Source organism: Syngnathus floridae, chromosome 15 (assembly GCF_059516105.1).
Source record: "Syngnathus floridae isolate MCC-2025c chromosome 15, RoL_Sflo_1.0, whole genome shotgun sequence".
Taxonomy (NCBI): Eukaryota; Metazoa; Chordata; class Actinopteri; order Syngnathiformes; family Syngnathidae; genus Syngnathus; species Syngnathus floridae.
In genome coordinates this window covers 5,425,742-6,283,302 of record NC_142427.1, presented here as the reverse complement: position 1 = coordinate 6,283,302, position 857,561 = coordinate 5,425,742, and the positions used below count along the sequence as shown (strand labels likewise).

General features: G+C 41.8%; 66 protein-coding genes, 12 long non-coding RNA genes and 2 pseudogenes across 164 annotated transcripts; 40 read left to right on the top strand and 40 right to left on the bottom strand.

Moving 5' to 3' along the window:
- Positions 1 to 1,094: 1,094 nt before the first annotated feature.
- Positions 1,095 to 103,948, bottom strand: LOC148386105 (neurexin-2-like). Of its 4 annotated transcripts, XM_088397665.1 has the most exons (28): positions 103,797 to 103,948; positions 96,983 to 97,079; positions 96,567 to 96,723; positions 96,176 to 96,358; positions 93,977 to 94,037; positions 92,694 to 93,198; positions 86,204 to 86,301; positions 73,242 to 74,284; positions 72,653 to 72,676; positions 66,331 to 66,360; positions 66,055 to 66,066; positions 61,931 to 62,232; positions 57,298 to 57,459; positions 53,686 to 54,115; positions 52,338 to 52,721; positions 50,808 to 51,011; positions 48,839 to 48,865; positions 45,603 to 45,722; positions 45,159 to 45,540; positions 44,632 to 44,822; positions 44,381 to 44,554; positions 44,143 to 44,262; positions 16,943 to 17,124; positions 11,320 to 11,491; positions 9,446 to 9,535; positions 7,471 to 7,799; positions 5,868 to 5,952; positions 1,095 to 4,132 (listed from the first exon to the last, which is right to left on the bottom strand). In XM_088397665.1, the coding sequence occupies exons 8-28, from the start codon at positions 73,942 to 73,944 to the stop codon at positions 3,324 to 3,326; spliced, it is 4,932 nt and encodes a 1,643-aa protein (XP_088253791.1). In that variant the 5' UTR covers positions 73,945 to 74,284; positions 86,204 to 86,301; positions 92,694 to 93,198; positions 93,977 to 94,037; positions 96,176 to 96,358; positions 96,567 to 96,723; positions 96,983 to 97,079; positions 103,797 to 103,948; the 3' UTR covers positions 1,095 to 3,323. The 4 variants fall into 4 exon arrangements, with proteins under 4 accessions (XP_088253791.1, XP_088253789.1, XP_088253788.1 ...); XM_088397663.1 differs by lacking the exons at positions 66,055 to 66,066; positions 66,331 to 66,360; positions 86,204 to 86,301; XM_088397662.1 differs by lacking the exons at positions 66,055 to 66,066; positions 66,331 to 66,360; positions 103,797 to 103,948 and having other exon boundaries at positions 96,567 to 96,995.
- LOC148386107 (uncharacterized) lies at positions 32,209 to 35,317 on the top strand. The gene is made up of 4 exons (XR_015862897.1): positions 32,209 to 32,392; positions 32,566 to 32,623; positions 33,563 to 33,665; positions 33,743 to 35,317. It is a non-coding gene; the product is annotated as an uncharacterized LOC148386107 (long non-coding RNA).
- LOC148386106 (uncharacterized) lies at positions 91,224 to 97,077 on the top strand. The gene is made up of 4 exons (XR_015862898.1): positions 91,224 to 91,407; positions 93,512 to 93,591; positions 93,928 to 94,051; positions 96,964 to 97,077. It is a non-coding gene; the product is annotated as an uncharacterized LOC148386106 (long non-coding RNA).
- Positions 99,309 to 108,105, top strand: pygma (phosphorylase, glycogen, muscle A). Its single transcript, XM_088397666.1, has 20 exons — positions 99,309 to 99,656; positions 101,381 to 101,482; positions 101,577 to 101,655; positions 102,149 to 102,252; positions 102,488 to 102,619; positions 102,721 to 102,832; positions 102,915 to 102,997; positions 103,817 to 103,960; positions 104,145 to 104,237; positions 104,327 to 104,473; positions 105,264 to 105,427; positions 105,520 to 105,634; positions 105,726 to 105,827; positions 105,999 to 106,146; positions 106,230 to 106,288; positions 106,499 to 106,640; positions 106,883 to 107,090; positions 107,159 to 107,293; positions 107,414 to 107,480; positions 107,591 to 108,105. Exons 1-20 carry the CDS (start codon positions 99,414 to 99,416, stop codon positions 107,738 to 107,740), a joined length of 2,529 nt encoding a protein of 842 aa, XP_088253792.1. The 5' UTR covers positions 99,309 to 99,413; the 3' UTR covers positions 107,741 to 108,105.
- Positions 108,106 to 110,252: 2,147 nt separating this feature from the next.
- Positions 110,253 to 114,466, top strand: slc22a6l (solute carrier family 22 member 6, like). Its single transcript, XM_088399667.1, has 11 exons — positions 110,253 to 110,523; positions 110,839 to 111,361; positions 111,438 to 111,541; positions 111,640 to 111,794; positions 111,887 to 112,055; positions 112,240 to 112,363; positions 112,446 to 112,561; positions 112,625 to 112,839; positions 113,050 to 113,158; positions 113,827 to 114,030; positions 114,119 to 114,466. Exons 2-11 carry the CDS (start codon positions 110,972 to 110,974, stop codon positions 114,204 to 114,206), a joined length of 1,674 nt encoding a protein of 557 aa, XP_088255793.1. The 5' UTR covers positions 110,253 to 110,523; positions 110,839 to 110,971; the 3' UTR covers positions 114,207 to 114,466.
- Positions 114,467 to 115,650: 1,184 nt separating this feature from the next.
- nrg2a (neuregulin 2a) lies at positions 115,651 to 176,458 on the bottom strand. Of its 3 annotated transcripts, none has more exons than XM_088399664.1 (11): positions 175,457 to 176,458; positions 147,506 to 147,671; positions 146,878 to 146,996; positions 128,985 to 129,105; positions 125,128 to 125,186; positions 122,691 to 122,714; positions 120,765 to 120,867; positions 120,555 to 120,678; positions 119,996 to 120,123; positions 119,705 to 119,926; positions 115,651 to 118,625 (listed from the first exon to the last, which is right to left on the bottom strand). In XM_088399664.1, exons 1-11 carry the CDS (start codon positions 175,878 to 175,880, stop codon positions 117,971 to 117,973), a joined length of 2,145 nt encoding a protein of 714 aa, XP_088255790.1. In that variant the 5' UTR covers positions 175,881 to 176,458; the 3' UTR covers positions 115,651 to 117,970. The 3 variants fall into 3 exon arrangements, with proteins under 3 accessions (XP_088255790.1, XP_088255792.1, XP_088255791.1); XM_088399666.1 differs by lacking the exon at positions 175,457 to 176,458 and adding an exon at positions 155,795 to 156,052; XM_088399665.1 differs by lacking the exon at positions 122,691 to 122,714.
- Positions 176,459 to 177,297: 839 nt separating this feature from the next.
- Positions 177,298 to 185,401, top strand: puraa (purine-rich element binding protein Aa). Of its 6 annotated transcripts, none has more exons than XM_088399671.1 (2): positions 177,298 to 177,489; positions 181,339 to 185,401. In XM_088399671.1, the coding sequence occupies exon 2, from the start codon at positions 181,422 to 181,424 to the stop codon at positions 182,277 to 182,279; it is 858 nt and encodes a 285-aa protein (XP_088255797.1). In that variant the 5' UTR covers positions 177,298 to 177,489; positions 181,339 to 181,421; the 3' UTR covers positions 182,280 to 185,401. The 6 variants fall into 6 exon arrangements, with proteins under 6 accessions (XP_088255797.1, XP_088255802.1, XP_088255799.1 ...); XM_088399676.1 differs by lacking the exon at positions 177,298 to 177,489 and adding an exon at positions 178,745 to 179,011; XM_088399673.1 differs by lacking the exon at positions 177,298 to 177,489 and adding an exon at positions 179,020 to 179,052.
- On the bottom strand, positions 179,407 to 182,401 carry LOC148386101 (uncharacterized). Its single transcript, XR_015863274.1, has 2 exons — positions 180,622 to 182,401; positions 179,407 to 180,215 (listed from the first exon to the last, which is right to left on the bottom strand). It is a non-coding gene; the product is annotated as an uncharacterized LOC148386101 (long non-coding RNA).
- A 472-nt stretch (positions 185,402 to 185,873) lies between the features above and the next one.
- On the top strand, positions 185,874 to 199,474 carry LOC148386099 (uncharacterized). Of its 2 annotated transcripts, none has more exons than XM_088399669.1 (8): positions 185,874 to 186,037; positions 187,587 to 188,046; positions 191,208 to 191,352; positions 191,443 to 191,542; positions 192,738 to 192,776; positions 192,870 to 192,920; positions 194,208 to 194,391; positions 198,656 to 199,474. In XM_088399669.1, the coding sequence occupies exons 2-8, from the start codon at positions 187,875 to 187,877 to the stop codon at positions 198,880 to 198,882; spliced, it is 918 nt and encodes a 305-aa protein (XP_088255795.1). In that variant the 5' UTR covers positions 185,874 to 186,037; positions 187,587 to 187,874; the 3' UTR covers positions 198,883 to 199,474. The 2 variants fall into 2 exon arrangements, with proteins under 2 accessions (XP_088255795.1, XP_088255794.1); XM_088399668.1 differs by lacking the exon at positions 185,874 to 186,037 and adding an exon at positions 186,920 to 187,071.
- Positions 199,475 to 222,508: 23,034 nt separating this feature from the next.
- On the bottom strand, positions 222,509 to 236,578 carry cxxc5a (CXXC finger protein 5a). Of its 3 annotated transcripts, none has more exons than XM_088398706.1 (3): positions 236,235 to 236,578; positions 229,758 to 230,762; positions 222,509 to 223,472 (listed from the first exon to the last, which is right to left on the bottom strand). In XM_088398706.1, the coding sequence occupies exons 2-3, from the start codon at positions 230,550 to 230,552 to the stop codon at positions 223,428 to 223,430; spliced, it is 840 nt and encodes a 279-aa protein (XP_088254832.1). In that variant the 5' UTR covers positions 230,553 to 230,762; positions 236,235 to 236,578; the 3' UTR covers positions 222,509 to 223,427. The 3 variants fall into 3 exon arrangements, with proteins under 3 accessions (XP_088254832.1, XP_088254834.1, XP_088254833.1); XM_088398708.1 differs by having other exon boundaries at positions 222,509 to 223,469; XM_088398707.1 differs by having other exon boundaries at positions 236,448 to 236,578.
- A 4,520-nt stretch (positions 236,579 to 241,098) lies between these two features.
- LOC148386097 (protein phosphatase 3 catalytic subunit alpha-like) lies at positions 241,099 to 259,457 on the top strand. 2 transcript variants are annotated; one of them, XM_088398704.1, is made up of 14 exons: positions 241,103 to 241,635; positions 246,647 to 246,847; positions 248,439 to 248,563; positions 248,652 to 248,763; positions 249,137 to 249,282; positions 249,358 to 249,497; positions 253,505 to 253,582; positions 253,682 to 253,776; positions 254,567 to 254,692; positions 254,815 to 254,892; positions 255,070 to 255,154; positions 255,639 to 255,736; positions 256,729 to 256,779; positions 256,978 to 259,457. In XM_088398704.1, exons 1-14 carry the CDS (start codon positions 241,581 to 241,583, stop codon positions 257,154 to 257,156), a joined length of 1,569 nt encoding a protein of 522 aa, XP_088254830.1. In that variant the 5' UTR covers positions 241,103 to 241,580; the 3' UTR covers positions 257,157 to 259,457. The 2 variants fall into 2 exon arrangements, with proteins under 2 accessions (XP_088254831.1, XP_088254830.1); XM_088398705.1 differs by lacking the exon at positions 256,729 to 256,779 and having other exon boundaries at positions 241,099 to 241,635.
- Positions 259,458 to 259,803: 346 nt separating this feature from the next.
- On the top strand, positions 259,804 to 263,549 carry dnajc18 (DnaJ (Hsp40) homolog, subfamily C, member 18). 2 transcript variants are annotated; one of them, XM_088398717.1, is made up of 8 exons: positions 259,804 to 260,236; positions 260,898 to 261,066; positions 261,145 to 261,290; positions 261,454 to 261,654; positions 261,742 to 261,854; positions 261,958 to 262,067; positions 262,144 to 262,316; positions 262,399 to 263,549. In XM_088398717.1, the coding sequence occupies exons 1-8, from the start codon at positions 260,110 to 260,112 to the stop codon at positions 262,521 to 262,523; spliced, it is 1,164 nt and encodes a 387-aa protein (XP_088254843.1). In that variant the 5' UTR covers positions 259,804 to 260,109; the 3' UTR covers positions 262,524 to 263,549. The 2 variants fall into 2 exon arrangements, with proteins under 2 accessions (XP_088254843.1, XP_088254844.1); XM_088398718.1 differs by lacking the exon at positions 259,804 to 260,236 and adding an exon at positions 260,266 to 260,669.
- On the bottom strand, positions 263,545 to 269,744 carry brd8a (bromodomain containing 8a). 2 transcript variants are annotated; one of them, XM_088398715.1, is made up of 21 exons: positions 269,418 to 269,744; positions 269,288 to 269,335; positions 268,851 to 268,947; positions 268,552 to 268,621; positions 268,425 to 268,474; positions 268,203 to 268,325; positions 268,010 to 268,090; positions 267,830 to 267,894; positions 267,594 to 267,736; positions 267,340 to 267,522; positions 267,161 to 267,242; positions 266,873 to 267,007; positions 266,529 to 266,689; positions 266,015 to 266,438; positions 265,884 to 265,921; positions 265,536 to 265,816; positions 265,340 to 265,432; positions 265,174 to 265,242; positions 264,706 to 264,988; positions 264,493 to 264,537; positions 263,545 to 264,274 (listed from the first exon to the last, which is right to left on the bottom strand). In XM_088398715.1, the coding sequence occupies exons 2-21, from the start codon at positions 269,304 to 269,306 to the stop codon at positions 264,215 to 264,217; spliced, it is 2,502 nt and encodes an 833-aa protein (XP_088254841.1). In that variant the 5' UTR covers positions 269,307 to 269,335; positions 269,418 to 269,744; the 3' UTR covers positions 263,545 to 264,214. The 2 variants fall into 2 exon arrangements, with proteins under 2 accessions (XP_088254841.1, XP_088254842.1); XM_088398716.1 differs by lacking the exons at positions 268,425 to 268,474; positions 268,552 to 268,621; positions 268,851 to 268,947; positions 269,288 to 269,335; positions 269,418 to 269,744 and having other exon boundaries at positions 267,594 to 267,732.
- On the top strand, positions 265,527 to 272,245 carry gng8 (guanine nucleotide binding protein (G protein), gamma 8). Of its 4 annotated transcripts, XM_088398720.1 has the most exons (6): positions 265,527 to 266,451; positions 266,571 to 266,765; positions 266,838 to 267,018; positions 268,525 to 271,137; positions 271,738 to 271,837; positions 271,966 to 272,245. In XM_088398720.1, exons 5-6 carry the CDS (start codon positions 271,754 to 271,756, stop codon positions 272,092 to 272,094), a joined length of 213 nt encoding a protein of 70 aa, XP_088254846.1. In that variant the 5' UTR covers positions 265,527 to 266,451; positions 266,571 to 266,765; positions 266,838 to 267,018; positions 268,525 to 271,137; positions 271,738 to 271,753; the 3' UTR covers positions 272,095 to 272,245. The 4 variants fall into 4 exon arrangements, with proteins under 4 accessions (XP_088254846.1, XP_088254847.1, XP_088254848.1 ...); XM_088398721.1 differs by lacking the exon at positions 265,527 to 266,451 and having other exon boundaries at positions 266,550 to 266,765; XM_088398722.1 differs by lacking the exons at positions 265,527 to 266,451; positions 266,571 to 266,765; positions 266,838 to 267,018 and adding an exon at positions 268,341 to 268,363.
- A 636-nt stretch (positions 272,246 to 272,881) lies between these two features.
- On the top strand, positions 272,882 to 275,408 carry tmem45b (transmembrane protein 45B). Of its 2 annotated transcripts, none has more exons than XM_088397597.1 (6): positions 272,882 to 273,034; positions 273,655 to 273,852; positions 273,922 to 274,134; positions 274,226 to 274,410; positions 274,554 to 274,696; positions 274,912 to 275,408. In XM_088397597.1, the coding sequence occupies exons 2-6, from the start codon at positions 273,663 to 273,665 to the stop codon at positions 275,021 to 275,023; spliced, it is 843 nt and encodes a 280-aa protein (XP_088253723.1). In that variant the 5' UTR covers positions 272,882 to 273,034; positions 273,655 to 273,662; the 3' UTR covers positions 275,024 to 275,408. The 2 variants fall into 2 exon arrangements, with proteins under 2 accessions (XP_088253723.1, XP_088253722.1); XM_088397596.1 differs by lacking the exon at positions 272,882 to 273,034 and adding an exon at positions 273,061 to 273,321.
- On the bottom strand, positions 275,391 to 282,187 carry nfrkb (nuclear factor related to kappaB binding protein). Of its 3 annotated transcripts, none has more exons than XM_088397594.1 (25): positions 282,092 to 282,187; positions 281,650 to 281,804; positions 281,374 to 281,575; positions 280,929 to 281,294; positions 280,707 to 280,811; positions 280,565 to 280,638; positions 280,405 to 280,486; positions 280,147 to 280,339; positions 279,958 to 280,069; positions 279,763 to 279,889; positions 279,586 to 279,663; positions 279,425 to 279,501; positions 279,309 to 279,355; positions 279,172 to 279,232; positions 278,915 to 279,089; positions 278,734 to 278,840; positions 278,531 to 278,654; positions 278,255 to 278,334; positions 277,958 to 278,148; positions 277,616 to 277,886; positions 277,363 to 277,542; positions 276,445 to 277,146; positions 276,098 to 276,204; positions 275,875 to 276,010; positions 275,391 to 275,765 (listed from the first exon to the last, which is right to left on the bottom strand). In XM_088397594.1, exons 2-25 carry the CDS (start codon positions 281,773 to 281,775, stop codon positions 275,625 to 275,627), a joined length of 3,864 nt encoding a protein of 1,287 aa, XP_088253720.1. In that variant the 5' UTR covers positions 281,776 to 281,804; positions 282,092 to 282,187; the 3' UTR covers positions 275,391 to 275,624. The 3 variants fall into 3 exon arrangements, with proteins under 3 accessions (XP_088253720.1, XP_088253721.1, XP_088253719.1); XM_088397595.1 differs by lacking the exon at positions 282,092 to 282,187 and having other exon boundaries at positions 280,929 to 281,100; positions 281,167 to 281,294; positions 281,650 to 281,821; XM_088397593.1 differs by lacking the exon at positions 282,092 to 282,187 and having other exon boundaries at positions 281,650 to 281,822.
- A 382-nt stretch (positions 282,188 to 282,569) lies between these two features.
- LOC148386091 (ryanodine receptor 1-like) lies at positions 282,570 to 315,837 on the top strand. Of its 6 annotated transcripts, XM_088397586.1 has the most exons (107): positions 282,570 to 282,750; positions 284,573 to 284,692; positions 284,769 to 284,867; positions 284,956 to 284,976; positions 285,048 to 285,122; positions 285,226 to 285,304; positions 285,365 to 285,477; positions 285,544 to 285,643; positions 285,726 to 285,822; positions 285,898 to 285,972; positions 286,052 to 286,208; positions 286,272 to 286,436; positions 286,511 to 286,632; positions 286,713 to 286,899; positions 286,970 to 287,105; positions 287,191 to 287,286; positions 287,467 to 287,585; positions 287,699 to 287,832; positions 287,914 to 288,155; positions 288,228 to 288,420; positions 288,495 to 288,711; positions 288,815 to 288,919; positions 289,014 to 289,117; positions 289,188 to 289,271; positions 289,355 to 289,514; positions 289,612 to 289,759; positions 289,845 to 290,050; positions 290,118 to 290,292; positions 290,402 to 290,610; positions 290,683 to 291,041; positions 291,123 to 291,252; positions 291,334 to 291,494; positions 291,559 to 291,721; positions 291,791 to 291,877; positions 291,943 to 292,169; positions 292,248 to 293,274; positions 293,352 to 293,552; positions 293,629 to 293,740; positions 293,810 to 293,953; positions 294,060 to 294,333; positions 294,408 to 294,522; positions 294,594 to 294,726; positions 294,797 to 294,891; positions 294,959 to 295,094; positions 295,163 to 295,349; positions 295,429 to 295,540; positions 295,618 to 295,738; positions 295,801 to 295,970; positions 296,046 to 296,266; positions 296,349 to 296,439; positions 296,568 to 296,708; positions 296,774 to 296,937; positions 297,041 to 297,119; positions 297,192 to 297,281; positions 297,347 to 297,487; positions 297,557 to 297,634; positions 297,705 to 297,780; positions 297,872 to 297,995; positions 298,165 to 298,280; positions 298,340 to 298,407; positions 298,479 to 298,600; positions 298,720 to 298,769; positions 298,843 to 298,903; positions 298,981 to 299,107; positions 299,193 to 299,304; positions 299,399 to 299,480; positions 299,554 to 299,684; positions 299,772 to 300,092; positions 300,198 to 300,438; positions 300,539 to 300,626; positions 300,705 to 300,797; positions 300,988 to 301,002; positions 303,120 to 303,290; positions 303,359 to 303,418; positions 303,491 to 303,625; positions 303,703 to 303,815; positions 303,890 to 303,986; positions 304,059 to 304,168; positions 304,248 to 304,299; positions 304,372 to 304,464; positions 305,862 to 305,961; positions 306,036 to 306,115; positions 306,190 to 306,266; positions 306,334 to 306,407; positions 307,437 to 307,454; positions 307,938 to 308,018; positions 308,097 to 308,185; positions 308,281 to 308,409; positions 308,494 to 308,598; positions 310,110 to 310,142; positions 310,653 to 310,734; positions 310,806 to 312,124; positions 312,198 to 312,280; positions 312,474 to 312,630; positions 312,759 to 312,845; positions 312,928 to 313,197; positions 313,276 to 313,406; positions 313,480 to 313,522; positions 313,593 to 313,726; positions 313,806 to 313,866; positions 314,037 to 314,183; positions 314,286 to 314,420; positions 314,494 to 314,650; positions 314,938 to 315,002; positions 315,087 to 315,187; positions 315,267 to 315,318; positions 315,435 to 315,837. In XM_088397586.1, exons 1-107 carry the CDS (start codon positions 282,703 to 282,705, stop codon positions 315,528 to 315,530), a joined length of 15,309 nt encoding a protein of 5,102 aa, XP_088253712.1. In that variant the 5' UTR covers positions 282,570 to 282,702; the 3' UTR covers positions 315,531 to 315,837. The 6 variants fall into 6 exon arrangements, with proteins under 6 accessions (XP_088253712.1, XP_088253718.1, XP_088253713.1 ...); XM_088397592.1 differs by lacking the exon at positions 300,988 to 301,002; XM_088397587.1 differs by lacking the exon at positions 310,110 to 310,142.
- Positions 315,838 to 316,152: 315 nt separating this feature from the next.
- On the top strand, positions 316,153 to 318,977 carry LOC148386090 (uncharacterized). Of its 2 annotated transcripts, none has more exons than XM_088398733.1 (5): positions 316,153 to 316,416; positions 317,114 to 317,372; positions 317,603 to 317,636; positions 317,912 to 317,999; positions 318,100 to 318,977. In XM_088398733.1, the coding sequence occupies exons 1-5, from the start codon at positions 316,374 to 316,376 to the stop codon at positions 318,444 to 318,446; spliced, it is 771 nt and encodes a 256-aa protein (XP_088254859.1). In that variant the 5' UTR covers positions 316,153 to 316,373; the 3' UTR covers positions 318,447 to 318,977. The 2 variants fall into 2 exon arrangements, with proteins under 2 accessions (XP_088254859.1, XP_088254858.1); XM_088398732.1 differs by having other exon boundaries at positions 316,155 to 316,416; positions 317,828 to 317,999.
- Positions 318,978 to 319,329: 352 nt separating this feature from the next.
- Positions 319,330 to 323,812, top strand: sms (spermine synthase). Its single transcript, XM_088399417.1, has 11 exons — positions 319,330 to 319,517; positions 320,346 to 320,466; positions 320,545 to 320,632; positions 320,806 to 320,870; positions 320,943 to 321,118; positions 321,208 to 321,364; positions 321,471 to 321,558; positions 321,714 to 321,828; positions 321,895 to 321,974; positions 322,533 to 322,648; positions 322,808 to 323,812. Exons 1-11 carry the CDS (start codon positions 319,472 to 319,474, stop codon positions 322,836 to 322,838), a joined length of 1,083 nt encoding a protein of 360 aa, XP_088255543.1. The 5' UTR covers positions 319,330 to 319,471; the 3' UTR covers positions 322,839 to 323,812.
- Positions 323,813 to 324,196: 384 nt separating this feature from the next.
- LOC148386088 (adhesion G protein-coupled receptor G2) lies at positions 324,197 to 333,509 on the bottom strand. Its single transcript, XM_088399113.1, has 29 exons — positions 333,220 to 333,509; positions 332,861 to 332,919; positions 332,324 to 332,386; positions 332,172 to 332,242; positions 331,667 to 332,106; positions 331,539 to 331,560; positions 331,422 to 331,459; positions 331,032 to 331,162; positions 329,030 to 329,111; positions 328,880 to 328,917; positions 328,672 to 328,716; positions 328,526 to 328,593; positions 328,408 to 328,445; positions 328,284 to 328,323; positions 328,172 to 328,206; positions 327,969 to 328,096; positions 327,755 to 327,887; positions 327,351 to 327,683; positions 327,025 to 327,181; positions 326,737 to 326,901; positions 326,521 to 326,643; positions 326,397 to 326,442; positions 326,210 to 326,313; positions 325,987 to 326,111; positions 325,538 to 325,909; positions 325,179 to 325,462; positions 324,899 to 325,000; positions 324,695 to 324,820; positions 324,197 to 324,566 (listed from the first exon to the last, which is right to left on the bottom strand). Exons 1-29 carry the CDS (start codon positions 333,270 to 333,272, stop codon positions 324,496 to 324,498), a joined length of 3,492 nt encoding a protein of 1,163 aa, XP_088255239.1. The 5' UTR covers positions 333,273 to 333,509; the 3' UTR covers positions 324,197 to 324,495.
- Positions 333,510 to 334,177: 668 nt separating this feature from the next.
- Positions 334,178 to 343,112, bottom strand: LOC148386087 (gamma-aminobutyric acid receptor subunit rho-3-like). 2 transcript variants are annotated; one of them, XM_088399345.1, is made up of 11 exons: positions 343,082 to 343,112; positions 339,918 to 340,045; positions 339,312 to 339,391; positions 338,403 to 338,515; positions 337,243 to 337,310; positions 336,945 to 337,168; positions 335,990 to 336,072; positions 335,387 to 335,524; positions 335,143 to 335,295; positions 334,848 to 335,041; positions 334,178 to 334,720 (listed from the first exon to the last, which is right to left on the bottom strand). In XM_088399345.1, exons 2-11 carry the CDS (start codon positions 339,999 to 340,001, stop codon positions 334,418 to 334,420), a joined length of 1,440 nt encoding a protein of 479 aa, XP_088255471.1. In that variant the 5' UTR covers positions 340,002 to 340,045; positions 343,082 to 343,112; the 3' UTR covers positions 334,178 to 334,417. The 2 variants fall into 2 exon arrangements, with proteins under 2 accessions (XP_088255471.1, XP_088255470.1); XM_088399344.1 differs by lacking the exon at positions 343,082 to 343,112 and adding an exon at positions 341,388 to 343,060 and having other exon boundaries at positions 339,918 to 340,052.
- Positions 343,113 to 344,581: 1,469 nt separating this feature from the next.
- phldb2a (pleckstrin homology-like domain, family B, member 2a) lies at positions 344,582 to 353,511 on the top strand. Of its 4 annotated transcripts, none has more exons than XM_088399342.1 (17): positions 344,582 to 344,750; positions 345,649 to 345,742; positions 346,103 to 347,052; positions 347,131 to 347,352; positions 349,312 to 349,446; positions 349,617 to 349,754; positions 349,955 to 350,098; positions 350,451 to 350,561; positions 350,640 to 350,729; positions 350,834 to 350,971; positions 351,206 to 351,305; positions 351,406 to 351,604; positions 351,681 to 351,771; positions 351,902 to 352,048; positions 352,117 to 352,339; positions 352,420 to 352,505; positions 352,601 to 353,511. In XM_088399342.1, exons 2-17 carry the CDS (start codon positions 345,688 to 345,690, stop codon positions 352,739 to 352,741), a joined length of 2,970 nt encoding a protein of 989 aa, XP_088255468.1. In that variant the 5' UTR covers positions 344,582 to 344,750; positions 345,649 to 345,687; the 3' UTR covers positions 352,742 to 353,511. The 4 variants fall into 4 exon arrangements, with proteins under 4 accessions (XP_088255468.1, XP_088255469.1, XP_088255466.1 ...); XM_088399340.1 differs by having other exon boundaries at positions 344,586 to 344,750; positions 347,131 to 347,451; XM_088399341.1 differs by having other exon boundaries at positions 344,595 to 344,750; positions 347,131 to 347,451; positions 352,120 to 352,339.
- A 1,334-nt stretch (positions 353,512 to 354,845) lies between these two features.
- On the bottom strand, positions 354,846 to 358,257 carry LOC148386085 (uncharacterized). The gene has a single exon (XM_088398459.1). It carries the CDS (start codon positions 358,064 to 358,066, stop codon positions 355,583 to 355,585), a length of 2,484 nt encoding a protein of 827 aa, XP_088254585.1. The 5' UTR covers positions 358,067 to 358,257; the 3' UTR covers positions 354,846 to 355,582.
- Positions 358,258 to 359,226: 969 nt separating this feature from the next.
- Positions 359,227 to 362,435, bottom strand: LOC148386084 (organic solute transporter subunit alpha-like). Of its 2 annotated transcripts, XM_088398465.1 has the most exons (8): positions 361,889 to 362,435; positions 361,477 to 361,628; positions 361,333 to 361,406; positions 360,796 to 360,954; positions 360,624 to 360,735; positions 360,411 to 360,557; positions 360,220 to 360,325; positions 359,227 to 360,134 (listed from the first exon to the last, which is right to left on the bottom strand). In XM_088398465.1, the coding sequence occupies exons 1-8, from the start codon at positions 361,962 to 361,964 to the stop codon at positions 359,977 to 359,979; spliced, it is 984 nt and encodes a 327-aa protein (XP_088254591.1). In that variant the 5' UTR covers positions 361,965 to 362,435; the 3' UTR covers positions 359,227 to 359,976. The 2 variants fall into 2 exon arrangements, with proteins under 2 accessions (XP_088254591.1, XP_088254590.1); XM_088398464.1 differs by lacking the exon at positions 361,889 to 362,435 and having other exon boundaries at positions 361,477 to 361,863.
- Positions 362,436 to 362,626: 191 nt separating this feature from the next.
- On the bottom strand, positions 362,627 to 366,992 carry LOC148386083 (palmitoyltransferase ZDHHC20-B-like). The gene is made up of 13 exons (XM_088398461.1): positions 366,716 to 366,992; positions 365,755 to 365,781; positions 365,579 to 365,673; positions 365,359 to 365,479; positions 364,677 to 364,746; positions 364,535 to 364,567; positions 364,319 to 364,439; positions 364,078 to 364,210; positions 363,854 to 363,980; positions 363,693 to 363,779; positions 363,521 to 363,600; positions 363,398 to 363,444; positions 362,627 to 363,300 (listed from the first exon to the last, which is right to left on the bottom strand). Exons 1-12 carry the CDS (start codon positions 366,831 to 366,833, stop codon positions 363,401 to 363,403), a joined length of 1,056 nt encoding a protein of 351 aa, XP_088254587.1. The 5' UTR covers positions 366,834 to 366,992; the 3' UTR covers positions 362,627 to 363,300; positions 363,398 to 363,400.
- Positions 366,993 to 367,094: 102 nt separating this feature from the next.
- Positions 367,095 to 370,494, bottom strand: LOC148386082 (choline-phosphate cytidylyltransferase B-like). Its single transcript, XM_088398462.1, has 8 exons — positions 370,116 to 370,494; positions 369,330 to 369,429; positions 368,647 to 368,763; positions 368,416 to 368,567; positions 368,263 to 368,341; positions 367,978 to 368,120; positions 367,710 to 367,898; positions 367,095 to 367,614 (listed from the first exon to the last, which is right to left on the bottom strand). The coding sequence occupies exons 1-8, from the start codon at positions 370,191 to 370,193 to the stop codon at positions 367,426 to 367,428; spliced, it is 1,047 nt and encodes a 348-aa protein (XP_088254588.1). The 5' UTR covers positions 370,194 to 370,494; the 3' UTR covers positions 367,095 to 367,425.
- Positions 370,495 to 371,159: 665 nt separating this feature from the next.
- lipia (lipase, member Ia) lies at positions 371,160 to 376,526 on the top strand. Its single transcript, XM_088398460.1, has 11 exons — positions 371,160 to 371,312; positions 371,778 to 371,863; positions 373,685 to 374,055; positions 374,155 to 374,263; positions 374,375 to 374,476; positions 374,547 to 374,636; positions 374,716 to 374,883; positions 375,075 to 375,164; positions 375,326 to 375,434; positions 375,844 to 376,014; positions 376,103 to 376,526. The coding sequence occupies exons 2-11, from the start codon at positions 371,788 to 371,790 to the stop codon at positions 376,185 to 376,187; spliced, it is 1,371 nt and encodes a 456-aa protein (XP_088254586.1). The 5' UTR covers positions 371,160 to 371,312; positions 371,778 to 371,787; the 3' UTR covers positions 376,188 to 376,526.
- Positions 376,514 to 378,547, bottom strand: LOC148386080 (SH3 domain-containing kinase-binding protein 1). Of its 2 annotated transcripts, none has more exons than XM_088398466.1 (5): positions 378,219 to 378,547; positions 377,742 to 377,839; positions 377,436 to 377,674; positions 377,300 to 377,363; positions 376,514 to 377,215 (listed from the first exon to the last, which is right to left on the bottom strand). In XM_088398466.1, exons 1-5 carry the CDS (start codon positions 378,364 to 378,366, stop codon positions 377,177 to 377,179), a joined length of 588 nt encoding a protein of 195 aa, XP_088254592.1. In that variant the 5' UTR covers positions 378,367 to 378,547; the 3' UTR covers positions 376,514 to 377,176. The 2 variants fall into 2 exon arrangements, with proteins under 2 accessions (XP_088254592.1, XP_088254593.1); XM_088398467.1 differs by having other exon boundaries at positions 377,742 to 377,876; positions 378,219 to 378,284.
- A 27-nt stretch (positions 378,548 to 378,574) lies between these two features.
- Positions 378,575 to 384,287, bottom strand: LOC148386079 (uncharacterized). 5 transcript variants are annotated; one of them, XM_088399201.1, is made up of 9 exons: positions 384,140 to 384,287; positions 383,287 to 383,348; positions 382,487 to 383,176; positions 381,533 to 382,165; positions 379,826 to 379,938; positions 379,650 to 379,740; positions 379,521 to 379,572; positions 379,334 to 379,402; positions 378,575 to 379,247 (listed from the first exon to the last, which is right to left on the bottom strand). In XM_088399201.1, the coding sequence occupies exons 2-9, from the start codon at positions 383,325 to 383,327 to the stop codon at positions 379,107 to 379,109; spliced, it is 1,830 nt and encodes a 609-aa protein (XP_088255327.1). In that variant the 5' UTR covers positions 383,328 to 383,348; positions 384,140 to 384,287; the 3' UTR covers positions 378,575 to 379,106. The 5 variants fall into 5 exon arrangements, with proteins under 5 accessions (XP_088255327.1, XP_088255331.1, XP_088255329.1 ...); XM_088399205.1 differs by having other exon boundaries at positions 378,575 to 379,244; XM_088399203.1 differs by having other exon boundaries at positions 382,487 to 383,173.
- Positions 384,288 to 384,869: 582 nt separating this feature from the next.
- map7d2a (MAP7 domain containing 2a) lies at positions 384,870 to 393,810 on the bottom strand. 2 transcript variants are annotated; one of them, XM_088398287.1, is made up of 17 exons: positions 393,532 to 393,810; positions 392,147 to 392,239; positions 391,968 to 392,063; positions 391,814 to 391,891; positions 391,294 to 391,457; positions 391,152 to 391,233; positions 390,445 to 390,534; positions 389,346 to 389,452; positions 389,155 to 389,270; positions 388,810 to 389,042; positions 388,618 to 388,741; positions 388,409 to 388,544; positions 387,865 to 387,969; positions 387,750 to 387,800; positions 387,521 to 387,551; positions 386,195 to 386,696; positions 384,870 to 386,105 (listed from the first exon to the last, which is right to left on the bottom strand). In XM_088398287.1, exons 1-17 carry the CDS (start codon positions 393,569 to 393,571, stop codon positions 385,844 to 385,846), a joined length of 2,310 nt encoding a protein of 769 aa, XP_088254413.1. In that variant the 5' UTR covers positions 393,572 to 393,810; the 3' UTR covers positions 384,870 to 385,843. The 2 variants fall into 2 exon arrangements, with proteins under 2 accessions (XP_088254413.1, XP_088254414.1); XM_088398288.1 differs by lacking the exon at positions 393,532 to 393,810 and adding an exon at positions 393,069 to 393,424.
- A 598-nt stretch (positions 393,811 to 394,408) lies between these two features.
- On the top strand, positions 394,409 to 397,882 carry pdha1a (pyruvate dehydrogenase E1 subunit alpha 1a). Its single transcript, XM_088398289.1, has 11 exons — positions 394,409 to 394,566; positions 395,279 to 395,347; positions 395,427 to 395,600; positions 395,701 to 395,827; positions 395,904 to 395,995; positions 396,073 to 396,165; positions 396,272 to 396,427; positions 396,642 to 396,713; positions 396,799 to 396,866; positions 396,989 to 397,097; positions 397,186 to 397,882. Exons 1-11 carry the CDS (start codon positions 394,519 to 394,521, stop codon positions 397,348 to 397,350), a joined length of 1,173 nt encoding a protein of 390 aa, XP_088254415.1. The 5' UTR covers positions 394,409 to 394,518; the 3' UTR covers positions 397,351 to 397,882.
- Positions 397,883 to 398,340: 458 nt separating this feature from the next.
- Positions 398,341 to 400,510, top strand: LOC148386076 (peroxiredoxin-4-like). Of its 2 annotated transcripts, XM_088398291.1 has the most exons (8): positions 398,512 to 398,659; positions 398,873 to 398,952; positions 399,194 to 399,311; positions 399,409 to 399,525; positions 399,710 to 399,832; positions 399,918 to 400,048; positions 400,197 to 400,231; positions 400,419 to 400,510. In XM_088398291.1, the coding sequence occupies exons 2-8, from the start codon at positions 398,889 to 398,891 to the stop codon at positions 400,467 to 400,469; spliced, it is 639 nt and encodes a 212-aa protein (XP_088254417.1). In that variant the 5' UTR covers positions 398,512 to 398,659; positions 398,873 to 398,888; the 3' UTR covers positions 400,470 to 400,510. The 2 variants fall into 2 exon arrangements, with proteins under 2 accessions (XP_088254416.1, XP_088254417.1); XM_088398290.1 differs by lacking the exon at positions 398,873 to 398,952 and having other exon boundaries at positions 398,341 to 398,659.
- Positions 400,511 to 401,005: 495 nt separating this feature from the next.
- On the bottom strand, positions 401,006 to 404,982 carry LOC148386074 (uncharacterized). Its single transcript, XR_015863232.1, has 2 exons — positions 403,964 to 404,982; positions 401,006 to 403,784 (listed from the first exon to the last, which is right to left on the bottom strand). It is a non-coding gene; the product is annotated as an uncharacterized LOC148386074 (long non-coding RNA).
- LOC148386075 (diamine acetyltransferase 1-like) lies at positions 401,625 to 402,936 on the top strand. The gene is made up of 6 exons (XM_088399387.1): positions 401,625 to 401,860; positions 401,930 to 401,981; positions 402,063 to 402,146; positions 402,210 to 402,311; positions 402,418 to 402,458; positions 402,543 to 402,936. Exons 1-6 carry the CDS (start codon positions 401,795 to 401,797, stop codon positions 402,708 to 402,710), a joined length of 513 nt encoding a protein of 170 aa, XP_088255513.1. The 5' UTR covers positions 401,625 to 401,794; the 3' UTR covers positions 402,711 to 402,936.
- Positions 404,983 to 405,235: 253 nt separating the features above from the next.
- Positions 405,236 to 408,958, top strand: LOC148386073 (uncharacterized; annotated as a pseudogene). Its single transcript, XR_015863224.1, has 3 exons — positions 405,236 to 405,512; positions 405,929 to 406,056; positions 406,376 to 408,958. The product of XR_015863224.1 is annotated as an uncharacterized LOC148386073 (transcript).
- A 2,847-nt stretch (positions 408,959 to 411,805) lies between these two features.
- On the top strand, positions 411,806 to 429,184 carry LOC148386072 (secretory phospholipase A2 receptor-like). Its single transcript, XM_088399354.1, has 50 exons — positions 411,806 to 411,973; positions 414,531 to 414,739; positions 414,809 to 414,918; positions 415,186 to 415,307; positions 415,373 to 415,429; positions 415,509 to 415,664; positions 415,755 to 415,837; positions 416,122 to 416,242; positions 416,309 to 416,359; positions 416,430 to 416,597; positions 416,719 to 416,835; positions 416,899 to 417,015; positions 417,867 to 418,078; positions 418,152 to 418,261; positions 418,468 to 418,583; positions 418,649 to 418,705; positions 418,785 to 418,940; positions 419,016 to 419,104; positions 419,522 to 419,645; positions 419,724 to 419,774; positions 419,854 to 420,021; positions 420,156 to 420,272; positions 420,352 to 420,471; positions 420,704 to 420,912; positions 420,986 to 421,095; positions 421,271 to 421,392; positions 421,461 to 421,517; positions 421,597 to 421,752; positions 421,843 to 421,934; positions 422,309 to 422,429; positions 422,510 to 422,551; positions 422,631 to 422,798; positions 423,784 to 423,906; positions 423,991 to 424,113; positions 424,173 to 424,202; positions 424,282 to 424,425; positions 424,515 to 424,664; positions 424,913 to 425,032; positions 425,102 to 425,262; positions 425,340 to 425,463; positions 425,537 to 425,591; positions 425,667 to 425,733; positions 425,918 to 426,051; positions 426,122 to 426,165; positions 426,238 to 426,411; positions 426,488 to 426,633; positions 426,705 to 426,863; positions 427,057 to 427,142; positions 427,212 to 427,395; positions 427,887 to 429,184. Exons 1-50 carry the CDS (start codon positions 411,907 to 411,909, stop codon positions 428,040 to 428,042), a joined length of 5,955 nt encoding a protein of 1,984 aa, XP_088255480.1. The 5' UTR covers positions 411,806 to 411,906; the 3' UTR covers positions 428,043 to 429,184.
- Positions 429,185 to 430,817: 1,633 nt separating this feature from the next.
- LOC148386071 (uncharacterized) lies at positions 430,818 to 436,970 on the top strand. 3 transcript variants are annotated; one of them, XM_088399373.1, is made up of 3 exons: positions 430,818 to 430,954; positions 434,068 to 434,195; positions 434,365 to 436,970. In XM_088399373.1, the coding sequence occupies exons 2-3, from the start codon at positions 434,093 to 434,095 to the stop codon at positions 436,053 to 436,055; spliced, it is 1,794 nt and encodes a 597-aa protein (XP_088255499.1). In that variant the 5' UTR covers positions 430,818 to 430,954; positions 434,068 to 434,092; the 3' UTR covers positions 436,056 to 436,970. The 3 variants fall into 3 exon arrangements, with proteins under 3 accessions (XP_088255499.1, XP_088255498.1, XP_088255497.1); XM_088399372.1 differs by lacking the exon at positions 430,818 to 430,954 and adding an exon at positions 430,966 to 431,148; XM_088399371.1 differs by lacking the exon at positions 430,818 to 430,954 and adding an exon at positions 432,745 to 433,995.
- Positions 436,971 to 437,113: 143 nt separating this feature from the next.
- On the top strand, positions 437,114 to 441,614 carry LOC148386069 (uncharacterized). Its single transcript, XM_088399369.1, has 3 exons — positions 437,114 to 438,264; positions 438,808 to 438,933; positions 439,104 to 441,614. Exons 2-3 carry the CDS (start codon positions 438,831 to 438,833, stop codon positions 440,885 to 440,887), a joined length of 1,887 nt encoding a protein of 628 aa, XP_088255495.1. The 5' UTR covers positions 437,114 to 438,264; positions 438,808 to 438,830; the 3' UTR covers positions 440,888 to 441,614.
- LOC148386070 (uncharacterized) lies at positions 437,243 to 438,571 on the bottom strand. The gene is made up of 2 exons (XR_015863231.1): positions 438,304 to 438,571; positions 437,243 to 437,583 (listed from the first exon to the last, which is right to left on the bottom strand). It is a non-coding gene; the product is annotated as an uncharacterized LOC148386070 (long non-coding RNA).
- A 1,446-nt stretch (positions 441,615 to 443,060) lies between the features above and the next one.
- Positions 443,061 to 446,031, top strand: LOC148386068 (uncharacterized; annotated as a pseudogene). The gene is made up of 3 exons (XR_015863226.1): positions 443,061 to 443,257; positions 443,801 to 443,928; positions 444,096 to 446,031. The product of XR_015863226.1 is annotated as an uncharacterized LOC148386068 (transcript).
- A 1,306-nt stretch (positions 446,032 to 447,337) lies between these two features.
- Positions 447,338 to 453,398, top strand: LOC148386067 (zinc finger Y-chromosomal protein). 9 transcript variants are annotated; one of them, XM_088399362.1, is made up of 8 exons: positions 447,339 to 447,640; positions 448,699 to 448,795; positions 449,023 to 449,116; positions 449,191 to 449,337; positions 449,498 to 449,647; positions 449,740 to 449,862; positions 450,130 to 450,273; positions 450,556 to 453,398. In XM_088399362.1, the coding sequence occupies exons 3-8, from the start codon at positions 449,023 to 449,025 to the stop codon at positions 451,869 to 451,871; spliced, it is 1,974 nt and encodes a 657-aa protein (XP_088255488.1). In that variant the 5' UTR covers positions 447,339 to 447,640; positions 448,699 to 448,795; the 3' UTR covers positions 451,872 to 453,398. The 9 variants fall into 9 exon arrangements, with proteins under 9 accessions (XP_088255486.1, XP_088255488.1, XP_088255489.1 ...); XM_088399363.1 differs by having other exon boundaries at positions 447,339 to 447,661; XM_088399365.1 differs by having other exon boundaries at positions 447,340 to 447,640; positions 449,209 to 449,337.
- LOC148386066 (lipocalin-like) lies at positions 453,397 to 454,575 on the bottom strand. Its single transcript, XM_088399386.1, has 6 exons — positions 454,414 to 454,575; positions 454,196 to 454,335; positions 454,042 to 454,115; positions 453,738 to 453,851; positions 453,554 to 453,655; positions 453,397 to 453,483 (listed from the first exon to the last, which is right to left on the bottom strand). The coding sequence occupies exons 1-6, from the start codon at positions 454,498 to 454,500 to the stop codon at positions 453,464 to 453,466; spliced, it is 537 nt and encodes a 178-aa protein (XP_088255512.1). The 5' UTR covers positions 454,501 to 454,575; the 3' UTR covers positions 453,397 to 453,463.
- Positions 454,576 to 455,461: 886 nt separating this feature from the next.
- On the bottom strand, positions 455,462 to 458,545 carry zdhhc23a (zDHHC palmitoyltransferase 23a). 4 transcript variants are annotated; one of them, XM_088399381.1, is made up of 6 exons: positions 458,087 to 458,544; positions 457,425 to 457,576; positions 457,044 to 457,350; positions 456,754 to 456,971; positions 456,500 to 456,667; positions 455,462 to 455,908 (listed from the first exon to the last, which is right to left on the bottom strand). In XM_088399381.1, exons 2-6 carry the CDS (start codon positions 457,541 to 457,543, stop codon positions 455,635 to 455,637), a joined length of 1,086 nt encoding a protein of 361 aa, XP_088255507.1. In that variant the 5' UTR covers positions 457,544 to 457,576; positions 458,087 to 458,544; the 3' UTR covers positions 455,462 to 455,634. The 4 variants fall into 4 exon arrangements, with proteins under 4 accessions (XP_088255507.1, XP_088255506.1, XP_088255505.1 ...); XM_088399380.1 differs by having other exon boundaries at positions 456,754 to 457,350; positions 458,087 to 458,150; positions 458,367 to 458,544; XM_088399379.1 differs by having other exon boundaries at positions 456,754 to 457,350; positions 457,425 to 457,559; positions 458,087 to 458,545.
- A 1,300-nt stretch (positions 458,546 to 459,845) lies between these two features.
- On the bottom strand, positions 459,846 to 463,982 carry LOC148386064 (V-type proton ATPase catalytic subunit A-like). The gene is made up of 15 exons (XM_088399370.1): positions 463,823 to 463,982; positions 463,320 to 463,417; positions 462,965 to 463,093; positions 462,619 to 462,833; positions 462,379 to 462,516; positions 462,148 to 462,299; positions 461,906 to 462,068; positions 461,708 to 461,816; positions 461,515 to 461,637; positions 461,327 to 461,441; positions 461,187 to 461,250; positions 460,901 to 461,104; positions 460,726 to 460,820; positions 460,494 to 460,665; positions 459,846 to 460,394 (listed from the first exon to the last, which is right to left on the bottom strand). Exons 2-15 carry the CDS (start codon positions 463,399 to 463,401, stop codon positions 460,302 to 460,304), a joined length of 1,854 nt encoding a protein of 617 aa, XP_088255496.1. The 5' UTR covers positions 463,402 to 463,417; positions 463,823 to 463,982; the 3' UTR covers positions 459,846 to 460,301.
- Positions 463,983 to 464,450: 468 nt separating this feature from the next.
- Positions 464,451 to 468,171, bottom strand: wasf3a (WASP family member 3a). Of its 2 annotated transcripts, none has more exons than XM_088399376.1 (9): positions 467,942 to 468,171; positions 467,140 to 467,304; positions 466,510 to 466,644; positions 466,277 to 466,430; positions 466,070 to 466,187; positions 465,751 to 465,935; positions 465,412 to 465,612; positions 465,058 to 465,317; positions 464,451 to 464,980 (listed from the first exon to the last, which is right to left on the bottom strand). In XM_088399376.1, exons 2-9 carry the CDS (start codon positions 467,270 to 467,272, stop codon positions 464,823 to 464,825), a joined length of 1,344 nt encoding a protein of 447 aa, XP_088255502.1. In that variant the 5' UTR covers positions 467,273 to 467,304; positions 467,942 to 468,171; the 3' UTR covers positions 464,451 to 464,822. The 2 variants fall into 2 exon arrangements, with proteins under 2 accessions (XP_088255502.1, XP_088255503.1); XM_088399377.1 differs by lacking the exon at positions 467,942 to 468,171 and adding an exon at positions 467,390 to 467,702.
- Positions 467,743 to 517,476, top strand: LOC148386058 (cationic amino acid transporter 2). The gene is given in 16 exon segments (XM_088399466.1): positions 467,743 to 467,834; positions 468,237 to 468,307; positions 475,142 to 475,234; positions 498,500 to 498,636; positions 506,750 to 510,334; positions 513,088 to 513,469; positions 513,848 to 514,003; positions 514,075 to 514,231; positions 514,453 to 514,583; positions 514,656 to 514,878; positions 515,416 to 515,552; positions 515,640 to 515,742; positions 515,955 to 516,079; positions 516,209 to 516,375; positions 517,036 to 517,144; positions 517,340 to 517,476. Coding segments are annotated over 12 exon segments (1,926 nt in total). The 5' UTR covers positions 467,743 to 467,834; positions 468,237 to 468,307; positions 475,142 to 475,234; positions 498,500 to 498,636; positions 506,750 to 510,235.
- Positions 483,873 to 486,023, top strand: gsx1 (GS homeobox 1). The gene is made up of 2 exons (XM_088399385.1): positions 483,873 to 485,255; positions 485,351 to 486,023. The coding sequence occupies exons 1-2, from the start codon at positions 484,640 to 484,642 to the stop codon at positions 485,704 to 485,706; spliced, it is 972 nt and encodes a 323-aa protein (XP_088255511.1). The 5' UTR covers positions 483,873 to 484,639; the 3' UTR covers positions 485,707 to 486,023.
- arhgap31 (Rho GTPase activating protein 31) lies at positions 489,912 to 499,219 on the bottom strand. Its single transcript, XM_088399356.1, has 11 exons — positions 498,786 to 499,219; positions 496,826 to 496,928; positions 496,502 to 496,646; positions 495,233 to 495,315; positions 495,052 to 495,159; positions 494,829 to 494,971; positions 494,557 to 494,761; positions 494,354 to 494,475; positions 493,798 to 493,854; positions 492,951 to 493,708; positions 489,912 to 492,877 (listed from the first exon to the last, which is right to left on the bottom strand). Exons 1-11 carry the CDS (start codon positions 498,883 to 498,885, stop codon positions 490,970 to 490,972), a joined length of 3,732 nt encoding a protein of 1,243 aa, XP_088255482.1. The 5' UTR covers positions 498,886 to 499,219; the 3' UTR covers positions 489,912 to 490,969.
- Positions 501,133 to 505,484, bottom strand: b4galt4 (beta-1,4-galactosyltransferase 4). 2 transcript variants are annotated; one of them, XM_088399384.1, is made up of 8 exons: positions 505,265 to 505,484; positions 504,999 to 505,105; positions 503,513 to 503,958; positions 503,060 to 503,292; positions 502,781 to 502,968; positions 502,517 to 502,639; positions 502,330 to 502,434; positions 501,133 to 502,252 (listed from the first exon to the last, which is right to left on the bottom strand). In XM_088399384.1, the coding sequence occupies exons 3-8, from the start codon at positions 503,775 to 503,777 to the stop codon at positions 502,123 to 502,125; spliced, it is 1,044 nt and encodes a 347-aa protein (XP_088255510.1). In that variant the 5' UTR covers positions 503,778 to 503,958; positions 504,999 to 505,105; positions 505,265 to 505,484; the 3' UTR covers positions 501,133 to 502,122. The 2 variants fall into 2 exon arrangements, with proteins under 2 accessions (XP_088255510.1, XP_088255508.1); XM_088399382.1 differs by having other exon boundaries at positions 504,999 to 505,484.
- Positions 506,658 to 510,118, bottom strand: casr (calcium-sensing receptor). The gene is made up of 6 exons (XM_088399388.1): positions 509,880 to 510,118; positions 509,409 to 509,715; positions 508,446 to 509,285; positions 508,145 to 508,375; positions 507,855 to 507,978; positions 506,658 to 507,793 (listed from the first exon to the last, which is right to left on the bottom strand). The coding sequence occupies exons 1-6, from the start codon at positions 510,062 to 510,064 to the stop codon at positions 506,658 to 506,660; spliced, it is 2,823 nt and encodes a 940-aa protein (XP_088255514.1). The 5' UTR covers positions 510,065 to 510,118.
- Positions 517,477 to 518,072: 596 nt separating the features above from the next.
- On the top strand, positions 518,073 to 524,572 carry kif20a (kinesin family member 20A). 2 transcript variants are annotated; one of them, XM_088399357.1, is made up of 19 exons: positions 518,073 to 518,326; positions 518,873 to 519,017; positions 519,193 to 519,318; positions 519,389 to 519,508; positions 519,625 to 519,763; positions 519,880 to 520,055; positions 520,141 to 520,240; positions 520,322 to 520,534; positions 520,697 to 520,808; positions 520,885 to 520,959; positions 521,082 to 521,225; positions 521,363 to 521,531; positions 521,624 to 521,755; positions 522,062 to 522,156; positions 522,238 to 522,340; positions 522,426 to 522,621; positions 522,903 to 522,988; positions 523,066 to 523,203; positions 523,952 to 524,572. In XM_088399357.1, exons 2-19 carry the CDS (start codon positions 518,877 to 518,879, stop codon positions 524,339 to 524,341), a joined length of 2,655 nt encoding a protein of 884 aa, XP_088255483.1. In that variant the 5' UTR covers positions 518,073 to 518,326; positions 518,873 to 518,876; the 3' UTR covers positions 524,342 to 524,572. The 2 variants fall into 2 exon arrangements, with proteins under 2 accessions (XP_088255483.1, XP_088255484.1); XM_088399358.1 differs by lacking the exon at positions 523,952 to 524,572 and adding an exon at positions 523,810 to 523,947.
- Positions 524,378 to 528,431, bottom strand: cdc23 (CDC23 (cell division cycle 23, yeast, homolog)). Its single transcript, XM_088399374.1, has 16 exons — positions 528,264 to 528,431; positions 527,847 to 527,919; positions 527,610 to 527,747; positions 527,490 to 527,532; positions 527,325 to 527,430; positions 527,009 to 527,141; positions 526,747 to 526,924; positions 526,470 to 526,567; positions 526,307 to 526,388; positions 526,071 to 526,224; positions 525,884 to 526,003; positions 525,724 to 525,799; positions 525,584 to 525,645; positions 525,227 to 525,305; positions 524,964 to 525,083; positions 524,378 to 524,875 (listed from the first exon to the last, which is right to left on the bottom strand). Exons 1-16 carry the CDS (start codon positions 528,407 to 528,409, stop codon positions 524,723 to 524,725), a joined length of 1,761 nt encoding a protein of 586 aa, XP_088255500.1. The 5' UTR covers positions 528,410 to 528,431; the 3' UTR covers positions 524,378 to 524,722.
- Positions 528,424 to 568,733, top strand: LOC148386054 (uncharacterized). 4 transcript variants are annotated; one of them, XR_015863227.1, is made up of 5 exons: positions 528,424 to 528,612; positions 528,971 to 529,087; positions 538,508 to 538,633; positions 568,118 to 568,334; positions 568,546 to 568,733. It is a non-coding gene; the product is annotated as an uncharacterized LOC148386054 (long non-coding RNA). The 4 variants fall into 4 exon arrangements; XR_015863228.1 differs by lacking the exons at positions 568,118 to 568,334; positions 568,546 to 568,733 and adding an exon at positions 563,715 to 564,101; XR_015863229.1 differs by lacking the exons at positions 568,118 to 568,334; positions 568,546 to 568,733 and adding an exon at positions 544,545 to 545,364.
- On the bottom strand, positions 550,894 to 568,606 carry gfra3 (GDNF family receptor alpha 3). Its single transcript, XM_088399375.1, has 8 exons — positions 568,143 to 568,606; positions 559,283 to 559,549; positions 558,872 to 558,964; positions 558,431 to 558,800; positions 557,971 to 558,080; positions 557,273 to 557,407; positions 556,575 to 556,708; positions 550,894 to 555,146 (listed from the first exon to the last, which is right to left on the bottom strand). The coding sequence occupies exons 1-8, from the start codon at positions 568,255 to 568,257 to the stop codon at positions 554,946 to 554,948; spliced, it is 1,425 nt and encodes a 474-aa protein (XP_088255501.1). The 5' UTR covers positions 568,258 to 568,606; the 3' UTR covers positions 550,894 to 554,945.
- Positions 568,734 to 570,075: 1,342 nt separating the features above from the next.
- Positions 570,076 to 572,239, bottom strand: LOC148386053 (uncharacterized). Its single transcript, XR_015863151.1, has 2 exons — positions 572,087 to 572,239; positions 570,076 to 571,144 (listed from the first exon to the last, which is right to left on the bottom strand). It is a non-coding gene; the product is annotated as an uncharacterized LOC148386053 (long non-coding RNA).
- A 142-nt stretch (positions 572,240 to 572,381) lies between these two features.
- LOC148386052 (ADP/ATP translocase 2) lies at positions 572,382 to 574,972 on the top strand. Its single transcript, XM_088399033.1, has 4 exons — positions 572,382 to 572,596; positions 573,374 to 573,860; positions 573,946 to 574,086; positions 574,165 to 574,972. The coding sequence occupies exons 1-4, from the start codon at positions 572,486 to 572,488 to the stop codon at positions 574,320 to 574,322; spliced, it is 897 nt and encodes a 298-aa protein (XP_088255159.1). The 5' UTR covers positions 572,382 to 572,485; the 3' UTR covers positions 574,323 to 574,972.
- Positions 574,973 to 580,127: 5,155 nt separating this feature from the next.
- zbtb20 (zinc finger and BTB domain containing 20) lies at positions 580,128 to 610,141 on the bottom strand. Its single transcript, XM_088398589.1, has 4 exons — positions 609,929 to 610,141; positions 594,787 to 594,911; positions 591,665 to 593,188; positions 580,128 to 590,944 (listed from the first exon to the last, which is right to left on the bottom strand). Exons 3-4 carry the CDS (start codon positions 593,166 to 593,168, stop codon positions 590,397 to 590,399), a joined length of 2,052 nt encoding a protein of 683 aa, XP_088254715.1. The 5' UTR covers positions 593,169 to 593,188; positions 594,787 to 594,911; positions 609,929 to 610,141; the 3' UTR covers positions 580,128 to 590,396.
- Positions 610,142 to 619,298: 9,157 nt separating this feature from the next.
- Positions 619,299 to 651,635, bottom strand: LOC148386050 (uncharacterized). The gene is made up of 5 exons (XR_015863113.1): positions 651,426 to 651,635; positions 645,044 to 645,118; positions 640,722 to 640,853; positions 630,822 to 630,879; positions 619,299 to 620,347 (listed from the first exon to the last, which is right to left on the bottom strand). It is a non-coding gene; the product is annotated as an uncharacterized LOC148386050 (long non-coding RNA).
- Positions 629,034 to 660,119, top strand: LOC148386049 (disks large homolog 4-like). 2 transcript variants are annotated; one of them, XM_088398927.1, is made up of 22 exons: positions 629,034 to 629,090; positions 641,377 to 641,538; positions 645,655 to 645,711; positions 650,336 to 650,389; positions 651,112 to 651,162; positions 652,069 to 652,193; positions 652,705 to 652,874; positions 652,985 to 653,121; positions 653,405 to 653,549; positions 653,729 to 653,864; positions 653,932 to 654,088; positions 654,351 to 654,453; positions 654,537 to 654,651; positions 654,725 to 654,901; positions 655,115 to 655,157; positions 655,236 to 655,263; positions 655,653 to 655,700; positions 655,803 to 655,904; positions 656,043 to 656,215; positions 656,395 to 656,507; positions 656,590 to 656,681; positions 657,542 to 660,119. In XM_088398927.1, the coding sequence occupies exons 1-22, from the start codon at positions 629,049 to 629,051 to the stop codon at positions 657,646 to 657,648; spliced, it is 2,337 nt and encodes a 778-aa protein (XP_088255053.1). In that variant the 5' UTR covers positions 629,034 to 629,048; the 3' UTR covers positions 657,649 to 660,119. The 2 variants fall into 2 exon arrangements, with proteins under 2 accessions (XP_088255053.1, XP_088255052.1); XM_088398926.1 differs by lacking the exon at positions 629,034 to 629,090 and adding an exon at positions 636,166 to 636,334.
- Positions 660,120 to 665,620: 5,501 nt separating this feature from the next.
- Positions 665,621 to 693,283, top strand: ephb4a (eph receptor B4a). Its single transcript, XM_088398645.1, has 18 exons — positions 665,621 to 665,782; positions 666,199 to 666,387; positions 679,988 to 680,058; positions 681,326 to 681,607; positions 681,991 to 682,381; positions 683,614 to 683,766; positions 685,986 to 686,321; positions 686,391 to 686,515; positions 687,168 to 687,333; positions 687,848 to 687,947; positions 688,836 to 688,900; positions 689,028 to 689,141; positions 689,508 to 689,755; positions 689,835 to 690,050; positions 690,205 to 690,354; positions 690,556 to 690,749; positions 691,133 to 691,291; positions 691,406 to 693,283. Exons 2-18 carry the CDS (start codon positions 666,309 to 666,311, stop codon positions 691,512 to 691,514), a joined length of 2,958 nt encoding a protein of 985 aa, XP_088254771.1. The 5' UTR covers positions 665,621 to 665,782; positions 666,199 to 666,308; the 3' UTR covers positions 691,515 to 693,283.
- Positions 693,284 to 700,331: 7,048 nt separating this feature from the next.
- Positions 700,332 to 714,776, top strand: LOC148386047 (voltage-gated potassium channel subunit beta-2). 2 transcript variants are annotated; one of them, XM_088399063.1, is made up of 15 exons: positions 700,332 to 700,447; positions 700,689 to 700,997; positions 710,183 to 710,226; positions 710,313 to 710,350; positions 710,487 to 710,566; positions 710,710 to 710,754; positions 710,961 to 711,005; positions 711,130 to 711,173; positions 712,345 to 712,431; positions 712,506 to 712,591; positions 712,675 to 712,795; positions 712,885 to 712,979; positions 713,148 to 713,268; positions 713,384 to 713,472; positions 713,543 to 714,776. In XM_088399063.1, the coding sequence occupies exons 1-15, from the start codon at positions 700,362 to 700,364 to the stop codon at positions 713,630 to 713,632; spliced, it is 1,380 nt and encodes a 459-aa protein (XP_088255189.1). In that variant the 5' UTR covers positions 700,332 to 700,361; the 3' UTR covers positions 713,633 to 714,776. The 2 variants fall into 2 exon arrangements, with proteins under 2 accessions (XP_088255189.1, XP_088255190.1); XM_088399064.1 differs by lacking the exons at positions 700,332 to 700,447; positions 700,689 to 700,997 and adding an exon at positions 702,293 to 703,869.
- Positions 714,777 to 716,074: 1,298 nt separating this feature from the next.
- On the top strand, positions 716,075 to 717,424 carry LOC148386046 (uncharacterized). The gene is made up of 2 exons (XR_015863138.1): positions 716,075 to 716,154; positions 716,485 to 717,424. It is a non-coding gene; the product is annotated as an uncharacterized LOC148386046 (long non-coding RNA).
- Positions 717,183 to 720,185, bottom strand: LOC148386045 (sialidase-3-like). Of its 2 annotated transcripts, none has more exons than XM_088398974.1 (3): positions 720,039 to 720,185; positions 719,670 to 719,904; positions 717,183 to 719,221 (listed from the first exon to the last, which is right to left on the bottom strand). In XM_088398974.1, exons 2-3 carry the CDS (start codon positions 719,892 to 719,894, stop codon positions 718,226 to 718,228), a joined length of 1,221 nt encoding a protein of 406 aa, XP_088255100.1. In that variant the 5' UTR covers positions 719,895 to 719,904; positions 720,039 to 720,185; the 3' UTR covers positions 717,183 to 718,225. The 2 variants fall into 2 exon arrangements, with proteins under 2 accessions (XP_088255100.1, XP_088255102.1); XM_088398976.1 differs by having other exon boundaries at positions 719,670 to 719,901; positions 720,039 to 720,175.
- chrdl2 (chordin-like 2) lies at positions 720,057 to 727,718 on the bottom strand. Of its 5 annotated transcripts, none has more exons than XR_015863136.1 (12): positions 727,542 to 727,718; positions 727,258 to 727,370; positions 727,086 to 727,179; positions 726,711 to 726,853; positions 726,388 to 726,481; positions 726,162 to 726,223; positions 725,864 to 726,017; positions 725,309 to 725,497; positions 725,064 to 725,237; positions 724,898 to 724,990; positions 724,588 to 724,820; positions 720,057 to 720,136 (listed from the first exon to the last, which is right to left on the bottom strand). XR_015863136.1 is itself a non-coding variant. In XM_088398973.1 (11 exons), the coding sequence occupies exons 1-11, from the start codon at positions 727,606 to 727,608 to the stop codon at positions 724,693 to 724,695; spliced, it is 1,311 nt and encodes a 436-aa protein (XP_088255099.1). In that variant the 5' UTR covers positions 727,609 to 727,718; the 3' UTR covers positions 724,396 to 724,692. The 5 variants fall into 5 exon arrangements, 1 of the variants encoding a protein (XP_088255099.1); XR_015863134.1 differs by lacking the exon at positions 720,057 to 720,136 and adding an exon at positions 724,396 to 724,518; XR_015863137.1 differs by lacking the exon at positions 720,057 to 720,136 and adding an exon at positions 724,396 to 724,505.
- On the top strand, positions 720,540 to 723,057 carry LOC148386044 (uncharacterized). Its single transcript, XR_015863139.1, has 2 exons — positions 720,540 to 720,959; positions 722,874 to 723,057. It is a non-coding gene; the product is annotated as an uncharacterized LOC148386044 (long non-coding RNA).
- A 145-nt stretch (positions 727,719 to 727,863) lies between the features above and the next one.
- spag7 (sperm associated antigen 7) lies at positions 727,864 to 730,005 on the bottom strand. Its single transcript, XM_088398977.1, has 7 exons — positions 729,846 to 730,005; positions 729,440 to 729,507; positions 729,270 to 729,358; positions 729,097 to 729,181; positions 728,930 to 729,019; positions 728,672 to 728,828; positions 727,864 to 728,593 (listed from the first exon to the last, which is right to left on the bottom strand). Exons 1-7 carry the CDS (start codon positions 729,928 to 729,930, stop codon positions 728,478 to 728,480), a joined length of 690 nt encoding a protein of 229 aa, XP_088255103.1. The 5' UTR covers positions 729,931 to 730,005; the 3' UTR covers positions 727,864 to 728,477.
- Positions 730,006 to 730,467: 462 nt separating this feature from the next.
- On the top strand, positions 730,468 to 731,357 carry LOC148386041 (uncharacterized). The gene is made up of 3 exons (XR_015863065.1): positions 730,468 to 730,788; positions 730,867 to 730,978; positions 731,115 to 731,357. It is a non-coding gene; the product is annotated as an uncharacterized LOC148386041 (long non-coding RNA).
- Positions 731,358 to 732,942: 1,585 nt separating this feature from the next.
- On the bottom strand, positions 732,943 to 737,535 carry mepcea (methylphosphate capping enzyme a). Of its 2 annotated transcripts, XM_088397637.1 has the most exons (6): positions 737,154 to 737,535; positions 734,920 to 736,470; positions 734,740 to 734,829; positions 734,418 to 734,636; positions 734,215 to 734,338; positions 732,943 to 734,119 (listed from the first exon to the last, which is right to left on the bottom strand). In XM_088397637.1, the coding sequence occupies exons 2-6, from the start codon at positions 736,420 to 736,422 to the stop codon at positions 734,085 to 734,087; spliced, it is 1,971 nt and encodes a 656-aa protein (XP_088253763.1). In that variant the 5' UTR covers positions 736,423 to 736,470; positions 737,154 to 737,535; the 3' UTR covers positions 732,943 to 734,084. The 2 variants fall into 2 exon arrangements, with proteins under 2 accessions (XP_088253763.1, XP_088253762.1); XM_088397636.1 differs by having other exon boundaries at positions 734,740 to 736,470.
- An 8,906-nt stretch (positions 737,536 to 746,441) lies between these two features.
- On the top strand, positions 746,442 to 757,270 carry LOC148386039 (serine/threonine-protein kinase PAK 3). Of its 5 annotated transcripts, none has more exons than XM_088397643.1 (17): positions 746,442 to 746,635; positions 747,140 to 747,240; positions 748,683 to 748,876; positions 748,948 to 749,048; positions 749,153 to 749,306; positions 749,391 to 749,428; positions 750,389 to 750,451; positions 751,432 to 751,590; positions 751,667 to 751,841; positions 752,075 to 752,144; positions 752,489 to 752,537; positions 752,626 to 752,738; positions 752,893 to 753,010; positions 753,305 to 753,404; positions 753,486 to 753,682; positions 753,761 to 753,898; positions 754,033 to 757,270. In XM_088397643.1, the coding sequence occupies exons 3-17, from the start codon at positions 748,705 to 748,707 to the stop codon at positions 754,120 to 754,122; spliced, it is 1,737 nt and encodes a 578-aa protein (XP_088253769.1). In that variant the 5' UTR covers positions 746,442 to 746,635; positions 747,140 to 747,240; positions 748,683 to 748,704; the 3' UTR covers positions 754,123 to 757,270. The 5 variants fall into 5 exon arrangements, with proteins under 5 accessions (XP_088253769.1, XP_088253768.1, XP_088253771.1 ...); XM_088397642.1 differs by having other exon boundaries at positions 746,443 to 746,635; positions 751,429 to 751,590; XM_088397644.1 differs by having other exon boundaries at positions 746,449 to 746,635; positions 751,429 to 751,590; positions 752,081 to 752,144.
- A 103-nt stretch (positions 757,271 to 757,373) lies between these two features.
- Positions 757,374 to 766,971, bottom strand: LOC148386038 (calpain-5-like). 4 transcript variants are annotated; one of them, XM_088397638.1, is made up of 13 exons: positions 766,819 to 766,971; positions 762,510 to 762,698; positions 762,132 to 762,263; positions 761,715 to 761,923; positions 761,312 to 761,504; positions 761,044 to 761,234; positions 760,869 to 760,946; positions 760,600 to 760,795; positions 760,380 to 760,502; positions 759,124 to 759,326; positions 758,898 to 759,019; positions 758,679 to 758,815; positions 757,374 to 757,979 (listed from the first exon to the last, which is right to left on the bottom strand). In XM_088397638.1, the coding sequence occupies exons 2-13, from the start codon at positions 762,672 to 762,674 to the stop codon at positions 757,797 to 757,799; spliced, it is 1,932 nt and encodes a 643-aa protein (XP_088253764.1). In that variant the 5' UTR covers positions 762,675 to 762,698; positions 766,819 to 766,971; the 3' UTR covers positions 757,374 to 757,796. The 4 variants fall into 4 exon arrangements, with proteins under 4 accessions (XP_088253764.1, XP_088253767.1, XP_088253766.1 ...); XM_088397641.1 differs by having other exon boundaries at positions 766,782 to 766,932; XM_088397640.1 differs by lacking the exon at positions 766,819 to 766,971 and adding an exon at positions 764,081 to 764,778.
- A 470-nt stretch (positions 766,972 to 767,441) lies between these two features.
- Positions 767,442 to 778,874, bottom strand: LOC148386037 (neuronal migration protein doublecortin-like). The gene is made up of 7 exons (XM_088397647.1): positions 778,717 to 778,874; positions 776,866 to 777,291; positions 776,190 to 776,533; positions 771,742 to 771,844; positions 770,539 to 770,628; positions 769,330 to 769,427; positions 767,442 to 769,245 (listed from the first exon to the last, which is right to left on the bottom strand). Exons 2-7 carry the CDS (start codon positions 777,227 to 777,229, stop codon positions 769,189 to 769,191), a joined length of 1,056 nt encoding a protein of 351 aa, XP_088253773.1. The 5' UTR covers positions 777,230 to 777,291; positions 778,717 to 778,874; the 3' UTR covers positions 767,442 to 769,188.
- Positions 778,875 to 783,595: 4,721 nt separating this feature from the next.
- LOC148386036 (transmembrane protein 47-like) lies at positions 783,596 to 788,673 on the top strand. Its single transcript, XM_088399430.1, has 3 exons — positions 783,596 to 783,959; positions 785,880 to 786,020; positions 788,022 to 788,673. The coding sequence occupies exons 1-3, from the start codon at positions 783,743 to 783,745 to the stop codon at positions 788,201 to 788,203; spliced, it is 540 nt and encodes a 179-aa protein (XP_088255556.1). The 5' UTR covers positions 783,596 to 783,742; the 3' UTR covers positions 788,204 to 788,673.
- Positions 788,674 to 789,204: 531 nt separating this feature from the next.
- LOC148386035 (uncharacterized) lies at positions 789,205 to 790,396 on the bottom strand. The gene is made up of 2 exons (XR_015863238.1): positions 790,329 to 790,396; positions 789,205 to 790,234 (listed from the first exon to the last, which is right to left on the bottom strand). It is a non-coding gene; the product is annotated as an uncharacterized LOC148386035 (long non-coding RNA).
- Positions 790,397 to 790,783: 387 nt separating this feature from the next.
- Positions 790,784 to 793,816, bottom strand: il13ra2 (interleukin 13 receptor, alpha 2). Its single transcript, XM_088398695.1, has 8 exons — positions 793,693 to 793,816; positions 793,416 to 793,522; positions 793,126 to 793,277; positions 792,875 to 793,031; positions 792,685 to 792,799; positions 791,795 to 791,979; positions 791,502 to 791,659; positions 790,784 to 791,387 (listed from the first exon to the last, which is right to left on the bottom strand). The coding sequence occupies exons 2-8, from the start codon at positions 793,501 to 793,503 to the stop codon at positions 791,247 to 791,249; spliced, it is 996 nt and encodes a 331-aa protein (XP_088254821.1). The 5' UTR covers positions 793,504 to 793,522; positions 793,693 to 793,816; the 3' UTR covers positions 790,784 to 791,246.
- Positions 793,817 to 794,274: 458 nt separating this feature from the next.
- lrch2 (leucine-rich repeats and calponin homology (CH) domain containing 2) lies at positions 794,275 to 807,312 on the bottom strand. 3 transcript variants are annotated; one of them, XM_088398105.1, is made up of 21 exons: positions 806,889 to 807,312; positions 802,860 to 803,004; positions 802,578 to 802,704; positions 802,388 to 802,493; positions 802,019 to 802,155; positions 801,804 to 801,934; positions 801,633 to 801,720; positions 801,428 to 801,524; positions 801,201 to 801,298; positions 801,059 to 801,126; positions 800,514 to 800,618; positions 800,268 to 800,336; positions 799,789 to 799,848; positions 799,587 to 799,635; positions 799,363 to 799,503; positions 799,126 to 799,176; positions 798,886 to 798,949; positions 798,286 to 798,398; positions 797,897 to 798,034; positions 797,737 to 797,814; positions 794,275 to 797,227 (listed from the first exon to the last, which is right to left on the bottom strand). In XM_088398105.1, exons 1-21 carry the CDS (start codon positions 807,172 to 807,174, stop codon positions 797,108 to 797,110), a joined length of 2,271 nt encoding a protein of 756 aa, XP_088254231.1. In that variant the 5' UTR covers positions 807,175 to 807,312; the 3' UTR covers positions 794,275 to 797,107. The 3 variants fall into 3 exon arrangements, with proteins under 3 accessions (XP_088254231.1, XP_088254232.1, XP_088254233.1); XM_088398106.1 differs by having other exon boundaries at positions 801,201 to 801,274; XM_088398107.1 differs by lacking the exon at positions 800,268 to 800,336 and having other exon boundaries at positions 794,276 to 797,227; positions 806,889 to 807,311.
- Positions 807,313 to 807,957: 645 nt separating this feature from the next.
- LOC148386032 (U2 snRNP-associated SURP motif-containing protein) lies at positions 807,958 to 815,777 on the top strand. Its single transcript, XM_088398104.1, has 24 exons — positions 807,958 to 808,145; positions 809,344 to 809,428; positions 809,504 to 809,615; positions 809,693 to 809,799; positions 809,888 to 809,955; positions 810,034 to 810,134; positions 810,231 to 810,295; positions 810,375 to 810,540; positions 810,621 to 810,820; positions 811,409 to 811,452; positions 812,429 to 812,533; positions 812,607 to 812,673; positions 812,834 to 813,003; positions 813,081 to 813,243; positions 813,433 to 813,512; positions 813,607 to 813,694; positions 813,781 to 813,909; positions 813,983 to 814,172; positions 814,257 to 814,337; positions 814,403 to 814,460; positions 814,549 to 814,696; positions 814,808 to 814,918; positions 815,186 to 815,358; positions 815,441 to 815,777. The coding sequence occupies exons 2-24, from the start codon at positions 809,351 to 809,353 to the stop codon at positions 815,559 to 815,561; spliced, it is 2,625 nt and encodes an 874-aa protein (XP_088254230.1). The 5' UTR covers positions 807,958 to 808,145; positions 809,344 to 809,350; the 3' UTR covers positions 815,562 to 815,777.
- A 60-nt stretch (positions 815,778 to 815,837) lies between these two features.
- Positions 815,838 to 822,925, bottom strand: wdr44 (WD repeat domain 44). 2 transcript variants are annotated; one of them, XM_088398102.1, is made up of 21 exons: positions 822,779 to 822,925; positions 822,343 to 822,478; positions 822,077 to 822,110; positions 821,829 to 821,903; positions 820,973 to 821,582; positions 819,864 to 820,012; positions 819,680 to 819,775; positions 819,414 to 819,550; positions 819,218 to 819,301; positions 819,015 to 819,121; positions 818,806 to 818,957; positions 818,586 to 818,724; positions 818,442 to 818,506; positions 818,259 to 818,375; positions 818,054 to 818,176; positions 817,779 to 817,970; positions 817,343 to 817,444; positions 817,128 to 817,243; positions 816,789 to 816,916; positions 816,587 to 816,721; positions 815,838 to 816,515 (listed from the first exon to the last, which is right to left on the bottom strand). In XM_088398102.1, exons 2-21 carry the CDS (start codon positions 822,441 to 822,443, stop codon positions 816,427 to 816,429), a joined length of 2,751 nt encoding a protein of 916 aa, XP_088254228.1. In that variant the 5' UTR covers positions 822,444 to 822,478; positions 822,779 to 822,925; the 3' UTR covers positions 815,838 to 816,426. The 2 variants fall into 2 exon arrangements, with proteins under 2 accessions (XP_088254228.1, XP_088254229.1); XM_088398103.1 differs by lacking the exon at positions 822,779 to 822,925 and adding an exon at positions 822,557 to 822,772.
- A 514-nt stretch (positions 822,926 to 823,439) lies between these two features.
- Positions 823,440 to 841,140, top strand: klhl13 (kelch-like family member 13). Of its 7 annotated transcripts, none has more exons than XM_088397858.1 (10): positions 823,440 to 823,588; positions 824,693 to 824,767; positions 830,158 to 830,229; positions 833,081 to 833,222; positions 833,400 to 833,532; positions 833,971 to 834,167; positions 834,338 to 835,133; positions 836,086 to 836,199; positions 839,646 to 840,571; positions 840,656 to 841,093. In XM_088397858.1, the coding sequence occupies exons 2-9, from the start codon at positions 824,715 to 824,717 to the stop codon at positions 840,131 to 840,133; spliced, it is 1,995 nt and encodes a 664-aa protein (XP_088253984.1). In that variant the 5' UTR covers positions 823,440 to 823,588; positions 824,693 to 824,714; the 3' UTR covers positions 840,134 to 840,571; positions 840,656 to 841,093. The 7 variants fall into 7 exon arrangements, with proteins under 7 accessions (XP_088253984.1, XP_088253987.1, XP_088253985.1 ...); XM_088397859.1 differs by lacking the exon at positions 830,158 to 830,229 and adding an exon at positions 824,875 to 825,009 and having other exon boundaries at positions 823,535 to 823,588; positions 840,656 to 841,075; XM_088397861.1 differs by lacking the exon at positions 830,158 to 830,229 and having other exon boundaries at positions 823,442 to 823,588; positions 840,656 to 841,063.
- Positions 841,141 to 848,853: 7,713 nt separating this feature from the next.
- Positions 848,854 to 851,363, bottom strand: LOC148386029 (LRRN4 C-terminal-like protein). Its single transcript, XM_088397865.1, has 2 exons — positions 851,209 to 851,363; positions 848,854 to 850,530 (listed from the first exon to the last, which is right to left on the bottom strand). Exons 1-2 carry the CDS (start codon positions 851,210 to 851,212, stop codon positions 849,800 to 849,802), a joined length of 735 nt encoding a protein of 244 aa, XP_088253991.1. The 5' UTR covers positions 851,213 to 851,363; the 3' UTR covers positions 848,854 to 849,799.
- A 2,162-nt stretch (positions 851,364 to 853,525) lies between these two features.
- Positions 853,526 to 856,471, top strand: LOC148386028 (uncharacterized). 2 transcript variants are annotated; one of them, XM_088397864.1, is made up of 3 exons: positions 853,526 to 853,629; positions 854,005 to 854,573; positions 854,703 to 856,471. In XM_088397864.1, the coding sequence occupies exons 2-3, from the start codon at positions 854,111 to 854,113 to the stop codon at positions 855,650 to 855,652; spliced, it is 1,413 nt and encodes a 470-aa protein (XP_088253990.1). In that variant the 5' UTR covers positions 853,526 to 853,629; positions 854,005 to 854,110; the 3' UTR covers positions 855,653 to 856,471. The 2 variants fall into 2 exon arrangements, with proteins under 2 accessions (XP_088253990.1, XP_088253989.1); XM_088397863.1 differs by having other exon boundaries at positions 853,536 to 854,573.
- The last annotated feature ends 1,090 nt before the right edge of the window (positions 856,472 to 857,561 follow it).

The window sequence follows — 857,561 nt, the reverse complement described above, 5'->3', positions numbered from 1 at the left end:
ACCAGGTCCTTGCGTCTTCCAAATAGTCTCCCGGATGTACAACGAGCTTCAGAAAGAGGGGGGGGGGGGGGGGGGGGGGGGGGGGGGGAAATGCCACAGCGCCGAGTCGTATGAGTAAGAAGGTCGCTCCTGTAAAGTGATGCTCTTCTTGGCCAGGAACTGTCAGATGCAGACATGTTGTTATGAAGGTTACAGCATACCTTTTCCCTTGGAAAAATCTTCAACGCTTCTTTGCTGGTAGTAGCTGTCTTCATTCTACAATTCTTTGTCTTTTCAGCAGGGGGTAGTCAAACATCATCGAACCCATCACTGCATCCGAGGACAGAGTTTACCCTCACAATCATTAAACCTGTTGAAATCTGTGCATGTGAGAAAACAGGACTGATAAATTATTACAATGTTGGAAACATTGTGCATCTTCTCATGCTACTACTTTGTATAAAAATATTTTGGTATTTTGGTTCAACTCTGTTCCTTCTTGTAGTTTTTCCTCAACCCTCCATGGTAAATTCACATTCGCATTGCAAAATACACTCTCCACGCCAGCCCCAACTCTGATCTGTATTTTCATTCGGAAATAAAAAACAACACAAACCCAAACACTTCAATTGATTCTAAGTGTTGAACATCAGCGCCCCACCAAGCCCGGCTGACATGTCGCCTGAGGAGAAGTGAAGAGAGAAGCAAGAAGAGAGAGAAGCCATGATGATGAAACTCAAGTGCAAGAGACATTTGTAAACCAATATCATGATCTACTACTACTACTTGTACGAAAGACTGTTCATCCGTGTAAAAACACCATCACCTTGTCTTTCGTGTGTAAAACGACACCAGTGTAAATTTATTGAATGTATTTATTCTCGGTAAGAGTAGTGCAACCATTGAGTAAAGTTAAAATTCATTAGCATGTATTGTGAGAATCAGCAGTGTTTACACGATAAATGCATTGATTAAAATTATTAGCTTGATTTAATTCAATCGTAAATCACATTTGACCTGATCCTAAAATTATGCTGAGCTAAAAATTCTATATTTTAGTCCAACGCATCCCTCAATAAAATGTTGTCCAAGAAGCAGCACACAACACAAGTGTGTACAAATTATATCATCAAGTGTATTTTTTTTTTTTTTGTATCTTTATGCACGTTCTGTACACATATAGAGATCCATTTCACATGAACACTATACAATAGCAATGAGTGAGGGATGGAATATTTTACGAGCACAGAGCTGCTCATGTCGAATGGCACTTTTCATACAAAAAAAAGTAACAAGGGATCACAGAGCATGAATAATAAGTCAATGTAGACAGAACCCAACAGAGGAAATGGCTTTATATTATTCGATCCATTGAGTAACAGATTCAGCACATATAAAATGCACAATGCAATAAAACAAAAAATCATCAGTTTGTTCCATCCTGGTGTTTTCTCTGCTTAATCGGAGCCTTGAATAATGCAGGAAAACAAGATGGTTTGCAGCTATCAGAGGAGACTGTGTGCTTTTTGTCGGAGTCAAAGGCAATCTAAAATGGAACGTGTTAGGAGGAGCGGTGACAAGTTACATCGAAATATCAGAGAAATATCAATACAATTCACACATCATCAATTATTCATCTCATGGAGTAATCTTGAAGTCACTCATAGAAAAAAAAACAATACATGTTTGTCTGCTTTACAAGGAATATCTATGTCTCCACGATATGTTTACATTTCCTGTGTGCTTTTGGATCATCCCTTAGCAGTTCCTTTTTTTTTTTTTTTTGTCATGGAGGGTACATGATGGTCAGTGAGCTGGCTTCAAAGTCTCTTTCCAAGAAGCATAATGGGAAAATGTTTTGCAGCCCCAAAGTTGGGCGACAACGTTTTTTGGGTCATCATTGTGAAAGCTGTGAGGGAGGTGGGAGAGGGACGAGCATCTCGGACGCCGATTCTTCTCCGTAACTTTACATCCGTAATGCCTCTTGAGTGTGCTAGCCTCTATATATACATACAAGCAATGTTTACAGATATACCTTCACTTGATGTAGACGGAACTTTTCACACAAACCCTTATTTTGAATTCAAAGTTACACGGACCACACAGAAATAAAGGACTCTCGTCCGTCCTCCTTCAGGTTTGTTGAGTGAGACCCCTTTTTAAACATCTTGCATTTTTCATGTTTATCATCTCTTGTTGACAGAGGCAGGGCAAACTAGGGGGGGGGGCTTCAAACCTTCATTATGTAACATGACTGAGGAGATGTCTTACAGAAATAAAAGGCTTTGTTTAGTTTTGTTCGCGTACCACAAAAAATCAATTGTCTACATTACGAACAGTGGCTGTAGAAAGTGTGAACACACCCTTGTTATAAATATCTGGGGAAAAAGGGCCCTTCTTGGAAAAAAAAGCCATTTTTTTGGTAATTGGTATTGGCAAACAAGATGAATAGTAGTAGAAGAAGAAAGAGTAGAAGCTAGGTTAAATGTTAGCTACACTGTGGTTAGATAGTCTTCCCTTTTTCAGTTTTATTGTGTTGAATGACTTATTTTACATACAGCAAAAAAAAAAAAAAAAAGGTCTTCTATTTGTGTCCAGCAAGCATGCTAATTGGCTATTGCTTCATCATCACAATCACAGAGAATGTGGATTGGCTGAACTCGAGGTTAACTGCTCGCAATGGGAAATACTGAACAAGTTTGCAAATGTTGGATGTGACGATTTTCCGAGCAGTTTGAGGAGGGGATGTGGTGAATAGCAAATGGTTTGGTGTGCATCTGTGATTGAGCATAATAAGCAAGTATTGCACACAAACATCCCACAAAGAGCCAATGACAGATCTGTCAGGGAAAAATAAGCGCTGCTATACGCACCCTGAAATTAATAATATGTTGAGACACATTTTGATTTATTCCATTTGGGGTTGTTTTTCTTCAGCAAGAAATTGATGTTATCAAGGTTGAGGACCTTGCTATGTCAACAGGGTTGTGTTCATGCTCTCTAGCCATTCTGCCATAATGGACATTTGAGACAGAGTTTACAAAGAAGAAAACACTGAGGCTCAACTCAAGGCCGGTTCCTTTAACTGCAACATATCCGTGCTTCACATAAAGCAACAGCGGATATGAAGTTGTTTGCACTTACAACATGTACATGATGGATGAGAGACTTGTAGTAGCTGAGAAACTGTGAGGGAAATGTGAGCATTAACCACAGTCTGCGTTTAACAGTTGGCTTTCGTAACCTTTGAAATGTCTGACGTCCAACTGGAATAAAAATAAAAAAAATGAGCGGTGATTTGAAAGTGGAGCACCCTCACATCCTCTCAGTCCTCGCCCCGCTGCTCATACGTAATATTCTTTGTCCTTGTTCTTTTTGCCCTTGGTGATTGCCTTGGCCGCCGAGGCCGTCGCTGTGCTTTTGTCTTTGACCACCGCTCCGTTGCCTTCGGTCGCAAAATTGTTGGCAAAATTGTGGCCCTGGTCTGTCTGGTAGGAGCCTTCGTCCCGGTTGCGGTACTTGTACATGGCATAGAGGAGGATTAGAATGCAGAGAGCAGCAGCAGCCACGATACCAACCACCATCCCCGTGGTGCTACTGGACTCCCTGATCACCTCCACGGCGCCCGGTTGGATCTTTTCGTCGGAGGCTGTGGGGTCGGCTGTGGGCACATGGGGAAAATTGGGGGGGTAAGTTAGTCCCGGTGTGTTTCGGGAGGATGGGGGAGCAGGGGGCAGAAGCACCTGGTCTCGGGTGTTCATTTTGCCTGCGGGGATGTGGAGCTGGTCGGGGTTGGTGGTGGGAACATAGGGGGGTAAGGGGCGGGGTTTCGGAGCTCCGCCCTCACCAGCGGCGGGAGGTGGCGGAGGAAGGACTGTCCTGTCAGTGACCAACGGGGAGTTGTTATTATTGTAAAAGTCCTCGTCATCGGATTCCGTCATCTCCCCGGAGCCGAAGGCCGAAACCTCCACGGTGTCACCACAGTCCTCCTGGTCTGGGGGGCAGGAAGGGTGAGGAGGGACTATCACAGACTCTTTGGTGGTTTCGAGGGGGGACAGGAGGGTAGGGGGAGGGGGGAGAACGGGATAACGGGTGGCGATGGATGGGGGCTCAAGGGAATCCACTGTTATAATAGGCAAGACTAATTCACCTCCTAAAAAGGAAACAGAAAAGGTAGGGGAGGATCCTAAATTAGAACAGCATTCAAATTCTAACACAACACTTGCGCTCATTACCAAAGAGGCTAGACGATCAGTAAAGAATAAATTGCCATCAACTAGCACATCAGCAATTTTTTTTTCTCCTTAATGATTATTTTATGCAACGAGACTATTCAACCGCATTAGACCCTACACAAGTGAAAGCGTGTGGGTGTGTCGCGTAGAATACTGCAAGAGGCACAAATATATAAGATGACTCCTGCAACCAAACAACACACAATAAACATTTAAATTACATTCCTTATGCATGTGCGTAGGCGGCGTTACAGCAGGCAAAAATAAAAAAAATTCAATATGCTCCATACTGTTTGGGGACATCACTGAATCCAAGAACTGTATGTAAATATGTATCGCATCATACACAAAGGTCATATCATGCCATTTTCATTTTCTTTCTATTCATCAGTGTAGTGGCATTTCCACCTGGGTGGTATTTGTGGCTGCATTATTATCTCCGTTGCAATCTGAATCCCGTTTATGTTAACAACAACAAAAAAAAGCGAAGGTCACGCTAATTATTGCGGGTGCTTCAATATCTTTAAACGGCACCACTTGCGGAGCCATAAAGTCATGCTCGAGTCGTTATCGTTTACTCTTAACGACTCCATAAGCTTGTTCTCTGGAGAATTTAGTAGGATTCTAGACAAAAAGTAATGCAGGTAATTAGAAGATATTAGATTTTTTATGATACAAGGAGACATGATAAAAAAAAGAAAGAAAAGAAAATAGTGTATTGCTAATTTCAAAGAACACTTATGCAGATGCTGACCACTATTTTTCTTTAATTAATGACTTATGTCCTCTGGGTTTGAAAGGATTACAATAATATTTGTAGATTATAATCTGTCCCTATATTTGCATAATTTTTCACAAAAATGTCTTTGAATAGTATTTATTTGAATTTAGTGCGCATCAGCTATTCATTTGAAGTAGTTGTAGCATTTGCACAAATGCTTGGGAGGAGAATGACCTGCTGAAAATTTGAGTTGAAATATGTACACGTGGCTATTTCATTGGAATAAGCAAGTGCTCCACATTAGTAGTGTCTCCTCGTGTGACCTTCTATTCTTGATTGTTTTATAAATACCGGTGCAGTGCGGTGCAAAACCTTCCGCTTGTGTCCTCGCTGTCACTTATGATCGATGAGCCAGACTGAACGGTGCGGCCAAAGTCGAGAGTAAGACGAGACAAGATTCAGCCCTCCGAAGTAGTTAGCAACACTCGAGGGTACGTTTGAGGCACTTACATAAGGTAAACCATAAGCATGGCATCGATCAAGATGAAAGCTGGACAAGTCTATTCAGGCCGTCTGCTTTTGCTACACAGCAGCAAGAGCATGCTCATTTTTTTTCATTTATTTTGATGATGATGATGAATTATGAGGACCTCCAGGTTTGAGTGTGCCCGGGTGGTACACAATAGAAGGAAAAGAAAAAAAAAATGATGTCATGCTGCTATAATGTCATACAATTTGTAGAGCTGTTTTTTTGTCAGGAGCAATTTATTTGGCAGTAAGGTGTTGATTTGCTAAGTGGACAATACCCAGTGTCTAATTGAGCATTGATTACAGCTCTTTGCAGTAAAAACACTCATTTGTGCCGAGCGTTTTGTACTCCCGGCGATGTAACTACATATCTTTTTTTTTTTTTTTTGCCATAGAAAACCCACCTGTTCCCGGTTCACACTCTTCTAGGTCTTCATCATCACTTGGGCACTCGGCTGACGCCACCAGAATATCATCAGAGTTCTGCGGCTGTGTGAGGGGGAAAGAAAAAAGAAAAAAAAATTAACAAACAGATGGTCCCGCTGCTCAGTGCCCTATGAGCTTGTTTGCTGTGTGCTTTATGAAGAAGAAATGCTGCAATGTGTTTCAAAGTGCCACTTCAGTGTTTGGAGCTTGGAGCAATGCGAGTGAAAGAACAAACAGAAAAATGTGCTCATATTTTGCTGCTTTTCATTCGTTGCCCCCACGGCAGACTATTCCATGTTTATGTTGAAAAGGAAATTCCCACCCGGCCGGCGCTCGATTGTGTGTAAGCTGCATCTTGCAATAACAAATTTCTCATACTAAATCAATGCTCTTCTTTTTTTCTTTTTTTCTATTTTGAAGAAAAAGGAGGCTTAGGTCACACAATGACCTCAGTATAAACCTGAACAGAATGCTGAATGGTTGGTCCACTTGGATGAATTGAAAATACATGAAAGGCAAACGGAAGCTTGGCGGCAAGATAAATGCAAATCAATCTGAAAGCAAGCCAGCATTGCAGCTTTGAAAAATCCTTCCACCAGTTTTCTATAATGTTTGTCCTCATTAGGGCCGCAGGTAATTTGAGGATTATCCCATCTGATTTAGGACGAGAGATGTACGCCCTGATCAGTCGCAGGGCAGATGATGGAACTATAATCTTGACAAATGTGCATCAAAAGAAGCCAAGAAGTTTGAGGCTAATTTTAAGTTTGAACAGTACCTTTGGCCTTTAGTTCCAACAAAACACTGCAAGCGCTCATGTTTCGTTGAATCCAAACAAAAGACATGTAATCCTCCTGTGAGCGCAAGACCATGAAATTTTAATTATAAGATTCAAGTCTCACAATGAAAAGGAAATATTTTCAATTTGGCTTTCCCCTCTGCATAGTTTCCTCATTGTACGGTGTTGTTTCCACATGTCACACAATCTGCTTGATTATGATTATTTTTTTGGGAATTTCACCGAGCACACAAATGAGCCTCCAAGTACGAAACATCAAAAAAGGACATTGAGATATTATGGCATAGGATTCAAGTACAGCTTGATATCTGACTATTTGAGAACTCGCTAGCATAGCAAATGGAGCCTGTTCTTAATAGCTAGCTCTCCAAAACATGGCTGTCAGCTCTCCCTGTTCATTACCTGATGAGTTGTGGCACTCTCTGCTCACAGCAAAAGCGGAACAACAGAGTATGCTCACAATTTATTTTTGTCATTTTTAGTCCTCGTATCCACAAATGAAATAGTGAGCATGAATCGGCCACCTCCATACTCAGAAATAAAATCTCTTTGTCACGTCATTATATAAATATTGATTCCGAATCGCTCCAGACGATGCACGTGGCGCAATTTCAGGCTGTTATTGTGTGTTTTTTTTGGGGGGGGAGTATTGATGGTTTTTATAATTGCAATGTGACCGTGATAGTATCAAGAGATGGATTAAGACCACACTGAAGGCCAAAGTATGAAAAGTAGTGGAGATGAGTGTGTGTACTGGATTATAAGTGGTTTTATTTTCTGACCTTGGAGATGCTGTCTCTCAAGCTGGGTGAGCGTTGTCGGCGGGTGGTGGTGGTCGCCATGGTGGTGGTGGTCTCCATGATGGTGGTGGACATGTCGGACACAGCTAGCAGCGTTGCTGAGGTGGTGTCGGTGGTCAGCACGGAGAGGGCGTCGCCCACCAGACGGAGGTTGCCCTCCACCTGCACGCTGGGGTCGTTCTCCGCCGCCAGTTTAAGCACCTGCAGTCCGTTGTAGTAGAGGCCGGAAATCTGACCCTGGAAGGGTCGACCCTTGTCCTGGCCGCCGATTTTAATGGCGGCTTGGCTGTTAAAGATGGTCAACTGTCTCCCTACAAGCCAGGCAGAGAGAAGGTGGCAGAAGAAAGGTGAAGCAGACATGTGGCTGGCACAGGAATACAACTTGAACCATGTTAGTCATAAAAAAAAAAAAAAAAAATCATTTAGATGTTAAACAGGGGGGATAGATACACTTTAATCATGCAGGTTGCAATAAGAATAGGCGCTGCTTATATTTAGGTCCCTATTTACGCATTTCGAGATCATAAAATTTGATTTCTCACTGTATGCCATTGGAAAAGGGACGGTTTTTGCTCTGGTTCTTTTTTGTCTTTCTCTCTTTATCAGACATGATTAGAATTGAAGTTACTGGCTTCAGTGCAGTGGGGAAGAAAAAAAATCCCCCCAAAATGGAGCCTAAACTCCACTGACTAGTGAATTCCGCAGCCATTAAAACTCAGAGTTCTCCTCCAGTCCAATTGTCTCAACTCTTGCGAGGGACAAAGTCTTGTAAGAAAGTCACTGACAGCAGCTATGCTGGCTGATAAGCTACATCAGCCAGAGCACGGCTGTAATGGGCCTCTTTCAGGAGAATACTTATTAGCAAAGTTGGTGGCTGCAAACTGTGATCCATTTCAGCAGCCTGTCAGGCCTCTTTTGTCTTTCGGCGTGACATGGTCACTGTACTGCACACAGGAAGCCAGCAACACAGGGCAGCTGAGAACAAAAGGGGAGGGGGAGCGCTTCACTTAGGGCGATCACATCGAAAGGTTTAGCTTAACGTCGGGTTAAGGGGGGGGGGGTGTTTAGTTCACATTTTACTGGCACGAGTCAAACTGCAGCACACTTTAAAGATTAAAAAACAAATTCTTACACACATTTACACATCTAGTTAAGACGAAGGAATGCTAGAGCCACATTGGAAAGAAAAATGAGAATAAAGTTGTAATATTACAAGAAAATCATTTTATGTTCACTAAAAAGTCATACAGTACTAAGATATTATGAGAATAAAGTCAGAGTACTTACTGAAAACTGTATTCTGGTAAAATAATGACATTCTTCCTGTTCCATTGTAACTTTACATGTATAGTGCAGAATTGCAACTTTATTCTCATAATTTGTTTTTATTTAATATACTCTGTTATAAAATAGTGATACTATCACATTATTAAAAAGATAAAAAAAAATAAGACTTTACTTTTTTGTTCTGCTACAATTCCATTGATCCTCAACAAAAACTTTAAAATTCAAAATGTGTATCTGTAATGTTTATTCTCGTGATTCTACAACTTCCTCCTCATATACTATCATTGTTTTTTTTTTTTTCTTTTCAGTGTGGCCTTAATACTCCCTCGCAAGTTAATGGCAGTGGTTAAGGGGGACGATGGAGGGCTGGGTATGGGTTATGTGTTTTTTAGTTCATTGGTTTAAAATCAGTTTAAGGGTGCAGCCGGTCCACAAGTTGCAAGGGTGACAAGGAAAGAAACATGTAAACGCCTGGTTGACAACATTCCATTAATGTTGAGTTTGTCTTCTTTGTATTTGGGAGCGCCAATTAAAATGTGGACTGTTACACATTTGGATAACTTGATCCTTGTCACAATTGTCTTGTGGTGCTGCGCCTCTCTTGAGGGGGAAAAGGTTAATCACTAGTTAGTTCAAGGATTAATTAACCAATCCATTCTGTTTTTTTTACCTTTATCGAGTAGCCACTCGTCAACTACCCGACCGAGTCTGTATGGGATTCTTTGCCTAGCAATAGCCAGTCGTTCATTATCATAGTGTCCTTCAGAGAATTTGGAGAGACAGGTTAAAGGTTAACGTCTGCAAGCTGAAAGATCACATGGTTAGAAACAGAGTTATGATGGCTAACAACCTTTAACAAGCTGGTTAAGCATCTGTCAGTTATCTTTACTTGGAGGTATTGGAATTTTGAAGAGCAACAGTTAGAGAAGTCACGTTTAGGCTGTTTGGAGCTACACTAGTTAGTATCGTTGAGCTATTTTAAACACAGAAAAAAAGGTTTATATACTTTGAATCAAAACATGGTTAATTCAGTTAGCAGCATGAAAAGTCAGACATTTAGAAAGAAAAGTCACATTTCGACAGTCAGACGTCATAGAATCAAAAACATCATTGGTGAGACTTGATTGTGGTGAATTTAGTAGGAAATTCAGCGAGATGCATTTTGCAATCAAATTGGAATACTTTCCAGTAATTTGGTGTCAAAATTTGAATATTTTCATAATCAGAGATATAATTGAGTTATTGTATAAAATCCTACTAAATTCTTAGGAAAAGAAATCATGTAAATAGAGAAAGGCTAGTATATAATGACTATCATCATGAAAAGTCAAACAGCTGATTCATTACTGTCCAATAAAAAAAAAAAACATAAATACATGTTGTCTATGTTATGAAGCAAAGACAAATTACTTTGTTTTTTTAATAAAAAATGCTTCTTATTTTTCTTATTCTTTTTTTGTTGGACAGCAACATTGTACATACATGTGATTTATTCTGGGCATATCAGCAAAGTTGTGAGGCTCTTTTTTTTTTTTTTTTTTAATAAATATTAATTATATAAAGATGCCAAGAATTATAAACCCACGCATGAATGAATACATGCATGAATAAACATACAATCAATAATACATATAGAGGCCAAAGTCAGCTAATGTTGTGAATAGTGGGCTGCTAATGAATCCATAAACAAGATTATGGTGTAACATGAAAGAGGAGTTGAAAACAACTGCGTTCAAGCTTTAGCCACCTCAAATTGTTTCTACTGAAAAAACAACAACATCCTAATTTCAATCATATCATGAAATCATTGATTGCTCAAGTGGTGATCAACAGATGCACGAGTGATGTTTGCTTTTAGTGCGTGCTTTCACCAGCAGCTGGAGGCACAGAGGGAACTTGTTCCTCCTGCCGCACCTGCTCCCAAGAAGGTCCGTTGGGTTCCGAGCAGGTTAAAGAGCATCCAGCCGTGATTACATCAAAGCAGTTTGCGTTTCCCTTTTCAATCTGCATGCAAATCAGGCGTGCAAGTACACAGGCGGACGAGTCTTAATCCCTTTTGGGTTTAAAAATGAGTTTTCGATGAATATATTAACTGCAGGTTTGTTTCTTGCCAATGCGTGCATGTAGCTGCAGAGATGAGTCAATAACAACGTCGCGCCACACCTAACGATATATATCCACGGAATTCTTTTGTAACGACGTGAAGATGTTTGCGGGACCTCATTAGATGGTTACGTCGCTAAGTGCACAACCATGAGCTGTTTTTAGAAACATCTTTGAATATATTGAGATGTTTGCTTATCTGTTTGAGGTGGGAAAACGATTGCGGGGAATGACAGCTGCTGATGAAAGGTAGATAGATATACTTAGCGAGACAGCTTTAAGCGGGGTGTATCAGTGTCAGATCTTGAGATCGTTTATACAGCTACAGATATGTGGGTGGCTGTCAACTTAGGAGCTGAATTCCAACCTTCAATCATTCTGCCGATTGATCTTGAGCCAAGCATGCAATTGGACTGGCCTTCTTTTAGTTATTAGTCTTACCTGGAGGGTAGCGCTCAATGACCGGGTAGTTGTCCACCTGGAGCGTGGCATTGCCACCGCTGCGTGTGAAGCGTACAACGTGGTACTTGCCGTCATTTACCATGACAGCAGGCTCGTCGATGCCAATGTCATCGGTCCCCACGTTGAAGATGACGCTGATTTTGCCTTGATCCTGCCGAGGAGAAAGTATCAATAAACAACACTGCAGTCGAGGATGTTAAAAACACTTTACAATAAAATAGTTACTATTAGCGCAGCATCACTTCTTATATTTCAAAATGATATATTCAAATGAGCTTAGCCAGTGGTCTAAATTCAATTTCCCTTCACAATTGCTTTGAGGAGCCGAAGAGCAAAATCCACAATTGCATCCAATTGTTGCTTTGAGCGATGATGCATTACACAAAATGTAATTGAAATCGCTCTAGTGATTTTGGCATGAGAAAAAAAAAAGTGTGTAATATTGTCTATTTCCTCAAAAACATGTGACGTGGGGAAATGCTCTCCTCTGCTTATCATTTGTGACACGGCCAATATGTTGAGCTCTTCCTTCAAGGTTCAGCTTGGTTTCCCCGTCAGCTCAGCTTGCCTGATGTGGATCACTCTTGAGTTCTGTCACAATCCTGCTCTTCCTCCTTTGCTTGACCAACTACCTCCCCCTTGTTTTCCCGCTTCTGTCTGCTACCGACAACCTTCGGCAAAGGTCAAAGCTGCTTCCCAAGATAGCCTTTGGGGGGCACTGGTAGCAAACAGTCTGTGCCTTTGTCTTGCGCACCCCCTCGACTGCTATGCAAGGTCAAACTAGTGATGACAGTGCGATAAACTGCACACTAAAACGCAGATGAGGAAAAATACATCCTCATTAGTCATACAATAGCTAAAAATAAAAACCCAGCTTTCACCAATATGGTCATTTTTAGTTTAGATTGGTATTCAATTAAAAAAAAAAAAAAGTAGGTTATTGCAGCAGTAGCTGTAGAAAATATAAGTCTGGCACATAACACTTTACCACTGGGATGTTTACATCAACGTCTCTCATTAAAGCATGTAGGTGTATCTAAAATTGTGTCCAATGGATGTATTTTGTTGCACATGAAACAACCGAGTGGTATGCTAACGATTCATTAGAGAGAATGGTTGACAGGCGCTGACGTGACTCTAATAAGAATGTCAGCTGTGCACAGTTCTATGCCGTGCACACCATTAATAATCATTATAATAAGGACGTTTCAGCCCGCATATGTCTTTTGTCTCTCTAGCGGGTGGAATAAGATATGCAGAGGCTGCGGGGCTTTTTTTTTTCCCTTTTCCCAACTCCAGCTGCAGTACGGCACCTTTGACAAGACAGAGGGAGTGCAGGGAAATTGGGTGGGTGTAATGTTTTGTTCAAATGTAAACGCACTCCGAGACTACAATATTTACTGGCAAGGTGTACATATGTTTAATGTTGCATCCTGCTTTATATTTGGCAGTTCGCAGCTTTGCTGTCACATCCATGTCGTTCCTCACGAGCTTATTTCGGGATTTGTGCCATATTAGATCATTCCGGGTAAATTGAATGACTTGAGAATATGGAGACAAAAATATGTATGCCTATTTTTTTGCCTCCAAGGTGCTTGTGCTTCTGCTGGGGCGGTGGTATGATGTAAAAGCTTTGCTCGCCTTCTAATCAGATGTCAAATCCTGCCACAATCCTTTTCGTAATGGAAAAAATTATTTACGCTGATGTGGTTGCGGTGACAAAGCAGAGTGTTATGGATATTTTAAGCTTGAACCGTTAAGACCGTTAAGAAGGAGTCTTAACAATGCAAGGCAGGGAGAGCTATGCAGCATAAGAGGCTGCTATTTTAAAATCCAACTATGTGACATTAATATTGTCTGGGTACATCTAGGAGAACATTAAATCAAGTCATATGTGTTTGAACCCTTTTGTGCAAAATCATGATGTTATCCTTCCGTGTTTTTTTTTTTTTTTTTGCTTCTTCTCTGACATTTTGAAGCAACACCCAAAAACAAAGCACTGCCATGTACAATATCTTGCAAGAAGTCAGTTTGGAGAGCATGAAAGAATTACTTCAGTGCTTGTTCTGCTTTGCTTTGGCTTTAATCATAACTGTTGAGAATTTTTTTCCCATTCCTATGCAACAGCTAACAATGTGGAAATGTTTCCTAAAACATAGCCAGTGCAGTTAGTTATTATAATAGCAAGGGAGATGTTAAAGGTCCAATTTAAACACTCACTTAGGCTAGCAAGGATGGTTTAACAAAGCACTGCACATTTGCAATTAAGTATGAACTGGTCCAATGTGCATCGAATCGAGTCCGTAATTTTGTGTTTGAGTCAATTTAAAACCTGCACTTTGCCATGGTTGAGGAAGAAGAACCTACTACATTATTATATTATATTCAGAAAATATAAAAAGTAATACTGGAAAAAAAATGCATTGTTCCGCATCTGTTAGTAAGTTCGCAAATCCATGAAATGATTATAAAGTTGCCATCACAACCAACGATTGTTACACAATTCTAACATCTCACCCTGTCTGACTGTGTGGAAATAAAACCTAGAATTCTTCACTTAATGACCCGGAATAGTTGACAGCTGATCTTACTTTAGCTGAAACAGCATTGATTTTCCTTGTGTTAGCCTTAAGGCTAAATAGTGGCAGTGGGCTGCTATTAGCGCCGCGCAAATGGGGTTATTCCCGAGACAGATCTCTTCTATAAAATAAGTGTGGTTTCAAAAAAAAAAATCTATGTAACATGGACGTGGTTATCTGGCTGATTTGTGAAAGCAAGAATTTATTTTCGAATTTTGTTCCTTGAGTCTGCTTCCAAATTGGCACAGGTAATTGCTGAAACGATGCTTTGTCCTGAGCTCCCACTTGTATTGTTGAAGGTAAACACTGTATGGTAATTCATCTTTTTTTTTTTTTTTTTTTTTTTAAGATGGCGCACAATTATTTTTTTAATTTAAATCTTCAATAAACACTGTAAAATGATCACTTTTTCACATGTGTACAAAAGTATGTACACAGGGCGAATCCACAACGTTAAAAAGCCAGCAAAATAAAAATTCATGTCCTGTTGCTCATGCTCAAATCCAGCCATCTACTAGGTTGGATGGAGTAGCTTGCCAAAGGCATTTTGTCTTCTTTTTTTTTCGCTTGACTCAGTGAGATTACAAAACAAGTCCCAAAGGACCTTTCAAGTGCTGGCAAAGCAAAACTACCACACTCTAGTCCAAGCGACCCCAAAGAGCGGCTTTCTGCTATGACATTCATTTGCTCCCCTTTCTTTTGAAGAATCTACTTGAATCGGCATATAGGAGGTGTGAGACGAGAAGCCGCATGATGTCTGCGGCCTCGGCTCTCGTGGCTAAGCACTCTCCTTGCATTTGCGCATCATCTTGCCTGCAGCAAGCATATTGAGTTGCTGTTTCTATGACCATACTTCAAACTACAGCACCTTTGAAATACTGCAAAGGCTTATAAGGCTTGGCTTTCTTTCTTGGTTCATATTCCAAGTCACCAAATACAAATCTGCATCAGTGGGTACCACTCATACCACTCGCTTTTATCTCTTGTAATCCCAACGGAACACTGAAATACATCTTCATATCCAACACGCGCTAATACGGGGGACCCGCTAAATAAATCAGCTTCTTTTAATCCCAACTGTGACCAAGCAAAACGCATTTCTTTCCCGGGGATGAAAGAAATTGGATACTCCAAATTTTCTCCCGAATTGAGTCGCTTTGACTAAAATGACTGGAGCTCTGACTGCTATCAGTTGTATCTGAGTGCTTCGCTCGACAAACCTCACACTCGGTGAACTCCTTTGCTGTCTGAGCATTTAATAATGTGTCAATGTGTCAAAGTGGTTGAGTACAGCAAGTTGGCAGACATGAGAGAAAAAATAAAAAGACACAAGCTCGAAGTGTCTAGGAAGAGAGATTTGATCTCGGGGCGGGACAAAAAGAAAATAATGTCATGTTTGCAAAAGGAGAACCGCAGTTACATATTAACGTCAAATCCAATACTGTTTCAGAGCATTAGAAAATAGTTTTTCTAAAGGATTGCGGACCACAAACTGGTGGTATAAAACAGCAACCGTGAAAGTGTGAACTGGATAGGCAATAACAGCATCCAATATTAAAATATGCACTGGACTGGAAGCCACATTAAGCAGCTGTGATTTTAATTATTACACCACTCGCAGACGTTTGACAGCTCTTTCCTCTGGTTTTCATCACGCCACATCTGTCCTGGGGCTACGTACTAAAAAGGCTGATCTCCCTCCAGAACAGACACATTTGATGACAGCTGCTGAGGTGTTACTTGTTTCGCCAATAAATGATGGAGTTTATTATCAGACAAACCTTGTTTATTTGAGAGTGGCAATATTCATATTGGAGTATTGACTCAATATTTGTATGACTTCCTTTGTAAGCCCACTGATGAAGCGGTTCCGTTTACCAAGGCCGTTGAATTGTTATTTTTTCATTTCTCTATTGAAGGCTTCCTTCACTATGATTTCTAGAAGCCCTCTGGGAAATTGCTGGCCGCCTCGCAGATAACCGACACGTGGTGCAAATTGGCACATTTCTTGACCCGATGAAAAATAAATAAACTTACAAATGGTTGAGCGATTGATGTCGGACTAATGTGGGGGAGGGAGCCTCTCGTGCGCTGGTAGGAGGGCGAGAAGAAGGGTGTCTCTCTTTGCTGTCTCCAAACATGGAGACATTTTCTTCACGGCGCTCGCCAAACAAAGTTAGCGTCTCTTTTTCTGAGGCCAGACTGAGTCATGTTGTACAAATTTGCTATATTTGTTTCGACACAAACTGATTTTCTAATGATGGCAGCCTTCCGTTTTCCACTGAGATTGCGCTCCTCAGCACTGTCATCACTTGCCTTATGCTCGCTATTAGCCGTGACGGATGGGCTAATTTGATGGCAAAACACAAAACAATAATAGGAACAGAAAAGTAAAAGCGGGTTACCTGTGGGGATGGCACAGCTTGGATTTGTCGGAGATTGTGGAAAAATGTCATACTACACTGAAGGCAAAAACTAGCTTAGCACAGGTAAACATTAATATTCAATTTTGTTTTCACTTTTAGCTGGTACAAATATTATATCAGTACTTTATTTGCTATATAAGAAATAATTATAAGAAAAAATGATACACTATCTGGCATTATTATTTTCATCTTGACATTTGACATTCAAGGCCAAAGATGAGCAATTCTAATGCTTTACAATTTTATTAAGTATTTAACATTGTCAGCTTTGAATCTATTAATTCAATCCATGATGCCTTGTTTGTAGAAGGTGATAAATCCTTTTTATGGTGGTTTCAGATGAGACACAACACTGAATTATTAAAGAGCCAGGCTTAAGAAGCAAGCTTGGTTTGCTTGCTTCATTTTGAGCCACTCACAAATGCGTTCAAAGAGAATCTAAGAGATACTTTAAAAATAAAACTGTAAGTCTAACGACGAATCTTTTTATAATATTCACAATGAGTGTTTTTCCTCACAACTGTAAAATACTATTCGTCGAGAATGCTGATGAATAAAGACGACCTTGTGGGGAAAGAATCTTTTTGAAGTACTTACTATGTGCAGCTGGAGATAGTCACCGAGCCCGTGGGTGCTCTCCACGCGTACCAAGATGGCGTCCTTCTGCAAGCTGCTGAAACCCACGGCCAGCCGGTCGGCCCGGGTGCTCGGCCGCTCGTTGGGCGCCCAGGTAAACGTGATGAGCGCGCCTCCTTTCCCGAATATGTATGTTGTTCCAGCTGCGGGTGGAAAGAGACGTGTAAACAAAACCATTTTTTTTTCTACAACCCTTCTTCCTTCGGTTAGTTTGTTTCTTTCAGTCTGACAAACTTTTCAATTTCTTTTTAGGTGAGCTCCAGCAAGTGCTTTCACAAATTCACCAGCCACAACATTAGATACAATAAACTGAGATTATTCATAAGTCATATCAATATTTAGTTTTGCTGTTCTTTCACCTTGGTGTTATTTTTCGCCTACTTACAGGTGATGCACAGTTGGCTTTCTTTTATCTTTACATATGGCAATTATAATTGTTTTTGACACAATTTCGTTGAGCTGAGAATGAAATATGGTGTTGAAACAATTTTTTTTAAATTATGTGGCAACGATAATGGATTTTCTTCACTTGTAAATTTCCCTGCGTCCTATTGCCTCAAGCTGTCTTGTTTTAATTATCTTTAGTTCACAGCAGCTAATTTCACATCGCAAAGCAATTCTTATATTTTCTAATTTGTGTCATATATTTGAAGGTTTAATTACTGCTTTGTTGATGTTAAATTCTTCACACTTTTGTGGCTCTTTTACGATTCTTTAGCTTTTATATATGCTCAGACAGTAGGGCAGAAATGCTCGTTATTATGTTGTAGCGCTTAAACAAGCGTTTGAGTCTGACAGATGGATATTTTTCAAAAAGTGAATCAATAAAGCGAGGCGGGAAGTAACACTTGAGAACTAATTGAAGCTTCAATTCAAAGCATGAAGATTTAAGTAGCCTTCAGCACGGTGTAATGGCCAGTTGCCACAAAGGTTCCTTATTGATAGCGGCTAACTGCTGCCTGATACTCAAAGACCTCCAAAGGCTTGAAAATTACTTTGTACTGACTTTGAATTTAATTAGAGGGCAGGTTCTCACACTGTGTGGTTTTCTTTTTTTTTTTCCCTTACATGCTAATCTTAATTAATATCGCGGATTTGCAGTCAAATGTGAGTCTGCGACATGATGGAGTCACAGTAAGTGAGCTTTATTGCTTTCTTTCTTGGAGTGAATGTAATCTGCATCTGGCCTCACTATGCCCTCCTTTTGATTCAGTGAAATCACTATTCACTTTTTTTTTTCTCCACTTCAGACTGCTTTGAATTATTCACACAATCTTACATTCCTGCTGGGGCATGTACGTAATTACTATAGCGTGGATGAAATGCTTGAGTTTCACGTCATGTTCAATTCGTAGCAGCAATATAGTCATCTCAATGTAATATCTTACTGACAAGACATGGATTCATTAAATGAATAAAATGCACATATTGTTTATTAATTTCCTCATTTTTTATTTATTATTATTATCTTTTTTACCTTTTACACATTTTTGTTTTACTAATTAAATTACTATTATCATTAATTTCTTTACTCACTTTTACGGTGACAGACATAAATATTAAACTGTTTTCTAGAGGTGACAGGCACAGAAAATGGAAATCACAACACCACTCTTCAATTGACATTGGAATGTTTTTTTTTGGTTTTTTTTAAGACGAAAGTCATCCCTAATGGTTTTTCTGTTTACTCCTCTGAAATTAGCAACCCCAATGACCAAAACCCCAAATCCTCTCAGTCATGTTAAAGTGACCGTCAGTTATAATTTCTCCATTTTTTCAAGCCTTTACTTCAAAGCATCTGTGTTTGACTTGATGCGCCAAAGACACACATTTACACTTTTGCTTATTGAAGTACTAAATCCAGTGAGACGGCGAGTCGCTTGCATCGAATGCTTAGCGGCTCATATCAATCTTACATTTCAAAAACACATCCCGGCAAACTTATTGCTTAGAGTCACAACAGCTCCACGGGTAAATGACTACCAATTCCCGAGATACATTGGAACAAATACAAATGTATGCACAGGCTAAGTGGTATTGAGAAAGGATGGATGGCTATAACAATTGCAGAGGAGAATTTTATAGACTTGAAATTGATGGCACAATGCGATTGTACATCCAAAATTCTTGGTTACATTCATCTTAAATATGATAAATCAAGTAGGACACAGTAAATTCCAAATTCACATGCAAATTTCATGCATGATAAATGCAAATTTCATGTATGATCAAATTGACATGTCCCATTATAACGCAACAAACAAACAGCATTGAAAAAAAAACAGCACTTGCCTTCAGGCTTGGAGGAGGTAAATACCGTATATAATGGAACAAATGTGTACACTAAAGCGGGCTCCTACACATATAAAGCATCACCAATCTAATCCCAAGTGTGAGCTCATGCTTGGTAACATACGTCACATGCACGTCGTAAGACTAATCAAGTGATGGATCCATCTGCATTTTACAGGAGCCGTCATGCTCTAAATAATTTGCTCCAACCACCCTCAATTGCTATGTCTGTAACATTATGGATGTGTTTCTGCGCCACGTTGCATTGACTACCCACTCAAAAATGTTCCGTCTTTCGTGCTAGTGAGTGCACAACAGGCGAGGCAATGAGCGATAGGCTACGCGCGCTGGTGGTAATTTGCATCACGCCTCACTGTTTGATGTGAAGACAGGAAAATAAAAAATAAACAGAGCTTCCTGACAAAAACAACCAGATGATTCCAGCATCTCAAATGAGCGACTGCTGGCTTGTGCAGATGTTTTATGTATGGGATAAAGTTAATAATGAATCATTCAAAATAAAAATGGCATGAAAACAAACCACCAAGACTTTTGGCCATTTTATCCAGTCCTTGAGACTTGATTAGATCAGTGATTCCGCACTGCTGTGCTGTGTAATTTCACTTAATTGGTCTAAAAATAATTTTTCTTTCCATTTGCCATCAGTGCTCTACTAAAAATGATACCACAGTACTAAAGATTTCCAAACGTCACATGATCAAATCCAAGAAATTGGTGAGCAGTAAAATGGTTGCACCCTGGGTTCGATATAAATAATTCAAAGTCCACAAAATATTAATCTGAATGCCGTTTCTAGGCACATCAAATATATTATCCTCAAGAGAATCTATGACTTGATTAAGATTGGGAAACACCAAATTTCAAAAGTTTACAAATACCAGCTCTAAAATAACAAGACTCAATTTCGATGGCCACTGTCAGGGAGGTATAAATTGAACACTGTGTATAGTAAATATTTGATGATAGTGCTTGCAGCAGTGTGGAACTGCACTGCTACACACTTGAGTTTTTAAAATAGTCTTTGTATTAGATGCTAGAGTATATTCACATATATGAGTGCACTAGGGTTTAAAAAGAAATTATTCTTACAAGTCGATAAACTTCCCCTAATGACCTGTCAGTCCCCAGCAGGGTTAGAATGATAAAATAATCTACAGTACACTGTGAAATCATTATGCAGAAAACAGAGCAACACAGAATTTAATAGGAGGTAAAAAAAAAAAAAAAGCTGATCGATTAGAAATGTAAACTCACATTAAACTCCAAAACTGTGAGTTAATTCTTGTGATTTATGGAGAGATATTAAGTCCGAATTTGTCGTCTGAGTTATGACATTTGAAGCCCACGTCTTTCACGCTCTATTAAATTTGGCTCAGTGAAATGATGAAAATGAATAGTTCAGCCTGAAGCCTGACAGAGAGGACATATGCTAGTCACTGGAAACGACGGAGTAAGAAAGTGGCCTCAGTGAAGCACATCGAGGTCTTCAATTAAGGGCTCCACGGAAGATCTGATAAGATGATGTGGCTGGTCCACAAACCTTGGCTGCGTAATGGCAGAATGATTGTTTGGGGGCATATCTGTTAGGCGCAAACACTCAAAGGATGCGCTTTTATAATCATGTTAACATACTCCTAAACTTCCCTTGTAGCCTGTAAAAATGAAAACCCGAGATGCTGCATTGCAATTGATATGGGATTTAATATTTCCTTTTATTAGAACGCACGAGTCTCCCCTTATCTCACATAATTTTTCACCCCCTCTATTTTATTATTGTTTTTATGAGATTTTTTTTTACTATAAATGCGGCTGGCGTAGCATAGCCAATTGTCTGCAAAGGAAATAGCAATAAAATAAAATTACCTCTAACTAGCATACAAAAATGGTAAATTTAATTTGGACAGAATTCTCTGTGCTTTTACACTGTCTGCTTGTTCACCAACTGATGACGCAGCATCAAGGGCCACTAGGAGGTTTTGTCAAAATGGTTTAAAAATGTTGCCTTTGGTGAGAAAGGACTACCTATATTCTCTTTGTGCCTTCGACAGTACATCTTGCCGACTTGAAGGGAAAAAAATATCTTGCACTGCTCTCCCTTTCAGCCAAAGCAAACATAATCCTACTCCTCTTTTATTGTAATGGCCCAGCCTCTTAATCGTCCTCACTAATGCAAATGCCAGACCTCAGTAGACATTTCAGATACAAGACATTTCTCTGGAGTGCATCAGAATAAATATATATATATATTTTTTTAATGACACACCTGATACGCCCATGTTTTAAATGCTGGAAGCCATGTTTAGTTTATGATCTTGCCGTATTGCATCATGGCAGAACCAATTCAGTCTTCTCCACCTATAAACATGCAAATCCTGATTTTTGAATCTTTAATTTCTCAACAAATTTAGCATAAAATGACTAGATTCAGGCTTCAGAGCGGTTGATATCTACAAATGAGTACTGTTTGGGGAAGATCTCTACTGAGTCCCCTTTTCTAGGGCAAGGATAGTTTGGCAGATGGTGAACAGTTCTTCTAGCTGTTTATTGCCACTCCCATCTGAAGTTTACTGTCAGACTAAACATAAAACAAAAAGAGTTGCATTTTTAAAACAACATCATAACTGCTTTAGAAAAGGCTGTTGGGTTGATACTTGAACACAAAAGGTGCAGCTGCACATATAGACAGACACCGTAACAATATTCACTGGCGTATATTCTTTGTCCTCTGCAAAATTAAAGACCAATATCACTGCAGCTTATGGAGACACTTAGATGTGATTTAAAATTATGTTCTTGTCTCTCCAACTCAGCTGCAAACAGCATAATGTGCTTGAATATAAAACACATGCAACCTTTCCCAAACGCCTTTAAATAGACCACCACTCATGCATCACACCTCAAGTCAATTTGATGTGTTCATGCCTGTGGTGGAATATATTCATGCTTGGAGTCATCCCCCACACATCTGTTGAGATGCTGATGCCTTAACTAAAAGAAGCGAGCTCGTCTGCATTTTAAGAGAAAACCAACAAAACACCATCCTCACAATTAAAAGCACACGATAATGTGATGACCTTGTCGAGAATTTTCTATCCAATTTGCAAAAGCGCTCTCCTCAACGGATTGTTGATATCATTCATATTCCTTTGGTGAAACTCATTTCAGAGTCATTGCAGTGCCGCAGCAATTCACCAACATAAAAAGCTTGTTGTTTATATGTGATGTGTTTTTTTTTTTTTTAAATGTAGCTCTTACATTCATTACAATTTCTTTTCCATAATAGCAAATGTGCCATTTTATTTCGGTCAAATGTCTCTTTTATTTTACTCTTATATTTACTTGCCAGGCAGTTGGCTAAAGTAATTCCGATAATGAGATATAATAAAAAGGCACAACAAGCCGAGTTTTTTTTTTCAAACTTGTTTTCCCTGTCTGCTGCATATCACACCGTGTTGTGTTATTTTTTTTCCTACTTATCCTCTCTGATAAAAAAGAAGACTTCGTAATATAGCACAATTCTTTTTTTTTTAACATGTTATTTTGTTTGGAGTTTTTCTTTTTTAAATTGCTGCCTGGGGAAACGTACAATATGACCTGGAATAAATAGTGCCTTTTTGTACCTTTTATCTTCCGTGTCCACATTTGATATATTTTTTTTCTTTCTTACAGCTCCGGCAGAAAGAAAATAAATGGAAGATGACATGCTTTCTGTTCAATTCGTTTTGTGCTTACCCTGAAAGGCTCCCCAAAAGCCATTTCCCCCAAGTTACTCAACTGTCTGCTTGTAGCAGTCTGCTCCAAGAATGTGTGGAATAATTCCACCGAGTGTCAGCATGTAGGGGGGTGTTGGAAGCACGAAGATGAGGTCACCTACAGGCCAATCCATGCTGAGTTCCAGTGGAGTGCATATGTGGTCCACCACACAGGGAGTCATAGCATGGTCAAGTCTTTTACAGTCCAAGTGGGAAGAAGTTAGCTCAGCAAAATACTGCGTAATGACAGCCGTGAAGCAACACTGATGTCAAGAGGCCCCAACTACTTGAGGGTGATAACGCACCACTGCAATGACCTCAGGAATTTGGATCAGCAATAAAAAGTAGGCACTAATACGTGACAACGTTAGAGGGAATCCAGAGAGGGAGAAACATGTGGAATATTTGAGAATGTGAACATTTAGAGGTCACACAACTTCAACGTGTAGGTGTTACCTCAATGTCCTCAAATGATGTTGAGTCTCCTCACCGATTTTGTCTGTCACATTTGTATCGGGAGTTATTTCAGATTTGGGTTGGCACAAACCCCGTTGCTATTTGGCTGATTTGAGATATTCTCCCGTTATCATGGTAACCTTCTCAATAGATGGACATTTTATTATCTAGTGCACTCAGGTAGTGTCATTTTTGGACAAATGGAAAGTATATTTCCATTACTAGCCAGATATGGACTTTTAACCTTTATAGACCGACATTAAGTGAAGGCTGGCAGCAGGTTGTAATGGTCAGTGCACAGTGGAATCATTTTGTGCTTTATGTGTGATTTTTTTTTTTTTGTTCAGCGACACTGAAAGTGAATTTTAAAGTAATTGCCTCATTGCATAATCTTTTAGTGCAGCTATGCGTCTATCAACCTGTCAGTCAGTGGAAAATGTTAACTCTGGTGTTCCATTCAGAGAATAAAATGTTTTCAAACAAAGGGTTGCAACGACTGGCAGGAATGTACTCTTCGCTTAAGGAGGCTTTTTAATGCTAATTCACCAAGTTTGACACTTAGATGTAAAAATGACAAATCTTTTTCAAATTCCAAACATTACGATGAGCTGGGAATTCTAAAGCAAAGCATTTGTGTTGCACTCAAGCAAAGTCGTTGCTGTGAAGCATGCAGAGTCCTTCAGAGGAAGCAGCAGCAAGCCTGCAATAAGCGTAATTGAAAATTTATCAGTGAGTTTTTTGAAGTGTTTTTTTTTTCAGGTCGGCTTGATCATGAGCTTTCCCTGGCCTTTAAAATCCTCGTGTATAACCATTTAGCTGTGATAATAGCGCTGATGTAATTTATCACATTTTGAGCCCCCCCCCCTTTTTTTTTTTTTTTTTTTTTAATAAATGCTGACAAATTTGTTCCGTTGAAAAAGACGACAAATCCACTGGGGGTTTTTACTTTACAGGACATAAAAGCGAGCGTTTCAAAGTGCAATCTGAAAAGGGGCTCTGCTAGTGTCGGCGCTTTGAGTCGAGCGATTTTGAGAAGCCCCGTCAGATTGATGTTAATTGTAGAGGATAGGTCATTTCTTAACAGCCTTCAGCTGCACAAAGAGCATACTTTGCCGTAATTGAGTTCCTCGAACAAAAAAAAACGCTTCATCTGTGATGTGACAACACAAACAGGCCACAATTGATTCTGCTCGGCGGCAGGGTTGGCGAAAGGCGACATTGGGGAAGCGCGACTGATGTGATGTTGATGTGCTTACAGAGTGTTTAATCATGCACGAGCTGCAGCACATGCAGCATATAATTATCCAGTATGAAAGAGCTCAGCATTTTTTTCTTTTTTGCGGCCAAAAATGCTGCATAAATGACATGTCTTACCATGGCCCCCTCTGGTGAGAAAGGGCATCCTGTTGATGGCAATGGGAACAGTGCCATGCTTGTTGTGGAAATGGTGGACGTGGTGCGTGGTGCTGAGACTAGAAGACACACGTGCCGTTCCGGTTTGGATGGGCAGCACGATAATCAAGGCCAACCAGAGGGCCAGCCTGGAACAGTAACTTAGGCCCATGCTAAGGCTCCAGCCTGAACAGGTCCTCCCAAGGGGGGGTGCCAAGAGTCTACCCATCACTTCCGCATGGGCCCAAGACCCGCCACTTGACCAAGTTTTGGTCTTTTGGAGTCCCACTAGAAGACCACAGGGCATCTCAGAGAATCGAGGACATTGCGTTTTATAATCCCTTTGCAGGCTCGGGGACTTGGCAGCAGATAATAAAAAGAAAAATCCCCTTCAACGTGTGATAAAAGTAACCTAAATATGAATTGCATCAAAGCACATCCAACTGCCTGCTTTTCTGCAAACTTATCCTAACATTCTCCCACAGCAAGGTGTCTTCTGCGCAGCATTAAAAAGCATCCAGCGGCATCGTTTTGACAGCGGGATATCCAAGGCGTCGGGGAAAGCGCACATCCAAACCAAAAGAAGGATCCAACTAAAGAGGCATGCCGCCTAAGAAAAGGAAACATCTAGGCATGAGAGGTGGTAGCAGGACCGAGCTGGATGCGATAAGAATCGCCATGAAAGTCTCCATCGCCCACAGGTAGAGCTGGAGGGCAGCTGAGCCTGCCCACTAAGACGAGCGCCACTCCACCGCAGACATCACACGCGTCCGTGGGAAAACGGATCATTTCACTAAGCCAAATGGACCGCTGGATAAAAATAAGAGCATGAGTAAAGATGCTGACGACTAGAGACGATGCGGGAACCAGCACATTGCCTCCCCTTCAGCCGCTGATGCACAGCAAAGGAGGAAAGGAGGGAGGAGGCTAGGATGGAGGAGGAGGAGGGGATGGGATGAGGGCGCTAGATGAGCTATAGATGGAGCAAGAGAGCGAGCGACATCTGCAGCGGCGCAGTAAAGGGAGGAAAATCCAGAAAAATAAATAAATGAGTCGCTATCTCCCTCCCTCAGCGGCTCCCTCGGAGGATGCGGCGAAATTCCCAGCGAGTGAGTGAGACGCGCCGGGATGCTGCCGTGCCTTCCTCCTCTGGTGCTCCACCTGCTCAGTCTCATGCAGCAAAGATTACTGCTGCATTCTCCTCATGCTGCTGCTGCTGCTCCGCTTCCCTCTCCAGTTACCTCATCTATGGCAGGTCTGCGCTGCTGCCTCGTTTTTAACCTGCGTGGATTGAGCTTCTACAACACGAGATGAATGAGCTCAGGATGCTGCGTTGCACAAAAAAAAAAAAAAAAAAAGGCTGCTGATTAAAAACAAAACAAAAAAACACTAATTTATCACCAGGAGTCCGAGATGAGCAAACTCCAGGACAGCCTGAAGCCTTGTGAAAAAACAAAAACAGTTTGGAGTTCTAATAATAACTCCACACAAGAGCATCTTCTTGAGGCGTACTGTTGTTAGGGTGTGTGTTTGTGTGTGTCTGAAAAGCGAGTCTGAGCGGAGGAGGGAGGGGCCCCCAGGGGGGGTGGGGGCCAAGGATGAGCGGGAGGGAGAGGCAGGAAAAGAAGGGGGTGGCCACAACACACGGCATTGAGAGTGGGGGGCGTTGGTGAAGTGTGTGTGTGTGTGTGTGTGTGTGGGGGGGGGGGCAGATAGTGAAGCAAGGAAATGGGTTGTGTGAATAAATACACAGCTCGCAGGTCCTGGCAGTAACACGCAGGAATCATACTGCAGAGGAGGAGCCTGATTTAGGTGAGCTGTCAGAGCTGTTACAGAAGCCAACACGGGGCCGCTGATATGGACACGCTGTTAACACCCAGAGCTACAACAGGCCTGCGTGATGGACACGGAAATTCTTGACAATTTCATACCACGCAGCTCATAATACAATCCGAGTGCAGTATACATCTGGAGTGAGAAAAAGATACATGATCCGAGCTTCAGGGCTACAGCGGTTTGTCAATGCAGTGGTTCCTTCAATATTACTACAACTCGGGAAAAGTATTGGGAAACGCCTCGTCCAATTCATTAGTCAGGATTGGGCTTGTTCCCTGGAGCGGCGAAGTCGGCAAGACACCAAGAAAGTGAGAACGCTTGCTGTCTGATGCGCATTGCTACGTTTAATATATCACCCGCAACATTGCACAGACAACAAATAGTGTGATTCATTAGAAAACTTCACAACTGCAATAAAGTTTTTGCTATCTCGCAGGCGCGGCAACATCCATCAAAAGTATTGCTTGGATTACTATTTCGGCTCGTGGCATATATTCACGGGGCCGTTTGGAATTTGGAGGGCACAATCCACGGTGCCCCTTGGAAAATACAACAGCATTCAGCAGTTCAAATTTCGTCAGGCGGGTTAAGGACACAAAGAATTACCGTATTTTATGCACTATAAGGCGCACCGGATGATAAGGCGCATAGAATAAATAACAACGTTGCTCAAACGTAAATGCAATCACAATATAGTAACACTCGAAATAGTGAAAACAATAACAATATATCAATAACGCAACGTTGCTCAAACGTTAATATCACACAACACACAAAATAAACACGTAAAGCTTACTTTAATACATTAGTCCTCATCCACGAATCCATATTGGTCCGTATATAAGGCGCACTGGATTATAAGGCGCACTGTCGGCTTTTGAGAAAATTGGAGGTTTTTAGGTGCGCCTTATAGTGCGGAAAATACAGAAGTCCATCATTGGAAAGAAAATGTTGGGGTCAACAGAATTTTGTCGTAAGTCGAGGAAGCAAATGCTTATCACCGAGCAAAACAAAACAAGCGCTTCTTGCCTCAGTGCTGTGTGCTGTCTTACCAAGGGCCATTTTATATTTCCAATTTCTTTTCTTCAAGGTCTATAAAGTCACGCCGGTTTGACTTTGCTAAGAAAACAACTCGAGAGCCCCGACCTCAACTACCTTCTAGGTGAAGTCCAACTGCTCCCAGTGACCTCATGACAAATAAATTCCCACAGACACACTCCAAAACAATTCTTATACAGACACCTCATCTGGCTATTTGCCCCAATTTTATCATTCCTATAGTGTCGTGTTCACAAAAAAATATATAGTACACCTCCCATTGCGGCCTCATTTGTGACTGTAATTATTTCACAAAATGATGTTCGCTGCTTGAGCTGGCCTAATCAATTAGCCGCAATGTTTTTCCGACATGTTCACCTCCTATCTGTACACAAGTCAGGCCTTGGAAAAAACAGCTCTGCAGCTCTCGTGTCGCTCAGCCATGCAGGACTTATTCTTAGCAATGACTGATACCGGTTCAGACAAATCCAGACAGTTTCTAGGAACCCATTTTGTTTCTTTCGACGTTGGAGGTGGGGAAGGAGATGATAGGGTGAATTGGAATACACCGACACTTGAGAGATGAACACATTATCGACAATAGAAGTGGATTGGGAGGGAGATGGAAGATTGAGGCAGAAGGGAGAAGCGGAAGAGGGACTGCAGCTGTATCAGCTAAATCACGGTCGATATAGATATCAGCTTGGGATTGCCGAGCCGCTTGAAAGGACACGCGTGGAAACAGGAGGACAGAGGCGAGCCATGCGGCACCACCTCACATGGTGACAAGAAGTCGACGCAGGCTATTACTCATGCTGGGGGGGAGGTGGGGCACTGTGGGCCAGAGACGCTGATTGCACAAAAAGAACAGAGGAAGGTTCCGGCTTCACATTCTACAATGACAAAAGCCTGCACCAAATTTATCAGCGTGCATAATTAAAATACATCACTCGGATTGATGGCAAATTGAAACACATTTGTCTGTTTTTGATCGTTGTTTGTTCGCAAGATTTAGTGTAAACTAAATTAACGAGGCAGTTTTATGGGCAAAAGAGCCCATGAAAATCCAGATGAAACCGACATGTGACTTGAAATGATTGTGTCTTGATTCACACAGTGGAGCTGGCAATTTCAACTTTGAGAAAACTGCCAATATATTTTCCCCTAGACGGAGGTCATCAGAGTAACTGACAGCTATCATACAGATTTGACATTTTCCCTCTTCACTATTGTTTCATAATTCAACCTTGGCAGACGTTTGACGTTTCCTAATTTGAGGTGTTCCCCAAATAACAGCACCAGAGGTCTTTCTATAAAAGAAAACAATTATTGTTTTTTTATACTAATAAATTTATGCACACCAAAAATAAGTCAGAAAATTGGGTGTAAAGGGAAAACCACCAAAACAGCAAAAAAATAAATAAACAAATGGATGGATGGATATAAACATACAAAGTGCATTTTAAATCCGTTGACAAAACGGAATCGCAATGCCATAGCATATTTAGCAAGTGTTGGTTTGGAGAACTTTTCCTGCTCTCTTTTTTCTAACTTTTAATTGAACACCGTTCTCATTTTGTCTGCACTTCTTTAAATGTTAATACAGGGTTGCAGTGACTTTTCAGTGTGAAAATGAAATGATACAAGCACAGAAAATAATCCTCTAATGACGTCAATGGAAAAGTCAGTGTCAATTACGGCTGAAGCGCCAACCGATGTTAATTCTAGACGGTTATAAAATAGCCTAAGCTGAACTGAACAGAAAACAAGGATCCACCAGAGCTGTGTTGCACAAGTTGAGGATGATGATTTATAGACCAAAACTCCGACAGTCAGCTTCTCAAAGCTCGTGAGCATCAGCGATGACATCTTGGTGAGAGCTGTCGAGCACGAGTGGTTTGCATTCATCACTTGACGGCTCTGTGCAAAGATGCGGCGGCGAGTATAACCTTGGCTCATCATCGGCTATTTGACAAGTCACAGCACAGCCAATCAACAAACTCCTCATTCGATTATTTTTTTTTTCCAAAGAATTCAAATTATTCAAGGCATTTATCATGTGATTCTTCAGAATCTGTCGTCATTGCAGTTCTAGACAATAAAATCATCAGAGTATGATTTAGCCTGAAGGCAGATATGAATGGAATTTCAATTTATAAAGGAGCTTGGCAGTTCGGTGCTCATTTACATAATCAAATTATTTGCACATATAGCGTACGTATGCGCACACATTCAAGTCGCCAATTTGAGTGTCGGAAATATTAAATTAACATGATTTTATAAAGCGACACTGCATTTTGTACTTTTGTCTTTGGCTCTTGAGGCAAATTATTTGCTTAGTCCTATCATTTTATTGTGTTTAGTAACAACAAGCTATAATCATAAATGCCATGTATTTGCAAATTCTGTGCTAAAAACTAGTCCTGTTACAGGTCCTGTTACTCAAATAAGAAGTTTCAGTCTAAATAAATAAATAAATAAATAAATAGATAGATAAATAAATAAATAAAATAAATTTGCTTTAGAGTTACATGAAGCAAATGGCACCAATTGGCTGGAATGACCTTCTTACCTTGCACCAAACGTTCAAAATGATACAATGTGAGAAGACATGCAGCGCTGCCTTCAGAAATCTAAATTGCCCTGTTTGTTCTCAGGAGGATCTGTTAGATGAGATTTTTTCAGCGACATCCAGTCTCACCCGAGGCGGTAAAGTAGCAAGATTAATCATAGCACTTTCAGATTAATTACTCATAATGCCAGCACGCTCTGAAAGGCATAGCCCGCAGTTGTGATGTTTGCTTGATTTCATTAGGCTCAAAGCGACAACACCTAAAATAAGTCTGCTTGAGATAGGCATGGGGGGGAAGGGGTTGTGAAAGTGCTAAGAAGCAAAAGACATGCAGCAATCTTATAGCATCAGGTTGCACACGACTGTACAAACACAAACAGTCGCATGGCGTCAACCTCAAATAATAAGACAACGGGGAGAATCTATTGAGCAGTTACAACTACTAAGAGAAAAATATTTGCCGGAGATGTGCGACGAGCTTTCCTCGCCACCTCAATTAAAATGATATTTGGCCTCTCCCCCCCTCCACACACGCCACCACTGCATGGCCCACATTTCCTCCTAAAAAGGCACCGCCTGTGACAGCACTCTGCATTGTTGGCTGCACATGGCGCTGGCATGAATAGACCCCATTTGCTTGTTAAGTTGAGCTGACTAGCCTCAGCACGTCTGGAAGAAAAGAAGAACGGCACCATTGCCCCCATTTCTGAGAATCCACTTCTTTCCACCTGACAAAAGGAATTATCGGACAATTTCGCCAAGCACAAAAGCAAGACGGTAGATTTGGGGAGAAAGACGTTCAATCTCTTGAGAACGATTCTATTATTCCTTAAATTGTTTCACTAAAAAACCCCAATGTGTTCCTCTTCCACAGAAGAACATAACGCTAGACAAAATTATTCATGCCAACAAGAATATCAACAAAGGACACAAGATTCCTTACTTTGAGACTCTACCATAGGAGACAAACCTTCACTAGAAAAAATAACATGATCTACCCAAGAAGACGATGCCATGGAATAAGATCCACGAAAGAAAAGACACAGCCTCCACTATGGAGGATGGCACAGCCTCCAGCAAAGCGACTCATGATTGAGCAAGTGGTGTGTTGGTGTATACGTGGACTACCTACACATGGTCACCTCCCAATCAATCCTTGGGGATTGTTCTAGAAGAAGTTCAGTGTGAATAAGAGCTCATGGTTTCAGTTGCAAAATCAACAAACAATGTGGAGAGGAAAATTAGCATCAAGGTGGTTCTTTTGGCCAGATGTTCAAACAACAATTGAATACAAACTGATGCACAACAGCCTGGCTGGAAAAAAAAAAATGCAAATTCACAATTGAAAGCGTTTTGTTGAATGTACCCTAAATAAAGCATGCTATCTTTACTGTTTGTTAACCCAGCTGCCTTTGGAGGATGCGGCGTTAAGTCGAGTGGCGCTCCTCAATCAACAACAGCCCTCGTTGTGTTCGAGAACAGCCAAGTGATTAAAGCTGACGGAAAAGAAACACCATCAGCAATTTTGAATCCAGAAAAAAATAAAACGTATAGATAGGTGTGCCATACTGCAATTCACACGAGAAGCTTACCAATCTTTTTATTATTCACTGAATGTAGCTGAACGTGAGTGAACACTGGATCAAAAAGAAATGAGAGCAAAGAAAAAAATGTGCAGGTTTTTCTTTTCTTTCTTTTTTTTTTTTTCCTAAGCTTGGCTTTGCTCTGCTGAGTATTTGTTTCACGGTGACCAGGGAGGGAGCCAGAAACATGAAGAAGGAGCTGACAAATAGAGAGGAGATATGAAGCAATGAAAGGAGAGTCGCCGGAGAAAAACAGGAAGCCGTCACAAGGCTTTTTTTTTTTTTCCAACGGTACTATATATTATTATTATACCCTAACCCAGCTTACTTGCCCTGAGTGACGAATCACAGAGTACACCGAGTCTATTTTTTTTGTGGTGACTGTACCATCTAAAGTCATTTCAATTCAATTTCAACGCATCAATGTGAAGCTCTTTGGATTTATTATTGTACAAAACCAACAGCCGAGGTAATCTCAGTTCATTTCATAGACTCGGGTTACTCCGGGTCACTTGCTGGAGTGATCTGGTTGGCTCGAGTCACTTTTGTTGCTGTTGTTTTTATTTGTATTTGACATTTCAGCTCAGCGACAGCATGTCTCAGCATTCACAGGCTTTTTTTCCCCCCCCCGCTTCTTATTAGAAATTTCCAGCCTAAGGGCTCAGCTTGCGAACGTCCCATGACCAAACCCAGAAAACAGGTGAGCTGTGACCATTGTTGCCTGTGTCCTAAGGCACTGTGATGTTATTTTTAACAGCAAGTAGTAAAATGGCCGTCCTCCTGAGCTGGATGGGTGGGTTTTTTTTTCTGCTTCGTTTTATTCCACAAATTCAATATTAATCAGAAATGCGTTTCGACTAGTGATGGATTGTAAAGAACATTTGTGACCTCCAGTTTGAAGCTTTATATGGTATGAATTTTGTGTTATATTTGTATGGATTTAATATAAGCTTAAGTAGCCATCTAGAAACTAAACAGTTGTGACCTAATTAAGAGAAAATAAACCTTTGCATGGATAGCAAGAAGGCCTTTTTTTGGACACCATTAGTTTATAAAGCACTACAGAATGCTACAGCCTACATCTGTGCCACTAAATATAAAATCTTAATATCGTGGATGAATGTTTTATAGCTTCACCAAGGACGTTACCTTTTCATCCTCGCAGGTTCACAAGAGCGGTCACGGACACTCCATTTGTTCAAAAATAACAGTTTCTGGATTCAGGCAGTGGTAGACCAGAGAAATAAGCTCCAAAAGAGGAATTTTAGCAAGCAAAGATACATGCTATGCTAATGCTAGAGTCCTTGTACAGGAACATGTTTGATTTGCAGTAATGCATTGTAATCCACTGTTTGGAAGGTTAACGCTGCACAGTTAGGGTTGCCATGGCAATAAGAGAGAAACTAGGTTGCCTTGGCAGAGGCATGCACTTTCATTGTGGTGTCTGGGTTTCTTTCATTCAAAACGCCACAGATTGCGTTCTATACAAGAAATATAAAATCAGCTGCTATTAATGAATAGACTGAGGCTAAATGAGATGATACTTTGGTTTGCCACAGTATAAGCCACTGTCCTGACAAAGCACCAAATGCTTAATTTCTATAATTTGCTCATCAAAATCGGTGTGAGAGTTTTGCAGATGCCGAAGAAACAGCGGCTAAATGATGCATAACAAGCACGTGCAGGGCGGTGCGACTTTTGGGTACGAAGGAAGACGAGCGGGCAGATGCGGAGCTCGCAATGTGAGGGCCTCTTTGTGCGCACACTGTCTGCTCTTTATGATGTAAACTGAATGTAACCTTTCTCCCCTTCCGCACAGCCCCTGCAGGAGCCACCGGGAAGCCCTGGACCCCCTGGGGGCGGGGTGCGAGCGCTTTGGCACAGACCACCATTTATCCGAGGTTCAGCTGCTGCGTGTTGTGGGTGTTAAGTAAAACGCGCCATGTTCCCACTGAAAGCGAGGCACAGAGGGAGAAGTCAGAGCAGGGCGGAGGGCGTTCACCTGCTCGGCTCGCTTGTATCAACTGCAGCGCGCTCTTTATAGGCAATTATTTGGGGGGTCTTATTTGGAGGAGAAAGTGAGGCGATTACTGCCTACAGCCGCACACCCTGTTTGTATTTGGTTTATTTTGCATTTTTGAACACCCACGGCCCTCACTGAGCCTCTTGGTGAAGCTTGACCCCGCTTGTACACTGTTGATGCGATGGTGTGAATGCTGAGAGACGCTTCCACGCGAAGGCCATGTTGTGTTAGTTGGATTTAATGGCTGAACGTGAGAGACGTGCGTCACCTCAAGGCGAATGTTATGTGATAGCTATTGGAAAATATCACTTATATGCATTCACACGTAACGATTGGCGTGCTAATCCTGAGAGACAACTATTCACACTATTGTCAGTATTGAACGTCGCTTGGAAGATGCTATACAAAGCTAAGCTAATATTATCATTATTGTGCATTGAAATATTTATTGTTGTTGTGAGACTCTTGACCGCTGAGGCACTGACTGAAAAAAAATATATATCGTATATATACCCCCAAAAGAGATTAGCCTGTACACTGTTTTGATTTTGACCTCATTTTTTTTAGTGTATGATTCACCACAAAACTAGTGACATTTACAAATGAAATGTTTTGCAATGGTGAAGTATAAGTAAATGTATCAAAAGGTCTGAGAAAACATGACTAATTCTCACAAGCACATCTTTCAATTCCTACAATTTTTTTTCAATCACCAAGGACCACGGGCATCTCCCAGTCAGTAGAAAAAAAATTGGCCCAGAAAAATACTGTTGCTTGCATTGCTACAAAATGTCAAACAATTTAGTGGGATTAAGTGGCATTTTCTTTTTTTACATTTTCTATTCACTGTAGTCCCATGTTGTTGCATTCCTATGCGTTTGTGCACAATATCACAAAAAAAAGATGGAACTTGAATAAGAGAAGAGAGCACTTTCTGTGAAGAAAAGAAAACGTCATCAGTCCTCATTGTTGGATTTCAATGGCATGCCACTGCCTTGTGTTTGCAGCTTGAGCAGACCACGCCGCATGCTTTTTAATGGCTTCTCCATCAATTATTCACTCGACACATTCATAAAGAAATGACGATGCCAGTTATATTTCTAGGAAAAACAATGCAATGAAGATGTATTCATTCAATTCAAGAAAATATTTTCACATTTGCCAATGTTATGACTGCAATCTTATTGTGCTTTTACTGTAGCTTTTCGGCAAACCACCAAAAAGAAGAACACTGTCACGCCAAGCCCCTTTTTCCGAGGGGCTTGCAGACACAACCTGCCAGAGAATCACAAGCACTATCACAAGACACATTTTTAGCCTGAAGAACCACCCATGTTGACAGTTAGACGTCAAGTTGATAGTCACATTTAACAAATGGAACATTTTGAGCATTTCGCCTGATGGGTGACTATAACGCTTCGATCGCAGGCATGAAATAAATTAAAAAAAACAACTGAGTCTTTAATTAGTGCTCTCAATAGGACTCTTTATCAAGGCAAAAATTGTTCTCACACATCTCTGCTGGATTGAGAAGTTATTTTTCAACTCTTCACACTTCCCAAGGCAACATGACAGTGGCAATTACTGTTTATGTTACACCGATACAAATTAAATCCACCTCAGTGTTCCTTGAAAAGGATTTTGATAGCAATGTATCCGACCCGAGGCGGAAAAGCAGTCCCAATCCCCCTAAACCATAGTTGGATGAGGTTTTGATTATTTTTTTCCCCTCCACACAAGACCTTTGTAGCACTCATTGCAAACAAACTAGTTTGCCAATAGTGCATCCCAACAGAGATGTTAGAAAAATTAAATTCAGAGTGCCAGCGATTTCCACGTGTTTCAAAAGATTTGTCTTCATCTCATTGAGCATTCTGCGCGGTGCTCCTGCAGTCATCTTGAGAGGATGCGGTACTAAAATCTTTCCAGTTATGGACAATCTGCCTTACTATGGACAGATGAACATGAAAGCTTTACAGATTCCTTGTAGGTATTCTGAATTCTCTTTTATCCGAGGTGTGGTTCAAAATGGGCAAATACGTCCAATGAGTCTTGGGCACATGTCAAACTCAAGGCCCGGGGGCCAGATACGGCCCACCACATCATTTTATGTGGTCCACAAAGATAAATTTTGCATCGACTTTGTGTCATGACTGAAATTACAAATTGTCTTCACTTTTTAAAAACTAGAGATATTGCTAGCAATTTTTATTACCATTCATTTTTTTAAACTATTTGATCAGTTTTTACTAGTCTCTGATTTCAAAACTAGTTATCAATCTGTTGTGTAGCCTATTACTGTATGTATATAGAAGACATTGACAGTCATAATGGCCCCCCCGAGGCAAACTATGACTACAATACGGCTCGTGACAAAAATGAGTTTGACGCCTCTGATCTAGTATGAGGCGATATGACGACCATGCAAACATGAATGCTGATTGTCGTAATTTTTCTTCAAACACTTTATAAAGACCGAACTCCCACTCTAGATGGTGAATCATGCAACCGTGTGACTAATTGTCAACATTCTCATAGCCAAACACAACTGGTGCTCTGGTTTGTGTTTACGTATCTTCATCTATTGAACAACAGTGTCTGCGTCAGTTTGCGTACTAATGAGCTATCAGTCTATCAGTCTCTGGCAATCAGGGACACAGTGTCCAAAGGTTGCAGGGAAATAATGAGTTAATTCGATTTTAAATAAAGACTTACTGATGATGACAATTCATGAGCCGTGATCGGAATAACGAGCCGTTTCCCTTAACTGTGATTGGCTGTCGGCCAGTCGAAGGTGTAGCACGCCTCTTGCCAAAAGATTGCTGGGATTGGCTCCAGCTCACCCTAATCACAAGTGCTCGAGAAAATGGATGAGTGGATGGATTTTGTCATTAGGAGCCACTTCACAAATAGTGCATAAAAGCCGTAACAGATCTTATCCCCTCATATTTAGGCCTTTTGGTTTAAACAAACAAATATGGCTTCCATTGAGTTAATTCCGAACAACAACAGTATTAAGTGGCTCATACGGGAGAGTTACATTTTAATTCTGTTACATTGGCTTCTGATGGATGACACAACCTTGTTATCTTTGGTATTTAGGGTTTCACTTTATGACAAAAGTGAAGAATGTGCTGTTATTTCCATCAAGCACACATGCCAGTGAATTGGATAATTAGGTTTGAGTAAATTGTGGGGACTGAGCCTTTTTCATTAATCCCTTCCTCTATTATAGCAGCCTCCCACTGCTACTTATCAAACATATAACAGGGCCACGTGAACCAAAATCCAATCCTCTCTACCCAAATTTGTATCGGCACACTAGAACTACACAGAATTTTTTTTTTTCCCTCGCACACGCATGCAGCCTATTCCTTACAGCCTCAAAAAGTGCACCACATCATCATATCACACTTTTTAATGTGAGAAGCAAGGACAAGGCGGCAAGAGTAAACCAAAGAGACATGAATTGCCTCAGGTACTTCTTCGCTTTTCACATCTATGTAAATGTCAGAACTATTACTCTCAGGCCTAAAAGGCTGAGAAGCCGAAAAAGTGCTGTGAGATGATGTCCTGTGGAGGATTTGCTGTTATTGTTTGGTTTTACTGGAGGACAAGTTAACGTGATCTTCATTCTACCTTGGAAATGGAGCTGCGAAAGGATATTTAGGCCCTTCGCTCGGAAAGACAACCAAAGATGGCAAAGCTACTCAAGGAGAAATATATATATATATATATATATATATATATATATATATATATATATATATATATATATATATATATATATATATATATATATATATATATATATACACATATATACATACATATATAAGGGATGAATAAAGATTGGTACAGAACAAGGAACTTTGCCGTAAAACTGATATACCGACATTTAGATCCATCAAAAATAAAATACCACTAAAATTGGATGGATTATTTTTCCGACAGGCCCTTTATAAAATCTTTTGGCTCAAAATCAGATTTGTGACTACTGCAGTAGCTTGTCTCAAATCGACAAATTATGCCCTGCCGGGTTGTTACGAGGAGCATTGAGCTACTGATTTAATCTTTCATATTATAACTACCTCATACATAGTGCTTTGGTTATCTTAAAAACAATGAACGCTTAGTTTTATTGAAGAAATTTGAGTCTTGATGGAATTATGTACAACAGCGTGCTCACAGACATCCTAAATTTTCAAGTACTGTGAGGAATCACCGATCAAGTGATTTCATTTGTGACTACTGTTCATAAAGTGTAGATTGAGATACAATATCATCTAAATATGAATTAACAGGCTTCATGTCAAATGTTGACCTCCTGATAAATTTGAGGTTGGATCTATTTTAAAATCCACATATATATAAACAAACTATATTAAAACCAACCGGGTGGCTGACAGATGCCATTCTTCCACTATTCAAATACAAACAACAGTAAATGAAATTCAGGAATTCATAATGCATTATTGTATAGTAGCATAGTTTGCTCCCGTCTGTATGCTTCCGTTCCCTCGAGCAAGCAGTGCACGAAAGAATGCCAGCAAGGATGAATGAGAGTTACGTTGTATTCTGGACCAGTGCCAAATAAATGCGGAGCTTTTAATTAACTTTAGAGTCGATTACCGTAACGCGCCGCGAGCAAATCCTCAACTGGGTGGTTGGTTCTTACTTGAGTGAAAAGTAAACAGCACTGATTGAAGTATCGTTCAAAATGACCTTTCACAAGAAATAAACTAAAAGCAGGAATAGTTGCAAAATACACATTTGATTTGTATTCTTATTGGAGGCCAAAGTGAATATTTCTCATGCGACTCGTAGATGCTTAGTCTTGTCATTCTGTCATATTAAGCATGCAGGAAAAAGCATACTTTCTAGGACATGTTAGTGATGCAGCATTATGTCAACTTATGTCCATCCTGGTTTTTGAAAAGCTCAATTAATACAGCACTTGATGCTGGGAGTTGCTCGGATGGTGAAATGATACATCTGAGAAAGCCAGACTCGCTCTGTCACACACAATATGCTGCCTTTAACGGTAATCACCCTCCATCATGTTAAATACCTTCTAAGTCGCAAAGCGCATATGTTGAGTGCTCAATTTATGAGTGTAAGGGACAAGTAAAACACGAGGCCATAATGCTCAACCTTTCGACATACATTTGACACAACCATGGTTTAGACCTAATACGCACTTTATTTTTTTTCCCTTCAATTTAGATTCCGGTTGCCTTTGCCATGGTAACGGTAATCAATCAGATAGGGAAGGTAAGGGGACCTTCAGATTTAATCAAGCCAAAAGAAAAGGAGACTAGTGGATTGAAATTAGATGAAATTTGCATGGTCTGATCCCAGCACACAATTTTCTATTCAGTTTTGACCTCCTTGACTTGGATCTGTGATATGCGTTACCATTTCATATCATTAAGATCGTCGCGAAACATATTTTTGAGCCTCAGTCTTAGAAGCACAAAGATTAAGGCTCAAATTCTATCCTGGATTATCCATGTGGCCTGTACGACCTGCAAGTCTACCTCTAAAAGAGAAGTTAAAGCATAAAAATGGGATTTGTTTGAGCACTCCGACAGGGAGCATTCCCATGGATAAACTACGCCATTGTAGCTTTGACATAAATGAAAGCGAGATAAAAGAGCACACTAACTGGCATGTGAAATAGGGAAGGAAGACAGCGGCAGTCACGCCGCTCTCATGTTGCTCGGCTTCATGCCTTCGGGCCAAGAGTACCATTTACCGTCTGTCTTTGCTTCCATGGGAATCAAACAATCACAAGGAAATGCGGACTTATAAATGAGCAGCAAAGGTTGGCTTCATTGTTCAGGTGGCAGATCGTTTGAGTTACATTAAAGCTATTTCAGGTGCAATTTCATATCTGTGGGGAGAGGACACCAAATATTGACTGATTTACAACAGTCAATATATATACACCTGCACATTCTAATGCAATCCAGCAAAAAAAAAAAAAAAAAAGGATGAAAACATGTTCCGAGACTAATGGAAGGACGTCAATACACAGACACCACCTGCGTACGCCTCATTGGAAGGAAAGTGAAATCATGGATTTGTTTTAGAATACATTGCAGTGTACACGTTTGAAGATAAATGTTAAAAATGGCATGTGACACATTTGGTCATCTGGTCGAATGTCCCCAATTATTTACATCAGGGGTGTCAACTAAATTTTTTCACAGGCCGCATTGTAGTCATAGCTTCTTTCGGAGGGCCATATGACTGTCAACCCAAATAAATGTATGAGCACCTCATATTATATACAGTACAAGCTACAAAACAAACTGACAAATAACTCGTTTTCAAATCAGACGAGTTAAATATTAAAAAAAAAAGATATTATTAAAAGTGAAAACAATTTGCAATTCTAGTAATGAAACACGAATTTGATGCACAATTTGTCTTCACGGGCCACATCCAATGATGTGGCGGGCCGTATCTGGCCACCGGGCCTTGAGTTTGACACCTGTGATTTACATCAATGGTTACAATTGTGGCGAATTACTATTATTAAGTTATCACATTTGAGCTAGCTAACAAAGTCTACAACACAAAAATATCTTGCAGACCTGCTCGTTGTAATTATTTAAAGTGACCTAGAAGATAATTGGTGGCAGCGACGACCTGGTGGGATCTTTTACTATCGTGATTGGCTAGCGAACAGTCCCAAATTGGACTCTGCCTCTTGTCCAAAACTCAGGTTTCAAAATAATTTTATATGTTGAAAATTATAGCTGTGCTACATTTTGGTTTGACAAAAACATTTTGTATTCAAAGCATATTTGAATAGGCTTGGCCAATAATTACGCATGCTTTTGGTTTTTTTATGGAAAATAAATGACGATAACATAATGTGGAAAACGTAGCTTTGTGCTAGGTAATTACCACCTGACAGGTTAGCAGAAACATTGTTGTCAGACCCAGTAAATTGTTTTTGATGAAAATCATCCTAATGCTCTTTTCATGTTTTCGATAAAACATTATTATTGGTCTTCTCCGACTGACAGGTCTAAATATTTTCTGCAAATTTGACCCTTTTCAGTATGCTGCTGATGAAATAATGGTTGAGTGAAAAACAGAATGGCACTCTTTTGGAATTCCACCGATGTATTACTGACCTTTCATTAGCTAGCCGTGTCAATTATCACGAGCAAGATTGAGTGCAAGATAGAAACATGTGCTGACTCAAGTCGTGCATACGGGACAAGAAAGCACCAAATTATAAACTGAAAGCAGTAAAGAATCTTGATCAAATTGCTACCAATCGGATTTTGTATCTCGATATATACAAAGCTTGAATTGACGCGTTTCTGCAGGAAATAGAATAGAACATCAAGACAGAACGATATCTACCATTGGCAACAAAAAAATCGTTCTAAAATGTGATATTTAAAAGTGAAAACGACCAAACACTGTTGCACGTCATTGAAATTGACGAGACAGTATGTGGTTGACAGCCTTCAAGGCAAGCCAGTCCAATATTCATGTAAATACAGTCATGTTTATAGGACCTGCTAGGGCGACTGCTCTGATGCTTTCCCCTCAGGCAGCCATTTCAAATTCCAGCTTCGATGGTGTGTGTGTCAGTGCGTCTGTGCCACAGTTACGGCAATTACAGATAATCAGATGTTGGGAAGACTTTAAATGGTATGTCCTTTGAACCTCCGATTGGCTAGGAACTAGTGCCGAGCAACGTATAATCACTCTCAGTGGGAATCCAATTGAATAAAAACCAACATGCATTTTTAATTGCTTTGCGTCTCTTCAATTATCTGCCCACTTTTGTATCTATATATGGGAATCAATACAAAATATGACAAAAGAAATAAAAGATGTCTTGTAAGGTTTTTGGTGTTTCTTGTCATCCACACTAAACGTTGCATCATACTAAATGTTGCAGGCTGTCCCACGGAGCAACGAGAACTGAGCTATAGAAAGCAATTGCACAATGAAAGAGCGATGCCAAGAAGCAGCATGACGTGCTCGCTCCACCGCCCTCCTGCTCGGGGCAGGTCACAGGCAGAGCGAAGGTGCTGACTTCACAAATGTGGAGGCCAACTAATTGAAAATGAATAGCAGCTCCGTGAGGTATAAATACATCAAAGGGTTGCTTTTCCTCCATTTGCTCTCACTCATTACCGAGGGCTATCAAGAGCCATGATTCCTTATGATAGATTTTTTTTTTTTACGTTTGTAACTAGAGTGTCAACCTCCTTTTTTATGTTTCAATTTTTATTTCTATAGTTTTTTTTATTTTATTTTTTTTTACAATTTTCTGCCAAGTCCAAATGTAAAGGCATGTTTTACTTATTTTAATGGTTCTTTTATCACAAACAAGATATTTAGGTTGAATTACCTGACATGTTTCGCACACTCTGATGAAGGCGGAAGTACAAGCCGAAACATGTCAGGTAATTCAACCTAAATATCTCGTTTGTGATAAAAGAACCAGTAAAATAATTGACAAGCGAAAACAAAATGAACATAGTACAAGCATGTTTTACTTATTTAGCCTTTTTCAGAAGTAAAAACTTCATATATTGTCTATAATTAATTTTCATAACTACCATTAGTTTTCATGTACAATAATAGAATGTCCTTGGGGGCGTTTAAATTTAAAGGTTCCATTAGACTACATTCGAGGCTGGTTGAAAAAAAAAAATCAGTCTTTCTTTTTTAAATGGCTGAGTAGGCAACACTGCTCCTGCTTAGTCCAGCATTATGCAGGAAAAGAAGAATGCAGAGCCAGGTGCACAGTTTGGGGGCAGCATAGGGAAGTGGTTAATTAACACATGGATTAAAAAAAAAAAAAAAAACGAAAGATTGATTTTCAGTTAGGATCAATAGAGCAGAGTGAGCCAAAAAACAAACAAAAAGAAAGAGTGCAAGCTGTTTAAAGGACAAATTGAGTGGAAAGTGCTTGCCTAGACTCTTAGTCAATTGCTATCTTATTTAGGACAAACTGAGTAGGATTTGGTGAGGAACACAAGACATTTTCCAAAAGGAATGCGGTTGAAGTCACTTCCACATTAGTTGAAAAAAAACCCCACTTTTTTTGGTAATTTTTCTTAAAATAAACAAAACTTAAAACCAAACAAAAACAAAAAAGATTATTTTTTTATCTTTGTTTTGGATTCACTGGAAAGAATACTTGTGAGAGGTGAGTTCACTTTGTTCCTAAAATATCCTTTTTCTTTTTTGATATATACAAAGGCTGCAATCTTCCCTACTTTGACTTGCCTCACGAGCAATTTAACCAGCAATTTTTTTCCCATTCTCCGGCATGCATTAGCAGCACTTTTCCTATTGTACCTAAAAGACTTTGACCTCAAACTATTCAAAATGACCTCGTCGTTTGTCCAGCTGCTTTGGGTTCTCTGTGGTTTACGCTACATTACCTTTTGTAAATGCGATTTCAGGCATGCAAAAAAACACAAAAGATGGCATTGAATGACTATTTACAAATCAAGTCAAAAATTGTTTGCATATTTTTTCACATAATATAGTTTGCCCCAGATTTAAATCGATCAAATAAAGCTATATTGGATGGTACTGTTCAAATAAGTGCTGATTAAATCATTCTAACACATTTTGTGTGAATACGTATACATACGATGGGTAAACAGCCAACAGCAGCAACTGCCCATTGAATAAAAACATCATTTTCAAACCCACCAAGCTGCACAAAAATGTTTAAAAAGATGAGATTCATTCTTGAGGGAAATGTCGATTTATCTTAAAAAATTGAATACATCACTTACCAAAACAATTTGTCAGATAATTAGCTTTAATTAATTTGCTCATAAATTTAGGGGTGAGCCAGAATCCAATTAATTATATAAAACAACCAAGACAAACCCACAATATGGCTCTTTTATCTCCTTATATAATTCATTGACAATTCAACAAAAAAAACCCACATTTCCTCAAACCACAGTCACCATAAAGACTACACGAGCATTTTAGCACTAGGCGGCCATGACACCCGCTGTGGGCTCTGTGAGGGGGAACATCTTGGGTAATCTATGCAGACATCTGTGGTGACTCATTGTGAAATCATTTAAATGCGCTTAAAAAGAAAACTCTCTCTTGAGTGTCTTGCAAAGCCAACCGGTGGTGACAAATTGGACTTCCAGAAGGAGGACAAAAAAAAGCCTACTTACGGTCACTGCAGAAGGGCCCACCGAAGGTTGTCATGGTGCAGTCGCAGGAGAAGCCCTCCCAGAGCTGCAGACACACACCCTGATGGTGGCACGAGTCCTCTGTGCAGGTGGTGCTGGGACCTACACGGTGGTGACACACACTTGAGATTCATTTCATCTTGACAGCATCATTATCTGTAAGACTTGGATTGTATCTAATGGGACGTTGAGCCCAGTTGTTTTTTTTGTCAAGCCTCACCTCCGCAGCCGTGCTCCACCTGGCCTACTTTCTGAAGGGCGTCTGCCAGCAAATCGGGGAGTCTTCCGTTCAAGTCCACCGATGCCAGGCAGCCCTTGTAGCCTTCGCGGGATGCTATTAGTCGAGGCAGGCTGGTGTACATGCTCTTCCCGACGCCTCCGATGTACAGCTCGCCTGGAACACAAGACAGCGTGTTATCGAGAGTCAAAATGTTTGGATGACAATTTTGACTTAATGGTTAAACAATTCACCTTTCAAATCCAGGTTGCGAGCTCCGTTGGCGTGCTGGGTGACAGTGCGGACATCGATCTTGAGCGTGTGGACATTGTTGTTGTCACGGGAGATGACCACGTTATGCCACTGGTTGTCATTGAGCGGCTTGTCCGAGTTTCCCTTCATCAGTGACGGGCCATTTCCCAAGTCAAAGACGTAATGTATGAACCTGTAGGACATCATATGAATTTGTTATGTCTTGGGAGTATGTAGTGAGCATTTGATGTCAGTGATTTACAAAGAGCAGTGGCCACATTACAGAGAGGAAGCTCCGGCGCCAAGCGGGACTTGACACGGACTAATTGCTTCATGGAGAATGTTTATGTGATGTATGCCAGTGGGAAACTAGAAAACAGATCCGTGAAAAATAGAAAACAGTGCCTTTTTGTTTATGATTACTTTTGCCTTTTTGAGGTGGAACGATTCCATTCGGGTCAATTTGACCCTTCAACCAGTTTTCTCGATTGAAATGGATTCTCATTTTAGGTTTGCACTTTAAGCTCACCCTTTGACCAGCTCCACCACAATGAAATCACTCCCGTCGCCAGAGTTGTAGAGTATCAGGCCATCGGGACTTGTGGTCTTAAACTGGAAGAAGAGGTGCATTGAGGCGTAGGCTTGCAAGGTGGAGAAAGCCAAGTAGCTAGCTTGAGTCAGGAAGGAGACAGGATTGGCCACAATGTGCCTCATGCCGAAGCGTGCGTTTAGCTCGCAGTAGGAAATGTCTCCGTTCTTGCACTGGTCCAGGTAGAGCATCCCGTTGAAGGATAGGGCCTGCAGGTGGCCGATGAAGTTGGAAGGGATCACCGAGGTGAACCGGCGCTCCGTCATGATGCCCGTTTCGATGTTGTTCAACTCCAAGCGGGTGTGAGCGCCGCTCATGAAGCCTGGAGAAGATAATGAGGTGGATTAAATGTCACATGTTTTTCTTTCCATGACCTGAAATTACCTTCTGCTGTGACATTGTCCACAGATAACTGCAAATGTTTCCCTCGACGCGCCACCTTTACCGCGTGCCACTCATTGTCATTCAGCTTGTCGCCCAGCAGGAGTACCTCGGGTCCTTTGCCTATGAGGTGGAGAGCGTCAAGTGACAATTACGCCGAATGCGTCCCCTCTCATCAGACGACACTCTTCAAGCAAACTGAACAATGCCACTCAGGTGGCGTGCATTTGTTCACATAACAATTTCACAACCAATCATTTGTACTCAACTTACATTGAAAGGTGTGAAAGGAAAATGGGAACAAACTTATTCTGAGTGCAAATACGACAGGTGTTATTTTGATTGTTTATTTGTCAGTATGATTTTTACTTAGCTGTATGGAGAGTTTTTTTTCTTGTTTTTTCTCTTTCTCTCTATGAATACAAAAGGTCACACGTGTGATGAGGAAGAAAATCGCTGTTTTGAGTCACGTTCCTGTCACACTAAACCTGTTATATGTGATAATTGAGTTTGCAAAGGGCCTTCCATTATAAAAAAGAAAATCTTGAAAATACACTCACTCTAAATCCAAAGCCAACATACAGATAACGTTTACAATCAAAAAATCTTGCACAGCCAAGGATAGCCAATAAATGAACATGGAGCGACGATCTGTAAGCAACGGCGAGGCTTTTGTGTGGCGTTCTCGCCGCTTTCAAAATAGGTCACGGCGCAGAAGCTTGCCACTGCAGCACCGTCATCCTGAATCAGTGCCTGCGCAACAGGCCGACATGCCAGTTCAAAGGAGTTCTGACATCGCTTGGGAAACTAATTGGCCATGCCTAAGCTTGACTGCGCCTTGAGGGGTTTGTCTCTCTAATTGAGCTCTGGGTGCACAATTACCGGGGACGCAGAGGACAATAAATGGGAAAACATCAAGTGGTTTCCGTACACCTTGCCCGTTCATCCCTAAGGAGGCAAAAAGCGTGACCGGGGAGATTTCAGGCCGTTGCTACACGCAGTGCGTATCGTTTTATCTTTACAACACTCGGCATGCATCGCACCCCCTCCCACCCGAACAGCATCGACCGTGCACGGGTCGATGGCATTAAAGCCTGCTCTCGCTGTAGTTGATGGATTGTCTCCAATGTTTGAAAGCCAAGCACAGGGCGGAAAATCATGTGCAACTCAAATACTAAAACATTCACGGTGTATATTTCCGTCATCTATTAAGAAGGATTTATTCGAGGAAGGGAGTATCGAACGGTGCCAAATCGGGAGCATTTGGATTTCTCAGTGTGAGGGTCGCAGTGAGATGATGACATTTCTTGCATTTTGAGTTTTTTAAAGGGTGTAGTCAACAATAAATAGCCTTTCCTTTATTAGTGGCACCTTTCTGACTATTTCTGTGCTTCACACAAGTACACCAGTGCAGTGAAGTGAAAACTGCATCTGTTTTGATCTCCACTTACATCCAAATTGGATTAAAAAAAGGGAAAGATAACTCCCAAGATAGACTGCATTTTTTTTTTTTAGGTCAACTATAAGAAGGCGCAGAGACTTTAAAAGCGGTAAGCATGTAAGAATCAAAGGATGCAGATTATGTCATTTTGTACAAGCAAACCCTCCGATTGTGATCTCCTAATAGTGATTGGCTTACAAAGATGAGACAGATGGGCTGTGTCCTCAAAACCCCCTTGAAAAAAAAAAAAAAAAAACAGACTCGACCCTACTTAAATAATGTGAAGTCTTCATTCTGTAATCAAGTTGGTGTAAACTTTAATTCCCCCTAAACGATATGAGCTAAATAATTTAAGCAGCTAATTGCACAATTTAAATTTTGTCCCCTCATCAAATTCTTTCATCCATCAATACATCTGGAGCGTTAATAAACTCATTTGGTGATAAATTGCAGTGGCAATAGAAAATCTGATAAGTTCATGTCGACACAGTGCCACCTGCTGGAGCAGAGGAGCACATATTTGGTTGAGCCTAAAGAAGAAAAATTACTCCCTCCCTCCCTCCCTCCCTAAAACACACTAGACTTTTCTCATTCACCTCCAGACATGCACACACAAACATCTGAAAATGCAGACACAACTTACCTGCGTATGATTAAAAAAAACAAAACAAACATTGGACTCCAACAAGGCATTGTTTGGAACCTTAATCTATCAGTTCAATATGCTTCAGAGCAGATCAATAGCTCAGCGTGAGACAGAATTGAAATGCTCAAGAAGACTTAAAATGCCCATGCAGGCAAGAGTTTAATCCTAAAATGGATTTTTAGAATTGCAAAATCTTGTTTTTCAACTGTAGTCTAGACAATCAAATTAAAGTATGTCTGTCTCATTTCACATATTAACACTGTCTGTAATATTTGCACAGCAAGACCACTTTCATTAAAGCAGTTATTTTTTCCAGACAAACTATGATGAATGGAATTATTTTTGTCCTTATCTTCTCTTAATTTGAACAAATTCTGTAGTTTCTATTTCCCTCTGCACATCACATTGTCTTTAACAATTTATACTTGTGATGAAACAGGCAAGAGTTTCTGACATCACTGCGCATTAAAACCGGATAATGAGTTTCTGGTGGTGCTGGATGACTGCTTAGATTCAAACTCTGATTCATTTGGATTTGCATAATAGTATTCAATGACATATCATGATTTAAGCAGCTATAAATAGATTATCCCCCCCCCCTCCTAAAAAACAGTCACTGTGAATTAGCAGCCTATCTTCTTTCTAGATGGCCCTGATAATTTTGCCTCATTCATCGATCGAATATCATAACCAAAATAATCTCCGCTTAACTGCAAAAGTGAGATTAGTGACATGGCTGCATGTCTAAACCGCTGATGAGTCAGGCTGTTTATTTTTTCCACCAAACATAAATGCTCTGTACTGCAGCTATTATCAGCAGGCATCAGAAATGGAGGACCAATTAGTCACAGGACTGCGTCAAGTGCCAAACGTTAGATGGCAGCGCTTCAAATGTGCCGTTAAGACTGCAATGAGGACCTAAATGAGTAATTTACAGTGCTAAGGAAAAAATATTTCAAAGTCCCCTTTTTTTTTTCCATAGCTTGAATGTTTAAGATCATCAAACAAATGTGAATATCAAAGATCCCTCAAGTAAAATGCCACAATTATGTTCGCATTAAATGACAGCAGTATGAATACATCAAAGTGCATGTTCTTTTTTTTTTTTTTTTGTCAATCACAATACAGCAGATAATGGTAGGAGACACTTACTGAGATTACAGTCTATCCTGATACAATCTGGTGAGAGAGAGAGTGAGATGGTGAGATTAAAAGAAGAAGGGGGGAAAAAAGAGGGGAGAGAATATTTCACATCCTTCAAAGGTACATTCTGCAGACACGTCAGTGCTTCTCAGAGCCCACCATCCGGGGACAACCTCGAGAGTCTAAAGCGCCACTTTCCTCCCCGCTGTGCAAATGGCATTCAGAGAAGGAACAGTGAGTGAATGGAAACATCTCAGCGTGTGCTGGCCATAGAATAGAGTCAATCAATGAGCTCTTTAGTCGGTGTGGAATAAAAAAAACAGAAGTTGCGTCCAGTTTGATTGGTTGGCTTAGATTCGGCGCTGGCGAGTGAATTGCAGTTACCATGACGATGCTTGCTTGAGTTGTGATGCAGTGGATTGAGTGTGTGCCTTAAGGGGCAGGTAATAAGAACTTAAATTGGAACTAGATAAAAATCGGTTGCCACCTCCTGTTAACAGGGAAGGTAGCTATAGAGATGACCTGTCCTTCAGAATGACTTATGGGACACTTAATTAGGTACACTTGCACAGTACAATGAGAGCCAAAACAAGAGCTGTATCACTCAATCAATCAGGAAAGATCTTGTTTTTAGATCTTATTAAATTGTGCAGATGTAACTAATATTTATGGCCCGGAATAGAAAGGAGGGAGAATACACAACTATTTTTTATTTTTTTTAATAAAGCAGACTGAGCTCCTCCTTGATGCACTTCACTTATTACTGAGATGTCTCCTGCTTATTGTGAGGGCCTGCATGGTGGAGATGCATTTTGCACATTAAATGCAGAGGAAAGAGGCGATTTGCACAACCTACAGCCACGATGAACTTGTTTTCAAAAAAACAACAACACACACAAGTCAGATTTCATTTGCCCAAGCCTAGAAGCACTTAATCCCTTTCTAAATACGATATATAATTCCAGCGTTGGGCTGAAAATAGAGCCAGTCGCTAATTTCTGCATGGTGTGAATAATTAAGCCAATGCATGACTTATGTTCCATCACGTGGCTGAGGAGTGCTCTCGAACTGTCAACCATCACAGAGCAGTGGATGCAGAAAGCCGGAGACCACAGTGTATCATTTTGTGTGTTTGTGTGTGTTCATCTGTGCCACCCCGAGCGCTAAACTAGACGGGCTGCGTTGTGAAATGGCCTCGTGAGGTTTCAAGTGTTATGTGTGAGCGTTGTGATGAATGTGGTCTCTGACTGCCTTCTCCTTGAACTGCAGACAAGCCATTGAAGGGCTGAAAAGAGCCGAGAGACAGCTGGTCAGGCGGGACCTGACCACTGCGTGAACTTGAAAGAAAGAGAGACAGACAGACAGACAGACAGACAGAAAGACTATAGTTGCTTCAAAAAAACCATCAATCCCTTGTGTTAAACAATTAACTAGAATCCCATCCTTACTCACGACATCATAAGTGTTTTATTGCCAACATGTTCCCAGAGTTGATATGTTATATTATTTATATTGACACTGTGGGAAAGGCTCATACATTATATATGTCAGAAAAGTTCCAGGACTGGAGTCACACAAGGTGCATATCAAATTGAAGCTGCAAGCTACAGGTTTTCCCCTGCCAACTAGCATCTAGCATCTCGCCAGCCATACTTAAGCTACTAAATGCAAACAACTAAGATTAAGTAGCGTTTAGCTGCGAGCGTTCTCGGTAAACATACGCAAGTTATAAAAATAGCATAACGATCTCTCGCAATTCGACCCTAAGAAATCTGACCCATTTATCTGAAATAAATATAAAGCAAGAGACTCAAGGGACGTGTATCTCTTTGAAAGCAACTATAGTTGTATAGTACCAGGATGGTATGGGAGAGAGTGACGGCAGACTAATATCAAGAGATCACTGGCTCAGTGACTCTTCCTGCAAAAAGGTCAGGCGAGATATTATCTGCCGGCGTATCTGCTGATGCGGCATTACCCAAGTTGACCGTCAGCTTGACTCGGCCCGCGTCCAGCTCCACGCGCAGGGTGTCCGCTGACTGCTGAGACGTGGTGGCCACCAGTAGGCCAAAGGCCCTCTGGGACATAAAACGCAGGGACACGTCCTCGGCCTCCGTGTGCAGCGTCCTCTGAAGCATCACCTTCAGGTACATGCTGCCGTCGTAGCTCACCACCGTAGCGTCTGGGCGGCGGAGAACACAAGTCGTTAACCACTAGGCTGCCCCAAAACAAAATATTTCCTATACATAATATTTAATTCAAGAGTACTTCACTGATTGGCTGGGAGAGATCGTTCAGATGGTTCTTTTTCTACAGGGAAAGCATTTTGTTTGCACTTTCCATACAACATGAATTTATAATCTCCCTATTTCTAGCACTCGTATGAACCCGGCATTTTAAAAGCTTAACCGTGTTAGGCCATGATTTAAATTGACATTGCAGTTTTCATCTTTTGCAGCAGATGGCAGAAAAAGCCTGGAGCATTCAGTGGGAGCAAAAGCAGCAGCATTCACATTTATGACAGATGCAGACATTGAGAAGCAAGGTGACGAGGTGAGTGCGAGAGATTTTCCATACATCCCACATTCTACTTCACTGTGATTTGACCTGCATGAATACTTGCTAGTAAAGCAACGCTGCTTCCCTAGAATAAAGCTTACAGGCCCAGCGACATCATAATGCTGATCATTTGTTACCAAACTGGCACTTCGCTGCAATTTGCTTGTATAGAAAATGGCTTTGATAAGCATAATCTGTCTCTGTCTGTGCCGCCTGTGCATGTAGATTTACCAATATAGTATAATGGAGTATATGGATTAGGGAGGTGCACTGTGGATTGTGTTGGAGAGGCATTCCATTTATAACATTCTTGACTGATTGCGGGGTAGTTCAGATTCGGGTGATACAAGGAAACGATTACAAATGAAAAAGCTGATGTACAGTGTCCCAACTTTAAATTCAAAACAAACACGGTGAAGCGGCATTTTGCTGTTATGCAGCATGCAAATGAGATAAACTGTCAATAAAAGTGGAATCATCCCTGAGTGGGAATACTAATACAAACAATTCCAATAAACACAATGAGAGATAATTGTGATATTTTTTTTTTTTTTCTGACATGCTAGATGATTCATGATGTGTTTAACTGCCAAAGTGTGGCGCCAACTACTGGCAAGGACGACTGTAGGCTCAGAAGTGTGAGGCAAATGTTCTAACCACTTGGCCACCATGCTCACCTTCCACATGATCAGAAATCAATCAAGTGAGTGATGGTGCTCATTACGGGAGGCCCCGTATAGATTATCGGATTTTACCGCTGGTAGAAATGTATTACTATTTGGGGGGACTGCATGGGTTTAAGCGATGCTCTTTTTTCTGTACATCTTTATTTCATGTCACTTTCCAAGCTGGGTGCTGAATAAAATACAGTTCAAAGTGTGCTAAAAGCTTTGCAGCGGTATTTTGTGCTCACTTATTCATCCATCCATTCGCTGCCTGAGGCTCCTACCTTTCTCACAGTTGGGCCCCAGGTAGCCGGTGCCATTACAGTCGCAAATGTGTCGGTTCCAGCCTTCCTTGCAATGACCACCGTTGGCACACGTGTCTCGGCCGCACCTGGCATGAGTCTCCCTCGTGCACAGGCTGCTGACCCCTGCGGCGCCCTGAACCTCGCTCAGCCTCCACAGGTTGCGACTCTGGCCGTCAATGAAAAGGTCCCGCACGCAGCCCACGTAGCCCAGGCCCAGGGAGGCGGTCCACACCTCTGGAGGAAGCATGAGACCTTGGCGGTCGTCAGGAAGACCCCCCAGGTACATGTCCCCGTCCAGGTCGAGGATCTCGCTGCCCTCATTGGCTGAAAACGGGATGCTCTTGCTGTTCACCGAAATAAAGCCTGCAGGGACGGAACCACAGCCAGTGAGTCAATTTAGGCTTATGCAAGATTTTACGACAGGTGTGTGTGTGTGTGTGGGCTGCACCAAGAAAAGAAGAAACGTGGGAATGAGGAAGTGGGCACTTGTCTTTGTGCTTTTTTCTCAAGTGTAAATAAAGAAACAGTTCAGCCAGATCTCAAGAGGATGCACATTGAATTTTGCTTTGGATGAGAAAGATTTGTAATCATACGACTCAATTGGAAATGGCAAGCAATAAAGCAACCATATGAAATAAAATAAAAAACTAAGACAGGCATTCACAGTAATATAACCTGTATTACTATTTAATGTTAGCCAACCCTTATTGAGCGTTTTGCTCTGCCTCCACAAAGATAATGCTCACTTGGGATTGAATGAATCGATACCTCTCAGTGACAAAGTTGAGCATTATTGTCTTGAATTTTTGCTGTCATGTTGCGACTCAATTTTTACAGGTTGCATTATCACTCCTGCCAAGAAGAGAATATTCTCGTCATAAGTCATTCAAGAATATTGACTGAGCCCCTTTACCCACCCATTTTAGCCATTTTGGATTATCCTAACGTTCTACTGTATATGAGAGTTCATTTTGGTGATGTAATAATGGAACATCACAATCCCATTCAATAAGTGCAACTGTTAAATTGGTGTTATAATTGAACACAAACGTAATGCATAGATTATGATGGCTAAAAATATCCCCGTAATTAAAAAAGCCCATTGCATATGCATGCATGTTTGGCTGCAGTGGGAGAAAAAAAAATGGCAAGGGCACGACGCAGTGACTGTATTCGAGCTGGCATATGGTGACTTCACAGCTTGGAAATCTTTCTATGCGGCCGCTAAGAGCAGTGAAACACAGTAACAGAAGCAGACAGAGAGTCTCCCCTGCCTCCTCACATACACATTACTATTATTATTCTTTTTTTTTTTTTTTTCCCTTACCATTACGGCCTTTTCTCTGAAAGTCCACATGGCACCACTGGCCATCATCAAGCCGCTTGCTGCTGGCTTTCATTTTGATGCTGCCAGAGCCCATATCCATAACCAGGTAGAGGAAACCATCTAGTAGCTCGATGGCAAAGAAGTCGGCCCGGGGCTTGCTCTCAGGCGCCGTCCCCAGCAGCCTTCCGTGGCTGAACAGCAGCAGACCGCTGGGCTCGGTGGTGCGAAAGTCCAGCGATATGGTGCCTGTCTTTTTTGTGTTCCACCTGGGCAATGTCAGGTAGGCAGACGGTGTGTCAAAGGTGACCGGCTCCAGGGCTTCCACGCTCTCGCAGCTGAACGTCAAGTCGCCATGGATGCTTATTTTTGGGTCCCGCTGCTCAGCCAGCCGTGACAGCTCCAGTCGGAATTCATTATTCTTGTAGACCACCTGATAAATGAAAGAGATGCCGCCGCAGTGAGGTGACAGCTGTGCAAGGCAATTCCAAATGTCAGGATATTTCTCATCAATAAATAAAGCAATCAACACAACACAAGCTTATATAATTGTGAGGATCACATGACATTTTTTTTACCTTGATTAAAAATAACCATAAGATAATTCAAATTCCGAAAAGGCAATAGTTGCCAACCTTTATTGAGCCAAAGCACATTTTTATTCCAGGAACATTCTACAACAGTGAGTGTTGCCTTACCTGACCTCTAATTCATTTGTAAACATGTTTTTTTTTTCCTTTTTCTTTTACAAGGCAGACATAAAATTTGGATTTTCAAGGTCATCACAATTCATTCACTGAAGCATTTAAAAGCATGGCACAAGGTGGCTAATGTACTCGGCTGTGTCATTATTTTTCCTTTTCTTTATAACAAGTACTGACAGCAAACCGACATATCTTCAAAAAAAAAATAGTGTGACTGTGTAAAATTCAATTTGATATTTCCTTTCCCGTGATTATTTCAGCAGCATTCGTATGACTCCCCCTTGTTGATGTTATTGTACTGTGGTTTGGCCTCATCAATATGCACAGCGGGACACAAAAAAATAAAGCTCATCTCATTTCACCCGCAGCCCGATGTGTTATCTGCCACATCACCATGCCACCAGTCAGTGCCGGAGGTGACACACCACGCTGCACACAGGACTTACAGGCCGGCTCAAAAGGGGATATGAGCCAATATCACACGTCGCACTGCCTCACTGTGACTAATTAAGCACTGAAATGGGTTGGTGAAGCTGACTAGGTGAAAATGACGTACAAGTTTCTTTTAAATTTAATAGGAACACATTAGTGATTTATTAGCAGAGATAAAAAAAGAAATATCCACTCGGTGTGAACGGTTGTAACATACAATCTCCCGAATAGCAAATTGTGCTTGCTGTATCATTATCGAAATAAACTAGCGATGAATGCAGGATATCGGTGAGTTTAAATGCAATAGTGTGAGGCAGAGAAAATAATGCGCTCGAGCAACCAGTGGGTGTAAAGTGGAAACGATTCCATTAACAAGCGACCGAATCAAATGTGTCACTCCATGACAAAAAAATGTATTCAAGGATACAATTAATTCAATTATTCATCGTGAGTAGGAAAGAAAGTCGGATTCTGTGGTCTGCAAGGCAAGAAAATGGCTTCTGAGATGAATGGAGGACAATGACGCAATGTTGGATCTCCTGGTGTAATGTTGAGCTCTCAGATGGTGACCCCCGTAGATAAATGTGTCTCCACTTTCTCGGAAGCTGCGCTTGAAGCGTTTGTCTCAAAGCGGCTTTTATTTTCCCTTTTAGTAGATGAACCCGATGGCCTCTATTATCATCTCGAAACAGATCCATCATGGGACAATGACCTAAGATATTTAACAAAATATCGTCCGTGGCTTGAAACAGCATCTGTGCTTGGTTTTAGTTCCCACCGGGATTAAGAAGAATGTAAACGTGTCAATTCTCACATTTCATCACGCAGGCCCTATCGGTGTGGTTGCAAAAGCTCCAGGCTGGACTGACCCGTCTCTGAACCTCGCTTCAGCATTTCCTGGCAGGCTGATCCTATTTGATCAGCTTTGCCTCTGCACCACTCGCCCTCATTAGTGGGGCTACCCCCCCCCATTCTCGTTTGTCATCCCGTCTTCACGGCCATGGTGCACATGGCATCCTTCAAAACGTTTTAGCAGCGCAAGCCCCAAATGCCACCACCACCACCACCACCACCAGCCGTGCCGCCCACAGAGCGGAGGTTGCAGTAATGCCGGGACAATAACCTGCCCATAAATAACATCTCATCTTCATTTCAGCGCCTTCACGCTGCAGAGTAAATACGGAGAGCAAATCATCCAGCGCCTGCACTTGAAAATGATACGTTATACCCTCATTTGAAACCGACGCCAACATTTAAATTGGAGCAAATCGGAGTTACGCTCTTGAATGAGAAAATGCATTTATTGCCATTAGGGAGAAATTCATAGAAAGATGATTTATGGGACATTTCATTAGGCACACCTGCACAGTATCAACAACAGCCTATGTTAAAATAACACTTTGTTTTGAACGTGTTAACTTTTCTTGGTGATCTAATTGAACTGATTGAAATGCAAAGAAAGATTCGTTTGCAGGAATAAATGTTATTCGAGCAAGCTTAGTTGGCAGTGTGACACAGCAGAATGCAGACTCAGTAGGAGTTGAATCACTAAACATTATTTTTTTGCGACAACGTGAGTTCTGAAATCGACTCGTCCACAGTCGTTCCAGTTGATGAAAGTTCGTAAGCTATTTTTGCAAGGTGTTGGGATTGTTAGCTGGCATAATGGCTTGCAAATGAAGTGAGTTGCCAATGTTTGGCCAGGGGAATAAAGTGGCACCAAGCGATGCTGCGTTTTGTTCTATTTTTTTGAATAGAAAAATTTACACAATAAGAGTCAAATCTCACACAGCTACGAAGCTTTACGCTAGCTTTGGCACAGTTCCGCAAATAAGCCCCCAGTCTGATTTTTGCAAAACAATGTGAAATTCTCTGTATCTGCCAAGCTTTCAGTCACATATGCTGTTTGTTGCTTTAGTCTCTCCACCTTATTCGCTTGGTGAATTCTGTGCAGCCTATAATTCGGATTAGCTGCTTGTTTGATGCAGAGTGCTTTGCTGGGGGAAGCCAGGATGGGGACAAACACAAACTTTATTGCTACGTATGCAAAAAAAGGGTCATGTGAATCGAATGTAAACTCATTGATTTGAATTAGAAAGTGGCTGTAATATCACTTGACGGTTCTCACTGGATTTTTACGCGACTGCGCTTCCTATTAAAAAGTTACACGACACAGCGGAAATTGGGCATGAACAGATCATGTGGCGCTTTACACCTGACATAATTCTAATGCACAAGTACACCATGTTAATGTGCTCCGTGGAGATAATCAAAGTGACAGGTGCAGACCGCGGCTTTATGGAAAGATTAAAAATGAGTACGAGCCTAGAGAGGAGATCCAAGAGTGAAAAGAAAAAGATGAATATATTACTTATGTATATTGCATATGGTGCCACTTTCTGTCCCACTTCCCATAGGGAGCTATAAAGTCACAAGTGTGACTTTCAGGATAAGATTTTAATGGTGGAGCGAGACTCACGTCTTTAAGGCAGCCCATGAAGTTGTTGCTGACCGGCGAGCCTGGCAGGTCAGCTGTGTCAATGCTGCCCCCGATGTAAAAAAGGTCGTCAGAGCCCAGCATGGTGTAGTCCTCTTGGGTGTAGCCCGTGGTGGTCAGTATCCCGTCCACCAAGATTGTCACCTGTAAGCGGAATAAAATGATTTTATGCTTCAATTGTTTCAAGTCCTATTTCACTTTGTATTGATATAGAAAGACTTTTTTTTTTTTTTAATTGGCGTAGTCTGATTTTCTAATACTTAAAACATTTAATCAAACCCAGCGTTGTTTTCTTATCTTCCTAATTGTGTCATGCATTTTGATGTTTTTCCTCACTGGCTGCAAGAATTCACATTCACATGGTTCTTTGCCTGATAATGGCTTACTCTCAGATCTGGAAAGCCATTACAGAAACACAGCATTGATAGCGTCACTAATCTCTGCCCATTCCCGTTTGTGATTGCAGTAAAGTCAGCACACCGCAAAGGTTTCTTCAAATCACATTTTGGCACCGAAAGCAATGCGGATGCTGCTCAAGTTGGAAAACTCAATTAATTTGGGTTTAAAAATACAAAAATGGTGAGCTTAATTACTGTGTTTGCCCACTGGCAGAGACAAAAGAAAAAAAATGGTATCAGTCACATCACAAGAGACAGAGTAGATGAATTGTAAAACAGTGCAGTCAAGTGAAATGCTTGTTGCCATGACAATAAGCCCACTGGTAACATGAACTTCTTAACAGATGGAACACATGACCCCAACACATGACACGAAATTAAAACAATTATAACTCCAAAAGTTGATAGGAAGTACCGATGCAGCTTATGAAAGGTCAAATTTAAAAAGACGCTAGAAGCATAATGATTTTTTTTTAAAACGCAGACCATGAATTGATAAAGTATTGCAGCCTTTATGGGAAGCAGCTTCTGCGGCTATATGAATTAAAAGTGTCTGGCAGTGTTCAGGTTTAATGATCTACAGCGACTGATTTACAATTCTTCATGGATAATTATCATTTTGATTAGGTGACGCCGCAGTGATAAAGTGCCTCTTTAAAAACAGGGCACCACAATTTTGCTTCTTTGACTTAATGAGAAAGATTTTTCATTTTATTCTCCTTTTTTGAAGGAAAATAATTTCCCAAAGTTGATTTCAAAGAATAACAACATTCAACAGTTGGCGATCGTCTTCGTCACAATTTTACACAGGATTTCTTTCCAAAGATATCCTTTTGCGTTGAAAGCTAGAGGATAAAAGTCAAGGTAGTGATGGGACAAGCTGTCGCCCATTCTCTTGTCGTGACATATATTGATTTTTTTCTGTCCATCTTGTGGTAAAACCTCTTTAGCTTTGACTCTTTGAAAATGAGTCGGCTTGGCTTTGGCTTGATGGATGGCGCACATCAAATAAAAGGCTTTTATGTCTCGAAATTGATAAATGCGGCTCTCCCGTTTATACTTGGCAACATCTAAAGCGTCTTTACGCACCTTAGACAACTGACTTTAAATGACTTTTTAATATGAAATAAAAGGCTACACAAAACAAATAGCATCTGTTTTCATGACTGTATCCATTTTGAAAGTAGCAAAAATCCAAGCAAGCCATAGTAGAAATACGTAACAATAATCACCAGTTATTTTCTTTGGGGGGGCTGGAGCTGATCTCAGGTGACTAGCTGGATTGGAGTGCACACTCAGAGAACCCATTCACATTCATCTGCACACTCTCAGAATCTAAAGAGTGTGACTTCTGACTCATTTTGCTATGCCGGGTCACGTATGTACTGTTATTTTTTTTGTTGAAGTTACTGAGCGGATAAAAAGCAAACGCAAAACAACAAATGATATTGTGTACAATCACACAATGTCAATATGCAGCAGCATCATTAATAAGGGTGAGAAAAGAAAATCATTTTGTCCGCCTCGCTAACAGAAGAGACAAGAAAGGGCAGGGGGTGGTAATTGGAGGAATTCTTGCCTGAAATGCAACAGCGAATCTAATAAAATGTTTCCACCAGCATTCTCTGGAGAGTTAAAGTTCTCCATATCTACATGTCAGGGAGGTAACTTATCTGAGGCGAAGGCAATTTACACAGGGATCAAATGGATGGCTGAAAGCAGAAGTGACATCCCGAGCATTGAACCTCCTCTCGAGCGGCATGGAGGAGAAAGCAAGTTTACGCTGTGATTCATGTGGCCGGACTCATAATATACTGCTGATGTTGAATTAGATACACCGGGATTCCTTCTTTGGCCCGCCAGCATTGAAATGCACCGCACGTCACAAGAGCAAGATTAGTAAAATTATGCTGCAGGTGAACGCTGCTCACTTTATTTTGCCGAGCGTATTTCTTCCTCCCCTGAATGTCTCCCTTGGATTGAATAAAGTGTTATCAGCGATGCGCAATTCCATAAAGTTTCAATGTGGAAGAAATGATCACAGGGAGACTGCAGTCAGACTTTTTTCGTTGCAGATGTTTTAAAAGCACATCTGAGGTAAAAAATATTGCTCGGCAGCTCAGCCCAAAGGAGTTCTGCATGAATTGACACAATTTATGTGCCTGAACGTGTTGAGCACACTCCCCCACTATGTGAGCCCACAGCATTGGCACAAAAAAAAAAGCACAAGTCATTCAAGGAAACTTGCCGCCGCAGCGTGTTGACGCCACAAATAAAGTCGCTAAGAACAGCTAAGACGTCGTAACACTGGCCGGGACCCAAATGTCATTTTTTAATGTCTTGTCAGAACATACATGATCTTAATAGTTCTGAGATAGCTGACAACAACAATAAAAAGGAATGGAAAGAATTATGCGTTCATTCATCCCAAACTTTATTCGTGAGGTTAAAAGTCATTGATGCTGGACTTGGGACCTGAAAAATGAGTCTGGTTTTAACATTAGGAAGTCATACATCTATCACTGACACATTCACCTAAAATGAGTTTGAATATTATTCAAGCATATAGTATATAGTTGTCACCACTGTCAAGAAAAAGAAAAGTAATGACTATTCTCAGGATCCGTGACTGACGGACAGGGGCCGTAGAAAACAATATTTTCAATTTGAGGCATTGAAGTGGAAGGGCACATGGAGATATTTGATTTTCCCCGTCGCTGGTTCCCATGTCGATTGATCATATTGAATTTGAATCTCGGTACCAGTACAATGCAGTATTTTTAAGTATGGATCACTTTCATGTAAATTAATCATGGTAGAGATACAACACACTGATCACAAATTACTTTTTAGAATTCAATTATTTTGACCCACCCTCCGGCTGTTATCATAATCAACAACTGGTGGGAGGAATGATTGCATTGATTATACATGCATGATTTGAAAACACATACATGACTAAAACATGATGCCCAAGCCTACCTCTCCAAACATGCCTGAGCACAGCATGTAGCGCACACATACTAGTCAAACAATTTCGACTTGATGGGTCCTATTTCCATGCCCAGCGTAAGTCTAGCGTAAAGCGCGGTCAAATCGTATGCATGGGTAGAGTTTTCTTGGTTTTGGAATTTGCATTGACAGGCGCAAGTAGAAAGGGGAGTTTGCGCCATTGTGGGAGGGGACACAAACGAATTGTTTTTCTGATTTTGTGTTAAATGTGATTGTTTACCGAGGCGGTGGGGTGGATGGTGTAGGATATAGAATAGACCGACCAGTTCAAAAGTAGAAAAGGGGTCCCATCTACTGTAAACAAAAAAAACACATCCTGACAATTAGAGGATTCAGCATTGTGCCTTGTCCTCTGGACAGCACAAATGAATATGAAACCTTAGGGCTGAGTTGTACTTGGCATGCATTGCCTGCATTCATTATACAAGTCCTGCTGTTGCTTGCATGACCTCTCTGAAACTGCTGCAATGTTGCATCATCCACCACAGAGACAAAAATTCATTTCGAGAGTGGGTGTTAGCATGTGCGATGAATATTTTTCTAAAGGTAACATAGGTTATGAGAAACTGCAAGTGAATATGATGAATATTGTCGTGTTTACAAATAGGGATGTAATACAAAAAATCTCTTGCGGTGCATAAAAAACAAGATGGTGATTATTTCAACCAAAGCAATCTGTTTCACGGGAGAGGGCAACGACCTAGTATGAGCCGGTAATCTCGACCCAAGCATGGGAACACGGGGAGCGGGACTCCTGCAGAGCACACATATTTAACATTCATTAGAGGCAGCACTTGTTTGCTCCAGTCTTCACTGATGGAGAACTGTATTACCTTAAAAGATTTCCTGAAGGTAGAAAAATTACCTGGATCTCTTAAGAATGCGACTCAAGTGTTACAGACCCAAATTAAGTGTGCATGATTGACCTGAATGTCGGTGTGACTAGCATATCGTATTTTTCCTGTTGGCCTTAAGGGTTCAAATGATTTCACTCCATGAAATGTTGCCTAGCAACAAGGCGCCATACACGAGAGATGTCTTTCTCCCAGGCCTATGTGTCAATACCAAGAGTGGGCAATTTATGGCTCACTTGTTGCCCAGTCCCTTTTTATCAGGCATTTTTTTTTATACAATTTAATGAGAGCGAGATCCTATCTCAGGTAAAAAGCAGATTTCAATTGACACATAGGTGAAGGCGTACCCACCTGGCGCAGGTTGCGTGTGACTCGAACATCGTGCCAGATGTCGTCATTGAACTTTCCGCTGGTTGGTTCCACCAGGGCCTCGAAGGCACCGGAGCCCAAGTTGATGACCAGCCACAGAGCTCCATCCCTCAGGGACAGGTTGACATAATCTCCAGACTTCCCCGTGTGAAGCAGTAGGCCGTTCCTTTGCAACGTGCGGAAGGACAATGTGATCTCATCCAAGCTGCTCTGAATGGGCGTCTGAGATAGGTTGTAGCTGAAGTACTCGTTGCCTTTAAAGGTGGCCATGGACTCCCCCTGGCCTACGAACGGAAGAATAGAAACGTGTCAAGAAATCTTGCAGTCATGGAGCCCACGCTAAATCTGCTCAGCTTCTGCAGAGTCAGAACGCCACGGTGTATAAAGAGCACAATGATAAATCAAACCTGCAAACAAGTATGGTGTTTGCAGCCAGAACTTAATATCATTCTAGCATTCTCAGAACACCATTGCAATGCTATAACTAAAAAAAGAAACCCCAAGGTTACGTTGAAAGATTTATGTGCCACTGTGAGAAATGTGTTGTAGTAGTGAGCGCTATGGACAAGACAAGGCAGGCAAAAAAATATGTATATTTCCCCCCCCCCCCATACAATTTGTTGACAATAATAATAAGAGATAATTACGCCTCTGCTTTTATTCATCGGTGACATTTTTAAAATGTCAATACGGGTGTGTAAGTCTAACCAAACTTCCACTTTGAAAAAAAAGTCAAAGGAACAGAGACATTTTTCACATCTGACATTTTGTAAAACTCCATATAAGAACATAAGATAACAACCAACTTTTGGTGTCAAAATGAATCAAACTTATATAGGAGAAATAGATACACAGATGGCATATAATTATGCATGTATGATTTGGTATGCTGACAAATTAAGATTCAGAGAAAATGAGTCTTGGCTGACTTCATAATAAGAACTAGGCCGCAATACACATACAAATAGCAATGGGCCATCAGATCCAAAATGTATTTTTTATTTCATACAGAGTCAAATATATAATTATGATGTCTTAATAAACATCTTATAATGATTCTTAAGATGTTATTAGAGAAATTTTCTTTGTGTCTGACTTTCCATTCCTGTCAACTTGTTTACGATGTTGTGCATTGGTGCTGTACAAAAAAAAATATTTGATGTGACTCGTCTCGGGGCAGAGCTTTTCTTTTGATTTAGTTAGCCGGGGAAGGATTTTTCCAAATTGAAGACCAAGTCAAATTGACTACAAGAAAAAAAGAAAATTTACTGCCACGACTGCCTGCATTGTGTTGTTCAGCTACTTTACTAGCCATATCAGACAGTTATCTAGCAAGCAAGATCAATAGCTCAATAGATAAAGATATTTGTGGGTAAGATCCTTCTTGTTTAGGATTTGCTTCATTGTTTGCAGCTAAAGTATTGACGAGGCACCGAGGAGGCCAGTAACTGCTGTGTTTGCCCTGACACCACTCAGACTTTGGCACTAACTCAGAAGCAAAGGCTGCTCAAGGCTGCAGTCAAACGGCTGATGCTGATGGGGCAATTCAGCACCTTGTAACTGCTGCCACCGTGGGCAAATCCATCACCGTTTACCTTGGCGGCAGCTATTAGAGCATTGTGGAGGACTGCCGACGAAAATGAAGCTCAGCACAATATACTAGCATGAATGGCAAGCTCTATGCCGCTCTTCTCATATCCTTTTCTCGCTGTCTGACAAACAACATCAGGCAATCTCCTGTCTCCTGACACTACAGAGGTGGGAATGGGTTCTCGCTAACTCAAGGGTGGGGAAACATTTTCCTGTCAATGAGATTTCAGTCATCCAAATCTACCGACGGGTATACAAAATAAATGAATAAATACAATGTAGCAAATAAACCAATATGTATTCAAGTCATAAATCAAAGCAATCAAAAACAAGGGCGATAACTCAGCATGCCTTCTTCATGTGCCAGGTGTCAAGATATAATGTAATAATATATATAATACGATAAAATCAGTTCAATGATATGAATTTATTTTTTGTATTCAAGTTCCCAAGGTCGACTGTACCTGTACCGGTAGAAAATCAATGTGCCCCTTGTGACTAAACAGGTGAAGTACACAGAGCTCCTTTTGAGTCTTTAAAATGACAAATGTTGTCCCTATGCTCATAAACTGTACATTAGTAGCTAGTTTAAATTAGTACAGTAATAACAATTGTCACGGCATGAAGCACATTAAACACCGACGGGAAAGAAGGCGATACCACCAGGCGGGCATCATCACGAGTTCATTCGTCTTAAGGGCCCACCTGCCACCATGCAGCCACACAAAATGATACTATGAGGATTGGCTATTATGACAAGACGTCACAATTTACTAATTCATTTAATTAATTAATTATGGGGGGGCTGTCAGTTTGTCAACCTAAGTCAGGTGGCATCGACATATGGGCAACTACTGACCACTAAGTCCATTGGGTAATGCATAAGCAAGTAGGCTGTGTGTGCATAGTATTCAAATGTTTGTGAATTCAAAAGCATCTAAGCATAAAAAATAAGCACCGTCTGAATTCATTTCTAGACTGGGCGAATAAACCCACGGGGGAGCAACTACATTGTTTATTTGATTTGCGCTAATTTAGTGCCAAATAAAAAACAAAGCAGCTCAAACTAAAAAACATGCGCATAAGCCTCAGGCTAGCTGCTTGACAACTGCCAATGTTAAAAAAGAAAAAAAAAATTGATATCAGACTTAACACCGTGGTCAAACTTTTCCGTCTCACAGCAGTTAGATGTACAGTGCTTTGCTACAAATTGAAAAGCGTGCTAGTATTGCCTGGGGGGTGATTATCTCCACAATGTCTTCTTATTGATGCATGAAATGGAGCAATTACTTTCAGGCTTCATTTCAGGACAAATCGCAGTATGGTTGACCTTTAGCACCCTGGACTCATTGTATGACTCAGGAAATATTTGATACTGAAATACTATTAGAATGCAGGTGATCATGTTGTATCGGTGGTATTAAGCGTAGCATGATCTTAAAGTAAACATCACCTTCTGATCCTATAATGCTATCCATGATGTAGGAAGTGTGACAAAGAGGGAATTACTGCAGAATAACAAGTCATCAATGGCCTAAAGAGAATATTTTGTAAAGGGTTGGGAAAAAAAAAAACTCTCTCCCATCTACTGTAACTGCCTTGGACAAGATGTTTATGCAATCATATTTTTACCCTAGAAAATGCACAAGAGATCATCCGGCTGGATAATTCCAGACTATTCATTGGTGATTCATAGATACAGAAATAATTCACAGAAGACATAAAACGTTACACTCGTCTAATCATATCGTCAATCATATCAATCTTTTTTTTTTTTTTCTTAGAACCCACACTGTATTATCGGTTGCATATTTCATAGTTTAGACACTGTATATTTTAAAAGTCGCATATGTTAAAAGTAAGACTACTAATAAAGTGCGCTGCGATTGACGAACCAGTTAAAAAAAAGAGAAGCTGTAGAATTTTTCAAGTTTGCCAGTTTTATCTGCAGTGACATTTTGCAAATGAGAAAAATCAAGGGCAGGGTCTGTGTATATTATTGCTCGTGTAGGTCATCAAAGTCAGGTCTCTGTGTTTCGCGAAAAAGCGATTGCCATGGAGACGCTTATCAGAATCCCTACATACACTGTCGGGAAAAAACAACTCACAAAAGCATAAATAAATAGGTCAGAGGTTCTAATGAGTCTGAATGCACAAAGTTGTCTTATTTCTTATTCCAATTTAAAGTGCAGGCCAAAATGATTAGAAATGCATTAGAGTATATGAATATCTGTTTGTACCTTCCTATTAAACATATTTTGTACAATTACCCCATGTGAAATAGAATATTATTCTCAACCCAGCTATGATCCAAAGTAACACCATTTAAGCTCATTACTGTATTTGAATAGCAAATTATGTGAAAACAGTAAATGATTGTCTTAATATATTCATGTATTCTTCTCATTAACTTCCCAGGAAGAGAGTCAGTGAGTTCTTCTGACCCGAGACACTTTTTTGTCTTTGAAAATACCTTCAGCAAATCGAAGGGGACGCCATGAGCGTCGGTGCATTACCTTGGCTTAAGACTGCGGCGGTCAAAGTTGATGTTCCAGTAGCGCGGTCAGTAGTCAGGATAAAGGTTTTGATGGACAAGAAGTGAGTGAGTCGTGAGCATAACATGAAAAGGGAGCAAATATGAGCAAGTATAGGGACATATGGAAGAAAAAAAAAGAGGAGAGGATATATTAGTGCAGCACAGTTAATTGAAATGGTATCTACGGGGTGGGGGGGTGGGGGGGGAGTTGTGATTAGGTGGCTAGGAGGGAAAAGCAAACCAATAGACCCCATACCTTGGCGGTTTAACATCAGGTGAGCCAGACCTTGAGGGAAAGAACAGAAAAAGGATACGAAAACAGGAAGTTCATAAAAAGGATCGGGAAAACAAAAAAGCATTGTCACAATGTTGGACTGCAGTTTGTGACAGACATCCTGGGATAGGCACGGATGTCAGAGTTCAAAAGGTGAGAGGGGAAGGGAATCAAAGCAAAAAAGAGACAGACATCTCGAAGAGAGGAGGGGGGAGGAAAGAAAAAAAAACATCTCGATAGGCGCAACCATCGGCGTAGTTGCTCTCAAAGATGCTTTTTTTTTCTAAAATGGAACACATCGTATGTTAAGACAGTGTTTGAGATGTACCAATTAGCAGGCTCGACATGAATATTTTGATTTCTAAATGCTCAGCCACATCGCTAAACAGGACGCTGTCAAAAGTCAGCGTTGACATCACATCTGAGTGACGAGGTCAGAATCATACATTATGCCAAGCGCCGTTATACCATTATAGGTTTTAGTACAAACCAGCAAGTCAATATCCCTCCTGCTGCAACACTCATACAATGACATCACACCCCAATCATCATGTAACACATCAGCTCAAGAAGAAGAAAAAAAAAAAGCAGAAAGGAGCAGCAGGCGCCTAGTTGTTCACTCCTACATCTATTTCCTGAGTGCACACGCACACATACACACGCTGATCAATATGCAGCCTGGCAGGGAGTATATGTGGCAAACTTTTGTGCCAAAAAGGAGACGGGGGTGATAAAACACAACACTTCTGCTGAGCACATGAGCCCCACTGAGCCAGTCAACACACAAACAGCGCCCGCTCATTGCATCGGCACTCTTCAACGCTTGCTTTGTCACTCCTAAGACCCACTGGCATCAACAATCACGTTTTTCAATACCGGACGCCATTTGCATTGTCATAAGTCGGGAGGCGTAGCATCCTTTTGTTAAGCGCGGTGTTTCCCAACCTTTACCGAGCCAAGGAATCCATTTTAAATGGCGGAAATGTCACAAAAGATATGAATAGTGAAATAATGATGATGTTGTCTCAATTGACTCACAAATGGGCTAACTCAGTGGGAAATCTGAACCTGTTTAATTGCACACAAAGCTGATGCACTCACGGGAAGCCATGGCTTATTCAGTTGTATGATTGCCAACAGGTGCATAAAAAGGTTTATTGTGCCTTCTGACATCAAATGGAAGCAATTATTCTGCCTGTCACTATACGTCGCTGGCACAGATAGATAAAGATACAATTGTAGGTAATCAATATTTTTCAGGCAATAATTACTTAAGGCACAGGTGTCAAACTCAAGGCCCGGGGGCCAGGTATGGCCCGCCACATCATTTTATGTGGCCCGCGTACACAAATTGTGCATCATATTCGTGTGTCATTACTAGAATTGCAAATTGTGTTTACTTTTAATAATATCTTTTTCTTTTAAATATTTGACCAGTTTTTACTCGTCTGATTTCAAAACGAGTTATTTGTCAGTTTGTTTTGTAGCTTTTACTGTATATAATATGAAGTGCTCATACATTTATTTGGGTTGACAGTCATAATGGCCCTCCGAAAGAAGCTATGACTACAATGCGGCTCGCGAAAAAAATGAGTTTGACACCCCTGACTTAAGGTATTTGATCGAGGGTGCTTTGTGTGCTTGTTTCTTCTTGCAAGCACCGGCGGTGCTAGCAGGGGGCCACGGGGGGCACTGGGTCCTCCTGAAAAATGCATGGAGGTACCAAGTCAGATATTTGCCTTTTCCGTATTTTGTGTTTCTTTTTCCAAATTTTCCACAATTTTCTGTAGACAACATATAATGAAGGTTTTTCTGCAATTTCTGAATAATGTTTGGGCTTTGTAAACACTTTTTCTTCCCCCCACAGGAAGAAAATCAACCTCTCCCATTTGGCATATTAAATCAATTATCCAGATCTCCAAGATAGTAATTTATGTAACATTGGCTTCAACAGAGACAATGGACACCCTTTCATTTGAGCATCAAACAGAACAATAGTAATCAATTGTGTGACAAGTGGCAAACCAAATAATCACTCTGCTGTACCACTTTTTTACACACTTTCTCTGCTAAATGCATTATTACGGTATCTAAAAAGATCCAGTTTTATATATGAGCTTTTTTTTTTTCTTCTTTTCTTTTTGCTTTGAATGGTACCCCATACCACATCACATTTCTACCGAGACTAATATGGTACCTCAAAGGGTTGACTTCGTGTTGGAAGCTTAAAGCAATGTGTCGCTTTTCTATGCTTTCAAGAGCGTACCAAATTGGGTATTGCAGAACTTAAATGGATTTGGGTCACTTTTATAGCTTAGTATTATTTGGCATTATCTGTAAGACACTTGAGTTAGAAGTGGTTCTGTACCTTAACAGATAGATGTATCAAAAGTTGTAAAGAGTACCAAATTAATTTATTCACTACATAACAGTTTTTGACACTGTCCGGCGGTAATGGAAATACCTACGCTGTTGTTAATTTACGTAATTATCGCCATCCCACCTACAAATGATCAGTGTTAATTTCAACCTGTGTGGCAGGTAAACTGAAGGAAAATGTACCACTTTGGAAAAAAAATGGCTAAAGGTCCATTTTATTTACTACTAGGGAAGATGCAGGTCGAACATCATCACCCAAGGGAGCCGGTATGCACTACATACACACACTCACACACTTGATGATATTTTGCTTGAACAAGCCTGTAAACAAAAAGCGCAGCTATATGCACTCCCAGCGGGGATTGGTTCGTGGACAACACACCAATATGTCGGTCTCGACATACAGTACAAACACGAGCACCTCTTCCTCCTCTGCTCACCCCTCAGGCCATCTCATTCTCACCAGTCGTATTTGAGATTGAACTGGACAGGAAAGCAAGAAACATCACCACCTTAAGGTGTCTGTCATCCTTCAGCTATACTGGATTGGGTGTGGGGGGGTTATATGTGTGTGTGTGTGTGTTTGCTTTAGCGCTCACTCATCACAACTGTTGGCAAAGCAGAGACGTAGACACACCCAGCAGCAGCAGCAGCAAGCTGCAAAACATCTTTCAATGAGGGAGCAGAAATATATCACGACTGCAAGGCGACCAACCTTTCTGGAGTCTGCTCGAGTAAGATTTTGCGCAAAATGGGATTTACTTGGAAAAAGCATATTGCTGTTGTTATACAGGATATTTGTCGAGGGAATTGTGGGGCAGACGTATATACCTCTACTCCACCGCGCTGCCCTATTATGTCAATAGAATTAGACAAAGATGATAAAAATAGAGCTGGGCATGATTTGCTTAGTATATGAATTTCCCCATTTTCTGCTCTTATTTTATAACATGGCAGAAATACACACAATGAATGCCCTCAATGTTTTTTAACTACTTCTTGGTTACTCTCTGCAGATGTCATTCGACTTAAAATACAACACAGTGCTTGAATTTCTGCACAATTTCTTCCCCTTGCATGTCAGGACAACACACAGCAAAGTAGGTGAGCCATGAAGGTCGAAGCATCACAAGCAAAATGTGATACCCGGGACCAAGCGGGTTAATTTTGGGCAACTATAGAAAGGAAAGGGGATGAGATCTGTCGTCCCTGCCCCAGTCAAATTTCACATGGAGGCAGTCACCACACTGAAATATTCTTATCCTACTTCCCTGAGCCTTGCAGCCAAATCTCAGCGTGGCAATGCAGAGATAGAGTCCCAGGAGCATATATGAACATAAACCGCCTTTGCCTCTCTTCCTGTACTATTTAGTTTGCTATTTTTAAACGTGGAAGGGAAACTAAAACAGCAGGCAATGGAAGCCACTGTGATTTAGACGTTGGCATTTTAAGCTGTTTGATTTAGCTTGCAGCAAACTGGTGAAGTCTGAGGAAGTCTGACATGAAGTCTTACATAAAAGCCAAAACATTGGCAAGTGTCACTTGTATACAACTGTTGGAAGTAATAATAATAATCGGAAAATATCGGCCATTTAGACGATGATTTCGGCTGATGTTTGAATCAGCCAATGAATGGCTTAGGCCCTAATGAAAATATATAGCAGGGGTGTCAAACTCATTTTTTTCGCGGGCAGCATTGTAGTCATAGCTTTTTTCGGAGGGACATATGACTGTCAACCCAAATAAATGTATGAGCACCTCATATTATATACAGTAAAAGCTACAAAACAAACTGACAAATAACTCGTTTTCAAATCAGACGAGTAAAAACTGGTTTAAAAAAAAGACATTATTAAAAGTGAAGACAATTCGTAATTCTACTAATGGCACACAAATTTGTTGCACAATTTGTCTTCGCGGGTCACATAAAATGATGTGGCGGGCCGTATCCGGCCCCCGGGCCTTGAGTTTGACACCTGTGATATATAGGTTGTTCTATTTAAGGTGAGAATTTTGGCAATGTCGCTTGGTTTGGTTTCCATTCTTTAAGATTTGCTGGAAATGTTCAAAACTATCCAATCGGATCCTGACAACAACATTTTGTCGGGACATAATTAGTGACTAACTTGGAAGAAAGAGCCACTGCATTTGGATTAGCCAAATTTGTTTTCCATAAAAAGTCTTGTGTTCTAATGAGGGATTAGACCAAGGTCATCGCGACTGGAAGATGCGAGCCGACTAACAGCAGCTGCGTCTCTTTTCTAAGTATGCCTGTGCATGCTTTGTCATTCGCTATAGTTCCTACAGTCCAATTATTGTGCGCTTGTGCATCCAATTCTGAAAGTAAACAAAGCGGCCAAACATCAAGCACGCGGACAAAACAACGACAATACGTTTGCAGTCGGACTTTGTGTGTTTGTGCACGGTTGTCCCGTGACGTTTGAGAGAATCCTCTACAGTCGGCTTGTGCGACGTGAGGTGGCTGCGCTTATCTCTCGTTCGCAGACCTGCTTTTCCGCTCTCAAAACATCAGAGGATGCTTTTGGCATCAGAGCGTGCCCCGGCGTGGCCTTTGTCCACACAGATCAACGGGATCCCACATACTGTCGATGACTGCGAACTGGCAAGAGCCACCTGCTGTGCCAAACTGTTTTCGTTCCCCCTAAGCGTTTCCGCTGGCAAATGGGGATTATTCCCAGCGCACTTCAAACCCGCAGTGAAGATCGAATAAAGCATATGGGCGGCCATCTTTGCTGTCTACGGTGAGGGAAGGGAAGGGGGGGGGGATTGGTGGAAGAACAACAGACTTGCTGCCGCATCGCACATGAGGTTGCACGGGGGCAAAAACAAATCTTGGGCTGAGTGCTATTTTGTTGTCAGTGTTGTTTTCATGCTTTCTGCGCAGGGGATTGTCTCCATGTCAAGCTTTAATCCAATAAACATTCTGACGCGCTCTCCTTGCAGTATGTCATCTAATAATGGCTGCATTTTTACTGCAAGAGCAGACACACGCCACCTTTGTGCCAGTATGTGGCGATTATAGCTTATTTGTAAAGGCTGCGATATGCACGCTCGCACTCACAAGCTTATGACAATCCTCTATTGTGTTTCATCATAGACGTTATTCGATACTAGTTGCATTTATTCCAACGCACCATACAGGAAGATATTCAAGCGTATTCATGGATTTTGGCGAGCAGGTGTGCATCGTTTGCTGCATAAGAGTGATTGATAACGTGCCGCGGTTCAGTGCGCCTCCCCAGAGTCTGTTGGCCGCCACTTCGCCACGATGGCCACTTTGCTGACGTGATATATAAGCCTCACCAGCCACCAAATAAATCTTCCTCTAGCGCTTTATGGTAACATTCTGTTTGTTCATCATATTTGGAAAATGGGCCCGTTTGCTTGCACTGTTCAAAAGTTAATAATGAGTCACTAATGACACAGTGGCTTTCCTTTTTATAAAAACTCAATGTCTTGCTGTGCAAAACAACAGAACAAATTGATGAATGTCCCCGGAAATCAGTCAGTGGATTTCTGCAGTCATGTTTGTCAAGCTGCGAGCTTAAATATCATTTAAGTCTAGCAAACAAATAGTCGGCAAAAGGTGTGATGCATACGAGAGGGCAAAATGTGTTTTTCTGTGGCGCAGTATGCAAAGCATCCGCGTGTTGTTGTGACGCCCACATCATCCACGGACCTAACAATTCACCTTGACTGTTCTGATTACATATGCAACGGGTGCATGAAGAACTTCTCACTAAACGTACAAAAATGCAGCCTAATGTGTCGGATGTCAGAACTGCAGTCCAAACTGACAATAACATCCTGATTACAGCAAACACACTGAGGCTGCACTAAAAGCCTTTGCAAAGACGACACATGGTTACCATTACGCTAAGTAGTAGTAAATAAAAAGGCTTACCTTCTACTTCTTTCTGGACACCTGCTGTAAAAGGAAAAAAAAATAGACATATTGATTTTGTCGGCGCCAAGAGAGGAAAGACAGAAGAAGTAAAAAGAATCAAATTAAAAAACAAATATATAGTTTGAAGGATTTGTATTCTTTAGAAAAAATCATTTACATTTGAATGCATTAAAACAAGGAGCCATATCGACAATTTTGCTGAAAGGAAAAAAAAAAGGGTACTTCATTTGAACAACCTCATCATCACCAATTCAATTCCCAATTGATGCTCTTTTGTTTTGTTTTACTTTTCTTTTTATTATTTGGGGCTGAATATATGAAATACAAATATTTACTTGACTTCTTTTGCACATTTTTTGTTGTGGAATTCAAATATGTGCTTTCAAATAGTTTTCTTTGCAGATGCTTTGTGGTTTTTCCAGGGTAAACAAATGATTTGAAATTGCTGTCACATGAGCAAGTTATTCTGCAGAGACCTGTCGACGGCACTCCAACCACTCTCGTATATTTGACTTCAATCATCTCCGGTGTGCTTTTGTTGAAAATTGTGTTATTGCTGTGAAAATAAATGTGTGAATTGACTCACCTTCGTGACAGTAGCTTCCCACGTAGCTGGTGTTGATGCAGTCGCAAAGTACCTCCCCCTGACTGACGGAGCACACGCCTCCGTTATTGCAGGGCGAGTGCACATCACAGATGTAGTCCATGTCGCTGTGCACCGATTGGCCGTCCAAGAGCACGGGCAGAGCTTCCCCCACTTTCAGATTGGCGATCAGGCCTTGGAACGGCGGCTCGTACTTGACGGTGCTGGACGTCAGGGCGGAGAGGCGAACGTCGGGCGAGATCCCGCCCACGTAGAGGTCACTGGCCACCACCATCTCTTTCCTTTTGGACTTGACTTGAGCTGCTTTCTCTTCATTGTCCACCAGCAGCTTGGTCTCTCTGTAGTTCCGCCAGAGGAGAACCCGGTGCCAGCGCAGGTCGTCGACACGCGTCTCCGTGTGCAGGGAGGCCGGCTCGGCGCAGTGGATGGCGAAGCGCAGCTGCAGTCTCCCGTCCGATATGAGCAGCTCCAGGAAGTCACAGTCGCCGCCGTCGTCCAGGTAGAGAACCAGAGCTTTGCTGATGTTTGTCTTCAGGATGAAGCTGAGTTCCGCAGTGCTCTTGGCGTCCCATTGTCCGTAGCGTGTCCACTGACCCGGAATGCCCTCGTATTCCAAAGCTCTTCCTGTTAGCACCAAATGAACTAAAAACAACAACCAGGGGGCTTTGTTGTGACACCTGGCCATGATGCTTAGCGTCTACAAGCTAATGCATATGTGTCCACCACAAGAAGAAGAAGAAAAGCTTAGTGTCTACTGAAGTTTGACAATCTCCCCAAAACAAGAAGGCAGTTTATGCATGCAGTGTTGCTTTAACCTTGACTATCTATCCGGATTCTTTTTGCCATCGTTCCACACATGCCAGAAAGAAAACAAACATCACAAGTGAGCCACAAGACTGTGAGCTTCCTCGTCTTCGCCATCCAGTGTCTTGGCCTCCATCCAGCACGGCTCCGGTCAATTCTCCATGTGGCAACTCGGCACAGAGCCTAGGCGGTGCGGTCAGCCTTCTCAGCCACACAACATTCTAGGACAAAGGACAAAAAGAGAAAATGAAATCATTCATCAGAATAGCTGCAAATCGTAAAACATTCACTTTGAAATCAATCGTTTGCATTCATCGATTGATTATGTTAATCTGGTCATTGGTTAATCATGTGCAATGTTTGGCTAGCATAAGTGCACTGCAAAATCTGAAATAAATAAATAAATAAATAAATAAATAAGATATATTTTTCTCACTTATGTGCCAAGAGAACATAAAAATGTGACTGATGATTTCTTAATGCCAGCTGGCCTAAAAAACTTTTGCTTTGATTAATGAAGTGTCGTCCCTCATTCAGATACTGCTCAGACTTAAAGACTTGCCACAAAGGAAATTAGTAAATGAAGCGCTAAGCTGGAGGACAGCTAAAATAACCATTCACGCAGATGTAGCATTTCAATGTAATAGGATCATACATATCCAAGCACAACAACCTGATCCGATGAGCGGCATAAGCTTCGAAACACATTTGGTATCATTCTCCACAATGCATTAGAAATTCTGCCAATTTCCATCCGCATCACATCTCCACCGTTTGACATAACAGTTTCTAACCAACCAAGCAAGAAAATTTCATTTAAATGTGGGTGAGTTTGCTAATTATAAGTGATTGTTTTTCCAGTTTAAATCAGTCATGAAATTCAAATTGACATGTCAAAGACTGTGGCTAGGAAGTGGCATGCCAACAAACAAATGGTCACACAGGCTGATGAAAATTGAATTTAAATTATCCCTTTTTTTTTACTTTTTGAGAGTCATAGCTTGTTAGTAGCTTAATCTCCCTTTTGTAGTGCCATCCGAGTTTTCCTATCCTGTGTGTAAGGCACCATTGCAGAAAAATTAATTTGCAAATTTGGTGCCTTCCGACGCGTCAACACATATTTGCGTTAAGGGATAGCGAGAAGCTGCGACCAGTGAGTCAAATTTAACACCCTCGTCACACATCTAGTCATTAGCTGACCGGCCGCAATGGCTTCTCCGGGTTGTGTTTGAAATGCATAGGTGAAAGAATTCTGGCTCGACTCTAACGTCTCTGTTGTGTCAATTTGTCGGAGAGGCAGTGAGACAGAGGCTTGTGACTCTGAAGAGTCAAAGCATCCCTTTCTATTAAAGCTTCAGTGCGCCACTTTGCATGTGCTTCCGTGAAGAAGTTTTTAAAACGGCAGATGTGCTAGCGTGCAGGCATTTTCTCAGGTGTGGATTTGTTACAAGCTTGCCATTTCATTTTCACATTTAATTCCAGAAAAACTGTATTTATATGACCACAACGTCCGTCCGCTCTGATAATCATGAAACCAGTTGATGACAATCAATGGAGACTACAATGAAGCCACACCCAAACAACAAAAATGGCCACGGCTGTCTTGCTAAGAGAGAGTTACTGTCTGGTTCAAAGGGAACATCATCCCACATCAACAAGCCTAACTCTATGCTATAAATCACTGGCTGACTGAGGAGGATAGAAGATGACAAGACAGCAGCATGGGCGCAGCTCATTTTAATGCAAATACTGAAGGGAGAAAAGATATTCCGTTGTCTATATCACTTTGGTGATATGCATCAAAAGTCCCCGCAAAGTAAAAATAAATGTCTTGACAGAAACAAATGATGGAAAAAAAAATCTTCCATTTTACTCTTGCAGCTATTAAACTTTCAAAAGATACTGATTGTCCCTGTCAATTTTTTGACCTGCCTCAATCATATGCACTTGGCAAACTAAAATGAAATGTGCTCTTCTTACGAGGCTGGCAGTTTGCATAAACAACAGGATTTATTTTAAGTAAGGGATATTTTTTTGTGGTATGTTAAACTGTGATTTTTCTCTCAACAGGGCGCATTAGTAAAGGCACCTCCTGCAGGGATGGCCCATTTTCATCTCTGCGCAGAGAGAAATATATGATACGTTTGAGTCAGCGGGGAATTACGACCGCCTCTATTGGGGCGCCGTCGATGAGGAACTGCCACATTTGGCTTTGCTCACATTTGGCGGCGTTGCAAGAAAAAGCATATCACAGGAGGCAAATCAAAGTTGCTGGAGGCAGGGAGAAAAGCCTTCAGCGGAGATGGCTTCATCATGGGAATAGATGCATCCTGGAAGGTCAGACAAACTGACTGATGAATTGCAATTTGCCAAGGTCACTTATGGAGTATGAAATGAGAGTCTGTCCCAGTTGCATCTACCTGGTCGCACTTCACCTTCTTTTCATTTCAACACATTTGTGCGCTCAGATTTTGGGTTTCACAATAACTTCATCGGGGAGGCAAAACATCCCGAGCGATGCATCACCGTGTGCATCATAATGCGGGTCGAGACGATCTCAAGCAGGTTCTAACGATGCAAAATAAACAAGGGCGAGGTGTATTTCACAACTGGAAAGAGACTGTCCCTGTTGTAGAAGGTGTAAATATTTTCTTAATTGGTGCTACACGACGAGAGAGAATAGTGAAAATGGGTTATTCTCTTTTGCCTAACAAATATGCAACATCCTTTCTGGGTGGGATTTTTTTTTCCAGAAGAAAACAAAACAGCATAAAACCAGAACGGTACTCGGTGGACTGCAAAAATACGACATAGGTAGAAAAAAAAAAATCAAAATTTCTATTTGTCTGTCTTTATCTTAGCTACCAAGTTTTGGCTGGTGGAGAATGGGAGCAAAAATGATCCATCCACATTTTAGTCTAAATTTGCTGCAAAATTGACAAGCTTCTTCATCATATGTGGTACACTTCGTTTCATTATTAATCATAATTAAAAAAAAAAATCACAAACATTTTCAGCCATCACCAAACCAATACCTCTTGCGTCTGCGCTTTTGTGCTTGACAGCAAACGTAAGTAGCAATTTAATTTAAAAACAGATGGATTTAATAGAGACTGTCATATTTATAAAAAAAAAAGTGGTCCCAAAACACCATCATATGAACCAGAAAATGGGAAATAAACAAAGCAAAGCTGGGAAGCTGTGTTATTTCAGCCATCGAGGCACTTTGAAGATTTCATTCCGCCAACATTTACACAGCCGCAGATGATTTCAAGAGATTTCAACAAAAAACACCCACGCAATTATTATTTGCAGAAGTATGCCCTAGGCTGATACTGAATCTGTCAATTTCATTTTTTGTAAACACTGTCATATACAAACAAATGCTTGGACATCACTTTTTCTATATTTAACACCCTAACAAGTGACAATTGCATAATAACACAGCTCGGAAATTTACCATAACAATTTTGCTAAATCATTTAAGACATATGGCTTAACTTAATTCCATAGCACAGTATCACATCATGTAGCATTTTTAATCGAGAGACTTCAATTGACCTAACATGCACATTTTTAGAATGTAAGAGAATAACTGGGGGAGAAAACACACACACGCACACACACAAATACACAAACACTGCTTCCCTCAGCTTTTTTTTTTTTTGCACACACTGATATTGCAATAAGGCAATTTAGTCATTTTGGCTCTCGAGCTTTTGCTAATCCAGGGCCTAACAAATCAATATACACAACACTTGGATTGCAGAACTTGACGATCTTCGGTCAGTCGAAGTGGCCAGAGATCCAATAGTCAGTGATTGTGCATACACAGATATTACCCAGCGCCGCTCTAAAGAAGCGAAGCACAAAGCTGCGGGAAAATCGACTGCATGAATCCAAGCAGGTGGCTTGCATTGTAAGAGTTTTTTGTAACATTTCAACAAACACAATGATGATCTAACAACACCACTTGGTAGAATCAATAGAATTGAAGAAGAAAACCAAAAAAAGGACTGTTTAGTGCAAACCCTAATGAGCAGGCCATCTATGATGGCAGTGGGACTTGGCAAACGACAAAAAGAATTTTTTTTCTCTCAATCGACACACAGTTGGAGCAACTTTCACAACACAAACAGAATCCAATACACGAGGAGTATCCAAATTATGCTTTTAGAAAATCAAATATGACTAAGAGCTCTCAGTATGATGCAGCGCAAATGAAAAGCACAGTGTTAAATGAATACTTTTCCAACAACGGCAATCACCGCTGAGCAGCTGGCTTTTTAAAAGCAAAAAAATTCCCCCTCTTGGATCTCATTAGCTTGAGCTGCTGTCTTTTCATGAATTGGTCATTGAGTGCATATGAATACATATGACTGCATGTGGGTTGTTGTGTCACAAGCTCAAAAGGATCAATTGAGTTTCGATGACAACCGCACAGGCGTGTTTTTTTTTTTTTTTTTGTGAAAACCGTTGTTGAAGAAGCTTCTGAACTGTGAACGCTTTGTTTTGTAATTTGCAGCTAGCCGTGCAATATTTCAAAAGACTGCATCATTTGCTCCGCACGGTTATTGGCCCCAAACAGTTTAACTCAACTCTTTTTACTCATCAATTTTCCCATGGAAGAGCGGCGGAGGTTGATTACGCCGGCGTCCTTTAAATGGAGTCTACAAGACTATGAAAGCAATTACAATCCGCCTATAAGGTGAGCGAGCGCTTGGTAATGACACCGAGGCGAAGTGAAAGTTTGAACCCGTTAAGTGAGCGTGACCTCACCACCAATTGTGATACAGCCAACAAGACAATGCAGATGACTGAAAAATGTCAAACAAGAAAGGAACAGACAAAATTCCCCACGATGAATAAATAATGTAAACGGCAACATGCAAAAACGATACATACATTTAATCATCCATATTAACTCTGTTGTAGTCTGATCTAGAACAAAGAGAGATGACCTACATATTTACTTTGAATTCAAAATATCATACACATTTTTTTTCCTGTCGCGGGAATCACTCTTTGAATTACATTTTCTTCTCCGTAATTTGCTGCTCACCCTTGTTTCAGCTCCCAATTTCATTAAAGCGACATCGTTTTGCTTTGATTGCTGTCTCGCGCCGAATCATTTACAAGGCGTTCTAATTGTTTAAGTAATTCGGCGCAACTGGGAATTGATCGCTTCGTCCGAGTTTAAGAGAAGATCTGTCCATTTTGTGGGCTATTCAAATATGCATCTGCCTTCAGGTCCGCAGCACAGACTATATTTACTCGCTCATATTTAATCAGGCTTCCCTGCGAGACGGTGCGCACGCAGAAAACTTGCTCTCCCAAGAGGTCTACAATAGCTGCTTACACAAAGTTATCAGATGGACGCAAAGTGCGAGCGTGTGCATTAATGGTTATTTTTAAACATGGTCCTGATGCTACTTTTTAACCAAGTTGCTAATCTCTAATTAGTATGGATGTTTGCATAGGGTGAAGACAAAGCATGAGCACAAAGCTTCAAAGTCCAAACGTTGTCAGGATTTTGCCTTTTGAGAGCAATATCCTTGAAGATAGTTGAGAAGCATGCAGTCAAGCGTATCAGGAACAGCGAACATCTATCAAAGCACTTTTCAAAGCCAAAGTGTTTTTCATCAGGCAGCCTTGTAATAAACAAAGATAACTCTAAAGATACGAAGTAGTGGGTACCATGGGTACTTCTGTTTACTAATCCCTTCCTAGTTGTTCCCGCTTCTTGATGGAGCCTGTTATTATGAGACTATAGAAACATTTGCAATATTATTTAGGTCACTTGAGGAAGAATTTTTGAATGTCTGCCATGTGTGTTTTGACAGAAATGTCACTGTGGTGGTTCCATGTCCATGTGTTATATCGTCTGCATAATAGAACAAGCTCTAAGTGCAATGCTATTAAATAAAACACAATCATAAACACAGACACTAAAAATACTCACCATTATTACTACTTTTGTATAGAGGTGAATTTACAATGAATTTGGGTGCTTATTTTCATTCATCTTTAAATGAATTCCAAATAAATTCTTGTGAGAACATTATTAGGTCTCATTAACTCTAAAATGACAACTGCTATCGCAAAGAAATGACATATATTTTTAAATAAATATAAATACAAATATAAAGAGCTTCTCAACCACTAAGAAAAAGAAAGTTGTTCTGCATATATAAATAGGACACACTTGAAAACATAAGCAGGCGGAAGGCAGCAGGGGGTTGTCACTCAGGCCATGCTCATGCCCAGCGGAACAGCAGCTCCGCTCCAAGGACAACACCCGCCGCCCTCCACCCTGCAGCACACGGGATGAAGCCACAGAAGGGTGCTCAGCTGTGCGCCATTGCTCCAACAAGCTGCTAACTCGCCTGAGCTCAGCTGAAGCTTCTCACCGTGGAAAGCCAGAGCTTAGAAACACACCACAGTGAGCTATTATTCTTCTAGGTTGGATCAAATTTGGCCAGTGTTCCTTTGAGGTAAAAGTGTGAAACACCTAAGCCTTAGGTCCTAAGGCTTTGCCTTTGACATTTTAAATGCATCAGAAAGCTTGAAAATGACTGATCAATTAGAAAATGAATGACTCTGTTCCCAGTACTGTATATATATACATAAACCTTGGAGACGTAATGAGAGCATGTACTTCCAAATGCATGTCATGTTGCAAAGAACATTCCCCCGTCTCCTTACCAGCTTTATGAATCTTACATGTTCTCCCCTTTATGGCTTCTGCAGTCCTCGTTTTTTTTCCTTCAAGGTGTGGCGAAGCAAACACATCCCTACAGCTCAATCTTTTATGATGGGGCATTTTTGCAGTATGGCTTCAATTACTTGAAGGTGTTTTGGGGGAGGGGGGTGGGTGGGCGGGGAGGCGCGGGAACAGAAGTGCCTGCCTTGTTGTTGTTCTTTCCAAGATGACAGATGGGTTATTTTGGTTATGACTACTATTGCTGTGTCAAGAGTAGCGCTTGGAGATGCATCATCTTATTTATTTTTTTTTATCGCTATGTCAATCAAAAGGTAGGATCAATATTACTCAGACTACAATGACAAGCATAATATATCTCACATTGGAATATTGCTTGCTTCGAAGATGTGTAACCAATGAAAATTAGTTTTGCTGAATCAACAATGGGAGTTAATGAAATCAGTAATTGCTAATTATGTTTTAAAACAGGTGTATCATGCTTGCAAGTGCTTCAAAACCGAGAAGAAATTATTCGGATAAATATATGGATATTTTCTAATTGGTGTGTCTGTTAACTGGAAGTTGAAGCGATACAATTAGCATTCAGCTGCATCGCAGGCAGCCTTCATCATTCGCCATTATTCTCCTCCTCATCATCATCATCCACTTGACCATTAAATTCACTTCTCTAGATCTGCTATTCTGCTGTTTTACAAGATGATTTAATGCGATCCAACACAAGGGCAGTAAAAATATGCCTGAACAAAAGATAATAATGACGTATTAACCTGCGATTATACTGAAAGCTGTTTAACATTTTTCTTTGCATGGAGTCTATTTCACCATGTGCTCTGGAGATGGAGATGTTCTTATGAGTGACGATATTGGTTATCGGTGTAAAGGTCTACTTTTCATTTATAAAATGGAAAAGAGTTACACAAAGTACAAATATGTCCAATTCGATTTCAATACAATAAGAAAGTATTTGCACTCTAGACTACAAGACGTGTCACCTTGTTGCTATTTTATGAATTTCTAGCAGTATGCGATTGTTTACTATCGTATTTTCCAGCGCACCGGACTATAAGGCGCACCTTCAATAAATGGCCCATTTTAAAACTTTGTCCATATATAAGGCGCACCGGACTATAAGGCGCACCATTAATACATTAATTTTCTGAGACAGTCCTGTATAGGGGCCAACCATTCGCATCGACATTCCACGAACCATTACCATTGTGAATGAACTAGTAAATATGTAACTATATCCTTTTCTATATCCTTTGCAGATAGGTTGATATTGCAAATGAGAATCTGATGTCAATTGCACTACCAGAAAAGTTAAAGATTAAAATAAAAACAAATGAACAATTTTATGAAAGTTGAATGAATTTTTTATTAGATGTATTTTCGTATGTTTGTTTTATTTTTGTTATTGTTGTATGAATAAGAAGGGTGATATTGGTGTTTGTGATTGCAGTAAACAGGCCAGGTTGCATCAAGTCAGATTTTTAATCCAAATCAAATCATTCTCCATTTCATCTTTTTTATTTCAACTTCAGACACAACAAATTACTTTAGAATCACAAAATAAAGATCGATAGTCTTTTTGATTCATGATTCATAGTCTTCAGCGGGCCACTTATGATTGATTTTATGACACAATGCGTCGGGCCAGTTTAAATTTAAACGCGGGCCGGAATTTGGTCCATATATAAGGCGCACCAGACTATAAGGCGCATTGAGGTTTTTAGGTGCGCCTTATAGTCCGGAAAATATGGTAAAATACACAAAGAAAATGAATCCATCTGTTACAGTCCCATAAAAGTATTTTTTTCTTACACACACACCAAAGAACAGAAGGACGGGCAAGGATACCAATCCCTTTAAAGACTATCAAAGTATACTGGAAGTACTGTATATGTAGGCCATATAGCGAATGTGTGTATGTGTGCGCGCTTAAGTGTGTGTGCCAGCATTCCAAGAGGCGTAGGGCATTGGAACAGCTGACATTTTCACAAACCAGTAAGCCAGGTAATTGAGTAGCTAAGTGCACAACACTTGCTACAAGCATAAACAGACTTCTGCGCACACTCCCTCATTAAGTAAATGCAAATGTTCTGTAGGTATACTACAGGACAAACTGCAAGATGCATCTGCTCACAATTGCAGCATACACCAGAGATGCACAAAATATATATGACGACAAGGACAGAAAGCATCATCGAGTATTTGCACGGGTTATCAATGCCTCAGCATCCCAGCTTTTATCAGCAAAGATTGTCACTATGTGTTTGAGCTACAAGGCCTCGGTTAAGTGGATCTCGGCCCAGACAGATCCATCACCAGCCCTTCATTCCTCCTCTGTGTCAGATGTATTTGTCTTGAGTACGTAATGAAAAGAGCGCCCTACTCAGTTTGAGCATGCTATGATGCTAATAATGGAAAGCAGGGTGGTGGTGAGGTGCCACACTTAAGGCTCCAACTGCGAAGCTAAAAAAGGGTGAAAAACAGTTTTTGTCATTAAGAGAACACATTTTTTTGGAAGTTGCAAACGAAGGCTTGCCGATCCTTCAGAATCGCAAATTTCTATTCTATGCAGCATATCTGCTCTGGTATGACTCACTAGGAGGAAGAAATAGATAGATGGACTACTCTCCTCACGAGCAGTAGGGCAAAAAGAAAAACATAAAAGCTTGGCCCGAGGTGGCACTAGAGGACAGGTTGTGTCAAACTAGTTTACCCTCTGCGCAGCTGCCACAGTCCCGCATCTCAGAGTCGCCACGACATCGCCCCCCCCGCTCGGCTGCATGATGGATGCGCTGAAATTTCATTGCTATTGTGTGTCGCTAGTTTGGGTGACAAGAGCTCACAATTATAAAGAAGGAAACATTTATGGATTCTGTTCATCAAGGTAACATTTAAAAGGCCGTCTCAATAGTTTTAAAGTGTACACTTAAGGTTGCTGTGAAGACACAATTCAACAAAAGACAAAAAAAACAGGACAGCTGCTCATCCATTTTCTGTCCTGCTTAACTCCAGAAGGGTAAGGGTCTAACGAACATGTTTTTAGAATGAGGGAGGAAAGCGATGAGCTGGAGAAAGAACATGTAAACCCAACATGGGGAGGCTACAGCCCGTAATCAAAGTCAGAACTGGGAGGCAGAGGTGCTAACCGCCTCACCAGTTAGGTCATGTGTATTTAAATTCATTCACAATCAAAGACATATAATTACGTCGGATTCCTACTAATTACGATGCATAACTGCTTGCAAGATTCTCGTGAGAACAATCTCATTAGAGCCATTGAGCAACAGCTCACACAGGTTCAATATGGGTAAACATCCCGACACACCACAACCACCACCGGCAAAAACTGGAAGATCTCACTTTAAACCTGGAGGGAGTATTAGGGGAATAGAAATTTCCTATGATACTGAATTAAAACTAAGAGCAGATACTTATCATTTTAATGAGCAAAAACACAGTTGGAGAGTTAACATTTACAAGAGATCAACATCGACTTCTTTCAAAGAGCCTCTTTGGAATTAGCAACACGCAAATGGTGTAAAAATGTACCCACCGCGAACGCATGCCCATGTGACTTTGACTACATGTGACAGTTGCTTCCCACTCAATTCAGGAGGAGGACCAAAAGCTGCTGAGACGTCATCATCCACAAGAACAATCTAAATCAATCCACGCTCCATGAATTAAGATTCTCGTCAAGAAACTTTTGAAAATGTGGGCCTGGAAAAATCCGATGAGACAAGCGGTTCCTCCTGCACTCGGACGGGATCCATCATTGGCTGGCTGGCTCAGGCTGGCTCAGGCTTTTCTCCCTTTCATGCAGTACACTGCTAATGATGGGAATGTTTGCCCTTGAAATCTCAGTTAATAAGCAGCTATGCTATGACATCCGCGATTAGATCATCCGGCGCTGTCACATCTCATCCCGAGGAGAATGCCACCAGACAAAATTGAGGGTGGGCGCCAGCGAGCGTCCTTTCTGCCTCTGCCTTCCTTCCTTCTTTCACACATGTACACACAAGCACTTCAGAAGGCATCTTTGGTTCCTTCCCCAGAACCTGCAACACGTGCAGACCCAGCGAGAGCTGACACAGAGGCTGACGTGCAGCCCCCTGACGCAGGTAAGATGCTCTCGACAAACGCCTTTATAGACAAAGCAGCCGTAGGCAAGGATAAGATTGAGTTTGCTTCGATGAGACTCCTGATGCATATACAACAATGAATTAGCATGAATGTGTTCCCCATGAGTGATGCCTGCAGACGGAGGGAGGGTTGGAAATAAATGGCTGCTGCACTATTTACCACACATCTCCTGCGTCTCCGTCACTTGGCCATCTATGTGTGACAAGCCCGCATCGAGCACAGTGGAGATCAGTGTGACGGATGGATGGCCAGGCAGCTGTTAAAATCTCTTGATTCCAAGTCCAGACTGCTGTGCCACTCCATGAGCAATTGCATCCGCTTGAAAATGCCATCCACCTTAAAGTGACAGGGGGAGGGGGGGGTTCTCAGGGCCCAACATTAAGCCATTTTGGGTGATGGCCCGAAACGTGTGCACTAGTCCTATATAGTCATAATATACGTTTCAATGATTAGTTCATACTTATATGTACCGTATTTTCCGGACGATGAGGCACACCTAAAAACCTCCAATTTTCTCAAAAGCCGACAGTGCGCCTTATAATACGATGCACCTTATATATGGACCAATATGGATTCATGAATGAGGACTAATTTATTAAAGTAAGCTTTACGTGTTTATTTTGTGTGTTGTGTGATATTAACGTTTGAGCAACATTGAGTTATTGATATATTGTTATTGTTTTCACTATTTCGAGTGTTACTATATTGTGATTGCATTAACGTTTGAGCGACGATGAGTTATTTATTCTATGCGCCTTATAATTCCGTGCGCTTTATATATGGACAAAGTTTTAAAATGGGCCATTCATTGAAGGTGCGTGCGCCTTATAATCCGGTGGGCCTTATAGTGCGGAAATACGGTATTATTTAAGGCCTTTAAAATAAAGGTAATTTTTTTTAAAAACATTATTTTGCTTGACAAGAGTGCAAAAGATATTGAATATGAAATATTAAAAAAAAAAAAAAAAATGCTAGGGCAACTCTCCCTTCCCGAGGACGAATGGTACTACTCTGGGCAATTTGTCAGCAAAGTATACATTTTCTGGCCTGTCACTGGGACTAGTGGAGGTGCATCATGCGTCAAAAAATCTGGGAAGCCAAGCAGCAATATGGCGAGCATGTGTTTATGTATTATATTTGGCAACTACGGGTCAGGCACGCAAGTGAATATGTCCATTTACAGTATTCTTTTTAGAACAGGACGTACTGTATCGCAGCAAATGATTTTTGCTCTACGTAATACATTGTTGTCGTGGAAACGTACCTAGACATAGTTGTATACTACACAGCTCTCATTCCTCCCCAGGGAGAGATGTGTGGATATTAGCGAGAGATGAATGCCTGCACCAGTGAAGAAGGTGTCTGGAATAAAAGAGAAAGATTCATTGAGATATCTGCAACACAGATAACAGGTGACCTCAGGAGCACGGCAGATTTGATGCGGGTTCAATTCAAAAAGTACTTTGAGCGAGAGCCCAACCTGCAGTCAAGATATTTCTTTCGTTCTTTAAATTCCAAAGTTACTTGTCACTCGGCACTGTGTTTTGTCTCATGTGACACAGATAAAGTGTTTTATCTAAATGACAGACTGCCAAGGTGCATTTGCTTGTTTTCGTGTTTCAGCTCGAGACACTGACCGGTGATTATTCGTTGTGAACAAAGGTAGTTAGAAAGATAAGAAAATGATACCATAACTCGGCTATACACATTTGCGAGCGCATCTATTTCTTGTTGTAGATTGGAGACTTGTTTCTTACCGGTCTTCGGAGGCCCGTAACTGCATAATGTATACGGTAGGCAGGTAATATTGTGTTTTATGTCTCTACGGGCACTGATAATGCTGCCTGAGCACATTTTGGTCCGTGGAGCAATTTTCGACTTCCTTTCCTCAAGCTGTCATACAGTAACAACGATGGATGAGCTGTAATGTTTGCAACGTGACACGGCTCCCGCAGTGGTGCAATCTGAATGAGGCTAAGTGCGTTAAAACTTTAACCATTAACTGCACACACACATATGTACCTTTAATATGGCAAGCTAGTTTTATATAGCTTGGTTTTAAATAGTTCCTCAAGGGGATTTATTTTACGCATTATTCTGGACATTGTTTTGGTTTAGCTTGAACGGAAAAGTGCAATTTAGAGTGGTGCATACCGAGTAAATTATATCTGTGAAGGTTTAGTTTGCCCTACATGTTTTAATTGGTCTTTTGGAGCCCAAAAAAACAAGTACAATTGTCCTGCAAGTGACTGAATGTAAAATAGAATTTATTTTGGGCAAATGTCCCAGGGGTAAACCACACTTTGAAAGTGTGCAAAAAAAATTTGTGTCAGCTCGATTTATTTTCTGTATCTTGATTAAGAACTGGTCCATAACATGAGGATCTGAATATGACTAAGTACTGTCCAAAATTCATGGGCAGCCATTTCTGGCTGGTAGCTAGTAAGGGGATCTCAAGAGGCAGCAGCTAGTGGTTCGTATCAATAACACAACTGGAACCAGCTCAGTATTGGGAAGTCTTCTTAATTGGCGGCCCCCCTACGAGCAGGCTTGTTGGAATACACCAATAAATTGGCATACGAAAACAAAACAACAGCATATGTGCTAAGTTGGAATGTTAATGGGAAAGTAAGGTTTGAAATTTGTCCAAAAAAATTATGCACATTATTATCTAACATTAGTTAAACAACAGACCAGCTCACAAACTAACCTAGCAAGATCTATTTGAATTTGTTCAATCAAAACAGTTCATTAACTATGTTGCAGTCCACAATGGTACTAACTTGTGTTTGTTCTTTTACACCATATGTTTCCTTTAATTTTCTGCTATAGACCTAATGTGGTATTAAACAATACAAGTAATAAATGTAATGTATATATTGTAATAAATGGACTGATTATTCCAGATGGGCCCGCCGAGCCTACTTACATGTCTGTGCAATTTAGAGTCTTCAATTAACATAATAAACATGTTTTGGAACGTGGGTGGAAACCTGATTGCATAGAGAAAATGCCATGCAACCTCACATTCAAATTTAAATCTCCTGATTGCGAGGCGGACAGGCTCGCCATAATACCACCGTGCCAGCGCAACTTCAATTGTAAAATATCAGGTGTTCAAGTCTATACACGTATTTATTTCTGATCTTGAGTGTAAGGTTGAAATTAGGAAAACACCATTGCAAAGATTGTTATTTTATTCAATGAATACCTGAAATGCAAAAGTAGTACTGCGCCACATTCTTTGGTTAGTTTGCCGCTAGTCTTTTTAATTCTACTTCCCCTGAGAAAGAGTCACACTGCTTAAAAGTCCCTGGATATTTACTGTAAGTACGTTAATAGTCTCGCCGACTTTCTAATGTGAAGCGAAAGTACAGTGTTACAGCGAGTATGAAAATGGCAGCTTTATCAGGAAGGCGACACTTTTAGTCGACAGAATGTCACTGTACACTCTTGTGACATTCTGCGAATACATTAACACTTGTTGGCGTGTCTAGAGATTAGGGAATCTAGATACATTCTCGGCAATGAAGTAACTGGATTCTGCTTTGTGTCATGAGGAGAAAACGCGGAGATTAATTTTCCTGCAATGGGTATTTAAAAGGCAGGGAATTCGTTTCATCTCATTATTATATGCAAATGTGAAAGCAGGACATCTAGACCTGACAATCTAGTGGTCGCCCAAACTAGAAAGTATTATTGGCTCAATGCTCGATAAAGTGAACTAATACACTGTATTGTCGCGGCGATGATTTATGAAAAATACACAATATTCCAAATGTACCCTTTAGAGACCTGCTGTGACAACAAGCAATTATAAACCATTTAATGCACTCCTTAGTTTAAAAAACGATGCTGAATAACTCATAAATAAATCATATGATATAAATCTTTTTTGTTGTCAGTACAAAGTGTTTGCGATCAGGAATGTGAGAAGTAGCAAAGGAAAAGCATGGCTAATTTAAATCATCATAATGATTGCCAGACAATGGCGCTGCAAATAAGAACGCACTCACAATGCCATCGACCACACGTTGTTCGAGGACCGGCACTCCTGCGGTTACATTGATGCTTGCAAGTACGCAAACGGGATCTATGGAGGCACTGGAGTAAAAAGGCAGGTGCCAGAAAAAGGCAAATAAATCAGTCAACAAAGTGGCAAGGACACCCTGGTGCCAGGTGTTAAACGTGGCCCCAGAGCTACATCTGCTCCTGGTAGGAGACTACATGTGTTTCCGCTGTAGCCAATCAGCTTGCACTTCAGCAGTCACCCTAACTACCCCACGTCGGATGCTGCAGCTTCCTGAACGGCAGGACGATGAATCGTCAGTAATTACATGGGAGATGAAACCAGACGATGATAGAAAAAGGTTCAAGTTACCCTCCTTCTTCAATCTACTTCCTGGGCTGTCAAATCCACTAAAATAACCCCGCATACTCTTACTTAAACAGATTCCTACTACTGAATAAATAATTAGCGTGCCCAAAAAAAAATGCATATCCATTTCAATCTCTTGGCACAAATGTTTTTCCTAATACCCCGCATTGTATGCAGTCAGAATCTGATTGGGGATATGCTTGCCAAGTCCAAAATCAGTGACTCATGCTGGAATTGTTCTTCAACGACATTGCTGCCATCATTTCTCCTCATATGACAGGCCGAGATGTGCCAAGTTGAGCTGAATCCCGAGTAGGAGTGAGCTAACAGAAAATTACAGGCTGGGCGTGCTCCATTCCACCTACTAGAACACCTGTCTGGAAATGGCAGGCAATTTCCCAGATACTAAATGATGGTATCATCTGAGCATTGTAGAAATCTGGCAAAACAATATACGAATGCACACTGTATAGCCAACATTCAATCCACATTGGTTGCTTGAAAAGCTTGGAGCTAATCTGGAAAACAAGTGGCATAATGACCCAGATTGCAAGGCAACCTACAGTGCACGCTGCGGGTGTCGCGGTTCTGACTTCAGGGCTCCTGGCTACATCGTGTGGATAAGACTATTTCATTTGAGCCCAAATAAAGCGCAAATCCTACACTCGCCCAAGGTGTAGCTAGACAAAGATCTGGACAGTGACCTTTTTTTTGTGTGTGTGTGCGTGTGTGTCTTCACCATCCAGGGACATAATCCCTGTTTGGCCGTGCAGCTGGCATGCAATTGAGTCACGCGTCAGCCCTGATTAGAAGCAGCAGTGGTCCGCGGGCCCCATTCCTCTGCCAGAGCCAGGAGAGGGAAAGGCCAGGGCCACCGCATCCAGTCTGCGGATGTGACCTTGATGGGCTATGATAGAGAGGAAGCGACACAATTCGCAATGCCACACAATATCTGTAACCTTCTACTGCCTGCGCGAGCCACTGAACAATGCCAGACACACACACACACACAGACACACACATTATGTCAACTCTGCCCCGCGATTAATTCTCGGAGTCTCCTCCTTCGTGCCATCCAATCATCCATCTCTCTTTGCATATTGGCTGCTGCCTTTGTGTGAGGTATCTTCATTTCAAATATGATTTCCTTTTCATGCTCAGCAGCTGCTCTGCTAATTTAAAAGCCATCGTGGCTTAAAGGAAGTCTACATACTATTCGTTCAAATTCTATCATCCATCCATCCATCCATCCATCCATCCATCCATCCATCCATCCATCCATCCATCCATCCATCCATCCATCCATCCATCCATCCATCCATCCATCCATCCATCCATCCATCCATCCATCCATCCATCCATCCATCCATCCATCCATCCATCCATCCATCCATCCATCCACACTGTTAGAATTTTGACAGATGTTATTGTTGAAGAGTCAGAACAGAGCAGTCTAGTGTTAAAAACTCTTCCACAAGAGCAGAATATTTACTGAGTGGTCAGTGGTGCAATATTGTGTTGTGTCATATTAGAGCTGATATGGACAAAAAAAGCAAACAAATGTGTTCTGAGCTGAAATAGACACTGTGCAGGGAGCATGACTGTTGGGAAAGCAAGTTCAACAAACACAAAAGCCAGCTGTTATTGGACAGCAAACTAAATATATCAAAATACTCCAAGCTCAACTTTTTTCTTACCATACGACCGCTCTCATTTAGGAGAGTGCACTTAAAAGGAGATTTGCTTTTAAATAAGTGCGTTACTGAACCCAGAAGAGAACGAGCAGTGTAGCCAAGCAGAATAAATGTGTTCTACAACAGAACTGCCATGCAAAACAGATTCACTGAAGACACGAGAGGGGAGGAGGAGGGGTTGGTGCTGGATTACCCAATTCAGGTGGACAGGAAATCAGCTCTGCCCTGTGAGAAATCCTCCTCACTCTGGTGAAACGCAATGTGCTGTCGTTGGAGTCAAATTTGCATAGCAAATATGGGAGAAGCAGGAAGGAACAGGAGGATGCATGGAAGAATTATGTGTGGCGTTACAGGCTCTTTGACAGATCAGGATAATGACTTTATATGCCCACAGAGGTAGGAAATAGTGCACTTTCTCCCATGATTTTTACTTGAGTATTTTATCTTCTGTTTGTTACTTTAAAAAAAAAAAAAAATCTATTGTTGTATAGCAGTGTAATGAATCTGAAATCCTGGGAGTATTTGTGCCACAGCGCCTTTAAGAGGCGTGGCCTAGTGAGTGAAAGATCTCAGCTGAGATTTGCCATCCGACGTGCTTAGATCGGTGTGAGCAATCTTCTCAATGCTCATTTCACCATTTTATATTTGACTGTTTGTCCTGTTTAATAAATAAGTGGACGTACAGTTGCACGCATAATTTAAAAATAATCATTAGCTGGTCAAAAACCTCAGAAGTTAAGATCCTGCCATATAATAGTTAGACAACTCTTTTGTAAAAAATGTGCTATTAACTTAAGTTTCTTTATAATAATAAAAAACGATCTCACATTTACTGACACCCGCCCACGTTAGTGTTTCCAATTTTTTATATATACAAAAAGAAACCAATTGGATGTTGAAACTCCACTGCACGCCTCGCGCGTGGCCTCACCCTGCTAAACTGACACCACATGGAGGCAGGCAGCAGCTGCTGCTGCTTCCTATGGAGGCGTACATGCTAGGATGGAGCTTTTAAATCCTTATCAGAGCCCAGGTTTTGCCAATTTTGCAAGGAGAAAAAACATGAGTGGTACTTTCTCCAACCTCTATCTTGGCAGCTAGTCTGTTCCCCACAGAACACCCCTCCCCTCAATAATAAATAGGCTACCAGCAGCATCTGAGGCAGCCTGCATGCAGCACCTTCACCTCACTTTTAGGCCAAATGAAGACAAGCCATGAACATGTGCATCATGAACACAATGGGAGCCCTTGGCTCTCGTTCACGCTGGTGGCTGAAGCCTTGATGCAAACCATCACACAGCTCTATCGTGCCACTGCATGTCTCCACTCTCCAGGCATGCAATTAATACGCGACCTCAACCTGCTTATTTTAGGGCGCACGCTCTTCCCCAACATTGATTTAAAATAAACAAAAAAACCCACCTGACTTAGAATTGGATCACGTCTGCCTTTTTTTTTTTTAACCCGAGTTCTCAAGCATGGGTATTAATGTATGAAGAAGGGGGGGAAAAAAGTGTAAATAATTGGTCGAATTAAAATAGCCCGCAGCAATAACAACTCCATACAAAGCTGACATTGAAAAGACATGCAAACCAAAAACCCGAGTGCGTTTTTGCTGCGTTCAAGCTCATTAAGAAGCTTCATTTTGCGGCTTGAGTGTGGGAGGTGCGCGATGTCGTTACCTGTGCCTCAGCCGGCGATCCCACACACAAGCGAAGGGTTGCTTTTTTTGTATTCCGGCCGGTCAAAGACAGCGGTGGAGTGGAGGTGGGGAGGGGGAAAAAATCCCGTATCAAGGTGAGATAAAAGCAGCTGGAGGAAAAGAAGCGTTATTAATCTTCAGAGTGGTGCTGGGTCGTTCTTATCGGCTGTATGCGCGGAGAAAAGCGAGAGCAAGGGAAGCCCCGTGCCGCTCCGTGCAGACAAAGATTCTTCCTCGCCACCGCAGCATCCTCCTCCTCATCATCCTCAGCATTGGGGGCCGCCTCTCCCTTGACACTTGATGCTAACAGTTGGCGAGGTAGCTCGGCCGAGTTGAGGGCGCGGTCAGCCGTCGTGGACCAATGGAGCTGATCCCAACCACATCAACAAGCAGTGGCGTTGCCATGGAGTATTTGGATGGAGCGTTCAAGCACTGGCTGTGCAGAGTGCGCGTTTGTCCTCCATTCTAACACAAGTTGGGGTCGTCTGATAAGAAAAATAAATTATTGAAGGGAGCTCCAAACCCATTACCTGAAAACTAGGTACTGCTGAAGTATCAGTTTTGGATTACACTATATGCTACATTAAGTCCACGTCTTGCCAGAAATAACGAAAAACCACCACTCAACATCTCCTTAAAAAAAAAAAAAAGAACAACCTATATGATTAACGCAATTTAAATTTACATTCTAAATAAAATGGCGTCACTATGGAAAAACATAAGTACATGAACACACTTTAAAGAATTCTGTAACCTCCACCAACAACCCATGAGAAATCCAATTCCTCCTCTTGACAGCAATTACTTTGCAGCCGGAGTTTGGCGCCATCTTGTGGCAGCTTAGTGTGCCATCAACAGACAACAAAAACTGCCAATAGGTGAGTTTTCACAGAAAATATTTACACCTAATTTAGAGACTTCAATAAAGTTAACATGCACGTTTCGGGCTAAGATGGGAGGAAGAGTTAGTATCTGGAGAATGCAAACTCCAAATGCTGAAAGTAAATCAATGTCATTTAAGAAGTAATTTGGCCAGGGAAAAAGCTGATAATATCTGCTACAAGAGTAGAAAAAAATGCAATTTCTGTATAAACGTTCCTCTAAAATGAAAAGAAGAAAGCAGCTCCATTCAGCAAGAAATATTGAGTAGATCGGGACAAACACAGCAGGCTGGATCGAGCTTGTGGGCTTTTTGTTTCACACTTGTGATTTAGCTTTCAATCAACATGCATGATTGTGGAATGTGGGAGGAAGCCAAAGTACCTGGAGAAAACCCACGCAACCCTGGGGAGAAGATGCAACCGCCAGACGCTGAGATTCAAACCTGGAATCGAAAATGTGAGTCAGGCGTGCTAACAAGTAACCCATTGCCCTATGGGGATATTCATTTAACAATATTTATTATTGCGGTTGTAGTGGTTTAAAAGTGCCCTGCAGCATACTGAGAGCTCTTTTTCAGATTGTTTATATCGCTTGCGCACAATGATCCAATACGATTCCAACTCCAAACACAATAACAAACATGTTGTTAAATGCATACCTCTCGGAAAGTGACAAAAAAGAAATGCCTTGAGCTTCCATTTATGTAGGTTTGTTTACGTTTTTATGCAGTATCTTGAATTCAGGTCCCATTTTTTATTTTGGTATTTTTGAGAATAAACTAATATAATAAATAATAATAATAATAAATAATAATAATAATAATAATAATAATAATAATAATTATAAAGAGTAAAGGTAAAATGTTGGAGGCCACCAATGGCACTCTTTGAGGGCTGTTTTTTCATTTTTATAAAAGCAGGACTTTGAATCCTGCTCTAGCATTGAGTCATAACAAATGAGATGTCTTGTGAGTTTATATGAAGATGCCACAAGGTTGCACATATTAACGTGTACTTGGAAGGAAGCCACTTGAAAAGTAATAATGAAGTCTGCGACTGGAAATGCTCTATTAAATCCTATCCATCCCCATCAGGGATAAGTAATACACATTTTGTGACTTGAGAAAGCTGCATGCAGTCATACCGCATCAGATTTAGATATAATGTCCAATGAAAACTCTGAATAGAACACGATAAGATGAAGGATTGGAAATGACGCAAGCCAGGAACAAACAATAATAAATAAATAAAAAACTCCCAATGTTAGTGTCCCACAGATTAAGATATTTTTGTGAGAGAATATTTTCCCTTTTAAGTGACAGCACAAGGCCCTAAAGCACGCCGAGGTGTGCTTTTAAGGACCGAGCCGAGAGATGAAGTCAAAGCTATCTCACATTTGAGGATGACGTATGAATTATGAATGTGCTCAAATGTATCTTTTTTTTCTTGAAAAACAATTCAGCCTGAGTGCGTAAATGGGGAGAACATTTTTGCTGTCAGATCGTAAAATGACGACTTAAAGGAATATATTTTGTGATACTTAATAATATAGAGACCTTTTATTGTGCAATTAAATGCTTATGGTTAGACTAATTAGACTTTGTGCAGTTCTCTTTATTTCCTTTCAGAAATTCTAAGAAATTATGGAAAATGATCCCAACCTCTCAAGCTTCAAAACGAATTATACAGACAAAGAACTATTTTTTTTTATGTGCTAGATTAGAATCATCACATCACAAACGCATGGTAGGTTGAAAAGTTCAAAAGCATTAAGCGCGCAGATGCCATCCCATGTTTATGAGGATATATTTCACTGGTACTTACGGCTTAGCAAGTGTTACTCCTTTTACTGTGCTCCAAAAAAAAATCCCACCATCACTCTAATATGGTTGCCAAGTAATAATATTTGTATCAGTCTGATGGATTCCCAATTGATGAATACATAAAAAAAAAAGGTTAACATGAGTTTCCTTTTTATGGCAGCTAACCACCGCAAACATCCCAAAGGTCATCGTCAAAGTCATAATGAACGCGAGCATTATTTCAATCAAAGCTCCACCTTGCCCAACACCGCATCCTTTCACAACATCAGATAAATTTGAAATGAAACCGGCCAGGCAGAACTATCGTACCCTCAGCAAAAAAAATAAAAAAGTACAACTAATACAAGACTGTGTTTTACTTTTGCGCACATAATTATGATTGTGCTCAGTCAATCAGCAGTTTGCGTCCCTTTGGGATGGCATCTTCCGAGAAACTCTCCTTCCCTCTCTGCCTCTTAGCATTGTGCTGATAAAGAAAAGAAACAAAAAGCTGCGGGTGCATGCGCATTTGTTGATTTTTGGAATTTCATTTAGTCGTACTGGTAGTTGCGACAAGCCAGAGAGGCGCAATGGATTTTAGTCCCTGAAGCAATTAATACAGTCGGGTTCTTAGAAAAGTGGAAATTACTGCAGTGGGCATGTTTTAAAAATCAAACCATGAAGCTCTTCACAACTTTTTTTTTCTCTTCAAATTTAGCATATTACTCTTACTATTGTCTAGGGAAAATATTATACAAGATACAAGAGTTAATGGTCACCTTTAAACAAACGAGCGCAAAAACACTGGAGGTCCACCAAAGCCAAGGTAGTCGAGCACTCCGTGTTCCTTTACATCCAAACAAAAATCTGGCCAGCGTGTAGTTCAAACAGCAGAAACCAGCCTTGTTACTTCATCTCCACTGGCGGTTACTTCCAAGCTTTTGCTCTTACAAACAAACATCCTGTAGCCAAAAACACACAGTTAGAATTTGAACATAATGAGCAGAAGCACAGAAGGGGACAGTAAAAAATAAAGAATTGCCGGCAGAGTGACTGTGGACAAATTGTTTGGTGGTGGTGGATTCAGAATTGTGATTCAAAACTGTCCAGGCTGTGACCTGATTTGATGAGGAACTTGTAAAAAGTGAAGCTCAAAGTGGGTCCATTTACCTGGCGTGTCGGTGCATATGTCAACTTCTCGTATTTGTGTCCTTGCTGCAGGATTTACCAGCAGGTGACAGTATTTCTTTCGTGCTGATCAGAGGACCCGACGCAATTAAGTCACTTGACATCCCATAACCGCAACATTCTTTGTCATAAAATTTGGCTTGGAAAAAAAAAAAAAGGAATGTGATGGTTAGTATTCTTTGCTCACAACAGCGAGACTGTAATTCAATGAGATGACATTGTAAGAATATTCATTTAAAAAGGAAAAAATAGTATTTAAATGAGTTTTGAAAGAAAAAAATTACAATAGAGAAAGTGAATAATTAAGTTTAGAATTATTGCTTCTGAAACATTTTGTGCTAATTTGAACTGTTCATAATTTTCAATTTTTTGAACCCAGAAAAAAAACTGTGCCTCACCTGCTGGAATATCCAAGAACAATTTGTAACAAGACGGCAACAAGAAGCCAGATTCTTCTCGTGAAGTAACCGTTTGCGACGTAGGCCGAGCACGCCCCTGCAGATGTCATTGTGCCAGACAGCTTTCAAGTACATTTATGATACGTGGGTGCAGAAAGCTTTTCACGGAATCTGCTCCAGAAAGCAGGGTTTGGTTGAACCCACTGGATTTCGACTCCTACATTAGCATTACCTCTCGATAAATTTCAGGGCTGTAATTAAAGAGAGTGTCAAGATGGGAAAATTGGGTAGTTTTTTTTTTTTTTTTTGTGGAGTAAGGTCAGTAATGCATTCATTTTGCAATTAATTTGTCAGAACACAAAAAAGGCAACAATTCAAATATGTTTCATTAAAAGGTCAAGTATCCCTTGTGAGCAATACGACATTGATCATTTCCACCCAAAACATTTAATTATCAAAGCAGATATGGTAATTAGCTTTTTTTTTTTTTTTTATCCGAGCAAAACATGGTGGCTATTGTAACGCACTGGAGAATATCAGCGTCCCGGTTGAGCTAATAACTGTGATTAACGTTCCGTTAATCACAACCTTTATGAAACAACTAAGGCCGATGGTTTCGTAATGGACAAAGTCAAAATGTCACGGACGGACTGACATATTGTTGTTGCCATCCTTATTCCGTGGCTTCCTTTAACCAATTTATATAGCAAAAAAGGTTGTGCTTTATAAATACCCACTCTGTGTCCATCAGGCCGGAAACAAGTGTGTGGTCTACAACTGCTTGATGCACTATTTGACAGAACAGCCAGTAGACATGTAGGAACATAATTTGCTCATCATAATGGACAAATCAGGGACACGCCAGCTTCAATCTCTGTCATCTGTTATGTGATGGTTCCTCCGTTGAAGGGGTCATTGGCTATGCAGGGGCGTTAATGGAACAGCGTGAAGGGGACTATTAAACCACATGAAATATCTTGACAGACGTTGCCATTAGGAAACATTTGTGATTTAATTCACACAGTCGTTCAATTGTACTGCTGCGCTCGGGAACCGCATCTCTCTTTGTCACTCTGACGTCTTGTCCAGTGTGCAAATGCTTGGAAAGACGTGTTAATTTTACCCCCTGTATTTTTTCTGTCAACTTGTAATGAACGCCGCGCTGAAATCCATTCCGTGTTGACACTAAAAACAACCCAAACCAATTTCAAAGAGGACTTGGTCGCTCTGTGACAACGGCGCGGAAAAATACACGGCTGTTGTTTGCTGGCTCGAGCTGACATTAACGAGATATGCCTTTCAAATATCATGGCCTTTGGGACTGGGTCAGAGTTACTATTTATAGAAGGTCAAGACTTTACGATAGTTTGGCTTGCGAGTGCGATAACTCAAAATAGAGTGGCTCGGCTGCAGATGATTGGGAGTCTGATGTGACTGCGGGCTGTTGAATAAATGCGATCTAAAGGCTGAATCACCGCTACGCGAGGACTTGTCGTGACGCTAGCAAGACAATGTGGAACGTTTATCTGCAATGCAGATGGCTCCCATACCATCTAGAAATGTGTACATGTAGCATCACCTATCAATGGGATAATTGGCGGGCATTTGCGGTGTTTGGCTTCAGCAAAAAAAAAATTAAAAATACGTTGGTTGGGATTTAATATACCATCTGCTAAGTTGGCCATTGCTGCCAATGATGAGAGGGAAAACGAGTTAGCCACTATAGCTGCCAGACAGGCTCATCATCAGCATGTTTCTCCGCTGGAACAACTTTTGAAAAGTGCACCCAAGGTAACAATGCGGCTAATGACAAGCAGAAATGTAAAAAAAAAAAAGAAATTAATTGTCATTATTACCGATGTCGCAATCATTTGAAGGTGAGCGCTACTGCATTTTTATTTTGCTTGCAAAAATATTTTTGGGACCATTTATTTTGGCTTCCTAGTTACTCAACTCTGGATGATCCAAATTTCTGCCTTTTTAATTGCATGCCTTGCAGATTTTACAGCCACTTATTTCACACCTTGTGCAATATTTATGTTTATGCACTGGCCTATGTAAGAATTTGTGTCAGAGAATTTTTTTCTTTTCAACGTGTAGCAGTCTACTCGTTCTTTTTATATCTTCAATGTTCTCGGTTATGTGAAAAAGCACAATCGTGATGACTGAAGATAAAACCTAATGTCATCATCATCCTTGAGAACCACTGTTAATGGGGCCTACCGTTTTAAAGTTACACAGAACATGCTCCACCCTTTACCAAAACGGCAAACTAGCCCCGCCCTCTTTGTAATATTTATAGTAGCGCCTTTAAAAAGCTGATCCCAAGACCGCACTGTGCTGCCTCTCTATCTGTGTGTCTGGGCCTGGTGGCGCTTGCTTAACGTAAACAATTCTCCCAGAGGTCTCAGCTAGCAAATCCTGAGCCACCATGTCCAAACCCTTGTCCGACCATGACAGGAAGAAGCAGATCTCTGTGCGAGGCCTGGCCGGCCCCGATAATGTCTCCGAGCTGAAGCTGAATTTCAACAGGCACCTCCACTTCACGCTGGCCAAAGACAGAAATGTGGCAACCAGAAGGGATTACTACTTTGCTCTTGCCCACACCGTGCGGGACCACTTGATCGGCAGGTGGATCAGAACCCAGCAGCACTACTATGAGAAAGATCCCAAAGTAAGTTCAAGTCATAACAGGAGCAGATACTCAACATCCAAAGTCACGTGACCTAACCGAACGCACCCGATTGGTAGTGGCTAAAATATAATTTTCTTGGTCAAGCTTAAATCCGCCTGCTGTTAAATACGGGCCAGGTTTCATTGCATTGAAGCAGAAGCTTCTCATTCCTCAGCTGTACTGGAGCAGCCTGAGTCCAATCTAATGCCAGGGCATGACATTTAAACTCCACAAGGGCTTCTTAGCAGTCTGCTGCTAAGCTTCCATTCTTACACTGCGCTGAAACATTAAACCTCTCCGTGACCTTCTGCTCCGCCTCACCATAAAGCATACAGCCTCTGCTTGTCGCACATGAGCACATGCCTCCAAGGGCGGCGGGATTCATATCTACACCTCCGTGCAGGTGCGTGCCATGCACCTTTAGAAGAAGCGAACCCACACTTACAATAGTCAGCTGTCACAAATAGGAGCTTGGCAGCCGAGTGAAACCAATAGCAATTATATTTACATGAAAGGAAAATTGCTCTTTGCAATTTAATATATCACTCTGAAAAATAAAGGGAATTTTTTTTTTTCCCTTTTGTGACATCCAAAAGAGTCATTGTTCTGTCACTTAAGTGCCTTTTGTGTTCACCCAAGCAGGGTGACATTTACTTGAAGAGTGGAATACATTTTTAGAACAGGTTTAATCCAGCGCCGGTGGGATGCAACCTCACACTGAACCGCCCGACCCTCCCGACTGTATCGACCTTGTTCGCTGCAGCAGACTGAAAGGTCAAAGGTGAATTCCTTGAAAAGAAACCTTGAACAGAGCGGTGGGCTCATGTACTGCAAAGCGACTGTGCCAGATTTATTGATGATATTTATAAGTATCAGTTACAAAGGTAACTAGGACAACGAGACGAATCGACAAAAATCAAAGTCGGTTAAGATGCGTGACAAATCCGATCAAATGACTGAACTGTGGTTGTCACGAGGCTTTGTCGTGAGTATTTATCATTATCATTTATTTATTTTACTCAACAAGCACTTGTATCACTCCAGAGTTGAACTCCACAAGGAAAGACTATCACTCTCAGGCTGACCTTTACAACGACCTCCACGGGAGCTATTTTTGCCAAAGCAAAATGTTGCCCTTATGTAATACAGAATGCAATTTGTCCCTTCGTCCCTTCCCTTCGAGCCTCTGCTTTTGCTCTTCAGTGCGCATCCGCCTTCTCAATTTCAGAAGAGGTGAAAAAAACAAAACTACCTAAATGGCAAAGGCTAAAACACTAACCAGGCCCAGGTCGAAGATTACTGATACATGCAATGTGATCGCAAGGAATATTTTGAGGGGGGGGGATACTATACGTCAAATATCAGAGGAGAATGTATTTTTGGTTTTAGTCATATACAGTATTCACACCTATTTGGGAGTCCCCCCCCCCCCTAACATATTCACACGAACCTTAATGTGTGTGCACGGAAATAAAATCACATCTTTAACTGTAAATAAAATGTTTGAGATTTTTTTTAGGTATTCACCTGCGATACAGTGGCTAAAATGTACTTTATCATTCTGGTTTTTAATGAACACTTAGGCCCTACTGTTCACTTAACTTAAATCATGACAGTGGTACTTGGAAAGTTTTTTAATTGGTACTTGGTGTAAAAAGTTCCATAACCGGCGACATATATATCTATATCTATATCTATATATACGATTTTGTTTTTCAACACAGCGTGTTTACTACATTTCGCTGGAGTTCTACATGGGCCGCACCCTCCAGAACACCATGGTGAACCTCGCACTGGAAAACGCCTGTGATGAAGCCACATACCAGGTGAAAGGAAGAAGTTTCATCTTTTTTAAGCCAGCTTTCAAAATTGAAATCAATTTATTAATGTCAGCCTATGTGTGCGCTCTGGACTTTTTAGTTGGGTCTGGACATGGAGGAACTGGAGGAAATGGAAGAAGACGCCGGTTTGGGAAATGGTGGACTTGGTCGACTAGCCGGTGTGTGTTTTTAAATTACCTTTACAAGTTTGAATGTTTCAAATTTTGATTGCAGTACCGTATTTTCTGGACTATAAGACGCACCGGACTATAAGGCGCACCTTCAATGAATGGCCCATTTTAAAACTTTGTCCTTATATAAGGCGCACCAATAATGCATCATGTCAGATATTTAATCCAAATCAAACCATTCTCCATTTTATCTTTTTTATTTCAACTTCAGATGCAACAAATTACTTTATAATCACAAAATAATGATCCATAGTCTTTTTGATTCATGATTCATAGTCTTCAGCGGGCCACTTATGATTGATTTCATGACACAATGCTTCGGGCCAGTTTAAATTTAGGAATTTGGTCCATATATAAGGCGCACCAGACTATAAGGCGTACTGTCGGCTTTTGAGAAAATTTTAGGTTTTTAGGTGCGCCTTATAGTCCGGAAAATACGGTACTTGAATTTGGAAGAGTGATCATTTTTTTGGGCTTTCAGCTTGTTTCCTGGACTCTATGGCGTCCCTCGGCCTGGCTGCCTATGGTTACGGTATCCGCTATGAATTCGGCATCTTCAATCAGAAAATAGTGAACGGCTGGCAGGTTAGGAACACCGGCAATCTCCCTCTTTTCTTTGCAAAAACATGTACGGTATATTCCTAGGTGTTATTTCAGGACAGATGTGGGCTTAGCCAACCTAATGGCATAAAGTGAATAATATCCATAATTATGTGTTATCATTATCTCGTCTTGATTGTCCTTGTCATTTTCTGGGTCTGACTCAGCTCGGAACGTACTCACCTAATGAGTGTTTTTCGCTGGCAATGTCATTACCAAGGTTGAAGAGGCTGATGATTGGCTGCGCTATGGCAACGCCTGGGAGAAAGCACGTCCGGAGTATATGCGCCCCGTGCACTTCTACGGCAAGACCGAGCATCACCCCGATGGAGTCAAATGGGTTGACACACAGGTAGAAAAAAACAACAACTATATATATACAGAGAGTGAGAGCTATCAGGAGTCAAATCTAAGAATCTAAATGGCCTCTCTCTTCCTGTAATGTGTTGGCAGGTAGTTTTGGCTCTGCCATATGACACCCCAGTCCCTGGCTACAGAAACAACGTCGTCAACACCATGAGGCTGTGGTCTGCAAAGGCGCCATGTGAATTTAATCTTAAAGACTGTAAGCGTCTTGTGGACACTTTAGAGTCTTGCAACATAAAAAGGTTAAACTAATTTTTGTGCGCATTTTTTCTTTTTTATAGTCAATGTCGGTGGTTACATTCAAGCTGTGTTGGACCGTAACCTGGCTGAGAACATCTCTCGCGTGCTGTATCCCAATGACAACGTAAGAAAGGACTATTTGGATGTGTGAAATTATACAACTGTCATGCGACATTACTCCTATTCAGTAATCTTAAAATGTAGATTTGCATAATCTGGGACCCGAGGACCTCAGGGTCTTTGTCTTCAGCTACCTTTGAAATCTGACATAAGAGCTGACCACCATATGCCTACCTCCCTACGGGCTCCAGATGGAGGATTTGCTTGAGAACCCTAAAGCTTTAGCTATACCCAAGTCATGGTAATTTATGCCTGAGAAAGTGGTTGACCTAATATTTAGGTGCCATTTGAATTTAATTTTAGCCAGTCTGCACTGTTTATGGTGTCTATTTTTATCTCCAAGAATGTCGTGATGAAGCTCAATTGAGATAAATTCAGCTTTTATCTCATTTTTTATTAAATGTGGACACGATCCTAATTTTTTTTGTCAAATGCGAAGCTGTGCACTTTTGGATCGTCATTTATTTATAAATGTCATGTTTAAGTTCACTCAAAAATATTATTGCCAACCGGTTTCACGCAAGGGTATTGTTATCCAACGCTAAAATATTAGTTTGACATTTACTCAAGATTTGGTGTGTTGAAACAAAAGTCAGCATAAGAAGAGTAACTAAAATCTGTTAACCTTTCAGTCGTCATGCCGATTTCACAATTTAATAATTACATAAATATATATCTGCAATTTATGTTATCCCGAAATTTGTAAATGGAACATAGTGAAGGCAACGATATACTAAGGGGACTTGAGATTTTTCTAGTTGTCTGTGTGAAACAATAACGATGTTCAATGGACAAATACATACCCAAGTGTGTGTTTTCTCAGTTTTTTGAGGGCAAGGAGCTGCGTCTGAAGCAGGAATACTTTGTGGTGTCTGCCACCCTGCAAGACATCATTCGCCGTTTCAAGGTCTCCAAGTTTGGCTCCAGGGAGATTGCTCGCACAGATTTCAGCAAACTGCCTGACAAGGTAAAAAAAAAAAATAAAAAAATAAACTAGTTTCTGTCAAATTGAAACAACCCACTCCAGAGTAAAAATTGCCTCTGTCAGTGTGTTTAATGCATTGTAGCAGGCTGATTAACGTATCAGAAGAGTGGGTTGAGTGTTTTCTAAAACTGACTCATGACATTATTTTTTTTTTTTCTTTTTTCAGGTTGCCATCCAGCTGAATGACACTCACCCAGCTATGGCTATTCCTGAGCTGATGAGGGTTCTGGTTGATGAAGAGAAACTTACATGGGATAAGGTTAAGCAAAGTTCTTCAATATGCACACCAGAGGAATCAACTCATATAGAATGATCTTCTACATCTAAAAATAATTTCCTTCTGGATAGGCCTGGGACGTGTGTGTGCGTACGTGTGCCTACACCAATCACACAGTCCTCCCAGAAGCTCTGGAGCGATGGCCAGTGGACCTGTTTGCCCATCTGTTGCCCCGTCACTTGGAAATTATCTTTGAGATCAATCGTCGCCACCTGGAGGTTAGTACTGTGTATTGCTACATGTCTCTTTATTACCCCTGCTGAGGAATAATACATTTCAGCTGATTGGCCTGTTCATCGGTTAAGTAAGGGGCAGGTTTTTATTAATATTCATTATTTTTAATAAAACAGTGCACACCTGATTGGAAATGATTCCAACTGAATAATAGCAATTACAGTTGTACATTGTAATTCTGTTGAACTAAATAATACAAGGGGTTTTATTTGATTCACAAGTAAATTATGCAGGCCTGGGGATCTACTGTACGCTTTTAGAATGCAAACTTAAGAATCATTTTCTGTCTGTTTCACATGGCTTGATTCCCCAGTTCAGCCCTTTAGGGGACTAACGACGGGTCCTGGGTTTTTCTACACTCCGGTGAATGAAGTGAATGCGACTGATTCTTTTGGCACCCCGAAGCTAACAAACTAAACACTGCATCCAATTTCCATCAGCCGCAAATATTCCAAAGATCATGGCTTTAAGACAGCATTTTTCAGACACACAATTTCAGGAGGAAATAACGAGGTTTGAGACCTGCCTCCGTCTCCGGCGCATATCGGTCCTCTCTGTCAGTGCTGTTTCACTGCTGAGCCGCTGACAGTCGCTTGGGGACTTATGTGCCAAACCGTGAATTAAAGGTGAAAACTAAAATGACATTTGCTTTCATTCATCTGTGCGACTTTGACAGCATTTCTAAGTAAAGTTAGGGGATGGGCAGGAGATGTTTACTAACAAGAGCAAAAAATGAGTTATTAAATTGATTGATGTCCAATGTCCTTTTGTCAGAACGTTGCTGCAAAGTTCCCCGGCGATAATGAGCGTCTGGCCCGTATGTCCCTGGTTGAAGAAGGTGGACAGAAGAGGATCAACATGGCCCATTTGTGCATCGTCGGCTCACACGCGGTCAACGGCGTGGCCCAGATCCACTCAGACATCCTCAAAGCCACTGTGTACGTACACGACGCCGGTCGCGGCGGTCTGCGCACCTTCGACCGTGAGCCGTTTTATTATTTGCGTGTCCTGATTTATGTCCGCCCTGCAGCTTCAAGGACTTCTACGAAATGGAGCCACATAAGTTCCAGAACAAGACGAACGGCATCACCCCTCGCCGCTGGCTGGTGATGTGCAACCCCGGCCTAGCTGAGGTCATCGCCGAGGTTAGCGGTGGATTAAACACGCCGATATCCCTCTTAGTGAGTAAAAAGACGCAGGAGGTTAACGCTTGCTTTCTATTCGTGACTAATTAAGAGAATCGGCGAGGACTTCATCCGTGACCTCGACCAGCTGCAGCGCCTGCGCAAGCTTGTGAACGACGAAGCTTTCATCCGCGATGTTGCCAAAGTGAAGCAGGTGAAGTCAAGTTCATCTTTTTGATCGTTGTTTGGTCCTCTGGGCTTAATCTGCAACTTCTTCAACTATTCTTATACTTTTGTTACAGAATTGTTTTGCTCAATATAAAGCACATGCAGCAACTATCACAACATCTACAACTGTCAAAGAATCAATCTTGTTATTTTTCAGGAAAATAAACTCAAGTTTGCCGTGCATTTGGAGGATCACTATAAGGTTAAGATCAATCCGAGCTCCATGTTTGACGTCCAAGTCAAGAGAATCCACGAATATAAGAGGCAGCTGCTCAACTGTCTGCACATCATCACCTATTATAACCGTAAGCATCCATTTTAATTTACATCACAAATAATAAACTAACAAGGAAAAGTCAGTGTTTAAGTTTCTTCATATCCCTGCCAGGAATCAAGAAAGAGCCCAACAAGCAGTGGACACCAAGAACCGTTATGATTGGCGGAAAGGTATGCGCCTTAAAACTGACCAAATTAACTATTGTGGAAAATGTTGGCGTTACGCAAAATGGAGTGCACGATTCGCTTCCAAAGCTGTCAAAAAATCAACAAGCATCCTGGAATGAAAAAGATCATGCTCGACTTTGAGGCCCCATTGTCAGCTGGATTTGTTTGCAGCTGTTAAAAACGTCTCGCGTGACATGTCTTTTTTTTTTGCAGGCCGCTCCTGGCTACCACACTGCCAAGATGATTATTCGTATGATCACAGCTATCGGCGAAGTGGTCAACAATGATCCCGTGGTGGGAGACCGCCTCAAAGTTATCTTTTTGGAGAACTACAGAGTCACACTTGCTGAGAAAGGTATTTCACGCCCCCTTTGCCCTCATCTGCTTTTGTTTTGTTGTTCTTTTGGCCATCAGCAGGTGGTGAAAAATCCTGGTCACAGTTGGTATCAAAAATATGGCTGGCGGGCCAGAACTGGTCCGCTAGGAGCCTCAATCTGGCCCGTCATTTAAAATCGACAATTTTACTGTTAAATCCCACTTGCCACTTGAATTACAATGCTCAAGAGTCATCGGCCGCTTACCTCTGTCATCTTTCAGCCATCCCAGCTGCTGACCTCTCCGAGCAGATCTCCACGGCAGGCACAGAGGCCTCCGGCACCGGCAACATGAAGTTCATGCTGAACGGCGCTCTGACCATCGGAACCATGGATGGAGCCAACGTGGAGATGGCTGAGGAAGCTGGCGATGGCAATCTCTTCATCTTTGGCATGAGAGTGGATGACGTTGATGAAATGGACAGGAAAGGGTAAGGCGTTGACTTTCATCTGGCCAAATCCTAAAGTCAGAAATGAACAGTAGGTGATCTGCCTGTAGATACAATGCTCAAGAGTACTACAATCGCCTGCCTGAGCTGAAACAAGCCATTGACCAGATCGCTGGAGGCTTCTTCAGCCCAAAGCAGCCCGACTTGTTCAAAGAAATTGTCAACATGCTGATGCATCACGACAGGTAAAGGCTTTCAAAATAACAGCAAGTATATTTTACATGTTGGTAGAATTACCACAGAGACTAATCATGTATACCTGCTGATTTTTCATCATCCCGTTAATTGTGTTATTCCCTGCACAGATTTAAGGTCTTCGCTGATTATGAAGACTACATTAAATGCCAGGAGAAAGTCAATGCGCTTTATAAGGTATGCGTAAGGAATTACGCCTTGATTGTAATCACGTAATTGTATTCAATTCAAATCATCCCTAATGCGTATCGTCATTTTACTCATCACTGATCATTTAATCAATCCAGAACCCCAAGGAATGGACCAAGAAGGTGATCCACAACATTGCTGGATGTGGAAAGTTCTCCAGTGACCGTACCATCGCCCAGTACGCTCGTGAGATCTGGGGAATGGAGCCCACACTGGAGAAACTCCCCGACCCTGATAACCTACACTAAACTGTCCACATGGCGGCATTGTCAACATGATGATAAACATGAACTTGTCTTAACTTCCATGACAGAGGCAGTGTCAGGCAGTTGGAGTCCATCCAAAAAAACTTCAGCCGCAGTTTCAAATTAAATCCTACTTGCATCAATTCATAGTCCCACAAACAAAAGGCATAGCTACATTTTTCAGCTCATTTGCATGTATACACAAAACCACAGCTTGCAGCAACATTCAAGGGCTGTAGAGATTGCAATTTAGCTGCTGTGAACTTGATCAAGGAGCTTTGTGAACTGACGGGTGATTTTTTTTTTATGCAAAAATCCCAACGGCACTCACAAGCAAACTCATTCTGAATAAAATGTCAAAAATGCCATTACAGCCTGGGTGACTACTTTTATTTTTTTCTCCATTTGCTGTTGTTTGTGGATGCAGCAATGTTTTGTACTGGCTGAAAAGGACACTGATAACCTTATTAGGGATAATATTGACCATCAGACGGGGTTATAAGGCCGTCAACCTGGATTTCACAGTAACAGAGTAACAGGAATTTCAAATGCAGAATTGCAATGAGGAAATCCACAAGATGGCCTATGTGCCTTTGTTTATATGATAATCAACCTTGCAGACAGCTGCTATCTTAGGAACGGTGCATTCAGGTGACGCAATCTGAAAAAAAGCAGATCTATTCTTGGTGCTGATAAATGCATATGTGTTTGTTTGTTTATGCCCTACATTAGGCAGATATGATCAGTCTGTAGTGTTTGTTTTGGGGGGGAAGGGAGGGCTGTAGTGGTTGTTTTTAGTAGGACACAATAAGGATTTTTATTCAGGTTTTTTTTTTTCATTGTTATTAAATAATTACATTTAAAGGGCAATTTCAAACTATTTACTCGATGTATGCTCTCACTAAAGAGTTTAGATCGATAAAGATAGTTTGAAGTTTGAAACAAAAACTTTTTTTATGATCTGGTCTGGGTCAGTGTAGTATGTTGTGGGATTTTCGCAATTTATATGTGAATGTAGTCACACCCGTGAACTTTACACCATAAGAATGATTCACAAGGAGCAGGAGATCCTCTTGAAAACAGTGTCAATAAATCTGAATTGAATTGATTCTTTAGATTGGCCTTATCTGCTCGCAAGAGTGGGATGGACTTGAAGTGTCTTTCAAGTGGATCTTTTAGAATAGAGCAGAAACATACCAACAAAAATACTCTCAACTTGACTGATATAAAATGAGGTAAACTATGTTTTATTGTCGCAGATGTTTGGAGTCAAAAGAAAGGATGATCACGGCTGAAAAAAGTCATTTTGAGTGAAAGGTCACAGCTCAAAAAAGTATGCATATTATTCTTTTCAGCCACATGCAACAGGCAGTTCTTAGAATGTTTTGACTCACTTTGGACAGACTGCACAGAAAAAAATGCTTGCCAGCAAAACCACTCTGAGCATGTGCGCTAACTGCACGTGTTTTTTTTCTTTTTTTTTAAAAGACAACTATGTGAAGAGCCACCCTGTAACTCATTGGTTCTATAAACTGAATAGGAAAACATGCTCAAATTATTTAATTCTTTAGAATACAACGTGCTTCTATTTTGCAGAAAACAGCATGTTAGTGATTGTTTTTTTTTTAAAATCATTTTAAAGGACACTTGTCATGTTTACATACGGTAGTACAAATTATGATCTTGTTTACATAGTTCAGACTTGTGGACGGACGGTCAACGCTTCATTAAAAATTGCTTGTATTATTTTGGGTTTTGGTTACAGAAGTTATACGAGCTTACTTGTGTATTTGTAGCCATGAACAGAGGGAAAAGTGCAAAGCAATGAGAAAATCAGTAATGTGCTCCTGTCAGTCACGTTTCACCACCGCAATAAACATAACGCATGTCTTCTTTGGGAGGCGTTTTTGATTCTACAAGTTGAAAGTCCAAATTCAAAAGGTATTTATGAATGCTAAAAGTGACATAAAATGAATCTGGGCAGTTTGAAGGCAATATTAAAACGACTAGTCACTTTCTTTGGATTCAAATGGTACCCAAAAGGACTTCAAGAACAACTCAGTGACTCTCACAGCTGAATCAACCTGTTTTTTTTTGTTTTTTTTGTTTTGCTTTGGTGCACCTGCAGCTTCATTCGGTCTGACACCTCATGCTGATTATTAAACAAGTGCATGCAATCCTCAAAACTATTCAGCAGGATAAAAAGGCGAAGGTTTGGAGTTGTTGCTTCAACAATAGCAAGATGACACTTAGTATAATTTGCAAAGGCACTTGATGTACTGTACACATACTCTTTGTTTGATGATCAGTACTTTTTTTACCCCCAATTGGCCTCTTTCTTAATGTTATGGCTTATTTTGGTGACAGTAATTTGGCTCTGCACATTTTGGGGAATGCTTTTTTTGTTCCACTGGTGGGAGTTAACAATACAAGTGAGGCACTTCAAGACTTTGACACATGAAATAACTACTGAGGAGAGGGGAGTGGAAAATGAGTGGAACATAGGTATCTGCCCCCTTTTGCTCCCTTGCTCGATCAGACTTTGATCCTATTCAGCAAAGACCCTGCATTCAAGCTCTGCGTTTAGCGAGCGGGTTTGCCAATACCTCGTGTGGCCCGGCTCAATAGCGCTTCCAATAATCCAAAGTGCAGACACAGGACTGGTATTTGAGAGCAGATTAATTGCATTAACATGCGAGCACAATTTGATTTACTGCCTTTTCATTTTTTGCTCTTTTTTCAACTATTTGATTTGAGTTGATGTGCTGACAAGTATCATTCTGCAGGTAAGTCTTTCCCATATACAGTGGAAACTCAAAAGTTGATTATTTATCACAGTCTTGATTTTCATGTACGACAAAAACATGGTATTTAAATAAGGGTGTGTAGACTTTTGATATCCACTGCAAAGTAGTACAATGTTGTACTTTCACTCATTTGAATTATTGATTCTTTGCCAGTAAAAAAAACAAAAATACAAAAGACAACTGGTTATTTTGTTTTTGTTGTAAGACAAAAACGATTTTTGTGATTCATTGATCTAACTACTTTGTAGTTCTAAAATGATGAATGCACCAGAATGAGCTTCCATTGTTTTACAGGTGCTGAAGAAAATACTGATCATGACCAGAACATACTGAGAAATGTTTTTGGAACTTGACAACTAGGCCTGTTGGTGCTGTTAACCATCCGGTGGAAATTTAAAAAAACAAAACTCACACACAAATCTTGAAAATGGCATTTGGTGACCTCCTGGAGCAGGTGGGCAGCACGGGCCGCTTCCAGATTCTGCATGTAACCCTGCTGAGTATTCCAGTGCTGCTAATGGCCAGTCACAACCTGCTGCAAAATTTCGTGGCGGCCGTGCCTCCCCACTACTGCAGTGCACATGCGAACATCTCTCAGCGACAGCTCAGCCCGCAAGAAATCTTAACAGTCACTGTGCCTTTGGACCAAACGGGCAAGCATCAGAGCTGCCGGCGCTACGTTGCGCCACAGTGGCACCTCCTGGACACGAATGCAACTTTGAAATACCAGGAAGAATTGGACGATATTAGCCTCCAGGAATGCACTGATGGTTGGTCTTACAATATGACTGGCATGACCTCCTCAATAATAGCGGAGGTAAGGCTGGCTTTCTTTCCCTGGTTGAATTTCTTGTCTGTCTGGATGTTTCAAATTCGCTCAATTGTGTGTTCAGTGGGATTTGGTGTGTGATCTGCGCTCTTTGAAGCAAATGGGCCAAACCGTCTACATGGGAGGTGTTCTTGTGGGATCCATTGTCTTGGGAAGTCTTGCTGACAAGTAAAAATCCATTTCAGCTACCAATTTGTTTGATGACTAAAACTCAAATGTGGAGCTTGTTTAAGGTGAGCTACGGTGACGCTGCTGTATGCGCTCAGGTTCGGACGACGCATCCTATTGATCATTTCCCACCTGCTGATGGCAGTGGCCGGGACGGGTGCTGCTTTCTCCACATCCTTCCCCATCTTCTGCCTGTGCCGCTTCGGTTGCGGAATGGCTCTGTCCGGCATAGGCCTCAACACCTTCTCGCTCAGTAAGCAATTCAGTTTGACTAAGGAGGAAAATAAGAGCCAAATGAGCATGCTGCATGTTAAACAGATGAATTCATTTTTCTTTGAAAAAAAGTCGTGGAGTGGATCCCGACCCGTGTTCGGACCGGAGTGGGCACCATCACAGGTTACTGTTACACGGTGGGACAGTTACTCCAGGCGGCTATCGCTTACTTCATTCGGGATTGGAGGTGGTTGACCTTGACGGTGTCTTCACCTTTCTACATCTTCTTCATCTACTCATGGTGAGATGTTCAAAGTTGAGTTGATGAACTCCCTGCAAAGATTAAGAATAGCATCAGGCACAAAAGAAAATAAACTTTCTGTGAGCATGTCAATCAAAACAGAAGAGGTATTTTTGTGAAGGCAGAATTGTTAACATGGCTTCTCTGTTTGCTTAAAATCGTTGTTGGACTGTAAACAATGCAGGTGGTTTCATGAATCTTCAAGATGGTTGGTCCTGAGCCATAACTACGACAAAGCCATCAAGAACCTTAAAAGCGTCTCTAAAATTAACGGACGTCATAAGGAGGGCGACAAAATTGACATTAACGTAGGTGACAATTATTAATGCTCCCAACATAACCGTTTTGAAATTGAAATCAAGCGAGGATAACTTTTTCTTTTGCGTGAAGATGGTGCAAGAGTCTATGAAGAAAGAGATGTCATGCTCCCAAGGCTCCTACACTGTCATAGATCTGTTCCGTACTCCCACCATGCGCTCGATGACAATCTGCCTCGGTGCTGTCTGGTAAGCAAACCATTCATTCTAAGCACTTTCTGATACATTCAAATGTTATTTGTTCTTCTGCAGGCTATCAACAAGCTTTGCCTACTATGGGCTAGCCATGGACCTCCAGAAGTTTGGGGTGGACTTCTACTTAATCCAAGTCATCTTTGGGGCTGTGGACATCCCCGCTAAAGTGGTCATATCTCTGACCATGAGTTTTATCGGACGCCGTCCATCCCAAAGTGGCGCGCTTATCATTGCTGGAATCACAGTATTGATCAACCTCATGGTACCTCAAGGTATGACAAAACACTTTGACAAGTTGTCTGGAAATAAAACTTTACCATGAAGGACGAACCTTAGATTCAAACATCATGATACCTTCCAACTAAAATGATTCTCTTTCAGGTTTGGCCGACGTTTTAAGTGTGCCCTCTGCTGGTTGCTGAGGAGAATGCTAAATTATGACCTCACAAGCAGATGATGCCTTTTATTGCACTCATCCACAGAGCATCAGATGCTGCGCACCTCTCTGGCGGTTATGGGGAAAGGCTGTCTCGCTGCCTCCTTCAATTGCTGTTACCTTTACTCTGGAGAGCTCTTCCCCACCATTATTCGGTGAGTCAAAAGCTAGTTTGCTGAAATAATAATGACATTTATGTTGTTGAACATGTACGCAGGAACATAAGCTCATTAAGGCAATCAGAACCTCGGCTGAGCTCTTTTCTCCTTGACTATTTGAGCGGCATAATCAGACTGACAAGCCACTCTAAATGATTACATAATGCCTCAAAAGACATTATGTCCTATCCTGAAAGTAAAAGAGCTGCGAATTGACTTTGCAAGTTCTTCTGCGGGTACACACAAACACACAAAAAACACTTGCTAGGTTCATTGAAGCCTTGCAATTAACCGAAGGCGTTATGAGGAGCGTCAAATGTTTTTTTTTGTCTTTAGCGCATGTGCTGGAAACTGACGAGACTAAAAAAAATAGGCCTTCTTAGAAAAAGGAAATAATTGGCAATCTCCAGCGACAGACATTGCACTCGTTATGTGTGTGTCCATAACTAAAGGTTAGAGGTCAAGTGATATTAAAGATTAACCGCAGTCTGTGACACAGATCTTGATAAAAAAAATAGGTCATGTAGAGCCACCAAAGTTAATCGGTGTTGTACTGACAAATTCAGTGCCAGATGTGTTTGCACGATAACTATATTTTTTAAAAAATTGTCTAAATTATACTATCCATCCAAGCACTTTATATAGATGTTAACTTTGCATCTCAGTCAGAATGGAATGGGCTGGGTTTCGATGACGGCTCGCGTGGGAGCCATGGTGGCCCCCATGGTGCTCCTGAGCGGTGACTACATACCTTGGCTGCCGGGTTTGATCTACGGAGGAGCTCCCATCATCAGTGGAGTGGCTGCCATGTTCCTCCCGGAAACACTCGGGTCGCCACTTCCTGACACGATACAAGATGTGGAAGACAGGTAAACTGTCAAGTCCTGTTAAGCAAAATAAATTAGAGATGCAGAATGAATTAAAAAAAAAAAAAACATTTGTCTGATCTCAACACAGGGGCTCTGGGAGAGTGTCCAAAACGCGACCAAAGCAAGCAGCCGCTATGCAAGACACGGAGGCCAATCTCCTGAAGCAGGTCGTCTGAATGCATCAAAAACTGATATGAAAATTCAGTGTGTACTGCCGTTTTTGTTGTGATTTTACTTTATTCTCCTCATTGCCTGTATGACTGCTGAGATTTATGCTAGATATAGACAGGTCAATTGTGGAAAAAAAAAAAAATCACATGGTTGTGCTGTAGCATTAAGGAATTCAGTGGTGCTGGGGACTCATAGTGCTTTGTATTAAAAAAAAAAATCACATTAAGGAAGTTCTTTATATAATAAAATTGCATTTATGTTTGTAGTTTGCTTTCTTTTGAAATACAGTACATACTCTGCAGTGAACATACTAACTCATTGTGTTAGACTTACTTTGGTCACTTTCAAACTACCACTACAGCATGTCAGGTGTCCAATAATACAAAAAAAAATAAAAAATCATGGCAACAAATATGTAAAAATTAATATAACATTTAAAGCTTAAGGTTAATTCAAGTTCTTGTTCCACCATGAATTAATTACAAAAAGTTTTAGGATGAACCGAAACCATAAAAAATATAAAGCGTTGTCAATTTTACCTGCATAGTCCTCTTGAATTTTGGCGTTCAGCTCCTGCAGGTTGTGCAAAACGCATTGAAAAATTGTGCAATATTGGACATGAGCATTCAAAGGTTTTGGACAGTTGGACATGAACTTTCGCCCTTATTAGGTAGCCCCAATGCCTGACCAGAATGTTGGCGTGAGTCTCAAGAGCAAACGCGAATTGATTAACGCTAATCAGATATGCTTGCAGGTGAACGCGCTGCATATTCTTCCTTCCTGTCCACATTTTAGTTACGTTTTAAGAACTTGTTTGAGTTAGTAAAAATGCAACCAAGGTAAATAGTAACCAAAACGATTCTAAACCCTTACTTGTGGTCGGAAATGATTACACACATCAGAAGATGTTTCGTGGATTTAAACTTGTCCGCTCTGCTCCGACAGCAGATTTAAATAGTACTGCTGTACAACAGCGACACCAAGCGTATGCATGCGATATTGCAGCAACAAGTGGCACTGCACTTACTCTTTCCACCTGCCTCCACTTAGTCTGTAAATATCTTTAGAAGTCCTTCGTGTGCCCCCACCAAACTCTCTTAGGGCGTGTTACACATTTACAGTACATTATTTGACGTTTTGTTCCAGTTACATTTTTACTGAACTTCCCATTTAACTAGACTGGCCTTTTGCTTATTATGAACTTTGTGAAAGATTGTACATTTGGTGCATCAAACTGCAAGAAGGACTCACTTCCCTTGTGCAATATTAAAAGAAAAGTACAATAACAGCACATAGGAGTGCTATGCAAGTATCAATATCTTTTCATGAATCACCATATGCTTCCACAATGCAATTTTGTGCACATTCATATGATTATGTGCATTCAAACAAGGAAATAAATCGAGACGCAGAGCAAACACTTCTGCAGAAATGAGTACGTCATAAAAATGATATGAATAAAGATTTATTTTCCTCATATGAACAGGTGGAATCATTTTTCATTTTATTTTACAATCTATGACAATCTCGCATTGTTTCTTTTATTTCTAGCATATTCCAGGAATGACATATGTAGGGGTGGGGTTGAGGGGGGGGTCAAGGGTTGGGGTCTGTATTTTTATTGCTGAATGTTAAATGAAATACACTTTCACTGACTGGAATAGATTTGTCCGCTGCTTTTCTTTTTTTCTCCTTTTTTTAAAACCATGCACCCATCTAACCTTGACCACAAGGACATGCAGAGGAAAAGAGTTTCAAGCCTGGGGGTGGGGGTGAGGGGGGGGGACGGTGCGAGGTCAGGTGGAAGTGGGTCTTAAAATGAAAAGAGAGGAGACTGGAGCAGGGCATGCCAGGTAGGACCTCAACATGGTGAGTTTTGCCAAAGTGAGGGGAATCACAGAATTTACGTTAGAGGAGGCTTCAGGAGGCAGGAAAAGTGAAATTACCTGCAAGTGACATGTGACCAAAGATCATTCCCAATAATAAAAAAAGAGACCACTGTGCAATTACCACTTACTATCCATTCGAAGTGCAGATCAATTGTACGCATCTCTTTTGAATGCTAAATAGCAACATTCCAACAATGACAAAACATTTCAGAATTTTTCTGGGGGCTTGAATGTATATCCTTGCATCAGGCTGACTTTGATATGACTAAATCTGTCAATAAGACAAAGCGGTAGGTGCACAGTACTATCGGAGACACTATTTGAATGCTACTTGACCTTACTGGAAATGTGCATGTAAAAGTGAAGCGCTCTAAATTGAGTGATAAAATAAGTATGCGCACAAGAAACTCGCTAGATGGCTTTTTTTTTTTACACAAAAAAAATAACTGTGTTAAATATGCATTGACTGGATATCATGTTGTTTCATTCTACACTACAGGCATCACGCACACATCGCACGGTCACCTCTTAGAAAATGATGTCATCAAACAGCAAAATAGAAAGTTTGCATATTTTTGCATTGTTATGATCCCTTTCACAGCTATTCCACTTGTGTTGTCTTGTTTGTTTTCCTCTTACTTGACTTGATGTTTAGGATACGAGTGCATGATGGCGTGGAAGGGGAGTGTGTGTGGAAATCCTGAGACACTGTGTGGCCTCTAACAGAGACCACAAAAACCAGAATGGACACAGAAGGATGATGAAGTATGGGATTTTAAGGAAGGGGGGGGGGGTGTTGAGTGAAAACAGATGCAATCTTTTTGTTTTACCCACCACCTCTGATGGCAGGGGTCACCCTGTGCCAAGCGGCTCAGTATTTGTGAGGCTCGTAAAAGGCTAAAATGAGGGGAGCCTGCAGAAAAAGGTGGGTGGGGTGGGGTGAGGGGGGGCTTAGTGGGACAGACTGGGCAAGGGGTGTAAAGAATATCTGTAAACACATCAAGCAATGACCTGCATAACCTGCATAACCTATCGCAGCTTCACCTGCGCCTACTCAGTGGTGCTAGGGGGCGGGGCCAGGGAAGGGGAGGGGCATAGTCGTAATATAGCGATGGTTCTGTGTAGTTCCGAAACGCACCGGCAAACCCTCAGGGTCGATGCCGCAGTACTAACAACCATTCCAAATCTATCGATACATGCAAGCAGGGTGACATGCGCACACACACTCACTACACGCACACACACACACACACACACACACACACACACACACACACACACACACACACACGCACACACACACACACACACAAACACACAAACCAGATGGCAAAAAATTCTACGTGGTATTCACGAACCAGGCATTCGATTTGATCCCAAATAAAAACAAAAACCTACAGGTGATGTAAACATACACTTGAAAGTGGTTTATATTGCGTGATATGGAAGGACGTTCCAGTGGGGTGCGACTCCTCAAAGGATGCGACTTGGAAATAAATTTTATCCAGAGAAAGAAAAGAAATGAAAAGATTAATGTGTATAAAAAATGAGGCGTCCGTATAAGAAAGGCTACAAAAACCTCCACTGGCCCTCTGGCATCGGCAAACAGCAAAAGGCACCACAATATTACTCTATTTTTTTTTTCTTTTTGACGTTGTGAAAAAACTGGCACATCTTTTTATGCTGTAAATCAAAATGTACATATAAATAGAGTTTTCCCTATAAAAAAGTCTTTGCTGTTAACTAGTAGACAACTTTTGCTAAAATGAAAATAAATATTTCATTTGTTTAGAATATCTGTCAGTTATATAAAATAAAAATATTTCTTATAGATGCAGGTCTATACTATATTGACTTTTTTGTTGGTTCATGGTCACTCTCTAATGGGGTGTCGTGTCCGGTTTGGAGCGGGAGTGCGTAAGTCTCGTTTGCATGTTGCCATGCCCACTGTGCCGCCCCGACGACTGAGGAGTCCGACTGTCCACCGGCCTGTAGATGGTGGAGGGCTCAGCGTTCATGTTCTGCATACTTAGGAATGGCGTGCTTTCGCCGTCCTCCTCCGACTCGCTTCCTGTTAGACAGCTCCGGGAGCCGTAGTCCCGGGAGGCCTCGTATCCACGCGGGGCCACGTGGCCGTTCAGTCTGGATCTCCGCCAGCGCCGGCTATCGGGTGCGCCCGACCCGCTTCTCTTTGGTTGCTCCCTCGAGGAGAGATACTCCTGGGTGGTCTCATAGTCTTCGTCGTCCGCCAGCCGGTAGGGGCTGGAGGGCAGGCTGCCCCTGCTGTCGTTGGGATAGGTGCGCCGCTGCTGCCGGTAGGCCTCCTGGCACTGGGCGTCGTGGAGGGGCACTTGGTAGCGGCGCAGCAGAGGCTGGTTGTCTTCCAGAGGGTACGGGTTGTGGACAGCGGGAGGGAGGGACATGGCGTGGCTGGCGTTGGGCGAAGTGATCTGGAAGGTAGGCACCTGCGGGGGCAATGAGTAATGGAAATCCACTGGCGAGAGGCGGGCTGGTGTCGTTAGGGCTGACACATATCTGTTGAGAGGGAAGAAGAAAAAGCAACTTCATCTTTGCATGAGAGTGGAAGGCCCTGCAATGAATTGAATTTGCCCTCGAGGGGAATTACAGTCAGTATAATGAATTCAAAACAATTGAAGACTATATCACTCATTCGGGGTAAATGTTTTTTCTCTCTGTGTTTGTCAGGTACTCAATCCGACGTGTACAGTCTTTCACCCAAAGTCAGCTCGCAGAAAAAAAACCCAGCATGGTTTCTCTGCGAATGCTCTCGCAGACAAAATGTGTCGTTGGCTGATTGAGAGCTCTTTGAGTTGCATAACACAGCTGCGATCCAGCTGTGTTAACATCATGATCATCATCATCCTCGGGTGTTCCCCAAGGGTCCATTAAAAGCCCACTTCTTTTTTTCATCAAGTCTTTCAATATATATTTTGAGTGATGCTGATGGATTGCAGATGGATTTAGTTTTTTGATATTGGTACACTTCTTTGTGGAAAGTGTGAGTAAGGTATATAATATATCTCCAGTTCTTCCATTGGATCTTGACAGATGCAGGTCTACCTAATCTTATGCTCCACCAATACGCCCACACGACACATTTGAAAGACAACTTGGCAGAAGTTGCATTTCGCTGATGGCGCATCGCTGTGGATCTTTGAAGCGTGACGAGCCTTTAGGAAGCTTTATACACTAAGGCCAAGTGAGCCTGAGAGATTTTCACAGTAGTGCTGATTTTGCTGATGCAGAAGCTGTTGCCATAACGGACGAGGCCCATGTTATTTGTTACTGGACTCTAAGGGGATGTCGGTTATGTAACTGGGCTGCGCATAGCTATCCGAGGCCCGATTCATGCACACATACTTGATGTAGGCTGGTTCCGTTGACAAACACACAAAATGCAAGACATAACTTGTCAGGGTAGATGACAACAATTTATAAGGGCACTTGTTTTTGTGCTGTGATTTCTATGCTTGCTGTGTTTGTTTGAGCGATGTTTCGTAACCCAGAAGGAAAAGTCACACTTTTGAAATGACTGAGCACATATTTTTCGCTTTTCACTTCCAAAAACAAGCCCCGGGGGGTGTCAGTCCCACCTGTCGCTATGTGGAGAGTCTCCCAAGGAGTCAAAGGAGTCCCCATATTGGAGGGCCGGCCGATGCGGGTCATTATAAGCGCAGTGTGCAGCCCGCCGGGCCCGTGCCTCCATGCATGCGGGGCTGCTGCATTTACTGGTCCCCACTGATGATGACATCATCCCTGGTGAGTCAGAGAGGACACTGTCCGAATGTTCCAGGCTCCACGTCCGTTCCTCGGGTCTGAAAGAACGCAAATGGTGTCAGCGTCAAGAGCCCTTTTGCGATTGTTACACATGATGACAGGCTCACCTGTGAGTTGATGAATGGGCGCGTGTGGAAGAATTGTGAGATCTGGAAGAGGTGTGGCTGGCGGGGAAGGATCCTTCTGTGGCAGGCCGTATGACTCGTTCAGTTGCTGGGACGTTCTTTGATATGTACTGGGTCAAAATAAAGTCGAATTAAGTGATTGTAACATGCACTTTATATATTCACTTGCATTCTAAAAAGGAGCTGCAGAGGAAAACCAAATGGGCTTCTAATGAGATTACAGTGTTTTATTTGGAACACCCTAGAAGCAGATGTCTAAATTCACATTTGCAAATGCTATATTTTTATCATTTTACATTATTTAATTTATTTTTACTTATTTCTATTTCATTTACTATTTTATTTATTATTGTATGTATTATTTTATATTATTATTTATATTGTATTATTTTATATTTATATTTTCATCAAATTCAGCATAAATTTCAAATAAAATGTTCATTGGAATCAAAAGTTTAAAACAGTTGAGATCCAAATATCCTTCCTTGCCTGATATAGAGATGAAACATAAAAGTGAAGAGACATTTCTCCAGAAACTCACATCTACCATGGGGATTTCCTCTGGTCCTGGTCCTGGGTGATTGGGTCCATTAGCGAGGTTCCGATTGGGGTGTTCTGGACACATGTTCTGTCTCATATGATTGTGCATCTTCTTTCTTTGTTTCCTGTTGTGAAAGTCTTGGTCACTTATCTCACTATATGCGAAAGTTGAGACTTTTTAGTTTGTGGTGCATTTGGGAGGATAACTTACTTGGTTTTACAGTAGGCAACCACACAAACTATGCCCACCACCAACAGAGCCACACAAATGCCCGTGATTGTCAGGACTCTTTTCTGGTAGAGTTCTTCTGCCTCTGTAACACAGCACGCAATCAAAACACACAGATCAGAGCGGTAGAAGACACTCAGCACCTTTTTTACACCGCATATCTACAGTATGAACTATAGAATACTTCTTACTGACCCTATTGACGTGTTACATCATCACAAAGACAACATTAAAACTTGGGAGCTTTTCCAGAGAAGCGTTTGCGTGAGTTTAAGGGTTAGACTTCACTCCCTCCTCTTGGGGAGGGATAAATAATGTAATAAACATGTTACATTTGTGCAATTCCTATAGATGTTTTCAAGCCAATTGACGTCATAAGGCCAATTTATGTTTTGGACATTAGCATGTTTGTTTATAACTATGTGAAGCACTTTTGAGTCCTCTCTGTGAAAAGAGAGTCTGAGAGTTACTCAGTCACTCATTCAGTCACTCACTCGCTCTCTCATGCTCTCTCACACTATCTCACACTCACTCACTCACTCACTCACTCACTCACTCACTCACTCACTCACTCACTCACTCACTCACTCACTCACTCACTCACTCACTCACTCACTCACTCACTCACTCACTCACTCACTCACTCACTCACTCATACTCTCTCATACTCTAACTCTCTCTTGGACTCTCATTCTCTCACTCATTGTCTCACTCATTCTCTCACTCACTCACTCACTCACTCACTCACTCACTCACTCACTCACTCACTCACTCACTCACTCACTCACTCACTCACTCACTCACTCACTCACTCACTCACTCACTCACTCACTCACTCACTCACTCATTCTCTCACTCATTCTCTCACTCACTCACTCACTCACTCACTCACTCACTCACTCACTCACTCACTCACTCACTCACTCACTCACTCACTCACTCACTCACTCACTCACTCATACTCTCATACGCTCTCCTTCTCACTCACTCACTCACTCACTCACTCACTCACTCACTCACTCACTCACTCACTCACTCACTCACTCACTCACTCACTCACTCACTCACTCACTCACTCACTCACTCACTCACTATTTTCACAGTGTCAATAGCAATTAGCGCTGATGACGCTTATATTGTTGCAACTAGCCCAGTTTAAATGTGATACAATTTTTGTATGTGTCATTTCCTGCTCAATTCCCATGAGAACACAGCCTCACACTTTGTAAATTCACTCACTAGTGTTCATTTCACCCTCAAACCACTGAAGTACTTTTCTGGAAAAGCTTGATGAAAATGAGAGCTGTCAAACGGAGGACGGAAATAGCAGCAAACAGAAGCAAATCATGACCGTAGGCTCTAAATATAGCGCTGCATGCTCATATCAACAACCACTCCTTGAAAGATAAATCAAACAGGACAGACTTCCTATACTTCATAAGCAAATTTCAGCTCTACTTATGACTGAGTGAGGCAAGACTGAGGTACTAAATCTCAAGAAGTAATAAAAGAGGAAGGCATATGCAAAGAGAATGCAGGCTAGAGCTGGAAGGCATCTGGCAGCTACAAACATGATGTATCATGCTTGTTAACGATGGAATGAGGAAACAAAAGAAGGAATAGGCGCCGATATGAGTCAGACGGTCGACTCGATGCACATGTACGAGAGGTGCAGGTGATGACATCCATGTTAATCATGTTTGATGGAGAATCATTTGCAGGGTTTTTACACTCTTAACGGTGACAGTACGTGTCACTGAGGAGAGGGGGGGCGGGTCGATTGGTTAATCGAGGGGACGGTATGATTCAAAGGTCACGCCAAAGATGGAACGGATGCATGTCAAAATGATTTTTGTTTTGTTTTTAGTATCTATGCAGGACTGAGAATCAAAATGGATTGTTCCATACCCATAAATTCAATCCCAAGATGATCTGCCGTGGCAGAAAGTTGACAGTTGGAAGAAAAACAACAAACAAACAAAAAAAGAGAAACAAAAGAGCAGATTATGAAAGAGTCACCTCCTTACATATAGTGGGGCAAACAGACACAATCAAGTGAACACTTATTTGATTTAGTAACCGTCAGACATTGTTAGCAACATGAAACGATGGGGCATTGCGCAGACAGCATGCAACACACAAACACAAATAAGATCGGATCATTTGGAATCTTTACAATCTAACTGTTATGTAACAAATGTTGACTTTTCCCTAAAAAATTACTCGCCGGCGCCGCCATTTTTCAACATAGTCAAAAGCACAACACGTTTTTAGGTTTCCCAATACGAGGCAGGTTGAAACTAGTTTAGTCGCATAATTGAAACAATCACCATCAATAAGAATAATTACACTTGCACCAACCAACTGAGTTCATATCTCTGGCAGCTCACTCGCTTAATTTTGTGTTAGAGCAGGTCCCAGTTGTTCTTAGAACAACACGCTCTTGTTAAGCCAAGAGGAGCAGAAGCCATCCTCCTGCTCTACTAAGAGCTAACACCATCTCCTAGGGATGGGTGGCGCCTCTGCAGGAAGCAGGTCTTTAAATGTCGAATGAATGTGCCTGTTGGCTGGCTGCACACTCGCCGAGAGAAAACGTGATTTATTGTCATAATTGAGAGTGGAAAATGCGGGATATCAACAGTGTCTTAAAGTTCACTTGGAAGGCTAATCGCTACATCCATCATGTTTGAATGTGACTTTCCAAGAACTGGATTTTTAGTGTGCATCAGCATGTTTGAAGAACCACAGGTTAATAGTCATCTTTCAAATATATTGATTGTGCTTGACTATATTTTTCTTTCACGATATTAAAACTTGATTATATAAAATTTTCAAAAAGGGGTCTCTAGCTGGAAAAAAGTTGCTCAAGCCTGGAATGCGCTCATGCAGCTGGATAAGAACCAGAGATAAATTCTGTCCTTGATACCGTCGCACAGCTGCAGCAAAGTTAAATTGAATGCAGAGCCGCATTCTCCCACACACCACGTTTTCTTCTGCACGTCAAGCAGAGCACGTAACATTTAGCATAGGATGAGAACGAACGCGGGGAAGAACAACTATGAGCCAACATGAGGTCAAGAATGCACAAGTAAGCCAAAACGAATGGTCGCTTTTGAGCAACAGCAAACTGGGATGATGACTTTGACGGATAGGCAGGTCCACCTTGGACAGTCACATCATGCCTAAGCTAAATATTTTACAAAATGTGGAGGAGCCATGACAGAATCAGTCTTGATAGAAATCACCAAAATGCCTTGCAACCACCTCTACAAACTTTCCTGGAAATTGGTTGTCCTACAATTTATTGTACATGTTCAAATGACTTTATAATGACTGTATTGAGTACAACGGGGGGACGCTAGATTGCCTTTTGATTCCTCACAAGAGTTTTGTGTTTTTAAAGCTCAGTAGGTCAGCCTAACCTGACTTTCCATTTTATCAGCTGTAAAATATATTAAAAAAAAATATCGACAAAACACATTTCTAACCAAGCAGTACAGTTCAGTCAAGTTCAGGAAGAACGGTTCATTCAAGTTTGTATTTCCAGTTGCCAGTGACTGTTTTTTTGAGTCCATCACTGTGATATACGGTATGAAATATGGCGGTATGAACACTGGCGGAGCTAAGGGGGGCCACAGGGGCATTGACACCCCAAGTTAAATATGCTTGGACCCCCCCACCCCAGTGGGAGGCCAAATAATTTTCAAATTTTCCTGGGAACCTTTTTTCCACATTTCCAGCATCCCCCTGTAGGAAACATGCAATGGACCATCGTCAGCATTTTTTAAAGATTTGGGGGTTTCGTCAAATTTTTGTTTTGATTTGCGGACCCCCTGAGATATTCTTGCCTCCTCTCCCAGAGTCCCCCCAAAGGAAAAAAAATCCTAGCTCCGCCAGTGGTGAAGGAAGAAGATATGATGTTGTGACTTTCCAATTCATTTCTGTTCTTGTAACAATTTTTTTTTACACATAGCAGTAAGTCTAACAAATGAGCCCAACGGAGAAACACCAACTGAACCAACTGAACTGAACTGCTTGGTGGAAACGGGGGATAAACATGCATTGCCACTTTAGGACTGCAAGCATTATTAGTAGCTGGACCAAAAGCATATTATTTTCGTTATGTAGCTGACTTTTCACGACAGCCTCTGCCTACACATCGCCAACCAACAAACATACAGCGATGGTGCTTATTCTAAAACACACATGCAGGACACGACATGCGCAACACACAATATGAGGGCCTGCTTATCTATGGGTCTGGACGGACGTTGGAGACTAATGTCTAGTCTACACATGCACATGTGACTCGAGGGGAGTCTGACAGAAGAGGAAGTTGACATACGGTAGAAACGTGCCATAACGTAGGTTTGACACCGATCACCAGTAAAGTCATTTGGACACCTGAAAGCCACAAAAAGAGGGAGGAAGAGGAGGAGGAAGGGTGGTGGATGAGCGAGAGTGCGCAAGAAGAAGGGTGTGGAAGGGGGAGAGGGGGGGGGGGAGAGAAAAGCAGAAAATTAGACCAACAGCTCAACTAATGGACAACAGAGCCCGAGCGTTCCCATGGGTGACACCACTGTGCGCGGCCCAGTGCGCGTTGACCTGAGAGGAAGGGGAGGGGGAGAGGAGACAGAAGAAGAGAGGACTGGGGTGTTGGTGGGTGCGCGGAGCAGTAGCGAGGGTGTTTCGGCGGGAGTCCACAGAGGTAATCCAGTGACAACTGTGTCTCTGTTCTCAGCTGCTCATATCAAGTGAACATACTTTTGAAAGGATTGGGCATTTGCAACCGCAGAGGTTCAGTCTTTGAGCATCGCGGGCCAAAGTATCCTTCAGGACATCTGGGAAGGAGCACACAAGTGTTACGGACAGGAAAAGGCAGCGAGGACGAACTTCAATGGAAAAAGACATTTATTCATTGAATACATACTGTGCAACCATATTATTGAAAACAAATGAGTAATGTAATGTTATTGGGTCTTGTCAAGTAAATGTAAAATCCTGAGTTAACATTTAAATGGAAGCTATCTTGAAAATGTAACAATATTAATCCAACTGTATATGATGCACAAAGAGGAAGTTGTGTTAAATTAACCAATGATTTCTCTCAACAAATTGCAAAAGTGGCCGTATAAATGGAATTAAACAGACAAAATGCCAAAGTTGAAACATTTGACATCTGTGAACTCAGTGAGTGAGCAAATGTGCTATTAACATTTGGTTCCCTTGGATCGAGAAGGAAATCTGGACCTGGATGAAACTTGACCTCCTTTTAGCTTACAGTACATAAGCATATTAAAGCGATGTGATTTTCCAGGTTAGCTGCCAAATTCATATAAGCTCTCCTTACTTTCACAAAAATGCCATTCAAAATAGAAAACATGGGACCATTTTAGAAATTGGCATCATAGTATAGTATATCACATTATTTTTTTTTTTCACAATTTGATAAAAACTGTAAATAAATAAACGTGTACATCAGTGGAAGAATCTAAGCAGCTTATTGGCAGATGTAAAAAGTCAATATTATAGACAAAAGCTCAGTTTCTTTGCGGCCTAAAATTTCTTTGCGGCCAAAAGGGCACAGAGAGCCAAAAGGGCTCATTGCGCTGCTTTGGAGCTAATCAATACATCAATTGAAAACCTGTGCAGCAAAAAAGTCATGAGGCTATTACTCTCTGGATATCTGTTCACGGCTTAAAGGTGATAAATTCCATACGTCGTCATATTTCAAGCTCAAGAAAAATATTGAATTGTGGAAGCGATCCCAAAGGAAATTCAAAAGCGTTTAACACTGTTTGCATGCAAGTTAGGTGAATTTTTTTTTTTTTTGGACATTCAGATATATGTTATAAGACCTCAACATTTCATCACCACCGCCACCGCCACGTGCGTTCGGCCCGAGCCATCTTTCCTCATTAAAGTCCCGTTAGGATGAGCAGTTGCTCTTTTAGGAGCACCAACATTCCGCTTGGATTCACAACGAGAGCGGCAGTCCAACAAAAGGTCACGGAGAGCGATTTACTGGTTTCACACAACGCCTCCCGGGAGAAACATAATGTTCAACAATTAATTATTCACCCTGACTGATGAGATGACGGCAAGTTGGCGTAAAAATGGTAGAACTGGAACTACATAATATAATAAATATCGGTGTTCAGTGCAGCTGTGTACTCTATTATCACACTTTTATTGTAACAGCTAACACATTGTCTTAACCAAAAGCATAAATCTGATTCATTGTGTTTAGCAAAAAGTGACGGGCCCAAACCCTAAAATATCAAGACAGAAATTAGAACCTATAAATTCCCATTATTATTATTATTATTATTATTATTATTATTATTATTATTATTATTATTATTATTATTTTATTAGTTTATTCTCAATAATAACTAAATATAAAATGGGAATATTATTATTATTATTATTATTATTATTATTATTATTATTATTATTATTATTTTATTAGTTTATTCTCAATAATAACTAAATATAAAATGGGAATATTATTATTATTATTATTATTATTATTATTATTATTATTATTATTATTATTATTATTATTATTATTATTATATAGATTAGCCTCATAATAACCCTGTATTTTATTTCTTCTATAATACAACATTCAGGGGTTCCTCGTGAAGCATCCATTGAGTGTCCATCGTTTAATGCTGTGCTAAAGGAGGTTGAACTCCGAATGTACTCCATTTGTAAGGTGAAAACAACTAACACAGTGGTTGCAAATGGATCAAGTCTTAACCTTTGCGCCCCTTTAAAAAAGTTTGTCCACAAGAGTGAATGAGTCGGGCATAAACGCAGGCTGAGCTGTCTGCACCACTTGTTTAGCCAGTGAGTAATACCCACTGATGCCTGGCCTATATTGAATGAGATGGCTGTGGGGGCAACAAATCCCCCGCGGGCCTTCACTGCATTATCCAACTCTTCTGGAGCCATGCCCCGCGGCCGTGAGTGAATTAGCTACAGCAATTGAGTTATTGCTGCCTCCAATTTGTGCATAGCGTATTGAACGGCTGTTGCGTCCATATCCGCATTGCTGGTCGAGCGCTCTCCCTCGCAGGGGCCAACTGGGCGCTGAAGCTGCGCCAGCGTTGCTGCTCCTGCATCACACCAGCCTAAGTAGTCGTGATATAGTGACATATGGTCCAATGGAGCGTGCAACCCGATATTTAACAGCCATGACAAGAGGGAGTGCATAGTTTGTGTTGCAAGTACAAGAATGGATTTTATTAGCTGGAACGGATCACTACAGTGGTTGGATGGGATATTGGATGGACTAAGCAAAAAAAGGGGGAAAACCAGCAGGTTACAATGGAAGCCTTACAGAAGTCTTTCCCAACCTTTATTGAGCCAAGGCATCACTTTGGGAAAAACTCACAGTACATCAACCAGAATGTCACAAATGTTTGCTTGTTTTCAAGGTGAATAGGCCAATTTGTTTTTTCTTTGGCTTTAGAGTGATATGCAGGAGAATCATAGTACCTCAATAACATTAAAAAATTGAGGTTAATCTCTGGAAAAAAATTACAAAATTAATTCTTGCACTTTTATTTATTTACGGTAATTTTAATGTACAAATCCAAATTACGGCTTGTGTTCCACCTCAAAGCTTCCACTGTATTTCTGAGTAACGACTTTCAGTTATGACGCTAATGCAAACTAAAATCTCAATGTTAGATGAAAAAACAAGTTGTTTTTATGATCATGTCAACCGAATCCTTTCCGACAAGCACAATTTAACCGCGGTGTCATGATCCCCTTTGCCAAGGACCTTCAATGTAAGCAACGACTCTATTTACCTCATTGGGGGCCCCTAATAGGCATAAATATTTGCTCCCTAGTAGAACGGTGACTCATGACGTTTTGAAAAGGGCTTTTAACGCGCAGCCTTCCTGTTGTACACTAAACGGGACTTTTAGTGCACGACTACGCTAAAAGGATGACCACACTGACGCCGCGCTCCATTACGAGCGCTGCAATACACAACAGGTGGGCATTTTCCTTCTGATGGGCTGCTGCTGCAAGAAAGAACAACAGGAATCAAGTGCTCTCAACAAAACAGAAACAGTGGGGAAAGGCACATTTTTGCTGCGATGAAGAATATTAGAAATCCAGTCACAAAACGACATCGGTCTTTGCAAGTGGTGGAGAAGATAAAAAATAAAAGAGATAACTTACGTGCAGGACAGCCGGTTTATACCATGGATGACATAACAGTCGCCGCCATTCACACAGAAGGACTTCTCTGTTTCGTTGCATCTTCTGCCGTGGCCTGAGCCTGGAGATCGCGTTGTGGTTACTGAGGAGAAGAGAGACAAAGACTATTACCGTATTTTCCAGACTATAAGGCGCACCTTCAATGAATGGCCCATTTTAAAACTTTGTCCATATATAAGGCGCACCGGACTATAAGGCGCCCCATTAATGCATCATGTCAGATTTTTAATCCAAATCAAATCATTCTCCATTTTATCTTTTTTATTTCAACTTCAGACGCAACAATTTACTTTATAATCACAAAAGAATGATCCATAGTCTTTGTGATTCATGATTCATAGTCTTCAGCGGGCCACTTATGATTAATTTCATGACAATGCTTCAGGCCAGTTTAAATTTAGGAATTTGGTCCATATATAAGGCGCACCGGACTATAAGGCGCACTGTCGGCTTTTGAGAAAATTTTAGGTCTTTAGGTGCGCCTTATAGTCCGGAAAATACGGTACTATTCATTCATTAGTATGATTCATATTTTTTTTGCATAAATTTGTCACAAAAGTTTGCCACATGCATCACGTGTATTTCACCACTCTTCTTTCCTCACAGGATACTCCAGTGTTTTCACCAGTGTTCTCTTACTCTCGTTTCCCCCGTCCACGAGTATAATTGTGTCTCTCAGCAGTGTTGACACTATCTCCAGAAGTTGTACGAGCAAAGATAAATATTTCCCTGACATAGCGTAGGAGTTGTTTATGCGCTGACTCAGATCCTTGGAATGGCCCGAAATGTCATGTATCTGCACTTAATCCCCCCTGGCTGAACAGACAGAATATGTTGGAGGTGAAGGCTGCTAATCAGGACGAGAGCCGTGCCGTGCCGTATGAAGGCAAAAGGGAGTGCTGAGAGGAAGAGGAGGAAGCGGTGAAGGCCGGCAGGACGGGGCATGAGAAAGGCGCGCGGCAGTATGACACGTGACGGCAGATGTTTACCTGCTCTCAGGTGCTGTTAGCACCTAAGCAGATTGTGTCAGTTTGCTGGTGGGATGCGGAGAATTTCCGACCGCCGGTTCTGTGCGAGTACAATAAATCAAATTGAACAGCTGGAAAGCGCGTTTGGAGTGGATTCAGTTGGACCTGCGATGTGTTCTCGTTGCCATCGGGATGAGATGTCACAAGATCGCATTTGTTACATGCGGAAAGTCACATCAGCTCTTTTTTGCTGCTTGCACAAGAGCCGATGCACAACTATTAGTGGGATTTTGCACAAAAAAAGTCATCGGTGAATTATCACAGCCAATCAACAAAGACAGCTAATAATAATGAAAACATTAATAATAGTTTGAGAGGTTTTGTTTTGAATCCGATAGATATAGCGCAAACAAAGCATTAGTTTATGATTAACAATTATATTTTCAATGGTTTTCCAAATGTGCCGGTTTTTGTGTCACTTTAACAAGGACACAACACATGTTCCATTTTTCAAGTAGGTAGAAACAAATATTACTATGCTCAGGGGGGAGAAAAAAAAAAAACGTAGTCGAGCAGCTAATGGCAACTACCTCATCGTCGCTCACACCTGACCTCTGACTGCAGCACTGGCTTGTAAAACGCCTCATAAAAAGATCAGTCAGGAACATGAAAACATTGTAAAAACAACCACAATGTTTACCAATTGAACAAAAGATGCAACCAATTAAAGATATATTTAAAAAGAAAATATGTCATGTGACGTCCCATAGGCCCCCTCTAGCTGTGCCCGTGTGGGAGGCGGGGCATTATGGATGGAGACATAATTACCAATCCACCTGGCTTAAAAAAACAAAAAAAAAACTATGACCCGGAAAAAAACCCCACTCAGGGAGACGGAGAGCGTGTAAACTTCACACAGAAAGGATCAAGGCTCGGCTTTGAACCCTGGTCATGTTCTTCTGTCAAAGTTTATTTGGCCTCATGTCAAACGAGGCCGACTTCACTGCATGTCCCAAGTTGCCCCCCACCTCCATCAATTTCTGCACTCTGTTTTTAAAATTAACAAACCATTCGCAAATGGACAGCACCACATGTGATAATTTTCAGTATTTTTTTTCTTCGTCAACACATCACCTCATTGAACTTCCCCTGGGTGATTTGGCTGTTACACAATCTAAAATTAAAAATTAAGAACAAAAGAAACATTTGCCAGGCTAATGCGTCACACTGAACAGCAATCATTGCAGTGTTCTGAACCGACTATCTCATTCCTACATATGACAAGTGATGACACAGTATGAATTATGGGTAATATTCATCATGAATGAACGCATCACTCAATGGCCGCCCCCTCTGCCTCTTACCTCGGGCACATTGCTATGAGGGCAAATTTATCGCATTCCGCTCGCTGGCTCTGAAAAAATGACTTCCTGCCATATTTGGATGATGACATGTTGCCATGCACATCAATAGACACTAATAAAACTTGTGTACAGTCTTGCAAAAAGCTGAGAGCGACAATTGCATTTTTATTGTTTTGGAAGGGAGGGGTAATATATATATATATATCAGGGTCGTCTTATATTCGGGCCGATACGGTATATATATATATATATATATATATATATATATATATATATATATATATATATATATATATATATATATATATATATATATATATATATATATATATATATATATATATATATATATATACATATATATACCGTATCGGCCCGAATATAAGACGACCCTGATTATAAGACGACCCCCACTTTTTCAAGATTCAAGTTTGAAAAAAGACTTTTCGAACACCAAATTTTATTTTTATACAGAAAACAATTACAGTACATCTGAAACAAATGATTATAACAATATATTTGAATTTTTTTATGTATTTTTTTAATGTATTAATTTATCTATTTTTTTGAGTTAGCTTAAGTCCACGTTCCTTAAAGATTGTATATATGGATATCAGAAAACCAAATGTAGCCCCACGTGAGCAAGGTCTTGGCAAGGAAAAACTCCCTCTAAGCAAGAAACCTTGAACAGAACCCAAGCTTTGTGGGGTGACAGTCTGCTTCGGCTAGCTTTAGAAATGAGCTACAGGCTACTCATGTGGTCCTCCACCTTCATAGGGGGATTTTATCTTGACTCATGCTTGAGCTTGCTATCAAAGATTCCTACATTTAAATCAACCTCACTGTTTTGAAATTTTGTTATGTCACGAACATCGCGGTTACACCATCCATTCTTTTTTTTTTTTTACTGCTTGTCCTCATTTGGGCCACAAATGAGCTGGAGCCAATTCAAACCGACTTTGGGTGGGATCCAAATTATATCCTGGGCTGCTCTCAACTAATGGCAAACAATATGGATGAAATGTTTAGGTGACCTTCAATGTCCTGTTATATATTTGACATTCAAGCACCACATCACAATCCAAGCATGTAATTTGATTACATGACAATGAGTGTCCTTGGCTACAGAGTAGAAACATATGAAACATAATTTTTTTCAAGACGAAGCGATTGTTTCATAGCATAATATAAAGCAACATTAAACCTTTGTCTTTAAGCAAATCACTTCCAACTTTAACTCATTCTTTGTGCAAGTATTGAGAATTCATACCAACATGGTGTCATAAATAAAGTCTAAAAAAAAACAATGCTAAAAACAGTAGATGTCCCGAAACAAACTAACTTCATGGAAAACATCTCTTGGCCCTGCATCACCAAATGTTACAAATCCCACAGCATAGTCAAGGTCCAAATTTTGATCCCTATTGTTTGACATGTTTTGTGTCTTCTGATTACTATTCCAACAACATCACTTTGGAGGGATGATGACATGAAACACTCCAACCCCCCCCCCCCCACCCATCTGTTGTACAAATTCATACCGAGTCAAGGTTTGAGCTATGGGAAACGGAAAACATACTTTGCATTGGCTGACTCCAGCATTGTGTTTCACTAGCTTTGCTGCTTCAGCATTTTTATTTTCTATCCATCAATCCATTTTCTGAACTGCTTATCTTCATTAGTGTCGCGAGTGAGCTGGAGCCTTTCCCAGCTGACTTTGAGAGAAAAGCGGGATACGCCCTGTGTTGGTAACCAGCCAATCTCCGTTTATTTTATATACTGGAAATAAAGGAAATAGAATTACAAATGTCAATATTGGCTGAAGTTTGGGGGAATTTGGAAACTAACGGATTTTTATAACAGCAGCACATTACATAACACAGAGGTCAACGTTTTTCACCCTCATGACAAGTTAAAATCTAAAATACAGCACCAAAAATATTTTTGTCTGCAAATAGCAGCATCTTTCAACAGTGGATTAGTTTGTTAGCAATAAATTAGTATCATTACATATTAAGATTTGTTTTTGTTTGTGCTACATCATTGTGCAAAGTGATGTATAGTGAAGCTTCAGTGGCCAGATGGAGATGCTAGTATAGAAGTTCAGCAGCTGTTTGGCTCTTTTTTTATTTATTATTTTGCACGTGTCCGAGAAATTGTACATTGTAATTGTCGTGGAATTGCAGAGCATGCAGAAAGCCAACAAATCTGAATCGTGAAGTATTTATCTCCCGAGGCGAGCAAAAACGGTGTCACTTTGGACTTTCTCCCCGTTAGCGCTGTCAATCGCAGCACTGTTCGCTTTCCTGTTCCGAGTGCTAATTATGGAAAGCACAACAATGGGTGACACTGTGAACAAGAATAGCGCTGTCATAGTTTGAAATGAAGCGCTTTGTTCTAACAGTCGTCCTGTGTGTGGTTTGCTTGGGTCGTTACACTCTTTTCGGAGACGCCACTGTCATGTCGTCTTTGATTCATCCCCAAGAGGGACACAATCAAAAAATTGTTGAATGTGTTCCTTCCTGAACAGAAAATTCTCTAACCCGGTGAGATGATCAGGTGCCTTGCTAAAACAGAGTAAAGGAGGTAGAGCTTGTTTATCCGCACTTATGATTTCACCAAGTTTGATTGGTTTTGAAGCTCAGGTTTCAACTTTCACCGGGCCTTGTAGCCCAGGGGCCGAATCGGAGTTGGAGCTGCGGCGAGGTCTCCTCTGGGTTCTAAAGAGCCACAGTGTTTAGCCATCAGCTCTTACCACTGACTTTGATTAATCCTTCATGGCCCGAGAACTGAAAAGAAAAGCTGGGGGTGCAAGCAGGACCATCTGGAAACCTTCATAAACATGCCTGTCTTTCCACGCTCTCCTAAGGATTCTAGGAAAATCGTAAAAATGAAAAGAGGGGTTCCCATTGCAACGTTTTTTTTTTTTCCCTCTCTCTTGTGTGCATATATGCAACAAACGCCACAATGATTCCGAACCCTGTGCTACACCTCACAGGCCAGCTTGAAACATTTTTGATTGGGCTCTTTATAGTACAGAATACATTAATTTATGAAAAATAATCATAATTGACCACATCTTGGATTAAGACCGATTGCACTGCAATCCCTAAAACAGAAGACAGAGTTCGAGTCGGCTTCTGGTGTAAGTCAAAGAAGCTCCGCTGATATCTGGACTTTGTTAGAATTTGATGTTTTTACTCACGAAAAAGCACCGTTATCAGCATAAAAAGTCTAAATCATGTGCCACAAACGGGAGGAGGAGGAGGCAAGCGCTGGAGAACCGTTGGCAGACCGCATTGCTTTCTGACAGCTACATCTCGGCAGAACAGATCCAAGAACTACAATTCTAAAATTCTTATAAATGTCTTTCTCAAACCTCAGGGTCATGCAAAACTGCCAAACCTCCCTATAAATGAAGTAACATGAAGGAACAGGTAGCACACGGTAGCTACAACTAATAAAAGCAACAATAAATCCTTTTTACTCGGCCACGAAATACCTGATGGGAAAGAGATAAATGTCAGACCACGTAGCAGGGTGGTCAGTCACACTAACCTACTTTTTACAAATCACAGTAACGACAGATCTTTCCTGTTGGCGATCCCCTTAGAAAAATATTTCAAATGGAATGTGTGTATATATGCATTCACCGGATAACCACTTAGGGATTTGGTTCGCCCGTACAGGGCAAGGAGTTTGGTGCAATGGAGTGCTACTGATGGCTGGGTTGGATGCGGTGAAAGAGATGCGGGAGGGGAAAAGAGCAATCAGTGGAGCAGCCAAAAAATGGACTCAAGTAGGAATATTGAGATATTGCCCAAAAATATCACTTTAAGTGTTATATCGTATTTTCCGCACTATAAGGCGCACCTAAAAACCTCTAATTTTCTCAAAATGCGCCTTATAATCCAGTGCGCTTTATATATGGACCAATATGGATTCGTGGATGAGGATTAATTTATTAAAGTAAGCTTTACGTGTTTATTTTGTGTGCTGTGTGATATTAACGTTTGAGCAACGTTGAGTTATTGATATATTGTTATTGTTTTCACTATTTCGAGTGTTACTATATTGTGATTGCATTAAAGTTTGAGCAACGTTGAGTTATTTATCCTATGCGCTTTATAATCCGGTGCGCTTTATATATGGACAAAGTTTTAAAATGGGCCATGCATTGAAGGCTTTATAATCCGGTGTGCCTTATAGTGCGGAAAATACGGTAAGTAATTTTTTTTAATATTAGAGCAAATCTTGTCGTGAAAACTGGCTTAAATTTACCCATTAACACTAAAGTATGCTAATGGTGGTTTTGCACAGTCATGTGCACTGCTCAGCTCTGTTTGATTGGTTTGTTTGATGGCCACTAGTTGTTAGTTTGGTGAAAAACAATTCTGTGACAGCATTCAAGGTAAATTTGACAAAGAAAAACACAGATCAAAGTGGTGAATAACAAATAAGCTTGGATACAGGATTTTGAAAAATTTACCATATTGAGATGATTCTGTTTTTTTCTTGACACAAACATTGGTTATTAAGGCATCACTTTATAAAAGGTGACACACAATAGTGCTTTTTATCTTTTGACAAGCAATTAAGCCTCGAGCAGCAAACAAAATAGAAACAGAAGAGATGACGAAGACTGCGTTTTTTTTTCCATTTTAAAGTCGGAAAATATTACACCCTGTGAGATCAAATACAAACAAACACCCACTTTAAAACACAACATTGGCACGCCCAATCGACACTAATAGCCTCTTTTCGTTTAGGTTGCACTGATTCAAAATAACCAAAAAGGAATTAGATGACTATTTACTGTAGGTTGGACACATGTAAGGGACCATTATCTGAGCTTGCCCACAATGGAAAACTTGATCCTCAATTCAAAATGTCTTTGGAGATGAAGTGGAGCCTACCAGCGACATTAATCTAACCCCCCCCTTCCATGGCGGGACTGCTGTTGCTACGACTGTGTCCTCTTTCATACTCCTGACTCCTGTTGTCTCATTCACATAGCTGATATGCCTGGTCTTGCCTGCCTCAATCATCCCGCCGCTCAAGTCAAATCAAAGAGCGGCAGCACAGAGCGCGATTGCTCAACAGCTGTCGCAAACTGCAATCGAGCCGTACGGTGTACTCAAACTGGGCACCCGAGTGGCGGAAGCCTACGGCAGGGCTGCCGGGGAGGCCGCCAGCATGCAGCACTTGGGGACCGTGTTGGAGTTTTGGTTTTAGACCACAAAATAGTGGAGATAAAATCATCTAGCTTGTTATGAATGTGATTGATTAAAAATCAATCTCACACAATGCTCAAAAATCTTAAACTCATAATTCCGAGACGGGGGATTTCCCTTAAATCTCAGAAGTGGATACGATGATCCAGTCACCCCCTTGCCATCCTGTGTCTAAACTCGCCTGACAGACAGCAGCAGCGGCGGCGGGAGTGGATAGTAATACGCTTGTATTCATCCAGCACTTCCTGCAGCGGTGCCAGTTTCAGACAGATGCGAGGAGGCCGTGCCTCAATCGAGGCAGCTCAGTGTCAAGAAAAGGTGCTGTCTGAGAAGATCCATTTGTGTGTCATTGAGGATTTTCACTCTAGTCAAACATTTGTGACACCAAAAAGATTCAATACTAGAGCTGGATTTAAAAAAAAAATATCACTTTTGCAGTGTTGGACATTGCTGATTTTGGTGACCTAATTAAAATATATGAAATCACTTCAATACAGTTTTACATCTAAAAATGATATTTTGTATTATATTAAGTATGATTCAAATGTTGTGGCTGGTAATTATTCCCCAAAGTTAAACCCTCACAATCTGTTATCATAGGCATCAAGGTGTCATTACAGATCATTCCCTCCATTTTCTTCACGCTAACTGGAAACATACACGTGCAAACCCACACAAAGCTTGAAAGGCAGCGTGTGAAATTTAAATTAGTAGCTCTGATGGCCTGAAATCCATCGCACACCTCCAAGGGACAGGTTCTTAGACCAGATGTTGGAACATGTGTTCTCACTTTAGCAAATTATTTTTTATGGATTGCTATGTTTTTGCAGCCATTAGAAGAAAACAAAACGGACAAAAAAACTCACAGGTACTTAAAGTGTCGTAAAAATAGCCATTTTGCGACGAGATGTCGGTGTTATGATAACACTAAGGTGCTATAAAGTGTAGCTCTTCGCTTGGGAGGTATCATGTCTTCATCGGCCGTCATCTTCAACAGCTGGATTTCATTTCGGAGTAAGGACAGACTTTGCAGCCTTGTACCAGAAACACAAGACATATACCACAGCTCCATATTTGGGCCTTGCACTTGCAGACCAGCTGTGAGGACGAGAGGTTTTCCCCTACGCTATTCCCTGAAAACTTTGACACACACACCTCCACTTGCTCCACATCCCCCGCCATTCTATTTGCTGTATAGTGAAGGATCACTGCTGTGCGTGAATCAGTGAACACTGTGACGTCTATTCCAGTCACACTCACACCTGCGCACTTTGGAAATATCATCATTGCCGATCGCGACACAATGACGACTTGGATGCAAAAATAGGGCCGACAAGAAGGGAGGTAGTGTGAGGGACTAATGGGAGGTTTCGGATATGAGACAGCTGTATGCGACATCGCTGTGTGTCTATGAGCTTGAAGCAAAGGAATGGTAAGTATATGTTTCATAAAGATACACTGGAAAGAGTAAAAACATCTTAAAAAGCCCCATTCTGAAAAATGTCCTCCTTCATAAAAACGAAGCACCTCACTAACTTTTGTCATCAATAGTCTTCATCGGTGGTTGTAATGAAGCATCGATATTCTGTTACTGTGCTTAAATAGTTAAATATACTGTACGCCTGTTCTTAATTTGTCAAAACGGGCGTTCTGCTATTTTTCAAGAATCTGTTGATGACATGATATAATAGAAAATATGTAAATAAAAACTATTTGAATAATTTTGCAGACACGTTGGTATATTGAAATAAAAGGGTGATTTGCGTCGCTGTGGGTGAGAACAACCTTTAACAACCATGTCATGTTAACAAAGGTAGGGATAATAGATTTTGTAGCCAGTAATTTGTCATTGTTGACTTTTACGCCAAATTTTAGCTGATGGCAATATTATATTATGTCATTCATTAAAATGCAAAATTTAGCATTATACTGTTATGGCAGTAGCAGAAAAAAAAACTCACTTCCTTTCAGGCTCATTTTCAATGCTCTAACTCAGTACAGACAAGTCTTTATGATGCAACCAATCATTTTAATGTTTGAAAGCATTAACAAAACATGATGGTGCTTGTTAGTTACTGGGCAAATCCCAAAGAAGAATCCAGCAGCCTTAGTTGAGGTCCCACTCGGAGGGGATGAAGACCACCAGGACAGCTGGGAGGCCTGAAGTGGGAATTCTTTTATCATGCTATCAAATGAAGTCATAGATCAGTTTTGTGTCGGACCCAGGAAGAGTTAACACAAAGCACAACCTCGTGTCACCTCCTGCTCACATCACTCAGCTTCTCCAGTGGAACAGCTGCTTCCTCCTTACACACACACACACACGCACACAGCAGTATCCTCACTCATTTACGCTGCGGCTTAACTGTCCTGCATGACACGGCCTATAGCTTACTGGATCTCCTCCAAGGAAAGTTGTGTTGTGATATTTCAATAACTTAGTTGCCTTTTTTCCGCACAGGTTTCACTGCAACTCGTCTCTTATCACACGGCGGCCTCGACGGGATTACAGGGAATTAAGCGAACAAGCAAAACAAGCTCCCGCCCGAAGATATGTTTTTCAACTCAGACCATTATTGCAGCTCAAGAGGTTAGGTTGTTTGAATGGCAGGATTACACCCAAAAATTCCTCGAGTGATTTCCGTTGAACTTTGCGGAGGGGTGCAGCGTTCATGACAGTCGAGGAAGATGTGCGATTTGGGCCTTGGCGGAGGTCTGCGTCGTTCTCAGTGCCGTTCTCTATTGTTTCATCCTCAACCCTCAGATGATAACATTCGACAGCTGCCTCTTCTTCAGAGATTTTGGCACATGGAAGGGGAACACTGAACGCTCCATACCATACCATACCCCCCCATCCCACCCTGAACTGACACATTAGGAAACTGATTTATGCCTCTACCATTTCTTGGGCTTCCCCCATATGAACTGCAATTGGGGGGAAAAAAAATAAAGCCCTAGCTCCAAAATATTATACACCCTCATATACGTTTCGGCAATATATAGCTTCTCAGGTCATATTCAGCGACATCAAATAAAACGATTGCATGCGTATTTCAAGCACATGCCCAGACTATTCCTTGAGAAAGTATGTACGTCTTTGCCAAAATATGGAAGGCATTCAAAGAAGCAATTCATTTTCATGTTTTTCAGACTCTCCTGACAGACTTTTGGATCTTATCTCCAACGCGGACATTGTAAATGAAGACTCGCTGCAAAAAAAAAGGTCCTCTAGTTTCCCGGAACTCCGGATGTGCAACATAAAGAGCCGGAACAATAAACACAAAGAAAAGTAAGGACATTGTGTGTGGGCGAAGTGGCAATTGTGTTAATGTTTCAAGAACTAAACATGGTTGTGAGTGCACTTCAAAACAAAAAAAGTGACACACTGCAGCTGCCATGAAGACAGATTTTGGGTTCCATCTTCTATAAAGTACTGGGAATAAATTGTATTTTTCTTTAAATTTGGTCTTGTTTTGCTTTACTAGACAGTTCACAACTCTGCCAAAGGCTACAACCTCTGTCGTGGTGTAGAACTGCACTGTTTCACGCACGACGGCTGTTTCTGATATTTGATTATTATTTCTCCTCACTCGCTGGAGCGGCGAGTGATGAACTAAAACAACACTTTGTAGCTGAAATCACTGCGGAAAAAAAGCCACGTGGTAATCATACAAGTTGTTCATCAGTTTTTGCTACCATCAACACCTGAGTGGACACAAACAAACATTTCCGCTAAATTACTAGCTGCACACAAACACACATAAACACAACTGGCAATGATGTGTGTTGTCAACGAGAGGACATGTTTTCTCAAATTATAACAATAACATCGCTAAGCATGAGCGGCACTTGGGCTTTTATAGTTATTACCTCACTGAGGAGACTAGAAACTACATTAGTCATTTGTGAATATCAATCAACATACAAAAAATAAGAAAATGTGTAAACCAAACTGGCAACATAAGTTAACATGTTCTATGCATGTTAACATGAGCTCCCTCCTGCACATTACAATCTGAAAACAGTTCATGGTATGTCCTTCCTCTCAGCTCCAGAAAAAAAAAAAAGGCAATCACAGTGATGTCACACAAGTGAAGACAAGCAAAGAATTCTTACATGCATATTTGGCAAGAATATTTCATTCTGCGGGTAAAATTTCAAACAGGTAACTAAAAATCTATTCTTAGCAGTTATCTGGCCTGGGACAAACGCATTAGATATACGACGCCAAAAGATTACATTTAGCTAAAAAAAAAAAAAAGACATTTGAGTGGCAAGTCATCATTGGTCCATATTAAGGAGCAAGTCGCAGGCCTTTGGAATGAAAGCATTGGAATGATTGGTGGTGCACCTGGTATGGGCGATTCCCGAGAAGCGTGTAACAACGCTAACGCCGACTGCCGCCACAGGCCTCGCGTAGCGTCGCGTAGCGTAGCGGGCATGATTGATAGCGCCGTAGCTAAATCCATACAAGCTGCCAAGCAGTTCTCCAGTGGCCTGTAAATACTCAAAACTTGGCAAATGTAAAGTCTCTTTCTGACACAACTGTAGCTTACCCACAAAAAAAATGGTTACACATCTACAATCTACTTCTTTCAGCATCACTACAGAAAATGTTTATCTTTTCTCTTACATCTTCAGCGTAAGTTGTGTTTTTGCCAGAGTTTTAGACATGGAAAGAGCGAGGGAAATTGTTGTTTATGTTCTTCGAAGAAGCACTTAGCGTAATGTTTCATTTACGTAGGAGCGCATTAGTCAGTGGGAGGAAAAGCTGAATCTTCCATCTGTGCTTTACGTTGATTAGGACTGATGCTCTCTGTCCTTTGCGCAAACCTTAAACATACTAAAAAGCGTGGTGGTGACTCACATTGTCAAAGTGTAATAAAGATTTGGGTTGTGAGGACGATATTTACTTACTCACAGCCAATGGCAATTATATAATAGTATCAATCTTTTTAATGAACTGAATAAAAATATTTTCTTAAAGAGGAAAATAAATCATCTGATTTTCGGCCAATACCGCCCCCTGCTGTTAACTAAAATTGACATCACAAATGCCGCATTAGGAATCATCTGCTTAATTCTTATTCCATGAATGAAATATTAATTAGAATACAGAATTTTTGTGTTGAGTCGTCACCAGTGTTTTTTCTAGTTGGACCACCCACAAAAAGAAAACAAAAAAACAGAAGTACGGATGTAACCGATTAAGGTGTTTGCGGCGATGCTGAGTTTGTTTGCATGTATATCAGCATCAGGGTCATGGTGGTTGGCCTCAGGATGAGAAGTGAAAACGTGAAGTTATGCATGTATGTAGGTGCGTGCGTGCGCGTGTGTGTGGGCCTGCCTGCGTGCGTGCGTGCATGCGTGAAATTGTTGCTGGTGGGCCCCAGCATGACTGCTAAGGTTGGAGCAATCATATGTTCAGCTGTGATTTCCATCAACACATTCCTGGACGCTCACACACTCTCTCGGCGGAGCTGCGCACAGCACCCCCCGAGGATGTGACCTACAGCCCGTGGACACATGGCCGCCTCACGAGCGCTTATCACAACATGGCAGCCTGTAGGATAATGGGGAGGCCCTTCATCTGAAGCCACGTGGAGCCCCGCGAACCTGACCGCAGTCGCTTCTAGAAAACAGTGGATGATATACGACACTTTTTGCAGCGGGCCACCAGGTCTCACTGTGCTAGACTGATTACAGGCTAGAGGTCAGACCACATGGACAACAAATGGCCCACTGGTCCTACTTTGGGGGCTGGGAATAGAGATGAGAACACCAGTCAGGGAAAGGACTTGTCATATCGAGACCACCGGGAGACACTGTGGGGGGGGTCATGATAGGAGGCGACCCCCTGGGACACGTCGCGATGAGACATTAAAGGACTCAAAACCATCTCTTCAGATTAAAGTCAAAATTACACAACATACTGAAACACCCTCCCGAAACTGATAGAGAAGCTTCTAGACAATTGGCACTCACAATCACACCCAAGGACAATTTCGAGACTTGTTTTAAGGAGGCGAGAACAAAGCTGACTCGAGAATCAGCATCTCGGTCAGCCAACGTTTCAGTTCAATTCATTGAGAAGGAGGAGTTGTAAAAGGAGGATTGAAGCAGAACTTCAAGTGTGTTAAATTGTGACACATCATTTAGTTAACAGTGGAAGCGTCATGCCTAAACTCCCCACACAGGTGCAATTTGTCAATGTTGGAGGGCAAACTGCATGGCTGGCATGGCGCCACCATGCCCTGAACGCTTGCTAATGTAAAAGGGGTTCACTTAAGGTTCGGCTTCTTCCCACATAAACGCGCTGGTTAGTTTTTCCACACCCGAGGGAAGTGGTGTACTAGGTTTCCTTTCCCTCGCTGTGAAATTATAAATAGGTGCTGGCAGAGCCGGAGTAATGATCAAATGTTATGTGTATTATTAATAGGGGTTAATATATCTTGCCCCTTTTTTTATGGCACGCAGCAGTGATCCTTCCCATCTTTCTTTATACGTGGAAGTAAAATTGGTATCTGGGGAACAGTCAGGTAATTCAAATTTAACAACACCTCTGGGCAAAATGTCAGATGAATCTGGCACGGCTTGAGAAATTGACGCTATGCGTATCAATTTAAATGACCTATATTTAAGCTCACAGATAGTGTGCTTTATGGCTTTGAAAAACACATCTTGGGATCTTATTTTCAAATGAGGGGGAAACCCCCGCTAAGCTTCAGCGTGCGCTGCGGTGTCCTTGAATCACCATGTGGTGGAGCTGAGTGATGGGAGGCCTCAGGTCGGTCCCCAGCACATAACAGACAGCGGGAGGCTGCGTCACATGGTGTGTGAGCAGGATGCTGCCGCTTGACGTCATTTTGGTCATTTCATTTGTGATCAGTGGTACACTAAGCCTTTAACTATATAGAGAGACAACACCATAGATTAAAAAACAAATAAAATCAATATCCAGGTTATCACTCTTTGACTAAAAATATTAGAATACAAACTGTGGAGCAACCCATATAGACAGACAATATTATTAACAATTCTCAAAGGCATATATTCTTTATCCTCTGTTCAAAAAAACAACAACTAATATTTCAGCATTTCAGTGAGGTGCGTGCTATGGCCGATTAAAAATACACTACACTTTTATAAACTTCACATTGAGTTTTGGACTCAGCTGTTTCCTAGAAAGAGTCAAACGCTCTCATGCAGCACATCAGGCTTTTGCTTACTATGTGTCTCTTCTATATACTGTATATTCGCCCCCCTCTCCTTTGATTGTATAATGTCTCAGTCTGCTTTCTGTCATGCATTCCCTTATATTGACCCCACCATCCCTCCCTCGTCTTCCACACTCCCTTCATTCTCTCTCTCTCCAAGTCTCACTGTGTCCATCTCTATCTCCACCCCTCCCCTCCCCTCCCCTCGGCTTAAACTGATCATACTGCAGCGACATGCTGCTTCGGCAACATACTGCAGCGGGCCACTGCAGCCCTTTAACGGCATTTTGCCTGCGACCTTTGGAGGGGGTAAAGAATCTGAGATTTGTCATCTCCTTAGCAAAAACACAAAACTTGCAAGCGTGACGGTCCAACACAGGTTTTGGACTGTAACAGTTCCAAATAAAAGTCCAGTTTTGCTCAGAATATTTATTTTATCAGTGGTTTGGATCATAACAGAGTGTTGTTTACTTCTTTTATTGGAGGATATGGTTTCAGCAAATACACCCCCCCACACACACACTCTCACGTATGGACATACCACCCCTGATTCGCCCCGTCTTGCCTTCTTTCCTGAAGCATGACGGAACAAGACGTGCCGCTGTAACACAATGGAACTTGCAAACAAACACGCACACACATAGACAGGCAGACACCCTGGGGTCACTCCACAAGATGGGCCATACAGTGATGCCATTGTTTGGAAAAACCTGGAGCCATTTAATGAAACGCTGACAGACATTCTGGTTCAGTATAAAGTTGCATTGATACTTAAAAGTGTGCAAACTTTTTGGTGTCAATGCGAAAAGCAAAAGATGTGAGCTTGCTGACAGGGTGAACAATGGTAGTGAGGACATTTTCGGCAAATTGTTGCATGGTGGAGTTTTACTCAGCAACTCTTAGTAGGCTGACTGTCTACAGCAGGGGTGTCAAACTTGTTTTTGTCGTGGGCTGCATCATAGTCACGGTTTCCTTCGAAGGGCCATTGAAATTGCCAACCCAAATAAATGTCTGAATGTCTCAAATTATATATAGTGTACAGTCCTCAACAAACTAGTGAATAGATGAAAAACTAGTTTTCAAAACAGAGACTAAGAAAAACTGTTAACATATTTTAAAAATATGAATGGTAATAAAAATAGCTAGTAATAGAGCTACTTTTTTAAAGGTGAAAACAATTTATAATTTCAATATTGACATATGAGTTTGATGCACAATTTGTCTTCACGGGCCACATTAAATGATGTGGCGGGCCGTATCTGGCCCCCGGGCCTAGAGTTTGACACATGTGGTCTACAGCTTAAGAAATGTAGTTTGAATTTCTGCAAGGTTTTTATAGCAATTGATATTTCCCGATGACAGAGTGGACACGTTGAGCTTGACAACACAACAACTACTCACATAATATGATGGAAATTCAAACACGAGTGTAAATTTGTAAAATTTTTCAAACTACACTCTGAGGAAGAATTTATCCCATAATAGAGTGGTCAGCAATTTCAGATCACATGCAAAATCATCAATAAGATTCAAAACTAGAATAGATTGAAACGACATGTTTGATGCATTGTAACAATCTGGTGTGTTCCAGCCAGCTTGCTTTGTAACAAAATATTTGCAGATCTTTGTAAGGAATTTCACTGTTGCATGTTGCTAAGCCTTCACAAAAAAAAAAAAAGTCAATTTCGGGAAACAGGTGCTGCCACAAGGGATTCCCCTGACCTCTGCAGGATATACAACAGCATTCCACATATCTTAGATGATTACAATTAAACAGCACAGTTTGCACCAAACATCTTTCAATAGTGTGGACAAAAAGGCTATATAACATTTCCATGTCAGCACAAGGCACATAATCTGGATGTGAATCTCAACTGGATGTGGTTGGCTTCTTATCTGTGTGCTGGCAATTGGACCAGCATGTTGGTTTTGCTAGCACAAAGGGCCTTTTTATTATTTGCAGAGATCTGCTACTCCAGTGGCGCTGCCTGACTATAAACAATAACAGCTCATAGTGACGGATGTAAAAAGGGAAGGCTGAGTGAGTGCTGTGCCTCAACGAGCATACAAGGGCACTGAGTGACGGCTGGACTACATGCGCCTCTTCTTTCACTCAGTTTGCCTCTCAAGTCGAAGCGGGATGCGCCTCTTGCCAAGGTCAGCATATGAGAATGACGATATCTCCAACTTGGTTGCGGCGGAAAGAGCACCTCCGCCCTCCCTCAAAGAAATGTACAAAATGATCCAAATGTTTCACCAGCGGTAGCATGGCTATGTCATCATGCATGCTCAATTGAAAAAATAAAAAAAAAGCAAAAGATACTCTGCACGCTGCTTAACGTCATGGCCTCTTTTCTGCACAGCATCAAAGTCCCCGAGACATTTTTACGGCCAGGTGAACTCGGTCATACCAGCAGGAATTTACATTCCTTGCAAGACATCAAGCACAAGCCATCTCCACGCTTTTTTTCGAAATGTATTTTTTCTGCTCTTTGCTCCATGTATGAACGACCACTAAAGCCATAAAGGGGAAGTTAACAGATATAATAAAATAGCGACAGTCTGCACTTCAGACATGCTGCGGATTTTTTTTGCCACTCAGACAAGATAACGACACATCCTTGCTTGGATAGAAGCAAAAGCACATGACTCGTATCCGCTTTTCTTTTTAATACCGTCTGCAAGCCAGTGCACTACCCACACACGCTTAGAACCAACATTGACTCACCACCCCACCAAATGGAAGCAGCTGTTATCAAAAGTCTTTCACCGGCTACAGTACCTTCCAAAATGCAGTACGAGCACGTATTTCCTACGATCAAAAAGTCAAACTTTTTACAGCTCTCAGGTTGGCTGAGTTTTGGATTCTGTTCTGTATTATGTTCTCGTGTCGCAAGCCAAATGCACATTGCTGAATAGGAACCATATTAAAAAAATCCGGAAAGTCCAAGTGGACAGTTGTTCTTCATGCATGTTACCCACTTTTACATGCCCACTTTGGATCTTTCATTTGGCCGGAGAACAGTCGTAAGCAAGGAATAACAAAGCCAGTGCTTTCAAATTGTACTCACTGCTTTGGACGTTTATAGTGCCAGAGGACTTGTCCTTTCCCAGCAGGTTCTCCGCCTCACAAGTATAATTCCCAGAATCCTCCAGTTTCGCTTTGCTGATCTGGAGTCTGGAGTTTTTCCTGTGGGAGACAACAGTCGCACAGCTGAGTCAGGGGAACCCGGCTCGGGAGGAAGCAACATCGAGTGGAAACATGGGGGACAGCCAGGCAGACAACAGGACAAGCGGGCCGCATGACAACAGGCCTCTGCTTTGATAGGGTGCTGATTAGAGAGTGAAAAAGTGTCTGGAATAATAAAACCACTTGGGATATTGTACAGAGTTCATTGTCTAATCTCTCATAGTGATCTTAATAAAGTTGCTTTTTAATTTGGCAAAAAAAAAAAAAAGCCAGAGTGTCTACAAGGGGCCCTTAAATGCGTCGACGTATTTAAAAATTCTGTCTTCTTCTAGCATATTACTCAAGTGCTCCTCTGGAGCCAGCAATTTTGATTCAATGACGGGGACAGCGTGGAAAAAGAGCATGAATTATTTAAAATTACAGGGCGCACTGCTGCCTTTCTTGATGGGTGGCCAAGTGTGGTACTGCAACCAAAAGAATATGAAACAAAACAAACTTTGTGTACTTACTGGCTGTTCTTTATTCGAATTTTTTTGCTTTTCTTCAGCTCGTTGCCATCTTTGAACCATTTGTAGGTCGGCAGAGGGTTCCCCGTGGCCTCACACTTGACTGTGATCTTGCTTCCCTCACCCACTATTGATGGATACCTCAATGGTTTTAACTTTGGAGCCGAAGCTAGAAAGAAGAGAGAGGGGGAAAAAAGTTATTCTGGGTACTCAATGGAAGAAAAAAAGTTTAGTTTGCACAAATGATGCTCCATTGTGTATTTTGAGATTGAGCAGAAAAAAAAAGAGAACATGGTTGCAGTACGGAGCCAATTGTCCCTCAGTGGACTGAGCTAACAAGTCTCTCATGTGACAAAGCAGATGTTGTCACCAGAGGCATCATCAAGTTGACGTCAGACCAACAAACAGGTGCAATTTCAATCTGCTTCGCTTGCTAAACAATTAGCTGTTATCAGATAATATAGTATAGAAAACATCCACAATCAATTATCACTGAGAAATTAACCCCGTGAATGCACATGGAAGCTTTTCAGCTGCTGCACTTGTGTGTCTAAGTGTAAGACTCCAAATATTGTGTCATTTCTATTAATGTCATGCATTGGATTATGAAAAATGATCTTTGACACACACACACACATGCACACACATTTGTACAGTACATGAAGAACACGGCAACGCAAGCACTTGCCACCTGACAGCTGCAAACATGTTTTAGGGGAACACTCACTCAGGGTGGGGAAAGTGAGTTGGGGTGAATGAGGGTCAATCAGGGGATGGCCAAGATGCCCCCCCACTCCCTCCTCCTGCTCTACACACAAAAATTGCTCCATTCACAATATCATGTGAAGGCTTCGCTGAGTAAGGTTTCCTATTCCAGCTATTTTCAACACCATTAAGGATTGAAACAAACTTGCAGTTGTGATGCACAAGTTGTTCTTCTACCACCCACCCATGTCCTCTTTCTGGAGAATTTGTCCTACTTCCCTGACCTGATAAAGTTGTCATAACCGCAAGGAGAGGAGAAGCCTCAATGATGCTGCATTTTTTTATTATTATTATGAATATGGGGCACTGTTCACTTATGCACATGAAAGTTGTCACAAATACACTGTGTCCATGTACAATACAAATTTAATCATTCAAAAAATGTTTTGCGATTGTACAAAACAATGTAGACATTTGTTACAGCTATTTTTAAACACAAATCATTGCTTTCTTTTACAACAGTAAGTTGGAACTTATTTATTCCAAATTCTTCACTGGTTGTGAGATGTACAGCTCAGATCTGCTGATGATGAAGTGAAATTAAAAATAGCTCAAATACACATCAATGTCAAAGAGTATTTTTAGATCAACTGCTTCTATTTGTGTTTCTATGTGTCTGTGTGGGCCACTTGGTATTTATGGCAATTGGGGAGATGGAGTGCCAAAATAAAAAAGATGAATCTTTGTTGGACTTATAAATGTGGATACAAGAGCTGGAGGATCTCATGTAATGAATTTGAGATTTAAGATATCTCCCTAAAGAAGTCATCGTGACATACTGTATGTGTGTTCCAAATGATTATGCAGATAGAAATAAATATTTCATGTCCTAGATGATAATCATACATACAAAATAATCAAACTGACAGGATTTTTTTTTTTTTGTCTGTCTGTCTGAGAATCTGCCTCGTATTCAGAGAACAGCTGGTAAGTTACTGATGAGCAGCAAGCAGGTATTTAAAACTGCTGAGGTCCGGTCCCAGGAGTCCCAAGAACCTTTTGATGCAAGATCCCCAAAGGCTTGCAGTCAAGCATGAAGTTGTATCTCGGCCACCCCTCACGTTCTCAAAAGGCTGCAACTTGGCTAAGGAGTGGCAGATTGATGCTTTGGGCCACAATGATGGCAAGTGAAACAGAAGGCTCAATTACTATGCCTGAAGGTGTCAAAATGAACTTTGACCCACGGCTTCCGCACTCAAATCATTTTCATGCAAGACAACCCACAATTACATGCTCTGAAGAGAAAAAAAAAACGCTTAGGAAAAAAAATGTTAGCGTGACCACCATAATGCCCGACCTTAACCCTATTAAGAACCTAACTAAACAGCAATTTTGGGAGCTAATTATTGAAGCCTCGAATTAAATGGAGGCGGAAAGCCTCCACACTGAAAAAAAAAAAAAAAAACGGAAAAAATTTTCAGCAATAAAACATTAGGTTGGAACAACTATAAAATACAAATTCTTGACATTTATTGACATTTAAATAAACTTTTATTTCTCCTGAAAGTGCAAGAAAGCCAATTTTTACATAAGCACAACTTAAAATGTTTTGTTGACTTGCCCAAATTGAAATTGTATCCAAGTTCGTTGCCTAAAATTGGAAACCTCTCTATTTTTTTAAACAGTGCCTTATTCACTTTCTAAGAATTCATGCCAGATTGAGGTGTTATCAAAGATGGACTCTGAGAATAACGAAACATTTGTTGCATAAATATGCTTAATATGCAACATATGCTTATCGGAACACGGTACATACTGAAGTGTCAGGTGCTTTGAGTTCATCAAGCAGAACCACATGCAGAACTTTAAGATTCCATCTGTTTCCCATTAAACCTATTTTCCTGCATTTTCACAGCTGTAATAAGCTGTATGCGATGCGATATACAAAAAGAACCGACATTCATGAATACTCAAACATGCGCCATGTTTGACAAGAGACTTCAGCGCACATTTTCATCAACCGGCCGTCACTCCTGAAGGTAATTTGGCAAGAAACCTTTGAATAGAACCCAAATCTCTGTGACTATTTCGCTGACTTTGTCCGATATCTTAGCCGCCTATACGGAATAGACGATGTAAACAATGTCGGCGTGATATGGCTTTTCATTTTTGCCAGACTTGGAAAGCCTGTCACCCTGTCATCAGTCGAGAGAACAGCAGGAATGAAGTTCTTCCATAAAAAAAAAAAAAAAAAATGTTTCGTACTTTACCTCAACACAGGTTGCCAAGTAAATTAAACAAGTTTTCTCTTGGCCTAGAAGAAACACTTATGGGTAAGCCAGATGTGTAAGAAGGAGCACAAACGTAATGAAGACGCAGGGCGCCGTCATTTTGCTCTACCTTCCCCTCGCAGATGTTTGACGGTACTCCGAGGAGATTCATAATCACGTCTATCTTCAAGGCTCTTTCATCTACGCAACATGACATCCATGAACCCTCTGGCAGCGCTCACGCAGCGTGATATACAGTGGACGCTGGCTCCTCTGTGGGTCGCCTGATGAGGAAACCATCATACAGGAGATGTTTGCTGGACACACATGAAGTAGAGCGCAAGTCAACCGCGCTCACATAAAGTCCTTTTTTCTAGCCCCGAGACGTGATTTGTCTCGTTTTTGTGTGACACCTGTGGAAAAAAGCGTCAGGCAGCAATGATAAACTCGGGGCCTCTTGCAAGCGCCTGATTGTCTGCTTTTGAAGTGGAAGGGCAGCTGCAGACGTGGACAATAAAAGGCAAAAAATCGAGAGCCCGGGCCTGTGTGGCATGTCAGCCGCTTGCTCTCGTGGGGGGCAACAGTTGGAAAAGTCGGCACGACAAGCGCCCACTACAAGAAAAAAGGCGCTTGATGAATTAACAATTGCTCATATGATTGAGTCAACATTTCTCATTTATGTCCAGGAGCTTAAGGGAAGAATCTGAAGCATGCATTTGTAACCCCCTCCCTCCCTCCCCCTTGACTTCTGCACAAAGTATCCCAGATTATTCCGGTGTTATGTCACTTCACTACACATTGTCCAGAGACAAATTGCTCAATGAGACAGTTCCAGAAACACCATTTGCATTGGGCCGATGGTGAACACCAGTCTGTGTACTCTTACATCTGTTCAAAAAGATCATTTCTCAAACACGAGCAAGGAAACCGCTTTCACCAGATAATTAGCTGGTGCATCGTTTCGATATGACTCAAAGCCTCAGCGATAAAGCCACTTTGTACAATAACAGCACATGGTTTCTTTCTCCCGCTGACTGTTCATTATTCATCATCACAGTGCCTTTTCCAGTGCTAACTTGTTTTAGTAGAATTTCTAGCATTGCGCTAAGTTACAACTGGACTATTTTCAAGCAAAACAAACATACCACAAAAACATTATACTCTCACTATTGGATAAATGGGGACATTATATTATATTATATTATATTATATTATATTATATTATATTATATTATATGTTATATTACTATATTATATATTATATTATATTATATTACTATATTATATTATATTATATTATATTATATTATATTATATTATATTATATTATATTATATTATATTATATTATATTATATTATATTATATTATATTATATTATAATCAGATACAAATATGTTGGGGTATTACACGACAATAATAATAAGATAAGAATAAATATAATATAATATATATAATAATAATATAATAATAATATAAATATAAGAAATAAAAATAATACTAAAAAACAATGTTTATTATTTGCACGTGTTATTTTTATCCCCTTGGGGTTGCCGTCCTCAAATTCTACACTGTAGTATTTGTGACCATGAATGTGTGTAGCAGGCATGACGTAGCTGGCCTGGTGAGTGCCGTGTGTGTCGGGGAATAAGAGTTGTTGATTGCACCAGTCTGCCTTTTAAAAACAAACAATTATGGCAATTTTCTATCAATTACAGCGCATCCTCGATTCTTCTGTCAACAGGTTCCTGCACAGAAATGATTCCTAATCCCTCCTTTTATCCATTCATCTACTTTGTATGCTGTTTATCCTGTTGAGTGTGGCTGTCATCGGACTATATTGTTGAACTGGAAGTTGGCCATGACTGTAGTGTAGTTTCTTGTGACAAACACGGTTCAGTTCAGTTCAATACGCATTTTTATATTGCAAAGCATCCCGGAATATTCTTGGGTACAAATAATAGAGGGTGGCGCTCAATACTTGATGTCACTCCACTTTCAGAATATTACTGCCTGCCAGGCCAGATTGATCCAATCTGTCAGTTTTGACCTGGTAGAATCATTGCTACTAATTCCAAAGAGCTTGTGATGTCAATGAAATAGAAAAATACATTTAGCGGGATGTTTTGGACTGACAGTAAGGGTCGCTTTGTACTGTCGGTCATGTTAATGACTTGTCTTCAGGAAGTGCACGTCCTATTTTGGAACACAGCTAAGTTGAATGCACCAATTGTGCCACAAAAAGAGCTACCAAAAAAAAAAAGAAATGAATAAGGATGATTATTCTCCTGACATTGGCTAACGCTTGAAGATCAGCGAAGGAACCGAATGCTTTGCCTTGGTAACATCCTTCTCGATGCACCAAATAGCTAAAAAAAAAAAAGATAATAGAACATATGGAGCCAAGTTGCACCAAATATTGTTTCTAGTAATTTTCAATTGTGCTACCGTATGTGTACACATGTTTTGAGAGCTTCCCTTTTACAAAATAAACATTCTTCACTCAACATGCATTAGTGTGTTTTTTCGACACATAAGTGCTGTAATTGCAGCTTAGAGATGAATAAAGTCGCTGTAAGGTGTTTTTGTTATCAGATTTCCGTTTTGTACGTGCACATTGCCAAATTGTTTGATGTGTCGCAAGCTCCTTTGATTGGGGGCACATTTTGTTTCTGACTAAGAGCTGTAGCTTCCATTAAAACTGCAAAATGCCAGGTAGGTGTTTGAACATGATAAGAAAGATCTGGCACACAATGAAGGAGGCTCTTTACCTCCTCAACCAATTATTAGCAGCCCCATGTGTGCACGCACACAAAAGAGGTAGCGCAGCACCGAACGCAAACATGTGTTTTGTCTTGACGCAAGATAGATGGTCAGAACAATTACAATATTTATTTAGGCCTAGCGCAAGCTGACAATTGCCCCTGTCTTTTCGACACATTGATGTCAAAGTTGATGAAGGGGCTTGCGGCCTCCGATTCAGCGAAAGAATGAGAACAAAGATGCCCAGTTTTACGCCCCCTCAGGTGTCTTTTCTTCATCAATATGAATTTTGGCAGCTTTGTTAGCATTCTCATGAGAGTGTCAGCTATCAGCCGCTATACACGCACATATTCCATCTTGAAAGAAAATCTCCATGTTATATTACTGCTGCAAAATGTCCTAGATCATGCTCAACCTCTCTTAAGTCTGCTAAATACTTTTAATATTAGAAGCAGATAAAGTCATTCAAATTACATATTGGTTTGATATTAGGGTTGGATATTAATTTTTTTTTTTTGCTTTTCACTGTGTCCAGAGTGCTCCTTGGTGCACAAAAACACCTGCTGGGAAAATGACATCCTTTCAAAAACGTGTGAATTTAAGAGGACAGATGAAGGCTGTTATATTGTTGGCTGACAGGCCACTCATTGGTCAGATTACATACAATTACATTTGACACTTCTTAGACACACACTGACGTGTGCATGTGCAAGTACATGCTGGACAAGGCGCCATTATTTAGAAATAATGCGGCATATTGTGAGGATGGGAGAGGATTGAACTGTTTTTGGATGCTATTCTTAATTGAGACAATTGGTGCAAGTCATTTGGCTGTTTTTGTTTTTGCTTTGAGCAAAGGATATTTGAACACAAACGGTGGGGCATCACATGTAGACTGCTTTTTTTTCGGGTAGCTGAAACAGATGAATGGGATGATTTGAGATGCAGGCATGGCACTACTGCACTGGAAGGAAGTGATCTGTGACTTTCATTCAATATTTTATATGAGGCTTGCCTTAAAATAACAATAACATACTGACATCACATCATCGCTTTTTTTTTTTTTTCTTTACTACATCGCCTCTTTCGAACGTGTTTTATTGCTCTCAGCAGAGTGACGTTTACTCATGAATAATTACAAGAGGCAACTTACTTATTACAGATCGTTAGCAGACTCGCAATCGCATGACGCATTTCACAGCCTCACTCAACTTGATGCCATGTGCACTGTGAAGATAAACACTATATAAGCAGAAGTTGAATTATTTTAACATTATTTTCCGTGAAAATTTACTGTCATTTTCCAATATAGATGAAAATTTTAAATTAAAAAAAAGAACATTTATATTTACTAATTACGACTATAACCTTGTTCACCTATAAATGCCAGTGGCATATAGTGACTGGCAGAACAATTAAATTAAATTAAATTAAATTAAATTAACAGTTAACCTTCAACTACCTGATGCCATTCATAAAATAGAGTAAGTCATGACTTCCTGCGAGTATATCAGAGTTGGGTGACACAACCCCAGATTTCAAACTGAGCATGTAAAAGTGAGACAAAATCACAATTATTTGAAAATTAATACTTTGGGGGATACTTTTACCTTCCGATTTTCCTCATCTAAATTTGTGCCTTCGCTTGAAAGTTAGTAAACGCTGCTCTTGAACATGCAAACTAGTATTTGTCATATAGATGTCATTTGATTAGATCTACTGCAGCGCTGGCTGATGAATGAAGATGTTGCCCCAAAATATTTGCTAAGCACGCAAGGATTTCGAGATTACTATCACAGTGTGGAATGTCATTAAAACTGATTTTATAACTGTGGCTAGTAAAAAAAAAAAAAAAAAAGGAACATGTTTCAAATGATGACGGGAAAAGATGAACGTCATGGCACACAGAGTCCTATTGAAAGCAATTTTAGTCAAACAGGGGATGGGCTTCCCCATGACCTGAGGTCAATCTACAGTGACATGCTGCAGCTTGCATGCAACCACCAGTGAGCAAGCACATTTGCTACACTTGTGACTAGGAAGCTTCTCTAGTAATACTCTGACATGGAAGTGAAAAAAAACAAAAAAATCAAGACACACTACCTTGTCATCACTGACATCTACAAAGAAGTTGATCATTTATTAAACCTGTCCAAAAGTGCACGAAGCTACAGCGCTACATTGCGTTCCATAAATACTTCCAGAGTGAAAATGTCAAGCAGACAACCCGATCATGTTTGATCTGCGGGAACGATGATGAATCATCATCATTTACATTTACTTAAATCACAAATGAACTTTTTGATCATATCCGTAAGCCCGAGACGAAACGATAAGTACACCAATCACGCCGTTCGACTTCCCTACAATTCCAGCTTGCCGCCGAAGCAGATGTGTCTCTACACGCTGTCCACATTAGGAGACACATCCATGTGACAACCTGGCTGCAAGCTTTGACAAGCTGAGAGAGATACTTCAGCAACTTCCGTTTTATTCCTTCACCTCACATTCCATGCAAATATGAAGATGAGTGTGCACCTTGAATTTCTTCTTACCTTGAGTGGGATCACCTTCCTCTTTTTGCCCTTTCTTACCACCCTTCCTTCTCCCTTTCTTTTCTTTCTTCTTAGTCTCCGTCATGCTGTCACAATGAAGTAAATCCTCTTGGTTAAAGAGCCCCAAAATAAAAGAAGAATCTTGAGGAAAAAAAAAAAAGTAGATAGTCCTGTGGGGGGGAGACGTGTAGCAAGAGGGCACCCGCAGACTATGAGCCCAGTAAGAGCGGCTCTCCTCCTATATAGACTCACACCAATCAAGTACAGCAAGGAACCACCTACTCCTCACAGAAGGGTGAGCAAGAGAGAGAGAGAGAGGGGTGGGGGGGCAGAGCGGGAGTGAGGAAGGAGGGAAGAGGGAGGAAAAGTAGGGATAGAAAAGGTGGGGACGGCTTGAGAGAAGTGAGAGACTACGGAAGGAGGGAGGAGGTAGCGGAAGGCATTTCCCATCACTTTGAGGTAATTGACTCTTCCCTGACTGGATCTTAAATCGTGATTCATCCAGGCCCAAATGAGCAACAAGGAGACCCCGACGCCCCCTCTGGAAAAAAACCAACATAGACCACACAAAAAGAATTTCCTCGACGAGCATCTTCTCTCTTTAGTAATGACCAAAGTGTGACCAAGTTTCTTGGTGGGGGTCTGTGGGTCACAAGCCACTTCACATCTGGGTCCGATTTGACGCGCTTAGATTCAGAGATACGTGTGAAGGGGAGAGACAATTGGTGGCGGGGGGGATGAGGTGCCAAAAGTCAGATCCCAATCAGCGACAGACTGCTTCTTACAAAATTACACAAAATCATCTTTCGCTTCCTCTCGTCTGTCAGAAACTACCTCCCCCCCCCCCATCCCTACACACGCATATGCGCTCACGCTTCCCAACTCCACCCCCCACTCCCACTCGACTCCAAGCGAGTCGCAACACGCCCGTGGATGCACATCTCCCTTGCAGTCCACGTTACAGCCAGGTGTCACCGATACCCATGCGCAGGAAAGAATCCAGATTCATTCAACAAGATCGTATCTTCGAAACTCCGAGTAATATTAGACAAGACCCTTCTGCAAAAACGTTTTCGGCCCGTGAGGTCTCGTTCATGTATAGGCGGGAAATGTTGGGACTGGAAAGCAAGAACTTGACTGAGGTGAAGGCCAGCAAGAGAGCAAGGAGGTGTTTAGGTAATAGTTGAAATAACACAGGTATTTTTTTTTCTGTACACTTTGGCCTTCAATGCACATGCAAACTGCATTTAAAATCATTTCTGTTTTCCGAATGGTACATTCCTGTCATCTTATGTTATCATTTGCAAAACAGGAACTGTCCAGCATAAATCAATTTTGTTACAGGTTAAATCTTAGCTGAGGTCTGTTCTCGATTGAGTGCCACACGCCACAGTTAGTTCACTTGTAAGAATATAAAAAAAAAAAAAAGAACTGATAAGGGACAAGGGGTAACTTGATAAATGTTGGAGTGTATCTGAGCAGCCCCATAAATTTAGCATTAGTTTTCATATTCGGAACATTTTAAGCTACTAAGAAGGGTCAGAGGTTATCTAAGGCCGTGACTGAGCGAAGGGAAGACTCATGCAACTCTCAATGAAACCTGGCCATTCAAAGTCAAAACAAAAAAAGGTGTGCATGAGTCATCTGCTGGGCTCTCCCTGGTTTTGTTTGAGTGCAACCCTGGGAGATTTCTTGACATGTCTCGGGAGGAGGCGGCGGCGGCGTGGTGGTGCTTTGTAAGGGGCAGCTCAGGGGTCATGTCTTAACAGGTCAATGCACTCGGCAATGCACGCCTCATCTGCGACGCAAGAAGAGTAGGAAAGGTCAGCGTACGTGTGGCCAAGTTCTGACACGCTAGTTTGGTCCGACGTGGTGCTTCACTAAACCTAATTGCTCTTTCCTCTCTACTCTCTCCTCCTTGTGGCTGTTGCAGATGATCTAATCTGTCAGCAGAGGTAACCGAGTCCTTGCAGGGGGGCTTACAGTGTGGAGAGATCCGCCACCCTACCACACTATCCCCCACCCACCACATATCAACACGCACTTCCCCCCACATTGTTAAGAACGGGACCCTCGCTGGGTCTGTGTGCACGTGGGTGGGCATGTGCTTTATGAATGTGTCAGAAATGCGAGTATTAGTGACGTCAGCGCAAAGAGGAAATGAGGAAATCAAGATGATGGCGCTTCGTAACACAGACAACCCCAAAACATGCAAGCTTGTGAAATGTGAAATTTGTCGACAGCCGTTCCGAATGTGTCCGTAGAAGCAATGTCAGAAGATATGAACCTCTGGAATGGTGTGTATTTCAAAACTGAGGCTTTCCGCCAAACTATTTGCAAAACCTTCTGGGCTGCTGCTCAACTGGAAACAAACTATTTTGTAGCTTTTAAGAATACAAACGCATATGTGTGTGACATTTATTGCGTGCTACTTGGCAGTATTACAAAAAAATGGAGAGAAAAAAAAGATGCGCCGTTAAATTGAGGGGGAAAAGACCAAAAGGTCGGATAATAGCTTGTGCAGGCATTATTGAGCATGAGAAACGCAGACTAAGCTTGCTAAAGAAGCACCGATACTCAGTGTACTCCGATACCATCACATCGATACCACTATATTACTTTTAGTTTTTACTGCTGTTTTGTGGTACACATTATGACTACATTCTTCTTCTTTTATCTTCTCTATGTATTCCTTTTCCACAGTGCCCTCTAGTGTTCAGGCTGATAACGGCCGTATAACTCAATTGCCTTGTGCACCACGCTGCCTATTTCATCCTATTAAAAATACTGTAACACAACACCATTACACAAATAAACTCTAGTGACGTTCTAGAGCATCTGCTGTTTTTCAACAGATGTGGGCCGTCCTTGGCTCGGGGTCAGTGGGCCAGCGTGGGAGTGGCATGACTCGTAGAGAGCACAAAAAAGACCCGAGCCCTATATGCTCTGACACGGATCCTTTGTACGTATGTCCTAGTTCATACAGCTTTGCAGGCCTCCTAATCCCTCCCAGAAAAGGAGAGACAGCTCTCCAGTGTGATGGAGCTGAGCAGCGGAATACCTGCACATCATCACCGTGATGCTGCGCAACAACACTCCTGGCCTTTCGCAATCATACAAGTTTATCTTTGCCGACATAATGACTTTAAACAGCCATTAGCCTATGTTGTTTAGGTCTGTCTGCTTCTTGCCAATAAAGTGCGGATGGGTATCAGGGCGATGTAAAGTTCAGTGTGTAGTGCCTGCTTTTAGCGCACATCATGTTGTCTCAACTCTTAGCTCCTGACAAATGAAGTCAGGGGTGTTGGGGGCGGTTTTAAGTGAAACAGGAATAAACAAGGATTAACAAAGAGGAGAGAGGAGGTGACCTTTTAGCGGCGGCCTGTATTCATGTTCAAAAGGAGGCATGCAAGCAAATGTGAAACATTTCTTATAGCGCTCAGGGTTATAAAGGGGCTGGAAGTGATTTAGTGTGAAAGGTGGATTACGCGGCAGCACGGTGGACGAATGTATTGCGCAACTTGACATTACCATTTTTCAACAAGCATACGGTTGTTGCTCAAATCTATTTCTTATTTAGCCAATACAGATTTGTAAGAAATTCTGGGAGGAAATAAATCCCAAATTCTGGGACTGTGTAGCGTGACGAGCTGTTTCAGGATGTGATCGCATTTGGCTGTATAATGGGAAAGGTTCCGGCCAGCACTGTATCATGTCAGCTATTATCAATGACCTCTTTTTCAATTAATTTTCAGTGTGGAGTCATAAAATTTGACTTTGTGAAGAACTAATTGGAGCCTACCAGAGGTGATGCAGGGGAAAAAGGCAGCCATGATAGCAACATATTGTAAGTGAAACACTATACTACCTATCTTGAGCTGACCATGCAGTTGTGTGAACATGCATATGCAGGTTGTCTGATTACAAGATTTGAAAACCTGCTAGTCCAGCTGCTCTACCAGTGCTAAGAGCAGCCCAAGGGGGGTTATAAAACATCAATCTTTCAGCATATATGCCGGCAGGGTCGTTGCTTTCCACGTGTTACTATAAACGTCTCCTCGGCATGAATGACAAAAAGATGCGAGGCATTGAGGAATGAAATCAAATCAAATGAATGCTAGTGACAGGTTGAGGCCCTCAGGAGGGGCTCATTTGTCAAGGTCAGCGGTGCCAAGGTCAGCTGGGTATCCAAATGTGAGCGAGCGCTGCTTGGCAACAGCTGAGATCAGGGACACAGACAAAACAACAACAAATCGAAGAAAAAAAAAAGAAGAGAAAGATGACGGCTCGAAACGAGTAGGTGGATGAATGGATGAATCCAAAACAACTATGGCTGGAATGCAATTGTTAAAAAAAAAAAAAAAAAAAAAAAAAAAAACAAGGAAGTCATCCTGGGTGGATTGGGGCGCTTTGACGTTTGCGCAGCACATTGCTGTCACCATGGCAACCGCAGTCTTAAGGGTAGCAACGGGAGCGCGTGAGATGTGGATGAGGGAGGAGCCAAAATGAGGGAGACGCAGGGGGGGGGAGTGAGAGTGAGACAAGATGGGAATGAGAAAGTGCGGCGAAAACGTGAGAGGAGGAGGGCAAAGTGAGAAAGGATGGACAAGAAAAGGTTGACACAGCACAGAGAAGGTAGAGCTCCGTGTCGCTCCTGTTAAGAGTCTCTTGTGCCAAGCCTTCTGGGAAACACTGCGGCAGCATCCCACATGGGGGGCGGGCGGGGGGCGGAAGTTGCAGGGACACACCAGTGTCAGCACTGAGCATGCTCCGCTTTCCAGGCCTCGGAGAAAATGACAGCGGAGCTCGAGCCACTCACTTTGGCAAATTCTCCCGCTGTATTCCAGCCACTATCCCGCCTCGCTGTGAGAGCATTACCGTTTTCCCCACACACACTCACCGGATGAGTTGGAACCGGTGCGCCTGACTGCTGATGCTGACTCATATCGTGATGGCTTTGATTGGGGCTGAGAGGAGCAAGAGAGGAGCATAGCAACTCATCAGCCAATAGGGCATGGGAGGGAATTACGTGTTCCTAGACAGTCCGCAAGTGCCAGATGTGATCCAGCAAACTCTTCCCCATCATCATCTACATTGTGAATGAAAGCTGCAGACAAATGTGTGAATCGGGGGGCACGTTGATATTCTATCTGCGTTTTTTGGTCGGTATGCGTGTTCAGGCAGATACGGAATCTAATTGCCTAAATACCAAATTTATAGCTTTGCTTCTTTTTATGACCACCAGGTTGTCAGATGAAGATTTTTGTCATGCAAGAAGCGGCATGTGAGTGCAAACGTTTGCAGCAATTCTGCAGAGTGAGGCAATTTCCTCCTGACTTCCTCTTTGTACAATTCATTTCCCATTTATTGACCCAAATTATTAGGTACACCAGAAATCCAATACGAGGTATCTAAAAGTGGGCCATAATAAGGCCCACTTTTGTTTAAAAGTGTCACTATTCAAGAAATATGATACACCAGTTGCTATAGTCAGGGGTCATCGCCCCTCAAGGACCACTGGAGTAAGACCACAAACTTGTTCTAAAAATAGCTCGATTGATGAGGCATTGTGATTTCCTTGTAGAAGTGATCATTTAAAAATGTAAGCACTCACAGGAATTGATGGAAATAAAGTATCTTACATTGTTTTTCCTAACACTGGAGAAAATTTCTATCAGAGATGGCTTTTTGTGAACCTAAACATATTTTTGAGGCTGATTTTTTTTTTTTTTAAACATATATTTTTTTTAGATATTTGCATACCTACCTAATAAAGTGACTGGTGAAAACACACTTACTGTACTGTAACTGCACAAATATTAAGCGCTGTCTGGCCACGACTTTGATGACTTTTGGTGATCCTCTTAGAGAGAAAAATCCGTTCTATCTTCCTAAGGCTGCCGGAATGAATCCCTCTCCATTTTCCCGCTGTGTTTTTCCACTTATGACATTCTTTTTTTTTTTTTTGTACCACGTCTCTCTCTCTCTCTCTCTCTCTCTCTCTCTCTCTTGCCGTCTCTTTGCTCGTCTCCCTCCCTTCTGTCTAAGGGAGCGATAAAGAGGTTTGTGTGACTGTGAGCAGATTGACTTGAAGATACAGGTTGGAAGCAGATCCCATCCACCTCCTCATTCTGCTCTTTCTCTCCCGCTCTCACCCCGACTGAAGAGACAAACAGTCTCCCACATGCTCTCACAGTTTATCAAACACACACCCACATGGAAGCAGGTCTTCACGCAAACACATATGCGTGCTCTCATCACAGAGAACAACACACACTCAATCTGAGTGTCCCCGGGTCGGCAAAGTATACACTGTCATAGTCAAACGCAAACATACGCCTTCAGACACGCACATCCACGCGGGCGTACAAACACACAGGTGCATCCACATGTAAATAGAAGAAGCACATGGGCCATTGATGTGTTGGACGTAGGCCTGTTTTCCACTCCGAGTGTGGCTCAACCGAAGCGAAAAGAAGAATTTTTAGGGACGGTGCATCTGTATCACAGCGGTGTTTTTCCCATTACACTCACAAACACGCCCACACACACACGTCTGTTGCAAAAGCAAAGGAGCTAATTTGTGCTAAATGCCAGCAGTGGTTTGAAAGGGTTTGTTTGTTAACAAGATTGCATAAAAGATAGCAGCAAAATATTGTGGAAACACTGAAGGCAGAAGGTCACTGGGGTCTTTGTATTTGAAAAAAGAAAAAAAATAGCAAAAATAAACTGACATCACTGAGGCTTGAGGAGCAATTTACTTATTCTGACTGAATGACACCACTGAGATTTTCACACGATTTAATCTGTCACTAAAATTATGAATGAGCATTTAAACAGTAGCTATTAAGAATGTCAACAAAAAAGTATATGTATATATTTTTTATATATATATTTTATATGCATACATATATATATTTTATATATTTTTATATTTTTTTATATATATTTGTTTTTTGTATATTTATATATAAATACACACATATAGATAGATAGATAGATAGATAGATAGATAGATAGATAGATAGATAGATAGATAGATAGATAGATAGATAGATAGATAGATAGATAGATAGATAGATAGATAGATAGATAGATAGATAGATAGATAGATAGATAGATAGATAGATAGATAGATAGATAGATAGATAGATAGATAGATAGATAGATAGATAGATAGATAGATAGATAGATAGATAGATAGATAGATAGATAGATAGATAGATAGATAGATAGATAGATAGATAGATAGATAGATAGATAGATAGATAGATATAAATACACATTATAGAGAGAGAGATTATATATATATATATATTTTATATATATATATATATATATATATATATATATATATATATATATATATATATACACATATATATAAATATAAATACACATATATATATATATAAATACAAATACACACATATGTTAGGGTTTTACAGAGTATCCTTATCATAGGATTATGTTGGGATGCAACAAATCTCTAACAACATATATATAAATTTAAATACACACACATATATATATACAAAAATCTATTGTTTTAAGACGAATGGTCAAAATGATTGCCCTGTGAAATGATATAAAATTGCTTGGGAATTGTGAATCCATCACGTGACGTGAAAAGTCATTTTCCTAACAATTTTGTCATGCATGATTAGAATCAACTGTGAGCTGCTAAAATGTACAGAAAGTACACAAAGGCCTTATCAGTGAGCAGCTTGAAAAACAGACGTGCGTCCGCTTTCTGGTTTGCATTCTTCACATGGAATCAAATTCCTTTTGCACCCTTGCACTTGTCCTTTATCTCCAGAATGTGCTTTTAGAGCAGCACAAACATGTCACAGTAAGGAAGGACATTGGGAGGTTCACACAGAGTGAAAGCAGTTCCTCGGTCAGAATCATTTGCATTTTTCTTATTTCGCCTCCTAATGGCTGAGCGTGAGTTTATCAAGAACTTGGCTTATCTGCTTGTTTGTTTTTCATCAGTGGAAGGCTTTTCCTGGAAAACAGGCCGCTACGCATGTACGTACGCTGAGATCATACTTTTGACGACACGGGCCCGGAGGCGGTCTCGAAAAGACTGAGATTGATAAGTCGACCGCGCTGCCATTGGGCAAGCTGGACGAGGGTAACAGGAAGCGAAGAGCGGAGTTGGGTCATCAAGCTAGTACCGAGAGTTCCAGCAAGCATTAAAGTTATCTCAACATGGAACACTTTGGAAAAAGTCTATTTGAGTCCGCCTTCAGTTTCCATGGTTGGGTGTGTCGGAAAGATGGTGATACTTTAACGGCGTCAGACATGTAAATAAACATTGTTGGCGTCACACCATTGCAAAATGGCTAAACGGAAACTACATAAGGTCACAAATACAGAGGAATCAAGGCATGAATTACTCTGGAAAGCTGCTAAACTAAGAATCTTGAATAAATTTTGGAATGGTCACTCTTGGTCCGGGCAACTCAGAAACTCAACCTCTTCAACAAAGGCCCAGACAGTCTTGGGAATTTGACAAAAGCTTTGCCTGAAAAGTCACATAAAACCTGGATGATGTCACCAGACGTCAGTGTACAGCACGACTTCACTGGAGCAGGTGTCAAAGCATCAACTCCAGACATATGTTTTGTATTTGCCCACTCAGTCGCGACACTTGTTCACATGGTTTAGGTAGAGTGTTTTTTTTGCTTTTTTTTCCCCATGTTTTTAACATTACACCCTTAAAAATGCTGGGTTAAAAAAAATTGACCCAACTTTCTGGGTTGTTTTGCACAAAAACATTTTTTTTTTCCCTTGTGTTGGCCATATTGATCAAAGTTCATCCAATTTTTAACCCCGCAGTTTTAAAGGTGTACATTTTCTACAATTAGCGTTGTTGCTTAGCTAGCGCTTATCCCAATTGACTTTGACTGAGCAGCATTGAATGTCTGATTGTGAATAACGAATATCTGCAAACAATTGACGCTCCCCTAAAAGTGATTATGATTGCCGATATTAATCATTCAAAGCATAAATACTTCGCAAACTACAATATCATATGTCAAAAAACATTTGTGCCTGTACCCTTAAAACTACAGTGCAGCAACAGGTGAATTTATAAATTCCGAACCACGAATATGAATATACTCAACCAAATTATCATCACAATTGAGGGGTTAGCAATCAGCTCCCTGACAGTATTTATGCGAAAGGCGTTGTTGAATTTTGACAGGGCCACGAGGAGAGATTGTGCTAATTTGCAAGGTATGCTTTGTGTTGTTTGCAAACTGGCTCGCTTTCCTGGCCCATCGCCACTCGCAGTATGATAACTGCCGACTTGTGAGCCTAATGTCATGGAGACAACAAGGGGAATGAAAAGAAACATGCCTAGACAATGCCAAGCAAAAGTACACATCCCAACAGATGTGATGGGATGGGATGTGATGTGGGGGTTGTAGGCGGCAGCGGAAATGGGGCTACGGAGGTGACACATGAGTGACTTGGTGTAATTCTGATCTTACTTGCTCTTACATCCGACCTCTGTTTGCATTTAGGGTCAAATCCCCCCGCTGTTAAGCGTATCAATATCAAGGGCGATATAGTCCTCACTTTTTCCTGCATTTGCTGCAGTGAGGTGATGGCGAGCTCGCTTGTGTCCGAGCCAGCTGGGGCCACATCTCGGTTGAGCCGTGCGTCGGCGCGCACGCGCACTTGTCCATAGTGAAGCTTTCTCTTCGCTGCTCACTATCTTTCAACAACAAGCTGAGCAGGGAGCAGACGGAAAGAGGTCCTATTTGTGCAGGAAGATAAATACACTCCTGCAGCCCATGCTGTCCCCTCCAGATTAGAGCAAGACAATAATGAGCACCGGTGGAAGGGCACAAGACATCGGCTAGAGGACGGGGTAACAGCCGACTTGCAAAACACACTCAAATGGACGCATGCAGTCCTAGCAGGGGGGCGCTATGAATGCTACATAGACATAAATATCGGAAAGAAATATGTCTTTTTTACTTGTGCACCTGTGCTGTGTTTGGCTGCACAGAGCTGAATGTGTAAGCTACTCATTCAGCAATATGATGATGTCACAGTTTTCGCCTGATATACACACAACAGGTGTCCATTTAGTCAAGCAAAAATACTCACAAATCTAACAAAACGAGCGTGTCAAGTTGTTTACGGATATTTGCCGATGAGTCAGCGTGATTGTCTCCTCCTTCCTATTAAAGTGGTGAGCGCATGTGTCATTTCAACTCTTCTGGAGAAGAAGGGCACCCCCCCTTTCAGGAAAAAAGGGGAAACATGGCCGCCTCTTGGTCAGACTCCAAGCACAGCTAACAAGCCATTCCATTCGGTTTAAAATCTTTTCATGTTAAGACACACATCAATCCACACCTACAGCATACCTGAGGAAACAAACCTCTCAGAATATGTACTGTGTGCACGCGTGTGTGTGCGTGGTTGTGTGGGATGAACATGGCCGGACACGTCCCTTCAACACACCGGGAGGCGCCCATAGCAGGAGTGCCGGCAGCCCCTCTTTTCAACACTTCGTCACGCTGCACACAAACACAGTTGCCCTTCCCATGCTCCTTTTGTTCCCAAGTGTTTTGCTGAAGTTCCTATCGCCTTTCTCGACACTTTTACAGCTGATACTTGTGTTTCATTTAGGTGTAACAAAACTCGGTTTGTGTCTGATATTTTGCCAGGGCCACAAGGAATCGCTTCCTCAAGCGTTTGAAAACAAGCATACGCTTGCCAAACTCTGACTGATGGCATATTTACAAAACTAATAGCTGAATGAAAGAAAAAAAAAAAATCACACCCAATCACTAGCAAACGTCTAAACAGATCTGGAAAGATGAAGTTCTCAAATTACTGACATGCCTTATAAAGCTCTTCTAGCCAATTTGTATCATTATTATTATTTTATTTTTATTACTATCATTATTATTATTTGGGGGTAGAGAGGCCTTGCGTTGTAATGTGCATTATAGCATACAAGTCAAAGCCACCATGACATTCACTGTGGCCACCACTTGACCTGATGATGAAAGCAGTTTGATTTAGGCCAAATCGTAAGCATCTCCAAACTGAAACTGGCGCCAGATGAAACTAGAGGATGACGCAAGTAGCCTGGAGCAACATGTACACAAGGTTACCTAATGCACCATTGGTTCGTGCACCTAAACAATAACAAGCTGATGGGACACCTACATCCTCACAATCATTCATTTGTCCAGATTCCAGTGAATGAATAAATAAAAAACTTACTTTTATCATAAATACATGAATGGAAATACGAGCACAGCAACACTACACAGAGATCAGAAAAGCAGAGGATCAAGAAAGTCCACTTAGCTTAATGCTAACACACAATGCTAAACACCATAGATAAGCTAACAGTGTTTTAACCCTTTAATACTTGAACACAAAAAGTGGAGCAACACTTGTAGACAGAATAAAAACACAACTCACAGGAATATCATTTTTCCTAAGCAGATGTGCGACAATAATACTATTTTAAATATGGACATGCATGATGTGCTCTTTTTAATAATACAGGTTGACGATATCTGCAAATCTTTTGTTTCAGCAGTATCTGTTTGCTTTCATTATCCCAACACAAGCTGCTAGACTGTGTCACAACCTGCAGATATATTATTTTTAGGCAGCGGTTTCAGTTTGGCGGACAGTCTCAATGGCTTTTGTGGTGAATTAATGTCGGTGAGGTAGTGTGCAGTGAAAGGTTATCTCCCGAAGCGTCCTTCACACTCACACAACCACCTGCTATTGGACCACTGACCACGCAAAAAGAGCAAAGATTTGTAAATCACATCCCACGCACTCAATTACAACAACACAAAAGCGTATACAGCATCCGGCTCATTTGAAATGTTGGCAGCTATCAAGGTAAACCCGATCCATAACGATCTTTCCTCCTACTGGCAAAAAGAGGATTTCAGACATAGACAAGACCTAAATTCAAAAACTAGTGATGTAAGTCTTCTACTATTTGCCACATGAACATTGTTTAGTAGCACAATGTTGGTGAGTAAGAATGCTCCGGGGAAAATATTTTTCTGACTTCACTAAAAGGTTTCACATGAACATCTGAGTCATTATAAAATCGTATCAACAAGGTATATTTGACGTGCACTTTAAATTTAAACTCTAACGGAACAACAACACTGTTTATATAAGCATACGGATTCCCTGGAAGAGCACTCCGCCACCCACCATAAAACCATTGACGTAATGATGAGTAAAAAAGGTTTTCCCGGCGTCATAACCCGCCCTCTCGAGACTGAGCAACCTTCGTGTAATTTTACACGATGAAACAATCACACAGACACACCTGGCAACAGCATTGGTGCTATGGACACATCAAACGACAAAGTCAAATATGTGTCAAATTATAACCAAGCAACTTCAAATGTTTTTTTTTTATATCATTTCAAAATTAAGCTTTACGGTGATGCTGTGCTTCGATCCAGAGATAGATTGCCAAAAGATAATGTATAGGGGTCATAATGAAGTTGTCGATATTTGTGAACAAATCTGAATACACTAAAACCATACTGAATAAATTATTGGCAGATTTTGTCTCAGGTTTTTGCCAGTAGTCTGGTTGTCAGTACATATATTAGTAAGAAACAGAAACTACCTTTTATTCCAACAAGTTTTATTATTATTCTTGAAATTTAAAAGGCTTCATTTTAATCAAACCACCTCTTGAGCTGTGCACAGAAAGGGGGAAAAAATGCTTTCAATATTTAATTACATGCACTAGCTGCAGTCTGTGAAGAAAGAGTATTGCAGCCCAAGATAGCTGCAAATTACTAAATGATTCAAAAGGCGGGGTAAACATAACTGCTTTCACAAAGCAGGAAGACACCATTTGTAAAGATACAAACTACTTGCACACACAAATAGAGGAGAGTAGAGGGCCATTCTGTGCGCATGGATGATATGTAGTGGATTTGTATTTGGAACATATGTGCATTTTTGAAAATTTAAACAACCACAAGCTGTTATCTGCTTCTATTTGATGTAAGTTGCTGAATATACGCTACAGTAGATTGATCTTATTCTCTTGCCTCTTTGAGATTTGCTAGCTGCTATTTTTATAGCACTCCAATTAATAGCACTGTATTTAAAAGTTACATCAGTCTTGTATTCTGCAGAAATGCAGATGTGAGGCAAGCCATTGACATTTATATCCAACTCTCAAACTTAACGACTTGGATCCTTTTGGCGACAGCCCAAAAGTGTCCGGGGGTTGCTCGTCCCTGAGGGACGCCATTACTGTTAGTTGAATCAGAGGAGCATTTCTGTTTATAGCTGACTGCGATACTAACAGGCTTAACAGCAAGGGGTCCCAAAAAATGGAAATATGGCTTTCTTTGTTGAGGAAAGAAGCGTCCAAATGGCACATGTCCTGGACTGTGCCACGACTGTGGCCACTTCAGTGTGGCTCAGCGAGTCAAACAACTGCTGACGTTCCAAACGGGCCCCTTCCTTTGCAACTTTTTAGTGCGCCCTGATCCTGATCATATACTGCCTCATGGTGGTGAAGGCAACATTCTTCAGTGGGTTCAACTCATATTTTAATTTTTTTTCCTCATAAAAAAGAATGTTATCTTAAGTTACATATTTACTTCATCTTCTTGGAGCCATTTTTATTTGTAATTCTTACAAGGCTATAATTAAATTGAAGTGTAGTGATAAATATGTAGTCATAAAATGAAGATGATGCGGGTTTGTATTATTTATGCAGCAGACCTTTGACCTTACATTAAAAATGTTAGACATGCAGAAATAAGTGCAGTAATATTGTAGTAGTGTGTGCTCACTGTGCACATTATTGTACGATCTAATTCGATATTAAAAAAGATAATTTAAAAAAAAAAGACCTTTATATTTCTAACTAAGCATTTTTTTTTTATTTCCACTATCTTAGTCATTATAATTATTTATTAGTGTGTTTGTAGTTTGTACTGGTGAAGTAAAACTACGACTTCCGTAAAATGAAAATGCACACAAAAGGCAACACGAGACAGTTTTGCTATCACCAAAGCAGCTTTCATGCTTTCTATTAATTCAATATAGAGATTAGGAGGAGATTATAAATCAGGGGCATTATGCACTAATTGTAACACTAATCTGCCTTCACACTGCATATCACAATCCTTTTGTGTCCAATGGATGATTCCGCCAGCTGTTTACCAAGTGCAGAGTCGCTTCATCACTAGCAGGACATGTGCAAAGGATTTTAGGAAGAATAAATATTGCACACAAAACACATTTACAAGAATATTTTGAAAACACTTTGAGAAGGTTTACCATGCAACAGAATTGTCATGCAGACTTCACAAATATCTCTTTCTTTAGAAATGTCACTCAAATGTTTTACAGTTATGCGTCACACTCCCTACGATTAATTTAGTAATAAATTGCAGCTTTTAAAGTGCTCGGCATTTCAAACGTGCTCTCGTAGTTCTTATCCGGCTGATCCTCGAGTAAGCCCATTATTTCGTGCAAGCCCAGACATTATGTCTGCATTATAGCATGGAAATGTATAATCATCCAAAGCATTGCTTTGCTTCGTGTGAAATCAAAGGGCATGTTAACAGACATTCAAGCTGGAGGAAAAATATCCACACAAGACTTGTTAAATCACCCATGTAGAACTAAAGTGCAGGTACTTAGGGCCCGTGCGTGGCATGGTGGTGACTAAGATCCATTTTGGAGAGTGATAACTTGAGTTTTGTGATGTCTGGAGCTTTTATCACGTGCCTAATTGCTATGTGCTAAACCATAGCTAAAGGGAAGCGATATTTTTGCAAGTCTTTGGAAATGGATTTTCATCACAAATGAGCAAAGTTGCTTGGTTTTGCAGTTTTGAAATATAAAAACATTCCCAAATGATAATAGGTTATCTGAAAGTTGCAATAATTATAGGGGCTGACATAAACCACGTGACCTATAACCTTAGCCAGTCCAAACATCTTGGATTAGATGTCCTCAGGTTGACAAAGCAAAATAAATCCCCTCTAAAAGTTTGACAAAGACAAGTTGAAAATTGAGCCTGCCTGAGAAGGAACACGCAAGTGACCTGTGCTACTCCTTAAAACACAGTTGGGCTATTTTTGGATGTTTTGACATAGTGCAACTCCACAGGAGTGGCTGTGGACATGCCTTGTACTAATCCTTTTCACAAATAGTAATTCCTGCATAAGCCACGACAAAAAAAAAAAAAAACAAGCAGTGGCTTGTGGCAAAAATACGTTTTCAATTCTTTTTTTTATCTTCGTCTAAAATCATAACAACAAATGTTTTGCACCACTTGCTCACGTTGATTCTATGAATCCGATGAAGGAAAAATCTAAAAGTCAGAAGCAACCTTGTATTCTCAGCACACATTTCCTTTTTGTCCGCTATCACTGATTTACCTCAAAATGTTCATCCTAGACACTAAAACCATTCACTATATATTAATAGTGGCTTTTTAAATTCCCCTTTTTGTAAATGGGCCCTAAAGTGAACGAGACAAAAAAAAAATGAGGGGGGCAGTTATTCGGAATGGCCTGGATCTTTTATTCCCATTCATCAAGTTATCTTGCAATAGCAGAGAAGCAAAGATGAAGAGGACAGAGATTCGGCGTGAATGAACATAAACAACCGACACAAAGCTATAGTATCAACCTAAATGGAGAAAGATCTGCACTCCCAGCTGGTCACTCCCATTAGCCTCAATCTCTGGCCTGGACAAGAGGCACTGCAGCACTGGCAGTCATAAACATTTCAATCATTCTTATCTCAGCAAACATCCTGTGCTGGGCCACAATCTCCGAGGTGAAATCCACTAAATGAGCACCTTTGTCACCATCAACCACTGTTGGCTAAATTGCCCTTCAGTGTAATATTTACAGGATAATGGGCAATCTGTAGACGCGTGTTGATTCATACTGCTTGCCAGATAACCTTGCGGGTTTGTAGGAGAGCCCACAGCGTCGCTCATCTTCAGCGTCGAACTTAACCAATGAATGCTCGCCGTTCGGAAAAGGACAAACGGCTCCGGGGCCAACGTCTGCTCGTCTACCACCTCGCTCGGCTCGGCAGCTGCGACCGTGGATAGATTTGTGTTGCAACAACACTTTTCAACTCATCTACTACTCCCTATAAAAAAGTAGCCTTCATGAGCAACGGAATAAATCAGAATGATTTGCGCATTTGTTAATTATCGCTATGAATGCTGCTGAAGTGGATGCTAAGTGCTATTTTTTTTTTTTTTTTTTTTAGAAATGTAAGTCACGCTCCCACCTGTCTACACACACAGAGCAAAAAGTAGGCTACAATATGTTTCCCCTTCAGCGTCTACAAAGACAAAAATGTGGGTTGTAACCACATGTGTGTCATTATCCAGACTTTGGGCCTTTAGGGAATATACTAGACTAAATAGTATTTTACAGTATTTTGACTATGTTGTCATACATATCATTTATACTTTGTAACTGTAGTATCAGATATAACTGATGAGATCTAATTTAAAAAATCTATATATAAATAATGTCAATTTTGACTGAACTTGTCAAACATACCTTTTGGAATTATGTCTAAAATGTTGAAAAATTGTTTCAATGGATCAAGAGAAAATATGCAAGTCCATGTGTCATTGGTTAATTCTGAACACACAATTAAAGGGGGTGCACACTTGTGCAATAAAATACTATGCGATAAAATATGATGACATCCACCACACACGCTCATAATCTCTGCCTGCAGCTCAATCAAATCTACCAAAATGGCATTACAATACGTATAATATAATATAAGCCAGTGAGTAGAAAAGGCGGCTAAATTAGATTTTTGTTTTCTACTGAATTTGTTGCATGGATGTTTTTCAAATAGCGCAAGGAGATCACCTTTATCTCAACAGCCCTTAGGAGCCAGACAACAACAAGGAGAACAATACAGTACGTACAGTCCCATGATTAACACACTAGGGAGCATTTGCAACTCTGCACAAGAGGGCGTATACAAGCTTTAAGTAGAGCTTGGACTCGTTGGTGGCGTCTGGGTCAAGTGTAAAATCAAGTTTTGCTGCTCTTTGGGAAAAGAGACATGATCTCAGATATGATGAATCCAAATTTTTGATGGGAGAAGGTTGGAAGGGAATAGAGACCATAGCATCTGGGGATAGACTGTTTGTCTAGCTTTGGGATTGGCTTTGTCATGAATTGTCCTGACAAGGGAAAAGAGAATGTTCAGCATGGGGAGTGAAGGGATGATTTACACAACAGATAAACTCATCAATGACATACGGTCCAGGCTCTATTGGGCACTAATAAGGGTAAAGAAGATATGCGTGTGAGGAATAATACATTACCTGTCTACTTTTTGTACTCAGATATCAATTGCTTTAAGACATAGGTCTCAAACTCAAGGCCCAAGGGCCAGATACGGCCCGCCACGTCATGTCATGTGGCCCGCAAAGACAAATTGACTTCATGCGTCGATACTAAAATTACAAATTTTCTTCACTTTTAAAAAATAGTGATATTGCTAGCAATTTTTATTTCCATTCAGTTTTTTAAAATAATTAAACACTTTTTTCTCGTCTCTGATTTCAAAACTCGTTATGCATCAGTTTGTTTTGTAGCCTGTACTACAAGAAGTTGACAGTCATGAAGGACACGTGCGGCCCGTGACAAAAATGAGTTTGACTGCTTTAAGAGTTATAACATTATGACACAGATGCTATTCGTTAGCTTGTCTTTGGTGTTTTGCATTTTCCATTAGTAAACAGACTTTTAGGTCACAAAAAAACACAATATGATGGAATACGGTAATGAGGTGACTTTTTGAACACATAACTGACAACCTTTTGCTGATTTTAGTCAGCAATAGGGTCCATTTAGTGTTACCTCTCCAATCGGGACATGAGTTAAAAAGCCAGGGCATTGGAGTGAGTGTGACAAAAAGGGAAGCATCTATGTCTCGTGGGGACAAGCTAAGAGGATTTAAGAATTGAAGAAGGCAGCAGGATAGAGCACATTATGTTCTTAAGTAAAAATGACTATGCAGGATGATGTCCGGATGTGACTTTTTTTTTTTCTTTTCAAGAACGTGCGTATCAAAATTGCCCAGTACCATGAAGGAATACAAGAAGAGCTGCTTCCCCTTCTCCCATTCTCCTGCCTTGTTACAGGCCTTTGCAGATGTCACTCTGACAAGTACTAGGAACTGTTTGAGATCCAGTTACAGGACCTGTCGCTATCATTTGAGGACTAAAGTCTTGTTTTACGCTGCTGAGGAGTGTGGCGCACACTGTGTGTATAATTGGAGACATCACTAAGGGCTTACTACACACTCTGGGGCAGAACACTTGAATTGTGATAGTGACCCCCTCAAAAAAAATGTGTGCATATGCTACATGCACACTTTCTAAATGAACCTACTTATGTGCTTCCTCCTGCAATCAACAGCAGTGTGTTGTGTTTAATCAATAGGCCGCTTAACCTAGCAAAATCACTCAGCTTTGATTTTCTCTTGTTACGACAAGCCAAGCGGCACTGAAACGATACACACTCAAATTACATCAGTGACCACATGAGCAAATTTACAGAAGAACATCTGACCATCTGACCACTTTCTACACCACTTGGAGAAGATTTCATCATGGGGCAGCCCAAAAAGCAAAATTGGGTCAAGTATTTGATCCAACATTGGGTACAAACTACCCAGAATGTTGAGTTGCCATGTTACCAGAATAGATGTGTTTAAAAGAAAAATGCTGATTTTATTATCAACATGAAACTTTCCCCAACAAATCTAAAATGGCCACCAGCTTCTGCTCTTCAGCCAGCCCAAACCAATCTTTAACCCAATCTGCTGGGTAATAAAATAAGTAACCCAATCTGTTCAAACTCCATAGCAAGTGACTGGGCTAGTAAAACAACCCAGCTTTTTTTTTTTTTTTGGTGGTTGTGAAAAATTCATACTCATTCACACGTCATCAAGAAAACCAAAGTACAGCAATACACTGTACAAGTACACCTCTCTGCTTTCCCAATCGAACAACAGGCTGTGAAAACAAACAACAGGCTGTGACAAAGCTGAGCTATGCCAAAGTGAATGCTGTTACAGCATTAAAGCGGGTGTGAACCTAAATATAGCCAAGGAAGCTATTTGCCAGGAGCAACGTGATGGTGTGCCACCGGTCGCTGTCCGTGGTACTGAAACAGGGGCCAAGCCCAATTAGGATAGCAAGGTGTCCCTGCAAGGTTAGAGAGCAGCGAGGACATTTGGGGGTATTAAAACTATGCAGTGGATGCTCCACGGTGGAGGGGGGTAGGATGCAGGATGCAGATAGTTGGATCTGCACAAAGTGCAATTGCACACAAGCAACAGTGCGAGGCGCATGTGTGATGCAGCTGAGCAGAGAGAAAGAGAGTTTGATTGATCATGTGGGCTATGAGAGCCTGCGAGAGTTGTCGAAAATTGCTGCATAGACGCCTCGAAGGCACATAGGTGCTACCCACTGAATGTGAACCATACATCGGCAACAAGGGGGCTAATATCCAAAAGTATACACCTAGATGTTGGCCACGAAGCTGCGCTAGTATGCTTTTCTTCCGGGTTCGCCGGTAATCCACAATACATGGTCTCACTTACCGCAGTCCTCACACAAAATCTTGCTAACATCCTTCTTGAGACTCTTGCCGCTTGTGTCCAGGGGCGCGAATGAAGCCTTGTAGACCAGTGGCGCCTCCGTGGGCTCCATGAAAAAGATATACTTGTGGTTCTTTTGCACGTCGGCGCACGGAGCCTCCGACCCGAACTCCCCCAGCACGGTGACGAGCTGTTGAGGCTCCAGCCCCCCGCTGTGGAGGGGCCACACGTCCAACACTTGGACGTGCACGCCGGGCTGCGGCGGAGGCTCGGCGGAGGCGTTCCCCGGCGTGGACTGCACCTTGCCCTCGATCACCACGGCCGACCTGTACGCCCGGTCCTGCAGGGAATCCGAAGTCGGGGGGTAGCAGGCGAATGAGACCCCGATGAGCAGCATGGATAGAGGTGCGAGCGACTCAAGCCTCATGCCGCCTGCTGTGGCTCGTGAGTGGCTGCTGGCGGTGCGGCGGCGGCGGCGGGGCTCTCGGGGCTGCGGGGCGATGGCGACAGTGCTGGGCTGGCTGAGGAGGAGGAGACGGCGAGGGGGCTCCAGTGGCTCGGCAGCGCGGCGGACCTCGCACAAGTGTCCATGCCATCGGGATCCGCTGCTTGATCCCCGCTTAATTCCAACGGGTCGGCGTGCGGCGGTGCGACATACAAGGATGCTGACTCCCAAATCCGCTCGTATAGGAACAATAAGGCATCATAGACAGGAGGAGCGAGAAATTGGCTGAGGATGCCCCCTCCTATGCTGCCATGGCAGCCTTGACTCTCTTATCTTTGCCCAAATATTGCAGTAAGGGGGGTGGGGGTAGAGCCGCGGATTCTCAAGCAAGAAAAGACGCCAAAATGCTGCAGTGGGCCCACAAGTTTTGCTCGTTCGAGTCTCAGAAGCATGGGAAAAAGCACAGGTATGATTCCGAGGATTAAAACATGATTGTGGTCCTGCACGCCGCCTTCCACCGCGGCTCTCTCCGCCTCCCCCCGTTCTCCACAGACCCACAGAAAATGGACCAGATTGCCAAAAGGAGGAGGAGGAGGAGGAGAAAGAGGAGGGGGGTCGTCACACAATGCAGGATGGAAGAAGGTGTGCATGCAGCCGAAAGACCACAGGTTCCAACTTCTCACTCGCCCCTAGCCCAGATCTCGTAAGGGTGGTCACCTCATGGTGTAGTTTGATAAACAAGTGATTCACAGAAGCTGTATGCGCTGCCATGACTTTTTCTATGAGACCTTGCTGAAAAACTACATCAGCTGGAAATTACTTTTAACAATGTTCAGCAAGAAATTCAAATTCGTATATAGTAAGAGCATTTGGGGACAAATTGCAGTAATTTCAATATTTGGAGGCTAACAAGGCAACGTCTCGGTTGCAAATGCGGAGTTGTACTATAAAGATCCTGAAAGAGTGACATCTTCTGGTCAGAGTTTGCACGACATGCCGAATGCGGAGCAAGTGTTGAAATTACAACACTAACAGGTGGGCAGCATCTCAGTCCTAACTTAATTTCGTTAATTTTGAAAATGATACAAAACTCTCATGATCATTTTTTATAGATTTTTTCTTTGCTATATATTGACCTGGGTTAGGCTGACATAGAATTCAAACAGACTTTTAATTCAATTTAGAACGTGTAATTGGATCTGCATACATGTGTGAATGCCAGATGAATAAAGCTTGACTTGGCATTCATACAATAATTACATAATTACCCCAAATCCCTTCCATTTTTGTGTCCATACCTGTAAATTAAAGGATGTGCTGAAATTCCTCTGCATGACCAAGAGAGGTCGCCACACCCAGAGTTGGCAGGCAGCGCCTGATGACGTCACGGGAAGGAGCGTACGGCGCCTGCCTTCTGGTGCGTGCGTCGCTCTCTGATGCCACAACTCGCAGTTTCTGGTCCATCTTGGGAGGTGTGCTCCAGCAGACTGACACATCCGAACAACTGATCCGCTTGAAGAAACCTTCATGTGCGGCTTGTCCCGTCAGCTCGTCCGCCGCACGCCTTCCAATCTTTGAGTGGTGCAAACTGGTAAGGAGCGTTCGCCTGCAAGTAAATGCGCTTTGTTAAAGAACCAATGCCATTTAACTGCGACGTGGCCTTTCATAACAATAATAATTATAACAATAAAATAATAATCATAATAATAAATCATAATATACGATAGCGCGTTAGGCTTTGCAGAGTAAACCCATGTACATATAACCTACATACACATATATACTAATCAAAGCACGGCCGACCGTCACGCCTGAACGTGCACGCGCAACATTCCAGCGTGATAATTATGGTAAACGTTGCTGCTGCCATGCGTAAAAGTAGTCATGGAAGTGACATAAGTGACGTTGCTGTGCGTGTAAAATAGCACTAAAATATTTGGTGTCCAATGAGCACAGAGGTGAACATTCAAAACCAAATACTCATTTAAAGATCCTGGAGAAAATGCAAAATAATATTTTTTTTTAAAGCACTTTTAAAAAAGTAAAATGTCAACATGTTTAGATTTCACTGTATGACTGAAAGGTTGTCATTGATTACCCAGTTTGGATTCGTTTACAGAATCATTTTTTTAACTTGTCGAATATCGTATATACAAACCTTTTGTGACGTTAGTTAAGTTGATCAACCTGCAACAAAGAGACGTCAACTGTCTAATTCACTTACACAAGTTTGCGTGGATTGTAATTACATACTGGGAAATAATACATTAAATTACAATATCTGGTAAAGGCCTTAGACAAACGAATGCAATAAAATACTATAAATAAATAAATAAATAAATAAAATGTTCATGCATATTTTAGGGTTTTTATTATGGTAACTGATAGTCCTACTAAACCTTTATTATTGTTATCCCCACCAACGCTTGAGATGGTCTTTAAAAACCATAAAATATTTTTGTCCAATCTTTTTTTTTTTTTTAAATCACGTAATTACAATGAGCAGGCCTGCAAGACAATCTGGAAACGATCGAATTTGTCCCGTGAAATTATATATTATTATAATTAAAAAATATATACATGATTGCCAAACCCTACATTTTCCACCAAATTATTTTTTAAAGCGAGTATAAAAAAAAATCTGCAAGCGTCCATGATAGGGTTAAATGTATATTACGGCCTGTAGATGCTGCTATGGGCGGGCCGCTATTTCAAAATATTAGACAAATAAATTCCCAGTTACGTAAATGCTGTCATAACGGATGGAAAAAAAGAGAACATTTTATAACGAAAAAAAAAGCTCTTTTTCTGTCAAATACTCCAAATGTCCTTATAATAGGCCTGCCGACAATTTCCTTTTGGGACCACCACTTACCGTAAAAAGCGGGTGGTAATTTGAAAGAGTACGCCCACTCCAAATAATTTGTGATGAATTAAAACATTTTTAAATGTATATAGAAATGATAGATTATCACTGTAAAGTGTTTTGCGTGAGTTTACCGGCTGTCTGTTCAGATCTTTGTTTCTTTTTTGATACTCTGCTCTGCATTCCGTGCTGCGGTGAATTTTTTTGCTCATTCCGTTTTCTTCCTGGAATCCTTAACTACATGCAGGTGAGTATGTGCACACGCTCCGTTTTCCTTGATTCAGGCAGGTGAGTAACGTGCAGGCGCTCAGTCGCGACAATCACTGTAACTAAGTTTAGGACATTAGCCCAATAAAGTAAGTAAAGTAGTAATATTATGAATGTGGACAAAAGTGTAGTATTTATATACCTTAAGAGTTGACACGGTGCATATCATCCGTCATTATCTTCGGGGTCCAGGTTTTTTTTTTTTTTTTTTTGGTGCTGCATGTGAGGACTATTAACTTTATTCGGTTGAATTCGTACATAGTTATTGTAGTTGATTTTTTTTTTTTTTTTTGCAGTAGTGTGTTTAAAAAAAAGTCTTTGAATTTGGTTGGAATCGTATGATTTCGTAAGTGAATTTATACTCGTGAACAGTGGTTATTGTGGTTATGATTTTATTCGCAGTACACTGTTACAAGTTTCACAAGTCAATAAGTATATTTTGCGTGATAGCAAAATTGCTCAAATTTAGTTTAATAGGGCTGTCACAATAAAAAATAAAGGGAAAAGGTACATTCTCAGGATTGTGCATTTTCTTTTTCTGTCCTACCAATGCCTAGAGCGCTTGCGCACGCATGCTCACAACGTCCACTCAGAACGTCCTACCTGCTTATACTAATGAAAAAATAGTATGAATTTGTAATTTAAAATGTCAAAACTTTCTGTTAACTTATATGTATGCGTAAGTATACTCTAAGGATATTATTTAAATTTCCTGCACGTCCTATACTTGCTTAACTGCGTCGACGTGTAAATATTTTCTCGAGGAATTTTTTTTCTTTTTGTTTTCTTTTTTAAATAATGTTCTACCTGCAAGCGTCTAAACAAAACATTCTGAAAGCGCACGGACCCGGTAGTACTTCGACTGTCAAATCGGTAGGACGTTTTGCACGGGTAGGATAGAACAATCACAAAAGCTGAATCTAGTTTAATTTTTGCCCCCCCCCTTTTTTTTCCCCCACCCCAAAAATATGTAATAATGACACGCCATTTTGCTTGCAACGTTGCATTTTAGGGACAGAATACACAACTTAATTCTCAATGCGGGATGGGAAAAAACAGCTGACAAGAAATGTGGCAAAACACTGCATGACTTGCGGGGCGAGGCTTTTCTCTTTTCTTTTTTGAAGAGGCCAGGGGCGCGTGAGGTGCAAGAGTTCCTGTGATTCCACGTCTCGCTCTTCACACTAAAAGAAAAAACACGTAGAGCTAACGTCACATACACAAGACACTTATGCAAGAGTGCATCGTCTCTAAGATGAAAAGTGGCGTGTATTCGCTACGGAATCACTCGCAGCTACAGACGGTCAATGCGCCTTGTTGGGAATATTTACCTGCTAAGTACCAAATTAAGTGACGTATGTATACCCTTATTTCTTGTCACCTCGTTTTACTTAACTAATGTCGCTTCATGTGATTATTGTGCAATCAGCTGCGTTCAAACATAGCAGAGAAAGCTACGTTGCTTGCATTTGTTTAACAGGCTTTATAGCTACTTTGTGATTAACGCGTCTTCGTCGCAGAACCGTGGGTATAATTCGACAGCAACCTCAAGATAACGTTCATTATAAGCGAGTTCAGTTTGACACTTACTGTTATCGCGTCGTAGCCATATTTAAAGTGCAAGATCCTCCGGAGTATGGCAGATGACATTTCAGTAGCTAACGCTAACATAGAGCTAAGGTCTAAGTAGATATCACCTTAGCGCGTAGTCGTACGCAAACGTTGCCACCATGTTGAATGTGTCATTTTTTGGACTGCTTATAAATATACAAATTGTTTAAGGGTCAAATTTGACCATTATTTGCAAGTTAATAGTTTAAATGTTTCTCAAGGTGTGGTACAAGCATCACTTCCCAATCTCCCAATTGTGAAAGAATCACAATTCCTTAAACTGTGCAGAATTTTACAGTGATTTACAGGGAATTTTACTGCCTTAGTGAATTATGTAAAGGCTTTTATTAATTTACGGGCTGCAGCACAATGGACGAGTGTTATAAATCCGGGCTATGGAGTTTTTATGGTCTTTCTGTGCTTGCATGGGTTTTCTTCAGGTACTCTTGAGTTCCTCCCACACTCTATCTAATGTGCTGGAGGTTCATTGAATCGTCCTCAATGTGGCCGCCTTATGCTCAAAATTCACTTCAAACATGTCCTCAGTGAGGGTAGAAGAGAACTTGCCACATTCAATATGGCCGACGGCTTTGTGTATCCAAGCAACGGACCAAACAGCCAACCGTGGTTTCTATGTACAGTTCGACGTCTCTGAATGCTAATCTCTCCTCGTTTTTTGTGTGTACTTCCCGGCAGATCTCGCGAGAGCTGTGTCGCTGACTGTGACTGGTCGAGTCTTTTGCGGTTTAGGCTGAGGGAGAAGGCAGGCAGGCAGCATCATGGCGGACAGAGACAGTGGAAGTGAGCAGGGAGGAGCAGCCACGGGCCCAGGCTTTGGTTCCATGCACTCGGCGGCGGGAGGGGCGGGCTCGGCTTCCGGCCTCCAGCACGAGACTCAGGAGCTGGCGTCCAAGCGGGTTGACATCCAAAACAAACGCTTCTATTTGGACGTAAAGCAGAACGCCAAAGGCCGCTTCTTGAAGATAGCCGAAGTCGGGGCCGGTGGCAACAAGAGCCGCCTCACTCTTTCCATGTCCGTGGCAGTCGAGTTCCGCGACTACTTGGGGGACTTCATCGAGCACTACGCCCAGCTCGGTCCCAGCAACCCGGGCATGGTGCAGGACGAGCCGCGGCGAGCGCTCAAGAGCGAGTTCCTGGTGCGGGAGAATCGGAAGTACTACATGGATCTAAAGGAGAACCAGAGGGGACGGTTCCTGAGGGTCCGGCAGACCGTCAGCCGGGGGGCCGGCTTGGGGTCCACGCAGGGCCAGACCATCGCGCTCCCGGCCCAAGGACTTATCGAGTTTCGTGACGCTTTGGCCAAACTTATTGACGATTACGGCGTGGAGGAGGAGCCCGCGGAGCTGCCCGAAGGCTCGTCATTGACTGTGGACAACAAGCGCTTCTTCTTCGACGTGGGCTCCAACAAGTACGGCGTGTTCATGCGGGTAAGCGAGGTGAAGCCGACGTACCGCAACTCGATCACGGTGCCCTACAAAGTGTGGTCCAAGTTCGGGAATACATTCTCTAAATACGCCGACGAGATGAAGAAGCAGCGGGAGAAGCGAGCGTGCGAGCTGGAGGAGGAGGAAGAAGATGAGGAGGAGGTGCAGGCGGACGACGGAGACGAGGATTGAGACAGAGTCGTGAAAATAACAAGAAATCTAACCATAAACTCTACTGTATAAAAGAAATCTAATTGAAACGGTTTAACTCCAAGGGAGCATCACCCACAATATAAGAATTCACCACAACCTGACAGTTCTGACATCATGTCACTCATCGCTGGATGTTAGCCCACTTATACACCATTAATACAGTAACTGGCTGCTAAACAAAGTAATAACATGTTTGAACATTGTTTCCTACTTGACAAACAATATGGAGTCTTTATTTCCCTTATTAACAGAGTAAAACAAACTTTTGTACCACTTTAAGCTAAAAACAACCAATGTTTGCAATGTTGGGATCTGAGAGTAAGCATTTCCTTTCCATGTAAGCTAATACCTTCAGCACAAATTAGATATTTTATGTGGGGTTTTTTTTTTGTTTGTTTTGTTTTTTTCCAAAACCAAATTTGAGAAAGTTTGTAAAACAAAAATATGGTCACACATATTCGCCATCTTGTGTACCTGTGACCATTAATGTGTTTACACACATCAAATGAGGGCTAGGCCTGCTTTGGAAACTGGTTAGCTGTCATGTAGTTTTTCAAAAGTGTTCTCTCTATCTTGTGCAATATGCATTGCATCAAAATCAAATCAATATTGCTCAGTAGTTCTTGACGTGTTGACCGAAGCATTCAAAGAAGTCACTCTTAAATCAGTTGAAATTGTTGCAGTGCAAATGGATATATTAGACTGCCGTTGTGTGTTGTCGTTGATGCGATGTGTTGGGTTCAAAGGTACTAAATGCATAGTAACGAAATAACATGTAGCAAATACAGAGAAATGAACAATTGGCCGGAGCATTAAATACGTCAAAATGGTGCCAATTAAAGCGTGCATGTTTATCTGCACTTAAGTCGATTGTTGGTTTCCCAAAAATGTGTCTCGAGGACCCTTCCATATTTTGCCTGTATTGCACGAACGCTCGACTCCTTGAGTACTGAGCGAAGCCCACCCAAAGGCTGCTGCTACTGTAGTGGAAATCAAAAGATCTCTAACACATTAACAGGGGAGCATTTAGGCACACTTGGTTGGAGGGTCCAATTTTGTGACCACGTGCCCTTCCTGATGGGCTTTCAGTTCTTCTGTCAAGTTTATCGGCGATGGCTAATATGGACACGCAATCCCCTTTGACACCACCTGTAAAAGCTGGTATTTTTCTGCCTTTGTTTCGTGTCAAAATTGTAACATGAGACGATGCCTGTGTGAAAGGAAATGCCCATAACATAAGTGCAGAAACTTTGGAAAGTTCGGAACTGCCTATGTAGAACGAATATTTTCAAATATGAAAACAAAAATGTTTATTCCAGTCAAACACTTTCGTATATAAGTTACTGTTGGGACGCTACTAAGGCAGATAAATGTCAGATCTTTGGTTAAGATTTTTTTTTTTTTTTGCGGTATTTGTGTGTTTAAAAAAAAAATCTAATGTTTCTCTTTAGTTGGCCCACATTTTCCTGGGGAGGTGATGATATACTTGGGCTGCCACACGTAAAACGACTGGCTCTCTTCGTCCAGTTCTGTCGCATCTCATAGATGTGTGATAGCAGTTTTATAAACTCTTGCCAGTCACCTTAAGAATAACTGGCAACAATCAGATCTATTTACCTCAGCAGTGAGTTCAGTGTTTGCTTCCGTGATGTTTAGATTTGACTGGAAACCAGCAAACTAGACCGTCCTTGACCACCAAGATAGGGTAAAAGCTTACTGGGAGCATCCTCTTCAGCATATAAAACAACCTGGTGCCTTACACACTCCGCATGCTTACACGCTGGCCTGGTGCTTTGGATCGCAAGTTTGGCTTCTTTTCGACTAGTTTTCTTCCATTTTTTTTTTTTTTGTGTCTCGGCCCAGACTCGTGGTGCTAAAACAAGGCATTGTCCTTCCTTCCCAGTACCTTCATCGCCACTTAATATGATCCCCCAGCCATCCAGGTATCGGCCTACATGTAAACATGGAAGGGGAGGGGGGGTCACCTCGATGCAAGATGATGCAAGGAGTTAGCACCAAGCACATAGTAGGAAGAGCAGTGAGTGGAAATGATTGGAAATAGTTATCGACAAGCCTCCATCGCCGCCCCTCCCCCTTTACCCACATCTCCATATGCTCTGGCTTTTAGGTAGTCATGTATGTTGCCGGTCGCTCAATTAAGGGGGAGTAGCACGCATGTCTTTTTGTTTCTCTTTAGGTTTTACCTTCTCAGCGTTATTTCACTTTATTTGTGACTTTTGGAATGTTTTCGGCCACAAAAAATAGCTCTATTTTTTATGTGCAACATTTCATGACTGTGCAATATCGTATGTGCCAATTGTGGCAATATATGTATATCAATTAAAATATGATTACTATTTGAAAAGATGTGGCTGAATTCCATGTTTATTTCTAGTGAAGGAGTTCTTAGCCGCTATTTGCACTCAAAAATAAAAATATACTGGAGGGGAATTGAGGTCAAATGAAGGTCAGAACAGCCACTACAGTTCACGATAACTAAGGTCGCTTGCCAAAATGGCAGCAAGAGTTGAAGGAACATTAAATAAAAAATAAAAATAAAAACTTTTGAATGAAAAACAATTGTAAACTGAAATCTCCATTTTAGCTTTAAGCTAAAGGTGCTTGAGTCCAGTATTCATTTCCAGTTTGGTGAACTGTCTAGTGGTTGTTGTGTGTAGCACTTTGCTTTGCAATGCAGGTTGTAAAACACCAATACTTTATCTCGAGAATGTCATTATCTTTGTTTTGATACATGAAATATAGCGTATGTATATTTGACAAAATCTGAGTTTAATTTTGCCCGATAAAGATGAATCTATATTCAAAATATATGTATTTTCATGTTTCTTGTTGAACGAAAAATACCAAAATGTCACCTATTTACTGATTGGGGAAAGGATGTTTGATTTTGATGTAGTATTTGTCCACACTGTCTGCCATTTGCATCAATACTAATGACTAAAGCTTAATTTTACAGCCTTAAAAATGCGAAATTGGTGACAAAACACCTGACAATTACCTGTGTTGTTGTCTTATAGATAATTCTAGTACTGTATGTGTCATAACAGGCTGTAAAATAAAGCATTGATCTCTGATCCTCATGATGTTGCTACGTTCATTCTTATGCAAAACATTTGGAGACCCAACGGAGCATGCAGCATTGTAAATTGTAAACTAGCACAAAGAATTTTACGGTCCAATTAAAACTGGAGTTGCACACACCACTCAAATATCATTTACATTTCCCTTCAAGGAAGTTAATAGTGGCATGAAGAAGTAAAAGTATTGCACTAATATAAGATGCTCTTGAGGTGATCTCAGTTATGCTAAATTTCAAATACCAACTTTGCCCCTGAGCTAGAAGATTAATTCGACAAAAATATTGTGAGCCAACTGATTTTCCATTGGCATGAGCGAATCATTTTTACAATAACATTCGAATGAAAGAAACCGCTCTATTAAAATTCTCCAGGTCTTTGCTCCTGCATCTGTTCAGCAGCATGCTTTGTCTTTTAAGGTGACGTAATCCAAATCGACTTTCCTCACGTTGGCCGCTAGGGCGCGCTGTTTGTTTATAAATGACGGACAAGAAATGTTGAGCGATAAAGAAGCGACCCAATCAAGTAACGTGATTGGAAGTACTGTTTTGCACAGCATCGCCTAATATTGTGCTGTAGAACATCTCGATCACACGCAAATATTGCATTCACCAAGATGTTGGTGAGATACTCTTCGAGGTGAGTTTAATCACGAATTCGTCGACTGCCATTTTGATTTGCACAAGCAAGGTGGTCGAATTGTTTGCTCAATTTGCCCGCAGTTTAGTGGGTTGGACGCTCAGAATTTTGGCTTTGATATCTCTAATGGAGTTTGTAAGTCTTTCACGTGCTTGTGCGGTTTCCATGGCTTTCTTCTCCGTTCCAAAAGTTTGCACATTCGATTAATTGGGTATTGTTACATAGGTGTTGCGTGTGAATGGTTGGTTGTGTGTGATATTTAAGTGACATGTGAATGGCTGGTGACTAGTCCAGGGTGTATCCCACCTCTCGCTTAAAGTCATCTGAGAAAAGCTCCAGCTCACCCGTGATATCCTAACAATAAACAGTAAATAAAATGCCAACTTGTCAAATTTGTTGCCCCTTTTGCCTCTTTAGGGCCACCGTTATTTCACTCGTTTACGCCGATGCGGAAGTAAGTCAAAACAATCCCATGCCGGATTGCCTATGTTTATTCAATTATTAATTTGATCCATATTACATTTGTTTGGGCCGTCGTGCACAAATGTCTACACACTCGTATACATAAAAACATGAAAGTCAGTCAGAGGGGGAACAAAATTGCTGTTTCCGGACATTCGAGACCGCATAGCGGACCGCAGCCCTGACGTGAGAGCGCTTTAAAGAGGGCATCGATCTGAAACTCCTCGTTTTCAGCTTTTGCATTATTATAATACATTTTAAAGTCATGGTTAATACTAATATCCATTGCATTAAGGTTTGGTGTTTTCCATAATTGCATGGGTTTTAATTTAATAACGTGACGTCAATGACTGATGTGCCAATGAGCAATTAAGACAACTGAGAGAGACAGACTGAGAAAAATAAGACAGTTGAGCGAGAGAGAGAGAGGCGGTTACAAGGAAAGAGGGAGGGAGGGACATCATGGAATGCTGTGATGTCATCAGCCAGTCATACACAAAGACAAGGAGGCTCTCTTGACTCTCAGCTTACTTAGCATACTCTTACTGTGGAGCAGCTGTCTACATCCTACTGTGAGTACCTCAACAAACTCTATCTGAGCTCCTCTTTTTGTCTGTTCCTTCCTGCTTTCTTGTTCTCCTTTCCTGGGTTTGCATGTGTGCACACAAACCTGATTTACTCGACACCATCTGGGCTCCACCGGTTCTCTGTCTTCAGACAGGCTTCCTTTCCCACAAAGTGTGTTGTTGCTGGGGTGGTAGCCATTGTTTGCTCCCTTGCCGTTGCTGTGATTTTGGGGGGGTGGACCAATCCCATTCAATGCCTTTGCAAGGAGTAAATGACTTGCTCCTTCCACTTTTTTCAAGCCGAAACTTGATTCGAAAAAGTAGTTTCTTGCGGAACCTTCGGTGCGAATGGAGCCTGGTTAAGGGAAGGGGAAGAAGGGAGTTTTTTTGTTGATGACAGAAGCAGTTCCATTCCTAAAGAGTCTCCTCCCATTCTGGGCTGAGTCTGTCAGTTTGGATTTAAACTCCAGTTAGTGACAGGAATTTGACGTCAAGAAGTCTTGTCTGTTTTTTTTTTACAGATGTTCCGATGATGACAGAAAATTGACGTCTCATCGTGTGGAAGAAACTATCCACAAATAAGAGCAAGCTTATGCTGTCTTCTTTAAATGACAAAGTGAGGATGATCGCTTGCCTTGAGTAAAGTTCATCCAGATGACCATTCCTCAGGATTTTGGCACATCAAGATATTTTAAGAGCATGAAACTATAAAGGCACCTCTGGAAGGAGAAACTACCTCCCTGCACCTCCTAAACCAGGTGCAACTCCAACGTTGACCCTCTGTCGAAGCTGCCAACGCTACCGCCACAATGCTACAGCAGATTCTAAAAGACATGTACATCGACCCCGATGTACTGGAGGCGCTCAACGAGGACCAGAAAAAGACGCTGTTCCTGAAGATGCGCGAGGAGCAGGTGCGGCGATGGAAAGAGCGTGAGGAGAAACTGGAGCGAGAAGGCGAGAGGACAAAGCCCAAAAAAGGTCAGAAAAACTCTAGAATTGAGCCAATGCAGATATAACGCATTCAAAAACAGTATTCGTTTAAAGCCCACTGAAAGCTCAACGCACCATCTTTTTGTTGTTTACAATCCAAAACAGTTTTCAGCCAACTACTCGAGTAGTCCGAGACCTGCGCTACACAACCTATGCATTGGCCATGACACGTTGCATGCATTGAGCTCATGTTCGCTCGCTGTCACCTCAACAGCTGTTTGCCAACTCAGGCACGCTGTTTATCCCGATTCCATTCGGCCAGTTTAAAGTTTCTCCCCCAGACAAACTTAACTCGGGCTTGACAAACTCCAGCTGCTTCGTATTAAACGTTCGTGAGCCCTGTCAGACATGTAGGAAAGTTGACTCATTGGCTAGAAGACCCCGTTTATGCTCGTTTATACTTTGCAGTACCGTTAAGTGGGTTAAGGCTTAATACTTACTGGAGCTTCAACATTATTCACTGTCAAGACAGACTCTTTTCCATTACTAATCAGCTCAAAATATTTCATCCATTAGCCAAGGATGCCAACCAAGCACAGGATTTCTTTTCTTCTCTTTTGATCATCTTTTCTGTTCTTCAAAACAAAGAAAAAGGCGGAATGTGGTTTGAAGGACAGAAATGGCTACATTGCTAGAAACATGGCAATAAATTGGTTTTATTTGTTGTTTGGCTATGCAGGATCTACACAAAATCGCCAACTGTTCGGTCCTAAATAGAAATAATAAATGATAATGTTATGTCACATCAAGCAAAACTTCCCAACAACATTGGCTTTGTTTTTTGTAGTGTGTTCCTTTTATGTGAATTCCTTTTATTCTATGATGATCAAAACAGTCCTTTTCAGGATTTACGCGATTATTTTTATTCATTGATTGGCAAAAAGAAATCACACAATCCTGCTGCCTTTTGTCAAATTGTAATATTATCTGGGAAAATGCGAAATATTTGGTACACCTCTTGTTTTATTTCCCATTGGGATTTGTAACATGAATGTGTTGTTTGAAATGAGTCTCTGTGGATTCTGTTTACAAGAAAATTCGATGTGACGGGCTTTTTTTTCTTTCAACAGTAGTTCTGTTGTACCGAGCGGCACATTGAGAAATCATATGTGATGGAAAATGATGACAGGAAAAAAAAGAGCAAAAACCCCCACAAGCATTGCAGATGAAGTCACTTGCAATTGTTTTCTATACGTGAATGCAATGTGGAGGAAGCAGGGGAAAACTCACGAAGCTCCTTGACTTGCTCTCAAACTGGTTTGACACACTGCAAAATCTCACCTGTCTGCATTTTTTTTTTATGCTGAGGAAAAAAACATGTAGTGGGATGACGCTTGGTCATGACCAACAATGTAGTAGAGCTTGCATTTAGATCAAATGTTAAACGGGTGCATAAACTGTAATGTGAGCTGTCTCTTTGGGGCTTATAACAAAGCACTTCCTATTTATCAGCCTGGGTGCAGTGAGGAAGCGGACAGCGCTTTCTTTCTGTCTGTCTTTAATGAGCAATATTGCTCTCAGCACACTGGATGAAGACTCTGAGCTGGTATCAAGTCCTACTCTACTTTTAATGGTGAAAATGGTGGATGGTTCATCTCTCGCGGGTAACGCAGGAAGTGAGCCAATCCTTGAAACAATCAGCAGGGGGGCAAAACAGGAAGTAGACAGGAAAAGTATGTGATTAAAACACAAAAGACCGAATTCTGCTTAGACTTGCGAGGGAAGCTCAGTTTCATTTACATGTGCATTGGGAAGCAAAAGTTTCATGCTGCCTTTCGGCTATTCTGGTCATGGGACTTGTGAACTACAGTGAGACAAGCAGGCCATGTTTCCCTTTTTGTGTGCTTGCGACACGATACACAATCACATTTAAAAAAGAAAAGATCGTACTTTGTCTTACTATGTGATCAAATTTTTTTTTTTACTTTCAATTTCTCATGCAACAGTAATTTACTTAACCGCACAGTCAGCAGATAGTCATGTGCATAGTGTGTGGATTTCTTGTCTTGCACTTTGGCGTTGCCACTTGGTGCTCAGCATTCTTCAAGTCACTTGGCAACTTGCTGCAGGGAGCTCAGAAGGAACCCATTTCAAAACAGACAAATTAGGATTATGTGTGGATTGCAAGGTGGCCAGTATAGAGATACAGTGATCCCTCGCTACTTAGCGTTTCGTTTATCGCGACTTCACTACATCGCAGATTTTTTTTCCCAAATTAAATAAACATTTAAAAGTCAAAATAAAACTTCTTAATTGAGGAAACATGTGTCTAACCTTTAGGACAATGTAGTATTGCTCCAAATGTTTGTTTACATTCCTTTAGAAGTCCGTTTTCACGTGTTAGCACGGTCGCAAATTAGCATCTTTCCGCTAAGTCGTTAGCCTGTCCAGTACTTCTTTTTGGTGACCGCACTTAGGGGATTTCACTTATTGCGGGTGGTTTTTGGAACCAATTATCTGCAATAAACGAGGGATTACTGTAATCTCTAAGCAACCACATTTTGATACTGAACATTAAAGGGATGAGTACAGATGCCTGTGGGACTCCGCAAGTAATTTACCATAATCAGAACAGGTCGCATTGCCACAAAGTGTGTCTTCTCTGAAAGACCGAAGTCAAAAACAAAATGCTAAGCGTTCATAACCAAGGCAGTCATTTTTGTCATTTCCAGCAAGGGCTCAAATTTCCCATGAAGCTTCTATGAATAAGGTGCATTGCAGCTGTCAGTCGAGTATGTGTCTCGTTTGTCAAGCTCTGTTCTGACGACCGTGTTTTCATAGTGCTACCCCGTATGACCAGCTGGAATGTGTTCCACGGGGTAGGCTGGCAAAACAAGTTCACCATGACAGAGTAATTTGAAGCCAGCCAACACTTACGCTGTCATACCTGCGTCAAACGCTTCACCGCTCACGTTGCTGAGGGCGCTTACGTCAGCACCCAACCGCACGATTGTTTGGCAGCTAAAAGGAAGTGCACCTCTTAATCTCTATTGAAGTTTGGAAATCAAAATGAGTGGGAGTCAGGAATGAGTGATGTTTTAATTCCATCATGAAAGATTCCATTATTTCCGTACCGTGCATGACAGTTCTTGCCGTTTTGTGCGAGGGGCTTTGTGTGTTTACTCAAATGTTGTCTTATTTCCTCATAGCCAACAGCAAGAATGTCAGCTGGCTGCTGGGTCGCGACGGAGATGTGGCCGTCATCGTGATCGGGGAAATGGACGAGTTGAGTTCCAAATTCATCTGCTCAGGATTGGGAGAAAAGAAGGCCCCCTGTCCACAGAACAATACAGTGTAAGATACTTACATACAATGTCTAGAGGGGATATTTATATTTGCCTCTAGGCAAGATTTAAGATCAGTTGTCAAATGTATCTGTTACAGCAATCAAAGCATGTTAAAGACCAGAATAAATGCAGACATCACAGCTGAGAGAGAAAACCTTCCTTCTCGGACACAACCTGGAATTTCCTTGAATTTGAAGGTATGTAAAGGTTTAAGTAATTGTGGCTGTGAGAGAAGCAAAAAAAAAAAAAAAAAAAAAAAAGTCTTCTTGGGTGTTCTCACCCTGAAAACAAATTCCGTCTAAATCAAACTGAAAATAAACACAAATATGTTCCGTCGTCACTGCTCAGAACATAATGTTGACATTGAAAAATGAAAAATCACATCAGCTCCAATCAGATTCGCTTTTCAAAACTAACATCCCCCACTGCAAAAAGTCCCGCATGCCATTTTTATCTCTGTGACATAATGGGCTCTTGTGAAGCAGCAATTTAGCCTGGCCGCAAATACATAGTAAAAAAAGACGGTTCATGGCCCGGTGAAAATTTAGTTTGTGCTTTTTGTTAAGCTGTCGATTTTGGAGTTGTTGGTTGAATTTGTGCTGGTATGGGTTCTCTTTTCACCTTAACTGGCAAAAAAAAAAAAAAAGTGTCCCATTACATGTTCATTTATCTTGGGCATGCAGTCAAGGCCTTCGAGACCTTTTCTGCTGGCCTAATCAGAATAGAATTGTATTGATTTATGTCCTAAAGTCTGTTATATACATTTTAGTGTGGACCTTAGCCTTTACGGGCTATTTCTTTTCCAACCAAATTTCAGCTGGTTTTTGTTAAATGTAATTTGTCCAAAACCCTCAAACACCTTTAAAATAGCAGTTTTTGTTTTCAACGCTTTTTGCCTTCACAAAGGCGTCAAGGTGAACTTTTCAAGAAAAACTGGACATTGTGAGGACAGGCCAGCTGGCTGTCTTATTGCAACTCGTAAAAGATTTTATTTGTCACTCCCAGAGCAGCTTTTTGACTAGCTCTTTGACAACCCAACACAGCTAACAAAAGAGGATGGATTTTGTCTTATAAATAATAAGCATCTCTGGTGAGTATGATGCATTTTATTTGACATTTTTAGTAACATTATAACATAATGCTTATTGTAAACTGCGATAGTGGCGTATAGCATTTTAGAGTTAATGCGAGAAAATTTTTCCTGCTTTAGTAATTAATTGTATTCCTCAAATATGCGAATTGCCTCTGTTTGTCCTTTATGCAATATGTAGTTATAATGTTTTTATATTGTTTATATTGTAATTATTATTTTGTGACATGATAGTGGTGGATTTAAGAGGTCATTTGAAGTGCCCACATCTAAATGGAGTTTTTTTTTCTTCCTCCTATTAGGCCAAATGTGAGGAGACGAGCACTTTACACCCCCTGGCGGTGAGTTGGCGAATTGACCTGATGTCATTGTGAGTCCAGTGCTTGGATTGCGTCATTGCCAACCCTCGTGTAATGTCTTTGTTGCACCCACAGGTGTCAGTGAGTGAGCATTCATCAGCGTCAGCGTCCACAACTGCACACAAGGTACTTGGTGATAAACGCACACAGTTTAAAGCTCTTAAGATCTAAATGTTTATGACCATTTGTTAGCTATGCAGGGAATTGATCTTAAAAAGACTTTATTGGGATCTTATCGTATCATTTTGGCTTCCTTGTGAGTAACGGGAAACTGTGGTTAAGCCAGTTTGCATATCACCTTTCCCACAGCATTCCTCTTTTCATGCATTGAGCTCTAACAAGAGCCCTTCATAGCTTTCTGCATTTGGAGGAGTTGAACTCAACTGCAAGGCCAAGCTTGGGGAGCTTGACTTTTACCCTACCTCACTCTTTAATGTTGCATGCAAATGTGTGCAGGTGACACACACATCGATACATACATGGACACACACACACAGGCAGGAGAAGCTGAAGGAGAAGTGGCGAGACGGGATATTTGGGCCGCCCAAGAACAGATGGTTGATGAACTTGATCAGGGAATTAGAGGGACGCGTCACTCGCAGATGGATGGGATTGCGGAAACATCCCCAGAGGTTTTTGGGGCGAGTCGGAACAGGAGTTTTTTCTTTTTCTAACCACAGAAGCAAACTCTCTCATTTGTTCCTCAACCCGTGCTGATGCATTTATTATGGACACTGAAGGAGACAAGAGTTTGGCAAACCTCAAATTCATAGTTCAACATACTTTTTTTTCCTTATCCCAAATAACAAAACTTTGTCCTCATATGACCTCGGTGAATTATAAAGGAGATATTTAAGTAACATTTTAACAGGCTTTCAAATATTTAGTAAACCTACTTGCTCTTTTGGAGGCTTCCGGAAAGAAAATTGATCGCTTAAATATCGCCCAAGTGTAAAATTTGGTTTACTGCCGCTGCGCTGTAAAGCTTAAAAAAAACAAAAAACGATGAGTTGTGTAAGCACCTTTTAATTTTGATGACGCATGAAGTGCAGCAGTTCTTATTTTGTTATAATTGTCAACTCATTTAGCATGCATTAAAACCAAAAGTGGGTTTACTGCTGCAGTTGCAGTGGCAAGGGAGCAAAATTGTTGATTAAACTGCCGCAAGATGATCGAATGATGAGCGCGCCCGCTTGATATCCAAGTCGGCTCACAATTTTCTTCCCACACATAATTAAAGCCTTAATCAGTGGTCATCCAACTGTTTGTGTCCTTACCGTCCGTGTGCGCTCATTATTGGAGAGAAGGGTAATTTGATGAGTCATCACAGTGACAGTGATTCAACTGCACGTGAATTAGCTGTCAGCACTTGTCATCCTCCAACTTTTTGTCTGATCTTTTTCCCCTCTGCAGGAAGAGAAGCCCAGGCTTCCCAGGAGAACCAACGCAGTCATTGTGAGGCCGGCCAACGCGAACGTGGCGCCGGGACCCGTCAACGCCAGACCCGAGATCGCAAATCTGAGGCAAGCCAGCGCGGCGCCATCCGAGATGACGGCGGCTTCACGGGACTTGATTCAGGAGTCACGGCAAGTCAAAGGTGAGTGAGCATTGCATCATGGGAAAGGGCACCCGGGGTCAAGATTGTAAGCACTGGAGGGGTTCTCAAGACCTTGCAATGAACCGCGACCTGTCAGATGTTTAATCATAATATTAGGTGGGCAGAGTCCAGTTGCATCTCAAATAATCTTTCCCCACTGAAAAGACTGAAAATGTACTTTATGTAAACTCATACTAATTGACTACAATAATTAAATAGAATGTAAACGGTTTATACAGTCAAGCAGACGCGAAGACGAATTTCACCACTACCGTATGTGATAGTAGTATTGGTCATTTTTTTAAAGAGGATAAAGAATATATGCCTGTCAGTATTGTTAGGTTTCTGCTCAAATATCCAATGCTTTGCAATTATGTAAAGAAAAATGGTGACTCATGGATTAATAAATGCGTATTTTAATAAATTTAAATTATAACAAATGTTATTTTTTATATTTAGCTAACATGTAGTTCTTAAATTAATTAAATTTTGAATATTTATGATGACAAAAATACGTGAAAATATAATATACACATTTATCATCATGTCCGCCACAGTGGCGTTTTAATCCACTTCTAATCGATCAAGCGGATGAAAAGTTAGCTTGCATTCACAACGTAACACCGCAACAACACCATGGTTCCGACCGGAGGTGTAGAGCGAGAGCCGCCTGCGCAAAGGTTTGCCGTAATGCAGCTAGAGAAGGATTTATTTCCTATTTTTTCCCAGCTAATGTGCCGGCCAAATAGTACCTCAGCCTCCCGGAATCTTTATGGAGTGGCAAGTCAATCCGGACCCGCCTGGAGGGAGAAAAAGCGAATAGGACTTGTGATTTGTGATATTTCCGAGCACGCTTTTTTCGGGGTGGGTGTTGTCATGGCTGTGCACGTTTAGATTCACTACGAGAAATTGTAATTGCGGTGGGATTTGTGTGTGAATGTTGAGAGATGGCACTCAACTGAACAAAGTGAATTGAGGAGCCACGCATAATAGCGGTCCTTCGATCCCATGCATGTATTCCCCCCCAGTGGCTGTTAGGAGAAATGACGTCCTTGCATTTGTCCCATTGCCCCAATAAAAACAAGAATTCATAAATCGCGTGATGAAAGGCTATTAATTGTCCATAAATAAGTTTGACGTCTAGTTGTAACCTGTGATCAGCAGGCAATTAATTCAAGGTAGACCGATAGCTCCTTTTCACATACTTTATCTATGAACAGCAGTAAAAAGGCAAACAATTTGAAAACAATTCTGACGGTCAGTTTGAAATTAGCACCATCCAGTGGAAGATAATGATACTGTAGCTAAAAAAGTCCAGTTTGTGTTTCTATTACTAGATCCCTCTGCTGGAGGAATACTCAACCTGCATCACATTCATGTTATTTTTTTTCCCCTAAACTTCTCTGGACAGCAGACACAGTGGAATAGCTGAAAGGCTCAGACAGCGATGTCTGCTATTCATTGGCTTTTCAAGTGTTCAAATAATTCCTGGGAAAATGATATTTACAAAAAAAAAATACGTATTTATGAAATGGAGTCTACAAATATTTACAGAACTAAAAACAACACCTGACTTAAAAAGAGTCATGATAGTCCAAAAAAATTGTCTGGACGCGTATTTAGAGGAGCTTAGAAGAACAGCTGCCGACTGGAGGTGGTAGACACGCGTCCGACACAGAGCCGGATGAATGTCTCCACTCCGGACAGGGAATACTGAACGAGAAGCCTGTCCTTGACAATGACAGGAAGCTCGTTCCAAGGGGAAGAGGTGGCCGACAACGCTCAATGCCTCAGCTGTTTGTGTTTGCATGCGGGTCGTGACAACCGTTCCTGTTTCCTCCGAGCAGGAAGTGTGACCTGTCACGTGAGCCACGAGTGTCAAAAGACGCCGGGGACAAACAAATAACACTTGTACCGACCACAGGGACAGAATAAACTCGATGACACAATTTTAGTTTTTTTGCTGCAAAAGTATTTCAACACTTGCCTTTATTTGACACCAAAAGATGTGATTTGAATCCACTCACATGAGTATTGGGACATGTGTTTTGTTGCCCAGTTGAGTTGATTCTCGGATTAGTCAACATCACTGACTGTTTTCTCAGTTTTTTGGTTCCCCGCAACCACAATATGAAGTTTTAACACCCAGAATCCTGAGTGTTTGTGCTTTCGCGTGGAAAGCAATTATCACTGTCGCACTGATGTCTCCACACCGTGTTATGTTCAACAATTAGCCATGTGTTAGTGTTTGCCTAAAATAATCCATTTTGACGATGCAGAGCATCTGTAGCAGCTAATCTTTGTATCGTACATGTATGTGCGTGCGTGTGCATTGGTGTTTATACCCCCCCCCCCCTTCAGTCGCTCTCTATCAGCGGGGTCGGCTTTCCTCTCTTCTCTCCTCACCTTCAGAGGGAAGGACGCACATTCCTGCGCCGCTTCCCGACTCTAGCCCTGGGCGACGCTCAGCCCCGTGCTGATAAGTGACAGGGGCCCCAGTGGCGTGCACACACATACACACTCACACACACACACCCTGCCCTTCTGTCCACAGACGTGCTGCTCGGGAATTCTGCCCTCTGCCCCACTTCTGCCTCCCCCCACCTCCTTCCTCTCTGCCTCGCTCCCGCTCGCTCTCTTGACGAGGGGTCTTTAAAGAGATAGATTGGTCTTTAATTTCAGCGCCAGTCTGGTCAGTGGCGCTGTAGCCCAACGCCTCCAGCACGCACGCCCACCCTCACCCACTCACCGCCGTCCCCTTGTCCCCGGCGTACAAAGGAGTGAGAGATCTAATTTGGAGATTTAGTGATCAATCTTCACTGGTTTGAAACAGATACTTGGGTTCGTTTAAGAGTTGTTCTTAAAGATTTCAACGTTGCTTGTGTTATTTGTTGACTGCATTCAAGAATGGTGCATACTGGGTGTGATTTAATTATTTTGTCACCTTACTTGACGCTAAAAAACACAAACTCCCTCTTGCTGTCTGCCTCGGTGTTTATTAAGTATTCCACTCAGACCTGCGCCAAGGCTCCGAGCACAGAAAACACACTCTGACCGGCACTCAGTGTGTGTGTGTGTACGTGCATATCCGCGTGTGCGTCCGCCTTGTGCGCTCGGTGCGTGCCTGAATGTGTGTCAGCCTCAATTGCTGGAGCCTGCCCAAGGTTTCCGTGGTGACTGCACAACACAACGAGACAATCAGGGGCAGGCCCACGCGGCGCGGCGAGAGGACATTAACACAGGAACTGGGGGGTGGGGTCAGAGGTCAGCGGGGAGGGTGGATGAGGGGGGGGCACGCAAAGCAACGAAGGTGAAGCGTGAACAACAAACAATAACGCAACCTACTTTCATGTGTTCATTTTTCAAAGCACAGGCCTGAGGAACGCGGTTTTGGCGTGTGTGCGCGTGGAGATCGGTGGCACGCCTGAGCGAATTGACGGGCGGGGGTGGGGGGGGTGCGCCCGCCCGCCCGCCTGCGTGAGGCTCGACTCGGCTTGGCTCGCCGTTGTTGTTGTGGCGTGAGAATGTGTCTCTTCAAATCCCCTACCGAAGGAGACGCTTGCTTGTCGCTCTATTTTGTGTGCGTGGAGGCTGCTCGTGCACGCACGCTCGCTCGCTCGCTCGCTCTCTCACATATCTTCGTCCCCCGGGGATGACGCTAAAAATATGTGGCTCCTCGAGCCTTCTGGTGTCTGAGCAGCGTCTGTCTGCTCTCCATTGCCTCCCTCCTCCCCTCTCTTTCGCCTGTTCCTTCCATTCCTCCCTCAATTACACCCTCTCGCCAACACACTACCTCAACGAGCACACGCACGCACGCACACAAACTACGGCCAGCTGTGTCCCCGCTGCACTTTTATGGAGGATGACCTCTGCTCAGCCAGAGTGGGATAAAGGGAGGCGGAAAGGAAAAAAGAAAACAAAAAAACAAGAGTGGAGTGAAGAAAGATGCATGCGTGCAGTATTAGGAAAGAGGAAATGATAGAAAAGAGTTGGCGAAAGAATTCGAGCTTTAATAACAATCGTGTGCCGTCTGAGTTTTTGTCTGCTTTTCCTTAAACATATTATTTCAACTTCTTTTCACCTTGTTTTGGCGCCATCGTACTCCCGGAGGTGCTCTGGGCTGCAGAAAGTGTGGGAAAAGAGCATTAGCATGTCTCCAAAGAATTTAAAGCCAAAAGTTATTCTTGCGATATACAGTCTCGGTATTGGTGGTTGTAATACAAATATTCTTTATTCTTTGAAAACAAAATGTCTTGTTTTTCAGGTGCCACTGCATCGGAAGCACATAGCAGGGCATCCTCAGTGAAAGTGATCTCCTCATCAGGGAGCACCACACCCAGCGGTGGGCGGGGCCGGGTGGCGCAATTGATGAAAACCTTCAGCGTGGATAGCGGTTCCACCTCCCCGCAGGCCGCCCCCCGCACCATCAAGCCCCCTCTTCCGACCAAGCCCAGCCACTTGTGCGTAGCCACCTCTTCTTCTGTCAGGTAATCCCGATGCTGACCCAAAGAATCTCAAGATAAGCCACACTGGACAGGATGAGAGCATGTGGAGTAGTCAGTGGAAGGACATCTCAACCAATGGAGACCTTTGTTACTTTGCCAGCACAACCAAAGCACAAAAAAATGGAAATGCTTGAAGGTGCGCTCGAGTCACATTGTGTTGTGATACACTTTTCATGTGTGCTATTCTTTTTCTTCTGCGAGGTGGAATAAGGTACAGAGGGATCCTTGCTTTAATGGAGTCACCTTACTGAAAGTTATTACGGCGTGTCACATGACTCCCTGCCTCAGTGAAGCCTGTTGAGGACCAATGACAGTGCCAAAAATTCTTAATACCTTCTTATTGGATCAAACCCTGGCAGGTTTGATGGTCATTGCCAAATGATCCAACTCTGCTCAGTGTTATGTCCCAGTACTATAATTAACATTTGTACAGGGTCTTTTTTTAGTTTTTTTTTTTTTTTTATATATATTGTTTATAGGGATATCTAATGGACTTTTTTTGTTAACACGAGACATATTGGATGTCAAGCTTCTGTGGTTGACTCTGTGGCAATAAAAAGATGTATATAAAATTTAAACTATCTTTATCAATTATTTTTATATAATAATTATATAATGTATAGTTTAGCTACATATTTAGTCATATTTATGAATTTTTAAAACACCAATGCTATAAATTTGAACACATGCTAAAATTTGTATTGCGCAAGCTTAAAGGTCAAACTAATAAAACAAAAAATGACTATCGCAAATATCACAAAATTTAGGAACGACAAGTCTTTCATTTGAGCTAAATGAGTTTAAAAAAATCCCATGTGACTTGAAAAATTACTCCATATGGATATTTTCAGGATTTTAATACATTGTGTGTGTGTGTATTAACACACACACAATGTATTAAAATGTATTAAAATGTGTGCACGATAGTTAGCAGTTCACATCTGCATTCTAATTGTCGAGAGGTTCAAGATTTCCTGTTTGGAGTTTGCATATTCTCCCCATGCTTGCGTGGGTTTTCTCCAGGAACTTTGGATCCCTCCCACATTCCAAAAACAAAACTCACTAAATTCATCACAGGTGTAAATATGAGTGTGAATATTTAATTGTGATTGACTTGCAACTAAACATCCATTCTGATTTCTCTGATGTCATACCTTCCTCCTCGAAACCAATTGAAGCCATGACATCTGGGCATTATTAATTTATGCGTGTATGTGTGAATATTATGTCATAGCACAACGCTTCTCTGAACTCATACGCAATGACCTGGATGCTTGTACAGGCCCAGTGTAAAATGTAATTGGATTTACACATTCATGCCTTCATGCTTTGTTAAAGCTGTGCTCTTACTTGGAAATGTGTGCTAATCATCCTACCTACTAATGTTAGCAAATTGATGCCCCCGCCCATGACGTAAGTACCCGTGCCTGCAGTTGAATTGAGTGGCCTTGACTTCATATGAATCTTGCAAAATGCATCAACCTTTGCATCCCGAATGGTGGAAATCACATTGAAGAGGTTATTCATTAACGTGAAAATGTTTTTCTGGGGGGCTAAAACTCATTTGGGAATCTAGCATGAGTCACGCGTTGTTTGCATTAGCTGTATTTTTGTGAATTTATAATGTACAGTTGCCACTCTAGAGCGCCTCGTTGTCAGCTGCGAGCGTGTGCATATAAGTGAGAGAGTGAGATTAAAAAATATTCCAACATGATGCATGTTGATGTGGCCTCTTTAGAGTGCCTCATTGCTGCAACATGGAAAAGCCCGGCAATAAACCTAATTGGACATATTCCAATCACTAAAGACTTCAAGATGATATTTTCTTTGCAGCTCAAACATTTGTGTGGGCATAAGAACATTTTTGTGGGATTTGATTGACAGTTGACAGCTGAGCGTGGCGTGGTTTCAGTGCAATCTGTGGGTGCACCCAAAATCCAGAATGGAGAGAACTGCTTGATTTTTCTCAATTTAGAGAGAATAACCCTACACAGCATGGTCAAAGCCGAGATTCAACTCAGCACCTTGCAACTGTAAGACCAATGTGCTAACCACTTACTCACCATGTCGCCCCGTTAAATTTTGAACAATTGATTTATTGAGCTTTCATATTCCCCATTAAGGAAACGTAGTCAAATGTCCATCCCTAATTGACATTGAGTAATAGTACGCCTCATTTTCTAGCAGCACACGTCATGTTCCTCCACAGTCAGGCAGCACTATTGGAAAAATACTCAAGTAACCGAGCCACCACGTCTGTCGCCCCGAAAAAAGCCAAACAATGGCCGTGGCTGTTCTCTGATGTGCGGAGACGTCGTGGACTTGTTTCCAGGAGATATCTGTGGCCCGTCCCTCAGCAGCCCTCCCCTCCACCCCGACACACTAGCCCTCTTCATCGCACACCGAGCCAGGCCGTTGCTGTCGTCAGGGCCCTCCGGAGGGAGATTAAAAAAAAAAAAAGAGACGCTGTTGTTGTCTCCTTGCACAGGAGTCGAACGTCTGCTTCTCCATTTTTTTCCCTTCACGCTCACAGATGGGCGAATGAAGGGAAGAGAAGAAAGCAAGGGATGAGAGCGGGGATAAAAAAAAAAGCAAGCGTGGTGAAAAGAAATAAAAGCCTCGCTGCTTGCTGTGGCGTTCCAGCACACCGTCAATAACCCCCCCACACCCTACCCCCGCCCCCTCCGCCCCGCCCCTGGGGGCAAGGGCCATGTGATACGGAGAGCATGCGGGCACAGCTTCACCCCGAGGCGGAACGAACGGGGGCCCTGCTGTGTCTCTCCTGCATGATTAATCTGGCTGAGGGGCAGGAGGACTGCCACAGCCCCGCCCGCATTAACTCCATGCTCACCAGGGCCGCGTCAACGCACACATTCGCAGTGCGCCCACGCTTGCACATACTAATGCAAGACGTACCGCCCTGACTTTCCTACGAGGCTCCATCCGCATCCTGGCCCCATTAACTTTAACTGTATTTGTCTTTTGCCAAGGGCGGCATCTTACATTTACGCAGCATCGTGACTCTAATCCTCGAGAATGTCGCCCGAGCGCAAGGCGCCCCGACGCCAGGGTCGGTCCTCTCATGTGACTTCCGTCTCCCTGGCAACGTTATGAAATCTTCCCGGGTGCCAGGGTGTCGTGTCGCTCATAGAGAAAATGTGGCTTAGGCCTCAGTCTGGCATGTGACGGCCGCATTTTCAAATCACGCTGACAGCTACGCTGGCTGGGACAGCGGCCTTGTCACATTGTGGAACTCGGCAAAGGTAGATGCCCTAACATTCAAAAAATTAGGCACACCTGGAAACTGTATGTAAATCACATGCAAATAATGTCATTTAAGTTCACGCAGGGGCAGAGCTTCGTAGTGACAATTTTGCCATGTCAATCTAAAGGCCCATGGCCTTCACAAGCACTAGTGCTAATTGGACCGTTTCTTTAAACAATCAGATTCCAAATTATGCAACATCAGCGTTATTCCATCCTCTGATTGGTTGGTCAGTGCAAAACCTGTTGAAGCCAAATTCAACTGGCAAAACGCCTTTCTGGAATCGATCCAAACGCATTAATATATTTCTGAATCAGCATCTCTCGTCAGTATAAAATGTTTGTTTATTGTTTTTGTCGTGTAATTAGATAAATATTGATTTTGAACTGTTCCAGATGATATATGTGGCACAGTTGTGTGCTGTTATGTATAGAATGGATTGTTTTTATAATTGCAACATGCTAGTGGTAGTATTAAGAGGTGAATTAAGCCGGATAAGTCTGGGCCCGTAATTGAATCATTCTGATTTCAAACACAGTCCCATCCAAAAGTATTGGAATGGCAAAGTCAATTCCTTCAGAGGCGGACTGTATGTTCTTTGGCTTAATAGAGGTTGTAAAATACCCCGTTTGAATAATTGTACAAGCGGATTCAGGGTCAAAACGGATCAGCTCGTTGGCCAGTTAGAGTTGCTTGGGATTGCTATGATAGGCCAGCATCAACTCGGTGACCGCCTCATTTTTTTTTTTTTGCGACCACGCTGTCTTCTTCTACAGTGAACAGCTGGAAAAGCAGGAAGTGGTGCGAGCAGCGGGTGCGGCCCATCAAAAGGCAGGCGGAGGGTTAACATCCTGCACTCGGCTCCGCATTAACTGGAAAGGAATGAAGTGTCAAGCATGTTTGCGCGGCAGCGAGACGGTCAAACCTCCCAACACCCTTCAAAGCTTCCCCCCCCACATACACGCCTCCTGCTCCCATCAACCTCCCACGGCCATGACCAAATTATTTCCCCTGCTGCCACTTGTATTAGCATGAAGCTAGCGGCAGCCTTTTTAAGGCAAAGTTGTTTTATTTTGTTTTATGTTTAGTTTGACAATCACCTTCAACTTGGCCCCCCCCCTTTTTTTTTTTTTAAGAAACTGCTGTTTATTGTAAACTGAGTTGAGTTCCCTGCAGAGTTTAATTACGCTCACAAGTCGGAGCAAAAAAATCTGCCAAACGACAACCCGTCAGGTCACTCGTATTAAGTGCTAAACGGTTAGGCCTGCAGGGTACGCATATGGAGTCAGCAGGCAGGTGTTATTGTTTGAGATGCTGAGTTGAAGCCTTGAATGGACGTAGATAAGGAGGCGGGGACAGGAAAGACACAGTGATGCAGAGTACAAGTGAAAGGAAGTGTAGAATGAGAATGGAGCGATAGGGAACAAGAGAGCGGCAGAGAAAGCGAGGGAGAGAGAAAATAAACCCCACCAGCGTGCAGGCCACGCAGCCCTGCCAAACTGCTTGAAAAAAAGCCCCTCTGTTTTATTTATAGTGCGCTGTATCCATGGCAACCAGAGAGGTCAGGCAAGCTGGGCCCGCGCTTCACCCTGCTCTGGGGATTAGGATTTCACAGAGGTTCTCAGATGTGAGGAAGGTGGGCTAAAGCAGCTTGCCGCTCGCCAACGCAGCCTTTTGGTGAAGTCTGGGCCCTGAGGGGGGGAAGGCGGGCGGGCGGGGGGGGTGCGGCGAAGAGTCATGGGAATACTGTGAGAACAGGCGTTCGCGGGCGAGGAAAGCGGACAAGGAACAAACACGCAGTTGCACGCAGAGGCGATGGCAATGACGTACTGCTCTCGCACAAAGGCTCGTTAAAGGTTTCTTATTGGTGGGGGGGTGCGCTCTGACTTCTGAGCTTGACATTTTTAAAAAGGTCACTTGAGTTCATGGTGAATTTCCTCCGTGACGCCGGAAAACACATCGAATGTTAAAAATCAAACTTCCACTGCCACGTCCACCATTGCTTTCCTTTCTAAGAATGGCGTTCACTTTTTCCTCAGCCCCCCCTCGCCCCCCCCCCCCCCCCCACTTCCCCCTCGCCACACACGCATACTTCACTTTTGTTAAAAATTTGCACACGTTCGTAAAGGTTCCTTCCCCAAAACAGCTAAGCCAGCTGGAATGTAGCTGAGGTAGAGCGCCGGCGTCGAGAGAGATGTGGGGGGGGCTGATTTCCCTCCAGGAAATGCATGGTGTGACTACAGCAGAGACCACCGAATTCCTCCTGGGGCAGAGGACGTGCGTTGCTAGGCGATGGGCCGGTGTTGCCATGCGTGGTGGATGCGGTTGCCTGCCATGCTCTGATGTGCACGAGGGACAATTCAATACTCTTCCAGGAAGCAAAAGAACCCAAAGAAACATGTGTGTGTAGGGGGGGGTGTCCATCATCATCGTCATCATCATGTGGGACCAGTAATGACTTCCCTTGTCTCCAGGGGGCACCCTCAGCACCTGAGTCACAGGACATGCAGAGCCCCCTCTACCACACGCACACACATACACACACACGCTGAAGTGTGACCAATCAAACATGTGAGGTTGCCAGGAATAGACGACAAAGGCGCATGACTGTCGAGGCTGCCTGGGAGGTGCTGGCCAAGTGTGCTTCATCACGGGTGGGAGGAGGCCGCCTCGGAAGGAGGCGAGAGAGAAGACGAGATGCGTTCAAGTCACTATAAATTGCCTTGATGGGCTCGGCCGCTAAGGAGAGACGCATACAAAAGCCATTCACAGAAACACGACGTCAACACACAGAGTCCACTACGCAGACAAATTATAATTGTTGTTGTCTTGTATAGACATCAAACATTTGAATATCCAACAACAGAAGCAGTCGGCTGAGTTAAGGCCTTGAGGTGGAATTGTAAACTCCCACTGGAATGACCTTTCATTTTGAATACTACATATTTTTTATTGAACTTTGACACTTTTTATCAATTATTTAGTTCATTGTTTGGATTCAATCAACATTTTTTTTTTTAATGAACTTTTATGTCTTTCTCGTCCGGCTCTCATGCTACAACACATTAAAAAAAAAAAAAAATTCACATTGCTAGCGTCATTCCAAACCCCAATCACAATTAAGTGAGTCACAATTAAGTAAATTTCATATTTCACCAAAATTATCACCAAAATATATTTAATGGTCAGTACTCACATGGTTGTTGGTATTATTATCATTATTATTTTATTATTATTATTATTTTGTTTTACAAATTATTTACCAATCTAAAGTGTTGAAAATGTCTTCCTCTCATTCCTTCTCTGTCATTTATTTTCACTTAAAGTTGACTTTCATCTAGACAATTTGGCCTTTTAACTTTTTCATTCTACAATCACATTATTGCATTTTAAATCATAACACTAGCAATTTGTGCTAGCCAACCAAATGCTCATCAAGCTGACACTACTTGAAAGCGGGTGGACATTTATGAAATGAAAAAGCCCAAATTGGATCTCTAGTGCAACATGGGAGTGATGAATATTTAAACACGTATTTTCAGCTGGGGAATCATCAGTGATGGCATACCTACTATTTTAACCTATATTGGGAACCCTGTGCCCAATTACTCCAGTGCCCTTTATACTGACACAAACACTTAGAGTCACAGGCACTTCATTCGCTGCAAAATAAACACACTGTTAAACAATTACATTCCTCACACTGTCAATCACAACTCAACATTATATTTGCAGAGGCAGGAATCACTTCTGGTTGTATTTTTTTTAATACCCGTTATCACAAATACTTTGCAGGGAAGTCAGAACAGATGACATATTTTTTTGTAAGTGAGTCATTATTTCCTTACATCACCTTTACGCAGCCAGCAGTGTAATTTGTATTACTGAGAACAATCCCCCCTGCACGCAAGAACTTAAAGTCTCATCACAGCTCACAGTCAGTTTAATAAGAGTTCACCATCAATAAAAAAGGTTAACAAGAGTAGCATTGATTTTTGCTATAAAATCATGCTAGGCGTTCACTCTCAATGCTATCAGTAGCAGGAACCATTGGATGCATTTCAGACAAATAAAATGGTAGTGTCCAAATGGTCTTGTGTATTTTTGCTGATGTTTACACGATATAAGTTGGTTCCTTGGCTTGAGTCATTGCATGATCATGCACGCTCATACCTTGAACCCGTTAAGTCAAAATATTTGCTGTAGTGCAAAGGAGGTTCTTAGGGCAACCCCGGCTTGACGCATTTTTAAAGCCTGCATGCTAGCTTCATTGTAATTGTCCTTAGCTGTAAATGGAAGTGAACGGCCATCTGTCTAGACGTGCCCAAAGTTTTGAATGCTTCCCATTCCGTTCGTGTTGTCAGAAAGTGACCATACTCTGTAGGCAACATATTTAGCTCCACCCTTTTGGATGCTACTGTGGCTTTTGGCAGGGACGTATTTAGTCACGGAGGGCCCAAGGCAAACTCAGTCATGGGGCCGTCCACATGCGCAAAGATTTGGAAAAGTCATCTTGTCATCAACTACAAAGTGCGAATTTGAAAAATGATCCTGAGCTGGATAAAGGACTTAAAATCCGTCTTGAGGATTATTATCTACTTTCTCTGATGAGAACCTTAATCAGTTTTAAGGCAGCATTTAGGGCGCTTAGAAATCTGGGATCCCAGGAAATAGTCTGTCCATGTACCAGGAAGTGATCCAGTATGACTTGATGGAGTTATTTTTCAAAGGAAGCAATGCATAGCATTGTAAACTGAAATGTTTTCTGGAAGAGGGATGTGTGGTTGATCGTCTTTCACACTTCTCTTTGTTGTGTTGTCCATGCTTCTCCCTGCCTAGCCATGTTGTTGATGTTTTGTTCTGTTGCATTCGTTTTGTCTTTTTCCATTCCCGGCTCGGGGTGTGGGGTGTCACTGGGGACTTTTCAGCGGCGGCGGCGGCGGCCAGCTCAACTCGGTTCTATTGCTCCGTTTCTGACGTTGGCCGCCCAGCAGGCCCCCGAAGCTCAGGCCCGACTCCAGGACGGGCGGTCGTGGAACGGACAAAGGAGTACATTCTCCAAAGGGGAGGGATGAAGGGGGCGTGAGGAGATGAGGAAAGTGAGCGAACAGGGCGGGGGGGTGCTGGCGAACCCGACGCACGGGGTCTTATCCTTGCGGCTCAAACACATGCCACCAGCTGCTTCCCCCCTTCCTGTGCTTTCATTAAAAAGCTTCACTGTTCTCCGTTGGATAAGCCACACGCTTTGCAGATTGGGCCAGCGACAAACACTTTTAACATCTCTATCCTGACTATTTAGGGGGGGGGGGGTTGACCACGCCATTGTGGGTGTGTTACCTGCACCATTTGGTCTCTCAGTGTTTCCAGCTCTCAGAGACGAGCCAACGCGTTGCCAGAGGGAGCGCCTGCAATGTAGGGCGCCCAGCACGCTGGACGCAGGCTGAATATCAACGCCACACGGCAGACACTCCTCCCCGCAGCCCACCTGCTGACTTGCGTGATCCAAACGCGAGCGGGAGGGGGGGGGGTTGTAGGGGAGATATGTGTGTGTGTGTAGGAGGTGGGGGGCTACTGCAGGAAATTGCCAGGTAGTTTCCAGACCCTTTTCCCAGTGTTGCGCCCAATTAATCAGGGCTACATCTGCGCTGGATGGACCGCTACCCAACGGGGAGCTGGGGGTGTTTTTGTCAGCATTTACACATGTTTTAGGTTTTTGTGCATGTGAGTGGGCATGCGCAGCCTCGCTGGTACAGTGCAAATTAGTTTGCTGGTTAGCATTTGGATTCAGTATTTATGCAACAACGATACGGTTAAAAATGGAATGTTTTTCCCGGCAGTATTATCGAAAGGAGAGTGCTACAGTATGGATGCTTAGCCAGTAGTTGGCAATGTAATTTCTGACAGCAGCCATTAAGGAAAAAACAAAATAGTCTTCAACCTGTTTAATGCCACTCCCAGTTGAAGCAAGTTTTTAGTTGTGAATTGAAAGTGTAATGCATGTAGCTCCGCCCATTGCTATGGACAAGGAAGTATTACCACTCAATCGCCACAGTGCTGTATTGGAAAAAAAAATCACAGCTGTCAGTGTCTTCTTGAATAAATTCTCAACAGCAACATGCTGAGGATACACAGGAGACTCTTGTTCTACTCCATTGTTGTTGTTTGTCAGAATGCGTCGTTCCAACAGATGCGTTCGTTGGAGTACGGTTTTTGCAGAACTAGTTTGAAGTGCAAAACAGACTGCCGAGTCTGTGCGGTTGGAAAGCGGAATTTGTTGGAAAATGTTATGAGCAGAAACACATCTTTGTTTATTGTTGATATGACTGTGACATAAACACGCATGCCCAGCCTGAACATGAACTAAGCGTATTTACTCGTATACTCACAAATGGTAATTTTTATTGTTTAGGCGGAAATGATAAAGGCTTTATTTGTGGACGTAGTACAAACAAATGGCCAAAATGTCACCGCTTGTTGTGTATTTTCTCATCTCAGAATGACGACAAATGCACGCACACACACGCAGCCATGCCTGCTTTGCTGGACCTGGCTAGGAAAAAAAAGATCATTTTTCAGCACCTGTGTCGCTCAAAGCCTTTTATGTTTAGTTCCTGAAGCTCCAGGCACACCTGGACCCGAACCATCCCTCCCTCTTTTCCACTATGCTTGCCAATCTCATTTATAGGAATAACTCTTGAACTAGTGTAACATGAGGCTAATGAGTATGCGAGACGCTTTCTGTTGTTTTAACGGCATTTTATTTTTAAACACTGCTTATCAGCTGTATAGTATTTAAAGGAGACGTATTTGTTTTCCTCACAAACAATTGCCAGATGTTTTAATAACATCTCAAAATACTCCACGGATTAAGTACACATTGTACACAGCATGTGTTACTGTGCTGAAATCAGCCAATTGAAGCAGCAATTTTAAAGTTCATTGAGCCGTCTCAGCTCCTCTCTTAGCTTATCACTACGGCACTGATACTAGTCATTCTTTGCCATAGGTGTCAAACTCAAGGCCTGGGGGTCAGATACGGCCCGCCACATCATTTTACGTGGCCGACAAAGACAGATTGTCCAATAAATTCATGTGACAATGGTAAAATTACTGTTTTAGAGACATATTATAGAGATATTGCTAGCATTTATTGCCATTCATCTTTTTGAAATATTTGAACAGTTTTTACTAGTCTCTGATTTCAAAAGTAGTTATTCATTAAATGTATAGCCCAGTCATAATGGCCCTCTGAAGTAAACTATGACTACGATGCAGCCCACGACATAAATGAGTTTGACACCACTGATATCTATGCAGAGGATAAAGAGTTCAGTAAAACCCCCTCTATCTCATGTTCTGTTTTTAGAAGTCTTAATTTTGTATCTTCGCTGTTTGCCACCCCACCAAGTCATGAGACACTGCAGGTGTACCTAATGTTGTGGCCGGTGAGTGTATATTACGCACATAATCTATTTAATTAAAGAGCCACACAAAAGTGTATTACACACTTGAAAGGAAATCCCCATAGCGTGCCACGGAGAGACCAAGTTTGTCCTTTTCACTGACTCTAAAAAAAAAAAAAAAACACGTGACCTTCACGCGATAGAAGTCAATCATTGCGCTAGCGTCGTGGAGGGTGTGCGTCGCTCAAGATCCTGTTTGGAGGCCCGGCGTAATGTGGTGCAGTGCAGAGCTGGAGAGGAGAGACAGCTGCCCTGACAGATGCTGGGAGGCAGGACCCCACTGGGGAGCAGAGGGAGGGAGCTGGCAGCGTCTCACCCCAGCGGAAACACCACAGGCTGCAGAGGAAGTGGGCAGGGGGACAAACCGGGGACTCGGCGTAGGGGGTGGTGGAGGCGTAGGGGGTTTGCGTGCGTGCGGTCGTGCGTGTCTTGGATATACTTTCAGAGGACGTTGGCTGACGGTCATGTATGTATGTATTTACATGATAAACACATACAGTACATGCTGGTAAGCCCAAGATACTGTAAAACTACACCCGTTGCATAAGCCAACCAAATTTTGAAGTTGTCTCAGCCGGCTTGTGATGACATCAGCATTTTTGTGAGCTTTTGATTGGTTGGTCAAAGTCAACTTAGTATAAAGTATAGAATAGTATCATAGTGTTCATAGTGTTATGGCATATAATGCATTCAATATACTTATTTGATTTAAAATAAATAATACATGGAAGGATGACCTTGAAAGACGAATCACAGCATTGAGAGGTGAAAAATAAAGTCCTTTTAGATTATTTTCGAGAACTAAATCTCTGGCTGCTGTACTGTAAAATACACAACTTATATTTTTGGGCCTTATGAAGTAATTTAAGTCAGGGAAATAAAAACACTGACATTTATGACATTAGCAAGCTACCTGTTTTACTAATATCTTTAAGTTGGGTTTCAAAATGAGGACAGCCTTTCTGTAAACTGTTATTACCTGCCTGATTCTAACCAACTAACCTGATGACTAACCAACAAACGTACAATGTGTGGTCACAATAATATACCTCGCCCAGAATCCTTATAAAATTAGCCAGCATGACAAAAATGGACATCATGATTAACATCGACTTGATATTCTATCTCAGCACATTTTATATGTTGTTAGGCCGTTGTGGTCATCGAGCTGATTCAATCTCGGGCTTTACATAGAAAGAGATCAAGCGTAGCCACTGCGTCGCAATTAGCTTTGCATGCTAATGACCAGGACCAGTTCATTGGCAGATGTGGTCAGATTTAGCTTGGTCTTAAAGGCACACTTCCTTAATTAATCGTTATAATTATTATTATTGCATGCCTGGCTTGATTACAAAAAAATAGAAGCCCACACATTTTTGTAACAAAGCCTGCAACAATAAACAATACAGCACTTTTCTCTTTTCACAGTTTCCTCCTAAAATGTTGTTATTCCACATTGACGCCGGTGTTTCGGTGGCCGAGCTCCGTGGGGAGGCGCCTGCATCTTTGCATCCATTTAGCCGCGACACATAAAAGCAATTGAATCTCTCAAGTGATGCAAAGTGCCTCTGCGACTGGCTCGCACCCAACGTGGAAGTTCTCTCGTGCGTAAAGGTCAAGACGGCTTATGGCCGGGCGCCGTCGGCAAAACGCGGTATGAGCAGGTAATGGCGGAAGGCGGCCCGCTGCGGATGAGGCTCAGTGGGTCGCACTCTGCGTGTAAAAGCGATATAACGATTGGTTGATTTTTAGAAGATAGACAGAGGTGTCACATGCCCTGGTGTTTGTAGCACATGAGGGAAATCTCATTAAAATATTCATATGATCTAACATTTATGAATATCTATGTTCGCCATTGACGTTTGCTTGATGACATCATTCACATTTGATGTTTTGTGTACATCTTGAAAACGCCCATTTATTCTGCATTTTTTTTAATATTTGGCATAATTGGAGTAGTCTGTTTATTTCTTGCTTCCCCTAATGGCGAGTTCTTTTTATATATTTTTTAAGGAAATTGTAACCCTTCCTCATTACAGACAAAATCATAATGTTTGGCTTTTATGAAGAAAAGCGCTTTGCTCGTGTGGAGGCCTCTGTTTGGAAGCTGTGCTTGTGGAGATGTGTTGCCAGACTTCTGTAGGAGTGGACAGACTGCGGCAAAAGTATCGTGGCGACGCACGCTTTGCACGCACGCACGAGCACACACACACACACCGACACACACACACATCTCCTCTGCACTCCTGGGGGAGGATCCATTCCGTCCCAAACACACACCATCGCCCGAGGGGCAGAGTGACCGCTCAAGCAGCGCCTCACACACACACACACACACACACACACACACACACACACACACGCACGCACACACACACAGCCAATTGATTAGAGAATACCAAATGGACTGGCCGCCTCGTGATTAGTAGCAAAGCCACACGGCTCCCCAAACAAAGAGCCAAGCGGCAGTAAACGTTCACTCGAAACATTTTTCAATTGGAATCAAACAGCCTTATTCAAAGTCACGCCACATGTTCCCGCCGTCTCTATTTGTTCGCTGCCTCGTTTGCCTTGCACATCTGCTCCAAGATGCAACATATGCACAGGCGCCTTCGTGGCATGGCCGTCTTTCACCATCCTGCTGGTTATGTCTTTGTCGCACTTTTTATCGCCGCTCACTACTCTCGCCGAGCCTCCCTCGCCGCCTCGTTGCGGGCCTCCTTGCACCTGACGCCTTTGCAAGCCTCTGACATGCTTGGCTTCATGTTATGAGCAATCACATGCCACCTCGACGGGCGTGCTTGTGCGTGCGTGCGTGTGTGAGTGTTTTGCACAGGAGGGTAAGTGTGAAGAATGAAGAGGGCGCAAGCAAGCAGGGAGAGTTTACGCATTTAGCCAGACTTTGTTAATAATTTATGTGTCACAGGTTTGCAAAATTGCCTCACGCTCCCTCTTCCTCTCTCCCTCTGGCTTTCCTCTCCTCCACCCCCCTCCCCCCCCCCCTCCCTCCGTCACTACCACCATCATCATCATCGTCACCTCCCCCTGGTGTGGGCTACTTCTACGTCTCAATCTTTCCCCAACGCTTTCTGCCGTCGTGTGCTTTGAGGGAAGCGAAAAGCTACGACACATAGCCAGCCTCAGTGCCCCGCATGCCTGCATCTTCATGACCACCGGCGTTGGCAGGCCTCGTGACAGCGCCTTGCAATAACAGCAGGAGGGCGTCACGCTCGTGGCAAAATCTGACGCCGTCGTCAGAAAAGCGCTCGCGCAGAGAGCTGCGTTGTGAACTGATGCTGTAAAAAAATGGGAAGAGATGCTAAAAAGGCGCCATTAAAGCCGTACTGTGTTCTGCACTTGGCTCCCTCTCACCGCAGTGCCCGTCACGATGCCAGACGTGGAACGCTTCAGGGTGCTGGACTGCGCAGGCGGCAGGTGACACGGATTTCAATAAAAGGGATTATAGATGTGGCGGCGGCACGGCAGCGAGGAGGCACAACACATTGGGGGCAAAACAGAAAAACTGTGCCTGACTACATGTGATATAGTTCTAAATAGTAGCAATAGTAGAAGACTGCGACAGTTTCATGATTATCGGTCTATTCAACTACATTAGCTGTGCAACGATTAATCGGCAACTAATCGATTAATAGGCGAATCGATAATTATTTTCAATAATCACTTAGAGACCTTTAGAGAATGTTTTCTACTTTGCTGGATTTTCCATTAATAGATCAACATTTTGATTCATTTATGAAAACCGCACTTGTTAGACCATCCTGCTGTTTCGTGTTTGTCAATATTGTTGTCAGCACTTCATGTCTTTTGGTTGCAAAAAGTTGCTGGAACAAGGTCGCTCTGCATGACAAGATTCATCATAGTCCCCAAAGTGTCCGCCAATGACAAATTATGTGGTTGATGCGCTGCTACTTCCTTCGGGGGGGGGAGCTTTGCTGTATAAGACAATAAACGTGCTTGATGGCGTTGGCAGGAGCAAACAAGGGAGAACCCTTGAATCTTTTTTCCTTTGAGTGAGTCAGTGTTGGCAAGTGGACTTTGCGGCCTTGTTGAGCCGACTTTTGGCTGGCTTGGGGGAATTACTTTTTATGTCCCCTCCTAAATGCGTGCTTGATGATATCCATGAGGTTGAGTGGCTTGCTTCCATTCTATGACACAACCGTGCTGAAATATGCTGTTTTTGTATTTCTGGCCTTTTTTCTCTTGATCGCTCGTCAAAGTCTGCTGAACTTTGGATCCCACTATCCTTCAAGAAGCAGGCGACATCCTTGTACCGTCTCTTGTCACCTGCCCTGAATCCTTCCAAATTCCAAGTGATGGATGTCTTTGCACAAACCATCGAGTTAACTTTTAACATCATTTGTCACAGGACCCTGAGGAACAAACTCAGATTCAAACCCGGTCGAAGGGGTTGTAAGACATCTACACTGACCACAATATGAAAGATTCCATCTCTTTGGAATGGAATCCGGATCACGTGCACAACTGGAGTGACAGCATGCTCTGGTCTGCTGCACTATTCCAAATTCCCAAGTGTCACCTGGGGGCTACTGCATAGGGGTTACATTTTCCTACTGGACATGATGGCCTTGTAGGTAATCATCCCACTACTCATAAATCTGAAGCGTCAAACTGTATTTAAACATGGTTGTCGTTTTTTTTTTTTTTTGAACAAACTAGTATAGTACTCTATTCATGGTCTTGTGAGTTTTTCATTCCAAAATCTGGTCGAGACCAACGCTGAGTCTGTAGGACATTTTCCCATTTTGGGAGGTATTGGTGATGAGGGCAATGACCAGAGAAGTTGGATTTAGCTTAGCTGGGAGAGCAAAGCAGAGCGTTAGAGTGCGAGCTGAATGCAGCATTGCCTGGAGGTAGCTGTGCGTGTGTGTGCGTGCGTGTGTGTGTGTGTGTGTGTGTGTGTGTGTGTGTGTGTGTGTGTGTGTGTGTGTGTGTGTGTGTGTGTGCGTGTTGATGGGGGGTGGGGTAGTTGTGGGGGGGTGACTGCACCGAGCTTTACAATCCATTACGAGCGACCACAGGCAGCCAATGGACGGACGCTGTGTCGTCAGGCTGCTTCGTGAAACGTAGCTGCGGCTTTGTGGCTCATCAATGTGTGCGCTGCCTCGACATGTCACGCATTTATCACCTTTTCCATAAAATGCACTCAGTGAGCCTTTGTTTTAAATTGTTTTATCCCTCTACTAGACCTGCACTTAAAAAAAATGAAGGTTAAAAAAAAAATCCATCATTTATTTCCATGTCTTTTTCCATGCAACCCTAATAAAAAACTCCAGGTCCTTATTCCAGGTCAAAAATGTAATTTGGTCCAATAGGCCTTTGAGGAAGAAAAAATATATATGTTACATGTAATTTTATTAAATTTGAGGAGCCTTTGAGGAGCAAAAAAATATATAAAATGTTACATGTAGTTTTATTAAATTTGAGAATGAAATTACAACTCCTTTTCAGTCAAATATTTTTACACAGTTGTGGTGTGACTGTTTGCCGTAGTACGAGAAATGTTATGACGCAAGATCGTTAAGTGAAACAAGCGTCATGATGTTGGCTGCTTCGTAACGTGTTATGAATAAAGTTCTTGTTGCCACATAGTTATTCCCACCCATCATTGGACATAACATTTTGGCCACTAACACAGAGCTTCAATTCACTGCCCTCGTTCCTCACCGCCAGTCCCGTGGTCCCGTTGGTATGAATATTTTAAGACTAACGGCGATCGGAATAGCCAAAGCTAGCGAGGATAACCACTACGTGCATCCAGTACCATCTTTTTTTTTTTTTGCTCCCGGGTGCGCAGATATGTGAAGACTGTGTCGCTGTGTTGGCCTGGCCGAACTGCTTCACAGAGTAGCAGCAGGCGGGCGAATCAAAAGTTCTCCAAAAATCTGGCATATCAAAAGTCGAGAGGCAAAAACTTGAATCTATGGATTGATTACTTCTCATAAACCACCAACATAACAGCTGATGCAGTCATGTAAATAAATACTACATATAAGCTAAGATGCCCAAAAGATAATTTAAAATGCTTGACCTGCATTTTTTCCCGTGTCTTTCGCGACTTCCTCCATGCAATTTTCTCCAAGGCAGCTTACAGCTTTGCCGCCATGCTAGAGCAAAATGATTCTTTCGCCGTGGTAATAAGAGAGCTAAAAGGTGGAACAGAGGAAGCGCGGCAGAGATGTGTGGCGATGGGAGCGTGGGGGTTGGGGGGCGTGAGGCTGCGTCAAAGCTCTGATTAGCGCCGACCACGCTCCGCTCTTATTGATTGGCAGAGTGGAGACACTGGGCTGCCTTCCACCATGCTCTAATGAGAATCCCTGACCTCTACGAGTCAGCAAGGTCACCAAAGCCTACTGTAATTGCACTTTCCCTAATGGCGTCAGTCACGCAACACACTCCAACCCTAGTAATGACAATTACCATAATGTCGGTGGACGCCGCGGGTGCCTTCCAATCATCCGTCACATCTACACGCAAGATGTTTGTCAACCGTTATTGTCGGTTCAAAGGGTGCAATAGCCACGTTACTGTCAAATTCAAGACAGCAGTGTTTCGATTTCTTGGTCAAAAGTAGTTGCCGGATGTGATGAAAATACTCAGCCTCGAGAGTTTGTGTGGTGTGCTCATGAGAAAGTTGGTCTAATTGCTCTATGTTTAACACTAATCTTTGATGCGCAACGCATATGAGAACGAAATTGCACATTCCGTTCAACTGCACACTCCAATGAGAGCTGTGTTGAAAATCTCGCCTTGACAAACGGAAACTGGGTGCGCTGCGCCAAATGTCTTTGTGCGGTCATGTGACCTCGTGGAACAGTCATTTGACACAAGTTTCTATGAGAAAGAAAATAGATTGAAGCAAGAATAAATACATACTCATATAAGTAGCTCATGTTGACAGAATCAACATCCACATTTGGAGGAGGCCTGATTCCATGTTTGTTATTTGAACTATGCAGAGAAAATCCAACCCAAGAGAGCACATTGTAACTCAAACAAGCTTTGGCTGAGATTGCGAATGTGTTTTGGGCTTCCCTCCACACGCAAACAGTGTTTTGCATCCTCGAAAACAACAGGGAGGCGTCTTTCCAAAATGTTTTCGGCCAAATGTCAATGGGAAATCTTTTTAACCACCGCTTAGGCCTCCCTGCATATTCCATGTTTTCCATTGACTGTTGTTTTAAATTCATTCACTTTCCTATTAGGCCTGTTCCATTTAATATGCATGCATGTGTTCTTGCTGAGCTGAGTCAGTCTGGAAGATCGGCGTCCTAACGAAGCGCTAAGCCGAGAGCGTCTTTGTGCATTAAAGACGGAATCGATGCAAGAGAAGCACGCACGCTCGACGCTGTGAGCCGCTTCGGCTTCAGGCTGCAGATCTGCTGTCGGACTTCTTGTCATTTGCATGTTCACGCAGGTCACCTGATAGCACGCATGACTGAGTGTGTGCAGACACTCTTATATCACAGGTTGGATCTTTTAGACTTAATCTAGCCCCATCTACAGGGGGATTGGGTATTCACCTGTGGATTTGGGGGTGCTTTTTTTTTTAACGCCAACAGAGGCTGCATTTTCAATCGTGTGTGTTTTTTCGCTACCACATGAAGCTATTGAACATGCGTGGCAACGTATCCGAGGATAAAAGTCAACATGTCAGCAAAAAAAAAAAAACTTTCCCAACGGGGTGCTTTACTTTATGCCCTTCTGATTTACCGTCGTGTCTTTAATTTCAGCAGGTCGCTGTATTTAAGTGAGAGCTCGGGTCATAAAAAAACGGTGAGCGAGAAAAGAAAAGGTTAAAAAAAAAAGGATGGTCTGGGTAGGTGGTAGCTAAATCAGTGAGCGCACAAAGAAGCAGGCGTCTGAGAGGTATTGACCCTACATTGATCGCGAGAAGCTGCGTGGCCATATTGACCAGATAGAGGAGAGACCCGGGGAGGCGGCACACGGCTCGGCTCGGCTGGGCGAGGGAAGGGGAAAAAAAAAAAAAAACAACGGAGAAAAACAACCTTATATGCTGACCTTGTGGGCCATCGTTGTCCTCCAGCCCACACTGCTCTACCCCCACCTCACATGGCACATGGACCTATGTGTGCGTATGCACGCATGTGTGTGCGTGCCCGCGAGTGAGAGAGAGAGAACCCTGCAGAGAAGCACGCAGAAAGCGGGTTTTATCTCATCGAGGCCATTTCCTATCGTGGCTTCAATGTCGCGCCAGTAAACACAGCAGTGAACTGCCCGAGAGGGCCTTAGAGATTTTCTAGTACACAAACAGTCAAAGTAGCACATACTCAACCTCTTAAGTGTGGCATTATTTGTTTGCTTCTATTCAGTAGAAGTCACAATTGAATTTACAATCGTGTTTATTTCGACTGCCACCTGTCTTGCTGCGTGTGTGCACTTTGTGACTGAAATGAACCCCAGTTGAGTAGAGAACATTTTTTCAATCAAAAATACTAAGTAGTTCATTATCCAGTACATGTGCATAGCTGACATGACTAGCGCTCTTGCTAGTAGCATTAGCACTGCTGTCAGTGTCAATTGACAAGGTTGCATTACATGCATAAATATGAGAATATTACATTTCTTGCAATGGTCAATTATATTAGATATTTGATGTTCTTATAAATTACAGTTAAAGTATGATTTTCTTTTGTGACGCTATTTGTGTGCCTAACACAAGCTTTATTTTGGGGGGGCCGATTTAGAAAAAAGATGCAGCGACAGCCGATTGTCCCGCAACCCCAAGAGAATATTTGTGGGGGGTCATTAAAGGGGAAACCATGACCACGGGTCACATGGGAGCTAGCGTTTCAACTCATTCTCCTTGTAGAAAGTCAGTTCCAATAGAAGGATTGAACCTCTCTGCCGCTTCCTGTCCATCTTGCGCTATCCCTCACAGCGAGGCAATTAATTTGGATGGCGCGTGCCAAGAGTGCAGAGATAAAGCAAGCGGGGATGCGTACACGCCACAGGCCAGTTTCCGATCTCAGCAGAACAAACACGCAGACTTTGGGCATCGCGAGCAAACTCCATCTCCTCGTCTCCACCTTGACTTATTTCAGGCCTGACGCAAAGTCCAACACCTCCTTGTTGCCGGAGTAACCACAGCCCCAACATTTCTAAACCTCTGGATGGTTTAGTGTTAACAGAAAAATGATTGCCAATAACGACGCTGAGGGTGACAGAGTTATGACGGAACTGAGGCTCTTAAATTTTGAATGGCTATTTAAAAACAGCATGACAATTCAATAATGACATCATGCTACCTGGATGATTTGCACTGTCTCGCTTTTTCAATAACACGTTTTTCGAAAGTGTGAGGAAGACAAAAAGTTTCAAGATAGCTTATACTTGGTAAAATTAAGATTTAAAATTGTGATTCCAAATAACAGCTCTCGACAAGCCCTGAAGTGATAAATTAATGAAGTGAGCATTTTTCCCTCATAGATACATTTCCAAAAAATGAGTAGGGTTACATGCCGGACATGCAACGATTGGGAAAAGGCGCTCGAGAGTGTGAGTCATGTCCTGCTATACAAAGCACGCAGCATGCAAAGTGCACAAGGGAATGTAGCTCAGGGCCAGGGAAGCCATCGATACCCGGGAAATTGATGTCATCAACCAAGTTACAGAGACTGAGCAGGGATTGGCCGCCCTCCTCTGCCCTCCCCCTTCTTTTCCCTTCCGCCATATTACGCCATCGTTTCTGACTCAGGTGCCCAAATCCAAACAAACCATATTATGTTACAAACCACGGGGAGGTGACATCTGTCCTAGAAACCTAAAAAGTAAGCTCACATCCTTGAAGGTGTCCCGTTCTTCACTGCAGCTTGACTGCATCATCACACGTGAAGACGTACCTGGCAGCGAGGCAGCACCGTGAAAAACGTCAGCCCAATTATAGCACAACACCTAGCCGTATGGTTTCCATGGCTGCATGGTGCGTTTTCCCGTGGGACGCGGCGTGGAAAAAACGAGCGTCTTATCAAGCATCACCCTGGTAATAACACTCCCTCAAGCCTTTGCCGCATGTGTCAGACCTTAACGAGAACCCCGGGTGAAATCTCTCTCCCCCGTCCAGCCACAACGATTGATTTGGACTTAATCTCTTCCTGCGTGTGTGGATGGGTGCCCTTTCACTGTTTTTACAACATGATTTGTAAGATGGAGAAAAATAACGACCAAAATGTCACCTTCATCGGGACATACGCTAGCTACTAAGTCATGATTAGCCATGGATGTATAGCAATGATACTATCTTAATAGTATCAAATTTTTGATTGACTTTGGGGCAGAATGTTGTGCTGGACCGTTCCGGTGTTCTAGGGTGTTATATTTTCGACGGCTATAGTTGTCAATGGGAGTGAATGAGTTAAGTTTTTTTTTTTCAAGAACTGCATCTATACTTATAGCTGTTATTTTTATAGTTGATTTAAGGTTTTCCTCCCTAGATTTGAAAACATATTTTCTATTTCTTACTAAGTCATAGTTGTTATTTTTTTCAACATGCACAAGTGAGGAAAGTTGATTGATTGAGATCTTGCTCTGCAAAGGTGAGGGAAAGAAACAAGGACATGGCGGATTGTGAAAATGGAAGCATTGATGACCATAGCAACAGAAACAAAATAGTCTTCAACACTGGCTTTTTTTTTTAAAAGGAATTGTTGTGAATTTTAAGAGAGATGTTGTCAGCTACAAAAATGATTTGTGGCAAGGCCGTATCTTGAGCCAGCTTAAAACACATGTTAACTTTCTGGTGTTCAAAAATTGTCCATCTTTTCTGAAGATCTATTTTGACCGTTAGCTAATTTAGCATTTTTTTTGTTTCTCAGTTCACAACAGTAGCAAAGCTATGTGAGCATGTTTGTTTTTCACAACAGTATACATCTCTCGACACTAGTAGTCAGAGGAGGGGCCCTCACCATTCTTTCAAAAAGTTCCTTTCTCAACTAAGTTTGAACGCTTCCGTTCCTGTCAAAGTCCCGTTTTACAAGCCACATTCCTCCCTCCAACAACAATTGGACCGCGTCGGTTCTTGCTATCTTCCCGTGCGACCGGGCTGGTGAACGCGACGAGCTGGGGCCGGCCCGCGTAGTGGGGGCCTTTGGGTGGGGGGAAGGGCACGTCTGCTGGCGGTGAGGGTGAGTAGATCAGCGCGGCTCAGTGTCTGCGAGGCGCTGATAAGATTCCAGGATTTTCCCGGTGTGACAGGCTTGCTCACCGAGCCGAACGCCCCCTTTGCATGGAGGCAGCCGCCACCGCCTGACCTAGCCACTTATCCCCCCACACACACACACACACACCCAAATCCGCCCAACACACACACAGACCCTGCTCCACCTCAGCGGGCAGGTGCAGCCACACCTAAAATCCTCCTCCAACTTTAATTATTAATCTAATTTGCATCTCCTGTCTTTCTGTCTACGCTGTTCAGGTAAAACTAATTTCTTCTTTAAAGTTGGAGGCTTTGCTCCATGCACGCTGCTTTTTTCTCGCCGACTCCTCTCGTTCTTTATCTCAGTCCCCCCCCCCCCCCCCCCTCCTCCTAACCCAACCTCCCCCACTCCCATCTCCCTTGGATGGCAGGTCAGGCAGTGAGCTGTGCGGGCTCAGAGGAGGTAAGGACGCCGCGGTGCACATTAATAATGAAAGGCCTCAGCCACCCCCCTAGATACACACACACACACGCACACACACGCACTCACGCATGCACTCCCCCCATCGCCATGGCGATGGCAGTAGCCCAGCACTGTCATCAGTGGAGGTGTGGGGAGGGGGGGTGGAGAAAGGGAGGCGGGGGGATACAGCCACTCTCTCCAACTCTGCTCGCCAAGCTGATCACGAGCTCGTACGCCATACTGGGCCTTCCGCCGTGGATGTGCGCTAATTAAAAACACTCAGCACCACGGCTGCAGCGGAGCTCTGCATCACTACCTGGACGTGTGAGAGAGACAGAAAGAGAGAGAGAGACAGAGAGAGAGACAGAGAGAGAGAGAGACTACAGAACTGTGGAAAAAAGCAAAAGAAGAAAAAATACAAAAGAAAAACATCAGCTAGAATAATCACTTTGCAGGAAATGGAAATTTACTCCAGCGTCACAGACCTGAGTCATTAGAATTAGTAATTACACTAAGACCCGTGTGAGATTGGCCACATGTTGAAGCTTTTCACTTGTCCTGAGCCCAACTTTACTTCTTTGACTCCGTTAATGCGTCGCATGTGTAGAAGGAAACAGACAACATTCTATTTAGGCTTCTTTAGCAGCGTCAGTGCTAACTCTAAAGTCAGACAAGCCCGAGGTCGTGCAATTTGTTAATCAACATGGTTTTCAGGAAAAAAGTGGTCGTCTATACGTAAACTCGCCAAAATATGTTTTGTATTTTCTTCGGATTTTTGTAACATTTCTCATCATGAGAATATGACAAGAAGATGAAGAAGTTATGCCAAACTGTCTTTTTTTTAGACTCCAGTCTACATATGTACAGTGTATCTTGACAGAAATTACATTTCAGCTTTCACATCTGTCAGTCAAGATTTAGTGTTGTGATGTTCGGCGGGGTGGCCGCCGCATGATGCGATTGCGGTTAGCATATCAGCCTTACGGTTCAAGGTTCGAATCTCAGCTCTGGCCTTCCTGCGCGGCGTTTACGTGTTCTCCCCTTGAAAATATGTTACTTGGAACTCCACTTGTACACTTAACGAAGGTGTTGCGATGCTAACAGTGATGACATTTTTTTTCCGATTGCATTCTCTGGAATGGAAAATCTTTTTTTTTTTATCCGATGAGTTGGTCTTTAAAAAGACAAAGTTAACAAACATTCCAATTGTACATTCGACATGAATACATGCATTCCTCTTTATTCACAAAAACCAGTCCAATTTTCTAAACAAATACAAAGATTGGTTATTCTTAAGAGCTGCAGCTACCCGGCAACGTAACAAAAATCATGAAAATAGAACAAATAAACAAATACAAAAAAAAAAAAAAAAAAATTGTTTCAGTGCGTTCAGTAGGGTAGACTTAGAGCAAGTGCTGTCTCTTAGTGCTATCGGCCGGATAGCATGCTATGGGGCATGCTCAGTAGGGGCCAACGTAGTTTGGAAATGCAGACGAGGGCTGATGATGACGGACGACGTTACGGCGGAGTCTCCGCTTCAGTTTCCGGTTTGGATATGAAATTTTACAGCATCCGAATGTGAAAATCTGTCGTTTAACCATTTTGTTGTTTATCAATGGTCAAATGGTTTAACCATTGTTTCAGTAACATAATGGTAAAGAATTACAAGAATGTTTGCCATTAGCCACTAGTTTTAAAATATGTAGCTGTAAAAGTACATTCTCTACACAAGTACTGTATCTTTCCACACATGAACAACATTAACACCAAACACAGAAATTAGTTGATTGTCCACACTGGGGCCCATCATTTCTGCTTCTGGCAATAAACAGTTCAGTGTTCAGGCGACATGGAAAAAAAGCTGCTGGAAAAAGGACAAAAGGTACCAAAATGGAAACATAGAAAAGGGAATTAAAGTTTCCGTAGATGCTTTTCTTCACGCTTCATTTTTGGTTCAAGGAATAAGTCGGCGCATCCATTAGCCGGTTTTTCTGCTTTGTTTTTGTTTGTTTTTACCGTTTAAGTATTTTTTTTTTCCTTTTTGTCATGTATTTATTAGCCAGTGTCTGTTTTGCGGAGACAATCCAAGAGTTGGCATTGCACTTGATGGCAGAGCTTTGGGTACGGGAGTGGAGGAGAAGTCCTACTGGAACCACCGGAACGCCGCTCCTGTAGGAAGCATCACCTTCTTGGAAAAACAGAAGAGGAGAAGGGGAGGGGCGGGGCGGGGGACGGGAGAGAACAGGAAAGAGAAGTTGCAAATTACTTGTGAAAAAAGGTGCACTTTAGAGCATATATTATATATTGCAGCATATATTTTGGGACTAGTCCAACATTGGTCCCATTGGGCCATGGAAAATCATTAAAAAAAAAAAAAAAAGATATACGGCTATGATCACATAACTGGTGGGGAAAAAATGGAAGTTATTTATTTTGGGCTCGTAATATTACAGAATCCTTACAATTGAACAGGGGTGTGTAGACTTTTTCTATTCACTTGTTTAGTATTATGTCCTTACTTTGCTTGTTCTCTTACTGTAGCCTAGACTCTATGGCACAGGTGTCAAGGCCCGGGGGCCAGATACGGCCCGCCACATCATTTTATGTGGCCCGTGAAGACAAATTGTGCATCAAATTCGTGTCATGACTAGAATTGCAAATTGTCTTAAATAATATCTTTTTTTTTTTTATTTGACCAGTTTTTACTCGTCTGATTTGAAAATGAGTTATTTGTCAGTTTGTTTTGTAGCTTTTACTGTATACTATAATATGAGGTGCTCATACATTTATTTGGGTTGACAGTCATAACGGCCCTCCGAAAGAAGCTATGACTACAATGCGGCCCACGAAAAAAATTAGTTTGACACCCCTGCTCTATGGGGAAGGTGGTACAATGTTCTTTTCAACACATTTATTTAACATGTTGAATGACTTTAATGTTGTTTTTATTGCTTTGACTGCTCTCAGATTTCCAAATTTAGGGAGTGAAACTGGCTTGTTGGCTATTTTGGTTCATAAATGACATGCCACTCTCAGGGTTGAGTGTATGAGCCATTAGACGCCGGGAAAAGCTTCACACAAAAAACGATAGGCCACATTTATTATTTAGCCACCACACGGGTGGCTCTCCCACGCCATCATTAACGACGATGCCACTCTCCGGCGCCGCCGCAACCTCCTTCGCTGTGGCTATCTGCACGACAGGAACGGCACACATGCACACTGTTTGCTGCAAAAGTGTACTGAGTTCTACCAATCAGTACGGACAAAGACACGATCAGCATGGCGAGCATCCTGAAAAGTCGAAGTCACTCATGCACCCACACACACTCTCACACCAAAGCCAAAATGTACTTGAGTACAGTCACACACCTCCACACGCGCTGGCATGATAATACACTCCTGAAGTCACACCACACAGTGAGAAATTCTCATGCGTGATGCATTCAAGTTCACGTTTTTTTTTATCGCACCTGACAGTGGACGTTTTAAGGATTCGGGCATGGGAATAAAAGGATGCGTGGCTTGCAAACCTGCCCCGGAAGGCCATTTAAACCCTACATACGCAATTTGCTATACATATTATTTGCGCTGACAAGATATTTATCCATCCACCCATTCTCTTGACAGGGCAAATACTGCTGATGTTCAAAAAGCACTTTTTTTTTAAGGCTGAGTATCCAAGAAGGTGTATATTTTCGAAAACATCACTTCACAAGGAGAATACATTTCTTGGAAAATTGTGTTGCTTCAGTGTTACCCCTAAAAATCACAACAGTCCTTTGAACATGATAAATATATAATCAAAACACCAACGTGTCATAATATCTGCACGGACCACTGAATTTAGTCTTAAATCATTTGGCCAGAAAAATGGTTGAAATCATTTGCCAATCAGGCACATACAAAGGCAGCCTTTCCCATTTGCTCGGGTCCTTTGTCCAACTAAGGAGTCAGCAGGTGAGAACTCTTAGAACAACCATAGAAAGCACACATTTGCACCACTTAAAAATGTTTGAGAATCACTTTTCTAAATGAGCAAAAGTGCAACCATGCATGATTTTAAATATTTTGTTTATAATTGTAAATAGTCAAATCAACTGTCAAAGTACATGGCTTTGCTTGTGTAGCTTTAGTCTGTTGTTTAAGGGACATAGCAGCCCTCACTGGAGTCCCCCCCCCACACACACACACACATGTGGGGCACGATGATCTTCAAAATATTTGCAGCTTAGAAGCACATACCGCAGGTCAAATGTTTGCAACATGGATAATGAACTGTATTTTAAAAAAAAAAAAAAATTATTAATCAGCATCATGACTTTGGCAATGTGATTGACTGATTGACTTCCACTGGGTATGAAAAAGTTGATAAAAACGTAGGTCTTATTTTAAAACAATACCAGCAAATTATAAATATCAACCGTAATGTAAGACTCACAGGCAGCATATTGCTAGAATCATTTTATGGTCTGTGTTGTTAACCCCTCATGTGTCTCTGTGACGACCTTTCTAGAGAAGCACTTAGCCGGTGAGACAGCCAGGAGGACAGCAGCAACATCTGGCGCCGCCACAGATGTCAAAAAGCCGGTAAGGTCTGGATTTAGTATGTCGTAATACGTGGCGAGAAAAGCACATTCATCAGATGAACTTTAACTGCTGTATTTCCTCATTAACTGCGTGCAATCAATGGTAAATGGCAGTAAATACGGGCGGGTAAAAAAAAATGTTTTTCCCGCTATCGCTGATTGTGCCAGTTCAAGTAGATGCGATCTGAGGGGGTTAACGTAGCCAGTCACTACAATCGATGTTTTTTCCCCCAAACAAGATGAGCACATTTGTCTTCTCATAGCACAACAATTTGTCTACCATATCTCACGGAAGTGGGTATTACTTTGTAGTCTGTTCTCTAATTGCTTCTACAGTGAGCTAATTTCAACTTGTAATGACATTTCAGAGTAAAGTGCATGTTGTTACGCATAGAAATTCCTTTCAGCCAATTAAAGCCGCCGTGAATCTGACTTTTAGCTCAGACTATTTTTTTTTCTTATTCCAGACGCCGCCTTTAGTAAATCTTGTTCTTCCTCACAGCCATCTTTCTCCTTGATTCTTCTTGTAACTTATCGCTCAGTCTGCTTAGCAGCTTGCCCAACATGTTCACATGTCCCACATGTGTCTTGATGCCAGTCGGCATGACTGTCACTTTGCATGAGCCTCTGCTGCCCAATGTTTTGGATGCAGGAAAGAAAGTTCATGAGGCTATAATCATTCAGAGAACTGTCATCCCAATGCATTTAACAGATGAATAAAGTGACACCACGTTCACATACGCAACACAAGCCAAACAGCTATGCCTTCCCACATGTCTCCATCAAACGTTGCATTCTCAGAATAAATCCAGACGTTCTGCGCCAGCGAGCGGCGAGGTGGCAAAGGCCTCTGCATGCAAACTCCCCCTCACTTGCTGATTTTACGCTCCTCTTTGAGCCGCCGTCAACACCCTGAAATTAAGCATCTCGCCGGACTGAGCTTGTGTATCGACGCGGATGTCTAGAGGGATTCTGAAGGCATGCGCGACAACCTTTTCATGCAAATGCAGTAAAATGACGTTTCGCATGTAAATCAAAACAATGAACTCACCATAATGTTAACTTTGCGGTAGCTTCTATTTTGATTATTTGAGGTAAAGTCACACACATCGCCGAGCCTCGTGCTTTATTATAGAATCAGTCTCATATACAAATGGAAACATTTTTATGAACTATATCTCTCAGTTATGGCTTGGTCTTGACCTTTTAGTTCCCCTTGAATTTTAAAGAGGACATATTATAGAAATGTGACTTTTAATTGCTTTTTTTATGAATATATGGGGCTCTGATGCGCCTGCCCACCCACCAAGTGTAAAATTACACAACCAAGTACTTATTCTAACTTCCCATGTATGAAAATTAGTCTAAAAGATAACCGTTGTGAATTTTCTGCTAAAACACTTTGGCTATTTTTTTTTTTTTAATAGCTCCCAGCTCAGTTGTCTTAAAGCATTATCGGATATTCGGTCAAGTGATATTACGCAGGATATTTTTTGTCAAATGTATCACTGTATGCGCCACGTGTGCAAATCGGCCACACTTGTGATTCTCAAACCTTGTACACTTATTACATATTTTAGCAATACCTCTTATTATTTAGCTAGTAAGCTAGCAAGGTAAGCAGCTTTCGCCTCCTGTGGTGTCTAGTTTCTCTGGCCTGAACACGTTGACGGGAAGCAGTAAGAAAAACAGACTATTCTTCTCAAATGCAGAAACCGGTCATGCGTCTGGTCATTTGACATTTGGCGTGCGCTGATGACGTCTCTGTGCAGGGCAGGCTGTGTTTTGTGATCCAAACACCTGCAGGACAAGAGCTGTTGACTTAATAACAAAGCCTGCTAAGACAAGACGTAGTTTTGCCGGCGGGAAGTTGTGTTTCTGTGAAACCGCTGCTGCAACATTTTTTTAAACACAGTGGTGAGAGATTTTGCTTTATCGTCATTACAGAGATACTGAGGTGTCCCTGTTATATTGATATACAGTCATGATTTATTTTCATATTTACGTGCGGCACAACAAGTGGACCCCTTGATGCTTTCTGTGTGTGTAGATGTGATGTAATCACATGGCTTCATCTTCGTTTTTCTCTTTCCCTCAACCGCTTTCCCCTCTTGACCCTCATTTGTCATCTTGGGTGACACCGGTGTCTCTTTAGTCTAACTCACTGCTCAATTACTTTACAACATGTGTACATTATTTTACAACATCGGGGCCTATGGTGTTTTTGTCCCCCCCCCTGTCATTAGGAGAGGATTATAACATAACCTAATCCTTTAATAACATTCATTAGAGTTTTGTTATGCTGAATTTATCTAATTAAATAAAAATGCAACATAAAGAGGAACATATGCTTCACGGGTATACTTGAATGTGATGACAAATGACATTTGGATGAATATAGATTTCTGTAATTAATGAATAAGCACTCCTACTTGTGCCAGTTAGGCAACTATTAAACCCTGCAGGTTTATGATATCATTAAAGTCTATTTCATATAATTGAAGCGCCGTTGGACTGTGACGTTGCGAGCTACGTGATGACCCGTATCGGCATCAGCGTTCATGAATATTCAAGCTTCCCTTTGTTGCTCCGGCATCACTGGTGTGAACATCAGGTTAATTACCATGACCCCGTCGCTTGCAAATCATCAATTAAGACCACATCCCCTCTAGTTACACTAAAATAGTCCCAAAGTAGACGGAAATAATCAGTCAGTGATGTCTTTCAAACTTGCCAGCAACCCTTTTTTAAGGGCATATGACTCATTACATACGATTTAAACAAAAGGTAAAAAAAAATTCCATGTTCTCCGTTGTAGTGGGAAGAGTTTGCAGAAGGCCAGTTTCTGTGTCGCAGTGCTCAAAGTCCATAAATGCATAGTTGGGTGAGTTTGCTGTGGAAGAACTTGAGGGCACAACCCCATAAAACAGTTTTAGGATGAACGACGACAAAGATGCTATAGATCGACTCTCCAGGTGTCCCAATACATTTGACCATATAATCCATATTTAGACTCATTAAGTCACCAATAACAAGCACTACTCCCTTCACAAAGGAACAAAGCGGTCTTTGTTTTATAACAAAGTAAGTGATTCTCTCATCAACTGATAAGCAGCGTTCATTTTCTTTTTCGATGAGAACATCTGCCAAAATTAATTTCACGATCGGTCATTCTGTCACCGCAGCCATGCTTGGTTAAGCCACCGAGAGCGACGGAGGTAAAGGGCAGTATGATTTTTTTCCAAGGCCATTTAGATGAGCGGGAGTGTCACCGGAGAGAAGGACAGGGGCAGCAAAAGAGGGGAGGGGAGGAGGGGGGCACGTGTGCCATGCTGACACCTGGTGCTCCAGATGACGGCTCCAAGGCCAGATGGACCACATTACATGCACACGCACGTCCTTACGCACACCTACACACAAACACATACTGTACACAATTACCATCACTTTGCCAACTAACGCTACATTTTTTCCGCCCGCTTTGGCCAAAATATTAACATGCATGTGTAAGCAGGACGTGAGCAAACTGAAAATTCCCAAATGGAAGTTTTTCGACCTTAACCAACTCCCGCGGTGGGTGATGGGTGAGGTTATGATTATGGTACACAGACCTCACACCACCTGTCACAACTTCTTTCCCCAACCTCAGATGCCGCTCACCTAAACCCCATCCGACACCATTAACAGATGAATCCAATGGCCGGTCGCTGTTTTAGGTGCTTGTATAAATAAACTTATTTATTTATTTATTTAAAATTTATTTATTTTATTATTTCATTTTTCATTTCAGTACATATACACTTTTTTTTATTTTATTTATTTTATTTATTTTTTTTATTGACATCATCGAAGCAATTCCTCATTTATGGCCCACACCTTCTTACCTCCAAAGCAGCAGAGGGCTTCTTCTTCAGTTCCTCACATTTTCGAAACTTGCAGATCTGATGGCCCGTCTTGCGATTCCGGCAGCTGCTACACTGCTCACAGTTAATCCGCCGCCGGCAAGGTGGGCACATGCCACAACGTTTTCGCTTCTTTTTCCCGGAGTTGATAGCGGAGGCCAGCTCGTTCTGCGCCGGGTACTCGGTCAGGCCGGCCATGTGCAGCGCGCTGTCCGCGAGAAACACTCCAGCCGGCGTCATGATGAAAAGGCCCGGGTTGAAGGGGAAGCCGCCCCCTACTCCATATGGGAAGTCAACAGGACCACCTACGGCATCCGTGACAGACGTACCCTCCAAATCGCTAGCCCCCGAGCCCGCGTCTCCTCCGCCAACTCCCACTCCCATGCCCCCAGGCAGAAGCATGTGCTCCATACCGGCCCGCTTTAATAACGCGGCTGCCTGGGCAAAGTGCAGCAAGCCATTCTGTCCCTCCAGAACCTGTTCCAAGGTCCGGTCCAACTTGGCCGCCGCCAGTGCCGAGACGGTGGGCTGGGGTGGTGGAGGTGCTTGAGGCTTGGCCGTGTGGCTCTTTGTCTCACGGTTGTCTTTGTGTCCATTGGTGGTGGCGGAGGAGACCGCCGTGTACTGCGAAAGGGTGCGGGAGTTCTTAAGGCTCCTGTTTAAAGGGGCACTGATGATGCCACTGCGGTTCCTGCGTTCTATAACAGGAGAGTCCTGTTTGCAGCTACCCCGCTCCAGGTCCTCAGTCCGGCCCCCCTGGGACAGCCTGCTCGACATGGTCCGGAGCGTATGCGCCGCCTGGGTTGGGGGTGAGGGTGGAAAGGGGGCAGGGACGAGCGAGGGGAACCTTTTCTTGGTCCGTTCTGTGCCCCCGGTGAGAGCGCCGCCACTCCTTGATGGACTAATCAGCCAACCGACAACAGACAGGCCTTCTGCCTGCTCGACAACTAAGCCCTCATCCACGTTCTTCCATGGGCCATCTGGAACCTTAACACATGGAGAGAAGAGAGCGGTGTGCTAATTAATCAAAATCCGCTTCGGTTCATCAAATTACAACAATATCAACACATTCTTAAATGCATCTATTTGAAGTAATGTGACAGCAGTAGCTGAACTAGCAAAACTAACAGCTATTAAAAAAAAGAGAAACATTTGTAATAGTAAGGGTGTAAAAACAGTATAATGGCTTTCTCGTTGTTATTTTACTGTATGAATGAATTTGTCAGTAGCTTACTAAAACTGTGGCATTTTTGTTCAAACGTAAATCTCTCCAGTAAAAGATCGGGTACGTAGCTCGGTATATTTTAAAGAGGAACAATTCGATTTGGTTTGATTCAATGAGCTCACATCGTATGAATCGATCTTTTTTATCACACCCCTTCAGTTGAATTGTTTGAGATGATTCAACAATCATTACGTGCTCAATGACGTGTTCAACCTGACCAGCCAGAATAGATTCAACTAAAATATTTGGGTTTTAGTGAAACAATTGTGAGAGAGAAGACAATTTGTCAAGCAGGTAGGGCGAGACTCCCCACTGGACACAGACGCATTCATCCACTTGGCCTGAGATTCCTGTGGCTGCTCATCTATGAAAAGGCAAACTATGCTCGTATTCTCCTGACCTGTCCGTGTTCACAAACAAGCACGCCACCTCCCACAGAAAAGCTGAGGAAATGGCCGGGCCATTCCTTATAAGGCAAACAAAGGGAAAAGGAGGGGGAGAGGACGGCGGGCAGAGGAGGGTGGGGTGAGCTATGGGGGGGGGGGGGTGTCTGTGCAGTGTGTGGAAATTGGAAGGCCAGAATTAGTGGGAGGTAAAGCTTCAAAGGCAAGAGCACAGCCCCCACATTCTCACCAGCTCAGGGGGATGTGGCGCCAGCGAACCAGAGCCAGCTCCACAGCCCCTCGGCCCCATAGTTTCAGTTTCTCCCACTACGCCACTGACCAGGGTCCGGTTTCCCCGAAGCATCTCGACGCTAATTGCATCTCCGCGCTGTTGCGGGTGAAAGCATAAAAGCGCTGCGAGTCATCACACAACGATACGTGCGGGTTTTATATAACAGGAGACAAGAAGACTTACACGTTTAGTGCTCATTCCCCAATACTTTCATGTAGTTAAAAGCAGCTAAGTGGTTATTGATAGACATTTGAATTTCACGCACTCCGAGTTGGGATCTGGCAGCTGCGCGTCTGTACAAGTAAATCGGGCGAGCTTGGGCACTTGCCCAGCACTATTTCTTGATTAATCAAGGCCTGGGAGAATATCCAGCTCTGATCCAGCCGCTTCATCAATGTTCTAAATACATTAAACGTGTTAAAAGCCTTGAGTGTTGCATGAGATTAATGAATTGGCATATAATCAATCACTAGAATAAATGAGTTCTCAAGTCATCTCCAAAGTGACAAAACTGGCAGTGAGGACCCATGAAAATACTTTGAAGAAAATCTCTGATCTAGTGTAATGGTTCAATTCCGACCGGTCAGCTGGCCAGCTGGCCGTCTATTCTTACCGAGCCGACCGCGTGATGACGCCATACTTGGTCTTCAAATGACACGTATTGTCACTGCGGTTGTTTGAGCCTTTTAATTGATAGTGTGGATATGACGCAGCACTTTAGATACTGCTGACTTGCTCTGCGACAGTCCGGGCAACACCTTCCGACTGACAACAACGCAGCGACACGTTGGCTCGAAAGATCATCAGTAATTTCACAAATTGCTCAAATATTTGGAAGGTTGGACATTCATTGACTAATGTGGCGGGTCTGAATAATCATGCGCATTTCACATGTGCCTTAGGTATTCATTATATTTAATGACCAGATATTTACTACCACATTCTAATTATCTTAAAGACTTTATGACCTCAAGTGCTCTCTTTAAGTCCTTTTCAATACACAAGCATGCTCCCGTTGTAAATTATGGTCTCATTCACTTTACAGAAGACAATTTAGAAGATCATCTTTGATTTGTGGCTTTCCTGAGCTTGCTAGCTACTAAAGGGTCCCGTCAGTTAACATGGCAACGGTAATTTGTATCGGCCTAAAAATGATCATCTCTCAAGTGTGACTTTTAAAGTGTTAAGTTGTGTGGCACAATTAAATTTTTTTTAGTCTTTGGATCCATTTAAAGATGATAATCTATTATTTTATTATCATTATTATTATTATTATTTACGACTCTTATTATCACAGTTTAGAGACATCCCCAACTAACCATGTTAACAACTCTATCATGTCTGTCTGGACAAAAATTATCTCGTATATAACTCGTTACACTGCCCCCTACTGGCTTGGCATGCATACTACAGCATTATCACCTTTGTGAAGTTGTTATACAAGTCGACAAAGAAAAAAGTTATAAAAATCCATGCTAAGATGTTCATTCTGAATGATTACACACTTGCATTCTGCGTTGCAGTCAAGTTGGAGCGAAAGAGCAGCACAGCGCATTGGTAGTGTTGAAATATTTGTGTATTTTATAAACACTACTTTTACACTTTGTGAGTGGTCACACGATTCTATCAGTCACAATCTTGGCACCATCAACCTTGAACGCAGGACGCAGTCTCGAACTAAACAACCTAGCGTCATTGCTTTTTCGATACTCTAGCCGCATCACTAGCTGAAAGTGTTGCTGTCCTGACGTGAACTATCCCTTAAACCACAAACGTCACTCCCACCCTTCTAAATGCCAGATGAAACCAGATAATTTAGTGGCGTTTTGTACTTGAGGCCTTTTAACTCAATTTCCTGTATCACAGACTTGCTACCGTGCTTCATGTTCAAATTTACACCTCTGGTTGCTCCAAGTTGACAGCGGTGTAATTATTAGTCACATATAAAGCCCTCAAACTCTTGCGTGCTGCCTCAGCATTAAACAAAAGCATATTTGCTGTTTATGATAGTTTTCTAAAACTGAATTGTCAATATCTGATGAGTGTCAGTACAGGATTAGCAACAAGGCATACAGACCTAGATATAAATAGTAGAACTAGACACATTCAATATGGGTCAATGACTACCCCCGTGACTCGACAAATGTGCAGATGGGTGTGGTCTAAAAGGTATGACGTGATCCGGGGATCAAAGCATCGCCGCACGTGGCACTCCTAGTCAATTCAGGGACGCCACAGTTTATTTGTGTGAGTTCTGGTCATGTCTGTGGATCAAACGGAATTAAGCAGATAAACTTTCATTAATTATATTGCCGAGGTATTTGAGTTCAACTGAAGTCAATTTGGTGTCTCGTTTTCCGAGTCTCTGTTTTTCTTTCTTAATTCTCCAAATCTTACATCTCCCAAATGGTGTTTCCTTGCTTTTTGATATATTTCTCTATTAGCTTGTTAGCTAAGTTAGCCTTAGATCTTCAAACAACATATGTGGCTCTATCCGAGAGTAGCGACTCCACCCACCACTACTCTAATTAACAACTCGTGTGTCAATTATTCCAAAACGTCAATTTGTTGTTTACGACATTTTCCTGCCAAACCGTTTCAGTTGCCAGGCAACCGGTGACGGCTCCAGGAAGTTACTGGTGGGCCAAGAAATACTCAGGTACATAACCCTTTGTGAAATAACTGCCAGCTTCTGGCAATGTCATCATACTCGTCACTTCCAAGTAGTATTCACACAAATAACAAGATTGTATATGGCATAAACTGTATATTCGGGATAAAAACAATGTCAAAAATACAAAATTAACGGTTATTCTCCTGAAATGGTTTGTGGCAACCTTAATAAATGTTCTCATCAAAACATTAGACTTTTATAAGATTCGGTCTGACCATCCACGCATCGGTCCAATCCTCCCCATAATGACACTGCAGCCGTTGTGGGCGTTCAGTTAATGACATGCTTGACTGATCAATAAGTGATGGACAAAAGCGTACCAGGGAGTGCTTGTGTTTACATATTCCTCTATCGCCTTAGATCACCTTTTAATAATCGCATCTTGGTTCAGGACTATTGATTATTTAGCATGATAAAACTGTTATATTGAACTAACAGATTTTCAGTTTGAACTGGGAATCGAACCCACATCCTTGAGCAAGGTTAAGCGACAACCATTTCAATTAAGACTTCTTGACATTCTGATTGGACAATAAATAATGGTTAAAGTGTTCCTGCTGCACGATGGCATCATTCATTTCTAATGAAGTTTTGTTTTGCTTATTACATCTCTGCATATCATAACAATCCCTGATACTATGAAACGTGCCCCCTAGTGGTTAAGAAAAGCACTTAAAGGATGTCATCAGAGCAATCAAAATTGTCTCCATGGTGTCTCTTTTAAGTTTCTTGGAGAAATAAGTAACGCAAGTCAAACTGTATAAATATGGTGTGAAAGGATAAAATAGCAAGACGGCATTAGTTTGGATCGATGACTTTCTCAGTATTCACCCAGCCAGACAATTAACCTCCTCCGTGGCCACAATCTCTCGAGCATTTAGCAGTAAATGGAGGAACTGACGTCACTGCGGGCGCAGGTGGCGACTTATCGCAGTCAGCATTTCAAAACAAACAGCAGCGTTTTTCCCCCTTGCTACTCGACGCTGGTTCAGTCCGCCACGAACTCTTGTGCAAGTGATTCAACTTGTGGAGACGCGGGAATACTTTATGCATGAGCGCGTGCGATGCACATAATGCGACCCCCCCCCCGACACACGCACGCACGCACGCACGCACACACTCCGTAGACGCGCTGTCGACGACGAGCGCGTCACATTTTCAATTCCTCCCACCTCCTGCACAAACACACAGGCAGAGGAAGTTAAAAAGCATGGCGACAACGATTATACTACGCGCACAGGCTCTATCCGGTAATGCGCCTCCTTCTGCATTTACGCACACAAAGTTGGAGACGCACAACCCAGAGCTTGCATAATTATACTGCACCTGGTGGTGCGTTGAAGGACACCTGAGAACTTGCTCACGCTCGGACAAAAGCTCACCGATCCGTAGCCAAGAGAGAAGGTGCCATCTGGAATGCGAAGATACTGACTTCCTGGCTGTTTTTACGCACCATTAATGTTGGTTGGTTGTGTTTGAGGGGTTGACAAAACTCAACGTTTCCACACAGAGAATGGTTTAAGTTTTCAGTAGGTCCCCATCACGCTGCGCGCATCCGTGCCACCGCCGCCGCCACATGGAAATAAAGGCGAGATTGTTCGTGACAAAGTGGGAGCAGCTCGTCAGCGGCGCCCTGACAACGCACCGCGCGAGTCGCTGGGAAATGAGCGCGCTTTTGTCTGGAGCACGGAAAGCGCATCTGCGGCACCGGCTCCTGCAGTGCCAGCTTGATCCAACATTTTTGGGGCTTTGCGGGGGAGATGACAGCCAACTTTTGGGACTTTAACAAAAGTCCGCCCCTCCGCCTCCAAACATCCATCCCACCCCTGCTGCACTTCCCATTCAATGTTATTTGTAAACACAAACCCGTATTATTGGCACCTACCAGAGCCGCTCCGATCAGAGGAGGGGTGAGGGGGGCTCCCACAGTCCGAGCGTTTCGTCTCTCAGCCTTGTCGTGCGCAATGGTGACAAAAAAACACCCAAAAGCAGCAAGGAACGACAAGCGTCTCCCCCTCCTCCTCCTTCCACAAGTAGCCTACAGCAGCGTGTCCGTGTGATCGGAACAAACGACGAGAGAAATAAAACCAACATTCACCGTCAGTTGTTTGGCAAAGGCGGACTTTCCGTGGGGCTCGGACGCATGGGTTCCCCCCCAGCCAGCCAGCCTTCTCCGGTCCTCGCGATCCCACCTCTACAACCCCACTCGCCGAGAGGAACATGCAAACACGTTTCATAGATTTTTGGAGGTCGGAAGAAATCCCGAAGTGGACTTTTAGTGCCGCGCGACACAGGACACCGACTGCGTGTCATTGTTGCAGCAGCTTTGAAAATGGCCACTTCATTAAAAATATTTGGAACACAAGTTCCAAACCAATATGGATATGTTCCCAAGAATAAGCGCTGTGAAGAAGCAGCATACAAATGGATCATATGTACCAATGTCAAAATAAATTATTTAAAAGTAGATTTAAATTGCAAAATACATTAATAAGCAATCGTTTGCAACTCATAAACACTGAATTGAAACAGATTTTTGAAATAAATAGCAGACATGCAGTATATGCTAAACTGAGATGCGCGTCATTTCCCTAAAACCGTGAACGAGTGAACTCACTTGAGCCGAATGTGATCCACTCCCCCGCCCAGACCTTCCTTTTTCTCTCCCAGCCTCTCGCCGATGAGTCCAGTCCGCCTCTTTGGACTGTCCCGAATGCTTGGCAGGCGTTCAGCCCAAGTGTGTGGACATGACACCGCCAGGGCGGCAGAGATTTTCCTTCGTTTCTCTCCTTCCCGATCGCAGACTGGCTGACATTGGCTAGAAAGTGGAGCAGCTCGTCAGGGACAATCAATGAGAATCGATCGAGCCGCGCGATGGAGGCTCCAGTGCTGGAACATAGCAGCTGAGGGGGAGAGAGAGGCGCGGGAGGGGGTGTGTAGTGGACGTGTGAGAGGAGGGGGGGGGTACCAACCGTGACAGTGGCCAACCACCCTCCCTGCAAACAAATATTCTCTGTGGCTCGTAAACATGACACTCACTTGGCAAATACTAAAGTCAAAGGCCACCGAGTGCGTAATTACGCGCCGGCGTCGCTATTTCCAAACGCACACACAACAAATGCTGTCTCACCGACTCATTCAAATGTGTTAGTAAGTGTAAAGTGATTAATATAATTCATGTAGATTCTCAGTTCCAATTTCAGACAATTGAGCTCTTTCACAATTTGCCAACTTATTTCCCATAAAATAAGTACATTGCCAGTAGTTAACAATAAACAACAACTATAAAATGCTCTTCCGCTCGAGGACAGAAGGTACAGGATAAACCAGTGTATTGACTTTTTGTGACATTTTTGTTTGAATATGTAGCGTTTTTTGTAGGGGGGGGACATGGAAACTGCACATTGACCTGTTACAAATTAAGCCGTGTACAAATGATGGGTCACCCAAGCAAGAAACGTAAAAGGACTGTAAAACTCAAACACCACAAATTTAAATTTAATGTCAAACGACATGGACAAAATATACAAGACAGTTAGTTGCAATCCGTTGCATTTTCACAACAACATTTTTCTGTTTTGGCTAAATGATCATAAGCAGCCAATCAGATTGCTCTAAATTAATCACTTACACAGCTGACAGCCACTAGGGGACATATTTACATGATGTCCTTGCATCACATTTTTTTAAACTGAAAAACAGACTTAAGTCTAAAATATTTACAGATTTTAGAAAATAAAACATTTTGAGAAGCTGTAGTATTAACTGGAGGTATCATCTCAATTGCTTTCCTTTGTTGACTTTCAGCTCAGCATCAGCACCTTGCAGCATCCATGTGCAATTTGTCCTTCATTTTGACTTTCCCAAGTCCTTTATCCCAGCTAAGGAAAAGAGGGATATGACATTATTCAGGCAAAAAGAAGGCGGCGAGTCATGCGTGGACGGGTAAGAGCAGCTAGCTGTGACGCTTGGACGTGTTGTGGTGGGTGCAGTGAACCCCGCAGGCTGCAGCCACACTCGGCTCTTTGTTGTTTTGGTTGTGCGCAGCGAGGCACGGTACTTTCCTGAGCTGGGGAAGCAAGATCACTGTTGCGTGGCCTCCATCCCCAGCTGCACACATGACCGGCGCCGTAGGAAAACCCCTGACTGCGGCCCAAAACGACGTGTATAAGGGACGGCGGAAGCAAAGAATGTTGTAGACCGCGTTAACTGGATGTGAACATTTGACAGAAACTAGCTTCATGTTTTGTTGTTTGGCTCGAACAACATCTCTCAGCTTACCGTTGTTGCGACGTAAAACGGTTCCTTTCATTTCTTAACCTCTAGCCTTTAACATTCATAACCTCTGACCTACCGACATTCCTGTGCCTTTGACCCTCAGGGCCTTCTAAATCATACAGCACAGCAGGATCCCGTTTAACGTATGGATATGACATATTGAACCTAAAATCCAAGCAGTAGAATTAGAGATTTAGGATACAATAACAGAGGTGAATAGTTTGTATGTGAACAATTTTCTGCAGCTAAAGGATCACATCACCTTGCCAAAAATGGGTGAAAACACCCTGTAATGTGCATGCCAGGCCAGTAGTTGGCGACAACACTTGTACTTGTCCAAAACTTTGAAAAACATATCTAGAATGTGCTGTTTATTTTAAAACCAATCATCCCCATATATAAATAATGATCTAAAAGATAAATTAATGTTCTCAATTGTTAACTTTGAGCTCATCCGGTGTTCATGCATTTTTATAAGCCTCTCAATCGGTGTGTGCAACATTTATTTAAATGCAATTATGACGTGAGTTACTCATATGGCAACACTGGTAGCCTTCATCATATGATGTTGGAAGTGACTCAGTGCACCATTAACTCCAACCACTTTGCCAGTTGCACCATGCCAGTAACAACAGCAACAACTGTACTGCCAGTAAAACATTCCACTTTTAGACTCATTTTGGGTTAATAGCACTTACCAGTCTCTCATTAGTGACATTTTTTATTGTAATGAAAATTGTGACGGATGCACTCACAATGCTAGAGCAACTTGGACATAAGGATGAGGTCGTTATCTGTCTTGGTCACACACTGCTTTCATCAGTAGCTTCGGGTTTATCGGCCCAAGATTATATTGGCATCCTCAAGGACGCACTACCACCCAGGATGCAATATTGGACACTGCTGTCAGCAAAGTCCCATAAGCAACAGCATGGATCGTGTGCTTTGGTTTTTTTTTCGTCCCTTGTAAAACCTCGGGTGCATCTCTGAGCTCCAAACTGCGGAAACCGTTTGTCTGATGAGCAACTCTGCCTCCATTTCTAGAGATTTGTTACTCATCCTCGCGCTCATCACATGCTCAGCCTACTCACTCAAGTTGTCCCATTGTGGGACCAGAATGAAGGAGGGCCCAAAAATATGATTTGATGTCATCAAAACGTCTGAAGAATGCATTGTTAATTTTAAAAAAAAAAGAGGCAATTGTTGTCTGTAATGATGAATTTAAGGGAGCAAACTCTGCCTGTCATGGCAAGGCAGCAGTTGAGGCGCTAATGTGCTCAAAATGAGAGAAAAAGAGCGTCGGCGCCATCTAGTGGTAACAGTCATTTACAATTTGGGCTGACTTGACCCTAAATTTCCAGACTGCAAAAGAATGAAGAATTCTTTCATAATCTTCTCACTTCTGTTTTAAAGACAGGCATTTTTTTTCTCTTTTGTGTCTCTGACACTTCCACAGAGACAGCCAGAGTTTAAAATAAATCTGCTGAGCGTCTCACTTCAATTTCCTGGAGCGGTGCTTCTTGTTTTGTTTTGGGGAAATAATTTAGTGCTGTGTATTTTATGTTTTTAACCCTAACGTCATTGTGAGGTTTGTTTTAAAAAAAAAAAACTCAAATTACACTGTAAAGGTTGAGTGTCATTTGCATTTGTGAAACTCTTTAATTGAAGGAATCAATTGCCACAAAACGGGTCTTGTGTTTTTAAGTAAACGATAACACCATTCTTGACTGCTTTTGAAATAATGACAAAAGTAATAACAATAGTTTGGGTAACATAAAAAATGTTTTGTTTTGTTTTTTGTTATCGTTGAGAGCTTTGGGGAAAAAACACACTCAAAAGTTCATGAGTTGAATATATATAGTGCCATTTTCATTGATTATAATATTTTTCTACTTTTAAAACAATGACAACACAAACTAACATAAAATAAGGGGTGACATAAAATAACATGGTAATTGTTCGCTTATAGATTTTTCACGATTTATTTTATTTTGCATTTACCAAGCAATGTCGAGAACTGCAGTTAGTACACGCATTTTACTACCTGAAAAAAATATGTTCCACCTTAACCGACTGTTGAATTTGATTGAATTCAGATCATCATATCAATTCGTATACGGGAGCCCCGAGTGGTGGCATGTCGGAATTGCAACAGGGGTGCAGGAAATTGCGTTTAAAGATCTAGGCTCATGCACTATCGACACATTTTAAAGCCATCGTTAATTTTGGACCATTAGAATACGGGGAAAATGGCTGTCAAGACTCGCTTACCTTGCAGTTCACATGATAATTATCAACTCACTGCGCTTTTATAAACAAAGTCACGTGACGCTCACTCGTATATCAAGAGCATCTCGTGCTATGTTTTGAACACTTTGAATGTTTATAAAATGTCTATTTTAGCACTTGTTGCCACTTTAATGTTTGAACAGTATGTGCGTGTTGGTATTTTCATGCGCACCGTGGAGCTATATGCAAAATATTAGCGGGCTGCGCGGTGTGTCGTGTGTGCTCGAGCGTGGGGGCAGCCCCTTCAGAAGGCAGCACCAGGCAGGCGGTCTAGTGAAATATTTGCGTGGGAGTTCCCTTCAAAGCCCCCTCCCTCTTCATCACTCGCTTTCTCTCCCTCCCTCCCTTTCCCGTGCATCCTCCCCCACAGCAACAGCAGCAGCAGCTTAGCCCCGCATCCAGCTTTCTCCGGCATCCACCATCCACCCGAGCCTGGGAAGGAAGCAGCATCAAGTCCTACCCGGGCCCAGACGCTCCGACCTACGGAGGAGGAAGAGAAGAGAATAAAAGAAAGGGAGAGGAGGGGGGGACGCATCCTCAGCATCCGAGTGATGCCACAGTACCAACTGCATTTGGAGCAGCAGCGCTGAGAGTTGATCTTGTATTTTAGCGGGTTTGAGAGAGAGGAAGCGTTTCCAGACTCGAAGACAGCCGCAAACTGCCCATGAAGATGTCCAACGCTGACATCGTCCTAAATGCCGCCGATCGGGTGGTGAAATGTGAGTAGGACCTCAAAAAAACAGCCTTCATTTTGCCTCCAAGTATTACATAACATCTTGGCTTTTCGCTTCTTGTGCCATGGCGTGAACGTGGCCTTTATTTTTTTTCTCTCCCTATGCACGTAGTCGTGCATCGGTGGTGCATTCGCGGCCGTCAAGTTGCCTGTTTTTTTTTTTTTAATGTTGACAAACAATGCTATTTTCTAGGCAGCCCACACGAACTCCAACGAGCACGACTGCATAGGGAGAGATGGTGGTATAAATTTTAAAAACGTCATCATGTATTTTTTATGTTTGTTCTCAGCTGTCATCATTTGAATGTGTCTTAGCTCTGTGGCTGAGGGGGGTGGGAGGGGGGGGGGGGGGGCAGCTGAATGCTGAGCTCCTGCTCGAAGATGGGGCAGTGATGCAGCAGGATTTTGACATGGGGAAGCACAAGAAGCTTGGCATGCAGTTATAAATTAACATTAAATATCTCATATCTTGTATGCTAATACAAAGAGTGCTAAAAGATCCACAAGCGGGTGATGGCTCAGGGCATTACCGTGGATGCAAAGTATGATCAGCGGAGGATGATGAAGCGCTCACAGTTGTGCCATAACTCATTTAGCCCAGGCTCATTTTGTCCACGAACCAGCTCAGTGTACACCGATGTATTCACCAGCATTATTAGTGCGATGGCTGTGCAGCTCAGTCAGCATCAGCAACTTTTGCACTTGAGGCGACAACGAGTCTGGTACAGAGACTAATATGAAATTTGGATGGCAGCACTGTGGATGTTTTAATAACCTCGGTGGTTCTCCATCTTTTTGCATGTACTGCCTGCAAAATACTTGGCTCTCCAAGTGACCTAACAATGCAAGTACAGTAATGTAGTAGGCCTAACTGTTCATCAAAACGAGGTAGAGGTTTTATTCATAAAAAAGTATTTAATATGTCGTCATTGAAAAGAGGAGATATCCTTTGTCTAAATTTAATCAATTTAATATTTTTCCCCACGGATCGATACTATTGGCCAATCCTTACAAGAGTATTTTAAGCGAAAAGTGATAGATTTGGAGAGGCAACTATTTTGCCTGACAATGTACAAAAACTGGGCCTAAATATTAGTTCAATTAAAATTTATTGCACAAAATAATAAAAAAATTACTTAAATGTATTTTACAGTTAAATACAACTGAACTCTATTTTTGTAAAAGTTGTGTATTTAATAATTAAAAATATGTACTCTGCGTAAAAATTAAAATTTAAAAAACCTGTATTCATTGATATGAGCTCCATAATATATGTTCCTATTCATAACATGATTATTTAAATAATGTTTTAAAATAATTTAAATTAAATTATCTTATTTGTCATCCCTTCTTTGGATTTTGAGGATGACTCTTTGCCTTTAAGAAATGGTATTGTGTTCCTAAATGACGAAAAAAATACCACCACTTTTCATGCAAATCATTTCTCATTTATTATTATTCTTGTAAGGGGAACAATCACTGCTCATTGGAAACAGACAAATTTGCAATGCCTCCGCCTAAAAAAAAAGAAAAATCAAATTGCCCGTGATTATTTGGATGAATGACTACCGTTGTTTATACGATACCATCAAATGGCCTACCCTGCATTTTAACTTGTACACTTCATCACACAATTGCTGACACATCGGTATATTTGTGCTCCAGGCGCATGATTCATCTGTGTAAAATCCCTTCAATTTGACGTTTTGCAGAAGCATGTCTCATTACATCTTCTGTTGCATCAAACGTGCAATCTGTTGAGTCCGTAAAGGCGTTCCGATCGACAAGCTCTGTCAAAAATTGCGCCTTCGCATGAATGATGTTCAGTTTTGATTGACACTATCAGAGAGGTATTTATTTCGCAATGTTTATTGCATTGTCGAAAACTGCCAGACCACATAAAGGGAGCTATTTACAGTTTATTCATATTTTCCGCCTTTCCAGTTGCTATGTAAATAACTCTCTCTACCATGTCATTATTTTAGTAAGGGCATTTTTTGATACTGTATTATATTAGATTTAGATTTTGGGGTACGTAATGAAGTTAATAGCCTCATTGCATGGTGACGTTTGAATTTGGTCAATTTCCTAGCATGCACTAATTTGACCAAGTTGGTAATGTATGTGAAAAATAATATAGACGTTTATGCTTTTAGAATAATATTCTGTCTGATTTTATCATTTTCCTCTCACCGATCCAAACAAAATAGAAGTGTATTAGACTATAACGTCTTTTTACATTTTCAGTCCGTCCTTCCATTTTCATTTCAAAAAGGTGTCTCTCATCTAGTTCGTTCTAAAAAAACTAAAGGAAGCTACAAAAAGCACCATTGTGTCACTTGGGTGATAAAAGCAGATGATTTTGATGAGTCGAGACAGTTGCTGTTTGTGGCCCGTGTACCTAACTACTGAGGACAAGTGAGTTATTTTTATCCCTGCAAGTGAGACTACTACAAGTTCATAGCATCTCATATTCCTCGTCCACATCCTAATGTGACAGAAGAAACCGAATGTGAATGCATTATCTGCTGCTTTGTGCATTTTGTTTTGGAAGGGGACAATCACTACTTGTGTTCTGGCGAATGGAGAGTCGTATTTGAGGCAGTTGCTCCGGAAGGCATTTGAATCTGAACTAGTTTATAATCAAGCAATATAAAAGTATTAAGGAAAATGTGTCTCATTGAAGTCAATGTAGAAAGTGTCTTTCCATTTATAGTTCTGGGGCCATCCAGTGGCGGCGCTATCTGGATTAACTCCCCGTGCATGCCCCCCCCACCCACCCCCGCGCTCAAGGTTTGTTTTTTATATATTTGAGTTTTGAAATGGCATCATCTCTAAAGAGAGCAGCTCAACATTTACAGAAATTCAGTAATGCTCAGATTTCACAATACATGTTTTGTTGGTCCAACACATCACCTGTCAAGACGTTCACGTCGGCCTTCGTTAATTATGTCTCTCGAAAATGCATACTGGCTCGTTAAACGTATAGCCAAGAAGCCATTCAGCTTTTTCCTGACTGAACTCAAGGTTGCTCATTAGTAACGCACGACTAGCTTATGGCGTCTTTAACGTACGCATTTTGAAAAGATGTCACTTGAGAGCGGCGTTGGTTGAAACTCCTTGCGATGGCCTCGGATTCAGGAGCTGATGTGCTTTTTCCAGCAACGTTTATGCGAATGCCAAATGTAGTTTTCTGCGTCGGCACTGGCTCGACTCCAACAGTCAGCTGCTGCTTGCTTGCTGTTGCTGCAGCCGCTGCTGCTGCTGTTGCCCGGCAACATACAGTATTTCATAGTTTGACTCTGCCGCTTGGGCGCCGAGCTGGAGTCAGCTTCTTTCATCTCTCTCACTGTACATGGATGTTTGTATGCATTAAGCATCATACGATGGATGCATCTGGGTTATTTTTCCATATGAAAGCTTCTTGAATATATGAGATTCTGCATTTAGCATGTAGCTTGCAAAATGCCTATAGCGGTGCTGCTATTGAGTTTGACCTATTCAGTCACTTGATACACTGCAGGTCACGCAAGATTGCGCCGTTATCCAAAAACTCTCAATTCAATGATGACATCAACTCAACATCCAACACTCTTGTGTGTGTTGACAGTGCAGAATGTGTGCCGCTAATGTGTCAACGTGCACGTCGCCATCACAGATACACACTGCACACTGTGAAAATCCCCCCCCCCCCTTCTCCTTCCTCCTCCAATTAAAAACACTTGCTGCCGCTTGCCTCATTATCCCGGGAGCAGCGACTTTGAGAGTTCTCTAGCCAAGCATTCATTATTTAACAGCATGTTGATCATGTTCACTTTAAGCTTTGAGACACGTTCCTTTTTCTTGCCTTCACTTGGCACTGCCGAGGGCCCATGCTCGCCTATGCGAGGCTCAAATCTGGCAGCCAAACTACTGCTGACTTGGTAAATGCGCACTGGCGCGTGAAGCATTATCAGTGAATGTATTTGCAACTTCACGATCATCTGTCTTATTTTTCCCCGTTAATCTGAATTATTTACAGCCGCCTCGTGTAGAAAAAGTCTCTCCGTTAAGCCTGATGATCTATAGATTAACGTCAACACACGCGACCTGAAAGCTTGTCATCACAGCACTCTGGGATCAACCCCACATCTAATAAATAACCTTTCCAAACACAAAATAATGATCTCTTTTTTTCACACTTTGGAAGCCAGTTTGTTGGCTAGGTGACTGGTACATTTTAATGACCACAGGCTTCTGCATTCCAAAAAGCGTATTGGATAAATTGAAGACATGTTAGCTGAGATTTTTCCTGAGCTCCTCAAATTCCTTAAAGGCACAAGTTTAAGTTTATATTATGATATTGTGTTTTTTGTTTCATAGAAATTCAGCATTATGGTACTCATAACGGTCATTATTGATTGCCCATAATAATGGCAGGGCTCGCTGGATTGGCCATATGGCATACAGGGCAGATGCCCGGTGGGCTGGCATGGCATCATGCGGTGCTCTTTAATTAGTGAAACTGGTCCACAATTTAGATGGACCAGCCGTTTATATAGACCACAAACTAAACCAATCCAATATTTTCACACCACAGCAAACAAACGACATTGCTGAAGAGTCATTGTTTATCTTGCATGGGTAGCTAAGAAAATATATCCAGCAGTCTATTTCCATGTCTGTCACCATTTGAAAAACAAATCTCGACTTACTACATATTCTAGAAGAATTATTGAGTCAGCCATAGTTTTGAATAATTTACTGTTTGAGTCTGTAAATGGATTTATTGTCCTTGTGCATTTTAAATAAGCCATATTTTTAGAATCGATTGCACATACTGTGTATAACAAATGTATGTAGCGGCTGCGTTTTGCCTTTGGCTAAACATCCGTGAGATTTTCTCATGGTTATCCGTCACGCTCTCTCTAGACTGGAGTTTGCTCCGAGTCTGACTTTTCTCACATTCAAAGCGTGTCCATACTCATTTGATATTCTTTGTGTCTGTTTGTCCTCAGCTGTCCCCTTCCCCCTAAGCCACCGCCTTACCATGAAAGAAGTCTTTGACTGTGAAGGGAAACCTCGAGTGGATCTCCTCAAGGCCCACCTTACCAAGGAGGGCCGCGTGGAGGAAGCCGTGGCATTGCGAATCGTCAACGAAGGAGCGGCGATCCTGCGCCAGGAGAAAACTATTCTGGACATTGAGGCACCAGTCACAGGTTGGTTTGATATAAAGAAACAGCACAATATTGAGTTGGACACAAAACATCCAGAAGGCGTCTGTTGCAACTTCCCAGCGTCATCACGTTAAAATGCCTTCGCTAAAATTGCGACATATCCAAATGTTGGCAGCGTCGAAACCTGCCACTGTCTCCCTCTGATCAACTTAAGTTGTGGCCTAGTTTTATTCCAAGCGGAACATGCCAAAAAGACATTTTTATTCTGGGCATACAGTCATCAAGGGATATATTTTCTCAAGCTGAGAAGTTTTGCAGCTTCAAAGTCTGACCAATATATTTAACCAGTCACGGTGTTGATTAAAACAAAATTGAATTTCACAAAGGATAGATTGTATCAGCTGTCAGTGCTTTGGGATTCCAAGTAAAGCTGCGTAAAAGATTCAGATTTCAATTCCACAAAACAATAATTTTATTGACATGCTATGAACTTTTTAGAGTCGTAGCTACCAAAATCATTGATGCTAGCAATGCTAATTGTTATTCTCATCCACTTGCATCACAAATGTATGAAGACTTGTTAGCCAAACACAGATTTTTTTTAACAAATTTTGCTCGAATCATGCTGAGGTTTTTCATGATTAAGACAAATGAAAAAAAACTGCAACCTCACCTTTTAAGTTGACTCACCAACAAAATTTAATTTTGACGAGATCTTTGCACGCTCACAAAAATCTCAACTTGCACGGGGGACATGCCACGCTGATGATTGTGTACATGCATGCGCATACGTGGTCGTATGTGCATGTGTGTGTGTTTGTGTGTATTTGATTGCTTTAGTCACACAAGCAGTCTCCCACGCACATCGCTCCGAGCTTTGAGTGGGCGAAGGCCACTGTGGAGCTGATAGGGGAGACAGGAAAAAAAGATGGGAGTGAGCAGGAGAGAGGAGGACGGAGATGATAATGAAAAATTGAAGGCCACAAGGAAATGAGATGTTGGTTTGCAATGTAGAGTTGTTCAGTGTTTAAAAAAAAAAAAAAAAAGCATGCGTCTCCCTCACGAAAAGTGTCTCGCTCTTTGGTGTACCAAAACCATAAACATCTCTTTTTTTGTGACCCTGAAGAGAAAACAAATTCATATAACTTTCTTTTGCCTGTTTCAGAGATGCTCTTGTTTGTTTTCCATGCTGAAACGCAATTGTGTTTAACCAATCAAAGGGAAAATGTCAACCGCTCGGATCATTTCTCAAAATGATCACATTCCGCATAACAGTACAGTAATATAATTTATGAAAGGGATGAGAAAGCAAGCTGGAGTCTGGAAAGAAATGTGCAGCAGCGAATGGTGACTAAGCAGCTTCTAGTATAACTAACATTCAGTATAAAATAGCATTCAGCTCAGCTATTCATTACTCTAGTCAGACTTTTTTTTTTTTAAACAAGATGGAAATTTTCTTACAAAATTGCTGTCATTGGTAGTTTTTTTGCATCCTTGAAATACGGTATGAAATGTTATATTGGAACATTGGATGTCAAACACGATTTGTTGTGATTTATTTCAAAACTATCTTTACCGATTTACTAAATGCTGATGGGAAGCGTAATTTGTTTTAACCTTCTTTGTTTTCCAGTTTGTGGAGACATCCATGGGCAGTTCTTTGACCTGATGAAGCTTTTTGAAGTGGGAGGATCGCCAGCCACGACACGCTACCTGTTCCTGGGGGACTACGTCGACCGTGGCTACTTCAGTATTGAGGTGAAGCAAACCAATTTGGGATATGACAAATTTTTTATAAGCTGGTTACTTACTCAACAATTTATTTGCATTTTTTTTGTCTCGACAGTGTGTTTTATACCTTTGGTCACTGAAAATCCTCTATCCAAAGACACTATTTTTACTACGAGGAAATCATGAATGTAGACATTTGACAGAATATTTCACCTTCAAACAAGAATGTGAGTATCCCGCCATTTCATCATGCAGTTTTTTTTCTCAGACTGTTATCTGGGGATGTTGCGTAAAATAGCCTTGACAACATAATGAAAGATTCCAATTCATCCAACCATTTCCATTATGAACTAATGCTTTTAGTTTTTCAAACCTGACGTCCAGAAGAGCAAAGACTTCTTCTCCAAGCAGTAATAAGAGCAAGGCCAGAATCTGCTGCCTGCTCCAATAGATTTCATTTAGATAATATTTTTAAAAAATAGATTTTTATGTTTTGTATGTAATGTTGATTATATTGCATGCAGTCTGCCATTTTTCTTTTAGTACTTTTACTGTATCACAGACATCACATATAGGGATAATTTTCCTTTTGTTTGGCAGGTAAAATCAAATATTCGGAGCAAGTGTACGACTCATGCATGGACGCATTTGACTGCCTTCCTCTGGCTGCGCTGATGAACCAACAGTTTCTGTGTGTCCATGGCGGACTCTCACCTGAAATACACACCTTAGATGATATTAAAAAGGTAAAACCACAATCTCAGCGCTGGCTGGATTTTGTCTTATGAATTGAGTGTCTCTGTCTGCTCCGTGGTGTTAAGTTGGATCGGTTCAAGGAGCCGCCGGCTTTTGGGCCCATGTGTGACCTGCTGTGGTCGGATCCTCTGGAGGACTTTGGCAATGAGAAAACCCAGGAATATTTCAGCCACAACACAGTGCGAGGTTGCTCCTACTTTTACAGGTGAGCTCAGCCGTACAATCACCAATGAGGATTCAATCAGACGTCATTTCTGTTCAATCCACATTAAGGCTCATCATTAAATTTCTATTAACCATTTCCATCTTATACCCAGGAGCTACTCAATTTATTTTTTTCCCAATGAACTAAAATGATCATGGGAATCCAGCGATTGAATGATTAAAAAAAAGAAATCAGGAAATGAGTTGATTATGCTGCTTGCTATTAAGCAGAGCATTGTTCAAAAGAAAGTGAGAGTTGATCCTCTATTGTTGTGAGATGTAAGAGAGCCTTGGAAGTGGGTGGTGATGAGATTTGGTGGCAGTGGGGGTGAAAGGGAGCTTCATAGCACTTTTGCTCCTATCACACAAGGGTCCGGATGTACTGAATGATTTCAAATTCATATATTCATATCTTCTATGCGTCTGTAAGAATATGAGTCATCTGATGAAATAGTGGAACAGAAGGCTTAAGTGCCGATTTCACTTTGTGCCATGGAGAGCTTATGGTTTTATTTGACGTCAACCTGCCCCGAGAATTTAGTATAAAATCAACCCATTTTTATCCATTAACACTGAACTATTTTTTTAACATGACCTACAGTACACTCTGCATATTACATACAAACCTTTATTTGGACATTGTCTCGGTGAGAGGACCTTTGTGAAGATTATTATGTATGCTGCAGAGGATGCTTCAATGTAATTGTCATTTATCCCTTTGTGACCTTTTACTACTTTTACTATCTCGCCACCATTAGGAATGGAAAAGCATCGTCTCCTGAGCTCGATGGCAACATAATCGCTTTCTTAAATACAAGAAGCCCTTAATGAGTAGTGGGAGAATTATGTGAAAAGTCGATCAATAATACATATTCTAAAATGATACAATATTGATCTCACTTTAGTTCACATCGTGGGCGCACATGACCGTGACACTCCAACCAGCACTGTTTGCAATATTAGACGACTTGCAAAAATCAATACACATAATATCGATTTGAAATCGCCGAACCATATAACCACGCTACGTTTTTAAATGTCACATGTCTGAGTTAGCTTTCGCTTTGACTGTGTACTTTCTATTGCAAATAAAAATTTGCTTTTTTTTTTGTCCATTTTTTGCAGTGGATCTAATTAAATACAGTCTATGTATAACTAAAGAAAATAACTGCTGTTATATATCGCGGATTTTTGAAAAGTGAGACGAAAATACTACTCTGACATTTACATGACAATGTTACATTTTTACCACGATGAGGAGTTCAGGCTAGGTCGTTGCAAGTTGTACATCGAGACAAACGAAGGCAATGACCGGCGGCCTAAGCGATCAATTTTATGAGGGTGTTTGCGGGACAGAACTTCCATCTCTGTCTCTCTCGCTCATTCTCACTTGTCAGATTTCTCACTTGCGCTCTCTCTCTCTCACTCGCAAGCTAACCGACACATAATTTCACAAAGGAGGGAAGAAATGTGAGCCGCAGGCAGGCAATGTGTGTGTGTTTTCTCTGACTAATCAATAGAAACTGTTGGAGTGAACAGAAAATAGTCGAGGACATGTTGTACTTTTGGATGTTTATTTCCTGTTTTAATGAAGACCAAAAGGCTGAGAAAAACATGGTCTCTGATAAATGCAATGGCCTTGTTTCTAACTTGCCCTTTTTTGAACACTTGTTGAGTCCAGAATTTCGGAGTGTCTCATCAGTGCTCACTGTGCGTAGCCATGTGAGCGCAGCTATTTCTGTCATTTATATATGGGCCACCTTGGGAACGTTCTCCATGTGACCTACATAAAAGAGGGATGGCACAGTTTCGCCAGGTGCTATGGGCACAGCGGCCTCCTTGTTTCCTTTCCAGAGCAAACCTTGGAACGTTTAAATATTTCAAACACTTGTGAAAGTTTGATGGGTAGGCAGCAAGGAATGCTGTGCTAGATTAGACTGGACTTTAACAATTGATGATGATCAGTGTAAAGTCAATTAGTCACTTGAGTCATTTAGAAGGAAACATTCATCCAATTCCATTTCAAAACAGACAAGACTGGTTGTACAGTGATCCCTCGCTACTTCGCGTTTCGTTTATCGCGGCTTCACTACATCGCGGTTTTTTTTTCCCCAAATTAAAAAAACATTTAAAAGTCAAAATAAAACTTCTAAATTGAGGAAACATGTGTCTAACCTTTAGGGCAATGTAGTTTTGCTCCAAATGTTCATTTACATTCCTTTAGAAGTCCGTTTTCACGTGTTAGCACGATCGCGAATTAGTATCGTTCCGCTAACTCGTTATCCTGCCCAGTACTTCGTGGATTTCACTTATCGTGGGTGGTTTTTGGAACCAATTATCCGCGATAAACGAGGGATTACTGTATTGCTAAACTGCCAAATTGTTCTAATTTCCAATGAATATTCACTTCCCACATATTTAGTGAATACAAATATTTTGTCCAAAACTCTCACTGTCAAAACATTGATTAGCTCTAGTTACGCAAGTTTAGAAAATGTGTTAACCACTAACTAATACAACTTGATAAAACTAAAATAAAGTAAAAACTACTCACCAGACAGAAGACAGAAACTTAACAGAGTGGAAAACAGACTGTGTTTTTAGTTCATGAAACCTTGTTGATTATCTGTTGGCAGGCAACAAAAGTACCCAGTTTGTGCTTTGTGCTTACTTCAGTATGCCCTGAAATTGATACTCAACATTATTGGTTGTAAATAGCAAATTGGTATTTATAGTTCCATCTGTTTGGTTAAAATAATTTGTGTATTTAATTGTGGATTGCTCATATTGTACTAAGCAAAACACCTTTGTGAAATGAATTTTACAGATTATACACGTTTGAGGTTCCACTAATTATCTACATAGATATACAAACAATATTTCCATTTCATTATGTATGCCGGGAGAACACATGGCTGCTTTTAATGAAGTGTATAGGAATCACAAATTGACTATATTAGTGTGCCAAGCAACAAAAGCTCTGTGGAGTCACAGACGTGTCATGTTGCCACCACCACTCTTTTGGCTGATGGCTTCATCCGGAACGTGGTTATTAAATGTTAGATGGGTTTGCTTATCCATCCTATCTGATACTGGAAGATATTATACAAGACCAACTACAATAATTTCTCATTAGGATGATATTCATCCAATAGATCATATTTGTTTCTTTAAATTGAATCATACAGTGCAATTAAAAGGACAACAACACAGAAACAAAAGCCATTATTCATCAATATATAATATTTCTTTCAAAGCCAAGGGCTTGAAGATGTTTCTAAATGACATAACATCTTTCACGGTGTTGCATAACAGCTGTGTTGAGAGCTTCTACATGGTGCATCATATTCATAATGCAGCATGGAAGCGTCTCAATTATCAGACCTTCCTCTTGTCTTGTAGGAATCTGAACCCCACTCTGTAAATCCTAAATTCCTACATGAGATTTGCACATGATAATACCATATTTGAAAAAAAGAAACGAACATTTGTTTTCATCTAATACCTCACTACCAATCTGAACTGTGATGAATATATATTTACTGCTGAAAGCTATTTGGAGTGTGATGTGTGTGATTGGAGCGCCTCATTTTCTCACAGGTTAGAGCTGGAGTGCAGGTAGCCGTGACTGCTGCTTGCTGAGCTATTTAGTATTGTTTGAGTAGCTGTTGGATTTTTTTTTTCCCACATGCTTGCATCATCCTCGGCAGGTCTTTCATTAATATATTCATGAGTGATACATTTTCTTTTATCCACTTCTGAGTTGATGTATAATCACTAACTTGACATTATGTCGTGTGATGGAAGAAAACAAATCATTTTCATGTCATCTGAGAGTTGCGTGCCTGATTGACTCATTTATTATGGAACAACAGAGGATTTGGAGAACATAGCTGAATTGGCTGGTGGAGTTTGGATATAACGTGCGGTGTCCCCCAGGGGTCAATGTTGGGACCAATACATTTTCACCTGTACATAAATTGACATTTATGATGTCTTTCTTTTCAGTTATCCAGCTGTTTGTGAATTCCTACAGAGCAATAACCTATTATCAATCATCCGAGCGCATGAGGCACAAGATGCAGGGTAAGTTCTGACAATGACATACGGATACAAATTAAAAGAACAAAATGTGCATTTAAAGAAGACATTCTGTTTGTTGTTGTTATTGTGTTTCACTACCAGTTACCGGATGTATCGTAAAAGTCAGACCACGGGATTCCCATCCCTCATCACCATCTTCTCTGCTCCAAATTACTTGGATGTTTACAACAACAAAGGTGAGGAAATGTGGTCTTTGTTTTTGCCTTTTTGGGTTTGATGTGACAGATGCAGGATAAGATCTTATTAGATTGTGACGATGTACCTAATGTTGTGTCCTTTGAGCATATGCAGCAATATAATGGCTTACAGTTTGTGAACAAGACATAGGAATACATCAGGAAGCCCCCCGTGTGTTGGTGCTCTCAGATCTTGTGTCTTGCTTGCCATTGGCTGTGGGATATGGGGAGCGTGGGAGGGACTGTAGGCAGGCTGTATCTCCATGTGGCTTTGTGCCTCTTGATGTATCAGTGTCAGCAGTGCCTGGCCTCAGTTATGCCATCTACTGGCTGACTCGTTTCCTGCTCTCATGACTACAGGAGAGTTTTGCTTGACCATCATCGACAGAATAGTTTCGAAATTGCGGTCATATGTCTCCTGAGTGTGCTATTTACAACCATTAAATTCAAAGTCAAGTCATCACATTACCTGACCACTGTGAGTTATCAAATGTCACTTAATGGGTCAGAGTATTATTATTTATTAATTACAAACAATGTATCTTTGTTGATATTTTTCCTAGCGAGGTAAGGTGATGGATAGAACAATTAAATGCTTTATGGTAGAAATAACCTGTGTAGCCACTTGGTGCAATTCATGCAAAAAAATAATAGCCTTGTTCAATGAAATTGGTGAAGGTTATTTCTTTGCCCTATGAGCCTAAAAGGTGTATTATGAGCATCGTTTGGTAGAGCAGTGAACTCTCTTTATTATCTCCTTATTACGAACATGCGGCTGCATTTCTTCCAGCTGCTGTGCTCAAATACGAAAACAACGTCATGAACATCCGGCAGTTCAACTGCTCGCCTCATCCCTACTGGCTGCCCAACTTCATGGACGTCTTCACTTGGTCGCTGCCATTCGTTGGAGAGAAAGGTATGGAGTGTGCCTACTTTCTGCTTTGCTGCTTTTACTTGTGCTTATGTAATATTCTGCTACCTCCATGGATCATTGCTCGGTTACCAACGCTCTTACCTACGCTCTGCTTCCTCCTCTAGTCACAGAGATGCTGGTGAATGTGTTGAGTATATGCTCTGACGACGAGCTAATGAATGATGAAGATGAGATATTTGACGGTAAATATCAAATTTCTCATTGTTGGAAATATAAAATGCCGAAAATTACATTTAGGTGCAACATTGCACGGTAATTTTACTGAGATTTTTTTTTTTGCCTCTCTTGCCATGACACTCACAGCAGACAATAAGGCACTCAAATCATCCGCAAGCTAGCTCACATATCTTTCTTTACAGCCAATGCAGCTGCAGCACGCAAGGAGGTGATCCGAAACAAGATCCGTGCTATTGGGAAAATGGCCAAAATGTTCTCAGTCCTCAGGTATAGCATATCATTCATCCATCATTTGTAAAAAAACAAGAGCTGTATCAAATACTGTGTTTATAACCATAATAACGCTCAGTTTTGATTCAAGTCAAGTCAAGTCAAGTCAAGTTTATTTGTATAGCCCTAAATCACAACCAGTCTCAAAGGGCTTCACATAGACAAAAATTGACAATTATTCTCAAAGCATCCCCTGATCTTAAGCTCCCAAAAGGGCAAAGAAAAACTCAAAAAAAACCTGCCACACTGTCAGAGAGGTTATCATTCAATAAATATGTTTATTATTGTGTTAAGCACATGCATGGTAGGTTAATTGAAGGCATTTTTTTCATACACTTGTTCGCCATGCTTCTCATTCCATTGTGCAAATGTACATAATAAAGAGGCGGCATATGTGTTAACAGTCGCAGGAAGGGCAATATTTTCACCTCTTTCAATGTAGTTGAGATTATCTGATCTGTCTGATCTGTGATACCTGCAGAGAGGAGAGTGAAAATGTGTTGACGCTCAAGGGCCTGACGCCCACCGGCATGCTGCCGAGCGGGGTTCTCTCTGGGGGCAAACAGACGCTGCAGAGTGGTAAGTACAAGGCCGGAGATAAGATTCCTGTACGTACATTTTTGTAAAGCGTTTGGTGATTATTTCCCCGCTTTACCCTTTGAAGGGGTTTAAAATCTCTTCAAAGACATCCGTCCCCAAGATATTTTGCTTAACTTATATTTTTTACAAAGCTAGGAAGGAGTTTCCATGTTCTTCTCGTGCTTACGTGTGTACTCCGATACCGAGAACTGATACATGATAATTCCGTTATGTCTATGCAATTGTGATCAAAATCTGTTTTTATTTAGATCAAATGGTACACTCAAACACTCATCTTTATTTCTTGAGCAATAATCAAAATAATGCATAGAGCATGATGTCACTCACATCTGCTCTGCTATGATGGGAAATTGAATGTAAACAAACAACCGCAGTTTTCTAACAGTAAATATCATTGACACACAAAGAGAAAAGCAGGTTCAATTCTTCTGTCCTATTTAGTCCTCTCATTCACTTTACTATCTTACTTTAATTTAATGCTGGCTCTCATCCCTCTTTGAATCTCCTCTGGGATGCATTCTGTGCCAAATGGATGCTAGCCAGTTTCTTGTCGGGGTGAAGCTCCTCACGGTTGAGCGTTGTAGACAAATGTTGAAAGCACAATTGTACCCATGTTTTCTGCTCAGTAAAATACCTCACCCTGAATTCTGTGATAGTCTAGAATGGACTGAAGCTAGGATTGGTTTGGAAACTAGTTGCAAGTATTTAGCCCATGATGTTCCATATTGGTGTGTTCCTGCCATGCTCTCTCTTTTTGTTTGCTACTCTCCACGTTTTGATGGTTTGACTTGAAGTTGACACTGATTCTCTCCAATCCACAACAATGCATGGCGTCCCACCAAGTTTGGCTCCATTGCTACCGAACATGTGACTTGCATCCAACCTAACATTGAGCCGCCTTTTCGAGCGGGGCTGCCTTTTTGACATTTGCATGGCTTTATCCGGAGTAACCTGCTCCCCTCCTCCCCCAGCCACCATTGAAGCCATTGAAGCCATCGAGACGACTGATGAGGACGGAGAAGGTAAACATGCGTGAGCCCCTCCCCTTGCCTTCCTCCTCCCCAAATCCTCCCAGCATATTGGGTTTCCCCCTTCCATCTTCCTGGTCCACCTCTCACTGACATGAGCGGCATTTCACACACATTATTAATTAAGACATTGCATACACAAATGTGAGTCTGATCCCTTCCGTTTGTGTGACATGTTCCTCTCCTCGTCAGCCATCCGTGGCTTTTCCCCCCAGCACAAGATCACCAGTTTCGAGGAAGCCAAGGGCCTGGACCGCATCAACGAGCGCATGCCCCCTCGCAGGGATGGCGTCAACCACGTGGGGCACTCCATGGGAAAGATGAATATGTCCGAGGCGAACGGCACGGATGACAACAGCAACATCCAGTGAGCCTCGGTCGGTGATGGTGGTGGTTGCGGTGGAGATAGCATGGGGGGGCGTGGGGGGCTGCGACTTTGCAGATATTTCCCCGTGCAGTGAGACATTGCCAAATCGAAATTCAGGCCTCAGAACATACACAAATGGGCCCACAGCAGACAGATGAGCAAAAAGGTCATTTATTTGGTGACAGAATGTGAAGGTTGAGGGGGGGCTGGGGGCCGCAGTGTGGTAAAAACTTATCTCCCTGTCGTTCCCTCCCTCTGCTCAATTATAGACTGAACTCAGTCGGACATTGTGTTGGTGACACGCGACCGACAAAAGGCATAATTTCAATGTCCATGCCATGCAAATGATTTTATTCTTTATTTTTCTTTATATCAAGACACTCGCAAATTCACAGCTTGAGGATATCGATCTTGTTTTGAGAGTATGACATCATTACACCTTGAAAAAAGATTTGGAGGGTCCAATTCTGTTTCACAAGGAACCATATTTGGCTACTTCATTATACAACCAAGTCACTATGAGGCGGTAAATATTCATAGTCTGCAAAGAAAAATAATGTTAAGGAAAGACAGATCATTATAATGAACAATATTGCCACAACAATGGAGTCTAGTCATGAACCTTTTGAAAAAGTTAGAAATGTATCAAATTCCCAAGTAAGTGAATCTGTCAAGGTGTAATGGTAGATTATTTTATTTATTTATCTTGTATTGATATTTTCTTGAAAGATGAGCATTAAAAAGTCACTGCAGTGTGAGATTAAACCTCCACATGACTCGCCGCCAGTCATCTCCTAGCAACTCGGAGGAGTTGAGGGCAGAAAAGGGGGGGATGGGAGACTTAATCTCCTCGGTATATCTACAGTATCTATTAAGAGAATGTGAAAAGGGTTGCATTTTTATTTTGATCAAAGAGACATTTCTGCCTCTCTGCATTGTTTGTGCTCACGTTGGCAACGCATGGCATTACCTCGCACATCCTCACTTTCTGTAAAAAAAATGAATAAAAAATAAAAAAATCACTTGAGCATCCTCCTCCACCGAAGCTTCAGCAATCACGCCTGCGTTGCTATAGGACCGGATAACAGAGGCGAAGAGGAAAAGAGACTTGGGCATTTTATTATATATCCTGCTTGTCCAGCGCTGCCCAAGATGTGTGCTGTCACTCAGGTGTGCATTAGCGCCCCATTGTTTTTGTTTCCCTCTGCATTTGAGTTTGAAATGTGTAATAGCAAAACAAAGTATCAGTACTACAAATTTAAAGATGCATACTTGTATAGTATTATCTTAAATTATAAGAGGTGGGCTTCATTTATTGTTTATGGCGAATCTGACAGTGGAACTTCACTAAGGTGTCCACACTGTGATAAAACAAAAGTTATTTTGTTTTTTGTTTTTCAATCTAATAGTTATAAAAGAAATTACAGCTTGTTTTCTATAGATTTTGGAAAGTCACTAAAGTAGGAAGCTCAGACTTTAAGTAACATGTTTCCTTTCACGCATTTTAAAATATATTTTACTCCATTATTAAAGGTACAGTTTGTGACTCCAGGATGGACAAAACAGTGATTTTCAACACAGCATCTATGGTACGGAACGCATCAATGCATGCAGTTAAGTTCCTAATTGTAATGTGAGATTATAATTGTGATACTGTAGTCGTGATTCAAATAGTAAGCTTGAATTATTTTATGATTAAATTCAATTTGTTGTTTCATTTGTCTTGTTTTATAAATTTTATAAATAGGCTTCCTTATTGTTTTTGACCATTTTTTTATTTGTTATTTATTACCACTGCTTTTAATTTTATATTGAGTCATTGTATGCAGGGATGCCCTTCACAGGTGTGAAGCCTTGTTTACATTTCTGTTGTAATGATATACGGAACATGTTTAATCGTGTGAATGAATATAATCTCAGTGAAAAGATACTTTCAGGCTGCCAAAGCATGATAGCATGGTTTTCAGATGTAAATTAATTGGACACCTAAAAAAAGAAAAAAATCACGTGTCACACTTGCGTTGAACAAGAAACTGTACTGGTTCTATTTATTGCTGATATTACCATTATTGTTACAACTTATTCTTATGGTTCTTTTCCTTCCTCTTGTTCTGGTTCTTGTATGGTCTACATGCATATTTCGAGAAATATAATGGATTTTATCTTGCAACATTTTTTTTTTAATATCTCGAGAGATATGTTTTGGCATTTGACTTCCTAAATGATACACACATTGTAAGCATGCCCTATGGGACAAATCGCTTTTTTTTTTACTCTTGAATAAAATATGCATGAACAAAATCAAGTTTCATCGTTTCATTCACTGAATCATAACCGTTTATCATTTTGCTTCAGGGCAAAAATCAACATTTACCTCACACAGTTTTAATAAAGTGCTTTATTTGAAATTCAATCCAGACTAATCTAAAATCTATCTATCTATCTATCTATCTATCTATCTATCTATCTATCTATCTATCTATCTATCTATCTATCTATCTATCTATCTATCTATCTATCTATCTATCTATCTATCTATCTATCTATCTATCTATCTATCTATCTATCTATCTATCTATCTATCTATCACAGGAAGTGACGTCACAAATCCCTTGCAACTCACACGATCACTCCAAGTTTAGCAGGTGCAAACTGACAATAATCAACTTCTTCAGATTATGGGTGTTATTGTTTAATTTTTCAAAAAAAAAAATGTCATGCGTCTTTGAGGTTTTTGCAGGCTGTCAACAAACGCCGTTGCCAGTCGGTCGGTTAGCGTCAAGTCCGTGCCAGCTTGAAGCTAACTAGTTAGCTTGCTAGTTAGCTAACTACCCTTCAAGCTAACGTCACGCAGCTGTCAGTTAGCGAAGCGAAGTGGCTAGCAAGGTGCAGTGCCACCGGCTTGTACAGCGTGTGACGCTTTTCGGACATTAGAAGCTGCAAAAAAACTGCAACTAATGGACAAAGACGAAGCGGACCGGTTGATAGAGAACGCGAAGCTATTGTTACGGGCAGGACGGAGGGACCGAGCGCTGCAGCTGCTATATGAAGCCCAGAATATCTACCCCAGCACCCGGGCTAGAGGTAACATTAGCAGCCGTGCATGTAACAAGCCAAGACTCATGCTGGACCATTATACTCATGTAATGTTACCTCATTACAATGTTTTATTTTTGGCTGACGTGCATCTCTGGCTGCTTTATTTAGTAGGAGACATGACTAAGCTGTTTAACTTTTGTGCTGTGTGGACCACCCGCTTCTGGAGTTGATATTACAAATATTAAAATATTCCCTCTCTCATACTAGCTACATGAAGGTAACCAAAGGTGGGCAGAGTAGCCAAATACTGTGCTAAAGTACTGTTACTTCACAATATGATGTAGTTAAATATCTATATACTATATTCTTTCTCATAGGCTTTAAGTGAAATGTGAGGCCAGGAGGAAGGACTGAATATTATTTGTCTACTTCAAATAACGCATTTGGGAGACAATGCTGCTGGTGTTCTTATGGTGTGGTTGGTGTGTTTTTATTTTAGTCACTGGCATACATTCAACTAGTAGAAGACTGTGCAAAATGTTGATTTGTGTTTTTCATTTTTTGTTCATTTTGTTAATCTTGTCAATCAAAAAGAATCAAGTTGCCATGATTCAATTTGATTACCTTGATTTGGATGACAGAAGTTGAACCCACACAGACTTCACTCTTAATGTTTTCTTTCTCCTCTGAACACTTCTCTCTGTAGTGCTGATTGACGCCCTGATCAAAAATGGAAGCAACGCTGCTCCGGGAGCGAACTACGTGCCCCCGCCCAAAGGCTGGAGAGATGAGGACTGTGGAAGTGCAGCGAGAAGTCAGGTGAACAGCGATGACAAGAAGAGCTACACAGAAGAGCAGCGCCAGGGTGTTCACAGGTACACAGCCATGACCTCATGATATGAAATGTCCTCACAATAGGATTTTGTATCTGAACATCCGCAATGTCACTGCAGAATTAAGAATTGCAGAGACTTCTATGAGATTCTTGGTGTTCCCAAGGATTCCAGTGATGACGATTTGAAAAAGGCGTACAGAAAGCTGGCCCTAAAGTTTCACCCTGACAAGAACTTTGCTCCTGGAGCCACAGATGCTTTCAAAGGTAGAGCAGTTTGACGTTACAAATATGTCCAATGAACTGTTGATCAATGTTTAAGCCTTGGTGGAGCTTTGTGCTCTTGTTTGTAGTCTCCAATTCAGTTATCTTTATCTAAGTCAAGTAAGCTTCCTTTGAAGTGTCTTCAACATTGGTGTCCTTCCGTTAGCAATAGGCAACGCGTACGCCGTACTGAGCAATCCAGATAAGAGGCAACAGTACGATCAATACGGCGATCAATCGACAGCGGAGAGCGCACCCCAACACACCACCCACCATCGCCACCACCGAAACTTCCACAGAGACTTTGAGGCCGACATTTCCCCTGAGGAGCTCTTCAACATTTTCTTTGGAGGACGTTTCCCTACAGGTGAGGGGGGGATGTGCCAGGCTGTCCTGTCTTTTTCGCTAAGATTCACAAGTGGTTGTTTTAGACGAGTGCCGTTGTCGCCCTCAGGCAATATTCACGTGTACACCAACCAGGGAGCCTCATACTCTGAGTTCTACAAGCCTCGCCGCCGACGAACTTATGAGCGACGCGAGGATGTGGCGGAGGACAACCCAAGTCAGGTGACTCGCTCAGGGCCAGGAGGGATTAGATATGTTTAGAAAGCGTTGCGCTGCATAGTGCAGCACGAGCACACCTACTCACAGTGTTGTGATGTACACTCAGAACACCTTCACAGCTCTGCTGCAGCTCCTCCCTGTCCTGGTGTTGATCCTCATCTCGGTGTTCACTCAGATGATGGCCACCAACCCACCTTACAGCCTCTTCTATAAACCGTGAGTGTGCCGAAGAGCCGTTGCTCACGTTTGACAGTGGGCCGTTGCTGACCACGCGCGGGCTGTGTGCTTTTAGGAGCATGGGCCTGGTGGTTTCCCGGGAAACGCAGCACATGGGCGTGCCGTACTATGTGGATAAAGGTTTTGAGAAGGAATACCACGGCGGCACCCTGGACGAGCTGGAGAAGACGATCGAGAGCGACTACGTCGAACACTTGCAAAGCAGCTGTTGGAAGGAGAAACAACAGAGTAAGACTGCTGACATTTACTGCTGGTGATCTGTTTCTACACCGAAATATTTGTTTGACGCGTGAAACCCTTTCGCTCTCAGAGTCGGACTTGATGAACCTCGGGCAGCTGTATCGAGATGAGCGTCTAAAGCAGAAGGCGGAATCCATGAGGCTGGACAACTGTGACAAGCTGCATAGATTGGCCGGACGTCAGCGAGGCAATTGAAGGACGGTTTGTTTAATGAGGAACGCCACTCTGCTACATTATTATTATTTGTACGATTACTGAGTTTATTTATCCACTTGGGCCATGATGGCAAGAATCATGCAGCAGAGGTGGGAAAGAAATGTGCCTTCTCTCCTCCGAGATGGTCGGAAATACGTGTCAGTTTGCGTGTCAGCTGCTTTGGTGGCCACAGCACTGAGGCTCTGCCCTCTTTGAACTTTTTCATTTTAGATATGTTCCCTGCCTGAGTTCATTGTGCTAAGATATATGTATGTCCGTGCGCTTTGATTTGAATATTATGCTGACTGTTCAGTGCCCTTGCCAAAATAATCAATTAATCAGCATATTCCCTAGTGACTTGAATAAGTCATCCTTTGGACAAAACGCACTGTTATACTGTGAAGTTATGGACTTTGTTTTTATTTATTATTTATTTATTTAGTTGAAATCAAAACAAATCAGACAAATGAAGTGATCGCCTTTTTTTTTTTTTTTTTACTCCGCGCTTTATCAGTCAATATTGAGCTTTCCCCAAGATTGTTCTTTTCAAAACCAAAACAGACATTTGAAATGGAAAAATATGGACATGACATTACATATAAGAATTTACATTGCCGTTACGGTGCCATACGCCGTTAGTTTCTTGTGACATGTTCAGGCTCATTTCAAGCACTTTTATTATTTAATACTTCTATGTTGCATGTACCCTAGTGAAAGATTGTTTTCGTACGTATTGCCTTTAGCAACACATTTTCAATCAATATTGACTCACCACATTGATTCAATGGCATTGACGGCACGTTTACTTAAATACCCTTGTTGGCTTTTTCAAACAGAACTATACCAGAAAATTCTAAGTAAAATGGACTGTTTTGTGACTCATGTCTTGTTTGTGTTTCTGTGGTTTTGATTCTGGATGCATCGTAAATTGATCATGCTGAAAGTATGTCGGCGATCTTGAACATGCCATTATTCCACTTGAATCAGCAAGAGCGGGAAATAAAGCAGTTCACAAGAAGTATACAAGCCAAACTTGAATTTATTGTTTAAAAGTAGTGTTATTATTATTACATCCACAAAACACAGTGAGATTACCACAGTACTGCTTCACTCAAAATATAGGTAGGTATGCGCAAAACAACCACAAAATATACATTTAAAATTATTTAAAGGTTGTTAAAATGAGGAAAAAATAAGGTTTCTTTTTCCCCCCTTAATGCCTTAATAAGGTAACACCACCTAAAAAAAGTCAAGCAAACCAAAGTCTTTGGCCTCTGTTTTCACACAGTGTCTTTACGTTTACTGTAGTGCATTTATCACCGTTCAGTCCACCGCACTAATGTGGACCAGATGCAGCCCGCCTGTAGGATTAGTTGATTTTGAGGTTTTATAGACACTTATACAACCTGATGTTCTTGCCTGTGAGCAGGCCATGAGTGATGTGGAGCTATCACAGGCTTTGACCCACTCTTTCGGAATCCCCTTTTGTAATCTGGGATTACACGTAATCCATTTCTGCAAGATAGGAGCTTCCCCACATCCAGTCTGCAGCTCATTGGAAAACGGAGAGCAAGTTGGGGATTACACATGACGCAGATTGGGAAGGGGAGGGATTCTTTATCATTTAAATCTTGGAAGTATTAACACGTTTCACTTACAGTGTCAGATTTAAGTTATTCTGCCTGTTTTGTTCATTTCTTCATTTTCAGGTCAGCTTCAATGGCACAGCGGCGCCCTCTGGTGCCTCCATCCTACATGGACAGAAGAAATTGTGCATTGTATGATTCAACTGCTTCAATAGAAACAGTTCAGCTCTTTTTTACACGACAGACTCATTTGAACTAATAGGTATTATTTTTATTATCTTAGTATATATTTTCAGGAACTGAATTCATCCATCCTCCCATATAGCAATGCTTACTGTTTCAACTGAATCTTTGTGTGTGTGCTTGTGAGCGTGTATACTTACAAAAAGAGACAGCAGAAAAGCAGGAGAGGACATGGAGAAGGCGTCCTGTGAAAACAAAAGCACATCAGAACTAGGACTCAAATATGTAATGATGCAATTGAAACATTTTGAAGACGTTTTTGTTTCAACATACATGACTAACAATTGTATTCCCATTTTTGGGATGATTAGTCACTTCTTTTAACCTCTTAATTTGTCTCATCTACGATGCACCTTGTCTGTGGAGTCCTGCCGTCGCAACCCCTCACGGCCCCTCAGGCCTTTGGCGCCAATACCGGACTCGGAGGTCTCCATGATGAGCTGGGTGGCTAGAAACTGCTGGATCTGCTCCAGGACGTCACGCTGCATCTCCACGGCCATGTGGTACACGTCGTGATCCAGGCTGTTGTACATGACGGCGTTCTGAAACATCAGCATGATGTCCCGCTGGAACTCGGCCGTGGTTCGCATGGAACCACTTTCGATGTTCTTTTTAATGGTTGCCAGGTCCATGGGCCTGCAAAAGGACAGAACGTGGGAGCTGAGAGATTTCACCGTCATAGACGCCATCTGCACAAATCAGTCCAGGTCAGTATATCCAGTTTTAACAAGATCAATTATTTATATAGTTGATGAGTCCCACATAAACAAGCCAGTGAGTTGAACTCAAGTGCATTGGTGCTCCAGTAAGTTCACGCTTACCTGTGCACAATGCTATGATATCCTGGTGCAATTTCATCTGTCACCGGTTGCAGGAAGACATTTGCATACCTACAAGCAGTCCCATAAAAGCAATGTGGCAAGTGTGAAATATCAAAGAATCACACTTTTAAAAAGGTCTGCTGGAGGGTAATAGATGAAGCTTTACCTGTGATTGGCAGCCGCACGCCAAACCAACATAATGGCCTTCTTCCAGATCTTGTGAGCTTGCAGAGCCTCCAGGTCCTCGCTGCACAAAGAGCTACACAAGAATGTTATGTCAGAATAAGTTATCAAAATCCTGACTCAACTGACCTTTCGCATGACACAATGCAACTCTAGACAAACGAAAAAAAAAACCTTACAACTGTGACGACGCGGGGCTGCTGGGGATGGAGTCGGCCGTGGTGTGGAGCTGCAATGATGACGAAGCTGTGTGGAGGCTGCACGCGTCCTCGCTCTCGCTGGCCGCGCGCTCCATCTCCATCTCTCCGTCAGGCTCTGACGAAAACCCCTCGACGCCATCCCCATCTTCCTCCTCCTCGTCATCCTCATCGTCTTCTGGTCCGTTGACCTCATTGTCTAAATTTGTCCCTGAGGCATTGTCTTTACTATCGACACATACGTCACTCTCCTCCTTTATCTCCTGCAAAGATGGAGGGTGCAAGATTATACAGCGGAGGTACTATGACAACTCTGACGCGGTGGTGTACCTGTCTTTCTGTCACTAGCGAATCTTCTAATACTGTTTCTGCATCAAAGTAAAACACTCCATTAGATTTGCCTGCACAAGCTAATGAGATCAAACCACACGATGTACATGTTTATACATGCGTGCGCTCACCCTGACTGGTGGTTTCAGATCTTTCCTGTGCCCATCTCTCTTCCAAAGGCATGTGGCTTTTATGGTGCACCGCATCTCTCATGCCCTCGAGCTGTGCAGGTGCTCCGCTGAGGCGCTGCACAAAACTCCTGACATCGCATGAGGAGGTTGGTGGAAGGCCACTCTGTCCCACTGGGCTCTCCACATCACAGTTTTCTTGACTGCTGCACGCAGAGGAGAGCTCGTCTGAAGTTTTGCCCTGAATGTCTAACTCGTCTGCTTGATTCCTTGTTGGGCTTCGGATGAGAGATGAAGACTGAGGAACCCCCGGGGGGTCTTGGGTATGGAACGGCTCGGCCTGCCAGGAGCCGGGAAGAGTGTGGCCGTTCTCTTCGCACAGGAAGAGAGCAGCTTCGACTGCAGCCGCATCCAAAGCATCTGCAGCCTGGAGGAAAAAGGTAGACGAGACGTGACTCGTTCATTCGTACACGACAGTTCTTCTTCCTCAATGTCTTTACGTGGAATTGCAATATACCTTGTCCTCAATGATTGCGATGATTTCCCCGACTGTCTTCAGATCCAGTTCATCTGCCATATAGGAAACTGTCACATCCTCCTCACTCGGCTCGGACACTTTCACACCTACGGGGGGAGGCTGGCACCCAAAGGACGCAGATGGTGCGATCACATCCACCTCTGCAAATGAATGACGCATCAAATAGCTGGTCTCAAATTGTAAGGCATCACACTGGGCTCAGTTTTGAACATTTTGGTGGGTGTACTAATTTCAGATTTTTAAATCACACCACTGCAGTTACAAATATGTACATCTTGGATAATTTAGGATCATGTGACAACGGGCAAATGTGAGTTTGAGACCTGAACATGCTGAGGCAGCAGATTTCACTGGCGCAGGGGTGGTGCTGGAGCTGGAGTCTGTGCTGACCATGAATCCTAACTGTGCTGAGAACTGGGAGGGTCCCGCCTCCAGGAGTCGAGACAACATTGGAGCACCTTTCATGGAGGTAACAGCAACACAATAGTGACACTGGCCTTTTTTTTTTTTTTTGTAACTACACAGGAGGGGTTAGTTGTAGTTAAACAAAACTGCAAGTATGCAGTAAATTGCAAGTGTACCTATTCAAATGTCCAGAGAATATATTTTACCTGATGCTGGAGAAAAGGGCAGCGTCAACTGCAAGTCATGTGCTACAGTCATATTACCAGCGGATATGTCGCGCTCTCCAGTCTGACACATACACAGGACACCAAAATACATACGTTTGCTTTCAGTACAAATGATGAAATAATTTTTCATTGTCTTGGTTTAAACATGTTCAACCTACCAATCTGGATGTTGTGGCCAAAATGTTGCCTTTCTTTAGCAGCTCAGAGAGGAGTGGAGACGGGGATGGTGTACCTCTCTGGGCCAGGACTTTCTTCTGGGTGGGGTCATCACCAAGTAGCGGGTTCTCGCTACCCGAGCCGGAAGAGTCAGCAAATGACATTGATCTGACAGGACCTGAAGCCTAAAGACAGATAGAAAGAATCCAAAATGTTAGATAGGTCATGTTAGGAATATAAAAACCCTTGGACTTACATCTTTTGTGGATGAAAAATCGGGATGAGAGCTCGGGAGAGGGTCAACAGAGGGAAACTCCAGGCTGGTTGAGTTACAACCCGTAGGTGAATGCATGGCGGTGCCTGCCACACGCCGAGGTGTGTTCTTTGCTACCTGTCTGGCTGAAAGCGAGAGGAAGAGCATTAGGATTTGTTTCTCATTAGCACCGCCGTCACAAATCCTAGATAACGACATGTACAAAATCAAGGCGATACCCTGATAGGCAGCGTCTGTGACTTTTCTTTTCAACTCTGCTTCTTCCTCTTCTAGTTTCTGTTTCCTACACAATACATTTCAATGCATCAGCGTTGTCATATTAAACATACACAAAAAAAAACAATATTATAAATAATAATATTTATCTTTGGGTGAACTGTAAATTAGCTGCATTTTACCGCTGAATTTCCTTCCATAATTCTTCAAGTTTGGAGTCTAGATGGCCAGCTTGAATAAGTTCCGACTCTCTCTTCAGTGTCCTGTAGGTTAGGAACAGGGTTTACTTAAATACTGTATGTGTCCTAATATTTTGTGGTTTATGATAGAAAATTGCTCTTAAAAAAAATCACCATCCATGGTGTATTTGAGTACCTGTGCTCCTCTTGCGTTTGCTTGATTAACTTTTTTAATTCCTCAATCCTCTGAGTTGTCAGCCTGCGCACTATCACATCCCCCACCGTCTCTACCACCTCCCCTTTCTCGCCTCGCTTCCTCCTGCAATCACACAATGACAGTGAAAAGCAGTCACTCAGGTTGTATATTGTTTGTATATTATTTTTGCCGGCAATACTGTCCATGCTTTCAATCACTCACTTTGGGGCGTCAGTGTTTTCTAAGAGCTCAGAATACTTGGAGGCACAGTGCTGTGAACAGAAGTGTGTGAATAGTGTGTAAATTCATTTCTTCTCTACAGTGAAGGACATTGAGGACAACATCATGCCTTTTGAGAGAACCAGTCAGGTGGCCGTCCGGGTTCTGCAAATGGTTTGATGGCTCGACTGACAGAGACCCTGCAAAATGGAAGATGAAACATGAGATTTCCTTCAAGGTCAGATTCTGCCACTTCAATAACTACATAATCACCCCATCATATTACATAGTTGCCGCTGCATTTGGTTGTCATTTTTGTAGTTTTGAGAAATTGTGGACAGCGAAAAGCGGAGTCCAGTAAAATCACATGCAACTCTGGGTCTTCAGTCTAACACCTGTAGGTTGAAGTTAAGGTTGAAAATTAAGTACCAGTTCTGATCTCCACTCCTCATAACCGATGTGGCCAAACACAGCTTCTCCCTGAGTGACCATGCTTCTGTTGGGCCGATCACAAGCAGCTTGTGTTCTGCAGATGACCAAAAAAAAAAAAGTTGTCACAGTTTATGAAAATCCTGAAGATTCATTCTAAAAAGAGGAAAGTGCTTCCATTCCCCGGCCTATCTTGCTAACTCAAGCTGCAATCCAAATCCTTTGTACTCAATGCATTGCTGAGTAGCAGCACACGCACGCATGCTCATGCAGCGTCCAGCTGACGTGTGTGTCAACAGAGGTGTCAGCTGGAGAGACCTGCAGGTTGAGCGGCGGTGCAGCCGAACTTTGTGGTGCAAAAAAAAGGCGAAAGCACTCACATTCGGCTAGCACATAGCAAGTCACAGCAACATCACCCGTTCGCCGACATTACTCACTTCCAACGCCGTTTGCCATCTTCCTGTCATCCCCGCATGCCGCGCATCCTGCCACAGCAAACCCCGGCAGTTAATACCACTTGTGTTATCACGACATGACGCGTGAGCGCGTAAACAAAACACCGGTTACCTTACAAAAATATGTGAACGCTCCCCGGGGGTTTTCGCCGTTGACGTTAGCGCGCGCACCCCATCCTCGTATTGTGCGTCTTAGCTAGCGTTAACTTCAATATCAAGTCGCCCAGTCAGAATGCAGCATTCGCTTCAGTCCACCAGGCGTCCCGCCTTGATTCGAACTCGGTCAACGTTAGAGATCGAGCGGACAAACAAGAGGAAAAAAATAGAGCTAAGTGCTCGTACGACCACCGTCGTCATTTATCATTTAAAAGTAGCTAGCTACATGCTGTGTGCAGTGTGCACGCCCACCAACACGATCACTCAATGATGGTGGCGCGCACATGCACGCGCGCACCCATACATGCACATGAACGCGCACACAAAGCTGTATCTGCTGCTGCGCTAGCCCACTCTAAAAGATGAATTAGAACGACCATTGTTTCTGCACAAACTGTGACAAAATGACTAAATGGAAATGCAACCGATTTTGTGTAAATGTACATAATCACTGAATTGGAATACTTAATAACCATGTAATAAATTTTGAGAGTTATTGGTGGGTCAGTAGCCTGCCAGTATAAAGCAACATTCACACACAAAATACCATGAAGTCTCTTAAAATGGTTCATACATTTCCCCCAATGGGCAGATGTGATTTATGCATATCCCATTTATACACTGTATTTACAGACAGTATGTATTATAACCATTCATTTTGATCAAGTATAGGATACAGTAACCTTTTCATTATTAGGCTAGAATAAACATTTTACACGTGTCCCTAAAATGCTGTCCAGCCTATCAATACAGTAAATAGTAAAAACACCCCACACAAAATTAATTGAGCCACAACATGATTATTACACTGTATTTAAGGCCCTTGTTGTGACACTTAAACATTGACAGTTCTGTCTTTAGCTCATCCTCATAGAGAGCCAATTGATTCGTGAGAAATGGTAATGAGCCACCTGACATTTAACAGCACAACGCAGCCACTTTACCCCCTGGTGCTTTGTGTAATAACTTATCACTACGGCAAACATTGCAGCAAAATCATCGGGTGCATTCAGAAAATCATGCAGCTTTTATTCAGATTGTACTTTCTTAGTTAGAATTGATCATTCCCAAACAAGTTTTGTATTATATCATGAAATTGCGCAGGTGTACCTAATGTTGTGGCCGACACGTGGAGCTAAAAGCCCTAATGTGTGGCAATTGAATATATAATGCATATTCTCGTAAGGAGACTTCCTTCCGATCAGGCTGCGTAGGTTAATTTCCCACTCAGTGTGAATGGTTGCCTGTCACTATTCAGTGCTGTCCTTGAGTGGCTGTGACTTTAAATATATTATGAAAAGACACCTGAATACATTCAGAATCCAATGATTGTTGTATTAATGTAAACATTGCATCCAAATGGGAAATATCTTCTAATGTTGCTTGATTGAGCTTCCTTTTAGCGTAAAACTCCACTTTTCATTAGACCACACCATCAGGTTTGGTTCATCCAATGCTGCAATGTCCTAATGTCATACGTCAGTAGGTTCAGCACGGCATGCTGTCTTGCACCTCTGCTCCGAGCTCACGCTGGGGGCAGAACCAGCACTAATTAATTGAAGGAGGGAACCTGTTGAGGCTTCCCTCCCCATCTTTGCCATTAATCACACTTCATTTGATGCTGCAAGTTGCCGCTCAGGACTCAAGAGCACTTCTCAGCAAAGAAGCATCTTACGGTGAGTGATGTTTGCGATGAATTTTAATTCTAAGGAGAAATCTCGAAATTTTGTATATGAGATAGGGTTATTTTTAACGTCTTTAAGAAATGCAGCACCTGTGTATTAGTGTGCTGGTTGAACATTTGCTGAAGTATTTCTAAGTTATTCTTTGATTTTGATTTTTTTTTTGCATTTTGCTTTCACTGACTGCAAATAAATATAAAACAATAGTTAGTCCAGTGTGGAGGGAAAAGATCCTTAATAGTATTTAAGTCTGAACCACATAAATAATACATATATGTATTTAATATACATATATAATTGAAAAACAACAGCTCTGTTTTGTACAGCGTAAACATGTTAAGCTTTATTTACAGTCTCATCTCGCGCCCATCAGGGGAGCAGCACTGCCCTCCCTTGTCCTCCTCCTCTGAGACCCTCGCTGTGACACGTGCAGCTGAGACTCAGGGAAGAATTAATGAGCAAATTGAAACAGACTCAATACTCACGGCCCAGTTACCTTCAATTATCAGTCGCTGAAACACACACACACACAGTTCTTGTGGTTTTCACTGTATAAAATTGCCACACTAAATTTTTCATGCATGTTCACTGCAGGCAAATTAACGGCAGGATGTCCAACAACATGGCCAAGATTGCGGATGCAAGAAAGACGGTTGAGCAGTTGAAGCTGGAGGTCAACATTGAGAGGATGATGGTATGTGTATATTTTATGTTGATAAAAAGCAAAAAAAAAAATCTGTCAATTTGACAAATTTGGTGATTACATCAAATGTCTTCCTCTTGTAGTACATAACGGATAATTCCATGCTTATGTTTTCCCAGGTATCCAAAGCAGCAGCTGATCTAATGGCCTATTGTGAAACTCATGCCAAAGATGACCCTCTGGTGACCCCAGTACCTTCCTCAGAGAACCCCTTTAGAGAGAAGAAAATATTCTGTGAAATACTGTAAGACCATTGTGGACATTGATATTTTTAACATTTGTTTTAATATGAATGTCTTTATTTTTACAACTACCTTGTTGTGCTATATGGCACGTAACGGAATGAATGTCCATGTTTGAAACTGATAAAGATGGCAATAAAGACTTTCTGCAAAATGAGTGCAAAGTTCAGTTAAATGAGGTCACCCCCCCCCCAAGCGATTCTTCCATCAGGAACGATGATGATAAAGCACATTTTCTTATCTTTCATGCAAGCCACAATGTTTGTATAGTATGGTGGCAAGTGTTCTGCAGTTACTTTAACCTACTGCCGCTAGGGGGCGTGTTTGCTTGGTATAGGGGATGATTTTCGTTTTCTGGCAATGCCTCACGATCACGGTTCTGAGGTTTTAGGTGCGGATGCTTCCTTATTTTTACTGCACGATGTTTTTCGTTCTTACATCTCAGCTGCTTCAAAAAAATCAAAGAACTTTATTACTTTTCCACTTTATTTACTCATTTTAAAGTGTTATTTCCATAAATCTCCCAAATAACTTACACTTTTCTTGTAACACAATTCTAAATATTACACAAAAATGCTCAGTTGTGATGTCTTGGGTCATATCTGGGGGTGACCTCTGTTGACATTTTGGTTATACATTAGCAAAGTGATTTGCAGTTTTTAGTCTTATGCCACCCACTGAATTTATGTTCATTCTCCTTAAAAAATATTTTATTCGAATTGGAGAGGCAAGGATTAGTTGATTATCTTTACAAAGTTATCCCTCACCCTTTATGCGACTCTCAGGAAGAAATGTTCTCGTAGGAGGAAGGGGTGAAGGGGAAATTGGGTGGGGCCGTGGGATGCAAACACGCACTGGCTTTTTCCACAGCGTGACAGGTGGCAACGATCGTACTCTTACAAGCAATCTCCTGTCTTTTCCTCGGAAATTGGTGGTGAAAGTTGAGGTATCGTAACGACCTTTTTGATCGTCAGTTCTGACATTTGGGACAGTTGGCACATTCAACCTGGAAAACTCGTTTGACCCGTTCGAAACTGTCGTGCTGTCTACAAACACTGCCAGAGGAAATCGAGCTCCAGATGAATCGTTATCGCATGTAGTTATTTAGATTTGCTACAGATTTACAAAATAGTAAATTATAGTGTTGAACCGTATTCGTTTGCGGAAGCAATTGGAAAGTTTATATTGCGGAACTGGTTGACTTCTCAAACGGGATATCCTGGACCTGCTAAGGTGAATCTGATTTATTTTCCGATTAAATGGTTGATGGTGAGAAAAAAAAAACTTGCCAATTTGTGAAATAAGTTGTATGCTGGTGGATATTTCGTATATTTCTTTCTAGATAATGTGCAAACACTTGCCCACAAGCTTGGGTTCATATATGCTAAACGTATTGACGTGATTAAAATATATTTTTATGTACAATATACGTATATTATTTCTTTTCAGGAGTTATGACAATTTGACAAAGTATCAGAATATCATTGAAATGTTTAAAGTTTAAACAAAATAGAAATCTTAAAGTGGCTCCCAAATCGATTGATTCCTGTTTCATTTTCTTTTCAGGCCTCACCATGGCCAACTTTGGGGGGCACGCCATACCTGGTTCCTTCTTCTTGCTCTTTGGATTATGGCTGACAGTTAAACACACACTCCAGCACTACTGGAGGAAAAAACAGCCCAAAGGCAGAGTTGTTTTGCCTCCTTTCTTTAAACGAATGGACTACATCGAGGCAGGGTTGCAAATCTTTGCCTCATTTGTCGGTCAGTATTCCATCTTGACACATTTTTGAACCACTCCAAATTTGCTCTAATCTATGTGGTCCGTCTCAGGCATCATGGTGGAACAGTTTGTTGTGGACGGGCCGCATGCTCACCTCTATGACGCGCATAACCATTCGTGGGTCAAGCTGATGAACTGGCAGCACAGCACCATGTACCTCTTTTTCGGCATCTCGGGAATAGCTTTGGTGCTGAGCACCTTGTGCAAACTGGTGCCACTTGGCGTGGACCGTCTTACTCTCTCCTTAGCTCTTTTTGTGGAAGGTGAGATGAAGAAGTTTAGAGAAGTTTTAGTTCAACACAAAGCTTATGATTTATGCATTTTGTGAGCTACAATTTGTTTTTTGTGACCCAGGTTTTCTGTTCTACTACCACGTGCACAGTCGCCCCCCTCTGGACGCCCACATCCACTCCCTGCTCCTGGTGGCCGTGTTCAGTGGGTCGGCCAGCACCATGATGGAAGTGTTCATGAGAGACAACATTATTTTGGAGATGCTGAAAGCGTGTTTCTTCATTCTGCAGGGCTCGTGGTTCTACCAGGTAGTACTAACAAGTGTTGAGATGGACTACAAGAACTGCATCAAAATTGGCTGGGTTTTTTTGGAGGGGGGGCTCAACTGTTGTTCAATGACACCTTTCCTAAAGTGCTTATTGTTGACAGCAGCGTTTGAATCTCATTCTAGATCGGTTTTGTTCTTTACCCACTGAGCGGGCCGCAGTGGGATTTGACTTTGCACAGCAACATCATGTTTGTCACTATGTGCTTCTGCTGGCATTTGGCGATAGCTTTGTTTGTTGTCTCCAGCACCTCGGCTGCCGTTTGGATGTGAGTATTATGTCTTTTTACTAGCGACACAATTCAACTTTCTGGAGATTAATAATTTTTTATTGTAGTTGTAAGAACTAAAATATATATTATTTTTTGTATTAAAAACTAGACCGTAATCAAATTGCACTCTATAAAGTCTTTGCAATTACTATTCGATCAACGCGACAAAATTTTTCTTTTAAACTGCCCTTTTTTTTGTTTATCCCCCAAAGCACCATAAAGAGATTCTCCCGAAGAGCGCAAGACATCGAGATGGTGATGCGAAATAAACTGTCCTCTGCAAACTCCGAAAAAGCTTTGCTCGAAGAATCAGAAGAGGAGTAACGGCTTAAAAATATTCCTACTTGTTTTGTTGAAAATTAGTATTTGAACTGGACTAGTCTGTCTAGTCTTACTTTTCTTCTTTCAAATCAGTTATTCTATTCTTTTCATTCATCAGTCACACTCCTGTGGACAATTGAGTCTTGGATGAACCCCCCCCCAAAGCCTATTTTTAGAATATGTGAGGAACCTACTGAAAACGAACGCACTTATTTGGAGATCATGCAGGAATGTCAAACTTCAGAACTATTCAAACCACAAGGCTGCCTTACATTTTAAGATGTGAATAGACTGAATACCACTCCTGAAATTTAGAAGTTGATGTTTGAATTCTTTTTCTTGTCAATCATTACAATAAATGCAAACAACGGAAAGTTATGAGATTTAATCAATGATGTAAATACTTGTAATTTAACATCTCAGTTTTATCATTAAAGGGAATGAAATAGATGAAATGTAGTTAAGGTTATTTAAAAAGAAGAATAACTGTCTAACAGAGAACAATGAACGTGCTTGCCAATTACACAGAAAATATTACACACTGATAGCCAAAATTACAAAAAACACACCAAAAAAAAACAGGACGCAAGATGGCAAGTACAGATCACTGAGGAGGCGCAGGTGGGAGATCGGGTGGACATTTCGGTGAAGGCGCAGTGGTGACGACGACGGTGGAGACGGATTTGGCGGAAGCTGCCGCCATGTGCTGCTGGAGCTGCTGTGCCTGGACTGTCTGGATTCGCACCTACACGAACAAAAGGTGAGCATTAACAGCAACCCATTACTGCTGTACAGCATGACTCAAGGCTGTTATTGCTGGCAAATGTGAAAAAGAGATGTGCTTCCTCGCAAACCTGTGTGGCCTGTCCTTGCTGCTGGAGCTGCTGGAACTGTTGCGCTGTGACGAAGCTGACCGGTTTGTTCCCAGCAATCAGCTTGGTACCCGCAGGCATGGTGGTCAGGATGATGTTCCTACCCAAGCTGCTGATACTGCACAGCGACAGGAGGAAGGGGACAACCAACATCACACAAGGCCATCAGGTTAATCTTAAATCCAGTGCATATTTTGAGACTTACTTTGTGTTGAGACTCCCCTTCACAATTGGTGTCGTCACCACACTTTTACTTTTCAGTGGTTGGTTGAGGACTGATAAAGGAACTGTGATGCGGGCAGGTAACTTGCCCTATGACCAAATGAGAAGAATGCCATTGTCACTGTGTGTTTCGGCAACGGTAATAGATAAAGATCAACATAAACATTCATCCAAGTGTTCTACTGTGAATGCAAACGTCAGTGGAGAAAGGTGCTTTTGTTACACCAAAAATAGAAGGAACCAATAAAAGTTGAAGCAGTCAAGCCGATAAGTTTAAGTATTAAATACTAGCAGAACCAGTCTGATAACATGATGTCTTAACTCTCTTACCGTCTGTGTGTTGACAACCGGAGCAGGCACCTGGCGCATGGTTGCTGTGTTTGCACCCAGCTTCAGAGAAGTCGAGGCTCCCGAGGCCACCGTGATGCTCTTGGCGCCAGCCATGACATTTCCGCTGGCGGATACCGTCAGGGGCTTGCTGCAGCCGGCAGTTGTCATGGTGATGGTCTGACCTTGCTTCTGCGGGATTACCCCGAGGCCCGGCATGATCCGGATGGTGGTGCCGCTCTTGTCCGGAGAGCTGACGGTGGAGAAGGTGCGAGATTTCTGGTCGGCCACGGTAACGCCTAAAGTGGGCATCAGGCGTATGGCTGTGTCGCCTGCGGCTTTCAGCAGGGTGGAAGAGATAGGCGCTGTTTTGGCGGCATGTACTTCCCCTGTGCAGGATGCAGAGGCGGACACAGTGGTGTGCGGGGGCGTGACGTGGAGCGTGGCCGATATGCTCTTGCTACAGCCGCCGGTGGTCGTGCCCAGGAAGTCAGGAGTGAGTTTGACTGTCGCCACGGGTGATTTGGTGAGCGTGGCCATCATGTCCGGCGTGATCCGCAGTACGGTCTGGCCTTTGGCATCCATGGTGATGGAGGAGGGCGGAAGGCGCAAGACATCTTTACCCTGGATGCGGACGTTTGTGGTGGTAAGCGGAATTCCGGCTGCTCCTGAGGCTTTCGCACCTAACTGGCCTGTGATGGACACCTTTGAAATAAAAAAATACAAACCATTAAGCAGGTCAAAGTTCCACCTGCAGGTCACATATAGCCCACTTTTTGTTTGTTGTAATCTGATCCAGAGTATTTACAATCGAGCCATGTAATATTTGTTGCATTGATTTAGCATTTTTTTCATTTCATTAATATATATTTAATTATTTCTTTAATTAATTAATTAATTCATGATTATTATCTGATTTACTTGTTTGATGGTTTGGCTGGCGACTCCTTGCAGCACAGCCGACGACGATGTGGGGATGTTGGCTGGGGTGCCAGGTGACACAGTCTGAGCTTTGGCCACCATTGCCGTGGAAACCGTCAAAGTGTTGGGCACCTGTACAGGACTAGCAGACTGGCTCCTCAAAGGCACAGACACAACTGCCTGTTTTTGACAATACATGAAGGTAGTTAGAACACAAGACCTCTTATCTCCACTTCGGCATTTAGCCTTTTACCTGTGAGATGCCCTTGGTTGCCACAGACACTGGCATCCTGATCTGATGAGGGTTCTGGTGAACCAAAGCAGCTTGCTGACTTCCTGACAGAGAACCCAGTCCGGGCTGAGTGGAGACGACCCGAACCTGAGGGAGTGAGCCTGCCTGCAGGTGGCTCACTATTCGGGCCGCGTGTTGGGAAGGAAGAGACTGAGATGTGACTGGGCTGGCCTGACTGGTGGGTAAGATTGAGCCCAGCTGAGGCAAGGAAGGTGGAGACACTAGGAGAACGCTGCAACAAGAGACACAGGTGAGTTCACGCAAAGGGTAGTTCTTATACAACAGCGAGAAAAACAAACGCACCCTGGGTTGGATTTGATTGCATCAGGGACTGTAGTCTTAATTGGTGTCGTGACCGTGCAGGGCAAGGGTGACTTTGGGGTGCCAGAAGTGTTTTGGGTTGGAGTAGACGCTGTCGGCGACATGGGACCTATATCATGTCCTGCTTCCAAAGATCCCGTTGTTTTACCTCCTGCATCTTTACTGCTTGATTTCTAAGGATATAAAATAGAACGTTTTCCACTCAAAACCGAGAACTAACAGTGTACTAGTATAATAGCATCGTAAAAATGTATATAATAAACAGGCTGGTTGTCTCACAGGCTTGGACGCAGGTTTTGGCTTCTGCTGCAGTGCTTTTCTTGCTTTTGCGGCAGCCGCTTGAGCCTGGTGGATCCTCTCTGGATGGGAGGGAAGAAACCATTTAATAGCCCATTTCTTATTTATAGATTGATAATTATTTTGTGAATGCAATATTCAAAATACTGGAGATGGTGAAGTTTTGATTTTTGTAAGCTAAAATGAAAAATACATCTTGTCCTGCTAGCAAATACATTGCAAGCGGTAAGCTGCTGCCACCTCCTCATTGGTGCTCACCAAACTCTTCTTGACTTCGGTTGCGGTGCAGGTAAATCCACAGTTTGCGACCAATGTCGTACTTCACACAGGGGTCCTTCTCATAGTGCAATCTATCCAGAGCACCGCTGACAACTGTGTTCACCTAGATGGCACAAGAACGGTTTAATAACGGAGAGCTTATCAAACCTAAAAGTAGTTTCAGAGAAAAAAAGTGCCTCTACCTGTGCACTTGTGACGTCAGGGGCAAGAAACTGTGAGTCCTTGAGAAGTTCACAGATTTCTGCCCGAGTTCCTTCTCCATTGGGAAGCCTGGCTGCTGCGTCACGAACTATTCGGAAGAAATGAAAGTTCAAAGCTTCTGTTTGCTTTCACACACACACAACAACGGGGCGACGCTCTAACCCAGAGAGAGGATGGTGACATAAGGCGGGCGATTGGAGCGCAACAGCGTATGCTCCCGAGCTTTATTGAGAGACATTTCCTTATCAAACACTCCCTTGACGGGCCCCACTACCGATTCAAAACCATGCATGCGGAACGTGAAAGCTTTGTGGGGTTGGCTGTATCTCTGCTGTTCCTAATCAACATAAGAAAAACAACATGATTAGCATGTACACGACAAAAAGAAAAAGAACAGCAAAACAATTGAGAGAAGAAACCTGAATTTGGAAGAGTTGTCTTTCATCTCCCGTGCTGGGTCTCACCACGTAATCAGTCGAACTGTTAAAGATATTTAAGCAGCTAAAAAAAATCACAAATATTAATTTTAATTAAATTTGCATAGATTGATCCTTACACTCGTGGCATGGGGGGTGTTAACTCTGATAGCTCTTCACTTTCAGTCTGTGGATGACAAAGTCAATTAGAAACAAATCATATGCATTTTTATTGATATTTGTATTTTTCTAATACCTTAACCACAAAATCTTTAGAATCCAACCACAGTTGACAAAGTGCAATTAAGTCCTTTTCTGCATCCTGGATGGGGCCTAAAATGAAGCAAAGAGACATTCATCTTAACAAAGACTCAAAAGAAATCAATTAGGACCGTCAATCACAGCTCCATCGCTAACCGATCCACTTCCACTGCTGTGTTTCATCGACAAATTCCACAAATGGCAGGAAGCCGCTGGGGAGCGCCATGACACCTTCTGTAAGACGACACAAAACAAAAGTATTCAATATCCCCGATTTAAAATCACTAGTAGAAAAAAAATATATCAAGTTAATGCTCAAATGTCTTTCCATGCCTTTACTCTCTCCAGCGAGAAACTGCAAGGCGTGGAGGACCAAGTCAGACCAGCAGGAAGCAGATGAAAACCAGGCGTTGAGTGAGCTCGCAGGAGACATCTGCCACATTTGGACTTTCTCCTCCAGCTGGAGCACATCAGCAAGAAGCCGTTACAATCCAAGAAGGCCTTTCAACTCATAGGTTGTGAATCTACCACTGAAGTGCTGGCCAGGTGCTCCGTCCTCAATATGCTCTCCAACAGGCTGAAGAAGCTGACGGCTAGTTCTTCCACGACCACCGGGCTGCACGGAGGCTCCTCCAGGATTCTGCAAAGATAAAGATGACGCTAAGATGTTACGAAGGTGTTTCTCGATGCTTTTTCTTAGCTCTGTGCCAAACGTACTCCTCCTTGATGTTGGCCAGCGGGGTCAACGGCGTGTCTGGCATGGAGTTAATGATGTTCGCCAGAGGGGCAGCTGGGACGTCTGAAGTAAGAGCATCACAGGGATCCTCCGATTCCACTTTGACTGTTCTCATTTTCTTCTTCTTTCTCTCTTCTTTGATTTTTTTCTTCGGCAGAGACAGCTCAAAAAGCGCTGGAAGAGAAATAAAGACGGTATTGGTAACAGAAGAGATAGTTTGGTGGAGTGGATTCACTTACGTAAGGCTGATTTGCGACCAATATTTGCCCTGGAGAGTATGTCACTGAGGTGAATGTCAGAGGTCATCAAGTCTGGATGATCCTGACAAGAAGAGTCGTCTGTGATACACTGTACAAATTAACACCACATCAATTTGAATCCTATGGAAACATTATTTACTGGTTGTCGCTTCCTCTTCTCCCGATGGTTTTGTAGCATGGCTTTCAATTCCTGCTCTCCAAGTTGGGTTTTTTCTAAAGGAGATCACACTTCGATGCTGATGATGATAAACACGGGGATCACTTACAAAGTTAGTACTCACCAGTGGTCCTCATATCTTGGGTAGAGAGGCTGGGCACAACTCTGAGGGAGACGGTGGGTGACGGCGAGGACGGTGACTGTGGTGCTGGTGTCCACAACGTTAGATCTATTTGCATGTGCAATAAAGCACCGATGCAGGTAAATGAATTTAATAACCTAAGCCACCTTATCTTTTGCAATAGACACGAAAAAAAAATTGTGAGAAATGAAGAAAAATACTGACCGTCATCATCAGATGAAGCATTACTGTCTCCACATTCAGTTTTCACCTCCTTTAAAATGCGTCTCAGTCTTCTTCTAACCTTTTGTTCTCGTATTTCTGCGTGACTCCTCGTCTGTACCTTTCTCTTAGGTGGAAAGTCCAGACCATTGTGAACGGCAAAATCTAATAACTCCTGAAACAAGAACAAATATTGAGACTTCTGGGTATTGTTGTACTTTCGATATTTTGCTGAACACACCTTTCGGGAGACGAGGATTTGTTTCAGCAGCCTGTGGTAATATTGCTGAAGTGAGTACAACTGTCGTCTTTGCTGAGACTTGGCACACAACTGCCTGTACTTGACAACTTCAGGGTTGAAGTAACCATCTGTGTTTGGATCATGAACACCATCTCTGAGCAAAGTTACGTTTTTGAAAGTAGATTAATCACCGAGTGTGTAAATTACCTCTGAATAATTTTTGTGCAAGATGAAGAGGATTTCCAAAATGAAAATTTCTGTTGTTGAACAGGTCATCGACGACGTTGCCCTGCTCTGCTTTGTTATTGTCGGGGAATTGTGGCAGAAACTGACTGAGGTGTTGCCGCTGGGAATCCGAGAGCACTTCAGTCCATGTGCTTTCACTCATCACAGAGAAGAAGATTTCGGGCTGATGACAAAACAGTGACCAAAGTGATCAATAATCCACACTGTCAAAGCAATGTTCAGCCGCACATCACTTACATCTTCAAGTAGTTCCTCAGGCAGGCTGACCCTGCAGTCTCCTAGCATGCATTCCTCGGTGATCTGTCCACCCTCTTCCTCTTTGGGCTCGAGGGGGTCTGTAAGTATGTGAGTCAGGACATCCATCCTGCTCCTCCGCTGCCCCCTCACTGGGACTGAAATACCACAACATAATTTCATATGATACGTGTGAATACTATTTATGTCATTATTGCACGGTTAGCTTTTTTAAATGCACTCTAACGGACGACTTGCTTTCTGTGATACTAAACAAGGAGGTGTGTTGTAGCATGACAGCAGCTTATCGTAAGTAGCGGAGACGGAATTTATTCAAGCAAGCCTTCCAACGCATATACCGAAGATGCACTGCATGCTGCGATATTTTTTTGTCTCGACAGAAGCGATCCAACACTTTTCAAATACATTAAAGGTTGTTTCTTACCTTAGCCCACCCTATGTTTTGATATCGCAGACGGGGAGGTCTTCTTCTGGTACAAAAATGACGTCGTCGAATGGCACGCTCGGATCACTGTGTTCCTCTAGAGGCAAAAAGACGAACTACACTAGGTATGACTTTTTTTTTTTGTAACAAATTGAAACTGAAAGCCAAGTTCAAATTGAACGCAACTAATTCATGGTCAAACGGATCGATAAAGTTACATCATGTTCTTCTACCAATTCTTCAAGCTGTTCAAATATAAACTTTCAATAGTCAACTTTTGTAAGTTTATGTTAAAAATCCTCTCCTTTAAACACTTACTCCACCTAATTATAGTACTTCAAACCTGTGAGAATAATTGGAAAACCAACTTAAAATGGAGGAACTAACTTTTGAAGTACTGCCTTGTCCAGTTGCTCCTCCTCTCCATGATGCAATAATGAATGAGCAGTCAATCCCTCGGCTGTCATATAACTGTCCGAGAGAGAGAGAGGGGGGGTCCAGGACCCCCATCGCCCTTCAGAAACCTTTCAGGAACATTTCCCCAGGAAGTCACCAGGAGAACCGTGAAGCCTGATTCTCTGTCAGGGTGGTGCTCTTAATGCCTCCGCAGAATGGCCGAAGGTGCAGATGGAGAGGAAGAGATTCAGTTCTTGCGGACAGTAAGCGATGCTGTTTGCTTTTTCTTCGTTAAAGACTTTAAAAAAAAAAAAAGTTAGTCTTTCTGACAGCCATTCATAGATTATAGATTTGTTGGGTGCTGTTGAATGCCTACACAAGATTCAGATTGGCAACAACAGTTGGCTTTGTTTACAGGCATTGTTATCTATTTATATCCATTTGGATATGTGATATTGCACTGGTTTAAGACTGAGAAGAAACCATTATCACACAAACAAAGTGTGTAAAATAATAGGCTGAGGCTTGTTTTTTCAGTTCATCGGATGGTTTTATGTATGTTGGCCTTGTATAGCCCACGGCCCTTAGGTTTCCCACCATTGATTTTATAGAAACAATTATTTGAATCACACCCATAATTTATTATGGAATAAATTAACCGGATTTACATTATACCCAGTTATACATAGGTGTATTTTTTACACAGTAGTCTTATCATGTCAAAAGGTGCCGACTATTTTATTCAAAGAATAAATTGAAATAACGTTCCAGTTGCTATTGTTATGCATGACTGAGGTGAAGTATGCTAACAATGCTTCATAAAGTTTGCGTCAGTTGCTGCCCGGGTTCTATATATACTGTGTGAGGATTAGCAGCTTCAAAGTCAGCACCTGCTTACTTCAGTCCTTGTGAGAATTGGGCTGCTGAGGTTATTAGAGCCATGTTCACTATGACACGCTTGTTGCATATAATACTTACTCTATGTTTTACAGCTGATTTTCAGTCCTGAGGTGTCGTATTATGCATAAATGCATAAACAGCCGTCTTTCTGTCTGAAGGTCAGACTATCTGGCATCCTTCAGCGACATATTTTTACACACATTAATTTTGAGATACGTCATAGAAATTTGACACGTCCATCTGTTATTTACTATGTCAGCGCGACAGAACTGTTTGTAGACTGTTGTGCCAGCACTGTAGACCTGTTAGTTTCATTGATAGTTATTGTAAATCTAATAATTAGCATATTTTTCTAAATTTACCTGCTTAATCTTAAAGGTAGAAATTTACTCAGCCTCTTGTTGCCAGGATGATTGCACTCCTTGATAATCAGTTGGGATGCACCAAGACCACATTTTTTTTCAAATAAAGTCAAATCAAGTTTATTTGTATAGCAGCTAGCCCTTAATCACATAAAGAGTCTCAAAGAGTTTCCACTCTTGACAAATATCAACAGCGTCCCCTGATCTAAACCCGGCAACAAGGAAGGGCGAAGAAAAACTTAAAAGACCCATTTAAGTAAAAAAAAAAAAAAAAAGAAAAGAAACGTTTAGAAGAGACCGCAGATGCAGGAATGGAAAATCTACCTTCGCTCTTTACTTCAAGTCCGCCTTCAATACAAAACCAAATGAAATATATTAGATAATGATTTAACCGAGTAAACACTAGACCTGTCTGTGCGAATCTTGTTACCAAAATGATATTTGCAGCACTTCTCCCTGGCGTGCATCCTAGCTAAAGAAATTCATAGTGCAAATTCCGTCATGTGAGGAAGCCAAACTAATTGGATTATTTGGAGCGGGGCAATGTGGGACACTCTTTCCAGTCAAATCTGAAATATCTGGTGCTTTCCAAAAGCAGACGCGTGAACAGCAGGTGCAGCGGCTTGAAATAGAGGGCTTACATGAGAGGGGGAGCGACCAAATTCATGGAGCCAGTGATCTGAGGCCAATGCTGTAACAATAAAATCTGTCATGCGTTTTAACAGAAGCTAAAATGAAATGATGACCGGAAGAATATCTTCAAAACGGTCTTGTCTGACACCCAGCCCAAAAGCAATTTATTTACTTGACATCATCTTTGTAGGATGATCATGTGGTTCTGCAAAGCACAGCCTCCATCCTGAAAGAGCAGATCAAGCTCTGCCTTTCATGCGAAGGATTTGGGAATCGTCTGTGTTTCCTGGAGACTACGTCCAACGCTCAGGTTGTGTGCAGCTGACTTTTTACCCCAAAGTATTTCTTTGTTTGTATAGTTAAAGAGATGGTTTGTTGTGTTTCAGAATGTACCACCCGACTTGGCCATCTGCTGCTTCATACTGGAGCAGTCATTATCTGTGCGAGCGCTGCAGGAGATGCTGTCCAACACCTCTGTGGATGAGGTCTCCATTCTTTTCCATGTTCTTAATAAGAATTACTGACACACAGGATCTAACTTTTTCATTTCATTTTGTATTTCCCCACCCATAGGCTGTTGATTTGGATAAATGGGTAAGTTTAGTTACAATTTTCCTCTCATCCTCTCTGCTTCGGTTCAAGAGGTTGCAATTTTTTTTCCCAAGTCGTCACAAGGTGGAGGTCATCGAACTCTGCTGTACGGACATGCCATTCTCTTGAAGCACACTCACTCCAACATGGTGAGCACATCTTGACTAATGCTTCAAAATTAGCATGTTGCCTTTTCTCACTTTCTGTCTGCCAATCTCCATTTTTAATTCACCTCTCCTTCTTTTTTGAAAGTACTTGAGCTGCTTGACGACGTCACGCTCTCTCACAGACAAGCTGGCTTTTGATGTGGGCTTGCAGGAGGACTCCACAGGTGGGTGTAGTCTTCATTTTAGGTCTTGAAGCAACCTATCTATTTATTGTGATGTGACAGGAGAGGCCTGCTGGTGGACCATCCATCCGGCCTCCAAGCAAAGATCAGAAGGCGAGAAGGTCCGAGTGGGAGATGACCTCATTCTTGTCAGTGTTTCTTCAGAGCGTTATCTGGTAAATACAAATTACATCTACTTGCTCTGTTGCTTTGTCGAATTCCTAACTGACATCTCTTTGCAGCATCTGTCCTATGCCAGCGGTGACTTGATGGTCGATGCTTCCTTCATGCAAACCTTGTGGACTATGACACCTGTGATGTCGGGTTGCGAACTCGCTGAAGGTCCACTTACCTATAGTTATTTATTTTTTTAATCTTAAAAACCTACTTGCTCTCCTCCAGCTGCGTGACTCTTCTTCTGCAGGTTTTCTGACCGGAGGATACGTGCTCAGGCTTTTCCACGGTCACATGGATGAGTGTTTGGCAATCCCAGCGGCTGACCAAGGGGATGACCAGCGCAGGTGAGCAAAAACTCTTAAATTGAATTTCTATCTGGACATAAAATGCCTGATATGGTTTTGTTTGTCTTTTTTAAGAGTTGCTCACTATGAAGGAGGAGCTGTATGCAGTCATGCTCGTTCTTTGTGGCGACTCGAGCCACTTCGTATCGCGTGAGTCTCCTGAAAATTGCAAACTTGCACATTGAATGACTTTACAGTTTGTCTTTTCATGTGCTTTTTGGAACTTTAGATGGAGTGGCGGTCATATTAAATGGGGCCAGTCATTCAGAATTCGTCACATCACAACAGGAAGGTACCTTCTCCTGGATGAGGAAAAGGGCCTTCTATTGGTAGACCCTGAGAAGGCCAATTCAAAAATGGCAGCCTTCTGCTTCAGAATTTCCAAAGTAAGTGAAAAAGTGAATTCCTTGTGACTTTGATGAGGAGATCACTCTATATGTGAACCACAGGAAAAAATCGAAGTGGCACAGAAGCGGGATGTGGAAGGAATGGGCATTCCAGAGATTAAGTATGGAGAGTCCATGTGCTTTGTGCAACATGCCTCTTCTGGTCTCTGGCTCACATACGCAGCTGTTGATGCTAAATCTGCCCGTTTAGGTCCCCTGAAGAGAAAGGTATTCCACATTGCACAATACGTCTGTTTGAATACATATCATTCCAAGATTGCATTTTATTTTTCAATTGATAGGCCATCCTCCATAAAGAAGGTCACATGGATGACGCCCTGACAGTTGCACGCTCTCAAACCGAAGAGTCTCAAGCTGCTCGAATGATTTACAGCACCACAGGCCTCTTCAATCAATTCATCAAGTAATATTTCACACACCCTTCTCTAAGATGTCCGTCTTTTGGTTCTGTGTAACCTCTCTCTGTTCTCCATATAACTCCAGAGGTCTCGATGCATTGAATGGGAAAAATAAATCAGCAAACCCGCCTCATCTGCCAATGGACACGGTGGTGCTTTCACTTCAAGACTTGATCTTTTACTTCCGCCCACCGGAAGAAGAGCTGGAGCATGAGGATAAACAGTTCAAGCTTCGTTCCCTCAAGAACAGACAAAACCTATTTCAAGAGGAGGTTTGTCTTCTTCCTCTTTGACTGTTTAAGGCAAGACCTCTTCTAATTTAGTCCTTGTTATTCTTGACAGGGGATGATCACGCTCGTTCTGGACTGCGTTGATAGGTTGAATGTTTACAACACAGCTGCTCACTTCTCAGAATATGCTGGAGAAGAAGCTGCAGAGTCATGGAAGGAGATAGTAAATTTACTGTACGAGTTGCTAGGTATGACCTCCTGGGGAGTTGTCCTGCCTTTGTACATCCTCTGTTTACCTTTATGGTACATTAGCAATGTTTTTTCTTTCCAAAGCATCTCTCATCCGAGGTAATCGTTCAAACTGTGCGCTGTTCTGCGATAACCTCGACTGGCTGGTCAGTAAATTGGATCGTTTGGAGGCTTCTTCAGGTACTTGAAAAACATTTCAATGTATTTTTGTTTTTGTTTTTAGTTTTTCTTTTCATTTTTATTCATTTATTTATCTATTTTTTTATTATTTTTTAAAAAAATGTTATTTATTTATTTTATTTTTAGTATTAGTCTTAAACATTGCCTATAGTGTCATTGTTAAAACTTTTTTTATTATAGGAATCCTGGAGGTGTTGTATTGTGTTCTAATTGAGAGCCCGGAGGTGTTGAACATAATCCAGGAAAATCACATCAAGTCCATCATCTCTTTGCTGGACAAGCACGGACGCAATCACAAGGTCTGTAGCATGTAAGGGTATGTTTTAAGCGTGTTGGAAAAAAACGTGCTGTATAGGTGGTATCAAGATGCAAGGCGGCACCAGAACGTTCTTCTTGTCTTTCCGTTATCAAGGTCTTGGATGTGCTCTGCTCTCTATGTGTGTGCAACGGTGTGGCCGTGAGGTCAAACCAGAACTTGATAACAGAGAATCTGCTCCCCGGTCGTGACCTTTTACTTCAAACCAACATTATTAATTATGTCACCAGGTAGGTCATTTTATAAGCCCAGTTGTCAGTAAAATGAATGTGAAGATTAAATCTGTAACTTGTTTTGTGACCTTCTTCCAGCATGAGACCTAATATTTTCCTTGGAACATGCGAAGGGTCCACACAGTATAAAAAGTGGTACTTTGAGGTGATGGTGGACCATGTGGAACCCTTCCTCACAGCTCAGCCGTATCACCTTCGTGTGGGATGGGCACTGACCGAGGGGTTTAGTCCCTACCCTGGTGGAGGGGAGGGCTGGGGGGCCAACGGTGTTGGGGATGATCTCTACTCATATGGTTTTGATGGACTTCATCTTTGGTCAGGTAGAGTAAATATAGTATTGTCACTTGAGCAGTGTGAGTTTGCACACTTTTAAAGCCTTTTTTTGTTGTCAGGACGTGTTCCACGTCATGTTGCCACACCCAATCAGCACATTCTAGCTGCAGAAGATGTAATCAGCTGCTGTTTGGACCTGACCGTACCCAGTATTTCCTTCCGAATCAATGGTCATCCTGTCCAGGGCATGTTTGAGAACTTCAATCTGGACGGCCTCTTCTTCCCTGTTGTCAGCTTCTCTGCAGGCGTGAAGTACTGGACACTATTAATTCTGACAAGTTGACTGTTGATCTTACAGGACTAACATTTTCCTCCTAAATTGCAAGGTTCCGATTTCTTCTTGGAGGGCGTCATGGTGATTTTAAGTTCCTCCCACCACCGGGCTATGCTCCTTGTTACGAGGCCGTGCTGCCCAGGGATCGTTTGCGGATTGAGCACATTAAGGAGTACAAGCACGATTTTGATGGTGTGCGTAACCTGTTGGGTCCAACACAGTCGCTGTCCCACACAGCTTTCACTCCTTGTCCTGTGGACACTATACAGGTAAAGGCTGTTTTTATTCATCTTCATCTTCTGCCACGCTCCTGAAGCAAACATGAAAACTTGATGAGAATTTCACTTGCATGTGTTTTGCAAATCTTTCCAGATTGTACTCCCTCCCCATTTGGAACGTATTCGTGAGAAGCTAGCAGAGAACAGTCACGAGTTGTGGGCTGTAACTCGCATTGAGCAAGGGTGGACCTATGGATCAGTGAGTTCCTGTACTTAAAGTCATATGAAAATGTTTGTTTAAGGAACACCTCCTCAAATGACCCTTCTGCTACCATTTCAATGGATCAATCAAGTTTCGCGATGACAACAAGAAGCTCCACCCATGCCTGGTTGATTTCCAGAGTCTTCCCGAACCGGAGAAAAATTACAATTTAGCAATGTCAGGAGAGACTCTAAAGTAAGTCAGGGATTTAGTTGAGTAATAATCATAAAAAAATCTCTAACTTCCCATACAATTCTTTTCAAAGGACTTTGCTGGCATTGGGGTGTCATGTAGGAATGGGAGATGAGAAAGCAGAGGAAAATCTGAAAAGGACCAAGCTTCCAAAGACGTAAGCCGGTCTTTGTTTGTGATTCTAGTTCTCCCAAATAAGCTTTTCATGACTGTCTTTAAATGACAACATTTTTTCCTTAGTTACATGCAGAGCAATGGATATAAACCGGCTCCTCTGGACCTCAACCATGTCAAGCTGACTCCTAATCAGAACACACTGGTGGAGAGACTGGCAGAAAACGGACACAACGTGTGGGCCAGAGACCGCGTTCGCCAAGGGTGGACTTATAGTATTGTGCAGGTAATTTTCAGCAGCCAGAACATAGTTTTTATATGACATATATTTTTAGAATGTAAACAGAAAACAACTTTGTGACTCCAATTGTTTTCCTGAACAGGATATCATGAACAAACGCAATCCTCGTCTGGTCCCTTACAATTTATTGGATGAAAAGACCAAAAAGACCAACCGAGATACGGTTTGCGCTGCAGTTCGAACCCTAATCGGATACGGATACAACATTGAACCACCTGACCAAGAGTGCAGTATGTTTGTATAATAAGTCTGAAAGAAGATGATTTCCACCAGGATTAGGTTTTGTTGAAAAATTCTTGAATTGTGTTCATGCAGGTGGACCTGGGGCAGGCAGCACTCGTGGAGATAAGATCAGAGTGTTCAGAGCAGAGAAGTCTTATGGGGTTACACAGGGCAAGTGGTATTTTGAATTTGAGGCTGTGACGGTCGGAGAGATGAGGGTGGGCTGGGCCCGACCCAGCGTTCGAGCAGACACTGAACTTGGAGCAGATGAATTGGCTTACGTCTTCAATGGCTTCAAGGTGGGAGCGAGGAATTCTTCCCAAGCGGTAGTGAGTGAATAGCCACATAAACTGTTTTCATTTTCAGGCCCAACGATGGCACGTGGGAAATGAATCATTTGGCCGACAGTGGCAGTCTGGCGACGTGGTGGGTTGCATGATTGATCTCACCGAGATGAACATCATGTTCACACTCAATGGAGAGATGTTGATCAGCGACTCGGGCTCAGAGATGGCCTTTAAGGATATTGATATCGGAGAAGGTAAGCAGATTAACAAATCACTCCGACAAACCAAACATACTATCGCACTCATTCCTCACTATACCTTACCTTCCATTTAATTGACATATTTTCTGTGGAAAATCCATAGGCTTCATACCTGTATGCAGTCTTGGCTTGTCCCAGGTGGGCCGGATCAACTTGGGTCAGAACGTCAGCAGCCTCCGCTACTTTACCATCTGCGGACTGCAGGAGGGATTCGAACCTTTTGCTATCAACATGAAAAGAGACATCACCATGTGGTTTAGCAAGAGCCTCCCTCAGTACATTCCTGTCCCAACTGATCATCCTCACATTGAGGTCTTTTCTCAGCCTTCGTTTTCCTATCATAAATGTTCGCATGGTTATTTATTGTCGTTGTCTGCATTCTAGGTGTCTCGTGGTGATGGCACCGTAGAAACTGCTCCTTGTCTCAAGGTGACCCACAAGACATTTGGATCCCAGAACGCCAACACAGATTTGCTGTTCTTAAGGCTCAGCATGCCTGTGGAATTCCACGAGACTTTCAAAGTCCCTGCAGGGACCACCCTCCTCACTCGCACCCTCACAATCCCTGAAGACGAGGTGGTAGAGGTGGACCCGGATTCTGACTTTGAAATACTCAAGAAGTCAGCCAGCCGTAAAGAGCAGGAGGAAGAGAAGAAAGAACCCTCAGTGCCTAAGGAGATACCTGGCATCAAAAATGGCGAGAATGAGAAGGACGCCTCAACTGAGAAGAGCAAGAAAAAGGGGTTTGTGTTGGCGTATGGCTGTTTTTTTTAGGGATGTTCCAACTTGTCCTCTATAGTAATCACACTTGTTATTTCTGACAGATTCCTTTTCAAGGCCAAGAAGGCTGCATTAATAACCCCACCACCTGTTGTTCCCGCCATGCCCCGCTTAGTAGAAGACGTAGTGCCAGATGACAGGGATGACATGGACATCATCCTCAACACCACCACAGTATGAAATCCTTTCCACAATCCATTGCCAGTTTTCAAGAGATCCTGCCAATAATTGACTTGAAACTCCTCTCTTCATTAGTACTACTATTCCGTGCGAGTGTTTGCGGGCCAGGAACCAAGTTGTGTGTGGGTGGGTTGGATCACGCCTGACTATCACCAATATGATCCTCATTTTGATCTCAACAAAGTCAGGAACGTAACAGTCACTGTGGGTGACGATAAAGGCAACATCCATGATAGGTATGTCACAAGCATGACAACGTTCGCTTGCCAGTCTTGATTTCTTTCGATGTTCTCACCATAGTATCAAACGAAGTAACTGCTACATGGTGTGGGGAGGCGAGTTCAGCAGCTCCCAGCAAACCCGAGTCAGCCAGGAAGACTTTGTGATTGGCTGCCTGATTGATTTGGATACGGGACTCATGACCTTTACTGCTAATGGGAAAGAGATCAACACCTTCTACCAGGTTCAGGAACATTCAGTCAATTGTGCTTTTCTGTGGAAAGCATTATTTTAACAGTGTCATGTGTTTCAGGTGGAACCCAACACGAAACTATTCCCAGCAGTCTTTGTCTCACCTTCTAGTCAGAATATGATTCAAATTGAGCTTGGAAAACTTAAGGTAAGCTTTAAAGTCATAAAACTACCCTCATTGTTTTTTTCTCTAATGCATTATTTTTTCAACAGAACATTATGCCCATCTCGGCCGCCATGTTCCGGAGTGAACGCAAGAACCCGGTGCCCCAGTGCCCGCCCAGACTGGATGTCCAAATGCTCACCCCAGTCATCTGGAGCCGCATGCCCAACCACTTCCTGTCTCCAGAGACAGGACGCATTAGCGAGAGACTGGGCTGGCTTGTTCAGTGTCAGGAGCCACTCACCATGATGGCCCTCCATATTCCAGAAGAAAACAGGTCAGTGTCATTTTGCTCCATGTAGAGGAAATTTAAATATAACTGCGCAAAATTAGTTTCTAGTAAATTATTCTCTAGGTGCATTGACATCCTGGAGCTGTCGGAACGCATGGACCTTCTCAAGTTCCACTACCACACTCTGAAGTTGTACGGCTCAGTGTGTGCCCTCGGGAACAACCGCGTGGCTCATGCTCTGTGCAGCCATGTGGATGAATCCCAACTCTTCTATGCCATAGAGAACACTTACCTACCTGGACCAATGAGAAGCGGCTTCTATGACCTTCTCATTAGCATGCACCTCGAGTCTGCAAAGAGGAACCGGCTGGGAACCAACAAGGAATTCATAGTTCCCATGTCAGATGAAACACGCAGTATCACCTTGTACTCTGACAAGTCACACGCTTTACCCGGCGTTGGATTGACCACATGCCTGCGGCCCAAACTCCATTTTTCCTCTACTGGGTTTGTTGGAACGGATCCAGACATCTACACGCTGAGTCCAGCAGTTCCCTTGCAGGTGCTTAAGACCAAAGCACTAACCATGCTCATTGAGGCTGTGCAAGACGGAGGGCAAGCTATGAGAGACCCCGTAGGGGGCAGTGTTGAGTTCCACTTTGTTCCAATCCTGAAGCTCATCAGTACCCTTCTCATCATGGGCGTGTTTGACGATGAAGACGTCACCCATATCCTGAAGATGATCGAGCCAACGGTCTTCAGTGGCAAGAAGCCGGAGGAACCTGTTGAGGAACTTGTTAAAGTGAAGGAAGAGAAGGAACCTAAAGCACAGAAAGTTCAAGTGGAGAAAGATGAGGAGCAGCAAGATGTCATGGAAGAAGAAGAGGTTGAGGAGGAGGAAGAGGAGGAGGAGGAGGAGTTTGATGATGACGGCCTTGGAGAAGAAGAGGAGGAAGAAGAACTGGAGCTGGTAGAATCCATCATGCCACATGAAGAAATAGCTGATGAGACTGAGCCAGTAAATGGAGAGAAAGGAGCAGAAGAAACAGAGAAAGAGATCAAGTCTTGTGAAGCCGGCGGTGAGGCTAAAGCGGAGCATTTAGAGCAAGGGCTGTTCCAGATGAAGCTACCAGAATCTGTCAAATTACAGGTAGCTTTTATATCCTCAAAATGAATGCGATACACCAACTTCTTTTAAAAATTACTCCCAATTTCTCCCTTCTTCAGATGTGCACTCTTCTGCAATATTTCTGCGATTGCGAACTTCGACACAGGGTAGAAGCCATCATTGCATTTTCAGACAAGCTTGTGAGCCAGATCCAGTCCAACCAGAGGCAGCGGTACAATGAACTCATGTTGGCTTTCACCATGAGTGCAGCCGAGACGGCACGCAAGACCCGTGAATTCCGCTCGCCACCACAAGAGCAGGTACTCTGAGTATTCTGGAGTTTGGCTCTTCACATACATGACATCATTTCGTATGTCTTCGCTATGCACCTTCTAGGTCAACATGCTCATGAACTTCAAGAATTGTGCTGAAGATGAAGATTGCCCAGTTCCAGATGAAGTCCGCGAGGCTTTGCAAGCATTTCACAATGTTTTGTTGGGACATTGCGGTTAGTTCAGCACTATCCAGCACACCCACAGACTCTCAACCATCTAAGTTGCGTATGTTTCTACATCAGGTGTTCATATTGAGGAAGAGGAACAAGAAGAAGTCGTGGATTATTCAGTGCGTGGACGACTGCTTCGTTTATTGGAAAGGGTAAAGAAGATACGCCAGAAGAAGGTAGAAGAAGAGCCAGAGCCAGAGGAAGATAAAAAACCAAGTGAGCCTCCTCAGAAGTTTCCCACACAAAAATAACAATGACAACAATAGCCATTATTAGCGATATTATGATTGTTGAAAATAAGAATATACTGTGTCGATCCTAGGCACGCTCCAAGAACTCATTTCACATTCCACGATCCACTGGGCCCAAGAGTCCTTTATCCAGAACCCGGAGCTTGTTCGTATGATGTTCAGCCTCCTCCACAGACAGTATGACGGATTGGGGGAGCTCGTGCGTGCCCTTCCCAAGGCCTACACCATCAATGCAGTTTCCATTCAGGACACTATGGATCTGCTCGAGTGCTTAGGGCAGATACGTTCGCTGCTTATTGTCCAGATGGGTCCAGAAGAGGAAAGACTCATGATTCAAAGTATTGGGTATGTTTTTATCCCTCACACCTTACCATACCCAATGCTCATTTCTTGATTCACATATGAATTTTCCTCCATAGGAATATTATGAGCAACAAAGTTTTCTATCAGCATCCAAACTTGATGAGAGCTCTGGGTATGCATGAAACGGTCATGGAAGTCATGGTTAATGTACTGGGCGGCGGAGACTCTAAGGTACTTTTTAAAATATACTCCAACCAATCACAGGCTTGAATATGCACCTAAATTGTTTCCCATGTCCGCAGGAGATCAGATTCCCTCGAGTGGTGACAAACTGCTGTCGCTTTCTGTGCTATTTCTGTCGCATCAGTCGTCAGAACCAGCGCTCTATGTTTGATCATCTCAGCTATCTGCTGCAGAACAGCGGCATTGGCCTCGGTGATTGAATTTGTGTGTGATTTGTGTGTGTCATGTGTTATGAAGCCGTGTCTCATATGTTGTTGTGTAGGAATGCGTGGCTCCACCCCCTTGGATGTAGCGGCAGCTTCTTGTATTGACAACAATGAGCTGGCATTGGCCCTGCAGGAACAAGACCTCGAGATGGTGAAAGGCAACACGCTTTCAAAAAATATACAAGAAGTAGTACTTGAGTGGAGTGATGTCTTTCCAGGTGGTAAAGTATCTGGCTGGATGTGGGCTACAGAGCTGTCCAATACTCCTCTCCAAGGGATACCCTGACATTGGCTGGAATCCATGTGGTGGAGAGAAATACCTTGATTTTCTTCGTTTTGCCGTATTTGTAAATGGTCTGTTTTGTATTTTTGCCTTAGTTCGTTTACAGTATGTGATGTTTTCAACTATTTGGTTTCCCCAGGAGAGAGTGTGGAGGAAAATGCCAACGTCGTGGTGCGCCTGCTCATCCGTAGACCTGAATGCTTTGGTCCAGCCCTCAGAGGGGAGGGTGGGAATGGACTCCTGTCTGCCATTGAAGAGGCCATCAAAATATCAGAGGATCCTGCAAGAGATGGACCCAGTGTTAAGAAAGACAGACGCTTTCCCATGTAAGATACTAAGCACCACTGGTGGTAATGAACGAAGAAAATAAAATGTGCACGTGACCTCTAATGTAAACCATTGTAGGTTTGGTGGTGAGGAGCAGCATGAAGAAAATAAGGTGCACCTGGGAAACGCTGTCATGTCATTCTACTCGGCACTTATTGACTTGCTGGGTCGGTGTGCCCCTGAAATGCATGTAAGCTCTTTACTTGACTTATCAAACAAGTTGTAAGGAAAACTTTTTGCGAAGAAGCCAATTTTTGTCTGCTGCAGCTGATCCAGGCTGGAAAGGGTGAGGCTCTGAGGATCCGAGCCATACTTAGGTCTCTGGTCCCGCTTGAGGATTTGGTTGGAGTTATCAGCCTTCCGGTTCAGATTCCCTCTTTTGGCAAAGGTAACAAATTATTTTTTGTTTTGCCAGCTATGTCCCTGTAATGCATCGTTTCTCTTGTTTAGACAACAGCATCGTTGAACCAAAGATGTCAGCCAGTTTTGTGCCAGATCATAAAGCTCCCATGGTTCTGTTCCTGGACAGAGTGTACGGTATTGATAATCAGGATTTCTTGCTCCACGTGTTGGAGGTGGGCTTCTTGCCTGACATGAGGGCCGCCGCTTCTCTCGACACGGTGATGTTTAAGGACACGGTGCTGCTTGGCCTTTTGATAAGCATGTCATTTATTGTTGGCTTATATTTCCTCTAGGCTGCCTTCAGTACTACTGAGATGGCATTAGCTTTGAATCGCTACCTGTGCTCTGCTGTGCTGCCACTCATCACCAAATGCGCCCCGCTATTTGCTGGCAGCGATCACCGAGCCATTATGATTGATTCCATGTTGCACACAATCTACCGTCTGTCTCGCGGACGAGCCTTCACAAAGGCCCAACGAGATATTATTGAGGAATGCCTTATGGCTTTGTGCAAGTATGAAGACTCTCCTAACAAAATTTGTATTTTTTTTTTTTTAGTTTGATCATTGAGCTTTTTGTCTGGTCCTTGACTGCAGGCATCTCCGGCCATCCATGCTTCAGCATCTGCTACGACGGCTGGTTTTTGATGTTCCCATTTTAAATGAGTATGCCAAAATGCCACTCAAAGTAAGTGGACATTTTAAGGGTTTTAGAAAAATAATTCAACGCATCATATTGACATGCTTTTGATTTTTTTGTGATTGCTGAGAATGAATTAGTCAGAAATCTGAATTTTTTTTCATCTCTGTGTGCAGTTGTTGACTAACCACTATGAGCGTTGCTGGAAGTATTACTGTCTCCCTAATGGCTGGGCCAACTTTGGAGTTGCATCAGAGGAAGAGCTGCACCTGACCCGCAAGCTTTTTTGGGGCATATTTGAGTCCCTTGCACACAAGGTACCACTTTGATAAATATAAACCAAATGTGCTTAAGAACACTAACGACTTGTCGTCATGAACAGAAATTTGATGCAGAGATTTTCAAAATCTCAATGCCGTGCATCTGTGCCATCGCTGGTGCCATTCCTCCAGACTACGTAGACGCTAGCTATTCTTCTAAGACTGAAAAGAAGGCTTCAGTGGATGCAGAGGGAAACTTTGATCCAAAACCAGTGGAGACTACAAAGTGAGCTGATTGTTGTTTATTTTTCCTATTTTCCTCCATTATGCCTTTTAAATAATCACTTTAAAATTGAGCTAAACCTCAATTTATCATCTATTTTAAACAGCACAATCATCCCCGAAAGATTGGACGCCTTTATCAACAGATATGCTGAATATACCCATGATAAATGGGCCTTTGAAAAGGTAGGGTATTTTTTTTTCCCTCTCTCTAATAACGAGCAATCTATTGATTCACAATTTGCCTCTGTGTTCTAGATCCAAAATAATTGGTCTTACGGTGAGGTCATGGATGAAAACGCAAAATCTCACCCAATGCTTAGACCATATAAGACCTTCTCAGAAAAAGTAAGTGTGTAAAATGTGAAATGTATTTGACATGTTTCTGACAATGATGACCCTCCGGTTTGCAGGATAAGGAGATCTACCGCTGGCCCATCAAAGAGTCAGTCAAAGCAATGCTCGCTTGGGAGTGGACCATAGACAAAGCCAGAGAGGAGGAGGAGACTGAGAAGAAGAAAGCAGCATCACGGAAAATTTCCCAAACGGCTCAGGTACGTAGTAGCACAATGCTGCTTGTCGCACCTATTTTTTAGAATATGTGACAATTATGCCCTCTCAAGGCAACCTACGACCCAAGTCATGGTTACAGTCCACAACCCATCGACATCACTCACATGGCTCTCTCAAGAGACCTCCAGGTATGGACTAAAATCATCTTAACTTTAAAGCAATCATGAAGTTTTAATTAAAAAAAAAAAATCTGTTTAGTCTATGGCTGAGCAGTTGGCGGAAAATTACCATAACACTTGGGGCAGGAAGAAAAAGATGGAGCTTCAAGCTAAAGGTAAGACACAGTGAGAGGATGCTTTTTATTTTTTTTTTGGTTTTCTTTAAGGGACTGAGTTCTTTTTTTTTTTTTTTTTTTTTTTTGGCAGGCGGTGGAACACATCCTCTTCTGGTGCCATATGATACCCTGACGGCAAAAGAGAAGGCGAGAGATCGAGAGAAAGCTTATGAGCTACTTAAGTTCCTACAGTTGAATGGATATGCTGTCACAAGGTACATGCAGATTTGATTTATGTATTATTAAAAATATTTGGTCTTGCCCTGGCAGAACATATTCAAACAAGGCAACCATGACTAGAATCCAATATTTTTCATAGAACAATGAAAACAAAGCATTTTTTTTTTTTTTTTTTTTTGCTGATGCCAATTTATTTCTCTTCAGGGGCCTGAAGGATATGGAATCTGACATTTCATCCATCGAGAAAAGATTTGCTTACGGCTTCCTGCAAAAACTGTTGAAGTGGATGGAAATCGCCCAGGAGTTTATTGCTCACCTCGGTAACTTGAAAATCATTAAGAAAATATTCTCTAACCTAATAATTCAATGTGCTTTACAGAGGCGGTAGTGAGCAGTGGACGAGTGGAAAAGTCCCCCCATGAACAGGAAATTAAATTCTTTGCAAAGGTGTGAACAATTGGCATCTAGGGTCGACAATATTTTCAACTTGTCTTAATAGCCTTGCGTCACTATTTCAGATCCTGATGCCTCTGATCAACCAGTATTTCAAAAACCACTGCCTCTACTTTTTATCCACACCTGCTAAAGTCCTGGGTAGTGGTGGCCATTCATCCAACAAGGAGAAGGAGATGATTGCAAGGTGACGTGTCTCCTCCACGCCTTCTATTCATTTCCACGCTTTCCCTGTTTTTGCATTGTTCTTTCTTTTTCTTCTTCCCTTTCATTCGTATCCTACCTTGCTTTCCTCCTCCTCCTCAGTATCTTCTGTAAAATGTCTGCTCTGGTGAGACACAGAGTTTCTCTTTTTGGTAAGCTGAGAGTTTGCCCCCAGAAAACTTGATATCGTGATGCAAAAGTCAATTTATTTCTACTTGTGTGCAGGAACGGACGCATCGGCCATTGTTAACTGTCTTCACATTCTGGCCCGGTCATTGGATGCGAGGTTAAGTGGATTTATAAACATGCACTCAGTAGATATTATTTATTGTTCTTCTCGTTAACAATTTTTGTTTGATTTAGGACTGTCATGAAGTCCGGCCCTGAGATTGTGAAAGCGGGGTTGCGGTCATTTTTTGAGAGCGCTGCTGATGATATTGAGAAGATGGTGGAAAACCTTAAACTGGGGAAAGTATCAAAAGGCAATCAGGTAATGAACCCATGCACCAAACCAAACAAAATATTGGATGTCAGATTATAGCTTTTCCGTCTACTCTGGTGTGTTTTCTTTTTAGCAAGTGAAAGGCGTGTCCCAGAACATTAACTACACAACCATTGCCCTGCTTCCAGTCCTCACTTCCCTGTTTGATCACATCGCCCAGCATCTCTTTGGAGATGATGTCATGTGTGAGTTATTTTCTATCTTTCACATTTTATTTTTCATTTTATTTTCTTCCTACACTTTTATTGTTACATCATTGCCATCTGTTTTGACACACAGTGGATGACCTGCAGATGTCATGCTACCGCATCATGTGTAGCATCTACTCCCTCGGGACGGTCAAGAATCCGCACGTTGAGAGGTAACGGTAGAACTCCACAAAGTACGATTGGACCTCGGCGGACTTTACAGAAGCTAGTCGTTTATATTTACAGACAGAGGCCAGCTCTTGGAGAATGTTTGGCTCACTTGGCAGCAGCTATGCCGGTGGCCTACTTGGAGCCGCATCTAAATGAGTTCAACGCTTTCTCTGTGTACACCACAAAAACCCCCAGAGAAAGAGCCAGTGAGTTTGCTCAACTGGATATGTTTCATCATCCAAAATAACAAATTGACATATTTTTTTTGAATCCTTCTCCCATGAATTCAAAAGTTTTGGGCCTCCCTAATGAAGTCCAGGAGCTTTGTCCAGATATCCCAGAGCTAGATTCTCTTCTGAAGGAGATCGGGGACTTGGCGGAGTCGGGCGCTCGGTATACGGAGATGCCTCACGTGATTGAAATCACCTTACCCATGCTGTGCAACTACCTGCCTCGTTGGTGGGAACGAGGGCTGGAGAACTTCCCTGAGATGGAGGCCCAGCTCTGCACCGCAGTTACCTCAGAACACCTCAATCAGTTGCTGGGCAGCATCATGAAAATCGTGGTCAACAATCTGGGGATTGATGAAGCCTCCTGGATGAAGAGGTTGGCTGGTGAGTCACTTTTTTAAATTCTACTGATTGGCAACATAAACAATCATGTGGAATTTAATTATTCGATGAGTGTATACTCATTTCTTGAGGTGACACCCTTTCCAGTGTTTTCACAGCCCATCGTGAGTCGGGCCAAACCAGAGATGCTCAAATCCCATTTCATCCCGACCATGGAGAAGCTAAAAAAACGCACGTCCAAGGTGGTGGCCGAGGAAGACCATCTGCGAATGGAGGGCAAATCAGAAGGTGACGAGGAAGATGGCACCATACGGGACGAGTTTGCCGTCCTCTGCCGAGATCTTTACGCCCTGTACCCGCTCCTCATCCGCTATGTGGACAACAACAGGTACGTGGTTAGCAAGTGTCGATCCAGATCAGAACCAAGTCTTATTGGGATTTTCGGCTCACTTTTGAAGAGAGGCTTGAAGTATTTTCTTCTGTCGCAGAGCAAGATGGCTTACCTGCCCGGACCCAGATGCCGAGGAACTCTTCCGCATGGTCGGAGAGGTCTTCATATTCTGGTCGAAATCTCACGTGGGTGCAGTACACACTTTTTGACTTCAAAAGCCGTTTGTATCAATGTGTTATTGAAATTCTCGAATGCTGCTGCAGAACTTCAAGCGGGAAGAGCAGAACTTTGTGGTGATGAATGAGATCAATAACATGTCATTCCTCACCGCTGACAGCAAGAGCAAAATGAGTAAGGTGAGTTGATGCAGAGCAACTTTTTGTCAGTGCAAGTGAGACAGATCCAGTTGTGCAATTTTTTTTTTTTTTACCTCTAAAGGTTTGATTTCAAATAGCTATTTGGCAGCAAAAGCAGTTATGTTAACAATATTCTCTCTTTGGTTGTCCCTTTTGTCCTCATCTGTTGGGTTGCGGCTGGGTTTTCCAGGGCGGGGACTCAGAGGTTAGACCTTGTTCCTGCACGACCGCTGTGCTGACCGCATGGCACCTCACTTTGGGGGCGCTTTTCATCAACCTCCCCAGCACACTGGCACATTGGATCCACACAGAGTTATAACAAATACACTCTCCTGCACATTGATATGAATTAGAGTATTGATACACACACACTTAGCAGTGGTTTGATGAAATCCCTTAGTTTACTCTCTTCAAACATAATGGCACCATAATGTGTTCCAATACTTTTGTTAATATAGTGTAGAAGTATATATATGTATGTGCACATATAGAGTAACATCGACATTTCATAGGACAAGGCCTGACATGTTGTGGCCCCTTTTTTCAGCACAGGCAGCTGTGTCCACTTTGTCAGCTGAGATTTTGTCATTGCTATAAATACAGATTTGATTTTATTATTACACATGCAGCGGAACATCCTTCGCAAGGCTAGCTCAGGTTTGGTTTCATTTAAAACCATCTCCATCTTGCCAAGGTAAACAAAACACACTATCCATTCCGTTTTCTCAACTCGTAAGACACGAAGGATCACACCGGACATCAGGGCAGAGCCTTGCCCAGTCCTGCCAGTGTGCGAGGGGGGGGAGTCCGGGGGCGCTTGATGAAAGTACTCAGCTGTAGACTTGGGCTCATGGCACTGAACTTTGCACTAAGCCCACGCTGGCAGTGAGAGCACAGTGCCATCATGCTGTCAGTTTGCTCTCTGTTAATCATAGTCCACTTGGAATCTTGTAGAATGTCTCGTTTCCTTTCCTAGCTGGCAGGTTGACCTGTAGCTTGTGTACTGCTGCTTTCTACCACTAGAAGATGATAGTAGACTTGTCTTGGAGGGGTTGTCAAGGACATACAAAAAAAAAATGAATTGGGTTTGTAACTGAACAGCATTTCAATTGTGTGTGTGAACTAATCTTGAATTCTGTCCTTGACGGCCCTTCTTACTTCTCTGTGCTCTTTCTTCTCTCCTACCTGGAAAAGCCATGGAGCCTCATGGTTTATTTTCCTTCAAAATACTCAAGTATGTAAAACCCACTAACACATCTGAGGCTTAACATGACCTATCAGTAGCTAAAGCTTTGGGGTTGCCATGTTAGAATGTGCTCCAAATGGCCATGATTTTAACCAATACATTAATTCACACTTAATGTCTAAATTTTTTTACCCGGAACGCTTTGCAACCTGTTCCCATAACATATGACAACTTAATCATTCATATAAATATGTCAAGCCCTGTCAAAAATTCTGCCTTTACAAGAATAGTTTAGTTTTGGTTTGATTGACACTCTCAAGAATTGTATTGTTTCCAAAAGTGCACTGTTCCTCCTTAGGTACAAAAGTAACGAAAGCCTTCTCATAAAACAATTTCTTAATATAGTTTGAAACAAAGACGATGGTAGAGGCACCGTAGTTTTAAACTCAATTATAATTGGGCACCACTAAAGCTTTAGAATTCAAATTCCAAAATGTTTCTTTACACATTAGCAAATATTTATTTACTCATTGTTATTTAGCTCCAGCATGACTAAAATAAATCAATAAAATTGCTGTTCATGCTAGTTAACGTCCAATACATAACCCAATAAAATCATATTTACTCCCCCTCTCATGAATGAAGAGCATTCATCTAAAGGACTGAACATGACAACAGGAAAGGAGTGCAGGAGGCAAGCACGGGGACCAGCTCTGTCCTATTAACAGTCTGCAACTAATTCATTAATTTCATTGTGTTTTGATCTGAAGCGGCTAACGTTTAATAGCTTCACTTTCTTCCATACGAATCATCTTGCTCAAGATTTGAAGAATGGTTTTCACTGCACGCTTTCTCAACCCATTTGTATAAAACTCATTTAACGCGCACACCAGCGAGACCCTCACGTTGCCCTCCATGCACACTTCCACCACACCCTCTACTTACCAGCTCAGAGAATTTTTTTTCTACACATTTCCACCTTCATAGCTATTTCCAGGGTTCAAGATAAAGAAGATGCTGATCTTTGAACGCTATTCAGCAGGAGCGTGATTATCGCTCGGTCTTTGGTCAACTCTAGAGTTTTGGTTGTGGCACGTTATGAGATGCTGTGAATACTTGCTTGTGCTTTGTGTCAGGGCGGAGGCTCGGATGCCGAGCGTACCAAGAAGAAAAAACGTGGGGACCGCTACTCGGTGCAGACTTCGCTCATTGTGGCCGCTTTAAAGAAGATGCTCCCCATCGGTCTCAACATGTGCTCTCCTGCCGACCAGGAGCTCATCAGCTTGGCCAAGATTCGATATTCTTTGGTACTACAATGAGATATGATCACACAACCAGCTTTGAATAAAAACAAAGTGTTTTTTTTATCACACAGAGAGATACTGATGAAGAAGTTCGAGAGTTCCTGCAGAATAATCTCCACCTGCAGGGGAAGGTCTCATCCCACGCATGTTTTAATGTTCAACACTCAAGGAGGTTTTCTAAATAGTGATGTCGTTGCGTGTAGGTGGACAATCCATCCATGCGCTGGCAGATGGCGCTTTATAAAGAAATGGCGGGAAAAGCAGAGGATGCTGATGCGGCAGAGAAAGTGGTCAAGAGGGTACAGGAGGTCTCCGCCGTCCTCTACCACCTCGAAGTGGTGAGCAATTTTTTCCTGGCGCTAATTTCCGTGAGAACATCTGATTTGCTTCATGTCCACGTTTGTTTCTTCTATAGACGGAGCATCCATTTAAATCCAAGAAGATGGTGTGGCATAAATTGTTGTCCAAGCAGAGACGCCGGGCTGTTGTAGCTTGCTTCAGGATGACGCCGTTATACAACATCCCAAGGTCTTCAAGTTTTGCTACCTCTGTGCAATCTAATGTGATTCAATCGCCACACCTCACGTGTTTTGTCATCGCAGGCACAGAGCTTCTAACATGTTCCTTGAAGGTTACAAGCGCAACTGGCTTCACACCGAGGGTTACGCATTTGAAGACAGAATGATAGATGACTTGTCTGTGAGTGCCAGCTCATTTTGACAGGAATTTTTTTTTTTGTCCCTTTACTCAGCTGTCATCTCTGCGTTTCAGAAAGCAATGGAGCAAGAAGAAGGAGATGAAGAAGAGGAGAAAGAAACCAAGCCGGATCCCCTCCACCAACTTATTCTGCATTTCAGTCGCACGGCTCTCACCGAAAAGAGGTTTCAGCAGTGAAATGTGGTTCAAACATATCAAAACATGCCAACACTTATTTTCTTCTGGTGTCTTCTCTTCTTTCAGTAAATTAGACACAGATCATCTTTATATGGCATATGCAGATATTATGGCAAAAGTGAGTCCTTAGAGAAGGTGATTTAAATAGCGTCGAATCCAACTGACTTTTTTTCCCTCCCTCTTTTTGTAGAGTTGCCATATTGATGAGGAAGAAGAAGGAGGAGAGGAAATGGTGGAAGAATTTGAGGATGAGATGTCCTTTGAGGTGCGACAGTCAGAACTGGTAATGGGCGGCGAGGGGCTGGGGACCAGGAACACAACCGAGCGGTAGCTCTCGACGCATCGAGTGCTCTCATCTTCACGACGTCATTTCACCACCACCACCGTCCCTCTGCTCTCGCTCTCTTTCTCTCTCTCTCCCTCCCTCGTTTGTTTGTTGTACTTCATTCATTTTCATCTGCTTTTGTAGGAAATAATGACAAATCCACCAAGCCAGATGTTTGCACCTCAATTTAGTTTTCTTAGAATAACTCAGCAAAGCAAGACATTTTTTTATGAGCTATTCAATCTGGTTTGGGTCTAATTAGATATAATCCAATTGAATGTCAATTTAACACCAATCTAACGATACTTATGAAAATGATCTCATCTAAATGACACAATGTCAAATCAGCACTAGGAAGCAAAGTTTTTTGCTGGCTCATTCTTCTCTCTGTCGCTCTTGTCTTTTCCCCATGACTTCATGTAATGACCTCCACCTTCCTAACCTCCATCTTTGCTAACCGAATGCTGCTGATCAGCGTCTCCCCCCCTTCCCCACTTACATAGCCTACTGACAGACTACAGTGCAGAAGCATTTGAAGAGCTAAAACATTCACGCACATAGCCAAGACGGGCGAGATCGTCGTCAGGTACGCGACGGATGGACGGAGGCGAAAAGCGAGTACAGCGTGACACATAGCGGGTAAAGCGCGATTAGGCATACGTGGGTGGCGGGAGGTTGGGTTGGTTGCCGTGCCATGCGGGGGAGCTTTAGGATGCTCCACCTTGATTTGTGATGTGGCTGAAGAGAGGAATGTCTCTTCTGATTCAGAGATATTCATTCAATGGCCATTTTTGATATTTCAATGACATTCTTCAGAATGCAAGTGGACCAAACCATTTTTTTTTTAATTCTATTCCTCCACCCACCCAAAAAAAATAATTCGAGCTTACCTGATTATTCCAAACAAAGGCACATCACTAAAAGCCAAGGAAATATCTCCGACACAGAGGGATTGCAGCTCTTGTCGATGCTGTTGGGATAAAAAAGCTGCAAGCTTTGTGGCTGCCATTGCTGCCTGTAGTCTAACGCTTGCTCCAGCCAGCAAACGTGAACAAGTAGTGTTGTGACTCCACCACTAATCAAGTGAGTTGAGAGGTTGTGTGTGAAAGAATCAGAACTATATCTTGAACAGCCATTCTAATTTCTTTTCACTTAAATTTAGATCGCATAGGGGCTTGAATGAAAGAATGTGAGTTGTTGCAAGAATCTAAATGGATAGAATGAATTTTAACTCCGTGAATGATTATATGGAAATTTGAAGGCCCCGCTCTGAACAATAAACTATTTCTATCCATTTACATTCCAAATGTGCAATTCTTCCAAGTGGCACATATTCATCATGTTGTCGGCTACAGGAGAAAGAAATGGAGAAACAAAGACTGCTTTACCAGCAGTCCAGGCTTCACAATCGTGGAGCCGCAGAGATGGTCCTGCAGATGATCAGCGCCTGCAAAGGTGGACCACCTCTGCCCGTCCCTTTCTTACCGAATGTTGATTCACAATGCTAAGCTCATGATTTGCTCATGTAGGCGAGACAGGCCCGATGGTGTCTACAACCCTCAAATTGGGTATCTCCATTCTTAATGGTGGAAATAGTGAGGTTCAACGGGTAAGCTCTTCTTTACATTCAACATCACCTCATTGAATTCATTCAAATCTGCACTTTTTGTTGCTCGTTCTCAGAAAATGCTGGAGTACCTGAGGGATAAAAAAGACGTTGGCTTCTTTTTAAGTGTCCAAGCCTTGATGCAAACATGCAGGTTTGAATGCAAATCATTTTTCATCAGTGTTCAGATTGTAGGCATACTTTTCTCATATTGTCCACAGTGTCCTGGATCTGAATGCTTTTGAGAGGCAGAACAAAGCTGAGGGCCTGGGCATGGTCTCAGAGGAGGGCAGCAGTAAGTCTCCTTCTCCTCCTAATTGCATTTTTGTCAAGGAGGCAAATCTCCATGAAGAATATACTGTCTAAAAAATTGACAGCAGAATTATGCACCGTAGTGTTGTGTGGAGGGATGGAAACAAATGTAGTACATGCCCATGGCATGAGTCATGAAGAACAACTGGACTTTCTAATGACATCTGATACAGCATGTTTTTTAAAAAAAATATTTAAAAAAAAAAGAAGGAAAATCTGCCTTTGTAAAGCTAATATTCACTTTTTGGTTGTAAGTGCCAGAGAATTATTTTTTTTTTTTGCACAAAGGAAAAGTGTTTCTCTCCCTAATGGTACGCCCATTTGATCATCTTTGGATGCCAAATTGAATTTGAAATTTATCTGCAAAACTTCAAATCCATAAGAAATTAAAGAAAAAAAAACATGACTAAAATGGCCAATAATCAAACACTGCTAGTTAGATATTCAATTTACTCATGGAATTTCCCAATGAGGCTGAATTCTGACTTACATAACATGCTTAGTCGCATAAAAAAAAAAAAATAATAAAAAATATCCAGCAAGCATCTCAGTCGAAGCTCCATTCAAATGATGCACAAGTTTACACCGCAGGTTAAGCCCGTAATCATCTTACATCAATGCCGTGCACATGATTATTTTTTTTTCATATAAGGACATTGCAAAATCTGTGCAACTCCATCAAACCATATTAAAAAACCAACACACATGGACATCATGTGGCATTCAATTTACCGAATCTTCGTTAATTGAATGATTTTTTACCTAACCTAAAAGAAAATATCATTAACACTTGAATAAGTGTTAATGAATTCAATATTTTTGGGGTTGTTTTGTCATAGTTTTTCTGCTAGTCCTCACCTGCAGTTGACTTCTCATCAAATCGTGGGATTTGATTTCAAAATGTCGTGGGATTGTTGTTGATCTCCCTCCTCCTCATCTCCACATTGATCCTCTCTCCCTATCCCCACCATCACTGCCGCCTCTCCCCTGTCCGTCCTTTCATGGTCCTCAGAGTTGAGCGCAGATCGGGGTAAATCATCGTTTCTCCATCGACCCCACCCCCCTCCCCCTTCTCCCTCACACTGCATTCGAGATGATTGAATGGATGTCGCTCATGTTTACAGCTTGCACCCTTCTGTGTTCATGCTAACATCTGGTTGAGTTTGTGTAGCATTTGTTCTGCGGGTGACACCTAACTACTTCCTGGTACGGGTTCTCATGACAGGTTCATAGGATTTTGAGCAGAACCAAAACGGGCTTTTAAAGCTGGTGTACAAATGATCCAATATTGCGATACAGTTTCTAAATGATGACAACATTTCTTACAATTCAATGATTTCAATGAAAATTCAATGACAATTTCCTACCAAGTGAGAACTCGTTGCATCACGAGTAGCAATGTCGTTGACTTCACGTACACATTGTCAATCACTTTTTTGGTTCAAACCGCATTCTTAGCTTGCCGTACATTCCAGGAAAAGCTCAACTTCAAAATATCCTTTCTCTGATTTAGATGAGAAGGTCATGGCAGATGACGAGTTCACCTGTGACCTCTTCCGCTTCTTGCAGCTGCTCTGCGAAGGTCACAATAACGGTGAGCGTGGGAAATGTTCCTTTGTTATTATTACAGCATTGTGAGGTGTTATTAAAATATCCCGCATCCTGTTTGCAGACTTTCAGAATTACTTAAGGACACAAATAGGAAGCACAACAACTATTAACATCATCATCTGTACAGTCGATTACCTGCTCAGACTCCAGGTTTCAAAATATAAAATACGTTTGACTTTTTATTTTTAAATCAAGAAATTTCATGAGATGTCATTGTTATGTATTTTTCTTCTCTCTCTGTGAAGGAATCAATTAGTGACTTCTATTGGTACTACTCTGGCAAGGATATCATTGATGAGCCAGGAAAGAAGAATTTCTCCAAAGCAATGACAGTCGCCAAACAGATTTTTAACAGTCTAACTGAATATATTCAGGTTAAACCAAAAAAAAAAAAAACTCATTCGCAACCTTTTTTTTTTTGCGCCTCCTTTGTGTAAAGTGAAGCTTTCTCTCGTCAGGGCCCGTGCACTGGTAACCAGCAGTCCCTGGCCCACAGCAGGCTGTGGGACGCCATCGTAGGCTTCCTCCACGTCTTTGCTCACATGATGATGAAATTGGCTCAGGTATGCTCTTGTCACTCTTTCGCTGTTATGAAATACTTGCTCTTCGTAGAAATGAAGGTTGCTCACTTTTTTTCTGACCAATGCCAGTATGAGTACCCAAGATGCATCTTGAAATTCTGCCTGTAATGTTTATGATATAATGTTTCTCATGCTTCCAAAATGGTCTCCTTTTCGTAAATCCAGTATTTTTGATCTAGCTCTTGGATAATATCTCATTATTTTTGTCAAGTGTACTTAATATTGTGCCCACAAGTACCTCGATCATATGGCAGGATGGTGTGTCACGTGTTCTGTGTGCTGCTAGTGGTTGTTTGCTAGGCTAGAGCTTTCAAAGTACGACAAACCCAAGCTCGGCAGATGTCTGTATGACTAAACGTAGATTAAAATGATTAGTTAGTACTTGCTCAAGAATAAATAATAAAATCAATGATGGCTGTATATATTGCATTTAACTGCTTAAGTGTCAGCATCTTGTTGTGCATGCAGCTCACTGTCACACTCTCATGGCTGTCAAAGGGTCACTTGAATACAACCATTGCAGCCATTGTTGATGTTATTAATTAAACAAACAGGATTTTAGCTTATTTTAATCTAGCGTATTTACATATTTTAAGATTCAAACCTAAAATAGCATTTTCCATCATGTTCCTGTGTTTCTTTTTTTTGCAACTGCAAATAAGGACTTCATGAAAATTTTCGCTTATTTTTAAAAATAATCCAATTTTCAAAAGAGATGCAATTTTTTCATGATTTTTTCATTTCAATAGTTTCTTGACTCATTCTGAATTTTTTTACATGACTTCAAGAACAAGATGACTCTGCACTCCTGTGTTTTGCAGTCCATTATTTGATGTGCTGAAATTTTTTAACATACATACGTACTTTGTAACCTTTAAATTCAACCAGTAATTCAAGTAGCAGCAATGATGTTAGGAATTAAACTGTACATTGTGGCGATTATTGTTCCATTCTATAATTCAAAATATATACTATATATATATTATATTTATATAAATATATACATATATATTTATTTTTTCCATATATATATATACACATATATATATATATATATTTTTTTTTTACTTTTTTTCTATGCACTAGAATGTTTTACTTTCTGAAAAACTGAATATATTTATTGGTTATTTAGATCGTCTTCTACATGTAAAGTATGTATTCACTTTTTATATCATGTGTTGTTTTATTCTGCCGCATCAGTTTCACTTCTCAGACTGTTTTTTTTTTATACACCTGCTTTATAAAAAGGGATCTTTGTGGAATTTTAAGCTTTTAATACAATTAAGCACCATTTATTAGAACTATCGCTTTTCCCTCCAATTATAAATGTATCACCTGCAGAACGCATGTTGCACTGCAGATCATAAAGTCTTGAGTGGTGGTTGACGGACATTCCTCAAAGGTTTTCAAGAACCATCACACAAGACTAAATCAAGTCCCACTGACGCACTTTTCTAGACAAATGTGGCATTCACCAACGTATGTTTTCTTAGGAACACAACAGAGAATACGTAACATACACTGAGGTTTGTCATGATTGTAAACAAATAATTGCTTGTTGCATTTTCTGTGATTCGTATAACAATTTAGGAGAACAAAGCAGGCAACTACAAACCTCCCCGAGAAAATGACTGACTTTTAACCACCACTCTTCCAGTCTACGTTTTTAATACATTTTATTTTTCTACTGTTGGAAGACACATTTTAATGAAATATTCGCTCGGTGTGTGTTCCCAATTTAACAAGCTTTGCATTTATGTCATCATTGGACGTGTCTATATTAACCTGCTGGACAATGCTTTTTATTTGTGCTGTGATGTTGTGGCGTCTTCTTTGACCTTAACTCCACTTGAGTGCGGCAAATATTTTTACTCCTTCAGCAATGGGGCACTTTTATCGTCAGATAATTCTTCATAATAACTGTGGAGGATTTCTACCTTTTGTTTTTGCTTCTCCCTTCCCAGTGGCTGCATCTCCTTCCATAATTCTCATTTATGTGTTAGAAAAAGATGTAGCCTATTTTTGTATGATTGCAGGATTCGAGCCAGATTGGTCTGCTAAAGGAGCTTCTGGACCTGCAGAAAGACATGGTGGTCATGTTGCTTTCGCTCTTGGAGGGTAAATAGTACTTTTTCTTTTTTCAGTTTAGTCATGCATTTGTCAAATCTTTGTTCTGTTGGGTCACTCAGGGAACGTGGTGAATGGCACCATTGCCCGTCAGATGGTGGACATGCTTGTGGAGTCATCCAGCAACGTGGAGATGATCTTAAAGTTCTTCGACATGTTCCTCAAACTGAAAGACATTGTGGCTTCCGACGCCTTCCAAGATTACATCACGGACCCTCGGGGGCTTATCTCCAAGAAGGACTTTCAGAAGGCCATGGACAGCCAGAAGCAGTACACACCTTCTGAGATCCAATTCCTTCTGTCTTGCTCGGAGGCAGATGAAAACGATATGATCAACTACGAGGAATATGCCAGTCGCTTCCAGGAGCCCGCCAAAGACATTGGGTTCAACATCGCCGTGCTCCTCACCAACCTGTCTGAGCACGTTCCCCATGACACCCGGCTGCAGAACTTCCTGGAACAAGCCGAGAGCGTGCTGAATTACTTCCGCCCCTTCCTGGGCCGGATCGAGATCATGGGCGCCAGTCGCAAGATTGAGCGCATCTACTTTGAGATCAGCGAGGTCAACCGCAGACAGTGGGAGATGCCTCAGGTCCGAGAGTCCAAGCGGCAGTTCATCTTTGACGTCGTCAACGAGGGCGGAGAGTCAGAGAAGATGGAGATGTTTGTCAACTTCTGCGAGGACACCATCTTTGAGATGAATATCGCCTCGCAGATTTCTGAGCAGGAGGAAGAGGAGAAAGGCGAGGAGGAGGAGGAGGGAGAGGAACAAGCAGGGGAGGGAGGGACAGGAGCAGCTGTTGGAGCGGGAGAAGAGGAGGCTAATGGCGAGGAAGCACCGCCGGAGTCCAGCTCGGCCTTTGTGGACTTCATCAACAGCGTGTTGAGTTTCTTCAGCATTTTCACCTTCCGTAATCTCCGCCGGCAATATCGCCGAGTGAGGAAGATGACCTTGAAAGAAATTGTGGTGGGCTTATCCACCTTCTTCTGGACCATCCTCATGAGCATCCTGCACTTCATCTACAACGTGTGCAAAGGTTTCTTTATGATCATCTGGCACGCCCTGTTCGGAGGCGGTTTAGTGGAGGGAGCTAAAAATATCACGGTGACAGAGATTTTGGCCAGCATGCCGGATCCGACGCAGGATGACGTGCACGGCGATGGACCGGGGGAACCCGGAGTAGGGGAGGAGCAAGACACGGGCGGGGTTACTGACACTGGAGAAACCGGTAGTGGGGAAGAGGAAGAGGAGGATACCCAGGAGAAGGAAGGAGGAAGGATTCCTGGTATCGATGCCCCTGGCGGTCTTGGTGACATGGGGGTCGAGGCCCCGGTTGAGCCGCCAACCCCTGAAGGAACGCCCATAACAAAGAGGAAAATGGTTGGTTGGTGCTTTTATCAATGAATGTTAAAGCCCTGGAAAGATTTCTGACTAGTCTTGTCTTCTATCACAGCAGCCAGAAGAAGCCGATGGCAGCCAGAAGCCTCCAGAACCGGCGCCTGTTGAGGAAGCCCCCCCAGAACCAGAGAAGGCCGAGTATAGTGTTACATTTCATTGTCTCCACACTTCCATGAAAATCAATCACTCTAATTAAATTGGACCCCATTTTATATCCATTTGTGTTTGTATCACACTACACAACAAGGAAATGCTAACAAATTTAAAGAAATGGATGATGGAAATTATAAAAAAATGGATGATGGAAATAATCACAGTTCTGTGTTTTTAGTGTTGAAAATGGAGAGAAAGCAGAGAAAGAACCTGAGAGTCGTGGCAAAGAAGATGATGAACCCAAGAAATCTGCTGTGAAAAAGGAGAAGAAGCCCAAGAAAGGAGGGGGATTCCAAATCTGGACCGAGCTGGAAACACAGAGGAATAAATTCATGGTGATTTTTTAATTTTTTATCATTGATAGGCGCATCTTCATTATTTAATCATATTGATTGATATATTGTTCTGTTTTGGCGCGGAAAATGGATGGATGGCTAATTCAACTTTTCTCTCCCCTTCATAGAACTACCTTTCCAGAAACTTCTACAACCTGCGATTTCTGGCTCTCTTCCTCGCTTTTGCATTGAACTTCATTCTGCTCTTCTACAAGGTGAGTTCATTGAGTTTTTGTAACGATTCAGATGATTTTCTTAAAAAGCTGTAAATATAAAAACATTGTTTGCCCGGCGCAGGTGTCTGAAAGCCCGCCCGAGGACGAAGACATGGAGGGATCGGGTCTGGCGGAGGGAAGTGGGTTCTTCGAAGGCTCTGGTCTATTTGAGGGTTCTGGAGATGAAGGCGACGGATCTGGAATGAGCGATGGGGAAGAGGATGAGGAAGACGTGCCACTGTATTACTATTTAGAGGAGAGCACCGGCTACATGCAGCCTACATTGTCCTTCCTCGCCATTCTGCACACCGTCATCTCCTTCATCTGCATTATTGGCTACAACTGCCTCAAAGTAGGCGCAACTCAGCTGCTGTCTTCGATTTGATGCCACGGAATGATTCCATTTTTGCTTTTTTTCTTTCTATTTCAGATTCCACTGGTGATCTTTAAACGGGAAAAGGAACTTGCAAGGAAGCTAGAGTTTGACGGGCTCTACATTACTGAGCAGCCCGAAGATGAAGACATCAAGGGCCAGTGGGATCGATTGGTTCTAAATACGCCGTATGCTGGAAAGCACAAATATAGATTCATATCTTAAATGATCAATCACTCATTTTTTTTGCTCTTCTTACAGCTCTTTCCCAAACAACTATTGGGATAAGTTTGTCAAACGAAAGGTGAGTTGATTTGCTTTGCTGATAAAATCCACAAGTGAACCTGTTGCGAGACTTTAATGTGTGTCTGCAGGTTTTGGATAAATACGGAGACATTTATGGACGGGAAAGAATCGCTGAACTTCTTGGTGTCGACTTAGCATCATTAGATGTGAGTCAGCAGCACGAAAAGAAACAAGAGGGATCGGACAACTCAACATTTGCATGGTGGGCAAATGAGATAAGATATTTCTGTTGGGACAAGTAATAATGACGATGTGCTTTAATTGTGTGTTTGTCTTTTCAGGGCAACTGCCGTTGATGCCAAGTACCAAATTTGGAAATTTGGTGTTGTGTTCACAGACGGTGTAAGCACAATGTTTTTTTTTACTTTCAGGTCATACTTTATATCTGTGCTTTATTTTTTTTCAGTTGAGCAAACTCAATAACTTTATTTCATTGCTTTTATTGAAGATGCCCAAGCATCAAAATTTCACGTTGAAATCCATCTGGGTAACCCAAAGCTCTTTTTTCCCAGACCTTCCTTTACTTGTGTTGGTACCTGATTATGTCCCTGCTTGGCCATTACAACAACTTCTTCTTCGCTTGCCATCTGCTGGACATCGCCATGGGTGTCAAGACGCTCCGCACCATTCTTTCTTCAGTGACACATAATGGAAAACAGGCGAGTGCCAATAAAATTATTTTCTCCACTCTGTTTACCAGTCGTTTGTTTGAAGCCATCTGCAGTATTTTGGAGCTAACTGGGCTCCTTATGTTCTTCTAGCTGATGATGACAGTGGGCCTGTTGGCGGTGGTGGTGTACCTCTACACGGTAGTGGCCTTCAACTTCTTCCGCAAATTTTACAACAAGAGCGAAGATGAGGACGAACCTGATATGAAATGTGACGACATGATGACCGTGAGTTTCTCGTGGAGCTACAACCAACAGTGCTCCTCAGACATGTGTAAATATTTGGGTTTTTTTCCTACAGTGCTACCTGTTCCACATGTATGTGGGCGTACGTGCTGGTGGAGGCATCGGAGATGAGATTGAGGATCCCGCCGGAGACGAATATGAGTTATACCGAGTGGTCTTTGACATCACTTTCTTCTTCTTTGTCATCGTCATCCTGTTGGCTATCATCCAGGGTAAGAAAAAGTACTGCTTAACTTACCGGACAACACATTAGGTACACTTTGAAAGAACTCAAACCAAACTTTTAACTTAATAAACACATCGTTCAGCAAATACGTAGCTGATAGTGTCACTCAAACGTTTTATTTATTTATTTATTTATTTATTTATTTATTTATTTATTTATTTATTTATTTATTCATTCATGTATTTATTTATTTATTATTTTTTATGATTTTTTTTAATCTATTTAATATTTTGTACATATAATGACAAATATTTGTGTGCGCATTTGCTGCAGGTTTGATTATTGATGCATTCGGAGAGCTCAGAGATCAACAAGAGCAGGTTAAAGAAGACATGGAAGTATGTTCATGAACTATTATGACTCCTTTGTGGTAGTTATTGGTACCATATGTAGCTTAACTACTTTTTTTTGTTGATGTACAGACTAAATGCTTCATATGTGGCATTGGAAGTGATTACTTTGATACAACACCACATGGATTTGAGACTCACACACTGGATGAGCACAACCTGGCCAATTACATGTGAGTGTCGGGTGCGTGGAGTGTGCTGTGTGTGAATATTTACATACGTGCAATGAAGAAGCATTTAAATCCCTTCCAGGTTCTTCTTAATGTATCTTATCAACAAAGATGAGACCGAGCACACTGGACAGGTGAGCACTATATCTTTTTTTTATTCTTATGATATTGTTCTGTTTTTAGCCTATTTGGCGACCGGCATCAACTTTGCCTTATATTCTAATCCTCAACTCTTTCTTTATTATGTTAGGAGTCTTATGTGTGGAAAATGTACCAAGAGCGATGCTGGGACTTCTTCCCTGCCGGAGACTGTTTCCGAAAGCAATATGAAGATCAGCTGTCTTAGTCTTGAAGTACAAAACCTCTTATTTTTGTGGATTATTCTGACTTAAAAATGTCACACCATTCATTAGAACCCCAAAAATGACGTGTGTGAAATTACTATTTATTTTTTAAAACCACACATCACGTTCAGATATTATTTATTGGCTTGAATATGCATTTGTTTTCTTTGTAGATGTAGAATATTGAATTTTTCTCAAATGGTGATCAATGAATTGTTGTGAACAGTTGTTGAAATGCAGCTTGATGTATCTGCATCTCATCTGCACTAGCACAGTCACATCAGAATAAAAATAGCACTTTTTCATGTGTTTCTTTTCATCATCATTACGAGTTATGTCAATGCCTCAGCAGCGGGTGGCTTTGGATGAGAAACCAGCTGAAGGGGCTTTATGTTTTGAGCCTCTCTAGCCTAAAACGGAACTGTAATTACATCATCAAAACACTGTACAGAAGCACGCTCACCGGCCGCATGGTCAGCTAAAATTTACTGAGATCCAATGCAAGAGCTCCATTGAGGACTGATGTTGGGCTTGAGAGTGTGTCTGAAAGGCTTGAGGTCTGGGCTTTGATTCTGCCATATCAGACTCATCCAAGAAAAACTTTAAAGACCTTGATATGTGTGTGCTAGGTCACGGTTATGCTGCTATTGAACAATATCTTTTAGCTTGATCTGAAATACTCTGATACTCTTTGCGTGCCGAGCCGACCTCTTCTGATGCGAAAGCGGCGCAACGTCCCATCTGAATGAGGATTAAGGCATTAAACCTCACATTGAGCCTCATGTGCTTTTTACCCGTCCCATCCTGTCCTATCATTCAGTCGGTTGTATTCGGCTGCTGTCAACATGAGCGTCTCCGGGATCCATCAAGGAACACTCAGGATGTACAGTGAGTCCAAGTATTGATTTGTACATTTTTGGGTCATTGTGGCTCATTCAAGTGACAGTTTTACAGATTCTTGATGATGTTGTGTTCATGTGTAAATACTGTACACTGCATATTGTATGCTTGTATTTTTCTGATTCTTCTAATCAAGAAAATGAGTCGCAACTTGTCATTTGTGCTTACAAATAGAATGCGTGCTTAAATGCCACATTTATGTTTTGGCGTAACGGACATGTTTAGATTACTCTGTGTGTTTTAATCAGCCACTTTCTTTTATTTAATTAAGCACATGTTTTTTCCTGTATGTTTGGTGCATAGCCAGATGTTAGGGTGTGATTTTGATGGAAGCACGCTCTTATTTTTATGGTCTGATTGGTGCAGTGAGTTGATCCGCCAAACATCTGACTGCCTCTAATCTGTTGACAGTGTGTTCACGCTGTAATCCAGTCTCCTCCTCATGTTCCCATCATCAATGCCAGCAAGATTTACTGAGCCCGGGCACATATTTTATATTTAATCAATTTTTTTTACGACACCATGTCACAAATAGTATAGAGCAGAAATAGTGATGATCTGGTCTTGCATAAACATTTGCTGACTCAGCAGTTAAAAACAAAGCGATTCTGTTTCATGAATGGTAATCACAGATACATGATGTGGAGAAACCGTGATCTGACTTTTTTTTTTTAACCTCTCCAAGGTGGATTTCTTTTCAAACAATGGAAGAAGAGGTTCCTGCTCCTGACAGCTGAAGGCAGCCTCCTCGTGTGTCACCATGCTTCAGCACCACCTGACCAGTCGGTCCTCCTGCAAAGCAGCTGCGAGGCCATCGTGGAGGGCAAGGAGATCCTCGACCTCCCAAAGCTGCCTGCCGGAGGGAGCCGAGATTGCTGCTTCGCTCTCATTTTGACCCAAAATAAATACCTGCTGCTTTTGACCGACACTCCTGCTGACTGCAGGTCTGATGCCCCTCCTCTCACTGCTACTTTAATGTTTTTATTAATGATGAAACATCTAAGTAATTGACATCTTTAAAGAACTGCAATTCTTACTTTGTAAGGCAAACAAACATTTACGAAGAGAATGTAGATGGTGACATCACATATATGCTCTCATTTTACTCACTCCCAATTTTGACATCACCATGACTTGAGATGTAAGAAGATAACTAGCTCGTTTTGTTTTGCAGTCAATGGTTAAATGTGCTGAAAAAGGTGAAACAGGTGAGTCAAATTTTTACAGTAAGAGTCACAATACTATTTTACCATGTTATTTTATTTAAATAGATCCATCTATTTATGTCAAAGCACTTTATACATTGAGCAGGTCAAGAAACGCTCTCTCATATAACGATACAGAACTAGACTGTTGTACCAAATTTGGAAATTTAAACCCTTTGTTTCTTTTCCCGCAGAGTGTCTCGTCACCTCTCAGTCTTTGCAAGAGACATCAGGTGCCGCCTCTCTGCATTGCTCTAAAAGACTTTGTCCCGGAGCAGATCCAGGAGAAAGATCCACCGACTCCGCCAGTCAGCAATGGAGAGGCTCTTTCCCCAGGGCCTCTGAGCGGCTCCCCAAAAGATAAAGGTCAGTTTGACCACTCCTCTCTATGGAATTGTATTTATTTTCACTTCACAAGGACGTTAAGAGTACATGCCTATATATGTTTTGCTGCTTTTGCAAACAGGCAGAAGCTCTCCACGTACAAAGTATTACAAAGGAGGGGCCCACTCGGTGAGCTGTCTGCGTCATGGCACCATCAACAATGCCCAGGCCATGAGGGCCGTGTACCTGCTGATGGGAGGGGCAGCCGCTTCCTCTGCTATGGGCTATTTAGGCGCCTGCTCGCCCTCCAGCTTGGACGCCAAAGGAGCCGACCTGTCCATCAACTCAGACTTCTCAGATATCGGGGGACCGGCAGGGGTGTACCACACAGACAGCCCCGCCATCACCTCCCCTCACTTCAACAGCTTTGACTTTGAAATGGCAGACGCTGACTTTAATGCTTTTGACTGTGGCGGTTTTACGTTTTGACAAGCTCCTGCTTGCTGTTGAATGATGCTGGGTGAAGGACGTGGCAGAGTAGAAATAAACCAGAAATAAGAGAAAGAATAAAAAAGGACAAATATGTGAAAAGTCCTCTTGAATATAATATAGTATTCCGTACTCTGTTACATAGAATGTTACAGCATCATGTACTCGTCATTATAATATTTGATGCGGTAACATCGAGTTCTAGCAGCACATAGAGGTGCACAATTCTGCCTCAGTAGTTACTGCTGCAAAAGGATTTTAACTTTACCATGCACACAATGACAACCTGTGCTGTAAAAAAATGAGCTTTGTGCATAACCTTGTGTTATATAATAGTATCAAAGGTCACGAATTTTAAATGGTATTAGTTGGAACTGTCATCTCCCATGCCTATGGATTGCTTACACTGTTGTAGCCTTGTTGTCGTCATCTATTTTGTGTATTCACACCATTTGTACATTAGGTTCAATGAAATCCTATTTTATGTATCCATACAAATTTTAAATTAAACTGATTAAAGGAAATATGTTACTTGTGTCAGTTGGAAGCAAAAGGCCACATCATGCCATAATAGACAACTCTTGCGCCATGCAATAGTTATTGCCAAATCTGTAGAAAATCTTGGGATGAAAAAATAATGTCTCAGTGGCACTTAAGTTCATTTACCCGAATATTACTAAGTGTTTAAGTATTCTCCCCCTGTTTAAGTATTCTCGAATATTACTAAGTGTTTGTTTAAGTATTCTCCCCCTGTTTAAGTATTCCCCCCCATGAAATACTAAAACCCAAAATACGACAAATCTAGCTACAAACGAAGAGCGTACGACCGACTCGAGGAGGGGAATAATTATCTTGCATCATGTCAACACTCTTTGGTCTGGGCGAATCGGAGCTGCACTCGGCTGCCTTCGTTCGGCCGATGTTGCAGAGCCCGGCCCTCCCCTCTCCTCCACTCCGGCTCGGAACTTAAACGGACACACACCGCGTCTGCCCGCGCCAGGAATGGATAACGGCTGCCTCCAAACATGGCACTGCGACATTATACTCTCGACTTCAACCTCTCGACTGCAGGTAAGAAGGTCCTGGCCACCGCACTGTGGTGGCGGTGGGCTGCATGCTAAGCTAGCTAGCTAGCTTCCATAGACGTTAACCTGCTGCGATGTCACTGCCCTTCAAAATGTTAAATCGATTTTGAATGAAACGCCGTTGACAAAATGCACGTGGCTGTGAAATTCGCTAATACTCGGCATTGGGTTGTAATGTCTGGTAGAAGACTTTCAAAGACATTTTCTTTTTTGTTTCTGCGTCATTTTTGGAGGGTCAGGTTTGTTAAACGCTATCCATGGATTATTTCAGCATTCTATCAATGAATACGATGTCATCGCCATCTTGCGGTCATGTGGAAGAATGCGCAGTGATGCCGGAAGAGAGTGGAAATTAGTCATTGTCGTGTGCTAATTTGATCCGATATAAATAGCAGTTAAACCTATAATGTAACGATGGCATTGACACATTATTCTTTTTGGAATAACCCTTTGAGTTTTAACAGGATAAGTAATAGCCCAAGTCCCTTTTCAACTACTACTCACTAAAACTGTCTGTCATGTAATCTGAAAGGTTCACTCAAGACTTGAAGGAATGGAACGTGTGTGTCTGTGCGTGTTTATGCAAGTGTTTAACCGCATGCTTAGAGCGTTGGAACAGCTCAAACATGCAATATTTGTCGCCAGTCTCTATGACTGAACAGGATGGACCGGTACCCTTGTTGGCTGCAGTTATATTTGTGAATGGAATGGCACATATTTTTTCTTGATTGTACACAAATATTATATGATTGACAGATGATGCAAAGGACGGACAAGATCTTTTTCAACACTGCACTCTCTTTCTCGTTCCCAGTTGACTCTGCATCAACAGTCCCAGGTCTCCTGTCCATATTCCACGAGCAGGAAATGACAGAGACCGTACACGAGACAGACGGACGTGGATACCTAGCCACCTTTGTCGGAAAGAACGGCAGGTCAGTAGATTCCATTTAGCAAAACAAATGCCATTTTATTGATTTCTGTCCATTTATTTTCACCTCTTTACTCCACAGGCTTGTTATTCTGCGGGTGCACGCCCATGGATTGCTCACTATTGACCTGCAGTGTTATGAAGGCGATAACATTGCTCAACTAGACAATGTAGGTGTTAAAAACATACACATACAAAAGCAGTACGACCGATCAGACCAAGGAAATTGTTTTAAATTCTGCATTTAATATATTTCTGGTAAAAAAAAATAGATACTATACAGATAATAGGTCACATGCAGAAAAAAGGTTTTGTTCACTTTATTCAATTTGTATTTCTTCAGCTTTTAAATACACTGGAGAAGAAACTCAAGGTTCTCTTGAATGGCAAGATAACACGAATTAAAAGGTAAGCCAAATCTGCCACATCGTCTTGAGGCCGATTGCCGCATATTTGATGTTTCCGTGTTACCCTTAACAGGCTCCCGCCTCTCATCCGAGGAGCCAAAGTGGATCGGTACTGGCCCACCACCGACGGAAGGCTGGTCGAGTACGACATAGATCGCGTGTTGTACGACGAAGACTCGGAATACCAAAATATTAAAATATTGCACTCACAGCAGTTTGGCAACATGCTTGTCCTCAACGAAGATGTCAGTAAGTGTGTATAGTCAGTCAGTCCCCTGACGGAATTGGACATTGTGCGCGTTGTACTGCAGCGTTTTGATCATGACTTTGCCGTGCAGACCTGGCGGAGAGCGACTTGCCCTACACCGAAGCCATCATGGGCAGCGGAAATGAGGACTACGCCGGCAAGGAGGTGCTGATTTTAGGAGGAGGCGATGGAGGCATCCTGGCTCAGGCTGTCAAACAGAAGCCAAAGATGATCACCATGGTGGAGATATCCGCAACTGCTGCATAATCTTTGTTCATTTTTGCTTATTTTGGGACTATTTTTGAATGTTTCCAGTGTGGTTAACGTTTGTTCCTTGACAAAGCTCGATTACATTGATCAGAAGGTGATTGACGGGTGCAAAAAGTACATGAGGAAGACGTGTGGCAATGTGCTGGATAACTTGAAGGGGGACTGTTACCAAGTGAGTACTATTCAAGTGAAAACACATTTTCATTTTAATAGTGCACACATATCTATCTTTGTACACATAGCTTTGTTGAGCAAATGACACCACTGTTGCTCTAATCCGAAGCACCAATATTGATATCACAGAATCTTGTCTGTCGTTTTTTCCAGATTCTCGTGGAAGACTGTGTGCCTGTGCTCAAGAAGTACGTCCGAGAGGGGAGAACGTTCGACTACATCATTAACGATCTCACCGCGGTTCCGATATCCACACAGCCAGAAGAAGGTTTGCCACTTAGGATCATAAATGTTGCCCGTTCATCCAATGTGAAAAGTGATGTTATCGTTGCAGACTCAACATGGGAGTTCCTTCGTCTCATTTTGGATCTGTCCATCAAAATCCTGCACCACAAGGGGAAATATTTTACCCAGGTGAACATCACGTTGTTCGTATTGTCTACTGCATCATGAAAGGCCCACTTGGAATTGCTTTTTGTTGTTGTTGTTACCACATATAATTTGTCTTATTGAGATAATATAAAAATAGTCTCGAGTTTCTGCCATACTAACCAATCGATTACATAGAGGTCAAATTTTACAACATTTCCGAGCCTAGTCATCGCAGCTTGAATCAGTTTTCGGATGTTTTGCTTCACCCAATGCTTATCGTACATCAATAGAAGGATAGATCAAATGCAGAGCCTTAAAAAGTTCTACATTTGGATTTTCCAAGACGACTTTAATGGGCCTTAAAATCACGGTTGATTCCGCTTTTCAAGGAAACGCTATCTTTGTAAAGTCTTTCTAATTCAATTTTGGAATAACTGAGATCGGAAGAAGCGAAAGTCAACATCAGTCTCTGCTCAGCTGTGCTCGGGGACACAATATTCAAAATGTTCTTGTGTGAATGAGACTTCTTCAAGTGGATGGAAGTGGCCTTAAAATAGTTACTGGAATTGCATTTCTGTGACAATCCGTCTCTGTGAACAGGGCAACAGTGCAAATCAGACAGAGGCTTTGAGTCAGTATGAGGAGCAGCTGGGAAGACTCTCCTGTCCTGTGGACTTTTCCAAAAAAGTGGTTTGCGTGCCCTCTTACATGGAACTGTATCCTTCCACAACAGTATGCAAGTGCTTATGAGACCAAACAAGTGTGTTGTTCTAATCAGATGTCTGCACAATAAGTAGATTCTACGAACCAAATCGTAATGATTTTACTGTTTGTTTTATTGAGCTCAAAGTAGTTCTTCCTTACCTGCGTATCAGTTGGGTTTTCTACACCGTGTGGAAGAAGTGACCCCGCCCCCCTCCAACTGCTGGACCATCAACAGGCTTTTGTCTCTGCTGTATTGCTTGCTGGGTAGTATTCAGAGTGAGCATGAACACTCTTAGTGTCAGAGATGGACTATTACGCAACACCCACAATGAAAAGTAATCTTCAACACATGTGGTGATTGTGCCCACAAACACTCCAGTGGTCTGCTGACTCTGAACACATCTTGGGGCTTTGTGTTGTTGGTGGTTTTTTTTTTTGGTTAGGGTTTTATTTTGTGGGTTAAGAATAAGTATATTGCACTCTTCTGAAGGTTCTTTAGAGATTTGAACTGTCAGCCGATACACTGATGTTACTGATAGAGAACAATTGCTCTCGTTTGTTGTTGTGTGCCCTTAAGAAGTGACAAGATCAGCTACTCAATTGCTTTTAAGCTGTTTCTTGTTACAATGATTGTCTTTTTTTTTTTTCCCAGGCTGATTACAATGTCCAAAGGGGGGGGAGGGTCCATCACTTCCATTTTTGTGCTGTTTTATGTTAAGTAGTGTTTTGTTTAGGGTTTTTTTCCCCTCAATATTGGTTTCTTCTGATAAAACAAAGTGTGTAGCGCTGACACGGACCAGCCACAACAGTAAGACTACTTGGACTTTAAGTTTGCAATGGTGTAGAACTGGACTGCACCATAGTGGAAGATGTTTGGAATTATTTGTATCCATTATGTAACTTAACAACATACTCAGAATATCAGGTTTCAGTATTCTGCTGCAAAGAAACAAATTGTATTGGATCTCAATAGATTATGCAGGTGGGCATAGTGTTGTGGTCAGTCGGTATATCTGATATGCGGTGAATGTAGCTTGCGCAGCACGTTTACAAGCGACCCTGTGGGACACGGTGGCATATATTTATTCCCTCGCTCCCATAAATAAGATTGTTACACAATGTTTTTTTATTTTGATTTGTGACCTTTAGAAATAAAGTGGTTTTGGTTGATGGACCATTTTTCTCCCAGAACCATTTTTCTGTGTGAAATAGAATGAAAGAAGCCCTTTGTATTTTAAAAGCACGTGAAGCTTACGTCTTACCGTATAGTCATTTTCGAAGTAATTTTTTTTTTTTTTTTTTTAAATATGCCTAAAAGCCATGGGTGGCTGTGGCCATGTGTTGTTGGGCAAGACATTTCCTCAGGCACTACAGATGAAAAATAGCCCCTTGGCTAATTCTGGTGCATCCACAGAAATGTTCATCGATGTACACTGTCCCTAACAAATGAAATATAACTGTGAAGCCCATTTGCCTTCACACAATAATAAAGTAAATCAATAATGTGTAAAGGCCTTGGAATAATGTGTGAAGTGTTACAAACTAGCAAAAAAAGCTACTGTAAAAATAATCAAATTATTTATTATTTAAAACAGACATCTCCAAAGTCCTGCACAACATGAGAAAAACATGGACACAAAAGGACTAAATCATTAAAATTAAGAGTAAATAAATAAGTAAAACCATTACAAAACAAAGATCAATAAATTAAGACACAAGTACCACACAACCCACGCGGTGTTAAAAGCCAGGGAATAAAAGTGGGCTGTAAGGCGTAACTTAAAGCAATCCACACTGGGGGTAGTTCAGTATAAATAAGGCAAAGAAGATGAATGCAATGGTTTCTGTGCTACCTATTTCATTCGTTAAGGATAACGTCCATACTAGGTTCCTCGTCAATGGTGATGATTCTGTCATCCAAGGGATTTCCTGAAACAAAACATCTCTGTCATTACATTACATAACTCTTAACCCGAACACTTAACTCCAACCCTAAACCTTGGCTTAACAAATAAATCCATTTCCACTAAGAGGGAGAGACTGTTATATTTGCTGACCTATGCCATGAATCTGCTCTGAGTTACGACTGAGGAAAGACGTCGAGCTGGACGAGGTGTTGGACCGCGATGGTCTGGTTACTGAAGCTCTCTTCATTATCTTCTGGGTTGCTGTGTGACTCCTTTCTGTAAAAGGGGCAAAACCCGGCGATCTTATGAGCTTCTCATCTCATTACCAACCTAAAATTCGGCGAAAAAAATTACCTGAGTTCTCAACCATCCTCATTTTTCCGAAACAAAGGTATGTCTGCCACTGTCTCCTGACCGTTTCCTTCACCGCACAATGGAACACAAATATGTATAAACCTGCAAACAAGGATGCATGTCAGGCTATTGTAAAATTTTTTTTTTAGTTTAACTGTAAAAACACAATTTTTAATAACAAAAAAAAACTTCGTTAAATCCGTTTTTAATTCAAACACCAGTCTTGTTATCTTAACTAAATGGAGAGTCTTAATTTTGAGGGCGAAGATCCGAGTCTCACCTTGAAAGGCATTACAGATGGCAAAGAGGTACATGAACGGCAGGTTGACGGGCCCCCAGGCGAAAAAGGCGAAGCCCCAGCTGAGGCCGAGCAGGATGGTTAAGCCCACCACACTGCGCACGTCCTGTCCCGTGGTGCGGTGCTGCGAGTTGTGCGGGTTCTGCTTCTTTATCTTTTGCAGCTGGACCAGCACCACCACCAAAATGATGAAGTTGAACAAGAAGATGACGCAGAAGTAGGCCACCACCGCCACGTAGAAGGCAATGTCGTTTTTTATCCAGCAGCTGCGGGAGACATTAGAAGTGTTTTTTTGCGAGTGATGCATTGTGGGATATATCATACACGTGTAAAAGACTTACAAGTCATCACTTGTGCCATCAGAAAACCTCCCATAGGACACCAGTCCGTAGTTGTCCTTGTCGACGGCTATGACAATAATGACCACAATGACGGGAGCGCCCCAGCCCGCCAGCGAGAACCAGAGGATGTAGCGCGGGACGTGCATGTTGAAAACCTTGACGAGGGCTAGGTACAGGTGCACCCCCTCCAGGCCCATCCAGGTGAAGGCTGCCAGCAGGAAGTAGTGGAGGAACCAGGCGGTGGAGATGCAGAGGCCCGTGGCATCTGGGTAGAGGGCCAGCCAAGCATCCACCAGGAAGACCAGGTTGAGCAACAGCAGAGCCACACACAGCTGGATCAGGATTTTGGAGGGGATGTCCTTGCGTAGTTTGCTGCAATGGTTTCCACACAACACTGATCGACCAGTCGCCTATTTGACTTGAGCCGCACCTTCCAGCCCATTACTCACTCGAAGGCCAAGTATGTGAGGAGCGTCAAGGACAGGAAAATGGCAGAGATCCCACAGCCAATATATGTGATGAAGCTCAAAATGGTGGCGTTTACTCGACTGGTTAGAGGCTGCCTGGCGAGGTCCTGTACGTGGAAAGTATGTCCCCCATGGGACATAAAATTAGGTACACACTCAATGAAGTGGATGAGTAAAATTCACTCAAAGTCCAACTAAAGCTTACCAGCAGGATCGAGAAACTGGTGAGATGGTTGCAGCCGCAAACTGTCACATCGTCTGTGCTGTTGTGGACAGAACAGCCGTTTGTGTTCCAGCCACCGGATTGGTCTGCCAGAAAAAAAAAAAAAATTGTACATTTATTCATTCATTCAATCTAATTGTTCTAATGGATTTTTGAAAAGAAAACTTACCATTTAATGCAAAGTCCCAAAAGACGCATGCAGCCACATAATTAGCCTGTAGGGCAAAATATGAAATTTAACCAGGTCATCTGTTAAGAGTGAGCACTACAAAATAAAAAACAATAAGACTCACAGGAATGGACTCCAGGTTCCTGAGACTAATCACAATTTCCTCCTTGAGTTCGGTGACTGTCAAGTTTGCCAAACTCGCTCCCAGAATCCCACTGTTAAGTCGTCGTGTTCCTAAAGAACTGTCCTGCATGGACAATTCGCGACAGTCAATATAAACGTCACTTAAATTAATTTTGAGGTTTCCTTGCACTCCTATCAATGTACTTGTGTGTGTGACCTGAAATAGGGTGCTTTTCTGGTAAAAGTTGAAGTGGACTCTGGAGGCCATCTGCTGCTCCTCCGAGGTGAGGTTCTGTGTGAGTGAGGGAGGCAGCGTGATGGAGCCTTGAGGGATGGACGAGTTGTTCCTCACACTCCTTTGAAACCTGCGATCCACTCTGACCTTAAATAAAACATCTAGTAAATAGGCTTTATATGTACAGCAATTCTTCTTCTGGTATAAAATGTGTTGGACATTCTCTAATTTTGTCTCATAGCTCTTCCGAAAGCTAGTACACTGCCATACCTGTGCGTCGTTCGGATCAGAGATGGAGAAGAGCACTTGTTGAAAATCATTTCCATCCACCGCTTTGACAGACAGAGCTAAAGCTGGCGACAAGAGAGTCTCCGTTGCTTCTTCAAGCACCAATTTGAGGCCCACTGTATCAACGAGCCCTATAATTCTGATGAAGACAAAAATAGTTTAGATTTGGTAAACAGAATACAAACAGATGTTCAGCCAAGATTGAAGCCCCCCTCTGGTGGACGCAATGTGTAACTACATAGACAAAATACAACAATGACATAAAACAATGAAAAAGCTTTATAAATTATTAAGATAATATGAGCAACCTGGAAGAGGACTTGGCCAGTGTTTCAGCGGAGGCGTCCAGCAGGTTACTGACGATGTAGATGGTTGTGTTAGCCAGAGCCACGCTGATATTAGGGCCCGACAACAGATCCTCCAACTGGGACACAAGCTGCTCCACCTGACTGGAGTTAAGTCTGGACACATTGGCGGTCAGCTCAAGAAGAGCGTTGGCTCGGCTCTCATTAGATGAGACGGTGGTGACATCCGGGGATGATGCCGTATTACTGGAGACGGTCACATTGGGGCCAGCTGTGCTCGACACAATTGGAACACACTGCTCCTTTAACGGCACCACCATGTTTTTTCCTGGTTGACTTGACCAAAACAAAAACAGACAGATTTAGATAATGAACATTTGACAAGCTTAATAAAGCGGTTAACAGACCAGTTCTGAGTGGTGAGTAGAAATGGAGAGGCTTCCTCTGTCGGACAAACGTCTGCATGCTGATAGGTGGTGTTCATCCATGTGAGCTGAGAATCCAACAAATTATCACTAAATTTTGGATGGCCACAGATAGCTGGAAGAGTCAAAGAGATTTTTGTGGATTACAGTCTTCGAAATCATGCTGACATTGTTTACGTAGTTCCACACTGCTGACCTGCTCTGGTCGTTCGTCCGTCAAACGTTATATTTTTCTCAGACTGAAACACAGTCGTGATGGCTGCGGACACGTTACAGACGGGAACCGCTTCGGCCAGGTGCAAAATCACATTGCAACTTTGAGAGCTAAAGGTCACAAAGGTCATATGTAAAAGTCAATCTCTTTTGGCAGAGTTGATGTGACGGTTTCACGAGACTCACTTTGTTCCAGCTAGACTACATTCCACAGTGGCATTCTGAGTGAGGAAAAAATAGCTTAGTTATTCTCCAGAATATAAAAAAAAAAATGTATTTATATAAAATGACAGCTTACCTTGTATTCAGACGCAATTGTGGGAAAAGAGCATGACTCACTACCAAAAAAAAAAAAGTCCAAAGATTATGCGGTACTCAAAATGAACAACAACAGCAGATTTATTACATTTTGAAATTTTTACTTTGTTGTGGGAGAGCAACTCTGGTTCAGCTGTGTCATCTGTTCAAAGAAAAAGTTTATAGTCTCAAAAACAACCAAAATAAATGCTTTCCTCATGTACACAAATTTTAGGAGCTTACCAGTAACAGAACATAGGAGCCGTTCATCTCAGGGTCTTGTATTGAAATTTCAAAAGTGTAATATGCATCTGAAAAAGAAAACCAGAACTGAGCTGAAAAGTTTTGAATAATCATCTGGTAGTTAGCTGATAAAATTGAAAACATACCAGTTGCATTGCAGAAAGCTGCGCAGCTGCAGTTTTTATTCTTTTCTGCAAAGGTCAAAGCAGGTTGATGTGACAACAATGATAACACTTTTAACGTCTTTACCAATCGTTTGGATAACGTTTGTTTTTTAATAGTGCGCTTTTTTAGCAATCAGAAGTCTTGAAATGTGGACCAACAAATTTTTATCATCAACACATTGGTGCTCACCTGGACCACATGGCGCTGCGCCAAACGCTGAATCATCACTGTCAAATCAAATTGACAAGATTCATGTTTCATGTGCACAAATGAATAGTGCTCTTATAAACCAAGAGGAGAAAAAAGAGCAAATCCTAGGGCTTAAAATGAGCATTTTACCATTTGGAATTGTTTGATTGTTTTTCATAAATACAGATATTTTCATCCATGTGATCACTGTTGCAGTTCTCATTTGGGGGACCTAATAAAGAGAACACGCAAAGGTTAGGTAAAGCGAGAGTTATGGTTTCAAAGTAGGGTTTAAAGCGAGGGTTATGGTTTCAAAGTAGGGTTTAAAGCTAGGGTTATGGTTTCAAAGTAGGGTTCAAACTAGAGTTAGGGTTTCCAACTAAGGTTTAAAGCGAGGGTTAGGGTTTCAAAGTAGGGTTTAAAGCTAGGGTCAGAGTTTCAAACTAGGGTTTCAAGCTAGGGTTAGGGTTTCAAAGTAGGGTTTAAAGCTAGGGTTATGGTTTCAAAGTAGGGTTTAAAGCTAGGGTCAGAGTTTCAAACTAGGGTTTAAAGCTAGGGTTATGGTTTCAAAGTAGGGTTCAAACTAGAGTTAGGGTTTCCAACTAAGGTTTAAAGCGAGGGTTAGGGTTTCAAAGTAGGGTTTAAAGCTAGGGTCAGAGTTTCAAACTAGGGTTTCAAGCTAGGGTTAGGGTTTCAAAGTAGGGTTTAAAGCTAGGGTTATGGTTTCAAAGTAGGGTTTAAAGCTAGGGTCAGAGTTTCAAACTAGGGTTTCAAGCTAGGGTTAGGGTTTCAAAGTAGGGTTTAAAGCTAGGGTTATGGTTTCAAAGTAGGGTTTAAAGCTAGGGTTATGTTTCAAAGTAGGGTTCATACTAGAGTTAGGGTTTCAAACTAAGGTTTAAAGCGAGGGTTAGGGTTTCAAAGTAGGGCTTAAAGCTAGGGTCAGAGTTTCAAACTAGGGTTCCAAGCTAGGGTTTCAAAGTAGGGTTTAAAGCTAGGGTTATGGTTTCAAAGTAGGGTTTAAAGCTAGGGTCAGAGTTTCAAACTAGGGTTTCAAGCTAGGGTTAGGGTTTCAAAGTAGGGTTTAAAGCTAGGGTTATGGTTTCAAAGTAGGGTTTAAAGCTAGGCTCAGAGTTTCAAACTAGGGTTTCAAGCTAGGATTAGGGTTTCAAAGTAGGGTTTAAAGCTAGGGTTATGGTTTCAAAGTAGGGTTTAAAGCTAGGGTTATGGTTTCAAAGTAGGGTTCATACTAGAGTTAGGGTTTCAACCTAAGGTTTAAAGCGAGGGTTAGGGTTTCAAAGTAGGGCTTAAAGCTAGGGTCAGAGTTTCAAACTAGGGTTTCAAGCTAGGGTTAGGGTTTCAAAGTAGGGTTTAAAGCTAGGGTTATGGTTTCAAAGTAGGGTTTAAAGCTAGGGTCAGAGTTTCAAACTAGGGTTTCAAGCTAGGATTAGGGTTTCAAAGTAGGGTTTAAAGCTAGGGTTATGGTTTCAAAGTAGGGTTTAAAGCTAGGATTATGGTTTCAAAGTAGGGTTCATACTAGAGTTAGGGTTTCAAACTAAGGTTTAAAGCGAGGGTTAGGGTTTCAAAGTAGGGCTTAAAGCTAGGGTCAGAGTTTCAAACTAGGGTTTCAAGCTAGGGTTAGGGTTTCAAAGTAGGGTTTAAAGCTAGGGTTAGGGTTTCTTAGTAGGGTTTCATACCTTACCCTTGCTTGAAACCCTAGTTTGAAACCCTAACCCTAGCTTTAAACACATGTTTGAAACCCTAACCCTAGCTTTAAACCCTACTTTGAAACCCTAACTCTACTATGAAACCCTACTTTGAAACCCTAACCCTAGATTTAAACTAGGAGTGTCAAACTAATTTTTTTTGCAGGCTGCATTGTAGTCATAGCTTCTTTCGGAGGGCCATTATGACTGTCAACCCATATTATATACAGTAAAAGTTACAAAACAAACTGGTCTACTGGTCAAATATTTTTCAAAAAAGATATTACTAAAAGTGAAGACAATTTGCAATTCTAGTAATGACACAAATTTGATGCACAATTTGTCTTCGCAGCCACATAAAATGATGTGGCGAGCCGTATCTGGCCCCCGAGCCTTGAGTTTGACGCCTGTGGGTTAAAACAACAACAACGACATATCGTAGCACTCACTCTGACGATTGGCTCTTTTTCCCGTTGCGTGGATTTGGGAGGAATTTTGATTGGCTGCGCAGATTGTTTTTAGGATGCAACACGGCGACACATTCTGCCTCAGCGCCAGAATCACCAAGCAGTTGGTCTTTCTGATCAATACAAAGATATTTCATTGGGGTTCTCTTGTACTCGCTGGACACTTCATTAAGAACACTAACAATAGAAAAATCTAAGAAGATCCGGTACAAGAGCTCTGAAAGGGAAGAATTTTGAATACCAGTCTTTGTAACTTAGCTCATTCAGTGCCATTGATGGTTATAGACGTCAAAGATATTAACTGGGTCGGCAGTGAATGAGTTCATTTTTCATTATCTCTCCGGTGTATATTTTTGTGCAGCTCATCCACACCTTATTTTGGTCTTCTCTGCACACGAAACTTCAAGTCCCTGTTTGAAATCAATCAATGTGACACATTAATGACATGATGGATAAAATGACGATACATTAGAGAGTGATCTTACATACCTGAAATATGCCACTTGATTTGCTGGAAAAGAATAATAAATATGATGAGCAAATTTATTTTTGTTTTCTTGCACGCGAAAGACAAATATCAATGAAATAAAAAATAAATAAAGAAAACGATGACATACCTGCTAAGGTCGGCTGTTCGAATAAAACGTGCATTTTTTGAGTTGGGAATTGTTTTTTCCACCTTTTTGCCTGCATTGTTGGTTGCGTTCTTCTTAGCTGCAGCGTTATTGGGAAGTTCTACAGTATTATTAGCTCCAGTCTTGTTGGGGTTTTGTAAGATAATAGTTGTAGTCGTGCCAAATGTTTGTAGTGCTGTTGCTGTTTGAGAGTTTTGAAATGTAGTCGTTGCAGTATTTGTGTTTTGAAATGACAGCGTCGTGTTGTCACTTGGTAACGTGCTCGCTGTGATTGTAATGTTGCTTTGAGTCCCATTTGTCGTAGTTGTTGTCCCGAGTGAAGAGTTTGCAGATGTCTGTTGCACCAGAGGTGGGAAAGTTGTCGTGTATTCAGCGTGCGAAGACACACAGCTCCCCAAAGTGTTTTGGAACACCTCCTGGAACTGAGAAGCAAAAAGTAAAAAGTCATGTTCACATTTGATTTCTTTGTGAGACATTCTAAACCTACCCAGGACGTAATTTCTGATTCATTCTTTGCAGGCCCCGTCACCTCAATAGCGATATCCACTAAGTAGTACACTGCAGTGAGAGAAGACAAATTTGTGTTTCTTTTTTTTTTTTTTTTTTAATTCAGGTCATTTGTTTTTACAGGTTTGTTACCTGAGGTCTGAGCGCTTGTCACATGAGGCGCTGATGTGGAAGTCTCATTACAGGAAGAAAGACCTAATGAGGAAACACAAACTCATTATTTGTCAAGCATTAAATGTGACTTTAATTTAGGAGGTTCCACCAAAACATACTTCTTATTCTTATTCCTATCGTCTAATTTCCCACGTTTGTATGACGGAAGTGTTATTGCAAAATCGCACAGACAGTATTCTGACTGGAAAAACGAGATTCCTAAAAAATATTAGAACGGAATGTTTGAATGTGTGTAGAACATGACAAGTGATGAATGATGTCCATTCAGGTATGTGGCCCGCTGCTTAAAAATAGAATTGCAGGACTACAAAGGAGCATTCAGCCATGATACATTACAATGAGAACACAATATACATGTTATTTCTGGAATATTATATTTTAGTTTTGTTACATAATCATGTATTCATCAGTGTGGCTCTAAAAGACATTTTTATCATTTTGACTAAACTTGTTATTCAACATAGAGATATTTATTTTAGGTAATAGTATTTTTACCTGTGAATAGAAGGAGCAGGTGGACGACCTTTGTAAAATGTGAACTTGGCTTTTTCACTCTGTAACAAATACAATATTTTATACATTAAAAAAAATGGAATATCCTGCTCAACAACCAAGAACACACGCAATAGAGAATTGTCATCATTCTATTTGAGTTAATGAAAATTTGGAGGATTCTTTTTTTTTTTTCACTCTGACAATCAGCCAGACACATGACCAGCGACTCATTTTGTTAGACCATGACCACCACAAATTCAGCTAAAATATCTCCGTGCAATTTCTTAATGTGTAAGAGAAATTTTTGACTGCGAAATTGGAGATATAAGCGCGAGTCTTTAAAAAATAAAGCATATTACCTGATGAAGTTTATATCTTCATTTATCCTAAAAGATCCTGTGGAAGATTTCATGATGTTATCCACTTTTTGAAGATCATAGCTCCCTTAAGGACATTGCTGAACCTGTGGGGAAAAAAAATTCTCAAGTCACTTTATTATAATGCCAAGGGCTTTTGTCGTTAGCAGGTTCACGTCAAGTCTGTAACACTGGCTGTCAGTGACACGCCCCCGCCGACTGTTGACTTTACAAACATGGCAGCAACACTGATGTGTTTTTATTCCACACCCAGGAAAAGAAAGTTCAATTGACTTGAGGTGTAAGATCATTTAAAAAAAATAAATCACTTTATGCCACATTTTTCTCAATTGTTTGAGTTTCCGTATTGTTTGAGTTTCCGGGCGTGTCCTGGCTGAGTAGCCCTGCCAGTATATTTTAAAAGGAAGATGTGACACGAGCTCATTTCCAGGGCAACAAAACATAAATAAAACAGAGGCATGAGATGTCTTGCGTCAGAAGTGTAGTTTGTGCGCCTGTTTTTCATGACTGTCAACAGCAAACAACACCTATCTACCTTGAGTAACATATTAAAAATTGTCATTTAATAAGATAGGCGAATCTAAAAAAAAAAAAAACATTTAATCAAACCAAGTTTTGGTGAAAATTATAAATTAAAGCAATAAATGTGTGTGAATTAAAGAATGATTCCTGTTTTCTTATAACACATTAAAAAACACGCACGTGCAATTAACGTGCATTGACCTTAGTCACTGTAGATGAATGTTCCAAATGCTTAAAAAATCCAGTATTTTAATTTAATTTGAAAAATCGAAGACTTGAACGTCACCTACCACAAATCAGCTTTCATGCATATATGACAATCCCTGCTCATCAATCTAGATTGAAGTAAATGGTGACCTTCGAATCCAAAGGACGAACAACAACATATAATAAACAGATTTTACAATACTACAAAAGACACATTGACAACACTACATGTTTATTTATTTTTTAACAGATATTAGACAATAAATATGCCTTTTACTCCGTAGCAATACAATACAATCCCAAGTGTGACATAATCATCTGATACAAAGGCTCTGTAAAGCAAGAAAAGACAATTTTACAACAGACAGAGTCACTGTATTTAAATCTTTTTGGAATGTGTGCTGAGAATCTTAAAAAAAATAGTTTCATATTTTTCTGCAAGGAAAGTATGCTATGCATACAAACTCCAGTAAATGACATTGAAGAGCAGGTAGGCCAGAGGGAATAAAACTCTGGAGTAGGAGTCAATCATGTAGCTGTTGCTCATTATGAAACTGAGATTGTGTTTTAAAGGGTTCCTGCGGCGTAGCCTGGTGCCCTCTGTGGGAGCCGACACGGTGGAGTTTCGTGACTGTGTGTTCCTCTCCGTGTTTGGTGTGCTGGAAGCCTCGGGGAAAGAGGTCAGGTCAATATCGTTGTCATGGAAACAGCCGTCAAAAGCCATTGCCTGTGTGGCGTCGTAGGACGCTGGGATCTGTATGGACATGATGAAGAAAGGCAGGGTTAAGTTTCTAGATCATGTTATTCATCCAGATGGTGCAATAATGATGTCAAACAAGTTGCACGAGACTCGTGAAAATATAGGCAGGAGCGTTGTTGACCTGTGCCCTCTTCAGCTTCTTCATCTCCTCAACTGTGGTGAAATAGTTGACGGCCGCGTACTCGATGACAGAGAGAAAGACAAAGAGGAAGCTGGCCCACAAGTAGATGTCCACTGCTTTCACGTAAGACACCTGAGGCATTGAGGAGGACACTCCGGTGATGATGGTGGACATGGTCAACACGGTGGTGATGCCTGCATGCAAGGAGCATAGCACCACACAACAAACCTTAAAACCTGGAGGAAAAAAAAACCACTATTATATCAAAGCCAGAAATTATTTTCATTTGTCGTACCCAAGGAGACACGGGCGGGCACGGCCCTCCTGTCAATCCAAAAAGACACCCAGGACAACATCACCATCAGCATGGTGGGAAAATACGTCTGCAGCATGAAGAAGAAGATGTGCCGCCTGAGAATGAAATTAATGTAGAGACGATTGTACCAACCTGAAACAAACACAAAAACGGACACAGAATGTGACAGTTTAAACTGATTCGCTATCTTGAACTATTTTTTTTTTAATTTAATTACACATACCAGTACTGCTGTAGAAGGCAAGCCCAAAGGAAGGCTGGAAGTCTTCAACAAAAAACTGAGAGAGCACAATCTCATCAGTCCTTAATGAATCGTTCCCATTTTTCCAATAGAGCATGAGGTCGTTCTCATTGTAAGCATCTTCAAGAAATGTGAGAAAGAAAAAAAAAGCTGGAGGATGAACTGAACACATTGCCTCGCTTGGATTCCATTCTCAAAGGAAAGGAAAATAGTGGATGCAAATGGTTGAGATAAGGAGACATGTTTTATTCATGCATTGACAATTGACAAAGATTAGCAAGATTTTCTAAAAAAGCAGATAGATGAATAAATGTGTTCTGTATTTTATAGATGTAGGGAAATCCCTGCTCTGTCTGCACTTAGATCAAGTGCAACAACAAAGAATACAAGGGAAATATAATCCTCTGTAAACCAGTCATTAATGGAAAACTATCAAATGGACGGTGGCTGACCTGATTTAAAAGCGAACAAAGCAAGAACAAAAATAAAGGCTCTAGCGAAACAAAACAAGACTAGAGTAATAATAACAACCGAATGCAAGATCATGCAAAAGATTATTAGAGCTTGGCAATGTTTGATACTCACAGCTTTCCAGCTCTAGAGAGCAGTTTTGCGTGTCCAGAGGGAAGCTGCTGAAGTCCATTGAGCAAAGTGCCGTCACAGTTATCCTAAAACAAAGCTCACAGTTAAAAAAAAAAAAAAGAAACATACACATGAACATCACCATCACAACTGGGTTGGAAAATAAACCAGAATGTACTGCGATGGACTGCACTGTAATAAACACCAGCAACTCCAAAGAGTTGCCTTTCTAGTTTATTCCCATCAAGCAAAAGTATAAACTGAATAGAATAGAAACGTATGGAATGACGCATACTTTTGTTTTGAATTTATGCTAATTATGACCACTTCTAAAACAGCAGCTGTCCCGCATCCAGTAAACTGAGCCAAGTCGTGACCACAAACACACCATTGTTGAGTTATTTGGAATAAGACTTCCGAGAATAACCTTGGCTAATGAGCCACTTGCTGCTTCACAATGTCTAAAGACAAAGACATGACTGTTGAGGACACGTAGCAGCATGTTCTGTTTTTTTGTTTTTTCAAATTTTCTACTGTCTTACAGCAAGGCCATATTAAATATCAGAAAGCTTTAACAGGCAACCAAAAAAAAAGAATCCAAACAACCAACAGCTGCTTTACATTCGATTCCTAAATACGTATTGCTATTCACAGCACACAATCTGCTGGGGCAGTCTGTGGTGCCATATTGCCAACATGAGCCACTGAAATGGATATGATGAATGCGCAAAGCTGGTTGACAGACAATATTACACTCCTGTTAATTGCTTCTATATTTAGTTTGACCATTTTGATAGTACTCTATTGCAATTATTGATTATGATTGTCATTATTATTATTGTTGTTATTTTATTATTTTATTATTTTATATTATATATTCATTTATTTTTTTATTTTTTATTCTTTTTACTTTATTATTGTGTGTGTGCAATTATTATTATTTTTTTTTTTTTTTTACCGGACACTGTAGAGGATGTTGCCATCAGGAAAAACCCTCAGCATGATATTCTCCATGGTTGTGTCATGGATGAAAGAGCGCTTGGAGTGGACGAAGAATACGTCAGGTACCCAGATCTTCTTCACGAGACGCGCGTCGAAGGTTCGACTCTTGTTGTTGCTGGAGGGGAAGGCCAGTCGGTCATCCTGCCAGTAATGCCTCAGGTACAGAGTCATGGTGAAGTCCTGAGCACAGTCCCAGTCGAAAGAAGACATTTATTGAAATGCATCAGGGACAGTTGGCAAAGCTTCATACATACCATGTTTACTTCACTTATGCTGTCAACGCTCTCGACTTGGACGTCAATGCCGACGGGGATGGCGGAACCTGGCACAAAGGGTCAAAAGTCAACATACATCAGCGTGCAGCAGCAGCTGGATAACACGTTGTAATGATGAGGTCATCCTCCATGTTTTGGCCATCTGTACATCCACCACAGATTACGTATTTATATGTCACCATGGGCCTGGTAGAGAAGGTGTAATCCACACTATAGCGACATAGAGGCTAGAGACGACATGTTAGATAATCGGGGCTCAGAAGCTCAGAGGGGTTATATCAGCGCTTGTCACACTGTAAAGACGGTAGGACAGTCTTGACTGACGCATGCTGATCAAATGATCAATTTAAAAAAAAAAACAGGTCTAGAAAATATAACGTTTACTGTATCAAATAAACATATTCACCGTACTTACATAAGGCAAGCTACATATATCATCGTTGAGTCATTTCAAACTGACAAGCAGCTATGTTGTACTATTACATAAATACAAGACCTTAACCTTACCTCATTGTTTCATAACCCAAAGATGAAAATGTATGAGGTGAACTATAAAAATCCTGTCCTATCACTACCATTACCTAATGACGATAAGCATGCAAAAGCATCACTCCTCAATTACAAAAGTGAAAAGAGGGATTATGACAGGCCAACTGTATGCTTGGTTTTCCACATAATTATCATAAAATGACTAAAAAGTCAAGTGTATGACATCATGAGTGAAAACAGCAACTAGACTGAAGATAAACTGAAGAAACTAGACAACCCAAATAGCCCTTGTATTCATAGAAAATCCAGAAAAAAATATTATTATTGACATGTATTTTGCGACACGTGTTCCATTTTGGGGCCATTTGACACAAATGTATTCTGCACACATTGTACACTGTTGTTACAGCTGTTATTTGAGATTTGATCTCCTCGTAACATCAGGCCTCCCCCCAATGAGGTGCGCGTTTGAGATTATTTTATCTGTACTACTGTCTGTAGCCGTTATTTCACACAGATTATCTAGGTCATCAAAGGCTTTTGGAGGGGGCGTAATAGCAAAGACAGCACAGTAACCTACATCGGTCTTTTACCGGGTTGCCCAGGGGAAATGCAAAGGTAGATATAGAGTGACAGTATGCGGGCCTTACCTCCGAAGCCCGGCCGCATTGCAAAGTCATGGTCCTCGATTCGAAGCAGCTGTTCCGATTTAATTAGCAAAGACTTTGTGCTGTCGAGCTTTTTCATCTTGAGATCCACTCGTCTAAGATGCAAAAGAGGACAAACAACAGCTGAGGTCAACAGAAAAGATCAAATTGTCTTTATCTTTCATTGAACTGACATCTGGTGGAGTGTTCATTCATCACTGCTTGGAGTTGAGCTGTGTGTGATTAAACGAGAGCTTTTGATCTAATAGCAACAGTTCCTAGTTTACTGGAAGTTCTTCAAACGTGTTTTCGACAGGCTCGTCTTGCTTCTCGTGTTAGAGGGAATCAAACAAACTACATTGGCAACAAGACACAAAGATGTCAAGCTAGATTGTGAATTGACTGGGGTCCAAATTAACGCTAAATTCATGGTAGAACATGACTGGAATGTTAACTTTCATGAGTAATATTTTATTTCTGTTTTGCCATGTGGGGTCATTTTACCTGATGATTTGCACTACTCACATTAAGAAACAAAATGTGACCATATTCCATACACACTATAGACAATCAACTATATATCAAATGTATCTATGAAGGAAATATAGTATTTAAGTAAGCAAAGTAACACATGCAGTGATTATTAATTTAAAGTAATAAAAAAGGTACAAAAAATCAATTAATCCACAACTAATTGTTTAATTTAAAATTGGCCAAATCCTCTCAATAATAGTAACAGAATTAGTCATTTGTAAATAATTTTCAATAAAGGGAATAAAATTAAAAACAGATTTTTTTTATCTGATTCATTAATTAAGCTAAAAAGGTAACGATAATTGAAGCTCGTAAACATCTAAAAAACAGACAGAGGTCATCAAGGTGTATAAAGCACAAGAAGACACTTTGGCTCACCCGCCATGTTTTTGTTTGTTGACGTCTCCGAGTTCGAGCTCCTTGTATCTCCTCTTGCTGGAGAAGTGGTTGCTGTTGAGCTGCGTGACAGGCCACAAGCAGGCAAAGCACATGAGTCGTAAGGCCAGGAGAACCACTCTCATGGTGAAACCGGTGCTGGATCCCGCCAGCGTCCTCCCCCGCCCACCGACGGACGCCTCAGTCCCCGTCCCCTACTGGCACGTCCATGTCCTGGCAGCACTCATTTCGCTGGAGCTCGCACATGCCCAGTAGTCGGTGCACTCTCATCTGCTGCAAAGGCGGTGGTGTGCATGAAACCGAATAGTCCCCTGATTGAGCTTGCTGGTCAAATGTGCCATCTTTTGACAGAACATGCTTGCCGTTGACCCCAAACAGTCTCCACCCTCTAAAAGCAAATATCAATTTATTCCAATCATGACAAAGGAATACCATTAATTCCTCCCTAATCTTCTTATCTGTGGTTGGTGAAATCTTTCGGTAACCTACAAACTGGAGGCAGCCGAGGGCGGGGAGGGCGCGGGGATAATACAACCGGCGGTTTCATCATCATTCTGAAGAGATAAAAATAAAAAACATTTAGCCTACTTTTACACACAACGGGATCTTCCCTCTGTCGGTCGGGGTGGTTGGCAATGAATGATCCCACGCAGAGAGGGCACATGTCAGCATATGGTTAGTCCACCTCTGCAAACCTCGCACTTGCGTGACTCAGCCTGAATTCTCCCAAAAAAAAAAAAAGAAAATCCTACTCTAACATTTGGAGTTCATTTAGGGTTTATCAAAGGCACTTTAAATGGTGGCAGGTGTATACTGACCCGCTCCCACATGAGTTTGAATGTGAGTGGTCAATTCGGATCACAGGGTGTGCACACTTGTGCAACCACATTATTGTCGTTTTAAATGTGTCCCCTCTCAAAAAAATATTAAAATTGTTTTACAGAGGAAAGGTCACATTATTATGTTCTGAAATGATTCCATGAGGTCTCATTATTGTAGTCGCAAAAACATTTGAACAAGGGTGTGTAGACTTTTGGGATTAACTGCAGAGTTCATTTTAAATACTTTATGTATTTCTTGTGATGTTTTATTATATCATAAATTGACTTGATTTGTTTGGTTTGAATTCACTGAACTTGAATTCACGTTCAAAGTTGCTGATATGATCTCGCATTACACTGTGCAAATATGTAAATTAATCGGAACCCATTTGGAAGGCAGAGGTGTTGCGTGATGGAGCATTCACATAGTTAAACATTAACCTGCTTAGTTAATTAGTCTGTGTTTCATTCGTGTTGCCGAGGATGTAAAGTAGAATCGTGTTGATGCGACTCAATGCACACCAGCCAGCGATTGTTCTCACACAACCGTCCAGATCACTTCAAGATATGGCAGGGACAGGACCTATATTGCTGATGCTCATTCTCATGGGAGGGTTCTTCATGAAAATCTCAGAAGGTAATGTAAATGGCTATGCAATAACTCAGATTGATAATGAACAAAAATATTTTCGATCGATGTCCAATGTCCATTTGTCCAATGATTCAGACTGAATCCATTTCTGATTCCAGTGCTGTAATTCTGTAAATCACACTCATGTACTTCCAGAGACCAACGTCTACTGCATCATCCAAGAAGACTGCCTCTTGCCCTGCAACTTTCGACCCCCAGGCACTGTGGTGATCCACTGGTACAAGCAGCAAATTCCAGTACACAGTTACTACTACAACAAGGACCAGTTTGGACTTCAAAACAAACACTTCAGCGGGAGGACATGTCTATTCAATGCTCACATTCCGAATGGGAATGCGTCTCTCCTCCTAAGAAGGGTCAAAGTTCAGGACAGAGGCCGGTACAAGTGTTACACGAGCACAAGGAAGGGGAACCAAGAAGTCTTTGTAAACCTGGAAGTGAAGGGTCAGTAAAGCTTTGTATTCCTTCATTCTGTCTAGCATCTAATGGAAGAGCATTTCATTAGACTGCCTGTCACTATACATCACTTGTATTGATTGCTCAATTCGGAGAGAAGAAAAAAAACAGATTGTGGATTGGATTTACCGAGGTACTAGTGTAGTGTAAAGTGAATAGCTCCCTCTGCTGGAGATTTGCTTTACCGCTGGAAAAAAAAAAGGCCCAGCGTCAAATCCTTTCTGGAAATAGATAAAAATATAAAGTTAAGAACAATCATCCAATAAAAAATGTGTTTTGTTTAAATTAGGGCTGCCTTTATGGACCTTTTGTTGGCACTGATACAGAAAAATGCCTTCCTCAACTATCATATCAAATCATATATTTGTCCAAAATGTCTATAAATCGCAAACTTAAATACTCCTCCTCTTCTCCTGAAGCACCCATCCATTCAGTCGTCATGGAGTTAAGAACCGAGATGGTCACGTGCTCTTCCAACAACATCTACCCCATCCCCCAGGTGATGTGGGCTACAGATCCCCCCTCAGCAGAAGAAGCGTTGGAAAATGTCACCACTAAAACCACAGAGCACAAGGGACTCTTCAACGTGCAAAGTACGCTCATGATTCCGGGGAACGTCTCGGATTACATCTTCTTCTGTTCATTTGTATCGGCAGACAAGAGCCAAGTGTGGACCGCCTCGAGGAAGAATCAAGGTGGGTCGCTGGATGACAATGACAACAAACGGCAATGTGACGTCTAATGTCTTCCAGTGATGACGCAGGAAGAAGGGCACACACTGTGCATCCCCTGCGTTGTGCAACACAGTCTTCAAAACTTCTCCCTCATCTGGAGCTTCATCTCCTTCGGCGACCCCGTCGTGATCCTGCGCTACGACAGCAGACACGACCACACCTTCAACTTATGGGAAGGCCGAGCCCAACTGGACCAGGAGCGGCTTCCGCTGGGAAACGGATCCCTTCTGCTTGGCAAGCCCGACAGCGACGAGCACTCCGGGACGTACACGTGCACCATCACGGGCCCGCAGAGTCGATTCATTGTTCTAACCAAAGTCAATATTACTGTTGCGGCAATAAGTGAGTGTTAACGGCTTTAATTGAACCCAGAAAGACAAAACAAATATTACAAAACAAAGTTGCTCAACAGGTTCGAATGAGCAGACTATGCCGAGGTCAAGATGGAGCACGGCGGCGTCTGCAGCTTTTGTCTTGTTTACCGTCATTTTAGCTATCCCACGGTGCCTAAGGCACAGAGGTACGTGACAAATCACAAATTATACATCAAAGATCTGTAATGGGACACGTGATCAATACACCCACTAGAAATGACACTGCCTATTTATCCAGAAGAAAACTTCAGTCCTTCATTTTGCCTCATAATCTGTTTTTTATGTTTGATGTGGTTGAAGTCAAACGCCCAAAACGTGTCAAATTCAATTTTCTGGGATGGAAGCAATCTGGAACAGAAAACTTACCGAAACTCTTCCCACAAATTTGGAAACATGAAATTGTTCCAAAATGTCTTGCCAACATGAAGAAGCAAAATAAGTGCCTTGCCCAATGCCAGTAAAGACTGTTGCTATGGTAACAAGCGTTACATCACAGAAAACCGTCCATCCATTCATTTTCAGAATTCAGAATCAATATCCGGGCAGTGGTCAATACCTGTCTGTGTTAACTGGCTCATATTTCTCCCAACAGGTGCACAGTCAACATCACACAGACACAACGGTGGAGGACTCATTGAGTTCGGGCTGCATAAATCTCCAAACATCACAGCTTTACAAATACTAAAGCAGCATGGCATTGACTGCAACATATTACCAGTACAACCCGGAAGGCTGAACGGATTTCCAGGCATAAACGCAGCGCAGAATCACAGAGGCGGCGGTGGTTCAGTAGGCGACAAGCCTGAAGACGACAAAGAAAAAACAGACAATGGAGAAAATGATCATCTGCAGTCCAGCAATCAAGACCTGGTCAAGTTTGAGCCTGAGAACTTTAAAGCAGAACTAAATGTGGCAAACCTGGAATGAATATTTCTACCAATCAATTATTATAGAGGCAGTGTAGGTGTGTCAGAAAAGTTCCAGGACTAAACCAAACAACAGAGTTTGAACATGCATTCAATCAAATGTGTGTGGAGATATTCAATGCTATTAACAGGACTTTTTTTTCCTTCTCCACTAGACTTACTTTTTTTTTCTTTGTTGGCGTCTGCCCAGAATTTTAAATGACTGCGCATATGGTTAGATTTAAATCTTTCCCCGAGACTGTCTGGAGGTGTAACATTCCGATGATTGGTGGAAAACACATCTGTGCAAGCAAGAGAGTGACATTTTTAAATGAGAGTTATTTTATTGCCCTGGAATAAAAAACAAAACAAAAGACGGAAAGAATGCGTCTTTGTGTGTGTGTGCGTGTTTTCATTTAAAACAATTTTTACTATGAATTCACACCTAATCAAGAGAATCTAAAATTAGACAAAAGGTCTAAACCACGACAATAGTTTTAAAACGGAATTTCAATGAGTGCCACATACAGTGGACACAAATGTGGAGCATTGTGTCATGAAAATGGCATCAAGTCCCACTTATGGGGTCAATGACCCTGTCATGGCCAGGAGGCCTTAAAACCTGCAGAGGATGCAGCTGGGTACTTACAAAAAAAAAAAAAAAAATCAAAGTTGTGCAAGTTCACAATGTTTTCTGAAAATTAGTATCTCCCTCCCGGAATGCGTCACCAGCAACTCACCAATTTATGTGTATGCGAATTTACGACAGATCCAAGGTCTGTCTGGAAGCAATCATCTTGTCCAGGCTCTCTAAAAGCCCCCCTCCCCATGATGTCATCAAAGCTGTAGTTCCGGGAGAATTGGGGGATTTTTCTTATGTAAGGTTTTCTCAAACTGGATCTTTTTCCTTGACAGTTAGAAAAAGAATTGTTGCTAAGAAGTATTTTTTTGTGTCTTACAGATAACAGCAAATGTGTTTATTTTCTCCACGTTGCAATACACAAGTATATTTTATAATTGGACGAGTGGGTGGGGGGGCGAGTTTTTCTGGGCAGCCCCTGCCTCCACATACCAGGAAAAAAAACAACAATCCAACATATTTTGATATCCAAATACGTACTCTGGCTTGGGCTTGTTTGCGGAGAGTATTTCCCACCTCTTGCAACTACGGTACAGAAGAAGAAAAAAAAGTAACCTACTGAATTGATTTCAGCAATTCTCTCATAGCTGATGTCCTCTGCAATAACTTGAGCCACCTTAGAGGGCGGCAGCAACAGCATTGCCAGATGCCGCAAAGTAACATTGAGGCTACAACTCTCCTCCTCTCCCCCTCCCCTCTCTGGGGAGGTGGGAAGGGTCTCCTGTCTGATCCTTTGTCACGGGAAGACTTTGGGGTTTTACTCTGCTGCTGCCTCCGTGCAGGGACGAGAGGATTTCACCTAGCTCCATCCAACAGGGAGAGCAACTATGTCTTCAAAGGTAAGAGGAGGGACTTTTCTTGTGAAAGATGCTCACAGATAGATGCATGCCGAGATTAGATCAAATATTGCTGCTATTTAAATTCTAAAAAAGCATTTGGAAATTGTACTTAACTTCTGTTGCACAAGTGTTATGGCTTTCAAGTTAAATTGTTCTCACATGTTGTTTATCTGAATTGCCTTGACACTGTTGAGAAGAAACATTTGATTTAAAAAAAAAAAAAAGAAAGTGGGGGCAGCATCAAAATCTTGCATATGGTTTGATCATCATGGTTTGATTCCTTCTCGGTAGCTCAACTTATTCCATCTGCTTCAGCATTTTGAATCGACTGTTCAGACATTGCATAGCTCAAAAAGTTTTGTCTCTTTTCCTTATTTGTGTTTTAATCCTCCTGCAATGACTCTTTGTTGAATGAAATACTTCCATCCCGTATAGTGTTTACATTTGCGTGTGTGTTAACTCTACGCATTAGCCAGCCAGCCTGTAGTCTGGGTGATGCCGTAAAACCTCTCACTGCTGACATGAGGCCCACCTCTTTTTTTCAGCGGGAGGGGTCCTAAGAATGAACTCACGCTGATTGATTGTGTGAGTGTGTAAAAGGATACCCTACTTCCTGTAGGCCAGGGCTCCAGACAGCAGGACCACAAAGTCTCACATCAACCATCTCTGCTCTTACTATGCATGTGGGTTCAGCCTCATGACAGAAATCCTTCTTACGTCTGCACTGTTATAGATGATTCAAAGAATTAGATCTTTCTTCTCTTTAAATTTGCATGAAATAAAAGGCAGTCTTTATATTCTCGACAAATTTCGAGAAATGTTCAAAATGCGCCAAAGCTTCTTACGCAATCCCGCCTCAAGTCTGCATGTTGACTTTTGTTTTTTCCCTTTCTGGCAGCAAAGCACAGTTGAATCTTGAAGGACGGAGGTCAGCCAGATGAGCAGGATGCTTCCTCAAAGGGCGGCTGTGAGCACGCTCGGCTACAGCTCAGGTAAACTTTAACCTACAGGCTAACTTGCAAAATAAAATGACATTTCATACAAACCGGTCTGAGCATGTTGTAACTTCCGGGCCAGGTGTCAGTGTGCCCTTAAAGTGCGCTTAAGCATGTGTTCATAGGTGTTCTCACAGATGAACCCGTGACGCATGCTGGCTTCTTCCATTTTTAGAAGACACTTGGCAACCGAGAGAGCCAGTGTTTGTGTTGGGCTTGGAGGCATAAGAGCGCACATTCTTTGCTGGTTTTCCCCCTCTTACTCAGCACGTCAGCTTCTTAAATGGGCCTCACTTTATGACATGACCCCAAAAAGTGTCCGGATTACATGCTCTGTTAATTTGCTCCCATTTCCAGACTGTGTGAAGATGGAGCCGAGCGGCAGCAGCCCGGTTGGTGGACCCTTCCTCAGGGGCTCCCGCTCTAAGGCGGAGCTGCAGGAATTGATGGAGACGCTGCAGCGCAGGAAGAGTGCCCTGGAGGCCAGTCTGAGGGCGGCTGAGTGCAACCGCAAGTATTTCAATACGCCTTCCCCCGGCGGACCCCAGTCCAAACGACCACTCTCCATCCTCGGAACCAGCGAGCATCAGCAGTCTTCCTCGAGAAACTTCTCTTACGTGAGCAGCAGCAGCATGCCGCCTTCCCCTCGCCAGGGTGAGCGCCAATTTAGCCCCAACGGCTTGCTCCGTCACCCAAACGCTCGGCACCAATCGCAAGACAGTCTCTTCCACCCTACGGATGGAAGTTCTTTCATCTCCTCTTATGGAGAACCCATACCTCGCTCTCCTAGGGTTAAGAGCGGCACAGCTAGCGTGCCCTCAAGCCCTCGACTGGGCCGTAGACTCTACTCACACGGCAAAGCCGTAAGTGACTCCAGGCAGAGGAAATATTCCACAGGTTCCCTCAACAGTCTGGGCATGCACAGCCGCTCGCTACCCCGCCTTCACAATCCAGCCGATCCTCCCATTTTATCTCTGCCGCCTCATCTACATCGAGCAGGGCGCTCGGCTGTGGCTCGGCGCAGTCTCTCCTCCCTTGAACAACCACCTGATGTGACAGTACCAGCCAGTATGCCAAATACACCCAGGAGGGCCAGCATGGCCTCCCTGAGCTCTCTGGGTGTTGAGATAGATGGGCCGAACTTGGATGCAGGCTTTGGAGAGCGGAGGTTATCTTTTGGGAAAGGCGGGCTGAGTCCAGGTCAAAGGGTGGGTAGCATCACTTCTTTGAACGGCAAAGAGGAGTTGAGAGACTACCACCAGCACCAGAGAGACGAGAGACTCAGGGAGCAGAAAGTGCACAAGTTGGTGAGTTTAGCATTGAGTCTTATGGATTTTGTCATTTGCAGAATACAAATGAGTGAGAGTGTATATGTTGGTCTACAGGAAAGTCAGCGGCTGGAGACCATTATGACCCTGTGTACGGAGTTTGCTCAGGTGGAGCCTGCAGGTTCAGCAGTTTCCGACCTGCAGAAGATCAATAAGGAGTTGGAGAAGCTGCAGGTGTCGGACGACGAGTCCGTTTTCTCCGACTCTCCCGGCGGCACGGCGCCGGAAGGCGGTTTTGGCACCAGAGGACGGGATTTGCTTCTCAGTGACGAGCAGCAGGTCAGCACTCGTCAGCAAAACGGTTACAGAGAAGTTGGCTCGCCGGCGCTTAGCCTTGGCGGCGGTGCACCCTCACCATCCAGCAACCACAGAGTTAAGGTCATTGTAAAGTCCATTTCATTTTTTCCTACTCGGCTCTATTTGCTTTCCAATGCAGCATCAATGATTCAGCCAATGTCGTTAGCGCTCCTTAACAATCTCATCCTAGTTTGGCGATGTGCCTTTTGCTTACCAATATTTGCTTCTTGGCTATCTCCATTGACTTACATAATTGCCTTGTTAACAGTGGTGATCAAAATGTGAGGTGATGATGTCACCGCATCTCAGCAGATTAATGCTCTTATTGCGCTCTTAAGCATTTTAACCTTTGACCCTCATTGAAGAAGAAGTTTAAAGTCTCCATTAAGGCAGACTAACACAACAATGTGCATCAGTTCTAGATTTTTTACGACATTTAATTGGTAATCAAATCGTAGACCCCTGACTCATAATTTATTTGAGCTGCCTGGCAAAAGTTTCCCACCCCAACTCACGACACTCGTGTTTGTTTAAGGCATTGATATTGGGTTACCATGGTTGGCTCACGCATTCACATGAAGGAATTAAAAGCAACGGCAGTTTGCGGTTCTGACTCCTTCTGAAATCTGTCTCTGTTTTGTGCATGACACACCCTTGCTCTTCAGCATTTTCTTTTTCGCCACTTGTGAAAAGGAGCACGAAAAGCACTTACAGTAAACGGAATGCACTTTATCAGACTGCCGAGAGCTTGTTTATCTTTTTTTGTTTACCTTTTGTGGACTCACTGCAGATGATTAGCATTCTCGTGTTCTCCCTTTTTCCACATCGCTGTGTGCAGATCACCTTTCAGGCGCAACCATTCAGGCTGAAGACTTTTTAATGGACATTTTACAGTAAATATTTAGTTCCAACTAGATTTGAGTCGAAGTAAAGTGGAAACATGTGCAGTGGCAATCTCTCGCATATGCTCCTCTCATTTTGTATAGAAAGCTCCTTTATCAGTTGCTGTTTAAGGGGGTTGTTTTAAGTGACATGTTACATGTTATGGGACTCCATCACAACTTTGATATTGCAATCATCATATTTGTGGTCATTGATGATCTCTAAGTAAACGTATCAAATTGTGTAATTTCAGCTGCCAGGTCGGCTTCTCCTCCGTAGTCTCAGTGGTCTCGTTTTTGTAAAAGTGAAGCCTTTTTCCACGCTAAAACAGTTACAAGCCGGCACTGTGTCTGGTTTTAATGAAGAAGACCTAAGTTGTGCTTCAACATTCAACTCCAAAAGAAAGGGAGAGAGGGGGGCAACAGGAAATGACTCTATCCCACTGAGAATTATTATGTGTGCGTGTTTGAATGGAAGAATTCTAGTGTATACACATGGCAAAGCCGTTTTTCCAGATGTTAGGAACTTTGAATTGAAAAAAAAAACGAGACTATTGATTACACATAACCACAACCTTTAAAAAAATATTGTTCTGTAAAACATGCCTGAGATTTGCTTGTCATATAATTATGTAGATATGTTATGATCCCTTACAGTACTTTACTAGCATAATTACCAATAATGATCAATTTATAAGTGTATCTTAATGGGAGGTTCTGGATACTTTGGCAAGACTAGCAACAAAATGCTCCAATTTCCATTAGGCTAAGTCCAAAAAGAATCCTGTTGTTGTTGTCATTCATCCAACAGTTACCAAGTTAAAACATCTGCCGCTGTTACTCTGAAAGGCGCTGGAATATCTGCTGCTCGTCTACGTGTTTAACATCACACCTAATGCAAGAAGCTAGTTTTATTTTCATTTGTCGTAAAAACGCCATGAAAGGTTAGGATGGAGATATTTATGTTCAGCTAGGATTATAAATGTCCATATAAGACGTATGCTGTGTGTGAGTGACAGAGAGAGAAGATCTAAACCAACCTCCCTTATATGGCATCCAGGTGTTGGAGAGTGCGCAGCTGAAGCAGGAAGTAACACACATTGAAGAGGAGAGGATCCAAGTTGTCAACAACATTGAGGAGCTGGAGCAGAAGATTAAAGACCTGGACAACCAGATGGAAGAGTCAGTGAGAGAGGTAATGCATGCCCACACAATGTTTTGCTTTCAAAAACTGTTGAGTCATTACTCCTCCAACACAGCTGATGAGCAATGAAATAATATTAAAATCTGAAGTGTGTTTTTTTTTTCTTTTCTGAGTTCATCAACAAATTATTTCATTCCTTTCTTTTTAAATATTTCCTGCAGATGGAGGTAGAGTGCGCTTTGCTGGAAGGGGAGCAAGAATCAGAGATGGCTCAGATGCAAAAAGAAAAGGAGCTTCTGGACCAGCTTAAGGAAAATATTCATAGTTCTGAAAAGATTAGTCACACTGAGAAAGCACAGGTAAAAAAAAAACCAGTTTGTATTATTGTGCCCTTACAATGACCAATAAGAGAATGGCACGTCAATTACGGTGACACATTTGAGTAGCTCAGAAAAGGAAGTGTTGACAAACCCATCTGATCCGGACCATCAAATTTGCCTCCTCATAGATTCATTTAAATGGTGCGTGAATGAATATATATATGTCCTGTCTGTCGTAGGAAGCAGAGGAGCAAGCAAATAGCTTGGAGGAATTGGAGTTTCAAAAATTGGAGAGAGAGATTCATCAAGATGAGGAAAAGGAAAATCAGAGTCAGTTACTGAGAGAAGTTGCTGACTGTCAGCGTCTCGCTATCACGCGCAAGGTACATATCGTATGTACGGTTCAATATACAGAACATACAGAGCTGAAACTGCTGAGCCAATCGGGAGTCTGGCTTTGGTTACCATAACAACCAGGGGGGCAACAACCCTGATGTTACGGTGGTGTCACATCCATTTGAGATGTAGCTTTTTTTTTTTAATGATAGTTCCTCCACATTACGGTGACAGTGAAGTTGCTTGAAAGTGACTCTGGATCTTCTCCAGACTTTCTGATCAGGTTATGGGTGGGGATGTATGTAAATTAAATGTAAAGTTTCCAATATGAAAACTGTTTTCACTCCCAAATTAAAAAAATGTGCTGCCGATTTCCTTTTTTTTTCTTCCTTCTCGCAGGAGAGACTTGCGACTCTGAAGAAACAGTCCTCCCAGATTACTTTACAGTCCCAGCAGGAGAGAGAAGACTTCCAGAGGGAAAAAAGCAATCTGCTCATCATGCTGCAGAAGGTAAGCCATTCAGCAAAAATCTGGCTGAGTTCGACAAATGCGTTGCCATCACTGAAGATGTCATCATGACGACCGCAGGAGAGAGACAAGCTGGCGTCTTTGGAAGGAAAGTATGCAGAGCTGTCTGAGAAGCAGAACTTGGCCAATAGCAACGGGGCCGTCAAAGAGGTGGGTGTTCGAATAATACAATTTGTGGACAAAAGTTTTGAAAGAAGTTGGCAAATTGTTTCCGCCCACGATTGAGAAGCTTTCAAGCTGCCTTTCTGCTGTAGCATTTGCACTCGGCAAAGGAAAGAAGAAGAAGCGGGAAGGAAAACTCGGCCCATCTGAGCGACAACACGACGCTGAAGAGGAGCCAGCAGATTGTCACTCCCTACGGACGATCTCTGGGACGCACCCTTCCGCCCAAGGTCATTATTTATTCATCAATACAATCTTCCAGGAAATTGCCCCATAAAATGCAGACTTTTAGATTCCATTTGTTATTCATAATAATTAAGCTACAGAGGAGGGTGGGATTTAAAAAAAAAAATTGTGCCAAATAGCAATCCACCACTAGACAGACTTGCACTTGTGCGAATGCCGCGGTGCCTTGCCGTGACCAGCAATCTGCATTTTTCTTTTTTTCCCTCCCCTGTCTACAGGCCCATCTGCCTCTGTCACAAAGCTCCAGCTGTGGCAGCGTCATCCCGCAAGGGCTCAGCTTTGCCCCCCGAGACCTAAATGCTCGCCGCCAGCCAAAAAGTGAGTCATCGTCGCACTGTTGCGTCCAATAAACAACAACTGCTGGAATAGTGTCAGTTCTTTCATAATTTGATATCATTTCATTCCGTTCTGCCGGCAGGCCACACACATATGAATGACGGCGTACACAGCCGACAAAGAAAAAGTGATTTTGGTAGTCGGATGCTCTCTGAGGCCAACGTTTACCTGGACTCTTTGTCCTACCCGGATAACAGCCAGGCCTCCGACACCGTTAGTGTGGACAGTTCTGACAGCATGGAGACCAGCTTCTCCGCATGCTCTCCAGATAACATCTCCAGGTTGAACATCATCAGTCATGTTGATGGTGATGATGTGGCCCAAAATAATTGTATTGTCTTCTCTCTTTCCTGCCAGTGCCAGTATGACTAACATGGCCAAGCTCGAGGAGATGGAGCGTTTACTCCGAGAGGCCCAGGTGGAAAAGCTAAGGCTGCTTGAGCACAGGGTAACTGACTATATAATAAAATCTAAATTAACAGTATTAAAACTCACCCCCCCCCCCCTTTTTAAAAAACAAAAACAAAGTGAGCATACCTTCTGTTTCTGTCTGTTTGTATCCGATGTGGCACGCTTAGGAACGTGAGATGGAGATACGCCGGCAAGCTTTGGAGGAAGAGCGAAGACGGAGGGAGGAACTGGAGAAACGCCTGCAGGAGGAGACCAACCGGAGACAGAAACTTGTGGAGAGGGAAGTGAAGCTCAGGGAGAAACAGAGATCGCAGGTACGTTAACATAACACACCTCCAATAAGATGAGACGCACAAAATGCCGACGTCATCCATTTGGTCAGCAGTCCCGACTTCTGTCACGCTACTTACCCATGAGGAAAGACGACTTTGACCTTCATTGCCATATTGAGGCAGCGGGCCACAATCCAGACGCCTGCTTCCACCTGGCCATCACGGACAAAACATGCAGAGGCTTCCTTGTAAAAATGGGAGGGAAAATAAAAACCTGGAAGAAGCGCTGGTTCGTTTTTGACCAGAATCGCAGGACGCTCACTTACTATGCGGGTGAGGAACTCTTCTTTCAATTTGACACAATATTCCGGGATACCTTGAAGGCTAGATTGCTTTTTCCCTTCTCACGACAGATAAGCATGAGACCAAAATGAAAGGAGTCATTTATTTCCAGGCAATAGAGGAGGTGTACTATGATCATTTGAAGAATGCACACAAAGTAAGATGATTCTATGCTCAACTTTTTTTTTTTTAATCTTTTGTTCACAGTTGTGATTTTAACTCACTCTCTCTCCTTTCAATTGTGCACCCAAGAGTCCCAACCCCTCGTTGACCTTTAGTGTGAAGACTCATGACCGGGTCTACTACATGGTGGCCCCGTCTCCCGAGGCCATGCGTATCTGGATGGATGTTATTGTGACAGGAGCAGAGGGACACATGCACTTCATGGTGTAGCAGATCCTTAAAGGTCTTTTTTTTAGGGGGGATATTTGCACGATTCCAATTCAGTGTGTTTGAATGTGTACTGTATTATCTATGTGATGTCTTAGAGACAACTCATTCGCTATCTTGTAATCAAATATAAAGATTCTATACCAGTCTTATAATTAAGCTATTTAGTTGATTATGTACTTGAGCAACATTCATCGGTGACAGAACTAAAATGGCCAACAGTAGAGCGCAGAAACACAGTGCACCAAATTGTTCCAAATCCTTTTTGCACAAACAAATGAATGCATATAGTAATCTACTTAATTGAGCTACATGTCTGTTTTGAAGTCCGTGCAAGTCCATATTAAATGGATTTATGTTGCTAATTTTCAGTGTTATATTACCTCCAGTATTTGTGATGCCAGCAAGTCATTTTTGAAGTAAAAAAATAATGTGGCGTCCTCTAGCGGCAAAAGAAGCTGATGACAATTTGTGATAAGGTCATTTATACTTTGAGCTTAATATTTCAGTGTTCTTTTTCCACCAGCAGAGGCCCTCAGTGAGAGATATTTTGCAAAAGCATGACGTAATGCTTTTATTGTTCTGCTTGATAGCAGTTCAAATTTGATCAACGTGCTCTTGTATGACTTGTATATCACATTTATATATTTTTATATTTCAATATACATTTTTATATTTTCAATATGAATGGTTTTGTTAGACAACACGTTTTCTTGTTGCAATAATAGGATTGAACAAAAAAAATAAAAATGACTTTTTTTATGAATGTTAAATGTATGTCTCTTCTCTGTAAGCCTTTATATTGCTAATGTCAGACCAGTATGAAAGTTCCCATCGCATGAGAAGGCAAACAAGATGCCCCAAATAGTCATCATCTCAGGCATTAAAGCTAAATTAATATGCGCATGAGTTCCTTAATTTACCAGCATGATGTGACATGTTACTTGCTCCAGGCAAATGAATAATGATTAGCATTAATTAAACCTTGATACACACAAACAATCAGGTCAAATTTACAGCTGAGTTTTTATTCAATTGCTGTATTCCAATAATGCAAATGAATGAGTTTTCTTTTTAGTGAGTAAGCAAAGCACTCATGTTTTCAAACTCCTCCCATTAAAGCCTGCGGCCTTCTATTGGTTGACCTAGTGGAGTTGGCATGGAAACACAGAATGAAGCATGCTAAATTAGGCTCGTAAGGGGCACATCTCTCTCCGGAGGCAGATGTAGACTCAAACACGAGATGCACCGGGGTGGCCGCCCCACTGCATTATGGTCGATGGAATTGGTGTACCACACCGAGGGTGCACACAAACACTTGATTGTCTCTAAAAGCTTATGCAATGAGTCTCAAAAAGTCAAGGCCAGTGTGTTCTGTAGCTCGACTAGCATAAATACTGCTCTAGTCTTTATCTACGAGTGTGAAAGAGACATCATGTGAATGGTTATTGACAAAGGGACATTCATTAAGTTCTCCTGAAGCAGCAACCTAATGCAAACCGCAGCGAGAATCATACCATCCGTTTCCCAAGTGCATAATGTGATTAGAATATCGACTCCGAGAGATATTACTTCTACTTGCTCTTAAAGTGTAAATATTTAATAGCCATGATCACTTGTTGCTCTATGCTGTGTGGGAAATTCATCTCCTCCAATATCTTTTAGCAATGTTGTTCTCACTTTTATTTACTCTGTTGTACACTTCCCATTTATTCTCATTTTACTCTTTCCCCGCAGAATATTTGTTTAAAAGGGATCCCCAAAGATCACACGCCATGAATAGCAATGCGTTAATGAGTTGCGTGAGTTTCCTTGCAGCGGATTGGCCAGGTTGTAGTTGACATTAATGTGCTTTCTATTCAGGTCAGTGAACTCGCAGTGCGGATGCTGTCACAATCGCGTTCTGGGAGGAGGTCACAGTGTAACCAAGCTGAAAATCTTTATATGCTCTTATCTTTTTCGGAATGACGACACGGTTATGTCATTTCCTTCCATATCAAATTAGCATAAAAGATAATCCGCCGCACTTCATAAATCCTTTTTTATGAGCTGCTTTAAAAATGTCACACTGACCCGCAGCTTAAATAGAACAAATCCACTTGCAGAGTACACTCATATAATTTTATTGATTAAATAGGAAACTACATGACTATGCACACAGATTGAGCATAAGCAGGATGAGGATATGTGTCAATATACACACTGCAAAACACATCTCTGCATCCTCTCAAACGTCCACGGAGTCAGCCGTAGCGGCTGCCGAGTCATTTCCATTCCTGTTTCAAAGTCCCAGTCTCTCCCTTTGTTCACCATGTGATCAACCCATGTTGTATAGGAGCAGGCAAACACAAAAGGGAATGTACATTGGACGAGTGCAAATATAAAACGGCACATTTGCTGCTACATAGGTACAGTAGATCCCGAGCTAGGTGTGGAATGTATATTAGGAGCTGCAATTTCTGGATCGAAACCAGTAACAGAGTGGTCCCGGAAAGAAAGACGAAAAGACGACCTCTACAAAACGTCGACGTAACAAAAGTTTAAAATACTGTAGAAAAGATCGACTTGAAATCTGTAGGAAAAGCAACCTTTAAAAAAAGGCACCAGTCCAAGATGTGTGAGACATTCCAAGAGAACTTTTTATCTTGCCGAAGAGGGATTGTTGCTGTGTTGACATTTGACCCTGAACCTTGTGTGAATTTGCGTGGACATGTTTGTGCTTCAGTTCAGTTCCTGTTTGTGATCTTGTGACATCAGCGGGTGACAATGAGCATCAAAGTTAAAGGGGGAATATGGTTGCAGTCATAACTTTGGAGAAACAGCATGGCGTGTCATAGTACCTTATTATTTTCTCACGGCACCAGCAGTTGCGGGCTTATTGCCCACCCTGCGGACCGGGACTCTGGAGACGGGTATCTTAGTACGAGGGGTTTCTTTAGCTTGTGGTATTTGCGATGCGGTTGGAGACTGTGCTCCGTGCTTGACGGGGATCTTGGAGTCACGCGGAACACCGGCGGGGGTTTTGGACTGCTGAATCTGCTGACTCTCCTCCTGGCTGTGTTTGAAGGTGGCCACATGGACCTCGACACTGCCACGTTTGTCTCTGCTCCCAGTGTTGTCCAAAAAACGCTTGTCCTCTTGGATGGGGGTGGGCGGGTCTCTGCTTGAATCGTCATCAGTATGTTGGCTGTCCCGCACTGGTAGCTTTCCAGCTCGGGCTCCTCCAACCACGGGTATTTTGCTAATTGTCTTTACTTGTGTCCTCCTTTCTTTGGGGACGTCGGCGCGTGACCCATTATGCTGCTCCTCCAGTTTCTGTTCATCTGCACTACTCGGCCGAGACAACTGTCCGTTTGTTGATGGCTCATTGGCGCTTGTCTTGTCAAATGCTGCAGTTGGACTTGGCAAAGGCACGGGGGTAGTGGCAGGGGGAGCGGGGGATTTTGGTTGAGTGACGGGGATCTGTATTGGAGCAGGAGGACTTTTCAGTACAGAAACTGATATATGGGCCGACGCAGGAGGCTCAGGAGATGTTGGCAGAGAAACAGGAGGATCTTTAGTCACAGACACTAAAGATGCAGGAACAGGACGGTCTTTAAATAGAGTCGCAGGGGGCGGAGGGGAGACTGGACTCTTACTTGTGGCAGGGGTCGATGGGAGTTCTTTAGAAACTGTAAGAATAGTGCTATCTAAAGATATGGGAGATTTTTTAGCTGTAGAGGAACTTGTGTGGTTAGGCTCGGGTTGGGGAAAATGTGGCGCAACCCATTGGTTGGACATTTGTACAGGTTTAGAAATGGTTGGCATTGTTGTGGTTATTGTGGCGTGGGAAATTGAAGATGGACGAGTTTTGACTGGACTCGGAGCAGTTTCCACCTTTGCAGCTACATTTTGAGGTTTGGGGGATGTGGAAATTTCAGAATTGCTATCGGGTTGAGTGAAAGTAGCAGGGGATGACAGACTATGGGTTGCAGGTTTATGGGATGCAAGAATTGTCGTAGCTACTGGAGGAGGTTTACTTACTGAGGCGATGGTTGGAGAAGCGAGAGAAAGAGCCACTGGGTCTGGTGATGCTACTTTTCCAAAAGTGGAGTTACAAGTGGTGACTTGAGTCTTGTCCAGAGAAGACTGGTTAGTGGCAGTAGTGCTCGGTATGGTTTTCAGTGTTATCGAAGGGGTGGACATTATGGGAGGGCTTGATGAAAGTTTCACGTTTGTGGTTGTCGAAGGTGATTTTATTGTAATCCCAACAGAAGGTTGCCCAGAGGCTGGAGAAGAGTCCAAACTTGGTTTGACTGACTCGTTCGTCAGAGTCAAGGGTTTGGTCGAATTGGTCACGACTGGCGTAGCTACAGAAGACGAGGTTGGGGTTGTCACACAAGTAATAGAAGGACCGCCGACAGCTACAGGTGAGGAAGAGGTGGTCACAGAAGTGGAGGTTAGAGGAGAAGTGCTGGCAGGTCTGGTGGAAGGAGAAGTGGCCGATGCTGAGACCTTAGGTGATTCCGGGCTGGAGGCGCGTCTGCTTTTTCCCCAATCAGCTTTCACGTCAGCCATGATATTGCCTCCTGAGATGGACTCGAAGGTGAGGAGTGAGGAGATGTCTTCCAGCAAGGAGCCCAGGCTGCTCTCAGCTGGCACCACTGGAGCTTCTGTAGCAGGCACAGGTGCCGCATCCTTCTCAGTTCCGCTCGCATCGCTAGCTGGTATCGGGGAGCTCTCACGGGTCACTTTCTCATGGCTCTCCGGAGAGCGAGGACAAGATTTGGGGGTGAGGCCAATGTCCTCTTTGATGATTTCCACACTGTTGGAGCGGGAGGACATAAGGAGTGGGCTCGGGGGAGCGTCCACCTTGTCCTCCTTGTCTTTCGTGCGTAACTTCATGCTGCCAAAGAGGCCTTTCAACCCTTGCCGTTGTCTTGTCGTTGGCTGGCAGACGGTGTGGACTCTGCGCTCCCCCCCTCCTCTCCGGGTTCCCCTCAGCCGTGAGAAAAAACTGATGGACCTGGTCGATCCGATTGAAGAGATGGAGTTGCGAGCGGCAGCCAGGACGCCATCTTCGCCCGTCGGCTCTTCCTCTGTGTGCTCGCCGTCTCCTTGACTCACCTCCCGCGCCTTCTCCTTATCCGCCTCCAGCTCGGCATCAAGCGCGGCGCCTTCGGGTAATCCATCGAGGGTTTGGCTCCTGCTGACAGGTGACTTGTTGTTTTTAAGAGAAAAGATGTTACCGGGCTTGCGTTTGCCAAACAGCTTGAATCCTTTTCGTATTTTTCCACTTGGTTGGGATTCACAAGATGGGGGGTCCACGTTCTCCGTCTGGACATCCATCTTTTCTCTGCGCCAGTCCTCGTCTCCTCCCCTCTTTTGATGCGGTTATTATTCGCGACGCGCTGGATGGAGCATTTACATTGGAGTTTATCTTTGTCTCCCTCGGATGAACGTCTTCACCTGCGTTGCTCTCCTCGCGTTTACTATGTTATCGTCTGTCTGCAGTCCCCTCCCTCTGTCCCTCCAATGCTTTCTCCTCTCGTTCGCCCTCAAAAGCCCCTCCCCTTTGCCTTGCTTTTGCCTGGCTCCTCTCTCCAGTTACCATGGCAACTGAGGGGGTAAGCTGCTTTCGTCAGCAATGCAGACCCAAGGGCTGTCATCAACATGTTCTTTCTTTCTTTATCCATACGCCTGATGACTGTTTATATAAACGGCAGAGACAATTAGTCTAGTAATAAAAATTCAGATGTGCCAAGAGTTACGACATGTTTAAATATCTCAATTCATTTTGTTCACTGCATCCCTACATGCATGACCATCATCATTTGAATAAAGCTTAACTGCAAATAAAATTGCCCTCGTCTTATTATTAATTGTGACCATATAAGATAGACAGTAAAGTCTATTCACCCGTTCAAATGCCACGTTTAAGTCCTATAAAAATGAAACCAAGGTAAATAATTTTAAAATCTTTCCACCATTATGACCTTTGACCATTAAAACATAATTCTTGTCTAATTATTTTATTTATAATATAGTAATATTACATCATAAATATATACATCTCTTCGTAATATAGTAATATTACATCATTATAAATATATACGATATAATATACATATAAATTATATGATGTATAATGTATGAGGTATGATAGAATATCGACTGGTATGTTTGCTTGGGTGTTAATGTTGTCATTGTAATTTTTAAAACCAATGAATCAAATTTAAAGCGGAAGAAGACCAAGCCTTTGAATTAGAACTGAACACAACAAAGTCATGAGAACGATTGCATAACTGCAGAGGAGTAGTTACGTGAAAACAACAAAGTATCTGTTTTTGAAGTTCAAGTCAATAGAAACCTTTGGTATAATTCTAGTAGCATATCGTTAAGAATGCAACATCATACTCAGAAATGAGAGCATCTTTATCTTTTTTGTTTGCATGCATAATAAAAGTACATAGTACAGTATTTTGATGCAACATGTCAACTTTGCTGCTTTTTATAAATGAGGCGGGGTGGGGGGTTGGGGGGTCCTTGAGGATTTCAAGTGGAACACGCCCTCTTTTGGCCATTAGAGGAACAGCAGATAAAGCCGCCACTTCATCCAAGTATTTTCCGCTTTGTACTAAGTGGGTCAGCAGTCTTTAAATAAACCATTTTTGTTTTGTTCACAGACAACAAAGGTTTTGGTGGGAGCGCTACGTAGATAATGCAGATACACATCACACATAAAAACCCTTAAATACCTGATTCCATTGAGCCATGAAATAACATTCAATTATGACAACCTTCATGTAAACACTGCTTAATTGCGCATACATTAAACAATGAGAAAAATAATATTGTGTCAGGGATTATAGGTATAATCAGAGGCCTTTATAAAATCACTATTAAAAATTCAGTCTTTAAAAATATAATAGTGTTACTAATAGAACAATAAGTTAATACGTAAAGATGAGTAAGTATTAAGAAAAAAAAAGTAGGCCTGAAATAGCCAAAACAAAATGATATGGCTCCTTTTAAGTGGGATCATGATATTAATTATTCAAAGGTTAATTTGTGTGAACTAAGAACTAACCTAAAAGAATTTAGTCAAATTAGTAAATACAGTCCTGCAGAAATACTTTGTCATATGTTTTCTTCCACTTGAGTGACGGATGAGGTAGTTTCGCCTCAGCAAACAACATGAAAATTGACCATTTGAGCAATGGTACCTCAGATAAAGCGCATCTTTCAGCTCCCCTCGTTCAGACGTCGTGCTCTATGTGGGCGGCCTGCAGGGAGGCTCCGTCCTTGTGCTCGTCACACGCGGGTGAGGTAAGCGTTTCATATGTACGACGATAAAAGAAGCGAGTAACCAGGGTGATGATGAACATCTCCATAATCATCATCTGCTGACTTAGCACTGTGGGAAACAGACAGAAAAGAGATCGAATTCAGGTCAGGCCAAAATGAGAGAATAAATATTGGGACATGGAAATTATTCTCACTGGAGCCACGGGCCTGCGAAGAAAAGGGAGGGGCGCAGGCGATGGTTCCATCCAGAGCCAGAATGTTGATGATGGACGTCTGCAGTTGACTTAGTACGAGTATTAGCTAAGGATTAAAAACAAGCACTTAGTTAATGGGATGCATTATATAACACGTTTTGTTTTACAGCAAACGGCTCATGTCAACTCACTTGGTACATGGCGTACTTTGGTACGATATTGAGTTGGCGTAAAAGGTGGTTGGTGTTCATGAACACGATGGCCACGGGCCACAGGGAGGTGATGGTGAGAACGCCAATGAACGGGTTGATCCAAATTGCAGTGCCGGTGATCTCGAGCTGGAAAAGAACGGTTCATTTGTAATCGTTTGCAGTTCCGGGGATGCAGCAAGAAAGGAAACTTACATCTGAAAGGTCAAAGTTGCCGTTTGTCCACAGTATTATGGAGAGGATGCTCAGCACCGTTTTGAGGATGGCGTACTGCAGTGCACCCAACTTCAGCAGGAACAGCATGCCCCTAAAAAGGATTTGCTTTTAATTCCACTGATGTAGGATGGAAAAAATTAAAAGTCCGTACCGTGACATGGGCACACGAGGTAAACAGAGGCAGCAGCAGCAGCATGGCCCCGTGGTGATCTTGAAGGGTTTCCCAGAAAAGCGCTTCAGAAATTCATCGCTGCCACCCAACTCCTCAATTAGCAGAACCAACACTTTGTACACCACCACTGCAAAATAACTGCAGAAATGGAACCGCCTTTCAATAACAATTCAAGTATTTGTGGGCAAATTGAATGAATATGAAACATGCAAACTAGTGTGACCTGTGATCTTTTCCCGTGTAATGATTCATCGAGCGGTTTAAACCACACTCAGACTTTACACGCAAGGTTTCACTCCGAGTTAATGACGCGTGCTGACGTGACAGTTGAGTAACTTGCTCAAGGGCATATTTCCAACGAGAGTGGTTCATTTTTACATTTTGTCTAAAGCAAAAAACATGCTTAAGGACATATTTCCAATGAAAGTAGTTGTAATTAATTTTTACATTTTGTCTAAAGCAAAAAAACATAAGGGAAAAATTAATTTTTATAACCCGAAAGCTGAAAACACGCACCAATTTGACGTCATATCGGTGACCATAACAGCCCTGGGGATCCACATGCCAAAACACGACATGGTGGCGATGACCTGAAATACATAAATGGTGAGTCCATTCATAAAATGGCAGACATATTTAGGAGGGCAACGGGAAGCTTACAGGTGCGGCTCCATTGACCCAAATGATGGTTGTCTTCTTCGGGTAGGGCAGTTTTTTATAAATATAAACACATTGCTCCAAATAGAGAATCAGGGATGTGCAGGACATGAAGGTGAGCATGGCGTACAGACCCATTCCGAACGTATCTAGCTCTGATTGGAACACACAAAAAGGAAAATTATAGTCGTGCAACAAAGAGAAAATATGAACATGGCTAGAGCATCCTCTGATTACATAAAAGTTATTTCTGTTCTTAGAACTAGAAGGGATTCTGAGTATTCGGCACAACATTGAATCGGCTTTTATTATCCTATTTTTGGCTTAAAGCTATTTTGATGTGTACGAAATGCAGAATCTGAAGACTTCAGATGCTTTGTCATTCGCTTGACCTGCTGGATAAGGAAAGACTTACGCTTTATCACATCCAAAGCCAGAGGGGGTTCCTGCAAACAGGCGGGATCAATGCTGCTGTTGTTGATGTCCTCCATAGCTCCTGATGTTCTTCTTGCCTAAAATTCCCCCCTATAAATCCTCTTATTCGAATTTCATGAGCTCTGATCAAACCAAGTTTCTACAGAGAAAGTGACAGGGGGTAAAAAAGTAGTCCTCCCTCACATGGCCGTGTGGGCAATGGGTTCAAGTCAAGTGTACTTTAACCTTATGCTACTTTTAAGGAGCCATAGCTTGATGACATGTTAAGAAATCACAGTTTTATGAGAATCCCTACAGAAGTAACGGTCGCTCATTCATTCACAGGCAGTCGCAGTCATTAAGATGACAGTAAATGAATGTATCATCACACGTGAACTTTGGCTGGGCGTAGAGGGTGAATATAAAAAAGGTGTAAAACAGATAAAGGCCATTTGGAAGGCAGACTGCTTGCGATGTATTTTATGATTTCTATATTATTTAGAAAATAAGAAAATTTAATTTGAAGAAGGGAGGTATACATTGCCTCTAAGTTATGGTTTGATAGTCATAATGCAAAACATTAACTAGAATTTAATTAACATTTTAGAAAAGTTCAATCCAACCAAATACCTCAACTATTTTGTATAATGTGTGTGGTGGAAGAAAAACGTATCAAATCCGGAAATTAAATCATCACTGTGCTTTTTTTTTTTTATATTTATATTTAAGATTTGTTCTGTTACAGCGACAGCTGTTGTAAAAGCGCTATACAAATAAAGAGGTAAGGTTATAAACTTACAAACAGTATAAGGAAGTAATTTACAAATATTGATAGTGCTGTTCAAGTTGCTAGTACATACATGTTAAAAGTCTCTGAAATGACACTTAAGGTATCAAGTTAAACTTGATTTAGTTCTCACACCTAAAGCTGAAATGATAAATATTACTTAATAAATGTGATAAAATACAAAGTTAAATGCTGTAAACAAAAAGAAATCCTTTCACATTAACTGAACCCAGTTAAATAAAAAAAAGTGATTCATTGTGCTGAATCTTCTTGGACATATTGCACATATGGTTGGCAGCATTCATCTCTCCTGACCCATTCAGTGTGTACTGAAGCTTCACAAACATGAGCGCTATTCAATGATGCTAGTATAATACTGAATAGTATGGAAATTTGTTAGTGAAGTAAAATATGCACACTGGCTCAGAGGGTAAAGCCCCACCAGTTTGTTGTTAATGTTTTTGGACCACAACTAATGCAAACCTCTGGATCAGACTGCTGCAGTCTAAAAAAAGCCCTTGGAGTACCAAGTAGCAAAACAAATATTGGGAGTGTCGAAGTCTAGCTGAGGACAGAGGATGGCTCCTGTGGACATTGCTGATGGTCAAGGCAGCGAGTGAGGTCAGCTGAATGAGCAAATAAAACAATATATTATAAAAAAAAAAAAAAAAAACAGGAGAAAAGACAAAAAAATAATAATAATAATTCTCCAATTTGATTTACCTTCTATGGCTCACTTTCCATGGCCACCGACACTATTTGGATTCCACCTAAAAGAGAAACGCAGAATCCAAAATACAGATGCTGCTTTTATGGAATGACATGAAACTTTTTTCAATAGCATACCATTCTCCTCCTTGTTGTCATTCACTTTGTGTTGTGTATCGTGGGCCAGTCCATTAGGGCTTAGTTCCTCATTAGAAAGACTGCAATTGAACCCACATTGATGATTAAAGGCAAGGCGGGGAAAAAAAACAGACAACAAACAAAATGCTGGAAAAAAAGTAATTCAAATAACCTTTTGCCATTTTGTTGCAAGACGCTGTTTGCCTGTTCAGGATCTATGTGCACCAGTCTGGTTACAAATGAATGCCCGTCGCCCAGACTGACAAAACAGAGATCTATTAAACATCTTGTATTGATAGTATGTGCTCTTTAAATTTAGAACTGACATTTTACCTGGTAAAAACAGGGAATATAAAGCGCTTGGCTTCGTCCCCAAACACCTCGGCAACATTTCGCTTGAAGCCGAGAGAAAATCCATTTTTGTCTGGACCTTTCACAAACACCGGGGCCCTAAAAGCCTCTGTTGGGGGTGGATGAGGGGGGGGGAACGTTATCATGTGCAAGCGTGACATCAGCAGTGACTGTCCCACTCAATAATGCAAAAGCTCCAAATGTACCTATGGTGGTCCTGTTCCTGCCTACAAGCCAGAGATGGTAGCTGAAGAGTGATAGGATGCTGATGAAAAACAGCGCTGCCACAAAGAAAAGGAACAATATGTGGAATTTGGCGTGCGTGTTGGGAAGATGTTTCTATGGAGAAGAACACAAGGACAATTACTGACCCTCAAATTAAATGATACAAATTTGTGAGACACACCATCATCAATTTATTTGGAAAAAAGAAGTGTCTGTACTTACAGTCCAGAATTTGATGAAGTACTGGACGACGGTAGCGCATATGACCCCGCAGTAAAGCGAGGCATATGCCAAAAACAAGACAAAAAACTTGTAGTTTGAGAAGCCAACACAATTATTCACCCTGAAAAGAAATTGGGAGTGGAAAAATCACATTTTAGCTTAAAACCTGACAATGACTGATTTATTTATTTAGGTAATTAAATGGAATTACTGTACCAGGGACAGTGATGGTCCATTTTAAGCACACACCTTATCCAATAGAAAGCACAGGAGATGCATAATTAAGCAAAGCGTCATATGAAAATATAATTTTAACAGTACTTTGGTTCAGTCAACCACTCCTAAATGAAGTACTCACATCTCACAGGTAGAGCAATGGTGGCAGCGGTCAGGTTTGATTACCTGGCAGAGGCCGCAGTATCGGATCGCTGTAGGGAATTGAGAAGATTAACATGACTTTTTTTTTTTTTTTTTAGATATTACAAAAATTTAATTGATCGTTAACACAAAGGACTATATTTTCTAAACCACAGCAGGACCCACAAATTCCAAATCCTAGTTTCTAAAACATGAGTTACTTCCACCATTAATTACTCCCTACTATATTGTCTAAAAATAAGACAGAATTCTACATGTTGTTGTTGAATGGAACAGCCTACGTGTGCCCAAAGAGGAAAAACAAGCACACGTGAGTCCAATTAGCCCGTCTGTTAAATGTTACTCTGGCTACACATGAACCTGTTGCACCTGAGCAGGAAAACACTCCAAGGCTCTAGATATTTTTCAAGGAAATAAATTTGTCACTGGATTCCCGATAAATGTAATTTGCTTATCATTTTTTGCCAACTTCCTTTTGTGATTGCAGCAAGTGTGTACAGATGTTAGTGAGGGATGAGATGACTAATGACAAATGGTGTGTATATGTGTGTGCGTGCGTGCGTGCGTGCGTGCGCACTTCCGTTGTTGCACATTCCCTGGTGGTCTATTGTTAAACAGCCCACAATGCAGTCAGTATTTCCAAGTGCAGTTAAAAGCCTCACCTCCTCCTGCTGTGCGCGTGTAGACGGGTAAATTCCTTGCCACTTTCTTCAGAATTTCCTGTTGCATCTCCGCTTGTTCTTCTCTTTCAAACATTTCTTTCTCTGCTCTCGGCAAGGTGAACTGACAATACAAGACAAGGGCCGTATTTCACAAACTGTACCTCAGAAATGTGAGGCAGACATACTTCTAGTGAGGTGTGACGATTAAAACAACTTTTACCACTTTTGATGGTTGGGCAGGTCTGGTGCAGATGGTCTTCCAGTACGACCATATAAACATGAAGAAGAAAATGTGGAAGATGACCAGGTAGCTGACTGATAAGAGGAAGCAAAGATGAAGCAACACTAATGTAATATTTTCTCATAAGTTAAAAAGGAACATGTATGGTCACTTACTTCGCTCTGCATTGTTTGTGATTGTATCTACAACACACGCACAAAGGAAGGAGACAAAGTATTAGTGAGTGCTCATCAAGAATGCATAAATTCACATCTGCCATGACACGACACCCCGTCCTGGCACCATGTGGCAAGGGCCTGGCACCGCTTGCAGTGACCCCCCCTTACAATAAGACAATGAGAAGGACCTTTGTTGAGAAAGCAGAGACGCCCCTCGCCTGACTAAAATTCATCGAGAGCAGATAATGGTATCATCAGTTCTAAGCTGTCAGTTAGAAAGAAGCCATCTGCAATGGACACTGAATGCTTTTTAGTCATGTCTCCTTGTTTAATCCTGTCTGCTTGGTTGAAAAACAAATCTAATCTATCTTACTTATTAATCAGTTACCTTAATGACTATTTTATGGTTGCAATAAAACACAGAGAGAGAAAAAAACTCTAAAAAAAAAAAAAAAGTCAAGTACAACACAAGAACACGGGCATATATTTAAATTCACTTCATCATATTTAAGTCGATGGAAAACCTATTAAATATGCATTTTTACTGGAGTATATTTCAGTCGAACTGATTTGTTGGAAGGAAAAGAACATTCGAATAAAATGTACGCTTTCAAAATTGATCTGAACGTGTACCACACAACAACTTATTTTATATTCTATAGCTAGGAAAATAATATTGACGAGAAGGAGGCATAGACTTCTTGCAAAAGCAACATTTGTCTAATTACAAGAGCCTTTGCATTAATATTTTTAGTAAGTGAAAGAACAATGGAAGAATAAAATAATAAAGTAAGCATGACTTGATTTAAAATGACTGTAAACATACTTCTTCAAATGACAGCTGATAAATTGGCAACCGAGAAATTGTCAACACAAGCGCACATTCACCCCCACGACAAATAAATGTGCACGCAAATTTAAAAAAAAGCAAACTAAATAAATGACAAAGTATACTTACACACACAAAGCTCCACAACATAAGCGTAGTAAGACCAGCCAACGACCAGGTTAATAAACAGGACAGGTATCCAGTTAAGAGCCCGTTTGCAGCACCTCAGCGTATGAGAGGGCGCCATCTTTAATCTGTATTGGTCCGTTTGTGGCAGCGAGTGGAGTCATGACGTCACGGCCATGCGAGGCGAGCACTGAAAAACTACAAATCCCAGACACCACAACGCTTCTCGCGTTCCTGTAACTAAACTTTTTTTCACCAATACGTTAAAAAAAAACATATTGACTGCATTATGTGCCTACAATTAAAAACATAAATTATAGGTACCCATACAAGGAAATTACTGTACACTACAGTAGATGTGAAAGTAAACTGCATTGAATAGTAATGTTTAATCATTTCATTTAATAATTTTAATTTCTTTCAATTCATAAGCAAAATTGCAAATTATCTTCACTTTTAATAACTTGATATTTTTCAACAAATTGTATTTCAAAATAAAATTATCCCTTTTACTTTATGAAGAAAATAACAACTATGAATGTCGTGCACTTGTATTTAAATAAACCAACAATAAATTATTTTGATGACACGATTGAATTAAGTCAATTTGAACACCTCAACCATATTTAGAATCATATTTAAAGAAAGACCCAACATTGGGAAATTATTTTCCAAATATGTGGAGGTAGCCTTGACTAAGAAGTGTTCCCATTTCAGGTGCGGCGGCGAGTGGACGGAGAGGCAGTAGGTGATGTGGAGGCAGGAGAAGTTCTAGACGAGGATGGGGAGGAGTCAGGAGAGCGTGAACGCATTCTGGTAGGACTGCTGCTGGGGGAGCCACGAGGGGACGAGTAAGGCGACAAGGCCTGGAGCATTCGTCCGCTGTGCTCCTGAATTGCATGCTGCACAAGGACACAAACAACAAAAAGATGGAAATTGTTATAATGCTTCAACAGTAGGTTTATCTTATGTGGATTAAATGTCAACGTAAACATACCCAAGCGCCATCTGGTCCAAAAAGCTCCAGAAAGTTGCCAATGAATTCCCGTGACTTCTCTTCCCACTTATGGATGAGGTCGTGGCTCTTCTCTTCCACTCGGTACACAAAATGTTTGGACTTCTCCTCAACTGTACGGACGGTCTCTTTCATCTTGTCCACCTGGTTCTGAAGGCGATATTTCTTCTCCTGTCATGGACACAAAGGTGATTGATTTCTGTTCAGGTGGCAATAAAGTAAAATAATCAGTCACGTATTTCGGCCTTACGTTAATGAATCCAACGTTGAGCTCTCGGGCCGTATAGCCTCTCTGCAGGTTACGTCGTACGTAGATGTCGTAGTCACGCACAATGCGAGTGATCAGGTCGGACGTTGAGATGCCCTCTGTCCTCTGGGTGGCCACAAACATTCCTGCCACAATGACACATGAGCCATCCAACCCTCATTTTTAACAGTAAAGTCACAGTTGAGCTGAAGCCCAAAACCTGTTCGTGCTGCTCAACCATACATAACATGAGAAAATGAATAACACTGCAATATTTTCAATCCTCACCTGCAGCCTTGATGTGCTTATAAACGTCCTCTGATCCAGCCGAGGTGTAAGGGATGTCATCATGGGCCACAAAATCGATCTGTAAGTGCCACACAATAATCTGAAAAACGCCCAGCGATAAGCGGCTTGTTTTCCAACTGCACGACCTTTGACCTTGTGTTTCGTCAGGAACTCCGTGCTGAGGGTCCAGGGAGCATCTCGCACCACTTCATCGACATAGCGACAGTGCGTTAATGCGTCATAACGCTCGTCTTCGGTCATCACCGTGTAGCCCTTAAATTTGTGTGTCAGCTCATCACTGCACACTTCATACAAGTAAACACATTCAATGGAATTCTGTTCTCTGTTGATTAGCTGAAGGATTTAGAAAAGAAGCAAGCTTACCTCCCACAATCAGGTGTGTGTTGGGAAACACATTTTTGGCCTGCATTAGCGCACGGGCGTGTCCAGAATGGAAAAGATCAAATATACCATCAGCGTACACCCGTACGGGCCTATTAGCTACAAGACAAGAAATGTGAAAGGAAGAAATACATTTTTGGTAATAATACCTGATGGTGCCAAAAACAATACAGGCTATCTAGAAATTCACAGCTTGGTGTAAAATGATAAATATGATGATAGATAGTACACTAAGTCAACTTGTATAGTAAGTCAACAGGAAAAGTAACTCAAACAATATAGAAATAAAATCATACTGCATATGCAATGTATAATTCATTTTGAAAAATTTTATTGAAACTTCTGACTCATCCTTTCATCAAAATTCTCCATTATGTAAGGATTGTTTGTTTTTCAACTGAACTGTTTGTGTGTAGGTGGGTGTGAGTCACTGATGGTGTAGTGGTTCACTCAGTGACAGTGGGAATGCTAGTATAAATACAAAGTTGAAAATGGATGGGCAGATGTGTGTGTTTTCAGTTCTTTATTTTAATGTGGAATTTTGAATGATCCATTAAAATAGAATTTTTGAGTTTGAACTTTGTGTAATAGCTGCTGTAAATAAAAATTTGTGATCAAACCAAACGCGACAGAGAATATTTTGTAAAATAGATATCAATGGCAACCTGGTGTGCCCCTCTTCGCCTGAGCAATGGTCAACTTTTCATGGGGGACGTCTGAGTCGTAACCAGTCGACTTGGCAAACGCAGCCGGCTCCCGTAGAGCCTGGAAAGTCAATAAAAACAGTGAGATCGTAGTACTGCCACAGAAAATTATGCAATTTTACTTCTTTGACCAAAAAATATTTATTACAAATATATCTTCAGAATTAGCCAGAGCTTCCTGTGAGTGTATCAGCTAATACGTGTTCATTTAAAGAGGCCCAATTTCATGCTAATTTCAAGTAGGTATTAGTAATATAGGCCATTATTTCGTATTTTTATACTTCTTGAAGTTGTAACTTTTGTTTAAGGTTGGGAAACGCTGCTTTAAAGAGCCACCCGTGGGGCAGAGTGTGGACGTGTGTGGACAAGCAGTCGGGAAACCCGAGAGAAACCGGTCGAGCTTTTAAAAGGTTGCCAAGATGCATTCAACGCAAATGTCTGACTCGCTTAGTAAACAAAAATGTGTCACGAGGAAAAACTCGTTTATATTTTTTAGACCATCATGAATAATGCAAGCAATCGTTGAGGCTCAATACATGGACTTTGTTTTGTCTACATGTAATCTCACACATCTTTATCTGCTGTGTCGCTTGTTTGTTTTTTAATTCTTATTTCACACTACTGCTTGTGTTCTGTTAAACAAATAAGACGACTTTTGGTCATATTTTCATCACCAGTTTTTTTTTCCTCATAGCAAACGAACAAAATATGCATTGAAATCAAGAGCCACGGGAAGATGCCTTTTACCCGGCCTGAGGCTCCTCTTCGTCTCTGCGGGGCCTGTTGCTGGTTGTTGCTTCCTCTGTTACGTCTCCTTCCTGCCATCTTGTCAAATAGTCTTGTGACAATCCTGCACCTATGTAGTAGCTTTTCTAAAGCACAGCAGATATGTGGAAACCTCTATCTGGCTCCAAGTATGCATACCGTTCCCTGGCCCCAGCCGGACCCTGATGACGATACAATGTAGTGAGCAAAGTTCAAGCCGGTGTTCATGTCATTACTGACGTCCGGTCGACTCCCCATATCTCCATGCAGACAGCACAAGACTGTAATAAAGAATTACAAATAAAAAATATCAATCTTGTGAGCAATTCATCAGAATGTATTTCACATTTTGATGTGTGACAGAGCAAGAAAAATGCAAACTGTGAGCAGCTGCATAGTCTTTGGAACTAAACACACGTCATGCATTGTTATGTAATTACTCTTTGGAATACAGTAGAGTTGGATATCGTTGGAATGGTTTATAGTTTTTAAAGGGTAGTTTTGATTTTATTGCTTGTAAATGTTTGACAGTGCAAAACTTGTCACGTATGCATTGTCAATCCCTGACAAAAAAGAAGTAAAGTTTCCTAAACTATTTATAGGTCATACAATACATGTTTTTGTGTGTGTGTTTTTTTTAACTTGTTGAGCAGTGCACACATATAGTACCTCTCGGAATTTTGGCCAAAAAGTTCATCTCATCATACCAAACTCTCCCAAACCCATCTGAGATTTTTTTTTTTTCTTTTTCTTTTCAGAATTAAAAGTATGACTCTTTATATGCAGTGGTGTATGCAGGTGCATTTCAATAAAAAACTGATTTTTGCAAATCAGTTCATAGAGTTAAACTCATCCATCATATAGATTATATTATGTCATGAGAATGAATTTGCAACGAGAGACCATATTATTAGAATAATATGGTCTAAGTGAAACTTAGCATGTAAATGAATGTACAGAAATAGTGCACATACCAGGACTAGGTTGACAAGAATGCTTCACCTGCGAGCACAATGACCTGGAGCAAGGGGTGTGGCCCTCCTGGTGAGAACTGGCGGGCGGGACTAGTATCTCTCTCTCCAGTAACTTCCTGAAGTGAACAGTGCCACAACATGTAGGGATACAAACACAGGATATCCTTCTAGATTTGAAACCTTGGACTTCTTCCCTACAACTAAGGTAAGACTAATGAAGTTGATTCTGAGGGCTTGACACTCAATTCCAGTCTTTGATTGTAACTAGGAATGCCTAACAGTTTACATATGTAAAGAAGCAAGTCAGAGATTGATTTCTACTCATCTCCATTTAATTAATGTCACACAAGATCACTGCTTCAAAAGAAGGACCGGCCGGCTCTGTGACGCTGACAAAAGTTGGTCATGCATATCCTGTGTGCCAACATAGGAGGGTCAGTAGATGAGTAACTAAGCTGGTCTTGCCTGCTGCCGGAGAAGAAATGTTTACAACTTTGAAACTGCTCTCTTATGGGACAGAAAAAGAAAAAAAAAGAATAGCAGTTGGGGGAAAAAAAACTAACCTCAGAGTTCTGATGTGAAGTGAGGTTTCAGGACGTGTTAAGCATGTACTTTATTTGTGATGTTATTTGCAATGAGAGACTCCAAATCTCTGTATTTTAAAATCCAGATTAATTTACATGTGGCTGACCTCAATCATGTCCCCGTGGCCATTCGTGACACTTCTCTTGGCAATAACTGCAGATATATGCAAAGGTAAGGCTCGGTGAGTGCATTCTTAAATATTGTTATTATATCTGTGACTACACGTTTGACAGGGGAAGTATGACTGTACTGCAATTGGGAAAGGGGTTCAGAGAAGATACGAGGAAGTGAAAGTTTCACTAAGACACTTAAAGATGCTTAGTGGGAAAACAATTGTCACTCATTTGTCCCCTCTTCAGATGAGTTCAAATTTTCGACAACATTGTCAACACAACAAGTAGTTTTGCGAGTATTGTGTGCCGCCAAGTCACACCGGTATTTTTAGAAGTATCATCAAACGGGACCATTTTAACTCTGCAGCACAACCGAACGACTCCAATTCTGTCATGTTTTCATATTATAGTAGCTTTTTTTATCTAACTGTCTTTTTTTTTTTTGCCATGACTGATGATTATATTTACTGACTTTCTATTATTTTCATTAGACATATAGCTGCATAACATGAGGTCAATATTTTTTATTTATTTTGATTTCACACTATACATCTGGATTTATACTTTAAAAAAATGCTCCAATACTAAGACACGATACCACCATCATGGATGTCTCCAATTGGGCGGGCTATCCTGGAATTTCAAAATATAATGGCACTATCACGTATCGATTCTTTGTATCGGCAAGGGCATCATTACTTAATAAACAGGATGGGTCTATATGATCTCTATTGTATTGTTTTTCATCAGACTTCAGTCACTACTGCAATTTTCCCTTAGGGAATGGCAAACAATGACGTATAATCAAGCCTCCACTTTACAGTTTCTGAAAGGGACAATGGTTTCTTTTGTAACTCATCTGGCCCCTGAAGGCCTCATCTTGGTCTTGAACACAAGTTGTAATACAATAACTTTTCAGAGCGTGAGTCGGGTTCAGCTTCAGCTGCGCAATAAATACAACACAAAGTTTCAACATGTTTTGAAAAAGAAAAAAAAGGATGGAAATCAAAACCTGCTTTGTATCCAGAAATTTACAACTCATTTGAATTACTCACTTGGTTTCGTTTTCCACACGTCAGTCTATTCCAAACAATGACATCAAACTAATGCATCAAGTATTGGTGGAATGAACACGCAACTGTGCAAAGGAATTCCAGAGCAGCTGTACAATACATTACAAAAGCGTACCCGATCATTTGTGCTTTAATTCCGGAAATGCTATGTATCGTTTTCAATTCTTTTATAAGTAGTGACCAATTATAGTAATATTTAATGCTATCTCGGTGTGCTCCGTCATTTCTATCGAAAACGTCAATCAAAACAAAAGATGTATGGTTCTTATGATAGACAACTGATCAGATATGAAAAAAATACCAACACTAAGTATAATGCCTTCATCTTTTATTTGAAAACATGATGTGTCTTGCATAAGTCTGTATATTGTTGTTCCAAATTTGTGGTTACTATCAACTTGACATTATACGCCATACAGTCACTTGTCCTCATGATGATTCTCACCTGATTCATCCGTGGTTGCTTGTGTTGACCACTACGTATACAAATTCCCGTGATCCCACAGAGTGTGTGTTTTGTTTTTTAAATTGGTCAATAGTGCATTGAATAAATAGACAAACTTGACATTATGCGCCATATAGTCAATTGCCCTCATGATGATTCTCATCTGATTCATCCGTGGTTGCTTGTGTTGACCACTACATATACAAATTCCCATGATCATCCCACACTGTGTTTTTTTTTTTTTTTTTTTAATCGGTCAATAGTGCTTTGAACAAATAGACGAATATATATGTTGAAAAGGGAATTAAATCTGTTCTCTTGAATTACACTGCAATGGCTGATGTCTTTGTTTCTCCTCCAGCTAAAGGATGTGCCGACTTAACAGATTTAGATCTGGCTCACGCGATCATCGGGACCAGCCTCAAGATAAGATTGCTGCTTTTCACCAGGGACACAATACACTGCGGCTCGCTTCTGTCTCACACCAACTTCTCGGCCGAGCCTAACTTCAACCTTTCTCGACCCACGACCTTTGTCATCCACGGGTTTCGGCCCACGGGCTCGCCCCCCGTGTGGGCTCACAAAATGACAGAACTGCTTCTGGCCAGAAATGACATCAACGTCATAATGGTGGACTGGAATAACGGAGCTGCTAACTTGAATTATTTCAAAGCGGTGGAGAACACACATAAGGCTGGAGAAAACCTCACTGCCTTTCTTAAACTGATGAAGGTACCATGTGGATTTCTTTTCACACGACACTCATCATCATACAAAGTGTCGTCTGACTTGTGAAGGCAAACAAAGATTTTTTGATGCGTCATTTTACAGGAGCACGGTGCCTCTCCAAGTGATATCCATATGATTGGAATAAGTCTTGGCGCTCACATATCTGGTTTTGTGGGCGCTAACATGAACGGCACAATTGGAAGGATTACAGGTGAAGCATTTTCACTCCATCCAATGGTCTGGGCATATTGGGGCTACTTTGCTGCCTCGGGGCACGAATCATACGAGTCATGGTTTCTAACACTTAACTGCATTTGGACAGCTCTGGATCCTGCAGGGCCCTTGTTCACCGGAACTTCCCTAGAGGACCGTCTGGATCCTACAGACGCCCAGTTTGTCGATGCTCTGCACACGGACATCGATGGTAAAACAAAAAGAATTCATTTGGAGAAGATATCGTGTAATGTTGCTTTAACATGCTTGTGTTATTCCAGCCTTTGGTTACAGAGAACCTATTGGTCACATTGATTTTTACGCCAATGAAGGAACAGATCAACCTGGCTGCCCTAAAACCATCTTCTCAGGTAACCTCAATTCAGTTATTTCAAATTCCTTGAAAATGTGTTGACAACACTCCACGCTCTACTTTTTTTTTTTATGTAGGAACAGACTACTTTAAATGTGACCATCAGAGATCAGTGTATCTCTACCTTGAGTCTTTGAATCAAACTTGCAGCAGCAGGGCCTTCCCATGCACCTCGTTCAAGGATTTCAAGGATGGCAAGTGTACAAGCTGCACGCAATTTGGGGATGCTGGATGCCCTGTTTTTGGTAAATACGTACGTTATTGTGCCTATTAGTTACACCCTAATCAACTTCATGAGATCCATTTGTAATACTATACTGCTTTATGGAAATAGGGGAAATCGAAAAGTCAAAATAAGACATTTGACAAAGTAGATTTTGTGTTGTCTTTTATATTCTTAGATTGTATTGCATTGATGTTTTTCTCTCCAATCCAGGTTACAACATCAACAAGTGGAGACACATTTTGTTGAAACTGGGCCAAACCAAAACTTACTTCACCACAAATGACAAGGCTCCATTCTGCAGTAAGTATGATGAGAATGTTTAAGAAAAGATAACGGGATGGGATGTTTTGACATAAACACGGCGACATGTTTACATTTCCACAAAAGTCATAATACGTAGTAATATGAATCTGAGTGTTTGTCTTTGCGGAAGTGTCATTTGATGGAATGTTGTCTGCTAGTGGCCAATTACAGACTGGATGTGGTGGTATGGAATGAGGCGGAACACTGGGGTTATATCACTGCTAAACTTCACGGCAACGGTCCAGATGCCGTGGCATACATTGACCGGTAAGTCTACAAATGAATACTCCTAAGATCAGGGGTGTCAAACTCATTTTTTTCACAGGCCGCATTGTAGTCATAGCTTCTTTCCGAGGGCCATTATGACTGTCAACCCAAATAAATGTACGAGCACCTCATATTATATACAGTATAAGCTACAAAACAAACTGACAAATAACTCGTTTTTAAATCAGACGAGTAAAAACTGGTCAAATATTTAAAAAAAAAGATATTATTAAAAGTGACGACAATTTGCAATTCTAGTAATGACACACGAATTTGATGCACAATTTGTCTTCGCGGGCCACATAAAATGATGTGGCGGGCCGTATCTGGCCCCTGGGCTTTGAGTTTGACACCTGTGGCTTAACTGATTATGAATTATTGGCACAACATTCCTGTATGTTTTCAACAGAGCAGCCAAGTTCAAGAAGTTCACAGAGACAAAGTTGTTCGCACAGTTTGACAGCGACCTACCGTCAGTGACCAAGATGTCCCTCATGTTCTCCACTGGGAATATTTTCAAACCCAAATATAAACTGCGCATTCTTTGGATACGTCTCACACATCTGGAACGACACGACAGGTATATTCGTGGGATATTGATCTGTTTGCAACCTCGCTGTTGTTACAGTGGCTTAGTTGACACTTGTTTGTTCACCTGTGCACCTCAGGCCTCTGTGTCGCTACGACCTGGTTCTGGAGGAGGGCAAAGAGGTCTCCTTCACCCCACTTCCCTGCCAGGAGTCCAATTTCTGAGGCCACACACAATGTGCCGCATCAAATGTACTGTCTGTCTGTCTTTTTCCAGAGATTTGGTTTGATTATCTGATGCCACTGAAAAGTTTAATTCTCAATCAGATAAAATCCCATACAGATATTATCTCACATAACAGTATTGTTTTTGTAACGTGAAAGTAAACATAATCACTGCCTCATCTGCAACATTTTGACGTTTTAGTGCCGTTTCACAAGATATGTATTTTTAACTGACCAGCTAAATATACATAAAATATATATGTATATATATATGTATATTATTTATTTGTGTGGATGAGATTGTACTAGAATAATAATAAAAAATATTTCGTTTTACAATATTTTGTCTTTAATGGATGACAAGCAACTCATTTCACAGCATTGTTTGCTCACATTTGAAACAAAATATATACAGTATCATACACTCAAGAGCAGTATAATATATATATACACAATAGTATATATTTTCTAAATGACTTATCTGAGCATATTTACTACTTGCTCTTCTTGTTTCAAATCAGTACACAATAAGACATTTCATGTGGATAATAAATTTCTTGAAAAACAAAAACAGGATAAAAACACTCAACATAAAATAAAGTGACATTGGCTCATTTACGTATCCTTGGAAACTATTACTAATAATAATGATATTTTATATATTTTAAAACATATGTTAAATGTTTTCTACTAAATGTAATTTCACAAACGTACAGATATTAGGTACATCTTCACAATCCAATACAAAATTATAATCAAAATGTTGCCTCCATGGTAATTGATTAGCATTATCATGAAGGTATACATATATATTTTTTTTTAAGTAGTTTGCAGTATTGTTGTACTGTAATAAACCATGCTGACAGCTGTTCTTGGTATTTTAGTTATTTATAGCAATTTATACATGAATGCCCAACAGCTTTCAGCATGGTGCAGTTTAGTTACACACTACAACAAACTACAAGCAAATAATTGTTTTAGAATTATTGTCATTTTGACATGTGCTTCTTCATACGTTGTAGCTCCATCTAAAAAAATGGAAAATATAAAACCATGGATGGCATTGCATGGATAATCAAAGTAGTAAGTGAATTGATGCTTTTGTTTCTTACCTGTAAGGTCAAACGAATTCTCTTCTCTTCATCCAGCTCACTCATCAGAAGTTTAATTTCTTTGCTGGAACACAAGATAATGAGCGCTGTAAAACAAGCTTGTAGGAAAATTGTGTCAATGAGTGCAAATGCCTACTTGTGTTGAGTCTTCATCTGTTCAAATTGCTCCCTCAATTCTCCCAGCTCCGACTGCAGCTGCTCCAGTTTGGGTGACGAGTGTTCTGCCGGGCCTCTGATGGGTCCAGGCTCGGACTCGAGGTTCAGGCGGGGGAGAACGTGGACTTGCCTGGCGTGCAGGACAGCGGAGAGAGCTTTGGGAAGCAGCGGCGAGAGGGATGCAGATGACTGCGTGCGAACATGTCTGGGTTTATCTCCCTGTGAAGAATAGAAGACCCAAAGTAAAACAATTTCATCTGATTTTTTTTCTCCCCCTAATACTTACAGTACGGGAAGCTCCATTCTGGTTTGCTTCATGGGAGTTTTGTTGTGGCATTGGAGAAGTCACACGTAAATTCCTTTTATTTTCCATCAAGTTTACACCTGATGGCAATGCAGGGTTTTGAAATAAACACTTGACCTATACTGCATTGAAATTAAATATCAAATACTGCACATACATTTATTACTGGAATAAGATCAAACATACCATACTGTATTTAAAACATTATTAAGGACAATGTTTTGTCTTGTGACTTTTAAGTAATGTTTAAAGAGACATGGTAGGTACTGTAGTTATTTGCCATTTGTGTGTTGTCACCCGAGGCCACGCACATGCATTCCTTATTAGCACATACACGTCAATAAATAGGTCTTTCAAACCTTTCCAAATATCAATATGCACAGCGATGCTTAGTATTGTGGTTGTAGCATTGGACTATCGGAGTTTAGCGTACAGAGTTAAGTATACACACACACTTACCGTGTTTAGCAATCCTCCCCAGTGAGATACAGCAGCATCTGTGGTAACTCAACACCAGCCATTGTGGCCTGCTCAATGTTTTGATGAGGGGTGCAGCATTGAGGGCTAAGTTTAGCACGGGGGGCGCCACCCAGCACACGAATATCATGAGGACACGGTATGAAGGGTATCTCCAAGTGAAGGGCAAGCAAGTGGTTTTAGGAAGGGCTTACACAAAAGTAAAAGGAGATAGATCAAGATTTATGGTGTTGGTCAACATTTTGAACTGGTAGTCCGCTGCAGAAAACCATCATTCTTGTTAGAAACCTCAAAGTTTGGATAACTGTCCAAAAAGAATAAAACATCTGACAAAAATATCTGATTTTGTGCATGGCCAGATTTTATTTCAAAATCTCAAAAAGGATGAATGTAAGGAGAGGGCTGTGGTTCTTTTGCAAATTACACTAATCATACAGAATACGGATTGCCACAGAAAATATTGAAGACAAATAGACTTCATTTATGATAAACACTATATCTACACAAGGATGCCAAGTCACTTGAAAAGCCGTAGTTCCTTGGGAAACGCACTCAAAGGTTCTTAAACGGTACTTAGTCTTACAAAATACAAAACAAATAAAAAAGCATAATACAGTCCTGAACATCTGACAGCAGATTTTTGTATATGTATATTAACAGTTTTGTGATGACTTAAAATGTTAACGAGGAAAAAACAACTAATTGTACAAGGCTTTGTTAAATAAGTAGTGTATCGCCGATACAACTTGATTGGTGACTTTTTTTTTTTTTAACTAGTGTCTCCAGTATCGGCACTTGCTTCAAGTCTTTCATTCACTGCAATCTTCTGCTGATTACCTCAAAGTGACTGCTTGTGCCTGACTGAGGTGGTCACCAGCGCTGTTGTGGGGGTCCTCGGTTGAACGGAGCACGCTGTCGCATCACTCTCATGTTGCGGTACTTGGACATGATACTGTAACTTTTTCGGAACACTGGCTTTTGGTTTGGGAAGGGGCGTGGCACCAAGTTCTCCTTGGCAAATGAAGGTTAATACTTGTTAGCAAGGCAACAAAAAAAAAAAAAAGAATGATTTGATCTGGTCTGAATATTCCACGTACCATGAGTGGTCGTCGAAAATTCTCAGACGGCTCGGGGCCAGGCCTTCTCGGTCCGAGAAACTTTGGTCTCTGTCAAATGTCACAAGAAAATCAATCCGTTATCTTTTCACAAGTAAAAGACAACAATGAGCAGATAAAAACAGCTAAAGGTTTTGAACAGGTAATTTCAATGAATGCCTTCACTCACTTGCATGGGTCCAGGTCGTCTGAAGGGCCTGTCAGCTATTATATTAACTGGCCTGGGGGAAAAAATTATTCTCAATATCGGGATGCCAATCATGCCATGTTTGTTTTGTAAAATTATCAGAATAAGTACCTGAAGGTTCTTCTCTCCAGATATCCTCGTTTTCTTTCTGGCGATTGTGATCTTGAGTCAGCTTTTGTTGGTGGGTTGCTCAGCGACGTGTCTAAGAGGATTGACAAAAGAAGAATTAATTGATTGACAAAAAGCACGTACCACAAGGTGACAATCAGGAAATGACTGGAAGTTACCAGTTTTGGACTTTGGGCTTCGGTCTTTCGCAGGAGAGTCTTCCTTGGATGTGCTTGGGCCGGCCGCCCAGTGAGAGACGACGACAAGGTCTCGTTTCTCGACAGGGGAAGATCTGAAGAGAGATGAATGGTTGAGTAACGCCCAAAGAAAAAAGGACCTGTCAAATTGTGACAAATCAGTAATGAACAGCACAGCTTTGCAGGAAGAAAATAAGCATGTAAAGCCAGATGTCACACGGTGGTACTTACAAAACCATGGATCGGCCATGCTGCTTTACTCCTATATTCGCAATCAACCTGAGCTCTCTTCAGTTACCCAGTAAAAGCGGCCGGTCGGGTGGGTATCGTAAAATATTGCATCAACAACTCTTCAATCCGCCTCCTATGCGCGTTTTATTTGGTCCACAAAGATGATTTACTGATGCGGCGGGGGCTATTTTATCAGCTGAATGGAAACGCTGACAAGTCGTGAAGGTTTCTTTACGTTTCGAGGCAGGGATCCAAATTCCAGCTGCGCTGGGGGTTTAAAGAGGTAACCCACCACTGCGAGAAACCTCAGGTCATCATAGAAACGGGACTTGGGGGTTTGAGGCGGTGAAAAGGGCAAGCAGACTCCTCTTCCTTTAGACAAGTGCAAGGGCAATGGCTGACATCTTTGCGGCTTGCCTTCTTGGCTTGTTTATGCATAGAAGCATGGACAAGTTGGGATATATTTATGGTTGTAAGCATTGGAGTGAGTATTCACAGACCCAGATATTGCAGGTGGCATCATGACTGCCAACAGTTGCAAACAGTTGGCGACACGTCAGTCTTCAGTTATGCAGGGTTGGTTTGGTTTGGTGAGGCGAGGCGGGATGAATCCTTTTAGTACTGCTGTCAATTAACATTTGACTCATCATGGTGACAGCAGCTTGAACTTCAAGTATTATAGTCATTGTTGATCTGGGGGGGAGGCGTGATGTACAAAATGCTCTTCCAAGAAGAAAAGCAAACCTCTTCAGTGCTTCAGGGTGATCTAACTTTATTCCGTCTTCCATTTCTTCTTCAGATTAGGTGTCCTGTCAAATATGGACTCATTCTGTAGACAGAATGCAGTTTTCCTCTTCCACTTGCTATGTAGCCAAGTGTGACTTCTATTTGGCTACGAATACATTTCAATTGATGCAGAGAAATGTAAAAATTATTTTGCCACCATGAGTAAAGAATGAAGCAGCAAATCCATCCTTTAGTTACCAACTCCTCTTCTCTGGAAAGCATTCCCCAGTCGAGTCTTCCATCTCAGTGTAAAACAAAGCACCGATGCTCACGCTAGCAAGTATTTGTGGATAATTCTTAAGAATGCCTTGTGTTCGAGGTCTCTCTTTCAACAGTCTGCGTGATTCAAGAGGCCAAAGAACTTTTTTACAATATGAGGGCAAATCCTTTCAATCTCAAGACAACCGACAGAACTGGGCAGGGCTTCAGGATCACTGAAACATTTTGTGGCAGACTTTGAGGGCTGTTTGCTTTCACGGCGCGGGAGAATAAACATCTCTTTATGGATTATGCAGAACGTAGATAGCGAGGGCATGGGAGGGGCGGAGTCTGAGTCGTAGTATTTTGTGAATCATCTTCTCCGTTTTTCATGATCAAAACATTCTTTCTTGACCTCCCAATCATCATCATCATCAAGCCCCTGCGAAGAGTGCAAAAAGGAAAATACCGTACCTGTGCGTATTCAAGGAGCGACGAGACTCCACCTGTTCTTTTCTGGTATTAGTCTCACGCAGGGACCTGCCGGCTTGGTCTTCATCTCTGTCGGGGGACTGTTGAGCTCTTGGTTGCAGCCTTTTCAAGGGAACAGGATCAGACTGGAAGCGCTTCTTTCTGATAGCAAGAATAGAGCTGGGAGGTCCCCGAGGGGGCATGTCACCCAGATGCGGCCTGGGTCTGAAAGGTGGAGGAATTCTTAGTCTCATGGGGGGCTCAAATCGCATTTGTCTGCCTTTAAATATGAAACTTTTATCCCTAAGTGATAAAGGTCTACCACCAAATGGTCTGGGAATACTGAGGAGTGGAATTCTCTCTCTTCTGGGGTATTTAGGGCCACTGTGATCCTGTGGCGGGATGGATGAGGACATGCTGACTTCTGATAGTCTCCTCTTGCGGGGGGGACCCATCAGTTGCCTGTCCGGAGGGCTCCTGTGGAAGGACGAAGATGGCGGCGGGCCTCCTTTCCAAGGTGGGGGTCTGAAAAGGGGGAGCCGAGGGAGATCTTTTGCACTCTCCATGCTGTGGGGTCTGCCGCCCTGCCTCTCCATGGGACCACGTTGCCTTCTGGAGTCTTGCTCAGATGACCACCTGCATACCCATCAGACAGAAGACATCATTACAATAACAGATCCTCCTGCCATGTTAAGCGGGTGGTGGAGCTTTCTATATTAAGCAGCCCCAAAATGAAACTGGCGGAAGGTGGCATCAAAGATAAATAACAGACCAATTACAGAAATTCTTCTCAAAGGCAGGTGATAGCACATTTACGTCAGATCTTATCAACACCCATTAATTATTTAAAGGGGGCTGGGTATGCGGCATTATGAGCCATGTAACTGAGGTCTGCATCAGGGTCAGCCTTCTTTTTAACCAGTTTAACCAGCTGGAAGAGCTGTTTCCATCCTGTACCTCTCTGGACACGAGCCTCTCCCATGCATCTCTCTTGGGCTCCGCTGAGGCACCGGAGGCCCGTGTTGGCCATTATGCGGATGAGAGAATGCTCCGGCGTCGTTCCATCGCTTCTTGCCGTGACCAGAGTCCACAAAGGGCCTCTCTCTTGGACTGACATCCCCACGGGGGCCTCGATGCCTCGGCTCCTGTTGGGGGAAACCAGGCTCTCTTTTGGGGTCTCTGAAGGAGCCCTGAAAGGCTGGTGGGGGGCCAGGCCTCTTGTCACCGGGATGGCCTCGAACACGTCTCGGGGAGGGTGATCTGTGAGATGAGGAGTGGCCATGGGGAGGAGGACCCCTATGACCTGGGGGCCCTCGTGGAGGACTGCGGGTTGATGATTGATGCGGGGCATGCGGGGAACGGTTTGGTCTGGATGAAGGCGGTCTCCTCTGGCTGTGATGTGGTTCCATTTTAGGAGGATATGATTGATAGGAATCCTGATTGTGCGACCTCCAGTTATTGAAACGTGGCTCTCGTTGGTCTTCCATCAGTGGAGCTCTTCTGTCGGGTGGGGGTCGACCTCGACCCCTCGACTCGCTCCAGTTTGCATGGGGCTTTCCTGGGTGGCCGTGGGGGTCTCTTCTTGTTTTTGAGTTTGGGGAATAATTACCTTCTCTGTGCCCACTGCCATGACCATCATAGGATCTGCTGAATGTAAACAAGCAGAAGAGTAAATCGTTTCAATTTATGCACCTGAGATAAATAGCAAAAGACTTCAACACTTGGTGACTGGGTTTGACTTAATCAATGTATGATACCTGGGCTTTACGCGTGGAGGTCCAAAATGTGGTCGGACCATTTTCTGTAATCAATCTGAATGCTAGAAAGGAATAAAAAAAAAAGTCAAATTTCAAGCTTTTGCTGATCCAATACTGTACAGCCAAAGTAAGCCCTCAGAATGAAAGTGAAAAAACTCAACCCTGACCTACTGTGAGTAAGGCATTACCACCAAAACTTAATTTAAATCACTATCCCAGACGTGAGGCAATATGTATGGCTAAATTTAATCAAATAAGCAATTAATCAAGCAAAGATTCAATTGCAATGTATTAATTTTAGCGTAAGGGAACAGAGATAATGGTTGAAATCGTTGAAAGTAGTGTAATAACTACCTTCAATTGGACATTTGACGGATTGATACAACGCTACAAACTCAACACTCGGTATAACGATAGCCTTGATGGCCCAAAAAAATAATCCTCAGACACGCGTACCGAAACTTTTTTTTCAAGATATTATTAGTAGTAGTAGTAGTAGTAGTATTACCAAGCGAAAACATGAACTCGGTATGTGCAATGGTGGCCCATTTCAGTCATTGGCCTGCAACAATTAAACGTCAAATCACAGTTTGTGCTAAAAAATACGTCTATCACAAAATGAGTCCGTTAAATACTAATTGAATATTTAATGTTGTTAGTCTGTTTTTTGCTGGAAAATGCAGAAAGGCCCCTTACCTTGATGCTAAGCTAAGCAAAAACCACGCGCAGTTGCCACAAAATGGCATCCACCGTGCTAGACTATGGACGCTTACAGAACTCCACGGCTATCTTGCTTTTGTTCTACTAAATTCTGATCACGTAAGAATATCGCGAGGAACTTCGGCCTGCTTACTAAACTGCAATCGTCGAACACTAAGCTTATCAGATTGCTAGGAACTCAGCAGCTCCCTTTCGTCGTCAGCCATGTAATTATTGAAAGATGATCGCCGCTTTGGCTATGACGTAGACCTGACGCGACCTGTCGAGTTACTCCGCGAGTCACGTGATTTTCTCTGAGCCAATGACGTTCGTTGAAGTACCAACATCTTTTCGGATGAATTCTTTTAACAAGGGGTGCATGAATCACAACATGCTGCACACTATTGGGTAATAAAAAAATATTACTCAAATCGTACATTGTTGGTGGTTTGAAAAAGAGAGATCAAAAACCTTAACCTGTTCTACCCGTCTGTCTTTTGCAGCAATTATGATTTAGCAATGACGTAGAAAGAACAATAAGGCGTTACCCCATCATTAACTATTATATACGTAGTGTTCTGAATAAACGAGCTTGTACACTGGTGGTACCCAATCAGTCGCGAAATCTATTTATCCCAGTTGCCTTTGAGCGACTGGCCGCGGTACACCCTGGATTGGTCACCGACTAATTCCAGAGCAGATATAGACAACAACCACTCACACCCATATTCAGACCTATGGACAATTTAGACTTCAGTTAACCTAATATGCATGTGTTGGGAGTGGAAGAGGAAGATAGAGTGAAGAACATGCAAACTCCTCCAAATATTCCATCTTTGTTCCAAGCCTCCAATGCATATGCCTTAGAGCCACAGTGCCATAAATGTTGATCACTTAGAATTTTATTGTTTCTAATCATCTTTACCATGATAACATGCACAACTCAACAGTGACAATTTTGAATTCAATTATTTTGAAATATAAGATGATTTAATTCTATTTCAGCTAAATTGTGTGTGCAATTCAAATAGTTTTCTTTCAATTCAAATAGTTGCAATTGCTCTGTTTGTCAAATCAAATTACTTGATGAGCTACAGTATATGACCATTTTAAAAGCCCTTGCTGGGGATAATGGAAAGTTGATGGAAACATACATATGCAAGAAAGTTGCTGTTAAGCTATGTTACTTGGACATGTTATAGGTCACACACATAATGATCACAGCATAGATGGATATACAAGACTAAGTAGCAGCACAGAATTGCCATATCAAAGCTCTTCTATTTCGATTTGTACATAAACCTCTAAGTGGTTGTGCAAGCAAAACATATGATATTGTCTTGATACTATGGCATTCAAGACAGTTCATAAAAGTCCATAAACGTTGACATACTTAACTCATTGGGATGAAAATTGACTAATTTAACATTAACACTTGGATGGAAATTGCACTTGGAATTAATTGTTGATTACTTTTACTTGGAAAAAAACTGAAGCTAAATGACTGGCCCTACTACTACTTTGTTACTGGAAGCAGTTGATTTAGCTTGTACAACATGACTAATGGAAGTGACATTATTTTGACAAACATACACGAAAACAAACAGCGTTGTGTTCAATATTGACACTAGCTTGTAAATGAGAGGGATTATTACACCTTTGACTGGTTGCCAATTAGTAACAGTTCCACTTTTAGTCACTCACTATCATCTAAATCTGCTATTTTGATTAGTAGATTACAATAATGCAAGATGTCATTTTAGTTACTGTCAGTTTCTATGGCTCTTTTCCATAAATGCAAAAGTTTATTTTCTAAATGACAGGTCTAGTGTGCGTAAGGGAGGAAACGACATTTGCGCTAATTGATATTAAGTTGAGTTGAGGAGGGAAGCGACATCCCAACAATCTTAGAGTCCGACGTGGGGGTGACGACCCCCTGGATGAGATTTTTGTTGTAGTCCCCGCCCACATTGTCTTCAGAGGTTTTTTTGGGGCATGTGACGCTGCCGGTCAGGTCCATCAGGTCCTGAAGGGCCCGGGTGTTACTTAAGCCACATTGCTCGGTTTCATTCACTGGCGAGAATTCTGGGATGGAAATCAATTCCTCCTTTGAAGATGGGCTGTAAAATAATCAAAAAAATTATCAGGTTTGAATCTCAGGGCGTCGGGTCGATTCAATGATTTCATTTAGAAGGCCAGTGTGGCTCACCTGACATCCATTGACTGCACCTCGTCACGAGACTGTTTCACCTTAAGGGGCTTCAGATGAATGGCAGGTGGTGGTTGAGGTCTTCCTCCTTCATGTCCCGATGCTGAGGATGCCGCTTTCTGTTTGCTTACCTCAGCTTTTACTTGACCTCTCATGGGAACACTTTCTCTCCACTTGACTGCTCCATTCATCTCATTTTGTTTAACTGCCTCATTGTTTGGTTCTTTTGCAAATGGGTCTATAAAATTGATTCTCGGTTGCTTGTTTACATTCACTTGCACTTGTTGGAGAACGTCCACACCTTCCTTGATTAATTCATCTGCAACAATCATTTTTCTGCTGTCCATTCTCTTGTCAGGAACACTGTGAGCGTTGTTTTCAACATGCTTCTGATGGTCCATCTGTCCTGCTGCTGCTTTTTCCCCCTCCCTGTTGCTTGCGACCTGCTCTTTAGACCATATAAAGTCTTCCTGAGCTTTACTTTGAATTGGCTCTACCTCCCCTGTGGAGAATAACAAACATCACAGTGGGCTTCACTTCATCTGATTCAGGTCACGTGGATATGGTTGAGTACGCTACTTTGATTCACCTAGTGCCGGAGGGTGTATGAATGGCAGCACATCAGGCCAAATTCGAGAACACTAGATCCTTGTCTACCTACATTTGTTTCATAGATGAACTAACGCTGGGAGGTGGGATTTTAAAAAGTTGGACTTACTATAGAAACTGAAAACTGATTGAATACTCAGCAGTATAACTGATGTGTCTTTAAAGAGCTGTGTCAGAACTTTGTCGATAATGTCAAGGGCGCATTCATTTTAAGCCAGCTCCCACGGTGCTCCACTCCATTAAATGACATTTTAGGATATATAGGTCAATTGCCCCTCCCTGCAAATTGATTTAAACGGGTGGGAGCTAACATTAGCAAAATGACACAGGTCATGACGTACACGAGAATCAGCCAGTCAATCTTAGCCAAAGCACGCATTTGACAGGGACAGAGAAAGATTGCAAATGCAGAATGGCATTCATTGGAGTCCAAATTATTTTTGGGGTCAAGATTCAACATGCATCATTCACTTATAAATGAAAATGTAAAAACATTGCAGTTGTTTTAATACCTTTTTTTTCTAAGACCATGCATCACCCCATCAGTTGCATGTTCCTGCTAATTAACAAGCAAAAAACAAAAACCTCATTTGAAAAAGTAAATTGCGTTTTAAAACAGCTCGAAACTGCCATGCACGCATCTGCAAGGCGTACAAAACAGGAGACATAAGCAGAAGAAGCAGCAAAAGTTGGCATGGTAACTAAATCAATACTAACCTGGTGGTGATCTGCTCTCAACCTGTTCGTCCTTCAGATTTAATGCAGAAAAATGACCATGAAATCAACATTTGCGGCAAATAGGACGCAAAACCAAAGTACCATCATAGAATTTAATAAATACACAATCAAGAGAAAACAAAAATAAATTAAAATAGAAAAAATTCTGACATCAGCAGGTGTTTGAAGGCAGCAGGGGGACTGTATGAGAGGAAGTCTCGTTCAGTACCTTCACGTCAGCTTCTCCTTTCCTCGTTCTCCTCATGATCTGCTCGATTCTCTGCAAAAAGGTGCCAACGTGTAAATTCAAGTTAAGTGCGGTGAACAAAAATATTTGATAGAACCTTTTTTCTCAGCTGCCTCTCCTCCTCGTCCTGTTGCGACTGTTGTTCTCGGTCTTGACGCTGACGCTGCGCTTCTTCTTCTGCTTGGATTTTAGCCTTTTCTTTCTGAAGGTATTGAGCAAAAAATTGAAGACAGAGCTAGTCACAATGGGCCTACAAACAGATGTTTCTTGAAATACTGTATTTCATTTTTGGCCGCACTAGTATTAAACACGGCATTCTGATTAATGTTGCGTTTGTTAAATAAGAGGCAAATCCACTTGTTTTTGTCCAATACAGGAGGCGGCCATTTTGACACTTGCGGTGGACTGAAATGACTGAGCCCTGAGCAACTGTGATGTCATTTTGCTGTTTAATTCGTGCATTAAGAATTTTGTCTTTAGACTAGTGGGGCTACACCATAATATGGCAAAAAAAAAAAAAAATCCCATTAAATAGCAACAATGCATAGATGTGAGCTATAATGCACATACACTTACATACGTATATATAAATGTATTTTGAAAGCAAGAGCCATCCAATATGATGGAAAACAATTTCTTACCTCTGTGCTGATTAGCTCTTTCTCCTGTTTCTCTTGTGTTGCCTTATAAGAAACTGTGACATTTTCCCCCGACTCCTTGGCCATGTGCTGCCATTGTTCTTGTGCATCTTCTTTGGTCTGCTGCTTTTCATAGAGCCTGACAGCAGGGCACATCATTTGCGCTTATAAATTCAATCCATTTTGCTTTTCATGAAACAATTGTCCCCCACCTGTCGTCACACGCTTGTTCTCGTTTTTTGTCGTCCAGTTCTTTTTGTGCCCGAGCCTGGCGTCGATGCTCTGCTAGCAGCTTGCTAGCCTCCTCTGCGTTGGTTATCCCGTTTGTTGGCTTCCCTGCAGCCGTGCATGGTTATTACATATATATATATATATGTTTGTTAACAATATTATCAGACACCTACCTCTTTTCTTTTCTCTATTTTGAACAACATGCTCAGATTTCTTCTCATAAAGGTCCTCTTTTTTCTCAGGTGCATCACCTTTGACGACTTCAAATGATTTGACTTGGGGGTTATTTTTCCCCGCCCCTTCACCCTTTTGTGCTTTATGATTATTCAAATATCGAGGTTTGTTGGGAGAGTGCTGGTACTCAGGAACATTGCTGGGAGACTGCATGTGTGTCTTAGAAGCCAGCCTGTGGTCATACGTTGGACAAAATTATTTATATAAAATTTAATTTTGCAAAAAAAAAAAAAAACATTAGGCTTTTTATGGCTCACATTTGAACACGAGGAAAAGGATCTCACCTGGAAGTAGTCGGAGATGTCATCTGTCTGGTGATATTAATAGGCGACTCGGATCTTCTCTTTGAATATGGACCACCTGGGGATCCAGTTCTCCTCTCCTTTCGCAGACGTTCTTTCTGAGAGCAACAGAGAGCGAACGTTTCACTTTGTTGTTCTAACAGAGGTGACGAGTGGAGGTCAGCAGGTCTAACCTTGGGGGTGTTGGGAGTGGACTGAGAACCTTCCAGTAGTCCACTTCTGTGGGAATCAGCAGGGCTCCGTGAGCTGTACAAAGGTGATCTGCGAGGGCTGCAGGGCGCTGCGTGACAACAAGTAGGATGCTTGTGAAATCAAACGACAGCAGATGGCTATCAGCGTAGCAGCAAAGAGGGGGTGCCGACTTGACCGGAAAATTGTATGAAGCTTACGGAGTCTTGTTCACAGCCACTTGCAGAAGCTAAGCCATCACTGTGCTAATTAATTAGCATCCGTGTTAAATTTGACTGATTTTACAAGTCTGGCAGGTCAATCCTGTTGTTAAACAGCGGGAGTGGAAAGTGCCAATGCAGCACATGAATGCATTGTACAGTCACTGACACGCCATAACATTCATCACAAGGCTACAAACTGTTTTCTTGCTATCCCACATGTCCTCCGGTTCCATCTGTCACCATCTGTGGAGTGTAATCTCTAAAAAGTGAAGTCATATCTATTTTGATAAGTACATTTATGTAGTGGATCACGTGAAATTAATCTGCTCATCAAAGGTCATTTAGACGGTTTTAGCAAAATGTAGCACACCAGAAATGGCGGTCACAACAATTTTCATGTGGTCTGCTGTGCTTGTAAAGATGCTAATATTTCAGTTGTCACTATTCGAAAGGGGGATTATTTAGTGAAATCCAGCTTTCCAAATTTTAACCAATATTAGAAGAGCAAATAAGAAATATTTTGGTACAATGATTTTTGACCTACTTTCTCATCTAATCTAAGAAACATACAGCACAGGAAAAAACAACATTTGTCTCAATATTACAGTTCTCAACAAACCCAATACAAGAAATGTATTAAACAAAAAACATTTTGCATTATAGCTCTGAGTATATAGATCTGAAAGTATATTTTTTAAATCCAGAATGATTAGTCTTTCAACATTAAAAATGAGCACACACAACATGCAGGCATAACAGTAGTTTGTCTTTGTTCGTGGTGCATTCATGTCCCACCAAAAGGCAAACAAATGCAGGTATAAAATTATAGGGGATATACAAATGGGAGTGGAGGTGGCTGCTGGGGAGAGGTAAACATTACCAGATTCGCTGACAGCAGGAAGAGGGGAGGCAAGGCCATGGGAAAGGGCGGAGGCAGCAGAGAAAGAGAGCGGTGCATTCTCACTGTCACCTAAAGTCACCGGGTGGAGCAGAGCAGAGCATTACGACCATTTTCTTTGAGGCTCATCAGGCCTTTGAGACCAAGATGTAAGTTTAGATACCTGTAAGGACATTTTTAGTACATAACACACTTTAATTTGTAGCCATCTTGGGTTGTGTGCACTCAAACACAGTGGCACAGTTTTGTATGAACAAAATGTTGGCGCCTCACAGAAGCCAGTGCAGAAATGTCACACCATGCTGTCTTCTACTCATGCATTTTTATGTTGACAAGCCAAGCTGTCAGCACTCATTGGGCCAAGAGGAAAGCTCTCACTAAAAAGCATTAGATCCAATACAAGAGCTGTATGAAAAATTATGCCTTTACAAATAATGAGCTTTTTTTTTTTAAAACAACTTTTGGATGTGCTTTGGTAAGATCCCCTGACTCTCTCTGGAGCTGGCAGTCAGTAAAACAATTGGTTTCTATGTTTACATATTTGTGCTCTTGTATTGGCTCGGATTAGATTGTGTGTGTGGCATACAGAAAATAAATGCATATAAGATAGAGTCGGCGGCTGTTTCAAATGACAAAATATTCTCCTGTTTAAGCTTAATGTTACTCCCACAACCTGGAGGTTCTCCCACCTGCTCTGCTCCAACGTTTGTGTCTGTTCTCCAGGGTCAGGCTGCGCTCCAGAGAGCGTTTCATCAGGGCCTCCAACCGCTCCTAAACGCATCATGGGTCAATTTACATGTATTCATGTAGGGTGATCTGGATTCAGCTGACCCTCTCCTCCTCTAGTTGCAGTCTTCGCTTCTCCTCCACCGCAGCTCGGCGCAGTTCCTCCTTGTTCCTCTGCTCCTCCATCCGCTTCCAGCGCTCCTCAACCGTGCGCTCGTACTGCAGCTGAGCTCGACGCTCCTTCTCCCTGATCAGCTGCTCTCGTGCCGCTGAAAGAGATGAAACGCAAACGTTATAGTTCTTAATTAACGTCTTAGTCATATCAGGTCAGCATTCGCACACGATTACTGAGCGAATCGACTGTCGTCATGAGGCTCGAGCTGCAGCGCTATCTGTAAGGAGACCCATTTTTGCAGGCTACTCTATATGCGCAGGTCAACATTCTCTGCTCTGACACAGCTCATCAAGTCAGCGAGCTCAGAGTGAATTTTCTACTGGCAAAGCAATTAGGCAGTGGGGTGGAAAACGTCACAATAGGAAACCTAAAGCCATTTCAGAGAGACTGAAAAATACAGAAAAGGTCCAACGGTGCGACTTTTATGCTTGGAAACAAGAGCTCCCTTACCAAGGCTTCTGTCCCTCTCCTCCCGTCTCTCTTTGGCCAAACGCATCCTGTCGTCTGTCTTCAAAAAACCCTCCACAACTGAAGGGTAGATGTTGAAGGAAATCAATACAGGCTAATTAAAGATGAAAGAATGTGACACTAGAGTGACACTTACTTGGTTTGTTGGCAGGGTTGGTGCTGATGTTTGCAACCAAATGTGAAGGTGATGCATGGCCATTCAAAAGAGGCTTCTTGTCTGTGTTAGTTGCAGCTTTATGTGATCACCAACGTGGAAGGAGAGATGGGACATTTGGTTTTGTCTCAACATTTCCAGTGTTGATTTGGATAACTCACTTGTTTTTTTAGTTCTGCCTGGGGAGCTGTGAATGTTTGTTCCATTTCTCTTGTCAGGAAGTAGCGGGACAGTTGGAGGTGGCATCTTTTCGACTGTAGTGCAGAAACCAAATATGTTGAGGCAAACTCACACAAGACATGAATGCACATTTTTGCTTTTACTGCACAATTTAATTTAACACAGTTGTTGTGGTTGTAGTTTGTCATGGTGTCAAACTACATTGCATCATATTGAGGTTGTAATAATGCAAATAAAAGATCATTTGTTTTAGTTTAGTACAATTTCACACCACTATGACCCATAATAAAAAAATTGGCTTGCAAATAAACTATTTTACCTTTAAGTCTGGCATGGCTATTAACCTGCTCACTATTACAATGCATCCATAAAGGTCTTCCCACAAATGACTCAATACAGCTCTGTGCTACACTGAGTGAGCAATTTTTACTTCTTTTTTTTTTTACTAAGCTATAATAAACTGTCCAATCAATAATTTGGAGAGAACAAAAGAAAACACTGAGCTGGTTGTCTGTTTTGTGGCAAAAATGTGTCTTCTGTGAAGCAATTTTTGAATTTCAAACAAGGCTACAACGGTAGCAGATGTAATAGCTGGATTTTTTTTTATCTTTTCCCTTCTTTATTTTATCAGAAGAATTTTCTAATATAATATTTAGTATTTTGAATAAATAAAAATACAGAGAAATATGTTTTTTATTTTGCCATAATATTGTTTCAGTATCTGTATACTTTACAAGTATCATACCTAAATCCCAATTTTGCTATTGTGACAACACGACTAAGAGCTTTGATTTTAGCCAATTTCTCTGCAATGTGCAGTGAACCTCACTCAGTGTGACATGGAGCTGTTCTCTGCATGGGGATAGTCATTGACATCATTACAGGAAATATGATTATACTGACCTGATGATGTTTCTCTTCTTTCAGGATGTGGAGGGCCTAAAAATGACTTTTACCATCATCATCTTCATCACTAGCGTGGGGAGGATGCTTGTAAAATAATAGTCTAATCTCTAGGGGGCCATGTCAATGCACTCAAGACCCTTTAAAGCTCTTCGACGACACAGTGACGTCATTACAATAACAACGTAAAATAGACGTCGCGCCTTTAAATATCCAACAAGCCTACCCTATCCACATGCACAATTAAAAAACAGGAACAACGATGACGTCAGTTTTAATGAATGTAAATTTTGATATCTTTCCAAGAATATGAAGCATGGCTAGGCTGCATCATCATGAACACATTTGGCTATTGTTTGCATCGAGCACAGCGCGCAGTTAAAACATGACGCTATTCATGAGCCTACTATGGAGCCTAATGAAAACATCATATTAAAGAATAAATAATGATGTAAATATTTACCCGCTGGCACTGTGTCGGTCGGTGCTAGTATGCTGGCCATGGTCGCATATACAAAATAAAAGCCGCAGTGACGCCGCTATGCAGCTCAGGTGTCCGCTTTCAGCAGCAAACCTCCAGAGAATAAAACAACCTCAGCATGAAGCTAAACAGTGCCGATGAAGGTCATGGCGAGGGCTTGGAATGAGGAGTCTGGCGCGGATGATGCTGAGGTAACATTTGCTATCCAGTGAACACAACGGAACCATGCACTGGCTGCATGACGCACTACACAGCCAATGGGGGGAGTGTCTCTTGGAAAGCATTAACAGAACGATTTTTGTATTTACATTGAAATGACATACATCTAAAAAAGAAAGAAAAAAAAGAAAAATGAAATAGATGGCTATATAAATTAAATATAGTAGCTCTGTTATGTTTTGCAAACCTGTATTAAAGTGCAGTACTGGTAAACCACTGTCGTGTTGAAATTTCCCTTAAGGAATGGTCATGAGTATAATACCATCCATCTATTCATTATCCGAATCACTTTATCCTCACAAGACATAAAAATAGATCCTATCCGCATGTCGATAAATCTCAGTAATATTGAGTATTGTAGAGACGGGGATTTATCCCAATAATTAAATTTAAAAAGTGAAACTGCGCATAAATGTGACAATATTTACTACATACAGTTATGTCTTGGGACACTTACATTTGGTGATTTAGACGGCAATGTTACTAAAAACCAGAATGTAACTTTAAGTTAGTCTAGACCTCCATCAAGGGTGAAATACAGCATTAAGACATCTGCAAACAGTTCATAAAATAACTTTGCATTTGGGTTTGTTTATCCTCTTGTCTTGTCTCATACGCACCGCTAGAACGGCGGTGGCAGAAACGCTTCCATGGCAACAGTTTACGCGTAGAAGAAGAAATTAAGCGGAAGTACATCGGCTACCCGAAGGACGTAGCATTGTGGGGTGGTAGCAAACTAACCCAGGAAAGATGCTGTCTGTTTTCTCCAATGTGGTTAGGACTTGTGCTCAAAGAAATGTAAGTCCACTGTTTTTGTATCGCGGAGGCTTACGTACAATAACATTTTGCAACCACCTCCATCCTGGATATGCAGACCCAAAATGAAACTGCGATCTGTTGACCTTGTTAGGCCGAATAGTAGCTCACAGCTGGCTAAATTCTTTTCGTTGACCAATGCTTTCCACATGACAGGCTTCCTGTGTAAACTTGCATACATTGGTCATTTTTAGTATGATTACGTGATTTACGCTTTCACACTGCTACGATAGTTTAATATCAAATGTACATCTAAGTGAATAATGACTCCCCGATACTCTGTTCTGATTCATATTCGCTGCCATTGACAAATGTAATCACACATTGGCACTTAATAGTAGTGGCGACTGATGCATTCAAGGTGGGTCAAAAGTAAACAGACCCTTTTTAAATATAACTTGAGAGAGGGAGTGGTTCATTGCCAACACAAATAAATCCACCCCCTCTGGAAACCCTGATTTGAAATCTTAAAACCTTAATCCTGGCTCCGGATTGTAACCATAAAAATTTAAATCGAAACCCCAAACTTGCCTTAAACCATGCTTTGATGCATTATAGCTTAATCTGTTTGATTATAACATAAAAGAGTGCAACCTCGGAAATTCTCATTTAAAATGATGCAGATTGGAATTAGTGTATGTTTGATTTGAACAGATTTTCTTAAAAACGCATGTTGAACATTGTCTGTTCTCAGGGTGCTGCAGTGGTTGTGTCAGCAAGGACGTACGCCGACTTCACAACTCAGGCTACCTTTGAAATAAAGGTTGGCTTTCAAACAACAGAACTGGTCAAAGCCAATAACATTTTGAGATTATAATTGACCCATTGTTGTTTCTCCGTAGAAATGCGACCTCCATAAACTGGACGAAGGCCCGGCCACTCAGGTAGTGATGACTCGCGATGAGGGTCTGCAGTACTACCGCACCATGCAGACAATGAGACGGATGGAGCTGAAGGCTGATCAGTTGTACAAGCAGAAGATCATCAGAGGCTTCTGTCACTTGTATGATGGCCAGGTAATCGGGAACTTAAACTTTTCCGCCTTGTGTTTTTGTTGTGTTTGTTTTTTTATTTACCACCTCCAGTTTGACTTCAGCTTTGTATTTCGTTTTACAGGAAGCCTGTGCCGTCGGTATTGAGGCAGCGATTAATTTATCGGACCACCTGATCACAGCTTACCGCGCTCACGGCTACACTTTAACAAGGGGAGGCACTGTGAAGGAAATTATGGCAGAGCTCACTGGTGAGTCCCTTGGTCACAAAATATTTTCAACATTGAAATGCTGATGATTCTGTATTTTGGTTATTTTTTTGCATAGGGCGAAGAGGCGGCATTGCAAAGGGCAAGGGAGGTTCTATGCATATGTACTGTAAACATTTCTATGGTGGAAATGGGATTGTTGGAGCACAGGTATGTGTGCCAAATGGGTACTCCGTGGTCAAAAAATATATTTCTTAAGGTTTGAACTTGTGTGTCTGACTTGTCAGGTTCCATTGGGAGCTGGCATAGCTCTGGCCTGCAACTATCTTGGCAATCAACAGTTATGTGTCTGTCTCTATGGTGACGGCGCTGCCAACCAGGTGAGTCGTATTTTCTTTATTATTATTATTATTATTATTATTATTATTATTATACACACACTACAAGACATGGATTTTTTCCTCAAGGAAATTGTGTGCTCCACAGGGTCAAATCTTTGAGACGTACAACATGGCTGCACTTTGGAAGCTGCCCGTCATCTTTATTTGTGAGAATAACAGGTATGGCATGGGCACGTCCGTAGAGCGAGCAGCAGCCAGCACCGACTACTACAAGAGAGGAGACTACATCCCGGGTCTCAGGGTACAACTCTTCCACCACAAATCTATTCACATTATAGATCTCAGAAAGTGATTGAACAACTGCAAATGTCCTTAGACTGTCAGTTGGAGATTGCCCTATTCCTTTTTTGCCCAGCAGGTAGCAGTGTTCCCTTAACAGCTTTGTGGTCATGGACACGTTTTTTTCCCCAGCAACCTTAAATGCATTCATTAAATCTACATTTTTTTAATTACAGGTAGATGGGATGGATATCCTCTGCGTTCGAGAGGCAACTCGGTTTGCTGCCGATATGTGCCGAGCTGGGAAAGTAGGTTAAATGTATTTAATATGATACAGATGTTTCTTTTTTTTGTTGTTCTCACAACTTAGTCACCCTTTTTTTTTTTTCCCAGGGTCCTGTTCTTATGGAACTTCAAACATACCGGTATCATGGTCACAGTATGAGTGATCCTGGTGTCAGGTAATAAAGAGTCTTGATATCACGGGTCACCAGAGGGCTGAACTGATTAAAAAAAAAAACGTTGTAAACGACTGTTGTAGTGTATCTTCACAACAACCCTGCACCAATCTTTGCCTTCACAGCTACCGCACACGCGAGGAGATCCAGGAAGTGCGCAGTAAGAGTGACCCCATCTCCTTGCTGAAGGACCGAATGCTCAGCAACAACATGGCCAGCGTGGAAGAGCTCAAGGTAGCAACTACCACCACTCAGCAAAAAAAGATTTTCACGTCAACTTTTAGCTTTAACGATTGAGTAAACTCACACGTTGTGTGTGTAGGAAATTGACGTCGAGGTGAGGAAAGAAATCGAAGACGCCGCCCAGTTTGCCACAACGGATCCCGAGCCGCCACTGGAAGAACTGTGCAACCACATCTTTCACAACGATGCGCCGCTGGAGGTGCGCGGCACCAACCCATGGACCAAGCTGAAGTCTGTCAGTTAAAGAATTTATTTTTTTCCACCCACTTCACTTCAATGTAAAACAACCCCCGGTGCCCCACAGTGAAAGTCACACTTTAGACCCACAGCCTGAAGTCTCAGCAACTTGCTCAATGTCAACGGTGTGTATTTTGCAGGTCTTACTTAAAATACATTCTACATTCATCACTATTTATTTGGCAATCTTGTTTAGAACGATCAGTAGACAGTCACAAACAAGCAGTAAATCTCCTTTCAAGAGGATTATTCGGGTCATGTGGCATGATGACTTCTACACAAATGATCAGCATCCATTGCCTGTTTTTCAAAAATTATTTTCTTTAAGTGTCACACTCCATACCAGGCAAAGTATACGTCGAGCTTTTGTTTGACTTTTCTCTATAAAGTGGGAGTTAGCCTATTTTGCCAACCAAAAACATTGGGTATGTCTAAACCTGTTTGGATGCAACTTGCTCTGACAATTAAAACTGTTACATTGAGAGGAGGATGAGAGCATCATGTAATAAACTGATCTGGGAAAAAACAAAAAATTGAAATACTGTGTTTTTCTTTTATTACTGCTGCTGTGTTAAATTGAGACCATAATTATGTGATGTTAAGTCAGTTAAAAGAGAACTGCTTGGATAACTGCACGTTAGTAGCAATACATTGAATACTGTATATTACATTGTATAATCTGCCTGAATACATTAAGAGGATTGGTTGAATACTAAAAAAGATAAAAACTCAGGAAAACAGAATTGTGTATCATACTTTTCAGCATTTCCGTGTCTTACTGATTATATACACATTTTATTTAGTCATAATGGTCACTCAACTTGCTACGTACCTTTGGTGCGAGGGTTCGCATAATTCATCCCCAGAAGGGGGCAGTAATGAAGTGGAATGAACGCTAAACTGCCGTAATACGTACAGACGAAGAGCTACTACCTTTGGTGCGAGGTATCGCATAAGTCATCCCCAGAAGGGGGCAGTAATGAGGTAGAATGAACGCTAAACTGCCGTAATACGTACAGACGAAGAGCTACTGCAACTAAGGCAAAAGCTTTCCCAATCACAACACGATCGCACCTTCGCGCCATTGTCTACGTGCACTCATCGGAACTACGTGATGGAGACCTTAGTTCACGTCAACATGCCAAAGGAACTGTTTTGTGTCGCTTTGCTGTTCTTCTTCACATTCTCGTCCGCGCAAGAAAACTCGCAAGTGAAGAACGCTCAGTGTCACAACTACGCGGGAGGACACGTCTATCCTGGGGAGGCTTCCCGTGTGCCCGTTTCAGATCATTCCCTGCACCTCAGCAAGGCCAAAAGTGAGTCAATTAAGATACGTGCGAGCTGTTTGCCTTTTCTCAAATCGTGCATTTGCAACGCTTCATCGCAATGCCACCTTGCTGTTGTCAGGACAACAGAAATGCTAACATGCTGCATCCTTCTTTACTATTACTCAGTTTTTTTTAAGATTATAGTGGTAAATTGCACGTAGACATTAATGCCGGCTATGAAATGCTATGTGCTTTTTTTAGGACACGTCATTCTTAGATGTTATGTTCCTCATGCGTCCCCGCCCCCCGCACGACGGAGCCTGGCAAAGGAACGCAAAGGGGTTGGACTAAACTCGAGCATCTGAAACGTGTCCTTTTTTAAACCCAACTTGCAGGTCATGTCTTCGCGGAAGGGTTGGGCAATACTGATTTAAAAAAAAAAAAAAAAATTCAGGAGACAAATAACAACATCCTCGTATAATTTTTTATAATTACTTTGCCCACACGTAATTAAAGACAACCTGTCTAATCTGGACTTGTTAAAGTGTCTTTAACAAAAAGGTTATTACTATGATCTTTCAGTTTCAAAGCCTGCACCACACTGGGAAGGAACAGCAGTCATCAATGGTGAATTCAAGGAGCTGAAGCTGTCACACTACAGAGGCAAATACCTCGTATTTTTCTTCTATCCCTTGGACTTGTGAGTGATTGCAATCAAATGTCACGTTTTAATTATTTCACGGCTATAGCTGGAAAGCGACATAGCTCTACATTTGTCTTTTTCCCCTCCCCACCAGTACATTTGTCTGCCCAACCGAGATCATTGCCTTCAGTGATCGCGTGCATGAGTTTCAGGCCATCAACACAGAGGTGGTTGCCTGCTCGGTGGACTCCCAGTTCACCCACCTTGCTTGGTAAACCTACATAAAATCATTATACCCACAATAGATTACTGGAATAGAATGATAGCAGTATGGTCTAGCATTCATAAGCCATAGCTCATGCTGTGAAGTTGTTTTATCTTGAGGGAGAATGAAGTACACTATTTGTTTGGTGCTACTGTTCAAGTATAGAGAATAATTGTGCTCCATTTGTCAGGATCAATACTGCCAGAAAGCAGGGAGGACTTGGACCAATGAAAATCCCTCTTTTGTCTGACCTTACACACCAGATTGCCAAAGACTACGGAGTCTACCTGGAGGATCAGGGCCACACGCTGAGGTACGATCGTAAAACCAGTCTCCATGTTTCTACCAGTCACGCTACGCTGCTGTCATATCTCATTTGAAAGATGATGTGTTCAAAGGGGGCTCTTTATCATTGACGACAAAGGCGTCCTGAGGCAGATCACCATGAATGACCTTCCAGTTGGACGATCCGTGGATGAGACGCTTCGGCTGGTTCAAGCGTTCCAGTACACCGACAAACACGGAGAAGGTACTTAGGATTTCACTGAACCTACGAATGGAAAGACAACACGTGGAGCTTTAGTATTGAACATGCAGACATTGAAATTTTAGCTGATCAGGAGATTCTTGCAGATTTTATCATCCAAGCCCTAACTGGAATGAAATTACTTTTTCAGTTTGTCCAGTAGGATGGAAACCAGGCAGTGACACAGTGAGTATGATGAGCATGCACGCTTGGGGTTGTGCCCAAGTTTAAACTTTCTTGGCTCATGCCCCACACCACCATTTTAGAGATTTTTTTTTTCATATAACATACCCACCTGACATGCTTAAAATATTTCAATATCTTAAACCCAAATAATTTACTGTACCCTAATTTGACTTGTTCCTCTCTGCAGATCATTCCCGACCCTTCAGGCAAGCTGAAGTATTTTGATAAACTGAACTGATGGAATTCATTTGAAATTTCAAATAAAATGTGTTTTGGTAAGACTGCTGTTTGGTAAACTCTTTGTAAAACTACAAATCTACACGTGTTACCACTTTTAAACACTAGATGGCGCCCACTAACTGAGTGACGAATGCACAGACATGCATGACTGTACCACACAATTGTCAACAGTTTCACCCGAAGCTTGAAGAACACGTTGTTTTTAAATATCAGAGTACCTGGACGAAACCCATATATGCAAAATTAAAAAAAAAAAAAAAAAATTAATCTTCACACAGCAGCAGGGCTTGAGTAAAGATTCAAACCTGGAACCTCTTGACTGTGGCGGAAATGCTCACCTTGGCCACACCATGGACATATCAACTTATGACAAAACTTTAAAGGCTGAAATTAAAATATTTACTGCATATGACTGCAGTATAAATAGTCGATATAAAAGTCTACACACATCTGTTTAAATCCTATGCTAATAAAAAAAATCTGGCCAATATAAGTCTGAGCAAAAAAAAAAAAAAATCACAAAAAGCCATCAAGAGCATTTGAAAAATATTGTTTTGTATTAATGACAAACAGTGTAAATGGAGTCAAGTGTGTGCTGACTCCCATTAAACATGACTGAATGTGATGGGTTAATCTTGAACATAACCACGCCCAAGTTAGGGGGTAATTCAGACATATCTCAGACACATTAACACAGTTGTTTTTTTTCCCACCAATTTGTACAGTTATGTTGATAGTGGAAGAAAAGATTTTGAATGTTTTAGTCTTTCTTTAATCACAACAACCTGCCATTTGAACTCAAAAGCATTTGAATATCCACTCTAGTATAGTAAGGAGTGTTGTTCATTTAGCAATCAATAAAATATAATGAAATACAACAGATTTTGGGATGTTAAAGATATTTACAATAGCCGTAGCAAACAAAATATTAAAAATAAACCCTTTAACTTTTGTGGAATATATATAGTAGAATCTTGACTGTCAACTGTCAAATGGCTTGGAAATTTTCCAGGTCTGATTAATGTTTACCTTCAGGGACGTTATGGTGTGATATAGTCATCACTCCAAAGATAAAGCTCATCCACAACAGGATGTCACGAGCACCTTGTCCATATATGGACTGTTGTTTTTTTCTATTCCAGAGCCTACATATAGAGCAGGTGGAGTATGCGAAGAAAACACAGCCAAAAGCCATTCAGTCTATGCAGCTTGGTCTAATTCATCGGGGGGGTCAACTCCTGAGGAGCGGATGAAGAAACAAATTTTGCTTATATTCACATTCAGAGGGATAGTGAGCAAAGGCAAAAAGGGGAAAAAAAGAAAATGGCCAACTTCATATTAAGGACGGCCCAACCAAAGGATGTATGTGATATCTTGCGACTCATAAAGGTAAGCTAATTATCGCGCTTGAGAGTGGTGGCAGTTCAAACATTAGCATTTATTCTATTTGTCCTGTAGGAACTTGCAAAATTTGAGGAGATGGAGGAACAGGTCATCCTAACCGAGAAAGGTCATTATCTGAATGTGTTAATATCAGTAATTATATTTAATTCATACAAATGACACAATAAAGTCAGCATTCGTCTTGTAGAGCTACTTGAAGATGGTTTTGGAGATCATCCCTTCTACCACTGCTTGGTGGCTGAGGTGCCAACAGAAAAGAAAACAGCGGAAGGTATGAGCAATAAACTGATTTAATGAGATGGACTGAAATAATATATTTTCGATCATCCACTAGGGTACACTGTAATCGCCTTCGCCATGTACTACTTCACCTACGACCCTTGGATTGGAAAACTGCTGTACCTGGAGGACTTTTATGTCATGCCAGAGTTTCGGGGTAAACATTGTAAATTAAGGGTGTTAATCATGTACAGGATAGATTGCATAATGTGTAAATCCTCACTGTCTGTTTATGACATGTCACGATTTCAATCTTTGGCCAGGGTTTGGCATCGGCTCACAGATTCTGAAGGTCTTGAGTGAGGTAAAGTCAAAGCTACTGTCAACAAATGTCTTCAATATCTTGCGTGGCCTCTTTTTGTCTTCATGTCATATGCTCTCGTCACAGACGGCAGTGAGGACTCGATGCAGCAGCATGCACTTCATTGTAGCAGAAAACAACACCAAATCTATTGAATTCTACAAAAGAAGGGGGGCGGCTGACCTTTCATCCGAGGAAGGCTGGCGCCTGTTTGCCATTGACAAGGAGGAGCTGTTGAAAATGAATACAAAATAAAACAGTTAATCCACCACAGTTTTCTATGAGCAGACTTGATAACTACATGTACCATGTTAGGCCTGCTATTACGTTTATTTTTTTGGAACATCAAAGTAAATGACAAAACAAATACAAATAAGACCAGCAGAGGAAATTGAATCCATTGTATTTAATTGAAAGTTTACATTAAACTGTATTATAAAATTGTCACAGTAATTCAACAAATAAAATGTAAATCTTGTGACGCACTGAGGGTTTCATTCAAACGTGTTCCTAGATTCGATTTCGAGCCACATTTCTGATAGACTGCACTATTACATTGGAGTAATTAAAAAAAAAATATATATATATATATATATACTATTAAAATAAAATATTTGACAAGAATTTCAATTAATGTGTGTTTGTTTTATGTGAAACATCCACTATACTAATTCTAATATTTATCCCAAAGTGAGGTGGACCCAAAATGCATGATTTTATAATATTGTCTGAAAGGAATCACCATTTAGTTGTGTTATTATAAATGTTCGTGTTGTTAGAAAGGCAACAATTGTTGAAAACAGAGGTACAGTGTGCACCTGTTGCCCTTCATGCAATAAATTAGTTATGGTTTAAGTAAATGTGTGCTTCAATTTATACAAGATTAAGACTTTATATCATATTTGAGATTCTTTCGAAGACAGTAGTAATTTCTACTTGCAGTTTGTTTACGATTAGTGTGGGCGTCCTCCAGTGGTACATGACAGAATAACAGCCTTGTTTCGAGGGGGAACACTTGGGTCTGCTAGTAGCAGACACGCCTGACCATTAGGTATCGTGTTGGTATTGTCAGAGAGTTTTTGGCCACAAAATGAGCATGAAAAAGGTTTCTCGCCAGTGTGGGTTCTTGTGTGCGTTTTTAAAATATGAAAGCATGTGGAATGCCTTGGATTCATGAAATAAAATGAGTGAATTATACGGAATGACATTGAACAATGTGGAACCATGTGGAGAAGTATTGAATGATATGGAATTATGTAAAATGATATGAAACGATGACACACACCTTTAGAAATGGAGATCCATGAGATGTGAGTAATTCCCAACATTCTACGACACAAGTAAGGTTAGTAATGTTGGATTTTGGTCCACAATTTGGGAAGCGCGCTATCCGCGTCTCACGGCAAAAGCCATAGCCAATCACCTGTTATCCAATTTACTCCGCATGCTCGTTTTATTTCTTCAGTTTTAGGAAAAGACTAAGACACCAAAACAAAATTTAGACTTACACAGGTTGGTTGAGTTCAATCACAATTCTTGTTAAGAAAGCTCTGTTTTCAGGAAAGCACAATACAGCGCTGGGCCTTTCGTGCGACCATGCTCAAGAGCAGAACGTCTCCATTCAGAAAAGGCAACGTTCAAGGTTCTTTGCTCAGCTTATATTCAGTTGCACATGCCAGTGTGGGCCGAGTTTGATGGTTGATGAGTCAGGGGGTGTGGCAAGTTCGCAGGAGAGTTTGATTCCATGGGAGTGGGTGCTGGTTCGGTGAGAGCTGGTTCCGTGCGGGTGGGTGCTGATTATGGACGATTCGGTGTGTGTGGGGGCTGTTGTTTTGCATCCCGTCTTTTGGCCTTGGCGATCACCTTTGGTCGGGTTCTTGGTTGTTTTCTCCAAGTGTCCTTCCTGTAAACCATTCTTGCACATACATCCACTTCGGCCACTGTCGCACACCGCCCATTCATCATTCTTTCAATTTTGTCATTTTGTACGGAATTATGTGAGCTTTTGGCTGTGACATCATCAATTTATTAATGTTCCCTGACTATGCAAAGTTTGTACTCACCACTTACCATGTTTTTGTTTGTTTGTTCTTTTGATACTCCATGTACTTGCCTACGTCATCATATTCTTAGTTTAATCGTGCTTCCAACCATAGATTTTCTTTGTGAGGCAAAATATTTCCCTCTGTCCAGAACGTTCAGTCGTAATCGAAAACTGGCGTCTAGCATTAGTCAAAACATAAGATATAATCAAGTACTGAACATTTTTAGACGACTTTGGCAGTGTCCGTGATTTGGAAAAATCATCAGGCATGCATTAAACAGTTCCTTAAGGGTCAATAAGCTATTCAGGCAATATATCAGAAAACATTTGTTGTTTCAAAGTGCTCAGAAATACATATCAGATCATAAAGTTATAAAAACCTTTGTCATTACCATCTATCAAAAATGTCTAGTTATGTCTTCTTTATTGATTTGGTGTGGAGGTATACTTATATGCTTAAAATGTTTCTTTTATTGATTTAATATGTCAATACACTTGTCTGCTTATGTATTTTATTCAATGAGTTTTGAGCATATCTGTTTTTGTAGCTAGGCAGGACTTTTTGTATTTCGACCCCATTCCTTCAGTATCTTAAACAGCGTATCAAGGCATTAACCTCAAAGTAATCAAACAGATCAGAGCACAAAAAACGGACCTAATTTTGACAATAAAGGCTTTGGCCGCTAGTGCGTATGAAACCTCACACTTTTTTTTTTTGCACGCAATAATGGTTTGTTTGCTGGGCAACAAAAACATTAAACGTCCCACGGTCCTTCGCTAGGGGGCGTCCGGGACCTCTCTCAAATGACGTCAACATTACGCGCAGGGAGTAAAGCGACGACAAAAAAAACGGAAGCTTTTTAAAGTTGAAGTTAAAGTCCCATTGATCGTCACACCCGCGCTCGGGAATCATCTGGTGATTTTTGCCTTCTATTTGCCTGCATCAAATAAACACGCAACTTATGTGGTGAATCAGTAACATTAGCTACACTACAACTGTAACAACGAAATTGGTAAGTTACGCCTGTGGACCTAAGTTATTGTGTTGGTACCATTATTCCTTATTGGTTGCAGTACAGAAGTGTGGCCCGCTTTCATTAGCATGGTAGCTACCACAGTGCTAACTTTATGATATTTAGCTTGATTATTGGCATTATCGAATGAATTACAACTGTCTGAGCAGCGTCCTCGGCGAATGTTGGATCTCAAATGACCCATCATTACATGCTGGTTCTTGTCTGTACCTAGTTCTTGCCTGTACCGAGAGTAATAATAGACTGTGGAAATACTGCAGAAAGAAAAAGAGCTCAGAAGTGATGGAGAATGTAACTGAAAACGCTGTCTGTTAGTTCTCCTCGCGAGTAAAACAAATACTGGTTGTCTTCTCGTCTTTGTTTTAGTGTGTGAATTAATGTCTGTTCCTGCTTAGACTTCACAGTGGTTGCAGTGTGAAAATGTCTGCAAGGACCACAGCAAAGTACGTGGAGGTAAAGGACTGTAGTCGTCGACAACTGGAAGATCTTTGGCTGCAGCCGTATGTTGTGTTGCGCAGAGCAGGTTAGGACACGTCTATTTTCTATTATGAATCCTCTGCCAGTGTTTCTTTTTAGTAGAATTCTATCAGAATCGACACTTTTGCTAGAAAGAGACACTTCAGTTCAGACATCGGTTGAGTAAAATCTTTTCCCAATCAGCCGTGTGTCACCGAAGTTTCCTTCCCCGAGCCAACCACTTTTCCACCACCAGCTTTTGAAGACCAGCTGACCACTGAAGAAAATACACCACAATAGGCAGATTGAAAAAGATCTTGTATAGGTTTTGCCAGTTTCTCTTCAACTGTAACTTTCATTGTTAATGTGTTTGTCTTATTTTGCAGACATCAATGAAGTTATTCATCCTAAGCAGCAGGAGCCAGATCGCACTCACATTAAAGAGGAAGATGTGGGCAAAGAGGTCCATCACTTCAATGAAAAAATGGAGCAGAAGTTTCTTTGCACCATAAAAGAGAAGGAAGAGCCAGAACAGCCTTGGAATAAAGAGAAGGGAGAAGACTCCTGCGACATTAAAAAGGATGAGAGGGAGGAGGATACCTGCAAGATGCCATTGACTGGTGTTCCTGTGAAGAGTTTAGATGAGGGTCAACATGACGTGAGCAAAGGGGCAGAGCCTCCAAGCTGCAGCTCAAGTCAAGGTGATGGAGACCACTATGGAGGATCACAAGCAGCTCCACCATCAAATAGTGATGACGTGTCGTCACATGTTGCTGCTGCTGCTGCTGCTGCTGCTGATGATGATGATGATGATGATGATGATGATGATGATGATGATGAGTCTCGAAACAACATGAAAATGCACACAAGAAAGAAAAACTTTTCCTGTTCATATTGTGGCCAAATATTCTCTTGGAAGAATCATTTAAAAAGGCACACAAGAATCCACACTGGCGAGAAACCTTTTTCATGCTCAGTTTGTGGCCAAAAATTCACTGACAAGGGAAACTTAAAAATTCATACAAGAATCCACACTGGCGAGAAACCTTTTTCATGCTCAGATTGTGGGCGAAAATTCTCTCAGAGGCCAAATTTAAAAAAGCACACAAGAATCCACACTGGTGAAAAACCTTTTTCGTGCTCAGTCTGTGGCCGTAAATTCTCTGACAAGGGAAGCTTAAACAGACATACAAGAATCCACACTGGTGAGAAACCTTTTTCATGCTCAGTTTGTGGCCAGAAATTCTCTGACAAGGGAAACTTAAAAAAGCACTCTAGAATCCACACTGATGAGAAACCCCTTTCATACTCAGTTTGTGCCCAAAACTTCATAAGAAAGGGAGCCTTAAAAGATCATACAAGAACCCACACTGGTGAGAAACCTTTTTCATGCTCAGTTTGTGGCCGAAAATTCTCTCGAAAGGACCATTTAAAAAGGCACACAAGAATCCACACTGGCGAGAAACCTTCAACTTCAAGAAAGGGAGCCTTAAAAGATCATACAAGAACCCACACTGGTGAGAAACCTTTTTCATGCTCAGTTTGTGGCCGAAAATTCTCTCGAAAGGACCATTTAAAAAGGCACACAACAATTCACACTAGCGAGAAACCTTTTTCATGCTCAGTTTGTGGCCAAAAATTCTCTGACAAGGGAAATTTAAAAAAGCACTCTAGAATCCACACTGACGAGAAACCCCTTTCATGCTCAGTTTGTGCCCAAAACTTCATAAGAAAGGGAGCCTTAAAAGATCATACAAGAACCCACACTGGTGAGAAACCTTTTTCATGCTCAGTTTGTGGCCGAAAATTCTCTCGAAAGGACAATTTAAAAAGGCACACAAGAATCCACACTGGCGAGAAACCTTTTTCATGCTCAGTTTGTGGCCAAAGATTTTCATTAAAGGGAACCTTAAAAAGTCATACAAGAATCCACACTGGCGAGAACCCTGTTGCCAAAGAGTCTCTATTGAGAATTCCGAGTGTGTTGGGGAGATGAGCAATGACCTGAGACGTTTTCACCTTCTATTTGAGCAGACTTCATGAGCTTTTGTATCGATGATAATACAGTGATCCCTCGCTACTTCGCGTTTTGTTTATCGTGGCTCAATACATCGGAGATTTTTTTCCAAATTAAAGAAACAGTTAAAAGTCCAAATAAAACTTCGAAATTAAGGAAACATGTCTAACCTTTAGGACAATGTAGTATTGCTCCAAATGTTCATTTACATTCCTTTAGAAGGCTTTTTTCGTGTGTTAGCATGATCGCGAGTTAGTATCTTTCCGCTAACTTGTTACCCTGCCCAGTACTTCTTGTTGGTGACCGTACTTCGCAGATTTCACTTATCGCGTTTTTTTTTTTTTTTAAACCGAATATCCGCGACAAACGAGGGATTACTGTGGAGTCAACTGGCCTTGGGATGATAATAGTTTTGTAGTTTTCATTATACTTTGTTTATTTTGTTTTTAGTTGTGGATTTTAGCTGTAATTAGTTTTAATTCATATTTAGGGCAATTTGCTTAGTTTCTATTAATGTTTAAGGTTTAGTTTTGTTCAGCTTTTAATGTTTATGTTCAGGTTTTTGCCCCCCATATTTGTCAAATCAGAGGTGAAAAGACACTTCCCCACCAGCCCTGCTCTCTGCAACGGAAAAAGCTAACCAATCAAAGAGGGGCCTCACACAATATCTGAAGCGAAATGAGACAACTACAGGGAAGAATAGAAAGTTGAGCTGCACAATATTTAAACTCTCCTCCAAAAGTGAGGCCAATTCTTTTCATTTTGCAGAGAAAGTAGATGAATCAATTTTTGTAGAAAAGCTGAATGACAAAATAAGAAAGCATGTGGAATGCCTTGTAATCATTAAATAAAATGAGAGTGAATTGTACAGAATGACATTGAACAATGTGAAATCATGTGAAATATCGAATCATATGGAATTGTGTAGATATTAAAAATTGACGAATGATGACACGTGTCATGTGATACACTTTAAAAAATGGAAGTCCATGAGATGTGAGTAATTCCCAACATTTTACGACACAAGTAAGGTGAAAGAATGGGGTCGAAATACAAAAAGTTCTCCCTTGCTACAAAAACAGATATGCTCAAACCTCATTAAATAAAGTACACAAGCAGACAAGTATATTCACATATTAAATTAATAAAAGAAACATTTCAAGCATATAATTATACCTAAACACCAAATCAATAAAGAAGACATAACTAGACATTTTTGATAGGGGATAATGACAAAGGTTTTTATAACTTTATGATCAGATATGTATTTCTGAGCACTTTGAAATAAGAAATGTTTTTTGATATATTGCCTGAATAGCTTAAACTACCCTTAAGGAACTGTTTAATGCATGCCCGAAGATTTTCTAAATCACGGACACTGCCAAAGTCATCTAAAAATGTTCAGTACTTGATTATATCTTATATTTTGACTAATGCTAGACGCCAGTTTTTGATTACTTCTGGACGTTCTGGACAGAGGGAAATATTTTGCCTAACAAAGAAAAGATATGATTGGAAGCATGATTAAACTAAGAATAGGATGACGTATGCAAGTACATGGAGTACCAAAAGAACAAACAAACAAAAACATGGTAAGTGGTGAGTACAAACTTTGCATAGTCAGGGAACATTAATAAATTGATGATGTCACAGCCAAAAGCTCACATAATTCCGTACAAAATGACAAAATTGAAAGAATGATGAATGGGTGGTGTGCGACAGTGGGCGAAGTGGATATGTGTGCAAGAATGGTTTACAGGAAGGTCACGTGGAGATCAAAGCACCAGGTACCAGAGGGAGACAGCCAAGAACCCGGCCAAAGATGATCGCCAAGGCCGAAAGACGGAATGGAAGACAGCAGCCCCCACACACACCGAATCGCCCATAATCAGCACCCACCCCCACGGAACCAGCTCTCACCGAACCAGCACCCACTCCCATGGAATCAAAATCTCCTGCGAACTTGCCACACCCCCTGACTCATCACGCATCAAACTCGGCCCACACTGGCATGTGCAACTGAATATAAGCTGACCAAAGAACCTTGAACGTTGCCTTTTCTGAATGGAGACGTTCTGCTCTTGAGCATGGTCGCACGAAAGGCCCAGCGCTGTATTGTGCTTTCCTGAAAACAGAGCTTTCTTAACAAGAATTGTGATTGAACTCAACCAACCTGTGTAAGTCTAATTTCTGCTTCAGTGTCTTAGCATTTCCCTAAATTTGAAGAAATCAAACGAGCACGCACTGAGTAAATTGGATAACAGGTGATTGGCAATGGCTTTTGCCGTGAGGTGCAGATAGCGCACTCCCTAAATTGTGGACAAAATCCAACAACATGTACATCTAAAGTCAGTCCCAGCTTTGTGGTACACAGATGGTGTCCTTCCTCGGATACTAACCTCTGAAGTCAGGTTCCAAAACTGCCAATTTTACCAGCAGCTAGCGTGGAAAGGCCTTTGTTAAAAGTCACATTTCTGCCTTTGGACATTACATCGGTAGAACAGTAGAATATCCAATGGTACACGCTTTGCGGCCATCACATTTTGGTTGCATTTTATGCAAAGGATCAACGTTGGGAAAAAAAAAAAAAGTTGTCTTTCAGTGGGACCATTGTCACGTTTTCCCCACTTTGTCTTGGTTAACTAACTTGTTTTCCTCTGCTTCTTTGCTTTCTTTGTTTTTTTCCCCCCCTGACCCGGTGTCCTCTGCTTCCTGCTCCACGCTATCACCTCTTCCTTCCCTCTATGACCGCTTCCTATAGAACTCCAAGTCTCGCGACATGGAGCTGATGGAGAAGAGCAAACGGAGCGCCGCTCATCTGCAAACACTCGGACATGACGCCTTCGGAGCGTCGGAGTTAAAACACAAACGCGCACGCTCGCCCTACAGAAAGAAGATGTCGTCATAACTTGTGCATGGCTGGGGCCTCACGTCCTCTATTATGGCCTGCAACCAAGTGTGTGTGCAAGCCTCCTTTTTTTCCCCCTTTGTTTTTGTCACGTTTGTGAGCTCCTCAGCAAGTTTTTGTCCGCTTCTGAGTGGAGGACAGCAACACAATTGGAGCAAAACTCTCCTGCTTTTTTTATGCAGTCCACCATCTCAAAATGTATATTTGCAATGGAAAATGAAAGTGGTCTCTCAAAATTCAAGCACGTGTGGTTCATTTGCAAAACAAGTTAGAAAGGAATGGGTGGATTTCGATTTCAAGTGTGGAGTCGAGCCCATAGGTTTTTGGTAGTGAATGGAAATTTTGCATTTGACTAACTTTGCTGCTTCAGCCTCTTTCTTTTTCTATTCTAAATTCTAGAGCCTAAAAGATGAATTGTCCAGGCACATTAGACAGGATTCCGTTTTGTCGATCATGGTAGTGTTTTCCATGAAGACGGTGACCAGGTTTCCAATGAGCGCCAATGCTTTTCTATTTCTGAGTGGCCCTGTGATGAATATAATTGTGTTTAAACACAACTGTAGATTGATGCTGAAACGAAAAGTTTATTTTTGGTTTGAACAGGTATTCCATTGAGCAATTATTGTGTTTTTATCCTCGGTGATCCCTTACACAGTCATTTCTAAAGTGCCGCTGCCATATGCGTTTACACAAAACATGGCGTTACTTTGGCTCTGATCCAAACCCAACTCGAAGGTTTGTAAGTGACAAAACTCGTCACTTGCGTTCTTTTTTATTGCGAGTGAAAGGCGTCTACGATGTCACGTCCACTCTCGCCTGGTCAAAGGCGTGCAAACGTGTTAGGAGCTTTTGTGACGTCACGTGCTGGCCGACGTCCTGGTGATATCAAACAACGCAAGCGTTTTGTGACTGGTATAGTCCGTCCATCAATTGCTTTGGAGTCGAATTGTTGACTGCAAACTATTTGCGTGGAATCTCCTCTCCCGTGAGCGATGACAAACCCACTGGCCGCGCGCCTTGTGCGTATTCTTGCGTTGAGCGCCGCGTGGACTTCGTCAAGTGAGTAATTTGCGATCTCGGAGTTGGATTGGTACGGATGAGGATTAAGGCCGGTGAAGGGAAAAAAGGGGGTGGCAGGATTCTGACTTTAAAGTGAGAATTCTTCGACTTTTGACTTTAAAAAGTATGCCTCTCATCAGTCCTGGATGCAAAGGATCTAAAGCAGGGGTGTCAAACTCATTTTTCCCGGGCGCCGCACTGTATTCATAGTTTCTTTCGGAGGGCCATTATGACTGTCAACCCAAATAAATGTATGAGCAACTCATATACGCTAAGAGCTACGAAAGAAACGGACAAATAGCTCGTTTTCAAATCAGACGAGTAAAAACTGGTCAAATATTAAAAAAAGAAAGATATTGAAAGTAAAGACAATTTGCAATTCCAGTAATGACACAAATTTGATGCACAATTTGTCTTTGCGGGCCACATAAAATGATAAAGGTACAACCTTTAGATCCTTTGCATTCAGGAATGATGAATAAACTGTAATAGAATAAAAATTAAGTGACCAATGACTAACTTAAAGGTCTTCTGGATGATTTTGAATTTATTTCTTGTTTAACGAGCAAACGACGTCACCGGCCAATCCATTATGACAAACTAAAAACTACGTCACCACTTTGGCTTCGATCTAACTCGCAGGTTTGGGCCCGGATCGAAGCCCAAAATGATGACATATCTTTATTTCGAACAGATTTAAAACATAAAAAGAGAAAAATAAAACTAATGACACTTTAAAGTGCCAAATTTAAGTCCATGAAACAAAACAATAACAAAGCAAAACAATAAAGATTGCTCGAAAAAGAGTCGGAGGAAGCATTGCTCGACCCGCTCTACTGCCTGAGTCACGGCCACAAAACCACATCTATCACGTATCTTGTGAAAGTAAACCGGGGATCGGCAACCCGCGGCTCCAGAGCCACATGCGGCTCTTTAGCATCTTCTAGCGGCTCCCTGGAGCTTTTGCAAAAGTGCATGAAAATGGAAAAATGGTTATTTTAAATATGTTTTTTAAATGGTAATCATGACACATTGCCATGCTGTAAAAATGGATGTAGTTGTAAATATATTAAAAATACCAAATTTCAGAATGGCGCAAAAATGCGGAGGTGAGTTGTAAATAAACAGGTACGTGAGTGTCGGGCCATGGATTCAAAAGGCAAAAAGAGTAGAACTGCTGATGAGAACAGAGGCTTTAAGAAAGAATGGACTGAATTATTTGCTTTCATTGCCAATGCTGAAGCATTTGCCTGCGTGTTTGATATGCAACGAGACGTTGTCAAATAACAAGAGGAGGAATTTGGAGTGACAATTTCAGCTAAAGCATGCTAAATTTGCCGCCGATCACCCAGTTGGAACTGTGAGGAAAGGTGCAATTGCAGTGACGGTGGAGAGATTTGAGGACCGAAAAACCAGTTTCAAGAAGTGGATTGCATCTCCAAACTACTGCTGCAAGTTTTGTTGCAGCCCAGGAGATAATAAAGCGCGGAAAACCGATAGCGAGCACGTGAAGGATTCATTCATTAAAATATCAAGAGTGCCTATTTTCGGACCGTAAGGGAAAGGTACATTAAAATGGCAAACAATATCACCGATCGGCAAATCAAGGATATTAATTCAGCTCCAGCTTTCTCAATTGCCTGTGAAGAGTCGTGTGACGTGACAGATATCGAACAGACAGCTCTCCAATGCAGGTACGTGAACTCGTACATCAATAGTTCCCTGGTGCCTAATTATCTCCAGGATGCGCTGCAGTGAAAACAGACATGAAATCAGGAATGTTCATTTTGTATTTGTAGTATACTTAATTATTTTAATGGTAGGCATACAGCTTATTTATTGACAGTCTATGTTGCCTTCTAAAAGGCTTTTATTTAAATTTGTGCGATTCCGGATAGTTATGGTTTTTTTTTTGGGGGGGGGGGATATGGCTCTTTGAACATTTTGGGTTGCCGACCCCTGAGGTAAAGGAATAAAAAAAGTGACTTGCAAGAAAACCAAGTTTGGTTACTCCACAAGGGGATCTTTTCAAGAACAACTTGATAGCACGTTCTCCCATTTTATTGCTGTCGCTAACAAAGGAGCCACATCAGGTTCTCAGCGAGCAGTACAGAAATCCTCCACACGAGGGCGTATTTGCTAATGTCTTTTGTGGGCTAAGTGTACAATTTAGTGCCATTGTGAGTGGTGAGCTCATAGTCGCAAGCTGCCTGCCACATTGTCGATGCAAGCAAAACTCCACCACAAACGACTTAATTTCAAGCTTCTTTTCTCTATTTTAACGTTATCCTTTTGAGAGCTGATCCATTTTCATTTTCGTCCAATAGTCACTGACAGTGAGGTGTGTTAAGTGTGTTGTTTGCTTTTGAATGTCATTTAGGACTTTAATACAAATCTGAAAAAATAACACAGGATGTCATCTTAAGTGCAAATGGAGAAACATGCACTGGAATGAATGCTGCATTGAAGCATTTGGTGAAACAAATCCCGATACAAATGCCATGACAAGACAGTTATGCCAGTACGTCCATCATACAAGTCTCAAATGTGTCCTCAGCTGATCCGGGCTTAGCGTGTGAGAAAGACTGGCTCCCTTTCGGCTCCTGTTGCTACAAGAAGATGGAGACCCCCAACGGTTGGCTGGGGGCTCGGCACGACTGCGTCTGGGAGGGCGGCGACCTGGTCTCCATCGCCTCGTCGGACGAGGAAGCCTTTGTGAAGAAGGAAATGGGAGAGAACCCCTTCTGGATCGGACTCTCCAATCTGGTGAGACGGAAGCGGCAGCAGCTGATTCTCTACTGGTACGCGATTGACAAGCGGGATTGGTCTCTGCAGAATTGCAACGAGGCTTGGTGTCAGTATGACAAGGAGCAAAAGGAGCTGACTTGGTCCGATGTCCGCGTGACGGCGAGCTACTCCAACTGGGACAACCGTCAGGTTGGAAGGTAAGAAGGTCATGTGTTGAATGTTAGGCAAGGATTTGGGGCCCCTTTCCAAAATGGATGGCCGTGTGACGGTGACCTACTCCAACTGGACTGAAGGTCTGAACGGAAAGTAAGGAGGTTACGTTTTTGCGCCATTTTACTGTCAAAATGTCGCTTTTCCAAAATGGAAAAGAGCACCGTGATGAGGGGGAAATCAAAGCTTTTGTCAATTTTTCATCAGAAAGCAAGAAAAATTACTGAGATGCTTTTCACAACTTTTCATGACAGCTCCGACGTCGAGTCCTGCGCGTTCGTCAACCAAGGCCAGATCATCGACCTTCAGCTAGGGAAGTGGCGACACGGCTCGTGCGGATCCTCGTTGCCATACATGTGCGAGCGCTCGCCGGACGGTAAGCCCGCATGAATTGTCATATTATGGCAAAAGGAACATTTCAACTGTGTGGTCTTTCTGCAGACTGCCCGGAGGGCCGACAGTGTTCCTTAAAAGACTTTGGTTACGATCGAGTGGAGAGTGAGTGGCTGCCACGCTTGTTTTTACTCCTGAACCATCCTGCAGTGCTTTTCTAATCCAAGTTTGTTTGTGGCTTCAGCTTCCTCCTGCGACCCCGGCGAATACCTGTTCAACGTTTCTTGCTATAATTTCACTTTGTATCGTTACTATTGGAATGAAGCTGAGAACTTCTGCAAGACACGCAAAAGTCATCTGCCCAGTGTCCACTCAGAGGACGAAATCAAATTCTTGTCAAGTGAGCGCCAAGACAAACCGACGATTTCATGATCATCCCGCATTGCTCACCAGCATCTTTGTAACTTGCGCTTGTTCTGCTTTTCTCAAGGTCACATAAGAGACAATTACTGTTCTTGGGTGGGACTCAGGAACAAGTCAAAAAATTTTAAGTTCACTGACGGAACATCTACCGTAAGTGAAATGTTGAGTCACCTAAAACGTTGTCATTTGTCCAGAATGACATAAAAGTGAGATACAAAGTGTCATTTAAGCAGGAAATGAACATTTTCTTGAACAAAAACAAAAAAAGTCCAACTTTATCCGGAATGGCCGCAATGTTACGAGAAGAGCTGCAAAGAAATGTTTTCCAGAAAATCAGCTGGAACAAGTTCGATGGCAATTAGAATTGGAATTGAAAGAGCAAAAAAAAAAAAGGAAAAGCTTTCATGCACTCCAAACCTCTGTCATGTGTGCAGGCCGACGCCCCAGGATTGCAATTACAAGGAAATTTAAGCTGCATTGGTGTTGTTTACAGTGATGCACTTCTTCATTCATACAGCTGCACCGCTAACAGATTTCAAACCATCTGCCAAAAAGGTCTGAAAGCCACGACGGCTCTCTTTGCCCTTTCACGCACACACTCATACTTGATCCCTCTTGCAGCCAAGGTTCGAGAGGCTGTTACCGCTCATTCGTCGTCAATATTCAGGCCAGGTGGGCGTCACATCCGCGGTCGCGCTCTTGTCGCCAGTTGGCCCTCAAGTGACACGGCTCTCGCTTGCAGGCTGGAGCAAAAAGTGCGGCTGGTGGATGGACAACCCATCCAACGACTTCTGCTACCTGATGAGCCGCAACCATGCCGCGACCTGGCAGAAGGCGCGAGACAAATGCGTCGACCACGGAGGCGACCTGCTCAGCATTGCCGACGACACTGAACAGAACTTCATACGAGGTAAGGACACGACGGAGGCTCGAACAGTTCATGCTGCATGAACTCCAGAATGAACAACGCCGCTACACACGCACCTGTACAATGTTCGAACTCTTGATCGTTGTTTAACTTTGATCCAAAGGTCTGTACGCCCGTCCTCTGAGCAGTCCCACGCTGTGGTTGGGCGCCAATGCCAATATCACTGAAGGCAGCAAGTGGACTGATGGATCCCCGTTGACTTACAAAAACCTGACAGCAGGTCGGTCTATAATCCGTCTAATGTTTGTTGGTTTAGCGCTTAGCATCTGTCGTCTCCTTCCAGATAATGCCTTTGACGCCGCTGGCGGACGCTGCCTTTACTTTGTCACCCACAACGGTGGCTGGAAATTTCACCATTGCCAACAAAACAGCAGCTACATCTGCAAGAGAAGAGGAAGAGGTAACGTGACGCTTGGCCGATTCGCACTGATGTTGTCAAACGCTAAGATTTGAGAAGGCTTCTGAAGTCCTCTCGATGAAATGTACCAGCGTGCTTCTCTTTGTGAGCGTGTCAATTGTCAAGTCATGGAGCTAACGCAATCGGCAAAACTGGAATGAAGACTGCAGCTGGTCTGAATTTCTTGTTTTCCACGACAATCTGTAGCAAAAAAAACCTGATAAATTGTATTCGCCGGTCAGCGTGTCTTTGTGTTTTTTACATTGAGTCGCTACCCTAAACGGTCACAATCCAAACCACTCATTGTTAAAAGTCTGATCCCAGACAGCCGATATATAATTTCTTTCCCCGAGATGGTCACAAACAAGACTGCTTGATGGTTAAATTTGGATGGGACCCAGCAGACCCGATTCTATTTTCTACCCACGTCCAGAGGCCCAAACAGATAAGTGCTATTTTAAAAAAAAAAAAAAAGGAGGTGGCTCTGTGGCGCACTGGTTAGCACGTCTGCCTCACAGTTAGGAGGGTGCCAGTTCAATTCCACATCCGATTTCTCCCCGAGCCCGCTTGGGTTTCCTCTGGGCACTTTGGTTTCCTCCCATTTTCCAAAAACATGCTTGACGGGCCGATTGAGTAGTCTAAATTGCCCGTAGTGCGAGTGCAGATGGTTGTCTCTGTGATTGGCTGGCAACCGGTTCAGGGTGTCCCCCGCCTACTGCCCGATGACCGCTGGGACAGGCTCCAGCACACCCGCGACCCCCGTGGGGACAAAGCGGTACAGAAAATGGATGGATGGATGGATGGATATTATTATATAATAAAAATATTCTACAATTCCCCAAATGTTTCCTCAGTCGATCAGAAGTCATGTGATATGGCCGACGGCTGGCTCCCTTTCGGCTTCAGTTGCTACAAGAAGATGGCGACCCCCAACGGTTGGCTGGGGGCTCGGCAAGACTGCGTCTGGGAGGGCGGCGACCTGGTCTCCATCGCCTCGTCGGACGAGGAAGCCTTCGTAAAGGAGAAAATGGGCATCGACCCCTTCTGGATCGGACTCTCCAATCTGGTGAGACGGAAGCGCAAGCAGTTGATTCTCTACTGGTACGCACGCGATTGACAAGCGGGATTGGTTTCTGCAGAATTGCGACGAGCCTTGGTGTCGGTATGACAAGGAGCAAAAGATGATGACTTGGTCCAATGTCCGCGTGATGGCGACCTACTCCAACTGGGACTCGCGTCAGGTTGGAAGGTAAAAAAGTCACGTCTTGATGTCCTTTCACTGTCTGGCGAGGTTTTGGGGCCCCTTTCCAAATTGGGAAAGAGCACCGTGATGAGGGGGAAAAAAAGGCCTTTAGTCAATTTTTCATCAGATAGCAAGAAAAAATACAGATGCTTTTCACGACTTCTGATAGCAAGAAAAAATACTCAGATGCTTTTCACGACTTCTCCCGACAGCTCCGACGTAGAGTCCTGCGCATACGTCAACCAAGGCGCGTGGACTGAGCCAGGAAAGTGGCGACACGGCTCGTGCAGATCCTCGTTGCCGTTCATGTGCGAGCGCTCCTTGCTCGGTAAGCCTGCTCAGGAGTTGTCATGTCGATAGGGACGTATCTATTGTGGTGTGGTCTTTCTGCAGAATGCCCGGAGGGCCGGCCGTGTTCCTTGAAAGACTTTGGTTACCTTCGAGTGGAGAGTGAGTGGCTGCCACGCTTGTTTTTACTCTTGCACCATTCCGCCGTGCTTTTCTAATCCAAGCTTGTTTGTGGCTTCAGCTTCCTCCTGCGACCCTGGCGAATTCCTGTTTGACGATTCTTGCTATCGTTTTGAGGAGACGAAGAAGGTGCAGAGGGCCGCCGAGAGGTTTTGCAAAGGACACAAAGGTCACCTGGCCAGCGTCCTCTCAACGGAGGAAGGCAATTTCTTGGCAGGTCAGCAACTGCCAAGAAACATCCGACAAGCGGTTGCTCTTTTTGTACTGAAGCGCTTGATCTGCTTTCCTCAAGCTCACATGCGAGATGCAGGAAGATCTCAGCCTTTTGTGGGACTGAAGAAGAAGAAAAACAACGTTGAGTGGATTGACGGAGAATCTTCAGTAAGTAAAAAATTCACTGCGCTCTAAAAAAGTTGGCATTTGCCTCTACCCGAAGGCAAAAGATTGGAATTGAATAGATAAATGCTTTATATGTATGTAAGCTGGAACGTTTGAGGAGCAAACTTGCCATTTCTCCTTTCGAATGATATTAAAATGAACAAGAAAACTTGAATGAGATTTAAAAAAAAAAAAAAAGGAATCTGTCTTGTCGGATAAAGTGCAGAATTTGACGGCAATCCGGAGAATTAAACAGGATGACATGACGAAACTGGTTCGGGTTTGCGGTTTTCACCGAAAAGCTCAAAGTTGTGATTTCACCAAAAGAAAGTTGAAATGCTAAAACACGGGATGGAAAAACTCATTCAACCAAGCGCAACACAAAACGGGCTCAAGTGGCGTCCGCCGTATCGTCCGCAGGACTACGTCACAAAGTTGGTGGGAAAAAAGTCTACAGGACTCAAAGAGTGCTTTGCTCTGTCAGCTTCTGGACAATTTGATGAGTGGTCCTGCGCTGAAAAGCTGCCATCTATCTGCAAAAAAGGTCCGCAAGTCACCACAGCTCAATTTGCCCTTTCACCTGGCATTGCTCTCATATATGATCCCCCTTGCGTTCTTGCAGCCAAGGTCCAAGGGGCTCTACCTGTTTTGCCGTCATCAACATGGGGACCAGGTGGGCGCCCCACCCTGCAGCCGACACGTGGTCGGTCGGTCGCCACTTTGCCCTCAAGTGACACGGCTCTCGCTTGCAGGCTGGAGCAAAAAGTGCGGCTGGTGGATGGACAACCCGTCCGACGACTTCTGCTACCTGATCAACCACAACCGTGCCAAGACCTGGCAGGAGGCGCGAGATGACTGCGTCGGCCTCGGAGGCGACCTGCTCAGCATCACCCACTCTCATGAGCAGACCTTCATACAAGGTAAACTGCCCGGAGGACACGATAGCGGCTCGCACAGTTTATGCCCCGTGGACTCCAGAAGGAACGATGCTGCTGCTACACACGCACCTGTACGATGTTCAAACTCTTGGTCGTTGTTTAACTTTGATCCAAAGGTCTGTACGCCCGTCCTCTGAGCAGTCCCACGCTGTGGTTGGGCGCCAATGCCAATATCACTCACGGCATCGAGTGGATTGACGGATCCATGTCCACTTACAAAAACCTGAACACAGGTCGGCCTATAACTTGGGGAAAGTTTGTCGGTGACAAAACGGACGAGTCGAGTGCTTAGCATTTGTCGTCTCCTTCCAGGCATCGCCGGAGAAAGCCCCGGTGGAAACTGCCTTTCCTTGCTCACTGCCGACGGCCGCTGGGCAAGAGCCGACTGTGAGGAGAAGCGCAGCAGCTACATCTGCAAGAGAAGAGGAAGAGGCATGATTTGACCTTGGTCTTATGCTTAGAGTTGCGTCATCGGATACAAAGTATTATTAAGGAAGGTCTTTTCCAAAGTCCTTTGATTCTCGGTGCCGCAGTTGACACGATTGGTAAACAACTCACTGGAGTTTAGTTTCCCCAACATGCTGACAAGACAGTCATGCCATTACGTGCGGATAATTCTATATTTCTGCCATTCTAAATAACGGCATAATAATGGTGTCCTCAGCCATTCCTAAATCAGCGTGTGAGAAGGGGTGGAGTCTTCACCAGTCCAGTTGCTACAAGAAGATGGAGACCCCCAACGGTTGGCTGGGGGCTCGGCACAACTGCTTCTGGGAGGGCGGCGACTTGGTCTCCATCACCTCGTCGGACGAGGAAGCCTTTGTGAAGAAGGAAATGGGCAAGAACCCCTTCTGGATCGGACTCTCCAATCTGGTGAGACGGACGCGTAAGCAGTTGATTCTCTACTGGTACGCACGCGACTGACAAGCGGGATCGGTCTCCGCAGAATTGCGACGAGGCTTGGTGTCGGTATGACAAGGAGCAAATGGAGCTGACTTGGTCAGATGTCCGCGTGATGGCGGGCTACTCCAACTGGGACTCGCGTCAGGTTAGAAGGTAAGAAGGTCGTGTCTTGAATGTTAGGCAAGGTTTTGGGCCCGCTTTCCAAAATGAGAAAGAGCACACGTGACGAGGGTGGGAGAAAAAAAAAAGGCTTTTGTTGAAAGAGAGCAAGAAAAGAACCTCCCGTTCATCCTGTTTGTAAGATGCTTTTCATGACTTCTCCCGACAGCTCCGACGTAGAGTCCTGCGTGTACGTCAACCAAGGCTCGTGGACCGAGAGTCAGCCAGGAAAGTGGCGACAAGCCTCGTGCGGATCCTCCTTGGCCTTCATGTGCGAGCGCCCGCTGGACGGTAAGCCTGCTCAGGAGTTGTCACGGTGATGTGCAAAAGGACATTTTAATGGTGTGGTCTTTCTGCAGACTGCCCGAAGGGCCGGCAGTGTTCCTTGAAAGACTTTGGTTACCATCGAGTGGAGAGTGAGTGGCTGTCATTCTTGTTTTTACTCCTGCATCGTCCCGCCGTGCTTTTCCAATCCAAGTTTGTTCGTGGCTTCAGCTTCCTCCTGCGACCCTGGCGACTTCCTGTTCGACGATTCCTGTTATCGTTTTGAGAGGATACGTAAGAATTGGGACTCGGCTGAGACATTTTGCACAGAACAGAAAGGTCACTTGGCCAGCATCCACTCAGAGGACGAAATCAAATTCTTGGCTGGTGAGTGCCCAGACAAACCGACAATTCCATGATCATCCCGCAATGCTTCTCAGCGTCTTTGCAACTAGCGCTTGTTCTGCTTTCTTCAAGCTCACGTGCGAGATGATAAAGGATATTGGCTTTTCATGGGACTCAAGAAGAACAAAGACAAGAAATTTTCCTGGAACGACGCAACATCTGTAGTAAGCAAAACGTCTACAGCTGTCTAAAACGTTTGTAGAATGTGATATGAGAAAGCCAAAGTTGGGTTGGTCACAATGTTGCAAGAGCAGAAAAAAATAGTTGTAAAGTTTCAAAGGGACTGGGCCACAAACACAGATTAACTTGCAGTTGTTTTAAGACAAATAAAATTGACAAGTTTGAATAAAATAAGTTATACAGATTTTTTTGTCTGGTCATGTAAAAGTGCAGAATTTTACAGATGGACAGTCTAAGAACCAAATGGGAACGTTGTAGTTGTTGATGCTAAAAATGGAGTACAGTAATGAGAAAAGAAAAAAAAAATTGAGTTGCAATACCAAACGCACTCAAGTGGTATCCATCCTGTCATCCGCAGGACTACGTCACGCTGAGGGGAGAACCGTCTACAGGACGCGGTGACTGCTTTGCTCTGTCAGCTTCTGGACAATTTCATCAGTGGCCCTGCACTGAAGAGCAGCCATCTGTCTGCAAAAAAGGTCCAAAAGTCACCACAGCTCCCTTTGCCCTTTGACCTCTCACTGCTCTCTCATGTTTGATCCCCTTTGCGTTCTTGCAGCCAAAATCCGAGAGGCTCGCCATGATCCGCCGACATTAAAAGGTGGGCGTCCCACCCTGCGGCTGACACGTGATTGGTCGTTGGCTAGTTGGCCCTCAAGTGACACGAGTCTTGCTTGCAGGCTGGAGCGAAAAATGCGGCTCGTGGGTGAAGAACCCCTTTAAGGACATCTGCTACCTGGTCAACCGCAACCATGCCAAGACCTGGCAGGAGGCGCGAGACGACTGCGTCCGCCTCGGAGGCGACCTGCTCAGCATCACCGACAACATGGAGCAGACTGTCATACAAGGTAGGCTTATGGGCTTGACTGTTGGTTGAGAATCTTGTGATATTTGTAGAGGCTGGCGTATATGGTAAAGTAAAGTGACATTTTGAAAGAACTTGTTTGCCAGTTGTCTTTCATTGCTCAAGACAAAGAAAACGTTGTTTGTGACGCCACCTGCAGTTGGTTACCAGACCGCAAGTGGTTGTCTCTCTTGACATTTTTTGTATCTGACCGGAAAAGGACAGCTGTAGGGATTGACAAATCCTTTCAAAAGGCCGCCATACAAAAAACTCGACAGTATACAAAAGAAACTCGTCATTATTGACAAGGATTTGCCGAAAAACTTTGATTCATTGAAGTTTCTGTTCCTTCAATCTATGGAAACGACAGACACAGTAAAGCGCTAAGCTTGAGATGACACAAAAATAATAAACTGTATTTAACTTGCGTATTGCGTGTCTTGGATGCCCTCATTGTCGTAGCATTAGCATCGGTCTTTCTGCCGATTTTAGCGCTCTGCCCTCTGTTGTCACTTCTTGTGGATATATTTTGAGTAGTCATGTTTTATTCTTGGGGAACGCAAGATTTGTAAGCTTCTCGTTAATGCTAGTATTAGCTTACTGCTTATCTTCACCACGTTCATAAATATTGGGAGGGGATTTATTCTGTTACGTGTGATGTATGTTTGACAAGTCTTCTGCTGTTGACATCTTTAATTCGAGCTAAAGGTTTGCGGCGCAAGGAAACGTCTGGCCTGGCGGCGGCGTGGTTTGAGATATCTCATTTGCATTTAAAGAGGCCGCACCAAAACGGCTTGCTCTGAGACGCTATTCGGAACAGGGGTAAAAATGAGCTTGTGACGCTATGACGACGAGGAATTCAGACAAAAGATATGCTGTTCCACTTTATATTGACCACAATGAGTAAAACGTCAAATGGATTTATAAGCGTGATACGTATAAGCTTAAAGGCATTTACTGATGTCATCTTATTCATGTTTGATCCAAAGTTCTGTCCATTGGACTACAACACATTTCTTCTCTGTGGTTGGCCACCAACACCACGATCACGCAAGAGGGCTTCAAGTGGACTGACGGGTCTCCCTTTCGTTACACCCACTGGGTCCAAGTTGGTGGGTCCAAACGCCGTCCAATATTTGTTGCAGACGGTCTGGAGCAATGGAGAGGAGCGCTTAGCATCTGCCGTCTCCTTACAGATAGCCCTAGTAAATCCTCTGGTGAAAACTGCCTTTTTTATAACGTTGAAAGTGAACTGGGAAAATGGGAATTTGACAACTGCCAGATGAGGAGAAACTACATGTGCAAGAAAAGAGCCAAAGGTAAGATGTGACTCATGGCCAATTCATGTTGATGCCCATCTTTGGCTTTTGCCTCGCAGGACATAAACCGGAACCTCCACGCCATGACGGTAAGTCAGTCTCCCCGAATCCTGAAGGTTGACGTCAAAAGATGCGAGACGGAAAAAAGACACCACGGTGCGCTCGCAGGTTTTCGGAAGATCCTTGTGTGCAACCAGCAGAAGCACGTCGACCTCTTTTGTCAGAGTGAGAGTCAAAGCGTCATCCGCATCCAGTCGGCCTTCTACGGACGGAGGAGCGGCAGCCTTTGTCCAACTCAGAACGCAACCAAGGGTAAGACAGGACATAAGCGACGTCGTCCGTGGTCCGACGATACGACCGTTGCAGCCAAATAAGCTTCCACTCGGCCTTGTGACTTGCAGAGACTTGCGTGGTGCGAGGAGCCCTCCCTCACTACAGGCAGAAATGTGACAACCGTCAATATTGTCTTGCTGACCCTTTTGAGGGCGTCCGGGAGACCTGCCCTGCAGTCTCCAAGTACCTGCACTTGGTCTACAGCTGCGAACGGAAAGGTGGGCTTCACGTCTCTGTTGTCTAATGCGGTATCTCCCGACCAGAGTTGGGGTATGATGGCACATTGAATGGTCCGTCTGCTACGGACGTTGATGCGATGACTGAAAGGTTCAGGGGACCACTCGCCATACAAGCTTGGCGACCATTGGCCTAGTGAATCGACGGCGCCTAACAATGCCTGAAACTATACAATACAAGGATTCCGTTATCAGAGATCGGTTGCAACATGATTCTGGGTTGTCCTCAGTGTGTCTTGACAATTTGGTCGAGGCGGACTCAGCGTTTGAAGCCTCCTCCTCGATGAGCGACGCCAGCCCCGAGAAAGCTCAATTGAGCAAGAATTCCTGCTGGAGACCGTCACAAGATCGTACGTAGACAACCGAAAGCTACTTCGGCGCTGGCAATTTGGTGTCCTGAGCGAACTTGTGTCCTGCAGCCTCCACCAGCTGGATCCAGGTGAACCTGGGTCACGTGAGAAAGGTGACCGGGATCATCACCCAGGGCTGTCCTCACACTGACCAAAGGTCCTGGGTCATCGACTTTGAGATGAAGACGAGTGTTGACGGCAAAAGCTGGACTGATCACCCGGACGAAAAGGTGAGCGGCCAGCCAGTCGACCTGACGCCGACCGGGCTGCCCAAACCTGCCATTACAAACGAGAGTGCTATTGCTAGTTTACCGGAGGGGGGGAGCACCGGTTTGGCTCTGCGTTTTCCGCTCAGCACGTCCGCATCCAGCCGCTGGAGGACAGCGTTGACTTCGGCCTCAGCTTTGACCTCTTGGGATGCGCACGTGACGGTAAGCGAGTCTCTCCCTCCGCTGCCGGGAAAAACATACAACCCGTCTTTTGATATCACCTTTTGTCTGACAGATACGATGACCTGTGACAACACGTTCAACAGCCTCCACTTGACCAAGGCAATGACGTGAGTCGCACTTGCCCCGGTGTTTCCACGACGGTGGGCGCCTGTCGTCAATTTGCTTGTCCTTGCCTTCTGCAGCTTCCACTGCCCGCCCAAGTGCGCCAACTCCAAACACAATGTCACCGGAACCTTGGTCTACAATAAGGTACGTACGTGATTGCTGACCCTTGGACTGGAGAGGCACTGGCTCTTGGCAGAACCTACATTTCAATTGGGATTTTCAAATGAGTTCCATTTGAAAGATGATTTCATTTCCACACACCAATCAGAAAGTCAAATCCTCCCTATCGTGACCCGCCAGTTGAGTTCTTGACTTGATGTGAGTGCAGGACTCAAGCGTCTGCAAGGCCGCTATTCACGCCGGCGTCATTCGTGACGACATCGGAGGAGACTGTATTGTGATGAAAGCCGTGGCAAAGAAGGGCTTTGCTGGCTCCGGCCAGAACGGGATCACCTCCCTCAAGTGAGTGGCCAACGTTTATGGCAAAGCACCAATAAGAGGCCCAGCTCATTGTCACATGTGCGACCTGCAGGAATGCCGACTCGACGGATCAGGCCTTCACATTTGCGGACGGAGGTGAGTTCACGGAGCATTTTTTCATGTCAAGTGCTCAACTACTGCTAACCCCGCACGGGATCTCACCTGCAGAGCCGAGATGCTTGGGAGAGTCCTGGGAGGAGTTTGCGGGCTTCTGCTACAAAGCTTTTGAGGACAAGAAGGAGTGGGCCGCTGCTCAAGCTGACTGTAAGAAATTGGGTGCCAATCTGGTGTCCATCCTTTCCGAGGTGGAGCAGACGTGGGTGAAAAATGCTTCCGCCCTCGGTGCGTACAGCGTCTTCGTAGAACGGCTATCCCCTGAACGCTGGGTGAGAGATCTTCTCGCCTTTGTCCTCTGCAGACACCAGCGACATGTGGACCGGACTGAATGATCAGAGTGTCCTCGGCATGTTTGAGTGGTCGGACCGCCACGAGGTGACCTTCACCGACTGGGCCCCGGAAGAGCCCAAACACCTGAAAAAGGACTGTGTGGCGATGTCGCAAAAGGTGCGTGTCCAATTGACCGCTTGCGAGAGCATCTGCGCGATCCGCTGAAATCCATCATGCTCATCCTTCAGGCTGGAAAATGGAAGCAGATGAGCTGCAAGATACCCAACAGCTTCATGTGCAAGATGCCCAAAGCGCATTATGCAATCACCTCAGAGAAGGCAGAGGAGAGCCATTCTGGTGACAGCGTACTCTTGCACAGAAGCAAGCTCGCCAAGTCAGCGAATGCAGTGAGTTGATTTTACACACACTCTCTCTCTCTCTCTCTCTCTCTCTCTCTCTGCGTCCTACGTTTCTGGACAGGTTCAAAAGACAGTTGTAATGATTTCCACACAATCTTGTTTCAGTGTCAGATCTTAGCATTCGCATTCGATTTCTACTCAAGATGTTTTGGCCCGTTATGTTTTGATTACATGTTTGCAGCTTGGATCAATTATCAAACTGAAGGGAGGTCTCCGTGTGACCAACGCCATCACCATCACAGGACGAGCAAATAAACTGGCAGATTGGTACGAGGACCCCACAAGCCCCCTGCACCCACTCCCACACGAACACACAGTTGTATATCTGCGTTGCAGGTTTAAAGTCGGCCTGTTTGTGCCTGACGACAACGACAACGACAACGACGACAAGGCGGTCGCGCTGCTCCTCAAGTTGAACTTTGTAACCAAGAAGATTTGGCTGAACTCCAGAGTGAACACAACTTGGAACAAAAAAGAGGAGCATCCCACACAAAGCTCTGGACCCGGACAAGAAGTCAAGGTGACGTGAATCGCACCGTATTTCTGAACACACCCGCCTTACAGTTTCGTGGTTTCCAAACCTTCGTGCGGAATTTTCCTTACCTTTGATTGGTGCCGGAAAGTTAATTGTATCCAATTGTCGCTCCGTTCTTTGTTCGTATGTGCAAGGCGTATTCATACAACTGTGGCTGTCAAAACCTATTCCGTCTTGTAGAACCTCCCTAAACATACTTCAATCTTAAACAACACTTGAGTGTTTCCTATGGGAAGCGGCCATTTACTGGTTGAAGAGCACCTAGCCGCTAGCGAGTAAAGGTTGGAGTGATTTACTTTCCCAAACTACAAAAAGTATGGAATGGAAATGTCACATTCAAAAGGAAGTGCAGGAACCATCCGACCACTCGAGATGCTGCTCAGAAATGTCCGCAAGAGCATGAATTGTCTTCGGAAGACTGGCAACGTGAACGTCACATGACTGGATTTTTTTCATGGTGTCCTGTTGTCGCTCAGGTTGTCATCAAGTGCGCCGACGATCACTTCCAGATCACAATCAACGGCGTCGACAAGGTGACGTACAAATACCGAGAGGCCGATCTACAAAGCATCACGCAGATGAACGTGTGGGGTCTCGTGTCCATCAAGGAGATCAAGCAAAGCTCCGCTTAGACCAGCCTGCGCTAAAATGTGAGGACTGGCACAGCCTTTTCCACGAGCCTTAGATGGTTTGTGGAATAATTGTACAAAAGTAACCACTTTATAGTTTAATATATAAGTCTAATTGGCTATGAGAATAAGCCAAACTTGCATGCTTTTATTTTCTCTTTTTGATTGCCTTTGTGCATCCTGGCTTCGTGTTTATTGCATTGAAATGCGCAGTATTTGTAGTTAAGATAGTTTTCCTGGCCCGATCAAGAGATCATTTTGACTGATTGGATGATGAGTAATGATAAGAGAATGTAGTGTCTTGAGAAACTGCGTGTGAAGGCAAAGAAGCTGGATGAAAACTTGGGAATGGGGGAATGCTAGCGAATGATGTGAAAAGGCGAGAAATAATGACAAGCGAGAAAAACGGTAAGCGATAAAAAAATGGTGTGCGAGAATGGTCAAAAAACAAAGCAGGAAAATACTAAGCGAAAATGTAAGTGATAAAAACGGTAAGTGAACGGTAAGCGAGGGGAAAATGGTAGGCGAGAAAAAACGCTAAGCGAGGAAAAACGGTCAGCGAAAATTTGAAAAAACGGTACGCGAGAAAAACGTAAGCAAGGTTGAACATTTTTGCTAAGTGGGAAGTTTTGGAATAGGTAGGAATAAGATGAGCAGTTGAATTCTGTCCTAAAAAGAGAAGAATTGATTTGTGCAAAATTTAGCACGCATTTTAAACGTGACATTTGAAAGTCCATGATGACGTGAATGTCAAACTAGAACGATATCAACGTGAAATGCTGAATGTGCCATTCGAAATGAGGGGAAAATTTGGCTAGAAATTTGTGAATTTTGCAAAAACATTTTTGGAATGAAAAAAATGGAAGTACCCATGACATGAATATTTGAAATATGTTGAAATTGGAATGGGGTGGATCGGATGAATTATCTGGTAGTACGTCAAAAAAATGAGAGGAATAAAACGAAGAAGCGGAATAATACAGTTAATGGTGTATGTGTGAAGGCAGATTTGTTATTGGCAGTGATGCTTGGAGAACGAGTTGAGAGTCCTGTAATTTATTTTTCTTGTATTGATAACAAAAGCCAGTGTAGTGATTTTGTCTTGTCAACATATTCAATAAAAAATGTGCATGCGAAAAAGACAATTAAGTGCCTCGATGTGCCGTGTCCTTTGGTGTTATTTTAAAAAGGAGGTATTTTTCCACTCTAGTGACATCTACTGGCTCAGGTTGGACACTGAAAATCAAATCAATGTTGATTTGCCAAGTTTGAGCATGCCAAACAAGGAATTTGACTCCGGTACATCTCGTTCTCTGTACAACATTTAGGTAGCTAACCACATTCAGGACAACATGTGCAAAAATTGACAATTATTCTCAAACATCCCCTGATCTGAAACCTCCCAGGAGGAGGAGGGCAAGTTTTAACTCAAAACTCCTACTAGGGGAAATGAGAAACCTGAGACCACAGATGGGAGGGAAGATCGCCTCTTCCAGAACGACCAGGCTGCAATGGATGCAGAGAGGACACATGGTACAAATTCAAAGATGAAGCGTCGAGATCAGGATGTTATTGCACAGCAATGTCTCAGAGAGGTGTGAGTTCATCAAAGCGACAGCCTGGAGGAAGAAGCTGTCTCTTCGGTCTGCTGCTTTTGGGGTACAGCGCTCTGTAACGCCGTCCGGAGGGGAGTACTTCCAACAGACTGCAACCTGAGTGTGAAGGGTCTGTAGAGATGTCACTTGCACGTTTCCTGGTCCTGCCGGATAGATGGGAGGTTGGTCCCGATGATCTTTTCTGCAGTCCTGATTGTCCGTTGCAGTCTGTGCTTGTCTTCTTTGGTGGTTGATCCAAACCAGACAGTGATGGAGGTGCAGAGGATGGACTGGATGATGGTCTTCAGCAGCTCCTGTGGCAGGTTGAACTTCCTGAGCTGTCTCAGAAAGTACAGCCTCTGCTGTGCCTTCTTCCGGACAGATTCTATGTGGCTGGTCCATTTCAGGTCCCGAAAGATTGTGGATCCCAGGTACTTGAAGGTGTCTGTGGAGAGAATGGTATTACCGTGAGGGGTGAAAGTGGTGAAGGGTCTCGCCTGAAGTCCACTGTCATCTCCACGGTCTTGAGCGGCCTCAGGTCCAGGTGGTTTTGGCTGCACCAGTTGAGCAGCCGCTGCACCTCTTGTCTGTACGTAGTCTCGTCACCGTCCTGGATCAGTCCGATAAGAGTGGCGTCGTCCGCATACTTCAGGAGCTTCACAGTAGCGTCGCCTGAGGAACAATCGTGAGTGCAGAGATAGAAGAGCAGTGGGGAGAGGACACACCCCTGGGGGGCGCCAGTATTGGTGGTCCGGGTGTCGGATGTGATTGCCCCCAGCCTCACACGCTGTCGCCCCCTGTTGGCCAGGGAGCTGGTGATCAACTGACAGACGTCTATTAGACGTCAAAATGCTCGCAGGGTATTGTCGCCCTCCTGTGGTTGAATCACACCCTGCACGTTTTAAAGAAACAGTTTCTGGTCAAGTTATTCCTATTTAACGGGCAGTCATTCGATGAATAAAAATACTAAATTACAGAATAGGTTCCGAGGCAACGCAATGCAATGCAATTCACGAATATGGATTCGGAAAGCAACATGACACTTGCGGTATTCGTCTTTTCCAAATGTTTTGTTGTTCTTGTTTTCTTATTTTGTAACGGAGACGTATGTATCTTTAACGGGGGGGGGAGGGGGGGGGATAAGGGAAACTTCATGATGGCTTGACGCTTTTGACTGGTTTGTGGTCTTGGGGGTTCTCACCGGTCACGTGATCACCTTTTGACCATCTGAGCTGCACTACACCACCTCTAGTGCGCAAAGCACATCGGCGGAAATCTCCTTCTCGGGGCGTCCAAAAATAAAAGATATTTGCGTTGCGGGTACGTTAAAATTTTTTGTTTTGCCATACTTAAACGGAACTTTATTTCGACCCTAATTCTACTCATGATTAGTGTGTGGTTGTGAAGTATTTCTTGCTGTTGTTTCATCCGTGAGAAAATGTTAACCACTATTTGGCGTCGCTGGTGTTGAGGATGTTGGTGCAAGTTACTTCATTCGGCCGGTGACTCAAACGGTAAAGCCATTGAATTGCAACTTTTTCTTTCTCCAAACTAACTTTCGCCACAGCAGTCATAGACTGACACTCGTGATAAGCGATAAAGTGTGATTCTGCATGTAGTGATCGCCAGTGTTGGTGGCCGGAGTTAGATGATATAATTCTGGCGTTTGTAGGTTGATTGCAAGTACAAAATATTTATTGTCAGGGCGAGCAAGAGGACTTGTAACGAGCAGCACGTTGATCCGCACTGGAATTCATTCTGCCTAAGCAGCTTGCAACATAATTGGGGGGAAACACTCATTTTCGTAACTGATTTCTGCTTTTCCCCAGTCGCTGCATAAGTTCAGCTATTGCATGTCAATGAAATGATGACGTATGATCACAAGTGGACTTTTTTTTTTAAAAACGGTGTCACTGCAACAGTTTATGCAGTACATTTTTGAATTTATTGAAATGTATTCAAAAGCTTGTTCACTCTGTTGTGTGTGTATACATAAAGAGGTCAAAAGTTGACAAAGAAGAAAAAGAAAGACAAATATACTTGGGGCTTTGGTAAAACGTTTATTTGGTGGTTTCTAACTTGAATGTATTGATTCTTATCTAGGGTTTGCTGCGTTAAGCAGTTAAAAGTGTGAATTGTTACAATCAATCAATCAATCAATCAATCAATCAATCAATCAATCAAATAAATAAATAAATAAATAAATAAATAAAGTTAAGTAAGTAAATTAAACAGCACAACACACATTGCACTTATTATCTCTTAAGATTAAAAAAAAATGTTAAAAATTCCAAAGTATTCACTGTTTTCCCCTCTATTCCATTGCCGTCACATCCACCACTCATTGGATTACTCAGGATTGAGTCAGTCAATGAAACATTGAGAGGGGACATTTGTTGTTGCGGGAATCGAGGGGTAGGTCAAGCAGAATGTACATCTATGCAGGTTAAATAAAGAAAATGTTGGATACATAGGACGTGACTAATTGAGCTGAATTCAATATTTAAAAATAAATAAATAAAAGATCTACACTAGGCAAGATAATATGTGGCTCATGAGAAAGGCCTGGAGACTTGTTTTTGTAGTTTTTGCATTGACATTACCCTGATTTTGTTACTTGCTTGATAGATAGATGAGCCTTCTGCGACGTGGCATATATCCCTGGTTGCTAGGATATATTGTCAAGACGGTGGGGTGTATACAGTTTGTGTGCATGTGCCAAATAGACACAGTGTCGTGTATGAAGTGCTGCCTCTATTAGGGAAAATGCTTTGCGATCTTCATAGACGTACAACGTGCTATTGTGGGGAAAAATATGTAGTCAGTCAGTAGCCATTAACACAACGACTTGGCCCCTTATGCATGTTTGTGTTGTTTTTAGCTTTTTTCTAATGAGCATTTCTGTTGCCGTGATTGGTCAGAACAAAAGTTTGGTGGGCTGCACAAGTTGCTACATTGTCCAATCAGCTGAAAGCAGTGGTTCTTAACCTGGGTTCGATCGAACCCTAGGGTTTCGGTGAGTCGGTCTCAGGGGTTCGACAGAGCCTCCCCTGAGGAGGTCCGAACAAACCTGATTTATTGTGTAAATTCTGATTTACCAGTATGTAATTTGTTGTGAGTTCATGTGCAACTGAATATAAGCTGACCAAAGAACCTTGAACGTTCCCTTTTTATGAATGGAGACTTTCTTCTCTTGAGCATGGTCACACGAAAGGCCCAGCGCTGTATTGTACTTTCCTGAAAACAGAGCTTTCTTAACAAGAATTGTGATTGAACTTAACCAACCTGTGTAAGTCTAAATTTTGTTTCGGTGTCTTAGCCTTTTCCTAAAACCGAAGAAATAAAATGAGCACGCGGTGAGTAAATTGGATAACAGGTGATTGGCTATGGCTTTTGCTGTGAGGCGCGGATAGCGCGCTTCCCAAATTGTGGACCAAAAATCCAACAAAGGTAATTATCATAAACAGCATATCATTAGTTCATTTGATACAGCGGCATTAACCTCAAAATAATGAAACAGATCAAATACCACACCTAATTTTGACAATGAAGGCTTTGGCCATCAGTGTGCGTATGAAACCTTAACTTAACTTTTTTGTGAAGCACGCGGATGGAAAGCTTCAAGGCCTCATCTGGCATCAATGACGCACAAGCTGCTGAAAGCTTTCTGGCTAGTTAACACGAGTGTTAGACAACACACACGACAAACACACGCTAGTATGCTATTTTTTTTTTTTTTTTTAAACGTGCACAAGATGTTTTTTTTTGCACGCAATGTCAGTTTGTTTGCTGGACAACAACATAAAAACGTCCCACGGTATTCCGCTAGAGGGCGCACCAGACCTCACTCAAATTACGTCATCATTTCATACCGGGAAGTAAAGCGACAACAACAAAACCGCGCTAGGTCCAAGCACTCAAACAGAAGCGTACCGCCTTCCATTCGGCTGGATCGGATAAACACGCAACTTACAGTAACATTACGGCGATTAACCTAAGTTATCATGTTAGCACCTTTATTTGTAGTACTGCCTGGTCACAGTACACAGTACGGCCCGCTGCTTTTAGCATGGTAGCTACCACAGTGCTAACTTTATGATATTTAACTGGATTATTGGCATTATTGTTGATTTACAACTGTCTATTGTCGAGGAGCTGGAAAGGCTACTCTGAGCAGCGTCCTCGACGAATGTTGGATCTCAAATGAGCCATCATTACATGCTGGTTCTTGTCTGGACCATGCGTAATACTGATTAGCAGTGATGGTGGCAGGCAGGCAGGCATGCCACCGATTTTTAAATCTCAATGCCTTCATACACTCTATCAAATGATAACGCGTAATCACGTTTGCAAAAACACTGGTGAGTAAAACAAATACTGGTTGTCTTCTCCCCTTTGTTTCAGTGTGTGAATTAATGTCTGTTCCTACTTAGACCTGACAGTGGCTGCAGTGTGAAAATGTCTGCAAGGACCACAGCAAAGTACGTGGAGGAAAACGACTGTAGTCGTCGACGACTGGAAGATCTTTGGCTGCAGCCTTATGTTGTGTTGCGCAGAGCAGGTGAGAACATGTCTATTTTCTAATATGAATCCTCTTCCAGTGTTTCTTTTCATTAAAATTCTATCAAAATCATGCGTGACAGGCAGATTGAGGAAGTCCTTGTGTAAGTTTTGCCAGTTCCTCATCAATTGTAACTTTCATTCTTTCATGTGTTTGTCTTGTATTGCAGACATCAATGAAGCTATTCGTCCTAAGCAGCAGGAGCCAGATCACACTTACATTAAAGAGGAAAATGTGGACAAAGAGGTCTATCACTTCAATGAAAAAATGGAGCAGAAGTTTTTTTGCACCATAAAAGAAGAGGAAGAACTGGAGCGGCCTTGGAATAAAGAGGAGGGAGAAGACTCATGCAACATTAAAAAGGAGGAGGAGGAGGATACCTGCAAGATGCCATGGACTGGTATTCCTGTGAAGAGTTTAGATGAGGGTCAACATGAGGTGAGCAAAAGGGCAGGGCCTCCAAGCTGCAGCTCAAGTCAAGGTGATGGAGACCACTGTGGAGGATCACAAGCAGCTCCACCATCAGATAGTGATTACGTGTCGTCACATGTTCCTGCTGCTGCTGCTGCTGCTGCTGCTGCTGCTGCTGATGATGATGATGATGATGATGATGATGAGTCTCAAAATAACATGAGAATGCACACAAGAAAGAAAAACTTTTCCTGCTCAGATTGTGGCCAAAAATTCTCTTGGAGGAAACATTTAAAAAGGCACACAAGAATCCACACTGGCGAGAAACCTTTTTCATGCTCAGTTTGTGGCCAAAAATTCTCTATGAAGGGAAACTTAAAAATGCACACAAGAATCCACACTGGCGAGAAACCTTTTTCATGCGCAGTTTGTGGCCAAAGGTTTACAGTGAAGGGAACTCTAACAAAACATACAAGAATCCACACTGCTGAGAAACCTTTTTCTTGCTCAGTTTGTGGCCAAAGATTTTCAGTGAAGGAAATTCTAACAGTTCATACAAGAATCCACACTGGCGAGAAACCTTTTTCATGCTCAGATTGTGGCCAAAAATTCTCTCACAGGGCAACTTTAAGAAAGCACACAAGAATCCACACTGGCGAAAAACCTTTTTCATGTTCAGTCTGTGGCCAAAAATTCTCTCAGAAGGGAAGTTTAACAATGCACACAAGAATCCACACTGGCGAGAAACGGTTTTCATGCTCAGTTTGTGGCCAAAAATTCTCGCAGAAGGGAAGTTTAACAATGCACACAAGAATCCACACCGGCGAGAAACCGTTTTCATGCTCAGTTTGTGGCAAAACATTCTCTTTCAGGGAAAATTTAAAAACGCACATAAGAATCCACACTGGTGAGAAACCTTTTTCATGCTCAGTTTGTGGCCATAAATTCTCCGACAAGGGAACCTTAAATAGACATACAAGAATCCACACTGGTGAGAAACCTTTTTCATGCTCAGTTTGTGGCCAAAAATTCTCTGACAAGGGAAACTTAAAAAAGCACTCAAGAATCCACACTGACGAGAAACCCCTTTCATGCTCAGTTTGTACCCAAAACTTCTCTGAGAAGGGAGCCTTAAAAGGTCATAAAAGAACCCACACTGGTGAGAAACCTTTTTCATGCTCAGTTTGTGGCCGAAAATTCACTCGGAAGGACCATTTAAAAAGGCACACAAGAATCCACACTGGCGAGAAACCTTTTTCATGCTCAGTTTGTGGCCAAAGATTTTTATTAAAGGAAACCTTAAAAAGTCATACAAGAATCCACACTGGCGAGAACCCTGTTGCCTGCTCAGTCACTTGCCAAAGAGTCTCTATTGAGAATTCCGAGTGTGTTGGGGAGATGACCAATGACCCGGGACGTTTTCACCTTCTATTTGAGCAGACCTCATGAGTTTTTGCATCGATGATAATAGAGTGAACCCTCGCTACTTCGCGTTTCATTTATCGTGGCTTCACGACATTGCAGATTTTTTTCCAAATTAAAAAAACAGTTAAAAGTCCAAATAAAACTGAAATTCAGGAAACATGTCTAACCTTTAGGACAATGTAGTATTGCTCCAAATGTTCGTTTACATTCCTTTAGAAGTCTTTTTTCGTGCGTTAGCACGATCGCGAGTTAGTACTTCTTGTTGGTGACCGTACTTCGCGGATTTCACTTATCGCGGGTGTTTTTTTTTTTAACCAATTATCCGCGATAAACGAGGGATTACTGTATAGTCAACTGGCCTTGGGATGATAATAGTTTTGAAGTTTTCATTATAGTTTATGTTTATTTTGTTTTTAGTTGTGGATTTTAGCTGTAATATGTTTTAATTCATATTTTGGGAAATGTGCTTAGTTTCCATTAATGTTTACGGTTTAGTTTTGGTCAGCTTTTAATGTTTATGTTAAGGTTTTTGCCCCCCATATTTGTCAAATCAGAGGTCAAAAGAAACTCCCCCCCCCCCCCCCCCCCTTGTGCTTGTGTGGCGATTAAGCCCTGCTCTCTGCAACGGAAAAAGCTAACCAATCAAGGAGGAGCCTGACACCATATCTGAAGCAAAATGAGACAACTACAGGGAAGAATAGAAAGTTGAGCTGCACAATATTTAAACTCTCCTCAAAAGTGAGGCCAATTCTTTTCTTTATGCAAAGAAAATAGATGAAGCAATTTATGTAGAAAAGCTGAATGACAAAATAAGAAAGCATGTGGAATGCCTTGTAATCATGAAACAAAATGAGAGTGAATTGTACAGAATGACATTGAACAATGTGAAATATTGAATCATATAGAATTGTGTAGATATTAAAAATTGACGAATGATGACACGCGTCATGTGATACACTTTAAGAAATGGAAGTCCATGAGATGTGAGTAATTCCCAACATTTTACGACACAAATAAGGTAATTATCATAAACAGCATATCATTGCTTTATTTGATACCACGTGTTAGGTTACGGATTTTAGTTATTGATCTGACTCCAAATTGCGATCAACACTTAACACATGAGTTGTTATGTCCCAATCCACACACTGGCGCACCTAACAATTTTGCGAGTTCGTTCTGTCAAAGAGAAGACCAGTAGATCAATCAGACCAAATTTACCAATTGTTTATTCCTGACAAAGCGCACTAATACAGGCCTGGGTCCCGGGTCCCTCACACTAAAACTCGTGCGTTTTTGTGACCACCAAAAGACGACACATTCTTCCGGGTTGCCCAGTTTTGAAGAAACACAATATGAATATTAAAGCATGCAAAATATTGTGAGATGATTGGTCGATGGCCATCTCCTCCCCATGTCGGTGTTATCGCTTAGGTCAGGTGGTTGGATTTCCCCGCGAAGCCGGGCCACATAGACGTGCTGTTGTTCTCGTTCCTCAACGACCTTGAGATGTTCTCGTCCGGTACTCCCTGTCTGGGCCTATTCCACAACACTTCGAAGAAAACAAGTTCATGCAGTTTGCCTGCACATTCTTCGCCACCCACCAATCCACACGAGCACTCCAATACTAGATATTAATGTGATTATAAGTTTAACACAACCTTAAAAAATATGTTTGCAAACTGCCGAAAGCACATTTCCCTTTACACGGCATTAACCTCAAAATAATGAAACAGATCAAATACCAGACCTAATTTTGACAATGAAGGCTTTGGCCACCAATGTGCGTATGAAACCTCATAAGCTCAACTTTTTTGTGAAGCTCGTGGATGGAAAGCTTCAAGGCTTCATTCTGGCATCAATGGCAAGCAATCAAGCTGCTGAAAGCTTTCTGGCTAGTTAACATGAGTGTTAGACAACACGCACGACAAACGCACGCTAGTATGCTATTTTTTTATTTTTTGAAACGTGCACAAGATGTTTTTTTTTGCACGCAGTTGGTTGGTTTGCTAGACAACAACAACAACATAAAAACGTCCCACGGTATTCCGCTAGAGGACGCCCGAGACCTCACTCAAAAGTAAGTGAAGTAAAGCGACGACAACAAAACCGCGCTTGGTTTAAGCACTCAAACAGAAGCGTATCGCCTTCCATTCGACTGCATCGGTTAAACACGCAACGTACGTGGTGAATCAGTAACATTCGCTATACTACAACTGCAACGACGAAAGAGGTAAGTTACGACGATGGACCTAAGTTATCATGTTCGCACCTTTATTTGTTGTACTGCCTGGTCACAGTTCAGAAGTGCGTCCCGCTGCTTGAAGCATGGTAGCTACCACAGTTCTAACTTTATGATATTTAGCTGGATTATTGTTGATTTACAACTGTCTATTGTCGAGGAGCTGGAAAGGCTACTCTGAGCAGCGTCCTCGACGAATGTTGGATCTCAAATGAGCCATCATTACATGCTGGTTCTTGTCTGGACCATGCGTAATACTGATTAGCAGTGATGGTTGCAGGCAAGCAGGCATGCCGCCGATTTTAAATCTCAATGCCTTAATGCACTCTATCAAATGATAACGCGTAATCACGTTTGCAAAAACAGGACCGATCCACATGAAATGTCGTTTAGTGTATTGGGTCGCTTTAAGTTCACGTTGTAAACAACACGAGTTGAAATTGATATTCAACCATTTTACTAGCGAGTAAAACAAATACTGGTCGTCTTCTCCTCTTTGTGTCAGTGTGTGAATTAATGTCTGTTCCTACTTAGACCTGACTGGCTGCAGTGTGAAAATGTCTGCAAGGACCACAGCAAAGTACGTGGAGGAAAAGGACTGTAGTCGTCGACGACTGGAAGATCTTTGGCTGCAGCCTTATGTTGTGTTGCGCAGAGCAGGTTAGAACATGTCTATTTTCTATTATGAATCCTCTTCCAGTGTTTCTTTTCAGTAAAATTCTATCAATATCATATGTGACAGGCAGATTGAGGAAGTCCTTGTGTAAGTTTTGCCATTTTCTCTTCAACTGTAACTTACATTCTCAGTCTGTGTCTGTCTCGTTTTGCAGACATCAATGAAGCTATTCGTCCTAAGCAGCAGGAGCCAGATCGCACTCACATTAAAGAGGAAGATGTGGGCAAAGAGGTCCATCACTTCAATGAAAAAATGGAGCAGAAGTTTCTTTGCACCATAAAAGAGGAGGAAGTACCGGAGTGGCCTTGGAATAAAGAGGAGGGAGAAGACTCCTGCGACATTAAAAAGGAGGAGGAGGAGGATACCTGCAAGATGCCATGGACTGGTGTTCCTGTGAAGAGTTTAGATGAGAGTCAACATGAGGTGAGCAAAGGGGCAGGGCCTCCAAGCTCAAGTCAATGTGATGGAGACCACTGTGGAGGATCACAAGCAGCTCCACCATCAGAGAGTGATGATGTGTCGTCACATGTTCCTGCTGCTGCTGCTGCTGCTGCTGCTGCTGCTGCTGATGATGATGATGATGATGATGATGATGATGATGATGATGATGAGTCTCAAAATAACATAAGAATGCACATAAGAAAGAAAAACTTTTCCTGCTCAGATTGTGGCCAAAAATTTTCTTGGAGGAAACGTTTAAAAAGGCACACGAAAATCCACACTGGCGAGAAACCTTTTTCATGCTCAGTTTGTGACCAAAAATTCTCTGACAAGACAAATTTAAAAAGGCACACAAGAATCCACACTGGTGAGAAACCTTTTTCTTGCTCAGTTTGTGGCCAAAGATTTTCAGTGAAGGGAAATCTAACAGTTCATACAAGAATCCACACTGGCGAGAAACCTTTTTCATGCTCTGTTTGTGGCCATAAATTCTCTGACAAGGGAACCTTAAAAAGACATACAAGAGTCCACACTGGTGAGAAACCTTTTTCATGCTCAGTTTGTGGCCAAACATTCTCTCGGAAGACAAGTTTAAAAATCCACACAAGAACCCACACTGGCGAGAAACCTTTTTCATGCTCAGATTGTGGCCAAAAATTCTCTCAGAGGGCAATTTTAAAAAAGCACACAAGAACCCACACTGGTGAGAAACCTTTTTCATGCTCTGTTTGTGGCCATAAATTCTCTGACAAGGGAACCTTAAAAAGACATACAAGAGTCCACACTGGTGAGGAACCTTTTTCATGCTCAGTTTGTGGCCATAAATTCTCCAACAAGGGAACCTTAAATATACATACAAGAATCCACACTGGTGAGAAACCTTTTTCTTGCTCAGTTTGTGGCCAAAGATTTTCAGTGAAGGGACATCTCACAGTTCATACAAGAATCCACACTGGCGAGAAACCTTTTTCATGCTCTGTTTGTGGCCATAAATTCTCTGACAAGGGAACCTTAAAAAGACATACAAGAGTCCACACTGGTGAGGAACCTTTTTCATGCTCAGTTTGTGGCCATAAATTCTCCAACAAGGGAACCTTAAATATACATACAAGAATCCACACTGGTGAGAAACCTTTTTCTTGCTCAGTTTGTGGCCAAAGATTTTCAGTGAAGGGAAATCTAACAGTTCATACAAGAATCCACACTGGTGAGAACCCTTTTTCATGCTCAGTTTGTGGCCAAAAATTCTCTCGGAGGGCAAGTTTAAAAATCCACACAAGAACCCACACTGGCGAGAAACCTTTTTCATGCTCAGTTTGTGGCCAAAGATTTTTATTAAAGGAAACCTTAAAACGTCATACAAGAATCCACACTGGCGAGAACCCTGTTGCCTGCTCAGTCACTTGCCAAAGAGTCTCTATTGAGAATTCCGAGTGTGTTGGGGAGATGAGCAATGACCTGGGACGTTTTCACCTTCTATTTGAGCACACTTCATGAGTTTTTGCATCGATGATGTTAGAATAATTGTTTTTGCAGAAGCGCTGGTCGGCCTGAACCGGAGGTCTCATGTCTTCGCTCAAGCCAACATATCTGTCTAGCTTTAAGGAGTTCTTATACTCCCTTCCTTTTCTTATCTGTGAGAGGCCCTCACTAGTTATGAACAGAACACCTTTGTTCTTTGTTTTGTTCAAGAGAAATTTTCTCTCTTTTATACTTTGTAGCTTCTATTCATAAATTGTTGTTGACTGGGACAGTTTTTAAGTTATCCCATATTTACTCAATGTTTGGTTAAGTAGACTTCATGCAAGCTATCTCACATCTACTTAACGTTTGTTGGAGTGTATGCACGAGAGGTATCTGATTATTTACTCATCATTATTATTGTGTGAAATGTAGCAAGAAAGTCTAGAGCATTGTTTTACAGGGACACGGCATCCAGGTTTGGAGATCGCAGCTGAGAACGAGGCTGCCAACCACCTAAGAACAGATTTTGCATTCCTGGGGTAACGAATCGGCCAAGGCCATGTGGCCTTGCACCATACAACATTGTTAGCTAGTTAATCAGCGTTGCTACAGCCACAATCTCCCCTCCCTTTAGTGTAGCAACGCCTCTTGTAACCAGGGCAACCCAAAATAAAAAGAGGAGATGGCGGAAGAGGAGCTCAGAATTGGTGGAGGACTGTAACTGGGCCTTCTACGCAATTCTCCTCGCGAGCAAAAGGAATACTGGTTGTCTTCTCCTCTTTGTTTCCAGCGTGTGGATTAATGTCTGATGGTGTTTAGACCTGCCAGATGATAATACGTTTCGTTTATCGTGGCTTCACGACATTGCAGATTTTTTTCCAAATTAAAAAAACAGTTAAAAGTCCAAATAAAACTGTGAAATTACGGAAACATGTCTAACCTTTAGGACAATGTAGTATTGCTCCAAATGTTCATTTACATTCCTTTAGAAGTCTTTTTTCGTGCGTTTGCACGATCGTGAGTTAGTATCTTTCCGCTAACTTGTTAGTCTGCCCAGTACTTCTTGTTGGTGACCGTACTTCGCGGATTTCACTTATCGCAGGTGTTTTTTTAACCAATTATCCGCGATAAACGAGGGATTACTGTATAGTCAACTGGCCTTGGGATGATAATAGTTTTGTAGTTTTCATTATAGTTTATGTTTATTTTGTTTTTATTTGTGAATTTTAGCTGTAATTAGTTTTAATTCATATTCAGGGAAATGTGCTTAGTTTCTATTAATGTTTAAGGTTTAGTTTTGTTCATCTTTTAATGTTTATGTTAAGGTTTTTAACCCCCATATTTGTCAAATCAGACGTCAAAAGAAACTTTTCCCCCCCTTGCGCTTGTGTGGCGATTCAGCCCTTCTCTTTGCAATGGAAAAAGCTAACCAATCAAGGAGGAGCCTGACACCATATCTGAAGCAAAATGAGACAACTACAGGGAGGGATAGAAAGTTGAGCTGCACAATATTTACACTCTCCTCAAAAGTGAAGCCAATTCTTTTCTTTTTGCAGAGAAAATAGGTGAAGCAATTTATGTAGAAAAGCTGAATGACAAAATATGAAAGCATGTGGAATGCCTTGTAATCATAAAATAAAATGAGAGTAAATTGTACAGAATGACATTGAACAATGTGAAATCATGTAAAATATTAAATCATGGAATTGTGTAGAATGATATTAAACTTTGACGAATGATGACACGCGTCATGTGATACACTTTAAGAAATTGAAGTCCATGAGATGAGTAATTCCCAAGATTTTACGACACAAGTGAGGTAATTATCATAAACAGCATATCATTACTTTATTTGATACATTAACCTCAAAATAATGAAACAGATCAAATACCATACCTGATTTTGACAATAAAGGCTTTGGCAACCAGTGTGCGTATGAAACCTTAACTTTGAGAAGCACGTGGATGGAAAGCTTCAAGGCTTCATCTGGCATCAATGACGCACAAGCTGCTGAAAGCTTTCTGGCTAGTTAACACGAGTGTTAGACAACACGCACGACAAACGCACGCTAGTATGCTCTTAAAATCTATTCGAATTTTTTTTTTTTTTTTTTTTTTTTGAAAACGTGCACAAGATGGGTTTTTTTTGCACGCAGTTAGTTTGTTTGCTGGCCAACTACAACATAAGAACGTTCCACAGTATTCCACTAGAAGGCGCCCGAGACCTCACTCAAATTACGTCATCAATACGTACCAAGAAGTAAAGCGACGACAACAAAACCGCGCTAGTTTCAAGTACTCAGACAGAAGCGTGTCGTCTTCCATTCGACGGCATCGATTAACCACCAACTTACGAGGTGAATCAGTAACATTCGCTATACTACAACTGCAACGACGAAAGAGGTAAGTTACAGCGATGGACCTAAGTTATCATGTTAGCACCTTTATTTGGAGTACTGCCTGGTCACAGTACAGAAGTGCGGCCCGCTGCTTTTAGCATGGTAGCTACCACAGTGCTAACTTTGTGATATTTAGTTGGATTATTGTTGATTTACAACTGTCTATTGTCGAGGAACTGGAAAGGCTACTCTGAGCAGCGTCCTCGACGAATGTTGGATCTCAAATGAGCCATCATTACATGCTGGTTCTTGTCTGGACCATGCGTAATACTGATTAGCAGTGATGGTTGCAGGCAAGCAGGCATGCCACCGATTTTAAATCTCAATGCCTTCATGCACTCTATCAAATGATAACGCGTAATCATGTTTGGAAAAACATGACCAATCCACATGAAATGTCGTTTAGTGCATTGGGTCGCTTGAAATTCACGTTGTAAACAACACGAGTTGAAATTGATATTCAACCATTTTACTTGCGAGTAAAACAAATACTGGTTGTCTTCCCCTCTTTATGTCAATGTGTGAATTAATGTCTGTTCCTACTTAGACCTGACAGTGGTTGCAGTGTGAAAATGTCTGCAAGGTACACAGCAAAGTACGTGGAGGAAAAGGACTGTAGTCGTCGACGACTGGAAGATCTTCCGCTGCAGCTATATGTTGTGTTGCGCAGAGCAGGTTAGGACACGTTTATTTTCTATTATGAATCCCCATCCAGTGTTTCTTTTTAGTAAAATTCTGTCAAAATGTGTGACAGGCAGATTGAAAAAGATCTTGGGTAAGTTTTGCCAGTTTCTCTTCACCTGTAACTTTCATTCTTAATATGTGTTTGTATTTTTTTGCAGACATCAATGAAGCTATTCGTCCTAAGCAGCAGGAGCCAGAGCACACTCAGATTAAAGAGGAAGATGTGGGCAAAGAAGTCCATCACTTCAATGAAACAACGGAGCAGAAGTTTCTTTGTACCATAAAAGAGGAGGAAGAGCCGGAACGGCATTGGAACAGAGAGGAGGGAGAAGACTCCTGCGACATTAAAAAGGAGGAGGAGGAGGAGGATACCTGCAAGATGCCATTGACTGGTGTTCCTGTGAAGAGTTTAGATGAGGGTCATCATGAGGTGAGCAAAGGGGGAGAGCCTCCAAGCTGCAGCTCAAGTCAAGGTGATGGAGACCACTGTGGAGGATCACAAGCAGCACCACCATCAGATCGTGATGGTGTGTCGTCACATGTTACTGCTGCTCCTGCTGCTGCTGATGATGATGATTATGATGATGATGATGATAATGACTCTCAAAACAACATGAAAATGCACACAAGAAAGAAAAACTTTTCCTGCTCAGATTGTGGCCGAATATTCTCTTGGAGGAAACATTTAAAAAGGCACACAAGAATCCACACTGGCGAGAAACCTTTTTCATGCTCAGTTTGTGGCCAAAGATTCTTTGAGAGGGGAACCTTAAACGGTCATACAAGAACACACACTGGTGAGAAACCCTTTTCATGCTCAGTTTGTGGCAAAAAATTCTCTGACGGGGGATGTTTAAAAAGGCACACAAGAATCCACACTGGCGAGAAACCTTTTTCATGCTCAGTTTGTGGCCAAAAATTCTCTGGCAAGGGAAACTTAAAAATTCATACAAGAATCCACACTGGCGAGAAACCTTTTTCATGCTCAGTTTGTGGCCAAAGGTTTTCAGTGAAGATAACTCTAACAAAACATACAAGAATCCACACTGGCGAGAAACCTTTTTCTTGTTCAGTTTGTGGCCTCATATTCTCTGAGAGGGGAACCTTAAAAGGTCATACAAGAACCCACACTGGTGAGAAACCTTTTTCATGCTCAATTTATGGCCAAAAATTCTCTAACAAGGGAACCTCAAAAGGACATACAGGAACCCACACTGGTGAGAAACCTTTTTCATGCTCAATTTGTGGCCAAAAATTCTCTAACAAGGGAGCCTCAAAAAGACATACAAGAATCCACTCTGGTGAGAAACCTTTTTCATGCTCAGTTTGTGGCCAAACATTTTCTCGAAGGGAGCATTTAAATACGCATACAAGAATCCACACTGGTGAGAAACCTTTTTCATGCTCAGTTTGTGGCCAAAGATTTTCATTAAAGGGAGCCTTAAAAAGGCATACAAGAATCCACACTGGCGAGAACCCTTTTTCATGCTCAGTTTGTGGCCATAAATTTTCTCGGAGGGAGCATTTAAATAGGCACACAAGAATCCACACTGGTGAGAAACCTTTTTTATGCTCAGTTTGTGGCCAAACATTTTCATTAAAGGGAACCTTAAAAAGGCATACAAGAATCCACACTGGCGAGAACCCTGTTGCCTGCTCAGTCACTTGCCAAAGAGTCTTTATTGAGAATTCCAAGTGAATTGAGGAGATGAGCAACGGTCCATGAAGTTCTCACCTTCTATTTGAGCAGACTTTGAGTTTATGCATCAATGATAATTCTATTCTAGTATGTACGTACCTTTTGATTGAAATGCCGTACTCCTTTCCTTTACTACAGTGAGTAGTTCACATTTTAGTTTTAGTAATAAATTAGAATTAGTTAACCGGTGTTGGGATGTTAATAGTTCTGTATATTTCCTTATACGCACCTGATGTTTGTTTTGGTTTTAGTTGTGGTCTTTCACTGCAATTAGTTTTAGTCCATATTCAGGGCAAGTTGCTTAGTTTTTATTAGTGTTTAGGGTTTTGTTTTGTTCAGCTTTTCATGTTCATGTGGCTCAATTAAATGAAAAATAAAGTGTTGGATACCCCCCACTTTTTCTTGAACAGTGTTTTTTTCCATTGCCTTGCTACTAACGATGTACTTGAGCTGCATTAAGACATTTCATTAAAAAGTTCTTTACTTCACCGTACTCATTAAATTAAATGATTTTCAAATAGGATCCTAATTAAGACTATTAATCTTCTGTCATTTGTTGTTTGTCTCAGTTTCTGTTCTTGCAATGTGATGTCCAGAGCTCTGAGCTGCTTGAGGAAACCGTGGTTGAGCAGGACGCAACGGCATTGTTTCTCAGGTCCTTTCAATGGAAAAACAATTATCCAATGAACATTTGCTGGATGACTTAGTTTCACGAGTGTGCAATGTTGTTACGTAACATGTCCCTCTGGCGTTAAACAACGCACGCTAGTATGCTCGTAACATCTATTTGAGTCATTTTATTTTTTATATTTTGAAAACGTGCACAAAATGTTTTTTTACACGTAATCTCGGTTTGCTCCACCGCGCTGGTGGCGCTCTAATAATAACACTTAATTTACTTAACAGGAAGCAGTGAGTAGTGACGTGCATTCCAGTTCTTTAAATGAACTGAATCTTTGGAATCAGTTCACTCAAAAGAATCGTTCACCAAATCGTTCGCCCCCAAACACACACTGATCCGTTGTTGAATGGGAAAGGCAAAGCAACAGTCAGTCACTCACTCGGTCGTGAGCGGGAAATTGACTCGTTCGTGAACAGGAAGTTATGTCATTTTCCTCTTTGTTTTGTTTTGCGGCGAGGTGGCACCAACTTCAATGCGCATTACCGACACTTACTGTGTGGGATAAGTTACGTTATATCATGTTGGTTGAAGTCATATGAACTGAAAAAAGAACTTCAGGAAGTGATACGTTCACTAAAAAGAGTCGTTCTTTTGAACGAATTGTTCACTCGCGAGCCAACACTATCTGCCACTCTACTGTATTTTAATGGTGGTCATTAGTACTTAGTACTAATGTTTTTTTAAGTGTTACTTGGTGCAAAAGCTTTGAAAACCAATGTTCCAAATCAAAATGTGTGTGAAAACTAGTACATAGATGTTAGTGTTTTGATGGAAACTAGTCCAGCTTGTATTTGTTTATTTTTGTTGTTTTCGCTTTAATGCCCAAAGTGGGACCGTAGTGTGACTCTATTTTGAAAAACTACTCGCCTGCAGCCCTTAATCCTACGGCTAAGTGTACAACAAAGAGCCCCAAGTGTCACTCTCCCCAGTGGTCTTTGCAAATTAATATAACAGAAACAAATGAGGGGTCGTCTCGGGTTTATGGCCTGTTTTCGTTTGCTACTTATCCGCGTGCTTTCCACCACAAACCCTTCCGCATTTTCCTGCAGCTCTCGGGCTGTGACGTGTCGCGCTGACGGCGGCCTCGGAGCTTGGAGGAGCGGGGGGCTACTAGCATGACAAGATCAGGCTCCAGACGCTCTGCCTTGCTTTGAGTGGAGCTCCAGATACATCCCCCGACCCCTCCTTCTCGACTCCTCTGCGGCCCGCCCAAATAACGCCAAATACCCGATTGAATCGAGCCCGAGTCTGGGGTAGTGGGGGGGTGACCAAGCGGCCCTGGTAAGCCGAGGAGCGGACGGAGGCCATCCCTGCTGCATCTGGTACGGGGCTCCTTGTTGCTCGTAAGGCGGCCACTTGCAATGCTAAATGTGCACTTGCTCGTGTGTGTTGTGTATTTTTTATTAGGCTTATTCTTCTTCTGCATGCATGAGACATTTTAATTTATTCATTAATTTCCACCGAGAGGCCGCAAAAAGAAGCGGTGTGGCCTTTTCTTCTTAGGCCCAGGCCCAAAGAAAGGCCACAATTTGTAACGGGAATTTAGGCCTATCGTTTTAGCTAGCGTGCTAACTAGCTAGCTCAAAAAAGGAGCGGATTTATTTTGCATTATGATCACTTCCGCCACGCGTGTATTGTGTCAACTCTTTCAACGCGCGACAATTCTCAACAGCAGCCCAGTTAAAATTATTTTCTTTGCTTTGATTATTCTACATACGGGAGTGAAATTAGCATTCGTTTGTACACGAAGCTAACAAAATGGCGGATGCTACTGGTGTGATCAAACTGTGGCAGAGGTGTGTTCGGCTCACGACATATAGACCGAGCTTCTTCTTTGTTACATAACCTACTCTTTTATTGTGTAACTGTTTTGCTTAAATCCATTTAGAGTCTGTCTCACATGTGAAAATGTGATCTTCGTCGGTGGCCAGTGCAACACTGCAGTTATTAATTTTTACTTGGCTGATCGTATCGTCTCGTCTCTTTGGTTGATTCGGTTTGCTGGTGTATGTTTACAGGATAATTAGCGGCTCGCTGTTGCACATCATCTTTAACCCCATATTTGTCTCTTTCCCTGAATTTCGGGGCATGGTACCCCAGCATCCTTCAGCATCCCTTTCTGTGGAAGGGGGGGGTGCAAAAAATATGTACAGTGTAACACAGGAAGGTGGTGCTCGTTCGCTTGTATAGAGTTTTGACGGGCTAAAAGAACTCTGAAATTGTGTGTGTTAAGTCATGCTGTTTTAGCTCCCAACTTTGAAAAAGGGACATCAAAGAACAATGCATATTACATTCTTTATTGCTAACTTATTAAAATCTGAAAGAAAAAATGCTATTACTCATAGTGTGGAAGACCTAAGTGTTTTTTATTTGTTTTCAGCTCTCCAGTAACAAATGCAGTGCAAGGACAATGGACGAGGAGGTCACCAGACTTTCAATATCTTCTGAAGAGCCTAAAATAATATTACACGGATCGGGTAATGAGCCATTCATGTCTATATCGTACAAAAAGTTTAAGCTAGTAAGAAGAAGACACTTTTGGGGTTATTTGAAGAAGCAGGATTCTTAGTTTAGCCAGATAAGTTTGACCCAAGATGATGACGCATGCATGACAATGAGCCATTCAATCCTATGGATCTTTATTTTGAATAAGCAAATGGTCTGCATGCTTATCTGGCTAACTGGGTAATCCTGCCTCTTCCAGATGAGGGTGGTGCCGGCGGGCAGGAGTTTGTTGTGGAGCTTCAAGAGACTTTGTTGGTGTCAGAGGGCGAGGGTGAAGGCATGGCGGTGCACAGGTTTGCCCCAGACGAGCTAGTCATCCAGGATGCTGTTGAGGATGTGGTATCTGAGTATGTGCACTGCGATGAAGATGAAGATGTCGCTGTAGAAACCTGCGTGATGGCCTTGGATGGTGAGGAGGAAGGCGTCGCTATGGGTGACATCCCCGAAGATGGCCTCGACCCCGAGCAGCAGGATGATGACCAAGATAGTTGTGGCGATTATCTAATGATATCATGTGAGTTACCTTATTTGTGCTGTACTGATGATCACCACTTGACTGTGCTGCTATTTTTTTTATTTTCCAAAATTTCAACTGTATTGGAGCAGTAAGAGTAAATGTCACCACCTCCTGTGATTGATTGTGAAGATAAGTCCTTTTTGTCACCCTTCACTAGTGGACGAAGCTGGCAAAATGGTGTCAGAGGATGGGACAGAGGTAACGGTTCAGGGAGCAGTGGAGGACCAAGAAGTGGAGAAGGATGAAGATGGACAGGAGGTGATAAAGGTCTACATCTTCAAAGCTGACTCTGGGGAGGATGACATGGGTAAGAAGCATTTTCAACTGAAGCATTCAAAATATCAGAAACAAACAAGAGGCTTTACATGCTTTATATTTGTCTCAAAAATTGTTCTTCAGGAGAATCAGTGGACATCAGCGATGGGGACATGGATAATGTGGCACTGACTGATTCGGGCCAAACACTTCGAGAGAAAATGGTTTACATGTCTGTTGACGATTCTCATCACCAAGCAAACCATGGTGAGTGAGTTAAAGCAATTGAATTGCAAACTTTGCAGGCCTGAGCAACTTCACTTACAGTCATGAATACTATTTTTGACATGTCAATATTTTTTTGTGTGTGTGACGGAAGTTGTTTGAAGTGATGAACTTGCCTTTATGCTTTTGTGAAAGAAATGTGTGACATTTAGATGGGTGACAGCTTGGGGTTTCTCAGGTTTTATAATTGGTTGAATCATACTGGAAGTCAGATTTAATCTTATTGAAGTAATTCCTTTGTCCTCACAGTTGTGGAGGATAGTGAGAGCTGTGAAAACCGCAACGGAGCCGCAAGCGCACTCCTGCACATCGACGAATCGGACGGTGTTGATGAAATAGGCCGACAGCGCAACAAGACCAAGCGGCGATCCGAACCACGACAAGTCCAAACAGGTACAAATGGTCACACACTGAAAATCGAATTTTAAAACTTCTGTGTGGGTAGATTTTTCTTTCACTTTATTGTATACATTCTTTTCATGTAGAGGCCCATTCAAATGTATTTTCCATAGCCATCAAGGTATTTTTCACACGTGTGGTCTACTCTAGATAATGGGACACTTAGTAGATTAACCTAGACTGCTAGCCTTGGTAAAATTTCAGTCAATTATGTTTTGTTGTTGTCACTGGAGAAAACTATCAATGGATGATGTTGCTCTTATTTCTCCCTCCCAGCCATCATCATCGGTCCCTATGGTCAACCTCTGACGGTGTATCCCTGCATGCTTTGTGGCAAAAAGTTCAAATCGCGTGGCTTCCTAAAGCGGCACACTAAGAATCACCACCAGGAGGTTCTGACCCGAAAAAAATACCAGTGCACAGACTGTGACTTCACCACCAACAAGAAAGCCAGCTTGCATAACCACATGGAGGTGCATGCCCTGAGCACCAAGGCTCCTTTTGAGTGCGAAGCGTGTGGCAAGGAGTTCCACCAGCAGGCAGCGCTGTTCTCCCACAGACTGCAGCACCACCATCGGGAAGCCAAGAGTCAGCAGCCGGCGCCCCCGCCGCCAGCCGCCAAGACGCACAAATGCAAGTTCTGTGAGTATGAAACAGCTGAGCAAGGACTGCTCAACCGACACTTGTTGGCCGTTCACAGTAAAAGCTTCCCGCACATTTGCGTGGAATGTGGGAAAGGTTTCCGTCACCCCTCCGAGTTGAAGAAACACATGCGCACGCATACAGGCGAGAAGCCTTACTCCTGCATATATTGCGATTACAAGTCAGCTGACTCGTCCAACCTCAAGACTCACATCAAGACGAAGCATAGCAAGGAGATGCCGTACAAGTGCGAGCGCTGTTTCCAGACCTTTGCGGAGGAGGAGGAGTTAAACCAGCACGGACTTACGCATGAGGAAAATAAGACCCACCATTGTGCCCACTGTGACCACAAAAGTTCCAATTCCAGCGACCTGAAACGGCACATCATATCCGTGCACACCAAGGACTACCCGCATAAATGCGCCGTTTGCGGCAAAGGCTTCCACCGGCCGTCCGAACTCAAGAAGCACTCTGTGGCCCACCGCACTAAGAAAGTCCACCAGTGCCGACACTGCAACTTCAAAAACGCCGACCCTTTTGTCCTCAGTCGCCACATCTTGTCTGTCCACACCAAGGAACAGCAACAGGCCTCCCCTGAAAAGAGCGAGGCCAAGAGGACAGAGACAGACTCTCCCGCTGCGTCCCCTAAAAAGTCAGCCCCTAGCGCCTCCGCAGCCGCTTCCGGCCCGCCCGCTAGAGTGAGCGCAGCCAGCCTAGCGAGCAGCGTGACCGTGGTTATTGGCAAAGGACAGAAAGAGCGCCGAATTTACCAGTGCCAGTACTGCGACTACAGCACGGGTGACGCGTCGGGATTCAAGCGGCACGTGATTTCCATCCACACCAAGGACTACCCGCACCGCTGCGAGATTTGTTCGAAAGGCTTCCGACGACCGTCGGAGAAGAACCAGCACATCTTGCGCCACCACAAAGATGTGGTCCAGGCAGAGTAATAGGACGGCCCATCATACCCTCAGCACTGCACCACTCACGTGAAACTATGTGGAGTGTTTGCTGCACTTAGCCTGTCCTCTTGTTTACAGTGAACCCCCGTTTATCATGGATATGTTCCAAGAGGTGAAACTTTTACCCCTTCCTTATATATATTTTTAAGGTCCTGTTTTAACCAACACATTACTGTCATGAAATCAGAAACGACTTTCTTGCGTGGTTCTCCAAATAAGGCAAAGCATGTGTGTTTCGAGATGTATTTGGTACATCACATTAGAAGTTTACTGCAAAACACAGACAATTAAAAAAATATATTTTTAATTTAAACACCAAAGCAGTCAATCACGTCTGGATTTCCACTATCTTGTTCCTAGCATGAGCCAAACAGGTGTTAGCATAGATGTTACAGAAATTGCAAACAATCGGTGCTTCTGCACACAAAGCACCAACACATGAAATAGTTACAGCAATTGCAAACAACCAGTGCTTATGCACACAAAGCACCAACACATCAAATAATATTTGGCTTTGGTATAAAAGTCACAAAGGATGGCTTTAAAATTGTCTTACTGTGTCGCGGGGGTTCACTGTAGTAATCTTTTACACTGTCAACCTCCTGTCTCTTGGCTTGTATACACATGTACATAACACTGATGATGTCGGTGAGCAGCAGAACTCTGTAGACTTGCACTTTTTACTGCATGATGGGGGGGGGTTGCATGGCGGATAGTGCAAATGTCTCTTTTTGATACCCTTTTTCATTTTGCAGACTGCAATTGTAACTGTCCTCATTTTATTTCCCCAAACCCGTGTGTAAGGTGCGTCTCTGAGTCCCAGTGTACTTAGAGCAGTCTGGATTAGGAGCATATTTGCTGTAGCGCTTGACACTTGGGTAAAGGTAAAGGCTTTTATCAAAAAGTATGTGCCAATTATGTATGACTGACTTAAAGCATTTGTGTTTCCCGATGCTGGAACGGTGGCTTGCATTTTGTGACCAATAGCCAACGCTCCTTGGCTCATAAATGAGAAACAATCAATCATTCGGAGATTAGTATTCAAAGTCGGACGATCAGTGAAAATTCGACAAATAGTGGATCAGTGAGTGATGAAATCAGACAATATTTAGCCAATACAAAACATGCCTAAATAGTGACTCGTATCTGTAGTGGAGGGGCAACTATGAGGTGCTGCAAGCTGTAAATGGACTGTCTATTTTTTTCCAACAACACACAATGCTCTTACCAGAAGGGAAAAAAAATGTAAATGTTTGTAGAAGCAACTTCAGAAGACAGGTTCTTGTGGTGTACTTTTTACATTTACCCCCTCACTCTTGTGGTTTGTTTTTTATATTTATTTCATTTACAAGTTGTTGTATAGTTATGTGTAACTAGACTTCTATGGGACGTAAATTATTGTTTTGTATACAAATCTGTATAAAGCGTGTAGATGTTAAAACACTTGATGAAAGTGGGCTGTGTCATTCTGGATGTCGTATTTGTTAAAAAAAGGAAATAAAACAAAACAAAGTATTTTAGCTCTTCGAATTTTATTAGCATAAAATGTCTTGATGGGTTAAGATGAGGCTGGCAGGGAGCTAGGCAGCAGTGCACTCACCTAAACGAGGCAAAACACTCATGTCCTTCAAAAATGTTGAAACAAAATGAAATGTTTGTCTTTATCGTACCATTTTGGGGGAGGATTGCAATGTTATCAGCTAGGATTCCACTTTCCAGGGAGAACTGCCTGAACCTGTCTTGCAGATCTTGGCTCAGATCGACTCCGCGGCCTGTGGAACCACCAGGTTAATCTCCCACTCTTGACCAACGGAATATTTTAAATCCGACCAAGTGTAAAATCAAGATTATTACCATACAGCTTGTTTACAACGGTGGGATGATCTCCAGCTGCCTTAACAGTTTGAGTCAGGGCGTACTGGTCATACTTGACATCCACCACGCGCATGTCATTCTCATTGCCCCAACCTGATAAGACACAAGTGGGCAAATCTCAAGAAGGCAGAACTGCTTGAATGGAAAAGATATGATAACTGGCAGAGTAACTGCTTGGAATGTGGATTCACATAAGCAGGCCTGTCCTTGAAATTTTGAGGATTACTGCTTAAAAAGTAAATACTTGAGAATAGTAAATTTTGTCAATATAGTGTACACTCACTCGTGTATGTGAACTTTCCAGGCATGTCGGTCTTCTTGGCTAGGTTGTTCATTCTCCAACATGTTCCATCAGGTCTGCACAAGAGCAACTGATACATGGTAAGCAGCGTCACCCTTTCGCACTTCAAAAATCCACATTAGTCTGTCTTTCTCACTTTAGACTGGCATATGAAATATCCAGGTCACCGTCTGCAGTTGGGTTGAGCATGGCCGTGCCCATTTTCATGCCGGCGCGGTGTTGGACGAACCACTGGCCGTTAGTGGCGAAACCGATCAGGTACCACTTACCTGCCATCTGCGGAGACATGCAAAATATCCTAGACGCTGCAAAACTGACATAAAATCATCTTTCCACCCAGTCGATATGTCTTACCCCTTGGACGTTGAAGTCAGCTGGGGGTATGACTTCGGCCCTGATGGAGGTCAGCACGACCGCCAAGACGGTCACCAATAAGACCATAGCAGCCGGAAAGCAACGGACGACAAAGAGGAGAACGTCCAACGGTAAAAGCTCTGCCTGCCTGACATCTCTTTATATAGCGGAGGACTCTCTTTCTCTCCCCTGCAAGCACACTCACTCCTACCAAAAACGAGAGCTGGGATGAGTCCAAACATGTTTCCGCAGCCACCCTTTAGACCCTATCATGCTTAGGATTCAATGTCCTTGAGAGTGTCACATTGCATATTTCATAATCCCCTTAGTTGGACTCAAAATGGAGAACAAAAGAGTGGGTCCTCTCTGGTGTATTCCACGGCAGAGGGCACAGAATGAAATTCAGCTGTCAGCAGTTACAACACAAACAACTTGACACATGAGAAACCAAATGCCAATGTGGTGGATCGGATCATCTACTGTATTCACTTGTCCTGCTCTGTCAGGATTTATTGAGTAGGATTGTAAAAATGAGCGTTGATAGTGATTTATAGGATATCGTTCAATTAAAAAGCAACATAAGGCAAAAATGCGCTTTCCCCATCCCAGGGAGATATTTGCATTAAATCCTCACATACCTTGCCAGTTTAAACAGGTAAATCATCAGCCCTGAGGAAGAACGTAATCAATGTAACGTCACTTATTGCCAGATTATTTAACAAGAACGCTTCAGTTTTATTTCGAGTGAGTTCAGGAAACCAACTTGGAATTTCTTATGCAGCCATTGCAATAATTTAACTCAAGAAGCCCACATTTATTCACATGGTGATAAAAGGGGATGCATTGACGGGGAAACCAGAAAAACGCTGAGTCCATCGACTTGAACATTACATGAAGACGATGTATTGATTTAAACAACTTGCTCCACCCACCGTATGCATTATGAAAAGGAGAAAGAACACATAAAATATCATACCCACAATGGACAGGCCTTCATTACCATATTAATAATTAAAAGTATGTATTTACCACAAAACTGCACAAACAGTCACAAGTGAGCTTTTTATTTTGCACATGTAAGTTTAATTTTCCACTCATGATGCATGTAATATCCATGTTTTGTTTCCATATAGATGTTCAATATTCATAAAAAACAAAACAAAAGCACCGTTTCCTGTTTGAAAAACACAAGCTTCACTACGTGAATGTTGAGTTGTGAAACTAGACCAAGTCAGGGGGGCCGGATCGAGGACACGTGGAGGCGTCGGCCATAATGAGAAAATCAACCCAGTTCTGGTAGAAGCCTCGTGAATATGTTCCCGTAGCGACGGCGAGCCCCCAAAGGCGACTTTGGCCCGTTTTGTTCCTCAGGGCCAGCTGGGCCTCCCGCTCGGTCACATTGAAGCTGATATTCACGACCTGTGCCACCAGTAGGTACAGCAGCCCGCCTGTGACTATCACGCTGTACCAGGCACAGGTGAAGCAGAGCGCCGAGCTACACACACCGACAAAGAGGGACATAAAAATGTGCAGCTGTTAAAAATTAGGAAAAAAAATAGATGAGTATAAATTAATAAATTTTTATACCCCACAATCAGTTAACCTAAATCCTGCACAACAAAAACAAAGAAGGGACTTTAACAAAAAATTAAAAAACCCGACATAACATAGTTGCACAAATGCACACACCCTCTTATAAATAGGCGTGAGGCTGTGTTCAGAATTAAGCAATCACATTCAAACTCAGCACACACCCAGCTAGCATTTAAAGTGCCTTTGATTAACCATCAATAAATTAAGGTGCAACCATATGCCCCTCAAATGTCGACACACCTTGGGTTGAACTGATGTTAGAGAGGGGATTTTTTTTTAAAATATGTGACTGAATAAAAAAAAAGCTGCACTAAACTGGCCCTCATCAGATACTTTAGCACCACTTAGATTCTGTTTGAATGTGCCTGTTCATTTTAGAGCTCGGAAATGACATGAATTCCTTTTTAAATAAAAATTGATTTATTTATATTATATTTAATTTACCAATTATTCTATAAAAAATACTCGGAAAAAAAAATCTCGTGGTTCATACCTGGCCTGAGAGTAGACACCCGGGCAGTAGAAGAGCGCGCTGACTAGATATTGTTGAGGACACAGGCTGTGCAGCACCAAACTGATCCCATACAAAGATGTAAGCAGGAACACACACAGGGTCAACAGGAAGCTGCGGTGGTTACTCTGACCCACACAACTGTTTATCCTACAACAAAGTAAAAATCTTGGATTCATCGTATTCTACAAAAATAAGTCAGTTTTCCGTTGTAAATAAACTATCAAGTCACACACCAGACACAATGGTGGTCCAGACGTTGAACACAAACTCCACATGTTCTACAATGTCCTGCCCGAGGAGGTCGTGTTATCTTGCACATGGGACACCTGCTCCACTTTTCACTTGGTTTTGAGAAAGAAACGGATGCCTCTGTCAGGACAGCCCCAGTGAGATGTACTGACCCCTTATCGTCCTCCTCTTGTGGTGTAGCACTAACAAATCCCGGACTTCTCTTGGTCCGAACCAGAGAGACAAGAGTCAAAATCATCCCGGCGGTCACGGTACACAGCTGCGTCTGACTCACGTCTCCGCGAGGTATAATCTCAGTGACGAAGAGGTAGTACGCGTAGGCCAGAGAATAGAGCGCCAGGGTGAGGAAGAAGAGCGTGCGTCTCTTCCTCTTGTGGGTGGCGTAGTAGAGCCACAACACCAGGCCGGGCAGAGCGCTTAAGATGATGATACCAAGAAGGTAGTGCAGTGCTGCCACACGCATCAGGAGAGGCAGCAGAACCAGTGCAGGAACCAGGGAGATCTCCAAGTTGTCAATCAAGGCCTCCAGTAGAAATGAATGACAACCACTACCACTTTTTGGTGCCTTGGCTCTCAGCCATCTTCAAAATCAGTGAAGGGACAGACAAAGGTTTCATTGTGACGTTTAGGTACACAAATGTATCTCCATCCATACCTGTTGAAGGTCTCGTCCAGATCTTCACAGTCACAGCAACATCCGTACTGGAATACGTCACATTCGCAGCAACACATTGGATCATCAGGTTCTGGTGGTTTCAACTTATCCCATTTCATGGTGGCTTGCTTTGACCTATACACAAAACAACCCTGACATGAGGAGAAAAAAAAATGTTACCAAAGTCTTGCAAGTAAAATTATATTTACAGTAATACGTAGTTATGAGAAGCTAATTATCTGGATCCTGTGGGATGTCTAAAAAATTATTAATTTCTATAATCAGCCTTTGGTGCTTTCAATGTAATTTGTTGAAACAAGGCCATTATGTCCATAGAGACAAACTATCTGGGCCAATCAAGTACTCAATATTGCACTTTATTGCAACTATTGTACGTTAGTATTGCATATTTCAACATGAACGATGAATATTATCAGCTTCAAAGTGTTAATCAAAATTAGCATTCTTACGTTAGTATTGGTAGAATTTTTGATACTTTTTTTTATATCTAGAGTGTGCAGGTGCTGGACACTGAATGTATTCCTTAGCAAATCAAACTATAATTATAATTAATATTATTAGTTGTAGTTGTATCTTTACAGACTTATAAAAAATTTTCCAACTTTACAAAGACAAAAATATATCTTCAATTCTTAACTTACCTTTTATTCCCAAACCCTTCTGAGCAAGAATGAGTGAAAACGTCTCTCGGCTATTGCTCCGGCTCTTGTGTGAGGGAATGAAGAAGAAAAAAATATACCAGTTGTATGTGTTAAAGACAAAGAAAAGTTGTTACGGCTCAACGGTGGTGCCTCCGTGCGATGGTCGCCCTCTTTAGCATTTCCACGGTGCGAGCATCTCATCAAGTCTTACTCTTGCTTCTTCACATCGGCAACAAAAAGATCTTCTTCAGCAAATGTAAGCTAATTTTGCTGCAGTTACCTTTTCCGGAAGGAAAAACTTTGATATGCTGAGGGAGCTTTGTTTCTGAGATGGTCAGCAGCCCCGATGGCTCCACACTGGCCTGGCTGCAGGACAAGGCTGCATAATATAATATTAGCCACACGACAGGCAGTGTAGTAGATGGACGTGGAGTGAAGTGGAGTGGAGTGATGTGATGATCCACAGGGCAGCTCCACCCTCTGGGATCACATTTCCTCCCCAACACAAGCAACCTGACCTTGCCGCTTGCTCACAGAAAACTCTGGAAGACTTTGTGACCGGTCCACTTGTTGTTTGGATATTTGTGTCTTTGCATTCCACTTGCTATAAGATTATCTGCAAGCGTTGTAATGGCCATAGAAAAAAAAAAAGTCTTCATTAGACTATTGTAGTGTGACCCTCATCACTCACTTTAAGATATAAAACACTTTGTGATTATTTTCACTGGACCACAACGCCCATTCAAGATGAGTCTGAATGTGATTACTTCCGAATACAGCCACGTCACAGTCTAAATAGGGTGTGCACACTTGTGCAACCACATCTGCACAGCCTTGTCACAGTTCTGAGGTCAGGGGTCAATAGGCTTCCACTCACCTTTGACCCTTGAGCCTTATAGAAGCGCTATACGTAGATGGCAATCGACTATAATAATTTGCGACTCAAGAAAATGAGAAGACCAGATTTGCAGTGGTGCTTTTATTTTTATGAGCACTCTGCGATGGACTGTAAGTTGCCCTTAGGTGATGTCAGGACAGCAGCTGTGAACCCGCCCTCATTTTTCTATCAATTTATCACTGAATATCAGATCATCTAAAAGGGCCACGTGCATTACAAGCTAAAGGCCCGTGCCTTATGAGGTCACTTAAACCTTTTTAATGTGTATGAGTGTGAGTCTGGATGAACTCAATCAATGCAGTGCAAAAGCTGCTGCTCTTGCTCCTGTGGCTTTGTGCTTCCATTAGTCTTGATGGAAGCCGGAACTGGAGATACCCAGGCCGCCTCTAATCTATTTTGGAGGAATTACTGCCGCAATTTGAACGAGCCAGTGTGTGACGAGTGCACAGGCGCACCACAAGATGTCATGAGTATGTTTGTGTGTGTGGGAGGGGATGCACAGGAGAACTATGACCTCATCATTCATGATAATTTCTTTGTCTTCACTAGGTTTAAATTGGGTCTTCATATAGGGTCATGAAGTTCCGCTATTTGTGGGGGATAAAAAGCAATGTAACAAATTTACAAATTGGAATATTTCAATTTCTATGTACCACTGAAGTCACCAACTATGTTGGTGTTCAATTGCCTGACAGTTTGTGTGCCATCTACCGTCTCATTGCACTTGAGCAGATTCTTCCCCACTTCCACATTTAGAAGCGTAAAAGGGCAAAGTGTCATACAAATGAAATGACCACTCTCTACTCTTCTTGCATCTCCTGCTTTTGCAGGTGTAAAGTCAACAAATAAAACACACTCGAATGTATTGCTATTATTATTTTATTTCATGAGACACACTTGACTTTACATAGACATCGGCTTTGTTACAGCACAATTCTAATTGACTCCATTCATTCACATTTTACACATAATATCAAGTATATAGTCCACACAATCACATGATTATCAGACTTTGGAGGATAAAAGGTGCACAATGAGTTCGCCTTCCCTTCAGACAACACAATGTCCCTTTAGTCATGTGCATATTTCCAGTAAATTATTTTACCTGCAACATTATGATTGATAAATAAATACGTACTGACTGTTCCATTTTTTACAGTAGAGGATGAAATGTAAAACCTCTGCACATGATGGAATGTTTACATGGGAGAGCAAACACAAAGGAGTTCACGTGACATTCAGAAATAGGACCGTTTAATCTGCACTAGACTGCGCCACCAAACATGGGCTTGAGAAATTCAGGAGGAGGTGCTTAACTCATTCTTCTAAGGTCCGGAACGCATTCTGCATGTCCTCCAGCAGTTGTGCGTAGTCTGCTTTTATCTTAGCTTCACCATCCTTAACTGGGTCCTGGTGTATCCATTGGTGATAGCACAAAAATGTGAAAAAAAATTTGGTTAGTGTTTGATGCATTGGCTCCACCCCGTGTGTCGACACAATCAGCCATACCTTAAACTTCATCGAGCTGATCTTGTACAAGGTCTCGCCTAGGTGTTCCCTGATCATGGCCCAGGTGATTTTGTTGTCGCTCTGAGCCGTAGACTCTACGGCGTGCCGCGCCATGTCGTAAAAGGCGATCATGTTTGAGAGGATGCCGACCGTTTTGTAGAAGGGGCAGAACCTATTGGTGGAGACGTTGGGTGAGATGATATTTTGCTGACATGCTTTTGTCATCAATCACCTGTCGTATGGGGTGTAACCGTTCTGCTGCAGGAAGTCATCTTTAATGAGCTTGGCCACTTCCAGCGTGATCTTGTCAGTTTCGGCTAGAGAAGCCTGAAAACAAAATATAAGCCAAGATGGCATGATGATTTATTGTGCCCTGCTTGAGCTTTCAAAATCATCTCTTTCCTTACCTTTCCTACAAGCTGTACAATCTCAGCCAGGTCTTCCTCCTCCTGGAGAATCTCCTTGGCTTTTGTACGAAGAGGCACAAACTCAGGGAAGTGTTTATCGTAGTATTCATCCAGCGCCCTTGTGTACTTGCTATAGCTAATCAACCAGTTGACAGATGGGAAGTGTTTTCTCTGAGCTAACTTCTTGTCCAGCCCCCAGAACACCTGAAAGGACACAAACGTAGGGGGATAGTGTCATAGTTGATAAGGTTATCTCGTGAATACGTGCATAGCAGTCTCCACTTACCTGCACAATGCCCAATGTAGCTGATGTGACAGGGTCTGAGAAGTCTCCACCAGGGGGCGACACACTAGGAAAAATTAACCCAACAATGTGTCACGTATGTTATTTTATTGCCTGTCTTGTTAAAATAAAAACCTTCTTACGCTCCTACGATGCTGACACTGCCTTCTCGCTCGGGATTCCCCAGACACTTTACGCGTCCCGCTCGCTCGTAGAAGGAGGCGAGCCTAGCGCCCAGGTAGGCCGGGTAGCCGCTGTCTACACACGATGACACCAAGCCGCGGTTCACAAAATGGCATCTTCTCTCTCTCGTCATGCATTGTGAACTCACCGGCAGGCATTTCAGCTAACCGGCCAGAGATTTCTCTCAGCGCTTCGGCCCATCGCGACGTTGAGTCAGCCATCATGCTCACGTTGTAACCCATATCTCGGAAGTATTCAGATAGTGTGATCCCTGTTTGGAATGAGATCAATTAAGTGACACACTTCATCAAGAACAGTAGTGGATTTTTTTTTTTTGGTACCTGTATAGATTGAAGCTTCTCTGGCAGCCACGGGCATGTTGGAAGTGTTTGCAACAAGCGCCGTTCTCTTCATGATGCTCTCAACTTTGCCACCAACTTCCATTGTAAGCTGTTGGGCGGTTTCAGTTTGAATATTGTGAACACTTGAAGATTACAATTCAACCTTTTAATTAAATCAAATAAAGTTCTTTCACTGACCTCTGGGAAATCTCGCAGCACTTCCGACATTTCATTCCCACGCTCCCCACATCCAACATAAACAATGACATCACTGTTGGAATATTTGGACAAGGACTGGGAGATTACAGTCTTTCCGCAGCCAAAAGCACCTGGTATAGCTGTAGTGCCGCCTTGCACGCATCTGTAAAGTGCATCGAACTCCATTAGTTTTGTTTAAAACACAAAAGCTAAATGGTTACGTTATATTCGGAGAGCCTCACGGAAAAAGTGCATCCAGGACTCTCTGACCAGTGAGCAGAGGATGATTGGCAGGCAGTTTTTCTGTGACTGGGCGGACTTGTCGCACCGGCCACACCTGCACCATGGTAAACTTCTCCTTGATGCCTTCAAAATCCAGTTCAAGAACCACATCCTGAACACATCAATGACAAAAAGCATTAATTTCTATTGAACCAGAAACAACAACAAAACGTTTGGGGTCCAAGACTCACAGAGACGTCGTAGTTCCCGGTAGGCGCCACGTAAGTGACTGTGCCTCTGCTGCGAGGCGGAAGCATCAGTTTGTGCTTTATTAGGGAGTTCTCAAACACCATGCCGTAGATGTCGCCACCTGTAACGTGACTGCCAACCTATAAGATATTTTTTGTTATAATTTCTATTTATGAAGTATTATTATGAACACATTGCTGTTTTCCGATCTACTGAGCATGAACATCCACTTAATAGCATACCCGAAGACTTTGGCACGGAGTAAACTCCCATTTAATGTCTCTGTTCAAGGCGCCGATATTCACTCCTCTTGGAATGTAGATGCTTTGTGTGAGGTCATTGATGTCTTTCAGTGGCCGTTGGATCCCGTCAAAGATGGAGCCCATGACTCCTGGCCCCAACTCCACAGAGAGGGGTTTACCTGTGCGAAGAACTGGGTCACCCACGGACACGCCAGCTATGGGGCTTAGTCAAGGAAAGTAACACCAAAGACAGTGAGTACCAAATGACAGTTTAGTAACATTCAATGAGCATGGCCTCCTAAGTGTTTGACTCCAGAGGAGCAACCCGAGTGGAAAAACAGGATACAAGTCTCCTCATAGACCTGGATGGTGGCCATGTCTCCTTCTAAACGGATGATCTCTCCCACCAGCTCGCTGTGGCCTACGCGGACCAGCTCGTACATGGCGGCTCCCGCCATTGCTGTAGCTGTCACCACTGCGAAAGAAAAGAACAAATATGAACAAACACAATGATATAGTTAGGTATTTATTATGTAATATTAGGCACACAGGGTTAGTTTAGGATTTGGGTTTAGCTAGGTCCAGCTTAGATTTTGAAAACCAAATTATTTATTATTAATATATTTATTATCTATGATATTTAAAAGCAAAATGATGAATTAGCATTGTGAATCTATTTCCAAAAGGTGACTAAACAATACCTGGTCCAGAAACTCCATGGACGTATCCGAACTGGCTTTCTCGCTCGGCATCCTGTATCTTTGGAAGTTTTGAGGTATCCATCTTGACAATTCACCTTCTGAGAGACCCATTGAGACATACGTGTTACACACACGCTGTTAGGCCATTTAAACAAGCGCAAAGACTTCATCATCTCCAATGTCAATAACAGGCCAGCTCACATGACCCGATGCTGCAGTATGAATGACAGCACAGGGTCACTCACAAACACAGATGAGGCTGCAGAACATTTATTAGCATCTATTACGATCGTCGTTACTATTTTGTGTGTTGTGCTTTTAGCTACAACTGAATCAAGTGTTTCTGGGTTAAATCGTTAGTCGAAGTAAAGCTGATTCGTGTACACGTTCAAGTCAGCTGACTGCCTTGCAACGACATGTTAACGTCATCAACCTCATCATAAACACAGACATATAAATCGTCATTAACAAAAGTCATATTAATGCAACTAGTAATGTCCTACCTCGCAGGTATGTACAGTTATCCAGCTTTATCTCTCCCGTATTGGCTGAAGATAGAAGCTTAGCTCTGCTAATCACCTGCCCTGCACTAGATGAGGAAGAAACCGGAAGAAACCGTCGCCATTGTGGCTCCGGCGGTAGCCTCGGTTCCAAAGAGTGAGTCGTGTCTCGGAGCCAACATGGCGACCTGGGCGACACAGTTTCCGAGTCACAGGTCGATGCAATTCTGCAGACACGCTACTGACATCTATTGGACATAATTGATAGCTTCATCTTAACTAAGCAGTAATACAATAACAATTCATTCTTTATTGACGTAAAACGTTGCTACACACGATACTGGACACGAAACTGTATTTTTTTATTGATTGTTTTGACTGTTTGTACATGTACTACATCCAGGCGTATGCTACTGCGGATGGTAGCTGTCGAGGTCCAAATTAAGCAGCAATGACCTTTATGTCAAATATTACTTTAGATTTACATAATCTTTCGTTTTTTAATGATGTAGACATCTTTTTGACGGCTACCTTTCTCCGTATACTTCAAGGGACTGAAGGATGTTTGAACTATTGACATACAGACTGCAGTTAAAAAAAAAAACTCTCCAAAAATGTTACATCCAATGAAAATGGGGGGGGGGGGGGGGGGGGGAGTCTTGCATATTGCTTTATTGCTCTTGCCACGCAACATTTTAGCGTGATTGAATAAAATGAAAAAGAAAGGTACAGTCAGGATAAAGCTAGAGAGACCATCATGATGCATTTTTATCATAAAATAAAATAAATATAGACATATATTAGACTGTCATACATAAAACAATACATTATATTGTGGCACAAAAGTGATAAAAAAATTAATTATTGGTGTACTCATAAAGTTTCATGATCTTGTTTGTCACGAAACAACAAAACAAAGTGAGGAAAGTCATGGCAAATACAAACACAAATCCTCTTCATCACGTCTTGTAATACAGAAGGTCAAAATGAAACCACACTGAAGTCAGTCGGACCATTCATTGTCATCCAGCTCTGAGTCGTCGTCAGAATCGGTGTACTCCACCGCAATACGTCGTGACAGGATGGTGGCCACGTCATTCCCGACTGGGTCATGCTTGTTTTGCAGCTCTTGCTGTTCTTGCACTTTTTTCAACTGGATGCCTATTGACCAGAAGCAAATGTTACAATCACATAACCATACATACATTTCCTGACCATGGACACAGATCAGTACCCACCCATGCGGATTGCAGATAACAGATCACTCCTCCCATCTCTCAGTGGTTTTATTTCAGTTCTGATGCTTCCACTGGGGTGTGATGAGGCTGGGGGAGGGAGAGGTGGTGGCGGGGGACCTGGTGGAGGTCCTGGAGGAGGTACAGGTGGAAGTGGGTAACCATGCGTAGTGGCTCCATTGTGAACTGCTGGGGGGCTGAAACCAAAGGCTGTCTGGGCTGATGGGATGGGTAGGCCTTGGGTAGGTGGAGGGTGGGTGCAGCTGATTGACAATGAAAAGCAAAATGAATTATGTATCATTAAAACAACAACATTCTAGCTTTAGTTACATAACAGTGGTTATCTTCCAATCATACTTATAATCTGCCGGCACGCGTATTGAAGTGTTCATCTTCTCTGCGGCTTGAGTTTCTAATGTTGTTTTCTTATAGTTGACGTCAATGCTGTGGTATTCGTGCTCTGGCGGTGGGGAGGGCTGCACGTTCCCATGCGACTTGATGAAGTTAGAAGTACCATGTGATGGCACAGGTGGGCTCGGATAGTCAGGAAGGTCGGGCCTTAGAAGAACAAAATGAAAGACATGATTTCCGGTTTGAATAAGTGCTGGTGACAGAAAGTGAATTGTGTTGCGCTGTTAATTTCGAGAGACTAAATGAGGATTTGAAGGTCCTTGATCACATTTTCATGGCACAAACCTGCCCTCTGGGGAGAGTGAGCCTTCGGAAGATGCCCCTCGCCGCAGAGTTTGGGGGTGGCGGTGATCAGGTCGAAGCTCTTTGTCGAAAGCCATCATGTTCCATTCTTGTCTGCGGTTTCGAGCCTTCCTCACCTTCTTCACCTGGCGCTGGATGGTGCTACTCTCCACGCATCGCTTCTGCTCCTGAATGGGAGGTAAAGTCATGAGCGTGCATGCAAAACATGGGCATTGACAACTGCTCAGTAAGTTGTGGCAATATTAGTTGTCGCTGAGGATAAAGAATATATGTCAATTAAATGGTGTGTGCATCCTCTCACCCTTTGCCTCCTCCTTTCTTTCCTCTTGTCCTCTGTATCTTGCAGCATTTTCTCCTTCCACAAGTCAAAAAAGTAGGATGGGTCGGAGTAGAACTTCATGGCGTCAGTGCCGTCCTCTCTGTTTAAAAAAAGAAAAAAAGAAACTGTTCATCCTGTTTGTAAACGAGTCAACTAGATCAATGTTTCCCAACCAACTTTGATGTATACCTAAAAGCAGTGAGGTCTCGAAGAGGAGGTGGCTGGTCGCTTTTGTCGTACATATCGGTCACCGAGCTCGGTGTGCTGCCTTTGGACAACACCTGCTGGTCCTGATTGGTCGAGCTTTTAAAAGCCTTCCTCAGGTTTATGGCCTGCAGAGAAACTGCAAAACAGGAGGATGGTGGTGAACAAATTCTTTTTTTTTTTTTTTTTTTTAAACATTTATTGTTGGTACAACTGACCTTCTTCCACACTGGAGTCTAGCTGAGTGACCTTGATAGCCAAGCGGTCAATGCGATCTTGGAGTGAGTTTGCACGTACATAAAATGTGTTGGCTTCATTGAAAAGATCACCAAATACATTTTCTGCATGTTTACCTGCAAGCAAAATTTTTCAGAATATCTGTTAGTTGATGATAATGTGGCTAGGATACTAGCATTAATTTTAGATCATTCAGTATCCATGAATTTTATAATCTACACTCACTTGGCACTTCAGCGACTGTTGGTGTGCTTTTCTAAATCCAATTAATTTGTCTGGATTACGGGTGTGCCACGTGATACGTTCTCAAGCAAATGTTAAGAATGGCAGAGTATTATAATTAGACTGGCTTTGTGTTCCCATCTATTCTTCATCTTAGCTCGCCGGTAAGCTCTCTAACCCTTCATAATGTGACTAAATCGCATCACACACATTGAAAATGCGGATGTGTGTGTCAGCGACAACAAGCCAGATGTCCGAGAGTAAATTTGTTTCCAAAAATAGCCTGTTAATGTTTCTCTTTGCATGTCACATTGCAGCATTTGTCTTTGAGTATGACATTGTCAAGTGTAGTATGCATCATTCAGTTCATGAACATCAGAGTATCTTACTCAGACTACTGAGCTGACGGATGATGGCAGACAAGGTGTTGTTGTTGACACATTCCAGCTCGCTATCAATCCTGTCGGGCACTGCACCTTGGCATAGGTGCCGAGGCTCAATGGTTCTCCTGACCAAAGGCATCACTCTTCCTCACACCTCGCCCACGGAACTTGCTGGAAGACAAGACCAAATTGGTGTTAATTGAGCACCATACAACACAAAAACTTACCTTTCACAGATAAAACTACTTCATCTGACCTTGCATATTATTGTTCTTGAATATTGTGTGCCTCTTCAAATGGATTAGGTCTATGATGCAGGTTAAGTCATAATTGCATGCCAATTTTGAATCCATATTTACAGTATATTCACTGCTTGAATTCATTTAATGACCATATTGTTGCATGTCTATTCAGGGTAAGAATTGAATTTGGATGCGTTTGGGCCATGCTTGGCAAAAATTTTTAAAGGACTACATAATAATAATAAAATAAAAAATAACTACTGCATACGCAATTCAGAAAGGTACGTGACCCAGCAAATACGTTTCTTTCCCCCCCCCTTATTTTATTCCCACTTGCAATTTTTATTTTTACCGTAACCCATAATTCCTTGCGCGTCGTGCTGTGGGCATATCAATCCATTTGCGTTCAGGTGCGTAAAAACGATTCGAAAATAACTGTGCAGCACCCAAATACCACAGGTAACCATTTCCAATACTCCTTACAAAACATTAATGTGCGACAATGCAACAGTGGGAGCGCAAAACACATTTCTTTAAATGCACAAAATAAATAAATAAAAACGTACCTGCGCTGTTGTCAGAATTGAGTATATTCGTTTTTTAAGCGCCAGGCGGAGCAGTGGACACCAATTGTTTTCATTAAAATAAAATTTAAAAAAATATATATACTTATTTTTAATTCCTCAATGCAGTTGTGTGCCAGCTCTGTTGGAGAAATTCGTGCACGGCGGAATGCAGTGTGACAACATGACCTCCCAGTCTAAATCACAACATGAGAGGATTTAGTCAGCAGATTTACTGGATCGACCAATCCCTTAGTAGACCTCTGACATCCTGTGTGCTTTTTTTTTTTTCTCCCAGGTCCAAGACCTCACCTTGGACCAAGTATAAGGGAAGTCATAACCTTGAATCAACAAGATCTTCATGTTCAGGTGAGCATTTAACTCTGCCTCTCAAACTATGCATTCATTTGTACTTGTCATGCACCAGCAAATTGATGCCTAGGTTCAAGGCCATGTCAATATTGCACAAAGCATCTTCACAGTTAAGTTACCCCCCCCCCCACTGTAAGCAAAAAATGCAAGTAATATCTATAAAACCCATCCATATATTGGTATCCATTACTGTATAGTACTTTTTGTGTTCTAATCTCGCATCTTTTCAAGAGGTGGAATTCACCTGTTGCTAGTATCACAATAACTGTCAGCTCCAGTCCCTCAAGTTTGTCTTTTATACCAAATGTTCAAAATAAACAGAAGCCTACAAGTCAGTTAATAGCTCCCCTGGATTAACAGTGAAAGGAGACACTCGCTATTTGATTTGAAAGCATTACGCATACACACAAACACAGATGCACACACAAACACGTGCATCGCTCCTTTATCACAGATGGCATCATCTGGATTGTGGGAGGGAGCAGTGTAACCTAGATATGGAGGCTTAAATCTTTATAAGTAGCACACCGTCAGACTCTTAAACCTCCAAAGAGGAATCTGCTTATTCCATCAATACATCATTTAATCCAACATTAAGGATGTTGTTCTGATTTCGTCTTGTTTTTAATTTCTGTGTATGTTGATATTTGCAGAACCCTTCTGTTGTTTGATAATGAAATCAGGCAGGAAATCTTGCATAACCATCAATGGAATATTAGAAGTGTCCTCGATAATCCTTTAATTTATAAAAGTGTCATTGTGTTAAAGTATTGTGAATACGAACATCTAGGAATTGTTTCCCCAAATGAAAGTGTTAACCCTCACATGCCTCAATAACATCTTCACGTAAAAAAATGTAGCCTCACTTCACATGCACTGCCCAAAGGTCAACATTCGTTCACGGAATTTACACTGCTAAATTAGTGATGATGAGAAATCCAAGTATGAGGACTGTATTTGTATTTTATTTTCACTTTATTATAATTCTGCTAACTTATGTTTATGATAAGTGTAACTTATTACTGCATATTATTTCCATTTGTTTTACACAGCGTCCCAGAAAGGAGTTTTTATGTTTGAAGTCTCACTGTATCTCATAACAGCAGCATATCTATATTTTAAAAACTCATCAGACCAATTCTTTTTTCTTAGGAATTATTTTTATGATGTCATGATATGAGAAGGTCGCATGTCACTTATGGGTCATCTGTGTTTTCGATGGTGCAATAATCTCCAGCTCAGTGGTTTTAACCCCAATACAATACATACACCCCGTTATCATCGTTGGCAATTCAATTTTCCTTTCCCAACAGTGCTACCTGCTGGCTATTGTTGGTATGACATGTAAATGAGCTGTTTAGCGTTTTCCTGCATGTATCTAGGAAATTAAATGCCAAATATTTCTCATATGAATTATGTTTTATGGACAATTTCGTTACCATCTTTTGAAACTAAGAGTATGATGTATATATTTGTAGATTAATATATACTGAAATATTTCTTTGGATAGGCTTTTATATTTGGTAGAAAATTGCAAGTTTTATAAAAGTACTGGAAATAAACATTATATAATGACCAGCCAAAGCATTATGAACACTTTGACAATAGTTATGATATCCAAATATTCTGCTTTTATCAAGATGATAATGTTCAGTTTTGCTTGCCCTGCCATAGAGGTAGAAAATTGCAAGTTTCATAAAAGTACTGGAAATAAACATTATATAATGACCAGCCAAAGCATTATGAACACTTTGACAATAGTTATGATATCCAAATATTCTACTTTTATCAAGATAATAATGTTCAGTTTTGCTTGCCCTGCCATAGAGGTAATCATTCTAAAAGACCTTTTAAAAAAAAGCCTCAAGGCTTATTTCGAAATGTTTTATTTCAAATACAAAATTGTACTCCTTATGGCGCTTTCCTAATGTAATTAAGCTCCAGTTGTCTTCTTGTCTTATTTACAATGGGCCTCAACAAAAGACAAAACGTTGAATTTTTCCCAGAGTGGCGCACCGCACATCACACGACAGCGGGAAAAATAATCAGGCGCAGCTTAATACTGCATGAAAAGCCTTCACAGTTCCTGAGCCGCCTTAAGTGGGGGTGACTCTAAGAATGCCTTGGCTTGTTTGTCTCATGGTTTAAGTGGTGCGCATAGCCATGGAAAGATCATTAAATCACTGTTTTACCACTCGGTTTAATCCCCATAACAAAAGGGGCCGATGCGAAAAATGGGGAGAAAGAGAGAATAAAAATGGCGAGTGAGATTAAGAAGAAACTTGATGGATCCAAAGTGACGGCTCGGGTTCCCAGCCTCGCCAAAAGGGAGTTAGGAATCTTGATTCCGTATCTCCCGAGCTGAAGAGTGGCGGCTGATCGGACATTCCCCGTTCACCCCTGCAGTGGCCAGCCGCGCTTGTCGTGTCCACCGCTGTGGCCATCTGCCGGATTACTCAGCAGGATATATTTTTATAGAGAGCATCCTATTCATATCCTGCCTGCAAAGGTTTACATTAAGGTTGAACTCGGGTGCACTTACAATGGCGGATGAAGTAAGCCCTGTCCTTCTTACAGCACGCCCCCTCCCCGTCTTCTCACTGTTCGGGGTGCCGGTGGCACAGACTTGAAAGGGGCTGCTTTTGCCGTGCCATGAAAGAGGATCTCATGCCACTGTCTGCTGCCGATTGTTTTGTTTTTTGTTTTCCCTCCAAGCACTGACAATAAAGTGGTGCCCAGCATGAAGGGAGAAAAAAAACATTTGGATGTGCCAAGTGCAATTGTTTCAGCTAATAGGCATCAACAGGCCAACTTCTCCCAGTTACCATACAGGTGAACTCATTCCTGGGAAAATGTTTTTCTCTTTCTCAGCCTTGTAGGCGCGATGGCGTCCCCCTTTTTCCTCGCTCTAACGGGATTAGTCGTGCCAGTGCTACCCCGGCTGTCACGGTACTGTCTACTTCCCATCTCTCTTCTGGGCCTCTAATGTGATTAACCCATTCCCTGTGGTCCAAATGGTTCTGGAGCGGGGGGCAGCAGGGGTGGGGAGGGGGGCACCTCCTTGGCATGTTTACCATGATGCCCGACTTGCAGTCACTGGCACCTTTTGTCAGGAAGGAAGGACCGAGGTCAACGTAGTGCTAAGTCACATGGACGAGGAATTCTTTCTCTCTTCTAACACTGATCATTTTAAACAAATACCTCAACACTGACTGTTAAGCGCTCACTCATTTGATTATGATTGCCGACGGCCATCATCTTGTCAAACGTCAGTGTCGCGGGGGCTTTGCCTGTTTAACACGCGTCACGCTCATTTTCGTCGTTTTAGGGGCACTGTTGTTTGCGGAGGACCACATGCCCTTTGCCACCGCTCACAGGGAGCTCTTTCGTCGCCCCAAGACTACATCCAGAAATCATCTTCACATTGACAAACACTTGTTATGTCACTTCATGTTACTTTTTTTATGGAGTGAGATGTAATTCCATCTAATCTGTGAAATATGGTAAATATAAATATTGTTCACCAATGAAATACGTCTTACCAGGAAACGGGTAACTTTTAAACCTGTCTACAAAGTGCAAGCAATTAACTTCATGTAAATAATAAAATACTCCTGCTTGATTTTGTCAGACATACAAGTTTTTTGTAAACATCCTAAAAAAATGTCAACACCAGAATGCCAAAGACAGCTTTTCACGTGAGCACACAGCTCGGCTCAGGCGACAGCATGGAGAATTAGGAGTCTTAATTAAGATTTTTAACAACGCTGCGTGCGCTGTTCATATGCGAGACGGCGGGCTTGAATAGGGTGGGGTGTGGTGTGGCGGCTCCTTAAACAGCTGCCCACTCCCAAACAAGCCGCAAAGTTAACATCAAGATCCCCACTATGAAGGAATGTGTCACATCATTCGAGAGTGCTCTTGCTTCTGTGATAGCGTTTTTCCTCTATGAGCATTTTTTTGACACCTTTAGTTTTATATATGTATTTATATTTGAAGCATTAGTAAAGGCGCAAGCTAGAACAATTCAACATTGTGGCCGAAAGACAATACTGAGCATGAGATTGCCGCTCCCCTTGTGCGGAGATTTGGTGGCTTTCCAATCCTGATATCTTTGCCAGCACCATGTAATGGAAGGTGACACTTATTGTATTAGCAAGAGCTAATGAGTGTCTAAAAGCTGTGTGACTGTGTGTGCCCAGAAATCTCATCGTGTGCGTTGGTTGCTTAGAAAAAAAAAAGGACAATGTCTTTTTGCAAAAGAGGTGCACCCCCCTAAAAAACAAACAGCCGTACCGCCATCAATGTGACTCTCATGAGGCACGCGAGTGCAATTATTCCACTTCGAATAGAGATATGAAGGAGCAAAAATTAGTTTGCAACTTCAGTTGACCTTTGGTCAGCTAACTTGAATCTATTACTGAGACCATTCAAACTTGCGCATTTTACCATAAAAAAAGTTTAGATTTTCTATTGGACTTCATATTCATTAAATTAATGATATGATGTTAAAATGCATGTTGGTCAAACTTCATATACTGTATGTGACTAAACACATAAACAAATATGTTTGTCTTGGTTGAACAATTAAAGTGTCATACTGTTTTCTTAACATTGCAGGGGACTAAAATAATTGATTCCTACATTAACACTTTCCTAAATTTAACTTTGCTTAATTCAGTTTTGAAGCAATTCCCCATGAACGTCAGTAAATTGGATCAGTAGTAGTACACAACTTTCTCCACAAGGGGGATATCATGCTATTAAAATGTTTCTATGCAACCGCTTGAGCTCGAGGCGCAGCTATTCAATTAATAAAACATTAGATTTATTTGCTAGTGTGTTGAAAGGACAAGCATGCAATGTATTTGGGACAAACTACATTGTAAAATGCACATTGGGACTTTTAGTTTCCCTTAGAATAAATTGTTGCTTTTAGGTTTGGGGAAAAAAGAAAAAAAAAAATCACCTTAAGCTCACTCACCAGCGTGACACAAACTGCAGAAATTCTTGTCATTGTTCCAAATTTATGAATAGCCTAATTTGTCACCGGATCGCACATGTGCCCTTTCACAGACGTGGACATTTTATGGACGCTTTCACTGATAGGCAGCTTTGAGGAAAAATAATGTCGTCAAAGCAGGAGGCTGTCAACTATCGGCACATGGCCCACTGGAGATAGAATGACATCAAGGAACTCGAATGCCATCGGGCTTTTTCAAAACGCCCGCGTGGACCTACACTCGCTCCACAGGTCAAGCACAGTGCAGTCATCTGCACGTAACTCAGCCTGACACAATTTGACCTCACGCCATCGCCTTCTCCGCTTGCCCTTTTGTTTTCCTGCGCTCTCCTGGGAACGGCACTTAATACTATCCGTACACAGTCTATCAAATGTGTTAGTCTTCTAAGCTCTCATTTCTCAACATTTGCTTTTCTATTATTTGCCACAACTGCAGATCTTTTCACCAATGGCCCTTTGTCGGCCTTCACCGAGGAGAACGGGGGTCTGATGGAATTGTTTGGCTCAGGCTGCCATCAAAGGCAAAGCTCCTTTAGAGGCTTGGAGGATGAAGCTATTGTTACCTCATTTTAGATGTTTTAAAATGATGTTTTTTTTTCCAAGTGTTCCTTGTTTTGTGCGCTTTTTTAAAACCGATATTATAAGCTATACAAAGCCTTTTCTGTAAGGCAGTTTAAAAACAAATGCCAACGGAAAAGGTCTACTCAGTGGTCTTTGGAATAAGCGTTTCCAAAGATTTCACAGTCAGATGATCAGCAAAAGATAAATATGGTTAATGCCATGCAACACTGAGAAGGTCTAATCTTTACTTTCTTCTTTAACTTAAGTGTGACATTTTTAAGCAGACCTGAGCAGAGGTCACTCATTCTCAAATCAATCGTTTGCGTTGCCTGCCTTTTAATCAATTAAAGTCAAATGTTACAATTTTTCAATTTCCAATTTCCCAGGTTGTTAGATTTTGGATAGTATTTTTTTCCCGTTATAGGATGAGGAACTCATAATGTTGGAACGCAAATAGTCCAGAAGTCCAAAATGCTGTCGGTGCTTTTCACCATTCTGCATGTTTGAAAACCTATTTAAACTTTTTAGGAGAAAAAAAAAAAAAGAAGAATTTAATTCAGTAGTAGCAGGTGGATGACTGACTGCACGCTTGACTGATCATCTCCAAATGGGCATTCAATAGAGGCGATGTTTCTCATCTACTAATTGGACGTTGCTTCCTTGTCACAACAAACCCCCCCAAAAAGTTGAGTCAAACCACACAAACTTGTGTCTTTTCACAGCAAACAGTTCTTTGTTTGGTAGGGCCGGCTTGATTAAGTAACATTGAATAAATTGAGGTTTGAGGTGTGAAGGTCAGCTCCTCTGTGATGCTGTAAATACCGACTCAGCTTGTCTGGAATAAGGGAGGCCACAGTCCGGCTTGCTATTCAGCCTTTTGAACCAAACAAACGAAACTATGTTGTCGCCTCACAATTATATTCCTAAAGAAAAAACTGTACGTTCATCGCCTATTTGTTTTCATTGAATCTTTTTTTCAAAGGGATTTAGAATAATTAAAAGGCTTTGAGAAATTAAGTTAAAATCTTGATAGTCTTCTCTTATATTAGATGTTTATTGTACCATTAATAGCACATAAAAAGTAGTTAAATTTGGGAACGGAATGGCCACACTTGAATCAGCTCATGTTGATCAATTAGTGACATTAGCAATAATTTCCTATTCAATCTCTGTTCCTCTGTGCAAGGAGGAAAATACTGATGATTAAAAGATTGTGCCATTAAGTCAATGCTGTTCTGGGCTTGCAGGATCTTGTGTGATGGATGGAGTGATGAGTTTCAAATGAACTGATAAATGACAGGGCCCCTGCGGTGCTCGGCAGGACGGATGCTAAATGAACCGTGAGTATCATTCTTTATGTATAATTACCTTCATATGCCAATGACACAGCTTGACATGTATATGGATTACAAAACAAAATTGTAGATATTCAATATTGGAAAATAATTTGGGAAAACTATTGATATAAGTGACTGCAGAGTTCAGGTAAAGCTCTCAGAAAACATAGTTGGTCATGCAAGCAAGCTTGTAAGCCTTGTTTAAAAAAAACACTAAATAAATGCGAAATAATTTTAGACTGCACACCCCACTACTACTTCGTGTTTTACTCCCTTTTGTAGTCCAAAACAGACTAATTTGACTTCGCAGTGGTGCTGCAGTTGCATTTTTGGCCAGGGGGTGTCAGTAGAAAGACAAATTAGTACCTCATCTACTACTTTGAGGACAAATATTGTTGAAAGCAAAGTTGCAACAACATTAAATTCAGTCTGTGACCAATGAATGGCGTTCATGCAACATGTATCATTTATCATGAAGGTAAGTAATGAAAAAAAGGTTTTTCTTTACTATTTCATTTCCTACTAGAGGGCTGATTTTGTTTTTGCAAGCACAAAAAAACTCAAACACAATGATGAATTATTACCATTTCTTTCACTGGCCTCCCACTGTCTAATACTAAGTGACCTTTGAGGAGTGTCAATAAAACTCACAATAAAAACAAAATTATCTTTGTAGAGTGTATTTATTTATTTATTTATTTCAACAAACTCTTTTGTTGCTTATCCATATGTCACGTTTTCACTGAGCTACAATAAACAATCTCACGTTGGAACCTTAAATACCTGTAGCTAGCTGTTTTTAATCTGCATAGAATCAGGGCTAATGCTTCATTACAGGGTATTTTTACATAATGACCGTCATGTTGCTGCTGTTAATTTTTTTTATTAGCGCAATTACCTGGCTCTTATTGGACTGGGTCAGAGGTCTAATTACCCTGCGTGGTGCCGGTAAATAGTTGGTGCCGCCGAGCAGGTGGCCCTGGAGGTAAGAGGGAGACATGGGGCATGCCGAGGCGGGCAATTACTGGATGAATTTCACTTTAATAAATGTTGAGCTACATTTGGAAATTCAGATAACAGAGCTTTCTGCCTAATGGGTGCTGCACTGAGGCCACTTGTGCAAGGAAATGATCCCAAAGAGGGTTTAATTAACAGCCGCTACATGATCCAGGGAGCGCGTGACAGAATGTTAAAGTGAGGGGGAGAGCATACGGCACAGGGATAATATGAAAATTGCTGAGGGGGAGGGGTGTGGTTGAAAAGTGGGTGCCAACTTTTATATGCATATGCTGCTTCTGTTTTTGAAAACAGTGGTGAACAAAACAATTGTAAATATGAAAATGTTTTATATGGCCCAGCAAAATACAATTGTATATCAGTCTTGCTATTTAGTGCACTGGATGTAATTGCATTGAAATAAATAAAAAATGTTTAATTTTTGACTCATCAGGTGATGGGGCAGTGATAAGAAGAACATGGGAATAGTCTTCCAGTTTGTGTTGCACTTTACTGCCACCTATAGGACTGGAGTGAAAAGATTGTGACTTGGCCCATGCTATTCTAAGAGCCATTGTTGTTTTTACATTTTGTTTCCCTCTATTCTTGGCTGCTCTTCTCTCAGTCTGTTTGGTTGTTGGCTGCTTAAAAAAATGAATGTTGAATCATGCAGGTTTCTACTAAAACTTGAAACCACTTAAACATGTAAAAGTGAACTATGATTATCAGCAGTGGCCATTTATAGGTGCCACTAGCTTGAGTTGTTGTTTCAAGCCGGTGGAATGCACAGTGATATGAATAGGCAGTGGTGTAATGGCATGTTTGCATCAACACACCTAATTCATTGTCGCGCATTTAATGCAGCGAGTTTGTTTTGTCCTGTGGCTGCTGCCACGTTTTTAGTGCCTCGCACACGCTGCTCCCAAGCGCCACCATCTCGGGCGGCGGTGGTTTTGTTTTGTGTGGTTTTGTGCATGCAAGGTCCTCATGGTTTTACGCACCGCGGTCTCCCTCCACTCTCCAGCGGTGCTAAAAGCCCAGAAACAGAACGGTAATTGGCCAATTAGGGCCCTCGCTTCGTGGGCCGCAGAGCACTATGCGCCTCCACATGCTCACAGAGTCCGATAATTGAGATGAAAGCAAATGAACGGATTGCAGACAAACAAGCTACTAGAAAATAATTACTTGGAGTGTTTCTTTTCAGTACCTCTACAGCGAATTTCATTATTGTCAATAGCCTCTAAAGCTGCTCGAAACGCCGGTATTTGTCATATTCATAGAGACTTGATAATGACATTAATTTGTCTTAATGGCTTGGTTCTATTGTTAAAAATAGTGAAATGAGCAGAAATGGTCTTTCCTCAGCAGGTAGAGAGGACTTCAGCACACTCCTGGTCAGCACCAGGAGATAATTTGGCGTGCTTGTCAAAGTTCCAATAATTTGTTCCATGGAACATGAGTAATCTTAATACCATTAATGACCATTTTCCTCGAAATTCATTACTGCCCTTTTTCTCATATGCTGTAATGCCTTTGCCATTTTCCTGGGCTTCAGGATATTTCAGCAAGAGTGGATAAAACATGTACACGTTTATCTTGTACAGTTTTGTGTTTGGAGAGGTTCGGGTTATTGTTGCTTAACACAGAAACTGGTGATTCATTTGACTCCTGTTTGGCGCTTCTTATATAACATTATGAATAATACATTTTAAATCGTTTCCCTACTTTACACCTTGATCCCGTTGTTTTCCTTGAAAATCACGGGGGAGAGTCGTGACACATATTTTACAAACATTCATGATGCTATGTAATAATGACTTAATGTTGTGGAAGTAAAGTTTTTTCTTTGGGAGGGCTCTTTTACTTTTATATTACCTTTAAATAATTAAAAAACAGTTATCCACCATCATCATGCAAAAATCACCATAAACGTCTCTGACGCTTATCAAGCCAATATTTAAATGAAATTTAAAGCACTACATAGAAGAGTGTCTCATTTGAATAATTCATTGATGGTGTATCTCCACCTGCTTCAGCCTCTTTGCCAGTGTTTGAATTTGTGTGACTGAGGTCCTGAATGGTGATGTGTGACACACTCCCGATGAAAAATAACAGCCGCCCTCAGATCTGCACAACGGCCGATGAAGAATCGCTGACTTTTATTGGCGCCGAATAAAAGGATGCGATGAAAGAGTCAAAGGCTGGGGGAGAGTGAGGGATTCGGAGGGAGGGGCGGAGGAGTGCAAAACAAGGCCCCATCCATCACATGAGTTGAGGAGACACATTCCAGTGCCCTTAGCAAGAGGATACATTCACTCAAAATCACAATAGAGGAGGAATCTGGGAGAAGCTGGGAGGGGCGCCCATCAATACACAACCTCACCCTTGGGCTTTCTGTGCGCACAAACTCAATGCACCTTCCAGCCCAATTCACTTCCCTCTATGGCCATGACAAATGTACATTTTGCCGCCCGTGAATGTGTTGATACTCAAAACAACAAAACAGACAAAACAAAATCACGGCGTGGATGCGAATAGTTAACCAACATTTCAACTGGCCTTCCCTCGCTCCTTCCCTTGCCCTCCCTCTTCCTGTCCGTCTCTTTTTCTCCACTTGGTCCAACTCAGAAATTTGGAACTGGGGTGCTAGCATATCTGTGTCTGGCCGAGTCGGTGGGGATTTGAGGGTGGAGGGAGCAGGTGATGGCTTTCTGGAGTGCACTCATTTACACTCCTCCCTTTCTCTCGCTGAGCAGCGTGAAGAGGTGGGAGAGACGAGGGGGCCGCTTCCCCTCACTCCTGTGAGCTGCACCTGCCAGGGGTGAGAGGATCAATGGTGAACTCTGACCTTTCACAATGCTCAGTTATTACTCATAACATGTACATAATGTTTACATAAGTTGTTGAGGATGCACCACAACTGTACCATTCTGGGCCGTCTGCATCACAGCGAGATTTACATGTTTTGTATTTAACATTACGTCATCACTTTGAATATCCGCTAGCTTAATGCTGACACATAATTCAAATTTCCACAGAGTAATAGACTTAATAAGCAATGGGTATTTGGACACAAATAATGAAGCAACGTATGTAGACAGACAATTTCAAAAATACTCCCAGGCATATCTTTTTTACCCTATGTAACTACAGCATACTGTCTGAGTTAGTTGTAAAACTCTTCTGTATTTTACACACAGTCAAGGGATGACAATGAAGGGAAGGAAAAGTCTCTATCCTGAATTTTTAATAGCCAAATCGAGTGTGAATCAATTGTGCTGGTTGCAGCTTATTTGGATCCACTTTGCCCCATTTGCGTTAAGATATGATTAATCGTCCTCTAAATTTGTAATGGTCAATTAATTATGCTCATTCTTAATGTAAACAACACATTGTGTGGCCCGCATCATATGACTGAATTGTCTGTTTTTCATCATAAATAGGAGTCCTCTGTTTTTTGTTTTTTTTTGTCTGGCAGCTCATTTTGCCCTTGAACCAAGCATAAATGCTGATTATTCAGAGTGCTGAGATCCATTTTGGATTCTGCCGTTGCGTTAGAGTAGTGTGAAAGTCGGCGGACCCCTGGCCTTGACCAGCTGAGAGCCAGTGTGTCGGTTTCTATGGTAATGATGAAAAAGTAACTACCTCCCAGCAGCGCCCCGCCGCGTGTCGCCTCCCCAATAGAGCGCATCTGCAGAAAACAGGGGGGACCCGGCAAGATGGGCAGTGACCCGTCATCACACTGACTCTCACGCATGTGCTCGGTTATAGACGCTGAATTAGCCTAAATCTCTTTTTCACACCGCTTGTGTCATAACTCTTGAGAGAGAGAGAGTGGGAGCCATATATTCCCAGTTCTGTCAAAAGCGGAGAGTGAACAGAGTTAAAAAAAAAAAAAAACTGTCACAGGGGTCATAAGGGGGGAATACAACAACACAGTGGGGGGGAGAAAAAAATCTTACAAAAGCAGATTCCAAATCACAATGGATTAAGTATCTGAAAAATCATACTAAGACTGTATGAAAGACTATTGTCTGAATTTATTATTCATTGCAGTTAGTTCAAAATAAAAATAGAAGCCCATGAAAGTCGTTTTTTTTTATTGTTATTATTTTATTATGTTTGGTTGAGGCGACACATCCCAAACAATCAACGCATTTAGTAGCGGCCTCGGAATGCCTTTTAAACTTTCTGACGGAATGTTTTGAAAACCTTTTGTCCGCATTTCAGAAGTCAAAGTTTGGCTTGGCAGTCAAGCAGCTTCACCCTGACAAAAAATGAAGACCGCTCCAAAACAAAGGCGACCCCTGAAAAGAAACTAATGTGAGATGAATGGGGAGGAAATAGTGCAAACCGCAGGAGGTCATTAATGAGAAAACCATAAACTTTCTTCGAGGCAGACAGTTTGTTTGTTTCCCTGAAGGCTCACAGCTTTTAAACTTGAATCGCTTATGTGTGTTTTGTTGTTTTAAACTCCGCCAAAGTAAATCTCAATCATAGACAGAGCTGAAAATGTCTAAATTGTGTTTTCATGCGTTCTTCCTTGTACTTTTCCGGCATTGCTCTTCCTGCTCTCTGACCTCTCTCCTCCCGGACTCTTACCCCCCTCTGTGGTTTCCCATGAGTCTCCAATTGACTCAATTAAGTGAACACACAACTACCATATGCTTAAAGATGTTTGTTCTCACAAAACGGCCTCGCAGCTGCATCCAGCGAGCTCACGGTAGTGGGAATTTGGGCCCTAGATGAAATGTCCTCCCATCCTGTGTTCCTGTGATCTTTTGTCATTTGAAAGAGTGTTCCGTGGAAGCGTCAGAGAGTCCAAATTGGAAAGAGCGAGAAACGCGACAATGAAGGAAAGTAGGAAAGTGAATGAGGGGAGGGATGGAGGGGAGGATCAGGAAAGTCAAGTGAAAAGGAGGGAGGAGCGGCGAGTCGCCATCAAAAGTTGTTCGGCGCCATCATCCCTCTTTGTTTTGCCCACAATAACGTCTCCGGCGTGTCGGCCTGCCGCATGACATTCGGCGGAGAGAAATAAGGCAAACAGAACATCGCAAAAGGCGCTTTGCCGCCTCGGGCTTTTGTACTCAGGGGACGGTTGATGGTGCAGCAAAGGACACAAAACGTGGGACAAAAGGGGGCAGTGTGGATGAAGGCACTATCACTGACAACGCCAGCACTTTGAACAACTTGTCAACGTGGACACTCAAGCGCCTCACATTTGTGTACAGAGTCTTTGAAAGGCCTTGCTGAACTGCCCATATCCCTTTGCCGGGGTTCAAATGGCAAGAAACCTTCATTGTGTCTGGGAGAGTTCATTAAATTCATTGGTTTGACCTGTTATTTTGAGGCCAAAAGTCTGCTGATTTGGAAAAATGTGAGGCAGCCATACGTAATCGCCTCGTGACCTTCGCGGGGTAACAAACCCCTTTGAAGACTTTTTCAAGGCTTTTATATGAATGGGGTCAAAGGGAACGTTTGAGACATATCTATGCCAGAACAAATGGATTGACATCAAAAGGGAATTTGAAATAATCCAAAGATATTTACACCTCTCATGGCTCTGCAGACAACCCCCCCACCCTCACACTAGACTGAAATTAATTTATCAGTTTCTTATTTTTCATTGATTGCTTACAACTGGAAGTCTTGGAAAATCGAATGAATCACAAACGTTATAAAAAAATAGTCGTATTAGTTGGCGAGCTGTCTAAACATGTCACGGAAAACTTGAGCCTCTTAGTTCCCATAACGTTGTCACATTTAGATGTAAATTGGCTCATTAGGATGGCGAGACGTTCAGGTTTGCATTTATCTCCCATTTATTCTTGTCATACAGGCTCCACGACAACTCGGTGCTGAGGAATTTATTACAAAGAACTTCAAACAAGCAAACCTTATTGAAATAGGCACTGTGGTCAAATAAATGATCTGTGCTGCCAATTTTCAATCAACTCTCCCCGAAACATTGAGCAGTATTTCAGTATTTAAAGAAAAAACTTCCAATTTTTTTATTTTATTTTCAAATCCCCAAAAAATTCACAATTCCATTGTCACAATTCCTGAATTTGCTCATTTCGACTGCAGCAGCCTCACCTGATATTCCTTGATCGAATTCTCATTTCAAATCAGATTGAAATAATGTGATCGTTTTGATTCCTCCTATTTATCGAACCTTTTTGGGGTTCCAACCACCAAGTTCCCAGCATAGCACATTCACCTGTAGAGCCCCCGCCCCCCGCCCCGCCTTGCAACACAAGCCCTCTCGTTTAAAGATTCATTGGTCCCTATAGACTCGGGCAACCCAAACATATTGCGCCATTCAGCCGGTACTTATGTGTCATCTGTTATCTATTGGACTGGTGTTTCTGTTGAGCGTATGAATGATAATCAGGGCCTTTGTGCGTCCAGAGAGGTGCAGCCGGATCCGCACTCTGCGATGTTGCCTCAGGGGGAGATTAGGAGGGGCAGCCGGCCCTCTGTGTCACGTCGACAGTCACAGCGCCCATCGTCAGCCGGGCCCAAACCCCACTGGGACCTTAAATCCTGTTACACTGTCAGCTAAAACCATCATTTGTATTAGAGATGTGTGGGTGTTTAAGTGCGCGTACATATTAAGTGAGGGGGGACAGTGTCTTAAACTATGAATTATTCATACCAAAAGAAAAGGAGATATTGACTACATCTCCATAAACAGACTGCACTCTTTATGTCAGCGGGCACGAGATCTTTGGGTATAATTGCATAAAAGCCCTTGAAAATGATCTCCTCCTGCAGCACAGCAGGCACTGGTCAGCCTTAGCATCAGTGAGGAATTTGAGTGATGGCAATTGTTCCAACTTAATATCTTATAAATAATTTACTCGATTGAGTGTTTATTTCTCACTCTTTTCACGAACGTGAAGATTCTCTAAACGGCTGATTTAAGCTTTGTGGGATTCTTGAAGTGGACTTCCATGCCTCATGACAGTTATTATTTGATTGGTTTATATTTTTAAACATATTACTGCGAGCAGGCTTTTTGCTCGATTATTTCCGTCAGTAACAAGTGATTATTGAGACTGTTAGAATGAGAGTCTTTGCACTTCTGGCCTGCCGCCTCCAGAGGGAGGTCAGAACTATTTGTCAGTCTCCAGTTGGGATTGCAAATTGGGATGAGTCTCCCTGCGTGACGACCCGCAGAACCTCTTTTCTTATATCCACGGGGCCACTGCTGTACATCCTTTGGGAATTAGTGCGTCTAATAACAATGCATCAATGACACATTTTATCTTTTCATCGTAATCTTAAAATATAATTGACCACAATATTGCGCACCGTTTTATTTTAAATATCAAAGCTAAAATGAGATCGACAAGTCTCATCAATGAACAAAATCCCAAAAAGACTTTTTTTTTTGTATTCTGTGATATCAGATTTTATCCCCCGGGATTAACTGCTCCTAATTCACTGTAATGGTGATCCCTAATTACGGGTCTAAGGTTTATTGCACATTATGTGATACTGAACACATTATATATAGCTTCTTTTTTAATGGTCATACAGACACCATTTTTCCCGATGTGTTTCAAAGTGGATGGCCCAAAAGTAACCCTATCAAACCAAACAATTATTTGAAACCACGTGTAGGGGGGCTCTTCCTGCATGCTCCGTGATTGTGACGTTAATGATTTTAAAACTGTCCAACTTTTTTAGTGCCGGGGGAACTTGCACGTCTTTGAAAGTCGTGTTCGGAGCGCCTTAAAGTGAAAGAAAATGTTTTCCTATTAGCTAATTGAATGAGAGCGCAAGGCGAGGCCGCGCTGCTCCATGACAGAGTCGCCTTTGTTGCGTCTATCCGCCGCTGTCACACACTTTAATTCGACTCTCTTTCTCCCTCATTGAAACCCTCCACAATGACATTCAATAAGGGCCGCCGAGTGAAAACCTGGTTATTTTTACATATTCTTCCAAACCACCACCCCTCCCGCCCCCGACTCGGCAGGGGCCCGAGCAAAGGAATTAATCACTGCTCTTTAACAGCACTGCCTTCAGGCAATGACTTGTCCCTTTTTGTGCCTAGAAATGACACATTAACCCTAGATTGGTTTGCATAAACTTAATATGCAGCTGTTAGGTGTGTATACAAAATAAAAGTGAAAGTAAGGCAAATGCGTGCGTGATTGGTTTTGGCAGAGGAGCGTGCGTAATTTTTGCACTCTAGTTTTTTTTTGTTTTTGCTTTCTATCCCTACAAGACTTACAAATTGAATCCAACTGCTGCTTTTCTAAATGTGACAATTCAAGCTGTGTTTTATGATAAAATAAGCGCGATGATAAAAGGCGGAATGGGGCAGTGCCGCCTCTCGCGGCGTGGGTGGGGCTGACAAGAATAGACTACATTATGCAGTTCATTTAGTTAACAAGTGAAATAATGGGGAAGCGTGCAGTGGGAATGCCGAGAGAAAAGCACAAAACCCTATTGAGAGCTCTCGGCCGCTTGCAGCGTAACCGTCACATGGCCGAAGCGGCTTCGCGGCGCCTATTTAAGGAGCTCCCGGCGCGCCTTCAGCACCACTTCGCTGTCCACCCTTCCGCGCGAGAGCACGCTCCCACGTCCTACGCCGCTGGCTACAAAACTCACCCACGACTCATCTGCACGGCCGCAACCATGCCGAGGTCTTTTTTGGTGGATTCGTTGATTTTAAGAGAGGCCAACGACAAGGGGAGCGAGAACAGCTCGCCTCTCTTCCCTTACGCGGTGCACTCGCCCGGCCACCACCCGCACGGACTGCCGGGCTCCTGCCACTCCAGGAAGGCCGGGCTGTTGTGCTTCTGCCCGTTGTGCATGGCTGCCTCGCAGCTACACCCTTCTCCGCCCGCGCTGCCGCTCCTCAAAGCCTCCTTTCCGACTTTCGGTTCGCAGTACTGCCACACGGCCCTGTCCAGGCAGCACACCTCATCCAACATCAACCTCGGCCACGGAGCCGCCATGTACCAGGCCGCCTACACGGTCCCTGATCCGCGACAGTACCACTGCATTTCCATCGGTGAGTCCACACTTATTTAACATGTATTTATTTCTTAAAGTTTTTGTCTCCTTTATTGTCATTATGTACTGACGATCCCGTTTGACATTTGACAGAAAACAGCAACAGCAAACTTCAGAGCAGCAAACGCATGCGCACGGCTTTCACCAGCACGCAACTTTTGGAGCTGGAGCGGGAGTTCACCTCCAATATGTACCTGTCCAGGTTGAGGCGCATCGAGATCGCCACCTACCTCAACCTGTCCGAGAAGCAGGTTAAGATCTGGTTCCAGAACCGCAGGGTGAAGCACAAAAAAGAGGGCAAGAGCGGATCCGGAGGACCGCGGACTGCCACCAACGGCTGCAAATGCTCGTCGGCAGCCAGGTGCTCGGAGGAAGAAGAGGAAGACATGCCGGTGTCGCCTTCATCATTCTCCGAAAAGGATGATGTGGACTTGTCCGTCTCCCCCTGAGCTCCTATTTGGACGATTAAAAAAAAACCACATGAGCCAAAAAAACTGTATACTTATGTACATAAGAGAATATTTAACCAGGGAATTGTCCTGAATAATTGTATAATTCATGTTGTACGTTTTGTATGTAGTTTTTTTCTGAAAGCGGTCAATTTGTTGTTGCTGAATATAGGCATATTTGTAAACGGGAAATGAGGGGAAAATAACATAACATTAATAACCCATAGCATTTTCCCTTCAGTATTTGAATACTGGTTTGGGATGTATTGCAGGATGCAAGATGAGCTCGGTCTCAAATGTATTATTCAATGTCATTTGAAATTTATTTATTTATTTAAAAAATAAAATCATATTTCTGAGCCGTACGGGTTGCGTTGTCTTGGTCTTTTTGCGCGCCTTCTCGTGCACGCGTAAATCTGTGCCAAGTGAGTCAACTGGATTTGGACTGCACGAATAGTACTAGTCTCACAAAATTTGTATTCCATATTAAGAAATTAGTACTATATTACAACAGCGTGGTGTGCAAAGACGTATTCCATTTCGCATTGTGCGTAAATCGTACAACAAACAACGTGGATTGCATTGACATGTTTATGCATAACTACAAATTAAATATTGTGTCGTCTTTATTGCTGAGGTAATAAATGTATCTCTTTGGCGTTTTCTCCCGTGAGAGGGGACCTTTAAAGCAGATTTCACTGCCTCTCATTCATTCATTTGTGGTCTTCGGATGAAACGTTAAGTCTCGTGTGACTGCTTGAGTTAATAGTCACTGTGAGTGAATCAACCCGCATCGTTTAGTGTGCATATGTTTAAGATATCGATCTAGCATGAAATGAGATGAGGAGACACAGCTTGGTGTCCATGATCCGCATTGTTGTGTTGTTAACGCACTCCAACCATAGTGTGGTCAAGTTTAGTGCGCTTTTGTGAGCATGCAGGTGGCTTTAAGGCTCAAGAGAATAAACACAGCAAAGCATCAACTTAGTGTTATCTTGAATAAAACATCGCTATTTATTGACGTCATCTGTTTTTATCTACGTAAAATAAAAACCGTAAAAAAATATATGGATAAAATGTCCTGTTTATAGTATAATTGTGCATTCTCAAACGTCAATATCAGGTTTCAAATAAAGTTGTTTAAAAATATTTTATAAATATGTATTTTAATAATAATAAAAAAAACATCCCTTCTCACAGTCTGTGCGCGTGGTGTCAATAGCGTGTTTTACGCACCGTTCCAACCGCTTTGTGCTTTACTGTTTGGACCTTAACCTGATCTTATTACACTGAATACACTTTAAATTATATCTGCCTCATTGTAAACATATAGTATACATTTCTAAAGAGCACAAAATAAAAGTCTCCAAAGTGCACATGCACACAGCCTGCTATTTTGCATCAATGTCCCCTTTTGGGTGTTACGTTTCGCTTTTAAACTTCCCTTTAATGGTTCACTTAAGCATTTTAACAAAACAGCAATATTTGCATTTGTTAAGATATGGGATTAGACTATTTTGTTAATTGCACTATATAGCCCCCATTTTGCTCCAAAAGTGCCCTGTAAAGCTGCCTTTCTGCATTCAATAGCCCGGGGGTATGCGCCCTGGGGGAGCTTATACGCCCGGTGCTCCAAATGCTTAATTTATTTATTCTTAATTTTGTGCCGATCAATTCATTGAAGCAAAAAGGACCACGGTGTCTTTTAAAAGGGAATAAAAGGGGATTGTGGACGTAACCTCGACGGGGCTGACGAGAGGGCTCCCCTGACGCTGGAGAGCCGCTTGAGTCAACAGGCGCCCATCTAGCAGACTCGCCCCAGTCTTTATCCCGGCTAATTTTTTATTTACGGCTTTTCTTTGACATGTCTCTTATCTATCAGATTAAAAGAACGGCTTGTAACAAATCAGTCTGCCCGGTTTACAACAGCATTAAAAGGGGACAAAAGGAGCAGGCAGTCAGTACCTGAGAGTCTGGTAGACGGGCGCAGCGCTGCAGCTGATTCGATGGTTTGAAAATACGCACGAAACAAAATACTTGAATCCTGAAAAAGAGCCTTTGTACGTTTCTTTAGAAATCAAGCAATTCTGCATGACAAAGGACAATTAATAAGCCGTCTTTTCACGACCAGCAGCTGGTTTCCCCGTCAAGGAAAGTTGGAAAAAATTCAGGCTGAATGCGCGCAAAAGCCCTTTGCGCGCAGACAGCAACCCAAGGTGACCCATTTGGCACAGTTAAAATAACCAAGCCGAGGTAAAAGCGAGGGAACTGTCAAAAACATTTAAGCTGAAATATCTTGAAATTGCAAATCCCTTTATGTGGAGGGACGCTGCCGATGTGGGTTAGTGGTACAAAGGAGGTGGTTAAGTTGGAGAGGCTTTGCAAACGGACACGTGGCTTCTCAATGAGAGCGTGGCTTGCTTGTGCAGGCGCTGCACACTCGACTACTTTAAAACTTCTGTAGCCAAGTAAATAATCTATAGAGCACCCAGTGTGCCAACTAAACAACGTTAGCGTCCCCTTTAAAAAAAAATGTTTTAACTTGTTTGTTGGCCTCATTTTAAAGATAAATAGTCGCAGCTACTCCGGGCTCTCAACCCATTTTTTTTTATTTCACAACAAGAGTAATTGTTCTAATCGTTGTATAGTATGATACAATTTTTGTTTAAGATTTAAAGAATACTTTTTCACGTATGCCTTCCATTATTGTTATTGTTATTATTATTAACAACAATACAGCAGGGATAAACAAATACAGTCACTATATTGTGTGTAAAATGTTTATTTAAGAAAATTACACCCATAAAGATTTGTCTATTTTAACACTGGACTACTTGCTGCTCTTGTTGCCGTTTTGCATGTTTTTCACGAAGCGTGCATCTTTCCCCGCCGGTTGTCTTTTTTTTTTTTTCACGGTGCAGCTCCTGCCAACATGTCAAAAAAGGAAACTCTCGCCTTGAACTTCTCATTGCATTCTTGCTGCAACATTTGAACCCATTCAGCTGCATATAATCTGTTTAACAGCTAATCAGTAATGTAAGATGAAGGACTGGCCTGGCACACCGCTTCACGCCCCCCCCCCCCCCTTCTTAATTGAATATTCAACGCGCGCAACCGTGCTTTGCTTTGCCTTTTTCAGAGTTCTCAGAATGCGCCTTTTTAATTCGGCCTCCGCTTATAGAAGCGGTGTCAGAGGTCGACTAATAATGAACTGACGTGGACATGGAAGTGACCTCTGCAAGCGCCATATTATAGACTTGCCTGATGCCTGTCCTTTGTAAACACTTTTTTTTTCTGCAGTAAATCATTTAGCGCAAATACTGGAACCATATGGCGCTGATTGACTTTATTTATTTATTTGACTCTATCCTGATAGTTCAATAAATAATTTGGATTTATCTCTCTTAAAGATGAAAAATATATGGCAGGTGCAAATCTACATGCAAGGCTGTGATGGTGGAGACAACCCGTATTGGAAATCCATTTCAAAAGATTTTACGCACGAAAACGCTGTTGTTTAATTGTGTGTGTGCGTGTATTTTTTAAAGATAATCAGTGAAAGCATTCGACTTGCCGCCTATTTTACGAGTTATCCTGATATGTCGAACTACACTTTGTGCACCTGCAGCACACACACAGACTCAGCGTCGATGCGCGTCCAGCTGGACTGCTTTTTGCAGTGGGTTGCTTTGGTCGCCTACATCTGGCGCGTGAGCGTCACCTGCTGGTAAAGAAAAAAACAACTTTGGTTCATTTCCACATTGAAGCTTGTAGGTCTGGCATTTAAAAAAAAAAGGCAACATGTCACTATAGATTAATGTCTCGTCAAAGCAAGAGCAGCCACCACAACACTTAATGAGCAAATAGTTTTTTTTGGTGTTGGAAATACTGTACGTACAAGGCAAGAGTGTTTTTCTAGGGTACAAACAAGCCACTTGTGTGTATATGCTCGAACTCTCTCAAAGGGGCCCATGTGATTCAGGGGGCCCTCAAATACTATTTCTATAAGCACAGCTTATTATATGGCTCCTCTACATACACAATACCCCAAAGGAACAGCCACCCCAGAGATAAACAATGTTAATATTAGTTAGAAATACTCAAAAACAGTCTGCCCCTTCTTTGCTGTCCTGCTTTGTTGCACTTCAAATTTCTCCTCTAATTAGAATCTCTAATATAGTCAAAGAAATCAAAAAAGCAAACAGTTTCATTTGAAGTATTTATTGTCATAATCCTTGTTGTAGCAAATGTTTCCTACTGAGGGGTTTCAATGCAACAATGAAGAAAAAAAAGAAAAAAAAATCACAATGGTCATCACATTGTGTCGAATAATGTTTCCAAGATGTGTGGACACCAACATAAAACACAGAACCCAGTTAGAACAAACAAAACTGTTCCTTGATGCTCTCAGTGGATTTTGTTCCAAAGCATCACGCAGGTTGATACGCCTTACAAAGCATCTTTGTCAAAAAAAAGAAATATAAAGGTATACAAAAAGTTTTTTCTGTCGATTAAAAAATGATCCAAGAAAATGTATTTCCTTTTAAATATCATATTAATCACAGTCAAAAGCTTAATAGTGTATACTTTATTTCCTTATGTTTAAAGTTGACTTCATGTCATGATACATCTTCAGCAGTATAGTTCCTGCAAAGCTAGCGCAGGTAAACTGTTAAACAGAGTCGTTATCAGTTTTTACACACGTCTTTTGATCCAGAAGCCTTAATGCTCAAGATTTTTTTTTTTTTTTTTACCTGGATGTGACTTTACACGAAACTGTTGCAGCATTGTGTTACTGTTATTGTTGTCGCTACATTACAATACAAAGCCAAGTTTCCACCAAATGGAAAAGTTCAGTTTTTGCTATGACTCACACCAAACTGTACACCTGCAAGACTTTTTTTTCCAGTAACTCTGCGCCATAAACTTTCTCCAGTCAAACCTTCATTGGTTTTCAAGTATAAAATCATTCTGCAATTAACTGATTGCTGATCAAAAGCTTGATTGTCAGTCATCTGTTCTTTAAAGCATTTGTGATAAAGTGACGGAAGCACCGCACACGGGCTCAAAAAGACTCAGTTCATCTGAATGGCGGATTTTGCCTCACAAGGCCTCAGTGACTCTTATTTCTCTTAAATACTTCATGACTGTTGTGAGAAATCTTAATTTAATCAAAACATGCCCCCCCCCCTCCCAAAACAAAACAAAACTGTGCTTTTTTATCTATTTCAGTCAGTTATTTACATTCATCCAGTCTGCACGATTACTCAATCTGTCTGTGGTTCCTGCTATCAAATATCATGGATCTCCTCTGTGGCTGGTAGAAGCAGCTGGTTGAGGTTTCTAGTCTCTGACCACTTTTTGGAATGGTCATTTTACTTTGAAGAGCAATCCCCTCTCCTGATGTCTCTTTCACCGCTGCCTCCTCATTCAGGCTCTTGATGGATGACAGAAGCTTGCCGTCGTCGCCCGATGAAGGGTAATCCATGATGGGGAAAGGGGGGCTGAACAGGATCAGACTCTGCGGTCTCTGGCGGTTCCGAAAAGACGGCCTTTGTAGAAGGTTGGTTCTGTTGGGTCTCGGACAGTCAACAAACACTTCAAGACTCGGAGCTTGTCGCCTGGCGATGACGGGTACTTCTGCTGTGCTCGTCCTTGGGTTCTCCGCTTGTTTCTCAACCTTTGGGTGTGACTGGCGCTTAGGCACGGGCTCTTTATTCTCCAGCTCCTCCTTCAGATCCGTCATCACCGGGAGAGGTGCAGCTTGGCTTTTCTCTGTACTGGTTTTAGGAGATGCCTTGTCTTGTTCCTCAATGTCACTGTCTCTCCTGGAGGGAGGGATCTGACTATATTGCACCTTTGGAGGCACAACGGGGACGGCTTTGGCCTGGCACGTCTTTATCATGAAGGCAGTGCGTACTGATGACACACTGACGGGGGCGGAATTTCGTCGCAGAGGTGCCTGCCGATCATTCAGGAACAAGTCCAACTCGGACAGCATCCCGTTGTTTACACTCCCAGACAAACTCCTCGAACAGGAGGAGAGCTCATGTGGAGGGCGGCTTTGCTGATTGGAAATGTCTCGGATGCACCGAGGTCCGAAATCTAAATTCAGAGAGTATGGTCTGTGTTTGGAAATATGTTCGTCTCTTTTCTCCGATCCTGCTGAATCATAAGACATCTGTCTGTAAAAGTGTTGCGATGATTTCTGTTTTTTTGGTCCGCACCTCCCAGTTGGAGCTTGCGTTCCATTGCTGGCCTGGGTCGAAGGCACATAGGTCATTTTAGATTCACATTTGCTGCCGGACATTTGGGGAATGGCACAGGTGGCAGCCAGAGATGGTCTTTTCGATTGGTTGCCGCTGCATGAAGAAAATAAGGTCCGTTCCTCATCCGAGTTCAAAGTCACCACTTGTGAGCTGAGCGACAATTGCTTTTTGAACAATTCCTCCACATCAGGTGAGTGTAGTGGACTGGTGACCCACTGCTTGTTGGAACTGAGGTCCTCCCATGATTCCGCTAGGTCCAGCTCCTCAGAGTGTCCTGCACATGCTTCATCATCCTCCTGGATTGGAAGATCCAGAGAATTGGGTCTTTCTTCCAAACATATAGAAAACCTTGAAATAAGTTGGGGAATTTTCTCCACGTCACACGAGACTTTTTGGTCTCCTTCAGGACTTTGGTGTTCCTCACATTGTCTTTGGCCATCACCTGGAGAATCAATTGGAAGAATTTTGACTTCACTTTCCTCTAAAGTAAGCTGGCACTGTTGGATGTGAGCTGCGTCTTTGTTCGCAGGTGGACTTTTTGGGGACATCTTCTTGTTTGTTTCTTCCAAAACGGGGCTGGCAGGTTTTTTGTTTTCACTGGCCCAAACATCATTTTTATAGAGCGAAAAGAGGATGTCTGACTCTGAAGGCTGCTTCTTTGTCGATTCAGCCCCGGGCGGGTGAAACTGATGATTGAACGAGGCGTTTGAAGTCGGGTCTTTACAGAACACAGACAGCGATGGAGAGCTGCGACTTCTTTTGGACTTTACGTCCACGGTTAACCTTTTGTTCGTGCAAGGTAAAGTAGAATCAGATCTCTTATCCAGCAGGTCAGCTTCGGTTATCTTCAGCTCTTGGCGGACGTCGTAGCAAAGCTCTTCTGCGTTTTGAAGCTCCTTATCCTGGATTGAAAAGAAAATATATTTTGCAGTCAGATACTCATTTGAAAGACGACACTAGCAAGAGATGATTTACCTGTTGCGGGGTATTTTGAATGTCCAGTTGTTGCCCACATGAGTGCGTTGAAGCTGTGCCTTCACTTGCAACGGAAAGTTCTTCCACTGGAGTAATACTTGTGTCTTCCCTGGCTTGTGGCACACTTGAGACCAGTTCTAAGGATTTTTTCTTCTCTGTTCCATCTTTCTTGTCAGGCTCCACTTGGGAACACATGTTGCTTTTTCCACCACCGCTCTGCTCTGAGGTTTCTCTGCTGGGTTTGAGGGTCGCCGCAGCCATTCTGTCCTTGGCGAGCCCTCTGCACGGCGTGCTGTTTGAGCTGATGACGGCTGACACACGCAGCGGTACCGACACAGCGAACGGCTCTGAGATGTTGACGGCTCTACGCTGATGCCTCGGCGATGACTCCAGCGGAAAGAAGCTTCCCGGAAAGGAAGGTCGAGAGGTGTTGTTGTAGGAGGAACCCGAGTAGAGCATCCTCCTGTTTTTAGGCGATGTGGGTTTGTAGCCACTCAGCTCATCTCCCTTGAACACCTTGAGCTGCTCTGGCAGTGTTCTCTGAGGGGTTGCCGAAGCACCTGATGACCCGCCCTTTTGGCTCAAACCGGCGTTCCAACCGCCTGTTGCTCCGCCAGATTTTTTCCCCTTAAACTCCCAGTTTTGCTCGCGTTCACTCAAGTCATAAAGTGAATCAGATCCCAGTGTTCTTGATTTTACGTCTGGAACAAAAATGCTGCCTTGTCCCTCTGAAGGACTCTTTCCAGTTCTTTCATCGTCTGGAAACAACAGAATGTGGACCAAAAATAATGTTGTTTTTAGTTTTTTTTGCACACGAAGGAATCATCTTAGTTGGCAAAGACTTTACCTGTTGGCAAGGAGCACAGTGACTCCATGCTTCTGGATGGTCGAAGCGATCCCTTTTCTGTGGGCAAACAGTCAAAGAGAATGACAGGAATCAAAAATTAAAAAAAAAATTTACTGAGCTCATTATCAACCTGCAGTGAGCTCATTAGAATATGATCCAATTAATGTTTGTATGATGTTGTATTTGTGTCCCCAAGGAATGAAGTTACAGTAGATTAAACCAGTTGGCATCATCCACCAGGTGGCGCAATAAACTCAAGGCCCGTAAAAGACAAAAATTGTAGCTGTGGAAGAAATTTGTAATCAAATCTTTTGTAACTTTGTAGTGGGTGTTTTGAGACAGATTGTCATGGGACTGCTTTTTTTTTTTTTCTTGGTTAGGAAGATTTCTTGGAATGTCGTTTACAATATGTGCATTGTTTTGGGCTATGCTGCTGGGCTTTTTTTTCTTTAAATGACAGCTTTGGGTGATGATGTCGTGCCCTGCAGTGTCCGTTGTCATGCTAGAAATCTTTGACGAGCTATCCATATTGCTGTTCTAGTCAAATGATACTTGCCCGTTAAGCCTGGAGCTCTAATGAACACACTTCCATTTCGGCTCAGTTTTCCTTTGGAATCCACGGAGCGTCCCAAGTTGAAGATGGATTTCCATTTCTTTGACTTCCCAGAGAGTTTTCTCCTAAAAGATAAAAAGTTATTGCTTAACCCGGTTGGTTTGAATTGACCACATATGCTGACCTTTGGTGATTGTGTGACGTACTTGCTGTCCAAGTCTATGACAGTGTGGTAGAGTGTGGCCGCGCTGGTGTCAGGCAGACTGTTCTCTCGTTGGCGTTCTTTATGCACGGGATGGTTTGGGCTTAAGGAACGGGCTTGGGCTTCTTCCAGGCTCATCAGTTTCATCGGCCCACTTTGGCCGCTTATCGGGAGCGTGGCATACTTCTCCCCACACATCAAACTTGGCGCTGTTGAAGTACCATATGTCATGATTCTGCAAAATATTTCGAAGTCTGTTTGCAATGAATTTCATACCTTCTTTTGGTTTGATTTGCACGCATTCGCTGTTGAAGATCTGTTCCGTGTGGTTAAGAATGAACTCCACCACCGACTGTTGTATTCGCACCTCCTGGAAAGCCATGTCTCCATTTCCAGATGTGGCTTCTATTGTTTTGGATCTGTGAAAATAAAGCACACATTGGGTCTAGCAAAAAAAAAAAAAAAAAAAGGTCAGAATCTGATTGTGAGCCAAACTCACCTTAATAGATTAGGAGCCCAAACTAAGGCCAGATTGCGTGTGTGCATGTTTGTCTGGGCACTCAAAGTGGCGAGGCGGGCCAAATGCTTTGTGAGGTACTCCAGAGTCCTAAAGGCAGTTGAGAAACATTCATTCTATTAAAACACGAAATGTATAAAAGGCACAAAGTGTTATAGTTCACCTGAAGTGAGGGGTCGGCAGTTGCTTGACAATCTTTTGAATGTGTACAAGTCTTTCATGATCGCCGCATACTGAGGCCACTTCCTGCATGCAAAATAAGCGTCATGTTTTTATTCCACTCACTGCTTTATTTGGAATATGAACCGAATTCCTGAGCCTGTGAGAACAAAGTAAACTCCCTCCTAGCGAGACCTGGACGCTTGCGTGAACGTAAACAAGCCTTTGCCGGAGCATGTGCGGCCAAAAATGATGTGACTGAAGCCTGAACACGTTTTCTGGATTTGTCAGTCATGTGTGACCAATATAAATTGCTTTTACGCTGTCTCATATGTCTTTGCTGGCAAGGTTCCAAGAAAAAAAAGGTCATAGTAAAGCACATGATGACAGATATATACCCTAAAAGCTTCCAGGAAGGTTAGTGTCGAAAATCCTCTTCAAATGACGAATCGCACTCAGGATGCCAAATCAAACATAGACCATCAAAGTTGTGATAAGGACAAAAGTATTGGCACACTTGAAAGTTTTAAATTGGCGCCCCCATTTTGGGAATACCTTCGTCAATATTTTAAGAACAAACAATACATGGAGAAAAATAAATGGTCCACAATCGCTATTGCCGTTTATCCCAGGTTAGATGGGGTCGAGGTCACGGCTCTCGAGCTCTCCCACATCAAGCTTATGTAAGCGTATTTTACTTTGTGGAGCGAAAAGGGCCTTTCCCAGTGGTGTTCCACCCCCAAAACTGTACACAAGATTTTAGATTTTGCAAGGCCTCTAGCCCAACCCTGACCTTGTCCGTCGCGCCTAATTAAACACCCCGTTTAATTAAGCAGGCACATTTTCAGGGCTCAAAAACGTAAGTGTGTCAGCAAAAAACGTTTTCAGATGGTTTCACACATTTGAGAGAGGAGACAATGTAGCCTCATTTCATATACACTGTATAATCTGGCAGTGTCGTTAACAAGAACTCTTCTATGTGGTGTGTCAAATTTAGAAGACATTTTATGTACACTTTACAGGACCTTTCGTTGATTCAATAGTGCGTATCAATATTTCTGTTCCTATACAGTAGTTTACAAATGCACGATCAATGTGGCGACGACAATATTTACTTTGAAAATCAATTTGTCATTCATGTGCATTTTCTACTTGCACTTTTGAAATTTTATGTTGGGCACCACAGCGTTCCGAGTAGAAAAATATTTTAGACATCATTTGGTAATAAATAAACTGCTCTGTATATGGTGTCTGAGCTCAGTGGCAAACTTACAGTGAACTTGCTGTATAGCTCATATGTGAGCAGAGGATTCGGGAGCTCCCTGAAGTACAGCTTGCATAAGGAACCCACACAGTGGATGTCCTGGAGGTACACTTCCTTTGTAAGGTCAGGGCACGCCTCAGCGCTGAATTCCTGTCTGCACTCACACACACATGCACACGCATACACATGCACACACAGTTGATAAATGGCTTGACATGATCAAGTCAACTGTTTGTGTTACAGTGATGTGAGAAAAACAAGAAGCATGCCCCCCCCCCACTCCCCCCAAAGTTTGATTTTATGTGTCAAATTTAAAATGAGCTGACGACATACCTGAGCCGTTGGATATTTGAGGTGACCCCTGATAACCTGTAGATCCCATGCACAATCCCGTGCTTCTCGATGAACTCTGCACATTTTTGTAGCACCTGAGGGACTTAAGTGTACAAATTGTTTTATGTTAGTTTTCTTTTCTGGTACATGGATAATGAGTGAATGACAATGGTGGTTCCGGTGTGCAAAGTGATGGGCAAACTAAGGGCGCACATGTTGCCTTGAATGCTCCGGGCCTTGTTTTCTCTCCCCTTGGGTTACTGATTGTAGGTGGCCATTGACAGGAAGTTAAAAATGGTTTGTTTGTTTCAGAGGAAGGTTGACACACCCAACCCTTGTAGCGGGTATTACTTACGACATTTCCTCTAATAGAAAACGGCTACCAGTGGCCCGACACAACTTTCTTCGCTTACAGTGCATCACCTTCAGCGTGTCTGCTTAAGTTGGGACTTTAAAGTCCAACAACCTTTTTTGATGTGATCTTTTGCTTTTCTAAATGGAGACACTTGTCGTCCATGTAATTTGTATTCCGTCTGCCCGGCAGACTATTCCGACTTTGAACTACGCCCTCCCTTGCATGTATCTTGCTGTGAAGATAGTCTACGTTATTTTTGGATATGCTTTGTCTTCCAGTATGTTGACATGTGTTTGACTTGATTGGACTCTCGGTTGCGTGCCTGCGGTAAAAAGCTGACCAGTGTCGCCGCCTTGATTTCTGTCCTCTGTCTTTTTCCCCACCCAGACGTCAACACAAGGATGCTCTTAGCTGCTGCTCAGACATCCACTATATTTGCTTGAAATGTGAACATTTAAGTGTCTTTAATGGAAGACCCCCAAAGAGTCTTTCCAAGTTTTTGGGCAATTTTATTGATGGCCAAGATACGGCTCTCCTAACTGTGTGTTTTGTTTACAATTTTAATATCAATATGACTCTATGTATTAAAATAATTCTAGTGTTGAAGACTTTTGCACAGTACTGTACTGGCATATGTTTTTAGAGGAGCTCTAGGTTTCGGATTTGTTGTTGCCGCAATATTTGTTGTTTACCATTGTATGTTATTTAAAATTGTACAGATAGCACATATTTAATGAAGAGGTGTTTATTGCAAAATATATTCCAAAACTTTATAAAATGCAATCCAATGTGCTCTTCAGATAATTGTTGAGAAGATTTAAAAGATTTAAAAATTAAATGAGAAGACACAGTAAAACATGTCTTGAGCTTGATTGTGGATACTTGTAGTCATTGTTATGTATTACCTGCTACAAGCAGGATTACACAACACTGCACCTCATCCAATCCCATAGGGACGTTCTCATAATAACATTCTCTTTATTGAACCAGATGGAGTCATTGTGTTTTTTATCCCCCACTATTTTTTTTTTTTTTGAGTGTATGTGTATCTATGACAGAGGTGGACGTCGGTGTCGGCGTACCCCCTCCCTCACTTCCTGGACTGAATGCTCCGCCTCGCATTGTGAACATGTAAAGTTACGTTCAAACTTCACTTTTGGGTTAATTTCCTTTCCTTCTTTTTTTACATAATGCGTTGCTTCCTCAAACCTTAATTGATGACAAATCTTACAAATTTGAAATAATGGCAATATTATCTCAACAACAAAGGTCCTATATTTAAATTATTGACCCTCTTGCTCTTTGTGCCTTTCTCTTAGTTTCCTGTCGGCAGCAGCGAGGTCCAGACAACGAGTCACAGGGACTCTCCCCGTCACTGGAAGCAATTGAGTCCAGAAAAAATGAGCCACACAGCCACACCCAAACTTTACAAATGGCCAGTGACTCCGGGCAATAGGTGAATGAATGGCACGTAAATGTACAACACAAATCGCATATGTTTGTCACACTTGGTGACATCAAGTTAATGTGTCTGATTACTTCTATGTTTCAAATATGTTGGACCTAATTATTCAGGCTATTGTAAGAGAAGAATATTAATGTTACCATCCTGTCCTGAGTTGTGGAGATGTTCCGTCAGGTCACAGCCGAACGCATTTTCACTTCCTTTCGTCTTGGACTTCTGCTTGGTCCCTTTTTTCTTCATGTGGTTCCAGTTAACGGTCCAGATGATTAGCAGCTCCTTGTAAACGTAGCGTTGAATCCATATGACCCCGAGCAAGGGTGAGCTTGCGGATCAAAAAGCAGCCGCGTAGAAGTCCCCGGCAATCTTGTCCCAAATGTGCTGCATCCGCTCACATTTTGAGCGAGCGCTCGCACGATTGGAGGCTGAGAGGAGAAGTGACGTCACTTGTTTAAACTTTCCAACTCTTAGTGCAGCATTGCTTGACAGGAATGACAGGGTGACATTTTTGGATTGCTGGGACGTGGCAACCGGCCGCTTTATCTGTGAAGGACTTGCAGAAAGTGCATTAGAATGGCTCTGTTTCCTGTTGTTGGGATTTTTTTCCCCCCTTCCACTGGCCAGTCCTCTCTGCTCCTTTCTATCTCCTCCTCTTTTCCTTCATTCCACAGCCTCCTCGTTCACTGGCTCCTCTGTAGCGAGCAGCGACCAATACAAGGGAGGCCAATCATCTCAAGAACATTCTATTTATAATTTGATTTCGCTTCAAGATTTTTGAGTTCCATGTCTGAACTTGAGGCGGCCATGTGACACACATTTGAAGAAATGTTGAGGTTCAATCAAGGAGGTGAAGGTCAAAAGCCAACTTTGATTTCTTTCCTCGTTTTATCTGTATTTTTCCCTCCAAGTTGGCCAGATTTATATGGGACGGCTGCCCTCTGCCTTCCTGAATGCTCCCAGTGTATACAATTTCCTGTGCAAAGCGCCCAGGCTGGAAAACAAAAACAGAGGGGTTCTGAAGGAAGGAGGGAAGTGGGAGGTGACTCAAGTGAGGACTTGAAGGGCACAGTTGGGGAAATGGGGGGTGGGGTGCACGAGGTGTTAGGGTTAGGAGATGGACACATGGTTCTTGTTACATGCATTTTTCATCTTGGACCAACTGGACTCCAACTAAATGCTGAACGCTTTCCTTCACTCTTCCAGGCATCTTAAGTGGATGTCATCACTGCATTGTGGTGGTTGTCGTGATTGACACCTTGTATGTCCAGACTAAGTGGTTTTACAGGGAAAATGACACACCCGCAACCCCATATTCCATATTCTGAGGTTTGAAGTCTCTCTACTGGATGCGTAAACTTTTCCAAAAAGTCATATCTTAAGACCAATGGCAGTGCATTGGCTCAGATAGGACCACCGATCACAACGATGATGAGAAGTGAAGCAGAAAATCTCTATCGGCACTCATTTGTGTTGCCACCTGAGCCCAACGAACAGTCAATCCTCATAGTCAAAGTAAAAAAAATATTTTAACAGTAATATGTTGCGTGTCCAAAAACAGATTTCTGACTAATATTGCTTTTGTGGAATATGAATTTAGAAATCCGGGGTCGGCCATTTTTCCACTTACTGCCCACTGAAAATGACATCACAGTGCTTATGGCTCAGCTAACGACCGTCACGGCAGACCTTAAAAGAATCCAAACTTCACCTGATGTAACACAGAATCAATGTTGAAATCATAAACATTTATCAAAAAAAGTCTATTTGTAACAATTATGCCCAATAACTATTAGAAAGAAAAGGCAGACATTTTGATGGCTCTCTTTACTTTCTTCATGCAGCTTTAGCAATATAGCACATATTGGCGTCAACAGTTGCTGTTTTAGAAAATGCACTTGAGTGTGTCACATGTGAGCTTGATGACCATGCCTGGCCTCTGCAAGACAAAGCCTCTTTCTGCACCATAGGAAGAGGACATGACATCATTCTGTCCACCATACAAAGCCTCAGATATCCCGCTCTCTCTTTGCCCTGTTAAAAAAAATATATATAGCCAAGAGGTCACTGGCAGGGAATAACAAGCAGCTTTCATTAGTAGAGGTCACTGTACATTTTATCGCTGTAATAATTAATTTCTGATATATAGTGGAAACTATGTGAAGACATTCCGTCACTTCACAGCAATAAGAATCGGAAAGTGCAAGTAGAATTTCATGCATATTCTAAATATTGCTAGGACAGGAATGCTTGTGGTTGTCTGTGTCAGTGATTTCTTATCTCTCCAGTGTGAGACCACTCCACTTATCTGCCTTAAGGGGGATCCAAGTGCCAATCATTATATTGTGGATACAACTTTGTTACTTCTGCCCCCCAGTGGCCACATTTATAAACTGCATTCAGTGGAATCATTTCAAGCTAAAAAGCATTTTTTTTTTATTTCAACATCTCTTATGTCTAAATTTACCATCGAATATGACAGCACAAAAAATATGACATTATGAAAATAACTGTTTATTAGACATTTTTTTTCAAAACATCTGTCGCAACAAAATCAGTCTTTTAGGGTTGGCAATGTGCCCAAAATCATCATAAAGTGCCATTTAAGTACTTTGCAACCAATCTATGAATGGAAGAAAGTTTTGATGGTCACAAAACATGCACATTGTAACACCCAAGCCATTGCACGTCACTTTAAGTCCACAATAAAACTGATATGTGCAGTTAAAATCCCGTTACTAACCCTCATGCAGTCTACTACTTGTATCATGAGATGCTATTTTTATTGATCACATTTAGATATTGATCCCCCACACCCATTACATATTCCTGCAAAGCAAGAAGAGAAGGCCCTTTTTAAAAAATAAAATGGAGTACTAGCATACAAAATTCCAGCTTTTCAGTCTGATGAACATTGCAGAAATTCAAGGAAAAGGCATTTGATAACCAAAATAGAAATGACCAAGATTATCAGTATCTGAGGACAGTCATTGCAAAACCAATATCCTAAAAGGCCACGTTACGCTTTTTCACAACTTCCAATTGCAAATGATTACAAATAAGTTGTGTGTAAATAGATACAATCATATAATTCAGCTGAACATCACATCTTATTGCATACTCTTGAGTACATTTGTACTCCAAAACATGTTTCTTGAATCACAACAATTGGAATGATATCCAATTCACACATAATGGAGTAAGGGCACACCTCAAAGCTGTGTAGAAAGTATTCTAAATGCGATATACATTATATTTCATCTTCAAATCAACTATCAATACTTTTGAGGCTACTTTTACTGAAGATGATTGAGTTTCTATTCAGTCTTGCAATCATATCAAGACCGTGTCTTTTGTGTCCATACGATTGAAGCTTAGCTAGACGTTTGGCCACAGATATGTGTGAGCAATGTGTGCTTAAATGAAATGTGGAGCAGAGCAACAAAGCTCACGTGTTGCTTCGACAACATTTGGCGATGTGTTCTATGGCTTCCCGAGGTCTACGGTCACATTGATGTAGAGTGGCAACCTCTCCACTGATAATATCTGATATTTGCAGCTGTTCAGTCCATCTTTTTTCCAAACTAGTGGCGTCCGTCTTAACAGCTTCATCCTGCATTGGAGGGGGAGGAAAAAATAATCAATTCGGGAGAGGTTTGTGTCAGAACAAGATCACGACAAATGACCAACCTGTCTTTGTTCACTTCATTACCGCTGTCTCGTTTGTGGAACACCATCGTGTAGCGTGCGATGTCAGCGGGTGGTCGCACAATCTTCATTTTTTGCAGCTCCACCCTAAGAGTGCACAAGATTTTTATTTGTGTGTGGATCTCCCCCGACCAAAAACCTAAAATCCAAATCCCTTTCTTTCTTTCACCTAATGCGTAGGTCATCGTCTTCTCCACCCCAACCCCAGTAGGTGTTTGCAAATCCATTCACTTTACCAAACTGCTCTCTGCTCATGGCTGAGACTCCTCCAAAGTAGCCTTTATAGTGCAGCCTGTTGGAGGGAATACATTAATTTTTGATTTTGAGTCATCTAGGATTATGTCAGGGCATTTCCAATAATCGACTAGCACCACAAACGAGTGGGCCGTTTTACACACACATACAGGAAAAGAGTCTTTTCTCAGGAACTTACTTGTATCCCGTGGCATTCCGGCCAACTACAAGATGTTTGGGTTGTGAATCACAGACGTAGAGATTGCGATCATTTTCAGGAACCAAGTCCACATCATGAAAAATGAAACAGTCCCAAGTGTAGTCTTTCAGTGCTTCCAAGTAACCCACATTCAGTAGTTTGGCACGGTTAAAAGTGGCATCACCGGCCTTTATAAAAAAAAAAAAAAAAAAAAAAAGTAAATTTGAATATGATACAAGAATGCACATACAAAGCCTAAACAATGCAATTATTAAGTACCTGCTGGATGACATAAACAGCATAGTGGAGTTGTTGCCTTTGCAGGAAGGGGTGCAGGTGGTGCAGCAAGTAGAGGAGATGTCGCTCTCGGTTGCGATGGGGAATGAGGATGGCCACGCTCTGTCTGGCCGTGCACGACAAAGGCTGATACCGGCCTTTTACCACTCGCTTGTTCTCACCCTCCACGTCTTTCACTTTCAGAGAGGGCTCAAAGTTCAGCTTCACCGCTCCTTCTAAGGAATCAGAATTGGCATCATCCACCCAGAGACAGTGCCAAAGTTTTAGAACCAGAGACAGTGCCAAAGTTTTACAACCTAGTTTTTAATATTTTCTATCCACACACTTCATTAGGAACATCTGTACAAAATGATGAGCTTGAGAACTGTTGGGATCCTTTCTACGAATTATACATCTTTTCTCCATCCGTTAAATCAAACGTGGAGGTTAACTCACGTAGAAGCGGCGACTCCTTCGGACATTCTGCTCTCGGCGTCGGTGTCATTAAGCGAACCGCCACCGATGTCCCCAAGTTTGCCAGGTCCTGCGTGTTCTCTTTTTTAATGAGAGCTTGTGTTGCCGCCGAGAAAACCGTGAAAGATTTCACACTGCCACCCGAGGACAGGCAAACCCATGCCAGCACAGAAAGAGGGAGAAGCAGTAAAAAAAGGTACTTCACCCTGCGCGACAACTTGCAACAAGCAGCCGAACAAAAGCCCATGGCTGTGATGACGTTGTAGCTCTTCTAATTCAAAAGGTGCCCTTCATAGCTGGAGCAGTCAGCACATGACAATGAAGCATGCTCTTGGTTTAACAGTTTCCACCATGTGGTTCCATATTGGAGTTAACATCCGTGGTTGTAGCCTGAAGACGTAGTTTCTGGGAGGATTAATCGATGTCAACTGAAAAACAGAGAGAGACCAGATGTTAGAACACAGAACTAACATGTTTGTATGCAAAAAAACAAAACAAACACAGCTTGATATGGTAGAACCTTGTAGAACTTCTTTCAAACAAGGAGCAGCAATTGATTCACAATTACGTGCAGCGGTTTTTAATTTGTGTTTCATAAGAGCAATAGATCACCCTAATACTTATTTTTACATTACAAACATTTCATCTGCCTTGTTACTGAACCAACAGTTCAGCACCTCCAAATCCGAGTCCATGGTCCTCGATCGGAAAAGGGTGGAATGCCCTCTCCGGATCGGGGATGAGATCCTGCCCCAAGTGGAGGAGTTTAAGTATCTTGGGGTCTTGTTCACGAGTGAGGGGAGGATTGAGCGCGAGATCGACAGGCAGATCGGTGCAGCGTCGGCAGTAATGCGGACTCTGTACCGGTCCGTCGTGGTAAAGAGAGAGCTGAGCGAAAAGGCAAAGCTCTCGATTTATCGGTCGATTTACGCTCCTACCCTCACCTATGGTCACGAGCTATGGGTCGTGACCGAAAGAACGAGATCCCGGATACAAGCGGCCGAAATGAGTTTTCTCCGCAGGATGTCCAGGCTCTCCCTTAGAGATAGGGTGAGAAGCTCGGTCATCCAGGAGAGACTCGGAGTAGAGCGGCTACTCCTCCACGTTGAGAGGAGCCAGATGAGGTTGCTCGGGCATCTCATCAGGATGCCTCCTGGACGCCTCCCTGGGGAGGTGTTCCGGGCATGTCCCACCGGTAGGAGACCCCGGGGACGACCCAGGACGCGCTGGAGAGACTATGTCTTTTAGCTGGCCTGGGAACGCCTTGAGGTCCCCCGGGATGAGTGGCTGGGGAGAGGGAAGTCTGGGAGTCCCTCCTGAAGCTGCTGCCCCCGCGACCCGACCCCGGATAAGCGGAAGTAGATGGATGGATGGATGAAGAAACTCAACAATAACAATCACAACAATCTGGTGAACATGCATAAACATAATGCAATACAAACTAGTTTGTTTTCTTCCAACTACTTACTTCAAATGATCCAATGATGCTTGTTTTTCCTCGAAGTCATCTTCTTTTTGGTAAGTCCACCTAGCATTGGCTAGCTACACGAGCATCCCAGCATAGCACAGTGGCCACTACAGTACAGTGCATTGCATTTGCAATCACGTCAAAGAGAAAAGCGACACAAGTACAACTAGACACCTCTCAGAAAGGCGACACGTCCTCCTCCACCCGGATGCTCTGCCATGTTTGCACACAAATCAAACGTCATTATCTCCATAACTGTTTGTTACCTCCTCTGTAGCGTCTTCCTACTTCGCTAGTTTGCCAACATCAGCTGAATATGCACGCAGGCTTTAATGGAAAGCCCACGGAGAATCAAAAGCATTGCTTAATGCTTAGTTTCCAGGTGTCTGCGTATATTTACAAGAGTTGTTGTTGCCACTTTAACGATTCTAACATGTCGCTCCCACTTGTAAAGTTAACGTAAATATTTGCACGTCCGAAGTGGGGCTTTCGTGACAAAAGCATTTCCGGCTTTTACTTTGAAATTTCACTATAACCATTAATGTTTTCATTTGGAAGCGTGGGTGGCATTTTCAGTTAATGTAGTAACTAATACGTAGTGTACTAGTAGTTTGCTTTGTGAAGTCATTTATATCAAGATGTCATAGCATATCTAGCTAATCCATTCGTTAAACACTGCTTATATAAATTGCTTGGCCTGAGACAAACGGAAATGTCTTTCAGTCTCGTTTCTCACTGCGGATCAGATGTGAACACCATGCTGTTCTCGGCTGGACATCCATTTGTTGTTTGGTGGGTTTTTAGTTGTCCAGCTGCTTTTCAGCCTGTTTAAGGTCAACTCTGATCTGAAAAATCTCAGCGTGTCATCCTCAAAAGCCCCTTGCCCTCCTTACACAAAAAAAGTTAGATTTTTAGAGAAAACGTTCATTAGATCATGGACTGTCAACCGGTGGTCTGCGGTTCTCTAGTGGTCCATGGCAGTATTGCAAATGGTCCGCGAAATTGTAAATGGAAAATAATTGTAACATTTATAAAAATAAAATGTATTTATTATTTAGACTTGATTTATTTTCCAGCTAATTTTGTAAATCATTTACCCATCCAAATTATGTTATGCTGAGATTCCCAAAATAGACATAATATTAAATAGCCTGTATATTCTTTAAAGCTGCAGGTACCTAGTTAAATTAACAAATAGTGCCACCCTCAAAGATGTTCCAACCTGATGGCTACACCTCCTGCACGTCAAGACTGGCTATCATTTCAGTCTGTTGTGTGAATAGCATTTACATGTGAGACATGACAGCTGCACTGTTTGCTCTTGTCACACACTTGTGATAAGCAAGCACATAAAGTTCTTTAAAACTCTTCCAACAAATTCTCTAGGAGCCTTGACTGTAAGTTTACTGTTACTTGGATTTTTTTTTTGCGTGCTTCCTTTACGTTTACGTCAAAGCTTTGTAAGTGACAAACAAATATTATCCAACAGACCAATCCGATCTAATAAAAATTGTAATTTCGCTAACATTAATAAACATATACGAGTCAAATCAATGCTGAAAGTCAACAGAACATACTGTAAATTAGTTTATTAGGCAAGCTGATGTGTTTTTTAGTTCCTTTTTAAAGTCCCCAAAAATGTAACTAAAAGTTAGGCTGTCACATTGAAGAACCCCTTCTGGACTCCTCAAAGCTTAAAGACAACATGACGGTCCCGCTTCCAAAGCTCACTCTTGGCTTTTTCCTTCCAGAGGGCGTCTCACCACCATCACCATTAGTCTTGAGACTGATGGAGGACGACGGCGATGAGGCAGACGATCCACCACTACTACCGGACTTTTTTCTGGACACCGTGCCTTGTTTGAGTGTGGCTTTGGCGGCTACTTTGAAGGCATGGGCTGCCGTGCTGCACCTGACTTCCTCAATGGTGTTCCTGGAGGATTTGAATAGGATGATGTAGACCTTATTGAAGAAAATACAGGCCAGCATCCCGAAGCTGGATGCCAGAATTGCGATGACTTCAACTGCTGAAACAAACTTGCCGTAAGTGCTAAAGTAGGCGGGGATGAAGGAGATCCAAACGATGAAAAAAATGAGCATGCTGAAAGTAATGAACTTGGCTTCGGTGAAGTTTTCTGGAAGTTTGCGCGATTTGAATGCAAAGAAGAAACAGATTGCCGCCAGAAGGCACGTGTAGCCAATGAGAAACGCAAGAGCCATCTCAGATCCCTCATTGCAGGTGATGAAAATAATCTCATCGATGTCATGGTTCATGTAGCTGGAAGGCGGAGCGTTGTAAAGCCACACCACGCATATCATAACTTGGACAAAGGTGAAGAGAAAGACCAAAAGAAACTGCAGGTTCAAACCCCACCATTTACGATGGAAACTGGTCGGGATCTTGGCCTCAAAGACCAAAAGCACTCTGTTGGTTTTAACGAGGATGCAAGAAATGCAAAGAACAAAACTGACACCAAAAGCCGGTTGACGCAGACGGCACATCCAATCGTGCGGCCGTCCGATGAAGATGAGGGAGCTGGAGAAACAGCAAATAAGCGAGAAGAGCAACAAGTAAGACAATTCTCGGTTTGTGGCCTTCACTATTGGGGTATTGCGGAATTTAACAAACACTCCCATTACAAAAGCTGTCAAGACGACACCCAGTACTGCGCATATGGCCAACGCTATCCCAAATGGTTCAGTCCAGGACAGAAACTCTATTTCTTTTAAAAAGCAGGAGGTGTGGTTCCCACTGGACCAAGAGTTATTGGGACACTTGATGCAAATACTGGCATCTGCGTGGAAAATAAAATGAACATTAGAACCACTTTAGTACTTTTCACAAATGCAACGTACCTTTGTGGTTGCTGTACTCTCCATCTGAGCACTCACTACATTCAAAGCAACAAGTAGGCATACTGTCGATGATGCCCTTTCTGGTGCCGGGTTCGCACTCCTCACTGCAGTTGGAGAACGGCACCTGGTAGATTGGAAACAGTTGTGGAAGAGGCTGAGCATAACTGGAATACTGCAAAACCTCAACAAATTCACCCATCCATAGACCTATTTTCACTACCAGATCTGGAATTTCTTTTCCAGACGGGAGTGAACCGTTCTAAGTTTAATTTAACTACATTGGTGCTTACCTCCAAACTGAATCCATTCCAGAGAATCTTTGTCTTGTCAATGACTAACTTGCCTCCCCTTTTTGAATAAACATTATAGTATCCAACCTCCTCAAAAACCACAGAACCATCTTCAGCGGACCTGTGCCAGTTGATGATTGTGTAGTTTGCCCCCAAATCAAAGTTCTCGTCAAAATTCATCTTTCCTCCAGCACTGTTGGTATATTTCAGATGTCTGAGTTGCTTGAGTACCTGCAGCACAAATTTGCGTTTAACTAAACGTGCTTTATCTAGCATCTTTGTTTGTTGAAAAATGTTATACCTGCCATGCTTCCATTTTCTTTATATCTGCACAAGAGTTGTTTGCAAACAGTCCGTGCCCAGGTGTACAGGTTAAGATGTTCTGCAAGGCCTGTGCAATGGCGTAAACTGCCACATACACATTGTATGAGATACGAAGGTGGGTGTAGTCCAGGTAGGGTGTCTCCACGCTGGTGATGTCTTCCTCACCAGTACACAAAGGCCTAAAACTTGTGCTACCGTTGTCACTTTCTTGGCGTCTCGGACTGTCTTTCAGATAGCAGTTAAAAGTTTCCTCCCAAAACTCCCTGACAAATTCATTGTGGCCATCTTTCTTTGGTTGCACTTGTTGCAGGAACTCTTTCAACTCAGGTATATGTCCCGCCTTTAAGGCAAAACCAACAGTGCCTGCCACTACGTCGAGGTATTCAGGTTTAGCAATGAGAGAGGAGCTTGCCCAAGCTTCACTGGCAATCCAAATGCGATTGGTGATGTTTCTTCTCACCATCTCTTTGATGAGAGGCTCCATATCAGGACCACTAGCAAACACCACGATGACTTTGGCGCTAGAATTTTCAATCCTGTCGGCCAGTGCTTGGATTTCGTGGTCCTCCATATACTGAGAGATGAGTTCATTGAGATGAATGCAGATGTCTCTCTCCTCCATTTCTTTCTCAAATTTTTCTATGCTAGGTCGCCCGTAATCATCATCTGAGGCCACAGCGATGACCCAGTTCCATTGAAAATACTCAATTACTTCCGCCATTGCCGTAGCCTGGTACTCATCCGAAGGAATAGTTCTCATGAAGGACTTGTACTGGTTCTTGTTGCTTAGAAGGCGACTGGATGAGGCATAGCTGATCTGAAAGATAAGAGTTCACGCCTTGCATGAATGGATGGTTTTATAGATTCTGATTATTTCCTGGTTCTACAGAGATCTACATTTACATGTGTTGGCTTTTACAGGACACATATACAGATTTACCTGTGGAATATAAAACAGTCCCAATAGGTTTGCCACCGCTGTGGAAACAGCAGATCCAGCGGCTCCTACGACCGCGATAGTAGATGGGATGTGGTCGGTGCAGTTACAGAATTCATCCAAATTCAACGAGTCGATCTTATTTTGGGCCACAAAACTTAGAGTGGCTTCCAGTGCTTTTGACACAGTGTTGCACGTGTCAAAGATCCTGTAACCCAATGTGATGTTTGGTAGCAGAGTGCTGCTGTTGTTAATCTCCTCAATTGCAAAAATCATGGTCTGCAGCCAACGGAAACCACGGAAATTAAATCTGGAAGACAACATACAGTAACTCGGAGTTAGCCGTGCAGACAAACAGTACAACCGCAATCATGCACATATTGACACTTTTGAAAACTCGGTCTTATCATTGTAAAGACAGGATTCTGATAAAGCACTCCGCTTGTTCAGGTGTATTTAATGTGTTTCGGTCACCTGACACATTGTGTAGACTCGGGCCGCGCCGCCAGGTCTTGGTCTTTGGACGCCACCCCAAAGTGAATGGGAAAGAGGCCTCCGAGCAAAATATCACCAGTCATCTGTGCTCGCTGATGAGGCCCGTAGGTGGACATGACACAAGTGCATCCCAGGAGCAGCAGATAACACGGAACAAATGGCATCTTTTCTGCTGGGAGGGATTATTGCTTTTTTTCAGTCAAGACACGATAGTTTTATCTCTGCTGGTCGTGTTGCCGTGTGATGTTCATGTTCACACTGGGGAGAGTAGAAAGAAAAAAGTGTTGATCTGAGAAGGGGAGTCACACTCTAATGGGCCTCCTTCCTGCAGGCTTATGGTGTGGCCAGTCAACCCAGTCATCAAGGAGAGCAGCCAAAAGCGGCCCACCTGCATCACGCTAATAGTGCTGGAAAAATGCTGGGGCAGAGATGTGGTAATGAAGTAACGGCTGCCGCACACTGTGCTTTACCTTTGAAAGCTCTTATATTCAAATTCTAAATTCTTACCAGCAATTAATGTTGCATTAAGATGGATGGATGGACCAATAAGCAGTTGATATCCAAGATTTTCAACTCAACAGCCACATCTCAAATTTGGCTAATCACAAACATACTTATGTAAATACATCATTTATCGACATAACTTTGACTTGTATGACAATTGTTAGAGATTTCAACAACCACAATCAAAAAACTCACCAGTGCGCAAGAGACTCAGATTGAGAAAGAATCACTTTTCTGTGATGCATTATTCATAAACACACAATATGTGGACCACCTTTATATATATATATATATATATATATATATATATATATATATATATATATATATAAATTGTAATATGTCTTGTCACCGTGGGATAGTAGGAAACGCAATTTCGATCTCTGTGTGTCTTGACGTGAAGAAATTGACAATAAAGCAGACTTTGACTTTGAAAAGGATAGTGTACACACAAATAAAAATGCATAGAGTGCAATATTGAATTTTTTTTCTTCCTGGCATTCGCCGTTCTTACGTTCTATCAAGTTTTCCATTTACTTTTTTTAAATACATAATTAACATGTAAAAATATTATTATAGGTCTGAAACGACTTTGACAAATCTTTATCAAAATTCCATAGAGAGCACAGAATAACTGTACTAACATTGTATTCTATAAAACCAAATAAAGATGAAAAAAAATAGCTAGACATGGAAAATATCCTCAAAATGAACTTACCCAAATCTCTTTGAGCTCACTGGAACAAAATTCAGCCAAAGAATTGCAATGAGTCATTTAAAGGTGTTTAACCAGAATATCCTGAGTGTGGAATGAATTCAGTGGGCAATTACTTTTTGAGGCTACTTTGTGGTCTTGATAAATGATTAACAGAGAGAAGGTTTGTCCATTTCCTCCAGCTAATAAAGCCCCCTCACCCTCCACTCCTCCTCATCTCATCATCTCCAGCCACTTTTGAGAAGATTTCAATAATAGTATTAAATAACAATATATTTCCCCCCCTTTTGTTATTTTGGGTTCAATTCTCATCTGCATAACAGCATAGTAGTGTGAATCCCTAGAACCTGCGGATTGTTTCATTAGGTTCTCAAACAGAGTTCCTTCTGCTCTGATGATCCACTCTCAATTTGTTGCTGAGCAGATGTCTCGGCTAAAAACAATTTTAGTCGACGGCTTACTCTTCTGTGTGCCGCACAATTAGCCGCTGGATAGTGTGGGAGCCTGCGTATGTTCCTAGTGTTTGGGGTGAACTATTAAGCTGTGTGTAAGGCACAAAAATATGTATTGTTGAATGTAATAGCTCGTTGACGGTGCCAAAACTGAACATCTTTGTAAAAACATTTTTAGTTCTTTTATTGGATTTCCTTAAATTGTGCAAGTGTTCCTAATGAAGTGTCCACTGAGAATCTAAACAGTGCTTTCATAGGAAACTCGCTTAAAATGTTTCCCTATGTTAGATTTTGATGTATTCTGATGAGAATATTTTCCATACTTTGCAGTCATTTAAATTTCCCCACTGAGAATTATTAAAGTATAAATTCATCCACCAGGAATAATTTGGCAACGCCTCTAAACAACTCTATTTAACGATGTCTACTTGTAATCCTCGGAACACAAATACTAGGCAACCCATCCCATCTGATTGGATCGTATTATGTTATGAAATGGCTGAATGTTACACATGCCAATAATTCTGATCTTCTCCCGGCTCTCAGAAATGACACATATGTCTGAAATGTAACATCATGCATCAAAAAAACATGTGCAATGAAAAGTTCACAGTCAAGGGTTTGACATATTCCCACAAGTAGTGTAGTCTGAACCACTTTGAAAGTCACTCTCATCCTGCAAAGGTAAGGGAATATTTTTGGGGGTAAAAATATTCAGATATGCTGTTATTTCTCTCCATTACTATTGTCTACTATTGATCGTCTAGTAGTGTACTATCAAGTTTTGTCGGTATACTTGACCTTCAGTTTGACCACTGCCGATTGTCGTTTTTCAGATGTCTTTTTTCCTTTTTCCCAATTGCTAAACTACCCTTATTTTGTTTTGACCATGGTTTGATATGTGCAACGCTGGATTAATCGTGCAGTCTCTCAAGAGCTCCACTATTTATGCACTAATCACAGTAAATCAAGTTTAAAGTTTCGAATATTACCCTTATTATACATTTGAACTAGTGTGTGTCAAAATGTGTGGACTATTTATTGTCAGGAAAAACATTCAAGGGTGTGTAAATTTTTTATCATGCCATTAGGTTGATTGATCAACTCTGATCTAAAAATTTCATGTACGTACATCTAGTTATTTTGTCACAAATGGCTGACGATTTATTATTCAGTCTAATAATTACTATCAGAGCTGGGATTTTTTCTCAGGAGGAGCCAAGGATTTTTTTCTTAAGGGAGCCAACTTTTTTTTTTTAAGAAATCCCAAAATGTCTTTAAAAAAAAATGCTGATAAAGATTCAGTATGTGTTCTGCAGGAGCAGAGAAATGTGGGGAAATGATTTTGCAAAAATCACAAAATATCCAGAAATCAATTATCTGGGAGTGGCAGTGCCCCTCGGCCCTCCCTTTAGCTCTGCCACTTTTCATCACAGTCCTGGGCTGTGTAAATTTGTTTTGTATTTTAAATGCTTGTTTACTTGTTTCTCATGATCTTATACATCCTATATCATAGTGCTTCACTAGGATGTCTGGTGCAAAGATCCTGCGATTTCTCCAGAGCTTATCACGCAGGAAACCTCTTGAGCCTGAGGGAGAGGTGTCCAACTTCCGCCGCTGCCTGACGACCCTTGACCTTGTGGCTTTGGGAGTGGGCAGCACATTAGGGGCTGGCGTGTATGTGCTGTCCGGAGAGGTGGCCAGAACTGTGGCCGGGCCCAGTATCATCATCTCTTTCTTGATAGCGGCCATAGCCTCGGTCTTTGCAGGACTGTGCTATGCTGAATTTGGAGCTCGGGTTCCCAAGACCGGTTCTGCCTACCTCTACACCTATGTGACAGTGGGCGAGATATGGGCCTTTATCACTGGTTGGAACCTTCTCCTGTCTTATGTCATTGGTAAGTGCAGTCAGTCAATCAACCATCCATATAGTTGGCGATGAGAAAACGAAGCTTCAAATTTGTTTCATGAACCAGTTGTGTATTTTTTTATTTATCTCAATGGTACTGTTCAATCAACCATCCATATATTTGGCGATGAGAAATTGAAGCTTCAAAATTGGTTTCATGAACCAGTTTTGAATTTTTTTTAACTCATCTCGATGGTACTTATGGTTTAAAGAAAGTGGTTTAAGAAATAGCAAGTCAGTGTATTTTCAGCCCAATGTTAGCCAGAGATAAAATCAAAGTATACAATATTCTTAACAATGCAAGGTCATCCTAACGTTTATGAGATTTTTCTAAGAAACTATTTTGAAAAATATTTGTTGTATTTAGGAACATCAAGTGTGGCCAGAGCATGGAGTGGAACTTTTGATGACCTCATTGGAAATGTCATTGCCAATTCACTGGGAAAACAGGCTGCCATGGACATGCCAGGATTAGCTCCTTATCCAGACTTCTTTGCAGCTGGCCTCATTATTCTCTTGGCAGGCATGTTTTAACCGTAGTATCGATGGAAACCTCTTTAAACATTTCTCTTGACTGTGTGATTTTCCATCTAGGTATTCTTGCATTCGGTGTTAAAGAGTCTGCCATCGTGAACAAAATCTTTACAGCAGTCAACATTATAGTGTTGCTCTTTGTTATTCTCACTGGCTTCATAAAGGGAGATCGCAACAACTGGTACATTGATGAAGAATATCTACAAAGTTCACATGGGTATGCATCTTGCTTTTCAGCTTCTCTAAAATACTCCATGGATGACTGGACATAATATAAAAGCAGAGACAAAACTCAGAAATCTTGTGGGAGGTCTTCCCGCCATAGTTGGACCTATTGTAGCTGCACTTGTGTTACAATACTATATTTATTAGTTTACTTGCCTGTGTTTAATAATGTACTGTACATGACATTCATGGCTTCCATTCTTTATGCTACAGAAACATATCACTAAATGAAACCATGACTTTTGGAAATGGTGGATTTCTCCCTTTTGGCTTTGATGGAACATTGGCAGGAGCAGCGACTTGCTTTTACGCATTTGTCGGCTTTGACTGCATTGCAACAACAGGTAAAATGATAGTATGGTGCAAAATTTCACATTAGTGAAATTAAAATTCAATGTGTTCTCTTGTTTCTTTAGGAGAGGAGGTTCAGAACCCCCAGAAATCAATCCCACTTGGAATTGTGGCCTCCCTTCTCATTTGCTTCCTGGCTTATTTTGGCGTGTCCGCTGCCCTTACTTTAATGATGCCATACTATTTGCTCAGTGTTCATAGCCCACTCCCCGTGGCTTTTACATATGTGGGCTGGGACCCTGCGAAGTACGCCGTGGCAGTGGGATCTCTCTGTGCACTGTCAACAAGGTATGAACACAACGATCGTCTAAATTTCGCTCCAGTTGGTTGTTCATCTGTTTTCTTTTGTCAGCCAATAAGTGAATATTATAATTCATCCAAGTCATTTCATCCTCATTGAATCGATTGGAGCTGGACTGTTCTGGTTCAATCAGAACCAGAACCTGTGCCGAAATAGGCTTGGGGCATATTTCAAGCCAGGCCAATTGATTTTTGGGTATTTCCCTAATTTTTCCACCTGTCCCTCATAGGGAATGTATAATAAATATTTATCAGTTTTTTTTTTGTTTTTTTTAAATAATCTTCGAGGTTTGTAAAAAGAAATACCTATATATATTTTTGCGGACGCCCTGAGATGCCTCCCCAAGAAAAAAAAAAACCTAGGTCCGCCTGTGGGCCTTGCTTCATGAACTGAAGAAGCCTGCTCAGATGGGGGTCGAAAACATCTTTTAAGACAGCCAGAACAGTCCAGTTCAACTCACTGTTTATGAGGCGATCATGTTTTTTATTATTATTTGATCAAACCAGTTTTAATTTACACCCCAGCCTCTTGGGATCAATGTTTCCTATGCCCCGAGTGCTATTTGCAATGGCAAGGGATGGCCTTCTCTTCAGCCTTCTCAGCAAAATGAGTGAGAGACAAAGTCCTGTCATTGCTACTCTGGCTTCGGGTGTCGTCGCGGGTAACAACAACAACAACAACATTAACTAAAATCGCAAGTGTGAGACCTAATATTCTAATATACTCTCTTGTACTCATGATTTTGCAGCCATCATGGCATTATTATTTGACCTGAAGGCGCTGGTTGACATGATGTCCATTGGAACCCTGTTTGCCTACACCCTTGTTGCCATATGTATTCTCATTTTAAGGTAATTCAAGTGTTTTCAGGTTTGTTTGACTTTGCCTCACCTCTTCCCTAATGATTCTTGGAATGCATTGGGAAAAAGGAAGTGACTTTTGGGACCCCATGCAAAAAAATTATATGACCTAAAATGTTACCTTTTATAATCAGTATAGTTCAATTGTTTGAGTAATTGAATCAAATCCTATTTGTTCTTATAGTATGTCCTCACCTGTACAGATACCAAGTGGACATCACTGCTGACAACAAAGAAGAGCCATTTACAGTCAGTGGACTCTTTTTTCCTCATTCACAATGCACAGCACGGACATCAAAAAATGTGTCTGTTTTGACGGTTTGTATCAGTGAGTGCTCTATTTGTTCTGTTCTATCTATTTCTAGTTATATTCTATTATCTTACTCTGTTGTTTTTAAGGATGCTTATGACTGCTATTGTTGTCATTATTTAAGCTTACATTTTTCTCCCATCCCAGTATTTTTAGCAACTACCCTGAGTCTCGTCATATCCCAAGCTACGACCTCGCTGCAGTCTTCGGAGTGGTGGAGCGTGCTCTGTGTTGTTGCAGTCACAGCGATTCTGAGCCTCGTTGTTCTCATCATCTGGAGACAACCGCAGAGCACAACACGTGCTGCTTTTATGGCACGTTATCTTCATGAATCACAATATTTCACAATACAAGTTAAGATCACAAAGATGGTGCAATAATAGTTTCAATTAGTGAGTCACAGTGAACATAAAGTTTTCAGGCCAAAATAAATTTTAGACCTCCAGATACTGCAGCTCAAATTAACATGTGAACCAACTTTTCTGTGATAGGCAAAGCTTCTCGGTACTACCGTATTTTCCGGACTATAAGGCGCACTGAATTATAAGGCGCACCTTCAGTGAATGGCCCATTTTAAAACTTTGTCCTTATATAAGGCACACCGGACTATAAGGCGCACCATTAAGGCATCATGTCAGATTTTTAATCCAAATCAAATCATTCTCCATTTTATCTTTTTTATTTCAACTTCAGACGCAACAAATTACTTTATAAATAATAATAAAAATAAAGATCCATAGTCTTTTTGGTTCATGATTCATAGTCTTCAGCGGGCCACGTATGATTGATTTCATGACACAATGCTTCGGGCCAGTTTAAATTTAGGAATTTGGTCCATATATAAGGCGCACCGGACTATGAGGCACACTGTCGGCTTTTGAGAAAATTTTAGGTTTTTAGTTGCGCCTTATTGTCCGGAAAATACGGTACTGTGCTTTACTCTCTCACCGTTTTCTGTTCTTTTGCATACACAGGTTCCTTTTGTGCCGGTGCTTCCTATCTTGAGCACCTTGATCAATATTTACTTAATGGTTCAATTGGGATCAGACACATGGATACGCTATATGGTGTGGATGGCCATAGGTATGTGAAGATAGTGTAGCAGCACCAAACTGTCCCCACACTGATTTTTTTTCATTTTTCGTCGATATCTTTTATGTCTTTTAACCACACATAGACGTTATAGTGTGGGGACGGACGGTTCGGTGCTACTACAATAGACTTTAGTCTTCATCAGAATAGATGGTCAACATAACAGATTATTTTTCTGTCAAACAGGTTTAATCATCTACTTTGCTTATGGAGTTCAGCACAGCGTGCAGAAGCAAAGGCTCCAAAATTCACACAACCAACTCAGCATTCACTGAGTCACCTTTGTGGATGATGGTCCTGCACAAATTTTTTTGGTTCGTTGACTTGATACAAACAACGGATGAGCAATAGATCGAGGCCAGTATGATTACAAATACTAAAGATGGATCAATTTAAACTGACAGTGGGTTATTTAATCGTTTTGTTTTCTCAATCTATAAACATTTATATTGTAGAATGTTTTACAATCATGCAACGTACTGTATTGTTAAAATGAAATTGACTTGATGTGTAAAATAAAAAAGTTGGGATGAGTCATGTACGGGTTGTGAGAGGCGTACTCCCTAGATTTTGTATATTTTTAGAATGAAACAGCTACACGCCGTTGTAGTTAAGTTTCTGCTATCTCTAACACAAAATACAGCACAGCATGGTTATTTTAATAATTTGTAGGTGGACCAATTTGCCACACTTGACAAACACTATTTTATAGTTTGTCTCAATTATGAACTGGGTTTCATCTACACGTAATGAGTCTTCTGTCTTGTATGGTTAATTAAAACGCAGAACATTGTCAACATATGACTGGAACGTTTGTAACACGTGACTTGTTTGGGAAGGAATGTTTCATAGGCCCTACCTACAGAATTCGTATCAGCCAATCAGAGCAGAGCTTTATGATCAGTAGCCAATCAAGGAGTGGCCACACAGTTGGTGCCTTATTCAAACTCAAAGTTCCTACATTGCCTCCTGCTTTTCTAAGACGTTGTATGGAGATCGAACGGCAATCTTATTACTGAGTGTTTAGATTAACCCCAAAATTCAGGAGGTGATGTTCACGTTGATGTGATCGTTCATACTAGAAGATTATTTTGAATCTTGCCGGATTTAACGATTTTTACAGTTGCGACTGCTTCAAATCTTCGGAGCGCAAGTGTCCGTTTTGCAAACGAGGTAAGTTCACAACAACAAAGACAACTTAGCTATATGTATGCAAACTAAAACTTACTTAGATGTGGCATTGCATCAAATTATATTTTAAACCATGTTTTTCCCACCTGCATAGGATTTGACGATTTTATTTCACACATTTGTATCTTATTGTCATATACGTAGGAACTCCAGCTGAAAGTTGCTACCGAGGCAACACACAAAAACTGACATTTCAGCTAATTTTTGTAATTTGGGGAAGTAGCATTTTCTTTTTAACATATATTTCTCACGACGTGGGACAGGTTGGAGAAATCCTTCCTGTTGGGCAACTCAAGCAACACCCACACTGCAAAAGAATTGTCTCTCTTGACACACCCTTACGAATACTACCCTTGTAATGAGTTACATATTGTTCAAGTACGTTTAGTTACAATTTCAATGTACGTAGTATATAGTTGAGCAATTTGTTCTACAATGTGTGTGTCAGCAGGTAAGACAGACCCTCAATTGTTCAGGCACTGTTTTTGCATCCATATAACTTGACATACATTTTTGTCTTTGTAACAGGTCAATGGCGGGGTTTTTGTATTCGACCTGTACGTCCCCTTTTGATGACGGGGAAGATATGGCTGTGTTTGAGTCCACAGCAGCCGACTATAGAGGATCGGGCATGCCGCGTCTGCCTGAGCTCTCTCTCATATCACCGGGCCCCGTAAGTCTTTTACGTTGTCTTTAGTGCTTTCATTGTGTGGTTTGATTTCAATCTAAGTGGTTAAATGCAAAGTTTACCCCGATGCAGTTTACTAACTTGTTGAATAGGTTAATTATCAAACTGCTCGTGACAATAAATAAATCATGATATAAGTCCTGATGTATTCTTTTTTTAGGAATTGGCTTGGAAACCTGCAGTGATGAAGCAGGGAAGCGTTGACAAAAGTGACACAGAGAGGGTGAAAGTTTTCCTTCGCATTCGACCCCTCACAGAGGTCGAGAGAGAAAAGGGCGAGGACCAGGTCCAATTTTTGATCCATCTAATTTCTCAGTTATGACTGTGGTGCTTCTCTAAATGTGCCCTTCCTCCAGGAATGTGTGGAAGTACAAGATGAAGAGACTCTGCTACTCAGAGCTCCCAGCTGCTCGCAAAACATGAAGGTCGCCGAGAGGGGCATCTCCCCAAGCATGCACAAGTTCACTTTCACCAAGGTGAGAAGTAAACTGGACAAAATTGATTTATCGCTCAGACGTAGATGCTCTTGTACACGTCTAATAGGATCCAATACAAGATATATAACATGGTCCTGTTGATCTGTTTGTATAAGATTTGTGGACCAGAGACAACGCAGCAAAACTTTTATGAGTGCACCATGAAGGAGATGGTCAAAAGTGTTCTCCAGGGAGAGAACAGACTTCTCTATACATACGGTGTCACCAATTCGGGAAAGACTTACACTATTCAAGGTGAGAGGATGTTTTGCAATGAGCTATACTCAGCTCAAAATTTCCAACATTTATTATTTATCGGAGTGAGAATAAATCTTAAACTGTAACGGAATATGTTTACTGTTTCTTTGCAGGCAGAGGCCGCGATGCAGGCCTCCTACCCAGAGCTTTAGTGTCTCTATTTCAAAAACTGCAAGGTCGTCTGTATGGCGCTATGGACCTGAAGCCTGTCTTGTACCAGGACGTGAGACATCTGGAGCCCTCTGAGGTCAGGGTGGAAGAAATACGCAGAAACACCCTGCTCAAAGAGGTAAATACAACGGCCCCGGTGCAGGAAGTACAGTATGTCACTGATTAGCTGCACATATAAAATTATTCATTTTTGTGCGATACAGGATGAGAACCTGAATTCTTATGGAGGTGGCAACACGACAACGTGGGACAGCGGCGTTGGAGGACTTTCTTCTACCAGCCACATTGCTACCCAAATGGAAGGTAAGGAAGAAATATTCTGAAGTATTATACTCAAGTATAGTTTAAGGTAAATGCTTCAAGCATTACATGCTCGTTCTGCAGACTGCGAAAGTGTTTGTTTGGAGCCCGACGGCCTCTCACACAGCGGTGGAGGCGACCTTGAGAAAGGGCTGCAGTTCTCCATCTGGGTGTCCTTCTACGAGATCTACAATGAGTTCCTGTACGACTTGTTGGACGGCAGCCCCTCTCTGCAGCCGAGAAAGAGGATCACGCTGCGTCTGAGCGACGACAAACACGGCAATCCCTACGTGAAGGGTAATTGACAGCAATGCAAATAGGATGATGAGCATTATAAAGAGAGTTCTTTTTGGCTCTCATGATAGTGTGGTGCCAGTGTTGTGGTTAGGTTTGCTGTAGGATTTCCATATTTTTCTGAAAATGTAAATTAATCTTTACTGTGTCCGCTGTTTGTGTCAGGCCTCACGTGGGTTCAGGTCCGCAGTGCAGAGGAAGCTTGGAAGATTCTGAGAACCGGACAGCGTAACCAAAGTTTTGCCAGCACACATCTTAACCAAAACTCCAGTCGTAGGTAAGAAGCTTTCAAGTTATTTTAAGTGTTACTGTTATCGATGTTTTGAATTTAACCCTATCTCGCATTTTGTCAGCCATTGCATTTTCTCCATTCGAGTCCTGCACATCCGCCCAGATGCAGAATCGGGTCAGAACATGCACATCAGCGAGTAAGAGGACCACTTGAGACCATATTTGGGTGTCCTCCAATATTTCCTATTTGAAATGTATTTTTATTGGTCTTTTTGTCTAGTTGCTTTTACTCATTTGTTTTTTTGTGGGCTCCTTATAGATTGACGGTGTGTGATCTAGCCGGGTCGGAACGCTGTAAAGAGCAGCGCAGCGGCGAACGGATGAAGGAAGCAAACAACATAAACACCTCCCTCCTTACTCTCGGGCGTTGTATTGCTGCTCTGAGGCACAACCAGACCAACAAGTATGCACTCAACTATAATCTGTATGAATCAGTTTAGTTAACATTGTTACCGGCCATCTGTCAGGGCTTTTTTTTTTTAGTTGAATCAAAGATATCATCATTCTTTTTGCATTGAATGTATTGAAAAATATTTGCAGGTCACGACCACCTCAAGTGGTGCCCTTCAGAGACAGCAAGCTGACACGGGTGCTTCAGGGCTTCTTCTGTGGCAGAGGAACATCCAGCATGGTGGTCAACATTAACACGTGTGCCTCCATATATGATGAGACTCTCCAAGCTCTGAAGTTCTCGGCTATTGCATCCCAAGTAACCATCTACATTTGGACCATTTTTTTGTTTATTAGACCCAAACTGACGGCCACCTCCCCCCCCCCCCCCTTTTTTTTTTTCCTTTCTAGCTGCTTCATGTACCCGCCTCAAAAAACAGGGTGGCCAAAATCCTATCGCTGTTGCGTGAGCAAGCCAATGAGAATGATGCAGAAGATGAGTGCGATGGTGAAGATGTCGATACCACCGTGTTTAATCCACTGGTAAGGCATTGCATGAAGTCGGGGGACGCTTTTGAATCTTTACCGTCATACCAATCCATTAGACATTTTATGCCATGTTTCCGATGGATGTGTGTCAACAGGTAATATAAACTGAGCATTGTCTTTGTAAAGGTTGGCTTGTTTGGAGCATATACGTAGATTGTGTTGGTTGGCCTTTAAAACTGTCCTGTGGATGGGAATTGTTGACAATACTTAGTTTCACTTCTTCTACATAAAGTAATTATACAACTTTACAATATAGGCATCCCATTTGAACAAATGTGAATAATCATGTCTGCGCTGCAGGACACTGATGAAAAACAACGTCTAGAAGCTAAGGTGAGGGAGCAGGTTGTCACCGAGATGATGGAGGTCATTGACACAATGCAGGCCGATTTCAGGTGTGTTGAGGACATCACCGCATTCATTCATCCATTTATTTGTTTATTTGTTTTAATTTAACTTGTCTTCCTGACCCGTAGTGAGCTCTTAGAAGCACAGAAGGATCGACTTGAAAAGCGCTGCGAGGACAAAATACAAATCCTCCAGAAATATTTGAAGAGTTTCTACAGCAAAGAGTTAAAGGTGACTGTTGTAAACCTGCGCTGGGAGGATCTCTAACCTAAAGGTATCGAATGTGGGAATTCATTAACACCGTACTCTGACGTAGGAGCGTGATGAGCAGATTGAAGAATTGTCTGCCGCCCTGGATAGGAAGATGAGTAGTGAGGCAGATCCCAGCTCTTCACCCCAGACAGAATCTGAGCGGCCTCGGCGGTCCGAGCGCATCAGCTCCAAGAGAGAAAGCTCTCGACTGCAGGAAGAGCTTCAAATATGTCGTGCTCTGCTGCACACAAAGACGGAGGGTAGGTTCATTGTGCTCACCATAGACTAGTTGACCTAAGCAGCGTACACCGTACAAATTTGCATTTTAGTGTTTGCATTTAGTTTGAGTCAGGTCACGGGGACAACAGCAGCACTGCGCAAGCTTCTCCATATTTCCCAATGGTTACGTAGCAACTTAACATGAAGTAGCCTTGTGGGTTTCAAACTGATGATTTTCACAAAAACTTTATTTGAACACATTATTCAAGCACTAAAACAATGTTGCGTCACGTAAACAAATGACCATCCTCTGCTATTTCAGAGGTGTCGCGGCTGAAGAGCCAGCTCGAGGCACCGGGCTCAGCGGGCACCAACGCTGCCGCCCGCAAGCTGGAAGAGGGACAAAGGGTTCGGAGCCACGTCAGCTCAATTCACCATCACTGTTGTTCTCTGCCAACATTAATTTTTGCATCTGATTTCAACAGAACCTACGTCAGCTGCGCTCAGATTTACAGAAGCTCGGCTCAGACCTGCAGTCTGGCGAACGGGCCTGCTGCCGCTACACGAGTGGTGAAAAGCTGCGGCAGGCTTTGGCCGCGGCAGATGAAACGCTAATAAAACAGGTATTTTTTTCTTTTACAATACATTATCAATACAGTAATCACAGTTCAGATTTTTCTGTTGGGCATAATTGTTTTTGTTTTGGTAGCTGAAAAACATGTTTCAGAAAGTCAGTCCTAAAACATGGAATGAGTTATTTTGCTTTAATTATTGACACATTTTGAATATATTTTATGCTTTCTTATTGGATTAAAATTTTGAATATTTAAAAAGATGTTCAAATGTGTTAAGTGTGTGGGAGGGAACAGTCCGGAAAACAGTACAGTTATGCCTAGTTAAGGTTTATTATAAAACTAAATAAATATAAACAATTACGCATTGTATATTTTAAACAAACTTATCGTTGAGCTATTTTAACGCCAACTAGCATCAACATTGCAGTATTAAACATTTTTGAGCACTGGAACACAAATGGTGCAGCAATGTATTTACAATGCAGCCAGATTAATATTAGGGCCGTATTGATGAGCTGAGAGGAGTTGACAAGTCTGAATTTTTATTTTTTTTAATAATTGTATGTTATGCTTTCAGGAGTTCTCCAAGTAATTTCTGTTTTCTTTCCCCCCCTCTCTCTCTTAATTTCACTAACATCTTCCTTGCACAACCAGCTTTAAAACTAATTGATTTAACGGAACACCATCATGGGTTGAATTTTGTGTGCTCAAGCATGTGGAGGGTTTCCTGTCCTGACTCCTTTGGGTGACTACACTTCACTGCCCCATGTAACCCTGTTGACTCACTTCCTCTTAGGACCAGATCCTGGTGGAACTGCAGAACGGTCTGACACTTGTCAAGGCCGACTTGAGGCGCAAGGCTGAGACCCCGGTTCAAGCGCAGGCCGAGTCCCAGGTTCAGGGAGCCCAGCCTCTCCAGTTACCTCGCTTGGGCTTTGCCACACCGACTTCTTGCAAGAAGCGAGGATGTGGCACCGTGGCAGCCACTAACTCTGAGAACAAGCCTCCCCAGAAGAAGGCCTTCTACCACTCTTTGTTCCCCACTTGCACGCCAACGCGGAAATACAACACCCGCAATGCTGCTGATGCTAAGCTAACTCCTTACTCTCGGATCCTGAGGTCACGCCAGCAGTCGCCGCCTCCGAGCCCTGTCCCTTCTCTTCGCAGCCTACGTGGCAAGTACTGAAGCGGTTTACTTTAATGGGAGAAAATCTTGCATGCGTGTGGTTTTATTATTTTATTGGGTTTATGTCCAATACAGTTCTAATGTTCAGTCAAGTATGAAGCTTTGAAAAAAGTGTATTTACCAAGGGATGTGTGGGTTTAAACGAAAAATTTCACAAGTTCTTCATATGCTATGTAACAGCATATTGTATCAAAGTTTGTGTCTGTTTAAAAGTTCTTGAATGTGACAGAAGCGATTTTGTTTCTCTCATATTTCAGCACATTTTCAACACAGTACGTAACATCCGTTTTTTAAACAGCATCTCAGCTCTTAAACGTTTTCTCATCAATTTTTTTTAATGCAGTTTAAATAATCCTTGCAAAAAGGTCACAAATCCGAGCGTTAGGGAGTGAAGGAGATGACAGTGAGTGGGGACAGCCTCCTAACAGGTGTCGTGTTGTTGGAGAGCGGTGCAAACAGATCGCATGACGGAGTCTCCGTTTGATCTCTCACCTGAGAGATTTGCCTTAAGAGAGCTTTGCCTTCTTCTCGTGCCTGTAAGTATACATGGGATGGGATTAGCGTGCTCTGACATAAAATTACATTTCCAGACTGCTAAAAAAATCTGCACAATAACGCTCACATCATTGTAGTCACAGCAGCGCTGGGCACAGAGAGACGCCTCGTCGTACAGTTTGTTCTTGAAATAGTGCTGACCGAGGTATTTGAGGGCTGAGCTGACTTCAGTATGCTCCAACTGTTCCTGCGTGAATAACATTAATCGTAAAAAGAGTCATTGGAGCACCAGCTATTTCATAAACTTCAACTTTCCATAAAGGTTCTTCTTTCAACAGACCTGTAAATAGAGCATGGAGTTTACTTTAAAAAAAAAAAAAAACAACGTACCCTACAGGAGAAGACATCTTGGGTGTAAAGCATGTAAGTCTGGGCTGCCTCATCATTTTCATTCAGCTGTTCATGGAGCCTGAATGAAACAAATGTTCACATTTTGCCTTATGTTAACAATACTGTTAGATAAAACTGCTAAGCTTCATAGCAGTGACAATTACTAATAATTTATTCTCGTACTACAATTCTAATATACCCGTTAATTTGAAGCCCTTCTGACCTTACATCTGCAAAGCAAATGAGTAATTTTAATCTCAAATTTAAAAAAACATATTTTCCCACCTCAATGGAAACATAAATGCACAGTAACAAACTCACATTTATAGATGTAAAACAAGTGTCAGTGATACCTACTTTGCCAGTTTGAGTAACGCCATCTTCTCTACATCTCCGACAGAGTACGCCCTCCAGTAACACTAAAACGAAAACATAAACATGCGTTTCTTCTTGTACATAAGCAAGGAAAGAAAACTGTACTTTATATGGTAAACTACCTTCTTGGCTTCAGCGGTCTGGGATAATTTTTCATAGCTTTCACCCAGTGCAACCAACATGCGTGAATCATTGGGCCTGCAACCGCAACAAGTAGAGAATAGATCTTTATTGTCATGGAGATATTTCTTTTTCAACATTATACTACAGTCGGATACAAACCTGAGCTGGTGAGCCTTTCGATAATAGTAGAGACAGTAGAAAGGCATCTTGAGTATCTCATAAGTCTGACCTAAGCCGTACCAGGCTCGATAGTCCCGCTTGTTCACCTCAATGGCGTGTCTGATAGAGACAAACATACTCTCATATTCACCTGAATGTGATCACCAAAACACACGCGAGGACTGACCTGTAAGCTTGAATGGCGGCCGATGTATTCTTCATCTCCATGTACTCGTGGCCCATGAGGGTCCAGGCGCTCAGGCAGCGAGGGTTTAGTTTAAGGGCTCGCTGAAAATAGAGGGCCGCCTTTTCGTGCTGTGAGCGCAAGCTGTAGTAGTTACCTACCACAACAAACCAGTTAAAAAAAAATCTGATTGACTTGAAAACAACCGAGATGTTTTCTCACTTGTGACAAATACTTACCAATAACACAGCACGTCTCCACTCTGTACTTGTCAATCTCCACCAACGTGTGGGCTAAATAACTCAATTCTGGCTTCATTATCTGTGGAAGCACACGAAAGAAATGTTTACCTTCTTACAAACTGAAACAATGGCCTAAACTTCAGTCCTATAAAGGCCTCACTTTGACATAGAGCAGGTTGGAGAAAGTGTCCATGTTGTCAATGCGATAGGGATCGTTTTCTCTCAGCTTGTTGAACAGAGCCACTGCCTGGTCAATATCTGTAATTGTCAATGTTTAAAAAAAAAAAAAAAAAGAAGCAGCCCCAATGGAGAGCTTTAATTAGATTATTTTTCAAAATCCTTCAACCCAAGAAAGAATGCTAAAAAGAACTGTAGCCCAACATGAGAGAGTTGTTTCAGAGATGCTGGAAAGGAAAATATTTACAACTTGAAATAACCTCGAATGTTGTGGTAGGCGACGGCCATCTGTGAGATGATGTAAGTGCTCTTGGCGAAGCCGGCGTCCATGAGGTTCTGGTACTTCTGCAGCGCTTCCTTGATCATCTGCAGTTCCGTGTGCATGTGGGCCAAGAAGAAGTCCTTCATCCAGCAGTCAGCCAGAGACAGAGACTTTAGCTACAAGAGGACGAGATGACGGATTTTTAGATGCTTTGCACTTAGCTTGTGGCAGGACGAATCGTGTAAAAGTTAGCTTTGAACCATGTCAATGTTGGTGACAAGGTTGCTGAGCTCCAACCACGCCCCCCAGTGAAGAGGAAGTGCATGAATGGCCTCCACGAAAACCTCCACCGCTTCCTTTAGAAGATCCAGTTTCCGAAGCACCACTCCATATCTGCCAATTCACAGTAAGTGGATCAACATGTTAATTACGTACCTTCTGCCATCTAGTGGAAGAAATTTGTTTTCTTATGCCTGTCACTAAGTTGCTAGTGAAGATAGTTGATCAATTTTTCAAAATAATTTCACAAACTGCTTTACCCTACATCTGTTAAAAAAGTCTAAGACTATTTCTTACAAGTATAAGGCAAAACCATCCAACCCTCCAGCGCTGTGCTTCTTACTCAGCTCCACCCTTAGTTCTCGCAAAGCTTCATTGCGCACTTGACCCTTCTCCAGGGGACCTAAAAACAGGTATGTTAGCCTTTAGAGTTCAACACTTGCATTCTCTCTTAGTCCTTACCTAGGCTGTCAACTGTCTCATCATCTTTTTTTTTCTCACCAGACTGCAAACAAAAAAATGAATGCCTTCAGTTCAGCTGTGTAAAAATGTCAACCGGTTGAGCATTGACGCCAGTGTTACCAGATAACGTGAATACATGTAGAGAAAGTAAGCCTTCTGGCTGGTGCACCCCTTTAAAAAGTAGGCAGCACGGTCGTACTCTTTTAAATCAAAGTAGGATTTGGCCAGCGTGAGTGCATCGAGGTCTTGTATGTCATCCTGTAGGTGTAAGACAAGTAAGTTATTTTTACTTTTCTCAATTATTATTAATAGGTTTCTACTAAAGCCTTGGGAGAATTAAGTATTTACTGTACAAACCTCTGAAAAGGGATGTGGTAGTGGCATTGCATCTTTGGGAAGAGGATCCAGCGCAAAGGCCAACTCAGAAGCCCTAAATCATTCAGACAGAAAACATAGCATGCCACGGGGAATTATCAAATTTTACTTAATTTGTTAGGAAATTATTACTTATTTACAACAACAACGAATGATTGTATCGCTAAACTACTTTAACGTGTGTGGGATTCGTGCACTTCACCTCACAGGCAAGCAATTCAGTCAACACTCCGTGTGGTAGGATTGATTGTACGACGTATTTTATATGTAATGTATATAGGATGTTTAAAAAAAAAAGTAAATGCTAAAGTAGCTAACAGTGAAGTAAACAACAACACAGTAGCGTTGGGCAGGCAACAATTCGCCAGCGCACCGACAGTCACAAAATATCAATCTTACCACTTGGCACTATGTAAAAGTCCTCTTTCTTTACATAGCCATGTCACAGACAAGAGCTGCTTTTTGATTTGCACTAGGTCCCCAAACTCACTATGGAGCGCCGCCATGTTCATACTCGATAAAGAACGATCGCCATTGGTGGACATCGTCTGGTGTTTGTTCCGCCCCGTTATGTCGTCACTTCCGCTTTATCACACCCTTTCCTTTCGCTGCTTGTCCACAATTTTTATTTCTTAAGAATATTTTACTTTTAATGCATGGTAAAATTTTTATTTTCCTACTATTATATTATGACTAAATCCCACACTGGTTGGTCCGAGATGAGATACGAACCATCACACTCAGAACGGTAATGAATGCAATGCACACACTAATCACTGCTAAACACTATAGTTTAAGCCAAATATTTCATAACAAATGTGTGGTGTGTCCACTTAAAAAAGACAAGGCAATGCTTCGTTTTCATCCGCATATGCCATTAAAAAAAACATCAGGGCTTTTGCATTCATTTAAATTTAGTTATTTAAGAAAATAAAGAGCAAAACATATCTTCAAAGTTTGCTAAACCCCTGATTTGTACCTGCACTATTATGTACATTCACTTGCCGTGACTTGAAATCAATAACTCATCGCTGACTTTTGCAAGAACAGGCTCATTGTGACTCTTGCTTGTACCAAGAATGTGTATTTTTTAATGACCTGTCCAGCTGCTGTCACTGGCCTCCACATAGCCTTGGTTCTCTGCAGCAGAGCTCATCATGTTGCTGTCTATCAACATCAGGAGCATCACGGGTTTTGTTTGGCGTTTCCATCTTTGCATCGAGGTAAGAAAACAACTACTTTTGGAGCATGCACAATATTAAAAATAAATAAAAAGCTTCAAATCACACAGGTGCACATCGCCAGCAAATCCCCTCAGAACAGCTGCTCAATGCGCTTTAGTGGGAGTCAAAGGCCACTCCTGAAATAGGTTGTAGTCACAATGTTTATGTTGAACGTCTCAGAGCAGGAAGCATACATAGCATTAGAATTAATGGATGGGTGTGTTTTAGCACTAGCCTACTTTATATTTATTTAAAAGAATAAGATTACAGCTGGTGATTTTGGGTGAGAGGGTGAGTACACCAAGCAATTGCAAAATTGCAGGGCACACATAGACAAACAATTCACACTCACATTCACACTCATTCACAATTAGGAGTCTTCCGTTAACCCCATACTGGAAATGTAGTCTATCCAACCCCCAACCTCAGAACGCTTATGTCTCAGATTTAATGTTTTACTGTGTATGAAAAAGTGTGTGCACCAGTACGTAAGCATCAGTCTCATACCAAAGTTGGCCTCAGGGTGGCAATGTGTAGCTGCATTCCCATTGAGTGCAAGCAACAAAATTGAACTCCAGCTAAGAGCAGATTGCTTCACATTTACTGCGTGTTCTTTGCGTTGTGCCATTTACTTGAAAGGTGAGGAGAAAACATGGAGTTGTCAAGTGACCAATTATATTCTTATCTTTAGGCCATTTTCACATTTGCTTTGGGCTAAATTGAATTGGAGCTGATCTCCGTAAAGCGGCTATTTATAAGTATTTTATTTCCAATCATTTTCCCTGTTATTTTATTCATTGTGTTGTGCTGCAGGCAAATATGCTGAAGTCGGCATTCTGCCCATGCTTGCCATGTCTGATGGTACAATTTTGTACCTCAGGGAGTAATAGTGAGTCACAGTTGCTCATTTTGGATGTGGATAGAATTTACAACAAGACTCTGAAGACAAGGAATACCGATGGTGGCAAGTACATTTGCTACCTGGGCCTTCTTTGGGGTGCCGACCTTACCACCCCCCATAGCATGCTGGAATAGTAAAAACAATTCGCAGAGAGTGTGCCATGTGTATTGTCAAGACCAGTTTAGAATCAATAGTTATCTCATTACATGACAAATACATACCCATTACTCATTAATGTGTACAGATGTGTTTTGCTAATTGAAATCTGCTGCAACAAGTTTTGCTCCGACCAACCAATCAGACAATGGAAAAATGTTTATGTCATCCAGGGCCAGCACTCTGATTATACATTTCAAATCTAAAAAATTCAGTTCCACTGGCCAGAGCTATTAATGATATGATAGTGCATGGCAAAGTAATTGTTGTATGTATATTGGTTCTATATCTTTCTAAACGCCACTATAGCACCCTCTATAGCCAACACAGGGTGAATACAGCAAACTCTGCGTCGTTTTCCAAAAGTTTACATGGACAGCACCGCTCCATTATTCACCCGCATTTCAGAATACAATTTCCTCTCATTTCGTTTGAGCTTCTCCCCTCGCCTCACCTCACATCTTATTCTCTGTCGGGCATGTTTGCCCATTTCGCGCGGCAAGCAAAAGCCACTTACATAGAAGACTGACAAAGTAATCAAGTCAGACTGCAGTTTACAAGGCCGAGCTCACGGCTCACTGAGCAGGTTGAAAGAGGTGCAGAGACAGGCCAGAGAAACCATCCCTTTTGCTCGGCCCTTCCTCACTTACTCGTTCTCATCTTGTTCCCATTTCTTGCTCTCATTCTTGTTGTACACAGGCGCAGTTTTTGTTCTCTTTACCTCTCTAATACTGCACTTAAACATCCCACGCATATGCGTATAACCCGCAGGTATGAGCGGTGGAATAGAAAATGCGAGAAGGTGCTGAGACTGAATTTTAGGACAGCTGCGTAATTGAATAGGAAACACACAGTATTGTTGTGTTTGGATGTAAGCGTGAGTGCACATTTTGGCGCTATACATATCATAAATCTCATGTGTAGACGATTTTTAATCTAGCTGATCTCTAAGTGTGGAATAAAGCCAAATAGACTGCTCAATTTATCTGTCAGAAATGTGACATGGAGGCGAAGATATTTGCATCAAACCATTCTGCGTGAGAAAAACAACTCGGATGCTCTGCAGCTGTTTGGCAATATGGTGTGATCGTAACTTGAAAATATCCGCCGAAATGTCTGAGGCCATAAAAAGAAACACATTTGTGAGCAAAGCACTTATGTACATCTGTTGCGTTTGTGTAAGTAAGCATGAAAAAGCCGCTTCGCAGACATGCTCAGTCCCCGGGGTTTCAATCTTTAGGGCCCGGTTCGGAGTTGTGTGATTGGTCGCTGATGTTGTTTAGCTGAAGTGGAGAGGAGCCAATGGCCGCGACTCATCAGGGCCAGCCACCACCTGAGCACTGGCCTCACTCGTGCTCAAGCTTTTAGTGCATTATTTGGATGCCAGTACAGCTACATGCCTCTCATCGCTGTTTAATGCACAATATAAATGTGGGAGTTACTTTGTAAAGTGCTGCAGAATGTATAACAAGACAATGTTGTTTTTGCGACTTTCAGCTTGCCCCATCGAAACATTGAAAAAATAATCTATGCCAATAATAAATACCTGTATATAAAAAAAACTATTCTTACAAGTTATCCACAAATGAAGCTATGTAAAAGCAATGGAGCCTTCATTAAGGTTGTATTATGGAAACAATTATGTAATTTCATTTTTACTCAGAATTCAAAAAACGGGAGGTTGGCTGGCATTGTGTTCAGCCCATTCTACTGTATTTCTGTTGGCCTACTTACAAAAGAAAAGAGGGGGGAAAAACCAAATACAGGTTGTCTCCTGTGGGGTAGTTTGACATTTTACTTGCATCTTTTGCCGGTAAAGATAATATTTGATTGCGGTTAAATGGGGAGAAAGGGGGGCAACAAATAGAAACCGACAATTGGCATCCCCGGTGTCAAGGTGGCGTGTGATGTATACCGGGAAAGACGGCAGACCGCGGGTGAGTGCACAGACAGATGTGTCTCGTCTGTACGCACTGCAGGAGGGGGGAGGGGGGGGCTGCCATGGTTTTGCTACAGGATTAATTTGCCCTTTGAGACAGGTGTTGAGAGGAGCAGGAGCAGACACAATGAATCTAATGTTACGTGACCCCCACCCCCCACCCCCCCACTCCTTCCCCGCGCTCCACTTTAAGTCCATGGGACACTGGGAGCATAAAGCCAACTAATTCATATGGAAAATGTCTGTCAGCGATACACTTTTTACACCAGCGCTATTATCTCCTGTAATGTGAGATCCCTCTCCTTTGAGTAATGAGGATTTTCTCTGCATTGCAATAAGCTGCTATAGCATTCGTGGCACCAGTTTGAAACCATCATGTGAAAACGGCAATTAAATTAAAAGATCTCTGAGGAGTACAGACTACTACGAGAAATTATAATAGCGGTATTCCGCAAGTTGATGTAGAAAAGAATATCACTCAGTGGAGTACAGACCTCTATTACTGCTGAAATTTTAAACATCCTTGAGCTTTATTTTTGTACATGTGCATGTTAGCAGGATACTTTTGTTTACGAATAATGTTCAGCGGATTACATACCTACACATTTTACCAAGAAAAAAATGAATATAAATACAAATACTTTATTTACATACAAAAATATATTTTTGAAAAGAGGACACACAATAGATGGCATAGGAGGTGGAAAACTAATTGTGTAGAATTTATTGCATCAAAAGCTATATAAATATATTATTCAGTGTTTTAAAAGACAAATGGTTTTCTTCTTTTTATTCAAATAATTTGTTAATTTCTATCAGGACCTCTGCTCTTTGTTCACATTTTCCATTTATGCACTAATGAATGGCTATTGGCACCTTTTCAGGTTGTGTTTTAATTGAAGTATTTTTTTATGAGACCAAAATAAAGAGAGATTTGAAAAAGCAGCTTTGCAGGAACACAAGTCGAAAATGGCGGTGTAAAAAGGAATTTAATGCATTTACTAGACGATTAAAACTCAACTGTGGTTGAAATAATTCTAATAATAGTTTTTGTAAAAAAATAAAATCAAATTGCATGGGTGGATTTCCGTATGTTGATGATGAAATAGGCGCTAAAGGTAAACAACCTCCTGTAAAAAAAAAACATTTTGCTTAAACCGATTTGTAGAATTAGATGGCATGCTGTTTTTCCATTCTGGTGTAAGGTTCCCATGTCCAGCGCTGTTATTGTTTGCTAACATGTAGCACACACACAAATTGCCCCCTGAGCGGCCTGTCAACAGGCAACAGTTGACCCGACCTCGCATGAGGTAACACGAAACTCGAGTCTCACGGCGAGCGTTGATGCTCACCGCCTGTTCCCGCCGCCTCCACAGGGACCGCGCGACCGCGTCATGGCCGCAATCCAAACTGTTCCCTCTTGCTTGAGACACTTTTGATGAACTTGCGGACACCAAGATGACACGCAATGGACGCTCGAGTGTGCGAGGATATAACGTGGAGCTGCTCTGTTTGAGATCAAGGCCCAAAAGAAGCAACACGCTGAAAATCACATAAAGGCTTGAAGAAAAGCGAAACATCACTGAGTCCCCATTGTGCCACGTTTTATCCTTTCCATTCAGACTGCTTCACACATTATTCATGCTTGTACATGCCAAACACAAAGCTTCCAACGAGAAAGAAGCTATATTCGTTTGGGAGAATTTAAAAAAAACACAAAAAACTCTCCTTTGGTCTCTCTGATTTACTTTTAAACACAGTTGCCTTTTAAACACAGTTAATTAAAAAAGGAAAGCAGAGTAATCAAGTGGATGACGACAAAAGAGCCGTCGGGGGCTGATGTCAAAACAGACTCAACGCTTTGTGACTTTTATCTACATTTGCAAGTTAAAAAGAGAATTTTGACTGACATTTTTAAACACATGAGCTAAATTCTAAGTATAGCCACTAAGGTATACTTCACACTCACAGAGGCGAGATGTCAATTCTTTGCGTGTGTATTTCCTGTCACAATCTATTGTGGTTAACCAAGCTCAAACAACAGCACACGGCCCAGCCTTTCTTTTAATTCCTGATTTAATTATTGTACATTAGACTTTTGCAGGCTCTGGTTATCGATGTACCGGGAGACAGTGATTAAATTAAAGAGTTGAAGGGACGTCGCCTGTCAATCAAGGAGGGCGCCACGACAAAGGGAAAGTACAACTCTTGGTAGGTTTAGTCAGTACGGCATATTCATAGATGACATTTCCGACATTATCAACCATTTAAATAATAATAAAATGCCACTGCGTTATTAACAAGAGTCAATAAGGCTTTATAATGAACATGGATATTTGAAAATATTTTTTAATTTGACTCTGGCTTTTAGTACAATTTTCCATACAATGCATTTGCGTGTTAACAATATGTATATGAAGAAACATTACATGTGTGGCGCATGATGAAGACATATGATGTCATTTTATGAGGCAACCGTGATATAATTACAATATCATTCTAATGTGCGGCAAAACACGGGACATAACCTCAAGCTATAAATACATTACTGGAGCCAAACTGAGCCGCAAGCCTCATGAAGCTGATGTAATTATCTTTCAATTATATTTTCAAGATTTAGAATAGCTCAGAGTGAGAGCTTGCAAATAAATCAACGGCAAACTTGTTAAAATGTATAATAAAGGTGAAAGGAAGAGGAAAGTGAAGTCTGTTTTGTAGTGAATGCCAAACATGCTGCTGCCGCGGCCGAGATGCAGAACTTGACTTTAAATGGCAAAAATGTCAATTATGAAATGAACCATCCTTTTCCTTAATGATCTCATCTCCAGTCAAAGGTATGCCAAAGGACATCTCCTGATTAAATATATATATGATTCGAACCAATCGAGAGGACTTTGCCGAAGTTCTCTTGTCTTCTTTCGAGCTTACCATCGACAAGATCTTGTCCGCCTTTGTTGAAGGAGTCCTTGACAGACTGCTGGAATAAAAGAGCAGGCAGCTGGAGTCGCCTGATTGAAATAGCAAATGACATAATCATGGTTGAGATGTAAAATTATGCACAAGCCAAAGCATTATGAGCATTGGAGTATCACACTGGCTGCCTGTCAACATTCTCGACTGTCAAACCGGTCTTAATTGAAAAAGTCTCCCTTAATTGGGCTGCTGATATAAGATGCTTGACGACTTCTTGGCTGACTCTTTAAATGTTTACTACATCATCATCAAACCTAACTGAGCTTTACATTCATACAGCAAACACAGTATATATTTGTAAACTTAACACCATAAAAAGGATGACCACGACTATCCTATGAAAGGGCAGACTTTATTCAAAAGAATGATTTATCCGACCAGAACTCCCACTGAAAATTCATTGCTTCAAGGTTTTGGGTTAAAGGACCACGTTCCAATTGGCTCATCACAACGCCACTGGAATGCAACACTCTAAATCGTCTTCATTGTGCGCTGTGCATTTTTGTTTAGTCTGCCGGAGAGCCAAAAAAAATCGGAGCAACTTCTAAGTGAGCATGACTCGCCTTAGGCCTACTATACAACACCTTCAAAAAGATGAGTAGAACAACAAACTCAGTCTTCTTCAAAGTGTACCAACAGTCAATCAAAAGAAAAGGAATATAATCTGCTGTGTACACGGAGATGAAAATACAAACCCAAATAGTCTTTCCGAGGTTGTGGTCACATTTGTCACTTGTCAATACGCTAATGACCGATACTCTTTCGTGATACAACATGTAAATGGTAACGTTCGCAGGAACATTTACATTTATCCAACAAAACCAACAACGAGAGAAATGAGACTCAGCTCCAGAGATGACAACACGGCTCAAAAGGCAGGCAACTTTAGCGTGACTCCACAGGGACCCACTGGCCATTATTTTCCCTTTTTAATGATCTATGCACCTCCTCGCTTTCGCTCTTGTTTTGATTTACGCTGGCGCCTTGAGTGGGTTGACGAGTGTGCATGTCATAGATTATGACATTTTATTGACTATTGCAATGGCACGTAATATGCAAGCTGCCTGCTTCCATTGCACGCGTTGGAATATACTGTCATTGATTCATATCTAAACACATGGTCAAGGCTTGATTAGTGTGTTTATGTTGTGATCACGGCATAAGCGAGACAGGCTGGTTATTATCACTTGATAAAGCCAAACTAAATAACATGGGGGAAATAATATTATTATAGTTTTTATTATTATTATTGTTAATAATAACTGTAAATATTATTAATATAATAATAATATAATAATGTAAATAATTCTTAATATAATATTAAAATACTAATAAACACCTGACTCATGTAGGGTAAAAATATGAAATCCTCTCAGCAAATATCAGAAAATTGATCAGCTGAAGGTAATTGAGCTCAATCTCACCCAGCTCAATTTGTTTACATTTCGTTTCCATATTTGTATTATAGAAATTATGATTGTACACAGTGTGTGTTTTTCTTGTTTGTCATCCCCCAAAAATATTATGAGTGTTGCCATGCCAGTGGCCACAAACGCCACAACAATCAATCATCGTTTGGCAGCACGCACACGAAGCTTTTAAACTCCATGTCGAGATATCTGTTTATATTTTACACACAAATTTTTGGGGCCAATAATTGCTGTTTTGAGAGAGGGAGTAGCAGTGTGAAAGAGTCACTGATGCCCAGTCTATTAACTTGTTGACATTTTGGGGTCGCCCTGACTCTGGGCTAATGCGGAGTGTGACCAAGCAGAACCATCTTCATTATCCTGGCGCAATGTTTCATTGCTCGGGGCTTGTGCGCTGATGGCCAGCCACCCACTTGGCTGTCTCCACCTCTCATCTCCTATTGCACCGTGTCTCTATCTCTATCTTCTGTGAATGCATGGTTGCCAAGCGTGCCATCAAACATTCTTTCTCTCTCGCTCCAAAACATTCCCGCCGACTTCGAGCTTATTTGGCCCTCTCCGCATCCATCACTTCCTTCTAGGTCCATCCTTTTTCTGTTGTGTCTCCGCTTTATTGCATCATCTTTCTTTGGTGTACTGGCGCTCATATTTCTTCTTCTCATTTTGGACTGCCTTGAGATGTTTGCCATCTGTCTGCGGCGACGCTGCTTGGCTCTGCTGTTTCTGTTTTTATTTTAACATCACAAATCTCAACGTCCCTTCCTGTTGCGTGTTGGAAATTTATTTTTTTCCCTCCACCTATGTATGTGGCACATTTGACGTTTTACGGCTCAGGTAACAGACCCTGAGGTTTTTTTTGATGAACTGCCGCCCAGGGATTATCGTTCATGTCACTCGAGGTAGTCATATGACATTGTTATGTCTTGATCCCATTGTAAATCACGGCACATCTACAGCAGATTTGGCAATTAAAGTTCAAGGAGTAAACAGCCCCACAATCATTATGCATTAGAGGACTCGCTAGCAATACCAAGCGGAGCTGTCGAGATTAATCTCCCACGGTCTCGGCGCTCCTTTCCCTGCACTGTCATCTTGTCACTCGCTCTGTCAGGAACCCTTAAATCACACACGCAAGGGTGCATGAAATAAAAAACAAATTACCTTTTCTTCACTAAGATTAATTGATGCTGATGGGAAAAGGAAGAAAGTAGACCAAACAAAGCAGGTGCAAGTGATGTGAAAAAGTGACCTTTATTACCCTCCTCACTTGCTCATCACTGTATTTGCCAACGTGGCAGAAATGCTGCAGTCTGACCTTGGACTTAATGTCACTTTTAACTTCCATTTCTTTTTTGTAACTTAAAAAAAGCTGTGTATTCATATACTCCTAGTGATTTTTTTTCTAATGAATAAGAATGCATAATGAATATAAATATGATGTAGTATGAGACAAGAATGCAGCAGTCCTGATATCTGATGTGCTTTATATAAAGCGTGTGTTCTAGAATGTTTTCTTTCCACTATGTGGATACAGAAGACACTACTGCACTTCATTGTTTTATGTTTAATTATTATTATTTTTTTAATTTTAGACCGTTTTTTCAAACGAGCATCATTTTCATTCATAATTTGACTTTCGTGGAGTATTTATTTATTGTAATGTTTAAGGTTCCCGTAGCCAGATTTTTGAGTCTTGTATCTTGATGTGACTTGTTTTTGTCTGGCCTGGAAATAAAAAAGGGGGTCAGGGCCCCGAGGCTCTGAAATAACCTACATCATAGAATAAGGCCCTCTTCAGTTCAAGTTTACGGAAACAAAGTCTTCCGATTTTACCTCATCTTTCCACTTGGTTTATTTTTCAATTTACTTTTCTGTTGATTTCATTTTTCTTAAATCTAGTCCTCCCTTTAACTTCCTTTTTCTATCTGTGCTTTATTTGTTTTATATTATAGTCAACCCAACAGGTTTATTACCTCTATCAAAATCATATTCATTTTTTTCTGCTCCGTTTGTTTCCACAGACCTTGACTGGCCAGTTGTGTCTCCTGATGTGTTTAACAGCTGCATTGGATATGTCGAGAAATTCCCAGACTGCTCCTCTGAGAGCATACCAAGACACACTTAAGCTGGACAACAAAGGAATCAAGGTAGTGTATTATATCTAACACAATATAAGTATTACGTTGCATACTGGATGGTTTTATTATCACAATATAATTTTTCAAAATGCCCAAAACTTTCTGTGGTTTGTTCATGCTTCGACATATGTGTGAAATGTGCACCAAACCGGCATCATCTCTTCTCCTCTTAGACTCTGTCCTTCATAAATAATTCTCCAACTCCTGCAATCTTAATGTCACAAAGTTAAAAGGTGAAGCGTATGAAAGTCAATGAGGTTTGTGGATTGTTACACTGGGAAAAAAAAGGTAACTTATCCAGTTTTTTAAAAAAACAACCGTTCAAATGTTCTCAACCAAAAATAGAGTATTGAGAAAAAAAGTTGAACTAAAGCAGCAATAATAAACAGATGAGGAATTTTGTTGACACCATTCCACAGTTGACACATAATATAGAGCGCCAACATCCAGAGGTTGCTGTTTACATAGATAACGTGCAGGCGTCCCTTGCTAAGAATGTAAAACACACTAGAGAGCAAACACAAATAATCTGAATATTATTTAATGTCTCAGAGAGCTCCTAGTGTCATTTTATAATCGTCAATCAAAATGTTCCCAGCATACACAAAATTGCCTAAAAATAACACTGCAACAAATGGATGTCTCTTCGTAGTCTGTTGAAATCTTTCTAAAAAAAAAAAAAAAAGGTGGTGCAGCAACACTTCAGAAGGAAAAACAAATACAAAGTCATTAATTTTAAATGGCAAACCTCAAACATTTCTGTAGAGAGTGAAATAAAAAAATAAAACACCAAAATAGGTATAAAGTCTACACAAAACACCAACATGCATGTACAAAATACAAATGTGGGTTTAATATTGATTAATAACGCATATCTCTGCAAGAATGTCTCAAAGTGAAGCAAAACATTACTGCTGTTGGTTAGAAGGGTTTTGCTTTGGGATTGCTTTCACCTTAAAATGCACCGAGTCTAGTCAGCGAGAACGGCACTTGTAAGCTTAAATATTTTTAATCCACTCGGGTTCAGGTTTGCATCTGGTCTCTGCGCTATGATTTTCACTGCGTGGACCCGGCAGCTAATCAAAGCGTGCCTTTCGGCTTAGCAGTCATGCACACAAATTCCCAACGGCGCATCCTTATTAGCCTCCAGTTTCAAGTCGACTGATGGGACTTCCAGCCAAGAGCTATTCTTAAACGTGTTTGCTTCTGTCTGCTCTTCTGAACATCTGAGGAGTCAGCTCCTCCCACATCAAGCTCACTTCACTTGAGGTGTAATGACCACATCGGAGGCGCATTTGACAGCAGGAGTAACTACTATCTACTAAGGCCATTTTTGAACTTATCTCTGGATAAAGTTGGAAAGTTGAAATTACCCTTTTCTCAGTAAGATGAATTGACCCTGACGTGAAAAGACAACATTACTGACATGAATTTGCAAAATGACCTCAACTATCTTCACAAATATCCTCGCTTGCTACTCATTTTACTTACAAATTCCACACCTTGGACCTTGGAATTACCATCCCTTTGTTGCTGTCTTTTTGTTGGAAATTGTAGAAGCCAGAACAAATATGAACGCAAGAAATATTAGCATGCCTCACAAACCATGTTGTACCCTTGCCTTTCTATCTTTTTACAAACATATTAAAATAGAGCGTAAAGAATAAAGAGGAATTTAAAGTCCGAATAGTTGAGCTGGCCCCAAACAGTGATCATAGTCTCATTGGGTTCCTCATAGGGTCCTCATCTAGCTATGTGGGTCCGGTTCCTACTCTTGGGTAGAGTGGATCCATTTCTGACGATTTTCTCACTATTTCAAAAACTGTCCTCTTGGGATCAATATTGCATTAGGTAAGATGTCCCTCAGAGGTCAGCCATCTAGTTGACGTATTATACTATGTGCCCATGTAGATGATGGGCAGTAGTGGTTTTCTGTTGTCTCATAAAATTCTCTTTAGCTAATCTGAGCTGCGAGTCAGAGGATATCATCAAGCATTCTTGAGTTATGTGCCTGAAATAATGCACTGTTTTGTAATTTTGCTCATTTATACTTTTAGCAACATATTGATTGTTGTGTGGTGAAATGAGAAGATCCTCGAGCCACATTAATATCACATCGTCAGTAAATGCTCCACTTGTCCCCAGAATCTCAAACCATGTTGGAGTGTTTTTACCACCACTAATGTTTATAGATTTTTTTCCTTACCCTGGGCTTCAGCAAACTGATGTTGCTGTCACAAGATAAACACAAAAAAGGAACACGTTTTCTTCAATGCAAAACATTCCAAACTTTGCTGCACGATGTGATTGCCGCAAGCACTGACAGGTGACTATAATGATGCTCAGTGAATATTTCTTTTCAAACTTAAAAAAAGCGCCAGAGGAAAAAACAACTTTGGTCCTTAACTGTGTGAAATTGTTGGATACGAGAAGAAGCACCCAACGTTGTTTTGTAGCTACAAGGCCCTCTCTTTGGCCCATCTCCCTTGACACATGTGCCTCAAAGTTCATTTTATTCATTTTTTTTCATCCAGCCTTTATTTATGCAGACGATTGAGAACATATTTGAATTTATAACGCTGTCCTGGCAGCAGATATTCGCATAAAACAAAGTCTCAGAGAGTTGTTAGTCTCGAAAGGAAATCTGTTTTTGTCAACTTTGTTTGGATTTGATTCAGTTTTATTTCACATTTTATTGTGTTTTCTCTGTCAATTTTTTAACATCCTCTTCATCAGCCCTGTTCATTGAGGCAACCAATCAACTTCCCTTGTCTTATCAATTTGGTTGTGCTATATTTAGTTCCCTGCATTTTTTCTCAGCATTTGTTTTTTTTTTAAAATTTTGGATTTTTTTTTTAAATGAAATAAATAAAATAAATCTTACACTGTTACCATCACGTCACAAAGGCAAATCCAAATACATCAAAGAGTGTCACATAATTTATATGATAAAAATTCAGATAAATTTTATTTGCAGTCCCTCTCAAAATCAGGCCTGTCATATTTTTTCGTGTGACCTGTCCTGCAAACAAACTAACAAATAGTGATGAAACGTTGAATGTAAACGTAACGCCGCTGCGTGTGAATTGACCTCCTAAATGAAAACGTGTGATGTGACAAGTGACTCTGACACCGCTTGGACTGTGTTTACTTTCAAGCCTCCCTACCAATCCGTCACTATAGTCTTTGTGTGTTTTGTTTACACAAAGCAAAGGTATCAAGCCCAGTGTGGGTCTTCCTCCAGCGCGCAGCCGCCTGCACACGTATTTGCATCACGGCTTACTGTGTCCCTGTGCTCTTGTGTGGCTGTGACAGATGGATTCTTCAATAGTGTAATGAATGAGGTGCCAGAAACATTCAGCTCGGCTTTTGGGCACAATGATTTCTCTCTGTCTACCTCTTTGTAGTACCATACATTGCTCATATTGATTATGATGAGGCTTTGTCCTCTTCAGTTATTACAATATTGATTTCACTGCGATACAGAAGACCTGAGCTTATATAGAGGGGCTGAATGAATTTTGGATGGAGGTAAACAAAAAGCACAATGGTTGACTGGCAGGCTGGCTTGGCACTGCTGTGACAGTTTTATCAATCGATGGCTTCATTCTTTTGGAGATTCTCATCTCTGCACACAGGAGGGAATGTTGCTTCATTGTGTAGTTCAGTCTTGTCACTAAATTCTTATTCGATACCAAATGTCGAGGTTACACCAAGCAATCGTAGTCAGTTTATTCACTCACATTTGATGCTAAGTCAAACGAGATTCAATGCAAAAGCTGCATTGAACATTTCAAATGTATTTCTCCCATTCCTTGTATTTCATTGAATTATATAAGTTCCTCTCTTGGTCTTCTTCTTGTTGTGTTGACGCCGCAGATGATAAGCATTAAAGCAGAAATAGAACATAGGGAAGGGTCTGCCGCTCAGCTTATTACGAGTAATTCAATCAATGAAATAGCAATGACATTACGCTAATGAATTTCAGCCATCAGACGCTGATCTTAATACAACATCTTTATTCCAGCCACTCGTGGTCAGATTGCATTGCATATTGCATATTACCCGGCGTTTTGGAAAGAGTGAGTAGTTTTAATTCAGTTAGAGTGATTACATTATTTAGATTTGTTTTAGTTTTTCACATTAGGTTTGTTTCTTCACTTGTATGTCATTAAATGTTAAAATGTTACGTAAAGACCCTGCAAAATGATTTGTATCTAAATGCATTGTACATTATTGTACGTGCTTGATGATAATATCCGATAATGTTCAAAAAGGAAAAGCCATTGTGGACCAGGGCTGTGATCTTTAGAGTGCCTCGTTGTTGGCCGTGAGTGACGTCACGAAGAGAAGGACAAAAGAACCAGGAATCTGTGTTTTTGTCTGGGAACGCCATACTCTGCTGTCCAGGAGTGCAGCAATATTCCAATGTGAGTTTGCTCATTCTCAGTTCAGCAAAACAGAGACGGTCCAAACTCCTACTGCCTCCCGCGGCAGACGACCTCAATTACAGAGGAGGAGATTATGGGTCAGCATTAACACGACTCTTAATCTGTATACACTCACTCCAACTCCCCTCTATCTGCTCTCACCCACCTGCCTGGCTGTCTAGATCCATTGCCTGTTTGGTTTCATGCACGCAAGATATCCCTGCTATTTATTCTTCCTTTTCTGTTTTCTGTCCTATCACCCCGCCACACTCCTCCGAGCTCTTCACCTCTCCTCGGCACCGAAGGATTTTCACCCCCAACAAAATGTCATTAATATCCGGATGCTAAATAATTTTTTGTCCCACCGACGTTTTAGAAGCGGTATCGGAAATTCCCTATGTAGCTGAAGTTACAGTTAACCGCATTGACAGAAATGAGCATTACTTTCTATAGATCATTCAATGTATTCTTTTATTTGGCTTACAGTGTTTTTTAGTAATATTTCTATAAAGCTGTCCTCTTCTTCAGGCTAATCTTGAGCAGAGCACCAAACTATTCAGGATTTAATGCTGTTGTATGATTTAAACAAACTTTTGATGTTGTTAAATTAAAACACTTGGAATTATACATTAACTGTACAAGTAATGTCACACACATGTAAAAGGCAGTAAACCCTTGCAAAATGAATCTGTTCAAACAATAAAATACACTCTATAAACTTTAATGATGAATGAGAAGGTCTTAATAAAAGTTGCATCGCAGGTGAAACCAGTGAAGCAAGAAAGTAGAATTTTTACACAATTCGCTACTTTTACCCGTAGTAGCTAGCGAGTCAGTAACCAGTAATTGTAGATCCTGTAATGGACCCAAAAAGCAATTGTAATTTAAAAGAAAACTGCAAATTAAGACAAAAATGTCATGCATTACAAGACTTTGTAATATACACAAGCTAGATACAACTTTATTTCAATACTGTTCTTGTATCAGCTCTCATTTGAGTAGATTAGCAAATAGCTAACGCTGTGGCCTGTGAGTGAATGAGCTGACCTGGTTACATTACAAATGTTGCATTGTTGAATACATTATGATTGCTATTGCGCTGGAAGGCTGTGAATCACGGACAGTAACCAAAATGAATTGTTGCTTTTCAAAAAGATCTGCCCACTGATGTCCCCAACTCGAATGCACACACGTGCGCCAGTGTGAGAATGTCTCCACTTTGTCAAGAAGTACAGTGTTACACTGGAGGATGTTTGGGCATTTATGTAACAGTTGAGTGTATTTTATTTGGGGAGGTTGGAAAGGAGGACCGTAAGAAGATGAAGGGAAAAAAGTGATCTTTTAGAGAAAGGAGGATTTACAGCTTTAAAGCTCGTGGCTGCATCTTAACCTTTGAGATATCCCATCTGCACTTCTCCTTCCTCTCTCTTGCGTTCTCCCTCCCATTCTTGCACTGCTTCATCCTGCCGTATTTCTCCACATTCCTGCAGATTTGGCAGTGTACTCTCCATCCTATCTGTGGCGGCAGAAGGGAGCAGAGATGAATCCATTAAGTGGAATAATTTCCCGGCCAAGCAAAAGTCTCCAAAAGCGCCTCTGCCATTGTGCGTCTTTCAATAGAGAGGACAGCTTTGTGTAAAGCACATCCCGCTTGGACTGTTTACTCTCAAACATTTGGACACTCTCCCTGTTAGAATCAAAGGGAAAGAAATCAGCCCACGGGTGGCCTCAGCTGACCCTTAAAAAGAATAAAAAGGCACAACGTTAGGGACCTTGCATGTGCATACCATTTTGCTTTTAGAGGCAAGTGTGTAACAAATGGCGGTCGTGTCGATCCGACGGGAATAAAAGCATGCGGTGACATCATCCTATGACCGGCATTTATGGCATTGTAACGTTTCCACCTGTGTGCATGTGTAATTCATGTTACGAGGACATGTAATATATCAGCACGCAGGGCTTCACCTCTCTTTCGGGACCAACAAGCAAGTGGCCGTAAAGTAAATCAGCTAACTCTCAGGTATGAAGTATTTTCCAAAGGTGAAGCAGAGGCCAGGGTAAAGGTCAGGCTAGAGATGATGACAAGGGGTCTCCAGCAAACTAATGTGACTCAAGGGAACCATGTGTATATATATGTGTGCAGTGTGAAATACTAATGTGCAAATAGAGGCACCTTAAAACTCAAGGTGGAATATAAAAAAATCTCATCCAGGAAACCAGCTCAGCTCAGCTCAGTTCAGCTGTCATGCGCTTGACAGGCATGAGAATACATACAAGCCCTGAAAGTGTGCCTTCTATTCTTCTTCGAAGAGCAGCTGGATTAAAAAAAGAAAAAAAAAAGAAGAACAATGGCACCACCACACGTGCTATTTTCATCATTTAAATGAGCAATTTGATTCTTTTCTATTCTGCACTGTCAATTATTGAGAAAAAAAAATTAGGTTCACCTTATTGTTTGAAAAATACGGTAGATTGACTGCTCCATATGATATCTGTGACACAAGTTATCTTTGGTTCCCACTGAAGGTCCAGATATCAAATGCATCGACTCGCACTGAATTTGCAGCTAGCTGCTTCTGATTGAAGGCCATGAAAAGGGAATAGTGACAATTTGCTTGGGGCCAATCCATTTTGTTTTCAGTTTACGGGGAAACACCTGTGAATGAACCGCGAGCGCAACGTGAGCAGATATTTGCTGACTTTGACAAAAAAACAATCACTGAGTGCACCTTTAATTACAACTGTGTTTTATGTTCTCAACCCTCATCTGTGTCTTCGGAGCTGTTCATCGTGGCGCGTGAAGGTTTAACAGTGCAACGCTCTCACCCATCACAGTTTTATGCTTACGCTGACAGGCTCGCTATGTCCACTGCCAAACTTATTCATTGCCTGTGTTTTATCATTAAGGCCACGCTTGTTCTCAAGACATACATCAAACACTTCATCATCACCTCCTCCGTCGCTTTCCTCACACTTTCTGTCCTCCTCGTGCACCAATACAGCTATTTGGTCTGCACATTGATGCTGAAACAATAGCTGAGCAGATGACAAGACAGTTTGACGGGCACATTTAAATGCAACTTTTTTTTTTTTTTTTACACTGAATTAAATGGTTGCTTTCTAGCTGCAGTAAAATCCACCATCTCATTCATACAGTCGTGGCCAACAGTACCCGTGATGGTTGCCAAAGAGTGCCTGGACAAACCAGACTCCATCTGGGAAAACGTTCTGTGGACAGACAAAACCTGTGATTGGCTGGCAACCAGTCTTGTGGGCAATGCACGCCAGTGTTTTGTTTATATCAACAAAATGAAGACTATAAAAAAAGCACACATCAAAGGAAAAATGAATTTACAGGATTATACAGATTAGCAATAGATTTTCTATATGGTATGCAAAAATAATCTGGGTTGCTAATAGCGGTGGCTAGTAGTACTGACTGACAACATGTTGTCTCTGAGCTGATTTTGAAATGACATGTTGCATCATTGTTGATGTTGTTACAAGATTGTTTCTAATCATTAGGAGGCTAATAGGCGGCCCAGTCCTTTGGAATTATTTTGACGCGGGAGTTTAAGATCAGGGGATGCTTTGAGAATAATTGTCAATTTGTTCTGTATATGTGAAGAAGCCCTTTGAGACTGCTTGTGATTTAGGGCTATATAAATAAACTTGACTTGACTTGACTTGACTTGACTTGACTTGACATGTCATTAATTCCTCTGCACAGTAGAAAGGCTTGACTTGTGACACCGGAAATAAATAGGAGTGAGAGGTGTGACCCAATACTTTTGTCTGTAGTAGGACATGTCAAAGGGAGTTTGCTTTTATTTCATCTCTTTTTTTGTTTGTTCTTTTCACTCATGTCCTCCTCAATTGATGTCTTTGCTTTGCATCTTTTCTGGGTGTTGATCCAAAGGATGACGTTTGGCATCAGGAATTTTAAAGCTTTGATCTTCACATATAACCTTTTTAGAAATTTAAATTTTAATTTCATTTAATATTTTAGGATTAAAAAGTAAACATTTGGTCTCTTTCTGCTTAATATTGCCACGATGATGTGAGCAGCAAGGGGGGTAGTTACATGAGGCAGATGATAACTGCCTGTTCACTGCATCTGACCTCGCCTGAGGAAAACTAGGTAGACACTTAACAGAAGCAGCCATCAGGTTGTATTTGATCCGTCTCCTTCCTTATTAAATTGCATCTCTCATTATACTCACTGCTTGTCCTGTCTCTTGTCTACTAAAGGGACAATCTGGAAAAAAAAAAAAAAAAAAAGGTGCAGTATTGTCACCATTTGAGTCACTCCTTCATGAACCGGGAAGCAATCTGCTCACTAACTGATGGAACAACAAACACGACAGTCCACAAATGTTTAGAGGTCAGCGCGCCGCAAATATTCATGGCAGCATGATTCAAACAAGAAATAATTGTAGCTAAAGGTTTGCGCTGCAAGTTTGATTATTAACAGGTTATTGATCTTAAATGTACGGTAAGTCTATGAATAGTTAATGTCTTGTTCGAGCACACAAACACGTCATCCAGGAAGCAGTTAAAAATCTTAGTGAGGTCAACATGCTGCTTATCTGTAGATGGACATCTGCCTCCCATAATGACGATAACAACTGGAGGGCATCATCTAGTCTAGTTGCCTCATACAGAATCTAAGGACAGATGTACTATTATAACCCAGCGACGTGTGATAAAAGTCGATGAGTTTTCCAAACAATTAGGCAAAAAGTATGGAGCTTTTTTATTTCGTCAATACTTTTGATAAGCTGACGTGTATGTGTTGTGAAGTGTAGCTTTGGTACAATGCTTGCTTAACCGTTTAAGCAAAAATAAATAGCTCGGGTGTTTTCAGTTGATTGGATTTCTTTACGGCACGATCTTTGCAAGAGTTTTGTGTCGTCAGGGGGAATAAAGTTATTCCAGAGTAATTGAAAAATTCAAAGTTTGACAGTTGGGCTCATTCAATATATACACTGTAATTTTCACTGAGTGGAAACACACAGTTGCATTCTTGCAGCGCTTTGGAAGAAGATTAAGGTGATGCTATTGCACACAATTTAGGGCACACTCTTGCTTCTTCACAACAGCAGCCTGGAAGACAGAAAAAACAGCAAAGCTTAGGAATAGCAAGCGGAGCTTCTGAGATCCAACACAATTTGATTGGGAATATTTACTGAATATATTATATATAGCCAATGATTTTCCTGCCGTATTTTTCGCCATGTCGAGGTGCAATCTAACTGAAGGCCAGAATGGAATTTGTTGTCAGCTACGTTATGTTTTATGGCTTATATAAATCCCTTCCTGGAAAGGGTCTTTAAATTAAAGTGTTCTACATCATCACTTACTACTATCTTTTGTTGCCTCCTCCGACTAACAAAGCTGGAAGCTATCATTCCCCCCCCCCCCCTCCAGAGACGAAATTCCAAATTTCTCTTTGAGAAAAGCCAACTTTATTCTCAGTGAAAATCTACAACACCACTTGCTCAATGACCCGTGTCATTACAGCTCCTGCCTATATATGGTCAATAAAATCAGATTGCCTTCAGCTTCGAAATGTACTATTGTCAAACTGTCCAATTTATGGCATTATCATATAATACTTTCACGGTGAGATGAGCACAAATGTTCACATAAATCTGTGTCCCAAAACAAAATCTGCATTTTTCCAAATGTGCAGACGTTGGCAGCAGTGTAATTCAGCCTGGCAGGCGTTGCGCACCCTCCTTCAATAGCGCATCACTCTTGTGTGAGCGGTGCCTAGGTAGCACTGCAGGGCATTGTTTATATGCACAATTGCTGCAGTGGGGGCTGCTAGTGTCCGTCTGGGGGAAATTGTGCAAATTGCCATTTTGTCAGATGCAGTCTGGCAGCCCTTTTATGACAGCTTTGCAAGACCAGTCAAATTGGAGCAAATAGGAAGCGGCGACTTTGGGCATTATCCCTAATGTTATTCATTGTGACAATCAAGCAAGCTGGGTGGAGGACAGAGAAATGTCAGAACAGGTGGAAGAAAAGCTCAGTGACATTTGAGCAGTGGAAAAGACGCAAGTCACTGTGATATCGGCTTTAGCGATAATTACCCATTTTTACACTCGCAACCTTTTCGTCAAATCAAATATAATCATTTGTCAACGGGGGAAAAGAAGCCCAGCAGCTGATTCAAGCCGAGTAATGACGATCATGTCGAATTGAAGCGGTTTGCGTGCAACCTGTCAAACAAGACAAACTCACTTTGCGTTTTTTCGTCCCCTTTTATAGCTTCAAGACAAGAGAACGAAAGCAACAATTTGTCAGTGCCAAGCAACAAATAATATTAAACTGCACTCATCATCTTGAAAACCAAACCCTCTTCCAGACCAAGATTGATGACTTTGAAATTATAAAGCTGTCATAGAGGTCTGTAGAACTCGGGCCTCGGAGGCTTTATTCAAAGTGATGTTTGTGTCTATAGTCGGGAAAGTGTGGGAGTTGCATGCAGATAATAAAAGCAGAGATGGGAAAAAAAAAACATCTGAATGGATGAACTCGAAGAAAATATCAGCAGGTTAAATTGCGCTGTTATGAAAAGCTTTTGAATCGTTAAAAAAATCTTTTTAAATACTGAGACAGATTATTTTTTAAAATAAATTAATAATACACATTTTAGTCAATCATTTCATGGGGACAGAATTGAGAAGTTTTGCTCTCTTAAGGGAGCAAGCAGTAGGTGGAAGCAAACACCTCTGACGACTCGGCAATTTACCGAAATAATGACTCATGAAGAAGCCTTGATGGGAAAATGATGACTACCGCTAACTTTGCTTACATTTGCAGTACTGTAATGCAAATTACCCTTGAGAGTATTTTCCAAAGTAATTTAGGAGAAATGAAAGAACAGCTCCAGACTCTAATGAGCTCCAATAAGAGTCTTTGACTGACACGGTCAACAATGTATTTATTATTGCTGTGCTAATAGTGTGCTTGGAATTTGACCCTCTAACAGAAAACCAGCTGTCAAAACAAATCAAAACAGTTTCATTATCTTTTAAAAGCAGAGACGCACAGTTCGTCCGCAAGTGAAGGTAATAAAGTCTATAGTGCGGGACCTCATGATCAAAGACAAGTCACGCATTGATCAGTGTTTTAATATGAACCTGCTGCATTTTGCTTTGGAGTTGGGTTCATTCTCATTTTGTTTTGTAATTAAAACCAAAGTCAATAATAAACCCTAAAAGCTTGTGCATAAAAAGAGGAGAAATGAAAACACAAATGTGGAAGGTTTATGAGGACTAAAAAAAAAGAAATAAAACAGACGCAATCAGAGAGACAGATTAACAACAGCAAAAAAAAAAAAACCTCATCAAAACAAAAAAGTTCAAAAGTCGAACAAAAGAAACTGTAACCACGTGTCTTTTTACCCTAATAGGAGACGACGTTCACGTTTACGGCAAACATCATTAAAAATGTTCCTGTCGAGGGCGTCAGTGTTCCATTTCAGTGTGACAGTGAAGTTGTGTGAGGCAGCTAAACGAGATTCAAGCACTGTTCATTTGACTACTTACACCTTGTTTTGGGGAACATGACACCTGTGAAGCCCCTGCAAGAAATACTCATTAGCTTGCGAGCACAGGGACTCCAACAAGAAAAAGGACAGGTGGGAAACTGTAACAGGCAAAGATCATTTCACGGCTGGCTCATCGTGATACGAACTGTGCATCTGTTAGAATGAACTTTCATATGTCAGGCCAAGATAAATCGTTCAAAACTTTTTTTTAACCATTAATGTGACCTATAACCCACATAACTCAAATAATTCTTAATATCACAAAAACCTGGCATTGAACAGGGGTGTATAGACTTTTTTATTGATTGTGTCACTATGGTAATTATGAAGCAAAATGACTGGAGGAACTTAATACAAACAAGAAGTAGACACATACCAGATCCATAAGACAGACATTGAATTCAGACAGTCTAAATAATATACATTCACTTTAAAGAAACCCATAATATACTCTACATAATATTCTTTTGACATGCTTCCCTTAGTATGTGTCTGACTTCCTGTTCCTGCTGATTCTCGCTGTGCTTTCTTTGTTCTCGGTCCCAAGCTGGCAATGAAATTAGAATGTGTGCGTGCGTATCTGTGTGTGTTTTTCCATCGGGCTGCAGGGCACAAATTTTGCCTAGCAACAAGTGGCCACACGAGCATATGACATGACTAGGAAAGCAGATTACAAGCAAATCTTTTGATCAACGTTGTTACATAGATTATATGGACAGTACACTCTATAAAGATGCATGTCTGTGATCAAAGTATCTTGTAAAACACAATTTATTTCATTAGCTCAGTTAAAAAAAAAGTCAGTCATATATTATAATTAACTATTTAGGATTTTATTTTTGTAGTTTGAATGACTGTAGCTTACAGCAAACAAAAAGCCAAAATTGAGAATGTGAGAGGAACATTTTTAACATACAAATTAAAAAGGTATTTTGAAAATAAATTTCCTGTGTTTAATAATGAGTGTTTGATTATAAAGAAATATAAAAAAAAAAAAAAAAACATTGGCAAATACACAGCGGTCATTTCATTTCCATCCAATAATGTTCTATTGGATACAGAAGCTGCCAATGTGGCTTTTATTCGTCTTTTAACAAAGTGGCACACAGTTCTGTTATGTCACAAAAAAATACACTTGTTTTGTTTTCTTTTACATATCATAGTCATTTTTTGGGGGGGCATAATCGATATGTTGTTTTTGAACACATATTTCTGAACATCATTTTGCAGGCGGATCTTGACAATACAATTTAAAAGGATTTGTGGCTATGACTATGCGATTAAAGTCATGATTACATCAAAAAAATGCAAGCTACTTTAGGGTAAAATGATTTTTCTTTTTTTTTACATAGTTTACAAATACACACGGTGAAATGTGAGGACATAAACACGCATGTTCAGTCATTAAGGCCAGCGCCACGGAACGGCAAATTAGCAGCAGAATTGCTACAACACTTAAACAATAAGTGTTTTTTTTAAGCATATCTTTTAATTCTTAGAATGTCTGGGCAGGTTATGTATTTTAATCTAATTTGCAATGCCACTATTCCACATACAATATATTGTATATATTTTTTGCCTGTTAGCTTTTACCCTCGATGGTCAAACTGAAGAATGGCTTCTGTAACCCATCATTAACTCTCCCAGAGGAAACAAGGGAAATAAGTGTTGGACCATGCTGCCTCCTCAAGTGATTACATACAATCATATTTACATTAAATGAGAATGTATAGCAGTGCTGCTCCGCTGACGTTTACAACAAGCAAACTCTTTTTTTTTTATGTACCTATTTTTATGATACATCTTTGGAAAAGGTCCAGCCTGTTTTAAGTGCTCTGCAAAACCCGTCATTAGGATGGTAATAATAACACTTAATGCTTGGTAATAGTGTGCGCATGCCTTCCTTCCAAAGCCAATTATAGCTCTTATTTGTGAAAACTCATCGTTAACTTTGCTCAAAATAATGATTTAAAAAAAAAAAAAAATCCCATATGCTTGTCTTTACCTACAACCCTGCAACAGAGTAATTTCCCAAGAAAATGAGCCATAGGAAAAAAATCATTAAGATCAGCAAAAGTTATTCCAGGCAGAGAGAATGGCTCAATGTGCTGCTCAATGAGCGGAGCAGCCAGCAGCCTTTTTCGGCCTCCGGTGTCCGTGCCCATCTCCATATCTTCATCTCAAACATCTGCCTGACATGACAGCAAAGTGCCACTAAAAACACATCTCCTCAGGATGAAAAAAGGTGAGAGGCTATGACAGCTGTAAATTGCCCGCCTTCCCCTAAGCCGTCCTCCACATTCCCCTTCCATGTTGACTGTTCTTGAATTGTCCCATAATTGCTTTAAATCGTTTTCTTCCCCTCCTCATTTCTGCCTTGGACGTTTATCTCATTGCCGTTGCCCCCTCTCATTACTCATCCTGCTCGGAATAATTTTAAGTGACTGGAGGTGCTCGCTGCGAGAGTCGCCAAAGGTTGGACAGACGCAATATCTCTTGCGCATGGTTCCGACTTGACTAGACTCTCCTTGCTTTTGTCACCTCCATTTCTTTTTCCTCCGCTTACGGGCAGCGCTTAATGCATTGTTGTTTTCAACACAAGCTCACCGAGGAATAAGAGTCCATTTATGACCCTTCATCTACTCTGATGTACCCCGTAGGGCTAATTATCGGACTCCGGGGTAAGTTTTCTAGCGCAATAAAAGGTACATGATGTTGTAAAGACGCAAAAGTCAACTGTCAATGGTATGAAAGCAAAGACTAACGATATAGTGGACCCTTAGAACTAAAACAGTGTGGAATGTGGCATGGTAATGTGATTGGTTTTTTTTATCCTTATGTGCCCTGCGATTCGCCGGTGATCAGCCTAAGGCATAGGTGTCAAACTCAAGGCCCAGGGGGGCAGATACGGCCCGCCACTTCATTTTTTGTAGCCCGCGAAGACAAATTTTGCATCGACTTTGTGTCATTACTAAAATTATAAATTGCCTTCACTTTTTAAAAATTGAAATATTGCTAGCAATTTCTATTACCATTCATCTTTTTAAACAATTTGAACAGTTTCGACTAGTCTCTGATTTCAAAGCTAGTTATTCATCAGTTTGCTGTGTAGCTTATACTGTAAATAATATAAAGCGTTGACAGTCATAATCACCCTTTGAGGGAAACTGTGACTAAAATGCGTCCCGCGACAAAAATGAGTTTGACACCCCTGGCCTAAGGTATACCTCACCTCTCAAAATAAGCCACACTTGCTCACGCATACAGAAGATGCTGCATTTCCACAGTGTTGTGTAAAGCACCGTATTTTTCGGATGATAAGGTGCACTTCGAAATCCTTTCATTTAAACTCAATAACTCGTTTTATAATCAGGTGCGCCTTATGAATGGATGTTGAATATTAAGTTTGACTCATTTGTTGGACTGGTTTGCTTCACTCCTTGTGCAGTGACGCACCTTACAACCCAATGCGTCTTAATAAACGCTGCACTTTTTAGTCCGAAAAATAAGCTATTTTTGTTTCATGTGACAATATACGTATACCTTTGCTAAAGATAATTTTACTAAAGCACGTGTATATGCAGAATTTCAATCTTTTAAGATGGTGAAAATGACGCCTAGGATAGAATATTTGTAATATTCTCTAAGGAGAAATGTATTTATCCGCAATGAAAAGCAGCCTGCTGGAATGAATGTGTTCAAAAATATGAATGTTGAAAAAAGCCAAATCAGCGCTGCAGCATATGATGAAAAAAAACAACACCGCAATATTTACATTTAATCAAATGGCAGTGCAAAAGCGAGGTTACCTTTTAGTACCGGTTGAGTTACCGGTGATTTGTTTTCAGTCAAGTCAGTGCCAAGTTTAGGTTTTTAAGCAGAGTTCCGATTGACTGATAAAGTGATCGAACTTAATGAGAGCATCGTGTGAAGAGGAAGAGCCGACGGGGGGAGCGGATAAGAAATGCGGCTGCCCTGGATGCCCTAGAGCAGGCTGCTTCTGCGATTTTGTCTTGGAGAGCACGTACATTGAGTGTGGCCTTTGGCAATGTGCTTCTTGTTAAAAGAGGGGATGTACTTTTGAGTGCGAAGCAGGCTCTGGATGGACTGTTTGCCCAAGCAGCACTTCTCAGTTCAGCCATGCACTATCTGCTCTGGAGCTAAGACACAGATCCTGCTGCACTACTGATATCTTTTAACTCTTAAAAGGAACAGGAGTTTTCTCTTTTTCAATGAAAGCTTTTGCAGTTCATTCTGGCAACTTCTCTCGGGGCGTTGGCATGGGTTTTGAATTTGGAAATGACAGAAAAATGAGAAGAAGATGCACATTTTAGATGGTCCCACAGTCCCAGTCCAGGATGAGTAGAGACAGCAACAAGAGTGGAAAGACGGGCACCACTGAATTGGCAGCTCCTCGCTGCCTCTCTGTGGCCCTTGACTCAGTGTTGGAGTCTTTCTCAGAATATGGCGGGATGATGTTAAATTCCTCACTCTTAGCCTCCTCTTGCACCACTTCCTCACTGGTCTCAATCTAGAAATGGAAATAATTCAAATTAGAAAAGTAATGTATCTTTGTTGAGATTCATATTCTGGAACTATAATAACCTTGGTTCATATATTGTTAGAATTTTACCTCCAGAAAAGTTGTAAAAAAAACTTTTGTTTTCAGCTAAAATAAAATAAATTTCAGTGGACAGCAATATCCAAACATATCAATGATATAGATTTGGATGAGTTTACCCTTTTCACCACTAAAATAATACCCTCCCATTAGTCAGTTAACATCCAATTTTGGTGAATTCCCTAGCGTAAAAGGAATCTACAGGTAATGGCAGAAAGGCGCATTGTGGCATCACATCGACCTTGACAGCAGAAAACAATCAGCTCATCCTTGAGCCCAAATGAACATTTGTATTAAATGTAACGAAATTGGCCCCCGGCAATACTGAGACTGCAATCATAAAAACGGAATGGATGAGTGAACAAGCTCGAAATACAATTTTTTCCATCTCTGGATGTTGCCGAGGTGGAACAACAACAGGTTGATATCTCACTTCAATTGTTAGACGTTAGGTAAGGCATTGTTGGCTGCAGCAAATAAAACATTTACGCACGCTGTAGTTTCAAATTATTGCGTTGGCACATCACAAAAAAAACCAACCTTATAATTGTTTTGAATTTTTCAACAAAAGATATGATTTGATGCGGGCCAAGTACATTACACATACATATATTTTAAGTCCCCAATTTAATGGAAATGGTGGTCTCAGTAGCCACTCACTCCACTTAAAAGGTTCTATTTGCAGCTGTAGCGGATGAAGCCGATAGTGTGTACACTGTAAACACATTTGCTGCTCTGTGATGTGAGCAGGAAACAGCTGTCACCATGGAGAGTCACTCACCCAGCTGTCGACCTATGTCAAGATGCTTTCTTGAGGCCCAAAAGTGACGATGTGCACTTCCCCCCCCCACTAATGATTAATTAAGTGAATTGATGCATGCAAGGAGTCATATGCTTAGCACATATGGCCGTCATTGCGCCGTACTGACCCTAACAAACTATCGTCAGTCACTCCGGACATGCTCTAACGCGAGATCGCACACGTTCAGCTCACCTACGTCAAATCAAAATAAAAAATGACTCAAAAAGGTTTTATTATTAAATAAACGAGGTCTATTGAATGTTGAATGCAGCCCACCTGTGGCGGGTTTTGCAGCAGTGGGAGGATTATGGCAAAAGAAAGAGAATATACAGTGGAGGGGTGTGCATACATGAATATTAAATGTTGAGACGTGGCAGACATCCTTCAGCTAAGCTGTGACCACAAAGGGCAGGAGTGGGTTAGAGAGGCCCCAAATCACTGTTGCGGTAGCGTTTTAGTTTTAGTTACACTCTTCCACTGAGCTTGCAGTGTGGGTTAAACATTCATGCAGTGAGGCAGCGAGAGGGCTTACTTACGGTGGTAAATTCCGGCAGAGAGTTGCCGGCGTGAACCTTCTCGTCGCGGACTCTTGGGGAGGGCTCGGGAGCTGGAACAGGACTGGTCTCAGTGGGGGGTGCCACGGAAATTCCCATGGAGCTGATAGCAGCACCTGAGGCAGAGTCAGCAGGGGGGGTCTTTGCATGCTTCATTATTCATCATCACCAAATCCTTCTGACTTCTCTACTCTGTCCTATATTTGAATACGTGATGACTGCGCTGTGAGGGTTATAAAGCCGTGATTTAACTGAGGCATTGAACTTTTTCTTCTTTTCTTATTCTCAAGAAACCTTGCTTTTTTATTTTTTATGAACAACTTTCAATAATGATAATAACTAAATAATAGATCGTGTCTGTGATTGGCTGGCGATCAGTGTAGCTGTGCTGTAGGAGAAACGTAACAAGCCAAGCTACGATAAAATGACAAAAGTAGCTTAGCAACATAAAAGTTTTTTATTAACAAAATTTCGTAATTGTACTGTATCTATGCATTACTGTGAGTGACTCTAGCCTAGCAGTGAAGTAAAAAAAAAACATTTTTTGAAGTTGTCATGAGCTTGTTAAGGCTGTATTGTTAGAGAAATAAAAACACCTTTGTTACGATCTGATTTATTTTGAATTGGAGCCGATGATACAGGCAGAAGGCACATTGTTGAGTCCACCAAATGACACTTACGCAGACAAATGTTGTTTTTGAACATGTGCAGGATGCGCTGACAGCCCTGCCATTCGTTGCCGCTGCCGTCACACGTGCACCACTGGGACACTTCTGTACTGCTGTTGCTCACATAGTTGGGAGTCATAATGGTGCCTGCAAAAGACAGCAAACATCAGTTTTAGGTTTTCTAGGATATGATTAATCCTCCATGCCTCTGCTGGAGCAGACGAGCGATGATGATATTCGCACTCATGCAATAGGGTCAAAAATATTTTTTGAAAGATACAGTGGAGGAAAAATGGGAAAGGAAGACATTTTGATGTGTTGCCAGTAGAAATACAAATGGGATATATTTCTGACAGGAATCCCAAAGCAGCAACAACATAATTGCTGGAAATGCCAAATCTTTGTATTTTTTGTTGTTGCTGCATAAAGTAGATGGTATTTTATGACTTTTCTTCCTATGAAGACATTTTGCCAAAATGTTGAAAGACAATTATTGCAGACAAACAATCCAGCAAATCTAAAAGCAATAACAATTTGCGAAATGAATAAAGAGACATTTTCTGGGAGGAAAAAAAAACTGATTATAAAAGCCAAATATCACTGCAAGACACCTGCTGATGAATTGTAATAATCCTTCACGCTACATTCTGCTTTTCCCGCAAAACAATTCCATCTCCCAACTTTCTCTCCGTTTTCATTGACTCACTCACCTATGAGTCCGGCGTAGGCCTTGAGGCACATAGCTCTGCTTTCTCGCATGCAGCCAGAAGCAGACAGAGGAGCTGGCTGACAGTTGTGTTGGAAATCAGCAAAGCGGGATCTGGCGCACACGCGCAAAAACACAATTTGTGAATTTTAAAGTTGCGTGCCTTTGGGGTGCTGATATGTGGTCATTCTGCTTTGGTTGCAGATAATCATAAAGTATCCCATCAGATGTGGAGTAAGATGCTCAATCCAACATTGCCGTTATCATATAAAATAAGTGCATTTTTGCATCACGACTTGAAAATGACTATTGCTGCTGCCCATTAGAAATGAAAAGAAAACACCGCAGTCCCATGGGTAGCATGTTCTAGAAAACGTATTCAGTTCCTCTTTCTTCTTTGCACCGATTGACTGACAGTAATATTCAGCTCCTTAGCTCCATAATGAACATGCAACCTTTCTCACCTACACAACTCGTCCCTGGAGCAGTAGTTCTGCAGACTGAGGCAATTGGGCTTCCCCCCTCGATCCTCCCCCTTGGTGTTCTCCTCGTAGGAACAAGATGGAACGATGGTTTTCCTGCGGCGTTCCCCGCACAGGGTATCGGAGCAAGGGCAGAAGAGCAGGGCGAAGCTGTACTCCTCCGGGACGCGCTCCAGGAAGCGCCGCAGGGCTCGGTGACATTTCTGACGGTTGCAACTGTTGTCAGAGGCCGCCGCTCGCTTGGTGCACGCCACTACGTACTCGGAGCGCAGTGAGCCGCATTTCTCAAACAGGCCGCAGTCTTGGGCTGCCTTGAGACACTGATTGTGACCATCTACAGACATGGAGGAACCTGGTGGGCCAAAGAAAAGTTGTCACTCCAAGTAAAAAATCCTGAATGCATTCTCCTGTTTGTAGCCGTACCTGCCATGATGGAGGCCATGTGTGACATCTCAATGTTTCTCACCAGGCTGAACTCCAGTTCTTCGTAAGGGGACACTTCATACTCATCATATGCTAAAAACAGAAGTGGAGTCTTCTTTTAGTTGCTTGCACATAAGATTTGCACTTAAAAGTGTTTTTTATGAACAAAATAATAATAGTTAATTTACTTTTTGTGACATTTATGTTTAGGGCTGCGTGGCACATTTTAGCTCAATGAACATCTAAGGTATCCATGAAAGTATGCACTTAATCTTTGCTCACTTGACTTTGTAAAGGCAGAATTTTTAATGCTGGATCTTGTTACATTATGCAGAAGTGCATACTGTCATGGTCAGTGAGTGTAAGTAAGCATTAAACACACGCACACAGATGGCAAATCTTAAATCCCACCTCCAAACCTCACAGTCCAGTAGATCCTGAGGCAGTGTTCCTCCCTTCGAGATCCACGCTGACATTTGCACACTTGAAGGGGGCGATAGCGCTGCAAGGAGTTTTGAGCCTCCAGGCATTCGGTGCGGGCGTCCGGGCCGAGCGGCGACACCGCCTCCTCAGCCGAGCAGTATTCCAAAACGCGGTAGAGAACATTGCAGGACTGCTCCTGGATGCAGCCCTGCTCGGCAAGCAGACAGTCTAAGGACGCCGACACCGGCGTGCTACCTGATGGAGACACGGTGATACATTGTCTTTGCGAAAGAGTCTTAGCTGCCGGGTTAATTGCCCCTCTGTTTGTCGTTGGGCTAAATAGATTGTGATTAAGACAACAGATCAAATGAATGGTGCTCCGTGGACACACCGGAGAACTACTCATTATAATAACCGCAAGGAAGATTAAATTGAAAGCCCACAAGTGTTCTTCATTTACAATATGGTCATAAAACGCTGCAGTGGGTGGGCTCATTGGATTGATTGACATTCGGGGGGCCATCTGAGCTTCTGGAACATTTCCAAAGAACAAGTCAGCTAATATCGAAGCGTTGTCTTTTGACACTTGAGCACATTCTTATCAGGTTTGAAACGCACATCTCGTACGACACAATATCCTCCAATCTCCAGCTTTTTTTTTTTCTTTTCCACCTCCGCCTCGACTTCAGAGGCCTTCCTCGTGTCACTCCCTAGAGTGCATATTAGGTACCTATTTGTGTGTCACTTGCCGAATAGCATCGTATTCATGCGCTAGAAACATTGGCCTGCGTCAAACAGGATGTTGTTACACAGCCAATTCTCAGATGCCGCATGCCCAATCTTTCCGTTTGCAGTTCAGCAACATTCAAAAGTATTTCCAAAATATTTGCCCAAATGCATATGGGAATGAACTGAATTAACTGAAAACTAACCAACGCCTCGAGAACTGTTTTACATCAAAGTCAAAGTCAAAGTCAGCTTTATTGTCAATTTCTCCACATGCCAAAGACACACAAAGAAACCGAAATTTCGTTCCCCTCTATCCCACGGTGACAAGACATGGCTCACAACAGACAAACAAGTAAACAAGTATAACAAAAGCGTGCTGAATAAATAATGAATAAATAACACAACAAATAAATAAATAAATAAGAGGAGCAAAAAAAAAAAAGGTTTGATCATTAGTTTCACAGCTGAAAAAAAATCTTCCTGAAATGCGTAGAGGAGTCAAATACTTTACTGTTTAGTCGTTTGGGTGTGTTTGGAAAACCCTGCCTTAGACGGTATCCAGATATAAATTGAATGAAACCAGAGCTTATTTTTAAATAAACTGCAAAGAAAGATCTATTATTAACAGAAGTGTGGCTAGGGGTGTTTGTCCGCAGGCGCGTGCAGGCTCACTTACATTAACATATAGATTACACGCGCACACACTCAAATACACAGCATTGTGTTAAGATTGGTCACACACTTTGATTAAGCTCCTGGCGACTGGCAGGGCAAAGCGCAGCTGCCATTGCATTCTGCTGCCGCGTATTTGGTAATCTCAGACGCCACATGAGGTCCACGTCTCACTCACGCATGAAATATATCATAAACAGAGGCGAGGCTTTATTGCCGCTGCAGGAAACCTGCCACGGCTCCTGCCGTGACTCCACGGGCCAAGGCGGCAAAACCATCATGGGCTCATAAAAAGCAACGCTTATCTTATCGAAATGGTTGGATCCCTAGATCATTATGTGTACGGAGCATCTGTGTTAAATCTATAAAAACACACAGTGTATCTGATACATATAAAGTAGTACTGAGTTGTGCTCATTGATTAAATAAAGATATAAGTCTTGAATTATGGTGATATGTGCGCCATAATACACTCTATTGATTTCTCACTGGAGTGATTAATACGGAGTGTGCCGGAAAAGATGATGAGGGTTCACACCATTCATGGGAGGCCACACGCCAACATTCGCTGGGAAGTGATTGGCTGTGGCCAATTCATCTTCTAGCCATTCAGAAGCGTGGGATGGATGGCCGACCATCCACGATGCCGGCCAGTAATTGGAGATGAGAGGAGAGTGTGGAGAAGGAGTGGGAAGTCTGCTGGGAGACAGGGAGTGTGACGGAAAGAAATTCCTGCATGGAAGTCACACTAGTGAGGAGGCGAGGGGAAGGATGAAAGGCACTCACTGGACACAACTGCACAAGGTGCCTTTGAGGAGTATTTGTCTTACCCGTCAAAATTTAGAAATTCTTCACGGGGCATCATGATCATTGTTTTAAAACGATGCTGTGTGGTTAGATGTGCTTGTTGATCAAACTCCCACACGCTTCCCAAAATTAGTTAACCTCCCCTGAAATATGCTTGGATGCACAGGTGCAAGACCAGATAATGAACTTTTGTGTATTTTAAGATTTTTCCAGGTTTTATTTTTTTTCCACCAGTTCCCCGTAGAAAAAATCTTCATCAGCATTTTTCAACATTTTTTGGGGGGTTTGTAAAAAAAAGAAAATTGTTTTGAGGCCCCCTAGCTCCTCTAGTGTATCTAAACTTATGTCAATGAAAGGGTGGGAAGAGGCACTATTTGCTTTTATGTCAATCAGCATTATTTAAATAAAAACAATATAACAGCAATAATCACATAAAAAGTATAAAATCTAAACATAATGAAGTGAATAATAAAAGCAAGCCCACCCATAATAAATACATGTCAGAGCTCCAGTAGTTTGAGCAAATGAGACACATGGCTTCATGGCCCAACATACAAATTAAAACTAAGTACTCACATTACTGTACAGTTAATGGAATGTTAATGTAAGAACAGTGATTGACCTGCAAAGAAAGAAGGGCACACTGGAAAGCAGGGTACAATGTGCTATGACCAATTTCTTGCCAAAAGTGTCTTTTGGATGTCGTTCAACACAGTAAATTAAAAGACATATCCTGTAAAAAAAAAAATAAAAATGGGCTGAACAGATGGCAGATAGGTCTAGTAGACGTCCAAGTTCTCTGCAATCACCGTATTACTGACTCCCATGTCATGCCAACAATTAAAATGTATTTATTCCCCAAGGTATTAAGGATTAAAACATGGCACCATCACTTTTTGGAACGTGTGTGAAGGCTTTTCACTTTGTGTTAAGAGTCACGGGTGAATTAATGAATGAATTAATTGTGTATTCCGGCTTGTGTGCGCTGAACTCGCCCCTGGACAGAGTTGTTTCCTTAAGAAGGACACAGTTGGTTAATCAGCCATAATTAAGGCTGCTCTTGGTCCTTGCTGATGCAGCTCTTTCTTCCCACTTTCTCCACCAATCAGCTCATTGTCCTCCAACATCTTTTAAAATTAAACATATGCTTTGCCACGAAGACTGTGGCGACTGCCTTGGGCATCCTCACACAAGCTGAATCTAAAATTGTGTTTTTATCATAAAGGCTCATCTTATTTTCTCTCTGTCATTTTCAAGTGAGTCTACATTTTCAGAATAATACCAAACAGCACTCATTATGATTCAGTGCAGTCCTAAAGCACTGCAAAGTACAAACGCAATTTAATGTTAATTACGATAGTGAGGTTGTCAATCAGTCGAGAGTATTACACTTGGATAATTGGATCTTGTTAGATTGAGTGGTTGTACCGAATGACAACGCTGAAATTATGTGAACTGAAAGTCATCATAAGAGAACAAAGTCATATTATTACGAGCAAACCTGTTTGGCCTTTTCTAAGGCAAGCAAACGTATTTAGTAAGTCGGGACTTACCTTTCTCACTATAAAGGTCTTTTCGCACTGCACTTAGTGAAGCACAGCAAGCCGTTGATATTGTGTTGTGCTGTGCTGAGAAAGGCCCGCTGAGTATACAATCATTTTTAATCAGTAAATATTTGAAAACCGACTTTTACCTGAGTCATGGTATACTTTTATATGCATACATTCATGTATTCTGTACTTACTGTGTCTCACGACAAGAATTTTGAGACAAAGTTCAAAGTTATAAAACTGAGGAGAAAGATTCCTATTCTGAATATTTAATTTAATTTGGGTATTGCAAGCACTATATAATTGAAAATGTATTAGAATTGGCCTTATTGAAGAAAAAAAAAACGTCTATCACCCGGGCTGCCTCTGTAGGCTTTCTCTGATGTTTTGAGCCGTCAGCCTTGACAGAACAAAGACCCAGCGTGAGCCCAGTGTACAGAGAAGGATGTAATGAGGTTCTTAATGCTGTGGATTGCCTGACTGCCCTCTAACATAACACCTGAGAGAAGGACATTGTGGCCAAATTGATTTTGGAGACAATTAGGTCAAAGTCATAGATACTGGAATTGACCCGCCTGCCAAGAACAAGCAATCTCATCTACGGGGGGGTCCAATCTTGTGATCGCCATCCGTCAGCTATCGTGTCCACTTTTGTCTTTCAGCCACTGACCCCATGCGGTGGGCCACCATTGCTGCCGCCCACCCTATCTCCACACCCCCAACCAGTGAGACAGCATGACCCCATAAATCCTGCCAGCGAGGCCACTTAGTCTCATCTTCATGTTAATTTGCATGAGTGTCCTAATGTCTCCACATTCCAGTTTCTATTTTCTTTAGGTGCAAGGCTTTTCCTCTACCAAATATAAAATATGAATATCAGCGCTTTGAACTACCCTTCCCTTATCCCTTCACAGCCTATTATAAAGGTACATCAACACAATACTGCTCTAGTAAATTTTGCAAGATTTTTTCATCTTTAAAAGGTTCTCATACAGATAATAATCTTGTAAAATCCCGGTTTAAATGGACCTATAAAACGTTCCAGTTGTTGAGACAAAATATTTTTTTTTGCTTGTCATCATCCCAGGTCTATTTTGAATCCCCTCCATTGGCGTATATGTGGGTATAAAATTTTAATGATTAATGCGTCTCCGCTGGAGGGAAGGGAAGTGCTAAACTAAGCTGCAACAGAGCTTTGGTCCACCGTTGTCGACCATGGCTTCTAATTATTGCTGAAGACATAAAAACTAAGGTGGAGCCAAAACACTGAAATTAATATTTTGAAGATTTGTTTTAACTTGTGTTAACGTCACTAGAAGTTCGCCTTTATCACAATGCATGTGTACATCATACTATCCATCCTTCTATCCATTTTCTGATGAGAATTCAGATTTTTTTGGTTTCTCACTAGCAGCACATATTTACCAACTGATGTTCCAATCATATATTTTAGTTTCATCATCCATATAAGATGATGATGCCCGTGGCACAACAACAGAATTGAGAGGGCTCCGCAGTCTGCAGACATCTTTTTTTTCCTCGCCGTCAGTATCTCTGATGGAGAAATTACTTGCTATTTAGTCCTTCATTTTTGCAAGCAAAGAAAATTGTATTTCTGAGCGAGCGGGTCTTTGCGAGGTACAACGTAGTTGCACCTGTTCTAATCAGTTTTCATGCACATAGCCAACCGAGACAGCTCCAGCAGAGATGCGATGAATAGAGTGAAGGAGAGTAGAGCCGCTTCGAAAGCAGCGACGGCAGACCACTCAGAATCAACAATTGCCTCATAAGAGCACTACATGGACCAACGTCTTGTTTTGATGAACCCCGGAATGCGGCGCCACATCATCATTTCTCTGGCCTGCCTCAGGTGTCACATCAGGCACTCGTGTGTGTTTTCTCTTGCGGCTTTGTCAATATTTCAGGCTCCTTCACAATGACAAACTGTGACGTGCCATATGGTTTCTTGGCGGTGATGGAGATTTTGAATCAATGTGTGATACTTTGAGCCACAAAAGTCTTTTTGCTGTGTCAGATGAAGCGGAACCACTGTGAGTTGTTCAATCTGTAGAATTGACTATTGTAGGAAACTGTGGGAATAGAAATAAAGTGAACCTAGAGAAGGCTAACTGTTATCTTCTTTGGTAACTATAGTTGTAAGTAAAGTAAAATTCTCAAATTTGTTCGTATGCGTGTACTTAACGTTTCAATTAAATAGCCCTCGTGATCCATAAAGTTGCCTTTGGCAATTTAGTTTTCTCGCTAGAAGCATTATAATCCAAATGATCTTTTTACGACATCAGACGACTGAAATGATGAGCCATTCTTTTATTTTCCCTCATCTTGGTGATGTCCAGTGGGCGTGTTGCCAGTTCAATCTTTGTGCGCAGTCGGCCAAAACACAACCGAGTTGCGGGCACGCACTTTGGAAAGAGACAAGAAGAATACAGCGACAACAGTGGGCGGCCTTGTCAGAAAGATAAAAAAAATCTCCTGTTAAATCCTCAAAAAAATAATACGACTTGAGCAGTATATATGACTGCACAGATTGAAATGAGCTCTGGGAAATTGTTAGACCGCAATCAACATCCACTAAAACGAAGAACCAAAATAGCCACAGTCCATCTCACGCTTCAGGTCATGTGAATAATCCACAAGGGCTTTGCAGTGCAGGGGTCATCGTTAGCTTTAATGTCATTTAACAATGACTAGCTTCCAATTGATTTGCCTGACACTTGCATCCTTTCAAAAAAAACATCTTTTCAATCTGGCTAAAAGAAATGCTCGCATTACACAGCGGGAGAGCTCTTTTGAGTGCATTTCCTTGCTGACCAGCCTCACCACAATGCTGAAATTGGAACGGCGTTTCCATAGGGTAGAAAGCAAAGGCTGCATCTGCTGTGTACAGACAGGTGCAATCCACCTCCTCCTCCTCCGATCTTGAATAGACACTTTAATGACAACTTTGGCGAGCTTTCGCCCGTGGCTCTGTGGCTTGTCAGTGGTGACAGACATTTTGGGAAAGGCTTCCTCTAAAGCGCCACGCTGCCATTGTTAAGGTGACAGAGTTGTACATGGCCAAATGTATTCAAATCTAAAAATAACACTGCATGAAATGGGATTTCACAGCTCCTTCTCTTCCACTGTTTTTCTCTAATACCTATAGAGGAAATTTTAAATCAGGTGATTTCTTTTTAAGGTAGGTGTGAAAGTCTGTCGCTGACGATTTGGATTTACGTCGAAAGAGATCACAGTTAAATACTAAGCAAAAGAGCCTCTATGTGGCATTTTGCCCTCCAACAAATGTATTTATTAAAACAAGATTAAATTACATTAACCATAAGACTATTAGTGGAAAATTCTCAATTTCAAACATAATATCAATCCAATTTCCTGTTGGCTCACCTCGGTAACACACGTTCTAGAAAATGTTGCATATCTTATAAAACATGCTTTCTGGCTAATTATATTAGCCGCTTCACGCAACATTATCCAAAAAGTGATAAAAAAAAAAACTCATGTCCATCAAGTTGTACCTGGTCAATAAAGTCGCGTTATGAGATGTATATGTGGACCATCAGATTGTATGTGGATGCACAGCCTGAGGACAACACACATACACACATACACAACCTCATCAAGTTAATGAGTCTGCTCGCCTTGAGCAACGAAGACCCATAAAGCAAAATAACATCATTTTTTTTGAATGGATTTTGCAGATCAACAAGCATTTATGCTCCACTGGAGGCCTGCTTTTCAGCCGCCACAATTTTATCGATTTGATCATTCAGCAACGGTGCCACAGGAGTGGATCATCCAAATTTACTTCAACTGCCCCAAAAAATTGCACTCAGTTTTTTTAATTACATTTCATCTCGGTGTATTTTTCCAATTTAATCAAGCCAAGTGCCCCACTGATGACGTGTCATAAAGCAGTCTCTTATTTTACTGCCATTAACTGCAATTTCTGACATCATATGAAATGCTCTCCGCAATTGCCATCTAATGCACATGTTATGTACCATGTCACTGATTTACACATGAGCTAATGGGAAGAAAAGCCTCCTCTTAAAGGGGAATACCAGATAAGTGAGATGTCTCCATGATGTGGCACAGTCCAATCAATACATGCTGCCCCCTCCCACTTCGCCCCCCCCACCCCAATCATCATTCCCTTTTGGAACATGTCCAAAGAAAGAAGAAAGAGTGGCAACATGATGTCATCCACATGTACACTACGCTGCCTTGGAAATTAATTGCAAATGGGCTTAATGGGATCATTTTGTCAGGCGAAAAGGCTCCACTCCAACCTGGGCTGCTATGGTAGCACACGTGGTTGCTGTAATACAGATAAATAGCTAGGCTAGATATGATTAAATAGGCTTTATTTTTCTTGACCAATTGTGTTTGTATGTGTGAGACAGTCAATTTTACTCTTGACAAATGCTTCCCTTTTAACCCCCCCTCCCCCACCCAACCCCCTTAAAAGCATTTTTTCAGCAACCGCATTTACATGATGCATTTACAAGAATGCAGATAGCAGCAGTTCTTAATTACTCTCTTGTCATAAAAGCACTTACAATGCACAGTATTGCAATTTTAATATTAACTTCGCGGTCGCCAAATTTTCTAATGCACTTCAAATGATTTTTTTAACATGTTGCCAGATCCAAAACAGATATTGATTGCATAATGTGCCTTTGTAAACCAATATAAAATTCATTCATAGATAGATAGATAGATAGATAGATAGATAGATAGATAGATAGATAGATAGATAGATAGATAGATAGATAGATAGATAGATAGATAGATAGATAGATAGATAGATAGATAGATAGATAGATAGATTTGTCTCACTTTCACCATCTTAAACTTTATTAATGGCTTTAAACAATGACTGCAAGCTTGTCTCTGTTTTAAATTGACGTATCGATTCATGACTTAACTTAGTTGCAATTAGATGGATCTGTATCCATCGAATAATCAATTTAAATACAGTAACATCGCACATAGTGCAAGGCAAATATTTACCAGAGATGTGAATCTCTCAAATGTGTCAAAGGTGTCCAAAAGCTGAAAGTGCTTACCGTGGGAGAAGACCTGAAGCAGGAGTCCGATGAACATCATACTGTGCGCGGACATCGGACACTTTTTAAGAATGGGACCGTCAACTGGCTGCTGATGCTCACTGAGCTTCCACATGCAAGGCTCCCGTCCTATGAGGAAGATGACGATGAGGATGCGCTTTGCACGCGCACTCTCCACGATCGGGCGGCCAGGTAAGAGATGCACAAAAGTTGGCCAACAGCAGCAACACCGCGGACGCAACCAAGCGAGTAGCGACCGTGCGCGCTACTATTGGCGGCGCGCAAATTCTCGCGGTCTTTGCTGCTCCATCTCCGTCCCTTATGTCCACACTTTAATTGATTGAAATGTCCGAGAGAGGTCCCTCTGCTCCACTCACAAGCGCTCATATGTGTGGCTCCACAGTTGTCCTTTCGGTGAAGTGGGGCTTCGCGAAGCTCGCGTCTCTTGTTGTTGTAGGGGTCACGTGATTGGCCCCTGGAAAAGGAGGAATAATCCCAAGAGCTGCTGCAAATGTTTCCTCCGGGGCAACAGCTGTGCGCGCGGACATGACATGATGGACAGAAGTGGGTGCTCAATGACAGCAAAGGGGAGAGTAGACCTGAAAAACATACCGTGTTTATCTAGCCTTATGTCATATATATTGTAAGGCTTAACTTTTTCCAACTAGAAATGCATGAATGGAAATAGGCTTGCAAAGGGGTGCGAAATAAAATAAAACGTTTACTAATTAATTTCCAGTTAATTTTTTTAAAGGTTAAAAGGAGAACATACGAATTAAAAATAATTTAATTTTGACCTTTTGTTCGTTCCAATGTGCAAATTACGAGCGTAATAAGCTTTAGTCATGGTTAATTGGAATTTCATTTCAACGCACGATTTAAGGACATAACACGAACACACATACAAACATCAGCATTTTGAAATTGTACCAAAAACTGTCACCAGCTTTCTGCACACACAAAAAACAAATCTGGCCAATCTCAAGTAAATAGTTGTTAGAAATACAGATTTGTCATGGTCTCTGTATTTCACAACTCTAGTGGGTGATGTTAATGGTTAAACGTTAATGAAACCTGTTCCTTGTTCTGCCTGCCTCTCTGCGAGACCAGTGTGCACCCTGCAGACGGGGTGCTTTCCTATCAGCTTGCAGCAGGATTGGGACTGTGAAATCTTCACTTTTTCCACTGCTGCAGCCAGACTGTGAATTGGTGTGTTTTCTGTCATCACGGAATGACACGCGAAGAGAATTGCACTGCTGCAAATATTGACTTATTTATATTTCATTTTGCTCAACTAAGAAGACAATGATTGTGCAGCCAGTTGGAATATAATCAGATGAGTTAGTTAAAGGTTGAACGCAGCAATAGATTGCACCCATTACAGCAGAAATGCTGTTTAAAAATGTATCCTGTATGGTCAAAGGAAAACAAAAGCCTCTATATATCTGCAAATTTCAGTCATATCTGAAGTATTTCTCAGTATTAGCCTATCTCTCATTGAAAAACTAGTGTGCTTCTATACAGTGAAACTTCACTGATTACTTTTATAAGGATGGAGAGACATTTGAACGCCAAATACTACCTAAATGAATGCTACGCCATTATGACATCTTGCGTCCACTTTTTGTTCGCACAAAATCCCCCCAAATATTTACACTGCATTTGAGACGCTCACAAGGTCTTGTCTACCTTTGACGAGTGTGATTCTATAATATTGCAACGCTGCTCTCGTGTGGTCAAAGTTGTGCATTACACCTAAGTCTGGAGGACCCATCATAGTGTGTGGCCTCCGACCCTTTGAGATAATAATTAGCCAAAATAACTTTCTGGATTTCAGGCCATGCAAAAAGGCGGAAAGGAAAGACGTCTGAGCATGTTTTCGATATAATTGCTATTCAACTTAAAGTGTGTGCTTTGTCTTCACAATTCAAAGTCAAAGTCAAAGTCTGCTTTATTGTCAATTTCTTCACATGCCAAGACACAAAGAGATCGAAATTACGTTCCCACTATCCCACGGTGACAAGACATAGTTCACAATGTACATACAAGTAAACAATACAAGAAAAATAAAACAAGAAGGCACAATAAATGAATAAATAATAAATAAACAAATTACACAATAAATAAGTACAGGACGCTATGCATAAGGGGGAAGAGAGTTCAGGATCCTAACAGCCTGGAGAATGATAGGATCCTGAAAGACAAGACACCTGAAGAAATGCCGTGTCATGTTTGTGGTAATAAAATACTAAATTGTGGCTAGAATTTTGTAGCCAGTAGATTTCTAGCTAAAATTAGAACAGTCGCCTATAGTTGGCTGAGGAACCATATTTGGTCCATAGAAATTGACACCTCAGGCACGACAGCAGCAGGTCAAATTGAGAATAGAATTGTACAGCACATGAATCACTTGCTCATTTTGTTAACCTTATACGTTCATACATATATTCTGTCATTTTACACTGATATAAAATACACAGCGTCAGATAGAAAAAGATTACAAGATTATAAGATTAAGATAACGTCACACGTTCATACATATATTCTGTCATTTTACATTTATAAACAAAATGCAGTGTTAGATAGAAAAATAATATATGTTCAGAATTGCCAGATGTAACAACATTCAACATTGTCACGTTCTGTGGCATAATAAAAGAGCTCTGTATAAATCCAATTCATTATCATTATTATCCATCCATCCATTTTCTATTATTACTATTATTATTGTTATTACATCAATAATGAATACACTGAAACGCTGCATAAATGTCTCTTTTTTTATATATAATTAAAATTACATACAAAAAAGGTTAGCTAGTCAAGGTGATGAGCCTTTCACAAGGACACACCCAAATATGATCAAACTGTGTTCTGGCCTGCCTCGGCTGAGATAAGCATGACAGATAAGCATGACACCCAACCTAACTTGATTCCAATTATCTCCAGGCTACTGTTCTGTTGTGGTGAATAGTTGTGATTCTGATACATTGGTTCAATTTCTGTTAAGATAAAAAAACAACAACACATGCATGAACACGAAATATCCCTGACTGTGCTCCTGCAGTGTGTGCGGACATGACAGTACCGTGGTTCTCAAGAACACTGAAGGTGACACCACTCTGACATTCAGTAACCTAATGCTGCCAAGAGTCACGTGCAATCACATAATGACCCATACAGTACAACTTTACTGATAACTAGTTCCTTGAACTGTGTAGGCTCATAGGCTCTAAAACAAATATCAAATAAAATCAGTAGCAAACGACTATTAAATTGGAAGAAAAAAAAAAACGCAAGCAACATACACGTCTGTGTTAATAAATTAACAATATATTGTGCAGTAGGGAAGGACAGTATCTGGTCCATACATAAACAGCAGCAACATAGTTGCAAACATAGATTCTACCTTGAGCACTAAATTATATGTCCACATAGCTCCCATGTTGAATGTGGAAACATTTAATTTGAAGGAGAGAAATGGCTGGCTTTGAGTTTACCACCATGAATGAATAATGAATTTAAAAAAAAATATGTTGTGACTGCCAAAAATGGTTGTTAAACCAATCTAAAGCACCAGATATAAAAATAAAATGAGCAAAATTTATTTACATTAAGATCATTTATTAGCTAATTAGCTAATGAATGAGCTTTACGTTCTGGATTATTTATCATCAAAGTTCCGGATTATTTATCAAGTGTAAAAAAAACATTGGCAGCCGCAAACAATACAGTAAGTGTAAAGTGTAAGTGTAAACTGTTCAGCAAATAGAAAATTGCTATTGTTTATTTACATTCAAACTTGTAGCAAACGTCAGTGATGTCATGTATGCTGTGATTGTAAAATTATTATGATTTCATTTAACTTAAATTGCCTGACCAATAACATATATGATCCTCGCATCCTCAGGCTGCTGGAAAAATAATCTTTTTTATCTACTCACAGCTTCTCATTTAATAGCCAACAAAAGGGAGAAACTATATTATTATCCAAACTGTTGTCTTTTGTTCCAGCACTTGGTCATTGTGAAATTCCCCAAGAAATTGTGTTGCGTTAACAGAACTGCCACATTAAGTATGGCGAACGCTCTGAGCCATGGCGCTCACGAGACGTCTAATGTACGTATGACTTGGATGTCTAGCGTAGGATGACCTACGTAGGGCCTATCGTGGGTGTGACGTCACACGCACTTCTCGCGTCGTATCGCGAGTTATCGCCCGAATAAATCCGCAACGCGGCTTTCCAATCGGCCATTTCGTCGGTACAGGCCACAGCCGTAAAGGGCAACGGGGAAATCCGCAACATACTGGTTATCTGAAAGGCACATCAAGAACATCGCACCATGAGTGAGACAGCTATCTCGTTTGCCAAGGACTTCTTGGCCGGTGGCATCTCCGCCGCCATCTCCAAAACAGCCGTCGCACCTATTGAAAGAGTGAAGCTTCTCCTTCAGGTAAAACGGCTTCCGGAAAAAATGCTGTTTTTCTAGCTCGTTAGCTTCTTAGCTTGCGCCAACTTGCTCAATGCGGCAGAGAGCGTTTCTTTCCACTATACGGTTGACAACTCAGAGTTTGTCTCCAGTAGACCACTCTACTGCTGATGTGATGTGTTTTAAATGTCTGAATGGCGTGATTTGTGGTTAAAGGATGTAAGGTCATCACGAGATTGGGAATGACCTACACGAGCCGGCGGCTAATGCTAGCTTCCCTCCACGTTAACCTTAGCCGGCGTTGCTAACAAAGGACAAACAGTCTATTCGGGACACAATGTACTAATGTCACAACGAATACAACGAAATGTAAATTCACCACGTTTAGTTCCTCTGTGTGTTGGTATGACATTTTGAACGTTTTTAGTCTGTATGCTCATGCGGAAGACTGCTTTCGAAATGGCTGTTAGTTCTCTGTTTAATACTCTTTCGACCGGGACAAGTTTTGCATTATTTTATTTCCTTTTTTTTATTATTATTATTAATCACAAACCACCAACAGTCATTTGTTCGCTTTTTTTTCAATTTAGACTTGTACCGTTTTAGCCTTATAGTACTCTAATTTCAAGTCCTTGCCGGCTTAGTTGGACTTTGGGCTGATAGTAATTATTTGAAAGATGTTAAAAGTTGAGATTTAATAGGTATCAAGGTCATAACCTTGTCATTTCAAGTGCTTCTCGTTTAATTGGCTTTACTGTTACATAACTGATGTCTTTCGCTTTCTGTCTATCCTCATTCCAGGTGCAACATGCCAGCAAGCAGATCACAGCAGATATGCAGTATAAGGGAATTATGGACTGCGTCGTCCGTATCCCCAAGGAGCAGGGCTTCCTTTCCTTCTGGAGAGGTAACCTTGCCAATGTCATCAGGTATTTCCCCACCCAGGCCCTCAACTTCGCCTTCAAGGACAAGTACAAGAAGATCTTCCTGGATGGCGTGGACAAGCGCGCCCAATTCTGGAGGTATTTTGCCGGCAATCTGGCATCAGGTGGCGCTGCCGGAGCCACCTCCCTGTGCTTCGTGTACCCCCTCGACTTCGCCCGTACCCGTCTGGCCGCTGATGTCGGAAAGGCTGGCGCTGCGAGAGAGTTCAATGGTCTGGGCGACTGCCTGGTCAAGATCTCCAAGTCCGACGGTATTCGTGGCTTGTATCAGGGCTTCAACGTGTCCGTGCAGGGTATCATCATCTACAGGGCCGCCTACTTTGGCATCTATGACACCGCTAAGGGTAGGCGTGGCCTTTTTTGGAGTCATTTTTCATTTTCCTGTTAAACCAAAGGCTCTGTGACTTACACATGATTTGTTGTTCACAGGGATGTTGCCTGACCCCAAGAACACTCACATCTTGGTGAGCTGGATGATTGCCCAGAGTGTGACAGCCGTCGCCGGCCTGACCTCCTACCCCTTTGACACTGTCCGTAGACGCATGATGATGCAGTCTGGACGCAAAGGAGGTGAGTTAATTAACATTCAGTGGATCTGGAGTAGATCTCTGGCCCGACTTTAACGTGTACTTCCTTCTACCCACTCAGCTGACATCATGTACAGCGGCACTATCGACTGCTGGCGTAAGATCGCTCGCGACGAGGGCGGCAAGGCCTTCTTCAAGGGTGCGTGGTCCAACGTGCTGCGAGGCATGGGCGGCGCCTTCGTGCTGGTTTTGTACGATGAGCTGAAGAAGGTCATCTAAAAAAATGTCATGTTGTCACCTCACTGTCCAATTTGGCTAAATGTAATAACTTTCCATTTCTTATGGACTCAGCATTCTGCCTTATTTATGGGAACAAAACTATAGTGTCCTCTCCACTTAGCTGTGGGTAATGGCTGTAAGTTGTGCATCTTGATTTTAAACGTTCCGCACCACCCTCTTTACCAGTGTCATTCCGCAACAAGTATGGTACCTCCTGTCATTCACTAGGTTTGTATGGTCCCAAATTGAATAAATCCATTCTGGGGAACAAACTACACAAATGATGTTCACTTTCTTCCTCCACTGTTGTAGCATGAGTACACTGGATCATGAAAAAGTGGATTACACCCAACTGCTATATTTACGCGTGCTTATCTCCCCTTGAGCCTTCCCTTAAGTGGTCACTGCTAGGCTTAATGCTAGATACGGTACAGTAGAACCTTGTAACTTATTTCTTTATTTTGAAACTGTTCAACGAAAACACATGGTTGTAAGCAGGCAAGATTTATTCTAGGTATTTGTTTTGGCGGAAACTTCGCAAAAATCAGCGGTGCCAATTTGGTTAACTGCAGGTTCCACCAGTAAATGATTTACCTTATTTTACATTTCAATGGTTTATTGGAACATTAAAGTCAAGTTTCTCATACAAATCTGTGTATTTTCTTTTGGTTGGCATCGATAGCTTTAACTGGTTATTGAAATGCATGCTGATGGAGTAATGTAAATACTTCTTGATTGTTGCTCTGAAGGAAATAAGAAAGCATTAAACAGTAGTGAAACATTTCTGAAATCAGTGCGTTCCCGGAACCTAACGTCAGAGGGCGACAAAGCAAAACATGAGCCTTTGACGTTCCGAAATAAGAATTCGTAATGCATTAAACATTCGTGAAAAGTTTCTGAAATTAGATGCCTCCCTGGAACGTAACACTTGAGGGCGACAAAGCACAACAAATAAGCCAAAATAAGAATTGCCAATGCACTAAACGTTCGTGAAACGTTTCTGAAATTGAATGCCTTCTCGGAACAAAACACTTGGAGGCGACAAAGCCCAAGAAATGAGCCTTTCGCAATCGTTTAATGCAGAGGAGCAAAGACAAACAGAATTGGTGATCTCCTTGGAGGACTTGGAAAAGATCGGAGTCCACACCTCAACCAAGGGCCTCTGTGCCGCCTGCAACAAAGTGATTGTGGGGAAAGTACTGGATTATTGATTGGAATCCTTCATTTGTGCGGTGACCTCGTCTTCGGACGTAAAAAAAATGTGCAACTCAAGTACAAAGCATGAGTTCTTTTGTGTCCTTCCATGACTTTCTTAAATCCTTCTCTTCATGAAGCTGGACGACCACATGCTGTGCCAGACGGACTTAAACTTGCGTCAAGGCACTTTGTGGGGCGGCTGCCGTCTGGCCTTTGTAGGCCGCTACATCTCAGTTTTGGACAAAAAGTTTCATCCGGAGTAGTGATGTGCATTCCAGTTCTTTTAAGTGAACTGAATCTTTAGAATCAGTTCACTCAAAAGATTTGTTCAAACGAATCGTTCAACAAATCGTCACCCCCCACACACACACAGACTGATCCTTTTTTTTTTTTTTTTGGATAAATCAAATAATCAAAAATCATGGTCAAAGCACACCAAAAGTGCCACACCCGCCCTCACCCCCACTTTCTGATTGGCTGTTTGATCTGTGACGTCACTCAGACACACTATTAGGTACACCGCCATTTTCAGGTGTTCCTAATAACAGGCCACTTCATTAGGGAAAAAATCATGGTCGAAGCTTAAATGAAAGTGAAAAGTGCCACACCCGCCCTCACCCCCACTTTCTGATTGGCTGTTTGATCTGTGACGTCACTTGGACACTCCATTAGGTACACCGCCATTTTCAAGTGTACGTAATAACAGGCTACTTTATTAGGGAAATATCATGGTCAAAGGTCACAGGTGTCAAGCTCTAGTCCTCGGGGCCGCATTCCAACATGTTTTCCAAAATTCCCTCGTTAAGTGCACCTGCGTGAAAAGTTTTAGCTCCTGCAGAACGTGAAAATGACCAAAATCTTTTCACGCAGGTGTGTTGAACGAGGGTAACTTGGAGAACCTATTGGAACACGGCCCCGAGGACTAGAGCTTCTTTGACCTATGACCATGATATTTCCCTAATAAAGTGGCCTGTTATTAGGTACACTTGAAAATGGCAGTGTACCTAATGGAGTGTCCGTGCGATTCCCTCGTTAAGCGCACCTGCGTGAAAAGTTTTAGCTCCTGCAGAACGTGAAAATGACCAAAATCTTTTCACGCAGGTGTGTTTAACGAGGGTAACTTGGAAAACATATTGGAACGTGGCCCCGAGGACTAGAGCTTGACACCTGTGACCTTTGACCATGATATTTCCCTAATACAGTGGCCTGTTATTAGGTACACTTGAAAATGGCGGTGTACCTAATGGAGTGTCCGTGTGATTCCCTCGTTAAGTGCACCTGCGTGAAAAGTTTTAGCTCCTGCAAAACGTGAAAATGACCAAAATCTTTTCACGCAGGTGTGTTTCACGAGGGTAACTTGGAAAACATATTGGAACACGGCCCCTCGAGGACTGGAAGTCGACACCCCTGGTTTAAGTGAAAGTGCCACACCCGCCCTAACCCCCACTTTCTGATTGGCTGTTTGATCTGTGACGTCACTTGGACACTCCATTAGGTACACTGCCATTTTCAAGTGTACCTAATAACAGGCCAGTTCATTAGGGAAAAATCATGGCCAAAGCTTAACTGAATGTGAAAAGTGCCACACCCGCCCTCACCCCCACTTTCTGATTGGCTCTTTGATCTGTGACGTCACACGGACACTCCTTTAGGTACGCCGCCATTTTCAGGTGTACCTAATAACAGGCCACTTCATTAGGGAAAAATCATGGCCAAAGCTGAATTGAAAGTGAAAAGTACCACACCCGCTCTCACCTCCACCTCCTGATTGTCTGGTTGATCTGTGACGTCACACAGACACTCCATTAGGTACACCACCATTTTCAGGTGTATCTAATAACTTTATGCATTTTTTGTACGTGTCAAGAATGTGTATTTGACTACTTGCTCTTTATTTTGGGGGACACCAACACATACTACACAACGTAAAACACATACTATACATATTGTCATATAAAGCAGTTAACCAAATGTCAGATTTTTGTTTTCATGCCCAAAAAAATAAAAACAAGGAATAAAACACCAGACAAGTTTTAACAGGTTTTAATGTTTATTAAAATACTAATAATAATAATAATAATAATAATAATAATAATAATAATAATAATAATAATAATAATAATAAAAGTAAATTTCAAACCAGCAATCTAATGTGATATCGCAGTATATATTGGATAACAATATTTAGGCGTATATATGCATACACGTTATTTAAAAACTACTATAACTGTTATAAAATCAAGATTACCCAAAGAGAAGCATAATCTCCCCGTTGTTGCATAACGGCGCATCCCTTCATGCAATAAAGTTAGCCGTTAGCTTGGAGAAAACGCGCATAAAAGAAGTGGTGTTTCAGTGAGTGGTTCTTTCTTTCCTCGTAAATCGACATTCTGGCTTACATAGTTCACGCCAGGAGGGAGACGCAACACGTTCACTGATCCGTTGATGCACGGGAAGGAAGGCAGGTGACCCATTAACTCGTTCGCGAACGGGAAAGTCAGGATTCGTTCCCTCACTGATCCGTTCTTGCGATGAACTGGAAATGCGAATCACTCACTCACTGAGTCGTTCACTCACAGATTCGTTCGTTGGTGAACGGGAAATGCAATTCTCGACTCGTTCGTGAACGGGAAGTTACGTCATTTTCTTCTTCGTTTTATTTTACGCGAGGTGGCACCAGCTTCAATGGGCATTACTGACACTTACTGGTTGAAGTCATATGAACTGAAAAAAGAACGAATCACTTTAGGAAGTGATTCGGTCACTCTCGTTCACTAAAAAGAGTCGTTCTTTTGAACAAACAGTTCACTCACGAGCCAACACGGATCCGGAGCATTTAGTGTGCGTTTTTTGTCTGCGGCACCTCAGCCAGGGAATCTTTCAAGAGCACGAAGGCTGACCGTACTGCTCGACGTGCTTTAACATGTAAACTCTGTGTGAAGGGGGAGGCAGGTTCTCTTGTGGCCGCAGAGCTGCATGATGGGACGTCTGTGGAAGAATCATCAAGGGAAACCCCGTCCACCCACTGTCACCAAGCGAAGGAGCGCTTCAGTGACAGGCTGTTGACACCATCGTGTTCCACGGAAAGGCATGAGGGGATCATTTCTATTTCATGCCGTGAGACCTTTTAATTCAACGTGGGGGGTTACTGTTTATTTATGATGCAGATCTGTTCTTTAACCTCTTGTGTGCCCACACTTGGGTGTGGATCCTGATGAGAACTGAATTTCCCCTGGGGATCAATAAAGTATCAATCAATCAATCAATCAATCAATCAATCAATCAATCAATCAATCAATCAATCAATCAATCAATCAATCAATCAATCAATCATTCTGTCTGTCTGTCTGTCTCTACCTATCTAAAGCGCAATGTTATAGTCTGTCACCATTTTTTTAGAAACGGAGTTACTTTTTGGGTACTGATTAATAAATTTATTCATTCTGTATGTTATTATTATTGCTGATTGATACACATGTAAGACTATTTTGTGTGTCCTCTTAGGGTTGCAGTCAGAGTTGAGAGATAAGGGTCAGACTTAGGGTTCATGATTAGGGTTGAAGTCAGTCTTTAGGGTTAAGGGACAGGTTTTGGGCATATGGTTGGGATTTAGAGTTTAGGGTTATACATAGTTAAACCTGCAGCGAACCATGAATGTTACCGTGTGTGTTCAAATGTGTTTAACAACAAATCAAAAAAAGCAACTTCCTTCCTACTTTGGAAATATGTCACTTCCTGCCAGGGCATTCCGTTCCACTTCAGCCGAATTTTCTGTGGTACCGGTGTAGGTATCACACTTGATCCTGTGACACTGATCTTTAAAAATGTTTTTGCGTTGTTGTTTTTCATGAGTTAAATGGAGTCATCTCCCAAAGGCCAACACGCCAAAAAAGGTCCTGCCAATCCCTTTAAACCGCTCGGCCTCATCTTGCCAACAGCCCCTCCCAATGTTTCTCGTTGGACCTTCATGCTAAATACACAGTAGTGGTTTTGTGTAAAACAGGGGTCTCAAATGCAATTACCCAGGGGTCGCTGGAGGTAGAGGCAGGTTTTTCACAAGAAAAGCACTTACAAAACCACGCCAATGTTATCAAATGTCTTCCTTTTTTCAACACAAAATAGGTGAATAAATAAATTAATAGCACACAAGAAAAAATTTAACCAATCAGTAATAAATAAATAAATAAAACTAATATAAATAATAATAATACAGTAGATATCCAAGACTGAAGAAATGACATATAGTTGCCGATGACAGAAATGTAACTATTATTCAGATTCAAATGTCTGTATTAACAGTCAATAAGTTTTTATTCAATTTCTTCGCCTTGACGCGCAATTTCTCCAGGAATAGTGTTGTATTGATGTTGCCAAACTACTTTTATACTTGTGTGACAGTTGATGTTAAAAAGAAAAGTTTATTACTGTTATTACCCCCTCATTTGTCATCAAAGTTAAGAGTGTTAAAAGTCTTTTTTGATCACCCGGTTTCTATTTCCATCATATCCTATGGGAAAACAAACCCGAATGGATTGTGTTTGACTTTCCTATTTGTGGCGTATTTGTGGTTTGTGAGAATTGCTAGGAAATAAAAAGGCAGACAAAACATTGTGTGAAGTACAGGAAAGTACTAGTTTTTATTCCTTCATAATCAAACTTCACAAACAGCTTGAACTTGTACAATACCTCAGAGAGTGAAAATTACAAAAAAAGTGCTGGTAACATTTACAAAAATCATCCTTACTTAGCAACAATCAGTTTATTCTTCCACACTTTTTTTAGTCTTTTGTATTAAGGCTTAATACTTCTGTATAAAGTATATGCAAGATAAGTCTTCACAGTTTTTCGAAAAAAGTCACAATATTGTGTAACATAATGAAGCTTTTACGGCTATTTTCTTTATAATAACGAATACACATCACTGGTAAATATATGTGAAATACAGGGCTTATTGTAGAATGGCAAGTTATGATACTGGTTGCTGAGATAAATGGATTCCACACACTAGTTATAGGAAAGTTTGCGAGAACTGAAGCAGGAGGAGGAAAAGAAGAAAAATGATAAGTGTCAACAGTTGGGGAGATCGCCTCCAAACTTTGGCACATCCCACGAATGAGCAAGTCGCACAAATATGAGATTCCAAATGAAAGAAGAGCTAAACTGGCATAAAGTGAAAACATGCTGTGTAGTAAGGTGCTAAATTAGAGATATTACATTGCCAGCCTTTTTTTTTCCTAAAAAAAAAAAATCATTATTCTTTTGTTTTCCCCACATGAACTGACATGAATAAGGTGCATTTTAAGACTCAACACATGTACGCTTTTTTTTTTTATTAGTTGTTGACAAAAATCTGTAATAAATACAAGTTAAAATAAAATTAAATTGACCAAGAGTCTTGAGGCGACCTCATGCGTTCCCGTGGATTGAAAAAAAAAAAGAATGCTTAATTCTCTTATCGTGGCATGTGAACATAAAAGCAGTATTGTAGTTATGGTGTTGCCTGTTTTTTTTTTTTAAATATATATCACAACTTTTTTTTTTTCAATTTTTTCTTAATTTTTTTTTTTTTACAATTGAAACTGTGACAAACCGGATGACTAAAGGAGATGGAATCGAAAGCCGAGATATATTCACACGATCCTCAAGAAGCTGCACTGGGTTTGTTTACAGGTCGACGGATGGGCCAAATTACCCTCATGCATACTGTACGGTTTAAAGTGACGCAACAAGCTCGCTTTAAATAGTCTACATCACAAAACAAAAAGCAATTTGGTTTTTAGTGCAAACACAATTGGCTGGCTTCAGCTTCTCAATAATAACGAGATTACAAGAAGGCACGTACTTATGCTTCCTCGAACACGCAACATATTCAGACAAACCGCGACACCAGACAAAGCGGTGGGAACAGGAAGGAAAGCTACTTTGCCGCATATGATGGTGACTTTTCTCTCTCTCTTTTTTTTTACACTAAACAATAATTTATGTCAAGGTCAGACCTTGACTTTGATGGTGGGACAGAAAAAGGAGATTTGGTGGATGCAGCCAAATGCAGTTTATATCACAAAAAGGTGCATTTCATTTTTGGAACGTTCTAGATTAAAAAAGAAGAAAAAAAAAAACCTCAAAATGACCAAATAATCAACGTTTTAGTTTGTTCACACGACAATAGTTGATGAAGACTCAGAATGGATCCCCTCCCTTATTAACCTAACCTATCTCATTTACCTCACTTCTGCTTTGACTTGTCTACATAAGCAAAGCCGGGAGGAAACTTGAATGCCCCTCAAAAGCGGAAAACATCAACGTGTGCCACGACGGACGCCAACAAACAACTATGGTTTTGACAAGTTGTTCAGTGAATAATATTGCTTTTTGATAGAAGACCAAAATGAGTCTTTAGTGCAAATTTCTTTTCTGGCTTGAGAAAGTGGAACAATGAGAAAATTGGTTTATTATCGGCTTAACCATAGCAAGAAGGCGTCCAATCTGGAATATCCCTTTATGATGTTTTACCCTAACCCAGTGGACTAAGGAGGGGTATTATCATTATTATTCGTCAAAAAAATACACATCTGATGAGCAATTGATCTAAAAAAAAAAAAAAATGTTCTGAATTCCTGTTTCTAAGCCAACCGATGCACTTCATTTGGACTCAACAGCTATGCAACAAGCAATTGCGCACGATCAACAGAATTTTCCCAATCAACATATGAATTGATTATTATGCCTTGGCAAGCAACGATTGGGAAGAGCGGGTCACCTACGTGGGTATACACCCCCCCTTCACCCTAACAAAACGAAATGTCTCGACATCTCAAAAATTAGCCTCCCCCTCCCCATTTCCTGTGCAGTCATGTCTGTCAAATACATCTCTCAGCTTGGAAATGTTGGAAAACTCACTCCAGTCCAGTGTTTGACAAATCATTATATTTAAAAAAAAAAAAAGACGTCCATGCACATACTGAAAAATTCTCCCCTATTTCAGAACAGCAGTCAAAACATTTCAAACAAGCTTGTTTCATAACAATAATAATAAAGTATAAACTTGGAGGATAAATTACCAAAAACTAAAGTCGAAAACACATTACTGCAGCATATATCTCAGGGTTGTTTAGTTTGATGTCATCTTTAACTACCGTTTACTACAACAGCTCTACTTCTGACAAGGGTTTTTTTCTTCCCAAGGGAGTTACTGGGTGAGTTTATAAGATAGCAAAAGGATTGAGGCAGAAACAAAATATACACACAAGCAACATCTGAGTTTACAAAAAAAGCATGCCATCTACATAAAAGATATCAGAGCAACAAAAAGCCAGATAACCAAAAGAAAAGACGAGAAAGTGCCCGGCTTGTAAATTCAAGCAATTTGTCTTTACACCAATTACCGCAATTCAATTACCTATTTTGAGAGCACACAATAAAATAATATACTCCAGAATCTTGACAAGAATCTCTGAAAACAAAATTAAGGATGACGCTTTGTTGTTACAAAATAATGACAATTTTGGAGCACATTTATATCGAATTGTTCTTTGCTGCTCCGGTGAGCATAACGATATTTCACCTGTGGTTATTCTCAGTTTTTGGCTTCATAACTTACAAATATGTGCAAACTTAACATCTTGGTCCATATCAAGTACAAATGGCTAAACGTCTTCAAAAAGTTGTGATGTTAGTTTTGTTGTTGCAGGGATAGCCTTTATAATGTGTAAATCCGATATGTAGAGGGAAAAAAAGCTAAGAACAGAGAGTAAATTTTAAAAATGCAATCTATTAAATGTAAAATAATGTAAAAGTGAATTTTAGGGGTCATCGATGAGTTCAAGGTGGGGATGACACATGTTCAATGTTTGTTTGTTTGTTTGTGGAAGAATTAATGTGGTTTTATTGAAACAAATATCAATGGGTGTGCATTTTTGAATAGATTTATAGGATTTCCTAATTAAAAACCTTTTTTTTTTGCCCTTACCCTAATCCTAGCCCTACAAATGAAGACAAGCAAAACACTACAAATAAACATTAAGCTTTCTGCCTTTAAAACAAAAAGCAAAAACAACATCAAGAAAACAACCCCTTTTTTCTCCAAAACAATCTCAACCCTTCTTTGGTTTGTGCGAACTAACAATGTCTAGTTCCGTTTTTCCTCACCAAATGGACTTCAGAAAATAAATACGGCTCCAATGATTACTTTAAGTCTTGATGACGTCTGTTTTTAATGTTTGTCGTTGAGGCCAAATATTTAAATGTGTTGTCGTGCATGTTGTCTACAGAAGTGGTCTAGCTAGAGAGCTTTTTGATTTTGTGTCAAAAAAAAAAAGGCAAATTAAATGAAATACAGATTAATTTTTGTTGAAGGGGAACACTGACTGGAATGTTCTGGATTGAACGGGAATGCAACCGAGTTGAACAAAAATGGCCATAAGCAGTGATTCTCAAACGGGAGTATCATTGGTGTTATGTGGGCTCCCTCTAGCGGTCAGCGAAGGAAGTTTCAACAGCATAATTAATTTTCCTTACCCTGACCAGTTTAGTTGTATTTAATTTGAATGCACAATGCATTTTTTTAATCTACATGCTTTCAAATATTTGTTTTGGTACAAGTTTTTAATTTACCATTGATGTGCAATCCATCTGAACTGAACCATTATTTAAATACAGATTCATCAATGTTTAAACCGCATAATCTTTTAATTCCCAACCAGAGAAATCAACACAGGTGCAGAGGGAAATGATCCAATGTCATTTCATCTGTCCTAAAATAATCGTTAAATCTAATCATTTTTATTCAAATAAATTAAAAAAACTGGCTCATCATTATTTCAATGTCCTTATTTTTTGGGGAAAATAATAATAATAGATGTTATAACGCAGTTTGAGAACCACTGCAAGATTTTTAACAGGACTAAATGATACAGTAGACTTGTACTGATACGACAGTTGGCAGCTTTAAAAAGATGCAATAGTGTTGTGTAAATAATGGAGAAAAACGGTCATCGGGAATATAATTGTGGGTGGATGTAGACTGTGTGTGATTGATGGGTGGATGACAGGGACAAGTTATCATGTTGCCTATACTGGTTTTGAATGTCAATGAAACTAAGCCTTCCCCCCCAAAATATCTGTTTATAGTCATAGCTGTTTTCTCCTAGTCAAAACTATGAATGATGGAGGACTTAAAGAATCAAAGTAAAGGCAATCACTTTATTTGGTTTCACCTAGGGGATGTCTTGATTTTCAGAACTAATTTAGAATGTAAGTACCCAATTAGGAATTTTGCCAAAGTTACCGTAGTTAGGCTGTTAAATTTTCGAGGATTTTGTCCTCATGGAACAATTCTTTTTTTTTTTTTTTCTGTGCGGCCTTAATAGTCCTTTGTACTAATTGACAATAGTAGTTTTAATGTGAAGTGTTCCCACCCCGCTAAAATTTTCAATTTGGCATGTTGACCAGGCTGGAGAATGAAAGTGTGGTAATGAGTCCACAGGGGACACAATAATGAGCCGGTCCAAAACCTTTCATCTCGCAGCTACACCGTCATCGCCATCCGAAAACTTCATGTCTGACACAAAGCGCTTTTAGAGATCTTTGTGCAATAATCCTGTGTTGTGTTCACTTAATTTTCTAATCTGATTATAAGACTTTACCGCCAAAGAGGGGTTATAAAAAAAAAAAAAAATGCTAGTTTCTTTTTGCACGTGGCCCCATTGTACGGCTGTATGAAGGCAGGAAGTTAAAACATTCGTTAATATGAGATGAGAAAATTTAGCATCGGGTAAACATAGCCAACTGCTAATCTACTGAGGATGCCGTGTTAACAATTTGATATTTACCCACAACTACTCCGAAAGCTGCATAAAAATAATAATAAAATCGCTGAGGGGACAAGCTGAAAGTCACAGCACCTTACATTCATGCGGCTTCTTCTATTGATCGCCAAGCCGCATTGCCTTCCCATGACAAATGTGAACAACGTGCAAGAAGAAAACAGTCATTAAATATTTGTAAGTGACTGTGCATCTTTGATATCTCTGAATCCTCCATATAGCATACATGGGAAAAAAAACACACCTGCTTTTACTGTATATGTATGTATAGAACATTTCAGGTATTTTAAAGGGTTCCGATGCATTCACAACCACCTGGTTTTATTTGTATAAATACTGTCGTATATTTTTAACTAAATAGACCATTGTGAATATATTGTATCTGTGCAATGTAGGAGAGAAAAACTGTGAAAATTCTGTATAGTTGCTGACTGTACTGCTAGGCACTTGATAGGTATATTTCCAATATCCCGCAAGGAGAAATGCATTCAACTGTGTGGAGAGATGATGATTTCTTTTTTTATATACATTTTATATATTTATATATAAATATCTTTACCAGACGTTATCTGTTTCACACTGATGTGTGCTGTAGAAGAGCAAATAAAAAGCTGTTACGTATAATCTGAGTGGTTTTATTCTGAACTGTGACTTATTTCAAGCTCGAACAAAGAAAAACTGATGGAGACGGACACTACTATGAACCCTCACCATTCCTGTCCTGTATTTTCACCTCGATGCAAAGCCTATACTGTACGCATATGTATAATACACTGTGAAAGAAATGACTTCATTACTTGACTACCCTCGACCCAGCTAGATGAAATCTATATGTATGTATTAACAACACCACCGTACTGTGTGATCACCAGAACACAAAAGCAGGATGAACTAAAGAAGTACTGTGAAGAAATGAAGAATCAAATGTACGGCTAGAAAGACATAACAACATATTGTAGACCCCAAATGTCTATACTAAGATAAATAAAACATGTCATATGATTGGCAAACACAACACAAACAGCTGTGAGATTGGTATCCAGCATTCAATAGGGTTTGTTTTGGAAAATAAGCCAACGTTTTGACCCCACCCCACCCCAAAAAAAGGAAAATCTCCCTTAGCTGAAAGTACAAGAAATGCGCAAAGGACCTTCTTTCCCAAAAAGGGGCTGCAATCTTTTAAACCATTTTTACAATTTTTCTTTGCAATACCCGAGAAAAGACTGTGAAGCACCACCCACAAGTATCTGAAGCAGAATAAAGAATATACTGTCTTGTATAAGTATGGACAGTGAAAGGAAGCTAATGCACACCAGGGAGAAGAAGAAGAAGAAGAAGAAGAAGGCTCAGTTCCTTCCAATCTTATCATACAACAAGTCAACTGATGATGGGATAAGTTATTAGCACTCATCCGGAGAGATTGGCTACTTGTTATTCCAGAAAACCACCACCACCACAACAACAACAACATAAAAATGATAGCAAGACACTCTTATAGTGTAATTTTGAAATGAAATATTGTCCAAAGCCAACGACAAGCTACTTAACCTACTATTTAGACCATTGATACCACAAAGCTGGTTGTACTCATCTAGCTACAGTCTATAGTGCATTGGATATATGTGATTACACAAACTATGCAAAAAGCGGGTGCCGTGAAGGAATGCTAAATCACTGAATACGTACATTACACGCAAACATGTCTGCCTCTGCGCTGAAAGTTAGTTTGGCAGTGTTGGTGCTCGGCTGACAAAACACCGTAAGCTGTGTGCCCAAAAATGTGGCAATACTGTTGGAAAAGAGAACTCGGCAGTTTGCTTACATAGACTATTTAGTGCATTGTCTGTTAAGGCAAGAGATGACCCTCCACGTGCTGTGTCAAGACAAATAGCACTAGCACTAGCATGCAGCACATTTGCCATCCTGGCAGCGACAGCTACAAAACAGAGACGGCACACCATTTATTCGATTTGACTTTTTTTTTTTTTTTTTTTAGGCCAATACGCAAATGAGACGAGGAAATGTGAAAAATAAGTTCACACGGTTTGGAGAAACTACTGTAGAATCTCAGTCACGTTGGATGAAATTTGGAAATGACTTGCGACTCATGATTTCTTGCGAGCCCAAAAGGTTTGGTGAGGAGTCGCTCCTCGTCTCGTACCTGCGCTGCATATTGCAAAGGAAGCCCTAACAAGGTCAAGATAGTTTGCTTCTCAACAGTTTGATTCGGCTTAAAAAGCACACAGACAGACGACACCCACTAAAGGAAGGAAAGGACACGACGGTGCACAACCCACAGACACATACAGTATTATCAAAGAAGCTGCATTCCATCACCAATCCACGCCCACCCAAAATTTGTACTAGGACATGGATATCATCTATGTAACACACACACACACGCACACACACAATAATAAATCATCATTATTATTATTATTCATAGCGTGATAATGGCTGTTATTATCACTACCGCCGAGACTGACAGAAGTCGTGATTATTACTGTCTTACTACTGTTTCACTGTTTGGCTCTCAGGAAAATTCTGTCTCTTAAAGAAATGCAACTGAATTATTGAGTTGCAGGGAAGTGACTCCATAAAACATTACCTTAAAAAAAAAAAAAAAAAAAAAAAAGATCAAACATAGATGCGCACACGTCATGTTACACATTTAAATAAATGCTTGCATCGGCACAAGTACTGTACTGTACAAACAGTATATGGATTGATATACTGTCGGTGACTGCAAGCAATAACGAGAGCCGAGAACCGCTCAATTACTTTCAAATTGAAACAAAGCTATGCTAACACGTGAACTCTATAACCAGATGTTAGATTTTTTTTTGTTTAAAAAAATCCTCTTTTCTAAAACTATATCTCTGTTAACAGTAGTGCACTTATTGGTTTAAGCAGTGCAACATATATGCAACAAAATAACGCAGTCCACTTATCAAGATTTTTTTTTTTCGAAAAAATTATCTTTTCTGACTTTAAAATTGAATCAACAAAAAAAATCATAGTTCATTTAATGAATATGATTGAATATTAAGCACAGGCATTTTAAGAAAATGTGCAAAATAGCACGTTTTTGTCTGGGTTTATTTTATATCTGCTGCACTGTGAGCAACATAACTACAAAAGTTTGCTCACGCAAAGGAGCAAATCCTTCACAATGGAATTGTGTGTCTTTATTTTTTGTGTATACTACTGAACACTTGTGTGGATATATATATATATATATATATATATATATATATATATATATATATATATATATATATATATATATATATATACATATATATATATATATGTATATATATATATATATATATATATATATATATACATATATATATACACACACGTACACACACACTGTAAACAGTCTGTGTGTTTATGAGTTGGTGCATCTGTGTGTCCTATTTGTTGAAAATATTGAAATCCAAATATCAGTTTACAGTGCTGTCATGATGCGTGGATTTTTTCTTTTAGAAAAACTGGAATGTATACTATTATGTAAAAGTTCATCCACAATTTGTTGAGTGTGCGTGTAATATGTATATATATATATATATATATACATACATACATACATATGTATATACGTATATATATATATATATATATATATATATATATATATATATATATATATATATATATATATAAAAATTGTGTGGGAGAGCTACTTGTTTTCCTCCTATCTTTCCTTTCAGAACGCAGCAGTCTGTTTGAGTGAGTGCCGTATCGTTATGAACAGGTTCTATCTTACAATCAGACGGTAACTATTTCAAAAACTAATTGGGACTGCAATTAAATGTTTCTCTTTTTAGCGCTGTTCATATCCACAGTCAACCTCTGATACATAAACTGAGTGAAAAGAAAACGAAAAACCACGTAGGATAATCAATAACAACAATAGTTTGAGATAAATCTTGTTTTAAAATCTACAGGAGTCCGATTTAAGTGGTGGAGCAGCAAATACGAAGGAGGGAGTTTCATCTCGTATTCTGAGCTGCTCGAACTGTAAATGGAAAAAGGCTAAGAATGAAAATAGTATTAAAAAAGGAGGAGGAAAAAAAATCGCTCTCATTTTATGATTGTTGTAACCTTGACTAACAGTCTTTTAGGAGATTAGTGGCAGTGTATGCAAATGAGTTCAGAAAAACATTATTTTTTCAGATTTTTTTTTCGCTTTGTCTCATCAACACAGTTTAATTTAGTAAACTAAATCATCAAAAATGCATGGACAGTTACAAAACATACGAAATATTATTCCCGCCATCTTTGATGGGAAGTGATTGAAATTTGTACCTTAACAGCTGCATTATAATCTCTTAATACCATAGGAATAAATAAAACCCAGTGTCAAATTTACTTTTTCTCTTTCAATTGTCTTTAGAAGGCAATCTTGTGACTGTCAGTATTTTAGAGGGAATATATAGCCCAACCCAGATGATTTTTTTCTTGTTGTTATTGTTGTTGTAAATTATACCACAGTAAGTTTGGACATCTATCGTTTCCAAACAGGTCAGTATGGGTTCACAACTGCCATTTTAAATGGCATTTCTCTCTCTCTCACACACACACACACACACACACACACACACACACACACACACACACACACACACACACAAACCCTCCACACACACATACACACACTGGGAAACATGCAGATCCACACACAATGCACACTTATAATCGCTCAGATAGATCTACACTAAAGGTGTGTTTGTGTGTACGTTTCTTTCGTAGGCCTTTCGGTAGTGTTCAACACATAAATCAGTATTTTAGGAAATCATACATTTAGAGGCCTGTAGTTAGGATCCATCCAGTAGATCAATATCAAACTACTAAGCCTTAAGGCCACCATCTTTTTTGTTTATTTAGAATAACAAAAAAGAAAATCTGTTTGTTTTTTGTTTTTTTTTGGGAAACTTAATGTGCCAGTGTCTATACTCATTACTCTCCATACCTCAAAAGAAGAAAAGGAAAATCTAGTGCCATTTTGTTTGTCATTCTTTTGGAGTAGTTTATCTAGTTGTACTTATCCGTCAGAGACATGCATTCGCATGTGGTCGTTGAAGTGCTCCATTTGGTCGAACTTGACGGGGCAGACGGAACACATGTAGGTGGTCCCATCTTGGCAGCTGGCCTCCGCTGCCACGCCTACTCCCGTCGGGACCCCGGGCCCTTCTCCTGCTCCTCCGCTCACGGGCATGGCGAGGGCCACCACCCCGGCGCCGGGCTCGGCCATGGGGAGGGGGATGGGGATGGAAACGGGGATGGAGACGGGGCCGGGGGTGCCGGCGGGGCCCGTCAGCCCGGCCAGGGCGCTGCCCGTGCTGTGCAAGGCCATGTGGCGCTCCAGCAGGGTCTTGTGGGAGAACTTCTTCTTGCAGATGACACACTCGTAGGACTTCTCGCCACGGTGCAGCCGCATGTGGACGTTGAGAGAGCTCTTCTGGGTGAAGCGCTTGTTGCAGATGCTGCACTGGTAGGCTCGCACCCCTGTGTGGGTCACCATGTGCTTGATTAAGTAATCCTTCAGGGAGAAGGAGCGCCAGCAGATGCTGCACTGGTGAGGTTTCTCTCCTGTGTGGGCATGAAGGACAGATATACAATTATACACTGAATGCTCACCCAGAAGCATAAAAAAAACATTTGACCATATTCTCATCAACAGACTCATGAGTGTAAAAATATTTCCCCTTTCCTTATTCGAGGCTGAAGCTGCTCCATCTGTTAACGAAACGCACGTGGAAGCCAACACTGGTCATTTACACAAATCTGCAACACTGTGCATGTACTCGGCACCGGAAGCCAAACAGAAGGTGTCCAGTCCCCATTTCATTAAAGAATATGAGCTCGTCAGCAAGCTGACAATTCAAAGTTAATGCTCCTGCTGACTTCATCTAGTGGACGCCTCAAGGCCACTGGTGGGGAAGCATTAAAACGGGCTTTGTGTCTGGCTAGAGAGACATTTATGTCTAGACTTACTTTATCTAAATTGAAATTATGAGCATTCTAAATTTTATATTAATGGCTCTTGTCAGATATAACACACATTTTACACAAGGAGACATGTCAATATTCCAATCACTCATTTTCTCAAGATGACTGATAAATGTACTGTGGAGTGTGGAGGCAGACGTTTGTCAGCAACAACAAGAACTCAAGCATAGTATTCTTTTTTTAATTAAATACTGATTGCCCTGGCACGAATACTGTCTGAAATTTGAGGGTTGAAATTTATGGGCAGTCTGGAGCCCGGAGCTGATTCATTTCAAGATGGAGTGAGGCAATGTGACTTACCAGTATGCACAAACATGTGTTTGACGTAGTTCTGTTTTGCAGTAAAGGTTTTACAGCAGAGAGTGCATGCATAGGGTTTCTTCTCCCCCTGACCCATTGCCTGCTGCTGTTGCTGCTGGGATGGCGTCGGGGGCACGGCCATGGCGTTGGGGAATGATGGTATGGCAGGGGGCGGCACCGTCACAAACTGGGCCTGCTGCTGGCCCGGAAGGTAAATGAAAGACTTGCTGTCTCTGGTCGGCTGCGGGGGGAAGAGTGTGGGCAAGAAGGTGTTCCCGGCGCCCAACACTTGGGAATTGCTGGTCACGGCGTGCGGCATTCGGAGATTGCTGGTGTGTGACTCCACCTGCCGCAGGTAGTGCGGTGTGCTGGCCAGGGATTGGGACATGATGGGGTTGGCCAGGGGATGCATCATGGTACTGTCACTAGTGCTGTGGCTCTGGTCGCCCTCGTCGGGCTCCTGCGCTTGCTCCGGGGACGAGTCGTTGACCTCGATCTGCACCGGTCCGCCTGCCCCGTGAGGGCCTTCACCGCCCCCCTCCCGGTTGAAGCTCAGGTAGGGCTGCTGATCCATGGCGTCTGGTTCGGTACTGATGGAGGAGCTGACGCCCGAGTCAAAACTTTCCACCTTGGACTCGCTCACCACGCCCTCGGTGTGGTCGTTCTCCACCTGGCAGTCCCCTACGTTGTTGAAGCAGCCGTACTCGTCTTCGGCCTCCTGCTTGATGTGCATGCCACCTGTTTGTAGGCGTACCGGTCGGGGCTGCTTGCGGCAGTGCGTGGTGGACTCGGCCGTGGAGATGAAGCGCTCCACCGGTTGGCTACGATCCGGGATGCGGTTCATCCAGGGGGGATCCTGCGACTGCTGGTCTTTCTGAGCGCCGGCACTCGGATCGTAATTGCTCGTCAAGGGGTTGATGTAAAGCGAGCGCTCGCGGGTGCCGTTGGAGAGGCCGGAGTAGGAGTAGAGCGACGTGTACGCTCGATCCGCGTTCTGCTGGGTTGACGTTTGCATACAGCCCGACTCGGCGTCGCTGCTCGGGCCGGACGTGGCCGACTCGGGCGTGCCGCGGGGGGTGTCCTGACCCGAGTCTCCCGGTATGACGGGGAAGCCTCCCGGGCCGGCCAGGCCCACATTCTGGGACACGATGCGAGTGCACTCATCGATGACGGTCTTGATCTGCAAGATGCTGGCGGCAGTTAGGATCTGCAGGGCCTCCGACTGAGACACTCGCAGAATCCCGCTGTACATAAAGTCAATCAACTTTTGGATGGATTGCACCGAGACCACCGAGGGGATCTCAATGTCGCTGTAGCCCAAAAGTAGCTTGTCCTGAAAGAAGGGGCTTCCAGCGGCCAGCACGCAGCGGTGAGCTCGCAGCATACTTCCATGGATCCGAACAGTCACATCACAAAAGTGCCCACGGTTGCGCTGCTCGTTCAGGGTCTCAAGTACAGAATTGCTGAAGTTGTGGAGATTGATGTTATGAATGCGCTCGGTCATCCCCTTGCAACTGATGTGACCTGAAAAGCAGGGCAGCAACACACCTCATTTAGAGAGACGCTGCATTATTTAGCCGCGTTAGTCACACCGCACTTGCCCCGTGTGTGCTGTTACGATATTGGAATTGCTAATTGCAATAAGAAGCCGTCTTTAGTGCCATTCTCGCACGCGTGATTTAAAAACGGACAAAAACACTGGGGGCCAGAAAATCTAACCTTTGTTGGAACACATGCAAGCATTTTTTATGTACCATTAAATTACTAAGGCTTAGAAATATATTAAAAAAGAAAACATCAATTATTCATCCATTACATATGAAATTGTGTTAATTAGACAGAAATCTGTGTAAATTTCTATAGCGTTTTAAAAAGACTATATTTAAATTACATTATTATTATTGTGCAGATTCGCTCAAAATATTAGTTTGTATAATGCAAGAGAAATAACTTAATTTTTCCTTCTTATGGATAATACTGCTTGACTAATTGATAAACATTGTGTACACCACTGAACGCGTTAAACCAATACCTCTTTGACCGTGTTGATTAAAAATATTATTCTTGTAAAAACAGATGTTTTAATTCATTTTAAATCTCGTTACACTGAAAAAGTATGAGAATATAATAGTAATAGTAGTAATAATAGTAGTAATAATAGTATGGTAATATTAGTGACGATAATAATAATAATAAGAACAATGCATTTGACTGAACCTTAATCTTCATTTCACAGTGCAATGAACAAAAAATGTGTCAATTTAATCAAGTTTATTTTCTCAAGAGGTATCACAAAATAAAGTCATCTGGATCCAGATATATATTTTTCATTTGATGCATGTACAATGAAGATTTTATTTCGTGCAATTATTTGACAGAATAAAATGGAGTAAATTCAACACTTTTTTTCAGTGAAGATTTTTTGGCGTGTGTGTGAGAGACGCTCCTTTAATCGCCAGTGGGTGGCGCACAGGGCTCAGAGGACAAGCAGACTCTTTTGTTGGTCATGTGCTCGCTATAATGGTGCTTTTAAACTCAAGACACACTGAATGTGCTGCCGTAGATCAGTGTGCTTAGATTATTAATCTTGATGCGTTTTTTCCCCTCAAAGTTTAGCTACAAAATAAGAGAATCGTAGTTTTAAATTACAAGTGAATTACTTTAAATTTGCTCTTTTACACTACTTTATACATAGTATACATTTAATTCATTATCACGAGGGAGCTGGGGCATATTAAAAAAAATACTAAAAAAGAGCATAATGCATAATTTAAACCACAAACAATGGCCCCACATGAATAAGTGCAAATGTATATTTAAAGCTAGTTTGCTTACCCTGTGAGCAAAGGGTAAAAATGATTATGAAATATTTTTCGAGTCAAACAGACTGAAAAACAAAGCATGGTCACTGTGAGCCAAGGCAAATAGCTTTTGAGAAATGCTTCAAATTTCCACTTGCGCATCGGTGCATGATAGATGTGGAATTAAGAAAAAGTGTGGAGCATATAATCATAATGTAATAGCCCTAATATTCCCATATCCTGAATCCAAATGAGATGGTATTTCCAAAAAGATAGTTGTATTATGCATAACACACTTGAATATGAAAACAAGGGACTCACAGTTAGATGACGTGCGGCTGGTGATGAAGTGCGGGTCAAGCTTCAGTTTGCTGGTGGAGATGGCTGAACAGAGGCCGGGCGCTAGGCAAGGCTGTCAGTCCTCTCTTCCCAAATCATGTGTTGCTCTGCCAAAGTGTTTGCAGGGGAGAGAAGAAGGAAAAAAGACAAAGACAAATCTTTAGATCACATCGATATTGCCACTCCCTCGACGGACCCGAAGCAACACGAATGTCTACCTCCGACATGCTGCAACAGATGTGTGAAGAGTTTTCAATGCCAAATTAAAACAAAAAACAAAAATGGACTGTCCTGTGTACAATTCGGCAACAGGGTGAAAATTATATCGGAGATAGCTAGTCTCTCAGCAGTTATCTGAGTCACTGGGCAACAAAACCACACCCTTAAAAAAAACGATCTTGATTCCACATTAATTAATGCACTCAGTGTGTGTATGTGTGTGTGTGCGAGCGCATGTGCGTAAGTATAAGTGAGTGTGTGTGCGCGCGAGCGCTATTTTCTCATCTCCAACAGCTCAAACAAGACAAAGACGTCCCGCAGTTCTTACAAGTTGTAATAATAAAAAATGAATCCCAATATTAAACACACAAGACATTCATTGCAAAACACAAGCCAGCCATTCAACACCATTAAGCATGTGACAAGCTACTTTTGGTAATGGTTAGGCAAGCATTTATCCAGCAACTTTAATACCGTATATAGAGGGCAGTCTGCAGAAAGTTAAATTAAACTAGCCAAGATAAAAAAAAAAAAATCTGAAGCAATGTGGTGTCATTTCAGGTCACTCACACTGGGGGGGGAAAATAATTTGGCGCAGTGTGAAATTTCCTTTTGGTGTCCCAATCAGATTTCCAACACAAAAAAGTGCATATTTCCAGTCATATGGGAAATGGCGGTAACAGCAGCACTTGAATGCATTTGTCGGTTAAAACCTGTAGATTAAAAGTGTATCTGACCTTCACTCAAGTGACCTCTGGTATTCTCCCCTTCCCTCCAACTGAGCTAGGCCAGAACATGTCAGATCTCTTTGTGATTTGTGTCAAAGAACTGGGAATGAAAACCTGAAAGAGTAATGTATTTACTTGCTGTTGGTGTTTCATTTTGATCGGAATAATTTTATTGTGGTCTTGCGGAGATTGCAAGTACAACCCGCTTTTTTGGCACACAAAGAAATGGCTTTGAATTTTAAGTACAAAGTATTAGTACTGCAAATGAAACATCACGAAGCAGAAGTCAAGCTGAAAACTCTAAGTCTGTTATAAGTTGAACAGTCAAAAATTTAGGCCAAAAATGTATGACTGTCCTCAGGGCAGTTTGTAGTCCAAAATGGGTAATTCTGGTATCATCTGCATTAAATGGAAATAGATAACTTTGAAGAGATTTCCCATGGCAGCATGCAAATGTTGGAACGGAACTGGGCCATGCACAAAACCCTGAGGAGCCCCACCCCGCAAAAGATACGGACAAGGCGATCCAACAGAAAACAGAGGTAAGAATATGAAGCATTGAAAAGACACACCTATTGCCTTGAGCAGAACCTAAGGAGCAACAATGTCAACCTAAGCAGGTCAGTGTCAGAAAGGAAAGGAATGAGCGGGCCAAACGTGTGAGCATATTTCGAGAGACCTTACTACAGGAACAAACTCTTCTATAAGTGCAACTTGTGTTCTCAATAACCCGTCTCGCTGCCTCATTCGATTTGACTTTGTCAAATTTGAAACTGAATAACATCCATGCATCTGCCAAAATTCTATTTGCCATCACCATGGCAAATATTATTTGTCAGGTTTGCCTGTTGCCAAGGGCGCTACAGTTAGGCAAAGCAAACAACATACTGTACATATATCTGCTTTTCTGGCTGCCCTGGTTAACGCCGACATGGAAATCCACCTGCCTTAGGGGTAGACTCAAGTGAACGGTGCCAAAAAAGGGGTGCAGGCCAAAGGAGGCAGGCTCCACTTGCCCGGACTGCCACTCACAACAGTGATTCCATTTTAGCCATGACACAGTGGGTGAGCAGCAGCCAGCGCCTACCTGCAGTGAATTCTAATCAGCCCAGGGGTCTGCCTCGCGCCCCCCTCCCCTACCTCCAGTACCCTGCCTCACACTAAAGGGCCTGATGATCCTTCAAAATTAATTAGATCCTGGTAGGTGGCAGCCATTTTCTTCCCACATCCGCACGCTCCACCAAAAAACAAAATTTCTCCCAAATCCAACCAAATCTGAGCCCCCACTCCCCAGCCCCTCGCGCTGATCTCTTTCTCTGTATTGCTACCTGTTTCCTGTTTCATCATCCACCTCGCCGCCTTCCCCCTCCATCTGTCTGTCTCCCTGTCTGAAACAATCACCCACCACTCCTCTCCTCTCCTTTCCCCAGCTCCCCACCGCGCCCCTCCCCTCGCCGCCTGCCTCCATGCTCCGAGCTCTGTGTCTGCCTCTGTGGAGTTTGCTGTCAATAAATCCCCAGAGGTCAGTTTGTCTACTGGAAATCAGACACAATGCTTCAGACCGCCAATGCGAGGCATGCTCTGCTGCAACCGCCACAACAAAGACTGAGGAGGGCTCAGGGGTGGAGAGGAGGTGGTTTGGAAATGGCGGCGGGGGGAGTCCAAAAAATTGGGCTGTAACTCCACCAAGCAGCCAGACTCCAGGTTAATCAGCTGCCTGTATTACGTGACAAGCTCATGAAATATGCTGCATCAAATTGGACATCAGTTAATAAGGCGGTGGTGTTGGGGGGGTTCGACGCTGGGGCGAGGGGGGGTGAAGTGGCGAGACTGGGGGATGGGGGTTTAAAACAGACAAGAGGCACGCACGCGTATGAAAGGAGCAGTATCAGCCATGTGAATAACATACATCTTGAATATGCTAAATAGTGCTTACAGCGTGCATTCAAGGCCTTTGCTACATTGGCCACATTTACATCTGGAGACAAAAGGCCACATGCAGAGAATTGCGGCCACAACACAACACAAGATCGACATCGCTCTGTTTTTAAGGAATCCTTTATGGGTCTGTTTGAAGCACCGACCGATTGATGAACACCGTTCGGCGCTGCAATTATTTATTTTAAAATCAGTACGCCTTGCGTACGTAGATACGTCACGTTTAATAAAACGTGTATAGGGAGAACAATGGCAAATTAAACGGCATTGATCAGACAGGTGAGAATGACCTCAATAGAGGAGCCTGTCTTTTATTCTCTTTTCTGACTAAGCCCCTCATTAAAGTACTAAAGAATGCATTAGGTGTTTGTCCATAACGCTGAGGCGTTGTACAGCACGCGGAAATGTTTCACTTACTGAAAAACATTTTTCATTTCTTCAACTTGGAATTTGTGAGGCGTAACGCAACCTAACTGATTCAATTTTTTTCTAGTGAGTCATGATGTCATGTGATTATTATGGAATGTTTGAATTACATGGGGAGTCAGGGTTGTCTTTACGTTTTATTCAGGAGACATTTTCTCCTGAACTTCGAAATTGCCAAAAGAATACATTTACATAACAGATGCAAAACAACATTTCTCTTGCCTGCATAGCTGCTTGAGTTGTAAAGTAACAAGAAAGGGACCAAATAATGCAACATTTTTCAGCTCAAATTTCTTGAATAACTACATTTGATAAACTAAATAGACTTGGTATGATACACACAAAGGCTAAATACAGATTAGGGCTGAATAAAAACACAAAATCAACGTGTTAAGACATTCAGTCCAACAACAGGGAGAAAAAAACTCAAATGTGGTGAAATGAAATAAATCCCCGCAGAGAACAACATACAATAAACACAAGTGCAGGACAGTCTAAATATTTTTTTTGACAGGACAGCTTGCTCAACTTTCTGTCAAAAACACACCCACCACCACCCGTTAGCCATAGCAGATCCTTTGTCCAGTTACAGATGGGAGCAAATTCTACACCAAATTTCTTTCTCTCTCTTTTTTTTTTTTTCCTATCGAGTAAAGTTAGCACGGACATTCACTTTATTCCATGGCAACATTTCACGCTGCATCTCCTCATTAAATACTGCAAATATTGTCCATGAGCTGCGCTTTTGTTAAAGAGCATTTGACCCAAAAGACCCATCTGACAACTCACATGACCGTCTCCTAAAGTCCTTCACCCGCCCTCTCACCCAAAGGCAGGTAATGCTCATTTCAAGACTTATCATTTATGATCATTTATCAAGAGTAATTAAGCATCAGCAGAGGCTGCCTCGTTACAGTTATGTCAAGGATGATTTGTTACAAATTGCGCTTCAGAAACAATAAATGTTTTTTGTTAGTGTTACAATACCAACAATAAATAGCACGAAATATGAAAAAATGTTAACATATTATAAAGCAGACTCAAGTCATAACATCCAAATAAAAAGTCTCGCAGCTATTGTGTGATGAGAAGAAAAATGCGACAAGGTTCTTTAGTGTATTGTCTAAAAAAATATATATAAAAAAAAATCCAACTGCAATCATAAGAGTGAGAGTATTTTGAGGTTATAGTGTTGTGTGTGTGAGTGTATGGCCATATGTAGTGACATGTGTGTGTGTGTTCCTGAACGCTTTAAACACTTCCAACTCTGTGACCTACATGTTACATCCATCTGTGCATTTAAGTACACAAAAGCAACACTCTTTATCCTTACATGGACACAAAATCCTTTGGGTTGGAGTTTTTTTGGCAAAAGATCCTTGGCTCTCATTATGCCGATACATTTATTGGCCACATTGGATAGACCAGCACGATCTGAGACTGAGGAGCTGAATCGAGTGTTAAAAAAAGTTAATCGTGTAGAGTTTATTAAGGTTTTCATTTATTATTATATTTACTATTGTGCTTGTTGTTTTGTGTGCTGTATAAATGAATTATGGTTCAATATCCAACCACAATCATAAACATTCAAGTATTCGATTCAAAAGTATTTATTTTTGTTATTTTCTCTTTTTATCGTTGTATAGGAGGAATGTTTAATTCCGGAAGTACCAGCCTGTAAAATGGATTGATATCAACTGGATTTTGGCCGTGTGTGTTTTAGCACGAGGTGAGCAGCTGAACATTCGACAAACAGCGTGTACAAGGGTGCTTTAAGCTGTTCAGCTTGACCCTGCACTTTTTGTCAGTTGGCCTGTGTTTCAAGGGGCCGCAATTGAGCCCCTCTTGCAGACGGTGGCTGGCTCAAACCACTCTTTGGAAAAACTGACAGGGACAAATAGCTTAGCGTGACGGATGAAATGGGGAAAACACACCAAGATCTACGACCCGAATGCTGCATGTCACGGTGCATCATTGATCAGCTAAACGGCTGCTTTAGATTTAAGCATTTATACGTGAATGTCATATCCGTGAATTCAAGCACTTGGAAGTGTATTTATAGTTTGGCACGTCTTTGTGTAGTAAATACATGCATATAATACAAACCTCATCAGCTCACTTGACATATGACCCATCTAAAAGTGTCACGCTGACGCACTGAAACGCGGCTCGACCACGTGACGACTCGTGCACCAAGTGCTCTACGACCCAGCTGAGCGATTCCGATTATGTAATATAACTTCAATCATATACTGCGCTGTGCTACGGCACATTGAAAATGCAAAGGTATCGTTTTTGTCAGCCAGGCAGCGAAGAGCTGCCGTCTGAGCTTATTAGGAAATATTATCCATATAATAGTGTTGCAAGATGGATCTGTTAAGCAAGCTAGGTCCTGCATTTCACAAGAAAACAAAATGTCTCTTTCGCAACTGTATATAAAATCAATGACGAAATGATGAAGATAATTAAACAAAATAAAAGCTATAATGGGCCTGAATGGAAAATTCCATTATTCAGTAGAGACCATCAGATAATCCATGGAAAGTATGGTCAATCAATCGGAAGAAAATTGCAGCTAAAAAAGCTTCTTTACAATGACCAAAGGCACAATCATAAGATGAGTTTCTAAGAATTTGGTGTGACACACTGTTACTCAACACATTGGAGATATCTGCCCCCACTCCAAACTAGTTGTATAATCTAACACGCAAATTTATCTGCGCTCGCCCCACTTTTATGATACAGAATTCTTATGCATGCAAACGAAGGAACAAAAAAAACTTCAAGGTTGCAGACGACCACTTTGTGTACGACTTGGCACCCTGAATTAAATTCCTGAGGTTGTGATACTGTACATGCACCATAACATTAACAAACTGATGTGTCAACTCCAATTTACCGTCAAGCGACAGGCAAAGTACTGTCTAATCTGTAAAAATAAAAAATAAAAAAAAATCCGCCAGGATATTCATGTTCAGCTGTAACTGATACTATCTTGTATATTTATTTTATATTTATATATATTTATAATTCTGCTTTTCAACTAAACTCTAGAACAGTGGTTCTTAACCTGGGTTCGATCGAACCCTAGGCGTTCGGTTAGTCTGTCTCAGGGGTTTGGGAGAGCCACCACTGCGGAGGTCCGAACACACCCGTTTTCTCGAATAAATTCGTGATGATGCATATCTGAACTGGTCTTCCAAAGGCAACAGCAGATGTCACATTGACTTGCAGGTATGTAATTTGTTTTGAGTTCATGCATTGTGTTGGTTTTGTTCATTGAACAAGGTGATGTCCATTCATGGCTCATTTTGTGCACCAGTAAAAAACATCGATGTCTTGAATTTGAATTTTTTTTTCCACTAAAGAGGAATTTGGTGAATGCGCATATGAAACTAATGAGGTTCGGTACCTCCAACAAGGTTAAGAACCGCTGTCTTAGAATGATGCTCTTTCATGGACACACTTCCGCCCTTGCATCTCACTTCAATTGCATAACATCTATAAATGCACAGAACTTTGTGCTGGTAAAATTCCACAAAAAGCTTGCATCCTATCATTAACTTTGTCATAATTAAATATTCAGTAATGCTCAGGTATGACTCCGGGAACAAAATGTCAAGGTGGTTTTACGAGTTGTATTCCTTAGAAATTACTGAGCACACAACCGCACATTATACTATCATACAAATGGTTTACAAACATTCAAGTTTTCCTAAGAACACCATCTTTTTTTCTAAGCATTTCAATTTGACTAATTTTAAAAAGGGGAGGGTGATTATTTGTTTACTGTAATACAAGCCTCCAGCTGTAAGTACAGGCTCAAATGTATCTTATCACGCTATGTACATACTTAGTTGTTTACTGTTTCTAACCAGAAAAGCCAGTCTAGCCGTACAAAGCCGAATGCAATAAAAATAAAAGCCCACTTTGTTTGCAAGCGTTTCCAACGTCTTACTTGACTAACGTTGTTTGTTGCTAAGAGATGCAATGGATTAGGATACGAGCAACACCACAGAACACTGTGCCTTCCCCGGCGCTACACTTCACAGATTTACTGTCATTTACTGTTTAGTGGCGTAGTTGTTGTCTCGAATGTGAGTCACTACAGATACGCCTCATAGCACATGATCGCCCTTCAGTTTGGCCAGTGGTAATCACCAGCCTGGCTAATGCACATGAATGGCTGGTTAGTGTGGTCGCTTTGGATGTGGCAGAATTCTTCTCTTTGAAGAGCAGTCCCCCCCACACCCCCCACCCTAGCCTGAATGCAACCAAAGCACGTCAGCTGGTTCTGGTAACATTCCGCTAAATATCGTGCCACGTGACCCTCGGTGCGGCTTTGCCATCTGAATCCTTACCGAAATACCAGAGGGATTGAAGGCGGGTTTTCGCGTAACTTTTTTGCGTAACAACTTTTTAATGACTAGTTGCTGCTACTTCAATAGGAGTGTTGCAATACACTGACCATTAACTCTCCATAGAGGTAAAGAATGAAAAATAGAAAACGGAAGCTACAGTTCACTATAGAAATGAATGAGACATATTTAGCTGTTGGACTGAATTTACGGTGTAACATTTGCTGGTGCTATTACATATAGTCAAAATTAGTCAAATGCATGGCGTCAGTTGCTGTTGCTTTTTGAATAACACTTGACTGCTGCCAAATACATCTTCATGCACATAGGGATTTTTTTTTTTTAAATGTTGTTGTATGTTGACTTATGTTGTATAAAAAGTCTACCCCCCCATGCCCCCCCCCCCCCGTTCATCTGCCATGTTCTTGTTATAAAAAAATTAAACCAAGATAAATGATTCCAAAATGTTTCCACCATTTATGTGACCTGTAACCTCGACATTTCATTTAGCTTTTTTCAAGGGCGGGGGGAGTAAAAATAAACAACAGGAACAATGTGGTTGCAAAGGGGGTTATTTTCTCTTGAAAGTACACACAAAACATACATGTTAGTCACTTTTATTTTGCAGTGACAAGGTCTTTTTTTTTCCTTAGACCTTGGTCACAGTGAAAAGAATTATGAACATTTCAAACTAGCAATCAGTGTTAGCACAAAAGATTTGGGCTTCTGCTGGAAAGCAAAAAAAAAAAAAAAAACCGTCAAGACAACCCTAACAGAACAGCAAAATTTGATTTGGGGTTAATTGGAAGAACTTCAAATGGAGGCAGTTGTGTGCTGACTACCATTTAACAAGAGATTGAATGTGATTGGTTGATTCCACACACAGTCAAAATCCAACAATTAGAGGGTGTGCGCACTTGTGCAAACACATTTCAGTTTTACTTTCGTCTAAAACATTTTTTTTTAAATTGAGATGTATATGTTATAGGTCACATTATTGGTAAAAAATGCCCTATGATGGTCTCATCACAAAAGCTGGCATTTGAAAAGAGGTGTGTAGACTTTTGACATCCACTGTACAGTGCAGGTATGTGCGGACTTCCCCATAAAAGACCCAAGAACAATGGAAGGGAGGTTTTTACTCTCTCACAAAATAGCTTAACATGGTTGTGCATGCACATGAGTCAACGTTATGCATTTACAGTATTTGGAGTAGGACTCCTTTTGCATGAACACTTTTGATCAGATTTTAACTAGATACTTTGGTGAGAAACATTCCCATGACCTTGTTGCAGCAAAAAAGAAGAGTAACCAACTTGTATCTTTGTGTGTACTTTGAAGAGAAAATAAAAACCTTATGTGTGGCAACAGCACAATACATTCCACAAACCTGAAGCTGCGAGTGCTCTGTTTGGTTTCTTTGTATTTATCCTAAACGTCAAGCATATTGTGAAACAGTCTCATTAACTTTGCCTGAGACCAAAATAGTTTTTCACCATTTGGTAGTTGAGAAACAGGTATCGCATACCTTTCCTTTCATCGTGAGCATAAAGCTTTGGCAACCAACACGAGGAAGAGGGAAAAAGTTTTGGTTCACAGTTTACCGTCGAAAGCAGCCAAATTAATAACGACTCTCCAGCAGGAGGGGGGGGGGGGGGGGAGATCTAGATCTTTCTGTGTCTTTATCAAGGTTGACTTTCGGGCAATAAACAATGTCGACAGTATCCAAGAGCGATATTTGGAGAGGGATTATATCACACAATAAAAATGAGAATTTAAAAAAGAAAAGTGTCTGCCAAAAAGCTTCTTCCAATAAACAATGTGTATTCTTTTGGCTGTATTGGTTAGATTGTGCAGGGAAAAATTATATAAATTCAATGTAAACACCTCCAAAATGTCTTCATTTTAAGACAGCGCAACAATGTAAACAGTATTGTGGATTTAGTTTAGTCGTTTCACAGTGCATACAGACAAACCTAGAGAGAGAGCCTGTGCGCAACCTTAACATTTTGGCGGCTGTGGCTTCTGTTTGCTGGCTCAAGGCTTAAAAAAGGTCTTTCCCGAGCCAAGATGGAAGCAGAAAATACAAAAGTGTTAGTATATTAGTTTGAAAAGTTACCAAGCATTCTTTGAATAAAAAAAAAAAAAAGTCAAACATAGCAAACTGCTCAACCTCTGCTACGATTCTTCTCCCATGCAGCGAGGCCTAGCTCACCATGACTTGTAGCGAACCATATGGGTAACAGGGTGAACTGAGGACACACATGCCTCTTGGCAAACTCACATCTTCACTATTAGAATCCAGGATACATTTTTCACATGATTTGAATGCCAGGACCTGCTTGTGTGTTCAAAGCAACGAGTTTCAACGCTTGTGTCTTTCTCTCTCTATCTGTCTCTCTCTCTCTCACACACACACACATACACACACACACACAAATGAACTTTTTCACAAAGTTTACGCCACACATTCTATTACTTTAACAGAGCTCTGGGTTATTAAGAACTTTACTCGTGGACGCTAAAAAGCTTCGGGACAAGCTCTTGTTTTTATAGCAAACAGAAGAGGCTTTGAAAAAGTATCATGTAAAAAGAATCATGGCAGTTGAGCTAAGGTAATGGCAACACATGGTCCCACGAGTCAATAGCATCTGATGAACACTGCAATTACTTTAAAATGATTTATTGTGCATGATTATTTTACAAAGAACTGCAAACCCTGTGAAGGACTGAAACGATTTGACATGAAAGCTTTACTGGCTGAAACATGACGTAAAAACTTGTTTTCATTGAACACGGCAATACTGTGCTATAATAATTAAATAAATAATAAAAGGGTGATTTCTTGTTCTTTTTTCTTATTATTCCTATAGCTCTCTGTACCATCGCTACTGTCTCCGTCGTTCACCGTCCGGTCACAGATAGCCCACATAGACTCTGGAGGTATGGTGGTGGTGTAACTGTATACTCTCTGTACAGTAAGCAAGAGCAGTAACATTTCGACATGCCGTCCCATGTTGGAATGTTTGCTTTGTATTTGCAGTGTCGAGAATATCAAACAATGCAATCCAAAAAATGCTGTATTTATTATCGCGCCGAACGACGGCAATGACATTGTGCTTCATATGAGTGACATTTAGACAGTATTGCATCGGTACAAAAGCCTGCTGACAGCAACGTTCACAAATTGGGCCTCAATGTGTGCTTTCATTATGCATTCCTGTGATACTGGCAGGGAGCAGAGATTCCAAAGCGAAAGAAACTGAAAAATATGCCTTCAAGTTTTGTGTCTGACATTTTGGCTTTGTGAGTCAAAAGATTTGGAGGGGTTCCGAAATTTGCTATGCAATTCAGCCAGTTTCAAGAACCTAAAACATATTTCCTTAAACACGGGAGCATTTAAGCCTGCCAAATTAAAAAAAGAAATAGTCATTATGAAAGTTAAATTGAAGTCCAATGAATGCATAAAATTGGATGGAAAATATTTAGTTATTCCATGTTTGATCTTGATTGAAAAAGAAAATTCACCACATTATAAAAGATCACCACACCCACCCCTCCCTGCCCAAACCAGATTAGTTTCTTTCCTTGTCTTGCTGCTGAGAGGAAAATTACCAAAATTCATATAACAGCATTTTTCAATTGCACGAAAGCAGCGAGAGGTTGCGCCGCAGAAAACTCTCATTAATTACATGCAACAGCAGCACATTTTCCTGTTGTGTTACTAGTATGGGACAAGTTGTTTTTGTTGGGGCGAAAATATGGTTCTGTGCAATGGCAGCAATCCACCAAATTATTTCTAGTTTGCTAACATTCACATTCGGCCCAATATTTAGGAGGATTACCATTTTTTTGCAGTCACTTACTTTTTTTTAAATCCATGCACAAATAATGTGTTTATCTGAATAATACCAGCTGCTGCCACAGGTTTCTGCTACTGTTATTATTATTATTAATCACAAAAGGATTTTTTTCCCCTGTTCATCTATTAATCTAAAACTCGACATCTCAATGCAGTTCTATTTTTTCCCGGCTGTTTTATAAAACAGCATATTTGAAAATTCACAAACACTAATAATTTTAGCACTAAAAGTATCCTTTTTGGTCACACAGCTTCTCTAAGTAGGTGTATTTATTATTAGCAAAATATAAATAATGCATGCACGCATGAATACATACAGACATACATACATATATACATACATACATATATACATACATACATATATACATACATACATATATATATACATACATACATACATACATACATACATACATACATACATACATACATACATACATACATACATACATACATACATACATACATACATACAAAACATAAACCTCAGAAACCTGCGCAGAAATTTATTGTGGTGTTATATTATACATTTGTACTGCTATTTGTAATCATATTTACAATAATGTCTTATCTATAATTATTACTACGTTTGTATTCATTACACATATTTATTGTGTATTTTTTCCACATACTGTAGTCCTACTGCCTTACAATGAGTTGGATGGTAAGCAGTTTGACTTGAGCTTACCTTACCAAATATGCTTCCTGGTAAAGTGCTACAAAATTTCACCTGAACCAAAGATTAGCTTTCCTAAAGCTTGAGAAGAGTCTTTTACCAGGCAACATGTGGGCTGGAAAGGACGAAAAGTGCTGATAAAGACACAAGGAATGGACATCAAAAGAGTTTCGGTGTGTATCGTTTGTTCTGTCAGCAAATTGAAAATACATTGCCAAAATGGTTGTCAAGACTACAGTGGAGCCAAGATGGACTCTAAAGGATGATTGGATTTCAAGATCTGCAATTTTTTATAATTTTATTCTCTGAATACATTACTTAAAAATATATTTTGGTTGAAATGCATAGCACAGGGACATATTTCTGCCAAATTTTTAATAAAGCAATATCCAAAACAGAAGCATCAAATGTATACAAATATATTTTTAAACGTAAACTGTACCCCATGACTAATATTGAATGCTTTTTGACACTCACTTCTATCTTGAAAATATTTGCTGGTAAAAGGTTTTGTGCAAGAGAAAAAAATATATATTACGGAAATGTAACACCACATGGTTCTTCAATTGGGGCCATAGTCAATAACATCATTTGAAATACTGACCTGTAATTTGTATGCAGGTTTGGTCAAAACAGAATTTGAGACAATCACTGTTAACGTCACTGAATTAAACACATCTGCAAGACTATTTGGAATATTAAATGTGTGACTTGATTGAGGCTGTCTAAAGATTTTTTTTCTGTTGTTTATGTGAAAAATACATTTGAGGATATGAATTGTTGACAAGCTTCAGACAACAAGAGAAAAATGGTGACACCAAAAGAAAATTGGGATTGATTGCTGGGTGTGGAATAGGACCCTCTTCACACACGCACGCACGCACGCACACACACACGCGCGCAAACACGCACACACACGCGGGTGCGCGAACACACACACACACACACACACACACACATACACACACACACCTAGTTCCTTTCCTTTTGCTTTCTCCTTCATATAATAATGAGCTTCTTGGTCTGCAGACATGCTCTTAAATATTCATTAGTCATGGGTGGGATTTTAAGCAGAGACACAAAAAGCGGACGCACGGTGATGCACAAACACTGTGCATATTAATGTACACGCGGAATATATGCATAAAATAAATAGTGATTCCACCGAGATGAAACATGTCACACTGAGGCCTTATCTCGCCTCCTCTGGGCTGATGAAATCACTTTTGGACATCAAGCTGCGGTAAGAGCTCACACACACACGCACACACATATAAACACAAGTACTCTTCAATTCATCAAACAATAAAAAATGTCCAAAAATACAGGTGTTGAGTTTAGTCTTTGCAGATAAAAGGACTCAATCCCACATGCACATTTTACTGCACTCTCCCACATGCCAGCCAGTCGATCAATACAATCACATTTGCAATGATCTCACATCACATGTGCCACATCAAGCAACAATAGTCCCCCTTCCACATGTGTCAAGTCACAAATGAACCATTCATTTCATAAGGGACTGTAACTAATTTCTGTTATGGTGGCAATTTATGGAAGAAAATCCCCAAAACTAAAAACCAAAAGGAGGGATTGAGAATAAAATAATCGGGACTGGTTTTGCTTGGTTTGGGGCAACAACAGGTTCAACCTCTGACATTGACCCACAACGCACCCAACTTGGATGGTGCCGCATCGTGGAACGTTTAAGGCACACAAGAACATGCATGATGTCCATGAATCTGACGAAGACAAGCACAGTGGGACAACATCTGTTAGCAACTCACACACTCGCACGCTCTGTCTTGTCCTCACACACATACACAAAAAAAGCTCACACACATTTAGGCGCACGAGTGTATGATGCCGTAATAACTGTCAAGTTCGGCCCCGTCAGATAATTTGAGGACATCGTATATACATCCACCTTTACGTAATAATACTTTTAAAAAAAACTAGCATGTGACCCCTCCTCCCACCATCAAAATACCCTAAAGGCGCACTAAAAAGCTCCTCTTGCAACTTTAATCACACCACAGCATGCACGGCTCCAAATCTAGGCCAGCCTCCGCCAAAAAAAAAAAAAAAAAAACATTTTCACATATCGCTGGCAGATCATACAAGGTGCACAATGAACTTGTGACACACACAACCGATTCGAAGCTTAACTGTATTGTTGAAGCATTAGCCAGGCTTCCTTCTCTGCTCCGATGAGCACGTCTACGTGTATCACCATCTCCAAAAGCTCTATTGATATTAATTCGTGTAAAAAAATGTGGGGCGGACATGTGCTCGGTTGGAATCGAGGTTAAGTTCCACAAAGTGATATCGCATGGAGAAGAAGTGGGCGCTTGCGTGCCATGCTTGAGAAAGCGAATCTGAAGTGACCTAAAATCCAAAACGCGCACACTTGTTCCGCTGTGTAAAATGTGAGCATCGCTGACGGACACTTGAACGCAGCAGCATTGTTCTCAAGTAAAAAAAAAAAAAAAAAGAAAAGAAAAGGGTCAAAAGAATAAAGTACCGGGGGTTACGTTAGGTTGGGTTATGTTAGGTAGGTGGGCACGATGAGAATAGTGACAGATGGGGAAACTTGCGTCATGTCCAGCTTGTTTCCCCCCTCCCCGAATATAAATGGACATTGAAGCCTGGTGGCAGCGTGGACTGAGCCCACTTCTCTTGCACGGAGGACGTTTCGGTTTCGCCGTCCGACATTTATTGAATTATCACAATTAAGTTCGCGATATGACCAAAAAGAGTGCACGCAAGTCGCGAGCACCCCCCTCCCACCCCCGCAAAAAAAAAAAAAAACTCTACACGGAACCCGTCACACATATAGGAAAATCCCTCTCTCCAATGCAAATTTCCGTCCGACCCCTTTACTTAGTTACTTCCAAAAAAATCCTTGTCTTACCTCCACTTCGAAGCTCGCTGCCCCTTGCAAAAAGTGGCATGGATCTTCCCCCACGACAATGTCTGAGCTAGAAGATGTCTAACGTGTCCCTTTCACTTTGTTTCATTTCTCACTTCCATCTTCTTTTCATCTCATCAATAAACACACGCTGCAGCCTACCTTCATAGAAGCAGCTCGCTTCAAATGTGCCCTCCCATTTTTTAACTATACATCGGGTACTTTGAGAGGGGTGGGGGGTGGTGGAGGGTGGGGGTGCAGGCACGCCTTTTCACTTAAAGCTGCCATTGGGGGAGAACAGTGCACCGTCTTGGGTTGCTCGTCACTTATTGAGCCCCCCACGGAAGAGAGAGAGGGGAGCGAGAGAGGCTCCATTATGTGCAAGCAGTGGGAGTAGTTATAGTACTACTACTAGTGGTAGTAATGTGCCTCCTACTCGTTGAAGAGCCACAATATTTACAAATAGAAACCGCGGCGGTGACATGTCGGGCTGTAAACACGTATGGTAAACCTCACTTTGAAATCGTCACGTATGCGTGTTTGGTGCACAAAAAATAAGGAACTCGTGCTGAGAGAATCAACCGCGTCCACAAATGTGAATGAACTCTCATATATCTTCCCCTCTCTCTTCCTCCTCCGCCTCCCTCGTCTGTCACAAGGACCGCGGAGGAGCCCATCATGTGTCCATCACGCGACACAACTTCCTATTGGACGCTGACGATGTCACTCGGTAACTCGCCTCCCGGTTGGTTGGAACCGCCGCCAATCGCGCGCTGGGCACCAAACAAGCTAGATTGTCTGCCGTGTCTTCCACTTTCTACGCATTTCTATTTTCTCATTTATTTATTTTTTAACGTCCCGAGCTGACCTCGAGTTTGGGAGCAGGGGGGAACAAACGGTGCCGGTTCGCCCGGCCAATCAGATTTGGTAGAGGGATTGCTTTTTTTTCCTTCCTCGTGTTGTTTTTTTTTCTCTTCTTCCAATGCCTTGAGATAGATTTGGCTGGCACAGAATGAAGCAAATGGGTCATGTGGGACCGACCCCCCCGGACCCCCCTTAATGTCCCCCCTCCCTCGCTGTCTAGACAGTGACAGGTGTGCGTGTGTGCGCGCACACGCGTGTCTGTAGTCCACATCAGAATAATGAAGCACGCGGTGGGTCGTATTCGATAATGATCGTGTATTATTCATGTGTGAAAAGCGTGCCGTGGATGGCCGCGGAGACGTATCAAGCAAAGCATCGCCTCATCTTGGGAAAAAAGGAAAGAAAAGAAAGGGGGGGGGGAACGTTTCCTGACAAGGAGGTCAGCTAAGGTTACGCGCGTGCAGCGCGCCTCGTCTCCACATAAGCATCGCGAGTGTTCGTGTAATGGCGGCATGTTTGAAAAAGAAAAAGAGCCACTCTTCCAACAAATTCAACAAGTACCAACGGAAAGGTAGAAGAGGCGAGCTTTCAGACAATCGCCATCTCCGAGCTGTGCTGCCAGAATGTGGGGAGACCTCCGTTCAGGATGTTGGTTGCGTGTGCGCGTCAGCGCGCGCTGGGCTATGCGCGCCCTCTGCAGGCCTCGGATATGGCTCCGCGCCACGGGTTCAACGGAGGACAAGCCTCCCGCCACTGCTTTGACCTACATCATTACGTGCAAGAGAAACGCCCTCATGAAACTGACTTCAGCCACTTTTCTACTTTAGTAAAGCTATAAACGCCTAGGGAAACAACAACAAAAACCCATTAGATTTATTTGATATTTGTGATTGCCTTTCGTTACTTTTCTACTTTCATAAACCTACTAATTCAATTAACAACTTTGTTCAAATCTGTGGTTTTGAAACTGTAAAATGCAATGCTTTGCGCTCTGACCATTCAAATACAGCAAAGTAGTAGGCCTAAGTGTTCATCAAAATGAAATTTAATTAATAAACAGTAAAAAGCTATATCATAGAGGTTCAACATTAACAGTACTCAAATACCAAAAAAACTGCCACTAATTCACTCAAAACTGTATTGCACATAAAAGTTAAATTAAAAATGGTATTTGATTGAATTACATACATTTTTAAAAAAAAGTTCTTAAAGAATAATTACAAATGCTTGTGCCTAAAAGTTAAACACAACCGAACAGTAATATAGCATTCTTTTAAAATAAATTACACTGTAAAATGTTTTAAAGAGGTTCCATGCACAGCTTCAGGCTTCATTCTAATACTGTATGATTGATTGCATTTCTCATATTAAAAAAAATTAATTTGTATTTAATTCAGTAATTATTTCCCATATAATATATTTTTCTAAAGGTATTGGTTGCTATGGACTGTTAAAAGATGTACATTATACATATGTATACCAAAACTTAAAGCATGTTTTTTTAGCCACATGCCACAGATTTTAGCCACATGCCAAAGCATGTGTGTGTGTGTGTGTGTGTGTGTGTCAGTTAAAACTGCTTGGCCAAAATGAAGATAATTAAAACAACAGTTACTGGTGACTTTTGCATAGCACTGGGCTGTATGCAAATTTCTAATGTAACTATTTTATTTACCAAATATGTATGGAAAAAGCTTGAATTATAGAATCTTTAAATTTGATTTCAAGGGTGTTTAGTATTAGCTTTATTTGCACAAGCTTTAATAGTTAAGATTGGAGCATTAGAGTTGTTAATATTAGTTGCATGTATGGTTCAAAGCAGTGTCTTTGTCAAGGTGTGGCTGACTGAGAAGAAAAAAAAAAAGTCCGGTAACTGATAACTTCCACGGTCTTCCTAAAGTTTGCAGAACGTATTGAAATGGGATTTTTCTTTTAATTTACATTTGTGCACCTCTCTATTGATGTTTTGAAATTTTAAGGATCCAAAGTACTTTTTCACCCACACAATTTCAATAATGATTCTCCTCTCAGCTATATTTTTCCACCTACCTAACCTTGACAGCCGAACCTGTTATTGTGTTATAAATACATTTTCACAGAGATAAAGAAAGGCGAGGGAAAAGAAAAGAATAAATTATACCTGATACATTCTTCATTGATTCTCTCATCAGTAAAGACCAGAGTCCTTATTAAAAAAAAAAGCTGTTAACCTTAAGGAAACCTTAAGGAAACCCATGCATGTGTGCAAACTTTGTTGTAACACTTGAGTTTCCAGAACTGCAGGTCAAGCAACATCTGTGGATAGAGCCAACAGAGGGCAGCAGTTGGATTTGTCCTCTCATGTTTTTGTACATTCATTCAAGTGACCTTTGGCATTTTTGTGGAAATATAAAACAGACTTTTACTCACAAGCAATTTGGCTGAAATATTTAAATAAAATTCAGGAAATTATTAAAGTTCCATGAACTTTGAAATGTGCGATGTGTCACAGTGTTATTAGTCAGGTCAGGCTGCTGATTGTTTCCCTTCTCTCCTTTTTGATTTAAAACATTAATCTGTGAATGGCCGCGGGTTTTTAATTTTACAGGGTCGAGACAACTCATTACAAACCAAATGCCAACCTGCAATGTTCAAACTTGTTTGGAACAAATGAGATTAGCTGTGATTCAATTAACAGTGGAATTAGAAATGTTATTACCAAGCCTAACTTTTACAGAGTCATTTATTTCATATTCGGAATCCAATAGGTAGAAATTGAAAGGGAATATACGCACATACAAAATGACACACATTTTGGCAACAAGTGGGCCAATCCAAATATTTTTTCCAAGGTCCAAGTCTATTGCAGATGAATAGAGTACATATTAAATGACATACCACAAAAAAAACTCATATTAAATGACATACCACAAAAACGCTCCAAATGTGGGAAAGTGATGGACATTTTTTTATCCTGGCTCAACAATGTCTTGAGTGCCTCAGGTGTCTGAATGGTCGGACAAACAGTGATCCAAAATGTTTTCTTTTGATTGTGGTTCCAGTATGCTAAAAGCTGTGACAAAGTACACGCCATAAAAATAAGAAAGAATGGAAAGTATATTATAAAGTTAGCTATTTAATACTTACGTGAAAAGACTCCCAGACACATGCATTAAGTTTTATTCTTTTTATGTTTTAATAAAGAATTGTAACAGTGGCCTCCAATTGCATTTAGGAGGGCCCGTCAGCTGCTTCATATAGATTTTTTTTGTAATTGTTTTGCCCCATAAATTAAAGTATATCACTTTTTTTCTGGGGTGTTCCTCAGGGATCAGTCTTAGAGCCCATGTTTTTAAGCTCTATGCTTGAAAACTGAAATATTAATTGTAACAGTATATAAATTAATAGCTTTTTTGAGACACTTACTAAAAATGTTTTAAAAACCTATTTGTTAAATTCACTTTTCTTTTAGCTAGCACTTATTTAGTGGACATCAAGAAAACACACATACGCACGCACGCGCACACGCATGCACAAACATACACACACAGACACACACATACACACACACACATCTACTCTGTCAAAAGTGTTATTAATAAAACATACTTATTTATCTAATTAACCAAACAACATGAAAAAATCACCAGCCTGGCTTTGAAGCTTCATTTATCTTTATCCCTCCTCTGTCATTGCTGTTGATTGACAGCCGTACTTATTATATTATACATGAATCTTGACTGAACTCAGATATAAACACTACATGTGACATTATAGGGCATTTCAATTTTGCTTGCAAAACAGCTAGCAGCGACAAAATTCCGCTATATGCGCCAACTACTACAACCACAAAAAAGCAATCCGTAATGTGAGGAGGCCAACAACATGTACTCATATTTGTATATTTGTTGTTGAGATATATTAAAGTTAAAATAGCAAGTAAACCAAAGCTTGCAACATTTTGCAAAAGGCTTCTCATCTTCTAAACACACTCACAGAACACAAGCGCACAAAAGAACACAACTTTGCTCTCTTTTGGGTTCTTTCTGGTATTTTGGTTTTAATTTGTCAATTACCGGTCCTAAAATAACTTGGGTGGCAGTGCACAGTGACAACATTGGTATTACATGTTACACTCAATCTAACAAGATGTGATCACAGACGTGGTAGATGTGACAGAGTAAAAGGCCTCCTCACATGACTGCCAAATATTTTTTTGGGGGGTGCTGGGGCACCACTTTGTTGTTGAATCTCCAAAAAAACTATATTTTATTTTGTGCTGTGTTTCATGTGTGACTGAGGCTTGTGTTTTTCCACAACATTTGAGGATTTTAGACAATGATCAAAACCAAGCAATAAGTCAAGATTGCTTTGTCCCCCTTTTTATTGTGTTCAGACAATTGGGCACAGCTTTCAACATTCTTGACAGTTTCTGTACTGCAAATGAGTGATGTCAAAATCCAGCGTGTGTTCTGGTGTTGTCCGATTTTATTTAATTTTTGGAATGCAAATCACCACATTATCCAAGTTAACCAATGGGAACATCTATCAAATATCAGCTTTAATTTCATAATTTGGAATTCTTCCCCTGGAAATATAATAATAACCATAAAAAGTGCACTCACCTCACCACCCCATTACCAAAGATGTAATAATACTCATTAAATGGAAATTCCTATTGTTCACCTCTCTCAGACACAATTTAGTTTGGAGATTGGAGTTTTCTCCTCTCCTCTTAAAGGATGACTTTCACTTATTGTGGCTCATTGGGGAAATTATGGAAAACTTATTTTTTTCTACTAGGTTGAAAGAATAAAATGACCCTTTGTCCTACACCATTTCCATTTTATTTCTCTTTTTTTTATCTTTTCGCTGCAAATATTAATACTGTTTCGTCTCTTTGTTATTTAAAAAAAAAATCTTTTTCAAATACAAACCTTGCATCTTTAAATAGAGATGAACTGCACAGAGCCTATAACTGCCCAAACATAATGAAAACTGAAAATGTTGTTCTTGAAGAACATTTTCACGTTCTGATAGCTGTTATTGCTTCACGTCAGTACGGCTCAGGCTGGGTCGACGCTACAATAATCTTAAAATTGATCAAAGATGACAAGTTCAACCCCCTCCCCCCCCAAAAGGCATGTTCAGTCTAGTTGAAATGAGCTGGCACAGTGCTGTCTTTTGTGTCCAAGTGGTATAAATGATTAATAGGTTTCTTTTGCTTGTCTTTTCAGTGCCCAAGCCTCCCTGGCTGTGTCAGTTGTCTAGCTGAGATAAGAATATTGTGGCCTCCTGTCTACCTCATGATTCATACTTCATCTCAAAATGATGTTTTGGAAAATTTGAGCAGATGAAAGTGTTTTATTTGACCTGCAACAGGCAGCTTTACTCTTATACACATGACACACAGTAACCTCGATATTTGGGACTGGAAAAAAAAAAGGATTTCATTAATAGCTTTTTAGAGCTGTGTGCAGTGTGTGTCAACAAAATGAGCTGAAATTCTGTTTGGCTGACTTTGCCTACCTTGACAATCTTGTAACATGTGGAATTTTGTTTAAAATGGATAAAAATCCATAATCATTGAGGGCATTTGTTGACTGAATGAGCATAGTGGTAACAAGTTGACATGCTGAATGACCAGAGAAATAGCTTCATCAACTTGAATTCCCATTGAGTTAACTGGAAAATGTGAGCAGGAATGTACATTTTTGGCTTATTCATCAAACTGGGCACACAATTACCCTTTCCAAAGCAAGAATATGACTGATATGACCTTGTTTTAACAGCTTTTCATTCTTTTAAAAACATTCATAGGTGCACGACGAATAAATTAATGCAGTGTGGGTACATGGAGCAAAGATGACATGTATTTGTTGGAAATGGAAAATACTTGTGGCTACTGCTGAGTGAAAGATGTTCCCCCAAATAATGATTTCTATTTCTGCACAAGGCCTGTCCTTGACTACACGAGGAACCTTTATCATAATAAAATGAAGCAATTCCAGCCTACTGGTGCATTGTCTATAAAGTATTCACAACAAGCTGCTCAATTCAATTTTTGCAATTTGATATTCTTCATAAACTGAATGCTTTATTAGCTCAATAGGACCTCCCTCCCGCCCTCAAAGGAAACAAAAAAGTATTTCACTGTGAGGCTATTCACATCCTGTTTGGAATATGTTACATAGTGTACATGCTGTCCTTCACTTTCCACAGCGTTGTCCTTCACTTTCTACAGCGTTTATCTTCAATAGGGCTCCAGTTTGTCTCATTCCAGTCGGAGAGCACATAACAAGTATATTTGCACTTAATAACTTCCAAAAGAAAGCATGTTTCCATGGCGTCTTATGAGCACACGGGATCTGTCTCATGCAGGTACAGTATACACATGTGCTGATATCATCCGATAATGGCCTCAAGGGACAACCGTGCTTACAGGTCACACCCAAAATGTACACTTGGATTTTTTTTCATATAGCAAAAATAGCGCCTGCAACTTCTTTATATTGGCATGATTATGATACGCAGGTTTCACAAGTCAAATCTAACATTTGTCCTGTTTTGCATGCCTCATTTTTCGGTTTCACTGGGTTTGAACTATTTAAACACAAATGAAGACAAACACATGTTGCTTTAACAAGCACGGTCTTATGACTGTGAACTGAACATGTTGCACATCCTCCAACCCCCTCAAATAACTAACGCACAGGCGCATCCATGTGCAGGCTTTAGGAATGCAATGAACCCATTGACCCTAGTACGTTGTGTATCTTGCCACGAACAACTGGAGGACAAGTCTACACTAGGAGGCGGCGTTCAACTCCACGTCATATTCCCATAATGCCAAAAACAACTCAACAACTTCCATTTTTATGGCACTCATAAAAACAAACAAGAAAGAAAAAAGGACAAGTGTTCACCAGAAGATGGCGTTCAACTCCAAGTAATTGTCCCATAAGTTCAACCACATCTCAGACATATTTTAATGGCGCTCCTTGGGAAAAAAATACATAAATTAAAATACAAGAGGAATGCATGACAATCGGCTACATACTCATAATCCATTGTTGATCCTGTTGAGTTCATCCCTAAAGTTTTTGACAGAGTTGAAGTCAGGGTCCCTGACATCAAACTCATCCAACTCTGACAAATACTGTTAAGAATTTGAAAAAAAGGGGAATGCTGCCCTCCAGCGGTCACTTGGCAAAGCCTTTTTTGTCAATCTCATCTGCCACACGAGGTTAGATGTTTTTTTTAATGTATTTACTTTATTACATTATTTATTGGGCATATAATTAGAAACGTCTCTCTGTGTCATAAAAGGAAAAATGATTACATTTGCATGGAAATTCTTCCCTATACTATTCTTTGATTGCTCAGTTGCACCACATGTTAGCAGCCTTTTAATGAAACCAAAGTAAAAGCATGCTCCCATGCAAACCGAAACTAGAAACAAGATATCAGGTGACATTATAAATATCCCTCTGAAAAGAAACACTGCGCCAGCCGAATGCAAAATATTACTTTTGGGACATATTTAAAGGCTAAAATCTGGCCTGCAGCCGATTTCCACAGGAAGTCACATATGGTGCTTAGCAACACCTGCACGACTTCTTGCCAAGTGCTTGTGACATCCACGCAGCAATTCTGCAAACCCAGTCCTCCACCCCACTCAAACTGAGGCCCTAAATGATGCCAAAAAAAGTCTCACTCCGTCATGCACTGCATAGATAGAAACCTGTCTGTGGGTGTCTCGTCCTTGATGACTCAGAATCGCTTTTCTTTTATGTCATTGAAAAGGTTTTCTCTTTTTTTTTTTTTACTTGCGAGAAAAACAAAAGACTCAGAGGAAAAACCATTTAAAGCTATGAATGTGTCAAATGTCAAATGAGTCGGAAATAAAGCATTGAAATCTTGTTATGACAGTGCATCTGAGTCAAACTATTGTCATTATGTCATTACGTTGTTTGCAGGCCCAACCCAGCAGCCTCTTAAAAAAATTAAACTTTAAACAATAATTACGTGTTGTAGAAACACTTCATTCCAAATAAGGTCCTTTACTGGGGTAACAGACTTGGTGTGCCCAAAATGAGTGTGGCACCAAGGACTTGCCATGTCCACACATTATGGATGTATACACGCATAACAATTACTGGTGCATCTGATAGGCTTCAGCAATAACATTTACATACATTTAAATGATTCTGAATCTATTTGGGGAAAAAAAAATCACTTTTGGCAGACTGGTTTATATTTAGATTCATTTGTATCTAAGTGAGACATATTTCAGAGGAAGTGTCAAAGACAGTCAGGTGTGACGGAAGAACAAACAAATTAAACATCTCAGATCTTCTGCAGTGATGGAATGATAGGCAATGACTATTTTATGTTAATATCAGACCTCACATATTGGCTAAAATGTTGTATTACATTATATTACTATATATGCTATGATATGATATATTATATTATTATTTTATATTATATTATATCTAATTATTATATCTAATTATATTATATCTTATTATATTATATCTTATTATATCTTATTATAATATATTTATTTAGATCTTATATAAATTGAAACAATATCATATATATTGAAACAATTTACTATTTCTATCTTATTTTATAACTTGAAACAATATTATATCTATTTATATCTTATTATATTATTCAACTATATAATAACAATCAAATGTGAGCTGATTATCCATTTACAGTATGTGGTATCCACAGTCATAATGGCCCCCTGAGGAAAACACTAACTACATGGGAAACCATAATTACAGTGTGGCACGCAACGAAAATGAGTTTGACACTGCCGATTTATCGTATTCAATTCAATTAACATGCGTGTTTTGCGGCCATATTTTTTTCAAGGGTGCTCATCAATATAAAAAGCTATTTGATACAAATGTTCAAATCATTGGCATATACTTGGATGTTAAATATTTCATTTCTACTGCAGTTTTAATGAGGTGATGAAGAACCTACATTGAACAAATACAGTAAATGTTTCGCTGACAAATTACGGGTTTCATTGCTGATTGTTTAAAAGCACAACACTTGCAAATTACAAGGTTGTTGTTCATTCATAGCCAGCTTTCTCTGTATTTAAAGTTAGAAGCTCAATTTTCTCAGAAATAAACTGTAAATAAATAAAGAAGCACTGCATTGCATATTTTGTGCATAATAAATTGAGTTGTCGGAGGGCATTACAGGTTGGAGGGACTTCTTAAATGTTATGTGGCAGTAAAATCTCACGATAAGTGAGAATCGCTAATGCCAGTCCAACCCTATTAAGATGCTACACAAACATTTTGTTTTCATCAGTTGAGCACAAAGTCAAAAAGGTGACACTGACATGTCACACAGCAGGTATGAACTTTAAAGGGATGAAGTTAGATGTCTTAACATGCTCAGCATTTGCGGAGGTTCCACGTTTCTTGATGCGTGAGTGTATTTATAACACCGGCCATCTGTAGAACGTGGCCATCTGTAGATGGAATGGAGGAGTCGCTCATTGTTGGGTTGTACTTTTTCAATCCAATGCCCGTGTGACGCTTCACCCTGGGGAGTAAAATGTGTGTTCATCATCCAGAATTGCTTGATTGCTGTACCACTGCTCCAGCATTGTGGGGAGTGAGTGGAGGGGGCTGGATTTGTACTTAATTATAGAACTGGTGATGCAAAGACAGTTAAGCAAACATTCCCCTTTTACACAACCACGAGTGGTACAGTCCAACATCTTAAAGGCAGAGCGCATGTACAGCTGACTACATGCATGAGTACATGTACAGCATCAGCAGTCCTTATTAATATTTACTTCAGTGTCCTGGTATTTTTATTTATTTATTTATTTTTTGCCTTTTAAAGAATTTCCAAGGCAGTGGAAAGTGCATATGCTCATTCTAACACATGTCACACAGATGTTTAAATATACCTGCCTATTGAGACTACAAAAAATGTAGCACATACTAGATATGACAACACCAAGCTTACCATGTTACCATGGCAACAATTGCACCAGGCAACAGCTGCTGAGTGTTGAAACAAGCAGAAGAAAAAAAAACCTTTAAGAAGCCATCTCAGTTTCAATCCAGTTCTATAGGTTGCTCTGTTTCATGTTTGCTTTTCTTCGCCAATGCACATGTAATTCACACTCTCCTCCTCAACACATTTTCTCGCGGTCTAATTCCTTCTGTCTTCAAACACACACACACACACACATATAAATATATATATATATGACACGCGCGCGTGCACGCACACACCCACTCGCCAGCTCTCTCTCCTTAGCTGTCCCCTCCCTCGCTTCTTCCTCCTCCATCCGCACTCCGCTGTCTTATTCTGTTTCTCTTTTTCCGTTCCTTTCCACAGTGTGGCTTCCCCTCTCATTTTTTTGAATCCCCACCATCTCCATCATCACTCCATCTCTTTCCACATTCACACCGCCCCCCCTTTTCGCCCAAGAAGAGCGGATGTGCCCTCACCTTGCCGCCTCGCCTCCACTTTCTCTCTCATACAAAATTCCGAGAGCAGCCTCTCTCTGTCTTTCTCCACTCACTCTCTCCGTTTCCCTGTGGCCCTCCCCCTCCCTTTTCATGTTTCCCCCTCCCTCCATCCTCTCTTTCCCTCGCTGGTTCGGTTAGTCAAAGAAGAGATCCACAGAAGGAGAGAAAAGGGGGGGAACGGCAGGACGAGAGCGAGAGTGCAGGAGTGGGGCAGGCTGGGGAGCGGGGTGCGGGGCTCTCAGCCCTCTGTCGTGGGGGGTTGGGGGGGTTGAAACACACCCCAATATTTCTTACTAAATACCATGGACTGCCTCTGCATTGTGACTACAAAGGTAAGCTTCTTCATGGTACTCATGCATGTGTGTGAAAGCCACAGCTGTATTTGTATTGTACACACAAGAGAGGGAAGTGCTCATTTTTCCACGCTCCCACAATTATACAACACACTTCCTCATTGTGTGTGTGTTTTTTTGGGATAAAAGGAGCGGTGCTTTGCATTTCTCCCACTCTGGATGACCCTCACTCACATCTCCCACGCTCTGTGTCATGCTTTCTGAGCTGCCAACCTGCGTGGAGATAATAAAAGTGGTTTCTTTGGGGGGTGGGGGGGGGGATAAGCGATGCTTTGTGTCACATTGGAACTGCAGCAAGTCAGTGAGAGTCCACATTGGAAGCTACTCTGCTCTGCATGCTAATCTCAAGCGTCCAGCAGCTTCATCTCTTACCTGGCCACCACACAGCTTCTCTTAATGTCACACACACATGCTCGCCGTCTTGTCATCGTGAAAGGCAGACCCCAAAATATCCTGACATGATTTTAAAAAAAAAAAAAAAAAAGAAAAAAAAAAGAAGCAGGTGTGTGCCGATGTGAGTTGGATTAAAGTGAGAGGTGGACATAGAGGGACACCTGGATGCACTTTCCGACCGGAAGTGACGACACACTCACACACCAGCCAGTTAGGGGATGCATGTAGTCTAGCAACCAAAGCTTTCGCATGGATTACATAAATTTGCGCTTAAATTCATTTGACTCCCAGTTTCCTTGGCAACAGGGATTGTTGGTCACCTAAACATAGATAAGTAGGTGCAGTCACGCAGCGAGGCTGTATTGGACCAAGTGGAACTCTTATGTAAAAGGGTATTATTCACATTTTTGTCTAATTGTACCAATGGAAAGTAACAAGTTAACGTAACACGAGATCAACCAGATATGTGGCTTTATCTCTGCGAGCGTTCGCCTGCTTTGTGAGTGACTCACTGGAAAGCAAAACACCTTATTAAGCAAAAGGGCACAGTTGGTAAGCGAAGATATTTCCTCAGACATGCGATCAAAGTGAGAAAAGACTTAGTATAAAGCCGGCAAGACAACCTCACACTCTGCAAGGGATTGTGAGACAGATGGTCACTTTAAAAAAGCAAAAGAAAAGCTCCCTTTAACACCAAGCCAGGTCGGTTCCCATCTTTATGATGGCCGGATTTCTACTTTTCTGCTGTTAGTGGTCACAGAATATCCAAACCTTGCCACCACTTTTCAACACATGATTGTTGGAGTAGCACTCACAATTCATATGTGTATGTTGCCGATACAATCTTTGCTGACAGGGCGATGGAAAAGTCACTTTCATGAAAAAAAAAGTAAGACGGCAAGATGTGTTCTATGAGCATGACAATATCTACAGGTAGAGTGATTGGTGTGCATGTCAGAAATGAAATAATCAAATAAAAACAGTAAATACAATGGCACTGCAACTTATACTGCATTGTAAACCACAAAATTATTCATTTTTATTCAGACAGGCAAACCAGATAAAGCCACAGTTTAAACTATGTTAACAGTGACCACAGTATTGCTGTTTCAGGCCACTGTGGCCAAAACCGGACGGGTGTGAGACAGAACAGATGGACGGGCTGGGCAACCGTGACAGGCTGGGATTGCTGTGGATACTCAGAGAGATCTTTAAATTGTCAAAACATTTGCCATGTCAGTCACGGTCCAGATGAGAAATGGCCGTAGAAAAACAAAACAAAACAAAACATAATGACATTAATCATGGGGTAATTGTATTTCCTCACGTGAGTGAGTGAGTGAGTGAGTGAGTGAGTGAGTGAGTGAGTGAGTGAGTGAGTGAGTGAGTGAGTGAGTGAGTGAGTGAGTGAGTGAGTGAGTGAGTGAGTGAGTGAGTGAGTGAGTGAGTGAGTGAGTGAGTCTACTGTGCCGTATATAGGTAACACTCTTTTGTATGCTTTGTACAACAGTTGGATGAGTGAGTTATTTTTTGACAGAAGTGAAAATTTTATCAAGTATCAGTATAGCCTAAATATCTCTACTGGCGCTGACGTCGACTCTTCGAGCCAAAGTCCGGCAGGGGATCTGATTTTGACTAACCCCAAAAGTACTCCAAAACTCCGCATCATCTGTTTCACCCTTCACACAAAAGTTCCCATAAGCCACAGGTGTCAAACTCAAGGCCCGGGGCCCCAGATACAGCCCGCCACATCATTTTATGTGGCCTGCGAAGACAAATCATGCATCAAATTTGTGTATCATTACTAGAATTGCAAATTGTCTTCACTTTTAATAATATATATTTTTTAAATATTTGACCAGTTTTTACTCGTCTGATTTGAAAACGAGTTATTTGTCAGTTAGTTTTGTAGCTTTTACTGTATATAATATGAGGTGCTCATACATTTATTTGGGTTGAAAGTCATAATGGCCCTCCGAAAGAAGCTATGATGACAATGCGGTCCGTGAAAAAAATGAGTTTGACACCCCTGTTATAAGCCTTCAAAAGTCCGGGATGCCCCATCAAAGTTACTTTGACATGCACCAGAAAACTTAGCAAGACTCAAAGCACTCTATGTTTTGGTTGCCGTGACTGTTCGGAGGAAATGTGATTAACAGCCAATGAAGCGTTTGATTCTGTGGCCATAGCTACTCAACCTGACATAACGCGTGACAGATGCGTGCCAGAAAAAACAGAAGATGCAAGCGCATTAAACTTTAATGGCAACTGGCTGCATTGCAGGTGAGCCGTGCCATCGTGAACCAGAGCTTGCCAACGCATAAGGCGCACAAGGTTTGGCCGTGCCGAGGTGACGACATAGTCACTCGAGGAGTGACATCAGATAGAGACGGGCTCTTAAAAATTGGTTGGCCGGAATGACACGGATTGATGTCACTGAAACTCGTCGTATTTCCAAGAAGAGTTTTCACTGTGTAACTTCAGTGAAAAGTATAAATTTATAAAAGCATAAAAGAACGTGATGGCAGAATATACAATAGTTTGATTTTACAGAAAGGTTAAATATGAAGAGCACTCAGAACCGCTCATTAGAAAGAAAAGCCAGTATTACTAGCATATGATTTGGAGTGGTTCTTTTCTAATACGGCTTTTATTAGACATCAATCAAGTATCTGCCTACCATCAAAAAGACGACAAAAAGATGACAATGAATAAAAAGGATTTCTTCATATGGTTAGATGCTGAAGCAACTCAAGTCCGGAATGGCTCACTGGGGCGTTTTGACTCCCATTTACGTCATTTTCACTCCTGAGTGCTGCACTGGACTTTAAAAAAAAAAAAGCTTATGTAATTTTCTGCTGCTTCCTACACTAGAATCTTAAGAGAAAATAAATAATGAATTGGAAATCAATGTATCACACGGACGAGGCATTATGTAACACTTGAGAGCGTATCAGCGTGCTGAGACGTCACAGGATTTAGATTCGGTTTGGAGCTTGACGATACCTTTGAATCTCCCCCATCGCCGAGCACTTGGTCAGAGAACAATCGGATATTGGCGAGGATGTCGGAGACAAGATGGCGTTTGATAGAAAATAGTAAAGAAGTGTTTCTCCATCTGCCACTCATCATATTTTGATTAATGCTGCTGTCCTGCTCGTCACCCTGTACTTATACGTTGCCAGTTCACTCTTCTCACTTTCAGCCTCCTTCACCGCTCCGGCCCCCCCACTTTCATGTGCTCTCCATACTCCGGACTCCCCCTTGACCTACTTTAGAGCACTTTTCGAGGCCTCTCTTGTTAGTGCTTCTTCATATCAATTATACATTTGATAGCATGTAGTTGATGTCAGCAGCTACATGCGCTTCGTGCTCGCTTCATGCTCGCGCCATGCTGGCTCGCTTAAGGCCGCCACCTCCTGCAGTACACGCGCGAGCCGAGTTCATAAAACAGCCCGTATGAAAGCGGGTCAGGATTAGTGACCGTGGAAAAAGCTCATGTGATCTTCGCTCAAGGGCACGAGCAACCTTGCATCCACGAGTCCTTCGCATGCAACTGCCGAGACACCGATCCCGTCAAGTTGCTCCCTGGGCGCAGGGAGAAGATAGCAGGCAAGGCGCAGCGCACATCTGATGCCATGACTGCACGGCTCAGAGGTCTTCTTTTGTCTTCAGTACATACTGCAACACTCACCCACACACTTAAACAAGCCACGCACGCACTCAGTGCTCAGTCTGGATAGGGACTTGAGTTCACGTCTGGGAAAAGTTGCCAGCTTTAATTAAAAAAAAAAAAAAGGGCACACTTTTCTGTACGGCACTACTTGTGACAGTAATCTTGCATAGTAATCTTGCACCTACAACTACACCCCCATTCCACCCCCCTAAATTATGGCCCAATTCCGAATTAAATGACCTCGGCTGTACTGTAATCATCTACACGTACATCAATCTCTTTGTTACATCTGTTTGAAGGCCCACCTTGTATTATACCTCGTCCCGTCAATATTTATTACTGCATGTTGCTGATGAGCCCCTCGACTAATTTAATGATCCGCACCTCCATCAGGGGGCCCATTTTGCAAAGAGGTTATTAACAGTTTGTCTAAGGCGCATGTCAGAAAGTCTGTTAGGCATCTCAGTCGAATGAAGAAGTCGTCTTCTTACTCTTACCATTTCTCTTGATTGACATGAATGCTTGGGAGCTCCTTACAATAGATTGCTGATTATTTGTTGTCATCTTGAAGGGGGCGTGGTTCATCCACCATCAGGGTGGTTTGTGTGAATGAAATATGAAAAGATTAATAGTATAAACATGCTAATCATGGGCAGACTGGGGACTTAAAGGCAAGTTCTTGACTCGAAACAATCAAATGTGGTCCGATGAGTAATAAATCAGAACTGGGATCTGAGGTCAGCCAGGGTCAAGCTTAAAATAGGTCCTCATGTAGTATAATTTTAGTAGTGAATACAATCGAAACCTAACGTAAATGCGAATATGTGTAAAAAGAGGTGGACACGACATGAGCAATTTCGGTTTTATTTTTAGCAGTTTTGAAAATGGTGCACAACGGCACCCAGTGGTCAGTTTGTAAATCACAAGCGTCCGTGACAACGTGGATAAGGCAAAGTGACAAATTTATGCTGCCTGTGTCATTCATGCATGCAACACTTTGCTGCATTACAGGAGTTGATATCCTGAACTGTGTCAGCACATTCTGCACAACGCCCTTCACTTATTTCAAACCATGGCTACAAACTGTAAGCATGACTTACTCATTCGCATAAAATAATACCCTTTAAATTAAAAGCTGAATAATTCAATAATATAGCAAGAGCCCTAACACACAAACTCAAAAATAATGTGCAATTGCACATATTGGTGGGTTTTGTTTGTCTCTGGCTTTGTATCTCCATGTTCCTCTAGTAGGTGATGTCAGTTGCCTAGCAACCACGCAATCAGGGCCCGATTGTTGCCATGACAACATGGCGAGGTATCATCATGGACAGAATAGAGATGAAAGAAGGAGGGGAGGGGGAGGAGAGCGAGAGAGAGAGAGAGCGAGGCATGCCTGCCATTGAAGGGTGTTGATAGTATGAAGCCCACAGTGCGCAGGTAGGAGTCTGACCTCTGTGTAGGCGGTGGCCTAGACCGCTCATGAATGCAGAGAGGAGAAAATTCATATTTGGTGTATGCTTGCGCAGAGTTAGACTCTCCTCAAAGAAGAGCACAGATGGAAATGTCACCATGTGCTTCACTTGTCTTTCATCACAGATGCAAAAGCAGAACTCCGTGTCTCACTGAGGGTTTTGGGCCGAACCTCCGTAGGTGTCATAACCCATCCGTCACCCATAATTAGTCAGCTGTGAATAGGTCATGGTGCATTTATTGTGTTTACGCATCCTCTCAACTTTGTTTTGTGTTTAATTTGGTCATGACGCACGGTGATGGTGTTTGAGAGGGTAACAAAACTGCCTCAAAACAAAAGACAGGACACTTAATTGCAGTCTGTTAACAACAAAGAGACACTTATTGTACATTGGTTATTTATAAAATTACATACTCTGTAAGGCGAGCTCAAGCTACCACCACTCTTTATACGGATCTATGAATATCTGAGCCACTGATGAACTTCTGCCATTTATAAGCAGTAAACATTCAAGTTAAAAGTATAAAAATAAAAAGAATGCACTAACAACGTCACTGCCGGTGTAATGGTTCATTTGCATGACTTCTATTCAGGCAGCGTGGGTTAAGTCCCCATTCAGTGAAGGTGTCAACGTAAGTGTGAATGGTTCTCAGTGATTAACACTCAAATTCTCTGTGAATCTGTACAGGATAAGTGGCGTGCAAAATGGATGGATATATAATTAGGTACGGTTTCCTGTTTAACAAAAAAGGGGAAAAACTGTACTGGCAAAAATGGAGTTTACCAAGCAATATACAGTGATCCCTTGCTACTTCGCGTTTCGTTTATCGCAGCTTCACTACATCGCGGATTTTTTTTTCCAAATTAAAAAACTATTTAAAAGTCAAAATAAAACTTCTAAATTGAGGAAACATGTGTCTAACCTTTAGGACAATGTAGTATTGCTCCAAATGTTCGTTTACATTCCTTTAGCAGTCCGTTTTCGCGTGTTCGCACGATCGCGAATTAGCATCTTTACGCTAACTCGTTACGCTGTCCAATACTTCTTGTTGGTGATCGTACTTCGTGGATTTCACTTATCCCGGGTGGTTTTTGAAACCAATTATCCGCGATAAATGAGGGATTACTGTAGTTTGGTTTAGTTCAGTATAGTACAGTAGGCTTAAAGTAGGTTGCATTATTTTACAGGTCAGTTAATTCCATAAAAACAATCATATATGCACAAACAGTTTTGAGACCTGTCAATACTGCGATGGAGCGGTCAAGAGTGGAACTCGACACGCTGCAGTCCATTGATTGGTTAAGGGGAAATGTCACATTCATGCACCTACAAGAATTGAGGCATGACGCCAAGACTCATAGCTTGTCACGCTGCACTGATTAATGCAGGGGCGTAGAAAAATGATAGGAGCAAATTGTTTAGGATCATCATACTTAATTATTTTGGAAGATGTATGTACAGTATTGGAGGTTATGTAGACAAAGTTATTCCATGGACGCACACACGCGCACAGAGAAGATCAAACGAAATGATAGATTTGCGTTAGTGTGTGTCTCCATGTCTGATTGGTTCCCCTCCCTCAGCGTGAGGCAGTGACAAACATTATATTCTGAGTCACAGCTGGAGCAGGCTTCCATTCCACTAAATTCACACCCAAATGTCCAACACCAACAACTCGGGCATCCAGGAAAACTCTCTCTTCTCATCTACTACGATACGACATCCCCCCCCTTCCCCTTTCCTCTCTCCCCCCGTACCCGTCCCCAGTCTCTGTAGCTGTCTCCCCGTTCCTCTCCTCCTCCTCCTCCTCCTCCTCCGCTGCGGGTGTCTGGGAGGCTATTTTTCCTCTGTCTCTCGCTCATGAAGGGCCGCACTAAGCTGCCTTCTCTCTGCCCATGTGTGGTAGGTAAAATACACCTCTGTGTTTGTGTCGTCCTCTGCCTCCATCTCACTGCTGACGTGTTCTGTTTTGCATGTTAGCTCAATGCCAGCTAGTCGTTCTGGCAGGCTTAGATCGAGGGAGGCGTGTGGCGAGGGGGCGGGGGGTGTCTCTGTTTGTGCACATTGCATCGAATGCGATTCCAGAGTCATAGATGAATCAGAGGACTACGTATGAGAGATGAGCCATCTCCCTGTGTGCTGCCTATGTTTATTCATGCGCTGGCTGCGTGTGTTAGGTATGAGCGTGGCCTGACACATGTGGGTGTGCATGAGCACGCTACCGACATGCGGAGGGAGTACAACTTGTTGATTAAACCATTGGGGGATTCATACATGGAAATACTTGATTGTGTGTTTCATGTATGGAGAAATTTAGGCAAATATATTTCAGATTGGTGTGCGTGTACCTTTATGAGGACATGCAAGCATGTTTATTTGAGACAACAAAAAATCAACTAAACGGTTAAGGGTATCTATTTATGATTAAGCAGGGCTTAAGTGAGTCATCATAAAAAGAAAGCTATGCATAATAGTAACATTAATAGTCATATTCAACAATATTTTCTTTTTCCACATCCTTATAAATAATTGATTTATTCTGTTGTCAAACCTGAATGTATTTTATTAACCTAAAAAAAATCCCGTTTGTTTCACAAAATTCTTATTGCTCTATTCATATTTTCCTTGTCAATAGAATTATATTTGTTTAACCATCAGGGAGACATTGATTTCATTCAAGAGCAGGGGTGCCCAATACGTCGATCGCGATCGACCGGTCGATCGCCTGGCCACTACTGGTCGATCGTGTGACATTAAAATGTTTTTGGGGTTTTTTCGCACTTAACGCGTGCGCAAACAACGGCGCTAACAACACAACACTAACACGCTAGCTCGCGAGTTCCCTCCAGTTGTCAGAACCCTGTTTTTTCTCTTAAACTTAAGAAAGGGTATAAAAAAGGGCAGCTGGACAGAGTAAAAATATATTAAAAAAAAAGTATCACTTTCGTAGGGAATGGGAGGACTTTTTTTCCCGATGACATATATATATATATATATATATATATATATATATATATATATATATATATATATATATAGAGAGAGAGAGAGAGAGAGAGAGAGAGAGAGAGAGAGAGAGAGAGAGAGAGAGAGAGAGAGAGAGAGAGAGAGAGAGAGAGAAAGAGAGTTCCATGTGTGATCATTTGGACTTCCGAAAATTACGTCAGATCATTTGGACTTCCGAAAATTACGTCAGCCATATATATATATATATATATATATATATATATATATATATATATATATATATATATATATATATATATATATATAATTTAAAAAAATGTTGTGGGTAGATCTTTGTGACTTGGTAATTTCAAAAGTAGCTCGTGAGCTGAAAATGTTTGGGTTAGGGTTAGGGAACCCCTGTTCTAGAGCAACATGTTTTGTGTTTCATGAATTTAAAAATTACACAATCCCTATGACTGACAGGTTTCTATACACAAAGTAAATAATGAGTACCTTTACATGTGTTTACATGCATGTCTCAGATGTTTGGCTTGTGCTTTTTTTTCATTTGAACCCCACACTGACTTAATTATAGATCAACAGTCAGAGCTGATTACACACACACACGTGCCAGTGGCAAGTGTAAGGACCATAGTACACCAATAAAATCATCAATGGACTCACCAGGGGACGACAAAGTCTCCAGGAGCTTAGATTGCAGCCACATGGGGGTAAAGAAGGTCTGCGGGAGTGACAAAGAAAGAGCGAGTTTAGTGATGTCAATCACAGGCTTAATCATTTGCTGTTCCTGATAGGTCTGAGTCAACCTAACAGTTATTTGAAATCCGGCTCTAAACAACGGGATAATGTACAACTGTCCACCTCTCTGAAATTATGAAGACTTTTAACTGTGGTCATCTATTTTGGATAAAGGAGAACTGAAATCACCTAAATTATTAATACAGTGGTGCCTTGAGATATGATTGAACGGAGCTTTTTTTTTTGCTTTAATGTGCACCTGCAAAACTTGAGTCAGAAACTCACTTCACAAGACACAGCATTAGTAATTATTCTTCAAAACAGGTTTAAAAGGTTTAAAAAAACTAAAGATAAAACAAATACAAATTATGTATTTGAAACAACAGTAGCACAAAGCTAACATACAATGGAAAAATAAAAACAACTGACAGAATTATCCACAATCTCCCAAAGTTTAATGAACTCCACTTTGTTCCCTTTTCAGTCCAGGAGGAACTTATTTCTTTCGGTCTAAGCAGAGGCCAGCGTGATTATTGGCAACGTTTTCTCATGAGAATTAAAAAGAAAATCGAACCGGCCTAGTTGGAGCATGCGTCATCGTGCCGATGTGTGGGCACAAAAACCCTGGAGCCGTGAAGAAACCTGCTGCAAAATGATCACAAACTATTCCGAACGTAGCAGAACCCCAAAGCTGTGAGGCAAATTTGCTAACCACTTGGACACCGTGCCACATTGTGCGGTTGGAATAAATCCATGTCATGAATTCATAGCAACTGACAAAGCTTGGAAAAGCCTGTACTCGTTTGAGCATGAATAGCTTCCTATTATGTGACCATGTAGACCACAGGTGTCAGACCCAAGGCCCGGGGGCCAGATATGGCCCACCACATCATTTTATGTGGCCCGCGGAGACAAATTTTGCATTGAATTTGTGTCATTACTAAAATCACAAATTGTCTTCACTTTTAAAAAATACAGACGTTGCTAGCAATTTTTATTATCATTCGTCATTTTAGAATATTTGAACAATTTTTACCAATCTCTAATTTCAAAATTATTCATTAGTTTGTTGTTTAGCTTATACTGTATGTATATAGAAGACATTAACAGTCATAATGGCCCTCCGAGGGAAATTATGACTATGGTGCAGCTCGTGACAAAAATGACACCCCTAGAATTAGACATGTTTTTTGTGCCTCTCAGGAAAACAAATGGGAAATTCTAATGTAGTATTTTACAGTTGTACACTTCTGCAGTTACCTAACTAAATTTCCCAAGCAATTGAGTGAGAAAACACAGTATGCTTGTTTTCAGGTGTTAATTTTTTGTCAGCATACAGTAAAATTGTAGTTGCAGACACCTGGTGGCTCAGTGTTTATCTTCTTGGCCAGAAAAGCATGGCCATGGATGACCAGTCTGGAAACATGCTGTGCTCACTCTCTCTGCCAAGCTAAAGCTATCAGCCGCAGCCTGGGCCTCAACAGCAATGCCTACCATGCCACCCAAAAAAAAAAAAAAAAATTGCAGAGCCTGTTTAAATTGACTATGCAGCAAATATAGCCACAAATTGGTGCTTCATGTCACCATGTTGATCATTTTTGCCCTTGTGGAAAAGAAAAGTTCAAACCGGAGGGAGTAGGTGGGTGTAGGGTATTATGTAATGATTACCAATGCGCTGCCCACTATGAGCAGTCATGGTCATGCTAGAAAACTTATACAATAGCAGAATGCAAATCTAAATGTGTATACTGAGCTGTAATGACGCCCTCAGGCACATATATACGGCCACGCTTTAACCACCATTTACTGCAATCAACAATCTCATTGAAGGATAGAAGAAGTGAATATGCAGCCATAGTCGCCATCCAAAACAGTGGAAAAATGACTAATTTGCTATTTTTTTAGGCTTTGTCTCCATCTTGTGGCATTTGACAACAAAAACTACAGATTGTTTTTTCTCTTAAGTGGATAGGTTCCACAGAAAAATTAATGTAAATAGGTTGATTTATGAATAGCAAACAGCAAATCATAGGGAGTTAATTGGACTTATATTTTAGAACTGATTAGATTGTGCATGTGTACCTAACGAACCCGAGAACGTAGCGAATATCTTGTGGGGACTATTTAACACGTCAACGCGAGTCAGAATCGAGGCTGCGTTAAAAGCGTAGAGAGACTGACAGCAAGCTTGTCATCTGATGCTTGTTCAACAACGGACAGCGATGGATGAAGCATGAGCTGACAGTCAGCGCTTATCTTTCAGCCATATTTTTCTCATCATTTAAACCCTCAAGACAGGAAACAGCTGCCACAGGATGGTCCGCGTACTCGGACAGCGCAGGGCTGTCTACTTTAGCTGAAGAGGAGGAGGAGGGGCAGTGGAGACTGGAGAAAGGGAGGTGATGGCTTTATGAAATTAGAGTGGCAGTTGCTGTGTCACGTTCTTAGCTTGTCACTGGAAGAGCATGCATTAGCCTTTCTTGATTATAGCCTAGGTGTAATTTAAGGTTGATGCTCAGATTTAACCATCTCACCCCTTACTTAATACGTGATCTATTTTAAAGCCCCGCAGCATGTCAAAGAAGAAGTAAATGTATTGCAATTTGTATCGGAGCTTTTAACCATATTTTTGACCGATAACATGCACACCGAAGCTCATGCATAATGCAGCTCTCCGGGTCGTCACCATTGGTGATGACTCCATTCTGGCATGTAAAATTTACACAGCTGGGTGGTTCTGCAAAACACACAAGCAGTAATGGGTGATGCGGAGTCAGTCGGATGTGTGGAAGAGCAGCAGGGTGAGCTTTGAGTGCTCCTGCTGTTGAGCCAGCGCAATGGCATGCAAGAGGCTTGTTTTTGTTGCCATTAGTTGGACCAAGCAGATTTGGTTGAAGATTGGATTTGGGCGGGGTGACAAACTGGGCCCCATTTTGGATACTTTTGTTGTGTACTGAAATTGAAGTTACTTGTTAGAGCTGGTTGGTAGTAAAATTAGTATTAATTTGAACTATTCTGATCACCTGGTAACACATTTCCTGGTAGCTTTAACTCATCAGTAAATTTGACATATCGAGCATGAGTGATATGATATCCCGGTGAATCCTGTCAGCCAATCAGCTTGCAGCATTTCCCGAGGAAAATTGCCCTGTTATGATTTTTTTTTTTCTCGCTCTTTTAGTGCGCAAGCAGTTTTGACGGAAGCACATTCCATAAATATGGTGATGTGAACACTGTTGGCAAGTGGAGCGTTTGTTAGACGTCTGCCACCCCCTTTCACGCGTTGTCATGGAAACACTCCAGCTCTTTTGGGGTTCTCTCTCACTCTCTTTCACACAATGCAGTATTACGACATTAAAACCTACACAGTGGAATACCGCGGCTCATCTGTGACTGTGGCCTTACATAACGCAGAGGTAGAGCAGGTCAACTTCAGTTAACAGAGCAGTTTACAGTACTCTCTATAGTCATATGGTAATAAAAGCCAAACAATTAGGTCAAAAGTATTTTAGAGTCATACAAATTTGGACTGATGTTTTGAACAGGAAGGTGTAACGTCAATCCTGTGAGGTTTTACAAGTACTGATGGACTGAATCAATAATCGGTGTATGGTGTTGATACCTAATCAATTGTTGTGCTTATTTGTATTGTATCTATTTCTTCCTCCATTTTTATCATCACACATGAACGCCATATTTTTGTTGCTGGTCTCATCTCACAAGATTTAGTGCAATGTCCTGTGATAATAATTTGAACTGAAGTTTCATTTTGTAGCCAATAGTTTGAAAACATATACTGCATCTACTTAGGACGTTGTTAACTACAAGAGTTTGATGTCAGGGATGGGAATTTGTGGGAAATAAGTGGAACCTCCGGTCTGTGATTCAGAAGAAAAGGGCCAATTGCTGGCATATTACTCATCATGACAAGCTCACAGTCAGAACATTAAAATGCATTAAGTGCTGCAATCAAGGACGTCTGTGTCTTTAACAAAGCAATATCCATGGCAACCGTAAAGTGAGTTTAAAAAGTCACCTCGGGGATTCTAATGTCATGTGAGAAAAGCACAGAATGACTATGAGGAAAAACGTCATTTAACTTTGGAGGCGCCGCACACACGCCGCCCTCACATTCATTCATCTTCACTTATACACACAGTAATTGTGGTATGAGCTAAATACGCTCAAATAGACGGATTGCTCAGTTCAGAGAGTAGCTGTAAAGCACATTTTATAATAACTCCTTTAGGCCTTGACCTGATATTATTGACCTGCTAGCATGATTTTTATTGCATGCTTCCCAGGATATCCCTCACGAGAGTAGTGAGCGATGAAGTCGCTTGTGTATTGGATTTTTTTTCCCTTTCTTTCTTTCTTTTTTTTTTTTTTTAACCGCTGACGTCACCTGGGAGCATCGAGCCCAGCGCCGCAGTCGGTCCTGAGATGAATGCACAATATTTAAATGTAACCTAGTCGGTTCTCTCACTCCACCCTGTGGGCTCTTAATGTCAACACAGTCCTGCATGAGGCACCTTGTGCTGTAACTCAAAATTAAGCCTAATCGATTTTTTTCTTTTTTAATAACAGACAACAAAATGATTTCTGAAATGAAATAAACCGCATGTTTTTACGTTGCGTAATGACCAATGTAACAGGGAGAATTTACAAATTCCCATGATTAAGTTGATAAGAAAATTAAGGCATTATTTATGCGCTAAATGGAGCCTCTGTTAAGTCTCCACAGCAGTATTTCAATAACATTACAGCCCTCACATTCACTGCGGTGTGGGCAAACACCAAAGTAGCTTAATGCATCACCTTTGTGGAATGGTGAGTGTGTGTTACTGACACTCTTGGACTCATTTATTAAAGGCTAGGTGGAAGCCACCTTGAGCGAGCACGCTAATGAATGCCAGCGGGGTTCACCTCAATCACTAAAGTAGACGAACCACATGAAGGCACTTTGTCTTTCAGCACCACGGACAGCTCTACTTACACTGGCGACTACTGAGCCAACAGGGGGCGCAGTCATCCCATTCCGAACAGCGACAGAAACATACCGTTCAACTTACAGCGGTGTGATTTAAATATAATAATAATAAAAATAACTGCATAAACAGCTTGCTGTGTATGCTGTTTATGGTTAACCTTCTCCTGAAATCTGCCTCGTTTGATTCCCGTAAACTTTCTGTAAATTAATAGAAAGAGTGAGCACGTCAGGGACCACCCCCGACCCCCACCCCCACACACTTCCGCGGCTCTCCGGCGATCGTGTCGCGGCGGCGGTAGCAGCGGCGGACAGAGGAGCGGTGTGAATGTGAGGCGTCGGACGGATGTCTCTGCCTAATATCAGGAATTTAAAGTGTCTCTCGCCGGTCATGTGCCAGTGTAAGGTCATCTGCAGCAACCGGACGCTGTCGCTCATGTTCGGATGTAAGGTAAGGTGAGCCCCGGGGGTGCATGCAACGCACACGCTGCTGAACGCTGGCTGCACCAACGCCCGCCGTCAGGTCAATTTGCGGGAGAGGATTCCGTGCAATGCGGCCGTTTTTTGGAGCCTGATTGCCATCTCATATGCCGGATAGCTTGCGAGCGAATGTTCAAGGCTGACCGGGGTTTAAACCTGCACGTAGCAGTTGCTAGTTTCTTGCAATGAATGAAATCACTTTCTCCATAGTAGGTTAGGTCCTTCAGGGCTAAGCGGAGCTATTCATGCTGACTGGTCCACATTTAGGTTTGCATCATAGCAGAGGGAAACTGCACTACATGATTTTTTGACCTTGGGAAATGCACATTGTCTAGCCCAAAGCCACTTCAATATCCTTCATCACCATGCAAGGAGAGCCTATATGAGAGGCTTTATCCCTCCTTGGAATCAGATAACCAGAACACTCCTCCTCTTTTCTCTTATGGCCCAAGGGGGAATCTGAAGCAGGCAGCTGCTTTATATCTGTGACAATGAATAACAGCCTATTATGTTAAGCTGTGCATTTCCAGTCTGAACTTTGACTTATTGATAAGTAGGAGATGATGGCCTTTTTTTGGTCCTAAAATCCAGGTTGCCCACCTTGGTAGTCCATCTACGCAATGTGGTGGGTGGGTTCGGGTTAGGTACACTCAGTGTCAGGAAGTATAAACAATATTGATGTGCACAAGTGTTCAGCTCGCTATATGGAATTAGCATTTATCGTACTTCTTTTCAATTTTGCATCATATGCATCGTGTGCATTGTATGCAGCCTACTTTGTATTATGAACGGCCAACTAATGCTAGTGGGAGGAAATTGTTTTCCGCAATCCGTGGAATCACCATACACAAATTCATAGGTCTTGGGTCAAAGCTAAAAGTAGCTACCACCTATATGTGCTGATCCCATTTAACATACGTTTAGATTGCTTCATTCTGAACATTGCCACATCTCTCTTATAAGAGGGTGTGCACACTTGTGCAACCACATTATTTCAGTTTATTTTCACATCCCTTTTTGTATACGTACACATATACATTTAGAGGATCTGCTCTACTCATTATCCATCCAGCAACCTAATAGATCGTGTCCAGTCTGTTGTGGTCCCATTGTGGGTTGTTATTGGTGCTACCGCGTTTGACCGAGTCTTTTGGGACATTATGTATCGACAATATTGCGGGGCGACCGTGTACTGTTTACAACTTTCCTCTATTCTGCTTGTTTGGTGTAAATGTGCACAATAATCCCAGGACGTCTTTGCCAAGGTTGCTTACATAATTGTTGCTGGATGGAGCCTCTCAGTCATCTTATATTCCAGATCTTAATTAAAAGGGTCTTTGGTGTGTCTTGAAGCATTCATGAGTGCTTTAATGGCCTCTCTTATGCTTAATGCTCATTGATGGGCTGCACAAGGTTTAATGAAGACGGACCGTCCTGCTTAAGTGTGTCTTTAAAGATACAATACGGCGCAGTGCTCAGTCTCGAAGAAGACGAGGATCGAGTTGAAATGGTGTATTAATGCATTTAACGATTTAAGGCTCAGATCAACGCGTTGTCATCTCACGATCCAAATCAATGATCACCTCACTCTCAGGATCGATTCGGGTATAGTTTGACTGGAAAATGGGCAAGGCGATGACCCCGGTGTCAGACAAACAATGAAATCACCAAGCGTCATGGGGATTTAAATATCACAAGCTAGCTATAATGTACATATCAATCACTGGGATGACATCATTACTTTACAGCGTCATATGGATTCAGCCCGGCTTGCTGTCGGCTTCAACTGTGACAGCCTGAGAAGCAGCAAGAGGAATGAGTGGCAGCGCATATTTACTGATTCAGTTCATGTCTACGTCTGAAGCATGCAGGGTCACCTCTACCTCCTTAACTTGTTCTTTCCACTTCATCTGCTATCAAACACTACAGCTGTTCCTTGCAGCTCACAGGAGCAAGTAACACGGGTTAAGAGCTCTGGAAATAAATGGTGCTTGCTTTTTAAAATAGAAACCCTGCAAAGTAGCTACCCACGGCAATGAGGTACTCTTTTGATAATTGTAAATAATGTTTTGTGTTGCACGATTGTGGTCTATGAAGTGTATCAGAAATGTTCCAGTACTGGTGGCATTAAAAGATATGTTTTACATCAAAACATGTTTTCCCCTTTGCAGTGCAACACATTTGCCATTTTTTTTTTGCCAAATTAATTGGAAAAGACTCACAGCAATGTTGCTATCTCCAATAGAATCCATTCTTAGACAGAATTCACAGTATGCTTGTACAGTACCTCCATGTCCACTCATTTTGCATTCTGATAGCAACGTGATTATCTATTACGCTGCATTCTCCCAGATGCTTGAAGTGAACTCCTGACTTCCTCGTGCTTGTGCATAGGCATCCAATAAGAGACATGCATCTTATTAAAGTTCAGCGTGCTGACAGAGACTAATCGGCTGGCTGCATCAAAGCGCTTCTTTCTTATCATGCAACCACAGACCAATGGACTTGCACCGAAGTGCAAATGTGTCAAGTGTACATAATTAAGGTAGAAGCATCTTTCTGCAATCAAAATCAGAGATTGGTATGAAATTCTGCCTGGCAGGGCTTGAAGTATTTCAGCCCATGGTGAATGCAAAGTGTGTTGTTGTGCCTCACATAGCTACGCCAAGACTAACACTTGTCAAAGTGTTGTGCCGAAACACCTTGGAGAATAGTCTGAAGGTAGCACTGGCAGAGGATGAGTGGATCGCCTGTCCTCGTGAGGCACACGTCTACATAAAAAAATAATAAAAATAAAAAGTGTACTGTTGGCTCGCAAGGTGATGGCTGGCAACTGAAAATTGCTATCATGTTGAGAAGACATTGAAAATATACTGAGGACAGGATTGGCAGTAAAAAGGAAAAAAATTAGAGGCTATAAAAAGTCGACACACCCTTGTTGTAATGCCATTTTTTTGTGATATAGAAAAAGAGAGATTAATCATCTTGAAACCGTTTTGTATTGATATGACTAGACACAACTCAATTGAATTTTTAATAGTGGCTGTAATTGGTTAATTCTGAACATTGCCACATCCCCATTTAGAAGAAGGTGTGCACAAAACCACATGATTATGGTTGTTTATTTGTACTTGAAAAATACTTCCCCAAACACTCATCCTAGCAGCAGTTGTTTCAATTAATAATAGTTATTTTGTGAAGCATTAGTGTAGATTTTTTTCCCAAAGCAATGCATATTTTAACATATGCGGTGTGAAGACAAATTACTTGCCTGAGAGGGTAAGCTTGAGTTTCCTTCCTCCACCATCGTCCGTCATCTAAAAGCTCAAGCTCGCTCCTTGAATTACAAACTGAGATGACGGAAGATAGCATCTGACATTTGCTCTACATTACGTTAAGTCATCGAACCATTAAGGGAAGGGCTGATTCAAGCTCTCCGCGTAGAAATATTATCACAATACATGCAAATGCTTGCTGCGAGGACATCTACAGTGACCTTTACGAGATTATTCTTTTAAGAAGCAGAGGTTTCCCACTCTGATGATATCATAATTCAATGAAGGGATATTTTGATTGTTGCAAAGTGTAATTAACGCACTTCCTTGCATAAGCAAGAACCAAGGGAAACTGTTCCCGCATCGGAGGTCCAATTATAGTAATTAAATCTGATTATAGCCTTTGCACTGCTCATATTGACACGCTTGATTCATGTGAGTGAGTGTAAATTACATCAGAAGTCAACAAAAAGCTGTTTAAAGACATTTGGCATTCACGAATCTGTCTTCAACCATTTTAAGTATTTGCTTTTTATTTCTTGTAAAAATGAAATAAAGAGGTGTGTTAGATGTTATGTTTCCATGACGCACAAATGCACCTCAAGCCCCAACCCAAGTTACAGCGTACGGGGAAGTGCACAGCATCAACTGCCACCTCCCCCACTCGTGGGACAGAAGGCAACATGGCAGCGTGATGGTTGATCATGCAGCAAAGGGGCAGGCACCAAAGTGCTTCAGGCTATTTTGTGTTGTGGCTTGTGTCATTAAATTGCTTTGTTTACATTTTTATTCTAAAGACTCAATTTACTGTTGCTAGGCAGGCTTGCTTTCAAATAAGAGATGATGGTGAAAAAAAAATGATGTGCTAAGAGATGATGGTGAAGAAAAAATTGATGTGCTAAAAAATATTTTTGTATTGAATGAAAAATCAGCTGTGAATTATGGCAACACCAACAACAAATAATAGTCTTTGTGGTTGCTGCGCTGTTGTTTTCTGCTTCAATTTATCAATTGTCATTTGCAAGCATCCCCCCCTCCCCCGCCCGCCTCCTCCACCCACCTCTTTCCCCCTCCTTGCCTTACTTGCTGTCTCAGTGAAATGCGATCCAAGCCCTATGCTGGCACCCCCCAACTGTGGCACTGCAATCTCTGTTCTGCTCTGGTTGCTAGGCAGCCTGTCTGAGATGGACCTCGATCATGTAGCCCCTTCTTCGCCTGCGTCCAAAAAAAGAAAAGAGACTGAGTAGGCTCACCATCAGACATTATTCAGATGGTACCTTTCAATTTTTTTGTAACGGGTGTATCCAAACACAAATGCCAAGCTAAAAGACAAATGTGTCTGCTCTCCACTGTGACACTGCCCACCTTTTGACACGCATGTGATGGAAAATGCTGCCTCCAGATTTTTCGGTCATCACACCTCCGACAAAATCTGCCGTGTGTATTGAACGCGGTAGGCTGCTGGCCGGCTGCCCATGTGTGGGCTACCAGCAGGGAATTGTGGGGGGTAATTTTACGGGGAAGAACACGCATGATCTCGACTGAAGTGCTGCATGAGTCACGGCGCTGCATGCTCCGTGAGGTTGTAGAGGACGCCGCCTTGCCAGATCAAATGACTTCACTTGGAGACATCACGTACATGCATTATGCTAAAGTCACCAAAAATAAAATCAAAATTCTTTTATGAAGCCACTTTTTTTTTTAACCGAATTTCCCTTTTTTGTCCTCGTTTCTGCAGAAGTACAGGTACCAGGATGAGGAGACGCCCCCCTTGGAGCACAGTCCAGCACATCTGGCTCCAGGAAAAAGTGCCGAAATGCTGCACATGAGCGACAAGAACCTCGCCGCCATGGAGGCCATACATGGCTACACGCCACACACACATATCTCTCCTGTCAAGGTGAGGACAACACACACCAGCTTATGGTTGTTGTTGATCAATACCTAACACTATGACAACAGCTCAAGTCATCAGCTTGCAAGTCAGCAATTGTGGACCGTGTATTGTGCAGCATAGACATAAACACGACAGGAGCATGAACTATCCAGTTTAAAAGTTTTAGATTTACCCAATGATGTTCACTACAGCAAATCTAAGTTGATATTCTACCAGTCATTAAAAGTATCACAGCACGGTAGCTATAATATGATAGTGGAAGTTTCTAACATAATACTGCAAGTAACTTTGCAGTTTAAATTCTTTTGAATGTGCATTAGGATCATAATCACATAAAAGCCCAAGCTAGTGCATATGTGATATGGCAGCTTAACAGCAGGATAATCAAAGTGCAAGGCAACATGAGAAGCGGTCAGGAAATATTAGTCAAAGCTTCATTTATTTTAATAGGTTGAAAGGTGGAAGGCCGTGCAGGCTAAAACAATAAACACTTTATAGCTGCTCCAATAATGAATTCATTACTAATACAACTGTGCAAGAGTGTAATGGATCAAATTTTAATCTAGGTCAAGGTTTTGGCCTTGGAGGCTGTCAATGCTGCTTTTGAATAGTACTGCACTGTAAGACATTTACAATATTCCCAACTTTCCACATTGTACTAAAGACAACACAAATGGAAGAAAATCCCTTTGGTTCCTTCTACAGACACCAAACTGCTGTGTGATATTAATTTGACACACTGCCACAGCTTGAAATGCAAATGCAACTAGACACCAAAGCAGACTCGCATCAATAGTAACATGATTGCTGTCACTTTGTCGACAATGCAGGATACGTACAGCAAATGCAAGCTGTAAAGCCCACTTCATAAATATCAATTTCACGTGCCAATTTGTGTTGCTAAACACCTGGAACTGCTTTAAACGTACATCTTTCTACAATAACTTTTTATTTATGACTCAGGTGAGACTGTTATCACAAAGAAGCAAATATGTCCATTATTGTCTCTTTTTTAATGAGCAGAGAGACACACTGAGTTCTGCCCCGGCTACTTAAATCAGGTTGAGCTGCAGTGGTCATTGTGCTTTGTCCTGCGGGGTGCTGCGAGGCAGTTGGTGAAAAGCTGTCAAACTGGCAGCAATGTGAATAAACTGGCATTGGGAACTCAGATAGCAGCTCATTAGTGGACACAGTGCATCAGGCTAGTCTCTTTTTAATGTCATCTTAATTTATATCACATCTGTGTGCAAGAATAAATTAGGAGCAAATAGGAAAACTAGCCCACTGTAGAATTGATTTAAAAAAAAAAAAAAAAAAAGATCCTATGTACGTGGCTTTGTATACAGACTGTCGAATCTGCAAGAGGGGTGCTGCGCCGCTGTGGGAGTAGTCATAGCCAATGTAAAAAAAATGGCCAATGTAAAAAAAATGGCCAATGTTTGATTTCTTTCAAATTAGAGGTCACTAACCATTTATAGTATCTTTTTCACTGAAATCTTACTGAACTAATTTAGCGGACTATTTTGACTTGAGTCACATTATTCCAAAGTGTACTGTTGTACACGTTACAGTCAGCATTAAAAACTATGCTGAAGCTCACACATAGTGGAAAAAATATTAAAAGTAATAAAATGTGGACAAAAAGATCTTTTTGCCTGATTTAACTCCTTCGAAAAGGTACAAAATACAATGTCCCTTACCAATGTTTCTTGGCGGCTTGATTAATTCCCTTAATCTTAGGGGAGGTTGTCATCCAGCACCGAACTGCGGAATCATTAATTACTCCAAGATGAGAGGTGCACCATTTATAATGGCTACATGGGGGGGAGACGTGCTTCTTTCCCTAAAATCTACTATTAACGGATAATCAAAGTCTATTTAATTTAATTCTGTCACTCTGTGCTGTGTGCCACAGAGTATTTCGAATCTATTACATGAGTCATTCATTCCTCCCAGCGGCGAGTGGTACCAAAAATGTATTTCTTCTCTCTGCATGTGTGAGTCTACTTGAGAAAAGCAGCATTGTTTAACACTAGATGTGATTGAGAGCGACTTTGCTGTTCCTTATACATGCCGTGACACCGGCTATTAAACAGGATGGTATGTATTTCTGTGCGGTCAGCAGGAAGCAAAAACTTCATGGAAGAGAGCCCAAAGAAAAGGAAGTTGACAATTTTGAGAGGCCAGCAGGAAAAAAAAGTTGATGATTTTGGTCTTTTAATGGAAAGAAACTATGAGTGATAAATAATGTAGCAGTGTCTGTGATATTCTGTTAATTACCACAAACCTGATTTGTCTCCTGCACTAAAATTGGACATACAGTAATTTCACTGTTTTGATTATAAATCCATGCTAATTATTCATTTACATGCCATTCCCAAATATTCAACTCCATAACACAGCTATTTTATAGGAATTCAACACTAATACGTACAATTTCACGCTATTCACTCCATTATTATAACGGGGTAGACAGTCAAATGAGGCCAAACCGCTTTTTTTCTAACATGCACGTTCCGATGCTTTTATTAGAATCCATTAAAACGCTCTACATTGCAGTATAATGAGGCATTTGATAGCACACAACAAAGCACTGACGCAAAAGTGATTAACTTTAAGGTGTGCTTGCATACACATAATATGCAGCCACCTGCCGACAATTTAGCGCAGTCCACTCAGTGGCGGAGCCAGTGGACGGGTCGTGGGGGGCATGGCCCCGCCCCCTGAAATATGCTTGGACCCCCAGGTGCCAGGCCACGGACTTTCCATACAGATTTGTTGCATGCTTGGTGTGCTTTTTATTGCTGTTTTGCAAAATTTCCTGCATGCGGCCTATTTCCCATATTATAGTTTCACACAAGCCGATTGATTTGTAAGATTCTCCTCCCCCTTGCGCCAACACCTCCTTGAACCTGCTTAACAATTTATTTTACGAAAAATAATGCATAGTAATTTTGGCAAGAGGTCCATATTTTAGCTTATCAATGACTTTCAAATGAATTTGAGAGATCACATGTTGCCTACATACCTCTCTTGCTAGTTGGTAGTAAAGTTAAAAAATAATAATAATAAAAATGCTAATTGCAATCCAAGTTCCAACCCTAAAAATTAAAGACACGGTTATTGTGTGTGATGAAACATCTTAGAGGCCATTAAAACACCGTAAATCAGTTTCATAGTGCCTGCCCAGACTTTTGGACTTGAATGTTGAACAGTAGAGTGTAGTTTAATTAGGAGGTGATGACATCTTGGAAACAGTAAGGGCAAAGACATAAATAAGTATGGCCTCGCATTTGGCACAAGAAAAAAGGCTTATAGTGAGAAGCCAATTGAGAATATGCAAGGCCAAGATAAGGATGCGTTTGTCTCTGGGGGTTCAATTGAAGGCAGGTTGGAAGAAACACTTAAACATGTCGTACATTATGTATGGGAACACACAGTTTACACGTGGAAACAGTAAAAGACACTCAAGTCTTCACGTTAACGTCATAGCGCAAATGTTACTTACGTTACAGATGTCTCTGAGGTATGTTGTGGTCTTGCGCGACATCTTGCGGTATTTATGCTGGTCCACTTTGAAATACTGGGGGAAAAATATATTTGTATGGTTAGTACTTAAATAGTAGCCAAACTGAGGTATATTGTCTGCTTGATGGTATATGGAGTCATATTTTATCAGAGATGTTGGTCAAATTCCAACTTTTACAAACTTAGTACATCAACTTTAAAGCTGCCAATGTGAAGCGTATAACTAATTCATGATAATCAGTACAAGGGCTTTTTTGAACCACAATCTGTGATAAAAATAACTGCATATATAGCAGAGAATACGTTAAGATTGAAATGGGCGCGGTCCAAGCTAGCAACTTGGGGAGCAATATTATATTTCATGGATTTTAATGATAGCCTTCATCAATATTTATAGCAGCCGATCTCAGTTCTTGTATCAGCTCTGGTGACCTGCTTTCCAACATTTTTTGCTGAGAGCTCACTGCGACATGAAGCTGTCAGCATCCGCTCTGTTAAATTAAAACATAAAACAAGCCTTTGTTCTCCCCCATCCCAGAGCCCACCCGCATGTCCTGCACAATTATCCTCTCCCCTTTCCTTGTTTTGCAGCCAGTGTTGATGTCGACAGGACACACTCCAATGTACACCTCTGCTGTTTCCACACTGGTAAGAGCACAAAGCCTGAGAGCCTGAAATTTGTCATTGCTGTATTGTCACTGTCCAGACTTGCATGTCTGCTCGTTTCTTCAGTCGAGTCACTTAATTTGATCATCGTCCATTATTGCAAGATATTTATCTGTAAGGATGAGCTCATCTTTTTGATGGTTGTGTCACAGTGCCCCTACTCACTCGCTCATCCATTCATTAAGCTACCATAGACGTCATGTTTTTATTCTGTGCGAAATCAAATGTTGTCTTCTCTGTGTTGGAAGTGTGTGCAATGCAGGATTGTCACAATAATATGCATGTATTTAAAAGTTTTCTCTGGGTAACGTTGCACATATACGTTGATGAGCACGTTGGTTGAAGGAAAAACGATGGAACAAATCTCCCAGGGGTCACCTTTTCAAACGTCCCTGGCCTGTCTGTGTTTTAAAGCCAAAACGTCAATAATCTTGATTGCAAATTGCACATTAACCTCTAGGTGTCAGTGTTTGAGTGGCTTTCCTGACCTTGAGCAGATCATTATTATCATTTCCTAATAAACATCAGAATCAAACACAGGTAGTGTTAATCTCATCCTCCATGTTTTTTTTTCTTTTTTTTTGAAAAACAACAAACAAAATCGACTACTCCACTACCGTGATGCGCAACGGCGAGCAATGAATATTGTGAATTTCACACATGCTTCCTATTTCTCTGACAAAGCCAAGAAGGCACTCATTGCTTCTGTGATGCATTGCAGTATGTGCGTGGGCACCGTTGCAGCTGGTGTAGTACTCCTGTGGCGGCGGGCGTTAGTGTGTAGGTGGTGTCGTCACTCTGTGGCTTTATTACATTCATGGCGGGTGGGTCGCCAGCACCTCATTGATTTACAGCCAGGAGGCTCTCAGCAAACAACAACTTTCAACCTAACATCTGGTTTAACTTCAAAAAGCGATCAGTCATAATATGGGACAATGAGTGCGTGGTTGAAATCATAGAGAACCAGTTGGCAGCTTTTCTTATCTTACTCTGTCTTTTCTAATGTACAAGGGATGTAAAACACAGTAGCTCCAAAAGGAAAAAAAATAATTTAATAATTTTCCACGCAAATCATCCTCAAAGGCTGTCAACCCTTTACAGATGTTTTTGACATCCATCTTTAATTCCAGGCTTCTATAGCATTTCCCCAAGAGAGCTGGATGATACCATCCCCTCCCTGCTCTGCACTTTTGTCATCCTGTGTCTGCTGTCTCTCTTCATTTTCCTCGTCCTCCTTACTTTTCTTTAATAAATGTTTAAAGATGTCCCTGAAGCTTCAGTGTAATTACTGTGCGGCAGCAGTCCAGGTCCGCTGGGAAGGGAAGGGCATAAGTATGCATGAAAACGGATGGGATGAGAACCGCTCACGCTGTATGAATGACAGAAGAGATAGAGAGGGCCCGCACAGTGACAACTGGAAAGGTAAGAAGGAGGATTTTTCACTAACGAAATCACAACGTCAGCTGACAGCTTGTCCTTTTTATATAAGGATGATCAATGGGTACAGTACTTTTTCTTTCCCACAATCCCAATATATGAAAAGCATAGTGGATCTTTTATAAATACATGGGGAAAAAAATATAAAAAATAAATACATTAAAAACCCATATTTTGCATGTACATACAAATTTTGTCCCCATTTAAAATAGCATTTTTGTTTGGTATTCCTCCTCCTCTCGCATTTTATGGAAAAACGTTCAAGTAATTGCCATCAAAATTCCCTGCTTGCTCCTCTTTGCCTCGGCGCCACGGGAGGGGCGGAGGAAAGTACAGTATAGCGGCAGAAAGCATTAAGTTCATTTTTCACTGAGCAGAGACCGGCAGCAGAACGACGTCGCTATCACTGATATGGATGATGGACGACGTCAGGGATTAGATTTTTTTTTTTTCTCTGGATGGGTGACTTCTTAAGACAGGACGTCTTGGACTGGGATAATAGCCATGAGGCATATCCAGGAAGGGGAATTTGCAAAGCTCAAGCTGTTGTTTTTAGAGCTGCAGATGAGGTCTATACTGGCGGCAAAAAGAGGAAAACACGAAATGGGTCATGCTCACTTGAGGTCCATGTTCTGCTCAAAGTTCTGTACTATTGACGTGAACTTTATTACATTGCTATGGGACCCACTGAATGATCGCTTTGCGTTAATGCTTACACGCTGTTTTTTTTTTATAATCAAGCGAGCACCAGAACTCTTCTCGACACACAATACTGAGTGGCTGTGTCGTTTTTGAGATTTGGGCCTAACTCAAGCACTATTCAGACTTCTGCACTGAGGTCAAATGTTCATGACTGTGTGATATACTAAAATGATGATCTGCCAGCTCTTCAGCAATGTACGGAAACCCAAGAAACGAGTACGTCATACTAGGGTAGGTTGGTTATGTAGTTTTGTTTGCCCATTTATGGTAGTGGGAGTGTTGGATTCTAGTTATCCATTTCCCAGGCTCTTAAATTTGCAGCCATATACAGTATTGAACCAAAAAAAAGGAAATGTTCATGGTGGCTACTTGCAGCTCGCAGGCCCCACATTGTCGACCTCACTTTTAAATCATATTCACTGTGTACTTCTGACTCAACTGCTATTTATGTCAAATATTCACTTGTGTGTTGGTCATATTCCAGCAAACATGGAGGTGGTGGCCATCTGCGTACACATTAATGCACCATGCCACCTTTTCTAACACTCCGCACTCTGGATTTCATAGTGAGCCAACAAATTGATTTGACACCCAAATTAACTTCCGTCCCACCATGCACTTGGCCCGCACTAAAATCAGCACACGTAGCTTCATCGTATTGTCTCAAAGACATGACCGAACTGCCCTGGCATGGCACAACTAGGACACATTCAGAAAACGCCTCACACACACACAGTGCTTCTCATTATACAGTCTTAATGCAATACTCACTCTACGGTACTATTATCTAACTCATTCTGGCTCCTGTAATAGGAAAAACATCCGTTCTTACTGTACTACATAGAAACGTTGAGTACTTCCCACGATGCTTGTATGCTTAATTGTTGCGGTAATTTATTGGGTATTTGAAAGGAAAACATTAAACTTGTTGACTGCTTAATGAGCCTTCCAACTGTGAGGTGTGCAGTTATTTGTTAACTCACCTCTCTGATGCATCATTTGAGTTTTACAAATTGAGGTGGAGACGTTTTAACTCCCATTAGGCAACTGATTGATGGTGATTGGTATTATATTTTGGGATGTTTATTTGTTACTGACACTATGTATACATATTTGCACATGAAACAAACATGCACGCTAACGTTTTTTAAATGTGCTACTTCATTCTGATGGGGCTAATGAGACAAAGCAACCAAACATAGCAGAACAGTGTCATGCATTGTTATTGCCTCCATATTGGCTTGGATGAATTTGACGTAATTCAAATGCACACGGCAACACATTGCTGCTATGCGCAATGCTGTTTTAATGGTAGAGTGAGCATGATGTGGAGGCAGCAGGAGACTTGAATTTATGGTTTATGCAGTTGCTAAATTAGAACGGTTAGCATTAACTTGAGGATAACAGCAACCCTCAAAGTAATGATTTCAGAAATCGTTTCATCGGCTATTTACGGCGTTCTCTGACATGTAAATGCATGGCTATGAAAAATAACATTCACTTGCACTAGGCCCAGCGTACCCATTGCACAAATAGTTAAGCACTTTAACTCGGCATCGTGATCATCAATCAATGGCAGATATCGCGGAGGGAACGTGCAAAGCATTCATGAAATCCAAATGAACGTCTGTGAGAACAGTTTGAAAAGGTACAACCAGAAGTAGCGACATTTTTTATGAACGCTACGCAGTGAGTGTTATTAAATAAATGCTATAACTTAATGTTTATATAATAACCATAATAGTTCAGTGATCGTCACCAGAATCTATGCTCTTGCAGGTAATGCTTGGGTTTGTTTTCATGTTGCGCGTCAGAGCTGTCAGGTTAGTGAAGGTCAGCAAGCTGATTTGATGGCATTGCTTTCTGAAGCACTTTACATGCATACACATACTAATTAGTCTGGTAGGAGATGACGGAAAACAGTACATGCGTGGCTGCGTTTATAAATAGCTGCTTTCTATCCTTAACATATCACACCTCAGGCAGGAATGTGTATCCTGAAAGAAAGTATGGCATAAGAAATACACGAAAGGTGATCATAAACAGAGGAATATGCGCACGTGCTCTTTTTAATTTGTCAACATGTTTAGTGTGTTTACCGTCATGGAGAATTACACTAAGTACGTAACATGTCACATTTTTGTTGGTACAAATAGCCACTTACAGCATTAATAATACACAGTACAGGCAGTGGCTTTGAATTGAGGCACTAGTGGTTAGGATGAATTATTTCTCTGACTACCGTGAAAATATAATAGCAACGAGTGTGACATATTATTCATTATCCTTTATCCTTACTGTAACAACCATAAAAAGCGGGGAAAGCGGTGCAGAGAGCTGAAATGGCCATTTGTCGTCGCGACGGAAGGTTTCACGGTTATTCTGATGAGAGCTGCCTTGTCTTTGACTTTCTGACATTATTCTATTATATAATGAGCTTCTCTTCTCTCCCTGTCTCTCCCTCCAGGGAAATAGTCCTCCTGTGGTTGTGAACACGGACACACTAGATGGATCGCCATATGTAAGGACCATGTCGAAACTCTAACACGACTTGACATGAGAAAATTCACTAGAAATTCCTTTGCATGTTTACATCTTGACTGGTGGTCGCCACACTGATGTTGACATTAAAATAAAGAAAAAGCATTTCAAGCATATTAAAGGTAAACAAAATGAGAGCGCTGAAAAAGGCTTTACACACACACAATTATTTTTGTCCCACTACAACTCTGGGAAAATAAGTTGTTTTCTAGGTCAAATACAAGTTTCTTAAATTCTGTTTTCCACTGGGACGCCTTTAATTGCTGAGGTAATACTGATGAGTTTTTATGCTATTCAACCAGATGGTAAATTAGACCAATAGAACAATGTGGCTATTCATCAGTCAGTCTGGTCCTATCATAATAATGCTTTAAAAAAAAACATGTATCTATATACATATATACACATATACATATACATATATATATACACATATATATATATATATATATATATATATATACATATATATATATATACATATATATATACATATATATATACATATACACATATATATATATATATACATATACATATATATATATACATATACATATATATATATATATATATCAGACTGAAATGCTCAAACATCATGTCAGTGCCAACAAAAAGTACTTCTTTTTTTTGTAATAAGTTTAGAAAATAATTTGCACTTATTCTCACTTGGAAAGCCAAATAACTTCTCTTTATTGCTAGGTGAATGGAACAGAAGGGGAAATCGAATATGAAGAAATCACACTGGAGAGAGTAAGTCCAAACAACAAATTAATTGTCTCTTTAAGATTAATCTGACTCTGCATAATTACTTTCATAGTTTTGCACAATTCTTTTTTTTTTCTTTTTTCTTTTTTTTTCGGCTAGTACATTGTCACAATTCAACACAATTTCATTTTATACACTGGTTAACACATGACTTGGATTAGCAAAAACTTTATATTTTAATATTTTACTACAATATATTTTTGCTGCATGTCATTCAAATCCCCTAACGACTAGACTGGCGTACTCACCTGTTGTCCTGCAGCACCTGCAACTCAACACCCACATGTCCAATTAAGTTTGAAACACTATTCAACGTCGAATGTATGCTGATTTTTGGAGGACACAAATTTACTGAATCCTCATGCACTTCAAACAAAAATGTCGACACTGTGGGAAAGGAAAAGGAAAGGATATTATTCTCATACTTTTGAGGTCGATCTTGTGACACCCACCGCACTCTCTTCTTCACAATTTCAGCCTCGGGATAAGAGACGTTGTTGAGAGATGTCTGCCGTCTTGTGGCTAATAGTGATATTACATCAGCAACAGTAAGCGTTTGTAGTTTCCGAAATGGGAAAAATGGTTTGCCCTGCAGTTATTCTTTAAGAGACTTTCGCTGGTGTACTACGAACACAGTCAAAACTTTTGAATTATTGGAGTTCTTTTTGTACTATTATTATTTCTGCAAGGGTTGTCGACAATTTGGAAAATGGGATTTTGTTTGGTTCATAATTAGCCAAATATGCCCAGTCCCCTCTCAAGTCATGAAAATAGATGATGATATAATAGATCATGATAATAGATACAGGATCATTACAATCTTCATTCAACTTAAATGCCCCTGACATTATGAATTATTCACTGTGTTTTTACTTGTAATTGCTACTGCAGGGGAACTCAGGCCTGGGCTTCAGCATAGCAGGGGGAACCGACAATCCCCATGTGGGCGACGACCCGAGCATCTTTATCACGAAAATCATACCTGGAGGAGCAGCGGCTCAGGACGGACGCCTGAGGTAACGCACATGGGGCTTTACAATAAACATGGCAGAGACACGGAAGATGTCAAATCATTCACTTTGTTCAAATGAAATTCATTTAAAAAATTCAAAACATTCAAGGTGAGTTTCAAAGCCAGTTAAAAATGAAAAATGTTAAAACTTCCTTGTTTTGTGGAAACCAGCTATCGTTTCCCTCGGGAGGCATGTCCCAAACTTTCTGCAACCCTCAGCAAAGTCTTACAAAATTGTGCACAGTATAATTGAACAGGCCACGAAATCAATATCAAACACATGCAAATGGAATAGTTAAGTGTAGTCTCTTAGAAAGGGGACTGAATAATCTCAAAGAGAGAATGAATTAAAATTTGTACCATGACATTCCCGCTGTACTCTGAAGACCCTTGACATCACTCATGACGACTGAAACTTTTTACCTGCCATTCCTTTTCGTACAGCCCAATTTTGTGCAGCGGGTACGGGATAAATTTTAAACGTCTAACCCCGCCATCTCTCTTCCCTTTGATAGTGTGAACGACTGCATCCTATTTGTGAATGATGTTGACGTGAGAGAGGTGACACACAGCCAGGCTGTGGAGGCTCTTAAGGAAGCAGGTGCTATCGTCCGGCTCTATGTTCTCCGTCGAAAACCTGCGGCGGAGAAAATCACTGAGCTCAAACTTATCAAAGGGCCTAAAGGTATATTAAAATGTGGATCGAATGCGGCTTTAAGTGTGCTTTCACAATGCCTAACATGTACTTTCAGAGGTGTTTAGCCATTCCTCTTTGCTTGGATGTCCCATTTTTAGGGCTAGGTTTCAGTATTGCTGGAGGAGTGGGAAACCAGCACATACCAGGAGATAACAGCATCTATGTGACCAAAATCATAGAAGGTGGAGCAGCACATAAAGATGGACGTCTGCAAATCGGGGATAAGATCTTGGCGGTAAGTGACCAACTCAATGTCACAATTTGAAAACAGCATTTTTCCAGGACCGCCCATGTCATCAAATATTCACACACGTATACGGTCAGACATTCATACCTACATTCATGGATGAGTGGAATGTTGAGCGGTAGTAATAATAGAACGTTACTGCCACCTGCTGGACAGCAGGCACAGTAGCAGTTGAAGAATACTTTTGACAGTTAAAGGAGGGGAAGAAAGCATTCACATGATCTTTTGTGGCATTATTGATTATTATCTTTATTTTATGGTCAACATTTAGGTAAATAATGTGTGTTTGGAGGACGTCATGCATGAAGATGCTGTGGGAGCACTGAAGAACACAGCCGAGGTGGTGTACCTCAGGGTGGCCAAGCCCAACAATCTGTTTCTCACCAACTCCTATAACCCTCCAGATCTCACCAACAGTAAGTCTGTCTCAAAAGGGATCCTGGACAGTCCTCAAACTGTTTATTACTAAAATGTCCAAGCCTTTGGTGATTGCATTTCCAGTATTATACAGCCACTCCAAATTTAGAACAGCAGTTAAAAATAGAGGCCCAAGGACACAACATCTAAATGACTAATTCTAACGTCTATTTCCTAGCATATTCCCACATGGATACTGAACTCAGCCACCCCAACTATCTTGGCTCAGATTACCCACAAGCCCTCACCCCCACCTCACCGAGTCGGTTTTCACCTGTTCTGCACGGCCTGATGGGTGACGATGACATCCCCAGGTGAGAAATGTCATGAAATGACATCAACAGGTTTGTGGTACGTATTCATTTTGTTCTCCTTTTCCAGAGAACCTCGCCGGGTTCTGATTCACCGAGGCTCCACGGGTCTCGGATTCAATATCGTTGGTGGGGAAGATGGAGAGGGGATTTTTATCTCGTTCATCCTGGCAGGAGGACCAGCTGACCTCAGTGGAGAGCTACACAAGGGCGATCAGATCCTCAGTGTAAATCTGCGTTCATCAGATTTCTGATAAATACCACTGGCGGACCTAGGGGGTGCAGGGGCACTGGCTCCCCTGGCCAGAACTCTTTTCCACATTTTTACCTGTCCCTTAAAATACTGAATCTTTATCAGTAGTTTTCAAAGACTTTTTTGGGTTCCATGGAACCCCAAGGGGAAAGAAAACCATTGCTCCGCCAGTGACAAACACTCCATGTCTTTTTTAGTGAGTAGCTGTTAACATCCATCCATTATATGTTTGTCAGGTGAATGGGGTGGACCTGCGAATGGCCACACACGAGCAGGCGGCTGCGGCGCTGAAGAACGCCGGCCAGACAGTGACCATCATTGCTCAGTACAGGCCAGACGGTAAAGCTTAAACTTCATTACGTCTGTCCACAAAGAAATGTTTCCAAGAATCTCAAATAAAATGTTTGATGTGTGCTTTTTAGAGTACAGTCGTTTTGAAGCAAAGATCCATGACTTGAGGGAACAGTTGATGAACAGCAGCATGGGTTCTGGGACGACCACACTAAGAAGCAACCCAAAGAGGGGCTTCTACATCAGGTAGATCACCGCAACCAATCAGGGTTTGGTGTCTTTGGTTAAAATGGAGGATTTAAATTTTTGTAATTCACAGGGCTCTATTTGACTATGACAAGACGGCGGACTGTGGCTTCCTCAGTCAGGCGCTTGGCTTTAGGTTTGGGGACGTTCTCCATGTGCTGGACTGCGGCGACGAGGAATGGTGGCAGGCGCGTAAGGTCAGCCCCCAGAACGAGGCTGAGGAGGTTGGCTTCATTCCCAGCAAACACAGGTCAGACACGCTCTTGACAAAAAAATACTTGTTTCGAGCCCATTGACATTCAACCAATTCTAAAAGGTTAATAAGAAGAAATGAAACAGAGCATTTGCGTCATCATAATTTGCAGCCAAGATGATTTGTCATTCATAATCACATAATTCATACCACCCCTCCTTAATTCCTGATTTGATCTGCTTTTTAAATGCTTCTATGCACCCTCTGCAGGGTGGAAAGAAAAGAGTGGTCGCGTGGCAACACCAAAGAGAGGGTAGGTTTACCTCATCAATGGAGACTGGCTCATTCCCATTGCTTTCTCGTGTGTCAATCTTTACTTTTGTCTTTGTAGGATCACGGTCGGGATACCCTGACGCAAGGTAATTGGCTTCCTTTTCTAGACATTTACAAAACAAAAATTCAGTACAGCTCACGAGGCTAGGAAAATTCAAATGAAACAGCCATTGACGGATCTAGAGGGGGGGGCGCAAGGGCAGAGCCCCCTCCATGCCCCCCCCTGAAAAAAACAACCAGTGTCCACTGCAAACATAAGCTATTACTTACATTATGAACAATTTAGTTCATAACTCTTATCAGAAAATGAATGCTCAATCATATTCGCCTCCTTTCCTATGATTATATATTATAAATGACTGTAATTCTTAAACATCCATCACACAAATGAGCTCACACATGCCAACACAAACCAGAATGTCATATGATATGATGATGACAAATCTGGCTAATTGCTTTCCTCATCTGTTACCAGGGAGAGATAAAACATCGCACAGTTATGAGACCGTCACCCAAGTGGAAGGTAAGACAGAAAAGTCAAGTCCATTACTTTAGGCAATAAAAGCCTTTTTATCGTCACTTCCTATGAATGCTGAATGTCCGTGCTCTCTTCTGGCTTCGTCAGTTCACTATGCGAGGCCCATCATCATTCTGGGTCCTGTGAAGGACAGGATAAATGATGACCTATTGTCTGAGTTCCCTGATAAGTTCGGCTCGTGTGTCCCACGTAAGTAATTGCGCTGTCATTCACTGACACAGAGCCACTTTTGGGAAATATCTACACAAGTCTTTCCTCCAGGAAATGGATTTTGCTGTCATTTTGTGCCAGCATGCATCATATTCAATGTTTTTGCTCTCTCAACAGACACCACACGTCCGAAACGGGAGTATGAAGTGGATGGGCGGGACTACCACTTTGTGTCATCAAGGGAACAGATGGAGAAAGACATTCAGAGCCATCGCTTCATCGAAGCGGGCCAGTACAACAGTCATCTGTATGGCACCAGCGTCCAGAGTGTCCGCGAGGTGGCTGAACAGGTGCGCAAGAAACAATAAGAACAAAAATGTGATTTTAACATGCTCCTACAAAACCTTTTTGAATGTAAAGGGCAGTCCAGCCAATGAAACATATGCTGGGAAGTATATGACAAAGGTTGAGCATTTTATTTGTAATTTTTTTAAAGCTTGCAATTAAAAATGCTTGTTTGTGCATACAGCAAGGGAAACACTGTATTCTGGACGTGTCGGCAAACGCCGTACGACGACTCCAAGCTGCTCAGCTTCATCCTATTGCCATCTTCGTCCGGCCTAAGTCACTGGAGAATGTTCTGTATGTACACTTGCATTTTGTTCAAAATCTTTTCAGTTGCATTAGATAAATAATTGTAACATTATTTTGCTTGTCTGGACAGAGAAATTAACACTCGCCTGACAGAGGAGCAGGCCAGGAAAGGAATGGACCGAGCTCTGAAGCTAGAACAAGACTTCCTCGAGTGTTTCTCCGGTAAGAGCAGAATACTTTTACACCAAAAATGGACCAAAGTACAGAGATTGGATATTTAAAATATTTATATCACGGCAAATTTTTCATTTTATGTGTGAGCTGTTTTAGCAGACCGTAAAAATGTCAATTGCTTTTTAAAATAAAATTTATATTGGCAGTCAACAGGAACAGGTGGTTGAATCAGAGCTGAAAAAAAAATATAGCACCAATAGTTATTTATGTCTACACCAGATATAACAAAAATGAGTCCACTATAGAAGTTGTGAATTTTTGGGAATCCAACCAGTAATGATTGAACAAATTAGAAACATTCCCATGCACATGGAAACAAAACATAGTTAAGGTTAAGGTAAAATGTGTGCACCTGTCAAAATAAAAATAAAAAAGGGGGGTGCAAAATTGTATCTCTTTCATGCTTACTAGCGAAATTGGGTTATGGCAAGAGCAGATTGTAAACGTGAGCAAAAGCATCTGCATTTGCACCCGAATGCATTTTTAGTCATAAAATTGCTCCATTTAATGCAACAGAGATTTTCAATACAGATTTGAGTACACATTTCCACTTCATTGCATTTGATCACTCCAGATGGCTGAAATATATGTGTGTGTTTTTTTTTTTTTCCCAACTCCACCAACAAATGTGAAAACATGCACCTTTTGCAACAATGAACTTCACATTTACATTTTTCGGGCGCATGACTTTTGAGAAGCCTCAGCATGTTTTAACATTTAAAAGACATTTTCAGGGCAAATACCAGCAGTTGAAGGAATTGAAATGAGGCCACACAACTCCAAGAATCCACTAGCCTTTCAAGTCTTGAACTTATTTTTCATTCCTTTCTCTTTCCCTTGTCCCGCAGCTGTTGTGGAAGGGGATAGCTTTGAAGAAGTCTATCACAAAGTAAAGACAGTGATCGAGGAGCAATCAGGGCCTTATATTTGGATTCCCACCCGGGAGAGGCTGTGATGCCCTCCCTTCCCCCGCATATCATCTACCGACTCACGCCACCCTCCACCGCCAAAACAGCCTCGCCTCCAGAAAAGTCCGTGCTTGACTGAAGAAGACGGATAACAGAAACGCAGGAAGTGACACAGTGAGAATGATCCCAGAAAATAACTGACAGACACCAATGTGTAATTAGACTGAAACAGACTTAATTAGTATTCCACTTTCACGGCTGAGTTCTGAGGCCGCGTTCACACTTGGAACTAAAAAGCCATTTCACCCCAAAGCGGGGACACGGATGTCTTTTACGCAAATATGATGGGAACCACCTCTGTTTTGGTTCCTTGGTATCTATAAAATGTCCTCCCATACACCAGAATGGAATCAATGTGATTACTTGTGGCATATTCCAGATGCATTTTGGTGTCAAGTGTGAAGTGATGCGTAGCTCATCTGTCTTGAAACAGTCTGGAGGTAAAATAAGACAGATAGTTTTCAAGCCTACACCTGAAATGAAGGTGCCCTAAAAGACTTTGGTTCTCCCATTTTTTCTATACCTGTATCTGCTGGCTATTGATCCACCAGTCCACTCTGCCTTGTTTCAGGACAGAAAATGAGTGTGGGTGCTGCTGAGACCAGAAGTCTTCTATGGGCTAATCTTTTACTGATCACCTGTCAAATATTACAAGGCACTGTTATTTAGTGAAAATGATTATATTGAGGAAAAAAAAGTGAATATGCATTGTGCATGCATCCTCAAAGACAATGGAAGGACAGGACACGAAACAAAGAAGGGGAGGGGGGGGGTCTTTAAATTAAGTCGAGCTTTTAAGCATGTCTCGTGATGAAGAAGAGAGACACGGTCACTTGTGAGCAGAGGGGAAACTCTTGACACACATTTTAACCCCTTACGCACACACGTCCGCACACTCTGCCACATGTCAAATTGTAACCTCAGCTTTTACCAATCACCCAAAGGGAGGGGGGAGGAGAGGGGGCGTCTGTCTGTTCTGACCTTTGTCTGGTCACAAACCTGGATGAATGTTATCACTCTCTGGGCACAAACAGCACTGTCCCATCACTCTTCCGAAATCAATCCCTCACAGACGTTCACACTCTTCTCCAGTGGCCGTTCTAAAAGCCATGGTGTCACGGTGTTTGTGTGTGCGTGTGTGCGTGCGAGGGAGGTACACGTCTTCTTTTACTCTCTTGCTTCCAGTTCTACTCTGCTTTCTCCCTCTTGTGACCACACACACATTAAAGCTAAGTTACAAATAAATGGTCAATATATATATATAAATATATATATATATACAAATATAAATATATACACATATATCTTTTTTATGACGATTTCTAACAGGACTATAGTCTGTAAAAAAAAAAAAAAAAATCCAAAGTTCCATTGGTTATTTTGTTTGAATTTGCAGTTTGGTTTGTGGAATTTAATCCCTCAGCAAAAAGCTACGCCAAAATGAAGACCTCACTATTTGACGTGTCAGTCATATGTTGGAAACCAATGGAAGCATCTATACAATGCAGATATGTGTGTGAGTGTGCGCGCACGCGTGCGTGAAATATGATGAAATATAAATGATATGATATGTGAATATGTCTCCTTTAGAACAGCCACAATCAGTTCCGATAGATCAACGGGTGGTGTGCGTACGCGTGCACGGACGCGCACATGATGTAGTGCAATATGGCTATGATGTTATGCAAAGAAAGTTCTACGTGTGTCCAGATTAAAAATTATTTATTGCACTGACAGCATTTTATGCCACAGGTAAAAAGGATTTTATGAGCATGTATTTGTGTTGAGTTATTTTTTCATTTTACTGAATTCTAAGAGTGCAGGTAAAGTATTGAGTCATATTTATTGTTGTTGGTTATTTTTGCTCAATTTTTACTTTTGTTTATTTATTTGAAATTGTCTGTATATTTTTGTATTATTTTCCACATTGAGAGGGTTTTTGCGGTCTTGCTGTAAATATGATGCCGTCTGGCTTTAGATTTAGCTGTGGACACTGCACAATTGATGCCGACTACTCAATCCAACAGAACGACAGCCCAGTTGAACAGCTCCAAAAGAGAAACATCTGCACACACACATACATACACACACACACAAACACATGCACACACACACACACATACACACACACACACACAAACACACGCACACACACACAAATATAAAAGCAAGCATCCAATCACATCCATGAACAGAATGTTTTCAGTTTGATTATTTGAGGGTTCCGTGTATTTCTTAATATCTCTCTCAGCCATCCATATCATAGTGTGATATTCCATATTACAAGAAAGTATATTAATTTTTACAGAAAAGATTGATTATAACAAAGTTGACTGATGCAGAAAACTTATATTTAAACAATGACAATATCGAGCAAATTAAAATGTTCCAGTTCAGTGATGCGCTTGTTGTAAATTAGCTATGAAATAATAAAATTAATTTAAAACGCTTTTGAAAATGGACTCACAAGACTTGTTTATGTTTGATAGAAATTATTTGTGTTGACGGTTGGTGGTGCGACCAGGGGAGGGCACTCCTCCTCCGTTTGTAAACTCTCATGCTTAGCTCCTCATCTCAGCAACCATTTTCTTTCTTTGACAAAAGCACACAGTGGAAGCCCTTTGAGAACACGTGAAACAATAGTGCGAGCGTGTGTGTGTGAACATTTGCATTCTTCTCACACAAACAACTCCTGATTTAAATGCAAATGACTGCAAAACATGAAAAGTGTCATTTGATGCCAAGAAAAATAGAAAATATGCACTAAGCACAATGTAAGTATTCTACAGGCAAACATAATATGAAAGAAGACTTTCACAACTACTACATGCTGTAAAATTAGAGCAGAATATAAAAAAATATACCTCTGAGGGTATTGTTATGTCTATCAACAAATGTTGCTGCACCGATTGTTTTCAAATATCCGTTTCTTTTAAAGCCACACACTGTAGAATCTACAGTGTAGATCAGTGGTTCTTAACCTTGTTGGAGGTACCGAACCCCACTAGTTTCATATGCGCCTTCACCGAACCCCTCGTTAGTGAAAAACTATTTTTTTTAAATTCAAGACATAGCTGTTTTTTACTAATGCACAAAATGAGCTGTGCATGAACATCACCTTGTTCAAAGAACAAAACCAACACAATGCATGAACTCGCAACAAATTACATACTGGCAAATCAGAAGCTACACGATAAAACAGGTTTGTTCGGACCTCCTCAGTGGGGGGCTCTGTCGAACCCCTGAGACCGACTCACCGAACCTCGAGGGTTCGATCGAACCCAGGTTAAGAACCACTGGTGTAGATGTTGTATGTTAGCCCATAGATGTCAAACTCAAGGCCCATGGGGGCAGATACGGCCCGCCACATAATTTTATGTGGCCTGAGAGGACAAATTATGCATCAAATTTGTGTCATTACTAAAATTACAAATTGTCTTCACTTTTTAAAAATTGAGCTATTGCTAGCAATTTTTATCATATTCATCTTTTTAAGATATACAGTTTTCAATAGTCTCTGATTTCAAAACTAGTTATTCATCAGTTTGTTGTGCCTATACTGTATGTATGTAGAGGACGACAGTCATAATGGCACTCCAAGGGAAACTATAACTACAATGCGTCCCGTGACAAAAATGAGTTTGACGCCCCGTTTCTGGCATTACGGATATGGATATGAATGCAAAACACAAACCCATTCATCCACATTCGTCTTGATTTATTCTAGCAGGAAGTCTCTTGCAAAAAGAAGCATTAATTAGTTGATGACAGATGATCAGGCAGAAAGAAGGTTGAGTGTCTATCCAAGGTCAAGAATAAGTTTGGCTGATATCCTCCAATCAGCCATGAGCAGGTGTCTGCAGCAAACAGAACGCCATGGAATGCATCATTCCGGATGGTGTGACATGCGCACTTCTGTTCTTTGCAAGACAGATGGATGATGAGAAAAATCACTCAAACAAGTTCTTTTTTTAAGATGTCCTCACTCATGGCCACACATGGGAATGGATTTAAAAGTGCATTTTATGAGATCATTTTCAATGACCTGATCACAGTTTCCAGGCTGGAACGATGCGATGCATTTCATATAATATATGACAAATGATAGCGTAGCCATGTGGTCATAGCCTCACGTGTTTTCTCTTTCATTTAGAAAATTTCAAGATGTTCCAAGTCAGAAATGCGCTGCTAATTTACTGCAAGCATCCTGTTAGCGCTGCCAGCAAGCCAAGTAAATCTCACAAAAGAAGCCAAAGGAATGCTTCCAAATTGTATCATTACATCAAGCCGGTGATTACGGTCCAATTTCAGTTCCGCGTCTTCCAGCGAGCGTGGAAAACGCAGAGAGAAATTAGCGTGATGATTTGGTTGACTATGTGGGATCAAGGTGGATTTCTTTTCATGTCATCCTATTACATTACCAGAAGAAATTATTAACTTTTTTGTTTCAAAAGAGGCTGATTTCATCACTGTAAGTCTGCAGTGCTTCACTGAAAAGGGTAAAAAAAAAAAACTTGGATGGAATAGCAGCTGATATACGAGGAGTCTGGTGCGCCGTGGAAACCAGAGCTGAAAAATTGGAAAGGATTTCCGAGGCGACTTAAAAGTGGTTGACTTCTGTCTGAATCCATTGAAGTAGTGCAGCGTTACACAAACGATCAAAGATGGAGTCATCAGCACCAAAGCAAAAAACACAACAGTTGTCATTTGGAGCTTTTGCAGTCTCCTTCCTTGCAAACCATTCAGTCCAAAAAATGAACCTTTAATTGATTACATGTCGCATGAACATTTCCATTGCGTGAGGTATTTGATGCGTTAGTTTATAATACAGTGCAGATTTTATAACCAGGATGCATGGTTATCTTTCATACTCCCCAAAAAATTCAGCTGCTAGTCATCAGCCTGCGGAAGATGGCGGCTATCGGCGCCATTTGTTACCTCCATTGCAATGTGACAGCTCCAGTCGGGAGTAGAGGTTCAAACAGCTGCCTTCAATTGTCATATTCTATTTTTTATTGCAGCCTGCTGAGCTGTTTTTGCTCATTCATTCTCTGTGTCGCCTGCCCCCAAATCCTTTTTCGGGGTTATTTGGGCCTTGAGGTGCCAGCTGGCTGCTTTGAACAGTGCGCTCATTTGTTACTTCTTGGTCAAGCTGGTTGATGTTATGTACAGCTCAATAGCTGTGTAAGCTAACAGAGAGCTTCCCATTCAGACAACATTATCTTGTTTGAGAATAGCTCAATTTTATGTTGGTGGAAAAGTAACAAACCACATTCATATAAATGATCAATTTAGTCCTTGAATACCACTTATAAAATGGACTGAGCAGTAACACATTGCAAGAAGCTTTCTGCCTAATGAGTACAAGCTTAAAAAGGGCTGAGAATGACCGATGACGCATTTTTCATTGAACTCCTTTTCATTGGCAGACAACAAAAGTGGATGACAGCATAAAGCTTTTCTTAAAAACATTTCACAACACAAGTCAAGATGATTTAACCAATTTCACACTGGCCATAGAAAACACCTTTTTTTTTCCTCCCATTGTGAGTTTTACGAAAGGGACCAGCTCTCAATAGGAAGATAAAAGGATCGCGTAAATAGTATCAGTAGTAGTCTCGGAGGTGGAACAGCAAATGCGAGAAAGATGTGTGAGGTTTAACACTCAGCAAACACTTATCCTGCCCCTTTGTGTTGAAATCCATTCTGACTGACATTACAAACGACGTACCGTGTGCGAGCGTCAACATCATCACGCAACTAATTATTTCTTAGTCAGTGGAAAGTGAAATAATTCTGTTTTTTGATATTAGCCACCACATGCCTGTCCGTCTATCTGTCTATCTATCTGGTTTGTTCTCCCCTTTCTATAATAGGATTAGACTTGTTGTAAAAGGCGAGGGTTGGGTTAAGAATATAGCTTTGAGTGTGGTGTTTGTTAGCTGGCCCCTCTGGCCCCATTTTAAAGTGGCTGGAATTAGCCAGTCAACCCCTCTCCCCTTAATGCACCAATCTAATCCTATTCATTTTCAACTGAAACAAAAGACATCTGTCCAGCAAGTTACCTGTCTTCTCTCTCAAGAAAATCCTCCCTGCATGCAAGCAGCCGTATTGATTGGATTCAATCAAGTAGAAACATCTTTAAAAAGTTTTCAAATCTGATTTAGGGTGACAAAGTCTTCTTTTTAAACTGTCATCTTTTGAGAAGAACCTGACAGATGATCACTTTTCAAAATTTCCCTTTGACAGAACTTGGAGAAATGAAAAACATCACAAAAGTGAGATGATAGGATCTCCAAGCTGCGGAGTCCTTTCAAAGCACTGCAGGAGATAAATCGGTGCTCTTCTTCTTGGGTTTGTTGTTTGCAGTGTCCCCACAAGGCCTGCTTGGCCCACATATGACAGCTTTAATCGACAGAAGCTTGAACTCTTTCACAGAAATGAGCTCAAGGTGATGTCAATACGACAAAGCCATTGAAATGTATTGAGTTTCTCACTTATTCAACTTCTGCCAAAACATACACAAGTTGAACCCCGAAACCAAGAAAAAAAAAAAAAAAACTGGCCCCGCCTTGCCAAGATGAAACCCTGCCTGGCTTTGTTAGTCAGCTGAATGTCTTATTTATAGTTGTCATTTAGACATGAAATTTGCATTTGCTGTTATTAATGCAGCTGTCTTTCACAGATCTTTTTCAACAAGTTATGAAATTCATTCCTCTTGAGAAAATGACTCATTAATTAGATTTTGAAAGATAAAAAAATACACTCACCGCCTATGCTGCATCACTGATGTAATGAATGTGCAATGTTATGGCACTCATTAAATAAAATGCTATGCGATGGCTTATTAGAAAAACATTGCACATTCCAGAGAGATGTCATTAGACGTACAAGTATCAAAGCAACTGCTGCGATAGTACAAATGCATAAGAGCTCATTTTGAATGCTGGCAGAGTTTAATTATGCAACTTCAATATTATCTCAAAAGACTCTTTCCGCAGACTCCAGCTTGTGAATATTGCAGAAGCTGCAATGCTATATTTGGCAAAATGGAAATACACTAAGTCCAGTATCTACATTTCACAGGCTTCAGCCATTTAAATCCCAGGTTAAAGGTTATCTGGCCTGAGGGATTGTCCTTGAAAAGCTCGTATTCTTCAGGCCCCAACATGTATTGTGGCCTAGAAAATCAGAGCACTCCACCCACCGCCAGCAGAGCCAAGATGAGGGCCAAATACAGGACAGAATCGGGCCAACTAAATTGGGATAGAGTGATAGTACCCGCATCGACCACAAGGTTTCATCTAGCACAATTTAACAACGTGCGCTGGGATGCTCGATATCATGTCAATTTCAGTTAAAAAGGGATATGAAAAGAATTCGACTTCAAAATAAAACAAGGCGTTTCATTCTAGGCGCCATTCTCTGAGTGGGAATAAACAACCAAAACAATGAGGCAGACGCACCTATGAATTGAAAGAATGCAGAAAGCAGATTCTGAGCATCAGCAAACTACAATGCATGCCCAGACTCTAATGTTAAATTTCAAGAATCTCATCTGCTTGATTAAAACAACAGTAACAACATTGGACAGCAGATTTATCCGAATTAGTTTTGGCAGGGTGCATATAAAGGCTGAAATATGATAGGACAAAAAAAAAAAATCGAACATACAAAACAGACTGTTGGGATTAATTAATACAATATTAGATTTCATCTTGGAATTTTAGGCAGTTTTTTTTAGTCCAGCTGAGCCGAGAAAGCCTTGCTGATTTATTATCAATAATGCCTTGAATTATGAAATATATTGAAAATATTTTATTTTTGGATAGTTGTTGGATTAAAATTACGTGGGTGGGGTTTCTTTTATTTGTACGTTGCTTTCCGGAAAAAGCAGTGGTATCGCACGCCTCTGAGGTTCGTTGTCTTGTGACAGAAGTGGGCGGAGCTTGCCGGTGCTGCCTGCTGTTCCGCTGGACTCTGGACGCTGCGGCGAGGATAAGGATAAGTCGCTTGAGGGCTTTCTGCAGACAACTGCAGGCGACTCAACTTTCATCAAGTGCTTCGTCTTATTTATAGTCGTTTTAAACGAGCTTGGCAATTTTTGTCCATTTTCGCCAGGTAAGACCTGTCCCTTTTTTCCCCCGTATATTGCTCTTATTATAGGCAATAAGAGTGGCGCATTTGCAGCTGAACACGAGCGCGCTGCGCGTTTTCTTGTGTTTGTCAAAAAAGCTGGAGGACTCATGAAAATATCTTATTGGAGATCTTGACATTTTGGGTGTTTCCCCCTGGAAGCTGCAGATTTTGGCAGAAGACTCGTGCTTTTATAGTAAGAGCTTAATAAACAAGTTGTTACCATGACAGAAAACTTGTGATTTTGCGAGGACTTTCACAAGTGGGACTAAATATGACGCCCCTCCAATTTTATTTTTAATTTTTTTTATTTTTATTCCATCATCACACGTATCTTTTTTAAGAAGCGCACTCCAGCAGCTCCAGTGTTTTGGTCTCTCAGTAGTCCACTTTAAATGCAGACTGGTCTGTGGTCAGCGAGAAGACAGCAGAGACGCCGGTGCCATCTGATTGTTCATTCAAGGCTAAACAGAGGACACAAGTCCATTGTGCACCACCATTTGCCATCACTATGGAGCTGACATACAGGATCATTGGCCTGCTGGGATGCATCTTCCTGGACTGGGCTTCTCTGACTTGTGCTGAGGAAGGTGAGTCATAAGTACTTTGTTTATTTTATTGCACTCAGAGGTGAGTTCCAGTTTGGAATCGTCCGTAAGAAAGTGCACGGAAACCAAACCGCAAGGAATCTTCAAATGAGGCTACTGCAAACATCACTTAAGTTCCATTTCATGGCAGTAACCATAGATACCTCGATACGGCCGTGTCATGAATTCTAATAGGAGTGTGTGCGTGTGCGTGTGCGGGGTGGGTGGGGGGGTTTGTGTGTGTGTGTGTGTGTGTGTGTGTGTGTGTGTGTGTGTGTGTGTGTGTGTGTGTGTGTGTGTGTGTGTGTGTGTGTGTGTGTAAACATTCCCTATCATTTAGGTTTTATTTTAGAACGTTTTTCTTACAATGGCAAGTTTCGAGTCCCCTTCAGTTGTGCAGTACCTAATTTAAATGGTCATAAAATTACACTACACACATCTTGTAATGAGCAAAACTTGTTCGTTGTTGATTTTGGACAGGATCCAGATTCAGTTATTTAATGCAGCAGGCAGCAGTGGCAGCTCAACAGGCAGTGGCAATTTGTTTTGTTTATTAAAGCTCTTGTTATATTTGGTTCCTGTAGATCAGAAAAATACCAAAAATTGAAAAGATAGACAGGCAGCAGTGGCAGCTCAACAGGCAGTGGCAATTTGTTTTGTTTATTAAAGCTCTTGTTATAGTTGGTTCCTGTAGATCAGAAAAATACCAAAAAAAGAAAAGATGGACTGTGAAATTTCTAATTTACAAATGGTTACTTTTTAGGGGGTATCATTACACTGATGTCCCCTCGGGAAAAAAAAGCCTTATTGTCTTTTTCATCCTCATAAAGATGTCAACTGTTAGTGTCAAGTTCTTATTGTGTTGGTTTGACAGATTTTATATTTTGATATAAATCCATTAGGGAAATGGAGCAGCATACCAGCTGTTAGGTTTGTACTCTGAACAGCAACCCTGTGTGGGGCTTTTGATTTCCCAACAGGTTTTTCTGGTTAATGATATTTACACATGTATGCACAACTGCTGATATTAATGTTTCCTCTTCAAACCTCCCCCTGATATTTAATCGCAACGGCGATCCTGTTAAAAGTTACCTCAACTCCAACTGAAGAGCTGACTTTGTGTTCCAACAATTCTAATTTCCCAAACTATTCCAGCACTGCTCATCACTTTTGAACATGAAACAATGCATCTCATGCCAAGTTTCAATCAATGCCGGTCGTCAACAGGAACACACGGAACATGCTTGACTTCACTTATTCTGTGGCAGGATCTCCAATCTTTCAGCTGCTTCTGCTCGGCCCTTTCTTAGAACGACACGCACAATAATGTAGCTCAGATGAGGTCAGCCTTGCTTTTGTTGTGTGCAGTCAAACATTGAAAAGTGGGAATCTACGTGATAAAAGTCTTGATGACCAGTGAAGTTGCTTTCCAGATGTACAAATGATCTAATGTTAAGATGATTTTTTTTTTTTTTTTAAATTTGGCATCCCATAGACAATAATTGTTTGTTCGGTGGTCAGGCAATGTCATTTCCTGTGTTGTGGATAAAGGTCCATCTCTCTGGTGACTTTAAACAATAGCGGAATGTTAAAGTTCAATGCCCCCCTTTGCTTGTTTATACTCTTAAAAAAAGTTCCCATATGGAAAAAAAATCTTTAATCTGCTCAAGCCACTTCAATCTTTTCAATTTCTTTTTGGAGGTTCTACTCTGTCATCATCTACCAAGTTTTTGATTCTGCACTGGTGCGAAGGCAGATGATACTCACAGCTGCCAAGCCTCTCTTCTTTTATTTTAGCGAGGCTGTAAATGGCTTACAAGATCGTTCCGGGGCGGGATCTCTCGTACTTCTGTCCCTGTAAAGATTAAAACCTAGAGCCCTTGATCGGATAATTACCTTGGCTGGAAATTTATAACAAACTTTGAGGGTTTGAGGGTTTCAAGTAGGAAAGTGGTTCAGAAACATCAACAAAAAAGCTTTTTGCCCCCCCGTAGATTTAGGAATTACTTTTCGTATACAAACGCACAAATCAAAGCCCACAAGACAGAAGCTTTCAATTCTTAGAAGACGACATGCCATGGTAGGAGATTAAATTATATAAGCGTTGCATTACTGAGCTACCGTGGTGGCGTTAAAAACCACTCTTAGGATAGCGGCTTTTGTTCATGACCACTTTTTGGAGAGAAACATCACAAAATTATAACCAGACCATTATTTTGAGAGGCATGACTAGCCCTGTGAGGTGGACGTTTGGAAATGCCTCCTCCTTCACTGAGGTGACCATTTCCACAAATGAGACTATTTCCATGCAAAACATTGGTTGGTATTCTATTATGTGGCCGTATCATGGCTCAAAGGCATTTTCCTCAGCTTGCGTTATTGAATCATCGGCTTGATGATTGTGGTTGTCATGGTAAACAGTATGCGTACGACGATAATGCTTGTGACTTGCTATTGTCCGCTAATGTTCAAGAAGCAAAATGGAGGCATTATTATTGCAGAGCAAATTAGTGACTGCTTCATATTGGACTCATCTTTAAGCTGCCGTGTGGTACCTATGATAGTTTAGTAAAACGTGGTTTTACAAGAGAGTCAAGTCGCCAGTCGAGTTTGTTTAGCGGGGGCCAGCCTCATTGTGGAGGACGAAAAACGTTGACAGCACTCTTTTAGCTGGTATCTATTGGGGGGGGCGTTGACTGTTGCAAATTTTACTATGGTGCTCAGCATGCAAATTGTAACAACTGCTTCATCCATTCAAATCAGAATGACATTATTTTTGCAATATTTGCACTATCAGGATTATCACCATTACGTTAAGTATTTTTTTGTGTGCGTGTCACAAATTTGCCATCTGTTATTTGATATTCGTCGTGCCCTGCTTGCTGTTATGAAGACTGGTGACAGGACATCTCGTTTCGAGTTTGTTTTTTTACCACCTACCGGTTAGAACAAGCAAAAACAAATTAAACTCTTATCGTCTTCCAATCCGTTAATCGCTCAAAGGTTTTTTTTTTCACGTCCGCTCTCCACAAGGCCTCACGTGAGCGTCAATGCTTCCTTTAACGCACATGTAGGCTTTTCTTTTGCCGCTCTTTTTGCACATCCTCTTGTTTCCTTGATGCCTGACTGCCGCTATGCTATTTATTTCGTTTGCTGATGCTCTCCCCCTGCTGCAGAATTGTGGATCTTTTCCCAGAAATCCTTTTAAACGGAACCGATTTTTATAAGAAAGGGATTTGCATTTAAAGCAAGCCTGTCCCCTCCCCTCCCGCGCTTTGCTCTCTCGCTCCACAAGCTGCTCGCCCGTCATCCTCTGCACCTCAATCCCGTGATTAGCTTCCTCAAGAGTTAAACAGGCATCCAAGTGCCACAAGTACCCTCGATCCGGGGATGCGTAGTCTCTCGTGGAAACGCAGGTGGATGATAGTCGAGAGGATGCCCCCCCCTTCCCCCGCCCCCCAGGGCCCTCCAACCCATATACATCCACATCAGGCATTCACTTTGGTCTGTCCTCCACACACACTCTGCTCCCTGAGAGTGGGACACAATGGGGACGGGCTTCAGCAGTGTGAATGAGGCCAGTGCCTATCAGCCCGTAAGCGCCAGAATGGCACTTTTTGGTGTGTGTGTGTGGGGGGGGGGGCTCTCTTTCACACCAGACCTGAGTCTGAGTCTATCTGCATCATGAGCAATTAGCATTTTGTGATGATACACACCTGGAGCCACATTTGTGATCATTGTGGCCTTTAATTATAACATTTATCTGTCATTCCATGGCTTGCATTTAAAATGGAAATCTACTTTCATCGCCGCTGTTTTCACTCATTGAAGAATTGGATCATACAAAAGCAGCTTGCAGCCATCTTCAACCTTGATGTACAATAATGTGAAGAAGCAAGCTTTTGAAATGTAACTTCCCTCCTTGACCTACATCTTATGTCGCATGCGCTTTTTTTTTTTTTTTAACTCCAAATGTAACGTTTGCTGGCACCCTGGGTGTACGCAAACCGGCTCAGCATGTCTCGAAGGGGCTGCCTCGCACACGGCGCTCTGTGTGGGTTCTGCTTTCTCCAGCGTAACAGAGACATTCCTGTGAGAGGGCTGCCCTCCTACAGCTGCACGCAGTTAAGAGCTTAAGCGCAGAGTCGCATTTTAAATCTGAGTTGGGGAGTTCACTTTACGATGCATTCAAAGGCCATTTTTGGCAGCTGGCTGACTCCCTCTTTTTAAGGAGTGCTGCATCCAACAGGTTCCTTCACATTTTGTCTTGGCCCGTTGTCATTTATAGTCTTATGTACACTTCATAAGATCGCTAATTGACTAATGGAGTTTTTTTTTTAATTGTGTTTTTTTCTGATATTTTGCCATATTTGATACAGTTGGATCTCATTGGACTGTAACTAATAACGTGACTTCACAATATTATTACGATGGTTTCACCTGCAGATTGGACGGAGTCATTATTTTATGTTTCAAAAAAAGTTTGGATAGCATAATTTGGTTGCAACAAAGAAAAGAAAAAAAAAAAACAATAACGCTCTTTGTACTCAGATGGCTTCACATCCAAAGATGAGTCTATCTTTAGCCGCAAACTTTTACAGGCTGGCTGGAGTAATATACAAACTAATTAAAAGAGTGCGGCTGCCATGATTTTGAATGGCTGAAATCAGGACAAGTCCAAATAAAATATTTTTTGGTGTTGTAGGGAGTCTTGGATGGTTTCTTTCACCAGAGACAGCACTGCTTGGAGCAGCCCACCTCCACAGCAGATTAGTCACTGCGGTATTTTTTCCTCCTCCCAAAATACATTTTACATTCTGCTTTCGTCAAATCTTTGAGTTAAAAAAACCTTAAGTACATCAGCAAATAATTCTGGAGCTTATACATGCTTTGGCACAAACATGTTTGGAGTGGGGATGAATATAAAAAAATAATGTGACATTTTGTTGTAGAAAACTGACAAATGCTCAACTCGGATTATTTGAAGCATCCAGTAAAGGGGGTGTGAGAATCTCCTGCTGCTTTAGGAGATCATCCCAGATTTGATCCCTGCATGGCTTCAAATTGTCCTAGCCACAGGAGGTCACTGACCCCTGAACTCTGGGCCTCTTTGTGCACGGGGGACAAGAGGATGAAAATGCTCCTCCAAGAGAACGAAAGCAATTCTTTTCCATGGTGCTTTTGTTTGGATGGCACACACAAGCTGCTGCTTCTGTGCTATCAAGATGATAGCAGCTTATATCAGTGCTCAACTTTGAAATGCATGCATGTCTTCTGAGACACTGCCCTCAAACTGCCGCCATCATAAAACCGTCAAATAAAAAGCATTTTAGTATGCTAAACACCCATTCGAGCATCAAAATGTGATTTTAGTACATTTTTAGTTTTACTCCTTTGACAAAGTCTTGTTGAGGTGTTAGTATTGTGACTCTTTTTCTTTTATGTTTTTAATGAAGGTGTCTTCATATTCTGTGTCGCACAACTTAAAATAAGCGTCGCATCAAAGTGTTGGAAAAGATGTCATCAGAGACCAGCGTGCATCCGTTCTCTGAACAGCTGCACGCTTTTTGCCCTATTAAATCCTACCGAGCAATGTTTTGGGTATATTTCGTCAGTTCAGCTGCAGGCTCCCTGCAGTGTGACACTTTACATTATGAATAAAAATGTTCTTGGCTGCGTTAATCAATATAAGTGACCCACATTTTCAGGGCACTTTTCCTCCCATCCAGCAGCAAGGAGGATTGGAGATTTGGGGACGTGCTCATTTATTTTGGAGTCCAGTTTTTTTTCTTGTCGTGCATGGAATTTTTCCAAAATAATGAGAGGTGGTTGAGATTGTTGAATGGAAAATATGGAAGATGAGAAGACATCTACAAACAAATAGTACTCTAAAAATCACTTTGAAGTGTTTCTCATTACACTTAATATAAAAACCCATAACTTGTAAAAAAATATATATATACATATATATATATATATCTTCAATCTTTCTATTGTAACTCATTCGTCTTATCAGCTAAGTACCGGGCCGGGAGCTGCGACAGCCGCTTTCAAGAAGCTCTTGGTTTTGTCACATGGCCGCTTTATTTTTGAAGAGGGCTAGAGAAAGCGCTGCCCATAATTGGAAGACGAGGGAGGTGAACTCACTTAGTGACGGATCAATATTCCAGAGATGCTGAAATGTGCTGTGGAGCGAGGCAATTGCATCAATCATAACAGCCCGAGTGCATCACATTAAAGGCTCTAATGTGTCGGTGAAAGAATGCCTTCTAAATGACGGCCGCGTTCACTAATGGAGTCGAATTTAAACTTAGATGTCGGCCTTGTGAAATATTTGCAATTAAACAAGAAAGTCACACACACTTGAAACTATTTTGCAACAGTTCAACTAGTTAATTTTTCATTGCATACAATAGTCTCCTTGGGAATATTTTGGTCCAAAGAGCTGTGCTGTATGTGAATGTTGTTTATACAAAGGAAGAGATTGTTTGAGTCCAAGACGCACAAGCGCCATACAGCATTTGACACCCCAGGTCAGAACTCATTACTTGTGGGCGGTGATGTCAATGGCGCAGAACCAAGTTGATGTCTCATATCCTTTTTACCTTCTGTTCACCTCCCATTTCACGCTGAACTTTTATACCACCCTGATGGACGTGGCCATTTGAACTTGAAGAATGCAGTGTTTTCTTTTCTCCTCAATGACTATTAATTCAGCTGCAATTGCTGTGAACGTTTCGTTTTGTGCTCAAACAGCCCAGACAAAAATCCTATATTGAATGCTTTCTGGACTCGTTTTCAATTTAGGACATGGTAAACAAAGATTGTTGCTCTGGCGGTGAGAACAAAGTTAGGTTGGGGGAAAAAAAGGGGCAGAAATGGAAACAATTTCAAGCTTGTACTGCAAAGAAAGGAATAGTCAACCTTTTACCACTTTAAAAGCTGACCTGTGCAAAGTCTGACACGGCTATTATTTAGCAAAGGCTCATTGGGCGGGTTCTGCTTCAAGCCTTGTGCATATTGTGAAGCATAAGGTCTCGACCTTAAGCGACGCTTTGGGGGCTATACATGTACGGACCCAGCGGTAGATACTGAAATTCTGCAAGCTAGCGCTTGACGCTGATTGGTCCAGACTCGACTGTTGCGACAACAGACTCCGACGCTTTGTCAGTTGGCTATTTACAACAAAACTTTGCAATGCCGACTTTTTGTGTACATGACAACAATTTGGAGCCTCAAACTGAAGGTTTAGAGTTTCTTTTACACAAAGATCCTGCATCTTTGTGTAACAACAACAACAAAAGCCCTCTTTGCTTTTTCTAAAGAACCCCAGTGTTTACATACTGAACTGGCATCAGACAATTAGATGTGTAACATCAGCGCCGCATCCGTGTCCAACAATGTCCGTATTTACCTTTTACACAAGCTTCATTCCAGATCTGTTAATTACTTTCAAAGGCAGAATATTGACAGAAAAAAAAGTCCAAGCTCAAACTGGGACCCAGAAATCAATCCTGGCTTCAACCAACACTATAAGGGTTTAGTTTGTTTCTGAATAATTTTTTTCCCCCAAAAAATATATTCTTTGTTTCTATTTCATCAATATTTCCAACTCGGTTGTCATGTAAAAGTAACGAAAAGTCTGCGAGAAGAATGACAGCTGGCAGAGCGAGAAGGGGGATGATTTTTACCTTGGAGTTTATTTTTGTTTCTTGAGGTTTTGTTCAAATGTGAAATAGGACACAAGAAATTGTTTATGTTGCGAAAAAAAAAAAGTGTTGTCAACTCCTCGGTTTATGCTACTATTGAAGCAGAAAGCCAGACATGGACAATTAGGGGGATTTTTCTGTCAATGTTCTTGCCACCTGGTGAGTTCCTGTGCTGCGAAACCGCCTATTAAAGTAATATGTTTGTCCACTCTGATGAATGTGTGGCTCTTAGCCAAAAAAATCCAGAGGCTATGTTTCCAAGAAGTGCACTTTCATCTCCTGTGGATTTGATTGACAGTTGTGTGGATCCTCTACGGTCCTATCTATAGTTTCTGTCCAGTTTTTGAGAATACTTCAAAACTAGGTCACATCCTGTACTGGGACGGAGAACAGCTCTCCTGCTTATTGATATGCATCCCTACAGACAAGAAAAGAGGGAGCGGCGTCAAACATTAACACCTTTCTTTCATCTCAAACTCTCTCCTCTCCAAAGCATTTCATGAGCTCACACGTACTCAAAGTTGCTGAGCGTATCCACGCGGGCCACAGGAGGCTTTTGTTATTCAGTGTTGAGCAATTAAACAGTGTCTGGCTCGCTTAATGTGAATGGGTTGCATGTCGGTGAGCCCCCCTCCACCCTTCCAACCACCCACCCAGCAGACCCCGGACACAGGAAGGGGACACGAATTACAGGAAACTGAGGTTTAATCTGACTAGACACAACTCAGCTATAAGACATACAAACACGGCACAGCGTGCACACTCAAGTTTGAATCGAAATAATTGAATTGACAAAGCTGACAGACGGAAAAATTCTTGATTTTTTTCACTCGCTGCTAACAATAATGTTATTTCCACAAATGGCGTACAAGTACTCTGATAATCCTCTGCAATTATTGAAATTCTCATCTGACAAAACTGCTGTAATTAATCCCAGACGTTCATACTCAAGCTAATGTAAAAAAGAGAGCCATTAATTTACCCCGGTGTTATGATAGCAGGCAGAAGGAATTCATCGAAATGGGTTTGGGGTTCAGAGAACTGAATTGCCTTTTGGAAAAGATGCATATTTGCTTTCCTAACAAGGCTTCTAAAAATAAAAGAATGTCTGTTTGTCATGAGAATAAATGAGGTGGAAACAGCCAAGCTTGCTTTGTCCAAAGATAATAAAGCTCCAATTTAAGCAAAAGTCCAGATATTGTATTTTAAAAAAGAAAAAGATATTTACTTAAATCAAAACAGGCAAGCTGACCTTTAGTTTAGCATCTTGATGTGAAGCTAATTGTTCAGCATCATTGCAAATCAATCTCTTCATCTAACTTTGGGCCAATAAATCTCTTCCAAAAGCTTCATTTGTAATTTTGAAACATGCGCCTAATTTCTTACAGCACCAGTCATACCGTTTACAAAATCTAAAACATATGCAAGAGCCCTCCATCCAGTCCAGTTGGCCATTCCTTCAAACGCTTGAAAAAAATATTTTTGGTTGTTGTGGGATTCAGGCCATACTGAAAAATAAATACAATTAGAAAATGTTTTTTAATCACCTCATATAAAAGCATTTTTCTTCTAGCTGTATAACTTAATTGTTGTAGCAACATTTGTTTTCTTTTCCGTGTGACTCTAATACTAAAGAAACGCAAGTAAGGTTTTTGACATTAGCCATAGGTGGCGCTCGATCAAAATGACAAACTGACCTTTACCGTTTCTTGCTCATATCGTATTGCCGGAAACTTAACTTCTCAGATTACACTGTAATCTTTGTTTTGTCCAAAGCCTTTTGTGCTGCAGAATATAAAGCAAGCCACATAATGCTGTTAATTTATTTTAATTCCACAAAATTTATTGACTAGCGATAGTGTGACGACAGTCTTTAAAATGCACAATAGGCTTAAGTGACGCCCAGGGTACTATTACTCAAAAAAGCAATTATTTTCCGCCTAACAACAAACAGAAAACAACTACATATTGAAAAGAGCAAACGAGATAAGCTCAAAGTGCCTTTGTTATTCCACATACATTTTTTTTAGTATTAATCGGATTTGAACATTTTCTCTCCTTCTCTTTCGTGACCACATATTGTTGTCCTGAAGGTGTGTGAGGATAAATGAGATTATTTTTGCTTGAATTAAACAAACTCTAATCATAGCAGAAGTATGCCTGTAATTTTCCTCTTCGTTTTCCGAGCCGTTGTGGAAAATAGCAGTAACACAAAAATGACCAAAGCTCCGAGAATGATGTCAAAAATGTCCTGAAATTGAATATTACTTTGTTAATCTCAAGCCTGAAGAAAAACCTAGACAAATTGCGGGGGCAGTATTGGTTTTACCCGACTCTTTTGTTTAAAGAAAAAAGACTGGGTCAGGTTTTACATTTCAAAAGAGATCCATGCACACCCTCTATTGTTGTCTCCTTTTCTTGCAGAAAACTTAACACCTTCTCATTCCGTGTTTGTTGCACCGAAATAATTTGGATTACGTAACCCTCCTCCTTTGGACTATCATTTTCTTGACTGGGCAAGCCTTTCCTTTCTCTTGAAATCTATAATGTACAGGGCCATTATCGTTGAGCACTCAAGTTTAGTGTACACCTCTCTAATCTGTCCCTAATAAGGACAATTGCAGCGTAATTACTGTACAATTGTTTGTTTTTGCAGTTAAATATGGCCAGATGACGAGCCTTTATTGTTTCTACTGTTTTCTGAGATTGTGAAATTGGAGGGGAGGGCGCTGGGCAATTTTCCGGCGAGTGGGTGGCCAACCCCGCCGCTCCCGAAAGAATGTAGGGGAAGCGCTGACTTCCTCTAATGAGACTTAATTCTGAGTGATTCTCAGCGAGCGGCAAGGCCATGCATGCACATAATAGAAACACTCAGCATCTCATCCAAAACACTCACGCTCACGCATCCTGTCTCATAAACCTTAATGATAGAGCTGCGATAAACAGTGATTACTATGCTCGGGCCGGGGGAGTGGTTGTTGGGTGCCGCTTCTTTTTTTGCTCCATCAAATCAATATATAAAAGTGTGGCAGGTGTGCATTTGAAAGAAAATATAGGACGGTCGGATGTGGTTGGTACAATCCCATTATGGTCATTTGGAAATTTACGGTGTTGCCACGTCATAACGTGTAAAATTAATAGACTAGATGAATTTGAAAAACATCAAAATGGAGACTTGCAGAATGTGACGTTGTTGGACACATGCAGCAAATGTTCTTTGTTATCTCTTATGCTATTATTGTACAACATTCTTTGAGTCCTATAAGAGCCAAATGTTTGACATTTTCTGCCTCCAAAGTTGCAGACATGACATAAACAAACGACCTATACAACACAGGTTTTTTTTTATCACTTTGTAGTTAAAACATCCTCACGTAAACATCCTAGTGAAGCTGCCGGGCAAAAAGCCAAACAATCTGAATTTGGGTTGCCTTCAAATTGTACACTTTCATTGATACTCAAGCCACCTTCTGTATATGCTTTCATATCTTTAGGATTCCCATATTATCCCCAAGGAAATTGAAACAGAAAATAATTTGGATCTTCATCTAGAGCCACAAAATGTGTTACCTATGCTGTAGTAATTTTCCTCATGCAATCAAACAAACTAGATTTACTTATTTATTTATCTATTAGCACCAAAGGTTCGACTTTAATAGATTTCATGGAATTTTTTTTGTGCTGATCTAAACAGCCGTGAACATACTATGTAATAAAGATTAATGTATTATTTACCATGAAAAATGAAAACTAACCTTTGCAATTACATAAATGCGTACATTGTTGATTTTGCCACAAGGAAGCAACATCCTCAGAGAAGGTTAAAAAACAATGTTTTTGTGGAACGCACATTTGGATGCTGTGTTGGAGAACACTCACCCAGAAGAGAAAATAACACTGGAATGCTGAAAGAGAGATTTAAGCAATTTGGTTTTGTCACAGCGAGTCGGGTTGGGATTGAGTCCTTCATTGGTGTGTGTGTGTGCATGCATGTGTTGCCTGAGAAATGTATTGAATTAGCTGGAGGCAAGATGTGAGCTGCTGTGGGTGTGAGCAGCAAAACAAGGACAAGTCAGCTGACATCTGATATTATTTATTTTGTGTTCAAATGTTGTCTTAAGAAGGTATAGCAGCTGTCCAGAGGATGTTCAATAATGTGCATTTTATTTGCTGTGTTTTGATAGAAAAAAAGGGTGCCTCTTTGTGTTGCTCTTTGGGGTGTGGTAAGTGTCTCACTTTACGCAGGATCACAGAGATGCATAAGTGTAGCCACTGCACTTCTCAGTGTAATTAAATAAAATACAGCCAGTGGTGTTGAACACCAGGGAGGCAAGCGGCGCTGACTGGCTCACAGCTGCTAGTCGTCTTTCAACCGATGGGAGTTTGGGAAGGAATTTTACACTCCGCGTGCAGCCATGAACATTTGCAGTCATATTGTGTTTCATACTTATGACAAGTTTGAATATGAACAGCGGTTGTTGCTCTGGCTAAAGTTTTCATCGGGAACATAAGCGGAGATCATAGTTGATAGATGTAGTTTATACTTAATTGCCTGATTTGGATTTTCTCTCCAGTGCTTCAACTTTGTTTTGATTTTCACTTACAAGATGTACTGGGTTGCGTCAAATTGGACTAATGACAAGCTTGCTGAAATCAAGTAAATCGGAGACACCCACCGCATGAAATGTGAGCATGTGCTGGACAACTGAGCAACGTGCTGAGGCGTGTCTGGGATAGAAACAAGAAGCGCCACTCTGTCGTCATATTAGTGTCAAACGTTCAACTGATTTTAGCAATTTAAAAAAAAAAACAAAGGAAACATTAGATGTGGGGGACAACAATGGTGTCATAAATTCCAAACATGGTGATAGAGGGAGGAAGTCTGCTCGCTCAGCCAAAGGTGATGCTCCAGACCACCGTTTGATCCCTGCTTGTTGATTTTACAATCAAACAGAAAACCTTTCCTGTGTAAATGTGAGCAGTTGAAAGATTGTTTTGTCACTTTCAAGCAGTTTTTTTCCCTACATCTATCTATTCCCTAATAAAACAATTTAGAAGTTTTATTGACAGTGCAGGTGAATTTGAATGAGAAATGACACATAGTCGACGGCAATCGATGATGGGACGGATTCAAGCAAGCAATTTAATAACCGCAATGATAAACGCAGCTTGAAAACTCAATTTCCTCTTACATTCATTTTCAAGCACTTGAGAGTTGCATTAAATCCTATTTATTGGTCCAACCAAACTGCCGAACCCTACAGATGAGATTTCTGGTGGCCTCTAAAATCTCATCCGAGCCACAATTCTTGTAGAAGAACTGCGAAGCCAGCTGAGCACCGGAGTGAAAATGTCTTCCCGTGAAAATGTCCTCCCGTGAAAAGAAGTCATTTTAAACCAAATACTTGACATGCTGTTCAGGTTTTACTGAGGTCTTGAATGGCTGCACAGCCTTATTGGTTGTTTTTCGGCTAGCGGCCGACAATGGGGGAGAAAAAAATCATTTCAATTGTAAGCGTGGATCAAGACCGAAAGGGTTTAAATCCTGATATACAATATGAGCATCCGTGTGTTTTTGAATGTAAGCGTGGTCGTGAAGTTGCTTTAGCGTGGCGTGTCACAGGAAGCAGGCGAGACGTGGAAGAAGGAAAATAAATTTTAGAGTCGCGGGGCTCTTCCTGGCCAAACCCCTTCATGCTCAATTAATGTTGCATCCTAACAATAGATTAAGTCTTTGCCTTGAACCTACACAAAAATTCAGCAGCTGCAGATCCTTTATGCGGAGTCCGTATTTGAAAATGAACCTGTGTCCCAATATGAGGCAGCAGTTTTTCAATCATGCAGGTGTGACTAATGTTGTGGCCAATCTTATACGTTACAATTTCTTTTCACAGAAGTGCTGATGAATACTAAGGTAGAGACATCGGATCTGAGATGGACCATCTTTCCACGTGCCAAGCCTGAGGTATGTAAGCACGCCGCCGCCATCTTATCTGTATTTCCAGCCTAGACTCAGTTGTGATGGGAGAGATTTGGGGGCACCTCGTTGTTCTATTGGGTATGAAAGAGTTCCTTATATGGCAGGTAAAGTCGGCGAGAGCGAATGTGCGATTTGAGAGTATATTGGAAGCAGATGCTTTGATACATCCCATCACCCGCGGAGTGGAATCCACTGGCAGCCCGCAATTTTGAATTCCAGCAACCCTAAAAACAGGCAGATTTGTAATTTGATCAACCAATGAGTGGTTGCTGGCTTATTTTTGCCCGCAGCAACCATATTTTCTCCTCTATTTGTGTCTTAGATGGGAATATGTTTGAAAGATAACTATAAACAGCATTCTAAACAGGAAAAAAATATATATATTGCTTTGAGATGTGTAAGTAAAATGTTCTCAGCTGTGGCCCCTTGATCAACACTTCGGGGTATTTAATGGTGAAAGGAAACGCTGATAAAACATTTTGCCCTCTTTGATTGACTGAGTCGTGAATTTTGGTACATTTAAAGATTCATATAAATGTCTGCGTGAATTCAAGAACACGTTCTTGTCACTCCTGTAGAATGTGTGGCGCATCCCTTGACACAAGCGGCATTTGTTGATGAAAAGATGAGCTGCCACATTGTTTCATTTAGGATTAACGGAGAAAATCTCGCTGAAAAGGGCTGTGAAACCTGCATCAGCACTCTCATTCAACATGTCATCTGTGCACCCATTTTTTTTTTTTCGGGGTAAACATTTGCATATTTACATAAGTGACATTCTTGGGCACATCTGCGAGATTCAGCCTTGATTATGTTCATGTCAAGGGTGTTTCCTGCACTTCAAAACATTCGACGATGAACATGACTGCTGTACAAATATTTGGTGCTGCTTTTAGTCTCTTGCACATTTGTGCAAATTTGTTCCATAACGTTTTTTATTCTAAAGAAAAGACAGTGGAGGTTGCTGCAATGTGCTCTGCTTGACAAGTGGGACTTAAAAATCCCACAAGCTGCACTGCGGCTCAATGTGTGGAATGATTTAAAAAGCCAGAATCCAAGTCGTCATGGCGCTGAATTCTCTGTGCAAGCCTCTGGGTCTGTACCTGAATCGGTGGGCCAATAAAAAATGAAAGATTCCTTAGAGGAGAGACTGGCCTCTAAAAGACTCCAGTTCATACTGGACAATTAAAAGCAGGCGGGCTAATCGAAATGTTCTCCTGTTTGACTTTCTGGGTCTTGGCTTGGATCTCAGTGGGAGGAAGTGAGCGGTTTGGACGAGGAGGGCAACAGTGTGAGGACATACCAGATCTGTCAGACTGACAGCTCATTCAGCCACTGGCTACGTAGCGGCTTCATCCAGCGACGAGGAGCCTCGCAAGTTTACGTGGAGCTGCGCTTCACCATGATAGAGTGCTCCTCCGCAAACAGCCACCACCGAAGCTGCAAGGAGACCTTTAACCTCTACTACTACCAGGCTGACTCCAATGAGGCCACAGACACGTACCCGCCATGGATGGAGAATCCTTACACAAAGGTAGGCCCGGTAGAGGCTGGTCAAGTGCAGAAGCTGAATCAATATCAAGTGCGACGATTAATTGGCAACTAATCGATGATCAAATTAAGCGATAACCAATTTTTGTTTTGTTTTTGAAATGCTCACTGTGATGAACAGCCCATAACACACCAGGGCATGTTTCATGTCTTGGCAAATAAAGGTTTATAGAAGTGGGAAGCAATGTTTGCCAGGAAGGCAATAAATCAATGTAAAGCCCTTAATAGCTTGCTTGGAGAATGTTCAATAATGTAAAGCATATGTGACACGTAGTTAATGTTTTCAAATCTGTTGAATGCTGCAAAGCTTGTTGTGCTGGAATCGGGCCATAGTTGGACTTTCTTTGCTCTTTCTTCCTGTCCTAGGTGGATACAGTGGCAGCTGACTTTCTCCTCAGGAAGGGCGGCGAGCGGAAATTCAACATTAAGACCATAAGACTGGGCCCTTTATCCAAGAGAGGCTTCTACTTGGCCTTTCAGGCTCAGGGCTCCTGCATGGCCTTGCTCTCTGTTAGGGTCTTCTTCAAGAAGTGTCCCCCCCTCATTAGTGCACTTTCCTCTTTCCCTGAGACCATTCCTCGCACTCTGGTACAGGAAGCGCAGGGTGTGTGCGTGGAGCATGCTGCGCAGCAGGGCCCCCGAAGTCGCTCTCCAAAGCTTTTCTGCGGCGAAGATGGCCAGTGGGTGGGCCAGCCGACCACCTCCTGCGCCTGTGCTCCTGGATACGAGGCCGCCGAGGGACACACCAGATGTACAGGTGGGTTTAAAGCGAGCTTAGGTTTCCTACTGTGAGTAAGGGCGTCCATGCGGACGACGCCCACTCCACCAGCAAACAATGGTGAGCTGTGGGTGGGGTGCGCCGAGGGTGGACGCTGTGCTGCATAGAATGAGGAGGGGAAGCGGTGACAGAAAGAGGACGGGGTGAGAGGTCAGGTAGAGCAGCACTTATCTCAGAGGGGAAGAGAGGGGTCAAAGGCTGGCTGCTGGGACAACTTGTGGTTGAGTGCGATAGAGGGGAGGTGGGGAAGGGCGCTTTATATGAAGACGCTTTGAGACCATCAAATCAAAGGCTTGAAAAAGACGGCAGAAGAAGTGGCAGCTCTGTCTATAATGAGTCCCATTAGTTAACGACTTCCCCCTCGAAAACCAAATTAACATGGCTTCACATGGCATGCAGTATGTGTACAAATCAAATTTTAAAACAACCGTTTTTATCTCAGTCGGGGTGAAATCATTTGTTATGACTTAAAAAAACACAATCTAACTTCTTTGTTTGTTGGAAAGTAGCACTTGGCATTTCCAGCTTTCTGTCATGTACGAGAGCTGTGAGAGGAAAAACAGCCACCAGACCATTAAGGGAAATTGCCTTTATAAGAAGATTGAATAGTTAATTAGCTTCATAGGCTGAGCGTTTGGGGAAAATGAAATTGAGTCTGCTCTAATCCCATTACCTTGCATACAAACAAATGCTACAACATGCTGTCATCTTGATTCCGTGTGATGGATGTGCTTGATTATTTGGGCGGCGCCATTGAAACAAAGATCTTGCTGACCATTGACTCGACTATTTATTTCCCTGAGGGCCAAATAGGTGTTTTCCCACTGATTTGTAGCTTTTAGTGAACTCAAGTTCATCTTTGAAACGAACAATGCAATGAAGGAACTTCCTGTAGCCACGTGACCAACAACTCAAGACGCCTTGACTTGAAATTGCTGCAGTCAAAGTAGATTCCTCGTTTTTTTTTGTGTCCAGGAACAGGAAATGTTTGTTTTTTTCCTTATCTCTCTAAGGACGATCATGTTTTGGTTAAACCGCCCCCATAGAAATGACTGGGGCTATCTGATTTATGACTTAGCTCTCATTACATTCTTCCCTCAGCCCATCTGCAGCCATCTGGCACCTGAGCGTGGTTAACATGCATGTAGGAGCCACAGGTCATATCCAATGTAAGAGGCCCATAATGCTTTTCCTTCATTTGTCCTCTGCAGCTTGTCCCGTGGGTCACTTCAAGTCCAGCACAGAGGGACAGTGCACAGTCTGTCCAGGAGCAAGCCACGCCTCCATCAGGGGGCAGTCTACATGCACATGTCGCCCTGGCTACTTCCGAGCACAATCCGACACCCCTGACACTGCATGCACTAGTGAGTAAACACAAAAATGGCTCATATATGTTTGCAAATATAAAAACGCCAAGCTTCGCACTCACCGCGACTCTTCTGTTTTTGCCAGCTTTTGTGCTAATTTCCCCGCCTTCTTAAATGTGCTTTGTTTCTTTTGTGGCTATTGAGATGTATGTCATTCGTGACAGATTGTTATGGGGGTTGGGCTTCCTCTCAAAAGTGGAGTAGCCATTGATGGTCTTAAATGACACCTCCTCGCCGATTCAGGAATTCAAGCTCATGTGTGATGCGTGAAAGGAGCATTTGACAGTAAGGTGCACTTTGTCGGATTAGCAATCAATAGGATGTGAAACATTTATCACTTTAACTTCATTTCACACCACTTGTATTCAGTCCTCTCTTAAATTAGCACGCATCTTCACCGTGGAATGATGTGAGAAGACGCCAAAGTAAAATTGGGAAAGATTTAAGCCTCTTTATGGTAATTATAAACTACTAACTGGCCTGATTTAAGACACCACATCCCGAAAGGGAAGGCCAAACGGCACAACTGTACGTAACCATGACGAGGAGACCCAAGCAAAATGAGAGGCGGCTGGGAAAGCACATTGTGTCAACATTTTTGAAATGCCAGAAACAATAATGATTGCCACATGGTGTCTATCCAGTGATGCAATTTCCGAGCTTCCGAATGATCGAAGGTCTGATTTGGGGCCAGTCACCTTTGGCAGGATTCCTTGTAACTGTTCCTGGGTCATTCTATTTATTTGTTGAGCAGTTTTTTTGTACCAAATTTTAGATGCTATGTTATGCAGAGTGGGCAAGTTGTTGTTTTTTTAACTCCGGATGAAAACTTTGACGAGACGTATGCAAGTTTGATTATTATGATAAAGCTTAATCTGGTTGTTAAATGAGAAAATGAATCACCTCCAAAGTACCTCCCCCCAGGTGATGAGTGGTGAATTCATAGCTCAGCCGCAGTCTGTATGTTGGCCCACTTGGGCTTCCAGTGAGAAACGCAAGACAGCTGGAGGCTCTGTGACAAAGCTGCGTCTCCTTGGCAGCGGCAGAAGCGGAGTGCTTCTGCTTAGCTCGAGGCAACAACTATCTTCTCACCATTATCACACAAATGATCATTATCGTCCACGTTTTGGTGCACTGTAATTGCACCGGTTAAAATTCTGCTGCACATTCACTCCCGCGGTGACACAATCATTGTTCTGCTTCCTGGCTACATGTAAAGACTGAATAATATGTCTTCGACTATATAACAAACAAAATAGACTGTGAAGGTCATTGGAAGGTGAAACGGCGCAAAAACAGAACCGTAGGGGTTATAATTGGATTTGATGGGATAATTTGCTATGCCATGATTGCAAACATGCCCAGAAATGAAATTATGATTATTTTTTTGACTATATTATAAGCATGACATGGTATTCGTGACTTTTGGATTTGTTTTAAATCAATGAAGTGTTATGCTGCTATGTCTTTAACTGTAACTATAGCATTAATAATACAACTAAAAAATGAAATATTAAATAATATCTTGCGGTTGCTTCAGGAGTGCTGTTGCTATTCCACGGATAACACCATGGACACATCTGATGCCCACTCCTGTTACTAAAAAGAAAAAAAACACTATGTTTACATTTTATTGTTGATTTCAAGGTTTGTTAATTTTCTAATTTCTTTGACAAATGAGCTGTTAGATGGGGAAGTGCAAGGTGTTCATAAAATACTTGTGGGATAATATCGTCCTCTGTTTTGCTATTCCAAAACATAATTTGGTCTGCTTGTCGTGTCGTAATGTGTTTGAATCTGAATTTTAATGTGAAATAGCTTAGTATATCAATTCAAATGTAATATCATCGAGTTGTAGTGTGCTAAAGGAGCAGAAAATGAATCTTGAAAGTGATTGGAATATGTCTTAAATCCACCTTGAACGATAAACAAAAATATTTTGTATTGATTCAAACTTTCATAAAATACTTGTGGGATAATATCGTCCTCTGTTTTGCTATACCAAAACATAATTTGGTCTGCTTGTCGTGTTGTAATGTGTTTGAATGTGACTTTTAATGTGAAACAGCTTAGTATATCGATTCAAATGTAATATCATCGAGTTGTAGTGTGCTAAAGGAGCAGAAAATGAATCTTGAAAGTGATTGGAATATGTCTTAATTCCACCTTGGACGATAAACAAAAATATTTTGTAAGGATTCAAACTTTGCCCACAGGACCTCCCTCAGCACCACGCAGCATCGCCTCCCAGATTAACGGCACTTCGCTACGACTAGAATGGAACGAGCCTCTGGACAATGGCGGCAGAGCCGACCTCAGCTACAGTATCAGATGCCTCATGTGCCGAACGCCGAGGAGCTCATGCGTGTCATGCGGCGACAGCGTCAGCTACCGACCGGCTCAGCACGCCCTGACCAGTCGTCGGTTGGAGGTGTGGGGCCTACTGCCTCACACCACGTACACCTTTGCCATCCAAGCTCTCAACGGGGTGTCTCAGCTCAGCGGCAAGGAACCCTCCAGCGAGGGTGTCAATATCACCACCAGTTATGATGGTAACAAGCGGCGAGGAAAAGTATGAGGTAATGCGGCGGCTTTTTAATTCTCTTTCATTATCTTCACAGTGCCGTCGCTGGTGTCTGTGATTCGTAAAAGCCAGTCCACAGAGAGCAGCTTAACGCTTCACTGGTCCGTGCCTGTGCAGCCACACTACACCATTCTGCAATATCAACTACGCTACTGTGAAAAGGTACAAGCGTCTGGATTTTTCTTTTCATAAAACTCATTTGGATGCATAAAGTAACCTCATCTTTAGAAATAGGATACAAAAGTATAGCCTGCACAACAATAAATATTTTGTCAGAGTATTCATTCTTCAGCATCCATCCATCCATCCATTTTCTGAACCGCTTAGTCCCCACGGGGGTCGCGGGCGTGCTGGAGCCTATCCCAGCCGTCATCGGGCAGTAGGCATTCTTCAGCATCTACTTATTAATTATTATTGTTATTATTGTTATCATTATTATATTAAACATATTGTTTTATATTAATTATATTATATTTTATTATATTATATTATTATCATTATATTATTTTACATTATTATTATATCAAACAGCAATCACTATTATATTATTTTTTTATTTCCGTTCATCCCTAGTACTTTTTGAGTTAATTTCATAGTTATCAACATATAATGAACTTATTTGTTCTATAATCACATTCGACGAGTCAAGATGAATTTTGTCAGAAAGCACTGGCGCTCCGGGTGGTGTTACAAGCACAAACGCTGTATTGTAGCTGTCGGGCGCTCTTGTTTGACTTGTCTGTCGTCTCCTCACTCATTGCTGTTTCACTCACACCTCCATGCTTGCCAAACCGTGTTTTCATTCTGCATGTAGGAGCGGCGCAGCGAGGATCCCTGCCACTACACGGAGAGTAACAAAAACCAGGCCGTGCTGACGGACCTGCGCAGAGCCACTCAGTATGAAGTGCAGGTCCGGGCGAGAACCATGGCCGGTTATGGCAGCTTCAGTCCTGCAGCAGTCTTCCGCACCCTGCCCGATGGTAATAGAAAAACAAATAAGGAATATATCGTAACCGCAAAAGCACTCGTGTGAACGTAACGACCCTGTTCACCTCCTGCCCGTGTCATTAAAAGTCATGCATTATTCATGGAAAACATCTTGCTATGTTAACAAAAGTACAAAACATTCCAGAGTCTGCGCCAAGATTTACTGGGTTCTGCCGACCCTCTAGAGTTTGCTCTGTGTGTAATCTCACTCACTCACTAAATCCTAAATGTGTTGAAACCATAACCTCCTCAAGGGAGGTTAAAAAGAAAAATTTTGTTTTTCCTCATTTGGTTTGTTCTCAATGCCGTTTTGTGTAATCTCACTAAATGGAATTAATGTTGTCCTTGTACCGGGTTATCGTCTCTGCACAGACAATCTTATTGTAGTTCTTTTTCGGGCTTCTCTTCATTTCCTGCTCTTCTCATACTTTTGTTCTCAGTTGATGTGAATCTCCTCCCTTGACTTCTGTTTCGGCTTTAATTCTCTGCTCTGTTCTACTCTGCCAGGAATTGACTCTTCCTCTCAGTTCTTGGTGCCCGGCATCCTTATCGCCATCGGGATGCTGCTGCTCGTCACTTTCATCTTTGTGGCTGCCTACTGCATACGGTAAGAATAACGGGAGTGGGAAAGGGAGGGAGGGGGAGACACTGCAAGAATAACAGGAAATGGAAAAATGAGGAGAATGTGACGTTTTACTGTCTAGCGCCACTTTGTTCTGTTGTTTACACAAAAATCATTTGTTGTCCTGCACTCTGCTTTGCTCCCTTGCGGAGTCAAGCAGTGCTTTTGTTTTGCTTGCACAGCTAAAACTTATCCTGTTCATTCGGACGCGTTCCTGGGGCTTCATTGTTTGAGTAAACTGTGCGATGCCATCTCCACTAGAGAAAGTGTGTGTTTATATACATTTTTATGTGGGTGAGAGAGGTTGCAATGACGGTAGAGGTAGCAGGCAAGGGGAGACAGGATGCAGGCGTCCCAACCCTGTTTCCACAGGACAGGAGAACAATAGCAGTGACCTTGTGACACACACATACACACTTACACACACACACACACACAGCAGATCTGCTTTTAAGGGCGGTGCATTAATGCTATTTTAGGCTTATGAGGTTGGTAAGGGACTAGAAATGGAGGACGGCTGAGTTCCAGCAGCAACAAGGATGATGCAGTTTTATAGTATCATAATTAATAATATGTAAATTTGTGATGAGAAGGTGCTTGCTTAATTAATTAACCCTTGTCTATATGCAGAAATAGGCCTCTTCTATTTAACTGAAAATAATTGGGTTATAGTGTTTTTTCTCTGCACATTTTCTCGTTTTATTCAGCCACTGAAAGGTTTTGTTATTGTTTCTTCATCTTGTACATCTGATCATTTGCATGAATATGATTTGCCTCGCATTTGACCAATGAAGCATGACAGTATTTGTCAGGAAAAACAAAACAAAGCTAAATGTGCATCTCCAATGGTATTTTGTCACTGTCTACCTACAGCAGACACAGCCGCATAAAGGATCCAGAAATGAGCGACAAGAACAGCCAGTACTTAGTAGGCCAAGGTAAGGCGCTCGCCATCATTTGCCGAAAAATCCTCCTTTCATCTTGACGACGCTTATCATTGCTCATACTTCTCTAACCTTTGTTTTCTCTTCCTTTCCCACGACTTTGTTTGCTTTACTCCCAAAGGGGTCAAGGTTTATATCGACCCCTTCACCTACGAGGACCCGAATGAGGCCATACGCGAATTTGCCAAGGAAATCGATGTTTCCTTTGTAAAGATTGAAGAGGTTATCGGAGCCGGTAAGCCGACAGTCGTATGCATGTGTTCAACATTCAATAAAAACTTAAAAACCTTTTACGGAATCTTCTATTTAGTTGCGGATTATCTTCTTTTGAAATGTCATTTTCTGGAGTATATCTAATTTACTAAGCTAAATGGATTCTGTGACATTTAAAAGCAATTTATATTCTTCTTCTTTATCGGGCTGAATTCAATATTGTGGCACAAAGCTATTAACTGATAAACATGTTAGCTGTATTAACAGCTTCTGTTCAAAGCAAAGGGCAGCACTCGCTGCAAGCAAGCTTTACATTTACACGTCCTCCGAATGACGTCAACTCCTTTGTAAAGCGGCTAAACGTGTTTATGTGGCTATTTGGTGACAGGGGAGTTCGGGGAGGTGTGCCGAGGGCGGCTGAGGGTCCCTGGAAAAAAAGAAAACTACGTCGCGATAAAGACCCTCAAAGGCGGCTACACCGAGAAGCAGCGTCGTGACTTCCTGTCCGAGGCGTCCATCATGGGACAGTTCCAGCACCCCAACATTATACACTTGGAGGGAATCATCACAGCCAGCTGTCCGGTTATGATCCTCACCGAGTTCATGGAGAATGGTGCTCTGGATTCTTTTCTGCGGGTCAGTTTGGTGTCAAAATCGCACTGTGGCATCAATCGTGCCTTCCCCAACTGAAACCTTTTCTCCATCTTCAATGTAGCTTAACGACAGCCAGTTCACGCCCATCCAGCTGGTGGGGATGCTACGCGGCATTGCCTCAGGCATGAAATATCTGGCCGAGATGAGCTATGTCCACCGAGACCTGGCGGCTCGCAACATCCTAATCAACAGCAACCTGGTGTGCAAGGTGTCCGATTTTGGCTTGTCACGTTTCCTGCAAGAGAACTCTTCTGACCCAACCTACACCAGCTCCCTGGTAAGATGTCCAGTCAAATCAATGCACAACTTTGATTCATTAGAGTACAAAAAAAAATGGATGTCTTTGGGAACTCTCATTTCACTGAATCCATACTACTTTATATAGTTAATATGAATGCTAGTGATGAAGCATGCATTTTTCACTTGTGCAGGGAGGGAAGATCCCAATCCGCTGGACAGCGCCGGAGGCGATCGCCTTCAGAAAGTTCACATCAGCTTCAGATGTGTGGAGCTACGGTATCGTCATGTGGGAGGTCATGTCCTTCGGAGAGAGGCCCTACTGGGACATGAGCAACCAAGACGTGAGTTTAGAACTAAATCCATGTCACGATATTATTAACAAAGATGCAGTCACTTACTGGCCAGTCATTCGGTACAACTAAGAGCTAATTCACTATTTACAGCCAAGGAAAGTGTCAAATCTTGGCTAATGAAGCTGCTCAATAGAATATCAACTGTCTCTAAACCACTCTATGATCATTGATTTTTTCCCATGCGTGCAGGTAATCAATGCCATCGAGCAAGACTATCGGCTGCCACCTCCGCCCGACTGCCCCACCCACCTACACCAGCTGATGCTGGACTGCTGGCAGAAGGATCGCTCGGCCCGGCCTCGTTTTGCTGAACTCGTCAGCGCCTTGGACAAACTGATCCGGAACCCCGCGTCGCTGAAAATTGTGGCCCAGGAGGGAGCGGGGTGAGTTCACACACATGTGCTCGGTTGAATGACGGGTTGGCGGTCAGATTAGGAGTATCGGCATTCGCATCCTTTTGTGCCAATTCCTCAGCTATGTGAGTCATGTGGCAGGCGTCCCACCCCTGCCGTTCATTTTGCGTAGCACCCTCAAGTCCCGCTGTGGCCTGTCAGCAGCTTGATGTGCACGATTGACTCCGTCCACATTCTAGCTGTCCCCCAGTACAGTAGAGGATGCTCCATCCCTGACAAATCCCATTGTTTCTCTTTGTCAATCACGTGGCCCCTCATGACATCTCGACAGGAATGCAGCTGCAGGACAAGTACTATGTAAGCTTCTCCTTGTTGTTTTGCTGACTTCCTTTGTTTCTTCCTTCCTCCCTCAGGCCCTCCTACCCCCTGCTCGGCCAGCGGTCGCCGTTGGCCCTCTCGTCCTGTGCTTCGGTGGGGGAATGGCTGAGGGCCATCAAGATGGAACGCTACGAGGACAGCTTCCTGCAAGCCGGACTCGCTACTGTGGAGCAGCTGGGACAGATCACAACACAGTCAGTCCTTACTTAATGCAATACAAACGTGTGTGTGCGTGCATGCGTGTGTGTGTATACTATATATATATACATGGATACATATGTATCTATATATATTGTGTATCTTTTCAGAGACTTGTTGCACATGGGTGTTACTTTGGCTGGCCATCAGAGGAAGATCCTCTCTAGCATCCAGAACATGAACTTCCAGAACAAGAGCACAGCACCAGTGACCTTCTAGCTTGTCTGAACACGGATGTCAAAAAGTTAGCCCAGAGCGCTCTGGATTCCTCTCCTGTGACCTACATTGGACCCGAAGCGACACGTTGTCAGAATTTTTTTATGAATAACCCGGAAAACTGAGAATCAATGCGAGTTGCCTGGAGCTCAATCATCACAGAAGATGCCGACACGTGCAGAAGGACTCCTCGCCCAGTAGGCTGCGCTTATGTGTCGAAGGACCCCAATTTTAAGTGCCAAGCTTAGAGATGAATAAAGAACATGGTGATGAAAAGCAGCTGCTTGTCAAATGCAGCAAAGAAGCTAAAGGCCAACGAGAAGGTCTCGCTGTTGTGTTCACACAAGAACCGTTCACGCAAGTCTGCTTCCATCTGAATCACAGCTTTCATATAAGCAATTGAACACTTGAACTGTGTTGGATTTTTTTTTTTTGTCTATTTGATTTCAAAGTGACCTCTCTTTACTCAGGTGTGACGTGTAAAGCCGGCTTTGCCGTGCTGGCTTCTCATCATTACTCTTCTCATCCTCCTCCGTCTGGCTCTAGCGTGGAGGAGAAGAAGAAAGACAGCACTTGTCGCAATGGCGGGAATTTCAATGTCCGTTATGCTGTGACTTTTTCTACAGCATGCTTTGACGGAAATGTGAACGTGGACCAAAACGTGACCAGAAACTTTTCTGGCCTTCATTATCTTCCAGGGCCATTTGTGTTTTAAAAAAAAAAAAAAAAAAGATTCAATTTTTGAGAGGTTGAATATTTTTACTTCATTTCAATGTACAGCAACTATATTTTTATTCTATTATTTTTCTTTTCAACGTTGTAAATTGTTTCTGTTTTTGCCTCTGTACAAAAAGTCTTCTTCAAGACTCCGATTACAAATAATGCACCCAGTGTGCCGAATCCCCTGGTTTCAGAATGGAATGCTAATAACTGCACAGAGCTGCTGTTTGATTAGCACCACCGCCCCCTCCTTGTCTTACTGACTACAGGCGCTTGCTTGGTAAAAGAAAAGACTGTAATTCCATTTTTCTTTTTTTCTTTTTTTACTCCCAAGATTTTGCAACTTTTTAAAGGATAAGGCCAGTCTTTCTGGCATTTACGGCAATTGGTTTACATAACGTCCCCCAGGAGGCTGACAGCCCTGCAGTGCATGGGGGAATACATAGTGCCAAACAGTAAAGTCACATTCGAAAAGGCGCACCACTTCTTGCAAAATGGTTTATCCTCTGCGCCATAAAACACAGAAGGCTTTTTTTTACCTGGCATTTTAGATTTTAATTTCCCCTCCTTTTTTTTTTCTTCGCTGTACCTGATGGAGCAGATTGTAGCTCACGGGAGCTTAAATATGGCTTTTATATCATCTGGGATCATTTTCGGTGGCTTTAAGAAGATTGAGGCGCAATTAACCCACGCTGATTAACAAGAAGACACCAAAATGAGGTGCAGGAAGTGTGCAGGCGTTTTATGGCTAGGCTTTTGTAATCAATAGAAAGTGGACTCAAGACTCCAATCAGTGTAAATCAAACTGGCGCTTAGTGTGCCATTTTTCTCTAAAGCTCATCTAAACCATGACAAGCCTTCATCCAAAGCACTGGGGATGTGACGCAAGCATGTCAGTAGTTCCTTATGAAGGATCGTGGCAAACGTGGTCTTCATATTGAAGATCTCAATATTCACTTTGAAATAATAGATTTTAAAAAAGATGTTTGATTACTGTCTGATGTGTAGGGTAATTTGTATTCAGTATTCATAAATAAAGACACTCATAAATATTCATTGTCTGGTGTGTTTTTATCTCAGTAGATGCAAAAAGCAATTCTAACAACCGAAGCGCCTTTCAAAATCAAGCGGTGAGTTTAGGATTTTCTTTTTTTCGTTTCAATGCCACAACTAAGTGGCAATAAACATAGAAGCAGAAATATTGATATCATACGAGTCAAATGATTAGTCATGCAAGAATGTTTAAAAATGACAAAAACACGGTTTCACTGTTGAATTTCTTTTTCCTGTCATTCCCTTCCTTTTTATGTTTCATAGTTTGAACAACGTGTTTGGCAAGATTGTGTTGGCCCCTTTCAATGTTCACTGATAACATCAGAGAGTCCCCCATGTGGCCTTCAAGTGCAAATCCACGTCATTAGCCTGTCTTCAGTCTCTTCTGACAGGCCCATGTGACCCCACTGTGACTTCTGTCTTAAAGTCTAATCACTACAATAAAGCAGATCCACCTTTTGACCAAAGACATTTCCAGATAGATTTCAACCTCCTTGTTGTAAAGTTCTTTTCATTGCTAACAGATGTTAAGTTGCAGCTCCTTGTCTCTCTTGTTCATATCAGAAAAGCGCTAACGGGGTGTTTTTCTACCTTTTTTTTTTTTTTTGTCTCTCTCATCTTTCCCGTCGCTCCACTTTTATTAATAAAAGAGCAACTCTGAGGCTGACTCCCGGCTTGTGTTTCTCCAGAGAGCATTTGCCCCAAAGGCTGGGAGCTTGTCCTCTCCTATGTTTCCCTTCCTGGTCCTCAGCCCTTTTTAATCAGGAGGAGATGAGCTTTTCTTCTCTTCCGCCTCAGGCTCAGATGGGCTCACAGCAAAGAAGAGGCTTAAACTTCGGCTCTCTGCTTCTTACTATAGCCAGGCGAACCTGCTGGGACTTTTTAGAACTCTGCTTGATGAATGCACTTTGATTATCTCTTTCCTGACTCATTGCTCTGCTTGTGATACGCTTGTGTGGCCCAGAAGCGTCCCGGCAGTGGCGGTAAATAAAAGGCATATATTTTTGTTTAATCAAAAGACAGCCCTGCATTCATCTCTGGTTTCTACTTCTGTCAGTACTCGGAGTGACCCTTGACCTTAGCATATAGCGCAAATCCAGCTGCAGCTTTGTCTCGTAGTCTGAATGGCTATTCATTAGCGAGCTGGCCGAGCAGCTTTTTGCATTTGCCGGATTGTGTCATTCCACTCGCATTCCTGTGTGCATTCAAGTGTGGGCCCGTGTGTGTGCGTGGAGGGGGGACAGGTACGTGTGTATGCATAAGGGGGGAGCAGCATGTGATCCTGTATGGAAAAAAAATAGCTCCATTGCAGTTACCTTTAGTTCATGCATGGTTTTCGATATAATTTTTTTTTTTAAAAAAGGTAAGCGCTCGGCTCAGCGTTTTATCTATTGCATCAACTTTGAGTTTGGGAAAATGATGTATCAGTTGTGTACGTCAGCAAGTGTAATCGAAAACAGCAATTGGCAACACATCATGTATCTGACTTTCTGACAGTCTAATTGTCATACAAGTGGGAAAAAGATCATTATTGGGAGTAGTGGAAAAATAAAACTAACACAGCGGTTAGAACTCTTGACACTTTGTCTGAGCTGAATTTCACACTTGGCTGTTCAACTCAAGGGAGGCTCCACTGTATTTACGTTTGACTCCCTTTATAATCAGACTTGACTGAACTAAACTGGCTTCTCCTCCTTTTTTTTCGTCCTTGGAAGCAAAAAGAAGGACATTTAGATTTCAAACTAAATCAAATGCAAACTTTAGCTGCCAGATCTCCTTGGCGCCAGATTTACTTTGGCAGACAGTTTGAGCCAAATGTCTTGATGTTTGTGGGTCAACCAGCCAATGAAGATGACGCTTTACTTTAGATCACCTGTGTTAAAGTTATGGCTCCCGGGCCACATCTGGCCCAGTCTATCTGCCAAATCTTGCCACAATATTTCCTTGACTTTCATTTTAAAACTAACCAACTTCAGGGACAATTATGTAATATAATACTGTGATCATTAGGGTTCCCACATAGAACATATAAAGGAGGGAACAAGAAAGGTAACCTTGTCGGTAGGAAACACAGAGCAGAACAGCTTCTGGTTAGCAGACATTATGGCAGTGTTGAAAAAATGCGTGCGTGCGTGTGTGTGTTACACTTCCAACAATTATACAAGCTCCCTGAGGGCGACCATCACTACGATGTGACCCGCGATGAAAACAAGTTTGATAAAGCACTTGCTCAAGAACCCACCCTCAAGTGATCTTTTGGGTTGTCATGTCACTCCCTGCTGCTTGCCGTCCTGTCTGTTGACTTTTGAGGAGCCAGGCCGCTGTTGCCCCACCTGCTCAAACAGCGCGGCTAAGACTGTTATTACATTCTTAGGCTGCAGGGAAGTCAATGCAGAATTAACGTTGGACTTTCCATCACCCTGCGCATCTGCAGACGAAAGACCCCCCCTGCTGTCTCGTCAACGTTATGATTAGTGCCACTCGCAATTCATTTCTCAGGGAGATTACTTCCGAGCTGCTGCCTTCAGAATGTTTTGTTTGTGCAAATTGTAATGTTTGACTTTCAAATTAAAAATGTGCAGTTGGGTACGCAGCCTAGTGCTCCTTCCTTGATTTTGTTTTTGCTGCTATTATCCATGAATTGAAACAAAAGAAGTAAGGTATTCTATAGGCAAGCACATAGTAAGGACCCATATTTGGTAACAAACTTGAGCCAACTTGAGCTGCAATAGGAACCATGTGACTTCTTCTAGTTTTGTTTGCTCATACGCAATTCATGGCAAATGGGAGCAAACACAATATTTTGGTTGGATTATTCAACGGTTAAATTGGTTTTCCCTTCACATGGCAGCGCTCCAAAACGACCATCATTCAGCCGACTTCAAAGAGCAGATCATATTTTCACTGGAGGTGTCGCAGGGTTGAAGAATGTGAACATGAACACTAACACCTTCACAACAAGCGTCTGGGCCTCCCCGGCCGGCTCCCCCGTGGCGCCTTTTTTTGTTTAGCGCCAAGATGGCTTCTTGCGAGGAAATGAAAGAAGTGTGAGCCTCCCCGATCACTCTCAGCGTGAATCGGCAGCCCGGATCGGGAAACCCGATCCGCGTGCCAAGCGAAGGAGAGCGGGGCGACGATCGAATTCCTCCGTTTGTGTGAGGTCGTCTTTGTGCGTGAAATCGTGTGAGCGTGTCCGGCAGCATGTTCAACATGTTTCTGATCGCAGTGATGGATTTCCTTCTTGAACTCTGACGGCCTAAAGTCAGATTGATGGCTTTACGCTCTTAACCTTCGCCTGCACGTACGAGCTCACCCTCTCACCTCGCCATCCCTTAAAGATAAATCTTAGCTAAAAGCTGCACCCCCTGAACGTTCCCACTGAGCATTATCATGGTTGAGTTTGCACAACCCCCAGTAGAGCCCACCTGAAATTACTCTTAAAAGACCACTTTTAATCCGCAACGACCACAAAAACAAGCCAAAGTTGCCACACTAGACGTTTCTTTCATTTCACGTCTGCCTTTAGGGTGCATAATAAATGCGGCGCCCCCCACTTGGACCTCCGTCGCCCTCATGCCGTGTCAGCCACTTTTGGATGAATGACGGCCTATCATAACTGTTGAATTATTCTGTAAAAACATGGCCACTCACGTCTATTACTGACCGCGTGCGTTTGCCACATATTGTGTCAATCTGCAGGGCAGTCAGAGGCGAGACCAAGTGTGTGTGTGTGTGTGCGTGTGTGCGTGTGTGCGTAACCCCATTTAAAGTCCACAGCACATGGTTGTAATTTGAGTAACATCTGGATGCAATATGAGACAAAGGGGGCAGGGGGCAGCACTGCATGTTTGTAGAAAGTGAAAGTGTAATCTGGAAAAAGTAATCAAATTACAGGTAGTTAAAGTAATCTGATAGAGAAATTTAATCTGCTGCAATAATCTGATAACAACCGCACAAAAGTAACCATTGAGGAAAGTGTCATCATTAATGACAGCAATTTGATTAGGTCGTGGAGTTTGATTACGAGGAATTTGCTAGCTAGGAATGAAAGTGGAAAAGACACTTTCAACACTTTTCTACTAAGTCAGGAGTGCTGGTCAAGTATGGGCTGTAAGTGTGGACCACCACATTTTTTTTTTACTCTTCAAATATTGGAACTCTGTTCAACATTGGACTGGAAGCTCACGTCATATGCACCATTGAAACCAACATTGCCATCTAGAGTAGTCAAAGATACAAATGGTAAATGACAAATTTGAAGCAGAATTTTTTTTTAATTCTTCAACCATAAAATCTTTAACAAGCAGAACTCTCCACAGTAATAAGAGACCATTGAATTTTTTCGTCATAATCATTGTCATGGTGTTTTCCTTTTATTGTCATAGATAACAGTGGAATGTAGAAGTTTGTATTTGTTTTATTGTTTATTTACAAGAGGATTCCAATTTGTGTTTTCTTCTTAAAAAATTACATAGCACTTGTTCATGACAATATTTCATTATTTCATGTCCACTTCTCAGGAACGCTTTCATGGATCATTTTCAGCAACATTCACAAAAGCTGCGCTACATTGGCTCCCTCTAGTGGCAAAATGACATGACACATCAATGTAGCCCAATGCTATATTCTCCATTAGCAATACATACGCTTACAGAACACCAATATCAGTTTACCATGGTCCAAAAATAAAATTGATATGATTCAAAATAGATGAAATGAAATCCCTAATAAATACTCTCATGTATTAATAATATTAATCATAATAATAATAATACTCTCATGTATACTCATGCTCTCATGTGTTTCCCCCTCTATGATATACTCACCGAAAGCCTCCAATTTAATGTTCCATTCACTGTTTGCATACACTATTTGTATTTTTGCAGCTTCAACTATGGTGCAAATTTTTTGTCTACCATATTAAGAAGAGATTTAGAGCTGCATTGGCTGGGAAATGTTCTTCCTATTTTCTATTTCAGTTTTTACAATGGCCCTTTGAGTGTCATACAAAATTTATGAAAAAAATATGACTCAATATATCATGAGCTTTTGTGGGTCTAATGTTTTGGGGTTTATAGCATTCAACAGTCCCGCTGAGGCTTTATCAAATGCAAAATGGAGCAGATCAAATGCTCTTGCGGGTCGTAGGTTCTCCACCCCTCCTTTGAATTATTAAAGCCTTTTGGATTTCCTCTCTAAGCATACGTCGGCAAAGATGTTTTGAAATTACATTACTCATATACAAACATGATGAGTGTGTGTTGCTATACAAGCAGGCAGTGTGAGTTTAAGTCAGGTAAAAAGGCCATTTATCATTTCTATAGGTTTACGGCTGTAGGCACAACGTTACAAAATATTTAACTGCATAGTGGGTGCAAGGTGGAAGAAAAATAGTTTTGTATATCCTTTTTTAATATAGCCTGTCTTACTTTTTGTTAAAGTTATGCAATGGATGACTAAAGACAAACTGCTCCAAGTCAGCGCTCCAAGTATTATTACACAACCCCAAGTCCAGACGTCACATACTGTATATTTGAGCACTGTGGCATTCACTTCATCCACACATCATACTAATCCCACCACTTTTAACCAGGATGACGCCATGACAGAGAGAGAGAGATCAAGAATGACCCCCTACGACCACCTCGACCCCCCCAGAGGCTTGAACGGCCGCAGCCAATCGCAAGAGTGCTTGCGGGGGCTTAATCCCTGATGACCTGTGCTTTCAAAAACCACTGCTGCAAAGAGGCGGATGCAGATGTGACGCTGAGGGAACACCCTCCCATGATAAGACAGGCGGCTAAATGGATCTTCCATTGTCATTGAGCGTGACTTTTCTAAACTCAAGTTCTTCATTCATTCACTTAATGCCCATAGAAGGTCATAAACTTGTATTTAATAGATGAGCTTATGATAGATAAGTGCACACTAGAAAAGTCTGTGAGAAAAGCAGTGGCATTTGGCACCATGGCCTTTAGTGGGGATTTAGCCAACTTAATCCCTGTCTTAATACCACTGCTATCATGTCGCAATTATAGAAAAGCATCAAGACGATACAAAAATTTGCAACGTAGGCGTTCATCATCCGGAGCAGTTTGCAATCAATATTTATCTGATAGCCATGAAAATTATACTCAGCAGAGATGCAAATTACTATCATGTGATTTTCCCTTTAATGGACCAAAAGTTTTCAGTCTGATTTTTCTCCATCTGCACTGTGAAGCGAGTCTCATTCATTCTGCAGCTTTTCTCAGCAATCACATCGTCAATAAATGCAGATAATACAATTTCACTGTATATCACAAGATGGTATATGATTCTATGATGCACTTTGGAATATATCTTTTACTCACCTAAATTGGGAACGGCACTGACCTTTCTGATGTCCTGCACCTTTTTCGGCACCTTCAACGAGGCAGTCTTTTATAAGGTCTCCATTTGAAAAAAAGCTTGCAATGAGTTGGGCGACCTCATAGCTGGCCATTGTAGCCTTTTATTTGACAAAATATTCACTCTCCCAACCTGTCTAAAAATTTCTGCATTCACTTTCTAACTTTGGCTTCTTTGGTTCTGCCATGATTAGTACCTTGGGGAAGGTAAATCTTCTTCGTCTACTTTTGTCCATTTTGGTGAAGAAACTGCCTTGATCAACAGTAGTAGTTGAACAACAGCTTCCCCTGGTGTTGAAATTAAAAAGTGCAAAACACGCCGGCAGAAGTTGAAGTGTGCGCCTTATTCTATTCTATTTATAATATTTCTTGCAGGCCAACTAAAACTGGCCAAAATCGGCCCGCGCGCCGAAGTTTCTACAGTGGTGATCTTTTATCATACTTTGCTGTCCTTTTTTAAGTACATGATTTTGATGCCATGCATATCAGCTGTCCTACTTTCACCAAATTGTCTCCTAAGGTGAAGGTCAAATTGTTGAGCTGCATCAGCCCAGCCTCTTCCGGATTACATGACGGCCTGCAAGAGTAGCGTTACTTCATCTGGCTGGTAATCTGAACAAATGTAAGCTGGTGGGGCTTGAGCACAAATCCCCTCAGTGTCCCTCCTTTGGGAGATCAAGAGAGAAAGATGCGGATTGCTTTTACTCCGATCCATTTTTTATTCAAAGAAGGACCTCAAATCATCGCAAGCGAGCCATTGTATGCTGCTGACAGGTGTGTTCTTTGTTTTATTTTAGTCACAGACGCTGCCAAGGAGCAGTCTACCACTTTTTGATGTTTAGCAGGGCCCGTAAGTGCTCCTTTTCAGACATTTGATGCCCGATATCCTCCAATCTTCACAAATCTTCAAGATAGCACCGCCTTGTTGTTTTGATCCAAATTCACAAGCTGCTTTTGCCTAAAGTAGCTGACACAAGTGAGCTCAAGACTGATTTGTTCCAGCATCTGTATTCAGGATAACAATGTTCGCCAGCCGTGGGGGCACCGGAGGAGGCAAAGGCGGAAAGTACTCTGTGGAGGACCTATATGGCATCAGCAAGAAGCCCAAAGCGTCTTCCTCCTCGGGAAGTATCGCGGCCAAAGCTGGCGGATCCCGAAGCAGCAAGACCAGCTCGGAGCAGAAGACCGAGTCCCAGGCCCTGGCATCTCAGATCCTAGAGGCGGCACACAGGCTGGTGGAGCGACGGCGACTGGAGCTCTTCCTGAGAGAATGCGGCCTCTCGCTGCCCAACTACGAGGCGGAGCGCTCGGCCATGTCATACAGGTGACAACAACACACACTACTTTTACAATTCAAACAAGATATAGGTATGTAAGACAGTATATACAGTACATTGAATTTCATGTGTGCCTAATGAAATGGATGAGCTTTGAACGTACATCATTAACACTTCACTGATTTAAATTCTGGAAACCTACGGAAGTCGATCAATGTCACCGCAACCGTTTTTCTACTTTATATGATTAATGCATAGATGCTGCATACATAATTAAGTAGTGATGGAATTGAAGGTTGAAGACATCAGACTCGGTGCTAACCCAGAAAGAACTGTCACACACCTTTGATGAGATTTCAAAGCTAAATGAAAGCGTCTTGACGTTTTTGAGGATGGCTTGTGATGGAGCCTGCACCCGCTAAGACAACCCCCCCACCCCCCCCCCCCCCCCCCCAAACCCAGATTTGGTCTCAAGCTTGACAGGGTAGCATCAGCAGGGGTGGGAGTGGGCTTGGTATTTTGGTTGAGTCATACTGAGGGTCAGTGACCCATGTTTTGACAGGCGCTTGTTTGTCTCACTGGCTTGCTTACATCTCCACTTTAAAAGTGTTCAGTGAAGCTATTCTGGGATATGTTTGTTTTTTTTATTTTACAAAAATAATTCTGACAATGTGATGAAGAGACCTTTACAATATTCTTAATCAGAGATGGTCGCTAGGTGGCAGCATCATCGTGGCCCCTCCCTGCTTGACAGATTTGCACTTGCATCACTTGAAAATTAACTCGATGTAAAATAATCGACATAACTGAGAATATTGACATATTTACCTGTGACGTAAAAGAGACACATTAGCTTTAGCAGGGGACTTGCTTGACTATAATTTTGGAAACGCACATCCCAACTTTCCCCCTTTTCAAAGGTAGCTTCATTGGGAATAGATGAACTCATGGTTCAAGTTCATGTTCTTTATTCATCTTTTTTTATGATGTGTGATGATACACATATGACATGTAGAGACTCCTGTATTTTCTCCTACTATTTAATTGACAGTGTATTTTGTTGCAAGACAACACAGCAGTTTTCATAAGTGGAAAATTACCAGTTTAACAAAAGTTCCACTCTGCTGCCATATGCAATCTGCTCTGGGACTGCAGAAGGCTCCAAAGCGAGCTTCCATTTGACATATAAGCAAACTGGCAGAAAATGATGAATGTGTGCAATTTTATTTGCAACCAGGGATTCTTGTTATTGTTGTTGTGTGCAGAATTGTGAACACATACCATGTACGTGACTCATCATTTTTAATGTGCTGTGATGATGTAGCATATGGGTATCTGCCTCACACTCAGAGATGATGGTTAAGATGTTGCAGTAGAATTGTGATGGCTGCTCATTCAGATAAATGGGTGTGGTGGATAAGATGCGGAGCTGCAGACATGCCTTTAGAGCTTTACGTGTGATGGGGTTATTGCATGTGTACAAATTATTACATGGTTGTAATTTATTTCCAATTCACCCACAAGGCAACATTGCATAAGCAGCACACACATGATGTGAGGAAATTTGTTCACCCGTGTGATGAATGGGAGAGTGTGTGTGAGAGAGCGCGAGAGAGAGTGAGGATGAGGAGAGACGTGGGGAGAGAGAGAGGGAGAGGTTGCGCCGTGTGTCATGAACATTCTGAGGAGCTTCTGGAAAAAGCAAGAAGGGGGGGAAAATCTTTTTCAAAATAATGATGAAGGGAAGACGCTCACGGTGAGCCTTTGCAGTTGATTTGCAATGCTCAGTGCGTTTTGCTGCGTTCCATTCTGTGCGAGACGAAGAAGCGGGAGAGTCGCGCACGGCTTGCACAGCTGCTGCCGGCATGTTCGCCGCTGCGCACACTGAAGAAGGTAATTCCAACAAGATACATTTGTGGGATCTGATGTAGCTTCCGACTGTCGTCTCCTTTTTTTTTTCTCCCCCCTCCCATCAAACTGACGGTGCGCGGAGATGCTGCACGCATGACGATGATGCACTGAATTTTTGATGTTAAGCCCGTGTTTTGCCACCTTGCGACAAAAAAGAATACGGGAGGAAAATGCTCTGTTTCGACGCCAAGTGTCAGGATGTGTGTGTCATTATTGCGGCACGCCGGAGAGCTCTCCGGCTCAAGGCGAGAACAACTCACTTCAGCTGAAGAGGAGACATAAGCCCTAGGAGCCTGTGTGTTCATATGCGTGAGCCCCTCTACTGAGGTCTCCCACAAGACCCCCCTAAAGCTGCAAGCAAGCTTTCCGTTTTTTTTTTTCTCCAAACGTGGACTGCAGTCCTGATGCATCTTGTGAAAAGTCAGAGAGCCTTCTGCCAGGTTTGCATCAGCAGACAGGAGACAGAGCAGACAGCGGTTCTGCATGTGTCATGTTAGAGGCTGGACACTTGTCTGCACCCCCTCCCCCTGGAACTCTCAGAGAAAATCTTTAACCTGGGCTCACCGGTGAGAGACCCTCTCAGGTGGAGCAACAACAAGCAAGCTCTACTAATTCAATTGGACATTTGTCAAGTGAAAGGTTCGACTCCCAAAGTCATCCCCCGGAAACCAGGGTCAGGATGCAGGTGTCTTTCGCCTGCACCGAGCACAACCTCAAGAGTCGCAGCGAGGACCGACTTTGTGGCCTTCGCACCGCTCCGCCCCCGGGAGGCAGCAGCGGAGGAGTAGGAGGAGGTGGCGGCGGAGGAGGTGGCGGCGGTGGAGGTGGTAGTGGCGGAGGAGCAGGTGGAGGAGGTGGTGGAGGAGGAGGGAGTGGACAAGAACGCAATGGCAACTACACCTCCCAAGGGTCGGTCAAGACCAGGGAGGGCCCAGGGTCACGCCAGACGCCTCAGGGTCACGCGCACATGAAGGAGGCCATTGGGCGCCACACTAGTATGAAGTACAGGTGAGTGTGCCACAGGTGGCCCTTGGCAACCCACAAATGCATTTTAATTTGTTTTTTCATCTTTAAGCAAGAGCTATGCTAGAAGGTGACATTAAGGTTGCCAACAAACATTGTGGAACATACTGTGCAGGTTGTCTATATGTGCATTTACCTCAGCCTCCTCCGCATTTGTGTTCTACAGTATGTGTGAAAAAAGCCAAAGACAAAAAAAACTCTAAGCCCTGCTGGACATGAGCATGTTTATTTAATCCACAAGCAAGCAGTTTCCCCCCTACAGATTAATGTTACTGTCAGCCTGAAAGAAATTGTTTTTCACAAATGACCCGCGCCTATCTTGCAGGCTTTAAAAAGCTTTTGTGTGGCAGGAGGAATAAAAAAAAAAAAAAAAAAACATTGCAGCACACAACATCAGGTCTGAGTCATGATGTATGAAAACAGAGCAACATCATCTTCTTTTTGGATTTGAGCTTGTTGAGCTTTAGTTACGGAATACGTTTGGACAAAAGTAATCCCATTTTTACGCACAGCTTCATCTGGTCACTGTAGAATCCAATAAGTAGCAAAGTTCTCATGATCAGGTTCCTTCCTAAACAAGTTGTTTGAACCGCTTCCATCCTTTCCTCAGTTCATTTTTTTTATTTATGGGGTTTTAAAAGGGGCCCAGAGCACGCAATGAAACCAACATTCACACTTCTTGGCCTTGCCGTTCTGCCATTCCCGACAAAGTGTCACTAATCGCCAGTGCAGTCGTCGACCCGGCATACGGCCACCTCCAGTTGCCCATGGCAACACCCCCCCCCGGCATAGCCTTTAGTTTCTCACCAACAGCGCAAGCGTTGCTACCGCTGCTGCTTATCAGGCCTACGCCGGCCGCAGTCCGTGCTGTGCATTTTTCATCGCGTAGAAACAAAAATCAAAGCTCACCTCCTGTCGCCTTTTGTGCTGCTGACATTGCGTGGCAGAAGTGAGGACTCAGTGATACAGATGTGACACGAGTCGCACTTTGCAGATGGCACCTGTCATTCCTGCTGTTTGTTCATGTTGGCTAATCCCAATGGGCCGCCTCATTAACCTGAGGAGCACTCAGTAATACTGCATCATTCCCTGTTGGAATTCACTTGAATTTGTTGATTCATCATGTCTAGGTAGATTTTGATGACTTGATCACCATGAATAAAAAACATCACGCATTGAAAGGCTCTTTAAAAGCTGCTTAATTGGATTATAAAGGTGAATTACCAAAAGATTTATTGCACAGTACAGCACAGTCGCTCAGTGTAAGCCCAAAAGACACTCTGCTTAATAATTTACGTGTACATTTTCTAGAACCAGTTCATTCCAAAATCTCACAGCAGATCTTTATACCTGCAAAAGCTAAGATTAGCTGCAAATCAAATAACCTGTCACTAACATCCCATTATGACCTTGGACAATATGACTTAAAATAGCCCTCGCTCTCTCACATGAGCAGAATACAAAGTCAGTGATGTATATGCACATTTAATATGAATGAATTATTGTTGTGGTGGAGAAATGAATGGTTGCGACGTGACTGGGTCAGTCCACTCTAGCACAAAATGTGCAGGAAACGCTCAGAGAACGCGAAAGAGGATCAGCGGCCGGAGCTGGGGTGTGAATGCAGCGGAGTGCCACCTAGCAGGATGACACCAACTGGGTGTTTCCACGGGAACAGCCCCATATTTTTTGGCTTCACCAGCCACAATCAGACATGAAAAGTCCACTGAGCTGCAGGAACAGTGGAATTTGTCTTTTTTGGCAACAGTGGCGGCGTTTTAATGCCCAAAATGCTCCATTGTGTATTCTACTTTTATTGCCAAATTGAATAACAGAAAGGTTCCTAAGAGTTTTTCCACACATTTGGACTTTGATCAACTTTGCTCCATAGTTCATGCGAAAGCTCCAACGCAAGTCAACATGAACATGTTTTCCGAACTCCGACGTGATCTCGAGCACTCGGAACGCTGGCTGTGGTTAGACAGAGCAGTGCATTAGCAGCAATTAGCATTGTGATGTGAGTGCTCGCTGCTCTCTCGGAGTGCACTTCAACTGTGCATTTTTAAACGCCTCAAATCTCAGCAGCACATGAACAAATCATCCAATCTCGACAGCCTTGTCAAAGTTTTTGTGCATACACTATACCTCCCGTAGTTGGTGCCCTGACAAAATGAAGGTCATTCATTTTGCTCCTTCAAACTGCTTCAGTTTGTTAAAATGACCTCAGCCAGTTTTTCCTAAATTGTATTGGCATATACAGTGGTGCCTTGAAATCAGAAATCTAATATTGTAGTTACGTATATATATTATCATGGAGTTTGCATTGTTCCCACTGTGACTGTCCATATGTTGTTTATCAATACGTGCCCTGCGATTGGCTGCTCGCCCAAAGTCAGCTGGCTCCAGCTCACTTTTGCCCCTAATGAGGACAAACGAGTATAGAAAATGCATGGATAGAATATTTGCATTATTTTTTTTCAGCTTGTTGTTGTGACAGTGAGTAGCCCAGCTCAAATGCTTTCCATCATACAAAATGCATCATCTGACATCCTAATGGGCCCAAACATGTGGACAACTGCATTCAATCATGTTAAATTCCTTGAGCCTTCCAAGTCTATGAGGTATAGTATTTATGAGGCAGCCAGCCAGGGAAAGTGAGCCGTCATTCAAATATTCCGCTTCATCGCTCATTGTCCAGACATACGGTCGAGCTAGTTGGCAGGTGGCGCTGACCTTCTCATATAGCATTATAATATGATAACTCTGGACCAAAATACAGATTACCGCTAAATGCACTGAAACGACGCCTCAACTGATTTCGACTTTATCAAGCATATATCTTCAGCCAAAAAAGATCCGTTAGTGGCATATATCACAATTATACGGCACCAGAAATGATATTCTAACATATATAATGTAACAAATTCACATTAGAGGGTCTTCAAACAACTTTGAAAGCCATTATTATGTTTTTGCCATAGAAATATGTGTGCCTTTGTCCATGACTGTCTCCTGGGACCTTTCCAACCATCATAAAATGGTTCACTACTTTAATATCAACTGGAGCTGCTCCACTTCATTACGTGCATTTTAATAGGCGGGACATGACCACTAATAAAGCTGAATGGGAGAGAGAGAGAGAAGATTTCTTTTCCATTCAATTCTCTCACAGTTTCTCTAATTAGGACAGACCTACTTTCTTAACTGTTTTAATATACTGTACCCCCAAACTGAAGACATTACGCAAAGATTTTTTTTTTATTAGCACGCTCCATTAATAATAGCCGATGTGAGAAGTGGAGCACTGACAAGAACTACTTCTGTTACACGCAACAGTTTGGGTGAGAAAGACTGTCACTGAAAAAGGCTTCCACCAAAATAAATGAATGAAAATATGTGCCTGTGAGCAGCATAGACAAGATGAAAAAGAGAAAAAAATGCAAAGAAATTAATCATGCATTTACTTTGCAAGAAACAGCACCTCAGATTTAAGAACAACATTAAATAAATAGAATTTCAGCAAGATATTTTGCTCTAAGTGCAAATCCAATTGACAACTTTGCCAGAGCGTTTGGGGAACCCTGCTTTGGCTAAACTGTTTATGCAAGTGCATCTATCTTAAGTGACGTTGCGGAAACTTCTGTATCGGGAAAAATTAGTTCTGCCTCTAACCGCGCTGCATTATTTATAGGAGCCAAGAATAAAACACACACAAATAGAAACTGCAACTGCGAGGCAGTTACAGATTGCATTTTCATGGTAACACGGAAATTCTTCGTTGACCGATCGACTGGCTACAGTTCAGTCTTAAAAAGCGTTTAAATAAATACAGGCTATTCTTCCGTCATGGTGGAACAACACATGTAGAGAGATGTTACAGTATTTTTGAATAGCACTCACTTGCATATATTCTTTATCCTTTACTACTTGCAGCTTACTGAGGAATTCTGACCAGATCCATTATTAGAAAGAATGTAAAAATATATTCTATTGTGATCTCTTAAAGTCACTAGTTCAAATGACGCCATCAAATTCTTGGAAACATATTTCAGATCGATATAATTGGAACAATATTATAGTTGAAAATATCATGTCTTGGAAATATGCTCTTTTTGCCAACAGTACAGTATGTGTCCAGACTTTAAAGACACCCTGTAGATTCCTTTCAAGCCCAGTAGCCATGGGGCATCATTAAAAACAGTCCACCATCTTGCCACCAGTTTGCTTAGGAAAAATGCACACACACTCACATTGATGTGAGTGTTATTAATATCTAAGGTGTGCTTCCCTGCGGAGAGGAGCCTGCTCAGCATGAGTGTGCCTTCTGAAGACAACTGCATGGAGCAAAGTATCCATCATGCGCTTGCAACCATCTGCATGTATTGTTTCGCTGCCACCGCGGGAGCGAGCTAACCGGAGGTGTCAGCACAGGTTAAAATGCTGACTACACCATGACAGAGCACCTGTGCGCTTTCCTGCCCTCCACCATTAATAATGTATCACAGCATCCCGTCCAATCACCTTGTCTGGGCTTTTGGTGATTTATTGTGTGGCAGAAATGATAACACAGAAGAAACCATGCGGTGCTTTTTGTGAAAGCCAAAGCAGCATCTGCGTGAGCTGCTCATGAGTGCATTCATGTGGAGCCATGCAGATGTGCGCTTGTGTTTCAACTTCATCTTCATCAAGCGTGAACGGGCCTGTCGACGCATTGTGCGGCCGCTCTCGTGCTAGCACAGCACGTTATGAATGTGTTTTTTGCATTTCTCATGAAATGGCATGTCGGCGGACTTTCATCTTAGATTGTGTGTGTGTGTTTGTGTGTCAGAGGAAAGTGAGGGGCGGGTTGTCAGTGAAAGCCAGGAGTGAGTATGTGCCCCTTTCCGCACTCACTGATAGTAAATAAGCAGACTGCAGCACTGCAGAGAGCTGTGGAGTTGGGCTCAGTGCGGGAGGGTGCAGATGGAAGAGAAATACTGACTCCATTGACTTTTTTTTTTTTTAACACTATATAGTATGCTGTATATGTGGCACATATATTTAATGCCAGGATGTTGAATCCATCCATCCATCTTTCACACTCATTAACAAACAGTTTAGACGTGATCAAGCTCAGAGGAAGTCCCGTGTGCCTCATGTACGATATTGCCAGTGTGTTGCTAGTCTCAAAGGAGTCACGCTGTCATTGGTGGGAATCCATGTTGGAGAGTCGGCCTCGCGTCCCAGCAATCGACTTTATTCGAGCCTACTTGCCTTTCCTTGCATCCTCCTCCCTGCAGCTAAGCAATCCTGACCCTGCCGGAGAGTGCTATTTTGACAGAGTCTAAACAATAAGCATTTCACACCTACACTCCACATACACACCGGTGCGTGTATGCACACTCGCACACACACCCACACAACGGGACACAAACGCTTACATGTACAGAAATCTAAAAATAGCTCAGGGGTCAGGCATTAAAAATAGAGCAGAGAAAATAAAAGCAGGGCTCGCTGGGCTGAGTCTAAATGCTCTGACAGACTGTCTTTCTGCATTTGGTAATTTGTGGCGGACGCAGGCAGTGTAAATGGTGGTGGGTGGAGGGGGGGACACCGGTAATGAAAAGACAGTGAGCAGCTAGTAGCATTGCAGTTCTGATGCTCCTCTCCCACCCTTTTACTTGCCTCTAATTAGGATTTAGGAGAGCACACATGCAGGAGAAGCGGCAGCATCAAACCGTTTGGTCTGTACGTGCTCCCGCGCTCACAATTGCAGCTCTTTTTTCGCCCTTCAAAACTCAGCCGTCTGGGTAATCTAATGTGGCATGTTGGGTAATAAAGCTCTCCTCAGCTCCTGCTGGTACATTTTCAGCCATTTAGCACTCAGACTCTGGACTTTTGGCTCGGACCACATCTGAGCCCGCTACCCAGCAGCTATTTTGCTGAAGCGGACCACTACTGTGAGCTGTTAACATATGAACGGCAGAAGGTCAATTGTTCTCGCAACAATTAGACACATTTTAACCACAGGCGCATCGAGCAGTTGAGTGGGAGTAATAACGTGACCTGGCTCGTTTTTTTTTTTTTTTTTTGCATGGACTGTATTACTATTGATCAATAAATCAATATACATCCCTCAAGTAATTTGTGCATCATCAACTGGGGAACTGAGAGGCAGCAATAAAATTGACCTCCCTGCTTCAGTATGCTTACTGCGAAAGGTTACATTTCCTGAAAATAGGCCTGTACAAAGCGTATCAAGATGATGCTTCAAAAGGATTTTTATTTCTGAGCTTGTGTCTTCTCTGTCTCCTCACAGGAACCTCGGGAAGTCCGGCCTACGTGTTTCCTGCCTCGGCTTAGGTGAGTTCCCCATATATGAAATATGATCTCATCTTTCTCTCATGACCCCCAATGTAACACACAGCCATAACTCTCCTCTCATCCAGGCACATGGGTGACGTTTGGATCGCAAATATCGGATGTGGTGAGACCTGGCTCACAAGCATCCTTTTTTATTATGATGACCAAATCGATAGCCACAAATTGTGTATTCTTTTGTCATGTGGTCACGTGTGCATCACATTCCTCTCCTCGTTTCAACCTCTATTTTCTTCCCTCAGATGGCAGAGAACCTGATGACCTTAGCGTATGAGAACGGGGTCAACCTATTTGACACCGCAGAGGTTTACGCTTCTGGAAGGTCAGACTTCATATATGATCTAATCTTCCTCTTTGTATCATCTCATCTAGAAAATGGAACAATCACAATCATGTTATATAGCTGTGTTTTTCAGTTTGAGTGATTATTATGAAATTAACTAGCCTTAATTTGTTTCTCCACAGAGCAGAGATCACGCTGGGAAACATTATCAAGAAGAAAGGATGGAGGTCACTTACTATCTTAAACTACTTATTAATCACACTAACGTATCTAAGGAATAAAATTTGTATTATACTTCACACACCCTAGTATATTGTATGTTGAAATCAGGTCAATTTTAGTCTCACGCAAGTGAGCCAGCCCACATCCCAATTGCAGGAAAATGGCATAAATTCTTCAAAACAAATAATTATTCCTTTTTTTTTTTTCATAGACGCTCAAGTTTCGTCATTACGACAAAGATCTACTGGGGAGGCCAGTGAGTATTGAAGTGCTATTTTGTTCAGTGCAGTACTGCTATTATTTCAAATCAGGATGTTGTTGTTCCCTCACTGGTTGTGCTCAAATTCAGATAATCAGAATGTATTTTTGTTATTTCACAGAGCGGAAACAGAGAGAGGGCTCTCCAGAAAGCACATCATTGAAGGTAAAGCATCACCCCCATTGCTTTTTGGATGAAACTATCTGGTGCAAATTAGTGACTCAGGGTCAGATGAGGGGGATAAAAGAATATGATGAAGCTCCCATGGAAAATCCAACTCTGGATCATTGTTTTTCCAGCCGCCTAATCGGCTCGCGCAAGCTAATCCTAAAGAAGTCTACTTTTGTTTGTTTAGCACATCCTGTGTAGCATGGCCTTGGGTTGTCCAATTAAAGATGGATTTGAATGGCCGTCATTGTCATGAGCCTTTTGATTTGAGGCCCTTACGTAACAGGTCAAGTTTGTGCAGCTTTTAACGTTTGCACGGCATGAATGGGACGGAGCTCATACTTGGGCTTCTAGAGGGCTTCGGGCCTGTCACTAAAATGTGGACAAAAATGATGACACACACGAGGTTGGAACGCAGGATGAACCATGACATTTGACAAGAATGAATAACAGACGGTCGACATATCCCTTCTAAAAACAGATTGGTTTCTGACCGGCATTGTTCAAATTGTTTCTGGCTCAAAAGCTTTTTTTTTTCTTTTCACATGTCGTACGATTGAATTCAAATGTCAAACAAGACTTTTCCTCCAGCGTCATCATGAGTGACATTTATCATTTGTTTTTGTAAAATCATTTGGCAAGTGCCGCGCAAATTGCTGTAAGACACTCGTGTCCTTTTCGGATGCGCAATACTATTGCCGTCTACAAACAACCGAAGCAAAGCATGCTAAAATATTAATAAGACAATGTTCAGTAATAGAGAAGTATTCTATTCAAACAAATTCAATATATATTTTTTACCATATCATGTGATTATATTGTGCCAGATGTAGACTTTTGTAATGTAGTTTTTGTTATTCTAATCCATTGTATCATATTATATTGTACCTGCTATTATGTAAGGATGTAAAAATTCATCAAAAATCAATTAAAAATCGATTTGAACCACGTAAAATATGCATTGATGTAATGAAATTTTCAGGTATTTATTTTTTTGTAGTTAGAAAAAGTTACTGGGGTTTTTTGGACAAAATGCATATGTTAAAATGGATACATATTTTAGTTAGAAAATTATTTATTTTGCTGAAAATGAAAGAATTGAATCGAGTCAAAATTGGGACCTGAAAATCAAAAATATATAATGCTTTATGTCTCTTATCCATGGCAGGTTTAAGAGGAAGTTTATCAAGACTCCAACTCGATTATGTGGACATTGTTTTTGCCAACAGAAATGATGTCAACAGTCCAATGGAAGGTAAATTCGAGCATGCTTAAAATCTGGTTTAGTAATCTGGTTTTCCTTTTGACATTTGAAACTGCTCTCCACAGAGATTGTGCGGGCTATGACGTTTGTCATAAATCAGGGCATGGCCATGTATTGGGGCACCTCACGCTGGAGCGCCATGGAAATCATGGTGACCTTCAATTATTGCTTAAAATTGCCCAGCTTTGAAAGCAGATGGGGAAGCTGATTTTTTTCTAATGTTTCCCATGACAGGAAGCCTACTCGGTGGCCCGCCAGTTCAACTTGATCCCGCCAGTGTGCGAGCAGGCAGAGTACCACTACTTCCAGAGGGATAAAGTGGAGGTGCAGTTGCCTGAGCTCTACCACAAGATCGGTAGCCATTCATCCAATATTTATATTCCTCTCAATGATCTCCGCTTAATTGTCAAAGAGGCAAAGACCAACTTCATTGGTCTCTTTCAGGGGTCGGAGCAATGACCTGGTCACCGCTGGCGTGTGGGTTAATCACTGGAAAGTACAGCGATGGGGTACCAGAGTGCTCCAGAGCAGCAATGAAGGTCAGTTTGATTTAACCGGTCCTCCTGTGGGATTCCGCTCAGTGTAATTCCCCACCCAATCAGTGATGTGTTTTGTTTTGTTTTTTGGGGTGTGAGGAATCAGTAGTGAAGCATTTCACCTGATTTTCTTTTTTATCCTCCTCCTTCTGCAATTGGCTGCGGATGAAGGGCTACCAGTGGCTGAGGGAGCGGGTGAACAGTGAAGAGGGGCGCAGGCAGCTGGCCAAAATCAAGGAGCTCCACCTACTGGCAGACAGGCTGGGATGCACGGCTGCACAGTTGGCCATCGGTACCACCCAAACAAAGATCTTTTATTCATATCATACTTTTAACACTATTTTAATCTGTTGTTATGAGGGGATTAAAAATACAATGGTGGATTCATGATTAACATTCCTCCTCAGCATGGTGTCTTCGCAGTGAAGGAGTCAGCTCAGTGCTTCTGGGTGTTTCAAACACAGACCAGCTATTGGAGAACCTGGGCGCACTGCGGGTAAAGTTTCTTCTTCTCATCCATTATAAATTGTGGAATTACAGATGTAGAGATTTTTCCTCCTTTGCAGATTTTATCCCAAATGACTCCCCAAACAGTCACAGAGATGGACGCCGTGCTGGGAAACAAGCCTCACTCAAAGAAAGAGTCTCGCGCTTGAACTTCCTCCGTCCGAGGAAAAGCAAGAAGAACCACCAAGAAGACAAAAAGACTTTGCTTTTTCTCTGCCGTGTACTCAACAACTTGCATGTCCTCAGCAACATTATGCTTCCAGAATGAGCGCAGAAACCATTGTGCGCAATACATTGTATTATGTATGGAAACAAAAAAAAATCTTGCAGTTGTTAATCAGAACAAAAACAGGTCATATTAGTACTCAGTGACTGGAAAATTGTGTCTACAGTAGAGGAGGTCAAAGGTTATAATGAGTGGTTCAAAAGCAAATATGGACTTGGACTAAGAAAAGGGGAACCTGACTGAGTCAGCGATGTGTTGGCGACCTCCTTCTAGCTGCATCTTAAATGTCTGAACTGTGTGCCCAGCAGCAGAAGAAGAACCGAAGGTGCCGGAGGTCGATTCAAATGTGTCGTGCCCAACATTTGTGTGCATGCAACTGGTCGGGCAAGGATTCGATGCTTTAACCAGTTTGGGCACGATGGATTGCTTCACTTGTGAGGTTAAAAAAAAAAAAAAAGATAACATCACATGCTTTTTAGAAATAGGCAGATTACTCAGAGGTATGAAAAATGCACTAAGAACGTGAAATTATAGTTTACAAAGTTTTGCGGAGAATTACTGCTCTTAAAGAAAATGGATGCATTTCAAAAAAGTAGCAGACAGTCTTTGGATTATCATGTGTATTTTCACGCATTACTTTAATGGGGTCAAAGCGGGTTGGTCAACGTCCAAGTACATTTCACAACCCTGCTGGTCTCTTGGCAGTGACTTTTTTGCCTCATCTGTGCGCATGTCCCTTTAAAAAAAAAAAGAAAAAAAAAAAGCCCTGACAGATTGTCAAATGAGGCATGGCTTTTATGTACATTTGCAGTAGCTGGATTAAAAACTCGAAATAAGATGTTGAAGATAATTAGAGTACAAGGAGAGGTCAAATGTCAAAGTCTTGTTACAAGGGTTAGATTGAGCAAATGTATGCTGTTTTTATTTATTTCTTTTTCTATGGAAGCCTTTTCTAGCTTCTCGAATCATCTCTGGGAATTTATTTTTGCTTCCAATGATCCTGAACATGTAATACTCGCCTTTCCACGCTTTTCCTTTAGTTTTCTATGAGTGACTTATGTTCCTTTTGTCATTTCCCATGAACATAACTACCATCAGGACTCTTGGGTGGCGAGTTTTATGATGACTTAGCACACAATTCAAGTGTATATAGGCCGATCCATTTGGCAGCAAGGCAAAGAGGTTCATTTAGAAGTCATGAAGGGATCACCCTCTGTTACTCTGTGACCAGTCTGACTGAGTGTTGCGTCCAGTGTACATCAACTATTCAATCCAACCTATGAAAATGTAAACTTTGCCTGCATAACTTCTATTTTACTGTCTTGCAACAAAGAGGAAGCGCGGAGAGGGGCAACAATTCATGCTGAACATGCCGAATGTAACGTGTCTGTTGCTGCGTCTAAAGGGAAAGCACATTACATGATTTAAAAAAAATAAAATAAATAAATAAAAAAGAGTGCTTTTTGTTGTTTTTGTCTTTAACACCATCTCAGGTCAAACAGATCCTGGCACACGCTGCATTTTAACAGGAGGGGGTATTGAAGTGTCCAGCAAAATAAGAGCAACATTTGTACCATCAACAGCCAACATCTGTTCCGCCAACACTAGTGAGCCTGAATACCATCAGCGCAAAGATGACAAGAGAGTGGGTGTGTTTTACAGCCACTCTGATACAGATTACCATATGTGCAGAAAAATTGCGACCAAAAACACTTTGCGAAAAATAATAAATAAATGTGAGTCATAATGTGATTCATACAATCTGGGAAGGTGCTGCTTGGCAAAAGCAATGAAAAAGAAGATAACAGAAAAGTCCCATCTCCATTAAAGTACCCTGTGTGCATTGGCTCTGCAAAATGTCCTTAATATTCTTTTGCACGAGTAATTCGGCAAACAATTTCCTCCATCTTCATTCTCTCTGCGATATGGAAGGCCAAATTATATGTGTGTTCTAAAATGTCTTCAAATGGTAGATTTTACTTCATACTGTCATGAACCATGTGCAACACGTGAAGGGATGTGGGAGACTGGAATGAAAAAAAAAAGAGAGCAAACTGCAGACAGAACATAGAGCTGACATGGTCAGGGACAAGCGGAGAGTCAACCCGGTCAGCGTTCAGGAGTTAACAGGCAACCTCGGTCGGCAACAGGAGTTAGAACTGGTAATAGGAAGAGAGCAGAATCAGGTAGCAGAGCAACAGGTAGCAAGCCAGACGAGCAACGAGAAGTCACAGAAATGCAGGGTTAACGAGCTGGGAGTAGGTGTGGTAATCTGCTGATCAACTGCACAACAAGACTGGAGGGGAAAGAGCAGGGAAAAAGAACTGTCCGAGGTACTAATGGTGCAGACACATGACACATTCATTTGATACATTTGTACCTGAATTTTACATGGTTTTCACTGTATTTGTTTTGTCTACAGAATGGCATTGGACAAGGCACAAGGTATGTTAATTTTAAAAAAAACTATGTATAGTAAGTTTTTTTTAAATTATCATGTATAGTAAGGCTTTTTTTTTTCATTTAAAAAAATGACCATGTACAGTAAGACTTTTTTAATGACCATGTATAGTAAGGCTTTTTTTTTTTTCATAAAAATAGTAAAGGTTTTTTTTTTCTTTTTCATAAAAATGCCCATGTATAGTCAGCCTTTTTTTATTCAGGCTTTTTTTTTCATGAAAAAAAATGACCCAGTGGTTTCCATGTGGTTTCAATAGTGCTTATTGATTCACAAAGACAAATAAAGACTAACATTGTAATTGGATTTGTTTGCAGGGACACACCCTAAGGGAGTTATTTCCAGTTCAACAACTTTATGCTGATGTGAAGAAGTGCTTAAAAAGGGAAGTCCAAAGTTGTGTAACGAGTCTTGCACACATACTCAAAGAAATGCTTTCGACTTTTACATTCAACATGTGAATTTAAATTTGATGTTATGAGATTAGTTTATAAATTGTATAGCATCATATGTTCAATTATAGACCTCTGAGAGTTTAAGAAACAGATGATTCCATTATAATTTTTATTTTATACAAAAAACTGCCATGCATCTTTTGTCACGTTCCACAACAGTCAACAAAAACACACTGACACTAGTGAAGAAACAGTAACATTTGGCAAAGAAGTGGCCTAAAATGACTTGGTGTGTACATTTTGGAGGGAGGCGGGGTGTATAATCTGACAAAAGTCATCATTCGACAACCATCCGGAACTTGACAAGAATTTTGTAGGTTTTGTATCTAGGTTTCTAACTTTTTGTGGACTGCACTGGTTTTGGCTATGTAGGGAGTGACACTGATTTTGCTGAAAAGTCCAATGGTTATTATATAAAGTCATATAGATTATGCATGTAGATATACAGTAGAATTTGTGTGTTATTTCGAACTAAATTCCTGTGAGGCCATGTGACTCTCAATCAGTCAATTGTACACAATAGTCACAGTTCTTGTATCCTGAAAACATACATGGAGAGGTAAATCGTAAAATTCTTTATTCATTTTGCTTAAAATGAGCAAATGTAGAGAGAAAAAAAAATCATCTTCTCGGTTACTTATATTTGGCACAGTTTGGATGTGGCAAATTGCTTCTACCCCCCTCAGATATAGGCTGTATGACACGAGAAGGCATTTGTGAATTGCAGTACAGTACAATGAAATAAGAGGAAAGCTGGATTGTGGAAGAAATGCTACACTCCTTGTTTGAAGGAAAATAAAAAGAGGTAGGAAAAATCCACAAAATGTAGACAGTTTTGTAAGACGCGGGAAGCGGTAAGGAACACTTGTCAAGCATGCGACGTACTCACGCACGCACGCACACAGACACAAAGCCTGCTAACAGCAGAGCAGCATGCGTAAAATCAGCCCACAAAACAGTTTTGTTCCTTAAATAGCTTATGTCCTCAAATAGTGGCCGCCACTCTAATAGATGTGCCTAGATTGGTCGCGGAGTAGATCAAGCTCTTGAACAAATAAAGATATGATAAATCTAAAAATATACAGTGTCATGGTTTCATTTTTTTGTCAAGTCAAGTCACATGCAGTCACAAGAAAAGTTGCAATGACTCATAATCACCATCTCGGTTTACGCCTTCAGAAAGCGAAACCTACCTCAACTGCCTTACTGATAGGGACTAACAATAAAAACAAAAGCACGAAAAAATAAAATGCGAAGGCAAGAAAGTTACACATTCTTTTCCCACTGCAAACGACAAGTAAGAATTCTCCCTGGACAAGACAACACTGAATACAGCTCCAACTTGACACAAGCTTCTGTAGAAATAAAGGCCTCCTCCTAAATACACGCTGATTACAAATTTGCACCCCAGCCACTATTTGAGGAAGATACAGTAGCACATTGGACTTATGTACAATGTCATGTAAGTAAGTAAACATCAGACCACATGACTCCTGCATGCATGCGCACTTCCACAAAGAGGGACACAAGTAAACACAGAGCAATGTTAGCATAGCATTGTTCATGCTTGGATGTTAAGCTTGCGAGAAGCTACAGGGCTCATTTAGCATGTTTTCCTGTTTGTCTGCATGACCTCTTTGAGCGTGAACGACATGAACGCAATCTGCTCGAGTTCGCTTTCTTTGCCGCATTCCAGCAGGCACGAGAATTGATCGTTATCCCGGTTGTAGGACAGATCTGAGTAGCCGCTGGGACCGCTGTGGATGATCTGGGGCCGGTCCCACCCTCGTGAGTGTAGGGGTGAGCGGTTCAAGTACACGCCCATGTCTCGCCGGCTGTGCTTGTTGGTCGGGTGCATGAAGAGGAGCCAGGTTTGAGTGTCGGGAGACAGAGGGGACGTGTCGCACGTCTTGTTCTCGGCGTCCTCGCTGGGGATGAACTCTGGAGCGGGGAAGCCGATGACGCTCCCCTGGCAGCCATTGGGTTGTTCTACCAGCTCTCGGGCCATGCGGGGTTTGTCGAAGCAGACGCCGCTGTTTTCGCTCAGCGCCTCGCATCTGTGGCCGCCAAATTTGCGGGCGTTGCAGTACAAGTGACTTCGGCCCTCGTGATCAATGATCTCCGCCATCTCGCACTCACACGACTTCTTGAGGAGCATCTTGCCTATGTGCCACGTCTTGCCCAAGTCCGCGCTGTACACCGTCAGCGCACGAGGGTAAACCGTGTGAGGAACAGGAAAGGAGAAGCACTTGTATGGGATGTAATAGGCATAGGCCGGGATAATCAACCTCCCGTTCTCCAGCTGAACCCCGTGGCCCGGACCCACGGCAAATGTAGCCCACTTACGAATACTTTGTCCAATTACGCTTTCCGTTACATCATTCGCCTCGCTCCATGTATGGCCGTCGTCGCCGCTGCTGACGTAGCAAAGACGTGTCTTGTTTTTACCTGTGATGATCTGCCTGTGCTCAGAGGTGTTGCCAAGGATGCAGACGAAGAATAAAAACAAAGTGCTGGTGTTTTTTTCAAAAACGGGGCAGGGATTCATCGTGCGGTGGTCCGGCAGGCATGCTGTTGACAACTCCTCACTCGACAGCCACTGGAAGATAGCGGTAAAATGCACTTAGTGGACTCTTCATTAAGTACACCAGCACAACCAAATACTATTTCAAGATTCAGGAATCGTTATTGGCCATGTTTGAGCATGCCAAACAAGGAATTTTACTTCGGTACATCTCATCTTACCTAAGTAACTAACACTCAGAACGTGCGAATATTGACAAATTTTCTCAAACATCCCCTGATCTTAAACTTATTTACTAAATCAGCTGCCTTGAAAGATAATGATTCTCAGTTTGGACCTTGAACTTTGCCCATAAACACTTCAATGATGTTAAAGTATCATAAAATCATATAAGGTGCAATAGCTAAAATGTCCCCTATGTTATTTCCAGATCACGAGACACAATCCATTTTAATATGGCTGCTCCGAATTAAATTGACACAACCAATGGGAGTTGCCTATATTAGTCATTTTTATTTCCTACCTGAACGGATCCGTCATCACTGTGCACCCCTCTTCTCATAACCAGAAGTTTGGCATCACAGTCACGAGAAGAGGTCCTCTTTTCTGCAAAGGCAAGAAAGGTGCGACTGTGCCTCAGGTAGATGAGAGCGGGGATTCTGTACGTGATGCCACTTGGCTCCCTCTCAAATAAAGTTGTTTTTGGTGGCTCCTCTCCGCCGTCGCTCTTTGATGGCGTGTTCCCCATGATGATGCTTCTGTGCAGCACGTTTATTATCAAGTCACAACATCTTGTTTGCACACGTACTAAAGCAGACTCATAGAGAAGAAGAGTTCACATTCACACACATCATCACATCGTTGTGCAATACGGCACGGGAAAAGTCCTTACCGTCACTTGTCACACTTCACATTTGTCACCTTGAGCTGATCGACACAGTCTCATTTCATTAAGTGGAGCAAAGAGCTCCAGCGATGCTGACACTGACGCTGAGGGACGAACGAAAAAGAGGAAGACGAGGAAAGGAGAATTACTTCCTCGACACTTCCGTGTTCGCTTGAGCGCCGCTAACCCAAACCTGCGCCTGGTTTTACCTCGCGAGGCACCATAATTGTTATTGACTTGTCGTTTTCTGCGTACTTGTAGATAATATCCATCGAGACGACGGATCCCATTCGAAAATAGGAATTAAAACAAATAAAGTCCCTGCGCGTCGAGAAGCCATTGTGGCACATGCGCAGTATGACGTCCTCGAAAAGCCTTCGAAGCCATAATGTTGTCAAGCATTAGTCAATAGAAATATTACTCCTATCAAAAAATGTATGACTATATCAGAAGTCCAGGTTGTATGATTATTTTCTTATTAATAAATGTATAAATTGACAGAAATTGCTGACTTCTCGCTTTCGCGTTTGCCAATAAACTCTTTATCGCCACCGATTGGACAGGAGGATAGTTGCTGACTTGCTGTTGCGAGGAGATGGCAACTCCTGTATTAAACCTGGGAAAATTACGGCCCGCGGGCCACATCCGGCCCTTTGTGCGTCCCTGTCCGGCCCGCATGAGGCCAATCGTAATTAAAAAAAAAAAAAAAATAGTGTCGTGCGTACAATACAACTGTTTCGCTTTTATTTTGAAAGGCGTCGCACTTCCGTGTAGCGTACGTGTATGTGAGCTGTGCGTGAAGGTGAACAGTACGAAGTAATGCTGCCTGAGAAACGTGTGCTGACCCTCAGAAAAGAAAAGTTGACAAGGAGTGCCGTGTTTTCAACAAGACATGGACTGCCAAGTATTTCTTTACAGAAATGAAAGGTAAAGCCATGTGCCTGATTTGTGGTACACAGGTCGCTGTGTTTAAAGAATAGAATTTGAGTCGCCACTACACGACCAAGCATGGGAAAAAAATACATCTGTCTGATAAACAGGGCGCATCAGAGGCTAATGCATTGCTAGCAAAACTGCAAGCCCAACAAGGACTTTTTATCAAACTTCACATCCAGAGATGCAGCGGCTTTGTCATTTGAGGAAAAGTTAAAGACGTTAAGAATAAATTGTACTGATTAATGATTGTTTTTTTATTTGACCTTTACACCACAATTTCACATATCTTAATATAAACATAAACAGAATAATTGTATTCTTCTAATTACCAGTACCAACTATTTAAAATAAATAATTTAATGCATTTTACAATGGAAGAAAATTGAGCAGGTTTAAGTTATCGTAGGTGTGACCCTCTGACACAACTCAGGTTTTTCATGTGGCCCCTTGTAAAAATTAATTGCCCACCCCTGTCCTGTATACAAGTACATGAAGAGAAAAAAACAACAACCTCGGATATCATTGCATTTTTCTTCCAGGGTTAGCATAGACTCGATAATTCCAGCAATTTTTCCCAGCACGAACCTTTTAAAATAAGGTGAGTAGACTATTGGCTCTGGAAGAAAGAGAATACTGTAACCTTGTTTGGGCCACACTCGAGATCCTCAAGAGCAATTAATAGTTAAAGTAGTGCGTAGTTGTACTGTTTTATATGTCTATGTCCACATCATGAACAGGAACTCAATGCTTTTAGAATGGAGCTGCTTTATATTGGATATGAAGATGCAGTATTGCAATTTTCAAATTGGCCGGCAGGTGGTGCACATTTGTCAAAGTAAAAATGATCTACACTCATAAATGTATTTGTCGATTATTTTTATGGCAGTGTTTTGTACAGGCGTTCTTGGAGACAGAATTCAGTTTATCTCCGTGGAGGTCCTGATGTTTGATGATGACAAAGTCTCCACTGATGTTTTTGGAAGCTTCTCTAGTCTTAAGAGGTCACAATGTGTTGGTTTTGTAATGTCACTGCTTGTACGGTATTTTAACATTACAATATTTGTTTTCTTTAAAACTAAAATCAAAGAAAACGTGGACTCACAATTAAGAGAGCACACTTATGATTAATATAGTTTGTTTTGAGTCTATACATGTTTCTCTTACAATCTTCATACCTTTCAAAACGATACATATTAACATTGAACTGCCCAAAAAAAAGTCTTTGCTCTCTGATGAGCATTACAATACTCCCTAGTAGTAGGTAGTAGGTCTAAGTGGTTATATACACTGCCTCAACGATACAAATGATTCTTTGTTGATCGTGGCAATTGACATTCCTAAAGACCACGGTGAAATTTCCAAGAGACATGAGGATGGGGCTGTGCCTGAGAGATTCTCTCACTGCACAAAGAAGATGCAGGCTAAATCAAATCCTGATGTGGCGCGGGCCAATGGTGAGGACTTGTGACTATTTTTATTCGGCAGAATCTCTTCCAGGCCTAAAAACGCTTTGGCTGCACAATGGCCCCATGGTGAAGAGGAATGCCCATATTCTTTTTAACAGGAATTCGAGCAGCTGCTCAGATGCTGCAGAACACATTGAAGAATCTTAATATTTACAGAGGCTCCAAAGCAACACTTGATAGCATCCAGACGCTGTGCAAAGACTGAAATTGGTTTGGCTGCACTACACACAAACCCTGTATGCTTTATATTATAATCTGGAGATTTACGATGGGAACGAAAAGTTTTTTCGCACAAATTAAGGATCAAATACTGTTGAGACAAAAACAATCTACTGATATGGTTCTCGAGCTGAAAGTGAAAGTACAACATTAGATGACAACGCACAGTTCACACTCACCATTTTTATACATGCAAGTTTTAGCATTTTTTTCTACTCAGGCAGTTTGCTATGTGGCACTTGTGTGACGAAGACAGAACACAAGGAGGCGCTTATGCTGCTGACGGACTTGGAGACAAAATACAAGCGTCCTCTTAGGAGTGCAATGGAACACAGTCAATGCTGAGAAGCCAAAGCGTTGGTTGAGTTGCATCCAAGGAGAAAATAAGTAAAAACATTTCATGACTCGTGTGTGGATCTTTGTTATTATTATCTGACTATCAAAGTGAAGGTCATCCACTGGAGCTTGGCTAACAAGGTGGTCGACACCAAATCTGGCTGCGACCAAATGGGACCTCATCAACACTGCTCATTAATCAAGTGCCAAATGAGCTCGCTTCTTCAGACTGGCGCCGTTCATGCTTTCCTTTGATGGAACACACTCATGTGGAAGGTTCAGATTTGAATATGAGGGCAGATAAATCACAACCACTGAAAGGTGGCTGGCTTTACTGATCAAGAGGAGCATAGTGTTCATGACATTTATGCTGTTATTGTTCATGATTCCTCGGCATGACTCACACTTGGGAGTGAAAAAATAACAGGGCCCTCGGCCTATCTCTGAAGCATTTGTCATGAAGTATAAACACGACAGAGTGCATGAATCAGCTAGGAAAGCAAACACGCCTCTAGGGCTTGATTACGTTTTAATACAATTTGCCGCAATGCCTTTGGTCTTTCTCTTCCTTTTGAAGAAAAATGTAAAGTGAACTAGCTTGGCGCAACGTAGCATGGAAAGCCCTGCGACGACACGGTAGAGATTAACTCTATTCCAGCCAATGGAGACTTTAATCAGATATATTTTCACAGCTCAAACATGTATGAAGGTTTCATAAGAAAGTGGAGGAGATGAGTGACACAAATATTGGGACATCTGTCCATCACACTTGAGAACGGAAGCTGTTTTGCAGCTCTTTTGGGAAAGATCTTTCAAGACGTTAGACTGTGGTCATAGTATCATGACGAGTGATCGTATTAAGACGATGGTTCCAATTAAAGTGGTGACCTCGATTGTCAAATGCATCTCACTTCTCACTCACTCTGTCCTGCACAGCAGCAGAGCTAATGTGTGATTTACACCCACTGACTGCCCCCAGCTGCTACAATTTGCAGAGCCAAGAGAGCAAGCATGCCTAGCTCAACAAGTGTGTGTGTGACAAATTTGAACCTTGAGTAAAATAAACGACGTGCTTCTCACACTAGATGGGCAGACAGAAGCATATCAATGTGAACGGAGACAGACTGTGCAAGCTGTCGGGTTCAGAGGCTTGCGCAAACATTTTTGTGTGAGTAATGAAGGCATGCAAATTGGAAATACCTCCTGGAGTGTGAGAGGGAGCGAGCAATCTGGCGCCAAAAGTGTGAAAAAAGTACAATGAGTCATTGTTGGAGGGGAGGGGGCACACGAGGAGTTCAGAGAGGAGCAATATTATTCTGGAGCCTTCTGGCAGCTCTCACTTAATCATGGCAAACAAAGATAACTTGATACCTGTTGATCAAACAGGCTTGAGGGTGGAGTTCAGATTGATTAGTTTTTTTTTTATTTTTACAAACAAACAAAAAAATCTTCAATTTTTTGAAGAGAAGTACATTTTCTGTGAAGTTTCCCCCTGACGGCCAGTAAGAGCAGTCTACTAACGACAAAAACTTTACATTATGTGAGAAAATGTCTTATTTACAATAAATATGTACATTAAAAATAATAATTGTACATACCAAGTCGCTTGTGTCCACATCCGGGAATAACAAATGGTTTCCATGCAGTTGAAGTATGCGTTAATACTGTTCCCAAAAGTGTCCAGTCACAATATCAAAATGGAGTTAAGGGGAGCACAGGCCTTCGACCTGCTTGGGATTGAGGAAGGTCATCATCTCCCGGATACCATCTTCACAAATGGTGGCGCTTTGATCCAGTTTGCTCACTCCCTCTTTAAATTTGCCCCACAACTCTGGAAAACAAATCCAACGAGAGTTAGCGACATTTACCAATGCGACTATGAATGGACAGAAACACTGTTGAAATCACCTTCATCAACTGTTGTCAGTAATGTGTAATTTTCTGGATGATCCCCAAGATCTGTCCTTTGAACATCTCCAATTTCCATCAGTTGTAAAATACCTGTATGAAAGAAGTCAGTCATTTACACATCAGAAAGTTTTTTTTGTGGAGGGGGGGCAAAAATGAGATGTACCATCTACGATCTTCCACACTTGCACCTCCACCTCAGCAGTATTTGCTCTTTCAATAGCCATCATCCGAACTGTGCTGGGAGAGTCGACTTTCAAAGCTGATTCCACTTTATAAACCGAAAGTTTGTTTTTATAGCCCGAGTAACACTGAGTCTGGTTACTTGCAACTTTATGTTCTAGATGGAAACACAAGTGGAGAATGTGGATTAGTTTCAACAGCTATATAAGAAAACGCGTGTTTGGCTACCTGGGCACGTCTTGCAGCACTTTCCCGGCGACTTGACCGGATGTTGGCACGCATACTGGCTGGGACACGTGATGCGTTCACACGCCTGAAGGCCGTCTCTACAAGAGCACACGATGCATTCCAGGACCTTGCCCAAAACCGGGTGCCACATGTCTCCATGCGAGTAGGTCTTGCCGTTGTATAAACATGCTGATGAGAGAGACGGGCAAAAATAATGGAAATGGTTGGTATATGACTGGAGGGGAAAAATGGTTGAAAAAAAATAAAAAGCTCTTTGAGAAATGCAAACCTCTGCATTAGGGGAAAGGGGGCATTCCTCCACCAGATGGCGCTGCTATTCTTTCTTTTGAATATTCATTTTACATGTAATACAGTCATCAATGTGTGTGTAAAATAAACTTGATGCCTCGAGTTGTCATTTAAGCATCTGAGTGAATGTGCTTAAACTGCTATAATTATTTCGAGCGCTCCACCCCTCCGTTCACGTGAAATGGACTATTCCATCTTACAGCGCAGTTTTGATTCAGGAACACGGTTGCATTTAGCATAGCAAACCTTTCTGATGTTTCCTCTGCAACAAAATCTTCACAGTGGTCTCCGAAGCCCCTCTGAGGTTAAGTTTATTGAGGCTCAGGTGTCTGGGAGAAGACCGGACTCGGGGAGACCGTGTTCTAACTGGCTCGCCAGAACACTGGTCCACTGAATGTCTCTTTAACAAACACACATACAGGACACATACTTGAGTGATGCAAATGTTTTGAGACCAAAATATAATTAAAAAAAATAATGTCAAGGATATGTACAGTAATTCATGTAAAATGAGTATTGGGAATTTATTTATGAAATAACACACCACGCCTCTGTTCAGTTGCTGGTTTCCATCCTCTGCTGATGATGACCCACTAGTGCTGGAGTCTAAAGTAAACAAAGTGAATTTGAAAATCAACGTGATTGCACAACATGAAACATCAATCAAATATTAGGATTGTGGTAGCGCTTAATTCAGTCGCTGACCAAAATACTCCAGTCCAAGATGAGAAGAGATAAGTTTCTTTAATAGCTGGAATAAGTTGGACTACCTTTACACACCAAACAGCAGGTGTCGGCAAGTGTGACCGGGGAGGAGCAACTGATTGGTTGGCAGGTTTTAAATGCGCAGAAGATGTTTCCATTCTGAGTGGGGGAAAAAGTCAGAGGTATTTGTAGTTCCATAAGTTAACAAAAAAGAGCTTTTATGATGTATTTTCATCTGGAATAATGGGCAATTATACAAATTCTAGTACTGTAAAGCTAATTAGAGACAATACACACTGTACTGGTTGCCAGGCAACTCATGACCTGTCTACATGGCACACTTTCACCATTTACTGTGTCAAAATGGAAATGAAATGGTGTGACTCACAGAGCACGAGCACATGGCACACTGGTTGCTTGGCTTGGCTGGTAAGTTACGTTTGATGAAGGTCTCTCCTGGTTGATAGACACTTCCATTATATCTGCACAACTTCACAGGAGCTCTTAGACCAGCTGGGATCTTGGGCTCATCTAAGAAAACAAAGTACCATCTTGTATTGTGTGGCTCAACCAAACCAAGGCACAACTGTATTAATGGTCCTTCGTTGTAGAGGATAAAGAATATATGCCTGTGAATATTGTTAAAGGTCTCTACAGTCTACATGGGTTCCTCCACCATTTGTGTTCAAATATCCTATACAAAACATGCCCACCCTCCCGTTCCAAAATCTCATCTGCGCCCCTGGGAAACACTGACGTATACCTGAGCATCGTGGACAACACTGCTGTGGGTCGACTACTTGCTTGCCACACGACAAAGGAGGACACTTAATCTTACTGCATTTTACATGACCTTTCTGAAACAAACCACATTATATTTGTCACAAAACCTGTAATTATATCCTTGTTTGGATTGAAATGTGAGAAAAGGTTACCTCAGTGCAGGAGCAGCGCATGCACATAATGAGTCCAAAGGGCTCCAAAAAGGGATGCCAACTGTCTCCTGGCTTGAATGTCTTGTCTTTAAATGTGCACAGCACGCCTGAGCCTGCATTAGTGGTTAAAAAAACAGGATGAGCAGATTTTGTGCGACAGAATAAAACTTTTACAGAAAATATCCAACTGAATGCAATCTTGAAGAAGGGCGAGATGATCTTTTCCCACCCTGACAGACAAATGTCCTTGTTGAAAGACTACGCGCGTGGCCGAGATGTTTTACCTTTGCGGCCTCTCAGCTGAGCATCTGCACACCAAACGAGCATCAAAGACACCAACAAGCACTTCATTTTTTCAACCCCAACTCCAACGTGATACGCTCCGAGAGGTTTACGCAGTAAAATAGTATGTATGTTTCTACACGATTCAAAATGCACGGCAACGGGAGGAAAGTTTTGTTCTTTTGAGCGATGGCGCCTCCTGCAGCATAAATAACATCATGACATGCGACCACATGCAATAAATTGATTTTTTGTTATCAGGATGTCTTGTAAATTAGATTTTAAAATAATTTTTGGGCTTTGTAAAAATAAATTCACCAAGTCTTTTTCACTTCATACATTTTATACACATGGGGAGATAAAACAGCGTTTTAAAAACAAACCAAGACACCTTTGTCTGAAAACAATAACACCAAAAAAGGACTTTAAATAAAACATGACAATGCATGTTTCTGCTCTTAACTCATTGTACGCATTAACCTGCCATTTTAGAGTGACAACTGATCACAGATAAGAAAAAACTATGCTTAAAACATATACATTTGTATTTCTAAAAGAGATTTTTTTAGTCTCGTTTGATCTCATCCATTGAAAGATGCCGACTTTTAAAAATGGTAATTGGGCGACAGTATCAATGCCATACTCAATAGACCTTGGCAGTGTGATCTCAACATTTCAATAGTAATACTATGCAAGAATCTAAGTCAGTATTGGAGATTACACTTGGAGCATCCTATTTTAACACAAGCATGTTCCTCACATACTGTCAACGGCTCAAATATAACTGAGAAGTTATTAGCTGACGCAAAGAACTCAGAAATCCTGAGTCTCTTCTGTACAATCAGGATCTGAGTAGAGCGTCCACCTGCCATGTATAAAGTCTGAAGTACAGAATATTGCATTTCTAATCAGGGACCACATTGCACGTCCACATGGTCTCACAAAGCGCTGCTGTGTGCGTTTGCGTTGTTTTCTAACTTCTGCCGCTTCTTTGCTCGGATGGCGTTCATGGCCTCTTCTATGGAGCGGGTGTCCCTCTTGTTGGCAACCGGCACTGGGGAAGAGGTAAATGAGAGGGAGATGACGTCAAAGGAGAGTTTTCGTGTACTCTACCGCATTCAAATACACTCACCACATCCATATGCCTGATTGGCTTCCAGTGTATGTGCTGCATCTTTGGCTGCAGAGGTGCCAATCAGGTGGCTGTACTTGTCCCTGTAGTTAGAATTTGGACACACCTCCGACTTGTCGCTCTGCCGGGATGCTGCTTCTTCCAGAGCCGCCTGCTCCTACAGTAATCAGGAAAAAAGGTTAAAAAGAAAAGTGACCACATCATAAACTGATGTGCTGGAGCGCATTAGGCTAAAAAGTACCTAATTTCCAGTCTTACTTTTAATCTGCGGCGCTGCTCCGCTATCTGAGGATTCCACTCTTCTCCTTTGCGATAAGCCTCCAGCTCCTCGTCAGATGGAGCAAACTCCTACAAGAAAAGTAGAAGGTCATCACACCTCCTCATTTATTTATTCACTGGACCAAAAAAAATATATATTTTCCAACCTTCTTGAACAGCATGACATAACGGCTGTCTTCATCCTCCCCGAAAGAAAAAGAAGTCAGACCAGCCACTTCAGCGACATCATGCCTACGAGCAGAACAATTATTGTTGTTTATTTACATTGCTTTAAAAAAGTCATTTTACTTGGGTAACTCCAATCATGAATTATCCTTACAATATACTTCGCTCAATCTTGCCCATTGGGTTGTATTTTCGTTTCTGTTGTGTACTGTCTTGGATGAAATCTGTCACTTCTTTCTCCATCTAAACAGAGAAAAAAACATTTTAGAGTCACTTTGCATGGAAGTAAAAGGTCAAAAGTAGTATCACTCAGATCAAACTCGCCTTTTTCCGGAACGCTGCTTTCTTTCTTTTCTCCTCTTCTTCCATCTTCTTGAGTCTTGCTGCTTGCTCTGCAAACGTATCGAAAGTTCAGACCTCAGGACCTCGTGACGTCATAATCTTAACGTACGGACCAATCGCAATTGAATCGAATGCATCCACAAACAACATTGGGCACGCGCACGGCATGTGTTGTGCTCAAAGAAACAGTGGAACCTGAAAATAAACATGAGCTCGTGGGCGCTGTCTTTAGTAAGGGCGATACTATTTCCCAACGATCTAATGGATAGCCAAACAGCACCAGAAATAACCTGTGCCTCGTTTGCCCTTTCCATATTATTCTCAGTCAGATATCATATAGCTTTACACCACAGATTGTTTTATTACAATGCCCATTATATAGTAATACCTCGAGCCTTTCGTCGGCTTTCCTGATCGCCGACAGTTGGAGGTTTTTCCATCGAGTTTAATATTGAACCTAGTAGATCCGCCATCTTGACTCAATAGCGAAAACAACATCTACGCATGCGCACCTAATGCGTTCTTCTTCGACGCCTTTCAAATTGATATATAAGACGCATGGTGCCCCAAGTGTTAAAATTGCAAAATTCACAGAACACCAGCCCTCATCCCGCAAAAAATTATGACAATCCAGATAACTCTGAAATGCCAACACAACTTGAGTGCTCATGCTCATCAATTTTCAATTAAAAATCAATTTTGATTGACTAATCATAGCGTCATACACGACGAAGAAGAAACAAGCGGTTTGAACCCGCTTTGAAACACTCACTAGGGGGCATGCTGCACAAGCACCTGTGCAGCTGCACGTGTTCATGCCTTGTAGTCTTATTGTCTGGATGACAATTCACCCTGCGTCATGGCAGCAGCATGTTTTGTATAGTTTGATTGTGGTTTCTCAGCATCAGCAATAACCTATTAACTACTGCTGCATTCAGATGCGGGCAGAGCAGTCGGCGGACAGAGGGCAACCCTAACATGACGTAGGGTGCACTGTCTTTTAAACTATATCACTCCCCTCTTTGGAAAAAAAAAAAAAAAAAGCAACATTGAATAGTTGTACATAATGTGTCCTGTCCATGGGGCCACACAGGTTGACTAAACTGGATCAGCTGGCAGCCGTGATCGTCACTTCTCAGACTCCCTTCATTCAAAGACACTTTGTTATTGGGATTTGGACAGGGCCCGGCCGACTCCACCCCCGTGATTGAAATACTGTATAAATGCAGCAGCAGTGTGTCCACAGCAGAGTCTGAAAGCTTATTGATGCCCAAACATGAAGGTGCTCCCTGCGCTCCTTGTGCTTCTTCTGCTCTTTGCTGTCGGGGAGGGTAAGCAATGGATCTAACAAGGGAAGCGTTGTATCTAACACTGTGATAATAATATCAGACATATTTTACTATCTCCAGGCAGTGATCCAGAACCACAGTACTGGACTTGTGGGCATAGAGGACTCTGCAGACGGTTCTGCTATGCTCAGGAGTACATGATCGGACATCATGGGTGCCCTCGACGATACAGGTGGGCATGCACAAATCATAAAATATACATTTTACACTCACTGAAGTCAATGGTTTGAGTATAGAAGACAAATGTAAATATTTTGTCTATCCAAGCAGAAGGAAGTGTGTTGTGATGTGTCAATGTTCACTTGCAGGTGCTGTGCCATACGCTTTTAACACTTGCCAGTCTTCAGATGGAACCTGCAAAAAGTCACAGTCACATGTGCTCGTCTGAGGCCTTGAGTTTTACTTTCAGCCCTCTTATAATCTAGTGTAGTTTGAAAGTGAGCCATTTTGCTGTGAATCTGTAACCTATAGGCTCACAAATCTCCATTTCTTTGTTTGAAATACCGTATATATATATATATATATATATATATTGTGTATCTTGTATATATTTTTTAGTTTTATGGAACATTTCAAATACCTTCTAAAATGGAGTGTGATTAATAAAGGTGTGGAAATACAAATACTGTGTTTATTTCGTTTCCCAAATACATACAAAGCAGAAACGTTGAGTTTTGCAACCTGGTTTGCATGATCATATTTTTGGTAAAGACAAAAATAGTATTTGTATCATATTGATTGGGTTTCAAGAACAAATTTTGATTATTTGAATTTGGAAATACATAAAAAAAGTAAACAAGTAATTTTATTCATTTTTGGAGTGTATAAATTGGGAATCTCTCCTAGCTGACTGGGCAAGAGGTGGGGTGCAACCCGAATCCATTTGAACACGAACAATAATCCAAATATATTTGTGCTGTGTTTGTATGAAGATAAAATGTGGAAATGAGTCTAACTCTGGCCAATATTCCACTGACACAATAATAGTTAAGTGACGGACTCAAATAGTAGCTGTGGTGGAGCAGCGCTTTTGTGAATGAAGTGCCTCTTGTTTTTGTTCTCGTCATCGTGTCTGTCTGTCTGTGGACAACATTGCCAACCAGACATCAGACATCACAGTTCAACAATCTTGATTGCAAAGCACATTCTTTGTTCTTCTGCCTGTGAGACACAAAGGTCAAATGTCTGTGCAGGTGATTGTTGACAAACTAAACCACGAGTTGCAATCAATTACAAATACTAGCGTTTACTTTTATTATTATTGGTCACCTGTGTCAGAGAGGAGCTATTCGTTTAAAGACGGCCGAGGGCGTAGCGGATATCAAAAGTATGGATGCTATTTGTCAACATGAGCCTCTGCATTGTGTCATGCATTTTTGTACAACAACGTGACCAACGTTAAAACGGCAGACCCCCACAGACTTGTTTACACCAGGCTGTCATTCGAGGTTTTACACCAGCAGGGTTTCACAAAGGTTGACTTTGATGAAAGTATGCCAAGTTCAAATATAACACAAACGTCTCCTGCAGAAATTTACATTTATTCCCTCAAGTCATCAGTGCAAATTCAACATGAAATACAATGCAGCTAAAAATCATACACCCCTTGAGTTCCTCTATCTGTTGTGCAACTGGAGGATCTTATTTTGTGTGTGTGTGTATGGGAAATCCCTATGGGGGTACTCTTTCTTTTTCCATTTTATTTCATTTTTTACAGTGCATATATTTCATGTAATGCTATGTGCAGCAAAGACACACTTTAGCTTGGATACCTGGTTGTGACGTTTTCAGAGACACCACTGCTGAGAAGGTATGGTGCAATCAGGCAAATAATCACAGCACACGTTAAGGACTAATAAAGATGTAAGTCTTGATGTGTGCTGTGGGTGGAAAAACTAATTAGTGATGAAATGAAACTGGCCCTTGGTTTTATAGCCAAGGGCTTGTTTATGCCTGAGAATCAGATTGTCTTAGCTTAGCAGAAAATATGTTATTTGGTGAGGTCAATTACATTTCTAACTTATGTTTTGTGTTCCTTAACATTAAATAAAGAATTTGATAGGGGTGTGTTTGAATTTGGAAACAGACTGAATACAGGTCCACAGCATATTGAACGAACACAAAAAAACAAGTGCATTAATTTGACACCAATGCTCCTTGTAATCAATTTATATATTGAGAACCGACGAAATTGTTCATCCATGTGACTTTTAGGGGAGGAATAGCAAACAATTGAAAGTTACATTTTTCAGCAAATGGATTAGTGATCCTTTTTTTTGGGAAGCCAAAAGATAAACTCCTTTGACAAAAAGGGCGCAAATGCAACTACTAATCAATAAGTAGTAAAGAACTCAACAAGGACAAAAGTGAAACAAAATTCTGATGTAACATTATCACTTACTGAAACAGAAATATACACCATTTATCACCTCGGGAATAAATGTGCCGCTGCAGTGAATTAACAATTATTAGATACAATCATCACTGACAGCTGCTCGTACATAACAGCTGACATGCTGTCATAAAAATTCAAGTGCAAAAGACCCATAAAACAGTCGGCAGCAGCTAAAACTACAGATTATTACAATTGTGTTTGTGAAAAGAAGGCATATTACTGTCTGGTTTAGTCATCACTTCAGAGAGCATTAATTTACTTTTAAATTGTGCATAAAAGCCAGATATCGGATTTAAAGTGGGTTCAAGAAGCTGTAGCAAGTCTGCCATGGGTCCTTTGCTGCTTCAATTCTACATTCATGAGCACAAGATTATTAACAGAACGTAATAGTAGAGCGGTGGTGTCAGTGGCATGCTACCAACAAGATGGCAACAGGCTTGAAATGGCCAGCATCATGTCTCAGTTACGCCTCCTACCGTTAGAATGGAGTATTACAATAACCCTCCCAAACTTGAAAATATGACATGACACTTAAAGCAACATGGAAAAAAGAAGCCCTGTTCACATTTTATGGAAGATGTCAACCAGCCACTGGGGCTTAGTGGTTGTTAACTGACCATGTTGGTCGTGTTTTAGGGATACTTTGACTTTTAATGTATTCAGTCAACTCCTGGGCCTTATTTTGAAATAACGTGTGCCAAAAACAGAACAACAAGGTGACGTAAGAGTCTTTTCATTTTCAAAAAAAAAAAAAAAAGTGTATCCTGCTTTTGGTCCCTTTCTTAAAGAATGTTCCTTGCCAAGAGTCTATGCCACCGATGGGACAATCCAATAGCTTGCTGTGTGGTCACTCACATTCCGTATCCTCGCAAGGCAGATGCGCTCATTTGTGAAACAAGTAGATTGGCCTTTGGAAACCTGAAGGAAGAGGTTGATCATGACATCAAACCACAATGCAGAACAACCTCATGTTGATTTTTTCTTTTTTTTTTAAACAATGAATAATTCACTACCTCTTGCTAAATTCTTCGGCGTCCCGAGAAACTCACAACTGGTGAAGCCCACTTCATTGGTGAGATATGATGAAAATTGATCCGGCTTGAGGTGAATGCTGTTAAAGTTTCTGTTGATGTTATCCTAGTAAGCGGGAGAGAAAACATTCCGTTGATTAATCGAAAGAAAATAGTCTTCCAATGAAAAGCTTCTCTGCCTTTACCGTCAGCTTCTTCCTCTTGATGTAGGACTGCCAGGGCTGTGGCTCCAGGATGAAGATGCCTCCAGGATGAAGATGCCTGTAAACTCTCTTAAAGAGTCGCTTGAGGCCGCTGTCCCCCCAGTTCAGGTGAACCCATTTGGTGACGCTCAGACACAGAATCACGTCATACTCTGGTCGTTGGGTCAAGAGCAGGTTATCGTTCTGCAGCACATAATTGGCCTGAAGCATAAAGAGAAGTAAACATTCAACAACTTGCCTCTTCCTGTAATGTTTATAAATAATAAATAGTAATCAGCTCAGTTTACATAGGACACCATTTTACCTTGATGAAGGACACATTGGCAGGGAACTCCCCCGGTTTTGCGGTGGACGATTCGGTAAGTGGAGGTGCAGCAATGGGCCCCCGGGAAATCTGCAGGGACAGAGGGAAAGAGCAGCTCCTGGCCTGATCGCTAAATACGTGCGTCGTTTTTTTTGTTTTGCCATCTTGTCGGGTCTTGACCTGTTCCGTGCCGCAAGAGTCTTTGTCACTGGCCGCCTCTGCTAGGCCGCCATCCCCTTGCAGTGCGTTGCCGTTTTCCCTGCTCTCCGTGTGCTTATCCTCGCGCCTGGCCTCTTGCATCTGCATCTCGGAGAGGTAATGCCTGATGTTCTTGCGGGCGGCGTGCACCAACCCGTTGTCGATGTCCAAACCTAATATGCGGGCGGGGCGCAGGGTTTTGGCGATGTAGAGCGTAAGGTGGCCCGAGTTGCAGCCTAAATCCAGCACACGTTTCCCTTCAAACCATTCTGGACGGAGGATATGTATCCGTGGGTCTTCGCTTGCGCTGGGGTTGCGGTAACCGTAATATTTGTTGTAGTTGCCATACTGGAACTTCTTCTTCTGTTGCTCCCTGGCCTGTTTGTGGGGATTTTGGTGCTGGCGACTGCCCGCAGCAGATTTGGCTCCACTCTTGGGCGTGTGGAAGGAATTTTTGGATCCCCCAGGTTTATGATTTTGCTCAACGGGTGCAGATTTTGCATTTGGGGTGGAGTGAGTCACAGGGGGTTCCATTTTGACAGAGTTGCGCCTACGCTTGCGCCTGCCTGTGTGCTGGTTGGCCCCCACCGGAAGGCAAGTGGAATCCTCGGCAGACATGGACGTCGCTTCTTCCTTTAAGTTTGACGAGTCGTCTGCAGAGTGGTCATGAGACTCGCCCTCGCCACCGGAGACTCTGTCTGACGCTTTAGAGATGTCAGGATTTGAACGTGTTACCGTACCGGGAAATGACACAGATTGTCCAGTTTTTATGTCATTTTTTCCACAGTCTGAAACGTGTAACTGGGTTGAAAAGCTGCCACCGTGATGCCTGTTGCGATGCCTCCTCCTTCCACCGCTTTTTAAAGGGGACACCAAGAAGCTGCTATCTCCTATGCAGCTGTTCAAATTGAGAGGATCTGTGATGTCCCTGGGGATGAGGATCTCCACAGGGTCTCGACTCTTTGCCGGCAACGGGGATGATTTCGGGGTTTCTGCGTTCAGCGCCCTGTTGACCTCCTCATCCTGCAGGCTGTTGAGATTTAGTGGGTCAAAAATGTTACCACCTAGGAGGAAATTAGTGGGCAGGACAGAGTCACTCTCTGAGTTTGCCCGCCGTCGCCTTTTACCAGAGTTCGGATGCTTGAAACTAAAGTTGGATGTGTTGCGACGCTTTGCCACTCTTATTTGTTGATGCTGTTTGGAGTTATGGAAACTATTCCTGCGATTGATGCTTGTTTCGTTCCCTTTGGCTCTTGGCCCAGTGCCATCAGAGTGGCTCAGAGTGTCCACTGTGCTGGTGTGTCTGGGTGAAGCGGCGGTGCCTGGGACCGGGCATGAGGCCGCCAAGACAGAAGCAGCCTCGGCTGCGCATTCCGCTAAAATTGATGCACCGCTGCAACTTCCAGAACATTCTGAAAGCTGCAGAGATGAAGCTGAGCTAGCCTGTGGGCTAGCGGTCTTTACGGTGTCTTCGTCAACAGACATTGTGGTTGATTTCCAGAGCCACTTTGGACTTGGACACTTATATTGGATCTGAAAGTTAGCAAAGAGATCATATGGAAAAAGTTAGAAAAGCAACAATATCATTTTTAATGGTAATACTGTCAACTAGTATAATGTCACTGTAAGTAGCAATGTAACAGGTGCATGTGGAATTTTCTGAAAGAAATATGTATTGAGCAGTGGGCACTACGAACTCCTCTAAATCCTATTTTTCCAAAATCCAAAATCTGATTTGCAAAATTATTGGTGCATTATATTCAACCAGATTAAGAATTTTGAAAGTGTCATTTTTGGGGGAAAACCTTGTCACGTTGCTACAACCAGCAATAACATAAAATACACTTATTCTACAAACAACACATAAGAAAAAAATCTTTACCCTGACAAAATCTATTAGGAAAATTTGTTTTTCCCACCTAAACTTAACTACTATTAGATTACATTGGTGGCATTTAAGACAGGGCAGGGGTTAATGATGTGGGGGAAAAGTTCGAGCCACTATGCTGGACAGTTATCCTGTTAGCATGTTAGCTCCTATCATCCGGGCCAACGTCGAATAAACGTTCAATTTAAAAGACATCAATGACCACAAAAAGTGCCTAATTCGACTTGTAACGCCATAAGAATACCGCGTGACTCGAAGTATATTTCGAAAACGAGCACCTTTTCAAGCACAGTCCAGAGTGTGGACACCATCAAAATAATACACTCACCTCGCAGTTCTCCCCGCCTCCGGCTGGACTGTCACTAGCCGAGCTAACGTTAGCTAGCGGCTAACTAGCATACAAGTGGAACCACATCGATGCTAGCACGCAGCTAAAACACATATTAATGATAATAATAATAATAATAACAACATAAACAGCGCGTGTGTCTGCGCTAGTCTGGACGTGGTGTGGGCTCCAATACACAACACAGGCAGGAGCCACCACAGTAAGTCCGCGATCAACTCGATACTCGTGTCAGGCAGCTAAGTGAATAAATGACAGTGGCGTTAGAGTCGGCATGGCGGCGCATCCGGGCGAGGGGATGTAGCTTCAAGCTAACGGCGGGGGGCGGACATGAGTTCGGCGCGGATTGATGGTGAGAGGCCGGCCTGATACAAGGTAACCAGCAGCCTATTTGATCCACAACCCGATCACCATATGGACAGTAATACCTACTACAAGCTCTATGGATACACTTTGCCCAACCTTTTAGGTTTTATTACGTTTTCAATGGTGTTCCTGTTCTCTATGTCAAACTTTTCCCCCGCTATAATCATTAATTAATTGACACTGCCAGAGTAAGCAAAAAGTTACTACCATTACGTACATTAAAAAAATGCATAACATCTTGTGACATTCAAATCAAAACGATAAGGAGAGTCTAATATTCTGTGACATCACTGACATGGTGTATTTATTGTCTGTTTATTTTCACTTAGGCTTAGCCTTTGGACTTCAATAAAGGAATACTGTTTTTCTACAAAAGGCCACCAGGGGGAGACACACTGACAGTTCAAATGTTTTATTAAGGCTACCTTCCTCTTTATTTACACGTTTATTGGATAAATTGAACATACAACAGCTGTAAATACCATAGAACACATCATGAGTTGCAAATTAAGAATGAACAAGAAAATGCCATTATATAAAAATAATATAAAAATATTTAAAGTAAAAAAAAAAACGTTATAAGGCAATAACAATAGATCTAGGAAAATTATACACACGCAAGCTAGTCTTCTCCGCTTTCTTGTTCAGGAATGTACTAATTGATTGTAAGCACAATTCGAAGTCCTTGTAATTGTAATTTTGTAATTTTCAATCCACGTTTATGCATTTAAAATTTTGCAATTACAATGATCATTTATTATCACAAAGATTTTTTTCGTCATCATCTTTGTTTCTCTTTACCCCGATCCACTCTTGCAATCTTCAATTTCTTATCCTAGCTTCAATTGTTTTACTGTCAAATTATGGTCTCCACATCAGTTTGTCCTATTATTTTCATGTTTGTGTGTTTAGAGGAGGCTGTTTTGAAGGACACTTTTAAAGAATATTTACTGATAGTTCTGCATAGGGTAGATAAAAAGTGGTTAAAAAAATCAGACATTGATATTCTCTGCCCTTGATCTGACTGCTTGTTCTTAATTGGGCTCCAAATTAGTACGCCGTTGGGTAAATGTGCCCCTCGCTCTAATCTCCATAAAGGAGGGGAAATAAGGGAGAGGGTACCTGTTCCCCCGCTTATGTCAGTGTCTTTTCTCATGGAAATAGAGGTGCGGCCCTCGATTCTGGGCACCATCTGCCCTTCCTCAGGCTTTGGGCCCCAAGCACTCCAGACATGCTCTTTTGTTTGTGTGTGTCCAAGCAGAAAGTGGCGAGTACACGCGGGCGGCCCTTGTGCACCCACCCCAAAAAAAGCGCTTTGCATCAAGCGCATCAGCCTGCTGTTCATTAGCCTACATGTGACAGAAGAGAGTGGGAGGCTTCAAGCGTGGCGTGTGTGTGCCATAACATTAGTTTGCCTTTGAGGCTTGGTCAGGCTTGTGATGTCATTCAAAGTAACCGTTGACTTGACAGGTCAAATGCTCTTTTGTGATCCTGCGCGATAATCACAACATGTTGATTTCCAGCGAATATGAACATCTATGTTCTGTGAAAATGCATTTACTTTTGCGGAATTTTGCAAAAGTTGAATGTCTGTGATGTGATTCAAAGGAAGTAGACAGATCCTTTGGTAACCCTTTGCAAGACTGCGGGACAATGATGTGGCAGATCAAAATGTCATCTGCAGTCCTGGAGAAAGAAACCGGATAATGCGGAGATAACCTTTTAATATAATCATACGAGTTGAAAATTATTCATCTGAAAACTGAGAAAGAGAAGGCCCTGATTTTTTTTTTTTTAAAAGCGGGTTACTAATTCATGAACTAAACTGGCTGCTGCACTGAAATATTCTCTAGTTTTCAAGCAGCAAATCTGACAAGACCTCGATAGTAGTGCAATATAGGAAGCAACAATATTGGCATTGATTGACTCAAGCAAAGTTGCATGCACATTTTTGGACTGGTCAATGAATCATAAAGTGACCTCAGTATACTGGATCAGCCTCCTCATTTTCCAATCCCCACGCTGCCGGCTGCATTGAGATTAGTTATTGAACTGGTCAAGCAAAGGGAAACAAGGCCGCTTCAGAGACACGGCGCACAATAAGCCAGCTGTCAGAGGGAGGGGCTTTTGGGTTGTCATGGCTAGGGTGTTGCGTCGCCTCCAGAGATGATAGGTGATCTTGTGCCAGTTTGACATGCTATCTATACTGACATAAATCTTGATTGGGCCAGCTCGATTTATTTCAACATTACAATGACACTAATAAAAATGTATTTATTAATGATGACCATTTCTGGTCGGTGAGCTCGCATCTTCTTTTGATGATGCTTCCAACTGCATAATAATGACAGTCGAGTGTATTCATGAACATTAAAGCGTCTTTTCAGAGGCTCCACATGCCTCTCTGTTACTCTTTTATATTCAAAAGGTCATCCCTGCATCGTCTGAATGTCCTTTGAGATATAAAAGAGGAATTAAATTCACAAGATTCTGATCTTTGTCTACATTTGGTGATTTTTATTCTAATAGGCAAATGCCATTCTCTCAAGCACATTTCTATTCACATGCATCAGGTATGCTCCTGTTAACTCCCTCTGAGCCTTGTTATCCTCTTTGATGCAGCAGGTTGAAACGTGCCAGAAAATCAAAATTTCAAAACTTGGCAAGGCCTTCTGAAATATTAAGTGCACTACGTTTCAAATGAAGCTGTAATCTGTCATTACTGTGCTCAGCTGCCCACGCTTAACTTGGACAATCAGCGAGAAAAAAAAAAAAGAAACATCAATATTTACCCGTGATCAACTGGATAGAGGCCCACTAACCTCAATTAAATTCCTTTTTTTTTTTGGTGGGGTGCAGGGTGGTAATCTGTCATGCTGGCACACATGGGCACGCACACACTAAAAGTAGTCGTTGTGTTTGTGAATGCAGCTGTAGCATGCATGAGCGTGACCTATTATGTTCTGCATGCCAAGTTTACCAGTGAAAGGCTTAAAGAGGTTAATCTGATGTAGTAAAATGAAGCGCATTTAATAGACTGTCCATAGCAGACCTCTATGTAGTTCCATCATTAGATTTATTGATTCTATTTTATGCATTTGTATCTATAAGTGATTGAGCAAATAATGTATTTTTCTACCCTCTGTTGTTCTGTCCAACTCTCGTGTCTACTTTAGGATGCTGGATTTGTCCCAGCAAATAAAAATTGCATTTGTCTGTATTTTCAGTCGTGGCTTAAGCTTAGCATTCCAAAAAGTAGATATGCCAAAGAAAGATGCGTGTCAGATTATACTTCATCTGCCTTATATCTTAGACCTCTTTAAGATTAAACACATGGACCTTTGCTGAGGTTTTTAGGATGAATAAAAAGCATTTAGAGCTATATTTGCAGTGATGATTATGAAATGTACATTTTCACGGTGTTGTCTTTTCAAATCCCCAGGCTCTCCATTCGAGTCAATGCTGTCTACTGAACAGCTATGTTGCTTTTCACCGCCGAGTGTCGACATTACAGGCGTTGTCATGACAACCAGCCATGATCCACAGGGCCTTGGTGAGGTTTCCACCTTGAGCTAGATGCTAGCCATGAGACTCAGCAGATGCTGCGCTCTTCAACCAATCACAGGTGAGTTTGAGCAAAAAGATGACATCATAGGCAAATGAAAGCAAATGCGGCCAGGCGTTTGGTTGCCATGTCTGCCTGCCTCTGAATCCTCAACAGCTGAATAGATGACATTGCCTACAACAAAGTAAAACTGATAGAATGCTATTTTTGGCTCATATTAAATAGAGACATGCATGCGCATATTTTAAGCTTTTTATTCTATATTGAATATCATTTGGCAGTATCTGCATATAAATGTGTCTTCAGAAATGGGGTTCGGGTAACCCTAACTCTAACTTTAACCCTAACCCACAAAATATATTGAATCGAGAGTATACTATTTAATATGCTAGTATTCGGTGTCCTCTTTATGTTATTATTGTTACTCATTTACTATTATTTTTTTAACGCATAAAAAGAAAAAGAGCCAAAAATGGTTATTCAGTCCCGCCCTCCCGACCGTCTCACTCAGCAGGCTCAGGCTGTCAAACAGAAAACCAACAGTGTCTTACTCTCTGCTGGTTCCTCCCTCAGACCTGCTTCTCTCTTTAATATTCATCCTCTCGACCAATAGGCCGAACGGGGCGGATGACGTCACGAGCTAGGGAACAAGCGCAGCCAGTGAAGCATCCAGCCAGCCTGCTGAACAAGCCTGCTTTAGGGTCAGGAACTGGTCTGACAAGAGAATGGCAATCCTGCCGTAAACCGTCAGTAGGACCAGGACGGAAGACGATGGTGATGGCTCATAGGCGAAACGCGGAACGAGAGAATGTGAAGACATATTTCAGGTAATTCCCTTGTTTGTGTATGCAATATGAGGATGTTTTAGAGGGGGAGGCAGAAGAGGCGAGGAGGAGGACGGGAGAGGGAGGGGGACTATGTATGTCGGGGTGCTTTGTAGCCCTTTTTACCCATCTTCCAGTCTGCAATAGGCCTGGCTAAGGAAGCAGCTGTTTGATCTGCAGTATGTTCGAGCGGGATCCGCTGACTGCATTAATTAAAATAGGCTTGACGTGTTCCTTTTTCTTTTTTTTTTTAATACCATCCCATATCTGTGCCCCCACCTCCGCTCCTCTGCATCTCATCAACTCTGCATGGAGAGAGCGTGCACCCCCTCGCAAATTAGAGATGGGAAGGTGTTTCTAATCAATAGTGGCGTTTGTGTAGGCCGGCAGCAGCTGCAGTTGCAACCCCAAAAATATAAAGACTCCTGAATCTGACGGATGTGATATGTGCGGATGCTTCATATGCTCACCGATGCTCTTTTGTTACCTCTGCGGTGAGGCCTCCCCACAAAGGAGGAAAAATGTCTTTTGGGGGCTCAGTAATTATCCACACAAAGCTAGGACATGCCTCTGTCTCCTGGCTTTGACATGAACGTGTGCACCAGTTTCATGGCGGCGCCACTGACAAGCAGATATACAACATCTGGTCACCTGACTTCTTTGGGGATGGGAGTGGGGGCGGGGTGCCGGTCCTGTGAGAGCCAAGCCGCTATCCTCCAGATTCTTCCACACCCCATCGATGGAGCACGATTGGACGGATGGGACCCAGATGAATGCATTTCCGCCACCATTTCGTGCGACTGAGCCAAAGTGAGACTTGTGAGGCGCAAGGCCTGCTGGGAAACCTGTTGTCTAGCTGTCAGGCGTGAGGGAGATTTTAGGGAGTCAACCCAGTGATGGAAGGGAGGGTGAGATGATAACAAGGAGAATTGGGGGATGGGTTCCAGAAGGTGTTACTCCCTGCTAACACTGGTCTGCTGTATATATTGATATTCAGTGGATGCTTCTCTTTGTGATTCTAACAACATAATGACACAGTTATTTCCTTGTCCTCACATTTAAAAAGGCAATATTAAGTTGTCCCAGTTGAAGATGAGACCTACCGAGCTCGTCGACACAGATGTATTTATTCTCTTCCCACTTCATTGTGCTCATAAAGTCTTCAAGCCTTCATTAGCAGATATTTAGCACAGGAACTGAGCTCTGTCTGCCCTCCACCCAGAATTCACTCGATTCAGTCTGTCTCTGTAGTCTCTGAAGGTTACATGTAACTCATGAAAATTTCATTGCTGAAAACAAGTAGGCAAAAGGTAAGATGTCCGATTGCCACAATACATTACTGCAAAGAGTTGTAAAACTGCACCGGCCACTCAACCGTTTGTATAGTCAACAAATCTAACTGTGCGGGTGAAGGGGAACGAACGATGCATGTGCGTCAGTTCATTCCTTATTAGCGCTATGCTAATAAACAACTTTCAGTCTCCACTAAACTTGCAGATTAGGATAAATTCTCTTTTGTCTTTCACTGTTGCTTTGGGATTTTTCTTCGAAGTGATCCAAATATGAACCCTTATGCCAAATTCCGATTGTTTGACCTTGGCAGAGCTTTGCTCTCCATACCATTTAAAGAATAAAATCAAATAGTGGCTGATTTTATGATGGCCTATTTTTCCCCTTCCTGTGTTTGCATTTCTTTGGCCTCCTTCTGTTTTCCATTACGGCCGATGTAACCCAACACACGCAGCCTCTCTTACCTCGCCTCGGCTAACAAAAGCGGCAGAACATCGTCTTGGCCTGCAGCCCACTTAAAGTGGACTTTCTGAAATCTGATACACGCACATGGAGGCCTCCATCTGTTGGAGTCGGGGTGAGACTTGCTGCTGGATAGCGTTATTGTTCCGTCAAGTTACCGTTAAGGTCTCCCGTGTCTTCTATCAATGCAGGAGTTAGGTGGGGCGTGTGTGTTTGTTTTAGGGGCTAACTGACTGACTCCAGCAGTGTATTGTCGTAGGTGTGTCACTGTGTGTGTGTGTGTGTGTGTGTGTCATGGATTAGCATGTAGGATTGGAAGCCATCTGGCCATTTTGTTCATGCTGGGGAGGGGGAGTAAGTGCAAGAGATGGATGGAGGGAGACACTCACACACTGACACATTGACACAGCTTCAGTCATAATCTGCCTACTTGATGTCTGCCGCTTCTTACAATGCACTCACTTGTCTGCGTGCATTTGTTTGTTTGTCGGAAACGCTTCAGTCCGATGCGTCAAACTCCAGCAGTAAATTTCACTTTGAGGACAGTCCACAGGGTTTTCTTGGAAGGGTTCAATGTTTCTGAAAAGCTAGAGACGCTACACCCTTTAACTGGAAGATGACTCAGAGATGAACAGAGACGTGCTGAATATAAGGATGAAATGTTGCAGAGTTGGAAGAGGTTTAAGAGATTAGCAAGTTTCACTGGGTCAGGCGTTTATGGAGGGGCTGGCGGAACTTGAATGTATCACTTCGGACAGGCCAGGGAATCGATTCGGGGAATTCAGAGGAAGACTGCAAACGCCCTCTCTTTGATTCACTTTTGAGTTTCCTCTGTGTTGTAAACGTACATTTTTGACAGCACTGGATTTGACTTATAGCGGGTGAGAGCTGTGCACGCTCCAGCTGCAGTATTTAACTGCTCTTAATTCCCAAAAAGCCGTTTTGGCGAGCGTATGATTTGAGCTCTGCAAATGCAGGTGAAAGGGAAGATCACACACTGTTGCTTCGATCGCCTCCAGAGAGGTCTGTTTATTTTCTCAGCTGTAAGGAGGTGCAACTATTGTGTCCATGCTTTGTTAATTCACTTGCTGGCTAATATGAGGCTCACCAGAATGTGTATGGGTAGGGGGAGTAGAATCATAACCAGCGAAAATGTATTCAATCGGATTATCATTAGTGCCCACACACCGACTGTTAGTTGCAATTTTATGTAATTCAACGTATGAGTACCATATTGAGCACTCATACTGGTAACAGTCATTCCTACTTTTCAATCATCTATTCCTCGAATGTGAGTGGAAATACACAAATAAACCCAAAACACTGCCTTAGGGGTCTTACTATCATGAGGCAAATGTAGGTTACAAATCTATTTCCTGTCCCAAAGCTCATTAGAATAAATTTGTTATATTTATGCTCCTGGCTTTCCTGTTCACACACACAAACGCACACACACCCATGCAAGTTTATTGGTCAGTGTTTCATCACTGTCTGCTCTTGCTGCACTCTGGGTTTTTTATTGTCACAGGCCAATGACGCAACCAACAACAACACACCTTGATTGCACATGGTTGTCGAGCAGTGTGTGACTTGAAGCACACCCATGATGACAACTGTTCATCAAAACAGGCATTACAGCATGCTTGTGCAAGAAAATGCGTTCATTTGTGATGTGGATTTATTGCTGGCAATTATGACTGCTAATTGGAACTGCTGCCTGGGCGATAACACATTACTATTGTGAATCAAATTCATTTCAACCAGTTCTTTGAATTTAAAGCGTGCCTGAAAATGGAAATAAATGGAAAGATCTACAACGAGGAGCTTCTTTCAAATGGTAGCATGTCATGCCTGTCAAAATAAAAGACTTATCATGGCGATAAGCTTTCAATAACGTGTCTCTACGGAGGAATTGTTGCTTCTTCCAAACAGACAACTTGTCATGTTAATGCGCCTAAAATGCTTTCAGGATCCTACAGATGTTGTCCACTTGACAGGAAGAGAATTTACCTTGTGCCGTTCAAATTCGCTTTTTAAGATATGTGTGGTTCTGTGTGTGCGCATGCGAGTGTGAGTACGATAAAGCGACACGCAGCTAAATATTAAATGGCAGACAGTCTGGGTTCTCACCGCTCCTCAGCGGGGGTGGGGGGGATTGGTGGGAGGATGAGAGTTTGGTGGTGAATAAATTAGTCTGCAGAGTGGACTAACCAGTTCTCTCAGTTGGTTTCTTCACAGGGACGTTATCCCTCAAGCGTATGTGCTGATCAACTGAATCCTTAAAAACCTGGTATAAGGAGTTCAGCCAAGAAAAACTAAGGCCACCTGTATGAAGAAGATGGAATTCTTGCTTTCCACAAATTTAAGGCAATCCTTGAAAATCGGTTCAAAGAAGATCAGACAGTGACATCTGGCTAGTGACTAATAATAGCCCCCTGCTAACTGATTAGAGATGTTTGTGCTCGTCGCTGCATGCAAACGAGTGGCTGAGGGATGATAACTTACTCCATGTTTGTTTTTGCAAAAAAAAAAAATTAAATCTTACAAGAAGTATGCAAAATAGAAGTCGTCAGAACCCAGCGGGTTGTCAAGGGCTCAGGACATTAAAGTAGAAGTGCACGCGGTCAGAGAATCCATTAGCTTAGCCTTTGATATTGTGTAATCATGCTCTAGTTGGCATATTATGACTGAATGTATGCCTTTTATGGCAATATAAGATGTTAGCATATTCAGAGGCGTGGACTACACACGCTAAAAATAGACATTTACAGCTTTCTCAAGAAATGTGTCCCAACTATTGCTTCAAAGCACCGGGCTAACACCAGCGCCCATCTCTTTAAGGATCCATCCCTCTTCAGCGAGGCCATTACCGGGCGGCCATGGATTCAAGATTAGAGGCCCTTCCTGAGTTGGCGGTTCAAATTCAGCATTAATGTTTGAAAGGCCAGCTTCGCGTGGTGAGATTAATTTTACATGAGAGGGAAATGTGAAAACATTCTTTGTAATGTCTGAGTGTTGAAGTGTCAGGCTTGTTTTTAAATACATTCCGATAGCACGTTTAGCAAAGGATATTGTCGCAATCATTCAATTTTTAAATCAGAACTTGCAAGCTATTTTTGTTATCATTGGGGCATTTTCCTTTTCCTCTGCTCAACCATGTTAGAAAGGTCTGAGCCCTCAATTTTGCTGCCTTTGTTCATCAGGTAGGTTAAATGGTAATGTTTTATCGTTTAATACTGATTATTCATCTCAGTAAGGTCTGGTAAACATAATGACTTTTTGGGACTGCATTCTTTACCTGAAGCTATTTTCTCCTGTAGTGGCAAAAGAAGCGTCTTGTCTTTATGTTCTGTATTATGATATGTTGCAAGGTATACAGTGAGAGTCATGTGCATGTCAGCTGAGTTCATTATGTGGTGTTGTTACTATCGATCAATTTTTCCTCTGTAATTGGTGACCAGATAGTGATGCCCCATTGATCGTATCTTGGTTGCACTTGTCATAAGCCATGGTGCATGACCACTCCTCACAATGATATTGTCATCAGTTGCATGCGACGATGGTGAGTCAAATACTATATACACTGTATTATGATTAATGTTAAATTTAGGAGTTAAGCAGAAAAATACACATCCTTTTATCCATCTCACGGGGCGGCCATTTTGCTTTGTACAGCCACTTGCTGTCGACTGAAAAATGACATCACAGTGCCGAAGGGCTCAGGTACCAACGGTTTGCATTTGGTCATGTGACATTCAGAAGCTCAGCAGTTAGGCAGTGTAATGCATTTCCACCTGCATTTGCATGAGATGGAAATTAATTTTCCACAAATGCAATCCTAATCAGAATCGCTACTGTGTTGAGTGACGATAGAATGATCTGGCTTCCAACCTCCCGTTGTTGTCAGACAGACCATGCGGCTTTAGACAGTAAACACTGTCACAGACTAGAAAATATCTTTCTAAAAATATATTAATGAGCTCAACATTTCCATTATAGTTTGCCCTTCTCATACTCGTGGGCAACAATAGAAATGTAATGTGAATTTTTAAAGGCATCCTTTGTGAATTTTTAAAGGCATCCTTTGTTTCAAACGTTTTGTTTTGTAATAAACAGCCCCGTGAGATGAAAGATAATAAAAGGTTGAATGTCCTTCCTTGGTGTCCCTTGAAACTGACACTGCTTTTGCACAAACTTCCTGACTGGCAGACATCTTATCAATTAATCAAGGGTTGGACTAATCCCCGTACTTCTCCAGAATCTTAATTCTGCATCTTGCCAAACTATTTTAGACAATCTGGTCTGTGCCTCGGTTTTTAAATCAAAATCCCTAAAGCCAGAAATTTCTTTCTGAGGCTGAGCCATTTTGTCCTATGAAAGGAAAAGCCACATGAAATAGTTTTGGATCATCATGAAGGCTTACTTGTGATTCGCTAGATTTATAGTGCTCGCTGCGTAAGAGCTCAGGGGTGGCTTTTGTTTGATAATGTAGGTCTCTATGATGGGGGCGGCCCCGGCTGGCCCGCTTTTCTGGGACAATCACACATCACATGATGGGCTTGGCCTCAGGGCGAGGCAGTGAAGGAGTCTCACATCCTAATGGGATGGCTCGGTGGAAAACAAATATTTGACTGTTGAAAATCTTGAGGTTGGCAAGTGGGAGAAATTTCAATGTTCTTTATAAGACTGGTTCTTCAAGCAGGTTCCTGCTGTTCGAATGATAAATGAGGCCAAAGCCCAGACCAATTTGCACCAAGAACTGTTCCATGCATGTGTATGCAATGTGATCTGTCTGATGTGACAGTCACATTACCCCAATTCCGCTGCCTCACAAAGCAGCTGACCAGAAAAGGAACTGTGTCGTGTACATCACTACCCTCACCGGACTTTAGCAGCATTTTGTGTACAGGAAACAGGAACTGCTACCAAATGCTAAGATTTTACAGGGTTCTCTTCTCTGCATAGACTTTACATAAACATTGCCTCCCTCTTTCTCTTTTCTAGGACATTGTGAGTGCTACTAAAGATGTCTGATAGTGTCGATATTGAAGAGAAACCACCAGCCCCCCCCTTGAGAATGAACAGTAGTTCCAGAGACTCTTCATCAGTGAATCCCGCCTCTAAACCGCTTCCAATGGCTCCTGAAGAGAAAATCAAGAAGGTGCGCCTGCGTTCCATCTTCCCCGGAGGTGATAAGAGTGAGTACCCGTCCCCCCGTTTCACCTTCATGTTTTGAGTGGCTTCCACTAATGTTCATGATGTCCTATAGCAAACAAGAAGAAAGAGAAGGAGCGCCCCGAGATATCCCTTCCGTCCGACTTTGAACACACCATCCATGTGGGCTTTGATGCAGTAACGGGAGAATTCACAGTGAGTGTCAAATTTCACCAGCAACATTAAGAAACATCACACTATTTTTGAATTGATATAAAAGTCTGAACCGCCGACATTTAACTCCCTCTACTTGGTTGCAGGGCATCCCGGAGCAATGGGCGCGTCTCCTACAGACCTCCAACATCACCAAGCTGGAGCAGAAGAAGAACCCACAGGCTGTATTGGATGTCCTCAAGTTCTATGACTCCAAAGAGACAGTCAACAACCAGAAGTACATGAGCTTCACTTCGGGAGGTACAAAACTCCAAAATGCAAATTTTCAAGACCAAAAAAAAGATATCCACAGTATTTGAATGAGATCACGTTTTTCTATTTCAGACAAGTCAGCCCATGGTTACATAGCAGCAAACACTCTGGTGAGTTATTTTATAATTATGGTTAATAAGTCTTAAATAGAGTAAAGCAGATTTTATCTCAAATACTGTAAAAGCCCAACAGGTAAGTTTTAACATTTTGTGCACTGGATTCATCCGAGTGACTATGGGAGTGCACTCATTTCCCTTTCATGGGCAAAAGTGCACATTCCACTCGATACTTTCCCAGTAATTCCCTTTGCAGCCATTCCAGACTCCAGTCCATTTTTCACTCCAAAACTGATCTTGTGTGAGAACCACTGCTGCTCCTAGTTTATTTTTCCGATCTACTTAACTAGATTTTGAAATACAAACAATGGCCCGGCTTCAGCAAAGACTCCCGCTAGGCTGACCTCATTCCTAACGTTGACCAGAGTAATCTATGCTTTTAATGCCTTTCTCCGCACACCCCGCTCAGCCAGCCGGGTGAAGAAGCGCAATCCGAGTCTGGCGAGTGGGGATTCGCCGCCTCGAGGCCAAGCGCGTTGGGATCATGCAGGGCTGCTGCGCGGATATTGCCAGCGAAGGGCAGGCGAGGGTGGCATTAAGCCTGAGAGGTTGCGTGTGAGAGCGTATTTGAGGGCGCCTCAGACGGTTGCGTTGGTTCTCTGCCCTGCAGACAGGATTCAAGCGCGCCTGAATCTAGAGCCTTCCATGAAACGTATTGAGGCAGATCCGAGCGATGGACTCTGTTCTGAACTTGTGCCATAGATGGATCATAGTGTATCCAGCAGGCAGAACTCTTAAAAAAAGTGGAAGCAAAGAAGTTCAAAGTAGTGCTTCATTGAGTCTTTAGTAGCCCCATCATGCCACATCCGGAGCTCAGTTTTACAGACTTGACGTCCATCCTTCAGTAGAGACCCCCACCCCTTGCCCCTCCCTCCCCCTTGCTGTCCACTCACTCTTCAACACTGTGTGGGTTTGTTTTGAGTAAATCCTCCCATTCTCAACCTTCACATTCAGAACCGACTGCTGTCGTCTGGGCCTCCTGTCAGCCTTAGAACCTGCAGCGCATTATTTGACAAGGTAACTCCTCCATATTACTATTGCACATCTCTGCATTGGCTTTCAAGGGCCAATCATTTGATCTAAATTATGCCCACTAAGCGAGTGCAAAAATATCATCACTGACATGGCGGCTGCAGTCATTGGTTAATTCTTGATTAATTCATGATGTCAGGGGTTTGTATGAGTTAGAAGCATGTTCTCTCCGACTTTGAGAAGTCTCCCTTGTAACTTCATCACCATTGATGACATAACCGCATGGCCTTTTCTTTTTATTAGAAGACCAAAAAAAAATCCCTACTTAAAACATCCAGACTGTAATTTGCGCACTACACTGTTGACCAAATCTTTCTTGAAGCGGGTCAGAGGCCTAGTGGGCTTCAACGAAGCACTGGGTCTTTCTTTCTTGTTTAATCACCAGAATTAAGCTGCACTGCTTCATTTATGCATGACATGAATGTGAATGTTTCCATAAGAGGAAAATGATCTAAGGCTAACTGGCTTTTGGATGGGGTGGGGGTACTCAGGGTTACTTGTAATAAAATTGCCTCAAGCATATTAATGTAGATTTTTAGTGAAAGGTATCCTCAGGATGTCTGCAGGTCATCGAGGCATTGCACTTTACTGCAATGTTGCAGCATGTTTGATCCACTTAGCATAGTGGAATACGTAAGCGTGGCCCTCAGAAAGTGCATTGTCATCCCCGGTTCTTGGCACACAGAACCTAACCCCGCTCTGACAAAAGTGCACCTTTTTCCTTGAGCTCTTGCTCGGCTGCTAACACTTTCCTGCCCTTTAGCGCAATTGTGCCTGGCAATTGTGCCTGACAATTGCGCTGCTTCATTTTCCTACGACATTTAATAAAATGACATGTCTCATTTCCAGGAGTTTTATTTTGTAGGTTAATAAGATGAATTCTAACAAACTTGGCACATCTTCCGGTTTGGGTTTCACTTGCTTGGAACTACTTATGATGTCATACATGTTTTTCCATCCAGCAGGGTGCCAAAACATCTACGTCAGAACCCCCGATTGCTCCACCTGTGTCAGAAGAGGAGGATGAAGAGGAAGAGGAAGAAGAGGAGGAGGAAGAGGAGGAGGAGGAGGACGACGACGAACTTCCTCCCGTCATTGCACCTCGACCCGAGCATACTAAATCTGTGCGTTTGATTTATAGCATGAGCGAACACAGTCCAAACTTGTAGAATCCAACCTTGCCATGATGATCTCTCTTAGATCTACACGCGCTCAGTCATGGACCCGCCCAAGCCTCCCACTCCCATCAAAGAGGTTGTGACGCCACCCGAGTCACAGGTCCAGCCCGACAACACATCGAGCACAATGTATCGCCACACTGACCGTCAGAGGAAGAAGTCCAAAATGACAGATGAAGAGATTCTGGAGAGACTCAGTATGTGTCTTTACAGACATGATTCTTGCCACGTGTACCTAATAATGTGACCAGTGAGCATACAAGTGACTGACATTTTCTAAATTATACTATGAAAATGCTTTGGCTTAATTTCTAAAATTAGATAGGCAAAGGGTATTTGCCGTGCACTCATGTTTTTGTTATGCATTTACACACCTACACATATAGTAACACGCAACACGCACAATCATTATGCATGTGTTTTGTCTCTGACTCAGGGAGTATTGTGAGTGTGGGGGATCCCAAAAAGAAGTACACACGCTTCGAGAAAATAGGACAAGGGTAAGTGTGTGTGCGTTAAAATGGAAACCTGGTTTTATTACATTTAAGAATAGTATCTGCCTTTGTGGCCTCACATTATTAGCATGTCTAAAAAATAAATCAGGCCTTTGTTTCTGGTCTGATGGTTAAGTAGGAAAAGTGATGTGCTGGAGGTGTTGTGAATCATTGTCATGGGCCAACTTCAAATTGAATTCCGCCTCAAATGTTGTCATTGAATTAAATTACATGAAATCAGCTTAACAGTTCCATTGCAAATTTTGATGAGTACATCCTGTTTATTTTTACGCCTATTCAATCATATAAAACCATCTACGTGTTTTTTGATATCATTTCTTTTTCTCCAGCGCTTCTGGCACTGTGTATACAGCCATCGACATAGCAACCGGCCAAGAGGTAAGTGACGATTGTGGTTCTAATTATTCATATATTAGTTCATTGTTGTGAACGACATTTTGTTTTTTCATCGCTCTACCCACAACAGGTGGCCATCAAGCAGATGAACCTTCAGCAGCAACCCAAGAAGGAGTTGATCATCAATGAGATCTTGGTGATGAGGGAAAACAAAAACTCCAATATAGTGAACTACCTGGACAGGTATGTTTATGGTGTCGCTGCACTTAGGCGGAGTCAATCAGATTGTGGCTCATTATTATTATGCTGATCAGCATTGTTTATAAATCACATTACTGCTGTTGAAGAATGAAGAACAGTGACGGTAATGGAAATAATTCTATTCTGTTTTTATCAGTTACTTGGTAGGAGACGAGCTGTGGGTAGTGATGGAATATTTGGCTGGAGGCTCGTTGACAGATGTCGTGACTGAGACCTGCATGGACGAGGGCCAGATTGCAGCAGTTTGTAGAGAGGTAAGCCTCAGCAGCAACACTCTCAACTGTCACATGACCTTTACTCAGAGATGGAAATGGAAACATTTGAAATCGAGCATCTCAAATGTTTCTACTGGCTGAAGAAAAATTCCCACAGAGACATTCCAACATCTTGCATAGTCATCAATGCTGAAAAGGAGCGAGCATAATTGTTCCGGCCCTGTTGGGATGAATTTGAGATTTGTGGTTTTGTGATCGTCACCAAAGAAGGCTGACCGCTGAGCACATGCAGTTATTGATTTAAGATTAAAAATGTCTTTGTATTCTCATCAGTGTCTTCAAGCCTTGGATTTCCTGCACTCCAACCAGGTGATCCACAGAGACATAAAAAGTGACAACATCCTTTTGGGAATGGATGGTTCTGTCAAACTCAGTAAGTTGTTCATTCTTATCTGAGGTAAAAAAAAAAAAAAAGTCGATTTCAAGTAATGTCACTGATGGATTTTTCCAACAGCCGACTTCGGCTTCTGCGCTCAGATAACTCCAGAGCAGAACAAGCGCAGCACAATGGTGGGAACGCCCTACTGGATGGCACCAGAGGTGGTGACCCGGAAGGCTTATGGCCCAAAAGTGGACATCTGGTCTCTGGGTATCATGGCCATTGAAATGGTGGAGGGAGAACCTCCATATCTGAATGAAAATCCTCTCAGGGTAAGAATTGCCTGTCATTAACCATAAAATATTTACACTTCCTACCTCTATTCTGATCCTGTCCGTTCGTCTTTGCAGGCATTGTACCTGATAGCTACCAACGGGACGCCCGAGCTTCAGAACCCAGAGAGACTGTCGTCTGTCTTCAGAGACTTCCTAAATCGCTGCCTGGAGATGGATGTGGACCGCAGAGGTTCTGCCAAGGAGCTGCTTCAGGTAATAGAAACTCAAGTATAATAGATAGAAGGCAAATGGAATCTGCATTTGGTTCCATAATAAAAGCTTGTTCATGCTTGACTCTCAATTGTCCTCATCTTTCGATTACGTTATGTCCTTTTTCCTCTGTGCAGCATTCGTTCCTCAAGCTGGCCAAGCCTTTGTCCAGCCTGACGCCTCTGATTGTAGCCGCCAAGGAAGCCATAAAGAACAGCAGTCGCTAGCAGGCATCTTCTGTCCTCACCCAAGGCCGGAGCCCTGCCTGCTCGGCGTGCGTGCGTTCATAATGGGTGCTTCTGATATTTGTGGGATAGGTGATGTGACAGCACAATGTGTGGTGGTGGGGGTTGGGCTGCTGGTTGGAGCTCTGTGACCCCCCCCCCCTTCTCAAACGACGTCATCCCCCCACCGGCACCGACCCCAGCCCACCCATACATACGTACAGTACGTCCAATGAGCGGCGGCCTTGCAGCCTCTCGGCATCGTGCTGCTAAAAAGACATTTTTGTTTACGTTTTCAGCACTCTGTACATGTAGAGATGTCTGTCACTTGTCTGCGTGAGTGTGTGAGTGTGCACAAATGTCTAGGTTCTGTAGGGAGGGGGGTACAACTGCTTCCAAACCAAAAAAAGAGGGGGGCAAGATCCTCAAAGAGGAACTTTTGGTAGAGTTTCCTCTTCCTCTTGTGTCATCTGTGTGGAAAACACATCATGCCTCCATCTACAGTGTCACTCAAGGACCCAAACTGTGCTCGTATGACTGGTGGTGGTGCATATAGCAGCTGTGTGTGTGTGCGCGCCCGCATGTGTGAAAAAGTGCAGTTACAAGGGGAAAGTCATGATTAATTTTACCTGACCAAAGTTGGATTTGAGCATTCTTCATCGATCCTGCTTTATTTTAGCTTAGCCTTGCTCTTATTTAATAACAGTTAATTGTTTGTCATTTTTCAAATCTGGCCCGAAACTGGCTCCCATTTCAGATCAAACGAGCAAATATTCAATGGTGGTGGTCAATATGGTATAAGGACATGTTTAACTTTGATCCGATATGCTTTAAGACTCCTTTTAACATTCAGGGCTGTTATGTTACTCAACCGCTCTTAGTTGCAAATTTACATGCAAGTGCATTGCCAATTTTATACCTCATATAATATTTACAATATTTAATTGATTATTTTAAAATGTGTACAAATACTCAGTAGCATCTTTTGTTTGAATTATATTTTGTACATTATTGCTCAATACGGTCAGTTAAACTACAACTTAATCCCGCTTAAATTGTTTACTATAATCCTTCTGAAAATCAACTTTGAATGAATAAGTAAATTATTTGTTGTTTTTATTGCTGAAAAATATTTGACTGTTGTTGGGACTAAATACCAAAAATCTGCCCTCAAAAATCCTTGTGGAAATATTGAATACATAATGTTAATGTGCAATTAATATTCAATATTTCAACTTTTTATGTCCCCTTTTTCTTGGTGGTATTATTTTTATTATTATTATTTCTACTTTTTTGGGACCAACAAAAAAGCCTCCGTCCAGGTTTCTAAAACGCTCTCTCCCGCTGTGATCGATGGACTTTTCAGTCAATCCAGTCATTGATGTCAATCATGATAACAACACTACCTATCGGTTGTGATGTCGCTCTTGTGTGTGTGTGCATGTTTGATATTATTGTCACAATCTGAAGATACATTATTAAACAGCTGGTTATTGCTGATCAACACTAAAGTTATGCATTACAATGCCATAATATAATTCGGAAGCTAGCACTTGTTATATTCCTCATGTTAATGTTCAAACAAAGTTAAGGGTGACCTTTTATTTGAAACAATCACGAATCCCGGCACAAATACCATACAGTATCCAGACTTGTTTTTATTGGTGTATCCCCATGTAGCTACACCACCGTGTGCGCGCTCTCTTGTCTTCCTATCTGTGTGCGACATTTCATCCTATTAAATTGTGAGTTTACGAGGGTTAACTCAGTCAAGTCCTCCGACGTGACAGAGGTGTGTGGGGAATTGCTCAGACATTTTGTACCTCCATTGTACAGCAAAGGTCCACAACATGGAGTGATGTGACACATGAGTCATGCATGTTAAACAACCAATTGTACACTGTCTCATTGTTCACTTAGGTTAAGATTGTTAGGATATATGCAGCGGTTACAAACTGTCTCCGCACCCCTCTTTGAATGTTTTTGAAATTTTTATTTTTTTTTATTTTATTTTTTTTTAATACAGAATGAGAAAATGGCAAATAATTTAGGAACTGTTTCCACGTTTAATGTATGATCTGGACAACTGAATTGTATAACAAGTCAGGATAATTTGACATATATTTTGAGTTAATCAGAGGCACTTAAATTGGTGGCAGTTGTGTGCTAACTCCCACGTAACATGATTTCTGATATGATTGATAATATCCCTAATCAGGTGAATATAGCCTCACTTATGAGGGTGTGCACACTTGTGCAACCGTTGTAGAAAAGTTGGTAGAAACTTGAAATGATTTATCTTGTTTTTGTTTTTTCTACCACATTGGAACAGGGGTGTGTAGACTTTTTGTATCCACTGTATGTACAGTATGTAATGTATGTATGTATGTATGTAAATATGAAAGAGGGAACCATCCCCTCTCCCCTCACCAACCCCCCTTTTTTTTCAAATGATGTAACTTAAAATAAGACATTTCAGGTTGCTTTATAGTATGTATCAGTCGATGTTTTGCACTCTGCAAATGGAACAAAAGAAGTAACACGCACACCCTCTGCACTCCAAGGGTCCCCTCATTTTGGGCTCCAATAAGACAGTGAACTGATGAGTGTGTGTGTGTGCGCGCGCGCGATGGGTATGGCTGGCCTGTGAAGGACGCTTGGTGCAAAAGGCCCCAATGACGCCCATGCACAGTCTCACGAACTGTGAGCACGAGAGGTGGCGATGCCTCCAAAGTGCCGCCTTCCCCCTTTCCGTGGTGGCTCCTGTGCATTCCTATCTTCTGAATGTGTCAATCTGTACACGTGGTGTGAAAATTCCTCTATTAATGTGTATCAAGAGAATGGAACAAAGACAAAAAAATGTTACTTTTTAAATTATTATCATTACTACTACTCTTATTATTGTCAAGCTTTGTAAAACTGCTGATCCATTTGGCGTACCTCAGCAGGCTGGCTGCTCCCCGCCTTTGAGGACAAAAAGGACATAAAAAGCCCGACGGGGAAATGAGGTTTTGGATAAACTATTTTTAATTGTGGTTGAAGCAATAGACTTTTTGAACTTTGAATTGTGCATGGCTGTGTCTTGAGTGTACAAAAAAATTATTGCAGTTTGGGAACTGGACTGAAATAAAAAGAAACCGAGTTGCTGTAATGCAATGTGGCTATAGTGAGTTGCATTCAAGGTACCAGTTTACAAATTTGTGGAATTTTGGAGCTGTAAAACGTGAGAAAGAGATAGCGATGCATTTTGAAAATAGGTGGTTGATTGTGTTTTAATACACTCAGTGTGCACAATGTAATTCAGTAAAAGAGCTGTACAAACAAAGATAATAATACTCAGTTGTAAATTAAACTGTCACATATTAATCTGGTTTTGATGGTCATACTTGGAGCTGTTTCTAATATTTTGCGCCTCTCGTAACCAAAATATTAGAAACGCCCCAATGATTAAGAAATTATTAAGAATACAAATAAATGAACATACTATTAGCCTTACAGATGATCATAAGTGTAAACAGTTCATTATAAAATGTATAAGTTACTCGTAAGATATAAAGGTTAAAAAAAAAAAAAACATTCACACAGTCCAACATTGCCTTGCTTTACAAATATGCATATCATAGTATACAATGACCTTAATGGCGAGTTGTCATAGTTTCATAGTTCCGCACGGAGCTTCAAATGGAGGTAAGCTGAGTGGAAGTGACTATTCTCAGAGTGACGCTGCCAGGCATCTCATCGGCCATGTTGCGACCTTGCTTCCTCAGCCGAAGCCTCTGAGGATTGGTGGTGTCCTTTGCGGAACCAGAAAGCATCACTTGGCCCATGAACTGATCCTGCACTGCGTTGCTGTTCCAGATCTGGCATTAGGCAGGCAGGTTTTGCGGGACAAAAGACAATCTGATTAGAAAATACTTTTGAAAGAATGACAAGAGGGTATACAAACAATAAAAAGCAGTACCGTATTGGCCCGAATATAAGATGGTGTTTTTTTTTGCATTGAAATAAGACTGAAAAAGTGGGGGTCGTCTAGACATTATACTCATTCACAACGCTAGATGGCGCCAGATATCTTTAAAGTGAATGCTGAACTTAGGCCCCGGCCAAAGCAAACCCCTGTCACGAAGAATAAAAATAAAAATAGCGGTAGCACGAAGAAGAAAAATAAAAAATAGCGGTAAGAAAGAAAAGAGAAGAAAATAAGAGAAGAGATAACAGAAAATGGAAAAACCAGAAGCAAACAAATGTAAATGAATGGCTTTATTCATTTACACTTTAGTTTACATATTTAAATGTTCAGATATTAAGATGTGATGGACAGTTTTTGCATGATTTGAATGAGGCAAAATAACATGCTTTTTCTCTCGAATATATTGTTATAATCATTTGTTTCAGATGTACTGTAATTATTTTCTGTATAAAAATTTAATTTGGTGTTCAAGAAGTCTTTTTTCAAAACTGAGTCTTGAAAAAGAGGGGGTCGTCTTATAATCAGGGTCGTCTCATATTCGGGCCAATACGGTAGTTGACACAATTGAGAATGTAAACAAACATCTTACCTGCACAGTTAAAGGCTTCCTGGGCTTCTTCCTGTAGAAAACACCACTTATTTCAAAGTCTGGTGTCAAAGTGTCCTTCTGGATTGGAGATCTTACTGAGTGGCCCTCACAGCTTATGATCACATATGGGTCTGCACCTGCATGGAACCACAGGGTCAGGTCAGAGGCATGCACTTTTTAGGGTATTGTGTAAATTTGGCTTAAAACCCAGCAACTGACCCCCTGTACTGTCCTGGTTTTGCAGCCCCTCAGCAGCATGGACGTAGACGTGCGTCACGACTTGTGGGTAACCCAGGAAAGAACTCCAACATCTCACCCTTGGCTTATCCTCGCTCAGCTCCCTGGAAGCACAGAAATTAGACACGTGACTTTCTAGATGATGATGATGATGATGCAGATGATGATGATAAAAAATCCTGAATGTGTTGCGTGACATTTAGATTACCTACAGCCCGAGTCCACGTCAGTGAAAACTCGCAACATGTAGTCGCCCAGAATGTGAGGCTGGAAGGTAGTGGGCATGATGACATAGCGGCCCTGCTTCAGCGTGGACCTCATGAAGACCGTGCGGGCGTTGATGTAGGTAGACGTCGCCACGCATTTTTGGGTCAAGATGTTGTGCAGCCTGTATTTTCTGTTCAGTTCCACCTGTGATAGATAGTTAGCAGCGTGAAGAGGACAAATATGAAACACAATTCATCATTTTCCCCTCCATGTTATGCTGTATCCCACGAAGTTCAAATAACAACGAATAATTGAATGTTTTCACTTAGCCATGTGCAGACAACTGCTTCGTAAAATGTTAATTGCGGTACTGACCTCAAATGCTGTCCAGAGTCTCCACAATCAGCATGATAAGAGCGTATGATGTGTGTTTGACCCTAGCCAGATGTCAAGTCAAGTGTATTAAAGGAAAAGTTTTGGCATAGACTTAAGTGTGGAAAGCCTAATCTGAGAAAACGTTATTCAAGTCTGTACAGAAACCTTTTGTGAGAAAGCATGTGTTTTTAAAACTAAAGACTGGTTGTTTGTTTTGTCACTGTCTGGCGTGTCCTGTAAGGTTTCTTCAGCTTGGAGCAATTAACATAAATGATAGCATTATTTGATTCAATGTCCTGCTGAAAACCCTGATATCATCCGATAAACTCAATAGATGTCATTAAAATTTCATTTGTTCAGTCTTCAGCCAAAGCCAAAATGTGAACAAATGAGCCTTCTTTCTTTCCAAAACAAATTGTCTTTTGGTCTGTGTCCACACATCCCAGACTGTGTACCTAATAGACATTTTTAAGCATGCCAAAACAGTGTCTTAACATTTTTACTTTTTATACGACATATATTGAATCGTATATTGTACAATAATTAATTTGCTTGCCTGTGTAATTTTTTTTCCCTATTTAGGCCTCACGCAATGCACATCCCATTAATGTGTTGCCACCTAGCGATACATTTTCAAAGTGCAACTAGCGCGTGCGCTGATGATTTAAATTTCAATTCATAATACTGTAAATTTAAACCCCTCAATTTACACTATGTTGTGTATATTGCTGTTGGACCATGTTTTAATTGATGCTAAAAACCACTAGGTCTCAGCTCTGATAGCAACTTTATGTCACTTCTCCATGGGTATTTTTAATTTATTGGATGTATTTCGTGGTTCTTATTTAGCTTCCCTTATTATTTCCTATGGGTTTATTTTACCTTGAAGACACTGAAGCCGATTGTTAGATTTTCCCCTTGACCATATTTCCTATGAATCTTCATATCTCTTTGTTGTAAAGAGATGAGGACCTCGTCAGCCTCCTTAGTGACATCAAACACATACTAGAAAAAGACGGAGGAAAAAAAAAATCAGACCACCCATCTTTGTTATAATATTATAAAATGTTATGAAGTATTGTGTATTGTTGCTCCATAATACCTGTGGGTTCTGCAGAAAGGTTTGCTTGTGGTTTGCGCAGCCACCACAACGGTTTAAGAGTGGTTCAGATTGCTTGGTCCAGCTTCCAAAGTGGACAATCTCATGCCAGGTCTTATGGATACTGATCACCGATGTATTGATGAGACGACACACGTCGGCATCCGTAAAGTACTTGCACCAGTCTGAGAAAGACATCCTGTGGAAGGTCAAGTCGCAATGATTAAAGGAGGATGTGGCCACTGATGGAGGATTATAAATTGATTATGTACCAGAACTCTCCATCGTCCTCCACTGTGATGCCGAGGTTGCCTCTTTCAGTATCACCAACCTTTGACCATTCCGCTGAGCTGAGAGAGATACAATGAACATAGAATACAAAGAAATCCAAGAGAAATTGTATAGAAAATGGCTGGTTGGATTTGGATGTATGTTTGGGGTCCCCACCTATCACTCCAGGCTCCATTCCACTCTGTCTTGCCCCACGGATTCCTCATGCGGATCAAGGGGATGGTATCATTCTTGAAGTAGGCCACCAGTCCGTGACCCAGACGCACCCTTTTCACTGCTGTCACAGAGTAGGCATGACCTTTCACCAGCCCGTTGCCCAGCTTGAGCTCAATTTCGTGAGGTTCTGCCTGTTAGACAGGAAACATCTCACATGTAAGACCATCTCTACTGTAGACCAATCAAATAACGAGGACACGCCACACACCTTAATGGAACAACTGATGATTCCGCCACGATCGTACACCTTGAGTAGATCTGCAAAAAGATGGTCCAGCTTCTTCTGGTCCTTATAGTAAGCTTCCGCTTCCAGGTTGATGGCCTCAGCCACGGCTCCGCTGAAGTCCACCACTGCATCTCCAGTGTTGCCCCCTTCCAGCGACTCATAGCAACCAGATAGCCTGCACACACGACACAAGTCACGTTTGGGCCCTTATGTTGTATTTTCCCTATCGGTGGCATTTTATCAATGGGAGAACTGCCACTTGTTGCTTGGCAAAGTTCAAAGGCAAACACAAAGGAGATAACGATAGTCCAGCAAGTATTTTTTTGATGGTGTGTTGATACAGTCCACAATTGTAACAAGCTGCTATGATAAGTGGTTGACTCACTTAGCATAGGCTTTCTCCAACAGAGCGCTCCAATATTCATTGTTGTCTTTGGAGTGACAGTAGATGAGCTCTCCATTGATGGTAGGAAGCCGGTCATCCACTACCACATCCACCCACGCTCCAAACAGCCAAAACTGAAAGTGAAAGATTCCCGCATAGTTCTCCGGGTGTTTGGAGTCCCACTCCTGCTCCTTCCAGTCTGGAATTACCTGTATACACAATGGGAACCTTTATAATTGCACCAATATTTTGATGTTGAGAGCATTTTGTTTTCATTTTTTTCTTGTAAAGATAAAAGAATGGCAGTACAAAAAAAAAATAAACTCAAGATTTACTTTGAAATAGCCTCGGGTGAATTCCTGCTGTCAGCTAACATGAACATAATATAGATCATCTTTCTAAATACACGACGCTCACTTTTCTCCAGAGGTTGGGCTTCAACGCCAGACAGGAGCAGGCGGCCACAAACCAGCAGTTCCCCACAGAGCCCTGGTTCAAGTCATGTGCGCTGACGCCCTCCACAAACAGGTGAGGATCATTGCTGATCTCCTGCAGCACAAACGTATGACTGGATCACATGAAAGGTATTGACAAATTTGTTCAAAAATACACGTGGTGCATGTCTCGCCTGTGAGTCAGAACTGATAAGCGATAACAGCAGCACCCAGCACCATTAGATACACTTGTTAACATTTACACTTTGTCGACAAGCTCAAACAAACTGTGGAATCTTGTCCAGTAAGTCTGGATTGTCCCTTCTACACATCCCAAAATTTCCCAAAGAGTACAACTCACCCTAGGTCGTTTCCATTGCACCATACCAGGTGGTGGTTTCCGAAAATACAGTGACGCATTGATGCACGGGAACTCGGGATCCTCAAAGAGTTTCTTACTTCTGATACAGTCCTTCTTTAGCTCAGCATAATGCTGGTTTTTGTAGGGAGTCGCAGAGGAGAACATGGTCCACAAATGGAAGACTCACAGCTGAATAAGGGAATGATATACATTTCAAATTGGATGCATATTGAGCCCCCCTCCCACGGTTTTGGCAAAGGCTGCCATTTTTTTTTTTTTAATCCCCAGAAGAATTTTGTGACTACCTCTTGAGAGTCTAGCTCTGGAAATATTCGATTAAGTTATTGAAGGCTTTGTAATAACTGAAACCATATTCCCAAAATAAACATGCGCCAACATTCACATCTTTTTTTTGTTGAATGTAATGAAATTGTTCACACTGGCCCAAATTACATTTTAGAGTATCTCAAAATGTCACATGGCTAAAGGACCAATGAACTATGAAGCTGTATACAGATGTTTGAACTTACGACCCCACACACTGACTCCTTCATTGTTTAGATACAAGCCAAATGAATTATACTGAAGCGATCAAAAACTCCAAGACGACATTAAACTAGATTTACATCAAAGTAAACATTTTCTTTTGCACGGCCAAAATATTCGATAGGTAATCCAAATCAATTCAGTAATTGTATCACAAATATTGACCAAATGTCTTCAATGGATTCTGATGATCCATTTCAAGTAAACAATTTTAGATAAAAGAAAGTAGCGAGTTCACCATACCTCTGACGCAGGGACGAATGCCTTCCTGCTCCACGAGAAGGAAGCTCTTGAGTGTTTTTACCTGCCCGCCTCTGATCCTCCCACTCACAGTCAGTGCATTAATGCTCTGCTGGAGCCGCGCCCTGCCAGTTTTCCACCGCTCTCCTCTTATGTGTTAACTTCCTCCAGTATTGTTTTATTGTGTTACATGTACTGTACATATGGGAACTCATTTAACTCCGATTACCCAGCTGATCGACTTCTAATTTAATTGAGGAGCCAGTCCGAGGGGGAAACTACTGTTTGCGGCAGTGTGTGTGCGTGCGTGTGCGTGTGTGTGCGTGTGTGTGTGTGTGTGCGTGTGTGTGTGTGTGTGTGTGTGTGTGTGTGTGTGTGTGTGTGTGTGTGTGTGTGTGTGTGTGTGTGTGAGTGATCATGCGGTGTATTTTGGTAAGGTGTTTATATTTCAGTAAGATCATAAATGTAGCATTGATTTTTTTGAAAAAGTACTATTAAATTGCCATTTTTAGTGTATGTACCTATATGTGAATGAAACATGCACAATCCAATTCAAGAACTGCATCTAATGTCCAGTTTTGAGGGGCAATGTCAAAGTATTTGTTTAACAATATATTTATTATGATAGTTTGTGGAACTATTACAAAGACTGATGTGACTAATCATGATCGTATTTTTAGAAGTGCATATCAGATCTAACAAACTAATCAATTGTCATAAGAGCATGCAGGTATACCTAATGAACTGTGAGTAGTCTGTGCTAAGGTAATAAAGGTAACACTCACCTAAAGAGTGCTGTCTTCTGTTCTGAGGTCAGTCACATTCAAAATCCCCACTGCATCCCACGTTTGGATTTCAAAGTCTGTTTCCATAAAACACGACAGGGGGGGGACGGGTTCAAATGCAGATTGTGAGCTATGTAAACTCCCTGAAGCAAATGTCGTAATTAGGCCACAAGCACGAGTAGAAAACTGGTCTGACCAGCAGCTCCGTGCATTCATGCAAAAGCTGCAGAGGAGAAAGAGGAGGGAAGGGGAGACTGAAACTGAATACTTCAGAGCTCCTTGTCGGTCAAACAAGCCAAAACCTGTTGTGTTTGATTTGCATTGCTCCCGTAAGCCATCACAGCACTGTGTGTGGAATCGGCTAGAGCTTTTATATAGTAGCAGTATTGTTTGGAATCACCCACAGAGGCCAAAGGTCAGTCGTATTTAAAAGCCTGACAATTAACAGGACTACCAGGGCCATTCAGTGTGCACACTAGGTGAAGTGTAGTAAAAAAGACAAACTGGCGAGCACTCTGTTGTCTGGATTGAAGTCGGGGAAGGAGCACAAGAGGCTCTTTGACTCTTTGAGACAGAAAGGGAAAAGAAGTCTTTCAGATAATCTTCCACCGTGAAGGGAAAAAGAGGCAAGTGAAGAAGAATGTTGCAAGAGAGCCAAAAGAAATACGCCAAATCTGTGCAGAATGAATGGAGTAGCTCAAGAAGAAATTAAAAATAAATCTCACGGATCAGGATTGTGCTGCGAAAGTGATCGGTGATGTTTAAACAAATGGAAGACTCACAGCTGAACAAGGACATGACATATATTTCAAGTTGGATGCATATAGAGCCCCCCACCCCCACCCATTCATTTTTGTTTTCTTATCCCCAGAAGAATATTGTGAATACCTCTTGAGAATCTGGCTCTGGAAATATTCAATTAAGTTATTGAAGGCTTTGTAATAACTGAAACCATATCCCAAAAATGAATATGCGCCAACATTCACATCCACATCTTGTTTTGTTTTAGGTGAATGCAACAAAATTCTTCACACTGGCCCAAATTGCATTTAGAGTGTCTAAAAGTCACATGACCAAAGGAGCAAGTAACTATAAAGGTGTATACAGATGTTTGAACTTATGACCCCACACAATGACTCCATCATTGTTTCGATACAGGCCAAATGAATTATAGTGAAGCCATCAAAATCTCCAAGACGACATTAACCTAGATTTACATCAAAGTAAACATGTTTTTTTTTTTTTGCACGGCCAAAACATTCGATAGGTACATAATCGAAATCAATTCAGTAATTGTGTCAAAAGTGTTGACCAAATGTCTTCACTGGATTCTGATGATCCATTTCAAGTAACCAATTCTGGATAAAAGAAACCAACGAGTTCGCCATACCTCTGACGCAGGGATGAATGCCTTCCTGCTTCACTAGAATTTTGCTCTTGAGTGTTTTTACCTGGCCGCCTCTGATCCTCCCACACAGTCAGTGCATAACTGCATTGTTGGAGTCGCGTCCTGCCAATTTTCCAGCACTCTCTTTTATGTGTTAACTTCCTCCAGTATTGTTTTTTTGTGTTACATATACACATGAGAAATAACTTGACTCCGATTTTTTGGCTCCCGGACTTCTGATTTAATTGCCAGTCTGTGGGGGTAACTACTGTTTGCGGCAGTGTGTTTGTGTCTCTGCATGTGTGTGTGTGTGTATATGTTTGCGTATACGTGTGTGTGTTATCTATTTTACAGTTCCAGGCTAATGTGATCATGCGGTGTATTTTGGTAAGGTGTTTATAGTTAAGTAAGACAAACCATAGCATAATACAGAAGATGAATGGACTAGCTCAAGAAAAAAATTAAAAGTAAATCTCATGGATCAGGATTGAGCTGTGAAAGTAATCGGTGACGTTTAAAATGCAAGTCAGGTTCATGAAAAAAAAAAAAAGGATTCACATGCACTTTGGCAATATAATGTTTTTTATCTTTACTTCACCTTTCCACATTTTCTTCAGCATTCCGGAACACAAATTATCAATTTTTTAAAATTAGTATCCGGGAGCTGCCGCCTGATTATTAATAAAATAATTAAACTGATAGTTTAATAATTGTGACAACTAACAAGTTAAAACTTGCTTTGTCCCACACTGATAAGAATAATAATTATGCTTCCGGTATTACTTTATCATCTTTCCCACAAACTAAATAAAAAAATGATCCAAGAGCAATCTTGCACCAGTGAATGCCTCCCAAGTGATTAAAACAGGCTGGGTCAAATATGTGCCCCGCAACGTCACAGCTATTTCAGCCAATATTTGTGAAACATGAAGCAATCTGTCTTCATTGTTTGAAGCACAAGGTGGGGTCACCTTTGTCTTAACCCAGGTCAAATGTGCAATAAAATGCCGTTTCGCTTTTTAAGCAAACAAATGCCACAAGGTTACTAGCGTGACTTTTTATGTCGTGCTAAAAATTTCGACATATTTTTAAATCGAGGGCAATGCCCGATAAGAATGTTTACCATCATTAATTGATTTTGGGCAGTGTGACAACTGTAAAAAAAATCTATGTTTAGATAAACTTTGTTTATCTTTATATTAAGCCACTAATTATCCCCAAATTCACAATAACAGTACACGACAGTCAGCAGATGGCAGCAGATTCCAATTTGTTAGACCTATAGCTTAAGTGGAAAAACTTTGAAATACTCACTGCGCTGTATTAAAATGATCTAAGAAATGATGAATACCTGACGTGTTATTTTCCTATATCCTCCAATTTCAAAGAGTGGAACAAAAGTTCTGTATTTTCCCCTACTTCAATAATTAATGTGACATTGGCCCCTTTTAAGTTATGCTCGCCTTTTACACTCCACTTTTTCTGTTGATGTCCATGGGGAAACGCGCACGTTGTTATCGCCACATTTGACGGGAGGACTTTGTTTTGTGCCGTCATCGTCAGGTTTTGTATTTGAGACAATATTAAACGCAAGCAAGACGCGATCCTGCTGTGCGTCATCATTCCCGACTGCTGAAACGCAACGCAGTCGCACACCAGCGATTACCCTTAAATACGGTGGCCTAAAATAAATGAATAAAAGTCATTCATGTGACCTCATTTTCAGACATCTTGAGACAATTTAGTGTCAAAGAACAAAGTTGAAACTAATTGAATTTAATTTATTTATGAAAGTGCTCTGCTGCCATCTTGTGGAATCCTGGTACCAAGCAACTATGTTCGAGTGGGGGAGTTTTGTTTAGACAAAAGTAGAGCTTTGCCTCCATAGGCAATTCTAAGCCTTTACGTGGCAGATGGTAGGAGTACATGAATGGAAAGACATCACTGTGAATGTAATAAATGACATAGGTGATGTACTTGTACAATTGTTTTAATTGCAAAATGATGCCGGTTATTACATTGAATGAAGCACTGAAACAAGCCACTGTTTGACATTGCAAAATACCACAAAAAAGGTCATTTATGTTATGAGAAAAGGCATAGGTGGAATATAAAAGAGTACGGGATACACCATGATAAAGTGTCTAAGTCTACAAAACAAGCATTGTTGGTAAGCCTCATTTGAAAAAGTGGTTAAAAAATAGCAAGCAAGATTCTTGTTTTGATCAAAAACAAGGCACCAATGTTGATGATGACTAAACCCCACACGGACATTTGTTTGTTTTATATTCTGTTGGGGGGGGTGGGGGTTATAGACGTCGTCGACAAACGGCATGAACATTTCATCATTACTCCTAAAATCCAAATGCATAGATGTTAAATTGAAAAACGGAGGCTATACAAGTAGCACTTTGTTCACATGGTTTTTCGGGGGTAAATTGTGGTCCTGCCATGCAGACATTCAAAGTGCCTGGAGCTGGTTGTGCTTCAGTGTCATCCAATTGAATCAAAAGAGTCTCGGGCTTGATTGCCAGCAAAACCTGAGAAAACTCTTAGGAAATAAAATCACATACTTTTTATTATATATATTAAAAAAAGAGCTGCACAAGGCGACTTAAAAAAGTACGAATGGTCATAGCTCACAAGTTGAATGTAGAGAAAAATCCAAGACACGTACCATTCTTATAAATTAATAAACTTTATCAAATATTAAAAGCAATATTATGTTAGAGCCTTGGGAGGAACATGTTTGCATCACCAGATGTTCCTCCAGAAATGTTTATAGAAGCTAAGTCTTTTTTTCCTAAATAGATCCTGCAACACTTTGGCTTTGTGACCTTTACGTATTTATCCGTGACTTATTGAAATGTTACCAAAACACTGCCGTATACTGATTGGCCTAATTTAACAAGATGAACTTTGGTTAATCTTATGCACCGTTAGGTCCTTCAAATGAGCTTTTTTTTTTTGCACCTAAAGCTTTAAAATAACTCACCAGTATCATGCAAAGCAATATGTACAAGATGGAGGGTATATGATGTAACCGGGTATAGCCTGCAAATGTATATATGGAGCCATTAAACAACAAAAAAAATGCCTGAGGAATGTGTGGAATGTTTTTCCGCAATGTTTTCATAGTTATTGCAATTACTGATTAAGTAAGCTTCCTTTTCAGAAGATCTTTCCACACATTGCTACCTCAGGAGTTCTTTTACTTTGACTACAGCCAGAAAAAGTTGAACAAACGTTGAGATGACTTTATGGAAGCACAGCAATGGTGACCGGAATACCAGGAAAGGTTATGAGAACTATGAACAGTATTTACAGCAGGTTCAAAACACAGGGCTCACCCCCCTCCCAAAAAGACTAGCTTTAGCACCCTAAAAAAAAAAAAAAAAAAGGCATACAAAAGTCAGATTTGACACCCTAAAATCACTCATTTTGCTGCTGGGAAATTTGTGATTGGAGCGTAGTGTGTGCAAAAAAAAAAGTAAAATTTCTAACCAGTGGCAGTGAAATTTGTTAAAACCTTTGTAGCATTGTGAGATGAATATTTTGTGGTAAAAAGTGATAATAAATTAAAAAAACAAGAGTGGGTGTTTTTGTGCTCTCAAGCAGCAAAGAGAATTTTAGTTGACACCTAGGTGGGTCCCTCAACCACAAGGTGGCACTCTAGAAAAGCTGGAAAGCCTCACAGGTCTACAAAAAAAGGTTTCAGAGTCTACATGGACTCCCCAACAGAATCATCATCATCCAGAGATAAGGGCAGGTAGAGATCCTGTAAACACACAGATTATGTTCAGATGATGCATTGAAGGATTTAAAAAATAACTAAAAAAACAGCAAGAGTGTGTTTTGGTACCTTCTGTTTGTTACCGGGTGCAGGGCTGGTCGGGGTGGAGGTGGGAGAGTGCTTGGAGATGGGAGTGGAAATCTGGCTGCTGGAGCCTGTTCCGTTGGCTGAGAGGACAACATAATAATATGAAACTTAGAGAAACTACTGTTTCTGTGTTAGTTACTCTATGTTTCCTGTGTGTGATATCAACAAGTATGCTTGCGAGTGTGAGCTGTGGTAGACAGCAGCTCCTGGCTGAGTGTAGTCGTATTTGAGTTTTGATATTCTCCCAAGAAAATGCATCACCGAGAGCAGCTAATTTAAATTTGGGTCTAATAAAATAATTGATTCTCATTTTGACAAGACACATGGGATCTGTTTTAAATTGTACGCTTTTAAATACAGCATATTCTTGTTTTGACAAAATGGCGGCGCAATGTAATTTTGTTTCATTAAAGCGCGACGCCAAAGGAAAGGCAAACATGACACAAGCAAGCATCAAAAGGATTGCTTCATTTTACATCGCACCAAAAATGATGGATGGTTTTCTTCCAATCTGTAATTTACATTCCTCTAAAAGTTGAAAGTCATTTGTTTGGTTCTCATTGTGTCACATTGTTGGATTCCATCCACTAGCGTATTAGTGTTTACATTCAAAAGCAGCGCAAGAGTTTGTAAAGTGGGTTAACGGAGCTTTTTGTCTACAAAAGATAAAAAGACTTGAGCAGACTGTCAGCCAGGTGGTCAGTGAGTGTTTTAAACAATTCTTGGACAAAGATTCATTGTTAAGCTTCATTTAAAATCACTCAGTCAGACAAAGTGTATCATTAAAAGAAGGCCACCCAAAAGCCACAACACTTATCACGTTAGTACATAAAATTCCCCAAGCATTACAAACCACATCTCGGTTTGGATTTTGTAGCATATAATAACATTCCATGGAAAATCCAAACCACTGAATTATTTCATTTAGTGCAGGAAAACCGGCATCTGCTGTACAAATACAAAATACTGCTGAACAGCTATTGTGTGCACGGCTTCCCCAATCAATACCGATCAATAAAACAATCAAGTCAGTTAAATAAGACTGAAGGATTGTGCCTCCACCCCCACTACTAGGCTACATACATCAGCTGCCTTTGTTTGATTTTTTTATTAGCTAGACCGCTATGATTCATCTGCTATTCTGATGTTCATGCATTCTAATTTGTGAAGGTGAAGAAGAAAGAAGCTTACTTGATTCAGCAGGGGACTTGCAGCGTATGACGGATCCAGGACTCTTGATCAAACTACGATGAGCTTTCTGATTCTTCATCACTCGGCATTCTGCAAAGGTAGACCATCAGCACTTTTTGAAAAATGAATTTCACAACAATTAGCAGACTTGCTGCCATTTTTTTTTTTTTTGAGTGAATGATAAAACTGTTACTATTCATGTCTGACAACTATGTTGCCACACAGATTAAGGCTAAATTTCATGTTATTTAAGCATTATTTTACATCATAATCTTGAATTGTTAAATGTTTTGGGCTAGTGAAGCAGAAAATACAAATCACATGTTTTGTAGTCTTTCATCTTTCTACTTGGCTGGAAACAAAAGAAATCTCAAATTGACCTTGGCTGCATGTGATGTGCAGCAATAGAAACACAGCTTCTTGTGTATTTTTGTTAAGTGGAAAATGTGGTGACTTGGCTATTGCCCAAGGCCACAGACCTCATTCATGGTTGCCGGGTAACCTCTTGTTGCAGGACGAATATAATCAAGTTGAACCATCTAGCCCTCATCATTGATTGCTTTTCTTAACTTTTTGTCATAACATGCAAATAAAGCGTGATAAAATGGAATTATATTATTATGGCAAGCAAAGATTCTGAAAAAGGCAACTTAGTCCAATTATACATACATACACTGAATCATATTGCAAGGTGGTAGACAAAGAAGTGATAGGCATACCTTAAAAACTAGCTCGCATTAGAATGTGTTAATATTCAGAGCAAGTTGGTTAAAAAAAAGAAAGAACAAAGGCTTTATGGGCGTACAGCGACTCACTAAGAGGATTGCTTTAACATTTCTCGGCAGTATCAGTAGCGACACATCAACTGGCCTAAACCTGTCACCGGGCAGATTAACGCTTCTTTTTCTACCTTTTTCTCATTCCCGCTGCTGCTTGCAGATAACAGGCTCCCTTTCTGCCTCCTCATTGGCCTCCCTCTGACTGCTTCCCTCAACAATCATTGAGCACCACAGGCAATATTAAGCCTATTTAGCCACAGTGGAGGTGACAAAAAAACAAACAGCTCTTGTCTGGGGATATTTTTGGATAGGTATGGACTACTGCTGCCATGAAAAAAAAAAAATTACGGATTTAGCATCCTTACTGCTGTGAAGGAAGTTTTTTTTTTTCCCATACAGTTCTTGTTTTGTAAAATAACTGTACCATTCTCATCCAGGGAGAAGTCATCCTGGGCGTAGCGGAATTTCTCAGGTCCACATGCAATGAAGACATCATCGTCCCCAAAGAAATCTTGAAGGCAAGTAACCTATGAGATCACAGGACAGAAAACGTGAGCAGGAATTACAGTACATAATCAACTAGTATCAAGAGAAAGAGTGCGTGCATCTCTCCAAAATGGATTTTATAGTATATAAAATATTAAACCATTTATATTTGCAAAGGACGCAATGCTGAGGGCATGAGTGTCATTCATTTGAATTTTTACTTTTTTCCATAGTTAGAACTTAAGATATGTTTTGCTGTAGTAAAGTCTATATTTACAAATGATATCCATATATTTGATATTAGCGCTAAAAATAAGCTAACATGCTATCAGGCAGCTTCCAGGGCGCAGTGTTTGTCTGAAGATATGACATGATAAATGCCACTGCGGCGTCACATTGCATCATGGCACATTTCATGATACACATCTAAACTATGATCTGCAGATAATTTGGGAAGGTCCCACCAACCCACCCACCCAAGCAGCTGTCCTGACCAACAAGTGCGTGCTGGTGACTTTCTGGCATGGCATCCAACAGCTGTACCCGCCCCTCTCAAAGGCCCTTAGTGCACATCGTGCCCCCCTGCCAACTAGATTAAAGGCAGGATGATCCACTGATGCACAGAGATGGTGCTTTGACTCTTGGGATTAAATGCTAATTAACTAGCCAGAGCAATTTTCTGAATGTGTATGCTGTTTTTACCATGAACATTAGCAAAGGGATTAGATGCATGTTACTTTCATTACTGCAGTGTGGCAAGAAGAGCTGGAAGCTTCAAGGAGACACTCATTCCGACCCCCTAGAGGAGAAGAAATGGGCTGAAACGGGCCCGCAGGGGAGAGGCTCGACTGTTTTAATAGCTTTAAGGACCGAGCTGATTAAAGCGATAACGTAAATAACTCTCAGCAGGACTAAGTGAGCAAAATGTGACAGCGAGGGGTAGGATCACTCATCTGTCCAAATGATCCTTTCAACAATTAACATTAGATGTTATTAAATAGCAAAGTGAGCTTAAAATTGTAGTCAAAGGTAGCTCCAGGGGGAACTCAAAGTGTCTATAAACTCATAAATAACCTGCATAAGAACAACAGTGAGTCCCTCTGAGCAAAGCACTCAGACTAATCTCATTGTCGCCAGGGATCGTACAAGTTTCAAATGATCTATACAGTTGCTCTTTACAAGTTGTACTAAAAAAATATATTTGGATGATACACTCAATGTGCATTGGCCGAGCAGCTGTCTACAGCTTCGCTTGCTCTTGAAATGTCAAGAGTCGCTTTGGAAAGCCATCTTGGAAAATATTTGGAGCAAATATAGCACATCCGCCAGACAAAAGTGTGGAACTGAGATGTGGCGCCATTACAGCAACACTGACAGCAGAGCTCAGTTATTCAAGATAAATTATATTGTGTCTATTTGGAAGAATGTGCGCATGCATTGGAAAACTAGGGACTCCTTTGAGATCCCCCTTCAAGGCCCTCCCTCAAACCCCCTCCACTCTCCATGCCACCCAGCCCATCCCCTAATCTCTGCTTGACCAGCTGTTAGGAACGTATGACCTCCCGAAAACTCTTAACAACTGAATTATTCAGAGTGACCAGTGGTCAAGAGAAGAGAGCTTCGGTTGAACTAACACATCAATTTCCAGTATTCACTAGCAACTTTGTCTGTGGAACCTTGCTGCATCAGCACGTTCCCATCAGTGCTCATTTGAAGCACAGATGAGCGATTCCGGCAGAGATATATCTGCACAGTCATGGGGGCCAGCTGGTGTCTGATCTGTTCAGCCCCCACCACCACCACCACCACCCTCCCTTCCCCATCCTGGAGGAAGCCAGCATCGCATTTGTCTGACGGATGTTGTTCAGAGCATCATTAAAACGTGATTCCTTCTCTTCCCTCTGGGTCATGTTCACTGGTTGATGCTGTTAAGAGGGAGACACGCCCCTTGAACAACCTCGGAGAAAGTCAAGGGTTGAGGCGACGTCTTCATGTGACTGAATGAAACGGGCAAAGGAGAGCCAGGTAAGCCCCAATGAAAATGACAAAAGGCCCACTCAGCATATCCTGTCCTTTGTCAAAAACCGAATCCATCACGGCAGAGCTTATCGCCATGACAACAGCTTCTGCAGTGTGTCCAAGAGCAAGCAGACAATTCTTCCCCTCAGCAAATGTATTTAGTCTTTAAGACGCCATAAACACATGTCTGCATCCATCTCCCATGCTGAAAAACACTCCCTGAAATTAGGGGACTGTGCACCTTAAAGAGATTTCCAAAATAGCATATGGCACTTATTAAATGAAAGCTTCCCCTCGATTCATTTAATACAAACCAGATGCAAACCAGACACAGCAAATTTAATACAAAAGGTCTGGAGCCGATTAGATAAAGACTGATTTTGTGTTAAATTTGTTAAACACATTCGAAGGCAATGGGAACAATTAACACCCCCACCGCCCTTGTCAGGGGAGAGAAAAAAGAAAAAAAAAAGAATAAAATGATTACAACTGGCTCAAAAGGATGGAAAATTACTGCTCTCAATGCATCGACCCCACCCTTTTGGACTCGTGTAAAAAGCAGCAGCGTTTGAGGGAAAATAGGAGTGATTTTCGGACGGAAGGGTCCTTAATGTCTGTACTACATTTTTAAGGGAAACAAAATCAATACTCTTATTTATTAAAAAAAAAAAAAAAAAAAGCCTCGAGTCTGATAGGGAAAGAGAAAAAAAAAAAAAAAGAAAATCATCCTCTTACATAGAACACCAGCAATCAATCACATCCCATAATGGAATGCAAATATCATAACCTACATTGATAAGAAACTTTCACACCCACTAGACTGCGGGATGTAGTATCCGGCAGACCGGTCCACACCAGCTGGGCTCTCTTTGTGCCTGGGATGTGGTTTCCTAGCAACCAGACCTAGCAGCTATCGCTATGCAATGGTAAGAGGAGGAGGAGGAGCGGCGCAAAGTCAGGGAGGGGCAGGCACTGCATCAATAACGTTTCTACCAGATCACCTCCAACGCAGTAGCGTCGTTATAGTCTATCAATGTTGTGCGGCCATTTTTAAACATTTCTGCCATTTAACGTTACAAAAATCAATTATATGGATAAACAATTAATTGTAGTTATGACTGTTTTATTCTGATTAGGATACATGACCTATGGTGGTAAAAAATTCTAATGGCAATGTTTCCTATTTTATGACTGCAGTATTCAAACATTTGGCATGTCGGTTCTGTAACACCTTGCGGCTAACTGACGGCACACCAGGGAGAGGAGAATGCATTCAAATCAATTCAATTTCTAAATTTATCCTGAGACAGCTTCTCCCCTCCAGCAAGGTCTTACCAGACAGGAAAAAAAAAATGGATGGGTTCGGTTACTGGTTTGGTTAGAGTAACTGATGTCCTCCCATTAAGACCAAAAGGTAGCAAGTACTTTTATAGCGCTGTAATTCATCCTAAGTGGTTTCATTGGGCTTGACCATCAAAGTGAAAGGTTGAGTACAAAGTATTGCCGTTTACCAGCAGGTCAGTGAAAATGGGGAAGCAAGGCACACAATGACCTTCTTTGTCTTAAGTCAGTGTTCATCTGCCTTGCAGTTCAGGTCATGAGTGTCCTTTGTTGTGAGAGGTTTTTTTTTAGGCCATGGTGCTTCTGAGAACCTTTAAAGTTCTGCCTTTCACCCTGTGTGTATTACAAAGAACCAAACCCTGTATTGTAGTGAGAGAATTGTCCCATATTGTGGTTATTTGTGTTTCAAGAGCTTCACAGAGTTCTGAGAGAGAGTTAGTAGATTTTGTGATGTGGTTTTCACTCATGGCCTTGTATGATTTAGTTTCATATTACAAACTGAGAATGTACACTCATTTACTTTGAGTCATTTCCCATGCTCAAATAAGTTATTAGTCATCTGGAATTGCATAAACAACCAAATCAAGATTTAAAGAGTTCACAAAGAGAACAGGGGAATATTTATTGCACAGAGATAGTAAGTCATTGAATAAAATGTGGAAACAACTGGTATGATTTGCAACAGTTGCACCAGCTGCTCAGTAGATTTTGCAGATTAGTATCTTTTTAAATCAGTTTTTTTATTTTGGCATAAAAGCCACTTGGAATTGGTTATTTCACAATAAAATCCAACTATTTGTAATTCAAAGGTTTAGCCAGTAATTATACAGTTTGTTAGCCCATTAATGGCATTTTGCATTATTTGTTAGCAGTATGCTAGCTGCCTTTTGCAAGACCGCTATGAGTTTACTGAAAATGTGTCTTTTTGAAATTGTGTTCACCATCTATACTAACTCCCAATTTTTTTGAGATTCCAAGGAGCACAGACAGTTGTGTGATGATGAGGTGGGCGGGGCAATGACATACCTGTTTGCCATCCAATGTGTAGATCCTTTTGACCACCCCGCTTTCTAGCTTGATGGCCTCCGTGATGTCTGTGAGCACCTGCTCAAAAGAGTGCGCCGTCTTCTTGTTGAGTAGGATGCGCACGGCCTTGCGCGGTTTGACGCCGCTGCGCATCACCGTCACCAGCTTGGGTCGGACAAAGTCTTTGCTTTGCTCTCTGGGCTCGCTGGCGGCACGAGCCGCCAATGATTGAATGCTCTTCTGGCTGGCCGAGGCCTTCACATTCACAGACCAGTTGGGGTTGACGTTCTTTGTGTAGTCGACCTTCTTGAAAGCGTTCTCTGAAGCGCAAACGTAGCTCTCCCCTGGGATGGCAGCAAATAATATTAGGTTAGTGTTACACCACATTGTGGACACCAGAGACTCCCAGTGGTGTCCTAATACCTCAAACATGGCAAATTAAATCAAATAAAACGTCTCAAGGGGAGTGGCAAACCGTCTTTTAGTCTAAAGAGAGCACTTCCGAGAGACAAAACTAAAAACTACAAAAGACACATTGACTTTGAGGCAAAATACCTGCAGTCAGTGGCGGTGCTCGAGGGGGGTCGCGGGGGGTACTGACCCTCTTCAGATGAGTTGATTCGATAGATTCTTTAAGACTAAGTTGATAACATAGAATGTTGCAAAATAAGCGTACCTTCTTCCAGTTCATCCAGTGCTGTGATCCTAGTGGCGCCATCAATGGTGAAGATAAAGCGGACGCCCTGAGGCAAGTTGATATGGTCGGCCAGCGAGCGCGTCAAATCGACCAGTAGTGCGTCGAAGGTGCGAAATCTGTCATTGGCCACAGCATACACGATGCCCTTGAAGTAGCGGTCTCCGTTGCGGTAGAAGCGCACCTTCTTGGCCTTCTTCTCATTGGACAGGGCTTGCAGTGTGCGCGTGCGGTAGAAGCTGCAGTGGGCGCTGTGGGTCGGGCTGGGGAGTCCGTTCAAGCGGCCATTTCGCGGGCTCCGGGACGCCTTGTCTCGCTCGTCAAAGTGTGCGAAGTCGAGCTCCATGGTGACCAAGAGTTGGGGTACTATTGATACGATTGAGGCGAGGGGGACCAGCTACACCGAGTCTAAAAATACAGGGAAGAAAGTTCCAATGAATTTCAATGAGGTCGAATGATGCCTGCCACTTCAGGAAATATGCAAATGATCGTCCAGGAAACAATCACCAAGCTGTGCTTTGGAATGAACAGTCCTGAGACTGGAGGACCATCCATCTCTTTCAAACATTTGCATACGCACACCCACACCTCACCTGAACCCCATTCAGGTCCCCTCCACTTTCATCGACAAGTACGCCGACTGGCATAAATTCAAGCAAAAGTGATGCACTTGTTTCCACAATAGGGTAAGGACACAAAGTGAACATAAAACATAGTTGCTCGCATTTTTAAACAGCTAACACACTTCAAGGAAGATTTTATTCAAGATTTGAAGAGTCCCTCTGTCGATCCCAAAGGTGTTTCATGGGGCTGAGGTTAGATGCAAATTCTTCTCAACCAAAGTCAGCCAACCACAGCTTTACATACCTGGTTTGTCCTTTCCTAAACAAATACCACAAAGTTGGAACCATAGAATTGTCCAAAATGTCTTTGAATTTAATAATTTAATATATTTTGGCATGTCCCAACACTTTTGTCTAATGACATTATGAACATACCAAAGAAATATGGTAAACCAAAGCATCCCTTCAAAAAGCCAATCAATCATCGAGGCAATTTTAAACCTAAAAGGAGGAGATTTTCGCTTCGTTTGTAGGAGCTAAATATCTTAACAGTGCAAGATATAAAAACCTTCAGCGTGCAATGATGACCGCAGTAATATCATGCATTCTTTCAAATGAAGTCTCAGTTTTATGAGGGGCGCGGTGACAGGGGTGTGACCAGTGGTGGTCCTCGACTGACAAAGAGCAGGTTCCAGGCCCATCTGCTGCTCCAAAAATGCCCCTTTCCCCTTCAGAGCACTAACTGGAGGGACAGGCCATTGTCTGCGTACAAGCCGGCTCCTGCAGTTTAGGGTGACATCACCTACCATAATGCATGCTGCTATGGACACTTAAGTCCTAAAAGTATTTTTTCTCTCTCTCATTCATATTAACATTTTTAGAAAATTACCATCATAGTTGAGAGTATAATTTAGTGTCGAGTGATAAAATTGTTAAGATTGGACAGAAAAGGCATGCATTTGACATTTAGGGCTGGTTTCTGACGGGTGACTTCCGAAAATCAAAATGTGACACTGTCTCCACATTAAATATCAATAGTTTTTTTTTTTTTCTTAAAAGCGGTGAATTTCCATTAATGACACCGCATTTTTTTAGGGGGGACTGGCACATGGCGCTGACGCCAGCTTTTCTTTCTTTCGCATGCGCAAGTCTTAGGAAACAACTCTCCCATGCATGCAGAACTTGGAAAATAATTCAAATATTCTCTTCGGTAGTCTAAAAATTAAATTATGTTTCCTGCATCCGTAATCCCACCTTGAAGTGGACTCACCTGCGTGGCTGCTTGTGCCAGTGAAAGGAGCGTGTGCAGAAGTGGGCGAGGAGAGGTGCAAGTAAAGGAGCGTGTCAGAACGCGCGCGCGCGTGTGTCAATGCTGCAGGAAAAACTCCACGCTGCTTCTCTGCTCCCCTTTGTCTGCCAGCCGCTGCCTGCCTGCCTCACAAGAGCAGCCGCCGGGTCCTAAAGCCGACGAATCCCTGACACGCCCACTATGGTCAGTTTATTGGTGCCAGGAAAAAGTGGGTCACTCATTAGACGTTTTGAATTTGTAGTGCGACTTCAAAACGTAAGAAATACTTCACAAAACAAATAAAAATAAAATACAACAAATCTCTCATTAGCGTAAGTTTGCATCCTCGCCTGTTGTGTCTGTGGCCTTTCAACAAGGGATTGGAGTTGTGCTGTGAATGGACATGAGTAATTTGCATGCTTGACTGCTGCTCATATTAATAACTAAGGCATGTTTTTGACAAAAAGCTTGTCAAATAGAGGGCAAGGTGAGCCAGAGGACTGACTACCACATGATACTCCCAACAGGCCGACAATATCCGAGGATAAAACCCTACTATCCAAACAATGTGAAGAAAAGGATCTCCTTTGTTGTTGTGAACTTTGATGAACAGAAATGACGTCTTCCATTCCTCCAAAGTAGGCCACAGTGCAAATGTCTAATGTTTCTTTCGAGCAAACTGTCCTGGTGAACCTTTTTTGATCATTCACCTCATCTTAGGGGTAGTGAAGTGCATCCATTTTAAAGCACAACATATGCAGTACAGTATATTTTATGATTCCTCTTCCTCGCCTAGCCTGGCCAACTTTGCAAGTCAGCTGTTGCCAGAGCGTGGCGCCTCTCCTTTGCATGTCACACATAGCTCTAATGCGGTGTGATCGGCTCGCGCGGCGCTGCCATGCCCCGCCCGACTGCCTGTAGTGTGACAGAGGGGGCCGGTAACACGCTGTCAATACACGGCAAGATGGAGGGGTTGGGGCAGCTGGGGGAGCAGCAGATTTGGATTTTCCGCTCTCAGCTGGATGCCTTGTTGTGAGCAGTTCCTCTGGACACATGTAAACATGGAGGATACAGGATCCAAATTTCTCATTTCCTGCTCCTACCGTGAAATTAGCATTAAAATACTAAAGTGAGAACATGATGCCTGACTTGGAGCTCTCAAAAAAAGTGAGCTGCTTACTATCTCAAAAGACTTAAGTTGAAATGCATTTAAATTTATGCTACATTGAATGAGATAAAAGTATATATACATATATTTGTACATATATATCGAGATCGAGAGAGAGAGAGAGAGAGAGAGAGAGAGAGAGAGAGAGAGAGAGAGAGAGAGAGAGAGAGAGAGAGAGAGAGAGAGAGAGAGAGAGAGAGAGAGAGAGAGAGTGAGAGCAACTTTTTGGCAGTAGTTTCAAAGATGGATGGCTGGGCGGATGATGGATGGATGGATGGATGGATGGATGGATGGATGGACGGACGGACGGACGGACGGACGGACGGACGGACGGACGGATGGATGGATGGATGGATGGATGGATGGATGGATGGATGGATGGATGGATGGATGGATGGATGGACAGACGGACGGACGGGCGGTGGGCGGGCAGACAGACAGACGGACGGATGGATGCAAAATAAATCAAACTGGTGTGCAAATGACTTTCTGAGCCACTTTCTGTACCTAATGAAATGTCTTCCCATTATCATTTAGAACAAAACAAAAGGTCATAAAATTCAAATCACCCCCAGAGGTGAGGAACATTGGGTTAGAGTGTGACGCTTCCCTCGGCTGGCCAACAAAAGTTGAAACATGATACTCATAATAGAAGCATTCAGAATCTCATTTGATTATCCTCCCACAGTCGATATAAAACAAAATGGACAAAGCCTGCTTTGGTTTGTGTATTGTACATGATGACGACAAGTTGGTGACTTCTGTTGGTGAAGGCCACGAGGAGCCAACTGAAATGAGAACTATTAGCGTATTGCAGCTGGTGTCTGCAGAGAGGCGTGGGGAAGGCCCTGTCGGCTTGGGGGCAGGGTCTGCTGGAAATTGGGGTGTCAGGGAGGTCGCAGCCATGGCGACGGTTCCTGGAGGAAGTAAACAGATGTCCACAAGCTGGCAAGACAAGCAGTATGGGCGGTGAGGACGCTGAGAGCCAGTTGGACATCTAGAGACACAAGCAGGCTTGGAGACAGCTTGAACTGACTGACAACCTAAGTTGCTAATGCTATAGCCAGGATATAGCTAGCCAATTGTATTTGATCACTTCCATGGCGCTCATCAGACCAGATGTGTCTTTTAAAGATCTAAACACATTTACAGCCCGATCCTAATTTCCGTCCTTTTATATTTATTCCCAGCCTTTCGTGACCACATGAAATAATACGACAGTGAGGATGATGCGCTGAGAAAGCTTCCATCTCAGCAGTCCCAACACATTTCATCATCGTCTCCCTTAAAGCTCACTTCAGCGTTCTGCGGCGTCACCGCGGCAGTCTCCAGGAAACAAACTAAAGCAGTGCCGTCGATTTGAATCCCGCAGCATAATGCCGACTCGGCACGAAGGGCAGGAAGGCCACGCAGGCGTTGTTGTATCCATCAACACTTGGTGTCACCATGACCTTGAGGAAGGCATTCGAAAGCTAGACGCTGTAAGGCTCGCTTACATGCTGGCGCCGACTTCAAGTACTCGAACGAAAAGTGACAAACATGCTTGTGACAAAGTTAATATTTTCGCTGAGTGACATCTTGGTTTATTGCAACTAGCCTTCAGTTGAGTGCAACCCTCTGCCAGGCCTGAAGGTTCAGTGGCCACCGTGGAGCTCCGCCAGCGGCCATATCCACATACTGCTTGTGTTTCAATTGTGGTTATCAACGTTCATGACTCACTGGGAATAAAAATCCTGGATCCACCAAAATCTCAAATGAGCTCATGCCTCCTCAAAGTTTTGCAATCGGTGAATAGTGAAGTGCATACTCAATACAAATAAGATTCGACGGAACTTCTATCTTCACAATAAATAACAATAAATGACTGTGATACATCATGACAGACTATAGTGGATTTCTAGGAAATGAAGATCTCTGCGGCTCTGCCGTAAAGCCAGCAGTAAATAAAACCTCATCAGTTACCATGGAAGCTTATTCACAGCCGGAAAACCCTTGAGAGGATTATTAGGAGCCTACTCAGCGGCAGTAAATGCAGGGAAAGATGGAGGCAACAAAGGATGAGGTCGTGTGATGAGTAGTTTATTAGGAAGCTTCCTAGTCATCCACACCATTGCTGAATCATCAGCGTGTCTCACTCTCTTTCTTTGTTTTTATGTCTACTCCATTGTTCTCCATCATTCCGAGAATGCTCATGAGTCACTCCTCCTGCATGTGGGAGGCTTTAGAATATGGTGGATGGATAAGAGCTAACAGGAGGATTGTACTGTAGGTGGTTATGTCTTGGAGGATAAGTTAGACTTAAGCTGAGGATCACCCCAAAAAATAAAGTAAATCATGACCAGACTTTTCTGTCTGCTCTTTGTGGGGAGTCGGTGCCTGTGCCATCGCAAGTAGCTTTGTCTGCCTGGAGGATTTTCTAATGAGGGGCTTTTTGGAGGAGGATGACAGGCCGCTCAGCTTGTCCTGTCCATGAGGAGGGGCGTTTAAAGGAAATGAGCAATGTGCTCTCTCCGTGGATGCCACTAATACTACACCCTCCGCTCACCACCCCTCCTCTGATGCCATGCTGGCATCTTGGCAGCACCATTAGCAAAAGACAAGTTGCAAACTGTCATTATGTCAAAGACTTTGAAAACCCGTAATTTAGCCACCATCGAGGGGTACAATGAAACCAAACTAGGCCACAACAATTAGCCTCTTTATACTAGACGCTCATCAGCCATAAGATAAAATCTTAAATATCTTACACAGTTCCTGTCTAGGGTATGTTGTGCGCAGACATGGATCGTATTATATATCACAAAATGACCATGTATAGTAATTTTGACAAATATAAATCAGCGATTACATTGGTAACATTATATGCAAAGGATCCATAATTCCATATTTGAATATTTTTGTCTAATGTACAATGTTCTATCGTTCTAATCTATATTTTAATGGAAGTATTAATATCTAGAGGAACATAATTGATGTTTTTATATGTATTTACTTGAAAGACTGATTTATGTCTTGTACAATGTACAGTATGCCTTACAGTCGCAACACACATTAACGAACAAATACTGCACCCTGCTGGATAGCTACAAGATTACAACAACAACTCTTCCAAGCCTCACTTCTATCGCGATGACAGATGCAGTATAGCAGTAACTTCATCAGAGAAATGTTTTAACGATCATTTAAAAATAACACTGTAGGTTAGTTTAGTATTATGCAATGCATTTTAAACTTTTAAGGTTTACGTTCTTAGGACTTTAAGTATGATATAACCAGCTCAGACTTCCTTAAGACATTTGAAAAATTAAAAGCAATTGTACCTGAGGCCATTTATTCCTTACAAAATTAAACAGTTCAGATTGCACATTTTAGGCTATTCTCGTTTTATAGCCCACAAACGTAAGGATCCAAAATGTTTGTTGTACATTATTGACAATACAAAATTGTGTTTTAACTTATTTTTAATTTACATTTCTGTGGGTGAAAAGGGAATAGAGTACCGTAGGTATATAAGCTAAAATGATAATCATGATATGGTCAACATTTTTTTTAATTTTCGGGTCAAATGAGTGAAATTGGATAATTTCCTGTGACAGATTTGCTTTCAATTGATACAATTGTAATTTACCCATTACTCTTAATGTGAAGGCTGATCGGATGAATGTCTCGGGTTAAAGTTTCCAAGCTTAAAGCGCCCCAATGCAGCGAGCGTGCGCGTATCCATGCGCGTAATGGTAGTCAGTGCGTCTTATGGTTGCAGACAGCGCACACGCACAGTGCTCCTCCTCCTCGGGTTCTTTCCACGGCTACGGCCCCACGGCGTTGTGAGACGAGAGGACCATGTCGATGAACGACGTGTACGTGCTGCGGCCGTTCAAGCTGATCGCGCTGTTGTGCGTCTTCCTGGCTCTCTGCCTGGACCTGGTGGCGCTGCTCAGTCCGGCGTGGGTCACGGCCGACCACTTCTCCCTATCCCTGTGGGAGTCGTGTTCCCAGTCCGAGGCGAGGCAGCTGGACGAGGAGGCTTCGTGGAGCTGCTTCTCCACTCTCACTTCTGGTCAGAAACGTTTACTCTTATTTGCCTTCATCTCTTTTGGGATGCGCTAAGTGTTTGGATACGGCAGGGAAAAGTTGGTTAACTGAACTTAAGAGACAAACAAAAATGCACATTTATTAATTGAAGCCAAGAACATTGACGTACAACAACAATGACGTATTTATGTGTCACTGGCTAAGCTTCCCTACTTGTAATGTACTCAAATACTGTACTTTCAATCGCACATCTTTGGGGCTAATTGACTTTTCTTTTTTTTTTTTTCAAAACCATATGAAAAAACAACAACAGATTCATTGATTTAAAGTACAGTACTCAAATACTGTACTTTCAATCGCATATCTTTGGGGCTAATTGACTTTTCTTTTTTTTTCTTTTTTCAAAACCCTATGAAAAAACAACAACAGATTCATTGATTTAATGTTTATTTTGCACTTGCACTTCAAGGAAACAAAAACAATTACAATATACTATGTTATCACATACAAAAACACTATGTACAGAATAAGAAGTCAGAGGTCAAACTGATTTAAAGCCTAGGTGAGGTGTGATGACAAACATGCGGGCTGATTCATGAGCAGGCAGGACACGAGTATGAATAGAAGTCGCGCTGATGCACTTCCAATCAACGAGTTAGTCACCAGCCATGAGTAAGCCCCTATTGTTTTGCCATGGTCAGTTTAAATAAATGTTTTTGTGTAGTGGTGAAGGTAGGGGAGCTATGTAGGGGGTCAATCAATCACTTGCAGTGGATCCCCTTTGAACCCACTATGACACAAACACAACAAAGGCTTTCAGTGGGCTTCAACTGGCACGTGGGCCCACCACGTTGTAATCACGTGGCTGCTGTGTTTATACTTTCACTCACTCACTTTGAAGGGGCACTCTAAATGTTTCTTAGAAATGACTAAATATGTACAGCAATCCATCTATGCATGCATTGTGTAAAGTTATCAAAAGAATGCATCTTAAAATGAATTTAACCCTTGTTGGGTGTGTGTGGTTTAAGATGTTATGTTCATAGTTGTACTTGCACACATACACGCATGCCGCAAAGAATGTAGCGGAAACGAGGCTTTGGCCCAAGTATTCGTGTTGTGGAATGTGTGGGGCCAAATGGGAGGTGGGTTTGTCGCTTTTGAGTGTGTGCAGATCCCGCAAAAGCAACAGTGGACGGCTGGCTTGGGGTTAAAGGCATAAGGAGAGGTGCCAAGGCCAATCTTAGCACCTAACGCTGACAATTAATTTCATCTTTGGACTCAGCTCTGCACAGAAATGACCATGAAATGTTATGACCTTAAAAATATGTGTTGTTGTTGAGAGGCGTCTGATCAAAATTCTAACCACATGATGTGGTAAAGCTGGAAGCCAAACGGTCTCCGGTAGGATAAGCCTTCGCCTCGTGTGCTTCTTATTCAAATGCCATTGAGCCGTTATCACGCGGGGAAACGTTCCGTTCTCTCTTCCCGATGACAAATGAAGCTCGCGCGCCGATTGTTCGCCTCATCCGATGCAAATTATTCTTTTGAGCTCAGGCCCGTCTATGGTCTCCTGACACCGACAAGTGGGATTTCAAGGATGGGATGCGCAACAAAGCAACCGAAAAAAGAAGGAATCTCATTTTCGTGTTTGTTGCTTGACGAGAATCCTCACGGTAAAAGTCAAGCTGCACCTTCTAGAAAAGAAGATTGTATGTTTTCAGTGGACAGTTTGAACTTGAATCTTAATGTCCCTTCACAAACATGTTTCCAGAGTAGGAATGTGTTATAAGGACCTCAGAAACGATCCCATGCTTTTTCATCAACCCGAGCCCAACGTCATCTCCATGACAACCGCTTTTATTTTGCTGTGCCAATGCCTGCCTTGTGACTAAATTTTGCTTCTATGATGTTCTAACATTGGTTCATGTGTTCCTTCCCGCAGACTGGCAGATCGCCACCCTTGTGCTACTGGTGGGCGGCGCCGCGGCAACCCTGGTGGCCTTTTTGGTGGGCCTCATTTCCCTGTGCCGTGGGACGCAGAGGAAGCACTACCGCACTGTGGCCGTCTTCCTCTTCACTGCAGGTTTGTTTTCATTGAAGATACCAAATGCACATGACAAAAAAAGAAGCAGGAAGGCGACATGCACACCCTCAGCCCAACCACAAGCCTTTCCAGGCAGACAAGATTTTATTTGTTCCAGAGCTCATACCGTATGAAATAAAGTCGGCTGAAGGAGAGAGGCAGTGGTGCGTTGCTTGAGCTCATTTTTTCTGTGGTGAGCAGCCCAGAGGCCCGCTTGGCCCGCGGGCCAAGAAAAAGCAGCCACAGAATTTGCAGCAGCACCAACAATGGTAAGTCACAGAGGGGAAGAAAAAAAAGCACCACTTGCATAGTTGAAAGAGGGGAAATGTTGACACCAGTGGGGGAGACTCCGCCCTTAAAGTACTATATAATAAAATCAAAAACTTTTGAATTATTTTGGCAAAGGAATTTAATATAAGTAGTCTTGGCAGTTGGTGCTTATGCTAGTGTTGAAAAGACTAACCACTTGCAGCCCCTTCACTTGCCGGTTCCATATTGGAACAACATTATGTAAGCATATGCATCACAGTCCATGAGCTATGGAATAAACATTGTTTGTTTGGATAAATTAACTCCATGTCACACACTGATAACTAATGTTTTTATTAAATGTATGTATGGCTGTTTTATGATAAGAATAGAACTCTATAATATTGCACCCTCTAAAAGCAAACTCCAATGACAAAATTTAATATAATTGTTTACTTCAATTCAGTGGACATTGTGCTGCTCCTTCTGCTGTGTGTGCATTGGCCACCTGGGGGCAGTATAATAAACACAGTGAGACACAAAGAAAAGTTTCACATGTGACCAAATAAGCTGCAGTAATATTAGTCATTGTTGAGAAACTGTCAGTCTAAATATGTTGCTGTACCATTTGTGTTCTTAAAAAGGTTGCATTGGTGTCTCTTGAAGTCAGGTCACTTGTATCTCAAGGCTGTACAGCAGGGGTGTCAAACTCATTTTCTTCGCGGGCCGCATTGTAGTCATAGCTTCCTTCGGAGGGCCATTATTACTGTCAACCCAAATAAATGTATGAACACCTCATTTTATATCCAGTAAAAGCTACAAAACAAACTGACAAATAACTCGTTTTCAAATCAGATGACTGAAAACTGGTCAAATATTTTTAAAAAAAAATATATATTATTAAAACTGAAGACAATTTGCAATTCTAGCAATGACACACAAATTTGATGCACAATTTGTCTTCGCGGGCCACATAAAATGATGTGGCGGGCCGTATCTGGCCCCCGGGCCTTGAGTTTGACACCTGTGCTGTACAGTATGAAAGATTAATGTACAGTTTCGAATGTGCATTCATTTTGAGGAGTTTTGATGACGGTGACAGTTTTTGTGTTTGAAATTGGAGGCCAGGCAACATCCTAGAACTGACTGTTCTCCACACTTAAACTTTAATCTGATGAATAGTTTTTAATGTGAGTTTAATAGAGGCTGTGAGGCAACTTTGACTTTTTTCCTCTGTGAAAACATGAGACATAAAGAAAGGGCCAGTGTGTGTTTGACTTAATGGCTACACCACTGCCTGCTAGCCATTTACTGAAAAGCATGGGAAGCCGCTGTTATCCTTTCCTGTGTGCGTAATTGCTCTGAGAGCCTGCCTGGCGAGAGAGAGAATAAGGCCGCCTTTACATCCGTACGCCGCATATTGGAGCCCGTTAAATGCCCCTTGGCAGCGCTGCAGTATTTATTTTCTGTCCAGAAATATGACCTCAGCTCAGTCTGGGCTCCATCAACACGGCTACATTCTTTTGGGCCGCCACCACTCCTACAGGGAGGAAGGAAAGGCCCGACCAGAAGTCATACTAAAATCCTCAAAGCCGCAAAGACTCAGTGCAAGGAAAATGACTCACAGTGGTAGAAACATCCAAATTTCCTTTTATGTCAAGGTCAAAAGTCTTTATTTTCCACCGATATTGTTTTTTTACAGAGTCAGAATCAGCAAACCTTTTGAATTATTTCTTTTTTTTTTCCCACCAGTTGTCCTGCAGGCCTGCGCTTTGGTCCTGTACCCGATCAAGTTCATCGACGGGACGGTTCTGCAAACCTATCATGAATTCAACTGGGGCTACGGACTCGGCTGGGGCGCCACCATCTTCATGCTGGGTGGCGGAGTCCTCTTCTGCCTGCGAACGGACATATATGAGGATGCCATGTATTGACGCCCACCCTCACCCCTCCCATGAACACACACATAACTCTACGTAGTTGGTGTGTATAGGAGTACGGACCACAATTCTCTCTTGGCTCTCTTGGTTATTTTTAGTCAGGTTGTGTAGGCCTAAATAAAGTAGGACAGGTCTGTTTGAATGGTTGCTGGATACTTTCACTGCATGGTGACCTGGATTTCTGTTGTGGACTGTTTTGTTCAGTAGGCTTTGAACATTTAAAGTCAACAAGGTGTATTCTTTTCTAGCATTACAATGAGGAGTTTGATTTCAATGGCACCACTTTCTCTGCATTCTGCCTGAAACATATCATCGTGTCTCCTCATATCACAAGACTTAGCCTTACATATATGCTGTATTTATAGTGTGTTTTCAAGCTCAATTTGTCTTTAATGAAAATGTAAATGTGTAAAAATTGTTTGTACATGAAGGACTTTACGGAATAAAAAGTGTTGTATTTGGAAGTGATGAGTGTTATTATTGGTGTGTCCTGCAAACCTCAAACCTGTAAAAAAAAGCTCTTGTTTGGACTTAATACGCTAATCATCAAGTGTTAAGATTACACACATTGAAATTTAACAGGTGTCATCACAACTTCTTTTTCGGACAACTTGTGTTTTTCTTCCATTTGCTGCAATTATGTTAACGGTTTTAAAGTGTGAAACAAAAGGCACCAACACCCCTGCATACTGGTGGGAAGTTGTCAGCTCTCAAAGTTTCAACTACAACAGCTGCTTGGAATACCGCTGCAAAAAAAAAAAAACTTTTTCAGCAGCTGCCGCATCTGGATAGATGACCACATGAGAATTATTTCATTTTTGGATGTGGATGAACCAACACCAATGGGAAAGTCCCGAATGTCTGCATTGATCCCAAGATGCTAGATGTGATGTGAGAGGCGTCTCTTTAAGTGTTTGTCTTATAATAGCAACTTGAAATGTGATCTGGGTTGAGGTTGTGGAGTTGCAAAAAAAGAGAGAAGAGGTTTCATACAATTTTGGGGTGGATATTCTTTTTTTGAAAAAACTCCATTGGGTTAAGGAATTTTATTTATTATTTGCAGTGATCATATGTACAAACACACAATAATTATTACACAACAAAAATAATGTATTGAGAAATTAGAAGATCACCCATCCATTCACACGACTTGTTGGAGAACTTTTTTTGGAAAGGTGTAATAAGACAGCTGCATGTTTCCAGCCACTGGGTGCCGTTTACGGCCTTCATTCAAGATGGAATGTCCTTTTGTGTCATTTTTTACCCTTTTCTACCCTCCTGTGGTCAAGCGGAATATTCAGGATGGAATCCATTCAGGGTGGAATGTCCCTTTCTGTAATTCTTTACTCTTCTCTACCCTCCTGTGGTCAAGCGAAATATTGCATTTTTGCTTATGAGAAATTTTATTGTGGAGTCCAGTGATAACGGCTTATGTGTTGATGTGGGGCTTTGCTTTCCGATTATGTTTAATATACGTTTATATCTAAAAAATGTAATGTAATGACTGCAATTTATTCTCTCTCCTTAGAACACACTTTTTATTGAAGCACTCTGATTAAAAAAATTAAATCCTATTTTCTATGTAACCAGAGCAGTGCGTGGTACAAAGCAAACTCACATACAGCCAGTGGGAAAAAAAAAATGAAATAAAGAAAACTAAAAGATATAACAACATCCTGGTATGCGTACAAATGTACGTATAAACAAACCTAAGTGTTTCATTGTTCTTCTGCATTTAATGATGACTGACTAATTCTGCTGAGGACCAATGACATTTTGTGATGTTGACTCAGCTATGAGCGCAGCATGCAAATACCCCACTGTGGTAAATATTTGGTAGAGCAGGCCGGCCTCTGAGGCCAGTAACCAGCTGGGCCCTGCAACCTTTCAAACTGCAGGGACAGATTCCAGTTACTGAACCCGGGGGACGGAGAAAAACTTGACCGTCTTTTGTATTGTTGTAGTTCACCTAGTTGATCTTAACAATAGCCCCTGTGATGTACTGCTGACCAATTCAGTGCCATCCTAGTGACAAATGGAAAATTAAGTAAAGTGTTGGTTGGATAGATTATATAAAATGCAGGTTGAAGAGTGAAGATATGTAATCATGCATGCAAACCTGGAAGAGTTGAAGCCTGTCTGGTGGTCCTCAGCGGTGGAAGTCCTCACCAGCAAAGTGAAGTGACTAGCAACACCTGAGCTATACATTACCACCACTCCAGTCTTCTATCAAGCATGACCCCACCAAAATTACACATTAACTCGAAACATGTCACATCTCCCTCGCTATCATGCGTCTGCTGGCGTTCCTCACATGCCACATGCAGAACATGAATTAACAAAAGATAAGATAAACAACACAGTGCAAGGCAGCAAAGATACAATTGAGCTGAAATAAAGTTGGAGAATGATATTTTCTACTAATGATACAGTAAGTTAACCTACACAGAGACACAAATGAGTATAATGGACAATTCTGTATTGCTAGTGGGAAGCCTGCAGATGGCTGCATGGGTGACCTTGTCAGTATCATTTTTAGATGTAATCAAACAACAACAAAAAACACAGGTCATCCAGGATCCAGATGGTTTTATTCCCAACATTAAAGTAGTACACAGCGTGGACATAAAAGTCTTCAACAAAAAAATTAGCAATCCAAATGAGCTTTATTCAATTTTATTTTATGTGGTCACAAATATTTTGTTGATACGAGCATATTTTGTACCCGGAATTGATTTTCGTAGCAAATGTAAATGAAGATATATCTTTCAAATTCATTTTGATAAATATGGATAGGAAACAAAAGAACGGATTGCTAATTAAGCGAGGGAACTCACACCCCCACTCGCTTCATCTGTTCAAGCCTTCACATTTCGCTTACAAATGTTCAAAAACTCATAGAGACATAACATATGAAATGTTATTCTTCACAATCTGATATCCCTGAATAGAAATTATATTCTGTACATTGTGATAATCCCACACAATATTCTCCAATGAATGTGTAATTTGTTGTACTTTTGTTGTTGCTTTTTGTTTAAATACATCTTTGGTCACTCCATAGGCTCCAGATGCTTCTCGCCACACAATATTTGTTCATCTTGGAGCGTACCCTGAAGCAGTTGCGCTCAGCCACAGCAGGTAAAATCAGGCTTGTGTTCATGGTGTAAATTTGCTCCTGTAGAAGACATAAGTAATTTACTAATCGGTGTGAGGAAACAAAAATAATTAAATTGGGTGGGAGGCTATAGACTATTTTTCTAAAAAAAGCTTTGGGAATTTTGCATATTACCGAATGCACATATCCCGTTTGTGATTCTTTGCTGGTGTGCTCCACCTCCCATATAAGGCAGTGTTCAGGAACATTTCCCTCAGGTTTCTTCCAGTGAAGTTTGAGTTGAGTGTCCCGATCTTGCTGCAGCGTCAGCTTCACCACAGGATTAGGTTTCACTGCATTAAAAAAAGACATAATGCTAATAGGTGAAATGGGACTTTGGACAGGTGGAACAAAATAGTTATTCTTTATAAAATATAAATTAAAATTATAAAATAATTTCATGCTAGAACAGAGCAACTTGTATGCACCAGTGTTTTGAATTTGAAGGGATTGATATGTAGGCCTCAGGCGGCCTTCTGGAGAAGAACCATTTACACAGAAGTTGACATCAGTAAAATCAGGGAGAGGTTTTCCCGTGAAGCTGCAACCACATCTGTCTCCATTTCTGAAAAGGTACTTAGGACATTCCTCTGTTTGTTCCAATTCTTTGTGCCTGCGGGAGAGAAGTTAGCATGAGGACACTTCAAAGTAGAACATTGCGCAGCTGTCATTAGAAGGGATGAATACAACATGCAACACAAGAATGCCATTTTGACACCAAACTTAACATTAGGTTGGTTATCTAATTAGGGCTGCATCATTGGGACGCAGAAGGTCTACAACACAATCAAAAACTACTATACTGGTGATTGGGTTATTAGTTTGTTTGTATGTTCATATTATCTATCTATCTATCTATCTATCTATCTATCTATCTATCTATCTATCTATCTATCTATCTATCTATCTATCTATCTATCTATCTATCTATCTATCTATCTATCTATCTATCTATCTATCTATCTATCTATCTATCTATCTATCTATCTATCTATCTATCTATCTATCTATCTATCTATCTATCTATCTATCTATCTATCTATCTATCTATCTATCTATCTATCTATCTATCTATCTATCTATCTAATCTATCTATCTATCTATCTATCTATCTATCTATCTATCTATCTATCTATCTATCTATCTATCTATCTATCTATCTATCTATCTATCTATCTATCTATCTATCTATTTATTTATTTATTTTATTTTTATTGATGAAATACTTCTTATTGTGACAACCAACTATTAGAAGTTACACACCAATTTTATATTTTGATTGTCAATACCACCAACAGAAAAAATAAATGGTACTCACCAGTAATACAAATATATTTGTGTGTTGGATGGCAGGTTGTGGTAATTTGTCCACAAGCAGATCAGATGTTCCATATTATAAAACACACAATGAAAGTTATTTACTGCATGAGTACCTATTGGAACAGAACAATACAAAGTAAGTTAATATCAACACAAACATTCCTCACTGCTCTCTGCACCCGACTGACCTTCTCTGGGAGGTTTCTGCACCAGTTCCGTGTAGTTCTGACTTTTGATCCAAGTGTTATTAGCACAGTGTTCCCCCAGCAGGGTGTACACTCTAACTTGAATGTCCTTCATCAGATCAAACTGAGCACTGTATGTCCTCTGAGGAGTCTTAATAACCTGAAAAAAATCATATTCTTGGTCACTATTCTTGTATTTGAATTATTGAAGCAGTTCTTCCATGAATAGGGAAATGTTCACAGGTTCTACTCACATCCCAACGCTGCGTATAGGCATTGAAGTATTCCAACTGGTAAAGCGTTGGACATTCTTGGATATGAATTAAGCTTGCTGGGAGAGTCCATGTAATCTCCATACGACCAAGATGACCAGGATCTATGATTTTAATCTCCTCGGGGGGGTCCACTGCAAAGAAAATGACATGATACAATGTAGTATGTGCGATGCTGTGAGCGTAAGCTAAAATGAAGTTGCATATTTCAGCACAAAAAGTTTCTGATAACAAAATGTTTATTTCTAAGTAGTAGGAATTTTTTGACCAACCTTGAAAAATAGTACATTGCGATGCCTCCATGCAGGTTATTAAGAGCACTATCAGTAAAGTTCCATGAGCTGGTTTAAATGCCAACATTTTTTTATGTGAATGGACCCTGTGAACAAACACACAAATTTAACATTTTGGACAAAAAATTGTAATTGACATAAAACAGTTGAGAATTAAATTAAAACAAAGTCTAAATAAAGAGTTGACTAATTATTGATTAAAATTATAAAAGAAGTTAAAGAAAAAATATATATGTGGAAAAAGGCAAATACTTACAAGACTGTGTGAGTGTGCGTCAAGTGAGTGGATGATGCTTGCCTGCTCGGTCGAGTTTTAGACTTTTAAGCTAAACTCCAAGGGGGAGGAGCAACTCAACATCAAAATAAGATCATGTCAAAGCAAGTCTGGCGTATAATTTCTTTTCACGATTATTCATGCTGACTCTTGATCCCATTGAGTCATCGACGGAGACGTGCTGGAAAGGTTGTATGTCTGGTGTCCGAAAAAATGTATTTCAACCCCAAACTATAGAGTTTAAATGTGCACCAAATCTTCAATTAGCACATCTACGAAGACATTTTAGGGCATGTTCTTTGGTTCTGTGCAAAAAGAAGAGGCAAGAGTTGTGTGCGGGAAGCTCGTGGCTGCGTCATGGCCCGAGCATCCGACAGTTCCTGGTCGAGAAGAACACCGTTGTGCTGTAGCAAAAATGCTGTTGAATGTAAAACTGTTTATTACATTATTGCTACAATGTTCTACATTTCCACACCGAATTCAGTAGTTACTAGAATGTCAAAAAATAACACGAGTGAATTGCAAAGAATTTATTCATAATTACCATATTTAGAATTATTTTTTGTAAGAAACCCGGAGGACCACTATATTGATAACGTGTACAATGGTCATTCATTATCTTCACAAAGGCTTGACCTATTTAAAAATACAGACAAAAAGGGATGTGGTGTATAATTTTAGATGGCAGTGTCTGACGTCATGGTGACTCACGGTTGTACCCTCGATTTTGAATGTGTCAAAATATAGATTAGTACATAGAACATAGTACATAGAAAAGTGAATCACATTGAGTTATAAGTCTAGTGAATCATTATTTTGGTGTCATAAACCACAGGTGTCAAACCCAAGGCCCGCCACATCATTTTATGTGGCTCGCGAAGACAAATTGTGCATCAAATTCGTGTGTCATTACTAGAATTGCAAATTGTCTTCACTTTTAATAATATCTTTTTTTTTTAAATATTTGACCAGTTTTTACTCGTCTGATTTGAAAACGAGTTATTCGTCAGTTTGTTTTGTAGCGTTTACTGTATATAATATGAGGAGCTCATACATTTATTTGGGTCATAATGGCTCTCTGAAAGAAGCTATAACTACAATGCAGCCTGCGAAAAAAAGGAGTTTGACACCCCTGTCATAAACCAAAGACCATATTGAAAACATTTCTGCCTTGAAATTGTACAAAGGCCTCTCAATGAGGTATTAAATAGCTGTTTTATTTTTTTTAGGGAGGGGGGTGTTTGTATATTTGACAAATATTATTCTACGTGTCATTGTTTGCATCTTAATTCATTATGTTCCAAAAGTCAAAAGAGGGAAATTTCCGTAGGGTCATTTTTGGTCATTTGAGTGATTGATAAGTCACATCTCATTCAATCCTGACATCGTTACAAAATTCAAAGGTGCTCACATGGTTATGACGCTTTCAGACACATATGATGCATGAGTCAGCGCATAAAATGCAAGGAAAAGATTGTTAGTAATAATCACTTCCAATGTCACTTCCCCTTTGTCACGCTGATTTTTTTTTATACCTGTGTCAAGTCAACCTTCTTTGACGTGAACATATAGATGTAACGTCTGACACTAAATTTGGCCGTCTTCCATGAAAATTAGTCAGCATGTCGTGTGTATAAAACAGGAAGCAGATAATGAAAATAAATGTATGTACATAAAGAGAGAGAAGAAAGAACAAACATAAAATTATTGTTCATTGAAAAAAAACCACATGTAGTTTCAAAGGGGGAAAACATAATTAAAAAAATGCCATGTTTTGGTTTTCTGTCAATCTTTGCAAACTCGTGACTTGAACTTGACCCCAATAATATATTATAACAATATATTCAGCACATTCCCATGTCATTCCCATATAATGGAGTCAAGAAAAAAAACTTTCCGGAATTCTGCAACTCTATTAAAAAATAGCAGAGTACAAGAAGAACTCGAGGAGTAACTTGGAAGGAAGAGATAAAAATCACAATTTGGGCATTTTCCAAAAGAATTACTCAAGAGGGAAACAAAGAAATAGGAAGTAGGGTAGGAAGAATCATCAATCATTTCACGTCAGTTTTCTTTTTTTTTATCCTTGTGGCCTTTATTCAATTGAAGTTATTTGAAAGAACCCGTGAGTTAAGTCAGTAGCAGGACAGGAAGGCTCAAAATATATCTTTTTTTTTTAAATAAAAAGAAACCATCATAAAATAAATAAATAATAGCTCAAATCAAAACACACTAGTAAACACGAGCTTGAGGATACGGCTACCGAGTCAGGATGGAGTCGTGATCAGTGCTTCGGCCAAAAAGTACAAACACGCAAACCAAAATCATGTTACAAAACACATAAATAAGAAATGCATAAGTCATTCTGATTTCCCTGACATGATTGAGCATATGAGACAGTGTGAGCACATTGTGCTTTGTGGAAGTCGTCCTGCCATATTTGGATCCTTTCATGGAAAAAGCATCCAAAGCAATGATAAAAAGCTTCTCTGTGTCTTGCGTGGGGAAAGTATAAAAAGGGTAGAAAAATCCATGACTTCAAATAAAAAAAAAAACAACTGAGAAAATGCTTTGAAACCACAGTGGGCTACATGTCATCACAGTGGTCATAAACACTAACAGCAGAGGATTTGTACACTAGTTTACAGAAGATTTGCGATACGGCATGACTTGAACAACAAATGTGGTCGTCATGCATTTGGAAAGGCAGAGTTTTGTAACAGTAGAATGCTCTAACTGGCAGAGAAGTTAGCTGTATAGAGTAGAAAGGGCGCAAATGGCACTGAATTGAAATACATGTTCATGAATGAGTGAGGGTCAAAGAATGAGTTACATGTCACAACCGGCACTTGAAGAAGGCTCAATAACGAATGAGCATTGAAAGAGGGATTAGCAGGACTGCTTTTAGAGCCACTACCTTGTGCAAACGGTCACTGGCGGAGCTAGGATTTTTCTTTTTCTTTTAGGGGGCTAAGGAAATCAACCTAAAAAAGAACCCTGACAAATTCTTCCAAAAACTCATTCATTATAAGGTACCTAGGGGGGATGGGTTAAAATGTGGAATAAAATTCCCGGATAATTGGGAAAATACCCAGAAGTCTATTATCTGTCCAGACACCGGGGATCCTCAAGCATTTTTCGGGGGGGGGGGATCAGTGCCCTTGCAGCCCCCCTTCTAGCTCCGCCAGTGCAAACAGCCCCAGTGGTAGAAGTAGCGAGAGAGCCAAAGTCGTGATGGACTGGAAGTGTCTGAGATTTGCACAGACAGGAGGATGTTCACTGTTTCAGTCAGGCACAAGCCAAGAGCCACTGGGTCCTCGTCCTCTGAGTGAGGTGGCAAGATGGGATTTGTGGTCCCTGGTGTGGTGGGTGCGATTCGGGGCCGGACGGGTTTACGTCAAGCAGCTGATAGCTGCGTGGGCTTCATGGCGGGTAGATCCAACAGCGCCTGCACGGTCGCGCTCACCTTCACCAGGCCACGCTCTTCCAGGATGTGATGGGGCAGACACAGTTTATCCTGCATTAGCAGGATAAAAATGCAATTGGAAGTTAAACAGACAGTACTGAAACAGAAGTACACATACTTTTGTTGGAAAAGAAGACTTTGATAAAAGTAGCAGAAATGCTCAACTCAATTGAATTTACAGTTGAACATCTGCATATAATTATAAAATAATATTCGAGTAAGCCTGGTTTATAAAAAAAAAAAAAAAAAAAAAAGGGCACTTTCATTTTCAGATGGCGAAACTGGGTGTGTCACTACAGTTTAGCCTCAGGGATTTTCTGTTCTTTCAGATTATGTGGCGTTACATATTTTCCAAATGTGAATCTTTTCCTCGGAATGCAAGATAATGTGGATGATAGACATATTGGCGGCATTACTGGAAATATCCATTCCTTTTCAGGAGCCGGAGGTGGAATCGAACCCGCACCCACCTAACTGTGAGGTGGACGTGCTACCCAGTGCGCCACCGAGCCGCATTCCTGGAAACAATAAAATTCTATTTATAAATAGTAAATGTTTACCTGTGGAACTCCCATTTTCTTACAGGCATCCAGGAAGTTCTCCACATTTCGACGGCATTTAGCCATACTGAGCTTTGGCTGGGAAGACGCAAAGAGGACCAACACTGAAATGCAGACAGAGGCCTTGAAATAAAACGTGATATTAATCAAAGTGCGTTACCACTGCCGGCGAAGGTACGTGGATGCTGGCCACAGAGCGAGGACAAATGTGATTGGCTAAATGGCAAAGGACCACGCCATCCATCAGAGCAGCTCCGACATCGTCTGGAAGCAGCACCTTGAGTTTGGACTCAATATTCTGTAGAAATGTCAGGCGATAAGAGCATTTTTTGGCAGAGAGGTATTCATTTAAGAGTGTTTTTTATTGTGGTTGTAGTCATTGAGAGTGCTTTGGTTATGTAATGGAAAGCCAAGCAGTTTTTCAGTCCAAGCTTTTAAAAGCCAAATCCATTGAAAGAGGCTCAATCATTGCCCAATCGAGTTTAACAAAGGAAGCTATCACATTTAAATGTAGAAGACTCATAGTAGTGAATATAAAAATGAGAAAACCTGTCGTAGGATTCCTATTTGCTCAATTTCCTCTCTTAAATGTTCCATCTTTCTCCTCATCGTGAAGCTGGGCTCAGTGGAGCTGAACTCCTGATGACCTCCTCTGGTAAAGGCTGAAATGGAACATTTGGATAAGATTTCCAAAAATAGGGAAAAAAAAAAGGTACCAACAGAAAGTACTTCAAATTAGTTCCAATGAACTTTATAGGTACATTGAGGCTTTTTTTCTGACACAATGTTCATATTTCCTGACTTACAACAGCTTGATAGTTTTGAATGAGGCTTTTTAAAATGTTATTAGTGAACACATTGCTCCAAGGAATTTCTGCTGTGACTATCGGGGAGGAGATTTATTTGTTTTTGGTTCCCTGGAAACCTCCTCACTTCCACGGAACTGATGTTTTTCAGAAGAATAAGTGGTGCAGAGGATAAGATAGTAGGCTATATTATACTGCAGTGCTATTTTCCAAGTAAATTAATCATTACATCACCGTATGATGTACAGCATGTATGTGTATGCATCACGTTTCTATTTATTTAATAGGACTGTTTGTTTTATATTTTTGATACATGTTTGGATCTAAGTCCGCAAATTAGTACCTGCTCTTGGCTTGAGTCCAAACACAGCTAGAGTGGTGCTGAAATCTGAGTTGCGTAAACTCTCCTGTCAACAAATTTAATTTACAGGATTTCATCAATGCTGTTTAATGACACAGCATCACACACACATACGCACGCACGTACGCACAGACGTACGCAGTCACACACACACACACACACACACACACACACACACACACACACACACACACACACGTCCACACACACACACACACACACCTCACAGTCGTCATCCCCGCCGCAGTTTTTCCGGGCACTCTGGCATTTGTACTGTCAAGATAGCAAGCAAAAAAAGATATGAGTCTGTTCTTTGCAAAAACTTATTTCCCAGAAAAACTGATGGTTATCTACATATCTGCATCGGGTAGAATGCATAGCAAGGGCAATTCTGTTTTTAATCTTGCACTTCACTTTTCTGAAGTCAATGTAAGTTTGTGGAGGTTTTTTTTTGCACACCTTGAGATAATCTTTTCTCAGATATTTGTTTCTCTTGCGATCTTCATTTTGATTGAGGACAGGAGGAACCTCCGGCCATTTGGACTCTGAATCAGACTGATCCATCCTCAGGCTGCCGTCAAAGGAGCAGGATGACGGAGGCTATGAAAACAAGGCGATACTTGCTTGTCTCCTGCCGGTTGAAACACAACTACAAAAAATACATCTATGCAGGTAGGTGGTACCTGTGCACTTAGCACCGATGCGCCGCTACTTCCCTCATCCAATGAAGCACTGTGAGAAATAAGAGAAATTATACTGACTATATTTAGGGGCAGATATAATTTTTACAACATGAAAAAAAAATTCAGTAAAGCAGTATCTTCGTCGTTCCATCAGCACTACTGAGCGTGTGCAGAACAGGAAGCATGTGGTACAGAAAAGTACCTGCGAGGTTGAGGAGGAGGCCTGGCTTTGCTGCCGGAGCTCCCAGAGTGACTTAGAAATCTGCAGACATAACCAAGTAAAAACTGTCATGTACAACATAGACAATTTTAAATGCATGACTTATCAGTTTTCCGGGCTAAATTTTAAACAATTGTATCAGCTCACCTGGTGCAATGTTAACATATAATTCAAGATAAACATAAAAAAAATGTTTAAAAAAACAGCTTAGGCTTATATGGTGACTGGCAAGGGTATAATTAAAATGGTGAATCAAATTGTTGTGTTCTGCACGCCATGCTAGCAGAGGAGTAGCTTTAGATAGAAGATAGCTAATAAGCAGCATGATGGAAGCTTCCTGTAGAGATGCGACCTCTTTTGTGCAAAATGTAAGATGATGCAGAGAGAGACGCGCCAATGTATCGAGTGCATGTAAGCATACCGACTTGGGAAATAGCAGTGAAAAAAGCCACTTAGTCTACCTGTGAGCTCGACCAGTTACTCTGCGTCGATGGATGAGACTTTCCGCTCTGCAAATTAAGGACCGTCGTCTAGAAGCAATATATCACACGGCCGCCACCACAGAAGGAAAACAAGGAGAATCAAGATGAAGGCAAAGTGATGTGAAGCGACATGAAGACGATAAGATTTTTAGCGCAAAGCAGAGGCGAGAGAGAACAGGCATGAAAACGTGCTTTAGCTGCGTTTGTGACGGTGGAGCCGCGCACCTGTTCTGCTGCTCCTGTTGCAAAAGCTGTACGGCAATTTTCCTCAGATCCAGCACCTCCTTCAGTTCATCATCCTCCTCTTCCAGTAGCTGCTCTTTGTCGGAGCTGCAACACGGACAGGAGTTGAGGTTTAGTAAAGCTTTACGTGTACAGACGTATTTCCAACTACAGTCATTATCAACCTAACCCCCCCAGCATTATTTTCACCTTGTTGTTAGTAAAACAAATTATATACAGCGATACAATCAAAATAAATAAGCACCACAAACTGGCCACAACATCAAGTGCAAATTTAGTAGGATCTCTTCATAAAAACAAGCCTTAAAAATATAATCGGAAAATTGCTCATCTTGTGCAGTTTATTGCTTAATGTTTGGTTAGTTACCAAAAGCCAAACATAATGACTTACAATGTTGTCTTTTACAGCCTTATGTCATAACAGGAACTGAAGCTTGGTTGTGAAAACAGGGTTTGTTTGTTTTTTCCAGTAAATTTTCAAGAATGACATTTTTGATTGTGTTTAAATTCCAGCAATATAATCTTACCCTGACTCCTCTTTCCAGCTCTCCTTGTCTTTGCTTTGGTGAGACAAGTTAAGAACCTTTTCCAATTCCTGAAATACACATGAAAAAATAAATATATATATTAGAGTAACTATATTGTGGATTGAAGCATATTTCTTCTTACCTTAATACACGACACATGACAGTTCTGCTGTCCATCACACTCTGACAGAGCAGGATCCTCATCCGGGTTGGGTTCTATAAAGTCATACAGATCCTGATCTGATAGAGGGAGGAAGCATCCGCGACGATCACATTAACGCTCTTATGTATATATTTCTAGGCACTTGATTCAAAAATCCCCACGTCTCTGCGTTCAAGAGGGGTAATCGGATACTTATTGTTGGTAACCTTTGCAAGAGTCCATTTTGGAAAGGATTGAGAGAGCATCGGCGCGGGCTGTCTCAGACACCTGAGAGTGGAGGCTGACGGTATCGTCGTCTGAAGGCTGCGTGAGGCAAAGAGATGCAATTTGTGATTGGTTCCCCAAGTCAATTTGAGCTATTTATGGACAATAGCTTCTCTAACTAAAATGTTTATTTAATTAATGTCTGACCTCAGTTGTTGACAGCCTCTTATCACCATTGTCACTCCCAATCCCAGAGTCAGGCCCGTGGTTCTTACTGGGGTAAAAATCTTCTATGCTGAACACAAGTGAGGGAGTTATGAACTGTTGAGAACTACAACAACACAACAATTGTTTGATAAAACGGAATATTAGCAATACCTATCTGTGAGTTGCTGTTGAAGACAACGTTTCCCGAGGGAGGGGATATCCAGGGTATCTGGCTTTTTGTCCGACCTGCACGCTTGAATGTTCAGGTACTTGAAAATGTGCACTTTCCCCTTGAGGCAAATCTGAAATGTTTACGAGCGATGTGGTCATTTGTCCACTAGAGGGCGCAGTCGTGCCGGATTGGGATTGCTTGCGCTGATGCTCACCTGTGCTGGAGGAGACTGCATAGGATTGTTATCGAGGATGATGTGCTGCAGTTGCCTGAGTTTCCTGTAGGCTGCTGGGATCTCGGTGATCTTATTGCAGGAGAAGTCAAGTCGAATGAGAGGCAGATCAGCCAACTCTGTCAGGAAAGTGTCAAAAAAAGCGGTTGTTGTCGTGTCACTGGACATTTCATTAGGTACACACTCTCCAAAGTAACTTACTCATTAGAACGTTTGCTTGCTTTTTTGGTTTTGTTTATAAACAGGCGACCACATTCCAAAAATATGCATGTTAGGTTAACAGGAGATTTTAAATGGATGAATACAGAAGTCTATTTCAATACAATGATTAGGTCAATGTTTCATTCTGACCTTCCGGAAGAATCTGCAGACAGTTCTTCCTAACGTTGAGTTCTCGTAAGGCATGGAGACGGCCGACCTGGGCCGGCAGCGCCTGGATCTCATTACAGCTCACATCCTGCAGGGGGAGAAAGAGTGAAAGCATCCATCGAGCATGACATGCACTTTGCCTTTTAAGCATGGAAAGAGAAAAGCCTCTTACAAGCTCCATTAGTTCTTTGGCTTTGCCGATCTCTTCAGGGATGGACACCAGCTTGTTGTTGCTCACGAGTAGAACTTTGAGCGGAAGGTTGAACAAGTGTTTGGGCAATACGGATATTAGATTTCGACTGGAGAGAGAGAAAAAAAGGAACAAATAGTTAGAATGCTGTGCACTTTTAAATTCAATTCTAATGTTTGACAGTAAAATCAGAACAGGTATTACAATTAACACACATTATTGTTGTGTAATTGGATATTGACAACCAAGGTGTGGCATGATCACCTGATGTCAAGATACGTCAGTATCTGCAAGTTGATGATGGCTTCTGGGATGCACTTGATACAGTTGTGGTAGAGGTTGAGGGACTCGAGCGGGGCAAAGAGACAAACTTCCGGAGGGACTTCAGAGAGACGATTTTTGGACAGATCTGCAAACAAAAACAAATTACACTATATGGCCAAAAACATTGTGGAATGGAAAAGAAAAAAATTTCTCTCGCCTTTGGGGCTTTTCTGGCTAAACGCTAAACAGTACAATTCATCAAAAGTCTACTTTTGTTCACATGGTCCATGTTTACTGAGAACAAAGAATAGAAGTTTATGTGGACATTGTCCGAGTTGTAGGCAAGATCAATTGACTAGACAGACAGATCGATACATCTTAGTGAGCATGTCGTCACTGAACACTGGTCTGAACTTACAACCCTTTTTGAATATATCAGTATTTCCGTTATTGATCCCATTGCAAGAGACTTTAATGCCTTTAATGTATGTAATTTATATGACTGGGCAAAAATGCTAAAGAAAAAAAAACTAAACAACCAGACTTGAGATTGTTTATAGTTGAAAGCTATTTTAATGTCCACGATATTTGCAGCGGCTTTCTCCAATGCGCTCACCATCCCTCAACAAACACAAGCATTGTCTTTTGAAAGCAAAGAAGACACACATGGACGAGTGATATATGTGGAGACTACCTATTTTGGACACCTATTGATTGTGCAAATGAGTGTGCGAATGTGTGTCTTGCCGATGCCATCCCCTGCTGACATGTTCATTAGCAGCCAGCGTGAGAAAGTGCGCAGCCACAGATAAACATATTGTAGAAGTCAACATCGCTACGTCTTCATCTACTAATTCCAATTTCTTACAGCTTACCATTATGGGGGTATTACCTGCTTCTTATAACCTGACTAGTTTGCTTTTACATAAAAAAAGATGTAATTAGCTGATTACATCACATAAGTCAGTCTAGAAATTTGAGTTTTAAGAAGTGATTTGAATAATCGTTTTAAATGTCTTAAGTTAGCTGCCGTTAGCTTAATCGGGTGTACATAATGTTGTGGTCGGTAAGGATTTAAAGCCTTTGCATTGTTAGTCAAAACCAGAAAGCAGAAGTGAGAAGACCACATTAGACACTCATCAGTCCGCAAGAATTGGCCCTAGGGGGTTAAAGGAAACACAAATTATCGTCTTGAGAAGACCAAAGCTGCGGTCAAAGGGTCTAAGCACCATCCATTAAGAGTAAATTCTTAAGGCTTGATGCTGTAATACAGCTGCATTTAGGAAAACACCCCGCCCCACCCAAAGAAGCCTCACAGCTGGGGATTCTTAGCACCACCATAGGTCAGTGGGGGTGGAGCGCAGGCGGCAGGCGTGACCACCCCACCTCCCATTTCCCTCCTCCAACCCAGACCATCTGTGGCCCACCTCCATGCCAAATCATCAATCCATTCAACTGTGCTGGAGGTGCAGATGATGTCTGGCTATACTTCCGCCAATGACACAGCAAAGGCTAAAATAGACATCCTGCTGAGTGCTGCTTGTCTCACTGCTGTTTTACTTCCTGTGTTAAATCCTTTTCACATCCAAGATGTCATAAAGGAGGTGTGGCGTATTTATTTTGTGCTTATCTCTTGTGTTAAATGATCAGAATGAATAGTTTGCCTATGACCTCATTGCGTGAATAATAAATGACTGCAGGGACAGAAAAAAATAAGAGAGCCAATTATGTTGCCTTGTGGCAAACATACAGTAGGCAGTGTCAAATAAATGAACAAAATGTTAAATTATAATATACTAGAAAATGTAGCTGGAGACTAAATCCAACACGCGATGACTGTAGTTGGACCGTGACATCATTACAGTGATGTGGCCTTGTTTTCATGCTGACAACTATGTCGTGTCTCAACATGCACAGGCACATCACGGAAGAGCCCGAGGCCGGAAAGTCACTGCACAGGAATTACAATTGTCAAGCTACACTTGCGTGATTGCGACTGTGACGAACGTACTTAGACTTCTCGGCAACCGCTAGTTTTCATGAGTCTATGTAATTTCTCTCTGTGAATCAGAACTAGGACTATTATGACCAGCCCACTTTTGGTTCCTGACCCACCAAATGAGAATCAATTCTAATTCAAGTCAGAAATGAACATTGAAGGAGTTCCAAGTCTTGAGCCACTATATGCATGCTGTGACTTGCATGCAAACAAAGCAGCGCTATGTGGGTCCTCTCGAGAGTGAGCAGATGACGACATATGAACCAGAACATCTGCCCAGGTGGCTAACCTGGCCCTCTCCAAGGTCAGGCCATCCGCCCGCAAACTCTTTCCCGTGAGAATACAAACCGAGTGGAGACAAAGTGCCAGTGGCAAACTGCAAACAGACACCCTTGTGCGAGTAGACTCTTTGCTTTCTTTGCACAACACTGCTCAGTCATTAGTCAGATGACACGCACTCAGCCAGACCCCGAGTACAAACAACACAAAACCTTGCCTTTCATTCAGCTTCGAAAGATCTCCAGCAAAAGTAAAGATTGCGGAAAGAAGTGACAGGCTGTTTTTTTAGTTTGGTTTCCTTAGTGTTGAGATCTTTCGGAAGTGAGATTTTTGCTCTGGCACAGTTTTTGGAATGAAAAACCCAACAACAACAAAGTTAGGTTTACTGTTTTAATAATGTGAAATTTACTACTTACCAAGGCCAAAATGTAAAAAAAAAAAAAAAAGTACAGTCACTCAGCGTTATTTTTGTATTTGCATGTGCGTATGTTTATTACTTAGCAGGCTTACTTCCTGCTTAACGGGGGAGGAAGAATGAACTTACACCACAATTTACAGATGCCACAGTGACTCAAAGGTTGAAAATAAATAATTATACATATGCATGTAAATCCTCATCTACAGTAAATGGTTTGTTGCTAGTAGGTTGCTCCAAAGCTTATGAAGTTTTTGGAGAGGACTTTATGTGTGAAACCACTCCACCAGAATGATGACGCGACCTATATGCTTGGTATCCTTTGTGAACCAGGAAGTTTATTGCTTGCTAACAAATATGTTCCCTTTTTTATGGCCTGCACTCTACTTTGTAATATTTTAGGTGTGTGTATGTAAATTACAGCATTGCAAGACTTTAGTGGGCGTCATGCTTATGTTCAGACACTTGGTTGCCTTTTCATGATCAGATGTAACGGGTTAGCGATTGTGGCAAAGCTATTTGGGGTATATCATTTTACCACATTTAATCCCCTGGGGTAAGCACCCACCATCAATCACTGTTCTGACAAAGTGTAACAGCAGATGGTATATGAACATATCAGAGAAGACTATCATTAGGAGACATAAACCGTCTCAATGGCAAGTATAATGACTTAAGCTGCTGACAGAATGAATAATAACTGACTGATCAGGCTCCCGACGAGATAAGACTCCTTGGAATATAATTGAATAATTACAAATGTATGTGCCCTTCATGTGCATTCTCTAAAAGCCCAGTGAAATTATCTGTAAGATGAACCCAATGGGGAACCTAAATATCAACAAACCAAACATTTAGTATAAAAAAGGAATAGGAGTTAGGAACCAAGACTGTAGTGGCTTCCTCCTTTCTGCAGGCACGCACGCATGCAGAAGGGTGAGGCTGGCTGCAAGTTCCATCTTTTGTCCGCATGCGAGCAAAGTGAACGCGCCACACAAAAGACATATATCACTGAATTTATTAGCAATTGTTCATTCATATTATTTTCCAATGTATTAAAATGCACAGTGGCTGATTTGGGTGCGCCTGCCAATGTCTCATTCATGGAGCTAAAGGGGGGGGGGGGGGGGGGGGGCAATGAGGGGCTGCTGGTTTCGCCCAAAACAACTGAGCAGTAACCGAGCCCCTTGCGCTTAAAATATATGAGCCACATTATTACAGTGGTCGCTTTGTGTAAGGGTAGACACATGCAGGCAGGCAATCGCAGCAAAACTCCTGCACTCGTTGTCCTTACAATGTAACATTCGTGCACATTTTTACACCAAATGCCACGCACCTGCTTGTGTTGTATCGGTGAGGTCGTAACTCAGCCCCGGGTACTCCCTCAGCTTCCTCCCGCTTAGGTTGAGGATCCCGGAGCAGACAGCATCCTCCAGAGCTCGCTCCAGGCTCCGGGCCGTGAGGTGCTGCTGCTGCTGTTGCTGCTGCTGCTGCTGCTGTTGGTGCTGTTGTTGCTGGTGGTACTGTTGTTGGTACTGGCTGCTCCCCGGGCTCCAGTGAGGTCCGCTTGTGTAGTGGTGGTGGTTCTGAAGCGCAGTGACAGCTCCTTGGTTGGACGCCATTTTCGTTTATATAAAAAAAAAAAAAAAGGAAAAAAGAAATCGGAATTGAGTCTCAGACTGATAGCAGCAGCAGCAGCGCACAGCCGCAGATTCTACGCCCATGCGCGTGCAGAGGCGTGCATCAATGAGGGGAGGCGCAAGGGGGTGGGTCTCCACAGAGGCGGAGGTGCTGATGATGCTGGCGGTGCTTGATGTGGTGTGGTGGCCATTTTAGGCGTTAACCCCTCCTCTCCTGTTGATTAATAAGCAGCAGAGGTGCGATTTGGTGGAATGTAACTTTCTTTATTTACCTGAAAATGATCTATTAGGACATATCTTTTCAGGTGTTGAGTATCTGTAACAGGGTTGCACCAAACACGGCAAAATGTATATGACAAACAAAATAGTTCATAAAAATGTATAATTATTGAAGGTTATGCTTGGCGAATGAAATTATATGACAGTTTTGGTTTGTAACATGAGTAAAATAAATGCAATTAGCAAATGAATGATTGGAAATATGTTGCCCAGTCACTGCTGTGCTTGAGGGAGATTATCAGCAGTACCTCTCGAAATGATCAAATTCCACTGAGTTATTAATTTACTACAAATAATGCATTTCTGTTGATCTGTTAGCAGAACAATTACATGCTCCTCCACTAGATGGCAAAATATGCAAACCTACTAGGGCTCCATCATTATTTATTTGCTGTAAACTTGCTATATTTGTTTTTGTTTTGTGTGATGACGTGAGATTTTGTCAATGTAAAAATAGTCCTTTGGCTGCGTAAATTGTGAAACACTGACGTAGGTGATAAGCGAGCCCTGAGTGAGTCTAACAAAGAGTGAAATGCCCAGCTCATGAATATGTATTAGCTCTCAATGTTTCCCACTGAACTCCACTCGTCTGTATATTCCGCTATGTTGTAGTATGTCGGTATTATCCGTGATCGTCGCTGCCAGGATGGTGAACCAGTAACACAAAACACTTTGTAAGTTGCACTTTTTTATATGAATGTGAAAAGCTTCCGTATGTGCACGCCGTTGTGCTTTTAATAACGTGTGTCGATGCTCGTTTGGCGTTGCTAACGAGTAGCGATCTGATGCGTTGGCTTAGGCGCTGGTGACTTGGTTACTTTGCACTATTTATCATCTTTGTCGTCTCTAAGGGGGGTTGTTAAGGGAATTGAATTGTGGTAGAAACGTCAATTTCTTCATCGGTTTGTTTGCATCTCCATGAACTAGCGTCAGCCAAGCTAAATGTTTGTGTTAGCATAGCGATGCTAGCAAAGTGAAGCGTCGACAGAAGGTAAGGAGACACACAGGCCCTTTAAATCATTGTGTTAGTTCTCAAAGTAGAGTTTATTGCCTGTTTACATCGTACAATCTTTCATCTTTTGTTTTTAACCAACAACGTCTAACTCTGTCATTGCACTAATAATGCAGCTCTCTGAGGAACCACTTCAGTTGTGATGTGTTTTGTTTTAGCTCGCACACCCACTGTAATTTACTACACTTCTGTCTTACATTAAAATAACCGCATTCTTTGCAAATTTAGTGTTGGATCCACCGGGCTCTTGTTTAGTGACAATTTAATAAAAATGGCTGTACATAAAGGGGGAGACGATGTTTACAGGCAAAGGGTGCATGAAACGACAAAGGCCTGGGTTTGAGCTAGGTTGCACAGAGTGATACGGATAATATTTAAAGAAGAGCTTGATGGAAAGTTAATTTAAATGCAACGTGCATGGGCTGGATACAAGCAAGCATTCTTAAAAGGATACAGGTAAGTGGGCATTAAGAGTAAAGGCCAGGTTGCAAAGAAAGTATTCAGAAAAGGATACAGACAGTGATGAAAGATAGCTGAAAAGATGGATGCAAGGGTACATTAAAGGATTCGGCAGATAATGCAAACCCAATTACACGGGATGATTCACGCTCAAATGCATGGAGGGAGACGGAGAAAAGATGCAGGGCAAATGTAATAGAACTTTGCTAATTTGAATACCAAATCTGTGCAACAGTTAATTTTAGAAGTGGAGGCTGTAGGAGTACATCGTATCATGTTAAATAATGCCACACCTTTGAATAGTGCTGATCTGCATAAGAGATCAATTGCTAGGTTAATGTGTGTGTGTGAGTTTTTTTAAGGCTGAATAATTTGTATTAAATAAGTCCTTCTTTTTGTAGTTCAAGAATGGCTGACAAAAAGGTAAACACTGTCACCCCAGTCAAAACTCTAACAAGGAAGGAGAAAGAAGTGCGAAAGAAAAAGGTAAGGCCATTGTAAACTGTAACTGAAAAGGAAATATTTTTAAAAATGCCTTGCTAACTGATTATGGTGATGTAGGAGCAGGAAAAGGCAGCTGTTGTTTTTGAAGAATTTTTAGCATCATTCGAGCCCAACCAAAAAAGTGGAGTGAAAACCTTTGTCCGTGGAGGCATTGTGAATCCAACAAAAGGTCAGGTGTTAAGACTCGTTACACTATTTCATTTATTTATAAATTGTGATTTTTAACAGCTACTTTTTTTCTTGCAGATGAGGAAGCAGCAGAGGCCAACAAAAGTCGGCTTTATCGACCTGCCTCAAAGTTTGTTCCCCTATCAGACGATGGCGGACCTGAATCATCAGAGAGCAAAAAATCTGTAAGTGTGGACCCGTATCCAAAATAAACTGTTGCATTTCTTCAAAAATAAACACTTGAGCGGCATGCACAATGTCTCCGATTCACAGGCTTTTAAAAGAAAGGCAGAGGAAAAGAAGAAGAGTAACTTAGAGCTCTTCAAAGAGGAACTTAAGCTGTGAGTCTACCCAAAAGTTTCTAAACTTTGCCATTTTATTTTTACAATATCATTGTATCTTTGTTGTGAAAATTGTAGAATTCAGGAAGAACGTGAGGAGAGACACAAAAGAAAGCAAAATGAACCAGCTAGTGGAGGCGGCTCCGGACTCCTGGAATCACCGTTGTTAGGACGGCCAGGTAAGAAACTTACCGACATGATTACACAAGTCAAAATATGGTGTTAGTCCTGTATTTAATATGCTCTGCCCTGCTAAACCTCAGTGTGTTCCACAGTGTTTTATGATGACCCAACGATACCGACCACCACCAATCTATACATCAGCTGTATCAGTCCAAAGGTAGGCCTCACAGTCGAAGACCAGGGTGCCGCCTCATGTTAGCTTAGCAGCTAACACAATGCACTCTGTTGTTCCTTAGATGAATGAGGAGATACTTTGCAAAGAGTTTGGTAAGTACGGTCCTCTGGCCAGCGTGAAGATAATGTGGCCCCGCACGGATGAGGAGCGCTGCAGGACTTCCAACAGAGCCTTCGTGGCTTTCATGACACGGAAAGACGCAGAGCGAGCTTTGGCAGCGCTAGATGGTACTCCTAAAGACATGCTCTTTTCCATTTTTATTCTCATGGCTTGGTCTCATACTATTTTTTTGGTGGGGGGGGTTTAGGTAAAGTGATTATGGGCTTCGAAATGAAGCTGGGATGGGGCAGACCAGCTCGGATTCCACCTCAGCCGCTCTACACTCCAGTTGGGGTGAGGGCAGCGCCACCACCTCAGTCTGGGCTTCCTTTCAACGCTCAGCCAAGGGATCGCTTTCGAAATGACTTCACCAAACCCCTGGCCTTGTCCAAAGTAGATCTTGACAAGGTAATGTCTTGCTTCATTTTGCTTTATGCACGTGCATGATGTCTGAGCAGTGAGACAGTCGGACGCTTCATTGGGTACACCTGCACGTCTTTCAGTTGGGTGTCAGTTTTAAAAAAATATCAATATATTATATACACCAATAATGCATCTTTGTTGTTCATCTGTCTTTAGCAGCCGCTTAATAGTGCTGGGCAGAATAATTAAATTATATTCCACTAGGTGGCAGTAGGTTCCTAATCAGAGTATCCTGTTCATGCTCAATGAGGGAAAGGAAACACTACCGTATGTGCAGGTGTACCTAATGTAATGGACATCTGTGATAGGCTGAGTCTGTGTTAGTTTCTCGAAGGATAAAACGGAGGGGACGCATATTAAGTAGTCTGAAAAATAAGCCCTCACTTTGAGATAAATGTCATTTAGTGTGGACATTTAACATGCAGTCATGGAGGGTCTGACCTCTTACACTTAGCTCTCGTTCCTCTTGCTTATAGTATGTATTCTATGGTTTCTCTGATTCCTGCCGTATTTCATCTGTACAAATACTCACCTTTGTCATATTTTCACTATTTGGTTTGACTTCACAAACAGACTCTGTCCGAAGCCGTAGTCAAAGTGGTTATCCCGACCGAAAGGTACACACACTCTTCCTCCTACGACTGACCAGCTGTTAGAACACAAGTGATAGGACAGAGGCAGGTGCTCTAACATATTTATTAAGATAAAACTTTTACCCCCACAAAAAAAAAGAATAATCTTAACTAAGCAAACAAAGATCAGTAGGCCTCTTATTTAGTGCAGTTTTTCTTGATAGTTCAAAAAAGCCATGCTCTGATTAATTGCTAGGTGCTTCCTCGGCCACGATATGAGAAACTAAAGTATTTGTATTTTCTCACCTCTTGGCTTTCTAAAATCGTATGTCCTTACAAGGCGCTTTCATACTAGGAGTAATTGAAGTTGGTGACATTACCAGTAAAATGGTAGCAGAACATAGCAAACCTGTGCAATCAAATAATATGAATTATTTGCTTGGAATCGAAGACATAAAAGAATATTGATGATAAAGAATGAAGTCTGTTCTAGTCCAACTCATGAGATGTTCATCTCCCTATTTGTATCCATGTAATATCACTTGAAGTAGTGAAATGTGGATATAAAAAACATTCTGTTTTCTACAGTGAGCCTTATTCTTGTTTTTTCACATCCAATTTGTGGACTTTTTTAACTAATCATCATATGGACAAGGTATAAGATCTGCAATTGGTAGTCATAAAAAGTCAACCAGCCAAATCCGAACGAATGTCTTTGTTTCTGAGGAATCCTTTTTACCTCTTTGACTGAGCCGCAAACAATGTCTGTCCTGGGTGCCGTGGAGGGCAGTGACTGTGCACTTTAGTGAAAACAGGGTGTCCTTTTCGACAGGCAAATATTTACGCTCCGCAGTTTCAAACGGTAAATGCTTTGACAAGAGCAAAGAGCCAGCCTGCAGTTTGCACGGCTCACTAGCTCAGTGTAAAGAGGTATTAAGAGATCTTTCCTCCCCGCCAGAACCCAGAGAGAAAATTGAAGGTTTGCCGTCAATAAATCACTTTCTGTTTCCCTCCCCCATAGAAATTTATTGTTCCTCATCCATCGAATGATAGAGTTTGTGGTGCGTGAAGGTCCTTTGTTTGAAGCCATGATAATGAACAAAGAAAAAAACAACTCAGACTACAGGTACAAAAAAATGCTGTGTGTGTGTCCTAACTAAGCCCATGAGGTCCCTAACTTTAATTTTCTTTTGGCTCAGGTTCCTTTTTGACAACAAAAGTCAAAATCACGTTTACTATCGCTGGAAACTATTCTCCATCCTGCAGGTAATTTATGTACATTTTCTCAAAATAGTCTAGAAAACTGTTATTTCACCCAAAAAAATTGTTTTGGTGCCTGGGGGTCGAATCCCTCCTTGCAATTTTGTGTCGGGTTTGGATGTTTGGGACAGTTAAGCAGTTTAGCATTTTACCTTCACATCCTTAGGGAGAGTCCCTGACCAAATGGAGGACCACAGATTTCCGTATGTTCCGAGGCGGCTCCCTTTGGAGGCCTCCCATCCTCAACAGCTACTTGGACAGAGATGAGGAAAAGGATGAAGGGGAGGAGGTCACGTCTCCTGAGGAGGAGGTGAAGAAGGGACAGCTCCGAGCCGAGTGAGTACAACAAACGGGCAAAATGCTAAAATGGGTTAATTACCCAGCCTTAAGTGTTAACAAGACAAAACATGCAGGCACAGACAGAGGCTGGAGGTGTTGCTTCAGGAGCTCACTCCCAGCAAAGGAGACATCGCCGGCGCCATGTTCTTCTGTCTTGAACGAGCTGACGCAGCGGAAGAAGTTGTGGGACATGTCACGGAATCATTTTCTTCGCCTCAGACTTCTCTCCAGAAGAAGGCAAGTTCCCCCCCCATAAATGTTTTTATTTTGAACACACATAGCTGGTACGATGACCCCCCCCCCGTTTAGAGAAACTGTCACTCATGCATGCATACAACAAAGTTATGGGGGAAGTCTGTACATGGTATTTTTAGCATGATTTCCCATCAACAACTTAACCTCACTACTTTTTTTTTACTCTTCTAGATTGCCAGCTTATATCTAGTATCAGATATTTTGTACAACTCCAGTGCCAAAGTAGCAGGGGCATCATATTACCGGAAACAGTAAGAGACACCTTTTATTTATCCTTTCATGCACAGTGGTCTTGATGTTTTCCTGTTATGTATAACTCTGATTTTGATGATTGTTTTTTGTTAGTTTTGAATCAAAGCTGTCGCAGATATTTGGAGTGCTTCACGAAGCGTACAAAAACATACAAGCCAGGCTGCAAGCTGAACAGTTTAAGGTAACTGTGTCTTTGACGGATGAGGATGTTTTTTGGGGGGGGGGGGAAGTTACAAACATTTTGTCTGCCGTTTGTGTTGCCCGCAGCAAAAGGTCACGAGTTGTTTTCGAGCTTGGGAAGACTGGGCCATATACCCCCAGCCTTATCTTATCCACCTCCAAAATATCTTCTTGGGCTTTGCCAAAGTTGGCCAAGAGTTGACAGAAGTGGCAGATGTGAGTGGAAAAGGTCCTCTTGCTTTGATCAGTCTTCTATGCGGTATTCAAATGACTGATGTTCCTCTTTTAGGAAGCTTCCTTCAAACTTGACGGCATGCCGATAGACGGCGCTCTCATAGACGGGCTGCCTTTAAGCAAAGGGCCAGCGGATGACCTGGACGGCTGCCCTATCGGCTGGGACTCCCTGGACGGCGTTCCTGTCGATGACATAGACGGCGTTCCCTTGGGAAGTGCCATGGACGACATTGACGGAATGCCACGTGAGTAGAGCGCGGCTGTTATGTATGCATGGCGCGTGTGTCCAAGAGTGGCAACGTTCTGACATAGTTCAACTTTGTCCTCAGTGGATGACCGCAAGGTGGCCCTTCCCAGAGGGCCATTGTCCAAGTGGGAGAAGCCGGCAGATGACGAGACTTTGTCACAAGGTAACACGGCTCACAAATGTCCCCTGCAGAGTAGACTGTATGTAACGTTCTCCGTTTTCCTTCAGCCTTGCCCAAGTCCAAGTGGAGCATTGCGTCAAGCAAGGACAATGAAGTGAATGTAAGGTAAGGGCCCCTGTGGTTGTTTTGCCTTCGTCCACACATTTCATAAGCATTCAGTGTCAACATGGTTCTTTGTTTTGCTGTGAAACAGTGTCAAGCCACTGGATGGAGGCAACTCTGAGAGTGACAGCAGCGATGACTCGAGCAGTTCTCCCAAACATGACAGTGCACATTTCCCCAGCTCACTCAGAGGTTTTCAAATGTCTGAGAGCCAAAGAAAAAAGCTGAGAGAGCTGGAAGTAAGTGAACTTTCTGAAATTGTCAGTAGTCTGTCAAATTGAATGTACATCTATACCTATATGTCTTTTCAAAGTGAAAACATTAATTTTAACCTTATCCTTGTAACTCAGTTAAAGGTTATGAAATTCCAAGATGAGCTAGAAAGTGGCAAGAGGCAGAGGAAGTCCGGCATGAGCATCCAACAGCACGTGGAACATTACAGGAACAAACTGCTGCAAAAGGTATTTGGAGCACAAAGGCGTTTTTTGAGGAAGAAAAGCAATTGCTCAGTAAGATAATTCTTTAATGGCAAGTTTTGTATTGGCAACACTGACATCTGAGTACAATTAGAGGCGCACAAAAACAATGTCGCTCAGTGGGTGGAACATGGTTTTAATCTGGTTTCACAATGAACGTATTACTGGTCCCAAAGAACCCGCTAGCTCATAAAAATGTGATTGTGTCAGTTTTTAAATTGAACTTTGTTTCCCGCCCCCCATCTCCTGTAGGAATTTGAAAAGGATGACGAGAAACCTGAAAGCTCAACATCCAAATCAAAAGAGAGGCCGACAGAGGAGAAAAAGGACAAAAAGAAGAGCAAAAAAAGTGAAAATGGAGACAGGCAACGGAGTCGAGATTCTGACAGACGCAGCCGAAAATCAAATAGCATTTCTCCTTTAAAGTAAGTGCCATGTGACAAAAAATACACCAATTACGATGACTATTCTCAAAAGTGACCCTGTCTCCCCACCACCCCCTTCCAGGTGTCCCAGACAGTCCAAACGGTCCCGATCTCCATCTCCAGAGTGGAGGGGGCGGCGATCTCGGTCCCGGTCACAGTCCCCACATCGTTCCCACAAGAAGACAAAAAAGAGTAAACATTGACTCTGGCTGCCAGGCCTGCAACGGTAAGCAGGTGTCCACCACTCACAGCGCTCCGTCGTCTTGGTCCCAAACAACACCTCCCTCGTTCCCGCAAGATTCTGCTCTCTTTTGTATCATATTTGGACACTAATTATATTTTTGTTTTACGTTTGTTTATAAAATAATTTGAAATGTGCGATGCTCAAACATTAAAATCACTTTTAGTGATTATATGAATTTGCGTGTGATGCTTCCTCTCACAGAGGCGCAGGGCAAAAGTATAGGTATTAACTCTGCTTGAAATATTAACAAACCTTTTTATTGAGGACACCAATAGAGTGTTAAGTTGCTTACAAAAGCAATAAGTGTGCAATTGTACATCTACAGTCCTAATCTATTGAAATGTATCAAACATAGAGCCATTAGTGTTTCGGAAAAGTACATGTACAGTACAAAGTATGATACGTGACCCCACTCAATCATAAACGTACAGATTTGCTGTATCTAAAATGTTGCTATGATCAGCAAAGGAAATGTCGAGAATTTGAAACATTTTAAAAAAAATAAAGAAAACAAAAAATTAGGCACATTTACAGAAAAATATTATTTCAAGACTCGTTGAAATGTAGAGACAGTGTCTTGCAACAGTTAGGAAATAACCGCTGAGAAATGCGACAGCACAAGAAGCTAACCACATATTCCATATTAATGAACGCGTCTGCTGAAACCACAGAACGGTAACGTTGGCAATTAGAGCTTTTAGAAACGTCAAACTAATCACAGTTGCTTGGTATTTAAGATGAAAAGTAACGCTGTGATGCAGCCGTCAAGCTCGGAGATAAAACAATTATATATCTGTGTGAGTTACAAATAAGTCTCATGGAGCTCAATATTTCTTCACATTAATGAAAACCTTGATGGCTCCAGTGAAGTCAGCAGAGAGTAGAACCTCTGTGTGATCCGTCTTGAGGGCACCTGCAACAAAATCTTCCTCAGCACAACGAATAACACTCGAGATTTTGTTCCCATTGAAGCACAGTCGATACCTGAGGGAATCGTTTCCGATTCATTAGAGTCAACGCTCTTGCAATCGGCATCTGTTTTCTCTGCACCGGTCTCTTGTGGCACTATGAGGCCTGGGTGCGGTGCAAAAATGGCTGATGTGACGACAGCGTTGTGTGCTGCGGGAAAAAAAAACCATACACACGTTGGGCAGGTGCCTGCATTACATTGCACAGCGGCAGTTACCTTTAATCCCTTCCCAGAAGTCATTGCGATCTCTTCGCACTGATGTGAATTTGCTGAGGTCGTGGTAAGTGCTCCAGATGTACACGTATTTGTCCTCTGAGCCACTGACGATGAAAGAGTAGTCATGGCTGCGGGAACACACTTGTGTTAGAAATCCATTTGGCTTAAAGGCGGAGGGTAAACAGCTAATTGAGCATAGTCTAGAGTCGCTCGATGCATAAATTTAATAATTAGCATCTCTGGTGAGTGATCTCTTTTATTTAACAAGGCATCAAACGTGATTTTAATGAACATTGTGGAGAGGCTTATTACTTTGTGGTTATTAATGTTGCTCCTCACCTGAAACTGGCCTTAATCTGACTGCTGCTGTTGACGTAACCCTTGTACTTCATGGATAGAGACAAGTCCCTCAAGTCGTAAAGGCGGATGCGGGAATCATTTGAGGTCACCAAAATCTATGAGAGAAGACATACAATGTCTTGATGGAGCCAATATGCTAAAAAGTTAAAATTTCCCCAAAGTAGTGATGAGTCACATTTAGATTATTTTGTTACCTTATTCTCTCCAGGTAATGGTTCAATACCAGTGATTTTTCGCCCAACTTTGTTCCTTCCTCTGGTGGACCGTACATGTATTTGGGTATGATATTTCAGACGCTGTCGAATGCAAAAAAATTATTTCAAGTTTACTTGGCAACCAGACATCTTTCTTAAAAGCTCATTGCCTGACATGGTTGATTGGCCTCAAAGCAGCCTTTGACACAAGCAACACGTTTCATTCTCATTTCCCAACAACAAACCTGCTTCCTCATCACTCTGTGCCCTGGTTCAGTCTTAACTCATTAACCAGGAGCAATTCATCCACATCAATAACCACAGCGCTTTCACACGGTGTCCCCCAGAGTTCTGTGCTTGGGCCTTTTCCTTTTCACTGATAAACTAAAATACAACTCTAGATTAAAGAAACAAACTGAAAATAAAGCAAAGGTACCTCTGTGTCATAGAAGATGCATCTTCCGTCATAGGTGCCGATGACAGCGTATTTCCCATTTTGACAGAAGTTTGCAGCAGTGATGAGGCGCGTTTGTCCGTCCACCTCATTCCACAGCGCCACCTTCTTGTCCGGAATGTTCCACAACCGTAGCTTCCCATCCAGAGAGCCACTTAAAAAGTATCTGTCGTCCTGGGAAGAAACAAAACTGTAGCGATTAATAATCTGGTATTTGTGTGAATTGGGAGACTTTTTGAGAGATGTTATCAAGTTACCCTGGGATGGAATGTGATTGCTGTGACAAAATCAATGTGCTGAAAGCAGCAGAGACACTCTCTCCTGGATATGTGCCACAGTCGGACTGTTTTGTCCATGGATGACGAAAGCAGGAAGAAGTTCTACGGTAACGTAGCAAATGCATCGTATGAGGCAAGACGGCATTTGAATGGAAGATGAATTGAAAGCTGTGGAGATGGTCACCTTTGACCAAGACAAATCCAAAAGATCTGCTGTATGGCCTTTATACTTGCAGAAGGGGGCTTGGCGAAAAGGGGCGTTCCTGTCTTCTGTATCTGGGTCCTCTGGAGCACAACTTGCCTGAAACACAAGGATGATAAGATTTTTTTTTTTTCCCTACATCAGAATATTTGGGAATTTACTCACCCCGGGATCAGTGTCAGATTTGGAGGAACACAAGCTTTCCTGAGAGGGAGAAGGTGACACTCGACCTGGGAAGCAAGCATAAACCAACACGTCAACGACTCATTGAAGTTTTGTCACGGACATCAGGGGACTTTTGGGGGATACCTTCCGTGTTGTATTTCAATCTCATGTTATTGAAATAGTCAAAGGCGGTCTTTAGGACCCAGATGCGAACTACGTTATCTTGGCCGGCAGTAGCCAGCAGCCTGCCACAGTGTGAGAACTTCATTGTCCACACGGCTCCCTTGGAACAAGGAACAAAAAATACTGCTATCAGACTTTGTGCCTTTCAAATAACAGAGGAGGAAAGAGCAATTTGTCCTACCATGTGCTCGCCACTCAAATCCTGGACAACCTTGATTTGATCAAAGTCGAATGGACCCTTAAAGCTGTGTGCTGCCTTAAACTTGGCAGGCCTGGTGTAGGGCATCCCCTCGTCATCACTGGAGGACGGGTCGTCTTGATCTGTGTGGAAAACTAACAAGAAAAATGTTTAGAGTTTATGTAACCAAATTTATTAATTTTTTTCATTACCTTCATCGCGAACACTTTTCACTTTGTTCACCGCCTTCTCTCCGTATTCCTCAGCAAGATGCTTGGCCTTTTTCACTGACTTGCCCAGGAATTTTTTAAACTGCGTTCTGGAAATAAAGACAGATTCAGAAGAACATAAGATAAAGATTAACGTGACAGAACGAGCATTACAGTTGAGGATGAAATAAGATGCAGCTCCTTACGTTCTCTGTTTCAGTTTTCCCCCATCTGTGTCTGCTAGTGGAGCCTGGGACTTTTCATCATCATCTGACTGTGCTTCATCATTCCTGGGATGGAAAAAAAAGGAGCAACTTCCCCTTACGACATGTTGCCTTGTTTTTCACTGGAGATCATATTTTTCCAAATCAAGCACAGTCATACATTTGACTATCCCCTTACGTGATATACTCTTTGGTCCTCCTCATAATGTGCAAAGTTAGGGGATTAATCCCCGCAGGAAGTTTCTCCTCTGCCTGGATTAGCGGGATCTCTTCCCCAGTGTCGAGGTTCTTGATCATCACACTGGCCAGGATTTCCTGTTTTAACATTCGGTACGGTCCATTGAATGTTGGTGGAAGGAATGTGCAACAACAACATTGATGTGGCTTAAAGCCAAGAAAAATAAAGCCCCCCCCCAAGACGAAACCAAACAGGCAAGGACCTACCTCGTCAGTGAGTTCTCGACCGGAGTTGGAGCGTGGACGCTGAGGGCCTGGAACTTGTCCCTCACCCTGACCCGAGGCTTCCTCATCCTCATTCTCCTAAATCCACAAAATGGGCATCCATTATCAAGTGTTGCACTGAAGACCAAACACACCATGTACAGTGTGTGATATTTTAAACACTGACCTGTGCGGTCACCACCTTGTCCCCACTGGTGGCACTGGCCAGATCCAAGGAGTGCTGCAACTCTCTGGTTAAACTTCTCACGGTGCTACTCGGAGACACCAGACCAGAGGGTTCCAGAGTCTCGCTGCTGACTTGACCCACTGCAGAGACTACAGTGTGTATACATATATATTTGAGGGAATGTCATTTGGTAATTATTAAAAGTAAGCTGGCATCTACTTTTTTAAGAAATCAAATGTGGGCCCTTGAGCACAAACATTTGCCCTCACCAACTACATTTTTCACCAAACCATTTCTTGTTGTGATGACAAGAGTCTTCCAATCTATGATTAACCTGGAACCTGCCTTGTTATTCATTTACTTACATTTTGCATAAGTCAGCAATAAGTAAACAAGCCTCGGACCATTGTGTTGCCTTAAAGGCTGCAATGAAATACAAACATCAAGCACTCAAAACACTGAGAAACTGAGACATATTAAGTAATGTAATCAGTCAGTAGGTGGCTAAGACACAAAGTTCTTCTGAATTTGATTTAGTGTATTGGTCAATTTGTGTAAATTCTTTGAAGATGGTCCTTTACTGTTACAACCAGGGCTGTGGACTCGGTCGGATTTTTGCACCGAGTCCGAGTCCGGCCTCTTGACCACCGAGTCCGTGTCCGAGTCCGAGTCCGGCTGTCCATTTTTTCTGTTAATTCATGTGACTGCTTAGTCTTTATTCAAGGCTAATTTAGATCAAAATCAAAATAATGATATAAGCTGGGTGACATAATCATCCTTGACATTGGTACATAATGTAAACATTAGCCTAAGTGCAACTCAACGTGGCCGCATTGATCGTAAGCAGGGCTGTGGACAGTATTCCTACGCGCATTCTCAGCAGCATGATGAAAATAAAATTGAACGCATTTTTTTTGTTATTGTCGGACTCGGTGGACTCGGTCAAACTCAGCACCGAGTCCAGCAAAAATGACCGAGTCCGACCGAGTCCCCGAGTCCGGCAAAAATGACCGAGTCCGAGTCCACAGCCCTGGTTACAACCAATACTAATACTTAAGTGTTGCTTAGACGGCCAATTTATTGTACAGTATCTTTAAATGCATGTTTACCTTCAAGCCCACTGGGCCTGAGACACTCCTGAGACTTCTTGGAAGGGAGACGCTGCATCGCAGGTGGAGGGGGTCTTGGTGGAGGAGCTCCACTCGGAGGGCGTGGCCGTGATGGCGGAGGCTTCTTGGTGCTGGCTACAATATCGGGTTCTACCGTGAACTGCCGTGGTGGTTTTGTAGGCCCTGATGCGTCCATGGAGTCCACTGAACTGTCTGCGAATGAAACCTGCTCTAAAATGTCAGCGGACCTGGGTTCCTGCTCCCCTTCAGCGACCACGAGCATCCCATCGGTATGACTCTGTCCAATTGTGCTGGTGATGTCTGGGGGCTGAACACCTTCCCGCGTTGCACCTGAAGGTCCTGGGAGGTCCAAGGAATCGGGGGCAGGCAGAGAATACGCTCCGTTTGTGGCAGAGGATTCCGGTTGCTCCTCTTGTCTCTCGATAGGATTCGAGTCATCAGCTGCAATCGATGCCTCCGCAGGAACTTCTGATACTTCACTCTCTTCCTTTGACTCGGCTTCCGCAGTCACATCAACATGGAGTTGCTTGAAAAGTTCTGCGATGGCACCATTTTCCTTCTGACTCTCTTCAATGATGCTATCAATGATCTGCAAGATAGAGAAAAAAAATCCATAGCACCAATTTATTTCTAGATGAAGTGATGCTGAGTCACCAGTAACCGTATGTGTAGAAAAAGTAGTACTGTCAAAACTTTGACTTTGTGTCATAAAAATTTTCAGGTTATTAAAATCCTCTCCAAAGCACACAGTAATATGATAAGACACATCCACCCCACTTAGCTCTTGTCTAATGTGTGTGAGTGTGTTATTGAACAATAAAATAGAAAACCACACATGTAAGGAATCATCTTGAGTAGTCCCAGAGGCAGCCGCTCCGCAGCTCTCATCTTCATCCGATCTATGCGAGAGCTGTTCATAATGAAAATATTTTGTGAAATGAAACAAATATAATCATAGCTGTTTGTCACACAGGTCTAAATTGACTATTATATTACTATTATATTAAATGGACTATTTATACCATGAAGGCACATTGAGATACAATGAAAACGGTCAACTTTAAACAACTTTAAGAAACATACCTTAGGTGATGGAATAACAAACTTTGCAGGAGACCTACAAGACAGAAACGTAGTTAAAGATAATTAGTCATCAAACTAATAGTTATTACACGCCTCCAGAATATCAGATGATGCACGGGATTTCCATTTAAATGGGAAACATTTTTCATTAAAACTGAAAGCATACAGTAATGCAAAAAGATAACGTTCTTAAAAGATTGACGTTTGAAGATCGACAGAGCAAAAGTGATGTTTTAGCTATCAGTACATAAAAGGTGTTTTCTTACACTTGGGGAGATGGGCTGAAATGCACGTCCTCTGCAGCATCGTAGAACTCGTCCGTGTCACTCGTGTCTGACGCCATGCTAACATGAAATGATCTCTCCATTGAGCTAGCCAGTTTAAACACCAGACAGCTGCTAACTAAAAGAACAACATGCGATCGAGTTAACCGAGATGCGGCCTCTGTCTGTTTTGTTTCTTTCGCATAGTAACGCTCACACGAAAAGGGCTTGGTCTTGACTTGTTCGGAAAACACTTTTCTGTCAACGTCAGAGCATTACGTTACACTGATCGCAACTAGAGCTACATCATAGCGTAATGCTGCAAGTCTACTATTATATTTAACCAAACAGCCACTTGTATACAAGAAGCCTGATATCATTTACTTATTTGCAATCAGAATATCTTCCAAGATGAAAAATTGCGTCTTTGAGTCATTACCTAGCCGGTGTCTCGGAGGCAGACAGCCTTATAAACAAACCCATTTCTTAAAAAAAAACACACAAAAAAAGAAGTCAGCCAGTACTAAGGGAGGGGCATGGGTCTTCGTTCTTGGTTAATAGCTCGCCACCTACTGTATCGGAGTGGTGGTGTTGCAATCCCACCTTGAGCTATTAAAATCTGTTCGGTGAAATTAATCAAATATTGGAACACCACAGAGAAGAGTACAGTCTAACAACCCTCTCCAATGAAAATGAGTATATTAAATGTGCCTCAAACTTGTGAAAAATCAAGCCAGTCTCAAGAAACATTTACACATTTATTCTTGGGAATCGTCTTCTTTTTAACTCAAAGATAAAAAGAAATTACTTGCCTTGAAAATAAATAATATAAATTGAAAGATAGTATGACTCAAAATAACCAAAATAATCCAACCCTAATACTTTAAGTATCAGGGAGAAATCACTGAATATTACTTTCTTGTCACTTATTTGTGTGGAAATTCAATTACTCCAAAGTGTTATATTACTGCATGAACTGTAGGTTAAGGATAAGACTTTGTTCATTTTTTTTTTTTGCAAAAGGATGAGAACGTCTCATGAGAAACACTGAATTTAGTAACGGAAGTTTTGAGCCAATAAGAAAAGATTGCCATACTATTCTAGCAATGAAAAGTTTGGATGGTCGTGGTTTACCAGTAAACGAATATCCGATTGGCTAAAATAGAATGGGCGTCTCCCTTACTGTAAGTGGATTTGAGGGCTTGGAAGGAAAACAAGGACATCAGTCAGCGTTACCTCGTCGTTGAAGGTATGGAATTTAGCATTTCAAGTTTATGGAGTGTACTCAACAAACATATTATAATCGAATTCAACATCGAACAAATTTAATCCAACAGACAACAGGTTGGCAAACAGTTTGTTAATTGGTTGAAGCAAATGAACCCGACCAAGTAGCAACTAACTACGACCAACTAACTCACGTCCATATTGTTTATCTAATCTAAACTACCCAAGTAATGTGTTTAGCTACTAGTAAACACAACTGGCAACAACACTGCGGATTGTTCTTAATATATATTGCGATCGCTAACAATAATCGTTGACGAGTTAGCTTAGCTATAGTGTTAGCATTAGCTTGTTCACCGGTGGCAACGTTAACCATAAATGACCGTAAAGACATTTTTATTCGAGCCTGGCAGTGCCGCTCATGTGACGATGTATTGTTGTAATCGAGTCATTGACATCGTACTGCTCAAACGGTAGTTTTCTTTCCTCATAAACAAGTTAGCTAACTCATATTTACACTTTTCCTTTTCACGCGTTACAGTCACTTCCCTTGCGTTTACACCACGTTGTATTGCGCCACTGAAAGGTAAAAACTTTAATTAGGTTATGTTGGGGTCACTTTGTTGCGTTTCGACTACATGAGTAATTTTGATTGATCTTGGATTTTGCGCTTTTGAGGCAAGACACCAGGCAGGTATTTATAGCTTCAATTAGCCTACATTTAGACTTAGAATTATATTAAGAAAAATATGGCATTTCAGGTTAAGATGATCTGAGGGGCTGCCAATTTGCATGGACTTATTTTTAGTATCTACCCAAAAAAAAAAACACATCTGCTTTATCATGGAAATGTGTCTACCTGTCAGAATTTATAATTCCAGGATAAGTGACTGTTCACAGTGTTGAATAAATACCTTAAATTAGTTTCAAACAATTCCAGGATAAACGACTGTTCATAGTGTCGAAGGAATACCTTAAATTAGTTGCAATCAGGTAAATTAAGGCAATGAATATGGGTCACACTTTCAATATTAACATTTGCATCAATTCACTCTTGTCAAATCTTGTCTTCATGCCTTTTTTTTTTTAAATATCATGTTGGTTGAAATTATTTTGTTTTGGTTAGGAAGGTGAGGCCTGGCAAGGGTATGGAGCACCCTATGCACAAAGGGGACGCAATGCCCATTGGACTGCATGACAGGTAATGTACGATCCAATTACACAACTAGCACCAAGTGATAGATGTTGAACTTTGAGAGAATTTAAACACCCTCAGTCAAGTCGGATGCAATCGATTTATCACACCAGATTGAAGACAGAGTCGCACATTTAGTGCAGCGGTTACATGGTCTGGCCTGGCCTGACCTGGCCGTGTGTCCTGGCTGTAAGACTGTCATACCATCTGGAGAAAAGCTTTCATGTGGAATCAGAGGTGTTAATCAGGTAATACCTTATTAGCAGTTAAGATGCTGTACTAGAGGATTGTGCTTAAGAGGCACAACTGCAAGTATTGAACAAATAATGTGAATTGAATTTCAACTAAAGGCATTGTAATATGATAATGTTATATTTTAGCCCACACAACTCTTATATAGCAGCATTATATTGTCAAGAAGTGGTTGATTGCTTTGTTTTCTGTCGGGATGCTAATATGGAGTTTAATTTTTATGTTCCATTTTAATGGGAACTGGAGTGTTGGTTCATGTTGACCAAAATGTGTATGGACTGCTGATCTTCAATTGTTGTGCAACCTTCTCGTCACCAGAGTTGTAAAAGGCATCCATGGCGTGCATGTGAAAAGTTCAGAGCTTTGTAGTATTACAGCAGGCTATATTTAGCTGATGGTCAGTGTATGACTTCTGGAATAAGTGAGGGGATGACAGATGGGGAGGCAAAGTTTTTCTTGACCCGGCGACAGTGGAATAATTGTGGACATCCAATGCGCTGCCTTCAGCTCTGCAGATGTCTCGTGTGTAGTAAGTGGACAAGCACGTGTGATGTGAGTTTCTCAAATGTGGAGCGTTAATGAAGAAGCGCAGGACATATTGTCATTAAATATTCATATCTTAGTTAAGCAGTATTCTGGTTATAATTCAGCTGCCCGGCTGACCATTGGTCATCATGCCACAACATATTTACGGCACAGTCAGAAGTTACACTGTATTATCACTGTGTGGTTATATACAATAAAATAGCTGAGTCCAAAGCAACCAAGCAATTGCGAAATAACGCCTAAAAAATACCCTAGCGGTAATCACAACTGTGTTAACAAGGTGGCACTGTTGCTTAGCTACACTTGACGAACCCTCGCAAGGCTGTGCTCAAGCGCCTTCCCCCTCCTACCACGAGACAGTCGCTTATGCAGCGAGGCGAGCAGTTGCGCTGGATGCAATCTATTGGCTTCTTGGCGCTGCCGCTAATGTCACAACCCTGCCTGCCTGTAGCCGGCACTGCCTCCACCCGTGTATTTCTGTCGCCGCGGCCCGCTCTCCCCCTCCCCCTTAAACAGTGTGGGCAGGAGTGGCATGGAAGACTGCATTGAGACGCTTTGCATGGAAATGCTCTTTGCTGTCGGTATTGCTCCAGCACCATTCTGGTGACAACAACATGCCGTTGAAATGGAAAAGCGGTTCTCCCGTCAGCTGGAAATTCCCAGTGCCGGTTCTTAAGACGTCCCGGTCCTCACCGCTTTCACCTGCTTACATGTGAGTAATAGCATTCATACATCGCTGATGTGGATTTGAGGGACCTTTTTGTTTGTTTCCCCACTTTAAAATCATTGAGATACCTTTTGGAACGTTTGACGCTCTCATTTCTGGTTCCACTTTTGTGTTCCGATTGGGGGTTGTTCCGTTTAAAGAGATTAGCCTTGTCCGGCATCGTTTGCTGTTTCTCTGGCATGCTGCTTTTGGCAAGACTCAATTTGCCGCTTGTCTGGGGCGCCACAAGCACCACGTCCAAGACTTTTGCCGTCTCCCTGTGGCTCTGTTTATTTGGAAACAGGGACTCTCTGGCTTGGGAGGAGTCTGCCTTTGTCAGGATGTCTGGCTTGCCCTGGTTTAGAAGCTATTGTCATCTGCTACTGTTCTAGAGGGGGGGAGGGTCGACCAGAAGGTCTTCACACAACCTTTAGCCATCCTCGCTTTTTGCCTTCTTTTCATCAGCTCGCCACTGATGGTCTTGTTCATCATGGTTAAGGGTGGAAAAGAGTGCAAATGTGGGTGTGGGTTGAAATAATTTGAGGGCAAGCCTCTCGGGTAATTGTATTGGCTTTATTTTTCCGCTCAAGTGGATTTGTGCAATCGTCAATTATTGCGCAGATTTACTTTGGAGATCCTTAGGAGCTTACTTTGGTGATCGTCACGAAATTTAGCATTGCTGTATACTTTTTCATTAGAATCAGCAGTGGAGCATCTTGAGGTTTGACAGATATGCACACATTTTCTGTCACTTGATTGTTGATGAATGTTGGCACTTGATTTATACTTCAAAAATATCACAATTCCTCTCCCCTAATTTTAATACAGTTGACTTGTCTTCTTCAGATGTTTGTGACACACACATGGAGGAAGACCGCAATAACCCCCGTCATTGGAACGCTTTGTGTAAATGGCCGTGCACAAGTAGTTGTGACCATCGAGGTCTCCACCCAGGTCCTTTTCCATCCCCACCCAGATTTCTTAACCCAGTCTGTAGATCAAACATCCTGCCCTGCCGCACATCGTCATCATCAATCTCCCTCTACAATACATTTAACAGCAAATCTGTCTGTCGTGCCTTATTTTTCTTTTTGCAGTTTTTTCCTCAGCAGTGCACATTGAAGACTTGAGAGATTTTAGTAGTTGTCTGGTCAGACTGAGTTTTTAGTGGACGGCATGCTGCATGAGAGCACAATGAGGACTCGTCAAGAGCACAGGAGTAGCTGAGGATGGCGTTTGCGTGTCTTGTTGTGCGCGTACGCTGGGAAGGGAAGCGCATCAAGCCCTGAGGCTCCGCCTCCCTCTCTCTCACCACACCGCTTGCTATTTTCAAACATGTCTATTGTAAGCTGTGTTTTTGGGTAGCTTGATATCGGGCCCCCAATTATAGGTTACTCTGTGGTCAGGCAAACGTCGCTTTTGCTCGGTTCTTTATTCCGGAGCCCTTGAAGCTTCAGTGGTATTTATAACTGCATGCTGCTGGGCTAAAGGTTATATCCACAGCTAAGGTTTTGAATATATGTGGACTTATTTTGTACTGCTAACTAGCTAACGCAGGCAAATGAAATTATTGTACGATACAGAACGGTTTTACACTTGACAGATTTCCCGCAAGACATGTTTCAAGTGTCTGTCAGGCAGCCGTCCGTCTCTTGCGCTCATGTGATGAATTTGGCATTCATTCAAGCAAACGGTTCAGGCACTGTGAGAGCTGCTTCGATACCAACCTGGGTTGTTTGATCTCTTAATCAAACAGCAAGATCCGCGTTCCAAAAATAATCATGTTGTCGATTTGACAGCTGACATCACACTCAAGAGCTGAAGAATAATTTTTTCTTCTTTTTTTTTAAATCAATTACACTTTGAATCTACTGGAAAAAATAGAGCACATTTTCATGGCTACAGATACAGGCAGATTAATTACTGGTTGCATTTTTTTTTTGGCAGACGTGGAACTTGAAATGGAATTGAACTAATAAAACCGTCTTCCACAACAAATAGTCGCCTGATTACAAAGCTCGCTTGTTTGATGGTGGGAAAAAAAAACTTCTTTATAAAAATATTTTCCCTTATCTACAAACTGTTTACCTGAAAATATGGCTCTTTCTTTTATCAGTGCAACAATTAAAAAATAAATAAATGACTGCGACATTGCCAGGCTGCTGTTCTGCACCGCTAAAATTTGTAGTAGCACATTGTCATTGCCATTTTTGCTGTGGTTGTGGTACACTGACAATGTCTTCATATCCATTCCTAAAAATGTGAAGTATCTCTAAGCAAGTACTATTTCAGTCGCCTTGTGTCTTTTTTTAGTTGTACGCATCTTGTTCTGGGTTGTCTCCCTTCCGCAGCATCCGTCGGGTTGATTTAGCATTTTGTTGCATGTTGACAGATTGTTTACACCACCCACATGTGAGCCTTTTCCCCCACTTAACTCTTTGTAGGTCATTTTAGTTTCTTAGTGGGATGAATTGTCTCGATTCAAGATGATTGTTATGATGATGTACATCTTGATATAAATCTGCCCCATGTGTGCATGTGGTGTGTCTTACGAAATGCAGTCTGCCTAAAGGTCATCAGTCACCCTTTTATGTCAGTAATATATTTTTTAATGTATAGAAAGAGACAGGTGTTAAGAAGTAGTTGATTGACTGCATTCTCCTACTGCCTTTGCATTATTGCTATTCTGAGCGAGGATTGATCAAAGATGAATTCCTCTGTGGTGGAAGCTATGCGTGAATGTATGGCTAGAGATGTTGCGTTAGTTTTAAAAAGCGCTTTAGTCGTCAATAAAATGTACAAATGTTCTTTTGAAAAAATGACTTTAGATGTGATTGAGTTTGAAAAATGACTTGAGATGTGATTGAGTCTTAGTCAAACGATTTGCAGGGCTATGGTTTTGCTTCGTGTCATTGTTGCATTTCCTAGATCGCTCTTAAGACTACAGTGATCCCTCGCTACTTCGCGTTTTGTTTATCGCGGCTTCACTACATCGCAGATTTTTTTTCAAAATTAAAAAAACATTTAAAAGTCAAAATAAAACTTCTAAATTGAGGAAACGTGTCTAACCTTTAGGACAATGTAGTATTGCTCCAAATGTTCGTTTACATTCCTTTAGAAGTCCGTTTTCGCGTGTTAGTACGATCGTGAATCAGCATATTTCCGCAAAATCGTTAGCCTGCCCAGTACTTCTTGTTGGTGACCATACTTCGTGGATTTCACTTATCGCGGGTGGTTTTTGGAACCAATTATCTGCGATAAACAAGGGATTCGTGTATTTTGTGTGTTTCCGTTTCTGCCTTTGAACAAACGTGAGACATTCATCCAAGGCATTTTCAATGACATTCTTCCAGAAATGGCTTCCAATCTAAAGTAAAGGATTTCATGACATTTCTATTGGTTTGCAGTTAGCTAAGAGCGCAAAGCTATTCTTATAAATCTTTCAAGAGCCACTGTCATCTTGTGCAAAAGCCAAGTTGACTTTAGCTTCTTAAACTGTCACTGGTGGAAGGATGTTTTTAAGCTTTCCACTGACATGAAGGGGATTTGATAGACTGCTGCGTTCATTCCCTCCTTACTCATTTCTTCATTCCCCTTGACACCTTTTAGTGGTTTCTTTGACTTCCAACTTTTTTCTAATCCTATATAAGGGTTGCTTGGGACATAAAAATTCCCATTCGCTGTTCCCATATAGTCAAAAATGTTCCTAAGACTAAAGAGCCCAACCACTAATAAACGCCAGTTGAGTAAATAAATGTCCCGCTTGCCACTATTTGAGCCAATATGGCAAAGCTTAATTGCATCAATGAGTAGAGATCAACTTTACTTTGGTGAGATTGCGTCTCTCATGTTGGATGCTGTAGCTGTTGTCTCCTTTGTTTCGTTCCGGCAGCCACCAACACTCCTTTGTGGTGTGGACAAACCACTCTCTCCTCGCTGCCTGTCCGCCTTACCACCTGACAGGGTAAATGTAAATCCTGCCTCCTTCCTGTGATTGTGCTCACTGTGCGTTTGAAACAGTGGTGGTGTCAAATCCTGCTAGTTGTATCACCATCCTGTGTGACCCTTCACCTTCATTTCAAGAAACAAAACAATTCAACTGAGTCGTGGTAGAAGATGTGACGTGTTTGCTGTGTTTTTTTTCTTTTGCTTTTGACAAAGTTCCATTAGTTTTCCTGTTTCATAGTTTTGTAAAAAATGTAAAACAAGTGGCAACCAGCTCAGTTGTTTATCCATCACGTGCCCATCATGAAATTACTTTCTGATATTACCAATTTTGCACATACAGCGGAGCCATTAAGGTTGAACACAAATGTATTATAAAGTTTAGGAAGCAATGAAATCTTTATTTACCAGTAATACAAAGATTAAGCAACCTTTGTGGTGTATTTTTTCCCCCTGAAAATGTTTTGGTAATTTCCACAATTTGTGACCTTTATTGTCTTCAGCCTTTGAGGTTCTGCTGTTTTAGCATTACAATTCCTATTAGACTGTGTTTGATAGCGATCCTTGACTTTCTTAATCATGCGTGTTGTATAAAATGTTTATTTTCATCACTTTTAGGAGCTCTGTAACATTGCCTTTGGAATTAATGTCATATCTGTCACTTGTTTGTTGTTAGTTAGCGGCTTAAAATCTGAAATCCCAATTTAATTGTGTTCTTCCATTTTATGTATTCTATCAGCCAAAGTCTGCTAATTGAACACAAGGGTGAGCTACGACATTGTTGTGAATAGCATATTATGAAACATTTAGTAATAGCCTTCAGAAGCTTTCTACGTTTTACTAAATGGTAAAAACACCTAAATGTCCCCATTGGCTTCAGGGCCGAGAGCCCGTTGGAGGCAGATTTACTACTATGCTGTGCCAAACACTATTTTATCAAAATCAGGCCAAGCAACATTTAACGTGTGGGGGGTACCCTTGACAATTCTATCATCTTATCCTATCTAGTGCAGGGTAGCTATAATATTTTTAAGCCTTTTATTCACCAAATAAATCTGCACGTAAGGGAGATAGAAGGTCCACAAGTGTAAGGGATTCATTCCCTCTGGTGATAAACTGACTTCTTCATTGCCTGTCAGTTTATAGGCGATTGATATCATCACACACTTGCGGTATTTTTTTTTCTTTTCATCAAGTCCGAATCAAATCACAACCAAGTGTAAATGATTTTTGCCTTCAAATGTTTCTGCTTCTGTGTACTGTCATGTAATTCTAAAAAAAAAACAACAACAACAATTATTATGAACGTTATATTGATGATTTCCAGTTTTGAATCCTATGAACAAAGAGAAGTGAATGTCTCCAGAAACATGCTCTCTTAATTCTAAAATGTACTTGATTGTGGTCCGGTGGTTTAATCATTTTCTTTGTGCATAGCACAGCACTGCACTTTGCACTCATTAGTTTCTTGCCTGAGTCTAGACACAAAAATGTCACTACGCATTAAAATAGAGCGCAATCAAGAAGCCTCTGGAGAGCAGCTCCAAAGCCAAGAAAGGAAAATGTCACATAAGTCATATGAAGATGTTCACTAGATTTTTGTTGTATTTTTTTTTTTTCTTCTCAAAGCTGCTTTTCTGTAGTGCAGCACTCGTTTGCGCGTACTGATGTCATGTTCCTGGCCCTGAGGTGGCGCACAGTTTATTACAGGCTGCAATGCAGATGCCCTGAATGGTGCACATGTTGAAACAGCATTTGGTAATATAAACAAGAGGCAACTTGGTCATTCAAGATTTACCCGCTTCTTCATTTAGAGGTCACAAATACATAATGTATGCTCAGCACATTTTCTAATTTGAAATGGTTCATTCCCTTTGAATGTTTTAATTTTTCTTTTTATTTGGCTCGTTGTATTTTATTGCTGTGATCTTTTATGTCCAAGACTAAAGGTCAGCCAAAAGGTTATCGGCACATCAAAAGGAATCTCATCCTGTGTACAATGAACTTTCTTCAATCAAAACTGTTTTTGATCTGTACTGGGCACCGCAGGAAACATTGCTGAAGGTCATCTTCATCTTTCTCTTTCCAGGATCTTCTCACGATATCTGTCATGTCTGGCCAGTTTTGGGCATTAAGATAAGATATTGATTTCCAAAGAGGAAATTCAGAAACTGCTGACAACCCGGCGAGCACAAGTCTTTGCTATTTCAGTTTCTATTAGTAATCATAAACAAGAATGGATCGTTTTACATTGTTCTCCTTTTGTTAACGGTCTGTTCATTTATCTCCCTTGAATAAATTGGTCATGAGTCGGGATGAATCGATTTTGCAGTTTACTGTGTCCGCTCATTCCTGCAGTGGAAGGAAAAGGGGAAATTATCCCTGAGCGAGCAGACGGCGCTGGGTTTTGAGCCTCAAGCAGAAATGGCTGACATCTGAATGAAAATGCTTCAATTGAAAGAAAAAAAAAGAATTTGAAAGCTTGAATACAGTATAGGCAGCTTGATTTTAGGAATAAGTCACGTGAATATTAAAAAAATCAAATTATTTTCATTGCAGTTCCACTGTGATTGTGTTAATACATTTTGTGGTGTCTTGCATGCATGAAAAGCCATTTTGCTGTTTACAATGTCTTAATGTTCAGAAATACTGTGCATAGGGTGTTTTTTTTTTTTTTTTTTTTTATTCAAATTAAAATTGTTGATGGTGCTAATATTGAGATCATTTTAGTCCCTCAGCATCGACTTCCATGCAGTGTGGTGAAATTTAGGCTTTGGTATTCCAAGCTGTTCAGCGTTGAGTTGAACTGGCCTCTACTCTGTGGAAATCCAGGTGACACAAGTCAAAGCGAATTGTCTTTCTCTTCACAGATCCCTCGTGGAGGACGACGACACTCACATGAAAGTGGCTCTGGGCTACGGTGATATGGGCGTCTGTGCTCACCTTCAGGCATCAAAGACTGGAAACACACGTTTTTTCACAAGCAACACACACAGCTCAGTGGTTCTTCAGGTTAGAGCTCAATTCAATCCCAGCTTTAACCTTGAAATGTAAACAAAATTTTTTTCTCTACAGTTTAAGAAGTGTATTGTGTGAATTTTTTTTTTTTTTAATGGGGATTGTTAGATTACAATGGTTCACTGTGTTTTGGACTATGCAGGGATGGTTTATTGAGTCATTTTTTTGCAGGGATTCGACCAGCTTCGAATAGAGGGACTGCTATGCGATGTCACTCTTGTCGCTGGTGATGGCGACGAAGCCTTCCCCGTTCATCGAGCAATGATGGCCTCTTCCTCAGACTATTTCAAAGCCATGTTCACAGGTGGGTCCCAAATGACTCTGAATATTTGCACCTCCTGTGTCATTCTGATATAATTTATGCATCGATGATTCATTCAATGGCTGCTAAAAATGTTTTCCTGTGAAGCTTTTTTTTTTTCTTTAATTATTCATGAATGCATTCATGCTTTGACACAGTACCTTGTGAGAATGTGTATGTTAAGCCATTACGAATAAGCTACGATAAGGCCCTTGATGCAGAATTATATATACCGAATGATTTCACAAAATATTAATAGCAAATGTTTTTTTGACACTTGGATGCATGTATAAAAAAAAAACAAATTCTGTGGAATTGAATTTGTTGCTATCCTGAAACAGCAGACAGCATGGATCCAGCTGCTCACAGGCCTGTCGGTTAAAGAAGCTTATGTATTAGTTGCGTCCTCTTTAGCATAGCCTCTGCTTTCCTCCAATGCAGGTGGAATGAAAGAACAGGATTTAATGTGCATCAAGCTCCACGGAGTCAACCGAATAGGCCTGAAGAAGATCATCGACTTCATCTACACAGCCAAGTTGTCCCTCAACATGGAAAATCTGCAAGACACACTAGAGGCGGCCAGCTTCTTACAAATCCTTCCGGTGTTGGATTTCTGCAAGGTGTTTCTTATATCTGGGGTAAGCGAACGTGTGCGTACACAATGCTTTTATATTTTTACCAATTCTACAGTGCATTATTATCAAAGCCTTTTTTTCCTTCATCTACCTATCTAGATACTCAAACTGGCTTTTTGTTGTCAACACAGGCACATATTCATTGTAGATCCTTTCTTGATCTCACTTTGCAGGTTTCCCTTGACAACTGTGTGGAGGTGGGCCGCATTGCTAACACGTATAACCTCACAGAGGTGGACAAATATGTCAACAATTTCATCCTGAAAAACTTCCCCTCACTTTTGGGAACCGGCGAGTTTGTCAAGCTGCCTTTTGAGCGCTTGGCGTTTGTGCTGTCCAGCAACAGCTTGAAACACTGCACTGAATTGGACCTCTTCAAGGCGGCTTGCCGCTGGCTGCGCTACGAAGATAGTCGCATGGACTACGCCTCCAAGCTCATGAAGAACATCCGCTTCCCCCTCATGAACCCGCAGGAGCTCATCAATCACGTGCAAACGGTGGACTTCATGCGCACAGACAACACGTGCGTCAACCTTCTCCTAGAAGCTAGCAACTACCAAATGATGCCCTATATGCAGCCCGTCATGCAGTCGGAACGGACAGCCATCCGCTCGGACAGCGCTCACTTGGTCACGCTGGGCGGCGTCCTGCGGCAGCAGCTCGTGGTGAGCAAGGAACTGCGTCTCTTTGACGAGAAGGCGCACGAATGGAAAGCGCTGGCCCCCATGGACGCGCCTCGCTACCAACACGGCATCGCCGTCATTGGCAACTTCCTCTACGTGGTGGGCGGCCAAAGCAACTATGACACCAAAGGCAAGACGGCGGTGGACACCGTGTTCCGCTACGACCCTCGCTACAACAAGTGGATGCAGGTGGCATGCCTTAATGAGAAGCGTACCTTCTTCCACCTCAGTGCACTCAAGGGACACCTCTACGCTGTTGGTGGAAGGAACGCGGCTGGGGAGCTCGGTGAGTTCCCCCTCGTTGCACAAATTTAGACACTCGAATAAAAAGGACTTCTCTTGGAAAGAACGTTAAGATATACTGAGGCAATAATTAGAATTGTATATTGGTTTTTGCTACGGATGGGCGCATTCCGATACTAGGTATCGGTACTGAGACCAGCCTTATCTCAAGCTATTAGTACTTTCGACAGTGCCTCTTTATGATCACAAACTTATTATAGGAAGAATATAAAATTGCCATGATTTTGATTTAAGACATTGTTACAGGTAGGCAAAGTAATTAGAGCACAGTGAGGTTTCCTTTTTTTATTGGTGCTCATCAGCCAGGCTCGTGATCTTTTTCCAGCAAAGCAATTGCCAAAGCTAAACTCAATGCCTTTTTCTTCTTCTTGCTTCTTTTGTTAATCCCCAGAGATTATTAGGACTAATCGGCCTCCACAGAACACTTGTCGCTTGCCGATCCAATTACTAGGTTCTGTCCCCAGTGTTTTGGGCCAGATCTGAAGGTCACCAAAATACTGTGGCTCGCAATTCATTACTGCCAGTTGTGCCTCGGCTGCCCACTGGTTCCATTAAGATTTGTGAGGGGCAAAAACCTGCAGGCTATTAAGGTCACACTAATCAAAATGGGTCTTTTTTTATCTGATAACGTGAAAGCATGCCAGTGAAAATAATGCTCTGGTGTAAATCCCCAATATTTAAGTGTCTCTTCTAGATTGTTGCCGACTTTATGAAAACATCCTTGGAACCGAAATGATTTTGCAGTCGTATTATCTTCCCATTTCTTGTTTGCTCCCTGCTGATATGGTTTTTCGGATGCTCCTCCGGTGTTGTTTCAGCTCCCACGCTGAGACGCTCCAAGGCCTCATTTGCTGCTGTTTGTCCTCCTTAGTTGTCTGACTCTTGACCTACTTTATACTAATACGTTTTCTTCCCCCGCTTTGGTCGCCTTTAAGCTACTGTGGAGTGCTACAACCCAAGGACAAATGAATGGACGTATGTTGCCAAAATGAATGAGCCGCACTATGGACATGCCGGGACGGTGTACGGCGGCTATATGTATATTTCAGGTAAGTTGCAACCATTTACTTTGTAGGAAAGCACGTGCAAAAAGTAAACTAATTTTTTTGTATGATGTGTTATTTCTACTGGCTGAGATGTCACAAAAAAGCTTTTCAAATATACACAGTGGTCCAAATTGTTTTTTTTGTTTTGTTTTTGTTTTTATCATCACCAATTATATTTGCTTCTATAATTGTGTTTTTAAGAACCTGCTTTAAGAGGTTCTTGGCACGCCAGGGACGGCAGCAGCTTCAAGTCTCTGCTTGCCGCTTCTCAGTGGCTTTCTAACACCTGCTCTTTTAATACAGTGCATTTGCCCGACAGAAGCTTTCCTTAATGTCTTTATCCGAATGAAGCCCTTTCCTCTCGCAGTCCATTGTTTATTTTAACAGTATGATGATTTTCTAAAAATGTCAGTGTTTTAATACTGTTGGTAAGACATAGTCCTTGCTTTGGAACACCAAAACGAACTTTCTTTACCCCCAGTTATTCATGAAAACTAGAAAAACATAAAATAACCTCCTTTAGCAATTTTAGTTTGTTTAGCTAATTAGCTAAGCTAATTTATCTAAGCTAATTATCCAGCCTGTCTGAGATTTTAATCAGAGATTTAAATATACAGAAGACAAACTTGTTCTGCAAGAAATTATACAATTTCACTTTATTGGTAGAAAAACAACTATTTGATCTTTCTTCAATTCCTGCACAATTCAACAAGCCCAAATTTCACATTAATTAAATTTGTGAGTAGATTGAGACCAGATCATTCACCACCCTGTCAGTATATCTCCTTTTTGTAAAAAAAAAAAAAAAAAAATGTTTCTAATGCCGAATATGTTCTTTGACTCAACAAAGTCAGCATTCATATATGACCAAATTAACCGCACCAAAGTTTGGTTTTAACCAAATCAAAAGTTGTTTATGTGCTCGTGTGAACACAGCCAAAGCCTCTCACACCCATAGTTGTTCACTTCATGGGATTGAAAACAGCATATCCCGCGCTATGGAGATGAGTCCTCATTTCTCCCTGTGTGACTAATCCTGAGCAAATTTCTACAACGGAAGTGGAGGGGAGACTGGAGGGGGGGGTGATAACCGGATGAAGTCTGTGTGGGAGGTGTCACATGGAAGATCCTGTGTGTTAATCCGTACTGGCTGCAGGTACTGTGGATACTGTGTTCTTACAGCAACATACATGATGAGCCTTTATGGACTACATTTTTTGAAATCCTTTAAATTCACTCTACCTGAAATACTTAAGAGGTTCTATCTTAAAGACATACAGCTCATCCCCACACTTGATTAATTCAAATACTGCACAGTATTTTGTTTGTCATTAGAATTGTCCGAGCTCCTTAAGTGGTATGGAAGCACACTCTTAATCTGTCCTAAATTTTCCACTTCATCAAACAATGAAGCGATGAATAACACAGTGGTCACAGGACCACTAATCCGCTTTTAGCTGGGTACCTCTCGTTGGCTGGAGCCCGCAGGGTTGCATTGCTTACACATTTGCTTCTGATACGTTGAAGCTTCATGTTTAGTGTAGCTGGATAAAAATAAAGATGCAGAGCATCAGGGGGATGGTAATGTTGCTGCACATAGCCGATTATTTTTTTCGGTTCAGAAACAAACTGGATTTTAGGCAGCACAGTGGAGTGGAGATCTTAGTTGTGCAGGTGCATGTGGTGTGATGATGAGGATTTGGTTGAAGAGCTTGAAAATCACCTTAGATTTCAAGGAATGATTCTGGAAAAGTGTTTAAGGTGGTGCAGGCATTTGAATGCTCAAGGCCAGGTAAATGGTCAATTAGAGGAATTTTGTTGCACTGAGGCCCCGCAGCACCTTTGAGGTCTCGGGTGCGGGAGGCTGATTAGAGCCGCTGGGCAAGGTGATCCACACTGAAGTGCACTTTTGTGTTGGTCTGTCACAGCGGATCAGCTCCCGTTGTATGGCTGCGCCTCTCAGCTGTCTGAAGGTATTCTATCAGCTGAATGAACCTGACACATGTGCTCAGCCCACGGAGCGTCACAGCTCAAGTGGTGTGGCGCCGTTCAAGATGCGAGTAGTGGAGCAGCGAGAGCTGCGGCTCCTCTGAATCGCAGCACCGCCGTTCCGAGGCCCTGCGGTTGGAGATGTTTTTTTCCACTCAGTGACCACTCAGGCTCCAGTGGCTAAACTAACTTGCCTCAAATGAGCGGTTTTAGTCAGATTTAACATTGTATGGAGTTCTTCATGAAGCGATTGAATAAAATGCCTTTTGCTTGTTGTAGGTTACCCGAGGTTAAGTGTTGGCTCTCACACAACACGCCTCCAGCAAGCAGTGGGCTGACTGAGGACTGTGCGAAGGCTGACTGTGCAGCACTTATATATCAAATCTGCCATTCTGGTGTACAGTCTTTTATTTATTGCAAGATCTCACAGGTTTCAGCCTCATAGCCTAAAATTGAACCTGACAATGTAAAAAAAATGTTTACGCTTGTGGGAAGATGAGTTCATCTGAAAGGAAAAGAAAAATGTATCAGTTAACCCTGACTGGATGTTTTTCCCCCCCATGAGAGGTGTGGGTTTATTATTCCACAACTTCCCACTCCTTTATAACTAGAAGTTAGAAAACAGACAACAGTGCACTTGACAATGATAACAAATTTATCATTTTTAGTCTGTTTATGGCAGGATTTACCATGATTTTATTTTGATTATTGCTATGTAGTGCTCCCTCCCTTAAATTGGCAATCTCGTATCAGTCTTTTTTTTTTTATCAGATATTAAAAGGTAAATATTAAAAATACAATAATCCATTCTTTTTATTTTCATTTTTTATTAGAATTTGAAAGTGGAAAGGCTGATAGCTGATTTTCTCCCTAGTGCCCTCACTGTGTGGGCCAGTTTTTGAAAGAAAGTCTGACTTGATCACTTGAGTAGGCGCCACATTGCATGGCCGAAAAGGCGGCTCGAGAGTCTTCAATAGAGCTAGCACGCGATCTGTGGGCAGCATCCAAAGTGTTGTTTTTTTTTTTTTTAATGCTGTTGATTCACCACAAGTCTTTGCTTCTCTCGCTCCGAGTCTCTCCGCCTGGGGGGGATGCGAATGGGACGGGGATGGGCTGGCTTCTACCCAAATGCATGCTGGGATTGTGTTCCTCTTTATTTTAAGCCTTCCCTGTAGACATGTCCTGTTTTTTTTTTTTGCTTTCCTCCCCACTTTGCCTCAGCTTTGTGCGTCTCGACGTCGACAGTCTGTTTTGTGCGTGTTTACTTGAGCACGGTGCAGCTCTCACTTGCTTTTGTAGTCTCGAGCTCACCGGAGAGTAAATGCCAAATGACGAGTTTTTTTCATCTGCTTGCACAACACAAAAGAGAGCGAATGAGTGAGATTGGCCCATCTCATCCATCACACATTGCTCCTCTGCGGTTGGCATGGAGGTTAATTAGCCCTCTCTTCTCGCTATAGGCGGCATCACGCACGACACCTTTCAGAAGGAGCTGATGTGCTTTGACCCAGATGCAGACAAATGGACTCAGAAGGCACCCATGACCACCGTGCGCGGGCTCCACTGCATGTGCACGGTGGGCGACCGTCTCTACGTAATCGGCGGGAACCACTTCCGGGGTACGAGCGACTACGACGACGTGCTCAGCTGCGAGTACTACTCCCCCGCACTGGACTTATGGACTCCAATCGCCGCCATGTTGCGAGGCCAGAGCGACGTGGGCGTGGCCGTGTTTGAGAATAAGATCTACGTGGTGGGCGGATACTCGTGGAACAATCGCTGCATGGTGGAAATAGTTCAGAAGTACGACCCCGAGAAAGACGAGTGGCACAAAGTGTTTGACTTACCCGAGTCGCTCGGCGGGATTCGAGCCTGCACGCTCACCGTGTTCCCGCCTGACGAGATGTCAGGCTCGCCATCCAGAGAGTCGCCACTTTCAGCCCCTTGATGAGTGATTGGGGGGGAGCCCTGTTTTGGTCACACCCCCATAACCCTTAACTCCCCAAAAAACATATATAGACATTGTTTGCACTTCCCTTTTGGACTAAGTCAGTACTGCGTCCCTCGGTCCTACAGTTCCTCAAGCGGTTAAACCTACACACCGCTACACGAAAGGCAAGCAATTTCCACCCTTGTGTTGCATACTCGGTTCGTATCGTGTCATGAAGTACCTTGACGTGAAAAGGGACTTTGCAAATCAACTTTTCTACCTGAATTTGCCGCCTGTCGTATGTTTCCAGGCGTGTTGCGGAGGAAAAGGTTACCAGGACAAGCTCAGGGCTCGGACCAGGCCCGCCTAAAAAGCACTCCTTCGGTTTTACTTTCCTGCGATTGCTACTAAACTGTCAACAAAGTGGTGTTTTCTAAATTTAATAAAGTTTTCAAAGTAAGTAGACAATCGTGGTATCATTAGCGGTAAAGGGTTTACATGTTGAGTTTCTTCACTGTGATTGATTGGAAAAATTCCCAGTGACACCTGTCAGCTGCAGATTGTTTACCACTGGTATAAACAATCCGCTGAGCGGCGATACCTGGAAACTGGCTCTCTCCCTCTGCTGGCACCGTGACAGATGGAAACCTCGCCCAGTCTGCCCACCTGCTTCCCGCCGATTAAATCCTTAATAGCAACATATGGTGTCCGAGACGTGCACTTCACGCTGTTACCAGGAACAAAAGGTTTGTGTAATCATGAGGTGAGTTTGGTCCAAACCGTTATATCGTCATTATACTCTCATTACGGCACATTACTGTCCTGTCTCTGATTTTACTTCATTTGGGGCCTGTTGTGCTCTGAATAGATTGCCACAAAATTAGGTACACTTGCACTAGCTTCACCACAGGTGTCAAACTGAAGGCTCGGGGGACAGATGTGGCCCTCCACATCGCTTTTTGGCTCACTAAATTGTCAGTTACAGGGACAGTTGTGTGTAATGATATGATGGCGTGACTATACATTGATATTGTTTTCACAGCCAGCAGCCCTCTAAGGAAAATTATGACGTAGCCCCTGCTGAGAATTACTGTGGTTCGAAAGCCCTGATCTACAATATCAATCAGGTAACCATTTAATCCTTAATCACATCGATTCCCAACTAATGTGCTGTGATCAGGAAAAAGTTTAATTAAACGGCAACTAAAAAGGGGGGTGGGGAAATGACCCCCCTCCCCGGCCACTCTGGTAGCGCTCCTGATTCTCACAAAAATGATGCCTTAATGAATATATAAATTATAATAAAAGATCAATGCAAGGTCACTACAAAAAAAAAAGACTGAAAACCACATACATTTCTGCCTTTTGACAGAAATCTTTAAGGGAATGCATGGACACTTTCAAAGAAAACCTCTTCATATGAACTGCCTGAGTTGGAACTGCACAGTCACAGTCTGTAGAGTTCCACCAAATCCCAAAGTTTGTGCAAGCCAGTGTCAATATTGCATGATGCTGCCTGTTTTTTTAATGAACAATGCGCCCTCAGGAGAGAAGACAAAGAAAACTAGATCAAGCAAGAAAAAAAAAAAAAAACACGTCCTCCTTGGTCTCATCTTCCTTTCATCATCTTTACTACCTGCGCTTCTTGGTGAATTTCATCACCACTGGTGGCCTGTCTTATCAAGTGACGAGATGTACGTGTGTGTCTACATCGTAACACACATTTGGCGCACCACGTTTTCTGTAATGCAGCCAGGAAGTGACCCAGATTGTCCAGCCTGCTGGGTGTGTTTACATGCAAGCGCCCTGATGACATTGTCAGTCAGGAGGCATATCTCGGCAGCAGCGGAGGGGGAGGGGGACCGAGCACGATGGCGGTGGCTCTTACTGTAACTAAAGCTCCGACCTCCCCCATCATGATGAAACACTCCGCAGAGATGCAGATCCTCGTTGTCTTCTGACTGTGTGCACGACCGTGTTAATGGCTATTGATCCCAGCGGATGGCAGACGGCCAAAATATCCCAATGTTACTCCCGTCGCATAATTGTATTCATTTCCTTTATGCACTCAATCCAAAAGCTGTCTGCCATTATTAAAGCCCACATGCTTCACAGAGGTTTACATGTTTTTATTAATCCTCTTTAATGAATATTCATAGGTCAAATTTTCGGTCCCCTATGAATGTGCAGTGAATAATCCGGCCCTGATTCATCTCGACTTCCAACACCAGCTGGATTGCAGTGTGCGTGTGCGGCGATGCCAGAGGTGGTAGCGGTAATTAGGATTTGTTTTTCTTCAACATCTGGCCATGTCACAGGCCTAGATTTCATTTTCTACGCATGGCTTCTTTCCTCAATTTGCAAAGTGTGCTTGCTGTACTTGTTAACTGGAGCATCTCTTCACTGACTTTGTACAGATAATCCTTTTCATGCAAGACACCATGGAGCTTGTGTTCATGATGCATTATTGCTGTGCTGCTGCAGCAATGTTTGCTTTCTGACGCCATCCAGATTATTTCCACTTTGACGGCCCTGCAGTCTTTTTTTATTTTTTTATAACCTTGATGCCTCCCGATTTGGCTGTCAGTCAAGTCAGTAGTCATTCGTAGACTTGGAATAGTGAGATAGTGAATAGTGAGAGCTGCTCTGCTCAGGGGATCTCGCGAGGTTAAATACAGCTCTGGCTTCATGTCCCTGCAGGTTTACCACTCGGTTAAAGACCCAAATGGCAGCACCTTCTCAAGTCCTTTGGCAACCCAATGAGGTCTACAGTGATCCCTCGCTACTTCGCGTTTCGTTTATCGCAGCTTCACTACATCGCAGATTTTCTTTCCAAATTAAAAAACATATAAAAGTCAAAATAAAACTTCTAAATTGAGGAAATGTGTCTGACCTTTAGGACAATGTACCGTAATTTTCGGACTATAAGTCGCGGGTTTATTTATAGTTTGGGTGGGGGGGCGACTTATAATAAGGAGCGAATTTTCCCCAAAAAATAAAAAGTGAAACCGCGATAAACGAACTGCGATGTAGCAAGGGATTACTGTAATATGAATTTCAAGTTGCGTCAGCAGTGCGACGCGGCGCGGTGGTTGTTTACAAAAAGGACAAAGATTGATCACGGGATGACGGAGATGACGAAGGGCCCCACGTACTACCGGCATCATTAGCGGCTTTGTTTCTAAGTGACACGGAGAACGAAGAGTTTGAAGGATTTTAAGAATTTGGAGTGACACAGAAGGTTTGAAAAACTATTATGGCTTTTATGCACGCCCGGTCCTACTCTACGGAGCTTTCTTTCACCTCCGTGGATTGAAGTCGTGGGCCGGCGCTCGGCCGGGTGGCTGTCCAGGGACGGTGGATGGGGCTCGGACATGGCTTTTACTCACGCCCGGTCCTACTCTACAGAGCTCTCTTTCACCTCCGTGGATAGAAGTCGGGGGCCGGCGCTCGGCCGGGTGGCTGTCCGGGGACGGTGGATGGGGCTCGGTCATGGCTTTACGCACGCCTGGTCCTATTCTATGGATCTCTCTTCCACCTCCGTCGCTGGAAGTCCACGCCGCCACACGCCTGGAAGTTTATGTTAAATAAAGAGCCGTTTACCAAACCCACATCTTTCCTTGTACTTTGTTAACGCTACAATATACTTATATACTAGATCCGTGGAATAACGACGAGGCTGACGTCAGGGCGCACGTGCGGCGTTGTTGACAAAGGACGAGGAATTTGATCGATGGATTTAATGATTTAGAGTGCACAGATGGTTTGATAATATTATTGCTTATATAATAGTTATGTGATATCTAATTTATATATCGTTATATGGGCCTGTGGAATATTTTGGAGTGCAAGCGCCGTAAGCGGCGCGCACCCATTGTTGACAAAGGACGATTGATCGATTTAATGAATTGGAGTGACACAGATGGTTTTATAAACGTGTTGTTTATGTAATAGTTTTTTTAAATAACTCTGAATGTTACATCAGGCCCGTTCTCAGCTCTTCGTTTGTGTTTATGTTACGTTAGCATACCTATCGTTTAGCCTGTTGTTGCTCGTTCATGTCTGTTCTTGGTGTTGGATTTTGTCGAATAAATTTCCCTCCAAAATGCGACTTATACTCCGGAGCGACTTAGATATGGGTTTTTTTTTCACGTTATTGTGCATTTTATGGCTAATGCGACCTATATTCCGGAGCGACTTTTAGTCCGAAAATTGCGGTAGTATTGCTCCAAATGTTCGTTTACATTCCTTTAGAAGTCCGTTTTCGAGTGTCAGCATGCTCGCGAATTAGCATCTTTCCACTAACTCGTTAGCCTGCCCGGTACTTCTTGTTGGTGACCGTACTTCGCGGATTTCACTTATCACGGGTGGTTTTTGGAACCAATTATCCGTGATAAACGAGGGATTACTGTGTTGTACTTGTATGAAACTATTGAAATGAACATGTCATATCATTTTCCTGCTCATTTTACATCAAAATTAATCACAGCGAATACTATTTAGGAAATGATCCTTAAAGGATTAAGCATAAATCAGGAACAAAAGGTGGACCTCATTCGGTATGGGTGACTTTTTTTGTTCAGCCCAACAATTTATTGCTCTAAAATATTGGTCTTTTTAATTTGATTAAACTAATTTTAGGTCCTGAGGCGAAATTCAATTTATCGTGATCAAAGATGAAGACCATGGACAGAAAGCCAATTATTTTACTCGCATCATTACATCATCATCTGTAGATCACATATGCGTTATTTGAGTGTGAATAACAGCCACCCCCCCAGGTCACATCCAATTGTTAGCATGTGGGTGTGACAGTCTTGATGGATAACTCAGGCTTTTGCCTAAATGTCCCTGTGTACAATAGCAGGTTGCCATGGTTACCTGAATTTCTCCGCACATGAAATGAAAAAGCACTTGACGGCACACTCTTTCAGAGCGCACTGCTGTCCTGCTTGCCTGGCAGGCAGTTGATGGAAAAAGTCAAGCAAACGATTGAAACGTCTCTTCACATGCAATTAAAAAAAAAAAAAAAGACAACAAAATAATGGTGCAAAATGATATTCCCATTAGATCAACTCATTTCCATCCCCACTTCATTATCATTGATATGATGCCTTAGGTGCTTAGGAAGTTGCGCGACAGTAATGACCTCTAGTGATCCTAATGAGAACAGGACGGCGCTTTGATTGCCATTGAAGCGGATATAAAAGGTGTGTGCGTTACACGCACGCGTAACAAGCTGACATGCAAACCCCCCTCAACATAAATCATCCAACATACTCTCAGAAGTTAATCCTCTTCATGTTCACGGTCATGGTCTGAGCAGAAACATCCATGGGAATAGAATCCATTGGTTTCCTTCTTCACCCTGTTTAAACTCTCTCAACTGGTAATGTGTGCTGCAGTTGAAAGAAACTAACGTTACAGGATGTGACCTCATTGTAACAAAGGCCCCGAATGGATGCTGACCTACTAAGAAACGTTTTATATGCCCTGATACTGGCAACTGAGTAAAGCAAAAACAATTATTTCTATAATTTATTCATCTGGGCAAATGAAAACTGGTTGGTTATTAATTGGATTATATTTAGGGAAGAGTCTGTACCACCTTACAATAAGATGGCAATGACTTAATTTAGGTAATTACATAAGAGTGATCCGCCTTCTACTTGCCAAATAGTGAGCTATTATTTGTTAATGAATTCTTAATTTATTTATCATCATTATTATTATAAATAATATTATAATTAATTATTTGTTAATTAATGCTAGCTAAGTTGCCTTTGAGACTTCTCTGTCGGGATTTGTATAAATTGAATGTTTGCCCTTATGATCTCCGCTACATTATTATGCTACAAGTGATTCTGAGAAGGACACCATAGGCACTTTATATTGATATTGACCCAGTAACTCATTAGTAAGTAATTGGTCCTTGCATAAAGCTCAGTTTCTGCACATTGAATGAATCTAAGACCAGACAGAATAGTGAACTCTCAAGTAAGGCAATAACTCTTCTCTTTGCTGTTTGTACATCATACTTAATGATAACATGCAGGAAATCTAAATTGAGATTTGGGGCCTTGTCATTTTAGGCTTTAATCGGAATTGTATGTATACTATGTTGTCACTGCCTCCCTCACATTCAAGCCCTGAATTATTAATAGTCTGGCCAAATTCACTTTAGCTCAAAATGTTGCCATGCTATGAAAACATTTAAATTAACTGATGCAACCAGCAGAGAGCAGCAAAGATCTGACAGCAGTAGCTGATGAAGAGTGGTAGCCAAGACGTGCTGCCACCTCACTGCATGTTCCTAACGCAGAACACTTGCTTGAGCAGCCATTATTGCAACAATGCAAAATGAACAACTGTTACTCATTAGCCCCCATATTACAAACACATGAATACAAAGCCTCTTGCGTCACCGTGAGTCACAAAATCGCAGATAAAGAGGAACTTGGTGACACGTACACACAAACACAAAGCACAACGCATCTTTTGTGGGGCAAATTTTTATGAATGCGATATTGTCCGTGCCAAAACTGCAGCTGATTATGTGAGTCAAATTTCTGGTGAATGGCTGAGTCAGGCATGATTGCTGTTTGAGACGTTGATAGTCGTCAGATGTGGACCGTGTTGCAAACTGTGTTCAGGGAACGAGTCACCAGCTGCAATCTGCTTTGTTCACTGTCTCGAGATGCTGGAAATGACAAACAGTCCACAAGAGAATATAAACTTGCTGCTTCTCATCTTATCTGCACACATTATGTGCCTTGTGACTCCTTGTGACATTTTAAATCTGACTCTTCCAGTCAGCTGATCAGCTCTATCTTAACAAAATGGCTTAGATTTGTTTTTGTTGGGCAATGTGTTGCTAGGTGGAGTTCATCGTGCTCAACCCCATACAGATGGAAGTCAGTTGACAAGATAAACCGGAAAATACACTGCTCAAAAAAATTAAAGGAACAGTTTAATCAGGGTATGGCATGAATTCAATTTGACTTTTCTGATAAGGATTTGGTCAGGTACGTGGCAGAGGGGGTTGTTAATCAGTTTTAGCTTCATTGGTGTTGATGGAATTAACAACAGGTACACTAGAGGGGCAACAATGAGATGGTCCCCAAAACAGGAGTGATTTTGCAGGTGGAGGCCATTTCAAGTTCCTCCCTCTTGATCTTTTTTAACTGTTTTTCCACAAGTGTTGGGTTTAGCTAGAGTCATTATCACGACTGGGAGCATGAGGCGATTTCTTAACCCTCCTGAAGTTGCACAGATTGTCCAACTCCTCCAGGATGGCACATCCATGTGTGCTGTTGCAAGAAGATTTGATGTCTCCCCCAGTACAATCTCCAGAGCATGGAGGAGATTCCAGCAGACAGGCAGTTACTCTAGTAGAGCTGGACAGGGCCGTAGACGGTCCTCATTCCATCAGCAGGACCGATATCTGCTGCTTTGTGCAAGGAGGAACAGGTTGAGCACTGCCTGAGCCCTACAGAATGACCTCCAGCACGCTACTGGTGTGAATGTCTCTGCCCAAACAGTCAGAAACAGACTTCACGAGGGTGGCCTCAGGGCACGACGTCCTGTAGTGTTTCCTGTGCTCATTGCTCAGCACCGTGGAGCTCGATTGGCATTTGCCATAGAACACCAGAATTGGCAAGTCCGCCACTGGTGCCCTGTGCTTTTCACAGATGAAAGCAGGTATACCCTGAGCACCTGTGATAGACGTGAAAGGGTCTGGAGAAGCCAAGGAGAGCGCTATGCTGCCTGCAACATCATTCCGCTTGACCGGTTTGGTGGTGGGTCAGTGATGGTCTGGGGAGGCATTTCCATGGAGAGACGAACAGACCTCTACAGGCTAGAGAATGGCAGTCGGACTGCCATTAAGTATCGGGATGAAATCTTGCACCCATGGTAAGACCCTACGCTGATGCAGTAGGTCCTGGGTTCCTCCTGATCCACAACAATGTCTATTGTGGCAAGAGTATGCAGACAGTATCTGGAGGATGAAGGAATTGACACAATTTGAATGGCCCTCACGATCACCTGATCTAAACCCAATAGAACACCTCTGGGACATAATGTTTCAGTCCATCATACGCCTCCAGGTTGCTTCTCAGACTTTACAAGAGCTCACTGATGCCCTTAGACAGATCTGGGAGGACATCTCTCAAGACACCGTGCGTCGTCTCATTAGCAGCATGCCGCGAAGTTGTCAAGCATGCATACAAGCTCGTGGGGGCCGCACAAGATATTGAAAAGAATTTTGAGTTGCAGAAATTGAATTTAGGCAAAAAGGACGAGCCTGCCACATCATTTTTTCACTTTGATTTTTGGGTGTCTGTATACTGAGCTCTCTGTAGGCTGAAAACTTTTATTTCCATCAAAAGATGTGGCATCCTTTTGTTCTTGAGACATTAAACTGTCCATATCAATATAGATATCCCCGCCAAAAAAATGTCCCCATTGAAATCTGATGTGTTTTCAAAGTGTTCCTTTAATTTTTTTGAGCAGTGTATGAAATACTGGAAATTCTTACTTATGTCAGCTAAGTAACGGAAGACTGTGAAGTCTCAGCTGAAATGAAACAAGCCTCATGAAATCTATACCCGCTGGAAAACTAAAGTTTTACCACAGCTGCCAAAACAACGGCGAACACTTGAGCTCAAACTTCCGACAACATGACAGATGGAGCAACACACCCGTTCAAAAACTTAAGTAACGGCGCACACACACAGTTGGAGTGGAATGCTGTTTAATAGTCAGAACTATTAAGAAATATACAGTGCAGTAGTCAGAATCAAGCCTTGTTTGGTGTGCGTTCATTAAAAAAAAATCATATTAACAAAAAACAAAACTCTCACAGAGAGATAAAGCATGCAATCAATGCCACCAAAATGTTCTGACCTTATAAATACATTCATTATGTTTATATAATACTTTCAACATGCCAGTTACCTCTTGGTCTTAAATACGATTTCAACCTTTTGCATGTGTTTTACCTCGAGCGACAACATCATTACCGTACAAATGGGTTTACGCTGAACAAACAACCCTGCTATGTTTTTTTGGAATCCGTCCCATTCAGTATTTAGATTGCTTGTAGTGTCTGGACGTCCCAACTCTACATGCAGAAACATGCACAGCTCTGGTTTATGTAAAAAGAAATTTATCTGTCTGCTGTTTATCTGTAAAATGTGTCATCACGGATTTATTTTTCCTCTAAAACTTGGCAAAGGAATTAGCACCTATACTTCACTCCCACACATTGTGAACGGTTTCTCGCTGGCAACTGTTTGCATGGTAAAAAAAAAAACACTCTCCAGGCACTTACTTACGAATACACAATCTAATTTAAAAAAAATCGTGTTTTCATGATTTTATTGTCAACTCGATTGTTATTTTATTCTATTGTTCCACCCACCTAGTTTCTATTGCGTATCCTGTTACACAGTGTAATATGTATCATATGTCAGATTATTGCCCATTCATTTAAACTGTCATGTTTTTTGTTTTTTTTTTAATAGTGAACTATTTTTGTAGGGGCAGTATATTTGATCCTTGTCAGGATCAGGCTTTTGAGAAATAAAGAGATAAGAGCGCTTTTGTGGCTGTATTTACAAAGAAAAACAGTTGTTCCAGTTTGCCGTCAAAGGTGTCTCATAAGAAATTGTGTGTTGTCATTTAAGTTGCAGCAGTGCCTCTGACGGAGATGCTGTTTTGATGCTTCCTTTGCTGCCGACGCCTCCAGAGCAGGAGAGCCAGCAAGAGGAGCAGCAAGAGAGCCAAAGCGCCTCCTATGAGCCCTACTTTCAGAGACAAGCTCTGGTCCTTGGGCTGGTACATCATACAGGAGGCCTCGCTCTCTCCGGTGTCATTCAGCGCCACCACGCAAACCTCTGAGATGTTCTCGATGAGACCCACGCCTCCGCTGCGTCTGTCCTTTCCGAACATCTGCCTCTCAATTCCGCCAACCGTCACCCTGTAGGCTTTCACAAAGGATGAAGGAGCACACCAGCTGAGGACCACGCTTGACCCGTTCCACTTCGCCGTTCTCAGAAAAGGAGGCTGCGGTGCCTCAAATTGTGAGGATAACCCCGGACACCAGCAGTTATTGATGATTTTGAGCTCACTACAATCAGGCTGGTCCTCCTTGCAGGGGTTGTAGTCACATTTCTTCAAAGTTCCTCTGTCTGTAAACACAGCCGCAGCTGCAACGGTAGTAACGTCCTGCTCAGTGTCATAATATTCATCCGGGGGGATCTCAAGGGCTTCGGAGGGTCTGAGGGGTCGCGTCCGATTGACCTCTGGCTTTTGTTTTGTGGTAGGCTGGGGAGTGGAGCCACTGAAGAGAAGCAGGCAGATGACCATCAAGGGAACATGTCTGCTGGCAGCCATCACACAACCTGGAGATGCTACAAAGAACATACCGTCAGTATCAATAAGTAATTATATCATAATTTCTTGAGAAAAAAAAAAAACGCATACAAATTGAATTACAGGACTTGAATCAACACTTTTATTTTATTTATTTTTAAATCAACCCAAGTGGCTATTTGTACTTAAGTATAAACTGTCAATACACTTGCCAGCTATATCAAACAGTAACGCAAGAAAATTCCACCCGCCTCGCTTGTCAATTTAAATCAGGAAAAATAAGCATTTCTCCATATGGAACTGTTTTTTTTTACTTGGAGGTGCATGTAAACATGAATATTTAGTGACAGGATTTAAAGCGGTGTATTTGTATCTGCTAGGATTAATCCTCACATGTTAATCTGTCTGTCGGAGGTGGCTCACACTAATTCAACATTCCAGACCGTATTGCACAAGAGATGTTTGGTGAATGCCTACGCACACACACACGCAGACACACACGCACACACACCCTTGCGGGACACAGTGTAGCCCAGTCAGCTGGATCCACTTACAGGAAAGCTACCCGTGCGGAATTCTCACAATAAATCAAAACAAATATCTCAAATACTTCTGAATACAACTTGTTTGATTGCACAGGAAACTTATTTACCTTTTCTGCCTCTGTGTGTATTTCTATAAAGAGCAGTAAAATGTTGGTGGGGAAAATAACTTACTCATTGCGTGAAGAGGTTTGGGTAGTTGAAATGCTTTAAGAAGCTCCTCACGCTGCTGTTTTCGGTCCTCCACTTGCTTCCTCACTTGCCTGCTTCTCCTTTATGTATTCTCCTCTCCCTAACAACTGCAACCTCCCACACTCCCCCCACTTTGTGGACCCTTCATGCACCCGTTCCACCTCCCTCCCCATCAGAGTAAAATGAGAGCATGCTTTTGGAAGACTTTCTACACACCCCTGTTGCCATGTTTTGTGGCTATAATAAAGGAGACTAGGAGACATAATTTAATAATTTTTCCTCATAAATGTGACCTGAAGGAATGCCAAAGAGTTCAACGTTGTGTGTTAACTCTCATTCAACGTGAGTTTAAATGTGACGGGTTAAATATACAAATACATATTATATATACACAAAAATGAAATATACAACCACATCCTGAGTTATTAGAGGGTGTGCACACTTGTACAACCACTTAGTTATTTTAAGGTTATTAAGGTCACAGATGATGTAACACTTTATAACCTTTACTACTTAATGTTGAAATAAGTTTTTAAATGAATTTTCATAGTCTTGTTTATATCACAAAAACCTGGAATTTGGACAAGGGTGTGTAGACTTTTCCACTGGATGTGTAGACTTTTCCATTGAAATATTTTTCTGATCAGGCCAGAGTAGGCAATTCAGCTGTACTCCTTTGCACTCTTCACATTTTGAAACATCCATTGTGGGAATACGACTCACTTGTTAATGACCTCTCATTACCTTAAAGGGAGGTTGGAAATTTAAAAAAAAAAATGACTGGGATGCTTTATTCATGAACGATTACTCAGTGACTCCAGACTGCCACTCATGCCTCGTTAGACCTCTCACCTAAATAAAATGCGTGACTTTGCCTGGAACATCCCAACAACGTCCAAACAGAAACGGAGTGCAGCTGAGGGATATCTGCTCATCAAATACAGGAAATAAACCAGATCCAACTTGCAGGATGCCCAGTTAAACAGCACATCTGCCTCTTTTCTTTTGCAAACTGGAGGGCTAGAAGGAAGTATAAGGAGTGATGTTGAGAAATTCAAGGACATAAAAGCCAGCCACTTAGTTTAATAGACATGGGATTAATAAGCAAACTGATAGAACACATGTCAAATATTCCATCTTTGCAACATTCAAAAACAAAATGATTCATTGGACTGTCCTCATTTTACCCCGTGGGTCCAGTCAAATACATCTGTCTTATACCACAAAATTTTCTGGCGATGACCTGATCTGAGCTTGTCTACACCCCCCTCCAAAAGTATTGGAACATTCCTTTGTTTCTGCTGTTAACAGAAAACATTTGAGTTTAGCATCGAGCTTTCCAAGTATTTAGATCAGGATCGGTAAATAGCAAAATTTACCTAAAAACGCTACATTTTGACCAAAAATATTGGAACAAATAATAATAGTAATTGTTTGGAGATATTTTATAAACCCATTTGTTGTTTTGGCAGCTTGTTCTACTTCATTAACTTGCTGCCTGATGAATGATCTCCCAATCAGTTTGGCTTCTTTTTCTCCTTTTTCCCCACTGCATAAGAAATTGATTCTACTGTATTATTGTACTAGTACTGATTGAACGGTATATGCTCGGAACGGTCAATGGCGCCATCTGTAGTATTTAAGTAGCAACAGCACTCCCCGGAATGTTTTTCTTAATTTGTTTTTATTAGACAGCAGGCTGGGTTGGGGGTATCAGTGTTCGTGCCGCTCTGTGGATTGGTTATCACTGTCCCTCATTAAAATTCCACATGCAATCATGTTCACATTAATTTGAAAACGTTTATTTTGGGAAGTCAACAAGGACGGGCTCATTGCACCTAAATGTAAACCATGGGCGTCCAACTTTACTAATGATCGAAGTATATCGCATTAATTTATACCCCAATTTTAATCATTGATATTCTTAGTCATTCTTCATGTCATCTAAGCTTCTTCGTGTTTTATATTTTGACACAATACCATTTATTGGCTTTGACTAATAATATGAATAGATTTTGTGTCTTTGGTTTTAAATCCAGCCTCACCAAAAAATTCGGAAAACGTTCCCAAAACATGGTGTATAATATACAAATACAATCATAACGATCAATTTGTCATATTTGTGTCCATTGTATGGTAGACCTTTTAGGTCTTAAAAAATAATGTTATTATTATTATTATTATTATTATTATTATTATTATTATTATTATTATTATTATTATTATTATTATTATTATTATTATTGTTGTTGTTGTATAGTTATTTGTTATAGCGTTTGCATTCTTTTGTCCAATCAGCGCCCATGACTACTGCCTACGTCATCTCTGTGCGACGGGCCAATGCAATTCTGTAGTCAGAGGTTGCAAATGGAACAGTCGACACCCAGAATTTTTTCCTGTTTAGTAAGTAAACTAGATGAACTTTATTCCTACATATAAACGATCGCAATTGTGTTTTCAGGAATACGCATTGACACGATAGATGAATTTAGCAGGCTAATGCTAGTGCGCGGATTTGGGCCCTGTTAATTTCGGAGTAGGCTGCATTGTTTTGGTCAGTGACGTCAAATTAAACGCTGACACCTGACTCGCAGCATCTATCAAGCATACCTGTCAGTTGTCTGTTTTGCTTATTAAGACGGCGGTTGCTTCACCAATAGACTACGCTAACTCAAGTAAAGCCATGGCTTCCAGGCGCCAAGGTTATACGAGCAGTGTGGATTCTCCTTCGTCAAATAGTGGCAACCGCAAAGCGAGTATCAATATTATTCCTGACAGGCCTGGCGCAGAATCCTGTTACGACCGCAAACCAGACAAGGTTCTATACGGCAGCGTGAGTGTCACGTCGCTCAAGTCCCGCTTTGCACCGACCATTCAATCTGCCATGTCGGCTGCAGTTGATACTCTCCTGGGCGAAGTGGTGCTTGTACTCAATGAGACTCATCAAGAGTTGCTACACAAGGAACAAGAGAACGAGAGACTCAAAGTGCGTCTTGAGGTGTCTGAGAGGGAGTTGAAGACCATGCAGGATTGTCTGTGCAGTGCTCAGAAACTCATCGACCAGCTTCAGATCTCATACAGTGGCCCCCATAACATCAGTCAGTCAGTTTTTGCCCCATCCCTTTCCTCCATGACGGCAGGCGTGGACCGGGACCATCAGAACCCTCGAAACGGTGCCAACTTGGGTCTCGGTGCTTCTGTGGATGACGCACTTCATGGGTTTGAACCAAGGGATGACTACAAGATGTGTCAGCTGTCTATTCAACCTGATGGTTCTGTAACCAATCACACTCTGGATTCCTTTGCAACAGACACATCTCACATGTGCACTGATGCCAACAGACCAGGTACAACTATTATATCAACCTGCAACAAAAACCGAGTGGAACCATGTTTGACAGATGCATCCCAAATTGAGTTTCTCAATACATTTTAATCATAAAACTCATGTATGTTTCATGCTGTTTCTGCTTCAGAGGAGAGGCCGTCTCAGGGACCAGGTGAACCTGGCAGCTTTGAGATAAAAGTGGAGCAGGGACAAGCTTCCAGCTCCAATCAAGACAACCGAAAGGACACAGTTGGCGAAGGTGAACAGTCATCTCACACCATGGGTGACCTCAGCTATGTTCAAGTTGGAGATGTGGGTGGTTCCCAGCGCACCTTTATCCAACCTCTGCGCCATCAAAGACCAGTTCGAGAATGCAGCAGTGCCCCGCAGCAGCGAGTGATTGATGGACAAAAGCCAGCGGTGAGGACTTCAGGACCCGGAAGCGGTCACAGCGTTTCACCGGGTAGAGCGGATGAGTCAGCAGGACCTTCGTGCGCTGACACGGCCGTCGAGCCTTCCGGAGATCGCCCTCACCACTGCTTAGAGTGTGGGAAGACCTTCCGTCTGATTTCCAGCTTAAAAAAACACATCCGCATCCACACAGGAGAGAAGCCGTACCCTTGCAGCGTCTGCGGCCGCTGTTTCCGCGAATCGGGCGCCCTGAAGACTCACCTCCGAATCCACACCGGGGAGAAGCCGTACTCGTGCTCTGAGTGCGGCAACTGCTTCCGACACTTGGACGGCCTGCGCAAACACCGCCGCACACACACCGGGGAGAAGCCGTACGTGTGCGCCATCTGTGGAAAGCGCCTGAGCCGCCTACAGCATCTCAAGCACCACCAGCTCATCCACACGGGCGAGCGGCCATGCTGCTGCCCCTTCTGTAACCGCAGCTTCAAGGAGCCCGCCGCGCTGCGCAAGCACATCCGGACGCACCGCGAGGAGGGTGGCCATATGGCCGTCGGGGCCACCGACGAGGCCGAACCCGACGCCATGGATGACATTAACAACCTTCACCCGGCGGCGCCGTCCCCCCAGATGAGGTTTGGGGAGTGGGGGGCGGAAGAGGAGGACAACGCAGTTGCTGACTGTGTGTAGAGACATCACAAATTAGAAAGTGCCTTGCCTGGTTTAAAAATGAGCAGTGCCACTGAATGTAATTTTTAGCTGCCGTGACTGTGGTCATGATTTCCCAAGTTGCATATATTTATGAAACAAAGATTTTGGAATTAGATGCAACTGGCAAACATCTTGTTGTATGCTTGTTAATACAACACGTAGGGATTCAAATATTAAGTGGTTTAAAATTTAATTATACTACTTGATGCTTGAGGCATTACTTATTGATCATTTTACATCAATAGGGACACAAAATACAAACATCTGCCTTCAACTGCACAGTAGTGAGCATACATAAAAGACCCAAAATCATTTAAAAAAAAAAATGTTCAGAAAATGTTTTTTATGCACTATTAGCAGACTCAAAATCATTAAAAAAAAAAAAAAGAATAGAAAGTTTTTTTACACGCTATTAGCAGTGTAAATTTAACTATTTTGTATTATGGGGGTTGTTTTTGATGTGGAGTATTGCTTTTTTGTTAATCTTTAAAACTGCTAACTCACAGTGTAAATATACTTCTTAAATAACTGTTGTTCCTTCCACTTGTATCCCATATAATCTTCTCAGCCTTCGAACAAAAGATACATTACAGTACAGGTACTGGAACTATAGCGAGCACCTGCCATCTAAACTAAGTACTGTATTTTCTCGTTAAGATGCTCCAAATGTGAAATATGTCATTGTATTCCCACGGTGTGGTTTGCCAACGTAGCTTTGCTGTAGTTTTAATTAAATGACTTTAAAGAAGGCCCTTTGCATGTAACATGAAGATGAAAACATAAAGTCCCTGTTAAATGTGCAATGACTTTTCTATGCTGCTCTGTTGCCATATTATGTTTTACTATAAACGTCACTGTACTAAAAAGTCTTGTTTATATTTAAATTGTATTCGACCAACAGTTGTGCGAAAATATTTCAACTTCAGATATAACGAGATTATTTTCCTCCACATTGCCATCTGCTGGTTAGGATGTTTCACTGCCCGTTCTACCCCGATTCCAAAATCGTCACGAGTGACATCACCAGCAACCTCAGATTCCTGTCAACCAGCTCCAAGTTTCAACTGGTTGACCGCGCAAGATTCTTCTACCATTCTTGAAATGTAAGTTTATTTTTCTGTTTTGTTTCTAACCTATTAGCCAGTAAACATGACATTAGGGTCCAGTTTCGTGCAGTGAGATCACACCGGTTGCGCTCTCGCATGATCTCATTGCATCACGACTGTACTGCCGCCAGACAGATGGTGGCGGTCTTTGGACACACCCCCGCGCAAATCCCCAATAACACTTTAAGTAATGGCAGCTGTGGTCGCACACGCACGCAAAATGCCGATGTGTTCCATTTGGTGTTATTGAAGGCTTAACACAAAAGATGTGGCACAATTTCGGCAATATGATTCAATTTTAATGCGAGTTCCTCTCTCTCTCTCTCTCTCTCTCTCTCTCTCTCTCTCTCTCTCTCTCTCTCTCTCTCTCTCTCTCTCTCTCTCTCTCTCTCTCTCTCTCTCTCTCTCCACACAGGAACTCGCATTAAAATTGAATCATATTGCCGAAATTGTGTATGTGTGTGTGTGTGTGTGTATATATATATATATTATATATATAGTCAAAATAAAACTTCTAAATTGAGGAAACGTGTCTAATGTTTAGGACAGTGTAGTATTGCTCCAAATTTTATATATATACATATATACATATATATATATATATATATATATATATATATATATATATATATATATATATATATATATATATATATATATATATATATATACATATACATATACATATATATATATGTATATATATATATATATATATATATATATACGTATATATATATATATACGTATATATATATATATATACATATATATATGTGTAT

What these genes read in the sequence shown, in the direction of transcription:
- LOC148386105 (XM_088397665.1), bottom strand. Translation starts at nt 73,944, where the DNA reads ATGGCCAGGTGTCACAACAAAGCCCCCTGGTTGTTGTTTTTAGTTCAT. An exon ending in GGGGCCCAACTGTGAGAAAG is followed by an intron (nt 51,012 to 52,337) that starts GTAGGAGCCTCA and finishes TCCGCCGCCCAG; the next exon opens with ACGCTACGGTGGTGAGCTAC. An exon ending in CAAGCTGACGGTCAACTTGG is followed by an intron (nt 48,866 to 50,807) that starts GTAATGCCGCAT and finishes CTCTCTCACCAG; the next exon opens with ATTGTATCAGGATAGACTGT.
- pygma (XM_088397666.1), top strand. Translation starts at nt 99,414, where the DNA reads ATGTCCAAACCCTTGTCCGACCATGACAGGAAGAAGCAGATCTCTGTG. An exon ending in CCGTTATGATTGGCGGAAAG is followed by an intron (nt 106,289 to 106,498) that starts GTATGCGCCTTA and finishes TTTTTTTTGCAG; the next exon opens with GCCGCTCCTGGCTACCACAC. An exon ending in AAGTCAATGCGCTTTATAAG is followed by an intron (nt 107,481 to 107,590) that starts GTATGCGTAAGG and finishes TAATCAATCCAG; the next exon opens with AACCCCAAGGAATGGACCAA.
- slc22a6l (XM_088399667.1), top strand. Translation starts at nt 110,972, where the DNA reads ATGGCATTTGGTGACCTCCTGGAGCAGGTGGGCAGCACGGGCCGCTTC. An exon ending in CCTCAACACCTTCTCGCTCA is followed by an intron (nt 111,795 to 111,886) that starts GTAAGCAATTCA and finishes TTTGAAAAAAAG; the next exon opens with TCGTGGAGTGGATCCCGACC. An exon ending in CAACCTCATGGTACCTCAAG is followed by an intron (nt 112,840 to 113,049) that starts GTATGACAAAAC and finishes ACTCATCCACAG; the next exon opens with AGCATCAGATGCTGCGCACC.
- nrg2a (XM_088399664.1), bottom strand. Translation starts at nt 175,880, where the DNA reads ATGAGGCTTGAGTCGCTCGCACCTCTATCCATGCTGCTCATCGGGGTC. An exon ending in GATTTTGTGTGAGGACTGCG is followed by an intron (nt 147,672 to 175,456) that starts GTAAGTGAGACC and finishes TCTTCTTTCTAG; the next exon opens with CTTCGGCTCCAAAGTTAAAA. An exon ending in GTTGCCTACTGTAAAACCAA is followed by an intron (nt 120,679 to 120,764) that starts GTAAGTTATCCT and finishes CTTTCACAACAG; the next exon opens with GAAACAAAGAAAGAAGATGC.
- puraa (XM_088399671.1), top strand. Translation starts at nt 181,422, where the DNA reads ATGGCGGACAGAGACAGTGGAAGTGAGCAGGGAGGAGCAGCCACGGGC.
- LOC148386099 (XM_088399669.1), top strand. Translation starts at nt 187,875, where the DNA reads ATGCTACAGCAGATTCTAAAAGACATGTACATCGACCCCGATGTACTG. An exon ending in GAATTTCCTTGAATTTGAAG is followed by an intron (nt 191,543 to 192,737) that starts GTATGTAAAGGT and finishes TCCTCCTATTAG; the next exon opens with GCCAAATGTGAGGAGACGAG. An exon ending in GGAGTCACGGCAAGTCAAAG is followed by an intron (nt 194,392 to 198,655) that starts GTGAGTGAGCAT and finishes CTTGTTTTTCAG; the next exon opens with GTGCCACTGCATCGGAAGCA.
- cxxc5a (XM_088398706.1), bottom strand. Translation starts at nt 230,552, where the DNA reads ATGTCGAGCAGGCTGTCCCAGGGGGGCCGGACTGAGGACCTGGAGCGG. An exon ending in AGCCCTCTGCTGCTTTGGAG is followed by an intron (nt 223,473 to 229,757) that starts GTAAGAAGGTGT and finishes TGTTTTTCCAAG; the next exon opens with AAGGTGATGCTTCCTACAGG.
- LOC148386097 (XM_088398704.1), top strand. Translation starts at nt 241,581, where the DNA reads ATGAAGATGTCCAACGCTGACATCGTCCTAAATGCCGCCGATCGGGTG. An exon ending in CAAACAGACGCTGCAGAGTG is followed by an intron (nt 255,737 to 256,728) that starts GTAAGTACAAGG and finishes CTCCTCCCCCAG; the next exon opens with CCACCATTGAAGCCATTGAA. An exon ending in GACTGATGAGGACGGAGAAG is followed by an intron (nt 256,780 to 256,977) that starts GTAAACATGCGT and finishes TCTCCTCGTCAG; the next exon opens with CCATCCGTGGCTTTTCCCCC.
- dnajc18 (XM_088398717.1), top strand. Translation starts at nt 260,110, where the DNA reads ATGGACAAAGACGAAGCGGACCGGTTGATAGAGAACGCGAAGCTATTG. An exon ending in CAGCGCCAGGGTGTTCACAG is followed by an intron (nt 261,067 to 261,144) that starts GTACACAGCCAT and finishes ATGTCACTGCAG; the next exon opens with AATTAAGAATTGCAGAGACT. An exon ending in AGCCACAGATGCTTTCAAAG is followed by an intron (nt 261,291 to 261,453) that starts GTAGAGCAGTTT and finishes TCCTTCCGTTAG; the next exon opens with CAATAGGCAACGCGTACGCC.
- brd8a (XM_088398715.1), bottom strand. An exon ending in TTATGGAAGGAAATTCAGCG is followed by an intron (nt 267,895 to 268,009) that starts GTAAAATGCAGC and finishes TGTATTGTGTAG; the next exon opens with GAAACAGAAACTAGAAGAGG. An exon ending in TCGCAATCATTGAGGACAAG is followed by an intron (nt 266,439 to 266,528) that starts GTATATTGCAAT and finishes TTTTTCCTCCAG; the next exon opens with GCTGCAGATGCTTTGGATGC.
- gng8 (XM_088398719.1), top strand. Translation starts at nt 271,721, where the DNA reads ATGCATGTTCACTGCAGGCAAATTAACGGCAGGATGTCCAACAACATG. An exon ending in TCAACATTGAGAGGATGATG is followed by an intron (nt 271,838 to 271,965) that starts GTATGTGTATAT and finishes ATGTTTTCCCAG; the next exon opens with GTATCCAAAGCAGCAGCTGA.
- tmem45b (XM_088397597.1), top strand. Translation starts at nt 273,663, where the DNA reads ATGGCCAACTTTGGGGGGCACGCCATACCTGGTTCCTTCTTCTTGCTC. An exon ending in CTTAGCTCTTTTTGTGGAAG is followed by an intron (nt 274,135 to 274,225) that starts GTGAGATGAAGA and finishes TTTGTGACCCAG; the next exon opens with GTTTTCTGTTCTACTACCAC. An exon ending in AGGGCTCGTGGTTCTACCAG is followed by an intron (nt 274,411 to 274,553) that starts GTAGTACTAACA and finishes ATCTCATTCTAG; the next exon opens with ATCGGTTTTGTTCTTTACCC.
- nfrkb (XM_088397594.1), bottom strand. Translation starts at nt 281,775, where the DNA reads ATGGATGTCCTGACTCACATACTTACAGACCCCCTCGAGCCCAAAGAG. An exon ending in TGCACAAAAATTATTCAGAG is followed by an intron (nt 281,295 to 281,373) that starts GTAATTTACACA and finishes ATCCAAACACAG; the next exon opens with ATGGTTACTTCAACCCTGAA. An exon ending in GCAATCAAATCCAACCCAGG is followed by an intron (nt 277,887 to 277,957) that starts GTGCGTTTGTTT and finishes CTCTTGTTGCAG; the next exon opens with CGTTCTCCTAGTGTCTCCAC.
- LOC148386091 (XM_088397586.1), top strand. Translation starts at nt 282,703, where the DNA reads ATGGCCGAAGGTGCAGATGGAGAGGAAGAGATTCAGTTCTTGCGGACA. An exon ending in TAGGTCCCCTGAAGAGAAAG is followed by an intron (nt 286,437 to 286,510) that starts GTATTCCACATT and finishes TTCAATTGATAG; the next exon opens with GCCATCCTCCATAAAGAAGG. An exon ending in AATGTGACGACATGATGACC is followed by an intron (nt 314,421 to 314,493) that starts GTGAGTTTCTCG and finishes TTTTTCCTACAG; the next exon opens with TGCTACCTGTTCCACATGTA.
- LOC148386090 (XM_088398732.1), top strand. Translation starts at nt 316,374, where the DNA reads ATGAGCGTCTCCGGGATCCATCAAGGAACACTCAGGATGTACA. An exon ending in GACACTCCTGCTGACTGCAG is followed by an intron (nt 317,373 to 317,602) that starts GTCTGATGCCCC and finishes TTTGTTTTGCAG; the next exon opens with TCAATGGTTAAATGTGCTGA. An exon ending in CGGCTCCCCAAAAGATAAAG is followed by an intron (nt 318,000 to 318,099) that starts GTCAGTTTGACC and finishes TTTTGCAAACAG; the next exon opens with GCAGAAGCTCTCCACGTACA.
- sms (XM_088399417.1), top strand. Translation starts at nt 319,472, where the DNA reads ATGGCACTGCGACATTATACTCTCGACTTCAACCTCTCGACTGCAG. An exon ending in CTTCAACCTCTCGACTGCAG is followed by an intron (nt 319,518 to 320,345) that starts GTAAGAAGGTCC and finishes TCTCGTTCCCAG; the next exon opens with TTGACTCTGCATCAACAGTC. An exon ending in AAGATAACACGAATTAAAAG is followed by an intron (nt 320,871 to 320,942) that starts GTAAGCCAAATC and finishes TACCCTTAACAG; the next exon opens with GCTCCCGCCTCTCATCCGAG.
- LOC148386088 (XM_088399113.1), bottom strand. Translation starts at nt 333,272, where the DNA reads ATGAAATCTTCCACAGGATCTTTTAGGATAAATGAAGATATAAACTTC. An exon ending in GAAGATATAAACTTCATCAG is followed by an intron (nt 332,920 to 333,219) that starts GTAATATGCTTT and finishes TATTTGTTACAG; the next exon opens with AGTGAAAAAGCCAAGTTCAC. An exon ending in AATCAGAAATTACGTCCTGG is followed by an intron (nt 332,107 to 332,171) that starts GTAGGTTTAGAA and finishes TTTGCTTCTCAG; the next exon opens with TTCCAGGAGGTGTTCCAAAA.
- LOC148386087 (XM_088399345.1), bottom strand. Translation starts at nt 340,001, where the DNA reads ATGCTGACATGTGCCCTCTCTGCGTGGGATCATTCATTGCCAACCACC. An exon ending in AACAAACAAAAACATGGCGG is followed by an intron (nt 338,516 to 339,311) that starts GTGAGCCAAAGT and finishes TTTGCATCTTAG; the next exon opens with ACGAGTGGATCTCAAGATGA. An exon ending in CTCTCTAGAGCTGGAAAGCT is followed by an intron (nt 335,525 to 335,989) that starts GTGAGTATCAAA and finishes CATTTCTTGAAG; the next exon opens with ATGCTTACAATGAGAACGAC.
- phldb2a (XM_088399340.1), top strand. Translation starts at nt 345,688, where the DNA reads ATGAGCAGGATGCTTCCTCAAAGGGCGGCTGTGAGCACGCTCGGCTAC. An exon ending in GACGCACCCTTCCGCCCAAG is followed by an intron (nt 350,972 to 351,205) that starts GTCATTATTTAT and finishes CCCTGTCTACAG; the next exon opens with GCCCATCTGCCTCTGTCACA. An exon ending in TAAGGCTGCTTGAGCACAGG is followed by an intron (nt 351,772 to 351,901) that starts GTAACTGACTAT and finishes TGGCACGCTTAG; the next exon opens with GAACGTGAGATGGAGATACG.
- LOC148386085 (XM_088398459.1), bottom strand. Translation starts at nt 358,066, where the DNA reads ATGGATGTCCAGACGGAGAACGTGGACCCCCCATCTTGTGAATCCCAA.
- LOC148386084 (XM_088398464.1), bottom strand. Translation starts at nt 361,767, where the DNA reads ATGTTGTGCCGAATACTCAGAATCCCTTCTAGTTCTAAGAACAGAAAT. An exon ending in GGGTCAATGGAGCCGCACCT is followed by an intron (nt 361,407 to 361,476) that starts GTAAGCTTCCCG and finishes TATGTATTTCAG; the next exon opens with GTCATCGCCACCATGTCGTG. An exon ending in CCTCGTGTGCCCATGTCACG is followed by an intron (nt 360,736 to 360,795) that starts GTACGGACTTTT and finishes AATCCTTTTTAG; the next exon opens with GGGCATGCTGTTCCTGCTGA.
- LOC148386083 (XM_088398461.1), bottom strand. Translation starts at nt 366,833, where the DNA reads ATGGCGCCCTCTCATACGCTGAGGTGCTGCAAACGGGCTCTTAACTGG. An exon ending in TGTTGTGGAGCTTTGTGTGT is followed by an intron (nt 365,782 to 366,715) that starts GTAAGTATACTT and finishes CGTGTGTTGTAG; the next exon opens with ATACAATCACAAACAATGCA. An exon ending in TTGCAACAAAATGGCAAAAG is followed by an intron (nt 363,601 to 363,692) that starts GTTATTTGAATT and finishes GTTCAATTGCAG; the next exon opens with TCTTTCTAATGAGGAACTAA.
- LOC148386082 (XM_088398462.1), bottom strand. Translation starts at nt 370,193, where the DNA reads ATGGCAGGAAGGAGACGTAACAGAGGAAGCAACAACCAGCAACAGGCC. An exon ending in AGTTCCTGACGAAACACAAG is followed by an intron (nt 368,342 to 368,415) that starts GTCAAAGGTCGT and finishes TGGCACTTACAG; the next exon opens with ATCGATTTTGTGGCCCATGA. An exon ending in TAAGCACATCAAGGCTGCAG is followed by an intron (nt 368,121 to 368,262) that starts GTGAGGATTGAA and finishes TCATTGTGGCAG; the next exon opens with GAATGTTTGTGGCCACCCAG.
- lipia (XM_088398460.1), top strand. Translation starts at nt 371,788, where the DNA reads ATGTGGCTGACCTCAATCATGTCCCCGTGGCCATTCGTGACACTTCTC. An exon ending in CACAATTGGAAGGATTACAG is followed by an intron (nt 374,264 to 374,374) that starts GTGAAGCATTTT and finishes GCATTTGGACAG; the next exon opens with CTCTGGATCCTGCAGGGCCC. An exon ending in CATCTGGAACGACACGACAG is followed by an intron (nt 376,015 to 376,102) that starts GTATATTCGTGG and finishes TGTGCACCTCAG; the next exon opens with GCCTCTGTGTCGCTACGACC.
- LOC148386080 (XM_088398466.1), bottom strand. Translation starts at nt 378,366, where the DNA reads ATGATATTCGTGTGCTGGGTGGCGCCCCCCGTGCTAAACTTAGCCCTC. An exon ending in GGGGAGGATTGCTAAACACG is followed by an intron (nt 377,840 to 378,218) that starts GTAAGTGTGTGT and finishes CATTGCCATCAG; the next exon opens with GTGTAAACTTGATGGAAAAT. An exon ending in AGAATGGAGCTTCCCGTACT is followed by an intron (nt 377,675 to 377,741) that starts GTAAGTATTAGG and finishes TATTCTTCACAG; the next exon opens with GGAGATAAACCCAGACATGT.
- LOC148386079 (XM_088399201.1), bottom strand. Translation starts at nt 383,327, where the DNA reads ATGGTCCGACCACATTTTGGACCTCCACGCGTAAAGCCCAG. An exon ending in CCTCCACGCGTAAAGCCCAG is followed by an intron (nt 383,177 to 383,286) that starts GTATCATACATT and finishes GTTTACATTCAG; the next exon opens with CAGATCCTATGATGGTCATG. An exon ending in ATTTTCGACGACCACTCATG is followed by an intron (nt 379,248 to 379,333) that starts GTACGTGGAATA and finishes TCATTTGCCAAG; the next exon opens with GAGAACTTGGTGCCACGCCC.
- map7d2a (XM_088398287.1), bottom strand. Translation starts at nt 393,571, where the DNA reads ATGGCCAGCATACTAGCACCGACCGACACAGTGCCAGCGG. An exon ending in CAACCCTGCCAACAAACCAA is followed by an intron (nt 391,892 to 391,967) that starts GTAAGTGTCACT and finishes TCTACCCTTCAG; the next exon opens with TTGTGGAGGGTTTTTTGAAG. An exon ending in TGCAACTAGAGGAGGAGAGG is followed by an intron (nt 391,234 to 391,293) that starts GTCAGCTGAATC and finishes TGATGCGTTTAG; the next exon opens with GAGCGGTTGGAGGCCCTGAT.
- pdha1a (XM_088398289.1), top strand. Translation starts at nt 394,519, where the DNA reads ATGCTGTCTGTTTTCTCCAATGTGGTTAGGACTTGTGCTCAAAGAAAT. An exon ending in GGACTTGTGCTCAAAGAAAT is followed by an intron (nt 394,567 to 395,278) that starts GTAAGTCCACTG and finishes GTCTGTTCTCAG; the next exon opens with GGTGCTGCAGTGGTTGTGTC. An exon ending in CCAGCGTGGAAGAGCTCAAG is followed by an intron (nt 397,098 to 397,185) that starts GTAGCAACTACC and finishes TTGTGTGTGTAG; the next exon opens with GAAATTGACGTCGAGGTGAG.
- LOC148386076 (XM_088398290.1), top strand. Translation starts at nt 398,458, where the DNA reads ATGGAGACCTTAGTTCACGTCAACATGCCAAAGGAACTGTTTTGTGTC. An exon ending in GCACCTCAGCAAGGCCAAAA is followed by an intron (nt 398,660 to 399,193) that starts GTGAGTCAATTA and finishes ATGATCTTTCAG; the next exon opens with TTTCAAAGCCTGCACCACAC. An exon ending in TTCTTCTATCCCTTGGACTT is followed by an intron (nt 399,312 to 399,408) that starts GTGAGTGATTGC and finishes CCTCCCCACCAG; the next exon opens with TACATTTGTCTGCCCAACCG.
- LOC148386075 (XM_088399387.1), top strand. Translation starts at nt 401,795, where the DNA reads ATGGCCAACTTCATATTAAGGACGGCCCAACCAAAGGATGTATGTGAT. An exon ending in GGTCATCCTAACCGAGAAAG is followed by an intron (nt 401,982 to 402,062) that starts GTCATTATCTGA and finishes TTCGTCTTGTAG; the next exon opens with AGCTACTTGAAGATGGTTTT. An exon ending in TGTCATGCCAGAGTTTCGGG is followed by an intron (nt 402,312 to 402,417) that starts GTAAACATTGTA and finishes ATCTTTGGCCAG; the next exon opens with GGTTTGGCATCGGCTCACAG.
- LOC148386072 (XM_088399354.1), top strand. Translation starts at nt 411,907, where the DNA reads ATGACAAACCCACTGGCCGCGCGCCTTGTGCGTATTCTTGCGTTGAGC. An exon ending in GGAGCAGACTGTCATACAAG is followed by an intron (nt 422,799 to 423,783) that starts GTAGGCTTATGG and finishes TTTGATCCAAAG; the next exon opens with TTCTGTCCATTGGACTACAA. An exon ending in CTACAGCTGCGAACGGAAAG is followed by an intron (nt 424,665 to 424,912) that starts GTGGGCTTCACG and finishes GGTTGTCCTCAG; the next exon opens with TGTGTCTTGACAATTTGGTC.
- LOC148386071 (XM_088399373.1), top strand. Translation starts at nt 434,093, where the DNA reads ATGTCTGCAAGGACCACAGCAAAGTACGTGGAGGAAAACGACTGTAGT. An exon ending in TGTTGTGTTGCGCAGAGCAG is followed by an intron (nt 434,196 to 434,364) that starts GTGAGAACATGT and finishes CTTGTATTGCAG; the next exon opens with ACATCAATGAAGCTATTCGT.
- LOC148386069 (XM_088399369.1), top strand. Translation starts at nt 438,831, where the DNA reads ATGTCTGCAAGGACCACAGCAAAGTACGTGGAGGAAAAGGACTGTAGT. An exon ending in TGTTGTGTTGCGCAGAGCAG is followed by an intron (nt 438,934 to 439,103) that starts GTTAGAACATGT and finishes CTCGTTTTGCAG; the next exon opens with ACATCAATGAAGCTATTCGT.
- LOC148386067 (XM_088399360.1), top strand. Translation starts at nt 448,729, where the DNA reads ATGGACGAGGAGGTCACCAGACTTTCAATATCTTCTGAAGAGCCTAAA. An exon ending in TCATCACCAAGCAAACCATG is followed by an intron (nt 449,863 to 450,129) that starts GTGAGTGAGTTA and finishes TTGTCCTCACAG; the next exon opens with TTGTGGAGGATAGTGAGAGC. An exon ending in ACCACGACAAGTCCAAACAG is followed by an intron (nt 450,274 to 450,555) that starts GTACAAATGGTC and finishes TCTCCCTCCCAG; the next exon opens with CCATCATCATCGGTCCCTAT.
- LOC148386066 (XM_088399386.1), bottom strand. Translation starts at nt 454,500, where the DNA reads ATGGTCTTATTGGTGACCGTCTTGGCGGTCGTGCTGACCTCCATCAGG. An exon ending in TGGAAAGTTCACATACACGA is followed by an intron (nt 453,852 to 454,041) that starts GTGAGTGTACAC and finishes GTGTCTTATCAG; the next exon opens with GTTGGGGCAATGAGAATGAC. An exon ending in TGCAATCCTCCCCCAAAATG is followed by an intron (nt 453,484 to 453,553) that starts GTACGATAAAGA and finishes TGCCTCGTTTAG; the next exon opens with GTGAGTGCACTGCTGCCTAG.
- zdhhc23a (XM_088399379.1), bottom strand. Translation starts at nt 457,543, where the DNA reads ATGAAATGGGATAAGTTGAAACCACCAGAACCTGATGATCCAATGTGT. An exon ending in CTGGACGAGACCTTCAACAG is followed by an intron (nt 457,351 to 457,424) that starts GTATGGATGGAG and finishes CTGATTTTGAAG; the next exon opens with ATGGCTGAGAGCCAAGGCAC. An exon ending in CTGGACCACCATTGTGTCTG is followed by an intron (nt 456,668 to 456,753) that starts GTGTGTGACTTG and finishes ACTTTGTTGTAG; the next exon opens with GATAAACAGTTGTGTGGGTC.
- LOC148386064 (XM_088399370.1), bottom strand. Translation starts at nt 463,401, where the DNA reads ATGGATACCTCAAAACTTCCAAAGATACAGGATGCCGAGCGAGAAAGC. An exon ending in AGTGTCAGCATCGTAGGAGC is followed by an intron (nt 461,251 to 461,326) that starts GTAAGAAGGTTT and finishes AATTTTTCCTAG; the next exon opens with TGTGTCGCCCCCTGGTGGAG. An exon ending in GGTTACACCCCATACGACAG is followed by an intron (nt 460,666 to 460,725) that starts GTGATTGATGAC and finishes CTCCACCAATAG; the next exon opens with GTTCTGCCCCTTCTACAAAA.
- wasf3a (XM_088399376.1), bottom strand. Translation starts at nt 467,272, where the DNA reads ATGCCTTTGGTCAGGAGAACCATTGAGCCTCGGCACCTATGCCAAGGT. An exon ending in CGAGACCTCACTGCTTTTAG is followed by an intron (nt 466,188 to 466,276) that starts GTATACATCAAA and finishes TTTTTTAAACAG; the next exon opens with AGAGGACGGCACTGACGCCA. An exon ending in GTTATCTGCAATCCGCATGG is followed by an intron (nt 464,981 to 465,057) that starts GTGGGTACTGAT and finishes TCTGGTCAATAG; the next exon opens with GCATCCAGTTGAAAAAAGTG.
- gsx1 (XM_088399385.1), top strand. Translation starts at nt 484,640, where the DNA reads ATGGGGAAGCGTGCAGTGGGAATGCCGAGAGAAAAGCACAAAACCCTA. An exon ending in GTACCACTGCATTTCCATCG is followed by an intron (nt 485,256 to 485,350) that starts GTGAGTCCACAC and finishes GACATTTGACAG; the next exon opens with AAAACAGCAACAGCAAACTT.
- arhgap31 (XM_088399356.1), bottom strand. Translation starts at nt 498,885, where the DNA reads ATGAAGAAAAAAGGGACCAAGCAGAAGTCCAAGACGAAAGGAAGTGAA. An exon ending in CTGCCGACCCCTCACTTCAG is followed by an intron (nt 495,160 to 495,232) that starts GTGAACTATAAC and finishes AACTGCCTTTAG; the next exon opens with GACTCTGGAGTACCTCACAA. An exon ending in GTCATAGACTTGGACAGCAA is followed by an intron (nt 494,476 to 494,556) that starts GTACGTCACACA and finishes TTTATCTTTTAG; the next exon opens with GAGAAAACTCTCTGGGAAGT.
- b4galt4 (XM_088399382.1), bottom strand. Translation starts at nt 503,777, where the DNA reads ATGGGCTTTTGTTCGGCTGCTTGTTGCAAGTTGTCGCGCAGGGTGAAG. An exon ending in CTGTTTATGTCATCCAGCAG is followed by an intron (nt 502,969 to 503,059) that starts GTACTTAATAAT and finishes TTTTTTATAAAG; the next exon opens with GCCGGTGATGCCACTTTTAA. An exon ending in CGGAATGCCACGGGATACAA is followed by an intron (nt 502,640 to 502,780) that starts GTAAGTTCCTGA and finishes TCCCTCCAACAG; the next exon opens with GCTGCACTATAAAGGCTACT.
- casr (XM_088399388.1), bottom strand. Translation starts at nt 510,064, where the DNA reads ATGCCATTTGTTCCGTGTTATCTGCTGCTCCTGGGATGCACTTGTGTC. An exon ending in GAGTCTACACAATGTGTCAG is followed by an intron (nt 509,716 to 509,879) that starts GTGACCGAAACA and finishes GTTGTCTTCCAG; the next exon opens with ATTTAATTTCCGTGGTTTCC. An exon ending in AGAAAATGGAAGCATGGCAG is followed by an intron (nt 508,376 to 508,445) that starts GTATAACATTTT and finishes TTTGTGCTGCAG; the next exon opens with GTACTCAAGCAACTCAGACA.
- kif20a (XM_088399357.1), top strand. Translation starts at nt 518,877, where the DNA reads ATGGCGGGGTTTTTGTATTCGACCTGTACGTCCCCTTTTGATGACGGG. An exon ending in CTCTCATATCACCGGGCCCC is followed by an intron (nt 519,018 to 519,192) that starts GTAAGTCTTTTA and finishes TTCTTTTTTTAG; the next exon opens with GAATTGGCTTGGAAACCTGC. An exon ending in AACCAAAACTCCAGTCGTAG is followed by an intron (nt 520,809 to 520,884) that starts GTAAGAAGCTTT and finishes GCATTTTGTCAG; the next exon opens with CCATTGCATTTTCTCCATTC.
- cdc23 (XM_088399374.1), bottom strand. Translation starts at nt 528,409, where the DNA reads ATGTCCACCAATGGCGATCGTTCTTTATCGAGTATGAACATGGCGGCG. An exon ending in AGACCGCTGAAGCCAAGAAG is followed by an intron (nt 525,646 to 525,723) that starts GTAGTTTACCAT and finishes TTTTCGTTTTAG; the next exon opens with TGTTACTGGAGGGCGTACTC. An exon ending in AAGATGTCTTCTCCTGTAGG is followed by an intron (nt 525,084 to 525,226) that starts GTACGTTGTTTT and finishes TTATTCACGCAG; the next exon opens with GAACAGTTGGAGCATACTGA.
- gfra3 (XM_088399375.1), bottom strand. Translation starts at nt 568,257, where the DNA reads ATGTGGAAGCTCAGTGAGCATCAGCAGCCAGTTGACGGTCCCATTCTT. An exon ending in CATGGCCTCCATCATGGCAG is followed by an intron (nt 558,801 to 558,871) that starts GTACGGCTACAA and finishes TTGGCCCACCAG; the next exon opens with GTTCCTCCATGTCTGTAGAT. An exon ending in GGCCTACGCCGGACTCATAG is followed by an intron (nt 557,408 to 557,970) that starts GTGAGTGAGTCA and finishes TGTCTTTTGCAG; the next exon opens with GCACCATTATGACTCCCAAC.
- LOC148386052 (XM_088399033.1), top strand. Translation starts at nt 572,486, where the DNA reads ATGAGTGAGACAGCTATCTCGTTTGCCAAGGACTTCTTGGCCGGTGGC. An exon ending in GAGTGAAGCTTCTCCTTCAG is followed by an intron (nt 572,597 to 573,373) that starts GTAAAACGGCTT and finishes TCCTCATTCCAG; the next exon opens with GTGCAACATGCCAGCAAGCA. An exon ending in GCAGTCTGGACGCAAAGGAG is followed by an intron (nt 574,087 to 574,164) that starts GTGAGTTAATTA and finishes CTACCCACTCAG; the next exon opens with CTGACATCATGTACAGCGGC.
- zbtb20 (XM_088398589.1), bottom strand. Translation starts at nt 593,168, where the DNA reads ATGACCGAGCGCATTCATAACATCAATCTCCACAACTTCAGCAATTCT. An exon ending in ACACATGTTTGTGCATACTG is followed by an intron (nt 590,945 to 591,664) that starts GTAAGTCACATT and finishes ATGCCCACACAG; the next exon opens with GAGAGAAACCTCACCAGTGC.
- LOC148386049 (XM_088398926.1), top strand. Translation starts at nt 636,230, where the DNA reads ATGTCTCTGCCTAATATCAGGAATTTAAAGTGTCTCTCGCCGGTCATG. An exon ending in CCTCTGCTGTTTCCACACTG is followed by an intron (nt 645,712 to 650,335) that starts GTAAGAGCACAA and finishes CTCTCCCTCCAG; the next exon opens with GGAAATAGTCCTCCTGTGGT. An exon ending in AAGTCACTGGAGAATGTTCT is followed by an intron (nt 656,508 to 656,589) that starts GTATGTACACTT and finishes TTGTCTGGACAG; the next exon opens with AGAAATTAACACTCGCCTGA.
- ephb4a (XM_088398645.1), top strand. Translation starts at nt 666,309, where the DNA reads ATGGAGCTGACATACAGGATCATTGGCCTGCTGGGATGCATCTTCCTG. An exon ending in TATCACCACCAGTTATGATG is followed by an intron (nt 686,322 to 686,390) that starts GTAACAAGCGGC and finishes TTATCTTCACAG; the next exon opens with TGCCGTCGCTGGTGTCTGTG. An exon ending in AACTACGCTACTGTGAAAAG is followed by an intron (nt 686,516 to 687,167) that starts GTACAAGCGTCT and finishes TTCTGCATGTAG; the next exon opens with GAGCGGCGCAGCGAGGATCC.
- LOC148386047 (XM_088399063.1), top strand. Translation starts at nt 700,362, where the DNA reads ATGCGGATTGCTTTTACTCCGATCCATTTTTTATTCAAAGAAGGACCT. An exon ending in CGCTCGGCCATGTCATACAG is followed by an intron (nt 700,998 to 710,182) that starts GTGACAACAACA and finishes GTCTCCTCACAG; the next exon opens with GAACCTCGGGAAGTCCGGCC. An exon ending in ATCAAGAAGAAAGGATGGAG is followed by an intron (nt 710,755 to 710,960) that starts GTCACTTACTAT and finishes TTTTTTTCATAG; the next exon opens with ACGCTCAAGTTTCGTCATTA.
- LOC148386045 (XM_088398974.1), bottom strand. Translation starts at nt 719,894, where the DNA reads ATGGGGAACACGCCATCAAAGAGCGACGGCGGAGAGGAGCCACCAAAA. An exon ending in GTGATGACGGATCCGTTCAG is followed by an intron (nt 719,222 to 719,669) that starts GTAGGAAATAAA and finishes GCTATCTTCCAG; the next exon opens with TGGCTGTCGAGTGAGGAGTT.
- chrdl2 (XM_088398973.1), bottom strand. Translation starts at nt 727,608, where the DNA reads ATGAAGTGCTTGTTGGTGTCTTTGATGCTCGTTTGGTGTGCAGATGCT. An exon ending in GTGCTGCAAGACGTGCCCAG is followed by an intron (nt 725,238 to 725,308) that starts GTAGCCAAACAC and finishes GTTTCCATCTAG; the next exon opens with AACATAAAGTTGCAAGTAAC. An exon ending in ACTGACAACAGTTGATGAAG is followed by an intron (nt 724,821 to 724,897) that starts GTGATTTCAACA and finishes TTTGTTTTCCAG; the next exon opens with AGTTGTGGGGCAAATTTAAA.
- spag7 (XM_088398977.1), bottom strand. Translation starts at nt 729,930, where the DNA reads ATGGCGGATCTACTAGGTTCAATATTAAACTCGATGGAAAAACCTCCA. An exon ending in AAGCAGCGTTCCGGAAAAAG is followed by an intron (nt 729,359 to 729,439) that starts GCGAGTTTGATC and finishes TTCTCTGTTTAG; the next exon opens with ATGGAGAAAGAAGTGACAGA. An exon ending in CAATCAGGCATATGGATGTG is followed by an intron (nt 728,594 to 728,671) that starts GTGAGTGTATTT and finishes CCTCTTCCCCAG; the next exon opens with TGCCGGTTGCCAACAAGAGG.
- mepcea (XM_088397636.1), bottom strand. Translation starts at nt 736,422, where the DNA reads ATGTCTGTTGACGAAGACACCGTAAAGACCGCTAGCCCACAGGCTAGC. An exon ending in CCAATGTGTCCTTCATCAAG is followed by an intron (nt 734,637 to 734,739) that starts GTAAAATGGTGT and finishes TTTATGCTTCAG; the next exon opens with GCCAATTATGTGCTGCAGAA. An exon ending in TCAAGAGGAAGAAGCTGACG is followed by an intron (nt 734,339 to 734,417) that starts GTAAAGGCAGAG and finishes CCCGCTTACTAG; the next exon opens with GATAACATCAACAGAAACTT.
- LOC148386039 (XM_088397642.1), top strand. Translation starts at nt 748,705, where the DNA reads ATGTCTGATAGTGTCGATATTGAAGAGAAACCACCAGCCCCCCCCTTG. An exon ending in CATGAGCTTCACTTCGGGAG is followed by an intron (nt 749,307 to 749,390) that starts GTACAAAACTCC and finishes TTTCTATTTCAG; the next exon opens with ACAAGTCAGCCCATGGTTAC. An exon ending in ACATAGCAACCGGCCAAGAG is followed by an intron (nt 752,538 to 752,625) that starts GTAAGTGACGAT and finishes TACCCACAACAG; the next exon opens with GTGGCCATCAAGCAGATGAA.
- LOC148386038 (XM_088397638.1), bottom strand. Translation starts at nt 762,674, where the DNA reads ATGTTCTCCTCTGCGACTCCCTACAAAAACCAGCATTATGCTGAGCTA. An exon ending in AATGGAGCCTGGAGTGATAG is followed by an intron (nt 760,947 to 761,043) that starts GTGGGGACCCCA and finishes TATCTCTCTCAG; the next exon opens with CTCAGCGGAATGGTCAAAGG. An exon ending in TCGGCTTCAGTGTCTTCAAG is followed by an intron (nt 759,327 to 760,379) that starts GTAAAATAAACC and finishes TATCTATCACAG; the next exon opens with GTGGAACTGAACAGAAAATA.
- LOC148386037 (XM_088397647.1), bottom strand. Translation starts at nt 777,229, where the DNA reads ATGGAGCTCGACTTCGCACACTTTGACGAGCGAGACAAGGCGTCCCGG. An exon ending in ACTGGATGAACTGGAAGAAG is followed by an intron (nt 776,534 to 776,865) that starts GTACGCTTATTT and finishes CTGCCATCCCAG; the next exon opens with GGGAGAGCTACGTTTGCGCT. An exon ending in CACCCGGTAACAAACAGAAG is followed by an intron (nt 769,246 to 769,329) that starts GTACCAAAACAC and finishes GTGTGTTTACAG; the next exon opens with GATCTCTACCTGCCCTTATC.
- LOC148386036 (XM_088399430.1), top strand. Translation starts at nt 783,743, where the DNA reads ATGTCGATGAACGACGTGTACGTGCTGCGGCCGTTCAAGCTGATCGCG. An exon ending in CTTCTCCACTCTCACTTCTG is followed by an intron (nt 783,960 to 785,879) that starts GTCAGAAACGTT and finishes TCCTTCCCGCAG; the next exon opens with ACTGGCAGATCGCCACCCTT. An exon ending in CGTCTTCCTCTTCACTGCAG is followed by an intron (nt 786,021 to 788,021) that starts GTTTGTTTTCAT and finishes TTTTCCCACCAG; the next exon opens with TTGTCCTGCAGGCCTGCGCT.
- il13ra2 (XM_088398695.1), bottom strand. Translation starts at nt 793,503, where the DNA reads ATGTTGGCATTTAAACCAGCTCATGGAACTTTACTGATAGTGCTCTTA. An exon ending in GCAATGTACTATTTTTCAAG is followed by an intron (nt 793,278 to 793,415) that starts GTTGGTCAAAAA and finishes TTTTCTTTGCAG; the next exon opens with TGGACCCCCCCGAGGAGATT. An exon ending in CAAATATATTTGTATTACTG is followed by an intron (nt 791,980 to 792,684) that starts GTGAGTACCATT and finishes TCTCTCCCGCAG; the next exon opens with GCACAAAGAATTGGAACAAA.
- lrch2 (XM_088398105.1), bottom strand. Translation starts at nt 807,174, where the DNA reads ATGGCGTCCAACCAAGGAGCTGTCACTGCGCTTCAGAACCACCACCAC. An exon ending in TCTGCAGATTCTTCCGGAAG is followed by an intron (nt 802,156 to 802,387) that starts GTCAGAATGAAA and finishes CTTTCCTGACAG; the next exon opens with AGTTGGCTGATCTGCCTCTC. An exon ending in CAACAGGAGCAGCAGAACAG is followed by an intron (nt 800,337 to 800,513) that starts GTGCGCGGCTCC and finishes TATTGCTTCTAG; the next exon opens with ACGACGGTCCTTAATTTGCA.
- LOC148386032 (XM_088398104.1), top strand. Translation starts at nt 809,351, where the DNA reads ATGGCTGACAAAAAGGTAAACACTGTCACCCCAGTCAAAACTCTAACA. An exon ending in TCAGCTGTATCAGTCCAAAG is followed by an intron (nt 810,296 to 810,374) that starts GTAGGCCTCACA and finishes GTTGTTCCTTAG; the next exon opens with ATGAATGAGGAGATACTTTG. An exon ending in AGACTTCTCTCCAGAAGAAG is followed by an intron (nt 813,244 to 813,432) that starts GCAAGTTCCCCC and finishes TTACTCTTCTAG; the next exon opens with ATTGCCAGCTTATATCTAGT.
- wdr44 (XM_088398102.1), bottom strand. Translation starts at nt 822,443, where the DNA reads ATGGAGAGATCATTTCATGTTAGCATGGCGTCAGACACGAGTGACACG. An exon ending in TTCAGCCCATCTCCCCAAGT is followed by an intron (nt 822,111 to 822,342) that starts GTAAGAAAACAC and finishes TCTGTCTTGTAG; the next exon opens with GTCTCCTGCAAAGTTTGTTA. An exon ending in AGGACCAAAGAGTATATCAC is followed by an intron (nt 819,302 to 819,413) that starts GTAAGGGGATAG and finishes TTTCCATCCCAG; the next exon opens with GAATGATGAAGCACAGTCAG.
- klhl13 (XM_088397855.1), top strand. Translation starts at nt 826,174, where the DNA reads ATGCCGTTGAAATGGAAAAGCGGTTCTCCCGTCAGCTGGAAATTCCCA. An exon ending in CCGCCTTACCACCTGACAGG is followed by an intron (nt 830,230 to 833,080) that starts GTAAATGTAAAT and finishes TTCTCTTCACAG; the next exon opens with ATCCCTCGTGGAGGACGACG. An exon ending in GAACGCGGCTGGGGAGCTCG is followed by an intron (nt 835,134 to 836,085) that starts GTGAGTTCCCCC and finishes GTCGCCTTTAAG; the next exon opens with CTACTGTGGAGTGCTACAAC.
- LOC148386028 (XM_088397863.1), top strand. Translation starts at nt 853,910, where the DNA reads ATGGCTTCCAGGCGCCAAGGTTATACGAGCAGTGTGGATTCTCCTTCG. An exon ending in CACTGATGCCAACAGACCAG is followed by an intron (nt 854,574 to 854,702) that starts GTACAACTATTA and finishes TTTCTGCTTCAG; the next exon opens with AGGAGAGGCCGTCTCAGGGA.